We start from the raw sequence: 1,153,433 nt of genomic DNA on the forward strand, positions 1-1,153,433 counted from the left end.
AGGAAAGGGACGTTTTATTGATATTAGGACGCTCCATAAGTCTCGTCGAATTTTTATTAAAAAACCCCACACGGAATGATATTTTCTGTGCGAATTGACCTTTTACGAGACGAACGTCCGAAAACCGAGTAAATCCGATCGATTGAACGAATCGTTCGTTTCTATCCAATGCAATGGGCCACCGTCGAGTCCAGATAGAAGATAAGTGAACTTTCTGAGCTCCTGTCGCGTATCGATCCGAATTCCGATTCAATTTTCTACGCCCTCGACGCACACGACGGAACATTATGCATTAAACATGACGCATAACGCATACGCTGTGCTAATCCACAGACAGTATAAGCATATCAGCTTTGATACGAAAGTGCTTGATCGTGGACGTATCTACGACGAAAAGAGACATTTCGAAGAGTTCATGGACGATAGAGAAATTTTATGCGCGACGAAATTGTTTATTGCTAATTTTATAGAGGTGTTTGCTGATTGTAACAGCAATGTTTGTCTCTGTATCTTTGGCTGGTTTTGTAGAATTACATGTTAAATATTCGCTCGAACAACTTAAATTTAGCGCGCAACATTCAATTTATAGAACGCGACCCGCATAACAATTTCAACTAACACGGTGTATCATTTTCCTCCCTCGACATTCGACAAACTATCAATCACTTTCTCGCTCGCGGACCCATTTTTCCAACGGCACGTCGGACAACGCGTGTGTCGAGATGGCGCGTTTCCTGTTCTCCGTAACACAGCAGAGGAGACTGCGCGAAAACAATTTCACGAACGAGCGCGGCCATCAATTCCGATCACACGCGTGGTCGCGCGAATTTGCAAAACGATCGTCTGCTTGTACCGGTATACGTGCCCACCGATGCAAAAATTACGCTGTTCGATCGTCGTTTCCACAGTGATAGTTATTTATGCCGGAATCATGCAAATTTTAGTAGAGCGAGGAACCGACGAGCGCGATACCAGTCGCACATACACCGTTGTTCACAAGTAGAGATATTTGGACACGTCTGTTGAAAATACATAAAACATACTTTAAACGAAACTCTTTGACTTCTTTGACTTCTCTGATCTTCTTCCGGATAACCATATACGGTTAATATTAATTGGTATAAATAAAAAAGCGATATAATTGAAGCTGTATTAGCTTATAGCTGAATAAGTCGCTTTTAAATGTATCTGTTCAACATCGATGTTTTAGAGCAATGAAAATATCTGATTCTATAAAAACGCATCACATGCACGAGCCACTGTATAACAAACTTTGTTCTTACGATTCCCTCGCGCCTTTCGATCTTGCTAGAACGATGAAAAATATCGAAAATCTAAAGTGGCCTTAATTCGACGATTAAAAACGGTATAACAAAAGTATGCAAGACGTCCATATATTTATGAGCCGGTAGTGTATCTACGATGTGACGCGTAACAGGACGAGAAAGCGCGAAAGCGAGGCGCGATAGGCCGATCGCCAGCGGTAAAGTTTACCATAATAATTACACACATCGGTCGCGCCTATTACACGCGCGCGTAATAGGGCCAGACGAGAAATAACTATAATTTACGTGTATCACCTTATTCCGTATGCCGAGTACGGTCGTAAAGTATTTGTGCTGAGGCCCGGGCACCGTCGAAAATTATAATCAACCGCGAGTTATTTAAGTTAGCAATTTTATTTCGCTCCGTCTCTGTTCATCGCCGTGCGCGTCCTGTGGATATACGCGCACGCGGTTTCGGGGCTTCCATCGTCGGCCCCGAAGAAGACAGCGGCGGTCTGCTCTATTATTAGGCGTAATGGCCCGGGAAAACTTTCATTAACTTGTCCGATGCCTAATTCATGAGACGACCGGACTGCGATACCGTGTAATCCGCGCCTCCTACTTCGGGCCCGCTCCACAGGGAAAAAAGGATTCGAACCTTATTCGGGAAACGGTTTCGGCTAGGATGAAAAGAAAAAGAAATGGTTTCTGCGTTCACTTCCTATTCGAACGGTTTGAACGGAAAGTTGTGAAAGTCTGGGAATTTTTCATTTAGGCAAGCTTTTGATGAAAGGATAAACTTTGTTAACGTTGATTAACAGTATTTAAAAATACTGGAACGTTTGATATTAACGATAATAGAAGACGTGGTAGGTAATGCCGATAGTTGATATTAAAATCTTTATCTTAATAATATATTTATATATAGTTCCGTGTATTTAAAAAATGTACATTTATGTTTCAAACGTTAAAACACGATATAAAAATGAATCTATCAGAGAATATCAAATATAGAAGCTATTAGATTAGAATAATTTTATAATTGTCATAGTTAGAACTGAGAATAATATTTCGCATGTATATTTATACAGTAAGTCGCATCGTATTGTCGATTTTATTTCGAAGTAAAAGAGATACTTTAATTTAAAATCGTTTTGCCGCATTATTATTTACATTTCAATCGTTCACGGCTGACAAAAATCGCGATTTTTTATAGCAATGGCGATATAAGTATAAAAAGTATCATAAAATTAAAAGAATGTTTGATAATAACGCTTTCTTCTCTTCCTCTTCCTCATTCATAATAAATATTATATAAATACGGGTGTAATTATTAGTATCGAATTAGCAATTGTTTAATATTTTTTAATAACAGAAACAAATTAATAACAAATTTAAATTAATTCGTCTCGATAATAAAAAATCTAAAAAGAAAAGGTATTGCGCGATAGCGATTTGAAAAATTCTTGAACTATTCTTTTCCGCCACCTATGGATTGTCAAAAGAACCATTCAACCTGGAGAAGCAGGAAACGAATTCCGCATAACCTTACCTACTGAAAACATATCCCGTTACCGACACCATTTTCGTACCTGTCGTTTCCTTCCTTTTCCTATACCGATGCACAACAATTTTTATCCATCGGTATCGTAGAAAAAAATTCAGAAATTCTCTAATACATTTTCCTAGTCGTTAAAGTAGTTAAGTGTAAAGTATCCTTATCTCAACGTTCTTCGATCCATGCTTGAAATCCATGGTTCGGTTCGGTCAGCGTTTCGCTTTACAAACTTTCGTCCAATTGACCAATCGAAGATGGAAAACAAGCATCGATTACAAGGATCATTGTCGCTGGATAATAATGTCTAGAAAATTGGCCGGACGATCGTCTACAATCTCGAGGACGACGTTTTCTCACTGTAGAAAATGCCTACACGTAACCATGCACATTCACGTACAATGTATACACTTGTGGGGCTCTTATTATAGCGAAGAGTTGCAAAGCCTGGAGCGTTCGCCGGTGATTCGCGTGTAGGTATGCCAATTTCTGCTCGGAACAGGTCGCGTGAACACACTTGGCGGAAGGAAATGGACGAACGAAATGCAACGTGCAAAACGGTCTGAACACGTGTAAAAGTATAAATACTTTCTTTATTTTTAATTCATCGTTTTATAGCGAATCGCATTCCTTCTCCACAATGCCGCAATTTACGACAACCTTGTACGTAACTTACTTTAATCGTGTCTTCTAGCGATGTTCTATGCAACTTGTACTATGTTATTTCACTACTTAATGAGCTAACCTGCCTTGCAATTTCTCTTAAAAACTTTAGCAGATCGATTTTAAATCAATCGGAAGGAAAATTGTCCCAGGCGATCGTTTGGTTCCACGCATCGTTAAACCATAGTAATTTTATCTGTCATCTGATCGTCATCGTCTACTCTCGCGACTTTCCAAACCCATGCTTCTCGTCTCTGTTATCGTGCACATAGCCCTTGCGAATATTGTTTACTATGTTGCTAGTGAGGTCGTTTCCCACGTCAAAGGCTGAAACTGTACGATACCCTCGTTTTTACTCCAACGACCAAGCAGATATGCGTGCTAAGATTTTCCCTGTACGATGCACGCCACGCCACACACGGGGTAGCGTAATGAGAGGTTTGGCCGTCGAACAGAAATCGCGAGCGTGTCGTACAGAGATTGTTGCACGCGTGTATATACATGCCGATTTTCAAACGTATCACGAACCGTAATTTCCGAGTCACGACGAGTCACGGCTGGCAAACGATATACGCAGTTTGTCGAGAAATTGTAAGACGATGGTAGGGGATGGAAACTTCGTTCGAGGAACGAAGTCGCCAACGAAGAACGCCATAATTATTTTCTACCATGCGCGTGTCAACTTGCCGAGGCTTCGGGCATTTTGCACCAATTTCTCCATCGAGTCGAACAGTCGACCGTGGAAACGATCGAGGTTCTTAGCGAGTTGAGAAAATCTTGTACAATTTCTGGCTCTTTTATCGTTGATTAAAACGATCACGTCCCGTAATAACTGTGTTGTAAAACTTCGAATGAAACAAAGTGATTGTTAAAATTTTGCCTAATTTGCGATCTTACGTTTAGAATAATTTCGTATTGAAGTATAGATGAATCGACGAAATAAACTTTAAGGTCTCGACAAATATTCAATTTTTAGACTTAAAATAATTTTCTAATTAAGGTATTAAAGATAGATTCTTACTTCAAATGAAATAAAACGTGAATTTTCTTTTCTTTCTAGATATGTTATCAAAGATATTTGGTAATATTTCGTCGAAATCATTCGTTTCATATAAAATTAGTTTTGAAAACTATTCTAAGATAAGTAGTTAACAGATCTATTAAGCAATTATGGTTGCTATTCTTGGCACTTAACTACAGTTTTTTGACGAGCAAGCATTTGGTCGTGGAAACGTTCCGAGTTTTAACAGGTAGTGAAACTTGCTAGTCAAAGACGAGTTAATTAGCAAGTTGGTATTTATGTTCTTAGTATGCTGTGTAATTTTCAGTTGGATGAACAGCCGATCGTAGAAACGTCTGAAATTTCCAGTAACTCGTCAATTAAGTTTTTAGTTAAGCTTTAAGTATGTTTGAATATCGAGTCAGAAAATTGCCATTGCACATTTTACAAACATTTTTAAATATTGTACGACAGATATGTGGTATGTATTATTCGAGATTGGTAATACGGATTTTATTTATCAAAAATTCTTTAAAAATTATGATCCTGATTGTTATTTTACTCTGCTAATTAATCAGAGATGACACTTGATCTCGTTTGTCTAATTATGAAGTATATTGTTTGGATCCATCTGCTCAGATAATTGGCTGACTTTATTTTCATTCGAGAGCCAAATCTTTCGAACAAAATTATTAAAATATCTTTCATTTTCTACTCCCGTTTCCAAATTTTTTGAAAATAACTCTCTAAAAATGATCCCCAAATTTTCCATTAATCGATATTTTGGTAATCGTTCGATCCATTAATCAGTGTTCCGACAATCGAGCTTTCATTCTATTAAATTTTGTTTTAATCGATAATAATCTTACATTACAAGATTATAATTTTACTTGATAACACATATAAATCAAGTAGATGTTATAATTTTTAATAAATAATACTTTTGAAAATATGACTTTGCATAAACATTTGTAGTCTAATCATGACTACGAATTAAATGGAGTAAATGAAACTTCATGATAATCCTTATCTATTATTTACGTTTATTATAGATGTATATATTACATCAATCCTAATTACGATATTACGATGACATTACGATAAACACGTGTACGTCCAAGTGACTTCTAAATTCACACACGAAAACTTAGTTTATATTTTTACAATTTCAAGTACAAGAAACGTAACTAGTTATTATTCAAATGGACATGACGTGTACATAATAATTTTGCTAACGTCGACTTCCGTTAATGAATAAAACAGTCGCAAAAGTTACAATATTGAGCTCTATGTATATGTGTGAAATTAAACATAATTTTTCATTTATATATTCATTAATTTGTTATATAACGTAATAAATAGACGTTGTGGTTATATACACTTGCATCTCTTTTTTTCTTCCGTAAGACATTGTATAATATTATGCAAAACAGTTTTTACATTAGAAGTTAAGCGAGAAGATATATAGCTTTAATATTAAACAAAGGAGACTCTGATATTTATCAACATATCTGTTTAAAAATAACTTTATTATTAATGTATCTCTTTAATCGGTATTTGTCAGCCGTTCTTCATTCCGTCAACGAATAAAGAACAGAATTAATTAAACTCCAATTGAATGCGAGAAAAAAAATTAAATCTCGAATTTTGCAGTGACAGTATGATCAAGTAGTTAATTTTCTTTTTGCCCCTATACAACTTAGTTTTTACTCGTCCTTCATAAATACAATAAATCTTCGATTATTTCATGAAGCTCTAAAACACAACTTGACATGAAATGACATAAAATAATATAAGAGGTCATAAGATAACAGGTCATTACGAGATTATCGCTTCGTATATGTTTCATACTTTATACTTGATTATATATTTTTATATTATTATTATTATATTATATATTATCTACTTTAATCTATTTAAAATGAATATCCAAGATCTGATACTATTAAAACAATGTTTGCATTATCCTCAAACTAGATGTACGTGCATCATCAGTGTGTATGGCTTTATACGTACAAGTATAATAAGTCCAAACAACCGTTGTTTGAAGATTCGCGAAGAAAAATGCCGTGGGGTCTCGTTTTGGCAAATTTACAACCACGCAGAATATTTCAATCGGTTTATAAGCTCCCGGCTGGAAATATTCGCTTCGCTATTAAAGTTCTCACATTCTTTTAAACTTCTTACTACGGAAACTAAAGTGTTTGTTAATTGCATTATGTCAGCGATAGATGATTCAACAATAAATTTCTTAGGAGTGGGAACTTGCTGATTTTACATATATACCGTGACAGCCGACTATACAGAGATCATTTTATAAACATAGATCTTAAACAGATTTTCTCTTCTTCGGAAATGTGAATTAGATATCTGCTATTACATTATAGTGCTTGTGACAACTGAAGTATTCGTTTCATAGCAGTACGTACTGTATACCTCACTGTAAAACATACCGCAGAATTAAACTATTTGTTCTAATTTTCTATTATTTACTGACAATTTTCGTTCTTTGTTTTGTAAATTAAATTCAAATGTGACGCAACTCTGATTCGCGATTTTATGTATACTGTAATTTCTTACTTTTTTCCTTCTTTTCTGAATAATTTACTCAGTTTAATCGAACAATATTTTCTTAATTACACTGAAATTTCATTGTTTAGTCTTTTATTAACCCCTTGTCGTACTTTATCGAGTCAAACTCGCGGTGAAGATTTTGGACCAAACATAAATATCGCGAGTTTGACTCGCGTCCAGATACTTGGGCCAAACGTAAACATAATAAGCCCAGTTCGCGGACTGTTTTCTTGCTCGTTATCTGTTTAGCGCGCGTTGATGTCTATCGTTTGGGCCCGAGTTTCGTCGAACTAAATGGCACGGGAAGGGGTTAATAGCCATATACGTGGAAAAGAAAGCAGATTTCACCAAATCCGAACCATTATACAGATCAATCGCGGATACAGTCATTAGACTTACAATGACTTACAATGATACAGTCATTAGACTTAAAATGATTATTCTTGAGAAAATAATTTACATTCACCTTGCAACTTCCATTTGAATAAAGTATGTCTTTTCTAACGCTGTGTTTATTCAACATACCAAGAATTTATTAACTGATTAAATAATAGATAATTGCGTTCAGGGAAATAGCAGGGTTATACTAGTGCATTACGTCTCTTTTATAAAAACATCAGGAAAGACGTGACTATAATACTATTTGTAAGAACGAAATTAAACGTAAACAAAGATTTCTTTCGCACATATTAAATGGAACATTACAGCGAGTGCTATTCTTGAGATATTTATATATTCTGTGCGTTTCATACATTTTCATGCCTTTCAACTTCCCATGAATGCATGAAAATCTGTAGTTCACGAATGATTAATAAATACGAGTATTATTTTTTGACACTAACAACATGTTTTTTATCTGTCAGATTCATAGAAAATGGCTCTGTTAACGCCATACTGGGGACTGGATGGCATCCTAATCCTATCATCCCTAATGGTTTGCGCTTATCTGTTCGTGACTCGGAAATTCAACTACTGGTCGAAACGAGGCGTGAAAGAGCTTGCACCTACGCCCTTCGTAGGCAACTTCATGGACTGTATTCTGTCAAGGACATCAGCCTCAGAATTTGTCAGGGACCTGTACAATTACGGCGAAGGTTTACCTTTCTTGGGATTCTACATCTTCGACAAGCCTTACCTCTTAGTTCGTGATCCAGAACTCGTGAAGCACGTCCTAGTGAAGGACTTCAACTATTTCGCTGATAGATACGCGAGTGCAGATGAGAAAAATGATCGCCTTGGATATGCAAATGTGTTCATGATGAAAAATCCAGAATGGAAATCTCTCAGGGCAAAATTAACACCGATTTTTACCTCGGGCAAGTTGAAGAAAATGTTCGAGTTAATGCAGATTGTCGCTGACGACCTTGGAAAACATCTCGATTCGTTGCATTTGGAGGGTAAGCCGCATTTCATGAGAAACTGTTGCTCTATGGTGCGATGGACCTCAAATTTTAAATAATATATGTTTCAGGCGAAGGAAAAGTAATCGAATTCAAGGATATTTGCGCGAATTTCACTACCGATATGATCGGTAGCACTGCGTTTGGCTTAAAAGTAGATTCGTTGGAGAATCCAAAAGCACCGTTCCGTGAATATGGCAGGAAGATCTTCGATTATGATTTCTATCGTAACATGGAATTCCTTACTATATTCTTCTTCCCTGGATTAGTCAAGTATCTTAAACCGAAGTTCTTTGGAAAAAAAGCCACTAATTTCCTGCGATCTCTTTTCTGGGATGTGATCGAACAACGAGTCGGTTCGGGTCAAAAGAGGAACGATCTCATCGATTTGCTGATCGAGATGAGGGAGAAATACAGGAATGACGAAAGTCTGAAGGATTACAGTACGTATTTGTTGCAATGTTTTGCTATCGACTGTTGATGAAATTATTTAAGAATCGTCAGAAATCAGAAATTTCGAACAACATGCTCTGCGAATTACGATTTCATTCGTATTCTTATTTCTGTGAACTCCCAGTGAAACAGGCGAAAAATAACGTGACTGCTTCTTCCAATATAATTATATTCATGTTACAAATTGAAAATTGTGCCCAGATATCTATATTTGCTAATTTGCTTTGAAGTTCGTTTCCAATTGTACTAAATATATTAGATTGTTTTGCTGAACTCTTGCGTATGATTAATTTGCATGTCTCAGAATTCGAGGGCGACGATTTAGTATCACAAGCAGCCATATTTTTTACTGGTGGTTTCGAAACATCTTCTACTACCATGTCTTTCACACTGCACGAACTTGCAATGAATCAAGATGTACAGAAGACACTTAGGGCAGAGATTCACGATGCTCTGGCGAAAACTGATGGCAAAATCACATACGATATGGTACGGTAACTACAAAGATATTAACTTAGAAACACATGAGAGGAAAATGAATAATATATGAGGAATGTTATAACGTAATTATAAACATAATGATAAATATCATTTTTTCACAGCTTATGACGTTACCATATCTCGATATGGTTATTTCGGAAACTCTTCGTAAATATCCACCTCTAGCATTCTTGGATCGAGTCACTCTTGCCGATTACAAAATGCCTAATTCCGATCTGGTGCTAGAGAAAGGTACCCCAATATTTATTTCGATGATGGGTTCGCACTACGATCCGCGATATTTTCCAAATCCGGAAAAATACGATCCACTTCGATTTACCGACGAAGCCAAAAGTGCCAGGCCAAATTTCGTCTACTTTCCCTTTGGCGAGGGTCCCCACATCTGCATTGGTTAGTAAAATTTTTGTAAATATGTTCCAATATCATTAACGTTAGAACTATCGATGGCATAAGTATGAAAATAGCGTTAAATGAAATACATATATGTGTAGAAATTTATGCATTTGGGACATAGGTACATAAATGTCGTGATCAGTATTCGTTCCTTTAAACAGTTCCTATATTATTAACGATAAGGTATTTATCTTTTTACATAGGACGATTTACAATCGCTTCAATTAAGATTGACAATACGTAATGTCGGAGATCTTATTTACAACTAGCACTTTCTGACGGTAGTCACATGACTTTATGACTTTTATCAGTATATAATCATATAGTCACAAATATCTTTTATTTAACTTGCAAACAATCTTTACACGTGCACTTCACACGTGAAATCCTTACACTTTGAAACATCAGAATGTTTGCATGACTTGAATGTTCATTGCCTATTGAATGAAAAATGATATTCCAGGAAACAAGGCTAGATTTGACCTCTAAGTTATGCATATCTTCTAGTACACATATGTATCTCTCTTGTGCAATAGTTGTTTATCATGTAGAATATACTTATTTGCATATGATATTATTGCACAGATAAGATAGAAGTTTTTGCGCTGAAGGCATTTTTGCATATGCAATTGTTGGAAATTTACATATTGAATGTTAAATATCAAATATCACATGTATTAATGCATTTTGTGAATATCTATTTGTGAAATATTCATATATGTTGGAAAACTTTGTAATTGGATATTGCCATAATTTTTGGTACTTGTAATCGATTAAATTACCTGTTAACTTGTACCTCGTAAAATTTATTCGTAAAATATGACTGCTTTTATTATTACACTTTCTATCATTATGCAAGGGAATAATACCGATATATTGCTATTTGTAATTCGCAAAACTATATTGATAATACTTATTCAGTTATGCAAAAGGTCGTATTTTGTAATAATTGATAGTGGACGGATGATGAAATTACTTTAGACACGTATACTCAATGATATGCGAGAATATACTAGATAATATTTTTGTGCGTAATTCTGGATAACTAACACTTATATAAACCAAATACTCATCAGAAAATATAACTTTCTGTTTTGATAACATGATATGAAAAGACTCGTTCGTAACATAATTAAAAATTCATCCTCTTACAAATAAAGTAGAAAATTTGCACGTACATATAGAGAACATGTATTAAATAATTATGAAAAGTGCATTATTATATACGAACCTATGTATTAAGGAATCTGCACCTCTTTGCTTTCAAATCTCTTTTGACTCGAGAACGTGCATACGGTAAAATTAAACATCACCAGTTATATGCTGAGGTGACTTACAATTATAGAGGATGACTAGAAAATTTGAAAACAGGAGAATACAATGTAAGAGAACTTAATCTCCTTTGCTTACAACTACTTGAGGAGAAACTGACTGAATGTGAATAAATATTTAATAACACAATCTACCGCATTACCCACTAGACATAATAATTGCGTACAATTTACCACATTCTGCGATCAGACAAATTGATACAGTTTATGATTATTAGACAAATGGAATTTTACCGTAGCACACATTCCCGAATAGATAATTGATTATATTTCTATTCTTGTCACTGGCATTATAAGAAAGATGCAAGTAGCAACGTGTCTCTTTAAACATTCTGTTGGCTGTCACTTTTAATCTTAATCTTTCATTTTCCGTTCAGGTATGCGATTGGGACTCATGCAATCCAAACTTGGAGTCGTACAGGTATTGAAGGACTATGAAATTTCGCCTTGTGAGAAAACCAAATCCCCAGTGATCCTAGATGCCAAAGCACTCACCACGACAGCTTTAGGAGGATTATATCTTAACATTCGAAAAACTACCACTGCTGCTGGTTAAACGAAGTTAAAGCTTTACGAATCGCGTTATGCATTACAATTTTCTGCTTTGCTTGTGATAATTTATATATATTTTACTATTGGCGAAGCTCAACGAATGTCATAGTGATTTCCTTCTCGGGAGAAATGAATATTTAGATATCAAATATATTTTAAAATCGTAATCCTAAATACTTGAAAATTGTGATTTTAAATCTGTGAAAATAATGAAACTGATTTAGAATTAAATAATATTAAATAATACGAAATCTTGTTTCTGTAGTTTCTTTGTATTGTAATGGGAAGGAAGCATATTGCATGCAGAGGAAATAGAATTCTCTTTCACTTACGTTGTCACGTACATGTATTTGATTAATTCAGTTATTTTCACTTACAAACAAAAATAATCGGCCCGTAGGCCGTTACATGACTAGTGCATAACCACTAATTAATTTACGATAAGACATCGGATAGCTTTGTAATTAAAAATTTCCTTAATTTCTATTACAATTTAAAATTACTGATCATAGTTGATCATACAATTATCAGTTGACCTATAATTTTAAAATTTATTCGCAAAATATGACTGATTTGATTATTACATTTTATATCATGATGCAGCAGAATAATACTGATAAATCATTGCAGCTTGCACTTTATAGTTATATTTAGTACAGTAATATTTTAGTGACAATGCTTCTTCAATTATCCATAAAGTCGTTGGTTATAGGGTATAGTGTATGTTTAAGATATGCACTTTAGGTAGCTTTGCTCTAGGTTATGCTGCGAAATGATAAGAAATATTTGCGTGTAATTATAGCTTACTGACACTTTTACAATTCAAACTTTTGTCACAAAAGATAGCTTTCTGCTTTAGCGCGACGGTATGAAAAAACCGGTTTGTACCATCCGTAATTAAATATATAAGACAAAATTAAACATTACCGGTCACACGTTGAGATAAGTTAGAATTACAGAGGATGACTGGTAAATTTGAAAACGGAATACGGAAAACGGAATCTAACAGAAGTCTATCTTCTTTGTTTATCTACAACTAGTTAAGAAGAAACTGATTGAATGTGAAAAAATATTTAATCACACACTACACAGCATTATCTACTGGACATATTAACTAGGTACAGTTCACTATAATCTATTATCAAGCAAATTGGTACAAATTATGATTATTAGTCAAATGGAGTTCTACTGCGGCATATATTACCGAATGAATGACTGTTACCAAGATAATATTCTTGTTACTCGCATTATAAGAAATATATATATCCAATAAAATAAACAGTAATCGAATCTTTGCAGGGTAAACCAACATAGTGTAGTGAAAAATCCTACGCCCCCCAGAAATGTAAAAATTTTATGTACGGAGTCTATATGTCCTGTATCGCAAAAAAGAAACAATGCCCCTCGTGATCAACAGACGACTAGTATATATTATATTAATAACTGAATTGAAATAAAGGCAATTTAAGACATGAATCATATAAGTCATAATTTCCTGTACCGCCAAAGAGGGAAGTTCATTACTGGGTTTATTTGCCCTGCACCGTTTGGAAATAGGAGAGTGACACAAGGAAACTTTCTAATATTTATGCTGTTTTGCTTATGAAAATTCGATTCGACTGAGAAAATTGAGCATCCTATGCAATTTTTTCATTATACTTATTTTATAGAAGTGACTGATCGAAATATTCCTTTACAATAATAATGTATTAATCAAAATGTTGGTAATGTAGATAGAAATATTTTATGTAACAGTGAATTGGTTACAGCCGAGTTGTTAACCATACGAAAAATAAAATGATAACTTAGAAGAAAATATCTTCGCAGAAGTGACCAAAATTTGTATCATCTTCTCATTGCTAAATTTAATTGATCCTTAATCGCACTTTGTCAGCCAGTATGATACAGCGATAAATTTCTCAAGAGAGGGGAAATCGCAGACGTAACGTATATATTATCATAATCCACGATATAAATTAATAATTGGTATCTATTACATTATACGACTGAAGTATTCGTTTCATAGTGGTACGTACTATACATTTCAGTGTAAATCACACGACAAAATTAAGCTATTTGTTCTAATCCTCCATTATTTACAAATAATTTTCGTCCCTCGTTTTGTAACTTAAATATCGTAACGACTGTTATACTTGAGACATTTATGTATTATGTGCATTCTACTCTAGGCATTTTTTATTATATATGGCGGTCGCGATCCCCAAGATGCGAGCAAGGGCCTGGCCGAGGTGCAAGGCTTGCGATGAAAACCTGACATTGAATTTTGAGACGTACAGAGGGAAATTATGTACAAAATTAATGCCGAGATGAATGTCCTAATCGATATATCGCAAACCTTGCCACCGAGGTCTAAGCCTCCAAGTAGTCGCCGAGTGATCGTGCTGCGTATACCTCCTAAACATTCACCTGTTTTTACTTTGCGAACTCAGGGTGATATCGGTTGTTAGAAAAGAAGACATCCGAGTTGAATAAGAGGTATGCTGAGCTCGGAAAGAAATAGCATTTCCACTTATGATACTGCAAACTATCGTGTATTCGCAAATGTTTCATTCAGAAAAACATTTATATGAGAAGAGTTGGACGTTCTACTATTATACTATTGGATGAACTACCCGCCAATTATAGCAAAAAAGTATAATTATGCGCAGAAAAAAGTTGTTCGAAATGGTGACATCTATAACATATTTAAAAATCGCCGAAGGCAGAGACGAGACACTTTTTCTGCTATTTCGCTTTGGCTGTTCTATTAGCAAATTTTATGTAATAAAAAATAATTTTGTAACAATTCCTGCAGGATGAAAAACCTAATTGACTAAGAAGAGAAATAAGTTTCGCCCATGCAACTTTTGTATTATACAATTTTATGTAGATTATTAACAGTTATGATCAAAATATTCATACGATAGAAAGAAACTTTATAGTGCGTATATATTTTCTAGCGTATGAAAATTCGATTCTGTCACAAAACTTTAGTTTCCTATGTAATTTTTACATTGTATCATTTTGTGTAGGCCTTTACAAAAATTATATAATGTTCAGAATCTTGGTGCCGTGAGAGGGAATTGTCGTTGTAACATGTCTTCTAATGTGTGAAAACTAACCAGTGAATTGGTTATAACTGAGTTGTTAATAGAACATTAAACACGACTGATAACATTGAAAATATCTGAAAAATGAATACGTGGAAAATCTAATCTCAACTTGTACCATTATATAGAAGTCACGTGGCGACATCACTTTTATGACAAAGTAATCCTATCGTCATAGATATCGTTGATTCTATTTATAACCAATCCTTACACGCTTTTAAATATCACAATGTTTGCATAACCTGTTTGTCTAATAAATGTAAAATTGTAAATAATGTAATTAGAGAAATTGTAAACATTAGCACTTATTTAATAAGATTAGGTTTGATATCTATATATTCTTACGTATGTATCTCTGTTCTACTCAGTAATTTATCATGCGATAATACCATTGCACTGATAACTTATGAGTTCTAGGCTAAAGATATTTTAGCATATATATGTGGGTTTTGCAATTTTATAATTTATATGTTAAATTCTTTTTTATGTGTTAATATATTTTACGAATGTTTATTTATGAAATTTTATATATTTTAGAGAACTTTGTCATTGAAAGTTTCCACAATTTTTGTTACACCTCAAAATTACTGATTATGGGTGATTCTAGAAGTATAAGTTGACTTGTAACTTGTAAAATTTGTTCAAGAAACACGACTGCCTTTATTACTACATTTCCTATCCATTATGCAGGAGAATAATTCTGAATCATTGCAACTAGCAATTTTCACAATTTCACTAACAACACTTTTTCAATCATCCAAAATATCATTGGGTATAACAGACGATATAGTGGATATCCACTAGGATATCCACGTCATACGTTAGATATATTCTAGGTCATATTGAAAGATGGTAGAAATTATTTTTGCGCGTAACTTTGTATATTATTGACGTTTATATAACCCGAACTCTTATCATGAGAGATGGTTTCGCACACTGTGAAAAGACTTGTACGTATCATCCGTAAGTAAATAAATAAAGCAAAATTAAATAATCCCGATTAAAAGCTACGATTTCGTATCATGGATGAGTGGAAAATTTGAAAACGCTATACAATTTAGCAGAATTTTATCTTCCTTGTTCACCGCTGATTAAGAAGAAACAGATTGAATGTGAATACATATTCAACAACACATTGCATTGCATAACCTTCTATACATAATAACTGGGTACTGTTCACTACATTCTGCGAACAGACATATTGATACAGTTCATGATTATTAAAGAAATGAAATTCGTCTGTGGTATACCTTACTCAAATTATAAGAAATTCATATATCCAACAAAATAAACAGTAATTGAGCGTTTGCAGGATAAACCAACATAGTGCAGTGAAAAATCCTACGGAGCTCAGAAATGTAAAGATTTTAATGTACAGAGCCTATATGTCTCGTATCGCAAAAAAATGGAACAATGCTCCTCGTGATCAATAGATGACTACTATATATTATATTAATAATTGAATTGAGATAAAGGCGATTTGAGTCAGATATCATATAAGTCATTATTTCCTATACCGCCAAGGAGGAAAGTCTATTACGTAGCTTACTTGTCCCGCATCTTCTGGAAATAGGAGAGTGATGGAAGGAAACTTCCCAATATCTATACTGTTTTGCTTGTGAAAGTTCGTTTCAACTGAGAAAATTAAGCTTTCTATGTTATTTTTTTATTGTATTATTTTATAGAAGTGACGCATCGAAATATTCCTTTACAATAATTGTGTCTTTGAAAAAAATATCTTAGTTGATAAGATGAAAATTGTTATTATCTTCTTGATGCTTAAGTCTGATATAAAAATTCAATCGATCTCTAATTGTACTTTGTCTGCCAGTGATAATGCAACGGTAAAGTTTTCAAGAGAGGGGAGATTACATATGAGACATATAAGCAACCACTGCCGACGATACGAAGCTCATTCAAATAAAGTGCGTTGCAAATTTCAGAAATGTTCTCTCATTTTGTGCAAATCTGAATTTGGTATCTGTTACATTATAGTGGTTGTGACGACTGAAGTATTCGTTTCATAGTGGTATATTATATTTAGTGGTACTGTATATTTCACTGTAAAACATACGGCAGAATTAAGCTATTTCTTCTAATCTTCTATCATTTACGAATAATTCTCGTTCTTTATTTTGAAAATTAAATTCAAATGTGACGCAACTCTGATTCGTGTTGTTATGTATACTGTAATTTGTTATCTTTTCCTTCTTTTCTGAATAATTTACTCAACTTTAATCCAATAGTATTTCGTTAATTACACTAAAATTTTACTGTTTCTTCTTTCATTAATCGGCATTTTCGTGGACAAGAAGGCAGATTCCATCAAATCCGAACGATCATGTAGATCAATCACGGATACAATCATTAAGTTTTCACTGAAATGATTATTCTTGAGAAAATAATTTACATTTACCTTCCAACTATTCTTCCATTTGAACAACTACTTCCATCGCATAGAATATAGTTTTCTTAAATGGTATTCCTTTTCTAATATTCTCCGCTCCTTGGTGAAAACTCTAATCTTGAATCATTCTACGCGAGACCCCAGAATATTCAACATTCTGTGTCAGCAAATTACTCGCTTATTAAATAATAATAACAATTGTATCCAAAAAGAAAACCGGTTCAACTATTATATTTCATCTTCTTTATAACAAGATTAGAAAAGGGATCCTATTAGATTAATAATTGACAAAGTAAGTTTTGTCGTAGGTCAACAAACATATTTCATTTATTATATATTAACAGATCTCCAGATATTTGTGCATTTTTGTATTTTTATGAATGAAATTAAACACAAATAATGATTTATTTCACCCTCATTAAATAAAATATCATAACAATTGTTTTACTTGAAACATTCATGTATTATGATGAGGCACAAGAGGTACAAGAGGCTGGCCGAAGTACAAGGAGTGCGATGAAAACGTGACTTCGAGTTTTGAGACACACCACGGGAAATTATTTACAACATTATCTAGTTGCCAATATGAATGTCCCAATCGACGTATCGTACACCTTGTCACCGAGGTCCAAGCCTCCAAATAGTCGCTACGGTACCCCGTTTTACTCGGGACGGTATCGATTTTTGGGAAAAAGGACACCAAACTTGAATGACACGCTGTCTACATTCCCCACAACTTAAGAGGTATGCTGAGCCCGGAAAGAAATAGCATTTCCACTTATGATACTGCAAACTATCGTGTATTCGCAAATGTTTCATTCAGAAAAACATTTATATGAGAAGAGTTGAACGTTCTGTAAATAACGATGTATCTTCCCGTTCCGAGAAATACGTTGCTCATTTTACCAAATATATTATTATCGTCATTAAACCGAACATCACACACTTTCCATATTCTACACCATCTTCCTACTACACTTTCTATACTTTTACATTATCCTCAAATGCATAAAAATCCGCAATCCAATAATTGTTGATAATTATTGTCTTTCGGGACTAACGAAAGCATTTTTCCTTATCAGACTGATTCAAAATGGCATTGATAACGCCATACTGGGGTCTGGATGGTATCCTGATTGTGTCGTCACTGATGGTTGCCGCTTATTTGTTCGTGACTCGGAAATTCAACTACTGGTCGAAACGAGGCGTGAAAGAGCTTCCTCCTACGCCCTTCGTAGGTAACTTCATGGATTGTCTTCTGTCAAGGACATCAGCCTCAGAATTTGTCAGAGACCTATATGAACACGGCGAAGGTTTACCTTTCTTGGGATTCTATATCTTCGATAAACCTTACCTGTTAATTCGCGATCCACAACTCGTGAAGCACGTCCTGGTGAAGGACTTCAGCTATTTCGCTGATAGATACGCGAGTGGAGATGAGAAAAATGATCGTCTTGGATACGCAAATGTGTTCTTGATGAAAAATCCAGGATGGAAATCTCTCAGGGCAAAATTGACGCCGATTTTTACCTCGGGCAAGTTGAAGAAAATGTTCGAGTTAATGCTGGCGGTCGCCGACGACCTTGGAACACATCTCGATTCGTTGCATTTGAAGGGTAAGCCGCATTTCTAGTGCATTTAGGTAATAACAGATTAACCATGAGAAACTGTTGTTAGTTCAATATATATTTTTAAAACAATAATTCTTATTTAATAGAAATGTTTAACAAAATGAAAAGTCAATTCTCTCGATGCGAGAGGCTTCAAATTTTGCAACAATTGTTTCTTGATTAAAAATGCAACAATGGAAATCTAATATCTGTTTTAGGCGATGGAAAAGTAATCGAGTTCAAGGATATTTGCGCGAATTTCACCACCGATATGATCGGTAGCACTGCTTTCGGCTTAAAAGTAGGTTCGTTGGAGAATTCAAAAGCACCGTTCCGTGAATGTGGCAGGAAGGTCTTCGATTATGATTTCTATCGTAACATGGAATTCCTTATTATATTCTTCATCCCTGGATTAGTTAAGTATCTTAAACCGAAGTTCTTTGGAAAAAAGGCCACTAACTTCCTCCGATCTGTTTTCTGGGATGTGATTGAACAACGAGTAGATTCGGGTCAAAAGAGGAATGATGTCATCGATTTACTGATCGAGATGAGGGAGAAATACAAGAACGACGAAAGTCTGAAGCATTACAGTATGTATTTGCTGCAATTTCTATTAATGAAATCATTTATTTATTTATTTATTATTTATTTGTATCCAAAATCAGAAATTTCGAACAAGCTCTGTGATGATATTACGATTTTATCCACATCCTTATTTCGTGAACTCCTTCAAACACAATTGTATTCACGTTACAAATTGAAAATTGAGCCGAAATATAAATATATTGAATATATCAGATCGTTTTCCTGAACTTTTGCAATGAACTTTAATTTGCATGTCTCAGAATTCGAGGGTGACGATTTAGTATCACAAGCGGCCATATTTTTTACTGCTGGTTTCGAAACATCTTCTACCACCATGTCTTTCACACTGCACGAAGTTGCATTGAACCCAGATATACAGAAGAGACTTAGGGCAGAGATTCACGATGCTCTAGAGAAAACTGGTGGCAAAATCACGTATGAGATGGTACGGTAATAAAAAAAAATGTTATATTAGAAACACGAGATAGGCATATGAGTGGTATGTGAAAAAGGTTGTAATATAATTGTAAACATACTAAGAAATATAATGTTTCACAGATTATGACGTTACCATATCTTGATATGGTTATTTCGGAAACTCTTCGTAAATATCCACCTTTAGCATTCTTGGATCGAGTCACTGTTGCCGATTACAAAGTGCCTAATTCCGATCTGGTGCTAGAGAAAGGTACCCCAATATTTATTTCGATGATGGGTTCGCACTATGATCCGCGATATTTTCCAAATCCGGAAAAATACGATCCACTCAGATTCACCGAGGAAGCCAAAAATTCCAGGCCAGATTTTGTATACTTTCCTTTCGGCGAAGGACCCCACATCTGCATTGGTTAGTAAAATTTTTCAAAAGATTTTCTTACATCTTTAACGTTAGATCTATCAATGGCAAAAATACGGAAGCAGTGTTAAAGGAGTCGAAGTGAAATACATATATGTACAAACATACGTATTACAAGGACATATATTTCAAGAGTATTCTTTCTTTAAAAGATATCTATTTTGCCAAGGATGATGTATGTATTTTTGTCCCAGAACAATTTGCAATCAGTTTCATTAAGATATATAAAACATTGTAAGTGGAAATCTTAATCTCAACCTTCACGAATCTCGCGGTAATCACTTGACAACAACTTTTATTGTTATGAAGAGATAACCATATCGTCATAGATATCGTTCACTGCACTTGACAATTATCTTTACACGGCTCTAAATCTCATTGTGTTCATGACCTACCAGTCCATAATCTAATAAGTATGTAAAATTATAACTAATATGATTTAAAAAATTCAAGAATACAATAGCAGTTACAAACTACTCGAAAGAGTCGTTCGTATTATACGTAATTAAAAATTCTTTCTCTCACGAATGTGGTAGAAAATTTACGCGTTCCAGTACCAATTCGTATCTTTCAACTTCCTGTTGGCCGTCACTTTTAATTTTACTCACGATAATTTCTCTCTTTCACTCTTCGTTTTAGGTATGCGATTGGGACTCATGCAATCCAAACTTGGAGTCGTACAGGTATTGAAGGACTATGAAGTTTCGCCTTGTGAAAAAACCAAAACTCCAATAGTTCTAGATCCCAAAGCACTCACCACGACAGCTTTAGGAGGATTATATCTGAACATTCGAAAAACTACCACTGCTGCTGGCTAAAGTTTTACAAATCGCTTGTGATAATTTAAATATATTTTACTATTGGCGAAATTCAACAAAAGACATCGTTATTTCTTTCTCAGGAGAAATGAATATTTAGATATTAAATACGCTTTAGAATCGCAATCCTAAATACTTGAAAATTGTGATTTCAAATATCTGAAAATAACGATACTTATTTAGTATTAAATAATATTAAATAATACGAAATTTTGTTTCTGTAAATTTTCTGTATCGTAATGGGAAGGAAGCATATTACATACAGAGGAAATAGTTCTCTTTCACTTATGTTGTCATGTTCAAGGTTAAACAATTCAATATTGTGCTCTCTTTAAAAGATATCTATTTTTTAACCATACGGTATATATGTTTTACGTAGATCAATGTGTAATCAGATTAATTAAGTTATATAAGTAAGTGTATTTTCGAGCTATCGCGGGGAGTCACGGTCGCGAGAAAACGCGTCAATGGAAGTCGTAAATTCCCGTTATTCGGTGTGGCTGTGGTTTTTGAGCAAAGAAAACGGATTGCTTATACTTTTCGTTAGTAAACGATCTGTGATGTCCATTGGTTAGTCGATATTATGAATGATGAGAGGGGACGGAACCTCCTACCAATGTTACTAGTTGATGTCTTTGTTTAAGGGAAAATCCGGATTTCCCGTTGGGTAAATCTCCGCTTTTTGTGTTAGGCCACTATCCGTTTTCTCGGTAATTCTTAAGAGCCCATAAATCCCCAAGGATTTTTCTAAAACCGTTTATAGACAGAAAACATGTGTCGAAACAATGATATTAAAAGCTACGATTTACGATGAGTCGTTGGATCTATTTAGGGTCGGAAGGACGAACCGTAGACCGTTGGCTGTCAAGCAGCGTGGAGTGGAGTGCAGATGTCTTACACGAAATAACAGTAAGATATATGGAAATCTCGATCATAACTAACCTTCCCATGATCATCACATGGCTACATCACTTTTATCAGGAAGTAATTATATAATAATGAGTAACTTTCATTCTACCTATAAATAATTTATACACTATTCTGGATATTAAAATGCTGACATGACTTACGTGTTTATTCCTTGTTAAATGAAAGATCACATACCACCGTAAAAGAAGACTGCTTCACCTTTAAACTTTACATCTATTCCAATATACATATGTGTCTCTATTGCTGAATAATAATTTAGCATGTGACAATAGTAGTATATTGCATAAGGAGTAAGCATTTAAGCCAAAGATATTTTTCCATAGAGGGGTTAAAAATTTAACAAATTGCAGATTACATTATTTATCAATAGAAATTAAAAATATTTATGAGATATTAATGGAGCAATAAGTCGTAGAAATTTTTCTGTGAAATCCGACTCTAAATCGCCTGAATAACTTCGTAATTGAAAGTCTCCATAATATTTTTTACCAGTTGGGATTATCTATTTGTCAATAATTTGTACATTTTTATTAATTTTAGTAATTTCACGAATCATCAGTTATGTTATTTTTAAAATATTACTATCTGCCTATATTACTGCATTTTTGTCATTATGCAGGTGAATAACGCTGTTACAACACTTCCTCTATCTTCATTGATAACACTTTTTCAATTATGCAGAAGATTATTCATTATAATAGATGATATCATGTATGTTCTAGAATATGTACTTTAAGCAGATATCCTCACGGTCATGTTGGAAGAATGGTAAAAAATATGTTTGCGCGAAATTATAGATTATTGTCATTCATATGACCCAATCCTTTTTAATTTGTACCCCTTATTTGTCCCGCATCGTCTGGAAATAGGAAAGTGATAGAAAGAAACTTTCCAATATCTATACCTCCTTACGTGTGAAAATACGATTCGATTAAGAAAATTGAGCTTCCAATGCAATTTTTTAATTACATCATTTTATGGAAGCTGTTGATCGTAATATCTCTTTACGATAATTGTGTAATATTTAAAATATTGGTCATATATATAGAAATTTTATAACATGTCTCTTAATGTGTGAAAAATTACCGCGGAGATGATTATTATACATTAAAAACAACTGACTATTTCGAAAAAGCTATCTTACCAGATAAAATGCCAATACTTACCATTTTCTTAGTGCTAAAATCTGCTACTAGAATTTTTCGCAAATGGCACTTTGTCAGCAAGCAATGATTCAGCGGTAAATTTTACAAGAGAGGGGAGATTACAAATGAGACGTATATACTATCATAGCCGACAATGCAAAGCTCACTCTCGTAATGGACATTACAAGCTTCGAAAATATTTTCTTATTTTATTTGGTATCTGCTACCTTATAGTGTTTGTGACGAGTGAAGAATTCGTTTCATAGCGGTACGTACGGTATATTTCACTGCAACACATACCGCAGAATTAGATTATCTGTTCTAATTTTCTATTATTTTCTGATAATTTTCGTCTTTAATTTTGCAAATTACATTCAAATGTGTCCCTACGGTAATTTGTTATCTTTTCTTTCCTTTCTGAATCATTTGCTCAGTTTTAATCGAACAGTATTTTCCTATTTATCCCCAAAGTTTGCTGTTTGTCTTTAATTAATGGGGATGCACGTGGAAAAGAAGGCAAACTCCACCAAATCCGAACGATCATACAGATCAATCACGAATACAATCATTAGGTTTTCATTGAAATCATTCTTTTTGAAAAAATAATTTACATTTACATTCCAACTATTCTTCTATTCGAACAAACTACTTCCATCGCATAGAATATAGTTTTCGTAAATGGTATTCCTTTTCTAATATTCTTCGCTCCTTGATGAAAACTCTAATCTTGAATCATTCCACGCGAGACGCCAGAATATTCAACACTCTGTGTCAGCAAATTACTCGTTTATTAAATAATAATAACAATTGTATCCAAAAAGAAAGCCGGTTCAACTATTATATTTCATCTTCTTTATAACAAGATTAGGAAAGGGTTCCTATTAGATTAATAATTGACAAAGTAAGTTTTGTCATAGGTCAACAAATTTTTGAAGTTTTAAAAGAACTGACATTGTTGATTTTTTTTAACCAGAGACTAATAGCATATTTCATTTATTATATGTTGACAGACCTCCAGATATTTGTGCAATTTCGTATTTTTATGAATGAAATTAAACACAAATAATGGTTTATTTTATACTCATTAAATAAGATATCATAACGACTGTTTTACTTGAGACGTTCATGTATTAAGTGCATCCTACTTAGCACTATCAGAATGGCGTCGACTTTGGGAAAAAGAATATCCGACCAAAGGGAGCGTAGACACCTACATTTCCCTCAACATAAGAAGCAAGCGTAACGAGTCTCAAGAACGATTGTGTTACAATGAAGCACTCCGCGAAATATTTTCCAGCTTTTGTATTTCTATAAATCCATGATAATTCGCAATCCAAGAGATGTTGATAAATATTATACTCTGAAATCAACAAAAACATTTTTCCTTCTCAGACTCATTTAAAATGGCCTTATTAACGCTACATTGGAGTCTGGATGGCATCATCATCCTTTCGTCCCTGATAATTGCCGCCTATCTGTTCGTGACTCGGAAATTTAATTACTGGTCGAAACGGGGCGTGAAAGAGCTTGCACCTACGCCTTTCGTAGGCAACTTCATGGACTGTCTCCTATCAAAAAAATCAGCACCGCAATTTCTCAAGGATCTATATAATTATGGCAGAGATTTGTCTTTGTTGGGTTTCTACATCTTCGACAAACCTTACCTGTTAATTCGCGATCCAGAACTCATAAAGCACGTCCTAGTGAAAGACTTCGACTATTTCCCGGATAGATACTCGTGTGCAGATGAGAAAGATGATCGTCTTGGATATGCAAATGTGTTCATGATGAAAAATCCACGATGGAAATCTCTCAGGCAAAAATTGACGCCATTTTTTACTCCCGGCAAGCTGAAGAAAATGTTCGATATAATGCTGGCGGTGACCGACGACCTTGGAAAGCATCTTGGTTCGTTGCATTTGGAAGGTAGGTCGCATTTCTAGCGCATTTACATAATAACAGATTGACCATGAGAAATTGTTGTTAGTTCGATATATATTTTTAAAACAATAATTCTTATTTAATAGAAATGTTTAACAAAACTGAAAGTCAATGCTCTGTGGCGCGATGGACTTCAAATTTTACAATTATTGTGTTTTGATTAAAAATATAATAGTGCCAGACACATGATAAGAAATCCAATATCTGTTTCAGGCGAAGGAAAAGTAATCGAGTTCAAGGATATTTGCGGAAATTTCACTACCGATATGATCGGTAGCACTGCGTTTGGCTTAAAAGTAGGTTCGTTGGAGAATCCAAAGGCACCGTTCCGTGAATGTGGCAGGAAAATCTTCGATTATGATTTCCATCGTAGCATGGAATTCCTTATTATATTCTTCATCCCTGGATTAGTTAAGTATCTTAAACCGAAGTTCTTTGGAAAAAAGGCCACTAACTTCCTCCGATCTGTTTTCTGGGATGTGATTGAACAACGAGTCGATTCGGATCAAAAGAGGAATGATCTCATCGATTTGCTGATCGAGATGAGGGAGAAATACAAGAACGATGAAAGTCTGAAGGATTACAGTATGTATTTTCTAGAACATTTTACTAATTTCTATTAGTGAAGTAAGTTAGTTATGAATCGTCAGAGATCGGAAGTTTCGAGTAACATGCTCTGTGAATTACAATTTTATCCATATACTTATTCCGTCAACTTCCCGCGAGACAGAGAAAAAATAATGTAACTACTGCTTCAAACATAATTGTATTCGTGTTAGAAATTGAAAATATTGCACAAATATTTATATTGGATAATTTACATTCAGGTTATTTTCCAATTGTGCTAAATATACTAGATCGATTTCAACTTTTGCGATATTGTTTAATTTGAGTGTTTCAGAATTCGATGGTGACGATTTAGTATCACAAGCTGCCATATTTTATATCGGTGGTTCTGAAACATCAGCTACCACCATGTCTTTCACACTGTACGAACTTGCATTGAACCTAGATGTACAGAAGACGCTTAGGGTAGAGATTCACGATGCTCTGGTGAAAACTGGTGGCAAAATCACATACGATATGGTACAGCAACTACAAAGATATTAATTTGGATACGCAAATGAACAGTATGTGAAGGAAGTTATAATATAATTGTAAACATACTAAGAAATATAATGTTTCACAGATTACGACGTTACCATACCTCAATATGGTAATTTCAGAAACCCTTCGTAAATATCCATCTATAGCATACTTGGATCGAGTTACCCTTGCCGATTACAAAGTGCCTAATTCCGATTTGGTGCTAGAGAAAGGTACCCCAATATTTATTTCGATAATGGGTTCGCACTACGATCCACGGTACTTCCCGAATCCGGAAAAGTATGACCCGCTCCGATTTACCGAGGAAGCCAAACGTGCCAGGCCAAGTTTCGTCTACTTGCCCTTTGGTGAGGGTCCCCGCGTCTGCATTGGTTAGTAAAATTTTCCGAGATACTTTCCAACATCTCTAACGTGAGAGCTATCGATGGGAAAAGTATGAAAGTACTGTTAAAATAATCGAAATTAAGTACATATATGTGCAAAAATTTATACTTCTAGTTATACTAGCAGTTACAAAACACGATTGGATTTGACCTTTAGATCATACCTTCTTATATTATTATTATATACGAATTTTTGTATTAGGAGATCGACACCTTTTTGTTTTGAAATCTCTTTTGCCTCGGGAATATGCATATGGTAAAATTAAACATTACCAGTGTCACGCTGACGTAAGTTAAAATTATAAAAAATGAATAGAAAAATCTGAAGACGGAATACAATCTAACAGAAGTTTATCTCTTTTTTACACCACTAGTTAAGAAGAAACTGCCAGAATGCGAATAAATATTTAATAACGTGTTACACGGCATTATCTATCAAACATATTAATTTGGTACAGTTTGCTATATTCTGCCATCAGACATATTGATACAGTTTATAATTATTAAACAAATAGATTTCTATCGTAGCACACATTCCCGAATAGATAATTGATTAAGTTTCTATTCTTGTCATTGGCATTATCAGAAAGATGCAAGTAGCAACGTGTATCTTTAAACATTCTGTTGGCTGTCACTTTTAATCTTAATCTTTCATTCTTTGTTTCAGGTATGCGATTGGGACTCATGCAATCCAAACTTGGAGTCGTACAGGTATTGAAGGACTACGAAGTTTCACCTTGTGAGAAAACGGAAACTCCAGTTACCCTAGATCCCAAAGCAATCGTCACGACAGCTTTAGGAGGATTATATCTCAACGTTAGAAAGACTACCACTGCTGCTGGTTAAACGAAGCTAGGGTTTTACGGATCGCGTTATGTATACAAATTTTCTGCTTTGCTTGTGATAACTTAGATATATTTTACTATTGGCGAAGCTCAACGAATGTCATAGTGATTTCCTTCTCGGGACAAATGAATATTTAGGTATCAAATATATTTTAAAATTCTAATCGTAAATGTTCAAAGATTATGATTTCATATACCTGAAAATAACGAAACTTATTTAGTGTTAAATAATATTAAGTAATACGAAATCTTATGTAATGACTTTATTTATTTGATTGATTTATTTACAGTGATTGAATTAGGAAAACGATGGTTATTTAATTAAAGCTTAATGTAGTAATGCGATACTACTGTCGTAACTCATGATTAACCACTAACCGACTCATCATATTTTTCGTATTCTACCACACGCACGTGTTCCGCAGTCGTCCATGACCAAACATCAGACCCCATGTATGGTCACTGTCACTAATTTCACTCGCACCACTGTCTTCATCAATGACTCAGCCGCCGTGGAAGTCACTTGCGGCCCTTCGTTTTCACCCTCTCGCTGCTCCATCACGGTCATTGCGTGAAACCGCTCCATACGGTTTAAGGAACTCCGAGTGAAACTTTAATCCAGTACTGGCTTGTGTCCTTTTAATTGCTATCAAATCTCTCGTCTTGTATACTACCGCTTTCTTACGCTTTTTATTAAACGACCTACGCGAACAAGAAGCCAGATTGATAGCTCGCCTTCGCACCACCTGAGATTTTCTCATTTCTTCACTTTCGCCTTTCATTCGCTCCATAGAACTCGCAGATAAGTTCTTGCCATCCTTCATCAGAGCATCGATTATCTTACATTAAGAAGGGGTTTCTTGTTGTACGATATCGAAGGAATCGGGAACATCAGCCGTTTTCTCTTGTTCCACAGTTCACAACTCGAAGTCGCTTCGTACAAGAATATCGTCCAACGCGTCACCTAGCTCTTTATCGAAGGCGAAAGTCGATTCTCTGGCCACCAAAAATTCCACGGTTTCCAAACATACTTTTAACAGTCATCTAACTTCGACGATCGACATACCACGCACTCTACGTCCAGAAATCTGAATAATGTCCTCACCGATTTGGAACTGCATCGATTTGGCTGTCACTTCATTTACATCCATCTTCTAAATCACGTAGAAAGGTCTGTAGCAGCACATGTATCATAGGGTGATTTGAATCGAGGGTCACTCGTGTTATTGTTTCTCTTCGGAGTATAAACATCGTTTAATATGTATAAGATTTAAAAGTAAACAATCTCCGAACAGAACGGTATCGCCATTGTGTAACCGTCAACAGCGATCGAATTCAAATATTTCCGATACTCTTCCGACTAGTATAACTAGGGCGTTCATAATCAGTATCATTATAGTGAGTCTAACAGTCTATCAGTCTATCAAGCGAGTAGCATTGGACGAGCAACAATTACAACGTAATATACTATAAACTCTGTATTTTTTACTTAAAGTGATTTTTTATATATTAGGTAGTCCGAAAAGTTTCTTTCATTTTACAAGGAAATGGATGCACAACATTTTCCGTTTTATATTATTTTATCAAATTACGTATGATCCATTTTGTTCTATCAAACTAAAGATCACAACGTTCGACAGATTAGGATTCATGTTTGTATAAAGATACGTTGTTGTAAAAGACGGATCTGTAAAAGAAAGACATTTATCGAACAACCTAATATTTAATTGTCATAATTATTTACTCGTCTTATTATTAAATAAATGAACACGTTTAATATCTATTACAGGTTTAACAACTTCTTCCTTCTCTACGGAAATGCCAAAGTTCTCGGATTTTCCCAATTTTACAGTCTTTAATTCTCGACGGACCGAAGTCTTCGATGGTGTATATGATTGAAACAGGAAAGGATGATTATTTAACTACAGCTTACTGTAAATGTAATGCAACCAATCGAGAACCAACTCGCAACTCACAATTCATGACTCGTAACTCCAGCTAGCTCAATTAATTATCGACTAACTTTCTCTAGCAAAACATCTTTTCGTTACAGTCTTCGTTCACGCAACACACGCACGTGTTCCGCTGAGGCCCATGACCAAACACGTTTACGTAATCCTTTTCCAGACACCTAATTTTATGAAGGACCGCAGTTATATCGATGTGCTACATGGCCCATTAGAATTTCCCATCATATCTGGTTTGTTCCATTTTCTATTTACATTGTTGTTCGCACACTTAACGAGTTCTTTTTATGATTATTCCACGATACTACAATATGGTATATGTGTTTTATATAGAACAATTTGTAATCAGATTAATAAACATATACAAAGATATATGTCACATGGCTACATCACTTTTGTCAGAAGGCAATCATATAGTCATGGGCAGCATTCACTCCATCTATAAATGATTTATACATAGTTTTGGATATCAGAATGTTGACATGATTTGCTGTTTATTCCTTGTTAAATGAAAGATCACATTCCACCATAAAAAAAGTACTGCTTAACTTCAGATTATAGATATATTCCAATATACATGGTTATCGCTCTTGCTCAATAACAATTTAACATATAACAATATTAGCATATGGATAAGGAATAAGTTTCGAGCCAAGGATATTTTTCCATAGACGGGTTAAAAATTTAACAAATTACAGATTACATTATTATTTATCAATACATTCTACAAATATTCATTGCACGATGAATGGGGCAATAAGTCGTAGAAATTTTTCTGTGAAATCCGACTCTAAATCCCCTGGATAACATTGTAATTGAAAACTTCCATAATATTTTTTACCAGTTGATATTATCCACTTGTCAATAATTTGTACATTTTTATTAATTTTAGTAATTTCACGAATTTGAATTACGGTTGACTATGAAATTATTACGTATGTTACTTCTAAAATATTACTGACTATATTACTGCTCTTTTTGCTATTGAGCAGGTGAATAACGCTGATACGTTGTAACCTCTAACTTCATTGATAACACTTTTACAACTATGCAAAAGATTATTCGTTACAATAGATGTTATGATGTATGTTCTAGAATATGTACTTTAAGCAGATATACTCTAGGTCATGTTGGAAGAATGGTAAAAAATATCTTTGCGAGAAATTATAGATTATTAACATTTATATGACCCAAACCCTTCTAATTTGTCCTGGTATTTGTCCCGCGTTGTCTAGAAATGGGAATGTGATAAAAAACACTTTCCAATATCTATACCTTGTTGCGTGTGAAAATACGATTCGATTATGAACATTCAGTTTCCCATGCAATTTTTTCATTGTCTCATTCGATGGAAATCATTGATCGAATTACTTCTTTACGATAATTGTGTAATATTCAAAATGTCCGTACTGTAGATAGAAATTTTATAATATGTCTCTTAATGTGTGAAAATCAGGTAGTGAATTATGGCCGAGATGTTAATTATACATTAAAAACAACTGATAACTTCGAAAAAAATATCTTACCAGTTAAGATGCTAATTCTTACCATTTTCTAGGTGCTAAAATCTGCTACGAGAATTTTTTCAAATGGCACTTTGTCAGCAAGCAGCAATTCAGCGGTAAATTTCACAAGAGAGGGGAGATTACTAATGAGACGTATATACTATATCACAGTCGACAGCAAAGCTCACTTTCGTAATGTACATTGCAAGCTTCGGAAATATTTTCTTATTTTAATTGATATCTGCTACCTTATAGTGATTGTGACGAAGAATTCGTTTCATAGCGGTACGTACGGTATATTTCACTGGAACACATACCGCACAATTAGATTATCTGTCCTAATTTTCTATTATTTTCTGATAATTTTCGTCTTTAATTTTGCAAATTAAATTCAAATGTGCCCTTACTCCGATTCATGAAGTTTGAGTTCTGAAAAGGAGATTCGAGCAATTTCGTCTTCTTTAAAAAAACATCAGAAATGATGTGTTCCATGTGTATTGCATGAATAATTGCTAAGATAAATTTTGTCATGGTTCAACAAATTCTTAAAGTTCCTAAATAAAAAAACGAAAGACTTTAGGAGAACACGCATTAGCGATTTTTTAAAAATCAAAGATCAATAAAATAATATTTTTCGATCGTTCGTGGAGCGACGCGATCACGAGGAAGCGCGACAATTTGGTCATGAACTCCCGTCAGGATTAGTTCATCGATGTTATGAAATGATCGAATCTCTATTTTGTTTGGGATAATAATGATGGTTGAACCGATCATAACACTGATGTAACAGGTACACTTTATTCCAATAACTTTGTAAGCATAGATATTTAAGTTCGGTGCGTGTAGATATAAGATAAACAGATAATTAATGCAAGTCTTATAAACTAGTCAAGATATTGACTAGTCAACGCATGAAAAGCTGGTTAAGAGATATCGAATAATCAAAATATCTTTTTTTTTTTTATTTGGAAGTTGTTTACAATCAATTCTCATTGAGAATTATAAGTAAACTATTCTGGCGTGATACTATGTCGTGTTTAATAAGTGTTTATTGTATGTTTGATTCTAGTTGACTCTAATGCTTAAATCTAAAGGGTAATGTCTTTTTAGCCTGCGCATCTGATCCGTTGTGTCAAGTAATTGAGTAACTATTGGGTTTTGGTGATTGTTAACTCTTATGCTATATCTACTATTGCATTTGGATATTTCTTCTTTAACTGGTATCTTAAGGTCTCGATTCGTTGGTAACATATCAAGGTGCATCTATTAAGTATCTCAGAGTTTTCGATTGGAATCGTTGAAGAATTATGTTGGAATTACTTGCTCTTCCCCATAAGTGAACCACATAGGTTTAAACAGGTTTTAATATGACCTCATATAGCATTAATTTATTTTGCAGGTTTAAGTTGGAACGTTTGCCAATGAACCGACCAAATTGTTTAAGTTGTTTGGATTTATTAACATGTTGACTGCCACGTCACCCGTATTCGGGTGTCAACAAAGTTTCTGATCGGGCCACGTCACCCGTATTCAGGTGTCGCTTAGTTGACATTCCATAACGATATTCCATAATATTAAAACTGCTGAATTGTTATAAAAGTGATACGAAAATAGTTTATTAAAAAATTATTTAGAATGTAAAACTTTAAAGCATTCTATACATAACTGAGGTTGGTCGGGACAATTTGGACAATAAGTTGTTGTTTTCTTCAAATTCTTTTGTGCCTTTGTTCGGTCCATTCCACGTCTTTTATTTGCATAATATAGTTTGCATGCGCATCTAATGCTTCTTTCGGAATCATTTTTCCGAACGGCGATATTATGCCGACTCTGTCGAAAACAAGGATTTTTTGATTTTTTTTTTTCTGACAAGGATTTTCAAACAACCCTAATAATTTTGCAACTAATAATTGTCTAAATATTCTAATATTTATATTCTTCCTTGTTGCAATTTTATAAACCGTCAAAGCGTTTACAACAGAAATTCCCAGAAGGAGTTGAATGCCAAGTTTTCTGTACCATTTGATTCCTTTTCTAATTGTGGTGGTATAAAAAACCATTTGGTCGGAATAATCTGTACCACACTTTCCTTCATTATATTCAACAACAGCTAGTGGTTTTAATGTTGCGAACAAACGAAACGAAAGATGATTCTCGAGACCACCACATGAGCGACTCGCATTACTAAAATATCGATAGGAACACCTAGCAGATAACGCTTGATACTGCTGCACGCGTGGCCTAACGGAGACTTCTTTGAAAACGCACGTGACTGTCAATGTGTTAACGATGTGTCGTTTCCATGTCATTCTTCTGTTCAGAATCATGCCCAGATATCTAACGGAATTTTTGTTTGGAATTAAAATATTATACCATATCTGTGGTACCGCTTTTCCATAGAGTCGAGATCTCGCTGGAGAGTAGAGGAGGCGATTATCGGGTCTAAGTGGGATGCTAGTAAAGCAGTATCATTAATAAATGTCGCTGTGGTTATCTCTGTTAAACTTAGTAAATTGGTAGTGTAGATGAACACTGCCTTAGGATATGTCAGCTTCTATTGGAAATGTTGTGCTTATAGCGTCTAAGTATTTAATCATGAACAGCCTATTGGTTAGATATGATTTTAAGATGGAGTAGTGGGTGTGTGGTAGGATTTTCTTTGAATAAAAGTCTTTTACGCCACACTTTGTCGAACGTCTGCTGAATGATCAAAAGATAGAATAGTAAAGTTCGGTGATGATGCTATCGCAAAGGAGAACTATTGCTGGGTGTTAATCGCCTCACAATCGGTCGCTGATGGGTAGGAATGACTGTTGAACAATGACCGTTGGAAAAAACCTAACTTTCCCATTTTTACCTGATGGAACAATAATCGTAAGGAACGTCTCGACTTGAATATATCCCAGAACAATTAAGAGCCTAATAGTACAATATGAATGCTTAGTTTTATGACAGTTCATTAGGATTATTGCGGTCCGACTAATTATATTTACACAGATAATGATCGCCTCGACCAAGAAATGGATTCTGGTTTACGCAAAAGTTATCGGACATAACAAATACATTAATTATATATTAATAGACTTGTAAATGTTTGTGGAGTTTCGTATTTTTATGAAGTTCCATATAAATGAAAATTTATTTTGCACTCGTAGAACAAAATATCATAGCGAGTGTTTCATCTTAGATATTCATGAATTTTGAATTGCTGTAAGTAATTTTTACCATATACGACGGCCCTAAAATGTGAACGAAGACCGGTTCAAAGTAGGAAGTTTACGATAAAACCATCAGAATTTCGGATGACCCGAGGCAAATTTCTAACAACATTAACTAGCTATCGATATAAGTAGGCCATTCGACGTATCGTAAACCTTGTCACCGAGGCCCGATACAGGTAACCGTTAAGTGATCGGGGTGCGTACACCCCCTTAATACTCACCCTCCCTCGTTTCGCAGTAGCATAGTGACGTCGACTTTCGGATAAAGAATATCCGACCAAAGAGAGAGTAGACGCCAATATTTCCCTCTACATAAGAAATAAGGGTGACAAGTCTCCAAAGTAATTGTATTACCATGAAACATTCCGCAAAGTATTGTCTAGCTTGTGACCCACAGGATCTCTTGTGATACAGGATCTCCCGTTAGCCTTCTCACGGGGGCGACTAGAACTCTTCCTTACCCACCACACTCTTCCTTCACCAATTAAATGCAATGACTGTTGCCCTCACTTTCCCAGCCAAACTGCCATCTACGAATCCAAGGGCCTCGTGCATTAGACACACCCATCCAATAGCTTTCTTGAGCCACAACACCATCACCGAAATTCATTGGTTCATCATCCTTAGATTAGTAAACATCTCCAGACTGATTTTCTGTTCATTGATCAATCGGAAGTCTAACTTATATCTACACGTACAGCGCGTAACTGTCTATATATAGGAAGTTGTTGAAATAAAGTGAATATTTTAATTCATTAATCAAGTTTTATCATTAGTGTAACCATTTTTGATCAGTTTTCCTGTGAGGCCTATTTAAAATGGCCTTATTAACGCTATACTGCGCTCTGTGTGGCATCCTCATCGTTTCGTCCCTGACGGTTGCCGCTTATCTGTTCTTAATGTGGAGATACAATTACTGGTCTAAACGAGGAATCATACAACTTAAACCTACGCCCTTCGTAGGCAACTTCATGGACTGCTTACTGTTAAAAAAATCGAGCGCACAATTTCTCAGTGATGCGTACAATTATGGCGAAGGTTTTCCATTGTTAGGATTCTACATCTTCCACAAACCTTGCCTGCTAGTTCGCGATCCAGAATTCGCGAAACACGTTCTAGTGAAGGACTTCGAGTATTTCGCTGACAGGTACGCGACTGCAGATGAGAACAATGATCGTCTTGGATACGCAAATATGATACTGATGAAAAATCCAGCATGGAAATCTCTTAGGCCAAAAATGACGCCGATTTTTACTCCGGGAAAGCTAAAGAAAATGTTCGTGTTAATGGCGATGGTCGCTGACGACCTTGGAAAGTATCTCGATTCGTTCCATTTGGAGGGTAAGCCGCAATTTTAGTGTATTTACGTAATAATAGATGGAATATGTGAAATTGTTAGCTCAATATATATTTTTTTAAAACAATTATTCTTATTTAATAGAAATGTTTAACAAAATTAAAGGCAATCCTCTTGATGCGAGAGACTTCAAATTTTCCAACTATTTTTTCTTGATTAAAAATGCAGCAACGCTAGACACATCACAGGAAATCTAATATCTGTTTCAGGCGATGGAAAAGCAATGGAGTTCAAGGATATTTGCGCGAGCTTCGCCACCGATATAATCAGTGGCATTGCGTTTGGCTTAAAAGTAGGTTCGTTGGAGAATCCAGAAGCACCATTCCGTGAATGTGGCAGGAGGATCTTTGATTCTAATTCCGAACGTAACATGGATTTCCTTACCATAACCTTCATGCCTCAGTTATCCAAGTTTCTCAAACCGAAGTTCTTTGGAAAAAAAGCGACTAACTTCCTCCGATCTGTTTTCTGGGATATGATTGAACAACGGGACAATTCGGGTCAAAAGAGAAATGACCTCATTGATGTGCTGACAGAGATCAGGGAGACATACAAAAACGACGAAAGGTTGAAGAATTACAGTATGTATTTGCTGCAATATTTTACTAATTTCAATTAATGAAATTATTTATCAATCGATTTCGAAAATCAGAAATTTCGAATAACATGCTCTGTGAATTACGATTTCATTCGTATCCTTATTTCTGTGAACTCCTACTGAAACAGACGAAAAATAACACGACTACTTCTTCCAATATAATTATGTTCACGTCACAAATTGAAAATTATGACCAAATATCTATATTTGCTAATTTATCTTCAAGTCATTTTCCAATTGTACTAAATATAATAGATCGATTTGCTGAACTTTTCCGATGATGTTTAATATGCATGTTTCAGGATTCGATGGTGAAGATTTAGTGGCACAGGCGGCCATATTTTTTGCTGCTGGTTTTGAAACATCTGCTGCTACCATGTCTTTCACACTGTATGAACTTGCATTAAACACAGATATACAGAAAACGCTTAGGGCAGAGATTCACGATGCTCTGGAGGAAAATGATGGCAAAATCACATACAACATGGTAGGGCAACTACAAAGATATTAACTTAGAAACACGAGAGTGTTCCAAACAGTAGTATGTGAAGGAAGTTATAATATAGTTCTAAACATACTAAGAAATATAATGTTTCACAGATTACGACGCTACCATACCTCGATATGGTAATTTCTGAAACTCTTCGTAAATATCCATCTGTACCAAACTTGAATCGAGTTACCCTCGCCGATTACAAAGTACCTGATTCCGATCTGGTGATACAGAAAGGCACTCCAATATTCATTTCGATAGTGGCTTTGCATTACGATTCGCGGTACTTCCCAAATCCGGAAAAATACGATCCACTCCGATTTACCGAGGAAGCCAAAAGTAACAGGCCAAGTTCCGCCTACCTGCCTTTTGGTGCGGGACCCCGCATCTGCCTTGGTTAGTGAAATTTTCCGAAGTATTCTCCAATATCTTTAACGTCAGAGCTATCGATGGCAATCGTATGAAAGTAGTGTTAAAAGAATCGAAATGAAATACATATCTGCGTAGAAATGTATACTTCGAGGACGTAGATATATACGTGTCAAGATCAGTATTCGTTTCTTCAAACTGTACTTATATTATTAACGATAAGATAATTATTTTTTTTACGTAGCACGATTTGCAATCACATTAATTAAGATTAATTAATATTAATTATAACTATAACTAACATAATTATTACTAAATTATAACTAACATAATTAGAAAAATTATGTGTATTATGTAGAAAATTGGGTTTGACATTCACATCATATCTTGTTATATTATTGTTACACACGAACATTTTTATTAATCTGCATCTCTCTGCTTTCAAATTCCTTTTGACTCCAGAACGTGCATACGGTAAAATTAAAAATTACCAGCTATATGCTGAAGTGTTACAGTTATGGAGGATGACTAGAAAATTTGATGACAGAAGAATACAAACAAACGAAAGTTTGTCTCCTTTACTAACAACTAGATTAAGTTAATTACTAACAATTAATTAAGTTTCTAATCTGGTCATTGGCATTATCAGAAAGATGCAAGTAGCAACGTGTATCTTTAAACATTCTGTTGGCTGTCACTTTTAATCATAATTAATTTTAATCATAATCTTTCACTCTTTGTTTCAGGTATGCGATTGGGACTCATGCAAGCCAAACTTGGAGTCGTACAGATTTTGAAGGACTACGAAGTTTCACCTTGTGAAAAGACCAAAATTCCAATAGTTCTAGATCCCAATGCAGTAATCTCGACAGCTTTAGGAGGAGTACATCTCAACATTCGAAAGACTACGACTGCTGTTAATTAGACGAAGCTAAAGCTTTACGAATCGCGTTGTGCATTCCAATTTGCTGCTTTGTTTGTAATAAATTAGATATATTTTATTTCCGAATCGACGAAGTTCCGACCAAGTATAATCGTCATTTCTTTCTCGGGTAAATGAATCTTCAGATATTAAATATATTTTAAAATTTTAATCGTAAATGTCCAAATATTGTGATTTGATATATGTTAAAGTAACGAAACTTATTTAGTGTTAATTTTAAAGTGAATGTAATATTAAATAATACGATATCTTATACACTACTTATATACTGGTTTTGGATATCAGAATGTTTAGATGACTTACGTGTTTATTCCTTGTTAAATGAAAGATCACATACCACCGTAAAAAAAGACTGCTTCACCTTTAAACTTTACATCTATTCCAATATACATATGTGTCTCTTCTGCTCGATAATAATTTAGCATGTGACAATAGAGTAGTATATTGCATAAGGAGTAAGCATTTAAGCCAAAGATATTTTTCCATAGAGGGGTTAAAAATTTAATAAATTGCAGATTACATTATTCATCAATACAACATAAAAATATTTATGAAATATTAATGGGGCAATAAGTCGTAGAAATTTTTCTGCGAAATCCAACTCTAAATCTCCTGGATAACTTCGTAATTGAAAACCTCCATAATATTTATTATCAAATGAGATTATTCACTTGTTAATAATTTGTACATTTTTATTGATTTTAGTAATTTCATTTGACACTTCACAATATGTTTTACGGTTGACTATGAGATTATCACGTATGTTACTTCAAAAATATTACTGCACTTTTTGCTGTTAAGAAGGCGAATAACGCTGATACGTTGTAACCTCTAACTTCATTGATAACACTTTTTCAACTATGCAAAAGATTATTCGTTACAATAGATGTTATGATGTATGTTCTAGAATATGTACTTTAAGAAAATATACTCTAGGTCATGTTGAAAAAATGGTAAAAAATATCTTTGCGTGAAATTATAGAGAATTGACATTTATATGACCCAAACCCTTCTAGTTTGTCCTGATATTTATCCCGCGTTGTGTAGAAATGGGAATGTGATAAAAAGACACTTTCCAATATCTATACCTTGTTACGTGTGAAAATACGATTCGAATGTGAAAGTTCAGTTTCCCATGCAATCTTTTCATTGTCTCATTCAATGGAAATCATTGATCGAATTACTTCTTTACGATAATTGTGTAATATTCAAAATGTTCGTACTGTAGATAGAAATTTTATAATATGTCTCTTAATGTGTGAAAATCAGGTAGTGAATTATGGCCGAGATGTTAATCATACATTAAAAACAATTGATAACTTCGAAAAAAATATCTTACCAGTTAAGATGCCAATTCTTACCATTTTCTAGATGCTAAAATCTGCTACGAGAATTTTTCGCAAATGGCACTTTGTCAGCAAGCAATGAATCAGCGGTAAATTTCACAAGAGAGGGGAGACTACAAATGAGACGTATATACCATCACAGCCGACAATGCAAAGCTCACTCTCGTAATGGACATTACAAGCTTCGAAAATATTTTCTTATTTTATTTGGTATCTGCTACCTTATAGTGTTTGTGACGAAGTATTTGTTTCATAGCGGTACGTACGGTATATTTCACTGCAACACATACCGCAAAATTAGATTATCTGTTCTAATTTTCTATTATTTTCTGATAATTTTCGTCTTTAATTTTATAAATTACATTCAAATGTGTCCCTACGGTAATTTGTTACCTTTTCTTTCTTTTCTAAATAATTTACTCAGTTTCAATAGAAGAGTATTTTCCTAATTACTATCAAAGTTTACTGTTTGTCTTTAATTAATGGGGATGCACGCGGAAAAGAAGGCAGATTCCAAAAAATCCGAACGATCATATAGATCAGTCACGGATACAATCATTGTACTTTCACTGAAATCATTCTTTTTGAAAAAATAATTTACATTTACCCCTCAACTATTCTTCCGTTTGAACGAACTACGTCCAGCGCATAGAATTTGGTTTCCTTAAATGGTAGTCCTTTCCTAATGTTCCCCATTCCTTGACTAAAATTCTAATCTCAAATTATTTCACACGAGAGGCTACAATATGGAACATTCTGCACGAGCAAGCCATTAATCGATTAAATGATATACAATTGAGTTCAGGAAGAAAGATTTAAGCAATTTCTTGTTCTTTATAAAATCATCAGAAATGTTGTGTTCCTATTGCATTAATAATTGATAAAATAAATTTTGTCATGGATTGACAAATTCTTAAAGTCCCTACGTAAAAAAACGGAACACTTTAGGAGGACACATATTAGTGATTTTTTAAATATCAAAGACCAATAAATTCTTTCTTGTCAGGCTCTTTTAAAATGGCCTTGTTAACGCTATACTGGAGTCTGGATGGCATCTTCATCTTTTCGTCTGTGATGATTGTCGCTTATCTCTACATGACTCGTAAATTCAACCACTGGTCGAAACGAGGAATCACAGAGCTTGCACCTACGCCTTTCGTAGGAAACTTCATGGACTGCCTCCTATCAAGAAAATCGGGTTCAATGTTTGTCAAGCACGTATACGATTGCGGCGAAGGTTTGCCTTTATTAGGATTCTACGTCTTCGACAAACCTTACCTGTTAATTCGCGATCCAGAACTCGTGAAGCACGTCCTAGTGAAAGACTTCGACTATTTCCCTGATAAGTACGCGACTGCAGATGAGAAAGGTGATCGGTTTGGATACGCAAATGTGGTCCTGATGAAATATCCGGGATGGAAATCTCTTAGGCCAAAATTGACACCGGCTTTTACCCCGGGCAAGCTGAAAAAAATGTTCCATATAATGTTGTTAGCAGCTGACGATCTTGGAAAGCATCTCGATTCGTTGGATTTGGAGGGTAAGCCGCATTCCTGGTGCATTTACATAATAACCATGATTAAGATTAACCATGAGAAACTGTTGTTAGTTCAACATATATTTTTAAAACAATAATTCTTATTTTCAGATATGTTTAACAAAATTAAGTCAATCCTCTCGATGCGAGAGGCTTCAAATTTTGCAACAATTGTTTCTTGATTAATAATGCAACAATGGAAATCTAATATCTGTTTCAGGCGATGGAAAAGTAGTCGAGTTCAAGGATATTTGCGCGAATTTCACCACCGATATAATCGGTAGCACTGCGTTTGGCTTAAAACTAGGTTCGTTGGAGAATCCAAAAGCACCGTTCCGCGAATATGGCAGGAAGATCTTCCATTCTAGTTTCCATCGTAACATGGAGTCACTTATCATATCTTTCACGCCTCAGTTAGCCAAGTATCTCAAACCGAAGTTCTTTGGAGAAAAAGCGACTAACTTTCTCCGATTTGTTTTCTGGGATGTGATTGAACAACGAGTTAATGGCGGTCAAAAGAGGAATGATCTCATCGATGTGCTAATCGAGATCAGGAAAACATACAAGAACGATGAAAATTTGAAGGTTTACAGTACGTATTTGCTGCAATGTTTTACTATCTTTTGTTGATGAGATTATTTATGAATCGTCAGAAATCTATGAATTATAATTTTTTGCACATCCTTATTTCGTGTGCTCCCAGCGAAACAGGCGAAAAATAAGATAACTACTATTTCAATCATAATTGTCTTCATGTTATAAATTAGAAGTGTTGCACAAATATCTATATTTGCCAATTTGCTTTCAAGTTATTTTCCAATCGTACAAAGTATATTAGCTCGATTTGCTGAACTTTTACGATGATGTTTAATTTGCATGTCTCAGACTTTGATGGTGACGATTTATTGGCACAGGCGGCCATATTATTTGCTGCTGGTTTTGAAACATCTTCTACTACCATGTCTTTTACATTGTACGAACTTGCATTGAACCCAGATGTACAGAAGAAACTTAGGGCAGAGATTCAGGATGCCCTAGAGGAAACTGGTGGCAAAATCACATACGATATGGTATGATAACTACAAAAATATTAATTTAGATACGCAAATGAACAGTATGTGAAGGAGGTTATTATATAGTTGTAAACATACTAAGAAATATAACTTTTCGCAGATTACGACGCTACCATACCTCGACATGGTAGTTTCTGAAAGTCTTCGTAAATATCCAGCTGTAGCATACATGGATAGAATTTCCCTTGCCGATTACAAAGTGCCAAATTCCGATCTGGTGATAGAGAAAGGCACCCCAATATTCATTTCGATAATGGGTTTGCACTATGATTCGCGGTACTTCCCGAATCCGGAAAAATACGATCCACTCCGATTTACCGAGGAAGCCAAAAGTAACAGGCCAAGTTTCGCCTATTTGCCCTTTGGTGGGGGTCCCCGCGGTTGCATTGGTTAGTAAAATTTTCAGCAATATTTTCTAATATCTTTAACGCCAAAGCTATCGATGGCAATCGTATGAAAGTAGTGTTAAAAGAATCGAAATGAAATACATATCTGCGTAGAAATGTATACTTCAAGGACATAGGTACATACATGTCAAGATCAGTATTCGTTTCTTTGAACTGTACTCTCACTAACTAAGATCTACAAAATGTGATGCGTGGAAATCTTAATCTCAACATGCATCTTCTCATGATAGTTCCATGACGACATCACTTTTATCACATTCTCTCTCTTAACAATTTTTACACGGTTCTAAATATCACACTGTGTGCATGACCTGCCTCGCCATAATCTAATGAATATAAAATTAGAACTAAAATAATTAGATAAATTAGATGCATTAGCAGTTAGAAAATTGGGCTTGACTATCATATCATATCTTGTTATATTGTTATTACATACGAACATTTTTATTAATCTGCATCTCCCTGCTTTCAAATTTCTCTTGACTCCAGAACGTGCATACGGTAAAATTAAACATCACCAGCTATATGCTGAAGTGTTACAGTTATGGAGGATGACTAGAAAATTTGAAGACAGGAGAATACAATCGAACGAAAGTTTATCTCCTTTGCTAACAACTAGATCAGAAGAAATTGCCACAATGTAAATAAATATTTAATAACGCATTCCATTGTATTTCCTGCTAGACGCAATAATTGGGTACAGTTTGCTATATTTTGCCATCAGACATATTGATACAGTTTATGATTATTAAGCAAATAGATTTCTACCGTAGCGCACATTCCCGAATAGATAATTGATTAAGTTTGTATTCTTGTCATTGACATTATCAGGAAGATGCAAGTAGCAACGTGTATCTTTAAACATTCTGCTGGCTGTCACTTTTAATCTTAATCTTTCACTCTTTGTTTCAGGTATGCGATTGGGACTCATGCAATCCAAACTTGGAGTCGTACAGATTTTGAAGGACTACGAAGTTTCACCTTGTGAAAAAACCAAAATTCCAATTGTCCTAGATCCCCAAGGAATCATTACAACAGCTTTAGGAGGAGTACATCTCAACATTCGAAAGATTACCACTGCTGCTGGTTAAACGAAGCTAAAGTTTTACAAATCGCTTGTGATAATTTAAGTATATTGTACTATTGGGGAAATTCAACAAAGAACATCGCTACTTCTTTCTCGGGAGAAATGAATCTTCAGATATTAAATACACTTTAAAATTGTAATCGTAAATATCTAAATATTGTGATTTGAAATATCTTAAAATAACGAAACTTGTTTAGTGTTAATTTTAATATGAATGTAATGTTCAATAATACGATATCTTATATACTGTCTTTATTTACATTGGTGGATTTATTTACAGTGATGGAAACAGGGAAACGATGATTAGAGCTTAATGTAGTAATGTAATGTAATACAATGGAGTAATGTAATACAACTAATCGAGATCCAACTCGCAAATCGCAACACATGGCTCGTGACTAACTCCAAATAACTCGCAACTAACTAATGACTAACTTTCGCCACCAAAACATCCTTTGCCTCTCAGAACTTCCACTATATATCTTCTTTGTAGTTCATATTCCTAGCGAAATTTTTCTTATGATTATTCCACGATACTACGATAGGGTACATATGTTTTATGTAGAACAATTTGCGATCAGATTAATTAAGATATGCAATGATATATGTCACATCACTTTTGTCAGAAGGTAATCACATAGTCATAGGTAACTTTCACTCTGCCTGTAAATGATTTATACATGGTTTTGGATATCAGAATGTTTAGATGACTTACGTGTTTATTCCTTGTTAAATGAAAGATCACATACCACCATAAAAAAAGACTGCTTCAACTTTAAACTTTACATCTATTCCAATATACATATGTGTCTCTATTGCTGAATAATAATTTAACATGTGAAAGTAGTAGTATACTGCATAAGGAGTAAGCATTTAAGCCAAAGATATTTTTCCATGGATGGGTTAAAAATTTAACAAATTGCAGATTACATTATTTATCAATACAAATTAAAAATATTTATGAAATATTAATGGGCAATAAGTCGTAGAAATTTTTCTATGAAATAATATTTATTACCAATTGAGTTTATTCACTTGTTAATAATTTGTACATTTTTATTGATTTTAGTAACTTCCTTTGACATTTCACAACAACATTATTTACGGTTGATTATGAAATTATCACGTATGTTACTTCTAAAATATTACTACCTATATTACTGCACTTTTTGCTATTGAGTAGGTGAATAACGCTGATGCATTATAACCTCTAACTTCATTGATAAGACTTTTTTAATTATGCAAAAGATTATTCGTTACAATAGATGATATAATATATGTTCTAGAATATGTACTTCAAAAAATATACTTTAGGACATGTTGGAAAAATGGTAAAAAATATCTTTGTGCGAAATTATAGATTATTGACATTTATATGACCCAAACCCTTCTAATTTGTCCTGATATTTGTCCAGCGTTGTCTAGAAATAGGAAAGTGATAAAAAGACACTTTCCAATATCTAAACCTTGTTGCGTGTGAAAATACGATTCGATTGTGAAAATTCAGTTTCCCATGCAATTTTTTCATTGTCTCATTCAATGGAAATCATTGATCGAATTACTTCTTTGCGATAATTGTGTAATATTCAAAATGTTCGTGCTATAGATAGATATTTTATAATATGTCTCTTAATATGTGGAAATCAGGCAGTGAATTATGGCCGAGACGTTAATTATACATTCAAAACAACTGATAACTTCGAAAAAAATATCTTACCAGTTAAGATGCCAATTCTTACCATTTTCTAGATGCTAAAATCTGCTACGAGAATTTTTCGCAAATGGCACTTTGTCAGCAAGCAATGAATCAGCGGTAAATTTCACAAGAGAGGGGAGATTATAAATGAGACGTATATATTATATCACAGTCGACAGCAAAGCTCACTCTCGTAATGTACATTACAAGCTTCGGAAATATTTTCTTATTTTATTTTGTATCTGCTACCTTATAGTGCTTGTGACTAGTGAAGAATTCGTTTCATAGCGGTACGTACTGTATATTTCACTGCAAAGCATCCCGCAGAATTAGATTATTTGTTCTAATTTTTTATTATTTCCTGATAATTTTCGTCTTTTATTTTATAAATTAGATTCAAACAAATTAGATCTCCACTCTGATTCACGAACTTATGTATACTGTAATTTGTTACCTTTTATTTCTTTTCTGAATAATTTACTCAGTTTCAATCGAAGAGTATATTCCTAATTACCCCCAAAATTTACTGTTTGTCTTTAATTAATGGGGATGCACGTGGAAAAGAAGGCAGATTCCACCAAATCCGAACGATCATACAGATCAGTCACGAATACAATCATTGTTCTTTCACTGAAATCATTCTTTTTGAAAAAATAATTTACATTTACCTCTCAACTATTCTTCCGTTTGGACGAACTACGTCCAGCGCATAGAATTTGGTTTTCTTAAATGGTAGTCCTTTCCTAATGTTCCCCATTCCTTGACTAAAATTCTAATCTCAAATTATTTCACACCAGAGGCTACAATATGGAACATTCTGCACGAGCAAGCCATTAATCGATTAAATGATATACAATTGAGTTCAGGAAGAAAGATTTAAGCAATTTCTTGTTCTTTATAAAATCATCAGAAATGTTGTGTTCCTATTGCATTAATAATTGATAAAATAAATTTTGTCATGGATTGACAAATTCTTAAAGTTCCCACGTAAAAAACGGAACACTTTAGGAGGACACATATTAGTGATTTTTTTAATATCAAAGACCAATAAATTTTTCCTTGTCAGGCTCTTTTAAAATGGCCTTGTTAACGCTATACTGGAGTCTGGATGGCATCCTCATCCTTTCGTCCCTGATGATTGTCGCTTATCTCTACATGACTCGTAAATTCAACCACTGGTCGAAACGAGGAATCACAGAGCTTGCACCTACGCCTTTCGTAGGCAACTTTATGGACTGCCTTCTGTCAAGAAAATCGGGCTCGGAATTTCTGAAGGACGTATACGAGTACGGCAAAAATTTGCCTTTCCTGGGATTCTACGTCTTCGACAAACCTCACCTGTTAATTCGCGATCCAGAACTCGTGAAGCACGTCCTAGTGAAAGACTTCGACTATTTCCCGGATAGATACGCGTGTGCAGATGAGAAAGATGATCGTCTTGGATATGCAAATGTGGTCATGATGAAAAATCCAGGATGGAAATCTCTCAGGCCAAAATTGACACCGATTTTTACCCCAGGCAAGCTGAGGACAATGTTCGATTTAATGCTGGTAGTTGCTGACGAACTTGGAATGTATCTCGATTCGTTGCATTTGGAGGGTAAACCGTTTTTCAGTGCATTTACATAATAACATAAATAAATAACATAATAAAACTATTGTTAATTCAATATATTAAAACAATAATTCTTACTTAAGAGAAATGTTTAACAGAATTAAAAATCAATCTTCTTGATGCGAGACTTCAAATTTTGCAATAATCACATCTTGATTAAAAATGCAACAATGCCAGACACAAAATAGGAAATCTAATATCTTTTTCAGGCGACGGAAAAGTAGTCGAGTTCAAGGATATTTGCGCGAGTTTCGCCACCGACACGATCGGTAGTGTTGCATTTGGCTTAAAACTAGGTTCGTTGGAGAATCCGAAAACACCGTTCCGTGAATATGGCAGGAAGATCTTCTATTCTAATTTCTATCGTAACGTGGAGTTACTTATCATATCCTTCTCGCCTCAGTTAATCAAGTATATGAAGCCGAAGTTCTTTGGAAGAAAAGCAACAAACTTTCTCCGATCTGTTTTCTGGGATGCGATTGATCAGCGAGTCGATTCGGCTCAGAAGAGGAATGATCTCATCGATGTGCTACTCGAGATCAGGAAAACATACATGAACGACGAAAATTTGAAGGATTACAGTACGTATTTGCTGCAATGTTTTACTATCTTTTGTTGATGAAGTTATTTAAGAATCCTCAGAAATCTATGAATTACAATTTTATACACATCCTCATTTCGTGTGCTCTCAGCGAAACAGACGAAAAATAACGTAACTACTACTTCAGGCATAATTGTCTCCATGTTATAAATTGGAAATATTTCACAAATATCTATATTTGCCAGTTTGCTTTCAAGTTATTTTCCAATGGTACAAAATATACTAAATCGACTTGCTGAACTTTTGCGATGATATTTAATTTGCATGTCTCAGACTTCGATGGTGAAGATTTATTGGCACAGGCGGCCATATTATTTGCTGCTGGTTTTGAAACGTCTTCTAGTACCATGTCTTTCACACTGCACGAACTTGCAGTGAACCCAGATGTACAGAAGACGCTTAGAGCAGAGATTCAGGATGCTCTAGAGAAAACTGGTGGCAAAATCACATACGATATGGTACGGTAACTACAAAAATATTAAATTAGAAACACATGAGAGAGGCATATGGATAGTATTTGAAAAAGGGTTGTAATATAATTGTAAACATGCTAAGAAATATAATGTTTCACAGATTATGACGCTACCATACCTCGATATGGTAATTTCTGAAAGTCTTCGTAAATATCCAGTTGTAGGATACACGGATCGAAATACCCTTGCCGATTACAAAGTGCCTAATTCCGATTTGGTGCTAGAGAAAGGTACCCCAATATACATTTCGATAATGGGTTTGCACTATGACTCCCGGTACTTCCCGAATCCGAATAAATACGATCCACACCGATTTACCGAGGAAGCCAAAAGTACCAGGCCAAGTTTCGCCTACCTGCCCTTTGGTGCGGGACCCCGTATCTGCCTTGGTTAGTAAAGTTTTCCTAAGTATTCTACAATATCTTAAACGTCACAGCTATCGATGGCAATCGTATGAAAGTAGTGTGAAAAGAATCGAAATGAGATACATATAGGTATAGAAATGTATACTTCAAAGGCATAGGTACATACATGTCAAGATCAGTATTCGTTTCTTTAAACTATACTCTCACTAATTAAGATCTACAAAATGCGATGCGTGGAAATCTTAATCTCAACATGCACCTTCTCACAATAGTTACATGGCGACATCGCTTTTATCCCACTCAATCTTTAAACAATCTTTGCAGGGTTCGAAATATCACACTCTATGCATGACCTGCCTCGCCATAATCTAATGAATATAAAATTAGAACTAAAGTAATTTGATAAATTAGGTGCATTGGCAGTTAGAAAATTGGGTTTTCTCTTACATCTTATCTTGTTATATTATTATTACATACAAACATTTTTATTAAGGAATCTGCATTTCTTTGCTTTCAAATCTCTTTTGACTTCAGAACGTGCATACGGTAAAATTAAATATCACCAGCTATATGCTGAAGTGTTACAGCTATGGAGAATGACTAGAAAATTTGAAGACAGAAGAATACAAACAAACGAAAGTTTATCTCCTTTACTAACAACTAGATTAAGTTAATTACTAACAATTGATTAAGTTTCTAATCTTGTCATTGGCATTATCAGAAAGATGCATGTAGCAAAGTGTATCTTTAAACATTCTGCTGGCTGTCACTTTTAATCTTAATCTTTCACTCTTTGTTTCAGGTATGCGATTGGGACTCATGCAATCCAAACTTGGAGTCGTACAGATTTTGAAGGACTACGAAGTTTCACCTTGTGAAAAAACCAAAATTCCAATTGTTCTAGATCCCAAAGGAATCATGACGACAGCTTTAGGAGGAGTACATCTCAACATTCGGAAAATTACGACTGCTGTTAATTAGACGAAGCTAAAGCATTACGAATTGCGTTATGCATTCCAATTTGCTATTTTGATTGTGATAAATTAAATATATATTACTTTCGAATCGACGAGGTTCACCAAGTATAATCGTCATTTCTTTCTCGGGATAAATGAATCTTCACATATTAAATATATTTTAAAATTGTAATCGTAAATGTCCAAATATTGTGATTTGAAGTATCTTAAAATAACGAAACTTATTTAGCGTTAATTTTAAAGTGAATGTAATATTAAATAATACGATATCTCATATACTGTCTTTATTTACTTGATGGATTTCTTTACAGTGATTGAAACAGGGAAACGATGATTATTTAATTAGAGCTTAATGTAGTAATGTAATGTAATACAATGCAGTAATGTAATACAACTAATCTTGATCCAACTCGCAAATCACAACTCATGGCAAGTGACTAACTCCAACTAACTCGCAACTAACTAATGACTAACTTTCCCCACCAAAACATCCTTTGCCTGTCAGAACTTCCACTATATATCTTCATTGTAGTTCATACTCCTAGCGAAATTTTTCTTATGATTATTCCACGATACTACGATATGGTATATATGTTTTACGTAGAACAATTTGCGATCAGATTAAATAAGATACACAAAGATATATGTCACATGGCTGCATCACTTTTGTCCGAAGATAATCACCTATACACGGTTCTGGATATTAAAATGTTGGCAAGACTTGCGTGTTTATTCCTTGTTAAATGAAAGATCACATTCCATCATAAAAAAGACTGTGCTTCACCTTTAAATTTTACATATATTCCAATGTACATATGTATCACCCTTACTCAGTAATAATTTAGCATGTAACAATACTAGCATATGGATAAGGAACAGGCTTTGATCCAAGGATATTTTTCCATAGACGGGTTAAAAATTTAACGAATTCCAGATTACATTATTATTTATCAATACATTCTATAAATATTTATTGCGCGATTAATGGGACAATAAGACGTAGAAATTTTTCTATGAAATCCGATTCTAAATCCCTTGTATAACTTCATAATTGAGATCTCCATAATATTTATTTCCAGATGAGATTATTCACTTGTTAATAATGTGTACATTTTTATTGATTTTAGTAATTTCATTTGACACTCCACAACATGAATTACGGTTGACTATGAAATTATCACGTATGTTACTTCTAAAATATTACTGCCTATATTACTGCACTTTTTGCTGTTAAGCAGGTGAATAACGCTGATACATTATAACCTCTATCTTCATTGATAACACTTTTTCAATTATGCAAAAGATTATTCGTTATAATAGATGATATGATGTATATTCTAGAATATGTACTTTAAGCAGATATCCCCACGGTCATGTTGGAAAAATGGCAAAAAATATGTTTGCGCGAAATTATAGATTATTGTCATTTATATCCCAATCCTTTTTAATTTCTCCCCCTTATTTGTCTCGCATTGTCTGGAAAGAGAAAAGAGATAGAAAGAAACTTTCCAGTATCTACACCTCCTTACGTGTGAAAATACGATTCGATTAAGAAAATTGATCTTTCAAAGCATTTTTTTAATTACATCATTTCATGGAAGCTGTTGATCGTAATATCTCTTTACGATAGTTGTGTAATATTCAAAATATTGGTGCTGTATATAGAAATTTTATAACATGTCTCTTAATGTGTGAAAATTAAGCAGTAAATTACCGCGGAGACGATTATTATACATTAAACACAACTGATTAATTCGAAAAACTATCTTACCAGGTAAAATGTCGATTCTTACCGTTTTCTAGATGCTAAAATCTGCTACGAGAATTTTTCGCAAATGGCACTTTGCCAGCAAGCAATGATTCAGCGGTAAATTTTACAAAAGAGGGGAGATTACAAATGAGACGTATATACTATCACAGCCGATAACAAAGCTCACTCTCGTAATGAACATTACAAACTTCGGAAATATTTTCTTATTTTATTTAATATCTGCTACCTTATAGTGCTTGTGACGAGTGAAGAATTCGTTTCATAGCGGTACGTACGGTATATTTCACTGCAACACATACCGCACAATTAGATTATCTGTTCTAATTTTCTATTATTTTCTGATAATTTTCGTCTTTAATTTTGCAAATTGGATTCAACTGTGTCCCTACTCTGATTCACGAACTTATGTAATTTGTTACTTTTTCTTTCCTTTCTGAATCATTTGCTCAGTTTGAATCGTGCAGTATTTTCCTAATTACCCCCCAAAGTTTACTGTTTGTCTTTAATTAATGAGAATGCACGTGGAAAACTCTAATCTTGAATCATTCCACGCGAGACGCCAGAATATTCAACACTCTGTGCCAGCGAATTACTCGTTGATTAAATAATATACAATTGTGTTCAAAAAGAAAGCCGGTTATACGATTGTATTTCATCTTCTTTATAAAACCACTAGAAAAGTGTTAAATTAATAATTGAGAAAATAAGTTTTGTCATAGGTCAACAAGTTTTTAATGTTTTAAAATAACTGGCGTTATTAAATTTTTTTTAGAGACTAATAACATATTTTATTTATTATATGTTTACAAACCTCCAGATATTTGTGCAATTACGTATTTTTATGAATGAAATTAAACACATATAATGATTTATTTTACACTCATTAAATAAAATATCATAGCGACTGTTTTACTCCCAAAATGCCCAAGATGCAAACAGAGGGCTGTCCGAAGTACAAGATTGGCGATGAAAACTTGACGTCGAATTTTTAGATGCACCGGGGAAATTATTTACAACATTAACTTATTGCTGATATGTAACCCCAATCGACATTCCGTAAACCCTGACACTGAGGCCCGATACAGGTAACCGCCAAGTTGGGGGTTAGGGTGCGTACACCCCCTTAGCACTCGCCCTCCCTCGTACCGCGTTATCAGAGTAATGTCGACTTTGAGAAAAAGAATATCCGACCAAAGGGAGGGTAGACGCCTACATTTCCCTCAAGATAAGAAGCATGCGTAACGAGTTTCGAGAACGATTTATCACAATGAAGCATTCCGTGAAACATTGTCCAGCTTTTGCATTTCTCTAAATCCATGATAATTCGCAATCCAAGAGCTGTTGATAAATATTATCTTCTGAGATCAACAAAAACATTTTTCCTCCTCAGACTCATTTAAAATGGCTTTATTAACGCTATACTGGAGTCTGGATGGTATCCTTATCCTTTCGACCCTGATGGTTGCCGCTTATTTCTACATGACTCGTAAATTCAACCACTGGTCGAAACGTGGAATCACACAGCTTGCACCTACGCCTTTCATAGGCAACTTTATGGACTGCCTTCTGTCAAGAAAATCGGGCTCGGAATTTCTCAAGGACATGTACGATTACGGCAAAGGTGTGCCTTTACTGGGATTCTACGTCTTCGACAAACCTCACCTGTTAATTCGCGATCCAGAACTCGTGAAGCACGTCCTAGTGAAAGACTTCGACTATTTCCCTGATAGGTACGCGACTGCAGATGAGAAAAATGATCGTTTTGGATACGCAAATGTGGTCCTGATGAAAAATCCGGGATGGAAATCTCTCAGGCCAAAATTGACACCGATTTTTACCCCAGGCAAGCCGAGGACAATGTTCGATTTAATGCTGGTAGTCGCTGACGATCTTGGAATGTATCTCAATTCGTTGCATTTGGAGGGTAAACCGTTTTTCAGTGCATTTACATAATAACATAAATAAATAACATGATAAAACTGTTGTTAGTTCAATATATTAAAACAATAATTCTTACTTAAGAGAAATGTTTAACAGAATTAACAGTCAATCCCCTTGATGCGAGACTTCAAATTTCGCAACAATCACTTCTTGATTAAAAATGCAGCAATGCCAGACACAACATAGGAAATCTAATATCTTTTTCAGGCGATGGAAAAGTAGTCGAGTTCAAGGATATTTGCGGGAATTTCACCACCGATATGATCGGTAGTATTGCGTTTGGCTTAAAAATAGGTGCGGTGAAGAATCCAAAAACACCGCTTCGTGAATATGGCAGGAAGATCTTCTATTCTAATTTCTATCGTAACATGGAGTTACTTATCATATCCTTCTCGCCTCAGTTAGTCAAGTATCTTAAGCCGAAGTTCTTTGGAAAAAAAGCGACTAACTTCTTCCGACCTGTTTTCTGGGATGCGATTCAACAGCGAGTCGATTCGGCTCAGAAGAGGAATGATCTCATCGATGTGCTAATCGAGATCAGGAAAACATACAAGAACGACGAAAACTTGAAGGATTACAGTACGTATTTGCTGCAATGTTTTACTATCTTTTGTTGATGAGATTATTTATGAATCGTCAGAAATCTATGAATTATAATTTTATCCATATCCGTATTTCGTGAACTCCCAACGAAACAGAGGAAATATAATTTGCTTTCAAGTTATTTTCCAATTGTACTAATTATACTAGATCGATTTGCTGAACTTTTGCGATGAAGTATAATTTGCATGTTCCAGAATTCGATGGCGACGATTTAGTGGCACAAGCGATCATGTTTTTTTTTCCGGTATTGAAACATCTTCTACCGCCATTTCTTTCACGCTGCACGAACTTGCAGTGAACCCAGATTTACAGAAGAAACTTAGGGCAGAGATTCACGATGCTCTAGAGAAAAGTGGTGGCAAAATCACATACGATATGGTACGGTAACTACAAAAATATTAAATTAGAAAGACACGAGAGAGGCATATGGATAGTATGTGAAAAAGGGTTGTAATATTACATAATTGTAAACATACTAAGAAATATAACGTTTCACAGATTACGACGTTACCATACCTCGATATGGTAATGTCTGAAACTCTTCGTAAATATCCATCTGTAGGGCACTTGGATCGAGTTACCCTTGCCGATTACAAAGTGCCTAATTCCGATCTGGTGCTAGAGAAAGGCACTCCAATATTCATTTCAATAATGGGTTTGCACTATGATTCGCGGTATTTCCCGAATCCGAAAAAATACGATCCACTCCGATTTACCGAGGAAGCCAAATGTACCAGGCCAAGTTTCGTCTACTTGCCCTTTGGTGGAGGTCCCCGCGGCTGCATTGGTTAGTAAAATTTTCCGCAATATTTTCCAATATCTTTAACGCCAGAGCTATCGATAGCAAGGACATAGGTACATACATTTCAAGATCAGTATTCGTTCCTTTAAACTGTACCTATATTATTAACGATAAGATATTTATTTTTTTACGTAGGACGATTTGCAATCACATTAAATAATATCTTCAAAATGTGATGTGTGGAAATCTTAGTCTCAACAGGCACTTCCTCGCAATAGTTACATGGCGAAATCACTTTTATATTTTATATTACGTTGCACGGCATTATCTATTAAACAATCAATCGATCAATCTGGTACCAATCAATTTGGTACAATTTATTACATTCTATTATCAGACAAATTCATACAGTTTATGCTTATTAGACAAATGGAGTTTAACTAGAACACACATTCACAAATAGATAAGTTCTTACTCATGTTACTTTAACATGTTACTCATGTTGTAAGAAAGATAGGAATAGCAATGTGTATCTTTAGACTTGCTGTTGATAATTTCTCTCTTCAACTCTGCGTTTCAGGTATGCGATTGGGACTCATGCAATCTAAACTTGGAGTCGTACAGATATTGAAGGACTACGAAGTTTCACCTTGTGATAAAACCAAAATTTCGGTGATCCTAGATCCCAAAACAATCATCACGACAGCTTTAGGAGGAGTACAACTCAACATTCGAAAGATTACCGCTGCTGCTGATTAGACGAAGTTTTACGAACCGCATTCCAATTTTCTACCTTGTTCGTGATAAGTCGGATATATTTTATTACCGAATCGGTGATGTTCAACAAGTAACATCGTCATTTCTTTCTCAGGAGATGATTAGATATTAAATATATTTTATAATCGTAATGCTAAATGCCCGAAAATTGTGATTTCAAATATCTGAAAATAATTAGATTTATTTGGTATTAGATAATACGAGATCATGTTTCTGTAAATTTGTTGTATCCTGGTGAGGAAAATATTGCATGCAGAGGAAATACAGTTAGTTTTGTTTCACTTACGCGGTCACATGTATATATTTATTTCATTCACTTATTCTCATTTACAAAAGAGACTAATCGGCCGGTTGGCCGCCTCGTGGCCAGTGCATGACCGCCGCTCAACTTACAATTAAATCTCTGTAATATATTATTACGACACCTTAGAATCAAGTTGGAATGGCGAATACCATACGGTATCCTGGCACCTTGTTCGTAGCCATTGTTCGACGATGGCGTTCGATACGCGCATTAGTCACGGTAATCTGTGACATAACTCTCCATTCTGATCATTTGTATCGTGTCAGTTTCTAGAGTGAAGCGTCGAACATCCACGAATGGTCGAGCATGATTTTCGTGATTCTCGATTCTATGCTATCGAGTGAAAGTTTCGGAGAACACCTGCGCGGCGTTTTAATACTCTTGCTATTGTTTAGCTTCCGAATATTAAGAGGTAGCTTCTTCGTTTCTTCGTTCGATATAATATCATACGAGCAGAATAGCGATCGATCGTCATAATCGAACAACGTATGTATGTACATACTTACGAACATCGGGCACACGCCTCTGCAACATTTGAATTTGTTTCACGATACTTTTACACACATAATAACTATACAATTCATCGTTTACAATATCTGTGATAGTAACTCGCCAGCGAGCATAGCCGTTATTTCACGTCCTCCGTTCCATAATCCTTTTTCACCAGGTAAATATACGTTATACATACATCTAGAGCCGTTTTTTGTTCGTACGCCATTCGCATTTCTCGACCCATTTCTTCGAATGAAAACTTTCCTTCCCCTGACTTCGAATCAGTATAATTTTCCAGATCTGGATGTAGTTATATTAACTCAGAGAACAGTATATTAATCTGCTTAATTAAACCGCACAAGATCATCGTTATAAAATCACATTGATGCCACGTCGATTCGTCTACACTGATCTTAACGTAACATCATTCAGTTTACATCTATCGTTTACTCGATTTTCGGAGTCACGTGAACTTGCAATTCAAATAGCACACGAGAAACACGAGGAGAAGCGTAGTGCTAGGAACTTCCTTCCGTTTTTTCTGATAATTGTATATTTTAACGAGAATAATTTGCTCAAGTTTAGAAATTATATTATATTAATAATCACACGTTTACAAATTTTTAACGTCATGTTTAATTAACTTGCTACTTGTCGAAAACAACATTTCATTAGTCATAGCAAAATGATACTCGCAGCTAATGTAATCTATGGAGTCTCCGGAGGCTACTAGCCTGTCGAGTTAATTACATATTCCTCTGTAACATATTACTCACAACGTTAAATTCATCGAGTTGATATATCGCGATAGTGTCTCTTCAAATAAATTATCCATATTTACCTATCGCTTACTATTCGAAATGCTCATCTTCAGCTTGACAATTATACGAAAATATTTCATCAATTTGTCATAGAATTTACATATTCATGTTTATATGATTAATTTTCGTCGTTCGTTTCTTCTCTATCTTATCTGAGTAAGGCTTTGGAGGAAAACACATCAAGTAAACGAAGTACGTGATAGAAACATTCCTGAAAATTTATAGAAGCACATTCGATCGAAAGATTAAGATTAATCTTTTCTAGAACGCAAATTATTATTATTATTATTATTAAAAGATCGTTTACATCGGTGCATTTCGATAATTGATATTGCTCTGCCACTTTATTAGCAGTCTCACCGCTAAAGCTGACGATCGGTTTCCTTTTCGGTTTCGATTATACGTGTAGTGTGAAAATTGTTAACTCGTAACTTAAAGTTATTTAGTCGTTAATTAAACTATGCAATTGTAAAATATAGGGAACTATGATTTCCTCATTAGAAAATTCAATGAAAGATAAATTGAAGATACGTTTTTAGGTATTACCGTATAGAAACAAACATATCCATTGTGAACGTGAATGTTCATCGCGAAATTATAGTGTTTTAGACGTTACAAACGCACGAAATAGTCAAAGTACGTAAAATTAGGATACTAAGGAAGAGTATAACAGGAGAGCACAAAGGTCGTTCGAGATTTCAGGTTGATGGGACCGAATGAGTCCTGGGAATGTCGATTTTACTGAATCAACTAAATAGGACTGGAAATTAGGAAAAGGAAAAACGTGGAAATGTTAATGTACAAATATCAAGGATTTTCTCTACCAAAATCTTACTTTACATTTTTCCTAATTATGAACAATCTTCGGTCCCATGTTACGCTAATTTTTCAAATCTATTTCAACTAGTAATACTTTCTGAACTTTGGCCCCGCTTCTCTTCAATTTCACCTCCATCTCCACTTTCTCGAAATCGAAGCAAATCCGTGTACATCTCCGGCCTGTATTCGTCTGAAATTCACGTGACTCTCACAGGTTCTCACGGCAAATAAAAACGAAGTCATCTGGGCGCGTCTCGATTCACAACGTCGTGGTCGTCACAATGCGCTTGTCGACGTCCGTTTAACGCGACGATCGCTCCTTTGTTTGTTAATTAGCACCGCATCCGCGGCGAAGGTAATTGAGTGGGCGACGAAACGAAGATCACAAAGGTTGCGGACGATAGAATTCGTTTTAAAGCGGATCTCTTCGAGCGTGTATTTCAGAAAATCACATTCTGTGCCCTATTTTTGTTCACGATTTCCGATCGTGACACCATTCCGATCTCTTCTGACCATCATTCTCATCTTTTTTCTTTTTTTTTCTTTTTTTTTTTTTTTTTGTCGGCAAGAGAAAACGCACGATCGATTACGCTGCGGTAATTGACGAGAATAATTGGGACACGAGGACTACCTCGTCGCGAATTAAACGATTGGACCACCGAATTTCGTTCCTCCTCCTGTTCTCAGTCATTTCTTCCTCGAAGCCTCGTTTTGCTTTTGGTATCGAGCTCGATCAACGCGATATTATTTATAGTAGTTCGGCTGATCGCGCCCGCGATTCAAAATTTGAAAATTAGTACAACACCGACGATTCAATGAGGAGTATTCGATTGTCGACACGGAATGGTCCGAGAGTTTCTAGGAAAACGGACTTGCCCGATTGCTCCATTATACTGTAATCTCTAGTACACGTGTAATCGATTTAACGTCTAGGAAGAGACAAATAAATATTAACAAAGATCAGGCACAGACAGCGAGTGATAGAACGAAAAAAGCATTTGATTTTTATAATCAGTCGTTGGTGCGATAGAACCGAGGAATTTCGATTCTTCGATGGAAACATGTATTTTCTGGTTTACTCGTGAGGGTGTTAAGATCAAATACTTTTTTTGCCTCGTACCACTGGAAGTTTAATAAGTTACATTATAGCGTGTTTACAACGTTGTGTGTTTCGACATGGCTCACTTGCTCGAACACACCATCACACTCGCCGATCCTGTCTCTCTGTTCGTCTACGTGGGTCGAGTATTCCACGAGATTCGACGACGAAATGGAAGGATTCACGCGATCAATGTTTACGGTCGATCAGGGAAGAGCTGGACTGAGGATGCTCTCGCAAGTCTTGGCCGCCGTAGGAAGAGATTTATCGACTAACAAACGTCTACGATTGATTAAAAAAAAAAAAAAAAGAAAAGAAAATGTTTAATTAAACGGCGAGTTCGAGATCAAAGTTTCTTACTTAAAAAACAAATCGATGTCTCCCTGTTGATCGAATTTTTTAAATTAACCCAGAAAGGAGCAGGTATTTCGAAAATACAGCGAACGAATCTCTTCCCGCGGCTTCTCTCGAGAGGGGAGACAAAATCGAACAAGCATTACGCAGAATGCAGAGAGCTGATCGCGTGGATACAGGATTTTTTCTTCCTGTTCTACGATCGCCGTAGAAAAACGAAGAATGCCCCCAAAAAAATTCAATCATTTTTTGGGGGGTGTCCTGAAGACGATAACGTAAGACTAGACTTCAACAATACATGCGGTTTTTCATCGCCGTAGAGACACATTGCTGGTGGAGTATAAAAATATAAACATCTAAAAATGAAAAAGCGAGACACCGTTGCGCAGAGAATTGATGCTGTGTCGAGGCTGAAAACGCGTGCATCACGAGGGTGTTCTTCTACGTTAGGCTGTATCCATTTTATAATCGTATTATTCGTTTTTTACCCGCCTCCTTCTCGTTCTAAACGCGTTCTTAAAATATTCAACTAAACGGAGGATACATTTTTTGTCGATCCATTAAAAATTTAGCGAGTAGATAAGCGAATACCATTCTCGGGGATAGGGTGTTGTTTATCGACTACGAGTAGAAGAAGTACAAGAATCGTTAGATCAGAGGATACTAGCGACTTTCTAACGACATTTTTTCGGTTTATGTAATTCTCGACTGGAATAACTGTTCATAGTTTTTAAATCAGAGGAAGACACCTTCTCAACGAGGAAACAGCGTTTATTTAACATTCATCTAAATTTCTGACAGATCAACAAAATCATTTTCCAAATCGTGCGAGTATTCGCCTCGAGATATAATTCGAACGATCGGGTTCGTCTCTTTTTCTCCGCGACGTTTACGACACACGAAGATTTCTTTCCGTTCTCTTCTCTCTGCTTTTTCGTGTCTTCTCGTTTTTCGTCGCTGGGCAGGTTTACCATTTTCTTTTCCAATTTATTTAGTTCTTTTCTTTTTCTTCCTCTTGTCTCAAACGAGGCATGAATATTTTCGGATTGTAATTCGACACGACGTGCCTGTCTAGATCTGCTGCATTCTCTATCTACTTACACGCTGAACTTGTGTGTTACAATGGACCTGCTTCTTCGTACGATCATTTTTTTCTTCTTATGTATTTATAATATTTATATACGTTATGCGTTTCGATGGGAGTTGCATATATTTATATATATATTTTTTATGTATATATATATATATGTATATATGTATAATAACGAACAACATTAATGATTACTCGTTAGGCTATCCTTTTAATTGGACAATAAATAAAATAGTTTATATACCGCGCCTTTTCACTTTCTTCTATCTTTCAGGCCGTTCATCCATATATATCTTCTCTCCTACTTTCTTAACTTCAATTCCCTTTTCTGATCTAATTTCTTCTTCTTCTCCATTAATTTCCTCTAATTTCAATTCGTTCTCACCACCTGATCTCGACATTTAAATTTTATCGTACGTAATTTTTCCTTCTACCTTTCTCTCCCTCCCTTTCATTCTAACACACTCTCCTCTTCCATTCACTCTGCTCTCGGAACGGAGATCGATAATTAGGAGCAATATACATATATTTGGTATTCGCCAGCTGTTCGACAGTTTGGCTTCGATACGAACGTTAATTACACTCACACATTTCTGGTTACATTTGGGAACAGCTAATCGACATACTACACGCACGTACTCTAAGACATATTTTTTCTTATTTTTTCCTTTTTTTTTCTTTTTTTTTTTCTTTAAACGATGATTTGAATTTCGTACAACTGACTTGAAAGTCGAGAGACTTTCTTTCTTCGTCTGCCTCTACTCACTTTCAACTGTTACATTCTAATAAATTCCCAAATCATCTTCGATGCGGCAGAACAATCAGATTTTTTTCGCTAATGTTTTTCTTTGCCTCCTCGTCGAAGAGAAGGCTTGTCCCGGAAATCGTCCAGGTGATGGTGTACGATCGTGTCCGTGGTCGCCCGATACCGAACACACGTGGCTCAAAAATTCTTAAAGTTAAAATCCCTTCGAGCTTCACGCGAGAAACGCAACATTCCGTGACCCGGTTTATCCAGACTCAGAATAGTCAAGACGTGTTCAAATGGCGGAATGAGGATCCTATTGGATAGAGGATTGTCACGATACTATATTTCGTAATTCCTGACCGATCGATCGGTCGTCGATAGATTGTTACATAACGCGTGGCGACTCGGTCGATCGAGAAAAGCCTCATCGGAAATTTCCTTACGAATAACATCTAGCGCACGAGGTCGAGGTAAATAATCGTTTTCAGTTTAACAGACAGATGTGATCCAACAATGGCCGGCGATACAATCTAATGAAAATCAATGTCGACGGAACACGAACGCTCTGATCGTCACTCGATTTCCTTCGCTTCCGTGCACTTAACGTCACGGTATCTCTCGATCTTCTTCTTTTAATTTCAGCCTTCGTCAACGATCTTTGGCTCCAACGTCTCCTCCTACCTTTTGATAATCATCGACTTCTCTAGTGTTAACGCGCGAGAAAATGGCGGTCAACCCTCGGTTCGTGGATCGACACTACACGAAACGCGGGCACACGTCCTTAACTGCTGCAACAGAAAATATTCTCAGCCAGCCACTTGTGCAGGCCCGACAACTGTTTCTCGGAAGAGTCCTCGACCACCAGGCCGTATCACTTGATCTCCTCGCGACTCGATGAATGCGGAGGATGCGACGACAACGGAACTTCCGATACCTGCCTCTTTGGTCGAAAGCTTGCCGTCAGAGAGGAAATCCAGCCGCTCGGAGATTGCGAGCTTTGGTCGTGCAAAGAATCGCTGTTGCTGTTGCTCCTGGTGCTGTCGATACTCATGCCAGACTTGAATCGCGACAACAGACCAGGCGATTTCTTGGACGTTGCAGTTGGCGAAGAGTACGTTGGCTTTTTCCGGGATTTGGCCGACTCCTTGCACAACATTGAGTCCAAACTACCCGTGTGTGGACGTTCCTCCGTCTTCTTTGGCTCTAACGAACCGAGCATTACGCTTTCAGTCTGCTTCGCCATCTTCGAGATATCCTCCATGCTCGCCGAGCTTCTCCTAATTTCTATTTTGCCTATATCTTCTTGTACAGCCTCTCTGGACCCGTGCTCAGGCTTGACAACGATCTCCGGTTGTTGCTGCTGCTTCTTCGTACGCACGTCAATTTCTCTGAACTCGATATCCAGAATCTTTTGATCCTTCGCTTCTTTCAGACTGTGCGACTTGCTCTCGGGATTCGAAAAATTTCGCCGATGTTTCGCCAAGGATCTCTCCGACATCGCGCTCGGTAAAGCTTCCAACGAAGCGGACGATCTTTTCTCCTTGACGAACGACACCTTCCAGACACTGCCTCTGTTCTTGTACTCCGTCGATTTCCTCACCTTTGGCAACGTCATAGCACGCTTATCCACCGAAGATAATTCCACCACCGTCGCTATAGCTTTGCCCTCTTTCACCGAGACTTTAGTAAGGTTGCAACGCTTGCAAACTGATAGAGAGTTATTGCGCCTGGAAGAAGTGGTCGCCGTGGCCATCAAGTTGCTTTTGTTCAGCGTCTTCGTTACGTGTTTCGTAGGCTTCGGCGCAGTAGGGTCCTTCGTGTCGAAGCTGATACTCAGCCGATCCGTGAAGTTTCTTAATCTGGAAAAGATGGACTTGTGATTGTTGGGTCCTGTTTTATCCTCGCAACAACACCGGAGCCCAACCGTCTCCCTCTGTACCTCTTTGCGACTAGACTTCATCTCCTGATCGTTCTCCACTAAGCTACTCGTTTTCTTCAGGTTGTTCCTCTGCTGGGTTTCGACTACCACGTTACCGTTGCCCTCCACCATTTTTCGTTCGTTCCATTTCGCATCTAGGAAAACGGGTTCGTCTTTCTCCAGCTCCTCGAGGATTCTGGTTCCTTCCGCGGACCACGCACTGACGGGCGAGCTCAGGTCGCTGCCAAGATTCTCTCCTTTACTGCGTCTTCTTTCGCGCTCGTGATCCCTAACAGCCCTGGCTAGGTCGTGACTATGATAATCCAGTGACGATTTCTCTCGACTACCCTTTCGACTACCCGGGTAGCTTTTCCTACCTGTTGCCGGCCCAGTCAACGTCCCCTCGGTCGAGATTTTGAACTTCAACGTTTTCTCGCTCACCTCCACCTCGGTCGCTGTCTCAGGATCCGAACTCTCGAGATTCTCCGCTTCTTCCGCCGTCAGATTCTCCGTCATCTCGTCGTCGGTGGATCGCGATCGCGAGTGAACTGTGCCTATGGAACGTTTCGAGCGCATACTGTGCGACGAGGTAGATTTCACGACGCTAGCTGACCCGGTGGTCCCGGACGTTACGGTTATCAGATTTGCCTCGCCCAGGTCTGCTATGCTCTTCCGGTGATGCCGCTCGTCCTTCGCTGCTTCGTTCAATCTGCGATAATATTCTAAAGCTTCCCGCACTGGCTGAACTATTAGATTCTGGAAGAGAAATTTTTCTGTGTTTGTTAGTGTGTTTGTTATTTAAATATTGAGATTTTGAAAATTTCTTAGTTCGATAAAATTACGATTTAGAACCGGTTTATTAATTCTATAAGAAATATTCATCCTACGCGTCAACAATCGATCGGTTGCGAAACAAACATTCTGATACACGATGCAAATCCTTTTTAGGCACCAAGAGAAACCTAATCGATGCTTCGTTTACAAATAAAAAATCAAATAATCGTTTCAAACGTTTGAAGCTTCACATTCTCTTATACACGCAAGATTTTCATTCAGTTAATACAGGATAATCCTCTCGCTAATTCAAAGGCAATCATCATACCGTGGATCACGTATTCTTATTTTCATTTCACAAATACACGCCTACACAACTGTTTCAGCTCTAACATAGACAGAATATCAACCTTTGGGAACAGATCACACACAAAGACGTATCATTATCGTCACAGCGTGGTTGCATTACCTTTGAATTAACTATCAAGAGAGTAGATTATACTCTATAACATGGAGAGGCTATAAAGCCTTGTGCATACACCACGATGAGTGACTTGAGCGATAAAGCTGATACGCGATCAATGATCGAAAGGCTATTGACGTTTGAGAATCGACAATAATTGAAAAGCGATTTGGAGAATACATGCGAGGATCTGATCAATTCTGCTGTATGGAAATTTGTTTGTAACAAAAACGTAGCCAGCTATTTTCATATACATAGCATTACCAAAAATAAATTAATAATAAAAAACTAAATTAATTACTCGATATTGATGGCACATAATATTTAATCATTTTTGCGAATAACATTTCATCGAGTCGTGCATATTGTGACGATATTTACAGATAATCTAGTAGAAGAGTTTTCTGTTATACTGTTTGGATCTGATATGCAAATGGATTTGATATTAAAGCAAAGGACAAGCTTGAAGTTTTACGTCAAACTTGTAAAAGTGTTATATTTTTCCAGATATCGATCTTCATCTACCCTTATCAAAATACTAACAGCACCTTGGACAATAAGGGTGGTAGTAAAAGTACCTGCAGCTGTGGAAGTAGTTCCCCAAGGGCCTCGAAAAGAGGAAGTAGAACGAGACCGATGAAGCTGACTTGGGACGAGGGTTTGGTTACTTTATCGCGATCCATAAATGGCGTCACTGGAAGTCCTTCGAGCTTCTCCGCGTCGCTCTGCTTGAAGAATTCTTGTAGCAACCTATCCAGCCACGGTTCCGCGACTTCCATCGGCCGGGCCTCGTTGCTAATATCCGCCACCTTGATGAGGATCATCGATAACTAGAACAGCAAATCACAGATTTTTAACGTTGCCTTATTCCGAATCTTTAAATCTAATCTTCTGAAAGTAGTCGCTACAGCGGACTTTAATTTGAATTATCGAATGATGAATTTGTCATAGATTTTTGTATTTGACACAAACTTTTGTTTCATTTCGTGCATTTATGATCGTAACCGTACGTAGACAAAATAATTATGAAATAATATGACAAATTGAAACGTAAAAACTTACTAAATTAATATGAGCCTTGCTGGAGTAATCGAATTCCGGGATGATGTCCGTGAATTGACCGAGGATCTCGTTGTGCCTGGCCATGTCCGTTGCAAGAATACACCTGATGATCCCTTCGCGTACAACTCGATATGTCGCATTATCCAGCGATGCTAATATGTTACATTCCGGTGCTTCTAGAACACGAAAAGCTACGGAGCAATGATGGTTCTCCAGAGGTGAGATATCGTTGTAACGCAGAGCCAACTCGGTACGGGCATTTATTTGATAAATGTTGTTGTATCCTGGATGATCTAGATCGTGGCAGATGCAGGAGACAATTAAAATAAAAACCTCCAGATCGCCGATTCGTGACGGAAGATCCACTGTCCAGGCTATTGCGTACATCTGCATAAACAGAATATTGGTTAAAACGAAATACGATTATACGTATATACTTATTTTACTTTCATCGTATCATTTTAATCGTCTTTGTTTGCATATTTAAGAGCATAATTAAGTATACGTTATGAGTTAATTGTTCTAAATTTTACTAACATCTACGCCATTCGAATATTTCCTATATTTATTATGTTTACGTATATTCGCTCTGTGAGAAGATTTCGTGAAAACGAAACGCGTAGAAATTACATAGATGGAAAAACCCACGCGTTGTGTTCTAACGCGGCAGGCGTGTAGATCGTGCACTTGCCATTTGCGCCACGCAGAAGCAATGCCTAAAGTTATGAAACGGCACTTCGTTATAGTTGTTATAAACTTCGTAGAGGAAGTTCCTCAGGATTGGTAAAGGAATGTTAAACTTTTGAGGTAGGTCCAGCTCGACGAACATCGTCTGCAGCATCAATAGAAGCTCTTCGTCTTCCCATTGCCGTGCATCGAATGCTGGTGAGTGCAGCCACTCCCGAACGTTCGACGATACTGAAACGTCGCTGTAACACAATCGCAGGCATTAACTTCGTAGCATCGAAATTCTATTTAGACAAATAGACAATGGGTTAATTTCTATTGTTTAATCGAATTGCTAGTGCCCTTAGATTTGGAATTTTTACGATTAGACCGTAAACGTCTATGTGTGTTTTTAGGAAATTTACAAATTCACGATACAATGATAAAATAAGTAGATTTAAGTTGTCATAGAATTAGACGCATCCACACGGAAATGTTATTCTCGAGGATTGAAGCAAATTCAATCGTAGCATTCATCAAGCCAGCCATCTTAGAATCACGAGAAGAACAGTTACTTTTATATTCGAAAGGGGTGCATTCTGTACATTTCTTTTCTTTCGTATCTCGAGTCTTTGCTTACAGTAGCAATTTCCATATAATTACATGCTTCCATATCAGAGAAAAGCCACAAATCGAGATGCTAACTTCCAGAGCACGGTTCTACTTCGAGGGAACAACGGAGGCTCCAGTTTCCTTTCAAAGTATCGAGTCTCTTTAAGATCGCGAACATCATCCCCTCCGCCTCGCCATCCGGATAAAATCAATCGGATTAGTATGTAATTTCGTCGAAGTACCACCGTTGCCTGGTATGCAGTATTTTGCGCAATAATGTGTTACCCGCTTATTGAACTAAATCAACATGAAGCCCGACCTACGACGGATTGGAATTACATTAGGGATGTATCGATTTGCCAGTGTAACGTGCCAAACAGCACACGCGGCTAATCACGATAAACATACTATACAACACGTGTCCATATCTTCAAATATCAAGTAAACATTTATTGTACTCGCAATGGCATTTTTTTATAAGAAATGGTCGACCGATCGTGTAAATGATAGAGGAGTGATTGTGTAGTTCGGCAAATATTGATAGTACTGTATTTGCTGGCAAAATATTCGTTTGAATAACATATATATAAATGATAAAAGATTCGACATACGAAGAGTGGAAACTATTTTTATATTCTGCGAAACTTTAATTCTATATTGAAACGATTATTAATTGAACGAAAGTACACGGTTACAGGTTATCAATATCACAACGTAAAATATAAATGATTTAATAACGTTAACGACAAGGAAACAATTTCAATGGAATCTTACAAACATTAAGAGAAAGATTGGAGAGAATTGTGAAACCACAAGATGATTACGTTCTTTTATACCATTGAAATGTACATATGTTTCAAACGTTCATTCAAATATCGGTATAACGAGCAGTATGAATTTATGTGACGGTCTGATACTTCTATCAGCGTTGTCCAAGCGAAGCGTAAGCCCTTTGGGCATCTCTCGCTTGTTCTCGTCGTCAGGGAAACCACATGATGCTAAACAAGCGATCATGACACTGCATTATGTCGACGTTCCGCTGATTAGCTGTCACGAGACTTTAGCGTTGCTTTTGTTAACAACGTAATATCGCGCGAAGAAAATTGTCAGGGAGGAAAGTAGATTCTCAGAAATAATTAGTGTTCAATTTGTTATAAAATTATTAAATTCCACGACTACGATGACAATTAGAATGTTTCAAAGAATGAAAAATAAAATTATTATCTGGCATTTGTTATTTTAATTTACCATATTTTCTTTCCCAAGACGAAGACTTCTGTTCGAAATCCAACCGCTTGAACGAACAAATGAATGAACAGCGAATCCGATAGATTTCATTAACTGGAAATGTTCTACTTAAGATTTCACGAATTCCAATCAGGTCAAATACAATTACTCGACGTTACGTAGGAGTTGATGTGTCGAGATCGAGGCACGATCAAGGAGATTAAGCAGAAGCACGTGTAGCGAAGACCGCTAATTGGCAATCCGCATTTAGCTCGCGCATCAAATCGTGGTACGGGATAATGTTCGCTTTGTGACGCTCCCTATTATAACCCAGCAATAGTAGGTCATTAGAGAGATAACGGTAGCTTAATGGCATTTTGCGGTAACACTACGGAGCTTGCTACTGTCACGGGCCATCCATCCATCCGTTCAAATCGAATAAGTCGACGAAAAACATTTTCAATGTTTGCAATCAATTAATAATCTTAGTTGTCGAAACGGTTGGCGATATTTTCATGCGGTTTCCGCGAACGGCGATTTGCGCAGCATTTGCTACGTCTCGTTCGACGTTTCGTACATCCGGCGTGTTTGCTGCGGTTTATTTGCCTTGTTTCCGTGCGGGAATCGAGTGACGTTCGTTTTTTATGTGCAGTGTTTTTTCCGTGAAAAACAGAGCTTTTGCAAAACGATAATCAAAACTCTGTGCTTCGCATGCTGAGTTCCTCCTCTGCGAAAAATCCTGGATCAGTTTTTTTCGAGTCTCGGTGCATTTCACAAAAGAAATCGAATTGCCACGAGGAAAAAAACAGGAGAATAAAACATCATGAAACAAAGCACGAGAAACTCATGATTGGTTATGCGAAATGGTAATAGAAGCGCACGATTATTGTCCAACTTTATTCGACCGTTTTCCCGCACATGAATTACAAGCGCGTTTATACTTTAAAGGTAAATCATCCGAGTAAAATCGATCTGAAAACGTTTACGGACAGATAGATCTCTTGTTTCGAAAATCAGGAATAAAACAGCACTGGAGTCCAGGCGGTGTCTCGGTTGTTTCAAGCGTCGAACATGAATTCCCAACAGGCAGAGTTGTACGATCCGTCTCGAAATTCAATTTACCCACGTAATTCGGCGTAATCTTGACGAAGATCCCACGGGTTGTGCGCTTAATCGCTCACGAAACGATGTCGAACGTGTTGCGCTGCAGCGCGAGATCTTCGCAGGATGAATGCATAAAGAACGGGACGCAGAACAATGCATTTTAATGAAACGTGTCCCGATACTATCATGTAAGAAAACCACAATATGGAGAATCCATATTAAAACGCTTTCATGTCAAAAACAGAAGTGCGAAAAACAAAGTTACGATATTGTATTATATATAGCAAAATGAAAGACGCGTTAGAACTAAAAATTGAAATGCAAGTTAAGAGTGACAATAAAGGATTAAATTGTTTATCGATACGGTCATTTTAGCGGGCAATTAACTTTTTCCACTGTCGAGCCCTTTTGCTTCCAATAATCTCCACGAGCGTTGTTTGCTCGAATCACACGATACTTCGCTTTTATCGCGCTTTCGATTCAAAGAAACTTCGTTATCGATACTAATTCCATTCGAATGACTTTCCTCCCTGACTAATAACATAATTGTTATGAGTTCACTAGCTGCGGTTGCATATCGACTTCGGCGTTATGCTCGGAAACGGCAGCCTTTTATATTTATAACTTGACATTTAAACGTCTGGCAGGAATATCGAAGTTTCTTAGTTATTAGAATTACTCGCGAACGTAACTGGCATTTGAGACATGCAGACCACGCAAATTGGTAAGCTTTGCTGTCTACGTTCACCCGTTCGTACTTTATTACACGCTGTACAAATTGAATGCAATTTAATATGTACTCGCGGCAATCTATCGGCTTCTTACAGAAATTTATCGATCGTGTAAACAGTAAAGATTAGTCAGTGCTATTATTGCTTTGATGAGAACGCGTAATGGAATGTGATCCTTAGAACGGAGAGTAGCGTATTTTACTCAGAAACAATTCTTTTTTAATATTTTATATCAGACAAATTCTTAAATTTTTCTTATACCATTGATTGTTTATTATATCATATCCATTGAAAATTTTAATTAAATTTCTCAAAAGGATTACAAACGCCAGATACCTTATAGAATATCCACTACTCATATATCTTCATAAGTTATATGTTTCATTGTATCGTTGGAAAGCCAATGCAGTCGCTGTTTCCCTATAACGTTTCGATATAATATTCATTTATAACAGATCGATATAATATTAATTACACTGAAGCCTGATCAATTTCCTATAACACTTGCACGATTCTCCTCAACTTGAAACTTTCACGGTAGCTGTCAATTACGCTAGAGTAATAAATGTGTTGAATTAAATTCCGATATCACCGGTTACCACTCAACCTTTTTCTTCAAAAGAAGAAAAGGAAGTTAAGAAAAGACTATGGTTAAATTTCGAATACGCAATACCCATCTAAATTCCAACACGAGCCACCAAAATTCCTCTAACTTCAGTAGCGAATTACGTTCAGTGGTGAAACGCGTTTCAATCGCGTTGAAACTCGATCTCTCAGCTGGACGGCTTCGTTAGCTCAATAGAAAACAATTTTATACATATCGTCAAGGTTTTAATTAATACCGACATGGAAGTAATTACGACTTTATAAACGAAGTATTTGATTTTCCGGATAGTTTGAGTTTACCTTTCGTTTTTTAAAATACCGTAATGTCGATTAAATTTATTGTTAAATTCATGTCCCAGCAAATTAATTTCATGAAAGGACATTCTCGCGTTAAATAGAGAAAAACAAAGCTTCAATTTCAGTCTGTTTTTGGAAAACACGAGTTATTGACCCGAGCTAATGGACTCCTGAGTATACATTTATGTATAAATGTTTGTTCGAAAACTGTTTGTGCTTGAAACCGAGATCGTTTCTCTGGAAGAAACGCGTGTAATTGAACAGTCCTTTGTAACAAGCTTTTATTTGGAAAAAGCTCGCGGATGAAATTGCCCGAACATATTTAAATTCCAATAAAATTTATTAAAAAGTAAAAAGAGAAGAAAATCAGAAAATTTGAAGATGATCGGTTTTTAATATTTTCTTTCTATTCATTTACAATTCGATACGAACACTGTTCGCTTTGTGAGACCTAAAGCCAAACCATACCGGCTGCATAAAAGCCATGCTCCTGTTAACGTAGTCAGATTTTTGAACACTCCAAACGGTCGAACGAGTTTCAGTATCAACCTGAAGAGGTTTCGGTATATGTTCCCAAAGAGACTAATATTTTTCGATTTTCACAATTGCTCTTGAAACACACCGTACACGCGATGAAGTTGAATTTTCCAACTAATTTTCAGCGAAATATATACCAATTTCTATTTGTTTCAGTTCAATTTACTTTTTTCGTTTAAATGAACTAGAAAACATTGTTCAATTATTTCCGTCTACTTCAATAAGAATATTCCTTTTAATTTTATCGAAATAAACGATAACAACAAAATTGAATGGAAAAACTTTGTCTATAAATTCTCACGTCATATGTCAAGTTTGATTTCTCCTGATCCATTAATCAAGTTTTCATAATTGTTCACCTGTGATGGTAAAATCACTTGTGATCGAAAGGAAGAAGACGAACGATAAATCATGCAATGACGCTCGTTATACTATGACGTAAAAGTGTGCACAGAATATTCTACGCTTACTTCTCCCTTGTTTCGTTCAATGATTCAACGGACGTGAAATCAACAGTATAGCGTTTCCTTCTTCGGTGTTTCACTATTCTTTTTTGCATCCTTCATGAATTCTTAAAATTTCATAAAGCTATGTATATGCAAAATAAAAAGCGCAAGGAATAACAACGCGTAAAACACGCAGAATGATCATGACTCGGAAAGTAATTACGAGATTAATAAGCTAAATTCATCGAAAACTTCAGCTCGGAAGTAGCAAAGCTCGAGCACGATAATACGACGAAAAAACTTGAAATAACAAGTGTCAAAAATCAGAAGAATAAAGATCAAAGTTCAGAAAAGCAAAACGAGAATTCGAAAAGTTCCTCCTCCTCCTCTGCTATTTAAACGCTGTATCATTCGGTGCAACTTAATCAAAATCATAAATCGTCTTGTAACGCTCATTACGTAATCACGAGACGTAGACGTTGCACTATTTCTCTCTCTCTTTCTTTCCTTCTTATCCCACTTCACAGTGATTCAGAGGATGCGGAATTCACGAGGACTTCCTCCTTCACCTTCTTTCCTTCGTGAGCCATTGAAAATTCTACGCGCACAGTGCTTCAAGTGCCTTCTGCCTCTCTCTTCCTTTCTTTTCCTCCTCCCCCTCCCTCCCTCTCTCTTTCTCTCTCTCTCTCTCTTTCTGCGAATGACATCCTGCAACGATCAACACGATAAAGTCCGGTGGGTAAATGAATAAATAATTCCGCGCCAACCCCATCCGCCCCTTTAGTTTTTCGTTCCGCGCGGACTTCTTAAATAAAAGTCTCGTACTATCAACGATCGACGAGGAGCATTAACGCGACGGGGCGACGACTTGATTTATTATGGAACTTCGTGCTACGAACTTGCTTCGCGTGTGCCGCGCGTTCAAATAGAAACGCCAGTGATTTATAATCTTCTTCGGTATAACAGTTCCTACTGTTAACAGTGTATGAACAAATTTATGAGACAGTTTCTTTTATTCGTTCATTTTTTTTTAACACGACGGATAATGTTAACACAATTAGAATTTGTTTCTCAATGAATCATTCACACAGAGATTCTCGGGTGAGAAACGAATAAATTTTCAGATCAAATGCAAATCAAACACCCTTTTCGGACAATTTTTCTACAATTCGAATAACGGTAAATCCGCTGGAAAGATCTTGCCGATGCAACGGTTCGTAGCTGAATATCCGCGTCCATACATTTTACGCGTGTCAAATGAAACTTGACTTTTATTTATCCCACGGTCGTGACTATTTTATATGGCTTCCTCGTTGCAATCTATATTCGTCACGAACGGAGTGTGCTCAAAAAATAGTACCGGGCAATATCGAGACAAATACGTTGGACTCGAAAAAGCGTATTGGTTAATGCTTTCCTGAAACGGATCGATATATTTCACGAAACATCCAAAAATGTTGAGAGACATAGTACTTCTAGCCTCGCGTCGATTATCGTCACATTTATGCGTTAATAATGCTACATCGTAGACTAATTGTGTTACTTGTTATCTGTTTCAGAAACAAAAAAAAAATTGTTCCATTTTTATTTCATAGTTGTTATACTTTAAAAAAGTTTTAATATGAAGAATATAAGTATCAGCTATCCCTTGTAAAAATATACCGTGACACTTCGTGTATATCATAAAGTTTAATGGGTTTTGTTCTCAACACGCGTATATGAACGGAATATCTGCGTCTGCCTATTGACTGACTTATACTACTGCGGAATATAAACTACCTTTGAAAAATCTTGGGTGATAAATTACCTTTCAACGGTATGACGGATTTGTTTACTCGTCGCTGCATCACATCTGATACTGATTAACATTTAAATAACGGGATTATTAAAGTTTATAATTAAAATCCGATTAAATATGGAATTTTGTACGAAACGTTTAATTATTGGATTTCTATGCTTCAAACTTGTCATTTCACAAAATTATACTTTTGCAATAGATGCTATATTTTACTTTCTATAAATAATTATTTCAGCAATTAATAAATAATATAATTTAACAAATTCCCACTGAAACTTTTACACGTCGGAACATATCAGCTGTCTCAGCTTCAGTTTCTCTGGAAACGTAAATCTAAAAGCATAATGGACAGTTTAAACCTGGATTCAGAGTAAACTAAGTTGCTCACCTTTTAACGCCACTGATTGAAATTAAATAGATTAATTACGATCGTCAGAGAGTGTTCTCGAAAGAGATCATAGGACGACAAAATCAAATTGCCGTGTTGTATAAAAAAATAAACGGATAAATAAATATTACTTAAAAAAAATCTAGTTGAAATATCGTGTAAATTTATTTTTGGACCAATTTTGATCAAAATTTAAATTTCGAAATCAAAATAAAAAAAAATATACGTGATAAAATCATCCAACTTCGAAGATTAAAAAAAAAAACGCTGGTTTTGCAACATGATTTGTCAAGAGTATTAAATTTTACGACGATCAGAGATGTACCATATTGATTTGTCGAACTTTATCTCGAACTAAATTAATTAGGATCGTTGTTGGTTAGACTATATCGAACACAGATTTATCGACTTTTTCTTGAATACAAATTTGATCAATTAACTTTTACGATCCGTTAATGTTATTATTTTAATTAATTTATTTTGACTTTACTTAACTTTTCTATTTCGAATAATGTTAGTGTACCTCGTTTGCTACTTCGATTAAATTACTGCTCCAGTATTTCAATAATTTCCGAACAGGTTTATTGATAGTTGCCTCGCACGTGACGTGATAATGCTCCATTTCAACCGAATGCTCCTGAATGCACTTGATCGCGATTGACGAACAACAGGGTTCATCAAAATCTCGTTGTTGTCGTCATGAAACTGCTCTTCTATGCGATATTTTCCAGCAGTCCTCCAAATTTTCTGTTGCAAACGATTTCCATTTATGACTTTGTTGTGGTTTAATAGAGAATCAACATGACATATAATACGTAGAACCTGATTGGAGCGACTATTGAACATTTTGATGTTTAACTGCTCGGAGAAGTGGCGTTTAATTGCTTCAGAAGACAGATTTTACGGAATTTTGTGAAACGAAATTTCGAGTAATTTGTTCCTTTTAATTTCTCGAATCTGTTCCTTTTAATTTCTCGAATCTGTTTCTTTCAATTTCGAATATCGCCAATTGAATTTGATTCCCACGAATTTAAATTTTTTATATGACTAATTCTAGTTAATTTCTCTGATTTCAAGCACAAATGTAAATAATTAAAAGTTACACTTATTCAAATTGATATTTGAACGTATTCAATTATTTTCAAAATTCAATCAAGTTTGACATACAACAGTTTGAACAATTCTAAGCTTTCGATGGTTTGTTAAATTAATTAAATGATAAACATACTTATTTTCGGCAAAACCAGTAAAATTTTAGTCACAAATTTTATTGTATCGCGCTTTCTGTATCAAAACATCCGAATAAAATGTGTTTCTATTATTAGTAATTATAAAAAGGAAAATGTTCCTCGCGAGTTGAAAAACATTCTGTCCTAAAAAGGTAACTCGGACATCAAAAGCCATTTGTACGGTATAAACTCCTCTTAACCATAATTTCATCTGACTCAACGCGATATTTGCAGCGTCTTTCTCCGCTAACCTATTCACACGCTTCTCTTCGATAGCACGCGAAAAGAATTAGATCACTTCACGGTTAATCTTTTGATTAATTTCCTACTGTCAATTTAATCTACACGTGATCGATTCTCTCCGGATAGACGCGATATGATCGGACGGATCGTAGATATATCGTAGATATTTACGCAAGCATATCGAGAGAGTCACGCACAACTCGTCTCCTTGAGATGAAAATTAATCATCAACGTCGAAGCGATCAGACGTTTTTGGCTTGTCGTATGCCACGTTTCGAGCAGACGAATGTTTATAAAACGACGATTTGTTTACTCGATGTTGAACTTTGAAACAATCGTATTTCTGTTAAATTGTTTATTCCGTCCATGTTTGAATGGTAGTTCATATTAAATTAGTCTAGTCGAAATGGTAAGTTTCAATGAACGTGATGGTTTTAATGAATCAGAGTGACGTCAATTGTAGCGACGAATGAAAAATAGGATGGATGGACTATATATATCCAGCTAAGTTATTTATGAATTTTAATTAAGGCTTGAAAGATTCGATGATGCTTCGGGACGATTTCGAGGATTATAAATTTTATTTTTAGATTATTTTTACGGGAATATTTAAATTAATATCAAGTTGGAATGCTCGTAGAATACACACAAAGCACGAATTTTATAAAAATATGCGAAATATACCAGGGAATATTTTCCCAGACTCGCTGGTTTCGAGTTTTACAATTTTTCGAAGCTTTTTCAACCTTCGAAACTTTTAAATTTGAGTTTTGCAATTTTTATCGTATGTGACAAAAATTTCATTGCAGAAAAATACGTATGTGAAACGAATCCTGAAATATACTACAAATATCTCTAAATAATAAATAATCCTTCATAACCAAACTGAGTCCAAACAAAAGGCCCCCATTCAATCACCTCACATCGAATTTCTATTTCTGTTGAAACAATTATCAAATATCTGATTTTTAAATATCGTGTAACATAGTATAAATATCGATAGAAGAGTTAAAAAATTATCTGCAAGAGATTCAAGAGAAGAGATATCGCTTGGCTCTGGTTTGTGTACGAAGGATTAATTATTATTAATAAATATTCATGGTATTCGAAGTTTCGTAATATACGATAGAAATTCCGATATTCGAATCCAGAATTTCCGAAGATTAAAATTCTTCAGATGGTTAATAATCACCAGCGGCATTTAATTGTCTTATTTTTGGTTCCTACCGATAACGTTAGTTCGATTATGCACGATGGCCTAGATATCAATTTCCCATAATGTCAAAAAAAAAAAAAAAAAAAAAAGAAAAAAGAAAAAGGGAGAAAAAAGTATGAAAAACGAAATAGAGAATGCCATGTAACTTTTTCCTTCGTTGTTCGCGATTCTTCGTCATAAATATCGGCTGGCGTAGAAATCGATCGAGCAGTTTATCGTTCTTTCACCTATCCCCTTGATGCCCAGAATCAAATCGCGGCTCGAGACAGCAAAAGAGGTTGGACAGTCGGTCGTAAAGGGGCAAAGAAAGAAGATGCACCAGGCATAAGTCGTAAAGAGAACGGCAATTTCTATTGACTCACCAGATGTTGAGGAACTTTTCTCGCACCTTCCGCTTCATGCTGTCGCTCTTCCGACGATACTGCAATCTGCGGCAGGAATCCGCGTAGAGAGGCTCTGGAAGCTGTTTGTAGAAACCTGAAAGTGACAGCGGTCTGGAGATTGAACCGGAAAACGTTCGACGTCCATAAGCCCCAACGGGGCCAACCGCGTTTCTGATTGATTGGAACGCTATTTCAGGACGATTTTACGCTCCGCATGCCGTCACTTATTGTAAGCTAGTCGACTAATTACTTCGATTGGAATTCAGACGGTAATTCGACTCGATTCGTGTCGTATCTCCTCTCGTCGAAAAAGAAACTCATCGAAATCGCAGAGTTCCGCGAGAAAACGAAAGAGAAAGCACAAAGGAAAATAGCCTTGGTCGATGAAATCTGGGAATAAAAGTTTCGTCAGTGTCGGCGAATTGGGAACTTGGAAGCTTCTGAAAACGCGAAACCTGTGGATCATCTTATCGCGAGCAAATTAAGAAAGTTGTGGTGCGCGGACTGAAAATTCCGCGGTGTATATCAAGATTCCGGGTATTTAATTTTAGTTATTTTAGCATTTAAGTTGACGTTTTAAACTCTTTGCTTTTATATTATATGGCTAATTATAAAGTTTATTCTCCGTCGCGATACGTTTTCACGTTTCATAAGGAAAAAATAACGAACAACGAATGTTTTATAATAAATACAAAACGCTACTTTACGAAAACTAGATTGGATTGATTTACGCCGCTATAATTTTCAACCCTTCGTGTAATGGATATTTTCCTAACAAAATTTGAAATGTGTTGAACAGAAATTTCAATAGCTCTAGCGTATTGCTTTCATTTCCAGAAAAAGAAACAAGCATGGACGGGCATCGTTTTTATTACGAACCTTTCGATTATATAATTGGAACAAATACGAAGGAAAGAGAATCAAGTGAAAAATGGGAAGAGAGGGAATAAGAACGTGGAGCGGGGAAAAAGAGAGGGAGAAGGGAAAATTTTGGGGCCAAGCTCGTTGGTAGCCTGGTCATAGGGAAACCTTGTATCTATATACGCGTTTGGCTAGAAATTGAAGATAGGAATAGCTGCGACGGTTCCTTGCATGGGCAAATATTTATTCAGCGGTAGGCGTATTCGGCCGATGCGATGTACTGTTTATCTGCGCGTATATCCATCGTCCCTGGCAAATCGGTTGCGTTAAAATGATTCTTCGATTGGACGCAAATGGCCGGAAATTTTTCTAAACGATCGCCTGCAACGGTATCCATTTCGTCGAGAAAAATTTACGAAAAATAACGAGGGCAATTGTTGCGAAAAGATCGAACAATCGAAGGAAACCCAACAGGGCGGAAAACAACGATTTCTCACCTCGAAACGAGTTTTCTATCTTCTCTTTTCCCTCTTCTCTTCTCTATTTTTATTTCTTTTATTACGGAGGAGAGAAAGATGCGTTGCGGAAAACACTTCCGACATTTTACGATTCGTCAAAGAGGACGAAGAAACGGAGAAGAAGAAAACGGCGAAGGGACGAGCTGAAAACGAAAAGCTTCGAAACGCTTCGACTCGCCGCTGTTTACTTCGGCTCCGTCCTTTATTTTCCGGTTCACAACTTTGGCCAGATGTGCAATTTTGCGCGCGGCTGATGTTTGCGTGGCACGATCGGCTAGATTAAATTATACATAAAAGAGAGAATGATTCACTTTTATTCCGTGATATTCCATTTCAATTTCTGAACAATTTTATATTGGCTTCAAAGCACCGAACAATGGTCGATTGGACAAAGAGAAAAGGAAATAAATCGTAGAAGATAAAATAAATAGAATGGTAGGAGCGTAGAAAGCTCGGCATCTTTTGAAAATACGCTTTCAATAGCATTTTAAGAAGATTATCCGTTTCTCTGTCTCTCTGATACAAGAAATGGTAGAATTTTTGCTCCATCCTATCACTTTTAAACGTTAGCTTTTTATATTTTCAATTATTTCATTCTATTTTCTTTTTATTGCCAGCTTCGTTTCAGATGTTTCGAAACTTTTAGAATTACACGCTTAATTTGCCATTCCTTAAGCATAGAAAATGGAAAAATTGTCCGTGTCTTTTTTTTAATTCAGAAGAATACAAACAATTATATTTATTTCGATGATATTAAACATAATAACAATATAATAATAATATCCGCGACTTGACGGATCGTTTTATCTGGATAGATCTTCCGAGGGTTGATTTCACACGCAATGAACGATGTTATAAAGTACGGCCGATCTTTTAAAAAATCTGTACATTTTTACGAACGAAAGAATATTCGTGTAATGTAAAACTTACTCAGCCAACTGAGTTGTTCGTTGTGCTCCAACTTGTTCTTGAAACTGTCGACCTGCCGCTTTAGTTCGCGAAGAGCATACGATGGCGACGCGTTCAGAGCTTCTTGGTGCTCCCGAAGTTGCTGTTCCAAGGCCGCCACACGTCTCTCAAGAGCCCACAGCACTTCCGCCTCGATCACCCCAGACGAGGCCGGATGTGCTCCGACGATCTTGAAAACAGGAAATATACTCTTTATAGCCACATTCAAACTTCCATCAACCGTACATCGAGTTTATCGTGCAATAGCACGAAACTTTTCTTCTTGTAATCTAGATATAAAATATATCGTCGCCTCGAAGGGACTATATTCCTGTCGTTCTTTTATCGGTGTCGCCATTTTTCTCGTTTACGGGAAGATGGATGGGAATTAAGTTTGATCGGTCTGCTTACAGAAATATTGGAAATAATCCGTTAATAATCGTGTCATTTAAATATTAATAAGTAATTGTTTAAAGGATTATTACGATATGTATGTAAATATGTAAATGTTTGTATATGTATATTTAATATTAATATTTAATTTGTAATATTTAATATTTCTACTATTTATTTGATTAAACGTTTGAAAGTTGATGATCGTTCATAATCGATATTAATTGAAATAAATAGTACATTAAGAGGGACATAACATGATAGAGATATTGCAATGTAATAAATGCACTTTAGCGGGTTGGTCGGAATAAAGTGGTGCTCGATGAACGAGCGAAACACTCATCCATGAGACAATTTGTCGAATCTAGGGAAGATTTCGCTTGAATTGACTCGAATTGAGAGCAGCGGAATCGTGAAATTTTAAGTCTCGAATTGTCTATCCACCGATCGCCGTATCTTCTCGAACGGAACGATAAAAACGTTTCGACACAATGAGACCCGAATAAAGGGATCGAAATTGAGAGGCTCTGACGAACCAAACTTCGTTTCCTCTCGTTCTTTTTAAACTAAATATTAACATAAAACGTATTTCTTATTAAACTAGAATTCTTCGAAATACTTTCCTAATCCGCGTTGTTTTATTAATTGAAGTTATTCATTTTTCCAATAACTTTGATTAAGTTAGAATGGAGGAAGGAATTTTTCGTCGAAGCGTTGCAATTGAAGAGAAGTTTTTCAATTCGATTCTAAACGACCATCGCCCGATGTTAAAAGGAAAGTACCCAGAAGAAGAAACGGCAAATTACATAATTTAGCGAGAAACGCAGAGAAAAGATTTGGAAAAGTAGGATCGAGTCGAAATGGCCGAGACAGCTGTGTAAGATAGCTGGATCGTTACCTGAAGAACATAGGGAGAGTCGGGTGTGTTCGCCGGCAAATTAGCCGAAATGTTCAACAGCTTGTCCTCTTTGCGAAGCTTCACGATGTCCAGAGGGCCAGCCTCTGCTGCATTTCTAAAGAGTTCTGTAACAGAAAACCATCTTATTAAAACTCCTATTACCGGAGACAGAAATTTTTAACTATGTCACGGTACGAGTAAATATTCTGAAATTTCAATATTTCATTGTTTCAACGTTGAACGTGAAAAGCATAAAGTTTTACATCGATGTTCGATCATTTCGAATTATTTTTCGGTAAATAAATTTGGCAAATATATCGCAATATTCCGATGTATTTGCAATTTTAACGTAGTGCTAACGAAGTTTGTAAAAGCTTAATACGTTTGAGCGCAGCGTGTCGCGTACGTACGTTCGAATATAGTTTGCTGATTAAATTTGTAAACGGGCGAAATATTTTTGGATTCAATCAAGTATACGTAACATAATAGAGTTATGCCAGCAAATATCTATTGTCTGTCATAAAAAAAAAAAAAAAAAAAAAAAAAAAAGGAACGATCATTTCGACTATTAAATCTCTACCTGGGATAAACCATCTTCCGTGCATTTGACAGATTCACGGAGAAACAAATAGCGCGGCGTTAAAAAATTCTACGGGAAACCATACTAACCGGCCGTGAATTCATTATTCAAATGGCACGGCTCGAAGCGTTATATCCTTTCGGTGATATCGAGCGTAACGACATTTTATAAGTGCATGTTTTATTCATCGTGGACGCGGGCTGCACAGTTGCGCGTAACTCGACCTAACGCGTGCATTATGTCGACGCAATTACGGATACAATGCCGGAATGAGCACTGTCACGCGTTCGTTTCCATCCACTTTCCCCGAAAGGCTGTTTATTGTTCGTGGCAGTGTGATACTCGGCCCGTTCGTCGCAGACGGAAATAGACCCACGCGAGTTGTTTGTACAACGCCACGCGTTGCAAATCTGTCCTGGACCACAGATGATTTACTGCCAGGTTTTCTGTCTGTAGCCATCCCTTTGTTTCGAAACTTGAGCAAAGAAACAGAAGCACGAGAAAAGTTGCGGATACAGTTATTTTCTGTTCGGTACGTGTGATTTTTCTTGCTTCAAAATAATTATTATTAACGATTATTCAATCATAAGCGTTCAGATGGCCATTGTGTACGTCAACGATACCAATAGACAATCAACGGCCATTAAAGCTGCCAAAATCCTTCCATCATCTTAAATCGACCGATCAATCCGCTCCACTGAAAGCTTCCGATACTCTCGATTCTATGGAACTCGGCCAAGCGTATACTTACTATCGAGGGATCCGCTAATCTCGTAACACCTAACCACAGAGATTAATATCAATAGAATTAACCGGTTCCGTGTGCCGAACCTCGGACAACTTGTTCGTAGCAACATCGTTGAATTTCATAAATTTAACATAGAACGAACCGACGAATCTTGATTAACTAACATCAACGGCTAGCAACCGGTGCATAAATCACATGCCGGAGCAAATGAAATTACCATTTAACAACATGACACCGGCGTTTCTTAGTTTCACGAGACACTGCTTTCAGAATCGTGAGCTAAAGCATCGGCCAACTAAAACGCTCATGCATACACGGAGACAGAAACTGAAAAATATCCTCGTCTCTGTATTATAGAGGATTAACACGTTTGCCAATGACTAATGGGCAGCGAGAGAACGCGGCCTCGACGACAATTAATCATCGGTTTCGTAGGTGTGCGCGTTCTAATGTAGATTTATACCGTGCAATAAACCGATACGCAACGCGCTTCGTTTTCAGTTGCAAATAATAAGCAACGATTATCGAGCGACAGGGGCAACTGAATAATTGCTCGCGAGCTCTATCGCTGAACAAGCGGATAATCGACTTGTCGAGTTTAAACGGCACGATTCTACTCCTCCGTGAAATTACCCCCGGAAGACGCGTTTCGAAGTTGCTTCGTAATTCAAGTGTGCAAAATTTGTTGCGTAAAAGAAACTTCACGCGCAGTCTGTGTGTTTTGCGCTACGACAGAGATTGCTTCAGGTGATGATAAATGTTTCTTGTTTCGAATTGCAGTTCCTGTTGAGTCAATATAGCGTGTAAAATGTTGATCTAAAGTGGAAGTTGAGAGAGAAATCGTTGATTTATTGGATATTAAGATCCGTAATTGGAAAGACAGATAAATATAATTTAACCGCGTTCGGTTTATTAAAGGCAGAGATATATTTTGACATTATCCAGTTTATTAAAACCGGAGTTGCTTCGTAATTCAAGTGTGAGAATTTTCTTGCCTAGAACGAAATTCACATGCAATTTGTGTATTTTATAACGCGGCAAACATTAATTCTCGGCATGATAAACGAATTTTAACGTTCCTAGAAACAACAACTAGACTTGCTATTCGTGTCCTGTTAATGTATCGGATAAATGTTGCATCAACGTACAGGTTGAAAAGTCGTTGAAAGTTATCGGACATCTTTCTCTCTACGATGTATTTAAACTTCCCATGGGAAAGTTACGTTGTGAAACGATTAAGCAAAGAATCATGCTTTTTTTTTATTAAAAAAATATCCAGTCTGTACCAATTAATTATACGCGCTATTGTACATTAAATATAAAAATCCTACTTGAAATCTATTTATATGCTAGAGAACACACGAATTTTACGATTTCGTTAGATTCTACTTTCACGCGAAATTATTAAACTCTAGCGAGGAAGCTGTGAAGTATGCAAAGTGCATGCTATTTGACGTTAAAGTGTCTAATGCTACTATCGCAAAGAAGGTAAAGAGCAAGAAGTCGTGTAGCTTTCAGATGGCGACAAAAAAAGACAAGAGCGTTAATGGTATCCGGCAGTTGCTTAAAAAACAGAAAGAACGGTAAAAGTTTCCCCGTCGTCGTTCCAGTTATCGATTCGACAAAACGCGAGCTTAATCTCCCTCGTGTTCCGCAAGAAGATTCATGATTCCCCATGAAAAATGAGTTTCCTAGCGAATATCGTATAAAGATCATTTATAAAATTCAGCTGTTGCTCTTTCCGTTCTTACGAAAGACTGACGTTCGTTTCACGAACATAAGCAGGAATATTAAAAAAAACACACCACCTGCCGATTTTAATTAAACTTCTATGGCGCGAATTTTCCGAAGCACGTTCAAACGACGTAATGAAATGTTACATGAAACAGATGGGTGTCTTTGCTTCGGAAATTTTGTCCCTTCCAGGACAGCACGTGTTATACATTAATTTTCATCTACGACTAAAACATTTACGGAGAAGTGAGAAATATTTTTAGTTTAAAATGTGCGAGTCAAATTATTTCTAATTTTATGTTCTTACAAGTTTAAAAAAGATATTAAGGCAGTACGATATCTGCTTTATTAGATTTAATTTTTATTCATTCATATAACTGTATCAGCGTGAAATAAATCAAAATTTATTTTCATTTTCTATGATATACATATATATATAATAATTGGCAATAAATTAATAAATTATAAATTATTTATATTTGTATATAAAAATAATAAATAAATAATTTAATAAATAAATATAAATTATTTAATTTGTTGTAATAAATTATTTATATTTGTTAATTATTTTAAAATATAAGTTGCTGCAGTAAAGCAAGATTTACCGCCTCGAGCGAACCTTGTGCACAGCATGCTTACACGAGCTAATTAGTAAGAATTCTTTGTAAAGAAAACCTCCGGTTTACATTTTCCAGAAATTACGCCCTTCCACCTTTCTTGAAAACTTCTGCCTCGTAACTTCTAATTACAGGAACGATCGACATCAACGAAAGCAATTAATCGAAGAAGCCGATGAGAGAGGTACGTTTATCAATAATTCATTCTCTTATCTTTCCTTCGCATTCATTCGACAATTTACGCTTATCATGGAAAAGGAGAAATTGTATACCGTGTCTCTCTTTTGATGCGCGAAAGAATGTAAATAATACATTCCAAGAAAGTCATTTTTCAACAAATATTCTCATAATCTTTTTCCCCAAACTACTCTTCCATATAAATCCGTATAAATAGCATTTAATCTAATTTCAGAAAACGTATAAATCAACAGCGATTAGATGAAATCTGATTCTAAGAATAAAAAATACATTTTCCAACGAATGCTGTTCTTCAAGCAATTCTTATTATTCTAATTAACGCGCACAAAAGAAGAACCAAAAAGAAACAGGAAGAGAAACGTCAAAAGAAGAGATAAAAACAGGAAAAAATGGAAAAGGAAAATAATATAAAAGTTACGATCAAGCTGTTTTGATGAAATTTCCTTTCGCATTGTATGAACTCAACAAATTCCAATGAAAAAAGTAGAATTTTAAAAACAGCACCCCCTTTAAAAAATTAAAGGGCGCAGTAATCTGTTATGATCGTCGAAACTCAAACGAAAAAATACTTATCGACGGCGAGATGACAATGGAATGAGAAAAAAATTTCAGCTATATTTTATTTCAACTTTCACCCTCGTTCGATCCAGCAATTTGAAAAACGTCATAGAAAATGCTTCTGTGTTCTCAACGATCGTAAAAGCGCTCTCTTTACGGCGAATCGTTCCGGTTATTCGTTCCGTGAAAAAAAGCAACCCCTTGTTAGAGGGGAACAATACCCTGACTGCAATGGGGAAAACATGGAAAACGGCTTATCTCGTTGTTCGATGTTATGGAGACACATCGCGTTACGAGGAAATTTTAGATAAAAACCATGCATATCGAAGAATCATATTGAATTATTAGAACCTTGGGACAATGTAAATCTTTTCTAAACAGTTCCAAGTATTTTCCGGTATAATTGTAAAAATCCGTACTTGGTACTTCAGACAATAAGGCACACGCGATGCGAATGAAATAACGAATTTACAATAAAACGGTTAAAAGCGATGAAAATAATTAAATATCAGAAGATATCCCGAGGGGGAAAAAACGCATGGTAAAACGGAAGAAAATTTCAAGATTCGTGTTGTTCCAATATACATAAACTTCCTGTACACTTGTTCTAAATACGCGAGGAGCAACGTAGTGCACAGAGTCCGCACGGAATACGAGAACACGATACGAGTTGTAGCTCGCGTACCCACGCCCACGCGTGCATCTGAATGGAGATCGCTAATTAAACTGAAATTGTTCATAGCGTGGCGCGAACAATATTTATGACGCGACTATTCTCTTCCGGATTGAAAGCCAAGTCTAAAAACAGAAATCATATTATACCAGCGTCGTGATGAAAGTATATTTTAACAAAAAATACTCCTTTCAACGTGTGCATAACAAACGAATGGAATCTCGAAATTAATCATCAACTAATCCGCAATCGTGAGTACCCAATTTCCATCTTTTTCGGCTGATTAACCCAAATGTTTTCAGAATGCTATACGAGAGAGAATAACGGTATTCCGTGTATTCGACAATCCGACTATATAAAAATCACACGAAATAATAAAAAAGAATTTAGTTTGTAATAGCTGAATATCTTCTTTTTATGTTAGAAACGTGGAACTGAGAAATTCGGCTGATTGTGATTATTACTGTGACTGCGAAGGAATTTTAATGTTAATACAATATAATAATGTTAATGTTAATGTTAGGGGCGTGTAACGAATCTTCGATTGGATTAGTCATTGTTGTTATATAATATAGATGATATTTACTGGTACAAATATGATTATTATAGAACTTGACAAATAACCGTTAGATACTCGAGATCCTAATGACTATGATCTTAGGTTCAATAACGAATGCACGGTCAATGGGATAGTAAATGCGCTTTCTTCCAAAGTCTAATTCAAAGTCCACAGTATAAGTAGAACTCAATTTACTCCTCTCAGTCCAAGTGGAAGTGCCCTCTTCTCTGTACCTCTCTGTACCCCTTGGATCAACTATACTTTTAAGGAGAGCTATACAACTACTCCATACCTCTGTTAGGTAAAAATGTCTATCCCGTGACCGTGGCTACGTTTAGCGATCCGATGTGTCATTTCGAGGCCAAGCCTACTGTCAAATCTCGAGCAAACATAATCGGATTAAATCATAGACAGCTACTTCTAAGTTTTACTATTTAAGTTGCATTATACAGCCATAATAAAAAGTCTAGACTAAAGTACTGGGGATCTTCCCAAAAATTCCAAAAGAAAGGCCTCGATGTTCTTTCATCCCCGACATATATATAGTAAATAATAAAATAGTAATAAATACTAAATAATTCGGATACTTATGAACAGTGGACCATTTGTCTATAATTTTATTTTGATATTGAAATTGCTTTATACAACAATCTTTTTACCCTTCTATAAATACTACGATGAAAATTCTCACAAATTTCAAGAAATTTCATCGTTCAATTATCGCTGTCATGAATTTGATAAGTCGTCCCTTCTCGTAAATTTACGTGACAATGTCCCCATTTCTTCACGATCTGGAATGCTTGTCCCATGGGTATATAAAACCCTCCGGGCCAGTGAAAAGGGGTGGAATGAACGATTCGCGGAAACGATAGAAACAGTGACCGGTTTATTAGTTGTTGGCCAGCCTGCTGGCGATTCTGTTAAAATTTCCCGGACAAGCCATCAAAGGATACCTCTGTGCGTACCCGGTTGAATCGAGTTGATTAACTTTTTTGAGACTGTGTTTCTTTGACAGCTGGACATTCCTGAAATTCATCGGTTGATATTCAAAACGTCACGGGGAAAAATTAGATAGATATTTGTCGCTTACGATTTATGAATTATCGCAATCTTTCATTCTTTCACGCGAATGTTAACTTTTTAACTTAACAATATATAAATTTGTTTCTCCGAGTGAAATAAAAGATATCTGTTTCTTTCAATCGTATCAAATAGATTAAAATATGAAAAAAGATTAAAATCACTGTTTTCGTAATTATGAAGTAACAATAAAAAAGATACTATAGGAAGTGGATTATCTTAAAATAATCGATTTACAAAGAAATAATAGTTTCTATATGATCGTTGGCAATAAATGACTATTAAATTACATTCCATGGCATTTTAATACATAATGATAGATGGTTATTCTTATTTAACTGAGCGTAATAGCTTTTTTATCTAAGCTTTCGTCTCTCTAAAGTAGATTTAAATCTTCTACTAAAGAGATTTCTCACGTGACAGTGAAATATCTGTCGTCGATAAAATTTATCGTTGCAAATCTACAATACATTTCTCTTCCACTCGATAAATTGCTTTTAACGTTCGAGTACATACTACACACGTATGTCCATAAATTTTCTACTCTACGTATATATTCGTATCTTCAAACTCTTTTCCAACTATACGACAATATTTTTAAGCAAAACACCACCCCATCGATCAACGTAACGCACATTTTAATTTTCTCTTCCCATATAAACTTTTTAAACGCTACGTATACCTGATTCGACGCCCAATTAATTCATTTCTATGCCCAATAAGAGATTGAAAGAATATAGTATGCCATGCTGAGTTACCGCCTAAACGGCCCTCGAAGCCCCATAATAGAGCATTGTACGAAGTCACGTCACGTCACGTTCGAAGTTAAAGCAATTTGGACACAGGAAAGTTTTCCAAATGAGAAAAGCGACCGACCATACTGTCGATTACACTTGTCGAAATTACCAAGCCAAATATTAGCTGGAGCAGCGACGTCGGGAATAATAGAGTCTTAAGTTTGAATAGTGGGGAGGATAGCGAGCAATGGTCGAAGGTGGAGGAGATGGTGTGCGCTGGACAAACTATAAAAATCGTCCCGGTCGGCTTTTATTGAACGCGGCATGCGCGATCGTTTGCCGAGTAAATTCTTTTAATTGAGCGCGGAGGTGGGGCTGTTCGTAGAATCGTCGCGGAACCCTTTTCGCTTTGGACTTTACAGATACGACCGATCGTTTCGAGCCTCGATCACCACTGAAAGTAACGGCGGCGTCGTTTACTTTTCTATTCGAAGGTTACAGAGGAAGAACGCGACGAGTTAGATAAGTTAAAATTCGGTATCGAGCACGGTACGTTTAAAATACGCGAATGCTTGCGGCTGGCCAGAAACAACCCGGCGAAATAATTCCCAATACAACTTATTTAAACTTGTTTTGACCAGTTGTAATTCGAATTTGCTATTGCATCGGTAGAATTGCATTCCTAAAACTTTGAAAGCCTGTGTTCCTTTTTGCGAACGTAGCTTTGCGAACGCTCTCCTCGGGGTTAAGCGACTTAGGAAGTGGTTTGCGATCCTCCGCAATAAAGGAACATCCACTAACCTGCATATAAATTCTCCTCCATTCAGTTTTCCTTCGACAATCACATTTCATATTGAAAGAACGGAAGAAAGAAAGAAAGGAAGGGAAAAGAGAAAACATTTCGCGTTGTGTGCCTCTTTTCAATATTTTTGAGAGCCTGTTCTCGAGTACTCGAGATTTATTCGACCACACGCAAAGTACGGAAGATAAGGTAAGGGAGAAGAAATGCGGAAGAGAGCGTTTCCGAACGAATCGTCGATTCCATAAATTATTGGCCATCCTTTAACCATCCACCCACCCAATGCCTATGAAACAACGAACGAACGTCGAATTACCGATCGACGACGTCGTGCACATGCCTGTGTAGAAACGATGCAAAGCACGCGAGTCGATGATTCACCTGAAACGAGGTTAAATTGCTCTAAAAACGAACGTTCTCGTCGTTCGTCGGAATGGGTCTCGCTCGACGCCACTCGCCATATTTAATAAAGCTATCGCAGAAAAATATCTCAGCTCCATCTTCGACCCTCTGCCCGCTCCTAGCTAACCACCACCACCCCAGTTGCCTCGTGGCGTTGACGAACAGAGCTCGAGAAACTTATGTTACACCGATGGAAATCAAAGTGGTCTTCCTACCTTCTCTCTTTCGCTCGACTGCTTGCACGATTGAACGCGCGAGAGGTTTTGCGCGAGCGACAGATCTTCTCGGCTTGGTTTGTCCAGGCTCACACGACGCGGCTCCGTACGAAACGAAACGAACGTGGTGGCACATATACAGAACGAAAGAAGGGGGAGAGCTATCTTCCGACCGTCCATTGGCTCTAATAGGATAATGAAACGTGAATCATGGATGTACGGCGGACGATTATATTTTTATTGTGACCCACGCTCAATTTATTCATTATTTTGTTGAGGCCAATATCATTGGTACGAGGTGTAGGAAGCCATTGCGGTCGGAAAGCATCGCTCGAGAGTTCCTACGGGTCCCGGTGCTACTATTACTTTTTATTATACGTCGACGAATTAGAAAATAAACGTATAGATGGATTGGCTACATCCTCCGTGTACGCTTAACGACCCTGTAATTAGCCAACACTACAGAGAAACTGTGCCGTCGTACGTCGATCTCACCGATTTCATTCAAATTAATCGGTCGTTGTGCCAGATGGTGAAAAGTAAAAATTGTGCTTATCGTGATCCTCGAATCGAGATTTGACGAAATTCGGGAAATGATAATTTTGTTCGTGACCGAGGAATATCGACAAGCTTGGTAAAATTCACACGAACGACTAATGCAGGACCCAAGTCGAGTAACTGATCGATGTCTTGTGGTTCAATCGCGTAACTATGTTTATACACTGAGGCAGTGCATGAAAAGTTCACTTCGTTAAGACACATGGAGATAGCATGCATTAATTACGTATAAAGTTATACGAAATTGATGACCGAGACGTCAACTTCTCCTCCCAGAATCTGTCAGGAAGCAGCGTAAATGAAGAGGGTCACCTAATCTGATAATAACATCGCATTATGCTTTGGATTTCTGAAACGATTCTAAAACTCGAAGCATTTTTATAACGTGTTTGAACTATTAAAATGTGGTGCAAGATATTTTCCATTTCTTCTCTCGATTCACGAAAAATATACAAAAATCCTGTTCCCGAGAACATCATCGATCAAAAGTTTGTTGAACGATTTCAAGTTAAAATTTCGTTTCCTGTAAATCTTTTTTTAGGATGCTTAAATTCCACGTGGACTTGAAACATCCTGACCGCAGGTAAAATCCAGTACGACGCGCAATCATTGTCGATTTTCGCTCGAAGCGCGAACTAACTTTCCACGATTCTGACCGGAAATCGAGTGCACCGAAATTGTCGACAGTCGAGAGCTTGCTTCCGGGACTTTCCAATGGACTAGACTGTCACACTGCAAAATCGACTTACCGATTACTTCGTTTTTATAAAAATACGAATACAGTCCATAGAGGTGTTTGAAGAGCATAGTAAAACGTTGTATAAATATTATTTCAATTACTTCAATTATTACGATTATCATCCTTATTACTACAATTATTTCAATTAATTAATCTATACGTAATATACCTAAGTATACCTATATCAGAGATCAGTAGTTTTCTTGTTAAATCTCGTTTTCCAAGAAACATATTTTTACTCCTACGAAGAACGATTTTTATACAGTTTCCATAAAATTTCTCTTAGATATTTCTTTCGATGCGTCGCCGTTATTGAACGACATTTCTAGATTCAAAATGGTTGATGGCTTAGTTTTTATGTTATTTTAAAATATTGTAATACCCATTTGTCTAAAAGTAGAAAGATTTGTGAGCGACGCGTGAACACGTTGATGAGGAAATAAAAATTCCAGGAATACGTGCACAGCTTCTGAGAGCTAAGGTTTAAGATATCTACGAACACGAGCGGTATGTGGAAACTTGGAGGAGGAAAGTTTAGAAAGAGACTTAAGAAGGAAACTTTATAACCACGGTATGAAAGCTTTAGACTTTGGATATACTATAACTGTTTTTACTCCTGGTTTATTTCTTTAAAGGCTACCTAACTTTTCGAACGGTTCTGTGGAAAAGACACAACCTCTATCGAGATAAAATAAAATAAAGTCGTTACTATCGGACGAAGCATAATCTAAATTTTCGAAGCAAACTTTTTCTCATCCATTTTGACGTAACGGTTCGTTCTTAGTTCGTTCCCTCTATTTTATCTAACGTATGAATAATTTACTACGACCATTGCCACGAGCGCGTAAATCTATTTGATTCTGTCGCACTTAAACGCCGTAATTATATTTACGACTGTCTGGACGAGTTTAATCGCCAGCAAGCAAGAAACAAAATTAATATTCCAAGTAGGTTAAACTTTATGATTCTTCGTGGAGGAATCCTCTTGCATTTTTTACGCGACGCTGAAACACGCGGGGAAATAAAGGAAAATGTTCACGGACTGAGGGGAAAAATGTCCGATTATGAGATTGAACAGTCGCAAAGCCGATTGGAAATACAGCTGTGCGCGGTTTTAAAATGGAAACACGGCATTCGACCACGAAGCTGACAGCCGAGACGCCGTGACAGAATATTGCAGAAATGTCAAACTAATAATGTTTTCATAAATCGCAAAACACTGCTTGCTCTTCGCGCGTTTTTCACAGTGTCCCATCATTAAAGACCATGCTGATTCACGGGGAATAGAAATTCATTTCAAAGCCCTGAACATGAATTCTAAGACTATGAGCTACGTATCGATGCACTTTATACGATGAAGGATTACACGGAGAACGGAGAAGCGTACAATAGAGTGGCGATAATATTTTTCAAATTTCATGCACGTCGTATGAAATTCGGAATAAGAAAATTTCCGAGAAAAAGCATATTTTCTGTCCTTATTTATTTGATATATTTTAATCCTTTCATCTAATATTACACCTTCTAGTATTACGTTGTAACATTGCATAATTTTATTTATTTGATATATTTTAAATAGAATATTACGATCGATTCTATTAAAGTGGAGACAGCGTAAGAAAAACTGGTCGTTATTGATCAAAAATCATAAATATACTAACCTCTCGCCACGTGCCATTTCTCGAGGAAACTACTTATCTATCTGCCAGTTACTCAGTCTGCTTCTTTTCATCATTAGTAACATTCGTATCTCATCTTATCTAATCTTTCTAAATTGTTCGTGTATCCATGAGTCCGTGACACAGTATTATCACATTATTATCGTCATTATCAGAAGTGGAAAAACTAGACGTAACACACAAATATTGAACTAAGTTAATTAAACTTGAAACACTTTCTTCAAACGTCACATATCAGATCTTATATCAATCATCGTAAGAAACTTCAGCTTAGGAAAAAAAAAAATAAATAATACTTATCGCATATTGATTAGAAAGTCAAACAGTCTAATAAAAAGTGAACAAGACAAATTATCGTAAAACTTTTTTCCCTAAGCAACCATCGATTCCGGCTGATTCTAATTAACTAGAAGTCTTTCGGTTAGGATCTATTCTTGAAACGAGAAAGGTACAAAAAAAAACATCTTCGATCTTGCCATACTCTCGGCATGTATCGAATGTGCTCGAGGTCGTGGTAAAGGATCCTCGTAGGTTCGGTCTGATTGATTTCGAGGTGGGGTTATACGAGGCCAGCCTCACCTCTAATCGATACATTTGCACATATAGACACGGTTTGTTGTACCAATTAACCGCATAAACGCACGAAAACCGCATATGCCTTGTCATACAGTACTGTACAGAAATTACACCATCTATCCGAGTGGCCATACGATAAAAATGAAACATGTCGCATTGTATAAAGAAGTAGAAGCTGATTTTTTAGATATATTGAATATTATAACGAGTACTGATTTTTTAATATTTTATATATTCTCGCGCGTTAGTTTCGCTCAATTTGTCTTAATCGTTCTAAATATGACAAAATTCGAAATACCAAATAAGCACTTTAATGTCCATTTCAGAGCAATTGCTTTTGGCAAGTGATGCGAAGCTTTGGCGTGGTGCTGTATTTAACGAACGTTAGCATTTCCAGTGCCGTCTAGACGAGGGTGAATATGCAAATTCATGCGGTCGTAAGAACCGCCCCCAAACTCGTAATTGTTCGGCTGTGCGCCATACGTTTCGATGCGGTACGAAATTCTAGCGAACTTTACACGGGGAACGAAAGAGACACGGTTGAAAATTATTATCGTTCAAAAACTAATCATATTTCAAATCTGTACGAACCTGTTTATTATGGAACCTAATTACCGCGTAATCTTGAAAATTCCATCTTACGGTCAGGCGAAAAAGTTAATTAAAGTCAACGCTAAAGACCACTAGCTATCAACGGCCACTTTATAAAAGGAAAAAGCAAGGAAAACGTAAAAATTGAAAGAAAACATTCTGGATTCCACGGCCATGGAAAAAACGTGGCAATGATCGGAAATTCTTATCCAATTTCAACCAAACCCGCCTCTATTAAACGCCGTAAATTCCATCAACATCGACGTAGATCGCAATTATCTATCCGCTGAGTGCGTGTTATATTAATGCGAATAGCGTAACGCAAACAATCGCATTTTGATTTAGTACAGCTTTCATAGTGTGTATACACGCACTAAATCCATAGCGGGCTGAAACGAGCAAGTTGTTCTTCGTACGTACACGTTCAGGGATCGAATTACTCCATTATCGTAAAATACGCAAGCGTTCTCGCGAACGCTTCGATGTTCCAGCTAAATCGGCAAGAGTCGTAATCGTCTAGACGACTGAAAAGAAAATCGCTCGAACGCTTTTCTCCAACGGACCGACGATTTCGAGCGCTAATTACGTGGAATTATCTGTACAAAGCATGCATCGCATATAAAAAAGCATGGATATATCAGATTATGCGCATGTGGATTCCGTTTCCGTGTAAATCCTCCTTGTTTTCGACTGAGAAAAGTTTGTATTTCAAGAGCGCACGAAAGAAGATAAGTACATTTTTGCCCACTTTTTCATTTTCATGTTACTCATTTACGATTGAATCACTCAAAAATCTCGAATAATTTATACAACAAACATAACGTACATACATATAAATTTCTTAGTGTTTTATAAGCAACTCTAAGCATTTTAAAAATGCACGAGCTTAAACATTTTTGTAAACAATAAAAAATATACTGAATATCACGGGGATCAAAATTTTGGTCAAAATTCCATTCTAAATCGCTTTTCCTATTTTTCCCCCTACGATTTCCATTTAGCTTTGTTCGTAGTTTACGTCATACGCCACAAATCGTTCTAATCCAGAAATTTGTTAACGAGCGGAACAATGAAGCGTGAAAATAAATTTCCCGAGGCTGGAGCATGAAAAAGACAACTTGACATAACCACGAGGGTCCAGTTGTTTGTCAGACTCATTAAAACCGTGAAGAGAGACGAGCTTTTCCGTGATAATTGTTCGGTTGAAAGTATGATATAGCCGCGATACGGTTTCCTTAATTATCACAAGAAGCACGAATAATTTTAATTGAACAACGTGTTATTAAGATACGAAAGTATATTGATCCGGAATAATGGATTTCTCCTTTTATATCCGCTTTTAATATTTACATATTGGATTTCTCTCTCTTTTTTTTAATAGGTTATAAACGAAAGTGGATATGATTGAACATGCATTTCAGTGCTCATCGATACTGCAAGTAGATTGTCGTATCGATGAAACAATAATTTGGCAAGCTGGCAATTACAACGAAATTACGATTACGATACTGACTGCTCGACGACCGATTTATTCAACCGATATAACAATGCAATTAACCATGTCATTAGTTATTTATTGGCAGGAATTATGTTTCATCTTATGGCGGGTGTAATTCCGAATTTATCTGTTCACTGAATTGTATCCTAAAACTCCAATTACCTCTGTAAATACGAGAAGAATAAAATTAAATATGATCTTATTACTCCAATGGTAAGAACCGAAGAAGTTTTAGAAATTAAAAATACTTCTCAAGCTGTTACGCGTAATACTCGCTGTAACTTTAAGAATTAAGAAATTTGAAAACTCGAGGCAGAGATCCACGAACGGAACGCGCGTGAATACTTTAAGGCATTCTCGTGTTCTAACTCCGACTGAAAGTCTTTCTCTTTATCCTTAGCCTGAAAATAAATAATTTAAAACTCGTATAACGATGGAATCTCCAATACACCGACGATTGATGGGAAAGTTTTCATAAGCAAACAGTTCAAGAGGAAATTCAGTTGAATTCGTCTTAAAAGTACTCAAGTCAAATTTAAACTAAATTTAAAACCAGATATGATGTTCGATCTAACCACCGGCAGGCTATTTTTAGTAGTTCATTGCAGAGAGCGGAAATTTCGTGACGACGGCCAGACAATAAGGGTCAATTTACCCTACGAACGATATCGATTCTCGTCAGGGCATCGTCGGCATATTTTTTCGCGGCACGGCCAGCGATCTCGTTGAAAAGCTTTCTAATTAACTAGAAGGAAGAATATATCGGCGCCGCGAACTCGTCTCTCGTGAATTTTATATCGGAGGGGATGATGCGACAAAAGGGATAGGAATCGACCAAATGATCAGTCTATTACAGAGTCGTGGGTGTAGGAACGAGCTATTCGTGAATCGTCGTGGAAACGACATCAGCGAACGACAGAGAAGGAAATACGAAATGATAGCCATTTAGATGAGATACTTCTACCGGAATAAAAATGGGATCGCAATTAGGCCGGATTCGGTGGAATTTAGGCGGAAAGAGAATACGTGGATTAAAGGGATTTCGATGAGGTTCAAAATTGATTGCGCAGGGATATTTGCATGAGAATTATGTTCCGCGTTTCAACCTCGAAATTAAAGTCAATTTCGAATGAAATGTTTAACGTGGAAAATTCAGTAGAATAATATTCAGCAAAGAGGTTTAAATTCTGTTCAAAAACAATCAGTTCTGCTCTCAAAGAATCTTCCACGACGCTCTTGGTTCGCCGTATTATTCATAAATGAACGATAATGTTTGTGTCTTCTGAAAGGAACGCATAAACATGCAAAAATAACATTTTACAATTTCACTGCCTTTTAGATGTCGGAGAGCCAGTAGGATCGGAGGTGTGGGCAGGTAATCGATCTTCGCCAGTATTAGCCATTGTCAAGGTACGATCCAGAGTTTATTGGCACAAGTATGGAGATGCGAGGTTTGACAAATAAACCGCGGCGGTTAGGTACTCGCGATGCGAATGACAATAGTCTTAGGTCCGATAACGAATCCGCGGTCAACGGGACTCTTTTACCCTTTACTCGTTGGCAACTCCTAGGTGGCACTCTCAGTTAGCACGCGAATTAAGCACTCCGTCGAAATGATACCTTAGTCGTACTCGAAGCTCTCACTGTCACGCTGTTTCGGAAAAACTGCTCTGCTCTCTCGTGGCCCCAGGCCTTTTATATTCGTGGAGACAAGTCTTCGTTCGGAGAGTGAGGGAAATTGCCGTTATTGTTAAATTGGTTAGTCTTCGGAAGTGTCATTTGCGGAAAAAGACTGTTTGCCTATTTTCGTTAATTAAGGTTTAAGGTTCATGATGGGTCATTAGGCTGGCTGCAGATGTTTTGCGAATATATCTCGACAACCGGCAATCGATCTACCCATAGAATAGGGTCTGCGTATGATGGGCCACGAGACAGAAACCGTTAGTATGCTTACTGTCGAGTGCCGTTACAACTATTTCTTTATTATGAAATCCTATTTGCTAGAAAAATGTTCGTCCCTTGACCGCGGCTATGTTCGGTGACTGGTTGTCACCTCGAACCCAAACTCATTCTCATAGATTGCAGATAATTACAATCGGGCTGAAGGACGGTGATTGTTTAACTACGGCTATGATGGAATCCAAACTACGATATTAGGGGTTTTTTCCCCGGTTTCGACGGGAAGGCTCCGGTGTCTCTCCATCTCCGACATATATATTATCGTACTTCTACAGCATACATCTACCAACCTATAATCCAATTTTTCCTAAAATCTTTTCTACTTTCCATTTTCTCCTACGCTCAAGGGAGGTGTTTGAGAAAAACTACGAGACTTTCGTGCAGAGCAGAATTTATTGATTAGTCGTGTTCGCGTACGTTTACACGAGACATATTCCCGGAATGTTCATGGAATGCATAGAAGAGGAAATCGATAGAGGGTTTTCTTTCAAGCCGTTTCCTTTCAAGATTGTCTGTCACGAGTTCGAGGACAAGGCTGAGGCACGACGAGAAGAATTACGGTATACAGGGGCACAAAGACTTCTTGTGGCATTGACACGAGCCACTCTGTTTCGCGTACGTCCCTTTGAGATGCCTCCAGCTCCTCGTAATGACATGACGGCGCCGTGCGGCAATTTCCACTAACCGGCTTGCAAGCCAGCATAAATTGTAATCGTATTATCATCCCTAATTACGCGATGCACTTTGACACGAGTTCGCTCGTCGCAATTCGTAATGCGGCAATTACGGCAAACCATTTTAAACAGAACAACGAAACACTGTTTAATTAAGCAAGTTTGAAATATCGTCAGGTCTGCGAACCGAGCTGCGTTACGTTGATTCGGCCGCGGCTCAAGTAGATCGAGGCGTAAATGGTCAGACACTCGAGAACACTGTGATACGCGAAGTACGTCGATAAATATCGTTCTTCTCTTACTTTAGTAAAATTAAGATGTAAACGAGCATTTTTATCAATAATGATGATTAAAGGAGCGTAATATGTATTTTATATCGTACACAGATTGTTCATTTAATTTATACTCGATTATCTCTCGAACTATTGATTATTTCAAAAAATGTTTCAACTAATACTTGCTTCGTTTCAAGGGAGATATTTTACGATTCTCACAAATTCTATCTACGTGGGTGTGCCTCCGAGACTTCAAGGTAATCTTTGCTTTTTAAAATGTAACTGCTTCTTTCCATTTCGGTGAAAGCGTACTCAATTCCCCGACCTGATTCGTGATCGATGAATATCAACCACGAAGAATATTACGAAAGAAAATTATTAGATTTTATGCTGGAAAAACTTCCCCCGATATCCAACTGAAGTATCCGATCAGACATTAGAAACAAACGTTATTTCCACTCGCGTTTGCAAGAACTTATTGTATTATTAAACTAGCTTTTTAAAACCATAGATATGCTCCACATATTTTTCGACAGTCTGTATCGTTTTCATACCATACCACCGACTAGCTTGTCCTAAATGCACTTTTAATCACTAAGCGTGATCGATAGATCAAGACGACACTGATCAGACAGTCAAAATATGAATTTCATAGGCGCAAGGAAAATAGTATAACAGTTTGACGATTAAGACGATCTATTACCTTTGGTAGCTGTGTGTGAGTGTATAGCTGGTTGCCGCATAAAGTTGCGCGTGGTTTAAGTAGATTAAGATGGCAATGAGCGAACTACCAAGAAATCGACCTCGGTGATGCACTTGTGCCGAGTTAATTTTCATAGTTCAGGGAATAGAAGACGAAGCACGCCAGCAACTATCATAGATCGTTTCAAAAGCTTTAGGCGAATGTCGGCAACAACGATCGCGCGACAACCAAGGAAATGCTTGTGAAATTAACGAAATTCCTGGTACGTGCGGCTTCTGACATCGTTACAGAAAACTTCATAATTTCCATTAACCAGAGAAATGAGTTTCGCAAGATCGCAAAAGGAAACGAACGTCGCCGCTTTGCGATGAAACGAATTTTGCAAAGAGAATGCAACGTTAATGAGAAAAATACGAGGAATAGTTACCAGGCGATTCGAAAACCATTTCAGGAAACGTTAAGAACAGGTCGAGTTACATTGAAGTTTGAAATTACGTTGCGTAATACATTAAGGAAAAGTTTCTGAACATGAATTATTTCCCCGAGATAAATTTAATAGTAATCTGCCATATAGATATACGATTTAAAGTGCACGCTTATTTCCTAAGTTGGATTTTATTACGGCAACATTATCGAACTGCCTGACAAAGGTTATCTCTCTCTCTCTCCTTTGATTTTCATCTTTGGAGTAGATGTAGGTTTAATATGAAATGTAGAAGGTGAAGTGTATTTTTTCGATGCCTTTGAAATTCTTCAGGCAAGATATATCTATTCATACGAGTCTCCGTTGGGAAAAATCAAGCAATCTTGTGTAGAAGAACTCCCTTAGTTTACTTGGAAGTCCTTGCATTTTCTGAAAGGTTTTCCCATCCATTGAATTTATAGCGGCCTCAAGTAACAATATCGAAGGGGAATACTGTTTAAAGGGGACCCAAGTAATATTAAAACTCTTTACTATAAATAATTAAGTTTGCTACGTTGCAGTTCCAGCTTGGCATCTTCAAGGCGAAGTAAGGTATTTTAAAACGTTCATAAGACCGGAAATTGCATTCCTTACCCAGTTCGTAGTAAATATAGTTACCGGATAAAGTAGTATTTGCCAACTTGTGCGATTCTAACCTTTTCACGTGTGTTTGACCTTGATATTTCTTTATTACGTAACGACAGATATAAAGCATTTATATCGTAAATATTGAACTTGATTTTAAAAGATAAACAAAATGAATAGTATAATAAATGATAATATAAAATGCAATAAAATTGATAATAACAATATAAATAAATCTCAGGCTGAAACATAAGAAAAACCAAAGCTGTTCGTTGTCTCTAGATTCTTCAAACGTAAGAAGCTCAAATATTTATACATTCCATAAAGCTTCCCAACATCTTACGCAGCATCCTCAAAATTTCCCTCTAAGTATCGGCTCGAACAAGAAAGCGAACATAAACTCTTGTTTGCTATTTCGTTTGACGCACAAGTGAGGGTGAAACAGACTTGATTGACAAGTTAGATCCTCGCAGGTTATTTTCAGGAGGCATTGTCCGGTCGATAGGTCACGGTTTGAGATGCGTGCAAACATAATTTCGGTAGTGCTTATAGGGTTCCCTTCGTATCGGTCGTTGAGTTGAAAAGGTGGGCGGACAACGTTGAGGGAAGGTTTCATTCAGAATTTGCTCCGCCTTGGGAAGAACGTACCTAATCGATAATTGGTTAGATTCGAGGAATATCGAATATTCGTAGAGCTGCATCGAGCAATCTCAATCTTTATCGAGAGGATGAATGCCTCGATGGCAGTCGTCAGCTTCGAATGGAAAGCTCCAATCGGCCAAACCGATGGCCATCGAATCTCTTCGTGAAATGTTTCTTTGCTTTGCAATACTCTTCAGAGAACTCGTCGTTAGCTTGTCGATTTTAAGAGATCAACAGCAATATCTCGATCGTAAATATCAAGAAACTTGATTCTTAAAGGGTCTCTAGAATTACGATCAATCTTTTCAATCTTTATACGATGCTTTGAACCTGCATTTATGATATTAAGAAAAAGATGAAGATTTCGAATTGAAATTTAAAATCAACCCCTTTTCAGAATCCTATCGTGCTAACTGTAATCTTATTTCGTAAAATAAACGAAACTTCGGTAAATCAAAGAACATGACTGAAGTAACTTTTCATCTTCTCGACGTAATTCGCTAAAGATAAAGTGATAAAAATCAAGAATGGAATGAAAATGAAATGTGACTTGGACGAAAATATTTCGAGATGTCGAAAATGAGATTATACTGAAAGAATTAATTAAATAGACTTGCCCTTAAGCTCCATGTCGGTGACCTGATCCGCTTTGTAGGTGACCGTCTCCCTACGATCCCCAACGATGAAGTAAATATTCGTGTATTCCTCGTCGTCGTTACCGCCGGTCCCGTTCCTCGCCTCGAGGTCCATGGCCAAGCAACTAATATCGGCCTTGAACCAGCTTCCGCTCCTCTGTGCTCGACCTTACGACAGCTTGTGAGGCGACCCGGCCTTGCTACTACTCGGGGCTACGAAAATATTACATGGAATTTCGCTTTGCAGAATAATTCGCTTCAACTTTTCACGGGGCAAATGGTTGTATAATAGAAGAAATTATAACAAATTTATAACAAATAAAAATATTAAACTTTCCGCGGAACGATAATATAGAAAAATTCTCTAAATAAGAGCAAACCACGAATAATACAAAAATTACGTAAAACTGTCTTTAAACAACCAATTGTCTATAAATATTACAGGGATATAGAGCAAGTAATATCGATACTAACCTCTGGTCGGGTGTAGAGGGATAGCTGAATCCTCAACGAGCTCATCGTCGCATCGCCGCCCCGGCGGCAACAACCGGGTCAACCCCGATTATTGCACCTGTCGACTTCGTACCTGCCGTGCGCAACACCTGCAGGGTGAACGATTCAGCGTTGTAGAATCCCGTTGATGACCGTCCAGGCACTAACCGAGAGGACGATCGCTCGTCTACTACCAGCTCACACTGCACTCCTTCATGGTCCATTCTACAAATCGATCAAATACAATCGTTAGATTTTCTATCGAAATTATTTAATAATTACAACAACCGAGATTATAATTAATTATTTTCCAATACGGTAAGTAATACCAGTATTTTTCATGGAAGATCCCAGTGTACCATTCTAGGGTTAATTTTTTTAATTCTTAGAAGTTAGGTAATTACTCGCTAATCGAAATATTCATATGTGGATGAAGTCGATCAAGCTTGGATTTTGTATGGCTCGATTCACCATACACCGGCGAACTCATGCAGAAACTGCGAAGAACACGCGTAAAACAGTCCGAGATGAACTTCCTAACGCGATTCTGGCGAACTTGGGGCTGAGCAATTAAATTAGAACAAACAAGAAGTAGCAGCCGACTGAATATCGAACAACTGCGGAAACATTGACAGTCTCGTAAATTCTAGGGGAACAGCAGCTAACGTAGGTGTCATTTTTCATGAATTTTAATTTTCGGAATCAAATATAAAATTTAGGTCCAGCAATGAAATTGGTCAGTAATAAAAGCTGTGTTAACGGGGCATGGAATAATTTAACAAGTTTCACATGGTAATCAAAAATGAATTACGTCGAGGTAGAAACGAGCAATAGGTTGTCTGTGTCAAATGTACAATTTTATCAATATAACATACAAGAATCTTGATATACAGACAATAACGAGACAATATTCGTCCACTCATATCATATTCATAGAAAATTGTCCGTTTGTTCTTACTCGGCAAGAGTGCCACACCCACACGAGACACTTAGGCGAAGAAAATTTACGATTTCTTTGCTCAAGGTTGTTGGCAGAAATTAAAAGTCCTGACACACCATGTCTCGCCCTTAACCCATAACCTCAAACAACGATTCGCGTCACACGACAAAGATGTATATGACCGTCGACGAGTATTTATTACATGCTCGTCAAGGTACTATATTCCACATGGAAAACGTGCTTCAACTCGTGACGGTAAGAATTCTGGCAAAAATTTATCTCGAGAGATATAAAGCATAACATTTAGTAAGCTTTGTATGATTTAGTATGGCACTAGATATAAGTTTGAATTTCTGATTTGTATTCTCAGCATTTTCAGAAAGTAAGAGAACATATTGATCGTTCTCATCGAATTATATCATCTAAATTAATCGAGATGTTCGTACGAAAATTTAGGAAAATATTGAAAATGTTATTCAGTCGATTATTACTTCTACGTTTAACATTTACTTCATCTAATATTATTTCAATTTGATTTACAACGCCGATATTTCATGTTTATACGGCGCAATGATTATTATTTCTCGTTAGACACCAATTAGGGTGCAGCGTCATTAAATTGTTGATATTAACACTCTGGCGTTAGAAGCGTTAATTAGATTTCTCATATAAAGTTTCATTTATCCATAGTAGGTTGCACAGTATGGGAGCACTATGAACACGAGAATTCCGGCACTAAGTAACCAAAATTATGGTCGAATAAAACGCACAAAGACAAGTAACAAGTTCGTAGAATTTATTGCAACGTGAACAGTGATAATTTTTAATCGAGAGAAAATCTCGACTGCGTGACGACATCCGGGAACGTGAATTGCCATAAACGCCCTCGCAACTGTCGCTCTAAGTCTCCAACGCAATCAGACTGTACGTATAACAATAACGATAGCAGCAATAGCAACGACAATAAACAGTTTCCAAGTAAACAATATGGACGGATAAATCCGATCGTTTAACTCGAATATAATACGTTTATTATTCGCCGAAGAACAAAATAAAAAGAGATACGCTTTGCATACAAATTGTTTATATCTGAATCTCACCCTCGTTTTATAATCGAAGAGAGAGCTTCCAATATTCCAAGAAAATTCGTCTTTCCCGAGAAACTGAGCACATCCATAAGAATTCTTTCATAGTTTCCTTAAACTTAAGAAATACTATTCGACTGAATATGATCCGAAAAAAAAGGCACGAGAGTTAAAGGATTAATTCTTACGCTAACTTCTGGCTAAAAAATATCAAACTTTGAACTACAATAACTTCGTAAAAAGAAATTGTACAACATTACGCCCGGGCTGCTTTTAACGGGCGGCGCTTCTACGTTTTCACTACTGAATTGAATTTTCTTTTGTGAATTACCTTTTCATACTAGGTAAATGTCCAGATCGCGCAATCTCATCGTGATGTAGCTTGGGTTATTTTAATGCCAACGGCGCACATTTCATTCAAAACGTGATAAAATGACGACAAAAAATCGTATATCAATCTTGATAGACGACAAGGGATTATCATAAAGGCGAAGCTTCCATCTTCAGATTCATTGTAAAACGAGTAACAAAAAGGTTTTATCAAAACCGACAGAAACGTCTGTATTTGAGGTACCTTTGAGGGAGAAATATCATCTTTAATTACTTTGCTGCGAAGTGTATTTAGATAAACGAGGGAAAATTCATTAGTATTACAATTGAAACTGAATAATTATTGGATTTACAATGCTAGTAATTCCGAAGTGAAAACGGAAGGAAAATAAATAGACGTTTGTTTTAAGAATAAGCTTAATTACTTCGAAGTTAATTGAAGCTCTGGCTAATAGCCCCCAAACCCATTTTGATGAAACGATGGAACATCGAGCGGCGGTGCGTTGTTAATTAAAAAAAATATTTAACTATCTGCTCGTTTAATTTTTGTTAACATTTGACGAATCGGGACATGAAAAATTAATGTTCAATAAAATCCATCCATTTGTTTGATATCGGAAGAAAATAAAGCTTTTTTTTACAAATGAAAAGAGAATTAATGAAAAAACACAAAAAACAACGTATGGAAACATGAAATATCAGAAAATACAAAAGACATAAAAATATGGAAAAGAACAACATGTGCAACACACACGAAATAATGATATTAATAATAATAAAAAAACAATACGAAACACATATTCGCTAACTACATTGAAAACAGCGTTTCTACAATAAGCATTACGTTCAATAGCATTTCACCAGGAACATCTATTATTTGCTCAATTATTTATCGACAATACGCTGTCAAATCAAACACCCACTGTCAGGAATAGTATGTTCCATCGATGTAGCCCGCAAACGAAAGATGTCACGTGAAATTTACAGGAAACCTGTTGCAGAACAATGCCTATTATGAGAGGTGAATCGATCCAGTCGCGATACGCAGAGAAAATGATTTTCAACTCGACCAGTACGAAATCCGCATGAAAATTCATGTTACGCGTCGATTCTCTTCCGTTTCATCGCTGCAGGAAGTATAACGCGCTTTTAATTGGATCGAAACGTTCGTATTTGATAACGTGACAAGAGATCCACCGTGATGGATACAATCGAATGAGGCGCGTCAGGCCAGAAGTAGACATCGAAGTAGACATCGCGCTTCGTGTCGAAACAGCATTCGAAACGGAGATATGTATCGCGCTGCCATCCACGCAGACATCTTTGAGGGGGAAAAATCTCGTTTAAATCGTTTCTCGAATCGACTACCATTCGGAAATCAGTTTACGCATGCATTATAACTGAATTATATTTTGTACAAAATTTTCTATAAACTCGCGATTAAATAACACGAATAAAAAAAATAAAGAAAAGTTATTTGAAGTATTTTCAGTCGTTACAAGTTTATGCATAAAATTCATACGTGCCAAAGAGATATTCAAATTCCAACTATTTCACGTTCTCGTTTGGTTCTCGTAATAAAATTCGTTTGTCAAATTTTATAACACGTTAGAAACCAATTTCTCGGCGAAAGAACAATAATCGCTAAACATCGACTGAAGTGCATCAATCACTGATTGAAATTTCCATTGCCGATCACGTATTACGTTCCATCGAACAGCCATCGATATGACAGGACTTCAGCCGGAAGATCGTGTTTCCGGAAACTTTGGAAGTTACTGCGAACGATATCGGTTAATCAAACGGAATGTATGAAACAGGGAGTCGAAGGGCGAGCGGCAAAGGGTGGAAATGACGTAAACCAATCGGTATCGGCAACACACAGATATACAGAGGACGAAGCCAATCAGAAGTGGGCGTCCTGTGCAACAGCAATTGCCAGTGGACTCTTAATCCTGGAAAATCGCCTTTTACATTGTCCGGTCGGATTAAAGCTGCAACTATACTGTTTTATACGCACAGCTTTGGTCTTCAAGTATATTTCACGTTCGAGCTCTGGACACCGAGCGATTTTGAGCTTTACGCATAGAAAACGCAAATTTCGAACCCGTTTGTCCGTCGACCGACCGGTTTCCTCGGTCCGTTTGAATCGTTCCATTCGGCCAGATTAACGCCGGATTATCGAACTAAATTGCGATAAAGGGGTGAATGTAGAAGTTTAAAGCGAAAATATTCGGATTGGTTGCAAATAAGAGCGAATTCGATCGTGACGTTTATGGCTGTACCGTATAATTTTACAACTGTAAATTATGAAACAAGAAAAATGTAAAGCTTCTACAATGAAGTAGAACTTTGTATCGCATGTTGAACTTTGTATTGTATGTTGAACTTGTATTCCTAAAATCTTTGGTAATTAATTGGCCCATTTGCAATTATACAATCATCTTCATTCACGAGAAAAAGATAAAATTACGTCAGTTAAGGTGTTGGTAGAAACGAATAAATTAATGAAGCCTAATACTATTCCTTAAACTTATCTGGTAATAAAAAAATAATAGGAAAATAACATAAAAGTTGCTCGTGCAACGCGTTTATATGAGCCGGTCGCGGATTTTAATATGTCCCTGTACATAAACAACGTGATTTGCAAACACGATTACATCTGCACAGACATCGCCGTCAATATTAATAACCCAACTACGAACAGCATGAAATATAATTTCGTGCGCATTCCTGGGATCCTCCATCTCGAAAACAGAAGGATATTAATAATTGATTTTCGCGTGATCATCGCCGAAACGCCGGTACGGTGCTTTTTCGTTAAAAAGAAATTGCTTCAGGTAATTTCCTATAATTCCGATACATGCTCGAGTTTCAATATAGATGGAAACACTCATTTTATCACGAGGCAGACTGCTACTTTTATTCCTTTGTTTCGCTGTAATTTCCCTTGTAATTTACGAAGGAGAAAACGACGGTTAGAAGCGTTTAAAAACAGTAAGACTATTAATTAATATAACTGAACTGAAGCGCTTCAATACCTTCTGTTATGCGCTTTAAAGCTGTTTAATTAAATGCAATTGGAAAATATTTATCTTCTTAGTTGCGGCAGATGTAAATGAAATATAATATAACGTATCAAAGGAAGTAGATGATTGAAAATGGCAGAGAAAGATTATTAGTATGCAATTATCCTTGTTGCGATCGTCGAATTTTTATATTTCGATCTAGCTCACGTTTTTACTAAATAAAAATGACGCTTAATGGCTTAAGAACGCGTATAACATAAGGTTGAAAAAAGAAATTATATATTCCGATAATTAATTTTTCATATTATTTTCGATAATTTCCGATATCGGAAAAAGCAAGAGATGCTTTGAAAATGACTGAAAAGATGCAACGAGGTTAATAATAGCTGTACGAATATTGTAGAAATTAATATTTGAAGATATTCAATTGGTTGTATATTAATAAAACAGCGTTTGTTACATCAGATCACTCGGCATGAGCCAGTAGTTTCAACATTAATCATGTTTATACGAAAACAATTATTAAAGCTAAAGGTAAATGTTACATTATTTGAAATCATACATTAATTGTAGGATCCTTGTATTATTACCAGACTCGATCAAACAAAATTGAAATTGTTCATTTTAATCGTAATTGCCACTTTAATCATCGTCATATATATAGTATCACGTATTTTTTCGTAAAATTTAAAATTTATTCCACATTTATCGGTAGAAATGAATGTACTTTTTATCAACACAGGATGATAGAGAAAATCCATCGATGATTTCAAACGGCTGAGTTTCACTGTTTGCGGAAAATATTCGCAAGTACGTGTTATAACTCTCTGTTCGTGACCATAAATGTCTGAAACCGCTTTAATGGCGGTAAACGCCATATAAAAAGCCACTTCGTAAAATTGTCAGGAAGTAGAGCACATTATACGCGTAAAAGCAATAAATTATTGTTATCGAAACGATACGATCGTACATATGATTTTATACTCATGCGTATGTGTTAGGCTTTATTAATTCACGACAAAAATTGCAACGTTAACGAATAATTAAACAACATATACGTATTTTGAAATTATTTCCATCGATTAGTTTAAAATATGCAATTTATTAAAATTCTTTCTACTTTTTCTTCAAACGGCTATTTACGCGTACTAAAGACAAAAATGAAAGATAGAGAAAACGAGCGGATCGGGAGTTGCTCCATCGAATTAAAAGCAAAGCTCCAGGTTGCATCCGGGAAAAGAAGCAGCACGATGAAAGTTCGTTTCATTCACTCTCTCCCATGTCGTAACTATCCGACTAACAAAAAATTCCAAGTCATTAAAGCTGACGAAGTGTATCAAACGGTCGAAAGACCATCTTGCGAGCGTTTCAGGGAGACTAAACGACCGCATAATTACGCGTTCAATGAGACCAGAGCGTTATCCAGGATGCGGCGAGAGCACTCGAGCTTGAGCCGGAGTTAGAACGCTTCCTCGAATGCAAATTACGCGGTCCAGCGACAGCGTACCTATCCTGGCCAAAATAAAAAGGGAAAACAAACAGTAGGAACAACATGGAATTTCGCTCGCGTGCTGTTTCACCACGCCACGACCCAGTTTCATGGATCTAATTAACTGTGAAACGGCCAACCGCCTTCGTTTATTTTCCTTCAGCAAACAGCACGTCCTCAGTTTGTTCGCGTTCCAACCGATTCCCCTTCTTGCTAGCTGCCCTTCCGACCCTAGATTTTTTCCTTAACAACCTAACACCTCTTTATTCGTTAATCTTTTGTCTTGCAACGCGAATCAAAGATAGCATTTTTCGCTTCTCATCCGCGTCGGAGCTATTTTCAATTTGAAAGAAACGTCCAACGAGGATCGAAGTTATTGAAAAAAAAGGAGGAAAGGGAAACAGACAGGTCTCTGAGCCTCTAAAAGATATTGTCGGGACGAAGGTGAGATCCCTCCCGAGGTGACAGAGCTAAACAATATCGAGATGGATGGCGACAAAGTCTGACACGATTAAAGCGAACGAAGAAGAATTGCGATGGAGAAAAAGCTACATGGAGTTTCTTCCTTTGTCACGGCTGTGTTTCTGAATTTACCGTGAAAGTTCCCTTTTTATTTTATTTTATTTTTTATCGGATGAGGATATTTTTTCACGGCACAAACCTGGGAAGGATCCTACACCAAAAACATTAAGAGAATATAACACGCGATCTTCTCATAGATTCGTTTCAACCCGGGACAAAACCAGGCACTCCATAAATTCATTTCCAGAGATGCGAATACATTAAGACCACGTTGAGACGATCGCGTCTGAAACGTTGTTCCCCGCGGCGAACGTCGGCTCCTCGACGATGACTTCTATCGGGATGACTCAGGAAAAAGGAAACGTGCTAACGAGCCCCGGTCAGCATTAATTGTAACATCCTCTGGACGGTGGTGGACCGCTTCCGTCGCGCGATCGCCTCGTCTCTGAAACGAAGGAAGCTGCCAAGACGACCTCAACGCCCACGCCGCACCGACTATAGGCCCTTTCCTCCGATTCCGCTTGACTCGACGTCTTTAACGCTGCTACTGATGGCGAGTTTAGACCGAACGAACGAACGCTCCATCTTCCCCCACCTTAGCAAAATTTAGTAAACCGAAAGCGTAAATGAGAGTTGGTTCGTCGTTTGGCAGCAGTGAAGAGTATCCAATTCGTATTAAACGTCATATACTTATAGCCGGTTGTTGTATGTACGTTCGTATTAAAGTAGATAAACCAAAGTGACGTAAATGTATATTCGTACCGCATGACGTAAACGTACGTTCGTACAGCTCAAAGGATTAGAGGGTCGTTTGCCAAAAACATTCCATTTCCATCGTAAGAAACTTCTGGCTCGATACGTTTGGCTAAAATTATCTTCCACGCTTGCATTTCACGCTCGTACGTGATACGCATTGCAAATTAGCGGCACTTAACGACGGTTGGTCGGAAATCTTTTCTCACCCATAAAATAACTCTCAGTTCCCTTCCGGTCCCTTCTCATAGAAAATGATCTTACTCATCCGAACTTATACTTAACCGTTTAAATTGAATAATACTCTCCATCCTGTTTATCTTTACCTACACACATCGGAACTATGGTTTAACCATTTTTCAGAACGTTCCTTCACGTTACCGATCGTCCCTATGTTAAGTAACATCGAACAAAAGCATCGTCGCCAAACGGTTCCGACGAATTCGATCTCTGATTTCTAACGAAAGGATGCCGATATCGGCCGACTATTGAATCATAGAGAAACTGACGCTGCCATGCAACGATTCGATCTTTGCGAAGCGTGCAATAGCCGACTGTAGGTGAAAACGTGGCGCGCACTGACAACGCGTTAACGCGATTGTAGCGACGTTGTGGATCGATTGTACGCATCTACGATGTCCAAACGAATTTCCAGCGGAATCGCGTCATGTCGGTGCGGCCTTAAGTGCATTACGCCGTTTACGAGGTAGTAGCACTCTCATTCCGGATACAGGTACCGTAGACATTAAATTCAATGCACGTCAGACAGTGCCGCATGCGGGTACGGGACAAGTAGCACAAACGTCGCCCTCCTCCCTCTTCCCCCTTCAAGATTCACGTTTTACGGTCTCGTTTTATTGCACGCACGCCGATAAAATTCAGTCGGGTAATACCCCTCCTGATAAACTTTATCGAGAGAACGCAAGAGAAACGATCGCGAAACGGTTTCGCTCGAAAAGCGCCGCGTGCCGTGTTTCTTCGACGTTTTGTCTTCGACATACGTCGTGACTCTAGAGCTTTCGAAGAGAGAAACGAAGAAATTGCGATATCTAACCCTTTGCCAATTTCATTCGAACGTTTTTCACGACACGATCGATCGATAGTTCCGACACACTTTTATCGTAGACTCTTTTGATATCAAGAGGTTTGTTTCGAAAAGAAAAATCTTACGAATATTTGTAAATTTATTCCTTTTCATTCTTCTAATTTTTATCCATCAGAATGATACAGTTAAGAAATGATATGAATAAAACGAAGAGGATACTGTCTAATAAAATGAAGAGGATATGAAGAGGATTTGATTTCTATTAATTAATCGTATTAGATATTAGATCATTAATTGTTTAAAAAACGTCAATATTCTTGTACGGAATTTCCATTGACAATCAAAAATCGTGCTATTTATACTATCATAGAACTATATTTTATTGACTTGAGTCAAATATTTGATATCATGTTCCAAATACATTTTACTTATGAATTTAATCACCGATGACATTTGCCAGCGGAATTCATTAATTCTATTCGCAAAGGGTAGAAATGTTTGTCATGAAAGTAACATGCACAGAGATACAAATATCGAGGCAGACGAAGCTCTTGCGACAAGATTTCGCCAAGCAGACACCGGAGGCGTCGTCTTCGTGTCGACCTCAATAATTATACTTTAATCAAAATCGTGACGAAATTTCCTTTGATGCTCTGCTTGATGATTGTCGTTATTCAGCCGTAAACAAACTAATAATCGCGTGATTGCCATTTCCCTCGTTCTCCTTTGACGATCGGCTATGATTCGTGCAAATTTCACGAAATTGCTAGGAAACTAATTCTCCGGTATCTTTGACAACATGCTTTCACCGTTTGGAAAACATTTTGTTTTCAACATAGTGATTCGAGTCTCTTGTATCAATATCGTATTTGTTCTTCTAGTTGATCATTCGTTTATTACGCGTTATACACAATACATGGAACGTTACTCATAAATTGAGCTCGCATCAATTTTATTTGAATCTTATCACGATGATACAGTCGCGCCTTCAATTAGAAATTCGTATTTCAAAAAATAACGTGTCAAAGATTATTTTATTAGTTTGCCGTACTGATACTTCAACGCTTTAAAGTGGAGAAAAGATATGTTTTTTTATTGGTTACGGAAAACCAATAAATTATGAAACTAGCGTTTGAAAGAGTCTTGTTAGTACACGTTGACATTACAAGCAGGATTTCTTCGAGCATTTTTCTTCGGTCGTTAAAAAGAAATAAAAGAGATTACTGTTTGTACTTGTCGCTGATTGCCAAGGATATCGAGAGGAAAGGAAGAAATATTCAATACTGATATTCCTATCCCGCATCCTCTGTGGAAAAATCGTCTCGAGAGGCAAACAGAAACGCACAAACAAGCTCCTCTTCCTTCGCTATCTTTCGCACTCTTTTCTACTTATTTGCACGGTAAGTGATGGCACGACACGAAATAAAGCCTCCGTTTAAATTAGTATAGGAATCTGAGATCGATAATAGTTGTAAAACCAAAGCAAAAATATGGAAACTAAAATGTGAATATCATATCGAAATGATGGTAACGTAAAAATTATCACGATTATTTATCTTTTAATGAAACAACGCTTTTAACGAATGATATAAATACGTATTGGATTTCTAAGTAATTTCGGTGAAATAAAATCGTTAATGATGATGGAAAAAGAATTTACCTTATAACCTTTTACGAAATAATGATGCATAAATCGATAACAGCGGCTGATTTAATTTCTCAATTATTAATTTTCAATTAATGAACATCGTATCGCTCGTTAGTTATTCGCCCTAATTATTACTTCTACTTTACACAAGAAATTATTCCTTGGTCAGAATAAAAAAAAAAAAACTCAAAAAACTTGTTATTACTTATCGTTTATACAGGCCCTCCCTCGGCTAAATTGGCTAAAAGAAAAGATACGATATTCTATCCCTTTAATTAACCTTTTGATTACATATTTAAATCACCATTCACGATCCAGTACCATCTTTTTAGTACTTTTTCCCTGCTCGAGTTCATAGCCGATATCCACAAAGAACATCGTAAATTAACTTTGTTCGTTCGTTCGACACTTAAGCGATTTCACAACAAATACTAGAAGTAAGAGGCCTCCGATCGACAATCCTTTGTGCCTTCCTCACGATTACGCTCGTTAAACAAGAAACAATCAAGCGTTGGTTTTCCCTACGAACAGACCTAATACATTTCCAGGTACACGCTAGGTGATTAAAAGCACCCTGTATACACTTTGCTATGAATACATACATATATACATACACGCTGCGAGCAAACAGATTTTCATTCGCGATCCAGTAGACCGGCGCAAGAAATCAACGTGAAACTTAGCAGCCCCGAGGAACGCTTTAAATTTGTGATACACGCCGCGGGCAAGAGGTTAATATCCAGCTTAGCACGAAACACGAGAGGACATTCGTTGGAAAGTACGAAGCGTGGCCTATGTAAACCTGAATATCTAAAGGTAATCTGCGTATCTGACGAATAAAAGCAAAGATGTTATATTTTTCAGATGGCTGCATTTCATGGAATATCTGTTGACTCGAAAGTGACGATTAATCGATGAGAATTTGCATTGGCACGAAGTTACGATCCAATATCGTACAATCGGACACAAAAACCTACGCACGCTTCTTAAACATAAAATACAAAACGAATGTGTATGTAAAAGAACGCATACCATCGAACTAAACAGTCGAACGAATACCATCTATTGTACTTGGGAGAATAGGTATGATTGTTACTGCGAGTAGAATCAACTTGTATTATATATATTAATCTCCAAAAGACGATACGACCCAACTTAACCTGGCAAATACGTCAGAAGACGCTGCTCCGATATAATTGAGGTGACTGCAAGTGGAATCAATTTGTATAATATATTGTGTATATTTGTATAATATACATAATCGGAGTAGCGTCTTCTGACGCTTCTTTGAAGCTTTCATTCATGGTAAAACACGTCGATTTGTACATTACGAATAATTTTTCGGAAAGGTCTTGGAAGCAACTATCTCTCGAAACTATCGCCGCGTATAATAGAACTTTGCTTAACGTCTAGCAAACGACGAAATTATTTCCTCTCGTAGAAGGCGCACGATCAACAGAGAATTTCTTCGTCGGTTGAAATTCTTCGTACCTGAAACCATAAACATCGCCAATTTTGCCCGAGCTTTCGTGACTTCGTTAGAAGTTTTACAATTGTCCTCCTTAGCGAACGACGAACGAACAACTGTAATGTCTTCGCGTCTAGGCGAAACGTTGCCAAAGGATCGATAGCAGTACGCCGCGTACGTCATCGCGAAAGAAAACGTCTTGCGTCACGTTTCATTAGGCGGTGAATAAATCATGGTAATCGCGTTATCATTAGGGAATAATTCAAAGATGCCGCGTCGACAATAAGAACAACATTCTTCTACCAAAAGAATGGCGGAAGTTGATTTCTGTACGAGCCTCTTTGTCTGGATAATTAAACGTTCGACGCTTTCGTGTAGCGCGTAATGAATAATTTAAGCCTTCCGTCGAACGAATTATTTATACACCTTTAATGTATTGACGTCGCATACTTACAGGGATACGCTAATTTCTTGCATAAATTATTCGTGTATCCGTCCTTCCAATGAAATTACTCGAACAGTTCGTAATTTAATTTCAAGCATTATATATTCAAGGACTTTGTGTAATTTCATTCATGCTCCTGGGTAATTTAGAATTATTTGACAGATCGATACTAATTGGAAAGATGTTGTGTCATTAAGCAAACACAATCTTGTTAGTTTGAACAAAAAGTTAGAAAATGATCGCTCTTGCTTATTTAACGCTCGATATTTCTTATACGTAACGTTGTTACTTTAACAAATTATCAAATAATTCAATGATAAACATATTCATCACCTTCGAAACTTGTTCTAATTTCGGTGCATTGTTTCTTCGCTGCAAAAACACTGGCAAAACTGTGTTTATTAACAATCGATAAAAAAATGTCAACAGAAATTCGATCCTAAAGAAATTAATGTCAATTTCCAAGGAATAATATCAGAAGCCATTGTGCGGTGACAAGTCCACGAATCCATTCGAATCTCTTCCACTTCGTAGTTATTTCAACAAAAACCACGAGACTACAGCTACACGGTTTCGTGCGGAACAAGTCAGTTGGCCAAAATAACCGACTAGAACCACAACGTTCCATCAAACTCGGCGATCTACACGAGCAACGAGCGAGATCGTTTCGTACGGACGAGAAATCAGAAAGACGAACATCCGTTGAAAATTCAACTAACCCTCGAACGTTTCTAACTAATTAAAACCCGTCTGCTGTTGCTCATAATAATATTGCTGTGCACAATGCGCGCCGTGTGCAATTAAAGCAGCACGTGCACGAATTATCGTCGTATCCTGGCAACGTCACATCGAAACGATTCGCGCGATTAGATCAAACCATAACATCGATGAATTTTGACCAGAGACAGGATCGCGACGAGGCGTCGCGACGTATCGTGTTCGAGGACAATTTCGCCTCGACGCTCCGAACGAAGAGGATACTTTAATTCACCCTTCGAGGGAAAATGTTAAAAGCTGCTCTCGAAGCAATCGTCAGGGGATCGTGTTTCTCGACAATTAAGGGGGACGAATTTTAGGGTGGAAGGAATACTGTGTATTTAATAGTTTAGTGGTAGATAAACGGAAAGAGGAGTGACGACGAAGGATAAGAAAAGATCGAAGCGAACGATGTTTAACGTTGAGTCTGCTAGCGAATTCTTTGTAGTCGGAGTAAATAATGTTACAGAACGTTTGATCCTGCAACGAAGAATGTAATAGTAAAGTCATTAAAGCTTAGTTTCACAGTTCTGAAAGCTTTCCTCGGTCTGCGTCTATTGACATCGTCGTTGATGAGCATAGTTTGTCAAAGAAATAGAAAGACTTCTCTAAACTAAAATTAGCACAGAGTCATCTGATAATTTTTTCATTGAAATTTTATAGATTTTTAACGACGTGTTTCTGGAGATTTGACTGACATTTTCCCAAAATGCAGGGATAGATACTTGTTGCTCTTATCGCGTTTCATTCTCGTTGAATCTCACTTCGTTTTCTTTTGAACAAGTATTACACGTATATTGCACTCGTTGGTAGATCTCGATTTATAATAGAAATAGAAGATTCGAAATATTCAAATGTCTAATACGATCAAAGAACAGTGACTTTCTTTAATCCTCTTTGTTTCTAATTTAATAGACGATTAATTTTACGGGAATTACAGTGAGCTGATTTTACAGGGCTAACTAAGAGACATGGATCGCTTGACTGCACAAAGGATCTGTGTCGCTGTCCAAGTTAAGCTTCAGAGCTTAGGGAGCTTTAGTCTCTCTTATTAGACAGGAACGCTTACTAATATTCTATTCTGCACGAGATATATGTGTTAACGTTATGTTCCATGGAAACGTATTGCTAGAACATAATGCGAAACAACACTACGTAAATAATTTCGTGAATCGCTGATTCCGTGTGAGACAGAAATGCATCAGCGTTTACGAAGAAGCAGAAACACTTGAAATCTCAAATCATTTTAAATTATCGAAAATTTAATTCACAGGAATGTTAGAAATTCTGTAGAATTTACAATCAGTCTGTATTATCCGCGTTACAAAGATATAGTATGCGGTTTATTTCAGAGTTTCTCGCTTTACGGATCACCAGATTAGGTTTACGGTTGAATGAGGTGTCAAAGCTCTAGAGGTTGCTATATCGTTCTACAACTTCCGCATTTCCATTGACGATACCTGCTTATACGTACATGCCTCGTTTCCTCCAGTTTATTGACAATAGACATATCAAAACCTTCCAGGTACACCTATAGTTAGCGATCCTGGCTAGATAGCAATCCTTGATTGCCAGTTTCCACGCTAGAAGTGGACACGAAACCTGTCGAAGTAGTGTGTTTCCCTTTTCCTTTCATTCCACTTTCTTTTTTCTTCTTTGACGTTTCACTATCGATCATTTGAATGTTATTAACGAATACTGCATGTAAAAGATTATTTAATACGAAGCAACCAATTATGAAATTAACGAAAGAAGCCACCGGTTTCTGATTTCTACAATTTCTCTCGCCAGCGTTAATCTCTACCCTCGCAAAGACAAAAAAAAGGAACAAGCGTTTCGAACAAACCGTAACATCCGCTTAACGTAACAGGCATTTATTTTCAGTCAACTTTTTGCAATATCTTTCGTGAAAAAGTTCCGAGTAACTTTTCTATACGCCAAGCGTAGCGAATCAATAATTTAGCTGCAAGGACTCAAATACGATACAGCAGAAGGGGAAGAAACAAGAATCAAGAAAAGTAATCTGAATATTTTATAAATAGCCGAAGTTAGCTGTTGAAGGTACGCGTAACAAGTCCGCTCGAAGTGGAACAATGTCGGGATAAAACAAAGGAGGGGGCGCGCGCGTAAAACGTACAAAGCATTCATTTTATGCGAGACTCTTTATTTGACTTCACCTGCCACGGTATTTCCGTCTCTGAGCTCTTCATTAACGTTCCGTTGTCTCGAAACGAACCGAGAATTTTCCTCCCGCCCCCTTCACCGCGTAAAATCGAGCCGTGAAATCGTCGCGGATTTAAAATACCAAACATCCATCGCTGACTGCGAAAACATCCGGTGTAAATCGCGATTTTCTTTCATACGGGTAACGAGAACGCCGCCATTGTTCCTGATTCTCGGTGAAACATTGTTAATTCCTCAACCACTGGCTGATCGAGCGACGTAAATGGAATAGATAGCTGCAAAGTGGAATAAACCTGGAATATTTCGATTCTCGAACGAAAGTACGCTGATAGTTTGCGTCGGTTCGACGCGTCTAATTAAATGAATTCTCTGTGACGAGGATGGAAACGCACGCGTTACACGTATGGTAATTAAAATGGAAAGCGGTCGATGGACTTAAAATGATGTCGATGTACCGCGTGTTGTATATCCGTAAAAGTTTTCTGCTATAAATGTTCAAATACCACTTAGTTCGTAAGTCATTGTACGGAGTATATGTATTTAGCAAATATATTACAGATCGATGGTTCTAATTGATATTAATACGTAATAAAATATTTGATTATTACAAAAGAATTATCAGATTTATTTAAGCTTTCTTTTTTATTAAGCGGTAAAAAACATACAAATATTTTCTTTCGGAAATTGATATTATATCTGTTCGATATTTTCTCGTAATTTAAGGGAAGGGTATCCGTAATTGTATAGCAAATATTCAAAATTCCCTCTAGAACGATAACGTCTGCTACAATACTCTAATTAACTAATGAACAATAGGAAAGTACGTTATACATCGAATATCGTACCAAATAATTACATTAAGAAATAAAGCTTTCGAAATGAAAATATTGAAATGTCTGTGAAATGAAATTAATCTCGTGCCATTAGTAAATTGTAATATAAATCCTATGTAATATACGAAACGAGTAATAACTATACGTTCGAATATAATAAAATAAATTTTCTCCATATATAAGTTATGTCATATTCGCTGATAATTTCTATTCTCGTACAAATGATCTTATTTTGTCAGATATACGTAAATAAGAATGATTGGAGCACGGCCCTTGGTAATAAAATAAAATAAAATAATTTAATTCCTCGTAGATTTAATGGCATCTTTCCTTAATTAAAATATGATTTTAATACTGGAGGATGGTCTCCGTACACGTGGCAAGAAATTAGGACGAAGCTTCATAATGAGATCCATTATACCAAATCCCACTTAGTCCTCAATTTCACCAGGCATTTAAGAAGCGGTTTATACGCGTAAACGTCATACGCAATTCCAAATCCTTTGATATTAGGCATAACTATACGCAATGCAAATGCAAACTATACGTTCAAACCAGTTATTTATGTTAATAGCTCTGCTAATTTTTAAGGTGTTTCAAATTTTAGGGAAGATTAACTTGGTCGATGTTATTTATTGTGGCGGTTGATCCTGTTAAACGAAATACATCTTAGGATGAAAGAATTTTTTCACTTGATTACGACAAAACAAACGCGTTAACTCGAATCGTGTATCAATTATTACCGACACAGTTGGATTATTCATACGGAAAAGTTTTACGATCGTTAGCCAAGAACGAGTGAAAGACAATTTATCCAGGAAATTGAATTTACTTTCTCGCAACGAATCAAACGTATTCCGTTTGTCTTATGAGTATGGCCCCACCCGTTGAATAGGCGGAACACGCGACACCGTGCATGTCGACCAGTTTATTACGCTAACCCGATGCATTATTCAAACGATTCGCGTTTACGTATAGCACGAGATGGCTGCCACGTTTATCCTCCCTTTTTGTTTCGACCTGGCGCTCCTTCTGCGTGTCGTCGTCGGTATCTTCGTTATCGATCGTCTATTCCTCGACATCGGCATCGGTTTACAAACGTAGCTACCGGCCGATGTATCGGTGGCAATTACCAGCCATATTTTACGCCCACCCAGTTCTAGGGACAAATTTTGCATGCTCGACTAATCATAATGTTGAACAGCCTGTCTCGCCTTTTCACTCGACCAACAAAACATGGTCACGAGAATGGCACACTTGCGCGTTTGCGAAATTGGCCATTTCATATGCAACAATTTAATAATATCGGAAATGCGGAGAATTGGCGAAACATACAGTGATATATTGGGAATAGTTTGTGTTCGAGAGAAAAGCTACCGTAAATTGCTATTTTTCGTGCTATTTATATAAAATTCAAGAATAGTTCAAGGATCGATAAAACACGGAGCAACATCTCACAAGCAATAAATATGAACAATTCCAGGTTGCAAACAACGCCGAGTATTGTTTGGAGATATTTAAGAAATGTTTTGATTGAGAGAGAAAACGCGAACGAATGTACTATTATTTAAGCATAACACAAGATATGATACTATTTCCACGTAATTAATACTTGATACATTAAACAAGGATTATTCGAAATGACGTCTCGCCCGCAGTAATCTATTTTATTCGCAACCAGATAGCGTGAAATTTGAATAACGGGGCCATCATCAATTATCCAGTAATTAAATAACGTAACATGAATATTTAGCAGTTGGAATAATCAGCTTTTGGATGGGTAAAACAGACGCAGCGAACGTAACACTGAAAGTAGAGTTCAATTTCTGTTGGAAAGCAACCGCGGTAGAAACAGTGATACGGAGCGATATAAATACGATATTGAAAATAAAAACGTACATTTTATTTCACAGCACTCTCTGATATTCCATCTTTGATGAGAAAGTTACCTCCGCTGATTTATACCTTTCCATTCCTTTCTAATAAGCAAATATAATATAAAAATCGTAGTAAGACGAATCGAAGATCACCATTGACCCCCATAAGTTATAACTTTTTAAATACCTATATAAAAATACAAGAAAAAATGAAATTATTTTTCAAAAAATCACACTTTGACTGGAAACGTACCGAAGACGCAAAGATAGGATTATCTAGAAAGATCAAAACGTATTTCCGTCGAAATCGTGTACGTTTGGTCGGGTTTCTACGCGTTCCAAGAAAAGCCTTTGTGTCTCGCCCTGAAATACCATCAGTTAGAAATATATCAAACGAAAATTCGAGTCGATCTCGATCGACGAATTCTTTGATATCCGCACACAGTAGAGGAAACGTGGCTTCCATCGCATCGCATAGGTAGTTTCATTAAAATGCATTTACTATTGGGTTGGCAACTAAGTGATTGCGGATTTTGTCATTAGGTGGTATTGACAAAATCTGCAATCGTTTAGTTGCCAAGCCAATAGATGGCTTGCATCTATGTTTCGTTGCGCCTATACGGAATTTAACCCAGGTGCGGTGTGGTGAACGCAGGACGAAATATTGTAAAAGGAGATATCTGTGGTAGAAGAATCGTCAAAGAATAAGATAATATTATTTGTAATTAACAAAGTCGGAGATTTGCATAGAAAAAATTCCATCGTACGGAACTTACTAATCAGTGTCGATTAATTGCCCGAACAATCCCATTCGGTTGAAGCAACGTTCTCGAAATAAATTTATTTCGCTGTAACGCGTTACCCTGTATACGGATTTATATATAGTAAATATAGGTTTCAATATGTATCATTAAATAAGGTTGGATGGTTGTTTAGAAAATTTGAAGTAAGGGGAAGCCACAATTTGTGCAATTTGATATAAAAATTGTGGGTAGGTGCTTGACTCATGCTATCCGGTATACACCTGGAGCAGTATGTGTGCATGTGAATACCCATAATATGGAACATGTACACCTCTATACGTATGATTATAGTACTACTAGACCCAATAAAGATAACCACGAACATAAGGAATCCGATAATGGCAAAACCAGAATCTAGAGATTCGATATTGATAATCCTATGATCCTATAGCTTAAGGAAGACAATTTAGACGTATTTAGCAGTTACCAAGATTCTAGTAATATCAATAAAATTGAGAAGTAACGAAGGCTATCGAAACATAAGGAGTTTCAAATAATACGGAAACATAAATAGCATCGAAACCGTTCAAATATTCATATACGTACGGAGAAATTGCTAGAATTACATGTAAGAACCCTGGGAATGTACTGAAAATCACGAAACATCTATCAAGAAGATAAAATGTGCAGGAAATCGTTTAAAAAAGATTTAGTCCTCTGTATTTCGAAAGCTTGTACGATATTATCGAACAACGTCTGATAGTTCTAGTCTTAGAACATCGTAGAAGTCTGTTCAACGCAAAATCTAGTGGCTACAAAAGCCAAAGAAATAAGATCTACGTACAAAAATACCCATGTGTAAGGAATCTCGAAGGAAGATCTAAAAATTTCCCATTCTCGCATGATAGCTACTAGCATCGACGTATCCATATGTTTTAATAAACATTTACGTAGGTATTGAGAATCCACAAAGCTATGCAAATATGCTCGATATTCTACGGATCTTCAGGGGCTACTAGATTACTTAACAACTCAGTGAGAGCCTCGAAACCACTGAACCACGTGAAACCACTAACTCCTAGGAAACCTTGGAACCATTCCGTACATTTTATCATCCATTGAGATTAATTTACGTTTGTATAAATACACATAGGTATATCAGATTGTTACATCTTCGAACAACGATATGGATAATTTGCAAATATTTATACATTTCTAGAAAATTTATTCCCTAAATAAGAATCAGTCTCTCTATTTTTCTTTCTTCTTCTTTTTCTAGTTCGCAAAGAATAATCGGAATTCTAATAATCAAAGTCAGATGTTGCCGAGGACGGGTCCAGAAACGTGGCACGTCAGTCAGTTCCACGTTTCACCTCGGAGACGGTGAACATTGCTTCGGGCGACTTTCAAATCGTGGAAGCTGAAAGCTCCGTGATGTCTGGAACTTTGTTCGGACTATGGTAAGGTGGCACGATATTAAACTAGCTGTCATTGAAAGTCTAAAACTTTTGCCCAATGTATAAAAGGTTGAATAATGAGATATTGTAATGATAATAAATATTGTAATGATAATAAATATTATAATACAGAGGGATTTGTTCAGGGGAATTCTAATTCTTACAATTGCCTCGAATAAACCATTGTATCTGTCATTGAAATGTTGAAGCGTCATTCGACGAGAATCAAGTATAAAATCGCTCGAAACTTTCCTTGCTAGGAAATGTGTCGACTAAGGTTTGAACTTACGCTACGCTAGTGAACGAGACACATTTACGATAACGAAAGGACGTCAGATTCCTGTTTAATTTATTTGAATCCCTTTGCTTTTGCTCGTAGAAATTTCGAGGTTTTTAGCAATTCGTTTTGATCCGATATATATAATTATTTCGTAGAAAAAAGTATCAAGTATTTATCGCCTTATTATATTCGTGCCCCAACGAATTACTCAGCTTCTCAGCTTTACGAAGAAGTATGGTTCCTCATTTTTCTCTGTTTTTCTTTTTTCTTTCTTTCGTTAAATGTCGAAAATTTGGAACGACGTTCCTACGAAATAAGCCAAACGATTAATTTAAAATCGTTTAAAACCGTCAGTCTAAACGGACTAGAGCTCTATTTTTCATTCTTAATCGCATTTGCCATTATTCGCTAATAGATAGTATGTATCATATTATTTTATTCGTTACAATATTATATCGATATAAGGGCAGTATTTTATCATCGTTGGAAACGAGTTTATCAATAGTTTCATCAAGTTCGAAATTAATACGAAACAAGAGAATTTACGTTCGATGTAAACACTTTAGATTTCATTCCATCATTTTATCTGTATCACTTTTTTTCATTTAAAGCATATATATTAAACATTGCGATTGTGAATTCGAAGTATTATAATGTCCTTGTTAAAAAGATTAAAAGTCAATCATCCTTATTTCAATCCACTCGATCGAGGGCGAAATTAATAAACTCATATTCTTGCTGTAGCAAACAAATAAGCTACGAATTCATATCGTTAATATATTCCATCGATTACGCGTTCGATCAATTTCTACTTCGAGAAATTAATATCTACAGAGAAACAACGTAGGCACTTCATATTTCGAAATTATTTGATCAGCGAAATATTAAAATTGTACATTGCGATATATTGTCCCTTCCACTTAAGCGTAATGAAAATCTGCACCAACGTTCCCATTGGTTTCCCTCTTATTGAAATCATACATTGTTCCAAATCCCACGTCATTTCATTAAAAAACGTATTTCGTAAGTACGTAGATATTTTAATCCTTTGATTTATATTAAACGATACACGCTATTTGCTGAAATATATGAACTAGATATATGTAATAGCGCTAATATTCTTACTGTCTAACGTCTTGATCTTCAATCGTAACTAATGCTTTAACCTCTAGAATCACAGTTTATAAATATCGCCCGATCTCTTTAACATTCCGCATATATCTTCGATATCGCGACGCACAGATACCATATTTCCCTTTACAAATCCTCCAAGAAGTAAATTACGCCCTTTTAGCATTGGAATCGAGCCTGTCGGCTAAAAACTTCGGCAAGAATCGAATCAGATATCCGTAACGATATCAGAGGAAACCACGAAAAGATCCGACTAACCGAGAAAAGGGAAAAAATTTTCTCACTTCAGCCGGCACAGACGACTCGGTATCGATCGAGAGGGCGAAAGAGAGAGCGAGAGAGAGCGAGAGAAAGAGAAAGAAAAAGGGGGATCATCGACTGGCACAGGAATCAACGTGCAAGCTCAGCCATCTTCATCCGGCAAATTGCAATCCTTCTTTCCCGATCATAGTAGATTAAGCATCTATTTTACAGGTGATTTCACGGCAAGGAGTTTCAACGTGCGACAAAGCATGAAAGCTCTGGCTTCGTTCGGGTCAAATCGATAAATAGCCAGTGTTGGATGGCTGGACTTAACCACCTGGTTTCTCGCGAAACTCTTGTTCTCGCTGGCTCGACAAAGAGAGGTCTAACCACGTCACCGACCATTATTTCGCGATTAGGAAAATTGTCGGTGTCGAAGTTTTTCCCGATATAGCCGCGGAATCGATAGAAAATTGCACGTGGGAGATAAACGGTCAGGATGGGGAAAGTTGTAGCTGTCTCGGGGTACGACTGAATTCCCGTACGAGAGGCAAGTTTCACGGGCAATTTTCAAATTGCGATTGTTGCGCAACGATGAAGATGTAACGGTACGAATGCTAGCGCAAAGGGACTTTGTCGCTTAAGTGATTGCAACTGGTGATTTTCGTCTATTTTCGCGTTCTTCCTTTATTCTTGGACTTTGAAACAAAAATTCGAAAAAAAGAAGCACAGACGCAAAAGTGCGTGCAAAAGTCACGACCACGTAACAAACAAACGATCGTCTATAATTATGATAATAACGCACGAAACGAAAGTTTAAGATAAATAATGCGTATCATACGCTAAAAGGTAATTAAATGATAGATATAAATATAGCGAGCCTTCGTGCGTCGTATTTACAAAAATGTTCTGATGGACTTATTAAAAAAAATCGGGGAAAATCACTCAGAAAGAAGATGAATCGAGATTGAACGTGAGTGTTACTTTCGATCGGAAAATATATTAGTGACGGTTAATCTCAAGGAATAATTATAATGGGATCGATGTAATGAGCGGTTACGTTCAAAGGAATGCATTTCATCTTCGGCTTGATACGGTTCTGTTAAGCATACAAGGCGTATAATTCGAATATGTCAACGTCACGTACCGGTCTATATAGGCTAACAATCGAACAACAGATTGTGCCAACATCCTGTTATTATAAACCATTCAACCATCCTTATGAGTGATCTTCGAATATTTAATTATCGTTCGTGATAAAATTCGAAGGTTGATTTATTGGATGCCGGTATTGGCGCCATTCGTCTAGCTTCGATATTCTTTTGCATTTCGTATTTCAAAATTTATATTGAACATTCTGTCTGCACTAAACACTGTTCTATAGCGTCTGTAATATTACAGAACGTGCAATAATTACATATATATACGTATATTACACACTTATTTCTCTTGTCAATTATAATTCAGTATTATAAAATTACGCATCATTTGGCAATTACTCTCGCATCTTTACAAAAACCTGACGCTATCAGAACGAAATGTATAGAATCTGATAAAAAAAAAAAAAAAAAAAAAGAGAAGGCTTCAATGGAAAATAATAGCATGCCGATACTTTTTGTAGCCAATGTAAGTATCTGATCAACGGCTACGGTTACAGATGAAAGGACCGACACGATCATGGTGACACAATGAACGTATCCCATAGGAATGCATCCGTCGGTGCATCCGTCGTCGAGTGTGGCACCAACGGTCTGACTGCATCCTTGGAAAAGCTTTTGACACGGTCGACTTGCCTCCACGGCGAACATTCATCGAAAAGTTCTCCGGAAGTGGGTCGAGAAGATTCGCTCGCGCCAGCTGCGACACTTTCATCAACTTCCGACCGAATCGTCCCGATAAGTGGAATTAAAGGAACCGAAATAGCAATCGGCTCTCGAACCTGCTCTCAGCGATTTTCATACGTCAACACAACATAAGAGTACGTTGAACTGTGGATGGCAGTTAGGTGAAATTATATTAAGGAGAATTCGACGATGAAATAATGGTTTTAATGAAATTAGGTTCGAGGAACGTTAGAACTTTCAAACAAGTTACATGTAGTCTAAATCTGTTAAACGCGATTAAAATTGATACGAACATTAAATTAAAATTATAACTAGCGATATTTTTATGGTATATATTCTACCGCTGTTATTAAAAGATTTCGTTTCATCTCCTAAAAGCGCGTGCTTTTATCTTATTTCTGAAAATTACCCGAAATGTCTGATTAGTATATTATTGGAGAACGCATTTGTGTGTATTACAAAAGCAAAGCTATCAAAAGCGTATTGATCTATATATAACGGATATACGGGAACTCTTTGATGATCAAATTCGATGCAACAGACAGATTATTGATAAACACTATCCTCGCTCGAAATACATCATACCGGCGGCCAAAATTGTTGTACATTAGACTTTGAGGTTGATGGTTCACCGAATTTTCGATAAAAGAAACGAAAATATCAAATACGACTAACGATAAATCATGGATATGACAAATGATGAATAAATACTGAACATATTTAATTATTAAAGTGCCGTATGACAATACATAGATGACAATAGCATATTACAAGGAAGAGAAAGATAATATCGCAACGCCTGTTCGAACACTTTAATATCTATGCTATAAAATATTCTATATCAGATTAGTAGCTGGCCGCGTCTTTCCTAACATTTTTCATCCACCTGTACGATAAAAACTGGAAACACGAGAGACAGAGGTAGATCGAAATATTTAAAGCATAATTCAGCTTTAATCAGATCTATGGTTCTTAAAAAAAAAAAAAAATAAGAAAAAAATTCTTTTCCGACTTCGACCTCTGTTCGATAACTTCAACCGAACAAGCAGGTGAAGATATTAAAAAGAGTGCACTCACGGGGTAGGTGTAACTTCAGATTTTACTCCCTTCCCACTGAACGAACAAAAACTTAGGAAAAGTATTCGAACATCCTTTTCGATGAAACGACGAATACTCGTGGCTTCCAATTTCTTTCGTCTCGAATTCTTCCAAGGACTTATTTCTCGTCTGAAAAGGCGAGCAACGTGTGTCACGCTTGTATTTCTTCTACGAACGATGCACATCTTTCTATTATAAAAAGCAGTCGGTGAAATTAATTTCGCTAATGTACGAAGCGACAGGTAAAGCCGGTAAAAGTTCAAAAGGCCAGTCGGAGCTTTATTGCGATCCATGAAGTACGCACGAAACGATGTTCACATCTTATCCTCGGACAATGCGAGTTTCATATCGTCAAAAACGTATAGAATCGTACGATATAAAATGAATTTCAATAGCGATACGTTTGATATTCTAAAGGATGGAAAGAGGAAAAGATGTTTTCGACCGAGAACAATTTTCTTTGATTCCTCGAATACGTGACTTTGCCGTATTTCACATGTGACTGGAATTTATTGACTTTTAGAACGTAGCAGCGCGAGAGCAGTACGCGGACCGCGTGACGACATTCATCGATATGTTTCGTTCGACGTGACGACGACAACTATTAATATTTCGCCGAAACCATTCAAAATTCGAGCGTATTTGCGTGTTCTTCGTAAAATTCCGCTTTATCGATGCTTGTTTGTTAGCGAAATAGTGCGGGGGACAAGGAAAAAGTGAGAGATATACCGCGTTGAAAAACTAAAACGCAATACGAACAAAGGAATTTTTCATTAAATTTCAATTCGTCGTTTTGCTGGCTGTTTGTTTCAAGCTGCCAGATGGGTAGAGAAATGAAATTTCCGCGAACAGGCAAAAGCGCAGAGATGCTAATCGTGACGGTCTACCGGAGCGCGACAGACTTCCCAGAAGTAGAAAACAATGTGCTCGGCCAGAAGACGGAAACGATGAAAGCACTTTGAAAAATGAGAGCTCGTCTCGAACCTCGCATCGAGCACGTACGTATGACGTACAGATGTATGTACGAGCTTCCTCATCGACCGCAAAAAGCCACTCCTCCATGACGTCAGAAAGTCTTATGGAAAAAGTAATGACCAGTAATTTCTTCTTGGAAAAAAAAATAACTCACAAAATTAACCACTTTTCTATATGCGTCAGTCATTGAATAAGCAAACGAAACAAATTGCTACATTTACACGATCGACGACGATGTTTTACGACTACCAAATTCACTCATCTCAGCCGCAAAGTAGCACGAATCAAACTTTATACGACGGTCGCTTCACCCAAAACTTGGCAGTGATAAAACACCCGTAACGTCGGCCATCGTGGAGGTCGTTGAAAGCTGCCGCAAGATACGGGTATTAAGAGAAAGGAACGATACGGGTCCGCGTAAAAGATCCGACGTCAATGGAATCGGAGCGGAAGGTTGGGAAACGAGGAAACTTCGCCGAGGAAAAGGAATTTGTACCAAGGGGAAATTATGTTGAGGGTTCGCGCCTCTGGGAGAAACAGTGAAACAGGAAGAAGAAGAAGGTGAAAGAGAAAGGTGTAGGAAGAATAAAAAAAAATCGCAGAACGTAAAGTTGAACGAAGAAATTTACCAAAGGCTTGGGAAGAAAGGGAAGCAAATAGGAACGTAGAACAAAGCGACGTGGTTGGATAAAAGGAGGCGGAAAGAGGAGGAAAGATATCGAAGGATAGCAAACGGCGAGTACGACGGAAGAAAACAAACGCTCGTTAACGAGACGCATCAGGGCAGATTGAAGAGATTTCCTGCCGCGGTTTAGCCAACCAACTCTCTCTTTCTATCTCTCTTTCTCTCGCTTCTGCCGCGTAGACCCCAACGACGACCGGGACCAGAGGTTAATTTATCGAATTAAACGTCGTACAATTGCGTTATAAGTCCGAGTCACAGGGACTTTTTGCCGCTGCGTACATGTGTGTTAACATACGTGTGCCGTTCGTACGGTTCCTCGCGTTGGTCTTCGTCTTCCAGTGCCGAACTGATCGTGCTGTGAATAGCTTTTAAAACATAGAACCAAGAGGTCAAAGCGGGAAATGGTAGAGGAAATATTTGACGACTCGGTTTCGTTCTACAGAATTTCACGGAATGGAAGTTAGTTAAGCCGATAGAAGTTTCGTGGGAATGTTTGTATTCTTTTTGCACAATGAAAACGATCGACTATGATTCATCCTGCATATACGATATAAATATTTTATAGAATCAACGCAAACAATCCAACAACTTTCTTTTTACATGGAACTTTAATTTTTGGAAAGATAAGTTTGATGACCGATGGTACATCTCTCTAGTCGCGTACTTGCGCAACTGTTAGCGTTCACGCCAATAACATAATATACGTTCAATCGTCGACGGTAAGTCTTTAAGCACGAAGATCGCGTATCTTTTCAAAACGCAGAAAGCATACTTGCATAGCAACACCCTTTGCCAGATACTCCAATTGCAAAGTAACCAAAAGGGGCGCAAACATCGATTCGGCCGATTCCTAATCTAATCTGAAGGTAGAACGTCATGGACAATCTTTATTCAACGACGCCGGAAGTTACACAACCGCTCGACCGACGAACAGTCCGCAAGTTATCGTGCAATCGTATTTTCCAATCATTTTCTCCAGGAGAATGACGAATTATAGAACGATCCCTTACTGTTGGCTCGATCAATGTTCTTCGCTTATTTTTCGTATCCTGACTTGCGCGTGCAATACTCGTAATACACGTATATGTGCATGATACACGGATGAATTAAATAAAAGATTTCATTCGATCAACGTCGTTTCCGCGAATGCATAAAAATAGGAAATAAGAATTGTCTACATCGGAAGCGCACCTTTCGAAATAAAACGGTACAGAGAAGAGAGGAAAGATAGTACGCGAATAATACGAGAGCGAGATGCGTAGTTGGAAGTCAATCAGCAGAATACGCGAGAGATCCTTTGGTCGACGAGAGATTATAGGGTGAAATGAGTTTGCAAACACGACCAGCCACGATTCAAAGTCGCCATGGAATTTCTACATCACAGAACAGCCAATGAAAGCATGGAACAATGTGGGATACGCTTCAAGGTATGTCTGTAATTCCATGAAAATATGGTCGTCCGCAACTTGCTCGACGTATAATCTTGTGACGCGGTCAAATTTTCGTGCAAGCGAATCGTTTTCAAAACCGTCCCAGCCATTTGTAATATTTAAAATTTAACAAGGTACTTTGTGATATTTAAATGGAATTTTATCGTCACGAGATATTGAACAAGTTTCATGCACGTTATTAATATGATTAATTTCTCATTTCAATCTCGTGCTGAAACTAAAACTAAAACTGTTAAAACAATCGGAAATCTAGTTGAAACAGAACTAAGATTCGAACATAAAAATTCGAGAACCGTAACAGAGTTAAGTAATTAATCGTATTACTTTCTTAGCGGTACTTTCGTAAAACCTTTCACGAAAAGGCTACATTTTCACGTTCGCTTCGTATTATAGACGTATACTTACTCACAAAAGAGTTGACAAAAAAAAAAAAAAAAAATGAGGGATAATCCCTTGATTCCAACTAGAAAAGACTGTTTCACGAAACGTTCGCAGGTTCATCGAGGCGAACGGCTGACGAGAGATCTCGAAATCGGCGCGATCAAGTGGCTCGCGAAGCTTCGTTCACGCTCGTGGCCACGGAAGCCGATGTTCAGGCGGTCCAGCGTAACCCACTGCAAAAGCCGATTTCGCCGCTGAATACGGCAATATCGATCTCAAAATTCCCGGTGCTACGTTGCACACTCGAGGCGTCGATACATGGCCAGCCTCACCCGGCCAGATGTCGCGAGCCACAATTTTGAATAGCATCGGATCAATGGAAATCTCCCGTTTTTATTTCTCTTCGGGGATCGTACGGTGTCTATGGTGTACACACGACGCACTCGCTCGATCTAACCTATCCACAATGGACGATGGACGAGAAAATTGGACGATCGATAGTCGCTCGGATGTTCTCTGTGAAAGATGTATAAGAAGATCGAACATCGAGTCGAGCATCGAGACGAGTGTAAAGAGGAGCATCGACGAGAGCATCGACGAGAGCATCGACGAGAGCATCGATAGGGCGATTAATTTAAATATATATTAGCCAAGGAAGGGTTTTCATCGGCGATAGCAGATCAAAGGGAGCGCAGTGGCTTTGCTAGGATCGAATGATAGGTCGCTTGCAATCAAGCGTACCTTAGCAAGATGGCTTTGATCTTGAATCGAATATTCGACTAGAATCGCTCACCTGACTTTGAGTTGCGGCGTTAATGGAATGTACCGAATTGATTCGATGTTCGAAACGACGGTGAAACTATTGGCTTCCGTGTTTCCAGAAATGTACACGAACAATGGAAAACGCGAGGTCTTCTACGTTGCAACGATAAACGGCGAATAATTTAATAGTGGTTTACGTATAACGATCAGTGTTCCACCTCGAGATACATAAACCTTGCCATTAGCGAAGCTTGTAATGCGATTACGATGAAAGCTCGGAGTAGAAATTTTGCAACAATAGAAGGAACAATCGTAAATTTCCTTAGAAATTTCAATTTCTTTCGCTACTTCTCTTTTCCGGGAATTTCTTCTTTCATTTGCATCGTATGCGTACAAATTATATACAATTAAATTTGTTAGAGTTCTCCAATAAGCGTAACGAATACAACGTGATGGATACGTAACGTGGTTGTGAGTTACGTATCGAATGGCGTTTCTCTCGCATGAATTCTGCTTCGATTAAGTAGCTTAAGAACTGGAAAATCTCATGGATAATTCAGTGGAAAATATCCGAGAATCTAGTGGCGAGAAAAATCTTTACCTCGCAACGAGCAACGAGCTAGCGAACACAGCAAGCGTGAGAAAAAGAATTTCCAAGTTGCGGCAAAAGTTTGCCAACCCCTCTAATCTAGCCTTTCATTAACGCCAAATGAATACAAATGGCGAAAGCGTTTCGAAAGCCGCACGCGCGCAACACAGAGAGAGAAAGAGCTTTCTCCAGCGTCGATTCTACGAAAGCGAATTTAACGCGAATTAATCCATTCACGTATTGCGAAGCACACCTTTAATCACGTTCATGGAAATACCTCAAAACAACGAACGGACTAAAATGGGATTTATAAGATGAAAAGTCGGACCACAAAAGCGGAGAAGGCGGAAAAACATTTTCAAAATTAACACGTAGTACAGTAAAAAAAAAAAAAAGAAAAAAAAACAGTGGCAAAAAGAGAAAGAAAAAGAATGGGACAAAGAACAAATTGCTTTGACTGGTGTGTTCAAAATTCCAGAACGAACAATGTAATAATGCGCATCGAGAGATTCTTCAAAAGCAAATTGCCACTCGGCCCGACATCGCCCGAAATTGCGTTTGTTTCGAGTGTATTCGTATACAGAGCGCTTTGTATTTATTAGATGGGAAACTCAAGAATATAATCGAATTGCGGTATCCTTCCGTTCCAAGGTAATTCGATCATTCGCCTGCACTCCGTGCCAAAATGAATTCCCTCGTCACTGTTTTCGCCCTCGTGCTCGATAAGCTACTACGAAAAATGCTTCTGGTACACACGAACACACCTATACAAACTATGCTTAGGTATACTTGGGGAGTTGTCCATCTAGAAGGTTATTGGGGGAAGAAAATGCTTTAGGCTTCGTGGTGAAAGCACTTGAGCGAGACTCGAGGAAATACGATAATATAACGCATATGGACTTTGCGCGAGTAATCTTGCTGACACGATGACTATCATCGATGAATCCTTCGATGGCCAATAGCTTCCTTTCGTCTGGACATTGAGTAGAAGCGACGAGAAAAAATATAAGGCGAATCGAGTTACCGCGACAGAATCGTTCATAGAAATGATCATCTAATTATTTTGAACAATGTGTTAATAACTTTTAAATATAATGTTTTAATAAAAATATAGAAAATGCTTGATTTATACATATAGTAATATCTAAACATATAGTTGTATATGTTTATAACTGTTCAATAAAAATACGTTTACACATATATGGACGTTCAATTACAAATTTCACTGTCAATAAAATTTAGCGTCTAAACTGTCAGGAAATTTCAGGTTTCATATTCACGATTCCAGGAACATACAAACTGTTAGTTAATTCCATGACAACCAATAGCACCTGATTCCCAGGCAAAAGTTCATTAATATAAAATTCATGTCGGAAATCGTTGGTCATCTAACTTCATCAAACAGCTCCTAACGTAGAAAATTATTCTGACGGAGAATGCTTACGATACCATCGAAGTTGCTCAAGTTAATTCTTAACGAGATGGTGGAAATTCTTTGACTAAAGTCCACCAAAATCGTTGCTCGTAATATACGAGTGTCAAAAATATTTTCCAACGTGATTATTCAATAGAATTAACGTTAATTACAAGTGAAAAATCCTGGTTCGCGTTTCATTTTCTGCCTTCCAAAGACCATAACGGGAAAAAAGGAAGACGTCCCATTAAAGGGATCAGGTTCTCTAGGTAGGATATTGTAATTATCACTGATTATCACAGACGGGTTTCGAGATAGGTACGAGCTCTGGTTTCACGAGATTTGTAAAATTACCTTGCGAACCTCAAACGAAGCCTTACGAGAAATTAACGGCGACTAAGAAACTCACGTTTAATTAGCTGATACGAAAATATACGTTAAGCTTGACATTTTATCCTACCTGACTCCGGTTTCACGTCGTCTAATTGAACGAATCAATCCGACGATCGTGCAATCATACTTTGCATATCGAAAATTCCATGTTTACAGAATCTATCCTTTCCGACAACCGCTCCGACGATTTTTTACCCTTATCTATGGTAATTAGGGTTAAGCGAATCTCGACTCATCGCCTATATATAATATTGCGTTCTGATGTACGCGTCATTTACCGTGACACAGGACATTCTGATCAATCAATAGAACATAGGCACATATGTAATTGTACAGCAAATTCGATCAACCTATAATGTTCTATATTACGATTCCATGGATGGAATTACAACGGCAAGTAATTACCCTGGTTGCAACAACCGTAAACAAATAAGCGAACTTAATTAGTAATCGATGTTTAATAATCGGAAAAGCCGGTGTAAGCAAACTTATGTAAATTGCTGTATAGTTTCGTTTTCCAACTTGTAACAGATTAAATCCGGACACGTAACGCACGCTGTCGAAGTTTGACTCCAGCTTTTTCAAATATCCCGTACAACAATTCGTTTACCCTTATGTTTGTCAATAGGAATTCCTATGAATCACGTGGCGCGCGATATAAGGATCCGGAACGATAATAAATCCGTTGGAAGGGCGCGATAAAGACCGCGATAAAAATCTGCCGGAAAGTCGTCGTTTCGCGCGGTTACAACCGCAAAAAGATCGGCATTTACCGACCGTCCAGGAAAATCTTTTCGGATGGATCGTTCCAAGTATCCCGCGCGTTTTCCCTCAGTCGAAGGTCGTTCCGTCCGATATAAAACCGATAGGGAATGACGCCATCGACGTCGTATACCATCCTGGGTCACGGAGCGCATTATCAAGCGGGTAGCCGCGAAAGCAGGCGGATTGTTCCCTCTCGCTGTGTTCTCGCGGTAACAGTATTTGCGGAACACTTAAATGGAATCTTGTCCCGAGGACCGCCTCTCTCGCGGCTGCTCACGCTGCCAACGATACTGTGCACATACGATCGTAAAGTACGCGCCATTATTATGGCCGTGATAGCGCGACCATATGCACATGGCACTTAACGCGAGTGGAGGGAGAAACGGTCCGGCGCCGGGGTGGAAACCCAGTTGGGGAATTAAATAGATCGAGAAATAGCCCAAGAATAGGTCTGCTAATGCTCTCTCGTATACGATATCGGCTTGCAAAGTTCTCGACTTGTAATTTGTACTTTCTTACCGTCTTACCAATTTACCATTGAAATATCGCTGCTTGAGTCGATGTCTATGGCTTTCTGAAAGCGCGGCTTAAAAGCGCGATAATTTGATAATTCGAAGCTTCGTCAAGGTTTCGATAAATACGAACGACAATTTCGTTACGGCGTATTAACTTTAAAAATCGATTTTATCGTGTCACTGTATCGTACCGTAACGTAGCTGCGTCGATCGTAAAGGACGAAATCAGCGCAGATCCTCTTATCCGTAAATTTGTAACTAAATTGTAGCTTGTTAAACGCAAACAAATGTACCCGCATGTTTTAAACGATTAAGCGTATCCTTTGAAATAATATACGCTTTAAAAAAATTCCATTGCTCTGGCTTACGAACGCTTGTACGCGTTTGCAACGATTTCCTTCCAACAAATTTCATTTTATAGCTAAATCTTCTTTGGAGCTAGTAATATTACAAACAAATAATAACAGCAATAAATATATAATAAATTTTGGAATTTACGTCGAAATATCGTATCCACGTCGTTCGTATAAGTATACCTTTGTATCAGTCATTACATTAACTGTTCACGATTCTTCTAAAGAGACAAAAACGTATTCAAGCGATGAACATGTCTTACTTTTAAACCTTAAACAGCCTATCAATGTTTATGCGTGAAATAAACAACGATCCACAGCGACTCAGGTAGTTTCTTACAGCTAATTTGCTAACAAGAAATTTCTGATAGTACAGTTTTGTGCGAACAAGACTCGCTCTTGTCTGATAAACACGAAGATCCAGTAGCAGTTGCCAAGATAAATAAGGCTCGTTTATGGTGATTCCTCGGTTGTGTTAACTTAAAAATACGAGACTCGAAAGTGGCGACAGCAAGCGTTCGACGGAAAGAATTACTGCAAATTTGTTTAATAAAAGTAAATCTTTGCAACATCGGGTTTGCCAGCAAGACTGAATGCTATTATAACTCGATTCTGCTCGATTCAGGCTAGACGGCATTTAAGTTTATTCCTGTTTTCTCTCTTAAATTACTATGCTAATTAATCGACGCATTATTTGCTGTTTGAGAGTATATTCGTTAACATGGTGCATTACGTAACTTGTTGCTGCACGTATTCGCGTTAATTTCATCGAGAATCCAGATCGTACTACGAATATATCGTCTCTTTTGCTATCTCGATAAACTTCATAAACGATACCAGTTCCATTATTATCGCGTGTTATCATCGATATACTAGAAACACTCTGTTAAGTTTCAATTACCAAATAAGGAAGTTACCAGGGTGATGAAAGGAGCACCCAGAAAATGACCATGTTAATTCACCTAAATATAAATATTAGCACTTCGATAATATCCGTTATCGTTAAAGGAAACAACCGGCAATGCTTCGCGCAGGCTGTTTCTTTGGATTAGCCGCGTTTTTCGAAACGATCGCTATTTCGTTGCAAGTTTCCGCTGAAAATGCTTCGAGCCTGCGCGCATCTTCGCTATATCTCCTATTTTTATAAGCGACCACGAAGATAAGAGTAAACGTACCGGTATCGTGGATTAAAACGAAGATGCGAAAGCGAACGTATACGCAGCGTGCCATTATGTCAGAATGTTAATAGGCATCGCGCCGGTTATAGACAATAATTACGTACGATATCGCGAACATAAAACTGGCCACATTGTAGCAACCTTGTAATAACGTATCGCTAACGTCCCGCGTATCTGGAACTTTATTACCCCGAGCAATAATCTTGGCTCTTCGGTTCACGGTATTGTTTCCTATTAAATATATACGAGTACCGCTGACAACCGGCACTTATGCTCGTCTCAATGTGTCAAAGACATCAGACATCCCTCGAGATAGTGGATGATTACTCCAACAGTGTGTATGCGTCTGTGAACGAAAAAGGAACAACTTGTTGCGAGAATAAGTAACAACTAAATATAAAGCGAGGCGATTGAACGAACTACGAGATACGAATATGTATGTAAAATATGTGGGAACGCTCAGGATTGGCAACACTTACCGGAAGCAACGAAAAGTTTATACTCAGATAACTATATATAAATATTGTCTTGAGATATTCAATCTGTGTCGTTGGTTCAACAATTTATATTTTACAATACATTACGCGTATAAGGTAGATACAGGGTGTAAAATGTATTTATAGCGAATGCTGGAAGCGATCGCATAACCTGAACTGTGAACGATAGTAATCCATAACAAGATACATCTATCTCGAGATCATCTATCAAACTGCTCGCGTGTTCAACTTTCGAAGCATCAGTCATGTAACTTTTGGTACTTTTGAAACGATTACTTTGCTACGTGAGAATATTGTAAACTTTTTAACAGCATTCTGTTTTCCACGGTAACGTATCGCTTCTTTTTTAACGACGTTCCTATGCACCGATAAAATTTACAGCGGTGAGCGTATAAATAAAGAAACGCCGATTTATAAATTCTATCGACTGTATTTTCACTGTGTTTTGCGTATAAAGGAAACTTAGGTTTGTACGAATTATCGATGTAGACGCTAAACATTCTTGAAAATTGTTTGGAATTCTCTAAAAATACAATTATTCTATTATTATGTAAAAAAAAAAGGCATACGAAAATATGAAAATAGAAAGAGGCTTCTGGTGAAAGTTTAAGAATTTGAATTCTACCATTAACCAACCATGCGCTTAAGAAAATCTCCACCAAAATGACCTTTTCGTCTGCTTATTTAAACAAAACAACGAAACGAATTCAACGTTTTAACGCGCTTATCGAGGATTTCTACAACGCAAAAGAACGAAATGAACGACAGCCTGATGTGCAACTTAGCTATAAATACATTCATGAGCATTGCATCTTCTTCGAGACTCATTATTTATATATAACTTGTTAAATACCGTAATGGATTACGGTGCAACATCAGCGTTCTTTTGCACTAACGCCAGCAATTATTTTCTCATCTTCACCGTCGTCATTACTACGTGTACATATTTTATTTTTCTTCTCTTTTCGTTTGTTTTCCTCTTCTTCTTATTTCTTTCCTTACGGGAGAGCGGCTACTTCTATCATGGGCGTCGTCGAATCGCGAACGAGCCACCGAGATCATCAAAGTCTCGCAACTTCAACAACTTCTCGCGTCTTTCGCGATTTCTACCGGCTCTTCGGCTCGATCGCGAATACCTTTCTTTCAACACCTTTGAAACGCAAACGCGAAGAAAAACGACGACGGTGTAAAGTAGTTTCGAGGACGAGCAAATGCGATCAGTGATAGGAAATTTATCTTAAAACATGGTAAATGAAACCCTAATGACATAAAATAATAATACAGGCACATAAACACATATATCACTTTTGACGAAAAACGAATATCTATATCGTTGGCAATGCTAGCTATCTGTCGATGACAGCTTATCCTGTAAATAATCCGTATCGAATGGATTCGCTAAATCCACGATATCGCGTAACAATCGCAAGGTCCAAATATCGCTATAACTAATTTACAACGAATCCTGTGGCCGCAATATACGTGCACGAGTAAAACATGGAATAATTTCGATCTCATCGTTGGCTAGAGTTACGATATATCTACACAATAATTAGGCGAACGTCCATCAAAATAATATTTGCACCATGTACGCTGTATTGGAACATCATAAATGGAGTTGAACTTACAGTGATCTGCAATTACGTATTTTCGTATATAATTAAATCATAGTGTCAACACCATAAATAACAATAAATCTCAATTGACGATTTACGCGATATTTTGTTTCCATAACGTGTATGATAATTACCGATTGTTATTTATTATTAGACAGCCATTGCCATATACGAACCAAACATTAAAAACCTACAGAAACGTTTCCAAACCATCGAAAGAAAATACACGAGATTAATTATAAAGTCCAATTATTTCAAGCAAACCCTTCAAATCTATATTCAAATATATTCAACGACCGCATAAAATACTCCGTTCCTTGTTATAAAAAAAAAAAAAAAGAAAAGAAATTCATGTTCCCCCTACCCTAAAACGAAACCTGCAACATTTCCAAGCGATAAAGTGAAAAGTCAAACCGACTCTCTCCGATCGCATGGACAAATGGACAAATGGACAAATGGAAATATGGAAATATAGAAAAATAGTAAAATGGAAAAATGGAGAAGAATAGTCGGCAATGTTTGTCTTGTCGTGAGTTTCGAAGCGCGGTAGAGCGATAACCGAGGCCAGTAGCCGGAAGGAAACAGCGCGGTGTTACCATTCATGCCGCGTTCCTGATAACGCTCGATCGTAGGATGCTCGCGAGCATTGACGTTGCTGCCGTTTTCGATAGAGCTCTCTGGAGCGAGTGGAGCGGACTCGAGCCCGGTCGGTTTCTTACGCGCGTAGGTAACGGAGCACGCGCGCCACGAGCGAAACAGAGAAGGAAGGAGAGCCGGTCAAGTGATAAGGAAGTGACAAATTGTCTAGCTAGACGAGAACGCTGTCGCCGTGGGCCGTTTACGAGCGAGCTGCGAAGCCGCGCAAGAAATGATTTACGGACGTTTAATAGGCAGAGTGTAGAGGCTAAGTGCGTTAACGTCGCCGGCGAAGAATACGGTGTTGCTAGACGTCTTTGCCTTTCTTACCGAGCTACAAGCAACGATTGTTACGAAGTAGAAACGCCGTGAATGCAGTTTCTGCGAAATTTCACTACCGTGATCTAATAGAGAATTTTCCAAGCTTCAATATAGTTAATTACTCGGCTAGAATTTCATTTAATTTAGCATGCGTTACGAGCCAACAGCAAAGAAACTACTTTAACTTTGCCTACGATATGTACGATGGTATGTAGGTTAGATGTAGATATTTTGATAAAGATCGTGAAGAACGATTTGAAAGAGAGTAGGGTTAACATTCGTTGTAAGTGACAATTTCATTTGAATGAAATGAAAATAAAAGCAATTTTTATATGGGAGAAACATAATCGAATATTTGGTTAGAATGTACAATGGAAGATACGACGAAAGTAATGGGAATGTTACGTGGGAACGTTATAGATTCTGTGCACGATCAATGACGAAAGAAGAAATCACTATCGCATACGATTACGTGATTCATAACAGTCATCAAAGAAGACAGTAACGTTGTTCGTCATCTCAGATAATTTGTCTCGTGTGTAACTACAAATTGTTGGGACACAGCTAATCGAGGCTAATAATTTTGCGGCTCTTCCAGCGTTTCGGTAATCATGCAATTAGGCTGATTGTCCCGTCGTTTAATCGGCCTATCCTTCTTTCGGAATGGTTAACATTTAAATCGTTCAACTGTACCATTTTTCCACGTGTTCGTAAAGCATACAACGAAGGCAAATATTTGTCGAATGTCTAGTGCGTAGAAGCAAATAAAGCAATTCTATCGTCCTCGTGTAAAAACGCGAGAGAAAATTCTTGTCAAAAGATTACTATAAATCGCAGCCAACGTAACTGTTGCGACGACATAGATATGCACATATTTCTAAGCCTAACAGACTTCAAGAACTAAAAGTTCCACAGTCCCAATGGTAACAAAGAAACGAATCTCAGTTGCGCAATTTCTACTCCACCACTCTTATCTCAAACCGCGACTCCACCGATCGACATTTTCGCACGAAGGAAAACATTTTCACGAATGGATCGACCACGGACGAGAACCGGTCGCACGTTCTACCGTAGAATCGGTTTTCCCGCGACGTCGCGTCGGTCGCGTCCATTCAGCCGTGCCAAGCGGTTGCGTAATCGTTCCACTCGGCAGGCGAATGCACTACGAGATTACGGCTGATAAAAGCGTGTTGCATTCGCGAGGTCAGTCGACCGCTTTTATGAATGAAAATTTATATTATTCGCTGGCAAATCGCACCCGCTCGTTCGCTCGCTTGCGCGTACGCTATGCGCTTCGTCGTTCTCGCGTTGGAACACGTAGGTGCTCCGACCTTTTACCAGTAGTGTACGCATATACTTTGTACATTCAGCTACCCTTTCATCGACACATTTACCAATTACATCTGTTTCATTTTTAAATAGTAACGCCATAAATTCGTATAGTCGTATTCCACAATAGTTGCTCACCATGTGTAAGAGTCGCCCTAAGAATGAAATAACAACATTTCTCGTCTTCTACCCTTTCCGCAAGGCGAACAACGACACGATCGAAGGAAACGCAACGGGGGTCGTCGCGAAACTTACAGGGTCGCCACGCAAATCCATTTAGCTCAAGTTTATCCCTTACGGAATAATCGTGTAATCCGGCAGCGACGTTCAATTAAATCAGTTTCAAAGTTGCGCGTTGGTATAACTCTGACTCATAATTTAATCCGAATCAGCCACCGGGAATATCCGGCCACGTTCCGTGCAGAACAAAACTCGAACTCTTATAAACGGTGGCCGCACGCTCTCGCGCCGTGTAATTACGAATATCGAATGGCTGATAGGGGAAGGGTCATAGGAAACGTGACGAGAAAACTTCTTTTTCCCAGTGGATCGCTCCCTGTACGGACGTACCAATTTTCAACCTACCAGCTGCAATTTCTATCTAATTTCATTCTTCTTGCCATCGATGTCTTTGATTTCCTTCCACCGGAATTCTCTGTAACGTTCTCGTCGCTCGATCTGCCTTTAAATACGCTATTCAGCACGTCACCGATTCGTGATTTCGTCAATTTTCTACGATCTATCGAGAAAAAAAGCTGTGAATATGCAGGGATTCGTGAAAGTATTCCAACACTCGTAGATACCTTTTATGAATATATTACGTGTCTTTTACCAACTATTTTCATATTTCATTGTACATAATGTACGGGAAAAATGCCTTCAACGATAAATATTCGAATAACTTCAAATATTTAATATTTAAATACCACAGAATCGCGTGAATTATCACAGAATGAAAGTTACTTTCTACGAGTAGAAGAGTAAAAGACTTTGTTTATTAAGTGGATACGGACGAACGAAGCCAAACATCTTTGTATTTCACAAGTTACGATACAACGAGAGTTTTCCAGTTTTCTTATATTCGTCTAACAATTAGCAAAATTACTCTCTCGAGAAACGTACGAATAAATACACGTCAGTTCGATAAGTATCGCTTCATGCGATCATGTTCAAATGTACCTTGACAACGAACTTTGTAGCAGACGATAGCGGTCCTTTTCATTTAGGTTTCCGTGAAGCCTCGTTCCTTGTACCTTACATCTCTTCCATTCATTTGACAACGTAAAGGAACTTTCAAGCATGTCCTCTTAACGCAGCGTGTAACTCGGCGATCTAACCTATTGTTATACGAAACAAAGGAACTTGAGACGAAGGGTATTCTTTTTCCAACCACGAGACATGTACGTAAAAGTTCATGAATATTAAATCACCTCAACCCTTAAACGACAACGGGATCAGTGTCTCCATGATCCGAATTTTTCTTTGCCTCCGTCATTTTCTAATCTCTTTGCATCCATTTACATTGTTGCTCGGTAGGCTACTAACTCAAAGGAATTGTTTCTCGTGGCACGTAAGCTACTTTACATCGGAAGATTTAAGCAGAACTTTGATCGCAACTAGGGTTTCAATTACGATTTTAAATAAAGATTTTTATAAGACTTTTAACCAGATCTTTCGATCCTTGAAAAGAGTATTTTCCAATTGCTAATTTACCTGTGATCGAAGCAAACAATTTTCCAACGAATTTTCAATTTTTCTCTGCCTTTTTTTTCAAAAAGAAGTAGGTAACGATGGTGATCGCAATCTTCTTTCTGGGCCACGACACCCTCGAGGCTAACGGGATATGAATTTCCGTTCGACGGTTCGTGTCGACCACAAAATATCGATTGGTCTGATCGCGCGACCATCGCGTACAACTCTCATCAGAATTTCATTACGCGTAAACCCCATGACCAATTTCAGGTCATGTCTTCGGTATACCTCGAACGATCCACGAATGGTTCATGCGCTTGGTTCACGATCGGCTGACAACCTATAGAGAACCGCACCGATATCAAGGCGTTCAATAAGCTCACTTATCGACCTCGCGCGATATAAGCAACCATTAAACGTAATTATCTTAAAGTATCAGTTCGACGTTAAATGATAAGTCATCGTAATTGTCTGTTGAATCGCGATGTCTATTCCTGTAGGAGATTATAAGCTGCGTACGATAATTTCGTGCTATAACGAAAACGAATAGCGAAGAAACTGAAGAACTCGATTGGGTGTGGAGTTTAATTAAGTTTTAGCAAAAATGGAGGGCGTTCCGCGACGTAGGTAGCGACTAAGTAGATTTACCATATTTTGCACGGCCAGTATGTTTGGATCTATGGGCCTGACTTGTATGCGAAATATGCCGATCTCCACATATCGCGCTAAATTATAACGTAGCCAAGTGGACCGATAAATAACATATTGAGGTTCGTTAGTTCATAAATTGCTAACGTTACCATCTCATAGCAACCTTAGATATAGGATAAGACTTAAGAACCATGAGTACCGTACTTTATGATTATCGTACGAATAAATTTATCGTAATTTAATATACGCGATCAACTAGTTTTTCACTTTTCACTTACAATTAACTATGTAATTTAAGCTGCGTTCTACGTCATGAATAATTTTAGTTCCAACGTCATGTTCCATAGAGATTCTAACGGGTAAATCGGAATGACATCGGACATTCGCGCAATCTCCAAAGACTCTAACAACAAAAGCCTGTAAAATAATTTAAGATAGTAATTTCAGATGAAGCGGCGTAAGAAGTTAATTCGGAGAACGGTATCGGTCGAAATGACACGCTTGCGCGGAATATAGACAGAGATAAGCTTTGCATAACGTCACTCTTTTTTTAACGGCTGTCCGAAATAACGTAATAGGTGGAAAAAAAGAAGGGGATATCGCTGACCCACGAACTTTATTACGATCGTAAAAATCATACGGTGGCTAAAGCATACACAGTGAACACATCTGGTGGATACAGAGAATTCTTGAGCAAACTCAGCATGAGATCACTGTGAATAGGTGAACTTACGATGACGTTCGTTCTCCATGGAAAAGAAGTAAACCGCCCCGTACAACCGGATCGGGAAATTATCACGAGATAGTACGCGATGTTCCGCGTTTACGACGAATAAACGGGGCTTAACTTATTGTTAGTAGTACGATACGTAACATGGCGTGGTGCGCGACACCCACCTTCTTTATCCTTCTTTTTCTCTGACAGTTCCCACTCGCGAGCAAATATTTTCATATGCCCTGCAGTCCGAATGAAAAGCACAAGCTGCAATAAACCGAACAGTTACATCTGCTGGGTTAAATATTGATTTTTCCATCGCAGATGTAAAACATTCTGCGTTTTAATTCTGTTTGTCTTCTTTCCTCGTTCGAACTACAATTTCAGATCAGAAATACGAAGTAACAGCGGAAAAATAAAATGTAGATGTTGAAAACGTTGCTAGTTACGCAACGCGCGTTATAATACGTTACGATTGTTTCCCAATTATTAGCATGCGATCATACGTTCGTTATTTCCTCTGGATAATGGCTTTCTATAAAATTGCCTTTAGAATGACATAGAATCTGACCAAAAAGTTATTAATTACCGTGACTGTAGATACTGAAAGAAATTTAAGCACATCAGAGATATATGAAATTAATTTGATTTTTTGTAATTCCTTTGCTTTTCAAATATTAAAATACAAATGTAGATGGAAAGATTCGCATCCTCTATTAAAATAATAATATTAAAACATTCGCTTTGCTTTCAGATTTATAATAACCTGGTTTCATAATATTCCCCGTTCTCGAATATATAATAATTAGAATTTCATACGTCGTGCGTATTTTCAATCACAACATTCGTGATCAATATTTTAACCCTTTCACATTTGCAGATCAGACACCTCGCAGTGTAATTTCATTTATGCGACGCTACGAATGAAATATCTCGTATTATTTAATTTTCAATGTACGCAACTGGATATTACGTGAATATTAACTGAATAAGAATATTAAAGAGATCCATTGTTGACAACATAAAATATCTCGCATTTATTATCGTTAATCCCTTTGCGGACGAAATATTTCATGTACTGACTTTTATTCGAATCTATGGATACATCGTGATACGCGGTCGTAACTCTCTACCTACTTGCAGAATAACAAGATCATCTACGTTACGTATTTTCTTATATTGTACTATTTTTCTTTTGTCTCTCTTATTTCTCTTATAATCATTAATTCGGTAAAAATCGTTTAAAATATCGTTTCTGAAGCTTGAATTAAAAAAAAAATGCATTAAATAAAGTATACATCAAGTAAGTAGCTTTATTTGACTGGTGAAATCATTTAATGGAATTAACAGAGGTGACTTTCTGTATAGAAAAGAACCTGCTGCACGTATAAAACCGTTGCACGACGTTTTTGTGTTTTATTAAAAAGGATTTGCGTGTAACTTTAGGACACGACGCGCGAACCAGATTCTATATTAGATACTATAACTTAGCCGAACCTTGGCAGACTACATATGAACTACATAGAAGCTCGCAAGTATCACGTTTCTCCATTTGCTCGCGAATACCGACGGTATACCCACGTTTCTGCCATCGCATTTGTACGAAAATTATTACCACAAGCCAATTTACACCGCCAAACGGTTTAATACCAAAATTTTCATATTATCCGATGTTGTATTTTAATCCTTTATTCGCTTTTCGTATATTATAATATTATTCCGAGTATGTAGGGTGTTGTATGCATGAGCTTACTACGCCATAGTTTCCAAAGTAATTTCTAACAAATAACTAGTCGTGTCTCGTATAAACAACACCTGGACGACACTGTAATTTTTACACGAAAGTAAATAGCACAAACGAACATCCTCGGTCTGCAGTTAACAAACAGACGACCAACCGTTCGTGAACTGTTCTCGAGCATCGACAAAGACGCGCCTCAAGACCAATCATTTAACATAACAACGTCCCCGACGAACAATTACATGTTTCTATTAGGCATCTAAACTAGAAGAACCTAAGGGACCGCTAATTATTTCGAGCGGCTAAATTTACTTTTGGAATCCTCGTATATGCAGGCAGCCAGCCAGCCAGGCAGCTAGGCGGCCAGGCAACCAGCGTTTCTCGTTTCGTGGTATAGCGAAGTTGCAGGTAATATTGTTTACGGTGCGAAGTTAGATTAGTCTTGTAATAACGGTACGAAACGCGGGGGCTACACGCTCGCTCGCCAGGGGAATTGAGCTTTCACGACACCGACGATTCCCATGGTAACGATCGAATGTGACCACCAGCCAGCCCCTGTACGTGGCGTGCATCTTGGTCCACTGGGTTGGTCAATAATTAAAGGGAACCCCACAATCGTGCAAGTGAAACGAGACACCCGGTGCACGTGATCACTACTGGTTTACATGTACGTGTATATGTGTGTGTGTGTGTGTGTGTGTATGCGTCACGCGATCATCTACCGTATTGTTTCCTCAGCTGGACTTCGCCAAGACTGTTCCTTAGGACGCGATCGATGTACAATTTTCGTTCCGTTCATTACTCGACTCGGGTGTCTCTCCTGGACTATTACGCCGAAATGAAAATTGCAATTGTTAATGCACGGAAAATTAGAAAAGTGGCGTGGCAGTTGGTTGATAGTAATAATTCGAGTACAGGTATACGTTCGATGGTGACTTGAAAAGTGTATAAAAGTACTATCTTTCGTCGGACATGTGAGTAATTTGGTTGAAAATTGGCGAGAGTTTGTTGTTGCTTATCGGCCTCTGGAAATAGATTAGCCTTTAATTCGTCTGGCATTGCCTGTTTCTTTGAACTTCTCGTTGGCTGTTAATTAAATGCTACTGGATAAAAATTAGCTGCCCAGCTCTTTGTGCTTCATCGGTGTCGCTACAACTACATCGATGTTACGAATATCGTTCTTTTGTATCGTTTTCGAACCACATTTAAAAGCTTTTTCTTCCCGGAGCGAAACTCTTGGTCTTAGAAAGATTTTTTAGAATAGAATAGTTAAGTCCTCGTTATCCAGTGTATCGGGTTGCAAACTAAGTGATAGCGGATTTTGTCAATACCACCTATTGACAAAAGATTCGTCACGTGGTTGCCGCCTACATGCGAAGCTCGTGCCCACAGATTATTTCGTGGGTGTCACCTATAAGCGACGCTCTTACCCACGGGTCATGTCGCGACCAAGCAAGCAGCACCCGAAGCGAAAGGGTTAAATGTCAAGGGAATCTCATTCATTCAACCAAAACGCTATATATGGCTTTCAATGGACCGTGTCACACTTACGTCAATTTCTAGTTCCATCATATTCCTCAATTCTTCGATATCTCTGCCAACATTCCACGACAAACTGTTCCATTCAAGTCGCTACTTATTCATAATTTATTCACTTTGTATACGTATACCATGTTCAAAACATGGGTGTTATTAGGTTACAAATTCTCCGATGCGATCGAATAATGACAGATCGACAATTTTTGATAAAATTTCGATAAAAAATATTTTACTATCAAAATACATCTACCAATAATGTTTTTAAGGGAACAGTAACAAATTGTAAAATACGTTGCTCGTAATCGTACGACTCTCGCAAGTATCGATGAACGTGCAATTAGTGTACAATGTTCCATTTGAAATAGATTAGAGATCAATTCGTATTTTGCTGAATGTACACACAGACAATTGACACTAATCAGCAACTCTATTCTTCCTTGTTACAATAGATCCGTTTTGAAGAGTATAAAAATTTAACGAGCCGAAATAGATACGATAATTTATCATATTCTGTACGATGTTTTACCAGAATCGTTATCTGCCGGTTTATCGTTCTCCTTTAGCATCCAATTAGAGAACATATCGATATTAACGAACCATTTGCATACATGCAGAAGCTAATTGACTTTTTTCTAGCCTATCATGGTAAATGACATCATAGATCACTCTTTCTTTTACGACCTTCGGGTAACGAAATAAAATAAAATAGGAAACTTTTGTCTGAATCTAAAAAATGCAAACACGTTACAATTTAATAGAAGATGTAGTATCGATAGCAACAAGAGCGATGCTAATTAAACGGAAGAGATCGGCAGACAGGGAGAAACAGATTCGATCGGCGTAGATTCCCGGCATGAAGTTAGATTAATTTACGAACATTCTTCCGCGCGCAGTTTAATTAAACTTACACACAAACCGTAGGCAAGGTTTCTCGCTCTTAGTCGCGCGCTCACGGTTGAATAGCGATCGAACGAGCGAAAGTATGAACTTGTTGCTGCGCGACGCATCGTTTTCACTTCGCCGGAGCGTCGTACACAACGCGAATTACGGCCCAACTTGATTATCCGCGACGCTACTTGCAGCAATTTCACGGCAGATTCTGAACGAGCATGATTTTTGCTTTCTACCCTCGGGTGAACCGAGAAGATCGAATTATTTCCGGCCAAACCTTCGTTTACCCGCCGTTGGAAAAAGTTATTCGCGATGAGATATAATATCCTACGTTTTTCTTCGATATGCTCGAGTTTCGAGTTTTCCAATTTCCTATTTCGTCGCGAGAAACTGGCGAAATATAGTGCAACGAACCTGTATTTCCGAGAATAATTTTTTCGTTATTTTTACGCGAACTGGAAGACGCAATTCGATGTAGCGAATGAAGCTTCGATGAGACATCTTTAAGGACCTTTTTCTGACGAAGCAACTTGCACTCTTACAAAAAGAAACGCGTATATCTTAAGCCATTCGTGGAAATAGAATGTAATTTGTAAATTAGAACATATTAGAAAATATTAATCGAGACGTGAATCGAGGTGTACGCGAATAAAATGAAGAATTGTCTGTTAGGATGATGATTACGTATAGTGTAAAACAACGTGTAAATGCCTTACTTATGAGGCAAGACTATCGCGAGGTAAGAGACGTAGGCCATATTTGCATATTATTTATTACGAAAACTTGAATTTATGTAACTTTAGCTTCCCTCGAATAATTCATTTTCTCTTTGAAAGCAAGTTGCGTAACATATCGACATTCTTGTTACAGGACTAATTCACCCCAATGATTCGTCCCAACAAGTACGACATTTATCGACTTATCTTCCAAGTTCTTTTTCAATAAATCGATATTTAAATCAATGTTAATAAAAACTTTCAAATTCTAAAGTACAAACTGAGATTTCCATAAGAATACGTTACGATTCTACTTTTATCATTTTGACGAAACAAATGTACAAACGATCCAAACACGTTGGAACAAGGTTGGAACGAGATACGTTAGTTGCTTAAAAACCGACGTAATGTCGTGATATTGCTCGATGCAAAATGAAATTTCTTAACAAATTGTCAACTACATTAGACGATGTATAACAGTCAGCGTTGAAACACGCTCGCGAAATCGCAGCAGCTAAAGGTTGAACGAATTTGCGCGAACAATTACATGACAATAGGTTACAATTTCAACTACTCAACGCTTTGCATGCGAGTGACGTAGATTCACGTATCTGTAACCTTACGATTGAATGCGGGAGAATGCAAATTTACGTCTACTACAGACGCTTCGTTCTATCCATGATGTCGCTCTTATAACTTTCTCTAAACTATTTATTCAATTACCAGTTCCTAATCCTCTCATGAAACTACAAACAAAATGTTTAAGAAACCTTTCTAACTGCTATTTTATAATTATAAAATGGTGTACAGATACTTTTTGTATCTCGCTGTATATTCATTTCGTATAATCCAATAGAAAAATTGAACACGTCGGTGTAAATGCACTTACACTAATTTCGCTAACGGACATAGCTGAACGCAAATAGAACTATCGACTGTAACAAGACAGCCGTACGCATTGTTTGATGATGTTTCAACAGCTAAATAGGAATCAGAGTTTCTCGAGACAAGAGAGCTGCTAATGTTGTACTAGCTCGAAACCATTACTCGCTAACCGTATAAATTATTTGCGAGCAGTTATTCAGACGGAAAAGAAGCACGTAGGCAGGAAGAGTCCTGAATGATTGATGCGGTAGAGCCGGCCAAGACTTAACGCCAACGTGTGTTAAACGTAACGGCTATGCTGTTCAACGGACGTTTTAGCGTACTACCCTTTGATCCGGTGGATTCCGGTAGAATATTACAGCATCGATGTACCACTATAAAAGATATCGAAGCGATATTATCAAGCTTAAATGCAAACTTCAGCACTAATTTCTCGTTGGAAGAAAGTGAACAAGAAAGGTAAAGTTCTGAGGAAGAACTTTTAATTTTAAGTGATAATACCGTAGAATTACGTGGGCATATAAGAAACGGTAATGACAGTAAATGTATGATATTAAATGGCAAGCAGATATTAGACGTGTGTAAGATAATTATCTAATATCTTAGACATAAATTTCAATTTCGCATATTCTACCGCGGAATATATTATATTAAATAATAATATAGCGAATAATTATTCTTTAGATAATATCTCGGGTATTATTTATTTTAACTCAAAATTATTCTATGTATACACGTATGAAGCCGATTATACCAAATAACTAGGTACGAGTACCAACGTATAAATAGTAGACGAGTATAGTAGTACGATATAAGTGCGCGTACCAGAGTATCGAGAAATTATCAAACTTGACAATTCGAACTGTATGTAAAAATTTCGAACAACTTTCTCATATATAGGTAGTTTCACAGCACGTGTAATTACTTTAGAAATGAAACTCTAAAAGTTGATAGACTAAAGGTAAAAAGCAACTTGTTGAATGTTGCAGACGAGCGAGGTGCATAGCAATTTCCAGAAAAAGGATCAATTATTTACCTCTGGTAGAGTCAAAGGTAGGAGAAACAGCAGAAACTGCTTTTGGCAATAATGGTAAATTCTTACAGTAGAAAATGGTAGCTCGAGATTGTACAAATTTTTGCTCTTCCATATTCTTGTATGGTACGCTCGGCTTGCGAACCAGTGCCGGAAATGAAGTAAATTCTATGCAAAGCAGAGATGCCGCAAATTAGTGTGCATATTAAATATCAAGGATTAAATATGACTTGCGGCCGGAAACACAAGATGGCGACTTCCTTTACGACTACTGAAAAATGCCACTTTCCAAAATTACCCAAACTCTTAACATATAATTTGATTAATTTTTCAAACATCTAAAGATGCATTTAACGCTAATTACCACGTAAGTACTATCCAAAATGGAATACTTTACCTATTATGATATACAGTACGCGAAACGAATCTCTGCTCAAAGTCCATCTCTTTAATTCGATTCACCAAAATATGAATTCTGTATAGATATCCACAATCTGTTACTCGCTAGGATGTTCCATTCTTATAAGAAAGTTTATCAGTCAATAATCGTTACCATTGTGAAACTCCAACTAGAGTAGAATCCCATTTATCCGACCTCGGAGACAAGCAGTTCATATAATAGAAGTTCATCGATTCTGCCCACTATCCACGACTTCCGATTCGAACAATAGTATCTCTTTGTGTTCGGATAAATGGATGGAACTGGATGTAATTTCGACAACGTCCACATACGCTGAACGGTGAAAAGGTAAAGAAACGACCGATCAAAAACGGCACTAACCGTGAAAATTTTCCGCCACTCGTTTACGCGAATACGACCGCGAGAAATTCAACGCGATTACGTTTTCCTATGAAAATTCTCACGAGTGATTACAGCGCGTCCTTCCGTGTACTAGTCGCGCTTTCTCGTTATCGGGATTTCTTGGACAGCGGCGCAATCAACGGCGCATACCTGCGAAATATTAATGCGACTCGTAGGAAACGCGTCGAGTCGGCCGACGAGCGATGTGCACGCACACACGGCAGCGCCTGTAGAAAGTGGCGCCAACAAAGAGGAACGGGGCGTTCTAGCGGCAATAAATCGGCACGAACCTACGATAATAATCGATACCCGTTGCCCACATAACGAATCGATTTATACCGCCGTGTACCGGTACGTGATTTTATCAGGCGTCTATCTCTCTGCGATCACGCGACCGGAGCAAAGCTCTCGCGTCTCTTCTTTCGGTGATTTCTACAAACTTCGACCGAACAAATATAACTTTCCACGTAGTACTGGTATATCTCTTTCAGAATATCAATGTAAACTTAACATTTACTCTTTCAAAGATATTTTTATGACTTATGCAAACTTTTTGTAATATAGCGATTGTATTTTGTAACGTTGGTGGGAATAGCAGAGTTTGCTCCTTTTTGATACAGTACACGTTTCGATATTGAAATACCGAATATGTAGATGCGTGGAACGATCGAGTATCGGGCCATCGATTAACGGCAAATTTGGGGATGGTCTGTCGTGACGATCTGGTGACGAGAATGTGACGTTTAACGCTCTCCCTTCCCCGACTCTTATCCCCGATGTAATATACGAGGCAAGTAGAGCGTGAGTTTCGTGGATTCTGCTTCTTGTTTCCCCAGCTATCTTAATAGCGTGGCTGTTTACTTGCACAGTGTGCACCGCTCGTTTGCATGCTCGCATTAACTTACACGGCGAATTGCCTTGACGATTATTTAACGCGATCTTCAACGTAAACAGGCTACCGTATCGTCGTGCAAACGTGTATTCGCATCGGTATGTTCCATTCAGATTGCTTCGAATAACGGCCAATGCGAAACAAACGTTCGAACGAATAAGTACACGTTCTGCTTATATGAAGCACCGATCGTCTATCCAATGGATTATGCAATGTTGTTGCAGTTATGTATACTTTAATCTCTTGTATAATAGGAGTGGTTGTCGCATAGTACGTATTTTCGAGAGAACGATGGAAAGAGAGAAGAATCGTTATCCATCTTTCAGTCGTGAAAAATTCATTCACGAAGAGTAAAAAAAGAAGAGTAAGAAAGAAAAGAAAAAGAAAGAAAGAAGAAAAGAAGCAATAAAGATAATAGAGAGAAAGGCACGTAAGTTAAACGTATGTAAATTTATCTTTCTATGGAATCTTCGATTTCAGGTAGTTCTCTTTCTTTACACACAGATAAGATAAAAGATGTGTAATTTGTAAAGTAATTCTGAAAAAGATAGTTTCTTGTAGAAGTGGAAAGGACAGAGCAAACACACGTACAGATACGCTACGAAACAGATGAATAATAGTTCGAAGGAATTCTAATTTTTGTAAGTTTTAAGGAAGCATAGGTTTATCGAAGATAAAGCAGTTATCTCGAGAGGAATGATTTTTATGTGTAATTTATCTTTACCGGTAACTTCTGATAAGGAAAAACATCATTTTTACATGTAACGTATTTCGAACAAGTATCTTTGATAAAAGAATAAAATATCTACAAGCACGTTTCAATTTCTATCTAAAACCAGTGTAATTATTTCCCTGGCGGAAACGTATTTTTCCACTGTCGACGTCGTAGAAAAATGCTGGCTGCTACTGAACGTTCCTCGAGAGAAACTTACGACCTCACGATCGATTAATCTCGCGAAGTACGATCATTTCTCGAAATTGATGAACAAGTATCGCAATGTTAAACCATATGAACTTCCGGGCAAGAAAACCGATTCGATTCGATTCGATTCGCGTCTATTTGTCTCAACTACTTTTCTTTAAAGAAAAATAGTTCCAGATATATAGCGAAGCAAACATGCGATATCGGTTCTATAGGAATATTTGAAAGCAGGATGCAAAGCACAGGAATCTCAAAGTCTGTTCTAGTTGAAAAGAGTCTCTGAAATCGATCAGAATACGCGTGTACGTGTGTACAGGTCTGCAGGTGCACCGCGAAGGAAATGAATTGCAGAAACTTGGTGAAGAACAAAGTTTGTACCGTGATACCTTTCCATAGGGTAGAAACTACTTTCATCGAGAATTCCTGCAATTTCGTATCCGAGGTAAGTGGATCTGATAGAAGAAACTTATAAATAAATCAAATATTCGATAAAAATAATCGGAAAGTATATTTGCTTGGGCAATTGTGTAGCTTACGAAAGTATTCCAACGTTGGTAGAAATCTTCTGTAAATATATTACGTGTGTTGCACGAAACGTTCTGGAATTTCAATAAAATTCCTCTATAATAAATATCGAGCGTGTAACTTTATGCGAGATTTCAAAACGTTGAATAGAACTTTTTTTTTTTTTTTTTTTTTTTTAATTGACCGATTTATGAAGAGCAAAACGAGCAAAACAGGACGTATAATTAATCTATGTACCGTGTAATCTACCGCTTTACGATCGAAAATAAATATCTCAATGTGCAATCAATGTCTTTGAGTATTTCTTATCGCAGTCTATTCTGAGATCTAATATTTAATATAGCGTACAATTACGCTATGGAAGGACTTTATTCAAACAAAATTACCAACTCGTTGGATTTGTCTGTCAAATATCTCAAACATAGCTTGAAATATAATTATTATTCGAATTAATTTCGTTGAAGCAAGTTTTAATTATAATAGTTTTTTTTTGTTAATTAACGTGTAATCCAAGCTCTCGAATACCGAAACTCTCGCTGAAGAGTATAATAATATAATATAATAGGGAATTACATATAATAGGAAATTCTAAAAATGTGTAAATTCTTTCAATGCGGTAACGAGGATTGAGTTATTTCTCTGTATCATTTGATATCACGAAGTACGACAAAATTTTCAGTTCGTTTCAACGCGTACCATTTTACGAATTCTTACGTGATCATTAATCATTCCTATATATCATTTTACGTTGTACTCTTCGTGTTTGCATTTCCACTTTTATCAAAAGATCGGGAAGCTTAAATAAGTTAAATCGAGAAGCGCATTGTTTCGTTGAACAACCTCAAGATCGACTATATACTGAGAAACCTTCCTGTCACAAATACATTATAGCAAATCTAATCGCAATTAACTGCGTATATCTTATTTAAAGATAAAGTTTCGTATAACCTTCGTCAAAACGGTCTGGATAAAAGAATAGATAAAAATCACTCGCGATATCTATAACTCGGAGAAAATGTATTTCGCTGTAATCGCTCATACCTTGAGGAATCCTACATACATTTTTTAATCCTACTGTTATCTTCGAAATTTTCAACTTTTAATGTTTCTATGGTATTCGTTACTTTCATTTCATAATCACCAAGAAAACGATACTTGAACCGACTAGAACAGCGATTTATCGTTTGGTTAACGCTAACTTCACCAGGCCTGTTTAAAAGACCGGTCTAAAACTTTATTAATTTCAAATTGTATATTCGCTGTTGTTTCTTTCGTTCGTCTAACTTTATGTAAATACTTATATTATCTCATTAATAAATTTCTCAATTTTTGTTGATGTAAGAAAGTATTATTCATTTCTTTCGTTCGTCCAACTTTGTGTCAATTCTTCGTCCGACATCTGACAAGACGTGGTAAAGTTAGTGTTAAGGTCACGAATATTCTAAATAAAATACTGCCACGAAAGAGGAAGCGAGAAACGTCGCGATAATGCGAGGTACTTCAAATTGTTCTCGATTCCTTTGCTCGAGAAACTCTATTATAATCCTACCACGATGTAGAACGAAGCATTTTCTGGCTGGTGGAAATCATTTTTAGATCGTCGAGGGCCCTCCATTTCGCCCGGCACTTCGACCGCACTAGCTAAGACAGAACTAACAACCGGAATACGAGCTCGCCGCGCCGCCGCAAAAATGTTGCATAAATCCCGAGGGAGGAATCCCTAGAATCCTCGGGTCTCGTATATTAGGGGAAGGACATCGAACGTGCAGAAACTCCAAAAACTAGACCGCTGTTGCCCGAGGCGAGCAACTGTGAAATTAATTCGAATCGATTCCAAGGAGAACTAACGCTTCTCCGTTGTCTAGATCGAAACTTCCTTATCTGAATTCGAGCGTTCTATCATGCGAAAGCAATCGATCGGATACCGAAATTGAAAACGTTTTACCAGTGATACGATGCGATTCGTACTAGGTTGTCCGAAAAGTGCCTTTCTCTTACAGACCCGTCTTTTACAACGATTCATCTTTATACAAACATGAAAGCTAATCTGTCGAACGTTGTGATCTTTATTTTGATAGAACAACATCCATCATACGTAATTCGATAAAATAATATAAAACGGAGAATGTTGCGCATCCGTTATTTCCTTATAAAACGAAAGAAACTTTTCGGACGACCTAATACATGGTAAACCACGTAACAAAATTGTAACAGAAGAAATCTGCAACCTATAACTTGCAAATTTCGTAAAATATTTCAATCTTCAAACATTCGAACTTTTTAATATTCAAATTTTTAAATATTTAAATTTTCGCTTCGCGTTTTCTCCAATTCGTCGACTCGTGTTTTTAAGCGAAACCATGTTATGAGAGCGCAACGTTGTACGGGAATACAATGAGCTAAACTATCGTACGAGAGGATTCTAACATCGGATTCAAAATATAACGTTTGCCGCTTTCCCTTGCTAATAAATTTATCATTGGAGAATAACATTTTAGATGTTGCTTCGATATACGGTATAAAACGTAAATCAACCAGGATGAATACAATAACGCAGAAACGCGATAAGACGCTGACAGTGTTTGCGGAGAGGCGTAAGCTGGCCGGTCGACTTTTCAAAATCAACTTAGCGGAGATTTATTTCATAAAGACCATGAAATTCCAGCGTTGCGACAAATTCTTATACGTGAGCGGCGGACCTTGCAGCTTAAGTGCACTCGTAAGAAACGTGACCCATAGCGGCTATCGTTGGAACATCACGTGCGAAACGTTAGCATAAAGTAAGATACATGGGACAACGAGGGAGACAAATGGAGTCAATAGTTGTCAACATCGGAAACCCAAGAGGACGAGATTGTCCCTCGGCGCAGACTCGTTGCGCTATTTCAAGCTTTTCCGCTCTTAAGCACGATCTTAAACCCCGAGACCTTAAACTCGCGTGATTAAATTCGCGCGGACGATACGCGAACGCGAAGATGGTCGAACGATGCGTAAAAGTGCGATGAAACGATCGAAAGAACTTCGTCGCAACCATGTTATATCGTAAGAAGAGAAACTTTGTTCCGTTTACGTGTATTTCGGTAGAATCGTTGTTATTCGATTTTCTTATATTCGACGATATAATTCTCATTTTCTCGTAATAATTGAAATCAACAAAAGAAAGAAACTGGCAATATCGTGGCGTAAGAAGCAAAGTACAAAATACGTCACCTCTGTATCGGTATTATGAAAAGAAACGCACGAGCATTTTTATTGGTGAAAGAAAGGCAAAGAAATTCGTAGAATTTCAATTAAAGAAACTCGTAAGAGTCTCGGAAACGAGCCAGGAGCGAGGACGGGACAAAACGTTAATCCACGAGAGAAAATAGCCGATAAGGAACGTAATACCGATCGTGGAGGGAGAAAAAGCAAACTTTCTACAACAGGATAAGGGGTGGCTTGACGGTAGTTACTCGGATGATATCAGAGAAGTTGTTGAAAATTTGAAAACGCGGTTGACTTACCTTATTCCAGAGCGGCAGTAATTGGCAAGATCCTTCCTTTCTGCTTTCTTCCCTTTTTGTTTGCTCGTCGTCCCTCGTCCAACGGTTCCTCTTCTTGTTCTTTGTTCACCACTCGAACAACTTTCGAAGGCGAACCGAAGAGTTCGAGGAACTAATACCTTTTGGTCGCGAAAGTTGCCCGGAATCTCAGACGGCCCGTAGAATTTTATTTCCCGTAGAATCGAAGGCCATTGTTTCCCGAGTGGTCTGACGATCTGAAACAAAAACGAAAACGTAACGATCGATTAGATTAGATTAGACGTCGAGCTACTTCAAATCGCATTGCGTAAAATTCCCTCTTCGCGAAGAAACAATCGTTCGATGACTAGGAAATTGTCTGTTTGCCGTCTAGTTATGCGACATAAATGGTTTCAACAATAACCATGATACGTGACGTGATATTTTCATTGTCGCTGTTAATTGCGCGATGCTTATCGCAATGCTTGTTTATCGGATGAAAAATTTGCACATCGATGTATATGGTGGAATTTGCAAGTATAATGTCAAGTTGGACGGAAAGATGTTTGCGTTTTCTTTCAAACCTCGCTCTGTTCTATCGTGCTTGGAAAACCTATAGAACGAATCAAGTAAAATTAACTTAAACGAAAAGTTGAAATAATACATGAGTTCGCGTTGTAAGTACAAGTGTACGTCGCTGAATATCTATCCTTCGAGTGCAAAGCGCGTTCTTTAATATTTTCGAAAATTATCTCATATCTAAAAGCAGATGTAAAATTTGTTCGAACGTTAAACTTCACCGTTTGCAAGAAATTCAACCTTAAAACGCGAGCCAACGAATTTCCAAATATTTAAATTCCCATTTAACGCGGAATTGTTGTCTAAATAGAAATATTTATGTTCCCTGTTTTTTGATAACACGAGGCGTTCTCCGTTCAACATATACTTCCAATTTCTAATCTAAGCATCTTCTTAAACAAAAAAGAAGACGTCTTTTAGAAGGGCATTAATTTACTATACAAACAACGTGAATCACGCAGAGACTCCGCCTGTTTATTCAGTCCCGCCGAGAGAAAAATCTTGGTGAAAAAGTACGTGAGTATCTGCGGAAATCAGACGCGGAAGAAAGCTTGCGCAAACAGAAAGAGGGCAATTTCGTGCAGAGGTCGCGAAGCTATAAAACTCGAAACCCTTCGGAACGCTTCGTTTCGTTCCTTTCCAGAAACTTGAATTTTCGCTTCTATTAACATGCATGCTCGCCATACGCGAACCCACATACGTGACAAGATATTTCCATCTAAATTGCAAGTTCTCCTTTTTATCTTCTCCGTGAATTCCATCATTTTGAAAAACATTTATTACGTAAATAGAAAAATGTTATTGACGTTTGTATTACCAATTATTGGCAACTAAAATTGTCATTGTAGGAACGAACAAAGATAAAGCGTTCTCCGAACCTTTGAACTGGATAGGAAAACGGAAGGAGCAACGATACCGACGACGCTACGCTAACGAAGCAAAGATAAAAATCAAACGAGACAATTAAAACGATTTTCGACACGACGATAAATGAAAGTCAGTGTCGGCAAACTTGCGAACGTAGTCACGCTCGAGCGTATTCAAGTATGCAAAGGAACAAGTTAATTAAGGCCCACCCAGAAAGCGCTATTTCCTTTTCTCTCGATGCTGAACGGTACACGATGGAAACGTGCCAAGAGGACGCGCACATAAACGTCGATTCGCTTTCCTTCCCTTTCGTCTTTTAACATCCCTGCTATGAAACTCGACCAACCTGCTGAATAAAACTGTATCCAGCGTGCTTGGCCAATCACGAGATTCGATTATCCTCCTCTGGCGATACACCGGTGCAAAATCTTCGATTTTGTTTTGCTGCGATCGAGCAAAGCATTTGAAAAGAATCGACACAACGGAAAAGAGAAGGGGACCTTGAGAACGTCGTGTCATGAGAAGAACGATGAAGGGATTGTAATTATGCAAATCGAAAATACGTGAGAACGAAGACAATGAAGCAAGCTCGGAACAAAGAGAACGTAAAACAACGTCGACTGATAATGAGATTAACGGTGTCGATTAAATTTCAATTCGACGAACGAAATTCCATTTTATGCGCGACTCGTCATCAAACTTCTCACGGATATCGGTCCCATGGACAATGGCAGTGGCTTCCTCGCGGGTCGATCAACGAGTTTCGCTCGTTACAAAAGAACAATGTCCCTTGCTGGAGAAATTCCGAACGATTGGATAAGAAGCGAAGGATCGGATGAAATTTGTCCATATACGCTGTCTACACAATTACGACGACGTTTATCGACTGTTTCGACCAATTGTATTTTATCAGAGGTAGAATTTTGTGGATGAAATAAATTCTGAAGGCAACGACGACGAAAGTTTTTGACCACGAACGCGAGGATTCGAAATTAAATTCAAATTCTCATTGAATGGAAATATGGAATTTTGCTCTTTCGTATCCGCTCTTCAAACTTGTTCCCACGAGTTGTTAGCTTTTTAAGCACTCGTAAAATTTATGGCAGCAAAAGCCGATAATCCCGAGGATTATAGGAATATAGGAACTTCCGAACAATTTATCGAATCAAAAATACTAGAACTTGCACGCGCAAAAACCTCGAATTCTTCGATGCAAGTTTCTTATTTTAAGAAAAAATAACGACGTATAATAGCTAACATCGCCGTTTTAATGTTTCTTCCTTTTTCACTTTCCTCTCTTTTTATTTCCCTGAAAGCGCTGCTTAGTCTTGCTGCTAAAAAATTTGCCGACATCCTCCGACGATCTCGGTTCTTTCTCTATCATTTCGCGTTTATGAAAGCACAGGGGAGACGAAGAAGAAAAAAAACTTGGATAAAACCGTCTAGGGCTTCGCGCCAGGCAAGGATCAACAGACTCGTAGGATTTTCAAAAAGAACCGACAACCTTGAACGCTGGCTTCCTCCAAGGATCTTCTTTAAATTTATCGCTTTCCGTCTGCGAAGGATTAACCGACGTTAGATGACAACGGGTGAGAAAGAAAAACGTGGTCGAGAAATTTATTACGATCCTGGAAACAAAGTCCCGGCGTTAAATCACGCATAGCGAAAGAGGCGGCGTCATTTCGAAATTCTTCAACGATGAAACACGATTGGACATTGGTTTCCGTAGGAAATTGCGTATTCGATCTAAATTACGCGATCCTTTGGAAATTGCTCGATTGTAAAAGCGACACAAAACGAACGTATAAAAGGAAGATACTTTCTTTAGTTCGTTCGACGATGATAATGAAACTTAAACTTAAACTCGGACTTTACGAGGCCGTAAAGCGCGCTGCTAGATTCATGGACTGTCATTGGAGGAATCGTTTTCACAAAATTGCCTGCTGTCATAAAATTGACAGCTGTTCGATCACTCCATCTAGTTAGCCAAGTAAACTTCGACTACTTGATATTTGTCTATTCCCATCAATTACCGTTACGTTCGACGTATGACGTAGGAATTGCAACGTAAATTGCGCATCGTGATCCAACTAATACGAGCTTCTAATCTTTTAACTGGTAATTTTTCTTCGGTCTATTAATAAAAACGATCGATCGTATACATTCAGCGATTAAATACCATCGTATCGAAAAGAAGCAATAAAATTGTACAACGAACGTTAGGGAAAGCAAGATCGAGTCGCGCAACGTCCAGTCTGCGGATATTTTTGAACATTTACGTTTGGGGAAAGCAAAGAGACAGCTGACAAGTTGCGCGAATTCCAGCAGTTGGTTTTGCGCGATCGTGCCACAGAGAGCTTCAAAGAAGACAGAACCGCCAACAAAGGGGCAACAGGGCCAACGTGTCCAAGTGACCACCGACCTCAAAACCGACCAATGCGTAATTTACATCATTGCTACGTTTCAAAGGATATTCGCCGGAGACCATTTTCATCAGTGAACAAAGTAACAGATATGCGGCTCGGTTACCGGACAAACAACCGCGTGTATCTTTTAAATAAATTTATAAAGGTACGCCAACATCTGTCATAGTTGCACGTTCGACTGAAAAGTTAACGCGAACATCGAATTACATTTACAACTTGCATGTGGTAAAATTTGACTCGACCGACGTTAACGAGTACGTCGACTGATATTTCACGAACATTCCGAGCTTTTGTTCGTCGCTGAAATAAGATGTATCGTTTCAAGGACGGAACAGTACCGATACCAGCACCCACAGTCACCGACAGTAACCGACACCAATTGCCCGAGGATCTATGCGTCTTATTTACCGTGAGACTTGGTTAGTTTCGGCGAAACTGGCTTTTTCGCCGATAAATATTTATACATCAGTGAAATGTGGGTTAACGTTTTGCATATCGTGCCCACGAAGGATATACCGGTGGCCCTGACAAATACCATGGATCCAGAGCGACAACGAGGATACGTGGCCCTGATAAGAGCTTCCTCCTTCCCTCACGATTTTAATTGCTCGTTCTTATCAGCCCGCAACTTTACGTCGCTTCGTTAAGTTTCGCCAAATTTCAACCGAGCGTCCGGCCGTGTGCCGAGTAAGAGATCTATGTCCCATAGACATAGGCAAATTGAGCCAAACTGGCCAACTGAAAAGGATTGACAAGTTCGATACGAGATTCGAGACGGTCTTAAACGTTTGGTTTGATAAATTTCTTTTCTTCTGTTAAGGTTGACTGATAGAGGAACGAGCGGATGAATTTGTAATAGAAAAATATATTGAAATAAGTATAGATGTAAGTACAGGTATAGTGTATGCTGATCCAAATCCTCACTCTTTCAGTGTTACGATACAATAAGAATATGATAGGGAGCACGTTCATATGTATCTATCAAAGGACATTATCAAAAAGTTAATCTAGGTGTGCAGCTGCAGCTGAAGGCTACAAGAAAAAGCAATAGAAATCTGCTTATAGCTCTTTTGTTTCTAGACCTTGTAACCCAAAACAAAATTTATATTCAAGAGCACGATAATATGCACCTCTCCTTATTTTCAACTTTTTTCACTAAATTCCATTCTCTTCGTAACAGCGGTCTCCAGGCCACGGATATACGAAAGAAAAAGTGTAGAGTTTTTCTTGAAGTAATTACTTCAACATCTTCGAACTCGCATTCGTCTTATTTTGCTTTTCGTAAGTTGGCCAACTCGAGGACCACCCGCGGCACTGCCAGTTAGAAACTTTAAATCCTCGGTTTCGCGTTCGTTATCCTCGAGCAACGGAATCGCCGCAGAGGCTTAGCACCGTGTAAACGGCACTTAGAACGTAAGAATGAACAACGACCTGTTCTGAATGGCGCGCGTAACGCGATGAAAAAGGGCGACGACGTCCATCGCAAGGTGAACGACAGGCGTCGTAACCTGAAAAATCCACGACCTTTCTCGCGAAACTGCTTCCACATTCTGTGCCATCCCACTGAATACTTATTCGAATACTTATTCAAATTCGATCCGAGGTTCGATAACTAGTCTCGTGGGCACGCTGCAAGGGCGGCTTTCCACTCGCTGGAAAAGGATCGTAAATCTTTTCCACGGCGTGTGCAACGTACGCACGCGTGTGTGTTCCCGTGTGGAATTCACACGGGCGAACGATCGCGGGATTCCATGGATTCCCAGATTCCCGGAAAAGGAATCCGGTGTTCGTATTCCTTTCTACGATGCTCTTGCAAGCACCTCTATTCCTGGCTGGCAGACATCTGAATGCCTTGCAACATCGACGTGTTTTTGACGTTTTGCGCCGCTATCGTTCGAGAGATACACGAAAAAGAAGAGATAACGACTTTGTAACGGTTATGCCGCGCTTAAACGTGCGTCTCCTACGTATCTTGCGCCCCCACGTTTCTACGAATGACCTTGTTGCTATGTTTTACATAGATAGCTCTTTCAGATGGTGTTGCGTGTCCTTGGTACAGAGAAGCACGAGGCAAAAATTGGGAAATTTCGTGGGAGTCGAACGAGAATTTCCGAAATTCTGTAACACGATCTGAATCCAGTTGCACGATTTTTCCGATCGTGTTCGTAAAAATATACACTTGCACGAATACTCGCAGTCGAGCGATAAATTAACGATAACAGGACAAGTTAAATTCTACGCATATAAATTTTATAAATCACAGATCAGCTCGCTCTGCTATTTGCTATGGAATTGTAAAATTGTTAAAGTCAATTATGCGACAAAAACCTGTAATTTAAAACGTCCGACTTGTCATAATATCAGATATTCGTCGTGAAATTGCGAAACGGTCAAACTCGTTTTCCTGCAATTCTTGTTCTTGGTTTACATTATTATAACAGTATGAGAAACAAAACGGCGAAGAATGGTAGAAACCATCGACTTTTCCAAAGTTTCTGAAACATTCGAAGCAAAGAACGAGACACGAACTTTCCCGGAATTGTTCAGACGCGATTTATTCGCGGTCGACGTTCACCTCTCCACCTCTCTACCTCGCACCATTATCCGTGCCCTTGAATTCCACCGATACCATTTTCCCGGCGTTTTGTGGTTCTTTCACGTTCCCGACCGCTATTTTTCGTAAGTGATCCACTAATTTCACGTACGATCGCCTATTCGTGCGGACCTCATAATTGAATCATTGCGCATTCGACGAGTCTTTATACGGACCGATAACAACGTTTTGTCTCGATGACAATTACGTTCGCTTTCGATACGTATCCGTTCACCTTGGCGGACGAAGAAGTGAGCGCTCGACGCCGCCTAAGGAATTTCGCGGCGATTCTAATTTTCGCTTTTCCTTTCGTACTTCCGTTTCTCATTTCCAACGTCTTTCCTTTTCGCGATCAATAGGATAAGCTAGAGTTTCTTAAGGCAATAGGATATTTCGATTAAGTTAAGCAATTCACCTTGCACCGAACTTGATTCGAAAAGTTCGTGTCCTTTTTATTCGTTCGTGAAACAGGTAAAAAGAAGCCCGTTATCGATACGTTATCGATACTGGTTAGCAGTAGCTAAAAAATCATCGATAGCGATTATTCGTCAGGGAGAACATTTTATCCGTTAACGATAACGTTACCATTAATTTAAAAAATGTCGATCGTTTAAAATAACTGACTCGAATAACGCTACCTTGGTCTACCTTATCGAGATGGTCGGAAAAAATCAGAAGAGAATTTTTCTCGTGATTTTTCATCTTGATAAGGTAGGCTAAGGTAGTGTTATTCAAATCAGTTATTGTAACAGATGAACATTTTTGAAATTACTGCTAACGTTATCAAGATGCTCGAGAAAAATCAGGAGAGAATTTTTCTCGTGATTTTTCATCTTGATAAGATAAGTTAAGATGTCGAACGATCTGACAACCATCTGTACAACGACGGCATCGGCCGAAAACCAGTTCCTCGCATTATTCCATCGAAAATCGATGTACCGGATATGAAACGAAGTTGCAGTGAAATGGAAGAACGATACGGGTAGAAAATTCCGACCGAAAGTTCGTCTTCGTAGCAAGAATAACGCTTCCTCCATCTCTGAAAGATCGTTTGGATAATAATAGGGCGAGCATGGACGTGAGAAAAATCGTGCGAGAAACAAGAAACGATGGTCCATTCGCACGAGCGAAAACAATAAACGTTCGCGAATATCTCGTCGCGATATATCGTTTCTTTTCGCTTCAATTTCACTCGTTTTTCCCCACCCCGCGTCATTTCTCCCTCGCTTTTTTCCGTCTCTTTATAAGGCACACAGTTTTGTCCTAAGGTAATGCAATTTTCATATGCAGGCATGTGTCTTTCTTTCTTGTTTAAAGAGAAAATGAGACAAAATAACGAGTAACGTTTTCTTTAATGGACATTTCGTGAATGATATTTCCTTTCAACGATAATATTCGAATATAAATTTCTATCGCCATTATTCAGAAAGCTCATTTAGAAAAAGCGCGCTAACGATGAAACATCAGACATTAACGTACTCTCTCGCACGATAGAAACGCGAGTGTAGTCCGCCTAACCCCTTGGCGTATAACCACGAGCGAGACTCGTGGTAAGCGATTTGTGCCATAAACAAAAACCGCGAGTCAGACTCGTGGTAAAGAATTTATGCCATAAACGGGACCCACGAGTCTGACTCGTGGTAATTTACAAATTACTAGCGATTCATTATCCACTTTGAAATAATAAATTGTTTTTGTTAACTGATCGATTGATCGTGATTACGCCCTAGACGTCCTAAAAACACTATTTGCCCTCAAACGTTGTTTATTATTCCACAATTGCTTTTGTAGTGCCTAAATATACATGTCATAAGAAATATACATTTTGTGCCAGTTCGGGCACACGGCTGAACAAATGAATGGCACGGCGCACGACCGAACTTCTTGCTTACCATGGCTCTCGCGATCGGCAGATAGCGTGTAGGCCAAGGGGTTAATATTCTCAGCTTGATACATTCGGAACAGAGTCGCGACAACTATTTGAGACAAACGACTGACCTAGTTTCCGCCTTATCGTTTCTCTGGTTCCTGCCGATTTTACAAATTTTTCTAACTTTTACAAATTTCCGAAACATTTTGAAACTTTGTTGACGCTGTAATCAGGCGACGATTATAATCATATTGACCAAATTTGAACCCACTCTGCAAATATACATAGATATTGCAAACATATATATTTAGTAGAAAAAGTGGTAAATATCATATTAAATACGAGGCCGCTGAATATCGAGGCTTATTAATACAGTGGATAATCGACTATTTAGGTATAATGTAATAAAAATTCTTAATTATTTCAACTATTCAAGGGCTCTGGCCGCTTTTCGACCCTGGCCCAATGTTCGCCACAGTATCGCCGAACTCACGCAACGTTCTCGACGAACGCGATTTCCTATAGCTACCGTCGAATTTTACAACGAAAAAACGAAAAAAAGAAAGAAAAAAAAAAGGAAGAAAAAACACCGACGAAAGATAAATCTTTTACGAGCGGTCGGTGCACGCCACTTTGCATAATATATTCCGCTACGAAACGCATAATGCATCCAAGAATAAAGATACGATTTGAAAACGCGTAATCTAGCGAACCGGTTAAATACGAAAACATCGCAATTTCCTGCCTATGCACAATATCAAAGCTCCAGCCGAACCTACGTACGTTCCATTCCAGCTCCTTTATTGCGCGTTTAATGCACGGAATGAAATATCGTAAGCTTACCGTCAGCAACCGCCAAGTCCTACGACCGCGGAATATTGATATATTTCGTATAAAAAAAAAAAAAAAAAAAAAAAAAAACGGAAGGCATCAGCTGTTGGCCCAAGTCTACGATAACAAGGATCCTGCGGGATCCGGAATCGCTCAAGTAGGAGAAACGTGAGTTGTAATTATAACGAATGATTATGCATACATGCGAAGTTATACTGAGAAATGAACTTTCTATATCGAAGCAGTTACGATCGAACCTTTATGTGGAGATAGTGGCCACGTGAAAAGACGTAAGTAAAAGTGGCGTAAAAGTTATGGAGTAAGGATTACGTCGACGTAATATACACGTACGTTATGTCAATTTCCGACGAGGTCCGGTTGAGAACGTGTTAAAATCATTAAATACTCGATATTTTTTTCTTCCATTAAATATAATCCCAAGTTATAACGACGTGTTATTGCCTCGAAAAATACGAAGATGAAAACCGCTACTCCGTGGTTTCTGCGCCAGAGAAACAAGACTAATCGACGGTCATTGGCAAAAATACTGGCGTAATTAAGCGAACGACAAGAGGAGGGTGGAAAAATAGATCGAAATCGTTTGGCCGGTCCCTCCCCCCCCCCCGGAGCCGTTTCACGCCCCATGAAAATTCCAACTGCGTCTAACGACGGTTTAACGATCGATCTTGACCCGACGTCGAGATAAAAACATTACCGATGGCCATTATTGACCTTCGTACCGAATGAACACGTCGTACACGTAACCTAAATACGGATGATCGCCAAACGAACAACGAGACAATTAAGCTTGCCGGAAGTCGTACGAATGGCCGCTGAAAATGTAATTGACACACAATGGTACACATGATTCGCCTTCTCTCTTAATTACATTCCAACGTCGCGCCCGATGCGTACGTATCTAGCATAACTGTACGCGTTCTTCGGCCAACTGTTCAACATGGGAATTAAATATCGCGTTTCCGCGTCTACGATTCCGTGCGTCAAGCGGCGTAATCGAATATCCCCATGGAAATATTCGCAGAGGGGAAAAATCCGTTCGCGGAGAAATCAACGCTTAATGTCAGTTAATCAGTAACGTTGCAGAGGTGAAAATCGCGATCGTAACGCGTTCATTCGAGTTGGCGAATGATTGACGCCGTTACGCCAGCTCTCGAAACGTTTCCCGTGATTTCTCGCGTACGAAACGATATTACGCGTCTGAAGCGTACTAACAGCGCGCCATGAATCTACGATGTAACGACGGAAAATTCCTTATCTCGTGCTGAGCAGCACGTTCCTTAAAAATCAAAGGCCGTCGCGTCGGCGTCACTCGGTTAGACGAACGCGGATAGTTGAGAGACAGACAGCCGTGCTGACTTCATCGAGACTTCGTTCTTAAACTCAACAACCGCCAGTCGTTTTCGAGAGTTTCACGTTCCCCTGGATCGCAGCTTAATTCGACCGATTTCGTTCTTCGTGGATACGCGCGTGCTTTGTTATTAGAACTAGGATTTTGTTTGAAAATCCGAGAGAAAATATCGTATGTTACGTATTATCTTTTTGTACAATTATTCGACGAAGTTAGTGCGAAGGTGTGTCGATTCTGTCATATAGAATTCTCAATGTAGAATTAAATAACCGTCGATCGAATATGCTACAATCGTTGCACATCTTGCAATTTAATTGTAAATCTATCGAGTATAAAACACTTGTTGCGCGATTTTCTAATTACAGAAGGCACGTGTGCGATGCGTTAAACGTGAAACAATGCGCCCACTGTATCATCGTTCTCGGTATTTATCTCAGGATAAATAACCAGATTATAAATTACTTCTTAACTTCGAGAACTTCGATTTGCCCTTTGCTCCCTAACCGAGATCGAACCTTCGCGCAGCCAAAGTGCCCCTCTCGCGATACATACGCTGTATGCAAGCACGTTCAATAGAAACCGTGGACTCTGTGTTTCACAGAATATATAGCGCGCACCCAAACTAAATTCCACATGTTGCTCGAAATATTCATTACCGAAGAACAAATTAATTCTTCGCGAAACGAATACCGTTTGAAAATCGTAGTAACTACGCGAGAAGTCCAAGACGACTGATATCCTGCCGAACGTCTAAGACGAAACGAGCATCGTATCCAACGTAACGATAAGATCTCACAAAGATACGGTAATTCTGTAAAAAAGAAAAATTACCATATAAAACGAAAATAGAAATGACGCAGAGTTATTTACGTCGACAAATAGTTACGTTTGGCTAAACATTTTATTCCGCGGAAAGAAAGAAAACCGTTAACGACGTCTCGTTAGTAGCAACAGCGATACGAATAATTAGTTCCGCGTAATATCATAACTCTCTCGTTTCAGCTCTTCTACGTAGCAACTTAAACTGCGTTTTCACAACATCGACGATAATTTGATCCCAGCCTCCTCGTTTCGCAACGAGATGCCCGTTTTCAGTTCGAAAACTACGGATTCGACTTCTCGATCGCCAGCAACAGCACGCCGAACGTGCGAATCTTGTATCGCCACTCGCCATTTGCCAGTTAATCCTCGGCTAATCAATAATTAGTCGGTCGAGATTAATAGGGGAGCAGGGACGACGCCAATTTAACCGCATTTCATCCGTGAAACGTAAATCGATGATTTTTCGATGCAGTCTCCGTGACAGATTCGTTTAAAATTATGACGGTAACCCTCCGCCACATTTTGTATTTAAATATCACGCCTGTTCGACTCGACGATATTTGCCATTTATCCCGTTGCCTCGCATCGTTCAACCCGTGATTTTATGAATACCCTACCCTCATAAAGCGATTTCCAATCTGTGCACGAATAATGCTCGATCAGTCGCTCGCTATTATCGTATTGTTCTACGACACGATTAATGCCATTCGCATGACGAACGAGTACCATTTGTTCGGATTATCGAGTTATCGTAATACAAACGCGAAACAACGAACGTCGAATTTAAGGCAACTACGTCATGGAAGCTGAGGAAACCTCAACCACGTTCGACAACTTCCGATTCGATACTTGATAAAATACAAAGACCGTAATCTGACGATCAGAAACAAACACAAGAAGAGGAAGAGACGGTAAAAACTATCCAACGGTCGGAGCAAGTTCTCGCTATATCGAAGCAGTTGAGTTTCTTGCGACGGCCATCGAGCTGCGACGCTGGCCCGTAGAAGTAGAAACGACGTAGCGGAAATTGAAAGGAACGAAAGAGAAACCATCGAAGAGAGACCGTTCCATGGAGAGGAAGAAATTTCAATTATCGTCCATTCGTTAGACGACAACGCCGGACTTCTCGTGGTTGTGCAGTCTGTCTGAAACGACCGTCTTGAAAAAAACTGTGAACAGATAAAACTAACGAGTTCGAGGGACGACGCGTTTCGTTTCTTTCGTTGCACACGTGTCCAGGTTTCTTCCCTTTGATCGTTCGAGTATTTTTGGTAATCTCTGAGAAACGCATGCTCGCGATAAGTATCTTCAGACTCGTTTCACATTTTATCAATATCGTCGAAAATGTTTCGGATAACGCGCGTGATACATTGGTAAATAGTTTCTATAAGTTTTAAAACACTTTCGCGACACCACGGTGAATGAATTTAACGTAAACGCGGGCCGCTGTTCAAGCAGCGGTATAATCGAAAATGTAAACGTAAACCGAAAATATAAAATAAAATATAAACTCGGCTTGATACGAGGTGAAACGTTTCTCGTTGCGACGACTGTTTCTCATCGAACGAAAAAGTCAGCCAAGTTGCAAGAGTGAAAGGACGAAAAAAACATCTGTTCGTTGGGTCACGTATCTTATCGCATGCGAGAAGAAACAAATCGTAATTATCGTCCTTTCATTGGATACTCTTGTCTTTTTCTCGTCCTTTATTCAACGGCTCCAACGACTATTAAAGAAAGAAAAGACGGGTAGAAAAAAACTGCTCGAGGATGGATGAAGTGCGTTCGGAGAAGAGTGAGCTGAGAGATCGATAAAGACCGCACTGCTGACTGTGAAACGTGTCTCCTGACCTCGATCAATACCGCGGTAAACGTAACACGAATTTAAAAACATTTCCGTCAGAACGAAAAATCAAAGTGGTATCGTTTAAAATCGAACAACGCGTCGAATAAACTCTCGAAAATGTTTCTCTCTGTTGTATCGAAAATCAGAAACGCTACCGTTACGGAAATTGAAATGTTTTCACGGAGAACGGAACACCTTCGTCTTATTCGATTTCACGTTACTCTGCCAAACGCATTTGTTCGGTGATCTTTTAATACAAGTTCGATCTTCGAACCAACGTATTTAACAAAATAGATTTATATATTTTATATTAAACGTAGAAGAAAGATTCTACGCTTTCATTTTTCTATTCTATTTCGTTACGATAGAGCTCCATTTATCTGCAGAATCGTAGAACTGCAATTTATATAAAATTAAAAGCACGTACAGTCCTTTTCCATACAAAGGCAAAACGGCACCTTCCTTCTCAAAGATGAGACACAGCTCTAGTTTGCTAGAACTTTGCTTGACTCATTTACTAGGCTAACAGTTAGCGATCCACGGTTGGCTCGATTTCCTATTCGGAGGAAAAATTTCAATCATGAGGCATACACCTGCATGCGTATACGTAGGACGACGTGGTAATCCCCTCGCTCTGAATGGCGAAACTTCTCCACGAACTGAGATTATTGCTATTTTGACGCGAGAGATAATATCACGCAAGAAAGGACAACGCAAAACCGCAATTGGTTTCTGAAATTATTCCGCCGGCTAGCCACCACGTCAAAGGTATAATGGAACCTGTCTAGAAACGTCCAAACGCAATATATGTCCACGGCGTGTCGTGGTGGAGCGTCGGTTATGCGTAACGTGCGTCAGAGAGTGCGTATAATTGGCAGTGGAATATTATTATTGCACGAAGCGACACGGCACTAACGAAGAGAATCGGTCGTGAAGAGAAATAGAAAGAGGAAGAGATAGACGTGAAGTCGCCAGGGATGGTAGCTATCCGTATGAAGGTCTAGGTACTCGTCGAACGAGATTTGTGTCGCCGAGCGAAAAGAATCCATGAAATATCATGCAAAACATGATAATAACAGAGAAATTTGCCGTCCAGTAATGAAAGATAATATAACGACTACGATACAAACGGCGAATGTTTCTTCTCTTTTTATTTATTTATTTATTTATTTATTTTCTAAACTATCAAAGATCGGATCGTTATTAAGGAGTTTATCTCGAAGTTAGAGCATAAAATTCAGAGTCTATTTGTAATTACGTTAGCATAGAAAATATCGTAGAAAAATAAGGGGATAGCTTCCAAGTTATATTTGTAAAGAGTTTTTATTGAAAAAATAGTCTAGCAACGGAGATTGAATAGCTGAATAAATACGTAGTTCGCAAATCCTACTAATACACGCTTTTTTTTTTATTCGTTACCGCGTCTATCAATAAAAACTCGCTTCTATCGATGCTCGATATCGGTATAACTAACACTACGGTATGATTTGCGATTCGTATAGATGTAAAAAAGAAAAAAATAATTAAAAAAGAGGAAAAAGAAGAAGAAAGAGAAAACTATTCCGATCAACTCAACGTATGAAACGTAATTGTTAAAAGTAAATCTGCTAATTTGAACCGCGATCAATTTGTCATTCATAAATGCAATTGTAATCGTCAGGGATGACAATTGATAATAATTATCGAATATAAATTCAGACCAGTTTCCTGGAATGAATTGCCATTTGTGCAAAAGTCGTATAATGTTACACCGGCTGTCAAAGTTCAAAGATCTGTCTGTTAACAATAACGCATTCTTCAACACACTTGTGTAGACAGAAAAAGCCATACAGGTGTACCAAGAATTTGTCGTCACATCCTGCTCGGCTGATGCATTTTTCATTTTGCAAACACCAACACACGCTATTCGTAACAGTATGGAAATACACGAAGCGGTTTACGCAGCCGAAATCGAACAATAAAGATAAGATACAGAAAAGCGTGGAAATTAAAATATCGATATACAGACATTTCACGCGTTACGGCCTGATAATTCATGAATTCGTGTCGTCGATAGAAACACAGGTTTTACGCTGTACGAGAGTTTCGAGATGGAGAATACGGTTGCAGAGACGAAGTAATTGGGTCGTAACGGCACGATCAGTTAGCATTTTGTAGCAGTGTCATCAAGAGCGAAGAAAAGTCCCGCAGGGGTAGTAACGGCGTTGCGCGTTGCAATAGTGCGGCGCACCTGCAAACCAGGGGTGCATCTCCTGCCACGATGATCAATAACTTGAACCATTCTCGACCGTCGCTATCGACTTGTCGGATCTTAGGTTAGTTTCCTCCAGCGTCGACACGCACCCTATGAAGAACGTTACGCCACTCGAACCGTTCTCTTCGCGCTTTGAATATGCCAACAATCAGCGAAACGCCCAGGGAAACTACGCTACAACTTGGATCGTTAATATTGTACCGGCAAATGCTTTCGCGTAATATACTTCATCGACCAAAGGAATTGTTCGGAAGTAAAGAAAACGAGCAACGAATAAGGTAGAGTAGCGGTTCTTTTCAGCAGAAAACGTTTGTGTTCTTCGAACGAAACGAATATTATAAATTTTCTTAAAAAATTATCCAAACGATCGGTAACTATCGATAGTCGAATATGAAATTGTATTTACGAAAAGTTACTTACTTTCAAATACCTAGGATGCAAACGTATCAATTTCTACACCTTTCACTGAAACTGTAACAACCAACGAAGCAACAAGAATCTGCCGATAGACAACCCGGCAAGGGATAAGACACGAAATACCAAACCAAGTACGCGAGAACCATAGATTCCTCGCATAGTATCGGATCAAGTACAAAACGAGTAACGCTACACTTTGCGACCAACTAGAGCAAACGGGATTACGAATCGCGATACGATCTTTCCGGACGTGACTGACACTCGACTCGTCGACCAATCCTCCGTCTACGAGTCCTTCTCCGAAAACAATTTCGTGCAAGTTGGTAACGCGCCATTTCCATGTACAGCTAAGTATATACTGCCTCTTCAAACGTGACTATTAAAACTGTACGATTCGCTCGTATTCGTACTGGATGAAAATATCGACAGCTACGATCACTGATTAATTAATCCACGTAATTAATATCGAGCTATCGATAATTATATATTACATATTATTACTACGTAGATTCGCATTATTTAAATCGTTCATCGGACATACTCGGAATCACAAAACAAACATAACAGAGCTAGTATATAACCAGAAAAAAGACCGATAATTTTCCATACAAAAAGTCAGAATAACCGATATGCTATCGATGTATCTGCATCTTCACCTGTCCGATACGTGTTATCGATATATCTGCGTCTCGTAATTCTGGTGGCCGATTACGTATCGCGGCCGCTATCCAACTTCTTTCCTTTTATTTCGTGCAGGTACTTTTTGCAAACGGGAAAGGCGAGGACGTGAAAACAGGAAGGAAAGAGAAAAGAGAAAAAAAGAGGGTCTCGACCAGCATGTGGCCACGATGCTCGTAAATTCCAGGGCCGCCAGCGATGGGCGCGATTTTACGGACACAGGAGCGTCGGATAAACGTCGCTCCTAATGTGGGCCTAAACCGAATTATGCGAATTAGAGGCCGGTCGTGGACAGATAATGGTCCCCTCTTGGAAAGCGACCGGCCTCCGGTTCCCTTCACTCCGTTTCCCCACCCCCGCACGCCGACGCTTTTGCAAGGGAGATTAAATGTTATTAATGACCACGGCACGGTCGTGCACGTGCAACTACTCCTTCTGACCCCTTTCGAAATAACATCGTCGTGTAAAATTAATAGAATCGCGCGAAAAAAATCAAGCGTTTCGGATAAGAAGCGGCGAATTTACGAGAAGCCCCCGCCTTGCTACCTAAGGCGCGGGTAATGAATTGCGCTGGATTTTTTCAAGCGAGTCCTTTGGGTGCAATCGGTTTCGTCGCTTTTTAATTAAGACTGGCCGTATCCTAATCACGGTTATATTTTATCGTTCGTAATTTATGCAGAGCACTTGGGTAACACGTAGAATACTAGAAAAAGGTAGTACTAGAGTCCATAAATTTACATTACATAGATTAATTAAATCTGTAACTCTCCAACTGAACCTTCGATAAGCTATACTATCCTTTCTGTATTATTTATTCTGCATGCCTATTATTTTTTCCTTTTTTTCTTTTTTATTCGAACAACGACGAGAGCTAGAGAAAGCGCAGGATCGTTGTAAACGAATTACACGAATCTCTTTTGAATTTGTAGAGCAATATGAATTTTTGTTATAGCTACATTTTTAAACCAACTTTTCTATGGCTCTCGATGTATTCCTCTTGAAGTGAAACTGCCAAGTGTCTAATTAGTTGAACGAAAAAAGAACATCTCGCTTTCACGACAAAATGACATAGATACATATTTACGCATTCGTATAAACCGTAAACCCTGTATATACGGGTTTATCGTCACTGGGAATATTCTATGGAAGTTAATCTATGTACTGATCTATCTTCAAAAATTAATCATCGGACCATATAATGCGCGGCTGCTTTATTTTTGGAGACAAGCAGTTTATATAATACAAATTCACTGATTCTCCGTGTTATCTATAAATTTTCGTTCGTACAATAGCAATCGAGGTTCAGATAAGTGGACTCAACCAACAAAAGTTTCGTTCAAATAAACGCAGTCGATACATACAGTATCCTGTACGAACATCGACAGTCCATTAATTACTTAAATTTGTATCACAACAACGGCAAACGATAGAAATCGTTCGATAAATAAAAGAAGCGAGGAAACCGGCCACCACGGTAAACGTTTGAAAATTCGTTATGGAAATGGTTGGCAACAATTCCTCCGTGACATGTATCGCGACTGGAGTCCTCGTGTTACACGACGCAACGAGTTTACCGAGTTTACTCCTGTACCAATATACGTGGAACTCGGACTGCTTCCCAGTTCCTGAGAGCAATTACTCCTGTCTACTATAATTACGCGACGTTGCACCGGCGTTACAAGGTAGTCGTACGTCGCTAGATAAGGTCAGGACACGACGATCCCTTTTCCCTCCTGTCCACGAACCTTTCCCGTTTGTCCTTTTGTAGCCTCTTCTCGTCGTTTTGTATCCCTATCGAGTCAGAGGCGAAATTAATCAGCAATAAATAAAGAACTTGTTACACGGATAATAATTTAACGCGGATTTAATTCGTTGCCTTGGCATTCGTTGACTTTGTTTGTTATCGTTCTGCATCAACGCTAGCGCCACAACAAGTTTCCAGTTTAATGAAACGAAAAATGGAATGGAATGGAATGAAAAAAGTGAAAAGCGCGCTCCGACAATTTGTTTTCTATTGGTTACTTTGCCAACGTTATTTCCCTATCGCGTTTCTCTCGCGAAATATCCTTGCGAGATATCTGCGCGTACTTCACTGAAACATTTTTCGTTCGACTGCCGCAGGGGGAAAATTGCCGAGAAGCAAGTTGATTAAATTTAAACACGTTTGCGATATCGGTTTCCGCGAAGATTTCCTTCCTAAGCACCGGCTTCTAACCTCGGTGTTCGTTTCGACGACGCTATCGTGCAACGGTTGTTATCCCAGTCTCGAGTGTTTTCGTTACGCCGCGGTGGTGCAGGCACAACCCGGTTTTCCTAGCCTCCACGGTTCTCGAGAAGAGAGAATTTGATACAAGAACCTATATCACGATTCTCTCTGATATTCCTAATTTTCCTATAAAAATTCTAATTCCTAACAAGAAGAAGATCCCTTCGGTTATTCTCGTCTTTTTTATTACAATTTTGTAAATATCCATACGGAGATCCTTTATCGTCACGAAACACTCTTCAAGTACGTATAACCACGTAGAATTTTAGTTCCATACTTGAATAGTTTCCAGGGATCGCTCGAAATATACCAATTTATATTTACGAATTTTCTTGGAACGAGAATATCAGCTGCGTTTTTAGCGATTCAAAACTGGCAAATTTGTAAATCGGCCACGTAAACTGTTGGCTACGGGTCGTTGAGAATTCGCGATGTATTCGGACGTTTCCGAAAGCAGACGCATGCACGAGGCAAAGAAGCATAACCGAACCATGTTTGGCCATAACCATAGACTAGCGATCTTGGCTTGTTCGACAAATGTCCAGCAAAGCCGGGACCAAAGTTTCCTTACAAACGCGATCATACACACAGTTACCACGAACTGATGTAAACACTTTACACGCAACATGATTCCTCTGTGGTCGGTCTACAATATCCTATCGAGAGTATGATCATGACCGTACTAAATTGTCTTTGAAAGGATGCGGTGACAATATCCTAGAACCTGTTATCAAGGAATATTGGATCAGGTGTAGCCAGATATTTCGCCTTCGACGCGATTTCGCTTTGACTGACTCCAAAGCGAGAACGCGTTAAAATGTTTGATACTTGATCGTTACGAACAGAGAGATTGAAATCTGTAGTGGAAAATGGAAAGCGAGGGAACAATTTCCATTTACTTTGTGTATTTACTATATCTATTATCGAAAGGGTATGGAAAAGGATTCTTTATATTCTTACTACGATACAAACGTATATTTCAATAAGGAGTTTCAGAGAACAAAATCTCGTGAACACGCCTAGACTTACGTTAATTCACTATTCATCTTTAAGAAGGTAAAAGGATATCTGCTTTTCCTTCTCCGTACGATTATCGGCGCTTTAAACTTTGAACGAAAGCTAGCGCTGCGTGTTCGAGAGAATCGTTTCGAAGGTACGACGAGAAGCCGAAGAAAAGAACATACCGGTGGGAAAATAAAAAGCAAGAAGAAAAGATGAAGAAGTAAAGGACGGAAGAGAAGATGAAGAAGAAGAAGAACAGGAAGGCGAAGAAGAAGAAGAAGAAGAAGAAGAAGAAGAGGAAGAAGAAGAAGAAGATGACGACGACGACGACGACGACGACAACGACGAAGAAGAAGACGACCGCGACGAACAAGAAAGAGAACAAGTCGTAGAGGAGAAGGACGAGGAGAAGGACACGGCGGAGGAGGTCGACGCGTGATGCTGGATGAGGACGAGAGCCGAGTGGAATGTAAGAATGTATCCGGCGCACCTGCTTGCAGGCTTCAGTTCTCAAACTGAGACGAGCTGGACCGTGCACGTGAAGAATCTTCCCACTGGCGTGTGGATGACGCTTACACGCTTTCATCCCGACGAAAGACGGCCACGACCAGACCAAGAAAAGAAAGAAAGAAAGATAAGGAGGGAAGATTCAAAGGAGAGATACAAGATCGAATACATGGTATATAAGGACCAGTGAAGAGAGTCGAAGTAGGATGACTCGAAGGAAAAAAGAAAATAGTAAATATGGTAAAAGAAGGGTGAAAAGGTGCAAAGGTAGGGCAGGAGAGAGACAGCAGGAGGTCTCGAAATTACTAAATCGTTTCGCGTGAATTCGATGAACATTATCGATACTGCCCAACTAATTTATATTCCTTTCATAGATTTTACAGAATAGTCGACGAACATCACGTCCGAAGATACTAAAAGTTTATTCGATCGAAGTCGATTTGTAAAGAGTGATAGAGGTTCTTCAAAATCTATAGAACGACAACTCGAAGCCTTTTTTCCGAAATGAATAGCGAGCAAATTATTCCGATCGATCGAGCACGTGTACGCGAGCGAGTAGATCGCGCGCGCGAGAGAAAGGGGCGTTTTATCTGGCTGAAAGCGAGGCTTATTGACCTACCGCTAGCCGACGGCCACATGAACATGTGGCTACGGCCTTAAAGGCGCGCTCTCGACCTTCTCGAGGCCGCTCGCGGTATCTAAAATCAAGGTTCGCCGAGAGGAACGAAAATCTCACGCGACAAGGGAAAAAGGAACAGAAAGATTTGGTATAAAAGCGTTCGACGATGCGTCGTATTATTCATATCGACGGATTACTCGATAGGTTGGATACGCGAAAGAAATGTGTTTTGAAGCCACTGGCGGAGTTAAGAACGTACCTCGGCTTCGATGGTTAAAGGCCATTCTTCGCAAAAGATTCTTTCCTTTCGTTGAAGATGCTAATTACTTGATTCGAAAGCAATGAGAAAAGAAGAGATAACGTTTGCTTAAATCTTTCTTGTTTTTACGAAAATGAGAAATAGATTTGAAGGGAAAATAGAAAATTTGAAAAGTATTAGAAATATTTCATTAAAGTACATTAGAGTTTGTATATTATCCCTAAGCTAATTTTGTTACCTTCTTTTCCTGGTTCTTTAAGTCGTAAAGGACCGGACTATAATAACAAACGAGAAAAATAAAATCCTCTTCTTACAATAAAATTCTATCTTTAAAAACAGACAGAAATATATTATACCAAGGATAACCAAACTAGTATTTTACTGCATTTATATGTATAAAATCGTTATGATTTATACCACGTTAAGCTGTTTTAAAAAGCATTTTAAACGTTGCTCCGCTCTGTATTTCGTTGGAATACAAATAATCCGGTGGCTATAATTTTCTCTCAGGCAAATGCATACATTGAAAATAATGCCGCCTAATGCTCCCTGACTTTATCGTTCGGGACCAAATACAAATTTTCGTATCTTAATATTTATAAGACTCCGAAATACTTCAACTTACTTTGAATTTTAGTTTACTTTGAATTAATTCGACATTCCTAAAACATATTCGTTTAAGATGCTTAACCTTTAAAATACCTAAACATTTTATACGAGAACAGAAAGGGGAAGATCGCGTTATTGAAAATTCGCAAAGTACAAGATCAAATAGACGACGTTGGTCGCAATTCGACACAGCTGAAAGGCTATTAAAATTCACATTCCCTCGTATGTAAATGACATATCATCGATACACGACGGATCAATGACCGATCTCCACCAGCGTATTATATCAGGTGCAATATCGATGTTACGACGTTATAATCAATTATTCGTCGACTGTGTTTGCACAAAGACCGACCGAGTGACAGCGTCTTAATAATCGCGGGATCGATACGGTGCGTAGGTCAAGCGCACTCAACGTAATGGCCAAAGATTAATTAATCGCTGTGTTGACGGTGGGTCCTTGATTTTGTTTTGTCTTTTTTTCTTTCAACTGACCTGTTAAGACTTCACACTACGAACACGATAATAACGATCGACGAACAAAATCAACGAAATCTTACTACGAAACGAAGAAAGAAAAACGATCGAAGCTTATTGGAACATTTTTGTTATCCCGCGATAATTAGCAGCGAAATATTGTTTTCATCATACCCGAAGAAAACGATTGATATAATTCGAATCACGCCTGCAGGTAGCATAGGAAGATCCATGATGAAAACGAGCTGCGACGCGCTGTAGCAACGAAATGTCGACATCCGACGGAAGATCGTTCTCATTCAACTAGCATCGTTTGTCCTACTAGAAGTGAACGAAGCACACACACACACACAGACACACACACACATACATACCACATATGATGCAACAACGCTTTATCTCGTGGTAAACCGGGTTTTGACTTTCGAACGATACATTATCGCACGGCAGAATGACGTGCACTTGGTCGCGCAGTCGTTTTTTGATGAATCTTAGCTGAATGAAGCCTCGGCACTGAACGTTCCCGGTTTCATTGAAAACTCGATCGACCGAACGATACAAGGATTAATTAACAAATTATTTTCTTATCTAATCGCACAATTCATCGTTCAAAATTTATCCAACTGTCAGAAAAGTTATAAATGAAAGAGAAGGAACGCGCGAGGGACGAACGCATCGTCATATTAGGTTGAAACATGAAATATAGGATTTCGCTGTGATCAATTTTCCACGTCTCCCCTTTTTAATGAACGCAGACGAGATATCATCGTAGGCGATCATTCGTTTTAATGCTGAGAATTATCTCTATCGTATGTGACTTTAATCTTTCTTTAATTTAATGTAGAAACGAACCCTTTTCAGGATTTAACGAAGCATAAAAATCGCCAAAAATCTAACGTACAATTTATAGAATATAAATTTTATAGAATGTATAGTATCTACTTGAATGCAAACTTAAAATGACTCTACATCGATATACTGTATACGAATAAATTAATATTTATATATAATTGGAGAAATCGAGCAGAGGAATATCGATACGATTGTACCTACAGTTGTGGCAATACATCGTGTCTTTATGCAAACCGATTTAGCATCGATAACAGATCGCAGATCAAAAGAAACATCTTAGGTATGGTAATTTGAAGTAGATGTTTCATTAGAAGCAATTTTCTATTTACGTACTCTATACACTCCGTACAGATATTGAATTCATTTGTGCAGCTTATCTTGTTATTACATACAATAAAGTAACAAGAAGACCTACTTGACCTCGGGAAACAATTTCATCGCGCCACTCGACGATGCTCGTGCACCTACTTTTCATCACGCTCATTTAACTTTTTTCCAGTACAACGATTTGCTCGAGTTACATTAATCTCGATGTTCGAGCGTTAAATGAAACATAGAGAACACACAGGTGAAGAAGTAACGCGAAAAATATACAAAAATGCAGGAAATAAATGATCGTAGGTATACGATAAAAGTTCTACGCGATCTACCTTTAAATATCTATTCCAAGATTTCTACTTTAAATCTGCTATTCTACGCATAAATTTCCTTTACACGACCGTGATTAAACTGGACAGAATACGCTTATCAGATGTGTATAATTATACTTGCAGCCTGTAAATTTCTTGAAATAACCTCTTTGAATAAATTTCATAAATTTCAGGTAAATTCTACGTCTTAGATCATCGTCCTGCGATCATTAATAACAGAAAATGTCACATTAACGTTACGCCAATATCGAGCCTGGAAAGTTATTAAAATAAGAAAGGGAACAGCGACCTTGCCCCGAGCGAGTCGAATTTTTTCATGATGCTGCATCTTTTAACAGCCGTTTAACCGGCCGGCGTGACCGATAAAAATGTGTTATAAATGCGTCTTCGAAGAGGCACACGTGCCCCGTGTATTTCGCGTAGGCGTCGGTGTCCATTTAATGTACGAGGCTCGATCTTACGAGCTGTCGTTCACTCCGATCATGATCGCCGTTCCCTTTTCGTCTTCTTGTTGTAGAGGTGTCTGTATCGTAAGCTGGAAACAAACCCCAGGGAGAGATATGAGTCGAAATGGAAGCTAAAAGAACGTTCATCCATGGTATCCAGCTTTATTTCCTGTAAGATTACGTAGTAAGACCACGTAGTTTGTTGTACGGCTTATTAAAATGAATTTTCTTCCGGGTTTCTTTCATAAATAAATAAAAATGTTCCCCTTCGTGCAATATTATCCTACGCGGTACTCCTAGAATTTTTCAAAGGAAAGCCTGAGAATCGCGATATAATACGATTTAATACAATTCTCATAAATAAATAAACAAACGTATATATGTATCTCTTACATTTAACATCGTTCGAATAATTGAGAGAAAGCACGCGTGGAAAATCGTGCTTTACAATTGAAAAATTCAAAATTAAGTAGTTAAAATAGACGATACTGCTACGTTACAAGCGTTTCTTACCGGCCGAGGATTAATAAACATTTCAATTGGAATCGTTTCCATGAGTTAAAAGCGAGAAAGACGTTGCGAATTAGATCAAAATGCTCCCATATATCTGTCCTATAAAAATGATTCTTTATGCGAGCGTTAAAGTTCCCGCGCGCTCACGTGCATAATAATCAGACGCGACGGCACACTCGATAATAAACGCTACATGCGAACTGCGTTTGCATTATGCTTAAACGACGTAATTTCGTGCTTGTACCTACTGTTTATAACGGTCCTCGGTTTTCCCTACCGCTCTTCCGCGCTCGATTCGTACGAAAGATATCCAGTCTTCCGTAATAGTTTACACCCGTATATAATTTGTAATTGATTCGAGCCTACGGCCACGAATTATCGATGTTACACAGATACAAATCTATCTGCTGTATTTTAATCCAAAATGCATCCGATACCGCCCCTTACGTCACTTCCAACACCCTTTAACGCCGAATATCTGACATTTTTTACTTTCTTTAATTACTAATTCTAATTAAATAACAGCAATACGATAACCAGCTTCGATCGAAAAAATATAGCGATATGTCAAAATTTTTGGCCGGATAGATCTTTCGCTTTATATTCCAAGAACGATATCTAAGAGAATTGAAAATATCTGCTGGGAAATTTGTTCGTTTTACGAGGAAGTAATAGATGCACAACATTTTTGGTTTTATATTATCTCATCGAATTACGTACGATCCATGTTGTTCTATTACTGCAAGAAATTTTTGGGATAATCTAATTTATGACGTAAAATATAAAACGTAATAATAATTTCAAAATTCGATTAAACGCGTGTTTTGCGGTCTTGTTGAACGTTTAAAGAAATGTTCGAATTCTCCGTATTCATAGCTGTATATTTGAATAAAAATTCGACCTAAAATTGAAACCCTCCGATGGAATTGGAGAAAGTGAAACCATGAAATTAGAATCGAAATCTTATTTTAAACATACTCGAGTGTAACCTTCAAAATTGATTACAAAGCTACAAGAGTAATTTGAAGTAGCGAAAAACTAAACGACCAAGTATATCAACGCGAATCCCTTGGTCGACTAAAAACTTGCTCAAGGATTCTCAAGAACGTTAACAAGAACCTCGATTACGAACACAGCGCAAGGTCTCCACCTTCGGCGTAAATACGTGCCGCACAAGCGAAACATTGTTGTCCAGTTTCGAGCGCAAATGCCTCCGTAAAGTGCCGGGAGCGACGATTTTAGTTCCGGATCGGACGATTATCACCGAGGCACGATCGACGATCGACTTTCGTCACACGATCGGCGAAACGACCCGTTGCGGAGTCTGAACGCGAACAACGCGTGTCTGGCGAAGGCATTAGCCCCAAGGCACGTCGATTAAGCGCCGCGGTTCGCGTGGGCAAAGCCATCGGGAGACAATAAAACCGGCGCCTCCGCCAGACGCTTCTGGAATCCAGCCAGATCTCCTTGCGCTCGCTCGAACCTGCGCGTAACGGTTGCCGACACGTCCAAGTAGCGCCGAATGTTTTTTCGCCAAACCAAACATAACAAAATTAGCGATCTCAAAGGTCGACTGCCACGCAAAATTGACAAGTTTAATATCGAGAGCCGAGGCGATAGAATGTGTACTAGAATAAACGCGAAATCGGATAATAATTCGATTAATCGAAGTTGTATGCTATTTATCTATACGGTGAAATGAAGAGGAGAAAGGACAGACGCATCTCGTGCGAAGATTTTGCAACAAACGTTAAGATTGTCGATAAGGAATCTGCGAAGAATCGAAGAATTCCAAGAATATTCTTGGAGTATCGGTCGTGACGCGAACCAGCGAATTTCTACGTTGTGTCTGGTCAAATTCTCTTAGCGATGTATCGTGCAAGCTAAGCATCGTTTGCAAGAGATCTGACGATCGAGATTTGGCAAACTTCTCCTGTTAATAGATTAGACAAAGATACGCCAGCTTCGCTTATATACATGGTGTATTTATTTATCTATTTATTAGCATAAGGATTAAAGAGGAAAGTGAACGATTAACTTTTTTAATTAAGTCCATAGAAAATTTGCTAATTTCGTTATTAATCTGCATGCTACGAGCATGTCGGCAGGAATTTCCTTTACCTTGAGAAATTGCATACCATGTTAATCTCGTTTTCGATACTTTCGTATAAACATTCCCAACTTTCACGAAGTACTTTTACTAAACGATCTTCTTGTTCTATTTAATCTCTCGTAGTATCTTGGCTGGAGAACAATCGAATATAAAGTCTAGGGTTACACAGATAATCAAGAAACTATAAATTACAAAAATAATCGATATAATAATAAACGCTCGTTAGTAACTCCATTCTGTGGTTTCATTTCAGACATTTTATAAAGTCCGTGAAAGATGAGAATCGACCCTATAACACTGATTTTTCTATCTCTACCTGTCCTTTTATCTGTACGTACCTCAAAAAAAAAGTTCCAACACGTTTTAATCGTTTCCTGAAATTTCTACCTTCCCGTCCACAAATCTCTGCCCGTCAAAGAATAATTGCTATGTTTTAAAAAACACATTAATATTTATAGCACTTATTGCAATAAGCGCAATAAGCGAGTATGATAAAAAGAAAATAAAAAGGAATTTTCCACTCCCATCCTCGAGACAATTTCCCTCTTTTTACGTCGCGAGCAATTACGCAGCCTATCCGTTATAAGAAAATCTTTTCCCATAGGGATACCGTCCGATCTCTCCCCTTCAGCATGGCTCTTCAGTGGCTTCCGTTAATGAACGTAGACAGCCTTAACGCCCTTCATTTATTCTTCAACTGATTGGATCTCGTAACCTGATTACTTGCAACACGAGTACTTCCAACACCCTGGATATTAACGATATTCTCCAAATAACATCATACCGGTACTAAACAACCATTCATCCTATAATTACATGAAATCGCAATTGCAACAACTTTCAAACGGAACTCTTTCGAACGTTTCAGACTTTCCTTTTGTTAATCAGAATTTAAATTAAACAGCATGGAAACAAAGTCGAGGGATAACGAAAGGGATGAATAGTTCAAGGCCGAACAGCTGAGAAGAAAAATTTATAGATCGTGCGCGACACGAGTCGTTTCGAATCCGAGATGCAACGGCGAGTGCTCATTATCGTTGGCGCGCGGCTGCCATTTGCGGCGATTAGCATTTTCATGTAGCTACCTACCCGAGCGACGAGAAAACGCGGCAGTGATTCATCGAACGAGTTCTGAGACCGGCAGACAAGCGCCAGAAGATTTTAATGCTTGTCCCGATCGAAGGCATCCGAGCAATGTTATCCTACATGGTAGTTCTTTTTTTTTTCCACCATCACCCATAAATCCGTAAATCTATAGGCTCGTATGAATCCAGGCACGTGCTAATATTTCTAGCGATCGACATTATTAAGGAAAACGTGTCGTTCCTCGGTACACCGATAGTCGAGTGACACTTTTATCCGATCGAGAAAGTTCATTAAAACGTATACATATACACAGCTTGAAAACTACGTCGACTGCTGCCTAGTTTTCTTGTTTTTCCAATCGGTCGTATCCAGTTCAGTACCCGGTTCTTCCATGAGACACACCAAGGTGAACACAGAAATCGAGGAAAGAATTATTATCGAAGAAGATTCTGAATTCTGTTCGATACGACTGTTGGAACTGCAGATTAATTTAATATTGATGATGTTCATGGTGTCGATATACATTATTGATATACTTATGGTAATGATGCTCGATACGCGATGATACACGATTAATCATGCCGGCTACCCTTTTTTTTTTTCTTTTTTTCTCAATGGTAAGATCATTAACGACCGCACGACCAATGGCCCTCGTTTGTTCGTGCTTGTACTTTCAAGCAAATACATTTATTCCAGCTGAGACTCATGTTACTTTAAAACGACATGTTCCTTTGCTTTTTAGTTATCAGTTGTAATTTACTCGATCTCGTATGAACGAGTTTTCGCACAAAAAGATAAACTAAAGGCAGAAAAAAGATTTACATACATGTAAATGCAGTGAAATTCCATTTATCTAAATCCATTGAAAGACAAACAGTTTGTATAACTGCGACTCACGCGTATATATAATACAAGTTCCTTCCAATTATTTATTCTTCATTCAAATATCAAAGTCTATGTTGAGATAAATTTATACAATTCTCACGAGTTATTTACCTTTTAGTATACTAGGCTGAACACATTCATCGAAAGAATTCTTAAGAGGATCCAATGCTAGAAGATAATCGGATATATATTTGTATATTCTATTATTATTACTTACTGTGCTATATTCAAACATTAACCAAAATCTTATTCCAATAAACGGAGTTCTACTGTACAGCGAAACTCATTAACTCTCAAATGGTATCCTCGTATCGTGGGTCATCCACGACAGCTTCGTCTTGGATTTCATTTTAGAGCACTTCGTTATTTTACACGATAAACATCGTCTATAACGTTTATCGCGTACGACGTAAAATAGAAACGAAAACAGAATACCTTTAAAAAATCATGTAACCTAACTTGAATTTAATCGAAACTATCATTTATACAAGCAATGCTATATAGTTGAGCGTTAAAATACAATACATAGTTTGGATAAAATTCACGTAGCGTTCTTCGTAGCGCATATAAACTCGTTCGACGATGAAATCGAAATTAGATGCATTGTTCATGAGAAAAAATCGCTCGAACGATCAGTTCATTAAGATCTAATCCGTAATAGCGAAAGAGTCATGAATGACAAATGATACGTCGGAGCAGAACGACAACCTCGTCTCATTTTGTACTATATCAGTCTGTTTAACCACCAACGGCAATTACGGATCCAGCATTATTATTACCGAAGTCCACCTGCACGAACGAGGTTAACGACACTTATAGAGGTTGCGTCTTTGCTATTTGTTTTTACGTATATCCTAAAAAAAAACAGAATGAAAATTATATGAAAGAAAAATAGACGAATAGTGGATTTAACGGAGTAGTTGTGAAGGGAAAAATATGAAATGAATATTTCGTACGTTACATTTTCAGTCGAACAAATTATATTATTCTCGCTACTGGTATAAAAGGAAGGGACGAGAAATGAAAATTTCTGTGCTTCTTCGAATTACAGTGTTAACGAATTTATCATAAAGCTGCAAAGGATAAAACGGAGGTGATATGAAAACGCTATAGCATCTACTATGCAGTTTCACGGGTTACTTCTGACGCAGAAATTCCATTTGGCTTCGCATTGATCCAAGAAAGTAAATCCCATGAGATTCAAGCTCCTACGTAAAATGGAAAAATCGAACGAATCCGGAATCCAAAATATATCTAATAGGAATTAGCGGAGCTAAGTAACGAAATCCGAAGTTCTGAAAACTCTTTCGTTGTCGCTTATATATTTTCGCTATATTGTTCAAAACGTGTGTAAGGAAAAACTCACGATATAAAGGATACACGCGAGAAAAGCTTCGTTCTACGGTACGAAAATTCCAAGTAAACGAAGAGAAAATACAGATGAAACAAATTGCCTGAACGATGTTTATGCAAAAGAAGCGTTTAAACAAATTTACAATTTCTGTGAAATTGTCTCGAGGATTGTTTCCATGCGAGTATCCGCATTCGTTCTGCCCCTTAAACTTTTCACGATATTACAGTGGAAGCTTGATTATTCCAACTAATCATAGTACACGGGATTGTGGTATACGTTGTTCGCATAATCGAATGTCTTCTCATCTTGATACGAGAAGAAACCATTTATTCCGAGCTGTTTTACAAATATGTTTTAATATCAATTCATCAACGGCGAAAATTCCATCGATGCAACATTTCATTTTGAATCTTTTCGCGTAACTCTTATTCGTCATTACTTATTTATTACAGGAATACAAATTTTCCGTTAATTAACGCGTTCCGATAATCGAATATTTTGCGAATCAGTGTTACGATAATCGAGGTTCTGTTGCATTAATACGCGTTTCTCTAAATACTTTGATATAATTTAAAACATTGTTTGGCCCTGGAAACAGTTGGTAATAACGAGAGGCTCCAAAATATTTGTACAAAGATTACAAGACTAAATTTATTTGAAGTTCCAATATATCTAGAATATTCCAAATTTCTCTGGTTGAAGCACAGCCGAAAACAGCTGTTAAATTCGTCGTTTCGGCGGAAACGTTCGAACGCGAGAAACGGGGTGTCTGTCAAAACGCTTCATATCGCTGGATGTTGCGTAATTGCGGAAAGACAAACGACCCATAAAGGTTAAAACTAAGCGCTCGCGAATCAGATTGCGCGAACTAGTTAGCAATAAATTTTCGAAACCATAAACAGAAAAGGCTTTTCGCCATATGTCAGAGCCGAAAACAGAATCGTTTCTAGTTGCAATTTGAGCTACGTGTACAATGAACAATCTAGAAACTCTTCGAATTTTGACTGCGAAAACAATTGAAATAAATCGTTCCTCGAAAAACATATCTTTCCTGCATGGAATTTCACAGTAAACTTAGTTATATTCCGCTCAATTTATTCGGTTTGATGTTTTGGTAGTAGCGACAATGATAAAATCTAGCGAAAATTTCAATTGCACAAAATACACGTCGTTTTAATATTTCCGAATCTCAACGAACAGACGAAAATCTAATTATCAGGATAACGAGAGTTAATTGCACAGTGTACGTATCTGATCGTACGAGAGTTACGATGCATCGATCCACGTGCCGCAATCGCTACGTTTCTCGTTCACCGTCGTCGTTCTTGTGATTTCTACTTTTTTCTTAATTTATCTTTCTCTTCTTTTCTTTATTTTTCCCCGAACGATCGAAGATTCGTCGAAAGCAATCAACCGAAGCGGCAAGAACGTTTCGCTCGGAATCGTCGGCTTTACGACGAAAATCCCTATCCCTCCATATACGTGCACGTTCGTCGAACAATCAACGTTCCAGCGCATCGATAGAAAAACAGATACCCCATCGAGAGAGAAACGCAGCTCCCGATTACGTAAAGTTACTACTGCCATGAGGCTGGCGATTCGCGCCAGCAAAGAAAATGCGTAATAACGGTACGAAGAACGCAGCGTCCTCGCCAGCCTCTCTCCACCCATTTCATTTCGGTTGCGAAGAGTATGTATAATAAAACACGTCGGTGGATATACGTCGTCGTTGGATTTTATCGAATTCGCGTCGCATCTCGGCCCGGTAAACGGAGGGAAAACACGATTACCGCTCGCCGTCGATCTCTCCCGTTCCCTCGTGTACCGCGCCGCGTCGTTTCCCGCCACGTCGGCGCAATTTTCCGATTTCCAGCCGGTTTTCCTCATCTCACGGCTCGGCTTTCGCGCGGTATCACGCGCGAACATCTCGCAGACGCACGCGTGCCATCGATAGCGGCGAGTCGAGGCGTTGCACTTTCAATAATTCAACGTTCGTATGAATGACACGCCAGGCGAACGAAGCCGAAGCGGCGACTCTATGGAAGAAACGATTTCCTCGAAATTCTCGATCGGCTGATAATTTCGAGGTCGCGCGCGAAATAAACGTCACGAGGATCGTCTATAAGTCACTACGGACAAATAAGATCTCTGACGTTCCTCGACTTTCTCGCTAACACGAGAACGACGAGAGTGACGAGAGTAGGCTCTCTTCTACCGTTTCTCTCTCTGTCTTTCACGCGTTCTGACGATTTTCCCTCTTCGTTCTTTCTTTTCCTCCCTCTCTCCATCCCCCCGCCCATTCTTTCACCTCGCCTATCCCACTTGACTTCTCTTTCTCTCTTTCCGCGTCTCTCTTCAACGTCCTCTTAATCGTACCTTCTCTGTCAGGCTTCTGGCTGGCGTATCTACGGGTCGTTGATATCGCGTCGCCTCGTGTTTTCTCGGATAACGTGTACAGCCGCCGTCTGCCGCGATCGCGGCACAGCACGCTGCGACGCGGCGCGGCGGCTACGTGCTCGTCGATAATAATTATTGACAGATGGGACTGACTAATGCGGCCGCCGCTGCGCCACGACATTTGTCTAGCGTGAGTAAACTTTTAGCTACGCAATCTCGCTTCTGCCAGCGGCGAGATCTTCCTCCGCAGCGGAACATCCAAGCCGACACACGCGCCGCGCTGCTGGCTGTCCTATGAATTCCGATCTCAGTTTCACGATTCATCCGCTGTCTTCGCGACGTTGACATTTCGCGAGATTCGCAGCATCGCGTACAGATACTTGCAACTTAGTACAGCATGCTTCAAAACATTGTACCGTGACATTTTAGTGAATCTATCGAGCAGATCGGATTTCACGTGACAAACGTTTAACGACTCGTGACGCAGCGAGTTTTCTTCGATAACGGGATTTCGGAAAAGTAAAGTAAAGTATTTAAATGGGCCGCGTATTCCACGGTCTTTCGCGTAATCGTAAAAGCCTTCAGTAACATACGACACCAGAAGTGCTGCAGATTTTGCTCCAAAACAACTTTTGCCGCGAGTGCCAAGTGGTCAGTAACAAACAAACATCTTTAATCTCGCGTCCATCTAATTCCTTTTACGTCGCCAAACGACCAGATTTCGACAGCGTCGTTCGCGTTCATTAGAACCTTCTTCTTAACTCCGACACGCAAAGTACACCGGCGAACCGTTTAACGTCATTTATGAATCATCTTGTATATACAACATCGACGAACTCTCGGAAAAGACAGTTTGTTTTCGCCAGTGAGTCAAACGTACCGAGCTGTGCGTAGGCTATTTCCACAAAAAGTTGGAGAATATCAAAATGAAACGAACCACGCGCGCGATTTTCGACAAGAAAGACACGGCTTCGCGCGTGTACACGCAACCGGTGTCCCCGGTTCGAACATTTTTCTTCTTTTTTTCTCGCAACCGCATGCACAAGGTGTATCGCCAGAGGTAAGGTATACCTGGTTAATTGCATAATTTCCTGTAAGAAGTATTTTTTTGGCGTGCCGCGGTTCTGGATCGCGGTATCCGTCGTCTGCGACACCAGCCTCTCGCGGAGTAAATAAAAGATTACCGGGAGAGGACTTTAACACCTACCTCGCATCGGCTGACGATGTGATGCAATCCGCGCGCTGCTCCAGGCATTCTCGAACCGTTCTCCTCTCGCGGATCGAATTCCTCGGCGTGTTACGCGCGCCGCGACAAATCGACGGTTAGCCGCGAAATTTTACCGAAATGATAGAAACTTAGGTGAACAAATTTTATCAAAGGCATACCACGTACGATTAGAATTAAACGAACGAGACGAACTATGACAATTAAACTCTTAACTACAGGTGGTATTCGGATTACATGGTAGTTTCTATCTTTTGTTTTTTTTTTTTTTTTTTTTTAAGAACGTGAGAAAGTAGAAGAAATATCGTAATTAAGCCCGTAATGGCATTAAATAATCGTTCGTTATTATCGAAATCGATGTAATCGATGGGAAATAGAAGCTACTACAACTCAAAATTAGAAAGTGTCGATTTCCACATACGTTATATTATTTATACACGTTTCTATCTATACGCTTTCATTCGAACCTACGAATCTGTTAGAACCGAGATTGACCAATTTCTTAAAAACAAATAATTTAGCTTCGTAAATTCGCAAGAGAATGACATAGATAATCGTACGCTAGTAGATAAATTTGAAACATAACGTGACACCATCAATTTCCCCTACTTTCAAATTCATAGAATTGATCAGCGTAGTTTCCACGCAGCTCGTATAATTCGCCCCAGTTTCATAAAACACCCCTGCTTCGAGCCTATACAATAAACTGTAACGTGTACGCTTAATTCGAACCACGGTCTCCTCTTTTAAAATTCAATTACGCGTCCACAACACCGTGACATGTTACGCGTTAATAATCCATGACGGTCGATGGAACGCGAATCTTAGTGTCTATTTAATTCTCGCCAGCAAGAACGAACAAAGCTGCGGCAGGCTACGATATAGATAAGAGCGCCTTCGTGAATTTGTTTTTCCAGCGCGATAAAAAGCTGCGCGCCGACAGATCCGAGATTCGCGGAAACGCAGACTGACTTTCGATTCGACGAACTTCGTCGCACGGGCCGTTGCACAGGCGAATTTCGTCGCTCAGCGAACCAGCAGCACGACGGCGAGGTACGCGATTTCGTGCTCATCCGAACGAATAACGCGTCGTTCGACTCGGATAAAACACTTGTTGCGACCCGTGGAAATCTTCGCGACGACGCGATGTTACCATCTGCGATTTACAACGAAATTACGATCTATCATTTGCAACGAAATTAAGGTCTATCATTTGTCGTTTATTCGTACGTTCCCTGATTTATCTAATCCTGAAGCAAAAATTTATGTCCTAATCTCATTTGTGTCTCAACGAGCATAAAGATCTTCGATGTTTCGAGAGAATCTTAGCATACACCTAAGACGCGAAATCTGTATCAGCAATGGCTTTTTCGTACTTTCGTCGAATTTACGAAGTTTATTGATAATTAGAAAATACTGTTAGATTTAAAATAACGCTAAGGTTCCGAAAATCTTTACGACAGCTCTTTTGTCAGTTGATATCGTCAGTGAAATTTTGTAAATTTTCCAAGTTGGCCAAGAGTGATATATTCTCTTGCGAGTAATTTTATATTTGTTATAACAGTAACATTTTTAGCAATAAAATAAATAATATTTTACAAGAAAATTTAACAAATTACGAGGCTGGTGTACTTTCGAATATTATATGAACGATGTAAAGAGATGTGGAGCACGTCGACTATGCACGGTATGAAGCATGTTCCATGTGCTGTCGATGATGATGACGATAATAGTGATATAGGATATTTGTTATCTGATATATACGTGCATTGTTACGTAGCGCATGGCTATAAAAATGTTAATGATGAGAAAAAGCAAATATGTATTCGCCTGTACGGACGCGAAGAACATATGGAAGATATAGAAGATAAAAATAAAATGTACAAAATGATACATATCTGTTCAAATTAAATATAGATGAATTTTTTATAACGGAAATACAATTTCTCCAATTTTTCCTTATAAATTAGATTACTTCGTAGTAAATATCACTTTTTCGCAAAACCAATATTCACGTTTCTTTTCGCGCTGTACGAATTATTATTATGCATTACTAGCATGTATTAATTTGTCCATATTTCGATATTCGTTTCTTTAAATAAACCTTTAAAGTCGTTTTCATGTTACGCGTGATTATCTTTCTACGGATATTAAATTAAGAGTTGGCTGCCATTTGAATGAAACTCTGGCTAAATTATTATCTGTGTTTCGGAGCGTTGCTTAAATATATTATTAGACGCAAAATTTAATACATTATTATTCATTAACTATATATAAATATTATAATTAATACGAGTAATATGAGTAATACGAGAGAAAAATGTGTATGTATAATGTATACTGTAATGCATCTATTAATAATTTGATTCGATACGAAATAACATGTCCGAATACCTACCGTTAATTTGATCACCTAAAAAATATATAAAAACCGTGATACAATAGAAAATCTGTTACACGTAACTTTTTAAACGACGTCTAATTGATATCTCTCCTAATGGAACTGTGTACACAAATCTTTTAATAAGATAGACAAACCAAAAATGAATATAACGACCTCAGGTGCGCTGATCCTTTTTCCCCTCATTATCGAGGAGCAGCAATTTAAATTTTCCACGCAGACACCTTTCTCGTAAGATTTAACGCCATTAGATATCCTTTTCTCGAAAAAATGTTGGAAGTGAAACTCTGAAGGTAAAATGTTTACTGTAAAATATCGGCTTCGTGGCGATATTTCCATATCGGTGAAATTCGTTTTCGCAATCCAACGAACGTTTACGATCAGATTAATATTTAGGTTAGAATAAACAGGGGAAATAATAAATTTCATATTTCGGGCGATACATATAAAATAAACATATGCAAAAGTATATAAAAATAATAATCACAAAATCGTTTTATCTTTCAAGGAAAATAAAGATGGGCTGTTTTACAGAATCCTTAATGAACCTAACAGACATAACTCAAAAGACGTTGCATTTGAATAAGCAATGCATTAAAAAAAATCTCGAGAATATAACGAAATTATTCGTAATGCTATATAATCCACTAACAAAACCGTTACAGTAAAACGACTCGGAGCAAACAACTTTGATTTAAGAGAACGAAATTCCTTATTCATCCCGCGAACAGATTTATTGGAATATTACCAAGCACATAAATTTTAAATAAGAAAAGCAAATCCGAGATGATTCTTCCTTCCTCTTGTATGCTAATTCCTACTAATAATTCTCGTCTCCGTATCAATGCCGTACGAATCGAATGTTCGCAATCGTTTGCATCTTCAATTAACGACACATTCATTTTTCACCGTATGCCGACCGATAAATAACTAGGTTAATTTTACATATACAAGCGATCCACGACAGTGATAACTGTTATCGCTGGAAACAACTTGTCTGTAAAATCAGTTCGAATCTCAATGATAAAACACCTCGTGAACACCAGTTACAACGCACCTAATATCTCTTCGTTTGTTATCACTTTGAAATTCATCTTGAACAAAAATTACGTCAACGCCTCGAGGCAACCAACCTAACGCTTGTTCGATATTATTATTAACATGTGTCCAATTCTGATTACACGACGGACGCTGGTAATGTCAGTGCTTGGAAATAACGAGATTCGATCGATGAGTGTCTTCGATCACATCTGTTTGTAAATTTGTTTGTACGCGAAGAAAAGAGAAACTTCCACCTATTTCGTTCATCCAACACGGCTACTTTTTAATGGCTATTGTCTACGTTAGAATTCCATTAGTTCCAACTCGTCTCCAGTCAAATAATTCGTGTAATTAGAGTTACTGCAATGGGAATCGTCGACTCTCTCTCTCTCTCTCTCTCTCTCTCTCTCTCTCTCTCTTCGATAACTATGATTTCTCAAACACATAACAGAAATTCACGTTCTGACAAGTGGACTCAATCGGCTTATATACTTTTAATCTTTAGCATATCAAGGATCGATATTCTTCGTTAACGATGAAAAGACCTCGTGGTTCTTTTGAATTATTGCGTTAGTTTATATCGTTGTATGTTTAACATACTAATGTACTCGTTGAATTTAACGAAGATACCATGCGTGAAAATTATGAGATTAATTTTGTTATACATAAATATTATTTATTTAATATGCAGGTTCTCCATTCATACTAGATTATACGATCTCAGAATTTTATAAATGTAATTAAAAATATGGAAGCTAAACAGATTAGTTTCACACACTATCGACATCGCTGAATAATCCTCCTATCTTGGTATGCTACATGTTAATCGAGCACTAACTAAAGTTTCGTTCTAATAAAAAGGAGAGTTATATTACACAACTTTCTTTTACTCCTAGTACCGTTTTCTAACGCGAATATTCATTCCCCTTTGGAACACCAGCGACGCGTTCTACTGGCCATTTATTATTAGTGATTGCGTAAATATTATGTAGTAGGTTCGCTTTGGCTTCATTCAGGACAAAGTGAACCGATAATATTTACGATGTATGTATGTACAAAATCTGGTGAGTGAATGTTTACGTGATACAAACAGAATTACGCAAACCTAGTAGCACAATGGCGCTACAGTAATCCTATATTCCGTTCATTTACGTGACAAACGTGCACGTCGATGCCGTTGGTGTCGACCGAATAATAAAGACTCCGCATGGTAGTAGTCTAATTCGCGTGATCAAAGGACATACGTTCCGCGGGAATTCGAGCGTATTCAAATTACCCGTCATTCAGCCGAAAAAGGATAAATACGATTCCTCGAAGATTTCCCGGTTCGAACTACGCGCGATTTGTATTTACACGCTTGACGTTGCATCGTACGTATCGTAAACCCAAGAACATTTAGGTTAGGAAACATTTGCACAAGAATGATACCTCGGCCATTATTAAAATTTAGATCTTCCGTCGTATACGCCAATGACGCCACAGATAACTCGCTTTGATCAAAATCAGAGGGAGAAAAGACATAATATTATTCTCAAAAATATTCCATCGACAAACGTTAGTCTACGTATCGAACGATCTTCTTGCATTGCAGTCGCAAAAATACGCACTAGCACGAGCCACGTTCCGCTACAGTGGATTCGTGGAACGATGTTTTCTTCGCGTATACCTACACGTAAGAACGCGTTTTGGCGCGTAACGATAGAAACAGACGCGACAATGACAGCACGTCAAAGAATGTCGCGTCAACGATAGAATGAACGAGGAAAAGTATGTACTCACCTCTGTTGCAAAAACGTCAACAACCGACGTATTCTTCGAACGGGATGTTTTTCGCCTTATCTTCGACGTTTCGATGTCGCGTGGGCAGTCCGCTTCTAAGTAAACAAAAACACAGACTTCAAATCGTCGATTCCCTTCCACGGGAGTTTCTCTGTTTCTCCCGTATATGTAATCACTCGCGTGGTCCTTTCTTTTTTCGATCAGTAAGAAATAGTCGTCGAGAAGAGCGCGGCAACAGCAAATGCGACAACAGAGGTTAGAGTCGTAACAAAGATATATGTAATATGAGAATCATACGGAGAAAGAGACGAAGATAGAAAGAACGAAAGGAAAGGATAGGAATAGAAGAAAAAGAAACGAAACACGAGAAAAGTAGCTAGAGATAACGAGTACAAGTTTCCTGCACTTGAAAGAGTATATATGTGAGATACGGGAATCTCACACGTCGATCACCAGACGCGAGAAATACTTTCGCCGAAACGAAAGGCTTTCGTCGGTTCGCCGACGATTCGATTCACTGGTCGTCAAGATGTCACGTCGTCAGTGAATCCACATGATTGGCCCGCGACTTTTCGAACGTCCCTGCCCGTTTCGACGTACGGGTCTCACTGCTACAGTTTTTCCACCGGGGGTCGTCAAAAAGTGAAACTTCCCTTAACTAGAGAAACGATTTGTAATTCTGTTTGATTTGGAAGATGCGTGGTTGCATGCGTGGCGCGCGCGCGCGCGTGTGGTTCGAACTCTCGCGATGAGGGAGATAGTCCTCCTCCTCCTCCGGTGTGTGTTCCTGCTCAGGATCCGATCGAGCAGACACTGACCCCACGAGACGACGTCGGAGCGAACGAGAGAGACAACGAACGAGACATTCGAGAGAGAGAAAATGACTGGAAGAAGCGTACGCGAAAGATGAACGAAGAAACGGAGAAGGGGAAGAGAACAGAGTGCAAGAGAAAAGAAATCGGAGAAAGAGACGAATGAACGCAAAAGAAAAGAACGAGAAAGAACGAGAAAGAAAGAAAGATAGTTAACAACAAATCGCGAGCGCGTATAATACCGGACTCACAGTTGGCAGTCTCTCCTCTCGTATCTTCTACCGCCAAATTAACACGCGAATGTCATTCGATTCGTCGAGAGATCACGAACTAATTTCAAACTGATTTTGTACGCACTGATTTTAAGTAATCGTAACACTGGTACAAAGTCACCGTTGATATTTCAGCGTTTCGTTCGGCGAGACACGAGTTCGCGCGCACAAACAAAACGTGTCAGCACGTCGCGCGCTTGTTTAGAATATACTGAATATATTTTGACCCGAGCGCTCTGTTCTGGCTCAGCGCTGGCGCTTCGCGCGTTCGGCAGTCTTCGGTAGCGATCGGTCGCGCTCGGACTCCGTAGCCGAACCAACCACGACGCCCGACCAACCGCGAACGAAACTCGCGCCCTCGCTCGATTGTAAATTACCTTGCAGGGCCGATGCACCGCGATCCATATTTACTGAAATGATAGCAATTTCTGTTTTATTTTTTTTTCCGCAGTTCGAAGAATAATGCTACGAAAATATACCTGCCATTCGAAATCTGGATTCTCGTATCGAAACGTTTACCGATTTCCATGTCCGCCTCGTCAAAATTCGAAAACAAAGAAACAATGTACAACGTATCGCGTATTTCTACTTGTTACGATTTTATTCGGTAATACTCTTATCCATTGCATTTCTCATGTATCGTATGATTAAGAGGTATAAAATGTCTTTTTTTTTTTTGCTTGCAACGTGCATTTGCAATTTCATTACATAACGAAGACAAACATATTTCTATAAAATGAATGCCAAAAGTTCAATTACATTGTTCAATCGTCGATCGTTGATAAGAATTATGAATGATCAAAATTTCAACTTCGTTAAATCGGTAAGGTTGTAAAACCCTTATACGTCATTTATTACAATGTATCGCGTCGAATTAGATTACAATTTTTGCTACGAGTGTCTAAAAAGCACGAGAACAAAGCGAATCAGAAGATACACCGAGAAATACCGGCATTCCGCTGTAACTTTGAACGAAAATTGGATGAATAGAAAACAAAGTGAAGCCTTCAAATCGCACGCTACTTACTTAACATATCGTATGATGCAAATAAACTGCGAATCGTAATAGCATTACAAATTCATTTAACCTCCGGAGAAAAATTTATAAATAAATATTAATGCGCAATACAAACCAGTGGATAGATACATTCCGTGAGCGTTTAATGAAACGGTTAATCGACACAGAGCTGATATTGCGATTTCATCGATGTGTTTCCCTGGCTCGTTAAAAGTGCGATATATATATATGTACTTGTCATTAAACGGTCACACTTCCATCGTACCACAAAAATCCTATCAAGAATTTTAATTGCATCGCGCACAAACGCGGCGTGAATCCTCCCAGTCTCCTTCGATATCATCGGATAAAGGTAACAACAGTATCGGAGAGCATTGTGGAACATACACTTTCGCATGTATACATTATGCAAATTAATTCCATCGATTGGCCGGTAGGCTGTACACAGCCTTGTCGAGGGTTTTAGTAACTCTGTTCTAGCTACTGCTCTCGAGAACACGGCTATTCTAGGAGCCCCGTTTACCAGACAATTTCTAGAAAACAGTATCGTTCTAGAGGAACCAACGAGGAAGCATCGAAAGGGTTAGTAGAAGAAATTGAACGAGATGTAGGTTGTACAGAGGATATACCTTACAATTATTTCCACCTACTGCGACCAACTCCCTTATGATTCCCGTACCAACGATGCAATGTTTCCAATATACCCTTTACGATGTTCTATATTTTCTTAAGTCAGCTAGAGCTATCTTATTACGTTTGAACTGCTTGTACAATTTTTCGTAATATCCTTATTAAAATTTTCTTTATACCTAGCTACTTAGAGTCGAAAAGCAACGAAGATAATACAGTAAAATAATATCGACTCTCGCGATTAAAACCTGCCTTGTGTGATACTTTACGATTCGTTGAATGCCGGCTACGAACTTCTTATAGCCTATGAAGTGTAATATTATTTAGCAGTTATTATCGCGTCAACATTGTGACATTTCCACGTCAAACCTGCACGATGACATGTGATACGTGGAAAAATCACATAACACGTATTTATTTAAGATGCTGCGAGGATATTCATATATTTCGATCTTAAGCGGTTAGGCCAGGTTCAGTTATTACGTTTTCAATTATTATATATCGTTCCTTGTGTGTATTCTTGGCTGTTCGTCAACTATCACCAACGATCATAAAGTAGGAGATAATCTTTTCGTCGAGCTATCCTGCACGGTTAGTCGGTAACCTTTGAGATAATGCTCCTTCCCAAATCAGTCCGATTTTGCTGTCTTTCTGCACGTATTGGAAGGACTCGCACTAAAAAACCAAGCAATATTTTCTATGAATTTACAAACGATTAACGACCATCATAATTATCTTAAAAGGTTCCTTCGTGGGAGCAATCGAAGGACCGATTATCGCGTGCCGCCTATGGCGAAGTCACTCTCCTCAATAGCACACACGCGATTAAAGTAAATGTATGTAAAGAACAATGTATAAAGTAGGTAGATCATAAACGTGTATGAAACCAAGAAACCTACTAAATATAGCAGTTCTCATTTCGGTAATGATTAAAAGGATGGATGAAGGAAACAATCAGAAGCAAATAATTCGATTGCCTTGTTTTTTCAAATGGGAAGATTGGAACACGGAAAACGGTGGAAAATTACATGCTCGTAGACGCGCGCCAAACACGCAATTGATCAATAAACCCTCACAAACGTAGCGTTTTATTTGCTACATTTCTTATTCATAAACTAGAAGTAATTTTTACAATAATCGTAGATGTTAAATTTTCATAATAGCGAGTTAATACGATGGTCGTTTTCATAAATTTTACGTTTTGCAGGGTAAAAATATGTATTTATTTTTGTTTGAATATGCCCTGCCTCTCTATTTTATCAAGGGAAAGTGGGGAGAATTAAATATATACATACGATGAAGATGGCGTCTTGTTCCATATTACCGTGCGAAAGAAACATCCGTGGCATAGATTTCTGCCTTACCTTCTTCGCTTTCTCACTTTTCGATTAATTTTCGTCACTTTGGAATTTCTTTTTAAAAAATCCTCCAATGCCATCGAATAAAACAGTTACTAGCACGTAGTTTCAGTCATATTATATTCAACAATGAGTAACAGGAGAACCTGTAAACATGTCCAAACATGGATCTAAGGATATCGATATGTCGCCTAGGTTCTGTGAACTTTATGCTATGACTACGTAGCGTAGCAATGCAACAGGCGTCGATGTATGTACTTACATACCTGCAATCGCAATTTTGCGATTTGTCTTTCCATCTTTCCTTTAATAGTAGTTTAGATACTATTAATAACCTATACGTGCAATTACTAATAACACGCATTCAGGAGGATTATCGAGGAATTTTCTTTCAAATCGTTTCACAATCACTCGTAATAATTTTCTGTCCTTCTAATATACTGGCATTAAACTATGAAAAAGAAAGGGAAAATTAATATTGAAAAAATAAATTTGAACGAACCAATGTATCATTTTCATGTGATATTACGTAACAAATTATACAGCATCGTCCTTGATTCTTATCGCGTATATTATTCCGCGAAACGAGCATCAAAAGGAAGTTCGATCGAGAGTTCGCTCAACGACGCAGTGTAGTGATAATGAGGATTCATTCCTGCGGGCAGTCAACTGTATGCAATTATCCAATGGTAATGCACGGTTAGCAGTAAGCTGTTAGTAAGATTAGCTGATTTGTTTCAAGGGATTCGTTTAGTTGTCAAATTTCGTAATTACGTAATCAGTTACCGTATATTATTGAAATTAAATAAAAATAAAGTTCATAAATTTTTAAATGTTATACTTTCATACCTTTATGTAGATCAATTTTTTCAATATATAATTGCATACATGATTAAAGCTTCGATATATCTACATCTGTTATAAATAAATCTTTTTTATTTTATCTCCATTTGTAATTACATTCTGCCTGATATTAGAAACTATCTGTATTCTTAAGATACATTCATACAATCTTATTCACTCATAACATTATAAATAAACAATATTGTAAATAAAAAGAAATCAATTTGTGTATTTTCGATCTATCGTGGGGAGACGCGGTCGTTAGAATACGCGTCAACGGGAGTCGTAAATTCCCGTTACGATTATAATAATCGATACCACGAATAGTCCGATCCCCTTATTTCGGTTAGGATAATAGGGGTAGTTGTTGTGGTATAACACTGGGATTCACAGAGTTATAAAAATATATATTTCCAACAATTTATACAATCACACTAATTAATAACGCCGTTGATTAAGAGACAGATAACGAAGAGAAGGATTATTCTTAGATGAGAGAGTGAGAGCTATAGGAGCTTTAGGCCCGTGAGAGCTGTAGGAGCTATCGGACTTCTGGATACTGGGAGAGCCATAGGAGACTCTAGGCCGTGTAGGCACTTTGAGAGCTGTAGGAAGACTCTGAGAGATATAGGAACTCTAGACACCGTGAGAGATGATGGAACTCTGAGACATATAGGAACGGTGAGAGTTATCGGGATTGCAGGAACTCTAGGCACCGTGAGAGATGATGGAACTCTGAAGTTTATTCTGATGTGAGTACGAAGGAAAGCTCGGTATGGGTGTGCCCTTTGAACGAAGAACGCGGAATCGTTGCTTACATTTTTAGTTAGGAAAGTGAGGGCAATGATCCTCGATGCCGATTGGTTATGACCAATGTTAGGAAGGAAGAGAAGAGGAAGAAGCCTCCTACCAACTTGGGTCCTAGGCGACATTGTTTATAGGGAAACTCGGATTTTCCGTTAGGTAGATCTCCGCTTTTTCCACTAGACCACTACTTGCTTTCTCCGTAATTCTTAAGAGCGCGTAATAAACCGTAAAGGACCTTTCTAAAAACCGGCCGAAAATACTTCTAGAATTAGAAAGTCTTTTCGGGCGAACAGATTGACTTAAACCATATGTGCGAACAATGCAGTTAGGATTTCAACTTTATGGTGGGTCCTTGGGCCTATGGAGTGCAGATGTGTTGCGCGGCAGAACAATTTGGAAATCAATAACATAGCTATTAGAAAAGATTTTATTTCAAGCTATATAAAATGATCACAGTAAAACGCACATTTTAAATTACATTCTAATATTGAAGAGATCGTTTTGTTTGTATGTCTTCTAATATTGTCCGAAGTTCCTCATCCTCTAATCGTCCTTCTAAACTGGGTATCAAAGCCTTTGCCTCTTCTGGCGTTTCCGGACAAAGATTTGCGAGCGAAGCTAGTTCAAATTTATGCAGCTTCTTTTGCATAAGTAAACTAAAACAATACAAATTTTATAACTTGCTGTGAATATTTTTTATTAAACAGGATAATTTAAGGAAGTAAATTTTTGTCTTAGGTATTTATGTTTAAGACGTCAGTTTTGTGAAGGTACTTACTTTCTTACAGCAGCAATGGTTTCTTTATTTTTAAACCGACGAAATCTATTCGTATAAGTTAAACTCTTCATAAAAACTTCAGAAAATTCCTGTTCCTCCTCGGCTGACTCATTTTGCGCTTTCCTGTGCTCCAACAACATCAACACTTCCGAAATTAACAAGGTCTCTGCATTTTCAAATTCTAAAAAAAAAAAATTACACATAGAGCTTTTATTAATCAGACAGTATCGTTTACACAATTTACTTAAGACTTACTTTATTTTCTTTAAGTCACTCGTGAGTACATTTTTGATTGAACATTACTAATCACAAATTTTTAACAAAATCTTATTAATGATATTTTACAAAAAAGATACATTTATTATATAATATAAATATAGCACAAAACATTATATATAAATTTTACATTTGTATGTTTTGCTTATTCTTATGTATATAATTTAAATTTGTTATATATATTTTATGTATAATTTATTATAATACGTTTTATATATTTTAATTTATATGCTCACTTTATTATTTTCAGCCGATCTTTTACAACTCTTATTTGAAATTCTTAATTATAAACCTTAATATGTAATATCACAATCCTGGCAGTATCCATAAACTATAATATACAAATATTTCGCATTTTTACTAGATTAACGAACTGTATATCATTGATTTGGTTTATTTATATATCCCTTTTCCGTAAGAAAATCATATATTTTTCGTGTTTTATTTACGTCAATTTTAAGCAAAACCCTAGCTTGTGCCAATCTAAGATAACCAGCTTTTTTATTTTCTGCTATTAAAATTTGTTTGAAATCGAGGTAATTCGTAGGTACTATACGTGTAATTGAACAAAGCTCTTTTTCGGCTGAAGTTAATTTCTCATATCCTGGAAGACCTTGAATTGCAAGTGGCGGCGCCGTTTTTCGTTGTGCGATTGTACTCGATATGGAATTACTAAAATTAATATTGCAACCAGGTAATATAGTCTTCCAGCTATATTCAGGATTATTCAAGTATTGCTTCCTTTCCTTTTCATTTTCTTGTCTAAGTTTGCTTAACTTTTGAAATATTGGAACACTATGAAAGTGTTCCAAACCATTATTGCGGAATTCAAATAACTTATTAAGATAATTTTTAAGTTCTCCCGCCCTATGTAAGCCTTCCATGAAATAATCGAACTCTATACCTCCTAATAATTGCATAAAAATTAATAATCTTTCTGCAAGTGCTCTAGTTATCGTACATTCGTATCTCTGTATCCAAGATATGGTCCTTCTAAATGCTATCAGTCCATGATCACGTATAATTTTTCTTCTCCTCATACGTTCTTTCAGTCTGTTATTATATGCTTGTACTATAGCTACTTGTAATTCTTTTCCTAATTCATAATTATTATCGCTTATATCAAATTCATCATAGTTCAAGTCAGAAATTAATAATTCTGCATGATTATCAAAATTGACTTCAAAATCTGATCTTGCTGCATTGTATCCAGCCAAAAGTTTACAATTAAGAGTATTAGGTGCAAACCGAGGAGGTTCTTCTAAATCTTGCAATTTATATAAATAAGGAATAGGTTCACAACCAACCAAACTAGCTTTTGTTTCTTCCATTTTTGGCAATCCTGGCAAAGCCTGATTATCAATATAATATTGAAGATAATGATTTTTACATTCTTCCATTGATTTCCCTTGTATTCGTCTGGCCATGTCAACCCAATTACCAAAACCACACTCCTGTAAAACATCTAAACATTCTAATTCTTGTTTCGCTGACCAACCGCTTCCATTGATCAAGGGAAATTCGTTCTTTATGATGATATAGTCGTGATCGTTTCTGTGATTGCTAATTTCTGATCCGTTGGAAAAACAAGAGGGACACAATTCAATACTATCACACACAGCACAACGAATATACGGCTCTGTCAATGCGGATTTACATACGCGGCATATTGGGTCTGAAGTAATGATTTCATCGTTCACGACTGACACGTCGAGTTCTACGTTATTCTCGATCTTTTCTGTTCTACTCGATGAGCAGTCTGAAAGAGGATAATCGTTACTTTAGGCCATGCCGCAATTAAACATTGTGTTTACACGATACAACGTAAAATGTTAATTGTTATCGGAAAAAACATTAACAAACGTCATATGATTATAGGTTAGAAACAGACAGTATTGTCTCCGTTTCTTGCTAGATAAAAGAAAAAAAATAAACATACCTTTCGGAAACTGCAAGTCCGCCGCATCTTCCTCTGTCATATCAGTTAAATTCGGATTAGTCATATTTTTTTATTATATTAATTCTCTACAGTGCTCAAAAAAGTCACTTCTCCTTAAACGGATACTATGCTACTAATCTGGCTACTCACAAATGATCTTACGCCAACTAGCTGGAGTTGTAAGTACTTGTTTTGCTCACCAGATGGCAGTTCTAGAACCATGTACATATATACTTGATCGGTAAATCTTTTAATCTTTTGTATTCTAGCGCCGCTATTTTGAATGTAACGTTTAAATCAGTTGACTACGTGAAGTGTGCAGAATTTAAGTTTCTAAAATAATTTAACATTTTTAATGTCCCGCATAATATGGAAATCGAAATAGTGTTTTAATTAGTTAATAAACAAGATTAAAAAGAACGCCAAAGATATATGTCAGCTTCGTCATATTGAATGAAAACGTTGGAAACGATGAGCATTTATTTTCCAAATACATTAGGTATGTATGTTATTTAAGAACGTATCAAACCTTGAAAACGGCGGTTGAATTACGAACATAACCTGAATGTATAAAATCGTCAAGGTCTGAAGTAAAATTGTATGTTTTCCGAATACGGAATTAAACAATTTGACATCGAAATAATTAACATGCGTAGTATACTATCTTTCAAATCAGTTAGCCACGCGTACGTGTTAGTTACACAGATATAATGCCCTCGAACTGAGCGAACGTAACAAACCACGAAACTAAATATCTTTTTGGCTCAGGTAACTCGATACATATCTCACTGTCTTACGAAGGATAAGTTTCTCAAGAAAATTTTGTTGTATATAATTATGACTGACGTAACTGCAGTTTCATAGAATAAATTGTGAGTAATTTTATCTTTCTTATAAAAATACAGCGATATCTCACTGTTTGTGTCCGAATTAGTTTATCTTACTTGTAGATCTCTACTTATTTTGTTACTTCTTGAACGCGTGAGTTTATCTAAAATGAGAAAAATATTTTGTTGTATGTAATCCAATGTTTCAAGTCGAGGTGGTCCGATACAGAAAAAAGCAAATAAGGTAGAAAAATGTATTGGAAAGATAGTATTAAAAAATATTTATCGAAATAAATATACAAACATTATTTGGTATCGTTCTAAGAAATACGCGAAATAAAATTAAAAAATATACGAAAAATACTAGACGAAGGAAGCCAGGTGTACGAACGAGTTCGCCTACGTTATCTTTTATAAAACAAACGATGCTTGTCATGTAACGTGGACACATTTAAGAATACGTTCACATGTTGAACTCTCTATCGGAACGTATAGTTTGCAAAAGAATAATAAGTCACTCGCGGATAATAATAGAGTCACTATGCAAATATTGGCAACAGTCTCGTGAAAGCGATGTATGAGAATTCTCGATACTGTAACTTGGAATTAAAAATAATTATTATATATAATTTTATAATTTATTGAAATAGATATAATCTTGTGATTTATTGAGAAGAATAAAAAACATCTAAAGAAACATTTTCGAAGCTTTTAATCTACTAAATCTATGGAATATAGAAATTTAATTTATTAAATCCAGAAAAGTTTGAGAAAATTTATGAAATCTATTCTTTTTTTTTCTTTTTTTTTTTTTACTTTCAATGTTTAATTTATCGTTCCAGTAAAAAAAAGCAATGTACAATTGACATATTCATTCCATAGTTTTCAATTTGGATTACATAATATCCACGCAATGAGAAGGAAGACCATTATCTTCCGTTTACAACCATAATTCTTTGGTCGATTTACGTCAGGATTATTGAAAAGACACTTAACCTTGGCCTTCATACCTTCCGTAAGGTTATAACTTGTTTTCAGCCCTCGTAATAAGCCAAAAAGATTCATATCGCGCGTTTATTGTGACCTGCTAGGCGTGGAAACCGGTTTCATAAAAATTTTTACGAGTCAACCGATCGAACCAAATCAAAAATCTTATCGCTTCGTATAATATCCTATTCTTTTCTTCCCAGAGGAAAGTATTCACCGTCCGGAAAATTTTCATTCTACCATCGAATAACGGGAACCGTTTCAACTGTTGTAACATTTTACGAATTTTAATACGACGATAGCCAACGTACTATATCATTTAAACACGTGTTTTATATACGGATGAGACATATTATACGTATCATGTATCGAGGAAAATACAGATCTATAAAAGCTATCGTGTGCATTACTGATTACAGTACTCTTCACTTCACTTTACATATGAAAATAATGGTACAATGCGGCAATTAATTTCTAATCATCGCCAATCATAAACTAATTTATCGTAAATCTTATCACGATATTTACGAGATATTAAAAATAATTCGACGTATCTGAAAATCTATTGCGCGCGCGTAACAAAAATAAAAAAGTGGAGGCGTGTTGGGAAAAAGTAGTTGGTCTTGGAACAAGATTAATTGGCATGATCTCTGTAGATATCTGAAAATAGGAATCGTTCTACCAACGGTTATTATCGTAACGGTTGCGTAAACATCGATCTTTAGCGACAGCTTCCTACATTGCGCTCGATTCTCTTGCAGGCGAAGAGAAGTTTGACGAAGATGAATTTGTACGTGAAATACACACCGAATGAAAATCCCCATATGGCGATATCTATGGCAATGTCACGCAACAAAAGGAACATCGTCACGAATAACACCGTGCATAGAACGCGAGCGTAATTTAAGACGATCGTCCGGCTACGACAAGGACTGAAACTGTTTCCAAACACACGGACAACGCGTCCATATCGTGGTACAACGATCGAATATGTATTGAGAGTCCTCGAAGAACTGACTCAAATACGCTGAAGCGTGTTTCTCTTTTGTTTCCTTCTTTTTTTTTTTTTTCACGTGACCGCGCTGTGTTTCTCATATTCGTGACTTGGATGATCTGTTGACGAACGAATCATGAATCCCGAGCAACCAGACTTTTCCAACGCAAGAACGCTACATTTCCGTACTCACGATGACGGTGATAACGTTAAAGAAGAAAGCGTCCGATCGGACCGAGGAAACATCTTCGACAACGTTTACAAAATGACCACTATAGATAGGTACGTTCCTTTTATTGAATCAGTGAAAATATAACGAGGCAAATTATAAAATAGTCGAAGAAGATATAAAGATACATTGGCTTTAAGTTAACGAGGGAATTCGATTTCTCGATTAAAGATATCTCCGCGTGTAGACTGGATCAACTATGAAATATGCTTTATTTTTTTCTTTCTATCCTTTCTTTCAATTTTACGTAAGATTAGATCGAGTATTATTTGATCGGGTTCCTTTATAATAGTTAGAGTATTAAATAATACTTGAATACATTGCCTATAACCTAGAAGATATATAAGAAAGAAAAAACAAATGATATCGACGAATTCACTCGTTTTATTTATTCTGAAGACGGTTTCAAAGAAGAAAATGATGTAAACGTATGTATCTCTCGTTTGATAGGTCCCTAGAAAGTTCGTTTCGTTGCTTTTTATCGATCCTTATATTTTCTTCGTAAAGTACATTCTAACGCTTCTTTCATCTCGTGAGCATTATAACGAAAAAAACTCATCGATTTAACGACTCTCGTGGAACAGCTTTCATAAGAAAGAATTAATTCTGTGAGAGAAATATGGTAATATTATTTTAGAATACTCATTTAATAACATAATGTTCGCGACTAACGAAGATCGAACGTAAAGTTTCTATTTCGAACTACGTACATGTGCATGTAAAAACGAATGATACTTTCATGGATAAATGAAACGTCAGACAACAGTGATCAACGGTGAAAAATATGTTATTGTTTCCAGAACTTCCCGTTATTTTTACACCGTTCCGACATGAGAAATGAAACAGGAGCATTTGCTTCTTTTAAAGCTACCAGAACAATAAGGATTTCTATTTTCTCTATTTTTCATAAGAAAACACAAAAAACAGAATATGTAGATTACATGATATTGAAATTAGTTTAAAAGCAGAAAAAAAATTGATAATGTTACATATATAGATTTTGACAAGGAGCAAATCTCTCTTTTTCTTCTGCGCTCTACTTGCTATAATTTTCGAATTTCTATCTTTCAATCTCACATCTGGTTAGAAAAACAAAAAGACTCGTAACGTTGCGAGGCAACTTTACGTGAAATTAAAACAGACGATCACCTACCTATGTCAAATAAAAGATTGTCTAACAATAAATAACGTCAGTTTGGATCGAAAATGACGCAAAGGATGCAGCAAAATCAATTAGCTTCACCTGTTGCAGCTATTAGCCATAAATCTGTCTCACAGTACCTATTTTAGACAGACTTTGAACGTTAAATAAACTAATAAATAAAGTTCCTATACATGTTCATAGTTAGCTATTCATCTAACAGTCTAAGAGTATATGACCAAATAGTAAAACCAAACGTGATAAAACCAAAACATTTAACGGTCCAATGAAAGCCTATACGCTACAGACTAGTTAACGAATAATGCACAGGATCATTAAAAAATTAACTGTGATTTCCAGGAAATTAATGTCAGTCGTGTTTCCTCGTTTCTTCGCTGGGAATTCCGTATACGAGCACGAAGATGCCGTTACCGGCTGACAGTAAATTTCCAGTCGTTCACAGGAATTGAATCTGTACGGTGAAGATTTAGGGTTGCCTACATACGATCGGATATCTTTTTTACACGAGCAGAGTTCGGATTTATTTTCCTTCGCGCCGTATTCTTCCCCAATCGAAAGAAAGAAAAGAAAAAAGAAAACACCGTTTTCGAAAGGGTTATCGGACCTTTTATGGCATTTGTGACTTCGATCTACCTCATTAGCATCGCCTTCGGCATTTCTATATAACGGAACAACCAACATACATACAGAAGCAACCAGTGCGTCCGAAGGCGAACGGTGCAACTTGCACTTTACGACTTGGTTTACGATACTGTACATCTTCGTTTCCGTCGATCAACAAAAAATACATGTGAATTTTGTATTAATCATTTGTGACAAGCCATGTCGTGACCGATATTCCATAGTTAAAAGTTTATTCGTTTGGCTTTCTTTCATGAAATACTTTAATGAGGATAATTTTGTAATATTTTAGAGAAATATTACTCGAGATATTCAAATTACAGCGATTGTGAGTCGATGACCTGCTTCGTTTCAACTGTAATTTCGATTCTTCAGTGATACAGTGTTGCAATAGCTAGAAACAGTTAAAGGAACCAAAGGTTAAGCTGTACCATGTGCCATCTAAGAAAGAAATTACCGCAAATTATCGCCATAGCGTTCTTCCAATTTAAAAACAGCATTTCCAAAATGAACAAAGAACCGCTTCCTTCTTAAAACATCTCCTTGACGCATCGCCAAACTTCTGCTTCCATTTCTTCCTTTTCAATCCGTTTCCCTTTGTTAACTCTTACGATGATTCACGCTTTTAAATTGACAGTGAAAAAGAAAAAGGAACATTTCCACGAATGATTTGCCAACAGTTTTCTGATCGATCATCGGAAACAGTCTCATTTAAATGCAACGAAGATAACAGACGGGCGGGCTCAGCGACAAGTTCTTTCGTATGCAAATGCGAAATGATGGTCCTATACGATACCATTGAAAAGCATCGCTTGCTTATTCTTGATAAGATTTATTTTAATCGTAATTATCATAATAGTTTTCTTTCTAATTATCACATCTAGATACGTATAATGGTATACTATGATTGGAATTAAACTATGGTCGTAAACGATCGCGTAGAAACGAATCTTCGAACATTTTGCATCCAATCTTGAGTTTGCGTCCGATCGTCCGATTGCTTCGTAAATAGCCTTCAATCGTAGAATGGCATCCGTGTAGCAGTCGTGCATGATTATTAGACAGCGGAGACACGAATGAATATTCATCGCGTTGTCGAGCAGAGTAACGTGGTATGGTGTAGCGTAGCGTGGCATGGTTCACTGTGGATTCTTGGTGGCAAATCCTGTTTCTGCACTTGGACGACGAAATTACGCGCTTCTAAACGCAAATTGCGAGTTACATAAGCAACAAGCGAGCCAATACCGAAGCTAACGCTTGCGAGACTGCAAAAGTGAGACAAATCGAGAATCCTTTGATCGTGTTAAATAGGCTTGTTAAGCTGGAAATGAATTGTTCCTTAATTGTCGACGTTCAGGTAGCTCTGACGACCATCGAGTTTTTACAACTGACTGCCTCCTATGGATATAGATAATGTTTAGAATAAAGAGGACTCGTTATCGCGAACGGAAACGATCGTTAAAATAATTCCTTCCTCTTCTCTGCGAGTTTCCATTGTCTCGAGCGAAACCTTTCGAAAAGCATCGATACACAGTTTGCAAGTGGGTAGAATAGGTGAGTTGACTTTCACTCGTGTAATTTCTGATAATTACGACTTATTGTGTTGGATAAGTATGGAAATTGTATTATAGGAATTTAATCGAAGATAAATTTGCATCGGCTTTAATAGAATGGATCATATTTTATCGTAAAAACGATTATTGTTCCGTTCGGAATCTTCAAACTTGTTAGGGGAGCATGGGCAGTTGCATTTAGAATCGTTAGTTTACTTTACTTCTACTACTCGATAGCCAGGGATGTGTTGCAAACTCGGTGTCTCCAAAGTCCATTTGGCTTTAAAACCATATCGTGACGGTACAAGTTTCCGAGGTTTCTGACCTGGAGGAGTATCGCGACCTTTTCAGAAAACCGGACGTCTCGCGTCAATTCGGATACCACCCCACACTTATCAGGAGAAGGCGCGTCAAGGGCGCATGGAAGAGCGATCGTGACATTCAGGACACCGTTGATTGAAAAAGTAATTTTTACAACAGCCAATCAGCGTGTGTCCTGAACAAACTTGAAAGCTCGGACAGTCCGAGCGGAACGTGCGTATTGTAGCTTTCCATCGGTATACACAATCGAGCTTTCAATCAGTTGTAGATGTGTTCTAACATTCAAGCAGTATACATAGTACAGACTACGACACACGTACTGTGTGTCGTACTCGATTACACATGTTTTTCATGAAAGTAAAAGTTCCCTTCTGCTATGGCATTTAAAAGAGTGTAAACTTTAGTTTCTCTTACGCATCACTCGTACACCGTGGCTGATAATTAATTAAATCGTATTGAATCATCATACGACATTGGCGTTCGAGCTAACGAATCACCGTAGACAGACGTAAAACAGTAATTTATCGAATATTATAGAAAGTTTTTTTTCTAATTAATATAATTATCGTATCGTTGTTCCTTATTGCACTCGATCGCTTTAGTATCGTTGGAATATTCGCTTTCCATAAAATCTATCTTAGACACATACATATATACAATATTATTCAGGATATTTCACAACATGCGTCGGATGTGTTAATCTCTTTTTTTAAAGTATGAGTTTTCTGCTCATTAAACTTGGTAATTGGATTCGTTTGTCGTGAAAACATTTCTGCTGTATCGTTTTGCCAGCGATATATCCATTGGAAAAGATTTCGATTTTTCTTGCAAAGTTGATTAATCTACGAGTAGATGCCTAATGCGAATATTTTAACAAAATCGCGCGAAAATCTAGATGGTGATACGTTATTAATTTTCCAGCCAATGAAATATCAGGCTGGACCGGTTGCCATTCGTCATCGATTCTGTATGCCACTGACACCGAAATGAGACAGGTTTAAAATTAGTTTCACGATGAAGCACTCGTATCTCTTCTTTTTAGACTAGCATTTGATTATCTGTATTCGGATTTGCATGGATATAAAGATCTTTCGTTCTTCTATTCCTTTTCCATTCGAAAGGAATCCCAATACGACATCGCCTTTGCCGTTGTTATTATTTTGCACTTTCGATATAAATTTGATATTATAAAATGTGCAAGAACCTATCGACTCTAACCGATATTAGGAAATAAATAAAATAAAAGATAACAGTAACTTCAGGAAGCGATAAGAATGTATTATCGAGTTTCGGATTTAAATCTTTTCGTTCTTAGAATAGAAGAAACACCAAGCCATAAAGGTCAGCAACAGATTTCTTCCCCATAACTTTGATATTCAAATGGCCACCACCTACGAATCGAAGGAATGGATCAATTTCTTGCAACACGATGTATCGTTATTTAGAAGTTTAACGATCTACAAGGTGAAGCGAGTAGTTTCGATGGAAAGAAGGATACGTGCGGCCGATCTTTGATAAAACGGTCACTGCGACCTGAGCCTAACGGGATAACCTCGATAAACTTTGGCTGGTACGTTGTTGTGAAGCCACTCCTAGTAACATCAGTTTACGTTACGTTTCTGTATGCGTATCTCGATATACGTAAACCAGACTATCTATGATAATCCAGACGGGCGTAATCGACCCGATTCGACTTATCCCGATTCAAGACAGATTCTGATATAAACGATGATACAAAAATAATCATTTCGTCAGAATGGTACAACATAGTACGTTAGACTAAACGAAAATTCCGGTGATACGTTAGCCTTGTTCCCCGATGTTCAGTTTCTACGATGTTCAGTTTTGTTCGTCGATTAAAAATCGTTATTTTCATACGACTGAAAACAATTAAGAGATCGTTTAATCTCATCCGAACTCTCGTTCAGATGACACGAACGATGTCGAACGTAGCGGTTCGACCACTCCATGCGACACTTCACTCACGAGCCACCGATGTATCAGTTCAACATTATAACGAGCGTTAATTATGCATGCTCACGAAGGCTCGATGGTATTTCGACCATTAAACGTTTCAGACCACTGACAAAGATCCTCCGTATCGCGGGATTTACGCGGACTTTTCGAGATCGTCAGTCGATAGAACGTAATTAAAAGTAAAACGTCGGCTAACACTCCTAAGCAAGCCGAGTCTTTTGCCTCGTAAATGTTACGCAACGAGTTACCGTTGAATGGACCGCTTCCTGTTATCAACACGAACTCCTGATCGACTTCGCGTATCCTACAGCTAATTACATTACGCGAAACCAATTCGACTTTTCATTTTCTAAGGTCTCATGCCACGTACACGCGGAGTCAGGTGCAACGGTATAACTGTATCTCTCGAGTTTCAGGCTTTTCTTGAGAATCGCAGCATTCGACGCTTCCTGTCGATCGCCAGGTAAATGCAAATTCACGCGTTCGGGCGTTCCTTAGCCGGTTCACGCGTTCGTACTATGCATCAGCCGAGAAATTCAGGCCGGGGCGTAAACGATTTCGATCGATAGTCGGAAAATGATCGAGAATCCCGTTTTTGTAATGATCACCCGACTGAGATCGTACAGATATCGTGTACGTTACCTGTTATCTGGATTATTATACGCAACTTTCGTTCCATCTCTTCGTTTTTCTTACAATTTTAAAGTTTGCGACGAAGCTTGCGACGAAGAATAATGAGTTTCGATCGTGTTTCCGTACTGTGTCTCAATAACGCGTCGCGTTTCGTGAACATCGCAGTCCAGTTGCGTGGATCTGTCGTGTAATAGAATTTTCTTTCTAGTTTTTCCAAGATATGCTACATATGAACACAGCATGAACCATTACGTAGGAATTTTTATGCTTCACATGGATTATATATATTGCGTGTATGAATTTGTGTTTTATTATTCTTTAGCCTTTCAACTCGTTTATTTGTTATTGTTATTAGTTCCTTCGGTATATTTGCATTGGCAAAAATAATGTTTTTATTTGCTATATATTCGACCTCGCGAATATCATAATGTCACAGTTATTACGCAGTTGATCGCAAACACGACGCCGCTTGATAGAAAACAGGATTATAAGGATAGGCTTTCGCACGAAGATCGCGAGCAAAACATTCGAGACGGTACATATATAGCGGATAAATCTTTCCTGCAACATCTTTTCCAATGGATGGTTTTTGTGATAATTTAGATTTCCCTGACATCGCAGTCGTTTTAACGTCACAGTAACGGTATCCTCGATCTTCGACCAGCCATATGTTCGGTCTACTGGTTGGAACTTTCCTTTCCAGAGGCCCGTGATCTTGCCAGGATCCTAAGTTCGTCACAATGTCATAAATATTCTTCGACTTTTTCGAAGTTTGTAAAATCATAGAGATTAGACGAACGAAGAAATAGCAACGCGAAAGATACCGAGTTAAATCTTGAAAATTCGCAACGTTAAGAGACTATATAATTTAAATGAAAAACACAAGTCGATCGAAAAACGTTATAGATGAAATGTTGCATTAACGGAACGTTAGCTCTTAAGAAGTTAAACTAATAAGGAAAAACGATCAACGTAATTATTCGAAATCTCAAATACCGCAAAATATTAAATTTGAAAATGCAAAATTCCTGTTACGGTTACAGGAGCGAGATAAAGATCGATAAACTCTGGAAAGACAATACGTAGCAAGAAATATCGAAATTCGCAAGCCTGAAACATCGTCATAAGCCTGAAACTTAAGCCACGTTCCTCTAACGCAATTATCATAACTATGTCAAAGGAAAGATTAAATAAAACCGTCCAATCAGAATCTTAGGTAAATGAGATCCTTTATCTATCAGCTGTAGTCAACTGCAGTTTCTCCTCCCTTTGATGGGTAAACGTGATCAAACGTCTCTTTTTTTCTCTCCGCGTTCGAGCTGTTAACTCTAAGTGTCAACCAATAATCGATGGGATTTCTTTAATTAACGTCGACACACTTCTTGGATCGCGGTTCACCGACCTTACTCCAGTTGGATTTCTTCGTCCTCGGCTCGTCAGGCGTCTCAAATCGTGATATCGAACTGCATAGTGGCTTGCTGCGAGATCCCGCGATTCTGCGACAACCAACACAACGTGAAACGTATAACGGGATCGACCTTAGCTATTGTTTCGAATGGTACTGCGAGAGCGATCGATAAGCTAATCAACGAATTGCTCGAAATAAAAGCTTATTATCGCCAGCGCTTTCGATCGAAGCCAGTTATCGCGACGATGCTGCGTTTTCTGTCGAGGATAGCGGTACGATCGCTATGGAGCAACAACGTAATCGGTCATGCAGTTGGTACAACGTTTCATTGAATTATAAAATAGCGCGTCGATAGGATATTTCGTTGGATTACGGAATCGTGGGTAGCTTGATAAACAACTGAAAAATATCATATATGTAATATGATTAAAAGATAATAGTAAACTGCATAGTATGCAATAGTGAATTAGAATAGGAAGATGTTACGTTGAATTTTTCGATCTTTTCTAGGATTTAAGTACATTCATCGAACACGTAATTAACCGTGTTGAATTAAGTAATTTGATTATCCGTTGGAAAGCTAGAAGCTGGTGTGCCACAAACGATAATTATCGTTGACGTTGTGCGACAGTGAAATCTACAAGATCAATATTTGTCTTTCTTTTATGGGACAACCTTTATTAAAGAGCGCGTGTAGAACGAGTAATTCAGGTTAATGTAGACGTTAAAATATTCCTTTGAGCATGATTTAGTGCTATTGTAGCAGATGATAGCGTAACTTGCACAGGCTGCATCAAGCGTTCCACGTCGTAAAGAGCAGTTTCTACGAATCGGGAAAAGAAGGTGAAGGTCGGATAGAACAGCAGGTATTCACGTGGGAACGAAATTGCGTTAACTCGTCGAGTTATCTACGAAACTTGATAAATATTTCGCGTAACAATCCGACGATGCATATTTTTCAAAAGCTAGATTGTAAATCGTTGAATATTACAGTCGTTTATAGTATTTGTCTAAAAGAAGATAATTTTATAGTTAGGAGAATCGATATTCTCGTAATGCTCACATATTCTTTTATCTTCAAGCAATTAGTTTATCATGCGATAATCGTTTTTTATCATTTTTAATAAGCATAAATACGTAAGTTGGTTTCTCGACGCGCTTCAGCCTGATTTTCGCTAATGACATCGCACAAGAAACGAGTAATCGAGCTAGAGATTCACCATGGTGCTGTTTAAACGCTTGAAATTCACTTTTCAGAGCGATTATTCTGTCGAGAGCGGTTCTTCTATCATAATGCGGCGAATCGTTTTTCAAGACACGATTTACAACGTTGCAAGTAAATCGTTCGTAATTAAAGAAAGGAAAACATCGTAAAAAATTATTCGAAAGCGGACTATGGTAATAGCTTGCGAAGGTAAAAGAGGAGGAATTTCTGAAAAGCATCTTTTATAAATCTTGCGTTAGGTTCGTCCGTTCGTCGTATTTGAACGGACGCGTCTGTCTGCGATAGTTCATCGACTTGGACGCGAACGTTGTGTGCCGATATAACTATGGTTATCAGTCGTGGTGTATGAGTGATTAGGTAAGAGAAACCAAAGTTTACACTCTTTTAAACGCAATAGCAGCAGGCAATTTGTACTTTAGTAAAAAACGATGTGTAAAAGAGTACAATCCATAACGCATGTATTTGGTTGTTTGTACTGTGATGTTTGAGCTGATCGACAGAATACGTATACTGATTGAACGTTAGAACATGTCTGTACTGATTGATGGCTCGAATGTGTACATCGATGGAAAGCTACAATATGCGTGTCCTGGTCGGACTGTCCGAGTTGTCAAGTTCGTTCACGACACACGCTGAGTGGCTGTTGTAAAAATTAGTTTTTCAATCAACGGTGTCCTGAATGTCACGATCGCTCTTCCATGCGCCCTTGACGCGCCTTCTCCTGGTAAGGATAGGGTGGTATTCTAACTGACGCGAGGCGTTCGCTTTTCTGAAAAGGTCGCGATACTCCTCCAGGTCAGAAACCTCGGGAACTTGCACCGTCACGATATGGTTTCAAAGCGTGGACTTTGGAGACACCGAGTTTACAACGTATCCTTCACTATCGAATACGAAATAAACTAACAATTCTAAATGCGATCGTTCTCTTAATACGAATTTACGACCTCGTTATAAACCTCGCCGACGAGCACCGCACGTGGCTACTTGGTGTGTTCGGTGCGTTCCATGACGGAAGGGTGTTGGTAATTTTCTATAACATGACTTACAATCTTACGAACAAATCTTAAAAAAGGTATCTTAGAGATGTTGGATCGGGTTGATCGCAATTTGTCGCATTGATAATTTTCCGAGACGCGGCTGATTCTAATACGATTCGTTTTTTTTTTTTTTTTATCTTTGTTTATTAATTCCAGGTTTTTTACATATTTTTTTACATCATTTTTTTTCCAGAATAAACGCTGAATTCTAATTGTAGGGTGGTACAGGCAAGAGTACCGATACGCGACGGTACGACGTAGCCATGCATTATTACATTCTTTTCTCTTTTTTTGGGGGGGGGGGATTATTAATGTTAAATAAAATAAAATTAAGCCGCTGTTGCGCTGTGCTTATGTACGATATTTTAATTTATGTCCTGAAAGCCTGGACGCAAAAACAGGACAGTTCGCTAGCCTATTAGGGAGGGGCTGGGAGGGGATGGACTGGGAGGGGTGGGGAGGGGTGTTCTGTGGGATTAGTATAATATTTGTTTATTTAATACGATTCGTAAGTAAACGATGGCAATAATCAAATACGCTTAAAAAGAACGAATTTCTGAAAAATATCTTAGGTCAGTTTAATCAGGATTCTTCGTAACAGCGAGTAAAACAGATTTCATTAAAAAAAAAAAAAAAGAGAGAAAAACGATTCGAAGAAACTACCTACATATTTAGGCTTTCCGTTCACGAAGAACAATCCTGCAGGAGGCAAAAGAAATAAGAATTACCCGGAATCTATTTGACTTGCATGACCGTATGATAATCGTTGGACTAAATTCAGTCTACAATGGCCGGCTATTTATTCCCAATTTTTCGTTGCTCGTATCGGCATTGACACGGTGTCGACCTGCATTGTCCCAAATCAGTCTCAGATCATAGATAAGGAAACACGGGACATTGCTTCTATCGATGGAAAATAATGAATGAAGTTGAATGAAACTTTGCTTCTATATAGACATATGAACGTAAATTCAAAAGGATGTATTTGTACGATCGATTAGCGAATAATAGGATAATTATTCGGTTGCCGGTAGCTAATTACTAAGGGAAACCTACTTGTTTGCTTTCTTTAATTATTCCCTCAATATACTAAGTACATCGACTGTATTTACATACTGTTTAAACATGGTTTAATATAGTCGACAAAATAACCCCTTCAGGCTCGATGTTGCGTATACCCGACGACAAAATATACGAACATTATGTCTTCTTTACGCAAACACGTAAAAGAAATTCGGCTGCGGACGGATTCGTTATCAAACGACATAACAGAAAATGACGACGGAAGAAATACGTTTAAACGTAAATCGAAAGTTAAATATTTACCATTTGACGCGAAAAAGTCACGCCGTGAAGAGTTCGCAATTGCTAAAAGGTATCACGTTACTTAACTGCCAGTCAAATATTTCAGTTGTCCGATCGTCCAATGAAATACAGCCTAACGCGTAGAATGGAACGACCTGCGATTGTATGTTCACCCTATGTAGGTTGAAGCCCTACAGAGTTTCGCAGCCGTTTCTGGAACAGTAGTTTTAAAGTTTGCGCGCAATAGTTTTGAAGCACGAAGCTAGAAGACCGACGTCGGTCTCTATAACTTTCGGAAACTCGGCCAAACTTACGCACTCGCGCTTCCCACCTAGTCAGACGGTAGACGCTAACAAATGAATCTCGTCGGAGACGCCACTCCATAAACCGTAACTTTTTCAAAGAAATCGATTCCCTCTCGAAATAAACGACGCTGTACGAATAATCGAACGGCCGAGGAGATCTCCCGCGTGGGTGTATTTTAAACAGTTTGTAAGTGACTATTTTAAACCTGTCGTACTCTTCTTCTAATAGGAATCGTTCGTTTGAATCATCGTTTTTCAAATTAGAAAATAAAAGTCACGATTATAAGATTTGATGGTGTTTCTTGAAAAAATATCGTTCGTTGTATCGTCGCGGTATTATTTTGGAAAATATGCGACGAGTTATCTACCTGTTGTATCGAATCGAACGTGCCAGGAATATAGTACAACGCGGTTGGTTTGATGAAAGCAGCATTTTTTACAAACTATTTAATAAAGCTTATTTCACGAGCGTTATCTGTTTTTCATTCATGATTGATGTGTTTGGTACACGATTTAATTTAAGCTAATGGATTATACCGTTCGTGTATTGTTCTCGCAACCAGTTGGAACCAGTCCCCTATTTTAATCTCGCGTATACAATTCATGGTTTGACAATCGTTCTCGCTAACGAATTCATAGGAATGGAATACTTGCCTTTGTATCAAGCTGACTAATGTATCGTAAAACGACAGAAATTGCAATTACCTTGTTAGCGAATTAAAGCTCATCTTTCTTGATGAGGAAGCAGAAGGAAATAAGTTTGATTCTAAATTCATATACGCAAGATGTCTCGATTAAAAAGTTGACAAGTTCGAAGATTAAAACGTTCGATATTTGCGATACGATATTGCGATGAAAATAAATTAGCGTAAGAAAGTATTAATAATTGTTCTATTGAAAATATTAATCATACGAAAGGTTTTGATAAATCAATTTCAATCGAAGTTCGTAATCCTGGTATTCCGTTTGAAGCTTCGGCGTGCGACTATGTGCACGTTACTCATTGACGTTCATCGGCACAAAATAAATGTTTCCGTGATGCACGGTAATCTCAGTGTCGGTCATGTAGAGGAAGAGAACAATTTTTCCGATGTTTCGGAAATCATTGACGTGCATAGTATCATCGTTCCGTGCAGAGGACGAGCGTCAGAAAAAAAAAAGAGGAATCTACCAACGCACGAAACGCTTAGACGGCTTTATAACGTCGGAAAAGAATGAAACTTCATTCGATCGTTCTTGCAAACGATGTAGAATAATAAAATGAAAAATAGACATTAGAAAAATAAACGATAATTTGTCAGCGTTTAATTTCTCATATAATCGTTGAAAGATAAAAAGATAATTACGAACTTCTAAAGTATTTAACGAACTATATAACATAAATTTCCTGGCATCTTGAAAATCATTGATCTATATGTCCACAAAATGTAAAATACTTTATATCTCAATTATAGATTCAAACACGTGCAAATATTCGCACGTGCGGACGCTTTGTTTTAACGAAGATCAAACGAATTTCTGATATTCCAAAAATAATTAAACTGATAAAATATAAGGGGAAAATGAAAAGAAAATCAAATCAAACGTATAAAAATAAGATATCGTCAAATAGAGTAAAGTTCAAAGAAATAATATGACGAACACTAGTCAGTTTTTCCATATTCCGTACTCAAATACACCACCACGCTCTCGAACCACTAAGAGAAGAAGAAAATCGATGAAATTTCTAATGACCGAAATTACTTCAAATTGATCCTTCTGTGCCGCGTAATAACAGTGCATTCGTATGACTACGAAACTTTAATACTATGAAAAATAATAAACGAAACGTAGAAGCTGATAAAAAGAAGAACGCCTCATTGTAAAATAAGGATATCTACGATATACTTTCTATAGCCACTGTAAAAAGACTCGGAGAATCCCCCAGTGAAGATATTATTTCCAAAAAGTTAGCAACTCGAGCGACGAGTTAACTCGACTTGCTCGGTCAACAGGTTAAAGCGATCTACATCGAAAATTATCGGTGCATACCGATATAATCCGCGATCGAATCGCAGATTTTCGGCAAATTGGCCAGGATCCTTGCGGGAGCACGGAAAAAGGAAAAGGAGAGTATCGAAACGCGGAGCCGCCGAATGGGAACGAGAAAGAGAGGGCGAGAGAGGTAGGGAGAGGGCGTTTAAATACGAGGAGAGATGCGCGTGCTCCTTCAGTCTGGCGCTAACAGCCCAAACCGATTCATATCCGGCCCCCAGAGGAAAGGAAAGAAGTATCGTGAGGACGCATCATCGATAAATAACAGAAAAGGAACATCTCGAGACGAAGAATCTTCGATTTCCGGGATTCGCGAGAATCGCGTCATTTTACAGAGAGAAAGAAAGAGAGAGAGAGAGAGAGAGAGAGAGAGAGAGAAAGAGAGAGAGAAAAGAAATTGATAGTGAGGGCTATTTGAAAGGACCAAAGAAAGAGTGCGTGTAGTAATGTGTCAGTGAAAAGTTTCGATAGAAGCAAACAAGAAGAAGAAACTTTAGAGAAACCGAAGAGAGGACAGAATGACAAACAGCATGAAGCAGACTGTCATTAAGTGAGTTTCATTCGTTTACAGTCGCATGAAAGTTGGGTAACGGTGCATAAGAAAATTGGCGGAATCGACTCTTGTGGATTCCAAGAGAAATTGTATGCACAGTGTAGACATTATCATAGAGTTTGCGACGATGTTATGATCTTTACATGCACGACGATCCATAACACGAACATTTTATTCGATGATTTATCTTTAGGATAGAAATTTATCTTCGGGAAAGTAGTCTCGTTCCATGATATCGTTTATAATCAGGATAATCCGATTTTGTCGCATCGTTGTACTTTCCTGTTTTTAACTTCGCTTCAATCAGAATGATCCTACCGTCTATAAGATCTCTATTTTTCTTTGCTTTTCGTATTGTTGTTTTGACAGAGTTACATAATCTCGTTAAAAACTAGTCACCTTGGTAAAACCACGCGACGTTAGATTATAGCGAAAAATTATCTTGTTTTGGCGGATGAAAGAGTGTTATCGTTGATAAGGATATGTGGAGGTAGTTAAAGTAATCGTTTGCTTAGTTTATTATCATTGCAAATGCACATTGGCTATTGTTCAGCTATAACACGGCGAACTTGTATAGGGACGTTTCTAGCAACGATAAACTTAACCGACTTCTCAAATAACCGTATGAATGTCCATAAATTGAGTATACATTGGCTCGACGGGAGGTTCATTAAAATTAAAGAAAAGAAAACAAAGAACCAACGAGTGTTTTGTTTCCTTTAAACGTGGAGCCATTGCTCTGTTTATTTGGCTGCGAATTTGGCGCCGAGATAGAAACTTATCGTGACGTACATGTACGATTCGGTATTATATCGATTTAAAAATAACGCTCCACGTTGTTTATCAAAAATGTTTCCAAAACTGTCAGATGCATTATCGTCTGTCGTAAATACAATAGACCTATTTCTTTTTATTTCGAAGCACGATATTCCAAATAAGCCATGTAACTCGTTAAGCCTTCGTTCGTTCGAGAAGGAAGAGGAATTCTTTATCCGGTAGAATCTCCGTTAAGCCTGGCAAATGTTCATAATCGTGACGAAAGAAGATAACTATCGTAACGAAACATAACGCGCTAACAAGCCACGAATACGCTAAAAGGCCGGAATAATCGTTAATTCAACGATATCTTTCGTTTCTTAACTATTTAGCAGTCGATATCTTCGACAGTGTTTTATATCGTTCGGTAAAATTAAATTGTTTATATATAAATCTAACGTCTTATGAATCATCGTTCCTCCTCTTCGAGAGAGATCTCGTGATTTCAATGCAGGCTGGGATTCTCGGTGATAAAACACACCAGCCAGGCGTTGATGTTACGTCGTTATTGTAACCGCAACGTTTTCGAAAGCCCCTTAAAATTCGCCCGCAAGTCCATCCATTGGGTCGTTCGATTTCACTCAAAGAATTTCGACGTTGTGCAAACCACTTAACGTTTACGATCGTATCGTTTATCGATTAGGTTCCTTTTGTTCCAATCGTCGACCTAATACGTTGTTTTTATAGAATTTTCTCAAGATTTTCTCTTTGAAGATTTCGCAACTCGTAGCATTTTTACGTGCCAGTCGTGCTTCATCAAAAACTGTACGTTGATTACGCTTGTAATCGAATAATCCTACGATATTGTATTTACTCGTTCGTTGCTACATGACGAGAAACGACGGACGATTCGTTCGAGACATCGAAATAACGTCACTAATTCCAATTTACTCCCTACTCGACGAAACCAATTAGTAAGGCATTACTAACGATTTTATCGCAGAGTGGAAAGACGTTCTTAAGCTTCTGACGAATCCTATCGCGATATTCAAACTTTCCATGCCTCGATCTCGCTATAGTTTCAATCGAAAACAAATTTCCATGTTTTCAAAATATCTCCAACGTACGATCGGAACTCGTCTATCAATAACTGTTCTCCGTTCCTTCGCGCTTTCATCAAATTTACTAAATTTTCTAACGTTAAAAAAATACGATTCGCTCGAAAATGATAGAAAAATATGCAGCAGAATGAAATTAGACGATCATCCGTCTCGTTTTATAACGAGTTACGCGGATCAACGGATCATTGTATAATTGTACGAAAGATGGAAGGATTTGAAAACTTTATCAAGACGCTTCGATGTTATACGATTGAAAGGTTTTCTTAGCTCGACCATTTTGTTTGTCGCGGGACATCGACACGGTCTTGATCGAACTCTCGTGTTCACAGCTGGTTATAACGCGAATGCCGGTGGTGACGCACGAATGCGATCAACCACTTCGGTAATCGATTGCGTCAAAAATGTTTTGCGCCCGAGTTTTTGCAAACGCGACATGCATTTCGAGACGAGGAAACGTGCGGTGAACGTACCCAACACCGAAGACACATCGATCGTTGTGATCGTGCCTTACACTCGAGTCACGGTGAAAGTTCTTCGCAGCCAGTTTCACGCTATTATATTATATCGCGTATTATATCGTGACGATCAGAAAACGATTAATCCGTTATTAATTATCACAGCGTTCGTTCGAAGATCGGAAAAAATTTGGTCAAACTCTATAGAATCGATCGCGATCTTTAAATGAGAATCTTTGTTGGTTGAAATATACGTTTGTCGACAAAACGATATATAAGTTACTTTACTTACATACGTGTTTCAACGTTACCTTTTTATTCCACTTGCATAAATTATAGCGTTATACGGTTCTAGTATTATTTCACTGGCTGGTTTTTCATGAATGAACACAACTAAGAGCGTATAAGGAAATGCTTACGCGTACGTTCAATTAATTGCAGAGAAATACATTGGATTTCTATTTATTTGCATAGAATTTAAAAATACGTTTCTTGTACTTCGCAGCCACCGTGTACGCATGGAACGAATCTTAAACATTTAAAATGGTCGATCGTTCAGAGAAATCTACGTGGAAAATAGCTCGCACTTTCCAACGTCGCGTCGTTTTGAATTTTAAGCTTGATTTCACGCGACGAACCTTATCGCTTCCTCGACGCCATGTTTCCGATACACCGTCTCGGTTTCTTTTTCCAGGTCCTTCGCGAGGTCACCTTCTAAATCATTTTTACAAACAATCGCGACAACCTTGCATCGCTTCCCCACGATTGCACAGTCGCCTCTCTCCTTTATTGATTCCGCGTGGTTTCACGGTCGATAAATGGGATAACGATAATTCAAACGATAATAACGATCTTTGTTTCGATCAAATTTCCCGTGAACCGGTAAATAGAAGCGAATACAATATGTTGCGCCATTGTGAAACGTACGAGGTGCAAAATCAATTTCTGCGCTTGTGATCTAAACGAATACTGTTTTCTCCTCTTCCTATTTTATTCGCTTGTACGAAGCAAAAGCTTCTACTATAGAAAATCTGTTAAATCTTATATCCATAGACTACCTAGAAATAGATTTTTATCTGGAAAATAAACTATCGACCATATGTTAAAGATAATACCAATGGTTTCTTTTCTGTCGTGGATCAACTTTCCACTAAGTAAACTCACGGTGTTCTGTAATTATACATCTCGTTCGCTTATAACAAAGAATGTTATTGTTAATCGCTTTTCTTGCATATTATTTTCTCAAGCTGTGAAATGAAGCGTGTAAAAGGAAATTCGTAAATGCAAATAGGGAGAAAGCAAATGGAAAGTAAGAAGAAGCTTTATTTTTAATTACCTCGTATATTGTATGCAGATGAACTTTTTTTTTTCTTGATTATTTATCACATTGAGATATTGCCAGCAAGAAGAATTAATAAAGACGATTAATAGATGCGTTAATAAATATGTGTACGTTGTTATATCGTGAATACGTAGACATTGGTTGAATTGAATAATTGTAGCTGTTGGCAGTTACTGTCGTAAAATTTGTAAGGCCATGCAATTTTTCATTTCACACAAATTACACTCTTTGCGATGTACGTAATGGGAAGTGATTATTTTATTTAAGAAATACCGTAATAAATTTACAAATTAGGACTAAAGATCACCGTTGCGTAACAGCTCGGTTTCCTCTTTATTCGAAAACAGATTGTCTTTTAAAAATATACGCTTTTTCCTATGGAATACGATAATTGTTAGCACGTTCATAAGCTGTTGCACGTTCGTCGAATTTAAAAGTAGAGAAAAGATTGAAAAATACCCGCATGCAGGCATTCCTTCGGCAACAGATCCAAGGTACATTCGTCTCATAAAGACGTTATTGTCGGTGTTCGTTCAAGGTGGCCGTTTATCTTAGTGAAAAACGGAACGGAAATATACACGACATTGAGCCAAAGATATTGCTACAATCTCATTAACAGCTGAAAACAGACTCGCTCGGTGTAACATTTTTAGCGATTCACCATGTTCGTAAAAGTATCTATATGCATTGATAAAAGCAGCCATATCGATAATTCGGAATGTAATTAATATATTTGACGAAACTCGCAAAGGTGGTTCTAACGACAAGGCGATCGTCTGAAGCAATGATTTCGTCCGTGGAACGAAGGGAAACTCGATAAATAAATGATCGAGGAAAGAAATAAACTTATCGCTTAACAAGACCGGTGTCTTGTTAAATTTAATTAAATTCGACAAAGTAAAATCGTTTCTTAAAGTTTGAAAATTTGTGGCCACAAAAGCCAAGAGCGTAAACCCAAAACTGTCGCGCGAAAGTGTTCGTAAAAAGGAACGAAATTTAAAAACTTTCGAATTTCTAAGATAAAGTCGATAAGCGTTGAGTAAACTTAGTAGCGTAACGTTTCAACGGTTTAATAAGTTTTTATATGGACGGCGCTAAATTGTCGATGAAATGGGACAAGTCGTTTGTGTCATGACGCTAATTATCTCTGGCTGCCGCCTCTGTGGCATACCTGGACCTGACGACGCGACGCCGCCACGTTACGCTATTGTGATACCTCAACGTTGCAACACACGTTATCGTAGCGGCATAAGCAACGTCGATGGTTAGGTAATTCGTCGACAATATCCTAGTCGATGGTATAAGTGAATTTCGTCGTTCTTTGAAATAAACAACAACGTACGAACGAAATTCGCAGATTTTCTTGAATTCGTTGGACACGATGTAGATGCGATTTGGAGGTATAAGAACGAGTAAAGGAAAAAAGTGGTGCACTTTTTATTAAAATTTTTACGATACCTTCGTAAGAGAGGAAGTGAAAGTGCTCGATTTCCAGCGAGTGACCAACTGGGAGAAACCTCGTGATCTTAAAATAAAACTTAGCCAAAGATGCACGCACGTTGTTTGCACGGCATGAATTATGAAAGTCGCGCGTGTTGCAAGCATTTTACGCGGTTCCACGCGAATCGAAGGATAATAAAACAATCGTACGTATGCTGATGCACCATATAAATATTTGCAAGCAACCGCGGCCGTGTTGAATTTTGAAATCAAGGCAAACAAATGGTGCGCGATAAATATCCTGTTCGATGGTCTAAGATGTAAAGTTTATTTGCTTTTTTATTGAAAAGAGAGAAGATAGTTTTAAATGTTCTATATCACGCCTAGTATATTTTTATTTTATTTTATTGTTTTATTATACGGTAATATCTTAGCGTCGTTACGATAACGTTCATTGAAATTAAGGTGTTAAGCCCAAAACGTATATTTGCGGGGGAAAAATAAAGCAGGTATCTGCTACAAATAATTTTTTACGTTTCGGTTCGATACATAAACTTCAAGCAGAATCTAAGCAGAGTTCTAAATGTCTTATTTAGTTTAGAATTTCTTTCGTTCGGTATATCTGGCTTTGGTTAATTTCAAGTTACGTAGGTGCGTTTGCTTGGACACGTGAGAAAATATCTAAAGTTACGTTTTATAACAACTTTTTTAGCCAACTTTGCTTGTTATAGTATATCGTGTGTATGTACTTTCTCTTAACTCGATCTATATGCTTTTGCCTATAGTAGAAGAAAAACAATAACAAAGAATGTATAAAATTAATTTCAAGCAGTCTTGCTGCTACCACATCTCTTTTCTATTTTTACGACTTTCCATTTCGACTGTATACTTTCACAATATCTCACTCCCTAAGAGATATATCCGATAATTTTGCTGTTTCGAGCGACATTTTGGACGAAATTAATTTTCAAGGACCCGTTATCGTAAAATTTGAAACTTGTTCCCAAGTTTCGCTGTAAGTGATTCTCGGAAATTAATTTCATGCAAAAAATTGTTTAAATTTCGTATCGATACTGCTTAATCTAATCAACGTGGAATTCCTTTCGTTCTATCCTCGAGCGATCTGCACACAATACATACTGTGTAAAGAAGTAATGAAAAAGAAATATTGTTCTTGTCTCTGGTACGTGATTATGGCTGAATCGCGACGTTCTTCGTTTACATAGCTGCTTGTGCATAACCGGTTATATTTACCGATAGATCTTTGTCTTATCAAGCATACTTCTTTGGCTTCTGTAGAAAAAAGACACGTTACTTTCTACAGGAAGTGACTGTTTCGCGTAGTACTGGTTCAAGACTGATATAGGACGACTGTTCGATCGTTCGAGCATGGCTGGTGTTGGAATTGCACGTATCCGCGCATATGTCTTTCGTTAACGTTTTAAAAAATTGACTCGCTGATGATACAACGATATACGATTATATGTACGATACACGTTCGATAAATCGGATTCGAATCTACGTGCACGATGATTTTTTTTAAACCTTTAAGGGCGCGATAACCTCCATCGAACGTACTTTAAAATTCGTTTCACCTTTGCTAGTATCTCGTCTCTTCCTGCTACTTTTTACTTCCGTGATAAGCATTTGCAGTCACCTTGAAACCGCAAAGTATCGTGCCTGACGGAACTGGACATATCACGAAGGTAGCCAATCGAATTTGTATTCCACGCGCTCACTCTTTTGTTTCCTTATCGCGTGCACCCTGAAGAACAGCCGAACGAGGTCCCCTAGTTTTGCAAATTCCTGCTAAAGAGGTCAGCGAAGAAAGGAACCCGGTTTCAAACGAATTAATTGAAAATCGAGGCGAATACCGGTAAACCCGTACTACGCTGTTGCGAGATCTTCGTTCTTGGAGAGGACCTCGTTCGACGCCCACGTCGTCTCTTCAATAAGAAAATTGGAGAAACTGCGCTTCGCAACTGCACTTTTTAAGAAGCTCGAGCGATCGTAACGTTGAACGTGATATGTCCCATGCGAAACGGGCAAATTGAGGAAGCACGTTTTAAAGTGGCCGTACAACGTGAAGCTACGAAATCTACAGACTCGCCGTCTCCAATTTTAACGAATCGTGTAATTTGCGAATATAAAACGATCGTATAATTTCAGACAATTGAATTGTAATTCGTTCGCGAGAATTTTGCAGAGGTGGTTTATGGCATTCGCGGTCAAGATCGCGAAGAACTGGCGGCGCAGTTCGAGGACACGAGACGAAGTAAACAATGGAATTGCAGAATTAATTTCACGTTTGGAATTAAATAATCAAACTTCGATGGTCAAATAATCGAACGCTACTTTCCATATCTATTTAATTATTATTCAATTACTACGTTTAAACTTTACTTCGATAGACGGTGAATATGAAAACGCGTTATTTATTATGAAACGATAGATTCTCTTTTTTTCTTTAATTATCGAATTTTACCCGACGGAATTTCCCTCGCTGAACTAATAATTTCTATTCCAATAAACCGAAAGAATCTGATTAAATTCGATTTCGATGATCAAGCGATGATTTCGACGATGTTAACTAAAAATAAAAGGGATCAAGTGGAATGGAAAAATTATAAGATGGTCCGAAGAAGGTCGAGTCTCGTGGCACGTGCAAAGGACGCGATTCGATTATTAGCATGCAATCCACGCTCGCTTTGTACCATTTCAATCCGACACGGTTTCGTGGTCGCCTGACCGACGAAATGCTCGCTGGAAGGTTCAACCGGGCCTGACCGGAGAATTTCAACTCTAAAAGGCAACAAAACATCTCATTACTTCTACCTCGTTGCACACAATACACCCATTGTTCAAGTATATTTCGAAGAACCGATTAGTATCGAGAATTAAATTAAAATGATGGACAAAGTGCGAAAAGCAACGACTTAATCGGATCGTTTCCTAACCGCAGAGTTTAACGAAATTCTTCGCCGCTTTACAGCCAACAGACTTTAACGGTAAAAGTTATTATCGCAACACTACTTGTATAACGTTTGCTCGATTTCGTTTAAGATTTATCGCGCGTTATTTACTTGGAGTGCAGTTTCCAAGAAACTTGTTGTTATTCCATGAATCGAACTAAATACGTTTGCGTGGTTCCACGTGAAATTGGATATTGGCTGCTCGTTTTCCAAGCTGTTTACATCGTCCGAACAATCTATTTCACGTGTTTTGCGACCAAGCGTGATTGCCTGGCTACTGACGCGACAAATTCGAAATTGACCAGGCCGCTAATTTTGTCCTCCCGAGGGCAGATAGCACAAAGTAGGGGATGCCTCCTCGTGCTTCTCTGATAATCTCTCGATAATCTTGATGCTTTTGCACGAAACTTTTAAGAAACTCGGCTTCTCGTTGATACTTACCTAACGTAACACTCGTTAAATATTCCTACCGCTTATTCTCATATCCGATGTATTTTTAATATCTCTCATTCCCGATCCTTCGGCAATTTACGACACTGTCGAATGGCTAAATAGCTTATACATTCGTTCAAACAACTTTGATGCCTTCAAAACCTTTTCTTCTAACCGTGTAAAAAGATTTTTCTATCGATCGTTAATAACAGAGACTGACATTTCCATAAAGAAGAAATAAAACGCACCAGAGTCAAGATCAGTTTTTCCCACGCCAAATACATGCATCAACCCGAACGACGCTCCTAAGAGAATATCCTAAAGAGAGAGAGAGAGAAGGAGGAGAGAAAAACAAAAAGAGCGGCGTTACACGGTCGAGTTACCCATTATCGATTCATCGATCGCGCGAGCGGCGAGCATCGCGATATTTACCGCTGGATCGCTGTTTCGTTCGCACAGGAAGTGTGTCAGGGTGATCGTAACCGAGTTTTCACACGATGAAGCGCGCTGTTGTGTCGGTTTCGTAGCGCTGTTAATGGCATGGAAATTCGACCGCGTGGAGGGAAAGAAGGACACGCTCCAAACGATTTTTCCCAGGTTTTAGCCGGCTTCGAGATTTATCACGAGCTTGGCCATTGACTTCAAAGCGTCCCGGTGCACGCCGTCCCTGGAAAAGGTCAATACACTCGAGTTACATCGCGTCGCGAACCTTATTGCTCGGCTCGACGCCCGCTACGTCGTCGTCCAACTTGAAACGGTTTACTTACTGTAACGGCGGTGAGCCGATTTACTTGCTTCTCTCGCCTTTGTTGCCACTCGATGCCAGTACCCTAGGTGTGTGCAAACGATAGGAGGATCGAGCCTCTCGTACGCGATGAGAGCTGCTTTTAATTAAAATTTGATTGCGCTACTCGCACGGCAGGGCTGTTAAGTTTTGTCGTAAAGTTAGGGCTGATAACGTAGTTGCCAATGCGCCAAGTGCAGAGTTTTAAGAGAGTTTTGCAGGCGCGTCTAGAACATGACAAAGGAATATTTAATCTTCGATAAACCTGTTTCATTTGCATTCTGTAGTTTGTTATGGCGGGACATTTAATCCTTTGACGCTGATTCTAATTAATAGTTCCTCGATTCGGATCGAGGAAGTAATTGCGATCAATCGCAGCTTGCTATTCCGATAGCTAAGTAAGATTCTCATTCTAAAAAGTTAAATTGAAATATTTCAATTGGCACGCAACGTTGAAAAGTAAAAAAATAGAAAAATATTATAAGATGGAGCAGCGGTTAATTTTTTGTTATTAACCGAATGTTAATGAATCTTTCATAAAATAGACATGGCGATAAGCTCATTGATGATTCGAATGGCAAAACACAGATTAGTAGGATCAAGCTCGTTTGATAATATTTGCGTAAAGAGCGGATAAATTAAATATTAATATTCTTTTTTGCTAAAACGATTAAACGGTTATCGTGCAGTGTGAATAACCAGGAATTACATAATCGCGAGATTATGTCCATAAACTTTGTACAAACGACGTAAAGCTATAATAACGTAAGTAACGTGAGGCTATATATCGTATCTATGCGTGTAGGATATTTATTTATTATGAGAACGTTCACCTATTTTTCCAATAACGTTGTTGCGTCTGCCATTTGAAAAGTTTACACGCTTCAAACGTTGCACTTAAATGCGGTATGTTAAACTTCTTCTGATACGAACGGAGTTAGCACGGTATTTAGCCATAATTCTTACAGCGGAAATTATAAAACGGTATTTATGGTTACTGCCTATGTATTTCTTTCCTACCTTACTTTGCATAGGATGTTCCAATTGAAAGTACTGTTGAACCACCGGTATTTGAATTAACCATCATCTTCCAAATAACGAAGCTATGGATTACGCGATAGAGAACATTGATATTGATTATTTTTGAAACATTCGTAGACAAAATAGTAGAATATTAGAATAGTAGATATCCGGATAACAGAGACTAACAGAGACGAAGTTTGAAATATTCTGCAATTTTATTTTGTGCTCCATGATCGATACCTATACGATATATCTAGCGAAACCAGAAATTGAAAAATCTTCATCATCGTAGATAAGTATCGACAGGTTTTACGCTATTCTTCGCTTCGTCGCTAGTATTGGGAAATATCTAATTTTCTTACGCGACGACCAATAAGCTGAATAAGTTATACCAGTTAGCCTTGGGCTGTATTTTATCGATAAATGCCACTATATCGTCTACACCCATGATCGATCGAAGAAATCTCTTCAACATGTACGTTACAACATTGTACGGCAAATGTACTTCCTGTTGTTCAAACACGTCGCGTTTACACGCGTTAAAAAATTTGATCCGGTTTTCGTTAGCATATATTACAATGTAATATATCGAATTTGAATGTAGCAGCTAACAAAATAGAAATCCAATGGAACGATAATATAATACAAACGACATTAAGCGGTTGAATGGAAGAAAAACAGAATTACTACAAATAATACAAAGATAAAATATTACATCTACGTGTGTTGCTAACAATGAACGCATTTCGCTCGTTTAAGTGGTATTTGTACGAGCTGTTTTAGTTCACGCTTGGCCGCCAACTCGAGCTACTACTCGCTATCGAAAGGTAATCAGGTTCTGCGTAACGGTGATCTAGAAGAATATCGCGACTGGTTTCAACGTTCTACGCGTTCGTACTGCTGCAATTATTCGTGTAGAGCGTAGAATCTACGGGGAAAAGGGTCGAACCGCTAGTTCTAGCGACACAGTTCGGTGAGCCGTGGTTTTATACTACGCGCCATAAAAAGATGACGCTTTATCGACTGCTTTCGGAATCCAGAATTATAAAAAAACGTTTTTACACAAAACGTAAAAGTAATAGTAATAACAGTAGTAGTAGTACTACTAGTAGTATTTGTTTATTGCATGGACTTTCGTCTGTTATTATCTTAAAGTCAGACGAACATATCGCGATAGTTACGCTTACTCTTCTAGTTTACGCTATGCTTATTGACATATCATTTATTTACAATCGGTACTTCGATCTATGTTACCATTGCTTATTACCGATGAAAGAGATATACGATACACAGTGGTATAACATCAAGGAAAATCTACGTGGCGGAAAATTTGTACATTCCGATATTTATCTGCCTTGTCGATTTTCTCGATCACCGTTTGATTTTGTTAAAAATGTTGAAAGAATAGCGTTACGATTAATTGTTACGCAGTTTACAAAGAACACCAATTGCGCAATACGATGTTGTGTCACGATGAATAATGATCCGTGTCTATGAGGTGACAATGCGGGTAAGTGCAACAAAAGAAATCGATAATGACCATTATGTATATGTGTTTTCGACGGAATCCTATTCTATCTTGAAACGTATTTCTGAAACTTTTATATCATCGTTGCTTCTTCCATGATCCTTCGCGTTATTATTATTAAATTTATCAACACTTTCGTGCTACTACTATCGCTTTATTCGCTTCACGATCGGTAAATTAATTTTACTTCGTAAAAGTACAAGTATATATTCGATCGTGATTTATAAAAAGTGAAATGGGATTGAAAAATGGGAAATGTGTAGACGGGTGAGTCATAAAAGAAGGATAAACGCGTGTAAAGCTAATGTTTGAAACGTTTTTACAAAGTAACAAAAGTAATTATTGTGTTTTGCCCGCAGCAGTTCGTTCATGTAGGACGAGATCCAATGATTGCCGAGTAATAAATTGCCGCTTTGTAACTATTCATGAGAGGATTCGCAAGAATTCCATTTCTCATCCGCTTAATCTCCAAACTTACGTAAAGGATGGATATAATTGTAAAACTAATGCTTACATAATCGTCATTTAGAAACTTGTTTATTCTTTAAAAAACATATTGAATTTGAATTGAATAGAATCGATTACAGGGACCAGATTATTCTGGTCGGCTCTTAGATTTTCGTTTTTATTAAAATACGAATTTTTACTAAATTTATAAAATAATTTGCGTCTTATTTCCTACGAAATCCTACGAAATATCGTATATGTGAAAAAAATGCGATTTTCTTTCGTCAGATATTATTTTATTTACGACGAAACAGGAAGCTATTCTGGTTTCCCTATTTCGAAACCGTACCACCGCGAAACTATAAAAATGACGATCATCAACGCTCATGGAGTTCCATTTTCTCGAACTCTTTTCTTGTGAATCATAGTTTGCGGTTAATTCAACGTAGACTTCAAGGTTCGCGAAACCATTAACACGAAACTATACTCCGACGTATTTCCATTAACAGCCGACTTTTACTACTCGCTGCTGTTTAGCAGAGCGGAGAAGATCGATCTTCGTGGATCATGTACGATCTACCAGTTCCTTCCAAGGACGTAAATGCGCGAGGAGCGACATAAATCTTATTGATGGTCACGTGCCTGAGCGGGCCTCGCGTTAAAATTCAAATTACGTAAAACGGAATTCTGAAATATGCGGTAGAAATTGTTAATTCATGCCTAAATCTGCTATCGGTAGATTCTTAAAATAGTTTCACGTAGAAGTTTATGAATACGCGTTTTTTAAAGGTTCGCATGATTTCTGATACGACGAATAAAGTCTTGTTTTCCTTTGCGTTATATATCTTCTCGTACGTCGTTTCATTCCGATATCTTTGATAGCAGTTTCATATCTTCGATAATTCCAGTGTTAAAAATCTTGCCACATGCCTATTCCATCTTCTTATCGTTCGGTTAACGTGTCTCTCTTTTTCGTACAAAAAGCACGAGATTATCGACGTTCAGATGAACAGCGCGATAGAAAGGGAGAAGAGAAATATTGACATCATCGTTTTTTATTTTCAATTGCGAAACTTTATTTACTGGCTTGTTAATTTTAAATCGCGTAAAACGCAAGTTTCTCGTGATAAAACAGGCCGATAATAAAATACAATGAAACGATCGCGAAGAGAAATTTATCGAAAGGGAAAAAATATTCGTTTCGATCATTCTATGTTTTGTTTCAGAAATCCAACATGGTGGAAGAGGCGATCGACGTTGGAACGCGGGCTAACTGTGATAGCAGTTTGCGGAGTGCTCTTATGCATCGCTTTGGCTGTTGCACTCGGTGTTCTGGCTGCGAACACCGCAACCTGCGACACGTCATCTAGAAACGGTAAGAATATCTGCAAGTGCACGGTTTGACGATTTGCAAGAGATGTTGACCTATGCCTGAATCCACGATCTCGTACAAAGTGTATTCGATATCGAATACTCGTTCTCGATCGTGGTCTAAGAGCATGTTGAAAGTTTAATAAGAATCGTGTTCTGCATATTTTTCCCTGACTAATTGCACTCCTGTAGTTAGGTCGTATGACTTAAGTACACGCCTTAACGAGCTTATAAATGCCATAATTACTTTCAACGTGGTTTCACGAAGACGACGAACCATCGTTACACTTCCGCTGCGATTAAAACACTGTCTAACATCGTTTAATGGCTACCATTAACAATCGTCGAAACATCGATCGAGTCCTGTGATTCGTATCGTGAATATCGGTTTTCGCCGAAATCGTGCAATTAGAATCGCAGAGTGATCGTCGCGTATCTCGAAACAACAAACGAGGAAACGGAGAAAACGATTGTCCGACGATAATCCGTAAATTGTTTCCGTTGAAACTCGTATTATGGCCTTTTAAATGATTTCAAGAAAAATCAGATAGATGTAAAAGTTTTGTCGGCTCGCGCATTGTCTTCTTCAATGACGTTGCTTCTTTTTCTTTCTTTTTTTTTCTTTTTATATAAATTGCGATGGACTTAAATAGAAATTAGTTCCACATAATAACTAGACTGCGCATTTTATCCGTTTCTTTCCATGCAAGTTCTTTTTCTACCGTTTTAATTCGACCCGCGTTCAACCGATAAAAATTCGGAAGCGACAAGCTTCTCGATCTCCTGCACGAGGAAACGGTTTGATAACGGTTTCGTGGCTATGTCAAAAGGAAATATTAAAAAAGAATTTCAGTCGCGTGAAAGCTGGCCAAACGGGCTTACGATCGAGTCGTCATAAATTTCATTGACAGTTAGTGTCACGTGTGACCTATTTTCTCACGTTGATTTATCCTTGCGAATCTACGCGCTTCTCTTGGTTTCTCGAAATATCATATTGTTGCATTAAACAAGTATATTAATATTCTTTTTTCGTTCGTTAAATTTTATCGCCCTAGCCTTTGCAATCGTAGTAATTAGTTTAAACTATCGATCTATTATTAGGACTATTAGTCTTACTTAGGAGAGTCTTAATCGCCGTTACTAACCGTACCTGACGAATGTTTATATCGTATTGTTGTTATGTAAAATCTATTTAGCCAAGGATATATGTATGTATTAATTAGTTTCGTTAGCTTCTACAGGTGCGTTGCGTAACTTAGCCCATTTCTTTCCTAGTCCAACGCATATCGAACGAAATACGTACCAACTGACTACGCGAATCATTGGGAATTCAGATGGCCAAATTTCGTACCACTACTCGTAGATGACCAAGAGCGATCGATAAAAATACACGTAATGGTTATTACGTAACGTTTAACGTATGGGAACGTAGCGTGTACTAGGTAAATCCTGAAATCAAACCCAAAAAACAGCGCTGCCGTCTTACCCTTCTCTCGTCTACGAGATTACGATCATATGAGTAAGTCGGACTTGATCGTGCGATAATCGCGTAACTTTATACGGTATGGTGAATCCGTGAATACACATTTCCTCTTTCTTTCGTTATAACGATCGGCCGACGAAGGATATACCGTATCACATCCGAAACGCGTGATTTAACGTAAAAAAGTCGTGACGTCAATAAGAGCGTCCCGATTCTGACGCATCGAGGTAAGTGATCATTGTTTTGAGAGTTACTCAGCGGGGCCAGGTCGTGCTTTTCGGTGATCCACGCCCGCGAACTAAATAAGAAGCCCAGCTTTCCAATCTGTATATTTTCGATCGAGTATCGATCGACCACCCGCTAACATCATTAAAGAAACAACCAAATATGAATCATCGAAATATTTTTACGGATCATCGGCAAACGATCATGTTTTAGGAACTAATCGTCGAGGCAATGGCGCCGATACAATGTTTCTTTTTCTTCTTCTTTTCGAACGGTCATGAAGTCGATCGATGAGAATAAAACGATCGGTTTTACGATCCGGTCAGAGTATCTCGACTTTCGTGAATGTGTAAGCGTTCGAAGGCTAGCGAAGCCTTTTCTCGCGTCTCTATTTTCGCTTTCTCTAGAGGAACAGCGATGCTTGTTAACGAGAAACGGAACGAATGCCGAAGACGAACGTGGTTGCAGGCTTTTCGATGAATTCGCGTTGATTGATAGGGGAGGTGGTTGTACACGTTTCAATGGATCAATCGCTTAAGGCTGATTACTGCGATTACACTTTGAGCGGCGTCGCATTGCACGTGTTTGCACGAAGGTTCATTCAAACTGTGAAGCGAATAGCGACTGCAACGATGTAGAAAGACGCGTGACGCCGCTGGTTAGACGGTTTAACGGTTATATTGCTTTACATTCCTCGTTCTCGGACGAGCAAATTTATTCTGCCACACCTTTTTATCATTCGAGATAATCTTCGAGATACTCTTCGAGACCGCTCTTTTAGCTACTCGTTACAGGTGGATGCGATACGTGGAAAGTGCTTTCGTATCTCGCATTCATCCTGAATGATTCTTCTCCTAGTGAAAAATAGGACTTTACGAATATACGATACAGCACTGTGTAAATGCAATGGAAATAAAACGTGATAGTGGAAATCCGTAGTCTGTTAGACGATAAGATTGCTTGTTATCATGGCTTAAAAAACGACCGGCACTAACAATCATTAACATTGTGGTCCTGCGTTATTTTTGTGTTGCAACTGCACCTGCATCTGCACCTGCACGAGAGTAGATCCTGTTAACTCAGAGGGATTACCATCCACAGCCGATGCCCTAAATGGATATCAACAGAATAAAGGCGTTCACGTCATTGACAAAGGATCCAGCTGTGACGAGGACGTATGTTACACGAAAGAATGTATCCATACGGGTTAGTAAAAATTTGATCAACTTAGACAAAATTATTCGTCGCGATAAAACTTTTAACCAACCCGGTCGACCTAGGCGACCGTAACAGGTAGCTGGGTTTTCAAGTCTATATTTTTCTGAATTTCCATTTTTTTTTTCTTTTTTTTTTTGACATCTTTATGTTGAAATTTATATAAAGATCGTAAATATTAACGTTCCAAACGCTTCTAAAAGTTTTATCGTTCAGTTCGGTTGCCTACCGCTGTAGTATTTCATTACGACACGAAAGTAATTTTACTAATAGCGCTAATCGTGAAACTTTAGCCGCTAGATTGTTGAAGAACATGGATTCCGAGGTAGAACCGTGCGACGACTTTTACGATTTCGCTTGCGGTGGTTTTCTGAAGTCGACCATCATCCCGGATGACAAGACCAGCGTAAACACATTCACTGAAATTAGCGACGAGCTGCAGAACCAGCTAAGAGCCAGTATCGAGGAGAAAAGTTCACCGGATGAACCGAAACCGTTCAGACTCGCCAAGAATTTGTACAAGGCTTGCATGAACAAGAGTGAGTACATACACATGTACTTGGATTGGTTATCTCCTGTTTGCAATAAACAATTAAAATGTATGTGGAAAATGTTAAACAGTAATCGCAGGACGTATCTTAGTTAGCAGAAGAAACAAATAAGAACGTAAAACGGATTGAGAAAATATGTGGTCGGGTGATTACGGAACTTTTTTAGTAGCTATTAAATAAGATGCTCAGATTGGAAAATGTAATTATTTCAGCGGTCATCGAGCAGCAAGGTTTAAACCCGTTGCTCAACATTTTGCAAAAACTCGGTGGCTGGCCTGTATTGGAAGGTGACCAGTGGAACGAAAATGATTTTAACTGGAAGGAGTCGGTGTACAAATTCCGCGAGATGGGTTACTCTGTCGACTACTTTATAGATTTCAGTATCGGCGTTGATCTGAAAAACAGCACGAAACGAACAATCGACGTACGTATGAGAACGAATTTTCAATCTTTACGCGTACCCGTAAAACTTTAATCTCTCAAGCCAGCGTGAAATCGTTCTCAAATAGAGGCGAAACGTAGAAGTCAAACGCGCGAATTGCTCGTGTAAATTTAACTTTCCTTAAAGATTGTACCATTTAGCGGAATTTTGCAATGGTAATTATTGATTGCGAATTCAAATTACATTTACAAGTATAATTCAATATTTATCTAAGCTTGAACACGTTTCTTAATAATTATGATTTTGTTTGCCAAATGAATAGATGATTTAAAATGTGCTTGCCGAAGTAGTGATTATATCAATGTCGCAACTCGGTTCAATACGAAATTTAATATTTAAGAATCTTTTTTCCATGGAATTTGAAAATGCTTTGTTCTTGCAGTTGGATCAGGCAGCCCTTGGACTATCGCGTGAATATTTGTCCAAAGGTTTCGATGATAAAATCGTGCAAGCCTACTACAGCTACATGGTTGATATCGCGGCAATTCTTGGAGCAAATAAAACCGATGCAAAAACTGAATTGAAGGAGTCGTTGGAATTTGAGATGAAACTTGCCAATGTATGTTAGTTGTTAAATCAAATCGTATGATAATATACAAAACATCGTGCAATGATTAACGAGTCGAATATAACGCTGATTCTGCAGATTTCTTTGCCGAATGAGAAACGTCGCAACGCTACTCTGCTCTACAACCCCATGACGATACGAGAGTTATCCAAGACCTATTCCAGTATCCCGTGGAAGGAATACTTCAACACTCTTCTGGCTACTAGTGCTCAAGTAGACGAAGACGAAGTCGTGATCGTTAGCGTTCCCAATTACATCACAAGCTTGGAAAAATTATTAGCCACCACACCGAAAAGAGTACAAGCTAACTATGTGATGTGGAGAGCAGCCGCGTCTTCTGTAAGCTATCTGACGGACGAAATTCGGAAGAGACAACTGCAATATTCCACGGCGTTAAGCGGAAAAACGGAGAGAGAACCCAGATGGAAGGAGTGCATCGATACAGTTTCCAGTAGCTTGGCCATAAGCGTCGGCGCTATGTACGTTAGGAAATACTTCAAAGAGGATGCCAAGAAAAACGCTGTAGACATGGTGGCTGATATTAGGCAAGAATTCACTAAGATACTCAAAAAGGTACGTTTGTTTCAGATGAGAAGACTTATCGCTTCCACCTACAATATCACGATATGAATGCTTCGAAATTTTTCAATTTAAAGATAATTTGACGTTCTTTAGGTTGATTGGATGGACGAAGAGACGAGAAAGAGTGCTCTGAACAAAGCAGCCAGCATGTCCAGTCACATCGCTTATCCCGACGAATTGCTGGACGACAAGAAACTGGAGAAATTTTACGAGAAACTGGAATTAACGACAGATAATTACCTAGAAGGTATCTTAAATCTGACTTTATTCGGGGTCGAGTATTCTTTCAGTAAACTGAGAAAACCTGTGAACAAGACCGACTGGGTAACTCACGGAAGACCCGCCATCGTTAATGCTTTTTATTCGTCCATCGAGAATAGTATACGTGAGTATCGTTTTATAAAAGTCGATGGAATGATAATTTCGTAATAAATCGTTGACTGATACCAAAAAGACGATAACATTTGTATAATGCTTTTGCAGAGTTTCCCGCTGGTATCTTGCAAGGTGCTTTCTTTAGTAACGATCGACCAAGGTACATGAATTATGGCGCTATCGGTTTCGTTATTGGCCACGAAATAACGCATGGCTTCGATGATCAGGGCAGGCAATTCGATAAAAACGGAAATTTGGTCGACTGGTGGGCACCGCAAACAAAAGAAAAGTATCTGGAGAAAGCAGAGTGTATTATTCACCAATACGGCAACTACACCGTGGAAGATGTTAATTTGAACGTAATGATCGACTTTTATTATACGCTGTCTTGTTTCCGTTTCTTCCTCGTTCTCAATTGTCCACGATCATTTGCGTCAACCGATACAAATATTTGTTTAATACGAATTCTAATTTTAGGGGTATTGAGGAATGTCAATCTCTTTATTCTATACATTACTTTACGTAAACTTCATCGAGCTCTTGCAATGCACATAATGCTCGATATTCACCGATGATATTCAAATATTGAATTTTTTCTTACAGAGGTCAAACTCATGCATAATATGCACTTGTGAATCAAACGTTAGATAACAGCTGGTATAAACACGAAATTTGGCTTCGTAGACTAGTTATTTTAACGTAGAATAATATTTCTTAAACAACGAACATGTTCTTGACAGTTTTATTTTGTAATAATCGCAACTTTTTTGTCCGCTAAGGTTTATTGAAACCAGGCATATACAGATATAAATATTGATGACGTTCTTTAGTTTTCTTCTTTTTTAGTATCAATTTCGCGAGCTCGCTGTTTTTTAGATAGGCAATGAAACATCATAATTTATAAATCTTTCGTTTAAAGATTTGAAGGCATGTATAATAACGCTATAGAAATTTAAATGCAACGTTATATTTCTTCTTCCTTCTCTTACTTCCATTCGTTTAGAAAATAATGCGTGTCTTAAATATTCATCCAGAAAGAAGGAAATATAGACATATAAAGAAGAATCGCTTCGTTTCCTGTTACAGTTAAATGGTATCAACACTCAAGGTGAGAATATCGCCGACAACGGAGGAATAAAAGAAGCCTATTTAGCATATCAAGAATGGGTACAAAGAAATCATGCGGAGCCAAAATTGCCAGGACTCCCTTATAGTCCTGAACAATTGTTCTGGATCAGTGCAGCGAACACTTGGTGTAGTAAGTACAGGCCGGAAGCGATGAAACTTCGCATTACCACTGGTTTCCACAGTCCTGGTAAATTCCGTGTTCTGGGGCCACTTTCCAACATGGAGGAGTTCTCGAAGGATTTCAACTGTCCTCTTGGCTCGAAGATGAATCCCAAAAAGAAATGCGCTGTTTGGTAAAGATCAATAGAGTACAAGAACAATGAGATAGCAGAAGTTATAGTTAACCAACAGCGATGAAATTTATTCTTCAAAATGTTAAAGAAGAAATGATTCATGTCTGAAACAGCTTTCCTCTGGAAGTTTCGTTAGAATTGACAATCTGGTTCAGACAGCGGAAACTGTTAGAAATAAAATTTTCGTGTAGCTCGGCGGATCGTCGTAAATCATGATGGAATCTGCTTAAGGAATAAAAGTGAAGGTGCTTCAGTAGCAGTGGAACTGATGAAATTCAATTTAGAGGCACGATCGTGCTCGAGAAAGATCTCACTAAAGATGCCCAAAGAGATCCTGGTTCATAAATTGACTTGAATTACATGGTTACACAGTGCATGTTACTAACATTGTTCGCTAATATATAAGTCCTTTTTTATGAGAGAGACGTCCGAGTTCCGACTAGTATTGTAAATAAAGAAACCAACGAGAAACGAGGCAGCGCGTCATGATGATATGAAATTTTCTGTAATTGCATTCTAGGAAATCGAATAAGCGGGTGTTATAGGTTCTGAAATATTGAAGAAAAATGGAACGAAAATGGACACGTTTAAACTGTGATGATTTTATAGGAAACGACAATAAAATAGTGAAAACGGTCTTTCGATTAAAACTGTAGGATGACGCGCAAACAAAAAAATATATATATAATTATATTGTTAATTATATTTTCAAATGACATTGTTTTACTGATATATATATATATATATATTTATATATATATATATATATATGTATATATATATATTATTAATATATATATTTATATATATGTATATATTAAACGATGAAGTTAATACGTGTTTTTTTGCTATCTGTATGATATTCATTAGGCTCCGTTGAGCAGCGTAAGGTTGTTCATTAGAGTTACCATTTCAAAGTACTTAGACAATGTAGTATTAATCGTAGTTTTTAACGTACAGGTGATGAATAAACACCTGTGTGATTACTTTTATACTATTTTACTTTTGTTTTTGCATCTATGTATCACATAAGCGTTTATTTGTATCGGAATTTCTTTGTTTCTCGATTTCAATCACAACATTACCGCGTGAGGATCTAACACTCAGAGCCAGCGATACTACTTATATTTATTATAATATCATATTATTTTAAGTTTAAACAGTTTAAATGTATTCAGTTTAGGTTTAAATGTATCCAGTGTATTTTTGTTGAATATAAAATTTTTAGAAAAATATCAAAGAAAAAATTTCATCTTAAATTTGACAATAGGATTGAATACGAATGTCTTTTTACATGTTATACATTGCAAATATGTACACATTTTTAGTTATATTATACAATTCCTTGAATAAAATAAAATCATAAAATACCTAACATAGGAATTGTTAACAACCAATAAATACGCTCCAAGTTTCATGGCATATTATTTATTTTTGATCAAAAAGGAGATAAGGATACAAATTACATTTTAATTGATACATCATTTTTTAAAGTAACGAATACAAGAACTTCATGTTCGAATGAATTAAAAATGATAATAAATTGTGACACCAGGAAGCAGAGTTGTCATTTCGCAGTTGGTCGCATATAATTTAAATAATTATATTAATAAACTACAAATATGGTTATGAATATATTTGCTACGCTAATTTTTATTGTGCAATGCATTAAAATTTGAAATAAAAAGTATTGTACTCTGCTCCTGGTGTCACAATTAAACATCTACATATCATCTATATTTTTACGCGGTGTGTAATCCAAGTAACGAAAATCGAATTTTCATTTAACTCAATTACTTTGCTGTTGCGGTTTTGACCAGTCTACATTCAAGATAAGGTGATCGTAGCCATACCCATTAAGCGTAGCAATAGCTTTTGCTGCTTCCATTTTATATTTGAAATGTACATATGCAAATCCTTTGCAAAGATTAGTTTGTTTGTCCTTTGCAAGATAAAACTTAAGAACAGATCCAAATGGCTTGACAAGTTCATCCAAATCTGCATCTGTAGTACTTTCTGATAAATTGGAAATACGAATAGCAGTAGTATCGTCACGTCTTTGCATCTGCATAGAATCTCCTCGTTTACTGCCTCCATCGCGCATGCCAGGTGGTATGTATTTACTACCCTGAGGTTTCAATTCTGTCATTGCTCCAGGAGCACTAGTATTAATAAGTGGCTTTTTATCATCTGGCACTTTACCTGCAAATTAAATCACATATTCTATTAGAATCATATAATCTTAAATGTTTCTTTCTAAAAATTAATTTATCATAATGAAACATACCTCCAGCAAGGACAGTGTCTTTGTAAGGGCATTTGGAAGTCCAATGGTCTCCATTACAATTACGACATTTAACTACACCTTTATCTCCCATACTCTTCAACTTGTCAAGGCTATCTTCTTCAACCTTATTTTCTTCTTCTTTACTAGAAATGAATTGCATGAAGACATCTTCACCTCCAACTGTAGTAGCAGGATTAGGTCCAGGTCGGTCATCTGCAGAGTCTCCGAATTTTGCCCAATTTTTACGGGCGGCAATTGTCTTTGAAACAACACGTCTCTCGATCTTATATGTTCGAACTACCTTGACCTTTTTATTATCTTGATTGTACTTGTATTCAGTGAGGATTTTAAACCCATTTTCATAAGTCTCTGAAGGCGGAGGTAACGCTCCTCCCTCTTCTTCTACTTCATCTGCCCAGCTGGATTTTACTTCTGCTACAGGCATTCCCGTAATTTATCTGATACAGACAAATATTACTATTAATGATATTTTCAAATTATTCAATAATAGATGAAAAATATAAAATTAAACTGCTTTGAATATATGACAGACGTGACGCAATAGGTTAAGTAGTAACATTAGTAAATGAAACGATATTGATAATATTAAAGCTGTTTAACTACAATAGGCAACAAATAATTAAAACGTAACATAGTAAGCGTCACATAAAAGGAATTTACAATATTGTATTTTGTAATATAGTGAACACATTGTGAGAAAAGGCACGTTTACGTTAGAAAATTGTAAAAATAATGTGACGGTAGAAACTTTATCTTTTGATGAAAATATATTAGCGTGAATATTTACCGTTCAAAGTTATTGCACAGAGAATCGATGTGAACACAATTATTATAAAAAATTGACAGAAAGCAAACTCTATGAAACGTAAATGAAAATGAGCCGAAATGGAGAATTTTCCGCATGTGATAAATTGGCGTGTCAGCCGCTCTAGTGGTGGTTTTTTGAAACATGAATACTCGAGTATTAATGGCGACGTCTAGCGTTGTCGTGTTCAGTGTGAAAAAATAATGTTTTCCGGAACCGTACCACAATCGTGTACGGAAAAGTGTTAACGAAAATAATAACAAACGTGATCGAATTCGGTGTAAAAGTAAAAGAGTAATCGTGATAATGGACCAGGCACCTGCAGGTAAGAAAAGAATGTTGTGATTTGGTGATTTGGCCAAGCGCGGTCTTGCACATTCCCACTCCGGGCGAGCATATTAACGTTCCATCTTTTTTATTAACCGTAATGTCTATGATCTATCATTTTAGCATTTTAGTTAGTCAGAATTGAGGATTTATGAGTTTCCATGCAATGGAAATAATGAGATACGTTTTAAAAAGACAAAATGTAGATTCTAAATAGTAGGTTATGTAAACCTGTGCAGCGTATTAGGCTACCATTAAAAAGCAATTCACTCGACGAATTAAATTATCCTCAGGCAAATCTCCGTAGATACGTTCACAAAGTGATAAATTTCAAAACAGATTCAATATTTCAGGTTACGATGGGCTGATTTAGGACTGCGTACTTTAAAAAAATAAGAGATCCTATTTCAGTACTGTATTTAAATATTGCCATTTATATTGTAATAATTGTATAAGTAATTCATTATTGTTAGGTTATTGTACTAATTCTGTTTATTTTGGTATAATACCCAGATACAGAGTTACGGAACATCATAGACAAACTGGCTCAGTTTGTGGCTCGCAATGGACCAGAGTTTGAGCAGATGACGAAAAACAAGCAGAAGGACAACCCAAAATTTGGTTTCCTGTTCGGTGGAGAGCACTTCAACTACTATCAATACAAAGTGACTACAGAGCAAGCCAGTAAGTGGGATACAGCCCCTTAACAGCTACAACAATTGAGAAGCATAATGGCCATGCTTTATTCAACGAACAAGGAATGACTTTGAAAAAGAGATACGGGTGAAAGGGTCTGAATTCGTCATAGTGAACATACAAAACTATTATTCATCGAATATGAGCACTTCGTTTCAAGATTTTGGGATTGCTATTTATTAAGCAGAATGCTTTAGCTAAAGACATATTCTATTTCTTGGCAATGGTGATTTTAAGAAGATGTAGTTTTAAGATTCTTAATGGAGCTTGTCTAATACGGACTACATTGTTGATATATTGCTTCAATCTATGTGGGAACTGCAACCCACTATAATACCCTGTAATACCCTAGTACTGTAAAAAAAAAAGTAAAAAATACATGTATATATATAATATATAAAACAGGGAAAGAATATAGTGCTCCCAAAAGACTTACCGAATTTTCGATATAATTCTCTAATAAATGCCAAGAATTTTATTATGCACTGGTAGAGGATAAGACTCAACAGAAATTGGACTATTTGTATACTTTTTCAATATCCATTGAAGGAATCAAACATCTTACAATAATCCACCGTCATTCGTTTACAGTTTTAAAGCAAAAAGGAATAAATCCAATGCAAAATGCAGACCCACGTTTAAACGTTTCGCAGCAGCAGCAGCAAACAGCCGCTACCGTCGCGCAGCCACTGAATAACGTCAATCTTGCACCTGGCCTAAATACTCAGAACAATGGATTAAATCCAGTTGTGGGAATTGGACCAGTGGGAAATCAAGGTGGTCCAGTTATACCTGGAGTACTAGGACAAATTGGAGGGCCAGGAAATGCAGGACCACCAATTGGACCAGTCCCTGGTGCTATGGGAGGTGTGAATCCATCTATTGGTGGTGTTACTCAACCGGTTAACATTGGCGGACCTCCTGGATGGCTTCAAAATGAGTTAGCAAATCTTCAGTCACAGCAGACAACGCTACAGGAACAAGTTAGACAATCAGAACAAAATTTGGCTGCGCAACATGCTGCATTGATGGCGCAACAACAAGGAAGGGTTGAGGATGCTGTGAGACAAGCTCAAGAAACAGCTTTACAAAACAGTGCACAAAGCACAAACACAGACCTTGCTGCATTTGATGCGGTATTACAGCCTATCATTGATAGTTGCACAAAAGATAGCATAAGTGCAGGGAAAGCCTGGATACTTCAAAATTCGATTACTCCGCAAAGTAATCAAGTCGTTGCGGATCATTTGCTGAAAAAGTATGTTATATTTGACTTTAGCCACATACTATTAACAGTAGTAAATCAATTAATTTTTTATTGTTTCTTTCAGAGTCATTCAGGCAACCAATTTTAGTCATAAACTCCATATTATCTACCTGGTCAATGATGTCCTACATCATTGGTAAGTATGATATTTGTTTGGAAACAGTAACAGATCTTATATCTTAAAACATTTGTAAAAGATTTGAATTAAATTACATTATCTAATTAAGTGTGAATGGAAAATTTAACACTTCAATTTCAGTATAAATATAATATTTATAATAAAGTTTGATAACTTTCATAAAAATAGTTGTGCACGATATTTAATTTTAAACTTCTTTAGTGCAAGAAAAAAATCTATGGATCTTCGCAAGGCGATGGAAAGTGTTGTTGTTCCCATGTTCTGTAACACTTCATTAGCTGCATCAGAAGAACAACTTAATAAATTAAATAAGCTATTAAGTTTATGGGAGTCAAAAAATAATTACTTTGATGAAGGAATTATAGATAAATTGAAACAGCCAAGCACATCTTGGTCTGAATATCAGGCTAACTTGGTTGAACAACATGCCAGCGCAATTACACCGATTACTACATCAACGAAACAAACCTTTGATAATTATCAAGCACAACATCAAGCGTTTGTTACACATGCTTTGAGACAAATTCAAAATATTGAGCAACAAAAGATCGCAATTGATCAACAGTTAAAAGCCCCTCCTCCGCCACCACCGCAATTGGTAAGTTGATCTTCTTTCCTGTACGTATTATGTATATGTATTCGACAAACGATAATAGAAATTCATACTTTACAGAACCAACAAAATATGTCTCTGCCACCTAGTCATTCCGGTCCTCCCGCCCCAATAAGCACAGATGTAAATTTCAGTCAACCACCACCTGGATGGGGTGTACCACCCGGGAATGAACCTCCACCGTTTTCAAATGTTCCATTGCCAGATTTTTCAAAACCACCGCCTGGATTTGGCCCCCCACCTGTTATACACGAGCCCTCTGTTGAAGATTTAATGCCCAGTATGCCTTATTACGAACTTCCTGCTGGCTTGATGGTACCTCTAATCAAATTAGAAGATGCCGAATATAAACCTTTGGATCCAGAAGCCATTAGGCTTCCACCACCTGCTCCCCCAAGCGAACGACTAGTAGCGGCTGTAGAAGCATTCTATGCGCCACCGAACCATGATTCTCCACGGGACAGGTAAAGGCATATAATGCAAATTATACACAAACTAATTATGTTTGAAATATCGAGTTAAGTTTTTAATTGTAATATCTACATATTATAGCGATGGGTGGGAAAAATTAGGTTTATACGAGTATTATAAAGCAAAGAATGCCGCGCGCAAGCGTAAAGAAGAAGATATAGCAGCTGGTATAAGACAAAAATCAAAATCGCCGTCACCAATTCTAAGGCCAAGATCCAAAAGTCCTAGTCCACCAAAGAAACGATATCGAAGTAAATCGCGAAGTAGATCACGCTCAAGATCTAGAGGTAGAAGCAGATCTAGATCTCCTGCTGCTAATCATAGACGTAACAGTCGAAATAGCAATCATAATAACAGAAGCAGAAGAAGGAGAAATAGCAACAAGGATCGAAGTCCTGATAGGAGAATGGACAGGCAAGATCGAAGTCCAACTCCACCCAGTTTCCTGTAAGTATTAGTACTTAGTATAAAAAGATATTCTCTATATATATATGTGTGTGTGTGTGTATGTGTGTATATATATGTATATATATATTTGATTTCTACGAATAAATTCCTTTCAGCGGATCAACCTACAGTAAAGCTCCTCAAGAAATTAGTCTCGATGAGAGTAACAAAGGTCATCAGTTGCTCAAAAAAATGGGTTGGGGCGGTGCGGGACTTGGTGCCAATGAACAGGGTATTGAAGCTCCAATATCGGGGGGTGAAATTAGGGATAAAAATGATCAATATAAAGGCGTCGGTATTAATTTAAATGATCCATACGAGAACTTTAGAAAAAGTAAGGGACAAGCGTTCATAACTAGAATGAAAGCAAGAGCGGAAGAACGTGCCGAAGAAAGGGGTGAACGGGACTGAATCTAATCAGGATAAATAATTAATTTGTCTATAATCTTTTCGATGAAATATAATTATCGCATGCAGTACGAATTCGCATGCTCTCACAACCGTAGTCGACACAAATTTCCAATGATCAATGTTCTACAATTCTACAATGTAACTTGTGTAATGATTTATTTTAATCTTTATATTTTTTTCAATCTCTATTAGGATAATCAACGTTTTATATCCATTCTCTTATTTCATTGCATAAACGTTATACGATAATTGTTTATTATTGAAATTGTAAAGTTACAACGTACATTTATACATATGTTATAGAATTATGTATTCTTGTTATAAGTAACAATCAATTTTATATTTTTAATTCAAGGAAACAGAGAAAGTGCATTGACTGAATATTGTGTCGATCATTCGTGGGCGCAAATCATTTATCTGTATATTTCCAATTGAAAAAAATACTACGAGTGAATGATGAAAAATATGAACAATTGTTTATAAACTTAATTACGTGTCAGTTCATAAATAAGACAAGGATTACGAAAGTTTGCTGTTATACTTGCAATGGCTGTTACATACTAAATTCAATTTTCGTGGTGCATAACGCGAAAAGAAAAAAATATAATTTTATGCATCTTTTGTACATTGTGTACAAAACTATTCGATTTTCGGCAAAGTTACCGTTAATAATAATAGATGGTTTGTCTATCGATAATTGGAGATATCTTGATGAAAATAATAACCAAGTACACCAAAAGGATCGATTAATCAATATTGACCAATCGCACGGTTTATGTTCATCGCGAACATGACATGCAAGATTACATATTATGTAATTGTATTCTGCACGGCAAAAAAATTCATTCTGTTTCCATATGAAACGATGATAAATTAATTCGCTGAATGTCTATATAAGAGAATAAGAGAATATCGTGCACTTATCATCCGCACGTAAAAAAACAATATATGAAATTTAAAAAGTACTTGTATTTAGTAAGTTAATAAATGATTATATTCGATACATAAGATAAAATCGAGGAATAAGCATTATATGTTTAAACATAATGGTAGAAGAAAAGAATTGTAGAAAGAACGAGCGAAAGAGAGGAAAAATGTTCTTAATTAGAGTTAGCACGTCCTCGAGGCGTGCTATTGACGTACACTCGTACAAACTCTGCAGAAAATCATCGTAGATATTGTTAAAGAAAATTAATTTAATCGGTTCAAAGATATTCCAGAATAATAATGTTCTTAGACTTTTTATATTGGTAGATTTATCGCCAGCTGTCACGTGCACGCGGATTCAAAGAAAAATAAAAAGATCTCGATAACTGGCTAGGAACAGCCGACATCCGATGGCATTGTTAATCGTCAGTTGCCTTCTTGAACTCCCCTAGTGGCAGTCGATATTGGAACCGAATACATAAATCCAACGTCAAACCGGTTTCACAGCGATAACAGTCAGAAGCCACACACTTGGTGGCGTAAACAACGCCGGAAAGATGTGTGCGTTTTCCTATAGCTATCCTATAACTTCACTCTCATTTTAGTATTCTTTTTACGTGTATCACGTGATATATTTTTATCGAACGAAATCTATACATAAGAAATGTAATAAAATGCTTACGTCGTAACGGATCTCGAAGTATCAACCAAGAAATTGGTGTTTGTAAATTTGGAAAGGTCATTTAATATCTATTGAGCATCTTAATTTCTATTCGGTATTTCTTTTTCTTTTTGTCATAAATATTGTGTATCATGACAGTCGTAATATCGTTCGATAATATTCGTTTGTCGAAAGTCCCAAAAATAAATAATTTGGTTCCCAAAGATCGTAAACATTGAATTCGACGATGATTCTGCAGTATTAACGGCCTCCTTGGAAGTCAATTTCGTCGAAGGCAAAGGTCGATGATAAAATGCAACAGTTAAAACAATAGAAAGAAAAAAGGCAGAATGGAATTAATAAATGGAAAAATATAGTTTGTGGGAGAATATTTTTTTCTGAACAATTTATATAATATAGCGTTATTGTATCGGTCTCGAGATGCAGTCATGCCAATGTACTCGATGGTAATATACGTACTTTGCTTGCGTGATCGATAACGAAATATATAATTACAAAAAGAATATACAGACGCCAAATATACATTGGATGGTTTTATAACTGCAGTGTAATCAAACACGATCTACCTCTTTCGCAAAGCATGACGTCACGTTACAATAATCGCGCATACGTAACAACAGATTGGCACCAAAAAGTCGTGTTTTTTGTGGATCGATCGATTGCTTATCTCGAATCAAAAGACGATTGTATTTAAAAGAACCGACTACGTTCGTGGGAAACCGGTACGTATATGGATAAGTTGGTCGACTGATGCAGCACGTTTAAGCAAAACGTGACATCGAGTCCGAAAATGTAAGGATAAATATGTGTATGAGGATATGCGAAGATAAAAAATAGATTACGTTAACGATTTTGACGGTGACACGTAACCATTGGTACAAGGCTTACTTCAGAAGTGTTATTCTTAAAACATAATCTTTAAATTCGCGACTACAGATATTCTTCGAAAAAAATCGGAAAGTGAATACATTTACGAAATATTCTTTTTCATTCGTTTTAATTTGCTGCCTTTTAAACCATCAGCTTTTTCAAACTGATACGTAAATACCTCGTATTATACAGCAATAAAAAGGTATATTTTTAGTAATTTTTAGATCGATATTTCACATACGTAAGATTTTTAATATTTCGATGATTTTATTTAATCTATGTTTGTTCCGTTCTAAGTATGTCGGTGAATAATGAAAAACATGACCTTTCGAATATTCGCTTCATTCATAAAATGAATATTTAATTTTGCGACACGGATTTTAATGTGTAGACATCGATAATGTTATTCATAAACTTTTACGTATTGGATAGAATTTAATTTTTCGAAACAGTATTTTGTACCTACAGTGTAGTAACAATAACGAAGTTGACAAGTTACAAAATTGCATATTCTGATATCAACCCTATTTTGTTAAGGCATAAAAGTAAAAAAGGTAAGAAAAATCTAATCAATACATAATAAGATCATGGCAGTTCGTGTGACGCCATTCTAAACGACGAAAAAGAATTTGTATGTGAGTAAAATGAATCTCATATTACTGACTACACGTAGTAGGTGCCACGTATCATTTTACCCTCATTTGTCAAGGTTTTCACGGACGTTGTCAAATTAGAACGACTCTCCTTGGACCTGTTACGTTCAGGGTTCCATATAAAGACATATCGCAGTTTCGTCGCTCGATTACAACAGATTGCAGCATTCTTCTATGTTGTACGATGAACATAATAACAGTCTATTGAAGTTATGGTAACGTCGAATAGAATGAAATAAAAGTTTCACTGAACGATCGAAATATTCTCAAACTTACAGAACATGAATATATAAACATTTGTAGACACGAATTGCTCGTGTTATTGGTATCATCAACCTTGTGCCATTTTTACATTTGTTCGACAAATGGCGAATAAATTGTCCATATTATTAATTTTAATTACTTATAGCGAATGTTAAGAGTATTTTTGCAAATTTTATAAATAGGACGTATACTAGCAACAGTTGCGAAGAAAATAATTCAACTCTGCGATAATTAATTCACCGATTCTCAAGCAGTAACTACCTTTTGAAAGTCAACTATAAATCACGATCTGTCGCAGGTAACAGGTGACCTCAAAGTAATCAGAAACCGGATCTCGCACCCGATCCGCGTATTTAGGCCGGAAGTGCGTCTCTAAGGTTCGCTTTAAATAGTCACTCAGCCTGTTGGTTTCCTTATAAGTAGGTATCGATAACAAGCACCCATCGTTGATTTCAAACCAACATTCTAGACAATCTATTCTTAGTATTATGATAACAGAGTTATAATTAGCTCTTCGTCTTGGTAATAATTACTCTGCTATGGAATTTTATCTGAATTTCAATAACACGTCATTATAAAATAAATATCAAATTGGACCGATATATTTATTAAAAGATACCAAAAAAATATCGCTATTTCCCATATTCACATTATTTGCAAATAGAACATTCTAAACGTTACTCGAACGAAATAACGAATATCTGAAACGTCAGAATAAAAGCTTTCATTTATATCGTGTAACTTGATCCGACCATAAGTTAGTTGTTCAAATAAAATGGAACATTCTCGATCACTCTCGCTATTAATCGAACTCTCATTTCTCAATCTTATTACTGAAAATTTTCATATATTTTGCAGGAAGACTCGGTCGATCTGTTCGTGTATACATTGCAATTCTTTTTTTCCCAATTGCTTGGCACCTCCTTCTTCTTTCGCGACCGAAAGGTGCACGCAAAGAGACGCCACGATGAACGTGCAGTGATCGGCATACCTGCGTGTCGGTTGACTCGGACAGAGAAAACGGGTTAGCGTGACTCGTGAATTAGAGAGAACCGCGTGCATTCGCAACAGTGCCGGTAGAGGATCGCGGACGAGGATAGAGAACGCGCGGAGTCGCGCGAGTGGAACGAGGACGACGAGAAGGTACCGCGTTGCATTCCACGTGATCAAGAGAAGGGCACGCCTCGGCCGTCGAGTCACGCGCTCGACCACGCGTTTATCCTTACCGACACGTGCACGCAATGTGTCCGACCGCGCACTCGGTAGAACAGAGAGCTGGTTATTTTCGCATACGGTGCACGATGACATCTCTTGGACGTTAGTTCATTATACACGTCGAATTACGAACGATGCGACACCGTGCGGTTGCATCAGATTCCCGTGTAATCGTTTGACTTTGGAAATGCAACCTCTTTCATACGGATCTGTTTAAATAACGTAACTTTTCGATTGTGTAATATCGCGTCTCCGCGCTATGTCGTTCTTTTAGAATTATCGACTTCGATCGAGGTAGCTGAAGGATAGGCGAGTTATGTAGCACAAGCGAAGTTATGGTATCCTTCTGGAACGCTATATCGTACTTACACAGGCTGGCTGGGAATTATTGGTTTTTACAGAATTAGGAATTCAATGTACCATTGACAGTATATATGTATAGGATTTTTCAAAATGAATGTTCAAAGCTGATCGACGAATCTTATTCTCCATACTTGGATACGTATAACAGCGATCAACGTATTGAAATTCTGCAACAATTATTTTTAATTAATTCTCGTATATGTTAATGTTCACAGCTGGTAGTTTCCCCGTGTGCTTTCAGACAAATCGTTGATTCGTATCGCGAAGATTAAATTGGAGCGTGAGATACTGTAGCGTAAATACATTGTCCGATGAGCTCCGTACTATAAAAAGGAGAGAAACATTCGTGGGATTTTCAGGTTCAAGTACGAAGCCGCGTTCGAAGTTTATTTCTTGGGAACGCGCGGACCTATCAGGATTTGTTCAAGGGAATCGAAAGCTATCCAGAGCGAGAAGGAAACGCAACGTAACCGGCTGTAATTATGAGTCGGCCAGGCGAATGTTCTAATTTGTCAAGGACAAACGAGCGAACATTGCTGCGAAACGTGATTTTCAGGCGATAATCAAGGGGAAGCACCTCGATGCATTCAACGATGCAATCACCGTGACGTAATTACTTTCACGTGCCCTCGCTCGACCCTTGTGTAACGTTCTTTTTTTCCTCTCTTTTTTTTTTTTCATCGTTGTTCTAAAACCGTGGCCACATCAATTTCACTTTGTCGCGTCATTACTAATTCAACGTTCTTCGATTTTACGTAATGCGGATTGCGCGGTCTTGAAACACTACGTCAAAATTGACACAGAGTGACAGAGGAACACAGGTAACGTACTTCATTCATAAAAATTTAGAAGATTCATTCGAGATACGTTATGGTGGATATTAGAAGAATGACTACAAGGTACAAAAGTAATCGTAATACACCATGTCTGTGAAAAAGCTGCAAACATCGCTGAATATTCATCGACGTGTGTTCACCGAGCCAGCCGTTTTATCTAAAAGTCACGTAGGCATCACAGTTGAGACATGGTCACCGTTTGAACGATGCATAATTTAATTCCAGCTCAAAGAGGAATCGTCGAGTGCTCTAGAAGGAATTTAAATTGCCCCGTCTTGTGGTAGAATCCGGAATCAAAGGTTAAAGATCTGTCCACGATAACGACGCCCTATCGGGCCTATTTGTGACGAATCGTTCGAGTACCAAAATATCGCAGACCATACGTTACGGTCAATTGATGGGCATTAGGTTCAATAATTTCGTTTTGGAACGAGTACGAAGACCAAGCCGATTAATGCATGACACAGGACACGTAATGGTGTACCAGATCAAGAATAACTCGGAGTCGCCACAGATTGCGTTTATTTTCTCCTGAGCCGTGCAGAAAATAAAACGCCTATTTTCGAATCGGTCGTGTTACGCGCGTACTCGTGCATACGTCAAGTTCGTAGCCGCTTTAAAGGGAGAACGAGCCAAAATCTTCACTATCTTGGTAATATGAATATTTAAACCGAATGCATCGTACGTCGAATATCGTAAGATCGTTTGAATCGAGCATTATCGACATTATCGGACATTCTCGAATATGGTCAGTATCCTAAGTTAATATTTTTCACGGTATTGCTTATTGCTTAAAACTAATCAGAGAAATTTAATACGAACACCGCTGACGATTCCTTTGTTTGCAGACTGCTTCGTTCGTCTTGGAATTTCTTGTCCACCAGCAGGCCACCGTTTACATAAGTACAAGTGCTTATACTTTCTAGTCCGTCTGTAGACGTTCCACGTTCAACGTCATAAAAGTGTTTCGTAATGCGTAATCCCAGTGGCAAAAACGCATCGTTAATTACGTTCTTTCCGCGCGTTATCGTAATTTCTTTTTAGTTGCAACGCAGTCGCGTGATCGACCAATGAAAATAATTACCCACGCGACGTGTTCGATCTCGTGTGTATATTTGTATGTGTAACAGAAGCGAGATCTGGATTCCACAGGTGACCTGTAAAAGTAGAAAAGTATGTCGCCTAGAACAAGCGTTATGAGTGAGATTAAAATCGTTTAACTTCACAGTTAAATCGGCCAAATGCTACACCGTTTCTGGTTTTCCCGCCTCGTTTATATCACATTATTCATTAGAGACGTGCGACGACCTTATTTGAAAAGGTTGTCACATTGTCAATTACTGCCTCGCATGTTTTATTTAAAGCGACGTGCACAATATCAAATTGATTGCAAACGGCACGTTTTCAAATCGTTACAATAATGGCAGTATACACGTGAAATATCGATTTCCTTAATCGTGCCCATAGAGTCACGGTATTTTTTACGATGAACTTATCGTTTGTTTCGAAAGCTCAATTATAAATATACAGTAGACCTTCTTTATGTTAACCTATGAGAGGCAAGCGGTTTATATAATGAGAGCTCACTATTTTCCCTACCAGCTGTGATGTAGCAGAAACTCACGTTTGTATAAATGGATTCAATTATCGAAAGTTCGTTTAATCGGACGATAACTAAAATTTCGTTGAAATAAATGCCGTCGTCTAAACGAAGTTCCACTGTAATTGGAATCATAAAGTGTGCATATATGCATTCTAGATCCTTCTTTGTTTCCAATACATTTTTCGGCAAACATGCTCCGATAACCCAATTCCTGCAACGCAAGCTCGGCGTTCGAATTCACGTGAAGCAGCAACGCGGATGCTGAATAATTAAAATTTAATCCGTTGGTTAAAACGGATGCATCGAACGTCCGGGAGGATACGGCACGTTGCAACGTGTGCGTGAACGATCCGCAGTCCACGCAAACGGCGTGCAGGTATAAACATATCGTCGAATCGCGCGAGAACGAGAACTATCATTACCGCGTGTCCTCGTGTCACGACGCGGCGGAGCCTGAATACCCGTTGAGTCTGCGGTCTCATACCGTACTCCGTTCCGATGCGAATCGGAGGAAGGAAGAAAGAGTGAACTCACAGCACCGGCACGTAGACAGTGATTGAGAACGAACAAGGAGAACCAGAGTGCAATAAAAGATGACGAGAGAGACGGTCGATAGTCCCGTAGAGGAAGGGATGCAGTCGTTGAAGAGAGCCGCGGCAGCAGTCGGGGGAAAGAGGGATGGAGCGAGCGCGTGACAGGACACGTGACCGGGAGCACACGGTGCTCGCGTGACCGGCCCCGTGACGTCACGCGCACGTGTCACATAGCGTGGTAACTGCTTATCCCTCTCTTCGTTCGCCTGTACGTCCCAACGAACGTTCCTCACCTTCTGCGCCCCTCCAAGCATTTCCCACTCCCCGCGTTGATCAGTAACGTCTCAAGTCCCCACTTCACCCTCTTCGTCTAAAACTTTCACCTGGAAAGTCACTATTTTTCGTTCCTTTCTATACCTTACCATTACTCACCCTCGCAATACTAGCGCCTCTGCCTTGTCCGAGTGGCGAACGAATGCGGATTTGCATCATCGAGTTACGTGACGCGCTAGCGATCCTTAGCCACGTTAAAGAAAGAAAAAAAAAAAAAGAAAAATAGTCGGTTTCTCCTCAACGGGTATCGTTGAATCGTATCGACGAGATTCCAGCGAAATGGAAGGGCGAAAGTATACGCTCGAGAAATTTAGTCGACTTCGTGACACGGTATCAGGCAACGTTAAATTTACACGCTTGGTATATCGTGTTCTGTAGTGCTTCGAGAGGCACAGAAGTATCTTATCTGCGTGTCGTTCGTCATTGAGGTAATTCGTTTTCATTGTCTGCGACGGAAATTCGTGGTCCTTAAATTTTTGATGCGTCCAAAGGATATATCGTATTTATTGTATATACGTATTCGTAATGCGAGAATCACGCGAGCGTTTGCTTGTTTATGTTTATACCGTGACAAACAATGGTACATATTGACGCAACAAAGTGAATTATCGTTTAATCATGTGTCGATTTATGCTTGTAAATTTGCGTTAAGTTATCGAAATTCTATAATCCAAGGGTGGAACCTTTGTATCAAATTGTCAAGTAATGTATAGTAATAATGATTTCTTAGATCAGATAAACAAGAGAAAAACGAACGATTGCTTAGGCATAGATTAGCTTTTTTTGTTTTTGTTTTTGTACAATATACCGACACGCGTATCGCTAAGGCTATTTCGAGATCACCATATCGATCCATACGTAATACTATCAACACGTGATGTATTAAGAACAAATTGTCTTATCGGAACATTTTACAAAACTCGTAAACGCACATTGAATCGACACGCTACCCTCGCTGAAAGATATCGTAGATTATAAGAAAAATATCAAGCTACGTAACAATTGTTCGGTTACTATCTATATCTATCGTATTTCAATACGACGGAATTAGTCCGATAAGGGGAACGAAGATTTTGACGATATAAGATATCGAATGATATCGAGCGAATGGAAGAATAGATACCGGTCGATTTACATTGGACCTCGAGTTGCATGGCTCCGGGATCGATGGTTCCGTGCCTGAGATGGTTCTGGATCGCTCCCACCAGTGGTCTGCGTGCCGAGGACCATCGCGAGAATCGAACAGGGCCGCGCATTATACGCGTAGTGTAGCCTGCTAAGGAGACGACACGCGTTTATATACGCGAGCGATACGAAACTACTTGAACAACGTTCTTTTTATTCCTGTCATTGTAGAGAATTCCAAATCACGAATCTATATGGTACGAGAAACCGCGTCGATAAAGTGCACACGATTGATCGAGAATTCAATCGTGCATGTAACGTAATCATTGGTCCAGAGCACATCTCGAGCGCCGCCAACCACTGCCACGTGAAATTCGTAAAGTGCATGCGTACACATCAAAAGAAGCGTACCTATAGGTTCCCGAATACCGTGACGCGCAAAGCGAGCGCGCGACCTGTTCAATTCTTACGGCCCTGCCAGTTAGTATATCGCGGAATTTCGCGGTCGAACGAGTCAACGGCCTTATCGTCGTTCACATTTATGTCTTAAGATCGACTCGTGTTTCTTCTTTTTGCACTCGTTATCGCCTATTCGAGCGGAAACGACTCACAACGGATAACAAAACAAAGTTTAAAAATTTCTGTTGCTACGCTTATAGGATGTCACAGTAGAGAGATAGAGGAAGAAAGAGTGAGAAATCGATCTACGATCATCGGCTCTAAAAAAAGAAATCGGGAAGTAGGAAGGAAGACGGAGAAGAAAAGAAGAGGGCGCCAGTACAGATATATCGGTGAGTGTGACTGGACGGAAAGACGTGGGCGATTCCCAAGTACCGGCCTCCTGGTCCGTCGTGTCGTTTCGAGTGTGTCAGTGAGTTTGTGGAGGCGAACCTAACCTAGTCGTCGGGTGCGCACTATCGATCAAGAAGCCATCGGTTTAAAGAGGACTTGACTTTTTTTGTGGGTACAGGTTATGTATACGTAATTTCGCGGTCGGTGTAAACACGTTTTGAGCGTTTCGTTAAATTTCGCGCTAAATTACGGCGAGCTGCTTCTAACTGCCTAACTTGCCTGTTACGAACGTGAATTCAAAGGAAAAAACTGTGTGCAAACAGAGTCAGATTGAAAGAGAACAGTGGAAGAAAGTCGAAGACAATAGAAGAAACGCAACGAAAGGAGTGACAACTACTAGAAATCGGAAGTGATCGTGTTGTGTATTGGAAACGATTCTATGCGGCAAGATGATGGAGACACAGAATTACTGGGAGGACAACTCCGCTCATTCTATGCAAGTAAAATACGAGAGGTAAGTGTTTAAATAATTATTAACAATTAAACATTTCTATAATCGTGGGAATTTTCTACTTTTGTCACAGAGAAGCTATTCAAAATCTCGTATATAATTGATATTAGTTTAAAACAACTATAATCTTCGAGTATTAAAAAACGGACTATGATTATTTCTGCGTACTGGTATCGTTTTGATCGTACAATAGTGCGTTATAGTTATAAAGCGCTCACACGCGACATGAATCACCGCTGCATTCTAGATTCTTTCTCAACGCCAGAGGAACGTTCCACGCTGTCGACCTTGCCGGCATTATTCAGTCTAATACCATCCAAAAATATTTACACAGATTTATTACAAGCTACATCGAGAACTCTCGTTAAACAGGGTGAGCCAATGTTCGCGTGACTCGTGTTCGTACAGGTATATCAGCTTCGTTATCGTGCTTACCTGTATACACGCGGAACAGTTCAAAACAACCGATCACACGGAGGTAACGTTATGTCGTAACGTAAAGATTTTTCTGAAAATTTGTTTCATCAAACTACAACATGCGACATACGGACTATGCAAGTGTGAGCGTAAACAGATCGCCGCTGTTACGTTTCTAGATCGCTTTCGAGCAGTCACGTTTAAAACAACTATTCATGTACTTGGTAATTCTGTTCGAGTTAATTGAGTCATCTAGGACTAATTTCGCAAGTTTTTTTAATGGTATTTATATTATACAAATATATTGACACGGTTACAAGTAAAACTTGATTGATTCGTAGAGCAGATTACCATAAGCCAATATGTTCTTTGGCAATACGGAAAACTACATGCCTCGTTATCACTAATGTACAGGTGTTCGATTTTGACATTGTCCCTTCCCCCTCGCTTGGTCTCTCTTGTTCGAGGTTCTTCCCCAGGTCCTATACCATATTGATAAATAATTAAACGGTTGCTGATACGAGTGGAACCGTCTTGAAGGCCCACGCGTTGTCAAAAAATTCATGGCCGCGCCAGAGATAAGATAGGTTCCGAAGAATCGGTGCTATCGTTGATGTCAATTAATAAACGAGAATATAGATATCACGAGTTGTATACGTAACCGCGTGGGACTGGCCGATCGATCGAATCGCCGTGAATTCAACGAGTTATCTAAGAAGTCTATTCAAGAATCTGTGAATAGAGCGACGTGCAGTGAATTGAAAATCGTTCATCAAACGTGATCTAGAAGTAATTACGACTTAACTACAGTTCGTCCGTGATTATAATCTATAAGTATTCGAAGTAACCTATAATGCTCGATCCTGCGCGCAAGAAATCGAGACCAATTAACGCTAGCGCCATTTACGGGGCGATTATAAATCACATCTTTCACGCTGTGTAAGAGAAAGGAATATGTAGAGATCACTTGACGTTTTAATTTTTATCATATCCTACTTCATTGTCGAAGGAAAGAATTTAAAAAAAATGTCCTGGTCATATTACATTAATGGGCGTGTTACATCGATATTCGTGGCTTCTATCGTCAAGGAAAGTGACGTTTACGCGTATTCACGTCGCTCGTAACGAGTGACTTTCACGAGTGTGTCAGCACGGTCGGTCAGTCATAAACACTTGTGCGAGATCGAGAATAGACTGGAGAGTTGGACACACGGTGTATATATCAAGGCGTTGAGGGGCGCGCTGACGGCGCTCGCAGCAACCGGGCAATTTCTTCGGGCCACGCTATAGAACACGGTTTCGCATCTTGGCCGCTTGAACCGTCGCATCGGGCATTGACACTGCAGATCGATCCGCACGGATTTATTTGAGCACCGTCTATACAGCGCGTGAATGTGTGCTGTGCGTATTCTGTCCTGTATTCGCTCGCTGTGCTCGTCGAATTTAACTTGGAAATCGAACCATTCCTCTCTTTTTCTTATTTTTATCCGCGTTCGGAGTTGCATCGATTTCATCGTTTCTCGGGATCGACAATTTAAGGTACAGCCAGTGCGATGGTGAACGAAGTGAATCGAAACGATCGATCTAATGTCACTTCTCGTAAGGCACACGATGAAATCATCGTTTTTTCGGAATAACGACGTCGTGGCATCGAATTTCAGCCCGTGAGAATTTGTATAGGATAAGCTAGGATTATTCGAGTCAAGCCAAATTATTTACCTTGTAATTCATCAAACTCGGTTGAATTTTAAAACGTCGAAGGCAACTCTAATATCTTACCGTTGTCTCAATTTTCGTGACGATGAACAAAAACTCCATAAATATAATACACCACTTGTATATAAGATTTGCTTTGATTAATCGACAATTTTGAAGGAGGAGTAAGTCGAAGTTTTTATCGAGCATACCTGTAGATAAGACTGTGGTCTTATAATGCAAGGCCGCGTTATAGATGGCTCAGATACGAACAGCCATTGTGACAGTGACACCTTCGGATTTTGCGCCACAGAGGATCACGTTAATTGACGCAATCTGAGTAAACGACCGCGTCATGGAAACTAACGTAAATACGTTCGCTCGAGTATGCTACGAGTGGGCGTATATTACGTGCTCGAGAATTTCGGGGATACCATATATACGCATTGCGGTCTGTAGGGTTGAGCAAGTATCCAAGGTAGTGGTAATTTCCGCAAAACGGATGTGTGTTTTTAGATGGCCTACAGCTTTCACGTCTTATGGGAAATTACAAAATACGTATTTCGTGCATGATGGAACTAGCAAAATTATAATCAAATTAGTCGGAAATGATTAGTTGTAATTATCGGTGAAAGAAGAACGTCCTGTTAGCGAGAGTTTTTTCTAACGATTTTTCTTAATTAAATTGAAAATCCTGCTAACCGAAGTACTAGAATCAACCGGAATTAATCGATATTTTATTCGATACCGTGGTCCTTGACAAAGCGATGCATTGTATGTTTAAATGCATAGCGTCATTTGGCAGCGCAAGTGTATTTCCTAATATATTTAGATGTGGCACTTGCTGTATAGTGTGTTCGAATACATATACTTACATATTCATTCTACCAAGGTATGAAGCGTCGGAGATAAAATGAAGTGGGAATAAATGCAGTATCTGTCTGTAAATAAACTATTTTTTGTTTTACTATCTGGAACTCGAATGATTGCACTATTGGTAACTGCTGTCTTCTAATTGTAAGTATATATGTACATACTTTAGAAATTGTGTTATACACATATTACGTGTAACCAAGTGAATAGATTTCTATGCAAGTAAGGCGAATACCTTGCTGTATTTTCGCAATGATTAGTTTGTAATTAGTTTGTATGTCCTATACACGTTTTAATCATTTGCCAATGAATCTTTTCCCCGAATTAAAAATGCAAAAAAATAGATTGTACTTTGTAAATTATTTTCCTACAATTTTATGGGATAGAAATTAGGAATTTTAAAATGGTTCAGCATCGTTGTTAAACGATTACCGAGTGGTGCCACTCGATTGTGAAATCCAATCTTGGATTCCTTTTGTATAATTTCGTAATTGACAATCTCAGACTGATTAATTACCATGGTATTTTCGAAGAAACTTTCCTCTATTTTATATTTATTTCACACTTGATTGACACTTGCGTAAACAGAAGCAAATCCGATTTCTTCGAGTACCCGATAAAGCTGACATTTTCCCAACTGACTCATTTTACCCACATTCGTTTTACTCTATTTCACCAATGCCATGTATATATATCCCCAAGCACGAAACAGTTTTTCCAAACATTCAATAAAGGTACTAGTAATTTAATCGAAATTAATCAAAATACTTTGAACAATCGAGCAATTACAACAATTCCAATTAAAATTAACCTAATAGAGACCAAGTAAATAATGCCTAAAATGCATCGTCTGTTGGAAAACGCGAAGAAAGTAATTTAATAAAAAGAACACGTATTTAACGTAATTAAAAACAAACAAATTCCTTGATTGCTATAAATGCTTGAATTTCTTTAAACTTCATAAAATTGTAAGATCCAGGGCAAGAAAGAGATTGCGATAGAAAAATATGTCACTAATCCCTAAACACTTCTTTTTATAATTACAATGCTAAAAACGGAAATTATTAACGCAAAAATTTACGTCTTAAAATATCGTGAAAAAGATGAAACGTATTAAAGCAACGTTCGCTTTGAATGGATTTGCTTTTATCGAACGAAATTCCCTCGAAATGGAGAAGGGGCTTCTCCTCGTTTTCCGTGATACGTAGGAAACCAGTTGCACGGCCGCGTTCCTCTGCTTTCCGTCACGTAGGCACGCGTTGCCTTTCCGTTTTGCGGGAATTCGAAAACATAGATCAGCAATATCGATTCGATCGTTAAAATGTCTGCAGATGCTCTATATTTATCGTAGTAACGTTGTAGCCGCACATGCGTGCCATTTTCCATAAGCCTTCTAATTCACCTACTTCGCATTCGAAAAGATCAGAGACTCCACAGATCACGTCGATCGCGTAAGAAGGAAGGCAGAATTTTCGAATTTTCTTCGATCGGTTTATTCTTTTCTCTTCTCTGGAATTCATAATTGGTGATATATTGAAAAATCTGGAGCAAACAGTATACCAAATGGGCTGTGTATACCGCGCACCGCTCCATTTTCCTATTTCCACACAAAAAAAAAAAAAAAAAAAATTGCTAGGTTTCTTGTAGACTCCACCTTGTCAATTATGGGTTAACGCGAGTTTCTTGGAATGTAGCGATGAAAAGCGCAAGGCACCTGCATCCTCGAACAATAGCAGCATACGTATGGAGGTCGATACAAAGGAGAAGGGAATTGCATCGATCAGCGATAAATTATGGTCGCACGAGGCAGCGGCGTCAACCAGACCGACAATAACCGTCGTTACATTCAATGCAATTAACGTGTCTCTCGTTCTCCATCTCGTTTCTTCAGTTACACGTAAAACGTCGCTCCGATCTCGTGCTTCTATTTCACTAGCATCTTGACACAGATATTTTCTTCGTTCGCGTTGTAGCTTATCGTGGATCGATGCGAAGGTCCTCCGACATACTTCGACATACACCGCTGTCCAACAGTATCCAGACACTTGCTTATCTTTCACAAGATGTAATTTAATCGCGAATTTATTCTTCGTGGCTGTTATTAAGAGCTATTTTTAAAAGGATAAAATTTGTAGTATTACTTTTCTGCTTTATTTGTGATTCTTCGAGCTTCGGTCGCATTCTTATTATTATCGACACGATATATAACCGTAGATTGGTAACAGTCAATGTTGGCGAAATTCGGTCGTGCATCGTCAGCAACCTTTCTCGTCGGATCCTTCGAGCAGTCGCGTGTGTGCACGCGTGCGAACCAAGAAATCGCGACTAGGCATCGATCGATCGGTGTTTACCTTTCCCAGGTTCGATTGATCAACGTGCGAGTCACATTTTGTTCCTACAAGCGACAGGCATCACAGCGGATGGTTGTCAAATCGCGTTAGACGGCTTGTTCTGTCTTTTTCCTTCTCGTTATCTTATAACGATACTCGTTAAAAATATACGCAGAATGAAGAAGATGGTGTTTGAGCATTAGGAATCGTTTTGTTTATTTTCTTGCTTAAACATTCATTTACACAGCAGCGTATAATAATTATGGAAAGAAAGTAAGAAACATGGATCGCGTGTTTTTCCTTTGGCGACGTCGCGGGTTAACGTTGCGTCGTTTCGTCATCGCTGCGAATTTATTACTTTACGATGCGATCGTTCGATGCGTTAAAAATTTTCCATTTGCGGACCAGTTTTTGCGTCTTCTTGCAATTTCTTTATTCCGTAAACGTTCGTTCTTTATTTGCACGGCAAATGCCACCAGTCTGATGTCTATCAAAGGAATCGCAACTGCGAGATTGTGCAGATCGATGTCTGATCGTGCAGTCCGTTTCTACCGCGACATTGGGTCTCTGAATTTACTTACGCTTGTTATTCCTTTTATCTACCAGTTTCTCTATCAATTGCTTGCCTATTTCCTTCGATATAAACTTACATAATCGCAAGTTCACGAAGTTTCTTACTTTATCGCTGTTAAAATATCCGTCCGAAACGTAATTAGTTTCAGTCAGCGGATGCATGGTTTATTATTTTCCCAGCTCTCTTACATCAACCAGCAGACAATCAGTCATTTAATCAAGTCTCAACGCAGTCATACACTAATTAAGGATGTTTATTCGCGGTATTTCGAAACCCATTAACATAGCGAGTGATTGTAACCTCGTGACTAGTAGCGTATTTCACGCGAGACTCGTAATATATAATAATCACATAATAGTCATCCGTCTTTCATCTTTCCTCGTTAAACGATGGCTAACGAAAAGGCTTGGACGTTTGTCACGCGTTAATCTGCCTGTTAACGACTTCCTCTTTTGCGATAAATGATGAAAAATAGCTCCTTCTATAGATAGTCGACCTTCGTGATCAAATCAAGGCACGTTCGAAGATACGTCTATAGATAACTGAAGTTTTCGGTTAGATATCCACTAGATCACGTTAGATTTGGATTAGATCAGATTTAGACTCGAGTTGGTAAATGAGATTTGCCAAGTTTCATTTAAATTCAATCCTACTCCTAGAGTACCTAGTATCGGAAAATATGGACAAAAATCTTTGCTGCCCTAAAACGAACTTTAACCTGTTATGCTTGTCCCGATAATCAACAGCAAATCTTACGACATTCGTACAAAAAAATCATATCTGTAATATTTACAGCAGAAAATATTACAAGCGCAATAACCGCGACAGACTGGCAAATCCGCGAGTAGCTGCTTTACAACGAGCAAGTTTCCAACAGTCAGGATTACTCAAAGAATTAACGAAACCTAGATACTTGTACCTGTCGTACGATCGTTGCTTTCTTATTCTCGTTTCGCGTTTTCATCAGCGAAGATAAAACATCGGAGCAACTGTAAAGAACGGGCGGAAAATTTCGACGATAAAGCGATATAAGTGTGGCGATAAGATCTAACGAGCGCCTTTCGCGTTACAATTCTTTCTTCCTTTTATGAAAATTCCGTTCCATTAACGACTCGTCGTTAATTTCTTTTTACTGGCAATTGGTCGATCGTTGTCGGCATAATTGGTATGGCGACGTGCCCGGGGGATGTTCAGTGTCGTTGGAGAAAAAGTGAGAGTTACCTTGGCTGTTCCAGCGCCGATCGACCGTGTGCGTTTTCATACATGCGCGTTCGTATACTACGAGAGTCGTAGAGTGGCTTCTGTGGCTGATGAATGCGCGTGCACGTGTACAGACGGGCGTGGAAAATAGTACAGCGATTTGATTAGGCCTCGTCGGTGGAGATGATTCATTGTGAAAAACTTCGAATTGTTGTAACACAGGAGAACGTGAAGAGATAAACAAGCGAGTTTACTGTTTGATGATCTTCGACGTTCACTCGCCAGAGATAGTCAGTTTATCAATTATACGTGGAAATGTTATAGGAGGAATTTTATTTGTCAGCTGCTTCTGGTACTATGAAAAAGTGGTTGTATAAGGCGGTTTAACGCTTTTAACGCTCGTCTCGTGACACGCGTATTTCTGAAAATGCTTGCCTTTACTTCACCGCCAATCTTTGCGTCTTGTCGTATTAGAAACGTAAGATATAATATTAGAATCAAAAAGAAAAAAGTATTATTATATAACCAAGGAAAAATTTATCTAAAAAGAGAATCGAGCATTCTTGATGGGTTAGTTCATCGGTACGGTGGTTTGTACGTCACGGTGATTTTCAGTGAGTCGTTTTTCTCTCGATACTCGATGTTTTCGACATTTTGGACCACGGTCGTATCGAGTCAAGGTTCAGCCCGAGAAATCGGGGCCGACACGAACAGATTTAACTGCACCAGTGAAACTATTTGTAGAATTATGAAATGTAGTCCGTGGCCGTTGCTCGTGGGATAACGAGCTGCTCTGTACTCGTGTGCAGTGTGCTGCACGAATGAAGTCATTCCTCGCAAGTCCGGTCATCGTTTATTAATCTTCGATTTCCATTACTTATTCGTGAACTAGTTGCTTGATGTATCGCTCGGATATTTTCAGAATTTATCGAGAAATATGTAACGTATATATATATATATATTACATATTTCTACGTAAAATTGTATTTATATACGTTATTACAGATATAACGTATCTTACGTTTAATAATAACTGTATTATTCAGAATGATGAGACTACGTCAGATTAGTCGATTTCCGGCTTGAGAACTGGTTTGTAAAAATGTGAGAGGTGAAAAAGAAATCGTTACACGTGACGATAAGTGGGCGTACGAGGCATGGAATCGTTTCGAGGAATTTTATAGTTTGCCTTATTTCGATCAACGATCGTATCTATCGTTAGCGCGAAGTCTTTATAGGTTCTCGAATATAGCGACGAAAGATAAAAGCCTGTAGTTACGTCTTAGATTCTTTTAATATCGAGAAAGAGGAAAAGTAGTCGAGTTATGGTGTAATAAAATTTGGATGAGAAGATGGACGTACTTACGGAGAAAATTCTAGTTATTAACTAACAGTCGCTTTAATCGAACACCAACGTTAAATTATATAGCAAGTTATGTATGATCAGCTATTGGTAATATATCATACCATAAATTTTAGTCGCAAGGGAAGATATCAGCTTTTTATTAGCGTCACGAGCAGTTCCTGATTTTATTTATAATGTTAAAAACTCTTTTCCTAGGTTATATAAACATCTGAAATGAAACGTAATACTATCGTTTGCTTTAATACATACAATACATTTTTGAAACGTATTACGAACATAAGTATTACGTTTTTACAAGGGGAAAAACCCAAGCATCAAGATTTCTCAAACTCTACGAGAGGATTCAATCGTATCGTATATACGAATCATCCACGTTGACTAATAGCGCGAGCTTACAGCTTCAGCTTTCGTAGACAGCTTTCGTAGCACCTTGGTTTCGAGATTCTACGTAGAATAACGTGGCTTCTAGCTTTCACGAGCGGAAAGGACCTACGTCAACTGGTCTCCGTCGAGTTGTTCACGGCAGAAAAGCAAAGACGCAGTGCGTCATCGTCGCGTCGACCACGAAAGCGTTAAGTAGAAAGTTACGTCACTGTGCGGATATTTTTCGTGGTTGCTCGGTGACTTTCGAGCGTTTCTTTCGAGTCGCGGGGACGCGTTCTATCTACCGTGGACGGAAATTGAAAGAGAACCGGCGACCAGGGGACGGAGTGCAGCAAGCAGCACACGATTACTGGCACGAATCAGCTAGTCAGAAGTCACGTTGCTCGACACGCGCTCCGAGCTAGACCCGATGTAGGTTAGTATTTTTACGCGGGCGTCCCGGTGTATACAAATACGGCACACCGTGTCGTGCAAAACAATACCGGCGTGTGACTGACTATACATCACATCCTAGACGCCATTTCTATAAAGGGTGTTCCCACTCGAGCGCAGGGTATTGCGGTAGATACGTAGCTTGTAAGCTTATTTTAAAGGAAGAAATCGAAATAATAAGGATGTATCTTCTGTACGAAGTTAAGTTTAAGGCTTTAAGAGAAGAAATTAGTACAACAGGATACAGGTACAGCAGCTAGTACAGTCGCAAGTTTCATTCGTCGTGGAAAAACAATCTCGCGAATTTGTTAAAGGATTAGACCAGCGACCGTTGCAACCTACGAAACCGTAAACAACGTGGAAGCAGCGGATGAAGAGGGAAGGACCGAGCGAGTTTGCTTGAAATTAAAAATTAGGCGGACCGCTCTCTCGTTGTGCATCGACTCTGAAATTCTATTTTCACGCGTGGCTCCCCTACCTAACCGCTTTCAGAATTTTAATTATAACCGGGGTAGTCCACGTCGCATCCTTGACCTTTCGTCAGCCCGGGCACGCGTCATTGTCGCGTAACTATGCAATTTCGCGGAGGACTTTCGGCGCAGTTGTTTACGCAATTCGCTTCGAATTATATACTTTGTACGTGCCGCTATATTGGACGCGAGGTTAATCAACGATATTGTCTCGATACCATGAACATTGGCTGAACGTTTCATTTTCAAGGGTTTCTCGGAATAGAAACGATCGTCCGATATCCGTTCGCGAGAAGAAAAAGGGAACGAGCAGCTGTTTCGCAATATTTACGAGATCTTTTTTATCTTTGTATCGAGAAATCCGATTAGTACGGTCTTTTTCGATCTTGCCCTCGTCCCTGGCTCGTTTCCATCGGCATGCCCGAAGCCCGATCGTTTATGTAGATAGCAGTCTCGAAGAACTAGGCCTAGCTTCGTGTCGTTCGATCGTAAATCGATTTTGCGCTCGAATAGAAACAGGCGAACGACTTCCACTCGATCGAAAGGTTGTCTCGTGCTTGATAATTGATAATTAAGCGTATCAAGGCTAGACGACGCGACGCGTGCTCGATGCGAGACGATAGTTGGTAAAAAATTCAAAGACCGAGAAATCGTCGTCGTTCTTCTCGCGACCGTTTCCCTTTACAGTCTAAACGTTCAACTCTGTCACGTGTTGCTCTGCATGCCTGGTCGGATGATCCCATCGCAAGAACTTGTCATCGTCGCACTTTCCTTTTAAGGTGTCTGCGGGCGTCGTCGACTGAAAATTCCTTCGATATTGATCGCGTTGTGAAAAATCACGGTTCATGTTCTTCGATAAAACTACTTGCGACGTAACGATGTTTCCTCGCTTACAGTTTAAAACAAAAATTCATTTTCCTTCTTCCTACCAAGAAGCTTTTCCTACGATAGGCACGTACCGTAGAACGGCCGCAGAAGAACGTCCGCATCAGAGATAAAACTATCGCATACGTTCGTCGCTAAAAGAAAACTGATTCATTTCTTTTTCCCAGTAATTATGCCGCGTCCGACGTTACGTTGCACAACGCTACGTAGTAGAGTTTATCATAGCGAAAAGAGAAACGAGCCGTTAAAGAGAGAAAGAAGGCAAGAAAAATGTAGGAATAAAGGAGCGTGGACGGTTCGTATCTACGTTAGAGTGCCACGTAGAGAATGTGTGCAGTGTGCAACGTGCGAATCACGAGTTAGAAACCGAGTCGAATCGGTTGGTAGTTGCATCAGCGGGCGGAGCGTCACGTAGAATTTTTCTTTTTCGACTACTCGTTACGTACACGTGCGCGTGCATGCGACGTCGTGTACATTTATGCATCGTGACTTTCTACTTACGAGCGGGGCCATTCGTACAAGTATCAGGGCACGTAACGCGCGCAATCCGATCGATTATATGGTCCACACGTGGCCGATAAGGAAGTCTCAGTTTAAATGTCCTATCGTCGTCGTCCGACCTTGCGATTATAATTGAACACCACGTGGAGAAAGTACGATAACTTTGTCTTTTGTTCAGTTTGTGTCGCTTAAGCGATTAAAAAGAAGCATTTTATGAGATATTACCGTCGCCTAAAAATACCCCGTTACTTGCTCGACTTCGACAGCAACGGGACAACGAGTAGCTGTTAAAGATTTAATTATGCGCATATCGATAATTAATAAATGTACCATGATTATTAATAAATATGCAACGAGCGATACCGGCCGCGTTATAACCTTTCGATAGAATTCGTAACAGAATCTTCTGGACAAGTTTATTGTGCCACTCGATATTATCCTACGATACGAAGGAACGACAGAGTCACGACGTGCGTGCGTGCGCGAAATGTTCATTGCTATTCACGTGTCGTCCGATCGACACTGTCGGCCATCCTCGACGATTGTCGACACACGTACTTTAGCGTTATAACGTTAATACGGATAGTAGGATGGAACGTTCTGGTCTCCCCTGAAATCGCTCGTTCGTTCTTTCTAATCGATTATCTTAGATGATTCATTACTCGTTGGAAGAAATTGTAACGAGTACGTGGAGAGTCTCGCTCAATTAAATCCGCGCGATTATCGTCCACATCAGGACAGTTTTTTTACTAAATTGCATAAATAAAGAAATTGCATTTCGTTTGCAAGAATTACAAATAACGCTACGACGATACGACAATATTGGAATAAAATTTCCACGGTGTAAAATTTTACGCCCAATGATCTTCGGGCATTAATAAAATTGGCGATTGTCTTAGGTTAAAATCGATTGGTTTAAACAGCAATGCGATCCGGTTGACTTTTTGTAGGTGGATATGTACGTTACTGCAGTGTTACGGTAGAAACGACGCGATTTCGAGAACATGTTTTTCAAGTTGTCGCTGCGAGGAAGTTTGAGTTATCGCAACAAGGAAATTCCTGCAGTTTAGGGTTCTTAGAATAGATTAAAATAACGCGTATGTTCCAGTGTAATTATCTGCCTTTTTACAGAAATATTTTAGCCTTCGGTAGGATCTGGTACTGTTCGATCTGTTAATCGATAAAAATTACATCGCCTCTTGCGCAAAACGATACTAAAGAAAAAGCGATACTAGCAACGTGATATTTATTTTCTTGAGATTAATATTCTGTAGTCTGTTTGTTAGCTTGCATTGGGAAATTCGACGATCGCCAAATGATGATACAGGTTGATAACGTTTAAAAGAAAATCCTAGTTCCGGAAATTTCTAAGTTTCTAATTCGTTCTTTGCAAATAAGACAGATTTATTCGTGGTTACGCGATCCCTATGCTAGTCGTAGGAGTCGCGAACGAGAATGATAAACAGACCGAAGAAACGTTCAGCGTGGCAGCGATCGACTGATAAAAATGCTGCAGATTTATTTGCTCTTTTCTACGTGGTTATGAACGCTGCCCACTTTACGCACGTGCGTGAGTCGATTCGTGGTTTATGATATAACGCGAAAGTGAATGGCGTTAATGACTACGCTTCGATTGGCAGAAAGGCCACGGAAGGTCGTTGAATAACTTTGGACGATGTTTTTCTTTATCGATTTCGTGTTATAAAATAAATAGATATATCATGCGTATGTAAAGATTTAGTCGAAGATCCTAACGGTTACTATTTCTCTATGGTTCCGATCCAAAAATATCGCATAAATCTCCGAGACACGTACAACAACATTCTTAGTTCTCTGTCGAAGGCATAGTTTCTCATTCCGTGACGTTACATGAAATTTTGACTAACGAGAATTCGGTGATACGCGGATTTCCGCGCGATCTTACGCCAAAGTCAAGTACGCAGTTTTAGCGTTTAAAATGGATTTTCATTTTGTCATTGCAAAGAATAACTCGAGATAAGCGGCGAGTTATTAATCTCTTAGCTGTGTAGTGGCCGACTAGATGTCAAATTCCAAATTACTCGGTTCGAAGAGATACGAGCGAAAGATAATAAATTATTCTCTGTGTCCACTATTTTGAATTTTGTCGTTTGTTGAAAATGTAGTACGAGAGCCTTGCCAAATTTATGAATTTATCTGCACGCAAATTGTAACAGATATTTTGTAATTTGGAATATTCGGAGGAAAATTTTGACGATTGATGTCACTTTTTGTGGGTTCGACAAATATTATTCTTGGCCACTTTCTTTGTAGAAAATAATTGTTACGGATTCCGAGATAGAACAAGTGAGATCATGCGTATAATTGAGACGTCAAGAACAGAAATCATGGTCACTTATGCATTGAAATACAATACTTATTTACATTTTATATAATTTATATAATTATAGGTTGTCGAAAGTATAGTTATGCTACAGATAATACGTATAATTATCACAGAAAACTTTAATAGTTTGGAAGAAATAATAGCTTCGAATTGACAAATCTCTGTACAGTAGTAACCGATTTACAAATTTATACATTTAACATCGCGTTGTATCTCGATAGGGCTGGTATCGATCGAAAGCTTGATCGATACGGCATACACTTCCAGTGATAACGTATTTTAAAACTTACGTTTTTAAAAAATATGAATCATTTGACAATGACAACTGAACTCGACCGTGACTCATTCTCCTTTTAAACTTGAAGAAACGTTCTCTTCTTCCAAACGATAACGAAACATTAACGAAATAACCTGTGGTGGGGAATAGAGAGAAAGAGAGAGATGGGAAAAAATCATCGTCCACTAATTTTCAGCGAAATTTCTAAATTACAGCGTTAAAGGGCGAATAATTCGGATAAAATGTCGAAAATCGCGAAGAATCGCGAGAGCGTATGAAGTAAGTAAACAGGTCGTCTTCTGACTGAGCGGCTGACGCACGTGCACGAGTCAGCCAATGCTGTGGGTGCAACCATATGTGAAAGTGACAGCACGCACGGACAGAGCCAAGCAAGGTGGTGGGCAGTAAGGTCGACGAAGGACGTCGTGAACCGCAGGTACAGTTGGCGGTGTTTCGTGCTTGGATTTCGAGCCAATTAAAATCCAGATCGTAATTAAGGTCACGCGTGATTTCGACGGTTGTTTAGAAATGTCCGCATTAACCAGACTCCAACCGTGTAGCCCCGTTATTACGAGGACGCTAATCGAAACGAAAACGAAAGAGCTGACTCGAACGTTCGCTCGTTGAATACGTTTTATAAATATAAGACGATTTAATAAATAATCAAAGTTGTTTGTTGATTCGCGCATTCTCCCTTACTTTATTTACACAGCTTCGATTGAGTTTTTTTGTCGTATGTATAGATGGTAAAATTCAGATGAAAATCCATACGAACATCCGTTTGTTTTTTCAAGATCGAAAACGTATTAGCCACAACTAGAAGAATGTAACTCGCAATGTTTGTTTCGATATCCGTGAAGTTTGTTTTATCCATGCGAAACACTCACCAGCATTCCATTTTCTTAAGACAAACAAGGAAGCGTGTCCGTTGGTGCGTCGTGTCGGTACGAGGTTGCATCCTCTCGACCTCCTTTTTTGGACTTCCTTTTCTGTTTGGCCCGATTACCGACACAGTAGGACAATCAAAAACGGTTCGCGTGCATGAACGTGTTACGTCACGAGTAGAGTTTGCTGCACGTCGAGCGGAGAGTTCGCGGATATTCTTGTGCCGATGGGCGGATCCGTGTAATTGCAGCCGCTATTAATGGAGAGTAACTCGAAGTCTCGTTACGAAATCACAGCTCCGTCCATCCTGCGCTTTCGCGCGCACCTGATGAATGCCACCGTAATTCGCCGGATGCCAGAAAGAAAAAAAAAAAAAAAAATTCTCGTCGCACGTGTGGCGCACGGGCAACGGAAGCCAGATAGAATTCACGGATACCAGCGTTTTGCAACTGTCGTTGGACTTTTAATGTAAGCTAATCATTGCGCAATCCCGCAACACGTGAACTGTGCCAGTTCGAAACGAGCACGGCCACGAAAACGACGATGGATTAATAAATTATCGTGGTTTAAGGCGCAAACAATTTTTGGCCCCTACGTATATATACGATATATCGGTGAAAAGTTTGATCGAGTCAAAGCGTCGTAATCCTTAGGATGCAATAAACTAATTCTGACCTAGAAACCTTATTCAAACGAAAGAATAGTAAAACATTATTGCTGGCAGAAATGAAAGATAAGAGTAGCAATAAATATCATTAATAAATCTATCGGAATATACATATACAATATATATAAAATATTGTATTTTATTTTGCTCTCGTAATTTGTAAATAATATCGGAGGTGACAGCAAACTTTTAAGTAGCAATGCGTTCGTCGAATTTGAAAAGACGGTACTACGAATGTTAAGTTAGCTTTGGCACTGATTCAGTCTGGAAATGTTGTCCCAGCGGGCGGAGGAAATTAATTTTACTAATTGTACCTTTCTGATTCAGCCGACTTGCGATAGAGATGAAAAACGAACGGCGAGGGATATTCATGATATTTTTGGTTCCCGTGATTCATATTTCGATATTAATATCAGGTCGTGTTACACTTTCGAAGTTTGGAAACTTGAAATTACTATATTTCGCAAGTTCTACGATTTAATTATCTTTTACCAGGAACGCTCCTACGAAATTGGGTCGAATTCTTCGCTCAACCGCCTTGAAAATTACTCCATCAATCCCTTCATACGCGGAACGTATCTACGATCGAGCGTAGTTTCGCGTAAACAATTTAACAATTTCATCGAGTTATTAAGCTTTAACAATTTCGTCGAGTGTTCAAATAAAAATTCCGAACTTTCCATTTGGAGATCAACGTGGTTACACGGACAGTTCTGGCGTTTACTTACGAAAGCGTACAGACGACGTACAGAGGTGCGTGCAGGAATGGATGTACAGGTGTGCGTCGACGAACAGTGTGCAAGCGGTGCAAAAAATAAAGAAGAAGAAAGGGGGAGCTGGAGTCACATGTCGGAAAATGTCAACCACGTGCAGATACACGAGGTTTCTCGCCTGTAACACGTTCAACGTGCTCGTGCTCGTGCAAGAAACGATGCAGAAAATTGTTTCAGATAATTTACTTGCGTGTTACATCATTTACATCTCAGCGAAGCGTGCGGAAAAAAATAGATACCGTGTAACGAACCGCTTGCTTGTCGATGAAGCCAAGGACGCTGTCTTGTTGTTTTTTTTTCTTTTTTTTTTGTCGAAAAACACGTAATCGGTATCAAACTGCGAGAGAGTTTAGCTTGTTTCACATACGTGTTTCTGCCGAGTACGCTCTATCCTTATTAACATTTTTATTACGATGGCATTCTTAATTTAACGCTAGAGTTATTGACCTATGTGTGCGTTTAAAAATACAGTACATAGATAATTATAATTATAGTGGTACGATGAAAATAAATAGGTATACATAAATACCTTAGATAAATAACAGCTATATCTTGTTTTAGTATAGCGTTGCGATCGCGCTCGACCTACCGGTATTTAAATCTTGTTAATGGATAAAGCTGATTCTTCAATCGTCTCTTAATTATTTTGATCGATAGATCAAATCAGTGATAGAAATTTAGAACAGATTGGATCGGAAAAGTTTCGAGCCAATTCTAAGCACGTTTCTCTATGTACGTTAATCATAATCATCTGCAATGCTTCAAATTTTCGACGTCGTCGAGTGGTCAAAATCCACTATTACGCGTCGCATCATTATCGTCATTACATTTTGGTGTTGCAGCTACGTAAATAGATTGTTCGCAAATTGACAGCAAATGTCAAAGCGTGAAAGTAATATCATTAGTGGTTAAAGCGTTGCTAAGCATTACATAGACAACGGTACGTGACTGTACGATAATCACTCGACAATAATGCGTTCCTTTCATTACACAAATTATGCGCCACGCGATTAGCCATGAAATTTCTCTATCGTGAATTCTGTTTCGGAGTTGCGCGACGAATAATAATGAAGAAACTTAATTTTATCGATTCGTGTATGTACAATTATATATCGATGTCCAAACATTGATTTAACGTTTTTTCTGGTGTAATGACAGACGACATTGAATTAAATCATTTTCATCCACATGATACGAATAATTATTTGTACGATAAATTCTGAACGGAATTTGATTAATATACTTCATTAACCGATATCTTCCATCGTCGTAACGCTTCATTAATTTTTTACCAAAGAGAATCCTTCGTGTAATGAATTCGTAAATAACCGGAATCCGCTTTGAAAAGAAATAAAAAAAAAAAAAAATTAGAAATTTTGTATAATCTTGCCATCGCTATGTTAATTGCGCTAAACAAGGTTATTAAAGCTAATACGGAATTCTTATGCGAAATATCTTTACCGTTAACGCGAAACGCGGAGAAAAAAGAAAAAGATGCGACTGTTTTTCTTTCTCCTTGATCGCAAGAATCTCGCGTCTCTTTAACTCGTCGTACGTGTTACGTGATCGACCTAATGTTTAACACGAGCCGAGAAAGAGTGGGCACGTGTCGCGTCGACGGAATTTTATGTACAATTCCGCCACGAGGATATTGTCTTTATATAGCGCATAGCCTTCGGCGTAAAATGATTCTTAGTACGCATTTTAGATTTATAAACTGGGGAAAAAAAGGAAAAAAAGAAGAAGAAAAAAGACCAACAGGGAAACTCGCTTGACTGCGAGAAATTATTACCTAAATAGGTAATTTATTTACTCAGACATTCTGATGCTAATATACTTTTATCTTGTTTTCGATTTTACCTTACGAAACAGATAAATGTTCCTAGAAATTTGCACTTTTAAGAAGAACAAACAAAATCTTACGTTCTTACCAGCGCAGTATATGCGATGTATCCGAAGGTACATCGTTCTACTTGCACTTACCTGCGAAGCAACGATATTTTGTTTATTGTAGCCTAGCAAGACTTGTACCTCGGCTGTTGAGTCATTCCAGACACACAGCTTTAATTATGTGTGCATAGTAATTAGCTAGTGCAACCGTTTGTGTATTCAACTATTCGCTATGGCGTAAGCTTAATTTGGAACGTCAGTCGTCACGCTTAGCAGTCGTTCGAAAAATACCGTTTACGTCTTAACAAAGGCATTATTGCATAACAAATTCCTCTTACGCAATGCCTCGTATCAAGTAAATAATATTAACGAATTGACAAGTTACAAGTTGTAGGTTGTAGGGATTTTCTTTCTTTATAATCGGAAACTCCGATTTTGAGCATAGAAAATTTCCTATCTCTGATTGGAGTACCAAGTTTCTTGGAATTGTTTCATTCCTTTGCTTTTAGGCGCCTCTTAGAAATTTATCGATGCAACGCAATGCAAGAAAATTTATCAATATCGATAACTTGTAAAATTTCACTATGAATATCGCTTGAATTATATCCAAGAAGGTTGATCGTTTGGTACCGTTCAAAAATTCGAAACCGTTCAAAGTTTCCACGTAATTAATTATTCTTACCGTATTGGTACATAACACGGTTGCATTTGCGATGTAAAAGGAAAACAGGAGCTAGCACGTTTTTATTCGGTCTCACCGCATTGTAATCGTTTCCTCGTCGATGACTGGTAAACGAGCTGTGACGGAAACCATTAGACGTTTGCCCGCTGAAAATCACGATTTCTTGCATCCACGTTCTGTGTGTATAGCGTGATTTAATTTGCGCGTAGTTATTCTACAAATTATCAAGTATCAAGCAAGTAATCGTCTTGTCGGACAATTTTTCAATTAAAAAACTTTGTACGACATTGAAGCGTACAATGGTGAATGAGATCGAAGAGAATGCTCTATGAATAACTTCGAAGAGAATATTTGCTGAATAGTCCATCTATTAATATCATCTAGCTGTTTCGGTACGTACAACGTTTCCTTCTGATAATGGCTCATAGTTTGAAGGAAATTCCAAAATTAACCGATTATGTCGGGTATTTTTCTAGACGAATTACGGTGGAATTTTTTAAAGGAAATTCTGTAGAAAAAGTTATATCTTTAAAAGCTGTTTAACATCGATCAACATCTGTATAGTGTAACTTGTAATAGCCTGTGTAATATAACTTTACCAAAAAAGTAAGGAACACGGGTAACTTCAAATTACACTTAACACGTCTTGAAAAATGAAAAGTACTAGACAAAACGTTTTAATTAGGTTTTATTACGTTTTATTAAAGTACCAACAAATTTTTTTATCCCTTTCAGATATTCGCCGTCTATGTATGTATTACTTATTCATAGGCTGTCTGATCGATCTTGATACCTAGCGATTGACTCTGTTAATTCGTTGGAAAGCTACGTTTTGCCCTACATTAGCGAGGGTGATTCTCTCTAGACCTTATTGTATTCGTTGTGATTCAATGCTCTTTGAACGCGACGAATCGCAAATATCTGAGAACCTTTAAGCTGTTCCTCAATATTTATGTCGATGGGAAAACGGGGGTATCGTTAAGGCTGTCGTAGCGTTCGGTCAGCTGCACGGTGAACCGGTGTCAGCTGCAACTTTTACGCGGTACGACATTGCTGGTGTTATCAATAATGCGCGGATACTCGTGCCTTTTCCGTCGACTCTATTTACAGCAAGAAATCTATAACGGGGCAGAGGACGTGGACGTGTCGGGTTATTGACTGAAACGTTCGCTTCGTAGTTCGAAACGTTACGTAAAGTGTGCGCCTACAGCTGCGGCCGAGCTGCATGGACGACGATCATTTCCGCCTAGAGAAATTCCGCGAGTAACGCGCCGATCGATGAACACGTGCTCGACATCTGGTAACTCGTCCGCATCGCGGAACTTCGTTCCATTTACCCATTGATTCTTCAAACTCGTTCGGATTAATCGACTCGTTCGAATTCGAGCTACTCGAAGCAAGTAACGACTCGACTAATGAGAACGAGAATAGAAACTTCAATAGATATTTCGAGACAAGTAAATAACAGGTTCGTATACATTTGTCAAAATGTTTCAATTTATTGGAACCTTGAAGTTGCTTGCGATTTATTATACATGTACGTTCTTGCCTATTATATATATCTGTTCGTGTATATTTGTATAAATTAAAATTTCCAACATACGCCGAAACGTCTATTTCTTGTACATTACGAAACGCATAATTCAGGCATGAGACTTCCAAGAATTTGTTTTTTATTATTTAGTAAAATATCTGATAAACGATCTCCGCGAATCGTGAAAATTATAAATTTCTTATAATTCCAACGATCACTGGAAGTCGTAAAGTATCGTCCGCTAATAAATCACAAACTCGTGGTTCGGAGAGGAATTCGCATATGTTTGCGCGTCGAGTAATCGTAATTGAGAAAATCAGTTTTACGACCACGAGTTTTGTTAGCTTGCACGGCGGTGGTGATCCGCGTTTTTCAACATTTTACAACGATCCATTTCTGGCTGGATCTCGAGCAGCATTTTTCGAGAGTTTTACGAACCCTCGACGTTTCTACTAAAACTCGCACGAATGTGAAAGCGACGAGAGTTATTCGAACACGACATCCTTTCTGCTGTCGCTGTGCCATTGTTCACGGAACTGTCGCGGGAAATTTCTTTTCGTCGGAGCACCATGCGTCACGGTGCAATCGCGACAGGAATTCACGATCTTTACGTGACTGCCGTTACGAAATTCCAAGGATCGAATTTTGAAATCGTTTCGCCTGATATCTCGCCCATTAGGGACTAAGCGTTGAAACAACCCGTAAAAGTTGTGTAAACGCGACACTATCGACGTAATATTATTAGCGATATACGAGGAATAAAGAAAGCGAGCTAGACTCTGGTATAAATGGATGCTATGTTTTGTTTGCAGTCTGGATGCTAGATCTTGCAAGGACGAAATATACAGGATGGGAATAGGCGCTGGGTATTGCGAAGGAAACTTGAACTTTGCTACAGCCTCCGAGGATGACGAGGTTTATACCAAGAAGAAGGTTTCTAGGGTGAGTCGTTTTGTCTTCTCTTTGTATTACTCACCGTGTCGCCGTTTTTGTTTTCTTCGTAAGATTCGGAAGAAATTGAAAGAGACTAAGAGACTATGCTAGCTAGCGGTTTACGACTATAGTAACCGCGATATGTATCAATCTTCGCAAGTTCGTATACGGTACAGAGACCGGAAAGGCCGCGGTAAGATCCGTCGCTCGAGGAACCGGTATTTAGGCCAGCATAGAGAAAGGTTTTCCGTGTTTTCGAATCGACTGGTGATGCAACAGCTGGTTGCCGCCGATGACGGTCACGTTTCTCGAAAACGAGGGTTGCGACATCGCGTCTGGGCGAAATTGGTTTCAGCATGGCGTTGTACGTACCTTGGCCAAACTTATAAAAGCCTTTCTTATTTATTATAAAATCCGTATCGAATTTCGACTTTCGATAAATTTTCGTTCGCGCGTTTCCTTTGATTCGTCGTCGATTATTCATTCAAACTGTGGTTCAGGTTACGATTCTGTTATATTAACGAGCAATACGTGCCAGAGAACGTGGCCCCTCGAGGCGCATATCGCGTCTCGAGGAATGCACCTGTTAAAGTCGTTGACGAATTATTCGGATCGCTGGCATCGCCACGTTGTTTGGCAGTATAGCTTGATTTTACGAGGTTGGCCAGGTGTGGCGGATTCTCCGCTCGGCAGTTTCCATTACATAGGTTCGCCACACGATATAGGTACGGCTCTTTCATGAATATTTTATATGGGCGATTAACCATTACGCCAGAATTATGACATTGATATTCTTGGCTTTTTTTAAATTGATCGAACTTACGCGAGACGAAGTAAAATTAATATTTATGCGTCTCAGAATACCTTAACGGTTTGCTCCTTTTGCGATTCATATGTTTTATGTATAATCCTTTAAAACGTATCGCCGAGAAAAATATTTTAGAATTAAAAATCATTTCGTACTTAAGGAAGCTGATAATTGGACGTAAGAAACGCGTTATTCGATTCAATCAGCGATTCTAATGTCGCGTATCTTTCTACTTTTTGCGCTTTTTACTTTTCTTTACGAGCGTTGCGTAGCTTCGACGACATAAATTTTATTTTCGCACGATATATCGTATCTATATATCGTAGCAATAAACGCAAATAGACACGAGGCGAATCGATTCCAGGAAAACGGCTTGTCGCTGGTTTAAGTACGATCGCTAAACAGGTATTAGCTCGAAGAAGCTTCGATCACGCGCGCTCCAATTTCCGTAGAAAAACAATAGTACTGTCTAACCGATTGCGTGATATATATCGGAGAATATAAAACCTTAGGTAGTGGCGCGGCATTTTATCTCGATAAAAATGGCCCGATAAAACGTGACGATGATCGAAGATTCGCAAGAAGGGAGGTCGGCTTGTTCTGAATTAATATTTACACGCAACGGGCATGCGACTCGCTCGTGAAACGATATCCTGTTCATTCTGTAATTGCATCGGATCACGTGCAACGAGCACGTTCGAATCTCTGGCGTCGTGTCTGGCGTGAAACGTGGGGAATGCCGGTTTTGGCAGGGGCTGGCTTCGCGATTAGAGCAACGTGGCGCGTCGTATCGCGTTGCGTCGAGACATCCAGCATCATTCAAGGCAACTTGCACAATTGCTTTTGCGTGCGTCCGCTGCACTTGCGTCGTTGAAGATTCACGCACGGATAATTCTAATTCACGTGTTACTAGCTTCGAAGGAACCGGCCGCGTTCTCTCGTTCTCGTCGATGTCTGTCGGCGACGATCGATTCGGTTGTGGTTTAAATCGAGGGGTGGCTCGAACCAAGGGACTGCAATGGCAAAGATCGTAAAGTAAAAATTAATATTAGCACGATGGCAGTCAAACGACGGAGCCTTCAAAGTGCTTGGTCGAGTCGTAATAACGAGGTTTTTCGTTACGCTTCTTAAAAGTCTTAAAAATGATGTATCACGCACAATGTGTTCGATGCTCGCATCGAAAGGAACGTGCCATCTCTCGATCGGTCGTGCCACTTTTACATAAGTCCACAGTTCACGATACACGTTGCGATCAGACGTGCACGAACAACAACGTTGTACAGTCATTAATGAAAGCGCTTTAATCGTTTGCGAAAGGCGACGCAATCTTACTGTTGATTACAACTACGACTGATAATTAACAGGGATCCTGTTTATTTTCGTAAAGTTCCCCATGGTGATGCCATCCGTGGCGTAACGATCATTCCGATTACATTTATCATAGCAAACGTTTCGTTTTAAGCGGAAGATGCCAATCGAGGCACAAACGTCGTGAATCGAAGGGCTCGTAATAAAAATAAGGTCTGTTAAGTTTTACGACTCTTTGGATAAATCAACGCGCGAAGACAGCAAGGGAAGCGTACATGAGTTGCATCTGCTGTTTTATAAACGTTCTATAAATTTGATTTCGGTTTAAAACTCTGTTGAAAGTCTGAAACTTGCCGAAAGTGGGGCACTGAATGCGTTCGCAATGATTCGTGCATATACATACACATACGTGTATACAAGAATTAGTACGAAATATATTCGAAAAAGTTGGAGGTATTTATAGAATGTGTTATTTTTAGAACGTGTCTGAAATTGGAGGATAAATTCTGTGCTTCGGTACTGGTTTCGCGATTTCTATGCTTCCTAGATCCATTATCGGTTCTCGTTCAGGAAGTGACCGTTGAGCGTGACGAAGCATCTCCTCGCGATCACGTAAACCAAACGACCGATCACGCGGATTCGCGATGCAAACGAATGCCTTCTCTCGGCGATTATAGCGAGCGTGTAACAGGGAATTCACGGCGAAAGAAACGCGGCTTTCGGTGTTCACGCCCGTACAGCTAATCGATACAAAAGTTGGGAATTTCAAGTGGCCTGCTTTCATCGCTAGGTCGCTTTATGGTAATTCGCGGATTACATTAGAATTTCAAGAACGCCCGAGGGATTCAGTGACCCCCTAATTTTCACGCGCAACAACTTTCCAATTCCTCGTCATGTCCGAACGTCCGTGCGATCGTTCCTCCAGACACGCGACATCTTTTTTCAAACGAATCGAAATTACGAAAGGAATTGACTTTGAGACGCGATGAAAGCATCTTGCCCGGGAAATTCGCGCAGTAAAGTTCATATTTTATCTTGCTGTAGCGACGACGAGCGACCGTGACGAAGTCCATCGCGCTTTCTTTTTCCTCTTCGCTCGATGCAAAGTCAATTTAGCGACGAGACGATTCTAAGCGGTTGACCGAAAAAGCGTTCTTATCGGCTTCGCGATACGCTTATTACGAACTTTGATTTGGACTAGGTTTCCGTTAAAATCGGACGGCCAGTTGCGAAAGTGTCGATCGGATTGGTAACGTAAGCTCACGCTTATTTTCGTGAAGACACGAGCACTTAAAAATAATTTATTTCGCGACCCGCTCGAAACGACGACGTCTCGCCTATCCTTGACTCGATTCTAAGGATCGGCGCAGAGTCGAGAGTCTCTCTCTCTCTCTATATATCTTCGAAATCGTCGCGACTGCCAATTCAGGTTGTCAAATCGAAGCTAAGGTGAAAATCTCCGGCTCTTTATCTTCTGTTACGCAATCACCTTCGTTTTCTTGTCGTTATATAATCTCGATCAATTTGGAGAGGATCGGTGGTTGAAAACATCGGACGCCTGCGATGTCAAGCATTTTCTTTTTTTAGTAAAGATCCTGTAATCTCGAAAGTTTGTTCTCGTACTTTAGTCTTATGTCGTGATAATACCTGTTTCGATTAGAGCTTACGGCCGAGATTACGGAGAAATCGTAGAGCGAAGCGAAGATACGACATTTGAAAAATGGTAATTCGTTTGAACTGATTTGAGAATAATCGATCTACGGTATAAAACGGTATGCGTCTGTTGGAGAAATTTTGTTCCGTTTGTTAGAACTTGCTGAGCGAATATCGATGTTCGTCATTTTGTTAATCGATGCTGTTACGGTAACTTCGATAAGCGTTCATTTTAAATAAATATTCGAAAGTTTCTTAAAATTAGAAAATAACCGATTGATAAAAATGCTAAAATATATAAAGCTCGAGTTGTTAAAACTATTCTCTAAAGCGCATTTTTAAAGAAGCGACGATGCGAGTAAAAATGGGGTGCAAAAAGGGAACTGCGGTTTGGCTCGAATTTATCGATAAGTTGAATTTATCAACGTTACCTACGCAATTTTCCACCAGAACGGTATACGAAAATGTTCGATATTTTATGTTTTTTTCCTCTTGAATTTCTTACGACGCTATCAGTGATACCTTGTGACCTGTTTTTGACATGTTTCGTACTCGGATTAAGTTGCTGCTCGATTAACATCTCGATTAAACCAGGTTGTCAGATAAACTCTCTTGTAATAAACACGATGATTGTTCTACGTTACAGATATCGAGGTATCCAGATACTTTGGCTCGAAAAATTCAATCAAGTTTCCATCAGTACTCCGGTTATTTTGAAATTACCACGCGTTTTCCATTACTTCTTACCGATCGAATATTGTGTTACTATATTGCGAATCGAATAATTCTAAGAGTTTGTTTTTCCCTGTTATACGTTTTTGCGCATATCAGTCGTTGCATACGTATCGAATCACCCGGAGAACGATACAAGTGATAAGGTAAAAAATAGGTAGGGTGTTTCTTAATCCCCTACTCCAGTAAATCGTAATTTTCCATAATAGTCTTCTATGCAATAATTTCCCACGTGCTCGATTCCCGTCGCTCGAACGAACACGTTATATAAGGAAATCGACATTTACGACTTTCACAGATTTTTATTTATATCTTAATTACTGTCATACAACCATTTAATTATGATTAATACGTATAATTGTTTAAATAAATCTGTTGCCGCGATAATTTTATCGTATTTAATTATCTTATCGTTTCTTGCAATTATCCAGAATTTAATACAATTGATAAAGTAAAAATACCTATTCGCTTTTAATTTTCGCAGATATCTCATAATCGATGGTTTCTTCCTTTTTTTCCTTTTCTAGCTCTGTCATTCCTCTAACAAACGATGCTTAAATATAAATAACTAGAAAGATATAGCCTTACATAGATATAGATACATTTAATTTATTTCGTAATGAATTAACACTCGATGGAATTGATTATCTTATCGTTATTTAGGATTAAATACGATGGAATGGAGAATCGAATCGTAACCTTCGGAATGGTTTGGTGAATGCAAGGTTCTCCGATGAATTTCCCAGAAGTATGGTTTGTACCATGCCGTCGTTTTTTCTTCTGAGCGATGCACGACGTGTCGCGGATGTGCTCGATGGCACGAACGTGATTTTCACACCACCGTAACGTTTCACGCGGGGAAATACCTGACCGGATTCTCGGTCATGGCTTCGGCAGTGAGTCAGGGTCTCGATACAGCTTCTACGTCATCGGGTGTTACCACGGGCCAATGACGATCCCCAAGCGCGTACTCTGCTCGCGATTAAACCGTCTAAGATTAGGCGATGCTTCTTTGGGTTTGCTTTTTATAGTGTTCACTCGTCGACCAAGAAGAATATTTCAAACATACTGTTCACACGCTACAAGATAAATATTTGCTACGAGTATACGTATCCTTTTTTCCTTTCGCGTTTTTTCATTTTTTCATCGACACCTATTTTTTTTTTGGATAACCAAGAAAAAAACTCGAAGTTTGCCATAAGTTTTTATGTCGTCTGGTGTATTGGCATTCCTTCGTTCGTATGCAATCGACATACGTACAATAAAATCAACGTTTGCTCACTAATTCGATTCTCATACTTTCGAAACGATCGACGTTTTATCGTCTATTTAAAGTGTAAACGATCGGAAAGTCAAATAATTTTCTGTGTGTATGTAATGAACCTTGGCCACGCGAATCCACGCGAAAGAAATGAAATACACGTTTCACGTAAATTATCATTAAGTCACGCTGTTCTTAATCGCTTTCTTCCTAAATTTCATGACTTTTATCTTGTCTTTTTTCAATTAAATTCATATTATTCAAATATCGCAGGTATTGGAACTTACACGTTGGTTTTTGGAATAACAGTTTATGGCGGAGTAACAACGATTAACCTATTTAATTAAAAGCTGTTTGACTGACGTAGTTATCAGATATATGTACTTACGCTTTTCTTTGCTCAACCACATTTTCTTACCTAACCGCTCCTGTTCTATGTCTTTCACGCGAGCCACAAGCAGTAGCGGTCTCTCGGTAGATGTTCCGTTTCCTTGTCTGTTTTGCACGTGACAATCGAGATAATGCGAGTCACGCGCCTCTACGAGTTTTCTGAAACTTCGTAGAGTAGCGTAGAGTAAGTACGTTTATCGCGTTTCGAAGAAAACCTGTTCGTAACGTCGCACGAAAAAGTCTTTAGCTTATCTCTTTATGCAGATCGTATTTTCATTCTCGTGCTTCGAAATGATTAGTTGTTTGTGAAACGGAGTAACATGGCCAGAAAATCGTTTTGACCCTCGTTGCACGTTCGAGAAAAAACGCTCACGAAGCGATGATCATCAGTAGCGACCCAAATAATAAGAACACTGGTATAGAAACGATGTGCGCGAACTTATTCGTGTTCCACAAGAGCAGCGACCTTTTTTATATCGTTCAAGTTACGAACGTTGTGACACGAATTTTACAGAATTCGCGTGTCACCATTAAAAAGATTTCCATTGTTACAAAGTACCCTGCTTTCGCTCAACGCTCTAACTTTAGAACGTACTTTTCTTTTAGTCTCGTTTAGTTTGGTAGCGAGATGAGCTTAGATTAGAAAAATTGAATTTTTACGATATTCGATATTTAACAGTAACTTTTCATTTCGAACTTCCATTTGCGAGTTAAAATTCTCGCCTATTTAAAAATTGTCATTTGTACGTTGTTCGCGATAGAAAATTTTCAAATTTGCTTACCTCTACTTACTTGTTATATAGAGGTTATTATCTCTTACTTTTTAACCTCACATATTCCGCTCTTTTCGTTTAGCGATACTCTTAACGTGTCGTCATTTTTAAAATCGTTTCTAGAGACAATATTTACTTCCAAATCTATTAGATGCAGTTATTTGACTTTAACGAGCATTTAAATTTACATTCGAAACGTTTCCATAAGTTATGTTTAAAGTTCCTAACATCGAACATTGACTGCTATTATTTCTTAAAATAGAACGGTACGACTGAATAAAACGATCGTACAGACCGTGTCGCTCGACTGTTACGGATCACATAATGGTTATAGACTGAACTGGACTCGGTTATAAGCGAGATCCCTGTAAAACTAACCTTAGGTATCGTGTAATTTCATAGTTTCGCGCTAAACATAGCTGACTAAATTGAAAGGTCGCGAAATTGTATCGAAATAGAACGACAAACGAATTTCATAGCCGAGCTGAATACAATCTTCCTTCGATTCAACTTACATGCACAGACAGATAACTGTTATCTCTTCTCTTCGTTGCACCGTTGCACGTGTTGCACGTTGCGTGTCACTGATTCGTCTCGCACGTGATGCCATCTAGTCACCGATTAGTTAAATTCCCCATATTTCAACAGAGTTGTCTGTTTCGGCAACTACTGACTTTCCTACTTACTGAGAAACAACGATTATACGCTCTTGTCCCTCTCCCGTTCCTTCGCATTTTTAATTCTTTGTCTCTTATAACCTTTGTCTTTGTCTTTTGTCTTTGCAATCGAAATACGAATTTCAAAGACGAAGAAGAGATACCTTTCTCGAGCGAAATAAACACTCTGCTAATAACTTTTGTATTCTTCAAACGTGCTAATTATGCACATAATCGTTAAATAACTCATCGCAATATATTCATTATGGAAATGTGACTGTATGGAAGTACGGGCCAGTGAATCATTCGACGATATCGCTTGTTTGCTTTAACCGTATGAAATACTCACTTGTTATTTTGTCTCCGGCGAATGAAGCGCACGACCGGCGTGAAATTGTCGATCTTGTTACGAAATGGCTGGTTGTTCCCTATGTTTTTCGCCTGTAGTGCCCCCTGCTATTCCTTATCGAGATACAAAAGGGGGAATTCGTATTTTCTTGTCACGTGTTTCGTTGGAGTTTGATTACGAACAAACGGAGCGTCACGAGGGCTTGACGTAGACGTAACGATTGCTATGAGCTTTCTGCGAACGAGACGCAAGTGCGTCGTTATGGGATATCGTCTTGGACTTCGCGCGGTGCCATTAAACGAAGTCGATAACGGAGCTTTCTCGATAACCGATCGGAGGTTAATCATACTCCAGTGGACCGGCGCGATGCAGATTCGATTCTGGAAAATAGTGCCTCTTGGTTTGGACTTTAGTACAACTTCTATCGCGTTTCTTCACCGGCGTAAAAATCTATCAATACCATGATTCTTTATTTCGCCAATGTGTTTCCGTTTATAGCTAATACATCGTTCATATGGGATATAAAGAAGGCACTATGATTCTCGCGAACGTTGCGTTTTTGCGGAATTTATAGCCGCATTGATTGATATTAATAAACGATTGGACTACATGATATTAGTCAGGATACTATCGCAATATATGATTGGAATAGCAGTGTGTGTCGATCGAAGTCGAACCAACGACTAACGTTTCTTTTACTCCTGGGAAATCATAATAATTTATGTTCGTAACAAAAATAATACGTAGCCAGTTGCGTCAGAGTTGCTAAAAACAGCACGTGTCCATTCACAAGGTGTTGTTCGTAATCAGTCTCGCACGTTTCTTCTCGTAAATGTATTTTTCGCAGTCAACGTGATCATTCGTCCACCGGAGACATTAGATATGCGATATTCTAGAATTAGTCGACTTATGCGAAAAGGAATGCTTCATATGCATCGAGAGTGGCGAATTTCCGTGAGAAGCTATGTAATTGTTCGTGTTACTGGTACAGTCTTATCAGCAACGGAATCGGCGATTTAACCTTTGATAAACATTCGGATCGCATAAAATTTTTTTCAAATCATTTATATCCGTTTCTCTATCTTCGCTTAAATTTTTATTCAAACAGCATTATCATCCTCGCACGGAATTGTTGTTCTTTTCTTCTTATCAAGGCCATTCATCTTTCCTACGTCAAGATGTAAAGTCTTCGTAGGAAGGCACGTTTCCGGGTACAAGCGACGTGAAAAACACGTTTCGCAATAATATATTAAAATCAACGGTCGTGCGTTCTAGCTTTCTGTTATCCGATTTGCTTATTCAAACGAGTTGGATAACAATATATTAATGTTCGAACGTTTCGTTTTTATATCTAATGCGATGTTACGGATGATAAAAACTATCGTTTACCTAGGTAGCTACTAAAAAAGTTGTAAAACGAGAAGAGTTTTTTAAGACGTTTCTTTTATTTACCGATCAACTTACCAGTTATATTTCTGCTTTTCGGTAAAGTCATCGTTATCGACTCACTATGTCGCTTGGCTTAAATTGGGCGAAGTTTTCTTTTTCGTAGTTATAAAAGCGCCCAGTGTGCGGCGATCTCGGCCGAAGCGTTTTGCCAATTTAAAGAACCGTAACGTTTTTGCTGCACCGAATTACCGACCGATCTAACGGTGAACCGAACGATGCTCGATCGCGGTAAATTTTTCAGCTCGTCCAAACGATTATCGATCGGCGGATAAAGCGCACCGTTGAGCCGATGCTTTGTAGCGTGTCTTAAATACGAACCCAGACGTACCGTAAAATGCTTACAGCGTTCGTTTGTTATTACCAGTGGCGATGAAGCTGCTAGATCCGGTGATACCCGGTTATCGTTTAAAAAACACCAGGAGGTCAAGCGTTTCTCGATAAACTCTGGTCATAACACAGGCTTCGATGTCAGCCGCAAAGTTCTCCCTGGTCCGGTTATATCCGGAATGTCGATAACTCGACCCCGTTAATGTGGTTCCCTAGTGATTTTTCACGATCCGGCTCCTTTCCCGGATCGCCGCGCTGTTCTCGTCGCGTCTCGTCGAATCAGCAGAAACGTCGAAGTCGAGGGTCAACGAGCAATTCTCGATTACAGTTCGCTGTACCGAGCCTGCATATCGAACGCTATAGCGTTCGTCGGATAAAGCCACGAGGACGAACTTCGTGGTATCGAGTTTATTTCGTAGGATCTTCCGTTTCATTTATTACCTTTTTCCTCGTTAAGCGTACGATAATTCGCAGCGAGGTTTGTTCCAACGATTACGATAAAAGCATCGATCTCGCAAATTCGCCGATACTCGTTCCTACATTTTTCTCTTATAAATTCGCATTTCGATTTCGTCGAGGAACGCCTATGCGTTCCGTATTCCGATTTCCTTCGTTTCGTCCAACTACACAGGCTTTCCTAAAATACCATTACGGCAACTGCGATCATAAACATTTGGCCAGGCTCCACGATCACGATTCCGTGGCACCGATGTGAAATAATTTATTTTATCTTGCCACGTGCGTGATTAGTCGTGGTCGGTGCATGTATCTGGTTCAAGGCGGTAATCCGCGTGTTCGTCGGTTAGAAAGAAGGCGCTCTCCTCGACGCACGGTCGCCGCTTTTTTCGCCGCGGTTGGCGTTAGCGGCGATTCAGTTCGAGCCGTGTGCATCGAATGCACTCGCGTGCGAACGAAGAAAATTGCCACGGAAGAGAATTCTCGGGGCTGGCTTCCTCGGTGAAACGTGTTTCCTCACGTGTTGGGCGTTATGCATCGCGCTTACAACACGTGATAGCGGCGGCGCGGCGTCATCGTCGAAGCGGCATCTCCCTCCTCGTTAAAGGAACGTAGGCGCCGCCGGCTGTGGATCGCAGTCGTGATCGTACCATATCGAAGCACGCATAGTGTGTCGCTGCCTTCGCGACGTCGTACGAGTCGTATCGTTTTGTCTCGTTTTATCGACGGTGTTCCTCTATTTTCGTCAGTTTATACGAGACGTTGCTTTCCTTTACGACAGTATGCGCAACTCTCTGTCGTTTCTTTATCGAATATATCGTTAATCATCGTATACATAGATCGTGAAATAGAAGTATTTTTCTGCAGTGGATACCACCGAAGTAACGTTCGCCGAGATTCGAATCGAGTGACGTCTTTGAAAGGGGGCGATATAGAGGCGCGATTCGTGGAAACGTTCGAACGTGCCACTTACAGCAATATTCTTGGATGTAAGATACAATTTCGTCAGGCTTCTAATTAAATTGCTAAGAGGGCCCTCTCGTAGCGTGCCACCATTCCGCCAAGTTGTTCGCGCCTGTGAGTGTCTGTGATTGTACGATTACTTGAAAACGGAGCAGGACTACGGCGTATTAGTTTTCACGCGTTCTTGCGTTCCAAACACGATGGTGACGCACAGTATGGACAATATTTTGAACATGCAATATTACACCGCGAATAGCCACGTCGATGCGGTAGCGCATTCACCACCGTTGAGGAAGAGACGCTGTGTGAATAAAGAGGTGACATCTTATTTCATGATCGGCAATTTTCTTCTTTTTCAAGCCGCGCCACTTTGTTTTCTCCTTTCGCCGGGCATTTTGCGAACCGTCTTTTTCGCTTCTTTTCCAACTCGAAGTTCAACAAATTCGAGAAATTTCGGTCTTCGTTTTCCAATTTACCGTATCTTAAATAGTGCGGCGAAACGTGCTCGTTATCGAACTGCATCTACGTAGCAGGAGAATCGTGGCATCTGTGTCGAAAGCACAAAATGACATCTAACATGGTCCGACTCGTAATCGTCTTTTTGCATCGTATCAACTTTCGCCAAATGCAAACGTAACGTTCTGCTACATATCGGATATCGCAATTATTTATCATAGATCGGAAAAATTGTTGGCAAGCTTCAGATAACGTAACAATATTACCAACGACGTCATACATACTGCTCGATCATATACACACGCTCTCGGAATAGCGCAATGATGTATCGTATTGTTAATTATCTCGTGGAAACGATCGTTTCGCTATCATCTTCGTTGTCTGACGAAAACGATCGAAAGTTTTAGTAACGTGTTATTTCTTTTCTGCTGTTGCAGCAAGATCCAATGTCTCATAGGATTATCGAAAAACGCAGGAGAGATCGTATGAATAATTGTTTGGCCGACTTGAGTAGGCTCATACCGGCCGAGTACTTGAAGAAAGGCCGAGGAAGAGTGGAAAAGACCGAAATCATTGAAATGGCTATACGTCACATGAAACATCTTCAAGGTCTTCGACAAGGTACTAATCAGATTAATCGAAAAGAATATTTAGATATTAGGATAGATAATTAGGCTTTGCAAAGAATGCTTGTAATTTTTTTAACCACTCAGCAACGTTTGAACATTTTTGTAAGATTTTTGAAAATAACTTAATAACAATTTCTTATTACTTTTTACTTAATTTCCTGGAAGACAACAATTCTCTTACAAAAATGTCGACCAATATGAAATTACATGTCCCGTGATTATCCTTTTGATAGTATAGTAGATATATCTGGGTTTATTTCGTTAAACGGCGTGTGTCACTTAATGTTTAGTGATCTCGCTTGGAAATAGTTGACACCAACTTTGGCTATATCGATAATTTGTCGTATTTACGAGAGTTTTATCAAATTTCAGAGTCGAAACACCCAGCCGTGACGTCGGTGCACACGCATCCAGAAGACAGCGTGGACAGTGTATCGCATTCGACTATCGCATCTACCGCGGCAGAACACTACAGGCTGGGTTTCCAAGAGTGTCTGAGCGAAACCGTGCATTTCCTCGTGGAGGTGGAGGGCTTTTTTGCCAGAGACTCTTTATGTGTTCAACTGATCAATCATTTGCAGCAGCACTGCGAGAAGATCCTAGCTACCAGTGAGTAAAAGTTCTTATGAAATGAAACAACGAAGGTTAGCGTAAGTTAGTATAGCGCAAACTTTCTACAAATGTACGAAAGGAAAAGAGAAAACAGGAATTCAAATAAGAAACCGAAATCAATGGCATGAGTTTTATATGATTACGAAATTCACGATTGCAGGTGACAGGCTAGGTTTCCCTCATCCAGAGATGCCAACCGCGAACGGTATCGCGAATGGCTCTAGTTACGCGCACACCAGCATTCCGACGATGTGTCAGCCGAACGGTCATTCGGACCACGGCTCGAGCTCCGGTGCAAGTTCCTTCGGTGATCCGGAGCGTCCTCTGCGCCCAGCGATCATCCCACCGCCGACTATAGCGAGCGACGACAGCAATCATAGCAGCCATTCGCATAGTACACCGCCGAGTACCAACTGTAAGCCTTCCAACTACAAGTTCAAGAGCTCTATCAAGCAAAGGTTCTCAGCGGAGAGGATAAAATCCAGTCCCCCGCCTACCATCAGCATGGAAAAACCATCCGCGTCTCACGGAGTTCCGATCTTTGCCCTTCACGACGGTGGCGCCTTCTACGTTCCGTTAACCGTCGAAGCTTCTCTGTTAAGGCCTCATCTGAACTTCATGTCGGACACCGGTCCTGACACGGTGCTTCATCCGGTCACGATATCGGTAAACTTCAACCATTCGAGTCCGCCAGCGTGGTCACACCACCATAGTCCTACGCACCAGCAACAGACATAAACGAAAGTCAGGAATCGTATTTGGATGTAACCCGATATCCTGTTTCGCTCGTTCCAACCGTCGATACACGTGTACGCGTATACGCGTGTCTTCGTACGTCTTGGATCCACGAATCCTAAATCCGCTCGTGCTAAAATTGGCGTTGTCGGTATGCCGAACACCGTGTCACGCGGTGGACGATGGAGAATGGACGACGACGCGGATCGATCGCGCTCGTTCGAGGACACGATCGACTACCTAGGAATCGTGGAATCGTCGATTCGTCCAGATGTTTCGAAGATCGTGTTCGATCGGTTCTTGGAAAAGAAACGGTCATCGTAGCACGGTGACGGCGATTTTATTTTCTTTCTGGTTCTTTAGCTTACGTTAACGTCGGAAGAACGCTGGTGTATAGCGTGTTTTAGCGTTTTACGAAGGAACGAGGTGTCGAGGATGGTTTTTTCTTTCTTTTGTATATTTACCGAGGCTGTGGGTTGTCTTAGCATTTACGAGATTTGAGAGAAAGAGCGATTATAGAGACGTCGTTGGTAGAGATCGAGCGTTAGGGCTTGAAGGCCCGAGGTTGCTTTAGCTTCGGTATGTTTCTCCTTTCGTCGGTATCGTCACAGTCGAATCCCGTTTCTCCCACATTTTTCCCTTCTCCCTTTCTATTACGTCGATCTTTGTTTCCTTGTATCTTCTTTTCATCCGTTTCATCCTTCCCCGTGCTTCATTCTCTCTTTGTTCTTCGGCTGGACAAGTGCGTCGGGCGATGAATAAAAGTCGCAACAGTATCGAACTCGTTGAATTACGTCAATCGGAGCGTAATTAGTATTAAATAAAGATTAATCGATGTGTTTATGTTGGCGAAGCAACCGAGCTACCACCGTAAAAATACATATGTACGTCGAACTCTTTCGTAGCACTGGAGCCTGGATTGCCCGCAACATATTCGATCGGCCGACAAAGTTCTGTTTTCGAAACGTAAGCTAGCCGACAGAAGTGCCTAAAATATTTTCAGTTAACAAATTCCATTTATGTGATCGTTCCGTATGTACGAAGATAGTGGTTTATTTCTTTTCTGCGGATAATTCTGTGTCACGTTCGATCGCAAGAACGATCGATTCTGCTCGGCGCCCTGGCAAACGGGCCTCAGCAATTAAAGACTGACCAAGACCTGCATTACACTAAATTCTTGTAAGATCATTGCATTAAATATATATTTGTACATACCACGTTTAGTTGTAACGTTAACGAAGAATTTATGCGGAATAAATTATATTTACCATAGCCCTTTACCTCTTATCTCATCTTCCATGATTTTCTTATTAATGTACACATACATTAAACGTATTTATCGTTACCTTAACATGGCTGTGAAATTGAAAATATTCTTTATATTCAGGGATCCTTTAATTTTGCTTTTAATGCGATATAAATGAAATTAGAGAATGCCGATTAATTCTAATCTATAATCTAATAACTTTCATTAAGAACAAAAGATGTTTCGTTCTGTTGGCGCTCGAATATTCGAAGAATTTATATAAACGCCCACTAAATGTTTTCAATTTTTACGTCGAGAATTTTATTTCACGAAGGAATCCCCATGCGAAACCTGTGCAAAGATCGCTTCAGGAAGGAATAAGAATGAAACAATGCGGTTAAAATTTTTTTTTTTATTACATCAACATAATACTGGCTAAGGGTCAAAACAATTGAAGAACGCGTCTATTAGGGGTACCGAGATTAACACAAGCAACTCGGAAGAAACTCGCTGGCGAATTCGAGGAACGTCCGGTGCAACCGAGTTAGTTGCTCGATCGGGAGCGAGTTTCCTTCGAGCCGCGAAAGGGATGGGAGCACGATCTAATGTTCCCTAACTAGAGATAAATACATTTCTTATACTAGTAATAAAATTATTCGCAGCGAGGCAACCAAGTCTTCGAACAAATCAGCCTTTAACGAATCCTTCGAAAAGAAGATTAAAAAGTAAGGGATGGCGAGGCAGCAGCGGGTACACTCTTTATGTGTCCAACTCGAATCGCGTTAGGTTGCGTTAGTGTTTCTCGTTTAGGTATATGGGAATCTGTATGCGTGTATTATATGGGTGCGTGTTACGTGTTCTACGCGTGTTTCTTTCGTAAACGTCAGGAAGTCGTGAATAAAGAATGTGTTATCGAATTAATAATGTGGCGCGGAGGTCTTAAGTGATTCGTCGTGACCGACCGCTGCCCCGTGTTTAGTATCGCGCAATTAAGCTGTGATGATCATACGTCATCATCCCGTTCTGTTTCATCGGTTGTGTGTAATTGTTGTTGTTGTTACATTTAATTGAAAAACCTAACTACACATAGTTCAAGGGAACTGAATATTGTTCTGCTTTTTTTTTTGACGTTTTCTTTCTTTTTTTTTTGTATCTTTAGTTTTTTTTTTCTTTTTAGTTGTTTTGTTTTACCTGTAATTGGACACATATTCGTCAATGTAAAGAATGAAGTAAAAACGTAAGAATCCACCTAGCATATGTGGGGTGTGCGCGGGGCGTGGGTGAACTGAATGTGCAAATTCGGATAGATGCGCGGATTCAATACTATCGGATAATGTAACGGGGGTAAGCACAACATCTTTTTACTTTTTGTATTATTATTATTAGTCGAGTATGAGTTGAATGAAGCAGCCGCGGCGCACTGCATCCTATCGGAGGATCCCCTCGCGGAGGAGACGCTCGTCGGGCACCAGCCCGCGGACTGCGAGCTTCCGAGGAAGCTTGATGGTTACTTTTTCTTCTGGGCTTTCTCCGCGGCTTTTGTGACCTTGCCCTGGGTATCTTTAAAGGTGACACTCTGCAAATTAATAGATTTTAACGTTAAATCTTTTCCGATTGTACTCTTGGAAAGGATAACAATACGCGATACAGGAGACATCGTTTTATCGTACAGAAGGTTTGTTAGTTGCGAAAATATCTCCAAACAGCGATAGCTTTGTTATTTGATCGATCGATTTATGAAAAAATAACGAAGAGGAATATAACTTTCACTAGTTTCTTACGCAATGCCACGACCTGGATTTTTCTATGATTTTCGTATAACAGAAGATTTTGAGATTTTTCTTGGATCGATAGCTCTTGTTGTTTGTTTGATAGATGGGTTTAATGCGCGTACTACGGTAGCGTTCGAAATCAAAGTACAAAAATTAAATTAATTCTTTACAAATGGTTTAACACGACGTTTATCGAGTATCCTTTTGACAGTGAAGCTTTATCTTTCTTTATTTTTCTCATAAATCTATATACCCCGTGTAATCTACGTAAGAACATAGCTGTATAAATTAGATAAATAAATTTTTGAAATATATTTGGTAAGAGCGTCATGAAACTAACATAACGATCGTTTAAAAATTAAAAACGAGGGTTGATTAATACGAAGAGTTTCAAATACGCATAGTATCTAAAAGTAGATATAATTCCTCAATAATTTTCCTGCCTGAATAAACGTATTTGTACGGTTAATTTGATAAAGTACATGTTTCATATATTCTTTCTTTTTTATCACAATTGGCGTCACTTTATCAGTTATTTACCAAGCGTTTGACGCTATCAGACGAGGGTTAACGTCACGTCACTCTTTCTCATGTCCTAATATAATATTCTTTAAGATTACGCAATCTTTAGAAAAATATTCCATCTTTTCTGAAATTTCAATTCCATCAGAATTTCCTTAGTATGCCAATTATAGTTTCCTACGACGGTAAATTCGTCATTCCAAAAATATAATATTACAATACTCGCGCTCTTGGCGAATTATCAAATTACTCTCAAGATGTACAGCAATGAATATTTCATCCGAGAAAATGGTTGCATTATATCTTAATTTCGTAGAAACAGTTATTAAACTCGTCGTGAATATATTTATATCAACGTGATCTTCCCTCGCGACAAATTTGAATAATATCTTTGCATCCGATTGAAAAAGCTTTCGCTTGAGACAAAGTACCTGCAGGTTACTGTACCCGATACTTTAGATCGCGTAACGCGCCAAGAGATGTCAGAGGTCTGGAATAAAATAAAAGTCATTATACTCTGGTCATGTTGCCATGACATTTTGACCATCGAAAACCATTAAATATCAAAGGTGAATACCGCATGGTGTACATATCCATCGCCGTCATCGATGCGCTGTATTCTGTATTCTTCCAATTTTTTAAATTTATCTAGATCCAGCGAATTCTCTACGTTTCAAGAGCCTCTTTAACAAAGATTTTAATCAATGGAAGAGACGAGGAACCTTCCACAAAGAACATCAAACGTTGTATGCGCACATATCGGTTTCAATGAAACTCCGCAAATAATTGAAACGTATGCCGAGACATTCGATACTTTATAACGAAGTTTTAATCAATTACAGTCGGTTACACATCACTGCAAATGTTGCGATTAATTCGTATCGGAGAAGAGAAACGCCAGCTACGTTATTAAAGCTTCTCCTCGCAAATGAAATATTTTCCATTTCGCGTCTATCACAGCTTTATAAAAATATAAAAAGCGTAAGAAAAGCGTTTGAATCGCTCGATGTTGTTAGATTACTTTATAGGGAATTACTCTATTACCTGATAAATTCCCCTTGCACGATCGAACCGACGTTATCAGTGAAATTGCACAAGCTACTAATTACGAGTTATTTAATATCCATAAGAGTTACCGAATTTAAACGGACATATTGCTCTTCTAACGATAATAGTGCCAATAATAACGATAACGATAATGCTCGTAAAGAATCGCCTACGAGGCACGAAATATCCGTATGAAATAACCGTACCTTTATGACGCCCACAGCGACAGTCTGACGCATGTCGCGAACAGCGAAACGTCCCAGCGGCGGGAATTCCTGGAAAGCTTCGACGCACATCGGTTTAGTCGGCTGCAACATCACGATCGCGGCGTCTCCGCTTTTGATGCTTTTCGGATTCTCTTCGGTGGTCTTGCCGGTACGACGGTCGCATTTCTCTTTAATCTCCGCGAATTTGCAGGCGATATGAGCAGTGTGGCAATCGAGCACCGGCGTGTAACCGTTGCTGATCTGCCCGGGATGATTCAGGACGATTACTTGAGCGGTGAAATCGGCAGCTCCTCGCGGCGGCTGATTTTTCGAATCGCCTGCCACGTAACCACGTCTCAACTCTTTCACGGAGATGTTCTTTACGTTAAAACCGACATTGTCGCCAGGCAATGCCTCTGTCAACGCCTCGTGGTGCATCTCCACCGATTTCACTTCGGTGGTCAACGCTGCCGGAGCGAATGTTACCAGCATGCCTGCGAAACCAAAACCATGACCATCTCGAACGAAATATTTCAAGTCGTATAAGTCAAAGAGAAAATCTTGCCGATAATTACTAGACATTTCTCGTGAAAATCAAACTCATAAATTGTACTCATAAATTGGAAAATATCATCGAAGAGAAGCGACGAAGCATTTAGGCAAGTCATAAATATTCTAAGTATCCATACCTGGTTTCAGAATACCGGTCTCCACACGACCGACCGGTACAGTACCGATACCACCGATCTTGTACACGTCCTGAAGCGGTAAACGAAGAGCCTTGTCGGTAGGTCTGGACGGCGGCAATATAGCGTCAAGGGCTTCGATCAGGGTCTTTCCATCGGCGTTACTATCTTTACGCTCCACTTTCCATCCCTTGTACCACGGCGTGTTGGGCGATGGTTCCAGCATGTTGTCACCGTGCCAACCAGAAATCGGCACGAACGCCACGGAAGCGGTGTTGTAACCGATCTTCTTGATGTACGACGATACCTCTTTCTTAATTTCCTCGAAACGAGCTTCCGAATACGGCGGATCGGTCATGTCCATCTTGTTCACGCCGACGATCAGCTGCTTTACACCCAAGGTGAACGCCAGCAGAGCGTGTTCGCGCGTCTGTCCGTTCTTCGAGATACCAGCTTCGAATTCACCGATACCAGCCGCCACTATTAACACGGCACAATCGGCTTGACTCGTCCCAGTGATCATGTTTTTGATGAAATCACGATGGCCGGGAGCGTCGATGATCGTCACGTAGTATTTTGCCGTCTCGAATTTCCAGAGGGCGATATCGATCGTGATACCGCGCTCGCGTTCAGCTTTCAGCTTGTCCAACACCCAGGCGTACTTGAACGAACCTTTGCCCATTTCCTGAGCCTCCTTCTCGAACTTCTCGATCGTACGTTTGTCAATACCGCCGCATTTGTAGATCAAATGACCGGTGGTGGTCGATTTGCCCGAATCGACGTGGCCGATCACCACGATGTTAATATGAATCTTCTCCTTACCCATGTCGACGCTCTAGTTACCTGCAAGATTCACCAGGCTACGTGAATGCTCGGCTTCGTTATCGATTTCTGGGTTCGCTCGACTCGTTTATGGAAAGGCGATTAGTCGCGACGCGCGCGATCCCCTTTTCAGTTATGTCGACATCGAACGCTGTTCGTAAGAATCGAAACGATATTTCGCACGAAAATAACGCTCGTTTCTTCGTTCCGTTTTTTAAATTTTTAATCTACACAAAGGACTTCCCTCTTCTTCGTAGATCATGGCCGGTTAAAATCGGATTAATCGCGCGTCCTGTTACGTCGCGTAACCTTCTATCAAAGCATTAAAGTATTAAAAGAGCCAGTTAAAAATACGATTTTGTCTTTCAACTCGATATCGCGTATACAGTTTCTTACCCTCAAATGCAACTTTCTAACGGTATAAATAAGCTCGACTACCTTTGACCGAAGATAGACACCAGACGTATACATTGCAATCAATAAAGCTTATTTCTGATCCGAGCTTACTTCGACTTCTTTCAGCAGTTCGAAGTTATAAACGATGGATAAATTATAGAAGGTGACAATTATTTTTACGCTAATTCGATAGTTTAGCTGCTACTAAGCTATTTTCACAATTATTGCATATTTTTAGCTTATACGATTTAATTTCATCAAATGAGAAAGATATATATATATATATATATATATAAACAGTTATTTCAGATTACGTAGACAATTTTCGTTTCAAAGAACCGAAAGAAGTTTCAAAGGAGAAGAGGAATCGTCGAATTCATCGAATTTATTTGTCTCGTGTACGCACATTGTGTCCTTATTCATTTACGCGTAATTGGTCGTACACGTCCTTAATAAATGGCCGGAATTCAATAGACCACGGAATGTGGTTCGTTATCCGATGGGAATACGACGAAACGTTAGTTTGAACGCGATGAGACGTTTGAATCGTTGGTCGCCGACTGATCATACGCGTGCTTATACTACTGGCACGTCAGATATTCGATAGTTGATCGCAGTTTTGTTGGTTCGTTAACAGACTTTGCGTGACAGTCGTGTCCGCTTCTGTTTCATATTTAATGTCATGGGAATATGGAAAGATTATATTTCTCTGTTACATTTTTTATTGTTCTTTCGGGCTAATTTTTCATGTAAGATCCTTTAACACAGTTAAGAAATATTATCTACAGAAAATTAAAGAAATTAAATTGAACAAAGGAAAGAGACGTATTTAGATCTGTGATATATATCCTATATTTGATATTTTAAAGCAATGAAAATTTTATTGGAAAAATAATAATGTCTTTTGTTAGATCGAATTTTCTAATTATTTTAGATACTGTATTCCTTCTTTAAGTCGCGTTGTTGAAACGACGCTACTTTTTCTATCGCGATTTTCCTGTTTTCCTTTCTATTTGTAAATTTAATAAAATTTCTTTTTCTTCTTTAAACCACACTTCGTTTGTCTTAATCACGAGAGGTGGTCAAATATCATATCGTTACATAACAAACGTTTTCCGACACCTTTCAGTGTATGGTTCACACATTGACGAGTGGAGCTGTATCGATTGCTCGGATTCGACGAATCATGCCGCTTCCTAGAATTATTGCATCCGTAGGATGTATCGAATTGCTCTCGAGTTTGTAAGCAATAACGAGAGTGCAACAAACCGAACGCGTTTGAAAATAAATCACGCCTAAAAAGAATATGAATCGCTTAAGCGTGATACGTTAAATGAGAAAAAGAAAAAAAATCCGAATATACGATTCCACTAAAAAAACAAACAAAGAAAATGTGAAATTTTACGTTTAAAATTTGTCTCATTAAATCAATCAATTTAAAGAAGTTTGCATATTGCAGGAAAATTCACTTCGAGAAAGTGGCTACTCCTCTTTAATATCCTCTATGCAGCGCTTCGTTTCTTATTGAAAACACCTACGGAAAACTTGTCTCGTTAACTCCATGTTACCCGTATTTGTCGTCTTATTACGTAAAAGTTTACAAGAACTCGCGAAACGACCAGCTACCCTTTAAGAACACACCCCGTGCATTATAATCACGTCGCTCTCATCGAGAATACTTCGCCAACTCACGAATCCTGTCAATTGCGACATTCTTTCCCCATAACTATCGCGAACAAAGTAATCTCGGATGAGTATAAGACGAGAACACGATTGATTATTAACAGAATGCGTTGAGTTTCACTGGCTGATCGATCGTAACACTTTTTTACTCGGGGTAAGTACTGGATCACGATGGGCGGTCGGGGTAATTACTTATTACATTCTATCGGATTACAGGACGATTTCTCGCGGATTATCAACGTTTCGAACTTATATCGCGCGGCGAATGACCCGGTCGTAATTGCTCGGTGGACAGGGTTCGTTGCACGTTGTCGACTATCGAGAGAACAATTAATATTTACGTGTCAACGGAGGCTAGCTGACGAACCGCGAAGGGTATTGATTCGACGAAAGGGCCCCATGCGGGCCACATCGAAAATACCATCGGTGCGAGTATGCGCGCTTATTCGGTCGAGCCCTACGAGAAAAAAGAGAGACAGACTCACCACGGCGATCAGCATTGTCGTGCTTTAATTTTCACCCCACGAAAATGTCTCTCTGGCAGCCCAGACCTCGCTTTCGATCGATATTATTCCAAAGAATCGCGATTAAACCCTATCCCCGTATTACGAACCTCTTTTCCGTGCATTTTCCCTTCAAAAATTACGACTCTCGATGATACGATATTCGAACGATTAAAAGATCCCATAGAAATCACGTTAACGTAGCGCACACGTTCGATAGCGTGCAACGATTCGCATACACCGGCCTCTTCTAATAATAGTCAGAGCGACCGTGCGAAGCAGCCATTTCGCGATCCGCAATTTCAGGCTCGCGATACGGACATCGCCTATCCAACATCTCGAACAACGCACCATCTCGAATCAACAAAAGTGCCATGCCGCGCGTTTTCTCCAGTTTCGGAGATCGTTGAACCGTAAACACGTTTTACAACGTTCGCACGCAACTCGCGCTCGTATGATGCAACTGAACATTAAGGGTAAAGAGGTTAAGCGAAGACAAAACCGCCGGTCCTATCTCAATACCGCTTTCTAGACACTTACCTGTTTTCCAATAGGTTTACGCAAACTCCAGCAACGAACAGGAAGATAAGTCACGACGAACAGGAAGATAAGTAACGCGAATTAAGCGGATGCGATTACGTCGCGAGATGCTCGCCCTCGACCGCTCAGCGTAATGGCCGCGGCAACGAACTAGCGGCGCACTTCTCGCCAAGTGCCCGGTCCTCGCCTACTCGTACTCTACGCGATCGGTCGAATCCGTTCCAACGATAAACTCGACTTGGAAATCTTTTATACGCAACGAATATGATCTATCGAGTCTTTTACATTACCGTTAGTCTCTTATCTACGAAAAACGAAACGTGCACAGGGCGGATTTGCACCGGGTCGAATCAATATGTCGGCAGCGGCCGGTACTGCTCCACTTCCGTGTTACTGTTAGAAGAGTACTGTCTGCTTCGTTTACATCGATTTTTACGTCCGTCGCGTTACAATTTCGTAATATCGGTTGGCTCGGAGTTGTCCGCAGGATTTACTTACCGGTATCGACGGGATGGAGAGGCTGGAAAATCCGCGTGGTATCGCACGTATTTCTCTTCTAGCCACTAGGACGGGACACGGTGACAGAGAGAGTCGCGGAGGGAGAAGGAGAAAAGGCTCGGGAAGAGCGAGAGAAGCGGGCCGGGGTGAAATCGCAGTGTCATCTGCTGGCGTAGCCTGCGGCTAAGGGTGAAGGGCGCATGTGCCATCGACACGGTCGACGATGGTCCGCGAACACGATTGGGCGGACCAGCCTCGACCGTCTATTTTTCACCGGCGCCACCGCTCTCAGTTTTGACCGATGATGCATCCGCGAGTAGATTCGCCAACTGCCGGATAAAAGCTCGGTCGGTGCATTTCGGGCGAGCGTGCACGCGAACGCTCGCGGCCTCTCGCGACGGAGATCAGCTTCTAACGTCTCGTCGAACGATTGCAACCGCGATGATTGTCCGAGAAGTTCGTTGACCTTCTCTGTGTACCGTTCCTCGACGGTCTTGTGCAGATCTGTCCCTCGAGATAATCTCTTTTAAACCTAAAATTTTCCACCGATACCTTTCTTCGACTCTAATAGGTCTTTGTAAAATTCGGCAATAGTTCACTTCTCAGAGGATATTTTTTCCTTCGCATTATCCCTTAAATTTCTAAAGAAGAGACAAATATCACGGATCGATCGGCAGTTTTACAAACTTTTGACCGATGTTATCGCCACGAAGGACAAATGTTTTGTTTTCTCATGTTCCAATCGGATTTGTTCGTCGTGTGATTAATTTCATCGAACGCAAAATAAAATTACGTACGTTTAGCTTTTCTGCGACATGTCGTTGCAGTCACGTGCTTATTTCATCAGAAATAGAATCGCGAATAGTTATTGCGAGCGAGGTCAATGCTCGGTGTATCTAAAAACTGACAGAAAGATTTTTGTCTTATTTCCCGTAATTTATGATCGAATTACGTATTCTCCACTATCACTATCTTGTTTACAAATATCGTAGAAAAAACATAAATAATAAGTATCTATATGCAGCGATGAATAAGAGTATCGATAGAGACTACATAGCTATTCTTGTAAAATCTTATACGAAAGTCTGGTTTGTGACAATGTTTCGTCGCTGCATATTTTCTTGACGTTATTAATTCGACTTAAGGTTCATCTTTATGGAACACCCCGCGAACTTCTTATTTGGGAATTTCCGATTGACTTTGAAGAACGTCTCATCGATTGTTCCCTTGATTAAACGCCGATCGAACGAGCAATTGTTCAGCGAATACAGCGGCTGCGTGGCGTGCGTTATCTGAAATAATGCAGCGTCGCTGAACGTCGAGTGAATGGAAATTTTTGTTTAAATATTAAAAACTATATTTATGCGATGCAGGAGTTTAAAGACTTGTAATTTTTCAAATGGAATACGTAGATTTTGTTTGTACACGAGTTTTATGCAATTTTTATGAACACGACTAAAGAAATGGAAATTTATTTCCTATCAGATTATATAGCGAGTACCTACATTTACGTTGAATAGTTTGTACGTTTCTGCGCATTTAAATTTCTCATAAACGCAAAAACATCTCCCTTTCAGCGATGCAATTTCTATATCCTATTAGAATCCAAATATCTTTTGAAGTTGTGAAATTTCATAATGAGAAAGTTCGATCTTGAAACTGTGAAAGACAATGAAACTATTGGAAATAGATATTCGAATCGTTGCGGTGCAACTATTCACACTTGGAGAGTTTCGAGAGTCGCAGGATCAGGGAACTTTCCGATTTATGGATTCACGCTATGGTTAGATATTAATGGTGGAAGATGGAAGAGATCGAGGAGATCGCGTAAGCTCCAATAAATTGGAGTGTTATAAATTTCAGGCGAACTGAAATGATTTTGTATGAATTATTATTTTTTTCATTATTATTTTCTTTCTATTATTATTACATATCGCATTTATATACATCTACGTCGCATCAATAATATCGTAAAACATCTGCGTACATGTTGTTTAAGTAATAATTTTTCTAAATGTCAAATAACCCTTAAGTATATGCAGCATAAAAATAAAATATGTAAGAACTAAATACCTTCCAGGTCGTAAATTAAAATTAAAATATTACCTTTCAAATCTTTGCACAATTGTCTATTATTAACAGTTGCCTTTCTTTCGCTTTTCTTGGTCGAGCCTGGTCGGTATATTTCGGGTAGACTAAAGCGTTTGTCATACTTTCCATACTTAAATTACAACTGACTTACCTGTTTCATGTTTAAGACTCGTTCTTCTACAGGATTTGCCGAGACTCAGTGAACTACCTGTTCATTGTTACCTTTTCGTGAGAAATTTCGAGAAAGTAATTTGCACGGAACCGAAGGAGGAGTCTCTTTATGAAAAGAAAAATAGTTTTACTTGGCTATATAGATTTAAGCTTTCAGTAATTTTCCATCTTTTGTGACGATTTGAGTCCAATTCCTTTATTCGGTCTCTGTCGTACTCGACTCTTCTCCCAAAACGTAATGCAATTTTGAGATCAAAATTTCGGAAATCAATTCCGACATTGGCGTTTGATCGATACATTCCCTCCATACACGGTGTACACAATTTTTCTTTTTTCTGTTTCTACCGTATTTTTATCTTTACGATAATAAAAATGCCGAGAACGAAAATGCTCACTTTGGTTTTCCATTTTTGATGCGACAACAAACAGCAACAAACAGCAACATTCTTTCTTGAAATGTATAATGATTTGAATGTTAGAATAAAATTGGCTATTTAAAAATACGACTAACGACATCTAAATGTACAAAAAAAAAAAAAAAACCGGAATTATTTTCCGTACAATCTAAGAGAAAGCTACTAATTCGTTATATTAATTAATCATTATCGTTTCCATTATTATGTATTTGTGATATTAATATTCAATTCCTACGACTCAAATTGTTAAGCGTTATCGGAAATTTGGTTAATTTCTGTTTTTATTGATTGAGATATCACTTTTCGGAAGTTTATTTTGAAATATAATATATATGAAATATCTTATTTCTTATTTCTATTATATTTTACCAATACTTTACCATATTTATATACGATGACTCATGGAAGTACTTGAGCACTTGCTACAAAAAATTTTTATGAATAGGTATATTACGCGGAAACTATTATATATATATATATATATTATTCTGAAACTTTATTAACATTGCAATGAGACACGAACATCGTGATTGTATTAGTGAAATTTGAAAGCAATTCGAAAATGTATATAAAAGGTTGCAAGGTATTTATTGCAGCATCTGATAAAAAATTAGTATACGATGCATGTGTAATGTAAATCTAATAACAATTTTAATTGTAATCTAATCTAAAACCAATTATAAAATCACACAATATCATATTTTTTAAAATTCTTAAAACGATAGTAAACGCACCATGGTACGTTAGAAATGAGGACATACGGAGGGACCTGAGAATCCCAACGGTCAAGGAAACAACTCACAGATACGCAGAAAAATACAAATCAAGAATTAGCAACACACCCAAACCGGCCAGCTGCGGAAACGTTCAAAACCATAAATATGGACAGAAGACTAGAGAGGAAGCTAGGAAGGAAGGATGGTACCCCGCTGGGGGTAGCCACCAACATGTTAATATAATTGTTAAAAAATTCTACCAAATGTCCAAATTGGACAAATTGTGAATTTCAATAAATAAATAAAAAAAATCATATTATTATATCACTATTATAAGCATCCTCTATTATTGATACATACAAAATCTAATAACCAATAAATATGACAAAAATAAAATGTTCAGAAACTGTATACCTTGTACGAAAATAGATTTAAATAATATACACTTGAAATATATGAAAAGTATACTATACTCTCTATACAGTTATACTATACTATACTATACTATATGCTATACAGGTAGTAATAGTCTATAGTATTCGTTTGCTTTATCCCCTGCTTGCATACCTGCTCGGATGCGGATGGTATATAAGTCCCAAATTTTTCTAGTGACCACTAGTTGCGCTGTTACTCTAGTGCGAGAAACATGGAATTCTTGAAAGCATTGTTTCACTTTCTTACGGGGCATTACTTTGACTCGGTGTCTCGCAACCAGAAGGATTTCATTTCGGAATTACCTATAGAAATTTCTCACGCGATACTCCGGATGCTGGATCCTGAAACGCTCTTGTCAGTACCGCAAGTTTCGCGCAAGTGGCATGAAGTGTGCAGTTCTGATTCATATTTGAGAGAAAAAGCAAGAGATTATTTAGCACTGTTAGCGCAAGCGAGAGCGGAAGCGGAATGGGAAGACGTCGTCGACGACGACGAGGAAGAGGAGGAGCTTTCGGAGTTTGAGTTTGAATTTCAAGAACGGTGGTCAGAAGACGATCTATTACTACTGGATAATGGTAATGTAGGGAATATAGAATATCAGGTATGTCCTGGCTGTCCTGTGTGTGCGAGACAGAATGTAAGAGTATCGATCATAGCAACTTACCGAGTTTTTGTAAGAGGCTTGAGAATTTCGAATTCGCTGCAACTTCCTAGACTCTTCTAAATTCCGTAGATTTGATTAAAAAAGTTACTTGACAAAATTAGATTTAGATACGTTAGTTTAAGTTAAAGTATACATTAATTTAATAAGAGTTAGATCGTAAATTTTTATGAGAAATTTCAATTTCCGAAAATGTGCAAGATGTATATAGTGTATATTACAAAGCCTCCAAACGCCAGAATCTCCCGCACAATCAAAAGCTCAACGCGACCAAAAATGATCTGTATGATCAACTTTATCAACGCATTCCTATCTTGCCCGCAATGGATATAATCTCGTTCAAAATGTGTCTGCGCCATCAACATGGAAACCAATCGATTTAAAGCTTTAGCGCAAGCGCTAGAAAGGAAAGGCGTACGTTGCGCCTCTACTTTCAGGCGAAGAGATTGATAAATTTCATCAAAACAAACCAAAGAGCATGGACAATAAGAATAAGTAGCCGTTAAAGATCCATCGTTTTCCTCTTTTCTTCGACACCACTCATCGATCGCGATTTAACCAACATGAGCCCTGGACTTGGACACGACCCTCTTCCTTCATATAATATCACCGCATTAGGTAAAGTGAAATACGTTTATTCGTTTTTTCTTGCATGTCGCTTTTTCTTATAATATGTAATCAGTAAGTTGTACAAGTTTTATGAAATGCAATTATTCTCCTATCATGTTCAGGTAATACGGCATTGTGTTTGTGGCAGCAACCGCAGCATATATTGTTTCAATTGGCGAATTTCTGCTTCGCGTTGTCGTATTCAGCACCTTCTTCGAAGAAAGGGATATTGTTCATGCATTCTGTCCTAATAATAGGTTAATAGATTTATGCATTTTCCGGGAAGAAGTGAACGAAATTTCTCGAATCGAACAACTCGTTTATTAAACTTCATAAATTTTGTCATTTCAGGATTCATGTTGTTGTCAGGCTGGGCATGGCACGTGATCTGCGCACCGGACATATTCTCTTGGAACTTCAGCTTCCTGGTGTTGAACATCGGTCAACTGGTTTATATCGTTTATCAAATGAGACCGGTCCGATTCGACCCTGAATTAGAGGAAGCGTATCACACTCTTTTTTACCCATTCAAAGTGAGTACCTTAAAACGTTCGTGAACAGCCCTCGAAGATTTTGTGTGCAGTTAGTGTTACCGTTAATATTCAGTGGTTAATTAAAACGTCAGAAGTGTTCAAAAGTGATATTTGCAACAAAACAGCGATCTAAATTATCTTAATTATTATGTGTTTGTGATTGTTATGTGTGACTTTTATAAGGAAGATTTTATTGTTAAAAACAGGTGTCCCGATTGCAGTTTAAGAGGTTGGTGTCCCCAGAATTCGCATCGATAATGTCGTTGCATGCAGGTGAGGCATACGCAATGCAAAATCTAACTCGGACAGACAGATTAGGATTACTGCTTAGCGGAAAGGTAAACGTTCTCAGCGATTCGAATTTCCTGCATCCTATCCTGCCTTGCGAGTTCCTAGATTCGCCGGAATTTGAGAGCTCTCGGGCATCCGTGGACGACAAATTCAAGGTAAACACACGATATCAAATTAATATTATCATTTGGAAAATTTACTATTTATTTGTTTACAGTATTACGATCGTTCTGCATATCTATGATACGTAAAATAAATATAAACTGAAATAGCTGAATTAGGGAGATTATTTCTGAGTCACGTTTCTTATCAACTTTTCTTTATCAGTAATTCGAAATATAGCGATTAAGGATGCAAATTTCGTAGTACAAGGCTGAACAATGTCGGTGTAATAGCCTGTAATCGATTAGGTCAGCGATTTATCGCTGACGAAGGCCGCGCGTTTGCAAGGTGTCGGGCAAGTTCGTAGCGGATCTCGTGGTCGATGGAAACTCTTATCCGATCAGGGTGCACGTAGTACGTACCGTATGCGTTTTTAAGACGGGATTTGATTTTGAACAGAGACGTTTTGAATTCGGTGGACATGACGCTGTAGGTGTAGGTTTTTTTTTTTATTTATTAGAATATTTACAATCAATTCTCGTTGAGAATTTTCAGTAACTTCATTTGGCGTGATACAATGACATGGCTTATAATAGTTTTTATATTGTTGGTTCTAGTAGAATCTAAGGATTTAATCTAGAGGGTATTTTCTTTTTAGTCTGCGGATCTGGTTTGTCGTGTCTAGTAGTTGGGTGACTAATGGGTTGTGGTGGTTGTTGACTCTTGTGTTATATCTGCTTCTGGACTTGTGTATTTTATCTTTGTCCGAAGGTATCTTGAGGTCATGGTGGATTGTTTCGTTGGTAACATACCAGGGTGCATTTAATAGGGATCTTAGCGTTTTCGATTGGAAGCGTTGGAGTATTTCAATGTTGGAATTACTTGCTGTTCCCCATAGTTGGATTCCGTAGGTCCAGACAGTTTTTATTACGGTCTTGTAGAGCGTAATTTTGTTCTGTGTGCTTAGGTTGGAGCAACGGTCAATGAGCCAATAAAATTTTTTGAGTTTGTCCCTGAGTTGTTTGGATTCGTCTAGGATATGTTGTTTCCAGGTTAATCTCCTGTCCGGAATCATGCCCAGGTATCTGACTGTCCTTGTTGGGAACTGTTATATTGTTAATGGAGACCTGTGGGCAGGTTTGTTTTCGCAGCGTGAAGGTTACATTTGTAGATTTTTTTTCATTAATTTTGAAGCCCCATTTGTGGAACCACTTTTCCATTGAATCGAGACCTCGCTGGAGAGTGGATGAGGTTATTGTCGGGTTGGCGTGGGACGCTAATAGCGCTGTGACGCTAGGTGTAGGTGAACGTAAATCCGTCGATGGCTGTGAGATTTCGGAGGAATGTTGACGAAAAATGTTGACGGATGGGTGTAAAGAGGAGCAGAGCGACAATAGAGAATTGAGAATCAAGATCAAGGGTCGAATTGGTAAAGAAAGTCGAAAGTTGTGCGCGGGCCGACCGTGTTAGTTTGTATATGTACTTTTAAGTTTAACTTTATTATACGATACTTTGATTTCAAATGTAATCTATCGCAATATCGTAATAAAACGGAATTGGATAAAACGAAACAAAGAAAATAATTATAAAGTTCGAAAAGATGAATTTATTGCATAAAGTTACATTAATTTACTTTTGCATTCAGGTGTCAATCGTCGCCGCAAGCTCCTGTAGGTACTTATATTGGCAAAGATCCGCGCTGGAGTATCTCCTCGTGAAGGAAGCATATTTAGCGACAGTTTTAACAACGTTGGTTGCCAGAGATATTGCCACCAAATTGTACGCTATGAACAACAAGGTAATAACAATCTCTGGTTGTCATTAGTTCCATTCTTTTGATACGGGGAATGACTACAGTCATTCGTAGTACGGTGTTTGTCGAATCCAAAGGATGATTAAAATTGCTCATTTGCCAATTTTTATGGAATTTTTATTGAACTTAAATAATTCTCGAATTAACGTATCGCCATAAGAATATAAAACGGTGTAGAAAACGTAGCCTGCGAATCGAAGATAACATTTTAATACGACGATATTAAGACCCTTTTAAGATTATTCTGCTCGATTAAAAACAAATGAACATCTTTTGCTTAGGATAACATCTGGTTAGATTGTTACAGATAAAGGATCGCATTTGGATATAAGACTGCCAACTATCAGCGCAGGGTTAACGATAAGTAGCGAATACAGGAGTCCAAGAGCATCCAGACAAACATTGATTCGCAGGAAGGAATCCTCGATGTCTTCCGATAATGGTAATCTTATCTACTCCATCTTATCTACTCTACTTCTATTCGATTTTAATATTTTATTCGTTTATTCGGTCAAGTATTGATCAAAATTACGTTCATACTTTTACTTTATCGATATTCCTATAATTCTTTCTTAGGTGTTTCTAATCTAAAAGATCGTCAGGTGAACAATCTGTCGAAGAAAGGAGCACCGAATATGGAACCTCTTCCAGAAATGCCTTCATACGACGACTTGGCGTCCAGTGGTGTGGAAAGTTGGTTAGATTCGTCGAGTAAGTATCACAGTTGCGAGATCGTGGACGAAGAATAGCAGGAGGCCTCCTTAACGCCGGACACATTTTACGAGGGAGATAGTGAATAGTGTTGCGTTGGGGAATTGCATATTAAACGAAATGAAGACTGTTTTAATCGAACTTTATTCCAAACTAAGTGATAGTGTAAAATAGACTAAATCATTTCCTGTCGGTGGTTTCGTTTGGCGAACGAGAAACTTCATGAACTTAATTGCTGAGAATTTACTCAGAATTGTTTAGAAGAAATGCTGTAAGAAAGGACGAAATTTAGCATATAAAATAGTTTTGGCGAATGGTAATAGAATATATTGTCGATTTTGGTATAAGTTTTATAATTATAAGAACGAGGTATCTAGAAATTCTAATTAATATAACTATTATCGTTCTATCGATATGCGTATTAAAAATTCAGTAAAGCCTTTAAACTGTTCCTTAGATAAGTGCACGACCTATTTTGTAAGCAAAATTTTCTATCTTAGAAGCTTTTGTAGATTGTTAGAACGAATATTTCTCCTCGTCTAGAAATATACACACACACATATATATATGTTGTATATGGTGGACATTTTTAATAGAAAATACTTTTAAATTTTCGTCTGGGTGAAACTTATGTGTAGCCAGAATTTTATAGCGATTTTAATACGTAATTATGTTGCACTCACGAACATACAACTTGATAATAAAACAAATTACGGCGATCAAGGATTATATATGCGTGATTATCATATGCGAGGAAAAATCTGTGCACCTAACACACGTAATTTGGAAAGCACAAATGTCTGTGAAAGATATTTTATTAATTAATGATGTAGAAAAGTTGAACTAGTGTCATCTATAAAGGAAGCTTTTTTTTTCTCGAACATTTGATTTTATACAAATCTTTTTCTTTTTTTGTTCGGTTTTTCATATTTTCTTTCCAGTAACAGATACGAGAAGTTGTTATTGAGAACATTGATTTTATCTTACAGTATCAGTTGTGTGTTTGTAATGTTTGTAATGCTAGATTAATAATTAATAAGATTCAGCCTAGGATGTAATAAACGTTAATTTTTCACCGTAACCGCATCAACGGCGGAAGATTGATCGAATGATCGAGTTAGTTTGTAGTATTTCAATACGCATTTTATATAAGTTTTAATTACTGTTTTCTTGTCAATAAATAAAATAAATAAAAACAAAAATTTGTACGGTTCATTAATCAATGTTCGCTCCTCCATCAGCTGTTAATTTTTGCTTTCAATTAAAACATTGTAAAACTCTGCGATAGATAATCATGCTGAAACAGGAATATTCGCGTTGAAATTCATTTTTAGTTAACGAGATAGATCGAAGAATCTATTACATTATCACGACATTTTTAGGATATTTATAAACCAATCGAATTTTATGAATTTCTTTTTAATAAAATTTTGAGAATAGAACTGAATATTTGTGTCATTACTTTATATGGAAGATAATTACAATTAACACATATTAAAATGTTCGACGTATTCATTTCATAATGTTTCGTATGGATTATGCATATTCAACTCATTTCATTAATGGTCAATCGAACATTGCGATATACACTGCCGCGCATAACTCGTAATTTTACTTTTGTACGACTTTCGTTTCATTTCCACGTTTGTTACCCAATAAACTAGTCTTGCTATCTGATTGTAACTTGCTTTAGGAACATAAAATTTTACTTGTGATTTATTCGATTCTCACAGTATGAAGCAATCGTTCTATAATCTCGCACCCTTGACGTAACGAGCATTATAAATTATTAGCTCTTTCAATTTTGATAAAAATTTCATTTGTCCAAAAATTGGTGGGACTTTACAACGTACAATATATACAATTTCTAAAAATTCGGAGTCATTTAAGAAGTTCATGAAGAAGTTTCAGAATTTTTGTAAAAATATTCATTGCATATTTAAAAAATAAACATTCGTTTCAATTGTATCGGAACAGACGAATACATTAAATAAAGATAGAATTTTATTCAAAAATGAATTTTTTAAACGACGATGATGAATCGATGTTAAGGAAGTAACGTGCTCAAGGCGTTATTCACGTGTCTGCAAGAAGTTATTCGCGTATAGTCTGAGACGATCAGATAGATTGACAAAAACGAATATAGGCTAGCAATTAACATTTGCTTTATTATCTTTTCCCTCTATCTTGCCCGAAGCGCCATTATCTACTCCAATTCAAAGTGGCTCGAAATGTAGCACGGGTAGTCGAAACGGACCTTCAGCGGAAGGAGATTGATCTGATGGCGAAATACGACGGTTAAGTCATTCGTAAGTGTAATTACCAGCGGACTTCACCGAAATAACCCAATTACAGCATCTTCGATTTCACGAACGTCAGTGGAAAACTACCATTCTTCTGCTTATAAAATGCAATTGGTCTGACATGCAAATCGACGTTTCATTTTTCAAGATAATTTTATTGCTTTCTGTATAATAAAACACGATCAAATTAAACGCGATACTAGTTACGATCACTCATTCAAAATAAAATTAATCGTACATTTCAATTACGTGGAATTAACATCGATGTAATTTGTACACACAGTTGCTTGTGTGTAATTTGTATTTGGTATTACGTAAACACGTTCTGCGTGATAAATCGGTGTAAAATGGTTATCTTGATTAAGGGGACCTGAATTAACAAAGACGGTGAGCGTTGAAAATTATCACGACTTTTCAAGAGATAGATGATTTTACGGAATGAAGCGATAAGAACGCCGAAGAATGTAGTCTATTTCTCTCAGACCTGTCTTGTAGTAAAAATTTTGCTTGACAATGTTCAGTGAACTTCAAACTATCAAATCTTTCGTAGTATCGAAACGTAAAAAAGCTCATTATGCATCGGATAATATCTAACGAGAGTATTACGCCAGAAGCACTATATTCAATCCTTAAAATACAAAATATGATACGTACTATCTTGACTGTTTTAAAAAATAAAAGACACAAATTATGTCTGTTTGATATTAAAGCTTGGAGACACATTTTTGAAATTACCAATTTAAACATGATTAAGGACAAGAAATTAAGTCATACGTGTTACATATTTTTCATGAAATTACGAACGTTTCAAGATTCATATGCCAGCCACTGTTTCTCTATTTTCCTCATTTCCGATTCGCTGCAAAGTGTAACGACCACGAAAACGCTTCCACAAACGTGTTCTCGACTCTAATATCGAGCAATCGGAGCTTGATCGTTTGTGGTACGAAAACGCCGATTCCGCGCCTTTGCTTATGCAACCAGGTTACAAAGGACGAGGAAAGTGTAACATTCCTGCCTTATGACGATGTCGATATATGTATAATCCGTTTCTACCTACCTTCCTTTATTAAAAGATATTCAGCTTAGTAGATATTTCCTATTCTACAAATTGGTTTAATAATTTGATTCTTATTTTCATTCTTATTTAGACTCTAAATCTGAAAATTTCTAGTAAAATTGCGAGCACAAATTTGATTAAAAATCATTCGAAGAAAATATCTTAAATTGGCGCAGCATATTGAAATTTTCAGCAAGAATAATAAGAGTGTGTTGGAAGAAAATGGAACACAAGGGAAAATGGTCGTGAAAGGATATAGACGGGAATGTAGATCGGGAAGGGGTTAGTACGAGGGAAAGTAGGATGAAGATATACAAGTAAACAGTAACGAAGTGGTATGTAAGCATCGAGGAGCCGAAGGAAGTGTGCAAGATGCGCGCGTATAAACGCATCCTTCATGCATCCTTCTCGCAATGTTAAAGGCTATGTTCCCTGAAATGAGCAAGGAGGGTGTTCAATACGAGAAAAGTTAATGAGGTACATGTGAGAAAAGGTAACGTTGAATCAGAGAGTTATATAAAGATGGGAGAATTAAAATTGGAAAGTGATTCGTACTGTGTGCAACAACACATTAAAAGTAAAAGAGACGTGCGTATTAAAAACAATCGAATAACAGCTAGTAAGAACAAAAGAATAAAATTCTTCCGAAGAAGATATCTTCTTATAGAAAATACGTAAATCTTCGATTGAGTACAAATTATCCAAAAGATACTATATAAATATGGAATAAATATAAAATACAAGATGTAATGAAATCAAACGAACAAATTACGACGAACATATTTCTGATAACATGGAATTAAATTTATTTTACACTCGACCCGGTCGAGGTAATAAACTATAAGAAGAGCAGCGACCCTGTAAAGTAATACCTGGAAAGAACGCGTTACAATGTACGATGGAGGAATGCAAAAGATGGATAAGAGTACAGAAAGTTAGGAAGAAAGGCGGTATTGAAAAATACGTCTGACCAAAGTAAGTGGTAAAAACGGAAGGAGGGTAAGGTCCAGCGAGAACGGGGTACAAGACAGCTAAGTAAATAGGAAGTAAGAAAAACAAGAAGAAAGGAGACAAAGGAGAGCGTAGCGCGGAAGAGGGCAAGGGTGAACTACTAAGGGAACGAACCATCAGTTGGAAGCGACTAAGGCTAAAGGGGAATACAGGAGGGAAGCATTGTGGTGAAAGAGAAATGTTCGGTCGCAGTCGCGGCGGGGGTGCGATGCGAAGTTCGTGGGAAGTTGGCGAGATGATAGCGGCGGGTGCTGCCACCTGCGTGGAGGGCGTGGCGCTAGTTTTATCGGAGTTTAGTCTAACGAGAGCTTTGGCACGCGTCGCACAAGTTGGAAGCAGCACTCGTGTCGCTTTAGTCAGCCGCGTGAGAGCGAGAGAGTGACAGAGAGGGCGTGAGAGCGCGAGAGGTGAACGACGGAGAGGGAAGAGAGAGAGGCACGTTAACGGTGAGCGTGAGCGAGACAGAGAAAGGATAACGGTAGAACGTCGAGAGGACCAAGTGGAATACAAGCGAGAAAAAGATAGATCGGGAGAGAGTGGGCTAGGTACGGTAGCAAGTAGTGAGATGGGTGTATGCGTGTAGCGGAGAAGAGCAGATCGACGGCGACGACGACGAAGAGAGAGAAACGATGTCGTGAAGATGAATGAACGAGCATTCGGACGCAGTTGATGTTACGACGATGGGGAAGGTTCCCAAGTGGAGGACGCGATATGTATCGGCGCCGCCAGAACGAAGGACAGCAGATCTAAAATCACGGTGCTGATCGTGCAGACGAGGAGCATAGCGGCGGCAGTGACCATGGCGCCCCTGCTCGCATGTAAACAGTGCTTCATGCTCGACGCACGCTTCGAGAGTAACGTTACTGGTGTCAGCAGCATTTTTCTCATCGAGAGTAAACGTAGTTACAGTCGTCGTCATCGTCGTCGTCGTCATCGTTGTTCTCCAAGTTCTCGTCGGTTCCCCCGAGTCCGATGAACAGCCATCATCGAAGTCGCAACGTCGTCGTCGTCGAGAATATCGCGGACGTCCCCGAGGCAAGACGGTATGGACGGTAGAGACGAGTCATGATCCTCGTCCTGCCACGTCGTCGTTGTCCTCGTCCTCGCCGTCGCCGTGGTGGTCGCCGTCGCCGCCGCCGCGCGAAACCGTGCTCCGGCCGTTTGTGTTTGTTGATTCGTCGTCGATGCGTCGAACGTGTGTGCGCGTGCAAGACGCTGAGCCAAACCTTCGAGCGACGGTCAAACGTGATTGATGCGTCACGCATTCAACTGCTACCTAACAAGTGGTAACGAGCCCGAGAAGCGAGTACGTTAGTGTTTATTCTTGTGATTCTTATGAATTTTTTACTTTTTTTTTTCCTTCGTTGTTACGTCTTTCTCTTACCTCGTCTATATCTTTTACGCGAACTCGATCAGTTTTCAGTTGTTCCTTTTGTATCATCGACAGATAATCGAACGGTGGTCAAAGTATAAAGAGAGAGCACATGTAACCTGAGCGAACGTGCACCGCGAGAACAGCGTGAATGCGGCGTTATAACGAGTCTTGATGATTTTCGTCTTAGTATGTAGAATTATGCCTGAAATGTCAGAGATGTGTTCTGCACGCGTCTAAAATTCATCTTAACTTCCGTACTCTCCGAAACGTTTTTCGCGCAAAAAGAATCGTATTGTGATCTTCTTTTATCATGGAAATTGAAATTGATTTGACACGCGTCAGTGCAAAGATAGTCTGTTGCATCAGTAGTAAGTGATACTTGTATCCGTCAACGTATACCTTCCTGAAAACTCGCGTTAAGGTTATTTGCAGCTAATAACTGTGTACCGCATCGATTTTCGAGACGAACGTTTTTGTAAACGGTCTTAAACTTATTCGAGTACAACGTCTCTGTGTTGTGACAGATAAAATGGAGCATTGTTATTAATTCTGAAGCATTATAGTATTACGACTCTACGCGATCGTGACTTTGTTAGAATTGAGGTTATTTTCTTAAAAACGATCAATTTGTTCGTTAACGTGTATCTTGCAAAATCTATCGACGACTTTTTTTTTAATTTCGGTTTGATTCTAGAAATCTAATCTATATAACGTTTTTCTACTGTACGTTATCTCTTTCTTGCTTTTGATTAAGAACGTCCCGGTAAAGTTAACGCGGAGAGGGAAGCTGCAACGTGCATCGCAAATCCGTCTCGTTTCTTTTCTTTTTCCCACGTTTCTTATTCGTGAGAAGTTTCATTAATACGAATTTCATTTATTCGACTTCTTTTTCGCATACTACAAGCTTTGAGCTAATTTTGGGAATTTATTACATCCTTGGCGGTGCTGTGCCTTTTTTACACGAGTTTCTATGTATCGTGAAGCTCTATACGCGTTGTTCGGAAGTTCGATAGTCGAATCGAATAGACAGGTGGCTCTGTGCAAATCTTTCACGGATTCCTCAGTGTGATTTCGATCTCTTTATTCTATTCGACGTTTCATCAATTGTCTTTTCTTCTGCTTTCGCTCGGTAAGAATTTCCAGCGACTAATTTTCCCATTTCTGCCAGCTTCGATCTAAATTCGTATTATTAGTTATGCGACATAAAAGAAATAAAGATCGCCATGTTACACAGTTTAAAATACTATGGATGTTGTTTCTTTTGCGATAAGCTTTTGCTTACCACACGTTCGATGATATATTTTCAGGAATTGTGATTAATTCGCTGATATCGATGCCAGAGGGCAGCATTTAGTTTTGTCAAATAATCATTGTTTACAAAGTCAAATGTAATTATTGACGATTAAAAAGTATTTTCGCTAAATGTCTGTTGTTTATGAATAGATTATCGGAAACGTGATGTTATCGTTTTGGCGAATACTTGTGAAATTGTAATTCGATATATATTTTAACGAAGAGATATTCAAGCGGTAATTTTTTGATTTAGTTAATTTATCGTAACGTTAAAAGTACTAAAGAGTAGATATCCATGTTGCTGGAAATACGTATTCATACGACAAAATTTATTTACCTTAATCATTACTCTGTCAAACAATTTGTGAATGTTATTGAGACGTGCATAAAGATGTGTGCAAAATTGTGATTAACAAAATTGTACAAGTTCTTTTTTATAAAAATGCGTTACACACGATGCAAAAAGGTTTGCGATAGAGCATTCTCTTTTAAAGTTTGCATATTAAAATTTTGATCTTGAAACCGGCGATAAGAGAATGCACACGATATCAGCGCATTGCCGAAGATTTATCTTGGAGGAATTAGGCGGCCTGGTTTCCGATCGGAAAACATAAATCTCGAAAGCTGGCTGGTCGATCGCGTTTGATAAAAGTTCTGGTCGCGAGACTTGCTGAGATTCGTGATCAAAGTTGAGAGTTTCAGCCGAAATTGTTAGCTTTCAACCTTTTCTTCCATGTCGATCTTCAGAAACTTTCTGGACGCTAGTTACTTTCGACTCTATCCGTCGAGTTGTTTTTCGTTGCAAGGGGAATCGATACGTCTCTAGTCTCGACGCGTCTTTCCAACTGTCCGGAAGCTGGAGGCATTTTGTGGAACATGTAGAAAATTATAGGAACTTCGCTGAACGATGGTTTGTCCTGAGATGAGACAGACATTAAAATGCGTTTGCACAAAAACCTTTCGATAACTAAGGTTACATTTGATAGACATTTTCTTTCGAAACATTGTCAGAATGGAGTTAACGATCCAAATGAATCGTATAACTGAATAAATATTGCTATGTGCTATCATGAATTTTTGGAACGTGGGAACTCGTTCAGCGTTGTTTTAAAAGCTTGAGCTGTGTCCTTTGCTTTGTGAAAAAGATAACAATAAGCAACGAATGAATAGGCAAATACAATATTAAATATACTTTAAAACTACAGTATTAAAATTCAAATTGAAACATTTATTTAAAATCTAAATATGAATGTTCTTCAAATGCGTCACCGATATGAATAAAAAGCTCAATTCTGGATTAACCTAGATCTACATTAGATTCTACAACTTTTTCAAACATAAGTGGATCATCGACGCGAATCTACAATCTCAAAGAAACCCACAAGTATAAATAAGCACCAACGATCAAAAACTTTAGTACATCCACCAGCCCTTGATAAGAAACTACGTAAATACCTAGTTACCAGTAACCGATGTATCACGCTACTGGTATTTGATATTTACTCCAACCCGTATGTTCCGCTACGATAAATATAATAAATGTGTTCTGTAATCACGGTCCACTTTGAACACTAATTGTAAATTACCAAGTTAAACTAGTAAAATCAAATATCGGAAGCATGATTGTCATTTCAAGCATCGATGTTCGTACCGCTGAAAGAAATTGTAGAACACGTAGAATTACTGTTAATTTCGAGTTAAATTGTTCTTTGGCGAGCCGCTGGATAATATGTAATTAACCACTGATTGTCGTGTGATGTTTCAGACGAATTCACGGGCCGTTCGTGCTGCGAAACGAGCCGCGATATCCAGTGACTCGTACGCCGATGAGAGAAAGGACGCGGTTCGCGCGAGTGTTAGCACGCGAACGATCGATTACAGGGCTCGATCGGACATCGTGACTCTGTCTGGTCGTTCGGTGGTGAGGCAAGTCGATGGCAATGGTGTTGCACGAAGTGATGACCTTCTGCGTGCCCGAATTCGGAAGAAGCTCATCTCTGTGTTGCCCCTTACTATCGACGCATACGTACAGAAGACTGAGGTGTATCATTCCGCACTCCAAACAACATATCGCTTATCCACCATAAGGTAAGAACATTTTTTTCCTACGAAGATTATAGATATGAAATTGATAGAGAAATAAAAGTACAATTATTATGATACTTTTGAAATATACAATATAGGTTTGATCGATTTTAGTTCTTTTAGTTTAGCTCTTGTTGGAACGTTTTACTCTTTCCAAAATTCCAGCACGATCAAACCTGTATATCGTTATCAATAATCTAAGTTTATGTACCATCGATTGTTCATTCGTCGTTGAACGAATTTCCGTAAAAAATTACCTGTTCTGAAAATAGATTATCTCTTGGAAAATTATGCGATCTCGTAAAAAAGAAGGGCTTTTGTAATCAACGTCATACGCTTTTGAATGTGAATGATATTAACGTGGAACTCGCGTATTCAGCTTTATGAATAATTTTTTATTCCCCTTGATCGGATATATGATAGAACTTTTAAATATATTTGCATAATTCGAACAGGAAGATATTGTTTTGTAAAGTTTCTCATACATATGGCTCGAACGTATTTTATTTATTCATTAAGTGGTTTATATGACGTGTTCCTCCGCATTATTTCTTAAACCGTTTTATAAAGGTTCAGAAGTATAAGTCGTAGAAACTTTTACATGACGGAACTCTGGTACATTTAAGCAATAATTCTTATATAAATTATCTCCTAATACCATTAATTCTAATTGAAGGAAAATAAGCACGGATTTAAAGATTCTATATAAACTACGAAATACTATAATTGAATTATTATATCACAGTTTCAACATCATAATTTACCTTCTTATAAAATTTATCTACCATTTATCGTATCAAAATGGGAAATTTCTTCAATCACATGTAATATAGAAGTAATTCGATTATTGCCCATGTCCAATTAATCATGCTTCATCGTCGTACGCGGAATTCGAAAATTATGGATTAAATTTCCTTCGTTTCTCGTGACATGCGAAATCAGCTTTAAACACGATCGATGGAATGACCGATCTATACACGAGACCCGTACATTATATTATTTATCAAAGTTTAATGAAATTCACTGCGCAGAATCAATTGCAACGAAATCTCGCGCACGAATATACATATAATACATGTTGGATCAACTTATCGTCGTGCGATGTGTTCGAAAACAAACATGCAGCCACGGCGTGCAGAAAGGACGAGCTTCTCTTTCATTTGAGCTTGGCGTCGCTCGATTTGTATTTAAATTTATTCGAGGCTGTTTAACGCGTTCCAGAAACGCATCGCGTCGTAACTTCCATCGCTTTCGAAACTTCCATCGCTTCCGAAACAATACACCGTATCTCTGGAAGCGGTAGAAAATTCGAGGCCACGGGTTAGTCATTAAAAAATTAATTGCGGCATGCGATCTTAACGTATTACCATTTACCTGTTGCGCGTTCGTGACGACGTGTAAAAAGACGCGGTACGATCGAGTCTCGTGAACTGTCTGGTATTACACGGGGGTGGAAACAAACCTGTGGTACAATCGATTGCGATACTTGGTTTTTCTACGAGAAAGTTATCCGGGTTGATCCTTTTGTGGACAGTTAATTATAACAGTTTTCGGTTAAGGTTCCACAATATCAATCGTATCATAGTTTCGTCTTTACTCGTGTCCAATAAAAGTTTTCTCATCTTTCCCTTGCCTCTCTTCGTGTAGCGATTCGTATTAGACGAACTAGTATTATATCGGACAGAGAACAAAGCTTACAGACAGACGTGTCTAAAAGAAGTCTCGTAGGTCGGGCAATCGAACGATATTTGTTAATCGTTGCAACGCCATTACGGGACAAACAACGCAGTTTACTTGGTTAACATCGTTTGCGCGGAAGTAATGTTTGCTTTCGTCAGCGACCCTTGCTTTAAACGAGATTATAGGCCGCAAAGGCGAGCTTTTATTTTTATCTCTATTCACTCCGCAGATCGTGATCTGGCTAATAAGCGTTTTCCGGATGCTATTCTAACCCTTTTTTGTATACACACTAAAAAGCCGTGACATTTTCCCCCTAGTCGCGAATCGCCTTTTTACGAACTTCTACGTGTCATATTCACAGAGCCAAATTTTCCTATTCATATCGAGGTACTATTAATATTTAAATTAAATTACGTTTGCACTTAATTAGTTAGTGTACCAAATGCTATAATAAATACAATGGCAATACTTTTTGTGGCTATTATTTTTACTTCACTTATTATGTTTTATAAAATATTTGTAGTTGTATAATGTTGTTAACGATCTAAAGTCATTAACAGTGTCTCATAGGCAACATATTGCGCAACAGAATTACCACCGAATAATTACTGCGCGTGACATTTGCATATACACGGCACTCGGTCCGTAGTTATTTTCGTTATTGTTCGTAGAATGTAATGTTTCTAAACAGTCGGTTTCCACTAGAATTGCATGTTTCCAACCCGCCATACATCGCGCTCGACGACACGTGATTAGCAGCCAGCACTTCCTAATAGAGAGTTTTAATCGCCGTTTGTGTCTATTCTGTTAATGCCGTTAATTACTCTACCGTGACGAACGAAATCATTCGTCCCCTTGATCGTATAGTATCTTTTTCCGTGGAAATAGAAATCGAGAACTTTTAGTCACGGGTTGTATTTTATAACTTGGTTTATATATACGTTGTGCCGACACAAATTATCATAGATACATAATTAATCGTTAGATAATCGACTAGACATTTACCCTTCTTGTTTCACGCGACAATAATTATTTTCACAAATTCCAACTTGTTTCTCGTTAATCTTTTCTTCGTCCAGAAAGCGTAGCTCCGTAGTGGTTTCTGTAAAGCGAATATTCGGTATAGAAAAATGGCTTAATGCGATCGAAGGCATAACGAGCTTGTCAGCAAGATAGAAAGATCGTGTGTTAATTGTTATCGAGTATTAATTAATTCTTTCGAGTAAACGTCATTTTTTTATCTTCGTTAAGGTTTAACGAGGAAAAAAGTACGCCGATAACTGTTATATCAAGTAAAAAGTTGAAAGATCTGAAATTTCTATCTCAACACATTTTTGTTAGATTTAAACATATGAAATTGATTTTTATACCTAACCAGCATTAATTTCGCAAAATATCATTTTTATTTTGCTAATTGGTATTTGCGTTTTATATTAAATACTTATAAGTTTAAGTAAATTCGTTTAATTCGGGTCTGCTTTCGGTTTCAATCGGTTACAAAGATCGACAAAGGGAAGACCTGAAAGTTTGCTTGTCGAAGGACATTGTAGTTTTGTAGAAGAACATTAGTCTCGTTTAATTACTTTTACTTTTCGCGTAGTCTGTCAAAGGGTTGGCAGAATGTCAAAAACTCTTTGCCCCTTTGGTTCCTACATCGTTCCATCATTTGCATTCTATTTGCCTTTCTTTTTGCATGGACGAAACATCTTGTTCCTGCATATGGATCGCACAACTTGATAATGCTATATATTGCTTTCAGTTTACATATATAATCACAGGATATCGAATTAATCGAAACATTTGTGCGAGGAGACGTTGGTTTGACCGAATACGAATCACGAACTAACGAGCAATCTGGACAAACGAGGCTAATTCATGCGGCCAACTGTCGTGAAAACTCGAGGCACGAGCGTTCTAGAAACGACCGTGTATCTATACGCGTTCTCCAGTGAAGCTTAAATACTCGCAACCTGCGTGAAAGCTTCGACCTCGTCAATGAAATGGAGATATAATAAAACGAATTGGGATGGAACGAGGTGACGTGTATTTCGCGAGTATACTCGCACTTTACGCGTGGGCCTGTGGTCTCTTTTATATTCGAAAGGCAGGACGACAAACAGAGCTGTGGCATTTTTGTTCATTTCATCGAAGCGTTACGAGAAAATCGAGCGTTCATTGGGTATTTCAATGAACATACGAACCACAACCGCGGAGAGCCATCCTTTTTTCTCCATTTTTATTTCCTATTCGGTTTCGGGGTATTAGCAAATTCTCAACCGAAATCTAACACTTTTTGCTCGATTGGTTTATGGTTTCGCATTGGAGGTTCGCGGTATGTTCGACTGTGAATAAAGCGAACCATCGAAGTGGATTGGATTTATATTGTTATGGGAAGGTTTTACGTTTGACGAATATGATATAACTTTTTGATGTCTTTTAATGCCTTTTATTGCTGTTCGTGGTTTGAATCGTAATCGTTGGATGTGTAAATTTTATTTGTTCCAGGGAAATAATTTTTAAACGATTTGCATTGAGTGTCGTATCATATTTTTATTTTTAATTTGCATATTCATTCTCAGCTCCACGGTTAGAATCCTCTTTTTGTATTTTATAAATATGTTCATTGATTTTCTTGTAGTCTCGTTTTCGTATAGTCGGATATTCCCCACGTCTTTGAAGTTTCATCGCCAAACGGAGTTCTTTTTTTTTTTTATCGCGAGTAAAGTTTCCCGTGTTAAAGGGGATGCGTTTGCATGATCTCGTTCCTTCGTCTTCCGAGACGTTATCACAATGCATGGCATGGACCTCTGTTTGCCTTTTGACGTTACCTCGTTTTATTGTTGGACGGTCTTGGAATTTTTATGGTTTAAAGAGGAACTTCCCGCCACTAGGCATGTTCCGCGTTTTATCATCGACGGTTCTCCCGATAGCTGAAACTTGACAAACTATTATACAAACACAATGGAAAGTATTTCGTCCCTTTCTTCGTCAATATCTTCCATCGTGAAATTTTTCTTTCATTCGATGAAGCATTGAATTTTTCATAAACAACACGTGTACCGCATCTATAGCATAGTATTCGAACGAAAGATTATTAATTGATTTCTGAGAGACGAAGTCCTCGTGTGTATATGCGTGTGTGTACGAGTGTGTGTATTTGACATTCCTTCCATAAACTCGAGCTACAACTTTTTCAACAACCTGCATAATCCGAAGAAACTTGAGAAGACAATGTTTAATCTGCGATGCATTATTAAGAATCGATCCGCGTCATACTTTGCCGACTGATTCCATAGAATCTTTCGATCACGAAGTTCTCACGACGGGTCGAGGCTGGCATCGTATAATTAACTTTTAAATATTTGCTCGCAAAAAAGAGACGGAGATTTTAATCGTGAACGGTATTTTTTATCGTGCATGTATGTGTGGAATATACGTGATCAGATCGAGCGGAAAAAACATTGAATGGCGCAATCTTGTCTTTCATCTTCCGGGTCACGACCTGGGATGCGCGTGTGCCATTGAATCTTTTTAAAGATTTTTTCTTTGTGTCGATTTCAGCTTTCTTTGGTCTTGCACGTATGCCGTCGTTGCTTTACCGAGAAACTCGTATTTGTTCGAACGTATAATTTATATCGATGCGTAACAGACAAGGACACGTATTTGTAATCAACGGGCTAATCTGACATTTGGGACGTCGTGTGTACAGGATCATTTGCATGTCCGCTTCATTCGCGACTGATTTTCTCCGACATTAGGAACAGGTGAGCCGTCAAGCTTTGACATATTTCCGCAACTATTCAGCCTCGTTGCTGCGGTTTGATAAATCCTAGTCGTCCATGCTGGCTCATTTGCATAATAGGGGTTAATTCCTAGGCAATGGACAGATATATGCGTCAACAAGGTCGAATTTTTGGCATCGTAAGTTTCGAAAATGTGGAAAAATAATTAAATATGGGGCGAGATAAATGTCTCGAGAGACATAGATTTAGGTTTTGGACACCGGGTATAGCGTTCTGGTTAAGCTTAACGAAGATATATTATTTTCTTCCAAAATGTGAAATAGATGCAGCTTTTATGATAACGTCAAGACGAATGCTAGCTATCACGGTAACGTGACTTTGAAATTCCAAAATCTATAGCACGATTCACGTTTTCGTCTTTATTACGAGTTATTGATGTCTAATGTTCTAAAACTAGCGGCGCTTTCAGCTGGATTTTCCCCTGATCCCTCTTATAAATCCGTCACGGTAAAAAGATTCTTCTCGTGAATGGGACGCTTTGTCATTTCGCCTTTCAACTAATTTCAGAATACGTCAAGATGGAAGGAAAAGTTGGAGAAAATTCAGCATAAACCAACTCGTTTCTCGTCTTATCTAATTTCTTGCGTATCTTTCATCTGCTTTATGAAAAGCTACGTTCTAAAGATAACTGTACCACTTTTTGCTATCGTACGAAAATATTTGAATTTCGAATCGTTTAAATTGAATTGTCCTCTGTAATACTTTAATTTCATATCTGCAATATCGTAAGCATTAAAAATTAAAGCAATGAAATGAACGCTAGCGCGGAAAATTTTAATAAATTTGAATAGATCCGAGGCTTTTCATCAATACGATCTATTTCTACTTTTTGGTTGTAAATGCGTTTGTTAACAATGCCGGTATTCAGCGCCACTTTATCGATGCACTGTCGTATTTCCTGTAAGTTTTAGTTAGACATCGCCGTAGTTTACGGATTTTGCGTTGGCCACTATTTCCTCTGCAGCGAAATTACTTTCTTTGTTATATAAAGGCAATGCTTTACGGCAGCTTACGTCAAACAGCGTTACGCATATTAAGAAAAATCTAAGTGGACTAAAGCAAACGTATTTTTTTGTTAAATAATGCATCGGTGAAATAAGTTCATTGTGATATAATACTCGTTCAACGATCAACGAATCCACTATTTTTTAATAAACGTAATTATTACACAGTGAATAGAAAATTATTTTTTATCCATAATACATTGAATAACGGAAGTGGCATTTCGCAAAATCAAGAAGAACGAAAAATCCTTTCCATAAGCTTCTTTGCTTCTTTTGAAACCAGTTGTTTAACAAGATAATATTTTCTGATAATATTTGGTGTCATGATAGTTCCATTATTCCGATAACACGTTTGTCTCTAGAATATACACGCTCCTCCCCTGGACATTTTAAACAATTTTAAAATAGAACACATGGAGGCCGAGAAAGATGATGGTCCACAAATCTCGACGTTACATCACAGTCAGATATATCGTTTTTCTCAGGAATTCTGTTCCGGATAAGTCGGTGCGTATAATCAGAATCGAGGAATACGCTATTTTCAAGTAAAATCTTATTTCATTCAAAGTTTTAAGAGATTAAATAATTCCGCGCTTTTCGTAGAAATAATTTCAGCTTCGTTTTAATATGATCTTGAAGGATGACACACGTCCATGCTACTTGAGGTCGGAATTTCAGACGATCCTTAGTTCAGATAGTCATTAAAAGATAATTAGTGATTAAAAGTTTGCCGACAAGAGTTGAACTTTTCTGCCACTTTTTGCTCCAGTTAGTCTCAGAACGGTTCGAATAGCGGTTCATTAACGAAAGAAATCACGAATACTTAAGCGGGTTCCTGAGTTTTTACAATTTTCTTTTGAATCTCTTGCAACAATATGTAAAATATACTTCTTCGGTATTTAAAAATTCCTGTTAATAATTAACAAATTAATAACTGTCGAATCGAGTATTTCGTTAAATTCGGTGGATAAAATTTTTAATTCTTCAATATAGCATCGTGATGGTATTAAAAATGTTATTATGTTAATTATAACAATAAGTGCTCTAGATGAGAAACGGAGCAGATAGTGATTATTTAATGCGATCAAATTTATTTTATGTATGTTACATACACAATTCGTATTTAAAGAGTAATCGTCTAATGGTCCAAGATAAAAAGGACCACGCTGTTCTGGTCGATTCTGCTTGGGGATAAACTCCACGCGAATCACTCCTTGCGGGTGAAAGTTAAACTTTACCTCGAGAGTATTGCTAATTTAAAACGCCACATTTCCTACCAACTAGTTGCGTTCATTTAAATCACCTACCAAATGTACAGGTCTAATTACAATCAGAGCGAAGAGGAAGAAACATTTTTCAATAATCGTACGATTAATGGAAATTGTTTAATGAGACGATCGGCGTGCAGTCTTTTGATATCGATGCTCTATTTGTCGACGATTAACTTAATCGAACGATGTTCCCAGTCGCAATTTTAATAAAATTGCAAATGTATTAAAATAAAACTAGTATCTTCGTGTCATATTACTCGACATAATATCAAGGGCTTGATCGTTCCCCCTTGTCTCTGGTCTCAATGTGGCATTTTAACGCGTTGTTCTTATAAAATTATAACGACGATCAAAGCGATTGAAACTCGTTTTCTCTCGATAAGAGCCGGGACGAGTTCTGGGTCAGATTCTCGCGGAAAGTTAGCAAGAATAGGCTATACTATTCAAGGATTCACCATTATCTCGAAATGTCAACGAAACGAACGGTCGAGCGAATTCGAATTTTCCATGGAACGGACCAGTCGTGGAGATAAAACTTGTCGTTAGGTTAGCTTCGTGACGTAGTGGAGTGGTCCAGGATCATCTGGTGTGTATTCGTGAGTAACGTTGGTCGTAGTGAAGGAAACCGGAGCGAAGTAGACCGCGTGGCTTCTAGTTGGAAGTAGAAAGGGTCGATAGCCCTGGTCGTACGGCGCTCGCGCCATCAGCATGCCATAGGCTGTTACGAGAGCACATACGCGCGCGCGCGCGCGTTTCCACGGCTCACTGTGTACAGCCATGGGTTTTGAATCGCGAGTCCTCGTGACCATGTCGATTTCGGCCTTGTTATGCCGTCTGGTTATCTCGAAACGTATGTGTTTGCTGATTTGATTGATAAACACCATTGTATTTTGAAACGTTTGCGTTCATGATGGCTATCGATTATCGACAGGCGGATTAGACCGGGCAGATTAAGAATTTTCTAAGATTAATTTCCAAGGTAATATTTGGAAAGATTCGACGAGAAATTACTTTGAGGATGTTCTCTTGACTCGTTGTTACCATTCCGTAAATTTCACGTTTACGTTTTTCATACGATCCCATAAAATGTACCAACCGAGTATCGAATAGTAAGTTAAGGATTGCGCAACAAATTATTCGGTGACGCGAACGGAGCATAATCTTTCTTTCACACGGCACTAAAATATCATACTGAAAATCGTGCATGAAAGTCGCGCGGTACACGCTTTATCATCATTACTAGCGGGTTTATCGGTAACGTGGTTTCAGGGTATTGCGTAGCATTGCGAGAAATTCCCCTAGAGGGAAACGTGACGAGACTAGAAGGGGTTGAAGGATTTATGGAAGGAGTAACCCGGATGCTCGAAGTTGATCCTTCAAACGAAATGTGATTGCAAGTAGAAAGCGACGTTTTTGGACCGACAATCGGTCGATAGTCGGAAGACGAAAATCAATGCGACGTGACGGATGGAATTGTAAATATTACTGTCGATATTTCTGATAAATTATTTTTACGAAATTTTACTTGCAAAATTGATAATACAGAGAGCAAATAGGCAAAACTATATTACGAATGAAACGTATCCTGTTGTTTGAAAGCGAAAACGTCGAAATGCAGGATATCTTCGTTCGGTCAATAGTTCGATATCGCTATTTACGCGTTGTATCATATCGTGTACCATTGTATCTTTGTATACGATAGTGGAGTTCACGTTATTGATATCATGCGGTATTTTTTTTCTAGAAATTGCGTGATCTGCAGTTTGAAAATAACGTTTAATGTGACTTTCCGTGGAACATTTAAATATTTTGTAATATTTTTATAATACGGGGAACAAATACGATGAGACGATTTGCATTTAAGGGAAATACAAGCGGAGATAAATCCTAGAAATCTAGGCAAAGTTGAGAATTGGAGGAAATATACAGGACCAGTGTGTGGGACATTCTTTGACAAAGATACGTTAAATGACATTTAGCATAATTTAGTTAACGTCTGTGGGAGAGCAACGAATAGTCAAAGGGTTGAGAAGCGTAGAGCACCAATAGAATAAAAAGTTTAAACAGCGAATAATTAAGCAGTTGCCTCGTGCAGCTTAAAATATCATAGCTTAATAATATTAATATGATATCGAGTTAATTCTCATTTGGAACGTCTTTGTAAATCTTCCAGCAATTTCTATTTCTCCTACTATTCCAGTTGCAAATTATATTTTACGGACCATGTATTTATAAACACAATTTAATAAGAAACGTCGTACGATAATATTTATAAGAATATTCATAAAACGCAAGTATTTCGTAACATTAATAATATTTTCATATGGGATGAACACTTTCTTATATTAGTCTCATATAAAAAAATATTAATAACATTCTCTCATATGAGATTGCTCACAATTATTCCATAAACATTGTGTATTACAAAGGAAGAAAATATTGGGTCTATCGCATGTTGATTTAAAATGTTAAACTGTTTAAATTGTATGGCCATGTATATACATATTTGGTATGCCACTATTAAGTGATTTGTTACTTGGTCGCGTTTAGTTCAGGAGTTCGGCCCAGGAAATAAATGGATTACACAGTCTGTGAAGTTAACCGCGACAATTTGGTTATACACATTAGATAATTTGAGTAGGGAATAATGTGCTTAACGCGACGTTGTTACATTTTCTAATTGCGTTGGAAAATAATACTAGAGTAAAAAGCAGTATTAAATTAAAAATATTCGGAAATACATTTTTAAATTAACATTTTATGCAATTACAAAACAGCATCGTTCGTTCGTAAAAATAGAGAAACGTAAAGAAGACCATTGTTTTGTTATAATATAAGTTACATGATGATAAACGAGATACGTAGTATCAAACGATCGAAAAATGATTAAATCACCTACGAATGGCCAATTTATATTCGATCGTTTTAAAGTTAAATTCATTTTCTTAAGACTCGCGTTCTAAAGTGCTCATCGCGTCCGTCAATTTCACGATACAACGTGATTTAAAACACGATAAAAGAGTGCAAACGAAACAATAAGCAGGTAGTGGCGATCGAAACTGAAAAACGAGCATTAGATTCGATTCGCGAGAAGAGAAAATTTCATGACCGATAGGCGAAATCTCGCGGTAACGATAACATCTCCTCCGTGTCTTACAATTCCCAGAAATGTCAAGGAGGTGCTCATTTCGTGATATAGATTCGCAACAATTTATATCCGCTTCAAAGACAGCTTCCTTGTATTTTCCTTTGCGTCATCTCGCGAAACGTCTTGTTATTTCGCGGAAAGTGTTTCCTAAGAGAACATTCTGTTCCTTTAACAAAGTTTCGTTACTGATGAAAATGCTTGCCTCCGTGACGAGTTTTCGTCACGCCTGTGTTTCGCGAATTTTTCATTGCCTTCTATGAGAAAGTTTCGTCCTTTCGCCCGCTGAAGTTCTATTTCTTTCTTTTTCGTTTTTCTTCCGTTGTACAAGGAAATGTACGATTATGTTAAATCGTGCTTTCTTTCCTTTATATATGTATATTCGTTCCCTTTAGCGTTATGCGTATCTTTTTGTATCTTTTTCCTGAATCGCTAAATATAAATATCGTTGTAAATATGAAAGTTCCGTACCTTTAGAAGTTTCCAAATCTTTCACACCGTGAGACTAACTTTTAATCTACCTTGTCGCGAACTATCGTCGATTATCGTATTGTTGGTCTACAACGTATTTTTAATTCTCGTTGTTCCTACGAGAACTTCTTTAAAATTCGCTTGCGATTACAGTTTCAAACTTAGTTTGAGAATAACGAGTTGTTATAAATGTCCTTTATACGTTTTTCATTTAATTAGACAGCGTTGCGTGGTTTTTCTTCGGAAACTTTGTGTCGACAACAGGACGCTGTACTAGTTAAGATCGATAAAGAGATTACTATTTGGTTCCATTAATATTACTTTTCAGCTACTCAGAGTCTGAAGTTTCATGAAAAGAATAATAGGATATCCTAAGGAAGTTTCGCACGATTCTGTAATACGATGCAGTCGAAGATGCACGAAACGCTCGATGATAAACGACCAGAGAAATCAAACTTGATTAATAAACTTAATCGTTGAGAAAACGACAATGATTTACCTCCAAATAAATATTAAAACGTAGAAGTAAAAAGTAAATATACGTTCTAACATTTAAATTTCGATTTTTATTGATCGTTTTTTTATTTAAAAAAAAACAAAAATTCATCAGAAATTTCGTTTGTCCATCGCTGTCGAAACTTTCCAAGTTTCAATTTAAATGCAAACATAGTGGAAGTGTCGATAAAGGGCAGTCATTCCGCGACGACCGGGAACTTGTTGAATATCGCGTTTAATATTGTGAGAATTCCGCGTGCGTTGAAGCAGAGCCGGTCGGACAATCGGGTGAGCGCACAGACGACAAAACATTTTTATGAACCAACATAAACGGTACTCGTCGCGGCCGGTTCGCATCAATCGCTGTTGAGGACGAGCGCACGATCGATCGGCGAAGGAGCAGTCGAGAGAGCCGACCTGTAAAAGGTGAAATCTTCGTTCATGCAAGCTCTACGCCTTTACAAAGCGAGGAACACTTGTTGCCCGGTTTCGTTTCTCGAAGCTGACGAGTGTCTCGTGCGTGAGACAACGGCACGTAAATAATTTCGCGCGACTTTTCCACCCGTGAGTGGAATTCGTACGCTATCGCTTTCATCCACGTCGAATCAAGCTTGCGTGTCGAACGAACTTTACCTCTTGTTTCGCAGGCCTTTTGCTTCTCTTACCGCGATCGCACGTTCGTTCGGTTTTCTTTTTTAAGATATAGTTGCTTACGAAAGTATGCGAATATTTATATTACAGGAAAGCTTTACGAATAAATTGCGCACGTTATACGAAATATCGAATACGTTAGGTCGAAGGAAATGAAAAGGGAAACGGCTGTGAGGTGTGAATTTTACGGATGAATCGTGAGAATGGTGTGAATTATATGGATTTATCGCGGGGATGGTGTGAATTGTACCGAAAACGATGAGATGTGTTAATGTATGTAGGTACATCGTAATCGCGAGGAGGTACTTGTAGCGTTGCGTTGTTTATGCATTCGATTTGCATGAATTTTGGTTTGTGCGATAGAATGCAAGGTATTGTACGTTGTTGCTTTAAAGATTAGGCAGATTTAGCATGGAATAACTGTACCGTGTACGTATATAATTTACAATACAGTTTCGCTAAGCTTAGCTTTTTAATTCATCGAACTTAACTTTTCAACGTTCGTTTTGATTATTTTATTTCGTTTCATTTTACAATTTTGTAGATTTTTGTATAAATTTATTATATTTATTTCTTCGTAGTATACAAAAGCATAAAATAACCAATAGTATAAACTATTCGTAGTGTTATATTTGATTCTGTCGTGGACCAATATTTGATGAAAAATGAAAGTTTAAAAAAGAGAGAAAAAGTAATATGACGAATGGAATATTGGTGATCTATAGGATTGAACGAGTTAGGGAGAAGTTGACAAATTGCGAACATGATTGGGAATGGCATACCAGAAATTGGATTATTAGCCAGTTCAATTTAAGGGATCTTGTTTTATCTGCTTCCATCAGAGTTTCTGCTTTTCCCCGATGAAATTCCGTCATAGTTTTTCTTCGGAATGGGTGTTGCTTTGACCCAAAACAATATCAGTTCGTTTTCTACTAGATTACTATCGTGAACTGAAACGTACAAGTTCCCAATGCAGTTTAACAAGTAAGAACGAATTGGAGCTAAGCAGTGGATCAAGGATCTCCGTATAAGAAAATATACGTATTATTTTTGTTGCGAATTATCAACTAAATAGCGATCGATCGGTTGATATCGCCAACCTTGAATGAGTTAGCGCTCAATGTGAAGGTAAATTAAATATATCGAGTGTTAGTATGATTTGGTACTTTATTTGTACTTTTAGGATACACAAAGAGTTTGATCACGTCGCTTGTACGATCTTGTTGAAACTGAATAAGAACAGTACGACGCTCTGATGAAGAAATCGGCACTTAAGGCGTTTTTTAACCTCTTAACGATGATGTACATCATAATGTTCACAGTTTGGAGAGGTAGGCAATTCTGATTTTCCGAAAAAAGGGAGATGCATTGTCCGAGTCATAAACTGGTAGCCACTTCAAATCCCGAACAATTTTACCCTTTTTCTTCCGTACGGAAATCATTAAAACATTTCATTGACATCTCCTTTGTATATTTCTCTTCTTTCAAACGATACCTAAAAGTATATATTTCAGCTTCTCTTGCCGTTTACAGTACATTACGTATATTTTTAGCACACGAGAGAAAAACAGAGCGTCGAAGGATTTTCAGTCTATTTATTCTGATTTATTTCGGTAAAACGAATAGTCAGGGAATTTATTCGTTGAATTCAATGAGTAAAGCGAGATAGCGAGCCTACCTATCGTGGTCGTAAATTCTGTATGCGAGCAATTTCATTACTGCGAACGTTGTATAACCATAGTTGCTATTACTGTTTTAACCTGTTATCGGCGTAATGTAAGTCCTATTGCGTTTAATTATTCAGTCTGCCCCATCTCCCTCGTAAATAAAACTGAAGGTGTGTCAATGGAACGTTAATGCCACACTGAAACGCAAATTCTTTCGTATTATTACGTAACCTGCCATTTATTTATCGTTACCATCAAATCTTCTCCAATTAAGTACGCTATATATCTCTAATCGATAAATAATGGAAAGAAGAAGAACGACACGGTTATTTAAAAAATGCTTATCAATATATCAACGATCGACTGAGGATAATTAAGAAATTGTACATTTATCACGACGAATCGTATCTTAAGAAATATGGTTACAAATAATTTCTTATTTTCATTCATTTCCAAGATATTCATTTATATCCATTTTATATTCATTTATAAAGGTATTCGTCTGAGTTTTATAACAAAAGTTTTCCACTAATCATTCTTGTACGTTGTCAACGACAATCCACTCTTTCGTCACTCTTAAATGACATAAATATATCGAATGGTAGGAACTGGATACAGAGGGGAACAAAAATATGCAATAAGAGAATATCGAGACCGCTGTATTTACCGATGCATTTAAGCGACGATTAATGTCAGTCGCAGAAAGTGACGGACACAGCTCGCTAAGTATCCCAGCAAATTAAAGCATACGTCAATTAAAAGTCAGCGTACTATGAAATTGTAACGCGACTTCTTCCACTACGAATGGAATTGAACACAGATCCCTAAATAAACGCCACGGCGTTGATAAATGGTATCCTTGTTTTCTTCTACCTTGGTTAGCCATCTATAAACCTTCGCATTTACATCAGTCATAGTCGCTTAAATCACTTTGAAAAGATAGTGTCATAAATGAAATTTACACGAACTTTAGAATTTTGTTAGTTAAAAACACCAACGTATCAACTTTATACGCGGCTAAATATAAGTTTTTATTAACTCAGGTAATTGTTAAACATTGCTCAGGGAACGCAAATAGATATGTAGGAATTTTACTTCAAACATGTCGTCGATAATGGAAGAGACTTGGATAACTCGGAGGGGATTACGCTCGATAGATTTCACGTGGAAAATTAGAAACTTTCGTTACAATCTTTCCGATACATCGGGAAACATTGATTGGAATTTATCGTTGAAATATTACCAATCGAGGGCGCGTGGTAAACAAAAGGTTGAAAATGTTAGAAGCTAGAGGTATTTTCTGCATGTTCAGATATACATTGATCGTTAATGCTACAAAGAAATTCTACGCGGTAACCTGGTAATGGGAATACCTAAATTTATAATTATTTTCAGACACGTTAAACGAATTTTTAAATGGATAATTCGCGCGAAGATGCGATTAAAAAATAATTACGCGATATTAGGGAACGAGGTAAAATAGATTAATTGAATTAAAATAGAATAACATCATATTATAGAATAGTTGCAGAATTATAGAACGCGTTTAACATTTAATTAGAAAATTCTGTCTGCTCAGCATGAAGATGAATCGAGTCCTAAGCACGAAGATTTACCAGATCGAATCCTCTTAAGACCACTATTTCCCTCGACAGGAGCTACCGTTCTCTATTCGTTTACAGTAGATACGGGGAGATTGTTGGACAGCTTTCGGATTGGATTAGCCGGCGGAGTACGTGAGAGCCTCAACGACATTCTACCCTTCGATCCGTCGAATCCCTTGGCCGAAATGGATACAGACAAACCGCAGGAGACGGTTTGACTCCGACTTGTGTTTGACCGCTTAATTTATGCGCGCAAAAGTACACCGAAATCATTTCCCTGATTTTATTCGCTCGCGTCTCTCATATCGACGATCTTCCAGAGGAATTATCGTCGAGATGTTATGTGATGTTAGGCAACAAATCGATTTTTGAATCTAGAACGAACTATTATCGAGAATATTAACACCGAAAATACTTAATTATTTCTTCTTAAACCAAAAGAAAAAAAAAACTGGAAGTCAGGCATTCGAAAGAATCTTAAATCTCAAGCTCCGGAAAAATACTTGCGTAAAGTACTTAGTGTAAAAAAAAGGAGGCTGAGAAGCTCGTGAAAATCTTAAATTTCAACTACCCTCCAACTTACTAATCCATTTCAGACTCGACGGCGCAGTTACTCCGTTATCGCGTCCGATTTTTCACCACTTTCGTCACGTTCTCTCGTTATTTTCAATCTTATCCTCGTTTCCCTTATTTTCTACTGGATCGAATCTTTCTCATGGTCGATTTAAAACGTCGCTGTTATCATTATCCCCATTATCTTATCAAGAGGTTTTCGAGCGTCCCGCGATCCATTTCTTTCTATTCCGTCGAATTGATCGACGGTGATGATTTTCAAGGTGGCCCAAGTATCCAGCTATAACGATATTCGTATGCTAATTAAGCGTCGGCCATTCTTTCGTGACTCGATGGCTCGGGTAAGCCGACGCCATTTGTTCGTTACCTTTTCGCTCGCTTTACAGGCTCGTCCTACGCTCCACGGGTCAGGGTAAATCATGTGACGTCATAACAGGGTGTGGTGATTTACGTGAGACTTCGACATTACGGCTACCCTTGCATGAGTGCACCACATCCGTGTGACGACTCGCAATTGGGCCAACACACGAGCACCTCGACGCAATTGAAGCGCTTGAATTTTTGCTCCTCTCGCGGAACACGTCCTGCGACAATTGCAACCGGCAACCTGACTTAGCTTTTTCAAATTTCTCGTATTGCACGCTTCGTTTTATTCGTAATTTTCAAACGATTTTACGCATTCTCCAAAATATAGAAATTACACCAATTTTTCATTCGCGTGTGCACTTTTCCCGCGTCTCGCGTGTCAAAGAGGCCGTCGCTTCAGGTCATTTGGCACTGCCTGAAAGGAGCGTCGTGGAAAAGGACCAGTCTCGTTCAATTTACACCATCGAGACGTGAAAACGAACGTCGGTAAGAAAAAGAAAGCACACGTAGCGATAAGAAATTGAAAACACCGCATACAGATACACCAGTATCGTGGTCAATCAAAGCGGCGTTTAATTTTTTTCTTCATCAACGTTCCAGACGCGGATGCACTGCATCCCGTGTAGTTCGCGTTTCGTATTTCGTTTCTTTCAAGTTGAACGGGTCTATTTACCTTGCCATCGCCTAGAACGTTCGGTTTTTCCGTGTCGTTCTTTGAAAGTTGATAAAACATCGTTAGAGGCGATTAAACGATAGCAAAAAGACTTGGGCAGGATTACATTCAACTGGCCATGGTGGTTGTTCGATCGGACGATACTTCTCTGGTTTCTAATCCATTTTAAGCAATCGGTTACATCGTATAAGCTATGGATTTAATCTTTGTTCACCGTCTATCTCATTTGTTAGCGAAGCAGACTAAAAAATAAATTCCGCTCTGTTCTTTTATTTTCATCGAAGGAAGAAAGAGAAACCAGGAAAGAACACCAAGCACCTAAAGTTGCAGAGTATTTCCTAATTAGAATACTTTAGTAACAAACTATAGTTACTTGAATCGCAATAAACTGTTCTTACTGCAAGTATACGATTCTACAAGCAACGTAGTCGTTCGGACGATATACGAGTCGAGGTTATCAGCGATTCTACAGCAAGGGAGATGGGAATTTTTACAAAGCAGTATGCTTCTTTGGTTCCTCTATGTTCCATTGTGGCTGTCCAAGTTATCCCAGGGCGAGTTTCATCGTCGTGATTCCAACGTAAGCGGCCATAAAGGCGTTAGTGTTAAAACGGTGCTCCAGCGAGGTAGACGTTGTTGAAAAGAGAACAAGAGAATCTCTGTGTGTTTGCTTGTCTGGGTGTGGGTGGGCTGTCCAACGTGCACACACTAACCGCAGACCTAATTGTCTGGCCGCTTGTGTGCGCGCTATTCGCACACAATGTGTCTTATCGTATGCATTTAGGCCGGCGTCCCAACGTTCGCTAACGATCACTGTAAATGCAGATTTTTGGCCCAAGCTGAAAAACAACGGCATACTTTCACGCCAAGAAGTCGCCGCTGCGCTCTCTATTGTTGAGAGGTAGCCGGTGATAAGAAACCTCGAATGCTGGATAAACAGCGTGAACTGAATAATTTCTCGGGATTTTCTTCTTTGCGACAATACGATTTACGGGATGAATTTTTGGCCATGGTCTGATTGGTTCGTTTCTTGCCTTTTGCACGAATATCGAGCGTACAGAATATTACGTTATTCCGGAGACTAAATACATGACGCGATATTTTGTATTTTATTTTATAAATCGTTCCATTCTGAACTCTTTGTCATTTTGCTACACTGTCGAAAGATTAGAAATTTTGGTATTTATACCACTTTTCTTCTAAGCAGCTGCTGCGAGAAACAATGTTCAGACAAATATTTGTAACGTACATATGTCTTATCGTCCGCACTGAACGTATTAAAACAATTGTTAAAGTCGAAGATTGAAATTTTGGAACATATCGTGAACTAGAAACCGTGGCAAGAAATTTCAGTAATTACGTAGAAATTTGAAGAACGGCCAAGAGAATATTCGGAAATCCCCCGGTAATACGTCAATAACGTCGGAAGGAGGAATTCTTTCCAAAAGAGTAGATGATGCGAAAGACCAGCAAAATGAGATCCTCCGCTTCTTTCACATCTCCGCCATAGAGAACTTGTCCGTTTCGTTCTTTTTTCCTCCTCCGCCGTTCATCCCTTTGCTTCCATCGAACTGTCGATTGTTCTCCACGTTTCGCTCCCTTTATTTCATTTCCTTTCGACCACGCGTCACGATTTTCCGTGGAAATCGACACGGGCTTATAAGGCTGCCATCGAACTGTTCTAATACGACTAAAACGCCTCGATAATCGTTTTGCGTCGAGGGGCTGGGATAGACGATGAAACTGAAAGAAGTTTTATCAATAGGGGGCCTTGAATTATTCCATTACGGAGAAGTTGGTTTTGAAATGAGAGGATCGCCGGAAGAAAAGTAGATATTATCGGGAAGAATCGAATATGAGATTAGCGGTATAATACGTCTGCTAGATCGAAATTTCAAGCATTTAAATCTATCTAGATGTATGAACAATGTTTATGTTCAAAAGATGTTTAGCCATATGTTTGTATAATATTCACTGTTTACGATATCTCTGCATTTAAATAAAAATACACGTAATATTAGGTTGTCCGAAAAGTTTCTTTCGTTTCATAAGATGATAATAGATGAACAACAATATCGAATTAGGTATGATCTATTTCGTTATATTTCTATTATTATGTTCCTGCATAGTTCAATAAACTAATATAAAAGAGAAAACATTGTCGGTCCATTATTTCCTTATAAAACGAATGAAACTTTTCGGACAGCCCAATAATACATATTACGAACCTTGAACATCATCAAATTCACAATCTGTTAACAATACCCGGTATACCGAGAAGAAAGAATCGATGGAGAAGTAATAAATAACTTTAAAACATGATAAGTTTCCAAATTGAAATATAATAGCGTAGTCCTTAACAAGTCTCGTAACAAGCGTGCAAACTAATTACTATAACGGCCACGTAATAGGCTGTGCCACGCACAAATTACCACAGGACTTTCTATCGAAATCGTGCCACGAGAACCACTCACGCGAATTTATTTTCTCGAATTATTATGCCAGACAGTTATAACGAACAAGCTGAAAGTCGTTCCGAAGCAACGTGCACTGTGCAATTTGCAGATAAGTCGCTGTTAAAGGCGCTCATTTTCAAGGTTGTTCCCTGGTTTCCAAGTGACCCTAATCCGGTGTACACGTTTACATGTAACTTCCACAGCGATTACATCTACCGAACGTCTAAAAATATATATTGGGGGCCGTCAGCAGCTAACCTTATCGCAACAGAGATTCGAGTAAAAGATTGATTCGGTCAAAGGATAATGAAGTTTTTATTAGGAGCTGCAACGAAAACATATTAACTGCCAGAGAAAGGAGTGTATTTGCTATAACATTGTCCATTGTTGTTTGGAACGTTTGTGTTTGAAAGTTTGCTTTACATAAAGATATTTGTACGCTCTTTGTAAGTAGAATAGTAGATGCTATGGCCAGGCACGCTGAATTCATTTATTAATTGGTCATTGTGCTTATTATCGTGGAAGCGTCGAAGAACCTATAGAGTAGAAAATGGAAGATAATTTCATGCTTGTTACGAGATAGAATAGATCGAACTGGGATAAGCTGAAACAAAATTAAATTCCAAATGTACAGAAAGTGAAGTATCTCCTTTATCCTTAATGCAACTTAATTTAATTCATTCGCGTAATATTTATTTTGCTATGAACAACGCGCGTTAATTAATTAAATTAAAAATTAAAATCCTTACTGTTTGCTATCATCGTAATTTTCAAATTTAAAATTACTTTTCTTCCATTCGAATAAAGTAATTTTACAATTATATCGTGCTTCGATATAAATGGAATTATCTCGTTGTTTGCATTAAACAATAGCAACCAACGATGTATGACAAAATGCGGTAAAACCAGGCACGAATAATATTTTAGTCCCAAATAAAAAGTGAATAATGTTTGACTATTCGTCCAGGAGTTAATCAAGTAATTATCTTCTTTATCGCAGAAAGAAAGAAATACCTTTTACGAAGAAAAGTATCTGCTTAAGAACACGAACATCTATCATTAATTACAATTAAGAGCAAAATTTTATTGCTTAAGGAAATTCAGACGTTCGAATATTAATCACAATTACGACTGATATCGTGAAACTGTTTTTTAACTTGGAAGAATCGATGCGAATCAAAAACTATATTTCTTTCTCAATTAGATACGCCTCGATGTTAATCTCGCGTTTGCGTAGAAAAGCAATGCGGAGCAAGAGAGGGAAGAAAAGAAGAATAGAGGGCTTCTGAATTACAACTTAAAATTCCGGATGAGAAATCGTGGTTCCCTCGATAGGAGGGCCTCTATTCTCTAGGGCCTCATTTATTCTTCCGCGCTGTTGGCAAGAATCAACGCTAAACATTCTTGCAAAAATTCGTCTTTTACCGCGAGCTGTTCGTCGTTCGGGGATTAATTATAATGGCCCTGAACAGACGAAAATACGCGGACCTTGGTTGTTCGCGCGACCGAGTACTTTCAGCGAGATCTTTCCAAGCTACATTTCTTCCGTTCCTTTTTTGTCTTTTATTTTCGAACCTTTATGCGCTCCATAAAAATTCCTGTGCATTTCCCACCCCGTGAAAACAGTTTTCTCAATTTATTCAAGGTTCATTTTCTATTCTATACTATGGTGTTCGTGTTATTATTAACCAGTTTGCTGTTCTCGACGAATATACTCGTCCTGAAAAAATGACAATATTTTCTGTCGTCTCACGACGAGTACTGTCAGTAATAAAATTAAAAAATAGAACAGTCGTTCCATTACAACTTAATTCTTTATTATAACAGCCGCACGTAGTTTGCGTTTGACGAGTATACTTCTGCGACACATTTTAGATACACACTTTTTAAAGAGGTCGTAAGAGCTAACCGGCTTATTAAAATTTTGTTAATTATTTGTTTACAGTAACACTGACAGTATGATTTATACGAATCTGTCGAGATACAAATAGTTTATATAATTGGAGCTCGTTGCTTCTCTGATATCTCTGACTTCCTTTTGGTTACCTTTATTAGTAATATCTATCGATAGCTTCATTGATATTTTTAAGAAAACTATTGCTGTGCAACTACAAGATTTTCGGTATATTTTCAATTTCAGTTAGAAACGTTATCAAATATTCATTGCACGATGTAACATCGATGGCATGACCATCGCGAAGTCATAAATTCCTATTCGTCGAGATCCAAAGATATTTCACCATCTATCTAATAATCTTTAGAAATACTCCGAGCAATTTATCTCAACATCCCGAATCTAATTTTGACAAATCTTTCCTCTTAACACGACCTTCGCAAATTACTTCGTTTGTATGAAACCAAGCCCTAAAAATCCTTCGTAGGGTTCATTTCAACGTTCGCTCATTCCGGAAAAGCCCCGACTGCCACACATTTTCCGGATTTTTCCGCGTCGATTGGCCATTTGGCGAAATTGCCGCGTGATTTTCCAACCGTCGCCTTCACTTTTACCCCTCGGCCTCGCGTTTAGGTTTCACGTTTTCGCGTACACGAGCCCTCGCTGGCTCGCCCCGTAATCTCTTGGCACTGGCCAACTACTGGATTGCCTGTGTTCATTGCGACCTAACTATAATTCAGATATGTCCCGTTGGCACAGCCGTTGACAGTCGTACGATTGGTCACATGCCAAACGTCTCCGCGTATGGGGCAAAAGGTTGCTCGAAGCTCGGCCATTTTCCACGCCTCGGTTAACTTCACCAAATACCTAAGCGCAATGGTCAGTTCGAGATACCTTGTCGATGGTATGTACAGAATGCACTTGCGCGTTTCTTTTTTCCTTCATCCTCTCCTTTCCTCTGCTGGCGCGTCACAGTCGTCCTAATTGCCATTCCTGATTTACGATCTTCCGCCAGGCTATCGTTTGCACACGCGCCAGCTTGGGAGAGCAGACCGTACCGCCGGCGATTTTACCTTGGCTCGCCTATAAATTACGGCTTGTTACTATTTGCTATCGAGAACGAGATAACTTGTCCGAATTGTGTAGTTGTAGGTCGACCTGTAGCTTATTGCTATGTGCTGATAATTATGAAAGTCGTTTGAACGAAACATTTGGAGAAATTGAGCGTTTCGTTCTTATTTTGCTTATTATTGATACGCGACGACTTGTAATTTCGTTTTTCCGAATTACGAGGTTAAACGTTTAGAGGCGCTGCGAATATTATTTTTAACACACGCATTGCTTATCCCCGTTGATAGATATTTGGTCAGTAGATTACGTGGCAACGTGTAATCTACTTTTATTGCGCTACACCGGAAAATTAGAGACATTGGCTGCTTCAGGGAGCGGAATGATTTGCACTACTTATGCTTCGAAGTAGAACGACTCGGAATTTATTCAGACAAGAAACATCCGCGCCGCATGCGACACAATTGCTTGTAAAATAAATAAGTCGCGCAGTCTCGCCTTTCCCTGCGATTTACCCTGTGTTACTAATTTAATTATACTTTAATATAACAAAGCGATTATCGAATAAAACAGATTTATTACGAGTTATAAATAATAATATTAGAACGAAGCAACATTTATTCGCATTTATTGAAAGCTATCAAGCACAGTGGAATAATCGTTGTAAAGAATCAATTATACATTATGGGCAAAGAAACTGAATAAACAATTTCTACGTTATCTCTGATAGTCTAAAAATATTTGTATTAAAACGTTTGTTTAAAAGTTTCTCGAGGATGAACTTTTTATGAGAAAATGCTACGAGTTCAGAATGTTTAACGAGTGGTTGGATACAGTTTTAAGGAAGTTTACTCGAGATATGAAGATCGAATACAGCAACTACGGTCAATCACTATAAACGATTTGACGTACGATCGATCCTCGATGAACGCATTTGTCTTGTAAGCTCCTAAAACACTGCTGCAATAAATTTAAAAACACGAAGACAGCTTAGCATAAAAGCGACTAATACAGTGATCGATATATCAGCTCCATTTGCTTTTTTTTTTATTCGTCAACTACAAATTACGAGTAAAGTCTGATTATTTAATATTTACGATTTAACATTCCTCTTATCGTCTACTTTTAATATCTCTGTCTTTCGAAGGGAAGCAAATTTACAATTCTAAGGTCGAAGAATCAATATCATCGCAATCGTTTCAAGCTGACGCGTGATTAGACGCGGAAAGATTTGCAGGAAATATATCGGCGATCGTAAAGTTGCCTACAAAACGTATATTCCTTTCTTTGGCACACGCCTATTGAAGTCGTTACGAAGCTCTAGGTATTCATTTGAATTTAATGTTCGCGCTGATCGATCGTCTTAGACTTTGGACGACGATGGTGAGAGGAAAATGACGCAGCGAAATCAAGCGAGAACCTCGGCGTAGAAGCTTCTCGGACAATAAAGCTTTGATTCATCGCGTTCAACAATTTCACTGTATGTACTCGTTGATCTATCCGTTGGCTGGTGCCAAGTTTTTTTCACGTTCCGCCGTCTGTCTATAAATTTTTCGGTTTCGAATCTCTACCTTCCCTACTAAAGGATATTTGACGAAGAAGGAGAAAAAGGAAAAAAAGAGCCGTAAGTGGATCGATACCAGATCAAAGGAAACATTCGCGATCACATCGTGACAGAATAAATTTTCAGTAATCGGAGGTTCCGCTGCTTTCACCTGACTTTGAGTAATAGAATCTTCTGAAAACGGAAACGCTACGGTGATTATTTTACTGGCGTTGGTTGCGATTTCGAAACGCGTTTCGAAATAACATCCCCACGGTAATAAAATGGAAATGGAGTTGTACGTGTAGCCATCCCGACGTGGCAACGTCATTATAAGTTTCTGTTCCCTCTGTTATTAGAAAATTCACGTTCCATTGAGTGCGCGGTCTGTGGGCCGGCTTAAAGACGGGTCGACGATAAATTGTTCCACTTTGGATTTATTTGTTTCAAAGAAAAGCTTCGCGGATCGAGGTCGACCCCTATCTTCCGGGAAGGAAAACTTTCGAGCAGAGTGCGATAAAGAATCGCAAGTTTGCGCGATCTCTTGTGTTCATATTTTATCTGCATTCTAGTTGTTGGTTCGAGTAGGAAAGATGGTTACCTAATGACGGGGAAAATAAGTAAAACGAGACAGAACTTTGACTCGAGTTTTTTAAATGAACTGAAAAATTTCTCCTTAGGCTATCGTTAAAGCATATGAAGTCTTCATTCGCGGATACTTTATTTCTGCTAGAAAATTTATTTTAATAACGAAGGATATTACGATTCCTGGATAACTTTGGAAGAACAATTTGTATTTTGCTATAAAAAAATATTGCTTTGGAAATGCGAACAGAGGAAAGTCTTTTATAGCAGATGAAGCGATCGCGAATAAAATGAGTCATTATAGCGACGTGTGTTGTGTCCTAACAAATCCCTTGCCAAAATATTCGCTTTCTATCGAAATTGGCGATCTATTCCTGTCGTAGCTGTAGGCGCCCTGAGACGAATATTTCTTTTGCGCTTATCTTCTGTATATGTTACATAACGAGAATTTTAGCTTCTATTTTCTTTAAAAACATAAAAATGATAAAAAACAGAAATGAAGATTTTTTTATTTCTAATATGTTACCCGAATGAGTTTAGTTACTTAATCTGCGTTACCCTGGATGTTATAAATTAACATATAAGATCAAATATCATGATTTGTGAACAGGCATCAAAATTTTGTGCCATGAGTTTATGGTAAGGAGCGTTTATCCGGAAAGCCAATGGGCTTCTTGGATGGGCCACTTACTTGGATAGATAGAAGCCTCGTGTCTTGCGGAGCAGTTTCCAGAGACTAAGCACCCAATAACAGATTTCAAAGTGGTTCTCGATCGAAACTGTCCCTCGACACAAGTTTACAGGCTATAAAATTCTGCCGTCGAATGCGAAATTTTCAACCTGTTCGCGAACGTTTCAACCACACGCGTTGCGTATCTAAACTCTATATTTCATTTCCTTTTTGCTTCTTCTCTGATACTTGTTGCTCGAAGAACTTTAATTTCATGGCACGCGTTCTGACAGTACGTCGAAATACGCTTCCACTGAACTGAACGTAGCCATTACGAGAGGAATCGAGTACCTTGAACGTTAGGCATCCTCTGATAACCCAATTAATCACGTCCACGACTCGCCTCGTGTGAGCCGTCTGTTTTCGTCCTTGACTCGATAACGTCGCGATAATTAGAGGCGAGATATTTCTCGCGTGCGCCTGCCAGAGCGAGGGGCCAGCCGCGTAATGCCTGCAAGGGCAAAATTTCGACTTGTTCGCCTGCCTATTCGCTTTGCCGCGAAATTCTACCGCTGATTGCTCTAATTATCTCTACCATGGATCTCTCTTGTTTCGTCTCAAATTTAATGCTTCACGCAATTACGCGATACGCATGCTAATGTACGCTTTCCGTTGCTTTCAAGGCTTTTCATTTTCACGCCGTCAGCCCACGGCCTTAAAGTACGCCTACACGTAAGTGAATAGGTGCATGTTTCGTCGTCGAGAAGATTGCTAAATCGATGACGTTAGGTGGTCGTATTTTGCCTAGTGTAGGCGCTAACTACTTTTCTCTTTTCTTTCTAATGGCTATGCAAATATACAACTTCTGTGAATTAATATAGCGCTTTGGTTAAACCTTGTACGTCGTTTAGACCATGTTCGGCCCAATCGTGTTTTTCTATTAATAACACTACGACGGCCGACTAGTTTCGAGCGCGCAACTTTCGCGCCAAGAATTACAAACGTAGTTCACCGTGTACTATATATTTTACCAATAATTCGTATGCAATGATTTTATCTATTGAATAAATTATAACGCGGAAACTTTAACTACGTAAAATCCGCCAAATACATAAATCCAAACTTAAAAGTCTCAAAGACAAATTCCATCAGATACGTGGCGAAAGATAGCAGACACTGAACGGGTGCGATAAGTCACGGTTGACACTAGACACTGGCGACGTGCACACCTAATCGATTATCGTAGCAAGCTGGGTTGCAATTAATGAGAAAATATGAAGCTACTACACCATTGGTGGCTGATATCCCACACCGCGCGTCTCTTTATCTCTTTCTCTCTCTCTTCATTTGCACATTGTCAGCACGCCCCGTGATAACCTGCTCGCACGATAGAATATTTATCGCTGTGCTATGGCTTACAAACGGCATGCAAAATACATGGACGCGCCACGCTGCTGGATATCCGAACAGAAACCGAACGCGCGTCAGCTTTTTCAACCGCGATTTCTTTACATCGTGACCAACATGGCTCATTCGTTACGTTTATGGCCGTAGAGACGAGATGATGGACCAATCTGTCTGGCAGAATTTATGCTAAAAGCATTGAATCGAATGGGGCTTACGACACACGTTGGTAGAATTTCGCCGTTCGATTCGAGAGCAACGTTGTTTTCCGTGGCCTGCAGAATTTATTGGTTTATGGATGAAATAGGTTCAATTTAGACGGCACATTTTCTCCCTTTCTTTTGAATTCGATACGTCACGGCTTGATCTTCGAAATTTATAAATGAGAATATATTTTACACGCTCATTGTCGAACGTAAACGATTCGATCCCGTATAGGCATTAGGTTATTTCTGAACGCAATGGCGTACGACCTTTTATCGTTCATTGACTCGAATAAATCAGAATGGTTCGAATTCGTATAGAGACGACTAAATCAATTCCCTGGGTAATCTCGCGTCTCTGAAGTTAATCGATTGAAAGCTACCAACTTATTTCGTCTAATCGTAAACTAAACGTATATGAAGATAAAAAATAAAATGTAATAATCTCAACCGATTTTTCACATTTTACAAATATTACCTTATTTAGTTTTCCATATATTAGTTCCAATTTCATTAATTTATCAAATGCTACGAATTTGATTTTAATTTAAACAAATGTTTACGCAATGCCATCATCGAGAGAAATGGAAACACATTCGTGCATGCATACAGCTTAGGATAAAATCTATGGTAATAGCGTTGCTATTCATACAGGAAACATAAACGAAACATATGGAAAATGTATGTAGATAGCCTGCACGTGGTAAATAAAGCTGTAACAGAAACACGGCTTAATAAATCTCGACTATTTCATTCGACGCTGAGAAATCTAGAAAATTATAAAATAAAATTCCTTCTGCATGTTCTGGTGTTAATAACACCGCGCACAATAGTCCGATACTTTCATTCGGAATACCGTCTGATTCGTCTTTTATTAAACTTTCATCCACTGGGCGTGCCACTTATTACGTTTTCACGGAGAACGTGGCTGGGGCTAAGTGCATGGTAAAAGGCGGCCGTGAAGCGAGAGGCAATAAGTGAGCAGCACGGGGTACATATATCTTGTCACGATATCCTTAAACACAGGAACGCTTTGCCGACGGCCAATAAATGCGGCTCTCGCATGGCTAACAACACGGCACCGCTCTCAATTCTAGAAATTCCCAAGTGACTTTCACCGGTCTTTCTTGTCGGCTCGAAAAACTTTCATCCCCCTTGCGTTGCCACCCACTTACTCTGCCACGTTCTTCGTACTCACGCGAACGAGAAGCAACGCGTTGATCTTACGCGATTGTTATTTCATTTCTAGGCTTGATAATTCTCCGAAGCGTTTCATCGCCACTACGCGTTGCCCGAATTCAATTTTCTTTCTCCATCAATGTCGCCTACACGCCTGCTTCTCCCTTTCTGCTTTGGTTATACGTTAGTCATTTCGTTGCGTGAGAAATTCACTGGGCAGAAACGCCTTCGTGATTGTGTTCCGTGACAGAAACTCCTTCACGTTTCGTCATCCTCAGCTACGCCACGGCCAACATCATCGATTTCTTCCTTTTTGCCGGTTACTCCTACGTTTAATCTTCGATTTAATCTTCTTGCTTTCCTCTTTTTGAAATTTCTACCTGTTTTTCTTGTCATTCATATCGATCATATCGGATTTACAATTATCTCATACTATACGTTACTTTTTCATTTACGCACGAACGTTGGCTATCGCCCCGAAGAAATCTTCATATCTCTGATAAAGTTTCTGATTTCACGTGTTTATCGAACTTGTAATTTGGAAAGTGGCGTTATTTATGGGAAATTTGAAACGTCGATAAAAATGTTTCTTTCTATACGTATGTAACGTGGTGTTTCTCCCAATACATAAGTGTAACGTTTTAGTCTTGTTAGTTTTATAGTTGTCGGTGCTTTAACTTCGTGTAAAAATAATGGGCCCAACGTCGGTATAGTAAAAACTTTAATGTTCCATAAGTTATAAAAGTACATCGGCTTCATAAATGAAGGGCTGGAGCGTAATGGAAAATATGTTGGAAGCAGCACAAGCTACGCTCTAAGCATGCAGCATAAAACAAATATATAAAAATTTTATAGAATTGAATGATGCATGTAAGAAGCGTACGCCCGTAACTTTTTAATGACTTGCACATTTTGTTATATTAATATATTTTCTCTGCATTTTAATCGAAGGTAACGTTCATATTTCAATTTTCACGTTCAACTTCCATCATACAGTCTATTTGAATTCTACCTTGAAGTAATGTTAAACCTAAATTAATTGTAATCAAAAAGAATAGGTAGGAAAATACGTTCGACTAATTTTTCTGACGAAGATCTATGCTTTATCTACGCTTTATCTATATTTTATACTTTACGATGAAAAGCGAATATTAGCTCTCGTTCTTGAGAGGCGGTAACATCTCTCACGACGTGTTTTCATCGCTTGTAACGTTGAAATTTTAATCGTCGTGTCGCGCGATTAATTTCTTTTATGTATCGTAGGTAGAAATTTAACCGGAATGTACTCCTTATTTAATGGAATATCGCCGTATTTCTATTGAAATTTATAAGCAGAGTACGAATATTCACACGCAGGGTCGTGTTTAAATTAAGATATATATTTAATCCCGTTATTCAGCTAACCAAAATGCTTTGATCGCTTTTGGCTGGGAAATCCCAGTGTATTATAGCATATTATCGCGGAATGTCCGAGATAGTTAAGATTTTCAGCTGAAAAAGTCGAGGATCTTAAAACGTCAACGATGATCCCATTTCTATTCATTACGTTCGAGCACCGTGTTCCATTTTATTTTGCTCCGATCTTTATTTCGCGACATTACATTTCCGTTTTTTCTCGTTTCACATTGTGAAAACCGGGCGGAAGGTCGAAATATAAATTAAATTATCGCCAGACGGATTAAACAGAGATTGCGGATCTTAGCGCGAATTCAGAACGAAGTAGACACCTCCCCGGATAATTCGATATTACCGTTCGATTCTGAGTATTTCCGTACAAGCCCCGTGATAATCCGATTTTGCATTGACGAGATTGCATCGTCTACCCGGAAATTCGTCAGGGCAATCTTCCGGTCGAATCTCACAGATCGGGACAATCTAGCGTAAACATTGTCGCGAACGCATTAATTGCTGCCCAGCCTATTTACGCTATTTCATAATTACATTTGCCGTGGTTTGACTTGCCCGATTTCGTTTAATGGGCAATCCATTTCATTTATTCGGTTCGTGGAAATGATTTTACAAAGTACAGAGAACCGAACGTAATTGAGATATATTGCAATGAAATAACGGTATTGGTAAATTTTTTGTGGAAAGATATTAGACTGTAATTTTATTATTTTTGTTATAGTACAGTATAATGCAGTTCTCTTTGCAAGGAAGCTTTATTAAAATAATCGTCAATTTTTCTCTTTAAACGAAATGATTCACGCGTGATTAACAGGTATAATGGACGTTAAAATTATTTAAAACGCGACCCTTCGATGTTTCATTATCCGAGACTCGATTGAACATTTGGAAAGCGGAGGTTACGCGCGTAAAAAATTAGGCTGGGAAGAGTTATCGATCATTCACGTTCGTTGCCATCCCTTCTTGGTTGATGAAACCACGCAGTTTTGTTTCTCTTATTGACCTAGTTTCCGGGACCGCTCCTATTATTTATTTAAAAGTAGCGTAAACGTATCGTGACACGGCCGTACCAGGAAACACCTCCCCTTCCTTTTTATTTTTTCACTAAGATGAAACAACGTCAATGTTCTACACAACGGGAAACATTGGAGCTCAAGTTGTCGAAGTAATTGTTTAAATATTTATGAAACGTAGATATTTAAATTGCAGATGTTGTTATTCTATCCTACGTGCTGCAAATCTTTTATTTGGTCTGAATTCTAGTCTTTCGCAGTTTTTCGTTTGAAATTCGAAGGATTAACGTAATAATTATAAAATAATTCGTAGAAACTAATTAAATATAACTTACGCGCAAAATTTCCATATTGAATTGGAATTGGAATTTTTCAGACTAATTGCCAAAATAATCATCGCTAATAGTTTTACAATACGTATTGCTTATTGCTAAAATTTGTTATCAGTGAAGCACTAAATCGAGATACGTCGATGAAATTAGACAGCGGAAAGAAACACCACTTTAACGAGGTATTCATTGACCCGGAACTTCAAATGTCACGGAGGGCTACATGAACCTTTTTATCCAACGTTTCTTGCACAAATGAGATTATATAAAAAAAAAAAAAAAAAAACATAAAATCCTGATCCGAATGGAAGTTCATTAATTTCTTCGCAAAATAAAACAATTGTTTTGGTCGCTATCGTCACATGGATAGAAAATCACTCGTTCGACGTATATGTTTTTTCTCTTTTTCTTCTCTTTCTTCTTTATTTCTAGACGCAAAGAAAGACAATTTTGATTCAGCAACAAGCAGACGCTTCATAGATGTAAATCTCATTAGGTTTCTAAATGAGTTTTCTTTGGATGATCGCCAAACACGCGTTTGAGACACTTAAAATCTGTGTGATAATCAATAAATTTTGAGAGTCGCTGTGCGAAAGCAATTTGCCAAACGACTTTCCTGCATTTCTGTAAACGACTGTTAGTCAGACGACAGATGGGACTGCCGTTCTAAAATTAGTTTCGTAAAAGTGCAATTGGATCGTAACTGTTTCAGAAATGTGCCTGGTGTTTCAAAATCCGGTTAATATTTCTGTTCATAACCGTACAGCAGTCTAAATAAGTTTATCTTATTTCTATCGTTATTTTTATATCTTTCGTCGTCGCTCATTTTTATTCCGTTTCGATATGATCTATTTTACAAACAAAAGCAAAGTAATTACAAAATTGCATAGTTTTTTAACCCGTAATAAATTAAGCCCTATTTTTATTAAAGTTGTTCCTCTGCATCGGTTTTACTTCCTATTTAATCTGAATCTTAAATGCCGAAGAAACTGTAGAACTACCACGTTCAACCTTAACATCGCTAAAACCCTGTCCATAAAGTTACCAAACATCGCATCGATTAGCCACAGACAGCTGCTCAATCCCCACCCCAAAAAAGTAATCGTAAAAGCATCGATTAACGAAGCCGGGCGGCGTTAATCGGGCTCTCGCCTTTCTCGAAAGGCGTTCACCGGGCTGGAAGTCGTTCGATTCGCGAGGGTTGAGATTACGTAAAGCGAATGGTCCGTGACCCGGTGGATTTAGAAATCACCGGTCTCGTATCTCGTGTTCCCGATCAGCGTTGTTACACTATTATTAACAAATCAATCAATGACCGATGGTCATCGTATCGCCGCCGTATCCTGTACGTGCAGGGATATATCGTTCGCGACTGTAAACTCTAGAGAAAGGAGATTTCGCGATTTCGCGTCGTCTCAATAAGACAAGGTTGGCGTGGTGTTCGGCTTCGAGTTAGATAAGATCTGGTTCGCTGCTACCTCTGGGTAGGTGGTCCGATGAAGCGGGCCGATTGTGGAAGCCTGGTTGGCGCTATTTCGAGGGGCAGATTTTCCAGCGGCCGCCAGAAAATATCCTGCAAGATCTGCCGACCCGTAAAACACGGCCAGTAAAACCGCTTTCGAAACGAAAGTTTCAGTCACGCAGATGTTACGCGACCTCGAAGATAATACAGTCCTAGCTATTGCATCGGCTTCCCAGGCGATGAATCACGGATAGACGGAATCAAGGCTCTTTCAAAGATCGATACCACTCGGCCGGGATTCCTCGTATTTTTAGACCGCCTTTTGGACCATTTGCATTCTACCTTCCCTTGATGGAGTGCTTGGGCTATCGATGATGATGAGTACCGCGGGGGGTAAGGTCAAACAGATACGATAGCAGGTTACCAGGGAACCGTTGCACGATGCCTGACGAAAGTTCTTTCGATATATATCTTTCTTCTTCAAGAAGGGGTATCTAGGGATTGAAGAGAAACAGAATCTTTGGTAAAATACGCGAGTATGTGCGTTCATTGCTGTTCATTGTTAGCTAGAAGAAACGACAATGTAATTGTCATGAACATTAAGCTGCAACATAATACTGCTTTCGATACTCTGTCTGAATAGTAGCGATAATAGTAATTTGTAGTGTTGCGGGATACAGACTGTTGTTTCCAAATTAGGACGAATGAACGTCAATTTAAAGCTGATTAGATTAACAAAGCAATTAGTCCGTTTCCAATTGCATTTGTTTAACTTTGGCAAATGGTATTCGATAAAAAAGTTGCTCGCTTTTAATTAAAATACTTTTAATTAGTAGCAGAACTCTGGACGCAGTTATTTTGCATCGAGAAAACAAATACAGCGCAAAGATCTTTCCTTATTGAAGTATCGCACGAAACTTATTTCATCTCTAACAAATGTTCTATTCCTACGATCCTCTCGGACTCTGTGCTCTCTACGTTTCCGCATTACCTATACAATTTTCTTCCCTACGATCGTGCTAAATTTTTTCTCCGACATCTTTACTTCGACTCTCTAGTAACGTCACTTCAACGTACCGCCTTTTCAGCCAGTTTTTCGTCGGGTTTACGAGTCCGAGCGAAAATTCCTGAAATATGCAAATCCTGACTAGCGTATCGCACGAGCGGATTTTTCAGTAGGATGCCGAAGACGAAAGCTATGTAGCACCTCGAGCAGACCAGCTAACTTAAACGGCACACGGGATCGAGTATGTACCTACTTGCTCCCAGAACCGCAAGGATTTAGGGCGCCCTGGCGATACTTTCTCCCTTCGCTGTGATAACTTGCCTGTTTGCCTGCTCCATAAATATCGTGTCGTAGAAAAACGAAAACTTGGCGTACTCGCGTTAACTTCTACCTCCAGAGCGAATGTTTAACGTTAACAGGTTAGAGAGGCGCGGATTTTTGGTGCGATTTTTGCACTTTCGTGTAGCGTCTCTTTCATGACAAGCAACTGGGTATAACGCTTTACGATGTAATTTTACACCACAGAAACGTCATTTCATTTGCATATATAATTTTTAAAAAAAACGTGACTTTGATAAAGATAGAGAGAGCGTAGCTGTTTCATTTAATAACAGCGTCGACGATAATGTTGATAAAAATCTAACGTAACTCTACTTTGGATATTCCTAGCATCGTGATATCGAAGTAACTTAAATATTTCTTAACATCGGTATTTTAAACGAAATTTTCTACGTATACGATTAAATGAAGTAGACGGTTCTATAATCGTAACTTGTCTCAGTATCGTGAAACTGATCCTTGAAAACCTCGTGTAAAACGAAGTTAGCCGTACATAGCAAGTAGGTGTAGATTTCAATATCTATTAAGCACATTCAGGTCACGGAGACATTGCTGGCAACAAGTGTCAGCAACGCTTTCCCAAAATTAGCCAATGTAACGCCCTGCTTCGTTGTCATTTGCTTATTAAAATAACCATTATCCAAACTCTTTTTAACGTCGAATAAAATCAAATCAAGCGAATGACGATCGCTACTTATTCCCCAACAAAATAATATGTTACTTTATTTATGGCTTTTAATTATGTTTTAATTCAATTTTTACCAGACGTACACGAAATGAAACTGTCAAATCAAGATACACGAATACGTAACTTTAAGTTCATGCGATGTTATGAAGAATAAACCTTATCCTATCAACGCTGACCGAGAAATTGTTTCAGCCCATATCAATTTATACCGAGAGTAGCAATACAATTCTCCATTCAATTTATAAAAAATGTTATTACCCGACCAACGAAAATTCGACATGCAAATAGGAAGAAATTTCGTCGAACACGTGAACGCTGTTTATTTCAATTGGAATGCGAATCGTTCCCAATTCCCTCGTAAACCGTTGTTCCCGTGTCTCCCAGCATTTTCATAGTCACGCGAATGACTACGAGTCGAATGTTTACGAGCAGTTGCACTTTCAGGAGCATAAAAATTTTTTCTTTCGAGGAATAAAACTTTGAATGTCTCCGACTGTCGTATCGTGGCCAGTCGATTTAATCCTTCCGCGTTACGTAACGCGGTACGAGCGAAATTAATTGCAACGTTACATGCAACATGTGTCAGCATCGGCCACTTCATGCTTACACGTTGCTACACGTTGCTATTTACCCTATCGCCTGGAGATTCGAATATCGCATGATCTAAAACATTAATGTATCCCTCGTATTTCTTGACAAACTTGTCGAACGAAGCCTCGCCATAGACATTCTATCGACGCGATCTTACAATTTCGTATTCCTTCTTGTTTAGACATTCCTCAAACCTGGAACAAATACAGAAGAATCGTTTTTAACGCCGACAACTATTCATATCATTTTTATATTGAATTATTTTTTTTCAAAGTTGAATATTCGGTCGTGAAAATCCGTGATTTAACTAAATCAAATATCGCAGTTTATTCCAAACAAAACGCCACTTTGTGTCGCGATATTTGATGTCGCCATTCGATTTAAGCTACTTTCACGTTACTCGTATATTCTCGTAAAAGTATCTGAAAAAAGAAACAATCGCGAGATTAAACAGCAGGTGATTAATGTAATGAAATTGCTGGAAATGCTGGCAGCAATTTCGCTATGTGTCAAGGATGACGAATTCAGAGGTAACGAAATTAATATTGGAATCGTCAGGACCAGGCGCGATACCGATTATTCGCAAGCGAGCCAGCGCGATCAAGTAATTCGCGAACAACGTTTATTTCCGCACCCATGCAAACCACTTACAAACTAACGACGAGTAGCTCGTTAAATGTTCGCCAACACACTGCGTCTGCTTGATATGCCTCCTACTCGCTCGATCGTCCAAATCGTGCGAATTTAACACACATATATATATATATTTATATGCAAATCCACGGTCGTGATATCTATATATATATATGATGCTAGTGCTCTATATAATACGATATCCCGAACGCTAGAACCAGTCGATTGAGAATTGAGATTCCTGTCTAATTCGAGATCATCGAATTAATCGGATGATCGACTATCATTTCGGCACGATTCAAACACCAATCGAACGATTTTAATAAGAACATCCTCAAATGTTCTCTTAATTAGCTAGAAAATTTTTGTAGACACAATTTCATGAATTCTTATGAACTTAAATAATTCTTATGAATTTTCACGAATTCATAAACTGTGAAAATTGTTTAACCCTGTTACGTTTCTCCGATCTTTAACTCTTTAGAACACTGAAATTTTCATATTAATAATTCGATATCGGTAATCTTAGCAATGAACAATTGATGCTGTAAACGCTGTAATTAGCGTTGGTATTTCGAAATACGCGTTCGCCAGTGGACCGTAATCTGCTACGAGATTAGTATTTAGTCCAAAGCGGAATGCAATTAACGAAATAAACAATTCATGTGCAGCCATCGAGAACGCGATGAGAGATACGGTGAATTTATCGGAGGTTAATCTCGCCGTGAAGTATCATTTATTCGATCTGGGATCCATTCATAGCGTTACAAATAACGTTTACCATTGACTTCCCGTCTAACGTATAAAACGTTTCATCGTGACTTAAGCGATGTTCACGAATTGAGCGATATTTTCCTACGACACGTGGCTTCGATCGATAAAAACCTGACGCAAATCTAGAAATTATGGGGTTGGATTCATAAGGGGAGTTATAGTGTTCGGTTGGGAATCGTTGGCAAACCGTTCACGCGAGCTTCGGAGAGAAAAACTTGAGGCCTGACGCATAAACATACTTCGATTCCGGTCGAGCGTAAAATCGATCCTTCAATTTATAGGCCATATTTTTCATTTTTATCGAGTTCTTTTGGTTGGAAGGAACTAGTAATTTTTAAAAATTGTTCGTTATAATCTTAGGATATATTTGTTGCAACATTTAGTTTCTATAATACTTTGTCAACTATATCTTTAGACGAAACAGATTCCTTTTCAAGAGGAAACATTCGCGGAAACATTCTTTTTCAGTCATTGGGCAACATTAACGTAAAAAGACGAAGAAAATCTATTTGTATTTTCTCTTGCGATCTGCGTGTTAATTAAAAAATCAATATGTAAAGTTGAACAAAGAGCTTGAAAGATAGAACTCTTGTAAAGTCGTAATATTCTCCGGTTCAATGGACCTCGGAAGGTAGAGTAAAAGCACATTTCTGTGACGAAAAGCCATAAAGATAGCGTGTCGTGGTAAGACTCATTCATAATGTCGGAAAGCCCAGCTTTAACGTAAATATTTATTCTTGATATTTGGTAAGATTTAGAACCCCTGATTGTGAGTCTCCGTGTTACTTGCAAATTGTATTTACCATTGAAACGAGATGAATCTGCTCAAATCTTGCACGAGTACTTGGAAAATACTATCTATGTAGATCCTTGTCCAACATCAGATTCTCTGATATACATAATTTAGTATACTAAACGTTTCATTTGATATTTCGAATAATCATTTACTTAATATTAGCAATTATTATTCGTTGCTATTTACCGCTAATAAAATTTTCTTCCATCAAATGCGACAGGGACTGGTTCTAGCTCTTGCCAAAAAAATGTCACGCTTCGATCTGCTCTAGTTCCCAATTAATATTAAAATATTCCTCGATCGGTGATGCCTCATTTATCATCACGGCCATGAAGCGTAAAAAGTGAAACTTGAAAAATCGCACGATCTGTTAACGTTTTATAACTTGGTGTGGCGATTCTTCGCGAGATAGAAAGATCGTACCGATAGACGTGACGGTTTCCAGCGACGACTCATCGGATGAAATCGCGATCAATTTTCCCCAAAGCCAAATACGAGAAATCGTTCGTTTGCCAGGCGATCACGAACCTTCTAACGTGTAATCAGAGCCGAGGAACCGGCATCGGAATAGTAGCAGTCATCGTGATTTATCGCGGCGAATTAGTATTTACGCGGAGAGCTTCTTTCTTAGTAACGTCAATATTTTCCTGCTTCCGTAAATTGAGATTTAATTTCGCTGCAATTTTTCGACCGCGACGTTTCATTATTTCGCTTCGTCATTTTCCACGCAAGAAACGCACCTCTTCACCGGATGAACAAGTTAATCGAGAGAGATTATATTTATCGTATTGTGATCGTCTCTTCAATCTTGAAAGAATTCGGAAATTTGTTCGGTGAAGATACGATGGCTGCAAAAAATATTAGGTTGTCCGGAAAGTGTCTTTCTTTCGCAAACGTGTTTTTTACAACACTGCACCTTCATACAAACGTGAAACCAAGTCTGTGAGATGTCGCGGTGTTTATTTCAACAGAGCAAAATGGATCGTACATAATTCGACAAAATAATATAAAACAAAGAACGTTGTCGTATTATTCCCTCATAAAAGGAAAGAAACTTTTCAGACGACCTAATACTTGCACGTAAAACCCTAATCTTCGGAAGAAACGTCTTCCTATCGAGCTTTATATTTTATTTACACAACACGTATCAGATCTTTCGAAAATCCAATAATATGAAAAGTTACTTTCATTTGTATGGTATGGCACATTTGTATGATATTATATGGGTAAGTGGATATAGGTTTAAAATCATGAATATTTAAAATCTACGCATTTTCATGTTAATCTGTATTACGCGTATTCGGAGGAAATAGTGGAATTTATAGGGTTCTACCTATAAATAGTAGCATTTTCAATAATATGTCGTTAAATTGGCTGTTATATATATATTACTTTGAATATTAATTTATGCTTCGGTAAACTATGATTTATATTGTATGGCTTTGTAATGAATTCCTCGTACTCCATAGCTTCGATAACGACGATGCAAAAGAGAGAATAATATATTTGCGAATACATAACGAAAACCTAAGAGCAGATGTAGTGTTGAATTTTTTTAAATAATTATCCGTACGTTTAATCGACGTAAGATATACCTGAAATATTAACGTGGACAATACATCGATAGTTCGATATCTTAAAGGGACAAAATAGTACGAAACGAGATTGCCATTCACACAGGAATCTGCGATTAGTCACGATACTGATTTTCGCTGAAATTCCTCAGCGAGAAAGGTTAATGGCATGTTGCTGTTAGAAATTTCGATTAACTATTCATTCGAAGAACATGGTAAAAAAGTACCATACAAAAAATAACTTTAAAAAAGTTAAGAAAAAGCTACGATATGCTTATATGTGTATATGTGTGAAGAATACACGTTTCCATATTGTTTACAACAGTTACAAGCAGTTTAAGTAATAAAAAAAAAAAAAAAAAATGGACATTATTTTTTTAAAATACTCGATCGCTTTAACGGATATGTAAAAGATCGAATGACCCGTTCGACAAGCAAGTAGCGAAGCGAAACATCTGCACGAGCAAATTTAATGATTCACGGTACATTGATGGCCGATTATCCAATGTGGTATCCATTTGAAAACTCTTGCTTGAAAAATAGCTGTAGCCCAGAGTGGTCGTTTCGAAACAACGACAGAATAAGTGCCCTCGTCTCGCGGTTGTTCGAAATTTACGATATCCCTTAACCTTGGTAGTTGAATGTAGCGTGATTTGCGGCAAGTTAAATAACAACTCGTTCAATCGTCGACAGAACGGAAGCTCTGTTTGAATTCCTCTTAAAACTGCTAGTTACAGCGCTTCATTTTCCGCTACTTGCCCGCTACTTTCCATAAATCCGCTTCTAAATTCGCTCGAGGCGATGAACTTTGTTTTCCGCGTTCCGACCGATTCTTAATCCAGATTGAATCGATGTAACTTCACAGCTCGTTCTCTGTTATCTTCATGGTCGTTTCTGTGTAATACTTTACTATCCGATCGCTAGAAGATATCGAACAGTAATTAGAAATACGTGAAAAACTCGTATCGATAAACGTCTCTAATAAACCGGCAAATAAGAGACTGTTAAGGAAATGCGATAAAACTAGAGAATATCGTAAAGTTTCTTTTCAGAGCGGCGTATGTGCGCCAACATCGAGTATCGATTCCGAAGCGCACATAAACCGGCTGAAACAGTTGTAAAAAGGATATCGTAGCAGGACAAGGGATAAGGACGCGTAAACTTGTTATAGGCACACTTCGAGCCGATATAAAAGAACCAGCGTAAAAAGCTCGCGAACCGCGTGGTGTGATAAATCGATCGACCTCGACCCCTGCTGCTGCGGATGGTTGTAAAGGATCTTTTGGGACGAAATATTTGTCAAAATGTTAACGTTTTCTTAACTAGCTCGTGACGTGTTTGCAAGCGCATGATTCTTACGTTAAAAAGTTGAAAAGCTTCCAAAGATCAAGCATCAAGATTCAACGGCTCGATGCATTACGTGGGTGGGTCTAAAATAATAGAGTTTTTGATAGGCATGAAAATGATTCTACGATGGAAATAAAATAGGCTAAATTGAGCGAGATCGCGTGATAAAAACTTCTCGATTGGGATCGCGCTGAAAATTTCATGTTCCAAGGACGGATGCAAATTACCCTTAATGTCACTTGAGTGTTAATTTTAGATTATATCAAAATCGCATCACCTTCATTATTTTCTATTCTGTTTCGTTCGTTTCTTTATACACAGATATTTCGCCATATGAATTATTCATTAGGTTATTTCGACTTTATCGGAGATAACAAATTTCGCTTTAAATCAAGTAATCAGTATATAAATTTCTTTTTCTTTATCAAGTTACTCTACCAATTTATTCATCGTGATCAACGTTTCTTCACTTTGTAGGTTGGCTGAAACATTCAAAGTATACTTTTACATCTTATAAGGAACACTTTTCGACTGATCGAAGGAATACGTTCCCAAGGGAATAAAATGAAATTTTCCCGACCTAGATTCGTTCCTATGGCGGAGAAACTCGCACAGTTGTAACGCGAACCAGTAAATAATAATCTAAGTTAGTTTCTCGAGACGCGCCCGTACGAAGAGAGCAGCTGGTTGAAATTTTGCGAAAGAACGGACCCGCGTGTTGAGTGGCCAAAAGGGACTTGCTCGCTGTTTCGTTCAACGCGCGTCTCTCCTTCCTGCTGAAAGAGCCGTATATCTTTTCTTCCCTTAGAAAAGCAACGGAATAGCTGGCCTGAAAGTACATGGAAAACAGGCTTCTTGAAAGAAACAACCCATTCAGGTAGAATCTTTTTCAAAACCCACTAAATCCACTGTGCGTATAACTGTCGTGTTCACACCCAAGTACAGATATGAATTTTCTGAAAGAATTTGAACGACGATTACGATACATTAGGAAAATCGTGGTTGTTTGATTATTTCGATTCGATGATTTGATACTGTAATTTTTGCACTGGGTAATTAGCCAGGCAGAAGTGACAAAAATCTCGATTCTTTCGCATATTTACGAAGACACATCGGTACCTTATAAATTTCAATAACTTCGTTCTTTTGGATGGAACTTTTGAATGGAAAAGTTGTAAGTTTCATATCAGTCGCTCGGTACCGACTTCCAAACAACACCGATGTTAAAAATCGGAGAGCACATGCGAAGCATTCTTATCAGCATAGGAACTGAACTTCTGTCGGACTGTGTATATTTTTGCGATCTAGTACGCGACTTGAAAAAAGCAATCACGGAAGCCATAAATCAAACTAGAGGAAACGATAAGCTAATCGGATTTGTCGGATTAGAATTTAAATCCAAATATATCATTTTAACCAATGAATACATTCGATCTGTCTTTCTAATTCTTTTATCCAAAATGTTCGTTATCTGACAAAAAAACTCACTTGCCTTTGTGTGCTCGCTCACAAAGAGAAAACTCACAAGCGTTAATCATTTGTAGTCAGAGTGGAAACTTATTTTTATTAAAAAAACCGCGCGAATAAATTTGTTTCCAAGAAGGACAGTCACCAAGACAGAAAACGAGAAAAGAAAATGACGACGTAACATTGGCCGTTTCGTTCCACGTTTTAGTTGGCTACAAAAATCTCTGCCGTGCAGATTCAAACGTTCGCTCTTTTGTTATGCTCGAGAAATGAAATGAGCGCACGGCTGGATCATTCCCAAGTTAGGTCAATTGTTGTAAAAGCAACGAGTCCTGATCGAGGCAGCGAGCCTTCGACATCGGCCAAATCTCGTTCGACGCGCCTGTATTCTTCCAAAGATACCGTTCGCACGAGAATTTTCCAATAGCCCGGCTTCGTTATCACGATGCGCAACTTTGTTATGCTCTTTATTCACTGTGAACACGAATTGGATGTTTCCTCGACATTGAATGTGCAAGCCGCTTAATTGAACGAAGTAGTACACTTTATTGTACTATAAGGGGATTAATAAAAATAAATGATGCAAGCGTCGATACTCGGAATTATTTGATAACGAACGGTTGATATTTTAATAATTGATTTGCCTGGATTAATTATGAAGATGGGATTACAATAAAAATCATTTTCATACCGTAATGTGTGGCAAGTATTTTTGTAATTGCTTGTCCGATCGGTGGAATCGAATAATATCGAAGAGAATTGAATTAAATTTTGATTTCAATAAGGATAACGGAAAGCGGATTAAGTTAATATCGCGATATTGCAGTTCAAGTTATAGCAAGAATGGTAGCGTACATTGTACAGGGCGATGGATATTTTCGTGTTTCGTCAGATTTTGCATGCAAAGCGCTTCCTCCAGCGGAAGAACTTAGTAGAAGCGTTATCAAAAAAGTTGGAAATACTTTGCACTCGAGTTAAATGTATAAGCTGTAAGAGGTTGGAAAGTAATCTTGACAAAATCTCGTACTACTTGTTCGATGAAAATTCTGAAACATAAAATATTTAAGACCTTTCAATTTATCGGTGTGATACTTGTGACCAAGAACAGAATAACCAAAGATATTCCACGTTTCTGTTTCGTTTATTACCTTGCACAAGCATTCTCTTCTTCCAACTAAATTCACCAGAATAAATATCCTATTTTCATCTTATTTAACACTCCATAAAGAATCCTCGAGCATCTAAAACCGATAATATTCTCGAAGCCCACTTGGGCAATCAAATATCGATATTGCACATTTCACATCGCAACCCAATTATTACCACCGTGTGCGTGCCGATACATGAAAACCATTCTCTACGGCACAATAAAAACTGAGTTTTCTTCGGGATTAAAACGAAGCTTCCAATCGCGCGGACGTGCGGGATTGTTCCAATAAGGCGGGCAATCCGACTTATATTTTTTTCCAGCAGTCGCCTAGCCAGATTGGAATGGAAATACGCGAACTTTGATGGCGCGGGTGTCGCACGTCGGAAACACGAAGAAGAGGAGGAAACGCGGTGAGTCGCGAAACCTGCGAAACGGCCGCGCCCGACAGACAAATTGCATTAAATCTCCATTCGCGGCGCGTGGAAAATATTGACGTCGTCGCGCAGCCCCTTTCGCGTAAATATTGATACTCTGCGAACGAATCGTGCCGGTTGCATCTTTCATGTGATCGCCGCTTTCGTTCTCAGTTCGTTTGCTCTTCCGAATGGAAAATAAACCGGAGAAGAAACGAACGAACACTGGTCTAGAAGCATATTCGTATAGAGTCGTAGTTCTCTTCTTTGCGGACGTCGTGAGCTTTTCGGTATCCTTATGTCCGTCGTAAAGCATTCACCGTTCGAACTGTCTACATATACTTGTCTTATTTGCCTGTTTCAAAAGAGGATTACCAGTTTGTTTGTCTTTATACAGGTCTGTGTGAATGTGCGTGTGTGTTAAGGCTTGAATACTCGATGTATGAGAAACGCAGTTGAAGAATGGTATATAGAAGTGAAAATTGACAAATTGGTGGAAATAATAAAGAATTAATTCGAGGGATGCTGTCCCAAGATATAATAGTTTGTATTCAATGTAAAATATTCAATGTATTCGTACTACAATGAATTCAAGTAACTATCTTGCGATTTGTAATGAGACAAAGTGGTAATTAGATCTTTCTAGATAAATTGGAAATTTGAACGAGAGGATAGGTCAAGCAGATCTAAATCGAATGACTCTGTGCAACGAACGCTACTATACCGATCAATGCATTTCGGACAATGTAACTAAATTGAACGACGCTCTAGAACGAATGCAACTTAACTGTTCAATTTTCTGCACGTTACAATCTTTTAACAGATACGTTATCGTATAATAAAATGATACCGAATATTTGACAGCCTTCTAACATATTATCGCAAGATATTTTCTATTTTTAATAAACTCGTGTAATAAGATCAAATAACTCGTAAGTTCGTCGCTGGTTCTTTATTAATACCAATTTACCAGAATGTTGTAATGTATAAATTGAATTAGAAGAGAAAATAAAAGTTCTTTCTTCACGAACATGAAACATTCTTAAGAAAAGGATTGTCTGACCTAAATAAAAGTGATCTATTATTAACACCCTGAGGAGGTCTGAAATAATTTGATGTTCACCTTTCGTGACTGCAAACTTACACGTGAGTTTCATCCTTTTATCTGTGATCTGTTTAAAGTAATTACGATAACAGACGGCACACTACGCAAAGTAATTTGCAGAAAGATGTATCACGACCGATATAACGCGCGAAAAATGGCAGAATAATTCGTCCACGTTTTCATACCTCTTCGAATATTAAGTAGTTATCAATCTGTTCCGATATTTCAATTTTATACGATACTTGATTTCGTATTACGTATTTAACGATGATTCTTTTCCAAAGTTCTGGTAAGTTTTTAAATCTTTAAGATTCTTAAAGATGTATGGTGACAGTTCCAGAAAATTATATTAGTATTGCTACAGTAATTATTTCCTAATTCTCTGGAATAATATATCTCCCATCATTTCTCCTTCCACTTTTAAGTATAATTTCCTGAGAAGGTATAAGAAAAATTCATCAGAAGTAGAGCCTGCTTGACGTTTTCGGGCACTTCTGCTTCTACATCATATTTTATTCATCAAGGTATGATTGATTGCCTTGATTTATAGGGGTTCGTTCAAAAAGGGCTTCGGTTAACTGTTATCCTCTCTGATGAGCATACTGATCTAATCAGCCGAAATGATCTAATCGAAAAAAAGCCGAACTTTCTCCTGTTCAACATAAAAACGTACCAGTAAAAAAAGATCTATATGTATTTCGATTAATTGATCATTGTTAAAGCTTCAAAGTAAGTTCGAGTCAAATTATAGTAAGAGAAGACAATGCTTTTACATTTAACAATAGTTTTCCACTAATTCAGTGTTTTAAAATTCTACTATGATAATATTAACATTCGAGAATTTTAATACCGGTTTTAAAATTATTAAACTTTTTCTTTCCATATCTTTCACTCTGTGCTTGAATATCTTACTATTATATTATTATCTCATTCGTCTTATATATCATTATATATACCATTGTTCATATTGTTCATCGATATTAACACGACACTAAATTGAAAAATAAGGATTCGCCTCAAGAATGTAATCTTTCTTTTACCATCCAATATATCTTTCGGAAGCAGATATCTCAATAAACCGATGATACTATAATTTGGCCATTTCAGTGGAAAAAGGTGATGGCCCGTACCACGCGCTCGCGACGAAAAATGGCGAATACGACTGATGCTCCCTCGCCTGCGAGCAGCCTTTTGTCGTCCACCACGACGACCCCGTTCACCAGCCCGACATCGACAAGCTACTCCACCGAGGGCTATACCTTCAATTACAGCGGCCTTCCCAGCCTAGGTGGCTACTCATTGGAGGATTTGAATTACACGGAACTCTGGGTCGACGTATGGAATAGCACCGAGGCCAGTAACGTGACTGAGAGGTTAAATACCACTGTACTGCCATCGGGAGCAGGCTACTGCGACGAATGGGAGGCAGCGCAACACAAACTCTTCCAAGTAAACTCTCTTCTGCTTTCTTATAAACGTAGCATAGATTAAGTTTACGGGAATTGAGCCATAGATCCGATAGATCGATATTCTATTCGTACTATATTCTAATAAAAATTGACTTTAAGGCAATCGTTGAAAGAAATAATGACAATCTAAGTAAATTATCTGATCAATCATGTATCACACAGTGATAACGAAAATGGGAACTTTAGATAAATTTAAACTAGTACTCGTTTATCCGTTGCTGATCGATAACACCATCACCATCTTTATCGCCACTTTATTTAACGACCAATGCATTTAAACGATACGTGAAAACGAATCGAGCAACGAGAACTATTTATCAACTGGACGAGTTTTGGAAACTATAGCGATATTTTTCAAGCTTTCATCGGCGTCTGTCAGAATATAAGAAAAATTGCAAGTTCATAATTTTTCATTCGCTGTACGTTTTAAAAATCTCTTATAGCGTTTAACTAATTACGAAAGCAACAAAAGGAAAAGCAAATTAAGAAAGACGTACAAACTACTATCCTTTCGTGATTACAACCCCGTACATTATTCCGTACATGAGTCTTTTTCGTTAAAAAAACAGCCATGGAACAAGTCTTCAACAGTTTGAGGAAAAAAGAACGCGAAAAATCGTAGCTTCCATCTTGACAATAGATTCCGTTCAACTAGGGTGGTCTCCAGACGGTCACTTGAATTTTCTCTGAGCGAGACGAGGCAATCTTGCCGGCTGATGGATTCTCACGGGGAAACTGTTTCGATTTGCCTTTTGCCAGGCGGCGAATCTGTTCTTCGCAGCGGCGTTCCTGGTGCCGCGTTCTTTCAAGGCCTCAGTACTGGCACTGCGCACCCTTCTCACGGCTGGCTTCATGCTGGCCGCTCTCTGGGCTGGAATTACCATATGCGCCCTGGACGCGATGCTATGGTGTCTGGCTCTCGGCCTTCTGAACGGAATCCATTCGCTTATACTAGCCTGTCGATTTCTGCCTCCCGCGCTCAGCCCCGAGCTGGCTGAGCTCTATCTGAAACTCTTTAAGCCGTACAAGGTCAGCAAGAAACACTTCCAGGAGCTGGCCAAGGAGGCAAGGATACTAAAGCTGGACTCCGGTCAGACGTATGCGACAGAAGGCGTCACACCCGCCGACGAACGACTATCGATACTGTTACGTGGCAAGTGAGTATTGCGCGATCGTGTCTGTAAAATACAGTGATTGGCGAGAGTGTTTGGAAACTGTATGTATACGAATGTATACACGAAGGAAGAAACAACTCCAAATTAGTCTCCAGCTCCCTATCTCTCTCTACACGTGTCAATTTATTGCTTTGGTTTTTGAAACATGTAAATTTTACAATTTTATAACCTCGCTGTATCTCTGCTCTCGATCATATATTCAGAATTTATCGAAAGATAAAATCGAGTCAATAGATAACGCCCCTTTACCGGTGTTTGATCTTCCAGAAGCAAAATTACGCGGACTATTCTCTCTTCGCCCCTCGGTGAAATCTTGTCGAATTCTGTCACCCTCCGGAAGTGGTTCGCGTCCGGAAGTTTGCGTTTCCCATCTCGTATTCTTCCGTATCTTGTTTATACAAAACAGCCTCTAGCTTCATATAGTAACACTAGCTTTCGAAGAAACGTCGAAACGTCAGAGTGTTTAACGAATGGTTCTGTGGAGTTCAGGTTGAAGGTGACCTGCGACGGAACACACTTGCATTACATCAAAGCTTATCAGTTCGTCGATTCGCCGGAATGGGAGGCCATGCACGAGAACATCGACGACGTCTTCCAAGTGACGATTCGAGCGGAGGAGTCTAGCACGTACATCTGTTGGACCAGGCTGAAGTTGCTCAGGGTACTCAGGCATAGGCCCCTGCTCAAGGTCGTCCTCAACACCCTCATCGGTAAGGACATTACGTCCAAGTTGTACGCCCTTAACGAGCAGCTCGCTGGTGTCGCCGCGGCCAGTGAGACAACCACGTCGAATCCTTACAGGGGCGTCGCGAGAAGTCTTAGCGTCGACGCTGTAAACACTGAAACTGCCGGAAGAGTACGATCCACGACGTGGAAGGCACAGAGGAGGCACAGTAATCCGCGTAGCGACAGTAAGTTTCTTCGTTCCTCCTTTTCTATCCAATCGTTTGTTAAAGAGGGGATACGATATCTGAAGACAGAGCACGTTAATTACCGGATGGGAAGTTTGTCGTTTGGCAAATGTGAGAATATCGTCGGAAGTATTGGAAATTTGTTTATCAGGTAGATTTTTCAGTTTCGTTACGGTAGATTCGATGATTTCACGCGTTTCGCGTTACGTTAAACGATAATAGGAAAAGTATGGTTTTGCATGATCATCGAAGCGAAGTGAAATATTATTCGATCCAGCTATACTTCATCTTAATCGACGTGTAACAAACGCGCGCCATCGAGCATCCCGGCGCTGAAAGGATTAATTCAAGCTTCATTTCCCAAAGTGAAACCACCGTCATCTAATCGGCCGCAGAAAAACACGTTTCTCGAAATAGAACTGCACGATCACCATTCCCAATTATGCTCTCGGTGAATCCAGATCATCGAACGATCCACATATTCACTCCCCGACTGTCGAATCTCGTAGACAGTGACTGATTTTCGTTGAACACACAGTCATTCGGTCGATCAATATGAAATAGCAATTAGTCGACTGACACATTGGGAGTGGTGACAAGGATCGAAATGAATTGTCCACAGGGAGTTCGCCATCCCGGTACTCGCACCAATACTGGGCGCCCGTGGTGGCAAATCACTTCCCGCCGAATTCGCCGTTCACCCAGGGTCAAAGCCTCGGGTACACGTTACTGCCGCAGGGTGTTCAGTTTTCGCCACCGCCACGGGCACCCTTTCTGTCGCATCAGCCGTTGACGCGGCAGCGTAGCGGTGGCACGAGCGGCGATTACACCCTGCTACCTCAGACACCGAAGCTCGAGAGGAAACGCTCGAAAAAGGGGACGAGAGAGGTGAGTAGTAGTTGTATAGCGAGCACTCACGCCGAATTACCACCGCCTTTCTCTTCGAAATGGCATGTTTAGAGCGTCGCCAGTGGCCATTACTTGCGAGTGCAAGATTGTACCGGATAATGTTGCATTTTTTGCGTTCGAGTCTCTAACGTCGAACGCGGGCTGTTTCGTTTGATACGATGTGCGTGGAAGTGGGATTATTTCGTTTTTCGTTTCGCTAGGTTTAAAACGTTGTCGCTGAATTTTTTCAATATCGACGTTACACGGTAATTTGGGAATGTTTGATCAATTCTCTTATTATTTTCAGGCACGTTCATGTGTTTCCATTTAAACCCATAGAAAAGTTTCTACTCGGCAGAAAATTGATCGCGAAACGTAAATTTGACAATCTGCTGAAACATTTTCAATTACCTTCCTTTGAAATATGGACAAAACATAGAAATTTCATTCGATAGTGTTCATAATTAAAGTATTGGTGATTGGATCGTTGTAGAGAATTGGTTGGGAAATGCAACGCTATTAACACAGCGATAGTGGAATTGCTCCGAATTGATCAGACGATATGGCACACGGTTGATTCCATAGATCGATTAGAAGCATCGTAGAATTTCACTAAATTAGAGCAAATTAATTTCTGACGTTCATAGTACGTTTTAAAAAAACAAGTCAAGATTTGCTCGAATTCTAACGTTATCTACAAAAACGTTACGTTATACTTAAATTTGTAACAATATCTCTAATCATCTCTCAGTCTTCCAACTTGATCCACCTCCACTAGTCTTCGTTGTCACTGAAAACTACGTTCAGTGATTCTAACGTAGCGCAGCGACTTCACAGAAACTTTCATGACACTATTATTCAGCAACCTGTACGCGTTTTTATCGATAGCTTCAGTTTATCTGGTTTCACGCGGCTATACAACCAGACTTCTGCAGTCGATGCGACTTTCGGTCGTTTGTTCCATTTCACTTTGCGAATGATTAAGTGTCCATTCGCGAACACGGGCGAGCGTAGCCCGTTCGTCTTCAACTGGAACGTGGAAACCCAGAAGTATCTGCGTCCACGATATAAATCGCCAGGCGGGAATCGGGACAAAAAGCTCGACGAATATATCGCTACAGAAAAACTCAATTACCGCGCGTACTCGAGCCAGAAAAGTGAACCGATATTAAGTTAGCATCGGCTTCGTTTCAGCAGCGCCCCAGGCTAGATGACTTTATTCTTAAGCCGCGCACAAAAAAAAAAAGGTAACAAAATGAACAGAAACCCGACTGTTGTCCACTTGTGAATGGAGCAGCTGTCTCGTAAAAATAAAAGACTAAAAGAGAGAACACTTCAAGTCACGAGTGTCAGAAAACTAGCTTCCTTCGCACGAACAAATGGTGCAACGTCGGATGCGCGTCTCGTTCTCTTTTTATTCTCGTTTACCTCGTTTCAAACAGGGCGAATTTGGCTAATCGACCGTTTCACCCGGAATATTTTTCCGTCGAATGCTTCCTTTCCGTTTCAACTGGATTTTGTGAATTAATTTTCTACCATTTTCCGTAGAATCTTCGATGTAGTTACGATAGCTCGCTCGTTTTTGAAACGTTGTTGAACGCGATGCGAAACTCGGAAACAGGCAACAGGCAGCAACGACGAAAAATCTTCATTTATAATCGGTCGTGTGCATCGATTATTTAATGCATCTTAATTTCAAATTCAGAGGTGACGATTCGAGAAGATTATACAATTTACAAAGGAGTCGTTTTCAAACGAACCACTTCACTAATCACCACTGCAAATAAAGTAATTCAAGAATCGCTCATGGTAGATTCATGAAAGTTTCTCAGCCGTGCACGATAACATTATGTTTGTGAGCGGCGTAATCGTTTTGTAGCAACGAGCGCGATTCAGAGTCACCATTCATCATCGTTCTCCTCTCGGTTGGTTTGCACGATACAAAGGGGGACAAGAGAAGTTTGAATAACGCGGAATAATGCTTACGTAATTACACTGAGGCTCGTTGCCGCGCTTAGATTCACGTAAATAGGATACTTAGAAGTAGTCGCGTTAACCGTAAATCCAATTGGCTATCCAGGCAAAAGTTATGCAAGAAAATTGCATGTCCGATTCGTTGCACGCACATCAACCTTGTTAGATGAAATATTCGTATGATAACGAGATTAAGATAATCTTCTCGGTAGAAACAGGGACGTGCTTCCTCTAAGTAAACTAAAATGCACCATCGTCTATAATTTTATTCATTTACTGTATCTATCATTCGAACAGCACACAGAAAAGAAGACAAATTCTCCTTTGTTATATCCTTTTATTTTCGTATCACCCCAAAAACATTTGCAACGAAACGATGCATGATCGCAACGCTGACCTTTTCTGACCTAATAAAATGCCCACACGGTTCCCTTATCGGTTTTTCATGAATTACACGGCTTTTGCCCCGCGAAAGTTGGAATGTTTCGTCAATGAAATGTCACAGAATGGTTGATAGCCGAGGAAATTTGTCCCGTGATAACAATGCGAACGATGAAAAAGATTAATAAGGGAACAGAGATTGTCGCGTGTTAGTACAAATGTTAAGAATGACAGCATCGCGTGTGACGCGTGAATATTTCAGTGGCTCGCGTTCTTAACATGTCTCGTACGATGCATTAAGCAGTACAAGAAGCCTGAAACCGAGCGGTGCAATTTTTAAGAAAACCTCGCGGCTAATTCGCGTCGTTGTCGTGCCTCGTTTCAACGTCAACCAGGTCTTTTAATTAGTCTGGCTAATTCACATTGACAGGTGTGAAAGTAGTTGTCGCGTGAGCGAACCATCATTCGCAAGATTGATGAAAGAAGAGACGAAAAGCAGCGAAAATAGAAATCGACGCAATTTAAGAAAATTAGTTACAAATTTAAACGTAGATCTGTATTTTATGTGCTGGCACTGAGTTATTTTTCAACGAGACAATTATAAAGAGATGTATTAGGCACGACTTTCGTATTACAGTATCGCTATAAAAACGTACTTATCATCTAGAAATGACAAATTTCCTTGGCTATTTTCGGATAATCACGATAATGCTACCAAGCTCCTTTGGCTTCTATCTTTGACCTTTTCGTACGCCTCCTCGGTAACACGCCTTTTAGTCTTACGAGGCACGTGTTCAGTAACTAGTAGGCCTTAATGCCTTTTGGGTTGAAAAGCGTTTTAAGGTCTAGGCTACGCTGCTAAGAATTTGCAGTCTCAGTTCTCGGAAATAATGGAAAGTTTTCTGTCAGTATCGTAAAATCCTAGAAATTTCAGATCTCCGATTAATTCAAGAATGTAATGAACTTGGTACACGCTTCAATGGTCTCTAAATAATAATGTAATCGAACGCAACGCAATTTCTAATTTGATGCACTTGGATAACCGCTTTACGGCGCACTACACATATTCCGAAACACTTAACAGCTATGTTATGCAAATCTAATTGCAGAGGCATTTAGGTCGTTAGTGTACGGATCTGTCGCGGAATGAAACGCTTAATTTGTAGCTGTTACTGCAGAGGCCACTTAAATTTCACTTATTGCAACGAATGCAGATTTTCTTATCGTCAATCGCATTTGATAGGTTGCAGATTTTCGTAATATTCATATGCAAATTATGTTTTCGTAACCTTACAATCGTTACGCGTTTCATTCGCGACGGAAGCAAGAAAGTATTATAACAAGAAGCCAAAACTGAACCAAACTTCAAACTATTTACTTTCTTTTTAAAGACGATTTACATACAACGTAATTCTAGCTGAATACTTAATTTCAATTCTACATTGTTCAAGTTTTTTCGTTTGATTTCTTTGATTTTCAGAAACTTTATTTCAGCTAACTCTCGTAGTTGTCTTTTACTCGAACGAATTCAAACGTTGACACCCGTGCCAAGTCGCAAGCCAGCTCGACGTCACAGTACGACGTCATACACGAACTGACCAGCCATTTTTCTCCCGTAGCAGCCACACATTCCCTGATCGTTCTCTTTTCTGAATTATTTCAGGTAACTTTCGAGACGCCCGTATGACGGTCGCTCGACGGGGAGGGCCCTGCAAGCGTACCACTTCTGTCGCTATCGCCTCAGCGTTCCGCCTAGCCCCGTCGAGATCTCATAAACGCGAACCATCTATCACGGTTCGTTCTGTGAAGCACGTCGCCGCCGTCGTCCGGCTACTAACATAGCACGGCCTATCCAGCAGCAGCCGCCAGAGTGTCGTGTGGCCGCATGGTCGCGTGACGCGGATCCAGACAGACAGACACGGACGACAATGAACGCTCGAGCGCAGTTTGTGCATCTATCTGTGTGTATGTGTATGCGCGCGCGTGTCTGTATGCATATATGTGCAAATGTGTGTATGTATGTGTGCGCGCGTCGATGCTCTGTGAACATTCGCGGAACTTCGTTTACACGAACCGCGAACTTCGAAACGAACGCGTGTTCCACTCGTCGAGTACTGTAATCGACGAAGACGCGCGACGGTCTGACCATGTTCATATCCCGCAAGTGCTACGCCTTACACGTAACTGATACACGCAGAGCCACGTAACACGTGCACAATAAAATACCTAAGCAAAACCTAAGCCGTGTGTTCGCTATTGATCGTGGTGAAAGGAGTTTGCATGGTGTTCCTCGACACACGAGTGGCCGGTGTCGCGAAACGCGTCTGTTCTCCTTCCACTTCTTCCTCTGCTAATTCTTCCGCTACTTCTTCTTCTTCTTCTTCTTCTTCTTCTTCTCCTGATTCTTCTTCTTCTTCTTCTCCTACATCGAGGAAACGGTGTTCGAAAAAAAGAGGAAGTTAACGTCGGTGGAAGCGAAGGTTCGTCAGGAAGTTACGAAAGACTTGACCAAAAAGCGTGCTGGAAAACTGGGACGAAGAGAAAAGTTTCGTGGGCAGGTGATGAAAGGCGAGAGAGAGATCGAAGGAAGGATAGGCTGCTTGGTAACTCGAATTACACGCTCGTTGAAACATCGAATCCTTCGATCGAGTCTGAAAAGGATGGATGACGAAGTGGAAGGGAGAAATTGAGAAGATCGAGTTTGTGCTTTACATTCGCACAGAAAACCAAGCAAGTAGCTGTTCCGCGATCGTCCAACGGTTTCTATAGTCCTCCACCTAAACTTTTATGACCACGCACGCGTTCAATTTTCGCGACGAATTCGCGGCCGCTGTTCAAACGCTTCTTCTTTTCCTCCTTCCGCTCGCAAACGGAATCCATTTCAACGTTCGTTCACGCACGAGTGATGTTCCACGTTATGATCATTGTGGAAGGGCACCCGGGGAAATTCCACGCGTTTGCTAGTTTTCGCTCGAAAAGGATCGCCGACAGCGAACACGCAGAAATTCCTACGGAACCATCTAAAGATGATTTAAAAATGAAAAATAGATTATAATTGTATACTTGTGACGAGCGTCGCAGCTGTGTACACCCTTACATCGACTGTGATTATAATGGATATAATTATTAAGTCTTTCAGAGGATGCCGAATAAATACACAGTACAGAAACTCGTTGCGGAACGAGTTAACAAGCGCAGGATTAACCGGGAGTCCTCGAGGTCGGTAAGTTTAGACGTCTCGCGATTGCCAGTGGTTTCCCGGTTGAAGTGGAATTTTTAATAATTCATCGTTTCCACGTGTTTGCTAAAATTGCTAGAAAATATCGTATAAATATGGACTGGGGCATTCGCTCTCGTCTTACGATGCAATAACGGCTTACGAGTCTTTCTTTCTCTCAAGTCGTTTAGCGCAACAGTCTCGATTGAATAATTCGTTTCATTAAGCAGTCAAGCTTTTTCTTTCTCGCGAAATCGAATTTCACATGGTTAGGCAGGCAATGGAATCGAACGAACCATTGAATTTCCAAAGCGACTTCATTTAGTTTCCCGTTGAAAAAGAAGCAATTAATTTCCTTTGGACGAGCGATCGGCTCGGCCACTCGTTCTACCACAGATTGGCTGACGCGTCTCAACTACGATATCGATCTCTCGAGGACGCCAACTGTAGACAAGATCGGATAAGAAATGGAAACCGAGAAATGAAAAAAAAAAAAAACAGGAAAAATGCGATACACAACGCAGAATTTCGAATTACAGACGAACAGAGATTATGGCCGCTCCTGGGATGATCGAAAAAGGTAATCGAACGTGCACAGAGAAGCCGGCGAAAGGGAAGAAACAACGGTAACGCCATCAACAGTAGCAACGCAATAACGAGAAACAAGTTGAATGAAAGAAAAAGGAAAGAACGAATTAAAAGAAGAAGAAAGAACAACAAGAGTTCGTGCAAAAGGATGGAATGAAGAAAAGAGAACGAGCGTAATCTCCAGACGTAACGCAATAAGTGCTTCGTTAAAATGAAGAAAAAACCTGCAATAAAGTGCTTCGAAAATAAAGCAAAAAAAAAAGATAAAATAAAATAAAAGTAAAGTAAAATCGTAGTTGATTATCGAGAGGGTTAACAGAGCAAAGTTATGGTTTAAGGCGAACCTAAGATTAAAAGTTATAACGTACGCGTCGCGCGAGAATGCAAAAAGATAAAATATAAAGTAAAAACAGATATAAAATAGAGCACGTGTAGTAGAGGGAAAGGGACGAATATTAAAACAAAATAATAAAAATTTGAAGAAAATAAAACAATGTGTGTTTGTATGTTTCTATGTTTATATAATCCCCGCGTGTGAGAGCGAGGCCGTAGAAGATCCAATAAGACGCACAAACAATTTAAACGAACGATTTAAAAAAATAGAAAATAGAAAAGAACGTGGGATAGGAAATGAGACGAACGAAAATAGAAGGAAGAGAGAGATGAATGAAAACGGAAGTGAAACGAAGAACGCACGTGTGATGTGAGAAAAAGTAGTGACGGTCGTGTTGGCACAGGCAACCGAAAGCAGGTGCGTGTGTTTGATGTAACGACGATCGAGCAACCCGTTACGTTTGTTGTAAACGTGTCTTGTTGCATCGAGAATCGTAACGCGTGTAGCAGTCGTTGTTCTTGGGCTACGTTCGTTGGAAAATATATCGTGGCTGATAGACCGATGTTGTAAAGCGAACGATGTGTTTGAACGTGGAACATATGTCGCAGTTGATAGTCACTGCCGTAGAAATTGTGAATATATTATCGATAGTGTAAATTTAGAGAGATATCGGATCGGCCAGAAGCGAGTTTGGGATTACACATCATGTTTGAAATATTTCAACGAAATTATTAGAAATCAGGGTAAGACGACGAATGAAATTTATGAAGAAAAAGATATAAAAATTCTCATTAGCCAAAGCGTGTGAATTATTATTAATTATATCGGTATCTATTTTCCTTTTTTACGACAATTTTCCTTAGTTTTAGGATATTTAATTTAGCGAGGCGTTCGCATTAAATTTAGCATACTAATAATCGTTACACGGGGATTTAAATCTAAGTTAAAATTAAAATGCCATTCGAAAACATATTTGTAAAGGCTGGTAATTATGCTATATTTAAAAAAGTTCATATATGCTTTTAAAAACGAACTTTGACAATGCCATTAGGATATTAATAAATTCGCGATACAACGAAATTTAAGATAATAGATAATCCCAAACTTGCGAAAGCATAAGGATTGACGATTACAAAATTTCCTTTTATTGCTAGTTATTTCTCAAAATGACACGAACGATAATATTTTTTTAATAACTGTAAATAACATGAACGAAATCACGTTTACTCGTTATGAATGAAAATGTACCTGTTTTAAGCTATCGTGAAATGGTATTTATCTCTCTAGATTTACTACCAGCTTCGAATAACGTTAACAATATCAATGTTTCGTCTATTTTCATTCGCCGTATTTTTGACAAGAAACACCAGTTAGCCATGTTATATAAAATATAATTTGCGATTAATATATCTTGTTAGCAAAATTAAACATTATTTACAGTGCGACGTAGAATTTTATTAAAGTCACCGCAAGAACTCGCTTCGCAGCAAACAACGCACCAACTAATTATTTATATATATACGATAATCTGTCGCAGCAATTTTTGGAAAAGGACCGAAGTTCGACCAGGTAAGTCATGCAATATCGATTACAGAATACAAAAACACGTTCCAAAAATATCTGAACTCTAATCTCTAAATATCGAAATTATCAATAAACAAAGGGAACTTCGAACTTGTTCTCTGTCAAATTCTTTCTATTTTTATAACAAATAATTAACCTTGTACGTTGCGCTACTACAATCATCGATGAACTTGAATATAATCAAACGCACATATAAAGAAGTTAGGATAGTCGTTAAAAAGAAAAAAAAGGCCTCTTTGAGCTTTGGATCGTAGTCGCTTCTCGAACACTTTTTATCGCTATCGTATATTCTTGATATTTAATCACGTAAAGAAACTAACGAGTTGTCGATCGATCGTGATCGATTATTATCGCTATCAAATACATACATAGTATCGTAATATATAGTTTCTATGACAATACGTAAGTGGTAGAGATTCTCGAAAAAAATCCAATTTCTCCGTGGCCGTGTAAAACACAGCGATCATAGAACATATTTACATATTGACGCGCTTATATTTTTATATATGTATAGTAAGAAGAATTGTAAAATAGTATCGTTATAGCGTATTGTACATAAGAGACAGTATTACGTATCGTGGTTAATGGCGTTCCAGCGTTTCTTCGGAATTTTCGAACGCGTTGGCCAAATAGCTGAAAATATTCCAAGTACTCCAAATATTCGAATATTCATCACGTAGATCGCTGAGCGTTGTTCTCGTTTGAAATTGCACGGCTTCGATTATTTTGCTAAATAATAGCGTTAATTCTTTGTCTGGCATCGTATTTTATTTACTCCGTTCGAAACGTGCTTTTGTTTCGTCATATGGAATTGTTCGACTTTGTACTTTTTCGGAGGAATAAATTTGATGGGAAATTGTTTGATAACATATTACGGCTACAAGCAGCCCCTACATTTTTCAATGAAAAATTCATGTTATCGATATTTGCATATTAAACTTAAAATTAGGTCACAACAAACATTATCGAATTGTTTGAATATCATTCGATATTATGAAGTTTTATTAAAATTTCAGATTAATTTACGTAAATGTCTAGTTCACAATAGAACGCCGTTAATATTTGAATAAAATATTTTACTTTCACTAAAGAAACGTTTATGTTTCTTAAGATTATTGCTCTGAGAAAATAATACCTCCGAATTGTATTTAATAGCCATTCAACAAGTTACGTTATTTCGATTAAAATTCGCTAAGCTGATACTTGTCGCTGCTTTCCAGACAAAGTACCTTATAACAGACGATTGACTTGTTGAAAATACTGGATATTGCCAGTCAAAGAATTAATATTGGCTACAGAAAGCAAGACGGCGTCGATGGTATTAGTAGTAGCGGATTGTACAAGTCAGACGTGGCTCGGAGCCGTCAGATTCTAAAATATCTCTGTTTTATTTCTCGCTGTTTCTGTTTGCCGAATTTCAGAGGGAGTGGAAATAAAAATCATCCGGATTAAATATTAATATACATAACATGTATATCTCATTTCTAGTAAAAAATTATTAACTTTTGCGTTAAATTAGGATCGCACGAAATAAAAAAATGAATGTTACTAATGAAATTCTTTTAGTTTATGGGGATTAAAAGTTTAAATTATACTTTATCGTATTTCTTTCTTTTTTTACGGTATAAAAAATGAATAAGTTAAATTACATCATTTCAGAATTCGAAATACGCAGTTTTACATTGAATGAAATTACAATGAAATTTAATACTTTTCGCTCAACGTACCTACAACGTCCCATTTGCCGGTATAATATCTCCCCGGTATTTTACTCGTTTTGCTAACAAGAAAAACGTTAATGACGGAAATGTCACGGAGCATTTTTATCATTGTAGAATTTTCCACTATCGAGAGGTATTTTAATCGACAACGATACCTACAATTTCTTTTATGCGAATCACCTTTGCAAATCCTCATATTTGTCGTATGTTTCGCTATTATCATCCAAACAGGAATCGAAGCGTATGATAAAAGAGAGAATTAATTAGCGTTCTGTTTGATTCGACGAATTCAGAGGACCTTCGAGTATTCTCATCTGCGCCAGTATTATCCATCTACCAATTATACGCGTGTTCCTCTGAAACAACGATCTCTCTCCGATTCCACGAATTTCCAAGAACGTTACGCTTTGATCTATCGTTTATAGGCAGAGAATGCGTACAACAGATAATCGTTCCCTTTTACCTTTACAACGTACGCTATCGCTCAAATGTATCCAAACATTTGATTCTTAACAAGACTATTCAGACGATTCACGTTAGAGATGAAAATCCCTTTATATACAATTTTCTCTTTCGTTACCATCGAATGAATAAAAATGAGATAATTTATCCGTTGATTCAATCATCAGTTAACAAATATTCTTACTTATTTCAGTAACATTTAGGTACGTACCGTTACTATAAATTACGAATCGATCAAGCGTCCGAATATCTGCAAGCGGTAGCATAAATCTGACGTTAGAAGATTCTGAAAATCGTAGAAAAACGATGGACATCGAAGAAACGTAAAACAGCAATTATAACATCGTGTAACGAGGTACATGGCGTCGGACACGCGTTCTCCGTGTCCTGGTTCCTTGAATTCGTCGATATTGGCATGAAACCAGCTGAGCGGCGAACGTCTGGCTAGATTTTAGGCCGAGTTATTTACATACGAATGGAGACTGAACCGAATGCATTTGCCAAACATTTTTTTCTTCCTCAACCCCACGCTCGATATTTTCAACATCCGCAGATCCGGTTGTACAGTATGTCTCGTATAATGTGAACAAGAATGCATTTGGAGGTGAGAGGGGACAGCTGGTGATTCATGGGACGCGTGTCGTGTCGAATCGTTAATCGTTTAGCCGATAATACTGTTTCCGGTCAATACGCACGAAAATCGTAATTAATGCCTGAAATGTGCGGAATTTTGACGCGTCCTGTAACTCTGTTTCAAAGTGCGCAACGATGCACGAACGTTCCGGCGAATTCTCAAAATATTTAATATCGGGAAAATGTGGTACGTTTATGGAGCTTAATTCGCATGTTTTCAAGCGATGCAGATGGTTATAAATGACGCGATAGAGATTCACTGACCGTTTCTCGCCTTTGCTAAATTTACACATATTTCACTAAGTTACTAGGCACGACGCCCTTTTTATTTCGTCATAATTTCGATGTGCCAATTTTCTTTCCTCTTAGCATGAATTTCGGAAATTTCTCAAACGTTTATTCTCCTTCACCTGATATTTTGATGTTGATGGGTTCGAAAAGTTGACGCAGGAATTTAAGAGAAATTTTCAGGCTATGAACTTTCGTAAAAATAGGAATTTTATCGAATAATAAACGGACCGTTCCTTGCAGTGGCTTTCACGAACATTTTCTCTGTAGATTTCGATCTGTTACTGCCTGAAAATACAAAGATTCCACGCTCGAGTAGCCACAAAAGATTACTCGAAGCGACGAGATCATAGCGTTCTCGTTTCGCGTGAAAAAATGGTCCGGATCAATAGAAAAGAATTCAGCTCGAATAATGTTTCCTCGGTCCGGTAATCGGGAGGAACGTTGTTTTAATCGCAATCAAGTACGACAAAAAGACATCGATAATCGTATCGAGTGTCAGGTGTTAGCTCATCCTTTGTGTACTTTCCCTACCGGTGATCCTCATCGATTTTCGATTATCTCCGTTTTCGTAATGAATATTCCTAAAAGGATTGGCGCTAACCGATAGTTAACGAACGTGAAGAAAAGTGGCCGAAAGGTTTTGCACGAAAATGAACCGTTTGCAGAACGTTTCGTGAGAAAATTCAAGCCTTTAATTCTTCACGCAAATCAACCGATCTATGTATCACTTTGAATTACAAAATTCGGCCTAGTTCAGCGTGCCGTGTTCGATTTGAATTATTTATTACCGTTGCAATTAATTACGAGAAGAAACACCAGCTGTACCTGTCGCAACGAGGGATAATTTTCTAATGTATTGGAAATAAATTCCAGCCATTCAGCTAACGAATAATGTCTCTAAATAATGACAAATTGCGATTAAAATGTTAATGATTGTTTTATATTACATTAAACATAAACGTAATATAATTCGAAATCCGAGATATTATAATTTCCACAAAGATTCGTGGGATTTTCAGCACAATGTAAGACGAATAGATCAAGTAAATTTGCTTAAGATGAAAACACAAGTTATATCGAACCAAAACGTAAATTCTTGTCATCGTTACTCCATTATTTGCGAAAAATGTGTACCTATCGTAAAATTTAAAAGCTTGGGGGAAAACAACATCCTTTCGACGTCGCATACCCGGCACAAAACTCAGTAAAATTTAACCTCTCTTTATCTCTTCCATACCACGTCGCAACCGAGATTTTGTCAAAAAGCGGTCTTGCCAAAAGCCTGACATTCGTTTAAGCGAAATCGTATTTTCCGACGAAGCGTAGCGTTTACCGTAGAGAACGAGAGCCCGAAGAGTGTCTTTTTCCACGTTGCTTCGCGTTATCCGTAGAACAGCGAACAGGAACAGCGTGCAAAAAATAATTGGAAGCGAGACGAGAATATGCGAATAAAAGGAAAGAACGAACGAGAATAAGACAAAAGACAAAAAGAAAAAAAAACGAGAAGAAAGGAAAGACCGAACGATGACGAATGGCAACAACAGCACTGTATATTATTGCAATTATTTATTATTACGACATGTTCGTTGACTATTATGTTAGAAATAAAAACTACATTGAGAAACTGGCCGAGTAAAATGAATTTCTAATGGGACAAACCCTCGAAATATTTCCATTTTTCCCCGAGATCTCCCTTGTTCATCCCACTCTGACGTTTATTCTGCCCCTATCGTTTCATTCTCCGGCCCCTTTCGCTCTCTATAGTCACGGAAACAACGAAGTGGGAACGCGAGGGCACTCGAGCCGGAAGAAAAGCGGAACAAGAGACGAGGACGTGGCTGAAGGCTCCGCTTCGAAACACAATATTTGCTGTTTCTTCATCGCCCGCCCACTCAAGAACGATTCCACGAGTTTTCGAGTGCTCGATCGCTGGTATTAGATTCACCATCCTCGAAACAGAGAGCATTCGCTCGTTTCGCAGAATTATTCGAAGGGTGAAAGCTTGGACTAAAGAGAAGAACTTTCGAGGAGGGTCGAGTCATTCGGCAGATGAATACATATTCATCCCGAGCCATTTCACTCTTTCAGATCGTGGTTTTATACCCTTCCTCGATATTTCTTCCTGCGCGAAAGATAGATTTGACATTTGCGATAATATTAACGTTTCTCTGCGTTAGAGATTTACGAACAATGACAGCTTCCGGAAGATCCGCGGAATTTCTGAAAATTCAGAGACAGTGACGATGTTAAGTTTAGCTTTGTAAACTTGTTACCCTTTGTAAGCTCGTTAATTATCGTACAGCTATTGTCACCTAATTCTCTTCTTCTTTGGTTCCCTTTTTTTTGCTGTAGTGCACTTTTTGCGGAACCAGCGGATTTTTAATTAATTGCTAAATGCACGTTCCATTGAGCAACCAGAAAGATCCTGTTTATCCGAAACGATGCATTGGAAAAGGGTGGCACGGACAAAAATCAATATTTCGTATTGTTTAAAGGCTCCTACCGCAGACCCGTGCCATTCGGGTGGCATTTATTCTTTCGTCTATCATTTACTGATAAACGATTCTAGACAAAAGACTGAAAGTAAATTTCGCGTGTCTTTTCCTAGTTGATATAATATCTCGATAAATATTGGAACAGTAATATATGTAGGATAGCAATAGACTTCATAAATAAGAATAATTTGTTTTTATTCTATCTGCCCCTCTATAAAGAACAGATATTTTTTTTTATTTCCTCGTTCATTCCCTCTGTTCGAAAAATACCGTATTGTCCTGTGCTTTTTCGTGCTGTATAGCTTATAGTCTCGTTCTTGCGTGGGAAACAACCGAAAAGAAATTACAGTAAACGTAACAAACAAATTTATTTCTTAATCTTAGACTTTAATACTATGTTCCACTATTATATATAGCTGACTTAATAAATGGCTAAAGATGTAGTAATTTTTTATTAAACAATAATTTAATTTTAAGCTTAATAGAAATACCGTCTTAAATATAAATTAGAATTTCTAAATTCGTTTCTGTCGAATATCTTCAAAATGAGGCGTTGGAGCCCAATATTCCGTTGATTGTGGCACAGGTGTTGTTAAATTTGCATACGTTCTTGATAATGATGGTAGATTTACTTCGGTGGTGTTCGTTTTATCTACAATTTCTATATTTTTGTCATTGTCCGATCTTGATATTTTGATATGCAGTTTGGGATTTTCGCCTTTGATCATCTGCAATCATTAAAAGGACGTACTGATATAATAACGATCGAAAGAGAACAAAATCTATAAATAAATGATTAATTTCGAGTTACAGCTATAATCCTGCGGAGTATATCCTTGCAAATGCCAATTCAAATTTTCGTCATGTCGATACATTTACGCGATACTTTAGAATTACTAGCATACGTTGAAATTTTGAATTACGTTACAGCACGTCTGTTTTTCTCGTATCACGATTCGAATTAAACACCTACCACTCGTCTTGTTCATCGTTGTCTCATTTCTAACAAGAGATTTTTCGAATAAAATTCTCTAATCTACGTTTCACGTAATAACGTAACAAATGATTTCACAATGATCTAGTATGCACCGACCTCACATTCTATTACAAAAATTATATACTATCATTATATAGTTTAATTCTAGTTTCACCTTATTTCAAATTTTTCACAAAGTTTTTGTATATGTACGCTTCATTTTTATTACTTTACATATACGCATGATGTTTCGAATTTTAAATATCTCCGTATTAAAATTTATATTTCGATATTTTTATATTAAAATTCGCATTTTAATATTCCTGTACCTACCAATATTCATATTTTAATACTTTCGCGTTGAAATTATTTGATTTCTGACATAATGACTTTTTACTACTAAATCATTTTTCTACGTGTTTCTAGATGGAACATTTAACTCGTACACATAACATAATACATATATACGCATTTTTACCTTTATTTGCATCTTTTTGTTATTTACGTTCACTACTTTTGATTCAATGTCATCCTCATCCTCGATATAATCATTTTCAATAGTATACACAGGTATAGAAATCCTTTCGTAATTCCTTTTCCGCTTTTCATAATTATCGTCTTCGTATTTATCTTCTTCTTTGGGCAATTGTATCACGATGGTGTAAGGGTGATGATTTTCGGCGCCTCCATCGAAATCGTCTCTCGTAGAGCCATATCTGAAACGTCTGTTTATTGCTCTAGCGACTCTCATAACGAAGCAAATTTTAATTATGAGCCACGATAAATCTGTTAGTGAACTGTTCTACAAATCGCTTGCGATCTAGCTTTCAATCCAATTACCAAAAAACCAGACGTTTCGAGTCGAATCACTCGAGCTTGCGCAATTTTAGAATTAAATTTAATGCCAAAAATATCGAAATTTCCCACTCTCCCTGGCCGTGATTGTTCAGCACGTGACGCAGTCGATAAATCTACGACGTCGAACCGACAAATTAAACCGGGGATTTTGTAAAGTGGCACAGACAATGCGTCGTTTATTGACATCTGGGTTTATGCTTTTGGGCATGTGGTCATTAAAACGCGGAAAATTAATACAACTGTCAATAATTGAAATTTAATGAACTCTACGATCGTCGACGATCTTAATTTTCAGAATATACCTCACGTATTTTCTATCTTAAATCTATTTTTCTTAATTCTACTTTTTACGTTATGCGTGCAATGCCCAATTCAGAATAAATAGCAATCGGAGTATGAAATTCCTAAGTGAACGAAGCGAACTACTAAGTTCGCTATTAAATAATACTGCATAAATAAAGAAAAATGCATAAGAATACGATCTTCGTAGCGCACAATTAGATACTCACTCCGTACCTATTATAACTTGGCCTTCGAGAATAATGGTCTTCCGGTGATATCCTCTTAGAGTGGTAGAACTTGGATGATTTGTGATCCGTGTACGATCGATGCCGCCACCATGGTCTACGTTGATAGTATTTGTACGGCCTGATTAGTTTGTAACCGTCTCCCATTTCGATAATTTCGAACAGCAACGCGAAAAGTGCAACTAGAAAACAGCGCTAGTGAAGCAACAAATTATTGATTTTATACGATTCAAAAAATGATCGAACGTATCGATAAAAACGTATCTTCTTACTACTTTTATTAACTTTTAGTCTTTTCTTTTCATAATTTATTAATATATAGTAGCTAAAATTTAACGACGTTCCTAACTTCGAATTTGAGTTATTTGTCGTTTACGTTATTACGATCTAACTGACGTTATTCGAGAAATTACTGTACGATCCGCTATTCCTTCTTCGTTGATACAGTATGCAATTATTTCACACGTCGAATCATATTATACAGTCTCCGTGTTTCAAGTTATCGAGTTGTCTGCATACAATCAGTTTCACAATTTCGATCCTATTGATAGTCCTTGACGTTTCTATCAATTTGGACGATGAAACAGCGTCGTGACAACGCGTTATGATAAACGTCGACGATGTGAATCGACCAAATACTGTTTTATTATACACCGAAAATGTGTTACGAGACGAATGGGAAAGAAGATAGAGCTACGCACGTTGTGCCTCTCGTATACGTGATTGCAGCTCCATTCAGAAAATTAATCAATGTGCCAACGTGATAAATATTCCATGAAACCCGATATAGTAAATCGTAATGTAATTGATACTCACCCGTATAAGTATATTCATTTTCGAAATTAAGAAACTCCACTTTGTACAATTACCCCGTTGCACTATTATATTTATTCGAATAAAGTTCGTGATTTAAAATAACATAGCCGGAGCTGGCGATCGTACAAACACGTGTGCACTTCGCCACTTTCGAGCGATTCGAGTTCTATCGTTCACTGTGATCGAAGAGAACGGACACAAATTGCGAGGCGAAGCGTCGTTTCATGCATTTCTGCACGGAATAACGAATCGTCGATGATTTCGTTCACGAGGTAACGTCCATGTGCGTTGTCACATGACTAGAAAGTTTTCATCCGCTAAACTTTCTTTTATATTTTTCCCCACTCTGTCGCAATTACGCGTATACCGACTACGCGAGAGAAAATTCTGATCCGATGGTCCATTCGTTTCTTACTTGATACCCCCTTTTTTTTTTATCTGTACTAAATCTCAGGCAACACGGACAGAAATGGTAACCTGTGTTGAACAAAGCGATGCTCGTTAGCTACGTTTCTCCATCGGTCGCGTTGTCGCTTTCATTTCATTCATTCACGTGGAACAGTGACGAGAAGAAGATGCTTTATCGTACGCTAAATACTTTCTAGTTTCCCTTTTTTATGACTTTTTGCTACGTTATTTACACTATGTTCGATACTTCCTAGTTTTTCTTTCCTCTCCTTCTTCCTCTCTTTTTCCTATATTATTTACCAACGAATCACACGCTCGCGCGATTTATTAATAGACGGTAGATGTTTTTAATTATTTTGTAAATTATCTTTCATCGACAACGAACCTGGATTTGCTGAGAATTTCTATCGTCAAGATTTATTTATATTCTGTTCAACGATAGAAGCTACAAGTGATCAGTATTTTCGTGGAAATTAAATTGGTTGAAATAAAAGCTTAGAGATAAATGAAGTTGTAGATTCTTCGAAAATGAAATACATAATTATTTATAGATAATTTCTTTACGTTTGTATGAGACATCATGTAGAATCTTCTATTGTCGAGCACCTATTGTCCATTCTATTCCGTCGCTACGAATCGCTATTCGCCATTCTATTCTATCGTCTATTGTCACGAGGACCCTATTGTCAACAAGTCTCTATTATCCCGATGCTCTTACTCTTTTCTAAATATTTCCTGGTGTAAAAACTTCCTGGCATTCGTTAATTTATTATCATTTTTTAAATATCGACATTGGTCAACATTACAGTTCATATCGTTGAAACATTTTCTAGATTATTTTTAAGACGCGCGTTTCATTAATATACCCATTATGATACAAATCGATTAGTCGTAACGTAACTAGTGATTAAATTAGTTAATATTAATTAAAATTCAACGCGAACGTGCTTAGTTCATTTTGATGATAAATTCTCTTTAAACTAATAGATCGTTCCGATGTATGTAATTAACATGCGATTAAGGAGTCAATAATTAATGAATTTCTTCCGAAAGTATCGATCGCTGTGACATGTAATATGCATGTAGAAGATTAAAATCACGTGAAACGTCGTTGGAAATATAAATTAAAAAATTACATGCTAAAAGCATACCTCTGCATTTTTCATTAACTCAGCTTTGATGCACGAATATTTAATAACACGTGTTTCAAATAAAATGTAACTACCAAGATAATATTTAATTAAGCAATACGTTAACACGATGTTAATTTCATTTTCCAGAGAATCAATATTTCTGTTTGTACGACGATTTGGTTGGTTGGTCAGAGCAAGCATACGTTTCACAATTGCTATAATATTTATGAAATAAAACAAGTTAAATATTCACAGCTCATATTCTATCACATATTTAACATGATCTCATATCTATCAGGTATTTAAATACGCAAAAAACACACGGGATACGCGGCGATATAAGTGTCAATTATCTAAAATAATGCATTTGTATTATTTAGGCAATGGAACAAATTGTATTTCATTTCATTAGTAGTGTTGGTCAAAATAGAAATTTTCCTAAACATTCTAGTAACGGTATCATCTTAATACTAATAAAATGTATATTGTATTACCTTAATACCATTACTAACGCATCTTGTTAGACATTGTTACAACAAGATTGGAACAGGATAAGCCTAAACCGGATGTCGGTCTACCCAAACTTGTCCGTCACAGTCGCTTATTCTCGTGTACACACACACACACCCACACACTTGTCCACACGCCTCGTCTCCCTTGTCTGGTATCGTCTTCGCCGTTTTACGAAAACCGACTTTAATACCGAGGAACTGCACGGATAATAAAAGGATCAGTGAAAACTGGGACGACGCCAGTGCCAAAAAGTTTGATAGGTTTGAGAGAATTGAAGATACCATATCGCAATGCCGGTAAATCCAAAAACATCGAGCGAACGGAAGTAGTAATCCTGACCGACCAAGTTTTACGATTCCTAAACTATTTGTGAAACGTACACTGTCATGATCGTTGCAAATGATACTCGTGATCGTAATCGATATACAACCAAGCAACGTCACTACGATTTTTATAAAAGTTTACCAGCTGGTAAACTATCACGATCGCTGTGACAATAAAAATTTAAGTTTTGTTGATATCTAATTGCGTAATTAACAACAGATCAACAGGTCAACAGATTAAATCGCTATCGCGTTGTTAGATTGAAAGGACAAGGAAAACAAGAAACGATATATTTATTATAAAATGATTTACGAAGAAAGGAAGGAGAAACAGGGAGAGATATGGAGAAACTCAAAGGCAAGGCGGACGAAAGGAAGAAAAGAAGCGATCAGAGCGGAAAGGAAAATTGTCTGCTAGTGACGACACCTTTCGTGAACGCTACATTACCGTCATATTGTTCACAACTGTGTTGTACTAAAGGAAAAATGGGACAGTTTATCGTAAAGGTCCTAATTTGAACGTCGCGCTAAAGGAACAGCTTTAAGACCATGTGGAAAGTAAATGGACGGAGAGACTGCTTTCTTCTGGAGAGAAGAGCAAACGAGGACAACCATAAAAATGCTTAGGAGAAGCTTGGGAAGCAAAACCAGTGTATTCAGAGATACGTACGCAAATTTGCTCGTGAATGCAATAACGTGTAAATATATCTCGTTCGTGAAATGGAAATAGTGGTTGTACGACAAACTTGTAATTTTTCTTAAAAACATTTTAATCGCTTTAAATGTATACGCGTAGAAGTATAAAATTTCCTTTTAAATAAAAGCGTCGATTCATTAAAATATCACAGTTTCTAGTACTTGGGAGAATAAGCGTAAGAACGTAAGGAAGCTACAAGTTAGGCGATTCTTTTTTTACATGTTTTATTTAACCACGTGTGAGGTTTTAAGGGACAACTACAATGACTTGGATCGTTCGTCACTCACAAGGTACGTTACATACAAATATGTGCATCCATATAAAATATGAGGAATGATATGTGCATTTAATTTGAAACACAATCGACAGGAAAATGTAACGCTGATTAACAATTTCTGGAAGCATAGTATAGATCAAATGTTAACAAACGCTTTCTCAACTTCCTTTTACAACGATTCCTATCATTTTTGTCCGCAGTAACGTTAAATTGTCTCGTTCTCCATTAGATGCAAACAACGATACTCGGTCCTTTTTTTTTTTTAACCGAAGAATAAATTAAAAATTCGTTTAAAATAGCGTATAGAATAAGTTCAGTCTTTGTTAAGTTTGTTTCGTACATTACTTTACGTTTCGAACGAGAATTAACTTTTAAGTACACTCGTTAAGAAGAAAAAACAAGAATAAGAATTCAAGAAGAAGAAGAGATATAAAAATTAAGTAAAAATTATATAAAATTATAAAACGCTAAATATATTGCCTGATCACGAGATAGTAATTGCGCGAAACAAAACAAAATCATAAGCGGCAATTGTCGTTCGCTTTTACACGAACGTCTTTACATTTTCAATTACATGGCACTGTAATAAAGTCGACGCAAACACGTTTCAACATTCACAGCCAAATCAACATGAATTATCGTGAAAAACATGCTACGTTCGTGAATCACAATACAATTCGATGAAACGACGACGAAGAAAGTACTTCTAACGACGATAATCGACGGATGCGAATGCAACGTTAATTCGAGAGGAATTCGACGAGTCTGTAGAAATATGGAAAAATTGGAACGTTTGTTTTCGTTGATATAGCGTTTAAAAAGCGGTACAAATAGTCGTATAAATAATTGTACTATCAAAGCTTTGAAAGAAGCATATCTGTATCTTTTCACATTTCGGATCAAAATAGTTAATAGACACAGAGATTGTTAGGTTGTTTATGTAAATACCATTTACAGTGGACATACACAGGATCGCAGTAAGATTTAACGAAGAATTGTATAATTTCAAAGAAGAGAATCAAACAAATTTGATGAAAAATTGTAGCTTTAAAAATAGAAATAACTTGAGATTTTTCAAGTTGGAGAGATATAAGAAAAATTAGATTTATATACAAATTAAATCGTACCTTATGGAAAAGTATCTTAGTGACTTATTAACGATTGTAGACAGGAGGGTGTCGCTTACTGTCCAATTTACATCATCTTACTGCGATTCTGTCTGTGTATAATTTATGGTAAATTCAGCCCTTTGCATTCGCGATATACTAATTACAACCTAACGTCTTGTCTCAGAGTGACAGAAATGCGACAACATATCGTATGCGTGCCATAATATGTGTCGGCTAGGTTTAAAGATAATACATCGCGCGTAATATACCGTATCTTCGTATAACGTTTATATTATACGACGAGCCAAGATATTTTATTATTTAAAATACCTTGAAAAATGTATCACGGACTCACGTTACAGTCTTCCAAATTTTATATCTCGATCTCGGTCTCGTTCCAAGAAATAAAAAACGCATCCAATGTTTCGAGGCAAACATTGCCATCAAATAGATGCGTGAAATTCTTTATATTAATAACGATTCTTTCGTACCTTTCGCAAACATAAAAATATTACCTAGGTTTTTAAATAAAAAAAAAGCAATTGAATCAAATATGATTTAAAGAACGTAGTGAAATGAAATCGAGCAAGATCGAGAATATGAAAATTAAATAATTTTCTATGAAATGAAATTTTAGTATTTCGTATAAATATCGCCATAATATATTAATCGTAATCATTTAATTGTAATCATTAAAGCAATCGGCAAAGTGCAAAGGGTTCACACTCACTATCAGACTTGTCTCTAATATTTGCTATTCGCTAAATGAAATCATAGCGTGTAAAGTATGAAGACACAATTGTCTAACTTTCATAAGTTCTAATTTACGCTTGGAAAATTTCATTTTCCCCGTTTACGTGCCACCCAGCAAACTAATTGTTTCTTTGGCTTATCATATATTTGTCTCCGATATTTCTCATCGGTGTCGCGATCGGTAATTTCGATCACGAGAGCGTACGATTCTGTCGATACAATGACAAAAATGATAAAGTTTCAACGCTCGTATAAAATCGCAAACACAAAATTTCTTATTCGACGACCGAACGTTGAAACTTTTCTCGCGTAGTTTAGCTATAATTCGTGGTACTTTCTTAGGAGCGACTTTTTCCTAGAACATCGCCAATGTCGTTACCGAAACCTGTTATTCACGAATAATTACATTCATCAACCGTCTTTTAATAGCTGAAAGAACAACATTGTCCGAAAGTCTGTAAAAACAAAACACGAACTTTCACCGATGATTTTAATGATCGATCATCCACCATCGTGTGTTTTATGTACGATTCTTAAATTAATCTGAAACTCAACGAGTTACTTTATAGCTATCAAAACTAATTCCATGAGATTCCTTTATATATTAAATTCGCAAACTATACGCAAGTTTCCATTTTGTATTCCAAAAACGATATCTAACAGAATTTATTATTAGATAAGGACATAGCAAGTGAAAGATATAACAAAAATTCCCTTCATATTCTAATAATTGATAAATAACAATCGTTATTACCGTTCAATTATACCGTGTACTGTATAGTTAAAATTCTTTAGAACGTCGCCTTTAAAATATAAACTGTAAATCTATTTGGTCAGAAACTTTTGCACATTGCCGTATGTTCAAACAAACGCAACGAGTCGTGTTATAAAATAAACAATATATATTAGATCGTCCGATTCGTTTCTTTCGTTTCATAAGGTGATAATAGATGAGCAACAATTTCTGTTTTATATTATTTTATTGAATTACGTGTGATCCGTTTCGCTCTGTTTCTATTATTATGCTGCCGCGTAATTCGATAAACTAATATAAAACAAAAAACATTGCGCGCCTATTATTTCCTTATAAAACAGAAATAAACATTTCGGACAACCTAATACGTAGCTTCCTTCTCAATACGAATCTTCGATTTTACATTGCCAATTTCAATAAATTCCAAGTCTCGAATTATATATTTCTAGTAGTTTCGTGAAACGAGTCTATGAAAAATAAAAATGCTTTCGTAATAGGACCGGACAAAGGTAACACGCGCGTTCCATTTTGTCCTTTCTTTAGTAATCCTAGAGGACATCTTCGGCTGTCTGTTCGAAAGATTTATCGTTACATCGGGAATATATCGCGTCTACTATGAAATGTAGCACTACGCGTTGGTTTCTTGTAGCTCGGTGCAATCGGTGGGTTTCACCTCGAGCCACCAATCGTTAGGATAGTGATATTTTTGCAATTCGATGCCTCCTCTAGGGACAGGTATTAATCGACTACCGAACAGTTTCGCCGGTAAGGGAGGAATTATAAGCCGAGGTGGAAAACATTGTAGACTGGGGGAAAATTCGCAGTCCGGAGGCAACACCCTTCTTGTCCAACCTACTCTTCTTACCATTCGTGTCTGTAGAAAAAGAAAGAAATTATTATTTCAAGCGTTAAATAATTAAGTAATCTTGAATACGTAACATAGTTTGAACGTGTTTCTTAATTTTATATGCGTTGTATAACTATAACTTTGATATAGTTAGATAATTCTTTTTTTAAACAAATTGATTATTCTAAACAAGCTTGAAGAATTTAGTTATTTAATGAAATTCTAAGCGCCCAATTTTTGACGTTTTTAACGTTCAGTGTTTTAAACAACGCGTGTATTCTAAACAGAAAATATTAGTTCTATTCGCTGTAAACTTAATTTCATCGTTAGAACTTTTACTTTTGCGTCATAGTTGGGTATAGTAAAAGATGAAATATAATTGTTCGTTATGCTGTGTCAGAACGAAAAACGTTTGGAATAACCTTAATATCTTGATGTTCTAGATTCCTGTTCTTCTATGCTGCAAAACGATCTTTAAAAGTTTATATCGTACGTACTAAAGCTGAGCAATGTTAATAAAAGAAAGTTCAACGGTTTATTGCCGAAAATAATGCCAAACGATAACTTTCTGTTGTCCTAGTTGTCCGATATGTAAAACACATCTCGTAAACCGTAGGTGATGTTCACACAGTTTGGAGTTTACAACTCGTAACGAGAGATCGTCATTAACATACGAATCTGATATTTTGTGAGAAACAAAACTGTTTGCAGATAGTAACGTAGCTTCTGACATACTTGTTGGCATACAACTTTCAAGTATCTCGTATCCTCGTCCCTTGTAAATGTTCTATTCCATGAAATAAATTACAGTATTCGTTTGGCAGAAAATGACTTGTACAAAAAATCTGTATTTGTTTCAGTTATATTCTTGTACTAACCGCATATTCTACCACTAAAGTACAAAACGAAAATATAGTAATAAAACTTACCACGGCATCCTTCTCGAAGACGACGACCTCCACCTTGGGCGCATCTTCGCCGACCCCGTGTTCCTGGATTCGATACACACCGGCCGCGTGCAGGTATGTAGCGCTCAAAGCAGCTTGACGAAATGCTTTCGTGATTAGGACATCGTCTCTGAGAGTGTCGACCAAGCAAAGCTCGACCTTACGTGCCCATGGCAAGGCACGACCGATTCGAACTTGACCCCAGAGTCCTCCGAAGCACAGAAAGTGCACGATGCTCAGTTTCGCTAGCACTAAGTGGACCCTAATGGAGTCACACACGACAAAAGAGTTGAACGAACGATAGCTTGGTGAAACTCGCGACGAGAGAAAACCGTGTCTAGTGAAAGTTTCGCTCTAGTCACGCAGACGAATTTGACGGTTCGTCACCTCGTGATCGAAGCGAACTTTCGGTGATCATTCGGCTCGATTTGATCGTGCAGCGAGCTATAAAATTGTTAGCGAATGTGCAGATAATTGTTGGTGAAATTGAGGAATAATTGAAAGCAGAGATGCTCAGTCTATCGGTATACCGGTCAATGGAGTTGTTTATAAGGAGAAATATACGTTCATGAACATATAAATACTTTATATAATTAATTACAGTGTAAGAGAAATAAATAGAAGTGCAAATATATATCGTGTATATGCGATTGTTCCTAGTGAAAAGGTTAGGATCAAGGGTAAACAAAAGTGTAGTTTATTTAAACAAATCGTTGTAACAAAAATGGGAGACAACATTCTGGTATCTTTAAAATCACAGCTGTTCGTAAAACATAGGATTAACTAATTAGTTAACGTGCTTATCGTTGTAAGCATTAGGAGTAGTAATTACAGGTAATATAGGCGATAATTTAAGCAAGTACTAGAGGATCGCAGAACAAACTAGCATGCCAGCACAAAGGAGAATTGACCCACGTGTTCAAAAGTGAACTTATCTACAGCCAGTAACTAGAACTCAATCGTATGGACCTGTAGGTAAGTTCGTGTAGCTTCTCCGTGAATTCCTCGGGCACGCTGCACGGTTGCTGAGGCGTCTCTTGCCGACTGAGGCTGTACCAAAACAGCATGATCATGAGAAACAGCGCCGCAAACGCTTGTAGCGGAGTGATATGAAATCGTCTGCGGGACCAAAAGCTCATGCTGGTAACCTTAAACATAAAGGAGCGTCGTCGTCAGCTCGAGCGTTCGTCATTAGGATCAACAGAATCTCGACGATTAAAATAAACGCAACTGTTCATCCACGATCAACCATCGAGAAAGAAATCTTTCGATCGAACAAAGTCACAAACGATCCTAACACCCCGGATCCAACATCGTGATGACTAATCATTGCGTAATTGCGAGGAACGACGCGAGCAAAGGCATCGCGACGCTACGAGATCGTGCAGCGACGTGTGCGAACGCGACGTAAAACGGACGCATGGCCTCGCGTGTCCACTAGGCCCGTCCAAATTCACGTTCTCGCGACACTGATTTTTTTATCACCCTTGTCGCGCACCACCATCACCGAATATTTGCGATTCCGCCGTAACTAACCCCCACTATCCGCTTTGTAAGCCGAATGCCCGCTAGAACCGGCAACGTTGCAACCAATCGATTTTCCTACCTTACCGACGTGCAGTTCTTGATCGGTGGCGCCATAGTTGGACCGATTGGTCAGACTGTTGGCGCACTATCCAGCGGCAAGATGCCCCTGTGATTCTCTCAACTGGAATTTCGATCTATTATCCACTCGACACGGGGAAAAGTAGAGTACGAAAATAAATGCACCGACGTGCTTGCTCCGGTTTCTTTCATGGGAGGAGAGAAGTTTATCATTTTGATGGGTGGTTCGTCGAAGAATCTAAGTTAACCGATGCGGGAAAGGGAAACGCGGCAAACGTTGGAGACTTTTGCGGCGTTGCGGTTCGCACGTGACTATACCAGAAATAGTTTTTCGCCTTTGGAATCTTAACGGATCGACGCCGCGCAGATTTCCGTATTCCTTTTTCACTCTGTTCCCCCTTTTCCTTTGTTTCTTTTTGTTTTGTACGTACAGGTCTTTGTACAGAGAAAAATTCACAAGGCAGGGGGTTGATCTCACAGTTGCATAATTCGACGATGAGAACTCTATATCGAAATAGGGAACTTCGCGATGCATTTAACATAATAAAATGTTCGCAGAATAGTTTCATTTGTACGAATGCTGTAACGGAATATTAATTGGTACATAATTCAGCGTTTCAATAATTTTCGATAATACGCATTGTTGTACATTTATAAACGGCTGATGGTCGTGTGGGGTCAAATATGTTTGGCCAGAATGGTAAAACGAATGTATAATATTACAGGGATCAGGCTCGTACGCGAAATACCAGACAGATCAAGCAGAACGAAACGAAATTTCATATATGGCGAAGTTTAAGCAAAAAGTTGCGATGGAAGCTATTAAACACGGATGCACGGAATAGGTGGTGTATTACGTGTACGCAATTCTTGCGCACGAGGATACCGTTACAAAGATAAACGTCGGTTTAATGGAATATTTGCCCCTGCGTCTGTCATAAAGAAACTATGCATTCTTTCGAGTACACTGTGACTCTGCATTTTTATTGTACCTTTTCCTTATGCGCCTCCGCGTAAGAATTTAAATTCTTCGCTTTATCCCTTAATGTACTGCTTTATGTTTCGGTATATCTCGTATCGTGTTACATTTAATACTTAATTCAGATGATATTAGACGGTCACTGTAATTTTACAAATATTTTATAAAACACAATGAAAAACCATCCAAACTTTATTTTGTACTTTGTACATACGCTCTAATCCTATCTCTATTTATCGATCGAACTAATTTTTCATTACCAAATGCAACAATGCCATGTATAAAATAGAATATTAACGTTGCAGGCTCTTAACGAGGTGTTAATCGCTGTTAGTTTTCCCATTGCCGCTTGAAATTATCAGTTAATTACAAGCTGGCTTTCGAAAAAATTTTCGGAAAGAAATTTCCTCATTGACAGTTGTTGCGAAGGGTCGTACACCATTTAGGGGTGACTAGCGTTCGCAAATTCGTCAACGCGGGAACGGGTTTAAAAATAAGACGTAGCCTCGAAAATGTGGCGCGTCTATTGGCGTTTCTGCTCATTAAGATAATTGAGTGGGCTCGAGGCTTTGCCGCGATAACTCATTCAGAAGCGTCGTTCCCTCGGAAAAAGTAAATACAAAGAAAACGAAAGTGTACAAGAGGCTACGTGTTCGCTGAATGTGTTCCACCGAACGAGTAACAAAACTAGCGGATAATTCATCGTGTTCGCGTTGGCAATTTGATTCTCTTCCTACTACTCGTTTACGTACGTCACCGTAATAAATAGGCACGTATAAATTGAATTTTTCCTACACGAAAACCTCGATTTAATCTTAAAGAAAAACCTGAACATTAATCTTCGGAAAAGCAAGCGAGACACTGTAATTACAAAGATCGAACGGTCGAACTTAATCGTTCACGAGGCTGGCTCATTCGCGAGCTCGTATTTTTTCCGCGCTTTGTTCAAACGTTATTATTAATTTAGGTTCCCCGGAACCGGGAGGAGCCCTCCGTTCACCGAATTCAAGCGTTTCTCCGTGCCGTAAGCGGACGTGAAAAGAAAAATTGCGGCGAATGTCGTGGAACCGGGCGGGACCTTAAAACAAACGTTTCGACGACGCGCTTTTCTCTCCTTCTAATTTTATCTCGCCGCCTCCCTCCGTGCTGCTTAGCCGTGTATTTTCGTAACACGTGTCACCTACGTATAGGCACCTTATCTCCGTGGTTAACGAACACACGAGTGTACTTGGCGATCTTTCGAACACGTGTACGAGCTCATCCCTCTTGTTTCGGTTCTAATGCTTTGCTCGCCCCATCTTTCTCAAACGAGTTTGCGCCTCGTGCGGGTTAAACGTTCTGCTCGTTGTTAGAACCGCCATTGTTGCAACGTTGTTGTCGACGATCGAGCCGGATCGTGTAGCACGTGAAAATTACGACCTATAAGAGAAACTGTATAAAGAAACTGTGCAACTTGCGAACACGAAACCCAAAAGAAAATGGAAAAAAGAGGACGTAGAAATATGAGACAAGACTAGTTGTACCTCATAGGTCCGTGTAAAATCGAGCAAGTTAATGGTCCCTATCCTGTCCATCGACGAAAAGAAAAGAAAAACGCAACCAAGAGCCGCGCGGAATCGCGAAGGTTTATACGTGTCGATTGATTGGCGCATTCCATTTTAAACGTCGTGGCGTTTCCTCTCGCGCCGCTAATCGTCGCTTCGATTTTCTCTGGCGACATAACAGCCAGCCATGTTTTTCCCTGATAATGAACTCCGGTAATCTCGACTGTTGTCGAGTGGTTCGCTCTTTGTACGGTGCCGACCGTGTAGAAAGTTCGTTGGTTTTTAGCAAACGATGCAAAATACGGAGTAAAATTGCGATCTTAAACGGCTGGTAGCCGAAGAAATGGTAAAAATAGTTTGCTCGGTTGAAAAACGATAAAGGTCGGAACAATTTTAATGACGCGTAAATCATCGTGCCTGTTCGCAAAACGAATTATTAGAAGGACCGAAATTCACAGGAATATTTCGAATTTATCCTACCGATGAATTCGATAAATGCCTATCGGATATTGACGCGGCAGTAATTAACCCCTCGGGAACATCGACGTTTCGAACGTCAAAACGCTGTTATTCCATTGCGAGTCGTTTTACGCATCGTGCGTCGACAACATTCCTCTCGTTCGATAATTAGTTGTATAATAAAAATATGACGCGGTGTCTTTATAAAGATAAAACGATGAAAGCCTTTTTATCCGAATAAACGAGATATCTATTCTAAATTAGAGTAATTTTCTATAAATACTCGAATTACGCCACCACTGTGAATGCCAGAGTTTGAAAGAGAAATGGTGTAACTTTTAAATCGTCCATGTGGTGGGTAAAATTGAACTACACGTAGGATGGTTCGTAATTCACGGCACGCATTCTACGGTTCATTCTACGTTTCGAAATACGATGAAAATCAAGAAGAATATGAAAAATTTCGTTGGAGCGTTCGTTTTTGAAAAAAGAAAAACGAGTGCGAAAATTATGAAATTCGTTTCGAGCTATTCGCACGTGGATGGATACCACGTGAAATTTAACAGTGTGGAGAACAAAAGGGAATTGAAAAGGAACCGGATAAGATTACCGGCGCTACGATAAATCCGTCGTCCTGGGATACCTTAACGACATTGTTGTCGCGTCTGACTTTAGCTGGCTATAAAATTCGGACCTGGTTTAATGCGAAATAAATGAACAAATTCTCAAGATGCCGCGTGCGGTCAGCCGAAGCCCGAACTCGCGCAACGGTCAACCGTTTTACGAGCTATAAACCTTTTTTCGCTATTGTATCGAGAAAGTTGGTACGGAGCGCGTACGCCTGTAATTCGTTTCTTCGAAGCTAAAGAGACAGAACGTTTGGTTTTTAAAAAGCACCGCCTTTTTCTGCCTACGTTTGGTCACGGTTTGAACCGTGGCGGCCGGTTTATGCGTTTTCCTGCCTCTTATCTAGATTTCGTCGCGACTCTTCTTCCTCCTGGCGAGAAAGAAGCTGCGGGATCAATTTGAGAGGGTTCCCCGAGGAGCAACCGACGGAGGGCGAACAAGGGAGGCGCGGTCCCTCAGGCACGTGATGAGAAAACTTGTTCGGTAAATGTACGTATTTGTTTGTTGGACGGATACGCGTGTCGGTGCTTAAAGATTGCCGCGTATTTGTGCCTGCTCGATGATGGGGAAGTATTATATATTCGGAAAGGGATACGGATTTAGCGGAGAGACGCGAAAGGGACTCTGTTGGTTAAGGTCTCTGTTTAAGAACGATCGTTGGAATTTCTGGCAATTATTTTCTTCTACGAACACATTTAGGGATAGTAGTATCTTAGCCACAATAATGAGCACATGTTTCGAAATTATCGAGTTTATCTGCTAACAAATTTTATTCGTCTACGCGTATTTTTATTAAAAATACAAAAACGTACAATTGTGTAGTATTATAACGCGATACGCGTACGTAAAATGCACAACTTCCATCAAACTTCGCGAAAACCATCGTCGTTCATCCAAATTACTTGGACATTTTCCAGCCTATCTAATAATTCGTGAATCGAATTACCTAAAAACCTAGAGTCCCGGTCGATCGTTTAACAAATTCCATTATGTGCAAAGAACGACTGACAAATATCGCGAACCTGATCGAGAACCTCTTATTCTTGCGCCCCCTGTTCATCCACTGTAACCCACAGAGACTGCCCCTCTTTATTTCAGAGTCTTTATCGTCCGACGGTACTTATACGTCCGATATTCTCTGGTCGATGGAGAAAAACGGGCAAGATTGATCGCGAGCAACAAAGGAAGGCAGATTAGTGGTTTATCGACGAGTGATCTTCGAAAGCGACATCGAGCGTGGGTGGGGATGGGGCTGGGCGTAAGGAACGGAGGGGCTGCTGGAGCAAGCGGGGACGCGAGTTGCATTTCAATGGACCCAGCGCGTACGTAAAAGTGTTTCGTGGATTCCAACGGGGTAAAAACCCTCGACGATGACCGTTCGGACCGGGGCCTCACAAAGGCACCGCCATTTCGTGCGGATCCCGGCCATGGTGGTTCCGCGCGCGCGCCGCACCCCGCGGAATGCTCGAACACACGGATTTTTGATTCCAACGAACCAGAGAGGTGTATGAATGCTGGAAATCCTGACTCTCTGTAATAGGTCAGCCTTGCAAAACGCCACTATCCACGGTACGATGCGACGGGACTGAGTTCGTTCGATGAAAAAGGTGGACGCGGTAACGCAGTTCGCTGGCGTTCCATCGGTATTTCGATCAGTCGGAAATCAATTCGCTTTCTACTCGCGTTATTCCTCCGAGAAAATTAGTCTCGATGGTGAACAATGCGCGCAATTTGCAAAGTAGCGTACGCTCGTGACCTCGTTTTCTCGTTACGAGTTTCAAGCAAAGTCGGTTCTATTTCGTATCGTGCACACGTTCCGGTTAAATCGTCTACACGTGTAATATTGCCGGCACTTTCCGTTCGACAATGGCGGCACATTTTTCCGCGTGCGTTTCTAAGAAGGCCGCAATCGCGGATTTGCAGCGGAAGAAGGTCGAATAGCGCGTGAACGAAATGACCAACGTACGAATTACATTTGCGTTATTGCGTTATGCGAGTGGCGAGTAATAGTCCGCCGAAAGGAATTCTTCGACCAAGTATTCTGAATTCCCACGTAATTCACTCGGTTCCATGAAACACGATCTTCCAAACTCCGCAATTATGTAAACTAAGTAAACTCGGTAATTCTTTTCCAAGTATTACCGTTGGTTTCGAAACAGTTCGATCGAAGTACGAAGAGAGATAATAAAACACTCGCGCGCCGATAAACGGGCTTAGAAACGACCAAACGTTTCGTATTAGCGAAGAAACGAATTAAGAGCGACGTGAAATTAATTACACGCGATTAATGCGGCATTTCGTTCGTTTTTTCTATCTTCAAATCCACGAATATACAGAGAAAAAGCGACGCGATGGTAAATTATAGCGCAGCTTCGATAGCCGTCTGGCCTATGTACGCAGAACGATCTAATCCCCTGTTCCGTCGCGAAAGCAATTAACGATCCTTCGACCGTTTTTCCGGCCATCATGCGCGTACTTTATGACGCTGTAATTGAATGGCGCATCACCGCGATTATGTGACTTGACATCGCTATGACTTCCCATGCGCGTCATTCCGCTCGAATTCACCGTCTCTATGCGTCTCCCCCTCCATCTTAATGATATCCGATAACGAGCTATCTGCTCCGATAGCTATCGATTTGGTAAAAATGTTCCAGTTACCTCATATTCAAGAAGATCACCGAGTCGAGGAATTTACGTCGCAGACGACTATTCCAATCGATCGAACGATTAACTGTTACATTACCGTTACGTTTCCAAAGGAATATATTCTTCAAAACGCAATCCCTCGTTCTTTTTCCACCTCTCCCTTCTGGAACACCGTAAGGCACAATTTCAGTATCGCGTCCATTTCGCTACAAAGTCAGGTTACACAGAAGTCCGCGCGTACACTAACAATTAAAGACACGAGGATCGAAAGCCTCGGCGAAAAAAGAAACTGGCGACCAGCGTACAGCGGTAACAAATATTAAATTGTCAACGTACAAGAAGACTAATTTGGGACGGCGAGGAATCGACGCCGCAAACGGCAACGTGGTCTCGCCGCGTGCTTCTTGTCCGTTTAAAGTTTCGGCATTAGGAAAGGTGGAATGCGTGTAACTGCTACCCTTTAACTTCCCGTTGCCGTCCGCGGGAGCTTTAACGAACCGGCGGCGTAAAGTTCGGCCGGGGGCCGGGGACACGCTGACAACGAGAAGCCGAACCATGTGGTCAATGCGCGTTAAACGCTTCGTGCCCGGTCGTTTAACGTTCCCCGTGGATATACGAACGTTCCACGGTTATTTCGAATGCGCCTCGTCCGCTGGTTTTTACGTCGGCATAACTCGCGTCACGCCGACGATCTCCACTTTCCAAGCGTTTATATTTTCCCAACGGCAGTCCAGGCAAAATGCAAACTTCGCCGCTTTACGTCCCGGTTATACATTCGGTGCCATTTTTTCACGCGCCGGAAAGCGCGTAAACAGATGATAACGACGCGTTTAGAGACACTTGGAAGCTCGTTGTCGGCGAACGATGACAGGTTCAGGCGCCTTCTTTGTCGCAGATGGCTTTGCTGATCGTTGAAGAGTGCCACGGAAAGATGGGGTGTTTAAACGCAGTTGTTTAATACTGCACCGTAGATCGATGTATGAATGCAGGCAGCGAAGCTGTTGTAAGAACGTTTAGAGAATTCCTCGGTGAACGTATTAATTGTAAGATAAAATTAGAGGAAATTTGAGTAGCCAGTACGATAAAAGCGCAACGAGGAAACTTTACGGCTCTCGAAGTTGCTTCATTCTACCGCGATATCAACATTCTGTACTTGTATAACTTTCGATCCCAATTTACTTGAAATCTACGTAGGAACAGTACCTCCAGTTCTTCCACATCTTTCAAATTCCTCGACAAATACGCCATTTGCACTGTCGTTGTCTCTAAACGTACGTAGCACAGGTATACGTACGTTGCATTTCTGCATAAATTTTCACAAGAGGCGTCTTCTTGTTTCAAAAACATTCCAGTCGAAACGTTATCGGTATCGAGACGGATAAGCACACGCCATCGAGCATCGGCGCGTTTCTGCTCAAGTGCCGCAAAAGGATCCGCTAGATCGCAATCGAAGGGAAATAAATAACGGCCCGCGTCTCGGCGCATTTGTACTTCTAACGAGCGTGACAATGTCGAGACACCTTGCACGCTTTGATTCCGTGGCAGTCAGCTGCCGGAGGGCCTGTTGCACCGTCTGTCAATCCTTCGCTCGGATACGACAGTCTCTCGACGATAATCTATGCGATTTCTCGTCCGCCGTTACCGAAACGCACCTGTACACGTTCGTGCAACGTGAAAAGTCGATAGACGCAAGTTGAACGTTGCGACGCGTTAAGCAGCATAATTGTCCGGTGACCCGTTTGGAAGCTTCGTAATCAGACAACGTTCGGTGCTTCGAGAAAGTTTGGGGAGCTCTTAGACGCTACATCGACCCGGTTGAACGTGGAGCGCTGCTAGTTGGAAGATGAAGATGGTGTTAACGCGTGTGGAGGATGTATAGTTGAATTATGCGAATCGCTCGCAAGCCACGCTCCTCCACTCTGCGAATTTCACGATTTCGCTACTCAGGTATGTAATTAATCTTCGACACCTCGAGAAGTAAATAACTTACTTTTCAAATTGAAATTACATACGCATCCCAACGTGGAGTTGAGAAATTTAGAAAAAGTGGAGTAGATCGGCTTAGTTTCTCGAACGCTCGTTTATGTAGGAAACGTAAGATCTTCTCTCCAAGTTTGTTCGAGCGACGCTTCTTAAATCCGCGTTCACGAGGACGAACGCCTCAGAAGGAAGAACAGTGACGCGTTTTCAGCGCGCACAACCGGCTAATAAGACAGCCGTGAAGCCGAGGCTTCGTGCGATAGTCTCGTACGTGTCGATAGAGTTTTTTTTGCTTGGCGTGAGTCGCGACTTTCGATAGTGACTTACGAGATACTAAATCTTAGCCGAGATACGCAGAATTGGTATCCGTGCGAGCACGAGTGAGAAATACTTGGGATTACTGGTCCGATCGGTTCGATATCAGGCGTCTTCGGCATCCGCTGGCAAAAGCAAGAATTATCGCTCACTCTGGACCAGGAGATGGAGCGCGCGCGCAACTGCTCGCGGATCTACTAGGAAAACGCGGTGCAATCTTTGATTGCTTGTGAAATCAATATGGCGGCGACCATCAATCGAGGTAATTGACAAGGTAATTGGCGTGGTTTCATACCTCGGCGTAGCGGCGCGCATAAAACGCTGAAGAACCGCCGGTCGAACGAAATAACGCATATAGGGAAAGTTGTTGCGCGAGTTCGGCACGTTTCTCCGCGTCTCTCAGGTTCCTTCCTCCTTTTTTTTTTTATCCCTCGGTATTCTTCGCATTGTTTTTGCTTCTCGATATCTCCTTTCTTTCGTTACCTTCTGTTGTATCGTACGAGCGAATTATGCGAATTGCCACGGCGAAGGGTGTAAGTCTAAGCGTGAAATTGATATGTAAAAGTATAAGAAAGAAAATTGTACGGTCGTAGAAAAGATTCAAACGTGACCAAAGAAATCAAGAGGAAAGGAAGCAGCTACCGCGTTAAGATAGAAACAGCTACAAAGAAAAAAGCTTCTCCTCTTTTAATTGACAAACTGGCTGTCCTCGGCAGGAATTGTGCCGAAGGAAGCAATTTCATTTACAGCGGAAACCCGGTTTTCAACCGACGAATCGGACTCATCTTGGAGAAAAAGCGAGGATTTTTCCCGTGGAGCGTTTACGAGCGGTCCCGTAACGTTCTCCCCCAGCCCCGGAAGCACGCTTTAATATCCGCTTATGACGGCTATGTTTCACGGTCTGAGACACCCACTCGGCCCCATTCCGCCCCATCAACCCCCATAGTGCGTTTAATTTACGTGTTTTCGCGAGTTATTCGTCCCCACCTTTGGCCAACCCTCGTCGAAGGGGGTCGGTCGCCATGGCGACGTCGAGCGTTCCGACGCCCAATCGTGGGGCGCCGACGATGTCGGCGTCAGCCCTACGAAGCCGTGGAAAGACGATAATAATTGATGGGAAACGGAGAAGGACAGAAAAGGGGATGGGACCAGCACGAAACGGAGTTGGCGGTTTTCGTTCCTTTCTTCGTTCGCGATGGGGTGAGCTAAATCGGCACCCTCGAGATTTCCGTTATTAAGCGGACTGCCCTCCAAGTTGGATTTCATTTAGTCAGGTAATTCTGAGTTTTCCAGAGTCTCCTGCCATCAGTTTCTTTCCTGATTATTTGTTTATTCCGATAGATAGGTTAATTAATTGCCCTTTCCTGTTGCAACGCTACGCTTAGTATTATTTTTCATTTCCTGTCATTTCGTATGTACGCCAATGAATTATCGCGAGAAACGATTACGTATTTTTCGAGGTTTTCGTAAAGCCAGTAAACCTGCTTATATTCGTAGATACACAGTCGCAGCGCGTACTGTCCTTTATCCTCGTTTCGTCGAGATTTACAAATTAGCATCGATAATTAATCCCAGCTAAATAGCGGCTGCTATAATTTCAACGAACGAGTGACTCACATTCGCGCATTTCGCGCACGCTTCGAATTGGCAACGAGTCAAGGAACATCGTACGCATTTGCACGTAGTCGTGCACGTACCGCATGCGTTGCGCTTTAAGTGCGCGTGGTAACGCGAGTAAAACAATGCGACTCGAATAGTGTCGAATACTCGCGGAAGTTCAAACGTTCGTCGCGGTAGAAGTCGCAGAGTATCGCGAGCGGGTACTTAATTAACGATCGCGACTCGCGTTGCAGACGACAAAACGTAGTCGATCGCCGTCGTTGGCAAACGTTAATAACCTACGAAACGATGTCGTAGATACGTTCCCTCGATTTCTGCCGTACAATTTCTTCTTTCGAAACGTTTTCGTTCGGACAGAAGAAACGAACCTGTTTCTACCTCTAGCAACACCAGCGCGCAGGGAAATGACGAATTCGCGTATCAACTTGGTCCCGACTGGACTCAGAATTTCATGACCGGATGGTAATCCGTAGATGCGGTAAGTAGCAAGCCGAGTTGATGCAGAGAGCGCTAAAGGGAAGACGAAAAGGGAGGGTTCCGCGGGCTGCATACCACCTCGGCCGAAGTAGTGCAAACAGAAGCTGAAGTATCAGCACGCGCGGCACGCTACTTGCGCCTTGAATGCAGCCGAGGGAACTGGAACATCGGGCTGCCAGCTCCCGATCCGGACTCGATGTAACACGCATGCACGTATACAGAAACGAAACCGATCGCGAGGACGCGCGTAACAAGCGACATCGAGCAGGGTCTAGGGAGAAAGAGACGCATCCCTTGGACCGCGAGCCACCCGGGCTATGCAACGCTGAAATTCCGGCGACTTGTGGTGTCACTCGGCGAATTCCATTCGGCCTACGAAGACGATTTCCTGCCTCCCCCGTCTGCGCTGTTTCTGTCGTCTCTGTTTCTCTTTTATCAGCGAGCCCATTGGCCTCTTCGTTTTTTGATCGCGGATACCTTAACGAGCAGCCATCGCTGATCGATGCGCGCGCCCCGAAACGACCGGCCGGTGATCGAGATGCAGATAGGATGATCGCTCGTTGCCAATGAACTCTTCCTTTTGATCTAACCCTCGAGGAAGGTGAGACCGCTTCTGGCCTGTTTCTATTCTCGGGATACTCGACGTGGCAATTTGTTTAGAGGATCGTCGACGACGGTCTGCGTTTTAATTAGGGAAATGAGAGAAGCGTAGGAGTCTGTGGTTTCGCTTTCTGTGATTTTGTTGCTTCCTCTAGAAACGACGGTGTTAGTTGCAGACGCGTGTTTAATTGGATTGCAAGTAAACGAAAACGTTACCTAATACGAAAATTATCGCACCCGCGCTTATCGATGTTGTTATCAGACGCAGAGAAATTTATTTTGATCGCGTCGTTTTGCTTGTCATCGTTCGTGTATTAAGGTATATCTGTCGTATTAATTATGAAACAGGTATGAAAGACCGATAACTTTAATCTTACGATTTTAAGAAACTCGTATCCTGTCGTTCCTGCTGTCTCATTGGCCTCTCGGCAGAGGCAACGAGCGGCCATCGATTCGGCGCGAAGTAGCAGCCGATTCTATCGGGCTTAATCGGTAACTGATCGCATGCAAATCCACGGTGTTTCTCGCGCGAAAGACGGTCGACACCGAGGGAAGGATGAAGAGGAGGAGAGAAAAAAGGAAAAGGAAGAAATTGTTCCCTTGGCTCTCGACCAAAGCTGCGGTGGTGATCAGCTGCGCGAGATAAAATCTTTACTTCTTTCCTGCTGTCCCTTACGCCGGCCCACGATCTCAATACAGGCTTGCTCGTTCTTTCGGTTGGGCCGACAGACCGGTCGGTCACGATCACAAACGAAAGCCAGCTTGTAATTGTCTCGTAAATTCCGAGTATCGGTTTAATAGAATATGATAAAAAGTAGCGACGAACCGACCAATTCGAGACGTTCGTTTCTTTTCGTATCGAACGCGAACCAATGACTCGGTTAGGATCATTCTTACGGCAAATCAGATCGATTAAATTACCGGATTCTGCGATAAAGTACGAGCAAGGTATCAGATTCGATGGGAATAATTTTCTAAATTAATCGTAAGAGGAAGAAATTTTCTGTAAGCTAATATTTCGCTAATCAAACTCGACATGCCTGGAAACCGTGAAATTTCCAACGCAACACGATCGCAGCGTTCAGCTCATACAGTCTGATGCCATTACACCAAAGTATCTCAACTATTCTATTCTACCTTCGATTGCTTCGGTTGCTCCGATTATAAGAATACTTCTGCTCGCCTACACATTCCCTTTTATCTTCCACCGCAGACCAACTATTCCGATTCATTCGCCCATTGCTACCAACCGATACCATCGAACGCCATTACATTTCTGCCGATCGATCGCCATTAACATCCTAGTAAATTATTCAAATAATCGTAGCAAAAGATTTACATGTATATTAATATTTATTAAATTACCGTTTAAAGGTTTATATGTATATTTCGATGAAAATTAATCTCACGTATAACACGTTGGGTATGAAACGCACGATTAACGTTAAGGTGATTGATAAGGGTAGAGGGACAAGAGGTTCGCTCTGCGACGACGTTTCGCTTCCTTTTGCCAACGAAATGATAAATCAACGTCGGCCGAGCGAAGGGTCCCGAGATAGCGCGACATTGAAGCTTTGCACGCGGATGGACATACGGTATTCGTAACATTGTATGCATATTAGACAGCTGGCCAATGCGCGAGGAAACGTGCCTTCCATAGTGGCCGACATTGCACTTGAACGTTTCGCGGACGAAAAGTCTCGCAAGTTGCAGACTCAAGGGACATCTGGATCGTGCGACCGTTTGCTGCCCTTCGGATATGTACCCTCCTTTTCTAGTAATTCAAGCACTAAACGCTATCATACTTCTTCTTTCCACATTTATGAAACGATACTTTCGTTCGTTCTCTCCTCGTGGATATCTATGTGCTTCAACTTATTCCCATATTCAGAAAATGGCAATTTTGTCTATTTTTAATCGCTTCAGGGTCAACCACAGAGTTTCTAATTTTAGATCGCTCGACTCAATTTTAATCACGGAACAACAACAACAAAAAAAAAAGAAAGAAAGAAAAGAAAAACAATGAGAACTGAAAAAGAAATAAAAAAATACAAATGAAAATCGAGGAAGAATAAGAAGCGGTAGAAGCCTCGGTTCTTTCCTACCAGTGGCAACCCTTAAAGATCCATAACCATCACGAGCCGGCAGCGACGCAGCGGATCGCGCGACACGGAGGAATGCCCGAATCATGCTCCCTAATTCACCGATGATTCCGGCTTTGTCCCGCATAGAGGGACAGCCATCGGAGACGATCTGTCCCGCGACACTCGAGGCATCCCGCGGAGCAGGTAGCTCCGGGGAGACTTTCTGTCAGCGTGGCGCATTATCTAGCCGTTTATCTACGCCTATGGGACTCCCTCGGATGCCGCATACACGAGCGTCGCGATCATCTACACACCGTTTCCTCGTGTAACGACACAACAGGTACACATCCACCAGGGGATCCCGACAACGCTTGTCTCTCTATTTTCCTACTCATAAATTCATCTCGTGAGAGACCGCTGGCCAACTTGCGTGGGGTCCGTGCGAAGATGAAGGTCACTGGATTCTTCGGTCAAAAGGAGCAACATAGAAGAATCGTCAATCGCCCTGTCGACGACCACTTTTGGATAGCACGAGTTTCTTTGAACATCGATTAAGGCCAATAAGGTCAATAGGTTGATATCGAATTTTATTTATAATTTATAAGCTGGTAAAAAGCTCGAACACGCGTGTCTCGATGATTCTACATCACCTTCGTTTATCGAATTGTTTTGAAACGTTGAAATAATTCGTTATTGTTCGGAAGAAGATGAATACCTATCGTTTGTTCCTTTGATAGGAATGGAATTCCAGGTTTATAAGTCAATATAACGGGATTATTAAACACTGTTGGAAAGATCAAGTGGAAATTCCATACATCGGCGAAAAAATTTCGAATTCGGCCAGCGCAGTGATTTGTGGGAGGGTAAGAGCGTGGAATGTGATACGGGGGTGAGTAGCAATTGAGCTCAATATTTTCGCATTGAATACAACAGAAACGTTAAACGCGAACAATTCGACGCGCCGCAACTCGAAATTGCTGGGGAACGGATAAAAATGTACAAATAAATACCTTGCATTTGATGCTCATTCGGCATTATTACACAAATATAGAATGTCCTATTATAAATCCAAGTATTTGTAAATAAAAAAAAAAAAAGAAAAATTGAGATAAATATAAGTATTTCTATCGAGACCTTTGATCGTCATTCTTTTACCACCTCGTCGATCGTCTTAAAACTTACGCCTATGAAAGATCAGATTCTAATTAATAAAACAAACAATTAAGAGAAACTATCGTTTTAATCCATAATAAACAATACTGCTCTTTATACCTTTATGCGAATAGGAAATAAAAAGAGGATTGAGTTACTAATGTCAATTTTAATGCTTTATAAATCCTGCTTACCTAAAAGGTGAAACTTTAAAGCGCTGTTAATTTAGGCGCCGAACCATCTAGATATCTAAACGACGCGACACTTCTATATACTCGGGATTCGTAATATCGGTTCCGCTCACAAGACATCGGAATTCGGTCCTCATGATTGATGCTGCAATGACAAACGCGACAAGCTTACAAGTTGTCATACCTTTGACTTTCTGCTTAATTACGAATGCGAAAACGAGTCCCGAGGATCAACGTTCGCTCTCGACTCGACTAAATGTTATGCTTATTTTGGCAGATACGGCCAGCAAGAAAGGCGTTCCTCCTCGCAATACGAGTTTTTTTTTCAAATAATAAGCGATGCAGGAATTCGCGAAGCGTTACCGCGGCTATTTACAAAATTTGAAGTATCCTCATGCGGATAAGTAACGGATTTATGCGGCTAAAAAGGTGAAGAATTTTTACCATTCCTTACAGCCTTACGTGATGGAACAGCGTACGTACTTTCGCTTACCACGCGGCCATTCTTTATATATATATTTTATTAAACAGAAATACCAACCATTCCTTCTAAAAATATAAACGATATAAACTAAGCTTTTAAATACATATAGTTTCTCTTTATGCTTTGTATTTTATCTAGGAGTAAACGCGAAGGGGCAAATCAGACGAATTCGTATCGGTATTTGGCTCACGATGGAAGTATAATTTTATCAAAATTCTTCCCAATAATTCTTCGTTACAGTTTCGTTTGAATCTTTCATCCAGGAGGAACACAAGGAAGGATCAAGGGGAAGGAATTTTTCATCCCTCCGTAGTTCTCCATAGTCTCGGCTGTATAACGATAACCAGCTTCCTGAAGTTGATGATGAGCAACCTGAAGAATAACTTCTCGTCGATCGATTAGACTTGGTTGAGCGTGAATTTTCACGCTTCTGGCAATATACAGGTAGCCAGGGCGCCGGTTAAATCGCAGAGCGTCTAGCTAGGGAACAATGCGGAAATTAAAAAGCTGGAAGCTAGGCTGAGCAAGCGCGGATCCCGTCGAGGACGGCGATCTTGTTCTCGAAGCTCGCCTCGTTGTGTTTTTGCTCTGCATAAATGATGAGCTCGGGTATTTTAATGAAGACATTCCACGGCCGCTTGCCGGCTCCTTGGCGTACGGCGAGAGAAAGAGGAGAGAGGCCAACCTCCGCTTCAATAGACACGTTCTTGGCCGCGCTTGCTCCGCCTTATTCTATTGGCGATATTGTCAGCCTTTCAACGTGCCGTTTAAACTTTTATCCGTCGCTCGTGTGTTGGTCATCAGATGTGTATCGCAATCATTTCGCTATGATACTGCTCGTTACTTCCGTCTCGATATGTTGTGACTACGCCAACAGGAATTTCTTCTGCTTCCTTTGCCGTTTTCTTCGACAGTTTTGTCATTTCTTGCATCGACGGTTCGATTATAAAATAGATGACAACTCAGTCATCTATTTTAAACGATTCATCGACCGTCCTATAACAACTTAATGTACGATATGCGTTCAAACTTTTTTCGTTACATCGAGCTTTATCGGCCATTAGGTTCCTCTTTAACGTCAAGTATAGGCGTGTTGAGAGTTAAATGAGGAAGGTTTTATTATCTGAGCTACAAGGCGTGTGAAGTAACATCTTTAAGGGACCACCAACATCGACCTCGATCCCCAGAAATTCATCTAGAACGGCGACGTAATTTGTTTGTTTGCGAATAGCCGGAACGCATCGGAATAACAATTAAGTGGGTGCACCGGGTGCACGTGTTCGATGTGGAAGGTCCCCTGCTAGCTTTTCAAGTCACGTCTCATTTGCGCCATTCAATGTAACGTGGAGGGTGCGCCGAGGCATTGAAATCCGCCACCCGAATAAGGGCAAGTGCATCGTGATTCGTAAAAATCACGGTCACGGACCGCGCTGCGAAATTGGTTTAAACAGGCGTTTTTACGTTCCTTGGCCGAGAATCGTGATTTGCATGAGATATTCCTTGTGTCTTAATTCCAGTCGGTCTTGCATTAGATCGGTCTCTCGAGAGAATGTTAAATAGACTGAATTAAGGTAAACTTAAACAGCGTCGTTCCACGGAGGAAGAGTTGTTTTGCACGGCAATTTAAACTTTCACCATCGCCTAAGTACACGGCGGACAAATTTTTGCTGTAAAACTATCGACAAATATCTTGCAGCCTAACAATCGTATAAAAATCTCGAGAAAGGAATACCTCGACGATCTCACAGAGAAAGTAAAAATCACACAAATTCGAAAGTAAATTGATCGAATACCGGATAAGCATTCCACGATACTAAAAGATGGAAAAGAAACTGAAATTAAAACAGCATCGATTATACCGTGTCCGAAGGATACCTAAACCAGAAATACTGTTCGCCGATTCCCTCTGTCCTCGATCCACTCCGTTCTCCGAACAGACCCTATGATCCGGAAGTCGCGGTTCTTTTAAAAGCTGCTGCCGGCTACCGGTTTTCTGCCAGTGTACGGGGAGAAAAAGAGAAGATAGGGCCGCGATGAAGGTAGAAAAAAGAGAAGGCGAAGACACGAAGGGGCGGGCTACGATATCGGGAAGGAGGACGTCGTGTACCGCGTACCCGGGACATCGTACGTCAAAGGTTCGAGCCCGTGGGAACACGCGGGTAGAGATGCCTTCAATGCCGAGGCAAAGGCGAACCGAGTGTGTTCCTGCAGGTAGACGACCACGAGGAACGTTCACGATGGCTGATGAAGCAGCAGGACGAAGCGAAGTGACTTTTAACATGGAACCAAGTCGCTGGATCCTTTGAGTACGGTTACGAATAAAAATTTAACAATGAAATCAAGATTGAAAGAATCTGAGAACATATCGTACAACGGATAGATATAATCGTGAAACGAAAAGAAGATATAATATTTAGCGTATATAAAATTCACAAGTTGGAAAATCTTGTGTAACTTTAGAAAAATTTGGAGTTTTAATAATTGAAAGGCGATTTAAATACGATCGTGTGAGAGAAATTAGAAATTATAACGAAATAGGAATATTAATTATCATCTGAAACACCGATTCGTCGATCGTACAAAAATTCCGAGATAAAAAGACTAAGGTAGACGTTTAATAGAAAGAGAACAAGCAAGAGAAACAAAAGAAAGGAAAGAGGATAGGTATCTCTCTGAGGTGACACCGCCGAAATATTCCCGTCGGCATTCCTAGACGTTTTTTGGGCCTTTGTCAAGCACGGCGTCACGTATGTCATCGAGATCGATACGATTCGATCCACATTCGGATCTGTTCGATGGTTTCGATCTGCCTCTTCGATCCTTCCTCGTCCGATGATAATCAACGATGGCGCTCTAATCACAAAGTTACGCGATGCAAACTGATACGTTCTAGCGTGTGTTTATCTAACTTCGAACTTTAAATTATCTTTAAATTAAATTAAATTAAATCACGATTGTACAGTTTATAGTCGTAAATAAAGATAAATAAAAGCGTTATACTTGGAAATATTTGTAAGCAAGCAAGGTAAATTTTTACGATACAACACCTATGCAATAAAATATAAAAATGTATTGAATATAACGTGCCTAACAGTGGTATATATTTAAAACTTTGTCCCCATTGTCAAGAAATCGCCTTTATTGCTTCGGTTTAAGGAAGCGTGATACGAGATAATTGTTTCAGGTATCGGTGACAAATAAGGGAGAGTCGGATGCACGCTTGGTAAAGTAATATTAATATTCATATTCACGGTCGGATCATTTGTTCCCCTGGTGCAATATCAATAACCTGACCCTAGTAGTATTCCGTTCGCAGGGGTGCCACTTGCGAAAAGGGGACGATACTCGGTATTTAATTACCGTGAATCGAGGGGTGATCTCTGCGTACAAGTACATGGCGGTTTCGTTATAAATTGTTTAATGGTCTCCCTGGTAATGGTAATGGAAGATTCTCCTTTCATTCTAAAACAAAAAGTAGCAATTCTTGCATAACAATTTTTATAAATCATTTTTATTATACTAGATATACTCTATTGATAGATTGTAATTTTATCGAATTGTCGGATACAAGGATATATATCGCAAAAGACAGAAACCAAATTCGATGAAAAATACGTTTTGAAAAAGAGAAGAACACGAGTCAGGAAGCCTGTCACCGCGTATCGTTTCTCGAAGCGTTGGCTCACGTGGCCCTCACGTGGTTTCCTGCTCTTGCTTTTTCCACGTCTAGCCAGCATATGCACGATTGCGTAACAAAACGCACAAATCATACAGCGCGACAGAAGAAACAGAACAGACTGATTTATGTTCAAGGAGCGATGGCCTATCTGCTATTCGCCTGACGAAATGCAGTTTGGCCAGACCAACGAACTATCGCTCTGCCCGTGGAATGCGCCTGTTCAGACATTGAAAACGTGTCCTCCTATGGGACACCGTCGTTTCGACGGACGACGACGCAAAGGAAATTACCATGATGCAGTGCACGCATGAGAAAGCGCGAAAAAAGTACGTGGCTATTGCGAGACACGTGTTCCAAAGATTCGAATTGCTTCTCTAACGTTATAAGGTTTAGATTCATCCCGTTCTTTCCGAAACTTTCTCTCTCTCTCTCTCTCTTTCTCTCTCTAACGTGTTACACGAAGCTACCGTCATTAAAGAAACATTGTTCTTACGCTTACAGGCTTATCTCATAAAGAACCAACCGACAGCATCCAAGTATCGGTAGAAATTGCTGTTAGAAAGGAATCGGAGGTCCTCATAGAACTCGAAACCGTGGCCAAATATAATCCTGCAGCCTTAATATCTCTGGCTGGTGTCCACCATCCAACGAAAGGAGGAAAGAAACGGAGAGATGAAAAGGGGAAAGTAAAAAAAAAAAAAAAAGAAGGAAAGGAACACAGCGACGTGAACGAAGGGACACAAAGGCTGAGGCGAACAACGCGACCTCGGTAATTAAAACAAGATGGAACACCTCGGTCAACGCAATAAATCTCACCATTTCCTATTCTCTACCCTTCTCTTTCTTTTCAACCCAACCCGACCCCTCCCCCGATATATCTTTCAGCTTTCCCCTTATCCGAAGATCGGAACTAGCCCCTTCGCGACGTTCGACGATTTATTTTATTATTTGGTAGATTTACTGGCGGCTACCGTTTATTGGAATCCACATCGATCGGAGATTATGAGGCGAGCGACGCGTCCAGATGCGCGCGTTACGAAACGGATAATTATTGGCAACGAGATGAATTATCGAGAATTGAAAGAGTCGGTGAAAAAGAAAAGAAAGAGAAACAAAAATATATCGAAAACAAAGTACCGCGGATCTTTCCTTTTCGCGACAGCATAAGTGGATTTTGTTGTTTCGCGTTATCGGCGCATACCGAACGGCTGGATGTGTATCGCAATTATTCTTTCGCTGGATCGACGTATCGTGATCGAGGCGGTGGCGATCGCGTGCCACAGTGTCTCTCGTTGCTTCGATTTATTGGACCTTCAGAGATATTCGTGTGGGAAAGCTGGATAAAATTATGCAGAATTGTTGTACGCGTGGAATTAGAGACGCCCGCGTTCTTCCGCTGAATTCAATTTTATTAATTCGTATGCACACGTAGATACATCTCGCGCTGATTCCATAAATCCTGTTGTAGTTGCATCTTTCGAAACTCCGTGGGCTCGTTCTTATTTCTGAAAATATCACGCAATCTCGTTAAAATTTCTCGCCACCTTGCTTTTTCGTGCACGAGCACGACTTCCATTTGCGGCACGGCCAATCAGGCTGCACGTGTCTTACACGTGATAACAACGATCGTCCGAATCCCGGGAACATCGTTTCCCCTAGGTGACGAAGTTAATTGCTCATTTTCTCATCTCGTTAACTGCGCCTCGGTCTGGAACACGTCGGTGATGTAGGAAACGGAGCACGTGTAAAGGAAATCGTCCATCGATCTGACCACATGTTGAACCGAGCAGTTTATTATTTCGTATATTACTTCGATTTGTAATATTAATTAGGTCTGTCGTTCTTATTGAATTTCGAGGAAATCAGTACGGACGAATTTCTTCAAAATTATTATATACCGCGTCAATTTAAAAAATGATTTCTAAACGCACGTATTTAATCCATGCATCGCTTTATTATGCGATCGCGTTACAGGTATTTACTGTTTCATAGAATTACGTAAATGGTTGTTTATGATTCAGAGTTGTTTTTCGTTTCGATATTAATGTACGTCTACATACGTGATCGTCTCTTTAGGAAAATATTTCTAAATTACTGGAAATGTCTCGAAACGATTTTACCAAAGGAAGATGGCCAAGAAGCGAACGAAAGCGAAAGTTTCACGCAGAATTCCAGAAGATTAAATTCCCCATTACTTCCTCTTATTACGTGCTCGATTAACTTTCCGGTGTGAGTGGAGCCACTAAATCCACCGGTGTGTAATTAACCAGCAGCGGCGTAACGAACCGCAAAAGCATAAAATTCTATTTTCTCAGCCAGATGTATTCCAGTTCCGTTCTACTCTTATCTCTAATCTCTGCTGTTAATTACATAATCGCGGATACGCGGCTCACACTAACAGGATATATCACGTGTTTCTCATGTTCTTGCACAGGAAATCATTGTAGAAAAATGAATTGCCAAAGAGATTCGAAGAATCTCGTTAGTATTTCGACACGACGATCGATGCAAATATAATAATATCACGTCCGATTCTTTTATCTTTGTTACTGAAAGAAATTACCGTCTCGTTTAATTATTCGATACGTAAGCAGTTTTGGGAAATTGTTAAGACAAACGATCAAATTTGTAATATCCATAATGGACGTGTGTGAGAGAAAAACTGTTCAAATTGTCGAGACGTTGTAATTTCCAAGGAATTGTAGAAATCGAATCTTAGAACACATAATTACGTTTACACGCTTAAAAGCGAGAATTATATATCAATTTTAAATCGATAACGATCCGCAAAAATGATCTATCTTTATGAAATTTTACAGTTGCTTGGTGTAAAGCTGGAATTTGGTATACGTTCTATTCGTTAATACCGCAAACCGAGTATTAGAATGCAAAGTATTTCGTATCTTCGAAATAAACGCAGTGAATTTTTTAACCGAGGTGTTCACGAAGCTTTAAATGTACGTATAAGATCATTAATAACGAATTTTGACAGCCTGTTAATGTTACTGTCGCTTTTAATAGAGACGTCAAACATGTCCGATATCATGCATCGTAATTAATTACATGTTCGATCAGGCGTTAAAAGTTGTAACACCGTTTCATTGGACAAAAAATATTTATGAAATAAGGCGTACGTATCCCAATCGAACGATCGATATCGTACGTGAAAAGAAATTTGAAAATAATCATCGGGTGAAAGTCAAAGCCAGAAACGATGTAATATTAATGCATCATTTATTTAACACCTATGATGACGATAACATGAGATGCGCTTAAGGTAGAATAATCCGCTAGGCAAAATGTCGGTTGTGCGTGCGTGCGTGTAATGTGTGCGCGCGCGCGTTTGTGTGTATGTGTGTTTCTTCGTGTTCACGATATGATTTATTAATTCTATGGGGAAGGATGTAAAGAATAATTGTGACAATTCGGGTAATAACTATTTTTAATTTGCTGACTTGGAGAGATTTCAGAATTTCTGCAGCGTCCGGTGTTATGATACAATAATAATAGTAATATATATATATATATATATTTATTATATATATATGGCAAGATCATTGGTCAATAAATATTTCACTTAAATCTGCAGTCAAATTCGCCAAATAATTAATCCTTTGATCTTCCTCTCCGATTTCTATCTTCCTTCAATAAGTTAACCATCGTGATAAATTCAACGAATCCTATCAATTCATTTTATTCAACGGAAACGATACATTCTACAGATTGATAATATTATTCAAGGAACATAGATCTCTCCCTTTGAATTCTTTTCTACCAACGATCGTTTCGTAACGTTACGATCTATCGATCCTTCTTCTTCTTCTTCTTCTTCCTCTTCTTCTTCTTCTTTTCTAATTATTTGGAAAATTTAGACACGCCTGTCAATGGCCTAATTCTCTACACTTTATACGAACTAGAGGCTCTGTTGTTCCAGCGGTCGCGTCGGTCGGACATAGGTATATCATCAGTCACTATAAAGGTAATAGTGCGCGCAAAGTATTCCTCCTCTAATACTATCTGAATTGTACGCTAATAGTAGATCCTTAAAGTAAATTAGGTAACACTATGTACACTTTTTCGATGCGGGCTGAACGATTCTTCGCGTACGTTCGTCCGGCCGTATAACAAAAGTTCATTCCTCTCATCCGCCAGCTCTCGTCTCGACTAAAAATCAGCGGATGAATCATCTTCTAGCACGCTAATATCACGTTTGCGACGTTTACAACTACGCTCGTCCCTCCTCGATGACGTTCCACGAGCGCACCCATGTTCGCCATTTTGTCGCTACGTTCGTCCGAGCGCTGACAGTTTTCGTTGTTCTTCCGATTGTTGGTCGCGGATTTCGAGCTCGTGTCTCTCTTTTTCGCGGATTCACCCACCGGATGTTGCGAATTAGTTCGACCCACGAGACTCCGTGGCTCGCTTCTAGAACCAGTAAAGGTCTTTGGAATCTTGCACTTGAGACTCGAGACCTGCAACACGAATGAACACACGAATTTTTAATTTTCCTAAAATTAAGAACTATACATATTAAATTGAACGAAGAACAACAACAGTGACACGAAGAAAACGATAAATCTTTGGTTTCCTTCCATTTCAAAACGACAGAACATCTCATCTGAGAAGGACAGATTTATCGCTAATACGCGCTTTACATGCGCTTCATACGTGAAATAAAACATTAATTAACGACTCGTTATCAACGACCAAAGTGTGTAATTTCGTATCTACGCGTTATTCGAATCTGATAATCAGCCGCCAGCAGACCCTTCTAGCTCACATCGAGTAGTCTTCCGTTCACGAAAGTTTGTGTCTCGAAGCAATCATCAATTAGACTGGAACGATACCACTGACGATCCACGACACAGCTTTCACGCACAAGACAAGTAATTGGTTATATTCGAAAAGATAGGAATGACTTTTTCGTTGGTGCGGGGTCGGCTCATCGTTCATCGAAATTTATAACGCGGCCAGCCGCGTAATAAAAGAAGAGTCAACGTTTTGACGGATGCGAGGGTGCAGAACTGGTGATGGCACCCGCTGAGCGACACGGACGGACAAACCGATGGACGAACCAAGGGAACGAGCGGTCGAACAGAACGAACGGATGGGGGACCAACGGAATATGTCACGAGATCGAACAGTTAAGATCTCATGTTCCTTGCAGCGGTTGCACGCATGCGTCTATAGCTATCTTCGATCTTGATATCTTCGAAGACTGACCCTGCAGATCATTCTGCTCTCTCGACTCCTCGTACGTCTCGACCAGCCGCAGCTCCGAGCGAATCATTGGTAATTGAGAAGAAGCTTGACTTGACCGAGGATGTTTGCGTATTAGCGTAAAAATTAATCGTCTTAGACGAATAAAATTTCTAAGGTAAAGGCACGCTCGCGAGCAAAGTATTCTGCGGTAGAATTTCCGCTTAATTCCAATCGATCGAGACCCCGATTGATCACGATGACTACATATCTTAATCATTGTCAATGGACGCAACATCGTTCGATGTTACACGTCCGCTTGTATATTGAAAGTCTCTTGGATACGTTGTAGTTTCAGCGAGCAGGACGAAGATGGACGTTTTCAAATACTTAAATTCCCGGCACGTGGTGCACGGCACGGCCGATTAAGTTCGTATCTGTCGGCGCACACGTGTCAGCACGTGGATCTACCTGCTTCAAAGTCAGCTACGTGTGCGTCCCGCGCGTTACCATATTGGCGCATGCACGCTGAAAAAAACACGTAGCGGAAGCACAAAAGATTCGATCTCTGCCAGCCAGTCAGAGAACGCGAAGCGCTGTTCGATAGAAAGCTGCTCGGCCGGAAAATGACGATGGAACGCGTCGTGAGAAGAAACTGGTACACACTATCGGGTGTTTCGACAATCGATGGACGTAAATTGATAAGCTACGTTTACATACTTTGCAAGTTTCATGCTTCCAAGTCGTAGAGAGCATCCACCGGGAAAGTTTAACAAATCGATTGTATAAATTATAATGTAGCTTCGCCTTATAGTTACAAGTTGTTTTGACATATATATATATACGCATAAAACTTTCGAGGAATTTTCATTAGAACTAATAATTCAATTTATCGTATATCACAATGATTATTATACCTAAGTTCTATCTTACTAGCTATATATATTTTGGATATAACGATATACTTTGTGTATTTTTTTACGATCTATCAACAGGAGAATAAAATCCATCATGCTCCAAAGTATCGACGAGTAAATATATCTGGCGATTAATTATTGGGAATAAATCCCATGTATCTATATGATTCGAATGGAAAGCGGAGAAGTTTCTGTTTCATAATCGACGCGGGTTCTTCCCCGTAAATACGAGAGGGTGACTCGGGAAAGCCGGCGAGTACCGGGCAATATTGTCCACGCTATCTGACACACCATTTACCAGCAACAACCCCGTCCATTTTGTTCCAGCATATTGGCCTCGCATACTCGGCCGTGAAAACGTTATAGGCACGTACGCGGCTCGCATAAATCGTTCTGACACTTATGGTACATTATTTGCCGGCTCAGCCCATCGTATTGAATTAGGATGCTCTCTCACGGAGATTATGATCGGAGCAGAGAAACGATACCAGAAGTCGAGAGCTGGTATAATATGGCAGTATTAGTAGGATAAAATTAACGATTATTACTATTTTTGAACGAGACATTACTTTGCAAAATTCACCAGTATTTAATAATTAGTTAGCGTAAGAAACGAATAAAGTATCATGATTTTTAATTGGAAAAAATATTCTTCTACAAAACGAAATGTCCTTGTTAAACGACGGTTGCTGTGAAATATTCCTTTCTTGTTAAAGGAATACACGGTGTTTTCGTTGGAAACCTCAAACGCACACAAGTCGATGAATACGAAGTTACGGACGAACGCACCTGTTATGAATGTTCCAGCATTCAATATCGCGATATCAAAGAGCATAGCAAGACGGTACAAGGAGGAATTCCCTTCGGTCTTTTCGACAAAGAAACAAAGCACAAAGTCGAAGGAAATTCGGAATGAAACTCGCTGAACCCGAGAATTTTGTAACTCTGTCCTTTATGTTCACCGAAAATTTAATCATGCGCGTGTTACGCTTGAAAATAATTAAACGCTTAAAACTGGTGCAAGTATGCACAGGCCTGCAATAACGTTATGCTCGGCAAGCAACGTATTTAATTAAACATATACAAATATAAGGAACCTTTGTCGTTGTTTATGTATATTTATTCTGCAAATACATACCGAAAATTTAATGCAGTGATAACGGTATCTTTTTATCATCGGAACCTATTTAAATTTAATTTCGTAAAAAGTTATAAAACTGGTATCTTGTAATTGTTATTGCTTATTCGATGATGAATAATCCGTGTTCTCGTTGCTTTCGTTCACCCCTAACTTCGGGTGGCAAATTCAACGTCAAAAGACGAGAGTTAGGTATTTGGATTAAATTAAATCGAACACCCCCGCTTTAAAAAGCGAAGACCCGACCCTTGCGCGCAGGGACCCTTGCCACCGACGAGGGATACGTAAGCATCGAGATGACCCTTATCAATGAGGGTCAACCCCTCATAGTCTGAAATCCAATATAGTCGTGGTAAAGGAGAGTCCCTACTTTGATTCACCCCGTTTCGAAGCTCGTATGCACCGACGAGCGAGTATTAATTGGAAATTAAGCTTCTAAATCTTTGTGCCTTTAACGTTTCCCATTACTCCGATCCTTTGTGAGGATTCTGGCCAATACACGCGAAGAGCGATTTCCAACCATTTCGGAAAATTGGACTGTTTGCGATCTCGTTAATCGATGAGACTCGATTCCTATCGCGTATATCTCACGCGATATGAAAATTATCCATCGAAACCACATAGACTAATTACACCTGCTGTCAAGTACCTTGCAGTTTGATCGACTTTACGGATGGCGATAGCCTAGGTATAAAATATTACGTTCGTCGCTCCATTTGTCGTTTGTGTTGATCCTCAAATACGTAGTTTTAATATTCTTCTAACGCAAGATTGAATTATTTCAAGTGGTGACGCTCTGAAAGTACAATCGCGAACTGCTTCTTCGAAAGTAGCCAAAGAAGAAAAAGGAAAGCTTGGCGACGTCTGTCGCCTTCGTGACGCAACTGCCCTGTCGCGTCGAAAGGTTCGGCCAGGGGTTAAAGGACGAAGAGGACGCGCGTTCGCCGCGGAGGCAGCTCCGGTTCACCGGAGTGTCTCTTCGTCCGCGAACGAGCCGACTTCGAGAGATCGATATAAACCGGCAGCTTTCGACCACTCCCTCCATCCGGCCGGCTGACCAATCGAGGCTCGCTAGCCATCCCCGGCTACCCTGGTGTCCCTCTTTTCCATTCTCTTCCCTTTTGCTCCCGCCGGTGGAAGCGGTGCACAAGCGTGGATTACGTGACGTCACCGGTCGACGCCATTTTCGAGGCGCGTGCCAGAAAGGCCCGGCTGCAGCGACGCGCGGATCCAGAATATTCTCTCTCCGGAGAGAATGTCCCACGCGGACCAGAATTTATGGCGAAGATTCCCTGAATTAATTCTCCTGGAAATATTGAGAGCGTCCCGCTGGACCCTTTCTTTGTTTCGACTCGCTCGACCGCGCGAAACCGCTTGACCGACGCTCCGCGACCCCGAACTGCCTCGAAACTGCGCGCTCATTTAGGATACTGTTTCGTTTTCCAGTCGCTTATGTCGTTCCTTTCTCTTTGCACCGATGAAAAGGCGAGACTGTCGAGGGATGTGCAAGTGAAGCGCGTCCAACCTTCGGAAGACGAATACCTGGATCACTTTGACCCGCCATCCAAGTTCCAATATATACGTAGATATTATTGGAGACGTTACTTTTCGTAGTAAATTTTGTGTTTATCGTCTTTAGGAAATATTCTTAACGGTATCAGAATCAATGTAATAAGAACCTGACAGTTAATTCCCACTACGATCCTTCAAGTTTCGTTCTGAAGTTGAGTGACCCTGCACAATTACGTTTCGACATGGTCAGATAGGAAGCGAAGATCGAACGATGGATAGTTGAAGAACAAGACTTTGTAGAAATCTTGTATGTTGTATGGTGCCTATGTATTCAGGGTAGAATTATAACGCAGAATGTATTCGATCATCGAAGCAAGAATCAAGAGGAAGAATAAGAAGAAGAAACATTTTCTCAATTAAAAAGATATCACGTTCGAAAGGAAAACTATAATATTACCTGTATAATCGTAACAAGGCAATAAATTTCATATAACTGGGTCATATTAATTACACAAGCAGCGAAGTGTATGCGAACGAAGGGTTGAGCGTATCACCACGACCTATAAAATGTCGTGCATGAAATTCAATTCAGCATTTACGGGTGAAATCCGTGTTTTGATTTAAGTCCATCTAATTGCGAGCGAAGGCCGCGACGTCGCGTCGCGTCGTCGCGGCTGCGTGTTCGGAAGCAATAGATTTCGCGATACCAGTCCGTCGCTCTTCCGCCTCGGATAACGAATCTCGCTCGTAAATTCGTCTCTGCTCGCGACCGCCGGCGAATTAATGCCAACTCTGGAAAGATAAAAGTACGTGAACTGCATTAAATTAACATCGCTGGATCCAGTTCCAACGTCTCACGAATTGCTCTTTGGGTCTCGGTTTCGCGATTTCCGTCGCGCGTTCTTTTCCAACTTTTCGACTTCCTGTTCGAAGATACGTTTCCTTTCACTCTTCTCCGAAACGTCGTTGTTAATGCGAGTATAAAAACGAAGCCAGTTATTTCATTCCTTATGGCACAAAGGGCTAAGCGAAGTGAGATTCGTTTTAGTTTTCCGATAAACGTGACGATTAGGTTTCCTAGCAATTGCGCCCAACAGTGTACCGCGGCGAAGAAACGAAACAGCGTGCAGGAAACTTCAATCTTTCCAACAGATTTCTCTTTCTTGAATCGCTGATCGATTCCGCGAATCCGCTTCCACCGTGGGAAAAGAAAACGCAATTATCCCATTGCCTTAAGACAATGCCAGTTCTGTACAACTTTAAATCACAACTTCCGCCAATCTTCTATCGGAGCTATCTCTCGTACTTCGATTCTCGCAAATCTTCTTTTCTTCGCCTTGTCCCAAAAAAAAGAAAAGAAACGAAAGAAATAAAAAGCAGGAGCAGGAAAATAAATAAGAAAATAAGAAAACAGCGAGTAAAGTAACGAACAAGAAAAGTATAGTAGACGTAAGAAAGAAAAGTGAACTTCCGTAGTTGCATGAATTATCGTCGTCGTCGTCGTTGTCGTCGAAGGCTCGATCACGCGTTGAATTCGTCGATGCAACAGCCGGTGACGGCCAATTAGATTAATGATTTCGCAGAAGTAATAGACATACGCGGGGCCGGTAGGGACAGGAGGGAAGGGGGAGGCATAAAACCGCCGACAGAAACGTCACGCGGTGCGCCATGACCATCTACAGTTGTCCGGCGTCGTCGGACGTCACACGGTAATTGCGATTTATTTCTCTTAATCGCGCTTAAACGGCAGCCAATTTATGCCGACCGAGTTAATTTTACGCAATTATATAATTACCAGTCAACTCGCGGCACGGCCTAATCGGGGTGCCAAGCGGCGTTCTAATGGCGGTACTTCAGATTCGAAGACGCCGCGGGTTCGCTTTGCCGCGCCGTTCCCTCGTGTCGAAACCCGCTCCGAAATTACCTCCTCCGCCCTCGCAATACGAAAGTTTATTGCCAACGCTTGTGAAAAAGTCGTCAGGTTTTCCTCGATACGAACGTTGCTCTGCGTTATCGCGAATAAAGAGTTCGAAAATGTGAAAGCGATGAGACTTTTCTTTGTTGTAGCACAGTTCTTTGTATTTGGGATTGGTAGATTCGAAATTAGATTTGTTCGGATGAAAAGGGGTATCTTTGAATTTCACGCAGGACATATCAAACATTTGGTTTATTTAGACAAAGAAGATGGATGACTTTATTTCATCACAGACCGTACGCCTCAAGTTTATTTCGTGCCCTCGTTCGCAGTTAAAAAGAAAACGTCAAAAGTCAGAAGAAGCTGCTTGTCGTTAATTCCTTTGATTTCCCCAAATCCTCGAAATTCTGATTTCTTTTTACGTACCTACTTCGACAAAATGGCCCGAAATCTGGCTGCTGGATCGTTGATGTCGTTTTTTAGACCGACTCCTTCGATCGTGGAATCGATATTCGTTCGTGGCGAAGAAAGCGGACACAGCCAAGCAAGTCCTTCCTTATTTATTCATTAATTTCCAGAATCGATGTTTGACGACGAGGTCGCGGCTACTTGGAAGCAGCGAGCGTGCACAGGGCCCTTACGGTAGCACACGCCAGTTAGAATAGTGAGCGTTGCCGGCATTCCGGCGAGTAAATTCTTGAAAACTCGTTTGGTCGGTCCGATCCGCGAACCAACTCTCAATCTGCGCCCGTGCAGCGAGGCGCGCGCGTGCGAATGTAAGCGTTTCCTAAATTGGCCCTAAATCTCAGCCCGTTCGTCCCTGGGAGTCTCCCAGCCAAAGCAACGGCAAAATTTTTCGTAGGATTTCTCCGTGAAATGTCCAGTACGCGTTTTTTATGAATTTCAAGGGGGGCCACGCGTTTAGAAATTAATTTTCTTTCGGAGAAGTTGAAGAAGAGGTTTAAAAACGTTTGGAAAATTGTGCGTCACGAAATGGCACGTGTTTCAGAGATCGTCGAAAACATTTTTAACTTTTCAAGCTAAGCAGTTTCAGCTTCTTTTGTTATTAGAATTCTTTCGAAAGTAATACATCGGAGAAGATCGCTTTCTTTAATACGTGATCGTCAAGCTGAAATGTCCAAAATGGCTACCGAAAGAGGGTTGAAGCGATGGCGTATCGAATCCGTGACAGCGAGAGGGATGAGAATGCTAAAGCGAAGCTCTAGTATCGATTTTCATCGCTTGAATTCAACATACGTGGAACCTGACCATGGCACACCGCTTTCTCTTCTTCGCTACAAACCCTTAACGCTTGCTTTATATTTTAAAACAAGCCTGTAAGTATCGCGTAAGTACTTGGTATAATAATTTTTTACGAACAAACAGCAAAGAATCTTACGTTTATAAATTTTTCTTTTAAATTTATGTGGAATACAAGTTGAATAAAAAAGAAACTACGAGAAGATTAACACCCGTTTCTTCTATTTTATATCGTACAATTTACCATATCGACGATCAAAATATTTTCTCATACTGGGAATTGTTTTAAAGAATATACAACTAACGCGAGATTTATTCTGAACGAAGGACAGCTGATCGGTGGAAATAAACGAAACATCTATAAATATATCTAACTCCAACGCTACAAATCCAGAAAAATAATCTTAAAGTATCGTTGGGAGCATTTGACGGTCGCTGACAGTGGAACGTCAAAGTCGCTTGACAGCCACAGCGTGAACTGTCAAAGCGAACGCGTGTCAGGGTAGAACATTAAAAAGACATAGAATGAATGGTCTAATAAAATCAATAATCAACGAATTAATGTAAAACGAACAGGCGGAAAAAGTGACACGAAACGACACTATCTTTGATCACATAAATCGCTCTAAGCATAAATTACACTGACAATCGTATCACTCACTATCAACCCCATCGAATGCTACATTAACGTCACGTGTTATCAACTGCATCAAATATCCGAGACGTTCGATAAAATAAGAAAAAACGAGGCAACCGAAGAACACGAAGAGGAATCGGATTTTCCATTACGGAAGACATCACCAACGCGACGACACCCTTTGCGACTAGCAAACGCATCCCTCGGGGGAACGTCACGGCGCACGATAAAAATAAAGCTCGGACGGAGACACGGAAATTCTCGAGCGTGGTAGAACGTTGTATCAAAAGTTACGGACGTGTTACATGAAATCGCGTGACTGGCTACCGAGGTAAAACGGAAGGCGTGCTGCTTGCAACGACGTGCAGACAGATGGGAGTGGTCTGTGCAATCACGATGGGCGTGGTGCTTCCACGGCGTGCTGCAGCTGCACTCCGCGTAGCGGCCTCTGTACCTTGCATTTGCCTTCCAACGTGCTGGCAAATCGCGTCACGTGAATAGTTTTCCCTGCGCGATTCCTCTTTCCTTTAGGATTTTCCAGAATTTTGATAAACTACGCAACTCTTGGCGTAGTCGTTATTTAAGGCAAGCTTATCAGAGGTTTATCAAGCAGGGGTTGATAAAAATGCAAGAGTAGAAAGGATAGAGTTGTTATGACCGAAGAATTCTACCCCCACAAAAACGCTCATTCTCTATTTTCCTAACGCTATCGTAGTTTAGCGTTACAACTCCACCATACACGTTCGTTTCCCACGCCAGCGTCGAATTCCACCGATCTCGTGCTAACAAACTTTATAACACGCGTGCAACGCTCAATTCCGAACCGAGTTTCTTCACCCTTTGCGAGCAACCGATCGATCCACAGCTACACGATCCGATAGAATCGTGCACGGTGCCGAAAACACGGAAGAAAAAAGAGGAGAACGCCTGGTGACCAGTGGGTTGCAGCAGAGGGGAGGATGAGCGGGCTTTTTATCCGCGATTTACATGATAAATCTCGTCGGAGGAGGATCGAGTCGACATCAAAGTTGGAAGGCCGAGAGTGCAGCATCGTTTGCGGCGGCCGGCAAGAGGGAACGGAGGCAGAATGGCGCGCAGGTAGCGCGCAAGAAAGGTCGGTCGGCCCCTCAGATGCTCGCAATTAATAAGAGCTTAATGGGGGCCGATATAGCGCTGCCACGCTCTCAGGGACTCGTGCTTTCTTCGTTGTTCTCTCCCACCGAAATCATCGATGCCGACGACAAAAAGTCACGGCACAGCCGTAAAACATTTCGCCCCGACTCTTTTCGACTATACTTCCAAGGTGCCCGGGACGCGTCACCGCAAAAACAGCCGCACCGTTTTGATTCCCGCAGTCCAACGTCCAGTTATATAAGAGAGGGAAAGCTTGTCTCCCATGAGCGGACTAGAAAACGCGGAGGAAGAGGAATCTGAAGCTAGTGGCTAGACTACCGAGAGAAAATTGTCGAGTAATTTGCTGGTAAATAGACTGGTAGATACTTGTGCTTTTATAGGAGATTTAAAAGTGTGCAAATATACAGAAGGTACATACGAAATAGGCAAAGAATTCTCGATATTATTATACGTAATATTTGGTACGTTTAATTGGTGAAAGTTGCGTCCCTAAGAATATGAATTAACGTGCTTAGACATCCACCGTCTGAAATATCACGTGGTTTCATAAAATTCTGATTATATCATAATTCTCTGAGCATCTACTACTTTTTAGAAAACGTAGAAAATATACGAAATTTAGGTTTCGATTTATCATACAGTGGATATGTTCGTCGATATTGGAGAATAGCTTTTACTTTACACGTACTTGCTACGAAACCCGTTTAATATGAATCGCATGTCCAAAAATATTTACATATTCGTAAAACGATTAAAGATAAAACACAGAAGTAAGAGGACCTGAAAAACCAGAAAGCCATACCCTCGAATCATTTAATTTCACGGTGAAGTATCGACGCAAGAAATCTACATATATGAGATTCGTGAGTCTACTCACCAGAGAGGGGTGCGTAATAGCCGTGCGGGTAAGAGGGTGCGGAGGAAGCATCGACGAAGGACTGCGACGGCGTCGCCGACGGCCAGTCCTTGTAGGAGGCCGCGGAGTGCGCGTGATGCGCCGCATGGTGGCCGAGTCCTCGCGCACCACCCAACAGCAAACCACCGTAACTCGTCACGGTCGCCATGTTATGGTGATGATACTCGTGCACAGCCCTGCAAAATAGATCGTAAAAATCATTCTCAGTATCTCCTACCCTTGAACACGTATTATAGAACTAACGTAATTTCTAGATTATCCGATACGAAATACCAGATGTACCGAGTAAGACGGACGAAACAACGAACAGTATACGTAGAATAAACGCGTGAACGGATCGAAACGATGGAAAAAGACCGACGAAAATGCGAGGGGTAAAAGAAGGAGGAACGAAAACGAAGAGGGCAAAGAAAAGGTAACGCGAGAGGAAAGGAGAAAAAGAATCCTCGATATCGTGCCTCTTCTCAAGAACGGTGACAGACTGGTAATTTATACGGCGGCCGACGCGAGATCAGCGCTAAAGATCTCTCGAGCAGGGGTACCTGCTCCCGACGGTTTTCTGTATTTTTCACGTCTCGTTTTCTCTTTGCCTCCGTTCTTTCTCCTTCCCTCTTATTTCTCATGCTCGCCACCGTGTCGCTTTTTCTACGCTCGTTTAATCTGTCCTTCTCTTTCTGGCTCGCACCGTTTATTCGGGCTCTTTCCTCGATTTCTCCTGATTTTTCTCCCATTTCTTTCGTCATTTTTCAAAAGACACTTCCCTTCTTTCACGTGTTTCATCGCTTCGCTCGTTCCGTCGTCTCTCGTACCCGCTGCGACATTCATTTTCGAAGGTTTATCCCGGCAGGCTATCGCGTAATGAGCGTGTCGCGCTTGCCGGAGGTGGATTTTTGGAATGCGTGAGGTATCGGTCGCATTATCGTCTGTTAATCGAACGAACGACGATTTCGTCGATTAATCACGGGGCTGGTTTCGCGCCGTGCGCGTGAATGCACCGCCGCGAGATACAGGCCGCGCGAATTTAAAATAGAGTACGTCGCGCTGGAATGACTGCATCGGATTCTCCGATGGGACTCGTCTCTAATTAGAGGTTGCGATGCTGGCGATTCGAACGAATGGAACGCGAAATAGAGAAGAAATGGGGATTCTAATTGGTTTGATATTGTTGTAAATGAGATGGGTGGAAAGGAGTAAGCAGAGGAATGTTAAATGATATGTAATATGGCGGTTTGTGTCTCGAGGTGGTAGATTAGATAGAACTATAGATCGAACGATGTAAATGGATATATAAAATGAAAAGTTTGTGAAAATGTTATTTCATACGTAGTTTCCTATTGTTTACAAGGATTATGATCTATTTCTTCGGTAAGTTTTCCGTATCTCTTTTACAAGTTTGTTCGGATCTTAACGCGAGATACTCGATCGTATCTTTCTTTGGATCCTCTCGCGTGTAAAGTCTTCCTACTTTTGTCGTAATCAGAATACATGAAAATCTGTCCATGTCAAGATTGGAGAGTATACTGGATGTAGTAATAATTTCCAGTTATTTATTTATCCATATTAATAATATCTTTTATCTTATCCAATAAGAAATTCCGAAGAAAACATGAATTTTACGGATAAAATCGAACGAATTACTTTATCATTTATGATTTATGGGAATATAATACGAATGTCAGTTTAAAAGGCTTAGAAACATGGTATTAGGACAGATTTTCCTCTAACGTAGAGATATATTTTAAGGACAACACAAGGAATGTTAGGAACGCTCACCTGTGGTGATACTGTGGATAATGCGGATGCCATGGATCCGTTGGACACTCGTAGACTTCGCCAGGATGCTGGCTCTTCCAGAAGGAAGGGGGGAAGTTCCTCATGAACATGGGAGAGATATTTTCTACAACAAAATACAATGCTTTTAATAATTCCTTATTTATCCGAGCAAATGCAAATTACCGTACAATATCTACAATTAAAACGGCGCGATCTTTTCGCATATATATATTTCTTATGAAATTTAATATTTTTCAAACAATGTACAATTTTCCTGTTCCAAAAGCAAACGTTCAATTTATTAACCAGGGAATTAATGAGTTAATTTCCTACATATTTTAGTTATCAATTTCTCGAATATCTCTTTTACGTGTCGCTTTTATTTATTCATAATTTGTTATATCTATATCTGCAAAAGCTAAATTGAAATTGGCCTGTTTTCGCCAATTTTGAATTTCATAAATATACAACTTCCTGGTTAATACGTTCGCTATCTTAGTAGTCTGACTTTAAGTATCTAATTCTACTGACGCAGTCGGCGCGTGCTCTTATTTTTATGCGTTTGAGAAACGAAGACAAACGAACCAGCGGATTAAACGTTATTGCACAAACTAAGAGTATTTTTTGATAAAAACGATTCTGCATCTTCTGGGAAAGGGTTGCCATATATCGGTAACAGCAAATAAATTAAGCAATAATCCGGTTAACGAGCTAACGTAACTTCAAGGAATGAAGTTACGTATATAACTGGAGAACGAAGGTATGCGCGATTGTAAATATCATAGTACACCATAGTTCCCTGAAATTCTTCATGAAGAGTCTCCAACGATAAGTTACACGGTATCCGTGATCGGTCTACGATCGACTATCCCAACCAGGACGGATCACCGGGCCAATCGGCGCAATAATTTTTGTTCGAAAGCTAGACGTTCCGACTGGGCAAGAATGTTTATTAAAATATTTGTATCGTTTCCCACGGGCCAGCACGCGATTCTTACGACGGCTCACGATAAACGGGTAGTCGGATCCCACGGGATCGAACCGCGCGACAGAAAGGTACCGCTCGGTTGTTTTACAAGCGACCACTCCAAAGCCAGAAGCTTGTCGTGTATCCTCCCGCGAGTCTCCGGGTCCTTGGTCCCGGGATTCCTTTTTCTCTCTCTCTTTCTCTCTCGAGGATCTTTCGGCCGATCCAAACACATATTCGAAGGTTGAACCAACGAGACCGAACCAGCCGACGATTTATATTTCTAATTCCTCCTCTTCTTCCTCGATCTCATCTTCCACCGCGACTCGCTATCCCAAGGAAAATGTGTCAACTAATTTAGAAAAAATATTCAATTTACGAATCGTTGTTATTTCTGGATGTCAGCGTCCTTTTATTGCCATTGCCATCTGTTTCTTCTTCGGGTGTTTTAATATTACCTGTCGTAGATATATTACGGTGATGACTTGATATCTCCGTCTTTAGCGAATAATATATTTCGAAGGTTCCTTCCTAAAAAAAAGATTCTCTCGTTTAAGGTTTCTTTTCTCATCGTACGATTGTAGTTTCGGTATCTTACGCGTTGTCATTTTGGTTTTTATTTCGTTATATTTTTATCACAGCGTTAGTTATTCTGTTACGGTATCACGATGATTATGCACGAGTTATTTATGTATCATATGTATTTGACTGATTGCGATTTCGGTTTTGTTAATAGTAGATAGGCTGTGGTAAAATTTATCTTCATTTGCTCGGGCAACGCGTTAATTATAAAGTTTACTTTGTATGGGTCGACAAGAATACACACGGCTATGTAAAAAGTGGCTAGCGCTAAGGCTGTTTGATAAAACAGAGGCATGAATTATTCATTTATACGTGGCGCAACCTACCAGTATCGATTGATACATAGTGCTCGATGTACAGTAATTTATCTTTAATAGATGACACATACTTACACATGTACGTACATGTGATAATTAACGAGTTGAACCTAACAAGTCAACGATATACTATCGCGAAAGAAAGAGACGTTTACGGTAAATGAAGGATAAAACGCCTTTTAAACTCGACATTTACGATATTAAACACGAATACTCTTTAGATTAAAATGTACCTTAAAATATCTTTAAAGGCTTATCATCTTCGTGACAAAATCGTACAAAGTAATCTGAAAATGATTATTTATAGAGCAAGTCAGTCATAAACCAAGAGTTGTACTTTGCACGTTTCAACCTGATTTGTACGAGGCAGATTTCAGAAAGAAGTTTAAACAGGAAGTAAAACGTTCTTCATCTTCAACTCGCAATCGTCGTGAAGCAACGTAGAAGCGTGATAAAAATTCCAGATATCGATCGATGCGCATTCCCAACTCGAGTACATCAAACTCGCATCCACGGCGTGAGTTTGACATCGACGACCCTTTCTGGCTTCATCGGTACCACATTCGCGTAGAATCGATTCCCGCCCGTTTCCCAGTTCTCTGCCCGAGCGTGCAGCCGGTCCGCGGCATCGGCACGGTAGAAAGCCGGCCGTGGACGCTCGACACTCTGTTTCTTTAATTGCGTTAATAAATAAAGGACAGTCGGCCGAGGACAGCGGGCCGGGGGTTAGAGGGATGAGAGAGGGGCAGACAGACCCTGGCGGTGGTAGAGAAGAAAACGGGTGGGGAGGCGGCGGCGAAGAAGTCAGAGAGAAGCACGGGGTTGGAGGAAGGACGAAGGACGCTGGAACGAAGGACGTGGTGGAGGCCGGTTTCCGTTCCGTTCCGCTATCTTGCATCTCCCCCGTAAGCAAATCGCAATATTTAACGCGATAGTTAGTCAATCTTTCTTGATACGTGTGTAGGAGGATGATGCCGTGCCGCTCGACCAATCCGCGATACCGGTTACAGCTCTCGAGACGAGAAAGCATATTTTACGCGTTTCACCGTCTACAAACCCCCCTTCCATTCTGGCATTCCACGCGTGGGAAACAATGCGGCTCCATGGCTTCTTTATGCTGAAAGTGTCGCGGGTCAGTTGTTACCGGGACGATCCGATACCCAATCGAGTTACAGTATCGTTCTGGACCCTTTGACGATTCGCAGATCGTTACGGGATTTTGCGAATCTTCCTCGAACGTGTCTCCAAGTGTTTGAATAAATGGAAGAGAGCGCGCGAGTTTATCGATATTCGTATATCTAGTTTAGTTTCGTACGATGTGAAACGAGACGAGTATCTTGCCAATTTTACAAACAGAGCGTGATAACTTAGATGTTTCGACACGTACTACGTATTCGGATGAACATGGCGACGAAGTTGAGAACCTTGAAGCTTTCGCGAAGCATTCGAATTATTATTCTCTGTATCAAATATATCGCTTGATTAAATATTCAAATTACACGGATACCGTATGTATACACGCATATTTCCAGTCATTATCTATTCCAGCTTGCCATTAACCATCGATCTTTCTAGGAGGTCCATATCAACGCGTAACAACCTGTAACCGATAAATTGCATTCCCTTCGGAGACGAGACAACAAGTGGTTCTTTGAACGAAGGAACTGGCTCTAACTCTTGAAGCTAAAACTCACAGAAACATCGCGAAAAGCAATTTCACGAACCAGCGTCGGGCTCGTTAATTTTTTCGGGGTACATTCATTTTCCCGACGAGTTGGTCGGCAATGATTCACTTCCAGCTATTCACCGAGCAACTCGACATCGATCGTTCGTTCGCGACCGCGATACCGCGATACAAATGTAGTCGGTAAATCTTCGGTGGCGTCGCGGCCTCGGTGTTTCATTTCCGAGAGCCGCGGAAAATAATCGGCTGACACGGGCCGGGGGATGAGTTTCTCGCGTTGGACGTGCTGTTCGGCGTCGACGCGTGGCGTTGGCGCGGCGCCAGAAGGTGCCTCTATAAAGACGTCTCGCGTCGCGGTGCCGCGATTCGTCAAAACGTAACCCACGGCAGATTGATGTGGCGGTGCGACCGGATGCCTCGTTATTCTGATTGCACTCGCGGCCACGGCCAAAGAAACGTATACTCACGCCTTACACATCACAGACCGAGGATTCGGATTCGCCGAGGAAACTAATGGCGCGTTCCGGTCTATTTTCGATTTGTGTTAATGTCTGTTACCTCTGCGTCGAGGCTTTTGTTAGTCAATTCGGAATGAGCGACGACACCGTTAGTCGCTGTTGAAAGCTGTTCTTCTCTACGATTTTGCCTGGCAGAGTGCGGTAGTTGCATTTAAAGTTTGTTGATCGAGAGAGTTTATTCTATGATCGTTTCTTTCTTCTTTTTAACAGTGAAGGTAGAGTGGAATGTAATAGATTTGAAGGAAGGTCCCTTTTATAGAGTCGTTTGGGTTATGGAGGTTTGTTTGGAGTTTGAGTTTGTTTTCGCATTATATTTTCATAATGGTAACGGGGGATGCAGAATTTTAATAGAGCTAATTCCAATAAATGCTGATAATCGACTAATTACCGTACGACGGCGTAAAATTGATCGAAAAACGAATAGAATTGTGCAGGTCGGGACGTTCTCAATTACGGTACGTTAAATTGCATAGCGTCATAGATTACACGGCAATTTTCATCCGTGTGATTCGCGGCTTGGAGCGAGCGTGGAACGTTGAAAAACCATGACCGTAGACCGAAGACGGTATCGCGACTAATCTCGCGGCAGCCCCTTTGAAGACGCCACGGCGCGGCGCGGCGTCATGTAAGGGCCATGTCAAGTAATTGCGTCTCTGTTGCGCCGCGGTGGCTGGTGAACGGGGCGTTAATTTGACGCCACCGACTGGAACGACGCGCTCAATTTCCCGAACTCAACGTTACCGCCGTTCCCGACGTCGTATTCTCATCAGACCGAGCGGCATACGCGTCGCGATAAGCCGATCCCCCCGCAGCGGACGTTCCGAATTAACCCTTTGAACGGAAATATGTGCGTTGATAAACGCGTGTGATTTTTCAGCTCGCGACGCGACAGCCACGCTCCCTAAGAAAACTAGATCTCGAGACCTGTCTATTTTTCACTTTTTCTTACATGATGTTCTCTTTCCTGTTTCTGTATTTACGTACGTGTAAAATCTAAAAACCCATCGTTAGATTAACGATAATTGAGCTGAACTGGACGTCGTATACGGAGAAACGATATCTGTTTTACGAAGAAATTTATGCTCTAATAGCAAATGTATTTATGTATCTATGTTGTGTCTGGACATGAAGCGATAATTCTACTCGCATACGTATTACTGTCGGAACGTAAGTAGAATAAGAAAGTTGTTCGTCGTAACGGAGAATCGACGTTGACAAAAATGACAATAGTTAATTTGCATTGACGTGCCATCGATAAGTTTCAATTCAATTCAAACAATGAAAGTCAGGTTGCCGCAAATACGTAGAATCGTTCGAAGGCTCTGCCCGCAAGAAAGCAGGATAATCATGGTCGCGTCGCTTATGCGCCCGTATCGGCGAGCATTCGAGGGCAAAACGGTTTATCGGCTAGTCGTGTCGTTCGCCTCCTTCGATCCTGTCCCCTTAAGCGTATGCCAGCCGTATCCTGGTACCGACTGGTAGCCAAGCAAAACCCTCGTAGATACGGTTTCTTCGTCGTGCAAGAAACATTCCCTTGGGAATGTAACGCGTCATCAATTTCCAGCCAAAATTGCAATTTTCGAGCGCGAAGCAAGAACCTAAACTCGATTATTCTCCTATGTCCTGTCGAACGTAGAGATGGATATCTTTAAAGACTGCGGGAATCAAAAATATTTGATTCTGGAATTAAATATGCGTTTCGCGTGTTATATAGGGACCATCTATTAGATAATCAACATTTTCTTCTATCATGTCTACGAGCCGAGAGATCTCCGCACAATTTACAAACCATAACCTAGGTAAAAGCGAAAGTAACGAAGGAACAAGTCGTAAAAGCGTGTTTCGACCTCGTACACGCGATATCTTCCCTGGGAAGAACTTGATATAATCCAAACTCGTAGCTATTCAATTTAATAAGACCGCGTAACGCAGCGATGGTTCCGGAAGTTCTCCGCAACTCACCGCAAACACGTGCCGCAACGCGTTCAAACAATCCCCAACCCTTCTTATCGGTTGCCTTTCTCCCTTGATCTTCCTGCGGAGGGGTGTCTTTGTTCTCCCGAGCACACGTTCATCGGTAAGAGACGTTCGCTCCTTGTACGTATGTTAGCCGGCATACCGCGGCTAAAACTGTCTTCTCCGGCGCTGTCTCTTCGTTCCCCGTTCCCCAACCCCTTCCTCTACCTTTTGCACTCCTTCTTCACCCCTGGTACGCTTTCACGGGTCTCCCTGAGTCAGCGTGCATCTCGTCGTAGGCCCGAGAAGCTCTTAATTTACCTTTCCTACGCCGTGAAAGCGTAGTCTCGATGGAACGAACGAGCATGCGGACAGAGCGAGGGGCGAAGGGATGAAGCAGAGAAGAGGGAGAGGCGCACGGCACATAACAATTAGGTCGTGTTGTCTTGAATTCTAAGCAGGCTAGTGAACTGATCGTGAGCACTGCCGCGAGATAAATGCGGCCTTAAACGATACCGATATAGACGGGCTGCTACGCCGATCGCTTGCCAAACCGACTTCGACCGCGACAACCCCCTGTGCTGGCCTTTTTCGTTAACCGGCTCTTTCTTTCGTCAGCTTTCGGCCCTTCAGCTGTGGATCATTCGTCGTCCAAACGCACCGACTATATTTTGCTCACCTACCACTCCTTTTCTGGACGATATGAATGTTTCTTTCTTTATGCTTCATTTTAACTTGTCGATATGTATGCTGTATTCTTTGCTCGCGCTGTACGCATTCTGACGGGTGCTTCTTCTGTTGCGCGGGTTTATTATGCCGAACTAGGTTTACGCCTTTGCCTGATATAGTTGACGCAGTTTTTGGTTATTCGTACGAGTTTATCCTAAATTTGGAGGGGAATAAATTTTTGTTTTGTAATTTGGTCGAAGAGATCGGTTATGCGATAAAAGCATGGCATATCGTATGGTTCTGCTTCTTCGTAATTATTTTTTGAGAATCGTTTATATCGGATCTCGTAATATTTGTATTCTCTGTCTTTGTAATATTCTCGTAATAAAAATTCCTTGGCTTTCAAACTAACATCGACTTTTCATTCGTTCCTTAGATTCAACGAACTTACTTCTGCATCGCTTCCTTACTCCTTCGTCCTGTTGTTTCATTTTCATCTGATATTTTTTTCTCGCCCTCGCTTCCTCTGTGCGTGGCGCAACTTACACTCCTTCTTCTTCGTCTCCTTCCACGGACCGACAGCAAAGGTTTTAAGTCCCCGAGTACGACGACGGTACAATTGTTACGAGGCTTGTTAGCGTTGTCGCGGCCTAATGGCGCACTTTATTATCGGCCTCCGCTGGGACCGCGTTGCGTCCGCGCTCGATGCGTTTAAATCACCGCCCTTTGATGCATTAGTCCCGGTCCAGACTCGCGCCGTCCAATCTTCGACTCGCGTGTTTCGATGACGTCGAAGCGTCGAAACGAGATCGTAATTGGAACGAATCGCGCTCCAGCATTTGTTCTCGCAGGTTTAAGATAACTGTCGGCTTGTTTCAGCTCTGCCTACCAAAGTGTTTCCTTTGTATTTTTTTCTATCTATCGTTCATCGTTAATCATACATTTTCTATCTTATGACGTAATAATCGTGCACTTTATATTTCACAACTTACGAATAATTTTACGATCAGTTGCCGTTTGACGGGTTAAAATCTGCGCAAAATCAAAAGAACCGACAGAGAAGTCGCAAACGTAGAAATTATAATTCGTCCAAGAGATTGACAATTTTCCCCCGGTTAGCAGATTAACAACGATGCTCTAACGCTTTAATAACTTCCGTGTTAGCTTTTTATAACTTTCTTATGGTAATTTATATTTCTACACGTTCGAAAGTAAAATATTTAATTTTGGCAACAACTTACCCTTCGGTTTATCGTGCGCCAATGCCCTCTGAAAATGTTCCTCCACCTCGGACGCAGCATCCCCTCGGTAATGAGTGAAGACCACGCAATTTGTGCTAACGTATTGCGCTATGCTCTCACCATCGTCTGAATCTTCCGCTGCAGTGCCCGTACCTACGGCTATAAGCCAGTTAGATAGGGCAAATTTGCCAGAAGTAAGCAATATTAATTATAGTGTATAATAACACGAACCATTTGTTACTTTCATCTGCGATAGTTTTTATAGTCGAACAGCAAAACTTAATTCACAACGTTATCTTTCATCAAGAAATTAATAATAATATTTCATTATAAAAATGCTACTGTTCGTTAACCTATGTTTACTTTTACGCGTAATTGTCATATATAATAATTTTTGCATTGTGTCACGGTCAAGTTCGGAAAATGTGGAAAATTAAAATATGGTTATCGTAAAAGCTCACCGTCCGTGGATCTGTCGTCATCTAACGTTCTCGAGGGTTGCGAAGTGGTCGATGCAACGGGTGGCCGTGGTTGAGGAGTTGGCCTTGGCGATGCTGGACTGGGTGCCGAACCGACGGAACCTGCGCTGCTCGGTTGCCCTTGCGGAACACTTGCACCAGCTGCACAAATTTCAAGACCTGCCGCCCCGAGTGATCTTTGGTGAACGTTCAACTGTAAAAACAATAATATATCGATATACACGTGTTGCTGTATTCGAAAATATTATTATCTACGACGATTGATATATTAACACAATGTAACTTAATTTACACGAGCTTCTGTAAGATATTCATCTGAAAGATAAATGAACTCCGATTGAAGATTATTAACCGTCGTATGCTTACACACGCAGTGATTTAGATAGTCACGGTTTAAGTAGAATTCATGCCACTGCTTTCGTGTATCTTGATAAATTTCACAAAATCCTTTCACTAACATTCTCATACGCTTCTATCATCGCGTGCACATTGTACGAACCACTTTAATAATTCTATTTATCAGAGTTCGAATGGTCAATCATTTCCACGATCTCGAGTATTTGAATATTCATGCAACGCACTGGACGCATCAACTATTAACGAAGATTTACTTCTTTGCGTTAAGAAACTCTTACGCGTGTATCATTTACACGCGTAAAAGCTAAAACCTGAAGCTCGCTTCGATCGATTTTCAAGAAGTTTCAGAGCAACGTACGAAACGATACACAAGCAGTTGAAAGCATCGAAGAAAAGATATTTAGAACATCGATACAACGAAAATCGTACATTTCGCGTATGTAAATATAAAAAGCCACGACACGAGTGTTGCAGTATCAATTCCCCAAACATTCTACTCAACCATTCGATCAAGCAATCAACCTTACCGATCCACGTTTCAAACTATCACAAGACCCTCATAACAGCGATATCGACATCTCTCGAGGTCTGACCAAAATATTATAGGGCCAAGTGGACCGCGAGCAACGAAATGCCCGTCGACGAAACGCTTCGACATCCAGCTGCAATGGCGCGGACAATTCCAGGGATTTTACCACCCTCTAACCACCCTTACCCCATCCTCCTCAATAATCTGTCCGCCAGTCACTTGGCGAATCCGTCGAGGAAACGCGTCGTCGTCTCGGCTGACGTTTAGTAGGTAAATCGTACGAGCGACGTCCTTAGAAGAGGGGTAGCATCCATTGAGCACATACCGACGCCAAGCGTCGGCGTCCATTGTACCCCCCACTCCTTGCTGGCAGACTGCAAATAGCGCGAGAGCTATGCTATGCGCACTGGCATCGTCACGGCCGGTCGCAATGAGACCAAATAGGACGTAATGCTCGCTATTCATTAGATCCTACGGATGCAAATGCCACGCTGGGTCATGGCATTCTGCTCGAATTTTTTCGACCGCGTCGAACTGTCCCGATACGAGAGCGCACGCGACACGACAAGCCAACTATTCGGCCACGATGGATCGAAAGATGGCAGCCGCTCGAGCGTCGCGTCGGGACGCCCAGGCGGCGCTCGATCGAGACATTCCTCAGGATCTAAATTGCGAGGATCGTGAAAGAATTATTAGTACTGACTTCTTTGCCAATCTTCTCCTTCAAGTTTAGAGAATTTTTAACGGATCGTCCGTTCGAGGTGAGTAGGTTGACACGATTGGCGGTAGTGTTTCTGGTGAGGGGTATAGTTATAGGATTTACGATTGCTTGCAAATTATACAACGAATCACTGTCACGATCCAACGCTACTCTGGAAGAAACGCAGCCTAATTCCTCGAAATCAAAGATATCCGTTCACCATCTCTAACAAATTTTCCTCTTCGATTCAACTTCGTATCTCGTCTGACACGGCAGGTCTCCGAGGAATTCGCGGAAGAGTACGAACGAACGGCGAGCGTAGACAATTGATGTCAATTGCTCGACGCTGGTATCGTAGCTCGATCAATTCTCCAAGACGTATCCATAGAACGAGAGAAAAAGGATCACTCGTGTGTATATAGAGTCCATAGATGAGACCGTTAGTCGCGTGGTTCATCGTCTCGAAAGCGGAACATGGCGCGCGCCTCGACGTCAATTAATTCCGCGCGCATAATCCGCCTGTGGATTATTCGAGGAACTCGGAGGACGCGAACGTTTCGAACGGAAACCGGCCAAGCACGTAGGCTGCTACATAATTTTAACTAGCCTCTATGTTCGTTTAGCTGCTGGCTATCGAGAGCTCAGAATTCTGTCGTCTTTGTCGTCGTTGTATAGAGAGTCGAAGGTCGGCAGATTGACGAGCAGATCGAAAGTGAACGGCGGTGGGTACATAGGGTAACAGGGATCGCGCGAGACAATCCTGCGACATTACTCACGCGACTCGCCGTGCTCGCAATGATGGCTAGAGAAATACGAACGCGTCAATTAACTTTAATCACGGCGTCTAGCATTTCCCGCCTGATATCGAGGCCAAATGTTTCCCTGGCGCTGCGCCTTCCGGACGTCGCGTCCCTTAAATAGATTCGTCGATAGAAATGCTTGATTCATCGATCGTTTCTTTGTTTGATAAATGGATCCTGTAAGAATGCGAGGAACCAGTATCTTATACTTTTACGAGTAAATTACTTTAAAAAAGGACAAGACATCTAAAGAGATACAGAGAGGAAGAAAAAGACTAACGACACAGAACCACGGTCGGTCCAAAAATAAAACTAAAAGCATTCTTTATATAACTTTCAATCGTTTCGCCGCTATTCTATAATTTCAATTTCGAGATACGCGCAATCCAAGCGAATAAATGAATTCTGGCTGCAGAGACGCGGGTATATTAGTAGCAAGATAAATCGAGGAGACTCGCACGCGGTCCAGCCGATATTCATTATGGCTAGTGTCCTATCTGACGGCGCGGGCCGTGTGCCGCCGGTACCTACATCGATCCTCGAGATCGTGCCGAACACGATCGTAATGATCCAAGAAACCACGCTTTAGCGAGCAAGAGATGCATGCCATCTCGACGCGATGATAAAGGACGCGCGATCGCAGTCGCGCACACGTAGCCGGTAGCCATTATTATTATTGTTGCGCCAACTATCGCTAATAAATCTGCCAGGCAGATGGGTACGCATGAGTTATAAGCCGAATCGTGAAAGCACCGTGATTGGTGTCCACTAAATAACAGTCGAATTCCCTCACGATAAGGAACACGTTATTCTTGTTTTGATACTTGTTTATGGCCTTAGAAAATAATTTTATGGCGTTGCAGTGAGATTAAGCAGCGGTATTAAATTGTTTGCGCAGGTTGTTCGAAGATAGGACCGATATGTGGCAAAGAGGATCATAGACAACGGTGTTGATAGCAATTGCGGCTTAAAGTCGTTCTCCTTGAAACTGTGACGGCTAAGTTGGAGTTTATTGCCAAGTTGAGTTTAGTCCGAGGCAATTCATCGTCGGATTAAATTTCGATCTTTAGCTTATGCGTGAGTCTTGTTGCGAGTGTTGCGTGATAATTACATGGTAATTACGTAGCACGAATGAATCAATTGATTTTTGTAACGAACTACGATAAATTAATTGAAAGTACAGTCTACCATTTCTTGCTTTAAGGATTAGCTTTCATATTGATTTACACAGTGAAAGAAACAAATATAATCATAGACGAGGTATGTATCGTGTACGATATAAGCTGCTACAAGAAAAATTAGACGATTATTAGTAGATACCAAAATTCTTTTTTCGAATAACGTAAATCGGGCAAATACGGCAGACGGTTCTGATCTCGTCCCAGGAAATCATCTTAAAACGCGCATCATAGACTTATCAATCTTCTCTTACCTAGCAAAAATATACGCTAAACGCAAAGAAATTATAGTTGATGAAACGGCGGTTAGCGAGGCCTGACGCGTAGGAGCGTTTAACTCGCTGCCATAAACGACGGTTTGTACAATGAATTACAGCCTCAGACCCACTAATGAACGATCGCAATCGCCCGAGAAGATGTATGCACGGTCATGCTACGCGAACGCATACCCGATCCTCATCATTCGACGGCACGATACACGCAATTGCAGTTGCGTATGCGTCGGTGGTAGCCATTACTGTTGCGAGAGACCCAGTGCGAATGAGACCGGCCGACAAATGGGCGCGTGTACAATGTTAAGTATAAGTTTAACCCTGGCAAATCGACCGGGAGACCTGCCTGGTCCAGTTCTAGGCTATGCCAACTCTTTGCCAGGATCCTCGCTTATATTCGATTCTTCGAATCATGATTATTCGTGAAACCTTGAACCTTCGCAGAAAGTTGTTTGTCGCATGTAGGGTTTCCTGTGTAATAAAAAATAACGAACGTTTCTCGAGTTTCTAAAATATCTGGTAACTTTGTCGAAGAAAAGAGAACGACAGTCTTCGCTACATTGCTGCATATCGAACAACTATAAACAACATTAATGAAAATATTGATTCTCTTCGTGAATCCTTATTCCTTTTCCAAAATCCCCCTCCCTCCCCATAGGGAACTACAACACCCACCTTTGGTTCGCGATACTCGGCGTGTTTCGAAACTAGAAAGCATTATTTGTCGGGCGAAAAACGAGACTTCGGAAACTTCATTCGCTGGACTCGTCCCTCGAAATAAACATGTGATATCCTCGCAGTCAACAAAGTCCGAGCGATGTTCGGGCCACGTTTCTCGTCCCTCCAATCAGTTTGCCGTCTCCAGGCGACTCCTCTCACTCTCGTCTCGTTGACAGGCAACGTTTTCGCGTGTATATCGAGGGTAGGTGCGGGTCGCGTACTCCGCCTAACCAATTACGTTCATACATCAGCGGTGGGTAGCAACGCACGAAAATAAGCTGACGCTGATGTATGCTGTGACTGATGGCGGCTGCCGGGGCACGCGTGGGTCGAGAGGAAAGCCACGCTCTCTATGGCGCGACGCGAAATTCGCGCCAACGCGGCTACGCCTCCGAGATGTTATCATTATCTACTATAATAAACCGCGGTTCGACATTCCACGGGCTAGTAGATCACCGGCGTGATCCTGAAACAGCGAAAACTTGCGGCGCAGTCGAGCCACGTCGAACGATGACCGCCGGTATTCGGGGAACGCGCAATTGATCATGAACTTGAGCGACGAGTCCAGAGCGACACGAGTCTCTTCCTCTTCGTCTTCTGCAACGTTTCGTCGACTCACTGTTCGCGTGATTTACGTTTTCTAGAAATTTAAGAACCAGGTATGTTTAGGAAATTGATCATCACGACGAGGATACGTTCAGCGAGCCAAGATATTGAATTTGAGATAGTTAATCTTTGAAGCAGGACCGAGCAATGGATTTTTTAAGGCAATAGATGAGTCGACCGAAGGTCGATCTTTGAGAAAATTGGTAAAACGTATCTGGAAATCGGAAAGGGTAATTTTTAATACGCATCCTTCAATCGTAAAGGCGAGAAGGTTCGAATAAGAGCCTGCGCGTATCATTCCCTCTGAAACCTCTTTCCCCTAAAGACCACTCTTTACACCAATTCAATTAAAGCAGCTGATAATTCGTGAAACACAGAAGGGTGCACGGAGAACGACACCGAAAAAGCAACAAAAGTACGGCAGGGATTAAACCAGAGGCGCGGTTCGAATCTTCCATAGATTACCACGGCTAAGCATCTAGCATCGGTCAGACGACAATGTGGTAATTAATCGAAGCAAGCCTGTCCGCGACGGCCGACTCTTCCTCTTTTGCTTTTTCTCTTTCGCCCGAGGCAGCGCTGGCTTCCCTCGAAACGGTCCACGTCCTCGACATCCTCGCAGCCAACGAGCAGCTCTAGCTCCAGAGAGAGCTGCTCGCGGTCTTTCAAAGCATTCCAAAGCGCGAGCGCCTGTTCCTCCTCTCCTCCTTTCCTTCCCCTCTCTTTCATCCCCTCCTTTACTGCACCACCGGTGTCGAGTCACTTCACGAACCTAAGACCGCGTCTTTATTTGTTTCCTCTTTTGTCTTATAGATCTCTGAATCTTCGTATCGTCTCCTTCTCCTCCTCCTTCTTCTTCCTCTTCTTCTTCTTCTTCTTCTTCTTCCGTTCACCATCGCAATTCCTTCTCTCCACTTTCCTGCAGTGTTCGGTTTCTCTGTCCGCTACAGAAAGACTTCCTCTGCATCCTGCAACCCCCATTAAAATGCTTAATACCCTCGATGATCCCGGACGTTGATTTGGATTTATGTTCCACCGCGAATCCAGAGAGAATACGACTGTGGTCACGGTTGTGTACAGAGCCCAGCGATCATTGCTCGTCGGTGTTCTTGCGTTTGTTTCTGCGTCGAAAGTATCTGCAGGCCTTTCTCTCCGGGGACTAGTTTTTGCCTGTTCTGTGGGGGATTAATCGTGTCGATAATTCGTTGTTCGCTTAGACAGAACGTTCCACGATCGTTGCTCTTTTTTCGATCGGGCTCGTTGTTGGTCGTACAACTTGCACGGTCTAATGGGATGAACAGACGGTAAAGAAAAATGTGGCGTTTCCGAAAGGTGTATGGGGACGGTACCGATTTATGTGTGATTACATATAGTTCGTTAAGCAACATCAGCATGTTTCGATAAAAAGATTTATAGAGGTTTCACGAAATTCACATTTGATCAGACATTCTCCGTTTTATCATCGTAAATAAAGATTGAACGTTGTATTATCAACGTTCGTTCGATGAAAATCCATTTCTACCAGAGCCGCGCTCATATCCAAGTTCGATAAGATCGCGCTCTCACGTTTAAAGCGGAAATCTCGCGATAGATTCCGTGACGATCCATCGAACCATTTGAAAATTTGTCGATCAATGGCGACGACACCGTGGCGGCTCCTGAAAACCGTGTAAAACCAGACAACCCTCATCGATCGCGGGCGAAACGAATGACTGGATGTCCGTCAGGCCGATTCCCACATCAATTCAGACCGGAGAGAGCAACTGCGTCACTCTCTGTTCGACAAAGGCGAATAGCGAAGGTGAACGGTAGGAACAAGCGGCGATACGAAAAAGAATGGACCTCGACCGAAAAAGGGATGAAAAGGCGCGTCTCGGTCGCGAAAAACGAGCGAAACGACGATCAGCAACGAAAAGGGGATGAGGGAGGCGGGGTCGGTAACAAGCTACCACGGAGCATCTTGCAATTTGTTTGCCGGACACGGCCATTCGTCGACACGATTCTCCTATCTTCCACGGAGATGAGAGTCCACAGATCTCGACCGCACCGCTGGATTACGACTATTGATAAGGCGCCGGTGAACGAGTTCCCTTTAGTTAAATTTAGTTCATTAGCAAACCAGCCAGGTGGACGATGGAGCGATCCCTCGTTCGCCCGACAAATTACAACGAGATCGGCCCTCATCCTCCCTCTTCCTTTCTCATCGATTCCAACTACTTTGGGAACGCGGGAAAGTAAGCCGACCGCCATTCCAATACCAGGATGCTGCATGAAGCAGTTATTGGGATTCGTAAGTTTATACCGTGTTCCTTTAAAGGGAATTTTTTAGCAATCCAAGTAAAATGTGGACGGGCTGGCTTCGGATAAATTTCCCAAACAATTGCTGAGAACGTTACCTCGTCACTGTCCTGCAAAACTATCAATTAATTAATTAGCACTGACGCTCGTAACTCGCAACGTCTAAAATTTTGTTAATAATGTTATTTCCATAGTGTAAGAGGATCGTGACCTCGATATCGGAATATCTCGATCTGTCACGCGACACGACCGTAATCCGCGCGTTTTTCGTTGACATTAATATTGGCGAGAACGATAATGGCGGCGACAACTAACGCGTCAGTGGCGGGAACACGTGGCGGCCGCGATTCCACGCGTCACCCAACGATGGCTGGACTTCAACGCATTCCACCCCGAGAGCTCGACCTCTTATTTTCAGGCCGCGTAAATTGCGCGTGCGACTCGACGCTATGAATTTCGCAGCAACATAATCGTAAAGGCGATAAATAGAGCGGCATTCCAGTCTCCGGGTGTCGAGGAACTCTCTGGCCTTAATAACCCGTCATTTTTATCATATTCTCACCTTACAGTCTTCTAAGAGTCTTCTAATTAATCGATGGACATCCACGATGGGAACGGAAGTGTACAGGCTGCTTCGCTTTGAAGTTTCGCGCCACGCGCCGCTTGCGATCCGGCTGTCTCAATTAAATGGAAAGGCTCGCGGGAATGTGTATCGAGCGATGATTCACGGCGATCCATCGCTTGGAAATACTCTACGATCCTTATTAGATTCCCGTGATTTACGAACTCGTAGTTGGCGCAGTACGTTTCTGGATTCCCTTTAATGGACGGGATTTCTCCTGCCGTCTCCTCGAGTTCATTTTTTTTACCGGATTGTAGATCGCGTACTATGAGAATATGTACATATGCACGCGAGTGAATACGTATTTTACTCTCCCTCACTTTTCTCGAGATTGGAAATGGTTTGCGAGTTTCCGATGGTTTCCAATTAACCTTCTTTTTCCCCCGGTACACGTCAACTTCTCAGAATCTTACATTTTTTATCGCACGATATACTCATCCACGTCTCCCAGCATTCGTAACAGGATTCGATTCTTCGAATTGCAGGCTGCAATCGACCATTCTCAATACTTTCATTGACTCGTCGCGCATCGACCACCTCTTCGATTCGCCACCATCAGCCTCGCACCACGATCAAAGCTTAAAACACATTCGTGAGACACGGAGAAGCAACCGAGTAGCTCTCCCCGATAAGTCCTCTTCCATCCACAAAAAAAGAATCGCACGTCGTTATCCATTTAATGTTCCTCCCCCTTGGTAAGTATCGTGCCAGCCAGATATCCTTGAGTAATATTACGGTATCGCGATATAAATGAAAACGTATTCGTGAATCGTGGCAGTGGCGTGGCAACCGATGGATCTGTGAGTCTGGGAAATTTCCTCGTGGACGCTGGGCTATCCAGGCCACTGTGGACTGCAGAGTGGGAGGGGTGGAATAGGCGCGTTAAAAGCCATGGGACCCCCGAGAGATACCGGACAGACGAGGCCTTTAGTGTCCTGTTATCAGAGCCGATCCGATACGGTCACCAATAACTTCTGCTACCTACCGCAGCGACGTACTAAAGGTTATGCTCTGGCTGACTGTCCGCTACCGACCGCCGGACCCTTTACCAACTTATTACTATGTACCGTCCGCCGGCTCGTTCGAAGTTCGCGCCGGCCAATAGTTGTCCAATAAAGAGCCGCTCTTTACATTCGCGGCGTAACGCCGTGCCGCCGCCCGCCGGCCATAACCGAGATGCATAACTTAATGCACTTTATCGGAGACTTGTTCTTCTGTTTTGTCGGCGAGGGAGGAGGCTGAATGCGCGTAGCGATGAAGCTGTGTCCCGTAAGGATTGTGCTGAGAATTAAGCGGCTCCTGTGCCGTCTCGCTACGCTTCCGGTGAAATGAAATTTTAGCTTTTAATTTCTGAACAGTTGGAATTTCGTGCGTCTTGGAATCGAAAGAAGTAGGAAATTTGAAGAAAATAAGACGATATGACGAGGTAGATGACAGACTTTTGAATGAAACCAGGTTTATCTTACAGATTAGACGAGCCTGAATAATTAATTGTCGAAGATTGTTTTGCAAGGAGCTGATTTTACAATTTCGGTACGCAGTTTATTTTCCTCTTCTTATATGTATGGTATATATATGAATATGCAGCATGGAATTTGCATGAATATTGAGCTCGGTCCATTAAATACTTTTAAGGCGCGCTTAAGGAACACTATCCCATATATTGGCATTACGAACGTTGAGGATAGAAATAATTTTCAGATCGAATGAATGTATCGTTTGTAGGTCTGGCTGTTGTTAACTTGATGCGGTGAAATTTCTATGGCTAATTGAAAGTACTTACGCCTGTTTTAAAAGTGGTTTCGATAAAATAAATCCTGTTATTAAAGTCGCTGCGCTGTTTTTATAAAAAGAACGCGTCTCATAATTAAAAGAATAAATTAAAATGATTTCGTGCTTAAATTCATACCTATTTACGTCGATATTAAAGGAAGAAAAAGTTGAACGAGTATTCATGAAGATACCGTACTTATTTTCGTAGACGGTACTTTTGCTCCGGCTTTCACCATAACGAATAATTATTTTGTTCCAGACGTTTCGCAATATTCCAGCAAAATCCTCGACAATATATACTTGTCTTGGCAATTTAGATCGTACTACTCGAGGGACTGACAGCGGAACCATCGCATTTCCACGCTTCGAAAAATATTCCGTTAACTTGACTAATTTCGGCGCCTCAGCTCGGGCCATTGAAACTCTTAAACCGACGAAACTCCGCCCCGATCGAGCACCTCGTAGAATTCCAAAACTGACCCCTGAGTTTCACTTTGTAGAAATAACGACGCTATTGAGAATGTAGAGACAAAATTCGAAGACCGGCTTTAAATTTCACATCGTTTGATAACACTTTCGTATGACTACAAAAAATGTAATACTACGAAAATAAAACGTGGAAGTTGGTAAAAGAACGCTTCGCTGGAAAATAAAGATACCTTCAAATACCTCTTGTGGCTACTGGTTGCGCACGGTTACCTCGTAATATTTCATCGAACAACTGCGGAAATTCATTAATTTTCTTCTACGCTTCTTAGAATTCTATAAAACTGCATAAGGTCAACGCAGTACGCGCAGTAACCATTCTAATAACTTCATTTTACAACTCGGCTACAAGACGATTATAAGATACATACAGTGACAGATTTCAACGAACCAGTATCTGAAACTTTGTGCGTTTGCTAGCTCACGCCGCGTTCCATCGTTCGTCTAATTGTTTCCTTATTCGTCGATGAAATGCACGCACGACGATTATACGGGTGACACGCGAAACCTTTCGTTTCCTTATGACTGGTGCGCGATATATGAATTCCTCACTGGCATTTCATCGCATCAAGTAGTGGCCGAGATACTCTAGGAATCCGACGAATGTCCTCCGCGAGTCAGCGCGCGTGCTTTTCTACGGGGATCGCTCGCCTCGACGTTTTACCGTGATTCCTTTATTTTTGCGGCTGCGCTGCACGAACAATTTCCGTTTGTCCGCAAAAGCGAGACCTCGCTGACGTTAAGCTAGGCGGAAGAGGAATATGCGCCGCCTTCGTTGCTTCCTTTAGGCATCTCTTTACACGTTTTCATCCTGATGAACACGAATACCTTCATAACGAAGAAACTTTTGGTATCGTATACGTATACTTATGTAATTATAACATTACGAATGAACAGAATCGTCCGTAAAATACGCAGCATATTGCCATTAAAAATTGAATGAGAAAAATTCCTAAATTCAAAACCCTAATGAAACGCAATTTCAATTACTTCGTTCACATTATTCTATCAGATTCTATAAAAATTCTATAGATTCTATCAGATCCATCGCCATCGATTCTTTCGCTTTTATACACTCGCTAGGTAACCAAAGCGACGAACAAACAAAACGTATCGAACACAAACGTCCAATCCACAGTCTGGTCGTTATTCCGCGTCATAACCCAGTAATGTCCTCCAGATTGCACCCTTTGCGTTTTCTTCGCCATCGCTCAAGAAGCATAACCAGTCACCTCGTATCGAACCGATCCGCGCGATGGCATGAAAATAAGGTCGAACGATTATCTCTGTCGTCCGCGGGATGCGCTTGTACCAGTTAGAGAAGCGGGTCGATCGATTGCCAACCAATCGTGTGACGCATCGAAAGAAAGATCGCGCGGCGCGATCCCCTTTCGAAAATAATTCTGCCGACTCTCATCGCGATACTCGAATACCTGTCGTTCGTTACGTGGTCCAACCAGATTGCTCGCGAGAATGCGATCCTTTGCACGACGATTCGATTAATATTGAACACGCAGACCGCCTTCGGATTCTCGAGTCTTCCTCGCGTTACGTGCGCAACCTCTCTATCTCATACGAAACATCTCGATGATTCTCTTCGTTTTCTTTCTTTTTCTAACTCTTTCCTTCCACTCTCTTTCTCTACTGTTCCTTTTTTCTGTCGCTGTACCGGTATTGCGCTAGCCGCGATGCAGCTACGTATCGAGGACGATCGGATTCGTCTCGAATGCAGCGAGGACTCTTATTACACCGACTTCTGGAAACGGCTACGTAGAGCTAAGAAACCGGCGAGTACAAGCCACGAGCGAGACCGGTCGCTTTTACTGTCACACGGAGATTCCGTAGAACGGAGTAGGTTTAACCGGTCAATGGGAATTAAGATACGTCGATGCCACGGTTCTGTAATCTTTCTGAGCGATTTTCATGAGATGATAATTGATTTGAGCAAAGAAAAACGGGATTACCTACTATGTATATCTTGAACAGCGAAGAAAGTTCGATGTTAAACAAAGATTACGCTACTCGATAATCTACTTCGTTAAAAAACTGGTAACTCTTCTTGTAATATGATGGCAAATATTAAGATTCGCCTGTTATGTTTTCTCGAAACGATAAATAATAAATAACATTTATTGCTTAAGATGTACAAAAAGAGGAGAATTAAAACGTTAATAGAACGACGATAAATTGAACGCGTCATATTCGAGAAGATGAGTTGGACAATTGTAAAAACGAAAGAGAAAGGATGATCGAAACAGGATGCTGAATCTCGAATATCGAGTTAGGTATCGATCGAAGGATCAATCGTTCGTACGTGGTCAGAGCGAGGAGGCAACGGCGATCGGAATGCGATCCTCAGAAAACAGAGGTGGCCGGTGAACGCAGTGGCACGGAGCGTAGCCCCCTTTAGCGCGTGTCGCAAAGAATGGCGTTCCTAGACTAAAAACGGAACAGCGGCAAGGAATGTAACGTTGCAGCACACCTTGCCCCGAGCTGTGACACGAGTTCGCGCGGACGCGTATAGAAACGCGCGTGCACACAACCGTGAACAAGCAACCTGGCCTGGTACGCGTGAGATATGGCGATTCCGTACCGATAATTGTCGCACATCCCGGCAATTCCGCGATCTGCCAACACCAAGTAGCATCGTATCGCACCCGCGTGACGTGTTACTTCTCCCTGTTGCTCGTCCTTCTCGACGGACATGCCAGGACTTCCGTCTTACCACGCTGTCGACACGCCTGCGTGTCTTTTGTTTCGACTTTTTCCTCGAAAGCACGGTGAAAAGGTTGCACGTTTCTCGTGGTTATGGAAGAATTAACTTCGATAAGGAACGCGCGTTACAAAAGTAAGACGTGGATGGATGTTGAGTCGCGTTTGAGAAAGTTCGATCGTGTTTTAAAACTTTCCAACGATTTGATGGGATTTTTAAAACGTGAATAATCAAAAATACGATGGTTACTGGTTATTTCGTTCTGTTAAAAATAAAACGTACCGTGTTTTGCTCGTATTCGGCAAGAATTAAAATCCGTCTATGTTAAACTGCTCGATTAGCTTCCAAGTTCATGACTATAGAAACTTCTAATTGGTAGACGATTCAGTTAGCAGGTTAAAAACTTAGTATTTAATCGACCATTCAACGCTACTGCAATTAAATGCACTTGGGGTACATTTCACGATTAAATACGATCACACTGTATCTTACAAATTGATCGTTCGCAGAGGTAAACCGCGTCCGACGTTAGAAGCAGAAATTTTCGCCGTAAATCTAGCTCAAAGCCAACTAGTTGAATGAAAAGGACAGCTGCTTGCGGTCCGATTCTGGTGCATTTCGCTGTAATCCAACGGGTCATCCAGCGTGATGAATTACCATCAAGGATAGCGCTGTTTCCCCGTTCCTTCCTAGTGTTTGATGTTAAACGTGATTAACGTGTTCTTCTGATTCTAACCTCCCGTTTGATCTTGACACGCAAATCTGCTCTCCTATCCACAGCTGCGCCGATGTTATCGCGGAACACGTGCTATTCGGTTATTACTGTATTCGAGATTATTCTTCAAAGTGCTTGAAATAAGTCTTTAACACCAATCGCCTTACATTTTAGCTCTAAAAAGTCTTAATCGCATTCGTGTTCCACCTTAATCTCGATATTAACGTTCCTTTCCTTTTTCTTCGAATACCAAAGAAAATGTGTGATCAGTTTGTTGGTATAAGTAGCAAACACGAAATTGATTAACGCGAAAAGATAATTGCATTTAATGCATTAACCAATGATATACAACGGAACAAAGAGTTCCATGTAACGTTAACGTTTCACATTCTTCGATCGATAATTCATGAAAATATCAGGTTACGGTGATCGGATCGAGCGTACTAAATATCGCTTCCAATTGGCTAAACAATCGGAAGCAATTGCCGAGTCGACGCAAAGTGGACGATCACAATGAACGCATAAATTTCGCTTAACAAATTCGTTTGGAAAATGGCGGATCTATCGTGCAGACCCCGAAGTCTTTGCTGGCGGACAAAACGTAACGAGAAGCAGCTGCTACAATAGTCACCTGCGGCGATTAATGGCGTCCGGTCGGCGACCGTAAATAACAATAAACCAGTTTACTGGAAGAACAGTCGCGTGGCTTCCGTGGTTCTGGGAACTGTTCTAGCGTCCCTTGCGCTTCGTCAATGCTACCGCCACGACGAGCAATTAATTTCCACGGACGTGAATCGCGATCCGCTCGTTCAAAGATTTGCCTACGATGGAGTAGAACGGGGCGCCGATCCTATAGCCGCGCAAGCTTCCTTATTTTGTTTTCAATACAGCCACGCTGAAAGATGTTACCGACCAATGAATCGCTGGTGCGCTTATTGCATTTGCTTCTGAACCGTTCTGCTTACATTTGGAAAATTAAAACTACGTTGGTTAATCAAAGTTACGTTCGTGCGATGAAACGTGCTCATTCAAACGAAACTTTAATCGAAGCGTTTGAGAACATTATTCCTTTTGTAAAATAAATTTTCAAATTATCAAAAACGACATGGTAATTGATAACACCGCTGCAAGTTACAACCTCAAACTTAATCCTTCCCTTAATCTGTGCATTAGGAAATCGTTCAAATTGCCCATTCAACGAATCAATTCGCATTTCAATCCGTTTCCCAGAACTCGTCGAAGAGGCTCGATCACCACCTACAAATCTTCGATCAAGATCTCGAAAAGTCGACCGTGTCGGTGCCGCGTATAGAGACGGCAGCAAGTCCGCGAAAAAAAGGTCGAAGTGAGAGGCGTCTCGTCGGCGTTCTCAGCTGGCCCTCGAGGAAAAGCTTATTCAATTCAATTCTAATGGCTCGGCGTAAGAGAGTCGCAAATAGTTGCATTCGCGATATCTCGGGGGGCCGCAACGTCGATCCGACAAGAGACGGTCCGCCGCCGCCGGCGCACGCTCTTCTGCTGTCTTTCCGCGAGACCTTTCTCGAATGATGAGAGTATTCTCACCACGTTTTCCGCGACACCGGGATATCACGGATCTTCAAAGAGCCGCCACGTCGCTCTAGCATCGTTAATATAAATTACACCCACACGCATACGCGTTACACTCGTGTGTCGAGATCAAGTCTCCGCGTCTCTGAGGGACGTTCACGAACGCGCGCGCGCACGTTAGTGTACACATCCACCACGCAGCTATAATGCACGCGTCGACGTATTACCAGATTCTTAGGAATGCTTATAATTTTACGAGCCTCCTTAATATGCGCTTAGCTTCTGCCGCGGTAGCCTCTTCGGTCTGCGATGCCTCCTCCTGCCCTGCGGCCCTCGTCTTCGCCCTTCCCGACCTCCTACCACCTCCCCCTCGCTCTCCTCGCGTGCCTACCTACGACATTTTCTACTTAACCTTTGAACCAAGATCGTTCGCGCGTAGCAGGTGCATTCCACCTTGCGGCGCGACGATCACTCGAAAATCCGTTCCGCGGAGGCGCGGTCGCTGCCTCCTCTCCTACCGGGGAACGTCTATATTGGATACGGCTGAACGAAGAGGGATTCCAACGAGATTGAAGTTACCTTCTTCTTGCTGCATTTTTTCAACCGTTTTCCCTCCACACATTTTCTTTTTATTGTACACCACGTCTACACGTACTCATGTATAAGTGTTTTTTTCCATTCTACAGGCTATGGAAGTAGATATAGTAGAGGTGAATAGATTATGTGGATGAGGAGGCACGGAAACTTCGCGGGGAATGCTTACCGCTACGCCGAGTAGAATTATCGAGACTGAACTTCCCATGGATCGTTCAACGACCAGGTTTCAGATAAGTCAGTATGGAAATTGGGATGTAAGGAAAAAAAACAAGATGTAGAATTAAACTCGTTTTGTTCCTTTGCCAGTATGGAATAGATTAGGTTTAGAAACTATGATAAAAATTATAATTAATCGTATGGAGTTGCAAAGTGAATAAAATAGGCCCTTCTCGTTCTTTTCTCTAACAAAAACAAACACCAGTTAATTCTTCGTGATTTCAGATTGTTCAAAAATTTGACTTCAATGTATAAAAATAGATGACAAAATCAAGTAACAAAATAATCCTTTAATCGCAAACTGTCAGAGATCGATGTATTATATGTTTGAAAGTCTCGGTTCACGTTTGGCAAGTTTGCGTGGAAAAGTATGTCAAGCACGTTCGACGCAGAACGCTTCGTGCAAAATGTACCTAATTCTAACTTTCCCGATTTCTCGGGCGCGCTGTGCATTTTTCAATGCTCAAGGTGCAAAACCAGTATGGTACGCGAAAGCCACTCGGCTCGTTTATGAGACAGGTGAAGGGCCACGGTTTTTATCCGAACGAAACTTCCCGTGTCGCCATTTAAGCGCACACGTAATCGTCAGCGTGTGACTGACCAGTTGCAATTGCATTAATTCCCTCCCATAATTATGAATCTTGCTCGTGGTTTCCGATTGCCAGGTCTCGCGTATCCGTAAAGAAAGTTGGTCTCACAGTTACCTATATGTAATTAAAAGTTGCAACCGTTTGGAATGCTTATTGAACGAAAGAAAACACGATAGCGTTGATTTTGCCATTAGATAGGTATACGTGTGATTTTATTAACCTTGTTTTTGATTACTTAGGCTGTAAAAATTGACAATTAAAAATTACAGTGCTAACAAATTGACATTCCATGACCTTTTTACGAGTAACATTGTAAAATTCAAAGTTTAGAAAGTGAATACTAAAGGCGTAGGTTAAACAAAGAATAAAAATATAATTATGCAGGGATATTATGCAATTTAATTCCTTCTAGACCGAGTGACTAATGAATCGATGCTAATATTCTTGCATTCTTATCTACGCACCATGTGACGTGAATTGATAAAATGACTGGCACAGCGTATTTACCATTTGTGTAAAGCGTTTCAGCAATTATGACGTATATCTAACGCTATTGACGTTTTACAAGTCTTATAGATATTAATAACAAATACCATTGTAGTTTCGTAAATAGAGAAAGGAAGGATAAAGCTAACGTTGCGTAACGCAGCAGAGAGAAATAACTATTCTTTACCTTCTTAATAATTTTCCAATCTTTCTTCGTTGTCCTTAGCAAGTTTTTTTTTCTAAATTACAAACACAAAATTAACTAAAAATACAAAATCTCCCGATCTCAGACAATCCTCGACACATTTTTCCCAAAACTATGAAATAACTTTTGCTTATTAGATACAGGCATAATCATTCGCAAGAGTAAACGTTGCACGATAGTTCGATGATCAAACTTTCCATTTCAAGACTGACCATTGATAGCGATCTGAAACTTCTCACGGCACAGAGAATAAAGTCCGATCGAGTCGGAGTACAATTCGTCGGATTCGAAAGGACGCTACGTTTTCATTAGTCACGAAACGCGTGGGACAGAGACACCAGTCTCAGTCAGTGTCTCAAGGGTTGACTCAACAACTGTCGATTCGTCACTGTCAGTTAGTGCAGTGTCACGAGCTGCTCGAGATGAGACGACCGATTATGGGAATGAAAAATGATCCGCGAAAACCTTTGATATTTCGTCCGCTAGTCGCTAGGGAATACACGGCCTTGGTTTTCTGAATGCAGGTCCGAAACGAGTTTTCGTTGCGTCTTTCCTTGCTTTCGATAGAGACGAGGAAAAGTTCCTCTTTTTTCACCTCGATCCTTTTAAACGAGGAAAAGTCACACGACAAATAGGATCGTGACTTTCGCAGTCGGCGAATTGCAGTATGTTCACGAGGAAATTTATTGCTTCTGTTGATGATATTAATGAGCTTAATGTTGTTATAAGTGAATGCTCGATGATATTGCAGAATCGGGGGCTGGAACGCAAGAACAACTTTGTATACGTGTGCTATATAGCTTTGTTTGTGAAAGAGTGGGTAATTTTTTCGGAGTTATCGCGATGCAGAAATGTAAATAAGCGAAGAGATCAGGTTATATCGAACGAAGTCTTATAAATTAAAGACCTTTTTTACAAATTAACCATGTTCCCAATTGTTCGACGTCCATAAAGATAAGATTAATTGTTTAAGTTAAAAACTTATGTTATTAATGCCCAAGAATAACGAGGTGAAAACGAAAGAGAATAAAAATGTTATTTTATGTCACAAGTGAAAGACCGATCATCGATCCATGATTACAGAACGAAAAATATTCAATTAGAAATCGAGCTAAATACGAATTAAAATGCAAATTGAAAAAACTGAAACGATATGCAGTAAATTTTAGGAATATTCACAAAACAACTAGAAAAACTCTTCGATGTAAGTGGACATCAAGCAATGTTACTTTATAAATTAGCGAATGAAGATACAAGCATTACTGACATGTTACAACGAATACGACACGTTAAAAAGAGTAACGTCGCTATATCTGGCAATTAACGGTTAAATTAAACGTTCATTGATGTTCCTGCATGTCCTTTCTTATCATCCTTGAAAATGGTTAATTGCGGGCGACACGAGTCGAGAATAACGGTCGTGAAAATCACAATTTCTCTTTTTCCTTTTCACTTTAAGACCAAGGCTACACACGAAGCTCGATATCATTCTGTTAACGATCGCAATTAAACAACCGTGAGATGACTCAATTATCGTTAATACGGTCGCAATGTGCCGCTTTCCTCAGAACGCTTGCAGGAAAGAAAGAGAGAGAATCGAGTTTAATTAATCTGCAGTTCATTCGTTAAAACCCGGAAATGCGACCCTGTTCCCTTGTAATTGTCTTAGTTCGATCGTTTCCTCGGCTAATTGAAATTCTTACCCAAGTAGCAGTGGCGTCGTGAAAGAAACTTACTGGACTCTATTAATTGAAGCTTAATTAACACGTTGGCAATCGTGTGATTTTGTGGTTCCTTCTTCAATTGGCGGTGAAAACGAAGAAGTAACTATTTTGGTGAAAATTGTCACGAAAAACGTTATAATGTTTCAGATTTGTAGAATTACCGATTTTTCTAGGCTACCAAATATTCCCATAGTGTTCTTTTATCACGATGATAAGAAAGAATGTTTAGATTCTTATATGCACTTTATGAAACGTTACAAGATTTCTTCTATCTCTTTGCTTTGTACAATATTTCTTTCTTTAATACAATCCGTTTAGGTTCGTTACGCAACGTAATGCGTAATTCCTAATATCTTCTTTTATTATCATCTATTACGTTAATCTATCTTTTATCTGTGGTAAAATATTTACTAACACTTCTTTGCGTTCTATTCGGCTCCAATACTGTGTATAACAAGTCACTGAACAGAGCTGCGGTGTCCGAGCGGTTAAGGAGATGGACTTGAAATCCATTGGGTACTACCCGCACAGGTTCGAATCCTGTCCGCAGCGAAAAATTTTTTTTTTTTAAATCATTTTTACACAAGCATGGGATGCTGAATCATATACGTATTATTTTTCAATTATTATCAATACAATATTTAAAAAAAAGAATCGATCTCAAACGACTACAGAGATATACCATGACCGCATTTACTCTCTCGAAGCTTACACAGTATAGAGTTTAACTGGCGTATTTCCAACGTTCATTTGTCACTTTTGTAACGTTTATTTCGTGTCAGCTACGATTGTAAATGAATCGGAGAAGAAAAGGTTTCCGAAGCGTGGCTTCCGCGAGTATAACGACTGCTCGGAAGTATGAAGTATGCAGATTTGAATAGAGATTAGGAAGTTGTAATTCGTCATCGCACCTACGCAATGAGCGTTACGTTCAACCGAGATTCGATGATAGCGATAATAATTTGCAAAGGGCACGCAGGACCCGATAAAACCTACGTCGACGTTGATGCATTGCGAAAGATAAGTTATAATACTTCTACGAGCGATGACGCCTGCAACGTTTAAAGTTTGTATCAGAATTGTAAAATGAGTATTACGACTGTATTTTTAAAGAGGCTCTTTTTAGTCAAAATTTCATTCCTATTGGACATACGCGTACATACAATTAGCTACGATAGATTTAATTCTAACTTGATCGGGAACATCGAACTTTCGAACGGAACCTATTACGCTTACAAAATTTCCCTGTAAAAAAATCCAAAGTGATATAAATATGAAAAAGGAAGATTATCGAAATATCGCGAACAAACGCGAGGAAAATTACGGACACCCTCGTTTTTCGGTGGTGGCTGCGTAGGTGGAGTCCAGAGGCAGGCGATGACACCGCCGCCGAGAACAGAAGCCATTTCATAAAAATTCCTCGACGGTCCCCTCGCGTTTCTCTCGCGTCGCTCGTTTATAAAACTCGCGTAATTGAAGAAACAAAGGGGACTGCAATTATGCCTCTCGCAATTACGGCGGCGTAAAACGCGCTTGCGCGAACTGCAGAAGCATGGCCGAGCGCGGCTTTCTTCCACGCTCGACGCGACTTTTTGATGAAATTATTTCCTCCGGGAGAGTCGTTCTCCGCTGCCGGAAACGGCAGCAGACAGAAAGCCGCGACCAGACCGGAAGCGCGCTCCGCCTCGTGAATAAAAATCGCTCGCTTCGGGGTAGAATTAAGCAGTGCTTGTTCTAGATTGGTCGAAGCCAGCTGCTTCTTGTCAGGAAGTTTTACTTTTCGCCTTTTTTACGCCTTTTACGTAAATAAAATTATTTCTCCAACGAACAAATTCTATTTGTCCGATATTTCTGTATGTATATTCTGTATGTTGCTTATTAATGTTTCACAATTATACTTGTCGTAAAGGATGTCAGAGCGAATGCGTAAAAACATTTAGGCTTTCCCATAAACCTAACTAATTAATCAACTTTATTTTTCGCACGATTTCGCAAACGTTGCACGAATCCACTCTCTCGGCGCAAAGATAAATGTCTTACAATTAAATAATTATGAAACTATCTGTAGGAGGTATTTTTAAAGAAACCTGTTATAAGATCTTGATAATAAGAAATTGAAGGATTTGTTAATCAGAGACGACAGACTGTGTCATTTTACGCAATACGAGTAATTTAATTACCATCGCGATGATTGCGAAACTCTTGAAATTACTTATACAAATGGAAACACGTTAATGTTAGCGTAAGAAATGGCAATAATTTAACTTTAATAACGTAGATCCACATCAAAAGCCACCGTCCTATCTCAGACCTTTAAAGCGCGAGAAATCAAACCCGTCGACGAATTAGCATACGTTTTCTTCTGAGACGAGATGACCGTAAAGCTGTCGGCTATCGCGGAAATCGCTGTGAACCATTGTACGGTCGAGGACAAATGTACCGTGTCGAGCATCGAGCAAGAAGAGCAAGAAAGAAAGAAGAAAAAGAAAACGATGCAAGAAACAGAGAGAGAGAGAGAGAGAGAGAGAGAAGAGACGAAAAGGATGCGAAAGCGCAAATAAGACGTCGCCCGGTCGTTTAGTCGATCGTGGAAGCGAATCAGAAATCGCATGCAGAGCCACTGGAAAGGTTTACGGCCTTCGTTATCCTCTTTGCGCACTCATCAAGCAGGAGAACGCTAGCCCGGCATATTTGCGAAGAAATAAGTAAGCGGCGACCGTGCACGCCTGACGATCGCGATCGTCGATGTGGATTCCCCGTTTCCGATTCAACACCGTTCCGCCGTGTGTGATGTACTGAAATGGAATTATCTCGATTCCCCTTCGATCCGATCTTCCGCCTGCCTTTGTTGCGCCCGTTGACGTCTTCTTTCGCTTCTTTCGACCCATAGCAACTTGTATAACACTTGCACTACCACTCGGAAATATCAAGACACTTGCTTCTTTTCGATGAAATATGCTTTATTTACTTTTGCTGTGTGTTTCTCAATAAAAATATGGTTAAAAGTATCGTATGAAAAGAAACGAATGTCTTTGGTCCAGATATTTACGCGAACACAGAGCATTGTTTTTCTTTAACCATTGAATTTATATTATTAAAATTCGAACGATCTATTTCGTTTTATTTTCTCGTCCGTCATACTTATCTAAAGCTACTCTAATTGTGTAACTTGCCGTTTCCATTTACACGCTATTTAACCTTGATAAAGAGGTCTTATCACTGCTAACTCTATGCGAAGCGAGGCACGCGCTGCTTTCGCGTGTTACACGCTTCGTACTTATTAATTCGAACCGCGTAAAATCTTATCGATGACTAACAATCGCTACATCTTGGCTGTGCGCAAATATTCTTTTAATTCTGTAATTAACGTCTCCTTTATCGCAACATTTTATAATTGTACACGTAGAAACTATATACGTGAATTAATTTGCTTTAATAAATGTATAATTAATAAAATATTGTTTCCAAGAACGCGACAAGCATCGATCGTTCTGCGTTAATTCACCATACTCTAATCCGCACATATTACAATGAAAACCGTGAAGAAACCCCACAAGAAGGACCTTTTCATCGCTCGAATATCGGAGAATTTATCGCTCCGCTTGAAGCAGGTCGAGCGAGAAAACATCAAAGAATTCTTCTTCGACCCTACTTCGACTCCATCCCCCAAGTTCTCCTCCTTCCTCCTCGGCGTAATAATCATTTATTATCCCGACGAGTAATAACCGGTAAGCAACGATATTATGAAGCTACGAAATTAAGGCTTTGTTTAAAAATTAGCTGCCCGTACAATTTACGCGATCTTCTTTCATGAACTTTGCCCGCAAGCTCCATTGTTTACTTCCTTAATAATCTTTATTTATCGTACTCTAGTGTATCTAATTTTACAGCTAACATCTCTCTTCGAAATATTTCATTTTACATTTGATATCTTTCCCTCGAACGTTTAATTTTAGAACGAAAATTTGTTATTACAACATGTAACTTCCGAGTACGTGATTATGTGTAACAATCTCCTGCCGCTTCTCTCTTTATACGAAGCTACACAAAATTAAGAAGTTCATCGACCTTCCTTTATTCCATTTAGGACATTTAGTTTCAAGACACAATTTCATCTATCAACTTTGCTATAGAAAGAGAACACGAACGAAAGAATTGCCGATATCGCAACTTGGACCAGTGAGGCTCGACGTACGCTCAACGAGCGCTGGCGTCTTCACCAACATCGATGAACGCGTTATCGTAGTTGGCGATAACGAAGCTTCCATGTCAATGCTCGGTTCGCCAGTTGAAGCTTATCCGCTCGAGTCGTCAATGAAATAGCTGCGCGTGGCCTCATCAGACGCGCGAAATTGATGAAAGTATGCCGGATTCGTGCATTCCACGGAAGTCTCGAGTTCTGGCCAGTTTTGGCAAGCAACGCGAGGTGAACGCATCTGTTTGACCGTCTCGATAACGTGTCGCGTCGCGCTTTTATTAATGAGAGGACATTCTCGACGAGCTTTCGGAATCTTCCTTCGCCGACGGGATTCGCCAAACGAAATGGCGAAAACGCGAAGAATTCGCGGCTAGCTGCCGGTCCAATGAAAAACAGATGCTGGCACCGTCGCTCCGAAGCCTCGCTTTTTCACGACACCCCTTTGATCATCGAGCTGCATCGCTAGAGGATCGCTCAACTTTCCAGACGTTCCGTTGCTTTGATTTCATCGACAGACATTTACGGAACAACGATCACGGTGATTCCTCTTATTCGTGAAAGGAAAGAATAACTTTGTGCGTTGGAAAATTATTAATGACATTTACGAAGATTTGTACCGCAAGCTAATTTACGATTTAGTGTTAGAATTTCTCTGCGTAGATATGAAAATTCCAGTTTCAGATATTTAAAATGGTTCAACCAACTACAAATTGTTCGTCGTTGCTCGAATTTCTCGCTCGAGGAGTTCCACTGTTTCTCCAGTGATTTTTACAATTTCACGTTATAAGCATTTATAATCCGACCAAGTGTATTTTGAATTATTTTCCTGGTGAAAGACGTGCGCATGGTTCACGGAAGATTTGCGTCAAATTCGAGAGAACCACTTCACAGGTGATGTTCTCAATTGAAGCGATGATCACGCACGATCCCTTAATCGTGATGCCAGAGTGCAAACGGTTCGAGAGAAGCGAACGTGTATGCCTGTGCCGCGGCACGCACAAAGGTGTCTTTATTAACCCCGGGAAACTAGAGAACCGTGCAAAATGTCTGGCTCGAGGGAGGCTCTGCTCTATATTAGCTCGTTTTATGCAGACGCCACGGCTTCTATCAAATTAAGTTCATACAGGCTTCTCGCCTTCCGCGATCTCGAATCTCGACTACGAAGTTTCCCTTCGATCGATCGGTTCGTTTGTGTCGTCGCTTAATCAACGCGAACATCTCGGCTTTAGAAGCAACAGCGCCTTCATGGAATTCGAAGAACCCTGCCGCGAGCATCTTTGCTTCAAGAAATTTCACCAACAGCCTGAATAAAATATATTTCCTACTTTTCGATCGCTTTTGACATGTTTTCCTACCATATTTTAATTAAAGTTTAACTATATTACGATTAACGATGAATAGATATTTGATGGAGAATTTGTCACCATTCACCAAACGCTCCTTTCGTACTTGGCTTTCAAGCGGTTTCTTGTACTATCGTACGCCTTACCATCGCTATTGATTTTGTCTACAGAGCGATTCCAATCGAGCGTTCGTTCGCAAGAGCAGAAAATAAAAGAAAAGGCCTAAATACGTGTGACAACGGAGAGCGCAAAGATCTCTGAGAAATTTCACACGTGTATTATCCCTGGAACTGATACGCACTGAGATTCCCTCCTGTAGAACTCGCATACGTATGCGAATACTTGTAATATACGTATACGTTCAACAGTCACGCGAATGATATTTTACTCGGACCAACTCGAACTGTGCATATATGTACGTAATTGGCAAAGCAGGGGGTGTTTTTATTTGCCGTTCATATTCCATGGTGAATTTAATTCTTTGTAATTCAAATGGTTCCCGCTACGAGAGCTCTAATAGGATGCGATGAATTTGCGTTTTATCATCGCGGCTATAGGAAAGAAAAAAGAGAGAACAGGGCAAATTTCATGAAATTAAACGAACCTGGGAATAAGTACGAGCATACAGTTGACGACTTTCAATTAGATCTTTGTCGTAGATTTGACGAGGAACATTAATATTAGAAAACCTTGTTACAAAGTTTTACTGTGATAGATAAATTTAATTGTTTCATTAAGATATAAAATACTTACGGATGTTCAATTTGTTAATTATTTTACGACGCGCGATACGATCTTCCTGTGAAAAGAGTTAGAATTATTAATCGTAACAACTTCGTTTACGAAGATCTCGATTCACATGGTTCGTAATGTGAGAAATCCAAGCCGCAGAAAACAATAAATATATTTGCGATAGAATATTGCGATCGTAATCCAACGTCTTACACCGATCATTACGTTTTAGAATCGAAACATTGTTTTACAAGATAGAATATTTGAACTAATTTTAAGCATCAAACTTCCCATTTCCATAAAAATATTATATCTTACTATCGTTATCTTCGCCATGCTGCAACCAAAAAGATTTCTCTCATACGTAGAGCTTTGCGGAAAATATATTAATTTGCATATCAAAGTAACTATCGATCGATACAATTAGATTAAACAACGTTAATAAACTCTACTTTCGTCTGATTTGTAATTAACATACGTTGATCATGAAAAAATACATTGATATCGAGTACCTTTGAAATCATAGATGCATTTGTATCGCAGAACAATCAAATTGATTAAATTTTCAACAGCAGTTGATATTTCCAGATATATAATCCGCCTCTTAATGTGCCACGTTTCAACAATTAAAATATACATACATCTCAATTAGTGGATTGCTGGAATTTATAAAAATCCTCGAAAAAGCTTTCCTATCGATCTAATATCTTCGGTAAAACGATCGTCATGGTTTTATCCGTGAAAAAAACTGTACAACTTGGATAGAAAAAATAGCAGCTAGACTTTGGTTATACGTAGGTGGTCTCCGGCGTTCGTTAAGCTACATTGGATAGATTCGAAGATAAACAGAAGCTACACCTCGAGTAACACGTACGGAATTAACATAGCTGAGCGCGGTTCGACGTTTAAAAGCCGATCGCATTTCCATACTGGTGCCATTCGGTCCCATTTCAGGCCACTACCTCTTGCTAACACGCTAGTCTATATTTGCCCTCGGACCTCTCGAAGACTCATTTATATCCTGTTATCCGTGGATCTTTACGTGGCGAGCTTTCCCCGTGTTTCGAAGGTCGATTCTCGTCCACAAGGACCTCTTCCGTTCTACGTTCATCCTTCTCTTTTATCCTCCTTTTATCTATTTCTTCGTTGCACTCTTTCTTCCTCGTTATTCTTTCTTATTTTCTCTTTATGCCATTCCGTTCTTCTCTTATCGAAAATTTCTTCATAATCGATTATAAATCTCTTTTTTATTACAAATGTTGCTTTCTTTTTCGTTATATCGTTTAATCGACGTATCAAAAATAGATTTAGCAAACGTATCGCTAAATTAACAAATAAACGTCGAAGACGTAGAAGAAGAAGCGGAAAACGGAGGACGGATAAACGCTGCGCGGATGTGGCCAAAGCGCATCGTGCTCGACAAAGATTCAGTTCTATCTCTTATCTCGTTCACAGCCAGAAAGATCACTTTCCACTGTCGTCCCCGTCATATATAATTCTTTTCTACATGACAGCCGGTAGTTTGGATACAAGTCATTAACTGCGGCCGCGGGGAACGCAATATGTTAATGTCACCGATGACAACTAGTCGTTTAATCACTTAACGCCTCTTTTGAATGCCAGGAATCGCAGCCCGCGAACTCCGAGTGATTCATCGGCTGCAACGGCATCTCTTCTAATCTCGAATCCCGAAATTCCTTATAAATCGTCGTCTGGCTGGCCGTTTCGCGATTTACTTTCGCGCCGGTTAATGAGGAAGCACGCGGTGTCGCTCGTGCCGATTTACACCGTTGCGTAACAGCGGTGTCAACGTTTCGTCGACGAATCGTTTTTGTTGCGCCCCGTTCCTTTCGTTGCTTGCCTAATGAGGCCTTGATTCGATTTTACCCGCAGGGACATTCGAGAACTCGTTTCTTTTCTTTCTTTTTCTTTTTGTAACGATGAGAATAATCATGGTAATCGCAGTTCCATTAATTAGAGTCGATAATGTTTGTTAACGCGTTACAAGAAGAAAATTCTCTGTATTTTTAGTATTAATAATACGTATTTCTATATAGATAGATTTTTTTCATGAAATATGAAATGTCAAAATGTTAAAGAAGTACGTACATAGTTTACTTGTTGTTTTATAAACGAAGATTAAAACATATTACTATATATTTGCTGTTGGAATACAACAATGTTACACACATACAGACACATACACAGGAATTTGAACAAGACACTTACACAGGTCATACTCAATACTGTATAAAGAGTGGGGGAAATCTTTAAGGGACCATGGGTCACTACCTACAGTCAGTCTAAGAATGACTGATCAACTGTCGACTCACTTATATTTTAAATACATCTGGTTCACTAACTTTGTTTAATAAATATCACCTATTATTATTTCAACATAAACATTGTGTCATCCACAGATTATTTATCTTAATTTTAAGATTAAATTCTAACATTTGCTAAAAACTCGAAGACGTTCTAAGCGATCGTTACACTGTCGTCGTATCGAACCTGATGAAACGAGACGCTTAATTGAAAAATACGAGCACATACGTTTTTCCAGTTACCGTAAATACCATAGCAAGAAAAAACTCTGATTCTGAAGTTACCATCCGAATGGAAGATAGAATAAAGAACTAACAATGAGAAAGGAGATACCGGTATTCATGAAAGTTCGTGAGCCACAGGGTGGAAGTCGTGGAACTTTCTCCGGCGTTCGTAGATCCCCCGCAACGTCTGGAAAATCGACACGCTTCTATCAAGACGGAGACGGGTTCTTGCGGCTTCCGGTCTCGATCGAACGGATCGACGTGACTTTCGGGTCGTGTGCACGGGAAACCCGAGAAAAACCATTCGACTCTATAAAAGCTAGTCTCATTATGAGCTCGCGTTACCGACGTGGACCTCTTGTCGGCATAAAATACAGCTCGGCTATCGTAAAGCACTCGACGCGCGGTTACAACTGCTTACAAATGACTCTCTTAATGACCACTGCCCGCTGTATATATTTTACAGCGAGAGTTCACTCTCGTCGCTATAACTTATACTTTCTGCGCCGGTTACGGGGCCGCGCAAGAAAAATAAGGAGATCCGTTTCTCCGGGTAGCGAGGCGCGCGACCGTTAGACACGCAGCTCTTTGCCTTTCTTTCTAACGAATCTATTTCGCTGTGACTTGCGAGAGAAAAAAGAGACGGTAGAAGGGAGTAGGTGGAAAAAGGTGGATTTCTTGCCAGATTATGTTGATAAATGTTGGAAAAGTGTCTTTGAAATGTGATTGTCGTTGATAAAATCGAATGGAACTTTAATTCAACGAGTTGACAACATGGCCGGGTGTGAGAAACCTTCGCATATTTTACGCGAATTCTTATTCTTTCACCAAGTGGATCTGGTATTGCGAATTTTCTGTATCTTTCTTTCGTATCACGCTCGTTTGTCTCAACGAGTGTTCGCTGTTACGCAGCCAGTTCTACTGGCACGAACGGAAAGTCGTCAAAGATCGGCCTAACGAGAAACGCGTTAAATTAGACAGGTGACGATAGAACGAAGGAACAATCGAATTTAACCCGTATCTCGATGGTGAATCAGTCGAGCAACCGGACCAGTGACTTTCTCGCTCGTAAATATAGAGACGCTGAGCGCTCGTCGGCGTCGTACCCGCGAAGAATTCGCAGGCATTGTGCTTTAGCGCCGAGTCGAAAATCGCCGCGTGCTTTCGCGCGTTTTCTTTCGTTTTTCTCGACATTCCCGGCACGACGCGCCTTGCCCCGCTCCTGCGACTCGCGCTGGAAAAATAACAACGGCGCTTCGCTCTAAATCTGACGAACGGTGGCGCGCTAATTCGGTTCTACGCGAATTAAGTAACGATCGGTCGGGTGGGATAAGCTCGATGAAAATCGAATTTCAGACGGAAGCTGTGCCGATTTTCGTTCATCCAATTTTCAAGATTCGGTGAACGGTATAGAGCACACGCGAAAGTTTCGAAGTTAATTTAACGCGCAACGACGAATTCTTAACAATATCGTTCAAAAGAATAGTTAAAAAAAAATCGCACGCTATAGTTACAGTATAGCTACAGACAAGAATCGATAAAAATACTTAATCTCTATCGTAGTAAAAACCCGGGATAAAATTTAAGAGCACAAATTCACTCTGTCTGTAAATCACGCATCCATTACAAAAGCAATTTTCGATCTAGAAAATTGCGATATTCCAACCCTTACGACAAACTCTATAAATCCATCGAGAGGATCTCACAACAACTTGGTAAAACGTTTTCGAAACGTGAAACAGGTTCGATCGTGTGAAATTGAACGAAGCGACTGCATTATCAGCTCGAGATTTATAACAGGCATCGGATGGAAGTAGCGACGAGGAAACAATGACGTGGTTCGAAACGTTTCGGACGAATTTTATGAACCCTCAAAAAGCGGTTGGTCGCTCCCTGGCCGAGAGCCAAACCGACCGACGGTTTATTATAGTTTTGTTATGACAGCGGGGCGTTTCGGTAAATTAATGTTGAAACAAATGTATCTCGCCCTAAGAGAGCCACAGCGTACCTCTAATTGAATTGGTAAACACCATAAGTTAACCAGTAAGTAGCGATGTCGGTATAAATCACTTTCGGAGGATGAGCTGTCACCGCGGGACAACAGACCGGCCATCGATGGGACCAAATGATTCCGAACAAGCCCGTTATTCTTAGCGAATTCGAGAGAAACTGCGTTTCCGAACGACGATCCGTGACGCACGGCCAACGCTGCTTCGAGAAATTCTTTTTATCCAACGGATCGGTCCAGGTGAATTGACAGCTTGATTCATAGCCATGGCAGCGGAGTGTGTTTGCGCAAGTTGCGTGGAACAATGCCTCCTTCGAATTTATTTATTTTCAAAGAAAAGTATATTTACGGAAAAGTGACGCGTAGTCGATTTATTAACCCCTTTCGGCCGTGGGATCCAATTTGTTGTTGTAATTCGTATTGTAAGGCTGGAAATTCCGTGTGGTGTGGTGTCGTAATAAATTGGCATCGTTTTAATCCTTTCAATCTGACGATAGGAATAAAAAAGCGGTACGTTCGAAGAAACAGAATCCTAACAATCAGAAACCAACTCAATTCACCGTTTTCTCTTCGTTTCTCCCTTTATGGCTATTACCATATTCGCCAAGTCGATAATGCAGCGGGAGCAACGGGTTCCCTATCAATCCATCGTACGCGCGCATGCATCATCGACCGGCAAAAAGACGAAGGACGCGCATGGGACGCGCGCATGATTTTTTCGCGGGACCGGATGGAACGTGCTCGTGGTGCACACCGCTTATTGCGCGTCGCACACGAGGCGCGCGAGCCACGGACCAGCCCGATAGAAATATTTTTGCCGGGCTAAATGGGTTTCTTCGGAAAGTCCGGGAGAACACGAGGGCAGCAGCTGGCCGGCGATGCGACAAATCATACCTGTTGGACAGCCTACACGTCGCAACCAGCCACGGTTGCGAGCGTGTGCAATAGTGTGCATGCTGATGCACCCGCGACAGGCAGATATGCAATGGCGTAACCAGGGGAGGCTTTCAGACTTTGATGCCACGTCGGGGCTAAATAACGACCGTTTATTCGCGGACAGTTTCCATAAGTTTGAAATTGAGGCACTAGCTGAAGATTGTACGCAGCTGGGCACAAAAACGAGCGAACAGGTAGCGGAAATAGATATCAACGAAGTTTCCTCGAATACGTTTTCTTTACGCAAAGATCGAGATAGTAATTTTAATCATTTACACGGAGTATAATCTCTTCGCATAATCTTGCTCCTCCAAATCGTCGTAGTCGTTCTAATTACGTAACTGTATATTCTTGTCTTTCGATTCCGGTGCATCGAATTGCTTTTTTTACACTGTTGACGATTAAACGAAAGGAAACGATGTTCCGAGTTTATTTTTCAGATGACGGTGATAAAACCGTATGCAGGACCGTTGTGGATGTGGAATGTATGATAAGAATTTTAACGCGGTATACAGATTATGCGATCCTGTGCGGAACCCAAGGGAGTATACTCGTTTATGGAGTCCGACGATAGGCAATATTTTGAGTTCTGTTTATGAGAGACTGACATTTAATTAACCCTAGCCTGAACAGCGGCTATTAATAAACCTCCGTACGCTCCTTTTATTTAAAAAAGAATAAATTAATTACAGAAATATCGATAGACAGTTATTCAGCTTTCAAATAAATTTACTCGCTTCCCGATTACAATTACTAATTAATTTTCTTTGAAACGATAACAAGTATCGCGAATACAGAATAATCACGTTGCATGAGTAATCGCACGACGCTCGTTCCTCAAACTAGTTTCTCGCTACAAATGAAAAATGTCTTTAATAAGAATTGCCGTCATATAAACAGGTTAGTCGATAAACTGTAACTAAGACAAAGAATCAAATAAGTTGACAGCATTATTGCTTGCGTCTTATTTCTAATTGGGGAAAGCTCAAGCGAACCAAGGGTGTACGCTCGTAATTTTGCAGTCAACGAGCGAAAGCGAAGCAAATTAAGGACCGACTTTCAAATGTTTTTCCACGATTGTCCGTTCAATCGATCGATCTATCGAGGCTATTCTATATTCAGAGAACGAAGCAACTCGAATTATAAAATTCTTCGACAAATTCGCATAACTTACAATTAGAGGTAAACGATTGCACGAGAGGACGAAGAATTTACCGACGTAAGTTTTACTCCTGATACATGGTGCGTACAACGGACGTAGATAAATAAATTATTTATGTATCTATGTCGTTGCCTAACGAAAAATCTTCCAAGTTTCCAAGAAAATCTTGTATTGCCGGCAATCCTAATTTGTCGGTTAACAACTGCGCGACATTCTCGTTCGTCCTATTATCAAACCGAATGCGACACGAAACGCACAGAAGTATCCGACGTTATCGAGTCAGCCACGTGAGAATTCCACGGAAGCGGGAACCAGCGCGATGCCAGATGCGCGATCCGCGTCCGCCTAGCAAGACAGAAAGGAGGTAAGCCGTTCGGCTTGGTCCGGCGGAAAAAGAATCCTCCGCGTCGAAAGAGAATGGAAAAAAAGCTGGAACCTCGGCGGCCAAGTATTTTCGCGCGAAAAGCACACCGGCGGATTCCATGGACCCAGGCTGGTCGGCTACGTCCAAGAATAAATCATGGAAAAGGCAGGGAAAAGAAAGCGGTTCTTTCGCTCCCGCGGTTCTCTCTGGATCTGCTGTTGCCGGACCGCAATCTGGTAGCCTGAGATACCGGCCAACGGAAGGGTTAATAACTTTCCCGACTTTTCCGCGGGCCATTAATTAATCGGATGCCAGGCGAGCGGCTTTACGCTACCGCGTGGAGACGTTTTACAAGAGAAACAGATAAAGCTCGGATACGAAGGATGCAGAGGCGGCAGGGACGCGAGCGAGGAAGAAACACAAGATGCGGTCGGAGGGAAGTTGCACGGGCTTCAAGGATGATAGAGAAAGAGGGATGTACATAGAGGGATAGCCGGAGGAATTGCACAGGGACCATGGAGTTCCGCGGGGTTAAACAGTCGGTATTTCAGTAATGGAGGCTTATCGGTGTGCTACCGCACAAGTCCTCCGGGTACGTCGAGAGGACTGCTGCCTGGCTCTTACGAGCTTTGGACGGCGTTTATTAATTCGCCACTTACCACGCATACCCTGCACTCCGTTCTTTCGATATCGATGAGGAATTAGGCGCGTTTAGCCGACGTTGGACAGACGGTCGCGTTCGCCGCGAGTTCTGCCGCTGCAAATGAGCGTGCAAACCGCACGCTGGAAAGCGGCCATGGAAACCGAGCTAGTCGTAAATAACGTACCGCGACCGTGAAGTGCATCTCTCGCTGCAATTAACTGCCCCCTCCTCCGCTTCTTCGCTGTTTCCCTGGGCCCCTTTGCTGCTCTTTTTGCCGCCGGATTGTTGCAACGACGTCCTCGTTATACCGCGCCGCCGCGCCGCGGTTTTTAGCTCGTTTCTAGAGGTATTAGGGGTGGCGGATCGCGCGACAACTTCCACGAGTATGCTCATCTCTCGGAATCCACCGATCGAAACGCGTTTTTGCCGCCGCGGAATCTTTTCGCGTGTGACGTGATCATCGCGAGAATCGATATCGATGGAAACCGGGTTTCGCGAAAGAAATCCAACATCGCGGCTGTCTGTCGACTCGCAGTTGGACGCACGGGTGTACGACACGTAGCGCGAAGCGAGGAAAATAGCGTAAACGTGCAAGCGTCCATGCAAGCGAAATAAAAACGAAATTATGGTAGAGGAGATTTTCAGAGATTTTCAATTATTGCACAAGTTACATACATCTGTTATTACGCGTATGAATATTTTACGCTTTAATTTAAAACATTTAGTGCAACGATATACCGATAGAAGATCAGCTTTTTCATTTATTTGTTGCTGTTTAAATATACGCGTGTATGACTAATGAAGCTAAAACGATCGGTCATCCGTTTTCTTCTCTCGAGGGAAGACTCGAAGGAGGACATCGTCTTTAATTAATTTCCTCGCTGATTTCTGATGGTGTTTTAATCGACGATTCAAGTAGAGACCGAATCGATTTTATTAATTTTGAAACGATCTACCAACTACCGCGCAATGACACGCGTTACGCAGGGGAATATTATTTCAACTGGTAGGCAAAGACTCGTCCAGTAGAACTGGTCCTGCACGACAGCTGACGTATCAAAGAGATTCCGACTGAACGATGGTCGCCCCTTTACATCCAGATCAGATTCACGATATCGCAGAAACAATTCCTAATTAATTGCTCTGCGTCCTGAGCTCGACACGATCGCTCATTCTTAAATGTGCTAGTGTTTCTTCACGAAGGTAATATAAAATAAATTATTTCGATACCGTGCGGCTTCTTGTAACGTGGAATACATCACGTGCATTGATTAAGAATTGTATCGTTAAACGATAACAGTAACAATAGAGAATACGTAACTACGTATGTATCGTTCGAGTTTCTAACGAGTATTCAGCTAGAATGGAAACAAAATTGTTTCTCAATTAGATCAAATTCTTTTACACGCGAGACGACATAACAGAGATTTTTAGGCGACAGAATCGTTGACAGCGCGGACGTCGTTATTTCGGCAACGACTCTCTTACGGTACGTTGTCGGTGAATTTCGAGCGAACAGCGGCCGAAGCACGTGAAGAATTTGGCGACCAACCGATGAATCGTGTCCAGCCAAAAATTTGTCGCCCGGCCGTTTTCGAGAATTAATCAAGAATTGTCAGCGATTTGGCTTTTCACGCTTCGCTAGATTTGCACTCGTTTCAAAATAACTACAAACCTCGTTGACAACTGGTACGACACCGTTATCGGAACAAACGCTAGATAATCGGACAGAAAACATTGCGACGAACTCGCAAAAGAATTCATAATATACCGTTATTTCGGTAAAAATGCATAGACTTTGTTAGCCATTATCGAACTTCCACAACGACAAAATAATCTTAGCTCGCAATTACGAAGCTGATCAAATACTCGAGACAATTACTTCGCAATATCCTTATTTCAAAGAATCCCTATCGAGATTGCGGAATCGGTGTCAGACGTTACCTCTATGCTGTTCTCGATAACCGATGCATTTTTCATCGACATTTCCCGATCGAGGTCGCCGCCAGCAATTGTTTGCGCGCGGCATTGAAACGATCCAGTATTGAAATCGTCCTAGATCGTGGCTCCCGTGCCAGTTCGAAGGCTTCCTCGGCTTCCTGATACCCGTTGACTCTACTTTTTTCCCCTCTGCCGCCGCTCAATCCGACTCTCCTTTGTCCTCCGCTAGCAACAGGTTATTCGCTATCGATTCGATCTCGCCACACTTCCGGGAGCCTTCCCTTCGTCTATAATGGTCGAGAGATCTCGCGACTACTCGCATTGTTCGCTTTTCTCGCGTCAAAGGGATCGTGCCGATCCGCCAAACGATTCCACGAGACGTTCGAATGGCTATCGCTGTTCCATTATTTTCATTATACGATAGAGATGGATCGTGGATGGCGATGGATTGAATCGAACGTTTGCGCCATTTACGTGGGCGTCCCTTTTATAATTCTGTTTCCGTAATAGCTAAACCACGAAATTCAATCTGAATCGACGACTTTCGTATTTCTATCTCGCTTCTCTGTTCAACCAATTCAAAAATCGTCGTTTTAGCATCGACAACTTGGACAAAACGGTACCAAAACCGAAGAATAAGCGGCGAGAAAAAGAGGAAAGTGGGCGAAAAAATTATGGCGAATCGATAGAGGGACAGAGGGGCGAACGGGCCGTTCGGAATTGCAAATCGTCGACCAGATGGACGAGCGTTTGTCCAAGGGTGAAATTCCACGGACAGTCATCCAGTCGACCGGCCAATGGAATAATATTTGGGTTACGTAAGCAACACTGCGGAAAGAAGAGTCGAAACGAAGAAAGAGAATGGAAAGGAAAGGAAAGGAAAGGAAAGGAAAGAAGAAGAAAGGAAGTGAAGGAAACGAGGTGAAAACGAGAGAGCAAAAGAAGAGGAAGAAGAAGGAAGTGGCGGCGTCGAAGCTCGGTCGCACAGGACTCTTTATACACTGTCTAACTGTCCTTCGTGACAAACCATGGACGCGTTCCTTTTGCAGCCAGTCATTGAATTGTAAATTCGTATGGACAGATGGACACGTCCGTCGACAAACTTGCAGTACTTACGACCGGCAAAAACCACCAAGACCCTGGAAATCTTGCGATCGTTTATATATCGTCGACAGATCCCGGGAGACTTCCGTTTCGATTCCTGGCTTCGTTCCTGATCGCCTTCATTCCATTCTGTTCAGCTCGATTTCGATTTGCACGCGACCGACGAAGAATCGCTTGTCGATCTGATTTCTCGGTGTTGTCGGATAAATTACGCAATCTTTTTGTATAAATGAAAGTAACTTTTTAACTCGTATTGCTTTATATCGAGAACCGCGTACGGAAAAGTAGAAAATTATCAGACGAAAATAGATCGGGGACAGTCAAATTATATTATAACGATTAAAATAAAAAATCTATTTCTTCTATTATAATTAACGTATTAATGCACACCGTCTAATTAAATATTCTAGATTTCGCAACTTCGTATACGATGGATTATGTTCTATCTCGGAGATACCCGCTAGATTCTCTTATTGTTTACAAGAACCAACGTTTTACCAGCGCCACTGTTAAAATCTGAAATTCTCGGTAGCTGTGCGAGGCCGTTAATCTTTCTCGATAGAAGCTCGTGATTTGGGCGGATTAGAGACAGCTCGCTCCTGGTAATTGTGTTTAAATATACCCGCGCGTTGGGATAAGGAAGAATTCAAATTCGGACGAGGACGCGCAGAGTTAATTGTGATTTGTGGCTTTAGATTGTTACGAATAGACGCGCCGACATTTTCTTGGACATGCTGAATGAATAAAGATGTTTGTCGTGTCGTTTGCACACGCCACGTCGCGGACACTCATCGCGAGATCTCTGATACACCGCGCCGGCTCGCCCTTTCGGTTAATCGACCATCGGTGTCCTTATTTTCAAAGAACGCTGTTGCGACATCGAGATCGAGATCGACACGTTTCGTAAAATTCTGATGGTTATCGGTCGTATTCGCGGGAATACACGACGCTCGAAATAGAGACAGAGAGTCACCTGTTCGAATGATTTTGGTACGAAGAACTCGCTATCCTGAATATTGTGAAATATGTAAATTAAGCGTTATATTACAGAAAATCAGCCGGACTCTATTACATAATTACCAATAGCCATTCGGAAGGAAGATAAATCCTACCTAATCCTAATCGTTCCTAACTTCGACGAAGTTTATCGGTTTGATTTCCGAGTGACTCGATCGTTGTTTATTATATCGTACGTTAACGTTACAGCCTTATTTTCGTGTATTTTCTGTTATTTAAAATAGGGGCACGTCGTTTGAAAACGAAAAGGAAGATCTATCGGCTGGCAAAAAAGTTCACAAAGTTACTGGTGCAGGCGGTTGCAAGCTTGCGCGCGACACACATATTTAACTCAAATTGACGTGTGCTGAAACAGTGAAAAGTGAGACGTTCGGCGAGAATAAATTACCGGAGTCAAAAACACTTTCCATTTAATTAACGTCATTTAATGAGAGATACGTATCCACGTGGACGATCATTCTGCGTGGAAAAAACGAACAGGTGACCGGACCATCCGTTGGATTCGATATCGTAAAGGGATAATGTAATTAATCGACTGAATGTTTACCTAGCTGAAAGGTACGAGAATCGAAGGAACAATTTACCAGCTTCGTGCAAGTACGTAATTATACGTCTCGAGATATTACATCTACGATTATACGTTTAACAAACGAAATAAATGGACAATTTCGCGCATTAAGGAGAAAATAAATTGAACAGCGAGCAATTAAACGTTTTAAAATATACCTCGATATTATCTACATTGCATCTCCTGTAATTCGATCAAAAGATTGATATTTCCTTATGCTTCCGAATTTCACGATGTCGCGTCTCACGATACCCGCGTCTCGTTGCGGTGTTAATGAGATTCTAAAACGTTTCATTTGTAATACGGATAACGTATTCAGAAAAAGGTTTCTGTAAGCGCGCAAATATTTCCGCGAGCCCCGATATGTTTTACGAATAGTTCTACGAAAGCCACCCGTATACTCGAACTCGCTAAATTAAAATCATTTATATTGGCTGGAAAAAGAAAACACCCGTATGAAAGCACATGGCAATGCATTCTACGATTTAAGGATTAACTCGGACGTTCGTAGTTTTGTAACTTTACATTATGGTAATTGAAATTGAGAATTAGTTGTATTCGTCGTGGACTTTCGCAATTAAGTGGCTTAAGAAATAATTCGAGGAAAGCTCGTTTAATGGCTGTATAAACTGTAGCGATTGTATTGGTTTTATACCCACGGAAAAGGTTCAACCTTACTCGACGTTCGATGTCGTCTTCTATTCGTTCAAGCGTCCGAACTATTTTCGAGAATTTTCCTTTTCATTCTAATATATAACATCGAAACAATAGACTTTTATAGTTAAACGTGAGGAAATGGACGTGGCTGTAAGAATAAAAGATAAAAATCCACGATCTAAGCACAATTTTCGACCATCTTTTTCTTTAACTGCCGCAGAATCTTTTCGGATCGTGCAATCGTCGTTCGTTTAACGACCAAACCGATGGAATTCCGGCGTGGTCTCGTTAACGAGTGAACAACGGGCGCGAAAAAGCAAACAACGCGAGACTTTCACCGAAACGTCGCGAAATCGAGGTGAACCCGCCGTACCGGTTTCCGCGAAAAAATTCATACGTGACCCGGCCGTGATCAGCGGTTGCGTGGCCGAGCATCAGCCGTGGTCCGTGGATCGGGTGCCAGGCAAAGAGACCGGTGGACAATCCGTTGCTCATCGTGTAAAAACCCAACTGACGGCAGTGGTAAAACCTGATCCGATTCCCCAAAGGCCGGCGACGATCATTTCGAGCCAGCAACACACTCCTCCGGATCGAACGACAGCCACACGGTGTCAGGATCGAGATCCGATCGGGGCTTTCGCGAAACGTGGATTTTTCTTGGAGGAAGAACGATCGAGAAACGAGTAGATTGAGTGTTAGCGAAGGAATGACTTAAAAACTATAGAGGGTGGTTTCTACAGCGGGAGACCAGGTAAAAGTGGAATTTACACTCGCCAATGTAATAATAAAAATGCATAGACGATATCGAAGATATTGGAAAAATATACAAATACCAGATATCGTTAGAATATAATAACACGATGCGAGTCCGTCGTTTTTCCACTTTTACGTCTGATCCTTCGTATACGTTAAATTTGCCAATCCCATACGCTCGTCCAAACTATATATCGACGAGATGTACGTATAATCCGTGTAGTCAAGGTTCAAAGCCAAAGCGCATCGGGTCAACGCACAGCACTTGTCGCGTACACCAAAACGGGATGGAACTCTGAAATGGCACCTGTCCCCGAACGAGTAAAGTAACGGAAAGCTGTCGAACGCGGGTCACGGTCGAGCCTTCGATTTCAATTAATACTTCTCGTTATTCGCAACGAGGTCGAACCACCTTGAAGCTGGAACAGTATCACGAAGAAATTCCAATAACGGCCAGGCCAATGGACCGAAGCTGTACGCCGAACCTTCGCCATTCGGGAAGCCTCGATCCCGCGAGAATCTTTTCCAATTACGTTTACTCTCTCCGTGAACCGCGTTAAACGTTGAAATACGCAGCGAGACGACGTCTTTGGTTGGAGGGAGCTCGATGTTTAACGTGGATTCCCTCTTGCCTTCGCGTATCCGAAATAAAAAATAATGGAAACCGCCCCGGAGGCTACCAATTACGTTCGGCACGCCCAACAAACACGAACAAGATAACTATGCAAAAATCAATATGGCTGCTATATAACGTCGAATATCTTCCTTTTCGGCGTTACTACTTTCGCAAATGACACCACCTGTTCACGATACTGTGCCGTTTTATCGATAAAACGGGACGAGAGAAACGGTACGTTTAAACGTTCCCTGGTACATCGGAAGTTCCCACAGGCAGGCAGGACGCTAACGTCTTTACTTAACCCTTTGACCAGCAAGCAATTGGCAGGATTTTTCCGAGGCAGTGAAGCATAGGAAGAAGTAGCTGTTCTTATAGCAGCAAGATACGTACACATGCGTGTAGAGACGAGGAAAGAGAAATTGGCTTTATGAAAAATTTGCCTCTTTAATGGAACGATTTCATTGGTACAAATTATACAACGAGATCTCGATAAACAACTCGATGATATAACGAAAAATCATAGGACATAAAGTAGCAACCGAAGCGGGATGAAGCTTCAAAGTTTTAAAATTCGTGTAACTAAAAGAGCGATCTAAACACCTTTAATGGGTTAATATAAAAACGATATCACGGGAGACACGTTATTACCGAAACACGACTGGCAACTGAAATCGTGAGAGCTGAATTCTGACTGTGGACCACCTATCGAGCGGCGGTCACGAGTCGCTCGAGCGTGGATTACGATTTCGACGTTCGCCTCGAATAGGTCGACGCTTGTAACGGAGCGTGGACGCGCGCCGCGTTTAAGCATATAGCACTTTAATCGCGATTTAACAAGAGTAGCGTTTCTGCGATTCCCCGTGTGGAATTCGTTTGCAGTGGAAAGCTTGCTCGCGCCGCTCCCAGGGAACTCGACCGTGCCCCGGTATCGTGCAGCGTTAATTACGACTCCGTTAAAATTGTTTACTCGCCGGGCGCATAATTGACTTATTAATATAGAGCTAATTGAAACGAACGGTCGCCAAGGGAAACGCTTGCGACATATTCAATGTTGCACCATGATCGTTGAGTGGGAGCAAGTTGTTCGATTATTGTTGGGTAATAGAAATTTTATATAAATAGAACGGATGGATAAAAATTTGAAAAATCCACTAATTCAATTTAACAGAGTACCAAAGATAATTGCAGTCACGTTGATTATCCTGCACGATATAGGTACCTGATTCGATAATTACGTATCGATATCGCGTTTCCCTACTATCTTCTTAAAAAAAGAAAAGAAGAAAGAAAGAAAGAAGATCTTCAAAGCCATCCTTCGGCGTACGCATTTAATATTTTCCAAATATTTTAGAACTTTTGCTGCGATATTCGGGCACGCGATCCAGCGAGAATCGAATAAAACAAGCTCGGAGACATAGAAAAGTAGAGAAAGAGACAGCGACCGAAGGATGAAAGAAGAAAAAAGGGAAAGAGCAGAAGAAACCTGTCTGCAGCGATTCGAGTCGCGGTTTTCCAGCGCGCGTTCTCCGTCGATTACGCAAGGGAGCTCTCGCGGTGGTGCACCATATAGGAACCGAGAAACTAGTCCGTAGAAATTTATTCCGGCGAAGCGAGAACAACAAATTACAGGCTGTAATCGATCTTTGCTAATACGACGCGTCGGGAATGCCTCGGCGAGCCGCTCCATCGAACAGCAGACACCGATAAAACACCACTGGCGTATATTGATTTACGTGAAAATAAATCATTTCGTGTTCATCGTGCGTCGTCCTACTTTTCGCGGGAAACGCGCTTCGCGAGAGATCCAACCAGTCGGTTCCATCGAGGATTCTCCTTGTAATAATCGCTCGACTAATCGCGGACAGTAAACGGCTATTTTATACGTGGGATTTTCCTCTTAGCTGGACGACGACGATGGTTTTCAGATTTTTCCTTTTGTTTCTTTTTCTTCTTCTTTTTTAACGCTATCGAAGCAAATTAATTGTCTTCGTTGTGAAATAATCGACGAATAAAACGTTCCCGGTTACATATTAAAATAAAACGAGCGTTTTAATGGAACGATAGTAAGTAGCATGTGTGATCAGTTAAGATTCTTATTTCAGTTTATGTGCATTTTTTATATTTCGCCTTTTTTATTATTCAGTTTTATGCATCGATCCTATAAGTATTTTAGAGTTGATTGAAACTTCTATTTTCGTATCGAGGAATTTCAAGCTAGAAATATCCTTTCTCCTTTTAAACAAATGTCTCGTTTAAAAGGCTTTGTTTTAAGAGACGCCCATTAAAATAAAACAGTTCTTATTAGAATATTGATAAAAGACCAAAGAAATATTATCTTTATCTCTTTGCTACTAATAAAAGTATGAAACGAGAAGGGTATTAACGAGAGTCGATTAAAACGATATCGAACAGCAAAAAATTTATTTTTATGGTAGAACGGTAGGAAAAGGCAGAAAAACGTCACGCTAATTGCTCGTTAATTTAAATAAGACAATGCTTCATCCCTCAATTATTTCGTCTTTCAATGGAATCGCGAGAGGAAGAAAAAGTCAGACGTGAATCACTCAGACCAAACTTAGAGAAAGACGAAAAACGAAGACGTGAGAGAACCTCGGCAGGCCTTCGTTCATATTTTCTCGGAACTAAACTACGTTCGACGACTACTGAACCATTTTCTCACGAAGTGGACGACTTCCTTTTACACCGTGCCGTTAATTCTAATTCGATTACGCGAACGGAATTCGCGAAAACCTATATAGTTTCGCGTAAAACTGTTTTCCAAGGATCACTTCCATAAGTCTGATCCCTTTTCCGAACGAACGATCGTTACGTGGTGCCGATCGATTCAACGATTCTTCGCCTTAGGAAACGAACCTTGAAAAGTTCTCCAGCCGATCGTTGAAACGCGAGGCTTACACGAATGAAATCAAACTGGAAGATACATGAAAAAAAACATAGCAAAGAAAAAAGCAACTCTTCTGTGCATATAGTTTACCAGACAGCAAGGCGAACCTCCAAAAATTGCGTTGTTATAAATCTAACTAAATTACTACGAACAATAATGGATCGGTCCGGTAGTTCTAACGTTAAAAATTCTCGATGAAAACGACTCTTAATAGCTCGAAGCGATAAAATCTCGCGACTAGTCAGGCAACAACGGAAACCTATTCCTACTCTCACGATCCGGCAATAATCGTCGCTCTTCTAGCGATCGAGCGGCAACCGGTGGCGTTGCGGTCTTCCCGTGGAAAGATTTTACGTAAGAAGGACACGGCGGCGGTGCGGCGCGCCAACTATGAAATTTCAGTGGAGCCATTACCGCGAATTCATTAAGGAACTTTTCTCCTCGCTCACCAGGCAATACCTGCATATTAAGCGTAATTACGCTCTCTGTCCGCTTTGTACGAGAGAGCCGCGCACATATATGCTCGAAACCGGGTGTAATATCGACGAGCGCGTGAGCGCATGCGCGCTATATATTTTTACGTGCAACCCTTTCCCTCCCTCTGGCCTCTATCACTGTCTCTGTTCCATGTATACAGCAACCAAGAGAGGAGGCTTTTAAAGGCCCTCCTCCACGCGGAGACGCGGGTAGAAACGCTTCTCCGCGTTTAATTTATGTAGGAAGCTAGGAAAGCCTGGCGGAAAAAAAGGCTGAACATGTGACGCCGCAAAAACCCCGACCTCCGTTATAATTTATACGGCTAACGCCGAGTGTACACGCGTGCACAGCCACTTTCTAGCCCCCCGGTTTTCGCCGTTTCGTGGCCTCTCGCCACGGCCCTGCCATCGCAGTCCTCTCGTCACGTGGTGAACCAAGCCTCGCCACCGTTTCTTTCCGCTCTGCCTAGCGAAACACCAGCCTGATCCGCTCCGTTTTCCCCAGAACTCGCCAACAGCTCCTTTTCTTTTTTCTTTCAACTTCAGTCTTTTTTTTTCTTCGACGTTCGCTGCAATGGCAGGAATGTCGGCAACACCACCGGGGCGAGAATGCTAAAAGTCACCTGATACGTGTTATTCAACGACATCGTATCTCGACGAAGATAAAATCGCCATTGCGTCTGTCGTTGAGGTTGCACGCGAACGAGTCGAAGATTTGAAACGTCGTCCGGTGTACGTCGGATCGTCCGAAGCGACGTGGAAAGTACTGGTCGGGTAACGAGCGGAAACGCGTATGGTCGAGATTGCTCAAGGTCGGTTTGGTTTCTGAAATTTCGAAGAAACGCAGCTGATAAGCGTGTAAGTTGACTGGTATAATTCTGAAAATATTTCGTCGTTGAACTTTTCTTCTGTAAATCGTCCGTGACTCGAAACGCGAAGAATTCCGTCCAGCTGTAATTCTCGAAAAATCCGTTTACGATATTTCATTTTAACGCCTCTGTTAAAAAGCAAGATTTCTTCATTAAAACGACGAGAGCGAGGAAGAAGGCGAAGTCGTTGGTCGAAGTTTTTCGTGTCGCGGAGCCGCGCGACCTCGGTCATACCACGTGATCGTCCCTCTGGCTTTTTTGATAAAAAAGACCAGGGACGAGGGAAAGGGGAAGAGGGAACATACGAGAAACGACAAAAGAAACGGCGTTATAAATAAAACTGAAACTCAGCGGTACATTAAAGTACGTGTGTTCTCCGCACGTATCCATCCGTTCAACGCAGCGATTTATCCGGCAATCAAGAAGCCAGAAGGTAGGAACAGAGGAGAATTGGCGAGTTCTCGATAATCCACGTACATATGTTTCCGCTGAAACTGACACACCTAACTGATGACGGAGGGAGAATATTAAAAAGCAGTGGAAACGTTCCGAACATGCGCGGCTTGTAAATCAGCGTAACGAATCATTTTCTTTTTCCGTTAAATATTTTTCGTTGGAATATATTCCGATAATTACCACGGCCATAGAAATCTTTACTTGCCTTTTACAATCCTGCTTGTAATACGAATTTCAAAGTTACATACTCGCACATCTATATTTTTTCATTTTGTTAATTAAAGCACACCATAGACGATCTGCTTTTTTCGCAAGCGATCAAAATCCCCATCGTAGCGAATAAAGTTCGCGACGCGAAGACCAAACGCGGTTCTCCAAACGGATCAATCGACTCTTACAACGACATATCCAGTCTGACTACCAATTCGTTGCTCTTCTTTTATACCTTCATCCGTCAACATCAAGATCTTACTGCCGAACGTAAAAAGAAAAAACGCAGCATCGATAGTCTACGATGCTCCGTATCGAAGCTGTTGGATCGCTTCGAACTGGCCGGTGGAAGCGGGATCAAATTGGCAAACGAGGTCGTCGCCTAGCACGAACAGAGGCGAAACGGGCCAGGCGTCTCTTTCCCACAGAGGTCGAGAGGAGACCGACCGTTCTCCAGACCAGGAGGAAGAAGCGAGAAGAGAACAACGGGAGCAACAAGACGACGCGCGGTAGAAAAGAGAAATAATAAAAAGGTCCGTGGCAAAAGGCTGCTTTAGCCTGGCCAGATCCCGCCCGGACGATAACGGGAGGACACATCGCCACCTCGGCGCGACGATCGTAAAACTTGGTCAGGTAAAGGCGCGGTTCGTTTGAGAACCCGCTGCTATAGAAGGACGGACGGGAGCTGCTTATAGTTTAGGTATTATAGTCCGGACCAGTGCTCCTCGAGGCTTCGAAGTCTATCGCGAGGGCTGCACGTACCGTACGCGTTCCCTTCGGGGTGGTCCTCGCGACGACATCGGTTCATTAATCGGCCAGATACCCGAGAAAAATGCGCTTTTACGGCCCCACTCTCTACGCTTGGCTCCCGATCAACCAGCCGCGGAGCACACGCTCTCTCTGACGCGAACAACCAGCGTAGCCGACTACGTTGGTAGCTCGCCCCGTGTTCTTTGCCTGGCGAACGATTCCCGCTTCCAACAGTTTGCGATTACGCTCGCACGATCCAGCGTTTAAAGTTTAAACGATCTCTGCTTTCGTGTGTGTACGTAGACAGGATAAGTGAAAATCACGCGGCATCACCGACGACTATTTGCTTCTCTCGATCGAGGGACGCGATGGAGATCAGATTTTGATTTCTACTTTTATATTTTCTTCGTTATCCGATGTTATCACAGCCTAATGACCGTCCACTGGTTAATCGATAAAGTTGAACGCGTTAAAATCAACGGAACAGAATAGGAATGTTATTATCACCGAATTCTCGGAAATTTGAGTCATCAGAAACGAGCAGATCTCCCAGAGCGATACATTTTTACGGTTCTTCTGTTCGATAAATTCTAATCAGCTGGCTACCATCTTGCGACGAGCCTGCACCAGCAGTTCTGTCAGCAATTAACTGTCATCCGTTAATTATTAGAGGAACGATTGATCGTACGTTTGTGCATACCTGAAACAGTTTAGGCTTGTCCAATTATATCGAAAATAATATCGCCGTTTCGACGTTTTAGCGGAACGATTCCTCGTTAATTTCTCGTGTTGCGGGGAGAAATTTTTTTAAAAATAGATCTCGTTGGTTTCCTCTTTCGTCTTTGAGAGATTAATGAACGCGTGCCGGAGGCGGAAGTAATGGTACGATGGTTTTTCAGCAGCCGAAACTTATGACTCCTTATGTGTTCTTAGGATGACTGAGATTAATGTGCAATCTTCATGAACGCCTACAACTATGTAAATTATACATTTCTTTATTTTTAGATGTTATTTTCTTCTGTTATTTAAGAGACTATGACGAAAGACGATAAACAGCGAGACTTAATCCCGATCTGGATAAACGCGTCTAAAGAAATTTTTCGATTAAATTTTCTTAACATCTTTGACTTTCATGGAACACGCGATTCTTTCATTTTAACCGAAATGTTTCGTTATACGAACAGATTTCGTATGAAAATTAGTTAGTGGTGCATTGTATATAAAATCTGATCAGCAGAGATCACGTTAATTATCTACGACACATTTCGTTTCACCTTTTCGCATCATCATCCTCTGCTCGTATATCTCAAACTTACTGCAAGCTCGTAAAAACCGGCAGACTGCTTATATGGTCGTTTTATTGTCAATTATATCGTTGCAATTACAGCTCTGATCGTCAGCGACAAACGAAGAAAACGCAAAACCCGAAGCTCCGTGAATTTTCAAAGTATACCGCGAGAAAACAGAACACGAGCTCGTAGAAAAGTCAGCAGAAGAGCGATACGCGTTCGCGATCGAAGAAACTGAGAGCTGGTAACGAGAGTGCTAATGAAGGATAGGGAAGTTCTTGCCTGGTTCCGAGCGAAGCAGTCTGCACCTGTCTCCTCCCTTTGTACACAAGGTCTCGCGTCGCGATCAGACCGGACCCGAAGCGAACCTCCTCTTCTCGATTTCTTGTTGACTAATTTCTTGCAGACCCTTCCACACGCTGGAATTTATACGCGAAACGCCCACGTGAAACGCCAATAAACACTCGAAACGTCCGAACCATGTCCCTTTGGTCAACCGATCCAACGTAGAAGTGTTCCCGTTTATGACTTTATTGCGCCGACGGTCCCACCAAATTTTTATATGAACTCGTGTCCTCGTTAAGAACGTTAGTTGAGAATTAAATTATCGAGCCTGACAGGTTTTATTAGGCTTCGTTCAACCTTGCGAGCGTACGGCGGTCGTGAAATTTATGCCGCTTAAGGCGAAACTTTGTTGCCACGATACTTGCGTGCTGATACTTGACGGGGGGTAACGTTGATGGTTTTGCGTTAGGGAAATAGGTTTCTCGCCAGTAACTATTAAAACTAGAAAATTCGTACACGAGTCCTCTGTAAAAGCCAACACGATATACGCTTCTTCGTGAACGTTGTAGCGTAGGAGCGTATGTAGCGAAAGAGATTCTTCGTGCCCCATTAATTTCTGGGGGTCGTGAACAGGAATCTGAACGGTTAAAAGGGCACCTATTCTTTCGTACTCTGACTTGCCTGTAAACTTACGCGAACACTCGCAACTTCCAGTAACTAAATATCGTTTCTTCCTTTCGAAATATAGCCAAATGATAATAATAATAATAATTAAACGCGTTAAATGGATCGGTAGATTCTTTCAATAAAACGACAATCGAGCTATTAATAGGCTCGAGCCATACGTTCGAAGCTGGAACACGTGGAAAGTAGCAGCAGGACGTTAAATCAAGCCCTCTTCGAGTCTCCTTTGTTCAGACACGCTTCACGCGCCCAGCGTGGACGCGAAGAATTAACGATCCGTCTGGGCGAATATTGCGGTCGGATCGGTTGTTTTACATGCGAATCCCGGTGTTTGGCGTCGCGAGCGAGCCACGGGTGTCCCGCTGCTATCGGCATTTAGCGTTCTCGTCGCTGGCGATCGCAAGATAACGAACAGCGAAGCGTTAAACGGCCAACCACCTGACCAAAGAGGCCCCCGTCGCGGTGGTATCACGCGATAAAAATGATTAAGATCGAATAACGCGGAGGTCCAGCAATGCGACGATGATCTATCGACGGGCTTCTGTCCGTCGTGTTTCTTCCGCGAATCCGCTTAAAACCGCGGGCCGGCTGCACGTGGAAAATAACGCGACTGTAAATGAATTTTAATCGCGTGTCGCTACTGATTTTCGCGAAACTCCTCGGTGAAGTCACGCGGCGGATTAATAACGTCGATTAACAGCGATGTCGCGATAATCTTATCGCGAATGGGTAATTAAAGGCAAATGAATAGCAACTCGGTGTTGAATTGTCGGGACGGATTTTTTGTTTTAACGGTAAACGTAATATATAGTATAATATTGTCTGAACAGAGGCATGATACATTCGAATATGAAAATGATGTAGCTTGTTCGTGATATCTTTAACGAGATATGTAGTTTCGTATGTCATTCTATGTCCGAACAAAGAAGAAAAATTGCAATCCAGTTATTCCTTTAGCTTCCAGAGTTACTTCCGGGCGTATTTTATGCTATTGACGTTATTTAACGAGATACGTGAATGTAAAAAAGATATAAATGCTAGATGTTTCTTTTTTTTTTTTTTTTTTTTGTTATTAGGGCTAAGAATAAAGCACAATGCATTTTTCTTTAATTTGATACGCAAAGTGCATAAATAACGAACAGGGATTAACGTAAAGCAGTAAGATTGATGGTGTTTATTTTTTCGACATTTTTTAATGATTTTGATAGGAATTTTATTACGAAGGGTTATATAGAAATGAATCTTAAAAATAGTCGAACGAAAACGGCGATAATAAAAGGAAGGTTTAAAACGTTTACTGCTTACAAAGGTTACTATCTAAACGTCCAATTTTATTGAATTTTTATTACCAACTCTATGGTCGTGTTGCATGATTTTTCGTAGTTAGTAGTTACGTCAAGCTCGTAAAAATTGCCTGCCGCTTTAGTCGATTCCGAGATCTCGCAGCGTCGCACTAAATTTACGAACGACACGTAATCGCGCATCTTTCGACTGCTTATTAAAAGGAAAATTTCTTTCAGTTGTAGACGCTAATGCGCGTAATCTGCTGTTCACTGCATATTTGACACGTGTACCATAATTTACGATGAAAAATTTTATACCGATCGGAAATATTATTAAAATTCTTCTTCCATCCATGATACTTAAACGTTAAAAAAGAACAAAAACGAATAACATTCTCGTTTTAAAGTCGCTCGTATACGTTGCAGACTTGGAGCGTAAAGAGCTCGATTTCTCAACAAGATGCTCGTCGTGATCTGTCATTTAGAATACCGCGAATCCTTCCTTCGGCCACGCGATAACGACAAAGTTGCTTAAACAAAGCGGAAAATCGGTAGAAGCTAGTCGGACGATGTTCGATCGGAGATTTGAAGGGTGAGCTTGGTCCCATGTGCGCAGGGGCAATAAAGCACGTACGTAGAGCTTCGTGGCGGCGTGAGAAAACGGCTTGGGCATTTTTAACGCGCTGGTGTAACCGTCGGGGCGTATAGAGTCCGTACATATACACGAGGGAAGGTGGCCGCGGCAGGAAGGAAGAAGAAAAACGAGGAAGGAGCAGCGGGACAAGACGGAGAAACAGACAGAGAGCGAGAAAAAGAGTAAAAGAGGGAGAAAGAGGGAGAAACGCGCGCGTATATTAGCCACAGCACGGCGAAAAACGCGAGGCTATTAATTCAGAGCCGGTGGACACCGGTCAGCGCCGGCAAAGGAACAAAATGAGCGCCCTTGGGTCAGGCCCTAAATAAAAGGAAAGAAGAAACGTTTAAATAAAAGTAAACTCGTGTCGCCGTGGCCCGTCCGCCGCGTGCTCAACTTCCCTCAAGCGAAAACGAGGGACTTTCGGGAAGAAAAGTTGCCTCAAAGATCGCACCAGCCCTGCACGGACCACGCTCCCTCGCGAGAAACCTGTCCGAGCATCGAGATCGACCTTGCGCCGCGCGCGATTCCGAGCTTTAACGCTCTTCCCCTCCGTTATCTCACGATCGTCGAGAACGCGGCCAAACCAACGCGAAGACGTGTTTTTTTCCAGCCTCTTGGACTAACGGTCCTCCTGCCAGCAACTTTGGTTCGATAAAAGAACGTTGGGCGCCTTCTTATCTATTACTCCGTTCGATAAACGAGAGATCGATCTTTAAAGATAGCTTACACCCGGAATTGAAACGACTACCACGCGTTACTAAACTTTTCCACAGTCATCGCCTCGACTGAATCCACCAACAAAAAGATAAAAGAGAGTCACTGTATACGTTACAAATATTCTTTTAAATTTGCCTTGCAATTTATCGTTTACCTCGCGATAAATGAATTTCTGGAAACGAGTTATCCGTTTCTCGCGAACAGAACGTTGATCGCGAAACTTACACGAAGCAGAATCTAACCTATCGTTGCGTCGATATTCTCGTTCCTCTTTCGTTCAGCGTAACGTACCAGAATCTGGTCCAGACCAGACGCATCGTTGACGCGTAACAGTCGCGTTAAAAATGCTGGTCCACGGAGGGTGTTTTCTCACGCGGGCGCGCTCTTGCCGCACCGAAAGTGATTTGTGCTCTCGGTCGTCGGGACGCGATACGTTCTTCTTTCTGGAGGACATCCAACTACTGTCGGGTTGCGGCGCGGCGTTCAGAAATTTCTCTTCACTAGTCCTCACCGTATCAGCGATCTACGTCGTTTAGATGCAGTTAGATCTCCGGCCCTCTCATTAGCATATTCTCGGCTCGTATAATTTACCGCATGATAAACAGTTTAAGTAGGTAAGCAGCCGTGATAGCTCATCGTCGTCTCGACATTCCTCTCAATGTCGGCAAAGTAATGCCGGTCATTACTTATTATTTATAGCCGCGACGCGATATCGGTTTCGAACGGTGCCGAGCGCCGCTCGATAAGATAACATTGCGCGTTATCTCGCGCCATCGTATTTATTATTTTACTCTCTTCCTGCTATAAAATATCCTGGCAAATCGTTGAATTTACGTGAAAGCGAACATCCATGTAATTACGAAAAAGTTGTTGCCGATACTAAGCTGTTCGTTGATTCCATCACTCCGGACGCAAATCGAATTAAGGACAGAATTTTTGTTTATTCTTTATCGATTATTAATCAACGTCCATTATTTTCACTTATTTATTTACCAATTATCGATAAATACCTATTCGTATAAAATTACAAGGTACTTTGTAGCGACTCTTTATCGAGGAGCGCAATATCGATCACAGTTTTACTATAGAAATCGAGATATGGAAGGAAGTTTTCTACATTCCTAACTTCACCTTGGATAATACCGATTTACGGTTAGATATGAGAGATTCGTTAAAGGGATTTTTATTGTCACGGTCGGGCAGCGAGCAGATATCCGCGAACAAATTACGAACGTATCCAATGGAACGGCAATCGCGTCTCAGTGAGACGTTACGCGCGGCGTATTTGGGCAAACAATGAGTGGAATGATTCGGAAGATACATTGCCGGAGGATTCGAGGGAAATTCCTCGATCCAGGCATTGCTACGATCTTTTTTTCTCCCGTGTCGAACCGGGTGGAGGGGCGAGTGTTACTCGATGGAAGCTATTTCAGAGAATTCGCTGACGAAACAGTTGCTCTTTCATCCTTCCCCTCCCTCTCCTCACTAATCAATTAAAAATTCTACTTGGAAAATATTGGGAAAAAGAAGCAGAGAGATTTGAATCTGAAAAGTCGAATCTCGTAGTTTCTTGAAAAGCAAATTTCTCACTCGGAGTTTCTAGAACAGTGGCAATTTATTGCCTTCCAGAAGAATCTACATCTTCGAATTAAAATTATGCCACTTGTTATTTTCAATTTAAAAGAAAGTAATACGGAATAATTAACGGTCAAATCTCGAGATTTTTCAGCATTTCTATGAAATACGAGACGAGGAAGAAGAGGAAGAAGGTGATAAAGGAGTAAACGAGAATATGAACAGAGTATGTGGGAAGCGAAGAAGAAGAAAACGAAGCGACGAGGAAGAGTCGAGATAGATAGAACGAATAGAATAACGAGAAAAACAGTATTCGACGTGGCATGGTGTACGGATGAGTTCATGGGAGGGCAAGAGGCACGGCTGACCTCCGAGCAGACATATTAAAATGATGCAGCGAAAGATCCCTGGAATGAAACTCGCAGAAACTCTCGTTCCGTCCCTTGTCTGCAAAACTATTTCAGGACGCGCGGCTAAAAGCGGGAATTCGCCGACTTTGTGTAAAGTAAAACACCTCAGAAGCTGCTTGGATTGTTTACAAACATGTTATTGTATAATGGGATCGCTTTTGCAGAACCTCTAGCCGACGAGAGAGCAAACCCGACAGTCTTCTAACTCAAGACAATTCTAAATTCCATTTCGCTTCGAAATGCTCGCCTCGAAACTTTCGGACGATGAGAAATTTTGTAACCTAACTATCTGTCCATTGCCACGGAATAATAATAATTAGAGGATAATTAAATTTGATTCGCATCGATTTCGCACGTGCTTGTATACAAATCTTCAAATGAAATTATCGGTGACAAAAAAGCGTTAAACGTACGTCGGATATTTTTCTGGTTAAATGGACGAAAGATTATTTACAACGAATTTAATAATACGAAGTATTTTAATTTGAAATGTATTTTAATTTTGCTATACAACGTTTGTAATGCTATTTCACAAACAATAATAATGGCAGACGACGGATCACTCGACGGAGGCCAAGCACGTCACAACGGTATTTCTATTAAAACACAATGTAGCGGTGAATGCGAAGTATGCAGAAAATAATTCAAAGTTCACGGAGATTCATAATCACGATTTAGAAACGCTTGCCGAAAGCACATGCTATGAATATCTTTATATCAATTTCAAATACAAAATAATTCTAATTAGATTTTCGGCCTGCGACGAATAATTTATCGTCGTTTCAATGCCTTTTCATTCGCTTCGAGTTTCAATCGTATATCTAAGTTTTATTTCGCGTTTAAATAACTACTCTAATTTTTCCCATCGTACACGTTCGAGTAAAGGTTTCGCGAAGTACGCGGATCGGATATAATCAGAATGCTCTTTCACATTTCGATATATACACCGAAACTGAAATAAATAAACGACGATGTCACACTCGTTAAATTTGTCATAATGGAACGACTACGCAACTGTCGAACGATCCAGACTACGCTCTCGATATTTTCAGCGTTCACGACTCGCCGGACATACTTTTTTCAAAGAAAGTTTCGCATCACCCCGTGCGTTTACCTACCTGTCGATTCGAGACACTTGCGCCAACGGGACAAACTAGTTCCTCCAGTTTCGAAACGAACTCCGCTAATTCGAATCCAGTACCGGCACGGCGCGTGTACAGCGCTTAGGGCGGTTGAAATATCGTAACAAATGCTGGCGGGGTGTCATAATCCGTAACGGGGACCTGTCCAACAAGATTTCAACGCTCGCGATATCCACGATCACCCGCGATATTAACCGCAGAAGGAACTGCAGCGTTAGCGTGGAAATTATGACGATCGACTAACATGAAATTCGATATCTTCCGTGTAAAATACACGATCAATTAAACAAGACGGTTTACACGTGATCTGTCTATACCGATATTTCACGCTTTATGCTCTCTATATATTTTTCACGACGAACGATCGACCATTGGTGTATTCGGATAAATTTTTGCGACGTCCGTTAAGACTTTTGTTTAAAACACGCGCGATCGTTAGGGGAAAAAGGAGACTTGGAGCTTAGCTATCGTTTATACAGATCATCGCGAGCTTGTCATTACGTAATTTATATAAACATCGAATATTATTTTCAACGATGACGTCATATTGTTACGCGATCATTCGCTATCTTAAGAATTTGATATAGAGTTTGATACGCCGATTGCAACATTTAGTTGGAATAAATAAATCTTTTCGTTAGCAAATCGGCCAGTCATTAATATCGTGTTACGATCCAACGTGTTGGTTGATGTTGCCAGCATTGAAAATCGAAAACTCGCGTCTTTCGACTACAAGAGCGCGATACACGCGTCGTCTAAAGACAACGACAACACCGTAGAGGGAACAAAATTCGACGAAGCTCGGCCGCAAAAAGACTACATCGTCGATAAAATAAAAATCACGCGGATGGAAGAGAAGACCCGTAAGAATATTACGCAATCCGTATCTCTGCAAGTTACGCTATTACGGTGGGAACGAATTGGAAATCGGACGTCGGACGACGAGTCAGTCGGCCGGCACTTGGTGGCTGTCGTGGTCCTTTTTAGAGGCGGGACGCGTTCAAACGCGCGACCAGCTTGTAATCTCGAGACGAGACAAGCCGCGCGATACACGTCCCGCATGACAGCACGTACTCTTATGAATAATGTGTTAGGAACGGGATACCGACGAGCCGTTGACGTCTAAATTTTCGACGACCCTGACGACGTGTAACGAGCCACGAAACGTCACTCGTCAAACAGAAACAGCAATCGTTTCTTCGTTTCTTTTCAAACACGACTCACGCTCGTATTTTTCTTCTTGTTTCGCTTTTTGTTTCGTCGTTCGGACGGTCGATACGTGGAATACGCTGATATTACTCGGAAAGTGGTTTCTTTGTTTCGCGTACGATGAAAAGGCTGCTTCGTTGCGCAAAAAAGTTATCCAAACGAGCGAGTACTCGTTTTCCAACGCTTTAAATAAAATTTAGCGAAACGAAAGCGTAAACGAGCATTGTTCCGCCGTTTGGCGATTGCTCGCCGATCCGAAAACCGAGCAGCAACACGGATCGACCGTTGCTCTTCCTATTCGTTAACTTACTCTTATCAACGACCGGACGGAAAGAAAAAGAAAAAGAAGAAAGGCTGATAAAATAAATTCACTCACCCTGTCGTACTGGTGCGTCGCTGTAGCCGCGGAAAACGATTGGAAAGACGCCGACCTTGTAGGACTGTCGTGGGCCGCATGCGGATTCGCATGGGGATGGGTGTGCGGGGCCGTATGAGGGTGAGTCGGGTGCGGCGGCGGCGGCGGCGGTGGCCTCTGGTAGAGGTAAGGATAATATTGATACATCACCTCGGAACAGCTCATCACCCCGCCCGGGCCCGGCACCCCAGAGCCGGCCTGCCGACGTGCGTACCCGAACGTCGCACCACCCGTTCGTACACTATCTTTTGTTTCCACTTCGTCCACTCTCCTCCACTCCTGCTCTCTTCTTCGACTCGTTATACCCTGGTCGTCCGATTGCCAGACGATCGTTCGACTCGTTCGATCAATTATTACGGAATTGAGTAGCAATCGTTCGAAAGTGTCAAGCGGATCCACGCATCTTCACGTTACGCGTTTCGTCAACGAACCACGAGTTTTGTTACCGAAATTTCTGCCTACGTTGTGCTTCGACGTGGACGATAGAGAAACCAAGGGTTCGTCTATCGTGGCAGCGGTTTTCGCATCGACTCTGGCATGCTCGCAGAAGCGTCGAAAGTTAAACGACGAGATTGTTTTAGTGAATGGAAAGCATGTATCGCTCGGTATAGAAGAAAAATACAGCGATGTGGCGTTGACTTTCTTTTTTACGAGACAAGTGATCTTGAAGGTTGTCAACACGGTATTTTCGACACACTAGCGGTCACATTGATCGTTTAGAAAACAACGATCCGACTATTTTTCACTGCGAGTCACGTTTAGCACTGAACGTATTTCGATGTTCTGTAATAACAATGGTGGAAGTGGTGGTGGTGGTGGTGTCGATGATGGTAGTAATAGTAGTAGATGTATGTGTGTGCGTGCGTGTGTGTGTAACGACACGGAGCGCGGCTGAATTGGAAGGTAAAAATGTTTGTTTCGTAGCGAGTCCTTCGAATCCACGTGTCGTTCCCTCGAACGAGAAATCAACGATACGCTTCGACTTTTGTTATTATCGTATCGCTTGCTCCAACGATCGAATATTTACGACGTAAACGTTTTCTTCGTCGTCCAAATCTTCTCAACGATCGAACCAATCTTTATCCAAATACCTTTGAAATTCTTCTCTTTTCAACGATAATCGCTCGATAACGATCCAAGGATTAAATCACGAAACAGCAACTACAAATTTCAATGAGATCCGTTCGAAAATACTCCAAACACCTGTTCTCGGTCGAAACTATCTCGAAATTTATGTTCCATCCAATCGTAATCCCGTGGCGTAACGTCAAACTGTCGTTCGTCGGCACTCGAATCACCGTAAACGTTGAAACGCGCGCATCAAGTGGAAGGTAGCTTGGATGCGTGGACAGAGGAAAAGATTTCGATTATCTCGGCACGAAACACCTGGCTGCAAGGAGCTACCCTCGCGACGAAGAGAGACGTAACCGGACCGTATCGTAGCTGGTGATGTGTCTCTGATGGGCGAACACAGACTGAACCCCCCGGCGTCGTGTCACCCTCACCGTAGACCGGTCGGCCGTCTTTTTCCAACTGGTCGCGCCGCGGCGCTCCGTCTTTTTCGCTTGCCGCGTGTTCTCTCCTTCCTGGCGAGGGTCAGGACCTGGCCTCCCTCTTTCGTTCACCCCGACAGAGGGGCTAACGGCAAAGGAAACGCCTCCTGGTAGTTCCACGGCCGGCCAATCACCATGCGGGAACGCCACGTCCAATGAGGCAACGGTTGCCACTCCTACGCCTGGTCGTCTCTGTATTGATCCCACAATGAACCCGACTGCTGTCGCGGTATTAAGAAGTTCCTACTCGGGTTAAACCATCCCCCTCCTCCTCCACCGCCACCTCCAACGCCTCTTTCTCTTCCTTCGGCTCGTCGCAGACCTCGCTCTCCCTCTCCTCTTGGCTCTGCCTCGACCAGAGCTACTACCTACATAACGTGTCTCTTTCCATCTCACCTTTACCTTCTTCTTTTCGTCTCGCTTCACCCCTTGTCCGTGCCTGTCTTTCTCTGTCTGTCGTCGGTTGCCCGCCTGCTCTGTCTGCCCGTTTGTCTGCCTCTGTTGCGTCCGTAGGTAGCTCGGTTCGCCACCCTTTCGCCGCTTCCAACCCCAAGCCCGCACGGGCTCAGCCAGACCGTGCGCATAATGAGTCTTAATTAACAGTTTCGCGGTGTTTTGGGAAGCTTAATTTGCCGAGCCGAGCCTCCAAGAAGAGACGAACTACCGACCTCCTCCGCTTCAGAATTTTCTCGCGCCCAGTTGCTCCGAGCAAATCCGCAAGCTGATGGAAAATCACGCTTCGACTTTTTCTGCCGACTAAGGAGATCGATGATCGGATCGAGACGAGTCGATAGGTGCGACGGATGTTTCGAAGGAGATTGGATGCAGGTGTGCTGGGTTTCGCGAATTTCAGCGGCGATGGGAGTCGAGGTTTCTGGAATAGAAAGAGGATTGGTTAGATTCGCCTTTGTCGATTATAGGAAGACGTGATTCGTTCGAGTCGTGGCGACGGTGATAAGTTGTGTCGCGAAGGATCGAAACGACTAATAATTTAATCGTAGTGAGATGCAACAATGACGACGCGCTAACAAGATCGTTAAGCTCTGAAAAAGCTGGACGAAAGAGAATTTCAACACGAATATATATCTAACGAGTTCAAAACTGGTACAGCGAATCGCTCGAGTTCGAGTGTAATACCTAAAAAGGAAATATTTCAGAAATTTTCGTGCCAACTCCACTTAACTCTTCTCCACTTGTTAACGCGTTAACGCAACGTCGAGTTGCACTTCCTCGTCAACGCAATATGCACTCCAAAGTCTCGTACAGTACCAAGTGCACCATACGTCCCGTATATAACACACGATCCCGCAGTATCATAAATCCGATTAACGACAATGTTCCGTCGATCATCGGTGGAAGGCGACACGAGCAAACAGTGTCAGTGTATCGACACTTGACCGTGGTGAATCGCCTCGTATCCGCCGTCTAATGTGCCGTGTAACGCGGCAGGTCCGTGCAGAACACCCCATAGCTTGTTCCAAATCCAATAACGCACGACAAGTGTGACACGACGTGCGTCCTTTTTTTCTATTTTCTCTCCTACTGTCTCTCTTTCCCTCTCTCTCTCTCTCTTCCTCTCTATATTCCTATGCCGGTTGGACGATCAAACGTTTCCTCGCGGGGTAGTCATCCTGCACGTGGCCACTCGAACAATGCATCAGCCGCACCCCGCTGCTAATAGACGGGCATTAAATTCGTCGGTGATATTGCCGCATGGGGGTTTTGCCTTCCCTTTCGAGTCGCTCTCAATAGGACGAGACGTCTGAAATATGCTTGCTCTTGTCGTCCAGAGGGATGCACGCACCCGGGCCGACGAGATAGACAATGTTATGTGCGAGAGAAAGGTGTAGGAAGAACGATGATCTTAGGGAAGCGTAGGGGTGTACCTATGTTTTTTAAGGTTGGATATTTGAGAGGGGAAAGAGAACGTGGAAGTTTGGGGTAATTGTCGGTGAGCGATGGACGTTGTAATAATCGGGGTGGTTATCGAGCGAGGTATTGTTTAAAATTGGGTAGGATAAGTGGCTTTTTGGTAGACACCTTTGGTAGCCACAGTATATCGGAGCAGCGGAGAATGTGTTAAATGTACAAGGGTGAATATATATATTTTTATAATAAACGAATACGTTCGTATCGTGTCGTATATGCGTTATGTCTTTTACAAGTGTATTTTTCGAGATGTATTTTACTTTTGGTTTAGTAAGATTATTATTTACCATATTTACATCGGTGGTGGACGGTGAGACGTGTTGTTGGTTAAATTAATAACGAGACGAGTCAATTTAATTAACTGTATTTACAGATATTTTAAAATGCAGAATAGAAAGTTAATCGCAAGCGTTGCTCGCTTGATGATATTCGTTATAAGATTGCGCGATACTGCGATATTGATACTAATTGTTATGCAGATTCGCTAGACTCGTTCGTTATACTTATTTGCTAGATTGACTGACTTCTGGAGAACATGGTCGTCTATTTATACTGGTCCAGGGGAGGTGTCGGAAGGTTTGAACTTGTCGCCGGTTGTAGGTTGCACGTAGCAGCGAAATTGCTTTGTCCAGAGTTCGTTTATTACATTATGTTCGTCGCACAGTGTTAATCCTCTGTGGCATCTTCGTATCGAAACGTCTTAAGACGCATATGCCGCTACACGTTGTATTAATGATTCGAGGATATTAAATTGTTTGTTGCACGTCTGAGAATAAATCGTGCAATAGCTTGAAATTTGTATTTAACAGCGAAGACAGCGAATAATCAGAGTCCGGTTAAAAACGTGAAAAATTCCGTGAATCTGAGAAATTAAAGATCTGTTCCATTAGCGCTTCGATTATTTTAACCTGGACTGAAATAATGCAATTAAATGGAGACGGACCGGAGATCATGCTCTATGCTGTGAAGTATAATTTGCTAATGAAAAAGACACAAGTAGTTTTTGTTAACGAGCATCCGGTGTAACGATGCAACAACCAGGTTAAATTGTTACGGATTCAACGCACGAACGCGGCATAACTGTGCCGTAGGGATTAAACTTGAAATGCACTTATGTAGCCATTGTGTTAAATATGGATCTTTGAAGTGGTTGTTGCATACCTGTTGTGCAATCTTCTTCGATGTGGAAATCTGTAGCATTTCTGTCGCTTGAAGCGCAAATGTCGCCTTCTATTAGCTGACACTGATACAGTACTTGAGAAATAATTTCACAATAACCACGGTATTAATTCGCGAATAAATTATTTCTTTCAGGTAACAAAAAATTTCCTCGAGATAGAAAAAAAAGAACGCCACGTATCCAGGAACTGTAAGAACCGTAAGAGAAACATCGATAAACGATTTGTCCATTTTTCTATTTCGAATCTTCATTTTCATTAAAAAACACATACAGAATCCTTTGATTTTCTAAATCAAAATTAAAATAAATAAATAAGCAAAATAGAAATCTTCTTCCTCCGATCATCCTTACGTAGTCTCGCGGCATTCCTTCTATTTTTCTAACCCAAAGCCAATTTCCTTCGAATACTCGATGACATCAAAATAATAAAATTAATCGATCAATACGTAACGTTAAAATATTAAAATTCCATTCATTCAAAAATCGAGCAAATCGAATCAGGTAAAATTATACAAACACGAAAGCAATCATCCGGTCGTGATAATCTAGCGATGTAATTCTGGATGAAACAATAGATCATTCCTAGATTAAGTTTGTCGGAAGAGCCGAGACGAGGCGGTAGAAGCAGATCCGCGTGGTGTTCAGGGCGGACAAGAGCAAAAGCATGTAAACGAGAGTAAGAAGGAAGCAAGAAATAAGTGGAAGAGAGAGGGTAGATCTCCTGGAATCCCCTAATTTGCTATTTCGGCATTCCGACCGATCCGTGTGCTCAGCTGGTTCGTGGGACCTCGGCCGTGAGAGGCTGTTGCTGATCTATCAAAAAACGCGATTCCGTCGGCTCTTCTTCTGTCGCTGAACCGCGAAGCGGCGGCGGAACCCAGCTCCGTGTTCGTTGATGGGAACCAACCGGTTCGAATCTATCACGAAAACCTTTCAAAAGGATGGAATTTCTCGTTGATATCGCAACCGATCGCCATACGGTTCGGTTTAAACGCACTTACGATCGATCCCTGTTTTGACAAACGAAACATCTGAATACCGTAAAATACGCGTGATATGGAAAAATACATAAAATACGCAAAGTACTTGTTATAGTATCTAGCGAGTGAAATAAGTTTCCGATTAGATCCTACTTCTGTAATTATAGATAGGTATTTATAAAAATATCATTTTACACCAACATCCATGGTCGAACGATTCGTTAAGAAAACCTGTACGGTTTAAATTCTTCGAGTTATGTCAACCTGTTGAAAAATCAGAAGGAAAATTAATAATTACAAAGGTGAGGAATTAATGAATCATAAATTACAGGGAAAATTACTGTTTATTTCATCTGATTTGAATAACCGGAACATGACTGTGGAGCTATATTATACAATAGTACTTGGATATTCAACAATGAGGTACGAGTTATCTTCTAATACTCTTTGATCATGATCGCCAACCTTACTCTCAATTATTCTCGTTTGAAGAATTTATTAATTAGTCTGCCGTTGGAATTTTCCTTATTTTATGCATTATTTTTAAGCGATTCCCCTAAATGCTCTAAATCCCCCGAACTTGCAGATACTTCAGTTTCACTGGTAGTTTCCAATGTCTTTGAACGTTCCGTAACATTCGACCGTTGAGTCGTTCCCGTTTTGTCGCAATCCTTTATCGTCGTTTCAGACAATTCCGCTTTCTCTGAAACCGCGGACCTTTCCTCTCCTTTCTGCTCCTTTCTATTCTCATTGTCAGCGGCTTCCTGACGTTTCTCTGCCTCGCCATCCTCCAAATACTTATCCCATTTGGCGATTCTAGCTTCCACTTCCGCGTCGGTTTCCGTAACCCTGAAAAGAAGATGGAAATCGATTTGACGAGCGCGCCGTCAACGCCTGCCGTACTCTGCCATGCTTTATCGTTCTGCGTGTCTTATTATTAGGCTATTGGGAAATTAGTAGGATAAGGAAGATAAAAGCGGTTATCGGTTAGCTGAAATTTCGATAATTAGGAATGAGAATGATACATTAGTAAAAAAAAGATAAAAAGTGGCGATATGTCAGGTTAATGGGTTATCGTTAGATAAGCTTTGGAGGAAATAAAATTATCAACTGACTTGGACGATAAAACGAATAAATAATACTGAAAATATACTTTGTAGTGAAATTAGCTGCAATAAATGTACATAATGTTAAACAAATTATATAAAAATCGAAAGAAACGCCTTGTACGAAAGTCGGCAATGTCGAATCCTATATATGATAACAGGATATAAAAATAATATTGCAAATGTTTATGACGCGTTAGAGAAATAATAATAATAAAAATATATACATTTTGTAATTGCTGTAAAATTGGCCATTAAAAAAAGAAATAAATATACTTTTATACAAGTCTTCCTATGTAGCTTACAACGTTATCGATCAAGCCACAGTAAGATCACAATATTATCCGTAATTGATATCAAAGACAAATGTAATCGCTCGTTTGAGATGTAATTGTGAAACGCTAGGTAAACTATAGAATAAAATAAAATACAATTCGAATAAAATATGGTATCCTATAATACTTATTCGTGTTTATAGAAACTGTGCGACTAAAGCCACGATGAGGATGATAATTCTGAGCAGAAAGTTACTGTGCTTTTAATCCTTCTTAATTGTAATATAATAATATTTTTAAATAACTCCAAAATAAACTTTCATATTCTTCACAGAATTCGTGTCGATAAATCAGGCTCGAGGAGTAAAGAAGAAGCGGCTTCAGAAGCAGAACGTAAGCGGATTGGGAATCTCGATGGACGGTTAACTATCGACTAAGCCCGACTTAACTCTGGCAGGTCGGTAAAACCGACAGCAGAGAGCAGAAGCAACGGGTAAACTTACTTGTATTTCGTCTTGCCGTCCCAGATTTCTGCCGATATTTTCCTCTGACTGAACCAACGACCGTTCAATAATTGAATACAAGCCTGTGCTTCTGCTGGTTCTCGAAATGTTACCTGGGCAACACCTTCTGGATGTCTCTGTAAAGAACAAAAAAGGTTCAGTTCAAACTTCTAAACTTTTCCTTCTACAAAAATTGAATAAATATCACACTGAAATTAAATATCGAACGAAAAGTGTTCGAATACGTTCATACGTCACTGTATGTAAGTAACAGAAGAAACCAACGATCGTTATATCGTTCTTTTCTTTTTCGAAATTTTATCTTTCATACGCTTCGTTCTAACAGAATTTTGTTACGTTCGTGGTCGTAGAATTTTGTTGGTTTACTTCAATTTTCTCGTTTCACTGTTGGAACTTAACTCAAATCGACAAAATGTACGCTATAATTAAACAATGGCCTAGTTAGTTAAACCAAGATATACGCTCATCGTCTTTCCATTCGCATCACACTCGCTTTTGTACCAAGATGAATCCCTGTCTTCCCCTTTTACGACTTGAGGTTGGCCTCGCGTCGCCCACAGTCCCTCACAATACTTTTCTCGTCTCGGACTTAAACCACAATTTATGAGCCTTCGGTTTGAACATTAATTTTACTGTCTGACCCCATGCGCGACATGAGATTCTTTGTTCTTTTCTTACGTTGTACCTCGTTAGATCAATCGGCACACTCTTCGTTTTATCCATTAGCCTTCGTTACAGATACACGATAAACATACGTACGTTCGGATTTGTAGTTGAAAAATTGCACGTGCATACGCTCGATAATTACTTTATATATTTTACAAAGTATAAATTTAGAATAAATCGTTCGATCGCGCAGAAGTCGCTAAAAAGAAAAGAAAAAATAAAAGAAGAAAAGACAAAAAAGGATGGTCTAAAAAGCTTTTTCCAGAAATGCACGACCAGTCACACGTTTTCCACACCGGGATGAAAAAATGGGGGAAAAGAGCAAGAAAAAGGAAGCACGGAGCAAAGACGACCGCGTTGACAAAAAAAAAAAAAAAAGGGCCAACCGGAAATTACGCTGAAACGATATTGCCCGAATCGACGTGAAGTCGGTGAACGCCATAAAATGCATCGTCTGTTCATAAATTCGGTCTCAAGGATCGACTCGTTCTTTTTTCTCGTATCTTTCGTTTTTTCATCGAGCAACTTTTTACCGTGTTACACGCGGTTCGAAAGCAGCCTGGAAAATACAGGGAGCGACGATCACGGCTAAATTGGCTGCCACGAAATTTCCTTTCACGCGCCGCTTTTGATCTCGAACACGCGTTTCTCGCACGCTCCGACGCGACGTTTGGTACGGTGTAACCGGTCCTATGGCAGACGATGGAATTCACTTTGACATTGAATGGATTCACGGTTGAGACGCGCCGACTGGGAGTGTCTCGTTGCGAATTTATGGGGTTAGGTCATCCCTTTTCGAAGGTTTATTTGCGTCGGCCACGGAGCAGCAACTTCTTTGTTATCCCCATCTTTCTGGTGCATCTTCTAAATACCTTGTCTTGACTCATTGTTCTCTATCTGTGCATCGCCGAGATCAATTTTTCCGGTTGTCCGTAACTGCTCCGTTCTCAATGTCGATGACTAGTCGATATTACTCGTTCGTTTAATTTAGAATCTCGTTATTTCGTAGAAGCTACGTACGTAATATTCTATACTTGATGAAATATTTATGAAATATAAATGTTGCGTGTATGTTACTCTTAATAACCGTGAGATTAGAGGGCCAGAATGGAAAGCTTATCGACGAGTCAGTGATGATCTACACGATACAGAATGCGGTACTAATTGACCTAGATTTCATATTGGACATTATATCTGTTGTATAATCTATGAATTTATAAAGCATCGTTATAACAAGACTATGCGTAACATTCGGGCTAATAAAAATTTTCTGAGAATCTCTGATTGGTATTATACAGAAATTTTAATACAACGTTCATTTTTCGTTCTTTGCTCTATTTATAATTTATAAGTGACAATATAACACTTGATATTTTATCTACTATGGTAAAATTTGGTTCAACAAATGATTAGATTTGCGCAAGAAATTCTGTTTTAAAATTCTGAGAATTTGTAATTGGTATTATACAGAAATCTTAATACAACGTTCATTTTTCATTCTTTCCTCTATTTATAATTTATGAGTGACAATATAACACTTGATATTTTATCTACTATGGTAAAATTTGGTTGAACAAATGATTAGATTTGGGAAAGAAATTCTGTTTCAAAATGTTCCTAATTACTTCATTGTATCTACTTTAATTGTTAAGCGGTTAAGCTAATTATATGCCTGTTACATTACGTATTTTAAAGTAGATAATCAGCCTGCATTGTAGCTCGTTTAACAAGTACTTTGTTTAAAATAATTGTTCTAAATGTATAATACCTCGAAAGCTATTGTTACGATAGGATTTATGATAAAAATGAATGATATGTTAATAAGAAATTAAATCGAACGTGTATATTTTTATTTTTTCGTTAATATTCTCTTTGACTCGGATTTGTTAATACAAAAGAAAATACGAGATTACTTACATCGTAAATGACAACTTTTCTGACATCGCCGCATTTTAGGCATTCGGACCTAATATCCTGTTGATACTCCAGCAGTAACGAGACTTCTTGATCAAAGTCTTCTGGAGAAAACAAGTTTTTTATAACTACCACCCTTTCGTGCTTCAGCGGTTCTCCCAACACACGTTCAGGTCTCCAATCAAACAATCTAGGACAAAAGATTAATATCATTGACGAAGCATTTTACAACGATTTATACAACAATTGGAAGCTTTTATCCATCCGCTGTACTACAATTTTTGTCAAATTTAATGATCTAATTATGTTTTCTTTCAAACTATATCTGTTACTTTCATTCAAAAGGTACTCTTCTTGTGTAATTATACGTATTCCAACTATAGAATCGATTAAAAGATTTCATGGGACAACGTGAAAAGCTGAATTTGCATTTAAAATAAAGATATGAAATTTAAAGCGAGAAACGCGTTTGCATAAGCTTTAACGAGATAATCGCAATTATATACAGAGAATATTACACGGTGTGTTGTAAAAGTGGGTAGTACGTATAGCCTTTTGTAATTTGCAAGGCGTGAACTAGACACTGCAATGAAGCCGCAGTAATTCCATACTACGTATAGACATCGTTCGAGTCGTTTCATTTTATGCATAGAGCACAAGAATCTTAGATGCATCAGCCGATGGAAGACCGTTTACTTAAATTACACACGTGACGTGACTGTATCATGATGTGTACATACTTGTAGCGTTGTTTGTGTTGTTTGCGCTGTCAACGTTTATTCTGAAAAATGTCAGAAACAATGGATCGTAAAGATCAAAATGATCGCGTAATTTCTGATTTTTCCCGGGCTTTAGTATCGATATATCTATCGATACGCGTATCTTGTACGTGTTAAAATTTAAATAGTATTCGAAGATCGCAAGCAGGTACAATATTTTTCTCAAATTTTACACAGTTCTTTAACGCGTCGATTTTTCTTCTAATTATAAGTATCTTGAAGTTATTTTTATGTAGACACAGATGAACAAGTGAAAAACGATGAACAAGACGATGATTCCGCTATTTCTTTTTCTTTTTTTTTTTTTTTTTTTGTTTGTTCGTTTTTATGTTTATATCATCCGTATAGATCTCGCTTTATCCTCTCGCAACTCTACAAGGTTCGGTTAGCCAAACTAATGAGCCGTAACATTTTGCGGCCATCGTGTGTGGCAGACTCCCAACGAGTTCTAAGATTATGGCAAGTGTTAACACATTTGTTCGCCACTGCATTCCAACTGGAGCGTTTAACCTTTTTTAGTAGAAGAAAACACAATTCAGCTCTCGACATGTTGCCGTCGGCTATTTATAAATTCTAAATTCACGTCCATCGGATATTCATAGGTTTTTATCGTATTTCAAGCGCTGTGCAACTTCGTTTATCCCAACTCCATTTATTCGAACGAAATTTTAATTAATTCCTGAGTAAATGAACTGTCGATTTAATCCATTTATCCGAACGTGAATTCCTACTGTATGAACGGAAAGTCATATATAGCCGAGAGAATCGGAGAACTATTATACGAACTGTTTTTGCCCTTCGAATAAACAACCATCTACTGTTGATCGTTTCAGCAATAACAAATGAATTAAAATATTTACTTGCAGTTACATCGAGATATGGTTACAACAGTACAGTATACAATAGCAAAGAATGAGACTAAATAATATAGCGCTATTACGATTTAACGATATAATTTGTATCAACTGATACAAATTTTCAGATTCGATCGAGTTGAGATTTCCAAAAATATCTTACAACTTTCACTTACGATGTTCCTGCTTGTAAAAGTATCAGATTTAAAAATATTACACACGATTTTGCAACATTTTGCTTGACATAAAAAGTGGCGGGCAATTCTGTCAGCACTAAGAAAGCGTTTGTAACATTGTTGAAAGCGTCGATTTCACCCCAGAGAGCTTTGCAACGTTATCGAATAGTTGGAAAGCACTCTGGAAATTCTAGGAATGCCACGTACTTTACAATACTATTACAAATCTTGATCATATTTTCGGCGAATTCTCAACATTCCAACGGAGCTAAGAAATGTAGACTTTTGGAAAACATTTTAAACGTTCCAACTATTCGTAATCTTAACTACCAATTATCAAATTAAATCGTCGATAGAATCGATGACACGATGATATACGATTTATAAACGTTTCAGCGTTATACCACGCTAAATTAATCGACAATTGCGTACAACTGCGAATCACTATACGCGCGTATTATATATTATTACTATACGTACGCTATATTACCTGGTCAGGAAATTATGACTTATGACACCCTTGGATACAATTACATACGGACTTAATCTCCACCCCCGGGAATCAATTAAGCTAATCGGAGATTAGCTTAAATCAGATAATATTAATTAAGGTGGCGCGTTATGATTGTCGATTAGAGCTCTCGTCTGATCGACGCATCATTAATATTTATGCCATGATTAAGCAAGTGTGAAATCGGTAGTCGATAGAGCAGATCTGCCGCTATACATCGCTGCGCTCGATAAAATTCGCAAGCTGATTGAGAAGATAAATTAACCAAGTGTCACTGTGCAAGGTTTGTCGAGGTTATACCATACGATCAGCTTATTAAACATGGCAATGCCGGGCCGCATAAAATTATACGTATTGATAAATGGACACGCGTTAAACGCTGCACACTATGCGCTTACTACGTATGCGTAATAAATCTTTACTTCTAGATGGACGTTCTTCCAACAGATTTATGGTATTAGTCTAACGACTCTCGCTATACGCGATAGTTATTTCCTCGCGTCTCTTTTGGTCGTTTTGCTGAGTCAGGAAATTTTCAATACTAAGAGCGAATATATAAGGGCGTGTACGCGCGATTGAAAACGTGGGAATCGTTATGCAATCGAACAGGCCGATCGACATCCAGACTAAAAGAGAAAATCGTAGGGATAGGAAAACGAGATATTCAGTCGATTTGCGAACGCGAAAAGACCGTTAGAGCCGCGACTTCCGGCAAAGAACAGTCGAGGAGGGCCTGGTTCGTTCGCAAATAACTGGTTTTCACGAAGTTCAGGCCATCGAACTCTCTTGCTCTCGTCCTTAGGCAGATATCCGTGCGCACCGATGAAGACAGCAGTCGCTCGACTAACCGATGATTACGGATACCGCGTGCAGATAAGGACCCTGTTCCAGGTGTACTCGAGGATTTCAGAGTCGATACGTCTTGTCTTGGTCACCAAACCGATCGACTCGAAGCTGTTCGACTTGAAACGGCAATAGGGAACTGTGAACGGTGAGAGCAACGATTAATTGACAGACGAGGATTCATTTTACGACTTGCCTTCCATGCGATAGCAAAAATATCGAAAAGAAATGGATAAAGGAAGTTTTTACGAATAAAGTTTATGTTTAAACGACAGCAACGAATAAACAATTTTTTTAATACGACTTGCGATAGCGGAAATAATTTGAATATAAGCTTCCTTGCAGTTGCAGAAAATAAAGGGACACGGAGAGGCAGAGAAGGAATATTCCGATCAAACATAGACCTCGTTTTGTAACCAAAAAGTAAGTCCATGATTCACGGTATATCCGTAGAAACCAAGTCGGAAGGAATGCAAAAAAGAAAAGGACGAACAAGAAAAAGAACGTGTTTCGAGCAAAATTAGATCTTACTTGCCAAGCTCGGCACAAATATTGGGAGAATGACTAGCGTAAGGAATGCGGGTCTGATTAGTTATTTCGTATAGACTCAACACGATCGTAAGGATAAGCGCGCGTATTGGTCGAAAATGTCAGTTATACGAACAAAATAACACAGCAACGCGTGACGGCGAACGATACAAAGCAACGCCTGCCTTGCCCCTACCACTCTAATTCATTTTGTCATCTTTCCAGCAACGCACAGTACCTCATTTTCATTAAAATTCCAAAGAACAGTTTCGATATTTAATTAACGATCTTTTTTACTCGTTCCTTTTGCCATCCTCCGTTTATCTTTCGCTCGCACTTTTTACGGCTCTACCGAAAATAAAATATTCCGCTTCGGAGAAACGCTTTTAAAAAATATTAGCTTTCATCGTCGCAGAACTTGAAATGCTTACGTTAGAATATTCTTCTTGCACGGCTTCTAGAACATGGTGAAATTCAAAAGTAATAAAACAGAGAATGAGAAACCTTAACGAAGACGTACGTAGACCCGAAGAAAATATCGTGCCGAGATAAACAGAGCGATCCTAGCGTTTCTCTGCGTGTTCCACAGATAGGTTCTTGAAGTATTTCTTGAAACAGGAAATGTAACATAACGTGGACGTGCAACTCGATGGATTTACACCGAAATAAACTAATCGAATCGTTGCTCGGTAACAGTTGAAACCATTTTCTCTGCAAAGTGATGAATCATCTTGTTGAAAGTTCTCTCCTCCTTTATCTTCTGTGTTGTTTCAGTTTATTAAGTTTGTCATGAAATACCTACTTCAATTAAGAGAGGGAAACGCTATAAAAATTTATAAAAATTTTCCTCGACTAAAAAATTGTATTCCATGTATTCATATAACCAATTAAAACAACTTTTTTAACGTAATTGAAACATTATATGCAACACACGAGCAAAAGCCGTGGAAAATTTGTAAGAAGTTTCCTTTTCAAAAGAATATTTCGCCAACGTGTTTATCAAAGTGCTGCGTGTATTAGGAAAGCACGGCACACTTGAGAGAAAGCTGGTAAAAATTGCGTTTGAATGCGATGTAATCTCACTCCGTGAAATAGAAACGCGCGATCTTTATTAAAATTTAGGGTGGAAGCAAAATTTGCACGTTATGCCATTTTTCCCCCTACCGGCGATAAATCAAGACGCTCTTATATTTTCTAAACGCAAACATCAAAACTGTTCCCCGCTTCTTCCGCGATAAATTCCAAAAATGAAACCTGTGTTGTGTGATGCGCATTATATTACGCTCCTCTTTCGACTTCTAACGACTCTTCTAACGACGAAGCTTTCGAGGCGACAACATTCCAAGCTACCAAATCTGAACCAAATACGAATCGCTGTGTTCGTTTCCCAAGAGAATTCTACAGCGCCTGAAAAATTGCCAAAAATTGCAAAAGGCGAGATCTTGTAAGAAACTCGGCAAGTAGATTCATTTGCCTCTCGAACATCCGGAAGATGCTCGTCGATCGCCGAGAAGAAAAAGACAAAGGAAAGGTATACGGTGCATCGCGATGCAGCAACGCATATGTCTGGTCCGTGAGATGAGAAGAGAGCCGCGCCTTTTTGCTCGCAGTTGAGAAAGGAAAGTAGACGCGTGTAAGAAAGTACAGCGGTGTGTGATGCGGCGCGAAGCGCGTTATACACGCGGCCCGTAACGTTCAGGCACGGCGTGAGTAATCGACTCGTGCAGCTGCTTTTACCGGAATCCGCCAACGCCAAGCAGTCTGGCGGCATCTCGAGCAACTTGGACCCTCGTGGCATCCGGTTCGTGCCAAGACAACCGAGTTTCAACGATGGCCACTGGCGAACACATTCCATTTCGTAACGAAGAGAAAAATGAAACAGCGAAATGATTTGATTCGTTTTGGACAATTTGTTACACTTCTATTTCTGTAGCTGGGTCAGATGCAACTAGATGGAACGAGATCGGAGGGCCGCAATTTTGAGAAGTACGAGGATAGAAAGAATATGTTCTTTTTTTAGAAATGTTGAAAGGAGAAGAGATATCTATACTTAAATACAAAATATCACAATAAAAACATTAGTTCTGTGAATTTTTCGTCACGCAATATAATTTTTCTTAGCGTTTTAACCTTTGTTAGATTAGGCCATAAGTGGCATTTAGCGCCTAAGATACAAAATAAAAATACAAGTTAAACGTCCGAAGCTAATTGACCTAAAAATAGCAGTTAAATAATTTTACAACTCGTCGATATACAATTTCTATACCAGTTCGATATTAAATTACTTTTTCGAATTTTCTACTGTAACGTATTCAAATTTTAGGCATTTTAGAATACTAATCTATTTTATTTCTAAACGGAGGAATACGTAAAATGAAAAATAGGTTAAACGATGTCCAATCGAAGTGTCAATACACTGACACTTGGTAGTAAATCAAACCTCGAAGAGCGCAGAATAATATTTGCGTTAGCCAAAGTATACGGTAACTAGAGACTAACGTAAATCGAGCATGAAGATGACACGTATCTCGATAGCACGGAGATTGAACGGTAACATACGATACAGATTCTTAGACGGCTGCCAACACCGAAAGATGAATGAACCAACATGAATGGAAAGAAACGCTCGAAATGGTTTAAGAGGTGATTTTACGGAGTTGCTCGATGAATTCACTCTGCGAGAATTCACTCTGATCGCGGATTCTTCACGGTTTCTGGCAGTGAAAAAACCGAAGTGATGGTTCTATAATCACAGTGCCCTTGGAACCGTAAAATCACGTAATGTACTTTGTTTAAAGTTTTTATAGGAAGAATACAAAATACCGTAATAAAGTTAGATGCAGTAGAGAAATAGACTTATAAGATAAAAGCAATATCGAGGTAAGAAACACTCGTGAAAATGTGAATTTAAACTCCAAATTTATGCCGTATTCGATACTATACTATATCGGTATTGGAAACTCGTTCATAATATATTTATAATAAATTATTTTAAAATAAATAAATTTCTTTCCTTTTTCATTCGCCTTAATAAGATAGAAGCTACAACTGCAATATTCCTTCGCAATAAATTGAAAAATTTATTATACCTTTCTCAATATTTTAAGCTAAACGAATTTCTTCTCTTCTTTCGTTGCATGGCAATTTGCTTATCGCTCGATAAAAAATGATAATAAAATTACGAAAAGCAAAGTAATTCAGTTACGGCCTTACCTTCGTTCTAATTTATGATTAAAAATCCATCTTAAAAAAGAATGAAATATCTACGGTATGTGACTTACTTATCTTGCAACTTTTTCTGTCGCTCCTTATCCTTTTTTTTCCGTTTCGGTTTCAAGGCTGGATCGTACGCGTCTCCCTTCATTTGAAACTTTGCCCTCTGAACAGACAACGTTTTACCCCTGATTTGAGACTTATCCAAGATCTTTAACGCCAAATCCACCGATTCGACCTGAACAAAAAATAAAAAAAAAGATTGAAGAAAAAACGAAAGGTTAATTAAATACAAGAGACAATATCGCGAAGAGAGCGTGGTTGATAAAAACGACGAAGTTTCTTCTCGTCCTAGATTAAGCGAAAAGAAAATTGTCATACTTTTAGATCCTGCAGAAAAGTACTTTCTGTTTAATCGAAACTCACTCTAATATAATGTTTTCTACTTTTAAAAATAATGGATTTAATATCATTTTATAAATCTACGTATTTCTATATTTTGTTGAATCCGTATGAGTTACTCGATTTCGAAATTTTTATTTTTCACAAAATCTACGCGTGCAAGTAGCGTTTAAACAAGGACACAGATATTACGTAAAGTGTTAATCGAGAAGGGAAAAAACATCTGTTAGGCCACTTTGCTGTCAATTTGCACTCTACGATATCAATTAATCCGTCCTCTTCACTCATAAATAAATTGACGTTGACTTCCAGACGAGTTCCATGATTTATGAAATCGACGTACCGAGAGGAATAATATGCTTTTTGCAAGGCATGTACCATCGATAATTAACGTGCAATGCAAAAAACCAGACGCTCAACTGTTTAACAGGCCACGCAAACAGAAAGTCTACAGATTCGGCGAGACTCGTTTAAACACATTGACAAAAAAAGCCATTAATTTAATCATTCACGACCTATATTTCATATTACTGAAACGCTTTCAGTTTTAAATCGTGATAAAAACCGAAATATATTTTTACTTTAAATTATTCTTTCCATTTAGCTCGTAACATAATACGATCATCGAAGGATAGAAGGATATATTACTCAACTTGATCCATTCGACAAACGTAGATATCGAATCACTGACAAATCGCATTGAAAATATATGGAACGCGGAAATAAAAAGATCGTAGCTATCGTAATTGACTAGTAATAAATTCAAATGGAATCAGTGCATATTACCACAGGCAGCAGTCGTCGCTTAAATCGTATAAAAATACCAGATAGGTACTAGAAATAGCGAACATCGTATCGCGGAACAGACAGATCCGGTGGGCCTGTCAGATTTATTTTGAAACGCGCGCCGGTTCCAGTCTTCGTAGTATTTTCGAGTTTCATACTTTTAACCGTGATTTCATAACCTTTCCGAATAACATTCGTAAAGAAACGAGCCTTCAGAATCAGATCTTGAACGTAGAGTTTTTCTTTAAATTTATCATCGTATTAACCTGCTGGATGTGGTTACAAAAAGGTGAACGCGGATAAATCAACCGCTTATTCGGTGCAATTTTTATTCGGTGAGATATCAAGTAGCTCGATGATCACCGTACATCCTCGCTATCTCGCGTCAAGACTTTGATCGAGTCGTTTTCTGCCTGACAAAATATGGAACAAAGAAACGAATGCATAGAGAGTACACTTTAGGTAGAGGTTTATAAATTATCTACAATTTATAACTTGCCTTTTGTAGATACAAACAAATAAACAAACAGAATGTGAAAAGTGTATTCTACGTAATTTTATTTTCGTAGAATGTAAATCAGTCAAATAGAAACCTGAATCAGAAAGATCGTAAACGACTAGATCCTAACGCATCTCGTATTCTCGTGCGTGCTTGCGACGTGTACCGACAAACAACTGAACTTTCACAATTGACAAGCGACCGCTGTGCAGGTACAGTTTCTTGGAATCTCGACGTGTACGATTTCCATGGTTTTTTGGTGAGCCTCTTCATCGCGGAACGAATTATACGAACGACGTGCCACGAATAAGAAACGGATAACGTCATTGGCTAATAAACGGGAACGTAACGTGTACGAGACTTGTTCGTTCATAAGGATCGGTCACAGGAAAGCCAAATTTATGCAGAGTCAGAGATAGCTATGATCCAATTAACGCGTTTAAAAAAATCTTCCGTCATACGTCGTATCTATTTCAATTGATCTCCGGCACGATTATTTCACCATTCTTTTTCAATTATCTTCGAGTGCAACGTTCCGTAATTTCTCGTTTTTCCCCGTTTTCCTGACCTTTCGAAAACTCAGCGATGTATATAACAGTCGCGCAGACACGCTATCCGAGTAATTTCATTGAATGACTAAATATGTAGATTTAGCGGCGCCAACTTGGACGATGACGTAACAGCGATAACGAAACGACTCTCTTTGGTAACAATGACCTAGAAAAGTACTCTGGCAAATTATTCGTTAGCGAATTGCGTAAAATTTCGAAGTGGCGCTTACAAATCCCTCTTTTGCAATCGACAGGTTCTACGTTTAATCTTGAATCAATGAAAACATCAGGCAGTTGCTTTGTTAAATATGGAAAATTTATTTTTTCACGATCACGTCTACTTCTTTCGTGGACTTTGAAGTACTTTTATTTTCTAACGACCTTCAATGTCCAGGAAATAAAGTAAGGAATTCACTTTCGAATCATGCTCACGTAATACCACTGAATAACAGACTGCTTATTGAATTCGATCATGCAACGTAGATAACTGGCTGAGAACAATCATACTGATACTATTGACGTATATTGCCAGGCTGTAATGTGCATGACGGAAAAATAACAATAAACTGACGTAGTCTGATATTGAAAGCCATTTGAGTAGGAGATTGCTTCTCGTAACCACACTAATAGCTGTGAAATGGCAGGATATGAAAAAAATTACGAAAGAATATAAGAGAAGATATTTACGGCTAAAAGCAGCAGCAGAAAAATTCAACCAACTCGTTGCAACTTGTAAAAGAAATTAATTTTTGTGAATCATCTCATCGTGAAATCGCTTAATTTTATTATATAATATGAATAAAATAGAATTATCGTAGAATAAGCAATTCTTATAAAAATCTCGTATGAGTCATAAAAGAATATTTAACGTATTAAATAATTTTAGTTCTCCTAACAACGATGAGAAGTTAAGGATGCTCATACACTAAAGCGAGCGTTAAAACATTTGAATTATTTCTCTAGATAGGCAGAAAAGCTCGAACCAAATTATCAACCAGTGGAAATTCTGCAAACGAAGAACAAAGCGAGGATTCCTAAGCGAACAAATTCCAAGCATATCGAACGAAGCTAACAACATTTCTGATCCCTGTGAATTCATATCCGAACATGAAGCACGCCAAAAACCGTCCGCAAATACTACACAAGTTCATTCAAAATCCAACAGGAAAAGACTCGAAGCAATTTGTATCTGCTACAACCTGTCGGTTCAGGCCAGCGCGAACAAGACGTAGAGGATCGAAACGACTGATTTATCGGCGCGTACGAAATCCAGAAGCTTCTCTATCCTTTGGCTGACACGAACGACAAAGATCGAATCAAAAGATGATGGAAGAGCAAAACGTTATAGCCTGACCCACCCACCGTTTTATCGCCGTTCTTCCACCCACGCGATGACGTATAGCCGCAAGGAATATAATATCAACGACCGCGTAGACAGGCAAAAATCAGAAGCCCTTCTCGCTGAATGAACCCACGCGTCCTTGGTAAGATACTCCTGCTGTTGCTCATTGTCTGCTTCCCAGGAGTTCGTGTTTCTGATTTCCACCTACGGTGTGTGTCTCGCGAAAGTATTTGAAAATATTTTATTTTATTATAAAAATTTCTTACGAATGATTTCTGACCGATCTACGTTTGAAAACAGACTATTTAATTGGCTGTTAGTAACGTGATAAATGGTGAAATATATCGTGCATATTGACAGTACAATGGCCGTAGTCTTCTACGAGGGTATAACTTCTACCAGTCAAAAGGAAAGAAGGAATTTGACGAAGTCCTTCTTTCTTCGCTCTTTCTTGAAACGTCAAATAATAATTATGTAAATCGAGAGTTTCATAAAAAATGAAATTGATCGGCTTGGCTCTCGAAATATTTCCTAACTTTTACGAGCATTCTAGCATTGATTTCAAAGACTTCATAATCGCGTTTTATTACAGTGCTAACGAAATTTTAAAAAGTTTCGCATAATATTCGAATAAATTTGTACAAATTTTCCACAACTATTTGCGCCACCGACCGAGAAGAGGTTTCATTTTTGCCTCGCTTAAACGGACACAATACGCGTATCGTCGCACACCCACAAACATGGCCATAGTTTTATCGCCCTTCTTCACTTCCCGTAGCTTGTTCGGCCGTTCAAGCGGCACCTACGGTACTATTTTTAGGGTTCCAATGGGTTGACATGACCAAAAGGGGAACGCACGCGAAAGTGACCCTGAAGCAACGTCAAAGTAACAGGGAGTTCATGGGCATAGGTGTGACTTAGGAGTGAGTTAAGGCATCGACCATTTGAGACTAAAGGTTAGTATCTAACGAAGACTATGAACATGAATCATTTGATCCGTATATTATCGAATATATTAATTCGGTAAATGCAGTGGCGAACGTATATACTATCTCTCGAAAGTATGTGAAATATGGACAGATTCTTAGAACGATTTTATCCTGTGTTAGAATGCGGTAGAACGTTATAACAGGATCGATTCTAACAAATTTCAGTTCTTATTTAATAATTGTTCTATTATCTCGTAATAATTAATTATTCTATGATTTCATCTTCGTGCAAATTTTTCAGTTTTTCGCACGAGTTAAGCTTTTCGCCTGTAAATTCACGTGCATGAGTTAAGCTACGAAAAAAAGAGGAATTTTAACACGGATCAAGCGTAGGTTATTTTAGATTCAAATGACGACGCGTTCGAATTTACGCCTGGGCAAGATTGGCGTGTACGTATAGCCGCGCTGTTTGCAAAATGCTAGCGCCCGCCATCGAATCAATATCTCGCAAACACCATCTCTTTGAACAATACTTTCATCAGAAATTCTATACGCGTTATCGCTACGTCATCGTTCAACTATGCCGGATGATACAACGCGATTTCGTTTCTCACCGAAAAAGAAGACGGACAATCGTAATTTACGCGAGAGCATTTATGGCGCTTCTGTTACGGATTTATGACCGTATGAAATCGCTGATTATTTGCCGAAGAATTACGCTCGTCGGAAAGCGAAATTTTGCCGTGATATTTTTGCGAAATAAATATTTGCTCTAGTTGTATTTTTCGAAGAACGAGGAACTTTTCGACTGAGACGTTCATTTTTCTCTATAAACCTTCCAACTTCTTTGCTTTTTGTTTCTCACTAATGAATTCATGTCAGATGATAAATACTTCTGTGAGAGATTTGTTATCCCGTAAGAAAACGTAAGAAAACTGAGTAGTAAGAAATATAGATATGAGATGATTCACATAATACTGACAAAGCATATCTTTTTTTGATTCTTGGTTGCGATTTCACATATCGTTATATTATCCACTGTCTCCTCCAATGATTATCTTGAACTGTTTAAAAATAACGAGATGAATCAAAGATATATAGAGAAAATAACGTGAATCAGAGATTTAGCTTCGATATTAATTACTACTGTCACAGTTGACGAAATGAAATTGAAATTAGAACAAAAATCAAGTACACTAAATCTTACGAATAATTCCCACATTATAAAGAATGAGTTTAAAGAACTCACGTAAGCAGCTAAATAAATAGCAGTTGTGACTACTGTCACAGTTGACGAAATAAAATTGAAATTAGAACAAAAATCAAGTACACTAAATCTTACGAATAATTCCCACATTATAAAGAATGAGTTTAAAGAACTCACGTAAGCAACTACATAAATAGCAGTTGCGTTAATTTAACACCCTAACATCATTAGCTAATGACGAACAGGAATAGAACATCGTAAACGAGACACTTCATACTCATTTGTCGTGTAAGACAAAGTTAACAAATGACAATATTACAATTTACGTAAGATCATCGACAATAATTGCACTATTCGTCGATGCTATTGATCACAGGAAAAGAAAGCTACTTAACAACGACATCTTTTTAAGAGTTTTCCCTACAAGTATTAAACAGATGTTTCGTTACTTTCCACGATTTTGCAGTTTATTGGCAGTCTTTCGAGCCAACAGTTTTGTTCGAGTCGTCGTGACGACACTAGTCAAACGGCGAAGCTTTTGTAATTACGCAAGTGACGACAACACGACAATTCACAGGGGCAGAAAAATTGACCTGAGATCGTCATATCCAGAAAGGGAGCGTCGGAAGTGTCACGTGCGGATTTTAACAAACCAAGCAACACAGATTTTATTCGTGCTTGAATCAGTTACAAATTAGCATCGGAATTGTGTCATTGCCAATAACAGCACTGCAAAGTAAAACGTAAAAACGTTTACTAATAATATCACATATTAGTAAAATAACTTTATTAATAACAGAAGAAGCAGTGTAATAACTTTATCGAATACGCACTTAACTCGATGAGCTCAACTGCTACTGTTGTTGAATCGTGAATTAGCCACAGCAGAAAAAATTAAATAGCGTTAAATAATAATGCTATTAAAATTTCGATACATTTTCCGTTTCACATAAATTTAATAAAATGTTCTGTGAATTTTAAAAAATAAAATATTTCAAAATTTTAAAAGAATTGAAGACTTCAAACGTTTCAATGTCCCTTTGAAGTAGCTATCTGAAACATTTCAATGTGGATGTCAGATTCAATAAATACAAGCTTCACAAGCTACAGGAACTTGTCTCCCTTTTTGTCATCTACTTGTGTTGTCGAAATGGCACGGAAATGAGGAAAATCTAAGTTATTGAAATCGTATAATAGAATATCAATTAACAAGAGCGAAGTAACGAATAATTTAATAAAATAAATGAAATTCAATCTCATACGAAGTCCACAAAGTATTCAATTAATTAAGTTAATTTATCATTTATAACGCGAGAGAAAGCAATATCAAATATGATCGATTACGATATTTTTAACATTACTATTTTCCAAACAAATTGTTATATCTCTCTTCAAAATTGTCGAAAAAAGATTTTTTAATTTTATTATATGCACATAGATACACACGCGTATCTCTCAAGCTAAACGAATAAAGATAATTTTTGCAATGGAGAAATCTTCGATTACGTTATTACATAATGTAATTGTTAAACTATTGTTACTGATACATGTATTTAGAATATCTATAAAAGCAAACGTATCAAAAGACCGATAGAAAATCTGCGATAAAACAAACTTCACATTGCTTGTGCAATAAGTTTGTAAAACATTTTTGCGGATTGATGAAACAGACTGCTGATCGTTATTATACAAGCGTAGATTACAACTCAACGTTTATAGATTAACGATCGGTCAGTAGATGCCAGACTATCGGCCTCCGATACTATTTTTATTTCTTATCATAAACATCGAAAACCTATACAGTACTAGACCCAAGAGTCGGTCCGTTTTTGTACACATTTTAGCGAAACTGAGCTATCGTCGCTGAAAGCAGCGATATTTCCGCGAAAGCTACACCGGTTGTCGACGTTGCTAATGATAAAAATAAATAATAAACGCTCGATCGAAGCGAAAAGAACGTGTCACGGCAAGAAAACAACGAACGAGAATCTTCTAGATACACCACTTTTCTATTACTACAACTAACTTTCGAGGAAAAAGTAATAGAAAGTATGCTACATGTAATTAGTATGTTCCTCATACATATGTTAGGTATTCGAAAAGGAATGCTTTCCAATTAATAAAACGCAGAATAATAAATAAAAGTCTCGTACAAGTCACGAGACTCGTCAACTTCGTTCTTTCGTTATTTTGATTCAAACTACCCTAATCTTCTGATAAGTCAACAAGTAGGTAACCCGAAAGAATACAAAGCCCTCACGTTTCATTTTCGTGGAAGATTCTAAGCGAGAGGTCCTCGCTTTCCAACGACTTGAAGAATTAAAAGGCGTTAGGAGTGTAAAGCTAATTTTGCGCACGTGACGCAGCTAGATGTAAGCAAGCAGGCATGCAATCTTTACTCGCCGCTTGATGCTCGGATCTTAGACCTAGATCTCATATAATCAGACCACCCAGCGCACTTCCCGCGGTTATACTGCACTTACATTACACCAATTGCTGGCTCGCATTGAATTACATGCATTCGTCTGGCAAGTATGCAACACTATGCATCACGGTGTATAGTCGGTATAAGAAACATAATAAGATCATAAAATCAATCTAAATAAACTCGGTAAGAGGTAAAGTTACGTTTCGAATTATTAAGCATGTTTGAAAATATTGAAGATACGTTTAAAGCGAATAATTTCTGACTCTTTATAGGACGTAAAAATCTTTATAGGAACGCAGTTCAGGAAGTATATGACAAGAACTCGAAGTTTTCTACTTTCGTCCCTTCCAAGAGTACGATAAAAGTCCGGCTGCGATTGAGCAAAGACGGACAGGAACTTAATATCGTACAATTTTACTGAGACGCTGTAAGCAGTACAGTTTTAATGAAAAATTTTTGCAATGTATAAGAATTTATGATCTTACGATATCAGTTTCATGAACTGTACCACGGGGTGCATAGTGCGCGTGAAGCTCGCGATCCTTGTGCTGCTCGTGTTGTTCGGGGCCAATAACACAGTCACGATTATGGCAAAGAAGTAATGAGCGAAAATTGAGAAGCCGTGAAGAGCATGTAACTCAAGGGGTTGCACGTTACCCTGTTCACAAAGATAATAATCACATCTTAATAGCACTTCCAAGATCAGCGATGCGATGACAAACCTAGCGCACAAAATTAGGAGAAGAAGTAGCTACATAAGTTGCAACGAGCGTGTGAACCAAGTTCTTGGTATGCTAAACAGGTGTAAGAAGTTTCGAGATAACATAGTTCGCCAACTTTTAATACCGTCGAGTTTGATAAACTTTTATTCCTTGTATGTTGGTTCTATCTGAACGTATATCTTCAAATTGGAATAGTGAAATTTATAAGAGGAACAGTTATATTTTAAGTATCGTTTAATTTTTTCGGTTGGGAAAGAACAAGAAAACAAAAATTAAAATTACTATTTAATGTCTTGGCTGTGAATGTTTATGCAACTAGAACTAGTTATGCAAGATATATGTTGATAATACGCTAAATTATTCGGTACATATGTGCATTTAAGAAATATCAATAATTTTATTACGTATTTTTATATTCTGCTGAAAGCAATTAGAGTATCGTTTTCTGTGTTACTTCAATTTTTATAACCACTTCTTATTCCAATATCATAATGGAATCTCTATTAGTCCTTTTATGATTACGTTAACGTTCCATTTCATTCTGCATTCGTAAAACCACACTTCAAAATTTAAAGAGCAAGTCATAAAACCGCAAAGAAGTCTCAACTTACATAAAAATCCATAAACGTCAATGCACGAAGAAGTAAATATGGCCACAACGTTGAAAACATAAAATACGATATACAGAACGTTTCTAAAGCCGGAGATCCACCGGCAGGTTGCGTTTATACGGAATCTTTCTTATTGGCGAGCTAAATTAGCCGGGCCATTTGAAAAACCGATTCGATACAAATACATGGAACCTTTTTCATCGAAGCGAAATTCAAGTATCTGGAAGGCCCATTTGGCTCGGGCTAATACGAGATTGCATCGTGAATAATTTTTCGGAGACTTCACAAGGCCCACCACGGGAGCCTTTCAGTACACGCCATGCTATAATTTCTGCTCGTCAGTTGCCAGTTTATAAACTTGTTACGATTAGCAATAAAAATTTATTCGAATAACAAAAAACGAATAAACAATAAATACATAATTAATATACTTAATGCTGTAAACGCCAAAGTCCTAATTTAAAAAAGGCAAATTTAATAAATATACGGATGATAAAAAACAGATAGCAAATTTTTTATGATCAATTTTATATGAATTTTACATGACCCACCCGTTGGGAAATTCCATAATTTGTTGTTTCTACTACACTGAGCCATCTGCGGAGGACCTGATGATTGCGGCACGCCGTGCACATCCTAAATTTCCAGTGTGTAAATCAAATTCGTTTTATTTCTCTTCAGATCGTTCGATATCGCTTCTGAAGACGAATTCATTAACCTTTCGTGTATACGATCGATTTCAAATCGTTTTTGAGATATTGCGCTTATTGATTTTTAGGAAAGAAATTTCGTTGGAATTGGAAGCACGGATGGTGGTCTTGTTCGCAACTGAAATGCTATGTGTTAAACTGTTAAATATTGCCTTTTGAAACAAATACAAAGGGTCTATGTCGAGAACTGTGGCAATTTAGCGTTACGCAGTTTGGTTCGGTTAAGCTTGGATCGGCTTAAGGCGAATTTACACTGTTTCACTTTGAACGAATACAACGGGCGATTCATGGAAAAACGGGCGCTCTCATATTCCAGAGTGAACAGTGAATAGTTGAAACGGCATTGACAACAGCAGTAATGCCCGGTTTACTTGCATACACGCCATTATTTTTTTAACTATTGAAAATATGGAAAAATACTTCACATGAAAATTTTTTAACTTCATGGGAGAAATCTAATAAAATATTTTGATTCTCTTTTTACGTTCTTATATCGATCAGCCGCTGATTAGACGCGTCAAGGTGACCATCATTTTCTCGTGCGAAAAGGACGCAGCTCTTGCAGATGTTAAACCCTAATGTTAAAAACCAATCAAAATTTTGTATACGCCTGCTCCCATACACCGTATTTTTCACTAATTAGTTTAGTTTCTCCCTGCATATAATATTCTGTTCTACTGTTATCTTCTGCAACAATTTCTTTAACACATCCCTTCTACATACTGAAAACGCACGGCATTTCACAAACATTAATCGATCGAAACTGTGCCTATACGATCGTATATTGTATTTCATTACAAAAAATTAGATTATTTGATCACGGAGGGAAGAGAAGACATCATGGCAGATTGCATTCATTCCGCTGGAAGACTTGGCAGACTACGCTTTCCTTGTATTTTATACTATAAACGTATACGTAAGTGATTTCAATCAACGACACTATCTTTTTGGCACAATTGAAACGCTCCTCCTGCCGGGCATTGACCCGCAGACAGAAATAGTAGAATAATGTTAAAATAAATTTTACTGAAATTAGCCTAACATCTCTATCGCTGGGCTATTATATTCCTACGATTATAAAATGCTACATCACGTATCTATAAAGTTTCATCGAAATAAACGTGTCGCGTTAGCCTCGGTGGATCGCCGGCTTTAAGAAACATCACCCTATTCAGCAACGAATGGAACAAGTTCCTCGTGGAAATGCTACCGAAAACCGTACCCATAAATAACGTCTCTAAATCGAGCTGCAGCACTTCGGGGCGCTTCAGTGTATCGAAAAAACGACGGAAATCCATAGTTCGCAGCTGCGATCCTTTCTGTAAACAAAAGCGGAAAAGGAAGGAGAAGCGGTAAAGAAGAATACAAAATACGAAGTAACGGTAGAAGGAAAGTAGCGAGTCTCGATTCTTATATGGAGGAAAATAGCAAAATCGTGTAGGTTACGGGCTACTTCAAACAAAACCTGTGAAGCATTCTTCTCTGTTCCTCTTGTGTGTTCGCCATGTCGCGCGGTGCAGCAGTGTAAATTCAGCTAGCTGAAGTTTCCCATCTTCCGTGACTATGTGTGCACAAGTATGCACAGTTTTAGCTTGTCTCCTGACCAAGTAAATTATTACCACATGGAGTTGACTGACCTTCGTGCACGCGATTATCAATGGAACTGTCCGTAAGGGTAAAATTTGATTTACACACTGGCTAGAGTATTATCGAGCGTGTTGCTATCGTATCGTCCTGTGCGATGCGTCGTTAGTCCCCTTGCAAGCCGATATCAGTGATCTTTTCGCTTGGAATTTGGAATTTTCATCTTTTCCATGCTTTTTTCAAGTTGAAAAAATGACACAAGGGCGACAGCGGCATTTAAAATAAACATTCTGTTCTTTTCAGAAGCATAACACGCAGGAATATGATTTTACGCTTCGTAATATAAAACTTGATCGTATTATTCCGAGGTAACAAGAAAACTTTTATAAATTTGGAGTTCAGAAATAATTATATTAAACGCTAAATAAATTAAATGCGATATTACAAATTTATATTATGCAAATTTACTTCGATCAAATAGTATTTTGCACGTTTTTAACGTTTCATCTACACGTTAAATTTTCGTTCGATCAGCATCAAGTAAGGAAGCGCATGCTTTTAGCAATCTTTTAATAAGGTACAGCATAAAAACACTTCTTATTATAGGAGAATTAAGTAGTTCAAGGAAATATCGTTAGGAATTTTCCGGGAAGTAATTTTTATTAAGCCATTGCGTAAGCAACATTCGATACCGTTAATTTCAAGCGAATGGCAGTTATTATTAATAGGTAGCCTTGAACTATTTAAAGCAGATCGAATATCAAGACACAATGACTTCGATGATCTAACCACGTTCCTTACCCATCATTCTAATTAACACGTGCTCCACACAACCATTGTTTCCATACAAATTTTAATCCTTAAATTATTAATGTTATCTCTGTTGAAAAACATGAGTTAATTAATCTTATACTTCTCATAATTCTCTCTCTCTAAAAAAAAAAAAAAAAAAAAAATAGATAAAAAAGAGACAAAAGATAAAATTAAACAATAAAAAGATTATTCCTTAGGCTGTATCAAAATTTGTCATGAAATCAATAAACTAAATTCCATGGAAAAGAAAATGTACGAAATGAAGAAAGAATCCAATGTCTGAGAACAGCGAATCATGTCAAAATATCAGACGCGTTGGATTTGATTATGTAATTACATACTACATACTAATTACCATTCCTCCTAACTACCATCAAGGTTAGCACATAATACGATTCTCAGATATCAGGATACGGCATTTGGCTCATGTTTAAAACACATTGCGTAATGGTCAGCACGCTTGCGATATTTAAATGTTAACATTATTTATACGCATTTATACATACAACTGATTCCTTGTTCACATTCACTGACGGAAAGGAAGGCTCGTATCAAAAGTGGACGGACTTCTTGCAAGAAATTCCCGGTATTAATAATGACCAATTACGTCGAGGACTGTGACCAATCACACTGCAACTATACTAAATCCAAATACGAGGGAATCGATGTTAAGTAGAAAAATCGATGATAACAGACTCTAGGTGAAACATTCGGTACTAGTAGAGTGCGGATATTTATACGAATTCATGTACTTACGAGCATAATTAGGATAATGAAATCTAGGAATTATTAAATATCATAAGAAGCACTGTATTTTATAATTTTTATAATATTAATGTTATATATTTTTGTGTATTATAGAAAATATTATTTGCAAGATATAGAAAATGCAACTTATCGCGTTCATCTCCTGCATTTGTCGAATAAGAAGATTCGATAACAATTTTTATCGCCACTTTTAGATTTGCTCGGATTTGTAAATAAGATGTTATTAAGGTTAATACATCATGATTAAGACAAGGAAATTTAATTTCAAAGTTCTTCGACTTTCAATCTCGTAAGGTACGAAAGCTTCGATGAATCGATCACTCATAATTACAATTTAATAAGAACGAGTTGGATCCACTCGGTTATTAATCATAAACCTCATTCGTGCGGTGATAGGGCGTGACACAAGCGCAATAAATAACTAATTGTAAAAATGGCAAACAGGAAAAATGTTAACAAGATTCCCCCTTGTGTCGATGTCGATACGTGACTTTAATTAACGTGAATACGTCGTGAGTCTGTACGCCAGTCATGAAGCTCGATAATAATTAACGACAACGAATTTCATTAAATCACTGGTAAGCTTCCGGTACAACGATAACGTAAAATTTCAAAGTTTTAAAGAATGGATTTTTCGCATGAATTTTTCTCTCCATTTACCCTTTAAATGCACGACACAAAAAACGCATTAATTCTAAAGCATTAACATTCCCATCGGGCGAACTATAGAGCCCAATCCCTTATCAGGAATATCTGTTATCGAATATTTTCTACCAGGTAACTAAATATGGTATCGTAAATGTAAAAAGAAACCAATTTATTTAAATATTATAGCATTCGATGCGACTGTTTTTTAATTAATAATTAATTAATAAAATAAATATTTCTGTATCAATAACGAGACTATAGCCATCGACTTCCAGATATAACGTTATATTTTAATCGAGTTTTTACGTACAAAAATCATTCGTTTAAAATTTAAACTAACACGAGACGGATTGTACACAGATCGAAAAAATGCATGGTATGAAAGAGTGAGAAGTATAGAGGAATTATTAACTCTTTACAGCACGAACTAAAGATTAACGTTAATGGAACTAAATCTCGTTACAAAGTGAAGTCCGAAGGATTCTTTCAGATTGAACGCGGTATAGATAATTTATTTTAACACGAAAAAAAATATAAATTCTTAATAAATATTCTATTTAAATTTCAGACAGCTGTTTCTTTTTAATTTTACATAATCAAACAGCAGTTATACCATGCTTTTATTACATACTTTGACGCGTTTTTTAATACATACGATCAAGTATAAATTAAACGATGTCAAGCGAATTTTCAAGACACCACTGATCATAATCGATGAGAAGACGGTTCACAAGGTCCTGAAGACACGGTATAGTTTTAATTGAACGTGACATCTTTGTTGGCAGACACAGTTAGAGAATGTCCATCATCATTAAGAAGTTGGAGCTTATCCAAATCTGTCACCGATGCACATTAAATCTCTTGTTGATTACCTGCACCCAAGTGCAGCACAAACTGACACGCCATTTTCACAGACCGTATGATGTTTAAAATAGCGTTGCAGAAGCTGATAAAATAAAACGCCGTATATTTATCAATTGCGTGCGCTAACATTCGCGAGAAAAATAAATCGAATAAATGGTAAATTGCCCATACGAATAATATAAACGGAAAACGATTTATAGGCTTTTCACGAAAAATCCATTTGAAGAGCATAAATATTTTGAACGTATAAAATGCAATCAAAGTACGTGCAGGATGACCTGGTAAATGAATTACAAATGTCGAATCAAAGGTAATAGAATATTATTATACAATATTATAATATTGTAACTGTAATTATCATGAAATTACGCAATCTATAATATCTCCATCGCGGTGTCATATTAATAGAGATTATATTAATAACAAATTATTGAATTATAAATACATTTCATTTGTGGACTGCGAATTTTTATGTAATTCACATTTTCCCGAATATAATTCAACAATAATGAAATTATGTCAGATCAAAATTATCGACGTTTTAAGAGTAACAACTAAAATAGAATCAAAATGAATTCAAAATGTTTACAGAATTGATCAGGGATCGACATAATTGCAACGTGACATACTAGTTAAAAATATATCGTACGTTCCAAACGATTTATTCATGAACTATTTCCATTCTATATCGTAAACGAATGAAATCCAGGTTTTCTTAGAAACACACGTGTTCCCGTAGTTGTACATTAATTTATTACTAACGTGTCTGAAGCGGCGTAGAAACCACACATATACTTTTCTGCGAACGTTTCTTGCGCGAAATTTACCAATACCGAAACTCACATTCAAAACCACATTCTTCGCGTATTTAACTAATTGACGTCCTAGTAGGCAATATCCCTTGCAAATTAACTTACTATCGACTCCTTAAACGGAGACTGTAACCGTGTGAATAAAATATATTGCATCGATAAAGCAAAGTGGAATATATTATTTTGCTACAGAAGATACAGTATAAAACATACTACAGAAAAGAAATTATACAAGTTGTTATACATCTCTTTTTGTGTCCTTAAATTAAAATAACTGTAGGTTATTCTTTAATGACTGTTTTTAAGATAAAAAAGAAGGGTATATTAAGATAAGGGGAATATTATGAATTATTTAAAAAGAATATTAAAGATAAGAAAATTATCCATTTATGGTTTTAAATAAATCTTACTACTGAATTCTTATTACTACTGAACTGATCACGTAATATTACGAGTACAACTAGATATCGTAGACAGTAAAAACACTTGACTGTGACACTTTATCATTCGAAATACGAAAGGAATGCGAATATCATTGAAAAACGAAGATATGCATAAAAGTTGATATTGATTTAGATGGCAGTTACCTTCGATAATAAAAATGCGGTAAATTGATTTTACATCAAGATTGTACAGCAATCGCAACTGAATATCGACAATTAAATCAGTGATTTCCATGCGATTTTCCAGATTATGAAAAATTTTACATAATTGATTGCAGTTTATTATGCGTCGAGGATGAATAATTGTATGACATCGTGCTAATTATTCAAATCACTTTTGCAGTCAGATTTCTCATTACTTCGTTCAACCAAACGATGCTCGCTGTATTCAGATGCGCTTTAATGATTTTTCCTTTTCATGAAACTGTTTAACAAAACGGATAGATGGAAGAGAAATTTTTCAGTCCATTGAGATTACACCGAGTTGACATCTAGGTGACACATTGTGAAATTAATAAAAAAATATATAAATCCTATTATCATGTGTCATGAACGTCGCTAAAATTTTTCAACGGTTGACGTTATGTAATTTTCTTAAATTACATTTCAGTATCCCGTAGGTAGATACGATTCGGTAATTGGATAATGGCAGAGCGGAAAACGCGCTTCTGACGTCCTGCGCGCCTACGAACATATGTTTAAGGGAATCTTGCTCCTTTCGTAGACTCTTATTTGTGAGTCAGTTGCACGTAGGCATTAACCCTATAATTATCGTTGCACCGATCATCACGAAGAAATGACGGTGTTTAACTCTGCTCATTGGTATCTTTCCGCGTAAAAATAAATTGAAAATTCGTATAATTCTCAACAAATGGGAAAAATATAAAATTTCCGGAGGTGTGAATTTTTGCCAATTATACAGTACAGGATTACGAAATAAAAATTGTAAAATATTTGATTAACATGCACGATTATATTGAATTTTATTGGATTTCGAAATAATTTTAAGTTTATCCATTTACACTTTTACTCTAGCTGGAATAATTTCCAAGATATTTACTCAAATATTTTTACAACCCCTAAATTACATTGGACGATAATTTTCACCCCTACGCTGTGCAAGACTATCGATGAAAGTCAATATTCATTGAATATTTCTTTTACGCTCGTCATATACCAAAATATTTTCAAAATCGATAACTACAATCCAGCAATATTCTCTTGAAAGTTAATAAAATATGTCATCGATCTCTTATTGAAAACCTCTGTATCACCGGATTCCTATGGTTCTTTGGCATAAGGTTGCGCGAAATTAGGATCCCGGGTGCTGCTATTATTTTAATTGCATCGACATGAAACGGGTATCGACGAGTATCAAGCGTGTGGCCGTGCTTCAGAGACACCACTGCCGTTGGTGAAAGATAATTACAGCTTCGAGCTGGCAGTATGTATGGATAAAGGATACCGGGGCCTGGCTATGAACAGAGCACAAGGTACTAGTTAGATTAATTTATCTAAATGAGGAGATCGTGTTATCATCGAACTATTCGGCCACGCTGCGCTGGACGCCTACGCGATTTCAGCTTCGAGACGTGGCTTGCAGCTCATGATTCATCTGATGCCATTAGCCAGAAACGTTATTATAAAATGCAGCGGAGATCGTTCATGGATTCATGAATGTTTACGCGAAAGGAGGATTCCGCGACAGCGCGCAACTAATTTAAATTCATCGAACACACTGAATTCGTTTCGCGGCGAGAAACTCGAATAAATACACTCGTGGAAATATCGCCTTCGATATTTGCCGGCTAAGAGCGTTCGTATTAATTAAATGCAAAAGGGATTCTTTATATAACGTTTCACATCTCAGAAATGTGAACGTGAAAATTTCTCTCCTACGTCTCACGTAATATTCGGATAAAGTATTAGATAACATGCTTAAAGATCGACAAAATAAATTTGTTCCAGATATTTGAAGATTTATTCTGTAAATTATTATATTTATATCGATCGAGGTCTTTATTCTTAAGGTCTGTTTCTTGAGAATTGGAGATTGATCATCCGCTTATATAATGAAACTAAGGAATCGACAAAAGCGTTTGATCAATCCCGCTTCCGAGAGACTCATTCATCGAAGTTTTATCATTTAATAAGAAATAAACGATTTCAAGATATCGGTACCAACCCATAATACCTCGAAGATAAGCAAAGTCTGTTCTCCCCGTGGACTATTATGCTACTTATAATTCTGCAAAACTGCTTCGTAATAATGCAGTACTTTAAAAAAACATCGTATAGTAAAATCGTAACGAATAATCATTAGGAAAATATTCGGTCGCGGTATTATTATCATTGGAAAACCGATAACCGCAATACGCAATCCCGTTAGCTATCATGGAAAGAGACGTAATGGCGATCTAGATTCATTTAGATTACATTGTATGCAGGCTCATATTAAATATGAAAACATAACCGCAGCAGCGATAAGATATCCATTAGCAATTATACATACGAATCGATTAGCTTATTAAAGCGAAACGGCTGATAAGTCAAGTGTTTGCACGAGAGTACCTTGAGTGGAAGCAGCCTGATTCACTTCCCTCTCGAGTATCTATGTATCTGAAAACGCTATCATATCCCTTTGAGTACTTTTCTTGGTTACACGTTGAAAAATATCAGGCAATGTAACTGGGATGCGATGGAAAATTCAAAAATGACGAAAAACAGTGGCATTCTTTACATTACGTTGATAGGACCACTCTGTGATTCTTGTCCTTTCAAAGCAAAGAAACCAATTTTTATCTCGACTTCCTACTTGATTAACCAACGATATGATATTTATATCGTTAGATATGGTTATCCTTCGCTTTTCGAGAAACGTTTCCAACGTTAAAATAAAATTGTCCAAATACTTTCTAGAGAACTTATGTCAATGAGAAAGCTTCATAATCCCTATCGTTTCGATAGATTATTCTTTGGGACATGCGAGCACTTCCAATATACATATAACGGTCCTCTAACCGTGAAAGTTCCATGGATAAATATTTCGTGAGAACATCGGCCATTCATAGGATTACGTATCACTGAGACTATGCGTGACTCAAGCGAATGGAAACAATGAATTTAAAGTAGCCGATCGTTCCGTCATTCGAATTTGTATTTGACAAATTATGCTTATCCATGAATGGATGAGTCAATCACAATTTCACGAGGACGACTCACAATTGTAATACGATAATACGATAGGTTGCCAATCAAAAAAAAAAAAAAAAAAGGAGATTCACAATGTACATGATCTCATGTTAATGTACTTTCGAAACTGACCTGGAAATTCATCGAGTAACCAATGAATTTTACCCTTCACATTTAAAATCCGTATATACCTATTCAGATCAATAAAATAATTTCAACAGAATATTTAGATTCAATTTCAGTAATATAATTTCAGTATAATTACGTTGGACCGATGAAATAGTCGAAGTTTTGCTTCGAATTTATGTCTTGCAATTATCTCTACGATTTAGTCGCACGCGTTTTAATGAACTGAATAAGTTTTTGTAGCCATCGTTTCACTTTGTCCTCGTTCTAATTACAAATTCTAATCTTTTATGCATGAATTTGTACATTCCATATTTTAATATAAATAGTATTCAAATTGTATTTCAAGCGTATTTAATCGGGTATTAATTAAAATTTCGTTCGCATAAATGAAGTTCAGGTAGGTAAATGGAGTTCGACCCTATCTTATAAATATTAATATTAAACAGAAGCAAAAATTTCTGAATAAAAATGTAACGATTTCTTTCAGTTTCTATCCTTGTTATATAATCTTTTTTACGCGGGTCCACCCTCAAATTTTCCAATAATCGATATTCCGATAATCCATTCTAATAAACGAGGGCCTACAGGTTTTAAAAAATGGCATATTTTCCTGCATTTTATATTAGAAAAGTTTACTCGTTTTTAGCATTATGACGGACTACTTTGCAAGAAAAAATTGTTCAGTCTTTTCTTCGAATCCAATTTCGCGGTTTGCCGCAAACCACGAATATATCGCGCGTAACTAAATTTCAGCGCAGTCGTACGAAATTAATGCGACACGCTAGCAGCTCGCTACCGGCTCGCCAAAAATTTATATGTCCTCATAATTTTTTCAAAACGTAATAGAAGCCCCAGTCACCGAGACAACGTTGCATTCTTTAATTCGTGAAATTCCCTGTATTTCGTATACGCTGAACTAACTTTCTAACTCGGAATATTACTTCGCTAAAAAACTGTCGTACGAACAAAATGGCCATAAGCAAGATTATTTTTAAGTTATTGAATGAGATTCCAGCTTATCTAATTTATCAAGATTAAAAATATCGTTCTTGGTTTAACATTTTGAAAATATTGAAGAAGTTTCTATTTCTCTATAAATTTAGTGAAGATAAATTTCATACAAATATAAATAATTTAACCATAAATTTATACACAGATTAAAACCCACTATAGTAATTCTAATTCATGTAATTTCAATTTAAGTCAATTTATGCAAAAACAATTTTACGACACGACCGTTTAAATTCAATTACTAACACTGTAACTCATAAAATTAAGTATTAATTAAACGTTCACAGTCGGTCATTAAAATAGGTATTTTAATAAAACAACGATTAAATAAAATGTCTCATTAAATATTCCATTGAGTATTAAACCACTTACTTAAAAAAAAAAACTTAAAATTACGACACAGCATCGTTTCAACTATCCGATTGCTTCCGTCCTCACCTGATTATGTTAACGATTAAATTACATCAGTATTTGCAGATACCGATGAAAATTTGTAATGTTTCCAACGGAACGTTTTTAACAGGCGTGATACGATCAGATCGATGTTTTTCCTTCTTCCTTTTTCTTTTTTTTTTTTTTTTCTTTTTCGATCGAGAAATCAACATTACTCCGATAATCTCATTCGACGTCAAGAAACCTGGCTGATTACACTTATTAGAACGAAGTCACTCGTTCGCTACGCGAACGAGAACTAACATCGTAGCAACAGGAACATCGTAATTTAAAGCGAAGATTAAATTACCAGACGATCGTGGACGAAAAGGCAGGTTACACGAGTTATAAGGTTTGCAGGGTCACACAGCCGAACCATCGAATCGCCATAAATTCTTCCGTTCTTCCGGCATTGCATTGGTTAATAACATACAGTACAGTGTATATAGCATACCCCACGAAAGAGCATTCCGCTATTCGAACGAGATTAAATTCTCTCGATTTATGCTTAAATAAAATAGAGTATTGCAATGGTGACGATATAAATTCCTGCTTGCAGTCGTTGAGCTTAGGAAAGATAAAGATGGTGGTAAAGTATGGGAGAATGACGCGAAGGTCTTGCATGAAATTACGTCTTGTGCGTTCGTTCGATCAGGAAATATATTTTTAGCGATAATGCTCGCTACTTTTGAGCGCTATGTATAGCGTAGTACAGTGTGACAGGAACTTGAGTTCTAAAGCTGCATTAAAAACGTGTGTACATATTATCGTATTATTTATGTCATTCTATCCGCTTTGAACATTTTAGTTTGCAACGCGAGTAATTTTCCGATGCGATTATAAAAAATTCCAAGAGTACAGAATGAAAGACGAATAAATGAAACGAGCATTTACATTTTACTGAAAATTGAAATTACATCTGCTTCCATGAATGTAATTTTCCTCTCGAATATCTTATGAAATTTACAAGGCATTCGTAAATAAATTGTTTACTTAAAATTTGGCCATCTCTTACTGTTTCTAAAAATTAGAATAAACCAGTTAAAGTTATTACGTTAGTGCAAATGTAATTTCTTTGCTCCGCGTTTGACGAAATTGTTTTTAAAGAATTAAAATGGAACAATCTCAACATTTTAACAAGAAATGCATTATCATATCGTATACTAAAATATTTACATTTTAATATTATTAAATATATTTACACCTAAATGACAATTTTAACACTGCATATTATGAATATTTTGAACGCGGAATATTGGTGAATATTGATGTTTTCGATATAATGTAAAATTATAAAATCTACCACCTAATTGCAACAACATTCTATATTTCGTACGTGCAGTTTTACGACAAAAACTTGATTCTAATTAATTAGCGTGTAAATGCTATAATAAATACAATGTTATTTAAACGCTTTTTATAGCCGTATTCTTCGATATCTCCACAACGAACATCAAACTTCGTCAAACGCTAAAATCCCAATACTCTAGGAACAAAGTTACAAAGAAGTCCGTCTAATGAAACTTCCTATCCTAAGACCACAGGACCCAACGTCCACGTATAATACGAGCTACGTTCATCCAATGATTTAGCATCACAATTAAAGGCTCTACTCGCCCACGATCCACGTTTTGATTGTTTTCTCGCAAGAAATGTGTCTCTGCGCCTTCGTCACGTGTACAAACACCGTGGATTTCCGTCACGTTCAACCGGAAATGACACTGCTAACGAGGAAGGACACCTTTCCTCGTCGGAACCAGTTAACCTCGCGTCGATCTTCCGCTTGACACCTGCGTGTCTAGTTAACATTTTTCCTCGGTTCTCGTTAATTCGCGAAGAAATTCCGCAGCGGTTGTTCGCTTTGCTCGAAGAACATACGATGCGGTAAATTATTGATACTCGAATTCCAGTTTCAGCTGCGCTACTATGTTAGCTGGCAACGAGAACATTCCGCGACATGCGTTCATCGCGTTTCCTTTCGTGGAAAACGACCCAGAGATCGATCGTATAGACGAAGAAGAACGTATCCGTTCAGGTATCCGGTCGGGATCGTCGCTAGATCGAGTTGCTGTCTCCCCCTTCGTCTACAGTCTACGACCTACGACTAAGACTACCGGTTCTCCTCCTCTCTTTCCCAGACGAAACCGCGCTTCCTCTACGCTCGTTCACCGACGATTAACCCCAGCCACGCTTTTCCTTCTCACGAATTGTTTTACGACGTGTGCAAGCGTGCACGATCAGCGGGTTGACTCTTGGATGTATAGAATGGTCGGATAATGGATCTTGCAGAAAATACAGCAATCACTTTTTTGACAAGGAAATACTTGTTACCAGCAGGCATTTTGTTCGGACAACAGAATATTCGAATAGTGGAAAAATAAGTAATATACATATGTACATATGTATAGAACGCTTAAAAGTTTAATAGATTTGCTGAGAAAATATCTTATAATATGCAGCAATCACTTGAGTAATAACGAGATTATGATCAAGTACGTAATTAAAGGGGAGCAACGGAAATTTGTTATGAAAATTTGACAGCCAAACTGCATACAGAATAATTTTCGACAGGATACAACAACGCATTGTATTGCAACGACTTCAAGCTGAAACTGAGTTACAAGTTGCGAAGCCACGAATTTGAAACGCTAATTCCTCTCCATGGTACGTAGCAATCCAGAATGCAAGTATTCCATTAGTTATTAATTCTAGATAATTCTGAGAAACTGCATTGTCTCGCAGAATATGAAATAATCGTGAAATATTAACCAATTTTTAACCTAGAATATACTGCAAAATCAACTGTAAAGTATAAACTACCACTATTTTTCAAGTTCTACGATTTCCATGCACGAATGTTATCGTCGTTTTGAGATACGTTCGAAACGGAAATTTATATTGTGCAACAGCAATAATTATAAATATAAAAGATATATAATATGACGTTTCAAAGCCGAGTATGCAACCGAGTTAATAAATCCAAACGAGTAGGAGAGAATAAATTAGAGAATATACATATTCGAGCCGAGTCTTCGTATATCTAATTTGTCCAACGATACGATACGTTCAATCATATTTCATCCACTTATCTGCCTTGCAATGTTCAAATAAAAAGTCGATGAAAACATTCTCGAATCTGTTAAATACACAAAACAGATAAAAGAGACGAAATCAAACAACTCGCATCAAGCAAGTCTAAATAATTGAAATAACCGGACGCAGTTAGAGGTTGCGGAAAATTCAAGTCGAAGCGAAGCTCCTTTTCTCGAAAACTTTCGAGACTCGACGAAACTCAAAGATTTATCGCGTTCTTCGAGCGTTCAACGTACGGGACGATCAGAGGAAACTTCGAGGGAACGTTATTAAAAAGCGGCGGAACTGGTTTGAAAAAGCGGCAGAAAAAACAGCAAAAGGATTTTCGTTCGCGAGATGCCTCGTTTATCTGCGATCACGCGGAACAACGTCGAAATCTCGCGGAGATGATAAAAATTCAGTAAAACCGCGCGATTTCACCGCTCGTTCGCTCTTGTCTGCCCTGAATTCGTCGGCGACCTCGGTCAGATCGCCCCGCACTGATTAAACACAGCGTGCCGAGGAACCAGCGAAAACAGCCAACGATGCAATATCCACGGTGTAATGCAACATCTGAAATCTGAATAATCGAGGCGGCGCGCCGTCGAGAGAAAACTTGTATATTCTTCGCGTGTCTTATGAGTCATGCAGGAAAGCACTCGTGGATTTATTCACGATTAACTGTGCGAAAGAGCTTGAGAGCTGTACACCGAGCAACTGTATCGAGAGCACTTTGTGAAATTTCTTTCCGCAAAAATAACTGACGGCTACACGAAATTCCACTTTCTAAATAATTTGGTTGATGGGATTTCAATACGATATAACTAGAAACGAAACATACGATAAGTATAAAAATGTAAGTCTCGCTTTCCTGTAAAAAAACAGGTTTCGTTTATTGCGTGCTTCTTTTCTAATCTTTTCTATTGCTTCAAAGAATCGAAAGAACGTGATTTTGTTTCTAGCATCGTAACGAATTTTGTGGAGTGTGGAGCGTTGATTGGTTTTGTGGAATTGAATCTACTGATAAATATCTGAAAAATATTGCATATTTAGAAATATTCAAAAATATACAAACATATACCATTCCGCTATTTCTTGGATTTGCAATTCGAATAGGGCATCTCATTCCTGTTACGTATCTTTTTCCGGAAAAATTACTTTTGAACAAGAAGCATAAAGCTCCTGTGCAGTCTATTCGGTGAATAGAAAATTATGAATCTCAAAAGCTTTGAAGCGAAGTGCGGAACTTTATGAAGATAACATAAAATCAGAGATATGATAAAAAGGATGGCAGAAAGGTAAATGATATTTTGTTCGACTATGGAGAAAAGGAAAATTCAAATTCACGTATTTTGTTGCATTCAACGCAGAAAAAGTGGATTCAGATCGTGTTACATTATCTACTTGGAAACCTCGTTCCATTTTACATTATTAACCTAAATATTACGCGACCCCGTTTTCTCTGAATTGAATAACTCAGTAACACATCAGCATAAAACACGTGTAGATACTTGGCAAAAGGAAAAAATTAAAACGAATAATTTCCTAGCTAATGATTAAAACATAAATGATATCGTTAATCAGCCAATTGCTTTACATGTTTTTATGATACAAAATAGCACAAATTTTCTTTATGCAATATGTACAATCGATAATGTAAATTCGATTTTTAAATCAAGGTACTTTATAAATATTTACAAACCTGCGCTAGCGGTAAAAATACAGTTTCTCCCTTTTCCTTCTTTATTTCCTTCTTTTTTTTTTACGTATATGTATATACAATGCGACAAGTTTTTAAAGCCCCATTCCCTTTTTTATTTGTAGTAAAAATGTTTCATTTTAACTATAACTTGGCAACAAAAATAAAAAGATATGAAAGGAAGATAAAAACAGTTTAATAATATAAAATAGCACATAATATATTTACATTTCTGAAATATTCAGTAAATGTTATAAAAGTTTCGAACTTTATATCGTCGTTCAAAAGGTTTATCGCGTCATCTTACAAACGAGATATAAACTATATCTAGTTTTACACACTTGTTCGACGTAAATTGCTTTCAAGTTATAATTTCTATAATGAGTGCTATGAACTTTAAAGTTATAATAATGCAGTAAGCTACCATCTTCGCCTAAAAACTATAATAATACCGTAATTAACGAACTCCCTAATACTACGTACAAAAAGAAAATCAGTTGATTTTCCAAAACCAGTTGGTCAACTTCAGCTGGAAATTTTAGTAAATCAATACACAATTAATAAATAGTGAACTTTTTAATTGATTATATTCTTTCGTTATTTTAAATAATTACGAAATTAAATATCGAATAAACTTTTTCCTCCTGAGAAAAGATTTAATCGAATCTAGTTTAGTTAAATATAACTATAGCGAATATAGTTTTCATCTTCCCTTTCTTTCTTCTTCGTTCTAACAATCTTATAGAATCGCAGTTTTGTTTCAACATTGCAACATTGTTTCAATTACAGCATCGAAATTTTCCATACAATTTTTAGAAACTAAAAAAAGGAACGAAAAAAGACAATACATACTTTTGCTCCATGTAACTCGTTTAACAAGTTTTTGGAAAAAGCTGAAACAACTGCGATAACTAACTCAACATTACAATTCAGATTTTTGCATTTTTAATTCTATACTTTCTGTCTATTATAAACTTTTAACAAGCATCAAACTAGAACAGAAATAATAACAATGAGTACATAAACTAAGAGAAAAAGAAGAAAAAAACTAGACAATAGGCTTTTCGAAAATTATTTTCAACAGCTGCATGCCAACAAAACTGTAATAAGTTTCGAACTATATTTGATCACAATGAAAAAAGCTTCTGAAGAATTTCACGCTTTTTGATTTTCTTTTTTTTTTTTTTTTATAAATAAATCGAATTTCTTTAAAATAAATCTGCTTCTAAATTATTTGAAATAAATTCCATACTAAACTTCATAGAAAAGGACAAATTTCGTAATTTTTTAGTACATTTTTACCTTTCGATTATGCTTTAAATCAAAATGAATGTCGTCTGCCGATATCGAGGTGATGAAATTGCGTTAAGTCAATTACGACGGCGCCCTTTGTGCGTCATCGTGCCATTTACGAACGATTCAGTATGGCGAAATGGAGCGCGAAAGGTTTCTTTGAAAAAAAAACTGAGAATTTCACGATTTCAACTCCGATGGCACGGGGTTTAGTTTTACAAAACGGCTTGATCGAGCGAGGTGATCGAACACGCAATGATTTTTGATGATTAAACGCGTCCGAAACGCCCTTTGAAACTCGAACACTTGAACGTTCCTTGGCTATGTATAGAGATCGCTTTGACATGCTTGTTAAAAGCAATCCTTTTTCTCTCTCCATCCATCGAGAATAACGAGACGAACTCTTTTAACTTTGCTTCGACAACCAGGCTTCCTATGTTCGATTAAAAAAAAAAAAAAAAAAAAAGAGAAAGAAGAGGAAGAGAAGAAAAAATAAAAATCAACTAAGAGCTCGTTGAAAATCGTATCGTGGCTCCGAAGTCTCTTTCTTTTTCTCTCTCACTCGTCAAACACTTTTCCCAAATAAATTCAGTTAAAACAGCCTCAGGATTTTCTATAAGCGGGTTTGTGGGGTAGAAAACGTTATACGTATGTACGTATATGGAAACGTTCGGCAGACCAATTCGTTCTGTTCCAACCAAATCGATATTATACCATCGTAACAAAGATATTTATTACAAATGCTTGTCGTATCCGCTTTTGATGATCGGCAGCTTGCTGCATCGCAAATATACAAATGAATTTTACTCATGCTTAAATCATGATGCAGCGCACTTCTAACATATGCGTTTTCGCTAAAAGTATTTAATGTGGAAATCCTGTCGACAAGTGTTTTTATCATACTATTCGACTGCTTTTTCGTTTTTCTCTCTCTTTTTTTTTTTTAATTGAACGTGAGAACACAGCGCAATATATTATCAAAAATATAATCGAAGCCCGGACTACAAATATGTCACACAATCATCGTGAAAGTTCAAAATTTAAAATAAAAACGTTGTACGCAGAGGCACGACGATTTGTTGCGCTTTAAGGTACAGAATACAATGCAACTTTCGTTCTCTTCCAACGGGAAATAGAATTTAATTTCCATACGAAGCGAACTTAAATAAAGCGCAACAAAATGAAGCTACGTATCAATGTACATGCTTATTTCTCCGGACAAACATAGACTAAACTTAAGGGTATAAACCCACTTCGAAAATATCATGACTGCAAGGAATGGCTACGTGCCAATTGGACGTTTATTTGATAGCCGCATCTGTTCGATGTTCGAATTGATATCAAGGGAATCCGGAACGTCGTCGAAACCGTTACTCTTCCATGCTCGGGAAAACGCTTTCAGACAACCTGTTCCAGAAATTACGAGGACAATTCCTCCGTTAACGAAGTCATTGCGGAAATTTACTCTTTCCAAAGAGTAATCTATCACCGGATTTTATCTCGTAACGAGACTGGTCGTCCGACACTAGCGAACTATTCTCGACAAGATTCTGTATCGAATTTGTTTCCTAGTTATTATACTTTGCATCTGATCTTGATATGTATATATGTCATACGTTCTTTTTTTTTCTTTTTATCACTTTTGCTTCTCATCTGTACCAATACGCGTATTACTTTTGCCCTGAAGAAACAATTTGTGCCTAAATGCTGCTTAGATTTCTTTTCCACGTAATCTTTATTTCATAAGATTTTTTTAGAGAAAAGAAACGTTTTAATACATCGACGTTACTGCTGTTGTTAGCCCTGTAACAATTAAAGTTTTTCCACGCGAAACATACCTCGAAGTACCAAAACCGAAAGACACAGTTCCGATAATATTTCACAGACGTTGTTCTACTTTCTTCGCGACGTTCGAACATACGTAGCTTGTCAGCTTAGCTAGCAGTGAAAAATAGCGTAGTACTAAATAAAACCGACGTTACACCTACTGCAATCATAAATCTCGTGGCCTGTACAATGTAACAAAAAAACTGGTCAAACGAAATACAAATCAAGTCTTTCGTATTCATTTGCAGACAAACGCGCGAGCAAGAAACACGCCCGCTGCAATATATTTAGATACATATATGTAAACGATAACATTAGTATCAAACGAAATTATATTGAACAGAGTCGTCCTATTTGCCTCTGAAGCGTCGATTTCTTTACGCTTCAAGAACTACGGAGTGGCAGATCGTGATGCGTCTAATTCGACGAACAATTGCAGTTCGGGAAAGCGAAACGAGCTCGTTATTTCGCGAGAACAGGAAGATAAACAAAGATAGAGAGCAATAAATCATTGGTATCGAAAGAAACATCGTGGATCTGTCACTGGCTATTGTAATTCCAGTAATTAAGAGAAAATTAAAGGCTGTTAAGTCGCAGAGCTGCAATAAGACGCGGAGAATGAGAAACGAATCGACAGACGCAGTGCACCGAGAGAACGAGCAAAACGTCGCATCGGAGCGAAAATGAAGTGAGATGAAACGAAGTAATTAAGATAAAATCGGTCAGGCGAGTCGGATACGTGCACCAAGGATAGGACGCGAGTATAATAAAGGTACGTCGGGTACGTGACAGTAAATACGAATTAACCCTGCGTCTCCTTCCTTCTCCTGGATGGTTTCCAGAGTTAGAAACGAAAAACGGCGCGAACAAGTATTTCAGCAGAATGCAAACGATGATTAACAACTGCGAGAGGACCAACGCTTCAGGAATCTTTAAAATGTTCCACAAGCTGAATTTTTTACATAAATTACTGCTATTACTGAATTATTCATCGCGTTTATTATTACAATCAACTATTACTTAATACGTTCAAATAAATGAAATTCCACGGAATTTTAAATGTTGATCATTAATTATATCAATCAAACAGTTCGTACGTAATTGATGGACAAAGTAGTTGAATAAATAAAGTAAACGGAGCGTAATTTATAGTTGACAATTGTAGAATATTACGGTAATATCGAGCATACATCACATGCTTCATTACACATAAATGGAATGAAAGCTCAATTACAATTACAGCGAAATGTTTGAAATTCTTAAGTACTTTAAATTTAAACGACTGGAATTTGATATTTAACTGCATGGAATTTTAATAAATCAAACGATCAGAACGATTCATATGCTGATAATCGTAATTACGAAATATTAATAGAGTTTCCTAAATATCTTGTATCTAATCGATGATATAATTTCAACAAACGCATCATCGATGCTCGCGCAAAAATATAAAATATCTCGATCGATTAAAATATTTCAAACGTATAATTAGTTCGATATAAATATTCTGAACAACAATGAAAGTTTTGTAAAGGAATAGAAATATCATATATATGATATTCTACGATAATTCTATAACAAGAAGAAAAAGCTAGGAGGAATTAAACGCAATTAAAAACATCTTCATCTACATTTATCGTAAATAAACTAACACAAATACATACAGATAATACAAATTTTCTATTATCCTTTTCTTTTTCCAAACATATGTGCAATGTTCTTTTAACTATTATTCAGAGAAGAATAGTAGTCAAGATCGAGTCATTATTCTATCTTCTTTACCATACAGATACTCGTCACAGAAAGGCTATTCAATTCTTTCCGCACGTAGTTATTTTTAACGTATTTTTGTTAATGCAAAAAGCCGACAACTTGCCGCAAAGTGTTGGTTAAATTCAAGGACAAGAAAATAACGATAAAGATAATGATATTTGCTCAGCTGTTGCCAACCGCGAGGCACGAAAAAGCGGTTTACCGGAAAGTCCACATTCTGCACATTTTCTTTCGCGGAAATTGCGAATTCACAACGTACTTCTCAACGAGGAACGATTACTATCGTGTACATTAACGAAATTAACACGGCGGTCTTTTAAGCACGTGTAATCGCCGAGAAAACATATAGAAACGCGCAAAAAATATTATAATCGTTGCTTTATGTTTGTTTAAAAATCATACACTCGTGTACCAACAGTATCTAGAGATAAGATGCATACTGAATAACTGTAGACATAGGTACTAAGTAAAAGCTGCCACGTAGCTAGTGAATTGATCGTGCTCTTTCGAGCATCATTCATTGTATTCTTAATTACCAGTTGCCATAAACTGCGATCTTGAATGTCTAGTCATCATCGTAAATGAATCAGTTAAATGTTTTCTCGTTTGTCGGTAGTTTTGTTAGCAAAAGAGAAGAAAAAAATATCAAATAGCATCACGATGAAGGAATTTTACGCGCATGTATTAAAAATACGGGATTGGCAGACCTGTAAATTTAAGAGGATTAAAATCTGTAGAATCGTGGAATTCAGTCGAAACTTAATTCGCGTTAAACTGTTCCTTTTTTAAATCTTTTTTAAAGATAGATTAAAATTACGAACTTGCTCAAACATTTTGCGAACGCGATTTTTCTCACTGCAGTTGCGTAGATGAAACAGAAGGTAAAGAACAAAATGAATAACGAGTCCTCGCGAAGACGGGAGTTAAGCGAGCCATGATTTACGTCTTTTTATATTTGTCTTGTGTAATCGTTTCCTTTAAACAGCTAATTAAAAACGCGTGACAACGGTTCCCATTCTTACTTATTCCTTCTATTTCATTCATTCTTCGTGATACCAATATCAATATTGGTAGTAAAAATATTTTACATCACTCTGAATGAATTCAGTAATTAAGATAATACTTCTTCCACATGTTTCTGAATATTTTTCACCATATTTATCGTAGGAAATTTTATTCGTTTATCTCATCAGCGTTAGAACCACATTGCGTTTATTTAAAAAAAAAAAAAAAAACAGTGAAAATAAATAGTTACTGCACAAAACGCGAACAAAGTTTACACTTCCTTCATTTATTTTTCACGTTCGCTGACGTATACTCGCAAAAATAAACACCGCCTTTATTTTCAACTGAACAACGATCAGTTAAAACCCTACCTTATTTTGCAATTCAGAAGATCAATAGCCGCCCCGTATTCAGAACTTAAACACGTATTCCAATTTTCTGGAAGCTAGTCTTCTCTTATTCCAACCTACGTAACAACCACTTTCGTAAAACTGATTAAACTCGCAAGTTTCTCGTGATACCGGGCTACCGGTCCCGTAGCCCTTATTCCCTTATTCATTTTATACTGTCTTCATCCTGCGCCCCAATATTTTCGAATTCGGAAAGATCGAAAGACTTCGAGGAATAGTAAAATGTAAACGTTTCGTGAAAGATGCTTAACCCTTCAATCACCAACGTTTCGTTAAGATAATAACTCGGTCGCAATATTTTTCAGTCAATTGGTCGAATTTTGTTTCTGTGACTACGATAGAAAATCTCGTTTCATATATTTTTCTGTCATCGATCATTATGTTTCATGGAAAATATTTGGTTTTTTATAAACGAGGAATAAATTTCGAGAATGGTGGTGTTCAAAAAATTGAAAGCTGTTGTTTTATTCGGCCGAAAAGTTGGTTGAAAGCATGCCAAGAAGTTAGCAAACTATCGCTAATGGAGAAGAGAATGAACCTACTATGAAAATGATATTAACTTTTTTATACGTATATACTTCAGATCTACGTGTTTTACACGATGAATTAATTTTCGTAGAAGGATATTACATCAGCGATCTTACAAATACGATCAAATTGTATAATCGTCTGAAATTGATTTACTATTTACTCTTTAAATTGATTACTGTCAGAGTGAATTCCGTTGATATTTTATCTTATTTGGACGTTTTCGGTGACTGATCTTGCTACTGATCTGCATTTGATATCTCACTCGTTCTAATTTCTATCGATATAACAGAGATAATTACATAGTAAATTAACGACATTTTGCAGTACAAGTAAAATTTGATTAATACGAATATTTCAGTATGGTTGCAGTTTTAACTGCATAAATATAACTGGCATGCTTTAAACAGCAAAATTTTGGAAGATATTACGTATCATATTTGCTCTATTTTTCAATTTATAGAATTTTCGAATGTGACTTCCAAACTACTCATATATTAAATTGCATTACTATCGAATAAATTTAAATGAAAGTATAAAATTCAAGCACGTCCATTCGGTTCATAAACTCTTAATAACTAAACCAGAATTGTACAAAAAACTGTTCAATATTTCGGTTATAAAATGAAGTTCCCAAAGAAAATGATTATTCGAATGCATTGTAATTTAAGCACGAGACAAACTTTTGTTAGCTGGGATATAAGTATGTCACGTTTCAAATTGTATTCGCGAAGAGTCCTCGAATTTTTCACACGCTGCAGCATAAAAAAAGAAGAGAAAGGCAGGCACCACGCCTTTCAGACACGCAGTAGAAATGATCGGGACTCGTTCCCTCATTTTTCAGACGGGACAATACGCTAATTATAGATATGAATCTTCAAGGAAAAGCAACGTCTGTTCGACAGAAAACGTGTGACAAATTTTCGATGATACGTTTTAGCCGAGAGGTCTACGAGAGCTCGAAAGAAACTGTTCTTCATCCCAATTAGAAAAGGGTTCAGGAACATGGATACTTTGTCGGCTGTTACCGTTCAGTTCGTTTACTCCATGAGAATATTAATGACTCGGCGATGCTATTCATACATGCACGGTACGTGACGTAATTTCTCTTTCGTATATACTTTCGTAATCCGATAAGTAACTCGATAAATAAATGCAATCAATACGTCGATAGTAACAAATATATCAATGGGTTAAAAACAGATGAAAAATCTAAAAAATTAAAAGAAACGTGTATGCGAATCCTTATTCCAAATATTGCGATGTAATTTTTATATATTTCGATTAAATTGATCCTTCCTAGTGGCAGAATATTTCTTCTTTCCGGATTTTATCACACGGGCTCTGAATCAGCGTGGGTCCGAGTCGTCGAACCGAAACTCGTAGCTGAAAAATCGCCAGAAACGACGACGCGTTGGAATGCCCCTGTCCAGTGCAGATCGATCTCTTTTTAACCACGTCGCGCGTCGCTTCGAAAAAGGCAGTGCATCCCTTGACGAGTTCATTTGCATAAAAAAATAAGCACAACCATGATGTATCGTTTTGTTTTTCTCTTATTCCTTGTATGGTATATCGTATTATTAATTTAATTCTATACAACGGTAGATTGCGGTGTTTGTAATTACTTACTGATAAAGAGAAATTTAAAGAATAACTTTTTAAAAGATAATCATTTTTCAGCAGTCTGATAAAGAAATCGACTGAGATAAAAATATTAGATGACAATGCTTGTTAGTGGTATTTTAATGAAAATATTACAAGTATGCAACTCTATTTAAAAATTAAGAAGAATAAATAACTTTATCGAGGTACAATTTAAATAGTTAACTGAAATGTTAATTTTTCGAAACTTGTTTCTAGAAAATTTTCCAGCAAACTAGATATAACAATTAAATTATAATTCAATTACATAAATTCAATTAATTATAACGTTATAATGTAATTATCTCATTATATAAACACAATACAAATAAATCGCCGTACATACTAATGACTTTATTATAAAAAAAGAAAAAGATCAGAAACAAAATATTCCGATGCAAGTAATTTTTCTTCCTCGGCTAAATCTTTTTACACGATCAGGAAAATGTCTAGCAAAGTCATAAATAATTCCCGATCCCTCGTATTCGTTTCTTTTCGACTAAAACTTTAAAGCACGATTCATTACACGTATAGCCGAATGAGTTTACGTATTAGATTTATTACAAGGAACCAACATTAAAGTTTTTTAATCCTTCAAATCCCAATTTATCACCCAAAAAACACCGAAACATATTTACTTTATGAGGGACAAAGTACTTGGAAAAATTATAATAGCAACAGCGAAAAATCATTTTTTATCTAAACGAAGCGTTATATATATATATATATTTATTTATTAATATATATATTAAGCATTATATTTAAGTATTATATTCATAGATTTGTAGATTTCTGATTTTAAGAGCAGTTTACTTAAAAAGATAAGCGGCACTGCTTTAATTAAACCACTGAATAGAAATAGACCGAAGAACTGAGATAGTTATGAACGTTGCTGTAACTAGACCAAAATATCACACTCGCATTCAAGCCACAGATCTCATTCCCAAATCGTTCGAGGATAGATAAATCTCAATGGAATGGCAAAGGGAGAGAGGAGCGCGTGGTTCGATTTTTAAAGAGTCGAATACAGAAGAAATTCCTTAGGTGTCGAATATCATTGCTATGGGGATAGAGGACCCGATGCGTTTGACGAACGAAACGAAACGAACGTACAACTAGCCAGGAGAGGAGCCTGAAAAATGCCAGGAGATCGAGAAAGTATGCGGCACACGGGGGAAGCGCGAGTTCGTATCGAAAGCTCGCCTCGTACCTTGACGTCGAGCGGAATGGAAGCGGCGGCTTCAGTCGCTCGCGAACTTCCACCGTGAAAGCTTCTCCCCGTGTGCTCGTCCGCTTCTGATCAGTGTCTCGGACATAGAGAAATCGAGAACGCGCCAACACAGAAAAAAAAAGATTAAAATTATCGTGATCGAGAATCGTTTAGGTCGTGAATTTTTATGAAAATTTCGTTCGAATTGACAAAGACATCAAGTGGATCTTGATGAGTGAATCAATGTGTAACTTGTGAACGAGGATGAGGACGATTCTGTTTGCACCGTTTTGCTTGTTCATCGACGAATTCGGCGAATAAATCAACGACAGAGCAGGTGGAAACCATGCGGAGGTGTTTGCTTCTGGTTCTTTGTGCCGCAGGTAATGAGTTTCGCCAATGAATCGACCGATTTTAATTCAACGCCTGTGATTTATTCGAGAAATATCAAGTGAAAGGAGACTAAATGGATAAAAAGATTGACGAGGGAAGGAATACATTTTTTACACGTTCGGTTTAGTTTCAATTGTATTTCTTTTCGGTAGAAATGTCTATCTCAATGTTGCTTATGAGTGAAAAGCGTGAACTTTTATCAAAAAACTTACGCACACACGCGGGCTTCTCTCTTAGAAATAAATTTACGGAGTGCGTTTACGAGTTGTCGTCGTGAAAGCTTTCTGGTACTGAATCCTTTGAGGAAAGCTTTAGAGAACAAAGCATGAAAGGTATAGAGTTAATTATCAAATTGCAAGGTAAAGCGAAATACCAAAGAAAAGTTCCTCTGTGTTTATAGAGCTAGTATAAACATAAAAGAGATCGCTGGATAAAACGAACATGATAATTATATATGTCGATACTCGTTTAACACACCTATCGAAAACATTAAAACGCCACATTCACTTTTAGCATTGAAACAAATAAAATAAAATAAAACTTCGTTTAATGGAATAAGAATAAAAAATGAAGCAATAAAAACATATAACGCTCAAATACCACTATAAATTAAATTAAAAGCTCATATAGTACCGATATATTGAATCGAGAAAGAAAGAAGAAGCGTATCTTGAGAAAGATTTCGAAAATAGAGAATAACGAAAACATTGTAAATAACTCCATTCACTGTTGTAGAAGCTGGCTATTTATTTATAACTTAGATCATTCACCTCAAGAATTTTGTTGACACGTACGAATAGAAACAACTGCACTGCACGGTGAGAAACGAGTGCCGGTTCGGTCCATCCTATTTTTCTTTCATCACGGAAGATTAAAAATTTATAACATGGGACGTTCCCTTACGGTACATTTCCTTCTTTTCTATTTTCTACTATTTTCTCCCTAGAACTCGTATAAAGAAAGGGGAAAAAAAATCCGTAGAAACGTTGCCAACGTCGAACATTTTGTACGAGCATAATGAAACGTTATAATAAAACGATTTGCAAGCTTCAACTGATGCAATATGCAAGTCATTAAATGCGAAAGGATGTATCTACCAAATGCAAATATCGATTGGTTACGCACTTGTAAGTACGAAAAAATTCATTACTGATGACGCCTTTAAGCGAAACTAGGCGACTCGATAACGCTACTCGAGATTTCTATCTTTCTTACTTACTATTACCCGAAGAGCTCGAAATAATAAAGAAGAAGCGATGATACAATCAATGTCACGATGCACCATTTAATACCAGAGGGTAGACAAATATGCACGTTCGTGATTAGATCTTTTTTCTCGCTTTAAGCTACATAATAATAATAATAATTAATAATTAACTTCTACGTATAAAATTAAGGAAATTAAATTTTGATTAAATACCTTTTCAAAACAAAATCTTTAACCTTCTCTAAATGATACTGTATCGACATATTATATTGATAAATATTAAAAATAAGTTTCAATATGCAATCTATATTTATCTTCTAAATCTTTAATGAAAATAGTAATATTCGTATTTAAGATGTAAGGTAAATAATAAGGTGAATAGTTGAAGCTAAAATATTAAGTCCTTTATCGTTATGTAATGTAATGTAGGGCTAATAAAAATAAGGCCACATATACTATTGAATACCTAGATGCCCGAAGTGAATAGATCGGCCATCTATTTTTGTTAGAGAGTACGCGAATCTTTAGTCAGAAGACCACACACAACGGTATTAAATCACACCGCAAATGTGTCGCAAAACTAGAATAACCATAAGAAAGTGTTCACTGCCAAAACTGCAGAATAATGGATTACGTAAGTATCGGTTTTTCACCACCTTTTATTCGATCTAGTTACCTTGGGTCAATTTAACTTTGAACGGATTAAATTCACGAACGCGATTATTATTGGAGATATCTGTACAAGATCAATGAATTAATACCAGTGATAAAATAAGTATAAATTTTATCATTAATAACATCAGTATTCACTGTGATCTTCCAACAGCATATAACAAAACCATTTTTATTTTCGTGCTTAATGGAAAAAACCTAATGCAAAACAAAACTTACATAAGTTAGTTATATGCAGTGTTAGCAAGTTATAATGATTATACGTTTCATCTGACGAATACAATCCCCGGTTATGTTTCATAAAAGTAGTCTCTTTACTGAAGTATGTCATGAAAGAAAAATTATATATATGCTTGATACTAGATTATTAAATTATAATTACACCAGTTAATCTAAACGTCTATTATTTTAAAGACTCGCCAAAGAGATACATACATGAGACACTTGTTGATCGGCCGCTGTAGCTAAAATATACAAGCAATATGAAACAATTACGCAGAGCACATGTAAAGTTAGCCTTGTGCTAGATGTAACCCGTGAATGAAAGTAAAAATTGTGAACACACGTGTTATCCATGAGTACGACGTACGCATCGATGAACATGATTCTTACGTAGATAAAGGTACAGCTTATAGACGTGCTGATTTAAAAGTTCAGTCACAATTATAGCTGAATAACAGCTATAGACGTTCGTATTAATTATCAACGTTCATGACATAGCACGATGATATCAAAGTCCGGCGTATAGTATTTAATTACACCTTGTCAAATGGCGAATTTCTAGAAACATAGTCTCAATATCTATCGCTCGTTTAAGTACAAGCACATTTTCAAAGTCAGTCACCGATTTGGGTTAAAGCAAGTTTGCATCGAATGGCTCAGCTGATATGAGAATATTGACAATAGATAAAACAGCTGACATATATACGTGCCATGTGGTTGTATAATTTCGATAATACTCGTTTAAGATAATGTTAGCCTAGTAAATTTTTCGAGTCATGTATAGGGATCAAGTATAACCATCTTTTTATTTTCCTCACGTTTTGGTTTTAATTTTCGTCACGTTTTGCAACGACCAAGCATGTAATTAAAGTTAAATTTGATTTTCCAATTAACAGAGAATTGTTTTTATCGTATGTACGATCTCTCTCACGGATTTAGAGATTAAATATGAACAATTAGCCGAATAATTTATTCGCCATTCAAACTAATCAGATGATCTTATCCTTGAATAATTAATCAGATACAAGAAACGAAAATATTGGAAATCTTAACAAAAGGAGCCACTTTCATAGTCCGTTACGTCATCACATAACTCGACAAAATTATGAACCTTGGCAGCTGTTCCTCTCAAATATTTGTAATCGTTACATTAGACATATCGAATTAGCAAGGATTTTACAGGTGAAAGATTCATTCGCATTCATAAAACTTCCAAATTTCAATCAAGTTCCATTCAGACTGCTTGGACATCGCTCGAATGAAATCCTGAACAAATCTCTTTCTTCTTCGACATTTATGTATAAAAATGAAAAATATCCAATCGGTAGAGGAATGGAATCTTAAAAACTGGAAATTTGCTATCAATCAGAAACGTATGACTAAAAAGATGCAAACGTTCGTTTCGATTACATCGACTATTAATTTGTCATAATACAACTCGGACAAAATGAAAAGTTGTTCGCAATATCTGCTGAAAGGCGGATTTACATTCAATGCGTGTCCTGGGTATACAGAAATATCGGTGAAGCTACATCCGACGCAATTGCGAATGAATACGTGAAAAGATAAAGCTCCAACATTACCGCGGCTGTTTGTCGTTTATGGTTTCCAGCCGGAGAAACAAGCAAACAAAATGTGCTCAACAAACCAAACGTGTTCAGCGGATGGAAACTTTTCCCCGTATAATTCGTGTTCCTACAAACGTTCCCTAAAGTGATAATTTATAGTTGAATATGTTATTCCTACAGAATTAGAAGTTACAGAAATTGCGATACATTATCGAAGGTGATTGCAAATATGATACGTGTAAGAGTAATATTACCTATTACTTGCAATTCCAAAAAATTCTAAAAAATTCTAAACGATCGGTAGATCGCAAATTTTTATGCAAACTAGTATCATTATAGATACTCGCGGAAACGAAACATCTATATAATGCTACGTTACAGTCAGACGTGAAAGGAATAAGTTTCAAAAAGAATACAACTGTCCATAGAACAATTTTTTCAATGGTCGTAAACCGCGAAAGAATTCTACGAGAATAGCTGGTGCATGATTTAATTAGAGTGCTGCAGTTTGAATTCATGAAAACAACTCGATCAACTAGTAACCTATTTCGTCGTGTTAACGTACTCCCGGAGTTCTTCCATGATAATAAACCAAAGAGGAAGATGCACAGTGTAATTGGCACTTCGCATTTCTACCCTAATAATTCCCATGTATGGACGTAATAGCAATGCATCGCATAATTTTCTCGGATGATATCATTCACACTTTGCAGGCCGGACAACATCAAACGCATCCAACTAGGTTAGGAATACTTAGCAATACACGGAAGTTTAACTCATGTTTGATACTTGAGCACGGACGGCGTAAGAACCTTTAGAAGAAAACTTTCAAACTTGCATCTTTAAAGTACATATAATGGCTATTTCCTTCTATAAAAAGTTATCGTTATAAACATGTTTAACGTAAAATGAATCTTTAAGCAAAAATTGAAACGAAAAATTACGCATATAAATAACAAGTCTTTTTCATTTTTCTCAAATTCGAGAAATTTTCTAATGATTGAAAAATACTATTCGGACGAAAATGTTAGAGAGAACGCAGTGAGATTAACACGTTTCCTACGGAATTCGGTCGTAATCGACTTACGTCTATCATCGGTGTAAATTATAGTGTCATATATATCTCTTAAGATAGATTGTCATACAGCTATTAATAAATACCAAAGACTATTAACCTTTTTAGCTGTAGCAGTCGTTATAGCACATGTATTTAATTTCACACGGTAATTAGCTATATCTAAACCACCGACAAATAAGCTTCTCCGCGTTTTTGCTATCAAACAGCAATACAAATAATCTTTTGCAATTATCGTACCATACATATATCGACATCCTTCGACATGCTTCGTCTTATAATTGAAAGAGAGAACAGAGAGTTAAAAACAAGCTTAAAATTAAAATTGGAAAAATGTATTTTTAGAACAATTTCCTAATCGGTATATCCTAATCTGTATAAACGAGGACATTATTATACAGCAATCATTATCACCTTCTTCGTGTAACAAATCTTAATTTTATGACCGGTCATGTCCTTTTAGAACGTCACGATCACTAAATTATTTTCATCTATGTAATGTATATAACTCCATCTGTATATTTGTATCTATTCATCCGTAAAAAAAGGTACGGTTTACATAATCGTTCAATTACGCTCAAGGACAAGAGATAGGTATTAAGGATCGGCGACTAAACTGCATCTGACGTTTTATTCGATTTTCTGCAATTGTTTCCATAAAAGGACAGAGCCACGAGAGACGAAAGAAATTATTGCACGGGGAAAAGAACGACCGTAACACTGAACTACTTAGTCCCGCTGCATATTACAGCATGCAATCGTATGACGTAATGAATTTGCTATCGCACATTCCTACCTACATTAAAACAGTGGATATCAATTTTTACCGACGGATAAAACGTACATAAATGTAAGGCATTCGTTTAATACTCGTCACATGCAAAGAAGATGCACCGGCAGAGAAATTTATGTGAACAGTGTGTAGGCGAAACTGTTGAACTGTTGTGTCGTCCCCAAGGATTTCCTTGAACGAGAAATATTCTCGAGATAGAATATGCCATTGTGATTCTACGGAATATGCGAAATTCTCAGCTACAGATGATACGAGAAAAGATAAAATTACGAGAATATTATTTAAATGTTTGAAAATGATTCCTTTTTTCTTCCGTGTTAAAGAGAATATGATACATGAGATAAGATAACGAAGGCTAGCTAATTATTCTTTACGACTTTATTGTTTTACAGGCATATCAGCAGTAGTGGCACAGCCGTACAATAACAGTATCAATCCAGCAGCCACGAACAGGCTCAGAGTCGGCCGACAAAATGAAATCATAAGGCGGTACATGTGCCCTATAGGATTCTTCCGATTGAAAAGATATTGCTATTACTTAAGCGGAGGTACGGCACCTTGGAGAGAAGCCTATTTTCACTGCAAAGATAGAAACGCTACTCTAGCGATTCTCGATAGAAATGGTAAAGATCGAATGCTAAGGAAATACTTGTCGAGCGATCAATTCAGTAAGTAAAATTCGTCTTACAATAGAATATTTAATAATAAAAATAAAAATAATAAGTAGTTTTCAAACCACTCGCGTTATACAATCTTATATTTACAATCATAAAAAAATACAAAATATATATAATCTAAATTTGGATGAAATTGATTAAATATCTAAACTGGTTGAAATATTATGTCCCAGCGAAATTAGAGAGATGGATCGGTGGAATATACAATTGGCAGCAAATGGCTTGGGAATGGGGAGTGACCGGGGAGAAAGTGGTGTTCCAAAATTTTGGTTTACCTCAATCTAACCACTCTAAACAACAATATGCATGGCACTGCATCACGATCGATCCCACGTTAAGGTATAAATGGAGCCCACGAAGTTGCGTCGAACGAAAACACTACGTGTGCGAAGTACCAGCTGGACGTATAGGTAACATCCTACTTTCTTGACGCTCGTTTCTAGCTCAAATACCACTTAAAGCACCATTCTATCTATATATAACGATAAACATTTTTATTAAAATTAAAGGATGTAAAAGGACCATCGAACAATACTCCCAATGAACATTCGTCTCAAAACTAACAAAATTTATACATACGAGAATCGTACGATTGTTGAACCTTTTAGTGATTAAGTGGATATCTATAATTAGATACTTTGTTTAAATTATAGTTAGAAGACGTAAAAAAACGATAGATCCATACGCACCGCAAAACCAAAGATTGAAACCTCGAAAGAAGAGCAAGAAATACTCTAAAGAACAGAAGAAATCAAACAGGCAGAATAAAAGACGAAGTGGATGGAGAAAGAAGCACGCGGAACAATATTCAGATTGGGCACATGGTGTGAATGTAGGTTCAAGGCCACCTAGGTAAGTTATTTTACCTATAAAGTGATAGTAAGTTGTGAAATATACTGTTTGCCAATAGTATACTATTTTGTACATAGAAGACAAGTGGTTTCTCTTAAGGACCGTTACGTTGTCCAGAAAATTCATAACAAAATTCGACAAAAATTTAAACGCTATGTATTTTCATAGAAATAACATTTTAGTAAATGTATATATCGGTATTTTTATGCATATATCAAACCTTTTGGTATTTAATATCTGCTCCCACACAAGTCCACATTTGAAAAACTTATCTTCTTTCCCAATAAATTCTTTTAAGTTCAAAATTAAAGATTCCTAAATAAGATGTTAATGTATCGTAACCAAATTGTAGCATAATAGTACATTCGTAATTTTGAACTAAAATTCTAATTGCAGCGTTAAAGTATTGTACCCGAGAACAAGAATGCGACATCACTCGAACAGAACTCAACTGAATTACCCACTAGTGGCACAGATCTTGCCTCAAGGACGAGAATACAGTGCATTCGCACCTGATACGCCCAGTAACGGTCCACAAAGTCTAACAGCCATAAACAACATTTTGCCACAAATCCCTAACAAAATGGACAACCTAGCGAGCGAAGAAGTTATTTTAAAGCCATAAACAAAACGCTACTTATTTTAACTCTTTATTTGGTTGCTTTAATCATCGATCATTATTCTTCTAAAAGATCATTTTGTATCTATGTTTCACACACTTTCTTCCATTCTGCATTTTGCTAGAAATTTAATTAATCGAGGCTTTCATTCAGCCAAATAAAGAGTTATAATTTTCGTTTCGTTTCGTTTCGAATTTGTGGATGATGAAGTTATTTAGGCGCTACTAAAGTCGAGCATAGACTGAGATATAATTTATTCGGCTCAAAACAGTCTCTTCTTATGTTCCTCTCTTTCTAAATAGACGTTAGATTCTTGAAGATGTACTTGTCTAGTTAATAACGTTACCTCGAATCGGTAGAGTAATAACTTCAATGTTCGTGTATCGCGTACGATGTGTGTTTAGATTTCATTTTGTATTTTTTTATTTAATTAATCTGCATGAAACGCGGATCGTCCATTAGCGAACTATATTTGCAATGTTAGTTTTTGCTTGTCGCTAAGTATTACGGCATTCGAAGGCATTTATACGTAGAAACAAATTATAAAATGCAAAACTACAATGAAATACAAGATAGAATTATCTAATTGCAAATGTACTTTTTCAAAAATTTGTTTTAATTAAAATAATAACTCGTTGTAGAAAAATTATTTATTCGCTATTTTTTAATTTATTTTTCATTATTAAAAAATGATTCTTAAAGAAATAAGTTCTAAAATATTTCTTGGATGAATGCCTTCGGTTCATTGTAGCGCGAGAAAGCACTTTAAAACTATGGATTTAGTTTTCGCGCTAACTAAATGTTTAAAACCATAGTGCAATCATAGCAGCAGATAATATATCACAAATAGTCAAACTGCTTAAATATCGATAATTGTATGTTGACTATACCTAAATTTTCAAACATACGTATATCACTACCAATGGATAATGCACTGACTGCGTATCAATGTTACTCAAAAAATATCAGAAAAAAATATATATGCATATAATATTTGATGTTTATCTAGAACGCATTATTTAGTATATGTTATCAGTATATATCGATATAAATTTCCCAAGACTTTTATTTTTTATGCTTTAATTTAATGATATTGTATATACATATAAGTACCGATAGAATAAAACCTTTTTACGGCCGGAACGTTTCAGGATTTATAAGTTGATAAAAAAGATTATACGTTTAATTATAAGCTAAGTGATTCGAGAAATATTGTGTGATGTACTTAAACATTTATATTTACGTGCATTGCATTCTTATTTACATATTAATCTGTATTCGTACAATGTCACTTCAAAATACTTGTAACTCCACTATTAATTCGTGAAGAATTAAGTTTTGTTTACAAAATACCCAAATTATTGAAACATATCTTCTACATTTAACATGATGTACATTACGTCAATAAAGATTCTATGTCAAATCATCACTATGAAATTTAATTTTTAGCCTAAATTGTGATAGTAAACATAAACTTTTTTTAGATAATTTAGATAATTAATTAAGAAAAATTTATACCTTTATAAAAAGAGTTCCGTAATATTCAACATACTACATATTTCGTAGTAGATATATATCTTACTACCTTTTTGTTAAAATAAATATTTTCATAATTGTGCAAAGTAATTATTTTTAAGAATTTAATCAGTAATAATATTATCATTAATCCAAGTCCAATGAAATTATTTATAAAACAGCTGACAATAAAAACCAAATAAATAATCACTTACCTTTATGTAGATACAGAGAGCATCACCCTTTGGTTGACCATTTGTATCCTTATATAACTTGATCTTGTCCTTTCCCTTTTCATCTCGTGCTATGAGACCACATTTGTTGAAAAGCTCTGTGAGTTCATCCATAGTAATATCTAATGGTAGGCCAGACACGTAAATAGCAGTATTATGGGCTTCATCTACTTCGAACCAAGTTGGCGGCTCTTGTGCTTTTCTTTTGGCTTCCATCTTCTTTTTCTCTTTATCGATCTTTGCTTGTGCTTGAGATTGTTGCGCAGTATTTGTTTCTACTTTACTTGCATCTGTAAACCCATAACTCATTTGATATCTTGCCATGAAATCTTCATCCACCTGAAAAATAATTATTTGAAAATATTTTAATGATAATGCATTATGGGCTATATAAATAACAAAAAGTTTATTGAAATATCTTTTATGAAAAACACACCTCACCTTTGGGAACCAGGCATTTTTTTCCTTGTCCCAAAAGTACACACTGCCGTCATTAGGATCTGTATATGTATGAGTATCATTTTCAAAGCCAAATACTCCTTCTTGTGCCCTAACTTCATTATCATCAGAATCTTTTGTCTTTGCTTCTTCTGTATCTTTTACCATCCATTCATTCTTATCTCTGTCAAATCTATATGTAACATTAGTTGTAGGATCTTTATATATATAAGATTGGCCATCAAATTTATAATGTTTCATAGAATCTTCAGCCTTCTCGGTATCTTTACAATCAGCCATTTTATGTTAATAATATTTCATTTGATGAAAACTTCAATAAAATTCAGCATAAAATTTAAGACCTATAACAGAAAATTATGAAAACATATTAATTACGATAATGATGCTATCTTAATTGCATATAAAATTTATAAGCTATTATTAGTGTGTTAATATAAATAATATGAATAAATAATAGCAACCTGTTGATAAACAATATTCATTTATTTGACAGAGATTTAAATCACATACTAATGCTTTGTATTTGGTAATTGCTAAGACAGTTGACATAACCTTTAAACTTATCGTACTTTGTATTTATCATAAAGTATCATTAACAAAAAATTATAAAAATAACAAAACAAATTTATACAAAATGTTAAAGTTACATTTACTAAAATAAAGATTGATAAAACAAAAACGACGTAATATAGATTAAATAATTACAAGCGTATACAGGTTACATAAATATTATCAAAATACAATCGAATTTAACGTTACGATACACAATTTTTATCTATAACGTGTACGTACTAAGTAAAACGCATTTATATAAATTGATCAAATAATAATGATACAATTTCCCTCGATATATGAAAAAGTTACGTCAAAGTGCACAAATATTTTGATGTAGGTTAGATATCTATCATATACAGAAATCGATATCACTATCAAACATACCATTTGAAATTATGTTAGTTCTTCACAATAATTCTAACGTAGCTAACGTCTACTCTTATCAAAAAATATAACTTTTTTAAAAAGAAACAAATTGTAAATTCTTGAACTTGACAGCAACACACTACTCAACATGCGCTGATACCTGTTCGCGATACTAATGCGCTCTACATGAAATTGTAGAATTTTCTATCATGTACATTTGTGCCGATAAAGCGTACTGTAATCAATTTTATTTATTTTAACACTTATTTCTTTTATTAAATATTCATTTTAACATTTAATACTCTTCTATACTTTTAACTTTGAACGACTTAATAAAATAATTATTACACAGAATTATTAATAACAGATATTGTTTAACAGAATAGGTTAATTACTAGATATTTACATTTTGTTTAAAAAGTACCAAAATTATTTTTCTGAATATTCAAATATGGTATTTTTAATTTTTGGAGCAATAAAATGTCTTATGGATTTATAATTTTGTAATAAACGTAACACGTTTCATAAATTTGTTGCATTTGTTTCAAAGAACATGAATTACTAACAAGCAAATATACATTTATTTTCCAAAAATTGTATGATACTCTTTACTAAAAATACCATATTTGAATGTAATACACCAAATATAATACCTGTATAACTTGATAATGTAAAATTTAATTTCTCACTTTCAGTTTATTCTTTCGCGTATCTTTACCGGAAATAGCAGTACCACTACTTTAATCCTATTCTTCATTTGATACAGTGACGTAACCAGAAGTCTTTCTTGGGTGGAGGCGACATGTATAAAAGTATAGTATATTTCTGAACCTGCTTTTTCAAGATTTAAAATTTCCTTGCAATTTACACTTTAATATCTCCATCTGATACTGTAGGTTAAATAATCTAATTCGCGTTAATTATATAATCAATAAGTTTTCGAAAAAGTGACATAATATTTTTATATTTTATTCTCTCGCAGGAGTGGGCAGAGGAGCGATCGCTCCTATCATCCCCCCCCCCCCTGGATCCGTCTCTGACTCGAAATAAACATTTTCAATCCGGAAGCCCACAAAAAAGCGCGTAACAGTAAATGCAATTCAAATTCTCAACAACAATATATCGTACATTCATTCATTTGACGCTTTAAGCATCCCTCATCCAACGCCAATTACGTTACCAGAATCAAATTCACCTCTTCATTCTTTCCATAACCGCCTACCTCGTTATTCCTATAAAGTTCAATATAACCAAGAAAAAAAAAAACATTGAAATAAAACATTCTCGACATAAAAAAAATAAAGCGTTCATGAGCGAATGTCATGAGTGCATTGGTGCAACCGTGCATTGAATATTAAATGACATTCGTCGATGAAAGTGGTGACACGCGAAGGAACGCGAAGACAACGGCGACGCGTACAGCTATTAATTTCCACGAGAAAACACACCACTAGCGAACGATCGCTCCCATTCTTAACGTTGGAACACGTCCGGCGTGGTTGCCATTAGAAATTGATTTCCAGTTGCCAAGCAACGTTCAGTTTAAGTTGCCACCATGATAGCCATGCTTGACCGGCAGTTAGTCGGCTGCAAGTTTCGCCGCACAACGTTCAAGCATGGGCCTGACGGATCTAGAAACGATACCTGGTAAAACGTTCAACGAAATCGCACACAGCACGCATGATTTGATGCACCTGCCACTCGATACCCACGCAATCGACATTCGTCTTACTTAAGAGCACCTTTTTTTCCCAAACAGGTTGCTTGATGCCGTGCCGATTTGCCGGCAAATTAATGAAAATACATATGTACGATGAACTTGAAAGGAAATAGTGGATTTTATATTTCGAGCTGCTTTCAAACTATCTTCGAATCTTTGTCTCATAAAAACGAATCGAATTTGATTTAAAATATTTGCAAAATAACATTCGCTTCTCGTGAAATGCTTTTGTGAGATATTATTTGTTAAAATAATGTTTTGAATTTCCTTATAGTCTTCTATCAACTTTTAAAGATAGATAACATTTCATAAATCAAAACAGAGCATTGTTAAACATTTGCTTTATTTTTAACTATGCTAGTCTTCTATTAATCAAATAAGTTGAGTGTATTATTTTTAATTAATAAAACAATGTCTGAACTAAGAGAAACAGAAGCGTTTGTTTCGTAAATCGTAGCAGTGAAATATGTAGTTAGTGTACCTAAATGTTCAATATATTAAAACATAAAGCTACGCGGAACCGTTATACATAAATATAACACAATTCCTTGTCACTTTTGCGGAAATGAGGGCTGCCATCTGCGTACCGAGCAAATTATTCTTCGGCACGATTGAGCTACAAAATTGCACTTAATCGTGCGAAACTAACTGAACGAGTTGTTACATGGCGAAAAGAGGTTGAAGATATTTAAGTCTTTCAAGATATTTTTAATTGTATGGCCTGTAAAATAGTACACACTTTGAATATTTGTTTGGCTTTGAAGTAATATTATTATTTTATTATTTCCATCGTAATATTAGAAAAATTTTTTATCGCAATAGCTTGTTTCAATTTTTATATTTTTATATTATCTTTATTATATTTCTGCTTGCTCGTTTTACACTCCGACCAGTTTGACATGATTATATGTATGATTTATCTATTTCAATATTTTCTATTTCGTTCTTTGATTGTGTCTATTCGTGTATAAAATGTTACTTATTTAAGAATATAAAAGATTTGATAAAGTGTAAGAAACTTTTCATGAAAGTTAATCTACCGACTCATGATGTATAACAAACGATTTCATTCGTGTCACGATGCATTGTATCGAAAAATCGAAATTGGCACGTATTGATTCGATCCTATATTTCGGTGTGTATGAATACGTTCACTAACAATTTTATATTTCGCTTTTTAAAACTTCAAACTATCAATGAAAACAAAACCTTCGAAGTTTAATCGAAACAAAGGTAAAATATTGCCCTGTGAATTAAATTTTACATTTCTCATTGTTAAGTGTAACAAATGATTTTTCTGACCTTCTTTTCTGAAATACCTACGATATTAAAAGATCTCCTACGTTGAAATTTAAACCCAGAACACGACATAAAAGGTTCAAATAAAAAATTAAACTTCTCAAATAAGAAGCGACCATTTTAACTCCGACCGCAATAGAATCTAAAAAAAGAATCCCTTTTTCCCCGTGCTAGTTCCAGCAAATAGAAAATCCTACGCATAGCTTCCTATGTCTTTAGTTTATAGCTACCGATCTCCGCTCAACATTTCGCTATAGTATTCTAATTATAGCAAATTCGCCACGCTTTGCAATAGAGAATTTATTACGCTTTACATAGAAGATCTATTGCTGTCATAGAACGCAATCCTTCCTCGTTTCGGATAGGAAAATTCCAACGCGATGCAAACAAAGCGGCTCAATGATAAACAACATTGTTAACGCATCGCAATTATTCACGTTGGTAATGCATAAGCAAAAGTAAAACCAGATTAACCGGTTGCGGCATGGTGAATTAAATATTGTAATTGATCCGATTCGTGGACGCGTATATTTTGATCCGTTTTCATTGCTGCTAAACCATGCATCCTCAGGTTAACGACCTGACACAATACCAGCGGCTAGAAAATGAGCGCATCGATGATATCGGCACAGCGAATTTACCATCTCGCATGTCGCGTTTAGAAATAGGGACGCGTTCTACATAGAACAATAATTTTAACCACATTGCATTTTATGGTACATTTTGTACATTATGTTTCCAGTCATTCGTAGTTCCGTGAAAATATTGTGGAGTGCAACCATTAAGAAGGTGGAGGAGTTGAACGTGACCTGAAATGTTCAACGTCGTCTGAATTTTAGACGTGGTAATGAATGGAAGATTCAAAGACGCGTAGAAAGGAACCGCATATAGAAGTATTATCTTTTAGTTTTCAAATGATAGCTAAGACATTCTGGCAAAGTAACAAATGATTTTTGGTCTATCGATAAATATTTGTTCGCTTGATATTTAAATTTACTCAAGAGATTAAACGTAATCCGTAAAAAGTCTATTCCAATCCAATCCCATTGAATGACAAAAAGTAATATCGGTTACCACGATTCTTGACCAGTCTAGTATCACTTTGTACTTTAAAAAAAAAGCCTCGTTTCGTGAGCATTCTTTTATATTTGTATCGTGAAATATAAACAGATCCATAACTCGATCTTTACACGTAAAATAAAATTCTTCCCATTCTTTCGAATTCTCTTCGATACGTGTAAACTTTTGTTAGCTGGACTCTGAAAATGTTGCTTGATATCATAATTGTCGATTAAAGTCAACGTAGCTAAAGAACAACACGTTTCTCGTATGAAAGATAGATGCTCGATGCATTATGCAAAGGACGACGTTTGAACTTTTGATAAGAAGAACATAAACGTAAACTCCGTGAAGGATTTATACCGAGTTGCTGCATCATTGACCTTTGCAGACAAGAAATGAGAATTATTATTCGCTCGTTCCTTGGCTGGCCAATCAACATTGGTGATACCGCTGTTTCATCTATCAAATAGATTTTGCTAAGCATTCATTTTCAACTAGTATTTTCGTATAAGTATAATTCAGTATAATTCGATAACAACTACAATTTTCTCACTCCCTCCGTTTATAGCGGCCACGATCAGTCGAGGGCAATCGGAAAAATTCATTCGCTTCGAGGCACGATTGTAATTCTTAGTGACCGTTCTACGACTATGAATGGAACGTAAAATTCTTGCTTTTAAAGCTGTCATTTCCATTCCTTTTACTCCACACCCATCTTTCGCACATTACGATAATGTAACTGCGTTTTATGCGCCGAAGCTTATTGTAGCAATTATCTTTGGAATTTATATTTTTATTTTAAATAACAAAAGAAGAATTTAACGGTTCCCATTTTGTTAAAAATTTACAGTTTAAAACAAACTATACTCGAACACAACATTTATAAAAGTAGTATCGTATCCAATTAACAAAATATATCAGTCATTTCGATCATTTCAATCATGAAAATTTGTCACGCTTCAAATATTTCGAGACGCTTAATTTCCGATCGTACCGTGCCTGTACTAAACCGACTCTTCACTAAACATACTCAAATTCTATTTCCTGGAAGATGAAAATAGACAAATTTTATCCTACTTTTCCCACTTATTTTCACACGTGCAATAATCTCCTGTCGATTATTTAATCCTACCGAGTCCAGAATTAGCCACGCTCAAGTACATTTGATAAATGTTTAAACTCGATTTTCTCAAGAACTAAGCCTAGAGTGAACAAATTTCATTCTATATCTTTTTCTTATTTTTCATGCCTGCTTTTACGTGTTGTTCGGTTGGACCCTGTACACTAAAACTTCCACAATGTCTTTCATTATTTTTCATCGCCATAATATTGATCTTCTTACTCTAATGACTGCTAATTCATAAACCCGAAGGCAAACATGATACTCGTTTGCATTCTTAGTATTCAATTGGAAGTATTATATATGAAAGCACGAGTTTCTTCCAAACGAATAAATAACTTCGTTACCGTTCTTATTCCATGAGAAAACCCCGGTGTCTAAATCCCTTTGACCTCACGTGCGCGCAACGCTTGATCTTGCAGATTAGCACTGGCCGAACGTAGATCTTTCCTTAGATTTGAGTAAAAAATCCTTAGATACTTGTAAAGCAATAATGATTCCTTTATCAGATTAGAACAATCGATTATCTACAAACGTTAAGTCTTTGAATTTCAAATGAGTATACGTACGTCATTTCTCTGAAGGAGTCGTCATATTTATAACAAGCAATTTTAAGAATAAAATCATCATACGTTACACGCGTGTGTCTACAGTCTACCGTGTTAATGCAAATTGATCTGACTTTGTTCTTGGCCGTACGATTTTTCCACGGCGACCGTTTCGTGCCAGACGTAAAAAGGAAAGTGGCGATTCGTCCTTTGATATCGCGCTATCGCGTTAACCTCCTTAAATAAATCATTGGAGATTTAGCACGTCGCTGTTTTTTCGTTAACGAATATTTCAAACGGCAAGATGATAGATACGCTAAACGTAAGTCTAGAGAAAAATAAATAAGTAGCTATCTATCGGGAACAAAAAATTTGGAAAGAACGGTTCGCATATTATTTGGTATGAACTTGTTTTTAATTTGAAAACCCTTTATATGATTTTTTAGAAACAGGGGCGGTATTTACAATTGGACGAAGCAGATTTGCGGACAATGTTGCATCGCATTTTTTCATACGCAGGGATCCGGTGCTCTCTATTACTTGCGGAGATGAACATTCTGCTGTTATATGTCGTAAGTTAAACATTTCTTCTTACAGGATCTTTTTCAGTTATCAACGCTAATACGATAAAAATGTCAATATTATTACAAACCGTTATTTTTACAAACCTTTTTATAGATCATTATTATTTACTATTATTTTTTTACTTGTAATAATATATATTACCATATAAGTATTTCCACTGAATGAATCCATTAAAAGAAAGGACAAAAGTGACAAATATTTGATCCTAACTTCATGAAACACCAAGTCGTGGAATTTCGTACGTCGTAGATAAATATTTATCGATTGCTTAAGTCTTTATCAATACTGCAATATTAAACGTTAATTGATCCGCGCTATTTTCCATGGGAAAGTAATTACATACTTTGTTACAAGTAAACGACAATCATACAGCAAACGTGAAGAAACTTTGGAAATTGCTCAATAAGCAGAAATAGTGAATCATAAAAGAAGTTACACTTTAATCGATTTTATAAACTCGACCATTACTATACTTTGTTTCATATCTATGACAAACTATGTACTTTCTTCCTCTTCGATCTTCTTCTTCAGCTATACCCATATACTTGCTTGATCCATTTTCTTTCTCTATTTCATATCTCTATAAAAGTTTTCATAGAACGTATCAAACGTGAGCGAATGTCTTACGCGCTACTCGATCGATCTGGACACGACCGCTCTTGATTTTAATGGAAATCAATAGATGAGCTCGTGAATGACCGTACACATTTCAATGATACTAATGTTGCACGTGGACATATTTTATGTACTATCCTGCTACGTATTTTTAATGTAACATGTCTACTAAAATATACTATCGATTAAAGGACTTCCTCAAAAATGGACCTCTATAAAATGTAGTATTTTCTAGTCAAATAGTTGAACTGTACGTATAACTCTTGTTTTCTATACTGTAAGAATATTTTGCCATCCTTGAACTATTCGTATCGTCGTTTCGCAAAGAAAAAAAAAAGTAATTAAAATAGCAGCGTATTTTTATTCTATGACGATATTTACTGGTTTATTTTAACATCTCGCATGTTTAACATCTCACGATACTATCACGATTAATACACATCAAAGAGACTATAAATTATTATGTACTATTAACAACAACGTATAATACGATTATATGGCTCGTTTTTTTTCATCCATATTAAATTAATATTTTGACTTTAACCAAGGCATAACAATTCTTTCGGACTTTCGTGACTTACCTTATTATACCTTTTCTTACTCTCCAAACATTTTTTGCAAATTTTAAGATCACCTGGTCTTATCGAGCTTCAGCCGCAGACTGAATTTTTCAGAATAAATTAAAAATTTATTTCGAATAAAGAGTTTATATTACAAACTTCTCGCGAATGTTTTACAAGGTAAAATATCGATCTAACAACTTTGGTATAAAATTCTCAGGATCGGAACTATCGTGATTTACAGCTTCTGTAACATGGTTCGTAAAGAAGGTAGTGTCGACCTACGCTTACACGGGGATAGCCACTGTCCAGTAAATCGATATAGCCACGCAATGCTCTGGCACGTAACATACCTATACGAACGAAGTCGACATACTGCTATTATCAACAGTTCCAGTTAATCGTGAAATTATCTAAGCACGTAAACTTTGCTGTTTCAAATATTATTCCCTGGGTTTTTTCGATGAAATACTTTTTCGGCAGAGCCCCTAATAATAAATCGTTCAATTTTCATTTTTTAAATTAACGATTTGAAATTTGGTTGATTCATTATAAAAGAAAAAGATCTGTGTCTATTTATTATAGATAGGAAGATTAGATCGATTGTTTATCGTAGATGAGATAATTCGTAAACAGAAAAGACCAGAGATATTATTACTGTGAAGCAATACGTATGAAACCAAAAGTTCTATCTCATTGATTTTAGAAACCGGTAGACTCTTCGTCTTCGGAAGCAATGATTGGGGTCAACTTGGTCTCGGTCATAAAAATCATATCAGCAAGCCATCCTGTGTGAAAGGTCTGTACGTTCGCTGTTTTAGATATTTAAAATTCATTTATATATTTTTGTAAAAAAAATATTAGCTTTTCAAATTCCATAACTGAGATTTCCATAGCTTCTGTAACTTTGCGACAATTTGACTCGAAAAATAAAAATAATGTCAACCATTTGAATTTGTCATAAATTTTCACAATACAACCTATTAATTTTCAGCTCTGAAGCCGGAAAGGGTCACTCACGTTGCATGCGGACGAGCACACACGCTAATTTGCACAGGTAAGGCATTGTTTACATTTATGCCAGTACAGATACCAAAAACCTTCTAAATATACATAGGCACATTGGTTACGGTGTGTAATCACATTTATAACGTTGCGTGTTCGAAACTTCTCTACCGCTTCTCAGTCATTCAACTTTTAACTTATAAGTATCATCTCTCTTTCTTTGTTCCTTGATAGCGTTTACCTTTCGTGTGAAGCGATCATTATTTAGTGACGATCTAATAATAATGGTAACCTATCAAACACCTCCAACTTGAAGTATTCAAAGGAAAGGAAAGGAATTCACAATGTTTCAGGGTCGCAGAAGATTTTTGCGTGTGGCAGCGATCAAGAAGGACAACTTGGTCGAGGAATTTCCGCAATAGGCGATTGCGCAAATACTCCTGTATTGGTGTATGATTCAGGACTATCAGGATCAAAGATCGTCCAAATTGCCGCTGGTTCCCATCATTCTCTCGCACTTACCAGCGATGGTGGCGTTTTCGCATGGGGTAGCAACCTCGAGGGCCAATTGGGACTTCCAGATGTATCTGGCTTGGTGAACAAACCGACCAAAGTACATATTCCTGAACCTGTTAAACAAATTAGCGCCGGATACTATCATTCCACGTTTCTGACAGGTAACTCGTTAATTGAAAACATTGGAAAATTGCTAAAAAGAAAGAACGAACTACGTTGATGTATATTTTTTCATATTGACTTTTAACTAAAATTGTAATTCTCATGAGATCGATACAAAAATAATTAATTGACATTATGATATGAAAATGGTTAATTTGTTTTTCATAAATATATAAAAATATATTTCAAGATATTATTTGTATCAAGATAAATTTAATCGCGCAAGCTATGAATTATAGTATTTAGTATTGCATGAGTAAAAAATATTAATTTTAATATTGACATCTATGTAGTAGCAATTACTAGTAATTTCTTATGTTATAAAATAACATTCTAAAACTGAATGTAGGACGTGTCACCGCTTCAACGAATTTTCTTCGAATTTCAAATGGTATTTTCAGAAAGTGGTCTCGTTTACGTCTGTGGTGAGTCAGAAAGTGGGAAATTGGGGATCGATGCCAGCTTTTCTACACAGGTCGCGCCTAAACAGATGCAATTACCGAGTCCTGCTGTACATGTCGCGTGTGGTGGTCATCACACCGTCATTCTAGCTGGTATAATATATGTACATACATAAACTCCAATCTTCACAAATTAGATTACGCTAAATGATAACGGTCATTCGTAAAAATCACATTAAATTTTACTACCAATTTTATCCCACATCTCGCACGCTTGCACTAAAAATTTTGAATAGAAAGAGCATTCTCCTGATCTATCGTGTTTTATCGCTTTTCAGAAAATGGGAATTTATATTGCACCGGAAGTAATTCGAGCGGTCAGCTTGGTCTAGGAACTAATTTGTCGGAACTTCATATACCGAAACTTCTTCCACGTGGCATGCTTCGAAATGAAACAATTACTCGAATATCTTGCGGGGAAAGTCACACCGCTGTTGTTACTGGCAAGTTTTATTACAATTTCTACCGATTATCCTCGCTATCTCATTTTCTATACAATTTTTCGTAGAGAATTAATACAAATTTTTAGAAAATTACTATTTATTAAAATATCTATAATATATCGATAAATACGAGAGATACGTCAAACAAAGGTTATGATGTCTCGTTTCTATAACATCAGTTTTTCGTGGCAGAATCTGGGAAACTGTATACGTGTGGCGACGGAAGGCACGGAAAATTAGGATTGGAGGAGAACGAGAACAACGTCCATGAACTGACTTTCGTTCAAAGATACAAGGAGCTCTTCGTTTCGAATGTAATTACATTTATCTGCATGTTTAATTATTCCTCGTATGTAATCCATATATAATCCATGTAAGATTTAATAAAATATGAATAATTTTTACATTTGCAAAGGTTGCGTGTGGTGGCTGCCACACGATCTTAGTTGGTCAAAGACGTGACACGAATAATCGCTCGCAAAAAGAAGACAACTCGCAAACGGTAATTACAATTCACTTCATAAACAATAATTTCCATTAATTTATACGATTCCTATAACTCTATGATTATTAATTTTAAAAATTTTCTCGTGATTACTACGACAATTTAAAGAAAATAATTCTACAACCTGACAAAGATAGAAGTGTACCTGAACCCTGCTGCAGTCCACTGATTTATATGCATATCTCAATCTCAGTTTTGTTTCAATAAATAAAAGAAATATTTTAAAAGAAAGTTCTATGCATATCGATGATCCTATCGTATTTTCCTCGAACTTGACACATATTTTATATTTCTTTTACGTTCTAGGAACACATTCAAAAAAGAAATTCATTGCCACCATTAAAGCTTCCTGTAAACAGGCTACAAAGTGAGACCCATGACGAAAATGTTAATGAAATAATCAAAGATAGGTTGAATCAAGGAAATAATATTACAGAATCCGTAACAAATGCAAAAGAAACTATGGAAACATCTATGGAAACAATCGAAGAAAACATAAAAAATAAGGTAGATGATGTCACGAATAACGTTGTAGATTCCATGAATAATATCGAGAAATCAGATAGTCCTCAAAATAGTCCTGAAAAATCTACGAATGACAAGCCAGAAGAAATATCATCGAATGCTATGTCTAACGAAGAAAACGCTGAAGTGACATCGAAAGAAATGTCAGCTAATATAGGCGAATCCGAAGAATCGAAACCAGAAAACGAAAATCCAGTACCAAAGAAGGAGGAAGAAGAATCAACGATGAAGACAAACGTTAAAAGCGAAGACGTTCAAAAAGAAAAAAGATCTGAATCGATGGATAAAGAGGAAAATAACGAAGGAAACAATAACGGAACGACCACAGAAGCTACGATAAATAATATGGGAAACAAAGATGAAATTAATATTGAAAATGGTAATACAGAAAATAAAGATGAAACAGACGGTAAACGAAAGAATAGTGAAGATGTTAAGACAGAACCAATGGAAGAGTCGATGGAACCGAGTAATGGCGATGATACTAAACTAGAGACGAGTCCTGAGAAACAAACGTCTCCCTCGGATTCTACTCCACCGCCAAAACCACCGAGATTAAAATCTACAAGTGAAAATTCTTCCACCGACAATGAGAAAACATCGTCGATGGAAAAAGAAAATGAAATAAAGACGGAAGATACTTCAGAAAAGAAACCAGAAGCAATTGAAGAAAATGAATCGGAGAAAAAAAAGGGATCAGGGTCAATGAAATCCACGAGGAGTAGCGGGAGTATTAAGTCCACAAGGTCGAGAGTGAATATGGAAGAGACGATAGAAATCGACAAACAAACCGACAAAGCTAAAATTATTGAAGAGGAAAAAATGAATAACGATAATGTTCAGGACGATGCTGATGTGCAATCGCCGCCTCCGAGAACTGGTAAGCAGGATAAAGTAATCAGAAAATGATAAAAAGATTTATCTAAAAAATAAAAAAGCTACAATAAAATTGACATAAAATATTTACGTAGATTTCGAATAATGCCATTTATTTGTTACATTTTTAATGAATTTCTGATATTGTGTCAATATTAAATTTATATTACATTACTTCTTTTCCTTTGTGTTAAAGGTAAAATGTCGAAGATATTTAAAAGTAAAAAGCTACAAGCAACAGAAAACGGTACGAAGACAACTGGCGTTGCGAATCAAAAATCCAAAGTATGTATAGCGCTGTTTATACAAATTTTTAATATAACATTGTCCAACAAATTTCTTTCATTTTCAGTCGAAAACGTGTATTATCCTATGATTAAGATGTCTTCAAGGATGTATTATATTTCATTGTATTTTTTACAATACGTGTATGACGAACGTGAGATTGGGACCAAGTGAAGTGATACTAAAAAGTGATTTTATTTACGATCAAAGATAACATTCTTTTCCATTGTTCATAGAAGAAACTCTCGTATAATAGGGCAGTATAATTTTTAATTGTTTCTTTCACTTTTTACCAAACAATTCCATGTAATAAAGAGGACGATGTAAAGGATGAAAAATGTACTTACGATTAGAAACATAACATCGAAATCTATTATTCCTAGAAGCGTAGAAGAGTATTATTAGAAGTAAAGAAAATATAATCAAAAATAATTATGGCGACGGAAAAAGAATTTATGCAAAATAATTTTTTTTTCAAATATTTCGATATTATCTGAATAGTTTAAAGTATTAATATTGTATCATAAACCGAATTGTAACAAGCGTCATCTTTTTTTAATGCTCGTACATACTTCGTTAAATTGAGTAAATAATTTTGTAAAATCGAGTTTGTGTCGTCAAATGTATAATGGAAACCTTTTACCGTATTCGTAAAATAATATAATACTTCAGTGGCGAAACTACTTGTAGATATAACGTGTATTCTAAAACAGAATGGTTTTTGACATAAATGACTGAGAATTCGGTGTAGGGATAAGGTAAATTAACTGTAACACGGTTAGAATTAACAATAATTACAACATATATTTCATGCGGTCTTCACATATCGCGTGTGATCCTTCTGAATATTCTTTTGTATAACTTCTGTGAATAAATAAAGGTAGATTCAGAGAAATAGAATAAAATCACTTCTATTCTAAACGCTACTTAGATTGCGGTTTTTATGCAAATTCATGTTTTTTAATTAAAGAATGTGAGGAAGACGTCTCTTAAGTTTGAGATCCTGTTTCTTGCACATCTGCGTTAAAGAATCGAGGTTGATCGCCGTGATGAAGAAATTACGCTTTTTCATGTCAAAAGTAGAGAACATAAATTGTGGTAAATTATCGGAGAGCACATATAGCATGTTGTTGGGCCGATCGATTGACAAATCGTTAGGAAAGATCATCGTTGTGTTGTCTTGAACCGCAAGAACTGCAAAAATGAGAGACAATGGTCATTTATAAATATGTCGATCCACCGTTGCTTTGTATAAAACGCCAGTCAGATTTCTTAGAATTTCGTTAGGTAAGAATTAATCGATACAACACAAAATCCTGTTTGGGATGAAATACCATTTTCTGCGACAGGTTTCCTTAAAAGAAACTCGATAGGCACAATAGAAGAATCTCTAATGATGGTTATTTATCAATCATTATAACGTTACTTGAATCTTTGATAATACAGGTTTTCTATCGTTTTACACTGATGATATTTTATAGCTATATATATTTCTCAGAATCACAAATAAATGCCCAAGTAAATAATTATTTAGAAAAAAATACAAGAAGGCAATTATTATTTTGATTATTACTTACTGAAGGTGTTTGGGTTTAATTCGACACTGGTATCCCAACAAGCGATGCCATTTTTGCTTACTTGAGTGAAATAATCGATACCAGTGTTCGTATCAATCAGAGAAGTAGGTCCTTGAGTAAATGGACCTTTTGCACCCTCGACGTGAAAATCATCGTAATTACTAGCTTTCCTTAACGTGTTATCCTGCAAGGTTTCGGTAGATACAGAAAATTCAGTGATACCAGCCATCGCGTGGAAATATAAAGTTTTATAGTTGTCATTTTGTGGCGCAGACAAAGACATTCCAAATATGCCATCCTGCCATTGGAAGTTGAATCCACTGATATTAAAGTTTCCTGGAAACAAGAACTACCTATACAATTTTCCGTGAAATTTTAATAACAACCATATTAGCGTAAAACAATATGTTCATGTGAGAATATAAAATATTTTAAAAGATATATTAAAATACAGAAATATACAATATGATATTTTCATATTTGTATATTTTCTTTCGTTTTAATGTTTCACTGCATAAAATATCTCACCGTGAAGAGGATCGAAATGGAAGAAATTGTGCGAGATTCGCCAGGAATCGTTCTTGGCCCAACTATAAACAACCAAACCATATCCGCTTAAATCCGAAATGTAGAAGTATGCATTGTCACAATTATCTGGATCTGCATTGACTACCGAATCGGCAAAGAAAGAATTTGAAGTTTGGTCCGTACTTTTTAGAGGATATATTCTCAATATCTGTAATTATTAAATAACTTTTACTATTAATTTCATTTCTTTCATTGAGTAATATAAAAGATGTCGTGTGTGCGTGTGTGTTAAAGCGAGGATCATAATAAAAGCAATCTAATGCCAACAATAAATATGTAAATTACAATTTGCAATTAATGTTTGCTAAAACGTAAGCTTTTAATTAATATAAATTTATTAAACTACCTTATCTGTTATCAAATCGATTACGAAAATTCTCACTGGTCGTACTTGTGTGCTATTGCCTAAAATGTCATCAGTACCTGTGTCGACACCCCATAATCGATCGCAAGCGTCGACTTTGACACGAAAGATGCTTACAATGCCATCAGGTGTATTAATGTCATTCGTTTCCCAATTAGGATAAGGAGTTAATTTTGGACATTCTATATTTTTATAAAAAAAAAAGAAAGAAATATTAATTACTACATTAAAGTTAAGAGTTTAAAATCTCCAACTTAGATACCTGATGGATCGTTCTTTGAGATGTAATTTAAATTGGACGCGACGCCATTCTTCCATCGAGGTACAGTAATAAATATCTTGTCTTTCCAATTTTCTAGACCAAGTGGCATATTATTTTCGGGTATATATCCACCATTGTATATTAGAGAATCTCTAATAGCGTCATTTGGAAAATTATATTCGACGTTGCTCCACGAATAAATTGTTTTATGTTCGACGCCGTTAGTCAATGCAAGAGACGCAAACAATAAAACGCCCCACATATCTACAAAACGAAAAATAGAAGCCATAGATTCTGTAACGTAACGTAGAAAGTTCCTTTCCATTTTCGATTAATTATTATCCCTGTTAAAATATATATGCACGCATATACATGTATAGTATACACATTGGACAGCATATACCGAATAAACTATGCCTTTCAAATTCTTATATTATGTATATTACGAAAAATTAAATATTTTTAATAACATCTCTCTTTACAAGCAAATTTTGTTACAAAATCCTATTATGGTGTATACGTATATGTGCTAAATTAAAGTATGTCACTCTTGGTTTCTACAACCACGAAAGCCTAAAATATCTTACGAAAGATTTAATCATTTGCCCGGAGGAGATAAAAATACATCTCGAATGTAGAAACAGCATCACAAAATATAAATTGAAATATGAATAGATACTAATTTTTATTTTTTCTCTTTCAAACGTTTTTACTTCAAATATTGTCATATCGGTTACGTATTTAACCGATGTAATTTGTGAGCAATATTTTATACAAATCATAGTTATGTATAATTATAACACTACAACTCGAGTTTTCAATGCAAGTTCTATACAATAATGACGATACAATAGGCAAGAAAATACAGTTAAATAGCCTGCAATTATTCTATCGCGTCTTTTCTATAGACTGCAGACGTAATAGATACCAGGCAAAGATTCTAAATTGTCTTTTCCACTACGTGCAAGTACTTCTAAGCACAAAACGTGAGCTAGAAAATTACATTAAAATTAGTTAAATTAAGGAATATATTAAGAAGAAGTACAGCCTAAAATATTTCTTAAATTATTTTTTGTTTTAAAATTATACGAACTATAGCCAGAAAAACTTAAAAAATGACATTATCTGTTAAATGGCGTAGCTGAATAAGTATGACAAAAGCGATCCTAAATCAAACTAAACTTGCGATACGTCGATCGAAAGAACTTCTTGGTAAAACCATTTCGACAAAGTTTTATTCCCCTATTATTAAGATAGTTATTAATCAAAATATGATTTACATATTACGATCTGCGTTTTATATATATTATATTTACAAATATGATTTACATATTATGTTTAATGTCGTGTTTATTAACTCGTAACTTTTTTAAAATTTTTCAGAACCTCATAATTAAAAAAATGAAAAATCACTATCTTTTAGCTTTCTATTTGTGTAAGAATGATCCGTGCATTTATATCATTGATACAATGCGCAAACCATTATATTAATAGCAAAAGGTATAAGTGCTACATAAAGTATATAAACAAACTCAATTGGCTGCTTGGGAATAAAATTTTTGTTGCTCGCATATCACTGCGATAATTTATTTATTACCGCACACTAGATATATGGCACACATTATAAGGTCTGTTGAAATACTTAACGAAATCTTCGATGTTGAGCGAATAAATCCTGTGATCAACGTTGACAACGACGAAGATAAAACATTCTGAAGTCACTCGTTTGATAAACATAAAACTATTTAGAATTGCAAAATAAGTCACTCTTAGATGCACAAAAAGGTAAAAAATTGGGTATTTAAGTTTTTTAATTATGACACACCACTCGAAAAAATCTGAGAAAATTGTGAATTAATAAATATGACAGGCAGCTTTTACTGCAAAAATATAAATGTTGTCACTTGATAACTTTAATGTAAAATTGGCATTTTATAATAATAATAAAGATAGGAGGCTGAAACTTTGTCGAGGCGGTTTTCTTAGCAAACTCTTTCGTTTGACGTATCGCGCAAATTTAATTTGGTTTAGGGGCACTTTTGTCACGTTTATTCAACTATGATTTCTCCATCAAATTAAATTAAAGTAATCGAAATTAAATGTAAAGAAATGTAATAATGGAAAATAAGTCCTCGCAATTGTTCTAGTAAATTGAAATCACGTTTCCTTACTTCTGTTTCTATCTGTTTGAATCGAACGTCCAATGGCAAGGTTGAACTGGTATGATCGAAGAAAAACGTAGAACTGAAGCTGCCTAAACCTGAATGTTGTAATGAGGACGCGAATGGCCCGTTATTTGTATTCGAAGAACAACCCGACCTTCAGCTCAAGCGGATCAAGACGGAATGACGTTATGGTCCATTGTGCTATGGTACTTTATATAGCTAGAAGTCTTCCTAAATGATTACGATTAAAATGTGCATTAATGTTTCAGTAATCAGAAGATTAAAGTTTTTAAGGGAACTAGTTCATATTTTATGTACTATTTATATATAAAATCCAATTATTACAAATAAAAACTATTTTAACGGAAATAAAAATCATGATATAATGGCAATATTTTATAATTAAAGAGCGTTATTATATAAAGCGACGTTTGTATGGTCGTTGGTATTTCCGTTGATTATTGTTCATTGCTTTTATTACGCTGCCGTGAAAAATCGCAACAGTCGAAGCAACAGCACAAAACTCTTTAAGCTTTAAACAGCTTCATCCGGTAAACGGAAATCCATTCAATAGCGCACATAGTGCGTAACATTTTTTGTATATACCTACCGTAAAGAGATGCGGATTTTGATAGAGGTACTCGTAGCCATGATGAAAACAATCTGAATTAAATAGCCTAAGATGGTTATATTTAAACAACAATAACGATATATTGCCACAATTATTAATAATTAAACGCAATTGATTTGGAGCAAGAAGATAATTATCTTTTAACATAAAAAATAACATCGATGTCAACATATTTTCTATAAATATCTATAGAACCAATGAGTCATCAAAGTTATTTCTATGGGAGATTAAAGTAGATAAATCAAGTAACAAAATTGAATAGGTACTTTATTTGGTCCGATTATTAAAACGGGTAGAACAGGTATTGCGTGCTTGGATTTATCGTCAGTCTCAACCGCAAAACGAACAAAAACAAAAACATTTTTACCGTTAACAGAATACAGAAAGAAAACGATGTTATCCTTGGGTTTGCAAAAATAATTACAGACATTGAAGATTCTGTACCAAGTTTCTGCATGGAATGCATGCATCAGTTATTTCAATTAATCACTGATGTCACTGTATTTTCATAATATCAATAAGTTAAATTACATACTACAATTTAAATTAAAAAAAATTTAAATTACGAATCGAAAGAAGCGGGAAGAAATCTGATAAATATGAATTTTTGTACGTTTTTACGCCTACAATTGTTTCTTTTTCTTTTCTTTTTTTTCGAAAAAAATAAAAGTGTAAGATAGATGTATCAAAATATTTTTAATACATCGTATCAATAAAAAATTGTCAGTTACGTAAACGCGTTGATTGTCTTATGATATAAGAGTGATAAACATAGAATAATATAATACGACTTGCGTGGCTAATCGTTTGTAGGAAAGAAGAAAGAATAGTCAGTTCCAGGAATGTAATCGTCTGTATTTTATTTAATGCAAATTGTAAAATTACGAAATTACTTAAAGTAACTAATACCAATATGTACCAAATGGTGGACATTCATATATCTAAAAAATCGTTTCACTTTCACTAACATCGAATTAATTAATGTTATTGTACGTTATTATGCGGATTTACATTTTATACATAGAAGAAGAACACTGCAAAGGACGGAGAGAAATAACATTTCACTTTTATAAAATATATGATCTATTTAGACATTTAGATACAAATGATATAAGGCACTCTACTCGCAGTTGTTACATTCGTCAGTAAGTAACGTTCTTCAATTCTATAAACTTTTCGATGTCAAAAAATTCTTTAAAACGCCTTAGAATAATTGTACTATTCTTTTATTAAGAAGTTTTGTTTCCATACGAACAAATGTATATACTGATTTAGTTTATCAGCTATTAATAATAAGTAAAAAATTTGTCGGAAAATGAAATCGATGTGCTTCAATGCGCGTGAAGAAAACCACCGATATCGTTAAAATTGTGGATATAATAATATAATAAATAAAAAAGCGGAATGCTCTCAGTGTCATTTATATATACAGCTAATTTCTTTATAAAACGCCAGGTTTCTGGTTTTGTTACTTCTCCTCGCAATTTTTTCCTAATTTTTTTAATAATCTCTAAGTAATAACGATTAATCTCAGTCTTCGTTCAAAGTGCCGCTTCTGCTTCGATGTCTTTTGGATTCTTCTTTATTTTATGGGGTTTCCTATAACAAATACCGAAAACAGTATTTTAAAATGTAATAAAAAGCATAAAAAGTAAATGTACAAAAGTCCGCGATCTGGCTATTAAGAATCAAGTATCCTAAAAGTATCAAAAATTACACTAACTTCCCAAAATTTTCGCCGTCTTCGAGCGTCTCTGGCAGTGTACATCCAACTGTTTCTGGTAATAAAAAGCAAAGCGCGGCACCGATGAGTGGAAGGATCCCGAAACAAGCTGGTGGAAGCCAAGTTTGAAGGTGATCCTTTAAGAAATTAATAAAAACTCATTAATAGTGAATATACGATAAAAATAAGGTTCGAGTAAATAAAAAATTTGTTCTTTATCGATGGCCTGTAAAAATGAAATATACTCGGTCTCTGAGAACATAAAGAAACTCGTTTTAAAAGAGAACTATTTTTCTACTAATCATACTATGAATGATTAAATATGAATACTTTGCTATTTAATATTTACACTATGAGTACCATACCACGTTATCTCGTTTGAGCATATCCACAGCCGTCAGTATCTGTTTTCGCGAGCACAATAAACTCATTAACAGGCGAATCTCACTTTCTTATCCTCCAACTTACCAAAGATACTATGAAGGGTGCTGAAATAGAGCCTATCCTGGCGCACATACTGCTGGTACCCACACCGATGTTCCTAATGACCGTGGGGAATAATTCACCGGAAAATAGATAAGCAGTGGTGAAAGAGACAGACATGCCAACGATGGCCGAGCAGACTAGAATTAATCGAAGCCACGCGATATCTGCAACAAGTAAAACGTGTATAAAATAAAATAAAATAAAAAAATACAATTGCGTTATTCATTTGGTTCATTAAAAATGAAAATAACAGAGGAAATATACGATAAGACTATTTTTATTGATTTCCTGATTTTGGAATTTTGTTTTACTGGTTAAAAAAGAAATAAGTACTATGTTTCGGTACTTATATTTATGTAGCTGTAACATGGAACCAGCTTATTCAAAAATGCAAGTTTTTAGGGAATTAGTAAAGAACTTACGACGTTGTGTAAAATATTAAGGATATCATTTTTTTTTTTTTTTTTTTTTTTTTTTGTATTAGGAATTCCTCGCCACCTATCGCTACTACTTTTCCTTCGCATGATAAAAGTTCACGTTCAAGCAGTTAGATTCGGCTGGTAGGAACTCAGTTAATTGGGAATTACAGTACATTCATCTGCACCTATTTTATCGGAACTTCTTTCTATTAAAAATTTTACTTAGTGCCCCATTAAATGAACTTCTAGCTCTTAAGTCCACTTAACGGGATATGAACTTTTAGCACGTGAACGAAAAATGATAGGCAGTGAAAAGAACCAGCGAATTCCAGTTATGTAAATTATTTATCTATCGAGGAATTACGATAAACGAAATCCCTATAAAGAATAAAAGTCCGACTTATCATATCTTTGCCCTGTGATCTTTGTTTGATAATGCTCATTTAGAAAAATATTTAATCGAAACGAATATATGCACCGTCTGAGACAATGATGAGCAAAAGAGCCGCAACGCCAGCGATCGAGTTACTACAAATTAAGGTGATCCTTCTACCAAGTTTGTTCATTGCCCACCAAGCAACGAAATTTCCAGGTATCTGTATGGCGCCAGAAACAGTGAAATTTATGAATATATTCCCACCGACTTGTCCTATATATTGAGACATTCCAAACAACCCCATCCCGCAAACGATCCAATTGAAGAAAATCGACAGCGATTTTATCCTCATGTTGGGCGTGCGAAACAAGTCCAGGAACGATGCTTTATAATCCAAATGTGATCGTTTGGAATTCTGTAAAAACATCGAATATTAATGGAGATAATGGATGATATAGATATAAATTTCATGGGAATTTTGTGTGAATAAAGGCGACGACGAACGAGTAAGAATAAAATTTACAGTGCCGTTACAATCAAACAGAAATTTAGAAATTTTACCTGCTGCAAACAGTGTTTTCTGACCATGTCTGGAATGTCCTTGTTTTTAATTTGGTTAATATTGGCACCCTTCTGTAAAATCCTACAAGCTGCTCGTTGCCTTCCAAAGGCAAGCAACCATCTAGGAGATTCAGGTACGACCCACCAATAACTTAAGAGAATGATGGAGGGTAATGTGATGGCGATTTGAAGATGTTGCCAGTGACGAAATAAAAATGCAAATCCGGCTAGTGACATGTGACCCAAACTAAATGGAATTTGATACAGTACTGTGATGGCTGCGCGCCATTGTGTTCCAACAATCTCCATACCTGTTAAATATTTATAATTATCACTAAATTGTCTATAAATTAAAAATCGTTGCGGTATACAAATTTTAGTGTTACATTGGAATGAAATTTCCAACGAAGAAGTATCCAAATTGCAACGAAGAACTTAAATAACAGTGTGCGATTATATATCTATTAATATTAAATTATTACTTACAAATGACGTAACTGGTAACCATGGTACCTCCAGTAGCTAAAGCACTAAGCAATTTCATTAATAACAGTGCTGGAAACCATGGCACGACAGCACATCCGATACCGGAAACTAATTGAAGAATTACTGCCACCATCAGCGGCATTTTTCTGCCGTACCTGAATTTGAATGAAAAATTTAGAGATTAATAAATTTCGATCTTTCAAATTTGAAAAGATACAAAGTTTACTTCATGAAAAAGTAATCGATAGTATATATACCTATCTGCTATATTGCCAAATATGATATTGCCCAAAAGTACGCCAAACATCAAAATAGATTGCTGGATATTAGCGTAATGCGTTCGACTGCATACTAAATTCCACTGAAATGACGTAATCATAAAGAAATATTCGTTTAGAATAATTTTTACAAATGAACAGACATTCCAATTAAAGGACAATAAAAAAAAAATACTATCGTAATTTAAAAAAATGTACGGTTATACGTATTATATCAAGAAAATGAAAAATCATTATAATTCTTTCCATATCCATGCAACTATTCTTGTAACAAACAATCTAATAGAGATTATGATAAAATTTCTATTTTTTTTTCTTTTTTTTTTAGTGTATTAAATACAAATAACTTCATTCAAAATAAAATCATTTCAAATTATATTATTGATAATACATAATACGTATTGACAAACGCTTTTCAAGAAAATTTATTCTTTTTCTATATTATCCTACGTATAACTATAATCATTATTCTAAAGAATTATTTCGATTAAAAAGAATGCAGTACACATTGAGCGAAATTTCTCGCTCTCTTGTTTTACGTATCTATTTATATTCTAAGTTATGCATTATGTTAAATATAATTTCAGGAATCATAACATACTGAACAACGCTAAACTACCAACATTAAAAACATACCAATCGAATGTATCCACTTACCCAACACGACTTCGTCAAACGCATCTATACAAATCGTTTCTTTTCTTTTTGTCTCTTTTCTTTTTAAAAATCCATCGTATATTTCGATTAATTATTCCATTTGAGATACATAAACGGCGCGTAACATTCGTGTTTATTTAAACAAAGTAACAAGCAAGAAAGAATCATTAAAAACCTAACTCCATCGCTGTAATTTAAGGCAACGATTACCTCCGTTTTCCATTCGATTCTCTGAAGGAAAAAATGTTAATTAGGTGAACAAACTTTCAACAATTACCTGCGATATTATTGTCTCAGTGAACGTGCTCCTGTCGTACTCCCATTCTGTGCACTCTGCCAACGTACCATTGACATTGACTACGCACTGGTCAGACGTTTCCGTGCGTGCTGGCGAGGTGCAGTTGAAATTTTGATGTGGCGCCATGAAGACGATCGCGAGCTGATGCCAAGCGATCGGGAACTTGACCAGAGAAATTGCCAGACAAACGTATATTTGCCATCTGCCAAGATTTCCGATAGCTTCTTGCACGGCATCGACCTCATCACCATTGTCGACAACCTCTTCTTTACCATTCGAGACTTGCTTGCCATTCACTTCCGCTACACAATAAATGGAGATATTTTAGATACTAGGAATAGGAATATTTTTATACTTTTTATAATTTGCGTGAAATATGTATTATTTACTTTCGAATTATATTATTACGCTTTAGAACGTGAATATATGTCTATAAATTTGTATAATTAGTCTATAACATATACAGAAACTTCGTTTCATCGTGCCAAAATAAAAATCATGATAACTAATAAGATCTCTTCAGTTATAGGTCATCAGTGATGTTATAATTTCATAAAACAGATTTAAACAAGATAATGTAAACAGCTTAACAACGTTGACTTCAAGCAAAGATAAAAGATGTCTTATGTAAGAATTATTACTTGAAATTTCACACATAATTCAAGATATACGTAAAGAATCAACCAAAAATATCTACATCGAGACGTTATTGGAATAACTAATTTCAACATTATTGGAATTATCGGAACTACTGATGTAGAAATTACTGGTTAGTGATATTTACAGATTTATTTATTACGACGTAAACAGGAAACGATGGTTATTTAACATCAACTTAATGCAGTAATGCGATATAACTAAGAGAACTAAATTGATAATTTGCAATTCACAATTTACAACTTACAACTTACAACTGACAACGACTCGACAACTCATGAGTAACGATTAACCCGCAACTATTCGCAACTCCCTCGTAACTCTCTCGCAACTAACAGCTACCTTTCATACCACAGTTTTGATATTCCTAGCACGCACATGTGTTCCACAGACGCGGATGACCCACGGTCAAGTACACTTTATTTAATTACCCAATGGCGTAAAGGCCCACAGGTATATCCCCCATTGAGATTTCCCATTTTGCCCAACCCGTTAGCAGTTTTATCTTTACCTATAGTTCATCGGGACTTTTCCCAGGGGTTGTCCCCGATACTACACTAATTTAAACAAATTCTCCATTAATTAACTGAATTATAATATCTTACGTAATTTACGACAATCGTATTTTAATGCAGATCAATAAAGCACATCAATTTTATCTGTATGTTAATGTATTCGTGCGTTGCGTTAGCAAATCGCTTCAACCAACGATGAACACAATTAAAGACAATGGGAATCGTACGACTAGACGCTTATCAAAGAAGCTAAACATAAATAGAGATTACTTAATGGAAAATACTTATCTCTGACGAAGGCTAACTCAATCTAATAATTAAAAGAGTCGAAGATTGCGATTAATTGTTGTTTTAATGATTTTGACCTGTTGTGTAGTCTTTAGAACGGCCAGTTCATGTTGCTCAATTACTATTTAATCAGCTTCTGATATGATACTCTTTGTCTACAAGCTGCCAGAAATTTGTCATCTTCTTATAAGAAAAACACAATTGCAACACAATTTTCAAGACACTGGAATCACCCTTTCTTCTATAATTCCCCTAATCTATTCCATTCTTTCGATTTAAAATTTTATCTTATGATTTATATATACCAACAATTTTCTAAAAATTAGTTAACAGCTTTTAAATGAACATTTTATTGGTATCCTTAATTTACACCCTAAATGGAGGGTCGTTTTAAAAAATCCACAGTCGATAGGCAAGAGATTTTTATTACTGTCTCCTGTATCATTGATTTATTGCTTCGTGTAGAGAAAATCAACATCCAAAAAAGCGTAACGATACACGAAACAATTAAAAAGTGTATTAATAATAGTTTATCTTTCACAGCCCTCCCCACCCGGTCATGAGAAGGGACTCGGTTTACGATTGTTTAAAAAAAGAAGTATTACATACGCAGATAAGAATAATTAAATACTCGCACGTGCAACCAAAAAGCGATCATCGTTGTTTGCTTTCTATGAAATCCTAAACTTGTATAATTTAGCGATATACGTGATCTTGAACATGACGAATATCGTTTGCACAGCTTCTACTAAATGTTTCTTCACCAACGTAAATTATTCGTTTCCTTACAATTTCTAATATATATATCATCTATTTTCTTGCTGCAATATTGTAAGTTGGTATTATGAAACGTATAAACGATTGCATTTAAGTTAATAACAAGACGCTTAATCGCATAGGTTGTTAAAGGCAAGCACATAATAAACGATTTTAATCAAATCCTCCATGTGATTTACGATCAAGATGGCTTGATGAATTACATAAACACGATGTTTAACATATTCGTAGGCGCCTCTCGATTGTCTTCAAAGACACAATATTAATCGAACTGCGCACATCTTAATAAAACAAGACCGTGTAAAGATTAGCTACAAAACCACGACGTACGTACTGTTACTTGCATTAATATTCGGACACAACACTAGCTCTATATCATTAAAAAGTATAAAAAAGAGGTCCACGTCGAATTTAAGAAACGACGAGGATAATCACTTTCTTTTTAAAATCTATTCTACGATTAAATGTCATTGTTAGAAGGAAATTGTTCGTGCATTTTCAAGCTACGATAAATGGTTCACATTTTTATAGAATAAACGACACGGTGTTTAATTCATCCTCTCAACAAATACAGGGAATGTATAGTAACCGCGTACTAACGCGAATAACGGTACATTTTTATCGTCTCTGATAAATTCATCTTACTGAATAGATTCATACTAGGATTTCCTGCAGATCGATATAGAAACGTACGGTAGTAACCGCCAATGAGATAAACGTCGCGCCAAGGGAAAAAAGCGACAGCACGTGTAATTAAACTGTTTACTGTGTATCGATCGTTCGTATTCGTCACTTCTTGACGACAAACACCGTCGCGTTGTCGATGCGACGTCGACTACGTCTACTTACTTACGCGATGATTTTGCGCAACAAGTGGGTGTGCGCCGAAGAGAGAAATCCGATTGGTCGGTACACAGTTATCGTGACTCTGACACGCTCGTTTACACATATTTTGCATGTCAAAGCGGTTTCGCGTGAAAATGAGATACGATCACGTTTAGACATTGTCCACATTAGTTAACAAAATTAAAATGACCCCGCAACCGAGTACGACGCTTTGTATGATAATTACCGGTTCATACAGGAATATCATATCATCGTATAATCCGACGTGTCGGTGAAATCATAAAATCAAGATATGTCAGACCTCGAAACGCTCGATGCTCGTATCTATCAGTGTCTAGTGTTATTAGACATAATGAATGTTGTAAAGTCGCGATTACATGTGTATGCGACTGCGCAAATCGAAGTTTGAATGACAAGGAGGAAAGCAAATATTTTAGTTTGCACTTCCAGATATCGATAAATTCTAGCGATATTTTGTAGAAAGTAGTATTCGCGTATAGTATTTATATTTATGGAGAAACGATAGATTTCGTAAGTTAGAAAACATGGATAATATAACGTAAGCTTCGGTTATGATAAAATTGACGTACGAGGTATCTTCTAAGTTAATAATCAGTATCCTCCGATACCACAATCAATTATATATAATTAAGGCTACTTTCCACATTATCTATGTTTTAATTACATTCCGGTAACGAACGTTGATTTTTCTTCAAATTGATCATCGTATTATCTTAGTGCATACATATATAAAAACTTCGAATCTGTAGGGATTTTATATCTTTTAATTCGTTCTGCCTTTTTACGTCCGAAGCTCAACTTTATTTTAAATTTGTCTGTACCTGTACAGCGTCACATTCCGAATTCGTTATGAAATTATAAATTAGATTTATACATTTATTATCTAGTTTGTAAGAATAAAGGAATCGAAGTACGGAGCAAGAGATAAGAAATAACAGAGGAATTATTATATTTAGACTTATCATTTTATAATACGCTCGTATTTAAGAAAACGTAAGGTTTTTTTAATACGAGTTTGTATTATTTACGCGTTCTCTTCTTTACTCGTTATATAAACTCGTTATATAAACACCCTCTTTCAATTTATTTAAATCAATTGTACATCTTAATTCGTTTCACTTCAACTCGTATTATCAATTCACGTTACTTCTGTTTCACACGAACTTGATATTTCGTGAAACAAAGAATATTTCCCGTCTGATATCACTACGCCCAACAACATGAACTTGCAATTAATATTTATTCATCTGCTCTGCGCAATGAACCGGTTGAACTTTCCTTCCACGAACTTTGACCGGATAAAATTGAGCAAAGTTCCCCGACCAATGATTCATACAATTCGATGATTAAAGTGTACCATCTAAGACTCTACTTTTTGATACATATTGTAGTAGAATAGCCATTTTAAATGTGAACATAATTTCAATTATTAGGACAATGAAATATTTTTTAATCGATTGTTTACAGTCACATCGACCATTACGGTAGAAAGTAAATATTTTAGTTTCAATACCGCGTCTTCTTTCATCATCGAGGGAATAATTAGCGTTACAAATAAAATAAATTAAAAGTACTGCACACCTGTATGACCTCTCAAGACCAGATACCGATGTCGTTGCAAGTTTAATTGCGATACCAATACAGTTTCAGTCATCGTATTATTACATAATACTGTCGACAGTTGTTCAGTTTGGCAACGTGACAAGAAGAAATACGATCCATTCTAAATGTTAAGTTAATACAAAAAAACAAAACGATACCGAAAACTTTGCAGCTATTCCTATGATAAGCTCATTTACAAGATATTTTATTTCGTTATTATGCGATTTGAAAAAGAAAGAAGACATAATCTTTTCATAACATATTTTCTATATTTTTTCTAACGATACCTGATACGCGTTATAAATTTTGCGTGCAATCGCATATAAGATTGCGTAAAATAAAAGAAAAATGCATGATGAAGAAATAAATGTTATCGTAGAATTGCGATCGATAAATTCGAGGATTTAACTAACTGCACCACGATAGTTTCAGACGTTCTTACATTATCTTATCCGCGTTCTTACCAGCTTCATATAGTCGTACATATTTATACACATACGGTCAAATAACACGAAGGTAGTAGGCGTTTGACAACCATAAAACATGCTTCGTAAATAACACGTAATTAATAGATACATACAAATAAATGTCTTGACGTATTGATTGATTTGTAAAGAAGATTGATAATATTGACAACAGGTGTTAGAAAAAATGAGTGTTAATTCTATGTTACAACTTTGTGACTTCGCTATGTGTACGTATGACATTCGTCATTACTATAGACAAAAATATATGATATAATATAGATGTATAAATATCGAGTATGACTAAAATACTGTGTTAAAGAAATATTCTACTGTATGACACGTTTCGTAGCCTTTCCTTGGGACATTTGTTACAGGAAACCTGTACAATTTTCTCGTCGATATTTTGCTGCTAACGTTCCAACATTTTTTAAAGAACGACTAAAGAGAAATTATTAATCAAAATCGAGCCGCTCGTGACTTCTATGAGTCAGTAGTTTTGCTTGGCGGGGAAAAAACACTAGAGATTTTTAAAAGAAGGAAAGAAGTCAATAATTGGAAAGATAAATTAAAAAGATAATTAAGAAGATAGCCCAACTATCGGCTTTTTAAACTCCTTTTTATATCTTTTATCGACTGCGAAAATACAAAGAGAAGATTTTCAAATTAATTCTGACACGGATTGTAACTACAACATGTGCATCGTAACGACAGCTGCATACAAAAATCAATCAATCCATACAATCAATCCATCGAGTAACAAAAAAAAAAGTAATTCTGAGAAAATTGCTTTTAATCATCCTTCTATGCATCCTCAGCTGTCCTGCTTTTCTCAAATAGTCACAACTTTGTTAATTTTTAAACTCACACACACACTTTTACTTTTGACACGATATAATCGATGCAAAAGTTAATAAATGGCATAAAATGCTTCGAATTATATAGAAATAATGATGCCTCTTTCCAAATATCTACAATGAAATTACACTAGACTACGGTAGGAGGTACTTTTAGCATAGGAAAGATATAAAAATTCTATATCTCAAAGACAAATAAATTATCCGCATTGTATCGGAAATCTAATCTTTTTCAAGAACCCTAACATAGAACATAAATATACACGTGTCCAATGAGTTTACGGTACATAATACTTTCTCAGAAATATTCTCTGCAAAAAGATATTTATTTCTGGATACGAAATTATCATTTTTCTCCGCTGAACGATTCGATACGCGATATGAACGTATCTAATAACAGCTGGACAGTATGAACATTTTTTAATCCACGTTTCCTGACGGTCGCCGTAAAATAATATTTTCCAGTAGGATACTGCTCGGTCGAAATGACTTCTCGGTAAAACGGGAGCAAGATTCCTCGATAATGTGTTCACGCCGTTTTAACCTTTATTACGTTTAAGTATAGCAAGTGACGAGAAAACCAGTTTCGAACAGAAAAACCGATCAACAAGTCCATGTGAACCGTAAAATGTACGGTAACCTCGAGACAGTGGAAATCAGCCTTCGTTTCCAGAGCACACAACATTATCTACCTTCTTGGGCGACTGGAAAGGTCGGAGCTCGGAGCATATTGCTAACGTCTTTCTAGATCAAAGACTTCCTTCAAGTTTTATCATCGATTCGTTTCGACATACACCGAACAAATTCTTATGCGAGAAGTGCAGCACGCTCGGTTCGATAATGAAGTCATTGTCTCTTGCTATCGATAAATTTCGTACCCGAGGACGTGCAGTCCCTGGGACTGACCTGATAGAATTGCAAAAGCAACCCACTTTGAAACAATAAATTATTTAGAGGAGAGAGATTCGAGAGGAAGAAGTAGGACAATTAAGTGATGTTATAAAATAAGCTTTAATCGAGTTCTATTGAAAGAAAAACGTCGGAAAAATGTGTTTTTACTACGAATGAACGATAGAAACGAAACTTCTGGCATAAATAAAAAATTGTTTATAAGTGAAACAACTAAAAAAACGACGTCAGATCAATTTCTGCTATTAAATATTTGCTAAATATCAGATTTTAACATCCGCAAGGTCGGACACATCAAATATATGTTTTGCAAAGGAATTATCCCTATCAAGATCTAAAGAGCTTATTGTTAATTAGATAATTACGTAGATTAATTAGGATTTCGCAGATTTGTATTATAGGTATTTAAAATAGATATCACATTGTGGCGTGCGATTTGTTTGTTCTACAGTTATCTATGTTTACTCAAGATATGATATTTGTATAATCCAAAAAAGCTCGTAAGTATTTAACTTTTCCACCATTTATGAATAATTTTCGATGCGATATAATACTCTATGATATGATATCGAATTAATGTTAAATATAGAACAAATTGACATACCATAACTGTTGGTTTGCGTATTCTTCATATCACTGTCTGGTTTTGCAGCTATTTTCTTTCTTTGCAATTCGTTCACGTTTTATTTTCGTTAATGTGTGCTATCTGTAACATACGAACGATGGATATTTGAAAATGTGCGTCCAAGTATATGTAATGATCGTTCTTTAATATCGCAACAAAATTTCTACATTCGTTTCAAAATTTGCAATAATTTACGAAATTTTTGTCTTTATCTTAAAGAAATCGATTAAATTGTAGCATAAAGTTTGTCGTAGTTATAAAATTTACGAAATCGATTATTGTTCATCGATCATTCGAATCTTCGTCTGTTAGTCTAAATGGCAATCTATATATATCGATTAATTTTGCACAAACAGAATGATTATCATCTCCAAATTAGTCTGAATCTAGAAGAAATTGAATAACAGATCGATGTTATCTCGCAATAATATGTACATATGCTCTCAAAGCGTTTCATCACTCGCAGCATTGAAGAAAATAAAGAGAATATTAATCCTGGTGCAGATCCCCTTTAAACAATTTCCATTTGATAAATCTGTCTCATTCCAAAAGGTCGAAGAACGTATAACGAAGATACGAATTTGTATAAAAACCCGCAGTCTACTGTTCATTCGATGACCAATTTTCGAACTCGATATCGCATCTGCATTGAATCGCAGTAATAAGGAATATCAACCTCGGTAAACTAGGACTATCTAATCTAAGCCTAAACGTTACACAATGCGCGCGTCCCGGCCTCGTTAAAACGCCCATGGATCGCGAGCGCGTAATCGAACGTTATCCGATTACCAAAGATGCAGAAACGTTAATTGTACGCGAGTCCACGTAACGCGAATATCGCGTTCGCAATTTCATCGGTGGCGCCAAGAATCGCGGTCGAGACAATGCGAGTCGCCAGTCAGAAGGACAGAATGTTATTGACCTGTGGTAAAGTCGTGACAGGGGGAAAGGAAAAGCAAAAGGAAAAACGATCAAAGCGGCCGAGCAAAGAAAATCGCGAATACCTGCGGCTCGCGCGATCCTACCAGAACACACATTCGCTTATTACCATCCTTGATTCCTGTTATACGCTGTACACAGGATACTAATTACGATTAAAACCACTTGCAATCTTTCGCTCGCGTCGGCACGCAAATCCACCCTACAATTTACCACCTTTCTTCTTTATTTATTTATCTCACTCTCTGTAAAATTTTTCTCCAGACTCGCAGAAAGAATTGTCAAAGATTAATGAACAGGCACGATGGAATTCGTATTTATGGTTATGCTCGGCACTTGCGCAACTATCGGCATGTTTTTATACGAGCCATAGATTTTCCAAGGTGAATACTATCGAGCTACGAGAGAACAATTTGCAATTGCCTTTTGTAAAATTTATTTAATAAAATTCCTCCTTTGTATGTACGTAGGCTTATGGATATAAACGTACGCTTTTCTATCAGATCCAGAAGTGGAAAACTTTATCCCAATCTCTCAATAAACTCTTCGATCGACTATGGTCAACATCGTTAATAGAAATGACCCGATTTATTTGATTAGTATTTGCGTCACTAAAATATTTACAACTTAGGAATTTGCCTTGAACCACTGTTTGTTAGACAAATCTCATTAGTCAACTCTCCGTTTTATTAAACACACATTGATTTATTCATTGTAAAAAGCGCGGGATTTCTGAGATTCATCGAATTACAAAATATTTCGATATGCTAATGCATAAGGAATGCGTCAATAATGATGCAATGGTAAATAACATAGTACAAAGTATACGAACAAGATTAAACACTGTTTTCCTAACGATTCTCATTCTTCTTCCGAACTATGGGAAAACATATTTCATTATTATTATTATATTACGTAATTATAATTAATTAATATATTTCGCATTAATCCCGTTCGTCCCCATAATTTAATTTCTAATTGTTTCATCCGAAGTTACAAATATTTCAGGTTGTATATCATAAATACAGCTGATCCTCGTAGATAAGACAATACAATAGGATTATGTCATGTCATTTTTATCTCAATTAATCACGCGTAAAAAACGGCACCATAAATAATTTCCTGTATATACGATATCGTGACAGACGATTAATTCCCTATCGTATCTCTAATTATATTAGTTATCGTTAAACTGTAGACGGAACATAAAAATTTTAATCAGCTTTTTAGGTGAAGCAGTCTGTCTACTTAAGATAGTACAATCGTCCTTTACGATTAAGTGGATTGGAAAAAACACAAACAACTTGTCGAATCTTTAACTTAATAATATAATTTGAACGATAATTACTCATGAGCACGTTACTTTCTATGTGTACTATCATATATACTATATATATATATATATATGTAACAATCATCAACTCGTCTCTTTTTATTCGTTGCCCTTGTCAAATACAATTTTGGCTTACAAAATTACGATCTCTTTGTCCATCGATCAGGCATAATTTTTTATTTCTTCCATGTTAGTGTTTCCGAGTAAGACTAAGGGGCTTGGTATTACTGCGACACACTTCTCTAGTATTTGTACAAGGAAAATTCACATGGATTTCCCAACTATTACAATATGTAAAGCCATATCAATATGCGCATATATCAAGCAACAGTTTGAATTATTCTATCTTACTGTGAGCTAACGTGCAACGAGTTTAATTAAGAAAACTGAACGATTATAGTTATAATTAGAAACATACTTCTTACAAATTCTATTTCATATACGATAAAAACAATTCTCCCACAAAAACATAAACGTCTACTCGAATAATTATCGATCGATTATTGATTTATTATTTATCATTATGCAACAGATCATTATTGATTTAACGATTAAATCGGAAAGGTTTTAACGAAAATTCAATGTTAACAAAATATTTCGACTACTATTAGTGATAAGAAATTTCTTCCCTTTTTCTTTGCCTCATAATCTTACGATTGAGACCAGGAAGCAGAAAAACGATAAGACGTATCAGAACCTCGTATCGCATAAATGGGGAAATGCTAATAGTCCCTGAAAAGAGTGGCATGCTACTTAATAAATCTATCGTCTAAAGAACGTCTTCTTGTTAGATAAAACAAATACTTAAAAACAATAACAAAGATTTTACTCGATAAATGCTAAATACTCGATCTGCCGACAGCACCGGATATGACTTACACATAAACATGTACTCGTGTGAATATTTATCGAGGAAAAGGAAACGTTAAAATCAAAATTGTCGACCTTTAGATGGCTGCTTTGTTCGCGTAAAATTATTGATATTTCTTTTATATGTATAATTATTTCTACTATATTTTGACGATATATTATTTTAAACATTTTGTTCTGTCAAAGTAAAGTCGATTCAAATTTGTGCGTCACCGCTGACAAAACTACTTAAACTTATCTAAAATTCAGGAAATTACTTCCAAACATTATTTAGAACCAGATAATAATCGCGAACTATATAACATAAGTTGCGCCGTGCAAATAGACACTATGCACTGATCCGTAAAATGTTAACTAGTTTCGTAGGAGGGAAATAAAAGCTTCTAGCTTCAAGTTTCTAGCTGTCGATGAATAATGCACACGCTTCTCTTGCAATGCTTAACACAGCTATTAAAACACCAAATGACATTTTAATTTCTATCGAAGGTATAATATTTATTAGGAAATCTCACTTGATGTTCAATAAAAACGTCATTTGTTGCTGCTATTAACACGTTACATTCAAAATATTTGTAAATCAGGCATTTGGATGCTATTTAAAGAATGTTAATTCTCTGTCACACTCGAATCAACATATTTTACAATAAAAATGTCGAATGAACCGTTCATTCGAATAAGATGATTTCTTGAAATATTACGTATCGATTCGGTGTAATGAAAAATATCGTATAGTAAGATAAACGTATAACTTAATTACTTTTTTACTTTTTCAACGCAAGACTTTCAGTGTAACAAGTCTATACATATACGTCACTATTTTCGTCCAAGCTGTTACACAAAGCACCTTATACTCGTCTTGTACCACATGTGCAGCGCAATGAATATCAAGTCGAGAATGAGAGACATTGATAGAAGCAAAAGTACCGACGATGCCACGACGTGTTAAATGCGTGCCTCAATTGATTGCACTGCGAACAGACAAACTTTCGTCGATGCAGCATCCATTACCATTGCGATATATAAAGCAATGTTCTCAATAAACTTAATATACCTCCAAAAGAAATTGTAATAATAATCATTCGTATAATCCTTATAAAACGGCCACTGTTTGTATTCTATTTCCGCGACGAAGAATAGAATCAAACAGGAAAACATTTATAAAAATCAGTAGCAACCCGTACGACGTATCTATCTAACGTAACAATCGATTGATCGAAGAAACTCTAAAAAGTCTTGGATCGTCGACAACAAAATTCAATCGTTAACAAACCAATCTCAGTGCGTTAAAAACCTATTTAAAATACCACCTACCACAGTTCAGCTATACTAAATAAAACTATTTATCGCATTTATCGTTCGAGTTTTCCATTTTATCATCTCCTCCATTTCTCTTTCTAAAACTAAGATAAGAACAAGGAGAAAAATCGAGAAGGCATTTGGAAAGGCTATTTCCAAGAAAAAGTCGATAAAATAGAGTTTTTTTTTAAAGAGAAGGAAAAGAAAATCGGGGACGATCTCGGTCGGTCTCGACTTTCGAGAAAGTCCACGCGGCATTGAACTTCGTCCACGATTACATTTGGCTACAGTCGCTGCAGTCCGATCAACTGCGCATATTTTTTGGCCCGTTGTTCTGTTAAGGCACCAGAATGCCTCCGGCCTGTACTAAAAAAATGACCTAAACAGCCTGCTCCTGAATTGCCCGGAGCTGTAACTGTTGAACACTGCAGGCAAAGTTTCCTTACGAAACTCGTATGCATTCTAATACATCTATGCAATCAATGCAATATCCGCGTTTTCACAAAATTTCCTAATGAACGCGTAATACTCGACGGATAAAAATCTGATTAAAATTGATTGTATTTATATATAACTTTTTACGATGCACCTATCATCGATACACGCGATAACGTGTATCAGATTCAATTTTAACTTTGTATAGAGACTGAAAATTCTTGACTTGCAGCGTTTCTCGCGTTTAACGATAATTTATCTCGAAGCAAGTATCGTGAGAAAAGCGTGATACAGATTGCGTCGCGTGGAAAATTGGCAGAATGTCTTTCATTCGAGTGTAATGTGTAAAAAATCAAGGTTTCCGGACGCGTAGGAAAACGCGTAGGCGTCAAGACGCCTTTCCAACCGACACGTGTGTGGAATGATTCACGTTGATAGTTTTCCGACAATTTTCGGAGTACGCAAACGACCGTTGTACGGATAGTTAAAAGCTAAACAATGGCTGAAAACGCAAGTATTCTTAATGCAGTGTGAACGTGTTGGTGAATCGACCACAAATAACGGGCAGAACAAACGTTGAAATATAATTATTGATAATATAATATTACAGTAACTTCTACGTGCGTTAAATTAAAACGTTAAAAGGATAGACGTAAAACTTTTTTTATATGTTATAATAACTTTACGTATATTACATCACACTTATTAGCAAAGTTCAAACGATAACGAAGACAAATGAATAGCAACGTTAACTTTCATTATTCTCGAGTTTAAAAACAATATGAATACCTTTGTGCGTCACGTGCAAATAATTTTACGTTATACGTGGCACTATTAGCAAAGTACAAATAACAAGAAAATTAGATATTCGAATGTTTTAATAAATATTCCGTCAAGTTTCATTTTTATTGAATGAGAAAAATAGAAGTACAAGTGTATTAGAAACTTTTAATGCCGAATTAATTCTAACTTCGAGTTTCAAAGAATTTTCTTTTTTCTGTCTCCTGTAGATAGTTCTAGACTACGCTTATCCAAGTTCAAACAATAAAAAAGAATTTTTTTTAACGAGATAATTTTAACTTCCGTCTAACTAAAAGGAATACGAGTTTTTCTATTTATCGCTTAGTTAGACAGTTTTATGTTACACTTATCCATAGAATTTCAGTATATATATATATATATATATGCCTATATCAGATAGAAGTTAAATATTATAAGTATACATATTGATTTTTTTTTCTTTCTTGATTGATTTACAGAAATTCGGTGGATCGTTGAAGTTCCGATAAGATGATTCAAAATTTCCCCATTCGAACTCCAGCTTACATCCAGCGTGGATTCGTTCCATCGCGTAGAAATAATTTTCGATACAGGAAATGGAACGTGAGTGTAATTTGGATTAACAGAGAGTTTCTCGAGAAACTCTGGCGGTATCGGCATTATCAAAGCATATTTTTAGCAAGTATCGATATCTGCGTGTGATTTGATCTTTCCGCGAACATGTGTTACGTATGTACTCATACACAAGTCTGTTTTTTTTTTTTTTTTTCGGTAAAAACAACCTGAAGAAATTTCTAAAATAAATTTCTATCTTATATAAAAAGTTATAAAATGCAAGTGTCGTTATTTTCTTTCTTCGGAAATATCATAATACCAGTTTTGATATTAAGAACAGAATGGAGTTTCAGTTTTCTGTTACGTATATTTAATGAATTTCTAACAAGTTAAATACAAGTGCTATTAAGTTATAACGTGCTAGACCTAGCAGTGATATTTAATGATAATGCACTAATGTTGCATTAGAATAGCACGGTTTTGATAGAATGGCTTAAATATTAGAAACGTGGTTAAGATATTGCTTAAATCTCATAATCTCACACATACACGTGCGATGATAGATTTTAAAAGATAGAAAACATTGTTAACCAATCCCGTTATCTTTTTAATCGACGTTATTTGACAAAGCATTAAAGGAATTACCATCGAATAATCTCAAACCACCTACTGCTATAAATTTTGTAACTTTTAATTTGTCTTCCAGTTCCATTTGTGTCGATGAAAAGGAAGATTCTTTTATCAAAGAAATTTTTAACGATAATTAACTCGAAGTTTATTTCTTAAACCACTTGAACGAATCTATAAGCTTCTTCAACTATCAAGTTATTAGACGTGCTCCACTAAATTAAGCAAAAGACAAATATTTTTGAATACTTTTTCAAAACGATAAAGATACGATGTCAAAGATATGAATGGCGAAGATACGAATAAGATGAATGTTCAGAATGTTTATTAAGTTTCATGCTTTCTTTTAGTTTCGTAATTCAAATTTTATTAAAAAATATAAAAGACAAAATCTTGCAAAAACTGGATAAAACAAAACAAAGACAAAACAAGAATCTGGTGAATCCTTAATCGATTTTAAAAATAGGTTGAGCAAGTATTTACAAACGTTTCTCTCACCTCTTTCCCACGCCGCACAGAACAGATGTTTCTCGAGATATTCTCTCGATCGCGCGATTTTGAGTTTCGCTCCGCTTTGCTGTCAGTCCTCGCTCATCAAACACATCGGTATGTATCTCAAGACGAGCACACAGGACCGATTCCCCTCCTCAAACCTCTATCGATTACCGATTTTCAGTAACCCAAGATATCTCTATTAGACTTCAGACCTGACCAACGCGTCAAATTCTCAGAACCGATCAAATTTTTAAAACTCGATGAAAATCTCACGAAGATCACGTAAAACGTCAATGATAAAAATGAATTTCTCAAAGTCCTCGAAAAAGGCGCGCGGATACGTACAATATCGAATGTTACTTTCAATGTCGATGAATCGAATGAATGGAATACGATTAGACGAAACAAAAGAAGAACAAAGGAAGAGAGTAAGAAAAATAAAACTACGAAGATCGAAACGAGGTGAAAGCGTGGTAATTACGGTTGATCGTAAAAATAAAATTCTAATAAAACGATTTTCACAAATTGTATCGTCTAAGATTTACGTAGCACTGCGCTGGCCATGCGTCGTGCGCGAGTGACGGCGATCAACTAAAATGCGAGGGCAGCGTTTGCCTGCGCGTCTTGCTCGTGCGAAACTGAATCGTTTGGCCGCGCGTCTCCGCTTCGATGCTTAACTTTACACGCGCCGCCTGATTGTTGGCGATCGCCTGGCGTTTTCCGGGCGGTCCTGGCGAACATAAGGGACGAGACGAAACAAAACGAGACAAAACGTTCAGGTAGCGGTGATCATTCTGCGTTGAACTGTTACCTATTTTTCACCCGACAACTGCACCGACAGAAATATATTGTATATATACTATGGCTCAAAAATATCTTGCCGGAACTTGTTTATTTTTGGTATAGAATATAATTCAATTATGAAACTATTACAGATAAAAATATGTATAGTCTATCGATTCCTTAATTTATCATTGGCTTGTTACACGCTTCGATAATATTCTCGTTCAATGTTATTCCAAATCGAGTACAGTGCATAGCAAAGCGTAAATATTTAACGGTAAGGTGAATATATAGAAGAGGCATCAGATCGATCCGAAGAAACGACTATGGATTTACGCGCGAACTGGCTCCGAAATGTCCGATCCCTCTGGTCGATTGCCTCGCTTGCTAAAAATCTATTTTTGCGACGGGGAATCGCTGCAATTTGCCGCTAACGAGCTCGTGAAATTGCGAATCGCCTTGCAGTCGCACGGAGAACGAACGGTTGCTCGTGGATATCTCTTGCTAGAAAATTTATAGATATTAGATGCGCTTTAGTAGTTTTGGTGAATGATTATTTTCAAATGAATATTCAAAGCGAGCGTAACTAAAAAATAATGTGAATCGATATGAAATAAAATTGCTCTTTTCAATTATCTTTTTTCTTTCTTAAAAGGCCATACGAGACTCTCTGACGATCAGATAGATCAGATTTTTAGCAACTTTTTCAATCGTTCTAATGTTTGGCGCTGACATTTGTTCTCGATCGACGGGTTAATTAGAAAATAGAAATAGCGTAAGTAAGGAACGACGCTTATGTACAGTGATATATGAATGATTTTTTTCTTTTTGAGGTCAGATAAGAGTATCGGGGCGATACTTTCGATAAAATTCTTTTTAACAAAACTTGAAAATCGCCTGATACGAAATGTTGTATTTACCGTCGATGTTGATACTCGATTAGCATACAGATTATCGTTATTTGAATCTTCGAGGTAAATGTAAATATGATATAATATAAAATAGCGCAGAATAATTTTCGTTTCTATCTGATAATCAGTTAAAATATGTAAATTTCCTACCGAAGAGAAATCATACGAGTCTCTTTGATATTTTCAATGAGCTCCTTTTCAACATTTCGAAACTCTCTGTCATAAATAACGACATTATAGGTTTTATTATTTTGCTACAATAAATTGTCCAACTAGTGAAATCTGTTATTAGACCCGCTCGTTGTGAACGAGTTTCAATAACATATTTTGCTTCTCTAATATTTATCACTGTTAATTTATAAGTTTCTTCTGCTACTGGTACTAGTAGCACTTTCACTCTTTTCAACTTTCTTCCTTCTCGCATGATTGGCTTGAATAATTAACGTTACATTTTATACTGACAATATTATCGAATTACAAATACTAATTACCTATATGACTATTGTCATATATATATGTCGGAGATGGAGAGACACCGGAGCCTTCCGTCGAAACCGCGGAAAAAGCCCTAATATTGTAGTTTGGATTCCACCATAGCCGTAGTTAAACAATCACCGTTCTTCAGCCCGATTGTAATTGCCTGCAATCTATGAGAATGAATTTGGGTTCGATGTGACAACCAGTCACCGAACGTAGCCGCGGTCAAGGGACGAACATTTTTCTAACAAAGTCATGAAAAAGTCTATGAAAAGAGTTCCGTTGACCGCGGATTCGTTATCGGACCTAAGACTATTGTCATTCGCATCGCGAGTACCTAACCGCCGCAGTTTATTTGTCAAACCTCGCATCTCCATACTTGTGTCAATAAACTCTGGATCATACCTTGACAATGGCTACTACTGGTGAAGATTCGTTGCCTGCCCACACCTCCAATCCTAGTGGCTCCCCGACATATATATGTGTGTGTATAATATATTTGTTAGCATGGCAATCGATATAAGATATTCATGTTGCAAAAGAAATTACAATACAATATTATAGGCAAAAAGATCATTTGGATAATATATTCAAGTAATTATATGTTTTACATTTCACATACATAATTAGACATTAGAAAAATACTTTCACTGTTATTATCATTTTTACGATCCGAATATGAATTATCACGTGGCTGCAACTATTAACGCACGCACTGCAATCATAAAACGCGGATATTTGCAACGTACAAATATTAAACACGTCCAGGTTTTTATATATTCAGAAAACAAAGCAATTCCATAAAATATTCACGCATATTTATCTTTCACCGTATATATTCTTAAATAAATATTCACTGTCTACGAACATTGTATTTAATTAACGTGGTCACGAAGATAAGTCATTTATGTTATACAAATCAATATAAAACACTAAAATTATGAAAATTCACACTACACAAAATTATGAAAAAAATAAATTAACAAATACACTTTACACAATCTTGTATTCTGGGTCAGCGTTTTTCTTTCGATCGATAAGTATCTGAAAAAATGAAAGAGTAAAACATTTGAACGTATCTTATAGGAAACACGATAGCGTGTACCAACCTTTTATCATAGTCCAATTACCACAAATCTCAATTTTCTTAAAAATCTAACGTTTAAACGTTCGTTCGGAGCGTATACATTACTACGATGCAAATGTGACTCTATTAACACCGATTAAGTTGACATACAGCTTGCATCATAATATCCTGGTGCGCGGCTATGCAAGTGGCTTGATTGTGGCGAGTTTGTTGACGACTACCACGTTAATCTAAGAAACAAGTCGATTAGTGATTCCGTATAAACGTACATATATAGTTGGTGAATCGAATAATGGACGTGGAGGATAATAAGATGCGGAAGATAACAACGATACACTCACTTGTTTGTATCGTTTTGCATTTCAGTAGTATTTATCGCGAATGTTCTTTTTCCAATTTCCTTGTTAAGCATGTCACGCGTTGTCATTAATTGTCATGTTAAGCATAGACACGTTGCTGTCACTTTTTACGTTAAAGTTGAAGCTAAAAGAAATAAGGGTAGTGAAGTTTACAGTTCGCTAAAAACACATTTTTTGAAATTATTAAACAAATCAAACTGAATATCCGCTTTTGAAATTATGTATTTCGCAATTGCTTCGTTCCGAGAACAGAGAATACTCGTAGTAAATTAATCGTAACAAAAGTTTAATGACCCGCGAAGTTGAAAAATCCACCTAAGTAGGATGCGAGTTAATGTAATAACGCTCGAATAACCACTGTTTAAATGTCGTCGTAATCTCCGTCAAATTGTTTAGTGCAAATTGACGTATTACGTTCTCCTTTCCGAAACACTGCACTGGCCAGAAAAATGAGAGAAAAATCGCGACACTCCCGTTGTCTTCTTAGAACGAACTGTACATTGAACTTTAGATTCTACGCACAATCGTTTCTTGTGTAACGTTTCGATGTACGATGACGTATGTAAATTTTCTTTTATTTCTCGCTGTAACTTCTTCCTTATATCATTGATAACCTTTATGTGTTCTTATAGATAGATGTTATTTGATTAATACATGTATAGTGAGCAATCGGAGTATACGTTAGGTTTCAATAATGACGATTTCTCCTTGGGGAAACGGATTAAAGACCGATTACTCGCAGAACGCAATGATCTCTACGCAATGTTCGTTTACTCGTGGAAATTCATTGTAGCACACAATTTATTTATTTATTTTTTCATTTGCTTAACAGATAACACCCTTTGAGAAAGTTGATACGCTAGCAAACGAGTAAATATAATACACGCAGGAAATGAACACAAAGTCAAAAAAGATCGCGTAACAAAGATTTTGTATGTCAACGTCGATTTCGCATGGAGGCACATGGAATATCGGATAATACGTGAGATTGCTGAACGAAGCATTAAAATTGAACTAGATTCGAGATATCGGGACGATCAACATGATTATTTAATATTTTAGAAATAAACGATAAGTCGGATATGAGCCTGCGTTGTTTAAAGGTAGCAAGTTGCAGCAAACTTGGAATCGTATTGTAATCGTAAACAATTTTCAGGATTGGCCTATAAATCTTATAGAAGATGAAACGCAGAAAGTTGTCCAACTGTTTAGCCATGATATTTGACACTGAGATCGGATCTTAATTAACGTTGTTGGATTTATGTGGTAGTAGGAGAGCAGACAAAGGAGGGAGAAAGATTGAAGATAATCCATGGAATCTTGGACGTGATAAAGTGGCAGGACTTAAAAGATACAGAGAATAGACCATCGTCGTCCGATCGATCGTTAATAACCGAATTGCTTATTATACCGAAGGCATCATCAACTTCAATACGTAGTTCGTATAAACGAAGCGTATTTTTACAGTAGGTATCATAAACAGGAACATCAGGACGCTTGTGTACCGATTGAAAGAACGAGGCAAGACAGTGAGCTTTGTCGGAGGTGCTCGAAGGTACGAGATTTCTTAAAGGTACAATTATTTGCACGACTCCAGAAAGATTTAAAATTACGAGGTATTAACTTTTCTATCGAGTTAATATAAATAGTCCTGCACTTTACCGACAAAGCTTCGCTATCTGTACGAAGTTTTAAAAAGACATGGTAATCGCCGTAGGCGTTGCATCGCTTAACAGAACGATGAATCAGCTTTTTACTCTTTATCATAGCGATGGGTTCTTTAGAGAATCGCCTGGGGTAGGTGGATTGCAGCGATGATTGCAGTGGTATGAAGGTGTCAACCATATGTTTGAGATGATGTCAAGGTCATACAGAGTAGCATCCCAGTGGATAAAACAGAAATAACTGTTAATAAGGTGATAACGTTGGCAAATGATTTCCTCTTTGTTCGAACGATTGGCAGGAAAAGCAGATAAATTGTTCTCGATAAGTTAATGGACTAGAGCTCTTTTTGGCGAAATTCGCGTAGATCTGTCCCGAGCTTCGCAAATTTCGACCCGATGATGGCTAGGACGTTATCAGTCTGTCCGGAAGAAGTTAAAATGTCTACGCATACGCTGATAAGGTGAACATACAGTACAAACCAGTACAGTCCATCGGTTTCCAGCGAAAGAACAAGCACTGTGTGCGACATACTAGTGAAATGCGAGACAATCGCACTGCTGCGAGAAACAGTCGGATTGACGACATGCGTGGGGCAACCCTTACATATTTCTTCCATCATATCGAGTTTTAGAAGTATCCCGAATTTGAGAAAATATCGAAAAATACTTTCGATGAAATTCAAATATAATAATAACGGGTGTAATCACGGCAGAGACGCTATAAACACGTCGTTATATGTTTTATTCGTATAGTCTTACGTCCCGTAACCTTGCCATGTACCAAAATCCATCCCTCGATCAAGACGATCGCTGGCTGTACAAAAATAATTAGTCGGACCCGCAATAATCCTAAAGAATTGTCATAAAATTTAGCATTTTCGCTTTACCGTTATTGTTCAATCCGGCAAATTTTTTCCATGTTCAACGGTCATTTTCACCCGCAAGGGACCGTCGATGTGACGACTAGCACCCATCGCTAGCTCCGTATAAATACTTCCGTCGCAGAACATAACTTAAGTGCTATCATCCCCTCGAACAGAATACATTTTAACTTGTTAGTCGCCCTTCACCTTATATTCTTCGAGAAAACGTCGTTGGAATTATTATATTTAAATTGTTAAATCAGTGTTACAATTATTCAACCACCCCTATTATTTCAATCGAAATAGGGTATCGGCTGATTCGTGGAGTCGATCATCGTATCGTAACGAGAATTTACGATTCTCGTTGGCGCGTTATACTGTGAACGCGTCTACCCGCGAAGTGGTCGAATATGTGGTTTTTTGTTAAATATGTATTAAATATGTTTTATTTTATTGCCACTATTATTTTGTTTATTTTTATTTATTTATTTAATTCCCGTTAATTATATACTGAGTTTGAAATGTTCCACACAAGCTGATAATCGATATTGACCGTCTATTCATCCAAAGGTATCCTTAACAGCGGCTTGAATAACTGGTAATAGAAATGAACTTTGTAACTTTATAACGTTTATATTGATTCATATTAACCTCTAATCAAAAAGGTTTGAGGTCCTCCGCTTAATAGCCTCGTTAACCCAATTTACACGAAAGAAGAGTATAGAGACGCGAAGATTAAAGGAACCATGAAGAAAGAATTTATAAGAACACTGTACTCGTATTATGCTAGTAAAAGAATGGTGTTCCGGAAATGAATTCAAGTGGTTTAATTCCTTCAGCAATTGCGTAAAAGCTGTTTGTAACACATCATCACAGTAGACTGAAAATATGTGCTTTTATCTTGTGTAATTCTTAGAAACGATCGTATAAAAGGGAAAAGTGAATCTATAGTTTAGTTTTACAATTTTTTGATCCCATTAATGAACTGCCGAACTGTAATATAATACGGTATACTTACGTATCACAAATAGATAACTTATATCATTGTATCAGAGAGAGAGAGAGAGAGAGAGAGAGTAGATATATGCTCCAAATAATTTTTAAGAACACAATTGAATCTGTAAAACCTAAGAAAATCACAATCTCGTCTATTAAATATTATAACGGATACTATATTTTAAGTATTTCGTATACTTCTGCACCTGATGTACAATTAACTCTTCTGTAAATGCACAAACATCCACCAGTCCAATTATCACCTTTTTACTAGAAAATTAAAGAACGTAAAAGTTAGTTTTAGTCGAAGCTTCGTATGCAATTTAAGCAATGTTAAAATAATTTCCTGGAATGCACAAGACGATATAATTAAGCGGAAGATTTATGCACTAAAATAGACGAGTGCCCTGAATGAAATAGTTCTTTTATTCTACTCTTAACATCGTACCATATCTCTCCTAGCGCGATGACCCGACAGAATGTTCGTTGACTTTCGGTACGAAGAAAGGTTCTGTCCATGAAGATTTTATTATCAGTCGTAGTATCTTTTCCGTACTTTTTAAGCATCTTTCCGTAATAACATGATTTTTTCTTGCTTAACGGGGAATTCCGTTGCAATTTCACAGTTATCGATATCTGACTTGCTGCGAATGTAAAATCAAAAACAACGACCAACGGATTAATTTATTATTAGTATTAATTTAAAGCGCCGCTAATGATGGCGTATTAATAAACGTCGTGCATCCATTGCTTATCCTCGTCTCGTCGCCTTCGATGAAAAACGAGAGAAATTACTCATGGAAGATACCATTTCCCTTTGAATGAAAGATACCGCTTTAAGAAACTTTTAAAGTAGAGATTTTTTAACTGAAAAATTCGAATAAACAATTTCTAATTACTTTCTGTTCTATGAATTTATATTTGATACAAAGGTTCTCGACTGTTATAATTTCCTAGACACTACTAATTATTGAAATTTACGTCTTGGCGTTTATTAAAGGGAGCGAGCGACAGAGAAATCTAAGAGAAAAAATGGCAAACGCTAATCTCTTTAAAGTAGTCAGGTAACAGGGGTCTTACCTCGGAACGCAGGAAGCCACTGATACGCCTTATCGATATCAGCTACGCTGGAAAACCAACAATGAGAAGTCTCTGGGGTAATTTCCATAGTTAGTAACTTTGAAAACTAGTACAGAAAAACCGGCGAATGATCTATTATTCTACTGGGCTATCGGTTTCGAGACACCGCAAAATATTCTTCCAAAAATTTTGTCCACAAAATCTGGCCCCTCTCTCGAAATAATGCAATCGTTACAAAAATTCTGTTTATTGCGTTAATTCGTATAACCTGATAGCTCGTAAAACCAGTTTTGGTTGATAAAACGACTCTTGTCATTGGCCCGGAGTTCGTAAAAGATTCTCGAACTCGCACGAAAGTAAACGCGTCTCGTGCTATACCAAGGTATGAACTGTACACGAATGGAGAACGAAAGTGCTGAGACAGAGATATGGGGCACGACTCTACTAGCCTACTTTTACCAGCCTCAATTTCACTAACCTACATCTACAACCCACGACCAACTTGAGAGTTTCGTTTCGTTTCGTTTTCACTTTCGCTGACCGCAACGGTCGTCCTGACCCGACCCAACCGAGATTTCTATTAACCTAGCACACGCTTGCCGAACAGATCTCTCTCTGTCGCACCGAGGAAACTAGAGTGTCCTGGGTCAGGATCACGTTCACTTTCGCCGCTTGCACGCTCTCTACTACGGCCACTTTCGATTTCCGTCACTTTCGACTCTGCTCTCGCAGTTCGTTTTGTTAACACTTTGTCGATGGACTTAAACATTGTTAATTTTAGTTTTGAAAAATTAGCATCATTTTCCTCGAAGTATTCAACAGATCTCGTAGGAAATAACGTTGATTCACGTTGGTCGATGTTCAATTTATTCGGAGTCTCATATCTTGTATTCGTTTCTTGTATTTTGACGGTGAAATTAATTTTGGGAAACAATGCACAGCATAATAGCGATTATACTTTTAGATTTCACAAGTATTGTAATTTAGATAAAAATAAGAGGAGCATCATGTAACCGTGCAACGTTCTCCTCCTTCAACGCCTGTATTATTGCAACCTGTCAATATCTACGAATAAATGTATCGAGCTATAAATAGTCTTCTCACGCGTGTACCTAATAAACGATCACTGATAAGAAACAAACGTAGTCCTTTTAGTTGTAAATCGTATATCTTCAAATTATTACAAAATTAAATATCTCTGAATTAAATTTAATTAAATTTTACAGTTAATAATTTTTCATGGCATCTTCTATCACGGACGATAGCATTTTTTAATCGAGTTTGATTGAAAATAATAAAATTATATACTATATTTATAACACATAGATTCGAGTATGACTGCCACATCATCATGATAAATCGTATTTAATTTACCATTCCAGGAATCGGCGTGGAAGTTACGTATGAACGATTTCGGATACCTTCTTTTTTAACGCGTAACGATTGTTTATGGTACGGCAAAGTATTACATGAGAAATAAGATGAATCATCGTAATAATAGCCATAAATTTTTCGTGATAAGAAAAATTTATCTGGCGTCGACGTATAAAAGGACCTCGAAAAATGTAGCCTATCAGTAAAGAGAGAGTGTCAACGTGTCGTCGAGAATTGTATCTAATAAAAGTTTCAAAAAATGAAAGGTAACGCTGAGAAATCAAATATTACTCGAATGGGTGAAAAAAGTATCCTAAATTAATTAGAAATTTATTTTTATATCTATCAGACTTCGAAATTATTTTTCCATTCAGTAAACAGAGTTAAAAAAAAAATTAGCTTCTTTTGTATAAAAAAAATGATATCGTTCAAAGCATCACTAAAAAATAATGTTTTCTTACGATCGACAGCCATCATCAATATCCTCCTCGTCTCTTCGATCCTTTATGTCTATGGCGCTCCTCTCGACAAATCAGAATGGCTTTCTGCGATCAGAAAGCTCAAAAGAGAACGAAACCTCGAGGAAGAAAATCCACTCGCATGGCTGCACAATTCGAATATAGAAAAGAGTGCGTCGAACTCTGACTATCTGCAATGGCTTCTTCGAAACTCGAAACATCGTGACGTGAAACACAGCAATAAAAAGCATGAAAAACATTCCATTCCCTTAAACCTACTACATACAAAAAACAAGTCTGATTCATCGGACAGATCCGATTCCGAGCAAAGCGAAATGATCTCGTTTAGGAAGAAGGACACCCGACAGAAAAATTCAAACGAGGAAGAATCTGTGGAGAAAAAGTCCGGCAAACTGAGTATTCGTAAAAGGAACTCTGACGAAGAATATTCTCACGAACGAGACTCTCATAAGCGGAAATCTGATGGAAATCGTCGTCGTAAAAAGGATCGTCTTGAAAAAAGTTCTTCCGAATCGTGGAGTTTAACGGATGAAAGCGATTCCTCCGACTCGAGTTCTGCCAGTTCCTCTGATAAATCTAATAAGAAACACCAGAAACACCGTGAATCTAATTCCACAGATAGAAAAAAGAAAGATGATTCGCAGGTAAATGACAGTGATAAAAGTTCAAGTTCCAGTTCTTCGTCAGAGTCTAGCAGCGAATCATCTTCCAGCGAAGAAGATTTCAAGGAATATTTAAAAAAATCATTAAATGAAAAGAAAAACTACAAAGAAATAAAATATGTACTTAAACATTATAAAACGAACGTACAGTACAGGAAACTGTACGAATGGAACAGACGTAGGTATTTGGAATGGAAGAGAAAGATAGACTTGAAGAAGAAAATAATAAAAGCAAAGAAAAACTTAGATACGGATAAATTAATGAGCATTTGTAATATATTAGAAGATAGCGATCAGCATGAAGATCAAATAAGAAAATGTGTAAAAGATTATTTGTCTACGAAAGATGAATTTAATTTTGTAACAGATCTGTCGTTGATTCGTCTCCTATCGTCTGACGAGAATAAAGTTAATAAGTCTGTAGAGATAGAAAATGAAAGTGGTTTTGAAATAAAAGTTTTAATTGAAGATGATTCACAACCTGGTGAAGATTCGAAACAAGCTGAAACTGTGATCAAAACGATTGATAAAGTAATCAATGGCGGTGGAATTTGGAAAGAAATAGAAACTGTCAACGTAACGGGTAACGTTTATATTTATATACGTAATTAATGTATTATTATTATTAATGTATTATCGTTATACGCTCAGTATAATATTAATCATTTTAATTTCGTAAACAGATGATGAACAAGCAGCTGTTGACGGAGACAATGGTTCCGATAAGGAAGAAAAATTACCCGGTAAAAGCAAGACAAACACAGCTGAAGCAACTGGTAAAGGACAAGCAACAAACTCTACTTTTCGACAACATAAAGTTATTTCAGCGGGTGGACAGGAAGTAGTGATAGAATCTGGTTCAAACTCAGGATCAGTTGTAGTTGAAGGAGGAATCAGAATTTCGGGCAACACCGAGGTAATAAGACAAGCAAGCGATAGCTTAGATAATGGTAAATAGACTTTTAGCGATAGCAATAAGCAGGTACATTCACAATACACCATAATAAATACTAAGTAACGATGTTTCTCTTCACAGACAGGAAAGGCAAACGCGAGAAATTCCAAGGATGCTGCGAACGAATCAGGGGACTCAAACGCTCATGAATCTGCAACATCAAAATCCGAAAAGGCAACTTCTCGATCAGCTTCGCAAAGCGAAGCTTCTAGAGAATCAGAAAATCAACGTACAACCGAACCTTCCAGTTCTAAATCAAAAACAGCTATTGATGACGCTCCCTCCAGCAACGATCGTGCTACGATTAGACCAAATAACTCTTTAGGTGAAAGTTCACCATCTAGCGGTGGTGCCAGCGGATCAGAGGATTCGAATATTAACGAATCATCAACTGTGGCATCTCGACAAACAACTTTAAGGGCTCGACAAACAACGTCACGAGGTCAACAGGCAGCTTCTCAATTAGCTTCACAAACTGGAGCATCCAGAACCTCAGAAAATGAGCAGACAACTGAAGCTTCTAGCTCCAAATCTGAAACGGTTGTCAGTGATAATTCATCCAGCAATGATAATAACACGGATAAACCAAACGATGCTTCGGATAAGAGCACAGCACCCGGCAATGATACAAGTGAATCGAGAAAATCAGTTTCACAAACTGGACCGCTGTCTAGAGCATCGAACAACGTTTCAAACGAAAAATCTACCACTAATGCTGGCGAATCGGGAGATTCGAGCGTTAGTCGACCAGCGACATGGGGAGTAACATCGGTATCTCGAACGGAAGATTCTGAAGTAACACGAAGACAACAGGCTATTGAATCGTCGACTGTCAAACCAGTTAACAATGGCAGCGTTACATCCGAAACAGGCAACGGTGTAGATAACGGTGAAACATCCATCGATACCAGCAAACAGGCAGATGCTAGTGCCAGCGAGTCTAGTACATCGAGGAACGAAGAAATACGAACGTCTACGACTCGGAGCGTAGATTCTTCGTCCACGATGACATCATTGCTGGAAATTTCAAGTACCAAATCTGAAACTACTACTACCAATGGCAGTGTCGATGTTTTCAGTAACGTAGATGACGGTGTTAAACCTACTGACAGTGCAGATGCACAAACAGATTCAAATACCAGTGAATCTCCAACATCGAAGGCTAAAGAAACGACATCACCTGCTTCTCAAACAAAAAATTCTGCACAGACAAATGAAGCATCGACTTTGAAGCTGAAAACTACTCCTAGCGATGATAATACTGGTCTATCGAATAATGTAGATATTACAACTGATACAAACGATGTTTCAAATAATAGTAGAAGACCTGGCAGTAATACTGGCAGTAAGGACGATCATGCTACAGCGTCGAACGACGAGCAAACAGCATCATCTTCGCAACCTGAAACTTCTAATGTTACAGATGGACAGCAGGAGATTGAAACGTCAAATCAGGAGTCGGAAACAACTCGTGTAATTACCGATGGCAATGAAACGAGTACAAACAGTCCCAATGGGCAAACGAAACCAAGTGTTAGCGAGTCTTCAACGTCAGATACAGAAGCAGTTTCTGTTTCTCAAGCTGAAGGAAGTTCTAATGCGACGCAAACGATACAGGTGACCGGAACATGGAACTCCGATTCAGAAACGACGAGTAATGCGGAAAATACAAATAATGCAAAGGGTACTTCGAATAATAGCGGAAGATCAACTAGCAGTTCTAATCGACAAACGGATTCAAACGATGATGATGGATCCATCGCAACAGAAAGCGAAGAAACAACAGCTGCTAGTTCTCAAGTCAATGGTTCAACTGTAACAGGAGAAAAACAAGGCAGTGAAACATCAAGTACACAAGCGGAAACCAATCTTAGTAACGACAGTGCCAACGCTATTACCGTTACTGGCAAAAATCCCAATGTTATCACTGTGACTGATGACAGTGCCAATAAAAGTTCGGACGGCGATAATTTAATCGCAAGTATTAGTTGGCAAACAGATTCAAATGCTCAAACAACAAATTCGAACGATAGTAAGACTAGTACGAGAAGCGTGCAGAGAATATCTCCCTCTCAAACTGACAAATCTATCGTAAGTGGAACAGAACGATCGACTGAAACAGCGGATACTCGGACAGCTTCTACCGTCGAATCTTCTAACGCATTAGATGGTTCGAACATTACGATTATTGTTATTAATGGTACAGAGAATGATGGAACATCTGCCAGCGTTGATAGCGAAACAGCAAATTCTAATAGCAGTGAATCAGTAACCGCGAGAGCAGAGAGTGAAACTTCTACCGATTCAGATGGAGGACTTGCCACTGAAGAATCATCTTTAAAGTCAAAAACTACCCAAACTGATAATGAGATTAATACATCGAGCAACATAGGCGAAACAACTGAAACGGAGACAACTCTAAGTAACGAAGAAACCATTTCATCTACCGATGAAAGTAATGGGCAAACAGACTCAACCGTTACCGAATCCACGACTGTAGAAAACGTACGAACATCGGCATCTTCCTCTCAAACTGAAGGTGATTCCAGTGGTCCAGTGGAAACAGAACGGTCGGTTGAAGCATCCGGTGCTCGAACTGAAGCAGTTGCTACTGACGAATCTGCCGGTACATCAAGCGGTTTGAACACTACGATTGTTGTTAACGATGCTACAGATAGCGAAACATCAACCGGTGCTAATAGTGCAACATCAAAGAGCGCCAATAGCGAAACGACGGAGTCCAGCGCTAGCGAATCAACAGGTTCTACTGCTAATGAATCGACAACAGCAGGAGGAGAAATAGATACATCTTCTCCAAGAAGCGAAACTTCTACCGCGGCAGGTACAGAAGTTGCAACTGAAGAATCACCTTCGGTGTCAGAAACAACAATAGCTGATAGTAACGTTAATGCATCGAGCAGTAATCGTGTGGTAACAGGTGAAACAGACGCTGCTGTAAATAACGAAGAAACGTCTACCAACGAAAACGATGTGCAAACAGATTCAAGTGCTACTGAATCCATAACTTTAAAAAGCGCACAAACGACATTGTCTTCCGCCCAAACCGAAGAGTCTAGCGTATCCGAAATAGAACAATCGACTGAAACGCGGAGCGTCCAATCCAAAAGAGTTCCTACTAATAATAGTATCGATAATATGTATAATAATAGTAGTACTAGCAGTGGTATTTCGAAGATTAACGAAAAATCAACGACCAGTCTCGGCGAAATAGATTCAAGTCCCAGCGAAGCTACAACTTTGGAAAACACTCAAACAGAACCATCCATCGTTCAAGCTACCGATGCCGTTACAAAAGTAGCATCAACAACTGAATTGCAAACTCTGCAACTAGAAATCATTCTTACTGATGTCAATGGCACTGTATCGGATTCTTACATAGTTGTACTTGATAAAAACAGTAATAATACAGATAGTATCTTGGATATTATTAACAGATTACCTAACAGTAGCAGCAAGCAAACAAATTCAAAAGTTAATAAATCTGCTACTTTAGGAGATGCGGAAATATATAACACACTCGCTTCAGAAGCAGTCCCATCGGTTCAACCGAATACCAATGTAAAACCGGAATCTCCTATAGTAGGGATAAATTAGAAATGATTAGAAGAGATGTAAAAATACGTACGTCGATACCGACGTGTGGTAAAATTGTATTATTATTCATTAAAAGTTACTTGGGATCTCTCGTCGAATAATTTACTAATTAACAATATCGGTGAATCGATAAAGAAATAGTTACAGGTTACAGACTTGCCTTTTATAATTTCATGATTTTACGTACAATTATCCTCGAACAGGGTAATCAGATAATTTCTAATTTGAAGATTTATTCGTAAAGATTTCATTTGTTTTATTACGAAACTTGTTCCTTGTTTAAGAGAGTTTAACTTGTGGATTATGCGAAACATCTGTTGGTAGATACTAATAATTTATATAAATGCATAAAGAGATCTAAGAGATAAAAGGAATTTACCAACGTTTTTAACTGGCAACTTGTGACTTGCAAAATTTCTCTAATAATACTGGTTGAACTCTGTGCAAAAGATCCCTGATAGAACGACATAAACATTCTTTAAACGTTGATTTCTATTCTTAATAATACAGAATCGTTAAAAGAGTTATCGTTTGAAGGAAAATACTATACCGTTAACTATATTACGATATAATTAACGATCGGAAAGATTATTCAAATTTATTAGGAGTCAGCAATCATTAAGAAAACCTTACGTCATGCATTTCGGTCAAATCTTTCAGATATTCGTTGAAAAATGATGACTTGGTGTAACATATATAAGTAATAAAGATCATAGTTGTAAAGAAAAAAAGCGTATAATGTTTGTCATTTCATCACATGATATAAGAGATAAACGGTGACGCTCTGCTGTTGAACGACTTGATTTATGGAATTTACGATAATAAATACCCAAAATGGTCGTTCCTTTCAACCATTCGCAGCAAAATAATATCTTGAAAAATATTCATTAGAATATTTTACATTTTATCAAGATAAACGATACTACGTACGATGAACGATAAAACGATACCAATATATCAAGATAAACGATACTTTTCTACTTGCTTATTTTTTCCACTACAAAATAGCGGTGTAAAGCTTCGAACAGCCTGTATCGATTCATATAGTTTTATTAAAAAGCCGAATTACAAACGTTCGATAAGTCTGTTAATTGGCGACTATTCGCCAATACGTATACTCGGAAGTGTCGTCGAATTTTTGTAATCTTCTTATCGCAATGCTTAATTACGTATACGAAACGTAGAACAATTTGTTTTAAATAAAATTTTGTACAAAAGGAAGAAATACCGACCGCTACATAGCACTCTTTAGGATAACGGCGATTACTATTTCTATGTGTACGCGTATACATAGTTACATATACGCTCGCTTGTACGATACGAATAATTTTTATACGAATAAACGATATTCCAATTAAGGATCTTTACAAATTTAAATGCTAAATAACGAAAAATGAAATAATACAAAATAATGAAAATTATGATTTTTCCCGATCGAACAGCCGTTCTAAAACACTGTCTCGTTGCCATTGTCGGCCACGTAACGGATCGTTCGCGTGTCCGGTGGCAGCCGATCCGAGCCGCAGTCATCCTGAAGCCACCGCATCGGTCAGTACAGTGTCCGTGACACGTCTTATATCGGCCAGTGATATCTCGACCTGTCCTCGATCGGGTCAGAGTGCGCATTACGCAGCAAAGGCAGTCAATCGCGTCGATAAACTGGAACGTAACGACGAACCTCTGCGTTCGCTCGGTTCCAGTTCGATAATAAACAGCTATTTGCTTTCCGTTATTAACAAGACGAGGATGCGTCCCATAAATATAAATGCGGTTATACACATTATTTCATTGATAAAATCGACTCGACCATATATAATAGTTGGACGAATGTAACTGCTTCCAGACACAGTGTTTTAGGTTTTACATAGATACACAGTCAAAGCTCTAACGTGTTTGGATAAGATGTTGACCGTTTTGCTGACCTTGGCAGTGACTAGTGCTATGGGAGAAGTGGTGAACATCCACGTAAACAATGTAAGTATCGTGAGAAATATTTGTTTCCAAGAATAGTTTAAGATTTAGATGTAAAGCAAAGTATAATTTAAATGGTACCTGTATTTGTTCTACGAATGTTTCTTCTTTTTTTATTTTAACTGTGTATTAAGGAGTTAGAAATTTAAAATCATGTTTCCTGACTATTTCTGTACAGGTATTTTATAGTAGGAGATCGCGATCAATTTTTTGTTTCCTTTTCAATTTTATATTTCTTTTATTTTTTTTCTTTTTTTTTTTGTTATAAGGAAATTACTATTGGTTCGAGCATTGCAATTTTCATAAGAAAATAGCGCTCAAACCGCTAATAATCGAAATCGAGTATTTCTCGACGCCTGATATATGTACCTTTTAATAGTAATCTAATAGCAGGTGTTTTATTACATTCAAGGTATCATATTGAAATATAGTCGCTTAGTCTTTCAAGATTTTTACCAAATGCTTCTGAAATATTAGCGAATCGATCTAGCACGTGAACTCGATTAATGAAATATTCTGCTTTTCATCGGTCGTGCAACGCGTTCGTTCGATCGGACAATTTGTTTGGATTTGGTGGTGTACGTAGTTTACGTGGATGTAGCAACGCGACACACTCTGTAATTGAATAACATGTACAGTGTTTACATCGTTTAAGTTGGTCGACGAAATAATAGAGAAATATGCGTCGATTTTGAGAAGAAATTCTCAGATTCGTAACTTTGCAATTGCAGGATACGCAGTCGAAATTCAGCTTCGAAGTCGATTACGAGAACAACCAATTTCTGCTCGATGGAAAACCCTTCCGATACATATCCGGCAGTTTTCATTACTTCCGAACGCCCAGGCAATATTGGAGAGATCGGTTAAGAAAAATGAGAGCTGCCGGGTTAAACGCTGTTTCAACGTGAGTTATTTTTTCCTCATTATCGGTACACCGTTAATCGAATCGAATTAATTTACTCCTACGTCAAAGTTTATGATTAAAACGTTGTCATCGTTCGAAAATCGCGATATTAGATGCTTTCGCTTCTCGTTCGTATCTTACCGCTTTAATTTCGAAGGCGAACATTCTCCTCGCGATTTTGTCCGCAGATACGTGGAATGGAGTCTTCATCAACCGACTGAAAATGAATGGCATTGGACAGGTGACGCGGATGTAATAGAGTTCATAAACATTGCTCAGGAAGAAGGTTTGTTCGTGCTTTTGAGGCCAGGCCCTTACATCTGCGCGGAAAGAGATTTTGTAGGTATTTCTCGAAAATGTTGTATTTTCTAATTTTCTATTTCATCGTTCATGAAAATAAATAATGTTTTATATTTAGGGTGGACTTCCATACTGGTTACTAGCACGAGTGCCGGACATAAAATTGCGTACAAACGATTCACGTGGGAATTTTTAACGATTTTTAACTGCGGGTTATTTCTAAAATTTATCCCGTAATCGAAGTGTTTCTTTCGCTTTGCAGGATACATGAAATACGTAGAAATATATTTAAACGAAATATTGGACAAAGTTCAGCCCTACCTAAGAGGAAATGGAGGACCTATAATAATGGTTCAGGTACGAAAAAGATACTTTCGTTGCCAGTATTTCACGATAAATAACTATTATTTTAATCGCAATGATACTTCATTCGGAGAAGAACATATCATCAACATATCATCAACGATATCATCGTTCGTTGCTTTTAATTTTTCTAAGAAAGAAAATATACTTTCCTCTAACGTTTTTAAGAAAGATCGGTAACACAACTCCTAGAAAATACTTGCCCGATAATTCTGCGAGAAGCGAAGAGAAGTAGTAAGACTCGGAGAAATAGGTTCGCAAAAATATTTTAACGATCGTCGAACTGCGAATTTTTTAAAAATGAGATCATAGTGCTGATCGTGGGATTTCGATGATGTTTTAGGTGGAAAATGAGTATGGAAGTTACGCGTGCGACAGGGAATACTTAAGTCGGCTTAGAGACATAATGAGACAGAAGATTGGTACGAAGGCGCTTCTGTATTCGACCGATGGAGCAAACGCGAATATGCTACGCTGCGGATTTATACCAGAGGTTTATGCCACCGTCGATTTTGGACCCAACACCAACGTGACGAAAAACTTTGAAATAATGCGCATGTATCAGCCACGAGCAAGTATCTACGAATAATTAAAATCGTAATAATTTGCACAGTAAGACGTATCGATCGTTGAGCGTCGTACAGTTACAATTATCAAACGTGAATTTTTAATTAGTTGCTTCGTATCGAAGTGACAATATCGGTGATACAACACCAAGTATTTTCATTGAATTTCATGCGCATACGTATAAATAAATTTATCTATAATTTTATACAATATTTGTGGACAGGTTTTGCGTTTGTGAAACATTTAATGCTCTCGTTATTTAAATATAACTTTATATGGAAATATGTGTGTATAACGAATGTGCATAACGCAACAGTTGTTAGACACGTGTACAGTGCATATCGACATATGCACATTCTCCTTCAAGGCTACATCGCGTTATAAGTGTTGTATCACGTAAGGTTAAAACCTACGAGTAAGATCAGAGATATTCGTAATATGCCAGTGTTCAAAACGTAGAATACGTGTTTAGATTTACGTATTTGAAATACGTTTTTACGTAAAATCGGTAGAACTTAATTCGAACGAGATACTAATAAGAAACAATTGCTCTACCTTTTCTGTCTATCTTTTTAAGCGACTTGTCGGTCAAATTATAACTCGAATAACTCTTAATAATTTTCGCTTTTTAAATGGTATGTTTCGTTTCTCTTTAGGGTCCCTTAGTAAATTCTGAATTTTATCCCGGATGGTTGACACACTGGCGGGAACCGTTTCAAAGAGTACAAACTGCAACAGTTACGAAAACCTTAGACGAAATGCTATCTTTGGGTGCTTCTGTTAACATATACATGTTCTACGGTGGAACAAATTTTGGTTATACCGCTGGTTGGTACAATTTTTCTAATTTCTACGAAAGATCGAGAACAATTTTTTTTTTTTCTATTTTTTCCTTAAAAGAAAAAACGGCTAGGACACGCGTCAAATCGTAGAAAAATATCAAAAAAGAAATAGAAAAGAAAATTCTCGGCACATGCGTCGCATCTGCGAGTTCCTTTTCCGAGAAGAAAATTTACAGGATATTCGTAGATAGCTTTCTCAACGGGCGGGAAAACTTTATTAATTGATTGATCGAAGAATTTCATTGTATCGTGTTCGATACACAGTACATGACACGATAAGACTACAGCTTCGACAGCTGTATAATATACACGTACATGGATACTAACTCAAGCGCACGATACCACAGGTGCTAACGGTGGTCACAACGCATACAACCCGCAATTGACCTCTTACGATTACGATGCTCCGTTAACCGAAGCTGGTGATCCAACGTCGAAGTACTTCGAGATCAGAAATGTCATATCCAAGGTATTATCCACGATTCTCCGAGAAACTGGACAACGTTCTTGTCTTTTTCTCCAATTTATAATGATAATTGATAAAAATCGCGTAATATACGTTGCTCTTACATCTCGTTAAACAGCATCGTTTTCTTTCTACAGTATTTACCATTGCCAAACGTGCCCCTTCCATCGCCATCTCCAAAAGGAGATTACGGCACGGTTCTTCTATCACCAATTCTAAAATTATTCGAACCTCGTGCCCGACAATTATTTGGAACGATCGTGGTCGAAGCAACGAACCCATTGACGTTCGAAGAATTGGGACTGTCTCATTGGCTGGTACTATACGAGAGCGATCTAACACGTGGCTGTTTGAATCCTGCGATTTTACACGCCAAGGTTCGGGACAGAGCGTTGGTCTACGTAGACGATCAGCTCGTTGGATTTCTAAGCCGTACAGATAATACCTACGATATAAATATAGCGGAGCTTTACGGACAAAGACTGAAGCTACTGGTCGAGAACCAAGGACGATTGAACTATGGAAGTGGACTTCGCGATTATAAGGTCAGCTAGTCAATTTTATTGTTCCTTGACACAATTGCATCGAAGTGGATTAACGCGTGGTAGTCTGATTTTTCTTAGACGTTGCGAAACAAATTTTAAAGCTAGCTTAACCGAACTTCTGCCGATCGAATTCGGTTTCTCTGAACCGTCAACATTTGAACAGCGCATTATTCGAACGAGGATGATCTTACGTAGCTATAAATTCGCGTATTATCTTATTCGTTGAATGTTCCTTCCGTTTACTAGGGTGTTTCAGAGGTAACTGTAAACGGTATTTCCCTTGGCCCTTGGAAAATGACCGGATTCCGTCTGGATAGCGTCCCCTTTATACCTCTCGACGACATCGAATCCACCCTATCCATAAGCAAAACTCTTAACAATGGCCCAGTTATACTTCGAGGAAACTTTTCAATCTCTGGTCAACCGATGGACACTTATCTAAACACTGATGATTGGGGCAAGGGAGTTGCTTTCGTGAACGGGCGCAATTTAGGTCGATATTGGCCGCTGGCTGGTCCTCAAATCACTCTCTACGTTCCTGCATCTTATTTGAGAACAGGTGAAAACGAGTTATTGCTGGTTGAATTGGAATATATACCGATGTCCAAGGAGATGAAGTTGCAAAATCAACCAATTCTTGACTACACAGTTCAATATTCCAATAGCCAGGATAAGTCGAACGATATACGTGTTTTAGTCTAATCGTTGCTCGGAAGACTGACTTTTACGAAGCTTTTAGCCTTCTTCGTTCTTAAAATACCGGTTATCGTGGATCGTGTCCAGGATTATTGCTGCGTAACGATGTTCCGTGGGAAATTGTACGAAAAAATAAATTTTATACCGATACCGAAATTGAAAATTTCTCGATAAGTATATTTCCCTAATTCGTTATTATAGTGTAGATATTTATGCATGCTTTTCATGAAGATAATTAAAAAAGAGAAGCATAGAAAATTGCTCAACTTGCAAAATATTATAACGAGAATTATACTTTGAATATTTTATATAATTTTGCATATCAGGCGCACTTTGCGCATCTTTTGCAGCTTGAAATTTCCCATGAACGCATTCGTTCTAATTCGCAGTCTAATTACAATGATCGTAAAGCCAGCTTATTAAAAGATAAACGTTACGTTGAAGGAGAATCGAAATTAATAACGATAATAATAATAATCGGTGACGATCTAATTTCAGGCATACGTATTATAGATGTGCTCGTTTGATTTATTACACGGATAAAATTTGCTTACAGCCTATATTTATACTATGTGTTCAACGTATCGTACACTTCGATTATTTTAATTACTTGGGATAATGAAAAGGTATCCAAGAAGTCCAAGAATAAATCGCGGAAAGTTGTAAGTGGTTCCTGTTTACTTCTTCAAAAGTAAACGCATTGATCGATATTTCGTTTTCTGCGTTTGAAGAATTAGCGGTGGTATTTCGAATTGGCAGATCGAGATCGTGAGACTGCTCGTGCGATCGTAAATTATTTACCATGGCAAATTGTTTCTTGCATATGTTACAACGATATGGCCTGTTCCCTGAAAAGAAATCAACGATTCAGCTCTTATTTTATTCTATGAAATAGTTCACAGATAGATAGTTTACCATAACGAACTTAATCTTTCGATAAAAGCTCGAAGCATCGATTAAGATACGAAGATACCGAAAGACGAACGATTACAATATATATACTTTCATACAAACTTTTTAAAGCGCGTGAATTTATTTTTATAAATGAGAAATTATTATTTTCGAAAAGAAAAAATTACTCCTTCTCTATGATGTCGTTTACAGATTGTCAAAGATCCATCGGTTGTTAGTTCTTACACGTGGCCATGTCTAATTAATATTAATTACCAGTGTGCACTTGCATGTGATGATGTAGAGCTCCAGGTTTACAAAATCCTCGATTGCAAACCGAACATCGCATCGGCCAGTTACCACTGTGAGAATACCCATGAGCTCTTAAATCACCAGGGGTTGGAAAAGAACGTCCGCATTCGTTGCATTTATGCGGTTTTTCCTGCATATTGCATTTCACTATCAGTATTATACGTTAGACTTTGCGATATCGTTTACAACAAGTAGCAGCAAATTAAACAAAGTACGCTTGTTTGCTTACTTTATTCGCGACACTTTATGCATAGTTGAAAGGATTAAAAGAAGATTAATGAATATTAAAGACTGATAGAAACCTTATAATGTGTCATTCGATGATAATACAAATTTGACGAAGCAGTGAAACGCTTTCCGCACATTGGACATTCGTGTGGCCGTTCTCCAGTGTGTATTCTGACGTGTGTATTCAAGGAGCTGCTTGTACTGAACATTTTTCCACAGACGGCGCAACCATGTGGCTTTTCACCTATTAATGAGCGCAACTTGTCATTTGAAATTTAATTTTATTCCAATAAAAATTGTCTATTTTCTAAATATCTTGATTCTAAATCTACGATCTATGTTACCTATGATAAAATTGTAAGAATACTTGATCCAAATGAAATTAAAGTTCCAATTACTATATTCGAGTTTCTGTAATATAATTAACAATGTAAATTAACACTGACCTGTATGGGTACGTAAATGCCTTTTGAGCAAGGAAGGTCTGTCAAAATTTTTGCCACACGTTTGACAAGGTAAACATCTTTGAAATTTCGAAGAATTTAACAAATTCGTTTTTCTTTCGGGATTGCGACAACTCAAATCTAACGGCGCATCTTGCACTACGCTGCACACTGTTTCATTCAACGATAAAATAACAAAACATTAATCGAACAAAATGAAAAGCAAAACTTATTTTAATTCGCACTTTAAGAGATTTATTTAAAGTCGAAGATGACGCGTTAAAAGTTTCCTCGCGTGGTAGAGAAATTTAAAGTCGTTACTAATCTAAAAATGTTACTTATTTAATTGTATTCGACTCTTACCAGACATTACAAACTTTCTTTAAAATCTTTCTTAAGGGCGACGATATCTGAAAAAAATTCACGTATAACACCAACAATAAAATTTCCCGCACCTCGTCGAAGAATCCTAACATGAAGAAGGGTAAATTCGAATTAGGTGCTCGCTGCTCCAAACATATGCAAGCGATTACAGGTGAGAAAGAGGGTTGCGGTGACGAAGGCGCATGTCGGGAGGGCGGTGTTTCTTCAGGAGGGCGGAGTTTGATACACCTTTTTATTACATACACAGCATCGCGATGATATAAAATACTTTAAAATATCTTCTAGTAAACTTGTTATATAATTATATAATAAATTATAATTTAATTTTGGTACTTTTACAAAAAATGAAGAATATAAGCAATTGACGGCCTTTTGTGACTATAACTTTTTATTATTCAATTGTTTGCTATCAATAAACGATTTGGTAATTTATTTCATGATATCGAAAAATCATGATATCGAAGAATTTTGATATTAAGAATTAAATACTCTACATGTACTTCCATGTTCTGCATTATTTGAGAAGAGAAAATAAAAGCTATCTCTTAAACTTGCTACATAGGAGAAATGCTACAATATAGTTAATAGTTAAATAACATATTGTCATCCCATATTGTGCTTCCTATTATTCTATAGTGCCAACCAGTTCCAAAGATGTTCGAATGACACCGCATTCTCACATAAAGTAAAAGTCATGCAACAAACCACATTTCCTACAATAAGCATGTTTAAAAAATATTCCAAGAAATATTTCCTCACGTTTGAAGCATTTGCTCAATCATAATTAGATTAAAAGACTAGATTAAAATTCTTCCTTTTTGCCATTAAATATTTCCAAAAAAACAATGTATTCCAATCAAACATTTACATTATTGAATCTATAATTACAAGATTAATCAATTGATATTCAAAGCCTTACAATTTATTAATTAAAATACAATAACATATCGCAATCCGATAACACTTTTATTTATTTTTACATTGTGTTTTATTAATTACAATATAACAACTTTAAATTTCTAATAACTTCAATAATTCCGTGTGTTAGTATTTATTATGAAAATATGCTGTATAATGAGATTAAACTAAAATAACGCTTAATTATCCCGATAGAACGATACGTTTTTGAACAGTAACGCTTCGTCACGATATCGGCGATTTTTCACGGTATTCGGCCAGAGCGGAGGTGAGATAATTTGTCGTATGGCATCGGGACGCCGGACGTCCTGCAGCGTCATTCCCTCGTTTGTCACCTGAGAGGATATTAACGCTATAGAAGTCTCCTCGGAATCATTACAAATCGCTTCTTCATCGACCACACGTGACAATACCCCGATTTATATATACTATGTACATCGCAACATTATCGTGAGAGATCGATTTCGAAGGTGCTTCCTCCCTATTTTAAGCTTTAAAGTAGATACTACGCTTTTCAGTTTATAAAATTGAGATACATTTTTAAAAAAATAGACAGATGTTGAATATTTCAAAGTTTATTGTTCTTCATTATGTATGTAGTATCGTGGGCAAAAGGCCTAAGATATCGGCCGAACCGTAAACAAAGTGGCGAGAGCCGCGGCATCGTCAGGTACAGCAATGTGTCGTTGGGTCTTTTTAAGTGGGTAGTTTCGTGGAAAGGGCCTGCGTGATCCTGGCCACGAGCGTTTCGGGACACGTGTTCCGAAGGACGGGAAAAGGCAAAGAGACGCTGAAGGAAGAGGTAGTTGAGAAGCCGGAGAGAACGGATGCAAAAGGTGTGCAGAGAGTTAGTTAAGAAGCCGGAGAGAAAGGATGCAAAAGGTGTGCAGAGAGAGTTAGTTGAGATGACGGAGAGGACGGATGCAAAAGGTGCGCAGAGTGTGAGTTGAGAAGCGAGAGCGAGCGAGTGTAGAAGCCGGAGAGTGTGAATCGGGAAGTCGAAAGCCGCCTATGAGTATAAGACGTACGACAGCATTGCAATCATATCATCTCGTTGCTTCGAATAGCATTTATTAAATCAAAACATCATTACTTGTCCTTTCCTCTAAAACCCATTTATATACTACATGTATATATATATATGTAAAGATGAACTTATATGTCATTATATCGCAGCTTTATATTGCTTCAGATATTTTTTCGCTTCCTATTTTCGCTCTCTGCAAGATATTTCAAAGTGCTTGAATTCTCTACCTCTACGTTACATGCAGCAAAATGAGCAGCTTGTGCTTGTGGTGAAGTATCAGATTTTAAAATTTCGCGCAACGCCATAGTTGCATATGTAGAAGATTTTAAAGACATTTCTATTATTAAAGCTTTGTATTGCCCCTCTGAAAAATTGGAAAATTTCATGCATATTTATTAGCTTTTAATAAAAAATAAAAATATCTTAATGTACGCTGAAAAATTGAAAAATATATCGGTGAAAGATTATACTTGGATCATTTTTTGGAGCTGATTTCATCCTCATTTCATCAATATCGGACATAATAAGATTGCTATGTTTCTCCGAATAATGCATGATGTTCCAAGATAAATTTGAAGGAATTTGCAATATCCTTCTATAAGCACCTCCCAAGCTATATTTTCTGAAATTAAATAGATATAAAACATAAAAAATATTATAAGACAAAAATAATAGATGTCTAAAATTCATTTTTGGTAACTTACTTATTCTTCTGTCTAAGGTCAGCAGTTAATCCATCTTTTGCTAAAAACTCATCAAACCATGGTTTAGCATAAGGTGGGTATGTAACTTTCCAGCCAACTTGAGGCATTAATATATCTGCCAAACTATAATTTGGTAAATCTTCTTCTTCAAGAATTTTTACCATAGGAAGATTATCGCTTGAATCATCGCTTTCAACTTTTTCATTAGTAGTTCCACTTTGCTGTGTATTCTCATCTATTTTAAGACAACATTCTGCAGCACCTGTTACTTCTTCCACCAAAGTATTTGATAATTCTTCAGATGCTTCAGAAGGATTTTCAATCTTTACGTCTACGTCCATTTCGCTTTCAAGTTTACTTATTTTTTTAATAGGTTCTTCATTACCTTCAGTTGCAAGTTCGCTTCCATTATCATAAACAAATTCCCCTTCATTATCATTATGTTTAACATTTTTTTCATATACTAAGTCCCCTACTATAGGATTTCTCCCAAATTCTTTTATCCTTCTTGATACCATATGATTCCATACAAAACTTTGATAGGCGTGAATATACATTAAGCGAGCATTCCTGGGTATCCAATCCAAAGCACCTTGAGGATTATTAATACCAGATATACTAAGACCCTTTAAAAGTGTAGCCTCTATTTTATCACATCTTCTAATCCTGTTACATGCAGCACTTGCATCTTTAGTTTTTTCATATATTTTTCTAGCTTCTATCAAGTCTTCGTCCTGTTCTCCTTCTCTAGGTTTCAAAATTAAATTGATCGCTTCGTTCCATTTACCTATTTTTTGTACAATACAAAATGCATACTCTTATATTAAACAAAGTTTACACGAAATTAGAAAAGTTAAATTATTGTGTAAATTAAATTAAGAGAATTACCTTGAAGTAAAGCTTTGCCTATTTCATAAGTTGGAATAGTAACTACAGTACCAAATCTTTGCAGACCATAATAATTTATAAATCCATGATCTCTCAAAGAAATCATGGCTTTTTCAATTTGCTCATCTGTTCCACTGACGTTCCTTAAAGCAATTCTAAAGGAATTACCATTCAACATGCCTAGTTTCAAAGATTCTCTTTCAAATTTAAAGTTTCCTACATATGTTCCAGGTAAATTTTTTGCTGCTCTTAATATATCTGTGGGTAAAACTTTCCTGGCACTAACCCATTGAGTAGTCCATGCTCTACGATCCTTTGTTCCAGCATAACTGAAATTATTTGGCCTTAAATATAAATTCATGGCTAATTGATTAATAGCACTCATTGTATCTATATTCACTTTGTGTAACAAAAAGTAACAATATTCTCCTTGCTTTTTCCAATTTACCCGTTTATCTCTCGGGAAATTATGACCTGAGGGCAAAATGTATCATATATAAATCAATAATAATACATTTTGAATTGAAAATGGATATAACATACCAGCACTGCTGTTATTTTTAATTGGTACAATCATCATGATCTTTTTATTTCCCTTATCTATAGTTCGGCTAATAACATTCATTGCCTTAGCAACTCTATGAATTGCTTTACGATGATCTTTATCCATGTCTGTTACATCAATTTCCATAGTAGATTCTTCTGATTCTTTTAATTTCTGTAGCTGACTCCAATGTGTATCTGATACCATGTTTTTAAATTTTTGTAAATTTTCTTCTTCAACTGATGGAATGTCTTGATTTGTTAATTTAGCGATTTGTCCATCAAGAGCAATTTCGTTAACGTGAAAATCTGTATATCTTTCTTTAATAACACCAAAAAATCCTTCATTTCCTATAAACTCAGTAATTCCAACATTGCATTCCATTAGCCTGTTTCCAACTTCCAATTTCTTTCTTTTCTCATGTGATTGGAAACTCGACCAATTAATAAAATTACGTTTAGAAGGTTTATTGCCAAAATTATTATTTCGGAATCCTTTAAACAAATTTCAAACGTGAAAGGGTTGGTTTCGTAATAATGATATTTAAAATATGTTTCTTCTGAAAACTTACCACTGTTATATGAGCCGCTGTTTTTCCTGTAATCACCGCTCCATTGATTATTTTTTCTACAATTTTTGTAATGATTTTCAGACATACATTCTTGTGCAGATTCTTGTTTAATATTATGATTCAAGTTATTTCCAGAATCGGTATTTTTAATTACCGTTTCAGACATTGTATTTAATAATTTGTTTGTCGAATTTTCTCAAATTTTATTTTCTCACTTAAAAATTCAACATAACTATATCAGAAACGAATTGTTATTTGCAGGTACAAGATTATAACCTAGTAAATAACGTACTTCGAAGCAGTGTTTCTCAACCAGGAATAATTTTCAGATAATTTCAAGTATCTTGTAATTTTCTGATTAATTAAATATTATAAAAGATATTATTATAAAAAAGAGTATATATATATATATATATATATATATATATATTTACGATAAATATAAACTAATGAAATTGTTTGTATTCAACTGAACTTAATGTATAAATAAAAGTATAAGAGAACGAAATTATTTTTGTAAAACATTTTATTATAATAAAAACATTTCACTTTACAAATTATTTATCATCAACTTACATTATACATAATCAAAATATTCAGATCAAATTAAATGATCGTTACAATCATTCGATAAGTCGAACGAGATAGTCGAGGTGAAAATAGTCGATACAGAAAATTCATCTCTATAATTATGCACACATACTTTTATAGGAGATTAGAATCGTGATATCTAATTGTCATAAAAAATTAAAGAGGTGTTCATAGTTCATCGTTCTCTACAAACAAGTACAGATTTAAAAATCTTGTATTTTACAATAACAAAATGATGTTAAAGAAAATAGTATCTCCCACCATCATTCATAAGGTTAAACAACTAGGTAAGTGGGGTTTGAAACATGAAAAGATATATGAATTGTTTTGATATATATAATTTTGACTATTTTGAATGACATTGACATAACCTTATTGAACAAATTTTTCTATATCTTTAATCATTATGATATTATTTAATATAATGTATTATTATAAACTAAAATACAAAATCTGTATACATATTATAAGATAATTAAATCATTTCTTGTGATTTATGAATATATAAAATTAATATAATTTTTAGTATATTCTAAATATTCGATTAAATATTCAATCTTTATACGGACAATCCAAATTAGAATACAAATCATATCATTTTTATTTTTACAGAATTACTTTCAAAATCTAATCTTTTTGCAAATTCTTGCAAACTGCCTCAATTTGGTAGAACATCTAGTAGTCTTGCCAACGTTAGACAATGTTTAAATTCTGGTACAACTAGCAATAGAACCAATTGCTTAACAAAGGTATTGGTGTTATAACATTTATTTCAAATATTTATGTTATAGGTTCTTTTCTGTGATGTATATTTTATTGTAAATATGTTTCAGTTCCCAGCAACTACCACTTTAGGTACACAAATAAGCCGCAATGCAAGTACATCTACAGGTGATCATGTACGTATGTGGGTCATGGAAAGAATTGTCTCAACAGCACTACCAATTTTGATACCTGCTGCTTTAATAGCAGAAAATCCAATTCTTGATGGTGTAATGTCTGTATTAGTTGTAATGCACTCACACTGGTAATTATTCATCTTAAAAAATTATTATTGATATCACACCACATATGATTTTTTGCATACTGCAGAATATTTTTGTTTCTTTATTTTTATATAGATTTAATGTGTTTTTATTATATTGTAACACATATTATATAGGGGTTTGGAAGCTGTTATTACAGACTATGCACGTCCTAGTGTTGTTGGACCTGTAGTACCAAAAATTCTGCACTTTACATTGCTTATGATCTCAGCAGCTACACTGTGTGGTCTGTTTGTACTCATAAATAATGGTCCTGGGGTTTCAAGAGCTGTGAAAGATGCTTGGGCAATTGGCAAAACACCCCCACAAACCATACCTGCCTCTAATGAAGAATAATTCCTTTATTGTATATTTTGATTAGAATAATTCCCTAATTACTACATATTTTGATTAGATCATGAATATGTTTTAATTTAGATGTTTTAACATTCTCTTTATCATAAATTATTCAGAAATAAATTATTTATCTTTAAACAATTTATTGCATTATTTAAATAATAGTTATAAAATCCATTTTCATTATTCTAGATAATATATAAATTGTGATAGCATAACGAATACAAATTAATTCCACAAATAATTTGAATTAAATAAAATGTATTTATTTATAGAAGTCATAGTATAAAACAAATATGAAACAAATATACCTACAGCATTTATATGTATGTAATATAATTTTTATAACATCAAAAAATTCTAAAACATTATTAACATTATTATCATAGAAACATATCATTCATCCATTGTAATTATTTAAAAATTATCCTACAAATTAATATTTAGTTTTCTCCCACTTTAGCAGCCTTGTCTATGAAAGATGCGAGTTTTACATCCCTCTGTGATAAACCATTCACATCATGAGAAGACAAAGTGATGTTTACTTTGTTGTAAACATTGAACCATTCAGGGTGATGATCCATTTTTTCTGCTTGTAATGCAACTTTTGTCATAAAACCAAATGCCTATCAACATGAATATGTAAAAAATATATAATTTATCTATAACATTAAAAATATAGTATAAAGTGATATATATCATAAAAGATTAATTTTTAAAGTGAAACTCACTTGATTAAAGTTTTTGAATAAGAATTCCTTATAAATAGCATCTCTATTTTGTTGCACAGACCAACCATTAGATAACAATGGTTTTAAATCCTTTTCTCGTTCTTCTTGAGTAAGTTTTCCCTAAAAATAAGATATATTTTTAAAAAATGTATTAAGTTTAATTTAAATTATTATTTAATATATTTGTCAAGTAATAAGATTATTCAAATTTTAATCACAAAATTACATAAACATAATCTTTTAATAAAATTCATTACTATGTAAAACAATTTTAATTAAGCAAAAAGTTTTCCTTGACGATATTAGTAACAGGAATGTCAGATCAATGCTTCAATCGCTCCTTATTTCGCGATAGTATATAATCCGGAAAAATAAATTTTCTGCATAAACATAAAATTTACTTTTTAACTGATTAATAATAATTTTTTTCGTAACTGCTGCCTTTTTAATTATGAAAAAATTACAATTTATATGCAATAAATCTCAACCACTTGTTACGCCCAAAAATGACGATGTCTCATGTGTAAGTATACAAATAATATATGCTTTTACATATTATTCATTTGTTTAAAGCGATAAAAATTTGCAAACAGAATTAAACATCAATTTCGATAATATGAAACAAAAGATCGAAATTTATCATAAAGATTTCAAATTAATGTTCGCGGATTATTTATAAAATTTCCAATTGATACACGCACGTATTCCTGTACGTTAAATATTATTCTTTTCACAAAATATTAACAACAATAATACGTTCTGTAATATATAATTTTATAAATTTATTATAATAATCTTACCATTTTGTTCTTTTTTAAAGCAGGAGCAGATATACTTCTTTGATCGAAAATATGGAATATCTTTCCTCGTAGCATTCCCCCACCATTCATAAATCGCATGCGCGTTAAAGTCGACATAATTTTATACTTTCTTTTTCCTTGATTATGTCGAAAGACTTTATGTATCACAAGTAAATATTTTAATATTACATGATGAGTTGTTCTTAAAGACCTTTTTTATATTATTACGTATGAGGGTTCAATATCATACATATATTGTCCTAAAGCATTAATAAAATTTCCGTGCGTTTATTTCCTTATGTAATACAAGATTTACGATTCAAGATTTATTTTACTCTCGGATTATAAAAAGTTAAGCGCAGTACAATATGTAAAGATTGTTGGAAATGAATCATAAGAATGATTTTAAATTTTAATTTGTTTTAATACATCGTAAACATAACCTTATCGGTAAATTATTATCTTAAAAAAAATATCAAGTACTCTTAACATTACTATTTTAGTTTTATTATTAAATAGTTGTACTGTTATTTATTAAGTAGATTATATTTATGTAAGTATCGCCGTTTCTCTCAAGTCACTATCGGAAACTACATAAATTAATCACTTACACATACCACGATCATATAAACAGGTCTCGACACTCGCTAGGGGAAACTGTATGAAAATTGAGTCGTGTTTAATTGTGTAAAATCAACATGGAAGGATAACAAAATCCGCGTTCTTACGAGACAGACAGAGATGAATAGAGTGTCTCTGTCTTTATTTGAGACATTCATACCATGTCACGCATGCGTAGAACAAGAACCTTTCTGTCTTCCATGTTGACTTTTCACAACTAGTCACAGCTCAATTTTCGGACCGTTTTCCCTAGGATCATGTATATGAGTATCGAGACCGGTTTGTATGATCGTAATATGTACTAGCAGAGAGGAACAGAGAGTATTCACGTTCATAACATTATGTTGACCTTCGAGAAGAAGCGCTGTACCAAGCGGCTAAGTGCTGCATTGATTCAGTTCTATCGTAGACAAGAACCTAGTTCTACGCTAGCATAGACAAAAACCTAGTTCCACACTAGCATAGACAAGATCTTATTTAGTCCCACGTTCTACAGTAGCATCGACTTATTATTTAATTCTACGATTGTATGGAAAAGTTCATGCCTTTCTAACCAAGATATTCAAATATGAGAATAACAAACTCGCACAATAATTGAAATAAGCCGATCCAAGATAAGGCAATTGATCGTTTATTATATTTTTTTAGAGAAGAAAAGGATTTCTCTATTTTAAACGATAATGGATCAATGGAATGATATAATAATTTTAACATATATTCCATACATAATAGTTTTTTAAATTTAACATTAATTTACTTTTAACATTAAATTTACCTTCCTCGCGATAATGTTTTTGTTATAATAAAATCTAAATTTCATTTTGATTGTAATTTCACTAGTTAATGTACAGCGAATAATATCGCTGACGTAATTACGATGTTTAATTATTTTATGATTTGATTATTGGATTTATAAATTGCGTCATTTTATTATAAAGATATTAAATTGTGAGATTTGAGTCCATTTCTTAGTAATTCCTTTTTAATTGCTCCGTTTAGGCCGTCTCTCGTACAAAGACTTTCATTCCATACAAGTGGTTAGCTTCGACGATACTGATTGCGATTATAAACCTTTTACTCGTTCTTCTCGTTGCGTTGCCTCACTTTTACATTCACATTCATAAAACAGGGAACGTTATGTTAAACGCGTTAATCTATTAATTCTCAAACATTATCGGCAAATAATAACCAACGTGATGCATCCGAATGAATTATTAATTCGTACATAACGAAGTGAATATAATTAATTTGAAAGACTAGCGATTACTTTTACAAATTACGTACTTGAGAAGAACTATTGCTTAAATCACGCGTCTCACTGCTATTTCAACGAAGGAAATTGATCATATTTCATGTTTCTCAACTTCTACAAATCATTAGTTAATTCTTGTTCATTGTTTTACCTGACGCAGTTAATCTCCAGATTAAGTGTAATTAACTTGTGATTAGATAATTGATGTTTAGATAATTGAATAAAAAAGCACAAAATTATGTCGTTATTTCAATAGGAAAGTGGTACATAAGCGTATTTTTTATAAATAACGAATAGAAGAACGATAAGAATTTTCTTATCAATTTTCAAACCAAAAACTAGTGGTTTGTTGCCCTTACGCTTGTGTGTAGCGTTGGAAAAAGTACATTAGGTTTTATTCACAGTTTGTTCCAATTAAAAATATCGATGCTCAGACCAGCTGTTTTTTAATCCCTCGATTATTACAGAGATATATCGTTCGAAAGAACGAAATTATACGGAAGAGAAGAAAAGATAATACGGGGAGAATCTTCATTTTTAAAGATGTTCTTTGCCTTTTTAAGATAAAGAACACGAGTCAGACTGTCAGTTGAAGCTCGATCCAATTCACGAAAACGTTCAATTATCACTCGAAACGTCTGCTGTTCGATCAATGAATTTCATTTCACTTATTCGTGTCAGCGTCGAGGCGATCCGTGATCGAGTAACTGGCTACCGTTCAGATTTACTCTCTCCTGTCACGGATATCCAGTCGCTAACTATTCCACCATCGTCTATGCGGCAACGTTGTTAACATCGTATATTTGTGCAATATATTTTCAGATTGGTCCGCATCCTAGAACCAGCTTGCGCACGTTATCCTGTCCACGGATGAAAAATAAGGTTGCGCAGCCCATTCGCTCAGATGCTGCCGCATCTAACGATGCGATGCTACCGTTTCTTTCACCCGCATCGTGCATCCTGATGTTGAGTCACAAGATATTCAGATCGAACTAGGACTGACAATAAAAACTACACTGTAAATTAGGTTTAAGATGTTACTTAATTAACAGATAGAAAGTAACATGTATATATGTATTTGATAAGTCTTTTAATCGTTACGAAAATAACATCACGAATGTCGATGAACACGATAGTTTGTCTATTTCTTTTGAGATATAGCTTATATTTAGACGATCCACCAATGTTAATCTAAATTTAGCAAAAGAATTTGAATTTTTCAATGTGTATTGTATTCGTATATCTCGAACATTGTATGACTATAACTCTTCGACAGAATACCAAATAAGATAGGGAATAAAATGATAGAATGAATGGTGCAATGCATATTATTTTGCTGAATAAATGTTAACGTGTAATAAATATTACTTTACACCGCCGAAGTAACGCGAATAGTGATGATGTTACACAGTATTGATACAAAATGTATACTATCAGCGCTTATCATCAACATGCTCAGGGTCTTTCCGTTTTCTGTAAATATAAAATCGCCAACTGCGGTAGATTCTACACTTTATAAATCGGAAGTTTGGATATCGGAGGATACGTCCGTAACGCCTGTTTATTTTACTTTCTTTTTTATTATATCATTAACGCTAGTATAATGAAATTCACATGGATTATGTAAGTAACAATTATAGAAAACATTTTTATCGTTCGAATGAACTGTAAAATTATCTATTATCTATGACGTACGTCATAATTTCTCAATACGATTTAAATAAATTTCACAGCGTATTTTTGGCTGCCATTGCGGCCGATGTCAATAGCATCTTGAATAAATCCTTTGGTTTACGCTGGTTATTAAGTGTAAGTACAGAAGAATCAAAAATAAAGGAAGAACGACCGCTTTGCCTCACCCAACAATGCAAGTACCTTGGTGAGCAGGAAATATTTCTTAGATTCCTTATCATACTGTACAGATTTTCCTACGAAATGATATACAAATGTTACATTGTTGAAATCTTTTAAATACTGGATCCATATAAGAGAATAAATAGTTTCAATTTGTCTATTACTTAATAGCGAATTCATTACGAGAGAGTATGAACCAAAGCGTGAATCCATGCGAAGATTTCTACGAGTATTCGTGTGGCAATTGGCCAAAACATAATCCACTTCCTGTTGACGAAAACCGATGGAATTTCTTAATTAAGGCAGAAAGAAAGGTTGATGACCGTCTTAAAGGTTTGCTCATTCTTTTCGTTTAAGATTATAATTATAATTAATACTCTATATAAAGATTGTTCACTTGTGTAAAGAAGTTAATTACCTTATGGTTGCTATCGTATGTGCATATAGATTGCGGATGTTTATACATTTATCGAACATTTAATAACGAATAAATTTATAGACCGTACGTAATATGAGAAGATAAAAGCAGAGTATTTACGATAATATTCATTAGTCGAAACAAATCTCTATTAAAATTTCATCTGTTTAATTAGATTGCCAAAAATCTCCACGGTCTACCTATTTATATATATATATTTAATATTTTATTCGTTGCTTCTATTCAAATATTCCATTGAAAACGTACAAAGACGAATAAATATGTTTCTAATTTAATATTTTCCGTTTAGAAATTATGGAGGAAGAAGCGAAAGCTGATGATCTGCGCGCAACAAAATTCGCTAAAATGGCGTTTAAAGCTTGCTTGGACACAGGTATTTCTTAATGGAATATAATTCATAATTTGGTAAAAATTGTTTGATTAATAACATCTATCCTAATTTATATTACACATACTTTAGATGTTAATCTTATAACTATATCACATTCTTTATATCTTAATAAAATAGTACGAGCGAAATATCATCGTCAAGTTAAATTGTACAATTAATTTACAGACGAGATAGAAAGAATTGGTCTCCAGCCACTTGTATCTACAATGTGGAGGACAGGTGGCTGGCCATTAATAATGGAGAAAGATGAATGGGATCAGGAAATATATAAATGGCAAATTGTGGACGATTACTATGCTCGTTTGACAGGATTAAATAGTTTCCATGATGTACAGGTTCCCATGAGGTACTTGATCTATAATAAAAGATCAAGGCTGTCTGTAAGTATCTACTCACTCGGTAATCATACTTAGTCCAGACATTATTAATATCAATCAAGATTCTTCATCTATAAAGTAACGATCGCAAAGAACAACGCTGCTTGATGTTTCAGGTCGATACTCCTCGATTATCGGCAAAAGTGGACAGACTTCTAGATTTCGATGAAATCTACGTGGCTAGCAGCGAAGAAGACGACCGCGAAGAAGGAAGTCAAGAACAAGGTAGCGAAGAATGGCCACGCTCTAAAGAAGACGATGAATTTAAAACCCTAGAAAAGAAAATCGTTAAAAAAAATATTAATAATCGTACGTTTCGGGGCGAAAGAATAAATGAAAAGATCGAGACGATGAAGAAACATGTCATCGAGATACAGTTGAAAGAAGGAACGAAAGGGGCCATAATGCACGCAGGAGTTGGTAACAAGAGACGATACGTGGAAAGAATTGTTAAGTCGTGGGAACGTGAGTTAATATATAAATCTGACAGCCTTGAAAAATCTACAGAAACGAATAATGGAAAGAATCATGAAAGAATGGAGGATACGAATAACGACTTGTACTTTAACGACGATGATAATGAAAGTGAAGGCATCAGCGCGGATCAAGCAGAATACAATAGCGGCGGTAAAATCGATGAAAACGACGAAGAGAATGATAATAGCAATAATGCTGCAAGTGGTAGCGGTAGCGGTGATTATGAATGGGACGACGAAGACGGTAATGGGAGCGGTGACTATGAACGGGATGACGATGATAGTAGTGGAAATGGGAGCGGCGATTACAGGGATGATGATAACGAAAATAGAGATGACGACGATAGCGATAATTATGACGAAACTAGTAAAAAGGATATGGAAGTAGAAAATAAGAGAAAAATGTACGCAGAGTATATACTAAACGTTAGCATAGCGCTTTCTGAAGCAAGAGGCGTTTCAATACCAAGGGAAAGGCTCCTGGAAGATATTGGCGACTTGCTTAAATTTCAAATAAGACTTCTAACGGTAATGCGATGATTTTATCTTAACCCGTTGAATGAATGATACAGAAAATGATTATTTCTTTATTCTCAAGATTGTCTACATTTCTACAGAGTATTAGATACCGAAAAAATATGCTTTTAACCTTCGATAGAGTAAATTCGAAGGTGCAAAATTGCATACAGTATATATGAAATATCCAAATACATTTTATAATATTTGATAGGTAAAGCAGCTTTCTATCAAGGTTCTATCCTTTTAATCGTATTATTGAAAATATGGATTTGCATAAATATCCACAATCCATTAATATTTGTATTATGTACTTTAACATTGATAATGTTAAATTTATAATATTATATTTTGCGGTTAGAGAGTTAAAATTTGTTTAAGATCGGAGCGTGCTCCGAACGTTCAGATTCTTTACTTTCTACTATATTTAATTACGTTATATATATATATTATAATTAAAATATTAATGTATGTTAATGTGTACAGTACATACAGAAATATAAGAAAGCGCTGACCGCTGAACTTAAAGCACTCCAAAACAGATATGACGCTTTGAAGGCTCGGACGGAAAACGGGAAAGTAAGGAAGATTATCCTATTTAAAAAGAGAATAAACTTAATTAAAATTTATTGAAGTTGTACCATTAATCTTTCTAGATTAACTGGATAACAAAAATAAAAGATGTGTTTGCTACTGGAGGTATGGAAATTCCTGACGATTATGTGTTAACTTCAGCCGATGGTTACATCAAAGCGTTAACAAAATTATTAGATAGAACTCCAAGTAGAATAATTGGTATGCCTAAATTTATCTTATTGATAATACAGCCAATTTTATTACAACGACGAAGTAATAAATAATTAATAAAATTTAATATAAATTTTATACAGTGAATTACATACATTGGAATTTTCTTAGTAAAGTGATACACGCAACTACGAAAAAAATGAGAGAATTATACTATAATTGGGATGGTAAAGTACCTACAAGGAGGTAACACAGCGTTATATCGATTAAAATATTCCTTTTACGTCGAAGTATTTTAGAAAACAAAGAAATAAATTCTTTTTACAGAACAAACTACTGTGTCGAGGAAATGGACGCGGTAAACATTTTGGGATACGAATATGTGAAACGATATTTACCAGAAGATGTTCTACAAGCGGTAAAAAATAAAATATTAATACAATGTAGCGTAATATCGTCATAAAAATTTTATAAAATTCTTTGTGCGATTATCAAAGGCTTCAGATACCGTAAACGACATCCAAAGAGAAGTTGAATATCGAGTCAAAAATTCAACTTGGATGGACATTCAAGTCGGAGATATTATTTTGGATAAATTAATATACGCGAAGAAACAGATCGAGTATCCGAAATCATATCGAAATATTACTATCATGAAAGAACACTTCAGAGGTGTAAGAGTCTAATATACCTTTTATTTTTAATTTTAGTGCACACCTATCTTCGATTTTTATACCTTTGCTTCATATTCCACTAATTTTATAATCACATTTTAGCTTAGCGCCAGCAAGTCGCATTTCGAAAATATGTTAAGCGTTATGAGATATAAGAAACGGAGAAATCTAAAAACTTTATTCTCAGAGAAGGATGCTTCCGGAGCATTTGAAGAGTAAGTATTTTCGTAACAAAAACAACACATTATTTTAAATACCTATATTCACATCGAATTTGAGGTAATCGAAAGATTAACTCTTTTATAGACGTACAAGCGGCAACTTTAATCCTTTGCTAGTAAACACCATGTTCTCACCATGGCAAAATAGCATTCGTAAGTTTTAAAACAAAGTAAAAAACGAAACCTGACTAAGAATCGAGATCGTTAACGATGAACAAAAAAATACAAAGATATTTTCCTAACAATATTCGTAGTAAGGAATTTTTATTATTGCAGAAAGAACAACAGCAAATTTTCAACACCTCCTCTTTGATTTTAGACAACCATGGTAAGAACCTATGTGTTAGCACATTTAATATATTTGCCTATTTCATTAAAGATTGATAAAATTACTATAATAATTAATTTAATTTGCTCGCAACGTATAATTCTTTGCAAAGTATTATTTTTATAATGTAGGTACACAAGCTATGGTATTATCGGACTAGTCATGAGTCATCAAATAAATCATGGTTTTAGTATTATAGGTAGATTATTGTAAAATATTGTTGATTGAACTCGGTTAACGAAAGCATTGATATGTTACAAATAACTTGTAGATCGTATGTTTGACAAAGATGATGATATCGCGGTCTGGCCACATAAAATGAAAGAAGCGTACCGCAAAAGAGCGCAATGCTTCAAAGATCAATTTACGAGATATGGTGTTTTGGAGAAGAAAGTAGGAGATTCTACACCACAGGTATAAAGTTCTTTCCGTGTTATATTTTGTATTTTCTACTACGATGATATATATAGATGTAAAGTATATAATATACCGTGCTAAACTACTTTAGAACTATACTTGTATATCTCTATCTTATAATTATAGAATTATGGTCTGCAAACATCAGATGAAAATATTGCAGACACAATGGCCTTAAACTCTGCATTTAAAGCTTATAAACGAAGACTACGAGAATGTGGAAAATCAGACGTTATGCTACCAGGATTAGAGCACATGAGTAACGAGCAACTATTCTTCTTGTCCTTTGCTAATGTAAGATAAATTTTTTATTTTTTTAACTAGACGATATCAGTGTTTTTAAATTAACAAAAGCAATAACATATATATAACGTAAATCGGTTAGCCAAATCGTTATTCGAAAAACTTATCTTTTACTGATTACTATTATTATTATTTTATTATTATTATATTTAACAATGCATGGATTAAATATATTCTTGAAAATAAATTTATACGTTCTAAAATTTACAGTTGTGGTGTGAAGTGATAAAACCGGACAAGTTAAAAGAGGAAATAAGAGACGATCTACACCGTCCCGGTTTGTTAAAAGTAATTGCTTCGATGTCTAATTCTAAAGATTTCGCTGAAGCTTATAATTGCCCATTAAATAGCCCTATGAACCCAACGGAGAAATGTAGTATATGGGAATAAAGAGATTATGTATCATTGATCGGATAGAAAATTAATAAATGATAAATAATTAATCGTCGAAGCATTTGAAATTTTAAGTACTTCTACGCGTTCATGGCAATTATAATTAAGTATAATTTGTACTAATAAAATATTCGTATCGTATATTTTTATTCGAAAATCAACTTTTCGCATGAAAAAATGTGAAAACAATAAAATTATGAGATTCATATGTCATTTTATTTTATCCTATTCTCACTGCATTCTTAGCGTGCTTAAAATTTATGGTACTAATACAAACTTATAAATAAAGATCGAACAGCAGAGAAATTGTTTTAAGTGAAGGAACTATTATCATATTAAAAGTTAAAATACATAAATTACATGAACTATGCCTCATTTTGTTCAGTCTGGATAACGTTTCCTACAAAATGTATTTTGTTAAGGGAATTAAGGCAATTACGTTAAAGCATCCCAAGAATTTGATAAAAATCATAAGTTAATGCAGCATCTTTCGTAATTTTTATAAATCGTTACCAATAAGTTTCCTTTATCATAGCATAAGTTATACATATTGTTATTTGAGAATCTATAAATGTGAATGCTCATGTATAGCAGAATGAGAAGAAAGCTCATTGACAAATAAAACATTCTATAATCGAGACATTTTAAGATTTATAAATATTTTCTTCCTTTTTCATAAGTACCTTCTTCCTTATTGTGCAAAGGTGAACATTTAATTTACATTCATCTTACATTCATATGTTTGTTATAAAAACCAATCAATTTTTTATTCAAACGATAACACATGTATGTATATCTCGGGAATAACAAACACTGAAATTTACGTAAATGAAAAGAAACATGCAAGTTAAGCGTGTAAGATCAACACAAATAAATAATAATTTCTCTTGTTATAGATTTCATATATTTTAAGTGAAATGATTTCTACATACACCTACTTATATGGAATGCATTTAATTGAAATTATCAAAGCGTCAAGGACTCTAGTTAAAATACATAATCATCCATACCGAAAGGAAATGAATGGAACATCAGGATGAATGAAGTTCCTGGATGTTGTATTAAGATATTTTATCTGCAAAATCGCAAGGGCAGAGGATGCAGGTTTACATAATTGTTGCAATATTTATCAGAAAATATTTTATCACAATACAATTTTTTATCGGGTTAGAATAGAAATAGCTTCTTGGTTGTATTTCCTCTCCTCTATGAGTATAAAATTCACGACAGCAGTTTTTCTCGCCTATTGTAAAAAGAGGAAGGCTGGATGTCACATCGGGAGCCTAACTTTCAAGTTTGGCTTCGATCACATCGTTAAAATGTTACGTCTACTGATACTGTAAGTAAGAATTTACATTGAAAATTCTTTCATTAAGTAACTTTGACTATAATCATTTATATTTATATTTATAATAATTTAATAATTAATTCAATTTAATAGTATAGTAATTTATTATATTAATTTTGCAAATGCTTCCAGAGTGTCCCTGTGCGTCGTTATAAACTCCGGTCTAAAACTCGATGATCTGCTGAAATATCCTCGCAGTTTACAACGTTTGTTTGAATCTAAGGGTGCTGTTGAAGCGAAGAAAGTTGAACGTGAAGTATGTAAGACCGAAGAATGCAAGCTGATTGGTAAGTAATAGATATATGAGAAATAAAATTTTGTTTTCAGTTTGAAAATGAAACGTAGCCTTTGTAAAATTTCTATTAAAAAATATTTTTATCATATACAGCAGGAACAAAAGAAATTCTTTTGGTTCTCTGCAATCTCGATTTGAATGCCTCTTCAATAAATACAATGATCGATCATTTTTTCAATCGTCAATTGTAAAATAAAATTTCGTAACTTTATGCTTATTATCTTCTAATTTCTATTTTGTGTAAAGCGAATAATAATTTATATATCGCTTGTAAGTTAGAAAACGATTAATTGCCAAATTTTTTACCTTCGCGACACAGCACAATTGATCAAGGGCAGTATGGACGTGTCCGTAGACCCGTGTGACGATTTTTACGAGTATGCTTGTGGCAACTGGTCGAAAATCAATCCTCTTCCTGAAAATAAGACCTCCTGGAGCTTATGGAATTTGGTAGCCGAGAAAGTCAAGCAACAAGCTAAAAGTTAGTGTGTCCATGTTATACATGCGCTTAAATATTGATTTATTTTACCGATAGTAACTTTCGCTTTATGCCTAGAGTATTAGCATTACACTAAATTATCACGTTATAGTAGCTTCACAGCGAAATACAAATTTATAAAAACAACACTGTACTTTAACGTTTTATCGTTTTCTCAGATATAATTTCGGTTAAACCAAAACCTGACGATCTTTACGCGGTGAGACTTTCTAAGAAGTGGTATCACAGCTGTATGGATACAGGTACGTTTTCAGCGTCTCATTATGTATTTAAAGAGAAATATAGTAGTAATGATCGATATAATCGATAAAATTTAATTATAAATTGATATATTTAGTTTTCCATAAGCTAAACTAACCAACTTCTTTCTTCGAGGTCGTTGGGCCAAAAAGTAAAATATAATAGAGAAATGAAACAATAATCGGTATAATTATATATAAAGATTATATAAACAGAGATAAATCGAATGTAAATTAATAATAATAACAATAATCAATGTTTTACAGATGCCATAGAAAAAAGAGGAGTGGAACCACTATTGTCAACCCTATGGAGACACGGAGGATGGCCACTTATCATGGAAGAGGGAGAGTGGGATGAGGATATATACAACTGGCAAATAGTCGATGACCAATTTGCTCGTATATCAGGATTTAACGCATTTCACGATTTACGTTACGTCCCACAATCACCTGAAAACAACCATACGATAATTGTACGATTATAATTCCTAAAAATCTATTCTACTACGATCGAGGACAAACATTTATATATTCGCTATGATAAATATTATTTTTCGATATTTCAGATTATGTTACCTCATTTACCGCAGGGTGCATATGGGCTTATTACAGTGGAGAAAATATTGAATTTAGACAGCAGCGATGAAAATAACGAAAGTGGAGAAGGTAGCCAGGAAAAAGGAAGCAAGGAAAGAGCAGAACAAAAGCAGCATGAAGAGAATGACGAAGAAGATGAAGAAGAGAATGAATCAGAGGACGACTGGAACACTGTAGAAGAAGATGAAGAAGGAGAGACGAGAAAGAAGAAAATGATCGCTAGAAAATACCAGAGAAAATTAGGTCACGCTAAGAAGGGGCATAATAAGAAAAAAGTTATGCATAATATTATTGGTAAAAAGAAAAGGACGAGAAGAACTAAAAGGAATATTATAGGCGAGAAACATCTTCATAAACTATTGCGTAAACTAAAGGCTAATAAATATAATATCAACAATAAGGTCAACAATAATGGACATTTGTCACGCAATAAGTCGATTACAAAGAAACATAGTATGAAAGATAAAACGATAAGGAAAAATTTACGAAACCACTTAGGTCGCAATAAACATAATAACAAGAAGAAGAAGGTGAAAGAGAACAAGAAAGAAGGGGAAGTACTACGCAAGAGGAAAATACACAGAAGGAAGATTACCAAGCAATTAGGGCATAGCAGAAGGATGCATAATAAGAACAAAGCATTGGGAAAACATACCTACGAGGAGAAGATGAAGAAGAAATTGCAGAGGACTGGAACGAAAGCAAAGGTTCATGCCGGTGAAAATCATAAGCACCAGAAAATTACAGGCGCCACAGCGCATCACGTCGCAAACAAGATGAACGTTTCGAAACATAAGCAAATATCCGACTATACTGAAGATACATATAACAGTGTCGATACCAACGATGACGATGATAATAATAACAACGATGAATATAACGAATATAGTGCCGAAGCTAACGAAGACGATAACGAGGAAGAGAACTACGACGACGACGATGATAACGATGAGAATAACGAAGATGACGACGAAGATAACTACGAGGATGACGAAAATGACGACGAAGATAACTACGAGGATGACGAAGATGACGATAATGATGACAATGATAATAATTACGAGCATGATGAAGAAGAAGTTGAAGAGCAAAGACAAACATATCGAGATTACATATTAAATGTATCTTTAATACTTTCTAGGGAAAGAGGAATTGAAATACCGGAGGAACAAATGGTGAAAGATGTCGAAGATCTCGTAAAATTTATCGTTAATTTGACAGAAGTAAGTAATTTATCGTTTTTACGTATTCTACATTAGTTCGTAACTAGACTGCAGATTTTATGCAAATATGGGAAATTCTAAGATACAAAAATCCATAGGATACGTATAATGTGCAAAAATACATGTATCTATAAATATATAAAATATTTTAATCTTTTAACTATGTTCGGGAAGATATGAATTTGTACGAATATAATATAAATATTTATTAATAACGATATTTATTTATTTCAGATCGTACATGCCGTTGAGGATGACGATGAACAAATCGAGAATATAACGCTTAAAGAATTTCAAGAATACTACGAAGATTTAGGTCCTATTTCGCGTACTAACAGAGTAAAAAATTTTATTTATTTTATATTCCACTTAAATGAAATTCGCTGATATTGAAATGAAAATTTATATAATTTACGAATATCTAGATAAATTGGATAAGAAAAATACAAAAAATATTTTCCGAGGCTGGATTGGAGTTTGATAACGACGTAGAAGTTTCTGTATCGTATCCCAAATATATGGAAGAACTTCATACCTTGCTCGCAAAAACTCCAGAAAGAGTACTTGGTAAATTGATGGATATTAAAGATATTTCCATTCTAATCGAATTAAAATATTAAATTCTTTCGTTTGTTGCAGTTAACTATATTCATTGGCTCTTCATTAGTAGGATAATGATAGCTGGACCATCAGAACTAACAGAATTGTTCGAACAATGGACCGCAGACTGGTTCTATTCCACAAGGTTTGTATAATAACACGATCCGTTGAAAATTGTTAAAATTACACGTTACTTTAATTTTCATTTCCATAGAGAGCAGATGTGCCTGGAAATTGCGCCACTGGGTAAAGTAGCAGGATACGAATACATTAAACAATATCTGCCAGAAAACGTAGCAAAAATGGTAATAATTTTAATTACGCACCTTCATACCTTACGAAGATAAAAAATATTTTCAACGTTTGATATTCATTAACATCCCTTGAATATCCAAAGGCCAAAGACATGATCGACGACATACAAAAGGAAATCGAATATCGCATCGAAGCGTCGAACTGGATGGACGATGATACTAAACATTTTGTTTTGGACAAATTAGTGCACATGAAGAACTGGGTTGGCTATCCAAGTTGGCTGCAAAACTCTACGCTCGTAAAACGCTACTTCCGAGGGGTAATTTTATTTTCAATAATAATCAATGATAGTAACTCAAGCATGTAATAGGAATTTATAATCTTGAAATTAATTATTACGTTAATCGTAACTTTAAATTAAATCTACTAGAAATTTAATATTCGTTAAGGTAACCTGTGTATATATATATATATACATTATAGTTTACAGTCGGTACTTCATTCTACGAGAACTTCCTCAACTATGCGAGATATTCTAGATGGAAAAGCTTACGACGAAATCTAGATAATAGCGAAATGTAAGGTTTCATTTTAAAATAACTAACTTAAAAAGTAACTTAAATGTCGTATTTATGTTAATCGATATCATACATATTTATGCATGATATACAAGGTATATATCCACATGTATACATCTACGTGTATATTTATGTATATATATATATATACCTGTATAACTTTGTAGTTACGAGATGGATCCCCTGGAATTGAATGCTTTCTTCATACCAAACGATAATTCTATATGTACGTATTCCGAGACATATTTTAAAAATATAGAATTATAGAATTATGATACGATTAGTTATATTTTCCTTGATCAAATACGAAGAATGGTATAACAGATTATGTTCTTTCAATATAGCAATCACGGCGGCAGATTTGCAAAATCCATTGTTTGCTCAAAATCGACCTTGGTAAATAAAGAATTTTTCAATATTTATATACATATGCCGTATTGAAGATATTTAAATATAAATATAATTATTATCATCGAATGTAAAATTGATTCTTCAGGTATGTGAATTTCGGTATTATTGGTCTCGTCATGGGTCATGAAGTAAATCACGGATTCGATGATGAAGGTGAATTATTATGAGAATATTACAACTTGACAAATAATGAACAAGACTTAATGAATCAATTGAAATTAGGTCATCTTTATGACGAAGGAGGAAATCAAGTGGAATGGCTAACTGCAATGGCAGACGCTTACGATAAGAGAGCAATATGTTTCGTGAACCAATACGATGGTTATAGTATCATCAAAGGAGAAAATTACACGATCGAGGTTCTTGACGTTAATTCTAACTCTACAGATATATCGTAACTTATTTTTATACTTAATTTATTCCGTTAAACGATTTAAGCTAATGAAATAAATTCGCCCTAATTTAAGGCTCATCTATACCCTGTAATTTAAGATAAAACGAATTATTGCCCGAGCTAAAAAAAAATACAACTTAGTCTGTGGTAAATGTTAATTATTCTAAATATTTTAGAATTATGGTAACAGAACCGCAGGTGAAAATATTGCGGATTCGATGGGCCTGCATGCTGTGTTCGGTGCTTATAAACGAAGGGAACGAGAATGTGTAAATGCGGACCCTGCTCTACCAGGACTAGAACAATTTAGCAACGACCAACTTTTCTTCTTATCATTTGCAAACGTAAGTTTTTGTGACACTTCTTCGATTAAGATATTAATTCTTCAAATTTAATATTAATTTAAGAAATTTAAATATACGCAACCTTCTACATAAATTCAGTAAGGATTGCCTCTTTACGTTTAAAATTCCTAGTAAAAATGAATAAATAACTGTTTTGGAATGTGATATATTCTTACATTGTACATGACATATTTTTTAGGAAAAGTAAGATTATTTCTCTTCCCCTTTTGATAATATTTTTTAATTTATTTTCAAAATTATTAGATGTGAATGTGATATTTAAACAAAGATAGTAAAATTTGTGCTATTGTGTAACTTAAACATTAAAAATTTTACTTACAGTTATGGTGCGAAACAGCAGACAAAGAAGCATTAATATCTCAGAGCAAATACGACGTGCATAGTACGGCACGTTTAAGAGTTATTGGTTCGGTGTCAAATTCAGAAGATTTCGCCAAAGCTTTCGACTGTCCAGTAGGTAGTCCTATGAATCCTGAAAACAAATGCAACATATGGGAATAACTAAAAATTTTCGAAATTTTCATAGATTTTCGCTTACAGTTTCTATAATGTAATTCTTTTTTAATGAAATATAGCTTACGATTTGCAAATTACTTTCACACTATAAGTTTAATTCACAACTACCTACTTCTGAATAATCCTTGTAATTATCTTACTTAAATTCTTTTCAATGAATAGTATGAATTATGCGATCTAAATATATCAAAATAAAAAATGGGAAAAAGCTAGTAATTTATATATTTCGAAAATTCATACGGTAAATTCTAATTATATTAAATTCAGATTAACATTAGTTTATAAATATACTTTACAACATACTCGTAACAAACATCTACTATGTTTTCACATCAATGGAATACACGATACACCCTAAACTATAATTTTTTTTTTATCATTCACCATATTAGTAAATCAGTCCTCTCTCAATGACAGACTTTTCAGTCCATCTATTGAATTTAACCTTAGCGTTTTTTTTTTTTTTTTTTGCACCATCGCCTTTCTATAAAACTCAATTACTTTTTATCGTATGTCGCCTTGAACTCCATATTACACGAAAGAACAAAGATGTTACATTAAGGCATCGAGGTAGCCTTCGACGTTGCGCGCTTTACGAGAAGCGAAATGCAATGACTGCGAACGATCACGCAGACAAAATTAACTATAATATCTGATTTATACACGTTAGCGACGGTTAACGTAATTTGAAGTATAAGAATCTTCGTTCAAGCTGTTGCTCAATGCAAGATTCTAGAGATTAACCTTTGCATTGGAAACGTTACTTCGTTTAGTATGATATATATGAAAGGAATATTGAGCGATTTTTTATGATCATCAATGGAACAAACAAAGAGAAATTCATAAAGAGATTTTTGTCCTTTCGTTGCCTTTTTTGCGAATAAATTTTTTCAAATTACTTTTACAGACTTCTAGAGTGTTTAACTTCTCGTGCATATCTTTCGAGTAAATTTTATAAAAGCCATAATAAACAATAACGAAACTATTGATATCATATCCCATAAACGAAACGGGCAAAGTTGAACGTTTCGGCTAAGATTTAAAATTTCTTGTTGATCCTTCGTTGAAACGAATTCAAGCTGTTTTCTCTCAATTATCTTTATTACCTAACCAGTATGCAATGTGCAGTATTTGTTCAAACATTTTATTACCGAATAAGAATCCGCAATTAAAGCGTTATCAACTTTGCAAAAAAAAAAAAAGAAAAGCAATAATAATTATTTTGAAATACTAACAAACACGCGAAAAATGTCGCTCGTTCGATGAAGATAAAGGACTATCGAAAAAGGGACCGAAATTGTTATCGCGAAGAGCGCAAAGGCCGTTGGTGCATAACGGTGCGTTAACCGGCAATAAGTCATCCGCGTTATATCAAAAGTGTAAGCGCCTAACCGCATTGCATCGTTAACAGCGCAAGTGTTGCAATTCGGTGAGACAGTTGTAGATCGATGTAGGGACAGTAAATTAGATCAGGCAAAAGAACATTACCTAACTGTAGCACGAGCGCTCATCTTCAGACACAGGCCTCCAATACTTTCACAGATCAAATAGAAGTGGTGAAACTCCTCGATTATACCGGTGCATCGAATGGGTATATATCGCATTTGCTTCAGCCAGAGAAAGCACGCTCTGATTCATCGGAATAAATGGCCACAGTTTAGAGCGGATGCATCCCATTATAACGTGCACATCCACTGATAAATTATCACTTTCGCTCGATCGATCGTGATATCCTGATAACGTGTTTTGAATTGCTAAATTTTCAAACGTGCGGTCGGGCCTTTTAACAGTCGTGGTCATGTCGAGATGAATTCTTTTTCTACTTGTTGCATAAGTAACCGACGAGGTTGCATAAATAACGTGAACAGGGGGTGAATTATTTGAGAACGACACGAATCGTCCGTGTTACGAGCTACAAGTACATCGAAATATGCACGTATAAGGTGTCCCGATCTTTTGACTAAAATCTTTTATTCGCGTTCACGTATCTTACGAGAAATATTTTTGATATGCGTTAATGTCCCTTAAGTAATGTTACATGTTACATTGAAATACGTGCAATGCCCCAATCTTTTCCAGCGAAACTTTATCAGCACTCTATATGATGTAGAAATAAATAAAATAGGTAGCGAATGTTATTGTACAAGCGGAAGTTATTGGAAGCTTCATTAGGATGTTAAAATAAAAATTCAATGGGTATGGTGAAAGAATAGGCTGCTACAATACAAGAAGATTGACAACCAAATTACTAGTTGTTCGTACTTCGTTTCATAACGTTTATCCTCCCTGTCAATAGGAGACTGACAGCGGTACAAAATTGAATTTATTACTCTACGAAGCTCATTTTTTCGTTTCATTTGTATGATCTGTATCATCAATTCTTAGTATTCACCATATGTATATCGAGATTTGTACGATATACTTTCTATATCTGACTCCTTTTCCATCTCTATTGTCCCTGCTAGCTAGGTTAAATTCTATCTATTTTCACTCTCTCTTTATTCCTTAATTCTCTATCGTATGCATTTATTAACCATACTTTAACCACGCTTAATTTCCTTCGAAGGAATTAAAACCCATTTACTTTTCTATTCTTTTACGTTTTAACCATTTCTTCCCATCTTTTAAATTTTCTGCATTTTCTCCTATTTCGCAATTTTAATAGCTTTAGGTTCGTGCCTTAAAAATGAATCTTCGAATACTGTTTCGACTACAACTTAGCGATTATCGATCTTTTATCGAATCGCCATAAGCAAAGCACGCCTTTCAAGGACGAAAGAGAAGTACCGCGTTCTACATGGCAACATGAAAAACATTTGTGTTCCTGTTAAACTACTTTCATACCTGTCTCTTCTCATCTTCACACATCGCAGACTCTCCTCTTCTCTTATTTCTATCGTTTTACTATTCTACTCTTTACATCATTTCCCATCCTTTGTTCTCTGTTTCTTTTCGTTTCCTCAGTCTTCCGCGTTCCTGCTTTTATCTTTCACCTCCTCTGCGGATTTCTCTATTTCTCATTCACAATTATCTGAAATAATAGTAAAATTTTCCAATTATCACGTTTGTCTTAATTTCTCAACGGCAAGTTGTTTAATCGTTGCAGTATAATCGTTGCACTCTATCCACGTACAAAGTAGATACGAAGATTGAAAATTACGAGTGAAAATTTTAGATCCGTCAGAAGATGAAAACGCGATGAAATAAATACTTCTCGCGAGGAGATTCATCGCGGCGAGGTTAAAAGTAGGAAAATCATAAACCGTTCAAAAGATAGGCACGATTAGAGAAATCGCGTGTGCGGAGAAAATCGTAGACTAGGACGTGATTTAATAAACACGAAGGATAAAACGTTTGAGGTTCGCGCAAGAAGGTCGCGAAAGAACAATCGGACCTCATAAAAGCGCAAAAGTTGCACGCGTACGCAAGCCGGAGCAATCGCTTTACGTAACAGTTATCTCCGAAACTAATTTGCTATGTTTCCACGTTGACGCGCCGCTGTCCAGAGATAATCATCGGAAAAACTATCAAGCAAGTTCCTCGAGTTAATTTAGCCGTTCGTGACTTCATTTATCCCTGCTCGTTTATCCTTTTTTTTCTTCGATCACGATAAGCATTAATCTTCTTCTTTCTCTTTCTTTACCACGTGCAACGTGTCCATAATATTAAGTCTGCTACCATTCTGGAATTTGTATATTTTAATTCTTTGCTAGTTTTAACAAACAGAGAGCATACGTACCGTTCTGAGAAGATGTTTAACATAAAATTAGAAGGAGAAATGACGCATGCCAATACGGATATTTTTTACGTCTTTAATAAAGATAGAACAAGTTACCTTTTGACGTTAGTAAGATACAATCTATGACATTGTACACGGAAGACGAATATGTCCGTCGAATTGGCTCGGTAACAATTAACTCGATGGCGATTGAATACCGAGCTGTTCCTCGAAGTGTTTGCGATATTCTCCTATCCTCTTCAAAAATTGATCCACTTCGCTGCGAAGATAGACGCCTCCATAGTCCACTTAGCCTGCCTATCGAACTCGAAGGAAATTTCGAGCGATACATCAATGCCAGCGTAGCGTCCGCTTTATCAAGCATAGAACAGTTCGCCTCTGATCATTTATTAAATCTGAGCAGTCCGTGGCACCGCGTTGCGCGATGCGATTTATGCACGAAGAAGATTCCTCGAGTCTCGCAACGTGCAGCCGCCGCGAAACCGTGGCCGATGTATAATAAAACGGACACGGCGCGATACAATCGAAACTGTTCTAGACCGATTAAGACGAATTTCAGGATTCGCGAACACCATAAATCTCCGATCGTAAAAATCCTAGGTACCCGCCGCGCTATCTCACTCGTATGCGATGAGGTGCTGATACAATAAACCTGTGACGCAATCTTGCATAATGTATCCCTATCTTAACCAACATCCCACGTTGCCACCACCTGTATTCAGCACGAGTTCACTGATTGCACAAACTTTCTGCATCCAGGATACGAGCGTGTGTACACGTTGGACAGTTGAATCCGTGTGTCTGCGTGCCTTACTAATGTACCAACGCGACATTTTTCGGGATAATTGAAGCAGTCGCGCTTAATTAACTGCCGGTATTAATGCGTCCTGTTCGAATTGACCGAACCGCAACAGCGAATCGTTAAACTGTTTCTGATGATTCACACAACGTTCGTTGATATTTAAAGATCGACATATTTGATAAACGAATTTAATTAGTCCGTATGAGATACGAACTTCTATCTTTGATTTCTCCAGATTTCGTTTCTGTTAAATGTAAGATAAAATTTACACCGAGGAAATGATAAATTTGTAAGTATACCGTTTGAATGGGCTCACGTTTATGCAACGATGAAAAGCGATTTGTATAATTTGATCGCTATCGATTTATTATCTTCGTCCCTTCCATCCGTGTGTCCATAACAACATGCTAAAGGATATAGTTAAGATGCATGAATTCCAGTCGATCAGGATTCACGTATGTGCATCTTAAGCAGCGATGTTCTTAAACCCTTCGTGTTTCAATGACGTGCGCTTCGTAAAAACGTATGAGAAAGTCTCGCTGGCAGAAAGCATGTTGTTGCCTTAACTGCATGAGACATAATAGGTTTAATTGCCATCTCTCCTTTTCAAGTCCTCCCTACATGAATTACGCGATCTAACTTTTTATAGAATCTTTCGGTATCGTCTCGTGCACATAGATGGTACACGTTTCTTTTTTTTTTTTTTTTTTTCGTCCAACGTAAAGAACCTAATCCGAATCTATTCCTTCGTGAAAAATGTCAGATAGTAAAGGTCTCGACAAACCTGTTCATCACGAAGAAAAAGCTTGTAGAACATCAATGTAACCGTGTATTAACTTTCCGTTGTGACCGATACATCAAAGTTAAGACCAAAATTAGTTTTATCGAAAAACAATGTAATTTAACATCTAACAATGATCTCGAGTGAAATTTGAAGAACGAATCTTTAAACGACGTGCAATTAAATTTTTAGCCAATCATATTTGTCAATGTTAAGATTGTTCTTCTGTTGTTACGTTCGTCACGATTAATTTTATCTTTGCAATAAACCTGATCTTCCGTTAACTATCCGCTCATCAGCACAGTGCGGTAAAAAAAGAGTAACGGTGAAGCGTACGCGGGCGTTAATGGACCACGTTATGGCAACGCGTATTAAAGGATTGCGAAATCGAAAGTACGAGGAAAGTATACTATGCTATATAAAAATTGGTCTGCATCAAACCCATGACATTCGGTATCGAAGGCTACTTATTGCTTGCGAAATTAAACGGACGACCACGGACAGTACATTCAGAGCAAGAGATGTTTAACAAAAAACGTTCCTGAAATATTCGACCCATCGTATTTCGTAATCAATTAAATTCTCATCTTACTCTCGGAGCAAAAAAGGAGTTAAGTAAGTTAGTTAAGTTACAGAACCGCTTTATGTGTTGAGAAATTACGCGAAAGTTTACATTAGTAATAATACCAATTTCACGACAGCGAGAATCACTATATTTTTTAAATTACCCCTTTTTGCGATTAATATTTTACAATATTATCATAATAGCAGGTATATTAAAGTACACTAAGTATATCATTAGTCTGGGTATGATATTACCGTATACTATATGTACCTGATATGTTACAAATGCGTATGAGCGCACCATCCCGTTTAATCGAAGCGCAAATCACGTGTCGCAGAGTTGCACCCCAAGCTCGGGACCCTGGTTCACGCATCGACGCTCGAAAAAGATTCGAATTTGCCGGCTAATTAATCAGCGACCAGAAGCGTTCTATTAATCATCGTTTCGTAGCGCGTTAAACAACGTTCTGACTTCTAATTAGATAGTTACCTCCGTAATTAGTACATTCGCTTAACATTGCCTAATGTCTCATTCGCCTGACTTGTTCTTCGATGGAAGAATCGCATCAGACATCGAACAATTTCGTGAAAGTTTCCGATGCGATGAGACGAGAGCAGTATTAATCAAGCCTTGGTTAACGAAGACGAGCGGTCGAAGTTGCCATCCTTAGAAGGTCCGTATCCTTACGAAGTCCTGCATCCTTCTTCGTTTCTGCCGCTCTAACCACCCGACAGAGAGGCGAGAGCACGAGAAGACCGATGCTCCAAGTTAATGATGCGCCGCATTGCGTTACAATATAGGATTCGTAACCCGTGAAATATGGAACGAATCCGTACTCTAGGTGGTTGCTACGGTCCCACTCTTCTTCACTCACCATCACTACCGTCACCGACTGATTCAACACCACCGTGACACAGTTACACCGGTGCCTCGCTGTAAATCCTACAGCGCTTGCACCAAACCGTGATCTAGAAACACGGATGAATCCCGGGATATATAAAGCGGATTAGAACCAAAGTTTGTCATTCCCTCGACACCATCCAACGGTGGAAGGTGTAGCATAGCCAAAAGATAAAACCGACGGAAAACGAAAGCCTATCTGGTGAAGCAGTTCGCGTGATCCAGAGACTCGCCTTCTCAAGGATAAACGAGGGAAAAACGGTGGCCAAGTTTATTGTTCCGCCCAGAGGAAAGGCCCACCGACTTCAACATGTCTAAGGTGAGAAAACTTGAATCCAGAAAGAGCAAGAAAATTATATCTGTTGCAACTGATAAGCATCGAGCAGGAAGAAGCGCGCGGCAAGGATTGTTTCGTATGTCAAAATGTCCCGAGCTATTCTGCGACCAAGTTGCTTAACGCGAGAGAATTCTATTCTTCGGAGTTACTATTTGTGTGGCAGAATTCCACAGACAATAGGAAAATTTTGTTCGCGAATTATCGTATTAATCGACGGAAAGAATTCAATGATGTTTCCGATATATCTTCTATAGATCGTTTGGTAGAGTTTAGTAGAATTGCGATTCTAGAAATACTAAAAATCCGATACTTAAAGTGGCAATCTAAGAAACACGATAAGATAAAAAGATCTGCCCAAGCTCCTGTTTTTAAAAATTCGTGTTTGATTATCAACTTAATTCTCTAATTCCTATCATCGTGTCAGACTAGAGGCAACAACTATCTCTACTTGAACAACATATACAAATGTTAAAACCTTATGCATACAGATTGGATTAGCAGTATTCGTCATAGCCCTTACCCTGGTGCGCTCTGAGCCACCGGTGAATTCATATTTGCCACCAAACGGCGGTGGCAACGGAGGAGGTGGCGGAGGACCATCCAACACTTACGGCCCGCCCGGTTTCGACGGGCAAAACGGCATCGGAGGAGGCGACAGCGGTCGTAATGGTTTATCAAATAGTTACGGAGTACCTGGCTCGAACGGTGGAAGGAATGGCAATGGCAGAGGAAATGGTTTCGGTGGTGGTCAACCTTCTAGCTCTTACGGAGCACCATCCAATGGACTCGGTGGAAACGGAGGTTCAGGTGCCGGAAGACCATCCAGCAGTTACGGAGCACCTGGTGGAGGAAATGGCTTCGGTGGTGGGCAACCTTCCAGTTCTTACGGTGCACCGTCCAATGGACTCGGTGGAAACGGAGGTTCAGGTGCCGGAAGACCATCCAGTAGCTACGGAGCACCTGGTGGGGGAAATGGTTTCGGTAGTGGTCAGCCTTCTAGTTCTTATGGTGCACCGTCCAATGGACTCGGTGGAAACGGAGGTCCAGGAGCCGGAAGACCGTCCAGTAGTTACGGAGCACCTGGCGGAGGAAATGGTTTCGGTGGTGGAAGCAACGGAGCTGGCAAGAACGGATTCGGTGGTGCTCCATCGAACAGCTACGGTCCTCCAGAAAACGGAAATGGTTTTGGTGGTGGCAATGGAGGTGGGTCTCCATCGGGTCTCTATGGACCTCCTGGAAGAAACGGTGGAAACGGCGGGAACGGTGGAAACGGTGGCAATGGAGGACGGCCATCGAGTAGTTACGGAACGCCTGAAAGAAATGGAGGAAGACCATCGGGTCTTTATGGACCACCAGGTAGAAATGGAAATAACGGCGGCGGAAATGGAGGATATAACGGTGGCAATGGTGGATATCCATCAGGAGGACCGGGTAGTAACGGGGCTGGCAATGGTGGATATCCTTCTGGAGGCCCTGGTGGCAATGATGGCTATCCTTCTGGAGGTCCCGGTGGTAATGGCGGCGGCAACGGTGGTTATCCTTCTGGACCAGGTGGAAATGGTGGCGGTAACGGAGGTTACGGGGAAGATGAAAATAACGTAAGTATGTTTGATGATAATTACCTATCATGACCAATTATTTCTGATCGTTACAATATATACTTTATTGTTCGCTGTGAGCAACAAATGAAATTATCCGAGTTAATTACTGGTATAGGAAACAGCAGCACCGATAAATTTTTGAATCAAATATATATTATTGAAACTAATACATTTAATTTGTAGCAAACGATATAACTACGCAAAATCGAAAATTTAATTGATTTCTCTCACCGTCAAGTATTTCGTTTAATTTTTATTGCCTACTAGGAGTCAATACGAATTCTCAACTCTTTCATAGTTTACGACCTATAACTATCTTTATTATATATCTCGATATATCTCTAATTTAGGAACCAGCAAAATACGAATTCTCTTATGAAGTCAAGGACGAGCAGTCCGGAGCTGATTATGGCCATACGGAAAGTAGAGACGGGGATCGCGCACAGGGAGAGTTCAATGTTCTGCTTCCTGATGGCAGAAAACAAATCGTTGAGTACGAAGCTGATCAAGATGGATTTAAACCTCAAATTAGATACGAAGGTGAAGCGAATGGCCAAGGATATGGTTCTGGTGGACCAGGAGGCAATGGTGAAGATAATGGATACCCAAGTGGCGGACCTAACGGAGATGGAGCCGGAGGTAATAATGTTTATCCATCAGGTAGGCCAAGTGATGGGCCTGACTTCACCGATGGTGAATCAAACATACATATATCTGCATAAGTTCTTCGCTGAAACTACGTTTGAATTTAATTTCATCCGATTTTTAATCGTAAATATATGTAATATTTGAATTCTTAGCAGGGTACCCATCGGGAAGACCAGGTGGTGACAATGGCGGTTACAGAAACGGAAATAACGGTGGCAACGGTGGCAACGGTGGAAACAATGGAGGATATCCATCCGGAAGTGGTGGCGACGCAGCGGCTAACGGAGGATATCAATACTAAATGTTCATCTAAGCGTAGTAATATATATCGCGTGTATTACAAAAGGGGAATACATAGGGCAACGTTTATCATAACGCATGGGATAGTTTCTGTCTGGAACAGTAAGAACGCAACTGTAATTGTGAGCGATGATAATTTTAGTACGATCGAATTTTGATGTCGATCTTTACTATATTTAATCGTTTTAGGACACTTACAATTGAACGATCATAGAATGAAAAGAATGATCACTCGTTTAACATTGAAAACAGGCAGGTTTTCATATTGCAATGCTTCGTTTGTTTCAGACGTAGTATCCTTTCTAGTATAAAAGGAATAACTATTCATAGGATAAACATAAAAACCTCAAAGTCAATCCTTAGAAATGAACGATATTGTTAGCTATTAATCGCATACAACTTCTTGATATATTCATTTATAACGGAATTCACGTGCAATAATACTAACAATATCGTTTAATAAACTTAGCAAACGCAGTGTCATTACTTTTTAAATCAATTTCTCTTTCAGTATATATAATAAGACTCGTAAATGAATTGGTTATCATTATATATACCATTTGCGATTTTATACGTGTGCAATACTCGTCTTCTTCGAAATAACTATAATTTCTTTAACATTTGATGATCTATCTACGATTTTATAACTACCACCAGATGTATACTAATTTTTAACGTTTGTTAAGATATTGTATTTATTACTATTTATCATACTATATATATATATATATATATATTTTAACGATGTTTAAAATGTAGCTGTAGAAACAAACGTCCGCATAAATAAAAATTGCGGTAGGCCATAATGTGTTCAGTGTTCAGTCTTTCACTTGCACCTTTCACGCTATGTAAACGTTATTCTATTACAATTTATATGAATATACATATGTATATATACATATATATTATATAAATATATATATATATATATATATATATACATACATATGTTTGTGTATAATCATTTAAATGATCAAAAAAGAAATATGTACGCGAAGTAATAATATTAATCATATTTTTATATTAATGAAGCACTTGTTTGTAATGTAATTATCGTATTAGATGCTTATGTACATATAATCTGCTTCTTTCGCATTTATAAATCAAATTTCTAGGTTTCATATGATAGCAAACAAAAGAACAAGTAAATAAAAGCAACGAGTGCTTTGAATATTTGATAAATACCTGTAATTTCAGACGAAGTAGTACATTTCGTCCACAACATGTTCGCATTCACAAAATATAACAAAATATTCAAAGATGTGATCTGATCTGATGTAATAAATAATAGATACTTCAAATCTAACGAATCAGTACTACCATCATCCAAAAACTAATTTCTAAGGTGGCGTTTCGGCTTAAACGTAGCGAACGTAACATAAGTCAAATAAATATATATCTTCTTCAGAGATAAAGTAATTTTACATAAACTTTATTTGCATTACACAAAAGAAATATTATACCATAAAATGCAATACGTCAAACATATCTCGTTAGTCTACAAACAAAATGTAACTGTAATTATTGGAATTTGTGTTCTATGATATTAATACAGTTCTTGATACAAGTTTTAATAGCAACATGTCTGATAACAAGAATTATAAAATATTTATATTTTACTCATTTCTTACATTTAATTTATACATTTATATACAAAATATTTTGTAATCCCATAACGTATTTTAACTTTTCAACCTAATCGGTCAAAGACGCACAATTTTGTTTTTAAGGGAATTGTTTCTTGATTATATAATAATATATTATTTTTATTTCTATATCCTACGTTTCTAATAAAATAATACGCCTAGGAAATGAAAGAGGCAAGTGTGTTTATAAATATAAAAATGTGATTATTTATTAGTACAAAAAATGGTTGATTACCTATTTGTACATTTTGAATTTTCAATTATAGCCATTTATTACACAGGTATGAACATCCAGAGATCAACATTTGTTTACACTAATAAATTTTGGTAAAACTAAATTATTCAACTATCAAGTAACATTTGAATGTATCAAATCAGCTATAGCTTTCTGTCTAAGAGTGTACAATTTTTTCACCCATTTATCAAATCTGGCTTCCTGATCAATCATTATCTAAATAAAAAATATTTGAAAATAAAATGTCTAATATTTATATTATTCATGCATATAGAGAAAGAAAAAGGTACACTACCGAAGAATGAAAGATACTATCAGATCCACAAGGAACTTCAGCCACTGCTGGAACTTGTATAGTATCTGCATTAATATCTATAACAATGTTCTTAAATTTCTTTTCCTTTGTATTAGACGAAAATTGTTTGGGTGTAAAACCTTCAGAATTGATTTCCTCTAACACACCTTCTTTAAAACGTGGTTCAATTGGAAAATCACCTAAAAATAATTTTATGTTAAATTAATATGATTCCTGCAAAATAATATTAGTGTAGTATCCTAATTTGTATAACTAAACTTAAAATTTTCCTACCCTTATTTTCTATATAAGCAGAAGATAAAACTATTCAATGCTTTTAAAACTATAAATTCAGATTAATAATAAAATATTTATAACTTGAAAAATAACATATGTAATAAAAATCATACCTTTTATTACAACATTTTTAGTTTTTTCAGACACAATAGTCTTTACATTAGATTGTGAACTACTTGAACGACTCCCAGATTTTTCTCTTGAAGCTGATCTAGCTTTTCTCTTAGAACAATCTGAAGAACGTGATCTAGAATGATACCTATGTCTTTCTCTTCCTTTTGAATTACTGTTTCTAGAGCTTTTGTAACTTTTTTGGCTATGATCTCTATCTCTCCCTCTGCTTCTGGAATGTGAGCGATGTCTACGCTTTGTTTTTGAGTGTTTGGATGACCTTCGTCTATGAGAAGATGAATCACTAGAATCTGAACTAGATGATCTGAAATGAAGGATTACATATTACACTACGTTTTGTAATCAGTTTTATTAATATATATTAATGGAAATTATGATGTTATGCATAAAATTACAATCAAGTAATGTTTTAATATAAACAGGAAATAAATCAAACTAAGTATATCGTATAAGATCTCAAATAATTTAATATTATTTACCTGGATCTCCTACTACGTCTTCGACGATACCTGCTATTATGATCTGAGTCCGATTCACTCGAATATCTTGTCATAACGGACAGCTGGTTCTTTACTTAGCCTTAAACTGTGTCAAATATCACTGCATTGCAACGAATGTAACATATAATACTAGAGCGCTATCTATAGGTATAAATAGGTATCTATAGGTATAAATTTAAAGAAATAAATTATAAATAATTTATAGTATAGAATATATAACAAATCAATAAATATCATTCACACATTAATTTTCTGAATAAGTTAAATTATTCAATCTTTTATAAAAGAATTAAAAATTCTATCAATAGTTACAGTGTTAATAATTTTATACGCATTAACCATTTAACCCCATATATCTATTCTTCTTTAATATTATTATTTCGATACTATCAGAGATATTATCTAATCTATTTAATCTGTCTAATGTTGACTACCAATGTTTAGCTAAAAAGATCAGGCATCTGTTACTTATACATAAGGTTTTTAAATATTTAAAACATATCCTAAAATTAATTAAAATGAAAAATATTTTACAATCGAACATTATTTAAAATATATATCATTGACTTGTGATGCTCTTTTGATAATTTCGATATCAAGGTCAATTGTTTCACATAATAAACTGTAAATATTTATAAATAGTTACAAATACAAAGTTTATGTATTCGTGTTGCTTTTCAAGGAGTTTTAAAGTTAGTAGAAATTTAATGTAATATAAGATGGCGCCGGTAGACAATTCACCAAGAGAAAACATGGGAGCATTTGATTTTATATATTCGATAAAAGCAAATGATACAATACCGGTACATATTTACAAATCTAGAGATACTGGAATTACGGTTTGTATAGCGGACGTTGAAGGACCTGTTGTAAATGGTTACTTGTGTCTCGGTAATTTCTGTTGTTTTTATATTTCTTATGTATTCTTAAAATATGGTATTTATTTAATTTTATTATTTTATATACGTTATATATATATATACGTCATATATACTATAGATATATAGTATATAATATTATAGATAATACTATTTCTATAAATTTAGCTACTGAAGCGCATGATGATGATGGATTACCACACACATTGGAACACCTTATTTTCCTGGGCAGTGAGGACTATCCGTACAAAGGTGTTTTAGATCTATTAGCTAATAGGTGCTTGGCATCTGGTACCAATGCTACAACACAAGTTGATTTTACTTACTATACTATGACAACTGCTGGAAGTGAAGGATTTTTATCTTTAATGCCTATATATTTAGATCATATACTTTATCCAACACTCAAGGTACAAAATACTTATTATTTATTTAATAATTAATAAATCATAATGTGTAGGATGTTTTTAGTTAATAAAATTAAGTATAAAATTATTTATTAAGGATTCAGGATTCCTTACTGAAGTACATCATATTAATGGTAAAGGGGAAAATGCAGGTGTGGTCTACTGTGAAATGCAAGGAAAAGAAAATATGGGAGAATATCTAGTATACGTAGAAATGTCTAGAGCAATATTCCCTGGACGATGTGGTTACAAATCTATTGTTGGAGGTAAAAATATTAATCTTTCTAATATCTTATTATTTTAGAATAGAACGTTAAGTGGTGTACATTGCTATTTTTATAAGAGAAATATTACTTTTTTTATAGGAGCATTGAAAAATCTAAGAGAAAGTACTACTAATGAAAAGGTCAGGCAATATCATCAAGAATTTTATAGGCCTGAGAATTTGACAATAGTAATCACTGGCCAAGTGAAACATGCAGATGTGTTCAAAGCATTACAAATTATAGAAAAGAAAATAATATCAAAAGTATATATATATAATTGTTTGTATTTCAATTCTTCATTACTTTCATAACATAGTTAGAACTTAACGGATGTTTTAGGGAAATAGAAGTTTCTTTAAAAAACCTTGGCAGGATCCTGTACCACCTCTCACTAAAAGTATAGATTTAGATGTGTATTATCCTTGTGATGATGAAGATAATGGAATAGTAGATGTTGCTTGGCGAGGATCGTCTCCTATTACCGATATGTATAAGCTTATCGGTTGTACATTACTTTTAAAATATCTCACGGATACATCAGTTAGTCCACTGCAGAAAGAATTTGTTGAAATTGATGATGCATATGCTAGTAATGTTGGTTATTCTTATTCTGCATATACAGTATCTGTATTATACCTTGCATTTGAAAGTGTACCAAAATCAAAAATTCCTCTGATAAAAGATCAGCTGTTAAAAGTATTAAATGATGTGTATAAGAAAGGTATTGATATGAAACGAATGAAGACAGTTGTTCATAGACGTATCCTTGAAGATCTGAGTAGTTTGGAAAGTGAACCGCATGATACAGTTGCATATATGCTTTTTGGATATGCACTTTATGGTAATACTAAAGAAGATGTAAGTACTTGTTTTGGGTCTGTTATGAAATTTTACTAATCAAGGTATTCTTATAATAATTATATATCTGTTTCTGAAATTTTAGTTGGATCAGAGGACCAATCAGGTACAAGCTCTTAAAAGATTAGAAACTGAACCTGAGTCTTACTGGTTAAATTTGTTAAAAACATATTTTCTTGAATCTCCATTCATATTAATTAAAGGAATTCCCAGTTTGAAAAAAAGACACGAATTAACTGAGAAAGAGAAAGACCGAGTGGCTAAACAAATTGAAAATTTAGGCAAAGAGGGGCTCCAAGAGAAAGAAAAAGAACTGCAAGAAGCAATTGCTAAAAATGATGTATGTAATTTTACATACATATATGATATATATAATATTCTTTCTTACACACTAATTTCGTATACATTTAGATACCAGTACCGGATGAAATATTAAGTTCTGTTCCTATCCCATCTACTCATCTTATCAATTTCTACTACATCAAGAGTTATACAACAGAAAGCAGTAAGCAACATTCCAGATTTGATGTATCAAAGTTGCCATTTTATACATATTTGGATCACGTTAATACAAACTTTGTTTATGTATGTACTTGTTTATTATTTGATCATATTTGAAACATCATTTAATTGACTAGGCATTTCTTTTACAGATGTTTGTTATTATGAATACTTCAGATGTTAAAGAAGAATATAAACCTTATATCCCTTTATTATTGGAAACAATAATGGAGTGTCCAGTAATGAGGAATAGTCAACTCATCCCATATGAAGAAATTGTAGCTGAATTGGAAGCAGATACCATAAGCAATGATACTAACCTTGGAGTTTCTAATTCTTCGAGATTTTCATGTGGACTATACAGTTATACTGCTCTGTTAATACTTCATGTAATAATTCTTTATGTTAAAATTCGTTTAACAATTATTTAATAATCTTAAATAATTGTCTTTTTATAGCTTGAAATGGAAAAATATGAGAAGGGTGTACAATGGATTAAAGAACTTTTATACGAAACTAAATTAACTCCAGATAGATTAAAAATTACAGCTGCAAAAATGGTAAACGATGTCGCCCAATTTAAAAGACAAGGGAATAAAATTGTGAATGATTTAATGCAAGGATTGATATATAAGAAGGGTAAAAAATTTAAAGAATTATGTAACACGTATGCGTGCATACACATACATAATCGTGTATTATTGTAAATAATTATATTTTTCTTTTTCAGATAGCAACCCTTATATATCTAACATGTTACGGCAACAGAAATTTCTTAATAATATTTTGGACCGCTTAAACGATGAAACAGGCCAAAAAGAAGTTATTTCAGAAATTGAATCTGTTAGAGAAGTGTTAACAACACCTAAAAATATGATATTGCACATGGCAACTAATGTGGATAAATTAACTGCTAAAGTACCAAATGTTTATGGCCCATGGAACACATACTTTTCTACATTTGATACATCAAGCAAGACTAAGTTAGTTTATTTTCATAACTTAAATTATAAATTACATGTTCGCATATAAATAGTAAATATATAACTGTACAGACTTGAAGCCATTCCTGATTCAGCATTGATAAATTCTCCAGATGAGATTCCATTTAAAGGTTGCGTTACAGGACTAGGTTCCATAGAATCTTCCTATTTATGTCAGAGCTGCTCATGTATAAATGATTATCACAGTCCAGATTTAGCCCCTTTGCTTGTTTGTATACAATATTTAACTCAATTAGAGGTAAATAAAAAATAATGTAATACCTCTGCAATAATTGTGTATTGCATCATATAATATGTATTTAAACATCAATATTTTTTAAGGGCCCTATGTGGAGACTTATTAGAGGTCAGGGTCTATCTTATGGGTATTATATCCATCCCAAACCAAATGAAGGCCTGTTATATTTATCATTTTATAAATCCGCAAATATTGTAGCAGCATATAAAGAAGCAAAATCGATTGTAGTAAGTATATGTTTAGATCACAATTAATCAAATTTGTGACATTCAAAAAATGAAAATAGCATTACTCATCTTTTACATTATTGTAGGAAATTCATATTTTCGAAAATAAATGGGAAAAATTACTTTTTGAATCGGCAAAATCTTGTTTATTATTTGAAATTATTGGGAAAGAGCAGAGTGTAGGAGATGTAGTACAACAGTCATTATTGTCTTATTTTAAAAATGTATCACATGATTACTCTCAACAAATGGTACAACGTGTATCTGAAGTGACAATTGAGGATATGAGTCGTATAGCATCTCAATATTTAAAACCATTATTTGATCCAGAACAATGTAAAACAACTATTGTATGTCATTCATCTAAAGTACCAGAAATTGTTGATGCATTTAAAATGTAAGTTAATAAATACTACAGTGATATATTCTAACATAAATATATATATGTAAGTATTTGTATTTATTTATATGTATTTTTGTTACAGACTCAATCACGATCTTAAATCATACACTACTCTTGAAGAAAGTTACCTAAATGATTAGTAAATTTTAAATATATTAAAAAAGCATGCCCCTGAAGTTCGACAAACATATATTATAATGGTTTTGTTCGAAACACAGCTTCAAAACGAATTTAAGCACATTTGTTACTCATTTTAAAAATGCTTGTTGATTTGCCTTTATGGATCAATATTGCTATAAAGAAACTAACAAGATTTAGTCAGGATATATACTTCTATAACAACTAAATAATTATACAGTACATTTATGTATGTTTTATTATCCCTTATACATGTTGTTATTTAAAATACAGTTTTTTTTGTGAATTACTTAAAATACAGTAAACTTAGTTTCAATCATTATTAATATAGGAATTATGATACTAAAATATTTTCTATTTCTAATGTTGATACACCTTTTTGTTTCTTTGGTAAATAAACTCCACCAAACACTTGTAAACCAAGCATTGTAATATTTGCAGTGTCTAATGGTTCTGCATCAGGCACTTCTCGTCCACGATAATATGGTTTAAAATTCATCAAAGGCAATGTTACAATTGAAAAGTCAATATCTGACATTGGTGCCTATTGTAATTTAATATAATTTTTGTATTAAATTGATACTTAAAAATTATTGTTATTTAAACATTGTAAACCACTCGGTCTAAACACATTATTTAAAAAATTACAACTTATAACTTATTAATTATGCTTTTAAGAATAGCTCAAAGTAACATAGCTAAAGTTTACCATAAAAAATTGTTCATAAGTTATATCTTCATTTGAATGAAGGCCTTTGTGTCTAAGAACAATTTTATAGTGACTATTGTTGCCTTGTCCTCGACAATTGATTTCAATATTTTCAAAATTGGATAAATTTAAATTAGTCATTGTACGTATCCCTGCAAATCCTGCACCATTTGGTTGTGGATTTAAAAGAGTAAAGAATATAGCTCGTTGAAAAACTTGTGTTGTTTGTAATGCTAAAACAGCTTTTGATTTTCCTACTGTTCTAACAGTGTCAGATATTTCTCTCCAATTATCCACATTTTCTACAGTTGTAAAATCAAAAAGTATTTCTTTATGCCTAGTTAATTAAAAATAATGAATTTTAATTGGAGATAACACTTTTATCAGATAGTTAATTTATGTGTATATAAAAATCTTTATTCGTTAAAAAAATGTTAAACATACATGTTTTTTGTAAAATCTTTACAATGTACCAACAGCACATTTGAGAAATACTGCCATTAGAAGTTATAAATTATTAATTCCTTTTAAGTTTCTGATGATTAAATAGGTTATAATAAACAGTTTGATGACAAAAACAGCTTACAATAAACACGGATAATTAATGCAATAATAAATTGTATCGTTAACATAATAGCTTTTATTTATTATCAACGATTAATATCAATACTATTCGTAATCTCATATTTACAAACATTTAACACATTAACAAAATATTTTATATAATTAACTAGGAAATTGAATATTTCGGTAAAGAATAAATTATCTTATAAAACGTAATAATTTTGTATTTGATCTTAAAAGCTAAATTAGTGAAATTTATTAAAGAATAGTAACTGTCAAATGTATATATATATATATATATATATTATTTCTTGCCAAATTAGTATTAACCATTTAATTCTTTCATTATTTATAAATTATTATAAGCATAAAATTAATCATTATAATTATATGTATAATACGCAAAAAATACCTTATACATATGTGTACATACGTATAACTCTACATTATTACATGAAACAAATTTTCAAATATATTAAATCAAAATAAATAAATAGAAAAGACAAAAATTTCTTTCAAATAACATTATACTGTGGATATACTTGTGGATATATAAATTTTACGAACATATGTTTTTTAAGTATCTTTTTTAAATAGAAAAATTAAATGTCAACATAAATAATTAACATTGTTATCAAAAATATAACTCACCCGCTTATTGAGCGGAACACCATTCCAACCATAAAAATATTGTAAATATATTGATAATTCATTGTTGTTTAACAACTTTTACCTTATAATATAATGACTATTTAATTTTGCGTGAAATATATTTCTTTCTTTATATATTTAGTGACGTAAATTTATGCATCTAATGCAAGTCAAAGTGATATGGTCAATGTTTTAAAAATATACTTTTGTATATAATGAACTCGCGCGGCAAAATTAAAACATATTTTTACAGCACAGATAAGATGCACTATAAAAGATTTTGTCCACAGATTTATTATCTTAAGATTCAATATCCGCGACTTAAAAACTAGAAAAGAATTTATATATATTTATATTTATATATATGTACTAAAAACAGGAACATGAAAAATACTAATAAAACCAAAGGATCTTGTTTTTTTAAATAGTCATATAAATTGACATATATGTGCAATAAATAAATACAAAATATTTAAATATCATCTGTATTAAAATAATTTAGAAATTGAATTGCATTGAAATGATAATCTTAAGTATTATATATCTTTGTAGTAATATTACGTTATATCGAATAAACCCGTGATTATATGACATGATAAATTTAAGAGATAATACAATGAAATATGAGCTATCAGTTTTCTACGTAACTTGTAATCTATTAATTTTGCCGTTTTGGTTATAAAATACATTGCTAGAAATAACATTTTACTTTAAATTTGTTGTATTAAGGATGCAAAATCAATTATTCTAATGCGACTGTAATATAAATATTTATTTTTGTTATTATTTATATATACAAGATATGGAAAATAGATAAGTAACTGAAGTTGAAATTAGGTTTAAACAATAATACATATTAAATAAAAAAAGATTTTGTTCTTATTGATTCTTATTGATCTCCAATTAATTAGATGTTATGTGTATACATATAACAGGATAATAATTATTTTAAATGGATTTGAGAGCTTTGGTCAAATATATTCTAAATGATATTTTATATTTTTTTAATATAATTGCCAATATAACTGCAATATAATTGTTTTGCTATATATTAAATAAAAAACAACATATAATATTTGATTCCTTTTAAATTAATTTTCTAATTTCATTTCAGTCGGGATTGGTATGTAAAATTGATTTTGAAAAATATGTTAAGACTATTGCTAGGTACAATATAGCTGTCAATCAAAGTACAAAAAATAATAAATTTTTCAGATAACATTTCTTCTAATCTTTCTTAAAAATTAACAAAACATGAAATGTGGATAAAAATTTAAGATACATATCAACTGTATATTACTTCATTTTAGTTGTGAAAACGATATTAATTGATATAATGTAATAGAATATTAAAAAATCTATCCTTTTGAAAACACTAATTGTTTAAAATCTTTGAAATAATAGTAATCATAACAATATAAATGTTTTCTTATCAAATTGGAAACATGGAATATTCCAAAATACTTGGAAATTAAAATGTTTTTCAAGCAGAAAATAAAAGTTATATTTAACTTTACATTAGCAGTTTATATGCTTTGTATGATATGAAAATGGGGTTGTAGTTATATGGAACACTAAAGTTGACATTAATTCTATTTCATTATGCCATTTTGTGACAACTCTTTGATGCTGTTGAGAAGTTTAGATGTGTTACCAACAATCTTTTGCACTTAAGCTTATAGTACAATAGCTTTCAAACTGCAAATTAGATAACAAACACGATCAAACGTGCTTAATCTTGTTACACATATTTAATTTACAATGGTAAATATTTGGCTGTGTCACATTCATATTTATCATATTTTCTTGTGATTAAGTAAATGTTTAGTACAATGCATCTTGTACACAATGTACTATAAGATTTGTGAATACAACATATTGTCTAATATTAAATTTTTTACGCAATAAAGTATACGACCTATGCAATAATATTTGCATGTATGCAAATTACAATAACCATAGAAAAGCTTTAACACTGAAATATCAATTTCAGCGTTAATACAGAATCATTGTTATCAGTACAATTTATATGCATATGTAGACTAAATCATGGATCTGTACTTCATTTCTGAAAATTAAGTCTAACCAGAAAAAAGTGATATCCTTTTCATGGAATAGATTTGACATATCAAAGGTAAAGGGATAAAGACAGGAGACTATTTGCTTACTATACTTAGTATAAATCATATATGCATCAATAGTACCGATGAATTCATGTTTCTATATACAAACAAATAAAGACCTAACAAGAGCAGGAATCCTTTCCACCCTGTTGTTCATTAGATACACCTTGAAGATTAGTACGACCTGGTTGACTCGGATTATGTTGAACTCCAGATTCGGCAGCATTCAAGTCCAAACTATATGCAAATAAATTATAATATGAAAATTTTCAAAAGTACAAAATATGATCAACCACGTTATTTCAGCAATGTGTTAGGCAAAAAAAAAAAAAAATCGAATTTACTGACCGGCCATCTTGTATACTCTGGAATATCTTTTTTGCTGTTTCCAAAAAAGCCTCTTCAACATTGTGTCCTCTAATAAAAAAGTCATAAATTTAAATATTTTCTAATTATATAATTCGTCTATATATTTATACTTTAACTACATAATTTAAATTTAATGCCCTTATGTTCAAACTAATTGCCTAATTATTGACTTACGTTTTTGCACTAGCTTCTACAAACATAAGACCATTTTCATCAGCAAATTGTTTTGCTTCCTCATAAGTAACATCTCGTTGACCTTCCAGGTCACTTTTATTTCCGATTAAAAATATAACCTATAAATATAATATGTAAAATTGTTTGTTACATATATAATATAAACCCGTTATTTATAGAGTATGAGAAATACATCATTCAACAGTTCTGCATCAATGTAGTTACACTTTACAGACGTAAATACCATTATGTAAAATATCATATTTTGCATACAGTGCTTGGATTTGTTAAATTCCTTGTATCTGTAAGCCAGCTGCTAAGATGATTATAAGTTGAACGACGAGTTATATCATAGACCATTAATGCTCCAGCAGCACCTCGGTAATAAGATCTATAATGTACACATATGTATATATTATACAGCCTTTTTATTAAAAATGTTACAATTTAATTATTATAAAAGCATATACCTAGTAACTGCCCTAAAACGTTCTTGACCAGCAGTGTCCCATATTTGTAATTTTATTTTTTGTCCTGCAACTTCAATGATTCTTGTCCCAAATTCAACGCCAATAGTATGTGGACAATCTGCCATAACTACAGTAGAGGAAAATTTTCTATGTCATTTTATATATGATGATATGAATATAAAAAGCTTTTAAATAAAAAGATTTATTCTAAGTACAATAAAACTATATAATTCATTTGTTAAAGAAATTACAAATGTGCATACCCAAATCTAAATTGTTTATAAAGATTTGTTTTTACTATCTTACTTTTTTTACTTACATTTTTTTTCTGTAAATTGATGCAATAAACATGATTTTCCTACTCCCATATCTCCTATAATAATATATTTGAAGATATAAGAGTAATTATATGGTCCAGTTGACATTTTTTATCTGTAAATATATAATTTACAAACTTTTGATTTTTGTATCAATTTATATGAAATATACTTTATTTATTAATTTATTTATACAGAGATATTAAAGTATGACAAATATCAGATCCGCAATGAAGTTTATTGAACATCTGGCATAGCAAGAATGTATGATAACAAAACACATAAATAAGAATATAATACAAATTACAACAAATGATGTTACTATATATATAAATGACAAACACGACTATGTACATTATACCATAATAGGCATAGTTGTAGTATCAATATGTTTGATAAAAACCTATGCTAAAAAAAACATAACAAACTATAAATTATTATATTTTATTAAAACAAATTTATTATGATTATAAACTGCTAATAAATATTCAATTGGTGATAAATCAATGCATGGAAATATTACATATGTTAAGTAATACTATATTAAATATAATTATTCTAGTAAAATATCATTTTGTGGATACTTGTGTAAAAATAAAATATGATGTGAAGACAATAATGATTTTTACATGTTTATTCAGGTGTTTTTCAACAAAACATTAATGATAAAATAATACATAATTGCTTAAATGACAATTATCATTATTGGTTGAAAATGTTGGAAAAATTATAAATTGCCAAATAAAAAGATATGATAATACCAATTCTGAATTTATAAATATAAGCAATAAAATCTCAATTTCCTGATGACAACTGTTCACTAAAAAAAGTTTCTGATGTCAACAATGCATTGTCTACTCACCGTTTTGTAGTTCACTACTGTGGAATGTTTTCCCACAAACTGAATTACAAGGATTTCGTTAAAATGTTATTACTACATAAACAATAAATTCTCGTATTAGATGTACAGGTAACAACCGTAACACCGTAAATGTATTATAAATTACGATTCTTTATATCACGCGCAATATGGCAGATCACTGTCGCTAATAACGATGGCGGCGAATAAACGTCAAACCACCTGTCACTATTTTTTAACAATTCTAGTTATTAACCTACACTCGTTCGTTGTAACTTTAATTTTAATAGTGTTATTTAACTATTACGACGAATATAAGTAATATCTCTAGTTGTAACTGTAATGTTTCCGAATATATAATTTTGTTAAACCATAGAAAGATGAATAAAGATAGATATCATTTGACCATTATGGCAGTAATTCTATACATATATATGCATACATACAAATTCTAGTGTATTTCAAAATGTCATAGCATTATTAATCAAAATATTCTCCTTATTCTGTAAAACAATGTTTCAGAATGTCATATTAACACGAGTTCTATGTGCCAAATATAGAAGCATAATATTTCTATTACTCCCATTAAAGCTATGTATATAAACCAACCGCATACCAGTTCTTTTGAAACAAAGATATTGATTGGTATTTTGCTCTGTCTCAACATCAGTTAATTTTACCAAACAAATAATAAATGTCTATATATTTTAATAACAGAATATAATAACATCTTAAAATTAAAATCCTAATTTTCGAGATCATAACCCTAATTAGGCACATAATATTTGTCAAAGATAGTTTTGATATAATACAAAAATTATTGTTACAATAACTATTGTATTGAAGTACATATATATAACAGCATTATTTAAAATATTGAATCATCCTTTTATTTAAGTTTGATATATTTGTAAGTTCTTGGTACAATTTTATACAAATTACATTAAATGTAAAAATTAAAATATAATTTTCATATAAGTAACGCATTGTTAGTTACTGCATTTGGTTATTTTGTTTGTTTTAATCATAAATTATGTTAATTGATTGATAAGTTAATAAATTCATATAAATTCTAAAAATAAAAAATATTTTTTTTGAAAACATGAAACACAGAAACCAAAATTAGCAAATCAAAAGGATTATCGGAAAATTTTTGTTTGAGTATCAAGTACTATCCAACCATCGTAAAATTTTAATACATTTAAATACATAATAAATAATACGAATAAGCCTAATTGAGAAACCACCCAAATGTTAGTCGTTTGAACAGTATTGGGACTTGTAATGCAAATATGTTAATACTAGTTGTAGGTTGTAGTTAGAATATGCGCACTTTCGTAACTTGCAAATGTTGTGTTATGTACCTATTGTTTGGTGGTTGAAACTTATGTTTGAAATAATTCCGTATAAAATACCTTGCAAGTCTAAAAATCTTAACAGTGCTTAATACATCAGTTTGTTTGTTTGCTTCGTTACTCTTAATAATTATTAATAAAATATAAGAATATTTTTGGTTAAGAGTAGTATCGAAGAATTAAATTCCGTATATGTTAACAGGTGAGAGCTTCTAACTTAGTAAGATTTATTTAACAATAATTCTAAAATATAAGATTGACGAATAATAATTGATAACAAGATATCATAATAAGCGCTTGTCAATAATATTTATTAGGAATTTATTATATTTAGATTCGTTTTGTTGTTCATTTATTATATATATTATAAATATGTATGTATACATAAAAAATATATAATAAGTCCTTTTTTTGCTATTTGTGCATTATGCATTATGTATCAAAAAATGGTACATTGAAATTCTGAGAAATAATAATAAAGATCTTTTTCTAAATGTAAACAAAAAATATTTGTTAATTAAATTTCTGTAAGATTAATTACAAGTATTTTCTTTTACATAGCGTGCACATCAATTTAACATGTTTTAAAATCTCAATTATAAACGTTAAAAATATAAGTTAGTACAATTTTAGTTATTAAAAGATAATTGACTTTCGTCTTTTGTTGTAATGTAATTATATGTAACATATATATCTAAACATTATGTTATATATTTTTGGAATTTCAATATATGCCATATGCATTCACTAAATATGCATTACTATATCCAATAATTGTTGTTATGAAATATTAAGTTTATATATATATATATTAAATATTTATTAAATAAAATTTGTTTTAGAATAACATTACAGATGCCATACATTTTAGTACGTGGTAATCTTGCATCGTATGGTCATAGATACCCATGGAGAGTTTTAGTATCAGGTCTTAAAGGTACTATCTTTTATTTTAGAGCTTAAACATTTAATATACTTATATTTAATTTATTTATGTAATGGTAATTTATAAAATAAATGTTACTTTGTTGCTACTTAGTTGGTATTTTCTATATGTAGTTTTTGCTTCTTATAATACATGTGTAGCATGTTATATTAACAGAATACATGAGCACACTTATATACGTCACATATTTTTGTTTTATTTCATGATAATATGAATTATATACATTTATACTTAAAAAGGTAATATTTTAGAAAGTAAAATATGATATATTTAAAGATAAAATAAGTTGTTAATGGATTTACATATCCATTGATTTCTTATAAAAATGAAAGTTGAGTATTTGTATCTTTGTCTCCATCTTCTCTTTCTTCTTCTTCTTCCTCTACCTTATTTTTGTTATAATTGTTTATTAAATATTTTATTCTCTTCTATAAAATTTCTAATGTCTATTATGTTTTATAGAGTAAATAAATGTTCTTTTTTATGAAATACATAGTTATATCGTTACATAGTAATAATAATCATTTTTGTAAAATTAGTATTATTCAAGTTATGATAATATAAAAATCATACCATATTTGGCATTTATTAGAGAAAAAAGTTAAATAAAAACATTCTAAAAAATGAAAGATATAATATTCAAATATAAAGTGTCATAATAAAAAATATACATTTATATATTAAGACATTATTTCTTTCTCAATATGTATATTAATAAATTAATTCCATAATTAACTAATTACCATTTATACTAATATGTTTATTGAAATCTGAGTAAAGAAAGATGTGTAATATGAAATGATTGATAGAATATAAATGTATTAATACATTGATTACACAGTTTATAAAAACGTACTGGTTTACTTCAAATTGTTTTGTTTTAATTTGAAAAATTTGGAAACAAAAATGAATTTTTTATTTATATTGCTTCAAGTAAATTATGATGTTGCTTGTAAGTGAAATTGGTATTCCATAGTTTTGAGTAAAACGATACTCCTATCAACGCTACTTCGCGATAAATTGATAATAATTATCGCGTAGATAGACCACAAGTAAGATTAATTATATTACCTTTCAGCTGAGTTCGTATGACTGAGAACGTATGGTTTTTATAATTCTTAGTTTTTAAATATAATTTACGTAAAAGTTAGAACAAAATTACGTTGAAAACGTAAGATATTATTCACGTATGTTATAGCATCAGATATAGAACAACTGAGTCGTTTTGCTTCTGGGGGATATTGTGATGATTCGACAATAGTGTATTTGCAACATCCTTGTGTAATATTAACTGCTTTAGAAGTTCTTGGTTACAAAGTCGTAGCATCTTCAAGTACAAGTGTTAAACAAGATTATAACGAGTACATGTGGACTATGAGAAAAGATTTTTCTGAACCTGAACCTGAACCTGTTATTAAGACAGGTATGATTTTGTAGTGATTAATTTACTTTTATTAATAATTATGTGATAACAAACATTTACAGTTTACTTGCATTAAAAAATTTAACTCTTCTTATTATTCTAAGAAACAGTATTTTTATCTTTCAAGATGAAAATTAAAAATATAAAGCGTAATTAAAAAATTATATGAATTTATAATTTTTATTTTTACATAAGTTTGGTGTATTACATAAGCTATAAATGCAAGAGGAAAGAAAATTATCAAATATATATGTATGTAAAGAATAATATCGTAACAATACTTATTATATATTACAGTAAATATTTCTTAATTTTTTTATAGATGAAATGTTATAATAGAATTTTCTTATATACAACATTTCTAGTCCCGTTAGAAAAATATGTAATTAAACATAAATGTGATGTATTAAAAAGTTTGTACGGATTGCACTTGATTACTAATTTGTGTATTTATTTTCGAATTTTTCTGTTATATTCTTTACTTTCAGAACGTTTCAATGTTTTGTTTATAGAAAATATTTTGTGCAAGTCTGATTATAGAATTATTGTGTTTAAATAAATTATATGGAATTTTTATATATATTTCATATATATAAATCACAACAAAAGAAAAAGAGAGAGAAATATAAGATTCAAGATATTCGTTATCTACTGTATTATTCTTATAAGGATGGCAACAAACACAAGTACGGTTCTTACGAAGGTTATGTGATTAGTGGCTGACGTTTAAATTTGATACTAGATATAGCATCAGATATGTTATAGATATTTTATCTAACAGTGGTATATATTGTTCGTCATTTAATGTGACATTCGCTTAAAACTTTCGCTCTTGCATAAGCTAACAACTTTCATCGACATTACGAATTTCTATTGATTTTTATTATGTGCGTGTGAAAGTTTTGTTGTATATAATTTTCTTCGGTAAATGATTAATAACAAAAAATGATTTTGAAAAATTACATTCAATTGCTTCTATGATATATAAAAGGTGTATAATCTTAGTAATTTATATGTATAGTATCTACCTGGATATTAGAAAGAACAATGTGTACATCTATTAATTTTTTAAACAAGCACCATATTTTGTAAATTTTATAAAATTGTTAGAATCTTAATTTTAAACTTTTGATGCTGTGCTAATAGTATACTTTTGTGTATAACATTTAACTATGTTGTAAATCAATATTTTCATCTTTAATTTTTACACTTATTTCCTTATGCGAACATTATGTATTTTAGTTTTGATTCCGTATAAAAAAAAATTAATAAAATAATATATAAATGATGTTTTATACAAAAATTTTATATTTTTATTACATTAAACCACAATCAACTATTTATGTTGAAAACTAAAAGTTTTATAAATATAAAATAAATAAAACATATGTAGTTAAAGAGAAAGTACGTTGTAAAACTTAAAAAAGAAACGATGGTTAAAAAACGAGGAATTGTGTGGAATTACTATAATAAAAAAATGTTAGGATCTCAAGTGATTGCATTTTGTAAGTTTTGTAATCAATCATACATTCAAAATGCTACTCGTATGGAACGACATATGGAAAAATGTCCAAAGTGTCCAGAAGATGTCAGACAACAATTTATACAAGTAGCTCATAACAAGAGGCATAAAGCTAATAATCTTGACAATAAAATGAACGATGGATGGCCAAAACAAGAATCTTCGGTAGATCAGAACATTACAGATACAGAATTGGAAGATTTAGATGATTGGAATTATAAGAATCAGTCATATTTAGTTGATACATCTAATGCAATACAGCAAAATATGGATTTAGTAATGCATAATAATGAACAAAATTGGGTAAATCAGGATAATGCGGTTAAAAATCATGATACAAATACAAGATTAGTTAGTAGGAATTGGGAAACAAGTGAAAATGATACAGAAACAATTGCAGCTGGTAATTTGAAGAAAAAGGATATTTATGAAACATTTAAGCTATAATCTTACTTTGGTGTTATTATTAGATTGGATAAAATTATACAACTAATTCTCAAATAATTATTTAGAACTGATTTTTTAAATGTTTTTAAAAATTTTGTGTAGCTGGATCTCAAGAACGATCGAGTTCAGTTCACCAAAGAAAGTCATATAATCCTAGAAGGATATCAGCTGCTTCTTCTGTACAAACATCAGATTGTTTACCTTTACAAAATAAAATATATCAAGAACAGTTATTAGAAAGACGTGCCTTAAGAAGAGCTGCAGAATTAGAAGTACAGCGTAAAGCCTTGGAACTAGAAAGATTTCAATGGGAATATGAGAGAGATAAACTTCAAACTGAAATTCGTTGGGCTCATGAAACTCGTATTATGCAACTTAAAGAAGAACGGGAAAGGCATTTGACTGAACAGAGTAGAATAAAGACAGTTTCACATATAGTCTAACTGTAAATAATGAATTTTACCTATTGATAATGAATAATACCATTATATTCTTGCATAATAATCTAAAACGTTTTTATGCTCAAGATTATTCTTAATCAAATATGAATGGATGATAAAGAGAATGTAAAATAATATATTATCCATTTAGAATGAAATATAATTCCTTTTTATATTTGTAGAAGGAAGTATTTTGTGTATATTTTATATAATATTTTCAAGCAGTATATTAAACAGGATATTTAATTCCAACAAAATGTGGAAACTCACAAATAGCATCATAAAGAGTTATTGAGTATATATTTAAAAAATATAAAAATTTTCAATTCCATATACATTTGAGCATAACTATTTAGATTTTGTAATTCAAATTTTAATTACTATAAATTACATATATATAATAACTTGTTTTTTCTTCTGGTATATTACATTTTTTATTAAATAATTTATTTCTATCTTTTTATTCATTTAAATTCAATATCACTTTATTACAACATACTGATTAATATTATTTAAACAAATTTGAAATAAAACATTTTTATCGATATTTATGGAAAAAATTAGTTTCTTTTATTGTCTCAATTTAGCATAAATGAGTAGTAGAAAAATGTAAAAGTAGATATATTTTTGCCAAGATAAAAATATTGTTTCTTTTTGCTTATAAAATTAGATGTACTTGCACTGTATATAATATTATTTATATTATATTATATAAGACTTAATAGTTAAATAATAGGATTTTCTCTTAAAAGAGAAAATGAGGGAGTTACAAAATATGTTTATATTTTTCCCAACAGCATTCTAGAAGCAACATTTTTCTTTTGACAGTAAAAGACAACGAAGTTTAACAATCCTCTTTAGCTCAACAATGTCGCAATCAGTGAATACAAGTGTCGGAAAATTAGCCAATGAAATGAATGATGATGAGAATTACTATTACGTTGGCGTAAAAGCTTCGCCGTTTGCGAATGATTGTGTTGTCTTCGGTTTAAATTCGGATGAAATTTTGGCTCTTTCAAAGCGTTTTCCAAACTCTGGATCAGAGGTGGTCAACGGCACTATGATCAAAGGTTACCATCAACCATTTTCAAAAAATTTTTTTTACAGAATAACTGTATTTTTACGCATTTAATTAAACTTTTTACCGAAAATCTGTCTTTTTGTAGCAGAATTTGCGAAAATATAGTATATAAGTCCTATACGTGAAAATTGTCTCGGTTAAAACAAATGCTATGTTTAATTTTTTAATTATATCTACATTTTATATATCTCTGCAAGTTAATAATAAAAATAATGATATTTTATATATTGATAAAAATAGATTTATAATTTAGATTTCCTTGTTTGTCATATTAACTATATATTTAGTAATTGGAATTACTTTGGGTTTCCGATAAAAAAACAGTATATCTGTAACATGTTATACATTAAATTTACAAATAACATTGATATATTATTGTCGAAAAAAAGATGTTATATTGAAATATTTTATAGAAATTCAGGATTGGTATGTCTTATTGCATCGTATATCTGTAAATCATAGAATATTTTTCTTAATTTGTGCAATAAAATTTATTGCAGGACCACCTTTTTCCATCATTAACGCCCTGGCAGAATTAGGATATCGAGTTATCTGTAGCACAGGAGAAGCTGAAATACTTTGGACACTGCAAAGGGAATTATAAAATCAACAATTATTCTCAGGACTACGATTTATAAGAAAAAAATACTACTTATGTATTTAAAGTATGCGTGCATGTTTAATAACGTGCACGCCAATTAAGAAACCAGTATGAATGAAGTATTATTTAATTATATAAAAAGTTTGTATACAAGGAACACACGTAGATATAAGAGGTGGTGTGTTCACTTTCGTTATAAAATTTTTATCAATATTTTTTAACTTGCTTTAGGGATGTATATTTTGTATCGAACATATTTGTACCAATAGAGTTTCACGAGGAATTTTAGCAAGTTTCGTACATTACATTCGTAAAAGGCATTTAATAGGTTAAAACTACAATCTTACATCGTTTTATACATAAATCTATATATAATTTTTGCAACTTTGAATCGAATTAAACGGAAAATGTCTTCAATTTGTTTTAATATGAATTTACGATAACAATTATGACACTAATAGGACTGTACGAAATCAAGTTTCCAATTTCTATACTTTGCCGATTAGATCAATATTTTTTTGGAACAATTATTTTATTATTTACCATAAAAAATTAGATACATTCACGCATAAAATTGTAAGAAGTTGCAAAAATGATAACAATACCAACGCTTATCTTATTCGTTATTTTTAATCCATGCAGTATCAATATTAAGTCATTTCGTGCAATAGAGGGACAATTTTTCTATTGTTTTTCTATTTTATATTATCTGCAATATAATTTTTAATAAAATTGTATTGTTATATTTTTATGTATATTTATAACGCTATGATACAATACACGGAATCAAAACTAGCGTTAATATTATGTAATGCTGTAAAAGAATTTGCACTGTACTCAGTATTTATTGAATTCATTTATGAAACGATAAGGCAATATTTCTTAGCACAGCATCATGCTTCAAAACGAAAAGAAAATGGGTAGCATTTGTCGAAGTACTATATTACAAAATAATTGAAACATAATATTATAATATATATTATAATATATATATAGAGGTCGATTTTGTATGCCGCGCCTTATTTTCATATACGAATTCGATATATGTACATATATATTATAAAATGACATATATGTGAACTATGTGAAACACATTTTTGCATATTGTGAATGAAAATTCATTGAAGAATATACGATTAGTATGACTTAAAACTATTTTTTTATGTACTTCTTCACAACCATTTATAATTTACGAAATATTAAAATTTATTTTCATATGTAATGACATAATACTTATTTTTATCACCAAAAAATATTTCAGTACAATTTTTATTCTTTTTCTTTTTCAATGACATGATAGGTAAATTATCGCGACGCTAATTAAGCGTACCTATCACAAACATGGAGCACAGTCATAACTGTAACGATCATAATACATGCTGCAATATAAGTAATAATATCGGAGTTAGTCAGTCTCTTATGGAAATGGAATTTGAACGCGGTATATGGTACGCCGGTAAATAATTAAATTTATTTCATTTTTATTGTATTATTATTTTTTTTTTTTTTTTTAAATATCGTTAATAATATTTATGCCATTTTCAGCACAGTATAATGACTTGGATCGTGTAAAGATATTACTGAAGAAAGGTGTTTCACCAGATGCAGAAGATTCTGCGGGATATACAGCGTTACATTACGCAGCTCGAAATGGACACTATAAAATTTGTAATATTTTATTAGAAAATGGTGCAGCAGTGAATGCACAGACACGTTGTGGACATGCTACTGCTTTGCATAGAGCAGCTATGCAGAGTCATTCTGAGATCGTTGAACTATTGTTGAGATTTGATGCAAACCCTAATTTAAAAGACGTCGATGGCTACACCGCTTTGCATAGAGCACTCACGGCACGCTCCACACCTGTTTGCAAACTACTAATACCATGCACTGATCTATCATTACTGAATAGCAACATACAGAGTTTAGAACAATTAGTAAAAGAAAAATGTCCTGACATTTTACCATTTTTATTAACATATATGAATAAGTAAATGATTAATAAAAATAATTAAAATCTCCTAGACTTTTTAAATTTTCTATATCAACACACGAATAATAAAAGTATGGTACTATAAAAATATTTATTTTATGAATAATTGTCAGAAGAAAACAGTATTTGGTAGATAAAAGAACCTTGATGATCTTAATAGATTTATAAAATGTGATTTTCAAAAGTACCGGATATCGTATCTTTTATAACTGTTTTCTAATTTATTAATAATTAAGTTGCAACTATATACAAAGTGTACAAGTATATTTCTAATGTTAATAAACTGATCTATGTAATCCTCTCGCTTATATTGTTGGTATTTTAACATTAAAGATACGGCTTGATATTTAAAAACAATGTGCAGTTTTGTTAACTGGATCGTAAATTTTATATATACTGTGTAGGTGTTAAAAAGTAATAATAATATAAATAAAGGTTTTATTTTATACTACATGAATATATTAATAGTTAGTAAATTACATTAGGCATGAAATTTTATTTTATATTTTATATAACAACTTAATGTCATACAGATAAACATTCTTAAAAGCAAATCTAAGGAAATATGGACTATAAAGACGATTCTATCGAATGATAAAGGAATAAATGTATAGATAAAATTGATAGACATGTATCATTATTGGTGGCGATCGTTCCATGTGCTTGTCAGAACGGAGAGGGTCGTGCACTTGATATTGAATCGTTCGCGCGCGACCGTAAATATTCGGGTTGGATCGGGGGTTATCGTTAGAATTCGACGGTGCTCGATGAGTTGCGGAGCGTAATCTGTACGGCCGCCGGAGCCCCCTCGCGATAAACGGTGGTGCCATCTAGCGGAACACCTCCCGTCTCTCTGTACTGTACGACTGCAATCGTTGCATGGAGTCAGTCGTTTCACGAATACCGCGGGTGATTTGCGCGAAGGCTCGCCGCCGCCTTTAGCCGTTGCGCGACGGATCGTCCGTCGTTTCGCGGTCCGAGGTTCGTCCGCGTGTCTTCGACCACCTTTCCCGCCTGGATTCTTGTGCGGTTTTACTCGTCGATTTGAGTGACAATCGCGAGCGATGTAATCGTGCCCTGACGTCACACGGCTAATCAAGTGCACACACGAACGCAACACAGGCGCGCGCGCGCCTGCTACTTCGTATACACGGATGGTCTACGTAGCTGCTCACGGTATACTACATACAACACGTATACAGCCGTGCACACGGCTAAACTGATAGAGAGAACGAAGGAAAGGGAAACAGTGTGCAAGATCGTAAAAGACAGAGGAGAAAGAACGGAAACGGAGAGATAAGAAAGAAAGGGAAATATATATATATGCGTATCTACATATATATGTATATGTTGCGTAGCAAGAGAACGGTATTAGAGAAAAGGGGTGAGGCGTAAGACGTATAGACGGAGGACAATTCACACTTGCATACGTCTATGTAGGCTTGTACGAACCTTTCGCCTTTATAAAACATTATGCGTAGATATTACAGCGAAAAACACGAGACGGTAAGAAGCCCGAAATTCTTTCTCCGGTTGATATATTCAAGCATCGATTTTTCTCGAACGACTTGTTTTTGTAACTCTCGCAATGTATTTCGCGTTTTCGACACGTGCAAAACAAGGCTATGAAATAGAATAAAGAAGAACCAGACGAAAGCGCGAGAGAGAAGTGTCTACATCTCGTGGCGCCCCGTTGTGTTTTTCTACGGAAAACTGTGCTCGGAACCTGCGTGAACTTTCAGAGTGGAAGAAAACGTTTAACAAACGGAAGAGAAAAATTTTTCTGTACGTATATCATAAAAAATTTGTACGTATATCATCTGATCTAATCAGTGAAACTCAGTGAGAAACCAAACGAAGAAGTTTGAACTGGAACGACAAACTTCAATGGACAAAACAAGTTTTATCCCAATCGAACCGGTCAGTGAGTGTAATATAATTTTTGTGTGTTATCTCTTGTTGAAGCCTTTTTTCTTGCTGTTATGTGAATTTTTATCATGAATATAGAAGTGTGTACGTGCGACACGATTGCGGGTGTACCTTGTTCGTGCAATAATAAGAAAGTGGGGTCTGTACGTTCCGTTTTTATTAACTTGTCGGACGGTCCACTGCTTTGAGAGTCAAGTTCGTCGCGCTTCGCTGTACGCGCCGTGTCTGGTGCGCACATATTTCCTCGCGCTTTCGGTTGCGCTCCGCGACAAGCTTTCTATTCCAAGTGAGATGAAATATATCCTCTCCGTCATATCGAGAACTATCGGTAAGGGTAATTGCGAATTACGCGGCAGTTACGTGCTTTACACTTGCATTTCTTTCGTAATTTCGTTGAACGTACTTTCGTTTCGCATTTCCTATCGTTATTAACTTCATAGCTTTTCAACCCTTTCATGGACATAATCTATATTTTTATCAAAAACCAAAAATTTTAATCGAGAATGTATATCAAATAGAACTTATATTTATTTCAGTAAACCAGTTTTGTGCGTTATCTCTTGTTGGAGCCATATTGGATATATGTTATTAAATTAACGTTTAATAAAATTTAATTTTCATTTTCTAAGATTGTCTACGGTCTACGTATATAATATATGTATGTGTGGTAATAGAAATGGAAATACATTTTTATTTTGCCCTTACATATGACCCTATTTAACGGGGAAAATAGTTTTCATTGTTTATGAAAGGGTTAAATTTGATTTCCAAAGTTTCTGCTGTAGTAATTAGTCGCTGACAGAGACCAATATGATAAATTGGATATTTATGAACGAATTTTATTATAAATTTCAAATGCAAATAAGCTTCGCTTTAATCATTAATAAAGTTGTTTAAAATTATAAAATCATTAATAAATTATCATACTGCGAATGAAATAAAATGTTGCAAAGATTATTGTTTCAAGGAATATTAATTTATAGTCGAAGAAATTTTATATCAATTTTTTCGTTTAAACAAGAAAATATGTACTTTGTCAGAAATGCATTTTCTCGCGTTTATCTCGAGCTGTCAGGTCGGTTGATGAATCTTAGAAAACATTCCAAAGAATTCCAGCGAAAAAGTAGTGCCCGTGGGTAGAGAACGTAAGCGTCGACGACAATATCGATCAACTTTTCCTAAACGTGCCTCGGTCTACATATGTTTGGAAGCAGAATGGGGTGTGGACATGCGCATATACAGACCATTGTATTAGTAGTGCGTTGTCAAGTGCGCCATGTGATGCGTGAGATTGTGATGCAGTAACAAGTATTCTTCGTTTCACAAAAAATATGTTTTAATTAAAATTATTATGTAGACCGAATGTTTTTACTATTTAACAGCAATAGATTCGTATAACATATAATTATAAAAAAAATTAACCGTATTTATCAAATTTCGTAGTACATATCTTGTTCATATCTATTAATTGATAATTATAAAATTAGCATTCTTTGTTATATATCGTAATTATAGTATTTCGGGGATCTATAAACGACCTAAATTATCTTAATTATTTTGAAATGAATGTGATAATGATAAATGAGTAGTTTATGGAGGTGCTGCGGCGTTAGAGTTTCACAAGTACTATATTTATGTTTTATTGCATCGGTTTCACTTTCTGCTTTGCTTGTACCACTTACTTGACGCAAAGGATCTTGGGTAAAATTTGCATCGAAACATGGCATCAAAAGTTTCTTTATTTATTTATTTTTTTTTTTTTTTTGAATATCTTAGCTAATTTTCTTTGGTAATGACGCAGTTTAGTGACTTTTCTCTATTTTGACTATTTGGTTCCACTCTTTTCTTTTTTTCAGAAAGTAAGGAGAAATTTAAAAGTTCCAAGCTCTCTTAATAAAATAGTAAAAAGTATATTAGTTTCCTGAACTCTCATGATTGAGATTTCTGATTTTAGTGATAAAATAGAGCTTTCAAAGAAAAGAGTCAAGAAGCCAAAAACTCACTAAACTGATTAATTATCTTTCCTTTTTCTTACATTTATTATTTATAACGAAGCAAATCGTTCGATCCACTTTTTTCAACCATTATTCTTCTCCATTGACAGGATTGGCAAAGATTACGAAGATCTCTAAAAGCTGCAGTGCGAGGAAACCTCATCGAGGAGGATGAAAGAATCTTTGACAGCTCAATCACGACAAGACGATTCCTAAAAGAAATAATTATTCTCAGGCGTTCGCACCTGAAATATTCTCTCGTTGGTGTCTTTGTGAGAATTGCTTATTGAATATTTATAGGAGATTGCTCGCATAGGAAAGCAGACAGAGAACCGTTCCTGGTCAGTGATAACAGTCGAGTTCGAAAAACAGGAACGTCTAAGTTTTCTATTCTTCGTCGATAGATCACGCATACGATAATACGCGGTTAACGATGGAAGGAAAATCTGCGAATATCTCGACGTGCACGTGAGCGAGCGAGAAAGTCGACGTGTCGAAAAGTGAAGTCGATATTCGAGGGCGAAAAGGAAACGATGTGACGGTGCTGCTCGGTCGATAAGGAGAGTCATATCGTGTAAAGTGCCAAGAAGACCAGAGAAAAAGAAAGTGTACTTAATATCAGTTATTTTTGTTTTACGTTCGCGACAGTGATCTTGTGTTATTAGTGACGTGACAAGATTCTTGGGTAAAAGAGACGCCGAATGTCGGTAAACGAAGAGGAAGCGCACGATAGGACGATGCGATTAAGAACGCATGTTCGACCAGTGAGTTTCGGTCGTGGAAAGGAAACTATTCGTCTTCGTTGATTTTTCGTTGTTCTCATCAACACGGGACGAAACGAGAAGTGACCGAGAGTGAAACGAATTATTACGTTTCTTCGTTCGTTGTTTTTACGGACTCGCGAGCCACTAGGTACTCGATTCGTGGTTTCGGACTCGACGGAGGAGAAGCGGCAATTTTCTCCGCGAAAACGAGATAAAAAAAGAAAGGATTCCACGAATTTGACAAATTGGAAAAGTGTTGGTGGTGATTAATAGTGGTGCATTCGTTGATTGTTGGTGGTGATATCCGCGTTATTGGTTGTGCGAGGGTGTGGTGAAAAAAAAAAGAAAAAAACGGGGTGGTGTGGTGGTGGCACGTTGTGTAAAAAGAGAACACTCGACTGTGACTCTTAACTCATTACCACGGATCTCCCCCGGCAGTTTGACGCCACAGCCATCCTCGATGAGAGGAGGCACATGTCCATTGCTGCCGCTGAAAATGCAGGGTAAGTCCTTTTTCCATTTCTTCTCTTTTCTTCTTTCTCTTTCTTTTTATTTTAATCTTACGTCGTTTATCCAACGAACGGGAAACTTGTTCTCGCTCAACGTTCAATTTACATTATGCGGTATTGTTTATTTACTTAGGCGATTCAGAGATCACCGTTTTGTTATCTCGATACCGTCGCTGCAGCGTGTCTCGCGCATATACAGGATCTGCACATGTTGCATATATTGCTCTCGGTTAAGATATACAGTAAATGGAACTGTTACTGTAGTTGCTTAGCGCAATTAACCTCTTGAGCGAAGAATTACGCGGACGAAAGTATTATACGCGTTTCCTCTCTATGTCTCTATGTTATCTAGTGTCTCTATGTTGCCGGTTTCTGTTTATTTCGAAACTTTTTAGATTCCCCTGTATTTTGTAATTGTATTATTTTTTATTTCATTGGTGAATTATTTTAACTATATATATAAGTACTAAAAAAGTAAAATTTTTATATCTATACCGGTTACATTAAAAATTTCTATTATTTTTATTATTTTTCGGCTGAAAACTTTAATAGGCAAATATATTCTCTTTGAAAAAGTGAAAAGTTTTTTCTTTTATTGAAAGATGATTATTCATTTAATCTATCTTTTTATCGTATTGCGTCTAATTGAATTTTAGATAACATAATAGACGTAGACGAAAGATAGCCGATAGCTGATGTTCAATATGGGTCATTTAACGAGAAGTATACTTGTAATGTTTTAGTTGTGTTAGGATGATATCTAGCGGGATTGGGTTAACAGAGAGGGCAACAGGGTTTCTCAGGTCATAAGGGTCTCACATAGAATCCGATCGCAAAATAAAAATGGTTTATACATTCCTTACATGTGTCACTTAAAACTAATGAACAGTCCCAAAAGATATTCAGCGTTCCATTTGGTCTGAAGTTGTACATCTGAATAAATAAAAAAAGAAAACGATATGAAATAATATTTTTATTGCGTCACGTTGAGCATCTATCTTATTGTATAGGATGCAATAGACTAAACTGTCTAAAGACAGAGATTTTCCTGGTTTGTTATTTACAGAATATTCTAGAATGTATTTTATATAATATTAAAAACTGTTCATAACGATGAAGCCACAGTAGAAATTTATAATTTGGTGTAGACTTTCCCAGTTTAACTAGAAATAACATCGTTATTGCTTGGCTGTCCTTTTGCATTGGAGATGCATTCGCGAGCATATATTAGTCATTTGATATTCGACATAAACATATTCCTGTGTAATCCTTCGAATAGCATCGTGTCCCCGTTCGCGTGCACGGAAATACACAAAATCTTCTCACGCAAAATGAGCGAAGAAGAAAGGGATGGTGTGTATCATCCGTCGTTATGTTTGAGTTAAAAAATTTAAGAGCTCTCTCTCTCCCTTTGAAGGCTTGAATTGTGCCGACACCTGCTGCTCTTTTTTTCTTCTCTTTTTTTCCTCGTGTTTTCTTTCCCTTTCTCTCTCATTTTGTTTTCTTTAAAGGAAACCTTTTGCGTCCAGCTTCTTCCAGTTTCTACTGAACCTATCTCGAGGCCCGTCTACCTGAGATACCTACTTCTTCTTGTTCTTGTTCTTGTTCTTCGTATCCCAAAAGGTCCCTGCCGTTATACACGCTTAGGTACACGCTGCCTAAAACTATCTCGCTGTTTGTCTGTTATTCCTCGTAGCTCTATCAATATTAACACTTTCGCTAGAGGCGCGACTAGCTCGTTTTCGTGTAATGGTAGGTTTTATATCGTAGGATCTTGTGGTATTTTTTGATAGTCTAGGATTTCGTAAATAGGCTTGCTAGTATTTTTTTCTTCATCGTGAGCTAGATGCTCGATACTTGGTAAGTTTGATAATTCGATTTTGGTTGTGAAAGAGGAAATTATAATAGTTTACAATTCTTTGTTTTTGTCTGAAATTCAGTAACTGATAATTGCTGCAATAAATTGATTATTTGCTATCGAGTATAGGAGTATAGTAATAAAATGTAACGATATAGTGATTGATAAATAAGATAACATTTAAAATTATAGGTACCTGGATATTTGCAACTCGTGTGTCATGTCAAGTTATTCAATATTATACTCGATATTTCTCACTTTTTTACATTTAAGTTAGTAGTAAATTAGTTATAAATACGGTATTACAAAATATAAATTATTGAATTAGGAGGTAAAGTGTGATCCATTATCTCAAGTTGTTATTCTCAATTTTTATGTGACGAAACTTGTCCAGGCCTGTAGAATACTAGTAGAATTTGAAAGCAAATTAAATTAATCAATCGTGACTAATTAAGGGATATTGAAATTCGATTGAAAATAAAATTTAACGTATAATCGTAAGATATGTATCTTTAAATATGTATACAGACTATAGTTCATTTTTATACGGTGATATTATCGGTCGAACGATATAAGGAAGATACTGCTTTTCATAAAGGTAAACACGGTTTATTCGGCAAATATCAATGGGGAAAGACAAGTAGGTATCGCGGAAAATGTCGGTCAGTTGTTAGGTTAGAACTTGGTCATTTGAAATTCCAAACTTACGCTCGTATATACATACAATTGCTCGATTTCAACGTTGTAGATAGTTCCAAGGTAATAAACCAGTTCGTTCAACGTTATACATTTTATGACATAAGGAACGATTTTCCGGTTACATAGACGTGTAGGAGAAATAACTCGTAAGCGACGAATAATCGCTCATAAGACCGATATTATTGTTGACGAATATACGAGTCACGGGGAAGAAGACTGTTGCTATCGTATGCAATGGAAACGATAGTAACATTTTTAGACACTATTAAACAACTCGTTCGATAAGAAGTTGCGTAATGATGCATATTCCCTTGCTTTGTACTGGCAATCGATACACAGCACGCATATATACATACTTGCATAACAACCAATGGACTTAATTCGAAACAGATGACACGAAACTTGAATGTGTTCTCACGTAACAGAGCCGTTGAGGCTATATTCTATTGTATCGAAAAGAAAGATTCACAATCTGAGTTTCGAACTCGGGTAATATCGATGAAAACGAGCTTTTCCTCCTTTTTTCCTATTTCTTCTTTCATAAAATTACGATAACTTTGTTATACACACACATATATATATGTATATATAAATACATATATATATATATATCTCGTTCAGTGAACAACCACTGAGTACCCTTTATTCTATTGAGTTTGCTCGGGATTCGCGTTCTCGCAAACAACTTCTCGTTCGAAGACCAGTACAATGAAATACAGTGGGAAAAGATGAATTTTTGCGTCATTAAAATGTAGAACGGAGAGCTTCTGAGCTTACAGGAGCGAGGACGGAATGAATAAAACGAAGTAGTTATCAAGTTGCTTCTTAACGATATCTATCGTTCCGCGATACGATTTGAATACGATTTCCATAAGATTCTCCTGCCTTTTGTGTTTTAAACAAGGCGGGTACTATGATGTAAATATTAAGGGCCATAATTTCCGAGGAAACACGTTTTCGCGTTGTATAAGGACACTTTTAAGTAATACATAGCTCGTAATCGGGATCCGACGATATGTTTTATTAGATCGTAAATAAGACCTTAGAAACTCTTCTCTGTACCATGCTGAAGTACACGGTACATTCGAAAATAACAGCCTCCAGAACGAATTCCTTGACTTGCTTTCAGGCTCGCCGAACGAAGGATAAACGACACGGCAGGCAACCTCACTCGCGTGTCTTCTACGTATCAATTCTGTCGTATTAAACGAGATGCAATAGCGTATCGAAAAACAAGACGTATCCACAGGTCGTCGCCGAGGAAATTGTAGAGGCACACGAAACATAAGATAGAAGGCGACAAGCGTGCGCCGCGTCTCTCCATCCGACGGAGCTCGACTGATTCGCGGAGAATAAAGAGAGAGAGAGTCGCGTAGTGCCAGCCACATGTAGCAAAATAGAAACTTGGCTCTCTTTAGCGTAGGCGTATAGTTCGCGACTATATAACTGATTCATCGTCAACGACGACAGTGTATTTATCGCGAGGCATTACACTCTATATGAGCGGGTCAGAGTAATTAAAACTACGTCGTTCATCAGCGGCGCGGTCGTGTCCGAGCCGCGAGACTAGAGTCCGTGGGGTTAGAATAGAAGCGATAGTTAATCGCGTCATTGTTCGTCGCCCGTGTCACGATCATCGTTCGTACATGTATATCTGCCTACGTTCCGTCCGGGCGATGTAACTGTACGACGGAGCGCGGCGGAACGCGGAAACACAGCGAATGCGCCTCGCTAAACGCATCGATCGAGGTGACGATCGATAAGGTTAGATTCCTAGATACAAACTGGTGATAGCAGAGAACCAAAAGACCCCGGAGGAAGTGTAAAAAGGTCGAGAGGAGAAGGAGAGGATAGAAAAAAGCAGGCAAAATCGGCCCGATGTCCGTCGAATAGCGAGTAGCGTGTAGTAAGTCACGTGGTCGATTCCGAGCGCAACCGAGAGGCGAGCCGAGTGGAACCGAGCCGCGCCGAACCGTGCCATGCCATGCCGTGCCGCGCCACGCCACTCTGCGCCAGCTCGGGATATAGATCCTCCGGTGTACGATGCGACGTTGCCAAGTCATTGCTGTTAAGCCGGCCGGCTGCTCGACCGGCCGACTCCGTTCGTTCGTCCGCTTGCTCGCCTGTATGCCTGCTTGGTTGCTTGCCTTTCTGTCTGTCTGTCCTGTCCATCCGTCCGCTACTTCGTTTGTTCATTCCTTCGTTCGTTCGCGTACGTCCAACCATTCGTCCGTCTCTACGGGAAAAATAGCGTTGCCTTGGCTTTCTTTCCTTGCCTTGTCTGACTCACTCCCTGACCGCGTTTCCTTTCGCGAAAACACCTTTAATTTTCAATCACTATGTCGAATGGTTTTTTCTCTCGCTTTCTCGCGGAACGAGGCACGTTGTCGTCCCATGCGTCTGCCGATGATGTAATTCCTTTGTTTCTGCTCGGTTCCATCGTTTCCTTTTATCGAAACTGTCCATACGCATCCATTCGATTATTTATTAAAGCGCAAACTTTCTAATCTGTACTTACATCGATTATCGCATCTTTTTGAAAATAACGAAAATCATCGAACATGGCAAATTTTTCGATATCTTTTTTCCAATTTATCTTTCTCCGTTTTCAAACTTTTAGCAATCTGTTTTGAAAAACCATTACAAGCGGGATACGTTAGAAGCGGAAAAGGAAGATCTGGCAACGTATATTTTTCTAAGCGCAAGGCAAAAATAACACGGCGTAAAATGCACCGTTATGTATCCTGTATATATTTATTATGCGTAAACTTACACAACGCATCATTAGTACACGCAATCATTTGTTGCATAACGCATAATGAATTAGTAATCATTCCCAGAGGAAAGACATTTTACGCTATGTGTAATCTGTATAAATGGCAGGTACCGTTTTCTCGGATAACACGGTATCAATTAATTTTAGACTTGCGGAGGGTATCTCTGACCTCGGCTTCGGCACTTCGAATATTTTTACGTAATTTCGTTTTCGAATCTCATGGCCGGTATTTAGAACGCACCGTTATCACGAACAGTGCCTGTTTGTTTCTCGGAGTCCTTCTGGATTCCGATTTACGCAGCATTTTTCCTCAACAGTACCGCAAAGGATGCCAATTGTCTTGGCGGCAAATTTGTTTCAAACAGGGTCGATCAGTATAGGCGCGTATTTTGAAATTTCGTATATTTTAATTATATATTTCATTTTTATCTTTGTATCATCGATTTCTTTTCGTCACTGTCGCGTCGAAATTGTTGATTAAAAATACAGAGTAATTACGAGTAATTACGTAAAAATAATGAATTATACGTAATTATACGTAATTCATCATTGAAAAGCATTTGTTGATTCAAAATACGAATAAAACGATAGAACTGGAAAATGAAAGTTGTTATTAAAAATATAGCGTAAATTTGTTACGTTTCTAAACACTGAAAGACATTTCTTAATCGTTTGTGTGAATAAACAATTGGGAATGTTTTATTGTAAAACGTTAATTTTACTGCAAGATAATTGGTGAAAGCGTATGATTAATCGTAGGTGTAATATTCAAGCCAAGGACTGCACAATGCTTGTTTAAGGCCGCTTGTAAATATAAATAATTTCTGCGATACACTGACTAGATTTTCAATTTAATTTTACATACACTTTTCAAACATTCCATTATATAAACGTTAATCGCGAAGATTTAATACTTTCCTTTTTTTAAAGTCATATTTAGCCTAATAATACTTTCGAATGAATAATCGCTGAAAAATGTGACTTGCTACAGGACTTGGAGGTTAAATCTACGATATAGTATAAGAATTTTTAGCAAGGGATATTATTTAATCCTTAAATAGGCAGAGAGAGATATATCTCTTATATTAAATTTACGATTTAAAAGAAATTAATAATTTGCAGAAATCATGTCACCATTTTCAGCATAGTAATCTTAGTGTTATTAAAAGTAGGACGATATTTATCGTCAGTCATTATAATCGCTTCACTTTATGTATGGATGTGTGCTTGGTAAAGCATTCTTATCAAAACTTTCATTAGAAATTTCTAGTCTGGTCCACTGAAGTGAAAACACCAGCTGCTTTAACTTCAGAGTGAGGTTCTGACTTTGCCTCGTTTTTACCTTTTTTCGTTCGGTTTTATTGGATTGCTATTTTAATTGGTCGAAATGCTTTCTTATTCATATGTAAATACCGCGGATACACGGTGTACCACAGCGTGTATGCCGAAGTTACGAGATTATGCGAGTTTCTTCACGTGGAAAACTCTCAAATCGTCGCTGTTGTCGGCAGAGTGTGACACGGAATTGCGGCGTTGCCAATGTTGCAGCCACTCAAGGGCAGTTCACACCGTGTCACTGTTACCTGAACGAGTAATCGCATTAATCTTGTCATGCGCAGTATTGACGCTGCGAGCTTCTTTATGTATTAAAAACAATTACCAACGCGTTTATATCTGATACAGATCATTTAAGCTTTTTAAATCGCGAAATTAAATAACCTTCCCTGATTCGAAGTCGATGAAAATTATTCGTCGATCATCGCGTCGACGTAGGCTCTCGAAATCTAGTAACTTTTTCCTAGTTTGATATTTCGCGCTTTCAATTCTACAAGCATAAAACCGAGTACAAAATTGAATTTTATCAAGAATTTTGTCGACAGAATCTTAAAGCCTAGAGAATTTACCGAGATCGGGATAGGACTATCCGAAGAAGAAGCTTTTTGAACGAAATTAATCTAAAATTAGAGCTGATTTATGCACGTTGGATATGAATCATTTAGGATGGATTTAGGACTTTAGGATCGAGGACCGACGTACACGGAGATCTAATTTGTAATCTTCTTCCTCGCTTCTGAAAATAGTAATATCATATGGAAAAGCCTAAGACAGTCGAGAGAATCGTAGTCTGTAATTCAGCTGGACGGTAGTCTTGATTCAACTCGAATCGACTTCGAGATATCATTAAATCCTCGTAGTCGCATATGTTCACGTGCTTCTCGTTTCATCGTATACCAACCATGGGACATCGATGTTGACTTGTTAAGCATTGTATTTTGCACCAGGTTTTGGTACGAAACTTGATATAATAGTTGCACACGATATCGATTTTCTTTTATTTTCTATATAGAGTTTCAAGCATCCGGATTATAGCGTATCAAATTTAGTTTCGATTTTTTGTCACGTGGACACAAATTTGAGATTTTAATCTGGTGCCACGTAGTATTTTAGGTAATCGTCTGTTCGATGCGTTAAAATGGCTAAAATATTAATTGTTCTGTAAATCATAATATAGTTATGTTATGTAATAACAAAGTTATGTATATGTATATTATGTTCCTACATATAATATAAAATATAAATTTATGATCTTGACGACTATATGTGTTTTTTCTCTAATTGTGCATAAATTTCTCTGAATAGGTTACGTAATACATAATAAAATAAACTCGTAACGAGATTTCGATTTATTCATAAATTTGAACAAACTATTATTTCCTAGTAACATCGAACGAGTAACATTCTTTGTAAAATGTATTACATCGATCGGTTTAATAATTCAATGAATATACAACTAAATTTTGTAAATTTCACAAATTCAAATTGCAGAATTAGGTACTAAAGTATATTTAAGTAAAATCTAAAATTTTGCATTTCCAAGGATGCAGGATATAAAGCAATAAACGATCGAGATACATTGTAATAAAAGAAACGAAAGTAAAAAAAGTAAATTCGTTCGAAACATATTGGCAGGCTTGAGACGATATTACCAGTGACGAGTCTCGTAAACTGTGAATTTATTATTTTGTTCGACACGAGAAATCTCAGTCCGTTTTAAAGTATTCGAAATTTTTAGAAACGGAGGTCAGTCGCTTCTCGTGAAATATGTGCGAATCCTTAATTTCTCCGGCGATCGGTTTATTCTTCGCGCTTGATCGCGAAAATTGACAAGAACCTCTTCGTCCCTCTTTCTTTCCTCTGTTCACGCCTACGTAACAGTTTCATATGACCAGCATCTTCCGTTTTGCTGGACTTCTGGTTACGTTTCACACCCATGAATTTCGGTTATTCCAGCGGACAAAAGCGACACTCGAATCTCGGATTATCGCTTTCTCTCGCTGTAGGCTGTAATGGATGTTGCCAATTAACGTCGAGATGAGTAAAAGAAGAGCAACGGACATGACGACTGTACGTGGATCGAGTTTGTAACGGCGCACAGACTTGTTATATAGGGTGACACGAAAATAAGCGTCCGACTTTGGTATCATATCCGATTCCTTCTAATCCTATCGCGTCTCACGTTGCGTATAGACAAGATCGTCCTTATATTCGTATTTACAAGAAATTTACAAATACAGAAACAAATTTAGGAACGAAACTTTGGTTGCCAAAGATTTCGCTACAAAAGTTCGCTGGAATTAGCGGTTGCTCGCGTTGGAACAATAAACGAATATTTTTCAAGCGCAAGGGGTTAAATATTTGCACGAGAGTTTGCAAAAGAAGGAACAATCGGCTCCATTTTCATATTATCATTTTCCACCTTTAACAAAGCCAGCAACTTTTAGCAACCACCGTGTATAACGCGGACGATGTATAACGCTCGAGGAGAAAGTGGAATAATTTAGGTAACCTTATTATTGTTTTTATTGTTGTATAACAAGCGTAACCTGTGCTTGGGAATGGTCCATTAACAGGACGTGTGGCATTGAAAAATAATTACGCCGCGCGTTCCAACGATCGGGAAAATTTGCTCCCCATATTTCCGTTTTATGCCTTTCCACTTTTTGCTCGTGACGACCGCTGCTTCTGGCTTAGATAGTCGCGCCGCGCCACGCCACACCATCGCGCGACACGCAGCGATCTCACTTCGCTCTTCGAACTACGTTGCGCGTTTCGAATTAATTCGTATCACTTTCCTGCGCCAGCGAAGCTTCTCTGCTACTCGAATTGCCCGTATACGGTGCCCGTTACAGAAGCTGCCGGTCTTGCAACCGGATTAGACACCAAATTTACCTGTGATGAATTTTTATCTCTTTTCATTCTCGAGAACAGCCAACGTTCGATGGTAGATCGACAAAGTGGAATCAAACCTCGTGATAGCTGTTTTCGCGATTGATCCATCGAGGACCAATGTATTTCGATGGTACGACGCTTTATTCGCAAGTTTATTCAGTCAATTTACATCATCGAATTCTATTTCTTCGATATCGTGAATCGTGGTTGTGAAAGCGAGCGATTCGCTTAATCCTCGATATATGTGTTTAACCATTAGTTGTTTCGAAATTTCATTCTTGACGATGTTCGTACTAGATACAATTCCGGAAACGATCTTTTCCCATGGACGACGAGATGTAAAATTGCTATGACCATCGCTGCGTAATTGTATTTCGTGTAATACACAAAATTATTTAAATCGATCGTTACGACGTTGACTTTTATCGTTTAAAATCATACGAAATAAAAGAAGCGCGGTTTTTGCTTCAAGTACACGAATGACTCATATCGGTAAGATTTCATCGGACGTACATATATTTACGTATACGCGTTCATAGCTTGTAACGATGAATTTTATGTGCAGTTAAAGAGCGAAGCAATTAATATTTCAGAATATTTTAATCTTTTACCTTAAAACAACGATTTTATATATTTTCTAGTCACGAAAGAATAAAACAAATCGTCGATAGTTAGCAGCTATATAATATATAAGAATATATAATGCGTATAATAGTTGTGGTTGTAGTTATAATTTTCCAGTTTGGTGAAATCATTCAACGCATAGAAATTGTTTCCTTTCGGTCGATGTGGCCATGTGGCCGTGCGGCAGAAATAGGGTAAAAGATTACGTAACAGCAAGAAAGCGAGCAAAGTAATAATTGGTACTTGCCGTCGACCGAGGGAACGCGGTGCCAAGAATTAAACGTTCGCTCATTATGAGTTCGTACACGGCAAAACGAAAGGAAAGTGACACTGGATACCAGTCGCCTTTGCGCATAAGTGCATCATCTCTTTATATGTCGCTTGTATTGCTCGTAAAAGCATGAAAGGTATAAAAGTTTCACTCTTCCTTTTCTTTGGTTTCTTTCAAAACCGAGCTTTCGACATCGACGAACACGATTTCTATAAACGTTTGCAAATATAAATATATGCACGAGTATATAACTCGAACGTAACGTGGATACTCTAAAAAATTGGTAACAGAGACAATTCTCGTACTACGCGATTATACTACAAAGTGAACGGTAATAAATTCATTCTGAAGCTCGTTGAAAACTTGCAAACGCATAAATTCATATTCTTTCTCATTCGACTAAAACAAATTCGCATCGTTAATCTCTCAATTCGCTTCGGTCATGTTCGCTGGCTAGCCTACGATTACCGGACAAATTATATCACACGCGGTGTACTTAATATACAAGTTACACGTTTACTGCACTTGAGATATCTAGTCGTTTTGTCGTTTTCAGCTGGGTAGTGACTGTCGTTCGAGCTGCTAACTAATCAGATATCTCTTATCTGCCACGGGGTATCTACGAATAGTAATTAATGCCGAGAGATCGTATCAAAAATCGGGTCGTGGGCACACAATGGCACGACAACGTGGTCGTAGACAAGCTATCCACGATTCAGTTTCCACGTTTTTGTCGTCAACAGGTCTGACTAGGTGGAAAGTTCGACTGTACATCTCTTTTCTTACTTTCTCGTGGAATATTGTTTGGAAAACCGAGAGAAAAACACGAACGAGCGAGATACAAGGCCGTGCAAAGGGAAAACCGAGAAAAATGTACGACGTTTGGACAAATGGCCCTTAGAATTATACGCGACGACTACGAAAGTAGTCTAATGATAGATCAGAAATCCGGAGAAACTGGGATTATCATCTACACGCAATTTGTGTCATATCGATTTACGCTAAAGTAACGTGGACGTATTTTTGTAAAGCAGTTGTACATTTTGTTGTTTACGAAGTTTTCTTAGTTACTATTTAATTGTATAGTATTTAATATCGATAAATTAAGGTAGTTAGGAGTAATCAAACAGATTTCAGTTCGCGTGAATTTTCATACCGAGTCGTTTGTTATCTAGAAGTAATAATTTTCTTATTCTTTATATTGGATATTTTAGCACTGCTGTTATTCTTTGTAAATTTTTGATACTCTCGTCTTAATTTTTGTTTGTTTGTTAATTACCTTCCAATTGTTCCGCTGCCTGAAGATTTCACAAGAGACAATGAATTATTAACGCGTAATTGCTTTAGCTAATTATGTTTATGCTACAAATGCTTCCTTGGTACGTAATCCTTGTTGTAGTTACGCTTATAATATAAATATCTCATTTTATTTGTTTGTAAAATTATTCCCTGCATCGAGACTTAAATCTTCGTTAATTGGACCGTTGTTTTGTCAAACGTGTTACCTGCAGACAATTGCGGTATCGCGGTATCACGTTATCGTTCACCACATTGTATCCGAGCCTTAAAATAGTTTAAAATGCCTATTCTTAACTGAGCACCGCAAGAGCGTAAGAAATGCAATTCTTCTATCGTATGCGAACGTTTATTTATTCGTCGCATCTGCTTTCGGCTGTTTTATAGCGTGAATCGTCATAGAGGTTCTCAGTTGCGAGCGAGCAACTTTGAAAATTATATTAAAATACAAGAAAATTAATTAACAGCTGTCGCGAATAGAACCTCTTCGCCCCTAGAACAGATAGTTGAATTACACTGGTCGAGTGGTCGGTAATCTTTCCAAGGTTATCCGATTTTATTTTTATCGTGTAAGGTTATCGTGTAAGAAAAGTGAAAGTAGATAAAGAGAAAGAAAGAAATTCGTACGGCATATACGTAGGTATGTAACTCTAGAATACCAGAGAATTCTCCGATATTCCTCTAAAAACGTACGTTTTTTGTTCATTGTTACGAAAGTAACTTTGTAATATGACACGTTTTATCTTTGATCAATGATCTAACATATTTTTTTTTTTACCAAAGCTATTCGTTGGTTTTGTAAGCGTTACCAACATTCTTAGGATTAGATGTAGATAGATACGAAACAAATAAGCACGAGACAAGTTTTTTTCGGGATATCGTTCTAACTGTAATTCATTTTGAATATGTAATCGTGTCATTGATAATAAAAAAACTGCGTAATTTGAAGAACTGGCCGAAGAAAACATATTTTCTGCGTAACTGATTAATCAGCACGGAGCGAGCGATTACGAATAAAGAGAAATAATGGTACTCGTAATATTTCTCGTAAGTAGAAGATTTTTTTACTTACTCCGCGGTAATTTCGTCGGAGTCAAAATTCGGTTGACATTTCGTCATTATTCATTTTCAGTGACGTATACACGGAGCAATTTCAATTGAGAAATTCCTCGCTCGGAAAGCTGAGGAATTCGTGGAATACAAATATGTATGTCGCAATAAATTTAGCCAAAGGTTGTCGTCTATTCCTTTGGACATCTATTGTTCGAAAAACTTTTGCATCGAACGTATTTTCAAAATAATCATATCCATCGAAACGTTAAGAACAATGGGCGAATAATTTGCAGTTTTTCTTTCAGTGTTATAGTCGTTCCTTTCCAGTCGTTACCTTGTAACACTTAATCCTATAGAAAGTACATATTTTCGTTGACAGGAACTTCTAATCTTAAGTAGCATTTATACATATCGCAATTTTATCGGTTATTTATCAATTTAGCGAAAATTCAATTTTCACGTAACTGATCTCTGGCCATCGATATCACGATATATCTCTGATAGCTTTAGTAATTTCGTTTGATTTGAATCTTTTAACGCAACTATATATTTGAAAAAAGACCTGCAAGAATATATTCTTTAAACAATTCCCGAGACAAAATTTCTATACAGAAACGATCTACCATTTTACGTGCTTTTCTATAGAAATTTTTTTAAAAATTGTGACTAGAAATTACGAAGCTCGTTTATCGCGCAACAACGACTCTTCTACATTTTCCTGGAACTTGAGAAAATTTGCAACGGCAGAAAAGCAAAATTAGGTAGAAAATGATCCAACGAACACAGTGCGGTTAGATTAAAACGAGACGACCATGACTCGAACGTAGCCTCCTCCTGCTGGCTCGTCCAGCCGATAAATGGCCACGTCGACCACGTCGAATGGCGAACAATAAAACCAGTAAGAGAATATAGAACGGCAGGATGACGCACGGTGGCCGATCCCTAGGCTTATCTGGTGCCGGCAATAATTAGGGCCCGCGTTGCATTTACGATTACGACGAAAGGGGACCGCGCACGGGCGTAAGTTTCGTTGCGGCCCACGATAACGAGAAATAGCTGTCGTTATTGATTGGTGCACGCGTTTAAGGCTCGATGTAGATCAGCTATACGACGTCGTCATTTCCGAGACGTAAACTCGACAGAGAGAAGAAAGCTTTAAGTGGAAAAAAAAGCAGAACGCACCACGCCTTTTCTCGACGTTCTCTGCCTTTTTCTCCTACGCTCGTTGTTAGTTGTTGCAATTATCGACGCGGTCAACGCCAAACAGTTTGTCAACATCAATTCGATATAAGACGATACAACAATGTAACGAGTATTTGTTCGATTGGTCGCTCGTAGCGTTAGCAGAAACGTCTCGTTCGTGTACTTTTCATTGGCTTCTCAGTGGATTGTATGGACAATCGCTCCTCTGTTTTTGTTTTGGTATAGGAAAACAACTATACTTTTTTTCTTGTTCATCGCCTATAGATACACGTATTATGATTGTTTTGTTGGTTTGGGACGAGCGAGGCAACTACGGATTAAGTGGGGTAGGATTAAAAGTGTTTTGCTGCGAGTATTGGTTCAATGTTATTGGTAAAAACTTGGTAGTCGTGGCTGATTAGTTCTATCTTTGGTTCGTCGTTGAACTTTGATGCAAGAGGCGTAGTTGGACTTCTAGTAATAACCAGTTTAACTTATTATCTATTAGCAACTTTTCATACTTTCAAATAGCTCCTTAACGAGATAATGCTTATGTTAATTGCAGACATATATCGTATAATTTCGTTACTAGAACAACGTGTATATTAAAGTAGCTCTTTTTTCGTTGTTTAAGTCGAAGTTAAATATTCCGAAGCTCGACAATTAGTTTTACGGAGAAAAAAACAAACAAACAAAAATAGTCGCATTTAACTAGTTTCTTTGTTATTAATAACGTAAAATAATATCGAACGTCGAGCGTTCGGTTTGCATACACACTCGTTCCATTATTTTGCAACAAACTATTTCTGGCGAAATATCAGGAATAACGAACGAGTGGCAAGTTATCTCTCGCTGATAAAGAAAGTACCCGGTCGTTGGGAGCGAATCACGAAAGACAAAGTATTTTTCTTGCTTTTCTTTGCTCTCCACGTCATCGACGTGTTTGCATTCAACATTTTCTTGAAATTCCATATAAGAAACGAAAAGAAAGGAAAAGGAAGAACGTCGTCTCGTTTTAGTAACCAGTCTTATCGGTTCGTACTTGATGCTCGAATTACGTTGGCGGTAAACGGCTGAAAAGAAAACGAACGACAGACTGAAAGACAGGATTCTAGAAACGGCGTTGTATCGCCATTTGAATTCGATCAGGGCGAGTGCGCAGATTGCCGAAAGAATAATGTCTTTGCAGAAGGGGCGCGTTGTTCTTCGACCCCTTAGCTGAAACCTCGTGCAAGAAGATGCCGACCAGTTTGTAAATATCGAGGGTTAGATTCGTATTTTATAGCCTAAGCGTTCGTTGCATTGTGCAAACGAAAGTATAAAATCGCGTGACTGTTACCAAAGACCGAACGTGAATACACAGCGAGAACAACGTCAAGTATCGTTCGCAATTTATCGTCGAACGCGTAATTTATAAATTTCTTTGGTACTCGTTGCTCCCTTTTTGGCCAACTCAACATTCAAAAACAATCGATATTGGTCACGAGGTAAACCGCTTAAAAATTCCAGTTAAATTTACGATACATCTCCTCTTACAATCCCTCGAAACGTACTTCGAATAAACTCCTAATCGCATCACGTCACGCCTGACGAGATTAGTAGAAACTTCTGGAGAAGTCACCCCTTAAAAAGGGTGAAAGGGACGCATCCTGTTCTTAACACGATCGATGTCTCATGCGTTCATGTCGTTTTTCAATACGCGTCTTTGTTAGTCGCGTTAACATTCGGACGCTGGTGCGCTCGAGATCGTAGAAACGAGACGTGGAAACGAGACGTGGAAACGAGACGTAGAAACGAGACGTAGAAACGGCGGTGAACTACGACCAGTTTGCAAATGTCGACGGTTGCCATCGTATTTTACATGCTTATAAGCACGCGTGATTTCGCGCTCGGATTCCCAGAGACGAGGCAGTTTGATCGTAAACGAAACGAATCGAAGCCATGAATTTCAAAGCAGCACTAATACGATTTATTATTGTTTCTAGCCTGTTTACATTTATCCGAAAACGTTTAACGGAACGTAAACGTTTCATCTCTTTCAGCGACAACGATGTACGAATGATCGACGGACGAAAAGACCGATTTTCTCGAAATATCGATCGACAGGTTTCTACCGTTTTGGAATATACGGCTTCGATTATCGTTTCTATGCGCGTTCCTTTGGCCGATTCGCGATTATATGGCCGCGAAACGCTGCAGACTTTCACTTCGACCATTAATTAACTCCGTTCGTTTTGTAGAAGTCGCGGGGCACACGCCGATACTCGATCGTCCCGCGATTTTCTCGCACGAAAGTAAAAGGCATTGCGATCGAAAAAAATACCGTGATTCAGCGGGGCAGGCTTTTTGCTGGCTTCTTCGTTGTTTCTTCTTAATAATTCTTCTCGATAATTTTTTTTTCTACATCTGTAATTACGCTAGTTAAAGCGCATAGTTCTTGCCATTAGACCTTTTCATCCTCTTTTTGTCGCTCTCTTGTCGCGTATCTATGAAATAAACAACATTTAGTTGCGCAGTCGGTTCGTGCATCGTAAATATGTCTTTATTCGATTCGTGTTTACCTCGGCTTATTTGTAGCTTATACTTAGCCGGAAAAATTTCTAATAATTAAGAGATCGTATCTAAGAAAGATGAGAGACGATTAATTTGGAAGAAGCGTTAATCAGAGAGGATGCGGTTTTAGGTGCATGCGATGTTCGTTAAGAAACGCGAAGAATGCCCGATTCATTTAGATATGAATTTATCAAGGCTACTAGAAGAAGATAAATTAAACTTTATTCTTCCGAGAAACGTACATGCATACGTGTTGCGTTAGTTGCTTAGTTGCATGCATAGTTAAGTTAACTATTCTTAAAGAGATTTCATATATTCATAGAGATACTTGCGATATATTTGCATTCGAGTAAAACCGAACGTACGCGTACAAGCGAGAATAGCGCGGCGGTAACAACGAAATTTTACTCCCGTACGTACGTATGTTGGTTTTCAAAGCCACGTTGTTCTAATATTTCTTATTTGTTTATGGAAGCTGCGCACGTTCCTACAATCTCGAATCGTTTCTTATCGACGTGTAATTACAAGCGGCATTCCGTGCTGGCTGAAATTTTTCGTATTCTCGTTATTAACAGCGGCGTTGCGCAGTTCAGAATCAGATACCGTTTCGCGATAAACCGTACGTTGCTCGCGATTAGTTTCACGCAATCAAGTAATTCGTAAATTGTTTTCTCGTTGAAGAATGTCGCGGAGCTCGCGTGTTTTACTTATCCGCTCTTCCATTACCTCTATTAGCGAAAGCTTGGAAAACCAATTACGCCGTTGCTCACCTATTTCATTCGCCTGGCCCTCCTGTCTATCCCTCCTAGCTAAATATATTGCAACGTAATCGAGATTCGTCTCGTTAGACTTGCCAACCACGCACCGACATTTTTCGTCCGACGTTCAACGACATATCGTTAACCAAACGTTTTGTAACCGCGACGAGTGACCATTCGCGTTGCTCGTGGAATATCTTGATATTTCTCGCGGCATATACTCTTTCAAGGAATATTTTCGAATTATGCACGCGTATTTCAAACCTCTGTTTATCTCTCATCTTCGAAATTTGTCAAGTTCGATCGAATATCTTCGATGTGGTTTTCGTTACATTGACGCTCGCCGTTGGCATCGCTTAAAAAATTGCGTTTGGTTACAATCGCTGTTGATCGATATAAAACAGAGAGATATCTCGTAAACGTTTTCCAATGGTAGAAAAAGCGCCTAATTCGCGATGTAATTAAGAAATTTCAACGCGGAGAAAATACGTTGTAAATACGCGAAATAAATGGTTCGGGTATCGCGGAATAAACGAGTTATCGATTGCCATTTAACTAATGCTAATTTTATACTAATGCAAGACGATTATCATCGGATATATCATCGAGCAATTAAATTTTCTTCCTTGTTAATGGAAATGACACGCTTTATTTATAACCTTGCTATCGAGTACAATTTTATGACACTGGCTCCTGTAATTCTTCGTTAGTCGACGATCAGAATTTGAACCGCTAACATCGTAACTTTCTACGAAAAGTTCATTTCTCGATGAATCTGATAAAATTGCTGTAACTCGCGGATTTCGCGTCTATCGATACGTGGCGACGCGAATGACCATCGATCGTATGACACGTAATTTCTTATGTAACGGTCGATAGACTTTGTCAAAAATGTTTATCCGAGTTCCGTTATCTTCTTATCTGTTCGCGATCCAAACTTATAAATTAATAAGCGTCCCGATCCAACACGATTCGTTCGTTTCGATCGTTCCACCAAACGTCCGATCGCGTTTTGTTTATTCCGGTACGAACTATCGATGGACGGTGGATTCGTTTGAGCATTCGAATTTTCATACGGTACGATCAAATATTGTATATGTAGAATATTCGTGCACAAAGATTCGCAACTTGGTTCTTCGAACGTTCAACGCTACGAGTAATTTATTTGTTTAATACGCCGAAGTTGCCTAAATGTTTCGAATAGATGGAACTCGTTGCGAGTATTCGAACGTTCGCATTGGCTTTAATATTTAAGCCCATTTAAGTGCAACTCGTTTTTCCCCAGGTACTCGGACAACTCTAATAAGCGGTATGACGTTTGTAGTAATACAGCTGTAAGAAAAATGCGGTGCAACGTTGAATCACGAATTATACGTTACGCGTAATTCTACAGTCCTAGTCTGTATTCAGCGAATCGTTCACTGTTGCACGTTGAATATTATATGTATATGCGTGTACAAACTTAAATGTAAAGTATTCGACGGTGGACGTTACGACGCTTGTCCGATTCTTTCGGTAAACTAACTACGTATTCTCTTTATACCAAAAGTTATTCCTTTTCTCTTTTTCTTTTCTTTTTATTTATTCGTTGAAAACACACGGATCGTCGATCTATCGCTGATGCAAGGTTACGCGTAAAATACATTTGTAAAATACAATAACAATAAATAAATAAAATACAATAACATTTTTCTTGAATATCCGATATAGCATCGTTAACAGTCGATAAACCAATTCTAGCGAGTAATCCAGTGATTTGTTGGATTAATTTAAGCACCAGCTTCTTACGTTTCCATCGAAATCATTTAATTACGATTAAAATATTACGCTCGGACTTGGCACGCGGTTGTTTCGCTTCTTTGATTTTTCTCTAACACGTATAATGCAATACGTTTAAAAAAATCGCTAAAAATACATCGTCCCAACGTATAGTACAGCAGAGACTATTTATAATTATTCCGTCTATTCTCCAGAATCTTCGAGCGGATACGATCCCCCGAGTGTCTTGCCGCGTATTGCATAAAATAATTATTCCCCGGTTGTTTGCATGTAAATGACGGCTCGATACGAACAATAAAGCAACACTGTTGTGTCGTGGAGAACGAAAGGGGGATCGAAGGTAGAAAGAGACGGAGGCGGCAGCGGTAGCGGCATCGTCGTCGTTGTAGGGGGGTGATATCAATAAGTGTCGTAAATACGTTATTTTTAGTAGCTGCTGCGTTTAACCGCGGTTACTATACTACACGGAGATATCTTTAATCGTTGTGTCTCTGTTTGCGATTCGTGACATTGATGTACAATTTATACGAGCCACCGTCGATGTATCACGGATGGAAGATTTCCACGACTCGGCAAATGCGACGATGCTCGATTTCACTTGTCCGTTAATAACATCGATTTTTCGGGTTAACGAGAATCTTGGACGATCTTTCGCGAACAATTTTCTCAGGAATTCGTCGGGTTGCGAATTTTGTCGTTGCCCAGCGCGCGAACGGACGCTTCGCGTATAGACAAACAATTGCGAATTTGACGAGTACGCGATAAATGGTTCGTCAAAGATATTAAAAACGGCTCGGTTTTATCGTGTGGTTGGTCGACGAGAACGGTAGAGCGAACGTTGTCATCGGTTAGTTAACGGCGCGGTTTACCAGAGAGTAGTTTTCGTGATTACGAAGCCTCCCGAGTGGTTTTAGATGGCGAGACCACCGTTATATCGTGTGTCGTCCCGGGTTCCTGGTGAAGCGAATAATTCCGAGGGTTAACAGAAGGCAAGCAGCCAGGGAAGCGGGTGGATACGCGAGCTGGACGAGCATACACGTTTTCGTATCCCTCCTTGGCTAGCTGGCTGGCTGGCTGGCTGCCTCTGAACCCGCCTACCACTCGACTGCTTGCTCGCCTGCCTGTTTGTCGGTTTCTGTCCGATCTGCTCCTATACCTAGCGATGGCATCCGATACACTTCGAATTAGTTTGAGTCCGTAGACGTAGCAAAAAGTTCGAGTCGCTTCGACCGTGTCGAAAGTTTTCACGGGTTTACACGCATCGCAAAATGGAACGTATCATTAGCGTACGATGTCGAAGAAAATTTCGATATGAAGAAGCGTTTCCTACTTTTTCCTATTCCTATTCCTAGATTTCCGTATGTTTCATACGTGCGTAGAACGCGTACGATATGAACGTTAAAGTTGTTCGCGATATGTGCTCGAATAGTTTCGCGAACGTACGCAATAGAAATTCGCAGCGATTCGAAGCGTTTCAGATCCCATCGCTAGTTGTGGTCAGCCAGTCAGGGATGCATCATCTTCCTGGGTTCCAGACACTCGAGGCAATTGGAACAACCAGCCAAGCCAGAGTATCCCAAAACGAATCGCGAACCGGCTTTTTCTAAACATCATCCTCTCCGAGGCTCGTCATCTGCGCGTGATTTTGATGTTGCTGGCCTCGACTTTGCTCGCCTCGAGGAACAATTACAGCTGCTGCGCGTTTCTTTGCCCCGTTGCAAGATCGAAAATTTGCACACTAGACCTTGGATGGACGGTAGCTTTCGAATAAATCGAATAAGGCGACTGCGATTCTCGCGAGATTCTCGTTCCGAGCGTTCGAAAACCGACTGGAACCGAATCTCCGAGTGTTTTGCTTAAAGAACGTACAAACCGGATCCTTTTCCTCGAATACCGAGCCGGTGATTCCTCGCTACCTATGCCACCATATTAACCGGTAATCGCGTAAAAGCCGCATAACGATCCTCTCATTTCTCTCGTTCGTTTTCCAACGACGTTCAACGTGCCAAAAGAACAGAAGATACGAATTGTCGATCGGTTGTACCGTTTAGTACGTCGCGACGTATGGGATCGAACAGCACGGTGACGCTGCGATTTCCTTTCAAGTCTGTGTACGCTGATTTTTGTTAAATAACAGTCCGTTCTATCGGGCTATGATATCCGTTGCAAAGTATATCGGTTTAAAACGGTTTATGGCTGTTTGCTAAAGTCTATAATCATCTTGTTCCAGCAAAAAACTCGAATCCTAGTCGAATCTTCTTTCAGTTTCAAAATTAACCGTTTCTTTTATTACTCGGTAGGTTTTTCTGGTGCCTCTCTACTTGGCTAACTTTTTTTATTAGTTTTTATCAATTAACTTTTTACTACTTTTTTTTTTTATCTATGTCTATACGCGAAAGAAAACTTGCATAAAATCGTCTGTGTATTCGTTAGCTCTTATTAAATACGTCCAACGTATCATTGTATACGCGTAACGTAATTTTTAGAGAAAGATGCAAACTCGTCGTTCCGTACTCGTCGTTGCTGTTACGAAGAACGACGAGATATCGAAAGAGCTAGAATTTTAGCGAAAGGAATCAAAAGGACTAAAAACGATATATAATAGCCAATCCGTTTGGTCGAATTGCGCAAGACATCTTTGACGATATTCGAGCAACAGAGGTGGATGTAAGCCGGAGGATCGTTATCGTTCGGTTTTACGTCCGCTGTTGAGGAAATTGGTGTCACTGGAGGGACGAGTAGCAGCTGACGAGGATTAACTGGCCTCTAACCTGAAACCACGAAAATTGATCCGTCTGAAGTTTCTAATAGGTCGACGTGGTTAGACGTCGTCAGTTTTCAACGTGATTCTGTTGGAATCCTAGTATTTTGCAGATGTTAAACATTTCTACTACATAAAGATCATTTTTGTCGAGAAAACGTTCGAATAATTCGTCGTATTCCTATTCGTCGTTGAAATATCTCAACGTGACTCGCAGCTAAACGTTCGAAACAACCATCCGTGAATATTCACGGAAGAATTTCTTCGTTGCTCCTTTACACGCTTCTTCGAGTAGACATTTTTCCAAACGATTATCGCGTCTGCCAGACACTTGGATCCGAATTGTCAAGTTTATTGAAATCGAGACATCGGATGGATCTAAGAGGCTCCTAATAGAATCCAACGAGCCATCCGCGCTAAAGTGTGTTTGCGTGTAGGTTCGTACCGTTCAAGCAGTTTTTGGCAAACAAGTTCCTGAACGACCGGTGTTACAGCATTGGTAAATAGTATTTCGTGAAGCTCGTGCGGCTTGAAAGCGTATTTGAAGCACATTATGTAAATCGTGCGAGGATGTAGTGTTTGGGGAGGTCGGAACATCAAGGCAAAATGTACTTTAAAGGCCGAGTATTCGTTCCACTTTGCCGCCTGTGTATGGTTATTACCTTCTAACTAACGGTGTCCTGACTATTGCGACACTTTGTCCCGTGATTTAGTATCTAATTAATTCCTAATGTTGCTTCGTTCTCTAGATTCACTTCCATCGATGTACGATAAGCACTGTACTTTTATCGATGTATCGTCCATCTTCGCTCGATCGAGAAAAGCAACTGTGAAAAAGGTCGAATCGTCGACGTTTAACAGGTTAGAAGGCGTACATGGAGCAAGCGACATACCAAATGGAAATCGAATCAATTTTCGAAACGTGATATATATTGGCCCGTTCAGAATCCAAATTGATCAATGCGTTTCGTTTTTAATTAACTTTCATAGGTTTATTGAAATTAATGGAAAAACTTTCCTATCGCGGCAGCTCCTTTGATCGCATCTCGCGCTTCGTCTTATATTATATTTCTGTGATCTTTGATTTTGTACGTAGAGTCGCACGGTTCTCGACGAAAATCGAAAGAAGAATAACGTGTCCCGAAGAGAGGAAACGAGAAAGAGGCAAGAACGCGTGTTGCGGCAATTAAATTCTCGTTAACTGTTCGTTGATCGCTTCGACGAGCGATCTACTAGAAAAAGCCTACGATGCAACGTAACAACTTAACTTACCTGTTATATACGTGACGTAACCCACAAATTTAACCAAGATCAAAGAAATCCTTCTATACCTGGAAAATGGTAGTTTCAGCGAGGGTTTGAGTCGCGAGATTCGAGTCGATCGAAAGTCGTGGAACAGGGAACGAAGGGGGCGTCGTGGGACAAAAAGAGGGAAGGAAAGGAGGTAAAAGGAAGAAGAGGATCCGCGAAGTCGAAAGTGGCCGAGCCCGCGCCGTGGCGCCGTTCACATTTCATTAAGTGTGATGCTCGAGGAAACTACCTGTGTACGAGCTTTAACGCTTCTCCCTGAAGAAGGCAGAACGAAACAGGGCGAAAAGATGGAACGAGAGAGCGAACTCTCGGCCAAGACAAATGCGATAGAAGAGGGAGAGAGAGAGAGAGAGACACGTGTTTAGGAGAAAGAACGAGACGGGTAGAGGGAACAGAAGCTTCTCACGGAACGAGTTGGAACGAAACATGGAGCGACTGTACGATCCGTTGTTAACCCTTTGTTTTATGGATTTTTCGAAAGTTACGCTCGTGGCATTGTCCTGAATTTCAAACGCGTTTTCAGAAGACGAATAGAGGTTTGCTCGCGTGGCAGCCCGGATGATACACGCGGAATATCCGCGTTTTCATTCTCGTGAACGGTACGTTGCACGATATTCCACGGTGGCGACAGCGTGCAATTCACACGATCTTCGTGATTCTGTTGCAAACAATTACAATTTATGAACTCGGTTTAATCATTTTTTATTGCGATACGAGAAGGCCATGAAAAACAGTCGACGTCTATTTTACCGTATCTAGCAATGAAATATTAATCGGTGATGAAATTTACGATAAAATTTGATGCAGCTTTACGAACGAATTAATCGAGCTACATATACATATGTATGCAGGTAGTTGCGTTTGCCAGTTAGCGGTATAAAGCTCTCGCCGCTAATGAGTACTCTCGTCCCTCTGTTCAAAATTATTATCACTAATTCAGATGTTTAGCGACGAAAGCAATAAAACGCGTCTATTATATGTAATCAAAGCTAATTCTATATTAATTTCGTTCTATTAAATCCAAATTCTATTAAGTCGAACGAGCTATAAAGTCTAATCGAAACAGAAAGTCTCGTTAGGAGAAAGAATTGCTCGACGACGACCACGTAATGACGCGAGGCTACGGTTGGGACAGTATAGTGACACGCAAAGAAGATAGGATTTATAAATATAGATGCGCGTATAGCTATGCATTTTCCGTTTCATAGAATTACGTACGGTTGAGTTGAAATTGTTATTACCGATCTATTTTAAAACTTGCTCGAATACCATATCTTTTTCTTCCCTTTTTTCTTTTGAAAGTACGTTTTTCAAACTGCCTGGCGTCCGATCTCATACGCGTAGTACGATCGATGTTTATGAATACGTTAATCGAGGACTTGTCGCGGCTCGTAAAAGTCCACTTGAGCGACAGAAGAGTAGTTCATGCAGTAAATTTAACGAGATGAGTTCCTATGTTCTTGCGTTTAATATCTCATAAGCGTCATTACGATGGCAGAGTTTGCGAATCGTGACTGGAAATCGATAATGATTAAGCGTTATTCTTCCACAGTGTATATTTATACGAGAGCTTTTAAATATCCTTTAAACGTGCTTACCCTTTTCCCTCTCTTTTCTCCTACGTTTCTCCTTTTGCTTCCTTTTCTCTTTCCTTTTTTATTCGATCGTTCGTCGAGGAACATTGTTAAATCGGACTAAGAACCGCAACGTAGCGTCATCAGTATTCTATTAGATGCGAGCCGTTGTTCCAGTTCAGTAGTAGGACGTCTTAAAATAGTCGCGTCCGATAAAAGTATCGAAAACGGAAAGCGAAATTTTCTTTTTTCTTTTTTTTTTTTTTTAATATTTCAGTACATTGCCAAAGTTGAACGTGCTCGGCTATTTTTATTCTCTTCGGTAATCCCCCTTAAAATCGAGAATATCACTTTCGCAAGGATGATACGAGCGAGTTCACGATTACAGAGAATCTTGCTCGTAAAATCTGTACGTGGAAAGAAGGTCGGGAAATCGTAGTCTTTTACAAGACATTTGCAAATACCAATGTCGCGTTTAAGTTAGATAAATACCAACGCGCAGAAGAAAGAAAGGGGAGAAGAGAAACAGAGAAATAATCGTTTCTTCGTTGATGCGAAATCTTCGTTTCATGACAAAGATTACATCTACGTGAGCGTAGAATTCGATGTTGTATCGTCGATTAATCGTAAATTTTCTTTTTTTAGAAGGACGCCGATAAAGGGAATATTAGATGGAAATCGGTCTTAGGCACACTGTTCGACCGCCACGTATCGTGGATGGCACGGATTCGAATCAGAAACTCTAGATATCCGCCTTGGCTTCTATCCAATCCCTTTGCCGCCATCAATTTACTGTTTGTCGCGGACGTGCGTTAGCTACTCGTTTCGGAACATTGCGTTCTTTATTATTTTCCAGCTCGTAGCACCCAACCGTTTCGTTTCCTCGCCAAATTTGGGGAAAAGAAACTTTACGACGTTGTAACAGCACTCTGTTTTTTCATTCCTACGCGTTGTCGCTAAGTTTATGGCACATGTGTCACCAGTGAAAGCAGCCAATTCGGCGATCGCATAAAAATCTCTCGGAAGATCCCGCGGAAATCATCGACCAGATCGGCCGAAAGTCGGACGTGCCTCGACGCGATCTTCGAAAGGAATTATCGCCATAGATCGTCTCCGTGAAGATCGAAGACAAAAGTCTCATCCTCTTGACGAGCAATAGAATCTACGTTTCGGTAGAACTCGATAAAATAATTTTGTTTCCTATATCTATTATTTTATATGTAAAAGTATCTCGTCATATCGGTTCGTACTTCCTCGACTGGAACGTTAGGGTGTCAACAATTTTACAAGATGATCGACGACGTTGATTTTTTAAATTTTATAAGATGGGAACGCAATCATATAGTGGCTCATCTATAACGAGCTAAAAAATAAAAAAAAAAAAGAATCGAATCTGTTCGAGAAATTTAAATGCTCCAAATGCACGATGACGTTGCTTTGCACAACGGATGGTACGTGTGAAGTGGCATTAATGAAATATAATAATAATATAATTTTATTCTCGAGCGAATAAATTATGCAATCGCGTTACGACATTCTTTAAGACCTCGATATGTGATCGTTCTAAAAAGCAATGAACAACTGGATTACGCTGTAGTTTTATTTGACCTAGCGAGACAATCGATCTAGAATATTGTTCTATTTATTTCTGAGCTCGAGAGACATCTTTTACGGAATTTTAACAGTACCTAAACAATTTCTATGACTTTGAACGCTATGTGGTAATTAGCACGGGACTTTTAAAAACGCAAACCTTCCGCTTTATCTTAATACGCGCTTTATTTTATTTTATACACCAACGTTCTTTACAGTCGTCTTGTGAAGATAATCACCGTTTCTAAGGTCCCGAACCGAAACGCATCGATACCCTGGAAACGAGTCGCTTACGACTGTCGAATAGTCGTCACATTATGTACCAGGAAGGAAACAAAAGGTCTCGTCCGAATACCGAGGACAGATGTACCACGAACAAATTGTACCATTCTTTTTATTTTATCGTCGTGTTAGTCACGTCTCGATACACGTACATATCGTACACGAGGGAACACGCATCAACGCGACGGTTGTTCCGTTTTATCGATCCGTCCCGTATGATAACAGGGCAGCAGGTACTTGTAAATTTTCAGGTTGAAACGAAGGAGGGTCGTGGCGAAGTTTGCGTCTCGTCGATCGAACAGAATCGGCCGTGGTCGTGGGTAGTTTTGTTTAGAAAGTTACGTGACGACGAATGGCCATGGAAGCGACGACGTGACACAAGCTGCGGCTCGAACCTGGCCAGCTTTACATCACTACGTGCTCGATAGCAACGAGACACGTATATTTCTCTCGCACGCGATATCGATACGAGTGCGAAGAAAGTGACCATTCTTCGAAAGCGCGTATCGAGCTATCGAGCATAGACGTAAATACGTCTCTTGTTTTATGGGTGGAGAGAATTAGCCGCGGTTCATCGGTACAATACCCTGTTTCGTTTTCGTTTCGTTAATTTCCATCCTGACGATGATTACGATTTATAATAGCGCGGTAATGGAGAAGAGCGTTAAAAAAATGAAATTACGTAATAATGCTAATGTAATCGCTGTTAGAACGACCATCGTTCTAAGAGCGCTCAACACTGCTTATGTTACTAGGCCGAGCGAGATAAACATTCGATGGAAGATCATAAAAATGCAATCACGTTATTAATGACAAAATAGCTCGGAACGATTCGATGCTCGATTCGGTAATTTAGAGAAACGGTTGTACTACGAATAAATCAAAGAGATAAGACGTTTATACTGCCATAAATTTTATTATATGTAGGCATTATCGGAGATAGACAGTAGGTTTGTTACATCTTCTTTATTCGTTTGTTACGTTGCTTCGAATAATTAGATTCTGGCGTGAAACAACTTTATTAATGTATTCGTATAGTTGGAAAGCTGTAACGTATCGGTATAGTTGAATGGACGCAACATGCTAATGCGTTGTTAGTCATTCTGGATAAATATTGCCGTTTTAAACTGGCAGTGTTTCTTTCGTGTCTGTTATATTTCGTTTACTCTTTAAAATTGTTCGGATGTGTAGCCTCTTAATTGTCGTGTACATAGAAGACCGGGCAAACGTAAAAAGCACAGATTCTTTTGCCAAGTGGTATTTGACAATTTTTTTGTAACGCAGATAGCAAACTAAACTGGCAGAAATAAAATTAGAGAAATTTCAAACGGAAACTCGTTACTTGCAAAGGAAATTTTTTATCTGGCGATTATTTATTTTTTTTCCATTTTTTAATCGTTAACACACGAGAGAATTTACGCGACTCTGCTATTTCAGAGACTGTGATATACAGATATAAAATGAACGATATATCGAAGCAAAATATATTCATATTCGAATATATAATTTAACGATCAAAGTATTTAATTCGTATAATTTATTACGTATTAATTCGGTATGATATCTTGTTTATTTATTGGAAACCAGCGTTGCGCAATATTTAACGCAATTAACGACTACCGACTACAATTGAAATATTACATTATTAATCGAGATTAACCATTACATTTTTATTCAGCCGACATGTAATCATAGCTAATAATCAGAGTACGTATTTAATTCTGAAATGTCGGAGCAGCGAATAAATCAATTATTTAATCCGTAATTAGATCGAATAATAAATTAATCCGTAATGGAAATTCAGTTCGTCGAGAAATTAATATTTGAATTTAATCTTAAATCTAATATCAATCAGGCTTAATTGTTAATGGTATTTACATAACGTGTAGTACACGTTCGTACTGACAGCAGTTACACCTGTACCTAAAGTAGAACCTTAAATTTTGATTAAACTTACGTATTAAATAGGACTTTTAATCAATGACGATAGTTTGCAGTTAATCCAGGCAATGCAACGTTGATTCGTTTAATGTAAACGAAATTATAAAACCATGCGACGCGATCTAATTAATTTGATACGAATCCTATACGTAGCAGCAGCCAGCCGCTTGTTTTCAAACGTTTTCAACGTTTAGCTGGATCGCGAGTTTAATCTTTCAAACGTCGATCGATTCGATTCGTCGTTCGTTCTAGTTGATTGCATATAAAAAATGATATATAGAGAACCGTCTGTCAGCGCGCGTTCTCCTCGAGCTCGATTTTTTCACGATTCAATCCAGTGGGAGGACAGGATACACAGTGGTTTTTGATGGACGTGCTATCGTGGCGCGAACTCGTGACGCGAGGACGATATTTTTATAAGTTTCGTGGCATCGATCCAACCGCACATCGGACCACCCTCGATCGATCCCATTTTCAAAATAAAAAATAAAAAATAAAAAATAAAAAAAAAAGGAGAAGAAAGAGAAAGGTCCGATACACACGACCGAATCGAATTGGTCGTTTACAAACCTGATTTCTTGCACGTATCTTTGCAAGACAAAAAATCGACTATCTCAGCGACTACTTTTTTCGTTTTCATCGTTCAAATAATTTGACCATTTGCATTGTTACGAGAATTCGCTAATCTCGCAAAAGACTCGCTTTTCCACGATATCGGTGAGAAACGACTTGCACGACATTGACCATCGTAAAAATTGTTCCTTTTATTTTTATCATTGAAGGAATCTTGTTTTCAAATTCTTGTTGTCAAATTGTTACAAAAATTACGTCGATGCGCATTTGTAGATATACGCGATTATATCGAGGGACCTGTTTGATTCGCAAAGGTTATTTCATTCCTGGTTTGTTTGACTTTGAGAAATTCACAAACAAATCCGATTATTTCTATTGTATGATTATTGATTCTTATGTTTGTCAACCTTTCGAAAGGACTTTTATGACGCTGTCCAATAACGTTTGGAGCAGAGGAGGGCGAAATAGATTAAATTTCAAATAAAAACAAAGTGACGTTGGTTTGAGAAACATTACGAGAAAATCCAAGCATATGTAGGCTAAATGAAAACTATCGGATGAAAAAGGTAAATGGCAGATACCGGCCAGAATCGTTGAGTGGTAAATCAGTTGGCTTTTTACTAAGATTTCTAACGTTACGTCGTTACTTTCCATTTATACGAGCATCAGGTCGAAATCACCGAAGAAAGACAAGTGACTCGCATTTTGAGAATAGAATTCACGAAAGCCAGAGGACAAGAGCGATCTTGTCTTCCGAGAAGACCCCTGTATTTGTTGGCTAATCTGGCCGCGATTTAAAATTCAAAAATACCGTCTGCATTTCTTCCAAACCACTGCTACTGTGTATAGATTGTCATACGCGATAAAAGGATAATAGAATTTCGCTGTATTCATCCGAATCTTTGAAAAGTTTGGACAGCGTGCAAAACATTTAGATAGTAATTCTATCGCTCTGCTATCACTCTACTATAGTATAACTAGTCGATGTTTTCGATGATCGAACATTCGCGACGCAGCGGTTAAAGAATCTTCTCGTCTATCTTTCTCTTTCTTTCTTTCTTTTCTCTCGATTACGTAACGATCGATTATTATCTACCGAACATCGCATTTTTAATCCTCTTTCCTTCTACACACAGGCGAAAAATCGCGACATCCTCGTCGACAGTTGGTACAGTTAGGATCTATGCGGTTCTAAAACCGTCTATACGCGGGCTGTGACGTTGGATTTTTCCAAATTTCTTAAAACTCTTTTCTCTGTTTCTCGTAATTTTTGAAATTTGCTCGTACCATCCGATAACCCAAAGTTGGAGAACTTTTATCGAATTTCTCGCTAAGCGAGGGAAGAGGAAAAAAGAGAAAGAAAGAGAGAGGGCGAGGAGAAAACAGACGCATCCACGCGGACATTGTGGGTCAAGGTTCGCGGCGATAGTCGTTTCGGCGAATCGCTTTGCCGGTAGATACGTCGAATGTACGACGAATTAGGTAGCAGCGTTGCCGAGCCGGCGAATCGTCGTATATACGACGTTCTACGGACGACTTTGCTCGTGAACCTTCGCTTTGTCCCAAAGCCGGACCGGATGTTCGATAGAAACCACGTTGCGGTTCCATTTGCGGATCGCGTTTTCTAGAAACTAAGTTAATACGCGACCGATCGTTTTTTGTAAAACGTGTTGTCGGACTTTTTTCTTACCGACAACTGGATTTCGGGATGAAACACGTACTTCTCTTCCTTTTTCTTTCTTTGTCCTTGCAGCGTGAATTATAATGTCGTCCGAGTATTTATTTTTAAGATCCACGGTGGATCCACTGCTATGCGAATTAACGGGGAGACACGATCGTTCGGATAAGGAAACTTTCGGATACAAGCTCGCTCGCGTGTTTCTTCGTAGCGATTATTAGGTAGCCTTTAAATTATGTTTATGCTTTGTACTTTTTTGAACTTTTTTTTTCCCCCGGCGAGGAAATAGAGAATCCAAATAGAGACACGTACCGAACAGCGAACGTTACGAGGAATATTTTACTTGGACTCTTTTGCCTGTCTCTATGTACATATTACCTCTGTGCGTTAATAATATACGATGTAAATTTTCTGTGGAAATATCGAGGAAAATGCAGTTCGAATAATAGAATAAGTGGATAGTTATTGGTATTTATATTAAAGTTGTTTGACGTTAACTCGATACGATTGGTAGTAATTAAAGCGTCGAGTTTGGTTTTATAATAGAGGAATTCTTTTTGAAGTTGCACGCCAAGGCTGGATATTTTTAGTCTGAGGGCGTTGTCTGGTTTCGAATTATAATTGTCTCGTTAACTTGTACTTTAGACGGACTATTCTTTCTTTTTTTTCTTTTTTTCTTTTTTTACTGCGCAGATTAGATTATGCCGTTGGATTTCCTTGTTAAGAATTAGCCTTTAAGACCGATGGTTCTTCTAGACGATATCGTTCGGCTTAACGCTAACTCTTATTTATCATTATGTGCCAAGTCGTTAGTTCTTTTATTAATAACGATCTGGAACTTGAGAATATTTATAAATACTCGCCCGAATTGGCGTTATTCGTGTTAACGTATAGGAAATATTTTCAAACGATGTTTTATAAATGATATCGTAGAACAAAGTTGGCTATCGAAGGATACTCACTCGTTTTTTATTTCATTAATTTATCATATCACTCTGCTATTTTCGTAAAATCATACTAGAAACTATTTTTCGAAAAAGTCTGTCAGTTTCGCATTTACGACAAGAGGTTGAACGTATAAAACCCAACTATGTATATATATATAAATATATAATTTTGTTTATTAATAATTTGAAATTACTTTGGAAAACATTTGCTTGGAACTCGTTCACCTATTCATCTCCGAAGCATTCGCTCGTTTACTGCCAATTATTTTAACGAGATTGCCCAATTTCGAATTACGATTAAAGCCTGATAATGTGTTTGTTTTGCAACAAAACGCGATATTAATTTGCAATTAGCGCGTAATTTGCGTTTAACCAGACGATACGCCGCGTGGTTACGTAATATCGAATAAAACTCAGACGTTTTGCGCTGTTGATTTTTTGTGTAAAATAGCAAAGTCCGCAATGGTCTTTGTGTTAATTATTTTCGCGATGAAATACGCGAGTTGAAAAACCGATCTTCTGCTTGGAACTCGGACGAGAAGCGACCGGTTAACCGGCGAAACCGATGTAATTATTACGAACGTTCTAACAATGACTACTAAGAAGGAAACATAGAAACGTGGACGTGATTGTGGGCTCTAATTATTAACGCATAGGGGAACATTTCTATTTCGTCATATGCTGCCAGTTACGCAACGTCTACCATTCGTGTTAGTAAAATCCTCTTCCATAAAGGTACATTTACGCGGAGCGCCCAGTCTGTGTTTTCACCGACCTCTCGCTCCTTTCTCGTGTATTAAGAAGCAATTGGCGCGATCGGACCACGATTTAAATAATAAATAATAATAAAGCAACGACGCGGCGTGGACGTGAAACCTCGTTTTTCACTGTTCACGATGAATAAATAACCACGATTGACGCGTTCGTTTGTTCTAGCTATTTATTCAACAACGATTATCGTCTATTTGCGCGCAAATGCGGACGTTTCTTCAAACGCGGAATCCCGAGACGTTAATCGCGCGATCGAACGAACGATCCTCGACGTCGTTGTTTAGAACTGGCGTATCAACGACGCTGCTCTTAAACGCGTCATAAATTTTGCGTCGATAAGTCGATGCGTTTGCTCGCAACCGGTCCTATCTTCTTCTCTTCCTTCGCGGTTTCTTTCCTGTACGCCACGTTAAAACTTCCTCGGTGTGTCCTCCCCACGGTGCGGCGGGCCGCAGCATCGACGAAACCTCGGCAAAGTTAACGAGCTTCCTGAGACGCGGCGCGGTTCTACGCGTGCGTTCCTCCGGGCGCCAGTGTCCAAGAATTTAATTAGTGGCATCCTCCTTCGTTCCGAAAGTAGAGTCGGCAGCTTTATTCACCTCGGCTGCTGGTTTTCAACCGTGCCACGAGCCGATGATAACCGCCACCAGCATACCACGAACGTGCACGAGAGAAAAATTTCACCAACCGCCTGCGACCAACGACGAACGACAGAATCCTTTCCCTTCTTCGCGATTCCTCTCGTATTAATATGCCGCCGAATTATAAACGCGACAGACGTCACGCGAACCGTTTCCAGAAAGGAAATTCCCTTTCGTTGCCGGCTCCAAGCGCGTATTTCAAGTATACTTTGTTTCTCGTAGCCTGGCGAAACAAAGACGAACAGATAATACGGGGACAACGATCGGCGTGGTTTCGCTCATCACGCAGCGAGATCGTAAATTACTTTTTTAACTTTTTTCAAATTTTCTAACTAGCCGTTTCCTCGATATCGATTCCTCGGTAATTTATAGCTTCCTGTTTCGTTAATTTTACGATCTTGCTCAATTTTACGACCATCGTCGCGTAAGAAAATTTCTCACCGATAAGCTGGCAATTTGGAAAATTTTGTTGATAAAAACATTCATTAGCTCGTTCGAGCGACAGACTCTGAGAGTAATTGATCAAATATTCGATAGAAATCAAAGTCTATGCATATTCGACCGTTTCTTTATTTATATATTTTTGATTTATTGCGCGTTTCCGAATACACGATTTTTCTTAAATTAGAAAATCGAAGTGTAACAATTTATTCAAATTAATGCGAATGTATGTAAAATACTTAAGTGCCCCGGATGTTCACGATATCGATGTAATTGCTGCATTAATATTTATTCTCACTTGCCATTCATTAGGTATTGCCACGACCGTGTTGCGAAATTCTATTCGCGGTAATCTCGAGTTGTAAGAAGAAAAGGGTGAGTACACACCTTCCTCGCCATTGTAGTCGACTGTAACGATAATCAGGATTTTGCGAGGTTATTTCGTTTTGTTAGCGTAACATTCGCGTTTCCTATTGTTCTCGCAGCGATGATAAATTCAAATCGAATGGAACGATAATTTAACTCAATTTAATATAGCCTGCGCTCGTTCCAGCGTCCCATTTACATAATTTCTGTAAAAAAGAAATCCTACACGGTCTATGATAATAAGCATCCTTTTCTTGCCAGATTTTAATTGCTTTGCCTCGTCTTCGATTTATACTTTTAACATCTATTCTTCATTCGCTGTCAAACGAACTTTGGCGACCGGTAAATGTGCGAATCGCCACGGTTCGTATCGAATTTATCGAATTTGGATTCTGAACTATGGCATTGCCGACTGCTAACCCCGCTATATACGATAGTACGCTAAACGTATACTTGTTATTCTATATCTTACACAGCTTGTAAAAGGAATAAGAATGAAATTTGTAACGGGGCGCGTTAAAATCAAATCTACGCAGATCAATCTGTCTTCGATTGTATCTAAGAAGATTTACCCGTCCCTTTTATTCAAATTTTAACATTTTGATACACCCTGTATTTTATATCTCGTAAGTACATTTAAAAAAAAACATTTATTGACACAACTATAAAAGCAAGATTTTAATCGTTATTTAATTCGTCAAGGGATAATTTTCATTGGATCAAACCCTAAATTATTAATTTGAGAGGAACTGGACGAGCGAGATTCGGGACGATGCGTGGAGTCGCCCGACGAAATTCCGGGAAGAAAATTGTAGCGATCGAATGGAAGAACGCGAATCAGTTACGGTGAACGAAAGAAACATTTCATTTATCTTGTATTCACGCGTGCGTATAGAAGCCGGTTTGTATACGCGTGTTATATGCACGTGATAATATATCGCTCGTGTGATGTCACGTTATTGCTCGCAGGCAGGTTCCGCACGACGATCGTGGAAATGTTGGCAATAGTTTTAACTCTGAAATCTCGAGAATTTTGTTTGTAGACCGACCGATCGACTCGCAACGTGTCCTAATGATTTATCGGTTTGTGGGAGCGGACGCCGAATAAGATTGATTCTGTGTGACGCCTTTTCGTTGATCGATCAATTGACCAAAAAATTACGGAATATAAATATGAATGATTCCATCCTTTTCATGGTTGTCGTCGATGAAATCGTTTCGTCGCGATATAACGTCTTTGGATCGTCTTTAAATCAATCGTGCACTTCCCTAAAGTATTTCTTAAATTTGCAATGATTATATGCAATGATTTTTCGTTTTAATCGTCTACCGAACTTTCCCGTAAAATATTAAAATTCAGTTTTTGTCTATCGAAACAAGAAGGACGATAAAGTAGAAAAATGTGAGAATCATGGCAGAGTCGAATAACCAAAAGCTACAAGGCAAGACTATAAGATAGTTTAATGATAAAATAAAGGCAACTTTTGGTAGCAAGAGTGGACTCGTCCCCCGTTTCAAAGTCATAAGTTATTTAAAATACGACGTAGCGATTAAGAATTTATAAAGTGTATAATATGAAACAGTAGGTGTGATGCGCGATTAAACTTCGTGCAACTATAATTTTTATTTATGATCTCATCATCGTATATTCTTGAAAGTTTCGACGTCTCGAAATTTTCTCCATTACTCACCGCTTTTTTATCTTACGTGGGCTTGTTCGAACAACAGGCTGCACGGGCATGTCCAGTCAATTTTCTCGGAAAGCGAACATGTCTAAATTAATTGGTGAATAATTATCTCTTTATCCTCGAGATTATCTTCGTTTGTGGTATCAGGCGGAGAAAAATACGCCTCAACTTGTTATGGAAAATTAATAATTGCCCTACGTATGATGACAATCGAGATACATAATTTATAGCAATATATTTAATATCAAAAGGGGAGCCTTTCGCGAGTGCCCGAGTGTAATGATGCTATTTGTACGATTGTGATACAAACGATGTAACCAGCGATCTTTCTCGCTCGGTCGTTTTCGCATTCCACTTCTTCATCGTTTAGCGTGCCAATGGCACTTTGTCTCTTTCTCTCGCTGCTGTCTAGGAAGATTTTTTTTCAAACGATCGCGACCACGATTCCGTGCCTGCGACGAGGCTGAATAAAGCGCCAAGCAACGTTGTGCAGCTCGTCAAAGACTAAACCGTTGGTAGGACGTCCATTCTTCTCGGTTAATGCAGATACACGCTGAAGCCGTTCCTACGAGCGTTGCGTCATTGCCAATAGAACAGAGGGGTGTGCTATGCTACGAACCCATTCAACGGACGCGAGCCTTGAGAACATTTTGTTCTCTACGTTCCTAGCGCTAGGAAAAAGCTCAATAGTACGGTCGCGATTAAAGTCACAATTCCATTATACGGTCCCTTCTCGCTCTCCTTCGCCGTCTCTGGTAGCTGCCTTCATTGTTCTACCCTGATTTATGACATCGCGCTCGTTCGCTTTCCATCACCCTCAGCTCCTTTCCACGTGGATTCTTCGCGCGGTGCACCGAACTGGCGAAAATTGTTCGCTATTTACGTTTCGCCTAACAGAGTTAGGAGAATTAAAAGCCTCATCGCGCGTCAAATTACCGAAAAGAAGCAAAACGATCGGGAACAAAATTATCTGATTGAAAAACAAGTAACAAGTTGACCGTACGGTCGTAGAAGACACAGACGCGCTTAATAATTTCGAGGAACGCGTGTATACAGCCTGAGAGGTAACTACGTACAACGACACGCACTCGCTATATAACGTGGAGATTACGTAACGCGGTAACAACGACGATACCCTTTAAGGGTTTAATCGATTCTCGGACCCGCGTTAACGAGGATACTCGATTATTCGACGGACGTTCCCCGGGTCTTTCTCTCTCGTTTGCTCCGCACAGCCGTAATCGCGTAAAAAGCGTGGGCCTGCTTTGATCCGTGGCGGCTTTCGGGGTAGACGAGGACGCGCGTACAGAAAGAGAAGGACAGAAAATAAAAAGTGTTCATACGTGGCGCCGCCGACGCCGACGCCGACGCCGACGCCCGGCGTCGTTGTTGGGTGACGGAGGCAGGCGTGGTACATTCGGCGACCTTGACCCCCGTCCTCAACCGGCGCTGGTTCGCAGTCTGGTCGATATGTGCCGCTCCTCATCCCCCTCGATACACACCCCTGCCCTCTGCCAACTGATCCTCGTCCGACGCTACCTTGCCCTGCCCAAGCTCGCGTCGACGTCGATGTTCTTCGCGACGATGTTTTGTCCGATGTGGCGCAAGATCAGTTTTCCATCCAGTCGTCTAGCCTGTCGGTGAATCCGTGGAAGCTTAACCACTCGGCCTTCGTTTCTTCGAAGACGATGCCGTGGTTGTCGAACGAAACGACTCAATTTCTACAATATACAATGTCCATTTGTACGGAATAGTAATGAACGTGTAGCTTTGGAGAGAAATTTTTGAACGGTTACAAAGAAAATCGGAGACAATTTCACCCTTAAAATAATTCGTATCTGTTCTTTTCTCTTTATCGAAAAAAAGTTTCAAATAATTGGCTAGACTCGAAAACAATTATGTAACGCGATAGAAACTTTTATAGGAACATCGTGGAATTTTTTTCAGATCGTCCGAACGTGCAGGATAAGAAGAAAATCAGACTCGAACGTAAAATCGCGTTTCCATCGTTGTACTTATTTTTACTTCGGCCAAAGATCCTTTCTCTCAAACCAATTTCTTACGATACATCTTTTTCGTTATCTCCAATAGCGTTCAATTGTCTGGTTGCTCGATCGTGTAAAATTGCTACTTTACGCGTACCTCTTTGCTTCGTAAATTCATATTGTACGGCGATCTCTAAATATTGCCAGAAACTTTGCACCCGCGTAACGACGCCATCTACGCGATTAAACGTATTTAACGACGAAACTACTTTACGCGTACCTGTTTGTTTTACAGATGCACGTTACGAGTTAATATCCACTAATTTGTTCCATAAAATTCGTGAACCGAGTCCATGCAACGACGCTATTTAGATTATTAACGCGTCAGTCAGCATGGACTCGGTTCGTAGCAGCTAGTCGTCGTCGACGACGACGACGACGCAGTACCTTAACGCGTTGGTGCGCGCGTTGTATCGATTTCAGCGAAGCCGTCCCAGGCTAGCCACGTTTCATGACGAACTTTGAAAAAGATGGTGGTATATCTATGGTTGCGACCCGATGGGTCGACGGCTGGCCGAAATTTTATCGAGTTTGTCCGAGATATTTACACGGGCAACGTCGGTCACGTTTAAGCGCCTGATATATGACGCAGTTTTGTAAACGTGGCATTTGAGATTCGGGTCGTGACACATAGTCTTTGTTTGGAAAATTTTTTATATATAGTACCGTGCGTATAGAGACAAAAAAATTGGAGAATATTCGTTCGAAGGTACTGTAATGTTGGCAATGTATGTAGTCGCGGAATGGCGGAAACTCGTGAAACACGGGCAGAACTTTCGTATCTGTTCTTTTCGTCTTTTTACGATGTACGGTAGGACGGACCCGAAGGGACGTAATTTCGTTCTGTAAATTAAAAAATACCGATCTGAGAAACGGAAACGGTAGGGCCGAAGAGGAATCGGACGGGAAACGGTCCGAAAAATACGTCGCCCTCGGTCCCAGTCGAGCCAGGAAATTCTCAGCGTGGTCGGTCTGGACGAATCAGGCGGCGTCATTGGACCGGTGAATGACGTGATTTGTGTGGCCACGAATGCGTGCGGGGGCCGGAAGGTCGTTCTCGCGGCATCTGCTTGCGAATCCGGCTTGATACGGCGACGCTGTTAGCGGTGGCAGTGGCGTTCTGCCGCAAAACCGAGCCAGCCAGTTACTTTCGAACATTTACTGTAAGTACAGCGCAGTGGCTCGCCTTCGTCGCCGATCCGCCTTTATCGTTGTCGTCCTCGCGGTACGCCTTTGTACGTAGAAATCCGTGCTTGCAGCTGATTTCGAGCCAGATCAACGTCGCGAGAACCGTGTTTTTCCCATAGATAAGAACGATTATAGATCTCGATCTGTCTACTCTGTTTCTACTATCAACTCCGTTTTCAAATTACCACGTCAACGTCCATTTATCTTTATTGCGAGTACACATTGCGTAATCTATAGACGGCGGTATAACCGAGATTCACCTGGCATATAGCCGATGAAAATCGATACGAGGTGAAATCATTCGAATTCTTTGTATTTCCACCGTCATCCCTAACGTGTCCTACACCCAACTTCTCTCGTCATCGTTTTTGTTACGGCTGTCGTTGCGATCGTTATCTCCATAGTTATCGGTATTGTAATCTGCGTCTTCGGTGTTACGTATTCCCTTCGTTGCGTTCATCTTCGTCGTTCCACTGTCGTCGTAACAGCCTTTCACGTCGTTTCGACGTTCCTCGTCCTCGTTATTCCCCGTAACCATCGCTATTGTTCTAATCGTTACTCCTCTACTCGAGTCTTTATTATAATCCGTTATCATCCTCCATGCCTATGCGCTCTCGTCGTGCGAGTTAATCTCGTCTTCGTACCACTAAGTAATCGATTCTATCTAGATCGTACTTTCACAAAATATTTGTACAAAATAATATTTTTACGAACGCGATCGAGGAAATAGGAGTTAAACCGCATTTGGTTTTGGTTGGTTGATTATTACATGGAGTACGAGCCGTCCGGAACCGTCGGTCGTATCCAACGGTGACGTCGTGTGCGGTGGTCGTGATCGCCAATCGGTTTTCAGACATCGGATAGCTTCATGGCGTGTTTGCACGCACTTTAGTTGGAGTGGATTTTAGGGTAGGTCAGTTGGACTCCTCTGACACGTTTACGGTCGAGATATCGGCGTACTTAGGCTGTTGTTCGGGTTGTTCGTACCCCGACCGTTGACAATTCCCTGTTTCAAGCCACCCCTCGAGGTCTTTCTAGGGTAGGACCCCAATTGGTCGGCTTAGAACGCAATGTGTTTTCCTAGGGTGGCAGTATACGGATTTCTAATGACATATGTAAAATATCAAGTACCGACGGTATAATAGAGTCGGTAATTTTGAAAATATAAATTGTCAAAATTATTTCTGTCGACGGTTCGATAATAGAACACGCTGATTAACTGTGCTCGTGATACCGCGTTTGTCTTACTATTAACGACAACTATGGTATCCGTTAAGGTACAAACATCCGGCAATTTTCAAAATATGTACGATTCTAGTTATTTGTAATAACAGGTTCCTGGTTAAAGAATACCCGTTAAGAAACGTTGTATTTGTGCCACTAATGATTCGCGTAAAATATTACAGGAAATTTAAAGCCGGTAATTTCAAAAATATAAATAAATGGTCAAAGTTAGGTGTCTTGACATCTCAACGATAGAGCGCACGAATTGCTCTTCTAATTAAAAGTAATTTGTACGTGTACTATTGCGTTCGTACACCTTTTTCCTAAGAACCGAAGTGTTTTTAACGTCTCTGTCGCATTGCAACGTGATTGTATTACGTACGACGCCAGTCATATTTTATCGCTACGATCGCGACGCTCGTGTCTTGATATATATATTTACACGGCGTATAATATATTCGTAAAACGCGTGTACAAGCGTTGAAATACTCCAGCGAGCCTGTGTATCACTGTTCTTAATGCGTTTAGGCGCCCGCCTATTTCAGCCAATGCAATCGAATACAGCGCGCACACGTGCTCCTCTATGGGAACTCTAAAACTTTCGCCATCGTCCAGACCTCTGTTTCTCCCCGGTTCTCTCCTCCTCTTCCCTAGACCTCTCCTCCTTTACCTTGGCCTCCCTCTTCCTTCTTCCTATGCTCGGCTATGAAACACGTAGGGTCAGAGAAGCTCGTATACCGGTTTCGCATTTTAGCCGAGTAGAACGTCGCCGTGCAACCCTCGAAAACGTGATCTTCCGAAGAAACCGTCGCCGAGTATACGCGCGAGCGCGCGCGCGCACGTTTCACGCACGTTGGCCATACTTGATTTTGAGGCAGGTCAGACCAGCCTATTGGTTCGTCCGTGGTCTGCCGTTCCACAGTCGAATCTCCTGTTTCTCTGCTCGGTACAGTCTACTGCGTATCTACCGGAGAGGCTGAGTTCGAGGTTACTCGCGTAACAGCGAACAAGGCTTTCGTTCTGACTTCGTCGAGTTTGTGGTACGAGACGACGCGACATTTTTCGCTTCGTATCCGATTCGTAAGATTACGAACGCGACCAGACCACGCGCTTCTCCGCTGGCTTCGACGAGCATCGGTGGCTACGTATCGTCTATCCGACCGGCGAATCCGATGGAATCGCGAGATGCAGGTGTACAGGTACGTGTGTCGCTAGCGAGTTCGCGTCTTGCGACTCGTCGCGGTGGTCGCTCGATAACGCTTTGCCTCGCTGCTCGGAACAACAGCCGTCTCGTTGCGAAAGATATTTACTACGACCATCTGTCGTGATTAGAATATGCTACTAAGAGGTTTGCAACGTAGAATCCGATTGTTCTCGATGAAACTAGAGTTACCGGCTCGTGGAGAAGTTAGCGTGCAATTGTAAAATGATGCTTTTCTAGGTTGTTTAATTGTTTTTGAACCGTGGACGAGCAAACAGCGGCGATTAAATTTTAAATCGTAAGGCACGATACGTATCTGCCGAGAGAATAAGAGTGAAACTCGAATCCGTAAGACGAGCAATTTGAATTTAAATTTGGAATGCGTGGAAAATGCGTGCTCGGTGGTTCGGTAAAAAACATGTGAAAAACACGTTGAATAAATGTTGTTATTGTGAATTGTGCGCGATACGATACCGTGGATTTAATTTAACGTACACGAATAAGTTTGATGCGATTCTTAACACGCAACCTTGATGCGTGCGTGACTTACAAGATAATATTACCGCGATGCCGTAATATAGAGTTTGTAATATGTAAGTATAATTTTAAGATTAAACAATTTCAGATTTTCGGAGTTTCAAACGTTCCAAATCTTCGAACGTCTATATCCCTAAATTCTGAAATCTTCGATCCCGCGAACTTTCCCGTGGCTTATAAACCTTCAAACTTTCGAACGTTCGAAGGATGTTTCGAAATTTCGAACATCGAAACGACGGAACCTTCGAATTTTCTAACCTTCCGAGCCTTAAACCTCCAGGCATTTAAATTTTCAAATTACGAATCTTTCAAACTCGTTAACCAAAGCGTACCGCCAACCTTACTTATTCTTCCCTCCATCGAGTTTATCGCAAAATCCCCGGAAGCTCTTTCAATTTTAACGTATCGTCCGATTCGAGCCTCGCGAACCTCCCGCGATTTTCTATCAACGCGTATGGTAATTTTTGAATTTCATTTACAGAAAATCTCGGACAGCCTTGTAATTCGTATATGGCGACTTTTCTCTTACGTATTCTGGTAATTAGTCGCTTTTCTGCTTCTACTAAACTATTTTACTGGCTGACAATTTTCGAATCTTCGAAATATCTATCGTATAATTCGATACCGTTGGAATTTTTGAAGCGCGTTACGCGAACGCTTATGCTTCATCGTGCGCATCCTTCAATTTTAACGCGTCGTTCGATGCGAGCCTTCGAAACTATGCGATATTTCGCGCTTGACAGTTTACTCTGCAGCGAATCGAATTATCAATGAAAACTTCGTTCGAGGAAACACTCGTCGCAGACAATAGACGCGAGTCTGTCGCGTTGCGTTCTATGCAGAATCGCATACGAATGGGTTCGAAATTCCATCGCATCGTGCGGCGACTAAGCTTGATCGGTGCGACGCGACGCTCAGTTGCAAACTATGAATTACCACGTCGGTCGATGAGAACACGCGCGACGATATACGTGTAACCATTTGAGACCGTGTTAACTCGCGCTGCTCTCGCCATCTACCTACATACGCCGATGGTCGTGCAGAGAAACTAGTTCAGAAATCCATTATTTCGCATCGTAATTATATCGGTCCGTTGTTAATTGCAACCACGAACCGCGAGACGCGTCCGTGGGATGAATTTGCGTCGTTGTTCTCTGAAAATCGTGCCAAATTGCGCGCCAATTCGCTTCAACGAGAATTCGTTGTTCGGCATAGTCGACTTTGCTCGTGCGTCGCTCGCTTATAAGCTTATTCGCGTGTTTTCGTTTTCGCGTGGAAACTGCGAGTTTTGGCAGAATCGCGCGGCTCCTCGAAAATACTCGATAATTTGGCCAATTAAGAAACGATCGTTATAAAGCGATCTTAAGCAACGCGAGACACATCGCGTTTCATAGTACGCGAAAATCATAGAAACATTGCGAACAAACGTATCTTTTGTTACATCGCAGTAACGATAAAAAGGTTGGATCGTTAAAAAAAGGTTGACGAAATACGCGTAAAAGTTAGAAGGAAGCTTTTAATCGTAGTGAAACCACAGTGACGTCATTTCCTTTTTTAAACCGAGTCTCAATTTTCCTTTGTTCGTTTAACGAAACCTTTGTCTTGCGATAACGATTACGAATCATCGATGATGCGCGCAACGTTGAACGCATCGACAACAGCCTTACCGTTACGCTCGGATAAGCACGCATTTCACGTTACGTTTTATGGTTACATACTTTTCTCGAGAAGAACGAACCGTTCGAACGTTATCTTCGGTTCTATCGTAACGCCGAACGAGGAGTCGTCATTGATCTCACGATGAAACATCTCTATTTGATATGTTTTCGGATATGTGGCGCGGGGCCACGCAATATTATCTTGAATTCCATCGCGTCTCTTAATGAGCTCGTTAATACATTTTTAGTATTCCGCGTGCCGTGTATTCTCTCCGACGTATTTCACATTTGCGTTTAAAGTTCGAAGGACTTTGATGCATTCACTGTCACGTGAAACGTACGGTTTTCGCTGGAATCGCGAAAATTGGTCGATAAGTCGCTAATACGTATTTGGTTACGAACAAATTTTTCATTTGAAACAGTTTGATCTGGTTTAACGCGAAAAGGTAAAGCCACTTTCTTGGGGGAAAACAGTCTGGTCGATTTAAGATTTTTCGTCTTTTTGATACGTCTAAGAGGTCGACGACGTAAATGTTTTCGTAGTAAATTTTGTTGGAATATCATTTTCGCAGAGTTCTAAGAATTCTTTTAATTTGATTCGCGTCGAAGAGCGTAACGCAACTTTTCTTTCGTACATGCAATTATTCTCTTATCTTTAACGAATTGTAATTTATTTTCGTTCCGATTAAAATATCGTTCGCGCAAAATCTTAGACATCGAATTCTAAAAATATATCAAAAGCTTACGTTTTATTATATATATATATATAACCGCGTTGAATTATTTATTCGTAATTCTTTTATTTTGCCTTTATTTTAACATTCGATACCGAAACGCGGTTATTCTTCGATTCATTTTTATTAACTATGCAACAACAGTGGCTATATACGTGCATGTACATATATGGATTAATAATATCGTTATTCAGCAGGAAACAAAAAGTACGAAATAATGCGGCCCTGTTTTAAAACATTGAGCAACGAGAGACGTGAAGTAACCAACGCAAATGTTCGATACTTGTAAGATATCGACGTTGATCGCGAATAATTCGAGTCGTTATTCGAACGAGGTAAATTCTCGTAAGGATTATGAACCGAATGATAAAATAAATTTTACCTCAAGTAGAATCAAGATCGGACGATTGGTAATTTATAAAATTTGCTCGAGCATTTGTATTTATTTTATTACCAAACTTGTTACCGCGAACAAGAAAGTTTTCATTGCTGGTAATAACCAACCGGTGATTCGTCATTCGTAAAATTTCGTCAACGATTTAATTATACAAGAGGATCTTCCGTTAATTCGTAAAAATCAGAGTGTCCGATCTCATCGGCAACTTGGACGAATCTCATTTCGTTAAAAGTAATAACACCAAGAGCCGAATTAGCGTCGTTTAGAATTTTATCAGCGCGTGCATCCTACGCAAAAAATTACTTTTTCCCATATTACTTCCACTTGTTCCGATTACACGCTTACAGGCTCGTACGCGGTATCTCGATCTTTAATTGAGCGATTTCAAAACTATGTCGACAGGTTCGTCTTAACGTCGAGGAATCTCCTACTGAATTTTACGTCTCCTCGGTGACGACTTAATTAAAAGTCCGAGTCGTTGGACGAGCTATTTCTATTCGCACTGGGTATACTTGTCAAAAAATCCAATTAAGATTCTTCTTAAATTTCTCCACTTCGAAGGATCGATCAACGAGGCAATCGATTTAACCAACGTTGATATATTTTTATTAAATCCTGACGTAAAGTTCAACGATTATGGAAATTCTAGTTAAAAGAGAAGCCGGTTAACGGAATAATTTAAGCCCGATTTTTTCGCTAGTCGTAAAATCGCGTCTCGGTGCCCTCTTTTACGCGCCAAACACGAGAATTCTCGAACGTCTGCCTTCTTCGCAACTTATCGTCGTTCGAACGAACGTAACGCCACTGTTATTTCCCGATGACGAATAACGATCAACGCAAACCACGACGGCTCCTCGAGAGATCCGATTGGGTTAATTGACGGTCGCGTTGGCTTACTTGCTCAGGTGCGTTTCGCTCGGCTTCTCTGTTTTTGCATTCCGCTATGGTTGCGCAGCTGCGTCGAATACGCCGAATCGCATCGAGCGGAATTACGTATCACTTAGATCGTGGAGGTCATCGTTTGCATCGACCAGGTTCGACCGTTTGGAACACCTCGATAACTCGCTGTGTTTCATAATCAGGAACTGTGAAAAATACCAAGGAAGAGAGAGAGAGAGAGGAAGACGAGAGAGAAGAATATCCGTTTTTTCTCTTTTCCGTTTTTCCTTTTTTTTTCCCTCTTTTCTTTTTTGGTCGGGTCGTTCCGCTCGAAATCTGGAGCATTTGGCTCGGAGCATCGGGCTTTTTCGTTAATCACGGTTTTTAGGCTAATTAGAAAGACGCGCGGAACATTGGATTTGCCGATGAATAAAAAGCGCGAAAAACGCGTCCGTTGGACGACTAGATTCGCACGGAGACGAACGGTTCGAAGGGAAGAGTCAACGGAATTTCTTCGAATTATTCGGCAAGAGCTGATCTATTGAAAAATCGTTCTGGTCTTAACTTTAAATCGGGCGGCGCGTACTTTCGAAAGTTCCAAATGATAAAATTAGCTTGTTACACTCGACGGATTGCATAAGAGCAGGAAATTCTTTATTGTCGCGTTCGAGAATCTACGTTATCTGTAAACTTGGACGCTCGTGTTAAGCGCGCTAATCCCTCGGCTAGGGCAGGCGTTATCTTTATCACGAATATTGCAAATACTCTTTAACTGCGCTAATCGGCCAGTTTATTCGATATTTCCGTTGCCAAGACGAGTCTTCCGCGCTTCGTTGCTCTTTGGTCGAGAAAGAACGCCAGCTATCGTTCCGAACGACTTAATTATCTTTTTATCTCGCAGGAAAAGTTACGCGTTTCTTAGTTTCGTAGCCGGTCGTTCAATTCCCGAAATCAAAAATTGCGAATCCACTGCGAATCACAAAGGTATCGACACGCAACAAATGTCGAAACATTTTACCAATAACGTTTCACGTTTGTACCGATCTTTTGCGAAATATCTCGTAGCCTCTACGCATCTTTTCAGATTTTATCGATATAATCGTAAGTGTCGGATCGCAGGTTTTAACCAAGCTTCGAAACGCTTTACGTAACGCGTGTCGTATAACCAACAACGATTCCCTGATCAACGTTCAAGTACTTTCGTAAATTATCAAGAAATCTTCCTGCCAGATAGTTGTCGAATTACTAAATTCCGCAACGCTGTTTCGCGTCTCCTGCAATAACCGATCTTTAAGCGTGGCGACACTTTTACGCCCGCGAGGTTAGATAATTATGCGAAAGGAACGATTTGTACGGGAAAACGGTGCAAATTATACCCGCACTCGCGGCACTATCGTTACTACAAGCGCGCGTTATTGCCTTCTATTTGGTTGTCGCCGTGGCATTAAGATAGTTGCGATAATTTAGAGCGCATGTAAAAACGGCCATGGCTCGCACGTTTTAATTACTCGCATCGATCGATCGCATCTCGTAAAGTATATTCGGAACGTAAACGCGAACAAGGCGTCGTTTAATAAATTTTGAGAAACTCGTTGAATACAAAGAGGCATTTCGTGGAATTTCAACGAGTTCTCGAGGTTCAGCCGGTTATACCGCCGGACCTTGAAGCGAACAGTTTCAAACTCGATTTTCTAGAGAAACGAAACCGGCAACGCGATTTTCTTATTTCTGGCTTTCCTCTCGTTTTCTATAGAACATCTTCCATAGAATCTTTCTCGTCCCAATCGTATCTCTCGAATCACCTACGGATCACCCTGTATATAAATTTTATACGAAAGCAACGACACGTTCGCATATATTTTTCTTAGGCCACGGATGACCCCAGTTGCTTACGGACGGTTGAGCCGTCGAAAACGTCGTCGAGCGTGCGACGAAAAATTGAAATTTCCTTTTGTTCGTGTTCGCGCGAGATGCGCGACGCGGATTAGACCGAGAAGAGTCGGTTGGAAAAGTTATCAGAGTTTCGATAACTCGAGCATCCGATTCTCTCGCGTGTTCGTTAATTCGACCAAGTTACCGGCGTAATTAGATGACGAAAAAGGCCTGATCTAATTCTGATTTAGCTGCAACTACGTGCTACCTTAATTGCAACGACGAATCTCTGTAACGAAGGGATTCGAGTAACGATTGCCACGTAATACGTTCTTGTTAACATCGCTGGTTGGTTTCATTACGCAAGAGGGATCGACAACTTGTATCATTAATTAAAAAGTTCTTTCGTCTCGCCAAAATTTTATATCGTCTGTCCATCTCGTTTTATATTGCGAGCGAGAGGAACGTATCTCTGTCTAGTGAAATACGATCGAAGATTATTAACGCGTACGATTATTAAACTATCGAAACGTTTCGAGTCGTACAACTTCGGCTCAGAATTGCCCGAAGACGTGTGTCTGAAATTCCGCGAACAACTTTGTAGCTCTTGTAAACATCTTCCGCGGTTTTTAATTATTTTTCAAAGGTATTTTTCAAACGTAAGTGTAAAATATCCTTTCAAGGAAAAGTGGCTTCGTAATCGTCGTCTCTTTCGCGAATCAGACGGACCTCCTTTTCCGTTGAATTCCGCGATGCTTCGTCGACGAAATCGCTGTCGTGTTTGTACGTTTTCGAGCAAATGAAATTACTAAATCGCTTTTGTAACGACACGCCTCGAAGTACGATCGAATCAAACGGTGTTACACGATGCGCGTCGGGAGAGCAGAAAAAGAATCGTCGGTCTGCTTGCGAATTAGATAGTAAAAAGAAAGAAAAAAGAAAGAAAAAAGAGAAAAAGAAGAAGAGTTAACGTTTGGTCATTGTTCAGCGAACAATGGTTGAATAGGTAGCTTAGAATATGCAGGAGGAAGAAAATCGTGTTCGGTTAGAAGAATCCGACGTAGCTATCGCCAGCGTAGCCACGTTCTATCTATTTTCGACTTATATACGGTATATATCGCGTAGTAGAATTAATTAATCACTGCAACGATTCTTTTTTTTCCTTTTTTTTTTTTAAAGTCTGCTCTTCATTTTCACGAACATTTCGATCTTTGATTTGGCCAATTTTCGCTCCCGATAACGATAAAATATCGAAGTTTTCGTTGAACCGACGTCAAAGTAATTAAATTTAATTCGTCGATTGTCCATTAAATTCTATTTACATCCAAAGTTCGCTACGCTTTGTCTCTCTTCCTTCCTATTCCGCGTTTATACGCGCACGCATGCGCCGCGGAAAATGAAGCAGAAATAGATGATTGTCGAAGGGAGGGTTATTCGTCGGATGAACAGTTCCATCGAATCCTGAATTACCTTCAATTACCATCGACCATACACGTCCGTAAATCTTGATCGACGCGGTGAAAATTTATCGACCGTTCAAACAATTTTACGGCCTCTGCAAAATACATATTACGTACTTGCAGCAAATACGTTGCTGCTTCTATGCAAATTTTCCAGATTCCTTTCGAGCTTTGCCAATGCTATTACGTTGATACCGAGACCAGTTACAGCGACAATGAAATTTCTAAATGTCTCTACCGCTGCTTCCTCGAATCGTTGCGTATAATTGGCCCTGGAACTTCCCAAAACATCGTCGTACGTCGACGACGTTCCACTTCGTCAAATGGCGAAACGATTAGGCGCGTTTCTAGGAAGAAGTAGAAGCAACGGCGTGGGTCGAACGAACGGAAGTAGCTCGGGCCGAGCTCGGAGCAGAGAGGACGGAGGAAAAATTCGAGAGCGGCTGGTTCCTCGAGCCGCTTCGGTTACCTTGGCTACCAGCAACGCGTAGCGAAGCGGAGCAGAGCGGAGCCGAGTAAAGCGGCAAGATGGATCCTTTTCGGAATCCGAGGGATCTTCTGACCGGTCGGTTGGCTCCGTGAAATCGCCGGCTCTCCTCGCCAAGAGGACAGCCGACCAGATTTTAATTTTAACGTCGCGTCGCGTCGTCAGGAGCGGACGACGACGTTCGGGGAACTGGTGCATATCCCTTCTCTTCTTCCTCTTCCTCGTAGAGAACCTCTGCTGCTCTTCCTTCGTCCGCTTCTTTCCTCCTTAGTCCCTCGTTTCTTTCTTCTCGAGCTCGGCCTGCTTACCCCCTTTTTCTTCCATAGCGCGCAGCGTTCTTGCTCCCTCGAGCCCTGTGCGCTCTCTCGGTTACACAGGCAAAAGGAGAAGAGGCGGCGTTGGCGGCGGAGGAGGCGGTGGGAAGGCGCCCCTCTTCGAAGGCGCGAGTTTCTCCGGTATCGATCCGTGGCCTCGGCTACTCGTCAAATGCGTATATCCCTTGCTGTCGATTTTCTCGAGACAATACACATACACACACACACACACTCTCTGTCTACTTCTACGATATTCGGGATAAAAGTAGTTTCGAATAAACAGACGATCGTATTTTTATTCGACCAGCGTGAAACGAGTCAAAATATACGTTATTTCTTCCTTTTTTGATCGGAGTTTGGTGCGTAAACGTTCCTGTTGTACCAATTTATCGAGTAATTTGGTTAGACAGTGGTTTCTGAAGCGGTTCTTATCGTATATTCTAATACTTAGGCTCGAAGCGTCTAGCATCAGTGTCACGAAACGACATCGAACAAACCTTTCCAACTTGTAACTCGTCTAATTAATTTCACACCTCTTGGATCGTTGTGAACGCGCAACGGCAACTTTTCGCTGGTTCGGTTGGAAACGTGGAAAGCGAGAAGCGATCGGTTCGGCTCGACCTGGACGACGATAACGAAACTCAGGCGAACAAGATTGGAGAGAGGAAAGGAGAAGCCTGGAACCGAATTATCGATTCGCGAGTCGCCAGCGCGGTAATTACAGAAGATCAGAGAAACTCGAATGCGCGCTAGCTGCAACGTGCATTCGTAATTATTCCGTAACCGTGTTGGCGATCGCTCGCGCGAGTTTCAGCGAGTGGCACTCGCCTCGCCGCTTTTACCTCGTAGTTACGCTCGTTAATGGGCGCAGCAGCCGCTTTCGCGTACGTCTTCTCCCGTTCCTTTCTTTCGTTCGTTCCTTTTCCTTCTCGTTTCCTTCGAGAGTTTGCGATTGGCGCAACGAAAGTGGATCGCGAATTCACTGGCCGTTGCGTAATCGGTCGTCTTACGCGTTTCATGAGAATTCAACGTTGGTGAATGACTTAACCGGTGTTCGCGTTTGACACGGAGAATCGAGAGTTAGTTGTAGGCGACTGGCCGCATCGGTTGACGTTGATTCGTAACAAGAACGCGCCGCGTCCCAGAAAATACAAAACTATAATACGATCGATCGCAAATTACGCGTAAAATGTATAAAATTCAAATCTACGAAATTGTAAACTTCGTCGAAAATCGCGTTTGGATACTCGTCGCGTCGATTTCCGCATCCCTCTTCTCTCTTCCTCTCTCTGCAAGTCGCCGTGTTTGATTTTAAACGAAGGAGGAACTCGCTCGTAACTCGCGACTCTTCTTTTTTTCGTTGGTCCAAAGTGGGTCCACGAGAGAAAGTATTGCTGCATTCTTACGCGCGCAGCTCGTAATGTCTTCTTCGTAACGGGATTTAAAGAGCGATGCATGCCACGGCGAGCGATCGAAACCTTGAATCCCCGTGCACCGAAAGCCAGCAAACTCGATCGCGCGTATCCTTGAATTCGCGTTCGCGAAAAATCATGTTCCTTTCTATGACGAACGGAAACATCGACATTCGCTTTTCCGCGCTTTCGTACTCGAACTCGGAATAGATCGGACCAACCTCGTCTTCCACGGATATCGAACCTTCGCGAAAGCAAAGCGCGTTCGGTGTGGATTTACTCGAGATCCAATTGTGATATTCGATTCTTCTGTCGTAGAGAATAAAATTACGAAAAATGATCATTCTCCGACTTTCTCTTTCATCCACGCGAAATCCGCTTTTTGACTTGGAACTTTCGCGGCTGGACGTCGACAATCAGCCGGATACCGTTGGTCGGGCCAGGATGGAAAAAGTCCACGCGTGCACGAGCAACGCGGCTGGATCCGCGAGAGCAAACAATGCCGTCTTTAGGAGCGATCAGCTCTCGCGGTGGATGCTTCCACCTACGCAAATATTGATACAGACGAGTGCGTGCTCGTGTCCCGACGCCTCGTTAAGTCGTCTAACAATTATCGTGGCAGTCGAGTTAAGTGCTCCCCACGCGAATATCCTGGCTATCCCTTCGTTTGTTCATCGTCTTCGTCCTGCCGATCGAAGCTGGCGTTTGAGATCTTCGTTCTAGCTAATTATTTCGTTCCCTCGTTGATCGCTGATACGATCGACCGACCTTATTGTATTAGCCTTATTGTATTGTATTTACCGACACTCGTCCATGACTTTTCTTTCGTTCTTCGCCATTTTATTAATACGCACGATCACCGTGGGTTTCATCTTTTCCGACTGATAATGACAGATAAATCCGCGATATTATCGCGGCAGAAATTACTAAAAATTTCAGCTTTACGGAGCAACGGAGATTTACCACAGAGCTAAGGCGGATACACGTGTTTAACATTGACTTTTCTCGTTTTAATTAAACCAGCTATCGCTCCAACTTCCCGTTGCGTTTACGAGTTTACGGGCATTCGGCGAGTAATAATTTTTCTTTCGCGTTCGCACACCTGCCATATCTGTCCCTCTATATCCAGATTTCCCAACTTTTTTATATTAAAATACAGCTTTAGCACGGAGAAGTAAAAGCGTTCTTCAAAGTCTACGAAATTGCGTTATATTACACGCTGTTTGCACGTCGCTCCGTATAAAATAAGAATCGCAGCAATCGAAAGACACGAGCGTTCGTTTCGACGAATATTAAATTTAGAAAACGCACGGTTGGAGAGGTATCGTTCGATCTTCTTGACTCGCGACGCTGCCGGAGTCTACTAACGCGGCCGATCGTCCATATCGATGTCGATGGAAACGACGACACAACGGTCGTCGCTGTTTTTCAACAGCGGCTGAGAGAACGAGCGCGTTTTCCAGCTGCGAGTTTCGTAAGCGGACGTAATCTACATCGCCCTTTGCGGTTTTATCAAGGGGCCCGGGAACGCGAGAGAGCCGCGCTTTCGTTACGTCTCTTTTACCGGCAGTTTGCTCGCGGAAGGAAAGTTGGTGCTCGCCAATCCGTGAATTATGTCGGCCTCTCGTGGAAATTAACTCGGTTAAGGGCGCGCTTGAATCTGCAAAACAAACAACACGCAGCACGACAAAGTGAAACTGCAGCGAACGGAAACTGGCTCGTACGAATAATTTTAAAGTCCGGCAACGCGTCCGACACTTTCAAATCTTCGGTTTTATTATGCGTGTTGCACGAGCGAGAGATATTCGACGAAGATAGCGCTCCTATTACAATGTAAACGATTTTTCTCCTTCTTTACGTAACGTTTTAGATCTTTATTCGATTCGATATTCCAGCCACTCGCAATCTACGTTGATCAACTACAAAGTTGGAAAGCGAAGAAGAGTACAGTAATTCGATCAACGACGAAACGAACGCGATTTTGAATCTTCGCTTTCCTTGTCTCAAATCGTTCGACTATCCTTGCGATACGAGCGAAATCTTTCTCTTCCGAACGCGGATGCCGATGTCGTCGACCTCTGGGATGGACCGCGTCGTGACAAACGTAACCGTCGAACGTAATCTTCTTTGGAAAAACGAAAAGCGCAATCGTCAGGTTTCGTTTCGTAGTTGCACGGACGAAAGGGTGGCCGAGTTCTCGACACGGGGACACGGTCGCGTGAGTCGTCGCGGTTTCTTTCCGGTGATCGCGCGAAAAGCGCGCGATCGATACGTAGAGATCTTGATGTTCGTTACGTAACGCATCCCTGCCCTACAAGTAGAAGTGCTCGGTTGGTGTTGGGTGTACGCCTAAACCACTCCCTCCTGCCATCGCCTACACCCTCGTTACCCCCGTTGTGACGCAAAGACGCAAAGTTACGTCATCATGGCAACAGAACGTCGCGTCGCGTCGCGGCGTCGCGTCGCGTCGTGTTGGTCGACATGGCAACGCCGTTTCTCCCTTCCCACGTTACGTCTGCATCGTGTTTACCATTAGCATCTCATCTAGCCGTTCCACCTATTAAATATCAGTGTTCGTACATTCTTTTACCCTTTCGCTAAGTCGCTACACGCGAAATATCCTCGTTTCTTGCGAGTTCGAATTTCCCGCGCCAGTACCATCCATCGAACGCTGCTCTCTCGTTGATCGTCAACCGGAATCGTCTATTAGCGTTTGGACAGCTACCCGAGCGATCTTCCGAAGCGTTCGCATCGTTTTAAAGAAATTTATAGATGGGACGATTACAAAGCGGCAAAGAGCGACCGTGTTACGAACACCGTTCAAGCGTTCTTCAACAGCAAATAAATTAATGGGTGTAAATTATTTGTTTGGAAAAAAATCGAGAACGTCGATCGTGCGTGTAGCCAGAGGCAATGAAATGGAGAGCTTTACGAAAAATAGAGTCGATCGATCTGGCTTGCGAGAGATTCGATTTTTACGTCCGGTGCTCGTCCAACGATGTTCGACGCGATCGACGTACGGACGTCGATCGTGAAATCGAACCTGGTGGTCGGCGAGTTTCGGAGTAAAGTTTCGAGGAGCAAAGCCTCCGTCGATCGTCGTCTCTGACCGAAACCTTGAGACTGGCGGTATAGGCGGGGGAGTTTCGGGGGACGTTGCCGGAGCCCGGGCTTGGCGAGTTTCGTCGAGCTACGAAACAACGCGACGTGCAGCTACTACCGGCAAATAGTATGCACCGACACGCGGTTCGACTTGAAAACCTCGTGTCTCGGCTCGTGTTTTGGTCGCCGGATGGCGAAGATCGTACAGAGATAGGGAAAGAATGTAGAGAAGTTGGTCGTTTCGACTCTCGATGCATGTATTTTGATCGATGATGCGGTTGTCACGGGATTGCGATCGCCTTTTTGGTAAAAGGAGGACGCGCCGGTTGAGTTATGCGAAATAGCTGAATACGTTGACAGTTTCGAGTCCAGTTACTAACTATTCGCAACATGTAGTTTGACGCTGATAGCGAACTTGTCGAGACAGAGAGAGGGAGAGAGAAAGAATCAAAAGATTTTACTTGACGCGTGAGAATCCTATACTACGAAAAGTGAGCTGTTGATCAAAGATTAAAGGCTAATTAAAAAGCAACTAAAAACAACGCAAAGAAAACGTCCCGACTAATTAAGAAAATAAAGCACGTAATTAGAAAGCGATATAATTTTGACAGGTAAGAAGCGATGCATCTTGGGAGCAGGTTAATGAAAAACGATAGAATTTACCAAACGATCTGATATAAAAGTTGCTACGTTTTTCCATGCTGGAACGTTATCTAATAACTGAAATTGAGTTGTTAAATGGTTTATAAGATGGTGTTTTCATTAAACGTAATTAAAATTTTTCTGTAATATTTACTTTGTTGCTACGACCAGAGAGATATTAATTCCCGAATGGATTTCTCGGAGCTGCGTGCTGGAACGAAAACGAAGCGTCGGGAATAACTGTAATTATCGGTCTACATTTAAGACGTTGTGATTTATGCGCCGGGAATATAGTGTGTAAGGGGGATTTTTCGCGGCGAACCGGAAACCGTTAAAAAATGTAGAAACGTTGCTGATAGCAGTTGCAGCCGCTGTCTCCTCTTGCGCACAAAGTATACTCAACTTTTACACATTGAAACGCGTGATACTTCGTTTGAAATTAAAGAACGCAGGACCGGTTTGCTGAGTCTAACTATACTTCTAACAGAACGGTGACTCACGTATTGAACGTATAAAATGCTAAAATCAAAGCTCTTCTTCTCTTCGTACTCGAACATTCTCATTTGTATTCTAATTGGCAATGACACGCGCACACACACGCGCAAACGAACAAGGTTGCATTTATCAATGCGAAAATTTCATATTTTACTCGATAGCTTCTTTCTTTTTAATCGTAATTGTTTGTATACTCCGACTCGGTAATATTTGTATAATTATAAATTAACAGAAAAACTAAAAGGAAAGTACTGCGCGAATTTTTATCTTTTAATTTAGTTCTCCTTCTTATCGTACGTTTCTTCCATCTTTTTCATTACGCATTTTTGAAATATTCCCCACTTACATCACCGTGTGTATTATATTGGAACAGAGAGAAATGCGAGGGGCGTAAACGATATAAAGTTCTTTGCTTTAAATTGCATTCCCTTCACGCAAAATTCTCATATTTCTATTTCTGCTTTATTAAATTTCCTACGTTTATATCGTTCGAGTTCTTTCTCCTCGATTCTTGCTCACGCCCTTTTCGCGATCCTCTTTTCTCAAATCTCTCTCTCATTTTCTCCCTTTTATCCCCCTCTCTTTCAAACTATCGATAAATGTTAATATATTCTTCCCACTTCCGAAATTTCATTTCTTCTTATTTTAATTTTATTATCTAGCTCGTTACAAGCATCCTTCATTTTTGTGACTTGAAACGCTTTTCAAAAACTGCGAGATGTTGCTCAAAACCGCGTAAGACGTCAACTACACTCGTTCTAACATTTAGCAGACGCAGACAAATCGCTATCGAAATTTCATTTCGTTGTTTGCATCGTATAAAGATACGAATTTACTCGCGAACGAAAGAAACTGCAGCTACAATAGGCTAAACGTAATTTCAAACGACATTGGCATTTTATCGATTTTATGCTCGAGTTTTTCTTAAAACGGAGAGATCCTTTTACTCGTAAAAACAATTCGAGGTACGCGTTGCAGTTAATCAGCCTGTAAAAAATTCGCGCAAAACAAATTTTCTCTCATTCTCGTGAAATTATTGTCGCAACGCGCGCATAACCGCGGCGAAACGAGTTCTACGAAGAACACGGTGACGTACGTTTACGGCACAGCAAAGCGCGGTGAGACACGTTTCCGAGGCGTTCTCGTTCCCGGACGCGCCATATCTTTTTGCTTTGCTCGATCTACATATGCGCGAACATTGTGCGCTACTCTAACATTAACTCTCAATTAAACGCCTCTGCTGCAAGACCCCCGTGATACCTATGGGCGTCGTATCATCCACGAAACGACGGTTACCGCGCGTAACTGCTTGCTGGACCGCGCTGCTCAGATCGCATAAATTGCTTTTACGCGTATTCCTCTCTGTTAACGCGAAACCCTTGCTTTCGAACAGTACCTTTCAACGAGCGATCGGGTTTCAACGTTAACGAGAGTGTTTCCCCACTTGGGATATTAATATCAATAGGTTCGCTGATTCGTGTATACTTAGCCGCGTTATGGTTGATACGAATGACCATTTTTTCTTTCCTTTTTCTTTTTCTTTTTTTTTTTTTCAAGTAAATTATTCCATACGATGTTAGAAATCGTAAGAAGATGAAGACAGAAAAATGATCACAAGTACGTTTTCGTTGATTCTCTCGTATGGATGTCGCTTGCCACAACGTGTAACGTACGTCGACCGATACGTTCTACTGAAAAATGTTGTCCTCGTCGACGACGATTTGTCTCGAGTGTCAAAACAGCAAATCGAAAAATCCGATGAAAGATTTCCGTGAGTTTACATCGTGGCGTGTCTGCTTGTGGGCGCGCGACCGTTCGTTCCGGTTGCATAATGGTCGGCCCGATTTATCGGCCGAGCTTTTCGATGCAGAGGGTAGACGCGACCCGAATTCGTAAAAGGGCCGAAGGAAAGGTAAAGGGGCGCTTTGTCGCGATACACGACGAAGGAAGTGGGCTCGCGTGCGGACGTTTTCGAAACTCCAACCTACCCGGCCAAGAGTTCGGTTAGGTTTCGGTCGGGTCTGCTGGTTGAGCGCACACGCGGCCCTGAAACACTTCCAGCTTAGGCCTGAATTTGGCCAGCGTGTCACGTTCACTACTGGGACACATCGCTGGCTTTCACTCGTCGCGTCGGCTGGATTCACTTTCAAAATTATCGAAGAGCCCCGCTGCCTCCGACGTCGAATTCGCTCGATTCCCAAGGAAATGCGTTTAACTCTGCCACGCTCTTTGAATTTTTATGCCCTCACCTTGGTCTCGTTTCGATATGCAAAATAGCTTCTCACGGTTTCGGCGAAACTTTAATATCAAATTCCAGCGAGAAATTAGGAACGTCGATTACTCGATCCGAACTTCTGCGTCAAAGTTCTGCTAAATGTAAAACCGATCTTTCAACCTTTCCCCGTAATTGCAGTTTCGCGGTAAAGAGCGATATTTCGTACTTTTTCTATTAAACGAAGAAAGTCTTACGCGAAATACGCGATAGAAGGTCTTAATCGAACGATACCGATCGAACCTTTTCAAAGGCTGTGTTTAATCGCGCGATAGATTTACGCTTTGTTCGCGAATAACGAACACGTGGACACGAATTTTACGCAATTTTACACGAGCAAACGAAAATAACGAAGTTGTAGTTTCTATAAGTTTCAGCTTAGGTCGAGGCACTTTGATGATTCGATGGATCGCGTAACTTAGCTGTCCGAAAAATGTGCCATTCTAAGTATCAAAACATATCAATCATTTTCTCGATCTTCGTTTGCCGAACGATCGAAATTTAATATCGATATATTTGATTTATAACAAGAGCGATGGTTATCCGAACGTTATTCCTGCCTCAGTTTTAGTTCGATTATGGGGCTCAGCGGGTTTATTGTATAAATTTCCCAACTAAACCGAAAGGCCCGGTTGTCTTTCGTATAAAGATAAATGGTCGAGTCTAATTTTCAATGAGATTAAGCGTTACCGTTTCACGGTGTTCATAGAAACGTTAGTGTCGTTTCTCTGATGGATTTATTAACTGGTTCTTAACGCGTTTCTTGTTAAGCCGCGGTAGCGTTTTGCGCCGCTTGTAACGTTATTAATGAACAGGTTTGCTTAATGGCGAGGGTCGCGCGCTCAGCAACGCTTAAAACGCATCCGCTCGCCGGCAGATCTTTTTTATTTTTTTAATTAGCTTGTAAGCGATCATACGTGTCAGACTCTATGGGACCGAGCGAAATTACGCGGACTAACCAAGTTTTCAAACTGGCTCGGTCGTAAATTAAGCCACTTCGTGATAATCGAGCAAGACGCGAGAAATGTTTCAAAACGACACTTTGCTCGGCGATCGATAAAATGTTTGTTGATCGAACGCTGTACAAAAGCTACGAACAGCGTGTCGTCGGCGTCGTAACAGCAGAATGACTGTTTTTCCTATTGCAACGTACACGATAATAGGAATATTATTCGAAACGTATCAAAGCCACTCTCGAGGCTAGGTAATTCCAAAGACGAAGAAGACGAAAAGAAATGCGGTTTTCCCGTGTGCTGTTCGTATCAAAACGACATAAACTAGTCCAACGATCAAGTTCATTTTCAAAAGTGAAAGTATCGTTCCACATTCAGCTTGGCTGTCCGATTGATAATTATGCGTATACAATGCAAGAGCCTCGTCTGGCAGATCAAAAGGATCAATTTACAAAAGTCATATATCGATTTTCGTAAGCTTGCTCTCGTCGTACAGGTGTGATATATACGATGGACGTAAATACGTTGCGAGATAAATTGAAAAACATAATACTCGTTGTAATATCCTCGCTTCTCTCTTCTACTTTCTAATTTATGAAGTTGATCGCTATAATCTTGCGAACGATTCGCATAACCCGGCTGAAACAAAAATCGCTACAAAAAAGAAATTGAATTCGTTTCGATATATCTTGCAATATATCGTTTCTTAGCGAAACGAACGTGTCTCTATAAATCTTGCGATTTTTTTAGACCCGTCTTTCGTTTTCCATAAATTAGCGCGTAAATCATTGGATTTTCATTCCCGCGGGATGACAATATATAATTACGTCAGCGAGAGTTACGCAAACAGCGTTACGACGAACTAAAACGCAGGCAGCAGCGTTATCGTCGATTAAAGCGAGGTAAACGCTGATTCAAAGTTGACGCCGGTCCTGTTCGTTCCACCATCCGGCAAGATTTTCAAACACGGTAAAAATACAAAAGAGAGCGTGATATCGGCTGACTCGTCAGCGTTCGACTAAGAGCGAAACGCGCGATAAAAGATATCGGCCGACGAAGAAGACGCCGCAAAAAGTGGCAAGTAATTTTGATCCCGAGCGATCGACTTCGATCGACGGAATTTCACTTCCTACTGTCAATTGCAACTCGAATTAAGGCCGAGTACGCGTTCATTCTCTCTCTTCGACCTCGTCCGATTGCTTCACTCGGGTGAAAGTATGCTAATAAGCTTGCCATAATTTTATGGTTGAAATTGATAGTCCAGCTCGGTCGTTCGTAATTATTATCACTTTTGTACACCTCAACAGGAATTATCGAAGAATACATCGAACAGGAATTATACTCTTTCGTTTCTTTTCTCTTCCCAAGTCGGATACCGTTTGCCGTAAGTATTCGTGGAAAATTATGGAAAATTTCAAAGTATCATCAGGGTGGTGCCGCACAATTTGACCGATATCGTTAATGGAATCTTACGAGTCACGATTCACGCTTCGCAGGCTACGAGCGCCAGTAAACTCTCTCTCGTAACAAGTTTGATATTAAAAGAAGGGATAAAGTTCCATAACGTTATTATCAAGAACGAACAACGTTACGTTCATATTGAAATTGAATTAATTCGCAGGATAAATATAGAAGAAGTCGTAGCCGTGATCCAACTACGATCGAACGCGACGTCGATAAAAAGCAGGACACGCGTTATAAAATCGCGTTGGCGCGTTGTTTACGCATGAAACGAACGATTGTCGAATTACAGATTACACGTTACACGCGAACCATTTTACGGACCAAAGCACCTAATGAATCATATTGGAAGCTCGTCGTAATTATCGGCTAATTACGACGAACGTTTCGATCGTGTACCTTTAACGTTATATAACAAGCAGAGGATGAGCGTTTCGCGTGTGACATCGTTAGGCCGACGATATAAATGAAAACTCGTTTCATTGGGTCGATTCATCGGCGCGGCGGGCCGAAAGGAGCGGAACCCGGTTGTACATATATCGTTGAATTATCCACGCTCTGTCCGCTCGAGAGAGGCTAATCTGAAATTCCTCTTACCTTGCTAATTAACATCCAGCCCCGATACCTGTGTGTATATGCGTTGTATCATCGAAACGGAATCTGCTTAATTTGCGATTCGGATTGTACAGCTCCGAGTCTATGATGAAAGAACCGATGTGTCGGCGGTTTTCACTGGAAGAAAAAGCGTCTCCGTTTCTACGCCGATGATAATTTGCCTTATGAGATGCGATCTTCGCGATATCGTTGCACCGTTGCTTCTTCCAGTTTATCTCGCAGAATGCTCGAATTTCAGCATAAGCGGATTTCAAACTTGAAAATTTCTATTTCTTGTTACAACGTTTCGTCCTAATCTTCCCTGTCTCTTTCCTCCATGCGCGTATTCACGAATAATTCATTTCCTTTTTATCGCGCGTTGCGCAATCTGTCCATTCCTCTATCACCAGCGAATAAATCAAGCTCGTCGTATACGTCCCGGCGAGAAGATGCAAAGTCGGATTTTACGCCAAAAGTATCGATTCGCTGTTTCTCCGTTGCGATCGAGAGCCATTAAAGACTTTCTTTTTTAAGCATTCTATATATTTAACGATTACAATTACCATAAAAGCGTCAAATAGGTGATAAACGGACTGCGAAATGAACAGCCAGAGAGAAGTCGGCAGAAGCGTCTTCATTGATAAACGAACTTTACATCGATCCGATTTCCTTGTCCATCTGTTTCACCTTTCCAAGAGCGTCGATAACAGCGATAGAGCCTCGAAAATTCACCGTACTTTGATGAGAAAATGGAAATTCTGTTCCCTTCGACGTTTCAAAATTAGAATTTTGTAGTTTCTTTTTTTTTTTTTATCTTCGATCAAATTTTAGCTAATGTTTCGACGCGCTTGCGCGGTATTTAATATAGCAGCCAGTTAACGAGTTCCAGGATAAATGGTGAAAACTTTGATAAGACAGAGAAAATGTCGATCGAGTGCTGATGGGACTCGTGGTAATTAAAAATTTTGCCCTTTACGAACCGAGTTTGGACAAAGCCACGCGATAATCGCTAGAAATATGGAGATAGGAAAATTAACAAGAAACGCCGGCCAAGTCGAACGGAGGCTCATTTATTAAAACTGCCACGCTGTTAGAAGTTTCGAGCGATCTTGTACGCGAATAATTATGCAAAACGAGCGAGGATCGACGAAGGATGTTTCAATACGAGAATATTGGCGAGATAGGATCTCTCGTTGTTCGTCGATGAAAAAAAAAAAAAAATACTAGTTTAACCGAAATAATCGAAAATTCGCATCGAAAGTCGACGATTGGCCCGGCAGATAACCAACGTAATTAGCCAGGTGGCAACGAGGAAACGTTGCTTAAATTTGTCAGTAATCTCGAATACAATAGACGATATTAACCATCGAAATAATTTCATCGAGATCCACGAGGTGATACGCTTTTCTTCGATCGAATATCTCGTACGAAAGAATCATCGTTCGCAAGGATTTATCGCAATTGTTTGCAAATTGCGATTTAAGATACGAACTTCTTCGAGAAGGAACCGATCTTTCTCGTTATTTCTGATTTACTCGCCAGTTGAATCGATCGAATCTATCGAGTAGAAATTATTTGCTCCGTTGAAATTCCAGCGAGATTGAAATTCACGAGACGCGAAACGTTCGTGTGCCGCGCCAGAGTCGAGAAATTTTCAGAAAGTAAAAGCGATCGGTTTAGCTTCTCGCCGATTTATTTGCAATCGATAAAAACGACACGGATAATCGTTGGAACGTAAAAGCGCGATCTTCGTAACGTAGAGAGATCGCTATCTCGCGGATTCGTCGTATCGAATAATAAAAAGGCGATACGTGCAACTTGCGCCAGAAACGAATCGATGCACTGGCAAGAAAGTGGACGAGGAAATTTCACCGGTGGAAGAGAAAAATGATTCGTTTCCGATCGATAATAAGCGCGAAAGAAAGAACGCCGTACGAGTTACCTACAGTTAGTCACGTTTTGCGATAAAAGGTAACGAGCAAACGACAAAACCCGCATAATGTCTCCGAGTTTTTAACACGTCCAAATCGAATCATTCTTTACACCGATCAATACGTCTGTTTACGATACGATAATTATTCTACACAGTGATGTACGTGTTTTTAAAAGAATCGAAGATAAAAGCACGATAAAGTTAGGACAAAGTGACAAATATAAATAATCAAACGCATCCACGTCCACGTAGCTCGCGTGTATCGGTCAGGGGTTGACGTGGCTCAGTCGCATCGCGACGTCTTTCAAAACAGACCGGAATAGCGAAAAACTTATCCGATAACCTTTCGTAAATATTTACGCCCGTTGTAAAGATCCTAGCGTTGAATTTTATGTATAGACAAAAATCGTTTATTCGTATTCGATCGTGTAAAGTCTAAAAGAAAAAACCTTAACGTCGTGAAAAGTCTTTGGAGCTGGAAAAAGAAGGCTAAAGGGCGAAAGAGCGAAATGAGGAATACGGAAGAAATTCAAAGCTGAAATTGAAAAATTCCAGTACACGTGCTGCTCGGCATGGAACTGGAAAAATGGTTCTCGAGTTATTCAGCGGCACGCTTCCCCTATCGATAAGGGACGGGACACGTGTAGTATGAACCTGAACTCGACATGACGGCTGAGAACGGCGAAAGGATAGAAAGGGTATATAGTACATAGGTAGTAGAGGTGTATGCACGAGCCACGGGGAATTCTGGTCGATGGCCGTGGCGGAGAACGCAGAACAGTTTACAACTGCATATACGAGCTAGGGAAGTGTGTTACTACTGGAGCGCGCGTAACCGAGAGACCTCGACCAATTTAAATGCGCGATCGCCTTCTATGGATCATCATCGACTCGCTAGAATACCAACGGATTAGCGCTCGATGCTCTGGCAGCGGATGCTACTTTGGAATCGCCGCGTGAATCAGAAATCGATCTTCCCTCGTACGATATTTGTTTTCGCGAAACTTTTCAACGGGGTTCGACGCGAGACGGAGCAGCTTCTCCACCGTTCAACGATGCAACGCGCAAACGGCTGAATCGTTATTGACCTATATAGGGAGTTTGGAAAATTATATTAAGAAAGAACGAGTCGTTTTACGCAGACAAAGATTATTCCTTAATAAGTTAAAATTAGAACTCTCGCCAGTAAGAAAATAATTTCGCTAGTTTTCTTCTTACGGAAAATTTTGAATTTTCGTTTATCGGCAGATAATTCTTCCTTCTTTTTGTTTTCTTTACGTTAAGAAACAATCGTTTTTTGAAACGAAGCAATTACGCGTGCATACAAGGATAGGAATTCGTAGTTTCGAATTTTATTTAAAAAGGATGTTTATTTAATATTTTTGTAAAACGTAGAAAGTACATTTTCGATGTTTGAAATTTCTTCGAAGACCACCCATTTCTTTGAGTGGTAATCCTTTAACGCCGCTTTATTTCGCGGAATCTTCAAAGTTGGCGACTGAAATGCAAATTACGTTTCAGGCGCGCGTGTGCGTTGTTCGGGCAAAGTGGCGCTATTTAAATTTCGATCGAAATCGTGGCCTTATCGAATCGCGCAATTGCGACTGGAATTCAGTAGTACGTATCCCAGATTCGTAAGTTCATTTTCTCACGAACGGCAGCTCTCCAAGTTGCGTCAAACCGCGTTTAAATTTCATTTTTCCAAATTTCTTCGAGACGCACCGTATTTTATTAAAAGTTGCCCCGTTGAAAACGATAGATCGGCTCGATAACGATCGAGCGTTGATTTAAATTATTCGTTTGTAAAATACTTTGCGTTTGCCGAATTTTTCAACGATTATCGCACACGAATATCAAAATTGGCGCATTTCGGAAGCACATTCTTCGAACGCCAAATATTTCCAGAGGTGTTCTTTACACGAACCGTACAGGTGTGTTGGAATGATTTTGAAGATCGACGATCCCTCCTCGACCGTCGGCTCGATCGTCGAGAGGAACAGGTGTTTACCTCGTGAAAGTGTGAGTATCGCGGTGACAAGCGTTATTCGACGGAAGAGAACGTAGGCAGACCGAGGCGCGTGTAGGTAGAAGACGGATAACAGGCAATGGCGTAACGAATAGACGAGTAATAGAACCCGTTTGCCATTGATTTAAATTATCTCGTTGCTTCTTCCTAGCAGTTTGGCCGGAAAACCGCGATCTGTCGCTCGTCGATGAAATTTCCTGTCGCTTCGTACAGCGAAGTTTTGCCGAGGAAATGGAAAATTTGTTATCCACAACGCGATTAAGGAGAAATATGCGCGAAATGTTATTCGTTTTGGTCTCGAATTTCGCGTTTTCTTCTCTCCTTCGAACGACGTCTCGTCTCGGTGATCGTTCGAGTTTGAAACGCCGATCGAGCAACCAGTTTGGAATCCTTTTGTTGGGATCGGAAGCCAAGAAACTGCATGAAGTTGTCGCACCTAATTCAGACCGGGTATCAAATTCCGGCGTGTCCGTTTTCAGCGATAGAACTGACGTCATTATTCTCCGAATGCTATGAAATCATATTTTATGGCTGTTAAAGGATACGGCCGTCTGTAGTCGCGGGTTACTTTTTAACCCTTTCCAATTCCACCTTTCTTTCAACCACAAAGGATTACGATATATCGAGATTCCAAGTGGAACGAATTAAGCGTAATTTCGAAAATGGAACATACGGCAGGATGCGTTGAAAGTATTTTAACGTTTAAACGGCATCCCGATCGACTAGTATACGCGTGTTCGCTTTTGTCGCACAACGCAACGAGCGTACGATATTTAGGACGCTTCGTGATCAAAATCATTTACCACTGGGATCCCGTTTGCGTTGACTTTTTGTATAAAACCAAATGGAAGAACGTTGCTAAAAGATATTGGTCGATACTGTTTCACGATGTTGGAATAATCGCGCCGTTATATCGCGGACGAGAGGTCGGCGCGATTCCTTCGTCGCGGTGAAATTAGAATGGAAAAAAATACTTCTATCGTATCGTTGTTGCGGAAGAATCGCGTCTCGATCGTGTTCGACTTGAGATTGAAAATGTATCTCGATGGGATCGAAGATAAAATCAAAGAGACGTCTTTGTTGCGTTCAAATCAAAATCGATTGCCTACTTTTGGTTATCGCAATCTACCGCGATCTATGGAATAAACTACGTGTACGGAACGTAGTATAGTACGTACGAAGGAAAAAAGCGCGAATTACCAGACGACATTTGCGAGAGAGAACTGAAGAGAAACGATCGATGGAAGCGATTTCGACGCGCGTCGCGATGACACAAAAGATGTAATACAAAGTATTTGATACGCGTGTCGCGTCAGCCTTTTCCAGATTACCTAAAAATGTAATCCGAGCGTCGTTTCTGTATACACACGATCGCGTAAAATCGTTGTAACGAACGATAAAGAAAGGAAATAAAAAGTAAAACACAAAGTAAAACGAAGAGGAAGAAAGAGAGGAAGATACGTACGTTGGAGGTGGGAGCGACTCCGCGTGTCAATCGCATTTCCAGCGGCCAGATAAAGTTTCTCGCGAATATAGAAATCTCAGAGTGTAACGTATTTCGATCGCGGTCGACGACTCTTTTTTCTTCCTTTCTTTTTTTTTTTCGCAACGTTGCAAAATCGCGTGCCGGTCAATATCGAACCGACGCGGCGAATAGTATAGCACGGCGAACAATAAAATATTACGTCGGTGCATTAAAAATGTAGATACGGATCGATGTTGACACCGGTTGAAGTTCGTTTCGTTCTACTATTAGACGTGGCGCGATCGATCCGGGAACCTGCTAAAAACCAATACGCAGCGAATCGATCGCCGGGCAACTTTCTTTAGATAATCGCTTTTATCGATGATTTAATTTCGTTGCAATTTTATATGCGTGCTCGATAGGAATTTAATTAGGTCTTTGACGTTAATGCGGTGGATTCAAAGGGAATATATCTTTTCCCAGCTATAGAGGATACACGGACGCGAGGTCGAAAAGGGACGACGATAGCTGCGTATAACGAGCTAGATACGCAGACCACGTAGAAGCTAAGATTAATTCGCTAGATTGCTGACTTTTTAACGTTCGAGCTGCTGTGCGTGGATTAGCTATTGTGTAAGCGTATAATAATGGGAAAGACTACACGAACGAATAAACGAAACGATATCTTTGTTTCGCTTCTCTTTCTAACGCATCTTTGGATATAGAGTACTTTTAATATTACGTCTTACGTATATAAACATATTCAAACTTTTGAGGCGAAAGTATCAAAGTTAAAGACGATTTGCGACGGAGAAAAGTATGGAGAATACGCGTTTCTCGTCTTTGAATCGCCGCCATCCCCGTTTCACCTTTCATTTTTCTATATACTTCGACTCGATATCGTATACTTCGTATTTCAACCCGTGACACTTAAATTAAAACGAATATAAGCAATTAACCGTATTATTAACCTCTTAAGATAAGATAGATCAACAGCGGATAACAGATTAACGCGGCCAATAGCGAACGTTTGATTTAACCACCGATAACATCAAAATGAGAAAGCTTCTCAACCCTTTCCTACGCTCAAATTCCAAACGTATCGATATCTCGTACACGTAGATCGTCTTTTCGATCTATCGACATTTTTGACGTTCCTATCTATTTACGTTTCGACCTTAGCGTTCATTTTTTCCCCCACCACGAAATCGTAAAATTATTATTCAAAATTCGTAATTCTTACTTTTCTACCTATTTCTTTTTTATCTCTTACACCTTTTACACCAAACGATTTCTCTTTTATATAATTTTCTAGCTGTACTGTTCGTATCCAGTGCTCTAAACAATTTTTGTTTCGCGCAATAAGGTCGATCTATTATTATCATTACCGCTATCGTTATCATCTCGGTGGAGCAGACGCCGACCGGGCAGAGAGATCTTGGCAATTTTCGTATTCATCGAAACAGAGAGAAGGAGAAGACATTTGTCGGGGGATGGTTGGAGCTCGGAGAGCATTGTGTGGTAATAGGCACCATCGTGGCGACATTCGAATAGCCGCAATCGCATCGAACCGAGGCAGAAAGGGAAACACGGGAATTAGAAGCGAGTAAAATGAACGGAAAAAGGGAAACCGGCGCGGAGAGGCACGCGGCGAGGAAAGTACGCGATACGGGATCGCTGTTTCGTCGATTACGCTCTATACAGCACCGTAATTGCGTATGCAATTACGGCGTCTGAAAGCGAGCATCATCCAGCTCGCGCGACTCCTGCGTTCGCCGTTTTCTTCTGTAACTGTGAATCCGTAATCCGGTAATTTTACGGCAATACGTCGCTCTTCCTTTCGTTTATTTGCTTTCCGCTTATTTTTCCTCTTTCTGCTTCGTAGCTGTTACCGTGTATACATATATATATTTTTACAAGAGAGCGAATGAAAGTAACTAACAGGTGCCGTACGTGAAATGCTCTTGATAGTTTGGAAAATTATTTAACGACGATTGGTTACGATCGGGACTCGACGAAGCCGAGGAAGCGAGATTGAAATTATTCGACGAATATCAGAAGAGAAAATTTTAGCCGACGTTCTTGCCCGTTCGTCGGGTTAAAAATTGATTTCCACGTATGTTTCTTTGCGATTCGTTATGGAAAATTTGTATTCGAATTAAACAAAATTAAACTATTATACCTGGTAAATGGAATATTTCGAAAAAGGAACACGGTACACGGTCATCCCCGAAGATATTAATCAACCCGTTTAAACTATCGCTGAATTGCGTCAATCCACCCCCACCCCCGTACTCCAGATATCAAATCCCCCACCCACGTTACTCGCTACCGAAAATCTATCGTCTCCACAAAATCCCCAACAAGCAACACACCCACGACCGCACCGATGACCCACTTTCCCGAGCAGCTCGTCCGCATCCGACCGAAACCTCGAAATCTTCTCTACCGTCGTAAAGTTACCCTCTAAACGAAAATCTGTCGACCGAACGTTGCACACGACTGTAACTTACCCCGACGTTGCAAGCTGGACGCGTAACGTGTAAGTAACGTATTAATATACACGCGTAGCTGTCCGGCGATGAGACGGCAGGAACGAACGAGAAAGGAAGAAACAGGTGAGATGGGATCGGTCGGGTGCATTAAACGTGGCACGTAACGCGGCGGTCGACTCGGTCGTTCGGACGGTCGCGAAGGCAGGCAAGGCGGGCCACGGATGCGCGCAACGCCGCGCATGTCCGTGTTGCCATGATCGCCCTGGCCCACTGACCTATATTACACGCGGGTACAGGTCCCGCATATACGAGTCGACCCACGAGCGACCGATGCTCGGCCGTGGCGACTCGAACAGGCCACGCTCGCGTCGCTAGTTTCATCGCTAGCTGCAGCTAACCACCGTCGTCGCTGTTATCTCGATACGCGTCGTAGAGTAAATTTCGAGAAGCTCGACGTTGGTCGATCTCCGTCGAAATTTGCATATACGTAACTACCTGTCGTCACGATGCAACGACGTAGTTGCAACGGATCTATCGTAACCGCGATGAGCAGCTGATTTTGGAGGCCGTGGCTGGAACGTGGCGTCGGTACGCGTCGAATCGTCGATCAACGGCGCGTTGCGCCGTAGCTGAACGAACGCGATACGACGAATCAGTGCGGCAGTCAGTCGGTGAGTCGGTGCTGTCAGTAGACGCGCGTTCGCTGGCCAAGCGGGAATAAGCAGGCGGTTCGCAACGATTCTCGCGTATATAGTACCTACGTAGAAAAAGAGAGAGAGAGAGAGAGAGGGAGAGAGAGAGAGAGAGAGAGCGTGTGTGTCAGAGTATCCGTGCGAAGTTCGCTCGTTCAACTCTAAAACACGCGGCGAAGCAACCGAAGGCCGACGGTCGCGAGGAGCGCGCGCACACGCCGAGAAAGAGGAAACACGCGATGTATGCGCGATCGTCAGTGGCGGCAGTGGCGACGACGGCGACGGTGGTGAGCGATTGTTGCGCAAAGAGAGGCAAGCTCGAGTGAGTGCGCGCGCGGATAGTCGCTTCTGCGACTGCCGCTGAAAGAAAGGAGAGAATAGAAGAGAAGAGGAGCTACCTCGGGGAACAGCCAGGCAGCGCGCATCAGCTTCGAAGAGGGGAGTCGAGGAACGTTGCTGCGTGACAACTGGGTGACGGCTGCGTGGATACACGCCGCTAGTGATGCAAGGTGTTCTTCCTAGCGATAAGTGGTGACGTCGGCAGAAGCAGCGAGCGCCGGCTTCTTCTTGCCGCGGGTGTGCTCCTTTACGGTCACCTTCTTTTTCTCCCTTCTGCCTTCTTTCTCCTTTTTCTTCTTTTCTCCGACTTCCGTTTCCCTCCGTCTGCCTCCTTCGTCGATCGTAGCTCGATCCACCCGCGTAATCTTCCGCTCTCGCTCCTCGCCATCGCGTCTACTCAAAGTATCCGGTCTCCGCGGTGATCGGAGAACGCAAACGAGTTCGTTGGTGCGTGAAGTTCGCGTGTACGATGAAACGATTGGAAGTTGCGATGGATGTTTAGGAGTGGAACGGCGTGGAATGGAAACGAGGTCTCTGGGTGTCGACGTGTCTTGGAGTCTCTCGTGGCACCGTGAGGATGCTTCTTGGAGAAAAGTAAGATAGAAAATCCAACCGTAACTCTTTTACTATATGACGAATTATGTAAAACGTTTGTCAATCGACCGAGCAACGATCGATTCGGTGATACAGATCGTACCTTGGTCCACGTGACGAATATCAGGGATTTTTTTTAGCGTCGTGCTTCTCTCTCTCTTTTTTTTTTTTTTTTTTAATGATTCGAAAACTTAATCGAGATTAGTAAAACGGCGAATAGACGAGCGTATGCTATTTACTTAAACGCGGCCAGCTCTGGCAACGAGAATGGGAAGCATTCTCGCGCGCAAAAATTATTGATTACCCAGCAGCCGATTCGACGTAGATGGCTGACGTAGAATCAGGACGTTGGAAGGAACCACACGGCGCGCGTTGCGGCCGCGAAAATTTGTCGTTGCCTCGAGACGACGTAGTCGTCGACGTTGACGCGTCTCGCTCGCGCAGAACGGAAACAATCGTTTTTCTCGAGCTGATATCAAGGTCGAGTGCCTTCGATCCGCCGACGTTCTCCTCGGCCCTTGCCTCTTCCACACGCTCCTCGTGGAAACGTTACGATTTTCCCTCTTCTTTCTTTTTTCTTTCTCTTCTTTCACGGGTCTCTCGTCGCAAGATGTTGGCGTGCAACGAACGCTGTAACCTTTGTTTCCCATCGTTTCAAAATCCCTGGAAAACTCCGGCGAAAAGAAATTTTCCTGCGAAGGCAACAAGCGCTGCGATTCTATAAATATTTTTCTAAAAATCAACGTTCAAACGATACGTTTCTCGACTAAAGCGTATTTCTCGCTATTGATTAGTTACGCTTCGCGAATTCGCAAACGTTTACAAATTAACTTTACGCGATTTAACGACCGAACGATTACGTAAACGTTACAAAACGCATGGTGCATATAGATCGTATTTAACCTTAATTATGTATTTATTTGATATTGGTTGGCGAGTAACGTAATTTATAAACCAAAAGAAATCAGATCGAGTTAGACTAACTTAAGCAGTAGGATCCAGCAAGCGTTTCCAAAGGCCGAATAAGACGAGATTAAAAGAATCGAGTGAAATTCGTTTCGCGATATTTTTAATCGAAAATTGATTGTAATTTAACATCGAGGTCACAGTCAATTTTATAAATACATAGCCTTTTCGAAGTTATCGTGCTCTTATCTCTAGATACGTAAAAATTTCACTTATACTTGCTCCGCGTTTTTCGCCAAATACATCTTCGACTTTACAGCGTGCCCTTTGTACGTATTTAATTCTAACGGCTAACGAAAGCTGGATTAGAATGGACAATCGGACGAAATTATCGGTTGCTTGGCTGCGTCGATAGTTGGTCGAGAGATTAACAACGATTTGCCTGGTCGATCGCGATCGGAGAAGGTGGAAAATCGTGGTAATTTCAGCCGCGACCGCAGGCGACGGCGTTTTATTAATATTCGCGATATTCCTTCGTTTCTTCGTAAACGATACCGAACTTTTTTGCACGAGAGGAAGGCAAAGCGAACGAACACGCGTCGATCGACTTTCTGTCGAACACGCGATGCTTTTGTGCTCGAACTTGCTCTCGCAGTTCGACTTCTTTTTGTGTGTAACGCGAGGCAAATGCAAATTGAAAACTGAACCAGAGTCTTTGTGAGGCGAAAGAAACGAGAAACGATTAAATCTTCTGATAATGTAAAAAAAAGGAGAACGTATCCGAACCGAAACATGTTCCACGATGATCGAACCCTCGAGCACGGATTAATTTACATTTAGAAGGGTCTGTCACAATCTTCTAACCCGATAGCACTTTTTGTGTCAGCCGTGCTACTGATTTTACCAAAGAAACGTTCTCTCCAATGCTATTTGTTACTGAAATTTCACTGAAATTTCATGGAATAAATTTGTCGAGAAAGTAATTTCGTACGACGCTTTTTTCCTAATACGATGGCAACGATTTAAAATAATGGGTAAGAAAATATCGATATCGGGTATTCCGTCGTACGAGCGGAATTATTGCGTCGTTAAATATCAATTAACGACAGGTAAATAGGATTGAAAAGCGGTTGACGAGAATATTCACAGCCAGCTGGCAAACGTTGATCCGGCCTCATCGATCATTGTGTAATTTGCAAAATAGTTGTATGAAACGTACGAGTCGCGTTAACATCGGATCGATTAGTTATACGCGTTTTCCTTTTCTTTCTATTTTCCTCTTTCTTATCATTTCGCCTTTTTAGTCGATAGTTACGTCCGTTTCAGTTTTAGACGATTGAAACGATTCGGTGAACGCGAGGCCGTTAAGCGAACTGTCGTCGAGGCTTCTCGGCGCGCTTTTGCTTTCTTGCTCGTGCTGGCTGTCACTTGTTAAACAAATCACGAAGTAGAACATCTCGCGTTCCCCCGCTGCGCCGCTATTAGGAAAAATTTCACCTACGATTCTACTTTTTGCATTCCTCGATACGTTACGAATCAGCGTCCAGAAGAAACTTTATCGCGCTAGTTTTTTAAGAGTTAATTCAAAAGCAAAGGAACGACGTAGTTCTGAAAAGATTTTATTACCTTTATATCGCTTTTATATTGGTATTTTATCGTTCTTTCTTCTTTACGAGATTAGTTTCTCAAATTCTTACTTTTACGATGAATCTTAAATATTTTATCTCTGGTCATATATCGAATATTTCGAGTGGTTTTGCCGCTTCGTTTCTTTCCGATTAAATTTATTTGATCGATCGCCTCTCGTACCTTCGCGTGTCGCCTAAACGTCGAAACACGATCTCTTTCAACGAAAGAAAGAAAGAAGGAAACTCGCGATTAGAAACGAGAACAAGAGAAATTACCGATAAGTCGAAGAGAAGAGACTTTCGTCCTCGTTCGACCAAACTTACGATCGAGTGACAGGATAAATAGAACGACGATCGATGGAATCGGTTGGCCGGCCACGCTGAATTTCCTCCGAGGGCTCGTCCCTCCTGTAATTAACCTTTACTCGCGGCGTTTATCAATTAAGCCTGCCTGAATCTCGAACGTTTTTGCCCGAGGGCTATCTGCACGCGGAATCGCGCAATTTCAACGAATACCCGTAATCACAATTTTTCCGCAGTGTTTACGGCGTGGCTTTTATTCGGGGATATTTGAGCGCCGCCCGAGGAACGTTACCAGATAACTAGTCGGCGATCTCTCGATAGACAGCCTGTTGCCGCGCGTTCCGTCGGTTCGCTAGGGGAACCAACCGATAAAATAAAGCGGTGAAACGCGAAAATGCTCGGTGGAAGAGCGGAACGACGTTTGACGGTGTCCTTAAATTTAAATAAAGCCCTTAGAGAAAAAGCAACAGGCGGATATACTTTAACGAGGAAAGAAACAGGTCTGATAAAAAGAGCTGCTGGCCGTGTTACGTCGACGAGCGTAATTTTTCGTCGTTTATCGCGCTAACTTTCTACGCTTGCTCTGCCAAACGACACATACGTTCCATCGGTGGTATGTAACGTAAGCTTTACAGCAACGATTTGCTAGCTTCGTTGCACGCGTAGCGACAGTCGGTCTGCTAATAAAACAAACGCGATAACGACGCGCCTCGTGAAAACACGTTATTGTCTCGTTAAACAGAAACGGTGTAAGCGCGAACGACGTTTCATGAAAAACGCGATGCACTTGCGGAACTTTTAAATCCAGGTTAAACATGCGTCCACGGCGAAGATGATGCGTTGGAGGCGTCTTATAAATCTCTGGATATTACGCGCGTTAGGTTACATCGTGCCTCTTACATTTTGTTACATTTTCGTCTTGGCAAGCTTCGAGCAATTTTCTAAAATTAACCGCATTATGGTAATACGATAAGTAATACCTTTCTGTCGTCGAGTATATATATTTTTCCGTCAATGTATAATTATTACGAAACGTAGGAAATTTTTATTTTTCTAATGGAAAGTTATTTATTTCCTTCGATTTAAGAGCGAATTCACTTTATACGATTAACCGATCTTCGATGATACGATGCACCGTAACTTTCTGATCGCGCGATAGATTTTTCTCTATTGGAATTTTAGTTGAAAAATAAGTAATTACTTCGAATCCAAAGCAATATCTTCGATGCTATATCTACTCCCTCGAAAAGCGAAAATAAATATACCCAAGTGGAATTAATCGAGAATACTAAAAACACTTCCACGGTGTCAAGAAAAATTCGACAGTTAATAGGAAAACAAGTAATAACATTTCGTAATATTTTATGATAGCGAATGGATTGGCTAATCGGAATATCAATAATTACCACTTGTATATGTTGTATCGTATCTGTTTCGAAATATCTGTGCGCAATTCGTATAATTGCGATTTTCATTCGCCAATGCATATCTAGCTCTATTTTAAAAACCATTAGCGACCGATACCTCCGTTTTCTCCTCCAATTCGTCAATTATCTGTCTCTTAACCTTCTCGGTATATATCGAACATCGATCGACGGTCAGGAACTTTTTTTTATCCGACTTGTCTTATCAAATGTAACGGACGCTAATATTTAGAAATTATCGAGGAAACTTGTTCGAGTAACGTTAATATTCTCAGTTGTGATTATCATGATTCGGTAACCTATCGTAGGATTATTCGAATGGTTTTCTCGTTCTTGATATTTCCTTTTTCATCGTTTCGTTATTGTACTAAAGACCAACGCGTAACAATATACAACGAGTTTGATTATTCCGTGGAAATTTGAGGTAGACGCGGATTAAAAGAGGCGGCTTAAAGGGGCTTCTTCTTGCCTTCTCGTCGACGATTTATTTCGTTTCAAACCGCCCCCATTTTTCTATGAAGGGGATGACACGATTCGATAGTCCCGGCCGTCGCTGATTTTAATTCGGTCACGAGTTCAACTTTAGATCTTAAGACGTCGGAGCTCGACAGAGATTCGTCAACGATAGGAAAAATACGATCGGCTTGGAAACGATTCGCACAACGCTCTACAGTTAATATACAAAGTACAAAGTTTCCCTTGTACTGTTAGAGAAAATCATCGTCGTGTATTATATCTTGCTGTTCGATCGATTCGTTTTATTTCACGCACGGAACGCTGCGTCACCTCGACGCGGAACCAGAAGAGTCGAAGACAAAAGGAAGGAAGCATCGAGGAGGAATGAGTCGTATCGTAAGAACTGCTTTCAATTCCGCGCGCTGGACCGTGACGTTAAGGTCACGATTCACCAGGGCCGGGCAGCCAGCAGCCTGGTTTTATCCCGCGGGATGGTCCCACTTCCGAAAACAATGCGCGCCAATGCCAACTGGATTTCGTCCGGTTTTCTCGACTCGCTGTGTCGTATTATCGTAACGACATCAGGTTGGCAACTTAGTTGCGAACGTTGGCTAGCGTGGCGGAGGTGATTAGATGACGTGGAGTAGCAAATATGTCAAAATGCCTGACGAGGGATCAACGCACGTGTCTAATTTGCTCCTTTGTAACGCGCCCGTGTCCAACCGGCTATATTTGCGAGAGAAATTACCCGAGAATTTCTCGGGCCGCGCACCGTGTCAAATTGTCGCTGGCTCCGCCGTTTCCGAGAGACCGACGTGGACTCCGCTCGACGAGATCGAGGTTGGTCAGGTTTCACCACGTTTTCGATAATCCGTGAGTTTTTCGATCTTGCTTTTTAATTCAATTTGTCAATTGTTCGCTTGGTCGCTCGTCTGGTAAAATATTAAACGTCGGTCAACGATCGTGAACTGTTCTTCGTTTTTAATTTAGCTTTCTCTTGGTACCTGCTGTTACGTCATAAAACGACCGATCGAATTTTGGATCGATCGCAAGCTGCTTAATTTTACGACTCTCCGCTTTAATTCGCACTTTGTACTTTGCATAGGGATATGGATAACGTTTGTAGGATACAAATAGAATCGGGAATATCTCTGGATACTTTCACGAAACTAAATTACGCGAGTTTTCATTTCTAAAACGAAACTAAATGCAACGTAGATTTTAGATCGACCAGTCTCGTTCTACTTTGAAGATTCCACGTTATATATAATATGTGTAAAAAAGTACATTGGAAAGAAAATTCACGTAAATTGTTCGCAACTTGATCGATCGTCGCATTGCTACTGAATTTTTGAGCGAAACTTAATCTACAATCAGAATTTATTTTTAATCGACTATTGATTCAAGTATTCGTGATTAAAATGCAGTAGCCTGATTTCATCAAGGAAATTAATTAAACTTACTTTTAATTAACCCACTCGGTTTTAATCAATAACTTCAAACGAAGTTTTAATTAATTGAATTTTATCAGCTTTCAATTCTGTATCGAGTTACGTAATACGTAATAAACGTACTTCATTTTTACGTGTATCAGGTACGAAACTAGAACCAACTATCTCTCATACGCTAAACGATGGAAAATTTATTTTCGTGATAAATATTTCCCAATTTTTGTAAAACTATGCGCTCTAACGAGCCTATTAAATATCGATTAGTTTCGAATCGAATTCAAACGACGTCGCACAAAATTTAAGCTTCTCGATAAATCGTTGCATTAGGTCGATCAAAGCCAAGTATCGGCTATCAAGTTTCGTTCAATTTTTATCATCGGATCGACCTTTCCTGTCTTTCCTTCATTTTCTCTCTGTTTTTCTTCGTGTTTAATTTCGAACGAAAGAAATCCACGAAACGTTTCAGACAGACGTAACGCGTAATTCTGTCTGCGAATCTACGTATTAAAACGATACGACAAAATTTTTCTCGCGTTTTATAGCCCTCCAGGGTTTTTCGTATGATAAATAGAGGTACCGTTATCTCGTCCCTGAAAAGGATGGTTCCTCGTTTCTCTAAATTGAATGGTACATATATCATTGCATTTTTAGATAGCCACCGTTGGATCTGATAGCGTTCGCTCGAAATATTTCTTTTCTCTATCCTGCATACTCTGTGGTGAAAAAAATGTAAGAAATATTCAGGTAACTCTATCATTCTGGGAAAAGACTAAAAATAATTAATTCAAGCATATGTTATTTCTATATTATCCTTTTTAATATTCACGTGCTGTTTGACTAACTCGTCGAATAAAAGGAAATTTCGTTTCGATTAAAAATATTCTTTACACGCGAATCGATTCAACCGTTACCTTAAACAAATTTCTTCGTAATTTTTAACATGTAGCCCGTTGTACTCCGTTAAAGTATAAAGTAAAAATGTTGTTTATATAACGACATACAATTTATAAGACCGGTATATTTGAACATTTTCTTCCATTGAGTTACGCGTTATTTTTCTCTTATCGTTCCATCTCTTTTCGATACCTTTTCTGCCCGATCGTAAGATACGGAAATTATTAAACGTTCGTTCAAAGAAATCATGTTATTGCGACAACGCGCTGCCGGCCCGTGATATTCATCATTCGTTTTTTAATACAAAATTACAAAGTGACATTTAAAGTTATATTAAAATGCCTGCAGGTGAAAGTACGACATCGGAAATATCTCGATTCGTGTATCCAGTCAGAATTAATTGCTTAATTCTGATTGCGAAAAAGCCGTACCTACCGTAATCGTTGCATATTCGGTCATCCCGCGTCGTTTTACTCGAAATTCGACGTTCGGTGTACAATGTACCGTAAAAAAAAAAAAAAAAAAATGAATTTTAATCAGCGCTACAAACTCGTAACGCTAACGAAATCGATAATTTCTACGTAATTGCCGCTGGAAAATTTTAAAGTTAAAACGATTCCAACGAAAAACTATATAATTCAGGTATCCACCGTCTGTTTATTAAGACGCGTTATCGCTATATTTGAAACGATTGGACAGCAATCCGATAATAAATTATTATGTCGCTTTCAAAGCTCGAAATAGAAATAACTGAAAATAGAATTTGAAATGCAGAAACGTTGAAACGCGAGGATAATTCACTATCGGAACAAAAATTCTGGAAAGAAACGAAAAGTAAGAAGAAGAAAAAGGTCGTCAACATCGTTGCGAGATTCGAGACTGTCGTTGAACCGTGAGAATCCTCTGGTGATCCGACCCCGTGACTTTTATCGATATCGTGCATCGTGAGGCGTGGAGGAAAATTTTGCGTAGGTAGATCCGCGTACGCAACTAAGCGTGTAACGCGTACCTATCTGCGTTCTATCAGCCATACGTTTGCTCGTTTTGCAGCTGCCTTCCTCGGTTATTGCCTACTTACCGTTGGCTGACTAATATCTTCGGATCGTTTCGTTTCATCAAATGAAAAACAAATTATCGCCGCCCGTTAGAACCACGTTTTATAATTACTCATCGCGCTGATCGGCTATCAGCACGACTACGGTTACAATAATTACCGATTGTATGCAACTACCTTATTTTCCATCTGTTTAGAATTCTCTTCCTTTCCTTTCTTTCGGTTTCGCGATTTTTCAAAAAAACCGACGTTAAACGTTAGAACACGGGCAACTTGTATCTGATTCTACGTAGGATAAAAATTATTTTCCATGAAGAGAGTGGCCTGAAGATGATTATATATTTATTTGTTAACCCCGGAATGGCGTGGCGCGGGTCGAAACCGATGACAGCCGCGATATATTTTCTTCCACGCGATTTCTATCTTCCCCCCCCCCCTTTTTTTTAAGGAGCGATGCACTATTTTTCACTTCCTCTATGCGAATTATACGCTCATCGAATATCTCACATTCAGATCGAATAGGTTTTAAAAACAAATTCGGAAGAGAAGAAGAGAAGAAAAAAGGATTCCAGGAATATACCGGTGAATTATTTATCAAGCGTCCCGAGTGAAATATTGAAATAAGTGCACGCGACGATGAATTCGCGTTTTATGGACGGGTGCATCTGTTCGTTCGGGTTGCTCGTGTATCCTTGACCATAATTGTCCTGCGTCCCTTCGTACGCATCGCGAATTCCACCGGACATTACAATGCCACACGCGATAGGAGATGTCTCACGTGTCGATAAACGAACGCATAAAGTGCACGCACTGTACTCCGAACGTTGCTTGTTTTGCATCCTTCGCGATGAAAAAAGAAAGAGAAAAAATGTACAACAAAAGAGTTGGTCGAATGCGTCGACGTACGGTAATTACGGGTAGGAATATAGCGTGGCGAGCGAAATGTTGCGAAAATTGCCAGCTATTCGGCAATTACGCGGTCGCGCGGGACGGAGCTTGAAAAATTTCTCACGTACTTAATTACGTTTCTCGCAGTGCTCTAAGAATTGCTCGTTTTTGTAGATCTCTGGTGGCGCGCTTTCGCTGTCTGCTAACGTTTTAAGCTACGTTAGATTTCGCTATGTTAGGGAAATGGGCCATGGGTTGGAACGTAATTGAGGAATAATGGGCGCAATTAAGAGCGAGTTACTACGCCGCTTGTTTCACTTTGTAGAAGGATTCGATGAATTTTCAGTGGTTATCTCGGCAAACGAAATTTGAGAGATTTGCTAGAGATTTGCTAAGAGGATTCTCTTTTATTTCTTTCAACGGGGTATTTTGCCGTTACGTAATAAAAGATCGATAAAGATAGTTGCAGTGACCATTGCCGAGGTAAATTTGAATCATACGAAGTTGAAACACCGTTATCGAATAAACTTTCACGTCGGATCTCACTGATATAAATTGACAAATGGATGTAACAATAGGATACAAATGACGATATACACATAACAAATATGAAAGTATTTATTTCTTAATTAATTGCAAATAAACATAATATATTTACATACACTGTTCCGTAAGTTTGATCTAGCTACGATATTTCAATTTAATTATTATTTGTTACAGGCCTAGCCCGTGTGAACTACAGGACCCACTGTGGGTCAAAATGAGTGCGATTACTGGCAGCATCACCAAGAAAAGAAAGAAATCAGATGCCAAGCCTCAGTCGCAGATGTAAGTGCAACCTTGTCTTTGTTCAAACACGGTTTCCTATCAAATTTATCTAGTTTGATGCGAGAAATCGTTACGTGATTTAACGCATCTTGCGTAAGTCGTTCAGTCGAGAACATTAAAAAAAAAGAAAGAGAAGAAAAAAAATGAGTACGAGACGAACATGTTTCGCTACCGATATCATTTTACCATCAGGCCATCTAATGAGTCACAGCGACATATTTATACTAGCTCGTATACCGGGTAGATAGTAGTGCAGTCAAATTACTCAGACCGCGGCGAGTATATTGGGCTCCAGTAACCAAACTGCAAACAGGTACCTCTTTTCGAGTTACTAAGTTATCTCGTTCTCGCATTCTTGTTGCGTTAACCTCGAAAAATTCTTTTTATTACAGTATATCACGATCGTTACGTACATATATCCGAAAGTAAGATTAAAATTATCGTGCTAGGAATTTCTTAGATTATTTTCTTAAGTCGTCTTCTCTCAAACGCATTTTCTACAATTTTTGGGATTTTTTATTTACAATTAGAATTAACCGACAATTTTTTAATCGACCTAGTAGAATTATTAGAATTATTCGCGTTTAAATAGAAGAAATAGAATACCCTAATATCGTCGCTATATTCTCACGCGAATAATTATACCGTTTCTGCTAGAACAAATTGCGTAGCTTCTCTATAACAAAATACGACGCGCCTAAAGAAACGAGTCTTACAATAGAACGAACTTCTTGTGTCAGACTATTTTCAGCCAGCTCTGATCCGACAACACCAATCGAGTGTCAACAGTGGTAGATTAAGGAAGATGTTCACCTTATTGGACACACGATATTTCATCGCGTAACCCGTATTTCATTGATCGATTAGAAGAGCGTATTTGACACGATGTTGTACCGTCTTTTAGCATCGTGTCCTGTGTAGCTCGTAGCTGAAAGCTTTACGAGCTACCTACCTTTTTGTACCATTTTACTTCACCGTGTCGCGGAAACTAAAGCTTCCTACAAATTACTTAGGCGTGTTACGCGCAAACCCAAAGATATATATCGCTGGCTAACAGAAGCTATAGCAGAAGCTATCCATATGCGCGTTTAACGTCCAATATTTTCTTCCTCTTAGTCGTTTTAGCGTAGATCGCGCGAATCTGTAGATCGACTAGGCGAAGCATACGAAACCTATAATATATTATGATACCTTATTGTATGATGGCGTGAACAGCGATTCGATGCTATCTATGCGATGTGAAATGTATATACGTACGTAGGCGATTGGACATTGGACACGTATCATCGTCCTCAAGTATCTGGATACTTTGGCCGATTTGTAGTTCGCTAGCTTTTTACGAAATAAGCAGGCTATAAATTTCGATTTCCTCGTAAGAAACGTGTGATATATATTTAACTATTTATTATATAAAGCGCTATGTAGATTCGATATTCGAATATGGCTGATTACGTGAACGTTATAGCGTATTTCTATTAGTTTAGAAGAATCTTTCTCGCTTAATTTATGATACAGAGATTAAAGAATCCCAGGATGAAGAGTTTGTTAAGTAACGAAATAGTTGTGCAACAGTTGACTATTAGAAATTCAGTGTTTTCATTCTATATTGCCTTTCATAGATCGGACTAATCGGGTTATAGTATGTTATTACATAGCTACGATCGCTATAAATAATAATATTGCTTTGTAATTAAATTGCTATTTTGCCGAAAGTAAGCAGGTAATCGGATAGAATCTTCAACCACGGTATAATCGCGGTTTTACGCCGAGATACGATGAAAAATTTGGCATTACTCGAAGCGAGTTGATCATTTTGGTTTTTCTATCGTTCATACGCTGTTCCTAATTGGATCTCAACTACGGTAATCGAGAGGAAACATCCGGAATTCAATGGAAAAACTACATGGATGAAGAGCAGGTAGAAAATGTTGGGTCTCACTGTTAGTTGGAATATTCCATTCGTATTTACTGGATATAAAATAAATTCACGACCATCTAATCTGGTCGTTAGAAAACGTTTCGAGTAGAGAGCAATTGAATATTCTAGAGATTCTATAAACGAAAAGTAATTTCAGTTAAATCGTGTTTTATACGAGAAACGCTTGTACCAATAACATTTTATTTTTGTTCGTGGCTCTACAAAATTTATACGCAATACAGAAATATTATGATACATTACGGTTATTGTTTTGCTTTATAGATTGATAAATACTGCTAAATATCCAGAATCTTAAAGATTCTAACGCGTTGTAAATGTTAATTGTGAAAAAATAAGCAAAAGTCATGCGCGTACCTACACATCGTACCGATCTACTTACATATTTTCCTGGAGCAGCAAAAGCAGCATAGCTATGCTTCTTGCTAGCTATTAAATTCGTCTAATTGGTCGTAAACGAGTGCGTACGCTTCCGCGTTTTATTCCAGCCCTTTGCATATTCATCAGTCGCGTTATATACGTAAAAGCGGCCGTAATTATCGGGCTAAACGCGATAAGTAAAGTGAATGTTTAGCATGCAGCATGGGTCCATTTTAATTTGATACCTATCTAGTTCGTCGGGAAGTTAAATCATGCGTATCCGCTGCTCGTGTCAGTGTCGAACAGTGGTAGTTTTCGAATTCGTTGTAGTACGATTCCATAAGCGAATGAAAGTCATCAAAATGCACGAAAAATCCTTGTCATAATATAGCGATTAACCACACGGTAGACACGGAATTTACGATTAACAGACTGTGCATATTTATTCATTTATGGAAAGTTTATAATTTATGTTACACATATAATATGATATCCAAACATATATAAAATATTCAATGACACTCGTTCTGAAATACAATGTAACGTTGGATCAAGCAAATCTCTGCTTGAGTTTCTGTTTCTCTTCCTCTGTTTATAAAAATATAAATTTGCATAAACATTCGCTAAAAGCCTCGCTATTAAAGTCACATTATAATTACCGCTTATTAAAAAACAAAAAGAAAAAAAGAAAAAAAAAACAAAAAAAGAAGAAAAAGGGCAAGTTTAGCTGTACACCGACGGTTTACTAGAAAAGTAAAGTTTTTAGGAAATTCATTTCAAATAGAAAGTTTAAAGCAGATGATTAATTGTTCAGTTATTTAGCAACGAAGACATTCATTTTCTTTTACAAATTTACCAATAGTCTGGACTTTGAGGCGATAAAAATTTATTTACGCTATATTTTATTGTGCTATAAGAAATAAAATATAACCCAATCTTAATTAAATAGACAAACATAAATAATTAATTTTGAACAGTTGTCGAGAGAGAGAGAGAGAGAGAAAGAAACGATATTCGGTTGCATGATATTTTAATTAGTGTAACTTAATCGGTTATAAAAACTATAGCGAGTCGAGAAAAAAAGAACGATTGATAAAAGTGTAATTATAAAATACTCTGTTTATAAATTGTTAATTTTTTCCTCTTCACGGTTAGCACAAAATTGCATACTAACCTATTAAAACACGAACAAAAATATCGTTGCCGAGAGCGAGGAACAAATTTCAATTAATCCAGCAGACTTAAAAAAAAAAAAAAAAAAAAAAAAAAAGAGAAAGACCGACTGATATAAAACGTTTTTAAATTTCTCATTATCGAAAACAGATTTTTTTTGCTTTCGACGTTTTTTGTCCTGTACCTTTGTAACGTGGAACTGTTGCTATTCACGTTTTTCTTTAATAAATGTTTGAATATCCTTTATGCCAATTTCATTAAAAAAAAAGTAAGACACGCGCGCAATAGTATCCTTTTAGAAATTATCACGTTTCTAAAATAACCGTGGAATTCTTTCGAAAATTCCGTAGAAAAGTCTAGAAATTTGCTTAGACCTTTAATATTCGGGATTTCGCTATTCATCGATAACGTTATCGATAGCAGCAGTTCTACGAGGCTTTGCAAAGCGCCAGGACGGTGTATACACGGGCAACACGACCGATGAGGCAACTCGATCGCATGGAAATGCAGCCTTAACAAAGTGAGAGTCACTGTTCGGCGACGTGACGTCAGGCAAGGTCAACCGAACGTTTCAACGGGACTGAGCAGTTGATTCAGCATCTAACAATTTTCTTTCTATGAAATTCGCCGAGCGAATGCCGTTCGCGTTGATCCGTCCTAGAGAAGCTTATCCCGGAAACTTGCACGACCTTCGATGGCCCAATTTTCTTTTCCATAGTTTGCCAGCGTTTTTCTGCGAGTCCGTGTGGTCGCTCCTTCTGCCAGCGCTATATTCGTACTTTCGAAGGTTTCTTCGTCGATTGCTTGGTGTTTCATCACGGAGGGTTAATTGGTGGATTCGTGGGTTTGGTGATGGAGTCTGTGGTTAATGGCGGAGTTCCTATTGTTCGAGTTGATGAAGGGTTGTGGCGAATTTCGGGATAGTAGAGCAGCTAATTTTCTAGACGTTGATCCACTCAGACTGAGAAAAAAAGATCATGTAAATTATTCGCTCTTTGTATTCGATCGTTTATACCTTGAAGCTTTTCTTTAGGTTAGGCTCGAGCGAGTAGACCTCCTCATCGAGTTTTCTTAAATCGTTGCAGTTCTAATAACGCCATCTTTTCTGTTATTATTTCACGATTTTAATTAGCGAACGTATCAAATTAAACGAATACTTTGTACACGATACACATACTATCGGGTCGCTCGGAAAGTTCGTTCCGATTTTTGAGGAATTTCCTCGACGTAAAAAATAGTATCGAGAAGTTTCTCGCCGAAAAACCTGAGTGCTTCTGGAATATTGAAGTTGCGTGAAAGACGGAGAAAGGTTGTGCAACAAAATCCCACCTATATAACTCGATAAATGTATATCGAATCGAAATGTAAATCGGAACGAAATTTCCCAGCGACCCGATATATGTATTGGGTTGGAAACTAAGTGATTGCGGATTTTGTCATTAGATGGTATTGACTCAGTTGCCAACCCAATACTTATGTCATAGACCTTATTCATATTCAGTTTGTACGTGTGTAGTCCTCGTGTCTTTATTTGCGAGACAGCTCGTTACTTCAACATTGCACGAAACTGTACTGTAATGCGGAATATTTGCAATCCTCTGTATATATGTACATCTACGTAAGCACACATACCTCTCTCTTTATGCGGAAAAAGTAAAGCGTTATATTTTATTTTCCACGCGACAAATATTAGCGCCAACATCGTGGCCATCGTCATTTTTCAATTTTTTCATTAGCAGAGCCACTATTACGTTTAAAAGATTCATTTGGAATTACGTGATCATTAAGTTGGCAATAAAATCGTGGCAACGTGGTTTCACAGACGATCTAGACGAGATTGCAGATCGAGTAATAGCTGAAGATAATGTGACAAATAGAGCAGGTTTAATCGGAAGAATAAATCACCATTGAAATGACAATATCCACTTGTGGGAAATGGCAATTAAGCGCACGGGAAGTCTCCCGTGTATAACATAGTAATCAATGCCAGAGGCAATTTATTTGAATACCAAAGTATGTATAACTTATTCCGGTTTATCCTCTTATTTTCTACAGTTTTTCCTATTCTTTCTTTTTCGTCCCTTTTCTTTGTTCTGTTTTACAAAAAATTATGCCTTTATGGAAGTATAGGTTGCTTTGAAATTTAGATTCAAAGACAACATTTTATTTTCATAAAATTAATGTCTTATCCAACCGCGCATGGATTCGTTTCTTGTATCTTCGCGAGGCACTCTATATCCACTGTCAAAAACATTACCCAAACAATCTATTAGTCGATAAAACAATATTTCCTTGGTGGAGGATGAAAAGTTCTCTCGATAAATTGTCAGCTGACTGTGTATAGAGGCCCGTTAAGGTGTTCAGCACCGTGGAAAATTTTAGGCTTCCGGTAGAATCTTGAAAACGGGTCAAAAAGTCGCGCCGTAATATTCAATTACAGAACACGAACGATTTGCGTTAAACATCTCGAATCTTTGCTTTACTTTCCTCCCTTTTGTTCCCCTGTTTTATTACACTGGTGTAAAACGAGGCTTAAGTTGCTTCGATAATCGTACGCTCGTTCGATTAGATCAACGATACTCTACCGTAAAATCATCAAAGACCTGTGATTCTTAGAGAAAATAGCTAATATAAGTCGCAATCTCGCGCGAAAAAGAATGCGGCATTTAAAAGAATCCCCCTTTAGGAGGATTCGTCTCGCGGAAGAAATTTTTGCCCGCGATTGATTCGCAATCTGGCAATAGGCGTTTCAACGACGTGATTTATCGCCGTTTCGTCATAGTTCGTTTCTCCCCGGACCGTTTCTCGAACAAAAGTTCGGCATAACAGAGTCCCATTAGTGGCCGTGAAAAGATTAACGAGCCTGTACAGCGAGCAGCCAGCATCCGTGAGATCGATGCAAACGGTTTAACTGAACGATATCGCATCGATTGAAGTTGAGAATGAAAGTTGAACAGATTTCACGAAATAATAGGCTCTAATAGACGACGATGCACGCCAGCTATCGAAACTACGGAACATGCGTGTCGCTACGAATAAAAATTGAGTAAGAGGAATGAACGAATCGAGCGAAAAAGTTGTTTAATACTTGTTATCCTTAGATCGCGGATTTTCGTATAAATTCATATTTTTATATAAATATGAAACATATGTATATATATCTCTATGCTAATTTCTTACTCGAGGGAATCAAAGATCGTGTTAGGTCTTAAAAGAATCGCCTGTGAACATTTACTGATAAATATTCTGACAAGAAGTTACAATATAATTATTATAACAGCGCGGTTAGTCCTATCTTTTATGGTTACAAAACTGTCCAAGTTGTCGCAAAATGTACAATTTTATTTTCCGATAAATACGTATTTTTAGCTAATTATTGTAATATCGATTTCAACGCGGAAACGTATTACGTCCGTTTTATCGGAGAAGCTTATCGACGTCGTAGTGATAATTCGTTAAATTGTACTATAGCCATTACTGTAATACACCGTCGAAAATGACTACACGGTGACCCGACAAAATGACTTTATCGCTCGCCACGATATTTAATACGCCAAGAACTTGGCTCTACCACAATTCAGATATTAATTTAGATATTGGATAGTGAATGTTTGCTTCGTTTCAAACGATAGACTATAAATCGAGCCTTCCAATTAGACATTTGATAAAAATATTATCGCGTTAAATATATATATCTTTTTTTCTCTCTCCTATATACATGATTCTTGTAAGAATAAGAAAAGAAATGGGAAAGGATAAAGGTTAATTTAATTGGAAGTGTCTTCCATTTCGGAGAACAACTTATCGATAAGAATTATGAGCAACATGGTCGAACGATTCAATGATCTGTTCAATTTTGATTGTTTACAGTAACAAGTGCCTTAACGAAAAAAGACGACGGAACCAGGAGAACCTGTTTATCGACGAGCTTGCCGAGCTGATTTCCGCCACGGACATGAGCTCTGGCAAGACTGACAAATGCCAGATCCTTCAGAGAACCGTCGACCAGGTAAGAAGACAGATCTGTACGTTTCTGCCTTTCAAATGGCCGATCGATAAACTCAACAGCGAGTCCTTCGAGATTCGATCAAAGAACGTACTGTGTAATCGAGGGATTCGTTTTCTTTCTCCTCGCGAAAAAAAATAAAAAAATTCGCTTTTCAAATATTATATATATTCCATTACTTGCATTTAGATCTCTCTTTGTCGTTTCTTCTTTTTATCGTTTCTATCTTTTCTTTCGTTCGGGTTCGTTCTGCTCTTTGATTATTTTACCGGATTAAATTTTGTCGTACAAACCGATTTTTCGTTTGGTGGTTAAATTGCTATTTTATCTTCTTCTCTGATTGAGTACGTATCGATGTTATTTAAATTGTTACATTCTCCTTTGTGCAGTTATTTTTAATTATGATAAATCGTACATGTATTTTCAGTACGTTAGATTTTTATTTTATAAGCTATTTCAGCCGAACATATCCTGTTTTTATTTCTCTTTTTATTCGTTGCTTCGTTTAACACACTCTGAAGCTTAAAGCATAATTCGATCTTTCTTTTTGCTCCTTTGCAAAGGAGAAATAGTATCCCGTTTATAGAACATAGGTATTTGCGCTATCGATATAAGATTTCCTTTATTTTTTAAGTACATTGCATTGCATAAAATGAAATTGCAAATAAAAAGAAGAAGAATTTTCTATAAATTTCTATTATCATTCGAGAGCCAGTATTTCTTGCAGTTGTATCTACAAAAGTACCATTATGAGTAGCTTCTGAAAGCTTCGACCATTGTATGCAAATAACGTTATTTATCTATCGTTCGAGTTATTAACTTCGTTATACCGTGTTTTATTGTTCGATGTGAGAGAGAAACTTTTATCCGTTAACGGTATAATTCTATGTTAACTTCTGATTTAGAAATATTACAATATTTTTCAAAATAGCACGTTAACGGTGCTTTAACAAACAAAACGTTACCACAACGCTTATTACGTCAACGAGGTGTAATTCTCACACGTTTATGTCGTAATTCGTTCCTTCGCGACGTTGTTCGTTCGTAAGACGAAACACGAATGAAATAGATGCGAATTACTCGTTAGAACGAAGAAAAGAGGCGAACAGCAACGGTAGAGAACAGAAAATCGTTCATCGTCGAGTCACGCGTAGGGCAAAAGAAATCTTATCCAAATTCGATTCTACGTTGGATAAACGTTCAGATATCTGTTAATCTATTTAGTGCATTGATACAGCGATAGTGCACGGTTCACGGACTTAAGAAAGTTTCATTTTTCGATAAACTTCTCGTTTATATACTTTGAGTTGAAGTTGAACGGTAATTATGTTTCCAAGTAATGAAGTTAAAAAATTCATTAAAGCGGAGTTAATGGATTTGGATTAATCGGAAAGAACTGAAAAAAAAGATTGAATTACCAATAGGTTACCGATATTTTTCACCGTTTATTTCGCGTTTCTGCCTTCCTTTATTTAATCGCAATTTCCATCGTAGAATTTTTATTTTCTTTCCTTCTCGTTACTTTTAAACAGACATTAAAGGAAGGAGAAAGGAAGCGAAGGAGCGCGCGGCACGGAATTTATTCTTGCATTCGCATAAGCAAAGTCAAGCAGTTCTCGTAGTATGTTGCAAGCGTTCGTTCGATTTGATGTAAATTATACTTGAACGTGGCAAATCCTGACGTGTCGTACAGGACGCGTTTATGCAACCGTCTCCTAAGTGAGAATCGCGTTCGTTTCACTGAGAAAAGCGATTTTATAACGGGCCAGGCGATTCATCGAGCCCGTGAAAATCTCCACGTTATTTTCCCCGTTAAACCTCGTGATCGTCGCTTTTCCGGTTTAAAAGTTTCTGTTTGAAAGTTGGAAGAGCTATTTTTATGTCACAGGGAAATTATCGTGCAACATTTTACCGGAGTCTAGCGACTCTGCGCGTTATTCTTGAACCGGTCGATCGATAAGGTATTTACTCGTGTATCATTTAAGTGAAATAAAAATTTCAACGCATGCGTCAAATTTTACATTGATTTCTTGCCTGTCTAGCCAATATTCGCGTTTCATTTATATTCGATTGTTATATTCTTCTCTTATTCTCCTTTGTCCTCCATTTTCTTTCATTGCTTTTCGTTCTTTTTCTTCTTTCGTTGCTTTCGGTCCTTTCACAGAAATACGGACAATTTTTCGATTGCTCTCTGATCACGTTTCGCGGAAATTTTTCTTATTACTTTTAAAAGTGTGCACACTATTATCGTCTATATTTTCGATCGATTTGTATTTATAGTAACGGTATATGAATTTTACCAGTCGTACAAATTGACGATGAGTTATTAATTAGAAGCAACGTCGCATAGTAGGGGACTATTTAAATTACATTTTAAATGAAATTTTGCTGGAGTAATGCTCAACGCTGGTACAAGATGATCTTCGTGAAATACAAAATCGAATAGGTTGGACCGAGTCAAGGGCGTAAACGCTGAGAAATGATTCGAAGTTTGATTTACTCGAAAACGTAACGCAATATCTCGGAGATTAAATAGAGTAATCAGTTCTTCGTTCTCTACATTTTATGCAATACATCATTTTATCGCGATAAGTGTTTTATCAAAACAGAACTTTGTACTACATCTTTGGATCCATTTCCAACTTTATTTTTCCTCTCTTTTTCCTTGTAAACATGTATCTTGATAAACGAGGTGTCATTTCAGTATTATTCCTGCTAATTACTAATTTTCTCGTATTTGTTACAATTTTTCATATTCCCCGACATCGTTATATTATTTGATAACGATTTCCTAGTAATTTTGTCATTCAAACAAAATCACATTTCTCTTAAGTATTTTTTTTCTTTTCAATCGTTCTTATCATTCATTATCTTTGCACCACAATGTTTAATGTTTCGTGCAAGGTTTCGAGCAATCACGTTTATCGAATCACTTTATTGTTTGCACAGCTATACATATACAGTTGTATTATATCCATAATTAATTCTAAATTATGATAGAATCGAATAATTTTACGTGCATTTATGCGACAGTCAGATAATTCAAGTGAAAATGCACGATCATCCGCTAAATTTGAACGATCATGCGGCTTTTCCATTCTAGTTTGATAATATGCAGAGTCCAATTGTGAAATTCAAGAAATTAGAAATCTTCGTACTATGCAGATTAATTGTCCGTCGATGTTACGTGATGGAATCTTTTGTTGCAAATGCAAATGATTTTTCCTACACGTATAATTTAAAGATAGCGATAACATTTATTTGCAGGTTTATAAAAATATTTAATAACGATTTATTTTAAAATTGAAAGCTTCGCAAAACTTTATCGCGAGGTAATGTGCAGAGTAGTTTCATTTTCTCGTGAATCATTCGATTGTTTCGAGGATCGATAACGTCTTCGATGATCAATTATTTAGACTCGAAAAATCAGTCGACGATTTAACGTCATCGTTGACTGTTTCATAACGCTCGCTAAAACTGACCCCTTGAAACTCATTCCGCTAATATGCTCGGTCCATAGCAGGCGGCCGCTTCGTGATTTCGGATCTAGAAATCTTAGAACGTTGATAGTATATAACGTGGCGTAACTATGAGCCTAATAGCGAACGAAGATCCGAACTTGGCTGAAAGCAGGTTCGACCGGATTAGTAACGCGCCACCGACAAACTATGCTGTTCAACTTCTTGGAATAAATCGCAAATTTCTCAGTTTTTTTTTTCCTTTTTTTTTTACAACAATTCGATTATACGACGAATTGATTAGAACGACGAAGACAAGTCGAATTAGATTAACTAATTAGCTGTGACGTGTTCCAAAGTATACGTAATACGCCACGCGACATTTTAACGGGGCTTTCACTCGGACACGCTAAAATAAAATCGATAATTTCGAACGACGTCGTCGTAGAGAAAGGAGAGAGGCGCGTTTAGTTCGGTCGATTAAAAGCAATAAAAGCTGGAGAAGCATCGCGATGACGCGACGTTTCTTCGAGATCTTAAGAGTGGAGTGACTGCATTTACGAAAATAAACGCCGTCGTAAATCGCACGAGATCTCGATCCTATTATTCGAAACGAGACAACACGGACGTTTCCTCGTGCTTTCTGTAGATCGATAGATTTAAAAGATTCTTCCGCAACGCTTGTCACGATCGTCGAACTTTTCAACACTCGCGCGATTCTTCGTCTGGCTGACAAATCCGTTCGATTATCGACCGTGGCTGAAGATAGTTGGCAGGGTTAAACAACCCTGTTAGCTGCAAAATCGTTTGATTCATCGTACGGATACTCGGATTCGTTTCTTTCGTGTCGGCTCAGTTTCCAGGTCCTTTACCCGACACGTAGGTTAATGATAATCGAACCATAAGATCTGACGTTTTATTTTCGCACGCTGCGCGATTAAGATGTTCATTCATCGCATCAGGAATACGCGATGCGAAGTTGTTAGGTTTTTAAAAGATGTCGAGTCGTTTTGTTAGCTATCTTTCCAGCTCGAAAACTGGTTCCAAAAGATTCATCTGCAGTAGTCAATAAGAACGCGCCAAGATACAGAGACCGAGAGCGGCGATTCCATTGAAACGTTCCGACAGTTTCTCCTAGATACTGTTGCGAGATATCATTGAAAACGCGCATTGCGTCGCGGCCCGGACGTTCAAACGTTTGCTGTCGTGCGCGCGAAATGTAGTCGAAATCTCTCGATTCTTTTTCGCATAATTCAACCGTGTGTGACTGCAGGTTTCTTAGGAAATGAAATGTGGCTCGAAATAAAGAGATGAATCTCTGTTTCGTTCGGTTGGCCGGCTTAGATCCGCTGGAATAAATCAACGAAATTAGAGGATAAATTTTTCGTTTTGAAGAACGTTAAAAGACCAAGAAATAAGAAAAAGGAGAAAAATGAAAAACAGAATGGAAAGAGAACGAGGGAACAAAGCGAAGTCTCCTTCGAAGAAGTTAAATGTACTCTTTCTCCGGGCTCTCGAGAAATTTATTTCTGGAAGGAACGAAATATATCGATAAAATAACTTTCGCCAAGGGGCAGAGAAAAAAAAAAGGAGGACATGTCGTTCGAAAAGAAGACATTCTTATTCGCCCAATAACGCTTTATTCGCGTTGTCTTAACGAAACGTTTTTCTCCTGGACCGCATGGAAATGACTGATTGCGCTCGTCGCTATTTACAACAGGGCAACGATTCGTTTTTTGTCCTTGTTCCGTTCGGATCTGTCAACGAGGATAGCGCTACGTGGATAAATTCACGATAGACATCGTAACGCTCAAAGTCGAAAGGAACAGCTGAGCGCAGCAGTCTCGGGAACTGCGGAAACTGCCTGTCGAACCGTTCGAAACCACGCTATTCTACTTCCTTTCTTCCTTTCTTTCTTACTTAATCGAATGACAATACCTCGGTTTATCAAAACTATGATCAGCAAATCTGAAAATTTTAAAAAATATGTTAGTCATGCCTGTATATTCTTAATCGATATTCGCGTTTCAACCTGTGTGTGTATATGTGTGTGTGTGTGTGTGTGTGTGTGTACGTGTTTCCAGGTCGCGGTTACACGGCTAATGTTTTACGTCCCTCGATATTGGTGTAGTATCGTTTGTTTCAGAAGCAAGACGCAGGCTCGATTAGTAGCCTGAAATAGATTCGCGTTGCTGAGTTTAACTTTTGATTGATTTCGTGTCAAACGGGAGTAAAGTGTTCGAATGTCATTGACGCTTTTACTCAATTTTATTCAATTACATTTTATTCAAAATACATTTTTATATTTCCAGAAAAATCAATTCCACCTTAGTCTTTCGTTATTTTATTACGCTGTATGACATTAATTTATTAGACGCGCGTTACCTTATTTATAGCTTGTTACTTTAACGTTAGATTACGAGAATATGAGAATAATAGCATTAACTTCGTTAAACGAAGGTGTAAAAGAAAATATTTGAAATTAATCGCGTTACATTGTGACGAGGTAGTCGCGAAAGTAGCCACATGTATATTAGATTGGTTGAAAACACACAAAACGATAATGGTCCGAACCGACGTCTGATTGTAAGCTATGTGTCTATATACATTATTATACATACTTATAGAACTATAGAGAGTAAGAGAGAGAGAGAGAGAGAGAGAGAGAGAGAGAGAGAGAGAGAGAGAGCAGGCATGGAAGGGGTTCGAACTTCCCGTCTGTTCTTCTGCATGTTAGTTTTGCGGTTCACGAACGAGCACATGTCGATTCTTCGCGCCAGGCTCGCAATATTCGGCTCGTTCGCCTTCTTCTTTTGCGAGACATATTGCGATTACGTTTTGGAAAGGAAATTCACGACCCTCGACGAGCACGAAACTTTCTTCTGCGACGTGCTCGGCGTGACACCTTCGCAAATGAATTCCATAGATACATGAAGAATCGTTAAAAAAGTACTTCTTGAGAGTTTGTCACGTGACCTTGAATGACGTCACCGAGGCCAATAGGAAACCTTCCAAACGGCGTTATAACCCGAGCTACCGGAGCAAGAGTTCGTGTGACGTCATCTGCGCAGTAGAGTCGCGCGCATCCTGTGTCCAACGACGTGACCGAGGTAGAATCAATTGTAAATTTGCAGTAAAAGTCTCTTTCGTTTCAATTTTCCCATCGTTACGGCAATAATGATTTTTCGATTTATCATTGAAAGTCCGTTTCGAATGTACGTTTGTCAATGTAGGGTAATCAGGAAGGAGGTTGATACATTCCCATCCCCGTGATTTCCTAGTTCTCGCCTTTCCGTAACATTTGCGTTATTCGATTATATATTCTACTTTGATGAACGATGTTCTCGATCAGGTAGAAACATCAATGATGATTCTAAAAGCGACCGAGGAAGAATTTATCGCGTGTGTCGTGTGACGGAACGGGAGAAATATATACGTTTTATAGCAGAGGCTAGCGGCAACGTCGCAAACCGTTTGTCGGACTCAGCCGCCGAGTCACCGACTTTTCGAGGCCACGGTACGTTGTATACCCGTGTGCTTAAATTCATTCCGATTACGAGCGCGATCTATCGGTGCTGGGAAATATGAGCTCAAGGACGAGCTTTTCCCGCACGCTTGTTCCCAAATCCCAGCCGGTAACGCAGAGATTTACTTTCCCTTCTTCGTTCGTGTTCTACTTACGGCTAACCTTGCGACTCTGAATGGCAGCGTTGCGGAGTTCACGCTTTTTCTTTTCTAACCGTTAACTGATTTTATACATCGTTCTAAGATTTATTATCGAACGATCTTTTACCAACTTCGGCTATATTTTCATTTTCAATATTTAAGTAGGACACGAGTGTCAAAATATTATTGTTAATCCCATAGTTCGCAGGAGAAAGTGACAGAGTATGTATTTTTAATTCATCTGGTGGCCTCCTTGAGAGTAACATTGTTAAAGCAGAAATGTTAAATTAATAATTTTATTGACTCTCGCTCTGACACTAACAAGTATATCTTGGTTTTACTTTACTTTATTTTTTCTTATATAAAAAACAAAATATTTTTGTTTGATTTACACAATTACTTTAGTCATGAAACAAACTACAATCACGGTCTTATGAACTGCTATAAAGAATAATAGTATGATTTCTTTCGAATAAATTTATTTTCCAGTTATCTACTTGAAAACATTGGATAAAGCGTTTCGTTGACTCTTCTATTTATCTCTCTTTTCTCATTAGTATTGTCAGTTATTTTTAGTTTTATTTGCATACACATTTTGTTCGAACGTTTTTTAAGGCAGAAAGTGTGTAGGAATTATGTAGAATTTGTAAATTCAATAAGAAATATTTGCATTACATTTAAACGTAAGTCTTTCTTTGCGATAATGTTTCAATTTTTCGATCCTAGAGCCTGTTTATAAATGAAACATTTAAATAAAGAAAACTTTCATAAATAATGATTGTACAATTATTTGAAAGCATATACATATTGCATTTGTATCTCGTATTGTATTTGTATTGTAACAAAAGATTCATGAGTAATTGTTTCAAACTTTTAATATATAGGATAGATACAACAGCTTGTTGTATTTAATTATCGCACAAGCAAGAGGAATGTGGTTTATCTGGTTAAATATTTACTGTGCGATGTCGATAATTGAGTAAGAATTAAGAACTTTTGTACGAATCACACGAAAATTGTGTACGGTAGAAAATCTTTCCATTAGTAATACGTATGTTCTATCCGTTATTAGGTAAATTTAATCATTTTCTCCGCTTATTTAAAAAATGTTTAAAATCACTGTTATTTGCGTGCTTTTATACTAAGAGCAGTTATTTCTATCGTATTACTCTTTTTCCATATTCCACAAGTTCATTTATCAAGTTTTACGATCGGAAATCAATTTTGAAATCAATCAATTTCGCCATGTGTAATTAATATATAAAAACTCGTTCGCAATGGAAATATAAAATTGTAACGCAATATGAAGTTTGCTGTTTATTTTCCGCTTCTAATTGCTCTATTTTAATAAATATTTTGCTTGCGTTCGATTTGGAAAAGTTCTCCATTCTCTATGTGTAAAGCTTGTTGAAAAACAGCCCCGTTCATTTTTATGGGTAATGCCATTGCATTTTTATCCGAATGTCTTGCGCAATGTTACCTTTGTGTTCGTTGCGGTATAAAGAAAGAATAATTTTTAATATTATTATGACGAATAAAAAATGCGGTCATTGTAAATTATTCATTACATTAAATTACGATATGTATGTATGCACCGTGCTATGTAATGTGAAATACAATATGCAATGCGACTTGCTCTGGTCAAACGAAGTAATACGGTTTTGCGTTATTATTTAACAACTTGATAAAAAAAAGATTCTTCGACTGTGATTCCAACAATATCGCGTTACATTATTATTAAATTTTTACATGGAGAATTTTAGAATGGAAAAAACGATAACTGAGGAAGAAAGCGTTTTTGTTTGTATTATTTTATAATAAACATATACGCCGAGAAAAGTAGAGTTTTATAATAAAATGAAAATTTATCTTAATCTTCTGTTAAATAAATTTTACTTAAAATAAGAAAGTGATGATTTAGAATAGTATTTCGTTTTGTCAATTGTAATATAAGTGTTGTTCAGAACGATACGACGTATCGGTTTATTTGAAGTAACAGCAATTTCAAATAATCGTGTCGTTTCATTATCTTTCTATTTCAGCTATTGATAAAAACAAGTCGCTAGCTTCTGGTCTCTTGTAATATATTCAGTCATTTTGGTTACAACAAAATAGTACTTGCTTAAATATCCCTTTCGTTTTGACTTATTTTTATGTAAAATAAATCGATTGTTTTTGTTAACGAAGCAGCCACCTAATAAAGTAATTTATCGTTTAGTATGTAATTTCTAAAAAGTAAAGATTAATATAGAAAGAACGAACGATGCATTTTGTAAAAATGAAAATTCAGTAAATCTCTTACAAAATTATTTACCGTTGTTTCTGGACAATTTTTCTTTTTCGGCCATTACTAGTAGATGCTATAGAGTGCAGTGTTGATTTAATCGGCATAGAAATGCAAACTATGTACATATGTAACGCGAAATCAGGGTTGTGCTGTTTCGTTATCTTGACACGTGGAACTTCGTGACACAGTTTACTGTTTTATTAAAATGAATTGGAATTTTTTTTCATATCATTATTTTGCCAATTTTTTTACATTTTTAATATATGCGACATATGCAACTGGGATAACAGGAAATTGGCTTTTTTGTTTGTATTTGTTATTTTCTGTTACCGTTTATGAAATATTCTAATTTTATTTTTCATTGTCCTCGCCTTCAGAATTAAAAACGTCCAAGAATTACTTTTAACATGATTCAACATGGATATTCACATTATTCTAAATGTATATATTTTTTATACATTTTTACAGCAATGCATCTATATGAAAATGCTTTTATAATATATTGTTTAAGATGATATATAATTTATCGACTTGATGATTTAAGTGTTATTAATACAGTTGATACTTTACAGTTGCTACAATTTACTTTATTTTTCACAGATTCGGCACATTAGGGAACAGGAAGGCTCGAATAGTCATGCGGTACAACAGGGAGAAGTGTCTTCTTCGAATCCTAACATACTGTCCAACGATCAAGTTGGTCCTATTTTACTCGAGGTACAACTCAATTTAAATCGAATCTCATCAATCCATTCTCTTCTTGTTACTTTAGTTCATTGATACGTATACGGCCGGACCATCCGCATGTTCTTTTTTATTCCTGTTTACTGACAATTTATAACTAGATAAACGAAGTTCTGCCTCGATAAATATCTGCTTTGTTAAAATTAATCAAATTTCCGGAATATAGAGATATATTAGAGATAGCGTATTATTGTAATCGATATATCGTTAACGTAACTTATAAATTAAGTTAAAAAGACGTTAGATCGAATATTATTCGAATAGAATGTAAAAAATTATTTCAACTTAAAATGACCTTTTAAACTTTATTTATCGTATGCTCGCTTATGATTTCGGACATTTATAGATCATCTACCGATATATACAAGATGAGAGATCTTATTTATACGAATAATCCAATCGTTCTAACAAGATCAAAAGTTAAATTCTAGAAATATTTTATAGAGTGGAAAAAAGAAATATGAATAATTCTTGAAACTCTCCAATATTGATTTTTATAAGAATCAAATACAAGATAATCTAATGATTAATTAAATTATCGCACTTTCACATAAAGTCGTTTATCTAATCACTGTAGACCATCAATATTATTTATATATATATTCACATGGAATACTGTTAAAATCTAATTTGCTCTGAAACTTTTGTCCAGGCGCTAGATGGCTTCCTTTTTGTTGTAAATACGGAGGGACGAGTGGAGTACGTAACAGATAACATAACTCAGTACATAAATTACACGAAGGACGATGTGCTCGGCAAGGATATTTATAATATTATTCATCATGGAGACCACAACACCTTCATGCCGAGCTTGTTGCCTATACCATTAGGTTAGTACGTCTTTCAAATACTACCTTGCTCTCATTTTTCATTTTAATTTCAGTTTCCATTTTTTTTTCTTGTCTTTTCTTTTATTTCGCCTTTTTTTTTCTTTGTTTTAACCAAAAGTGGAAGATATATGGAGATTAAGTTTTCTTTAGAGTAGAACGCGTTTCGTCCTCGACGAATACGCGACGAGTACACGATAAAACAATTATTTATGGTTGCTTTTCATATGCGTCAGGGATAGTTATGATAATGTAACTTTAGCATTTATTTACCGGTCGGTGTGCACGTGTACTTTTCAGTTTATCTTGCTTTGTTATGGAACTTCGGTAGCGGCGCATCGGAAAGATTTATCTTGTGTAATGGAAGGAGACAGCTTTGAAATTCTGTAGCGCAGCAGAAATGCGATGCCATCGACGGAGCGCGTTGCACTTCGACAAGTTTGCCTTTTCCTGCTAGCTGTCAGGACACGTGAAATTTTCTTCGCTCGATGCTTACGTTAGTTTACACACTTAAGCTACTTTTTACATCAAATGCATTGAACTTTTTGATGTTCGAATAAATCACATATTTTTAGTGAATTCTTAATACCACGCTCTTTGAAAGCTCTAATGACAGAAATATCTATAAAATATCCACTATATATATATATATTTTAATTATCATGTTCTTATTTAATCGAATAAGATATTCTAAAGAAATAATCGTAATAAATGTTTCAACCTTTCAATCGAAATCCACAATTTTTTTAGTTTTGTAATTTTTCAAAACTTCTTGTCACTTTATTTAAATTATACCCTTACAAATTTTATAGAAGATTAAACGCTTAAAAGAAAAATTTCAAAGAAAAATTTTGTCACATAAGCGAGTGCAGCTGATTTCCATCATTCCCGTCATTTTCATAAACAATAATTTACATTTTTAAATGTATTCGGTAAAGCTTAAATTACGATTAACTTTTATCGTTATATTATTCACGTTTTTTTATTTGCATAAAAGTAAAGTACAAGTATTCCACAAAGGTTGAAGAATCTCTTCGTTCTTTTTTTTTTCTTTTTATAAGAGTTACGATGAATTAAAATGATGTACGAGATAACTGATTTGTCACATTTAAAGACAAGTTTCGTTTGTGATTCAGCCTGGATGAACGAGCAGCCGCCCCAAAGGAACCGTACCTTCAATTGCCGCTTCTTGGTGAAGCCTCCCGATGATAAAGAAGAGACTATGGAGGAGAAGCAGCAACGAGTATCAAAATACGAGTCTATGCAAATCTGTTCAGCTCTTTTGCCAAATAATAGTGATCGTCTGGAGAGCGGTGACGTATCGTCTGAATCTTCAGACAACGGTCCTTGCGTAATGTGCGTGGCTCGCAGGATACCCCCAAACGAGAAGCCCATTGGTACGCCCATCGAACAGTTCACCGTTAAGTTGGACACTACGGGGAAGATTATCGCGGTTGATGTTATCTGGTTATCGTCTCCTTACTCTGAGTACCTAAGCAAGGTAAGGAGGATGCCAAAGATTTCCGATACATTTGCTTTGGAACTATTTTTATTTCTTTTAAATGCTAGACATTATGTCTACGTTATTCTCGAGGCTTACGAAGGAATGATTTTATAGTTATTTAATGTAGTTGAAGTCGAAGAATCTGGATATTTGTTCCTCTTTGGAGTTGTCGCTATTCGTTTGCTATTTTTTGAAAATATGGTAATCTTATATGATTTATGGTAAGGTGGGAAGATGGTACATTGATTATAATTATTTGTAACGTTTTATTGCAGGAGCTAATTGGCACGACGATAAAGGACCTGTGCCACCCTCATGATCTCAGTAAGCTAACTGCACATTTGAACGATACGCTTCAAGTCGGTGAGAGTACCAGTGGCGTGTACCGACTACGCGTTAGTCCTGATAAGTTCCTTAATATTCAAACAAAGTCAAAGCTTTTCAAAGCAAATGTGATGAACACACTTGTTGCCGACTTCATTATGGCCACCAATACCATCATTGGGTAAGTTGAACCATCTCACATGTATTCCCTTCTTATGTGTAACATACGTTTTAGTCGTAAAACATAGGCGCAATATATCTTCAAGACTAATTTTCTCAGATTAGTAGTTTTCGGATTAGCAGAATCGGATTGGTCATTGTCTTTATAAACGTTCTATCCTACGAATGTATTACTTTCGTAAATGGTTCTAAATTCCTTTTCTAAAATGTGACATCTCGTTAAATCTCCGTGAAATGAATATTTTAGATAACGATTAATCTGAGGTTCAACGTCTTATTACGTACATTGATTACCAAAGTATGAAAACCTAAAATCCAAAACACCTGGAAAATGGAGTTAAAATGCGTACAGATTGTTTTCATTCGATTACTTGAACAGAACTAAATACAATCTTATAAGTTGGAATGCTATGGTATTCAGTGATATCGAATTAAGGATAGTTGTACAACTATTAAACATCAGGATCGCGAGAAGATACCGAGAATAAACCAGTAGAATCTCGATTATTACAAATTACTAGATCGTGAATAACTCAGTTACGACCAGCAAAAAGCAACGAATAATTGTACGATCAGCCTATTTTCTATTACCCGATTGTTTGTTTAATCGTCGTATAATTAGACTCGTTAAAGCTTTTCAGTAATCGACGTTCTGCTGGATAATTAAGTTAACTTATTAGTCCCTCATATCGCTTTACTACTGTTCTATTGGAATACAGAGGCAAGGGTGACTATATCTACACGGCATATTCTACCTATGAACTTCCCGCTGCGTTAGGTTTCCGCTAATATATTCTATTTGCCTAACTTCTCCGTGTTTATCTTATGGCTATTGCTTCAATAACATTCTCGGGCTAATTCGAAGGCAAAGTCAGAAAAAAAGACGGATAAGAAAAAGAAGTACAAAAATTAAACAGAATTTGTCAGTACGTATTCCCACAAAATAACGCGATTCGTTTCAATTCGAAATTTATTATGGTTTTTTTTTTCCAAAAGTTTTCTACAGGTTTTTCGGTAGTGATTTTTTTTTTTAGGTTTTTATGAGAGTCTTGCATGTTTCGCAATACACGGGGTATTTTTTCTCGGTGTTGGAGATCTGGCCACTCTTGAAATTGAAAACAATTTATTCCCCTCCCCCATTGTGACGTTTCACGATTACGATTTCGTTTATCGCTTTTATATATCGCTTTCTAACACTTCGTTTGCTAACAACTACTATGTATCACACACGCTGGTCTTAATCGTTATCTCATCACTCACGAATCACTCTTCTTCGCAATGTTCGTCTCCACACAATCATATTCTTCATATATTGTCATCGGAGCGGGAATGGCAAAGGTTAGAAGTGATACGTTTATTGCTGAGATTGTGCAATTGAAAGTTTAAACAACTTCTCACACGATCCTTGCCATTTCATTCTCGATTTACGAATTTCGTGACGTTTTATATTTGTCGGGGCAAACGGTGATTGCAAGACATTCGCGATTAGTTGATCTTCTTGCTTCTTCGGTCGAGAAAATTCTATTTAAATTATTAAAAAGAAATAACGAAAGAATTTGATCAATATCTAAATATTTCGATTTTATTCGACGAAGAGAGCGTAGAGTATCGAGTTAAAAGAAAGAAAGAGATTGGAAACTCGGAGATTCGTAATTTCTTACTTATCGTATTACTTGGTAGTTTAGTTTCATCGAGAAAGATTATGGAAGTTGGTAAAGAGTTTTGCGCTCACCTAACGCGTTCAGGCTGCAAGTAGTTAGCGAAAGTAAGATTTACGATTATCATGGTAGAATGCGGCAAGTCTTACTTACGCTTATGCAACTTAAATTAGGGTATCAAGGTAGCACGATTGATGCTCAAGGTTTCTCGGTAAACAGTGCGCGTGACGCGAAGAACATCATTTTTACACGCTTAAAATCCTCTCCTCGAGTGCTACTTAACAACAATCCCTATCGGCTTAATACGATTTATCCATCATTTCAGTCTTCTCATTCGAAGGGATAAAGTGCATATCTGTTCGTTCTCTTTGAATCGCATTGACGTTGTTTCGGGAGCTTGAAACCGGTAAACGCAAGAGTTATTACCTGGCCGAGCACTGTTCACCGCGTTCAACGCAAACCGTTACATAGTACATAGTAATGCTTAGTGTTAGACTAAACCGAAAAAAAGTGTTTTTTATGGTAACTGCCAAATACATGTGTTGTTTTGTTTCTTGTCCATGATAGGGACAATGACTTAACGCCTATCGAGGGTGGTCAGCTTTCCAACAACAAAGTGTGCTCTGGACACTCTAGTAACCGTTGTGCGAATAATAGTAATAATAATAATGGTAACAATAACAATAACGTGGGTGGCCCGCTGATGTCCGTGGCGCATCTAAACGGTCAAGTGAGTGGTATCAGTAGTCGGGGGTTGGCGGGTACGTCGTCGCACACCGGTACCGCCGCGACATCGTCAAACTCGATAGTGTTTAGCGCGGCCGAGTCTTGCAACCCCCTGCCGTCGCTGAGTACCAGTAATCCGTTCAACCACTTTTCGGGGAACATGGACTTGGAATTCGAGCTCTTCCCCAGTTCCACATGGGACTTGGATAGTAACAGCGGGTGGGCAGATAGGCCCGAATCGAGAGCGAGCGGGCCACCAAATTCACGACCATCTTCCCAGCCAGCCCCGACATCTCCGAGTCCCCAGGGAACGTTCTCCTCTAACTCGGCGGTGGCGCCTCATTGCAGTCCCCTACGCGCGTTCAGCCCAACTTCAGGCAACGCAGCTCACACCTTCAGTAATTCGTTCCCCTTCAGTCCGCTTCAGGAATCACAGACGTCCTCCTTGACCAACAGCGCTACTAGTAGTGTTAGTGCCAACGGAGCCGCCGGATTGACGCCCAAGAGACAGGATGAAGGGAAGACCGGATGTTCGACGACCAACCAATCTGCCATGGAGGCGAGCAACGCGAGAAGCAACGCGACCTCCGTCACTGGAACCGCGGCCGTTGCAGCCGCTGCCGCAGCCGCAGCCGCGGCTGGCCAAACTGGCTCCACCGGGACCGTTATCGAAACTCAGAACAGTGTTGTGTCCACCGAGTCTGGTAGACTAAGAAACTTGTTGACCAAGGGGGCTAGTGCTAGTGAGGACAGTCAGGACAATGCGAATAACGATTCGGAGAGAGAAAATAAACATAGAATATTGAAGATCTTGTTGAATCAGCAAGACGAGGACGATTTTCATCCCGACCATAATAATAAAGTGCGCACGAGTCCTAGCAACATGCCGAAACCGAGCATGGAGCATTCGAAATCTTCGCTTGGAAATAATATGCTGCTACAGGTAAACAAGCTGATCATTGGCATCCAGAAATTCCAACTGGTATCGGACTGGTGCCAATCGGACTGCTTTCAACTGCTTCGCATTATCTTCTTTTTCTTCTTTCTCCTTTTTGTTTTTAAATTCCTTATCGTTTCCCTAGCTTTTGTAGTGGACGTGATCAACCAATATATCTATTTTCTTTTATAAGTAGCAATTCACTTCTTGCTAATTGAGTCATTAATATATTAAATAGTATTAGCAAATTGTCGATGGACGCTCTATTATATCTGTAATTTTATCGAAATGTTATAGTACACAGGGTGGGAGCTATTGGTTGATCGCAATATTCTATTGTATAGTAATCGTACTTTGTTTTGTATAACTATTTTATCTCGTGTAATCTCTTCTTTTGAAGCTATTGAACGAAAAGAATGACGATGAAGATGAAGAGGCTCGCATTGGCTTAAAGAAGAGGAACGAACTTCTGCAACAGCTTCTGAAAGACCAAGATGACGAGAGAAAAGTACAAGAACAACAGGTAGGTAGCGATAAGCTTAGCCTCGATATAGTTTGATACTATATAGATATATGTACAAGATTATTCCAACTTAAAATTATTCGATTTCATTCTATACGATATAATGGTGTTTTAGTTCTTGGTTCTTTTGTATGGAGTCTTTTTACATAAAAAATTTTAAAGTTTAAGATCGAGAAATTGATAATGCTGTGTCAGTTTGATTAATAAAAAGTAATTCGAATAGTGTAAGTCACAAACTCGGGAAGAGGATTCTCTGTTGCGAAGTCTTGGATTTCGGAACACGACGCCATCGCCGTCTCAATCAAGCGACAATGTCGGACACGGTGGTTCCACTCAAGTCGGTCAGAAGAGACCTGGCGAAGATGGTGACGTGAACATAGCCGCGAAACGACCCATGGATGGATCGCATCAAGTGTCTTCTTCTGGCACATCCACTAACGCGACCAGCAAGCTCTGGGAGAGGAACAAGATGTTGGCTTCGTTGTTGGCCAAACAACCTCCTCAGCCAACCACCATCCCACCAATACCTGCATCTGTGATATCGGCTACCCCGCAGGTAATTAAATATTTAATTATTTTCTAATTTTGTGAAGTGTCAGTTTTCTGATTATACTGATCGTGATAATTTTAGTAGGTTCGAAAGAATGAATTTTTTATTATACATTATTATATAATTTACTTAGTAAAATAGTTGTCTATCTAGAAAATGATCCAAGTCTGATATTAATTCGCCAATATTTTCAAACTTTTCCATTTCACAAAATTTTTATAAGTAGTTCTATCGTGCATTTAATCTTTGCGGTAATAGCGTTGAATAGTATGTAGTTACTTTTCTAAAAGTTGGAACAGTCAGTTCTTTTACTTTTTAAGTTTTAACGATTGGAATTGAACAAGACACTTGAATAATTTATTGATATTGTCATCTCTTATGTAAGGATAAGCTGCTTCGCATAGGGTTAAAATCCCAACAGCAACAGCAACAGCAACAGTCACAACAAACGCAATCCCAGCCACAACAACAACAACAACAGCAGCAACAGCAGCAGCAACAACAACAGCAGCAGCAGCAGCAGCAGCAACAACAACAACAGCAGCAGCAGCAGCAGCAGCCTTGGACAGGTGGCAGCTTGCAGTCGGTTGGTGGCAATAATACGATTACGACTACCGCTACTTCCGCACGTACTCCTCTCCAAAGCCAGTCGAGACAACTACCTCGCCAAACAACCAATACCTACCTCACTCATATGCTAAGTCAGGTAATATTCAGTTTCTTATAATATAAAGTTATTCGATCGTTTATTATACTCTTTTGTTAAAATATTGGTTTTTGTCTAATTACAGAATAATTGAATAAATAATTACGAGACTTGTTACCTGTTTATAGCAACAAAGACCTCAAATTGGTCAAATAGATTCGGAATTTACGGGCAGCGGGGAGTATCGGCAAACGAGCACCGATCCCAGTGGTTGGGATAACCAGTCATCAGATCCTGATCTTTCCGATATCTTAGATCAAGTTATCGAGTTCGTGCCGGATGAAGCTATCACAGGTATACAATTAATTATTACTGCCATTAAACGCATGAACCGTGTCTAATATATACTCGTCTTTCACTCCTTTATGTTTAATATATTTTAGATATATAACTGTATACCTTCGCTGTCACGGCATAATTATAAACCTTGTGATTTTGCTTTCTTTTAATGATGCTTCGTTCGTATCGAGAGATACTCGTTAGCAGCAAGCTAATATACTCACGGGGGTTATTTGTGCAATTTGTCCGCGTGTGACAGCGAAAGTAATTATCATTATAGATAATAATTTTTATTCAATAGATTCGTCTGCGATAGCAAATCTCCTAGATGCAATCGAAGCACCGCAAAACAACGCGTTGAACGAGAAGATGGCGATTAACGCGATACAGAAGTCGTTGATGTTATGCGAGACTGCCGTAAATCCAACGTCTTCCACCATAACAATTCCTGGCACGCCTCCAGCTTACTCTACAGCAGTAAGTTGATATCCTTTTCGCGCGTATTTTTATAACGCGTCTGCGATAATCGTAATATACGTTTAAATATGTGTACATATTACTTTTAATATCGACCGTTCTGGTAGCTCTATCGATATTACTTGTCGCGTGTATTCGTTACACGGTATTACATGGTCGTAATAATTAATATTTATGAACGATATAATTTTAGTTGGGTACCACCCCTGTAACGACGAGTCATAGTTACCAGCCACCACCGATATATCAACAACAGTCAAGGATGAGGTTTAATACGCAACCGGGCGTCAGGCAGACGACCGCTCAATTCACGCAACAACAGCAATTACAAATGCAACAGCAGCGGACGAAAATGATACAACAACAACAACAGCAACAGTTGAAGCAGAGGTTGCTGCAGCAACAGCAGCAACAGCAGTTACTCATTCCTTCCAATGCTACAGCTACGGACCAAATTACTACCGGAATTCACAATATCGATAACCTTTTGAACAATACTGTTGCGCCAAATGTATCGTTACAGGTAATTACAGAGTTAGTCTCGAGTTATTACATAAAATCACAAACTTGTTACACGTAATTGATAAATTATATTGTTCTCAGCGGTCGAGTGTTCCAGATTCACAAGTGTCTCCAGGTTATGGGGGATCCGTCCAGATGCCTTCCGGTCATCGACTTGCTCATTCGTATTCTCATCCTTCAACGTTACCACAACAGTAAGTTAATAATTAGTAAAATTAATAATTACTCTCCAAGTATCTGACATTCTTCATTTGTTTCTAGCCCTATTGTAAACAGTAATTTTAACAGTGGTCAACAAGTGTCTGTGGCAGCGCGACTCTCGCCGCACTCTCCGGCTGGTATTTTGTCATTTTCCCACCCTCAGCCGTTGTCGCCACGGGTGACGCAAGTACGTTTCAAGAGTCATTTAATTAGACAAGGCGTCCTAAATGCCTGTTGCGTAGTTTCATTTGTATTTTTAAGTTTTGTTTTTATTTTATCGAGAGGTGCGCGCGCGCGTCGTTTCTTAGAATAATTTCCATTGTTTACTTCGTGTCCCGTTTATATAATTTACATCCTTATTTACGTACGACACGAATATTTAATTTTTTTTTTTTACGTTTTGTGATTAAGGGCAACTATGGTAATACCCCGAGATTATTCACCGTTAACCAGGTGAGATCGCAGCAACAACCTACCGCGCAGCAGCAGTTGCAGCAACAGCAGAGATCAATGCCGTCGCCAGGGACTCCAGCATCTGCTCGGCAGTCTCCGTTTCCTGCGGAAACCTTTCCCCCACCTACGTCCCCCACAGCCAGCCAATTTCCACCTGGCCCTAATCCTGGTGCTCCAAATCCTTCGACCCAATATCGGTTGCAACGGACCACTTCTACACCTTCAGCTACGACTCAGTTGCCAGGTAGGTTGATATTCTGTTCTGAATTTTTCTTCATTGACGGTGTAATTATATATTACGAATATTTATAACGAGACTTTTTTTCGTTCGTTGCTACTGATCACGCAGTGGTGCATTTATTACGTTTAAATCGTGTATCTTCGATTCCATAGGTTGTGTGATTTTTTTTTAATGTGATCGTAATACGTAAAATTATATTGTTAGTATTTACGAATTGTACATTTAAAGAAGAAAGTTTGTAGGTACTTTTTAATGCGTAATTGCAAATGTATATATTAACTTGAACCCGCATTCTGTGCAAGACGTTGAAAGACTCTAAGACAGTGAGATCGCGGTTGTGATTTCGTTCGTCTTGTCGGTATCGTCAAAGATATTCAATACTCTATATTAGTGTGATTAATCTTAAGTATTTATGCGAATAAATATATATAATACGAATACGAAACAGAAGGTGTGATCTAAATATATGTATCTTGTCGACGCGTACATAGGTAAGTATAAAACCGATTCCAATATGTGTTTCTCTGTTGTATGTTCAGAAACGGAACAAGTACGTTTAGATTAGATAGATATGTGTATAGATAGTTATTAGACATTTTTTTTACATCAGTATTTTTCAACTTGTTCTAATTTTGGAAAGAAATAATATACATTTATTTTTTCGATATTATTTTCCATTGATTTTACAATATATATTATATATTATACATCAAAACATTCTCTTAAAACTAAAATGATATTACAAACAATTTTTTCTAGTATGTCTCCGATATAACCAACAATTTATGATTGTGAGAGAAAATATTGAAAAAAATTTAATCGAGTTTAAACATAATTCGATGGTAATCGAAACAAAAGAGGAAATAGTGCATATAAAGTGCAATAGTATAAAGTAACATGCATTTAATATCCGTATTGTTACATACGATTACATATTATAAAACGAAGAATACGAAGAACTTGACCAAAATTATATTATATTAGACGTATTGCAATCTCAAAGTGGAGCATGGAGGAAAGCTGGCTAGAAGCGCTATAAACGCTTTTGCTATGAGATTACAAGAAGCAAGGAGATAGACAAGCTTGATGTTGCAGGTGGGGTAGGTTCGCCCCGGCACTACGGCGGAGTGAGTAAGGAACAACCTCTTCTTTCACCTAGTCATCCACATTCGGGTTGCAACCCGGCAACACCGACTCACAATCAACACAACGTAACGAATACCCAACAACACTTCTCCAACCAACAACATTCTTCTATGATATACCACACGACCGCCAATACTATCAACACAGCTGACATGCAGAACAATCAGTTCTGTTACGATCGGACGTCTGTTCCACTCTATTCGTCAGGGCCTGGGGACACGCAGGATGCCAGGTCTTTGCCTCCCGGTAATCCTGTCAATCACCAATTGGGTGGTAAGTCATGTGACCACTTAATGTCATGTGACCATCACTTCGTCATCATCACACCCCCTTCCGTATACGCCCTTCTTTGTATCTAAAATACCTCGTGTCACGAGATCGGCTACAAAGGCATGAGACATATTGTGTTCTTTTTTTCTTTTTTTTTTTTATTTCGTTGATACGTGGGAAAGCACATCATTCTCTATTCACCATCCACCCATCGATGTATCTACCTAAGCAACTGTAAATACGACGATCATATAAGCTGCAGCATTTTTTCATGCGTTCAATGTACCCCTTCACTTTTTAGACGCCCTGTATATTTCCTCTTTTACGTCTCATATGGGAAGTGGTGCTTGCTGTGTGGCTAATCAGATGCCGTGAAATATCTTGTGATTTGATTAGAATCAATCGGATCATTTCATCTCGAATTCAACGACTGTTTTGCTCTCATGCATTTCCATTTGCCTTTATTCATCAAGATCATCGAGACATCATTCTTGCTTGTTAGATTGCAATTGGAACGATAGAGTTATGCCTGAACCACTGTCGTTTAATAGCATTCCTATGATTCTTGAGATTCGAAGGATTCTTTGTCTTTTTCAATTTTGGCTACTTCATGGTGTCTTGCTCGGTTACGAGCTTTTTCAAGCGATCAGTGAAACAGACCATCGTCATAATTCTTTTTCATGTCTCTTTTCTGACGATCATTCCTGTCGTGTATCTCATAAGAGATGCCAACGAAGAGTAGCGTATCCTATCGAAATAGCGTTAAATGTTGCATGGTGCTTTTGTTTATAGTTTGAGAGCCGACCATTTTCGTAATCATACCAATGGAATGTATTCTTCGTTTACATTGTAGTATGGATTTACGAATTAAAGAACACTCTAATCCTGTCCTTTTTCTGTTTCTTTAGTTTCACTTGAAAGATACGTATACGTTACTTGAGAAGAAGATCGTGATTTGTAAATCACAAGCTTCACAAAAATTTAATTTCTACGACTTACTTTATAGACATAAATATACGTACGCGTTAACTAATTTAATAATCGAGCATCTTTTTCATAGTTCAAAAGATGGATAGAAAGAGAATATTTTTTAATCGTTCGACTTTGTAACAACAGAAAGATGCGAAGAGTTTATTTTGTACTTACTCGATACTTATACTGTGTTAGAAGAAAATTCTTTTCAATTGGGTCCCGGTATTTGTGCTTGAAGATAAAAGATTAAATATTCGTATGAGTGACGTATTCGAATTTTTTCAAGACAATGTGATAAGGGAAACAGCTACCATTTATAACTGTAAACTAACTTCAACGATACCATGTTTTCATTAGATGATCCTTTCATTCTGTGAATAACAATCCATATGTGATCCTAACGACACAAAATAGTTAGACTTTTCCATACCAAGGACTTTGTTAAATGTTTGTCTGTCGAAACACGTACATTTTGTAAAAACGTGACAAAATGCCTCGTGTCTCTGGGGTAAATCGATTCATCTGTATTTTACGAGAATCGTGATGTAACATAGTATATATTCATCCCCGTTTACGTGATACACCCCTTCTCACACTAATTTCAGCGATACAAACATAATGTTCGATTCTGCACTCTACTTCTTTTTAGCGATATAGAGACTACACTTTCCTGTGGTGATTGTAGACACTGATGTACTTATATGTAATGACATAGTAGATAAGTCAGTAGGAAAGACTACCCTTTGTATCATATCTTTTTAGGTACCTTTCGTATGGCTCGTATGCGTTAAAATCACCGTACTGTTTAAGGTGGACCGGAAACGGAAGCGGGCAAACCATGTACAAGTTACGATATTCTGGATGTTATCTAAAAAATGATGATCATAGCGAAAGAGACAGCTAATAAAAATATAGTAAATGATAGAAACGGTAGTTCTAATTTTATTTTACATAAAATTGATTTAATAATCAATTCTAACGAATTATGGTTTAATTTGATTAAAATGGAATACAATTTTTATGAAATAAAACCGGTGTTACGACTCCTGTTGTCTCATATAGCATTTCGAATCGTATTGTCTTGTTCATTGTTCTGAAACATATATATATCTTTTATTATTTATATAAAAATGTCATTTTTCCCCCTTTAAATACATAGAAGTATTATTTGGCACGATTAAATGAAAATGATTCTTTAAAAAAAAGATCAGAAAACGACGTTTAGCCAGGATTAAAAGAGCGATTGAAAATGGCTCTTTGAGTGCTGATTTGCCCATTTCCGGTTCAGAACGTATTTACACTATGTATTTAGTGACTACCTCCGGCACTTCCGGACCACGTAAAGTAGCGTCACTATCACTTGCACCACATATATGAATTTTGTGTTACAAACTAATATATTATCATATTAATATATTAAACATATTATTATCTTCCTATCGTAAGAGTGAATATTTTGTATCAATGAAATTAGAAAAGAAAACAATGATAATATGTAAAAGCGAATTGCTTGCGAGTTTCCTTTGCTTTTTCTTTTTTTTATTAAAAACCTAGTTTAGCGTTAAAAGTACTGTTTTCATGAATTTTCGACATTAGTTGAAATTCGAATGTAAAATTTCATTATCGTTTAGTCTATAAATTTTAATTAAGATTGTGAAAGTATTTCACTGTGGAAGCATACATTGAAGTGAATTAATTTTGCATATATCGGTGTAATTTATACTGACTCGAGAAAATCATTATTCATAATTCTCAACTGTCTACATTTAATTTTGTATGCTTGTTATGTCATGCTGTTTCGTTTCTCTTCTGTTTATGTTCTTCATCGATCTTCGATCCATTCGTGATTTTTATTCATGCGTATCAATTATTTTTATATGTTTGTAGCATTCGTTATATGTTTGCGTTATTTTACAATTGGAGCATGATCAATGCAGACGATTCTTTCCTTTGCTTTGGTTCGATATAGTCCATTTTGTTCTCAGTTCCGATCGATATTAACAAATTTTTCTATTCTATGATTTGAATTATTTCATAATTTACCAGTATACCTACATGTTGATGCATTATTAATTTTTATTTGACCTTTTTTTATAATCTTAGTAGTCTTATCGTTAGTCTTAAAAGTAATCTTTTAGGATTATAATCAGATGTACCAATTGTTAATAGTACTATTACAAAATGTTAATATCATCGATAAGCTTAAGCTCGTTTGATATTTTTATCAAATTGCGCGCGAATGAAATGTACGAAAAACTGAAGCACTTGGTCGCTTTAATCATTCTCCAATTTCCACTGAACTTTCATTCGTACGGTACAATAAAAAAAAAGAAAAAAAAAAAAAAATTGTGTGAATCCACGGTTTTCAGAACCGTACGTATATCTTAACAACGAAACTAAGAAGATATTACTAACAACGACGCATTCTCATGTACAGTACATCGAGCTTTTGTGATTAATCATTGTCACTAAACGCAGTGTTACTAAGCATCGTCGAGTATAATTTACGTTAAATGTTTTTCGAAGCTCTATTTTATACGTGTGATCTTAAAACAAAAACCAAAAAGAAAACAAAAAAAAAAAAAAAGAAAAGAAAAGAAAGAGGAGAAGAAGACAGAAAAAAAGGAACACTCAAAGCTTTTTGTACGGCGCTCCTGTAGCGAACGAAGCTTCGTCTCCTAGCACTTTTATTTATTATTTTTTTTTTCTCTTTTTACTATCTCTTCTTCCACCAACAACATCCTTATGCTTGAAATATCATGATAAATATCCACGAAAGGATGGGCCAGGTATCGATATGTTTCAGAATAAGTCATTTATCCGAACTTATATCAACGGAATATTGTAAATACCGCATTTTGTAATAAAGCAATCATCCTGTACCTTTGACTAACTTTTACGTTATTGCTTGCACAATAATACACGATCTATGAGTAACTACTTATGATATAATTAAGACTATAATTATTGAGTTGTCAGTTTACATGAGAAAAAGGAAAAGAGAAAGAAAGAAGATAAGACGAAATAAAAAGAAAAGGAAGATCGTGGTTCGTGTTTAGCGTGTCCATATTTAAAAGTCTAACGAATCCTGTTTCGTTTTGTCACAGGAAATGCTAGCAGCACTTCGGAGTTCGTAAGGCAAGAACTGAGAGCGATCGTTGGCGCGCGAACGCAGCAACAGCAACAACAAAGGATACCTAACAATATTCAGAACAACCTTTCTGGTCAAGTATCTCAGGATGATCTCGAAGCACTCGGTCTGACGTTTGAAATGTCTTCTGCAGGTACGTCTGTCGGAAGAAGAGATACGTTTTCTCTTTCGAAAGTCGTGTGTTAGTCAAGAGGCTTAGTCGAACAGCTTGTAACAAAAGGAACGGAAAAGAAATTAGTTCTCCAGCTGATTTCTTTTTCTTTCGGAAACTTTTGATTTTTTCGAAAACTGGGGGAATTATATTAATTGCTAATGATGTTCATTGGTTTCTAGATGTATTAACAAAATTGATAAAAAGTTGGATTTCGCGTTCCGCTACGGAGTATATTCATTGATCTTTGATCGTTATAATTATTTCTGTACGTTGTAAATAGCGGGTGTAATGTGCTGGAAGCTGTGAAAAAGTATTACAGGGATCCTACATATATTCACATAAAGTTTCGCTTCATTTATATCACGTTTCATTCAATTACACTTTTTAACAACTTTCTTAATAGTCGTTCGTTTAATTTTTTTCACGTATTCCCGATATTGTTGTAAAAATTGAATAACTCGTTCTCGTATCATCTCTGTATTAATAGCTGCCATTAAATAAAAAGTATTAGGAAAACGTATAGATATAATGTTAAAAATTGTAGGGCCGAAGAAATTACGATTCAGCAGTAAATGGTACCAATAGAACTGCTTTTTCGTCCAGAGTTTCGCGTTTAATTAACCTTCTCTATCGTTCTCAGTTTCTTCTTAATTATATTTTCTATAAATCCAATGTTTTTATTGCAAAACTTGAAAAAAGAATTTTTCTCTGAAAATCCTGAACTGACGTTCATCAAATTTCACGGTGTATAAATTCTTGCGTAAAATTCTATAAGAAACAAATCGCGTAATACTATCCGCGAGAATCTTTTCTGAAATCTATTCGCGAACAAGTGGAAAAGTATATTCCGAGACACGGCGATTCAACGTCATACAAATTTCATCTGTTGTATCTATCATATCTCATCATCAGTATCACGATCGAGACGCGAATCTATCAATCGCTATCGGACAATGGGTACCGGCTTTCACTTTCGATACAATTGTCCCTTTCGACTAAACGAAGAATCGATTCTTTTCTTTCGCAAACGATCCGAAAAAATCGGGGAAAAATCGAACGATAGTTGTTTTAATAGCTCGTGTCTGTCGTATGCGTGAGGACAATATAGTTACGTGCCTATTACATATAAATATGTAGAGGATCGAAAGTTGTGTCCGACACACGAATACGAATACGTCCGCTTCTTGTAAGAAAACGCATTATTTCTAATGAAAGACTGGTGGTAACGCCTACTGTTACAATGTCCTAACTAGGTGAGGCTGTGGTTAGCGATGGCCCTGCCAAGAGCTGGGCCATTGGGAGTGCCGGAAGTGCCCCCTCATCCTCCAGGGTAAGACCCTTCCGACAATTACTTTTACGTATACATTTATATATTTATTATATACATACATATATACTTATTTATTTATCTCTCTCTTTATACATACAATTTTTTTTAATTTATTTCCCATTTGATTTTGTATGCTATGTCTTCCCTTCTTCGCTTGGCTTCAGAACTTATGTGCACGACATGTTTAACGAGTACTTTTTTTTTTTAATTTCTCTACGCACTGAGCGTAAAACTTGTAGGGGGTATTTTAGCGCTCTCTTTTTGCATGCGTCACTTTGAACGTTATTTACATTTATTTACATATTTCACTGTAGTAGTCGTAAATACGTTCGTAACGTTAGGATAACGTCTGCATATTTGTACAGATCGTTGACGCGCTCACCAGCTACGCAGTATATAGCGAGATTTATCTTTTGCATCGCGAAACAGTATTTTTCAGGGTAGCGTTCGCGTCTCTACGCCTTTTCTTCTTTTTTTTCTTTTCAAGTTGTTTTGACATTTTTACTTTCTACCAAGTTCCGACGAAACCAGAGCGGATATCTTATGTTTCGTTGAACAGACTCTTTGTTTTCCATTGTTCGCGCGCATACACCGTTATATCGACTTTGTACGATTGACAATTGCGTGGACGTACAAAGGGTACACCGAGCCAGCTTGTTCGTCTTGTCACACGGTGATCATCCGCGTTTTATAACTTCCTTTTTATAGTTTCGTTTAATTATTCTTTATTCCGTTATCACTGTATCTAAAGACGCAGGGTTAATCGAGGCATGCGTTAATTGGATAATTAGAGGAAAATTGGTATTTCATATTTCTTTGTATATACATTTCTTCCGCCTATACTTTAGTCAGAGTTGAATATCTGTTTGTAATATTTCAATTGAATTCGAATGAAATTATATTACGTACTAGCGAGCATCGAAAGTCGAAAAACATACGTTTGTTATTTGTCAAGAGTTCTTACAATTTTTAGTCGTCTTATCGTAATCAATTGTATCTAATGATATAGATGTACACGTAAGAAACAAGGTTAATTAATTTCTAGATAGGAAAATAATAAGAATAACGAGCGATTATTTACGCTAACGAGATATCAAAAATTAACAAGCGTCTGTGCAGAAGGATTAATAAATTAGAGTATCGATAGTTATTAATCACGACGAGCCTGGTATATCGTTTTCCTGTCCACGTTCGAAAGACAGCAAAATATCGCTTTATCCGCGTTATTCATTGGCGCATCTTGTTTCAAGTTTTACACTCAGTGACAATTTACGAGACCAGGAAATGCGACATTTACTTCTTTGCATAACTCTGTCAGTTTGACTAATATCGTCGTTGTAAAACGAGAGAATTAGTTTTGACAAACGACTGGAAATTTTTGAATCAAACGCGTTAACGTTTCTTACGATCAAACGTCGTATAATTTTTATGCACAGAACTAATGTTTATTCTGTTAAATCGTATTAATTGCAAGTAACCACGCAAACATTTCTCGTTGTTCGCGACTGACTAACGCAACGCAAAAATATGAAGATATCAAATTCAAATAATCGCGAAGATTCGTTTAATTTCCGACAGCGACTATTCGATAAATTCTTTGTAAATTATATTTCTCCTTTTCAAAATTTTAGGGCCTTTTCAAATTTTCTTACGATCAAAGGAAACGTAAATTGTTTCATATTTTGGGGAAAGGAATATTTTACAACTGTTTGAAAAATAAATTCATGTAATAGAAAAATGTGCTATTGTATATATTTAGAATAATAATAGAATGTTTTATGGTCATCGTCGTTTTCTAAAATTGGGAACCTGGAATACCTTCGCTTGATATCTTTATCTCGTTATAAAGACACGACTTGGAGCATATACAGGAGAAGAAAAGAAAAGAAAAGGAAAGAAAAAAGAAAATTGTAAGCAAAAAGCAAATATTTTTTGAACGATCCTTTTTTTCATAATTTATTTAACAAGTGACGTCTCTTTAACCATAATACCATTTTCTATCAATTTATTACGAAATTCTGTTGCGATATCTAGAAAAATGGGTTGATTTTTAACAAAAAAAAAAAAAAAAAAATATCGTTATAGAGAGGAAGCTTTACGAAAATGCCTTCAATTAAAATATTTGTCCAAACGAAACGAAATGCAAAAAAGACGAGTAAGATAACCTAAAGTAAAATAAATTGAAGTAACAAAAAATATTTGTCGCATTGTATTTATGTATATGCCTGATGTGACATTTTTTTTTTTTTTTTAAGGCTGCTGTATCTTAGTTCGTTAAGAAAGAAAAGCTGTAGTTGTTTGTTTGTTGATGTTTCAAGCATAAATACGATGGGTGCTGAGACACGTTGTTTCCTCTTCATTCTACAGGGTGATGGTGCCGTAAGCTTTAGCTCATTCGAAGTAATCAATATTAATCACACTGCCATTGTTGTATCGTGTAACGTACATTTAGTATTGTAATGCTTTTTCACAGTGAGCCAAATGGATATCTAAACGCGTAGCTCCTTATTACATACCTACTATTTTTCTCTCATATGCTGATTGCTCTCGTTGCATGAAGCAAAACTATTCTCGCGGTAAGTTTTACGCCGACAAATCGATGGAAACGCGGAAGGAAGCCTGCGAAGGCCAATCGCGAATACTAATTTCCTCGATTAAATTGTTAATTAATGCGAAATAGTTGCGGTTCGTCGAATTTTCCTTCGAAATTTCGTTCCAGTTAATGGCAAATCGTTCTGATGGCTTAGCCGTAGATTAACGTGTTCAATACGACAGTAATATTGACGTAATTTTTGCGAAGTTTCGCTCCTGTAAATTTCAATTTGAACTTTGTTCGATGAAATACAAAAAGTTGCTGCAATCATTGAGGGGTTTTGAGGAAAAGTGGAATAAGTGCACTTCTTCTACGGATAACATAAATAGTTACTGGAGATATTTTTTTTTTTTTTTGTGAATTTCCAAGTTCTTATAATTAGCCACGTGTAGCAAGATATTGTTATCTTTGGACGAGCGTAAATTTCTGTACATAAATTTACCTATACCTTCCACGAATTACGTTTTATCGCTTGCAACACTCTTCTTCCGAGCCTCTGAATTGTTATTCTTTCGCGCGTTTATAACTACGTTTGTAAAGTAAATTTTCAAGCAAATTTCGAGTACAGGATAAAATGGAAAGAAATTGTATAAATTTCTCGTCTTGATATAACTTGTTGAAATCATTGTTGCATTCGTGGTGATAAAATTTAAATTATTCGTGCAGATTGTTTCTTAGCATAAATGATCTACTGCCAGTTGAACGCGTTAATACTATTCGATGATTGACAATTAATTTAAACATCGGTCTTATCGTGCTCGCGATCAAACATTGATCGACTAATCGATCTATTCGATTATCTGCGTTTCGGTTGAAAGATCGGGTGTGCAGAAGCAAGTTTAGTAATCTTTCGACATTTTACGATACACCCTTAACGTAGCTTCTTTAACGTTTCGCAAAATAACTGCTTCTTATAAATAGAAAAAGAAAGAGAAAACGCCGTTTCTCTCCTTATTCTTTACGAACATCGTTAATTCGCGCCCGGCCAAAGCGAATCTTTCTTCCTCTCCCTTGTTTATTTTTTATTTTATTTTACTTTTTTTTTTTACGTTATTAAACTAGCGGCCTTTGGTGTGCATTGGATCTTTGGATGTGTAGCGAACATATGTGGCTTCAGTACAGTTTTCTTTTGAGTTTTGACTTTGCGTTTGCCTCCGCAGGAGCGTTTTACAATTCAGAGACCACGTCGATCGATTCCATGTCGAGAACTTGTCGAGATTCTTCTTTTTTTTTTTTTTATTTATTTATTTTATGCTTTTTAGAAGAAGCGAAGAGCTGGTGTGAGTACTCAAAAAGTTCGAGATACAATACGGTTTTTTATTTACTCTGATCAAAGTTAGAAACGTTCGATCCAAATTTGGAAATTTTCGGAAAAGAGCGATAGCGTTGGAATCGCTAACGATGACGTTAGTTCAATTTCTAAGGCAAAGTAAGCGAATGTATTTAAAATTTGTACTCAAAAAAAAAGAAAAAAAATTGCTGATTTAGTACGATTTAGCGGTAAACAAATTCATTGATCTTATACGAGTCTTTGATTTTAGTCGCAAAAATTTTGAGTACTCGCAAACACTAAAACAGAAACGCATTAGTTTTGTTACGTAGTGTCACGATCACGGGTTTTTATAAATATTCAGGATGTAGGTGCTTTTGGACAGATCACTTAATTTATTCTCCTCCTTTGTTATTATTACTCTGTTTTAGAATAATTTCATGCCGGTTAACTTACAATAGTTTAATTATCAGATTTTGTATTACAGCTTTAAGGATTTTCAAAAATTTACACCGGTCTTTTACCGAGACAATTATACTTTTAGACGCTTGCTTTCCTTCATTTCATATTAGATTTGCTAATAGCAATTTCTTGCCTATATCCAAAAGGATTTACTCTTAAAGTAATGTCTTTTTAACTTCAAAAGGTGTTCCATTATGCAACGCACATAATTTCATAAAAACAAATTTTCCCCAACGCAGAGTAAAATAACTATTTTATATCTTATATCCTACCATAGCACACGTAAAACGAGCTTGCATTATGCAACAGGATTACATAACTCACATAATTCAATAGGACGTCATTCTCATAATTTTCGTCACGTAGTACTCTGTCCAATTTTTTCTACATTCTGAATCGAACGACGGCAACCTTCTAAAAAAAAAAAAAAAAGAAAAAAAGAAATAAAATAAAAATAAAAAAAGGAAAAGAAAGGACTGGTTGCCGGTATCTTGACCACCTTATTACAAAAGCCCGTAGAACGAAGCATATCAAACTAATCAAATGGAATTCATTTTGCAGACTTCTATGGAGGAAGTAGCTCGAGGTGATCCGAAGGTGAACCAGTCGTCCCTGTTACAGAAACTGTTGTCCGAGTGACTGCCGGCCAACGCTCTGCACAGTAAAGGGATCTATGTAATATACGTTTGAACGCGAAATCAGAGACAGGAAGAAGCAGAAGAGGGAAATACGGAAAGGGATACGAGAACGGGAAACGAAAGGGAAACAAGAGAACGAGAGAAAAGAAATTGGATGGAAATCGATGATACATACACGCATGTACATCATATACGTAATGGATACTAATTGTATTATATGTAAACGCTGCAACACACGAAGTCAGTATTCAGATACGTATCACCAAATACAATTTCGAAAGAAGAATTAAAGAAAAGAAATGTTAGACCGCTGCGCCGTGCTCTCCGTGGCCTCTTTGCGCTTCGAACAGTTCGAACTCGCGGAACAAGATGTCAGGGAACGTCGACCGAGTGCATCGACGTTAAACTCGCTCGAACTCCAAGAACGAAAAAGTTTCCGTTTTTCGTTTGGCTGTGTCGAGATCTTTTCCATGATTCTGCTAGGTCGTCCTTGACCTCGTTGACGTTGAGACGGATGATCTTAGTTTTCGTGAGGAATAACCGGCAAGATGGATTAGTGTTGATGAACGATCGAAGGAACAGCAATTGGTGGATCGAAATCTGTGAATCGAAACCGAAGAAAAGGTGTGAGAACGTGGATCTCGCGATTCGACGATGTTAGGGGATGAGAGAAGGTTTGGGCACGGGGAGCACGTGGCACGATAGTGCGATGTTCTTATTTTATATATATACATGGATATATAAAAAAGAAAGAAAGAAAGAAAGCCTTTCTCGGGGCAACCCAGCTTCGGACGATATTTGAGTATATATAAATAGATAAATATAAATAAATAAATATAAATATATATATATACATACATACATATATATATATATATATATATACATATGATTACAAATATAATACCGACACGATGAACTGACGGCCGTGTAACTCTGTATTCAGGGTTGCTACGCATTGCCGTCAGTATTGTATTTGGTATCACTGAAAGAAACTACGTAGGTACCTCAAAGGTATACTTTATTATACCACTGGCTGTTGAACATAGAACTATTTATAGGTTTAATTATTGTACACAAGAGTGATGAAGTAAGAGTATGGTAAACAAGGCGGTGGAGAAGCTGAAAAAAAAGAAAGCAAATAGAGCACTATTTCACGTATTCTCTTAATTTAACGATCCGTTTTGACTATTACATTTATGAATAATATATTTGTGATTGTAAGAATCCGCAACCAAAATGTGACAAAGAATACTTGTTGTTGTTAATATGATTATAACTATTATTATTATATAATAATTATTATTATTTTATTTTATTTTATTTTATTATTATTATTATTATTATTATTATTATTATTATTATTATTAATATTATTATTATTATTATTATTATTATTATTATTATTATTATTATTATTATTGACATCATGATTATTGCTATTACCAATATTCTTATTGCAATTACTATATTATTACAATATTAAGGATTATTATTATTATTATTATTATTATTTTATTATTGTAATAATAATTATTATTATATCAATATTGATATTATTGAACACTTGGAATATGCATATTTCTATTCAATAGTAAGAGTACCTTTATATATACATATATATATATATTGTATAAATGTATATGTATATATATGTATAGGGATTTATATATCGTGTTATATATACATATGATTCGTTCGTTTATTTATATATAATCGGTATATAAATTTACGTATATTTATATATGTATGTATACGTGTGGAGAGGATGAAGAAGATGAAATGAAAAAAATGGAGATCGATCCTTCTATTTTGCATAGCTCGGTAATTCTCTTTCGAGTCTTTAGAGATGCACACTAAATTACTTCTCGAACGACATCCGTTGTTGCATTGATCGTGATTGAGAAAAAAAAAAAAGAAAAGAGGAAAAGAAAAAATGTATCGAAGAGAAATTAAGGGAAACGAAAAAGAAACAAAGGAAAAAAGTGGAAAATACGTCTAATTCACGTTCATTGTATATATATATACACACGCCGCGCGACACAAAACAATCGGTGTGTATATATATATATCATACATGCATATGAAAGAAATCTCACGCAAGTGTCTTATTTTTCCAGGATGTTCACCGATTATTAAACGAAAAGAAAGATTGAAAAACAGAGTTAAAAAATAAAAAAATGATAAATGTAAAAAACAGCGGAAGAAGTAAGTTGGAAGAAATTGCCACGAGGTAGACACTCGCGAATTTTGGTGATAGCGTGCTTCGTTTTTGACGGAGGTCGCTATTCACCGTCATGACCAGAAGTCTGCGCCAGAATGCGTTAAAAGTTTGGTTTTTCTCTCACTTTTTTAATGCGAGGATAGTGTCCCTTAGCGTAGCTGTTTTAATGCGATATACATATATATATATATAACATGTATTTTTTTAATCCAAATTGTTCGTCGTCGAGATTTTTTATTATTCTCCCCAGCATTCGTTCTTTTGTTAATATATTCTGTTTTTTTTTAGGTTCGATTTTAAGGCACGTATTCGTAGAAAAGGTGCAAAGGTATGCGGGGAGATTGTTGATCAAGTTTAACGTGATTGTCTGTTTGAGTGTCTCTTATGTTAGGCGTATAGATGAGGAATTCGTTCTTTTTTCTCCTTTTTCTTTTAGGCACAATTTTATCGAGCGTTTGTAGTTTTTAATGATTTTATTGATAAAAGGGATGTTACCGTTCTGGAGGTTATGTTTAGATCGTAAGAATCGATGATCGATGGGCAAAGCAAAATGTGGTAACCGAAAAAGATAAAAGAACGTACTATTTAAACGAATATGGAAGAAGAATATGAAACCGTACTTGTAAAAAGCATAAAAGGTCTGTGTAGAAGAAAACAAAGAGAAACGATTTCGAAGGACGAAGATCGATATTTAACGAGTATAATTAATTGCTGTGATGACACTGGCCTGCTCATCTCTGTTGCACTTTCTTCCAATTATTCGGGCAGTTACAAAGAGTTGCGTAAAATAAAAAACAAAACGACAAAAAAAAAAAAGAAAAACGAAGAAGACAAAGATATGAAAACCCTATAAAACACATTCGTGAGGTACTCTGAATATGTACACGTGCATACATAGACATGTATACTCGTTTCGTTAGTCGCGCGTCGCCGTTCACACAGCGGTTATTTTGTGTGTGTGTGTGTGTGTGGCGCACACGCGCGCCCACGTACATGTGTATGTATGCCCGCGCGTGTGTGTATGTGTGTGCTTACGCCTGCGTGCGCGACGAAGAATGAATGGTATTTCACGGTGTGCGTGCGGCTCTGCGTGTTTTTTTCTCTTTGTGCGTGCGTGCGCTCGTAGGCATGCTTGTACGCGTGTGTGCGTAGTGAATTACGTCATATAGATAGATCATATGTGCTTTCTAATGATGAATAATTTTATAAATATAAATATAATATCGATCTCTCACGTGTACATTTATTTTGGAAATTCGCGCCTGGTCCGCGCGGGTTTGATCATTAAACTGTAATTAGTTTTCATGTGCTTTATTTTCCTTTGGATATCGCGTTTAGCGATATCTTTGATTGTCCTTCTACAAAAACAAAAAAAAAAAAAAAAACACCATCCATCTACTTTGACACTTTGAATCTTTCGGATCCATTCGATGGCTAAAGGTTCAAGTTGCTCGTTCTCCATTCAACTCGATCATTTCGAGTAAATACACCGATTTGAATAATTACTTAATACATTTTATTACTTAAAATAACGATACATATAATATATAAATATAAAATTAGGGTAATCTTACTATTACACGCAATAGTTTCCTTCGTTATATTTATTTTTTACGATTTTCTATAATATGCATCAAGCATAAAATTGACATTACGCGATCATTATTAATCAATTCTCTCTATACCTACGTGATTTTTAAATAGCGATGCTACGATAGTAGTTATAGTTCTTACGCATGGCAAGTATCGCGCCGATTACCGCTTTTCATTTTAATTATTAACGTTTTTGGCACAATTTAAATAAACAGAGAAGATAATATTTTCTTAACGGTTGAAGAGTCAAATTTTTATCTTACGAAATATCTATTTTATACTATTGATACACGTTAATAGGAAGATCTGCTCTCTTTCGTATACGCATCTTCGAATACCCGAGTTGACAGAACAATTTTAATTACCCACCAATTGACAAAGTGAACAAATGTAAGTTAAAATCGGCTGGAATTAAACTAAGAAAATTAATCAAAAAATTTGTCACGATCAATGAAATTTCAAATTGATCCTTAATCAAAGTAAACCAATTAGAAGATTAGAAGATTAGTAAGATTAGATCGATGAATTCATTTTATACAAATATATACCGTAAAAAAAAAAAAAAAAACATTTCACGTTCGCTGTCAAGCATTTCGAAATCGCGATCACGAAAGAGACCATTGAACACAAAAATCGCGACGTGCCGCTGCATAAAAATCATCAGGCTGTTTCAGCGTCCGGTAGCTTCTATAAAACTGTTTTATTCGACTCAATGTAAATACATAGGCAAGTAAATGTTACAGAATAAAATAGCGATACATATGATACACTGGATTGTTAATTTAAAATTCGATTGTTTACGCGAGTTTGATCAGCGTCCGTGGTGGCAGCGGATGCCGTCGATTGGCAGTTTTTGGCCGAAGACGTTCGTCTCCGTATCATATTTTTTGGCATTAAAAACGCCCGACGAATGGCCTATTCGCATTGTGAATGCTCCTTTATATTCCTTCGTTACACCATACGGAACGGACGCGATAACTTAACTAACAGATTCGAACATCTCCTTATATATACACACAGACTTGCTGTTTCTAGCGATGGGATTTGAAACGCTACAAATCGTTTGGAACCTGTATGAACGACGAAAAATTCGAATCACTTGGAACATGATCCAAAGTTTGCAACTCTCGACAAATCTTGGATGTCTTGAGAAATTTCTAAATGTTCGATGTTTCACTATCATTCTCGATACGTGTTTCTGTTTCCAAACGATACGTTAACATAAAGCGTTAACGACAGTGTCCGAAAGAGTAGCGCGAATGTTGGTGTCCAGACGCTAGTAGAAGAAAAGGATCTTCGAAACTTTCAAGACGTATCGAGATTTTAGATTTACGTGTAGCTTAAGAATTTTAAACTTCGGGTCATGTTCAAAGTGCTTCGAATCTTCTTCTATAATCTTGGAAACCGTCGAATGGCTTTCGAGATAAGATTCAAACACCCATTACTAGTTGTTCGTTCGCACGATTACGTCCGTGCCATCGCATCGATCGTTGTTTAAGCCGCGTTCGGTGATTCTGTCGTTCGTTCCGGTTTACGTAGTCTGCCTCTTCTTCGATAGTGATACGGAACGCGTCTATTCGGATCTCTGGTTTTGCTTATAGGCGGTTTTTTGTGATATTGGTAGTTTGGATAGTATGAATGCGGCGGTGGATACTGAATGTTGCCGACTTGGTCTCTCTGGCCGTTCGGCGTGAAAGGTCTCGGCGTTCTGGCATGTTGGTCTTCCGTAACGCGACGTCGAATGCACACCGCGCAACGACTTACTCGCGATGTGTGATCGGCTTTCAACGTCTGTGGTATAGGCCTGCGGAACATCTCGTACTCTTTGACGATGGTCAACCAGTAGGATATGGCAGTGGAGTAATAGTTGCACGCGCCAAAGCCATGACACTCGATGAACGGTCTCGTGCGGAATTCTTCCAAACAGGAACCAGGGGACACCAAGGACTGACCGTACCCGCGTCCGCCTGCGTCTCGATGCTGAAAAGTTTTCGTTGTTGCAGCTTTCAGATTATTTCAGAATCGCTGGATTTTGGTTAAATATTAATTAATTAATTTTGTAATTGAAACGCGTCTCGTTAGAAATAAGCCAACGACCGGATACTCGTAGGCGAGAGCGTAAAGCGAAGAAAGTTATACTCACCATGAGGAAACTGTATCCGATCCAAAGTTCTTCCCAACCACCGGGACACTCTGGTATAGCCATGGATTGACTGTGCACCGCGATCACTCGAGTTGGAGCCTCGCAAACGGAACATCTGGACAGATACCTTCCGACTTCCGGTGCCGGTATAGACGCCATGGACATAGGCATAGGTTCTGTCGTGCTCAACCAATAGCTGTAGTCGTTCTTATTGGCGTAGTCGCATACGTTTTGCAAATTGCACATCGTGAAAGGCATGGTGGAGAATTTTTGAAGGCAGCTTCCAGCGGTACCTGAAACGAGATATAATGTCGATCACGCGTTCCATTCTTAGGAAGGAGAACAGCCGAGTTAATCAAGAAATTTAATATTTATTTCCATTAGTCGTTTTTAAACGTTCTTACCAAGATCCTGTCCGACAGAATATCCTTCGCCCATTATGTGCAAAAACGAGAAACCGTCCCAAAGTTTCACTGTATTTCTTGGACACACTGGTATCATTTCGGATTGCGAGTGTCGAGCAAAGAAGAAACCTCTGTTTCGGGCACCTGGTGCCGGTGGTGCCGGATTTCCCCGTATTCCAGGGGCTCCTACGAATTAATTTGCATTGTTTTACATTTCTAACGTATCGTAACTGTTGGATCATAGCTTTTTATTCGCAAATAGGCGAAGATCACCGATTAGTCAAATTTTGTATTTTTTGTACAGGGACAGTTTTAAAGTTCAACGCATTGTCAATCTATCTCGTGTCATTGAAATGTTTCTGGAGCTAAACATCGGTATTTCATCCTTTTCAGAATTCTAATAACATCGTTCGTCACGATATCAAAATGTTGCTTGTATCTCGTTAATAAGTGATTTATTACCTGGAGGACCTTGTCGGCCAATTGCACCGCGAGGACCAGGATAACCAGGAGAACCACTAACGCCCTCTGGTCCTGGAAGACCGGGAAGTCCTTCCATTCCTGGTTCTCCTTTTCTTCCGGGAATTCCGTCTTCTCCTTGTTCGCCTATCATGCCCTGAAGTCCAGGGAAACCTACGCAAATGTAAATATATAATATATATATATTAGATGTTCTTTCAAATTATAAATTATTGATCCATTTTGAAATTCTTTTGCTTGTTATAGTACCTGGCAGTCCTGGAAGTCCTACGTCACCGGGTAAACCTTTTCTTGGGAAAGGCGAGAATGGGTTAATGCCATTATCTCCTTTCGGTCCCTGCGAAGCGTACAAAAATTTATATAAATTTTCTGGAAATATTATTCACGACAATATATTAATTAAATTACTCAAGTTCTTTTAGATTCTTTACCAATCTAAACGTGTTAATTGTATCTCGTTACGGCGATACCGAAACTTCAAAGTATTTCGTATAATACACGTGATACGTTTACGAAAGTTGTTTAAATTGACAGGAGTTTCTTACTTTTATACAACAAAATTTGTATATTCTTTAAACTCTTCGATATAGTTACTTATAAATAAATTTCCCAAATATTGAAATAAATATAATAAATATATAAAAAAATAAATATTGAAATAATTAATATTCTATGACTAATAGGGCGTCGAATATGTAAGATAATTGAAATAACTAACTTTTGGTCCCGGAAGTCCCATCGCACCGGATAAACCTTCGTCTCCGTCGTCACCGCGTTGTCCTTTTCGTCCAAATAGTCCTTCGCGTCCAGGAGCGCCCGTATCACCAATTTCTCCTTTTATTCCTTTTCTACCGTTAAATCCAGGCAATCCTGGTTCTCCCTGTCTTCCTTTACTGGCGAATATAGGCAGTCCACGGTCGCCAGGTTCACCTTTTGGTCCTTGTAGACCAGGCACGCCTTCTAACCCCACTAATCCTGGAGCTCCAGGGAAACCCCTGAAACCTTCTGGACCTACACACGAAGATGAAATATGAAAACTTGTTTGCGATTCGCGATAAACAGTGATCCTGTCGATAGTGTAGATTTTTATAAATATTCATTTAATTTAAATCAATTTTTAGACAACTTCTTTTTTAGCCAAATTTTTAAACAAATTTAAAGATTATAGACATTGATTATAGAAGGGGCATAAAATACATGGAATACGCATAAAATGTGAAAATATATAAAATATGAAAAATATAGAGTTGTTGCATCTACTAAATATCATAGAAAACGGTGTATGTAATATTTTTTTTATTTTAAATAAAAATATATTTTAGCCTATTACCAGCACTTTTTTCAAATTTCTGACGAGAAGCATAAATATATACGCAATGTAAATCGCAATTAAGAAATTCATTCGTACTATGAGAAGAGAGTAATACCTCGATCTCCTGGAAGTCCCTTTGGACCACGCGTGCTGAAACCAACGTCTCCCATAATTCCTTTAGGTCCATTATATCCGTATTCTCCGGGTGCACCCTTTTGACCCGGAATTCCTGGAGTTCCGGGTAGTCCATCTAGTCCAGGTAATCCGTCCTCGGATGGTTCGGCCAACTCACCGGGTAATCCTAGATAACGAGTATAATATAGTTATACGCATTTATACAACGAATATCTTACCGGTGATGATACTGTTTTAACGCGAAGCTTGTAAATTGACTAGCTTCAAATTTGTTGCCTTTGATATTGCTAAAGATATGTAGGCATTTCTGAGAAAATTAGCGTTGAATTTTCCTAAGACCCAAATTCGACCCAAATTCCAAGACCCGATGGTACACTAGCTCGAGAAAGTACAATTCGAACGCTTTCCACAGAATATTTTTATGTTCGTGTCGTGTAAAACGTTTTGAAATTTATCTAATGTTTTCATGAGCCTCTGTATATATTTATATTCTATCTCTTTATTTATAATTTTCTATATCTGACACATTTAAGTACAGATCAATGGTTGGTAAATATAGTGCTGTATAGAAACGTGATAGATTGGTGTTTACCTGGGAAACCTTGAGGTCCTCGATCGCCAGGAAGACCAGGGAAACCTGGCACACCTGGGAATCCATCTGGTCCAGGGAATCCAATGTCACCTTTCATACCCTGAAATTGTTAAATTATCATTAATTGTTCTTTAATCGAACGCTTAAAATTGCTAAAAACAAGCAAATTCGAGGGCTAATTTTTTATATTCGTTATTTATGTACCTTTCGTCCGTGCAATCCTATGAAACCTTGTTCACCGCGTATTCCTTTTTCACCTTGCAAGCCTTCGAGGCCAGGAGTACCGAAATCACCCCTCTCTGATTCACCATACGATGGAGGACCTGGTTCACCTACCATTCCTTTGGGTCCTGGTGCACCCATTAAACCAGGTAATCCTCTAGGACCCGGATCACCAGGCATTCCTGAATAAAATTTACACATTGTACGATATTTATCGTTTTTCTTGTTCTCTAGCGTCATATTGTAAATTATTAATATTTTGACGATTCCTTCGCGGGGTTGGTTTAATAAAAAAAAGTAGATTTTAATTTTTAGTCTTCTTTTATAATTTACAGATAAGAGCAGTAAGATAATTTACAACGTAATTGCGAAACCCACCTGGCAAACCCATTTGACCTGGATCTCCATCCAATCCTCGTTTACCTTTAGGTCCGCTGTAACCAGGTGGACCTATCGGACCTCGTTCACCCTTCACACCAGGTAAACCGTGAATACCGTATGCTCCAGGCGTTCCCTTTAAACCCCAAGTTCCTCTTGGCCCTTTCAAACCATCCGGTCCCATATCACCCACCTCTCCCTATACGAAACAGATGAACGAGGAGCTCTTATTATCGTATTGTTTATTCCCGTTATTAATATTATTAATCGAAATATTATATCGCTATCGTCATTTAGTATTCTTTGATACAAGCACGTAATGTTGATGTGTAACGTACGGTTATAATATTTTTAGGTTGTTTGGAATATTCATAGGGAAAGTTAAGAATATCTTAATTGGAATTAAACCTTTTTCCATCTATAACTTCACCAGTCTTCCGTCGAAGACATTTTTGACAAAATACGAGAAAATTCATTAATTTAGATGTGAAAATAAGCACAAGTGGTTGGTAGAAAAATTGTAAAGTTAATTCTATATATTATATTTCTGCGATTGAATTTTTCATTTTACATGGAAATTTTCCTATTCGAATCATTGCACTGTTTAATCATTTCCTCTAGATTCTATTCTAACGTAATTTTCGGACAAATAACGATGCCCTGAATGTGTGCACCGAATAAACTTGTAGAACCAATTAGTTTCTACTGTATTTTTAAACATCGTCGTCGCTAAGAGACTTACTTTTGGTCCAGGTAGTCCATTAAGTCCGTCAAAGCCAGTGTCACCTTCGATTCCCTTCAGACCAGGGGAGCCATTGCGACCTATTCCTGGTTCACCAGGTGGACCATGTCGTCCATCCATACCAGGGAATCCAGGAGGTCCGACTTCTCCCATGAAACCAGGCTCACCCACTTCACCTTGGGGTCCACTGAACGCGCTTTCACCCGGAAGTCCGTCCAAACCATCCGGTCCTACGTCTCCGGAAATACCTTTTGGACCAGGTAATCCTATAATTCCTATAATACCTTCGGGTCCAGTGTCACCCGGTTGTCCTTTAGCTCCAATTATTCCAGGCATTCCGTCGGGACCAGGCCAACCAGGAGGACCAGGTTCGCCAGTTTCACCATCGGCACCGTCTGGTCCAGGAGGACCCGGTTGACCCGGTGCACCATCCCTTCCTGAGTAACCCATCGGTCCAGCATCACCGTCGTCACCTCTGCGTCCGATGAAACCGATTTCTCCTTTCAGACCCTTCATTCCATCGAATCCAGGTGTTCCGTAGGGACCTATTTTCAGCCATTTTATTAGCGATTTATTATTAGTAAACTGCAGATTTTTATGCATTTGTGGGAAATTTAAAAGCTCATAAATCCATAGAACGCGGGTAATGCGCAAAAGTATCTAAAATATTTGAAGTTATAATATTTAATACATAAAACGATCCGCTAGATAGATAGATTTCATTTTTTTGTTCGTAAAAGCATATAACATAATTTGCTTAAATATCCGCGATTTAAATACCAAGTTTCCGCGTAATTCTGTTGCATTCTACTCGCTCTTTCGTTCCAATATACCATCGATGTTTGATAATTGGACTGCAGTTGAAATATCCGATTCCGTGTGTACCATTCAAAGCATGTAAAACAGGCTGTTCGCAGTTTAAATATCATCGTTATACAGAATTTTGTAAAGTTTGGATTTCCCTGGCCTTTTCCAGTGGGAATGTACATATCGAGCGAGGCGTGTTCGTCTCTCGTTTATTGCGTTCATGCGTTACGGTTAATCCTTGTTTATAGTTACCTAACAATTCCCATGAATCGTCGCAACTGTTTCGAAAGGACCATTCTCTCTAGAGAGTCGGTCGATACGCCAGATTTTCTCGTGCATTTAAAAACTAATCGGATGCCAATTGCGTTGATTAACATTTCCGATGTAATGACTGTAAATACTTGAAATTCTGCCTTGCAGAGTGAAACGTTTGTGAAAAACAAGCGCGATAAATTTCATATCATCGATATTTAACTCGAATTAAATAAAATCTCAAGCAACAACGAATAATATTGAAAACTAATTGATACAAGTTTTAGTTGAAACAATGGACTTCTTTGCAAATCAACGAGGTCTGGAAAGAGTACAAGCGACACAACTATCCGATCAATTTAATATCGCGAGTAATCAAAAATATTACGTGTCGGCTATGTGGCGATTGAATTACTCTTCTTAATTGCGTATGGTCACGATCCGCGAGAAATTGCACTTTGCTGCATACAGAATAACGTTACACAACACAGATCAAATATGTATCAATACACAGATCAATAGATAGATCAAAAAGTTGATCTATTTGGTCAATCTTTTATGTATCAAAGGATTCGTTTCGCAAATAAAAAGATAATGATAAATTTCTGATGTTCGAATTGAATTAATAAAAATTACAATTTAAAAACCAGCTTACCTGTAATACCGACTTCTCCCATTCTTCCGGGCATTCCAGGTTGTCCAGCCATTCCAGGGAAGCCCCTAGGTCCCTGAGTGCTGTAACCTCGTTGACCTTTGGCTCCCTGTTGATCGATTTTTCCCGTTAAATCTCAAGGATCAAATATCAGACGTCTATCGCCTTTGCTGTCTAATTTTACCTGTAGTCCGGGTAATCCTTCTTGACCAGGTGCACCTTTGCTACCTTTTGTACCTTTCACACCATCCAATCCGGGTCTACCTTGTAAACCTCTAGGACCAGGATCACCAACGTCTCCTTTCTTACCAAACCAACCCATTAATCCATAATCGCCATACGTCTGATTTGATCCAGGTTCTCCGCGATCTCCTTTGTTACCCAAGCGTCCCTAAACATCCGATCAAGAGAAAACAAGTTTATTTCACCTGTATTACGCGATAGTTGTATAAAAATTCAACATCGTGAAAGAAAAGAGACAAAAAGAGAAAAGAGATTCGATCTCTTTGTTCATATGCCTACCGTGAAACCCATTGGTCCTTGTGATCCTGGTGTACCCGATGTTCCGCGAGGTCCTTGATCTCCTGGCATACCGGGATATCCTTTTAATCCTATAGGACCCTGACGCGATATACCAGGTGATCCAGAAATTCCCGGCAATCCCGGAAATCCTTCGTCACCAGGCCATCCTTCGAGACCTTTCGCACCGTCCTCTCCTATAGAAATTTCATCGCACGTTTACTATCAAATAATGACAATCGCTACTTTTTTAAGATCTTTCTTAAGATTGTTAGTACAGTATATGTAGTACATATGTAGTATAATAATTGATAGGAGAAAAATTCAGAGAATAAATGTTGTCTCTTTAACTTCTTACCTATATCACCTCGTCCTCCTTTGTATCCTTTCTCTCCTTTCAGATTTATAACCGGTGGTGGATAAGATTCTCCGGGTTCACCTTTTCCTCCTTTGTCACCCATTGGACCTTTGGTCCCCGGAATGCCCGGGAAACCCGGCTCACCTCGAAGAAATTCTTTTGGTATCGATGCGTTGTCACCCGGAACACCCGGAATACCATCCAGTCCGGCGAAACCATCGCGTCCTGGAAACCCTGGAGGACCAAAATCACCCTGAAAACAAAGGAGCGCCGTTCGTTGCCTATGTTTTCACGAAAAATTGATTAGCTCTCGCGAAAATACATAATCACAGAAGACGTAATTCAACAATTATAACAATAATTATAAACATAAATAACAATTGTTCTTCAAATAGTTTCTTAAACGGCCAAGTCTCTCAGATGCCGTTTGTCATTCAGATAAAAAATATTCTTACCTTTTCTCCCTTAGGTCCTTGAATTCCAGAGTCACCACGACTACCAGGTTGACCTCGCGGGCCTCTTGGTCCTTCGACACCAGGGAAACCCTTGTCACCGATATCACCAGGCATTCTAGTTAGTTTGTCTGGCCATGTCAGTTTTCCCATTTCTCCTTTAGGACCTTGAGGACCAGCGATTCCTGGTCTTCCACTGTCTCCTTCCAATCCTCTGGGTCCCATAATACCCCGTTTACCCTGTACGCCTTTGAATCCACGAAGACCGGACAATCCCGGGTATCCTGGCGTCCCAGGATATCCGTCCAGGCCGGAATCACCAGGTTCACCCTTTCTACCGGGTAGACCTGTTTTGGGAAGTAGTACGTTTCAGTATACTACGTGTATTGTATAGTAATCGATCGGAATTTACATTTACATCTTTACATTTAGGTAAAGTAGAAAAATACATTGATACTCCATAAAATTTTCTCTAATTGTTTAAATATTTTTATGAGTGTCTATTTTTTGATCGATGATAATCAAGTAGAGGTAATCGAAACGTAGAATTTGATTCAAGAGTGGCAAAGAAATCATTCTGCAAATAATTACCGATGAAAACTTTTTTATTTTAGATGAACCATTCAACTAAATTCCTCTTTACCCATTAACTACCGAATATGTAATTTTCCCGCCTTCCCCTCTATGTAATTAAAATTCTCACGTATTATCTAAAGTAGGTGGTAGAGATTACCCTCTTTTAACAGATTCGTTTCAATTGCGTTTAATCATTCACGATCCAAATTCTCGTAGAACACGAAAACATAAAAATAGAGAGGACATCGTAGTAAACGATATTACGAAGCTTTCAAATAATTTTTTAATGGAACATTCAAAACCTCAGCGTAGGCTTATAAGCATGTAAGTAAGTGAATAAGTACACGATGCTATCAGATGCGATAACGTTGTAATCCTATTGCGAATTCAAGATACAGCAATAACTGTCCAACGTTCTTATCTCAAGATGTCATCATCATTAGTCACGCTAGTAAACTGATATTGTCTCGACAGTAGCAAACAGAGCGGAGCCATAGTATAATATACTATTAAAGCACAGATTTTCGATACGACGTTCAAATAGAATATTAAAGTTCAACGTCCATAGATATTAAAATGAGAAATAGTTTTTATTCTTTTTTAATTTACCAATATAACGTACCTGGCGTACAAACACCACAGTCGTCTCCTTTAAGACCTTTTACACCTTTGAAGCCTGGGGCACCTGGAAATCCATCTGGTCCAGGAAGTCCTGGAAGTCCTGGTAAACCACGTTCACCCGGAGGGCCTCCGATCCTGCTTCCTTTCCCAGGGAAACCTTTTGGACCTGATCGATCGAAACGTTAATTAGTATCGCTGCAGGAAATTGTACAGGATACCAAATTTCCATTACAGCATATCGATGAAGATTTTTGCTTATAATTAAGAATAATGAACACGAACGAATAATTGTCGAATATGAACGATTTCTTCGTTGCTCACGAAATATCTGTGTTTTTAAACCAGAAGCATTAGAAAATTTTTGTCTAGTTGTTTATTTTTATTAATTTTTGTTACAAGACACCGTTTCCTCATTTTTTCATTTAATCAGCAATTTTTTATTAATATTCCGACAATTAATCAATCGCTTTGTTAATCGGTGTTCTGACAATCAACGTCCTAAAATAATATAGACGTATATACAATTATGAAACTACGAATGTAGATGTATAAATATAAATTATAAAATAGACGTATATGCAATTTATCAAACGAAAGAAAAGGTACCTTGGGGGCCATGGTCACCACGATCTCCCGGTAATCCAGGAATACCGGGGTATCCAGGTTTTCCATCTAAGCCTGGTGGGCCGTGTATCGATATTCCAGGAAAACCTTTTGGACCGTCGAGGCCGGGTATACCTGGTGCACCTGGTGGACCTTGTAATCCCATTTCTCCGGTAAGACCTTGAAAGGAGAAATGTAACGAAGTATGTTTCAGTCGGTTCAACACGTTCTTCGATGGACATTGAATCGTTAGATACAAACCATCTTGCCCTGGCTCTCCTTTGATGGAAGATCCTTTCAGTCCTGCCGATCCAGGAGGACCGAGCGGTCCAGGAGGACCAGGTGGCCCGATATAACCTACTTTACCAGGTAAACCTGGTATTCCTGGTTCTCCTGGATTGCCAGGCGGACCTACATAGAAAGAAGCAGTTGTTACATCAAGATCTTTTTTCGTTTTATTTTTAGAAATAGGTACTGGATAAAAACAAACCTAGATCTCCTTGAATTCCAATATTTCCTTGAATTATTTCGTCCAGTTCCGGTATGTATTGTCCAGGTTCTCCCGCAGCTCCTTGTTTACCAGGTGGTCCTTGGTTTCCGGGCTCTCCCAACTCTCCCTGAATTCAAAATACAGAGCTACATCTTTCCAAGTCAATTATCAAAAAGTCATCTAGTTTGCTATCGTTATCCTATTGAAAGATAATTCTTATTCAAATCGATTATCAAATTAGATATTTTCGTATCAATTGCAGTAAAATGCTAAAACATAATCATAAATTTGGTTCAATAAATAAGTCTGCAAAATTAATAAAATCTCAAGGTGTATATGTACGTAAAAGGTGATCAATTCATTTTAAACCAAGCACGAACAGCGTACAATTTGAATAAAATACGCGATGGAATTATTTTATTAAGTTTCTTTGACCAAAAATGAAACAGTAGAGTGGTCTTACGTCTAATCCATCGGGTCCCGGTTGTCCTGCATAGCCTGGAGCCCCTTTCTCTCCCTTTTCTCCCGAAGGTCCTGGCGGACCTATTGCACCCTGTTTGCCTCTAGGTCCATCGTTACCTTGCTCTCCCTTCATACCTTTAGTACCAGCAAATCCTGGGCGACCCTGCGTGGAAATGTCACGTATATACAACACGAATACGACGATCCACGGAGACTACCTCTTAATTTCGCAGTTTTTCGGATTTACGTGGCCGTGTTCGCTTCACCGAGAGAGACTTTCTCTCGCCGCTCATGCTTTAAATCGAATCAACACTAACGTGACGAAATCCTTTTGAAATATCAGGAGATTCGTTCTATCGACGATTATTAATTTTAGAAGATTACAAATAGAGAAGGATACGGAGTGCTGCTACATCGAACTGTTCTAAAGCGTATTCGCTTCTGAGCGTATTCGACGTTTTAAATGTTAAATTCATCGTTTTGAAATAATTTCATACGATGCAATTTTTCTTCGTTTCTGGAAGAAACTACTTAAAGACTACTTAAACCTTGCTATTTCCTTTTCCATTTGCAACGTACAATTTTATGGAATTTGTAACAACTTAAAGTACATAATGTTACTCACGTGAGGACCTTTGATGCCAGGTTCTCCCTTTCTTCCATAACCACCTTTATCTCCTCGCATCCCCTTCTCGCCCCTACTGCCTTTCACCGGATAGTACATGGTGTCTGTTTTCTTGTATTCATCTTTACTCGGGGGGCCAGGCTCTCCTCTGTCTCCTTGTTCACCTACCGTACCTTTCGCGCCATATACAGTTTCACCCACTTCACCTTGCATGCCTGGTAACCCCATGGGTCCGCGGTAACCCTAAAGGATGATTCAATCGTTCGTTATATATCTGTCATAAATAAGTAATCTGATACGATATCACTTCGTTTCGTTCTTCGTATTATCGTATAGAATATACGAAAATTACATTAACACCGTATGATTTTATACGCTCCATACTGTATTGCGTGTGTTATTAAAAAGTTTAGTTTTAGAAGGGTTAAATCTACGAGTATGATCTAGGTGGAAAGTATTACGGACTCAAACAGTTCTGAAAAGTCTCGTAAAACGAAATTGCATTACAAGCTAGATCACGTTAGATCATGGTTGGATCTAACCGCGTTACCGGAACGAAATTATATCCAATTTCTCATCTTTTACACGACAGAGTAAGAAGGCAACATGCACGCGTGCACGGTGGCCAGTTTACAGAAGGGCGAATGCAGCTAACAGAGGTTTCGAGTTTCTCGGAAGTTGCCGATCGGCCGCAGTGGAATCTTCTTCCGAGGGTAGACGGCTCGTATTATCAGTGGCTGTCGTGTCAGCAGATAACAGGCTCTTGAAACGCGAAGTTTCAGATTTCAGCGGATTCTGCCCTGTTTAGAGATTAACATGTAGCTCCGTTGCTTCAGCGACTGATCGTCGCCTCTTATCCAGCTAGTTTCATCCGCGTATTTCTATATTTGCTTACCATATTTTCTCGTTATTTTATCAACGACGAAATATCATTTGAACGTCACAGAATAACGACATATAGTAAATCGCAGAAGTATTTGAACAATTATTATAAAAACTTTGACTCGTATATCTTACGTTGTATGAAACAGCGAGCAATTTTATTCGCACGACGAGATACCATCGTCGCGATTATCAAATTCGAAATCGATCTGTGTTCACCGCTTCGTCTTATCGTTAATTCCATTTTACACAGCGTTCGCCGGTCGAAACTGATTTTTATCGTAGCACGCGAGTTCGAGGGGGCAAGGACAAAAGGTAGTTACACGATCGTACAGCGGTGATTTTTACGATGCTGCATGTAAGAGGATTCCATCGCGAGCACGTTATCAAGACGCGATATCGCGCGGCCCATGAATTCCTTTAAATTCCAAGTCGCATCTCGTTCGCCTCCGCATTTCTTATTTCCGGCGTGTCCGTTAAATATTACCGGCCAACACTTAGTCAGCCAGACGATATTTCATGCGAGCAGGTGGCGTTTCGCAAAAAGGAACGAAACACGTCCAAAGACTGGACCGCCTCTCCCTTTCCTCGTCTTTTTCATTTTCTTCGTCGCTTCTCTCTTTCTCTGGTAGCTTCGTGGCTTGGCGAACGAATGGCACGACCTAAACGTTCGTAAGAGGTTCACGAACCCTCCGGTTCGCCCGATCGGTCGTTACGGTACCCGAAGCGCGATACCAACGGATAAGTCGCGATCTTGTACTCACCATGTCTCCCCTCTCTCCTGGGTAGCCCATTTCGCCAGGGATTCCATACGATCCTTGAAAACCCTGGGCAGAAAATTGTTAATTTACCAATTATCACGGTGTATGGTTTCTGTGATCAATCGACGATTTTCTAGTCGACGAGGATGTAAATTACGCACAGAATACTACGAAGTAGCGTGTAAGTCGTGAAACGACTTTACTTTAGCTTTTAGGGCTACTGCGATGACTGTAATCACGAGTGCCAATTATAATATGGATAATAGTTAATTTAACGCGTCTTTTGCTATTCTTTTTCACTCTAAATAGAGGACAGTGGTAATAAATTTTGAAAGTCTATAGCCATCGTTTGAAGGATAAACGACGTAGGTGTCAAACTCGATAAAAATGTTTCTTTTTATTTCTATTCAAGATCATCGACTCTGGTACTTAAGTCGTTTACCATTTCAATTCTTCGATTATACTTTCTTAGTTTTTTTAGTTTTCAACGGGTCGTGGAACCTGTAAAGTTCGTTACCTCGAATCCGTCGATGCCTGGATTTCCTCGAACACCTTTCACGCCCACGGAATTGATACCTCCGTCACCAGGCTCGCCAACGATCCCTGGATCTCCTTCTGGCCCTGGTTGACCACGTTCACCATGCATACCAGGCAATCCTGGTGCACCGGCACGTCCATCGGTCCCGTTGCATCCATCCAGACCGTCTGGTCCCATTACACCTTCTGGACCGGGATTACCCTACGGCCAAGCATTTAATTATTCCAGATTTCTCTGATTCGTTCCGTTTTATTTTTACTCGGGTAAATCTCGACTAGGAGAAACACGAAAGGTCGCTTTGCTCCGCGAAGCTTCCTGGGAATTTTTCTTGGATAAAGTTTTAGGAACGCGTCAAGAAAATATTTTTCTAACACGGTTAAAGATCTGAAGAATTCCTTTGATAAATACGTAGACATAATAAATTTCGTACGTATTTTCATTAAAAATATACATACGGTTGTCGGAAAAGTTTCTTTCGTTTTATAAGGAAATAATGGATGCACGACATTTTCTGTTTTATGTTATTTTGTCGAATTACGTATGATCCATTTTGTTCATGTTTGTATAAAGATGCGTCTGTATAAAGGTGCGGAAAATACGAATATTTGGATCATTCAACGAAAGTAAAAATTCATTCTATATCTTTGAGAAATTATCCGTATTTCAGAATAGTGTACCTAACGTTACGTGTTGTTTGAGCAAAAAAAAAAAAAAAAATATTTCCGTAGTATTTATAAAATTTAGGTTCAACAGCGAAAAGATGTAGGAAGAATTCAAGTATTAAAAAGCCACGAACCGAATGTTCGTCGATGAGAATTCTTGTATATTTGATTTAACGAGCACGATCTTATAGCCATCGCTACTCGTTGCACAAGTTTCGGTCTATTTTTGTTTCTTCCCGTAAATAATATTTTTTTCCTGATAAAAGACAATTTTTTATCTTTCCCGTAAAATGGGACGAAAATAACAACTCTACGAAAGTTCACGCAGATACGTAGCAGTGAAGCTTCATCGATTTATTTACAGCTAAAGCGATCGGATCATAAAGTTGGCTTCTGGAAGAAAATTTCGAAACGTAATTATCACTGACAATGAGAGTTTCAGATTTTGTACGTGTGCGATAGCTTAAAAAGGCCAATATTATCTTCTCGCGCGATTGAATTAGTACGTGTTAATGAAATCTAATAATAAAGAGACAAATTCATTGTCAAGAACTGGTAAGAGGCAAAGAATTAATGGGAAATTTTGCGGGAAAATGCAGCTTGTTGAGCATGATTAAAAAAAGATGTCTACAAATTGGTTGGGATATTTAAATTCATAGCTTGTGCAACGTAGATAACATCTGGCGAGCAAATTTGGAAATTCAGGCGAGCCTTGAATGTAAAAATTGAAACTCGACAAACAAACTTTTAATGGAATGGAGATTTTTACGAACCGGTACTCCTGGAGCTCCGGGGAATCCTCGTATACCTTCGTCACCCTGAAAAGAAAATAGAGATCAGATTCGTTGAACGAGTATCTCGTTGCAATTGTAACTTCTGCCACGATCTTTTGCGACGAATATTTCATATTTTTATTTTCAGCGAAAAGATCGTGCAAGAAGTTTATAAGTTCATGGAAAGATAAAATACGGTTTTTCATTGGTTTTATAGTTGGGAAATTTCAACAGGCTTACAGATTATAAATTACAAATCGCAATTATCAAACGCATATATCCTTTCTTCAACGACCGCAACAATAATCAGCATATTCGAGGAGACATCGGATGTAGTATTACCAGACCCATCAAGGATATCACACCCACTCCTCCTTTCCTATAAAAATAAATTTCACAATTATGCGTACACCGCCTACTACATATTTCTTTAAATACGTTACATCGTACATGATTCGTCGCAATTGCGAAAGTACGATTATTGCATCGCACAATTGATTCGCTGGAAGGCCATCTAATCAGTGGTGCAACTGCGACCATTTCAAATGTGTACTTCCTGATCCGGAGGTGCTTGTAAAAGTGCACGATCGTTCGTGGCTGATAACGCAATTCCGTTCTGTGTGAAATAAAATGCGTCGTTAACAATTGCTAATGTACTTTCGCGAGCCATTGTCTGTTACCCTGTTTGTAATTCTTCATTATATTTATTTAAGTATTAATAGAAAAAAGTATGGTATTTGTTGTTGAATAGCATTGATAAGCTCGTCATGGTATCAGAGCGTTTAATCGTAGTACGAACGAAATCATACTAGAACATTTTTAAAGTAAACGTAAAACTGCGATTGTTTTAGTAAAATTAATCCGATTGTCGTGTTTTACGTTTTGTAAAAGTCGTAAAAATTGATAGCGGTGTACTATCCTATTTTGCTTTTTCTAACAATAGGAAATTTCGTTTCCATTGCAAACGACAATAGCGAAATAGATAAACTTTTTACAAACTGCGGTACGGATGTGTTGTACGTCGAACAGGTATCAGAAAAAATAGAAATATCCTTTTGCATCGTAATATCGTGTGCCGCTTTGATCGTAATACTAATTGAATTTTTGTTTTGTAAATGTTGTTCATAATACGAGATAGTAGATGGCGAAGGAAAATAAATAAACTGTTTTTTATACAAATTAGCAACGAACCTAGCAACTAGTAATTTCTATGCGGATGTTTACGCAGTTTCATATTTTTCCGAATGTAATGTAATAAATAAGATAGAGATTCGTTTTATCCACTAGATATCATCACGAAGCTCTAGCTCTGCTAATTTCGTTTACCATAAAGTGTACGTTGAACGCTGATGAATTATAAAACATAATAAATCATAGTCGGCTACTTAACATCATCATTATGACGTGTTTCCACATAAACATTTTTCACACCCTCCTAAGAACCACTTTACACACCACCGTCATGCTATACCATAATAATCCGTCGTGCCTGAAGCGTAACAACGAGGAGGAAGGAAAGGAACAGAGTCCACCGCAACGAAGACAATTACTCCATATAAACCACCGTACGGGACAAACAATGTGCATGCATACAGCATTTCACGTCGAAAAAGGAGTATCCCGCGGAAAGTAGTCCCCCGGGCAAGCAACACGCGGTAATTTGCACACTCGCAATTCCGCCACCGTTTCTCTACCTACGAAACTCGAATTACTCGCATAATTAGGATGTACGGCTCGTGGTTGTGGTTAATTAACCGACGAACGTTAAATCGAGAATAAAAATAGTAAAGAGAAAGAAATTGAGAGATAAGTTTTTCAGTAGCAAGATAAAACGACAGAAACGTAGATCGAAGGTACGAGCAACGAAGATAGATCTCAGTTTGGAAACAAATTTTACGAAATTTAGTTTATGTTACTCGAAAATATACGAGAAAATATACGAGAGGCGTTAGAATCGAATTACTTTTGGTGGAGAAGAAAATAGCAAAAATGTAGATGGAAGTGGAAAGAGGTTTTGGAAGGAAGAAGAAGCGAACGAAGAGATAAAACCGAAAACTGCTTTCTTACGGGTAAAGCTTTTTTGTGTTAATTCTCGTGACAAGGGGTGGAACGAGGGCAAAAGGAATTTACGAGACGCGTCGCAAGCTTACCCGTGGCTTTTCACGCAACATTTACGCTCGCTCGTCTCTGGTGAATGCGTGGCAATCACGGAACGAGTGGTTATTTGTACCCTCCTCTACTTTGCTACTACCCCCGGCGGATCTGCTTTGATCCTAACGCGTGTCTGATGAGTGCTCGACCGACTACAGATTATTTGTGTGCTTATCTTTGACATACAACGATGTGGTTATTACATCTACGCAGCTTCACATCTTTATCAATGTAACTAAAGAAACAGAATCTGAATAGACATTTGTTCCTTCTATTAAATGTCGTAACCAGCCTCTTAATTTGGATATTTTATATTACTACGTGGATTCTTTGTAAATTTTTACATTTACAAATACATAAACATTTCCAATTTAACGATTACAAAAAATCGTTAAGTTTCAATCTTATTTATTGATTTATTAATCTAGATTATAATATACGAGAAAATAAAGAAGAGAGAACGAATAAAGAGAAAAGATAGATAAAGGAAAGATAATCTTAGTTAAATCGTACGCATGTATAACAGCATATAGAAGTTAGAAAATCGATGGCAATAATATTATTCTCGCCTTTATCTTTGTCTATGCAGCATTAAAATATAAACTATTTTGCTTGTTTTTCAAGTATTCCTGGAAACTGTAATTACATTGGGAAATTTCATTATGCATTAAAAATGCGTATGTTGCGTTAAGTACGAATTGCGTCTTGACGCAATCCTCGAATTAGCTTGAATTTTTATTTGTAGTGGAAAATTCTTAGCTTCGTCAGATCTTCCGTCGACCATTAACGCACTTATCTTGCGTGATTACGGTTTTAAGAAACGGTAAAAAAAAAAGAAAGAAGAAACAGCTTTATCAGTTAACCTGTTGCACAACTGTCAAGAAGCATGCCTGATTGAGAATGCTGTAACACAAGACTGTAAACTAATTATATATTACTTCACTCCCTGCTGAAATTTTTCATGAAACGCGATTTTACAACGATATTTCGATGACTATTTTTGTAAATTCCTCGTAAACTATTATGCATTCCATCTGAATTACTTTAGCATTGTTTCATGAAAAGCAATTGGAATTTTAATATCTGCACGATCAATCGTACGATATACAAAGACTTGATAAAGTTTCGTGCTACTGCTCGATACGAATCGGTCGCTGTCGTGGACCAGAATGGTCCTCCTGACCAAGACAAGCGTCCCGTTGCTACGCCAATCGGACCAACTTCCTTTGTCCATTGTTTTATTCGTGGTATCCACGTGCATGTTTCCACGTGGCGTACCACCATATCTCGCATTTAGAAATCTTTGGTGAACTCGTAAACTTATTAGCCGATACGGACAGCAGAGTGGCTCGTGGACTCTCGGAATTGCTTTACCCTGACTCATTTGCAATGTTATACATTTTATATTGGTAAAGTATGATTAATAAGAAATTCGTATTGAAAATAATAATTTGAATACTGTACACGTTTTTCATTTATCAGACCGAATACATTTATGAATCATCGATGTGTGATATATATGGAACGGTTATTTAAAATTTCCAACAAAGGGATGCGCGGTGAATAGAAGATTCACTGCCATTCGCCTGGAACGTAGAGAGCCGGGACTGAATCGTTTCGTGAAACAGGCGTAAAACGGATATATATCATTCGTGTTAACGATCCTGTATTTCACACTTTAATTATACGTATCGGACATCCGAAATTGATGAACTATGCCCGATGTAGCGTCGACCTATTGCGGGACTCGCTTGTTCAGCGGAACGTTAATCACACCTCTTATTTACAATCGTTAAAGTGAAAAGTTATAAAGCGGCCCACCGATTCGCGGAATTATTTATGCGTTCGCGGCGATTTATCTTAATTATTTATCTTAATTGAGCGCGTCCGAGGAGGCCCTCGCGCTGTTACATTTCGAAGTTGTCGCAAGGAAAGCGAAACGCGAATGTGTGCGCGCCGGCCGACTAAATTAATATGGAAACGCGGCTGATTCGTATTCGGGTCAGATAACAGCGGATTCGACAGCTACCCATGAAATACTCATGGGAATCGGCCCGCGTGCGTCGCGTCTCCTCGCATGAAAGTCCGCTCTTATCATCGCGGCTCCGCGTTTCGAAACTTTTAACGACTCGATAACCGAGGCTCGTAATTTTTGCCCGTGCGCGAAACGTTCGTCGTGTATGGCAAAGTATAATACGTATAAAACCACGTATAAAATAGACAAAGTATTTGTTATAATATTTAGTGAGCGAAGCATATGTTTGTTTTATGTTCTCTTCATTTCATAAAAATACGAATATTTGATATGAATAATGAAAATTGTATAAAAAGTCACGGTTTATTGATTAAATGGTGATTTTAGAGAAATAAAAATATATTGTTCAATTATTTCTATAGATACGCGCGTATTTAGACAGCTAGATGTGCAAGCGAACAAATAAATAGTAGAACAGATGCATAGTGGAATTAATAGCCAGACAACTAGCTACGTAGAGACAAGGATAGAAGGATATGTATGGAATAGAGAAGAAAGGGAGGCTGAAAGTAGGCCGGGTATAAACCGGACAATAATTGTTCTTGATAAATTCATATGACCACAAATCGTTTGTAATTGCTCAATATTTCAACGGCCTCCATGGAAGCTGCGTGTGCTTTACTAATTATGATTGGGAAAACGCATGCCGCTGAAATATCACCGAGCAGGTACCGAGTCGAATATTTCTATATTTCGCTGGTGAATCGATTTTTCCACGCTACCTATCGCCATGCGTTTTGCCGGGCAGTTAAATCGAGAGACCAGCAAAGACTGCTCAGTGCGTGAGAAACAAATTTTATCGTCTTCTTTCGTCTTAAAGTAATCTTTAAGGTACCTAGAAGTAATTAGGAAGGAATCTTTAAAAGCTATGTTTCGTGAACATAAGTAGAGGAACAGGGCATTGGGTAAATATCGTTTTATTTGGAATATTTTATTAAAAAAAGATCTTCGATTAAAATTACAATAATGGCAATGAACAGGCGACGCGATTTATTTAAATTGACGGATCAGTAGATATATATCGATCGATATGTTATACGACGATAGTATAATATTTATCGAAATTCGGTGACGTTTGGAATAAATTGAAAATAAGGGGCAGGAAGGTTGTTCACCTTTGGAAAACATGAATTTACGGTGCAAGTACCAGAGAGTATAGTTGGTAGAGGGTACCGGCGTCTACCAAATATGGTCAGACTCGATACAAATTGACACACTTCCTTTTAAGGGCTTGCACTGATTGGTCTGGTGTGAACTCAGGGAAAGGGTTAAATCTAGGATGACGAGTCATAAATCCTCTCCTTAAACGGAAACCGGCGAATCCAAGATGAAAGTGTGCACGATTGAAATGTAATTTCGATGTAGAAAATGATAAATTTTCTAAAGGAATTTTCATAAAAGAAATCGATCGGTTCAAAAATATTTTAAAAAACATATACATGATATTAAGAAGAAATCTTTGTTCTATAACAGAATCTGTTTATTCTTACATTATTCTATATTTCTATATTAATATTTGATTCGTATATCTATATTAATACCCTACCATATAATGAAACTCGTCATTGTTAAAACACGTATTGACGTATATACAGACGTATTTCAACGTTGTAACATTTTGTTCAATTTCGTTCGTAATTGGCCTCTCCTTTAAATTTCATGCTACGCGTGACCATCATTGACCATCAATTTTATAATTCACGTTTCACAGAATGTCGAAATATCAACATCAAGCTGATCAAAGTTGCGTATGTAGAAGCGAGCCTTCACAGACCGAATAACGAACGAACAAACAATTTTGTCAATATCGCGGTACTTAGGTTCGTATTTTTCAATCTCGTTCGAACGATGGCCCACGTTTGTCGAAATATCGTACAATTTGACAGATAAAACACGTTTACGGTTCTCAATTAGCAGAGTTGGCTAGCCGATGACAGGACCAACCGAGAGACGATTAACTTCATCGTTTTGCGCGAATAAAAAAGTTCTGATCGATTAATCGTCTCGTTGACAATGTACGTGGATTAATTGTCGTGTTTGATACGAGATCAAAAGAACTTCTAATAAGCTGACCACGGAACAACTAATGTTAAAAGCCAGAATAAAGGCTCTATTCAATGTATCATTTTGTGTCGTGGATTCTTTTTTCTAGAAAACTCCTCAATTCCTTTTTTTTTTTTATCTTCTTTTGTTCACAGATAAACTATTCGCTGAAATTCTGTGAAACGTTAAGGAAGGAAGGGTAGGCAGAGCGTATCTGGTTATGAGATCATTCGACATCCGGTTTCACACTGCTGGAAGCATAGAATGATCTGTCAATGGGAAGTGCGTTATCGCAATACGCGTGGTATGTCATCCTCCCTTTTTCGTTCTTTTCTCTCTCTCTCTCTCTCTTCTTCTGTCTTTCGGTCGGTTCGCGCTTTTAATGGGACGACCTAATTTCGTGAAAATCTTACGCGAAGAAAGACGATTCAAATCGCCCGCTAGATTAGAGCAATCAGCGAGAACGCGAACATTGCGAAATTGCATGGTATAAGTGTGGGACAAATATCAGTGGATAAAGAATGTAGGAACAGATTTCCGAGAATAGAGTCTAGTTTTGGTAACTTCAGATGACGTTGGTGTTAAAAGTAATATTATACTGGGTGATGATATTCCATTATGTGGTTGTGGCTGTGTATTTCAGGCGGAGTAACACATTCGTTGTATCGATACGTGGAAAAAGTTTTATTTTATTATATACTTTATCATCTCCAATTTTCGTTTTCGAGTATTAAACTTTGCTGGTCGGTAATCGAATTCAACTGAACAACGGTCAATCTTCAATTTTCGCAAACACGTTTTCTACGAATTAATTAATTTTATTAATTTACACTGAATGATGAATCGACGATAAGAAGGTCGGTTTTTCCATAAGCGAAATCTCGTAGATTTTATCGAATTCGATATTCGTCGGATTTTTCGCGGTAAAAGCGTTGCCAGTAACTGCGAGGTGTTAGATTCACGCGATATGTAGATGATTGCGGAACGGAAATGCTTCTCACCCCCACATTTTGCGATATGAGAAGACGAGCGAACGCGTAGGACTTCGCTGCGTGTATCCGTTCTATGGCTGTTATCACCTTTCGGTATCCGTTATCGCTGCATGAAATGTACCGGCAAATCAACAATGGGTCGAATGTGAATTGAAAGAGATTACTCCGATTTTCAATAAATCTTCCTATCAGACCGGTGCGCCCATGCTTTATGGCGTGTTTTTTGACAAACGAATTTTACGTGCAACAGGTAGTTATAAAATATCTCTCGCTATATCGATAATTTAATTTCTAAATCGATAATTTTAAGCCTCGGACAATAACAATACACAGCCAATATAGCTCACAGAATTCCTCGTAAATGGAAAAGTAGGAAAATTAGAATATATGAAAGATGAAATTGATCAGTTTGGTTAACATATCTTTTGCAACAGGTTGAGGCTGATATCGAATTCAGCGAAATTGATGCGATGATTTCCAACCTAACTATTACGTCGGCAAATACGTGTATCCTTGCAAGTTTAAAGTGTGTATCAGCAAATCACGCACTATCGTAGAGTTCAAATGAAACATAAATGACGAAACTCGAGCAATCGATGCCCCATGATTGCTACGAGTAATCGAGTATTTTTCGACCCAATTGCAAGAATATAGCCGTTATCGAGGAGGATTGAACGATTAATAAATTTCATAATACATGCTGCTTTTTTAATAAGCCTGTTCTATCTCGATCTAATTTGAGCACATGTTTTTATCGTATAATATACTTTCAAACATAAATACGACAATATTATTTCCCACAGAAACGAAGCGATGCATTAGAAGATAGAAGATCCGTAAATAAGGCAACTTCGTATTTAAAAGATCGACTTAATTCCAGCGACTTATTTGCTTCGGTTAACAGGTTAAACGATCACCGAGAATTCACACGTATAAAAACGAATGTCACGTAAATTTGTCCGGCTATCGACGATGGGGTGGTACAAAGTGCGAATGTCACGAGGGGTTAATGGCACGTAGGTTCAGTATCAAAGGAGGATAGCCGCATGGCAGAGAGAGGCGTATCGTCGGTGAAACGGAGATTTCTTTATCGGCGCTTAGATACCCTACTTCGTTCAAGCGAAACAAAACAGGGGTTACACGTGCTCGTCCCAGCCTCGTCAACGTCGCCGTCTCTTTTACCGCGTGGGCGTGCACTTCTGTTTCCTTTTTTCCTACCTCGTGTATTTTCTTGTCGCCTTTTAGTTTGCTCTTTGATCAGCTTGACGATACCCACATGGACGAGCTTAGATTTTTCTAATCGTTTACCGTGTAAGAAATCTTCGTCGGTTATTAATAGATTTGGTCCAGCCTATTTTCTTTTTCATCTCTTCCAACTTTACTAAAATCTACCACAGCACGCAATACCGATTATCAAAAAGCTACGAACTTCCCAAGGAACCTACGCGATGTTACAATTTTACTTTTTCTCTCGAAATTGACTATTTCTTTTTTTATATGTGTCACTCGTCTATCAAACCGACGCGTCGCGACAACTAACGCTACGAAAAGCGCGAGGAAGCAGGAATCGAGTAATCTCGGGGCGGAACTGCAATAGGAAAGGCCCGCGTTTCTGTTAATTCGTGTCAATCCTGATAACGAGACAACGACGTAGACGACGATTTCATCGGCCGTACAAAATAGTCGTGGCACGTGGGTATGCTTGTAATATGTAATATCTGGGTAATCGTTACGTAGATAGGGATCAATGCCAAACGCGAGGAAGGCGTGATGCTGCAATTTATCATTAACGCCTACGTCCTGAACCGTCGGGCCGAATTGTTAACCCAAAGCGCAGAATTGTGCCATTCCCACCACTTCGGTGGTAATTTCGGAACGAGGTCTGCAGCTTTTGTTCGCCTCTGGCGATACCACTGCACCGAATAATTTTTCAATTGAGTTATTTTTTACAAGCTGCATCGAGTTTATTTCGATCGGTTTTGCGATCGTGTCGCTTTTACATGGGTTTTGAACGTAGGGGCAAAGCTCATGCGTGCTTTCAAAATTTCTCACGTCAGTTTTGATCTTCCGCAGTTTTGATCTTGGCGCAATTCGATATTTTCGTATTTTATTACGCGAGTTAGAGATATATTCTATTTTTTTAATTCTATCTCGCTTCTCGAACTGTTTATGGTTTAACGTCGTTTTAAAAAAGACTTTGAATGAAATTTTTTCTGCTAGTACTTTTTGCTTTTTGTAGTACAAACGAAACATCATACACATCGGTAACGATTCTTTCATATTCTTCTCAAATTTGAGAAATTTTCGGAATATGTTCTCTAAGCGGAAACGATATTTGTAACGACGCATATATGTATGAAAGATATTTTAACTGCATGATTTTTCCGTTAATAGAATTCACAATCAAGGACTGTTAATCGCGTAACATTTTTTACCGGTATAACTTTAAAGCTTACACGAAACGATGTATCGAAAAAGTCTCGATATTACACAGAAGAAAGTATATCCCTTGATTGGTAGAAATATTTTATCAACGTGCAGAAATATTCTTATTCGACGAAGCCACTCTATACGACATCGGGCGAGCAGAAATCTTCTTTCAAGTGGAGTGGTATCGCGAAATAACCACGGAGAGGAATGTTTATTTTTTCACTTGTTGCTTGGTAAAGTGTCGCGTCAGTGCGGTACCATCGAACACAGCATCCGTTCTCCAGAAAGGACCATGACGTCAGCGTGTTCTCGCGCGCGCGTTCCTTTTACGACACGTTTCGTGAGAATCTACCAGCGAGAGAAAAAGATTCTCAAAGCTGCAGTTCGTTTGAATTGAACTCGATACGCGGCTAGGAAATTAGAGAAACTGGCAACATCGTTACACGAAGGTTAACTACAAACACCAGCGACGTCGAAACAACGATCGGGTTAATCGAGTGCGTCAGCCTCGACTTTATGGTCGCCATGGCGAATGGTACCGGAAGATTTACGATCGTCAGGCAAACGATGAGCCCGATGAAATTTACATACGACCGCTCGAGATTTCTACTTTGCTCTTACGGCCAGATATTTAACGAATATTTTTGAATAAATGAAAAAATTATGCGTATCCTTCGTTTTATTGTCGCGACCAACTTTTATTGTCCAACCCACGTTTCTAGAAGTTGCGTGGAAATATATGAGATCGTTATTCCTCCTACATCTAGCTGCAAATCGATGTTTTTAGACAGTAATGACGCACGGTTATCGAATGGATATTGAATAATTCTGTGAAAAAATAACATCGTCTTATGAAGAAACATCGCGTTATTGGAAGAAATGTCATTACGATTCATTGTGAATTCATTGTCGTTGGCGGTTATTACCGTCTTGGAATTTTCTGATTTAATGATTAATCCGATATCGATCGTTGTGTCGTTCATGGGAAAGTTTATTGTCAAGTTGGAAGAACTTAACATTTCTTGTAATTTGCTATCGGTTTATTTAAATGTCTTCTTTAAGTAAAGCATTTAACTGCGTAAAATTTAATTTATCTTGTGAACGGTGAAATAATTCAATTTTACTGGAGGAAAACGTACCATTTTCGACTGGTTCCTACTTTAATGCATTTTGCTATAATTTGTAATTCTTGTAATTGTCAATTGATTTTACCTTGGTAATATAAAATGTAAGATAAGAGACAACGCTAATTATGATACTTAGTTAGATAGGATCCACTCCTAGCTTAAATTTATAACATCTACTGCGGTCAATTTTCTACGACCGAAAGTATTCTACAAATTTATATTTACGCTGTATTATTATAATTTGTTGCAAAATGAACGGTCAACCTCGAAGTGATCTTCTAAATATTCTGACACCGACGATTTAGTAGATTAGTTACCTAGAAGAATTATTATCATCATAAAGTTCAATAAAATTATCATTTGTTCCGTTTACGGCATCTTTTTAAGCCGCGTAAAAAAGGTCAGAAGCGACGAAGAAAATCGGGGATACTGGCAACGTTGCAGCGGTCGAAAAGGTCGCTCTCGATGCAGTGGTACCAGAAAGGGCCATGACGTCATCCAGATGACTCGTTTGGAGCCGCCGGCGTCCCGATGTAAAAGATGCAATCCGTATGTGTCGTAAAAAAGAGAAAAATGTGCTCGTAAAGCCTTATCTTGCCGCAAACTGATAGATGTTCATTAAGGAGTCGACTGCGCAACCGTGAAGTACCATTCTCTTAACATGGTTCCGCAATATTTCGCATCGTTCTGATAAAGGTCCTTATCACCTCGTTGCCGCATCCTCTATTCTTCTTGTGACCTGATTTTTTTATGTAACTTCGTAACTCGCATAATCATACGACATCTTTGCTTATTACGCGTATTTTGAGCATTAGCCCACTTTCAAATTTCCCATAAATCCATAAAAATCCACAGTTTAGTATATCATTTAGTATATTTAATATATTTTATTCTATCGTGTTTCTCTAAAATTTCACCAAGTTTTGAAAGATCGGAGAACCAGCGAAAAAAGTGAACTGAAAAAACAAATATCACATCAATATCAAATTCAACTATTTGCCATCGAACTTTACAAACCATACTCGATCAAATTTCATCGACTCCCACCCGAAAACTCGTTCAACCCTCGACCGCAATGATCGACAATCGTTGATTACGATGACGGGCGACATCATTGATCGTGAGACAGCGTGATTGGATACGGTTCGCAACGTACGAACTCTTCTTATTTTCTTTGTCTCGTCCCGAGTCAGCTCTTCGTCGAAGACGAATCATTTCTGTTTCTCGTCACGGTGTAATGTTCCATCATATTGTATCGGGTTCGGGTTGCGAAAGAATGGATTCGCGGTACTTCTGTGCAAGAGGATCGAGTGCGGGCGGACTTTGTGGGAGTTCCGCGGTAATTCCTTCTCGTTCTCCGCATTTGGAAACGCTCCGTTTCTGGCGGCTGACGCCATGCCGCTCTTTTTTAATCCCCCTTTTGAACGCGTACACGCGTACTCAGCAACAATTTCATCGAAAATCGAACCGAAAAAAGCGGCCCTGGTATCCTCGTTAGCTCAACAAATGGAGAGAATACGATAATCCCGCTATGCGATTTCGATTGTGTTCCTTCCGCGTATTCGGTTTATGCAGTTTTAGCAAAAGAGAAGTGGATCTAGATTTTTCATTTTTAGACGTACAGTTATGTTCGATCTTGATATTCTTCTATTTCTTTTACACGTATACGCATTATTTATTCGTGTCATTTTTAAGCGTTTAATTTTTAACTGTGATACGTTACGTATTACTAGGTTGTCCGAAAAGTTTCTTTCGTTTTATAAGGAAATAATGGATGCACAATATTTTTCGTTTTAGATTATTTTATCGAATTACGTATGATCCATTTTGTTCTATCAAGATACAGATTACAACGTTCCACGGATTATGTTTCGCGTTTGTATAAAGATGAGTCGTTGCAAAAGACGTGCCTGCAAAAGAAAGATACTTTTCGGACAATCTAATAGTATTCGTACATGAAATTTTCTTTTTAAAAATTTCGAAGATTACAATTTCAGAATACAATTATTGCGGAATTATTGGATACTTTTGAAATTATTAGCCATGCGTTGAATCGAGTTTGAAGAATTTTTTAATTAAAATATGGTAATGTAGAATTAAAGTGATCGATGTAACAAGTACCGTATTTTTAATCATGGCTGCTCATGAAGGAATAAATATTTCGCCCAATTCTGGAGGACCAATTTAGGCACTTCTCGACGGTTACGGACTGCGGAAGCAATTAAGAAGCAGCTGCGATACTACGGATTCACATAATTTCCCCGTATTTTATTTTCTGCTAATACACCCACGATGTTGAGTTTGACTCATGGTGATAAAAAAAAAAAAAAAAAAAAAAGAAAAAGATAAAACATAGAAAGATGAAAAAGACGAGGCATCTGTAGCCCTCATTAAGTATTTTACGATGTAATTGCGTCAGTTACTAAAAATTCTGCCTCTATCAAAATTGTTTAAGCAATTGTACATTTCGGTTCAACGTAATACGATACGATTTTTCTCGATTTACAATATACGCGATATAACTCAGCCCTTTAACAACCAAACTGATCGATATTATTTTTCATGGAACTTAACTTATGGGATTTGCCAACTTTTCGGTTTTCCAGCGACTCGAATATCATCAACCAGATTTATGTTTGAATTATTCACACGTTATATGAATAAGAATTGAAATAAAGATATTTTTCTTGTATATATTTTGAAATTATTGATTATGGATATATGCGGTTGAATAATTGTAAAATTGATTAATACTCATAAACCTATTTAATCATGCAATTGTCAACGTGAATAATATCCTGAGATATGACTGTCCGCTTACCCTGTAGCCCTTTTCTCCTGTACCACCATATTCTCCAGCAGCACCTTTTTCACCTTTTGGACCAGGTGGCCCATCTGGTCCGATGTCACCAGGAAGTCCTTCTGGTCCCTGAGGTCCAGTAATACCAGGGAAACCTGGTGTACCTTTTATCCCCTTGCAATCGCATTTGTATGAATCTCTGCAGATCTGTAACAACATATTACTAATTACTTTAGTTGTTGTTTAATTATTGCTAATTATTTTACATATTATTAACCGAGTAAACGATAAACCCTTGAGCAAACTTGGCTTGATATTTCAGTGTCCATTTTTTACAGAAACATCAACATACAAGGTACATTTTTGTTATTAATGGTTATTAAAATTACATCTTCCTCTGCGTCTAGATAAAATTTGGCCCCGAAAGATTTAAGTTTATGTCTCTAAAATTCCCTCACGATTTCGTCGAGACAACACCAGCTTACGGATGTTAATTTGCGAATAACATACGCCACCGCATCTCGAAGGACCGTATCTGTTTGAGTAACGTGAAAGAGGAGAAAAATGTAATCGCACGCGTTTGTTTCGGAGGATGAAAGCTGTTCTGCTTATGTCAACGAGACTTTAAGAACGACCAACGTCCAGCTTTCGAAGAAACCCCGGTACGATGTGTGTACATACATACAAGACACGTGTTCCTTTCTTCGCCATTTTTTCATCGTTCTACAACATTATCTTGGCCCGTGCACGAATAAATAATGTAATGTGCGTACGAATAATAACGTCCGCACGTGCGAGACACGGACCCATTGCAGCGGATCTTTTATATCGAAAAATGGAGCGGCCACGTTTGTGTTTCTTCGGCTATTCGCCTAGTGGTTGGTTATTCAGGTGCTCCGATGTTTGTTGGAATAGTCGAATTTAGAAATTTCGAGCGTTCACCTTACCGGCTTGTTAGAATATCCTAGTTTGTGGCTCGCAGCAACTATACGTTACTTTAAGCGTGATAAACAAGCTTCTCGCTTAAGAATTCCAAAGTTATTTTGAACTCGTGTAATCATATCTTGCGTTCTGCGTTATTTAAGCAAAGAAAAATGAGTTTCGGGGAACTTTTTATCCTTTCTTGTACTACGGTGTTCTCAGAGAATGAATTTGAACGTTTTTCTTTATTTTTAACATTCCACGATATTCGCAAAACGTGTAATATCCCAACGCGTTAAAATAATGTTCTGTACAGCGAAACTGTATTATGTCGTTGAGAGAAATACAACTTCCGTTAATTCAATCGCACTAAATCTGTTGATATATACAAAAAGAAGAGGAAAGGAAATGGTTAATTCATTACGCGATACATCAAAGCTTTTTCTCTACTTTTATTGACATTTCTGTATGGCTTCGATACTACCAGGAATCGTTCGAACAGTTTGCAAAAATATTTACGAGTTCAAATCCAGTCCACGGGCGAACTGTTTATCGAAAAAGACTGCGGGCAGTTACTTTTTTAAATAGAATCCGGTAATTCGAGCCGGATCGCTGGAATATTTTAATGACAAGGATTTATGTAACAGAAGAAAAAGTGAATCTGCACTTCAGTTACCACCCACGATCGCAAAGACTGCGCGAAATCAAGGTCACTGTTGCATTAATGCATCAGTTTAATGCCACCTACGTGATTGGTTGTGACAAGTCACCTTGTTTTTAATCATGTGTCAAGGTATCCCCGTGGCTTTGGAGTTTTGCGAGGACCGTATTTACCGCAACATGCGGTCGATGATGAACTTTCGATTATTTGATCGGTGGATCGTAAATTTCTTAATCTCGTTCTAAGAATTGATCGTTGATAATGATGTACGTAAATGGGACAGAATCGCATTTTTTTCAAGAGTTATTACGAAATAATAAGCGCGAAGGAAGAAGTTTCGAAGAAATTTGAGTCTGACTATCATAGTCTTGCGGATAAGATTAAATAGTAGTTTCCTTCGAATCTTGGAATTCCGAATTACCGAAATCCAAGAAAAGTATATCTCAAATTACATCAATATATCGGCAGAGTAAAATATTCTTTGACGATAATCTGGTACAAAATTGAATAAATGAATTTTTGGAAACAGTTAACTATTATTACACTAAGAAAAGTTAATCAGGTACATTTCTCACAGATGTCCATCAGATACATAGTAAAAATAAATATCAGCAAACGAAAATTTGTCATAACATTAAAACGAGCGATCATGCGTATCATCAACGATTCTTTCGTACATCTCTCAAGTTAAAACATCTAAGAAGTTATTCAACGATAGAAAAATACGATCGATTAAAAAATAATCGAAAAGCAACGACTAAAATTTCGATTTTACACTTTGTCTATACATTTTAAGAATGAATTACTGGTATCGGTAATTGCCAGGCAACTCCATACAAGTTTCCAGTGAAAAAAATAAACGGTATGTTTTTTAAGAAAGTAGGTGAGCTTGTACGAAATGACTCGGCACAGGGGTCCTACATAAAACGAGACCGTAACTCTTTGCGGATTTCGATCTTCGAGCTGTCTTATCTGTCGCGATGTTCATTTTTGTATGATGACCTCGTCGCGAAACGATCTTCCAAATATGTAATGCTCGCGGCGTGTCTGCTTGCTCTTAGCCATCGGCATGACGTAATATTCCAGCTTGGACAAGAGTCGCGTTCGCATGTGACATAATTTCGCGATTACGCATGAGGACGATCTATCGCGAATTACGTCCTGCCCCGTCTCACGAATTTCAACAGTGGAAAAATTCTTCGTTGAATCCATTCATTGAAATACATATAAATTTGTATCAACTTCTTTCAGTTATTTCTGTATCAATCGCGATACTTTATGGTTAAAAAATTATGTTATGTTATCTTATGTTCGAGGAAAATTTAAAGAGATCATCGCTAATACGCGTGATCTAACGTTCGAATTTCACGCGAAAGCTTTTTGCAATTATCAAATGCCGTTTTGTTCGACACAAAAATTCGAAGAGTAGCAACATTTTTCTTTTCAGGACTTTTCAAGAAAGAATCGGATAATTTGATTTTTGTTCTTATTCATTTCCTTAAATCAGTCGTCCTCGCGTCCCCAAAATTGCAAATACACAATGCAAATATGAAAATTATTACTTCGAACGAAGGAAATAATATTAGACGTTACATCGTGCAAAATAGAATTTCAGAGCTGTACAGGTAATGTTAGATGACTAGCTTCCTGTTAGACTTTAGTCAATAAAGCTAGGCGGAAGCGTTCGCTTTAGCAATTATTTTCTGAAGTACTATTCGTCTCTGTATTGATTTTTCCTTTTAACCTACATACTTAGTACCCAAAACGTAAATTTCAGTGAAATATTCTTAAACCTCCTACTACTTACTATCATTAAAGTATTTTACTTTCGAACATTTCACCCTTCGAGTTTGTATAAATTTACCTGAGAATTTTTCTTATGCCTTAAACCGATCTCAATCGATTTTTGCTTAAACATCCGCAACAAAAATAAATCGAGATATTAATCAGATTATCATTGTGCGTAAGTCGCTTGTTTAACACTTTGTATATTAGGTATAGACAGGAGAATATATTGCTCTCGTATATTCCGTCAATGGTAAAGGACGCGTTAAACGACACAACAGAACACATACTGTGTTACGCGTTTTAACTGATAATCTACAATACATGGTGAACGAAGTGCACCACTTAGGCCGAGAAGACTGTCCTTGTCGGCAAGTTTATGCGTTATGAATATGTATCCACGCCAATGGAATCGCTGTTTAAATATTGAACGCGATATCTAAGAAATTAATTGTCCTACTTCTTCCCTTAATGTCACTCTATTTCACGTTACGTGTGTCAACTTTAATACGACGTAAAGATAAAATTTGTCGTGAATTTTATACTTGTTAATCCTAATCGTTCGAGAATTTCATTTGCTCTCTTAATTGTTCACAACTCTAGATAATCTGGTTTTTAATAATTTGCGTTAGAAGTAACGATGATTTGTTGAGTATTTTCTTTTACTTGAATTTTACAATTTCTTAATCTTTCGAAATATGCTTAATCGTGATTTTAAATTGCACTATTATTGTATATTTTGATAGTTGTAAATTATTGAAATAAAGTTAGAAATTTTGTACATTCTCTGTAATATTAATTTCACGTACAAATAACTTATACTTATCTTCTTACATGATTTCTTAAGTTATGCACATTAAAACATTTCTATCCTTTCTCGGTCTACCGGCAGTAGAACTGCAGAACTAGAAGCGCATAAGTAAAAAGGTGATAAAGTATCTTTGAGATGTCTTCTGTATTTCGGAACTTTTGAAATGACGGCGTTAACATAATCGCGAAGAGCATGTTCCAGCATATGCCACCAGTTCCCAGTTTTCACTGAATAGCGGACGTTTACGAGATCCGTTGGTCCAAATATTTATATTATACCGTTTAGGTTCCTGGATCTATGATGTCACATTTACCATAAAACCTTCTAAACAGTTCCTTTTTTCTTGGATCGTCGCTTTACTAACTAAATCGTTCCAAGTTTTCCGCATCTTATAACATATCATTCTTATATGAGCAAAGTAACAGACTTCGTAATTCTGTGACTTTTCATGCTAGCGTGGAATAAAGGAAACGAAAGGAGATAATTTCAAAATTTCACGACTTTTTACACAAAATAAGAAAAACACTAAGAATAAGATCAGTTTCTCCTTCCTCGTATATGGGAAATATAAAATTTTCCTATGGCAGATATTTTATGAACCATCGTAGATGATCAAAAATAAAGTATGCCAATAATAACTCTAATAATTAGCCAATTCTTTTAGAATGATACATCTTGTCGCGTTAATAGGATAGAAACGCGAATTCATTAGATCGCTTCAATTTCACCTTAATCCAATCGGTCGATTACTGCGATATCTCGTTTCAGTGGCACGAAATTTTAAGCACTGATCCTTTTCCGATCGAAATACGAAGATAATTGAATTTGAATTTTCTCCGTTCTCAGAATACGGTACACGATCGACAAAATTTTTCAATTATCTCTCTCCGTCGTATTTGCTCCTTCTATCCGGCTGATTTTTAAACCGTTCGTCGCGTGTTTCTATTTTAAAGACGGCAACGCTCGACTTTGCCCGTTTATCGAACGGAAAGAGAAGCCTCTCTCGAGCAAATTACACCCGGCGGGTTTAACGCGCCACTTTAATTTTCCCCCATCCCTTCGTCGTTCTGTGAACAGGGCACCACCCAACTGATTACGATTGCGATGCCGGACATTCGACCGATAAATGCACGCCAACAATGGCCGGTGTACGGCGACGTGGAATTAACGTATTGTTAAACAAGTTCTACTCGGGCAGGTAACGCGCGTATTCATGGCGAGATCGCGGTACAGCTCTTATCGAACATACGGCGTTATGCCATGGGGTTCATGTTCCATAGAGAACGCACGATCCCGTATCCGGCGATACAATGAATTCGATACTTGGAATTTTCCTGCGATTCAATTGCAGGGGATTTCTGCAGTCTCGAAGAGAAGGAATCGTTTCAAGCTTATTTTTCCAGTCGTTAAGTATTCTAATTGTTATCTTGCTAGTTGCGTGGTAAACGGATTATTTATATAAAGTTCGAGGATAATATTAGGTTATATCGTTTGCTCATTTTTAGCGATTTTATCTGGGAGATATTTCAAAATATTTTTGATTTTGAAATACTCGGAGCAAAATCGTGAATGTGAAACATTCGGAGCAAAATGTTTCACTTCGATGCGAGTATACACGGGAATTTCGGTATTCCTACCGTTGTGAATATTTTCACTGATCCGACCGATCTGTGCGTTTATGATCACCGCGATTCGCGTAAAGTAAAGAGACGTGGCTCGACTTACGCAAACGAGTCTATCGGGGAATCACCCTTTGCGTTGTAAGCAGGAAATCTGAGAGACGATAAAGCTATTCGCGGGTAATCGTTGTTGGCTAGGGCTAGGGAGGGCTCGATTCGTTGCGCGTTGCCTCCGGTGAAAAGCAACGTGACGCTTAGTTAGGCGTTTCACCGCGATAACGATAACCAACATTGCTTCTCGTCGACAATAATCCAACTTGACTGTGTTCCGTGCTGGATATACGAGTACATATCTGCTATTGTGGTCGGTCGATATGCGCTCTTACTGGTTTATTCTTTAATTGCAAACACTACGGTATTTATAGGTTAATGAACGTTTGGAACGAGTTTTGGATTATTCAAGAGGGGTATTAAAAAGTGGTGCTGAAATTTCTTGATAACGTAGCTTCCGGCATTTCGCAGATAAGAGATTTTGCGAACGGTGCGTGTAAAACGTATCGCAAGCGATACAGATATCGGTTGAACATCATATCGGTAACACGGCTGGGCCAATGATAAATTATTAAATACTTTCCCTTTGAACCAGAATTTCGTAAAGATATGTCAAACGATGACTGATTATATCCGTGAACATATTTTATAAAAAGAATAATTCATACTTCAGACAGTCACGTAACGCGAATGATACGCCGAGTTAAACTTTCCAGTACTCCTTTAAGGAGTGGTACAAAAAAAATATGAGGAACCTTTATACGCACGATTAATTGCGATACCGCGAGGCAGACGTCGTCCCCTGTTGCTTTATGCAATCCGATTTTCAGTGCAGATTGGCCCGAACCGGTCCAATTCGTTCTGAGACCGGTATCGGTGTAGCGCCGAACTCGTCGAACTTTCCCAGCGAAATTATCAACATTAACCCATTTATAGCCATGACTACGCGAACAAAATTTTTATCGATGATTAAATATATTAAATCGATATAAACGACGTCGGTGCTTTTTGTAACTTTCTGTCAGCAAAATCAATCAGGTGATTTTACTTCGATGATTAAATCGTAAAAATTCATGAAATCCCTGCGATGGTATAACGAAAAGGAAAGGACGGCCAGAAGTTTCTTCTGAAACCTATACGATTCGAGAGTCGGGAACGCTAAAGGCTAATGTGGCGCATAACAAAAATTCTTCCCTGTTCCGCGAACCCTCCCGTTCTTCTAGCATCTCTAACTGGCCGAGGCTTCCACGCGAGCAAAAGGACGAATCAAACAGGCAGACAAAGAGAAAAGATGGGAATTAGCATCCAGGGGATCCCAGAGATCCTTCTAACGACGAAACGTCGTGTACGATGCTCGTTTGAAAAGTTTCTAAGAATTGAATTTGTCTTTCTTCAAGCCGGCACAATTTGCAAAATAGTAATCTTCGTACAAAATGGTTTTCGCCTGTTTAAAACTCTTCTATCCTAGAAACTCGACGAGGCAGAAGCTTCGTAATTCGAAGATTTTTATCCTTCCCTTGAGTTTGAGTCACGCCATGGCTTCGACTCTGCATACATTGTCATTTCAAGGTATTCGTTGGAACGTTAGTTGGTGAAAAAACGCATCCACTCTAACCATAGTCTAACTGATGCAGCATGCGAAGTAGTCCGCCATCGTTTGTTCGCCGTGCACGCAGCGAGATACCGACGAGAGAAGCGAGCAGGTAGGGGGTGAAACAAGCTCGAACAGCAGAAGAAGAGAGGGCGAAGAGGAGGCACACGGTGTACGGAATCTGCATAATGTGCAGTAATATTAAGCGTCCTCAGCTCTTGGCCGGATGACGCTGGCCGAGCGAAATCGTGGCCAGACACACTGTCGATACGTATATACGTATAGGGATGTGTTGTACCGCTTGACTCATTTCTCCGTCTCTTTTTCTCTGGCTACGAGATTCTCGTCAGTGTTCGTTCTCAGCGTCCTTTTCTTCGGCTACCTCGCCGTTTCGTTCTCTTTTTATTTCTGTTGCATCGATCTCCGACCGGCATCTTTTGCCACGTCGCGTTCTCTCCTGCTGTCGCGTTTCGTTTCCAGACGAATCGAGGAGTCATCGTCCAAAGGTAAAGGACGATACTTAGAAAATAACGCGTAAAAAAGTCGATCTGTTACCGACCTCTCTCTCGTATCGCGATTGAATTTCATGCTTACAATAGCGTATAATTTTAACGAGATCTATCTTAATTATAAAATTACGGATAAATCGAACTGCAATGGTTTTATTCCTTATAATCATAAACCTACCTACGATAGAATATTATTGCGCGGTTCAAATTTCTAAAGTCTACGTGCGATAATGAAACTGATTTACTTAATCAGTCAAACCTATAGAACTACTTCGTTACTCGACAAGTAAAGACTAACATTATGTTACACTTTAACCAGAATTTTTCTAAAAGGACTAACAAAAATATATTATCGCTATGTCTTCGAGTTGGTAATTTACCGTTATAGCCTGGCGATTCCACAAAAAGACGATAAGTGGTGATTCCAATTATTAATTTGCAATTAACTCGTGCACTTTCGCAAAATTCACATATTGCCATTACGACCAATCGATTCGATCGATTCAATCAGTGTTCGAATATCTTTTAAGCAGTGGGTAATGTACATACACCGTTTGGTCGATTACATAAGCATCAGCGGCATGGCATCGTGAATTTATCCTCTTGTTCTTCCTTTTTACTTTCTTCGTCGCGTTCATTTCGAAGTTCTTCTGATTTTTCTTCTCTTTTTTAGAGGCTCTTTTTTCTCTTGCGCGCTCCTTTTTTAATTCCTGTAGTACCGCGAGGCGGTATATGCCGCCTCGAACTCATTTTTTTAATTCTGCCTGGATCATCCTCGTTACGCGCGTGTTAACTTCTCTTTTCTTTCGCATGCTCGGTTACAACGACCTTCCCCTCTTGCATCTTGCGCGCATGGACCGACCATTACTTCTTCCTCCTTTTCGTTTCGTTTTTCTTTCGCCTTTCGCTCCGTGAAATTTCGTTTTTGATTCTCGCTGTCCTCCTCTCTATCTATCCTTTTGACGTACACAACCGTGATTCATCATGATTTCGCTTTATTGAAAACGAACAAGAACTGCTTGAGAACGTTTGGCAGGGATGCTTAATGAAAGATATCGAGAACTACGAGGCATTGTAGCGTGGAATACGTTTTTAATGGATATTGATGGCTCGAGCCGCTTCTTGTACAAATCTGGGTAATTATTTGCAACATGCTTGAACGAATAATGCGGCAACTTTAAAGATTTTAAGATAAGAAAAATTAATGGTATTAAAAATTTTGGTTTTTTAAAATATGATAAGTCCTGTTTAATATATTTTTTAATACGCGTACAATGTACTTTCGTTTCCAGTAGTTTAAACAGTCGTTTTTATTCTTGTCAACAAAATATTATTCGCCTGAGAAATTGTTTTGCGACCACCACGTATAATGAGCGATTTAATAAATTTCCTAAACATTATTCAAATATTACAGAATATATTATAAGCGAGTAATTTTAGTTACATAATTCTAGCCAGAATATTCCTGAATACATACCAAAGCATTGAATTTCGAGCTGTGTCGCTGAAGAAGCTGCTGAAAAAGGAAATTTGTTGAAAATTCCTCCTCGAAAGCTGCTAATCGTGCTTGGTTTACTTCGTGTATTGAAAATGAAAAAAATATTCACGATGGAACGTACAGTCTCGTAAGAAGCAGAGAAAATAAAATCATGAGAAATATCGCTACGAACGATTGATTTGTGTCAAGTAATTTTCGAAGAGGCAGCCGCACTTTCTTCAGCATGCACTCGAGCGTCGAGTTCCGACCTCTGTGCGGTCGCTTCTTTGTATGAAAAAGGAAATTTACTAAAAATCCGTGGCCAAGAAGTGCGTACGATACGGAGCTTCGTAAGTGGATAAGCATCGAGGGAACAACTAACACGACACGCCGCCGTCGTTATGCAAACTCACCGCATGTCCAGGACAACGGGAATTACCCTTTAAATTCTTTTCCTGTGTCCTCTTTTCCCTACCTCCTCTTCCTTTTCTTTCTCATCTCTCTTTTTTCATTTTTAAGAACTGCTCTATAACGTCTTTCGCTCCCTTTCTTGCGACTTGTTTTCTTCGGTCTAAAACGAAGCATCGGCCGCGTAAAGAAATTGATCAGCGGACTTGCATAAAATATCGGAACCCGTTTCGCATTCCTTTGTTTCTCCTTTCCTTTCTCCACCGTTTTTTCTAATCCCGCGCCTTTTGATTCCACCCTCCGACAGCCGCTTCTTTCCATTTTCTACCGATTCTTGGTTTCTTCTCAGTTCGATACCGTTAAGACGTTGCCAATGGTTAAATTGTGGTGAATCGTTTGACGACGGGTTAATTACTTTTTTTTAATTACACACACACACATATATGTATGTATTTCTATAATAACGGGTTTTACGTAGCTGTTTTTAAAATCAATATCGTAATCGCACTCAATCTTTATCTATGACGCAGCTGTTTAAATTTTTAAGTCGACATTTATATTTTATGGAACAATTAAACAGAGAATCATGTTTTTCTTTTAATTTAAATAGGATTTCATAGGAAACTTTGATTCGCGCCTTGCGCGTATTTCTCTTCGTCGTCACATGTCCTCGTAAATGGAATGATCTTATGTTTACTAATTTCAGAGTTGTACTGCTGAATTGAAGAATATTTGCATCTTGAAGCTAATTTCCGCATGCTTTGGGTATTAATTTTCATTAACCGAGTTTCGAGCACGTACGATGGGAGCGACAACGCGGCAACAAAGTCATAATTCAAAGTTGCGGTATTGCTATAATTATATAGATAATGCGTTTAGAGTTCCCGAACAATTAGCGAAAGAGTAGTTTGCAATTTCTTCGAGTTTATAAACGTTCTACTTCGTAGAGGAGAAGAGAATTTTGATCGGAGGAGACGAGGTTCCCTTTTATCTCTTAATTCAAACTTTAAAATCGTTCATGTAAATTAAATAGTAACAATGATTCGATACAACGTATGCTAGATTTCGAAAAATCTTCCGGAGTACAGAGTCGGTCGATTGGAATAAGACGTTGTTTCTTTGGTAACTTCATCGAAGTTATCAGCCGATTAAAATCGCAAGTTCGTTACTATAAAAAGTACCACTCGATTAAATCTCGATAAATCCGCCAGACAATAGAGTCAATCGATCGTGGCATAACGTAGGACGTAGGATATTAGAAAGCAAAGAGAGGAAGAGTTAAAACCCCATAAATGGCTTTATTCAAATCCCTAATAGGTTGGAAAAGGTCGGCTCTCCCCAACACTTGTTCCACAGGGGCCGGTGTATCGCTATAAACGAGCCGAGTGTCTGACTCGTCTGAACCTGAACGCCATGTCTGCCGGCAGAAATGCTGACCCCCATAAAAGAATCCACGTGTGCGTACGACACATGTGAATCGCCGCCTCCTTCACCTATCGGTACGTGTTCGTGTACGAAGCCGAATCGACCGGTAATCGTGCGGTAAATACGAGCTCCGGGCGTCGATCTCACTATCGATACGCTCGAACGTTATTATTTAGCATCGCGTTCAACATTTTTTTTATTTTTCCCTTTACCATTTTTTCCTTTTATTTCGTTTGCCTTTTATCGCGAGAAGGAAGTAATTACGTAAAAATCGCGGCAACCCTTTAATCTTTCGTGTCCTTCTTCCAGCTACATGTACGCGCGAGCTTTTTTGTTTTGCAGCAATATTTCATGTTTTATATAGATTTGTATATGTAGCAACGTGTTCGTTTCGCAAGTTTGTTGAGTAATGGCGATTACATAAGCACCTTTCCATTGCAGTTTGAAAACTCAATGAGATCGGCACGTGTAAAGGTTCGTAGAAAAATTGAGAAATTAACGAAGTTATATGGGAGTGATTTAAAACGTTTCAAGTAGACATTACAACTGTTTAAGTTGTCGAAAACAATTTACACCGGTTGTCTTATAAAACCCTTTTACACGATATATCGAAGAAAATATACGAGTACCGTCATGATATGAGGCGTTTTGTGCCAGCTTGTTAGCTTATTTTTACTTATAATAATATATTCTTATATTTTAGCGTAATGTGTGCTTCGAAAATTTCAGGTATTACGTGAGTTACGTGTTCAAAAATATAACATTATGTTATTAGGCGTATGATACCTTCCTTGGTTCTTGTTGATGTTTAATTATCTTTTGTTGAATTATTCATAAGTAACGTGTAAATGAACTTTGACATAACGTAATAACAGATTAATATTCGCCGTTAAAAGTTACTTTGAAAAATGGTCACTTCAACTAAAATTACATAGCGAAAACTTCATGTATTATTATCTAATCTATCACGTACATGCATTCGCTTTAAATGCACAGAATTGAAACTTTTATACTACATGTGTACAAATTACGCTATTCTTATAGCGATGACATTGCCATTTTTAGCTCATTATGCGAAAGAATAAAAAAAATGTGACCGATAATCGATGATACACGATAAAACATCTCAGATATGAATCACCAAGTATTGTAAAATAGTGTCAATTTACGATTTACGATAGTTGAAGTTGACAGACACGATATGCTAATAGAAACGATGATGTATCTAATGTAGAAAAGTTTTTTTATGCTTTGTTTACTCATCCTAAAACATTATTAAACGCAGAAATATGTATCTTTTCCACTATTAAAAACAAATAATTTTTATTTAGAATATAAAAAGACGAAACACGCGGAACGTCACAGTATATAAACAATGTAAAAGTCGATATTAAAATGATTATCAGCGATAATTAAAACACAAGAGCGTGTTATTTCACAATTAATTAGTAAATTAATTTATTTCATGTAATAAAGATATTTGCTGATCGATATAAATTTGAATATTGGAAATTAAATTGGAAATTCATGTATTACTTTTCATCGTAAATATGCATCGGAGTACGTATACTTTTAATGATGTTCATAAAAATTGAATTTTTCAACATTTACAAAATTTTCTCATACTACAATTCAGCGTTACAAATCTGAAATTAACGACAGATCTTCCCGAAGATGCTTCGTATAATATGTCATACTGCATCTTTTGTTCCTTGAAGTACTTATTGTTAGCATTGAACTCCCGTGTAATCTTAAACGTTTTGATGCGCTTCTAATCAGTTGTGGTGCGTTATGCGTTTGTAGCACAAGGGTCGAATGTCAAGTTTATGTCTTGCGTTTGTAGCGACTCTGACCGTGTAAGAACAACATTGGCGCCAATTGTAGCGTCTTCGCCTTGCGAGTCTTTTTCTAACATTCGATTCACGGAACACAAGTATTCATTGTATTACTCAATTTCCTGCATTCTTTCATTACTGTCATTGACACAACGCCCCATTCTTGATTGCTCTTTGTCGGCATTGGTTGCCTCCGACTATCGATTTAAGACTATAAATGATCGTCAGCAAGTCTATTTTATAGCATTTGAATGAAACGAAATTACTTGGTCAAGAATAACTTGAAATTGATGGTTTATTCGTTGTTATCTTGTATTTAAACTAATCGCGAATTAAGCGTCGAGAAAGGAGGATGATCGAAAGTATGAAAATTTATTTCGATGCTTGTGATATTTCAAGCCACGTAAAATCATTCCTTTGTAATCGAGAGTTGATGATTAATATTTTCAGGGACGTATATATTAAGGCTACGAAGAGATAATTATTTGTTATTTTCCTGAGAAAAATTATGTATTTATATGCCCGTAACCATTGAGTAATAGTTAAAATTAACATACTTGCATAACATTGATCGCATGTCTCGAATTAAAGAAAAATTGAACTTACACATATGCATACGTTAAGATCCCCCAAGAGGTTAAGAATTTAATTGGATTTTACGATACGATAAATTGAGACTTGTGATTAAATTGCGTGTAATAATTACGTAACGTTGCACGAGAAATTTAGATTTTCGAATAATTTAACGTTTCAGCTACTTCGATATTTTAGTATTTGTTGAATCTCTTAGCGTAGTGCCAAAAATTCAGCTTTTACGGCCTGAGATCTTTGAACGTAATTAATGAAAAAGTTGTACGTAATGGGTCTTGTCCGAGTAGAGAATAAAAGCTGGAAGATCGCGTGTCGAGGTGAAAACGGAAGTTCCAAGCGATAACGTGTTACTTAACGCGTCAGCAAGTGATTAAGGTCAATAATTCAATGTAGCCTTAAGAGATATACAAGCTACATGCTCGTGGCTTTTCGCACAAACTTGGTCAAGTGTTTTCTTATCATTTTTTTCATAAATGGTTATACAACAAAATATTTAGAATACAAACAAAATTTAATATCGTTCCGGTTTTATCGTATCGTTCTGTTTTACACACGTTAAGACCTTGGTAATAGAAAAACCGGAGGCGCCCTATATTGTGCAACATAAACCTAATCTGGATGTATCAATATACATACTTTTATGTATCTTTTCTCTGTCTCTGTCTTTGGCGCTCTCTCTCTCTCTCTCTCTCTCTCTCTTTCAAATAAGCAAATAACAAGAAGGAAGACAAGCCTTAAGGAACACTTGAAACATCTTGTATCGTTCGATATAAATCTAATCATCGCTTCTCACTGTTTATTATTTCATGTAATAAAGATATTTGCCATTATATAGATTATTGTCACTTTTTCTTTTCTCTTTCAAAGAGAACAAGATAAGAAGGACAAAAATCAGAGAAACATAGAAAGAATCTGCAAGTATAACATCGTGTAACTTACTCGACAGCCTCCGCTATTCAATTTCTCCAAATCGATACACACCTCCTTTAAACGTAAAAAGTCACGATTGTAAAATTCGCTGAACATGCACGGATCGTCGTATAATAGTGTCACAGCGATAGCATATTAACCAAGGAAACAACACGCGAGTTTTTGTCGCGTCTCAGCTCCATAATTTCGTGTGCAGTGTAATGCGAGAGCAGCGAGAATCATGGCTTCCCTACTGTCTTTTATTTATCGGCGACATGTGAGCGGGAAAAAATATCCAGGTTATATACATACATCGAGAGCGCATCTCGGCTGGATACGCGCGGAAATAGAAACGGATATGCGGTCGGTACGCGCCCTATTTTTGGGGATCGATCCAATGAAAGCAGCCTACCGAACACCGATCGTTGGATCCCTTTTGTCACGCGCCTAATCGGTCGCCGCTTCCTACCACGTTTCCAGCTTATTTTTCGTTTGAGCGCGTCTAACGAAAAGCGCTGTCGATGTTTGTCATGCCTGTCAGCCGAACGTATTGGTCGACTTGTACGATTTCGATGGGTGTGCTTGCTGCAGCTTGGTTTTTGCGCTTTTTCACCATAATCGCGTAGGATTTCGAACATTCCGTTTTCTTTGTACGGTACTAGAATTCCATTTATCTAAATCGTTATTTCATTCACTGGAAGATAAATCATTCGTGTAAATGAAATTCATATGACGAAAGTTTATCGATTGTCCTTACTATTTATGATTTTTCATGCATGCGGGGAGATCTGTATTTCTGTTGCAGGCTGATAATTATCGACGTAATAGAATCAGAAAGTATTTGAGAGATAATCGTGAAAACATTTATTCAAAGACAAAGAAAAGAGAAATACTATTTAATTTGGTAGCTGAATGACAAATTAGTTTATAGCTAAATAATAATAATTTTCATTGAAAGTTAGTTTCAATTGTACATCATGTTCTGTAGTCTTCGTATAATATTATTCGATCAAAAGCGAAGTTTAATTTAAATTAAAACAACGTGAACTCGAATCGAGCGATCAGACCTTTTCATCTGAAAATCTATCGAGAACGGCTCTTTTAACGTGGATTAATCAACCGCTTCGCGATTTTTACCGAGAAAGACTCGTCGCTGTATACGTAGGCTCGTTTGGACTCGACTGGCAACCAGCCTCGTTGTTCTATTTTCTCCGGTCGAAACAACGCCTTAAAATTCCAACGATCGCAACGGGAACGTGATACGAAAATCGTATGTATAGAGTTACGATTCCTCCACGACCATGCGATCCTACGCGAGAAAGAGAGAAGACGAAATGGTATTCGAGAGACCCCTTGAACTCCGGAGTTTCTTCAGATAATGTGTATCGAGGTTACCACGTTTCGTAAGAGATAGATTGCGTCCACCCTTAAACGTCCCACATAGATTAAACGACGTTCTGGTAACGCTCGTGACACCGTTACTCGCGCCTGATGTAATTTACCAATCTGATAAATGCCTCCATTCGTGTCCGATTCGCGAAATCCGCCAAATTCGATGCTGCCTGCGGCACAGTTTATTTCGAATAATTAAATCGAAGCCCATGAGATAAACGCGTCTGGAAAATACGACAGATCTATCCGCCACACTTAATACAATTATGAAATTAACGCCGCATCGTTAAACGTATTCAAACTTCGCTGCAATCCATAGAAAACGATCAATACCTGTTTTTCAATCCATTCGACGTCAATCTCTATCTATCACCATTACTTTCGCGCAAACTATCGCGAAAGGAAGTTCATCGATCGACCACATTCGACGACTGGCAATACCATCGAATCTCGGCAAACGTCGCGTCGGGTAGTTTCATCGATTTCATCCCTCGAAATTATTGGCGTTGTGGCATCGTCGCTATTATTAGCCTTTCTCGGTATCGTCGATTTCCATGAAACGCCACACCATATTCGATTTACGATGCTCGCGTTCACGATGATCTCAGCCTACCAACGGCTCGTGGCGATAAACTCGCAACACGGTTCATTAATTTTGGTGCTCTTTTTTTCATCTTTCTTTTTTGTTGGTTTACCGAGAAACACACAGACGGGCGAATGGTGCAAGGGTTGGCGGGCTGAGAGGGCTCCTACGCTCGCAAGGAATACCGCGGGTTATCGCGATATAGCCATAAACAGACCGCTTATTCTCTTTTGATGAGTTTCTAGTTACGTTATCTCCGATTGTCACGCTGAACTGTTTCATTCACGTTTATAATAAATAATTTTCCGCCGGATGCTACTGATAGCTTAGGAGAATTGGTATCGTGGACCCTGCGTGGTTCGTGATCTGACTTTGATGATACTCGTAGAAATATACCGTACAGTAGAACTTCTTTATCTGAACTCTATTCGTTGAAACTTTTGATTAGTGTCCGATTTATTAAAATCATGCTGATTCAGTTAACTTATCTGAATGTGAACCGTTACTCTTTGGAATGATCATGTAGAGGATCGATCGAATTCTATTTATGTAGACTATACCAAGGCTTTCCAATTTCCAAACTTTCATGGACCCACTTTCGAGACAGACAAATTTTCGCGATATATATATTTTTTTTATAGAAAACTATTTTATAGAAGTTATTGTAAATAAATGATTTTGTTAAAAGAAATATATATACATGTTACGAATCCGTTGATCGTTCGTCAAATATGTTAAATATGATAAAAAATATATTCTCCGTTTATGTAATTGTTGCTAAAATTTTCGATGAATTTGTAAATTTCTGAAAATTTGTCATTTTTATTCGTTGAAATTAAATGATATTTTTCCAGAAAGCTGAATGGTTTATTATCGGGTAAACAAGCAAAAGATTATCACTTGTGGTGTGACGCGAGCGATATCACTGGAAATGGCCTCGAATAAGTAACAATTAAGTAACTAAAGATATGAGGTAACGGTAAAAACGAGGCATTTGTTAATAAATAATTTTAGACCGTGATGTCACGCGTAGCAGCCTTCACGCATTGAAACTAATATCGTGCAGCGCTTTAATGGTCAACTGACAATTGCCGATCCGTCTCGCGGCATAAACCACATCAATCACGGCTCGTAACTATTTTAGATAAACGATATACTATAAACAACGCTTGATCGAGCTCCAGCTCAGATACCTGATTAAATAATACAAATAGTTAAACATAGGCTGATATTAAGCATTACATAACGATAAATTTGCCTTAAATTTGGTATCAATCAATTTTCAATATTATTAGATAGAGCTTCAGGAATCAATTAAATCTCGATTAAATTGAGATGCTTGACGTTTTGATCAGCGATTGATGATTAACGATCAATATCTATAATTACCGACTGACTAATCCGCTAAGCCACTGAACGATCGAATCGCTGGTGAACTTTCTGCGCTTCATTTCATCGATCAATTAAACCAAACACGATTTTTTGCAATTAATTTTTTTTTCAATCGGAGAAATTAATCGATCGATTAACTTTTTACTCGTCCAATGTCAAACGCTGTATCTTTATTAACAATTGCATACTTTGATGTACTTCAATACATCGAAAAATTCTAAATCTAATTCTAATAACGTTAATTTCAATTCTAATAATCGCAACGTATATCGGGAACGTTCGCGTATAAATTAAAAAGCAATCTGACGCGAATAAATATTTTCCGTAGCGAAATTATACTGGATGCAATCGGTACATTTGCAACGAATGAGATCAGATCGTGATGTCACTGGCAGGCGTTGCTTCTTTCTAAATAACTGACACATGAATTAGCGATGACGGTCCAGTGACGTGCAACCTGATTAACGTTGTGTCGCGCGCTACTCGATTCCATTACGTGTAACCGCACTTTTCTCAAATTTGTAATATGCTAACCCGACATACCGTAAATAGATGTATCGTATTGTGCGGTGACTGAATAAATATTTGTATGACGTCACGCTTTGAAATTGCTTATTACACGCGCGATCGATCGATCACCACCAATTACATCCTTTATCTTTCGTCATGCGTTAACTTCGATTCTAGAGAATATCTCCGTTTCGTGATTACAATCTTTTACACACAAATTTCACGTAATTTTGTCATTTATTAACGATTAGTAATCGTTATTACAATTTTATTCCAACGAAGTTATCGTAACAATCGATATTACGGTATTGATAACCGACGATTAGGCTTTGCTCGTGACGTATAGAGACTGCTATAATTATTCGACAAGTGCCAGCGTCGTGATTAATCTCGAGCGTAATGAATTTGCATCATTCCATCTTCTCGCTAGAACTGTTTGCGTGCCTACTGTACAATGAAAAGAATTAGCCGGCACGAAATATAAACATAACGGGGTTAATGGTGGTCAATGACGTATTTTCATACAACAGTTCTAGAAGGTGATGTCATTCGCGTAACGCGTTTTATTGTGACCGACACTGTTAATGTATTCGCAGGTTCTATTATTAAGAGGTTTCCACGTTGTGAAGGACATTGTCATTATCGCAGATGTAATTTAGGAAGCGAATTCGAAGGATGTTCGACCAAACTTTCTACCAATAACAACGATTACGATTTTTTATTAAGAAGATGAAACGTAATTTACTCGTTTAAGTCAATGAATGAAATTAAAAACTATTTGTTGTATCACTGAAACCTTAAATGTACGGTTCTTCGTATAAATTGTTATTCCTTTTAGATATAGCGAATTATCCGAACATTTTCTGTTAGTTCAATGAATAAATTTCTATAAACCACCTTGATAAAAACTATGCAAATGTGGCTATTCGGCCGGTCCTTGTATATTTCAATTGTGCAAGAGAACTCTAACCGTACGAACAGTAGATTCGTTTTTGGAAAAAGAGGACGAGGAAACTAGCTTTGACGTCGAATAGAATGATATTTCTAAGTTTGTAGACGGTGAAAGTATCACGTTCCTCGTAACTAAAGCATCGTTGGACAGGACACCTCTTCCCTATTTTTATTCGACTTCCCTCTCGTTCACGTGGGTGGGACAAGCTTACGTATTTAGCGCCGTGAAATGCAGGTGAGAGTATAATTCAGAAAAACCGTGGCAGGAAAGTGTTTCTGACAAGGGAACGTAAATATTCTAGGAAGATCGCCTGCGTGGATTCAGCTCACGCGTAGAATATAGCTCAATCATCGATATAAATTTCACGTGTCGAAATTTCTCTTTATAACTGTTTTGGTCGACACCATGTGTTGTGTTTCTCAGCGAATAACGTGGTCCTGGATAAAATTCGGTCTCTATGAGTTATTATTATTCGTCGGTCAAATTAATCGAGAGCGGTATAATATCGGTTAAAAAGTAAACTCTAATTTTACTTTTATTGCCAATAGAAACGATAAACAAATTTATTTATCAAGTTTTAGTCAAATATAATATTGAATTTTAGAAGAAATAGCTTTGATATTTTCAAAATATCTCTGTTCGGAGATAATAATCATTTGCACTCTCAGCGAAGAATTATAACTTAGAGGAAAAATATTTTATATATCTTTTACTTAGCCATTTTATCTATTCTTATAAAACTTTTATAAAATTAGATATCAAACGATTGTTAACGCACGTATCCCTGTTATTAAGGTACATACATAATTAATAACTGCAGTTACGAAAGAACCAGGATACGCTATTAAAATTTCTAAGTAAAAAACGACATGATAAATTTTTTTAACTTAATTAAGATGAATCAGCAGGTTTGTCCTGTGTATGTGAATGCAATGGTATGCAAATTTTTATCTTGTCATGAACAGGGTTGCTCTACGCGACGAGGAAGACCAAATGAGTTGCGCATCCTCGCGTGGCGATTGTCTCCACGCGACAACAACAGGAAAAGTTTATCGTTATCAGAGGCAGACTCTTCCTACGGAGCAACAGAAATACAGATATCGTGGACGAAGTTGTAAATTATTTCATAATATTGCTCGCCTAAAGGAAATGACCGTTTTCTGTTCAATATATTGTTCGATATGTTCAATATATATTCGCGTATGAGCTTCCGGTTTGCTTCGAAATTTCAATTATTTTTATATGAAAAATTAACGAAATAATCAAGACCGGATATGTAATTTATAAAAGCAATTGGTTAATTTTCGATATAATTTGGAACAGGTCGATCATCCGTAGAAGATGTGTAATTTATTTTCAATTTTATAACGTTAATTCAACCATAACATAACGATGAATGTAAATGTTAAAAATATTCTGTTCTTTCTAATAATAAAATCTAGCAAAATCGTCTATTGTTAGAGAATTTAGAAAGAAAAGATTCGAGAATTATAAAATGGTATCGTAAAAGCATTTACAATGTGAGCATAGCATTTATGAGTCTATTAATTTAACTAGAATATTAAATATGACATTAATATAATTCGAGCGGCTAGAATGAATTATTTGTTGGTATTTCGTGTAAGGTAGCAATGACGGAGTGTCTCTCTTTCACGCATAATTTAGTAATAACGGCCCACGTGAACGAGTGTTTAACCAGAGCTGTATCGCGTGTCTCGGATGCAAGCTTTCTCGATTAGTCAAGGTAACACAGCCTTGTATTACAGTTTCACTGTGGACTTTTGGAATAGCCTGTGATCGTTGCTGCACGTGCAATCAAACGCTGCGGATATTTTTTAACGTCTCTATTAAAAACTTTGCTTAAGTTAAAATACTTTAACAAAAATTACGTCATAAGAATAGCAACTCCCCATTGAAAGATTTTTTGTCTATTTCATTTATTTTATTACTGCCATTAAGTGATTCAAGTAAATGATGTGAGTAAATGATGATATAAGTACGTATTATATAATAGTAAGAACTATTTCGTTCAGTTCAGCGGAATAGCAGAATAACAAATAACGGATGACGAAATAGCAAGAGGATATCCTTCGTCATCCTTATTTGTTGTATTCTTCTCAAAAACTGGCTATTCTTCGAACGTTTCCCGGTCTAAACGCGCAACACAACAACTAAAAGACAGATTTATACATTTTCATTGTCACATCGATCAGTAACAGCCTAAAGATGAAAGACGAAATCCGAGACCTAACCGACCCTATCGAACGATTTCTCACGATACTGAATGACTTGCCAGCATAACGGGCCACTGTCGGCAACCTAGAAGGAGCAAAAAAGGCGTGCAAACCTTTTGACCTAACGTTTATTTCATTCTCATCCCCGTTATTGTCGTATATGTCGCCACCCTACACGCCAACATATTTTCTTTTATTCCCCGTAAAGGATGTGCACTGCGTTCAGGCGTCGAAATCGCCTACACGCTAGTTCACCGGGTGATTTCAACGAGATAGAGGAAGATACAGCTGATATCAGAACAACCACGTCTGCGGAATTATTCGTAGACTTTCGTCCTTATTTCTGAATAAGATATTTTCTTCTCTCGCTTCCACGTTATGTCTGCTATGGAAGTTTGTTTAAAATTCGAGGCAATTAAATGTTTGGAAAGTAAAAATAGAATATATGACAAATGTTAACAATAGGATAATAGAATTGTGGAAAATAATATGAAGTTGTTGGTATTTAGCGATTTCAGGTGTAATCTGTGTTAATATTAACTATCCAACGAACGAAAAGTTAACTTTCCCTAATTAATAGGTTAATTATAGTAAAATATCGTATAGCGTAATACGATGTACATTTTATTCTCCAAATGTCTTCTCTTCTGTAAAGCTGCACGGGATGGAACGATCCATATTCATTTCATTGTAATACAATACTCTGTAGCGATGCGCATACACATAATTTAGGATGAATCTAATAATGCAATGCTGCGTACAATATCATAGTGTGGTCAGCACGGAAGCACGCAGTGCTAATTATAGAAACTAAATATGAGATAATTAAAGAACTTGAGAGTGGCACAAGTGCAGCTGCACAAGTGTTGTAATTACAAATAGACCGGAAACGGCAGCAAAGTGATATCATCAACCTAAAAAATGAAAAAAAAAAAAAATGATGCTTTTAACAAGCTTTTTCGTTATATACGTAGTTCAGAACAGAAGCTGTTCTGCTTTCAAATTCGATTGTTTGTAATGGTTAGCCATCAGCATCGGTACTGACGTCATTGGTACTTGTGCTTTTAATAACTGGATTTAACACATGTGTTACACACAGTGCTATTTGCTAGAGGGCTGTGCCCTGACGTGACGGCTATATATAAAAGGGGTACAATTACCTTTGAATTTCTATTACTCTCCGTAGGATTTATAATTTGCCTAATATTGGCGTTGTATTTAAAATATATCGATATCTTCTTCCTTGTCTGTGGTTAACAAATTTAACCATATTCGGATTGTTCTAATGTGTAAATTAGATTTCCTTTAAAAAATTGATAAACTAATTATATACCGAATGAAAGGCTGTAAAGTTTAAAAAATTACTTTCAAGTAAAATTTCTTCTCGCTTAAAAATTTTCATTTATACCTAACAGAGAACTTCGTTTTACGTGCAGCATAATTTTGGAAACGATGATAATCAACGTTGTAAAATGTATTTGCACCGTTCTAATCTCGAAAGTTAATTCACTATCGTTTAGTCAATGAATGGGAAGTTCAAATAAGAGAAGCAATCAATGAACATTACCCAATATTTATCACACGCAAGACGCGAATTGGTTACACAACAGGATTACACCGTTGCGTAACTGTCTGTATAATTGTAAAAATATCCTCGTATACATTATTCATAACCTCTGCTCTCAAGATAAACGCTTTTAACGGTTTGTGACATCACACACGAGCCACACGTGAACTCAAGCTGCCGGGAGAGGCAGTTTGTGCGGTTTATGTGTATGTATATAATTATACATACATCCTCGAAATACCGAATATCTACTTTTCCCCCTTGTGTTTAGTATAATACGATTTCAAGAAATGGAGGAAATGACATAAGATGGTTCCTGCAGTTCTATAATTTCTTGAAATTCGCAGTAAGATCTAATGTAATTATATAAAATGGGATACTGTAATTACTCAATATATCATTGTTAAGAAAGAAGTAATTATCGAAGAAACTGAATAAAAATTATTTCTTCTTTCCTTCGTGCAATTTCGGTATATCGTTATTTTCGAATTTCTTTTTTTTTCAATTTTCTATTGATTTCTTTCGTAAAAAAAGTCATATTGGTCAAATCAAGACTATAAGGTAAATTGATGTTGCACACTTCGATCCCATAAAGCTTCTAGTATCGTGTTGAAAATTGATGATTTTGACGAATGAGATTAACGAATTTGAATGTTAGAGTATATTTTATGTGTAGCATACTTTTTTAAATGCATTTTTTCACGAAAATGAACGAGAAAAGAATTTCGCGGAAAAGTTGAATATTCTTGCATCAAGTAGGTCGCAGAAATCTAATCTAATCTAATCGATATTCTTGGACTACAGGAATGATTTCACAGAAGTGCTAACAAACTGATTAACTTCTCCGCAAACAATTTGAACTAAATCCACATACGGAGATGATATGACCCATATTTCTAGAGCATTGTAGGAATTAATTACACAGTCAACTAACTCACTACTCGGCATGCATAATGAAATTCAGACGTTTTCTGGTTTATTTGATCAGAGCATCGTGCTTATGTAAAATATTAACACGTATCAATGCAATCAAAATATTATTCCAAGCAGTCTACTGGTTCTTGTTTGTATTCAATAATGTATTCTAAAGTTTTTTCGTATCTGTTTATAAATGAATAAATTTCTAACTATAGAATTGCCGTGATATAAAGTTAAATCTAAATAAAGTGAATATAAGGTAAGATATTAAGTAAATGTAATTAAGATTAAATACTAAGCAAGATACAAGTAAGTATTGCTTTGGATGGTAATTTTAAAACGTGTTTCGTTTAATGATCAAACGCCAACATCACATAATCACACGTATACGATAGTATTATCCTGCTATTTTGAAAAATAGATGATTCTTAATAATCTCAAAAGCTGTAATACCATATCATTTTCTATATTTAAAAAGTCAATGTTAGTTGTATAAATGCGAGGAAGGAAAAATCTTGAAAAGATAATGACGTAATAAATAGAATAAATCATTTTATTACAAAAAAATTACTAGGTGCTGAGTTTTGTTTGTAAAATCTTCGATATGGATAATGTCAATTAATCTCGCAGCAAAGCTAAGAGAGAAGATACTTGAGAAGAAAGCGATAATGCGATAAATCGAATAGTTGATTCAGAATTGGAAGCTCGACTATTACGTAAAACGTGCGATATTATAAAATTAAGTTTATCATCGCGAAAACTGTCTTGTGCGAATGATAAATGAGGCGTGCTGAATTTCTGAAGCAGAGTCATGTTTGCCACGCGATCGAGAGATCGATGGTAGATCAACGCATAGCCGACATTCTCACGCGCATGTGCCGCGGAATCGTTGTTCGCATCTACGTTCCTAAAAGCATGTAGCGACGTTACGTCGTCTTGCGTTAAATTGTCCTCACCTACGTTCATAAAACGTACCCACGTACGATACAGCGTTCAATTATTATCGACTTTCTAGGTCTCGTGGCGCGAAAGAAAGGTCTCGTGGCATCTCGTATTCAGATACTACGCGATAACAGCGGCCTACCGGAAATGAGGCCGGCAACATGCTTCGGAGAACTTCTCGCGTGCCAACTTCGATCAGCCCCGTTTCGAGTAGTGAAAATTCGCGATAACTCCGCGAAATGCATTTCTCCTTCTTTTCTCTGTTTCTCTCTCTCTCTCTCTCTCTCCCTCTCTATCTGTACGTCTGTCTGTCTGTCTCTCTCGCCCGTTTGTATCTTCCTCCTTTGGTACAACGATTTCTTGCGCAATCGTGCTAAACGAACCGGTAGTTCGGTCGATCGATACCACGGATCGTAATGAAAGTTCGTTCATCCTCGATCGATATTCGTCGAATAGCGAATGATTATTCGAAACAGGCGTTTTATTGCGAATAAAAATGGTTATCGAAAGAACCGAATACAAAGGTACGTACGACCGGTAACATCACTGAATAAATGACACTTTAGCGGAATGAACGTTAATTCCACTCTTCTCTCTTTCTCTTTCTAAGCTACGACAATGAACGCGCATGACGATGTTAAACGATGACGGTAGAACGAAGTGCAGCACTGCTTAAACCAGCGACGCGAGAATGGAACACTGTTTGGTTAGAAGATACGCGATTCGCGTAAAAAATCCTAGAAGCTAGACGGATTATCCGTGGAGAAGCCCTTTGTCTACGAGCGAACGGTACGTAACTGGGATATTTCAAGGACTCACTCACCACAGCCTCGGTGACCGGTATCCACGTGACGACCAGTAGGGCAAGGACGCAGGTGACTCGCAGGACAACCGGGAACGGACGTAACCCGCGGGCTGCATTGGTTGACGTCGCCGCGGCCCTAGGCCGCATTGTGCCCGACTCTTCTCCTCCTCCTCCTCCTCCTTGTCCCTTTCGTTCTTCCTTCTTCGTTTTCCCCCTCGTTTACCTGTTTACGTTGGTGGAGAATTGCGAATAGGCCGGCAGCCCGCGAAATAGCCGATACTCTCTGATCCGGCTATTCGAACGTCTCGTTCGTACGGTACACACTCGTGCTCGGATTCCGAGTTCTCTGGTGTGTAGTTAAGAGATGTCGTGTCGTGTGGTTGGAAAACGATGCGGTGGCTGGTCGGCCAGCCTGTCGACGCAGCGCGTGTCGAAGGGCCAGACAGACGGCCCGGTTGGCCCGTCCTCCCGATCGGTCGCCGCTTCGCGCAGCCAGACAGGCCTAAGTCAGCGGTGGAGGAGGCGCTCTTCTCTCTTCTCCTCTTCGTGGAGCTGTATCCTTGCGCGTCCGACCGCGTCACGGTGGCGGGTAAATGCTCCCCTCTCGCTCTCTACTCGCCGGTTCTCGCTTCAGTTCGCTCGAGCCAGAGAGACCTACGGCGCGATCGACATCGGCTGAGACCGTGCAACAGTCCTCGTGCGACGCGCGATCGAGCTCGCCTCGACCCGGTCAGCAATCCTCTCCTCCTCTTCCTTCTCCTCCTCTTTTGCCACCTCCTCTTCCTCCTTTTTCTCTTCTGCCGCTCCTCTTCCCTCCAACTTCTTCCTCTTTTTCTCTTCCTCTTCTTCTGCTTACTCTTCTACGCGCTCTTCTCCGCTTACTTCCCTCTCTAACCACACACACACGCTCTTCTCTTCCCTTCCTCCCTTCCTCTCTCTTTCGGCTTCTCCCTCTGTCCTTCCTTCTTGCGCCCTGCTGCTGGTGGTATCTTCTGGTCCCGTAGTTGGCAGAGGCAGGCTGGAGAGTTCGATTCTCTTGGCCGCGAGTTAGCGGACAGCACTGAGAGAGCGGGGGAGGCACAGACTCTGAACACAGTGTGAGAGCACACGAGCTCTCGCGGAATCGAGAGAAGCCTCTCTCCCGATCCTTTCGGCGGAGGAATTCTAGCTGGCGTGGCTCGGCGGCCGCCTCCACCTTCCTTCCCTCCACCCGAGTTCATTCAAAGCCCTCCCTGGATGGGACGGTCCACACACCACGTCTACTCGGTGCCGGGTTCCCCGCGATATTTTGTGACTGTCTGTCCGTGCGGTGCTTGTGCTAGCCTGTGCTCCTCGGCTCCCTAGACCCGTCGCGGAATAGGGAGGTCGAAATGACCCGGTTGGGATTGCGGTGAGTTGCGATTCATCTTACTATTCTCTTCTTTCCAAAATTCTTTCTTTTCTCCTTACTTTCCTTACGTTTCTTCTCCTCCTTCTTCGTCTTCGCCTTCTTCTTCCACTCCTTCTTCTTCTTCTTCTTCTTCCTCTTCTGCCATTTCCTTCTTTTTCGCCGTTCTTACTCGTTTTCCTTCGCGGTAATCTCGTTGGTTCGTCAACCTGTTGTTACGTCAATGATCTCTATATTGCGCGAACACGTGCATTCGGTAACCGTGTTGCTCGTGTTGTGCTTTTCCACCAACGTGACACGGAAGCATCGTCCGAGATACATATCTCACCTCCGTGAACTCTGACGAACTACTGTTGTGCGTCGAATAACGTGCTCTTCTCCTCGTTCCACGAGACATCTTAGTTTTTGCAGTCACCCTGCCTAGACCTGCCTTTCGTACCTGTTCCCGTTCCACCGATCTTTCTTCGGTCGATCCTTTTATTCTTCTTTAATTGCTCCGTGCTTGTTCTCCCTCGGTGCACGCGCCACGAGTATTTCAACGATGCACGGAGGGGGCACTTTCATCCCCCCGTTACATACCGACGGATCGACGAGTGGATTTCAAGGACGAAACTCGCGCGTATTTCTGGTCAATTATCCTTTTGACGCAGAACCTAGCACCGTCTCGCGCTTCGTATCGCGAAAGACGTCCGTCCATCCGATTGGTATTTTTGCGTTAATCGCGCGTAGATTAGTTTTCGATACGTTTCGCGCGAAGTGCCGTGAAATATTTCTTCGGACGCCTTTATTTATGTAGATAACGGATTTTTACGTTTAAAATATAATTGATATTTGCGGTGTCGCGGGAGACTAGTAAAATTCTTGATGATTCTACCGTGACCTATTTCTCTAATCTCTTCTTTCGATACGTACGTACCTATTTGTCTGTTTTTTTTAACCCGATACCGCGAAGCGATAGAGATTTCTTGGAAAATTCCTCTCGTATTTTGCTTTCTATTTTATTTGTACGATTTAATTCACGTCGAAGATTTGCATTTTGATCGTCGAAAACTGCAACGAAACCTCCTAATTTTACATTTTACACTTTCGTTTGTAGCTTCCTCCAGATTAAATAGATTCTCCACGTTCTCTTCAATATTTTCTAATATTTTCGGTGTTAAGGTATAAGAAAATAATTGATTTGTCCGTGTTTTATTACGTTTAAGTCTGCTTGCACGATAATTTACTAACGAACGATATCAGTAAATCGACGAGCGACGAGCTATAGGCTGCAACGTTCGTTCACAGAACTTTATTCGTTCGATTTTTAAACTTCGTGTCGTTACGCAACAAAATTTATCGACGCTTCTACGGTAGAACTTTTGGAAACCGAGGTTTCGTTCAAACAAACGATATAAATATTTGTAGAGTTACTTATATAGCAGTTTTCTTTTCTTTTTCACATTTATTAACAAACTGAACAGAAGAAATTTACTGTGAAATTTCCCAAATTGTCGAGAATCTATAATAACGCGAGTGAACCAACAAAATGATAATTTCCACTTTCGTAGAATAATTAGGAAAAATTGTCTTTTCAGATTCGTCGCATCCGCAGTGTTCCTGGCCGGGATAGTTGGTGGGGTACGTACAACCGTCATTTTAATTTCGATAATCTCTCGAATCGTGACTCATTCTCACTCTGTATATCGCTCGACGCCGACAAAACGAGAAGATGTCTGCGATCGGTTCGATTCATTCATCGATTACGCCTTTGCGTTGGTACATTCGAGCACGCAACGCACGTGCATGGAGCGTTGCATCGAACGACTAAAAAGTCAACCGCGAACCGAGAGGATCGCGTTTCGTGGCGCGTGCTCTCCGACCTTCTGTCTTTCCTCCTCTGTTCGCTTCATTGTGTGCACTGTGCACGTTCGAGAACCGATGGAGTTGCGAGGGCGAAAAAGCTCGATTCGAAGGTCGACGGATCTTTGGCTGGCGTAACACGCACGACTCGCGCCAGCACATTCATTGCCCACGCGATTAAATCATTCGGAGCATCGCGTCGCGTCGCATCGCATCGCGTCGTTGTGCTTTTACGTTCTTACGTTCCTCTACGGAAACGCTTGCCAGACTTTAGAATTTTTCTATCCATCCGTTGAACGAAATCGATGGAATTGTTTCGGAAATCATATGGGAATCCTCCGATGATTTGTTGGTTTGGTTAATTAAATTGCGCGTCTGCCGAGTCATGGCCACGGTTGTAATTAATAGAACCTGTAGTTGTTTAATAGTTAGAAGGCATCTTTTATCTTTAGATGACGCTAACGTAGGTTGGATGATATAATTGGAAGTGAGCTTGATCAGTTAGCCCAAGGTTACTCACTCAAGTTGTAGTTTCTAAGCAATTAGTACATACCTAATAGCTACCATATTTTGTTACTGTGTTATGATCGATAGTGATCAATTAATCCAAAGCCGATATAATACGTTGTTTATATTAGACAATATTTATAAAACAGTAACATGAGACGATATCATATATTTATAGCGATAATACGTTGTTACCGATAGCGTTAATAGAATCATAGCAAATAATAGAAATTTGTGCAAAAGTAATTGCTCTACGAGTTGAATATACTACTTGAAAAAAGGAAATTCATTTCTCTTATAACGTAATTTCGATGAATCGCAGAAAAGGAGCATTCTGCAGTTCCATATAATAACGATGCCATGGCTAACGAACTGTTTCAAAAACTCAATCTTCATCTGAATAGGATATCGGTACTTTCGATAAATTGCTACGCGAAACTGTTCACCGGTTTTACACAACTCGATTTCGAGCAACGATAACAAGAAATTGTTCTCCAATTGCACGTCATATTTCACCGAATCGTTCCAAGGAATGCTTTATGCCACTCTAGAAATTGTCTCTTCAGCACGCCATATCACTATTTCGACGAATTGCTCCAAAACGCCGTTCTTCCATCGATCCCTCGCAAAATCGATACAATTTCGATAAGCTACTTTTAAAAATATCAGCTTGGTCGAAAAATTCCCGTCGAAAAATATATCCATCGCTTCTTCCGATCAATTTTTCCCATGTATACAAATTTGTTATCTTTCCTGCTAACGAATACTTCGAATAACTTTTACAGACTTCCAGAGTAATTAAATATTCATGCTTATAACATACGAACAAGTTTTCTAAATATCACGATAAATAGTAACAAACCTATACTACTATTTAGACATATAGATAGAGTTAAATTATTCATCTAAGAATAAAAATTTCCAGTTCGCTCTTTATGCGTGAGTTTCAACGTTGCGTCACCGAAACAGAGAAAATTGTTTTATCGTTTAACAAGTTTCGAATATTATTATTTCTTCTTTTATTCCTTTGGTATCCAAGGACAGAGACATTATCTTTCTATCGTTTCGTTATAATTTGATAAAAGGTTACTGTAGAAATTCTTCAAATTTGTTAAATTATCCAGTACGTTGTTTTCGATAACGTTGCTATATACACGTAGAGATAGAAAATGCTCTGCAGCGTTCTTATTTCTCTTTTAGCAAAGTTATTTCCGAGCAGCGTGCATCGGGCACGCGGTCGATAACGCGAAGATCATGTCGCAGATGCGATAAGAACGTTTCAGCAGATTTGTCGTCGACCAACGACGGAAAGGTGTTAAATCCGAAATAGGGCAACCGTCTGTTAGCGACCAGTTCGCCTACGAGACGCCGTAACCGCGCTTTGTGTAATTTTATTACGCCACGTACACGTGTACGGCGCGTACAAGCACATAAGCCAGCTTAGTCACTATTGAAAATAGTTTGGAATTGACCGCGGCTGGATTACCATCGTCTAAAGAACTCGATCGTCCTTTTTGGTTCTCCACGACCGCATGTTCGTTCTTGCAAGAGGTTATTGGGTTGGTAGATTGCGTTTTGGGGTTGAATCGGGTTTAACCTTTACACCATCATTATGGTCGAATGCAGCCGTGTATGTAGATGTCTACTATTCGCTACGCGATCCGATTTTAATCCGTCTACCGTTAAAATTCATCCTTTGTCGAGGCAATCTACGATGATAGTACACGTATACTATTGTAATAACGTAAAACAGAAGAATTTTCGAATTGTAGAAATTGCAATTTTGTCGAGAATGGTGAAATTAATTAGTTGTCCCGAAGTTCGGGCGCTCGATTGAGATCTGGATTGTCAAAAATTTGATTATTATAACTCGATAAAATATTTTGACGAAACCTTCTTGGGGGCAGTAAGCACTCTTTCAATTCTTTTCTTCGTCGAAGCTTGGAGACAGAACAAGAAAAAGAAAGAAATCGGATACAATAACAGTTCGTCGTTTCTACGTGTCGAAGTCTAATCCAAGTTACGTAAGATAAAAAAAAAGAGCATTCCAAATCAAAATAACGAAATACGATATCGATTATAACAATTGACGTAAAAGTCCTAATGTTGCTCGTTTTCAAGGTATTTTAGTTTTATTACGAAAAATCCTACTTTACGTTAAACGCAGGCTTGAACAGTAGTTCTGTTCTCGTCGTAGTTTCTTTATTTTACCTGACATCATAGGATTAAGAAGTTTGCACAGCAAATTCGCCGGATGAGAAGCATGTTTATTTTGACTGTTTTACTCGTATATCGTTAGCAGCTGCATTCTACACTTTCATTCGCAGAATATTCGTGACTTACGATGACACGAATCGATTAGCCGATCAGCTCTCTTAGATGTTTCGGATGCACCAGCCGAGGTGTCTGCATACCGGCTGTAACGTTAAAACGTTCCATTCTTTCCGTATCTTTTACAGTTGGCAAGCTGCTATTACGCGACGTTTAAATTTTAGCGTCTCGTGCATGTTCGGTGATGCGTGAAACGTGAAAAATTGTTTCGCGAGGCGGCAACCACTCGCGCCGTAGCGAAAGTGTTTAGTCAGAGGAACGGGTTTACGGAGCGGCGGGATTAATGATGATCGTCGTGAAGTCAATTGCACGTTAAAAACTCTTAAAGATAGCGTTATTCGCCGGATAAATCGCATCGAACGAAATTCTGAATGCGCTAATTAACAGCATAAACGCCTGTGTAACTAGGCTTTGATCAACGTTGATAACGAGTCTTGTTGCACGTTCCGCGATAACAGTTTCACCGAATGAAGTAATTCGGTTCTCTTTGCTTGTAATTTATCACTCATAACCTGACCGCGATAGAATTTTTCACCAAACCTGTGATTTTACGTATAGTATATAGGACAAATGATTTTGAAAATGTATTGAAAAATATTCCGTATTAATTATTTTCAGCCTTGAATTTACAAGTGTTCTCGCATGATTGGCTCGTAAGGATCATAACGATACGAGTCAGTTCATCGCTATTTTTCCTAAAATAGCGTGCTCCGTTTATCGTTGTAAGAATTCATTCCATGAAAACGTATCATTGCAGAGGGTAAAGTTATGACTCAACTATGAAACTAAAGGGATGGGAATCTTAATTCACGAAATCTTAATATTCACCGGCGTAGTTTTCAACTCGCCATACCGTGCATGTTGTCGACAAAGTAAATTACTTGGTTCCTTTCATCGTATTAACGTACACATATCACACTTGGCTCTTATGAATACGCGTCGTCCATCGAGATTACAAAGATCGCTGACCAACGAATTAGCGAGCCTCGTCCTACACCGTATTAATCTTGTTGAGATACATGTTGCTCCGTAACATCGTCACATTCTTGTTCTTTTCAATTTACGGATGATCGATGTGACGTCCGAACGGTTCCTACGAGTTTCATATCGAAGAAACGTTAAAAGTTATTAATGCGGATACCAGTCGACTGTTAATTTACAGTAGGTTCGAAAGAGTGACTTGATTTTAATTGATTTTGACTTGAGTTCTGTTCGAGTTTAATGGAATTACCGAAAAGTAGAGCTGCCTGCTTATTGCAGCAGCCCCTGCGAATGAAAGGAGGAATGCAGCAAGGTGAAGTTGACAAACAGCAATGACGGAGGATCGAAGGAAAAAAGGATCGTTCGGGATCCTAACTGGAACGCGATGGCTGATTGGTTACGTAATCGCGGATTCACGAAGGCGGCCAAGAAACGCGATAAAAGGAACGATTCTCGAACCGTCACGAGAAGATAGTCCCGGTATCTAGAATAAGAAAATTGGGCTGGCTTCGTTGAACGAAATGGCCGTGTAGATTGAGTCGTTTTCGTGGATGCTCGAGGATAGAGATGCGTGTGACGTTGATGATAATTTGGTTGGAGGTTTGGTCGAAAGGAGGAAACGGAGATTCTACTTTTGGAAATATTTCTTCGAATAAATTTCTCGATTTTTGGAACTTGGCGTATGAGATTTATAGGTAGGTGCATGCTTCTGGTCGTTGTCTGTCGTTGCAAGAAAAAAGAATTTGCGATGTTTACGTAGATATAGATATTCTACTATAGATAGTATCGAGCGTAATTTCATTTTGTGAATCGAGGAGAATGGAGATTATATTTGTTGATTATTATTTTTCCAATATTTTCGGACCGAGTATTACGAGGCTGGTAATTTGTCATTTTCTATAAAGTCAACGTACATACAAATTAATTACAAATACACGTATAATAGTAATTCAAAATGAAATATGTAATATCACGGCAAATCGAAACAAAGTGAATTTTGAAATTTGCTAGAATTATAATTTGCTAGAATTGTAACTTGTATTTGTCGATATATAATAATATATATTACAATATCATTAATTTTAAATGGTAGTAATAGCGAATATGGATTGACATGTATGATCTAAGCAATTAGTATTCAGTGATTGTATTTCGGAAAGGTTTTATGTTACTTTGTGCTCGTTAATCAAATGACGAAGTTGTTAGATGAAAAACTAGCTCGGAAATAACAACTTTTCCAACTTTTATACTTTTGATAATATTATCATAATGTGGTCATAGTAATAAATAATCTCGCATACATCTTTTCTATTTTTTGCCACGCATAAATTGTAGGTAAATGGAATAATTTAAAGCTAATGTAGCGCTAAGCGCTACGTAATATCTATGATTCATTGTTTGGAAATAAGTACATTATCGTATGATAATTATGTTTCGTATTCATAGCAGCTTCTTAATCTCAAATTGCAACTACGATCTCCACTGATCTGTCTACTATATCTGAAATTCTGACTTCGTCTAATCTTCTACAACATCAAACTCTATTCATTAATCGTTTGATAATTATATAAATAAAAGATTAATCTAAAAGATCCTAATTAATCGGGATTTTAGAGTTGTATCGACAATTAAACGCGAGTGGGATCAAAATGTAATAAAAGTAGAAGAACATTACGTACTTAGACTGTTGGTTGAAAATTCAAGGAAAATTTAATTTATCTTATAAAATCGTAAGAATTAACAGAAATTGTACAAATGATTTAAATCGCGACGTATCACAAAACAGCAATTTTTGACTTTTCTATAAAAAATTCGACATATCCGTAGCAAGATCTTATATTCTTGCATCACAGAATTGAGAAGGCATAATCCTGTACATATTTTCAGCAGTGATGTCAGTAAATCAGTTTCGCGTGTAACTCGTGACGAGGTCGTTGCGAATTATCGTATTATCAGCGTCCAGATGTCTGTATCGCTTCGTATTATTAGAATTCAGGATGAAGATTCGACAAATTATGCGAATCTGTTACGACATATGGTCCACTAGAAATTTCTGTAAAAATAAGCGTTTCTTAATCAATAAATATGTTTAGCAAAGATCGCAAAAATATTACAATACGTACATAAACATTTTCTATGGTTTCTCTCGCGAGAGAACCCTCTAAATTCGTAACTCGTCGAATTCGCTAAGTAGACAAATACTTGTGTAAACGGTGATAAAATTGTTCGCCTTTAGAATTTTCGAGACTTTTGCCGCTTCTCTTCTCGTAGTTTCCCAAGATGTACGGCATCGACGTGACACGATTATCTTCTGTTTCGATAAAGCCCGTACTATTTCATTCAGCTTTTTCGAGGGAAATGTTCGAGGGAAACGCGCGGCAGAGAGGCTGGCCAGAAAGGGAACCAAAGAGGAACAGCGTGCGGCGCGTCACTTCAAAACGATAACGGGCGAAGCGTTATCTCCCGCGCTTCCTGTCAGCGCGTACCATCCCGAAACTTAAAAAGGATAAAACGTGAAAACGAGGGCAAGACAATGACTTTCTGCGAACGCGATGACGCATCGACCGAATCGAGCTAATTTGTATAATATGGTCGCCGTACGCGGACAGGGCTAGATCAGGGATCGAGGTATAGAAATTGGTCCGCGTGTGTTGAAAGATATCTCTTGGAAAAAGATGTCGCTCTATTATATGCACGTACGATGCACTGTCGTTCGTGAGTCGTTAAACATTTTGGTAGATTCGTAGTTACGCTATACCGCTCATGTTAATGTTCACCTTGTGAGTGTTTGCATAGTGTATTTGAGATGTTACGTGATTTTTCGGATGTCGGAAGATATTTTAGAGAATATGTGGAAGGCTTAAGTAACGATCCTGATGCTTTGGATTTATGGAGTTTACTTTTTGGTTGAAATTTACACATCGTTATTTAACATCGCTGTAAAATGTGGATCATGAAAATTCGAATTAAAAATTAATGAAAAATAAAATGTGCTCTGTCATACAAGAAGCGTAGCTGATAACTTATCGACAGTTGATGCAACCTCAGAAGTACCTATTAAATATTAAGATGTAAGAAGATCCTCTTGAAAACGTTTTTAGTCTTCATATCTAGGCATTTGATACATACGCTTAGCTATGCTTTCTTGTTCTAGCGCGAAACGTAACTTTTCTCTTAATCGTCAAGTCGTATTATATCAAACATTTTTTATTTCTATGTTCCTTTTTCCTTTGTAATTTACAGAATTAAAGTTCGTGACAAATTTTTATTTCAAGTACTATCCCGTACGTCGTTTTAATTCATTTGTGCCGAATCTAATCGTTTTCTATACACGCCACGCATCTATATACACATTTATCGTTTTGGATCAATTATTAAATTTAAGTCGAATATAGCCAATACATATTACGTTATTAATTTATTTATTTCACTTTTAGTTGGCAAAGCGAAAAAGTTATTTGTATTTTCTAAGAATAACAGTCACACTATTCTTTTCGGAAAGGTCAGTACATAGGCAAATACTTATCGAACAAAGCTTAGTGTGTTATGATCAGTTTGTTCTGTATGTGTAATTGCAATACGATAACAATCGTAATTATGTTAGAATATTCTATCAAACTCCTTTGACTTTTTTCGTAAGCAACTATACATATTCGAAAATTGTATTTTTCATCGAATTAGATCAATTTAGCGTCTACGAACGATTGGTCATACTCCGTCGGTAAAGTAGTTTATAGATCCTTCAGTCAATAGCCTCAGATCTGCATGATCTACGGCTCAATCGATACTTACGTTTATCGCGCATCTTCGTATCGATTACTGAGATCTGATTGATTCTGATTGATTCTAATCGGTTGCTTGATCTACTGACAAGTAGACAATTGATTTCATATCGAAAAAACTTCAAGTTATACAAAGTTTCATAAGATACGTGAATTCACAATTTATTTGATAAGTTATTCGAAATATTTCAATCTCATTTTTACCGTTCAACTTGGAAAATCATAATTTTCTGAAAGTTTCAGCACCGTCTTTATAACAAAAACGCGCAATCAATAAATATTGCGTAAAAAATTAATTTAAATTTAATTGTTCTAAACTACGAAATAAACGATATGTATAGCTGACGTGCTTGATTGCAAAGAAATTATATTTTAGACGGTTATATTCTACGATGAAAATCGATGAAAATGTATAGTATTATTACATATATCGTAGAAATAACAAGATAGGATTTTTCGTGAACGTACTGCGGTAGCGAACGTGTTAAAAGATTACTATAACTGCAATAGAAAATAAAAAATGAATGCTCTCTTGCAATTAAACAACGTTACTTCCTTTCGAACAAGTCGTCAAATAAAATCTCTGTTCTATTTTATATCTTTTTCTTTTTCAGCAATATAACCACACATCATGGCCGTACAATCCTCCGCCTGTTGTTCCACTTGGACGAGGTGATATTGGAAAACCAAATAGTACTGACGACGATTATAATATTTCACCACGATGGAGAGCTTTTGTTACGAACAACGAAGGTAACGACGGGGTTTATCTCTTCTTGATTTTCTCTGCATAGAACAAAAATTTCGCTCCACCTCTTGCCGATAAGTATAATTGGATAATATTTTCAATTCTATGCATTCTATTCTATTCTATGGATATCTAGATAACTCCTTTTTATATCCTTTTTATACACTGATGAAATGGAAGAAAAAATTTATTGCAAACGCGAATAAATACCTCGGTTGAAACTTTAAAATAGTATTTCTCGTTTCCGAAAATCATTGCACTGCTTCTTTCTTCTCCGGATAAATCGTTTAGTTGATTTTCTCTTTCGTATTTTTATGTAGCCTTTCCTTTAACTTTCATTAAACTGATTATCTGGTTTATTAATCCTGTTTATTAATTTTTGCTTCTCCTTTATCATTTTTTACTTTCTTAATTGAAGATTATTAATTTGTGCTGTTTAAATACTTTGAGTATATTCTACTCTTGAAACTTGTAATTTTGAATAATATTATAATAATTTGACATAACATATACAGTAAATTGATCTTGCATTCTACTGTATAGATTCTGAGGAAGATAGGCGGTACTTAAATAATCAAGGCCAAGGCTATCAAGGTCAGAATTACGATGATCGGTACAACAGATACCCTGATGGAGATGAATATAATCAGAGAACTGATGATTCCGGCGGATACCAAACTAATTATGGTAATAAATTTAAACGATCGTTGACGCAACTTTATACCTCTGAAAAACCAGTGGCACATCAAACAATTATTTCTTTTAAGTCATAATGTAAATATTAAAATTAAAAAATCAGTAAAAATGCACTTATCACAATTTTCCTCTTAATCCTCTTCATATTATTCATCGTGATTTACATACATATGTAAATAACATAAAGGTAAAGTCGTGTAATAAGTTAAAGCACGTTGAAATAATTTATCGAAACGATCGTGTTAAAAATTTAAACGAGTAGTAAGAACATGTTCTGTATTAATCGTACTATTTGTTAACAATTTTCCAAGAAACAGCGCTCACCTTCTTCCCTTCGAAACGATCCCGTCGCAATATCTCCAGATTTGCGAATTCAACTTCGGCCCGCTAATTAACAGGATCGTACATTTATCTTTTGTCTTTACAGCGTTGTGTAATAGTTTCCTATTAATCGATAGTGCCAGCGGTTATTGCGCGCGCGCACGAGTTTATGGTGTTCCATAAAATTTAATAGGCTAATAGGAAATTGAATTTTGAAAAGGCATAAAACTGATGTCGCTCGAGCTTCGAACGAATTATTTTGATAAAAGAACAAAACTTTAACAGACGAGAAATTTGTCGAATTTCACAAAATAAAGCTGCGACGAGTAACGTGCATTTTATTTCGAAACATTTTCTTCGCCCCTCATTTATGATTCTGCAATTGCACGGCTTTATAATTTTCCAAGCTCGCGCGTTTTGGGTGAACAATTATTTTGAATTACGATTTCAGCTAAAGTTACTTCTTTATGTTAACGTCAACGAAATTTATATTTTTCGGTTCATTTACGCGTTTGTTAATAGTCCTTTACAATCCTTTTCTCATTTCACGTCTGTTTCCTCATATCGTCGTATTTATCTAGGGATTTCATTCTACGAAATAACATTTCTGCCTACATTTGAAAAATATAAATTTGCATATACCTTCTCTGTAACGATTATAGTTTATTTTTAAGATGATACTTGTTGTCATGGCGTTAAACACGAAAACCAGCGTCCCAATTCGTACGATTTCATTCCCATCTTTCCATCTCATAGATCGTCTATCCGATTCGTTTAACGCGAGTAATCTTCTCCTCTCAGGAGGCTTTGATCAAGAATCTTACAACCAAGGTCAAGATCAAACCCCGTTGGATCCTTACAATCAAGAAGCTGGCGATCCTTACGGAAGATCTGGAGGTTACGAAGACCCTTACGGAAGAGGAGAGGCCGGTGGAGAACAAAGGTCCAGAGATTCTTCTGGCGATGGCTACGATAGAAATTATGGATCCAGAGACGATTATGGACGCGGAGATCCTTACGGACAACGCGGATACTCTTCAGGGCAACGTGGTGGATATGGCGCGGCCGGAGACTCGGAAAATTATCCGAGCAGTTACACGGTTGTGCCAGTTCCAGGATACAAGCCACAACGAAACTGTACCGGGTCGGCCTGCTGCGTGCCAAAATGTTTCGCGGAGAAAGGTTCCAGAGTAAGTGTTCGTCGAGGGGAATTTTGTATGCAAAATTTATTTTTGTTTCTTTTTTTTACGGTAATCACGAAAATGTAAACTTGTAAGACATAATTGGATATTATAGTTCAAGACAATACGAGAAAAGCACACGAGGCGTCGATGTCGAATGTTAATTTCGATGGAAATATTGGAGTTACGAATGGAAAAGAATTAGCTATAAAATCAGTGTTACTGTTGTATTATTTTGTTTCCTACTAAATTACGATGGTTGGGTTTTTAATTCGGAGGTGAAAGTAATTTGATGTAAATTTCGTTTCAGTGTGAGTTATAGGACAACATATGAGTAATTGCAAAAACACGCATTATGATATATACATGTATATAACAGATATCTGCGACAGAATGTTAGAACAAATTAAATGAATATAATTTTTGTATTATACTAGATTTGTGAATTTTTAATTCATTTTGACTTACGTGTACAGGGACCGCCAGGTCTAATGGGGCCACAGGGACCCAAAGGTCAAAAAGGATTTCCTGGAACAGAAGGTCTTTTGGGACCAAAGGGAGAAAAAGGTGATCCTGGTCCTCAAGGACTACGGGGTCCGAAAGGTGACAGAGTACGTACTGTTTTACTATTAACGTTCGCTTTTGTTTATAATAATAATATACAATAATTTTAATTTTAACAATAATTTTTGCCAGGGTAAAATGGGTATACCTGGATTCTCGGGTATAAGTGGTGTTCCTGGAGTACAAGGCCCGCCCGGAGCTCCTGGTCTACCTGGTCGTGATGGTTGCAATGGAACAGACGTACGCATGCTGCAAATTATTTTTATTAGTAATATTTATTACGAGAATACGGATGTTTGTGCATTTATGAGAAATTCTGAAACAAAAGATGAGAATATGCGGTAGTATAAAATGAAAATGTGAAAATCTTTTGACGATTATCTTTCAGGGTGAACCTGGTCCTGCTGGTCGTCCTGGAGATACAGGTCCTCGTGGTTATCCAGGTCCTCGAGGGCCCAAGGGAGACAAAGGTCAATCAGGGTTCGCTGGTAGGTTCCCTGTAGGTCAAAAGGGAGAACCGGGTATAGACGGCGTCAGAGGACCTCCAGGACAACCAGGATTACAAGGAGAGCGTGGTTTTCCTGGACCTAAGGGTGATCGTGGTCCTTATGTAAGTTACTGTTCGTAAATACTTTCTTGACTCACTGTACACTTAACCGTGTTAAAAGCGAAGTTCGTTTTAATATCGTTCGTTTGCAATAATACCATTATGCTGTTATTGTTTGTAATCATTGAAAATAATAATTTCTCTACTCTTTATCTATTGATAAACAAGACACTTATATTGGTGAAGAGTTAATCTATAAACGATAATACTAGGATATCGTGATTTTAAATATTCAACTATCGTATTCAGGGTCCGCCTGGTCTACAAGGACCAAGAGGAGAAAAGGGAAACATGGGTCTTGCGTTTGAAGGTCCGAAAGGTGACAAAGGTCAGAAGGGAGAGCAAGGACCTCCTGGATCGCCTGCAGTCGGCGGCTTTCTACATCCGGGAGAAGAAATAGCAGGTCCACAGGGAGATCGTGGTGAAAAAGGAGACACGGTATTCTTTTTAAATACTTAACATTTACAAAATTAAAATAAACAAAGAGTACATTGATTTTGTCACTAACGTTTTAAATTTTTAGGTTCTAGTTTTAAAAAAATGCAAATATATGTATGAGCAATTTAGTGTATAAAAATTTGTATTTGTATACATTATTTATATAGTCAAAGAGTATCTAAATGAAATATCATGGGATATAAAATGCAACAAGCAAATATAACGAGCAATTGTACGATTATATACGATCTGTTCCTTTATATCTATTTTATTTCATTTGCAATGATAGGGTGAAAGAGGGTCGGACGGTCAAAAAGGAGAACAGGGACCAATTGGTGATCATGGTATTCCTGGCACTGCAGGTATGAAAGGAGAAAAAGGTCTTCCAGGCGCACCAGGTATTCGTGTAAGTATATTCATTCGTTTCATTTAAACGTGTTGTTTTCCTTGGATCCATGATCTAAAATGATTATTATATTTCAATAGACGTTTTTAAAGTCTAGATAGTTTTTCAATATTTGGTTATGGTATTCAATATAATCTCATTACCTTTTGTGTATTTGACGCTCTTTTTAAACAAAGTATTGCAAAAAGAAAAATATTTGAAAAGATATAGGACGTGAATAAGAAGCGAGGAGAACAGCAATGTTAATGGTAAAGTAAAAATGCAGGATGATGTAAATTAATTTGTACATTTACTATATTCAGGGTCGGGATGGTTTCTCTGGACCTCCAGGTCCACCTGGACGCAAAGGTGATCGGGGTTACGACGGATTAGACGGCCTTCCAGGTCGCCCTGGACAGAAAGGAGAACCAGGTCGAGATGGATCTATGGGTGTTCCAGGCTTACGAGGACCACCTGGTCCACCTGGAGTAAGTATTACCAACATTAATCTTCGTAAGAAACGAATAGATTAAATGACCTCTTTTTGCAACGTAAATATATTTTTAGAATTGAAGTACAATATAACTTTTCATCTGAATTGATAGAATGACAAGAATGATAGTATAATGATAACAGAATAATTATTTTTGAGATATTAAATCCTACTTGTTCAAATAAAAACTTTGCCTGTAATTACTAATTGCAGGGTGGGAAAGGTACGCCAGGGCCTCCAGGACCAAAAGGGCCTCAAGGTTTTCCAGGACCCACTGGACCTCGCGGTGCCGATGGATATCCCGGAGATCCAGGACCAAGAGGTCCTATTGGGCCACCAGGAGGACCTGGTTTAGCAGGTATTCCTGGTCCAGAGGGTTTGCCAGGAGAAAAGGGAGCAAAAGGAGAACCTGGGATCACAGGATTCCCTGGACCAACAGGTCCCCGTGGATTTGATGGTCCGCCAGGTTTAGCAGGTTCACGAGGGTTGCCAGGAGAGAAAGGCGCGTCGATTATGGTGGGTATTTATTCAGAAATCAATACGAATCGATACTCGAATATTTAATAGGTCGATCCAATACAAGAATTCTTTTATTACTGGATGTTTTATATTTTTATATTTGTTTAAATGTGTTTTTATTTAGAATGAAGTTTGTCCAAGTCCTAACACTAGAGTTACCGGCCTTTAACACGTATCTAAATAAGTTATACATGGTTAATTAAATATGTAATTGGAAAAACAATAAATCCGATGCCAGTTATTTCGACTGGTTTGATAGTTCCAATTCGTTTGATAATTAATATTAATTTTAATACTTAATAATATTTCGAAAATTACCAAACGTGTATAGGGTCCCAAAGGAATGGACGGAGCGCCCGGTAGAGATGGCGAGAAAGGACAAAAAGGAGAACGCGGTTACGCAGGACCGCGTGGAGTTCCTGGCGACGTGGATGGTATTCCAGGAGCGCCCGGAGAACCTGGTTTACCAGGAGAGCCGGGAACACCAGGGAAAAACGGCATTCCAGGATTTCCAGGTTCACCTGGTGAGAAGGGAGAGATAGGAGGGCGATGTATAGACTGTCTGCCGGGATTACCAGGAATCAAAGGTGATCGTGGTTTCGATGGACAACCTGGACTTCCTGGACCACGAGGCCCGGCTGGAGAACGAGGATTCCCCGGAGAACCTGGCAGCGACGGATTACCTGGACCAATTGGGCCACCAGGGCCTCCGGTATTTTCAGCACATTATTTTACATTTCGTATTTCAAGGAGATATTTTGAAAGAAAAGACTCGCACAGATTTATCGGGTTATTTAAATTCAAGTCGTTTGAGTTAAAATAACATAGCTTCGAGAGAATATCCAATGGGATGTAGATAACTTTACCAGCACGTACCGGAAATTTATAATTAAGTAGAATTAAAATTTTAATATGTAATAGAAAATCGTTACTATATCGTGTATTTCCGATTACTAGGGAAAAGATGGTATTCCTGGTGCAGCAGGTCCACAAGGAGAACCTGGTACTCCAGCAGTGGTTACGGAAAACATGCTTAAAGTAGAGAAGGGTGATAAAGGTGTGAGAGGTCCGGTAGGAAGAGATGGTCCACCTGGTCTTCCTGGTCCGCCTGGAGAAAAAGGTCCGATGGGATTTGAAGGTTTCCCAGGACCCAAGGGTATTGCTGTAAGTTGTTGCGATCTCAACCTTTATCATTCTGTCAATTTCTTCCGTTCAAATTTCGAAATAATTATGTAATTCTATAATTCTTAATTGGTTTTTGATGCGTTTAATCGAAAAGTATGTTTGAAATATCAAATACGTGTACTATTATGTAGAAATACTATAAAATCTGTTTAGAACAGCTGATAACTTTTATCGTAAATAATTTTTTGTATGTTTCCAAATAGTTTTCTGTTTTTCCTGAAAAATTTGTTTAACTTATGTGACTTTTGAAATACACGTATGATATATTTTTTTATTAACAAAGTTCCGCGTTTTGGAATCATCATCGAATCTATCGAATTTATACAAATATTTTTATAACCCGCAAATAGTGATCGGGGCAGCAAATGCGTTAAATAATTTTTCAAAACTTTTCATCCTGTTATTGTTTCTAGGGAGATCGTGGATTCCCTGGTCAAGATGGTATTCCTGGAAGACCATGTGCTCCTGGTCGAAAAGGAGAACCTGGTGTTAGTGTGAAAGGAGAACATGGAGAACCAGGCCGAAGAGGTGAAACAGGTGCAAAGGGCGAACCTGGTCCATTAGGAGATAAAGGAGAACCCGGTAGATATGCTTTATACTTCTTGGAATTCGTGTATCATTTCAGGCTTTAAACCGTTTCAGTGCTCAATAAGTAATTTGATTACTTTTATTTTAAATAGGTCTGTGTCCAATTCCGGATGAATTAATTAAAGGCATTAAAGGCGACAGAGGTGCTCCTGGTGAAAAGGGAGAGCCTGGTCCTCCCGGAAGGGATGGGTTAAGTGGTGACAAAGGTTTACAAGGTATTTCGGTAAGTACAAATTGTACTTCGTATTTGATACAATTATTTGTTATTTATTTTCATTACAATTTTGATTAGCTTTACAAATTTAGCATTATATACTCATGTATTCGTAACATAATAATAAACTATTGTGACCAGGGTCCACCTGGACCACCGGGATCAATTGGTGCACCTGGGCCAGTTGGACCAAGAGGATTACCAGGTCCTCGTGGTGACAAGGGTAACATAGGGCCAATGGGTTTCCCTGGGGAACCTGGTCGTGAAGGACCCAGAGGGTTCCCAGGCGCCGCAGGGTTGAAAGGAGCAAAAGGTGAAGTTGGTATCTCGGTCAAGGGTAGCCCTGGATTGCCAGGACCACCAGGAGAGAAGGGAGAGAAAGGTCTTCCAGGACCACCAGGAAAAGAAGGTCCTGATGGTCTGCCGGGTCTGCCAGGATTTTCCGGAGAGAAGGGTGATGCAGGTATTCCAGGCATAGGCGGTTTGCCTGGTGCGCCAGGAGAAAAGGGAGATACTGGTCCGATGGGACCTCCAGGCCCGCCTGGTGTTGCTGGAATTCCTGGTATAGACGGAAATAAAGGTATGCAATTCCTAAATTCTACAGTTTATACAGTGGTTATGTAAAGTATTTGCGCATGCCCTTACGTTTTAATGAAACGTTTTTTTTTATCAAGATCCACAATTTCGTTTTCGTGACATCAAATTTTTGTAGTGATAAGAAAGCATATCTAGATAATACAAAATTTAATATACTTGGAACTAATTAAGTCGTATGTAAATGTTATAGCAAATACAATGGTGCATAAATAACTTTTGTAGCCACTGTAAGTGTCTCTCGTGTATCATTCACTTCATATTTCAAAGTAATATGATAATTGTAATATAAACGTAATTGTTTTGTGTATCAGGTGAACCGGGATTGCCGGGCGAGGCTGGCAAACCAGGACTCCCAGGATTCCCAGGTATCAAAGGTGATCGTGGCGAACCGGGTATCGATGGATCGAAAGGTTACCCAGGAAGACGTGGTCTACCTGGTTTACAAGGTAGACCTGGTATAGAAGGTGCACCTGGTTTGAAAGGAGAACGAGGTGAAAAAGGCGCTGCTGGTTTCCCTGGATTACGTGGAATGGAAGGAAAACCTGGCCGCCCTGGATTAACTGGACCAAAAGGAGATATAGGTCATCCTGGTCTACCTGGTCTTCCTGGAACTCTTGGGTTCCAAGGACCTAAAGGTGATCAAGGTTTACCAGGATTGCCAGTAAGTCTTTTACATTCGTAAATGCTGATTTAAGCTAATTGTTCGATATTTGTAATATCTTCAATTGAAAAAGCTGAAAAGGAATATTATATATATTTATTAACTGGTATTTATTACTTAATAAGATAATAGGTAATAAGCTTTTATACTTTTGAGTTATAAAACTTGTATCTTTCTTTCTCTTTCAATGAATACAATTAAAGATATTTTAATTGTATTTAATTACACCTTATCACAGCAAATTTGTATTATGCTCAATTGGGATTTAACGAAGATAGTGGGAATTGCAAATTTATTGTAACCATTAATCTCGTTAGGGACGCAAAGGAGAACCAGGTCTAGTTTCTGAGAAAGGACAGAAAGGTGAACCAGGAATGCCAGGTATCCGTGGTCCTGTTGGTCCTCCTGGTAGAGATGGTATTGACGGAGACAAAGGAGAACGTGGATTGTCATGTAATTGTGTAGACGGATTGCCAGGTCTTAAGGGAGAACCTGGTCTGCCAGGTCGCGATGGTTTACCAGGACCTATAGGGCTAAAAGGTGACGCTGGAGTAAGAGGTTTCCATGGTTCTCAAGGAGATATAGTACGTTTTATTCTTTACAATGAATGAAAATCCATAGCAAGGAGTTTAATTTAAAATATCTTTAAATTACCAGGGACCAATGGGTCCACCAGGCGAACCCGGAACACCTGGAATCGACGGATTACCAGGTGAGCCAGGTGACATCGGTCCACCGGGTCCACCTGGTTTCCCTGGTTTGGATGGTGATGTGGGAGCTCCAGGACATCCTGGCCTCAACGGTGGCAAAGGAGACCGTGGTTTGCCAGGTAAGAGGTTGAAACTCTTTTCAATTTTCTAAGATAGTGTACAAACTAGTTTTGTAGAAACTAATGGATTTAATTATTTCACAAGGTCTTGTTGGGGAACCTGGTATTCGTGGTATGCCTGGAGAAAAAGGTGACCGGGGACAACCTGGACCAACAGTTGCGATCAAAGGTGAGAAAGGTGAACCAGGTATGCCAGGATTACGAGGTATAGCTGGAGAAAAAGGGGATCGTGGTGAGGAAGGTCTAGCTGGTTATGATGGTGAAAAAGGAGATAGGGGCACATCAGGTCCAGTTGGAAACCCAGGTCCACCTGGTCTCCCTGGACCTAAAGGTACTCTCAATTTCTAATTTATTATTGTACATTTTCTATCGTTAACGCAATTCAATTGTGTCTGCAAAAGATCAAGCTTTGATCGACTATGTGAAATGTGTTATTTTAGGTGAAGAAGGTCCACGTGGACCTACGGGAATTGCTGGATTAACTATCAAGGGTGAGAAGGGTCTACCAGGTCTGCCAGGAAAGCACGGACGAGAAGGAGTACCAGGACGACCAGGAGAGAAGGGAGAACGAGGATTACCTGGTTTACCAGGACATAAAGGAGATCAGGGACCTTATGGCCCTATCGGGCCACAGGGCGAGAAGGGTGATATGGGACTTATGGGTGCTCCCGGTTTACCAGGCCAAGATGGAGCTCCAGGTCATAGAGGACTCCCGGGTCAAGTAGGTCCAAAAGGTGAAAAAGGTGTAAATTGTATACCAGAACCAGGTCTGCCGGGACAAAAGGGAGAACAAGGATACCCAGGTAAATGGACAGGGATTAATAAATTATTAAATCATCCAATACATTCCTGCTGTTTATTTTCTGTTATTTAAAACCTCCCTTTGTCAGTACCATTTCCATCTTTTTTCTTTTTCTTTTTAAACAAACAGTAGATTTAGGATAACTCGCAACTTTTAACATCCTGAATCGATAAACTTCTTGTTTCATTTACCTGATCACGAATTTTGTCTTTGTTTGGAGGTAAAGTGCTGAACATGATTAATCTCTAAGATCAAAATTTTCTTTCTTAACGCAATCGGAAAACTAGTTCGTGCAAATACAAGACGATAATGAAAATTGTTTATTATCCAATTTGGCAAATTACGAGGCAACTACTAAACTTAATTCAAATAATTTCATCTTATTCTATTTGGAATACGTTTGGTAATTTTGTAAACACGTTCATTTTACTAAATTTACAGGAGTTCCCGGAATTGATGGACTCCCCGGTGAAAAAGGTGACAGAGGTTGGCCTGGTCTAGAGGGTGCACCGGGTCTGGATGGAGCGAAAGGTGAAAAAGGATTCCCAGGTCCAATGGGAAAAATGGGTGCTATTGGGTTTGTTGGTCAGAAGGGTGACAGGGGTCTCGACTGCCTCGAACCACCGATGGGACCAAAAGGAGACCGTGGTTACCCTGGTACGGTCAATTACGTCAAAATATCGAAAATTCAAGTTTTATAGATATCGTGACAAGTAATAATTTGACTATACTAAATTCAATGAATGAGACGAATACACTTGAATATTCCGGCTAAGATCCAAAATTTTTCGCGTGCATGTTTCTTCTTAACTCCATTTAGTATCAAGCTATGGACGATATTTATATATATTCGAACATTTTACTATTTGGCAAAAGTTCGTAATAAAAACTGCTGCGGACTTTTCGAACAGTTCAGTGTGTAAATCATTTACTTTGAATTTTTATTTTTTTTCATTGCAGGACCGACTGGCCCGCCAGGCCCGCCAGGAGAGAAAGGAGCTCCAGGTCAACCAGGATTCCCAGGATTGCATGGAACGAAAGGTGCACTAGGACTTCAAGGGCCACCAGGTCCAGTTGGATTACCAGGATTGCAAGGACCTGTTGGTGCTCCTGGTTTGCCAGGTCTTCAAGGACCCGTGGGTCATCCGGGTGAACCAGGAGAACCAGGACTACCATGCGAAGCTGCGCCTGACTACCTTACTGGTATCTTGCTGGTAAAACACAGTCAGACTGACAGAGTGCCCATTTGTGATGCTGGACATATCCAACTCTGGGAAGGATACAGTATGTTATCTACGGATGGCAATGAAAGATCGCACTCACAAGATTTAGGCAAGTACCACGGATGAAAATTAAATTACCCAAAGTATTTGTTGTTCGATTTTTCCTTAACTTAAATAATATCTTCATAATTAGACCATAATAGATGAAATGTTCATTTCAAAATATTATATTTTTTAACCAAATGATATCAAGCAATATGTCATTTGCCTGTAATATGATATCTGTGTTATACGAAACTTTTTGAAATATTCTTCTCACGAGACACGAGTATATCGTCAACGTAAAACATTTATTAAATATGTATATAATTAGTTCTAAAGATGATACCATTAAATGATATTGACTTATTGATGTAATGATAATTGACTGTCGAAATACTTTCGTGAGCCAATGTACATGTATATATGCGCGAGTACGCTAGATAGAGAAATAATTACGAAGTCGATTGCAAGCGTATCGATACGTATTATCTATGTGATATCTACGTCCTTGCATGTGCCTTCAGTTTGTTCTCTTCTCTCCTTCGTCTATTCTGATTCACCTGTCTAATAAATGATCACGAAACAGGTCACGCCGGCTCGTGCGTACGAAAGTTCTCGACGATGCCGTTCCTCTTCTGCGACACCGGCAACGTTTGTAACTATGCAAGTCGTAGCGATCGTTCTTACTGGTTGTCGACCACTAAAGCAATTCCCATGATGCCTATTGAGGGGACAGCGATAGAGGAATACATCTCCAGGTACGTTGATCGTTTCCATGAAACAAAATCGCCGGAGCACATCGAATGCCTAGCTACGTTTCCTTCGAATAAGATGTTTCTTGTAGCGTGGATCTATGTCGCGGAACGAACGTCCGTTCCACATCGATCAACCGTTAAACACGATTATGTTGCCACCCTACCATGTGCCATGTGCCATGTACCTTGTAGACAGTTCGAATATCTTAGAGTAATCGTATAATGGGAATTCGGATACTGCTGTATTTAAAAAGATAGAGTGTAGTATACTATTCGAGAAAAAAAACCTGTATGTTATAAAAAAGACTTTTATGATCCGAGATTCAAGATGCTTCTGAGATGATCTGAGATTCTACGAGATGCATAGAACCTCGGACGCGGCATCGTCAGTCGATGTTGCTAAGTAGCATTTTAATTTACAACCTCGCTGTATCTCTCTAAACAACTTACAAACCTCCAAAGATATAAGTAATTTTTTCGCGATTTGTTCAGCCGAACGGAGATCGATTGACTTGTCACGATGACTAGAAGGAAATCGTATAGATCTCGTTCAATTTGCTCCCATTTACCATGGGAAACTCGACTGAACTCTATTTGCATCTCGTATTCGACACGATGCATTGGAAACGAGACGTTGATCTCGTTGACGCGTTACTTGTATGAACGCTGCTTGGTTTTACGGTGGGGCATTTTTATCGTCTCTTCTTCTTTTTTTCTATTTTGCAAATGTTTGCGATCAAGTTGAGATGATTGATATTGATATAGATGGATACCTGGTAACTTTCAAAGGATTTACTATTAGGCAGTAGCACTGTTTCTAGAATTAGTTATTTAAAAAATATCGTAGATTCATTTGTTTTAAGTACGGCGAAAAGTAAAACAGACCTACGAAATAATTTTAATGATATCTTTCTAAATAGATTCTAGATGTTAAACGTTGAATCTCGCTTCAATAATCATGCTTCTCGGATATAATTTATGTAACAAACACGCACATTGAAAGCTTACGCGAGTATCCGGATATTATAATAATTTGTTGTTCCAATTTACTATTTTATACAGACTGTTCCGATGCGTAATTTACAACTTGCCGTTATGAAAAATCGTTGATACAAATATTCGAAACATTTCACATATTTAATAATATAGATTGCAAGAAGAATTAAAGCATACGCTATTCTTTGAACGAAGGAATAATTATTTATATTGTTTCATTCGTCATTGTGCCAAACTATGTAAAATGAAATTTTATTCTGCGTGGAAATCAGTTGCAATTTCAATGCAAGCGTCACGACATTTCAGTTTATATAAAGTTAGAAACATTTCCATGAGAGTAAATAGAAACGGGTATGCAAAATGAAATTGTTAATTTAATATACATTTGTTAATAATTCAACTTCCAGAAGCAGTTGTTACGAACAGATGCTAAATAATACATATAAATTTGATATATCGCATCGACTGACAAAAATGTTACTCGAAATCAAATTAATCGTTCGTTCAAGTCGAAACTATCGAACATGGCAAAATGGTATTATGAGTATTAACAAATGAAATTTCGTTTCGTTCTACAGATGCGTGGTTTGCGAGGTTCCAGCGAATGTGATAGCCGTACACAGCCAGTCATTGAATATTCCAGATTGTCCACACGGATGGACCGGGCTTTGGATCGGATACAGTTTTGTCATGGTACGAACATTTCTTTTCATTTCTGTACTCAAACGCGTAAATTTGATTACATAGAAAGTTTTTATAAAAATTCAAATGAACAATCGAAAAGTAAAAATAAATTACTACGTTTACCCGATTAATTACATTCGTTCGTAAAAGTTACCGTATCAGGCACCTTAACGCTTAGTTCGTCAGATTCAGAAAGTCATCACGCGATGCTTATCGCATTTTTCCCCTGTAATCTTTATTTATTTTAAGCATTTCTATCTGCCTCTTTACATGCACGTTCGCGTGTTAAATTTTGGCTCTCAAAGTTATTTGGCAAACATCGTACTTAACACGACGTATTTTCTACACGCCTCGACGAGTACCTCGTTCACACTCTTAAACACGCGTCTCCAACCTTTTACCTTTTCGTCGAACTTTTTACGTCGAAACGCTCACAGGCCTCCTCGATCCTAAGCTTCCCCCCGTTTTCCAATTCAAACTTTTCTCGTTTTACGTCGATAGAAATCCCGAATATCGGAAAACGGGGATTCGACTAATTTTCACGTGCTTTCAGCATACGGGTGCCGGTGCCCAGGGTGGAGGACAATCCTTGTCCAGTTCCGGATCCTGTCTGGAAGATTTCCGTACAACGCCATTTATCGAATGTAACGAAGAACACTGCCATTATTACTCGAACGAGATCAGCTTTTGGATGACGACGATAGAGGACAGGCTTCAGTTCCAAAGGCCTGAGAAACAGACCTTGAAGGCAGGCAACCTCAGGTCCCGAATAAGTCGCTGCCAAGTGTGTATAAAGAACACGTAAATCCATGTAAACCCGCGTGTTTATGCTCTCTTTCCTTTATTTCCCGCGTTTCTTCCTTCTTTCATCTTTCCTTTTTGTTTACTTTTTCCTTCTTTTTCTTTATTTTTTCCGTTAAAACGACGCCAATTATCTTTATCGCTAACTATAAAGAAGGTTATACATAAGACGGAATTAGGTCTGGAAGGAAAAGGACCGAATAAAAATTTGCGGAAGACGAAAGAAACTGACAGAGATTTTTGCTCCTTGTCGTGCTCTCTTTTTGACCTCTGCCGCAAGTGTCTCGTCCTCGTTATTTTTAATCTGTCTCCTTTCCCTTTCGTTTTTCTTTTTCTTCCTTTTTCTCCGTATCCCTCTTCTTCCTATACACAGACTCTCGAAAGTATTATATATCTGGACGCTTGTAGACACCTTTTTAATAGATATACTATATATATATTATAGGGAACGTTTTGAAATTTCACTAGTACCATAATCGGACTCAACTATCGCGATTATATCGATAAAGTTTAAAGATCGGAAAAAATACATAGAGATTACACGATATCTGGTACAAGTATATATTTTGCAAAGATTATCGCACCATCTTCGGCATTTATTATTTGTTTAAGCTATTCATACTCTGTATTAATTTGTTTACTAAATATATATTTGCGGCAAATATCCTGCAACGTGTACGTAGATTTTCCGATTGTTTACAAATTTTATCAATACGATCATGACAATAGTATCTGATTGCAGTGATAATGAAATTTCAAAATGTTTCATATAACATGGACGTTGTATTTCATACAATACGGACGTAAAAGTTTTCTCTGGTAAATGTTCAAATACTTTCGTGGACCAGTGTATTTATCTTTCTTGTCATGTTCCTATTGCTTTCCTCGTTGATCCTTTCTTTGGTCAAAAATCTCGTTTTACACTTGTTTTTACTGCCGCCTTTGAATTTCCCGCGAAATGCTTTCCTTCCCATCACGAAATCGTATATGCCGTAAGTTTTATTTCTATAACTATTCAAACAAGTGCCTAGCGTACTATTTTCTAGCATGTAAAATAATATATATATATATATAAAAGTTTATTATAAATATTATATGTATATTTATATCTCGTAAATCTTGTATGAAAAGTAAGTTCATCGTACTACTACGGACACTGCCCATATCCAATATGGCATATTTTACATATTGTATATTAATATAAATGAACTTAGCCTGGTAATCGTGTGAAGCCAAATATTTAAGTGAATAGGTATTTTGCTACTGTAGCTAATAAAATTCTATTTTCAAACTTCATTCGTTTTACCTTTATAACTGATCCTTCTTCCTCCGACTTACCCTCTCATTTATACCGAAGATCGACAAATGTTAATCTTCTCGTTCATACGATTGTTCGCTACGAGCAATCTTCAATTTTTAGCTGCTAGAATTTGAAAAACACTGACAAAAAAAGACACATATACAAATACGAAAATAATTTATTTTACTCAAAAAATAATTTTACGAACATGTCCTTTTGTATCAAACCATTCCTTTAACAAAATTGTTTATATTTCTGTTTCGTCGAACAGTCGCGGAGAGACGCGATCGCGAGAAAGCGCGTCAACGGGAATCGTAAATTCCCGTTACGATTTGGACATCGACGCCACGAACCGATCGATCCGCTATTTCGATTAGGATATTAGAGGTAGTTTAATTAGCATAACACTTGATTAACAGTTCAAAGATATTATATATTTCCAACAACTTTGTAGAGAAGATAGTTACGCCGGTGCCTAGATACAAGCGAAGTAGGTGAATGATTGAAGGGTGTAAACCCGGGAAAGTGATGTTGACTGTTCTAAAGATGACGAACCAGTGAAGTCCGGTGACGATGCTGTTGCAAAGGAAAACTTACTGGGTGGCGATCGCCCTCCCCCCTCCCCACTGATCGCTTGCGGGTGGAATCTCGGGAAACATAGGAAAACGCACGTTTCCCCAATTTTTACCTGATGGAGCAATAGCCATAAGGAACATCTTGATTCGAAGATGTTTTATGCCAATTGACGGCCTCAACGGCAAATCAAAAAGTCTCGTTTTACGACAGTTCCTTAGGACTACTGCGGTCCGCTTAATTATATGTGCACAGCTGGTGGCCGCCTCGAACGTAGAGTCACTAGACGTAACAATTTTCGTAAAACAGTATAAATTATCGAAACAGAATTTATCATTGTGTATACGTATGTACCATAATGTAACAAAAGTTTCATAACTAATGAAAATTTTAGTAAAAAGCTGAATTCCGTTTTCTTTTTAACCACGAGACTCTCACTGATGCGGCGATCAGAATATCGGAATGACGATTTTCCGACCAGAAATACGACGCGTCAGCGACGATGACGTGCATACGACCGATTACCGGGCCAGTGAATCGTTCGTTTCTACGCACAGCTGTTTTTCCAATTTCTTTTTTTCTCTTTTCTTTTCACACGCGCGACAACCACATCAGGTACAGGTGTCGCGAGTAAATCGCTTTCCTTTACGTCTCGTCCTCCCTATGATCATTGATTTTCATTGAATACCAATTACAGGCTTATGAGTCCGGAGGTGGATGTGAATCGTAATAGATATTCCGTTTCGCTGAAATAACAGAGACGCGTGTCATGTTTGCGTCGTGAATTGTGCATGAAGAATCGTACTCTTGATTGCCGCGTCGATTGTAATCGACAGCAGAACGTGGGAAATATTAATTGGTATGTAGTTGGCAATTGTACTAACATTTTTAGTTGTAATACGCGCAGACACGAAAGTGCTTGTACAATGGAAATGTATAAATACAAAATTTTACGTATTATTAAACATATTACACACAGACACATAAATGCAATCAGCACGTAACATGAAAGAAACGTCCTTAAATCTCGCGAAGGAGATTTTATCATTGGTACCAATATCTTATCGATCGAATAAGTTTAATGACGTCGACGTGCGTCGATGCGTTCAAGTGGCTGAAACGAATTACCAATTCAAATAACGAGTTGCCGGTTCTCAAAAACCGTGAAACTAGATCATTTTTAGTTGGTCCAGATTCTATGTATGTTTGTGCAAATTTCCGATTCTTCGTCGAACTTAATCAGATAGATAAATCAGATGTATAAAGCAAACGGCGGCGTCTGTGTAGTTTAAATTTCATTCTGCGATAAGATTCTGCGAACGAGAATTCAATAATCCATAGGATAATTTTCATTTGGTACTTTTTGTAGTGGGAAAACTTTTACAAATTAAGGAATACTTTATTTTGGTAGAATCAACGCATATGATTGTTCTTTATTTCATCGAGTATTACTTTCAAATGTCTAGTTATTATTACGTCATGATGTCGAAAACTTTCACCGCTGTCAGCTAATATTATCTTTTATCTACAATTTTAATTAAGTTCAAGAACAGGTATTTTGTTTAGTCGTAATTAATTAAATAGAAATAAAGATAGTTAGATCAAGTAAAAACGAAATGACACTCGAATTTTATCAGATTTAGTACTAAATTCAAATTTTCAAGTTCAGCAGTAAAACGTAAGTGAAGCTATAGGTAAATTAACTTACATTGTAATTGAAAAAATTCTAGTTTCGTCTATAACATGTCAAGCATCGGTATAAGACGAGTCAGAAATTGAAGGATGATGCTTCTAAAGGAAAAGCAACTGAAAGCTATATTTTAATTTGTAGAAAATCAAAATAAACGAAAGTAAACGTTTATACAAGAACCTCAAACGTAATATTCCAGCTCTCTGTAATATACGTCCACATCTAGCTCTGTGATTAAGTACCTACGTTTTATCAGGTTTGTTAGCATACGTTTGCATACATTAACAAACCTCCTGAATTATTTACAAAGGACAAAGTAGTCATTGACACAACGTGATAGCGTAAAAGATGCGAGACCGTGTGTTTCCACGGGACGTAGAAATTACGTTAGTTACCGAAAGTATGCGAAGGACGCTCGTATCGATAAACGATGTTAGGAATTTCGGTGGGGTCAGTGTATGTATCATAGTTCGAGAAGACGAGCCATAAAAACACAGAGACCTTGCTTCAACGCGTATACTGTTACTTCCAAATAGATTCGACATAAAATGTGTCAAACTCCTTAAGATACACTACGAAAGTTCCGATTCGTTTTCGTTATTGTTATAATACGAAAAATTACGAAAAATTACAATAAATAGTAAGGAATTCATTGAAAATGAGAATCCTAAAAATTGTTGATTTTGTTAAGTCAATAAAAGTATGGACAGAAATTTCAATGAATGTAATGTGTCACATTTATTTGATAAAAATATTTATTACATAGAAACTAATCGATCTATAATCTATTGTATTAAAATTAATTTTTTATAAATATCGAACAAATATAACACGATTTGCGATTATGGCAGGGTTACAGTAAATATGTTAGATAGGTACTACCTTTCTACACATTCCATGATTTTGAACGAAGATAAACATTCTAGCAGTATTTAATCCTCAAAGGTTCTAAAATAGGAATTTTAATTTTGCTACAATGTTTATTCGTCGGAGAAGTCGAGGTTGTGAAAAAACAGAATTACAACGTTCTTTCTAAATTTGATTTCAAAAGGAAGCAATTATATAGGAAATCTTCGCTGTTTCGCGTTATAATTTACGGATAAATATCGTACGTTTACAAACATAGATACGAAATACAAATGAAAATAGAATTAATTGGATATACATTGTACACGTGATATCTTTTATAACACATAGTGTTCACGAATATAAATTTTTATTATTCTTTGGCCATTATTTATTTTCCGCGGTATGCATATTCATTGTATAAAATCACACGAGATCGAATCATATACAGACAAAAAAAGGCGAATCGAAGAAGTAAAGCAAGAATATTATTCGCATCGCAAAGTTCGATCAGCAATCTCAGGAAGGCCAATCTCTCGATTGTTCGCGCGTGGCAACAAGATCACGACAGGAGAAAATGATCAACAAACACCGGCGATCTACGTAAGCAAAGAATTTAATTCGTTTTGAATAAAGTATGAAAATAGGTGTGGAGTCCAGTCGACCAATCCGACCGGTTCGATTCGTCCTCCATCCTACAGCGTACTTCTTCTATTTTCATAGCAATTAGTATTCGCTGCTTGTTTCCTCGAAATATGCAAGTTTACTCTGTAAATCGTTTCCCATTGAAGCTACTGTTTTCCAAACATCTATATCGAACGTGCTAGAGTATAATGGAAGCTGTTTCGGCTAAAGCTGCTTCGATTAAAATTTTAGATTGTTCGTTGATGAAAAATTTTCATGAACGTAGAAGCGGAATGGAATACTCCGTAAACCCTGCAACGTTCCAAGCTACGGCGTTAGAATTACATATATTTTCTGTTTCAAGACGCGAGAGGATTTACTCGTCGCATGACTTGATATTTCGCTGATAGAAATACATTGCTAAACACGTGAGATCTGGTAATGTCTAATGATGAAACTACAAGAGCGATCTACGTAAACACAGAACCGATTTAAATTAATTACGAAAGAAGGTGTGGAATCTAGCCGACTAATCCGACCGGTTCGTTCGTTTCCCAGCCTACAGTGGAACATTTCGATTATATGACAGACCAGAGAACAGATTTCCTCTCACGATCAGTGATGGAACACTGTTTGATCAAGGATTATCGTTCGCCGATCTTTCGATCTCTTCTAGATAAGAAAACTTCAACGACTGAAATTCGTTCAACATTGCTGGTACATTTTAACAACTCGTGAACGTTTGACGACGTGGTGAATTTTGAAGTGTTGTTAAGGGATACGAAGGAGGGGATTTTGTTCGGGGGTTTCGAAATTTCCAAGTTGGAGATGTCGACGCCGGTATATCGCCACCAATGGAACGTTCAGGCGTCAGATATCGCGAGGAGAACGCACAACCCCATAAGATCCATCGTGGAATGTCTGGTGGTCGAACCTAATCCTGCTAAGTCCATGATCTCGTTATCCATCGGTGAGGTTTTCCTTTATACACAGTTTATTTCTCGCCTGTCATTTTAAGCGGAAGATTAGTCGAGTTGCTTTGAAATCGAGTAACTCGTCTGCGTACAAATAATTTCTGATCTAATTTCCAATCGAGCAAACTGACAAGATAACGTTAATAAAGTGTTTCAAATTATTTGAAGTAATAACTGTTTGGTTTGCACGCAGAAGACATTAGAAAAAGAGCACGAAACAGAGACAGATAATAGTTTTTAAATTACGAGTTTCTGGGATTGGAAAAGGAATCTCGTGAGACCGGATAATTTCGTGTTCCGCGCTTATCGTGGTCTTGTTCGCGTGTAATTAGTTCGTTTGTTCCTTTTTGCTATCTCGTTTAATAACAGAATTGTGAGCCATTTTAAACTGTCCGTAACGTTTGTAAATTTGCAAGAGAGAAGTTAAGATAATTGATTTCTTCGTTTTGCATTTTATATACGTATGAATATATTTTGTTTTCTTCGACGATGATTCGAAAAAGAAGAAAAATATTTTGAATCACGTTGGATGATCACCTGTAGCTTTTCATAGAAAAAACTATTTAAATTTAGAATTGGCAACAGGAAGTTTAATGAGTACGCTCTGAGTAGTTTAATCAACAGAATATGTTTTATAATTATTTTATTTTTACGTTAATGAAACATCTACTCGAAGAAAATGTTTAAATGTTTATTATTTATGTATCAAATATATAGAAATTGATTATATTTAGAGGTAATTGATAAAGTAGTTTAAAAAGTTTAATAACAAAATTTATGCGAAGCACTTCCTCGCGTAGCTTGAACAATTTATCACGTACGGTTGCCTATTCCCAAATTTAGTATGCTTCGTTTATATCGATAAAATCGGAAATTCGGAATCGTCGTTGATCGATTGTTTGGATCGAATGATTATAATTATTTTATCATTAAACTCAATCAATAATTTAAAGTATTTTACCAAGAAGTTCTCTATTTTTAGGTGATCCAACTACTTTTGGAAATTTAAAACCACCCAAAGAAGTAATCGATGCCGTTCAACAAAGTCTCGTTTCCCAATTATATAATGGATACGCACCTAGTACAGGTACTAATAATAAATTAATAATTCAATAGAAAGAAATTGTACTAACATGAGTAAAGTTTACCGCTGACTAAATAAACGTAGATGATAATCTAGTTCGTAAGGAGAAAATGAGAAACTAAATGACATTAATGATACATACCCCGATTGATAAAATATTTTATTTATCGTCTGTTATAAAATTATCGTTTGAATCAATCTTTAAATTCGGTTCCGATTTATCTTTTAAATAATTAACTAGACAATATTATTCTAGGTTACCAAAGCGCAAGGGAAGCTGTAGCGGAATATAGTTCCAGCGAATTCGTAAAAGTGGATGCTAAGGTAAATTCTTAATCGTTAAAACCACGATCTATTGAAATTGATTAAGAAATCAAAATTAATTGATAAAATGATGTACAATTGTCCCCTTTCTTTGTCGTTGATAATCGTATTGTCGATGCGATGTTGATCTTCAGATGAAAAAAAAAAAAAAAAGGAATAATATCCCAGAAATAAGCAAAATACATAATTTTCCGTTGAAAGATTAATTATTTCGCAAATAGAAAACTCTGACTGAATTTAAAGCCAATACTTTGTACCGTTGATTATGTATAATTTCAATCTTCGTCATTTTCCAACGACACAAAATGTTGGATTCGATAAACAGTCGCTGTTAATAACGTTTGAAATTTTGATACGTCACTTAAGAGTCACGATTGATATACATTTTTCGATTAACTTTTTCCATCAACGAGACGGAGGACAGCTATCGATGTTAAAACTCCGTTTGTTATTGCCTTACAAATACGTAAATGGCAATTATTTTTGTTCAATGTTTAATAAAAACATTCCTGGCGTTCACGTCAAGTTTATTGCAAAATACAATAAAGCATTATTAAATGTTTAATGAAGGATAGAATTTCATTTCCAGACTTTTAATTTGCAAACTAATTTTTTGTGATAATTATTGGACGTTTTCTAGCAAAGATGAATATTCTAATTCCCCGTTCTTTGGCCCCTTATTAACAATTTTTTTATGCATAACTCTGTATATCGCTTTACCTTTGTCCGAATGTTCTGTTTAATATATGTATTTGAAATACGAAATGAAAGTACATGCGGTGCGTGAGCGACGGTATGACATACTTTGAGATATAATTTATACGGAAATATCGAGTGCGGAATTAAATTTGTAGCAAATTGTAATATATTAAAAACGGTTTATTATCATAAATTCCGTGCATGTTTCTAAAGAGACTAATTACCTACGTTTTGTGACAGTTTTTGTAAAAAAGCACGATAACAATCTGACTTACGGCGAATGCATATTTAATAGTTTGAAATACTCTACAGTAACCTTAGTATGTACAAATACCTGTCAAAATTATTGAACGTATAAAAAGTATGATAAAGAACGTTACTTACAAGAAAAACCATCTAATCGATGAACCTCGTAGAGTTGCGATTTTTATGCGGTTCGATAAAGTATGTTACAAGTAGTTCATAAAAGTGTTAAACAAAAAGTGAACTTGACAATTTTTCTGAAATTGTTACTGACGAGAGTTTTTATGACTTTATCTATTAAAATATCTTTGCACGAATCTGTTTCTCTAACATAATAATACTTGATCGTGACAAAATCAGTTCCTATTACTAATAAGAAAGAAAAAGACAACGATATAGGAAAAATTGAATGCTGGTAAAGAAAACGCAGAAGCATCTGGTTATTCCATATTGTTATCGATCTGTAGAGAACTGTGCTACTGAAAGCCGCGTTGCATACAGATTACTTCCGGCTACGCCTTGTTTTGCATACGCAAATAAATCATGTGTATTAATTACATTCGAAGTCTGATTAATTGCCCTATTTGATGAATTATTTGGATAACATTTTAGAGAACATGCATATCCATATAAATTATGTTCCTCGATCGACAGGTTTAACATTAACACTGAAACTTTGAAATGGAAATATCGAAATATCAGATGCATTGCATTTTCATTATGTATCGCATTTGATTTTGTTAATTTATTAGTTAAGTATAATTAATTATTCTTCACTGACTGTATTCATTCCTTCTCTTTACCATAGTATTTTTTTAAGTCGAACACGATCGAATTGAGCATGAAGCTTAAATGTCACGATGTCACAGAAGTAGCCAACGATTTTGCGACCGTGACGCCTAGCATATTCTCTCGTTCTTTGTGCAATCGTGGACGAACGTTCAAAAATTACCCTAAGCGTATTTAAACTTTTTAAAGAAATCTTAATGATTTGTCAGGATTTTGCTTTCCCCTTTTTCCCTTACACAACGAATAATCGAATCGTCCAATTAGGTTTCCAACTTAATATACAATTTTCCATACAGATGCGATCGAGCTCCGTATATTTTCAATCTTCCAGAAGATGTTTCGATTCGAATTAGCTCGACCTGTAACCAGGCGCTTATAGAAACTTGTTCATCTGCAGGCACATCGTGTCCGCTCTCTTTCTGTGTGTATTCATTCGTTGTTTGCGTGCACGTGTATACGATATCTAGTTAAACCGCCAGTTGATCGGAACTGCCGACGAAGTTTGCTGGGAAAACCGAATTTCCCTGCACGATCGGCCGCAAACTAGAAACCACGTTCTCTAAAAGAAGAAATATCATCAATTAACTACGAACTGTCCGGCATCTACGGTTCTCGATACAATCACGAGAAAATCAATAGAATCTCTTCGCTTCACCGTTCCGTTCAAACAATCGTTTTTCCGATCAATGAATTTTTCTCGTTTGCTTTATCGTTTTTGTATGGTCAACGTATCATAGTTTCTAGATTCTAGCTAAAAAATTTTTATTTATTTATCTATTTATTTATTTATTCATTTAGATAGCATGTGCTTTTCTGTTCATCTTTCAGGAGGTATTTTCGTTGCGTTATTGCCATAAATCTTTGTTACTATTTGTTACATTTTCTTTTTAATTTCTTAACTTAATTTCCATCGAATCGATTTCATAATTGCTCGCGTGCGTCGTATTTCGTAATATTCGCGAAGCCTGGTGCTTTCTACTTTATCCTTGCATATTTAGCATCTTCGTATTTATTATTCATGCAGCAAAATGTAGAATCATTTAACTTTCGCTATTAAAGGACACTAGACAAAAATTGGTGTATTATCAAATGTCAGATTCATACTCACACATGAAAATATATTTTAAATTTCCTTCCGAAGGATAAATTTTCCTTTTTAATATCGTCCGATGAATGATTTTCAATATGCATAAGTAAAAGTCGAAAATAAATCAATGCGACGTTTCGTTGAAAAATTAAACAATCCATCACGATTGTAAAGATCAAATTTATTCTCACATACACGGTACTGGAAAGTACTTTTATGTGTATAACAAATTTAATATTCGTAGTTCGATATTTCGCATCATTGTAAATGGAAAGTATTGAAAATATAAAACGAAGCAAAATTAATAATTTTTACGTAAATGAAAAATATCTACCTTGTGAATTCCTTTAGAGAAGAAAGATAAAGGGATTAAACAACTTGTTATTAAATTTAATAATTGATATTTTTTATCCTCGTTATGCAACAAAAAAAAAAAAAGAAAAAAGTTCACAGATTTAAAAGTAATGTATTATCAGGACTGTGATATCATCGTGAAAATCTAAAATAAAGCTCACCATTTCGAAACCCGAACAGAATCGATATTGTTGCAAAAAAAATGTTCATAAAGCAAGGAACATTCCCCTTGTGCTGCGAAAATTGTAATGTATGGCATGCAATGAATCTGCTATTAGCTTTATTCACTGCGCCCCCAGGAAATGGACGTCGGAAAAACGACGAGAATCGAGCTTTTTCACAGTTTTAAAGATTTCATGTGCATCGAACGTTTAATTAATGTATGCCTGCAGAACTATAGGCGAAAATTCTTCCCATTTTCTTCGCTAGCATAATTCATATAGGAAAATATATTTAGAAATATAAATACATCCCAAACTTGTATTTTTATAGACGTGTATTTTTACTTTCATCTTAAATTATTAATTTCGTACGGCAGAATTAAATTTTTCATAGATCAGCTACCACCGGATTCCTTTTTTCAAATAGATTTTAACGTCGCGTTAATTGCACGGATAGTGACTTACGAAAGCAGTTGAACGCTTACCACTGAAAGCTTTTATGTGTTACATAAAAGATTGTAAAACTTCATTAGTATCGTAATGATACATAACTTTATCCGATGATATTAGTAAAATTTGAAACTAGTCTGAAAATGTAGTTAGAAGCTGCAAGATATTATTTACTACAAACTTGTACATATTTTGTTAAAAATTAGCACATAGCAGAATAGCGATTTTAAACACATACATATGTATCGAAGATGGTTTTATCGAATATCGAGGTTTATTAATATAACGGATAATCGACCGTTTAAATAGTTTTTGAACCTCCATGAATTATATATACATACTTGTATTAAATATCTTGCAGCTTCTGTATACATTTTTAGATTTGTTTAAAAATTCCTCGTGTACAGGTTGACCAGAGTGGAAAAAGACCACGATATACGATTTCTACAGCAAATTAGTTTATAGCAAATTAATTGGCTTTAGTCACAAATTTATTAGGAAGATAGTTTTCAAACGGAATGCTAATTCTCGGTCCTTTGAATTCTCTCTTTTTTCAGGATGTAATTTTATGCAGCGGATGCTCCTGCGCTCTCGACCTCTGTATAACAGCGTTAGCACGAAGGGGGCAAAATATTCTGATACCGCGACCCGGTTTCTCGATCTATCGAACACTTGCAGAAGGTCTTGGTATCAACGTAAAATCCTATGAGTTACGCGTAAGTATAAACGTATCTCGAAAGTTCACCAATATTCTCGCATCTGCATTTTAGTACCAGCATTTTACCTGATATCGATGACAACGTTTTTCTATAAAGAAAAATTTATTATTTCCATGCCCTTTCTTTTACATTCTTTATTTAATCGATATGTTTATGTTATACCAATGATATATATTTTTCTTATCCAATCATACATTTTGTTCAAAATACGCAAAGTTTAACAGCTGCAAATATCAATCTCATTACAGTCACATGTTTACTTTTAGAAATCTATGTAATCGCATCATAATATTTTGCTATATAGGTACGATGATGATTATAAAGACTAAAATTCTTGTAATTCGATTTATCCGTAAAAAAATAAGCAAGTGCCCACGTACTTTTGAAAAGTAGCGTATACACGTATCTCGATTTGAAAAAAACGGTAAAATGTTAAACTTCGTGGTAATAACGAGGTCTTTCCCGCCGTTCCTTTGTCTCCTTTGCCGCGAATTTTAATGCCTCCCCACTCGGCCAGACAGCGCAGCGTGGACTATTTTACCACAGAGAAGTAATTAAAACCACGGTACCGTAACTCTTCGTGCTCTAGCAGGGAGAGTAAGAGAGAGAAAGAGAGAGAGAAAGAAAGAGGGGGAAAGATTGTGGGTTATAATGCAGAAGTTGAGGTGGATTATCCGTATGTAAGGTGGCCCGTATGCGCGTAACTTTCGGTACACGAACTTTCCATTTGTCACGTGCTGATGAAAAATTAATTCGCGATACGCGATCTTCTTTCGGGATCATTATTGAATGTCAAGGTTCGTATTAATTTTTGAACGATTCCCGTTTCGCTTCAGTGTCTTCTACACGAACGCTTTCTGAATGTTTTAAAAGAGGAAGCTGAGAAATTATTGATTTTGGAAGTTCTTGAAATATTAGACTTTTCCTGCATAATAGTTTACCAACTAATGGTATAAGCAAGAAAAGCAATTGCTGTTGATAATTTCTACTTTATGACTTGCAAAGCTTCATTAATAATACTACGTAGTTCTGTTGTGCAAGTGTACCGTGTGACTTTAAAATACTAAAAAGATAACTAAAGTTGCGACAGTTTGATCATATTTATTAACAAACGATGTATTTGTTGTTTTAATTTTTTCGAGTTTTCGAATGCTTCTGTATATGAACAACAGAGCTTCGAATAAAGAAATTTCAAGATTCAATAGAATTATAGAAATTAAGAAACGCAAGATATTGAAGTTATGAACTCGGAAATTCAATACATTCCCTTCTCTTTTTCAATTTACGAGTGTAGCAACAATTTGTTTTCGAATGTCAGATATAGAATATTTTAGCAAAGCAGGATGAAATTTCTCCAAGTGTACGCGAAATACACAATTAATACCGTAAACAAGATTAAAATCGATAGTTCATAACACTTTCGTGCAACGTATAATAACTTATTTTTTAATACATCATTGTCAAAGATTGAGTTGTGCATAACAAGTTCTGGTACTTGCGGCTTATCGTATTGCATGGTCCATGCCATTTTCTGTGACTTATAAGCCCACACATAAGTATTGATCCAGCTACCATACGTATACTGGGTGCCCTGAAAATATTTATGATCGCGCAGAAAAAATAAATAATTTTTCAAACAAGATTGTAAACTGGAAATTCCAGCTGTAAACGTTACGCAACTAAAAAGAGTATACATGATCATGCATTCTGGATGATTTATAAATACACAATTTGAAATAATTTAATTGAATAGTCATAAGCTTATATATATAAAATATATATCAGAACTAGAAGTCTATGATATATTACTCGTTCTCTTAAAATTTCTTTTAAAGTTCCTTTAAAATGAATTTTTGAAAAGATCATCGAAAGTTCCAGCTCCATCGTAATATATCGTGAAGCGACGAATATAAAAAAATTAGAAACAACTGCGTAGTTTTGCGAAATATGTTGAAACCTACAGTTTTTGGGCGTTCGCGAAATGCTGAAATAATATTTGCATATTTCGTTGCGTGCCGCTATGTTGTGTCGGAACAGGTTGTTTCTTTCTTTTTTTTGTTACTTCGTGTGTTGAAGACATACTAGTACTTAACGTGAACACGTACTTACGTAGTATGTATCGCGAGAAAATAGCGTAAGAGGTTGCTGTGATAAATCGGGGTACTTAAACTTATTGCTTGCAATACTGTTCTAGCAGCCATTAACTTGGAAAACCTATAAAAATGTGTTATATAGTGGTATCATAAATCGTTTCATTTGCTTTAACGTCCGCCATAGTTATTAATAACCCATCGAATCTTACAGAAAATTAGCTAAAGTAATTAAAAGTTTGCGAAAGAAAGCAACAACTTAATTCTAACGAAGAAAAATTACGTTTCAAAGCGGTATACTTAACTAAATATAATACGAAAATGCTACTACACGATGAATTTGTATAAATATATTTCCTTCCTATTTTGTATACCGAATATATCACAGCTTTGTCTACGAAAAGAGTTCTATTTTACTTTTCTAAAATTTACTAAAATTATATGCATAATGAATAATCGAATTATACGTTATTACGTCATAGGAAAATATTTTCCGCGGAGGAACTCGGTTAACTTCGGTTATTCACATTTCTAGCCTGAACTCGGCTGGGAGATCGATCTGGACAACTTGGAATCACAGATCGACGAATTCACCGCGGCGATCATTATAAACAATCCTTCGAACCCGTGCGGTTCCGTATTTAGCAAGGATCACACACTCGACATTCTCGACGTAGCCGCTCGTTACTACATACCAATTATTGCCGATGAAATTTACGAGCATATGGTACGTGATTAACATACGTATACATACAGCCCTTATAGTTTCATTTTATAATGAAATTATATAAATTATAATAAAGTAGTATATATACGTTTAAACTCAATTCGAGTCAACCTATAAGTTACCCATTGAACGTTGTTTTGATATTGAACGTCATATAATTAATATTCTACAAATCTATAGCTAATATTAAGTAACATTAAGTAGATGAGCTTTGTATGGTTCATTTTATTAAAATTTTTTTATTTCTAGAATTTTAAAGTTATTGAATCTTGTCATACTATAAAGTAGAAATCGCTTAATTTGATTTTCAAGTTTTCATTTTTAATTCCGATTTGTTAAATGCATTTTACCATAGTTCACGTTAGGAAGAATCAATTTAACGAACAAGTCAAGTGCTTCTTCGATAACAACCGTTGCTTCATAAAAGTCTTGTTTAATTTTCTGCAGGGTACCAAAAATCTTGTACCATGTTTACCATGCCGCATTTAAAAAATTTACTACATTTCTTTTATCGTTATTTTGTCTTACCAGGTGTTCCCAGGACGGACTTTCCATTCGTTAGCATCTTTGTCGAAGGAAGTTCCTATTTTGTCATGTAGCGGCTTGACGAAGAGGTACGCAAAAATCAACTTTGAAAACTTAGCGTGTCATGATCGCGTCGCTTGGATATTTTCATTCCTTCAAATACATTCGTGAAGTTTTTACGCGGGACGTTTTACAGCGGTTTACGGCTACATTCCATATACATAATTGCACGAGCATCGTGGAATCAATATTACAGCGAATTCTTGGTGGTCAAGCGGGAAGTTTTGTGGCGGCGAATGTTCGCACGCAACCTGGACACCGATGCTCGTTGCTTCCTATTTTAAAAATAGTTTCATCGCGAAAAGGTTGGAATATATTCGAAATATAGATAAAAAATATTATCTGACAAATTTCTGATAAATTATTATTATCCAAAAGCTTGAATTTACTTCGAATTGAATAGTAATTTAATTTTTCGCTACTCATTTTCATTTGTCGTCCGTCTTAAAGAAGGAATTTATTGTCAATAAATTTTCTAATTGTTCTTTCGATACCAGTTTCAATTGTACCTTTGAAATTCGTAAATTACTCTCTGAAAAAAAGGAATCGTAGATCTATTGTAAGGATATAGATATTAAGTGTATTTTTTAATCAAATAATAGAATTATTACGATTTTTATTTATTTATAGCTAATATTAAAAACTAGGATAAAAATTTCCAGGACGATTTACTCAATTCACCATTTTGTTTTATGGTCCCTTTTTCGAGAAAACTTCCCAATTATAATTTAAATATAAATCTTAATGTAAGATTATAGACCAGCGGTATATCATTCTCTGTGCTTTCTGCTTGATTATTATCATGTAGCGATGTGACTCGGAGCATGCACTAGTAATAATCGAGTTACAACAATGGACGCATTACCAGGTAAACGGTAATCTTCACCGATGTTTCAGATTTTTAGTGCCCGGCTGGCGTATGGGCTGGATAATCATTCACGATCGTCAAAACGTGCTGGAGAAGGAGGTGGGTAATTGCACGATACGCTATATACGGGAAAGCTTGAAAATAATTGCTTCTCCGTTCGTATTGTTTCCGTAACAAGAACGACCAGATCTGTTTCTGCGCCGTGCCTTATCGCGTTTGGATTAAATTTCGTTGATTAAATTTTATCCCATCGTTAAAGTTCTCCACTTGGCACCGTTCACCGTTCACCTCAACTTTGCTCGAGTCTTACTTTCGTGTTGAGGAAAAAAAGAGAAAAAAAAAAGAATGAAAGAAAGAACGAAGGAAATCGAAGAAATCAACGAGTCGAGCAAAGGATGAGACTGTTAGCTCCAGCAAAATTTTACTTTCGAAGAACTTTAATTCGTACTTTTCTTTCTTATAAGAATTTTCAATTGTATAATGTGCGATATATTGTATTACTTTCTCTTATTCTCTCATGTAGATAAGGAAAGCGCTTCATTGCCTAAGTCAGCGAATTATCGGCAGCAACACGCTTATTCAAGGTGCGTTGCCTACTATTCTGAAGAACACGCCACAGGAATTTTACGATGGCGTCGTTAGAATGTTGCATGTACGTTTTTGTTATCTTAAGTACCTTTTAGAAATTTATGCAAACTTGAAAATCGTGAGGGTCATATTTCAAGTGGGATATTTACGAATATAACAAAATTTAAATTAAACGGGACATTAATTAATTAATCTGTTAAACCGGGGAAGAGTTAACACGTTACGCGAATGTTTAATTTCCTGGATATAACTACATATTCTTTTCTTTATAAATTTGCCACGATATAATAATTAAATTTTCATTTTCGTTTTTAGGATCACTCGAAAACGGCGTACAACTGTGTGTCGAAGATCTCAGGATTGAAACCAATAATGCCCGACGGAGCAATGTACATGATGGTAATTATCTAATCTGTGTTAATAGTTTCTCTGTCTATGTCTGGCGATATAAATACAAAGGGAAGTAAAGTAAGAGAAGTAACGGAGAACGTAACAATTCCTAAAACAAAATGTATCCAAATCTACTATAAATCAAAGTGTAAATCTAATTTGCTCTACTTACAGTTTCCAATAATAAGTTTGAGAAGTAGACCATGCGCGACATGTTATGTAATGTATATGAATAATGAAATTCCAAAGTTTCTAAACAGTACCTTATTTACCGCTATTAAACTCGATTACAAGGCGATTCGATTGAAATTGCCATCCGTGTAAATATTTCGTGTAATTAGGTGAAAATCAGACGCGATTTAAACGTTAAGGTAAACACACCGACGTTAAGGGTAGCAGATCGCAATTTACTGACTATAAATTATCCTATCGGTCCCCCAGGTTTACATAGATCTACCTTGTTTTCCGGAATTTAATTCCGACCTCGAATTCGTGCAACGATTGCTAATGGAGGAGTCTGTGTTTTGCCTTCCTGGCCAGGTACGTCCTATAAATCGAGCTCTCGTTCGACTGGACGTTTTCGTCGATTAAGCGCTTCTCAATTCTTTTCACAGTGCTTCGATTATCCGTCGTACATGAGGCTGGTCATCACGGTGCCCATAGATATGTTGGAGGAGGCTTGTCAGAGAATACAGGAATTCTGCGAGAGGCATCACTACAAAACGGCTGAAGATACGCAAAGAAGCAACTTAATTGCTGCGGAAATTCCATATTAAAGAGTATATGTGATTTAGTTAATTTCGTTGTCTTATTATTTATGTTACGTTGCGTTGGTGCATAGGTATGCACTGAAATGTCATTCTTTTCAAATAATATATTCATTACACGTAGTTTCCATGAAACATGATACGTTTAATAGAAATATAATAATTTCCATATGATTCGATACATTTTTCCAATCAATATCTGTATTTTGCCATCTCGGATCGTCAGCAAACTTAAGTATTTTATAAGTATTATATCAAGTCGTTAAGTAATATTTATAAGTATAGATGATAGCTTATTTCTCGATGTTTAATACATAATTTCCAGTATAATTTAATATAATTTTAAGTTTTTATAGGTATAGAAGATAATTTAATCGTTATAGAAATTCTTTATAAAATATCGAATTTATTTGTATAAGTATACTGTTATTTATACTGTATAATAATCCATTGAGGTAATAAACTTCAAAATTTCGTAAACGATGTTACTTTAAAATAAGAATAATTAAGAAATATTTAATCAATCTCATTTGCAATTAATGACGGTGGTACAAATCAAGGATTAAATCAGAAAGATACGAGTCATGTTCGTGATGATGTCTTGTTTTAACCTGAATAGTAATTCCAATTTATAAAATTAACGATTGCCGGTCACGAATTATGTATGACATTAATAAATATTCTATATGTGTCACAATATTTAAACTAACGCTGAGAATGAGACGTGACTATCAAAACGAGTTATAAAAGATAAAAGAATTTTGTAGATTTTCAATAAACGTCAAGTGAAAATATAAGAAAAATTTTAAATAATAAAAGATTTGCCTGGTTTCCAACTTTGGTTGTCATTAATTTTCTAAAAATTAGCATAAAATTTACCTACTCGTAATTTCTTTCACGTCCAATGAACTATAAAATTGATTATAGAAAAGATAACACTTAGCATAAAATTTACCTACTCGTAATTTCTTTGACGTCCAATGAACTATAGTATTGATTATAGAAATTATAACACTTTTGATTTTACATTTCCTTATACGTATATTTTTAATAAACACCTTGTAAAAGATACGAAACTTCTTTCTGAGCTCAACAATATTTTCTAAATTTTATGGAACAATTTGAGGTGAATATTAAACGTGTCGATTCGTTTAATAAAGAGACGATAAAATTGTAATAGCCAATTATATTAAAATCACTGTAAGTACAAATACAGAAATAGTGTACACTGTCGTAATCGTCGCTCGCTTGAATCAATCGAACTCCTCTACTAGCTAATTATTCTACTATTGAACTGTCCTAAAGACCACATTCGTCTATTTATAACTACAGTTGTTATTATAAAAAGATCAAATGTAATTCTGGTTCGTTTACCTTTGAACCTAGCAAACCAAAACAACGTTAGTATTCCAAGGCACAATAATATGAGTCTCTCGCGATTCAAATCTTCCGTTGCCTCACGTGCCGCTACAAGCTAGAATACAATTTCTCTACTTAGATAAAATAACTAGATGACGACAAAATGAATACAATACTACTTACGTTTACACGGTTTTATCGGATCCAGCTGCGACTCCTAATGTACATCAATATCTCATTAACCTGCACATTGTGACTTCTAATTTCTACACGCGGAATTTCCGATAAGCTTTGTACACGCGTTTATCTATACAAGCCGATGATCTAATTAATTTCCATTTCGCGCGCGTGTACGTTAAAGTTTACCCCCTGTCAGTGTGTCGCTAAACACGTGAATTCCGGTTAATGCCGCGACGAAACGTTTCCGCTGGAAATTCGATTGCGAACCGCGTTAAACAATGATGTCGTGCTCCCCGTCTTTAACATAATAATCGAATACATCAAACTCACTCTGCAGAATTCATCGAATCAGTATTTTACTCGCGAACTGTCTGCCATCGTATCACGTTTGCTTCGAAATTTCCACGACATAAAAACGTTTGCAATGAAAGCGCATTCATCCTGATTCGTGAACACGTTGATAATTAAAACAAACGACGAAAGGGACGAGCAATCGGCCAAAGCGATTTGCCACGGAATGAAATTTCCCAAAAGGGTTTTTCCTCAATTTAGACCAATGAGTGTTTATTTATGGCTATTCCACTCTGCTCGAATCGAATTCCCCTGAAATTTTTCTCGTTCCATCGCCAGTGTCGGATCGTATAAAAATGCGTTGACGATTGTGAAAATGGCACGAGTTGATCCCTAATTGGTGTTGTCAATCTACTGTTAAAATTTTGCATTCGTTGGATGGATATTATTCGCTACAGATTTTCCTAAAGAATAGGGAACAGTCGTTTTGACGAATATGAGCAGAACGAATAATATATTAAAATAGATGGAATATACAGTTTAGTTATATTGAATAGTTTAATCGTTATAGAATAGCTTTTTCGATTCAGTTCAGTAATAAATTATAAATAAATTATCACACACAAGCGCGCAAATTTATGTAAATATGTAATCATTATTCGTTTTCCTTATCATCCTACCCATTATTCATGTTTTTTAATCGGTGAGATAATAACGATGAATTTTAATTCTCTGTCCACTTTGTATAGCATGTCAAACATCCATTAAAGTCTTTCTTGTTGCACGAGCTTATAGAACACACCTTGAAATTGTCGAACTCCGATTAGGAATTACTAGGCATATCATCCTGCGAAGGGTAATTCGGAAAATATAGGAGTCTCTCTCGTATTTCGTGTTTCACGCGAGCAGAGGTGGTTATATTTTCGTTGAAGACTCCATTGTAACGCGGAACGCTAACGAGCACATACAGCCGGCATATTACGAGACCACCAACATGCATCGTTATTCAAGTTGCGTGATATTGACGATCGCGTTTGGACCATTGCAAATAGTTTATGTTGTCGAACAAATAAGGTATAGGTGTGTTACATTTTCTTATAATCTGTACTCTATATAGACAAGAATACTTTCATTTTACAAAAGCGTATAGTCATTCGAAATAATTGCATGTGCATATTTCAAATTAAATTAAGTTCTTAAAGTTAGAATACGCAGAGTAAAATTTTAATCTACAGTAATTTTTGGTTCAATTATTCAAACAAAAGAAACAAAAATGAAATAATGATAGATGGAAAGATTTGATAAACAAACGAGGATAATTAAATAGAATATTTACTAAGTAAAATAATATTCAAATAATATTTATCAATTAAGTAAATATTTCGGGATATAACTAAGGCAACGTAATTATTCTATATTGTCGCATCATAATTGAGGAGCGTATTTTACTCCTCATGTATGTAAATTCCATTCTATATTAAATTAACATGTAGTCGTAAAATGCTATGATATTAAAACTCGAAATGTTAAATGTTGTTAATGCATACATTTTTTTAGAAATGTACGAGTTTCTCAAAAGCTTGTTTATTAAGTAACAACTTAAAGCATTTGGTGATGTTTGCGCTGGCATTGTTCGCACCATGAATTAATCAAAATTAATGTCTAAGTTCGTCCGGGAAATCAATTTACATGTAATTACCTATCTGAGCTTGCCAATCTTCTTAATTGAAGAGCCCTCTGTGAGCAGGAAACATAGATATTTGGGATAGCTGACGTAGCGTTGATGAAGGAGTATAGAAGGAGGGATATGTTTTCCGGTTTGCTGCATCCCAATCCACATCGTAAGCATAGATACACATTGGATTATAGTCGAGACAGTTGAAGATTGTACAAGTAACTTAGATTATTTTCTAATTTCAAAAGCGCGAATTTTGTTCTCTTTCAATTTTAGAAAGTGCTCGTTTAGATAAAGAAGAAAGATATATGTTTAATTATAATATAAGTTTTCAAAGCTAGGCTTGAAGTTAAATGTTTATGTAATGTAACGTTTTGGAACATATTTCGAATATTTGTTATCTCATCTCTCTTTGCATGGGTTTACGAGGTCAAGTAGAGTTAGAACTCGGTATTCTCGTTGATAGCCTGAATCCCAGGGTATATTGTATATGGTAGAGGGTGGTTAGAATTAGAGACTGTCGAACGAGACTCTTGTGTATTCGCCACTCTGTGGCGAAACTTGACAATTAGCATCGTCTACCAACTATAATTCTTTATACATTTGAGGCATTTGCAGTCCAACCTAAATTTACAAAATTTTTTTTGATATATAAAGTATGGAATGAATTGGAAGTGCTAATATAAAGATATATGTAGATTGTACAGATTAAACCACTGTACGAGTTTCTTTCGTCACAAAATGATATTAAAATAAAAAGGAAAATCTACAAAAATCTACTTATGTGCTTTTCTTGTAATCATCGAATGCAAAAGATACTTAAAAAATTCATAGATCCTTCGTCATCTATCTACCTAAAAAAGTATCAAGGGATTAATTATGTGATATTTGCTTCATCATCGTATTAAAACATGTTCTATTTGAATTATGTTTGAAAGAACACGGCCGAACATATGAGACTTCATGAAACACGTTGAGAAGTCTTTTCATGAAAAGAAATGACAGAAAAAGCAGCAACGAGAGCATGCATACGAATGTTATCTAAAAACATGCGCGACGTATCATCGTACTCCCTTCGTGATTACATCAGATGCTTATGGCTATCATTTCGAACATCTGTTGCAAGCAGGTTTGTAAGATAGAGTAGCTCGTCTCTATATTATGTATGCCGTGCAATGATCTTTTTACATATACATATGTGTATATGTAATGTACAATTACATATACCACATAAAAGATTAAGTGTCAATTTACAATAAAAACCAATAAATTACTAAGTTTGATTGTATTATATTGAAAAAATCACTTTTCATGATATCGACAAATCGTCATCGCTTGATCATTCTTGCGGTAATTGACTTAATCATTTAAGCTATTCGTTTATAACATATAAACCATTAATATATGGTAATTAAACTATTAATTTATAAAAATTTAAGCCATTAATTTATAACATTTAAACTATTACTTTATAACATTTAAGCTATTAATTTACAATATTTAATTGAAATTTCACGTCCTCCGAAATTCGGTTCGAGTGGTCCCATGGGGGTGAACCCTACTCGTTCATTTGGGGCCTTGCCTTCCTAATTCTGTTTAGTGGTCCCTCCTTGGGTTCCACTTGTTTAGTTGGAATGTATTAAAAATTGCAGGCCGGTGCTATCGATCGTGACTCGTATAAGTTTCGAACGATGAAACAGGAATCGAGTGACGATCAATCCTTGGGCTTTCCGCTTAACTTTAGGTTTATCTCGTGCACGGGGGTACGTCGCGTAGGTTTATTAGTTCTTTCGAGAGATCGCAATCTCGTTTGTTCCAGGCACGCCGCGATTCATATTTTATTCTTTGATCGATCGCAATTTCTCTTTCGCTTCTCCCTACTTTGAAGGGAAATTTAGTTCAAGCATCTCGGAGTTTATAATTTTTCGATATTTTCAAAAGTTTAATGTCACGAAAATACAATGTTTAAAACAGTTTAGTACAACGGCTCGTTCCTTGTTCCTTTCGCAAGACACGAAATTGTATATACAGTGTCAGTAAGTATATTTTCTTTCTTTCCTTTCAAGCTAGACTAATGTGTCTTTGATACCGAGTCTGGCAGTAGGGCTACGGATTACTACACGATGTTTATACACATCGATTACATCGATGTGTAGGATGTAAATATTACGTGTATGCATGGTTTGTTTGTAATTGGGAAAGATTCGCGTAAGCGTGCGTAGAAGATTAATGTTTTTGTTGATGTTTACATTTTTTTGTGTAGATCGTTAATCCGTAACAGTGTGTAATAGCTAACTGTGTACCTGCTTGTGGCCGGCTCGCGCGAGCCCCCTTTCTCCCACCACTTCGAAAGTTGCTCAGCGAAACTAAGTTACAAGGAATCATTGAGTCGTCTCGTTACGTACCGATAACGTGGATCGTGTTGCGTCAGGTTTGTAACGTATTCTAACCTATTGGTGGCGTCGGTTCTTCATTACTATTATTACTCGTTATTATTATAATATCGCTTAATTAATACACATTTATCTACCGATTCATTGAACATTAAGATAATGAAATTAAGCGATTTTCTGAAAATTTTGTTTTAATTTCTCTGCGGTTGTTTATTTATTAAATGATATTGTTACCGATAGCTTCTATCGTAGATTTTCGCAATAAAATTTGAGTTTGATTGTGTTTTCATGTAATTATTTTATACATTTATGTTGACTTATAGTTATTTTTTGTGCAGGTTACTGATCGATAGCAAGGATAATACAGAAGTAACAGCAATATCAATACTATGTGGACGCAACGACGATTGATGATCGATCAAATGAATTTTCGTGGAAATTTGGTAATGTTTAATTTATTTTAACTAAGGCAGCTATGTATGAACGATTCTATCGTCTTTTTATTCGAGCATGGATAACATTTGATATACAATTTATATTTATTTTAAAATATATTTCATACATATTTCATAATAAATAACTTCTTAATTATTTGGAATACCAAGATGAAAGTAAAGACTGTTAAATAAATCATTGTTCTATTTCGAATATATGAAATCATTCTCTTATTTCAAACGAATTTTTAACGAATTATTTTATTGTTTCAATGTAATAGACGATATAGAATTCTTTATAATTTAACGATAGCTTCGTGTAGATAAAGTTTGAAACATAGAAATCTTAATAGCAGTAGCTTTAACTAATTTCGATAAGTATTGTAATATTCACTTATCGAATTCAAATTTTTTTGCTATATTATGTGAATTTGTTACAGTTAACGTCATATACTTGCAACTTTGTAACTTATATTTTTTTCATAGAGATGGCGCGCAGTTAGGCTTCAATACTTCAAAGCAAGTCTTCGTGCGCGTTTCTGTAGTATTCTTTGAGTATATTTAGTTATGAATTTTTGAATTCTTGCAAATATTTTCGAATATTTATAACACCCGACTATAGTGTATTAGTGGAGTGTATATTTCGTATTCTAATAACTAACATTCACAGTATAATTCATCATATATATCATCTCATTCACGGTATCCATAAGCAGTTGTTCGATATCGAGAAATATCTTACAATTTTCAACTAATATTTTTCATGCTTATTCCAATTTCTTAATAACCATCTCTTAAGTGTAAAAAATACCAGTATTTTCTAAATAAACGTTCGATAGGCAAAAGAAGCGAAATATCATTTCGATATTTTTCTTCCACCCCCCCCCCCCTTAAACAGTTTTATTTTCGGAGAATATTTGTGACGGCGCGCAATGCGGTTTGTAGAGTCAGTGCTTGCAACGCAATAGTCTTTTTCAATATTTTCAAATCACGATAGTTTTGATTAAATTCAACCAAATAGTCACACGTGAAAATAATAAAATTTTATCAATCAAATTCGCACGCGATAGTGGAGTTCTTGTTCACTGATCATAATTTAAATGGTAGCGGTAACGTTGTCTTTTATTTTTTATATATATATTTATTTTTTTGAATATTCGTTTTCGGTATTAGAGTCAGTGCCTCCCTCAAGAGTATAAAGCCTCTCCAGGAGCTCAAGAATGTAAATAGTTTTATATATTATATTTTAATTCATTGTATGTACTATATTTTATTTAAATTATTGTTAATTATAAAATAAAAATGATTAGTAATTTAGAAAGCTGTAAATGTCCTTTTTAATTGAAATAAAATCTTAAAGTCTTAACATTAAAGTACAATAAAACTGTCTGATATACATAAAAAATTTTGTTCTCAAACTTTTATGTTAGAGTTTCAATTTACATACTTATTAGAATTTAGTCTTTATTATTGCTAAAGTTCCATTTTTGTTATTATGTATTAACGATATTAATGATATTTTATGTTTTGTTATAGACATATCACAACTTCAACTTCTTTGTATTCTTTGGGAGTCTAACGGTGGCTCAAAAGCTAAAAATGTAAGTAACTTTACATATCATACTTGAATTATGTCTATTCTGTATATTTTGCTTTGAATACTATCGATTAAGAAGTACAATCTGATTGAAGATTTCAAAGGTTAGGATCTTCTAAGGTTATTCTTCTATTAAAATAAAAAAAGTCAAAGATTTTAAATTTTCATATTAGAATTTCAGTTTTTACATTTATTGGAGTTTATTAGGATTTCAATCTTTATTATTACTGAAGTTACGAGTTTAATAAATTTTCATTTTTCATTATCTCCAACTTTTCAAATAATCAGCAATCACTCATCGTGTTTTATTTTGTAACAGATTTTTCACAACCTCCATTTCCACCATTGGATTTTCAACAGTTGCTGCCTGATGTTAGTCTTCCTGATGATATTCTCTGGGATAGTGCAGTATCGATGGTAACGTTCTCTGCGTCTCTGCTTCTCTTCTTCTAATGGTGAGTCGCATGCATTTCTGTACCTCCGGTTACTCAATCATGTCGTAGGATGAAAGGTCCGAATCTGCACGGGTGACTGGTTGTATTATATAGAAATTTTTGCGAGCATAGTGACCGCGGATATTTTATATACCCGTGAGTAGTAACATTTTTTTTCATACCTTTATTTATTAGTTCAGGATAGGTCTTTTTGCACATCGCGCTTATAATTAGTTTTTTAATAATTAGTTTAAACATATATATTTCAGAATACATTCGTGGTACTTACAAATATGTATAATAGTATCCGGTATAAATATTTGTAAAAGGCAAATACTTAATCTTAAGCAATGAATTTTAGTATAAATAAGAGATATCAAAGCCATCTCATTTCGAACATTTTGTAGTGGAGAAATCGGATGCCCTCCGATTTCGTTGCTATGAACGATGTAATTATTACTCAATGATGATGACGATACATGCAATATACGATACAATAAATAATCTTCAATTTAATTTTCTCTTTTATGACGATATTAAGTCACATTCCTTTATTTGACTTCAGATATTATAAACTTCAGTAGAATTTAAAATATGAATTAAAATTCATTTTTCTCCGTACAAGCATATGTAAAATTTTATGTGCAAGAAGAAACTTCGCGGCAGGCAGATTTTTGAATCAAAGCAATAATTTTGAACACTGTTTCTGCATTTTCGAAAATGTGCTTTGACGAAGAGATTGCCTGAGATTATTTCTATTTTAGAAATAATACATTTAGAGTTAATTATTCCATTTCATCCAGTCTTAATCTTTTTCCAATTAATGCTAATTTTTTGATAATATTAAAATTTCAATAATTTATTAAATTAATAAAGTAGAGTTATTATAATCTGAAACGAAGTAATGAAATATAATATCAAAGAACATTAGTCCGTTAAATACAAATTAAACAAGCTAACCATCTTTTTAGATCAGGATTTTCAGATTTAATCCTTTCCGTGTCCATTGTCAGGATCTCATTCACGTGCCCAGGTGTTACTTGAATGGGAAAAAGACATTCGGCACGATGACTATAATTAATGCAAAAATTTCTCAGCGACTGACGATGTGTTAGTGTATCGTGCACGACGTACTTCCACATTGTGTGTGTATGTGGTTAGGCTGCGGAATTGCGTCGTTTTTCTTATTCGCTACAACTTAAGGTGTTAATGATGTTAAGACATATATTAATTCAACTTACGTATCAATGCAATCGCAATTCATGGTAATTTCATCTACACGATTAAGTGTAAGCACGTAGTTAATATTGCTGTAAATTACAGTCATAATTCCAATTTACCTACATTTATTTTAACGATATAATTTCTTTAGACGTGTTTTATCACGCTTTGCGCAATGGTCACTAGCCTTCGTCAGTCGATTTCAGGAAAATGGTACGTAAATTAGAGTGTGCATGTTGTATGTCAAGCTCGGGTGTCGGAGGCGTCCCGGGACGTTCTCTCTAGTGTAGGCTTTTGCGCCCGGGTGTTATGTGTGAGAATCGTGGAGCGAGTGTGTTGGTGTGCTCGTTTTGCCATTTTTTAAATATAGGGTTAGGTAGGGTAGGTAGAATACTTCCCGGTGTGTCTGTTAATTATAAGTAGGTAGGGCCGGGCAGGTTGGCACAATCTCTGGTCGGGTAGGCGCGTTTTCGAGTGACCAACCTGTTCCTGGAAATCTAATTTGAAAAATCGACGGTGAGACTGGTACGAGCAGAGCATGCTCTCGTCTCTGGTTTTGCCTATCGATTTTTCAAATTTCGCGGTCGCGGACGCGAGTAGGCTCGAAACGAACGTTTATCGCTCGAGCATGCACATACGAATGAGCAACGATTATTGTTATGATTAGTTTTTTTTATTTACGATTAGAAAGACTCGAGCTTAGATTTAAGTTTCAGCGGGCATTGCGCCCAAAGAAAGAAGAGGCTATAAGCCGAAGAGGCCCGGCAAACTGCCGCTCAAAAGGGCAACTACTAATGACTCCCCATCCTCTGGATGATCCAGAGCATGGGAAGTCATTCTTGTTACTACTTTGTCACTATGCTCGCTTTTAGTATTTGTAGTAGTAGTAGTAGTAGTAGTAATTATTCTTTATAGTCGATGTATATATCGGTCCATCATCACACATTGGACATGCCGCGGTTTTTCTTGTTAGTGTCGCGAGAGATTAATTACGGGTTGAATTAGAGTTGCGAAATAATATCGCGGCTTTTAGTAGTGTCGCGAGAAGATAATTACGGTCTGAATTAGAGTTGCGATGAAATGATAATCGTGTTTGCTTTAGAGTTGCGAATTATGGTATCGCGATTGTCTTTTGCAATTTTTATTATGAATTTTTAGAACTTCTTGAGAATTATACGTATCAGAATTTATCTATTGTTTTCTATTGTTTAAAATTAGATTATGAAAATGCGATCATCGTTCATCTGTAACAGAAATTGTGTAGCAAAAATTGTGTAGCAAAAAATGATTTATGTGCATATCTTTCTTTATGCGCATATAAAAGTGATTTTATAATAGTCGGTTCTTTTCTCATCTTAGTATTCAAATCAAATTTTCAATTTGTAATTCAGTTCAAATTCAATTACTTAAAATTCTTGCTTTCAATTTTCCTATTTTTGACTAATAAGATACAAATGATTTTCTATTTCTGCTAAAATTTAATCAAGAGCAATTTGATCTATAATTGATCATTATTAGCAGTTTATTTTTCATGTATAAAATGTTCTCGTTTTAAAGATGTCTGTTTCTTTCATATATCAAATCCAGTAAATGAGTTTGTTTCAGATTTATCAATTTACAGAAAACAAATTTCGGTTACATATTTGAATGTTTCATAGCATCTTAAATATGTATGCTAAAGGCTGAAAAGAATGAGAGAAATAAAGAATGAGAATAAAAGAAAGGAGTTAAATGTTACAAAATAACGTTTAAGCCTTACCAATCAGAAAATAATTCTACATATTTTATAGAATTTTACTAATCTTTTGCAGATTGAATTTGTTTCAGGATTTTTTGTGACATCAAACGAAGAGGACTCATATTCCATACAATATCCCTTCCCTTTCCCTTTATTACATTTAGGTTATTACGTAGATAGAGTAACTAGATATTTAGATTTTTATATAGGTGTGATTTATGGTTAGGTGGACTATTTTGAGGTTGTAATCTAAGTAAGTAGGTAAGGTGTAGGTAGGTAAGGTGTATAGTTGATATAGTAGTATGAAGTATGGCATCGTAGTAAAAGCATGGCATGATAGTAAAAGTATGGCATAGTAGTAAAAACGTGGCATCGCAGTAAAAGCATGGCATTATAGAATGTATATATTATGTGGTAATTAATTCTACGATATATGGCACATATTTCATTTTATTCTCTGGTCCTTTTTATTCCACTCTTGATCGTAATTAATTATTATAATTCTTAATCATAATCAATTAGTTTTCACTTTCACGACAATAAAAGTCGAAAATTTAGATTTCAGGTTTTCATGAATCCTAGTCAGGTTTCTAGTTTTCGTATCGGTTTTTCTTTTTAAGATCCTTTTTGCTGTTCATTTCGAACATTGTGCAAACGTACACCAAAAGGAGTATTTATTTGACGATGAATACATTTTAGATCTTTTGCGTAAAAGGAGGGTAGATGGGTCGCGGATAGGGAGGGTCCCCACTCGCAGCACCTCCTCGCGGTGAGATCCGGGCAATTAGTATTATTTGATATGTAATTACTAATTGTATCACTATACAGCAAAGGAATTAACTGTATGACTGGTATAATTATTAATTATATGGCGAATAATATTGAGCTAATTGGCTGCGACCCTGATTAGGTATTCGTATCAATCCATCTATGTAAATCTTTTATGAGTATTGATAATAGGCTTTTTTTATTTATCAATTATATTCATTATTTAATTGAATTATTGAATTGATTTTGAATTTTATTTATGAATGGAAGCAAAGGATTAGCGGAAACATTAATCCTCCCGCTCGGAAATTTTATAGAGCTGTTTCCGATACGCTCTTATGGATTTACATAAGTAAGCAGGTTTAATGTTAATCTACCATTTCTTTTGCAAAACTTCATGTCGTTTATGTTTTTGGATATTACGGTCTTCTTCTCTACGACTTGGAGGTAAGCTGCCGCCCATGTGTCGTTCGGTTTAAGGATCACTGTGCGCCCTGTTGCTTAGGTCGACCTCCTTTCGTTCATGTAGCGTGCAAGATATTGTGACCGATTTTTAATTGTTAATAATTATAAATAAAAAGACGCACTCTTTTTATTCTTGATTTTCGTTTCATTTCGGCTTCAAGAATCACCCCGTACATTTTCTGACACCTGTAGCCGAACACCCTGTATACTGTTTAGATTGTCACAACGTAGAAATGATGTTCGAATGAATGGAAATGAGGCAAGAAAGTAGGACTGAATAAATATGAAATTTTCGTAAAATTACCATCGCACGAAGAGCAACGAGCGAGATGTTATTATAATTATTAACTCTTTGATTTATTGCTAATTGATAATTGCACTTGCGTGTTCAAGCACTACATTCTTTATTATACTTGCGATAACGTGTGTAACATGAGGAAGTTATTGACACGAATCTGCATAATTTCTTAATACATATTTAGTAATTTTTCTTACTACGTATAATAGAATGTATTTGGGGCTGCCAAGTTTAGTAAAAACACGAAAATTGTCAAAAATGTTGAGTAATCCTAAATCGATGGTCAGGAGGCTGTAACTAACTTTGCGCTACGCTTCGTGATCCTTATCGCTAGATTGCCGAGTGATATGATCTCCAATTCCAAAAAGTACAAAGATCTTTATCAAGTAAAAACACTAATTCATTGTCCAAATAAATCTTACAAATCGTAACTCTACAGAACTCTTCCATACTATTTATGACATACTATGAATCGTTACAAGATTCATCGCATCCTCCATTTTCATGTGTTGTACATCACTCGATCGAGTACACGATGCCGCGGCATCTTTCACGAGGTGATTTCTCTCTTGCATATCTGTTATCGACTTTGACAAAGAACAATTTACTTGCAGACTATGAAACGGACTATGGAAACCGTCGGCGCTCGCGCAAGCGTTAGTTATTAATTGATCGACGAGCAAGGAAGAGATTTAACAGCGAGTCGATAGTACATACGAATCGAATGTGAATCGAAATGGAATCCGACAAGGCTCTGTAAGGGAATTCTCAAAATCGTTCAGAGTGCTACGTGGAATCTCACATAATTGCGGCGCCAGGATAATCCATTTGAGATGAAAACCGATAATTCGGCATGTAATGTAAAACTACTTGTATACGAACACAACCTGTGATTAATAATTTGAAGGCGACATAGACTGAACGAATGTGACCTCTCTTGCAAATGCGTTTGTGTCTCTGGCTATGACTTCTCCACGATTCATGGAGTTTCTTCATTGAATATCGTCGATTATGTCGAATTCTTCGCCGATATCGAAATGCACATTCAAACAGGCTTGATCGATTGTTTCAGTTAATACACATTGTTTCAGTTAATACACATTGTTTCAATCAAGTTCGATTTAGTTTGCTTTGTGTTTGTTTCATCGTTGACTTTTGAAGCGAGTGACGTTCATCATACTCTGTGAACGAGGTAGATCAACGGGGTTTCGGTTTGGTACGAAGTGCGTGTAAATAATTTAGTGTATTTGTGATATGCGATAGTATTCAGTTGGCTTATTTGATATTTAGAGAACAAATTTTTGAAATTACTATATGTACAGGGATGCAATGAATTTTTAGAAAAACAGTCAAGAGTAAAAGTTGTCAGTACTAACATCTCTCGAAAATAGGTGAATTGCTATTAAAATTCCGAATTGACAAGATAATCAATAAGATATTCAACGAGGATAATATTACGCAAGTGGTTGCAATTTTTTTATTGAAAAGTAGATATATTTCAGATGTTTTAAGAAATAAATTATTGACAAAATATTTATAATGTAAGATTTTCGTAAATATTTACTGCCCGACTATTTACCCAAATCGCCAGATTTAACGCTGCAATTTTAATACACATGACTTAAATTGTGATGAGATATTTCGAATTCTGTTAATTTTTATTTCCATTAATACGAAACAATCGATTTCAAGAGTTTATTTTGAAATACATATAGAGTTTTTTTTTTATTTTTACTACAAATTGCGAGCTTTTAAATCACATTTCATTATTTTAGTGAACAGCAAAATGGTTTAATCCTATAATAAAAAAATTAACGAGATAACATAGTAATTGCTATTGTATGTAGCAATAAAAATAATCAGACAACATAAAACACTCTCTTTTGCAGAAAGTTGCCATTAAAATTAATTGCAAGATGAACAGAAACAAAGACCTCGCCAATAATTACTATGTTACGGATTAAATTTGGTGGAAATGAACGAATTAATTAATATTTGAAGATACTATGGCCCCATGAATTTGATAGATTTCTCAAATATGAATTCAATTTTTCTTAACCTTGTTATGACAAGACACGTTTAATAAAACTGTCTTGTAGATACTCTTTGTAGGTAAAGATTTTAAATGCATTTGTTAATGATATGTGAAATACACGTTATTATCGATCACTGTCGTCGAGGCGTGCTGTTTCTGATTTGAAAATGTATTAGGTTCTCGGAGATTCCGTGTAGATTTCCGCAACCATGGCAAACGTCTGACGCGAACATATACCGAACGACAATAACATACAGCTTGCTATTCGAATCAAAATTGCGGAACTCTCATACGCCACTTACACGCGCGCAACCTATTCGTAAATGTGCTTTGTAAATTCGATTCGCGAGAGCGTCGACGTTCCTGTCAAATTGATTTTCATTGTTCCGAGAAATCCGCATGACTTTCGTGCACCGTGCAAACATTTGCGCCTCCGAGGAATCCATAGTCTTCATATGCTTCTTAACTGAACGAAGATAATCAGAAATGGAACTTGACGAAGAAACAATTTTTTAGTAACTCAACGATAGGATACCTTATATCGAATTTGTAGCGTATTTTAAAATTAAAAGATCAATAAAAAAATACAAGCATTCAGAGGTTGTTTGACGTCAAATTTATATTCGTACTTTAATTTAAATTGAAACTTAATATTTTACACCTATCGTTAAATTCTGTTGATTTCATTAGCCCGATTCGATTTACACTTTACCGCATCGTTGCTTTCGCAGGAATATTATTACTAATGAAACATACGAATATATTTTGCCACACGAAATGAGGCGAACGCTAAATCGGTACCGTTTTATTAAAATCGAATGTCGAATAAGCATATTGTAATGAAGCAGAAATTTATACTTGCATTTAGCGTTTTTAATATCTATCGATGCGTTGTCTATACATTTTGCCGTGTAAAGCCTACCATTCGAATGCTTTCAAATTTCACGATTTCGCCAGTTTCTATGAATGTTTTACCCTTCGATCGGTTTTGCAAAAGCCATTGCGGTCGTCGCCTATTATTCCCCAGCTAGTTCATTTGTTGCGCGAAACAACTTCGTTCTCAGCCGACAAATATTCGAAAGTTGATATCGATGTGGTACTGATAAAGCTGCTATCGCAAAAATTCGTCGACCGAATCCAATTTAGATCGCAGTCAAATCGTTTTGCAAGGAATCTTCCATGTATACCTCGTGTAAAATATTGCTTGTCGAACTTGTATCGGAATTGCTAAAACGATTACGCCTATCTCGCATATCACGTTTGTTTCCAACGGTTAAGTATTTTTTGTTTTTTGTTTTTTTTTTTTCAACGTCAGAATAAAGAAACATTCGTTCAGAATATAGATAAGAGGTATCAAATTAATTTTGTCTGTGCTTGACGTGAACTTTAGTAAAATTGATTTTACGTGAGTTTATCTAGATTTGTATGTTTTATGCGCTGCTTTCGGTTGCAATTCAGAGATACATGAATATATCCTTCTATGATTCATTGTAAGCGTGGAATGTATTTTCTAATCAAATAGTCAATTACTATACATGTATACGATTACCAAAATACCTTATCGTAAATAAGAGTTTTGACATTTGTATCGTAAAAAAATATTAATCGGTCGATCAAAGTCAAAAATTGAGGATGTAGGATACTCCTGTAACTCACTGTACCATGGACGTATATGTTTCTTTCGAAGATCTCCTCAATTGAAATTATTTCATGTAACCATTTAACCTAAATTTCAACCGTCGTTGTATCAACATTTATTTTCTAACGAAGGAAATGTGACAGACTCAGCTGAAATACTTTTTCTCTCCAAATTCCGACGTTCGATCCTCGTAGACTTCCTCTTTTTACTCTGGTAATAACCAGTGTTTCTCATGCGCGCACGTTGAAACGCTCTTGATCTTCAAAGCTAGGGACAACCCTTTTACACGTAGACGAAGTAAGCCGGCATCGTGAAGTGGATGAGGTTGCAATATTCAGATGCCGTTAGGGTGGATTTTCTCATCCAAGGCGAATGCCTCGACTTAAAGCAGCCAAGATCAACGTGGAATACTTGGCCACGCTGCACTGACATCAAGGAATAACTGGCTTTGCGATTGTCATCCTTAAGTATCCAACCACCAGGGGACATAATTAAGAGAACACTCTGCCGAAGTTCTTGGTTGCATTGGTTTAAGCTCAAATAAAATTCGGCTTTGGTGACGATACGGGCGGTTTGTTTTTCTTTCTTCTTTTTCGTACAGGCACAGATCTGTAAATACCTTAATTACACGTAAGACACACTTTTTACCAGTAAAAAAGCTACGAGTAGGACTCTATCACTGTGGAAATGTAATAAAGATGGGAAACAGAGTGAAAGGAGAAAAGTAGAAAGCCGAATAAAGTGTGTTTCGATATATCGATCAGGTGTTCCAGTGTTGAAGTATATTGCAGACATGTGAGTGCAATAAACTTGGTATTTGTGTCATTTAGAAGCAAAATATGTCCACTACGTCCACCATGAAAAGGAGGAATAAAAATAAAAACATATTTAAAACAAAGGAAATTATTTTTACTGAAGATGAAATATTAAATAAAGGAAGATACGAAGATGTAAAAATATTATAGGAAATTGTAACATGAAGTTGAGACTTTTAGGAAGATGAATTTCAGCCATACATAATTTTGTATAATATTATTGTTTCATTTTTCATAATGCTGTACAATTTCCAGTTTCTTCTACAATTTCATCTGGTGCATGTTTTAATTTTCGGAAAAATCGGACAAAAATTTGAAGAATACGTATTAAAGATATATTAAAGCTTTCATGTAAAAATCATTTTTTAGGCTGAATATAAACATAAAGAATATTTTGCTCCTTCTTGAAAAAAGAAGGAATATTTAAAACTTTCATAAGAATCGTATTGTCATCGTAATAAAAATACGAAATTCGTTAAACGACGGGAGTCATAGATTGGTAGAATAGCGTGGAAGATCGCGACGCGCCATCATCAATCTCCATCCCCTCGGCGACCTTATCACGCCGGACCAATATTTCACGAGTTACAAGCGTAAATCTTTCCCGATCGGACAATCATTGAGAAAAAAGGAGCCGACTCGACGGAACGGATACTTTGATCTAAGGCGATATTTCGACCAACTGATCGCTAGAGTGCACACGCGTAAATATTTCCATAATTGGTCGCAGCCCATCGGTCAGGACGGGCCAGGGTCAAGCGACGATGCTTTCTTCTCCGAATCACGGACAGGGTTCGTGACGCAGCAGCATCGCCTAATCTCCATCTCCAATCGCATACGTTGGGTCCAGTGACGCGGTCGGTTCAACGTTGTTAACGACACACGCGAAGTGCATGACCGAAGCGTACAGCCACGGTACGGCACAGTACGGCACGGCATGGGTGGTGATGGTGCGCTCGCGCACCCTGCAAGGTTGAGGGGTGACGGCGACGCGACGCGACGCGACGCGATGGTCGCGGCGTCTGAGCGGAAGGGAGGGAAGGCACAGGTGGGGGGTGGTCACTGGAACGAAAGAGACGAAAGACGAGCGAGAGACGAAGGATAGTGGTGGGGAAGTCGAACGTCGGTGGAGTATGTGTGGTAGGGGAAAAGCGAGAGAGAGAGTAGGGAGTTCGCACGCCGACCGGAACGGCCCCACCGAGTTTTATCCAACGATCCGGGAGGCTCGTCGAGGTAGTGGTCCGCGCCCCACAGCCGCGACAGCTCGAAACGCGTGTCGTTGTGCTGCGTCCGTTTCTCTGTCTCTTGGTAACGTATCTCCTCTCTGAAAGGGAAGCATTGACAGGAAAGTCGCGCGTCGAGGCTCGAAATTCGTGTGGTGCTCGGTGTCGTCGTTACACCGGGACCGATATTCGTGTTTTATTCAAAAGCCGAACAACATTGGGGGTCGGGGTGGTGAATTCTCTTTGCTTTCCGGCGGAGAGAAGAGCGCGCGATTCGGATTGCGAACAGAGAACGAGACGTTCGTTCTGTATCCGCGAGGTGGTGGGCAATGATAACAGGAGGCAACGTTCGGGAGGGGGAGACCTCTGCTGACAGTGTTATCGTCGCAGGATTCTGAGTTACTGGAAAAAAGATTTCGAGGAATTATCGTCGATTAACGTCGTATACCGGTGCGTGCGGTGAGCTCGTGCCAGGAGCTAAAAACACAGAGTTTCGTCGAACCTGAAAAATTCGAGATAGACAGTGAATCGGATCGTGTTAGTAATATACGTGTTTCGTGGTACGTTTTTCGCTCGATTCGAGAATTTATACGGCGGGGACTTGCAGGAGGCTGTTCGGCGATACCCAGCAACGTTCGCAGGTGCCAGGACATTCGGGGGTGGTGCCGGTTACGCGCTTCTGTTCTCGACTCGTACGCGACACGATCACGAGCGTTCTGGGGGAAGAGACGCCTTCGACATTCGCACCTGGACATTCGCGTACGTATTTTACAACACACCTGGCTCTCGTACTACCTAGTGCGGCGGTGCCGTGCTATGGCCTCTCTCCTTAGGTTCTCTCCTACACCCCCAAACAGGTTATTGATTTTGCCGAAGTAAGGAGGTACGGATGTAGCCCGTACGCCCTGCGGCCTGCGACCTGCTCATTTTTCCACCCCTTCTCTCTCTCCCCCCCCCTCTCTTTTTCTCTCACTCCCTCTCTCTTCTTGCTTTTCGATCTCTTTTTCTCGCGTGCTTGTCCTTGGTGCTTGCCACCCTCTAACGGCAGGTGAACTCTTACTGCGATCTTTTGACACACTTTGACGAATGCCATCGCGTTATTAAATATGTCTGGCATCTCGAATAGAAGCTTTCTGCGAAATTTTTTTACCAGAAAGAGAGATATATTGCTTTTTGAAGGGTGATTTTTTCGAGTCATTTTCTAGTTCTTCATTCGCGAGTGGACAAAATTACAAATTAAGGATTCTTTCTTATAATATTACATGATCGTGAGAAACGATCACGGTCGAAAAAACAAGACGTGAGTTCGATCGAGAAACGTGATGTTTACTAGACTGATAACGTACTTTGGTTCCGGAAACAGCCGGTGTCGATTCCCTGAAGCCAGGCTAAAGCGGTTGTGTCGTATAGTGCACCGTGTCACTGAACTGTTGGAGCAGACTGTTGCAGTGCTAGCGTGACTATACACGAGACAACACGGCTACGAAGAGATCCCGACTGACAGCGCGGATCGATCGCCGGCGAACTTTTCACTACGAGACTTTGCGGTTCTTTCGTAAAACCAGCGCCTCGTAGTAAATCAATAGAAGCCACGTGAAGTCAGGACCGGAGATCGCGCTGTCGCCCTTACACACACACACACACATGTACACACATTTTTCTCTTTCATACACACACACAGTTCTCTCTGTTTCTCTTTCTCTAACTATCTCCTATAACTATCTCGTTTTCATCCCGTCCATCCCCTTCTCGCTGTTCCATCGAACGATTCGCGCGTTTCCTAAGTTTCGTCGAAGCAGCCGGATCGATATGAAGAGAACGCGGTTCGCGTATACTATATTCGTCTTGCCGAGCGGGAAGACGGAATTAAATAATTAGCGGTGATCGTTCTGATAACTTCGCTCGTTAAATCACGCTGCGTACAAAGCTACTCAGTATGCGTGGGTCGTCGTGGAAACGTCAGCCATCTGTTCCACACGCGGACGAGCTCGTCAATTATGTAAGATTTCCCGAATTTCAGCTTATCGATCGACCGTAACCGGGACGTATCTACTTAATTTTTCAGCGATTCGCGTCGTTCGAAATCGTATTTCAATCCGGTTCGTTGAACGCTTCCAGTATCGAATTCTCGCTTCTATTTCGAGGTGACATCCACCCCACTCGAATGAAAATTTTGTTCATCTTCGGCGAGTGCCAACACCGCGATTCCATGATGTCGATAAACTTTTTCGTCGTGTACGATTTTTCGATGTCGCGTGAAACGCTCGCACAGTCAAATCACGTTCACGATGTAAATTTCGGAAACGAAAAATACGTGGATTATTGGCATAGTATATTACCAAAGGCCAATATTAGCGGTGCAGGGAATGAGAAGAATTTAGGAAAACGTTCGATCGACTCTGGACAAATTTCTCGGACGAGCTGAGCATCTTTGATCGAAATAGGGCCAACTCGTAGGCGTGTCCAACCTGGTCTGTTGAACCGAGAAATATAACTGTTTCCACCACCAGTTGTATCAAGTTCTATCGCGTTACATTTTTCTCACACGACCGACGTGCTATTAGGGAAAATTGTATCGTGTTCATCTTAACTAATGAAAAGAGGAGAAACGGAAAGCGCGATAGATCGTTAAGATTAGATCGAATCTTACGAGCGGTCATGAATTATTGAGTCGTCACATGTCTGCGATCCCTATCGTCGCTGTGTTATGAATTGCTACCGTTGGTATAATAATAGCGTTTATACTTTGAAACGAATATTGATCCAATAACGCGAGAAATTTTTTGGTTTGCTAAGAATTGGAAAGCTCTTAATAAATTGCATTATCGAAGTATTACATTTGACTAATGATACTTAAACTGCGGTTTATACGTTTACAAAGAGTTTAGGTAGCGAAACAAAATAAAATACAAATTAAAATGCTTGTTACGGTATTTAGCGAGCGAGAGGCAAATTTCCATTCAGATTTCATTTCTTCAACTATATTCATAACAATATGAATTTTCATAAGCATCTGCGGTTTAATGGCTATTATCATTTGAATATGTAGAAATCCAGATGATTTCTATTAAGTTGTAGATAGTTCGATAATTTGTAGATCGACATCCACGTTCTTAATCGAGAGAAGCGATCGATGATATTTCCTTCTCATAAAAAATTATCATCAAACGATATCTCTAATTAACTAGGATTAAAATTTACCGACAGTGTTAATGAGTTCTTGAAGTTTGAAGTCGTAAAAGTAACGCTTGAATAAAATAAAACAACAGGCCACGCTTTCACGGTAGCAGATGGCAAAATACGGCCAATGACCAAGCCGTGCAACGTGCGGCAATCCATGGAAGCCCGCCAGTCCCGAAATACGTCGGAAGTAACGGCCATGGAAGGACGTTTTCTGAACGGTTCGTAACTCGTGGTTCCGGCTTCTGTGCGCTAAAATTCTAACAAGTAGACAAAAAAATGCTACGACAAAAAATCCGACTGCATTCCAATTTTTGTACGATGTGAAACTCTTCAGAATAAAGTAAAAATCATATATCGTAAACTTTAATTCAAGCTCCGAATTTATCGTTTGGAAATTACAATAAACCGGAAAAAATGTATCGAATCTCGCAGTTTCATCCAACCGTAAAGTTAAAAAACAACAAGCGTTGTAACTTACAATTAGCGTAAAGATTAGCATACAACAAAGATTTGATAAAATGTATATAAGATTACGTAGTGTCAAATTTCGTCAAACCCTAAAATATTTTATTTTCAAACAACGTATGGAAATACGACAAATCTTGGAATTGGCGAGGCTTATCGCAAATCGAACGTAAAATCGTTGCTGTTCGAATTACGTGTAGTTTTTTTCAGGCCTGAGACCAAGTCTCGTGGAAATGAGTTCTCTATTTGACACTGGCGTGGTACAGTCTCTTTGGATACGGCCGTGTATGTGCACGCGCGCGCACGCGCCAACAGCCGCGTGGAATGTTCGCCTACCCCGAATAGCCTTTCTCTCTCTCTTTCTCTTCCCTTTCGCTGTTCAACCGCCCTCCGGTTAAAGAGTCTTTAACGTTTACGTGCGGCCAGTTTTCTAAGGCAACTCACTCGGGTCGAAGTTCACCGGGTGTCGTGCCACGATCACGCTTAACCAGGAATCGCGATCGTGTCAACAACAAAAATTCTAGGTGGGTGTAAAACTCCTTTAATCGTAGAAAGTTCGAATGCGAGCCTGATAAGGTAGAGTTAACGTGAACAGCCCTTCGAGATATCGTCGGACCAACGATTTCTCGTCACTGTTGGAACGATGTAGTTTAGGTCGAGTGGAAAACGCTCGGTTGTATTGTGTTTCTGTTTTGTGTGTGCCTTCGAAGAATTGAAAACGATTGCTTCGACAATTGATTCGATTGACAGTGTGCCACTTCGAGTGAACTAAAACGAAGTTTTCTTGGAAGAAAGATGCTCGTGACCTGTGAACTAACGTTGTTTCCGTGCTGCAAGATGTACTGATATTTCTAGATATTTGCAGATAATTTTGTACATCTTAATCGGTGAAATTTTGATTAGAGTAGGTGTGCCTTAACTATTACTGATTTTATCGTTGGATTTCTTGTTAACATAGTAACGAAAGAAGGTAGATGGAGATATTGTATAAAAGATGATTTTATGTTACGATTATAAAAAGTGAAGCATAGTAATAATACAGTGATTAAAAATGTTCATACCAATCTTTGTCACATCGTATTACATCGTTAAAGGTCGCTTCGGTGACTAACGTAAATCAATCCTGATTCCAAGTTTCCAAAGATAGAGACGAATAGAAACCACCGCAAATTCCAATATACAACAGTGTCGATACTAATTTCCTCGAGTAAGCGTATCGTACCCAAGAGTTTCACTGTTAGATTAGTTCGTTCTACTTCACGAGATCATCGTATAAAGTTGTATCTAGTCCTCGAAAACAAAATATTCTATCTTCCTACGAAATATTTTATCCAGATTGAAGGGATCTTAGGGATTTGAATACCACGAAACAGGGAATCTTGGTATCAGACATCAAAGGTGGTGGCGTGATACCGCCATTTCGCAGCGTCTCGTCAGAGAGCGACGCGAATCCCTCGAAATACGGAGGTGAAATTTACTTTCTTACCCCTCTCCCGAGGGAAGTTCAAGTTCTTCGCGAGGGTGACTGCCATGGCGCAGCTTGTCTGCGCAACCATGGAGCAACGAGCATGAGATGGTGATGGTGTAGAGCAATGATTTCACGGTGATTTCATAAAAGATTTACCGTCCCTCTGGCATTTGCTCGTGTCGTCATCAACGGCTCTGGTTATCTACGTTGTCCACATTGTGCACAGAGTACGCCAGGAATCAGGAACGAAATTTACATTTAACTCAACGAACGTTCTTCTCCCTAGCGTTCCATCCTATCTGTCTTGTCGCCTCGTAAACGAGCCATGGAGGACCGTTTCAGAGACATCGCGTCTGGTTGCACCACGGGGAGGAACCTAGGTATCACCCTCTACCGTCTTAGAATCATCACGCGAACTTTGTGTAGCGTTACCGGGAATGGGCGTTCCTCTATGTCCTCGATCTAGCGCTTCGCGCCTTGGACTTCTCTAATTACAGTTCATTGTTGTTTGCGCACGTACACAACTCGAACTTTGCCTTTTGCATTCAGTCACATTCGCTTCCTACTTTGCGAAAGATGCTTTTCGTGTTTCTTTAACGATAGACTCTGTTTTCGTATTGCGTTAATCGGAGCAGTAAAACGAACGAGTTCCTTTTGTGTTTATCGCATTCTACTCTCAAGCGGAAAACTGCGATCGAAAGATTATTAGCATGTAAATGTAGAAAATCGTGGTGAGAATACGTAATATTATGGATAAAAGAATAATTCACAAATTACGAATAGTTAGAAGATTTTATACCGCAAATCTCGCGTAATAAAACATTTTATTCTGATACGTTGTGAATAAAAACGATAATGAACGTGCGTATGCCGTAGAATGCATAAACCTGAATATTTGCAATTCATACCGGTTATTGTATTTAATATATAATGTTCCAGTCTGGTGCTTACGAACAAATGTAGAAGATTTTCCTTTATGATTTAATATAATACCAATAAAGCGATCATGATATTTCACGGTCTAATCTTTCGTATGAATTTTTATGTGCCGCTTGTACGGAAATGATTTCAGTATTTTCTCCAACGTAGCGTCACAATGAGAAATTCTTTAACACTAAACCTACCAGTGCCGATCAAATTGACCGCTTTCAAACCTCTACATAAATTCAACCACATTTAAACGTTATCATATCGCTTCATAATTTCTGGCTTTTCCTAAAACGTGCATACAATATGTTTTTCGGTATTTACTTTTAGTTTGCTTTTTTTTTTCTAAGAAAAAATTGTATTCTGCCTTGCTTACCGCGGCTGATCAATTTGATCGGCCGATAAAATATTTTAGTTACTCGAAAATAAATAATACTCGTAAAATTGGTCAGGTTTATCACCTAGAGTGGTCTGCGTTAGTTTCAAAACGAAGATATTTTGCTTATTAATTAGCATTAAATCGTGATCTGGTTGGTTTCCGCGGATCTTGTCTATCCGCGCGAGATCCACGAAAGCCGCTCGTATACATGAATTTGCGTTATCCCGCAAAAACCATGATAGTCTAGTGAGCCACGGTACGCGATATACGATCATAGATACAAGCGAAGCAAAATTTCGCATTCAGAAACTTTCGCCGAGCACATTAAATAGGGATTTCCACGCGGTTCAGGTTGAAACTACGTTTACTCGTGTGAGTTATTCTTCCCATTAATAGAACGTTGGTGTATTTTTTTTCACGATTTCCGACCAAACATAGTAAATCATCATTGATAACGTGTCAGTCAGAAATTGATAAATTCAATCGCCTCTTCTTTTCCTCGTGTTCATTCGCTCCATTGCGATGTGGGAAAACAATTGCCATCGTTACTGTTTAAACGATCGTATGATCGTTATGGAAGATATATGTGGCGGCCTTTTTTTGAAGATTTATGCGAATGTTTTTGGCTATGATTGCGTCACGGTTTGTTTTAAAGCGTGCGTTGCGTATTTTAGAATTTTACTGCAAGTTTTTTGTAATTGAAACTACATAATCTCTTTGTGCTGTATTCTATCTTTTGTATATTTTGAATGAATTTTTGAATGCTAGGTTGTACGCTTTAACCAAGAAGCGAATAAATCCTTGAAAGATGTATGTTTGAAATTGATAATAATTTTCTTTGTACTATTTCTCGTACCTTTTCGTGTCTTATAAATATATTTATATATATATATGTTACATATATTTATGCATATTATATGAAAACAGATGCTGAAAGAATAGCTGAATTGTATATGACAGGTAAAACATAAATATAAGAACATTCTCGTCATTCCAACTAATTTAACGATTAATTCACACTTTGTGACTTCACTGACAGAATGACACTTCGGTTACAATTCGTGACGTCTATTAGAGAACGTTTTAAAATCCTCTATGAAATTATTATGTTTTGAGTGTTCTTCATATTCTTCGAGATCTTGAGTTGTCGCATTTGTAATTTCTTATTCATTACGACAGGACAGAAAGGAGGAGAGAATCTTCAAGCCACAAAATATACGGCAAGGCTCGGGAATTATTGTGAGCGCAGTGAATGTTAGCTGCTTGTACCGCGGCTTTTGTTTCACTAACAAATTTATAAAAACGCGCGTTGTGCGCCTCATTGAGATATTTCGGTGTTTATTTCATAGTAATCAGAGTTGAACGGAAACGCGACAGGGAAACTTGTCTTTCTGAGTGACAATCAATACTTTTACAAAACTGTCGGCATTCAACGTAAATTAGGAAGTAATCCTTTTAAACTTTTCGTTTCGAATTGCGTCATGACGCTGTCTTTAAATGATTCCGTTTGCCTAGCTAGGCGAAACTCTCGAAACGTCGTTTCTCTGTCCCTAGTTACTCGCTCGAAGAAGAGATACAACGAATTCCTCTAAAATTGAAATCCAGCCTGCGAATTTCGACTGCCGTAGATTATAGCGGATGGTGTACAATAAATATATTTTTAACGATGCAATTATAACAAGTTATGTTCATTCGATGGAATAGAACAATACAAAATACAGTCTTTTGCGGTATATCTTCTTTCTATGCTTGCAAACTTAAATATATTCGACCTGCTATTTCCCAAAAATATTGTCACTCAAATCAGTGATACTTTTGTTTTCTTACTGTTATCGTACTTTGAGTGATTTATATTTTATCAACAGTTTCATATACATGATGAAAATTAGGAATGAAATTGGTTAAAGGTAAATGAGTAAACAGTTCCTAAAACTTTTTACACAAATGACAATAACAAAATACAAAGTACAGTTGACATTAATTTAGAACAAAAAAATTAATCGAGAATTTGTGTAATTAAAAAATTTAGAAGCGCTAATTTGTTGCTTTTAGGATGAATCGAGTGAAACAAACTTTCCGTGTGTAAAAGCAAACGCGAAATTAATTCAAGCTAAATGAGCACGACCAAATGGTATTATTTACCACTGAATACGGAATATTATACAAGCTTGCAAATTGATATTATTTACAGTACATTGTAACTGTTCTTAATTAATTATACCGTGTCACGCCTCTGTGAATACAGTTTCAGTCGAAGTTATAAAACATCGCCTTTGGGTAGAGCATAAAAAGGACCTATCCATCCGTATCGACTTGGATTTTGTACGAACTCGTTATTCACGGCCAGTATTCTCTAAAAGATGAACTCGAAAGACGTAGTGACTCATTGGTTCAATTGACTCGCGTGCCGTTGCTTTTAAAGGATGAATAAGCAATTAGATTCGCAACGAGCTTTAGTTCATCATCCCCGTTTATTTTACCTACGTTTCTTTTAGGCGATTAATGAAACTCATTGATAATTCGACAACCGCTGACACATTATCACTGTGCTTTAATGCTCTTCCTCTGATTTTATGTTTATTATGTACGATATAAGTATGCTTATTATATACGTTCTAATTTAATTTAACGTTCCTCGATCAAACACGATTTTTCCGAACTAATCTCAGTAATTTATCCCAAAATTCGAAACAAAAACTGCCGTGATGCCAAAGAAATTGCAGCAGCGTTTCTCGAAATAGACCACGTCTTCGTTGGTGAAGTCTCGAGCAGCTTCAGCTCCACTAATTGCCACTAAATTAAACACAACTAACAACGGCACTTGGGTTCCTTGGTTCCTTCATTCGACTCACAATCGACCAAGACAATCGAAACTGTAAAACCGATGTAACGTTCGAAATTGTCTATGAGCATTGCGACACGAGATTTATCATTGTCAAGAAGAAACTAACAGAAACCGTTACGATCGCAGATCACGTAGACGCCGTTGTTAGTAATTGGCTCTCTTACGTGTGCTAAGAAAAGAAGATAAATTTGGTTGTTAATTAAGTATCTAACAGCTTCATCGACCTTAAGACGAAATTACGCTACTCTCGGCGATAAGAATCATCTTAAATTTAAACGATTACCACTAAAGAACTCTCATTATCGTTCACCCGAGAACCAATTTCTTTTTATACAATCATCCGATAGCTTGTTCAGCGGCTTCCGCGATCGTCGACGGGTGGAATAAAATCATGTGGCGTATAAAGAAATCGCAACTTTCGCATCGTTAAGTTTTTATTCAGTCGGCAATACCGAAACGATCATTTCGATTGAATTTACTTAAACAATCGCGTCTCTAAGAATTCAATTTTCCCGTTAAAAGTAAATAATTTGTAATTTCTAATTTATATTAATACAGAACATATTATTATACCTTTAAAAATCATCGAAATTTTATATCTGTTAATTTAAAATTTTCTCTCAATGATTTAAATGAATAAATAATTTTTCAATTTAAATAATCAAAGGAATATGCAATCCATAGAAATTGCATTAATCATAATAATAAATATGTATAAAATCGAATCGAACGCCTAGTCTGCCACTATAGATCTACAGAGTTTCCATGAAAAATTACGAAATTGATCATTTGAATTACTCTAACCATTCTAATGTTAAACCTTCCCCATTCAAGACAGATAAGGAAACCTCCACGTTCACAACCAAACCTGCAATCTCTTTCGATAGCCATTTACTCGACGCTCAGGTTCACGTCCGATGATCATTCGGCATCTGGTTGAATAGGCCTCCGCAACCTTGAACCGAATATATAAAATCCCGGGCTTGATGGAGGAGTCACGATGGTCAGGCATTCATACTAATTAGGCTATGCGTTTGCACGCGAACCAATAACGTGTCGAAGGGTGGATAAACGCATGGGAAGGGGGAAATTCCCCAGGCAGTCCGGTGGTGCGTGCGATTCGCAACAATGGGCAGGGGTGTCGTCGAAGGGTGGAGTACAATGAGCCGAAGAGTCGACGCGGGAACAGTTACGCGTGCAGGAGCTGCAATTTTGTAAATAGGGAATAGCGTTGGATTATTCTATGCAGCGATGATTCAAACCTCTGCTTGTTCCGGCAGCTGTGCGGTATCTGGCTTGGGGTTGTACAGAGAATTCCAATCGTCGCGTCGTTTCGATCCAGAGCTCGAATCTTTCGCACACCGCATACTTTCTCCTCATGCGGGTAAATGGAGTGCCATAAAATGAACGTGAGAGAATTAAACTATTCGGAAGCCACTGATCAACTCTATAAATTGAACAGGGGAGATGATGTAAATAATTACAGATTTCGAGCTGGTAATGGTAGTGAAAAAGAATATTTGTAAACGAAATTTTCATCTGCATTTCAATTTATAGGGTTAATGATCTCTGAAGTCGATTCGTATATTTGTCGATCGTATAAGAAGATACGTATGCGATAGATATTGCTTTTGCGTGTTAATTTCTCATTAATTGATATGTTTTAGTAAAATATTTATGTGTTGTTAATACTGATTGATCGCAGTAACGAAAAATTTGTGGCAATGCCCGTATGTAATAAAATTTAAAAATTTACGAAAGATAAGGTCGATAAGTTTAGCTCCTTAGAGATTCGATCATTTCTTTCTCATAGATTTTCCTCTTTTTTGAAAGGGTCCATTGATTTTCCATGCTTGTATTTATTTTGGTAAATTCGTAGACGGAGGTCGATCGAGTAGTTTGATAAGCGTGTTGGGTAGAGAATGAAAGCTTTTGAAAGAGGTGAATATAAAGATTTTGTCGCGCTAGTGGAGGTATTGGTGTGTAAGTATTTTTATAAGCAAAAGCAGTTTTTCAATGGCTGAAAGAGATTTTAGCCGCGAATCTAATTTTTGCAATTTCAACTGTGTTATCCGTTACATCTCGTGAGTGAAATATAGCACAATCCTTCATACTAATTATACCCTAATAGGTGTTATCGTGCAGTATGACGAGGCCGAACCGCGGCTGCAAATAAGCTACATCTATTTACAAGCGTCGTGGTGCGACGACCCCAACGTATAAATAAATTCCACGACTAAAATACACGGCGAATAGTCTGAATAACTTTAAACAACTCATTCAGGCATGCTTTTTCCGCTTTTCTGGAATGACCGGCGTGCATTCACGTGTCTCGACCAAAGAACAGAGACGTTTTCATAGTAACATTTGTTCACGTTTGTTCACGTTTAACCTAGATAGATTACGAAGTAGAAATTATTGTTTTCCCTGCCAGAACGTGTGAATCGAATGAAATTGAAGTTCGTTATCAAACGTTTCGGAAAGAGTTGAATAGCGATCAAATATTTTTTCATTCTTTTATTCTTTATATAAATATACCGAAAGCTACAAACATTTGCAGAATGCACGTAATATAAAGATATACATGAAATATCCAAAGTAATACTCAGGTTGTAGGTACGCACTATTTAATGAATGAAACTAATCTCTGTTTTTTTTTTCTTTTTATTCATCGTAACAAAAATATGAATTTTTATACTCATATCTATTAAAATTGCGGCATGATTTTTGAATTCGTGTAACGTGCGATGTTGGACACAAATTTCAATCAAGTTAGTTTTCTAGTTTCTTTGTACTGCAGTAGAACTCTATTTGAACTGATCGCAAAACAAACAAGTCATATAACAAGGATGTATTGATTTTTCCAATTGTCTATGATTTTTCGTTCAAATAATAGAAGTCCAGATTCAGATAAGTGGATTCAATAGGCAAGAGCTTATGTAATCCAGCCAAAATTTTCGTCCCAATAAATGAAATTCTATCGTGAAAGCGATTATGTATACATCTTGTGTATTATCAAATCTTATTGAGCGAATAATTTGAACAAATCACAAATTTTACGAATACAGGTTCTGTTGATTGACAATTGAAATATTTATCGTATGAAGTTGTCTTGAATAGTTTCTCATCAAAGGAATTACATAATTGTGTAAGATTTAGATCGGATTATTACATTGTAGGATAACTTTAATTATAGAATTATAGGATAACTAACAACATGTTGTAGGCAGATTACATTATTCAATGAGAAATATCGATCGCTCGACTATCTACTAATTGATAGTGTAATTTTTCCTCCAATATCTTAAAATTATCTCCTCCAAATTATTTAATAAATGCATCAAATTTTTAGAATCGTGCATCGAATACTATCACGAACATACGTCGTTATCTGCAATCTATAACCAACAAGAAAATATTATAACGAATAACACGCTTTGAATATTTTATAAATCTTTGTATTTCTTCGCTCTTTCAACAAAACCAAATGCAACTACCAACTTTTCTAATGAAGATATTTCAACCTGCTCCACTGTGTATAACTCTTCCTCACCTCGCTTCCGTATTCGCCCCAACGACCATTCGCCAGCCGAAAAAGCATGCAAGAAACGATAGCATTGAGAAATGTTCTAGGACTTTCGAGATTGGTCCCAATATGTATTCACATACACCACCGGATTTCACGCTGCGACCAGTTATGTCCGCGTCGTGCGAGCATTATAAAGTTGGTTACGCCATATGGCGTCGATGGAGCGTAAAGGGTCGGCGGTCCTCGAGTTCCTGAAAGCCGCCTCGCTTACCAGTCCTTCACCTTGGGTGAAGAGAGCTCGCCATCACAAGGAGATCCCGCCCTTTTGTTTGGCCCATCGTTCGCGCGCGCGTTCTCATTTTGCGCGTACGTGCTCTCGCGACGCGTCGAAAGATCGTCGTCTCGTCCCTGGGGCAATTAACGCTTTTTCTCTTTTTTTTTTCTTTTTTTAACCCTTTCGCAAAGGGTTCGTGGAAATGAACTATAAACGACGGCCCACAGGGAGAGAACGAGTATCGACTGCGCACCGTCGCACTTCCGTCCTTTCTCCAAGATAAAATGACGTTCCTGACGCTTCGTGATATCCCCCGGGTAAGACTCGCAACGCTGATCGATTCGTTATACGTGATCGAAATTTTTTTTCGTCGGCGACTGAAATCGTATACCGTTAAGCTAATTGGCTCTCATTGTAGGGTATTTTACGTAAAGATAACAACTGATGAATCATAATACGTGTATTTCTAGCAAATTTCTGATCTTAATATTACTTTGTAGTTTTAACAAAAGAGAGTGATGTTTCAACAGACATATTTTGAAAAATGAAAAGGTGCTAAATAGGATATTTTGACCAAGGGGAACGGTACGGACGTGTGTGATATAGCATTAAACGATGGAAGTAGTATTTCGCGGAAACTATTCGATGCTTTGTTAAATGCATTGATTCATTCAGTCAGGATACATAGTAACAATAATTTTTAATAATTATTAGTGTAATGTATTATAACGTGCAAATGAGATTTTTTAGAAATACTGTTTTGTCACTCGTATTAAAACGAATTACGTTGTTATATACGAAAGTAGTAGCGGGTATTTTATTTGATTCATAACTAAAGTTGCTCTGTGTAATAAATTTATTATACAGAATAATACAAACTTATTACGGGGTAGTATCGAATTAAGTGGAATACTTAAAACTCGAACTTCGTCGGAGGATAGTTAAAAATAAATTCCTCGTAATTTATCACGCAAGTGCTCGATCATTTAATTCATTAGCACGCTAAACAGCGAGCCACTGACCGGCGTAATAGAGCGTTTAATTAACTCAATAATCAGAGTTTTTTGCGCTGGAAACTCAGTTTCAACGTTAATTTGCATTTTGAACGCGATATATGGAGAGCAGCTCGCGCATCGTTAAATACGCTCGAGCTTAACTAATAATACGATGACGCGTCTGTGCGTTAACCTTTTTTCTCCCTATTTGCAGGGCTCGGAAGGAAAAAAACGAGCAGTCGTGTCGAACTCCTCGTTGTTTCTCTTCTTAATCGACCGCGTCAATAAATGCAAAACTCTATCTAGCATGCAAAATATTCACTGTGACGGTCCGGCTCGGTCTCAAAGCTGACCCTTCAAAGGGTTGGACGGGAGAATAACAGGATGTGAACGCAATCAACGACGAATACGCGGCGTAAAAGGCGTCGAACACAATGAAGCCGTGGACACAGCCGAGCTTCGATATTGTTTTCCTTTGATCCCTACGTAGGAAGGTTAATTATTAAAATAACTAATTTCCTTTATATCACAAAAAACTGAGACCATCGCGTTGACATACATAGATTATTACGATCTTTGATTCGGCAGAGGAATTTTTCTTTACTGGAAATTGTATCTTTTGAAAAATAGACATTAGCATATCTAAGAAACGTCGAGCGTATTTAATGAAAATTGTGCGAATAATTATCGCTCGATATATCGTCATTTTTATTCTTTATAATTTATAATTTATGAGTATTTAGCATTTCGGCGTCGTATTTACCCTGCGAATGGTCAACGATGCGATTAATTTAGATTGGTAAATTTTATGCTTTAACAAGGATTAATCTTGGTTCTTATTCCAATAAACGAAAGTGTACGAGGGCAGTTAGTTTACGTCCTTCCTTTGTTAGGCCTTGACCCTAGATCACTGGGTGTAGTTGTTTTATTAATGAAAGACGAGCTTGCACGCAGCCTTCGATTATCCTGCGGCTGATACAGAATTTAATTTATGGCGTAACCAGTTCAGGCACAAATTTCCCAGGAATATGTCGCGTAAGCGCGTTACCGCGGAATTCGCTCGATCCACTTAGGCTTAAGATACTTATTTCTGGTGGCGATATCGCGGTGGATACGAGGTTAAGTGGATCAGTGGAGTTTTACAGTGCAACAATATTCGAGGAACTTTGGTGGGACTGCTGTATTCCCTTTCCTCGCCTCCGCAAGGAAATCACTAGTGAACATACACCGTGGACCTAAGTTCGTGATACAAGCGAATGTCAGGGAAATTCTATGGCTCAAACTCGTAATAAGACGAAAATTACGAATGATAAAATGGCGTTGAAAATTCCATTTTATAGAAAATCGAGTCTCAAAATTTGTCAAATATCTGTACCTGTATTTTGACTAATGTTCGATTAGACAAAGGCAAATAATGGCTACTGTACATATAAAAAGAAGTCAAAGGGATAGAATATAATTTAGGTCCACTTGCTATATATTCCAGTTACGTTCTAAACAAACGACCAGTTAACTTATACGTACAGCAATACATTGCTAGCCAGATTTGGGTCAATTATGAACGGTAATTAATCGATTAGCCCTCGATGGTCATCGTGGTTTCGATAAGACTTGGCTGGCGGGAGTTCCATCGGTACATCGTTGGAATTAAGACAGTATTGGAACGTCTGTAATGTCTGACATTACTTCGAGTTATTTCCTTGTGGTTTGCGATTGCGTACATAGAATCAGAGCCGCGGAGAATTTACTTTGTCGAAGGTTTAATAATTTCTCTAAAGGTAATTCAATTTTGGACACGTAGCAGCAAACGAAATTTATTGGTCGACACGATTCGTTGGCTTTGTGATACAGGATATATGCTTTGAACTCTTTTCGTGACGTTTTTAGTCGACTCTTTATGAAAGACCTCGATAATAGAAACCCTATATTACTATCGACGTACTCTTGTGCTTGCTTCATTTTTACTGTCGATACTTGTATTACGTCGATGGTTTTCTTTTTCTCAGTGTTTTATTGTTACGTAGCTGGAAGACTTTAAAAATTACTCTGTCACGGCAATCCTTCGTTATTATAGTTCAGTGTTCCACGCTTGAAAAATGAAGATCTAAGATGTAAGGGTCGTTCGAATCACAACGATTGCGTAGGAACGTTAAATAAAAAGAACGTAAAAGACCCGGAGCTATCGTATTTCAAAAACCGACGGGAGTTCAACGAAGTCTTTGATTAATTACCGATTAGTTTAATAATTAATGGTACGCTCGTCGGACAATCAATTTAAATCAAAAGTGCCGGTGCTGCAGCTGAACTCGCGAATCTCGTCGAGTGATACCGGCAAAGGAGTCAATGAAACGGTTCACGTGGAAATCGTTTTCCCGAGAAGCGTGTAAAATCCCATAAATCTTCGACTCGTGACTCAGCGTTACCCCGTCGGGTTACGCCCAGTGATCTTTTTTGCGTTTTACGATTCAGCCGGATAGGAAGGGGGACAGGATCTTCCTATCAATTACCACGCTATGACGAAATACCAAACGAAAGGGATCGGGACTCCCTGCCTGCACGAGGATTAGTTTAAACGATACAGTATGTCTTGGCAGTCTGCTTTTGCAATGCGCGTCGAAAGTATTTTATGGTACGGTATCGTTCCCCTTGGAAATTTATTTAATTCTCTGTTGCGTTATATAACTCGAAAATTGTATATTTTACGATCCGCGAAAACCACAGGAGACAAATATCACGAGTAGGAATAATAGGACATCGTCCTATTATTTTTTGTACTAATTTCTTGTTTCGTATAATATAGTTTCGCACTTTTTCGAAGTTAACTACCGTGTTATACCAGGGGATACCTGTATTTGTAATAACTGTGTCGACAAATTATTCGGATCTATATAAATCGCATCGTTCTAAACTTATTCGTGAAATCGGGAACGTAGTAAAGTATTTTTATACAATCTGATATATCCTCATAAGCGTACATTCTAGAAACGGAATACATTTCCTAAAATACATTGGTGCTTGAAGTCGGATATGTTGAGATAAAAATTGGTGCACGTTAATTGCTGATAGTTATTCGAATGTTGGCAATGAAAATAATAAAACTCGACCATTCTTTCTCATGGTACGCTATAAAAGGTCATGCTTTTTCGCGGCTCTGCTCGACACAAAGAAACACTGATCCCTATTGCGTTCCATGGAGGGTCACATTTCATTTCTCGACGTTGCAGCGTGCTCGACGGAAGTTCCATTTATTTTATTACAAGAATCCTGGTGCAGCAGCCATCGCCGAGACGAATCCGATGTTGGATATTCGTCTTCGTTATAGAGGGACCACTGTGCTCGTTAGAAGGAAATTTTCTACAAGTGCTAGTTTAGCGATTAGAGAGAAGGGAGACCTCGTATATACGTACAGCTACTCTTGTGTTTTCTCTGTCGCTTTCTTTTTTGTTCCTGGCAATAAGTGGTATTCTTATGTACTTCGAAAACCGAGGTCGAGGGCCATTAAGAGTCTATGAATTTGATTCGGGGCTTCGGTGGATCGACTGGAAAAATAAACGGTGTCAATAACAAGGTGTGCGTGAAACTATTGGATCGAAATTATTAGGGCGATCCGAGTCTGTGATTCGTTTAAATTGCTACTTAATTGGATACTGTACGAAATTGGAGTACACGGGTCGTTTCATAAATTGAAACCTTAGAAGTAAAATCACTTAGAAGGAAGATATTTAGTTTTATCAGTGAACTGTAGATTTTTATGCAAATTCACGTATTTGTGAACGTAATTTAGGAAGGTGGAACATAAACAGAGATTTGTTGTACTATTGCTATCAGCGAGAAATGATTTATTTCTAGTTCCTGTTAGTCGTTTAAGGAGAATCGAAATCGTGCACTGTGTTTCTACTGCTTGAAGAAATCTTTCTACAGTCGTCTGGCTGTGGTAGACTCTTCTACATATAGTAGCGAAGTAGGATCGATAATTGTTTCGTTGCCCCGTAGAAACAAGTTAGCTACGTTCCTTGCGCCTTTGAAAACGTTGGAATTCCGAACTCCTACGAAACATTCTTTCAATTGCGAACGTGAACAGTTATCTAAGAATACGACAGATGCTGCAGTACTATTTTTAATTTGCGACAGTGGAGAAGACGTTGCTATTTCATGATAGTATACACATGATGAGAATCGTGTGTGAAATTAGTAAAAATCTATTATTGCTTGCTATAATCGGTAGATACGTAAATTATTTACTCGATTGTCAGACACTTTTTAAATAAAAATTCCAAATTGAGCTTTCTCGTTTTAATCATCTTCGATTTACAACTAAAATCAATGGCACAGTTAAAAGATAGGTCATCCACGATTGACCTAAAGAATTTGTTAAAGTTATTAATCTTTTGTGAAATTTTGTAATCATAAGTTTAGATCGAAAGAGCTGATAGAAGTATACACCACAAAGAATATCCTTCCACGTCAAGTTTAGGTTTTCCTGAAAAAGCGAGTCTCTCGGCAATCCTCGTGACCTGTTCATACCTTATTAAGAAAAAGACAAAGCTTACAGAGTTACAAAGAGAGCGAGACTTAAATTAAAGTCACCAAGCACAAAGTAATTCGTTCTTTGAAACAAAGAACGTCGTTACAGTCCTTCAGAAGAGAATTTAAAGACTTTTCATTTGTACACAAGAACGTCGTAACAAAATATTTCATACGAAAATTCATGAACGTCCCTCCTGCCACCTGACTAGCGGAATCGTTTTAGCTAACGATAAAAATAATCGTCGCGCGTCGCAGAGAATTCAATAGCTTCCGTTCTCACCGAGCTCGCTGGTTTCGTTCTCGCTGGAACGAGGGAGACTATCAAAAGGAAGTTCTCAACGTTATTTTTTTTTTCTCTCTTCCACGGACAAGTTCGTTTTACGTCTAATTATAGGCAGTGCAATCACGTTTCAGTCGTTTGTCCCGAAACCATCGCGTTGGGTTGACCCTGTCCATGGCGCGGCGCGAGCACGATCTAAATTCAGAAAGTTTTAAACTGCGCGACAGTGCAGAAAGCTCAGCCGGAGCAACAACATCTAGCAACTTTGCAGATTAACTGCTTCTAACAATAACGGGCGACAGTAGTAACCGTAGTAGCAGAGGAATAGCGACGAGGGTTGCTTTAGACGCATGCAACCGCTATCGATTGACATCCCCGCTTCGTCCTCGCCACCGACACCGCCATAGCAGACACTGCCACCACTGCCGCGCCAGAACCCTCTTTCCTTTTCTCTCAATCAATTCGAGTAGCTTCCTCTCTCTTCGTTCAACATCCTATCTTCATCGTTTCTCGCGATCCATCTACCTTTCTCCTTCTATCGCGTGGTTATTTCCTCTGTCTGAGACCTGTCCTTTCTCTTTGATTCTCCTAATGCCGTCCTTCGTTCCATAGTGAAATTTTGCGAACATTTTCCATCGCCCTCCGAGTTTCTTCATCCCTTTCACTCGTTGGCTCTTCCATTTACCACCCTCCCACCGTCTCTTTCTGATTTTGTCGCTGAACGTCGTACTCACGCTCCTCCAAACCGTCTTTCTCTTTTCCCTCTGGCTCACCGTTCTTACTCCCTCTTCACTACCCTCTCAACGTTTTCCTAGAGCCACGAGAGAGCCTCTCTTCATTTCGACCCTCCTTCCAGAGCCGCCTTTCTCCGAAGTATAGCTTCTCTCTTTCTCTTGCAATTGCAACTGCTTCGCCCCTTTCCTCCTGGGTCGGCTGTGTTACTGGTTCCTCTTCGTTCCTCCGGCCCTCTCTCGCTTTCACACCCCACTCGGTCGAGAGTTTGTCGTCCTCGGCGTGGCTGTCTCGCCGTTAGATTTCTTCCGTGAACCCCTGTATGTACGAGGGTCCCCCTTACGCGACACAGACGACGCAGAGAACCTAGCACATGGTGGGGTGAGGAAAGACGGCGTGGAGACGATCGAGCGCGTTGTACAGGAGACACAGCAGCAGAAAGGAGGAAAACGGCGGAGGAAAAGGGAGGCACACAAAGGGAGCGTCCTCCAATCGGAAGCTTCCGAAATATTTTACGAGCTAAACTGCGCCGGCGGCCTTTACACTGCCTGCAGGAATCGATGTCCGAAGATCAGGCGCCGAAGGCTAGTGACGGACGCGTGAATCTCTCTGGCTTTTCCTGTTAAGCGGTTTAACTATGTATCGTTGACTACACCTGTCAAATTTCTGCTAACGAGAACGAGAGACCTTCGCACGTTTTGATTTTGATGAAGCTTCGACGAAGAGATCTCTGGAAACTTATAAAATATCGGGCGTGGAATTTATTTCATAAGTGATCTGCTTAGGCAAATTTAGCTTCTGTCTATTTGGTTATTCAAGTAACAGCAGAAGTTATTAAAACTAACCTTCCATATTTCGCCTGCAGCAGGGACTCAACCGGTTTAGGTCGGTGTATAAGTCAGCACATAATCCACGGTCTGATATCGAACTCGTAATAAAAAGTAACGTGTTCGTTTCCTACTTTTTCGAATTCATACTTGGTTATTTGATAAATGTACACTGTTGCATACATATATTCATATAAAACTTGTCGAAGTGCAAGCTGAACATGCATGAAATACCCCGAACTACGTGAAAAATTCTTTTCCTCGCTTCCGCAATTTACTCAAAGAATTGGGCTTGTATAATAGGTTTAAAAATTTCCATACATTGCGATGCTCTTTGAAAGTGTTTATTCTTATAACACGATATAATATCTAAAATGGGAAATATCCATGCGACTTTTACAAGTTTCCTATTGAAATGAAATATTATGGAGAAAGAATACGCGTATAAAAGGACTTGAAGTATTTTTAATAAATAACAGTATGTAAGCAGTCTACTATTTCCATCTCCTTCTTTGTCTTCATCTCATCTTGTATTTATGAATAGCACTTTTATCTTTTCTTCTATACAAGTACCACTTTCCCTACGCCTGCCCATGCGAATAAAGAATTTATCGGGTCTGAGTGCCCCAGTTTTGTAATACGTACGAAAAATTTTACAATTTTTTTTAGTATCTGTTGCATAATTTTAGAGGATATGTTCATCTTTAGATGTATAACATTCTGAAAATTCCTTATCAGGATAGAGATGAGTACCTATGGACGATAATAGAGGACATAGGTTTCATTGGAAATAAATAATTGAAATAATAAACCGCGTAGTTTCAGAAATACGCGACTAAAGATGATATTCTCCTTATCGACACGTTTATTCCATCGAATTAAAGAATTCTATTTTTAATAATATTTCTGTATATCAAAACAACTATCCGAGATAAACGTTCGTATTTTAACAATCGTTTAACGAAAACGTTCTTCCTTATTCAGTACTTATTTTCATACTATGTGTGAATCTCATATTCGGATGTATAAATTACTTGTTTCTTATAAAACAAGCTCCAAAGGAAGTCATCTATCTATCTAATCCGTCTCTGTTTCTAACTTAATCGAATAGCGTCGAGAAATAAGAAAAAAAATCCTCGTTCTTCTCTTATCGCGAAGAGACTTTTTATTTATGCAGCATGGACATCAACGCCAACATTCCAAAAAGACACTCGTAAAACTTGACCCGTAACTACATCGTTTCAAAATTTCAACTTGTCCTCTCCGCTTCTCTGCAGCATCTTGTCGGTTCGTTGTCCCACCGAGTACTTCGTACGAATGCCCGCAGACTCCATACTTATTGTTAGAAGAATTTACAGTAACCTAAGTCCGTTGCTATAACAGAGTTCAGCTGTTGTATCGTCTATCCCGATATCGGAACGGTGGACGATGGCTGTCGTTCGATGGCCGATTAAAGGAGAAAGTGCAATCCCTTGACCGTAGGCTAGAAAAAGGTAGTTTTCGATTTCCGATTATCTGGAAAGCGCAAGCTCGTGGGACCGCGTTATCGTGTCGTTCCGTCGACCCCGTTTACACCTTCCGACGGCTGGCGGCCGGAACCGCTACCGATCGTGGAACAGGTCGTCTAACGAGGCGTGTCTCTCCACGGGAAACTGGGTTAAGTAGCGAGAAAACGAGGCGGAGGCGGAAAAGTGTAATTTTCGACAATTTTCCCGCAGAAATATCCTACTTCGAGGCTCGTCGAAAAGGTATTGCCAACGTTGAAAAAACGTAATTCCGTTCTTCACTCTGCTTTCTCTCCTAATACATTTCTGCCTCTTCTAGTATGCACAGCCAACAGGCGGCATGATTATTGAATTAACCTTTCCAAGCGTATACTTGGCTATCTTTTATAGGAAGTTGATAAAGTATCGGTTTAGGTGGTGCTTCTTATGCGAATTATTACACCTGCGCTTAAGGTATTATTTCTTTGGAAGTTGTATCGTTTAGATATGGTGACGTAAAAATTGTTTTTTTTGGGGGGGGGGGGAGCGAAAATCGAATGATTATTATGTAAGATAGAGAGAGGGAGAGAGATAATAATTAGTTATTAAATAAATATGTTGGACTTTACGTTGAAAAACATTAAAGCTGTTTGAAATTCTCGACGTACGTGTCAATATAATCATGTTATTTACAGTAATTAATTATTATTACTGATACGGTATCTATGTAATTATTATTACTGCTAGCACTCTGTCAATAAGCTTCTTAATATTTCTTGTGTTTTTAGTAATCTTGGAATAATTTAGCAATTAATTCTACCTTGTTTATTTTTACCTTTTCCCTTGGATGGTTAAATAATTATAATATTTTGTCATTTTTGTACATTGGTATTGTTGCAACTATTAAATGAAGAAAAGTAGGTAAGTAAAGAACTTGAGGAATGTGCTCGAAGAAAGATACGTAAAATTTATAGCGATGTATCGTACACCTAAATACTCCTACACCCCAGGGGTATATCTCGGAACAAAAACTGTACCATTGACACCGTAACATGTGTACACGAAATGTAAGCTTGAGAGTATACACTCTACGAACTCTACGAATATATCATTGCACAGGAAAAAAACTAAACTTTGATAAATATAACACATACGGATGTGGTCCCTTGGTAGACAAAACACGGCACTGCACCGCAGTTATCTCTCCTGGGGTTCTCTGATTTATCTAAATATTTTTCATGAACGAATATACATTTTTTTCTGAAAAAAAAAAAAAATAACGTTTTGCATATGAAATATGAAATTTTCAGTTTTTAACCTCTGGAGGCTTGATTATTTCGAAGTAAACCGTCGTATACGGGTGAAAATACGCTATAACTGGTGAAAAATATAAATTCGAGAGTACCGTTTTTATTAAACTCGCTATATAGTTTTGCCCAGATATTTTTTATAAGTTGCTCTTTAGCTCCGTAATGTAATGGACTGTAGTCTTCTAGTGCTGTTTCAAAGAGAATTTCGCTCAATTTAAACGGACAAATCGATAACGACGTTCAATCCCCGTAACTTTAACTTAGAATGAAAAAGTTAGTGTGTTGCACTTTCGTGTGGACCCTATTTGAACGTGTGGTTGGAAGTATTTGCAACGACTTCAATTAAGTTAGGAAATCACTTTCCGTGTAATTTTCTTGTACTTCGAGCAATATTTTTTGAAATGTAGTTGAAGCAACGATAAATAATATATTTTAAAAAGTGTTTAGTTCTTTCAGATGTTTAGTCTTCGCGAAATTAAGAAATTACTTTTCGATTTTCTTTGTAAAAAAAAAAAGATCATATACAATTATATCTTCGATGAAACAAAATCACGTTTGTAGATTTGAGATGGAAACATTTTTTCCGTAGGTTCATTGTACCCAGATATTATCAATTTGCATACAGTAGTCTTAATTTTTCCAGTTACAGTCGAAGCTTCTGCTAGATTTTTTTTATGACAGCTCTTCGCATGTTCCAAAGTTTGAAACTGCCTTTCGCATAGTCCAGAACGACTGGAAATAAAGTTGTCATAAAACACGATTACGCGGATGTAAGTTCTGACGAGTTAAGAATATCGCGAACATTATGAAAGCTGATATATTTTGAATTTAATATTGAGTATCTAATTCCATTGATATCGATTCATGGGATACTCGAAAAGAAATCTTAAAATATACGTTTTTCAGGATCTAATAAAATAAGTAAATATCCTTTATACCCTTTATAAAATATAACGTCATAATTTCTATGAAATACAATATCTTCGGTAGTATAAACTCTGACAAGTATACGAAACGTATCTTAGTGTTGGAAAGAAAGATAGAAAAAATGATATTTATATTGGAACAGTATTTCGACATCAAACATTCTTATAAGTTACTGTTATGGTACACCATCGATAAACTTTCTTGGATGTCGGCGAAAAGTTTGCAACTCTTCCATTTCTTTACCAGCCTAAAGTGAAACAAAAACAGCAACTGTAGCTCGGGAATTATATGTTCCAAGTTTTTATGGGAATTCATATCAATATTTACTGTATGTGAAAGTTTAGATTAGTTAAACGTCCGACGTTTGTTCTTATAGGTGAGCCTTTTTAATAAAAACTTATCTAACAAAATTAAGAAACACTTGATTGGGGAATACTTGATTCTACACTCTGAACGATATTAAATACAACTTATTACTTGTTTTGCAATAAGCAGTGTAATTTTGTATAACGAGTGTCTAAAAGCGAATAAAAATCGTTGGCATTAAATTTTATACACGTAAGATTATTACGCGAATATTACGTGAATGTCTAACAGTCGTGTTTTCTGCGAATACATAGTGGCAAAATATTTACAATTCCCATGACGATGACTATCGTCTGCATGGGTTTCGTAAATCAAAGTAAAGTCTGAAACGCGGACAGAGGGATGTGTTACGCGTCTAAAATAGAGCGAATAGCTTCAACTAAAGATATATGGAAGCAAAGGAGGATGTCTGGAAGGCACGTAGCCTTCCTCGTTGCCAGATATCTCTTTTTGCTTCTCTCTTTTGTCTCTGTTTCGCAGCAGATACGCGTAACGGGCTAGTAAAGGTTGGAATTCACAAGGATTTTTAGCTACGTTTTTATTCGAAAGCATCCTTACGTTTACCTTCGTGCTTCGAACTTTGTATTCGAGTAATTGGAAAGCAACAAAGATTTGACAATTTTGTACTGGAAATATTTATTTTTACGTTGTGTTCAACATTTTTACGTGATAGATTTGAAGCAGAAAACTGGCGTTTCGAAAACAACGAAAAATAACAAAATAGCCTTATATCTGTTATCCAGAAGCTTACTATTTATATCTAAAAATTAAATCTGGGACAAAAATTTCATACAATCGTTATCTCATAATCCGGTACAAAAATTCATCGTTCTATAAACGAGTACGCATGAAAATACTATTATTTTAGCTGTAAAAATACAATCCATCCGATAACTCGTTAATTACTAATCCCAATGAGATGTATAGTAAGCTCCATGAAATAATTCATTTCCCTTTTTAGAATCGATAATAATATTTAACCTATAAAATTCTCAAGCACAAGCAATCGGTGCTATTTAAAAACTAAATCTTTATAAAGCGTTCGAGGCTCGTTATCGAGGATTCTTGAAAATAGTAGTCGCGCATCGTATTCCGTGTAACGACAGATTCGAAGAATCGGGCCTCATGAAAGGGTACAATGACCTACAATCGGTTTACGTCACGGATCGAGTGCATGCGTACTACCGAGTGCGACAGGTACTTACGACAGGAGTTTTCTCGAGTGCACTCGACAGGTAGATATCGATACTCGATAGATAGGTTATATCGAAGGGGCGACGCTGGTGCATCGTCATTACATTCTTTATGGCCGTTGTCCTAGGTCGTCATGGAGACCTCCACCCTCGAAGTTCATTAGGGATACTGGCGAACTCTAAAGTGTTCTTCGAACGTGTCGTATCAGAATTCTCCTGCCGTCATGGGGTTTGACATCTATGGAACATCTACTATAGTTACGATGTTTCAGTTGCTCCTGTCATCGGAGTTCTCGTTTCTAGTTTCCTCAAGCTAGTTCTCTCCTATCTCTCCGTTATTATCTACCTGAAAGCTGCTGCTATCTCGCTAGATTGAATAGATGCTAAGGAATGTTTTCTTTTACGGGAAATAACGTTTAAGTAACATGGAATTATTGGTATTCAAGCGTGAAAGTAGGCGCCAATTCTTGAAGAAAAAAATAGTTCTTTCTGTTTGGAATGATCGTTGAAATTTCTAAGAATGAAAATCGGGGACACGAAAAATTCATCGATCAAATACAACGTTCAATTATCTCCTGTTCAAATGTCGCATCATCGACGTGCTTGTGATTACATTACACCACCACAAGACTTACCAATATACGATTCTCGGTTTAAAAGGATCGGGCGTTTTACATCGTACGCAAACACACATGGCCCTTGATGAAACGGTCGTACGGCACGATTACACACGTTTGCCAATGAAATTTGCATTGCATGGACGTGGCCGTGGTGTTGCAAACTTTGACTAATAACCTGCGACAACAGCGAGCCTAGGTATACAATATTATTTGTCAGGCCAACGAACTCGAAACGTCAATATCGCAGCATACTTATAGGGTGGTCGGTCGTTATTTCAGGAGAAAGAAATCGATCGCGCGTGCCTTCTCGATGATCGCTGTCCCCCTCGTTGGAGCGAACGTTGCGACTTGCGCCGCCTGTAACCCCTCATTAACCCCTTTCAATGATTCGAGTGCTCGCGATAATAACCCCCGTTATTACCGGTTTTTTGGCCTCCCTCAGTTTTGTCCGTTAAACGCGCACCATCCCAGACGGCCACGTCACTTTCTTAGAAAACATTGCGCGGCTCGTTAGCATGCGGTACTTACTACTCATAATTGGCTTAATTGAACTCTTCACGTTCATTGCTAATCACCGACGCGATACCGCTCTTACGGTCCCTAGAATTCGTGCATGGTTTCCGAGGTACTCGTACCACGTCGAGCGTCAAAGAAGAAGTTTTTCGTCAACGAGTTTAGAAGAATTTTCACGAAGAATTTTGTGAGAAATGTGTTTTGGAGAATAAAATAGAAAATTGCTGGAATGTGGAAAGAGAAATTGGGAATCATCGCGCATTAAATAACGCATCAGTAATTGTATATTTGCTTCGTAATAAATAGATCTAAGAATATAAATATATTTTAAAATTGTATAAATATCCTATAAATTTATAAGTCTCGATAAATTTCTAATTGAACGTAACTTAATATTTGAGCGAGTTGCTCTCACGTTTTAAACGAACATATTCAAAGGATATTCTATAAGAGGACAATATAACATCAAGCAAATGTTATGAAAGCATTGCATTTTACTTAGAAAATTATTTTCAGCGATGTGTTAATAAATCCAACGACTCTGTTACTTAATAAGCCAATACGAAACACATATGCCAATTACGAAACTCCTCTGGTAAACATATCGTTTTATAGCTTCACAAATTACCTACATCATTCAAGTTTCCTGCTAAATGAACGACGTAGATGATGCAATAAACAAAACAACGTAGAGGGTTGTATCTCGTTTAAAAATACCCACATAAAATGCCAACATTTTCCTGTTGCTCGAGAACTTGGAAGATCTCTCTTCCAAGTGGCAAGACTAATAAATAAAATTGAAACGTCACGCTAATTCACCAGAAAAATCATACGGGCGCAGCCTCATGCTCTTCGTAGGTCGGAAACTTTTTAATGTTTTATATCGTATGATCTTCGATAAATGGGCTTCAACGATCCTTTTAATAAAAACTCACCCATCCATACTGGTTTCTGACCGTACTCTTCAATTATTCCCGCATGTGCTCCTTGTAATTCCTCGAGCCGCAAACCGAGCAACATAAGTTATTAATCTTCGATGAAGGAAGGTGTAGCTTTGTAAAACATTTAAAAACCAGGTATTATCGTTTATCCATGAAATATATCAACACGATTTAATTGATTCGTATTTCAAATTAGTATTGATGTAATTTTCCGTGCCTCTTACTAATTTCAATCGAACATTCTTGACATCGTAACTTATAATATATTAACACGTAGTTTATTGATTATTGAATCTCGATTTTGATATTGGTTTATTGATCTTTCATTCGAATTACGTTGATGCTGTAACACGGACAGATCGATAGCGATGAAAGTTAGAAAACGACATTGAAGGGATTGTATAAAGCATTAGTGCTATTAATAATCCATTATGTTTTTTTTTTCTTTGATAAATGAACGATGACAGGAAAGTAGAACGGGAGTCTATTTTTGTTTCATTCGCTAATATCTTACCGGATAAGTATGTGACATGCGTAGACAAAAATAAATATTATTTGACTCATTCAGGGTATATAAGACATCTCTTCCTTTCTCTACAGTTTTTCTACAGTTTCAAACTTATCTTATAATCCATTTATCGATGATCATAAATACTTTGCAACAATTAGATATCATAAAAAAAAATATAGCGAATAATCTGCAAAAATACAGCGCACAGGAAACAAAGGTACAACCTGATCGAATTAACGATCAATGTTCCGTGCGCGAGTGATCAAAATATGAAAATGTGTCGATGAAACGTGGCGTTGCATCGAGATTTCGGATTTCATAATGAAAAGTTTAATTACGAAATAATCAGCTGCGTCGCGACTGTTTCGTGAATTTCTACGCGTTTAAATACACGTACCGTGATCGTGTATGCGTGCGTAGATGTACGTCAGTTGCAATAGTTTTTGCAACGTGGTCGTCGATGTATAACTACCGTTTAATCCGAAAATTGATACTGACGCTAACGAATGACCTGTCGATTCCTGCTGCATGACCAGCCACCTATCTACCCCTGTTTCCACACTCGTCTCACCTATACTATCGCCACAATTTGCCGATAGCTCATTCTCTGTATCCTTCAGATTCGCTGATCACCCTTTTTGTTTTTTTCTTTTTTTTTTTTGATATCGTTGTCGTTGATTTTCGACGATTTAATTGGCGATGGTCGCATCGTTACAAGCATTCCTTCGGGTGTTACGTCGATCTCACGTTAATTTAATGCTGCATCGCTTCCAACGAAAAGATCGATCTTGGTATATGGAATTCGAGAAGTTTTCGTGGGGATTAAATTGTTCGTTGATGGTAGAATCGCAAAAGAAAATTGGATGTGTAGATAAATAGGCTTGAATTGTTTTTCTTCGAGTAAGTTTAGTGAGAAATATTTCTATGATATTGTAGCATGGACATAGTACTTTGATAATGAGTTCAAAATATTATGATAGTTTTTTTTTTTTTTTAGTATAATTTTGTCTTGTTAGGGAGAAGGGAGTTGTACAGAAAGAAATCAAAATTATAAAGATATATAGGAATGTAAAGTTAACTTTTTCCTGTTGTACTTTGTCAGAATATTCTATGTGTATAGATAAGAAGAAAAAATTATATATTAGAAGAAAAGTTGGAAAGATATTGATATAGGCCGAGAAGGTAATACTAATCGGAAAATAGAACTAATAAATTGTTGAATAATTTAAGAGATATAAAATATATGGATTTTTGTGTACGTCAGTTCGACTTGGTAAAATATTAAAATAGATTTGTGTAATTGAAAAAATGTAATCGCAGGACGAACGGTTAAAATAACAAAGACACGGTTTGTAGCGTAATTCGTAGTGTTCCGAACTTTCAGAAAGTTTCACAGTAGCTGAAAATAGAATTACGCGAGCTAGGAAACTTTTCCATTTTATAATGTAATTAAAGTACACCTCACAAACTGACAGCCACGCCTTTAAATCTGTGACAAGCTTTAATTTCGGCTGGTATATTAAATAACTTTACTCGAGCTTTTATTTATTTCTTTTGATATAAATATTTCGATCGGTGTTTTCGTTTCGCAATATATCGAAATTATTTCAGAAACAACTGTAAGATAAGCTCGCGCATTCATAGCTTCTTCTTCTTTCTTCAAATCAAAGCAGAAAGCAACTAACTTTCATTTCTCTTGGAGGATACACGGTTTCAGCGAATTGTGCATTCAATAGACAATCAAATGTCGTTTGAAGAAAAGGCTTCCATGGCAGATCCACGAGCAACGCGAGCTGAAAACAATTGTTTCACGTCGAAACGCGTAGTAGCGTGCTCTCTTTCAGCGATATCGCGTTAGCGATTTCGAGTTTGTCGGTGCTTTATTCTTTCGGCCTGGAAACCATAACAGTAATGAAAGTTCCGAGATGCATAAAGACTCAGTTGCTAGGTTTCGTGGCCTGGCCGCAATATACATGGATTTCTTTGGTGTGGCTAAAAGCCTGCTGTGGTTTTAACGAAAACCAGAAAATCTCGATCCTTTTGTTTCATTGCTGAGATTGTAAATGATGAGATTTAGAATTCTCCATTCCCTCGTTACAAAGATCACCGTTGACATTAAAGTACATAATGTACATAAAACAATCGTAAAGCAGTGCATTATACTGTATATATATAATAATAATTAATAATTTACAATATTTAGTAATTTACAAGTACATAATTATTTTGAATCACGTGTATAAATTATAGGCATATTTATAATACAAGTTACCTTGTCCCATTTCGGAAATTACATTTGTAAAACACATGTATTGGCTTATCAACGATTTGCTTTAATCATTGAAGCATAAAATGTATTTTATTCACTGTTTGTTGTTGTGGCTCTATTTGACCAGTTATATATTCGATTAATTGAATATTTGTAGTTTGTTCAGTTTCAGCAGATCCGTTTCCGTCGTTCATTATGCATAAAATGATATATTTCGTCAAGCCCTTTCAATAGCTCTTTGTACAGACATATACGTACATACGTATTTCGTGTATCGTTTTATCATTAAATAAAACCGAAAGAATAATCGTATCAGAGTTATTAAAGTCGATATCAACTTAATGACCTTTCCTGCAAATTTATATTTTTATCAGTACATGACTAAGAAATAGAATCTATTATGAGTAGAGATTTGTTGTTTCACCCATTAAAATAAAAAAACACGAGTACCTGCTGTATTTTGAATACTATATGTAATAGATATATGTGTTTTTGCATATCATATATATTTCAGCCATTCTTGAATCTTTAGATCTTATATAAATTTATAAGCATAGATATAACATAAGCACCATATAACAAGAACATATAAGTTGTGCATTATTTCTTTAAGAAGTCTTTCATTCTTTGGAAATCGCATTTATAAGTCTTTTTGTAAAATGAACGATCAAATTTCATTATTACTGCATAAAAATATATCTGGCACAAACGATTTATTAACGTATCGTATCTTATTATAATTTTCGCGCAAAATTTCTAAATAAACGATTCAGCCGAAATTGAATCGGAAGTTAAAATTTCCGCCCGATATACATAAACAATGTTAATTTCGCTATTGTTTCGTGCATGTAATACGATCGTGCCATTTAGATTAATAATATTTAGCATAATCACAGGTATAAGCACAATTGTTGAGCATTGTGATTAATGTTATTTTATATTAATTTCGAGTTATGTCTGCCAACGCATAGCCGGCGAACATCCAACAATTTCTTCGCGCAGTTAAACGAACAGTAAATCGTGTTAAAGGTCATATGACAAATATTTTGTGGATTGTTTGTCGGCAACCAGACGTGAAAAGTGATCAGAATCTGAATAAAAATTGTTCATTTTCATTAAAAAATGTCTCTACTTAATAATGATATTAACAAAACGGTTTCGCGTATTTTCTTCTCCCATACGAAAGTAAAGTCGATTATTCCAACAGCGTGTGTGTCGTTTTTAATTCCGATAACCAAGGTTTTGCCATAATAAATAGCATACTAAGGAAAGAGGAGCGAAAAAAGTTTCGAAAATCCGATAATTCAACGCAAGTCGTCGATGTTCCGTGTAAAGAATGCACGATGCGTGTAGAGAAGATGAGAAGGGATCGTTCGCCTTCCGACATTTCGAAAATTATACGGATCGAGCGCCGTGAAATCGCGTGGGCACGCACACGAGCCCATCAAGCGACGCTCGGGGATAAATCTTCGCTGTTAATAGGCTTATGTCACGATTAATACGAGCTCCACGGGTTCATGACGATCGAAGAAAAAGGCTACACGTACACGTTCGGTCTGATAATATGCCGTGTAAGCGGATCGCTTTATCGTGAAACACATCGGGGGATTCTCTTTGTCTTTGGCGACAATTTCGTGTTAATGTCAATTGAGAAACGATGCAATGTACAATGGCGATATAATTTGTTTTTCATGGTTGTCTCTCGTAAAAAGGTTTTCATTAAGAAAAAGGTTAGTAGCTGGATGAAACGCGACGAGGTTTTCTTTTAAGGACCCGAATCTGATTTTTCTCGGCGCACTATCATTTACATACGAATCCTCGCATTTCATGGATTATCTTTTTTTTTTAAGACACTCGACGAAGAAAGAATGAAAAAGTTATGCAACCACGATGAAAGGCGGGAAGAAGAGAATAATACGAATAAGTCTATCAGAGATACCTGATGCGGCGTTTCGCAAACATTTCCGCGGTATTCGCATAATCGCGTAATAACTTAATCTGTTTCAGTTATTCAGCGTAAGAGCTCGATTCCACCTCCGATTTTCAGGCTCATGAATGAATAATTACGGATTACTCGAGGTGGAAAGAACTTTTGAACGAGAAAAGCGTGTCGTGTGGAATATTTTCGCAAACTTTTGCTCCATGAATAGCAAAAACGTTTTATCGAACTTCCTTCTATTCTACGCTATAATCTCTACACCATACTAATTAAATTAACAGAATCTTAATTTTATCTCGTTGAATTCTCAGATACACGCTCAAGCAGAATTTACCTAAATAATAATTAGTTCTTTTAACTTTTTTAAAGGTTCTTCCTACTTGTAATATTTTAGTTCGAGTAGTTCGTTCAGTAGAAACAATTCTGTTTAAAGTTCTGATAAAATAAAATTCGATTTATAGAAATTTGTTTATATCGTATCTTAATACATGGATTTGTGTGAGATAAAAATTACTGTATCTTAGTATGTATTGTACAAAAATATCGGACCACCTACTAAACGGAAACAGTTTGTTTTTACGTTGTAATTCCAAAGAGCGCTTAAGAATTATTGGTAGTTCTCGAAACTCAATGACGTAGCCTTAAGCTATATTCGGCACTCGATCTACGCGTCAGATCATTTGATCTAATCTATGATTCTTATTAACTTTTCAACTCGTCGCTTATTAACAGGCCTAAAAAACCAACCTCATCTTTCGACCCTTTTTTTTTTCATCGTGTTTAACCGTGAGTTGTTCGGTTTACACAGCGGCATCTTATTGGATTTAAAAGGAAGAGGCCTGTAAGAAGGAAGTCGGACGTCTGTCACAAGTGCATCTCTCAGTTTCTTTTTGAAGGGCGGCTGGTATGGGTCGATGTATCGTTTCGTTTTCCATGCTGGAGCTTGGCTGGTCCCAGCTGAAGGCAGTCACTTAATACGTTTCGAGGAGGGATTAGGTATCGTGTTTCTCGGGACTGCGGACTTAACCGTATAACGCTCGCCCGGCCCCTGGCATCTGCTCTCACTGCGAATTATGACGTCGTTGATTCGCAGGGCCGAATAACGTGACCTTCCACGATCGCTTTCCGATTACAGACCGCTGGAAACGTTCGAGGGTCTTGGAGAATAGGGATACAATTCCCCCTAGCGCTGTTTTTAGAAGAAATTGAGTACCAGAGATGATAAAATGAGAATTCTGTAAGGTTTAAAAGGATTGAAGTGCTTAAGTAGTAGAAAGAGTAGTTTGGGTAACTGTAATAGAGGGAATTTAGTTGGACAGTTACATATGCGTACACATTAGCGATTTTTTTTGTAGAAGAGAGCTAGATTCGAGCAGTATTATTTTGGGAATTTTTGGAGATTGAGATTGGAGGGGATGAAAGTGCTCGAATTTTAGGTAGAGAGGATTCGGTAACTGTAACAAATGAAATTCTACTATGAAATGAAAGTCTACCATTTTTGGATTCTTGGGGAATTATTTAAAAGTAGTAGAACATATTAAAAAAAGAAAAAGATCTTTCATACGTCCTGATTATAATTATGACCACGATTGTTAAAACTTTCGTGGCTTCCGAAACGTATTAAACCGCATTGTATGATTTTCCAAACGGATATATCTGACAAAAACGAAATAGACGTCATACAGGAAAATCTTGAATATACCACTTACGAAGAGTGGTACACTAATCCGTAATTGAAGCAATTGAATGGAGTATATAACAGTTAACGTCTAGACACCCAATATCAGAGATATTCATAATTATTTCCTTACATCCCATAGCTATAGCTCTTCATAGATCTCGTATTGTATCATTGTACGAAGAATAATCCCAATCAAGCGTAAAATGATTAGAATTGAAAACCGATATTTCAATCCAATTGAGATTATTCCATTATCGAATATCGCATTTTTCCTCGTGTACGTTCTTGTAAAATTTTACGCATTACATCTGTCGTTTTTCGTTATTTTTAATTCTGCTAATTGACGTGACAAACGATAAAAATTGTTGCGGTCATATTGATAAAAATCTGAATTTGCATAAATATCCTAGCAATTATGTGCATTCCCTCCCACAAGAACGATTCTTACAGGATTTACCATATACGTAAATTATATATTTTTACATATTATTTATTCTGAATATCGTTGCTGTTTAAATTCTTATAAGAGCATAAACACATTGGCAACCTACTCATAGGTATTTCTCGAGATGGGCATGCAAAAAGCGAACACGATATAAACAATGAACGCGGAAAACGTGAGCGTGGAAGAAACTGCAATCATCGCGTCATTGTCCCCTTTTGTCGGTGGAAATATCAATACTCTGGCGCTGGTTGCTGCTTCTGGTGTTCGTTGGATCCAAGCCGAGAGGCAGGAGAGACACGGACGCGACGCGATGAACAATGTCCGCAACGTTGCACCGGAAATAAGAACCGGCGCGTACGAGTTGACCATTGTCATTTAGTAAGCCCCCTGTTCCATTTGATTCTATTCACGCCCCGGGGAGGACCGGATGTGAGGTCAGCCGCGGCTCGTTTAAGTTCGAAACTACTCCGGTGAAAAAAGGCCCACAAAGGACGAGACATTTTCGCGTGACAACGCGTGACAACGTCTCCTGCGTTTAGCCTCGGTTCATTGTTACCTTTTCAATTTCTCGACGCTTCTCAATTCCTCGACGCGGAGGAATTCCTTCTTTTTACGTTGAATAATTGATCAGTTGAAATGGTAAAGAAGGGAATTACCGAAAGCGAAGGTTTCGTATCCTTTTATTGAAACGCGGGTATTGTTTATACAAATTATATTGATATCGCAAGAAGAAACAAAATCTACGTTCTTACGAATAAACAAAACGGAAATCAAAGAACTTTTTTGGTTTTAAATGTGATGATTAATAAGGTACATATATGTGTATATTATCATTTATAAAATATACACAAAGTGATTGGATTTTTAAACAAATGAATTTTTATTTTCAACTATTTAAACGAGATATGAAAAATTGAAATACGCGTTGTAGATATAGGGAAAATATCTTGCATCGTTTAAACACAAATCAACCATGAACACACCCGTTTCGTGAATAGTCCGAAAATTAACCACTCGATATGTCCACAACATGGTGTTCCATACCGTATCAGCAGCGCGATAAGCAGCTAAGTGTTGAAACGCAATTTAAAGCCGACCCTTCATGATGAGAATAGCACGAATTCTGCTAATCATGCCTCATCGTGGCTTCAGTTCGATTCACCTTCCAATTTCAACAGCTTTCAGAAATCGATACAACGGTTCGCGCTATGCCGATAGTACCAATAATTGTGCGCCGACGCAATTAAAATAAAAATATTCGATAAATCCTTGACTTATAACAAACCAAACAAATATTATACAATCGCACGAATAAATCATTTACGTTTTACTTATGACGATGCTCGTGTTGTCATCGTCGCATGGATGACGATGCGTTCGTGTAGACGTATACGCGCGAACTGTTTAAAGGCAGGCATAAATCTAAATCAGCCAGTGGATTATGGTCGACAAAATAATTTATCGTCGTTTCGGGATTGCCGAGCTTCGTTTCTCGCGCAATTTTCGCAAGATAAACGATAATCGATCTTTCTCAACCCCAACAAATTTCGAAAGCTGCTGACAAATCAAATATTTCGATCGCAGAGAAAACGTTTGTTCGATGACTCGATTCTTCTCTTTATTTGATTATTTACAATCGCATAGATCACCATAATAAGTTATTACCGATTCAATTGAAATCATATTTCCAACAAAATTAGATCCTAAAGTAGATTCTTAGCTTCAGGACGATATTTCAATACGAGCGGAATCATGCTCTACCATTTCTTATATTTAACATACGTTCTATCGTCGATAAATGAAAGGAAAGGTATCTGCAATTCATAACATAGAAACCATTTAAAACTCTGTCCGGAGCACCTCAACTAATTCCACCGTATCTCGTAAAATTTCAGGTGGTGTCAGCACTCATGCTTTAGTAAAACAGCGAAGAAACTGAGAGAGGAGCGGACTAGAGGCAGCACGATGTGGCGTATACTCGTGGTCGCGGTCCTGCTGGTGACCACGGTGTCGGTGGACGGTGATAAAGTGGTGGTTCTGCCTCATGACGTCTACCCGGGCTACGAAGTGACGCTATTCAACACAAAACGGCCATCGAACTTTCATCTAATGGAGAACAATTTTTCCAAGTTCTTCACCGTGCTCGGGAACGGTCTGGTGATGACCACGTCCGATTTATCGCCGTTGGTCGATCGACCAGTCAACCTTATCGTACTGGAGGAACTGGCCAACAGCACCGAAACGCATTTTCTTCATCTCTACGTAATTAATCGCAGAAACATGATCACCTTCTCGCACGATCACTTGGGCGAGGGAGAGGTTGCAGAGAATTCTGCTGCGGGCACCTTGATCGACGGTTTCCCTGTTCTAAGGGCTCGAGGGAGCTTTCCGGTTCATTATACCATTCTGCCGGACGAGACAGGCGACAGACCATTCGCCTTGAAAGAGGAGGATTCGAATCAAACGGGATTCAACTTGACGTTGAACAGCCAAAAGGAGGGCGTCAGAGTGGTGACCGCAAAACCTCTGGATCGAGAGACTAAGAAGCTTTACACGGTCGTGATCCACGCTTCTGACGGCTATCTGCTCAGCAGTTCGCAAATCAACGGCCTGGTGCACGTGTTGGACGAGAACGACAACAGTCCCGTGTTCGAAAAGGAGCAGTACACGTTCGAGATCAGACCGACTAGCTCGGACGGTATTAACAAGAACTCCGTCGCTCTTCCTGGCTGGAAACGATTCTCCACCGTGGGCAAGGTGGCGGCGAAGGACGCTGACGGTGACAAAGTCGCGTACAAATTGCTTACACCGAGCAGCCTACTGGTGGTCGTGCCACAGACCGGGGAACTGATGCTCGTTGGCGAACCGGAAATTACTATGGAGGAGGACAGCGAATGCGTGGTGATCGTGGAGGCCCACGATGTGCGTAGCCCGAGTCGATCGACAGAGAAACCGGCCAAGGTTGTCGTAAGATTTTTAACGTCCGATTCGACGGAGGTGGAAGTACATAGAATACAGAAGAGAAGGGTGACGAGAGCTGTTAGGCCTACGAAGAAGGTGGACTTCACGGAAGCGGACGGCGACATCGAGGGAAAAATCGCTTTCTATTTGGAAAAGGAGAATGAGAAAGAGACGTACAAGATTAGGGATGAGAATAAGTGGGTCACGGTAGACTCGAATGGTTCGGTTATAGTCAAACAAAAATGGGATTACGAGGAGCTGGGGTCGGAAAAGACCATTGATTTTTGGGTGACTATTACGAACACAGGTAAATTTTTTAAGACGCGTAAGGTACCTTTAACGATGTCTTGAGATATTTCTTCCCGAATTTATCTAGATAATTGTCTATCGTTTCGATGATTTTTTCATTTGTTTTTAATTTCTGGTAAAACGAATCTTTTAAGAGTAGAGAGTGTCGAAAGAAATAATACTACATAAGATTATGTTAGAAATGTTATAAGATTATTGTTTAGGAGATACATATGATACCAATTATTACTTATGAGTCACTTTAAAGATTAAAGAACCAAAAAGAGATGATAATAAAAAAAGAAACTAGACTTCGTCCCATGTTTCAGAATCACTCTCTACGAAATTTAACTTTTTCGGTTGAATTCTTTTCAATCTTTTATAAATATTATATTGTTTCTCTTAATTAATCTTTATTTTGTTATTCGCCCCGTGGCCGAAGAGCGGTGTTCGCGGTATCCATCGTACATGCGGTGTCCATTCCACGGTACAATTTTAATTTTTACTCGACGTTCTTCCTTCAAACACACCGTACATGGAGCATTCGCCTTCGCATCGTCTATACTGTTGCCTCGGTTATTCTCGTTCCTTCTGCGAATTTTCTCTCAAAGCGGATGAAGGTGTTCCTCGCTTCTTAGAGAAATAGTGCACGCCAAACGATCATACACTTAATCGATCGATCTCGCGAAGGTAGTAATACGATACAACATCTGGCCGTCGAATTAGGACCACTTAAAACTTCCAACATTATTCATTCTTCTAATAAAATTGAGAAACGTGTGGAAACTTTAATAGGAAAGTTTATTAATTACCGAAGTGTTATAGATATACGTGGCGTATACTTTAAGACCGATAAGATTCTACGTGTAAAAGTTTATTTAAGTTACATCTTTAAGAAACGAAGGGAATTTTTTGACAGGTTTGGTGAGATTCGAAACAACGTTTGATTAATACGTATCTAAATATATTATACGTAATTGCAATTAAAGTGGTATAATGATAAATTACTGGATATACGTGTATAACGATGTTTCTGTCTGAACAAAAGTGAATATTAATTTTACCAAAAGCACTTGTATCGTTTTGGTAAACGTAAAAAAACCATTTGATAATCCTAATGTTAAATTAATTACGATTGTCCACGCGATCAATAATAATTGAGGCAATGAAGGCAAGACAATTTCTCATTTTCGACATAGTATCGTAATTGCGCGAAAGTAGAATTTTTGCGCATGGATTCCGATTCGATGGTCAGTACAATACGAGGCACGGCAAGAAATATCGAAAGTTTACATCCGGCGTGAAGCTCTCTGCTCTTTGCTCTTTGCTCGCACGTGGATACAATTTCCTTTCGGAACGGGTAATTGTTCGAACGTGCGGTTCGTACACTGGGGTCGAGCGATAATTACAGTTTCACCGGGAAAAATGTGCGGGGCGCATGTTACGCATGAAGGGGCCGGAAGGAATTAAATTACGTCGTATTCCGGTACGTTAACGTTATTTAGTAACGCGGCTTGCTCGCGAAATTATTACGTTGTCACAGTTTCCAGTATAATGCAGACATCGTTCTCACATTTTAATTTTGTTCTACTTCCTCTTCCTTTTTCTTTTGTTTCAACCCCGTCTGTTTGAATAGACCACGATCTATTAATTATGACAGTTAGCAGGAAACTCAAAGGTATTTCTTGCCGTGCATCCGCACTTTAGTTATCTGTGCTTTTGTGTCACTCTTACTAATAACGAATGTTTTCTTTCCCGCATTCTCGGCTTCCACAGGATTTCAATGTAAGTAGGCACACGTGTCATGCTTATTATTATATTTTTTCTTACAATCATACGTTTGCGTATACTTGGTGTAAAGACAGACGTACCAGGAGTCGATAAAAATTCTATGCTCTTAGTTTTATACTATGTCGGAACAAAATGTATCTTTAAATTGAAATACTTGCGATTAAAAGTTTTGTTTCCTTCAAGAGTAATATACTTTGAAATATTTCAAAATCGAGATGGTAAAATATTTCCATTCGAATTGGCAAAAGAAGGGTATGAAACTAGAATCAGACAATTTTTATCTATACCTCGTATAGGAATCGAAACAGCTTTGGTAGCTTAATAGTTTGCGTAGAATGGAACGATCTTATATTTTCTTGCATTAGACGCTTACTCAAATTATAGAGCTTGCTACATAGAGCGCTGTTTCGCTGGGTCGACAGTGTTTATAAGCGATGACGGAGGAAAATGTAATTTAATAAACTGAATTCCTTTCCTGATGGAAGCTTTAGTGACAGAATGTTTGACGCTATAGCAATTCGACCTATAGATAAGATTTTAACGCCGTTCTGGACCAATTTTCTAAAAATCTGTTGGTCGTGTCGCGTCGTCAAAATTCGTTAACTTTTCCACAATGTAAGCGTAATATCTTTTAAACTCTACGATACAATATTTGCGATATTTAGACAGTATCGTCGCAAAAGAAGAACAAATTCCCTATTTTAATCTTTTCATATCAGTCGCAATTAGATTACGGACGTTTATGCAAATTCATATTTTTCTAAATTCAATTAAATCTGAACAGATTTATTTTAACCAATACACGTTCTAATTCGCCGCTTTAAATATTTCATATACCTTTGCATATTACGTGTATCGTGCACATAATTGCATTTGCAAATTTATATCGCTATCACGCTAAATCCATTCACAAACATTTCCATCGATCCAATGGATCGAACACCATTTTCGTAATACCAATATCAAGTAATTCGAAGCGACTGAAATGTTTGGAAAACGTAGGGCCAAGCTTGTTTTATCGTACACCTGAAATAGAATATCGTACTAGAATTGAATATACCGCCTATATACAGAGCAATTTCATTTGAAGGCTCGCGTTAGATTTAACAGGCCAAAGGTCAAAGCGTCGGACAAGATAACGTCAAATGGTATTCGGTCACCGCCTTTGAACACTGTCCACCGTTTTCTGTCAATGGGAGGTCACCATTGCCAAGCTGTATCAATAACCGATCGATGATTACAGACACGGACAATCAGCGTGTCATTATCAACGTGAAGGACGTTAACGACGAGCCACCGTACTTCATAAATCGGCCTCTACCAATGCAAACGGTCGTACAGCTGAATGCACCGCCGAATACTCACGTGTTTACCCTTCAAGCCAGGGATCCTGACACCGACAGCAATATTCACTATTTCATCGTACGAGATCGAAGTACGTATGAATTGGATATTAACGTGTATAACCCATAACGTTGCCAATCGAGCCGTGAAAACGCAGCGTAGAAATGCTCGAACGTTACGTGCATTTCGATTGAACGCAATTATCTAGCCTGTAACGCTTGTATAACTGGGAATTACTCCACCGTATATGGTGTAATACCATAATTGCGAAGGGAAATTATGACGGGTAATCGATATTGCAAGCGAAGTTTCTTAATCGTTCGACGCTTTGAGTAGTTCACCGGAGGATTCCGTGGATCGTGGGAAAATATATGGAAGATAATTTATCACGGCTGTCGTGTTCGTAAAAGTATAGGAAGAAGTATGTAGCCGTGCATGCAATGTGGGTACAGGTCTGCCTAAGGATACTCAAAACAGCGAATAGTATCTATCGGAGATTACCTACGTATTTACTGCACACTGTATCTTCCGACTTATCTATGATATCGACGAATTTACAGAATAGATACAACGAGACATTAACAAGTATTTTCTTTTTGGTTTTGTAACGATGTGGTAATTACGTACCCTATATCGTGAGATAAAGTAGTATAATGAATTTTCTATGGGATGAAATAACTTTTAATTAAGAGTTGATAGCAGACAATGTTATCTTTGTAAGACAAGTAATGGCGAAAAATTCCATGAAACCAGGAAATGTAAAATTCTGTAACGTTGAATACTAAAATTTTATCTCGTTGATAAGAGTTGGAGAAGAGAACAATGGAGAGTTTCGCCATACGCTGATGATAGAAATAACGCGATAAAAAGTTCTATAAAATCTACAGATACAGATTAGGGGAAGGAAATAAAAGATTCGACCATTACGATTTCAACTCTCGAGAAAAAGAAAAATAAAAGACAAAAATAGAGGAAAATAGTTGAAAAGACTGAGAAAGGTATATAATAAGTAGAAAATTGACGATGATTTGTGACAAAGGTACTAGTTACCACGGGGACCGCTTTCCATGAAATATCCACGAAAATCCCGCGTGAATCATTCAATCCCTCCCATTCAATGTCGGTCGCCATAAAATTATCCAGTTGAAAAATAAATGGTGCGCGTTTTACTTTTCAGCTGGAGGCCGTTTCGAGGTAGATGAGCGATCCGGCGTTGTACGCACCCGAGGGACCGATCTTTTTCAGCTGGACATGGAATACGTTCTGTACGTGAAAGCGGAGGATCAGAACGGCCGTATAGATGAGAGGCGTTTTCAGTCGACTCCTGAGGAGCGTTTATCGATCGTAGGTGGAAAACGCGCGCCGCAGTTCTATATGACGGCGTATGAAGCTGAAATACCGGAAAACCAGAAGAAGGATTCCGAGTAAGTTGAACGCTTTTCAAATTTTGCTGTGCAGCTGATGCTTTCACTTAACTCGTTTCACGTATGGACTTATGAGAGGAAATAGATATACCTATCCTGCAACATGATTTGATACTGTAGTTATTCTACTCGACGCTTCTTTCAAGGTCACGAGGAATTATCTTATTTCAGTATCATATCGGTGAAAGCAAAATCATTCGCCGATCGTGAAATTCGGTACACGCTGAAGGCACAAGGACAAGGTGCAGCGGGAACATTCAATATCGGACCAACCACTGGCATTGTGAAACTGGCGAAAGAATTAGACTTCGAAGATCTACGTCAACCACACATTTACTCTCTTAGTGTCACAGCTACCGAAGATTCTGGTGGTTTCTCCACGTCAGTTGAGGTAAATATATCTGCGTCTCTTTGCATTCGAATAAATGTTATTTACAATCTGGGATATCTGTAAAATTGTACTCGAGATGCGGGCTATTTTTCAGGATGAAAGTGTCGTTATTTTACTTGATAAAAAATTACTCTACTTAACGAAACAAACGATGCATAAATAAAAGATATTTCAATAGAGAACCGAGCCCTTGTAAAAGAAAAGAAATATTTTTTCGTTAAATAATCAAATTACGTATTATCAGTTTTCTACTTTGAATTTTTTACTATCAACCGGTATTTTGAGCATTTTTTAATCACAACTCTTTTATGTAGTAAACCGGCGATGTAAAGAAAACTAGGACAGCGAGAGATTGTTGTCAAATCGTCGACTTGATCGAGTGGTCGTTGTTCAAATTGTCGCATAATTTTCCAGTTAACCATACGGGTTTCGGATGTAAATGATAACGCACCGAAATTCGAATTGCCTGATTATCAAGCACACAACGTGGACGAGGACATATCGTTAGGCACAAGTATACTGAAAGTGAAAGCAACCGACGCGGACTCTGGTGCAAACGCGGAAATAGAGTATCTGGTGTCGGACGACCACTTCAGCGTGGACTCGAGTGGGATCATTGTTAACAATAAACAGCTGGACGCTGATAACAACAATGCTTACTACGAATTCGTAGTTACCGCCAAAGATAAAGGTATATGTTCCCTTTAGTTCACTATGTAATTTTCTAGATTTCTTAATCTTTTACTAAAATATTGCGGTTGTATTTATTTGTCTTTTATAAATGTTACGGGATGAAACTTGAAAAAGTAAGATTGAATTTTCTATTTATATTCCGCAGTTATAGTACGTAAAGTAGATTTAGTAAGTAAAGAGATTGATGACACTTTAATGCGTGGATTCATCTTTCAGAAATTCAATAAAACTTCTATCCTTTATGTTCTCGTCATTTCAGTTTCAAACGAAGAAAAGAATAAATATGTATTATAAATAGCATAATCATCCATTTTTCAACCCTTTCAGGACAGAATGTTTCTTTTTTTTTTACATTTTCAGCCACGTTTTGTTTAGCATTTATCGACAATAGAAATACTTATTACCTTTTCTGGTGTTTTTGCAAGGAACACGCTAAAAGCATAACGCGCTAAATTTTCAAGGCAATTTTTAAAGAGTGTTTTCTTTGCTCTTCGTAGAGCGTAGAGCTTGATACCTCGTTTGCAAGCATATCATTTTTTCATATCATTCTTGGCCCAATTTATGTACTTGTTCTTTTCATATTTTTTTCATTCTTCATTCTATTATTTCCTTTAACATTTGATTACGTTTCCAGGTGAACCACCGAAAACTGGCACGGCGACAGTGCGCATATATACGAAGAACAAGAACGACGAGGAGCCAAAGTTTTCGCAGCAGGTGTACACGCCAAACGTGGACGAGAACGCCGGACCTAACACGCTGGTCACAACTGTCGTCGCTTCCGACAAGGACGGCGACAATGTTCGGTTCCGATTCGTCGGTGGTAATACCACATCCGGCCAGTTTGTAATCGAGGAGATCACCGGTGTGATTCGTCTCCATGGAAAAGCGATCTCTTTAGATAGAGATAAATACGAGCTGAACGTGACTGCCCTCGACGACGGTGCTTGTTGCCCCAATGGAGAAACCACTACGCACACCAGCACAGCTGTTGTCGTGGTTTTCATTACTGACGTGAACGATAACAAACCAGTTTTCAAGGAATGCAGCATGTACAATCCGAAAGTCGAAGAAGGTGCGCCAAATGGTAGCACCGTAATCAAGGTTCAAGCTACTGACGAAGATAAGGGAGTGAATGGACAAGTGAAATACTCGATCGTACAGCAACCGAATCAGAAGGGAACCAAGTTCACCGTCGACGAAGAGACTGGACAAGTTTTGACGAATAAGGTATATTTTGCTATTAAGTTAGTTGATTAGAGAATTTATGGCAAATGGATGTAGGTATTGACGAGTATTGCGAATGTTTGTGCAGTTATTATACGTACAGTGACAAGCTTATGAATAGGAAAATGCTTTGCTTGTAAAGTCAATTAATAGCGTTATGAAATGTTTTATATTTTTTCTTTTTTCTGTGATATAAAACTTGAAAAGACATTTTTTATGTTTAAGAGTAATACGAGTGTAGTATGGCTTCCAAACTTTTGCGAAAAATAATAATTTAGTAAATTAATAAATTGGAGAATTAAGGAATTAAAGTTATCAGAGTTTATTGAAACTACTTTGATATTTTCAGGTATTTGATCGTGAAGGCGATGATGGCAAATTTGTATCAGTTACCGTTAAAGCAACGGATCAAGGTGAACCTTCCTTGGAAGGTGTTTGCTCCTTCACTGTTGAAATCACCGATGTTAATGATAACCCACCATTGTTCGATCGTCAGGTGAGTAAAACTATAAAAAACTAAAAGTATTACTCGCATAATGTACATAATTTACGAAATGAACACCATTACACAATTTAAGAAACCAAACGAATTTTTTCATCATATTCCAAAATCTCTGTAAAAATTTAAATTATTTATTTACTCTTCGATCTTTATAAAGCAACTATAATTACATTCGCAGAAGCTTCCTTAACAAAATACCCCAAGCTCGCGTAATAAATCAAAACCATTAAATTTCCTCCATCAATAAATTATTAAACTAACAGTAAATACAGAAAACGGCCAGAAGAATAACGAAAATTTTCACGTAAAGCATTTCGAAAGATAGTCGAAGGTGAGCTCTTGCTTTGTGTTTTGTTTCGTTTCGATATTTCAATTAGTTTCCCAGATATTACGTTTTAAAAACTACGTTTATAACGTTCATATTGTCGTATCGTTCATTCAGGCACGACCTACTTTATTCTTTGAAAATGTGCACGTTGCGAGTAGTATGTGATAGCAAAAAAATTGCTGACTCCACATCACTGATCACAGTGCGATGCAGGTGCTTGGGGTAGGTTAGTCGCAACTTGCGAGCGAAAAATTCGACAGTTAAAATCCCGATATCTAGAAAATTAAATTTCATATCAATTTGGAACGGAAGACATTCTAAAAGCGAGACTATCAAAACGGTTATTAATATTATTATAAATAAGAGTTTATTAGAGAATATAATATTATTAATTTCAATTTTTGAAGAAAGGAAAACGTACTAATGATTGAATGATTGAATTTTCAAACAGAAAGTCTTAATAGACAGTTCTTTCGATCAAATGTCTTCAAATGGAAGACTGATAAAGTTGATCGTTAAAAATACTTTTATACTTTCAATTTATACTTATGTTATAATCGTGAATAATAAATTTACGTTAGGATATATTTTAAATTGAAGAATTAAAGGATTAAAGTTGTTAGGCTATAAAAGATATTTCGAAAATAACTTTTTCTTAGATATTAATAAGATTCAAAAGTTAAACGTTGCTAGATTCGAAAAGGTAGTTCCAAAATATCTTCTTTTTAAATTTCGATAAAAGTAATTACCCTCAATCATAAGTAAGCTATAGATTAATTGTATTATCAGAATATTATCAAAATGTGAGAGAAGAATCAGGTTAGAAGCGGATAAATATGCGCTCCTTTCAACATATGCGAATGTTTTAGTAGCAAGTGCATGTTTGACGTTTCGTTTCATTCGTATTTGTGCCGTGTCTCATTTGGACAATTTCCTGATATTCACCGTCGGAGCAAAATATCAGCGAACATTCATTGCGAAACGAGAGGCGAGGATGGGCGGGCTGAAAACTAAAGAAGAGAAAATTGCCTTTCGCGTAGTGGTATTGCGGCACTTGATGCCCTTTGAAATTCAAGCGTTGACTATGGCGGTACACAAAGGGACACGTTCGAAGGAAATGCAAAAGATGCTTGACCGGGCCATTTTGCACTTTGTGCGCCGGAATAGCTGTTCGGAATAAATTAACAGACTTTGCTCGAAACAAATGAAAGAGGATCTCTTCGTGGTTTGCATATTATTCGTTCGCCATATGTCAGCCTTTTCTCTTCCCCATCTCGTTTATGAAATTAACATCTGATGCTTTGTTGTGCAAGTATGTGCCATTCAATCTGGAAATTATCACAGAGAAATTTCATGGAAATCGCGAACTATATTGTTTTCTCTCTATAAAGTAGTCTATTTCTATTTTTGTTCTCCCCTCCTATATATATCCAGTTCTTAATTTTATTTCATCTAAACGAATATTTGTAAAAAAAAAGAGACGTTACATGTTGTTATCTAAAGACAAGATTTCTACTAAGTTTTTAATTTAACTTTAATCTTACTTTAACGGTAATATAGTTACGATAAAAGAAATAACACTACAAATTAATATAAATAAAAATAATTTTTCCCAGTGTAGATCTCTTAATAATTAAACGTGGAATCTATATCTCATAGAAACCAGCTCTCCATTTATAAATCCGTAAATGAATTCTCGTCTATTTTCAGCGATACGTAGAGAATGTAAAACAGGACGCCAGTATCGGAACAAACATTCTTAGAGTATCGGCATCGGACGAGGATGCCGATAATAACGGTGCCATAACGTATTCGTTGAGCTCTCCTAACAATGAACAAGGGTTGGAGTACTTTGAGATTCAACCAGAGTCTGGTTGGATCGTCTTAAAGAAGCCTCTAGACGTGAGTATTCTCGTTAATGAAAATTTACATATATGACTCTCTTTAGCAGTAACAACAGCAATCGTTCTCTGGAGGACCACCGTGTGTTCTCGAGCAAGAAACATCCGGTTCTTCGAGCTGCGTCTATCAACGATCACCTTTTATGCTTCGATCGCGTTTACAAATATTTATTGACATAAATGTACGGTATTAGAACATTATGACGTGTTTTCATACAACGATGGTATTATATCGTAAAAAAAAAGAAGGGAAAAAACGACAAGGAAGAAAAACTAAGCGCAAGATTCATGATGTCAACGAAGAACTGATTGATAAGCCGAGAACGCACGTGGCGTTCTCCAATATTATTAGATATGCCCAAATTTACGATATACACGTACACGTATATGTACCATAAAAGATACTTATACGTGTGTGTGTATATTGAAGAAATATATATATCGATATATAGATATATTTATATTTATATTTATATCATATAAATACAAACTTTTTGTGAGTGTACACCTTCTGCCGATATATATCTCTATATTGTACGTTTACGTTGACTTACGTTCTTTAACACGAATCCGTTTTGTTGCTGATCGGATAACTTGTATACTAATATACGTTTTGGTCGGCAATTATTTCTCTAATTATCACTAATATGCAACGAAATGAGTTTCCTTTTTACGGCACATGTATAGAACTTTTTAATTCCCATTGATATGCACAATGTGTTCACTATGGTAAATACTTAGCTATGCCTGATTTCCTTCAAACGCTTCATGTACCTGAATCGATCGACCGTTCGGGCTATTTTCGCAACAGAACACTCTCTCTCTGTCTCTCTCATTCTTTCTATCGAGAACATGCTCGCGGCGCGAGTACCTTTTAAACAAGTTCCAATCGAGCTATCGAACACCTTTTATCTCCAAGTTTTGTTCATCGCCGTGTCGATCGTCAACGTACGTCATTCTATCTTTTTTCCTTATTTTACATAAGTATTTTTTATTTTCTCTTGATCACTTTCGTTCGATCTGTTTCTTTTTTCTGTTGTTCCTTCAACGTTCGCTTCATAAAAAAAAAAAAAAAAAAAAAAGGAAGGAAGAAAAGAAAAGAAAAGGCGAAAAAAGAACACATTTCTCGACATTTTTATTTCTCGATCGTTCAGAAAGATTCGCGTTTTTTCTTCCCGTGTTTTTGTTTCACTTAAATTCTTGTTTCCCGTTCACGATTATTTTCGATTCGTCGGAATATTTTTAATTACGAAAAGAAAAAAGAAAAGTGTAAAGGTGAATCGCGGCGCGGTTTCGAGTTACGCGACCCGGGCCAAACGACTCGTGATAAACGAGCGTGTGCACTTTTCATTATCCAACCTTAGCCACGGAGAAAGACTGTCTGCGTGTTTTCTTTTTCTTTTTTAATCATGGTACTCTTTTTTTTTGTTCTCTCTCTCTTTTTTGTATACGCGTCACAGAGCGCCGCGGAGAAACGACACCGGGAAGGAAACGATCGAATAACAGAGCAAAAGGAAGGGAAACGAACGAGACCCAACTAATTACCTTTTAATTAATTCTCCTTAACTTAAAATACTAATGTGAATGTTTTTCAAAAGGGAAGTGATGTTTTTTGAACTTCCAGGAGCAGGTGGGAACGACATTTTTTGAGCCCCACGTACGGTGTACTTCAACCTCTACGCATTTTGTGGTGCATCAGACATAAACAATTTTTGAAAATGCTTGCAATATTTTATATGAATGTGTTTTTGATTCCTTTACAGGAACTCTGATCTCTCTCTCTCTCTCTCTCTCCTCCCTCCTCCTCCCCCTCTAGATCTTTCTTTCACTCCGTTTCTCGTATTCCTTCGTTTAAACGTTTTTTTCGGTCTGTTTCATTCTAAATTTTTCCTTTTTCGTTTATTTTTGTTCCTTGAACTTCTGGTTTCGTGCATTTTGTTTTCTATACGATTTGTAAAACTTCTCTTTTTCTCTGATTCTCTTCGTGAATATTCATGAAGTTAAATCAGCGAAAGAAGTAATTTTTAACGTTTGCATTTTGTTAAGAAAGAAGTACATTGAAGGATGCCTTTTGATCTTTGTATTTTTTGCGTTCTCTGTACACGGAGCAATTCTTTGTTGCTTTTCCTTTCGCGTGTTCTTTTGCATTTTGTACTATTTTTCGTGAAGTTTTCTTCCCTCTTGTCCGTCCGACGCTTCCTCACTTTCATCCTCTGTGCTCCCCGCAAACCACGACGTGACTGACAATGAGCCAAAAAATAAAACCGGAAAAAAAAAAGAAACGAGAGACATTTTTTGCCGAGAGTGCAATAACGAATAAAACCGTAAGAAATCTGTCCGTGGTGTGACATTTTTTCTTCTGTGATTGGGGCGGCATACCACTGTCGTAACGAAACAGACAAAAATATATATATATATATATTATATATATAAACGGAATAACGCAGATCTATAAACACACTCGACGAGGCAACGTAACGAAAAAATAGTAAAATAAAATTAAAAAAAAAAAAAGAAAAAAAATACACGGTAAAAACGTCCATCGGTTTTTGAGTGTCGTTAAAAAAAACGAAAGAATCAGACGAGGGGTCGTCATAATTTTTTTTCCTTCTCTCTGTAACTCCGGTGTTCTTGATCTAAAATCTTTCTTTCTCACGTTACCCTGTTCCTCCTGATGCCTCTTTAAACGCATTCTTGCTTGCATGCAAATGCCTGCATTGGTTGATTTCGTAAAGGAACTAATTTGAATTTCTTATTGTTTATGTTTGTGTTCATTGCACCATTTACTTTCTTCGGATTTGATGATGACAAAAAAAAAGGGCTGTTTTCCAGTAAGTAGGAACTACATTCTTGTGTTTCACACTTTGCATCGAGAACACCATGAGTGGGTATAACATGATACGACGATCATTGTTATATCGGCGCAAGAAAAAGACAGAAAAAAGTAACGATAAAAAGAAATACGAAAACATGACAAAGAAGCCAAAGAATATAAGTATTGAGTTACGGTATAATACTAGAGCGCATTTCAGTTCCAATTAATTCAATGTGTATTTCAATTAATTCGATCTGTTCCATTAATTCGATTATTTCGATTATTTCGATTGTTTCGATTATTTCGTTCACCTCTATCGTTATTCTATGATTATTAATTGTCACTCGGAGACGTCACTCTGTTTCTTTTTTTTATATCGCTCTCTCTTTGTATCTGCGTCATCGCGCTTTTTATTTTTTTTTATTATCCTGGTCTCGAGTGTATCCGTAGGTGAAGGACCTCTTTATTGTAAAGTATTTGCCGATAACGTGTTCGCTGAAACTTTTTCGGATCGATCGACAGAATCATTGGGTTGGAAATTTTATGAGAATCGCGTAAAGTTTGATTTATTGGACATTTTTTAAATTCCTGTGTAGACGTTTTACCACGAATTTTTTTAAGGGTGCTAAGCATTAAAAAATTATCTAAATTTATATATATTTTTTAATGAATTCATAATACCAGCTCATTTAACTGTAACAGAAAATTGTAACGAAAGAAAATAATTAAGAAAAGAACGTTATCGGCATATAAAACTTCAGATTCTCGAATATGATTTAAAAGTAATCTTGAATGAATCTTAAAGAAGCTGTACGTATGAACATTCGAGTTAAAGTAAAATTATATATCGAACATTCATATTCATCATTGTATAACAATAACAATAGGTAAGTATCTTTTATAAAATTCCTTCTAGAGACTAATCGTGAAATTAGCGCGAAAATTTGCAATGCGAATCATTTTTATCGCACAGCAAGTGTCAGGGTTACCCAGAACTGATTCGATAATGCTAGAAATTTTCAGGTAAATCACAGATTGGCAGACGCGTGGAAGAATACCTCTAAACGAGTTTTTCGATAAAAAGAGGTCTGGAACAGTAAAAAAATACGAGACGAAAAAATAAAAACACATACACATACAAAAATGTAAGATAAAACGGATCCCCTCGAGACTACATGGTCCTTCACTTTCTTCTATCTCTTTCGTTTCATTTTACGATTAAGAGATACCCTTCGGGTCGTCCTCGACGACCACGTTAATCGCGCTCGCCACCGAGTGACTTATCTCTCGTTAATCGCCAATAAAAAATAATATACATAGATGTATATGTAAAAAAAAGAAACAAAAAACAGCTGAAAGAAAAATGCAGGAAAAAAACAGAAAAATGAATCAAAAAAAAAAGTAAATAAACAAAAATCCGCCAACAACAATCCTGAAAAAATGTCCTGTGAGTTGACGGCCCAATGTTTTGCCACTAGCGTGACAGCTATCGCCTGCGAGTACGGGCCTCCGACAGAGGGATGCAAGTGTTGCACGCAGACGTGGACGTTGAGTTAGACGTCGTAGACAGAAACAATAAACCACCTGTGTGGGATGCGAATGTATACGGCCCCATTCACATCAAAGAAAATGTCACAGTGGGTACTGTAGTGACGTCGGTGAAAGCCAGGTTTGTATGCTACGACATGACCGAGACAAGACACGTGACATGCCGTGCCGTGCCATACAGTGCTACTCCCATTTTTTTCTTTTTCGTTCCTTTGTATCATTCTGTCTCTCTTGATTATCGTCTCTTTCCGTTTCCCTCTGATACTTTTCTTTCGCCATACGTTCATTGTGTATCACTTACGTTCACCTTATATCTATCATAGCTTCACGTTCTGTGTATCTTTCGATCGGTTCGTATCGTTACGTCTCTCTGTGTACACTTTGATTTCTCTCAGTGTATTTCTTCGTTCCTGTTTATTTTCACACGTACATGATGTATTTTGACGGGAGAGGAAGCATGTATGGTTAAGCACGGCGCGGTAGATCGCTGATTGGTCGGACACTCCTACTACTACTACTACTACCTACTTACTACTACTGTTACTACAACTACTACTACCATTACTATACTATTACCACTACTATCTATCCCTTACTTATGTTAATTGTTATCATTCGACGGAACCGATTTTCAAGAAATCATTGAGAAATCGAATCGCATCGAGTTTGTCTATTTTGCGAGCGTGGAAAGTTTAATCTCAATGGAATATAAATTGAAGCCAAAGGATTTTTGATGAATCGAGAAAATCGGTTCCGACGACTTTAGCGGAAAACATCCCTAGATGTGTACGAGTTCGGAAAACCGGATGCCGGATTGTCCTTAGCGCGATGATCCGTATATAGGGTAGGCGAAGATGTAGCGAGAGATCGAGATGCCCTCGATGAAATACACGATTTTGCCCATTTCTTTCTTCTTCCTCACGTGTATCCAGATACAGAAACACGCAGGCGCAGAAGCTGGGCATCAGCGATCAGCGATCTCCTCGTTGGAGGGACGAGTTGGCGTCCCTCGTGGGTGTCAGCACACTCAGCTTCCTGCTGGCGCTAGTCCTGCTTTGCTTAGAATGTAATCTCGCGCTAATAAGTAAGGTAGAACGGTAAAGCGGCTAATCAGAGAGCAGGATATATGACTTTTGTGGGAGGAGATACTTCGTCCACAGGCGGACAAGAATCTAGGCAGAGACACTGATGATCACGCACGAGCAGGACTGCTACACCAGGATGTGAAAATATGGCGCACAACAGGCAGAAATTGAAACATGGGAGAGAGAGAAACAGACGACGAACAGACAGAGACCGCACGCGAAGAGGGAGAGAGAGAGCGAGAACACACGTGACAGAAGTCCTCCCGTGCTCCTCCCGAGATCAAACAAAAAAAAAAAAAAAAAATAATTACTGCCACGAGTCATTACGACTGACACTAACGCCATTTGTTTTTTGTTCCCGTTTGTTATGTACACGCGGTCTGGTGTAGCGTGAGATGTACAAGCTGGAAGCGATGGCCCAAGACAAGGGTTTCCCGCCCTTGTCACGAACGGTGGAGGTACAGATTGACGTTGTGGACCGTGCGAATAATCCGCCCGTATGGGACCACATAGTGTATGGGCCGATCTACTGTAAAGAGAACATGGCCGTTGGGGCTAAAGTTGTGTCTGTTAAAGCCAGGTCTGTCACACTGTTAATGCTCCGTGCGGCTCTGCACGAACCCGCCCTGCACGCAATCTCGTGGCAGTATTGTTCTTGTGCACGTTAATTGATATTGTGTACGATTCCATACACACACGCATCTATAAACTGACACATACACACATACACGTATATATGCGCGCCTATATCGGTCAAGTAGTTAGCGATGGGCTTGAGAATATACAATACGTAGCTTTAAGCTGACGATAGCTTCGAACGTAAGACAACCGATAACGGGATCGTTTGGTTTTTCATTGTCATTTGTTTGACGTTTCGATGATCCGTCAGAGTCTTGAATGTGTTAGCTGTCTGGACGAACTGTCTTGAAATCGTTTGAAAACTTCCTAGTAGTGGTAGAAGCTGCATCAACGCTGAACCGAGTATAATACAGAGAACAATGTTGGTATAGATCGTTGGTATAGAAAGCTACAGGAATACTACGTATTTTGGTATACTCATACTGCTGCATGCATACGTTCGATTCCAACATTTCAAGACTTTCGACGTTTCAAACCATTTAAGATTCTTCGTAAAAGTTGCCACTTGAACTTGAGTTCCTTAAAAAATAACTCGCTTCAAATTCGAATAGAACGTAATTTTCTTAAGATGGTGGGAAGGTCGCGAATAAAAGAGTCGAACGCCCATCGCTATACGTGACGACACGCGGCGAACACAAGCACAGATGGACACGCATACACGTCAGGTGGTGAGCACGAGTATCGGTTTGAGCAGAAAAAAGCTAAATGAAAGAAAGAAGAAAAATATGGGGGAATACAGCGAGCAGTTCGTTTGCCAAAGCTCGTTCACGTCACTGTGATTCGCACGAGCCGCGCGTATTGTGCGGTCAGCCAAAGCGTTTCGTTCGCTCGGTTGTCGATGTATATTACCGTGAAAAAATGCCGAAAATGCAGCGCTATCTGCACTTTCGCTTTTCCACGATACTCGCACATACCCTTTCGTCGCGATGTTTAAGAACGGGAAAGAAATTTTGATATTTTTCAAAACGATGAAACTACTTTTTGCGTAATCCGATGACGTTTTGTTGCATTTTTACGAACGTGTCGCGAACAATATCGTGAGCGCTCTTGTAACAGAAATCTATTGATTTTAGGGTGTAGCTGAATTACTGTTTTCACAGGGTGAAATTGTTAAGTACGCGGCATAAGAAGAAGCATTTTCTTTTTGTTGGAACGAAGTTGTAGCTTTATCGAAGGGATCAAACTATGTTCTACGCGATTATTTTAATTTACTAAAGCCTTTTATTCGCCAATTCAGAAATTACGTCAGTAATAGACGAGGCAATAAGTTCGTTTGATTTAAATTTTCAATAGAAAGTTTCAATGAATCATAAAATTGAAATGGCGAGAACGATTCAAGTAATTCAAAATTAAAATTTTCACGTATAGAATTGTTACGCTTAATATTTGCAATAGTGATAGCGATTATTTCTGTTTATGTAACATGATCTTTTCGCAGACGAGTAACAGATTTTTAATCACGAAATTCGAATACAAATCATTCGAAATACAAATGTCGGAGTTGCAAAGAGCAGGTAGAGTAATTCAAAATTAAAATCATGAAAATATAAATATGGTAGTAAAAATAAGTAAATCTCTATTTTAAGAAATATGATTCAAGGAGCCAAGTTTCGTTAACACAGAGGAGGTATAGTTCAAGATATATATATATAATTTATTCAACGTAAATGCTTCTTTTTCTAGACGTGCTAACAAAAGATCGTAATGAAAACGTGACGGGAAGCGTGTGTTCGACGTGTGGTTTTCAAGCGGAACGTCCCAGAAACAGATGGACTTCCGGCATGAACGGATCGGTTAATTGCGTGTGCATTTGAACCAGATGCCGTGACCACGTGCTGCCGGTGCGGTATAGGGGTCATATCATCGTGTACACAAAGTGCAAGCACTCGGCATAGCGTCACGCGATCGCTCGAATGTCAAACGCGTGCCAATTTCTTCCCTAATACGTTTGCGGTATGGGCAACAGATGGGTTCACGATGCTTTGTTACGAGTTCCAGTTTCATATACGGGAATTATACCGGAAAGGGTAATAGAACGTAAAATTTTGCACATTATTACGTATACAAGCAGTAGTTGGTATGCTGTTAGTTTGCTTTCATCGTAAACGATATGTATTGTATACATAAATTGATCATAAATTGCTGTAGATCATCGGGCGATCGCGTTGCAACAAAACGTCTGAAATTCGGTGTCGTTCGTTCTATGAACGAGTACGCTGAATTTCCAGCGCAAGGACGCAGGATTGATTATAAATTAAACATAGATAGCAAAGGGTAAATGATGACCTACGATTAGAGCTGGTGTCCAGCAGCAATTCGCGGGGATGTAAGCATCGGGCAATCGAGTGGCGGATTAACGCAATCTGTAGCGCGCATGCAGCGCGCTCGAGGGGTAAGCGAACTCGCGGAAGTCACATTCGTTCTAGCGATTATCCAGGTAATCGCGGAAGCCGGATTTAGCCGCAGCAGACTCATACAATTAGTGTGTGTGTGCCGTAAATATTTTTTGGGCATGCGTTTTACAAATAGATGCTTCCCTCAGACGTTGGTAATTATTTATTATATTTTTCAACTGATTAATTTGGCCCGTTCAACTGGTTCGATTTCATGGATCCCCATATTTTCCGTTCTATTCTCCAATCGTTCTCCTTCTGTTCTCATTTCTTTGTGTTTTTGTCTCTGGTAACTGTATTTTTCTGCACCAGATTGGCTTTTTTCAAAATTCTCTACCTCTCATTGTTTTCGTCTACGTTTTCGTGTATCTACTCGAATTTGCTCGCTGTCCGGTTCCATTTAGCGTTGGAATCGTGTGTCGAACGTCGACGAGCATCTCTGCGGAGATGACGTCGCGACGACACGTCGCCAACTAAGCATTCTGCCGATGATAGAAATGAGAAAAGGATAGCAAAAGAGGAAGGAGTTTAAAATGAAACGATTTTCAAAGTCGAATGTCGCGTCGTGTCGTCTAAGCATCGTTCGCTATTTTTGCGTTCTCTTCGACCTTTTTCCTTTTTACAGTTTATTGCGAGACTTGCATTCAGTATAGATCGTCGATCTGTATACATATATATATATATATATGTACACATATATACATATATCGTATATATATATACATTTTATACATACGTATTGTACATTACGTGAATGCCGTATTAATTTTTGGGCATGTTTCGTCAGTTGCTTATCTGCGGTAGGTTACCGTGTATTGTTCTGGAAAGTGACCATTCTCTTTTTCTTTTTTTTTTTTTTTTTTTTGTTCTCCTGTCCTCCCCCTCGTTTTCGTTCGTCTCGATATTTTGTATTCACGTTTCCATTGGAACAGTCTGAATCTCTATTTTCCTCATTTTTTCGTTTTCTTTCGAGAGCGTAGTGTGTTCTCGTAGTGGTTTTTGCCGGTCAGATACGTATTTTTGCGTCGATCATGCGACAAGCTGAGTAACAATTAGATTTTGAAACTTCCTTAGTTAGAGCATCTCTTGAAATTATATTCGTTAGTCGAATTATGTCGATCGAAAATATCACGATCGATGTAACGTGATTTGAATGCTCGGTTAGCTTTCCAAGCAAAATATATTAAGCAAAAAAAAAAGAGAGAAAGAAGGAGAATATAGCTAAAAACACAAGGAAAAAAGAAATCGATGCGAGATTGCGTTTGAGAATCGACAATTGGAAACGGTGTCGTACAGAGAATACTGGAACAAAGGCGAAAACGATGACTCTGAGATTCTCTTTTCATTTGTCAACGATGCTAATTAACAACAATCACGCTGATTACACAACTGCCAAAGAAAAAAAAAAAAAAAAAACACCGCGCACCAATGGTTTCGGGGAAAGTTTCAGGCACCGTTTCTTGGATACAACAACAATAGGTTCACGCTGTATCTTTGTCGTTAACTAATTTTGATTTGACGTATCGACTCGAAGATGCATTTATCCGCTTTCTTGCTACTTATGCGAGGCTACTAACCATTCACACGTACAGTGCACACATTAAAAACAGGGCGAGGGATCACGCTTGCCACTAACCGAAACACTGTCACGTTCAGACATTCAAGTTTCATAATTTACTTTTTTTACATCCGTTAGACTTTTAAACGTTTATCTTGGAGCTCTCGGAATATTTATACGAAAATGGTGGAAATGAGGTTTTTGTACTCTTTGATTGCAATTTATCGAACGCTTTATTCGTTCGCCCTTGCTTTCTTTACGGCATTATCGGTAAAGTACGTTTTTTCATTTAAAGGATAATCTCATTTCAATTTCATAATTGGTTATGATTAAAATTTAAGGCGCGAAATTTTTAATCCAGCGGGTTCCCTGATGAAAACTAATCCTTACTCGATAAAAATGATTAAACGAGGAAGCTTAAATTGGAGCTTAATTTGACCGGAGAATTTAGGAATTAAAAGATAAAAATTTATAATACAGATTAGTAAGTAATATCGAATTCTGATAAGAATGCTTATTGATTTGTAGAATTAGGTTGCTCGGAAAATTCATGAGGGAAGTTATGAAAAATTTAAGGGAATATTTTATGGAATAATATATATACCGTTTTTGATCAATACACTTGTGCCATCTATCAAATTTGTTCGTCTGTTTCGGTTCTTGGCTACTCCAATTTTTCCCTTTCAATAAGTTTTGTAAATACTACGATAAATAATAATAAGACCGTATTATATTCGATGAATCAGTCAGATATTTTCTGCTTTTTATACATGAGTATCTCTGGCCAAGTTTCGTAGCTAAAACGTTCAAAATATTCGTGCATCAATGTATATTACATATGGATTTGCGAGATTTCGGAGAAGAGAGTACTATTTATATCTCATCTCATTTCCACCGTGTAACACGCGTTTTCGAATCGTTTGACCCGTAGCTAAGAGTCGTTGACCAACATTACACGAAATTGATCACGGAAATGCCGATGCAAAGCTTCAATTACTTTCGTTCAAGTCTCGAATAGTCTCGATTGCGAATATTCTATTCGAAATATCATGCGACTCTCCGTGTTTATTAAACGCGCGAAAACATTCGAATACTTACCGTAGAAAACTTTTATGAATAAATATATTTCGTGTTATAGCTTTTGAAATGTAATAATTTTCTGAAATTTTATTGCAAATGAGTCTGCAAACGTACACTTGATAAAAAATGAATAAAAAACAATTGATGGACTGTTTAAATAATTCTGTGACGCACACTTTCGAGTTTGTTTCAAATTTGTCCGCTATGATCATGATAATTCTATCATGCCGTATGTCGTACAAAATGTGTCAGCATGAACAGTATATGCGAGTAAAATATATAGCACATATAGCATATATTCAAAATAAGTTTCCGTAAGTGTTCGAATACCTTTGTCAGCCTGTGTACGTACGTACCGTTTAGAATATTCAAGTTGACGACCGTTTGTCAAGATTGGAACGAGGATTGACGTTGACTCTGTGGTTCCGTTTCCTTGGTCGACGTCCAGTAGTTGATCGAACGTTCCTTCGACACGGTGTTCCGGCGCTCGTTTGAATTGACAAACGGTGCCATTAATTCCGGTGCCTTTGAGCGCTCGACGAGCAGCTATCGAGACGTGGACGTCTAACGGATGACATCGCACACAACCGTATAGGAAGCGATAATGATCGGTGATTGCGTCGAACTGACCAATTTATTAGAGGAACAGCTTTTGTGCAGTCTGTGTGATATCGATATATTTCAGAGAATAGAAGGTTTGATTTGCAAAGGAATTGGTTTGTTCTGCGAATAGCTTTACGTGTTTGTATAATAATAAGAAGAAAAGTGGCGCGATAGCGATTTAAATTTGAATGGAAAAATTTCATTAGAAAAATTACTACGCGTGATCGATTTTTCTTATATCTTGTATTCTATTTATTATTCCGGTAACATCATATCACTCGAATAATAGAAGAATCGCTAATTTTACTTTATCGGCTCTAATGACAATTCTATTTTTATAATTTCTTAACTTTATGAAAGATAGAAGGAAGGAACCTGCAAAGGGCATTTCATTAGAAAAATTACTACGCGTGATCGATTTTTCTTATATCTTGTATTCTATTTATTATTCCGGTAACATCATATCACTCGAATAATAGAAGAATCGCTAATTTTACTTTATCGGCTCTAATGACAATTCTATTTTTATAATTTCTTAACTTTATGAAGGATAGAAGGAACCTGCAAAGGGCACTTTATGTATTTTATACCGTACCTAGAGGATATATCAAATGTATAAAATTACATTTTTCTTTTATTGTTGAAGACTACGTGAGGTTGCCTCGAGCTACTGACGTTTTTTATATGGTGCTCGTGAAAAGCCAAAGGAAAAGAAGATTAAGGCACGAGGAAAGCTCAAAGTTACAAGCATTTTTATATACGTATTACACATATTGAGTATGTACTTGTTATCATATTCGTATAAACACTTCCATACTATTTTATGCCCAATTCCGTCGTGTCTTGAAACTTGAAATTATTGGACGAAGCAATTCCATCCGTATAATAAAACGCATCACCGATCATACTTGAGATTGTCGAGAGAGCTTAATTACGTATTACACGATCTAAGCTACCTTGCAACATTTTAAAACCTCGCTGAGCTATCTATTACGAAAGCCACTTAACGAAACTTACAAGTCAGTACACGTGACAACACAGCGTGACACCCTTTATCTAACCAAGCTGCTCGTAGAAAAGCTAAAGCAGTAGCTGGTAACGCGGATAAGGGATCTGTAGCTTAACAACTAACGACACGAGACTTCGGAACGCCATCCGTGGTATATAGTGGTATATAGTGGTATATACTCAGGGTATGGACAAGCTAATACGTTCTATATAGTATCTAAAACGCGTCAGAAACGGAAAAGACAGGCGACGACGGGAAACATAAGCTCGTTAGGTAAAATCAATTAGCCGAAACCGTAGTTCGTATCGCAGCTCCGCCAATGTAACAGTAGATTATCCTACTAGTGGGATGATGTTCCTTTTGTTGTCAAGAAATGAAAAGAATGCTCGAAATAAAAAAATAGAGGCGAGAGATATACAAAGTACGAAAATTAAAAGAAGATAGAAATATACAAAAAAAGTAAAAATAAAAAAAAAGAAATAGGAAAGTAAGATAAAAATGAGAAAGAGCAAGAAAATCGACGTATCACATGGTACGAATCGATGAATCGCATGGTGACCTTTCGTTACGAGACGAGTAAACAGCCTCTAACCTCTCTTCTTCTGTAATCGGTAAAAAAAAAGAAAGATAACTAGCCTTGTATTTTTCGATATACATATGTCTACCCTAGGTAATTTCCGTTCTCGTTTCTGTTTCCGTTTCCCGTTTTCCGTTCATTAAGTCTCAAACTCCGGCGCCCGGAGCTGATTTGAAAGCCGGCCTTGATTTTCGTAACATGTGCTTCTGGTGTGTGTGTCGACAGCTCGGGAATCGACAATAATCCGACGGTGTTTTATCGGCTAATGCCTGGCTCCACTGCACAGACCAACAAGTTTCACACGTTTTACCTTCAGCAACGAGCCGAGAAGTCTGTCACCTGGGCGGACATCAAGGTTAACCATCAGTTGGATTACGAGAGCATAAAGGAATACAATCTGACTATACGAGTCGAGGTATGTACGAAGCGAAGCTGTTATTTCCCAGATGTTAAGAAACGCTGCGTTTCCACCGTTTTTCGTTTGCAACCTGTACGGGTTCGAGAGAAGCGTCCTGGGACGAATTTCGTAGCTACCGTTGGCTTTGCAATGCGTTCGAGCATGAGAATCTTGGCGAGAATCTTGGCGAACTTGCGATTACCAAGTTGTTGATGTTTTTGGTTAGTAGTCTCCGCAGACGTTAGAAAATCCGAGCTACGCTTCGACTTTCCAGCCAATGTTGCTTAATCTTGTAGCTTTGCTAAGAAGTTTTCGCTACGAGTTGCAAGTTCGCCGAGGTTTTAGTATTTTTGATTATGCGCGGGATGTTTCGTAAAGTACAGTATCGTGATTCTTCGTAAAACAAACAAACTGAAAATGGAAAATGAAATTCTTACTGGCTTGTTTCAAGCGAAATTATGCTTTTGAGAAAATGGATTTTAAAAATGTTTTACGTACACACTCGTCTCTTATCTGACGAGGTTTTGAGATATTTCAATAAAAAGTTAAAATCCGAATCTATCAATCGGTTATAATAATTACCAAGCCGAAGCTGATTGAAGATAACCGACTGATATACTTTCACTATGACAATGTTTGCAACGTTCGTAAGAAAATATATACTTTCGAAATTTTGATCAAACACTCGAGCTTTCATCCCCGTTATTCTTAATTACACAAGAATATTTTGCAAAAAAAGCATTCGTTCAAACAGTTCAATTTTACTAATTTTTATTTTACACGCCTCAAGAGTTTTATTTCTCATATCTGTTATATTTCAAAGAAAGCCATTGAAAAAGACGTAAAACGCGAAAAATATAAGGGAGACGGCTATAATTGAATCGCGCCTACTCTACAGTTCCAACCTACGTAGGAACCCGTGGCTTTGCGTATTTCAAGGCTCGAGTGATACGATATTGAATGCGGTTAATTTTCACAGTCAGTGTATTCCTCCTCAAAATCGTCGAGTGACCATAGAATATAATCTCCTCGGTTAAATAACCGGTGTTCTTTAATCCATTTAGAAACTGGCAACGGAGCAACTCGAAAATCCGCTTACCAATCGCGATATTATTTCTATTTCAGCTGTACAGCTCTGTCGAGTATCTGCACCTTGTATTTCTACGGTAATAACTTTCTCTGCAACGATAAAATATGCTCCTCGTCATTTCTATGTGAACGCCTATTCAGTCAGCGAGATGACTTTTCTTCTCTGTTCCATTTGCTTGACCTGTTTTAACGAAAATTCATTGAAAATGATGAAATGCGAGGAAATTTTCGTCGAAACGGTTGTTCGTACCTGGAAATGATCATGAATTTTATCGAAAGCCTGAAATATTTTTAATTAATGCGCTCCCTTTACAATTGTTCAAATGTTAGAATGCTCGTTCAAGTTAATTTATTCTTTGAAAATCGAGTACCTCTAATTTTCAAATTAATACTTGTTCGCCGAGCACAAAGATATTGCAAGACTTATTCTTTCGCCATGAAAAAGACAGTATTCGTGTACTGTGTCTTGTCAATAAAAATACATAAAAAATGAAGTACTCTTAGATCTATTTTCTAAGAAATAATCGATATTTGGTGGTATTAATGTTTAAAAATCTTTAATTAAAGTAAATCGAGAAAATACTAGTATTTCTGTCTCTATTTTGGAATTACAAGAACAGTAAACGAATGAGCGAATCAAGTAGAAAACGCAAGGTACACGTAAGATAAGGATAATCCTCTTCTACAGAACAATGGCGCCCAACAACTCGCTTCTGAAGCAACCGTCTATATTGTCCTGGAAGACGTTAACGACGAAATACCTTTGTTCACCGAACGTGAGCAAGAAACTGTACTCGAGGGTGAACCAGTTGGCAGTAAGGTTACTCAAGTCAACGCGATTGATAAGGATGGCACTTTCCCGAACAATCAGGTGAGCAGACATCACAAATGTCCGTTTTTGTTAATACTCGAGATACTTCTTTACGTCATCTAACGTTAGACACGTCCAATGATTGCAACGTAACGATTCATTCGTTTAAAAAATACTACACGCGCTTATCGACGATTAATTAGACAAATGTTAATAATTTTTCGTACTGACGATGTCTAGTGGCTAATTTAATCGACCGATAATCCTACTTCGTTCTTGTTCAACTGTCACGATTTATAATCTGTTTGAACGTGCAATTTCTTTGCTTTAAACGGATACGTAATCCTAACGAAGCTAATGAAATGTCCGTGATGTATTCCATTTAAATCGATTTTCACGAATATTTTTGAAATTGTGATTTTATGAAATATCGATGGTTGTTCGTATTTTTCTTCCTTTATGGGGTTCGTTAGGAATATCCAATAAGTTTTTTAAGAAATGACGGAAAGTGTTCATATACGTACACGTATGCGTCTGTAGGTAGTTGAGAGATGAAGTAGACAAGCGATTCTTATATTGCCTTTTTCATTTGTAATCTTCTGTTTTCACATTTGCTAACGTTGAGAGTTTTCAATTAAATTCGTAGACGTGAGATTGAAATTTTATATTTCCTTTTTATTTCCATCTCTACTTTTTATATCCTTAATATGATTAATCTTTTGTGTATGAGAAAGTTCTATCAATATTAATATCAATATTACTTTCATCAGCAAGTTCTCATCATCGAATCGATATTACTCAACTATCGAGCAACTCTCGTGGCTAGTTTTCGGACTAGTCTCAGGCTTCAATTACACGCTCTGTCTACCGTATGCTCTATGTTCCGAATTTATGTATAATATTCAATCGTCTATATATTAAATACTCAGAAATATACAGCTATCTAAACATCGATTATTACGAAATTATTCGTTTATCTATAATTTGATAGGTATACGAGATATTGTGGCTCGCGAAAGTATTTGAACACTTATGCGTAGAAACTTTTTATGAATATATTACGTGCGTTATCTGAAGCATTTTGAATTTTACCTAACTTTGTAACGAAACACTACTCGCACGATTATATTGGTAAAATCTGTAAGCAATTTCAAAATGCGCATACATATACGATATGCGTATAGAAGTTACGAGATATTTATTATAGTTCGTAAAAATCATCAAAGTCAATCGTAATAGTTATGCCACGTTATACCGTTCACGAAATTTCAGAAACTTTCGTATGTAACACACGTGATACAAGTTTCGCGATCGTCGTTACATATATCACATATATTACATAATTTTCTGTAACATACATATACGGAGCATACAGTTTGTTTGAAAGCGAACAAGGTCGATGTTAACAAAGTTGAAGTACCAAGGTTTCTGACATCTACCATTGTTGAACAACATAAATATTCAATAGCATAACAAAATAGCCTCAGGTCTGTAACTTTCCTCGCGGCTGAATGAACTGCAGGACAAGGGAAATGTAGGCACACGCGAAATCAATAGTTCCTTCGAACTTTCGAATTAGTCGGTTGTCGTGCTTTGGTGTAGATACTGTTCGTTCGACGTTTATTATTCGTAAGTGAGACAATTCTTAAATTACATTATATTCTTATCATAAAAATTCACTGGAAAGAGTGCAAGCCTCTTACGTGAGAAATTAATGGATTAAACTATAACGTGAAAATTTATATTCATTGGAGGATGTGTGGCTGGTCGATCATCGAATGTCGTTCATTTACAATTACAAAGAATTTTCAATGAGAGAACCGTAGACGTACTTTTTTCTTTGCAATGCTGCTTTAATTGCAACGAGACAATAAAAGTCGTTATTCAAATACGACGTTGAAAACTATTCAAAATTTAGTAGGGATCGCGAATGATAGTATTTCATTCTACGTTAAATTACATTATGTTTGATTTATTTCATTTCCAATTTAAACGTAAGGGATTTATCGAGATATGAAATAAAATATAGTTACGTACTTGAGATCGAATATTTTTGTAGTATTTCATTTAAATCAGTGGCTGAAAAGTAAGGACATTTCGTATCGAATATTCAACGTTGATGTACATAGCTGATATTAATAAAATTTATATCGAACGTTCAGTACCTTTCATATACATATTACATATATTTACATATATGTATAATAAAATGTTATATCAATATAGGCACGGATTTATTACGTTTGAAACGTTACATGGGATAGATATTAAATAAAAATCATCGGTTGACTTTAGTATAACTTAACGTTAGAGATAGAGGTAAGTGATAACGTGATGCGTGCAAGTAAAATGCGTTACATGTTTTTCCAATCGCAATGCCCGCTTGTCGAATACTCGACATCTCCATCCCGTAACAAATAGCGTTCGATATAATTCTGAAGAAACGCTTCGGTGTTAAACGTCGTGAGAATTGATAAGACCGTGCAAGAATAATTCGGTTCTTTCAAATAAATATCGTGGCAGCGATCGAATAAACGGATATATTATTCCTGCCGAAACTTTGTTAATTTCACACAGTGAAATTGTGTTTGTCGAAGTCGCGGTTCTGATGGAAATACCGTGTAACTTTGTTCGCCGTGTAATGCCGTTATACTGCAAAATACCGTAATCAAATTTAATCGCAGGAACACCGCCGTTGGTATAATTTAAAATGTCGCGCTGCGCCGTATCGTTACAAGTAACGTGTTACGCGCAAATGTTCATGACTCCTTGCGCAGATATACAACAATTAATATTCATTCATCGCTGTTATTGTTTGTTGAATGTTTATACGTATGTTTACGTACGTTTAGTCAAAATCGATATGAGAAACTTTCCCTTCCACGTTGTTATTCATAATTATAATTAGTCGTGGGATTAGTCCGATGGTGGAAGAACGTAGTTTTGTAAGAACTTTAATACGTTGATAGATTTTTCTTCCCTTATACGAACGAAAATTATTGCAGTTTTGCAATTATTTTACATGGAATATGACAATGTGAAATTTACTTCTAGAACCTTTCCTGTATCAGTATATACCTTAGATATATATGTATGTAATTTAACAAAAGAAATTTTGAAGTTTTTTGAACTTTCAACGATAAGCGATTTGAGTTGTAAAAATTTTCCCAATAGTTTTAATACTGCTAAAGTATTATAAGCGTAGTTATAAATATCGAGAGAACTTTACGTCTTGTTCATAACAATTTTTGGTTCTCGTATCATTCTCGTAACGATGTCTAGATGAGCAAAAAACATCTTTCCACAAAAGCTTTCAAGCTTACCTTTCTTTTAAAAAAAACCACGAGACAGGGTTGAAAAAGCTAAATAGCATCTTTTTGCTTAGGTATTTTAACTTGATAGCCGGAGCTCGTTAACTTTTACCAAACTATAAGCAGAGTTTGGTGAGTACAAAACGAAAGAGTCTCCTATTTCTTCTTTTTTCTTTTTATTCATACACATCTTGATTTTTCGTATAGTTTACCTTTTATAAAGTGGTATTGTTTATCGTTAAAAATGAAGAAATTTTTCAATGTTAAATTTAATAAAAAATCACAATCTCTCTTTCTCTTTCTATCTCTCTTTCTTTTACTGTCCTCTCCCTTTTTATCGTTCATATTAGTAAACGGGTCTCATATATTTTATGGTCGCATGAAATATTTATTTTAACAAAAATGGGCGAAAAGTAAAACTCTTCTCGTACAATTCATTGCTCGATTTAATACTTCGTAACATCGTGCGAATGTGAAGCGAAATACATACTCTTGTTTCTGACTAAATATGTACTTTTACGTACCACATTATCATATTATTTTATTATTTACTCGTTTTACTATTATTAAATTATTTACTCGCGACAAATAATGCAAAAATATATGAAATATTCCAAGCAAAAGACTTATTTACAATATTTAGCATGCGAAATAAATTTCTGCTTAAACACCATTTTTTGAATTACGTTGATAAAGATATAGAATTTTATAAATCCCTGTAATCTACTTAGAAATGATCGTTTGCGTGAAACTGAATGTAAACGAATAAATATTTCGAAGGAATATCGGTTAACCAAAATATAAACCGGCATTGTGCGACCGATCACGCAAATGAACCAATTATAATTATCTGTTCAGAGTTAAGTTTTCCTGTACACAGGAAGTATAACCGTTAATGCCATCAATTATCCTCGTGATTATTAATAGTATGTGCGTTATTAATTCAATCCAGCCAGTTAATTAATTTAATTGATGTCTTTGCTGATAGTATCGTCGCTTCGTCGCTTCAAATTTCATTTTGTTCGCCTTACTCCAATCTAAAATCAAGCTTTCCCTGTACCTTTTTTTCATTGGAAACGCTACGCCATTTCACTGTGATCGTGATTTTTTATTTGTCTTTTCTCGATTTACAAGCAGTCGTGCAGGCACACTGATTTCTTGATTCTCGGCGCTGATTTCTGTTTTTTCTTCGCGCAAACATTTTCGTAATACGCTTGCGTGCGTCCTTCGATGGATTTTCGTTTACAAGCGAACTCTATGAAGTCTCTAGAATTGGATATTTCTCTTTTTTCCTTCTCTCTAATTTTGTTCTCCCTTTTTTGTTTAAATTTCGAGGAATGTCACGAATGTTCGGAGTTACTTCTCCTAGCGAATAAAACGAGCACGAGTGGGCGGGTGGAGAAAAAGTCCTGGTATCCAGAACGCAGAACGTTCTAGCTCGAAAATTATCGGTTTAAAAGTTTCTGTTTATTGGAAACTTTAAGGATATATTACGATTATACGTGTACTTGGATGTGTATTATATTAATATTTGCTTTTATGAGAATTTCAATCAGTTTTTAGATCATCAAAGTTTTCGTTGCATTTGTAAACATACTTTATATGGAACAGAGCGTGTGCTTTGCGCAAAATCAACGTGTATTCGATAATAAAATCATAATACGTATAAGCTTTTAGACGATTACAGACGCGAATATCATACGATACATTTTGACAAATTTTTCGTATTTTCGAAAGATATGGATCTGTTTTAACTGCGTAGGTTTTATCATACGTCCCTGTATTTTTTGAAATAAAAGTTATCAAGCTTTAAATATTTTGAAATTTCAAAATTTCAACTATTTAATCTTTCAAATCTTCAAATCGCTTTAGATTTACAAATTTTAACGATAAATCGTGTACATTATACAATACCAACAAATCGCGCAGCGGTGAATAGAAATAAATGGAATCTGTGAATCGCTTATTTCAACTATATTCTCACAAAATTTGAATTTCAATTATTACATCGCAATTTACCTACTTACGTAACATAATTAACCCTGATATAATGCTCAAATCGTTATATTTCACTCGAGACGAAACGAAAAGGATTTGTAAAATTTTTAGATGTTTAATCTACAACTGGTAAGGTGGAGTCGATGGAATCCTCGAAAATTTCACGTTTATGGAAATCTGAAAAATACGTACCGATGGTTTATAACCTACGATAGCAGCTTCCATAAATTTGCGAACGTTTCTATGTCATAAAATGGTCACTTTCGATTTAATCGATGAACAGTCGATAAAAAGTGTAACCAAGTAGATTGGTAAAAAGGGATTAGATCGCTAAAAGAAGAGTAGATCGATAAAGAAGGAATAAATCGATAAGGACGAAAAGAGTGGTATTTGAAGCCTCCGACAGGAGGCATCGGAACGCGCGCCATTTCAGTTATTGTAATATTTCTAGAGGAAAGGTTAACGGAAGTCAGGAGCTATTTTTTGAGTAAATTTTCTTAATATTCCTATCAAATATTCTAAATAATGCGAAGTAGTTGTGTCTTTACGAAAAATTAACAACAATCCATACCAGGTGCACGTCAACATACGACTTAAACGAGAAACCATGCATATACACGACAATCGAAAGTATTGCAACAATAAGTATTTAAATTTGTACTTATTAGAAAAGGATGAAAGGTATAGATTTCATGGTCAAAAGTTTTACGTTCGAAAATGCAAAAGTTTATTACCACGAGTATTAGTTGATCGTAAACTTATAGGATACTTGATAAAGTGACTTGACTTTGTTAGATTTGGAGTCCTCATTTGTTGGTTACTTCGAATTAGTGGAAAATGTAGTTGCATCCTTGTTGCAGCAGATCCTTCGACTTTTTCATTTCTCGTTCAAACTTCAGATATTTCTTTACGGTAAGTTATGGTTATAGTTGTTTCGTATTTTGACGAACTATCGTTACAGTTATATATATATATGTTCAGAAAAGATCTTTATGAGTGTATACATTGGGTTTTCAGGTATTTTATTCGACAAAATGATCGTTCAGAATACACATCCGCTGTAACCATAGCCTTGGGAAAATATAATTTGTTTCAAAATGGGTAAAAGAACGCAATAGGGTTAAACTACATTTTCGCCATTAATTCGATTCAACTTCTAATCAAGTAAATCACGTTGTTTCTGTTTCAGGTGACGTATTATGTGGTGGACAGCGACAGGAACGAGGGAAAGGATTACTTCGAGATCAACAGAGAAACTGGCGATATCTTCACGAAGGTGATGTTCGATCGTGAAAAGCAGGGCGCGTACGCATTGGAAGTGGAGGCCAGGGACGGTGCACCTTCCGCGAGACCCAACAGCAACGGCCAGCCGAATTCTGGTAAGTAGATCATTGAATGCCGCTGCACTATGCTTTCGACACTTTTACCTGGTGGCTCGTGCGCCACGTCTGCGCACTACTCGCGATTCTACCGTGAAACAGGAAAAACCCGAATCGACGGCAATTTAACTTAGAGCGTGCAATCGTATTTTCTTATGCGAACACAGGGACGACGGCTGTTGTCTTCTACATCGAATCGTCCCTACACGCTGATTTAGGAACGATCGATTCCTGAATTTCACCGACCAAAATGTAGAGACACGGTCGAAGGAGTAGAAGTGAAAACGAACGCAACGTTGCTGAATGAAGGTTGAGAATAGGAATTGGAGGATCAGTGGTAGATACAACTAAGAGTGGTCATTTTTAAATAATGTATTATTTTGGAAAAATTGGAAACACTTGTGTATCACATCTTTTAGCGATAGGTTTTTGTCGGTAATTTTATGAGAAAGGTTAATGCTTTCTCGTAAGATTACTAAATAGGCTGTCTTTTTAATTTTAAAAGATAAAACGAGCCTCGAATATCCGTAAAATATATACGAGCGAGGGCTATTAAGAAAATTTCAGGTGGGGTTACGAATACCATGGTAGTTTCGTTCACGAAACTTCCTTTATAAATTAGGCAAAAAGCTTGTTTTGCATTTAAAAGCGATACATAAGCCACGTTATTCGGTGAAACTGTAGGCCATCTAACTACTGCCTGTTAAAGTGAATTCAAAGTTTAATGGCACAGTTGAAAATAAGATTTTTCATGAAGCGAATAGTCAAAGGAAATCATCAGCTTCATCGAAAAAGCTAGTATTTTTCTTTGTATTCCATTAAATATAGCCGTAATACGGAGAACAGTTGTGCTTCGTAGTCGTATAAAAGTTCCCTCTATTTCAACCACATTTCGTGTTTCTCAGTCTGAAGAAAATAAACGAAATTAAACATCGAAATTCTATTGCATTTTGTACACAGCTATCAGTGCGCTTCTAGTTTAAAACTAAATTGTCCGTAACTTGGAAAATAGACCTCGGACGAAATTTTTATCCAAGAACTTTCTTCTTCCATCTAAATATCGCTCATTTTTCTCATTTGTATTTTACGTGAAAGATCCGACTCTAAAGTCACGTCACAGTTGTTACTTTACCGTTTCGGCCAATTCCACGATTACGGTCGAAAGGTGCAGGACGTGATGGCGATAACACACGGCCAGAAATCTTTTTACGAGGCGGTTCGAAAGGTCCGACTGCTTTGGCGATGTCGCGTCGCGGACCAATAGTCGGTTTCCACCGCTCTTAGAATTCCGGTTTAGAATTCCGTTCTCGGTTGCAAATTTATCGGCTATGCCACGATACCGTATTCAATTCCTTGGCTGACACCGATGTAGTCCAGCGTGTCCACGTAGAATTTGCAATCGCATAATGTTTGCTCGGCAAATTACTCTGCACGTGTGCTTAAGGAGCGAGCCAATTGGTCACGTTCCCGTAACTTTTCATGAGGAGCCACGGCAACGTTTACGTTATACCGTATGTACTATGGACCGACTGCTCGTTGTTTCGTGTCCAATCAGTCGTGCATCTAGGAAATTTCGTTTCGTCGTGGAAACTAGACCGCAATCGGAATCGTGACGGTTGCAAGTGGCGAATTTATGATGTTTCGAGGGCAAATGGGATTTCTCGGAGATACACGCGTTTATGGCACGACTCTACTTTTATGAAGATATAAGGGTTTTCTCGTGATTTTGGGGAGAGAGGAGAAGGGCCAAGTAAGAGTTGTTACGACCTAGAAATAAACGTGTAAATAGCGAGGTTGAATAAGATATTTTTCTAGGTTGATGAAGAAGGTAATCGTAAAAAGGTAAAAAGGTTTTGTTTCTCTCTGTTCAAGATTTCACGTATGATAGAAAGTAGGATATTTTGAACGATAGTAGAAGTATTAGTAAAGGTATCTCTGTCTATTGGAATGTAAACATAATTAAGCTATAAAAATTCGAGAACCGTAGCTAAGTTAATAATACAAAGAGAAATACCTTTATTAATCGCATTCTACTTTGCCGTGCTAAAAATTGGCAATTCTTTGATTGCTTCATGAAGCTTCTAATTTGAAGTTAAAAGATCCTATAACTTATAATGATTCTTGTCAAAAATAATTCGATTTACGATTAATTTCTTCGTAGATTGTTTCTGAAATTACTCACGAAGTATAATGATATATAAAGCATAGTAAATTCGCAACTTCACAATTCGTGGAATTTTCTCTCTAATATTGGACAAAGTATTATTTCACTTTAATTTCACCAGTGACTTTTTGCTTCTAACGTTATATCATCGTTTGTGACATAAAACTGTTAAAAATTTAATTATCGTTCGCCTCTTTTTGTCATAAAATTGTTTAACTTGCTCTTCTTATAGCTCAAACTGAATCTGCTGTGGAAACAGTATGGAGATATTTTGAAACGTTAAACATCGAAACTATGGAACAAATTGGATCGCCGAGTTTTGACTATCGCCGTACAGTAAGAAAATATTATATGAAAATACAAGAAGCATAGAAAGCAGAAGTATCGAGAAAAATTGTATTTAATAGGAATTAAAGCAAAATGAGTAACCTGCCGAATAAAAGAAACGCGTTAAGGAGAAAATTGCTTGGCTGCGTGATATTGTACGCAACGAGGAAGCAAAACAACAATCGCTGAATTCATTGTTGGAAGTTTGGCGTGTGTTTTCTTAGCCTGGAAAATCTCGTTTCATCTTCAAACATTGGACTTTCCGTCTACGATTTTGAAAGTTCTCGTTTTACGAATTTCCTAACGCGGTGAGAAAGATTGTTGAAAATTCATCGGGTTTCGCCTGGTCTGTGTAACTTCCAACGAGGACCTCTCCAAGTATTTTTTAAAATAAACAATGAATTCGCAATTGAAGTTTACCATTCCGCATTTACAACTATTTTCTACCTTGTAAATAAAGGTCGGTTAAGGCAATTAGGGTAAATCGTGAATCTTTTGTAATATTAAAGGTAAGAAAGGGCAGAAAGCACTGTGAATTTGAATAACGTAGCAAGCTTTGCTTTCTTTGCTTGTTCCGTAATGCCGCTACCTAGTGAAGTTTAATCTTTCCCCTTTAAGCTGAAATACAGTCTTTTTTCCTGCTGTACTTCGACCGTGCAGAATATTTTCCTCGTACAACCGAGAAAAATAAAATGCTCGACATTTAAATAGATAGTATAAAATATTTTTACTTTTCGTCTTGACCCATTTATGGGAATAACATACGTTATGTATGTAACATAAGGGAAGATACAAAAATATGCTCTCGTCACCGACAGTTGTTTTGTTTAAATCTCAGCGCAAATATTTTAGAAAATATGGGAAATTAAATGTTTTGACAAGGTAAGGAAAGATAGATTCGTAAATAACGTCGATCGACAAAACCCTGTAGAATTAAGCAAAGAATAGAGTTAAGAATTAAGATGAATTTTCCGCGATAGGGAACAGTTGTGCGGAATTTATTAGGCAACTTAAAAAATGATACTTGTTTAGTAACAAACGATCGTAAATGATGATAACGCAAAAACTGATTACCATTTTCGACGCCGCTTTTATACACAAGGGTGGTATACGTATATCCCGCAATGATTATTCCATTATTGGCTTTTCGGTATACGCGTTTTCCCGCTGCCGAACAACCACCTAGTCGCGGATACGTGAAAATTTATAACGTGTAATGTATTTTGTTAGCATATTTGATGGCCGTATCTACATTATATTACGGGCGACTAAATTTCGAATAATGGCTCGTTTTTCACAGGGATGGCAAATTTGTCCCGTTAGCAGATTAGTTGAAGCGCCGTGGCTACATTTCGCCGTATTATGAGCTTTATTTGACATGAAACAACAGCGAATGCGCTACGCGACGATTGTTGTCCAACGGCAACGGTTCTATAATTTTCTTCTCGCGAGTTCTCAATCCCGTCTCTGCTAACGATCGAGAAACGAGTTTATGTTTCAGTGAACGTTTTTTTTTTGTACAATCCAGCAACCTGTTGAAGGCTTAGGAAGAGATTTAAGGGAGAAATAAAAGGTGTTCTTTAGTTATTAAATTAATATAAAGTTATCCACTTTCCTGTACTTTAATTTGATCGTATTATTTGAAGATATTTGTGAACATACTTTCTTTCTTTGTATATAATAATTTTCTACAATGGCTTATGAAAGTATTTGGACATTTTTTTGGAAACTTTTTAGGATCGTTCTGTCGAAACTTGAAAATCCAACTGCTTTGCCCTTTGACGTTTTTTTTTTTCTGTACAATATAAAATGAAAGACAGAAAGGGGTTTCAAGATATACGACTTTCGTTCGGATGGTAAAACGAATTCTAAAGTTCAGGAAATATTGATATCCAGTGTCTGTTTTTATTCGTATTTTTTCAGCTAATTCCACTTGAAAGCTCGGTAGGTAGAAAATATACGAGCAATCAGGAGTAAAATATTTTTAGATTTTTCACGCCAAATCGTATGATCGTCTATATATGTTTTAAAAGCCACGATGATTGAACAAAGATTAGTAAACGTTTGGAATGGAAGATATTCGTGAATTATTAATAACACATTTTAGCCAGCCGATCGTTTCGTACGGATCAAATTGCTGTTATTTTTCATACGATACGTAAATTTTGCTTCCGTTAGCTTTTTACTTCAAAGCAAAATTCGTTGAAAAGAGCGTCGCTTCTTTGATATTCGACAAAAATTGATAAATACACGGATGCTGATTTCGTGACTTAATCCGTGCAGTTTGTAATTTAGTCGGTTGCTAATTGGCGAGCATTCGTATCGAGATTTATTTCCAAATATCTGAAAAATATATCTGATATATTTTAAAATATATTTCCAATTTAACGTTAGAAAATTTCGCGTTGACGAGTTAGAACAAAGTTCGTCATATGCTGTAAGTAGCCAAAGGGGGAAATTTGCGTCTATCAAGTAATTTGTCTAATGCTCTTAAACATTTTCCTTCTTCCAACTTGCTCGAAACATTTCGAATAAATTTGATGCCTGCCGAAACTGTGGGAAGTGGAGGTCTTTCGAAGTTGACAGTATTGAAGTCTTGGAAACTTTCTAAACTTCTTAATGTTGCGAAGCTTTATGAAAGTCGCGAGGAACGAAGATTGACCAATTTTATGATCGCTGAACGAATATGAACGAGGTCGTTAGAAAAATGGCACGTTCTATCGTTAGCACCGCTATAATAGCTATATGTATGTGTCGATTGATTCGCACAGCAACAGAGCAATCGATAAGTTTTCGACTGTAAGTATAAGACGAATATAAACGAGTACAGCAATAATCGTTAAATCTACGTGATTCGTGTTAACACGAACCGGCTACGTGTAAATCACGAAAAGACATAATTTTACCTTAGCGAGGGCAAAAGCGCTAATTAACCGCCACGCTGTGGGTAGAGCAAAAAAGGCCCCAGTGAATTTATCAGTTTTTCCTCGTGTCGTACGTGTCACACCAATGTAGAAAGTACAAACGTATCGTGATTTCGATTCGTAATAAATTTCCAATCGACGTTACCAGCCACAGTGCGTTCCATTTTTGGCCACGGCTCGCATAAATCGCCCGCAAAAGTTTTGCCATGACGTGGAACTCGTCGGGAAGGTCGGCTGTTGACGACGTTTTTCACACCCACGCGAATATCGCGATTGGAAAAAACCGGATCAGTTTATCGTACTTTATCGCTTGTTTTTCGCATTAATGATTCTTGACTAGGTGAATTACGTTCTGGTAAATTTAGATTTTCTCATTTTCTGCTCTCTTCTGTTTCTTTCCGCTCCATATTTTATTATATAATAATAAGAAAAACTGATCGCCTAGCTACTCTTTTAAATCTATTTTAATTATGTACACGGGAGCTGAGATTATTGCTATTTCAACGTGAAACATTTTACCGAGACTTTTTCAAAAAAATTCTTCGCGTCCTTTAATAAATATAAAAATTCCCCAGTCAACTTCTCATACTGTCAAAATAAAATTTAAACACAATAGCGATTTATCGTCTTCGATCTTTTTTTTTTCGGTCGCCCATTTATTTTCTCTTTACATTGATTTTCACTTTACACGAGACAATGACACGAACAAGTGACGCGTACAATGGAATGGAATATCCATAAATTTCCCTTCAATAATTCATGGAAAGGGAGCAATTTAAAATTCAAATGGAATTTTCAATTAAATAAAACCAAATGCGTTAGCTTATTATTCGAATTCATATCTCGTTTATACTTGGTCTATACTTTCGGATCTTGAAATATTTCAATTTTCATCTACCTCTCGATTTTCATTTATCGAACAAATTTTTCTTCCACCGTTACCAGTTCCTCTATATTTTCTAAAATCTTCGCGAAACTTTAACATTCTTGTTCGTTCGTGATTACGTAATGAAACGAACATCCTTGTGTCGAAGAACGGTGGTGTCAGGTCGGAGTACAACCTGAATCCTCGCCTTAAATCGGGCTGCGTTGCGTGAAAACCGCAAAGTGATCCGAACAAACGGCCCGGGTTAAAGTAAGTATAATGGAGAGCAAGATTCGAGCGTAGATAGCGGAACAGGTTAACCATATTTATTGGAACGCCGGTGCAAGTGGATAGCCTGGTCGCTTTGCATTATGAAGAGAGAAACGCGGTTGGATCTGGGGTCGCGTTTCTATCGCGTGTTTCACGAAGGGATTCCGGCTTGTCGAGGTCTGATTAATTAACAAGTGCTTTCGCACCTTTGTTTCTACGCTTTGTTTTCTCAAGAAACAATGTACAGTGTATTTAAATACGTAGAAAAATTCATCAGACTCTTGGTAAAAAATATTTGAGAATTGCAACTCGAACTAAACGGAAGTTCGTGCAGGCGTACAGATCGAATATCTTTACATCTCTTTGTAACGGATAAAATATTTTAATTGTATCAGAATCTGTAAGCCAGAATCGAAACATCGATTTTTATTTATTTGTAATTTTTATTTCTTTCGAAGGTACTTCAGGTATATTAAAATTTATAATGATTTCGATTCTCTTTGAAAGAAGCTCTAATCGATATTATTATATTCATTTGCAACTTTTTAAACTACTCCATGTTTTAATTGTATTTAACTTTACGAACGTGTAAACTTTCTTCGTAAATTTTAATTAACGTTAGTATCAATCTGTGACTTTTCATATTTTTTAAATGTTGCTATAAAGTTACATTAATGTTGGAATTAAAATTTACAAGCCCTTTGACGCTCTACGCGAATTTCAATTAAACGTCGATATTCGCTAAATTTTTATATTTTCGGAGAATTTTCTAAAGAGAAAATTTCGGATTGAATTTCGAAACTCTCGCGATTCATAGGTAGCATACATCAGTGATTTTTGTCATACTATTTGGTAATTTCCATCAAAGCATGTTGCATCGGCGCTCGATTATTTAGTAGCTGTATTTGCAATGACGGATATCACTTTAATAAATTTGCTCGATGTTTGAAGCGGAGAAGCGTTTAGTATAGCCATAGCAAGTAATTAGTTATACGGTTGATGGTAGATCGAAATGGATGCCGGATAAAACGTAAAACGGTTGCTTCAGGACGTTTTAATTAAAATCTAACAGGAAAGTATTGACTTACGGGTCCGCATTTTGCGGTCGGACCAAGACTTTGGTTAAATCTCTCCATAGGAGTCATAGACATGTGACGCTGTTCTTTACCGTAAAATTCTGTGAGGGACATAATAAATCACTAAGTTAATCCTTTTGCTGTCGTGAAACGCAAGTTCGGCGCAAAGCAAAAAACGATAATATATCGTCGAGTCTGTAGCAGCGTTTCTTGACTATGCACAATACGTATGATATGTGGAGCCGAGCAACAGAAATAACAAATTGTATTTTTCTCCCGTGTGAAAAATTTCTCGTTTGAAACGGTATGTATTGGTACATTTTAATATATCTATATACATATACATGTATATATTATATAACATAAGTAATATATTCTTAAATTTTCGCCTTAATTTCTCGATTGATTTTTAAAAGGTATAATTTGCACAATATTTCATTGATAAAGTCTTGATACTAGTTTCGTTACCTTCTTTATGCTTGAAATTACCTCCGTCTAATGCACTATAAAAAGTGAATTAAAATAAATTGTTCCGGTTAACTTCTTGCACTAGATTTCTGGCTCTCATTACTGTTCCACATAAAGGAGCCAAAGTGTTTCAAATAGCACTTTGCCATTACAAACTAATTAAGTTTGTCGAATCTAGATAACGCGATTAAAGATCCACGACGTAATTATAAATTCTAGATAATTAAGGATCTATTCGCAGAACTTTTTAAATGAATAATGCAGATGATGTGGCATTTCGCGTAGAAAACAGCAGCACGGAAATAATTTAAATACGAAACATATGGAAAATAGGGTAAATGAAAATTTCAAATAAGTAGAATAAATGAGAATGCATATGCGCATGACACAGGGAATCGCGATGTCTCTTAAATTTAAACGAGCGCGCTATTGGGTGGCGTTTAAGGCAAATTATATTTTACTCTAGGATAGTAACAGAGAAAATGGAAGTGTCACGGTTTTGGTGCGATTTAACGCGCGCCCGCGCTCCTGCCGAGCATCGTTCATTAACAATGCGATTTAAATTAAGCGATATGAACGTTTCGGATTCTACAGGGGACTTCGTGAATGATTTAGCATAAATAGCAGCGTTATACCTTCTCCCGGTGGGGCGTACATGTTCGTCGTCCAAATTTCGAATATAAATTAACAATACGGTGTTTGTGTAACGTGACATCGCAATTGATACCATCGGCTAATTATTAGTAACCGCGTTTACGTTGAACCATGAATGAAAAGCGATCCGTTACAGGCGAAATATGAAATTAATTAGTACGATGACTTTGTTTGTACGCCCAATAAAATACGTACCTAATACGACCGACCGCGACTAATACGAATTTCATATATATGGTGGTATTATGCGGAAAATTTAGCGCTATACGCGATGCGTATCCAGCCTCTTTTCCAAGTACGTACGAAAAGGGAAGATGGCGATAGAATATTATCTCCAAATTTCTGACCGCGTTCTTCACGAACGTATGATCTTCGACAATTACGACACTGGAACGAAAGTGCATCGGAAACCGATCGATCGATCGATCGAGTGAAACGTAAGAGAAAACGGATGAAAAATGACCAGTTGTGAATTGCACGAATTAAACGTGAGCCGGTTCGCAGCCGGTTGGAAACGGGGAAGCGTGGTAACGTTTTCTGATGCGGTAAATTCTAATCGTATCAGCGGGATATCGGTCTCATGCAAATGCGGAAAGTTTTAAGTCGCGCGGCCAACGACGAGCAAGACGAGCGTGGCGAATTGCGGCTAAGTGGAAGTCTCTCTCAGGACAAGTGTTAAATTGCAATTATGCTAAATCGTAGCTCGTAGCGGGTGAGAAGAGGAACAGACCGTTACGTTGCACGTTGCACGTTGCACGTAGGAAAGCCGTGTTAACGATACCAGAGTAGCGTCGTAAAATTTCCACATTCCCTGTGTCGGACGTGGTTAACAACCAGCCATCCTCACGACGAATTGCTGTCTGTAATTAATTGTGTCCTCTAGTTGGCTGATGATTAAACGGTAAGATTGTCGTTTACGCCTGGACACCGCCTACTCTCGAAACACATTTAATCTGAATTTATTTGTTCGCATTTGCAAGGGTTTGCAACGAAAATTTAAAACGCCTTCTACCGAAACGAAGTCAAGATATACGCACTTTCGTTCGTAACTAGGATCTGTATTAAGATGATTTTACACAAAATACGATAATTGACGCAAATTGTCCAAGAAATCGTTCAAATCGATCATAATTTTGCGTTCGCTCGATCGATGAATTTCGAATTCAATCTGCGAAACTAGATGGTACTCGAATTCGATACTATTTTGAGTAGCAAAATAGTAGCTCCCTTTTTTTGGCAGCGGAAAATATTTAAGCGTCTGTTATCGTCGTTTAAATAATAAATTTTGATTTGGCCGGTTGTATAAAATGCATCTTAAATCGATTGATAACGATATTAATTAAGTCAACGAATAACGCAGAGCTACTCTGAATAACTTAAGCTTCTTACGCGAAGTGAATGAACCAACAACATCGTGACCGAACGAGTATTGATCGCGTGTTTTGTGCATCAAGCATAGAGAAATATCTACATTTTCAGTAGCATACTCTGCAATTTTACCGTCTCTCGTTCTCTCTAACTGTGAAAGCTATCTATATTCTTTAGAATCAAAATATTTAATATTTGCATCTCAAACTCGTCGCAGTAATTAGGATGTGATTAATTTTTATACGTATGTACGTTTGTGAACATCAAAGCAACGAATAAAACAGAAGGATAACGATTCTCGTCGACGTAAAATCAGCATGAAAACTAAACAAAATACACGAGGGAGATATTTCCCTGGCTTTATTTAAGTTAGACCTGCGTAGAACTTTGGTTGACCGCTAAAATGAGGAAAGCCATAATTCCGAATGTAGCTCGAACTATGTCTTTATCTCCGACAAGCAACGCAAATTTCAAGTATTTAACGAATCTGCGATGAACCGTATAATGCTACGATATATAATTGTGTTTGAAACGAAAGACCGAGATAATAATTCACGGAATATTTTTGCGCTGTTGAATAATAATTTTGCTTTTGTTCGAAGGTAAAACTATAAAAATATAAATACGTACGTACGACGATCTGATTATCCGCTATTGGAGCAGAAAACGAAGAACAAAGAAATAATATATAAAACGGAAACGTTTTACGATATTTAAAACAACGGTCGTTTATCGATCGAAAAACTCGCTTTAATTACGATCGCGTAATTTAGGTGAAATAAAAAGCCATTAGAGTTTAGTAACGAACACGTAATCACGTACATACTCGGATAGTACTTGGAGTCTCTATAACTCGCAACCACCTTGCCAACGTCGAGATCTTAACGTTAATGGGATAGCGTTCGAGCTTGAAAGCAGCTCGATTCGAGTCGACTTCGTGTAAAGTAATTCCGTGCGAACTCACGAGAGAGGTTCGTTTCGCGACTTCGTCGTCTCACGTTCAATTCCGTTGCTTTTTCGTCCGGTTACGTCAGCAGTCAAAGTCGAAGTTTACGGTCGATGAGATCCGATTGTTATCGATCGATCCGTTAACTTCCGTCGACGAATGTCGTTTCGCGGCGAGATTTGCCCAATCGAGAAAGCGTTATGGAAAACGATCGAAAGATAAAGAAAAAGACGAAGACTAAGTGCAACAGTTGGAGGGAAAATAAAACAAAATTCAATTACTTTGACGGTATTTTTCGTAATGGGAAATTTTACGTGCTAATTAAAGCCCGAAAAAAAGACGAGCAAAAGATAATGGTTTTACGTTATTTCGCTTTGCCTGTAAGTTGAACTCGCACATTCATGTATGCTCAATCCATGCGAAATCAATTTAAGTAAAGTGGATTTGTCTTCTTTTACTTTTATCTTCTTTATTATTCCAGTAATTCTTATTCATAGGTTGGCCTGTATCATTCGATGTTAACAGGATGCACTGGTTTTAGGACATCTTCGCTCCTATCAGGGATAACCCTCGAATCGAGAATTCCTAACGCGCTGTCCACTCAGAGTAATCCGTTCAAAGTCCTACGATCTCAGGGTGTTTCTTCGTTTGACGTCCCCTGATCCCCAAAATCATGAATATCAGAAACACGTAAAACCAACGGAACCGCTATATATGGAAAGCAAAGTTGTCTATTTATGAGACATATTATCAAATGGAATTCCATATCGCAGCTATTTAAAGTGCGTTCCTATCCGAAAGATCGAAAGACGATAATCCTTGTTGTTTCGTTAAGGGTTGATCTGTTTTCGGTGATAATTGAAACGTAGATGTGAGAAAAATCTAACGTTACACGAATACGATACGTTATCGATGTACGTTTTTCTGCTCGAACAACTTCGTTTACCTACTCGTTGTTGGTCTCTTTTTCTTTGTAATCGTTTAAAGCGCGCGTCTCCCTTTTTGCGTATCGCTGCGTTCGATAGCAATTTCCTTCAGTTACATAACTACGGTAGCTGTTCAATTTTCAAAGAATTTCACGAACCGAACGAACAAGCAATTATCAGAGACGAAAAGTTGCTCGCCGACCCTTTTCTCTTTTATTCGACCTGTATTTCTTTCTTTCGTTCTTTCTTTTCGGTAAACCAATGAATAATCAAAGCGTGAACGTTTGATCGCGAGAACGTCGAGTTGCGGAGAAATAGAACAACGTGTGGACGCACGCTCGAAAGAAACTTTTATTTCTTCCTATTGAATCGACGTTTTGTGAATGGTTCGACGGCGAATGTCGAATAGTATACTGTACCGTGCAACAATAGTCGTCTGCAACAGTGACACGCATTCGAAACGAAATTGGAGCAAGCAAAGGTTGCTCTTACGGGCGTAGCTGAGTCAGATAGACTACGCTTCCTTCGATCTTTTTCTGTTTAACATTAGCTAACCGTTTAACCTTTTTTATGGTGCGATGAAACGACCAGGAATTCACAAAGGATGAGTCGGAATTATTTCTTTGTTTATTTATTCATTATCAAGAACTTGTGCATATGTAGCGTCTATCAAATAGACATTAATGCAAAATTCTTCTGTTTGTCTCTCTCCTTGAAAACATTTTTTAAGACAGACTTTACACATCGTGATACTAAACATCGAAGGGCTGCAATTTAATTTACACAAAAACATTCTCGCAAACATCTCGTTATACACGGAGTTGCAAGCAACAATTGCGCTATTCAAAAATACGATATTAATTAACATTTTTTAACCGTGTGAATTCATCCTTACGCCTACCGTGATAGCGAAAGTGATTAGTCGAATGGAAATCGTAAAAGGCCAATCGAGAGAAAGTCCATCGATTAACAGGAGGTGGTTCGGCGATTGAAAACATTTCAATTTTTAGAAACGAAGACGCGGTTGAAAAATTTCTTCCAGTGCATTTCCAAGCGAATCGATAGAACCACTTATCGCGAAACGCTAGCCATTAGCGGCGACATATTTTTAGCGAAGCTTCTGCTTCTTTTGGCAAACATTTGCCGTATAAACGATGCATATACCCTCGTTTTGACAGTATTTGGTGCGAGGCGCGCCCACGCTTAGAGGATTAATGCGCAGTGAATGCGAATGCCGTTTTGTCGTAGCGAACAATCGATGGAATTTGTCGCGCGGATTTTTAATTTCGCGATCGAACGATCATATCCGACAAATACGACAGAACAATGGCATGGTAATTACCGTCAGCCGACCGAGCAATACTTTCGCGCTTTGCTCGACGAAAATGAAACGAAATGCAATTTCAATTGCGTCCAGTCGAAGGAATAATAAGTGCGATCGGATGCTCGAATAGGAAAAAACGTGGAAGATTTAAAATCGTGTTTGGAACGCGGATGGAAGCGTGCCCTTTTCCGCTTTTCAAAGAAACTTTCTCTGGCAAGATTAAAGCGTGCAATCGAACGCGTTTCGTGCCTTTATCTCGCACGATCGTTGGCACAAGTTTTCACAGCGGCGGTCAATCCATTTTTTTCTTTTATCACGTTGACCAACGGATGATTCTTCAAAGCAAAAGTTCTATGCTATGTGACAAAGGAAATATGAAGTTTGAATTCTCTACACGAATTTCTTTACCGGTGTTGCTTCATTTCGATATTTATTTATCGTGGAAAAGAATATCGTTGAGTTTTTAGCATATTTGAAGGAAATGCATCGATGAAACGTTTTAAAGATACCGTTTCAAACGATTAAGAAAGAACGTACGATTCGTTTAGCCTAAATCTTGTATACTTGTGTTCGTTGTGAGAAACAAATTGAGATAACGTCACAGTAATAATAGAAATTAATTGTTCTGAATATCATTGGAAAAGTAGCTCGGTATTTTTCATTTAATTATCTGCATGTAATCGCTTGAAAGCGCGCGCGGGATATAAATACGTACGTACGTATGTATGTATAAGTTGCCAAAGAAGATTCGCGGATCCAGACGCAAAAAAATTGAAGAGTGCCGCTTTAGTTAGAGCATGGTCGAGCTGTTGCTGCGAAAACATTGTTCCCATCCACAAAGCCCGTGGAACTGAGTCAAAGAGGAAACGTGTAGTTCCCGTGTTACCTTTCTCTGTTTGCGTTTCCATTGGCAAGACCAAGAACGCATAAAACAGAACGAAACAAAAACTGAGAACAAATTAGGACGCGTTTCCTTGTTCGTAAGAGGATTGTCTTCACAGGAGCCATACACGTGCGCACGTTCAAAAGAAATGTAAATTTTCAGCTCTAATTTCTAAACCCTTTAGTCCATCCTCTTCGTTCTTTGTGCAGCATTTATCGAATCACCGACGACGATTCAAACGAAGATTTTGAATAAATGGAAAAAATATTGTTTTACATTTCGTATCGTTAAAACTTTTATCTTCGAACGATCATGTAAATTGCCATCGGGCATGATGAACCGATGGAACATTCCGCATCTATTCGTTGCGTACAATTTCGCAAAGCATTATTCAAAGCATCTTTGCATCCGGATGGATTATTTAAGAAAACGTGGCAGTCGTGTCTAATTTATTCAAACTAGGAAGAAGGTTCGAGTCGTATCGATTGAATTTCTTGTAATGAAATCTCTTTCTTCGAGGGAAACTGTTGCCCCTTTCAAGGAAGAAGGGAGCGGTATACGCAATATCGGAAAAGAGAAAGATAAGAGACGCGATTCGAAACGGTGGCGTGCTTTGATTTGCGATAAAAAGGGAGCCTGAGGTCTCGCGTTCAACTTGCATTGTTATCGCTGGCACTGTTTCCTAGAGAAATTAATGCGCGCACGGTATACCGATGCGAAAAAGAGAGGATAAAAAGCAACGCAGCGCCGCACCGTGCCGTGCCGTGCCGTGCCGTGCCGTGCCGCCTGAGGATAAAGGATCGTTTTATAGGATAGCTGTGCTCCTTTAAGAGGAAAGGATTTGCTCGAAGGTTCGCTTTAAAATAAAGATCCGTGATATTTCAGAAATGTATTTCCTGCTGCGTTTTTACGTAATTTGCATTTCTTGCGCTCCTATTTCCTTTCTTACTTTCTTTAATGCGTTGTATAAAAATGATATTTTTCGTCGTTTTCGGTGGTATCGAGACACGGGATCGGTCGAATAAAAGGAAAATTTGTAAAGCGAACGAGTGTATTAATTCGTTAATGACGGAAACGTAGTTTATAAAAAAAGTCCAGGAATTCTTACTTTTATGGTAATTTAGAAAATATCGTGAGATACTCTGTGTATCAATATCTGTAGCTATATTTATGTTTCTACTACGGCAGAAATGTCCTATATCATTTTACTACATTTACCGTTTTCATTCGTAAAATGGCGTATTCCATTTCGAAACATTCTTCATAAATCGTAATTGTATACCGTAGACACAAACGCACACGTATACGAGAAAAATAAACATTCGTGATAAATAGCAAAAATTACACAACACGTAGCATAACAGAACGTGCTTCTCTGCTTGTTTTAAAATACATCCGCCTTGAACATTTTAAAGTTATAAAATATGCTAAATTAAATACAAATAGGTACATTTAACTCCCAAACCCTGTCACATTTTCTTGTTTTTGATATTTCTTCTTTCTGCATCTAACATAAACTCCTCCTTCCTCCCTCTTTTCATATTAAAGACTAACCGTGTCTCGTGACGATATATTACAAATTTGACTATCCTATACAAAGGATTCAAGATTGAATCTTCAAATGTAGAAGCCTAGCTGACTCGGATAACCCTAGCTCCCTATACATGTATTTATATAGATACATATATTTTCGAGGCACCATTGAAAATCGGCAAAAGGGAATATCGAACGAACGAATCGGTCCTAGTCAGAACCAGGACTGCGGTCGAATACGATTACGATCTTGTGCAAGAATCGATGACGATGGGCCCATTTTTCCACGTTGCTTTACGCCGTGGAACAGGAAGTTGACGGTTCATACGTCGATTAGAATCGCGGCTTTCGAAGCAGAGTGCGCGAAAACAGCGTCGAGATATCGATTCCATCCGACACAGTTTCCAAGCGGTGGCTAGTAGCGCGCGGCACGTTGCACTTGCGACCGGAAACGTAGGATACCAACGAATCGTAGAAATGAATCGAACACGCGCGCCATGCCAGCTTCATCGAACGAATTCTTCGTTTTGCATGTGGCGTCGTTTCATGGTTTGATTGGCAGGCTTGTTTCCACACATAGATCTCGCCTCGTGTATTAACCCTTGGAGCACTCGTGTTCTTTTATTTTCATGCAATTTTCTTCGAACACCGGTGGTACCTATTTAGTTTTTCGGCTCTGGATACAAAATTTGTATTTCTTTTTTTCTGTTGTCTGTTCTCTTTCATTTCCTTTAGGAAATCCTTGTAATTTCTTTTCGCGAGGAAACAAGAGAATAGTATATTTGCGTTTGAAGAATGGATGCTGGTAAGCGTGTTTAACGAGGTGTACGAATAGTAGAAGTGAAGATCCTGAGAATTTAATTTATTCGTGTGTTTAAATTTTAAATTAATTATGTTTTTATTATGGTTATAATTAAATTAATAACGTTTAGTAGGATACATATTATACATGCGACTATTAACGTGTAATGGGTACAAATTACGTAAGAAGTCCCATGATTCTGGGAGAGAATATAACGTTAATTAATAGTAACTTTGATAAACGATCGAAGTAACTTATAACGATCTGTAGAAATAAATAGGTAGACAATTAAAACGAGTTATTTAAAACGAGAAATTTAATTTCGTATTCCTACAGTAACGATAATACATATTTTCTTCGTCTCTTGCTTCGAGCTTTCACATGGAACAAGCATGCCGATACGAACCAAATTCTTCCTTTCCGAATCCAAAGTCAATTCTCTTAGCGAACTTCTACTCAAACTTTCTATTCACAAAACCAATCCATCTTCTCTCTTCAGACACGTATATACGCACACAACCGTCGTCCTATTCTATTCTCTGACACTCGAAATATATATATATGCCCGACATTCCTCGCTATCACGTGAAAACTTGTCTCGTATTTATGAATAATGAACCGCCGCTTTTACGTCCCGTCGAAATCGATTTCATTTCGCGTACCACTGGAAAGGACGCTCAAAGCCAGGCACAAAAACCGTTTGTCCGAATACGATTGTCCAGCTGGCGCGTACCAAGTCAACGAAAGGATTATGTCGACACAGCGTTCGGCGTGCCCGGGGGGCAAACTTGTCGCGAAACTTTCGGACAGACGCGCACAATTTCGTGTTTCACAATCTCTACGCGCACTCGGCGATAAAGCGAGAGGAGCCTCTGATACCACCCACCCAGCATGGACCAGGATAGTGTCGGCTAGCCAACGAGAAAGAGAGAAATAATCCAGAAAGGCGGATACAGTCATACGTACGAGTTATACAACGAACGAGCGAAAAATACAGACAATGTAACAAAGACGGATGGTAAATAGAGAGCCAGTTAATGAGCGAACAAATGAGACAACGATAGAGAAGAATACGAGAGAGAGAGAGAGAGAGAGAGAGAGAGAGAAGCGAGCGAGTAATCAACGCGTGGCGAGAGTTAATAGAGAGGCGAAGAAGGAAGGTTGGGAGGGAAGAACGAGTTGGAAGTTGGAAGAGAGAAAGAGGCAATGGATGGGGCGGGAAAGACACGGAAACTCGTGAAGCTTCCGTGTGTAGGTAAACGGACAAAGGAAACAGACAGGAAAGCTGGGAGAAGCAACAAAGAGGAGAAGGTTAGGTTAGAGAAATAGGGGAGGCAAGCAGAGAACGAAGAAGGAAACAGAATTTCACGCCAGAGGCCACGATCTCTGAATTCTGATTGCAACTATACCGTGTCCCTTTTGACTTCCGCCCAGTCGCGATAACGTATGACATTATCAGCGTTGCGTCCGATATTGTCCGTAGTTCTGGTATTTATGGACTGGAATCTCGGTCGCAGGCTGGATTCTTAACCGCCATCAAGAACGGTATCTTCCAGCCACCCGCTCCTCGTCTCCTACAGTTTTACGCGGCGGCGTCCCTGATAAAAATGCCGAAGTAAGTTCTTAAGCTGAGAGAATGGTGATATCGGAGGATTAGAATAGCAGCCAACGTCGAGATCGTTCGACCATTCTGATTTTTTTCTTCGAGAAAAAGAGAAGCAGAGTTCGTAGCCTTCCGGCGACATTCGCTTCGTCGACTTGGAAACTTTCTTATCGAATGTTTTTTAGTTTCGTTGTTAGAGATATCTTTGATACTTCCGAACAGGATTCTTATTCGATATACGTGTTTCATGATAGTTATCATCTTTTAATTGAATAATTTAAGATGAATTTCATCCCATTGGAACTCTACGAGCGATCAGTTTTGATATCGTATACGATTTTCTCGATCTCGCGCATAGATATATCGCTATGGAAGAAATATTAGCGTCAAATATCGTTTTATCGAGTCATCTGACAACGTTTTCCTTTAAAGTTGTATCAAGCTTTTTGATCGAAGTACCAGAGAAGTACGATAGAAATGAGACAAACGAATAATCAACCACCCCGTACACAATTTTCAACGTCTGAAAAACTTAATTTCGCTGAGAATTCTATTTCTTCTTTCACGGAAAATTTCAAATTCAATCAATTCGATCAAACTGCATCAGTAAAGATCCCCAAAATCAACTACCCGAGTAACGCTCGAACTGATTCGACGCTTTTATATTACGAGCCCGAAAGAATCCTCTGTCTTTGCAGGTTTCATTTCTGCCTCAGCTATCTGGGTCGTTCTCTTTCTTTTTGTTCGGACGTTTTCTGTCTCGTCCGTTTGCTTCTAAGGAGCTTTGAAATGCGATAATGTCTGTCGTCTACCTTCATGCGTGTCTGTGCGCGGTTAAAGAAGTTGAAAGAAGTCGGGAACGTGTCCTCTTTAAATTTACTCCTCCTGCCCGGGTGTCGCTCGAGAGCGTTACATTACAGACGTGATGTTCCACGTCGTCGATAGCAGCCCGGATTTCCGGCTTTCCTGTCGCACGTCCGTCCATTCCTGCGACACTTCTTTGGCCCACGGCTGGAATTTCTACGAGATTCATTCTCTTTCTCCTCTCACTCTCTCTCTTTCTCTCTGTGTCTCTTTCGATACTTGCCCGATTTGGCTTGAAATTGAACGAAGTGTAATCGTTCCTTTGCGACTTCGAAGTGTGTTACGTGAGCAGCTTTACCCCTGCGAGAAGAACTTACGAGTTTGGAAATTTGTTGCAAGGCGACTGTACCAACGGTGGAAGAACAAACGGATTTTTTAAAACTTCGATCACTGTGGGTGGAATTTGCATACGTACGTATTGGAATTGAGTTGCGTTCTTTCGAATCGGGTAGTAACGAAAAGACAAAAGAAGAAAAATATATTTATATGATAAGTGTGATGGATTATTTCAAACTCTTTTAATTTATTATATTTTATACATAGAAAAATTGAACGACGTCGTTACGCTACATCGAAATATCATTTTCTTTCGAATAGACGATAACCCGCGATATTTATCATTTAATACGTGTCCCTTCTCGCGAATAACCCAGAAACGATTTCAACGATTTGTTTTTTCTCTGATAAATAAACGAAGTTGATTAAATTTCTATTTGATGAAATAACATTAGGTTTCTTTGACGTGAAGCGGAACTACCGAAATCAGACTTATTCAAAGAGCAAACATTGTTTGTTATTCGATATTTCTTTCCACGATTTGATCCAGTAATGGGGCAGCAAATTGGTTCTCCGCTCGCTAATTATTTGCCAAGCAAGTTGAACATAAATCAAATAACATTACTGGTCTTAGCCAAGATACCTTGCGCTGTTACAATTTGAACAAAACTTGAAGAAAGAAACGTTGTTAGATCCTTCAACGCATATTGAGCGTATCATAATTTAATAATTTAAGATTAACGCGTCGAAGGGGAACGTTGTACGGTTAGTAGGACGTTAGTTCGAAGCGTATCTTAAAATCTCTTTGGAACGACTATGCGGAAAATAGTACTCTACAACAGCTAGATGGAAAATAGCATTGTGAAATGCTTATGCAGAATACGTCTGTGGAAAATGGTATCTGCTCGATTTGCATTTTGAAACTAGCAAAGATGGTTTTCAGTTACATTTTAAAATCGAGATCTCATAAGAGGACTTTCACGTCATTCCCGTGCAGAATGTACTTCGACAAATGGAATGGAAGTTGGTAATCTGGTTTTTTCTGCAACGAAACGATCGTAAAATGCATTATCTCGTGCTGCCTTGGAAGAACCTAAATTTCTACGTGGCGAGAAAAGAAAAAAAATCAACGAACGAAATACATCGTAATACAGAGCAAAACTATACGTTCTCCGGATAAAACATTCCAATAACGATAATTTATTGTCATGGGACCCGAGCATTTAGCCCCGATAATAAATCGAACGTTACGACGAACCTCGGTATCTCCCTCGCTGAATCTACAATATCGTCGTAGATACTGCTGCCAAGCGAACAAATAAGGAAGCATTTTTAAGAAGAAAAATATCATGAAGTCTTTTTATTTGTCTTGCGGAGAGAAAAAAAACTGTCGTTTTTCCAGTAATCTGCGTATGGATTGTTGGTGGTTGCGAGGAACAATCTGAAAGCGGTAACTTCGCATTATAGTCGGAGGCTATTTATCTGAAAATAGTCACACCGGATAATTTCATCGGAAATTATACGTCCTTTGTCAGTCCAAGAACGTATGCAAGAAAATTAGCTCGAGAACATGGAATAACGATTCTAAAAAAGTGGTGGATATTGTTTAAAAAATCGTTGGATGAGAAGAGAAAGGTTGTTTTGTACAGTTATACCTTTTAATATTTCGCATCGTAAATTATCTTATATCGTCGTATGATTCAGGACTGTGATAGCGATCATGTAAATCTCGAGTACGGTATCCGATGCATTTCGGATTATCTTCTGCGATGTATCCCGATCGCCGGAAATGGAGATGGAGTACTTGAAATCGGGCTACCGCAATAACCGCCTGAAATTTCTCGCTGTTTTCTGTCTCCGCAATGGAATAAAAAAAATGCAATCGATAGGCCAACAGATATTTTATTTTATCTTACGCGATGGTGACGAAAGCGAATGCTTTATTTCACACCATTTATCGAACATTCCTATTGGATTTACCTTCGACGTTTGTTTCTGTTTTTTCGGTATTTATTAGCATAGGACGTCGATACCTCGGATTTTATCGCGATATTTCAGTTTTCATGTATTTTAGATAATCGATGAGAATTGTTTTCTGCGAACGATAAATTCGACGAACGGAAAAGATTATGCGCTCGTGTCTTGGATTTATCGAAAGGAGATGCGTACTCGTTTCGCAAAAATTGAATTGATAGTGAACGTTGCGCGAATGTTTTCCTAAATTAGCACGCTTCGAAGATATTACGAAGGAGGAAGAAAATTAAACTGTAAATAAAGAATAATACTATTTTTAGCGAAGGAATATCGCATTTTTAATCGCGATATAATATGACTGCGCTGCCGCTGTTACAACGTTAGGGTAGTAGTAACTTGGAAGTAGACCACTACTCTCAGCTTTTAAATCTTTCACTTCCCGCACATGTTATTTCCATCCATCTTTCATACTCCATCACCTTACACAGCAATCCACTTTACCTTGGCCACGAAAAAGCCCCCGTTTTGTACCCAACATATCCCAGGATGTTTCACTCTACTCCAAACGATTAGTTTCTTCTTGTAAACCATAATAATAACAACAGTAATAGCAATAATAATAATAGTAATAATAATAATAAACTTCTATTACGATTGATACGATCTTCGTAAACTAAACTACAATGTTCAGCTTTTACTGCATTTTTATTTGATTCGGAACATGAAACTGTCTTTAATTCGCGGAGAAATACGAAGAAATATGAATCTTTATAATTATCTCTCACTTCGTATACGTTAATTAAGTGGAACAATAGAACACATTTCTCCTTTGCTTTAGTTGAATTTTTCTTCTAAGAATAAGTCGAGTTGCATATACTTTGGTTTTTCTAACGTTTCACCAACATCACTTTGCATTATTGTTGGTATATTTCGTATGTGAAAAGAGCAAAAGAAAATTAAGCAATTGCGCCAAATTTCAAAATCTCAATGAAACATATTCATTGTCTTTCTTTTAATTGAATTTTTGTTCAACATTCGTTTCGTCATTTGTCTTGGAACATTCTGTGTATATGAGAAAAAAAAGAGCCAATTGTGTCGCACTTTCAAATTTCGAAACTGTTTCGCGATAATTGGCCCGTATTGATCGATGATTAATCATTTAATTGCGTCACTCGTTTCGAGGCAGCTTGTCACCGATCAATCGAATCGTTGACACTAATTCGCAGTATTCGCGACTTGAATGCGAGTATTCGCGACGATTAGTCGACTTTATCCGAAACTCGTAATCATTTCGTGCATCGTTGTGTAGATTATTTTCGACGTCGCGTCGACGAGCATAATTTTGTCAAAGCTTGATAATTGTCGTTCCATTGAAAATTGCGAGTTAATTTCGTTATCGTCGAAGACAACATCGGCCGCATTATCGACGAAACACGTCGTTTAATTAGACGGCACAAAGAATGATTTATTAAAAATTCGCGAGCGGATTTGGAAATTAACGTCGATTGTCAAGTGCCCCGCGTTGTTACGACGTTCGAACAAAAATTTTCTGCTTGCGCAAATATATACGCGTAAAAGCAAATTACGTTGTCAGCTTATAAACGTTGAAGATTTTAAAGTTGATATGCAATTTGTTGCAATCATACGTTGCTAACAAAAGTGTTCTTCCTGTAAAAAGCATACGGTTAAAAATTGTCAATTGACGATAATTATTCACGAATAATTATTTCTATTTCGCGAGAAACTGTTAGTAATTTATCAGAAAACTTTCTCGAGCGAATGGCGTATAGAACTTTATCAGGCAACGGATAAAAATGTATAAGTGGAAAGATACTCTGACAAAGGAATTTGCGATATTTCACAATGCATCGTGTGGCGATGACTGTCAAGAACATATTGCCAGCAACTGCTATTTCAAATAAAAACTTCCATATTCACCTAATCTGTTTCCCGAAGATTATTATCTATCGTTCAATTTGAGGACAGCGTTACGAGGGAGAGAAAACTCGAGGACAATTCTCAGCCAATATCACCTGCTGAGCTTTTATATTGCGAAAACGGAATTGGAATACGGAACTTATAAATTGGCTAGCAGGGAATTTATTTGATAGAGAAAAACCATTGCTTCATTCGATTGAAATAAAAATCTTTTACCCTTATCGTATTAGTCTATGTTACGAAGAAAAATATTTAATTTCCCCTATTCTGTGGTTTCTAAAGTTTATTACAGACGAAATGATTATAGAATATCTATAATTTATTAATAAAATAACTCTCAAGTTCTTAAATTCTTTCGTCGGAAATTTTTCTTCTTGAAATACATATATTGCGAAATTATTGCCTTTCATAAAAGTACAATTAATATTTGTCGATTTAAAATAACAAAGACAACGTTATAATCTTGTACGAAGTTTGAAAGACGAATATACTTAATTTAGGATAAATATCATCTCCGTATATTCCCAGTATAAGTTTATGTTCAATCGAATTATATTTCGCTGTTGGTTTCTTCGTATTCTTGTTCTCTCGGCTTACTTTTAGCCATTTTTTATTTCTCAAATGATTATAAATAATTCCTTGTCAAATGTATATTTTTTACCCATTTGTAGAATCGTCCCAAATTTTCCACATATTTCCTGGAATATTTTATGTCCCTATTGGAATTTGTTTCTATATCTTCGACTAATAATTCATTAATCGTACTTGGATCTTTACAATTTTCCTTGAAAATCGTTTTCTTCTGTGAAGAATCCTGGCAGAACCATGGATTGTGCAATTTTTCAAGCTTGTTATTTTATTTAGTTGAATTTTTGCATACGTTACATACGACATTACGAGCTAATGATAAGTGCTATACATGTACATAGATCACGAGCATGGAACTAGGTAATTCATGGTTATTAGTATCACTAAAACATAATCAACGTACAACCATATTCGGCGAGTTCAAGTGCTTGAAACGCTAACACGAAACACAGAGAATAATTTAGTTAAACGGTACATACACTCGAATTCTCGGCATCGGCTGAAATTCCGTATGATCCACGAAAAGAGACGTTAACGTGAAAAACCATTTCCGATTTCGAAGTAAATTTTTCATCGTACCTCTATTCTCCACCTGAACGGTCGATCATTCAATCACAGACTTAAAAAGTACATCCTGCATTGTTGAAACGACCACCGGGAAAATTGCTTGCATCTACCACTCGATAAATGTAAAATTATGATTCAAAAGCTGCATTACGATTCAGTGCAGTGCTTCAATTTTGCATTTTCGCTGATGTCGTTTAGCGAATGATGAAGTTAAAAAGGAGGCAGAAATACAGTACGTATTTCGTTGTGTAATTGAAATACCGATATTTAAAATGTAAAAAATACTGTACCGTGAGTATTTAGGCTAAATATTTTATTATATTCTTTAAACTTTTCCTCGGCTACGCATACAGTTACGACTGATTTATGAAATTCGTACGATCGATTTTTCCAAACGACGCATAATTTTCTTTATCCTGATTTCTCTCCAGGACGATAAGTAAAATTGAAATCCTCACACGGAATTCTAGACGATATAAATTCTCAATGGGATTACTTTTTGACGTAGATAAGAGTGCGTTTGAATTCATACGTATTTTACCACTGCAGCATAGATAATACGTGTAAAGGTGAGTCATGTTGGATCATTTTTCTTCGAAATTTCGTCAAGATTTATTCAGAGGAGAAGCCGAAACTCGTACAAAGTATGTTATCGTCTCATGCGAAAGAAAGATGTGCAACGGAAGAACGATATCTATCGTAGGAAAAAGAAAATACAGAAAATATAAAATCCGAATAGCTTTAGTTTAAAAAATGATCGTTGGTTGAAATATCGTAGGGTGACAAAGTTCCCAGCGTCTTCCTAAGATTATCAATAGTAACATATCTTTCCATTTCGCCTGATCCCTTATCAGAACGTTATTTCGCGTAGCAAAAAATACACGTGACGACTAATAAAAAAAACTTCATTCCATCGACACGTATGGCGTGCACAAAAAACCGTATCACCGAAATAGTTAGTAGCGAAAAACCAATCACGGAGTGTCTAATAAAACGTAATCGAATCGTTTCATTCATGTAGTGGCGTATCCATTACAACAGCCTAGCCCGGAGCACTTACAAAAAAACAAGTGTGAGAGAGAGGTAAAAGTGGAAAAAGCGATAAAAAAAGGGGCCATTAAAAAAGGAGAAAGAAAAAAACTACAGAGCGGTGTCCGAGTGGAGAATAGGAATATTCCCTTGATACGGATAATAACCGCATAAACGGATATCCATCGATCTGAATATTTCCAATGTAGAATCGAAACAATCGCATTTTATTCGGCACGGATACGTATTTGGAAAGGAAAGGCCGGGGGTATTAAAAAAATCCGGATTATTTCCGGTGACCTATATATCGCGGGGCGAACAGCCGCGCATCGGCTATACATATCTGGCATAAAGGCGAGCCAACATGCGCCGTGAACCGACCGAAATAAAAGGACAAAATGCCTATAGACAGAGGAGATATGGATTTAACGAACCGCCCAGGAATCGAGATCCCTGCCGCGTTGAAAATGGAAGCCGTCTCGTAGACCGCAACGCCCGATCGGAGAACAAATATTTCCTTCTCGAATATCGTTAAATTCAGTAGGGTGTGAACCGATTTTTTCGCGTATATCGGCATTCGTTGGAACGACGATGCGTTTTCTCGGCGCTGGAGTAAACGGCCGATTTTCCAGCTGTCTGTAATTCGTTTTCGATCGAAACGCGTGTTTTGGAAGCGTCCAGCCGGGCTCCGGCTTTCCCAAATTGGATGAGAATATATCTGGAAACGCGCGGCTGGTTAGCGCCCAACGAATCGTACTTTGTTATTAGAAACTACACGCCCTATAAAACGTACAAGTTACACGACACGTAGTCGACCGACAAATAATACGCGCCACAGTGAATGGATATTGTCGCGGAATCAAGTGGATTCGAATGTTTCCCAACGGTGATGAACTTTTGCGGAATCGTACGATCGGAGATCATTGAAACGCTAATCTCGTCGTCTTCAAGGGTGAATTTATCAAAGACAGGAGAAGATGGTTTACATTTTTATAATTTTCTCGCACGATTATCAGACGTTGAAGTTTGTCATTCGTGAAATGACTTTAGTCAGGAGTATATTTTGTATTTTTTACAATTATGCTTGAATCAAAGAAAAATCAAAAGTATATGTATATGTCACCGTTTAAAAGTAGGATCACCATTGATTATTTTTAGTAGAATGCGATTTAGTTGGAAAATTGTAAGTAGAAAGTGTAGTTTTGCAAGCTGTACAGTATAAACGAAATATTCTTTATCTTCGGATTATTTTCATTTCTAAAGTACGTTAAATATGGAGAAATCCATTTTATTCTCTCGAAATATCTCGATCAATATTATTTTTAACAAAATTACGTCCATCAGCGTCACACCTTGATCTCCAAATCAAAATATAATATCAATATATGTATTGCAAGCATGATTGAGAATTTATGTGTTTCAGCTATGATACGTTCTATTCATCACCTTCTTAATATTGGATTAGCAACGAATGGATGTCAAATTAATTGTTACGCACAAACGATAGAATTACTAATTCCTAGCTACGGTGCATACGTAAATGATTGATCACCGCTCTAACAGCCATTAAATCATTATTGGAACATCGATGTATTAGTCAGTCCTACTTTAGCAGTCTCTATTTCCTGGTAAATATTAGAGCAACGTGTTTGTAAATGTCGCTGGTGAACCAGGGTGTTAGTGATCTCGCAGCGTTATTAATAAAATTACACTGGCCAAATAAAGTGCCGAGTGAACCATAACGCTGGGAGCAATACTTGTGACGTTATTGATCGAATTATTTACCTTAAGGTACATTCGTTACATAATACTTTGACACAGTGTTTCTAAAAAATACTGGTAGATGTAATTTACAATTTTATTTGCCACCTGACGAAAGAAAAAACGATTATTTTCAGTTGCAAAGATGTTTAATAATTTCGATGACAATTTACAAACATTTGGCTGTAATTTTGAAAAATTACGAACCTTTTAACATAAATTTTCTGACATAAATTTTAACATAACGTTAAAGATTTTGCGAATCTTTTGCATCATGTAAAAAAAGCTTTCAGCGAAATTGCAAATTTTAAAATATACATTTTTTAATGTACGTAAATTTTAGATTCGTCGATTTTTATCGAAATTACTTGCTATTAGTAATTTTATGTCTCTTCGAATTTCATTATCTACCTTATCACGTTTGTTTTACAGTTTTCCCAAAATAATTCAAAGTGAAAGGAATCTTTTACTGGCAGTCCTCTATCGTTTGACCGAAAAGCTTCTAATTTACAATAAACCGTAATTACTCGAATATTTCAGAACCGGCAGCTGTTATTACTTAGAGATAATCAATTTTTTAAATACAAAACAACCATCTACGTACGTTTTCAGCCAACTTTTATATCACGTACGCCAGCATGTTTGAAAATTATCGATTTGTCAGCCAGCAAGTTTCAGAGGATAAGAAGCAAGCGCTAGCTTTCTGCAACGTCTTGCGGTTTCCGCGTCGTGCATCGTGTAAATGCGCTGGAAAACGACGTTTTTTTCTTAAAAGAAATAACCGTAGTTTCTTTTCGAGTACACTCGTTCGAGTCATGAGTTTCTCGTCGTAATGGCCGACCAACTACCACGAACTCCTTATCACCGATATATCGTTTAATCGAATTCAAAGTTGCCTTTCACCGTTGAATTTCAATACCATTCGAAAGCTTTATTTGGATCATGTCGACGAACAATGTATCAAGTATTAACATATTGAGAATTTTACTAAAAATTATACGCAATACAGAGTTCGTAATCTATAGCAAATAATGGAACTCGATTAAAGTTAAAAGGTATCCCGATATTTGCGAACGAGATGGTATACATACGTTCGCTTCTTAAAGCCAAGTTAACTTTGAATTTCGTTTCGTAATCCGTGTTTTAGCATCACTCGTAGCGTATTTCTGTTCGCTGACGCGTACTTTTACTTTTGCAAAACAGAATCGTTAACTTGCAAACAATTAAAATCCAACGCTGTCCATTTCTATTCTTCGACGAAGCTCGGAACACAGAGACAATGGGGAAGGAGGAAGTTATTTTTTCGTCACGTTGATATCTCAGTTTAGAGACCGATGAATAACGCGTTCATTATCGCGCTCCTTTGTCTAGTTGTCGGGGGATCTTTTTATTGGCTGGTACAGCTCGATATTTCTCGGTAGAAAGCTTTCTTCCGGCCGACGAGACTGAACGTAAACTTGGCCGGTGAGAAGAGAGTATGCCGACCTTTGTCGAGTTAATCGAATTGAAACGAGCGAGAAATTAAGCGGTAATGTGTACGAATTATGGATCCATCTTGACTTTTATACGATCGTGTTTTTAAATCCTTCTAAACGAGTTTGTGGAAGGAACTACTTCTCTCAAGTTTAACGTAATTGAATTGAGAAAAGTACAGTTTTAAATTGCATTGGGTATTATTATTAAGTTCTACGATTTACACAAGGACTTTTGCGAATTTATTGCATCGATATACGAGCGAAAGATTTAGCAAAATATGTAAGTTGAGGCTTTAAGAGATAATTAACGTTATTAACGGATAATAAACATGTATGAAGTTTTAATGAAAATGCAAAAATTAATACTCTATAAAAGGATCTGCCGTTGCTCGCGAAGAAAATCGGAATTTATTAAACACGTAACGTTGCTTATTCTAATAAAGAGGAATAAATGGTAATTACTGGTACAGCGATACGGTAACAATAAATACGACAAGCAAACATCAGGAATAACCGCAACATTTGTTATTCCATTAAGGAAAGTATAATAGCGAGTATATTTATATAGCATAATTGCCTTGAGATAATACACGTTACATCGTAGCAGAGTATACATGGGTTAAAGATTCTGGATATGCGAAGCACTTCGCTATCTTTAAATATTTTACCGCAATTTTAACGAGACGTATCGGGTTTTTATAATAATACTATCGTCTTATTATAACTATACACAGTCTGTACACGTCTATAATACACAGATGCTTGTTCCTATAACAAAGGAATCTTCTTCTTTCATTCATTTTGCCAAGAAAATTTGTACAATCTGGTATTATCGGAACAGCGCATCAACAGTCTCAATTACCGTGCAACCAGAGCATTAACGAGCGAGCTATTCGAAAACGTTCGATCCCCCTGTAACCAAACCGATCGAACAGAAGAACCGTGCGCTATTAAGGGAAAATACAGCGTAATTACGTAAGGATAGTTAGTCGAGTAACCGTATGTGTTATTGCGGCAATTGAGTGCAATGAATGCGGCAAACGAACCATTAGGGAAAGCCAGGAGAAAGAAACGGTCGCAGCCGACGAGATTCGACGTGTACACGAAAGGAGATGTTGCGCCGGCTGAAGAACGCTCTTCCCAGTGAAACCGGTTAATTGAACTGGCGCGACGCGACGTTTGAGCCTGTGGAAAGAAACGGGAACCGCGTACCATGAAATTAATATAACGATACCCGGAGGGAAGGATGAATCGAGCTAAATGAATCATCGTGAACCGAGGGAAACGTGGTTGGGGGCTTCTTTGTCTAACCACGGGGTTGAAGGGAGAAGAGAAGAGACGAAAAAGGCGAGCAACAGTCGAGGAGGCTCGTTTGCAAGATGCGCTCTCCCGCGATGTGCACGCCAGCTTGGAACGGGAAAGCGGGTCATAGCAAATGTTAAACGGCCAGCTATAACGGCGTTGCTGGTTGCTGGTTGCTGGTACACTCGTGAATGCACTTGGAAACTCAGAGCCCTCTGCTACCGCTGCTCCACTGCTGCTGGTGTAGCCTCGTAACGTCGAGGCTTAATGGTACTTGTCCAGTTGCCGTTATTAATTGTCATTGTGATGCACGCAAGGTAGCATTAACAACGGTTGCTGTTGGATACGCGTACGAGTGCGTCGAGCACGCCCTCGAAAGTGGTATTTTCACCCAACAGGATTGCGCCATTAAACGCAAAGGTGCTAACTGGCGTTGATCGTACGACGATAATTATGTTGCCGGTTTTGTCCCAGCCACTGCTGCACCCCACGATGCTACGCTTTGATAGTTGCAGACCGCCACCGCCTCGCTGTTACTCGACTGACGTCGAAATTCCTGAATAATTCGACGGAATTCGTTGGTTAAAGAGAATCGACTGACAGTCCCGTGACTGCTAATGGATTGGACATTGGAGGAAATAATAGCGGTTGTGGATTTGTGCAGCTACGAGTAAAGATGATTTTCATAGAAGTAATCGCATTAAAACGGTAAATGGAACATGTCCATAAAGCGGAGAAACGATATTCTGGATTATCGATGTATTTTTGATAAAAATTCTTAATTTTAATTCACTCGGTACGATTAAAGAGAAAAGAAGGCAGGGAAGAAATGAGGAAAAAAGGTGAAATTAGGACGTCGTTAAAACGTAAAATAACGGCAGGAATGTTTTTCACGAGTGAACGGTCAAGTGGCGAACCCTTGACTTAGAAACAAACCGACGAATAAAATACATCTGACGTCCGTTCGCTATTTCCGAGTTAAATAAAAGTTGGAAGACACCGAATTAAGCCCGAAACATTTGAGCGAACGTTGAACGAAAATGACTTTCTTAATAGATGTATCGAAGCTTGGTTTAATTATAACGCTTTTGAAGCGTCGGATGTCTCACGAGATAAGATGGAAGTTTCTTGCTCGATTACGAAATTCTCCTTTGTATCGTTCCGTCGGAACGGCGACAGGCTCCTTAGCACTTTCAACAAGATTTGATCGATGAATAGCCCTATTTTAATAATATCATAGTTACTCGTATTAATTAATTACAATTTTAATACGAACGCCGACACACTAGCGATTTTTATTATATTTAACGTTTCAACGTAATTGTTATTTTACTTTTAAGGAAGTGTACTCTCTCATAGGTTATTTGCTAATTTATTTAATAGATCATCGTGTCGCTCTAACGTAACTATTTTATTTATATGTCCGTTATACTTTCGTATAATCGATATGATACATCGTGATAATGAAATAAAAGATACAAGGCTCTATTCTTATAGACTGGTGATATAAAGAAAACGAAGCTTTTGTAGGTCTTTATTTTCTTCTTCCGTTCCAACTTGAAAGAATTCATACGTTGTAACGATAGAACCTTTGATGGAGCTTCGCGATTTGAGAAACAGGTCTCTTTCAGAAACGTATCGCAAGCGAAGTACGATGTGTAGCGTTGTTGGCTCGTCTGATTATGAAATCACAGCCTGTGTATGGGAAATGGAGGAATATTAAGGTTCCTCTCACAGGCCATCGTTTCATTTCATCTTGAACGATAAATAACACAGTTTCGTCGCTTTCATTAAATACGAGAAGAATATTTTATTGGAAATTTTCATTAAAATTCACCAGCTCGTTTCACTTTCCATTAAAAGCGAAAAACTGAATAAGAGCTACTTTGCATAAAGCTGCGTGAACACGCAGCTCGTAAGAAAACTCTATCATTTTCCCGTCGCTTCGCATCCAACTATAATCTTCCTACATTTTCGCTCGGATTTTGTTCCGAAGCATAATTTCTCGTACCAACGTATTGCCACGTTCATTTTTCTTTCGTCGTACTCGATTCTTCGTTTATAATTATATACATATGGCAATTGATCGCCGACTAAATATACACCAAACTATGATTTAGACACGTGCCATTTCTTTTATCGATAATTCCAATTATACGAAACATCATTTATAAAACCATCGAAATTACGAAACAGTTGAATGGTTCAATGTATCGCGATATCACAAGATATTTTCTAATAAGAACCCGATTATCAAACGAGAATAGAATCAAGTCGTGGATGGAGACAATTTGAAGCGAAGAAGGGAATGAACGTTCCACTTTGTTCTGGTGCCACGCGTAAACGGATTTTCCAATTTTCGCCAAGAAGACGATACGAAGTACAGACGTTCTGAAAAAAATCAGAAACTCAAACAACGTCGGTACATATTTCCTTATGGTAATACTCCTCGTTCTTTCGTTTTATTTTCTTTCTCTCCCCTTCTCGTTGTTACTCTTCCGTCTCTCGCTTCTTCTTACATATTTCGCGAGATGGGCTGCGCATGCGTTCGCGAATACGCTTTTAACGTCCTCCTTTTTCCTCCCTCTTCCTCTCTCTCTCTCTCTCTCTCTCTCTTTCTCTCTTAACGAAGAGAGATGAAAAAGTAATTTTCTTTCACGGCACGAAAGAAATTTTACATTAACACATTCAGGAGAGCACTCGGGGATTTTCGTCTCTTTTCAACGTTGCATACCAGCGACTTCGCTCGGAAATTCCTGTCTTCCTTTTTTCATCCCTTGCCGGGACGCAACGGGAACACCACGCGGAAATTTTTCACCCTTTATTCATCGCGTACTGATGATTCGTTCTGCGAATGCTATAATCCCGGCTCGTTTCTTTCCCCTTCCCTTCGCGTCTCATCGAAATGTAACGTTCGCGTGAACTCGATCGTTCTTACGCTTCTTGGAAATATAATCAAAGAGAAATCGAGCCGTTGTTCTCCGACCCGAGCTTACGTGACGTTTAATGTCTGTGAAATCTGCTTTGAATTTTATTGTTCAGATTATTCCTCTTTTCGATGACACGTTTTGATCTACCGGATGAAGAGTACAATATCATAAGCGATCCACATCCGAGTTTGGATAAAATTACTCGGCTTTACAGTTGCTTTCGAAATTTAGTTGAATTTTAGAAGCTTCGTCTTAACTTACGTTTCATTCCGTTTCACGAATGTATTATGTGATATCAGGTGTATTAATGGAAAAAGCTTGGAAATTTCATTATCGTTACAACAAGACACGATCGTGGCGATTCTATTGATAAAAATTGCCACGAATCCGGAGATGTACATGCAAGTTAGAAGGTGATCGTATATATACTTTACAGATATCACCAAAATAATTGTTCATTATATTTTCATACTGAAGTTATGTTGATACAATGGATATTGTGCTATATCGATATCATAGAAAATGCGTAGATTAGAGCAGGCAGAAATCGTAGAAACAGTAATTAATTTCGTATGAAGTAGCTTGTTTACGCCAACTCGATGTCCATTCGATACATTATCAAATAGCTGTCACGGGTTATTACCGATTAATGTCAGGTGCACGGATCGTAGGAATAAACTATCTACGGTGATGGTTCTCTGCCAGATAGATCAATGAATAGCCGTTGCTATTAGTTGAACATCATCGGATTCGAAGTTTCGTAATGTCAGTTGCACGTTGTAATTGTACGGTGCGTTGTCAGGAACCACAGAAACAAATTACGTTCGTTGGCCGTCGAATGTGCGTCACGTTATGCACTTCCTTTGGAATAATTAATGAAACAACTGTATCGGGCAACGATGAAAATACCTTGTCGGAAACAACCTGCTGAAACAACTCGACTCTCATAGATGCGTTCCTTCCTCAATAACGTTCACGTTATTAAACAATCGCGTGACACGTCGCTATTTACACGTCCTTCCTCTGATGCAGAAAATTCGACAAAGTATTTTTGACGAGGATAGAATTAACTGGATGTCAACATCTGATAATAATCATTGAAAATATGTATATTGACTTTGTAATACGAACATTAATCGTAATTTTCATTTATTGAAAAACACTGGGCGTTGCTTTCGTACGCTTACGGAATAATATTGTCCCATGTTTCGTTCTGAATTTATATTGTCTCATATTGTTTGTCGAAATACGTAAACTTTATGATGTTCATCTGATGTTCATCATATGATGTTCGATGAAATTTTTCTTTTATAGCACTACATCGGAAATAACATTATTTTTCTTCAGGTCAATGATCAACATTTTCAGTAATTTTCTTGTGATTCTGACCATTGAAATTTCTAAGTTATTTTTTTTTAATCATTATATTATCAATTTCATAAACGTCAATCGATTCTTTTCTATTCTTTTTGACGATCACAAAGCAATGTAAGATTTTATGTTTACGACCAAAGATTCCAGCCAAAGACGAGAAATATCAGGCGGTAAAAATTAATCGATATTTAAAGTGTACGTTTAATTTGCCTATCTATTCGTGCTCGTTCTTCCTACGACCGATAATTTTGTATTTTCCATTTGGGATTTTAATGTGAAAGAATAACGGCGTATCCGCGTGGCAGGTTTTATTAATCGGTAATACAGAAAATACGTGTTTGCGCGGATTTTGCAAAGATCCGTGCACAGATTGGATTTCGTCAGAAATGCATAAATGCATCGTACCGTTCGAATTACTTCATCGTGTTTTCACGCGAAAATTCACGGGTAAAGTATTACGGAGAATGGCAATTCAAAAATAAAAATATATCATACGGTTATTAGCATTGCAAAGTTTAATCCAAAGAAAATAGCAATTTAGGAGAAAATCCCTCGAACAATATACGAAAACATCGTCGCGAGCTTACGGAGCAAATAAAGTTGTCTTGAAAAGAGAAAGTAATAATATTTTTCAATTAATTGCGATAAGGTAATAAAGGGAGAAATTTAGAAACATAATAGAACGAACCTTATCGAAAGAAAATTTTTAATTATCTGATTCTATAAGTAATAATTTTGAATATTTCGGTTCTTCGGTAAAGAAACCAAGTTCGATAAATTTCATATCGCATTGTTTGTAACATAAAGTTTAGTCGTTACGTTAGCTTTAACTCCAATTTGATAGCAGAAAAAGAAGCAAGTAAATTTCATAATCTCAGTTGTGACAAAAAAAAAAAAAAAAAATATACTATTGCGCGGTAAAATCAATGTAAATCAATCATACGATAAAATCGAGCGTTTTCTGTTTTTCCCCTTATCCATCGCATAAGATTTAATTACAACGACAGACGTAGAATTTTATAGCGTCGCAATTCATTAGGATATCAGATATAAATATTTTTAATTTCGCATTTAAATACAACGACAAATATAAAATTGTATAGCTTTCCAATTAATTAATATAATAGTTACGAAATTTGATGGCTACATGAAATTTTTATCGTGCATTGAAACGACGCTCGACATAAATCGTTAAGCTTGCACGTTAAATGCCACCCCATTTTATAAATATAAAAGGACCGAGTGGAGTACGCTATTACAAAAATTTTAATCAATCAAATTTGTTCGTTCTGTTTTGAAATCGCAGGGTAAGCGAACGTTTAATCGGAACTTTGTCAGGAAATGAGATCTGACGCGAAACGTATTTCGAATTTTCGATAATTAAATAGAACGATATTAAACATTCGCGAATCGCCACGCTATTGAATTGAATGTCGAGTATCGACGATCTAACGAACAAAAAACGGACGTAAAAGACGAAGTTTAGAACGATTTAGAATTTAATAGAACGGCGTACGGCCCGTAAACGGAACTCAAGACCAACGAAACGAGAACTCTGTCAAACGATTGTGAAATATTGGCTTGCAAATTTAACGCAATGCCTTCATTTTTTCGTAGTATCGGTTTTCGCGAGACACGCGGCGATAAATTACGAAGAAACTCCATATTAAAAATTTACAACATACTGATTTATAAAGACGTCAAAAGCTTTTCACCCTTAAGTATGGTTGTAAAACTTGATCGCACGTAAATCGTATCCCGTCAGAGGATCTATGATCGCGTTTTATTACGGATTTAGGAGCCACGATAATAAAAATTCGGCCATCAATCCTTCATATTGAAAATAAGTTAATGGTTCGTGCTGTACGTTCCTCTTGGCTCTCAGTGAATGTACACGTTTACCATGATACATGCGGTTTTGCCTAGTAAAATAATAGTTTCTTGTAAGATAAATATTTACTTCCTGGTACTTATCTTTCATCATTTTATAAAATACATTGTGAAATCTTCGCTCAACTATTGTTCGTTCCTATAAGTACGTTAAATTCAAAGGAATTTAGAAAAAAGTTTACCTAGCTAAAAGTACACCATGCAAAATACTCATTCGGCTAAGATAAAGGAAAGAAAAGAATAAAAAAAAAAAAAAAAAAACAGAGTTTAATAATCGATACCAGGTCATTATACTTTCAAAATAGCGTGAATAAGTATGCAACTCCCGATACCAATACACTGGAATCTGTTTTGCACTTCTACGTGATGTTACATTGTCTGTTTACAGCCCTATTTAACATAACAAAGGCACAACTTTAACGTATGCATATCGAAAACATGTAGCGCAATGTATAACACGACGACCAGCATTATTCCACGCATATTCCACCGATCAGTGGAGGGTTCTACCGTCGAGTGGAAAGTGGAACGACGTCAGTTTATTTTTCCATCGGAAAATAAATTTTCTCGGCGTATTTTAAATTGCATATATCTTGCGATAATTATTTCTCTTAACAGTTACGAGTCGAAAGTTACACCGAGCACGATACTAATTATTCGTATTACTGTTTCCTATAAACAGATTACACATTAAGAATACATTAGGAGCGAATGTGATACGCAATTTGTTCGTAAACATGGAATAAATTTATTTCGATATGAAAACGATATCGTCGTTACGCAATAATATACAATTATTCCTACGAATCTCTGCTCGAAAGAAAAAAAAAGGGAGAAGTATAAATGGAGATTTGAATGGTCCGTAGATTTTCATAGCTACTCGAAGTTAAATGCGAAACATTTGAAACTAATAAAACAATAGAACAGAAAATTATACAAAGTTACGATAAATGATATTTGAGAAAAAGATATAGAGAAAGATATGAAAACATATTAACACCGATAGATTTTTTCCGAGCGATACGATAAATACTAGCTGCGAAGTACACTGCTGTTCAATTGTTTGCTCACTTACGTACGTGCTACTTACTGAAAGTACTGTTTGCTCGTCCATTACCGTGTAATGCTGTGCAAAGAGAATCCATTGGAAACCCGAAGAGCGAGCGAGACATATCAACGCTAGATAATACCAACGTTTGATCTATTGGGTTGGCAACCGAGTGATTGCGGATTTTGTCATTACCACTTAATGATAAAATCCGCGATCACTCGGTTGCCAACTCCATAACAATGAGATATCATCGAATACATTCGACGAGTGATTAGACGATGAAAGGAATACGCGTGAAAATCGATTCAGTTTCGTTGAATGAATAACTTGAAATCGTGGATCGAAAGTTGGCGGAATATTATAAATGCAAATTACAATATGACGGTTAATGGGTATAACGAATTATCATATATTCTGTGAATCGTTCCTGAGTAAAGCGGCGCGCGACAGAACGGTAATAGTCCCATTAAACACATACAAGGTAACACAACCAATTTACAACTGTAATCACCCGTAACAACGTTGAATTTAATGGAACTTCAACTTTTGGAATGAAACTTGCCGACTGTTCTTTTCACCGTCCCCCTTTACTTTCTTCCGAATTTGCAAACCACCCTCGAAGTAGAAACGAAATTACGTGAAAAATTCGAGCGATTCGCGTTTTATGTGGGGAAACTCGGGAAATCGTAACCATTAGGAATTCTTGTTTCGAAATCCAATAACATATTCCAGCGTCATTGTAAAGCCGTTTTGCAACGTTTTTATTATTATAGAAAGCGCGACAGGAGCGGGAATATGGGTCAGCGTTTGTACGCTCATCTTGCGGCGTTTTATAGCTCGAGAGATAAAACCAGGTATTCCGGGATACGTTTTCTGATATTCGTTTTTGATAAAACGAGCTGGCGCGTGTGTTTCCGATCGATGTTCAGCTCGTTGGTTCGTGGGAAAATGATTATATTTCAATTTTGTATTTATATCAAATCAGCTTCGTTGTTGAATGGGAGAAAAAATTATTTTCTTATAAAATTTCGCACCAAACGTAAACGGGTCTTTTCAATGTTGATCGTAGAACTCTTCGAAAAATTAAATTCTCGAAAGAGAATTTCACGACAACGTGGAACAAAAAATAACAGGTGAGGCGAAGCTATTATGATATTTTGAATACACGAACAAATTACATTTTATTCAATTTTGCCTACACATACGGAAACGTAACGTCAGGAAATACTTCGAAAATCGATATGCAGCGCCGTTAAAAAATAATCGAATATATTCGATGTTTGAAATTTATGGCGGTCATACAGCGTACACGATGTGCAAACGTATCTTTTGAAAACGCGTTGATCTACAGTAACAAGCTGAGACTACAGCAAGCGCGTGAGACCGGAAGTATAGCCAGGCAGGTAGTGCATCAAGCGAACGACCACGAAGAGCGGTCAGGTTTCGTCGCATATTACATTTCACCTGGTCGAAAATTCGTTTCTGGCTGAAACGCGTTCGCGGATTCGCGCTGCCTGGCCGGATTAATTTCTGCGAGTTTTTGGTGTGCCCGAGCGATGTCTCGTGGCCCGGGTTGAGAGGTCCACGCGAATATCGGTCGGATGGCGTGCAATTCGGTGACAAAGCGAATTCCATCGACAGGGACCCCTTTAGGCTTTTCATTTGTAAGCCTTAGCTTTCCAGGCGTGTTCTATCGCTTTTCAATTGGAGCCCACGCAGCTGGCGAATGCGAGCCACGAATGATGGCCCGCAGAATTTTCAGATGGTATTTTCGCAGGATCGCCGCGGCATCGGTGCAAGAGTGATCATTTCCATAACGGGAAAAACAGTAGTTTCAAATTTAAGATATACCACAAAGCAGTTGATCTTTCTTTCTATCCTGATTATTCTTTTGTAGCTTTTCAATTATCAATTTGTTGCAGTCTCAATCTTTTATTTCGATAGGATGTTTAGTTACATGGAAACGAAACGAAACTTTTATTATTTTTGTGTTACTCGTTTTTACGATCGCTTTATTTACAAGCTATTTGTAAGTCGTAACATGTTTGTTATATATGACAGGGTAATCTTTCTATTACGTTTGTATGCCACGCATTTGTTACTTTACACAATGCTTACGAGAAAGGGCAATTGTTGTCGGAGACGTATTAAATTAGTCACTGTCACGTAGGTTGTTCGAAACAATGCGACGCTTGCAGTAATTTTAAAAGAATACTAAGATAAAGTGAGACGTCATATATTCATTTGAAACATTTGGAAGTGACTCTATGAGCGTAAAAATACTGCGTGTCACGAAGCGAGTAAAAAGTACGCGAATTAAATCTACCTTGAGAGAAATTTACATCATATACGTATTTCTGTCTATCGTTGTCATCTGAAGATGTTAGATCGATAAACTTGATCTTCTATTCGCGAAACAATAATTAAATTTTAAAGAATGTTCGGACGAGAAAGTTTAAGAATGATAAGTAATGGTCACGTAACTCTCTTGTGGTAAACTATTCTAATTTTCTAATTTCTGAATAGCTTAAAGTAGTAAAATGATATGCAAACATAATATATAAAACCATAGACAAATTTGTGATTTCTATTCTAACGAATCATATATGTACCCCATCATGGAATAACCAACATAAGTATGATGTTTCATATCAAATTACATAATTCATGTGCTGTTAACGGCACTCCTTTACTGTAGCGCAAGAAATTTAAGCTCAGACTTACTTGTTATCAAGCAGCTTCCAGTTTTGGCGACCCGAAGAAATTGCTAGTTACGAGAGCGTTAAACTATTAAGGGTTAAATAATGGAATATCTTGTGAAAAGTACTTCAACGTAGTATCAGTGAAATATTTATTATTGTTTTATATAGAAAGAACGCATGCGGTAATATAAGATACTTTAGAAAAAAGTTCATTACACAAATTACAGACATACAAATAAGATTTTCGTGACTCAGTAAAGTATATTTTATCGTATTTCTAGAAACAGGTATTTCAATTTCTTCGCGCTCTATAAAATTACAAGTAAAAGAACGAAGAAAAAAGTAGCGATGGAAAAAATATCAAGCGCATAGTTCTTTGTAACTCGATAATACGATGCGGATGAAGCTAACATTGATTTCTCATAAGGCAATAATAAGACTGCCATCTGATAATTAAATAATTAGAAAGAAATACAAAGAATTTCCATTAATAACCGGCCAAGCAACATTAATTTGAGTAAAAGTATCGTCTAACTGAAATAGCACGCAATTCTTAATGCAAACGCACGTAGGAGATTGAATAAAGCGTGCTACTGGGAATGTATTTTCTGTCAAGCCGATATCGCAATTGGTTTGCCGAGACACGAGGCTTTAAAATGTCTCATTTAAAATATACAGATTATCGAGTGGCTATTGAAAATTCCGGAGACAGTATGACCCAGTTTTTCTCCTTGAAAATACGTACAAACCTGTACCAATGCAACGGTAGTAAAAAGATGCTTACTCAACGTCTGCCACTGACCACCGCACGCTGGCCGGGTTTGTGGTGGATCATTGGCAACGTGCAAGCCAGAATGTAAAGCAAAATGCTTGAAATTATGAATATTTCGCGAAGAAAATTCATATGGAGACTGTAACAAAAACTGTTTTAGGAAATAGATTATTTCGTGTTTAATGGATTCTATTACGATATGTTGCGATAATTTATAGGGAAATTTTGTGATAGCTCTTCTGTTTTATCTGGTTCTTATCACTGATTACCTAATGACAGATTTATGGATATAGAGATTAGAATAGAGGTTTAGTAGGTTTTATTAGATTGATGGTTAATTGTGAATGTATGAATATATAGATTAAAACAGATAAAATTCGTTAAATTGTTAAATTTATTTGGGACGAGGCAATATTATAGGGGCAATGCTGTATTTTATTAATATTCAATTTATCCATCCGAACGCGTACAGGTGTTTTAAAGAATCGATGGGAACGTAAACGAGACAGTCTGGGGAATTCGTTGAATATTCTTTTGTTGTTAAATGGAGAGAAACGAGGGCAAACAAAGGAATGATAATTTAAGTGAGTTCTCCGGCATACACAATGAGATGAATACAGCTCCTCCTCTTTGTTACGCCGATACCCATTACTTATGTAACTTGTGAGTGTTCAGAGCAAAACGGTAACTAAAAATTGCGAACAAGCGGTGCTGCCTGCGATATATGTAACAATGACGATATGTTTGATAAAATACGCGATCTCTGCATCTCATACCGCGTAAAATATAAACTTAAAACTTTCTGTTAGATTTTCCCTTGCTTACGTATAAGGTAAAAGAATTGAAAAATACTCGACTAAATCATTCGACATTTTTTAAATTAAATTGTTCGATACATTCGTTGCTAATGAAATACAGCTAGTCGTACCATAGATCTGCATTTCCTTTCTTAGCAGAAGATTAGAATTCGTGTTTTAAATTATTTCAACACACCGTCTTGTTCTTCTCCTTGATCGTTTTCGTCATTAGCCAATCGTCCCCTCTTTGTCCACTATTTTCACGAAGCTCGACCACAACGTGTTGCTTTTCAATTTTTCACCGGCAACGTTTCATCGAAGTGGACGCGCGCGACACTCGAAACGACGTCTATCCGTACTAAACCGAAGCAAAGAAAATATTTCCACTAACTGTCAGAGCATCGAGCGACGTATCCGGATACATCGTAACTGTCGCGCTTCCATATCGCTTGCGCAGCAAACCGCAGCCATTGTGTGTATCCATCAACCATTTCTCCATCCAGGAGAAAGGGAACCCTCTGATTATCGATCTGGCAGCTTCGTTGACGGATCGCGTTATTGACAATGCACGTCGTGCCCGGATCCAGACAAGTTTGCGTTACCTATAGATTATGTCTGATGAGTTACAGAGCAGTCCAGCTTGAGTCAACCTCGCGAGAACCACTGACTATATGATTTTCTGTCTTCCATTGTGCCATTTACACGCAGGAAGTCGTTCGTTTCGATATTTAGATCACGTGCATTACGTCTCGATTCGAAGTCGAGATCGAGTCTGTATATCAATGATGGACACGAGCGACGAAAAATATCGGAAGAAACGCTTCCACTATTTCCCGATGAGGTTTTCGAATTCATCGAAGGCTTTGTATTGTTCATCGATCGTACACTGAAACAGTACTTGACTTAAAGTTTCAGACATTTTATTTGGAACTTCACTACGGTAAAATAATAATAATAATAATAATCTATCGTCGCTTAGCGATATTTCTCCATATTTGCCCCTATTGTTTCGAGTGATGTAGGATGTGTTTGTTTATCATTGATTGAACTTTACTCATGTATATATATATATGTATGTGCGTGTATGTATGTTTACCGTTCTGTGAAATTAGTTTGTTTAATCGTATATCATTTGTGGCCAAGATATGCTCTCGACATGTTATATTTTCGACATTTTCTGCGTTTTTACAAAATTACACGAATGTTTCGTAAAGAAGCGATCATTTTGACGGTGACGAGGAATACTTTAATAGGAAATTTGTCGTCTATGAATTAAAAATATTTCTGATAATAACAATAACAATAATAATTCCCTTCATTAGAAGGTATATGAATGCAGAAGTATTATAAAAAGTTACTACTTGATGAAATACCTACCAGAGCTTATCATTGAAGTTTTCATCAGATTACTACGTATCGTATTCCCATAATCGAAAACGAAGAAATTTAACAAATAACGTAATTGCACAAGAAATGAAAAAGATTAAAAGCGTACGATGATAGGTTCAGAAGCTGTTTTTTCTTGGGCGATTACCCTTTAAATCGATCAACTTTTATCACAAACTCCTTGCCACCTTTAAAAGCAACGAACGCGTGAAAATGTCTCAATTAGGCAGGATGTTCATATCTTTGCAAAAGTTTAAGGCCTTACAGTTTGGTTGAGCGTGAAGAACGTCTATGCAGCAGCTTTTTCTTAGATACGATGTTCTCGTTGCACCTCTGAGAATTTAAGTAGGTCGCCGTTTCCTCGTGGTCATTCGGTCGAAGATAGATCAGCAAATTTTTTCACTCGTTCGATCCCATAGATCACCGAAAACTATCGATAAATCAACGCCATGCTTTGGAATCTTTGCGCTCGAAGCTCCCAATAGAATTTTAATGATTTCTCCGATAACGCGAATATGTCGTTTTATACGTACAGTTTCGAGTATGCGTTGGAACGTACAAATAACAATTTGTTTACCAATGTGCAATAACAATTTGTTTATCGAATCTTTTCAGTGATATGGAAAGGAATGTTTATTCTCATACGCCAGCGATTTCGTTTAAACAAAATTGAAGTTAAATATAAATTTAAATTTCATAGCATTTTATATGCGGGGCAAAATCACTTGTTTTTTTCAATCAAACAATTTAGTCGGAGACAGGAAATTGAAAACCATTTTCAGTCGAATAATTTGTTTCATGTTTTAAGCATTTTGTTCAATTTTGTACAATTTACAAAACATGACCCAACTTAATTAATACGAAGGGAGGAACTATATCTTCGAATAAAGAAGAAACCTCGAAGAAACCTTTATTCTCGATCATTTGCCACAATAAATGTCTAAAGAAGTGCAGGAATTTTTTCCCTAAATGTCAAACACCTTTTTAAATAACTGTATAAAGATAATAAAATATCATAAAACTTTATACTCCAATAAACAAATCCCATTTAAACTATAATGTTATTTACTATTCCGTTGTTCGCTTCGTTTTCACACGTTAATAATCCTATTCGAAAAAGAAGTTGTAAAACACTGGCAGCTCGTGTAGAACGTTAGCAGAATCGGAAACGCGGCACCTGGGTGCCAGACACCTCGTCAATTTCCTGAGAATTGTCTCACAGGTTTAGAGATTGTCTCACACTTCAGCTTCGCCAGATAAGCGGAAACGGTCGACGGACAAGCGTCCGATACAAATGGAACGAAATCTAGAGGCACGTTACAAAATTGAATTTTATCCGACCATAGAGTCGAACAGACCAGTGTCACGCTCCGATGTCCCTTATAACGTGGAACGTTCTCAAAGAGTATCCCAAATATCGTACATCTGTTTGGCTCGAGAGGCCTTTCTCGGGCAGAAATGGAGATCGTTTGGTACAGCGATCTTTGGCAGGCGTCGCGGTTAATATGTCTGGGAGTAGTCAGCACCAGAAAACTACGAAATCCTTCAAACGTCTGCAAAATGCCGTTTCCATCGATAGGAAGAATTCTTATACTTTGGAACCGTATCTCGTTGGTCGGATGCGTGGGTAAAATTCCGTATTTTCCAATAAAAGCCTCTCTATTCTGCAGCTTAAGGTACCGCGGTGCTCAAGAGATGATAACTAGGTGAAAAATGTTCCTCCTTCTGACGTTTATCGGTTCGATCGATGTTTCCACGTTGATATCGCCACGTAAATGGTACCACTGACGTTTTCTCTGCCATGGTAGAATAGAAGTGACATTGATTGTCAGAATTATGGAGTGTTAAAGTAAAACCTTGGGCTTAGTGTCCACGACGTTCGATTTGAAAGGAAAGTTGACATTATTTTTAAAGACGGACATAGACGAAATATCGATATTAAACAACTTCCGACTCGTGTCGAATAAAATATACACGAAAAAGAGAAGTAGATTTTATCATTCGAATGAATGTTTCGTATGTTGGCACATGGTAACGATGAAGACAAATCCGTATGTTGATTAATATTTTATTGACACGTGCGTAGGAGATAAGTGAAATTTCCATCGTTGTATTGTCACATCTTCATAAATTCTGGAAATTTTTAACTTATGATCGAGTTAGTTTGTCTTATAGGTAATTATTAGATTCGTTGTTCACACATGTAGGAAATTTGCAAACGTATAGGAAACAGCAGTAGAGAATGAAAATAGATACTCTCACGGTTCAATTGTTTGTATAATAATTACGCAACGATTGCAAAGCATTATTTTATCACGAAATAACGTAAAGACAAATTCGTGTAGGAGGAAGTAAGTCGGTTTTTATTAAATCGGAAAACTCTTGAAGCTTACCGATCAATTTATAGCGTCCATAGTATGAAAAATCCTCTTGTGTACAGCAAATCGTAAAAGCATCAGTTTATTATACGACGATGTCTTTTTTTATGGGTCTTTAGAGACACGAAGGTGGAAGATGCTATTTTCGAAACAAAAAATACTGCAGGGATCGAGGTAAATGTTCTTTTTATTTGAATTAAAAATTTATACCTTTATGGTTGCACATTTGAACAAAGTTTTGCATTCGAGTCAATTCACGCGAGAATATGACCTCGAAAGGAAATAAAATATGTAAATTTAAAAAATGTAGAAAAAATGGTTTTTGTTTATATGGCTATTATATAAAATTCCTGTGTATTATTATTACATTCAATCACTTAATGATATCTGATCAAGACAAGTATCTTCTCCCTTTTAATAAGTACATTTTTAAATAAAAATGATTTTTCATACTTTTTTTTAACGTGTTTATTTTATTTTTTACTTTATGCTCATTAATTATCATCCGACAATATACATTGAATCTCACTGCGGGATAAAAAGATTTTTTCAGATTTCATCTCAACTAACCAGACAATCATTTCCAATAGAAAAGTTGTGAATATTTTTGAAATCATATCGTATTGTCGTCGGAAATGAGCATGCGTTCCGATTTTCATCTATGTAGCTCCTCGGGGAGTGGGTGAAATTTCGCTTACAAAATTCCACCCAGACAGACAGACAGACAGACAGACAGACAGATAAACAAAAAAGTAAGCTAAAATAGAAAAAAAGGTTGTCAATTTTGTAAATTTGTATCGTATTGTCATTGGAAACGAGCATGTGTCCCAAATTACAACTCTGTAGCTGGTCGGGGGGTGGGTGAAATTTCGCTTACGGAATTTTACCCAGAGACAGACAAACAGAAAATTTAGCTGAATAAAAAACATTAAAAACGTAAAATATGAAAACCATTTTTCAACTTTAATTATATTATCTTGCATCTCACGCAAAATAACAACTAATAACGTAATATATTCTAAGCATAAATTAAAACTTAGTAATAAATATCGAATATTTATTCCTTCGTTAAAGCTTGTAAAAGTAATCAATTAATTGCAAAAAAAATATGCATATGTACCGCTGATTATAAAAGTGTTCTAACAATAGCTTAGTAATAAAAAAAATGTGTAGTTTATTTTGCGTTGTATCGATTTATATTGTAACAACGCAAGCACGCTTCCGGAAGGTACGTAATCGTAAATTGAACCGTAAAATGCAGTTGTTATACATATAAGGTAACTACTCGCATTTACACGATTAAATAAATAATTTTTTCTAATTGTTCCATTAATTTGGAATTTAGGGAAAGGCATTTTTTTTCTGTAATGTACTTGTGAGAATTGTACAATCAGGTAAAAGCTTGACGTTACAGGTGCAAATATTTTATTAAATACCACGTTACGTATTAAGAAGACATCCGTCTCGTCGATCCACACGCGAAACTCTGAATATACACGAATCTAACAACTATTAAGTTATCGGTTCAACTATTTCAAAATACAAAGTTCAATAAACATCTCACAAGAACGAGAGAAGCAATTTTTTCGAGTTCGTGCAAGCTATAAACCCAACTATGGCGCGTATTACGACTCAAGTTAAAATTCACGACACCTGAACGTGAAACGAAAACGCGTAGTATCTCAATTTAGATGAACGTTAGCAACGTTGCAACTGGAAAGGCTCGAAACTTCCTATTTACTTTCCAACCCAGAAACGAGAAACGAGGTAGTTTTTTAATTCGTGTTTGATCGATGTCCGAGAGATTTAAAAACATGAATCGGGCGTAGAAGAGGACGCGGATGGTGGCGGTCGCTAGGGGCGATCAGGGTACTGAAAACCGTAGCTATTTAAAATATACAACGTGGTAACATCGATACGGGGCCTTTTGCATAGCGATTCGGCTGTAACAAACTGCCTTCAACGGATTTTCATTAAATCAGCGCTCTATATGCGTGTTACCTATGGAAAAAAACAAGGAACTGGAGGGTGAAAAAGAGTGATGGAAACCATGGTTTCCAATAAAAGAGTAACAAAGTTATAGTTTTTGATGCGTCGAATGCACCTATGTTGACACTTTCACGAAGAATTAATTTAGAAGGTGGAAAGTTCATTATATGACGGCATTTATATGGATTCTATGGCAAATTACAGTAAATGAAGCGTGCACGAGATGAAAGCCGACGCCTCGCGCGACCGTTCAACTATTTAACTCATTTTGATCGTGATTGGTAGTTAATGAGTTTCCCCGGGGCAGCTACAGCTACGAAACAGCGTTGCCTCCCAGAAATCGTAGCTTAACGGGAATAATCGTTTCCGAACGTCGTTATTCGTATTCGCTCCATTAAAATTGGACGATCGCGCGTCACTGCTACGCGACCTCCCTTCGTTGCTTCCTACATCGTCGACAAATTAATGCCAGGGAAACGGCATTTAGGTTAAATAGAATTTACACCAAGGATCTTTCAGCTGCCATTTGACTTGTCGTTAAATTCGTTTGAAAAAGCGTTAATAGTCGAACGCTTGTTGGAGGAAATAATTTTCTTTTTATCATCTAATCTTATACTTTGATTATCTTCCACGTTTATTTATATGACGATATTTATTCTGGCTGGGATTTTTCAACGACTTTTTTAAATAAAATTCTAGTAAATTAATATAATGCAATTCTAGCCTGTATCTCGAGACATTTTAATAAAATTTTTAGGATTTTTAAATGTTTACCCGTATTCCTGGTTATAGCGATGGTAAAAGACATAGTCGCAATTTTCAGGACATAAAATTGCACTTGGACGGTTAATTAAGTGTGATCGCTCTTAAATGCTAAACTTCCTTAGTTTGCCGAGGAAAGATTTGCCACAATCTGTCGGCGAACTTTCGCCAAGTTAATGTTCGACCGAATTCGAATAACTTGGTTGCACGCGATAAACGGCACGCAAATTGCGATCGGGAGAAAAGCGAGCGAAAGTGGTAAGAAGGTTCGTATCTCGGGTCCAGACGAAGGATCGAACAGTTTAGGAAACAGGAGGTCGGATGATGCAATAGAATTGAATTAATTCATCAAATTGATTCGAATATTCGGATAAAGAAAACGAACGTGAAAGAATATTTTTCCTATCTCGAATGAAAAAAGAAAGAAGGAAGGAAATACGAAATATTAGCAAACCGCGTTATCATGCTAGGTAGCGAAATGTTATGAAAAAATTTGTACAATTCTATCGTTACTGTAACTTTACTTGTTTTGCGATTTTAATTTTACGTCCAATAGTGTATCGAACATTCTGTGGCTTACTTTTTTCTTTTTTTTTTTTTTTTTATTCAACACTGACAAGTGACATCGTGAAATATTTTTGGTCGACTGCGAATCAATTTATTTACACGTGGTATAATTCTTTCGGCCGATTAAACTTTAACGTGAAATTGCTTTTTTCAGTGAGAAGTATTCTTTTTTTTTTTTTTTTTTTGTTAGAGCAAAATGACAAAACGCGAAGATCTATTCATCCGTACAGCGAACCTATGATATTTCGAAATGATATCTTAACGTTTCTAGAGGTAATCTTCTGCCTGCTTAATGTATAAAAGGAATTGCGCAATTGCAGATGTAGGATAGTTAGGTGTATTTTACTCTTAGAGCTAGCAGCGAAAGTAATGGCAGGAAGAGGCAAGTTTCTCTGGACTCGCGTATTTCACGAGTTCGATAAATCGACGCAAATTTGCAGCGCGAGGGCCGTGGCCCAGTTTTTGACCGGCCTAGAAAATCTGGAATTAATTCAGCCGACGATTATCGAAGTCTGTGGTTGTCTGTCGGCGCCAGCCGATTGCAGAGAACTACGCTCTACGGCTCCAATGATTTCCAGAGAGATGTGCCAACGGGACGATTCCTCTTATTGCACGTACTTCCTGTCACCGCGTATTGACCTGGAAATCCATAAATTCCGGCGACAATATCGATGCTGATCGGGCGTGCGAGAGCAAGACAGCTGGCATACGTGCGAAATATAAGCGCGAGCGAGAAAGAAATGTTTCAGGTAACGTCGATATGTTTCCAGCTGACGCTCAGATTGCGGCTTTATCGGCTGTAAGATTTAACGTAGTATTTTGAATTGACGAATTCCCTATCTGTATCGCGGTTTTCGATTATTCGGCGATCGTGTTACGGCCGTCGATTATTTCGCATTAGTTTGAAAATCCTGGAATTTGATGTGTTGGCTGGGAAATTTAATGGGACGTGATAACGACTTTTTCGAAAGGAATTTCTCGTTTTGGTTAAATTTTTATAAATTGTTGTAAATCTGCAAAAAATGTCATTATTTTCCTAACGATCGCTCGTCGAAGGATATTATTACGTGATTTTATATTTACTATAATATAAAAAATAGTGGACAAATATGTTCCTTGTCAAGCGAAAAGAAAACAAATGCTTATAGCTAACTATAACAGTACGTTAAATTGGAACCAGTTATATAGCGAAATTATAGCGAAAACTGAGGATGCAATACGATCGGTATAAAACGACTACTCTGGACGATTCATACGTATACGATAAAACCGTCAAGATCTAATTTATATTCTGACAATAGAGAACGACGAGTGCGCTTATTCACCGCGATGGGCCATTAATAAACAGCGTGCACACACCAGCGACTTTCAAATCCATTTTGCCGAAAAACCGTTCCCACGACAGAAGACTGTGGATACGCAATTTCGATCAATTTTTTATAAAGAATTTATTCGAGTCGCGGCTTTAAACCCGTAACACTTTTCGATTCGACCACCAGCTCCCTCGCTGGTATTTTCCGCCAAGCTGCAGCTCCGGTGATTTTTAACCCGAGATACACCTTTGTTTCCCGTACGAAAAGTAATCGAACGCGAGAGGATATCCGACGCGCATAAAAAGATAGTAAATTTAATTCCGGTAAAACGGACATGGCCAGGAAAAATATTACATTGTAATCACCTGGCGGAGATTGAAGCTGGCCTCAGCATCAACGTGCTTCTTGTGCATCGTTTTGCGCACAGATTAAAATCGTGTTTTTCCGCGAAACGCCTTTTTACGGATTATACCTCGAAGCTTGGACTCTCGTTGTTTTTCATACGCAGACACGCAGAGCTTTGTGCTTCGTTAGATGCCTGCTGTTTCTCCCAGCTGTTGTTCTTTTATTCCAACTCGTTCCACTATGTTCGGGGTCTGTTCGACCGTTCGATAAATCATGGAGAGTTTAACATGATTTAGAAAGATTCCACTTGCGACAGCATTACTTGCTAAACTCCAAGATATATTAAACGCAATATGACGAAGGAGATACGAAGAATACCATTTAAAGAGAAATATTCTATCAGCCTAAACACAGTTATCTCGTTAAAGAACAATATACGTGCTCGAAATTAAAAATTACGTAATAGCAAATATAACAAATTGTAACTATACCATTCTTTGGATATTGTTCCTTTCGGTAATTTGTTTCCACGTTCGCTTGTATTCGAAACTTATTCCGTATTAAATACCATTAATCATTGAGTTTTATTGTTTGTTCGAAAATTTAAAACTGCTAGAAGCTAGCGTTGCAGATAATGTCAGAAATGTATAAAAATTTTGAAAGTTTTGTTCGGAAGCAGTGCATTAAAAATGGGGGGAGCGATTTTTAGCAAACAGTTTATTTCGACGTACGAGGAACTGCGATAATTAGTCATAACAGTTATTACACGACCAGTGAATAATTTGTTTTTTTACAATTCTTGGCTGCGTGCTCGTGTTTCGATCTCTTTTTTCTTTTTTTGTTTTTTGTGAAGACTGTTCAATGATGCTGTTTTGTAAAAAAAGATTAATTATTCCACGTAATATGCCGAGGTATTAAATGACAGAGAAGAATGAGTAATTGAAAAAGTGCAATATTTCCGTTGATTAACTGTAATCCCACCACGGCAACTTGAATTCTCTGAATACCGGGACTAGATTATTGTACATGGTACGGTATTGAAAATGAAAGAAATTATAGATAGTAATATTATAATAATCTATTTTCTACCTATTCCATTATATTCTAGTATCAAACAATGGATACAATAAAATACCGCAAAGACACAAAAACACCCGAAATATAAATTGTAAACGTATTATTAACTAATTTTGTATTTATTTATTTAAAGGATACTAGACTTCAGTAAAATACAAATATTTATAAAATATGTATTCACGATACGTATCTAGGATTATTTTACTATTATAAATTACACTATAACTTGATATTTACCAAGCGTCTCTTAAATGAAAGATGATGTTTCTATTGGATTATCGTAGAAATTTTTAAACTATTATTCAGTGTAAATGTTTAACAAGGTAGTAATAAACAATTTAATAATTCGTTCGAACAAGAACGAAAGATATACAATTTGGAAAGGTATGCAAAAAATTACAACGCAAGTGTCGGAGAACAAATTTCTATTGAAACGCTGGAACACAATTTTCAGTAATATCTGAATAATAATAATAACAACAATTTTCTGTCATCTGTTGGAAAAACGAACACAGAAGGATATTCTAAGGCCTAAGGTATCGAACAGATGTACATACAAAAAATTGAAAACTCAAGCATCGAGAAGCAAAAAGCAGTGCAGACACGGACAGTCTAAAAAGGACGAAAAGCCAACGTATTTTTTTATGTAGCAATTTTATTATCCCGTTATCCGAGATCTTGTTGGCGATGTCGGTGTCGCGTCGTTATTTCAGGACTCGTAACAGTATTGCCCTTTTGCGCGGATCACCGTGACGAAGCAGAAAAGTAAAATTACGAGGCGGCTCCACTTTACGACCAGATTTTAATCCTGTCATTGAATCTTACGAAGTGTAGAGAAAATCTAGCCTTGTTCTTAAAAGATCTTAACATTGCGATTTTCTCTGCTCAAACTGCTCGTTCATCTTTGACAAGTACTGTCTATTTTCCTTTATAGATGTATAATCGAGTTTCTGCCAGTTAATTTTACATTGACAGATGGAGGAAGATTATCGGAAACAACTTTGTTGGCCAGATAGAAAAAGAACTTTTTCACAAAGAAATTTTCAGTTGTTCGATAAATTTTTAAGTACATTTACTTACTTTACGATAGACTTCTTTGGGTCTCTTTTTCGATTGAATTAGTTAGAAGTGCACTTCTTATACATAGTTCTAAATTTAATCCTCTTGATTCGCTTACGCTCCGAATGATGAAATTTTACTCATGAACGTCGAAGTTTCTTTCCTGAAAATGCTGTTACACGCGTGGCTCAGAAACTGATTGTAAAAGAATTCGGTAAGTGTTTCAGAGATTTTTCAAATTTTTAAATCTAATTATTTTAATTTCTAGTTAGATTGATTAATATATTTTCATTGGAAGATATCATGTAAAGATCCAAATAATTCTAAATTACATTAATTCGTTTATATCTGTTAACAGCGCGAACGTTATCATATAATGCTACAGTATAATCATGTAACATTATAAATAATGATATACTATTATATAATACAATACTCTCTTTATGTTAAATCTGTGTTTAACGAGATATAGGTTAAAATATTTTGCGTCAATATTATTAGGAACGGACAGAAATGAATATTAATAAATCTCAATTATTCACGCTGAATCTTTAACGTTTCACACGAAAAACACGTATATGCATAAATCATTTGAAAAATTTGTCAAACATTTCCTCATTTCATAGATATGTTAACGAATACAAACGTATTATATCTCTCTCTGAATTTCTATATAAACGTATTACACAATCGATAATATAATATGCAATTCGTATTTTAGTTCTTTAGATGATTAACGCGCAATCACCGGCAGAATGTTATCAATAGCTCATTATGGAAACGAAGTTTCTCCCAAGTAATTTCTCTTCGAAAAACGAAACGATTTCTGGTATATCTACCTGGTCTAAAAAGTTTGAAAAATTCACAGTGACACATAAAGATACATTCCTTAATTGCAAAGGAATCGCAATGAAAACGCGTTTCATCAAAGACTATCGCTATCAAACGCGAAGAATATCGTGTCGTTTGAGCTTCAGACGTTTTGGAAACTGTCCTATCGGCTTCGTATCGGGTAGAGAGGACGGAAGAAAAATCGATCGAAGAGCAAGTGGCTTAAGGCCAGTTTCCGGAGACAACTGCCGGGGAACATTCGTTGTCCTGTAACGGCCTATACGTTATCCAGTAAGCCTGGAAACAACTTGTTAAAACAGTGAATAGCGGTTTCATCGCCTGTCTCGTGAGTTAAGGTGTCTCTAACTCAATGACGTTCTATGGTCCTTCGTTTCACACCCTCCATTCTGCTCTTCCGGCCATTTCTGACTGTATTTTCGCACTAGCGTACATTGTTACAGCTGAGTTTAAACCAGGTGATTCTATAACTTTTCCTGCGGCTTCACTGCCAGTTTTATAGGAATATAGCGCTCTAGACCGAGCACCGTAACGTCGAAAGTGCGCGCCCTTCCTACTTTCAGTTCAATATTTAAAAGACTATGTAAGATGAAACTGAACACATAAAATATGTATATATATTAACTGGAGATTACAGTCTAGCGAAACCTAAAATTTTGTTTATTCATCCAAATTTATATTTACTCGTAATACAGAACAAACTATTTAATCATCGTTATCATCTCTCTATTTTTGTGATAATCCGTGTAACCAGGGCCGGCGCAAGGCAGGTTCAGTTCGTTCACCGGAACCCGGCCCCGCGTTTTGAGAGGCCTCGCGGTCTACGAAAATTATCTGCGATCATCGATAATCCAAAAGAGATTTACATCTCTGGCTATTCTGTCAATAGAAAGTGAAGTAGCAAATTCGATCAATTTTGATGATGTTGTCAAAGATTTGACGTCGAAAAAAGCGAGAAAAATTATTTATTGTTATTACTGGATTGTATTATTATTTAATATTCATCTTATAAAAGATAAATTTGTAAATAAATAATTCCTCGTTGCAAAATGTAAGTGTAGTATTTGAATGTGTATTCAGGCCACGCAAAATTGTTGAACCCGGCCCCGCAAAAAGTCACGCCGGCCCTGCGTGTAACCATCGTGAATAATCTCATCAATCAGAATAATCTCCTCTATTGTTTATTTATAGATTATACTACGTTCACAAGAATAATCCATATAAAATTTTAATATATTATATAACAGTTGCTTCTTATCGATATTCTCTACAGGAGACCATACAGGTCAGAATATAGAAATAAACAATGTTCATTAACTTATCTTTTAGTTGGATTTTATAAAAATATAATTGGAAATACTTCTCGTTCCGTCAATCGTATATCATCGCAACGTTTTATTCGCTTTCTGTTCTACTTGCTTTTTATGAATATATCGCAAAATAGTTTATGCTGCTAACTGGGCTGCCCAGGCGATCGACAATTTCGAATATATTTGCGAATAAATTTGGAACAACACAGGAAACAACGAACTATGATTGCAATTTGAAAGTTTCAAGCAAATAGGCGATAAACAGAGTTTACCCCGTTTGCCGTACAGTTTTGAAAACTGACAGCTGAGGCGCATAACTTCTCCGCAACGATATTTTCGGAACACCGTATGCAATTACGAATAACTAATTAGCTTGTCGATATCGGAAAAATTACAACATAGTTTCGGAACTAAGCGAATCGACAGAGAGTACGTTTACGTATTTCAGTCAACTGGATTTTAATTAAAAATCTTTTTCCGCAGTTGAAACCCTAGAGCTAGATAAATAAAAAGAAGTCGTATTAAATTCCTAGAAGATCGCTTGAAAATCTTTCCCTTCGTATACTTCACTCTCCGAAACTATACTCTTGCGCATAGACCATAAGACTAAAATTATTGAAATTCAAAAGAATATTTATGCAAGTATCCATTTTATGTTTCTCTGTAGCGGAAGGTAAGGCTGTAGTTCAAAGTCTAAAGTCGTCTAAAGTCTAAAGTAGTCTAAAGTCGTAATCAAGTACTAAATGTTAATAGAGTATCGAGTAGCGCGATACTCTATGAAATAGAAAAGTCGGTTACATAAATGAGAGAAACACTTTTAATTTTGCGCTTTATTTGCGTAATACGCTGTTAAACTACTACAAAAAAAAGTACATCTCTTTTACACCGTTTCTTCATAATGTTCTTTGATGTAAAGGGAGTAACAAAGAACATGCAACTGCTGGTTCCTCGGATAGGAATGCAACAATGCAGTTGTTGAACGTGAATTGTATTATCGCTTCCTTTTAAAGGGTAAAGAAACGAATGTACATGGTTGCTGAAGACGTTGTCTTCCGTCGAGTTTTCCTATACGATCCGTTTCCTTTCAATTCCCCCCCCCCTCTCTCTCTCTCTCTTTTCTCTGTACAGATGAAATTGACAAATTTGAAAGGATAAGGAACAGAATATACGAAAGTTCCGAGACTTTCTATTCGCTTTGTGGAATAAGGATGTTATCCTTACTGTTTATCTTCGATCTTTCCACCAGACGATTGCTTCTGTATATTTCTGTAACATTTTGTTACAGCGAATTTGATGAACAAAGTACACAGGCTCGTCGGGATATATTCGTAAATGATGAAAAAAAAATATAGGAATCGTTTTAGAAAAAAAGAAGAGGCAAAACCTACTAGACGTAAAAAGAAGGAATCTTGCGAAAAGAAGTGGCTCGCGAGCTAAACAAACCCGTGAAATAAATAAAAGAAGAGAAAAGGAAGAGAAGATAGAGAAAATCTCGAATACGAGGAGAAAGAAAGTAAGCAGAAGACAAAGTTCTGCGACGTCTTGAACGAAAAGCTGTGAGTTTCCACTTGTGAATCGCAGCTGCAAAGCCGACGACGATAATACCACGACGCTATAATCTCCGCTGGACAAGCAACAGTAGGGAAATTTAGATTCGAAAATTTCCGTGTGCTAAGTTCTCCTGGGCCGGTCATACAGCAGTGGTTCTTAGCTGCTTATCCCGTCGGCACGTTAGCACTTTTAACGCGTTTATCGAAGCTGGGATCGTGTAACCGGATTAACAGGTTCCCTCGAATAAGGGAGGAACTTTTATTTCTCGCCACCGAAAACGAGGTAAACAACGTTTTCCTATTATCAGCGTTTCTCCTCGTTTTGCGGGCGAAATTGTTTCTCCTTGTTGTCTAAATACATTATCAATTCATGAATTTACGTTCTTCTCCCCACTTTTTTTTTATCGCATTAAGAGTAGCGGAATTTGTCGTTAGGGATAATATTATTTAAAATGTATTATCAATCGATGAAAGGAAGAGTGAAATATTCGTACCAGGTGGATTTGTATCGTAACGAAAATGAATTTTATATAACATAATTTATTCAATTATACAAATGAAAATAGAGAACAGGTAATTTGCCAAAGATATTGTAACAATTCCGTGAAATCAGTTGATAGACTGCAAGCTTTAGTTGGAATTGAATCGCAAAGTCCGTTCCTTGTTCCATTTATTTACATTCCTGGAATTAATACATTAGCTAGTAGATAAGAGTACTATCAGGTTTAAACTTTCGCGGTTAAAACGTCCCTTGAGAATTTACTGGCTGTGACGCAAAACCCGGCTTATATACTTTAATTAAGACTCGCTAATCCAATATGAAAAAGCGTAGCCAAGACTAAGAATATCATACTAGCAGAAAATTGAAAAGTTCCACATTTTCAATCTCTCGCCTACAGCTATACTTCTCCGGCGAAATTATACTTATCAAAATCACTGGAAACCCTAGACACGTTCAATACGTTCAATTCGAAATTATTACAACTCTCTGATAAGTAGCGTCTTAGGAAAAATCTATTCAATTATCGCGATCATAATTTCAACATTTTAATTTCTGCTAAGGTTTCTGATAAAATTAAGTATTCACATTTTAATCTCTCTTGCGTATTCTCTTCCATCATCCAAAATTCTTCAATTTCCCTTTCCTTCCATTCAGAAAGAACATCACGAATCTCTTTTTCCTTTTCTTTCCTTTCCTTTCCTTTCGTTTTTCTCTACATTTTTACACGTTAGCCAGAGGTTCACGAGAGCCGTGTAATTCGGAATAATAACTTTTCGTAGAGCTATCGTTACGTCGCGTCGCGTCGCGTCCAGAGAATATCGCAGTCAAACGATGCTGAACTTGGTCACAAAAGCTCGATGTTGCCGCGGAGAAAGACACCGCTAGAAACTTTTACTTCTTTTCACCTATACGCACGTGTATATATAGTACGTACACATACGAAGATGGGACATGGATGCTGGGAATAAAGTTAACAGAGTCGCGTTTTGCGAGATGGATCTGCACGCTTTCGCCGTTTGTACAAATAAACGGTCCACCGTGTAATTACAAGAGTTCTTCGGGAAATTGAAATTTAGTCTCCGGCCAGTGTAAAGTAAAGAGGAAAATACGAATACCGTTTCGTTCGGTAAAAGTTGCTCGTTTCTCTTCAACGTCCGGAAATAGAGTCGCAGACGTCGTAGTTTCGTTTCGGAGTAACTGTTCTTCTTTGACTATCGCCGCTTTAACTCCCTGCACTCGATTCGCGTTTCATGCCGTATAAATAAAAACGTCGAAACTCGATTGAGATTAATAGTTGGTACGACCCTGCTTTTCTATCAACTTGTCAGATATCGAAGGTGCGACTACACATTTTGTACGTTTTTCGTTAAGCTTTCCTTCTAAGGGTGACATTTACTTTTTAATTCCTCTTGTTGATAAAATTCGATTCTTTCTTCGTACACGTTCCACACCGTAGAAAGCGATGGTACAAAGTTCGAGAAGTAAATTCGAACGAATTTAATCGAGAAAAGCTTTCGCCTTCTCTTTCAGGGAGTGCGTTGGACCCTGAAAATTTATGTTCACGCGTGTTAAATATCTTTTATCGCGCGAACATCAAAGGGAAAATTGTTATCAAAGAGATTAATATACCGAAGCTTGTTATAAGATCGCATCAAAGAATTTTACGTGTGAATCATTCGTGTACACGCATAGATTAATTCATAAAATTGCTAAAATGAAAAGTTTACTGTAATTTGTAACATTTACAAGTTGTCATCGTGATATCCTTTATTTTCTTGAATAATATTTGTTAATACGTATACATAAACGAACACGTTGACATTTTTCCAATTTCTTTATTCAGTTATTGGAATTTTTCACAACATTAAACAAAAACATATTTTTTTTTTTTTTGGACACATGGCATTGAAGAGGAGACAAAGTAATCCTCCCAAAAATTCCAATTGTTTTAACGTTGTTACAATGAAAAACTGACTCGATACCATGATGTTGCTGTCATTGGACAACATATGAGTGTATTTGTACAGAGTCGGTATGACATGTGTTAATTTACATCGGTTGTATGCTGGTTAGTGTACATCAACGTTGACGTCTGTAAACGTTGTCTGCCGGTATCGTTCGCCACTTTGTTACAAATAAAACAAGCCTCCCCCCTGTGACGTGGCTTCTATCCTCGTTCCGGCACGATATTGCTGTAACGAGTCAGTTACGGCATCACAAAGGGACAGAAATGAAAATTGAAGCAACCGTTGCGAGTTAACCTCGCACAAAACAGAAACGCAGCAGAATAGGAGAAAAGAATTAAAAGAAAAATACGAACGGAAAATATCAAATAAAACCATATATTCTTAACGAGGTTGTCCAGAGAACAGCTTGGTCGTTGTTTTCGAGGATCAACGAGGAAATGCTTTGTCTTTTAATTCTTTCCAAGCTGTGGAATTATTCTTTCCGAGGGACGTGTTTCCATAGAGACCGTTGCACTTCCTTTTTACGCGTTCATACCATTTGCGAATGAAACTCCTTATAAGATTTCGTCAGTTTCATAATTATTTCACGCGAGAAATTAAGTCAATTTTCAAACCTACCATCTTCAAAGGAACGCGAGTTACAAATTTAGAACGTTCGAAATTACGTTTCTAGGTAATACTTAAGATTAGCGTGGTTTAAGCTGGAAAGAGACTGTTTCAAAGTTACATACGTTACGCGAAAATGTTTTTGCAAATACTTATTGCCTTCAATCATAAAATTATGATAAGTTATAACTTGAAACGAATCAAAATATTTATGTTCTCCAATCTCAGACACTCGATTCTCCCATGCATCTTCGACATCCAAAATTCGCTCGTTCTCCGTAAAAGGTCGCGCCACATTCCTGTTCGCACGATACCACAGTTCACAGTCGATGAAAAGGTTTTCAAACGATCGATCGATCTGAAACGCGAAACATTTGGGGAAACGTAGGAACGTAAGAACGAAAGACGACGGTGACCACTAACGTAAAGTGGAGAAATGCTTTCGGCTATTTGTTCAGCCGACCCATTTTACCAGATTCGATGGGCCGCGGACTTATCCGGTGAGTTACGTCGCGAAAGTTGCACGCGATTTTTCGGTTCAGCCAGTTTGTCATTGCTTGTTCTATGCGCGCGCCACTTTCAAGCCAAGTAACTTTGCTGTACACCCAGTGAAATTCGATTTCCAAGCGAGAAATCTTTGATCCTGATCGCTCTTACCAACTCGCATCGCTTCTCGCGCGAACTTTCAACTCTGCGAAACTCGAGATGCTTCGGAACGTTGTCGGTTAACGCGTGCTTCTTCTTTGTCCGGTCGCAATTAAGACCGCATTCTTGCGTCAAGGTAAGCGCTAATCGACCTCTCCTTTCTCGCATTCGCTGCTTTTTCTTCGTTCCCTTGTTTCTTCTTCTTCGTATAAATAACGCAAACTGTTCCTTGTTAATGGAAGAGTCGAAATAGTAAACGACGTGTCTGACACGAAAATTCGTAGCATAAATAAGAAAATGAAATTACTCTTCCATTTAATTGCGTCGGACTCTTAATTGAGCTCTGTCGAATAATTAGTCTAAAAGCTAAAAATAAATTATTTTAACACTTGTACACGTACATGTACATATACGATCTGGTGATTTGGTATACAGATACTGTACGCTATACTGTAGCGAGTTGTTTGTTGTTGCTCTATCAACATCGAGGAAAAGTATTATAAAGTACGAAAATAATATCGGTCGTACGATTTAGATTTTTTTTTAAATCAGCGATTTATTTACTGTATCTCGGCTGCAATAGCAAATAGAACTCAAGTTGTGTAATCAGGGTTACACAACTTTCTCGGTGTTACCGTGAACTTTGAAAGTTCGTAACATGTTTGGTTTGTAGAAGCAGGGTTTATAGCTTGATACTTTAGAGAAGCTACGCTACAAATTGCAGCCAGCAAGAAGATCGTAGGATCATCTTATCTTGAATGTTAAAAAATGGGCGATGGAATAGAATTTACAACTTGTCCAACTTTTCAACGATAACATATGCACTAGTAACGCGATATGCCAAAATATCATAGACTGATTTATGTTTGCATATAAAATATCTTGTATTTACTGACAATTTTACGCTTTGTATTGTACAAGTATTTGTTTCGTACTCGTATTTGTCTCATAAAATCAAGAGCACAGAAATGTTAATTGTATTAATTGAACATTCGTCACAGAAAACGGCTCGTTCGAAGCTACGGACGACTACGATTAACGGATCCGCTAACAACTATTAACAGTTTGTAGGAAACAATAGCCAAATGCTCGTTTTCCATTGGATTAACTTTTCTAATTCATGTTTCACATATCTTCGTCATGGCCGCCAACCGAATCCACTAAAACTTTGCTGAAATTAACCGAATTCCACGCAGTAAATAGTTTGTGGCTTGTTGACTTCGTGATAACGCGAGCGTAACTATGGTAGAACGTTTCTCCGTTATTTGGGCATCGAATTTTTTTTCGATACGAGAATAAAGTATCGTCATGATCCAATTTCATCCTTTTGTCCCGTTCTTCTTCAAGACTCAGTTTTTTTTTTTTTTTAGAAATGATGGATTGTATCGTCTCACAACGCTGGTAATATCATCCGTACAAATTATACTGCGTTTCCTTTATGATTTTCTCGATGCTTCTTTTACTCTTTTTTCTCATTTTCATGCAAAAAGTGAAAGAAGCTTACTTCGTCTTCGAAAGATGCTCTCGGTAACTAGGTCTTCGTTCCACAGGGAAGAAATAAGCCTGCTTAGAAGAATTCTCGGCAAGTATGTCCACGGTATAAGCGACTGTTCGAAAATAGCTTTCTTTAACAAACACTACGCTACTTACGATACAACGTAATTCACAGAACAGACGTAATACAAAGAAAATCAAACAGTTGTGATCATCGATTATAAAATAATATTATACGCGTGTATGTATATGCAAACGCTGGCTCTTGTATATATTTCGATTCATTTCCAAAAGTATTGCATGATCGATAGCCCAAGCCGTAAATGTTTCGTCAGGGTTTGGACTAGATAGCAACGTTGAGTGGTAATATTTTTAAGGAATACCACGGATATATTTTCGCCATAGTTTCGGGGTGCCGACAAGGGAGCCTCTAATGCCTCACAATCCGCAGTCGAGGATCATGTGCACGATGCCCATGAATCGGGGACACTCGGCGTCACGATGTCCGATGGTACGTGGAAACTGGGTAGAGCGATAAGTGTTTTCTAGAAGAATCCGGCTATGCAGGGGAGGATGATGAAGCCTCTGGCACGAGGACTGAGTCAAAAAGTTCAGCACTTGGAATCTTCGATATACGTATTATTTAACATATGTTATTCGAACTGATTCGTAATTATTAATTACACGAATAGTATCAAGAATAACCGATGAATGTTTATTAAATAATTTCAATTTACCATACGTACAGTTTCGAATTGATAATACGATTAAAAGAATGCTCGTTATTGCAACAAAGAATCATATGCGCTAACAATATCGTTGTCTATCCTTTGTAATAGAAACGAATATTTTATTAAATAAGAATCATTGTGATGTAAAATCTGTTCGTTCGCTATTATTCGTAAATTATTGTCATTGATGTTTCTCTTGGAATAGAGTTGCACGTACGCATGCTTATTCGTACGGTAGGTAGAGTAACTGTGACAGGTAATATAGCAAATAGACAGGATAAATGGACACTAACGTAAAATAACGTTTTAAGTCGTAAATTTCATAAACATTATCTTTTGTTGCATTGCGGTGCACTGCAATTTTTTATCTGAAACCGCGGGAAAGCCTTCATTTTTTACGCTCGAGCAACGAAACATTTCTGACATAGTGCTTTTTACGATTTCCATTGTAAGCCGAGGAACGACCCTCCATTCGTCGCCAAGAAGTTTGTTTAGTATGAATGTCGAACCAAGCAATTTATTGCATAGTATTTTATGCTTGGAAAGCATATTTTACGGTATCAACCGTACCTACAGCGGAACGGAATTTATGGGTTTTGTGAGACACCTCGTTGCCTCTGCCTAGACGCGTACCTTCCTTTTCTCATGCAGCATAATTCTTAAGGATATCATTGCAGTCGGCGTTCAGCGAACAAACAGGATTATAATCATCCGAACTTTAGCACACGAGGAACGCGAGAAATTAATTAAAATTAGTTTTAATTGAAAATACCTTCGTACTATGTGGAAAACACGAAATTCACTCTGTATCTAGAGAAACTTTATGCATGTATCGACGACATCAAGTATCGTATTCGGTACTCGAAGAATTCAAATACTGGTCGAGTATGTTACATTCACTTGCGGTAGATTTCGAGATGGTATTAGACGTTTTGGAATCTCTCTTCGTGGTCTTCGTTAAATCCATTAAATTTATTTCGTCCATATCACGTTTTAACGTCGCCTTAAATATTTTGACGCAACATAATTCCACAAGAAACTTACTATCTTTCAATGAAATCAAACGTGACATCCTCGATCTCTTAATTTACGTCTACGTTCTACCTATCGCTCAGCTTCTCGGATTGTTCCATTTTCTCACCTCAAATCTGCCATAGAGTGATTTAACATGAGATTTAACATTACTCGATTTAAAAAAAATGTTGTCTTACTGTCTTATACTCTAGTGATAAATTAATTCCAACCTGTAAAGAACTGAATCTAAATATTCGTGAAAAGTTCATCGAACTCGGTAGATATCAGTAGTTTGATAAAGTAGACTTTAACATACGGTAAATCTGAATACGATGACATTGAACCAATTGGAACGTTGAGCTACGAACGGACTAAATCACACGGGTAACACGCGTATGTATCCAATTTCGCCAATGACTGCTGTCTCCTCCCAACTACATTTATCAAGCGGACAACTAACAGTCTACCAGCGCACAGTGATGTGCAGACACGATAGACAATTCGTAACATTTGTAACAATGCACATAGAAGCGACGAATAGAACGCGCAACCGCTTTCTCCGAAGTGTTATAACTCAAATATCTAAATGTTTGATTCCATCCTCGACTTTGCACTAGTAAGTGTATGTATCAAGTACGGGTACGAAGAAACCGTTTACGGGCAAATAGTTGCACAGCCAGTGTTTGAAGTGTATCTCGAATGCTTGCAAGTGCACAGCGAAACTTAAAATAAAGGAAATGCAGCGGATAAAAGCGACTTTTAATCTCGATTACCGATCTCGTTCTGTTTCCTCGCGAACGATAGTTCCATTGCTGTTCGTATTTACAATTTTCAAGAATTAACTAATGGACGCTTGATTATCGAGGGAAAACCTTCGATAAAACCAGTTTTGGATAATTAAATCAGGTATCGAGCGATTACGATGGTCCGACCGTAACATGTACGTATATCAGACGAAGAATTATTTAACTTTATACTCAAATTGTTATCGATAAATTGTATCTATTCATTATTATCAATTATTCACGTTCTATTTGCTACACGAATGAATAACCAAATTGTTGGAAAACGCGATTAATTACAAAATGTCGAACAGAGTATTACGTGATACATAATTTGGCAAGCAAAATGAGAACAAAAGAAAGAACAAGTACTCGTAATTTGGTACAACGATGATATTAACGTAATGGTCGAACGAATTCGCTTTAAATACGATTTCGAAGGATATCCGATTTCGTTGTCTAACTACCGGTTCAGCATAGTTTACCAGATAATTCAATTGGGGTCTATGCGATGATGAATCAGTATGTAAATGATGCCCATTAATCAAATGTCATTGTATTAGATTGGACGCGGAAACAAAATTGAGCATATAATGCGTAATAACGCGTTATGAATTCAACGATCAGAAATGGGAAACATCGGGTTCGATGTAAAAACTAGATACAACTTATTCAATGCTATTTCATTAGGATTAAAATCAAAGGAAGATAGATTTCTCGAAGATCTGATCTTTAAAGAGCATTTTCGTTAACTGCGTCATTTAGTGCATCGTATCGTTTGCAAGTTTTCAATCTACAACAATATAATTTCAAATTATTCTCTTTTATTTCGTCTTTCTGATATTATTTCCTCTACAGAATCGGCTAGTGACCTAATAAAACAGAATTTCTTTCCAACGCACGGATATTAATATAATATATGGTAATGTGATCGTTGACCATTTCCAGCAGGCAACGATATCGCGTAAGAAATAACCTGATATGTTAGAAGAATGAAACGGGACGGTGCAAGCTTAGAATCGAAAGCTTTTATTTACCACTTTCAACGGCGCTGTAGTTCCATAACCCCGGGCTAAAGCACACATTACTCAGGAAAGTATCTGAACCGGTAGCACAGAGTAGCCTTCGTCTTTTATCCCCGCTGTTAATCTATATTTGTTCTGAGAGTTAAAGCAGTTTGTCCAGCAAATTTCAGCGACCGATTAACCGAACCACAATTCAAACATTCGCCGCTATTCTCGACTACTCTGAAAAATACACGCGACCAAATGTCCTTTAAATAAACTAGGTTTTGCTTGTATTGTATCGAGATTAAATCAGCTAACTGTAAAATCAGGGCGGCCTGGATATCGGAGGGACATTGGAACATTCAGCGTTTCGTTTACGCGAAATCTCTTCGTGGATCGTGACGAGGAATCGGTGCTCCATCGCATCGATCAAGTTGGTTCCCTTTTGCTGACCTATAGGTCATCGTGGTTGTACGTAAAATTATTTGGAAATTGGTCGGGGCGGTTAAACAGCCGACTCGGTTGTTTGCCATTCCGAACACGTGTGCGTCTTCCGAACTTGCGTATTATTATTCGTGGTACTCGCATTATCGAGCGAGGTGGAGTGCCTCGGACCACGATACAAATCCCTCGACGCTTGGACGAAAACGCGCGTGGAAAAATGTGTTTCGTCTATAGGTGTGGGTCGTTGCAAGCTGCTCGAACACCTCAGCGCAAGGCTATGGCGAAGCGTTTCCAACGGGGTGGCTAAAATTGCCTGGAGTTGCTGGAAAACTTGCACCTGCATCTGCTTTCAACGACGTCGTTGTCAAAGATAGGGATTTGTCTGACGCGCGAAATAGAAATTTGGACGTTTAGGAGAATGAAAGATAGCGCAGCTGCCGCTTACGTTATGTATAAATCGTGTCGCACGGTTAAACTTCGCAAAAGCACGAATGTTTTGACAAGCGTTTATTGATTTTCGTCATAGTTGCGCTGTTTCACGGAGCAAGTACGACGCTGCATATCATTTCTTGATAATTTAATTCCATTGTGGTCTCTTAACATTGACAGTTACGTGCGTATAAATAAGAAAGGGCTGGATAAAAAAGTCATTTGCAATTTTTAAGCGTTAGTTTTTACATAAAAAGTATTCGTAAAGTGTTTGACGTTTCATACGCGTTGTACGATTATTATTATTATTTATTAAAAAACCTTGATTTGCTAATTTAGTCTATACTACAAGAATGGCGAAAGTTCGTAGCATTGTAAGTATAAGCTTAACGCGCTGGCTGCGTAGTTTTAAGATTAATGCCATTTCTTGATGAAGTTTCGTGATTCATTGCGGAGCAACCTCGCGGAGTAATTAAATCGTTTGACAAGTAATACGTAGCACTTTAGCACTTTCAATGCCTGACGTTCAATCGAAACATTAGTTTCCATATTAATTCCAGTTCACTTAAGAGAATACTCAAGCAGCTCCATTCACAGCGAACGGTCAATTTACGTTGAAATGAACAATCTTATGATTACTCTACATAGAACTACTGTGTGTAGCTCTCGTAGATATATTGTACGTAGTACGTATACGTATATATATGTATGAAACCCTTCGCAAATCGATACTTTCATGTAAACTACTGGAAATAATTTTTCCTTCCGATGAGATCTGTGGCAAAGCGTTTGTTACTGTTGCAATTTGTCTATTAACAAAAATATTTGTCTTAACGCAACTGCTTGCTGTTTTGTTCGCCTCTCTCTTCTCTTCATTGAAATATAAAAAAGCAAGGACAACTGAGAGTGTAGCAACTAAATTTTACGTAATTAAGTCGACGCGTGAATAGCAGCGAATGTATTAAAAGACGTATACTACCTCGATTAAAATGGTAAAATCGATTTAAATCGAAGACTTTAATTCAATTGGCAGATTTATCAAAATCAAAATTATTTAGAAAGATCATTTAAGTGCACGGATTTTTTCATTTTTCGCTACTAGTTTTCCCAGCAACTATCGATATCTTTTCTTCACCTCCTGCAAACTTACTCCTTGTCAACTTTCGATACTTTCATCGCAAACAATATCTGTTGGCAATCGTATTATCTTAGCATATAACGATCGCGGATAATCACCGGTAAAACGCGATTTTGAGACAGTCTTAAACCCAGCAATTTATTAGGCTCTTCTCGCGAGAAACCCACTTAAAGCCCTCTTCAATTTCTTATTACGTTAATCCTCTGCAAACGAAGCTACCTCACCATTTCGAACCTTCTTATCTCTCGATCAGCAAGAAACCGTGTTCTCGTGTAGCTCAGATGACACCGTCTAATCTATCTTTTAGATGTCGAGCAGTCCTCGACGAGACTCGAGATGCAATTGAATTCATCTCGACTAGTTTCGACTCGTCGTGTCAGTCCATTTAAGAAGAGAAGCAACCAGGTTCATCGTTAAGGAGAGAAGCGAATAAATTGTTCTTAGGGAGGATTGTTCTAGGATTATCGTTCTAAGGATAAATTAAAGCTATCGTCGAGTTGTTTTTTCTCAAGTTTCCGATCTGGCAACGATGTTCGATTCGCCAGAGTCTATCGCGACTCTGTGATACCACCCCAAAGCTGAGATTAAGACCTCGAAAGAAAAGTAATCTGTAGCTGGCGGCAACGGCATACTATTTGCCTAAGTGGTAGTTAAACGTAATCAAATCGTTCAGACAAACAGCGGGCCCGGAGTTCTCGGATTAAATAGAGAACGATTATTCGAGCAATCGTATCCTACGGGTCGGTATCCGATTACCATTTGTCTGATAATCACGATACAATGGCTAATTCTGCTGCGCCGGTGTTTCGATGCACAACGAAGCGAACACTGGCGTAGACGCGGCCCGAAATTGTCTGGGGGTTGCGTAATGGAGTTTTGGATCAGTTGGCTCGTATTGTGTCGGCAGTTGTTCTCGTCAACGTCGTCAGACGTGGAAACCGCATTCCCGCGATCCGCGGTATCATGCACTCACAATCAGTGGCGCAGCAAATTGAGCGATGACGTTTCCCATTGCGCAGAAACGAAACGACGTTGCTTCGCGCAATCAACCTACGCCGGCCAATGATTTTCATCTAGTTAAAATTAAAGGGTTGGAGTTGTAGGTCAGCCTCGTTATTGGAAATTTTATAGGAATTTTATATCGTTAACTTACTTACATCGGAAGAGATTCTTTTTGCCAGAGTCTTTCAGTAATTCGAGTAAGTCGAGGAAAATCGCATTATTTAGAATCGTTTCAGTGGGCGAAGAAATTGGAAGGTTGGAAAAAAAATTGATGGAAGTTTCTTCTTTTATGGGCACGGCTGAAATATTAGAATCGAAAAGACGGACACGTGTACGTGAGTTTTGCTTTTAATCTGGAAATCGCTAAACATAGCGTTCAAGTAATCTCCCTTTTTACGTAGATTGAATTTTATGTCGCGATTTCGAAATATATAGAAAACAGTAAATCCAGAAATACAGAGCGAAACGTTTTGCCGCCTCTGTATGTATCTGTGTTTATCTACTAATCTACTTTATCGAGACTGGTAGTGGTACGCGCTACGGACGACTAAATATTTAAACAATATAAATTTTCACGGAAAGTAGCTTTTAACCACCTCTGATCGTAAATGTTAATAGTAATTTTGTTAACACAATTCGACCATTCGTCGAAATGTTCTGATTCTAAACATATTACTTCCTCGTTGCGATAATAGATCGCTATTCAATTTCGAAACAATAGATCGCTTAAATCCATTTACATCCTTTAAAGCCCTAGACGTAAATGACCATTGTGCGTTACGTAATATCTAAATTAACTACTGTTGCACGATATCGAACACTTTCCCTTCAGAATAATCGTTCCGCTGTAATAGGTTGGAAAATTCGCGCAAACGAATTCCACGAAACAATAACATCGCATACCGATTGATTGTAATTCATCGTATCGACGAATAATCGCGAAACAGGGAACGATTTTGTACAAATGTGTTCTAAAATCAGCATCGTTATCCCAGGAAAACCCATAAATCGTATTGTTTACGTTCAGCCGTGATACAGCAGCTTCCAAAGCAATTTTACAATGTACACAGATGGATTTACACAAATATGTTTGTATTCGATACAACACGCAGACCAATGTCGCTAGTGTTTCATTCGATTTTCCCCATTTTTTTTCCCTTTCTTTCTTTTTCTATCGTTTTTCTTTTCTTTCTGGTTCTCTCTTTCTAACCATATAGAACGAAATTGGAAGCTACGACAGGGGTAGCTAGTCAACTGCAAAATCGAATATTATGATATAGACATTGAAAAGAGTTGCGTCGAACGATTTCTTTCGCGAGAGAAACTTGCGTTAACGCTTATCGAACACATTGAAAGTGTTCTCGAAGCTTTTAACCGGGCGATATTTTTATGCAACTATTTTACAACAACGTAACCCGTCACAGTGAACGAAATCTAGCATTGGAATAAAACGGTTGCTCGATATCTAATATCGTGATAAATTATAAAGAAAGCAAGCAGGGCTGTTATATCGCGCTATTCGGTTCGATATTTTCAATAAAAAAGAATGGAAAAGATTATTTAACGAGATTAAATATTCCATGAATGCGTAAAGATCTATTTGACAAAATTTTTTGAAACTTTATAATCATTTCAACCATGGTATAATTGCGAATCTCTATTTATCCTGGCGATGGGGACAAGTTGTTCTAACGAGCGGCAGCTTTCTTTCATAACAAGTCTATTTCTGAATAATAACAACGTGCCAATGAAGCATGGTTAAGTATCGGAACAACTATACGCTTCACGAGCTATCGCTAATACAGCACCGTCAGTGTAAACTGTTTCACTGTAAAAGCATTTCAAGTATAGCAGCTTCCGCGAGGACCATTCATAAAATGAATCGCAACGTATCAAAAGCATTACATTCTTTTATAAGGCGGGCGAGTCTTTTTACAGTAAAACCTTCGTAAAGGAAGAGAGCATCACGTCGTTGGAAAGATATCAGAAGACGACGATTATCGCAAATATAAAGGTCCTTAGCCAGTCATCTTCGGAATATCATGGCAGGCTATACAGAGTGAACGTGGCTCGCAGTGGTATTCTTAATACCATTGAAAACAGTCCATCCGTCACAAAGCGAAAAAGGCGCACAGAGGAAAGCTCTCTCGGCGAACAGTCAAAAGTACTTTCGCGTCGGCAACGGACATATCCTCTTAGAAACGGTCGAAATTGCCGCACCGGGTTACAAAGAGAATCGCTAAATCCGAAGCCTTGAAAGCTACGTCGTGCCAGCGACCAGTCGCTCGTTTAGCAAATGAACTAAACCGATCACCGGTTTTGCGTGAGTGAACCAACAAATAACGGCCATGTGGTTTTAAAAACATCCTCGAATCATCATCGTGATCATCCGAGCTTTGTAACGTTCGTGAAAGATTCTTTCGCTGTGGATTTTATTACGTACAAAGAGGATAATTGGAAACAATAAGGTTGGATTAACAGTTGTTCGTCGTAATGCTTGATTAAATTTCGGCCAAAATTGTTGCGTTTGCTTTGACGGTATCCGTATTTAGATACTTTGACGTCTAGTTGCGTGAAACTATTACGATTAATAGTACTGTGGAAATTTTAACACTTTTGTATTTCTTTGAACAACGAATATTCCGAACATGAACGCGTTCTACAGATAGCATAGGAATTGAAATAAATTTTACGTAGTGCACGGAATGTTGAGCGACACAAATATCGATTAAATATATATTTAGGTTAACAGTTTGACATTTTTGCATTAGCTTGGCTTTTAATGGCGAAGTCCCATAAAATAGATAAAACGCGTTGTTTTACTTCAAATAATATTTTTAGAGATATTTTCTGCAAATATTTCAAAACTGACGATTTTTTACATGTGTCACCCTTTCATAAAATTCACGATATACACGTCCATAATCTATATACTGATATAACGTTTATCGAGAACGACAGTACCATTGACTGCACATGTGCGTCCAGAAGAGTTAAAAATCCGTACAAAATTGTATTCCTATGAACTTTACAACCTTCAACAACGTATTCTTCGCATTATCCTTCAACAACACATTCTTCGTACTATCGTTCAACAACATATTCTTCGTATATCATGAATTTGAAACGAATATTTCGTGACTTTACACAAGCTCGCAAAAGTATTCCAACACTTGTACATAGTTCTTTTGAATATATTATGCGTGTTACACGGAACATTATGAAATTTCATTAGTACTGTTATGAGATTCGACTATCGCGATTATATTGGTAAAGTTTAAAACGTATCTGAAAATGTACATACATATGAATTGCAAAGTACCCAGTATGTATTTCGCAGAGATCAGACACGTATTTAAAGAGCCGGTAATCCATTATATCGAAATAAACCATGATATTCAATGGGATCATATTTAACGTTTATCTTCTGCTTAAGATTGCTATTTATGCTGTGTATTCGTTCGTTTGTTAAACACACGAATGCAATAATTGGAAATATCTTGTAACTTCGTTTCATCATAGCGTGAATGAGATTTCAAGATGTTTTATATTTTGATTTCACATATTTTGAAAACACATACGATATAAACATAAATGTACGAATACTTTCCTCGGCGTGTTACGGCCATTGTATTATCCATTATCTTCGCTTACCCTAAACACGACAGGCCACATCTCTCGATTTTCCTACATTTTCCAGACATTACTCGCCAAGAAATCGCGAAATGCAGAAACTCGCTTATCGAAATTTCTCACGAAACATTGCCAGCATCGATCAATTTTGCTATACCAGCTACGGATCAAGATTTCCATAGGTCAGCAAATTTTACTCCGAAGGCAATGTCTTGCCTTCGCAATAATCAATTCTATGGCATTCGGGAGTGGTCAAAGTGCACTTAAGTATGCGTTCTACACGAAGTTCGATCGGCTCTCGACACGAAACGGCACCGCGCACAAGGCGAAACAACACTAGGCATAATGTCTGGCTACGAAATACGCGCTGGTCGATCCATTTCGCCATGATTTATGCGATAATCACAGACCATAGCTTAGGGCTATTCTACGTGTCCCGTCCACATTGACTCGTGGTCGTGTATGAAATTGTTCGCAGGATAACGTAACAGGGCGTCGGAACAGCCGGTTCCTCATCGGCTGCATCGGCGTCTTCGCTGTCAAAGGGTGTCACGCCGCGTACTGTCATCCTTGTCATATTCCAAGTACAACGGCTCACGAAATCCATGTTCGTCTATTCGCGGTTTCATAAAATTTAGGCACTTGCGAAAGCTTAAGCAAACCCGTAGAAACATTAGGAAACATTAGTTATTAAAATGTTTAAAAATTCTTATTTCGATTGAAACGAAGCTATAGAGTTGTATTAGAAAATAAAGCACCCGTGTATTCGATGTTATCACAATCTCATAGATTTCACATAATACAATTTTATTCTTTACTTCTTTTACGTTTGCCTGTCGCGTTTCCTTTTTCGTATCTTGAGATTTGGTTTCACGAGCGCTATGAGTGACTTTACGATACAGATTCAAACTTTCGATAAATTTCTTGGAGTTTTCTATCCAGTTCGGTCGCAATCTTTTCAAACGAATTCAGATTAGAAACCGCAGGGGTATCGACGCGTAATTATTACGCTTTACACAAATTACTTTAATTCTTTTAAACAGCTTGAACAGATTTTTGTTTTTGACACGTGTAGGTATACTGGCTCAAAACCTAATCGTTTCTTTAATAACTTTGTATATATTTGTTATATATATTACGTAACATTGGAGAACACTTTGATATTTTATTAGCACTGACTCGGCTATTACGATTACATTGATCAAATTTTATGATAAAATTCGACGTTTTCGTAACAGTCACTTTCTCAATTTTTAACTAAAATTGAATCGAACGTAAACATGGCAAGATATCGAGTTAAACAGGCCTGGCGATGGTTTAACGACGTGGATAGATAGACTCTGGCCCTACTAGCGACGTTTATTCAGTTACTACAGCGATCGACTTTCGATCGAATCGGAAGACGATAGCTGGCTAACAACGCGGACTCTAATACGCTTCGACGATCTTGTCTGGCATCGTCAAGGAAGTGGAACGACGACGAATAAGATGCTGATAGGAGAGCGGTCTGGCTGTACGAGACTTTAATTCCTCGATATTGCGGTTGCATCGTTGGTTAAAAGCTTGGATTTGTCGGATGAATGAAAACGTAGCAGTAGAGTTTCTTGGATCGTTACTGTACGTATGTTCGATCCTTGTAGATTCTCGTGTAACATATCGATATTGAGAAGATGGTAAAATTAATTGTAAATAATAGGGAAATAATTAGAAATTTATTTATAACAGGCAGTTCTCGACGTTTGTCGAAATAACTGTGTAACTAAAAGTGTAGGAATAAAATTTCTTCTATCGTTATTGAGTATATATTTGTCTACAATTTGCTGGGAACATTTTTATCTCGGGTATTAATATCGAAAGAAATTTTAATTATGATCTTTGTTGTAAATTTATATAAAATGTTCCACCATAGAGAGCTTTCGAACGTTTGTTTGCCGAGAGTTTCATCTCTATCGATAACTCGTATCAAAGTTTGAACTGGCGGTGGTGTAACGATCTGTATAAATCTCGAAAAAGTATTGGCAAGAAATGTATACGACCAATTAGGAAAAAGAGAAGTCGTAAAGGCTGAAAGAATTGACGAGAAACGGATGAAACTTCGAAGTACGAAATACATGATCGTTTCTCAAGTGAGTAAACGCATTTAACACCGATTCGTAAATCGAAGATTTTGAAACCAAGCTTTTCTTTATTCCTTTACGTTTAATAGGTTTTAAAATGTCACATCAGTGACTATAATCTCGATACATTTTACGTATATATTTTGAACAGAAGATTGTCCATCACGGTTGATAGAATATTCTGTGGAAAATATTGCAACCGTGCGTTGATTGCTTTCAGCGAATGTAGTCTATTACGGTTTCGAAAGGAAAACGAAGTAGCTACATGTATATAGCTGTTTAATAGGAATTTCTATTGAAGCTTGAAGTCCTTCGAAGGAACGCAATTACAAACTCGTACAAAGGTCCATTAAAATACGTTTTATTAGGTATATGGAAGTCCATCAGCCCGCTATTACCTTGCTTGTTTTCCTATTGTATCTCTTCTATTGTTACAAACATCGATAAAGCGAACGGGCATTTGTCTTTTCTGCCATTAGACGCGTTTAAAATGTACCGTTGTTGCCACTGAAACTCTAAATCGTGAAGAAGATAAGTGTTTTCGCATAGCGAAATATCTCGAGAATAGAAACGTCGAGAATCTTGAATATTGCGTGTAACAAAATTGTAAGACGATAAAGATAACTATCAAATAAGCTCTGTTGTTTTTTCATCGCGTATATTCCAATGAAGCGCTGTTCTTTAAGAAGCTATCCCGAATATCGTCGAAAGCCTAAAGAATACAAAGGGAAAACTGCCTCTTCGACGCGAAGCCAAAATTCAACGATGGATCCAGAACGATAGAGGCTGTGCCATTCTTCTTTGCTTTCAAGAATAATAAAACATAAGAATATTATGTCACATTCTAAACCACTTGTTAGGCATACAATTAATGTCGATTGAATTATCCGGGCTACAGCGTCGCAAATTTTTAATCTTGTACAGGTAGTTTCAAAATTCTACCTATGTAGTTTTACACATTTTTCCGCCTCTCCGGCAGCTTCTGAATTCGCCACTGCGGAAATTGAATGGCGATCGAGATACTCGAACCGTGCTCCACAGAATCAACTAATCGCACTATCGCAAAACGAAATACCGAATAGTCAGACCATACGAAAACGATAAATCAGCGACGCGGGATGGTTCCGGGCGTAAAAGCGAGCGAATGAAAATGCGCGAAAGAGGCGAAAAGACGCGCGTAGTCGTTTAAAAAGACGAGAGTCGCGGTTTGGGATAGGCGGTCAGTGCAAACGCAGCGATCACGTCGCCGTTGGTAGTCTTGGTGTTGCGTTGGCGCGTATCACCGGGAACGACGATGTACCGGGCGTCGTATTCGTGAACATCGCAGTGCCACACGTCCCATAGACTATGAACCGCGTTCCAACGATTCCACGTTTCGTACGCGGTGACACAGTGTATTGACTGAGCGTGGATTGTGCGCCGCCGACTGATTTGCCGCGGCTGCGCAAATCCGAGCTCGGAGCTGCGGCCTCCGTATATCTACTGGCCTGGTGGTACCGCGTACTCGGGTACTGTACCCTCGTGACTCGTTCCGTACCCTTAGTCCGTGCTCGTGGCACATACACACCGCGTTCGACTCTCGCGTACAATCTAGCAGCCGCGCCGTCGACGCCGACGCCGACGCCGACAATCACCTTCTCTCACGCTGTGCTCCGTTCTCCACGCCGTCGCTACCACCACCATCTCTCACCCTCTCTACTCACTCGCTCTACTCCTTCCACTTTCGTTCGGCGCTCGGACAACCACAGCCGCGCAACTGGCTCGCTCTCTCGCACCAGACGAAATATACCGCGAGATAAAAACATGTCGATGACAGGCGTCGTGCGGAACGTACCGAAACGTCAGTGCCGGTCCGATTCGGGACGACGCGTCGCGATATAGAGAAAGAGAGAGACGGAGAGGGAGGAAGAGAGATCATCGCTCATCTGACAGATCAGCACGGACCTTCTGTCTAAAGAAATCGTTGCAGAACGCTGTGAAGAAGAATCGCGACAAATTCGATCGGAATTCTCTCCGTTGAAGAAGAAGAAGAGAGTGGCGATTAAAAATTCGCGTTTATTATCGTGATTATTTTTCTGCCTCCAGTTTGTTTCATTTGTTCATTTTGCTGGTTGGTTCGTTGGTAACTTACGGTGTACGGTTTACTCATATTTGTTATTTAACAACACGGTGATCGTTATCTGTGAATCGATTTATTGCACGACTAGTGGACCTCGAAGACGAGTATCCAGAATATTCAGGGACATAGTGTGTGTCGACGCGTTAAGCGGTTACGGTGTCCTGTGGTTGAGCAGCCACGGCAGCCGGCTACGCTTCTGCATTGGAACGTGTTGTTTATGTGATGAACGTGGTTTAATGGTTGATCCGCTAAAACTCTTCTGGGTTATTACCAACAGCACCTATTTAGGTACGTCGAGTGATACGCTTTCAATATCGTTGATAATCGTTATTTGTCTTTTACGCTATAAGATCACGTACGACACGCTCGCGAAACCAAGCCGAAAGAACAGGGGAAAATTAGATAAGGATAGAACCGGGAAAGAGTCACGGTAAAGTAAGTCTCGCGATAAAGAGATACGAAGGGTTTGTTTCTTCCAATACTATCTATCAGGATTTCGCATCACGAACTCGTGAGACTAGCTCGATCTTGAGAAAATTCAACGAGTTCTAGGATACTCGAGGACTTTGCGAGTTCACTACAGGATCGCCCGTCTTTTAATTAACGAGCTTTGTGTCGGGCAAATTCGTGCGAACGATCCGCAAGTTGCGCAACACGGATTCCCCTTCGTGTATCCCAACAGGTGAACGGGATATTTAACACGATACGAAAGCCATAGAGAAAAGAAAGTTTTCACGGTCGAGAAGAACGCTCGAGAAATTCTTTCGCATCAGCGTTAGAGTTTTTCGGAAAGCAATTGGAATTTCGGCGGCGAGTCGCCTTATCCGTCGCTCCATTCCATTCGATGCTTCTCTATTCGGTCTTCGGAATATTTGAAACGCGATTTGTTTCCCGCCAGCGGACAAACTTTTCGACAAAAGCTTCAAAGGACGAACCGTCACGAAGGAAGGCGAAAAAGCGGCGAGAAGCGGTGGAAGATTTCCGACGAAACGGTGGTCATCCGGCGACGATCAAATTCTCGTTACGTCGTTGCTCGACCAAGTACCGGAGAGGCAATTGGCGAACGTCACTCCCGAAACAAGCGATATCCACCATCCTTTCCGCGTGCAATCATCGATTGAGGTCGCTGTTATTTTCAAAGGATACGATGTGTACACTGTACGTGTACAACGACAACCGGTCCAAGCTTGGTTTGCTTCGCACAATTGGGATATCGTTCCATTCAACCGACGGAAAATCAATTCGGCCTGGTAATTACGATCCGCGCCGACGGTGAAGATATCGGCGACATCGTTGCGTTTGCATCAAGTTGCCATTCTCTCGTGTACCGATCGTTTGTTTTACATACGTTTCGTCGATCGTACGACGCGTTGTGGCTCGCCAAACGCGACATTGCCATCGAACGAAGATTTTGCTCCACTGGAAGCGGCCAACGAAATTTTCCATGGTCCGTTTTACCATTCGGCGATTCCATGCGAACAGTTTAGCAGGCAAGATCGCGAGAATATCGCTTGCTAGCTTATGAACAGTAGCTTCGCAAGATTTAACGTGACCACGCGACGATAAAATTAGGTACCGTTTCTGAACGGTCGAGTCGTAGGGCTACGGTTTATCGCGGGATATGCCGGTAAAACGCGTCCTGTTTAAACAATGAGATACACGTTTCGTTACATTCGACGGACGAACGACTCTCGGCCGTGGTTTCTCACAGAAATTCGATTAAGAGTCGGTTCGTTTGATACTATCGCTCTTCTTTGTTCGAAGCTGTTTTTAGCCAGCGTTAAATTCTAATTGTAAGTGGTTCTCCGAGATGAATTCTCCGATAGTTTGATATCCGGATTCATTTTGGATATTGAAAACTGGGAAATATTTTTGGGGAATATACAATTTCGATGGTATTTAAATAGTACGGAAATCAGAATTTTCTTGCGATTATATTGGAGTTTTTGGTTTCGGAATATCATCCTCCCGCGATCAATTCTTTAATACACATAATGGTTCGATATTTCAATTTATCTTGCATGTTGAAAACGAACGAACAAATTTCGAGAAGAGATCTTATCGTTTTTTAAATTAAATGAAAGTGAAGTTGACATAATCGGTATTTCCTTGCGATTGCGTCGTAATTCTTGGATGAGCAGTGCCATTGGAAATGTTAATTTTCAAACACTGTTAATGTGTTAATTTGGTAGGTTATGCAGAAACAAGGTGTTTGGAGGGGAACTCGTGTCGTTGGAAGAGATAGATTGGACTGCTGTCAATTACGACGGTTGAAAATTTGCACAATCTACCTTTGTGCAACAGTGTCTTACTAATTATACAGTGCTGTATTTGCTACTTTGAAAGGTGATATAGTTTGAATTTCGACATCGTTGCAAATTATGTTTCAATGAGAAATGCGAAATAAAAGATAATTCCGTCTCAAACTAATTAGTACACCGAAAAGTATCTTTTAGTTGACTCAATTTATATTCTAAAATAATGCCAGCTACAGTAGCGTATTTGATCTAAAAGAGCCGCTAACTATCTGCTTCATGCCTGAACGTAAAATTTAGGATAATCAGTGAACTTGTTTGAAAAGTCAAGTACATTTGAATTTCGTTACTTGCACATACGCATTACGTTTCATCATAAAGTGAAGTTTTGTAACTGGTGCGTGTAATAAAGCTGAAAGTTTGACATAAATCTGTTCTGAATCGAATATGTGTTTGTCAATGGAATTTGTATTTGTACAGTTCGTATTCGTATACACGCAGTTAGTGTTGTGTGGTATTTTAATTAAAAAGCTGGCCAATGTTTAATAGAATTGACTCGCAATTTATACCGCGAAATTGTATCGTTGCATAGTTTACCAGGTAGCAAAATTGAAAATTAAATAATGAAGCAACAAATTTTTCCATTGCAGAAATTATACATTTTTATTACGTTATTCTTACCTGACTTACAAAAATACAGAATCAAGAATACATAAAATTATAAAAATTATAATATTAATGACAAATTATATCGATATAATTGTATTCTATTATTACTAACAAATAGACGCGTAACGTTATAACAATTCATTTTCTCAAATCCGACATGCGAAACAACGAGTCTATTAAAGTGTCTTCATTACCGAAAAAATCTGCTCAACTAATGTGACACAATGTAATTTTATTCAATTTATGAACGTAAATCGTCTCGCGACAAACTATAGGTATACAAATTTTTATGCGACAGACTTATTCGCGATGACATTTATTATGAAAAAATAACTATGTATTGTAAAAAAAAAAAAAAAAAAAATGAGAAAATGAGAGGGGGTCGAGTGAGATAGCAAACACAACCTCGACTTTTCGCATACTTTCTAATTAGCAAATGTAGGTTAACCGCTTGAAATTTTCAGAAATAAAATTTACATTACAGGTTTGATAAAGTCTCGGTAAGATTTACGATGAAAATTAAATTATTGAATATAATGACGTAAAATGGTTGCGCGAAAATGCTGACGGAAGCAATTCTTATCGCGTCATTTCTTCGAATCTTTTATTTTCGAAAACTTTCCTGACACGCGTTCATCGAGAGGAATAATTTAGGATACACCGCTAACTTCGTGTTTATTAATTATAAGCTGCTGACGTGTTGCTTTTTACAATAATTAATATCGTCAACTTTAATAAATATCCAAAATCATCAACAACAGCGTTGGTGTTACTGCTTACTCATTCTAAATTCATCTTTCATCGTACTGTAAATTCAACTATAAACCAATTAATTTACACGCTACGTTTTATTAACATATATACGAGCAAGGCTCTTCGTTTATATCCGTGAATCAACATTTCCAGGAACGTTACAAATGTGGCATTATTGCAAAATTTGCTGGGGAAAAAGGAAGATATAATATTCTATCACGTTCGTTGACAAGGAAACGTTGCTTTTGTTCATTCCGTTTACATACCAATACATGGAAAACTTACACCGAACAGAGCGAAAAGGCATTCAATCATTGCGTTTGTTTCTCTTTCGCCATTGTTCGAGTGATTTAATCCGTTACGAAGCATTTTTCAGTCAGCGCACGTTGAATCGGCTCGATATCGTCAAATACGTGGGTTGCAACGCGTTCCGATCGTTCCAACGCAATGATCCTCGCCAAACAGCGAAGAAAAATTCTCCGGAATACACTTTCGTAGCTGAATTACGAGCAAAGATCGATCTTGGCATGCGCCAGGCATCGTCGAGTTTTTTACATTTGTCAGCATACCAAAAACCACGTAGCTTGCATCGTCCGCGAACAAACTGAACAAACAAACCACGTTTCACGCGCTTCTGTCGGGTTCTGTTGGTCGAACCAGTCGTTTCGTCGCCGAAGATACTCGCTGTTTGACAATCGACAAAAGAGTAATCTAGTCGTAGTAATCGTCCCGTGGACAGTGTGAAGCGAACGACAATGATTCGAGAGAGACGAGGAAACATCGAGTAGGCAAACGTACGGGTTACGGTTGGATTCGCTTCGGTGATCTTGGGGCTGCGTCAAAGGTGGTATCCGATGGTTTCTCGCAAGACTCGAAAATTTCGTCAAATTCTTCCAGCGAAACTCGAATCTCACAAATACGCGATCTAATGTTATCACACCGATCAGAGTCGGGTTTCTAAATCTCCAAGGAACGTCACTTTCTCCGCTTTGCGCTACCCAGAGGACTACCTCAACCTTTATTCTCGAATCACAGAAACCATCCGTTATCCTGCAACCACGCGATCAAGTCTGTCGACATGAGAAACGCAGCGTGCGCGATAGTATGTATCTTCGCGCTCTTCTCCATTGTATCTACCAAGCCTTACGAAATATTCTCGTCTACGAAGTTCCAAGAGATACTTTTACTAAATTTCGATATATTAAAAAAGAAATACGAATGAAAGAGATATCAGGTGTTGACAAAGGAACGTCATGGTATACACGCGATATTAATAAAAAAAAAAAAAAGAAGGAAATGTGAAAAAAGGTAATCCCAAATCGAGAAGATGTTATCCGTCGCCATTGTGCCTGAGGTATATCACGGAGCAAAACTGCGTGGACGTTCATGAAATTGGAAACGGTGCAGAGCTCCGGCATTCAACAGGAGATAATACGCGCTCCAGTATCGCTGGTAGCAGGTGAGATCGATGCCAGTTCTCGAGATGTACGTGACGGTGTGTAGGTGGCTACTCTATAGGTTGCAGAAAGCTTGTACCTCTTTCATCTCTCTCTCTCTCTCTCTCTCTCTGTCGCTATCTTGCATGTTCTTGCATCGACCATCTCTTTCTTGTTGGTGATAAATCGACGCGAAGTGCTCTCGGAAGATCTGTTGAACGACTTTCAAACGACAGGATAAATCATTCATATACTCGCGTTTGTCCGGAAACGGCTGGAAGCAGGCTTTTCGAGAAGAGAGATATCGGTTTAAAGGTGGATCGATTCGGTCTTCCATCCTTTGCCATTGAACGTTATTCGTGCGTCGCGTCGCTTGCGTCGTTCGTTGCGTGTGCTGTCGCTCGCATGGAAAAGTAACCTCCTACGGCGCTCGAACGTCCTCCAGCTTCTTTATGTTCATATTTCACACTTGACAACGCTGATAATTCTCCGTTTTCTAGGACAAACGCGAACGAGCACGTTACATGAAAAATACGGATTTTTCTGCCAATGAACGAGGAAAGAGCCATGTGTAAGGAGTTGCGCGGTAACATCCGAACGAAAAATGTAAATGCCTGGCCAGAGAGCTGCCACGAACTTAAATGATAAGGCGACCAACTGATTCGGAAAGAAAGAATAGAGGGTACCGACCCATTTAGACGACTTTTTTCTGTTTCGTTGCGGAATCCGTAGCAGCACCGCTTCGAAATATTCATGAGGGAGATTTATTTAAAACGACAATGAATTGTTATTGGGTGATCAGCGAAAGAAAGGAATATCAGATCTTCCGCTTTGTTTTTTCGCGTTTGACGACAATGCGTAATCGAGCGATATGTAAAGATATTCGCTCAGAAATTATGATTTTATATTACTTTCGTATGTTAGTCTGAGTAATGTAAGTTATTATTAAAATTTAATTAAAGTGCATAGATTGAAAATGATAAGCAGACTACTGGTGTTTATGCAAATTCATATTTTTATGAACATAGTTAAAGAGATGGAAATTCAGCAGAGATTTCTTGTATCTCTTCCATTCCCCTCCATCTCTATTCGATAAAATTTAACAAATTTGCTGCGCGAAGATTTCAGATAATTTACATAAAGATCGTAAAATATTTTCAAGTTATTTTAAATTTCGTCAACATCGAGTTTGCCTGATATAATGATTTCCCAACTAATTTTATAAATTTCGCTTCACCCATTAATCTAAAATTCACGTAACATAATTATACACCGCACCACGAATGATCTCTGTTTATCACATACTCTTCCCACGCTAATCTCGTCTGTGCTAATATCATAAAATCTCCAATTACTAAACGATGAAAATTTAATAAAAACGTACCGCTCGAAGGCAGTACAGTTTCTCAATTAACCGCAACTTTCCTGTACTTTCGATAGGTTGCGACGGAACCGCTTTCTCTTGGATCGTTATCGATTCCAAGTCTTAATTAGCGCGAATCTGATACGCGAATCCGATTCGAAGGTTAATTCAGGCGAATACCGTTCGATCGGTTAGTTCTTGTTGGTGTGGCGGGTGTACGTTACCCACGTTTCGACGTCGCGTCGTCCTATGTACGCGGCGTCAATGGTTTAACTACAAAATCCCAACCAATAATCCGGTTACTTTGATCTGGATTTCTATATTCGAGTACGGTGATTCTAGCCGAGGCCGATACCGAAACCGTGCCATCGTGAACATCCGGTGATTTCATTCGTGAACGATCGGTTTTCTCGGTGAAATAGTGCTTCGTGTACATCGTCGCGATTCTGCAGACATCGTACTTACCTCCGCTGGAAACCTTTTTTGGTCCCCGAAACAAGTCGAAGAGAAGGCCATTTCTATGGCGCGCGAACAATCGATTCTTTACTATCCGGCGAGAGATAAAATCACTATTTTTTTTTTTATTCCTATACATTTCGTGCCATTCGCGCAAAACGTTGACGACAGAGTTGTTACGTAGGCACATCTGTTTGATCGGTTAGAATTTGCCATTTCTCGTGTGAAAATTTGCTGATGCGGACAATTAGCGGATCGTTTGTTCGAGAGATTTTATGAATTCGCTGCTAAGTAACACGTAATACGTATCTTTAAAGCTGCTTCCGCTGTTCATGCTCAATGTCGAGGGAATATGTTCGTTCAATTGCTTATTTAATAAGGACGAATGCACTTGTTTCTTTCTGAAGTTGTAGAAATCACTTTCTATTAACAAAGTTGTGTACCCATATGTTTATCTATATCGTGTTCCGGCTTCATGTGTCCCGGTGTCTCTTAACTCTGTCACAGCTAAATTATCGTTTAATTTGTGAGAAAAATTGCTTTTTACCAAATTATTGGTAATAGGAGCACACTAGCGTTCGTAAAGAAGATTGTCGAAAATAAATATGAAGTAAATATCACTGGAACATCTCGTACAGAATATGAGATTATAACGAAAGCGCAAACCGACTGAGAATCCTAACTGTACCGACTTCCGATTTAACATACAATCAAGGTATACGATTCACCCGTTATCACGACGCGTCTCTTTAAAGCTATCCTTCGTTCCCAAAGAAAATAAAATCTCTATTAGGTTGTTTCTTCGTCGAGGGAGCAGGTGTACGCGCTCGAAAGACTCCGGCCGAAGGGATTTTTGCGAACTGTTCGCGATTTGCATAGATATTCGTCGTTTCGCGCGTGTAATCGTAGCGAGAATTACGAAGCATTTAAATTCAATGCATCGTGCCTGTTATGCCCGCCGACTAACGTGAAAAATTTCTATCGATCTTTTCTCGCGACTTGTTCCTCGTTTCGTGGTTTCCGACGCTTCTCGAATCTAAAGAACGGATCGAGAAAATACACTCCTCTAATTGCTACGTCGTTTCTTTGTGCAACGAACGCAGCTGATTCGAAGTATATATTGGGCTGACAACTAAGTGATTGCGGATTTTGTTATTAGGTGATAATGACAAAATTCGCAATCACTTAGTTGCCAACTCGATAGAATGTAACGAAACAAGCTGAAATCTTTTTATTTTAATTTAAGTTGAACTCGTCTTAAACGACTAGTGCCAAATTATTATACGTATATTGGAAATTTCACGGTATTAGGCGATGGTCAAGAAATTTCCTGCGACTAATTCTACTTGACCAATGTACAGAGAAGTCTTTGAAATCGGAGCTTTTGAAAGCTGTACTGGTGCGGATGTCAATAACGCTAATCTGGGTCAGTTGGAGTGGACGGTGCGCTAAGCACGCGTGTATATGTATGTGTTTCGTAAATAATGCAGAGCATACTAGACGATAGAGAAGGCGAGAAGGTTCCAACCGCGTGGAAAACCACGTTGTTCGTCCACTGAGAGTCCGCTGACCAAATTTCCGTTATTGTAAGAGACACGATGAGTTCGTTCAAATATACAGGATGCACCCGGCTTTAATAGTCAAACTTCGCCGGTGTATTTTGTGAATATAATCCAGCAAACTATGTTATATATATATATACATATATATTATTAATTTTTGCCTGCCGGCTACGAAATGAGATTGATTTACATAGACTTTTTCATTTAATCTTAATGTACGCTATAATATACACATGCAAACGATGTTGTATAAATATTGATTATTTAAAACTTTGTTGAAAAAATTATACTAAAAATAGGAATATAGGAGTAACACTTTGGTGTACGATATTTCACGATACTGGATTTTTATGTGTCAATAGTTTCAAAGAAGGAAGATATATCAAACAAGTATTCATACCCGTGGCGCTGATACAGAGTCTATCGATTCATTCGGATGAAGCAAAATGAGCTTTATGGAATAATAGATTTTTAGAGATTCAGTTTGTTATTGTCGTCGGTTTCATTTCGACAGGAGCGATAAATATTTTGAAACGGGGTATCGATAGCTAATAATTGTATCTATTGCAAACTTGTTCTTGTCGTATAGCATCGGAATCGTAAGTCCATTACTGTTTTTTACTCCCTCGTACTTCGTATTTCTATTCTAACTTGTTCATAGAGTTCCAAATAACCTGCCTTTAGATATACAACATTTGTCACTTGGTTATACACTCTGTATATCTAACATCCTCATAGCGAGGGGCATTAGAGTTATCCTCACTGAAATTCGTCGCCTTTGACCATTTTTCGGTAAAGCGCGATTACACGAGACAAGTTGTACGGTTAGATTATAATTATTTGGATTGTTAAAAGAACGTGGAACAGGTCCGTTCGTCTGCCGTTCGTCTCGAGGAAATTACAGCTACGATGAAACAGTTCTGCGCCTGTGTTCGTCCGCCACGGAAACATTTGTATAACGAACAGGGATTTCGTGACTTATTACAATTATTATTTACCTACTATGACGAAGAAACTCGAAGATGGAGACGGTTCCAAGGATACGGCAGCGGATGATGACTGTCCCCCTGGTTAATATTATTTCAGACTGTCCTTTTTATCCTCGCTGATGTGTTCTCTGAGATATTGCTTGGGATTGGGGTGGTGCCATTTTTATTTGCAATTTACGGAGAAATTCCTCGAGTAGTAGCTGTATTATTTTACACTATTAATAAGAATGTTTTCCTTGGGTTAACTATCGAATATAAATATTATGTCGTCGATCAAAAAATTCAAAGACCGTTTCTAAAGATATGCGGTACTTTCTATGATAATATCAAAGATTTGAACTAAACCCGGTCCTTACCGTCGGATGATAGAGCGCTAACTCCTTGGCCAGGTAGCTTAGTCCGTATGAATATCTCGAACAGAAAAGCTATGCTTTAGTATAAGCCCTTGAAAATCCGGAAAATATGAAAACCCAAATTAATAGAGCTTACGAGGAATTCACAGCGAACGTGCCGTGACTTTATGGACACGTTGGAGTATGGCTCGTACTCATCGCAAGTTATCTTTGAAGTTTTACAGATTTCGATTACTTCCATTCCAATCACATTCACTCGCAACCCTCGTAGTTCGTTTCCGCTTAATTAATTAATACTATCGAACTTCGCGTGTAATTCGACAGCTCGTTCGAATTCGTACCGCAAAATATTCTTGAAACTCGGCCAGTTGGACGGCTTAATAATGGGAATATCGATTTCTCGTAAAGAAAAGTTTATTGTACCATGCTTGGCCGAATATAATTTCCCCTAACAATAGTAATTTAAATATTCCCGAAAAACAACTGATAAGATTTGCGAATTATTCGCAAATTATTATTATTTTATTTCGATGAACTTTGTATTCACAGAATACACGCGAATTGTGATTTCTTCTCAGCTGTTTCTTTTCTTCCCTTGCTTTTCCCTTTACCATTCCTTTCTTTAATTAACACACGTGCTTTTAATGTATGCGTGCGCGTTGATATAAATCAGAGACGCGATTCGCATTCCTGTAGCGTAATTTGCGAAATTAAAAATTCTTGCCGTTCGTTGTTCTCGTCCAAATCGCGTCACGCTGCGACGGCGAAGTAGAAAATTTTTCAGTGGATTGTTCGATTGCCTTCGATTAAATATTCGCCATTATTCTTTTAAATATCGAAAACTATGGCATAAATATGACAAATTATTTGATTATTTTGTAATCCAGGAAGAGAATAGAACAAATTGTTGCTGCAGTCATAAACGCCTGTGACATTCGAAATCCAGTCTGATATTTTACGATTGTTCTCATGGAGCTGTACAATTTACCAAAAGAAATACCTCGTCATGATAGAAGCACAAAGTATTATTTCCATTACTTCGCTCTTTCATTTCCAGGGATTACTGTCTCGTGGGCAAATGTTGAAAATATCGATTAAAAAATTACTGTGTGCGCCACTCATTGCTCACCGTACAATTACCAAATAAATTACGAGAAATAAAACCAGTGGGAAGAAGTTGGCGAAGAATTTCAGTTCGTTAATTAATTCAAACTTTTTTAATTTAACCTCGAAAACGAATCTCGTCAATTATTCGTGATTCAAACAAGGCGCAGAATAGAAATTTACCGTGTCCAAAAGCAATAACGATTCGGCCAATGAATGTAATTCATCAAAATTTGCCCCTGATTGTCCACCGTATATATTTTATTTCACTTTTCCAACGCTGTTCCTTCTCTTTTTGCCGTGAATTTCAAACAAAATCCGATCAAAGCAGCGATCATCAAAAATGTTGGCCGCATTAAAAGCAGAATGAATTTAGTGGCTGGAGAGATACGAAGATTTCGCGCGAAAACATCGGTTCGTCCCCAAAGAAATATTTGATATTTCTTTTACGTAACCGCGCGCGCGCGCGCAGATTTTCGTGGAAATAATTCCTGACGGAATGGAAGTGAATTTTCACAGTGTTCACTTTGTTGCTTTCAGTTCGCTTCGAGTTGTTTTCCTCCACTTTTTTTTCTGTATACGTGAGACGTGTTTATCAGGTGGAAAGGAGAGAAAAGAGGAAACGAGAGAAATTTGCAATCTCTCATAAGTTGACAGCCACGCGAGGAGAAGAGACGTCATCGTTCAAAGCTTTATTCGTTGAGATTACGCAATGGAAACAAAGTTTCCTTATAATCTCGCTTTTATGAAACGAACGTCGAGATTTATGAAGCGCCCGCGTTTTTAATAGAATTGCGGGGAATTTTTGTAGTTTGTTAACGTTTTGAGAAACGTTCTTCTATAAAATTTATGGAGTGATCGCGTGTTCGATGGAGAATCGTTTATGGTTTGTTAACGTTTAACGAATTTATGAATCTGCCATTAATTTTGAAATAAGACTTCCGATTAATAACGACGAAGCAGAGAGGATAACTATTTACGCACGATAAATAGTATACGTAATTAAGCATAAAAAAAATTACTTTAGATGCACACGTTTGTCTGGATAGATTGATATATTTACGGAAGTATCTATAATCTCTCTTTGAACTATTTTATCGCAATACGTCTCGATATCGAAATATCAACATTTAATTATTCATAACTAGACCGTGAATATTTATACGCTTGTGGAAAATATATAGAACGTATTTAGTGTTGGAAAATATATAAAATGTTCGAAATAAAATTCTCGGTGTTATATTTCATAGGCGAAACAAACTTTTGCCATTCACAAAAATGTAAATTTACATAAAATAGAAATTTGCATTCGCAGTATGTTTATAATATTTATTCTTCGACTATTCGTTTTTTCGTTTCGCTAGATTCGACATCACGCCCGAAGATATCTATGGCGTCACTTGTTCAGTTTCCACAATTCTACATTTTCTCTCCCTCTCTCTGCTATCAACATAACAAAATTGTCAATTTTCTTTGTCACTGAAGCTAACTGAAAATCTAGCAAAAATAATTCTAAGCTACTATTTAGCCTCTTAGAGGACGTGATTCTCATTTCCACGTATTATTAAAGAAAATTTTTTATTCTCGAGCATTTTTCTCTTACGTTTGGAACAATGGCAACCATCGTCTCACATTATCCGAAGTCCGGATCTTTCCGAGGCTCATATTGTCCGGTTTTCGCAGAGGAAAAGGAAGTAGACGAACGCTGGGAGAAGCTTTTAACCGTCCGAAAAAAGGGTAATCGAGGATTAAAATTCAGAAAATTCGCAATTATAAAAATGCTCGAAATTAAAAATGGCCTAGCCTTAGAAAGGGTCGCCCGATATATATTCTACGCCCTAAAGATTATATTAAAAATATAATTACAGATAACGATGCTACGAGATGTATGTGGACGAGTTAACTATATATAAAAGATCGAAGGAAGTTGAGACAGAGGTGAAATATTCTACAAGTCGTTGAAACTGGTTTATAAAAGTTCCAACGATTGAAATAATGGGAAACTTCTTGCAAGTATCAGAAAGTTAATTTCACTCGAGTCCCTATGATTACTTGAGAAAATCTATAAAACTGCTACAAACCTCCAGTGAAAATCATAAAACTGTCTTGAAAAAATAACCCTATTAGGCCTTCGAGTATTTTATAGGGCAAAAATCGCGCTAAGCTAAACGCTTTTTCATTTGCACCGCGTGCTACATTTGTACCACGAATATGATAAAGTCAGTTTACAATTCAACCACTACAGAAGCTATTAAGCCCGTTCTCAAGGAACATTCTGCTTCCGTAATGACACGGCCTTAATTATAATCTCATGTAAATAACCACTTTTTCCGCGATTTTCATTTTCCACGTAGCCGTCTTGTCCGATAGTCTGCCATTATTCTCTGAAATTACGACAATTCCTCAGCCGCATTATCTTTTCCCATCGATTTCTCATCATGTCCGTGCATTTAATTCGCCATGAAAAAGGGGACTCATTAATTTCGCGGAGTTTTCGGTTTGTCGTTCATCGCGTGGATCGATCGGTCACCGCTATCAAAACAAAACGTTCCATAATATTAACCAGTTCCGCTACACGAGCTGACGTTCGATGAAATTTACTATGTCAAAAACGATGTCGGATAGTTTGTTTAACTGACGATTTTTCTCGGTCGATGAAGAACACAGAATTTATATTTCGACGAAAAGCAATGTAATGGATTCAGATTCGTTCTACTCTGGCCTGTTGTCAAATAAAAAACTAAAATGGAAGTAAAATCCAGAATATATTCTCCTTTCCGTGCTTTTTCCGTGCTTCAGCTTCCATTTTGACAGCGGCAATTTGCTACTTCGGTTTAGCGCTTCCGTTAATTCCCCTTGATTGTAACGGCAAACATTTCGCTTACGTGTTTCCGTGCTCTTGCTCGGAATTCTTTACCGGATTAAAGCCCGTAATTTCGACTTATCTTTTCACCTGGATCAAGCGACGTTCCATTCGTCTATTTTCGCTAGTACGTTAGGTCTCAACTGGTGCTACGTTCGCCATCGAAATAACAATCGGAAAGTAATTTGAAGTATCAGTAAAATAAAATTAGAAGAGAAACAATAGGATAGGAGTTTAAAAAAGGAACGAATATCAGAAAGAAAACCGGTTATAGATCTTTAAATTTCTTTTTCTTATTTTATTCGATCTAGCGAGAAGAAGTTACTTCGGCTTAAAATTAAAAACAAATTGTTCTAAATTCGCCATATTCTTACTTTCTTTTTTAATAATTTCGCTTTCAGAGCTATCGACATCACTCTTTAAAATAATTTTTCTCAATATCTAATAACTTTAAGTCGAAAGTCAGTTTGATGGTGAAAAAGGAGAACTCGCATGATTCTCTACTACAGTTGAACGAAGAAGAAACGATCGTATCAAAGTTCTCCAGTTTAACTACAGCTGAACAGTCTTTCTGGTTTGTTACTAACCGATATCATTCTTCTTACGAAGGTATTACAGCAGCAAAATCAATACCCCGGCGGACCTATAACCAGAACGTTACAAGCAACTAATTTTGAGAAACTACTCTTGAAAGTTTGAATAAAACAATCGTATACGATCGCCCGAACACGATCGAGTTACGAAACGACTGGCTCCTTTATAGATTTCGAATTCAGTATTCCCTTTAGAGATTTCCCGGCGCACCAGCAATTTCCTCTCCCCCGAGTGAGGGAAATACTAGGAAAATTCCGGGAAATTCGCGTCCTTCTCTAAAACGTACCGATAACTTCACTGTTCCACTTTCTATTGCAAGATTTGTCCAGTGTGCTGAAAGAAAAAGATCTTATTACATCGAAATGTAAAAAGTTGAGAAGCTGGCGGAAGCCTCTTTTCATTTTCATGTTCACAATTATTGCGAATTTTGTCTACGACAAATTATTCGAATCAGATAAATCAAATGCCTTGACGTCTTAAATATTGGATAAAAAAAAAAAGAAGGAAATTCCTCCCTTGCAAATTTATTAAGAAGCTAATGAATTCATCGTAATTTGTAATCAGCAATCAACTTCTGCGATCGTAAACAATTTAAAAAGGAATTCGTATCATTTCGATCTGAATACCGTCCTCCAGATGTTTACAAATAAATGGTACCTGTGTGTCAATATGTATGTAAAACTCAGCAATTAGCAGCATGTGAGACATTAATATCGGTATCGTACTTTTACGACATTAAATATCGATATGTGAAATTAATTGGTATTAAAATAGCTTCCTTTTTTGTGAAAGCATTGGAGGAATCCTTGTTTCTTCCGCAGGACTATTTATTAATTCATAGCTCACGGACGTTGAACATGAATGGATAATTGCTTAAATAAGATTCGTGGAAATGATATATGTACATCGGGAATAACATTTAGCGAATATAAATGGAGATCGATCGAATAAAACAGCGCCAGCGATATTCATATGCGTTGTTATTCGATTTTCAGCGTCAGGTTAACGCGAATCGAATCAATTTTACCGTGCTTATAATAAGCGAATCAACAATCATGAATTGACAGTACGAGATAATTCGAAATAAGAGAGAAAATAAACGTTTTCAAGATATTAATTGTTATAACATCAATTATATCTTTAATAATTTTATCAGATTTCGTATATTTGTATAATATTTCAGTTTCATAATAAATCTTCTTCCTTTCGATCATCCCAATCGACGAAGATCAGAAAATCAAGAAACGTGGATTTATCGTGTTTTTCCTATCGTGTTGGTGATCTTCGTTTGTAGTTGTATCACTTTCTACCATGAACTCTATTTAATAAGAGGAATATTTAATCATACTTTGAAATAAATCTCTCCAAATTATCTCACGATTCAATATGAAATTCGTTTTTTTTCTTTCGTGATGATTATCAAGGTATGTATGTCGCAACACCGGCGTTTGAACGAGAATTAGTATTTTAATTTTAAGATTTTACTGAAAGTGATTTAAAGGTGAAAGATTTTGTTCGTTCGTTTCACCAAGCAAGCTTCTCTTACGTTTCAAACGTTATTTACCTCTTCCGACCAACACGTTAAATTCACCTAACCAATTTCTGGAATCATCGTTCGAGGGATTCTTGCTTAACTTTCTTCTTTTTCTTTCTCGATAACCTCTAACAAATTCCTGCAATTCGTCCTGTAGGACAATCGGCATAATTGTCAATGGTAATTCCATCGGATCAGCACTATTACAAAAGAATGTATTTATATTTCTTCTTGCGTCACCAGGTCCTGTTTCCTTTTCAGTTTCCTAACGGTACTGTCAGCGTACAGTGTATTGGCTAGCGCGTGTGGGTAGTTTATCGTTCCTGTTTCGTAACTGTCTGATATTCGCTGAATTTTCTCCTTTACAGTGGGGATTTGAAGATCTTCGCGTAATTCCATTTCGTATGTGCCAATGTGTGTCTGATGATACTTTATTTCTTATCTGTATCCGTTCGTGTATGTGCCGTGTCCATATCAATTTCGAGTCTGGATGGAGTCCCAGGAGTTTTTACCCAGTTTTGTTTGTGCTATTTCATTCGCTTAACTTAGCAAACAAAATTTCTTTTCGGTATTTCTACGGTCTTCCCCTTCAATGATTCGATGTCATCCTCGTTTAGAAACGTTACGGCGTTCTTGTCCCAACGAGAGAAGAGCGCATGCACGTACAAACAATTTCGTGGGATCATGAGCGAAGGTTGTTCGCGTAACGAGCGTGTTTTATTATTTAATCCTCCTTAAACTCTTGCAGATTATGGCACTTACGGCGACTCCTATCCACTACCATCAGGCCTGCCCTGTTTCCACCGCCGGTGACATCTCCGCGCTAATTAGCATTCACATTCGCTGGTTTCACCTGTCTGCGAGTTCTCGCGTCAAAACCAACCACTTCATTCGCCTGTTTTTTGCACTTTCAATTTAGTTTTCGCCAGCGTGTTTCACCGACTCGGCTTTATCGTGGATTACGTGACTCTTTCTTAGAATTTATGAAACTGAAAATGAATCTAGCGTTCCTTGCTTCGATTTTTTGCTTCTCTTTCCACATTTCTCTTACTTTTCTTTAGTTTACGGCTGCAGTTACAGTGGAACGTGTTCTGACAAAGTGTTGTTCCGACGAATGAAACGTCTGCAGACCGAGATGCACTTACTTATAAGAACCTATATATGTACATATGTATGTATTTGATTACTCGAGTGTATATATCGAATTCGTCAGAACATGCATCTATCACAACCGTATTCCAATATATTTCATATAAGCTCGTTATTTCGTCGCATCTGTCTTCGTTCCTTCGTCAAAGTACTGCGTCAGCAGTTTACGATTTAATATCTTCTCTCTCCAGTCATTTAACAATGATTTATTTTTTATTTAGGGAAATCGAAGTATCTGCGATAAGTGAGACAACATTGCATAATTTAATTTAGGGTTTGAATATACTTATTTTACACCGGTTATAAGTCGACTACGAATCTTTCGCTTGTTTATCTATTTTTTCTCTGCCATAAAATACCTACAGTCTTCTAATATCCTATTTTGCGTACATTTAAATGAAACCCGTCATTTCGATTACTCGAGCATCTCGCTTTACGTGTAAATTTCGTTATACAGAATTTTCTGATTATTCGAATTAATGGAGTATGAATTCTTTCGTAATTTTTATTTTTCTCGGAGAACGTATTAATGAGTTATACAACAACAGCAAGCAACATATTTGGACAGAGACAAAAGAGAGAGAGAGAGAGAGAGAGAGAGAAGCGTATAATACATCGCGAGTAGGGAAATTTTATTAATTTCATACAAATGAAATCCAGCATTAAATGAATTCTTTCGACAGATACGCATTTATAATATTCATTAAATAAAATTCGGAGATTCGTCGGGTTGGGAACATACACGAATCGACACGAAATATTCGTTATATTTCTTTTAATGGAAGCACATATTTTTAATTAACTTTTAATAAATGCTTTCAATACGCATCTCGATGATGAATGAGCTATCCAAGTTTTAATTTAATTCCTACATCATTTTCTATATCATTTCAAGTTACAATAGTATTCCAAGGCCTGAGGTATTTACTTCTTCGAACGACAAAAAGCAATATTTAAGTATTCTTACGATATATCATCGAGATCAGAAACCAAACGGAAACGTCGTACGTATTTTCGACCAGCACGCCAAATGGAAACCTCTCGATCCTCTCGTGTTTCGAGCAGTCATATCCAACAAATATTCGATTAAAGCTCCAACAACTCTGGAATAAACGCCGTGGCAGGTGCTTTAATTCTCGTTACAGCGAATCGAATTTGTAACGAGAGGCGGATCAACGAAACTCAAGTAATTCACTACGGGCTTCTATCACCAAACCGCAAGGTTTCTTTTCCTTGTGTCGATAGAACGTTTGCAAACTCACCGGCCTAAAACTCTCGCGTTACTACGAATCGAATTATCAATTAAAATTTTTCATTCGGCTGCAATGAAAATAAATTGAAAATTTGTCAAAGATATACGAACTTAGCTAATTCCTGATTGAATATGAGCGAATAAACAATAAGATGTTCACTTAGTGCATTCTAAGGAATTTCAAAAGGAAAGTATCTTGTTCTATATTTTCTACTTATTTTCACCTGTAGGTTAATTTCCTTTGTAGTATCCGTTCCTATTCCTTGTTCGAAGAAACTGCTTTTTTTCTATAACTTTGCTATTATATCGTCGGTAAAAAATTATGAATTTATAATTCCTTGAAAGCTATAGAATAACGTTATATAGATATTTCTGGTGCCTGGACTACACTGAAATGGGCCACTTTCTGTCATCCTCCTCTATCAGTATAATAACTTCAGATGCTTTTGCGAGTCGCTGTACACTCGTTGTCCTGTCTATCGAGGTCAGTTTGCTTTCGAAGCTTAGACTGCGTTTAATTTCTCGTCACAATAACCTCGAGCTAGTGCATAATACACGTAAAGCACGCACTTTGCCCCTCTTTGATTTCGGATTAATAATGTTCCGTACATTCGGTTATTACTGTTATTGACAACATACTGTATCACATTGCTTTGTAACAAGTTAATTAGCGACCAGTTTCATCGTGAACGATGTGCAATGAACTGGCAGGGAGAAAGAGTGACGATCCTATTTTTATTTAGCGACAACGCGAGATATGCAGCAATTATACCGTGAACGCGGACTTATGTAGTTTCGTTTCGATAGTTACGTGACGATAAATTCTTCTTTGTTTTCAAAGAATTAATATTAATTAAGTCTAACGCGTTAATTAAATCTACGCACGTTTGCTTTGGAAAGACTCCTCGTGTATTAGGTTGTCCGAAAAGTTTCTTTCGTTTTATAAGGTGACAATAGATGAACAACAATTTCTGTTTAATATTATTTTATTGAATTAGGTATGATCCATTTCGTCCTATTTCTATTATTACGTTCGTGCATAATTCACTAAACTAATATAAAACAAAAAACATTATGCGTCTATTATTTCCTTATAAAACGAAAGAAACATCTCGGACAACCTAATACAAGGAAAGATGAGTAGAGGATAGAAATCGGGAAGAAAGAAAAATATCTGTAATTTGTAATTTCCTTACCCAAAATGTTATCGTTGTTGGATTTTTCTATAATTCTATAAATCGTTATATCGTTAGATTATTTCGAATTTCATAGCCTACAGTATTTTAATTGAAATATATTAGTTTGTTTGTAACATTCGAAGAATTTAGATGTTCAAATATTTCGATATCGAAACGTTCATATACAGTGTATACTAAATAGTGTAATACTACTATACATTGGTCGTTAGCGTACAAGTTGTAAAATACTCATATCTACTAACCGTATAAAAGTCTTAATTCGCTGTACGAATTCCTGAATGTAAGCGACTTTTCCACGCGGAACAATAACATTCGCTGCGGTGTCCGGTAGTTTAGGGCTGAAATCAAGTTGTTTCACGAGCGAATTGTATCCCGCCAATTTTACACTCGCAATGCAGGCACCGGTGTGCCGAATCACCGCGTACTCCACGTTAGTTCGCGCTGAGTTTTCGCGAAATCTCGCTGAGACTACCCGTCGTATATACATCGTGTATACGTGTCCGTGAACCAGCAAAATTTCACTTTTCACAAGGTTTATCGTTCCTTGTACGTGTCTATTGTCTCAATTTTCGTTGGCTCTGGTCGGAAAAATACCATCAGCTCTTAATCTGTATCGAAAATTCCGTAGTAATATACACATATACACGTAGGTACATATCTATATTATATACACGTTTACAGGAATTTTAGAAAGGAAAACATACATACATATATAGTAAAAAAGAAAAAAAAAAACGAAACGAATCAACGTTCATGTATGGCTTTTGCGGATCTGGTTAGGAGTGGCCCAGATTTCGTAAAACCAATCCTCGTTTCAGCGCAGTCGCTTGTGCAGTACGCAGCGTTGCAGAATGAGATATAAAAAGAAGAGAGCGTGTATAAACGGAGCGTGCTGTGGCATTTAATTATCGTCTCGAAGCATGGATAAATTCCGGTGAAAGGGCACAGTGATAACGGTCTCAGCTGATCTTTCGAGAAACGCCTATGCGATAAGAGGTAATATTTATTCGATTCATTGTATGTCCCGTTATCCGATTAGAATCTCTCTTGTACGCCTTATCGCGCGATGAAACAACGTCTCGTTGTTTCAGCTACGACGAAAGTACGTGAAACTGCGATTGTTTCTTTATTACGTACGATCTTTGCTTACGAGTTTTCCTAACGGAAATTACATTTTTTCTTTCATTACGAGAAGGATTTTGTCTGATTAAATATATCTCTTTTGATACTCGGTAATATATAACTCGTAAAAAATCAGGATCAAAACATCGACAAAACGAAACAAAATACTTTCAAAGCATCGCCAAACGCTGTACAGTGATATGTCGCAATTTTGCTGAAACGGCTACGCCGTTATTTTCCACAATTCGCCGTTATCTCCATAGAGGGTAGCGACAGGCCAACGAGGACCAACATTTCGTTGCACTACGCATTGCTAACTTTTAGTTGCCACCGCTATTTATCTCCGGCAACTTTTAATTCTCCACTTTTCCGGACATCTCCTCCGTCGCGTGCATAAATTCAATCCACCCGGTTAATTAGTCGTCGTTGCGGATGTGAATTTGCAGACGATTACAAAACGAATTTCGACGCGTAATTAATCATCGAGAAGTAAGTAAAGGCGATAAAGCGGGAACGATGATGATTAAGGGTTCCGTGACCCAGCTAGAGCTTAATTAAATTATCGTTGTTTTAATTTAATCAGTCGGGCGTGGCTGACGTCCCCAGCTAATCCACTGTGAAAAGTTGACGAACGATCCTTTTCGATCGTCGGTTACGGCGTTGTTAAACAACGTTGCGGTGAATGGCGAGGAACGACTATGACAGTGGACTTCTCATCGGTCTAACGTTAATCATCGATGTTTGAAAGCGTTGAATATCAATGAGGATAATTTGATAATACCACGATGAAAAATTGATTTCGGCTGAATGAAGTTCAAATAGTGAAATATTCCGATTATTTTATCCCAATAAAACGATCTATTTTTCTTTTCACAATTTCTAGATTTTTATATATCTTATTCTTTCGATTAAATGATGAATAAGTGAAAGCAGATTGTGTAGATTAAATAGCGAAATAGTACGGATATTTAATCCTAATTAAATCAATGTTTCAACAACGTTTTTACCGCGATATACATACATGTACATATATACATATATCTTTTTTTTATTGCATCGTCTTAAGCAGCGAAATATCGCAAATATTTAAGCGTGGTTAACCTATATTTTTAGCGATATGTACATAGAAGGCATAAGAGAAACACACGATAAGCAATTGAAATGTTAATTTTATCAGAAATTTGGATTCTCGCGAAATATCGTAAAATCGCTTCCGATCTTCCTTCTACAGATATTTACACGTCCAAGTTTGTACAAAAGTTTCAAATGTCGAGACTTTAAACTCACTTGTACGCCTATACGTCTACAGTTTGAACGATAGCGTAGACTCGAAATCTCTAAACGTCGAACATCACGTAAATGTAATACAAAATTTCAAATCTCGCGATCGCAGCGTGACTCTCACGTCGGCTCGACGTCCGCAGTTATTAAGTTTGAAGTAGAAAAACTGAATAGCCGGCTAACTAATAGGATTCCATCGATCTCTCAGGAGCTATTACAAAGAACGAGCAGCGATTAAGTCCCACGGGGGAAGAAGATAGCGGCTTTGAGAGAGTCGATGCACGAAGGATCGAAGCTTCGCAGAAGGAAAAAAAAAGGAAAGAAAGGGTAGTCGCGAGGAAGAAGGTAGCGAGCGAGGCTCGAACAAAAACTACAGAGGAGAGGAAAGAATTCTTCGGATAGCTGGTCGTCACGGCAAAGTGGAGAGATCCTCTTGTGAATCTAGCGAGTAGTAAGCTCGCGATGATCGTATCCAACGTTATGAAAAAAGGGTAGAGAGGCAAAAAAGAAAAAATATAAGAAAAAAATATGAATAGAGAAGGGTGTTGGAGTGGGTGGATCTTAAGGATCGCACTTGAATCCTATGGAGTATAGAGAGAGGCAGAGAAAGTGAGAGAGAGAGAGAGAGAGAGGAAAAGAACTTTTCCCCGAGAAAAGGCTGCCGTTACGTTTATTCGTTATTGGATACGGCACCACGGTCGATTTTATCATGCTTCGGCACGATACTAACGTTAAATCCGTCAGCTCTAGAACCCCTTGCAGAATCTGTGACGGTCATTAAGGTTGGCGCGAAACGCGCATTCCGTAATATATATAGATATATATATGCGGCAGCACGCAAGTCGATAAGATACTCGTCTGTAAGTTACCGGATCTGGCTTTGCTTGTCTATTTTTATTTATGAAGCAGATCGTCGATATCGTTGCGAAACACGCTCCGTGAGAAATGGACGATACTAGATTACCGTAGGGGAAATTTTGTTTCGGGTAAAGCGAGAAATGCCATGGATTAGGTAAATTGTGGAAATTCAGCTGCGAGAATTACCACATTCGTCTATTTAATCGGAGAATTAAAATTTAATTTAGCAAAAAATGTATTTTCCGATCAACGATAAATTATTAATGAACCCAATACACGAAATCAAGTACTGTATCTAATCACTGCCGATACGCGCCGAATTACATTCACGTTTAATATCCCGGCGAATGGAGGATCAGAGTTGGCGAAGTTTACCGGAGCTCCGTGTTTCGCCCTTGGCGCGAGCGTGAAATGGACGCTTGAAATTCACCGTGTCACCACAATTTTCCCCGTTGAAAATCAAATTCCGGTTTTGAGGCGGCGGAACGTGCTCGCGACCACAGGCAATGCCAACCATCGAGCCAAGGAAAGTTTCCTGCCCGACGTTGATAAACGACCCTTCGCCGTGACTTCGCTCGTTACAGACAGTCGAATTTTTATGAGCAAAGCGTACCTTTAATTCTAAATAAACACTATGAGAACACAAATTTAGTAACCAATGACGACTCGAGAAAATTAAAAAGATATAGTTGATATTATGAGTATACGTAAAATGAAGAACGAAATTGAGCGCGTGCTACGCGTGTCTGACCTAACATGTGCTCGTACCACTTGCCTGGCAGTAGTTACTAGACACGGTATTTACCGATAACTGTTAAATAGTTGATAACAAGAAAAGAACGTATAGACACTTTCTTAATCGTTTTTCGCACGGAATACGACGACTAAACTTTTCCACCGTAAAGTATAACCTAACCCGAACGATTTCAACAAAAAGTTTGCCACGTGTCACCAACGAGAATTCGTGTAACTTTGCGATTTTAAATGGAGGTCGTAGAGGCAGAAAGATTGATCGTGGTGTACGCGATTCGTGGACGTGTATCAAAATAATGCGAATTTCGAGGCCGATATTCCCGTGAACTTTTTCAATTTCAAGTTTCGAGCAGCGGTCCAAGTTCTTCCGGTCGCCGTCGACAACACGTGAGAAAGGCGATAAATGGTCACTGGCTTTTCGAAATTAAACTTTACGCAGCTTCAACCCCGAGACTTTGTTGATCTTGAATGCGTAAAGTTCCACGCGTTCCATTGAAAGAAAATCCAGGAACATGTTCGGCGTGAGTCAGATTCCTATCGAATTTTGAAACCTTATCGAACACTTTGAACCAACAGCGTTACAAAATTAAGATGAACGAAACGTCGCGCGAAAGTGGCAATGATATTGCCACGGAAGCTTTGAAAATTTGCTCGTTTGAACAAAGTATACAAAACTGTGAAACCATCGTTCGGAACGTTATTCGTAATAACTCGGGCTCGTATAATTGAATCATTGGGCGAACAAAGATCTTTCATCTTTCTCTTTGAATTCGTTATACGATCTCGTTCGGACATTTTATAAACGCGCGTATTTATTAACCAAATGACGAGTGTCTATCGACGCGAGAATACGTCCGATTCGACGGCGCGTTGTGTGTGATTTAATCATAAAGACTCGTTGTACCAACAACGGCAATACGTTTCATTGTTGCCTGTTTACGCGCGATCATTAGACACGGGTCAACAAGCGTCGTTCAACGTTTTAATTAAACGCTTCTCCGAAAATTGGACCGGAATACGATTTTCGGGCAAACCATTACGCGTTCCTCGTATTTTCACAGAAGAGCGCAACGCATTATGATACTTGACCATCGAATCATTTTATTCAAAATACGATACAAGTAGATATTTAAAATCGTGATACAAAAATAGACACGTTTGACGTTTCTTTGCTTCAATTTTTACGTTGCCGTCTACTTAAATTGCTCATACAATACGTACATTGTTACGTAACTGATAGAAGTTAAATATACAAATATATAAATATTTTATTATTATCGTAAGATTCCGTAACGCTTTAATCTTGTTCGATAAGATTTATCTTACATCTAATTGTTTTCAAATATTATCATTTATCACCTGAGCATATATAATCATATTTCTCTATTCTTTGATAAAATAGCTCCTTTACCGAAACAACGGAATCTTCGATAGAGCTGAAAATGTAAATCGGAAATTGTAATTGTTTGAATTAACGAAAAAGCTGAACCCTCCGTTAGCAAATACAAAGGAGAACGAAAGACTGGTTCGATGTTAAATCAGAGGCCGAATTCCCGTTCCAATAGCCGATTGGCCGTGGAATGAACACGATCCAGATATCCGAGGTATTTACGATCGTGAATTTAGGATTTTGTTGAGTTAAGCGTATCAGTTTTGCCGGAACAAATCGGCTTTTGCGAATGAATGTGCAATAATGCCATCCAACTGACGCGTCCAACCAAATTTGTATACGCTACAATTTATTGTCACTTTATTATTCCGTGTCTAATCCTTCTCTCGAAACGCTTTATTTTCCTGTATAATTTGAAACGTCATAATTTATAGACGCAAACGATTTATTAAATATTATTTGCATTTATCGGTACGAACTGTTTGAAACGTTAAGAGTTACTTATTCATTCTTTTTTCATAATCTCTTTTATCGCAAATTATTGCAGTTATAAGATTTTATAAAAATTTCTACGAAACAGTCTATATAACAAAGTGCGTAATGCAAAGGAAGGTATAAACCTTTGTCCACGTATCTCATAAAAGATCTTTTAAATCGTTGAGAATTTCTGAAAATCTATAAAATTGCTATGGAAATTTATGAATTCTATGAAGTACGACTTTTAACGTTAAATTAACCGCGAGATCTGTGATAGATAAATTATTTCATATACCATTATTTAGGTTAATAAATTTACATATATCGAAAATATGTCTAATTTCTTTTTAACGTGATTGAATATTAAACGAAGTTAAACACAGAATTACTCTTACGATCGAAACGCGTACAGTAGATAATGCATTGATTTGCATAAATTTCCATTGCATCGTTTCTTCAAATTTTGATAAAATTTTGATAAAAATTCTATATACTCTTTTTATTTAGCATATTTTAGATAACGTTTCTCTTCCGCCTTTCCAACCGCACATTTAATCTTCTCAAAAACAATCCAGTTTCCAGCGACCTGTGTCAATGTTTATGTTGCATAAAACATGCAATGCGAAATCGTTGTCGTATTTCCTGCTCGCAAATATCTGTCATATAACGGAGGTTACGAGCTTTCAACTTTAAAGAAAAAGGTCCTGGATCTCGTTAAAACGAATTTTACGCAAATCATTTTTCAACAGCTTTCGAGCATACAGATTCGTGTCGCATTTCAAATGCGTGGAATATCGTTACCTCGTTTTTCAAGGAGGAGCCGTGTTCGTGACAGTGTCAATACGTCAATCACATTCTGTCTAATAAATAAAATATCTGTGCTGTTTCGTTTTTCCATACAGGGTTTACAGATCGATACAAGGCTGTCCATGGTTTTCAGTACTTTGTGCGCAATTTAAAATACCAAGATTAAAATTGAAAAACGTATAATAGCTCGATATCGACTTTCAAAACTAGTTTGAAACCTCATTACGTTACACCGTGCAAGTTTCGGTATAGCCTGTGGGACTTCATTTAATTAATTTTCTTCCTTACCCGTCTGTAAATATATGTTACTCGGTTTCTTAGTTACTTGAAAATACTTTACGCTATCAAAATTTGTTTTCATTCCCTAAGACATAGTCTTTTACAGGGATTTCTCATTTATAGCTATACTAATATTGCGATAATACCGGCTGTGACGAGTAAAACTGAATTAAATGAAACTACTGGGTGCCAGGATACGGATCGAAGAATCAGATGGTTTAATAATACTAATATTTAAGCCACATGATTATGATTCACGATTCATTCCTCTTGTTCTTATTCTGTACACAGCTAGCGGAGGCTTCTTTTGGAAGAAGAAGATAAATCTATCGCATCGAGACCTGTTTAATGATCGACGCTTTTGCGCAATGAATTCCTTAGAATGGGAAAAATAGGAGAGCCAGGTGTCTCTGGTCTGGTCCTTGTTTCGTTTACGGCTGTTCAGTTCAGTCAAGTGTTTGTAATGTTCATTTTTAAGCTATGGTTTTAAAAGCGACCTTGGTCAAGCAGCGGTTCGACACGACACGACATACGGTTCTCAGATTCGAGAAAAGCGAAAGACCAGAATCTAATAAAACTTTGAAGCTTTATTTCGCTCGGTTCGTTACAAACGTTGGAAAATTCTAAGAAGGTTTCCAAATAATCTAAAATTCTGTTGGTAATTATTTAAAGAAAATAATTACCAACAGAAGCAAATGTTAACAAATTCGCAAAGCTTTATAAAAAATTAAGCGAACAATTAACGTAATGGCGATCAATTTGTTTTTTAATCTTTAACTAAACGTAAAAGAATTTAGAAAATTAAAGTACTTATCTAATTACAAAACGGAACAATGGATCGAACGATGGTTGGTTGCGTGGTATCTTTAAAATTGTTACGTAGAATTATATTAAAATTAATTATATTCGTAATTATGAAATTATGAAATATAATGTATAACATTATAGCTTATCGTTCCGAAGAGACGCGACTTATCAAGCTTTTCTCGTATGGCGATAATAAATAGAACTGTAACACGAAGACCTAGCCGGTAGTGTAGGTGGTGAAATGATTTCTGTTTCATGTCAGTATGACTTTTCGCTCCCGAGATTTGACGTCTAACTTCTTCGGTAGGACGCTCGGACGTGCGGACACATTCGATTGCTGTCGACTATAGTGGACGCTCGCACTTTCAAATCTCTCAATTACAACTCTCTCATCGTTCGTAATGATCAACGACAGACGTTAATTCAGCATCCTTTTTGTTACTACCACGAAGCACGACGCATTTCCAGGGGAAGAATAGAGGTCACGCTTTTTCAATGGCCACTCGACGATCTGTGAATTTTAAATGCCTGCACTTTGAAGTCACACATCTGCACAGTTAATTGAGATATCGACTTGAAACAAAATGCATTTTAAAGGGCATACTTTCGTCTGTGTTTCTGAGTTCGTCGAATGAACTTTATTCGCTCTATAATTTTTATTTAATTTTCATTCGCACAATTGCCACTTTTTTACGAGTATTTTCTCACATTGTAATTATGTATTTAGAATATTCTTTGGAATATTTATTTATTTATTTATTTATTTGGTATTTAGAATTTACAAAAGGAATTGTAACGTGCATTAGAAGACCTTTCTACGTGAATAAAATAGCCAAGTAAGTTTTTATTTCGCCACTTGGAATAAATCTACCGAATATTTCTCTTGCTGTCGCTGTTTTAAATATTTTCGTTATATATCATTCTCGTGCCATAAGTATCGAGAGATAGATAAGAAAAATAGCTGCTTAGGAATTGAATGTCGAACGTCATTTATGTTAAAACGGATTTGGGCAAATAAATCAACGTTTGGTAAATCGGGTGGAATGTCGTGATGATGGCGATCGTCGCAATGAAACCGTCAAAGGAAAAGACACGTTTACCGATAAATCAAGCCACGCTCACGAGCCAAGAATAACGATTGCATTGACGTCGTGGAATATTAATGATCCAGATTTATATCGATTTCTTCGTGAACTATCGCCACGGACCTACTTACACAGTAATTCTTCGCATAATTTTACAACGAAATGTCTCTTTCGGTGATTTAGCGGGCTATGTTATAAATAGATAAATGTTTCGTAAAGGCAGAACAATTAGCGTTTTAAAATTTGCTTTGTAAGTAAAGAGAAGGAATAAAAGTCAGCATTTATCGCAAATTACATTATTTTATTGCTTCTTTTTATTATAAAGATGTTCAATTTTATGATATTAGAGAAAGTAAAAAAATGATAAAAAATTGTCTCATCGACATTACTTGCCTCTTTTGTACGATATATATTTGTACAGTTGCAAGTGACTGAAGATTTTTCCAAACTACAGCGTTACAGATAAAAATGAAGAAAATTTCATATAGTTTCGCCGAAACACGAATTACGCTATATTTTTCTGTTTGTCGGACGAAAATAAGTGAAAGGATATTATTCACTGTATCCAATTTTTATTCGTAATTGAACTTTCCTCGGACCAACGAAATTCTCCCCCTATCACGTCTATTGAAGAATGCCAGCTTTATTGCCGGAACGATAAGCCGAAACGAAAGGATTGAAAATTAAAGAATCGTTTTCTCTAATCGTGTACTTGTGTGACGAAATTGACAAATCTAGAGAAAATGCAGTACGCATGTAATATATTTTTCAAATTCTCCTTCAAGAATCTGACATCCACACAGTTTCTTTCATCCTTGTTCCATAGTTTGCGATAAATTGTTTAAATAATGCAATTAATAACAAAAATATTATAATAATATAATTTTCTGTCGTTGGAAAAATTTACGACAATATCACGCATTAATACGTTAAGAAAGTGTTGCATCTTGTTAAATTTCACCATCGATTCGCTTGGCGCAGTAGCTTTACGGATAATTAACAGCGCTATTTTCACGAAAAGGTATAATTGCGAAACCGAATAATTAGAGCTGGCTAATTATAATTCTCCGGGATGCTTGTCTCGCTACGCAAAGCACAGTTCTCCGAGACTAAAATCCTTAATTATCTTCTTTAATACATCTGCCAGAGCGAAGGAAGCAACATAAGCCGGATGTAGAAGTACGTGGTCGCTTCCTTGTACTCTCTACCCTTCCGACCGCTTTTTCCAGTAATTTATAGGAAATTTTCCGGCGAAAAGCTAAGGCGTGTCAGTTTAGCAAGTTCACGCGGTATATTTTGCTGCAATTTCCTTCTATAAATCGTCGTACTTCCGTGGCTCAATCTCGACTATTTCGAAATTCTAGAAATCTCCCTGTAGCACAAGTGTGTCATGCAAAAATAACTGCAATTTGTTCCCTTGGTTAACTGCAGAGCAAGATGAACACGCGATCCTCGCTAGAAAATGAACGGATTAGTTTCTAAGCAGATGGTAGTGCCTTCTTCTTTTTTACTTTGCCTCTCTTTTGCGAAATTCAACTTCTAACATAATTTCCTGCATATATTAACTTTGAGGTAATATTCTCCTAATTCAAATATCACTCGCCCCATGTTAAAGATAATAAGAAACGCGTAAAAGGCGGGCAACATTTGCAACGAATTTACAAATTTATAAACGTTTCTACCTTTCGTATTTTTATTCTACTTTTGAACAAATTTACACGCGGCAGGATCATAATACGTCTATTTTCCTGTATAGCGTGAACAACAAAGCGCTAAAAATTCCTCCGCATTCTATGTTAACGTACTAAGCACTTTGATGTATCGCGTTGTTTCTTCGATAAACGTTATTCACCTTGCATCGTTGATATTTATCGATGCGCTCGTCTCATTCGCATAGAGAAAAATATCGACTTCGCGCATTATGTAGCCCATTTCAGACTTCGCTATAATTCGATCGAGATATTAATGTCTCTTTAAAATTTTTTTAAATTTAAAAATTAAATATTAAAATACAATTGTCAAACCACAACGAGTGCCCCTAGTTCAACGGTATTTTGTTGAAATCGTTCGAAGAATCGAGATAATCTATGTCTACGGTAAAATATTTTAAGCTAATGTACAAATACGAATATACACAGTACAAAATTAATACTAAAAATCTAAATTTCGTTCAAAAAGATAACACAGTTGTTACGTTTCCTACGTTCAACGTTCCAGGAATCATATTGGCTCACCACAGGGAAACAGATTGACACGCTGAACGAAGTTAATTCGTAGCCACATTCCTTCGCTGTTAGCTGATAGCTTTCGAGATTATGAGATTCCATGATGCAGCTATACAAAGCTATCGATCGTTTGACCGTTTTATTGACAAGCGCGTTCGCATAAATCATCGGAGAATTCAAAAGCGTCAATAATCAACAGTGAAAGCTTTAATTTCTTCCTGTTGCTTTGAGATACGTATTGCCAAGATTTGTTTAATCCGCGTTCCATCACCGTGGAATTTCGCTCGTACCATCGTACATCGCATTTGGAACTTGTATCGTTGATAGCTTATATTAGACCCGCGTACTGTAAAGGCTTCTTCATGTAATGCGGAAATTATGGGCTCGTTTGAATAAGGATCGCTAATTGCTTTGATGTGTACTCACGATTTCGGAGGAAAACGAGACAGATGAACTTGGTGCTGATGGAAGCAAACAGATATAATAAAATAGTAATTATACGTATACGATTATTTCGTAAATTTGTTCAAATGTAATTTATAGTTTCAAATAATTTCTCGAACCTTCAATATAAAATTCTTTATGATATATCAATATTTATATAAATGACTTCTATGTGATATAAAATATTATTTTCTTTTAAATATCATTTTTGTATAACGTAAAACTGTAACAAATCTCTCTATACGACAAAAGAAATCCAAAAATGCGACTTCAAATTATGATTTGGACGATACTTTAACGCTGTATAGTGTCGTAAGAATGTGTGAATTATTTTGTCACGTAATTCCAAGAGCTACTAAAATAGGAGACCTGCTACGCCACAAATATTCTTCAACGTTAAAGACGTAACATTTTCTTCACCTTTGTATCAAACTCCCATATAGAACATCGCTAAATATTGAACTTCTCATAATGAGAATTAACCGACGCTCACTAAGCAGGAACATGATAACAGATCGTAAATCGACCATTCTATGTCGGTCACTTACACAACTAAACGTTCTCTATTTCCATTGAAAGGGAGGTCTGCGCGATTTTCCTCGCGTACGTTTCCATACCGGCAATCCCAGTTTCACGTGGCACAGACAACGCGTCGAGCAAGTTTGAAAGCGTCTTAACTACTCTGGAAAGACGCGTGGACTTCCGTCTGTTGGTTCACTTCATTATCATACACATATCCAGGTTTAAGCTGGTCCTGCGAATGTCAACCAACGCAAGCAACGGAGTATAACACTTGCCCGTTAATAGTAATTTCGCGAGCTTACCAGATGACGAAAATGCTTAGCAAAGTGCTGCATGCACTCTGACACGAATGGAATGCAGCTGATGTATTATATATATACATACTTACTGCTTGCTGATCGAACGAACCCATGCATATATTACTACGAATTCTTACGTTACTATCTCTGACGAGGAGAAAGTACGACATTGTTCCCAAAATAGTCAAATAACAAGCAATTTTGACGATCTAATTCGTTGATAATATTAGATAAATTGCATCTTCGTAGACAGTTGGACTGGCGAGCTAAACAAAAATGAGAATTACGACATTGTTCCCAAACTATCAAATAACAGTCAAATAACAAACGATTTTGAGAATCTAATTCGTTGATAATTTTAGATAAATCGCGCCTTCGTAGACAGTTGATCTTTGGCGAGCTAAACAAAAATGAGAATCGTCAAGGAATATAAATTTTCTGTTTGCAACTTTGTCGCTTCCTATTACGAGTAAACAAATTGATGAATTTTTTTGTCTGTTAAATTTGTTGTTAAGTTTCATATATTCGATATATCTAGGTGTACATAGGTGTATTTATGTATTATATATTCAACTATTTATCAGTGTCGCATAGTTTTGGACATGAAATTATCATTAACGAGCTATCAAATTATCATAGCCTACATATTTATAGCATTTTAATTTGAATATGAAAGATTCATGTGAAACCTCCACAAACATCTTTTCATTTGTCATAGCCTTCATATTACTCCCTTCCTGTAATACTAGATTTTATGAGGGTCGTATCTCATTCGGTATTTCTCATAATAAATCGATTCACTTTTAGCTATTTTATCCTGTAAAAGGTATATATGTGTATTCTATCCAGTTTGCTTTACATATGTATATTCCCACAGTTCATTCAAGAGCAAAATGCATGAACGATGTACCGAATAAAAAAGTACACCGTATAAACCAGACCGCAATTACACGTGAATTGTGATTGATGGAGACACCGGAAAGCTTTGCAATGTAAATATCAAGGCATTTTTATTTGATCGATCGGTATACCGGGTAGAGTGTACGATTTACTTTAGTTTATTCGTTAGATTTCATCGATTCAACGTTCGTCCGGTGCTGTCCCTTTAAGAAGCTTACATCACTGGCGTTAATTTAATTTGCGTTGATGATGTACGTAAATTAGGTATTTACATTTCATTGTTAGAATATTTAATAGACGAAACAAACTTCCAAGCTGCTTAACTTCCATTTCCATAATTCTATTCACAAATATACGAATTTCAGCAAACATCCACGCTCTACCAATAAAATAACGGAAAAAATAAATCAAACGTATAAAGTCAAAGCGAGTTATTTTTCTCTTAATGTAAATTTTTGGGACGAAGTATAAGTCACGAGGTTTTCGATTTCAAAGTTGACTCTTTACAGTGCTTCTTCCGTGAATAACGATCAGCTTCAGAATTAAAAGCACTTGCTCGGCTTATCATTTTTTATACTTTGACAAGTAAGGTCCAGGGGAGTTGGTCGAACTAGTTTGCATGTTGACAACCCTATAACCAAGATAGATGGCCAAGAGGCTTCTAAATAGCGTGCAAGTACGATAACTTTAAGTCTGCAGTGTATACTTTGATGTTGAAACCGAACCAGAAATAACATGAAATTTTATACGCAATGATTAGCGACGAAGAAAGATCATATCGAAGGAAATCTTTCCGTAAACAAAGTAAATATATTTGCTTCTTAAATTGATACAGTTGAATATTTTAAATCGATAAATTTTGTTGTTAAATCATGAACAATTATTAACAGTGTTCGATTAAATTAAATTCGACCGATCGATCGCTTTGTTTAAAATTCCCTCTCTCTTGATACGCATTCGAACAAGTTGTAGCGAATCTGTGACGGAAACTTTCAGCTAAATTGAAAGCTGTTGGCGACAACTTTGGAAAAAGCACTTCGAAGATTGGAGGGTTTCTCAGATTCTTGAAAATTCTCCTGTAAGTGGCGAAAAACATAATGTTTATTAGCAAAACAAAACTTTACGATAAGAGAGAAAAGTAAAGAGTTGAAAATATGTACTCAAAGTTTGTACGTTAAAGTGGAAATATCGTGAATTTAAGAATTTTAGATCGTGCTTTCCGCTTCTTCAAACGATACACTGAAGCTAGATTTTAGCAATTATCATTATTCCCAAATCGTTACGCAGATAATACGTTCGTTATCCGAATGTTTCATCGTCAAATGAGAAAATTTATTTTCGGAATATCATTTAATCATTTAACATTTTAACACTTCGCGTCTTATCGATCAAATTCATAGCACTGGCAGAGTAAGAAGAACCTATAGAACTTTTTCCGACTTTCTAGGAGCTTCATCCGGGACTGAAAAGCGTCGTGACGTTGGACCCTTCAAAGCCTGTCCTTTTCACGAATACATTAGTTGGACGTAATGTCCGCCTTTCGCGGACGAAAAGTGGATGTGACAGTTTTGTCTTCTTCCTAAAACTTACCAGTCGCTTAGTAATTCTCTTTTCTTGTTCTTTCTGCCTGGCAAGTTGCACGAAGAGGGGAAGACGAGGAAACTTTCGGTGAAGACATAAATTTCTCATCGTTGTTAGACGATAACGCGAACTGGACGATCTAACAAAGATACGCGGCAGCGGTTCGTGGTTTTCCGGTTAATTCACGGGAAATTTCGAGGCAACGGAGCAGCGAAGTCGCCTCGGTTTCCACGGGTTTCCCATTCTGGCTCTTTCCAATTTCCTGCGGGTTACGGGATAGAAACAAAAGTTGCTGCGCGCGTTTCCTCACCGAGCTGAAACATGGCTTGTACGGTTTCCGGTCTGCTAAGAGACCAGTTTGACACTTTCAACTTGCCGACAGATCGATAAGTGTTGTCGGCGTCGAACAATTTGCTAGTTTGACGAAAGCTGCGAAGCGGTCTTCCAGAGTTTGTCGACTACGTTTTGTCTATTTCCGAGGTACGAGTTGCGAAAATATTCGTATCCTTAATCGTTCATTTTCCGACAACTCGCCAGAATATCGTTGCGAGTTCTAGCTTTATCATTAATCGTTATTCTTTATTTACAATTTACATATTCAGTAAGAACTATACGTGGAGTTCATCGCGTTTGTTCTCTGCTCTTCTTTCAACGCCTGCTCAAATCAAGTATTTGTTGTTAGCTTATTTTGTATCCTTTGATATTCGAAATTCGGTAGTTTGTTATAAACATTCGTAAAATATATAACTTTTTACTACCAATTAGTAGAGCAAATTGCTTTTTCTTTTTTTCTTGAAAGAGAACGAGATATCAACAATTAAATTCTCCTCATTGAGAATCAAATAACACACTGGTCATAAACTTTGTTTTCGTATTACTTCAAAAGTACTACGTACATAGCTCTTTCGTCATAGTCGAAGAACACTTTGACGAAGGATAACATTTTGACGTAAACTTGAATGGCCTTATATTACCAATTTGCTTCCAGATCAATAAGTTTCGCTGAAACCTGGCAACTTGATACGTCTATGATATGCAGAAACTAGTTGCCGAGTTCACAAAGCACGTCTCATTCCAATACTTGTTAGCTAGCCCTTCGCTAATTGTTGCGGATAGTTTGATATCGAGCTAAAGGAGCATTAAATTTTATAAGAACCTGGATAGATAAATTTATTTGATGCGAATGGATAGGTTTTCTTGATCTTTGGATAATTTCCAAAAAAAATGTTAAAGAATAAAAAAAGTCGAGACACTGGGTATTTTTCCACAATTATTATGAATATTCTAGTACAGCTCTTTAACCTGATTTTAAAGCTTTTAATTTTCGCCTGGCCTGGAATATATTAAGAGAAAGTGTCCAACTTTCGTTTCTCGCATACAGAGAAGATTGCTTTTAATTTTTGGAGAATGTGCCTTCTAAAGTTCCTCACTGTCGGATTTTTAACTTGGGACATTACAGACATCTTTCTAAACCACGTAGCACTCTGTCTATAAATTTCATGCGCAACAAAAGATCGTGAATGGAAGTATACAGTTTGCAAATTGTTGGTACATACGTTTGCGATAAGAATTATCGAAACTTTTTATCGGAAGAAAAATTCAAAAGCTTCAGAAGTAATATTTCGATATCTCGGAATAATCTCCGATAGAAGGAAGATTTATAAACTTGCCAATCACAGTGGCATCGTTCCGCGTACTTTTTATATATTCCAATTGTTTAAACTTTTTGTTAATTACTATACCGAGACCGTTCACGCAAATATAAATCGCTTAATGACGAAATTTGCAGAGAATGAATTTAATGAAATCGAACGTATAATAAAAATTATAAATATGATTTACGTTTATGGATAGTAAAATTTCTAGTAGAAGCATGGACCGCAGCATTAGATAGTTGGCTAAATTTCTCTAAATCCAATTTCTATGCAGCACCGTCGTAACTAAGCTGTGCAACATGAATTTCGACAATCAGAACAAGCTGTCGTCCGCATCAGCATTCGTCGAACAATTTCCACGATCAAGATCTCTCCTTTCTTCCCAGACTATCCCAAAACGTTCAACATGTTTCCCCTTCAACTCGCGTTACTGCATCCTCTGCGCGTTCACGGAAACTACATTTTTCATCGCTGCGTAATCTTGTTATGCCAGGTTCAAGGGGCTGGGTCAAGAAGTGCTTAATAACACGCCTGTAGAAATCATCATTTTCAACGACGGCCCAACTTCTGACACTCGACAAACTGAAAGAATCTTTATCTGAAGCTGATTCGATCAACGGGTAGGAAAGCTTGTCGAATATACGACGAGAAGATTGGAGATATGCCTGTGATGTATTAACGTCATTAAACCTGATGGCCAAGCAAGCAGCAATGGTCCACGGTTCTTTTTTCCTTTACTTTATTATCGACGCTTCCTTGTGTTTATCGTGGTTTCATAATTGGTTTAGGGGTAAGTTGATTTATGTCCTTCTCTCTTAAGGTTTTTGTTGACCAGAGTCCTCTTGCACGATACATTTAGCAAGCGACAATGTCACATCTATATTAGATACTGTTGAGGTTATTCGATATATAAAGAGAGAAAAACGCGTGGATAAAGCGTAAGGTACAAAATATATTTGATTTGATAGTGAAATACAGGAATACAATTTGAGCTGGTCCAGATCCGCACGCTAGCAATGTTACCTTATAACTGAAAACCCCGAAGCCAACGTCGCCTGTCTACTGTTTATGGTCTGCCTCCCTGCTATTCTTTTGTCTATATGCTGTCGATGGCTTCAGCGCTTGAGAAAACTTAAAAGACCAGATGTGGAGTTTTCCTAGAAGTGGTGGCCTTCCACTTCAACGGATACAAATTGCAGATTATATGTATAGTTCAATGGCAATCCATTGCGAATGTCAACGCGAATTATAAAAAGTTTAGCGTCGAAGTTTGGTATTCCAATAAAGCAATGGTTTGTTCTTAATCGTGAAAAGTTTTCGAGAAAAACGGTATCCGATCGACTGCATAATTGAATCTGAAATGATTCTTCTGCTAGATAAACACCGAAGGACTGGCATATTATTAACTGGGAATACAAATACAAGGATCGTAGCGGAGGAATTTATAAAGCATCTTATGTTGAATCACAATTATTTCGAAAATTCGAATAAATATTATTATATCAGAAAGAAAGAAATTGAAGGAGTATCTTGTCGTTGATGAAATAAAAGTGTTTCCAGTTGCTTTAACCACTTCCATATACGGGGAACCTCCGACGAATGGTAAAAAAGAACCTCTCGATAATTGCGTCGTCATCGTCTTCACGACTTGTGGAGCAAGCTTAAACGTTAAATTTAACAATTCTGAAATATTTCAGAAAACCTTTCCAAACGTTCCCAAGTATTAAAGTATCGAATTAATAATTTCTGACTAAATCACTAAACGGCATCGTGCCTGTTCAATAATTTCCGATAGAAGGAAGTCACCAACTTTCGATAATTCGCGAATCAACGCTTAAGTAAAAAGTCTCGTTACACTTCCTTCTTCTCCGTTACTTCGTTGTTACATGACGCGCAATACAAACTTTATCGATTACTTTGTCCGATTGTAACGAAAGCACATGGTCGTCCAGTACAGGGCGTTGAGAATGTACCTTGCGTTCTCTGATCTTTAAATCTACGTCCTATCGATACGATGTAATTCGTCGTAGCCGGGTAAATTTGTATCGCCAAAGTGGTTATCCTCGAAGAACGCTCTACTTATATATTCTTTCAAGTTGTCGAGCAATATCGTTAAAAGCATCGTTTAAGAAAGTTCGCAGTTGGATCGTAGAGTTGCCTGGAAATTGCAGGAGCGAATTTTAATACGGCTTCCTCTTTTCGTAAACTGGCTTCGCGCTCTAAATCGCGTAGAAAATTTTAATATCTTGGCGAAGAATGAGGGACGTGTATAAAAAAGCGGCGATAAAGTTTCGATCGGCCATCGTTGGACGCTCGAACGAGCTCGAAGTTTAAAGAGTTGGGAACAACGTGTGCCAAAAACCGTACGTATCGGCGCGATCCACGTTTTATTCGACATTAATGGCCGATCGATAATCCTGTTTGACGCGGAGGCAACGGCAATGGCAATTTACCTTACTTAGTTAACACCGGTTTGCTTACCGCAGAACAAAGAGGTAAATTCCTGAATACTGATAATGAATAGCCGTAATTAACGAGACGTCTGATTCGTAATGGACTTTGTAGCAAATTATTATATCTTATTCGTATTACGAAACAACGTAGTTTTAAATCAACTGTCAATTGATTCGTCGCAATTGTAAGTGGACAAAGTTGTTAGAAAAAGGTGAATGGTTAATTTTTTCTTCTTTTTGTTTCGCTTCATTACGTATTATCCTTGCGTAATTATTTTTTGACTTCCGTATTTCTGCAGAATTTCACTGCGATATTTAATATAAAAATTAGGAAACCTATCAGACCTATCAATTTTTTATTTCATGTAATTACTGAAAACGCGCAGATACCTTTGACGAAATTAATGTTATTAACAACGCGCATAAGTATTAATTCGTACCACCAGTGTATAAATTAATGAGAAAATAATGATGGAAAACGATGCTTATTATCTTCTTATGGAGTAAACAAATAATAAACTTTAATTCTTTGTATAAAGGTTAACACGTACTTGTGCATTAACACCTGTACTTTTAATTTCAGCTTAGTTTAAATTTCAAAGAAAAATGTTAATATTTTTAATACGCTTCGGGGAAATACAAATGTGGAAAAGTTAGTCGTTTCAAAAGTTGTGAATTAAAAGGCTTTCCTTATGCTTTGTACCTCTTAATTGAATTTACGTGTTATCATAGAAAATATCATGCTTCAAGTAAATCGAAATAAATTTTAAACAATTCAACGTGACATCACGGATGTTGATTTTATACAAACAATACGGAACATTGAAATTTTGCAAACGATTACTAAATTGTTTTATTGTACATTGAACTGTGCCGCGTACGTTGTATTGGTCTTGTTGAATACGCTGGGAAAAATTTTTGGTTCCACTCTTTTGCCGAATAAGTGAAAAAATTGGATTCGCGAACGTAACAAATTTTTTTTAGTTTACGTTAAAATCTAGGATTTCCAGCAGGAAGAGGAAATTTCACCATTTCGATTGTAAAATCGGCTATAAATTTGAAATATAAACAATAAAAAAATATTTAACATCTCCAACAATTTATTCTACTGTTCGACACAAAACGTATTTTTGAGGGTATTGAAATAAAATCGAAAATGCCTGTTTTTTCACAATAAAATTCTATATTATTGTTACTAACAACAAGATAAATCGATTGTTCTCAATATGAATAATATAAAATCTAAAGAGATTGATTGAAAAATCGAATCGAACTACATATAATCTAGGATAAATTTAATCCAAACTATGAAATTAGGTTACTACAGATTTAGATCTAAACAAATAATATTTATGGTTTTTGAAGATTTCTTTAAAATCTCGTTAACTGCCGCATCATCTTTTAGTCAATGGTATTTTTCAGCATACAGCGATCAATATCGCAATTCTTTCTTTCAGCTCGTAACATGGTACAGAAGAGAACAAATATTTCTATACAATTTTCACTGGCAATTTGCTTACGATCTTTAAGAAATTTATCATTCAAACGATATTTCTCAAATTCATCATAAAAATATAAATGAAATCATCCTTTATTTACAACTACATATGTACCCCTAAATAGGAATAAATAGGAATCCTCGCGAATTCTTTTGCCAAATCAGATATTCGGAACAATATTTCGTGTTATTATACTTTCCGTTTGATACAACGAACCTTGTTACGATTCTTTCGTTTCGAAAATAATTAATTCTTGATCGATCTCGTCGACGATCGATCCGCAGAATGCCATCGGGAATAGAGAAATGCAAATCGTTTTCCAAACAAGGCTGATAGATAGATAAGACTTAATCGGCAATTCTTCGTGCTACTGGAATTTCGTCGAGTTATCCGCATTCCTCGTTTTCTTCGTCTTTCTTACGTACGAGCGAAACTAACGACCTATTAAAAGAGAACGCGTGATTTACGAGAGGCCTGCGTTGTCAAGATAATTAACCTATCGAAGAATAAATCTGAAAATCGATTTGGAACAAGGTGACGGATATGAATTTATGATCGGTTATTTATTTATCCGTTTAGGCGAAAAAAATGATTTGTTTTCTATAAGATTTAAGTTATATCGGTTCGTAGAGAAGAGTGGAATATTGTTTTTGACTAAGTTTTGTAAATTTTACAAAATTGTATTAAACGTTTTCGTCGAATTTGTAATACTCGAAAGTACGATATTTTAAAGAATTTTTCGTCGCTTAAAATTATTCGATTTACAGTAAAGTATTGTATAAAGTAATGCTAGTTTTCCCAAAACAAGCTAATGTCGTTCGCAAATGATAGTTTACTATTTCTCTTACGTTACATGGCCAGATCTCGTTCACAGTTTCCAAGTTGCTCTGCTAACAATCCAGATCCTCGTAAAGTACGAGTATGCAGTTCACAGCAGCTGATTTTAATGACCCCGTTCAAGTGACAAACTCTGGTTCGTCTCTCGAACGATTATCTAGCGAATCGCGAACAGGCGTGGTTCGCAGATCGTCAGATTTTGTCCCGCGTATCCTGGAAACATTGACAATGAACGAATCTCACTTAATATTTCGAAAAGTTTCGTGAAAATATCTAAAATCCTTCAGTGACATAGATATCGTTATTGACGCCATCTGGTTCTTCGGCACTGCGAGTCTTTTATAAATAAGGTGTCTTTATATAAAAATACATTGCTGTATCCTGTGTAATTATTATACTTTTTTTTTTTTTTTACTAAAAATGGTTATTTGTAACGGATTGCGAAACTCGTGTAATTTCTTTCTCTTTTTTACCACGAAGAAAATTATCTATCTATTTATGTCGGAATAAAGACTCCTTATGAATTTGAAAGACGTATCGTAATGAGTTATGATGAAATTAGTATACGCCCGTAGTTTACAGTGAATCGTGAATAGGCGTGGCTGAGAAACATTTTCTGTCGAGAATTTGATATATCGCCGCTGTTTCCTCTAAGTTTCGTTATATTCTTTCGAAGTTTTTTTTAGAAACCATTTCTTTCCCTACAACTTTTTAACTCTTCGCTCAAGCAACCAAGTTTAAAGTGTATTATTTATTAGAATTTTCTATTGTATTTAATGTTACCAGTGAGCAACTAACTCAAGACGTAAAATAATAAAAAAAGATTAACACGTTCATCTAATTAATATTAGAATATTTTCTGCTATCACAAAATTGTTTACAGTTTTCTTCTCGTTTATGAAACCTTGTTATTTTTGAGAAGGCATCTTAATTCGACGAATGTCAATAATGCACTTGTATTTTCCACTTATCAGATCTTGGCAACAAATATCTCGCAACTTCTATATTTTTAATATACTTTTTCAAATTGGTTTTACCAACATAATTACAATCGTCTCGTTGTAGTACTAATAAACACATACGTATGTCTACATGAAATACACATAAAAGTTTTCTACGATAAATGTTCACAAACAGCTTCGTGAACTACTATCGCGAACCTCTCACCACCCGAACATGAAACCGCATGCCAACTCACCCTAGCAAATTACAATAAAGAGCCATTAAGCGGGTCGCTAATAACGATAACGTTAAACACGCTCGATGGAGGATTGAGAATGAAGAAGGAGCGTGTGGTCCCTTTAAGCCGGTATATTTCTTGCGGCTAAATCCTGTCACCCTAACTGTATATCAGCTGCTAGCGTCATAACGTTCCATACTTTACGATGAACAATTCGTCCCCAACGCTTTATCGTCGAGTTTCGGCGTTTACCAACATCACACGCCGCTTAAATTAATTAAGTTTACGACATGCTACGAAGTCCCTGAACGGCGACTGTAGAAATTTCGTGGCAGAACGGTGAATCTCCCTTTGTACAACGTCACAAGGGAAGCAAAGAAAACGTTGTTTATGAGAACCGTGTCCGGATTACGAAATTTCTTCCCGTCGGTACATTTATCAGCGATAACGAATGGTCGACAGTCGCACAAGCTACGATTCCCACCGGAACGATTTCTCATTAACATCCTGATGTTCCTTATTAACGCGTTTATCGCCGTAATAAGAATAGGTCGCGTTGTTTATTCTCCCTTTCGCGCATAAATATAATATCCTAGCGATGATAATATCTACCAGATAAATGTTCCGGTGTAGATTTTAAGAAGGTTACAGCTCTTCCTTCGGTTGTAATATTTGTCAAGAAACTATGACTTTTCTACCGTTTAATTAAATTTTTTTAGTTTAGTTAAACTGCGCGTATGCTCGTGCATTTGCTGAAAAACGTTGCGAAATGTGAAAATCTTGGGTTGAATTATTCTGACGTTCCAGCCGATGTTTCTCTTCAAATGGCAAATTATCTCTTCAAATATGTAAAAAGATCGTTCATAACTGTTTTCGTTTAGGTACACAGGTGTTTAGACGATGGATCTGAAAATAGGACCTAGTTTGGAAAAGAGATCCTCGAAAATAAGATACAGCGTATTACTGTCTGCCTACAGAATAGGTATCTTTCCTTTTTTGCCTTATTATTGAAATTCATTGGTGTGCAGAAGCAGAAGTTTTTAAAAGTTGCTCTCGTCAGAGATATATTTTTTTCGTTCGCTACAACAATTTATCATTCTGTTGTAGCTACTCGAGATTAAACGCACTCGGGATATACAAAATCAAACAGATAATGTTCTACGTTGTACAAATGGCGTTCAACTGTGACTTATTTTCCAAATAATCGAGTAATTTTTGTCGCAAAACTCATAAACCACAGTCGACTTTGGTACTCTTCCTTTTCTGAGTTTTAAAGCGTTGTACACACAATTCCATTAGTATTATCATTAATATACACTGTATCTTGATGCATATATATATGAAACACAAATTACTTTAAACAAACTTGGGAATTTTAATTTCTGATTCGATTATATCAATATCAAATAGTAAATTACGTATCGATCGGCGTCTAAATCGCGGCAGCAGTCAACAACTTCAGCAGGCAGTCACTTTAAACCCAAGAGTATGCGGCTTAAACTAATATAAAGCAAACTTTAATTACCGCTAAGTTGAGTAAACATGTTAAAGATGAAAGGTTTGATATTCGTGAGAAATTAATTTTCCGATGACGAAAACCTGGAGGTACCTATTCTCGTCTTATATCGTATCCATAACTTGTTATTGCATTTCTCTATATTAAATGTACCCCAAACGATATGAAACAAATAGAGTAATTTACGTTTCTCTTTTTCTTTCGCGTTCTTTTAGATTTATTTCGTTCCAGAGAGAAATAATTAAAATAGCAAATTATGAAAAATTACAGGATTTAAAAAGTCTCGTAATAAATTAGTCTCTGACAATAAATGAAAATTGAAAATATCTCCCTATTGAGTTTCCGCATTTATCTATTTCCTTTTGTCTTGCAAATTAACATTGGACGTTTAACATTAACGAACATCGCGTCTCGAAGACACAAAGGATCTTGCTCATTTGTTCCGGTACATTTTCTGACGTAGCCGGAGTTGTTCTCCTTTGATGAAAAGAGTCCATCTATTTTTTTTTTCCTTTTCGGCGAAACGCAAAATGAAAGCGGCCAACAGACGAGCGGATAGAAAAATTTATTCCACCGGCGAGGAGAGTAATGCCATGGTTTTCGTTTCTGTTGAAGTTAAAATTTGTAGCTCCATAGATATTCATAAGCTGCGGCACGACCAACGAAATTGGCCGGCTAACTGTAAATTATCGCCAGTCTCTCGATAACAAATTTCCATGTTGTTTCCAACACGCATACATTTTCCTCCGATCGCGTTTTTCAAGAGATCTGACATTTGTGTTTAGTTTCAGTTATTTCGTGTTCACCGTGTCACACACGGCAGTGCCCACCTGTTTCCAACTGACTTTTCAGTTTTTTTCAGTGATATTATTTGTTCTATTATTAAATGGAAAGTTTATCGCATTCACCATGATTAATGTTGGCCAAGATGGAATTTACTAAAGATTATTCCAACAATCTTCTATCCGTTACTCTTTTCTGTTAGGTAAAATACCGCTGATGATCGGAAGGATAATCGAAAGCCATCAAACGTTTCTAAATTATCGCACATCGTATAGAATCAGAGTGCGAGGAATTATTCTGCGCAATTACACAGATTGAAGCTTCGTTCAAAGCGATACGTACTATAGCGTCACGCGATGCGTTTTCCCTCGTAACGATAATTCATCCTTTTAGGATGCATTTTATTTTGTCAGGTAACCACAATACGAGCGGAAAAATTCTGTCTGGAACATTTCTCAGTGAGCTACTGCTCGTAGCTCCGGTAATTGTAGATCAATTAATCAACGACAATGGCAATTCAGACGGAGAGACCGGTTACTGAAAGCCGGCAACGATTCGACTTAATTGGCTGAATTTTGCGTTTTGTCGAGCTGGTGACAAAGCCTGGCTGAATTCGCGCCAACCGGTAAATTGCTAATTTAAATTCTTGCTTATTTTCTTCGGGTTTGAATCGAGCCTTCGCGCTTTTCTTTTCGCGTCGAGCTTTTCTTTTCGCGTATGCGTCTCTTTTCTGTTCGTATTTCCTTTACAAATTACAGCGATGACACTTTAATCGTAATCGTTCTTCCAACCTGATATTTCTTCTTAATTTTTCTTCTTTCCATCGTCGAGGCGAACTACGATCGTTCGTTATTTCGTCACACGTTTTTGAAGCCGGCATTGGGTTGCGAACGAAAGCAGCGATTCAATCGAGGAATCGACTCGTTGCAGGAACAATCGTCGTTCGATTTCAGTTCTGTCTAGTTGACACGCTTGCGTCTGACAGCGAGCATGTGGGAAGCGAACTAACTGCGAAATGAATTGTTCTGGTTCGTGGACAGGTCGTGTTTCGTGATGAACTATTCAATTTCGGGTTTCGAAGCTGAAATCTTCAGATCACGAGGACATCGTACCGAATCTTTTGGAAAAATCGTTAAAACTGCTAGGAAAACGATATTCCGGATCCGAAAGTAACCGGATGAAAGACTGTAATTAAATTACGACCTTCCGACGACTCGTCCAACGTCCTGTCTCCTAATTTCTTTAACTCGCAATAAAATCTAGGAATCTTTCCACAGGACGTTTCTTCATTGACAGACATCGGTGGCAAAAATCTCACGAACATCCGGCAAAAAGCTCTCGCAATGCCTTGATTTCTTGCGCCATTCTCTTTCGTGAAAAACGGCGTAGACACCAGAGACATAAACAAATGAAGCCGGAACAAAAAAAATCCGCACCGTGGCGAGAAAGGAATTTCCGGGACGAAACGCGTTTACCTGACATTTAATTTTCCTGACGACACGCAGCCCCGTCCCTTCCTACTTCCCTCTTTTTTTTTTTCTTTTTGCTTTTCCCACTTTTCCGACGCGCGAACTGTTTCCCCTGAATAAGAGCAAGTGGAGTGGAGCTAACTGAGGGACGTACTCAGAGATGGGCGCTTTAAAATCGCTCGTCTAAGCGATGATAAAGATCGTTAGATGAGCGCAGCCGTGTAACACGTATGGGTGCAGATTTGGAACGTATTAAATTGTTCGAAAAATTTCTTACATTTTAGAAGAAAATGATAGACAGACAAGGTTTTTTTGTTTTATATCAGTTTATTATGTTATGCACGAACATAATAATAGAAATAGAACGAAATGGATCACACCTAATTCAATAAAATAATATAAAACAGAAATTGTCGTTCATCTATTATCTTTACCTTATGAAAGGAAAGAAACTTTTCGGACAACCTAATAGATTCAAACTCACGTCTGTAAAATAACACGATCCTCTGATACATTCTCTTCTCCGACTTTCTATTTCGAATTATATGACAAATGTAACGAACCAGCTATTCCAGATATTATGGACTATTATGGAGTTGTTCGATTATACCCTCTGGAGCTCGCTTGATCGAAACAGTTCAGGTGAACGAACAGAAAATTCGAGTCCCGATTCAACGAATCGGTTGGCCAGTTCTTTATCCCGCTTTTCAAGAAGAAGAAGAAGAAATTTCACTGACTGTTGAACAACAAACGATTCGAGACAGGTAGAATTTTTATTTCTGTTTTTTTTTTCTTTTGAGTCGTTCAGTGATAAAGAATGTCCGAAAGAAGTTGACAATGGGAAGAAAGGGAAGGGAAGAAAGAGAGTAAACGTTCGAGTACGTTTCTTTCTTCATTAATGCGAATGGCGCATTCTGCCGGCGGCTAACCTTTGGAATTGATTAAAATCTCGCCAGGAAAGTACATAGTATTATCTTCAAAGCTATTTCCAGTAAATACTCGATATTATTTCTAGTTTTTCGATAACATCCGTTTGTACGATAAAGAAAAATGGTGTCTTTATACTTGTAACGAAGTTTCTTACGAATATGGATGAATGTTAATAGTCAGAGATATCAAGATAGTTTAATTTAGTAGGTTGAGAAATAGGTTTGTTCGCGTTTATCTTAAAAGAGCACGTCAAATATTTATATATATATAACGTGTTCTTCTAAGATAAGTTTTATTTTTGAATCACTAATTTCTCTCTACAGCTATATAAGGATATAAATTCATTTCTTCTGTGTTGAAAACGTTAAGTATAGGAAGCGGCTCGATACATTTCAAACACAAAACGTTACACGTTACACGTTTACGATAGAATAGACGAAATTTGAACTAGAAATATAGAAATGAAGAAATATAGTAGACTAACTTCTTGCGAAAGCGGCGAAAAGCAATTTAATTTTGAAGCTTTCACAGATAACATTACAAAATAAATAGAAACAGCGAAAAATTGTACGAATGATGAAAATTTCTAACCAATCTGCGATACGGTATTTCTGTTAAATATTCGCCGGCAAGTCAACTATTTATCTTAAACGTACTCGCAATAATTGAACGGCCTGATTTTCTGTTCCGGAGTTTAATTAAACGTCACGTTGAAAATTCTATTCGTATTTTCTGTCTTCCTGTAATAGCGAGATCGCAGAATTCGCACGGCGGAAGTTTCACTTGTTTCTATATAACGAGCAAAGCTTCGCGCGCCCTATTCATTCAAGCGCACCTCTCACAAACAGTAACAAGTTACATCCGTGTCATGATACCATTGCTAATGCTCCGATGTCAAAATCTGGAGTTAATGACTTCGTACTGAATATTTGACGCGTAACGATGTTTAACGACGGTTGAAACATCGGAAATTAGAGCAGAATTATTATACGTAGAAGTCGTTAATACGTTTTAAAATCGTAACATTATAATTATTATACTTCATACATATTTTTCTAGTTTGAAATAATAAATATTTTAACAGTTATACGTTAAAATAAGCGAAAGTCAAGCGATAGATTTTCCCTAGAGGAACTTTTACGAATTGAATTTTAATGATCCCCAAGAGAAAATGTAATAAAATACATGACGATTCGCGTGCTTGTCATAGAAAAACAATGCCAATGTGGGATACAATATTTTAGACTGACAGCCACAGAAAAACAATAACGATAATTAATGAAGGAACGAGAACAGATGTGGCTATAAGACTGTCTTGACTGTTTTGCTGTTTTAAGAAAATGTATACTCCTCTCATTTAATTTATTAAATTGTACTACTGCTCCCGGTAAACAAGCAGGGTCTTTAAAAGAAAACAGATTTATCGTTGAGGGAATAACATCTGACGAACGGTAATGGAAAATTATAATGCTTCGAGAGATAAGCTTCCAGTGAAATTAATTTTAATTGTCAATTTAAATCATATATCGATAACTAAGAAAAGAAAAAATAATTCCGAATAAAATTAACACTTAATAGATTCTTACGAATATCAAAATTGAACAAAAATAAGGAAATTTTAACGACGTTAAATACGATGAAATTTACAATTTAATATCCATATACTATTATCAAAGAAGAAGAAATTGGAACGTACATTGTAACGAAGTTCATATACTTTAAAAAGCATGCAATCTGCTATTCTTAATTAAACAATAACATCGATAAAAGTAAGATTAACAGAAAGTATATGTGACATTATAAGGTTTAACGCTATTAATAATAATAATATAGGAATTAAAAAAATTGTATCGTATTATAAAAATACAAATAATACAAAAATATATAATGAATAATTGAAACATTCTAAGATCTATGACAGCCACCATTCACAAGCAAACGATATCGTTGCAAAGTAAACTTCATCGTCATTTACAAGCTTCTAAGTGCTCCCTAATTAAGTACCAGTAATTCAATTGGTCCATGAAACGTTAATTTACGCAAAGACCATTCGATTTATCTTATCTTATAATTTATCGCGGCCAGAAACTTTGTAGAAACATGTTCCAGAATTTTCATTGACCTTTTTGCGCACCGGAAACGTCGTGTACGCAAACAGAAAAGAGATGTTGCGCTCCAGTTTCAGCGGAGGACGCTCATAATGATCGTACAAAAGCGTTGGGCGTCGCGACGCGTTTTGTTCGAGAAAACGTTAAATTTTCCTCGAAAGGTTTCCCCATGACTCTCGTGCATGTCTTCGGCCGGTGCAACTTAAATAAATTAAAATGCAACGCTCGTTGAGCGAAACAGTCCAAACGCTTTACGTGCAAACTTCGAGTGAACGAACGTGCACGCACCCGGTGTGTTCTTCCGTCCAATAAAATTATTATGCGAAATATGTCGCCACTGAATGGCTGACAAAAGAAAAATAAGTGTGTTTATAAATTAGTTTCAAACGACTAAGTTTTTCGAAAGGCATGTTTCACGTTGTTGTAGGATTTTATTAATTGTAGTCAATTTCTACGATCCGTAATGCTCCGTTTAAAATGGTAATAATTCACTGAGGTCAGATCAATTCCATAAATTGAAATGTAGAGAAAAATAACAATTAAAAATATTACTTTCCCAAATTTATCTTAGAATTTCGGATTATTCGTGTCATCTCTTTGTGATAAATAAATCTATGAAAATAAATGCTCCGTTTTTTAAGATGTTGAATCCTAGCTGAATCCTAATTCCTAATTATGTATTATACCTGGTCGATGAAAATAAGAACTTCGTAGAAAGCAGAGTCGATCAGTTTCGTATCTAAGAGGCTGGTACAATAAATATCAGCATCGAATAGAATGAATATATCAGAAACCGATACACGTTTTATCCTGCTGCATATACATATAAACAATTTAGTGTTCTCTGTTTGTCAGACACGCAGTCTAAGAGCAGTCTAAGAGAATTCTATTAATACGCAATTTCGTGCTATCTCGAACAGTAGCAAGAGCTCCTCGAGATCTCGAAGCTCTCTAGTTGATTGGGACATCGAAAGTTGCGCCGACCTCGGGAAGATGGAAGGTCTTCGAAGTCTTTAATAGGATGAAGGATCTTGAACGTTTGGAAACCCTCGTGAATAAAGTCTTGAGAATCATAGAGGGCTTCGAGCCAACTAATGCCCGATCCTTTGATACTCTTTCCCTAGAACTTCAGGGCCCGTTAAAAATTTCAAAAGTTTCCGAACCAAACGTGTCAAACGTTGGGCTCTGTGCTTCTGGATCTAATTTTCCGAAAGTACTTTATGACGTTACTCTCTTTCCACGCATTAAAAAAAATTCTTTCTTTAGAATGCTTTTTATGGCCATTTTATGCTTTCCTTCAGCTATGGAGGCGTGAGAGCTTTTAATTTAATTCAGCGAAACGAGTCGTACGATAGCTACGATGGAAACTGTAAAACTTTTTCTTTTATAGCAGATAAACGATTAAAGCGTGCCTTTTTACATACAATTACGCAAAGTGAAGGAAAGGACGTGCAAGAGTTTATCTTCTGCAATTTAACTACGAAATATCTACGTAAAGTTGTTGGATATCTTAAAACTTTCAAACACTTTGAAAGTGTTGGAACTAACCACGAGTCTGAAAACAATTTACATCAAAGGTGATTATTGAAAATCATTCTGGTTCAGAAAACAGTGGAGTTTCAGTTGACACTGCTTAGAATAGCTAAAGATGAAATTCATTTCATAATCTTTGTCGAATTTTACTGTAATTATAAGTATAATAAGTACAAGATATAATACAGAAATTAACTTTTCTAGAAATAACGAGATCTCGCGAACTTTTCGTCGTCAAATTTTACGCACAATTATTTTCAAAAACCAATTCTCACGTGAAAAGAAAATAACAGACGTAACATTTATTTTTATACTTTACATTTATGCTTGGAATACACTTATAATTCTTCCTACTTTTAACAGATAAGTAATTTATATTAAAACAATTACCCTATTATTTCAAGCATCAACAATTCACACAAATTTTCATCCAGAAATTTCAATGAATCCAAGAATCGGTACCAGATAGTTATCCTATTACCGTTACACCTTTAATTCCATAAATCTGAAATCTCTTTGCCAAATTATCCCACGGATGTATCAAGCAAAGAAGCAAAAAGGGAACCACTCGAAATTAAATATATCGCTTCGCTTATCTCTCTCTCGTTGCTCTCGTCGTAACATTCGCTTAAAAAAGAGGAAAACGGAATAACCAAAGGGAGTTTGATTTTTGCGGTAAATAAAAATTATTGGTGATACTGACGGTACAATGGTACGATTGCCTCTGTGGCATATTCGGTGACTGCGCGACCAACGAACAGGATTCGCTGAATACAATGTTTTTCCCTTGAACAGCTGATGGGATCGATGCTCGATGTTGACTATCTCCGAAGCCTCTGTACCTCCACCAACAGATATAACCAGATTACAAGGCATCGATCTGTGAATAGAACTCGCGTTATCAAATTAAATGTATCCTGGCGCTCGTTCGTCGAATTGCACGTCAGAGATCGGTGTATCGCAAAAAATGCAATATCATCGAAAAAAAAAAAACATTTTTTGTAGCGTAGCACGAAGAATTTCATTTCTGTCTTCTGTTTTCATTTCGTTTCGTTTGTTCTTCTCCTCTTGGTTCCTTCTTTTTTTTTCTTTTTTTTTTTTTTTTATAAATCTGTGTTCTTTGAGAATGGATGAACCGAGAAATGACATGTTCAGTGATCGATTTAATTGTATCGCGCTGTAATCAACGCTTTTAACGCCACTTTCAATGAAACGCCGGTACAGAGAATATTTCGAGGAATCGTAAACAATGATCTGGCGTGAAGCACGAATTTCCAAGCTTTACGGAGCGGAACATCGATTTTAGTTGGCACGGTATTATGCGAGACACGTGTATTTGTATTTACGTGTATCACAGACTGAATATGTATGTATGGAACTAGGTAATTTGGATTCACGTAGCTAAATACGTCCTTGTAAATGAGATCTTAAGTTCATAGTTCTTGCGTGATATCATGTCGAAGATGAAGTTGCTTGAACGTAAATTTTAAGCTTCTGTCAATTAGAAAAGTTGTATTTAACATAATGGCGACGCGACGAGTTGCAAAGAAAAATAATAATAATATGCTTTTTTTCAATTATTGGTGGTTTGTAATTTTTCATAATTCATACGATAAGCTTCAAGTTGTAATTTCTTAGCATCTACATACCATTTCATACAATCCATCGACAGACGTAATTTCTAAGCACGATTTGAAACATTCTATTTTATAATGTAGTTTTTCATATTGAGATTATTATACCGTAAAAAATCGCTAATTTATACCAACTATTATATTCATTGAGATAACCTTTTTATCTAAATAATTAAAAAATTCACAAAGTTTGAAGAATAGTTTCCTTCGCATTAATGAAATAATCAAAAGAAGAGAATTTCCTTGTACTTTAAAAGAACGAGAATTAAAGAAAAGTTCTTGGATATAATATAATGTATTGTTAAACGAGTTACTATTGTTGCACGTTGAATGGGATCGTAAAAATGCAACTGATTCGTCGGTCGATTTCAGTCGGAAAATCATGAATTATTCGAGAAGGTACTTTGTAAATGACAAAGGCTCTAGGCGGCTAACTTGAGGTCTGAAATTGAATTGGCCATTTAAAGGTTAAGTCGAAATACATACCGTATATAACGTCAGGTAGAGTTTCATCTTTTATTCGTAAGTCTTGGAACTGTACTTTTGCAGACATTGAAAAGCATTAAGCCGAAATGAAATGTACTTTTCCTTGAATTTTAAAGCATTCGTACCTTCAAGATGACACACGATTCTCGAACTTTTCTAACTTTTGTTACTTAATGGAAAAACTTTTACCTAGAAAAAAGGATAACTTTTTTAAATCTGTTTTACTTGATAAGATGCTTCATGGTGCAAGGATGCTGAAATTTTATCCAAGATTAATTACATAAATTGTTTAAAGTAAAGAAAAAAACGAACAGAGGTTTATGAGAATACTACATGTAAAGTAATTAAATGCAAAATTCTTTGAAAATTTAACAATTACATTCATCAAAATAGATATTCCTTAATTTTTAATTTAAAGTTACATTTAAAAATCAAAGATACGCTAGGTATAATTTATAGGTAATTTTTTCTATTAAACTATTTAAAAAACAGATAAATATTTCAAATACTTCAGGTCGAAATTTATGTTAATGAGAGTATCAGTTCATTGTATAGCGTTGAGGAGCATAGCCTGCGGTGCTAACGCAACGATCGCAGTTTCATGGAAAGTGATTATCTACTCTATTATAATTATTCCAAGCGTGTATGACGACAGATTAGCTACTTCCTATTTATGCCATATCACAGGTAAGCATGATTAACCCCGTCTACTAAACGATTGTATGTACAACAAAGAACTGGTAGACGTTTACTGTGAACGAAACAGTTCTTTATCCACATAAGCCTTGCATTAGCAGTTTATCCGTTATCCGTGTCTTTTCACGATTCTACGTGCACGTGTATCTTATAATTAAAAAGATAATAAGAACTGTAATACCAATGGAACTGGAAATTTTCGCGGAAATAGAAACCTGAAGATTGAAAAAGCAAAGATGACTTGTTCATAAAATAAGATTTGTACAAGTAAGAAAATAAGGAATAAAAATGTTAATGTAAATATTCCGATTGCAGTAACGCGTGTAGTTTTTTAATCGAAAATATCTTTACAACTTCTTACGTTTCATCCTCTTTCTTTCAAATAGAAAACACGAGCCAAATTCTAAGACGAATAAATAAGACTTCTTTGATCTAAATTACTTGCAATTAAAATGACTTTTTCGGAATAATAGCAATTACGAAAGAATCGCTAGATGCAAGGTTAAGAGTTCATATTTCCCTTCGTTGAAAGTCAGAAAACTAGCAACGTTAGAAATGTAAAATTACGGGAATAATTTTCTACGTTGTACGGTAAGACGAACGTAATAGAAGCTCATGCGCGATCACAGAAAAGCCGTTGCCAATATTGGTCTCGAGATCGAACATCTTACCCGAAGCTTCTTAGCAGTGAAAACGGATATATCGAAACAGCTTCCCGTCCCGAAGCTTCTATTTCCCTTGGTGATGGTCGGTGTCTTCGGCAATTCCCATCGCGACGACAGTATGCGTGCTTCTGCGTGGTTATTTTCTCGATTAGAATGTGAATATCTCCATGGCCTAGTATGGAAACCAACTTTTCTGCAATTTCCTTCTATTTGCCTCGAAAGTTTCGCGAAATTTCATGTCCTATGTATCCTATTCAGGTAGCAAATTTTCATCGTTAACGAAAACCGATTCCCCTTTGCTTCTTTACCGACTTCCCTTTTGTTCCCCATACTGTCTATTTTCCGAATATTTCCTCTTTTCCATCAGTTCAATAAGAGAACACGACTCCATTGACTTTCTTTGAAAATTTCGATTCTTAATGGAAGATTAGTTGAAAGATTTTACCAACGGTATTTAAATAGTGCTATTTAATTAATTATATAGAGAAAGGAACAGTCTATTCGTGAATAAATATGAAGTTTCCTGTAATAAATAGAATATAACAATGCTAGAATTTATTTACATACATATTCAGCAAGCGTTTAACAAATAGTTGGAATGTTGGCGAATGGAGATAAACATCATCGAGTGTCAATTCTTAAAGCTTTCGTTGTATTACTTCCGAGTGCTCGTTTATTTCCGACAAAGATACACCGGAGTAAACAAGTTTCTTCCTTTCTTCTCAACTTAATTCGCAAAAACAGAGACAGGTACCATCCCTTCGGCAATCGAATGGTTGGATAAAAATGTGCCTGGAGGAGGTCATCGATATATGTGTTTGATAGACAAACGAGAGGCTTAAACATAGGCCTTACCACTAAGCAGTTAACGACACCGAGAAAGTCCCTCTCCGAGTCAATTTTTCTTCTCTCTTTCGTTCCTCTTTCCTTCCTTCCTTTTCACTCCATTTCTTTCATATCTCTGCCCACCTTCTACTCGCTCATCTCTTCTCTTTTGCTCTCTTATCTCCAACTTTTCTATTTCCAGCTCTTCATCGTCCTTTCCCATTTTTATCCCTTCCACAGTCACATTTTTCTCTCTGTCCACGAATATTCCGGAGAAACGCGATCCATCGGTGTAATTCCAACGAAGTTGAGAAAAGCTGCGAGGTCAGTGCAGTGGTCATAAATCTCGTTGGTCGACTCCTTTCGCGACGTGCTATGAGGATCGTTTAAAATTCCAGATTGCTGCTGTTAAAAAGTTTGCTCGTAAGGCGGTGTCGGTAACCAGCGTCAATTCCTCTCATTCCTTTATCCCCCATCCTAGATTCAAGTTCGCTGGAGAACCGCACCCGTGGCTTTACGACAGCGCGCCGTTGACACTTTTACAGTGTCCTAATTCATTGGATCAATGCCCCGGTAATTAGGCTCCATTATGCGGCAAGATGAGTCGTCAAGTTTGTAGTTGAACTTCGGCCCCGTTCTCCGCCACGAAAGAGTCGAACAGCCGCGGAAAACGAAGTTGCGGGGCGGAGACCGAGCTTCGAACTTGCGAAAGTGGATCCCGAAGGAGATTGATGGCACACGCCCGGCAAATTCAACGGCGAACCCTCGACGGATCGTCGACGATCTTTGTCGTGCGATTCCCGAGCTGAATAAATAATCGTCTCGTGAACGAGAGGGCTGTGGCCGCAATTCACCGGGTTACCAGCTGCGTTTAATCAACCCGACTTTTTCTTCCTACTTTTCGTCCGATATCTGTTATTCATGACGTGTCCTCCAAGTTGACTGGTATTACGGGAATATGATTTTAAACAGGCAGCTTCTTTTTGTCGTACGTTACGTGACACGTAATAACGATCGTGAATACCCTTTTTGCTACTTTATCTAAAAGTGTTGGCGCTAGTTAACGTTTATATTTATACATAATAATTCGTTCTGTATCTGCAGTATAACGCTTTACGTAAGTAATTGTATAGTAATAGATAAATAAATTTATTATTATTCAAATTGAAAAATAGTTTCGAATTTTTTATTATTTAGAATAAAATATCTACGAGCGCATAATGTTACGTTAAGCGTTGCACTCGAGATACAAAACAAATTATTCTACATACGAACGAAGATAAATCATTACTCCGACAGGAGCTTTAAACACGTTGCAGGTAACGAATTAGTGTGAGCTTTAGCTTTCCTTGGAAGTGTCGTTCATAAATTGTGCTGTTACTGTTCTCAACACCTTAATTACGACACTAAGCTTGAAATTGTGTCTCTTAGTAGCGTTCCTCTATGTTACATCCGTTTCCATTAAATCGTAATTGTCATCAAATTTATCCGCTTCCTATCAGTGTCTCTAACGTTTGCCTTGGAATTTTCTAAAATATAGATCTAGATAACTAAACTGCAGTTATATTTATCTTTCTATTCGTTAAAACGAAAATACAATAATTTTAAAGGATTACGACATTAAATTCGTCGAAGAAATACACACGTATATAGACGTTAAGTATCACTTGAAATTATGCCATTAATGCAAATACTATTTCGAACGTCGATGAACAAGTCACACCAGTTTTTGAAACTTTTCATATGTCCAATTTCAGACACTTTTCACGAATGTATTAAGAAATAATGCAACTCAGAGTGGCAAAAGTTGTTTCACAGTTAAGCCATCCTTTTCATAATCGTTCATTTTTGGATTCTTCGATCTACTGACCTCTCTACAGAGAAATTACTGACCTCTCCTATTTGAAGATCAAATACCAATGGTTATATTAACTTTCTAACAATCTGCAACATTTATCGAGGAAACAACATCGAGCAAATTATCCTAAAGCGATATTGTTTCAGAGTAAAATCAAACCTTTTCTAATCATTCACTTTTGAACCTTGCAATTTATTCCAAAGCCAAGTTACTTTTCCAATCTCATAAATTAGATTACAAAGCAGAACCACGTTTTTACAACACAATTTTTCGCCTCCGCTTACACCGTTCCACCAGGAAAGCAAAACGAAGCCAATCTTCACGTATATTCTGCGATGTAACTGTACCTTTGAGGCGAAAAATTCCACGAGAAATATCAGAATTTTGCGGAGCACGATGGACGAAATTTTGCGGATTCCAGAATTTGCCGATAATTCTTCCTATAAAATGTTACCTCGCGATAGGCTGCTGCTACTGCAGAGGAGCCACATTGTGTGTCAAAATGGTCGGAGGGTTCGAATTTCGTGTTCTCGACACTCGAATCATAGCAGCTTCGCCCGATGCCACGGATTCCGAGCAAATTCCTGACATACAGGGATGTGTTGCGAATTCTAGATATCACTTTGATTCCGCGATGCCTCTGATTCAGTCTCGGCTAATTTCGTGTCAGTACGATGATTCACGAGAGAAACGCTGATAAGTATGAAACAAAGCGTACATTCTTTCAGAGAACTTCGTTAAGGTTGTTGGAACAAATTTTTCTGTGATTTGAATTTCAAAAGATGTAACGCAAGAGGAAAAAGGGTGGTTAAGCAATGGGATGCAAAATCCTTTATGCAACTTTATTAGTTCTGTGCGAATACTTTATGATATTACTATAGGAGATGAGTTGCTGGATAACGATGAAATAAAAATTCTTCTATGAATATTAAATAAGTTTTACAATTTTTTAAAACGCCAACTATTATATAATATTTATGTATAAAATATACATACATAGGTACCCTTGATCAATCGACGATACAATCTAAACATGAAATGAATCTATCAACTGAAATTACATAATGACGTCCACGTATATTAACGTACGAAACTTGTAAGTAACTAATGAAATATGAAAATGCGTTATGACGTTTTCCATTCTGACATTCATAACATCCTATCTCTTTTATTTAACGTTTTCTCTTGCGCGTGTTATTTCAATTATAATATAGAATAAAATATTTGCGTTGGCAAAGTAACTGCACAAATCTTTGAAGGTAGCCAAATATTTTTTCCTCTTTTATGTATGAATAAAGTTTCAACGAAATTGAAACGTTACAGTTGCTACGGTCTTCTGAATGATTAGAATACACGAGTTTGAACGTAATAAATCAAGCAAAGAGTATTGAGCGAGCGGACAAAGGACAGAAGCGAACACAGCGGGAATGACCATTTCGTAAAAACGTGAAATAAAGGAAAAGGAACGGTCAACAAGGTCTTGATTGAAGTTTCCAACAGAACAAAAGAATCTTTATTACGAGGTCCATTTTATTTCTGCATATTTTCTTGTAAATACGCAGGATAGAAGTAACAATATGCTACGAACTAACGATCTAGGACACGCGTATTTGATATGAAAAGTTTTGTACCAAATGTACAGATCGCCATAGAATATTTTCAGTAAAAGATTCAATACTTTTATCTTTGATCAAACACGATAAAAACTATTAATAGGTATTCTCTTGAAAGAAAGCGAGATATTTTTCTAGGATCATCGTAATTTCTGAAAAGCAGATACTTGCGATAAGACACGTTCTGCTGTAGTTTGAAAGTTTTATCTAATTTACTAGAATACTTTATCGAAGTTCCACATGCTGGTGGACTTTATTATAGAAATAGAACGAGAATTTTGATGTTAGTAAGATCGAAGTGGTTCGATAAGACGCACTAACCACAAAGTCGAAGGAAAGTTCTTACACAAAGATGTGGGTCGAACAAGTTTCTTCCGTATTTAATTTTTTTCTGTAAATTCCCTAAGGTTCTGACATTATTCCGGAAAATAATCGCTGTATCGCCAATATTTCGTAAGATAAAGTTGATCATAATATCGAGGAATTTAAACAATTTGAAATGATGTATAAATTATTTTGAAAAAATTACAGAAAAAGTATATGACTTGAAATTTTTTATTTTTTTTCATTAATAACGTTTTTAATATCATATCCATATAATAGGAGAATTATTAATTTGGAAAATACAATTTTAAAAACACTGTATAGTAATAGTATGGCATATTGTGTTAACATATAGAACATTTCCTTGCCGTATCTCGTAATAGAGAATGGTATCTTTAATCTTAAATATAGCCTCTTTTATCTTACGGTATTAGCCAATTCTATTCTGTTTCAAATCTTCGATATCACGTACAAAAGCTAAATCCAACAAGAAATAATCGTTTTTCAAATCACATTGAAACTATCTTGTATTCCGTTGTTTCCTTACACATGGTAGTTCAATTAATCCACAGGCGAATAGTAATGGTATCTAAATGAAGCTAACAATGTTCAAATAGCAATGAACTCTAATATTATATCTATCAAAATATTTCATATTAATAGATGCCTTTAATTTTTATCTTTCTCATTTGGGTATTTAGAATCGCATAAACGTCTCGAGTCTTGAATTAATAACGACTATTGTTTAAACTAACATTATTGACAGCTGGAATAAGATATCCCTTCCCTTCGTACTTCCCTTCGCTTTTTATTCTATGTACGATCCTAAGAATTAAATCGAATCTCTAAATTCCACAAATTGTCGCAAACCCTGACACCGCCGAAAACTACCAAGCAAAAACTTGCCACTGTCGACTACAATACCACGACAAACCATGATTAAACTACAATTCGCAAAACGATTCGTCTGCAACAATTCTCCTTCTACGAAAAAAGAAACAGGATGAAACACGGCGCGCAGTAATAACTTCACCGAGAACCCGCCTCGTTGCAGAAACAAGATCCGGTCGCGACGAGATTTTACGCAGAGACAGCACACACCGGTCCAGCTAGATTTTATCTGAAAACAGTTTTACCCATGCAAATGGCAAGGCGATCGAATCGACCGGTCACAGGTACACCCTATATATACGTGGCATGTATGAACACACAGGTGCACGGCTCGTAAGCGAGGACGTGATATACTTGGCTCGGACGGCACGTGACACTATTTTTCCCGCGCAATTTATTACCACGGATTTATCACCGGAGATTTATTTCTACGGAAAACAGGAAGGAAATTAAGTCAGGAAGCCCGTTTTCTTCTCGTTGGCTAAACTTTATGTACTCCTTTTTTTCTTTCTCTTTGCCCGCGGTTTCATCTTCGCGCGGTGGATCGCGGGGTACCGCGTGTCCCGACACACGTGCTCCAGGGTTCATAGTTGAACAAACGGTCTTACAGAGGCTATAAATCTTTCGTTACGCTCGTCTTATCTGCAGGATTCGTCTCCTTGCCACGTTGCACTGATTTACGACCGAGGATTAATATGTTACCAGAGGCCGCTTCAAGTGGTTAGCGTATCTAATTGTATTTTTTACGCCACTTGAGGGATTTAGGTCACGAATTTGAGGAATGATACTTTTGCAAAAGGGATTTTCGTGAAAGATGCCCGGGTCGTGCTTTATACCTTGTACGATTGAATGGCTTTGGTATTCAACCGACGATAAAGGTGAATATTATTTTAAAGATTACCGTCCTAACGATGAGAAGGATGTGAAGAAACTTTTACAAAGTAAAATTTCTGTAAATTTATACGTAATAGTACATTTTGCTAAATAATACAATAATATAATAATTGTAGTAATTGAACGTTTACACTAATGGATATTATAAATTAGTAATACATCAGTAATATTAATGATAGTGCCATTAGGCACAAATTCTATTATCGTAATTGATTTATGAAAGATATCGTTAAATTGCAAACCATTATGACGTATGAATAATTACTGTACGGTCGTAGTAATAGAAAATATAGATAATTAATGTTCCTAGTACAAATATAACTAAACTTTGAACTCGTTAGCCGTAGAAATAAATTAAACGTTATGAGAAGTTATTTGAAATTATAATTAAACAAATAATTGAAATATATTAAACAAGTGATTGCTAACGTATTGTATGTTAAATATATAACATAGTAATTACGTTTTTACTATTTTTCATAAATTTCCAAACATCCGTTAAGTACATAATTATTGGTATAAAAGCTTATACGTATCTCTTGCATCAAGCTTAAGGGAAAATATAACGAATGTGAATTTTCTGAGAAGCAGACTGAAGGACACAATCAACCTACATTTCTTCTTGATTCGTGTGAAAGGAAATGGTCGTTAAATACGTATCACTTCAAATGAACTTTAAAGCAATGTGGACCAGCTCTTGGAAACTGAAACCGTGCGATTAAAAAGTCAAAACTCTTCCGTGAAAATGTGGATAAATTGAGTTATATACCTTAGGTAGTTCTTTACGTTAGAATATTTTCAATGTTAACGATAGATGCCTCGCGGATTTATAAATCGAAATTTTAAATAACCGTAGACGGCTACATGATGTTAGAACGTGGGAAAGTTTTTTTCTTGTTATTATGTACAGGGTGGGACGGAAATCGTTGAAATCGACAACCGGCCAGGGGGTGATTCTACGTGAAGAAGTGAGAAAAAGGTTTGGTACAGCACTCCTTCATTTCGTTTTCGAAAAAATCAATTTTGAAGATTTGACGAGTATACTTTAACTTGGTTAATTTTAGACTGAACAAAAGTATCAAACCTTCTCCTATAATCTTCATATAGAATCTTTTAATCGTCTTTTAATCGCTCGAACAAGTTAGGCGAAAGATTGTAAAAAATCGCGTAGATTCGTTCATCATCAAATTATCGCAGTTAACTTAATACAATATCGGTTCTGCTGGATCATCGTGCATCCACTTTTACGCTTTGAACATCCCATTTTTTTTATCTCTATTTCCGAGTACGGGCGAATGGGAAACGTGAAAATGATTTCCCGGTCGGTGAAACGCGAGAAACTTCACGGGCAATCGCGTCGTCCGGAGCGACGCTAACAAGACAAGCGAAAAAAATTCGTTCGCACCTCGTCCAACTTCTCTGCTCTTCCTTTCGTTGCAAGCAATCTCCGCGCGATTGGATACTCGATTACATCATTGTTGCAAACAATTCCAATTAAGCGAAAAGCGCGGCAATCAGGTTTCGAGTTCGTTCTTTTCAGAAGTGTGTCGCGAGAGGTGGCGAGGCGGGAAAGGAAAGAGTAGGAAAGTCAAGAGGGAGGGGAAAAAAGAAAGATCGATGGGATCCATTAGTCTTCATTCAACCCTGGCCCTTCTCGTGTCGATCGAAAGTTCACCTAAATTCTAAACCGTGCCTTAAATTTTCAATCTCGAATTTACAACTCGGATGCACGCACGTACGATTTAACACGCCTGCTTCCCCGTTATACGATTTACATTCAACATGCGATTCAACGGCCAAGATTTTCTCCTAATGTTGGAAACGATCGGAGAGACACAGAAGAGCCTGAACACGTCTTTCGGAACATGTATAGAATTTACGTGCAAGATCCAATATTTGTGTTTTCGAGTTCCAGATATTTATTCCGCGTTCTTAACGATATACAATTACTTTTTTTTTGTTTGTATTTATACTTTTATATCGTATATGTGCTGTTTATTTGCAATTATATTTTTTAAACTAATCCTGTTCGTATGTGCTACAAGGTACAGAACTTGCACGAAGTTTTAAAAAATGGTATCAGAAAACTTTTAACAATTTTAGTGTCTTGTATCCGGAAGAAAATAACAATAAGTTTCTAATTTATGAAAACATTCGAAATCTCGCACTTTATACTTAATGTTTAATATACATCCGTACGTTCTTCCTCTTTACTCGTTTCTAAAATACATTACATGGAAAGCCTAATATCTCCAGTTATATCATACAATATCAAAGGTAGTCCAATGAATATCGTCGGTATTATTAGACTACAAACGTTCATAGCTGGTCTAGTGGTATGTGACTAAAATTAGCCTGAACCTAGGCCACCCTAATCATTTACATTAATCGTTTCCTTGGCCATGATCCAACCTCGGTTCCGTGCAAATCGTTTCTAAGCGATTGCTCAGTGCTCACCCTTTGTGTAAGCGTGCTCCGTCACCGTTCTTTATTTCCTCGACGCACACATTTCCCTCGACCTCGTATTGAATGAACGATGGCGGGAGCGAGTGGAAGCAACAGAAATCAAGTATTTTCGAAAGCAATCGAGTGATCCGAGGGAGGGCGCGGTTAAGGATAAGCTTCTCCGGACCGTTGGAGCTTGGAAAGTGGTCGGAAAGGGGTTAGAAGGCGAGTGGGATTGGGGGCTTTATCGATTTCTTACACCGTAGCCCAGTAACGCGTTTTGTACGTCCACAGCGTGGCGTCATTGGGTGTAGCTATTGCTGGTCACGCTACAGAGAAAACAACCCCCGACCATCCTGTGCAACTCCTCGATCTATCGGCCGATAACCGATGGCCTCTCGAACTCGTTAAACTTTTGTTCTGTCGTTCCTCCGTGAATTTAATGGGCGACACGGGACGAGGCAGCGCGTTTCCACGATTTAAGTCCACCGATAAATTTGTAAACTCGCGCCATGCCAAGACGACATCCAGCTTTATTGCCATCGGCCGCGACGAGCAGCTTCGATGCTTTTATGTATGAGAGACCATTAACGTCGATGGAACTTAAAGAGAGAAAGAGAGCGAGAGAGAGAGAGAGAGAGAAAGGTAGAAAAAAAAATAGAGAAAATTGATTCTATTGTAAATCGTGGAATTTTTGTTTCATTGAATTGAATGGAAGTGAAATCATAGCCATGAAATTTAATTTGATCAGTCGATCGTTATCGATATTGAAATTTTATTTTTGCCCGTATTTGGGCATTTTTTTTTATTTTTTGCTGTATTCCTAGCAATTGATAGGCTTCGTGTACATGTTTTTATATCATTTCGTCATAGCGTTGCCGTAGCATGGTAATTCTTGTAATTGTTTGAATAGTAATTTTTTAAAAGAATCACTGTTGGAAACAAAATCATAGTCATTAGTTTGACTGATCAATTATTCGATCAATAATAAAATTTGTACTTTTACACATACTCTGGTAGCTTTATAATTAAAAATAAATAAATTGTATTATGGCATGTTATAAAGCGAACTGATATTACGAATATAGTAAATTATTTTAAAATCTTGAAATTCAATTATTACGTGATTAAAATTAAAAGAATTGAGCTAAATTTAAATGGATTAAAAATATACATAAGAGCATCCACTTGCAATATATTTGAAAATGCTCACTTCATGTTTCGATGGAAGATGGAAAATCTCATTTTCTCGATTCTCTAATGTCCATCAAAATTGTGGAGCAGCTGTGAAATCATAGAAAAAGAATTAATTACACGAGAAATCCGATAGCTCGCAAACGGGAAAACATTTTTACAAAATTATTCGTAGAGAAACAAGAGAGCTAAATCGAGTGAGCTACGAACGTATACATTAGATGATTCCTGTGCTTTACAGCGCGCTTCGATTTCAATTTTCACATCGGCCCCGATTTCGAAGATGTTTACAACGTCGTAACTTCCTTTCGGGAATCAATATCGCAACGATAATAGCGCACGATTGCAAATTCCAATCTTCTCCGTGGAATAACAGAGACTCTGGGTTTAGCGTGGAATTTGCAAATGGGCGCCAACGGAAATCAAGCTTCGTCGAAGCGTTTATCGCGCGGAGACATTTGAATAACCCATTATGATTTATGCGGAAAACTTTCCAAAAAGTGGCACGATCCCCGTGGCACGACCACGCAGCTGACTTTCCACGGAAATGGTGAACGAGAAAAACGGGAAATCGTCGTCCCTCGAGGCTTCGCGCAGTTCTGTTAGTTTCTAATCAAGTTTCATTTCATGAAAACAGAATGTATTTAAATGTCTCTCTCGATATCCGGTCGGATCGAAGATTAAAGGCAAAGTTGCTTCTGGCTCTGGGTAGTTTAAACTCCAGAGTCCAGTTAACGATACTTGTAGAAGATTTTACGCAGCTCGGTCGAACTATAGCTGCAATTGCTTTAAATTTTCTGTCGTTTAAACTGCATACCGACATATTGCACCACCTCGCACGTTTCTCAAGCAGCAAAATTTTAATATTAAATGTCAAACGTGTAAAAATGCACGTCGGATCGTTTGGAATTTTTCGATTATCTGGAAATTTCTAACAATTAGCGAGCTTTCTGAAGACTATGGAAAATAAAAATTTATCGTGACTCATAAAAAAGCAAAGCTTTTTAACGATCATGATAATTATCAATTCGAACGTACTTCATACTAAATAACCGTAAGTAAAATTTTTCATGCAATTCACTCGATTCATCATTTTGCCTTATGGTACTCTTTTCTCCAAAAAATTCCACAATTGTTTATTCGAATCGTTAAGGTGGAAAGATTTTCTGGTAATTCAGTAAATTATGACTGCACGTGTTGTAATAAAGTTCAGTTTGTTATTAGAGAAGCGACTAAATAACGTAACGAAGAGCCCGTAAATTCTATAGAGGGATATGTCGTTGTCTCACAGGAATAGTAATAGTTAACGATCGCATTTGTTAAATCCAGGATCGCTCAGTTTACAGATCACTGACGAGTGATTGCAACCACATTCGAATGCCGATGAGGTACAGCGTTGCAAAACAAGAGCGTTCGATCGAAGAGTAATGACAAATTTAAACCGTTTGTACACGAAGTACATGTCAGGCACCTGTTTCACGATATTAAGAAACTAGTAATATCTCGTGTCGTTGATATGTTTTACTTCAAATATTTCTTTTAAATAAGACAATAGCTCTTTTATTAAGGTTAATTTTCTTATTTTAAGAAGCCTCTTACCTTAAAATTCTTCTTTCCTTATTAGTTTGCTAATAAGTGCAAAGAGGAAAATATTTGTTCGTTGAAAGTCTGAGATAAACTTTTTCATTCATTAATAGGATAAAGCTTTATGACTACGTAATTTCATTTTTTATCTTTTTCGTCTAAAAGAGTAAGCTGAAAGTTTAAAAAGTAAAATAACCAACTAAAGCATGTTCGCGATATTTACTGAACAAATAGTAAAGATGAATCCGCGGTTTCGTATAGTGTTTATCTTAAAATTCATGCTAGCGTAGTCAGCAGAGCATGAAACAAGAGAAAAATTTCACAAAAGCTACAGTTTCATATTTTTTTTATCACAAAGAATTTGAATTTGAATCAACCTTTTCAAACCCGATATGTAATCAATCGCTTGTAGAGTGCAAATAAAGAAATTTCGAAACAATTCCGACTAATATTACACATCAACAATTCGATAATGAAACGAATAATACAAAATATATTATTTCATCCAAATTAAAAAAAATAAATAAATCAAATACTATTTTTCTCGATACTTTCAAATATATAAAACAAATTAATCGATATTGAATCGATAATTTACCAGTTTTTTAGTGAAGTGACTGATAAAATGATAACGCACATAAAATGCTAAAGATTATTCTAACGAAAAGATATGACTCATACGTATGCCTATTGGCAGGAATCGATCATGTTGTCAGAACTAAAAAATATTCTACACACAAATTATTTGTTAAATAAATGCAATAAAAGCTATACACATATCTTGCATATGGTTTTCTTTGCCATTCTATCTAGATCTATTACGTTTCTTATTTCAATTTACTAAAATTTACATCGCTAAACGATGACTTTTAGGAAGCTTGTTTATTACCTGACATCCGATATAAAGAATACTATATTTGATTTTAAGAAATTTGATTAGATGCATAGAAGAGATATAGAATATTATTTGAAAATCACTAAACAACGAATAATATGATATAAATATTGAAATAGCACATGATTGAAATCGTGCTGTGTAAAACTTGCGATATTTATACATACATATACCTCTTCTCAATGAAATTTTAACAAAGAAATTCAGAACATCGGATAATTAAGCGAGGATTTATTGTCCTTGTTAACATTTCGCGAATCAGTCATTTTAAATCGCAAATAAATTTCACGAGAGCTTGTACGTCTATCCAAACACTCACTGCCGCGGATAGATAGTCACGTAGCACGTTGGCCATTTAGTTATCCACCGTATGGATTGCCGTACCGTTAAAAGTTAACGCGTTCCCCGCCAACGTCTGTCCCTCGTAAATTTTAAATTGCACGCGCCGTGCGAGAGGCGAATTTATTTTACCGCTGCATCCGGCATATTTACTGCGAATCACAATTCACGATCAGAAGAGTCGCGATTCCATCAGCCCTTTCTGTTGAATTGTTTGGGTCATTAAGCTCTTTTGACTTTTAATTATTAGATGCTCCAACGAAATTGTTATCTGTCGATGTTACTATTGATCGTTACTATATGCAGCGAATTGAAACGGCACGAGAAATCGCTGTTTCAAATTTTATTTACGCAAAGATAGGTCTCGTTGATTTTTATAAATTTACTTAAATACGTATATGTCATGCTGATTATCAAAACCTACTGTAAAGAACAATTTAAAGGATCATGAATCGATAGAAGAACTACTAAATTATCTACGATGTTCTAAATGTATCGACATAGATATATTTTTGTAATAGTACTCGAATATGTCTGAAGAATTGGAAATCACGAAATTTTTGTAGAAGTTTTTATAATGATTGATACAAAGCGCGTACGTAGAGTTTCGCAATAAATCTTCCGTGAAAATTATTTATTAATATTTAGTACAAGGATCTGCAGTGGACATATTGAAAATATCATGAAGCTTTAGTGTCACATATACGAAAAATTCGGTCATAAATTTTTCTATGAAATATTGGAAGAATGAAATATTTTAGAAAATCGATGCTTTTATGAAATACAAGAAAAATGGGACATCTCTCCAAAAATGTTTTTTATGAAATTTTGATTATGAAATACAAAGTTTAACACGAAGTTTTAGCTTGTTGCGTTATTTTTCTTCCTTATTGCATAGATCATAATAATACAGATTACGATAATTTAGTATTATGTAAAATATCTACAAAAGTTTAAAAATAGTTACTGTATTATTTGGCTAAACGCATAAAACAAATATCAGCAATGCTGCAACAACGTAAATTTTAATACATCCGTTTTAATATTATATCACTTGTGTAACACATTCGAGAGATGTAGTTGCTATACCCATTTGATTTATAATTACTAAACGCCTAGATACACACATAAGTATTACTTATTACCATGGTTCCGTGGTATTCCTATAGATATAGTAATCTATACATAGACCACCGTGCACTGGTTTAATATTGTTTGTGGCTAATGTTGGATATATGAGGTATCTGGTCATTACGCTCTTTTGATGTTTAATTACTAGATACCTAGGTAAATGTTACTTATTACCATACTTGTTAGGTAAATTATAATAATCTGGCTTGCCACACGGCGCAACGGTGCTTTAATATCCTTTGGAAGATAGTAAATGCATTTCATAAATTCGTAAACGATTTTCCTCTCGTATTTATATCGTTAATATAAATATAAAATTGCCTCGCAATTATATTTGCTTGGCGATAACTTGAAACAAAAAATGTATTTCTACTATTAATACTTGATAAAACTTTTCTATTTAGACATATTCGGAAAGAATTTTTTAATTCATTGGATAAGTGTCTATGAATTATTCTAATAAATAATCTTTAAAATACGTTTAAGACAAAGTTTTAGAAAAGAAATTAGTTTACAGCGTGAAAGTTACTTTTCCTCGTTCGCAATTCGATCTCAGGTTATCTCATTTCCTAGAATAGTACATACACTTTTTACTCCACGTCATTAAACAGATCGCGCAGTGCAACTAAAGCGGAATGTACCGATGTACTACAGTAAACTCTAATTGTACGTTTAACACTAAACCAACTGTGATACTGTTTCCTGAAGTAACGTAGAAAATAAAACGAAAAAGATGGCACCTCTAATTAAATATTGGCCGTATGAAAATTGAAATAAATTTTGACAGCAATCATTTTTCTACTCACCTTCGCGCCATTGCTACAATATTGACATTTAATCTTCGTTTTATAAAAGTACTTTTATTTTTACATCACTATCGCACTTTATTTCGAAGTTTTCGCTCTAACTAAAAAATAAACCAAGGCTATAAAAAGAAACAGCGTGAGAAAAGAAGAGCGAAGCTGTTTCCAATAATGTAATATCCGTTTACAAGTCTGCCTTTGCACATTGGCATAATTCTACAACCAATTCGACCACATTTTGAAACTACATTTTCATGAACATACGAGCACATCGATCAACAATCGCTATCTTCCTCTCGCATGAAATACTCGGTCGAATTCGACCGAGAAATCCGGATATTGCAGGCGTACCCGCATCCGTCTCCTCTTTTTTCACCACCCTCTCGATGCTCCTCTACCATCCCATCGCCTCTGGTTAGCAATAAATCGTGGAAAGCCGCGCATTAAGAATTACGGTCGAGCGAAAGTGGGTCACGAATCAATCGAGAGAAGAAAACCGTCGAATTGTTACGGCCGAGTCGGGGTGGTTTTACCCTGCTGGAAAGAGTAATCGCTGCGGAAGGGCCTCGCAGCATAATTAATTCCTCAGCCTTCCTTCAGTGCCTGTTCTTCATTCTGTGTAAACGTTATACCGTGTACCTCAATTTTTTCATCGCTCCACGACGGAAATTAATTCGATGAAACGACAACAAAGATGAAAGGCTATGAATAATATCAAAAAATCGGTGAGAGCACGAAGAATTGGGAACGTGTTTGACAATGTTCCTCTCGTCTTTTTAATGTTATTACTGCCTATCGATGGAAATGGATTTTATATTGCCTTTTCTTTTCTTTTTTTTTCTAATTCTGATGTAACGATGCTTTTTGAGAGATTGCGTTTGTTTTTGTGAAACACAGATAAAAGGACAAGGGTGGATTACATTTGATGAACGATGCTTCATTTCGCTTTCTTCTTATTTCGCCTCGAGTGTAATTATATCTTCATCTCGTATTTCTGTTATTAAGTTTCTCTAACTATAATCATCTACACGATATTCGTGTATACATTACGAATCGATAAGATTAAAATTAATACCTCGTTAATATAATTTAATAAAGCTCAAGTATCACGTTACTGTACAAAACTAGCGTCGAAACTATGTACAGGTGCTAGTGTACATAAATAGAGTAATTTCGTAAAATAAGTCGCGCTTCCATCTTCTTAACAAGAAAGTAATAAAGTATTTTTAATTCGATCGTCGCAACCAATTCGTTTATGAGACTTCCCTTACGAAGTTCCAAAGCCAACATACCAATCACAAACTCCTGTCTCATCCTCCGCATGCTCGCGCGATATCACAAATTCCACGAACGAAGAATCGCGCGAATCTTCATCGCAACAAAGACATCGTTTTCTCAAAGAGATTCCAATCCTTATCAGCCTGGTTTCCGTAAAAGGCGACTCTTCTTGTTGCACTGTCCTATCCATCCAATGCCATCTAATCGGCTGTGAAAATCCTCAAAAAACGATATCGGTTTGCGCGAAATTCACTCAGTTGAGGCGAATAGTTTTTCTAACGGGATTAATTGCAGATGGAATTTAGGATTTCCAGTCACGAATGACAGGAAGACAGAAGCACGATTTCGGTATGGTGTGGCGCGCTAATTGACTTAATCAGACGGGTATTTGTCGGGGAAAGAGAATCGAGGGAAGTTAAACTCTCAAAGATAGGCGGAGGCAAATTGCCTGGAGCGATGCTGCATCCAGGGCGTTCAGCAAATTGACGCGAGAATTCATCTTAATAATCCGCCTATTAGCGGCGCGCAGATATGAGATATGTATTTCGGATACATCGTTTCGCCGATGGCAGCCAGTTACACCCTGAATTCTAGCTCGGTGAAAATCAACGCTGGAATACGCTCGAATTTGTTTCGTTCTCGAGTAACGGTGATTCTGTCGATGTACTGTTAATCATGAAAATTAAACTTCTGCGACGATCCTTTTCGTAAAACATGCCATATCTTTTTTTTCAAACTGTTGTGAGAACGTTGTTTCCCACGATGCATTAGGTGGCTGTATTTAGAAAAGTCTGCGAATGGTTGCAGCAGTTAATTTGTACAATTTGTACGGGCAGCAAGGAATTTTAACGAGCGTGTTTGGAGCTGTTAATGATGTCTGTTGAGAAAAGTTTGAATTTCTATACAATAACGATACGATGACAATACAGCAATTTAATACGAAAACGTTCTTTTCTTAACGTCATTAATTTACTGCAACTTTTTATACACCTAATTATATCATGAACTAAAAATTTAAATATAAAATCGAGTAATAATTAACGAAACAAAGTTACCATTTAATAGCATTTAATCGGAGATTTTCTTCTTTCACCTTAATTTTAGAGAGGTTAGTAAAATGAATAAAAAAAAAAAAAAAAAGAAAAAATCAGCTTCACTGATCATATTCTGCGATTTCGTGATAAATCAGTACCCGTCGCTGCTTTCGTAATGAACTTCTGTCTTCGTTTAACTATTTTATCGTGAAGATCGATACCTGGTTTCTCAAATCTCCTATCCGCAACGGAAGCTAATAAATTACCGAACATGAATTTTCCATTAAATTATCTGCATAAATTAACCGTGAAATATCAAGCTCTGGGAACAAGTCGAGAACGCCACGCAATCTTGTTCGAATGAAAATCGACAAGTAGGAAATTTCAGTCTGATGTATGCGTTTCGTTGACCTACTATCTGCGCTAAACGTTACACAGATGAATTACTTGTTCCGTGAAATTGAATTTTGGAATTAGTAACAAATCCAAAACGCGTGTGATTTTCGAGCAATTTACCGATCATTTAGCAAAATCGATTAATATTATTTTTTAACATTAGCGTGACAAGATGTTTTTTTCGTTCTTGATAGTAGATATATAATTTTTACATTTCTATTTTCTTAAAAATATAAAAGATTGTAGAAATCGTAACTATTATAAAAGCAACAACGATCGTACAACTTGAAACACACTTCAAAATTACTCTATAACTCGGAAACGTATTCCTCGTGCAATATAATATTAAAATATTTACGTGAAACGAAGAGAATGAACGAAATGAAATGAGAAAAATTAAGCATTAGGCGTAGAAATGAATTTTTTTCGATTTTTGCGTAAAATGAAAGTTTGATTGTTGGAAAGAACTCATCCGTACACCTAATATACGTAAATGTCATCCGAGAGGGAGAAAAAGTACATGTGTGCTTGCGTGAATGTATGCAAATCTGGGACGTAAAACGTGAAACTGTAGAAATACGTGACATATTTTCTTAATTAAAAAAAAATTAACGACGTAAAATCTCTTAAGAAAAATAGTAGACCACTATCCTTATTACTTATAACGCAAACATTAAAAACGGTATAAAAATGGAGAACTCCTGAGGCAAAGAGCACCACGAATATGCACGCAATATACATGGAAATTACTTGCGAATTTTCAAAGTAGATGTCATGTTATTCTACGTATGTATATGCGATTTTATCCAGCGAACAAAATAAACTTTCCACTCGATGCACAGGCTGTTCGCTAGTTTTTTATCGGCAAGTATATATAAGCCTTCGTAAATGATATGACGAGTCTTAGGAAAATCTGGATGGAAACGAATTTGCATCTTGAAGAGACATATCATAAGGAAATACGAGAACAGGCTTTTGAATCTTTCAGAGGGATTACTTTGCAACCCATATTCACTGACTTTCATATCGTAGCGAGAATGGAACGAAATCTAAACGTGTCTTCCTGCCTTTTGTCTGTTTCAGTGACGAAATTCATTCGTATTGGAATAGCTGACAAGAACGACAATCCGCCTTACTTCGACAAAGGCCTCTACGAGGCTGAAGTAGACGAAAATGAGGATATACAACACACAGTTCTCACTGTCACCGCCAAAGATCACGACGAGTGTAAGTGAACATATATGCAAATACGCGATCATTTTTCACTTTGATCAGCTTTCTGAAGCTCGTAGCTCGTAAAAAGAAACGGATGCTGAGGCGTGTAATCGTTTCGTCTGAACGCTAGGTATCAGGAATAAAGGTTTTTAAGGAGGAAAAGTAATTGAGATGTTTGCCATGTCGATATTTAATTAGTTAATTGTTTGTACCGCTGGTTTTATAAGTTTTCGAAAGTTTTTGAAGGGAAGATTGTTTTTATGGTAAAAGAGGTAGAATGGAAAAATATTCTGGAAAGTTTTCTTTACTTTTCCAGTGACAAAACAACGCCGTTGTACCGTAGTAAAGATAAATACTGCTGTATGAAAACAGCTACAGTTTGTTTTCTTTCTATTTCTCCGTGAAAAAATATTATAAAGCAACAATATTGTAAATTGCAAATTGATATTTCGCATATGAAAGTAAGATGCGATTCTGTATATTAAAATAATGACGTTTCGTACATAGAATAAGAAGTTTTCATAAAATTATAATCCGTAAACGTTCCAATTTGTATAAAAATATACATGTCATGGTAATCAACTCAACATATGTTAAACTACGTATCTAGTATCATATTTTTTTAATAAATGGAAATGTCGTCGTCTGTCAAACAATTAGAAAAATTATTTTCGCCTATCGAAGGTATCAGCTCTGACGGAGTACTGATGAAGTTCGCGTCGTATGTCTACCCTTTATTCCTGATAATGATTTTATACCTCGTCTCGAAGTTCTGTATCCTTAACCTGGCTAACAAGTTTCGCTAAAATCCATCTGCCTCTTCGCGACTCGGATCCAAAGGCACATAAACTGCTTACAAAACTTTAAATACCAGATGGTTGAAGCAAAGTCACGAAACATATTTATCCGATAGACCTCAATTAAGAACTTCGACGTATGGATGTATTACCTTCTAATAGAACCTGTTTAAGGATACAGTCTTCTTTTCTTTTTTTTTTTTTCCCCGTAAATGAGAAAGGATGTCAGAGGGAAACTGACGTTGCCGCTGCTTATGATCGAATACGGTCCCTGGGGAAATTTTCCCAGTGAAAATTTAAAGAATGACCATTTTAATAAATCTTACTGTTAGAATCGTAAGTTCGTTGTAAGACAAACGAAATATTTTATTTCGTAGTTATACTAAATTGTTTGATGATAGAATTATTATGATGATAGAAATATTCTTTCTTGTGTCTCTGGCGATAAACTCGTTGTTCGTTCAGCGAGTCGATAAGCAGAAGAATTTAAGACGTTTCCCTCTGGCGTGCACCGATCGTTTTGTAAACGACACACGGACGACAGAACGGCAGGTAACGGAGTCATCGCAATCTCCTAAGGAATTTCATCTGACAGGATCTTTCTCTGCATTTTACAGCCTCGCGTATTCGATATGAGATTACGAGCGGTAACATAGGCGGTGCATTCGCCGTGAAGAATATGACTGGCGCCATTTACGTCGCAGGTGCATTAGATTACGAAACGAGGAAAAGGGTTAGTGCATCATGGTATCACGAACGAAAAGGAAAGACACTGACAGCGGTGGAGAAAAATACAGAAGAATAGAACAAGGAAGTAACAAAAACATAGGGAAATAGATAAAACAGAGAGATAGAGGAGCGAGAAAGCCTTCGATACGTCCCTGTTTAATCCTTTTAACCGCGTCCCAGGCATCGCGTTTTATTACTCGCGGTCCAATAAAAACCGTGAAATAGTGCGAAAACTTGCGCGGTTATTGCACGTTTCCTATCCGCTCATTTGTCATTGCTTTAATAAGTCTTCGGTTTCATGTGCTGCGACGTATCGTAGCTATGGCATTATCGTAAATTTTGTTGAGAAATCAGATCACTCTGCGCTTCGTTTTAATCAAATTCCCATACCCTGGCGCGGGTCACGTCGTCAAAACATTCGCTTCGTTTTGGACGGTTCTTTATGAATTCCCAACTTTTCACATTCGACTTTTATCGTTTTCGTTTCTCCTCTAATTTTCTTCCTTCCATTGCTTTTAATCAAGTCAATCGGTTGTACGAATTATTAGGAATACAGAGAAATAAGAAATTACACGAGATCGCACGTTATTCGATAGTTTCGAAATATTTTTAATAATTTTATCGCTATTCTGTTCGATTTATCGTTCTTTGTCGTACGTATTATTTTGTAAAATGAATTCGTTTTATTAACCAAGGTACACGATGTTCACGTTCTATCTAATATTTTATATTAAATATATAGGTATATTTTATATTCTTAATATTCAATTTCACGTCGAATTTATGTTAGAAAATTAGAAAAGGGAATGGTCTCTCGCGAGGATTAAAGCACCAATTTACTTGATTAATCTTTTACTTTTTGCCTTGTTTCATTAAAGCGTAAGGTTGTTCAACTTCGTTCGTCCATTCTACGTATTGCTGCAAAAAACACTTTCATGCTTTAAAAACGGTTTCATCAGTCCACTGTTTTTATAACTTCCATTAAAAAAAAAAAAGTAATCTCGTTTTTATGAACTTTTTTTTGGTCCATTAAATAGACAGCAGCGCTCGATCTTTATAAACTTTTTTATCAGAACTTCCTGTACCGAGCTTCTCGCGTGCCGCTAGTCTCTGATCTGTAAATTGTAACCAAGAGATAAGTTTCGCTGTCAAACATATGTTTCATCGAATTCATCCGAAATTTTATCGACAATTTATTTCCTTCGTTGTTTCTACAATAAACCGCTTATTTTTTTACGATCCTTAAATTGTTGCTCGAAAGTTCCATTTCTATTATTCCAAGAAAGAGACCGCTGTCGGTGCAGTAACTCGGGTCAGCTGCAAACGCTGTTATCCACTTGTTCTGCTTTAATCTTACAGTACGAGCTTCGCCTGACCGCGTCTGATAACTTGAAAGAAAATTACACGACGGTCGTGATACACGTGAAGGATGTAAACGATAATCCGCCTGTCTTCGAGCGCCCGACTTACAAAACGCAGATCACAGAGGAAGATGACAGGACTTTGCCTAAACGCGTCCTCGGGGTAATTATTCCATCCATTCTAAAATTGCTGCATAATTTACCAAGCGATTCGTACTTACTTTAGAGTTGAATCTTATACTTTGAGAGTTGGAGAACTGACATAAGTGATAAACGTTACAACGAATTCTTTGATATTCGTTATTGAATAAATGGTTATTTTCGAAAATGGCCAACGTAATTAAATTGTCTAGCTAGTCGATAAATCCTTCTCTTTTTGAGCTGCGTATATTTCAATTACCTTTACGTATAGTTCGGTCAAACGTGATCGTCCTAAATCAGGTAAAGAAATAGAATAATAGTAAGAGAATGATCTTATTCTGGAAAATTGCTAGCTGGAAAATTGTTAGCTGGAAAATTGATGGGATTGATTCGTTAAATCGTTGGACATGAATTCGATTCTTATTTTATCCAATTACGACTAGGCTATCGTTATGTCTTCCCTGTATGTCCTTTACCACGAACTTCTGGATAAAGGAAAATTATAGTATTTGGACGCCAGACACCAGTTGTATCTACGAGCTAATATAGAATTCAGAACGTAAAATCCCGAATAAAACAAAGTATATGGGACATAAAGTATGGATTGTAGAATATGGAATACATAATACGAAATGTAAAATATGCAGCATAGAGTATAGGACACAATGCATAGAATATAACATAAAACATGAAATCTACAAATCACGATCAATGGCGTATAAATGTTTCGTATAAGGGTAAGTATATATTACGTACGACGTATGACGAGGTGAATTAATAGAAAACAAAAGCGAATATGACATTTTTATTAAACTTGTCATTTTAAGTATACATATTTATGTCAAATCCACCCAAGAGTATTTAAAATAAAAGTATTTAAAATAATATGAGTGGAAATTATCCACTCCGTTCCATGAACGAAATTTAAATTGATTTCATACAGTTTCATATATTTCGGGGTTTTATATATTTTGATTGACAGAATAAGAAATTTCACACAGTGGCAGGCCTCGATGTGGCAACGAATAATAAATATTTTATATCCAAAATGTTAACTGATTCTTACCAGAGGAATTGAAGAATAATAAAAAGAGGAATTATAAAAATGTTCGTTTAAAAAAGGCTATAAAATTGTAGGACTTCAATTTTTATAATATTTTCAAGTTACATATGTGTACAAGTACGATATCGCTTACAGAACGACCTAGTAATTATAGTACTAAATTGCTGAAACAATGTATTTATCGATAATGAATTTTTGACACAGGTCACAGCCACCGATGGGGATAAGGATAGGCCACAGAATATCGTCTACTTTTTAACTGGTCAGGGTATCGATCCTGATAATCCAGCGAATAGCAAATTCGATATCAACCGCACCAGCGGAGAAATTTACGTTCTAAAGGTTTGTTCCATTTGCCAAGTTTAATTAACACGAATCAGCATAAAAATTAATGTATGTACAAATTCCGATCCACGATTACTAATTCTTTTATCACTAACAAATACGTTCTGTCTTTATTAATTTTTTATTTATTAATCATTTTAATACTTGGATGCCAAAAAATGATCGAAACAGAAGAACGCTCGCCACAAACTCTACGTGGCAAATTAAATATTTCTACGTAAGCTCATAAATCCATTAAAACGCCTCTCTAAGTACCTTAAAACTTCTACTTCAAATCGCCTCTTGCTGCTTCTATACAAAAGTTATTTAATTCGTTCAAAAGTTTACGATTTAAGTTTATTTAAAACTGATACAATGCAGCAGCGAAAGAAAGAAATTAAATTTTCGACGATAAAATCGTGTATTTAATTCGCAATACCGGTCGAAAGTACGTTTTGTCGTCAAGAAGTATCGTACAGAAAAAAATCGTGCAGAAGTTTCAGCGAAGCTTCTTTTATTAAATTTGCCTCGCATCCTAAGTTACTTAGGGCCGTAATCTCGGTGTTACTCCACAGCCACTGGACAGGGATCAACCAAATGGAAGGCCACAGTGGCGATTCACTGTATTTGCTCAAGATGAAGGCGGAGAAGGTTTGGTTGGATATGCTGACGTTCAAGTGAACCTGAAGGACATCAACGACAATGCACCTACGTTCCCACAAGGCATTTATTTCGGGAACGTCACGGAAAACGGAACGGCAGGTAAAGTTAGATTACATTTTCACTACGAAGGAAATATTGCTTTTTCCTTCACGATGTGTTAACATAGTCTTTGCAATATATGATTCATTCGTGATACATTGTTAGAAATATGAGAATGGACAGACACGATTTATATTCAAATAACGTTTAATAATCTAGATTGACAATCTAGAACAAATGGACATCTTTAAGTATCGATTTAAGGTTTGTGTGAAAACGATTATTATTAATCGAGAGCTCGGTGGAATGTACTAATAAAAATACATTGCTTCTAAAGAAATGAAATAAATACAGAAAGCATAATATGCAAGACGTGTATTTGTCTAAGAAAAGAAAGAATAGTGCATAAGTATTTTAATATTTTAGCCTTCTACAGTTAAAGATTTTATCGTTTACATTGCTTTTTCTATACAAATGATTAAGATCAATTTTTGCCTTACTTGTTCCCAGGAATGGTTGTAATGACCATGACAGCGGTCGACTATGACGATCCGAGTGAAGGTACAAATGCAAAACTAATCTACTCTATTGAAAAGAATGTCATCGAGGAGGAAACTGGCTCGCCAATTTTTGAGATTGAATCGGAAACCGGTGTGATAAAGACGGCAGTATGCTGTTTGGACAGAGAACGCACGCCAGATTATTCTATACAAGTGGTAGCAATGGATGGAGGGGGGTTAAAGGGTAAGTTAAAAATTAAAATGGAAACCCTCAAAGATCTTTGGAAATTTTAACTTATTAACACGTAAAGTATAAAGTATTTTAAAGATAGAAATATCAGATTTATTTCAAATCAGATTTCATGATCTTTTTTTATTTAATATTTTAAATACTTGAAAGACTAACACGTAGAATTATTTGTTTCCTGCTTTAATTATAATCTACTGAGATTTTGATGGCATTTTTCCAATATTTAGGGACGGGGACAGCATCTATACGAGTGAAAGATATAAACGATATGCCTCCGCAATTCACAAAGGAGGAATGGTTTACGGAGGTAGACGAAACGGAAGGCCCAGATTTGCCGGAAATGCCAATTCTTACGGTCACTGTACACGATGAGGATGAGACCAATAAATTCCAGTATAAGGTACTGTTCATTGCGTCACTCGAATCGTTCCTTCTCGTATTTTTCCCCGAATTTCTTAAAGAAATTATGTTAATTGATTTAACAGAAAAGATTTATCATAACGATCAAGGAAAAATAATTGTAGAAATATCGTTTATCGTATTAATTTACAAACGCAGGTGATCGAAAGCAGTGGTTATGGTGCTGATAAATTTACCATGGTAAGAAATAACGATGGCACGGGTTCCTTGAAAATTGTGCAATCGTTGGACTACGAGGACCAATTGCAGAGCAACGGATTCAGATTTAGGATACAAGTTAACGATAAGGTATTTAATTAAAAGATTATACAATTCTATAGATAACTTATATTGTTAAATCTATTATCATGTTCCTACTCTATGTTCCCATACCCATTCTCCATAAATAATGAGATCATTTTTTAGCACATTTAGTACATTCTCTTGTTGTAAGATAAAGTACGAGTTACGTTATTTTCTTACATTTTTGTGTTTACAGTCTTTCATAAACATATTTCATTCTATTTGCATTTCTATATTTTCAATCAACGACTTTTGGTTTGTGATACTATGCGATAATATTCTCTATCTCATAGGGCGAAGACAATGACAACGACAAGTATCACGTTGCCTATTCCTGGGTAGTCGTGAAGCTACGCGACATAAATGATAATCAACCGCAATTCGAGAAGGCGAATATTGAGACCACGGTTCCTGAAAATGCTCGCATTGGAAGCAGTCTCGAAACATTCACAGCCACCGATCCTGATCAGGGTGGTAAAAGCAAAGTGTTCTATTCGATCGATAGAAGTTCCGATCGTAAGAGGCAATTCTCGATCAACGAAAATGGCACGGTATCGATCCAGAGAAGTCTCGACCGTGAAGAAACCCCGAGGCATCAGGTAAATTATAAAACCACATTGTTTTTAAAACATTGATCAGATAATAACTTGTATTACTTATTTAATATCTAGATTACACTACTGTACACTGTACTTAGATTCGAGACCAATAAAAAATTATTCGTTCCAGGTGAAAATCTTGGCCATCGACGATGGAATTCCACCTAAAACAGCAACAGCCACGTTAACAGTAATCGTACACGACATAAACGATAATCCACCACGATTTCTGAAAGATTATAGACCCGTGCTACAGGAACACTCGCAACAGAAAAAAGTAGTAGAGATCTCAGCGACGGATGATGACGATCGATCGAAGAGCAATGGACCACCGTTTACTTTCAGGATGGATCCAAAGGCAGACGATGTGATTCGTGCCAGTTTCAAAGTTGAGAGCGATAACAGTGAGTCTGGATCCAATCCTATTACGTTCCCGTTTCAGTGGAGCGTTGTTAGTTGTAGTTCGATAGTTCTCGCTAACAAACGCCGGTTTTCTATTTCCTTGCAGAGGGAGCGAACGGGGATGGCATGGCTATTGTGTCATCGTTACTATCGTTTAACAGAGAACAACAAAAGGAGTACTTGATACCGATCGTTATCAAAGACACAGGAACTCCATCAATGTCTGGGACCAGTACTTTAACTGTTATTATCGGGGATATTAACGATAACAAAATGCAGCCTGGATCGAAGGACATTTTTGTATATAACTACGCAGTATGTATTTCATTTCTAT

At 37.7% G+C, this 1,153,433-nt stretch overlaps 44 protein-coding genes, 7 long non-coding RNA genes and 1 other non-coding gene across 98 annotated transcripts in view; 30 read left to right on the forward strand and 22 right to left on the reverse strand.

Moving 5' to 3' along the window:
• Positions 1–6,770: 6,770 nt before the first annotated feature.
• LOC100642936 (cytochrome P450 6k1) lies at positions 6,771–13,163 on the forward strand. Its single transcript, XM_012314843.3, has 6 exons — positions 6,771–6,904; positions 7,921–8,454; positions 8,529–8,900; positions 9,215–9,399; positions 9,513–9,801; positions 11,513–13,163. The coding sequence occupies exons 2-6, from the start codon at positions 7,932–7,934 to the stop codon at positions 11,689–11,691; spliced, it is 1,548 nt and encodes a 515-aa protein (XP_012170233.1). The 5' UTR covers positions 6,771–6,904; positions 7,921–7,931; the 3' UTR covers positions 11,692–13,163.
• Positions 13,164–16,686: 3,523 nt separating this feature from the next.
• On the forward strand, positions 16,687–21,134 carry LOC105666343 (cytochrome P450 6k1). 3 transcript variants are annotated; one of them, XM_048410992.1, is made up of 6 exons: positions 16,687–16,843; positions 18,287–18,820; positions 19,033–19,404; positions 19,660–19,844; positions 19,958–20,246; positions 20,895–21,134. In XM_048410992.1, exons 2-6 carry the CDS (start codon positions 18,298–18,300, stop codon positions 21,071–21,073), a joined length of 1,548 nt encoding a protein of 515 aa, XP_048266949.1. In that variant the 5' UTR covers positions 16,687–16,843; positions 18,287–18,297; the 3' UTR covers positions 21,074–21,134. The 3 variants fall into 3 exon arrangements, with proteins under 3 accessions (XP_048266949.1, XP_048266950.1, XP_048266951.1); XM_048410993.1 differs by having other exon boundaries at positions 16,709–16,826; XM_048410994.1 differs by lacking the exon at positions 16,687–16,843 and adding an exon at positions 17,680–17,948.
• A 2,139-nt stretch (positions 21,135–23,273) lies between these two features.
• On the forward strand, positions 23,274–27,769 carry LOC100642816 (cytochrome P450 6k1). The gene is made up of 6 exons (XM_003399648.4): positions 23,274–23,416; positions 24,541–25,074; positions 25,303–25,674; positions 25,991–26,175; positions 26,279–26,567; positions 27,247–27,769. Exons 2-6 carry the CDS (start codon positions 24,552–24,554, stop codon positions 27,423–27,425), a joined length of 1,548 nt encoding a protein of 515 aa, XP_003399696.3. The 5' UTR covers positions 23,274–23,416; positions 24,541–24,551; the 3' UTR covers positions 27,426–27,769.
• A 5,176-nt stretch (positions 27,770–32,945) lies between these two features.
• On the forward strand, positions 32,946–43,586 carry LOC100643678. The gene is made up of 11 exons (XM_048410986.1): positions 32,946–35,458; positions 35,684–36,055; positions 36,375–36,559; positions 36,673–36,961; positions 37,681–37,854; positions 39,269–39,481; positions 40,230–40,763; positions 40,981–41,352; positions 41,646–41,830; positions 41,934–42,222; positions 43,153–43,586. The coding sequence occupies exons 1-11, from the start codon at positions 34,936–34,938 to the stop codon at positions 43,329–43,331; spliced, it is 3,315 nt and encodes a 1,104-aa protein (XP_048266943.1). The 5' UTR covers positions 32,946–34,935; the 3' UTR covers positions 43,332–43,586.
• Positions 43,587–45,194: 1,608 nt separating this feature from the next.
• LOC100648995 lies at positions 45,195–55,173 on the forward strand. Its single transcript, XM_048410987.1, is given in 12 exon segments — positions 45,195–45,313; positions 46,090–46,623; positions 46,848–47,219; positions 47,513–47,697; positions 47,813–48,101; positions 48,880–49,053; positions 52,216–52,749; positions 52,974–53,345; positions 53,564–53,605; positions 53,608–53,747; positions 53,868–54,156; positions 54,692–55,173. Coding segments are annotated over 11 exon segments (3,099 nt in total). The 5' UTR covers positions 45,195–45,313; positions 46,090–46,100; the 3' UTR covers positions 54,871–55,173.
• LOC125386112 lies at positions 50,982–51,990 on the forward strand. The gene is made up of 2 exons (XR_007225981.1): positions 50,982–51,092; positions 51,818–51,990. It is a non-coding gene; the product is annotated as an uncharacterized LOC125386112 (long non-coding RNA).
• Positions 55,160–196,791, reverse strand: LOC100648878. Of its 5 annotated transcripts, none has more exons than XM_012314829.3 (12): positions 196,560–196,791; positions 195,497–195,591; positions 156,470–156,723; positions 100,885–101,127; positions 100,393–100,623; positions 79,934–80,058; positions 78,625–78,832; positions 76,295–76,409; positions 65,524–65,761; positions 64,833–65,219; positions 64,349–64,600; positions 55,160–63,289 (listed from the first exon to the last, which is right to left on the reverse strand). In XM_012314829.3, the coding sequence occupies exons 5-12, from the start codon at positions 100,523–100,525 to the stop codon at positions 61,487–61,489; spliced, it is 3,261 nt and encodes a 1,086-aa protein (XP_012170219.1). In that variant the 5' UTR covers positions 100,526–100,623; positions 100,885–101,127; positions 156,470–156,723; positions 195,497–195,591; positions 196,560–196,791; the 3' UTR covers positions 55,160–61,486. The 5 variants fall into 5 exon arrangements, with proteins under 5 accessions (XP_012170219.1, XP_012170220.1, XP_020721545.1 ...); XM_012314830.3 differs by having other exon boundaries at positions 195,497–195,686; XM_020865886.2 differs by having other exon boundaries at positions 196,551–196,791.
• Positions 196,792–197,065: 274 nt separating this feature from the next.
• Positions 197,066–200,728, reverse strand: LOC125386113. Its single transcript, XR_007225982.1, has 4 exons — positions 200,116–200,728; positions 199,853–200,037; positions 199,524–199,732; positions 197,066–198,903 (listed from the first exon to the last, which is right to left on the reverse strand). It is a non-coding gene; the product is annotated as an uncharacterized LOC125386113 (long non-coding RNA).
• Positions 200,729–201,649: 921 nt separating this feature from the next.
• On the reverse strand, positions 201,650–204,437 carry LOC100642702 (DNA-directed RNA polymerase II subunit Rpb4). Of its 2 annotated transcripts, none has more exons than XM_012314828.3 (3): positions 204,230–204,388; positions 202,015–202,195; positions 201,650–201,892 (listed from the first exon to the last, which is right to left on the reverse strand). In XM_012314828.3, exons 1-3 carry the CDS (start codon positions 204,291–204,293, stop codon positions 201,718–201,720), a joined length of 420 nt encoding a protein of 139 aa, XP_012170218.1. In that variant the 5' UTR covers positions 204,294–204,388; the 3' UTR covers positions 201,650–201,717. The 2 variants fall into 2 exon arrangements, with proteins under 2 accessions (XP_012170218.1, XP_012170216.1); XM_012314826.3 differs by lacking the exon at positions 201,650–201,892 and adding an exon at positions 202,270–204,049 and having other exon boundaries at positions 204,230–204,437.
• Positions 204,438–204,525: 88 nt separating this feature from the next.
• On the forward strand, positions 204,526–243,168 carry LOC100648765 (neprilysin-2). 3 transcript variants are annotated; one of them, XM_012314823.3, is made up of 11 exons: positions 204,526–204,728; positions 206,805–207,319; positions 234,927–235,075; positions 237,848–237,985; positions 238,288–238,533; positions 238,758–238,969; positions 239,370–239,546; positions 239,634–240,128; positions 240,231–240,522; positions 240,621–240,871; positions 241,599–243,168. In XM_012314823.3, exons 2-11 carry the CDS (start codon positions 207,174–207,176, stop codon positions 241,935–241,937), a joined length of 2,445 nt encoding a protein of 814 aa, XP_012170213.2. In that variant the 5' UTR covers positions 204,526–204,728; positions 206,805–207,173; the 3' UTR covers positions 241,938–243,168. The 3 variants fall into 3 exon arrangements, with proteins under 3 accessions (XP_012170213.2, XP_012170214.2, XP_012170215.2); XM_012314824.3 differs by having other exon boundaries at positions 237,881–237,985; XM_012314825.3 differs by lacking the exons at positions 204,526–204,728; positions 206,805–207,319 and adding an exon at positions 220,997–221,397.
• A 177-nt stretch (positions 243,169–243,345) lies between these two features.
• Positions 243,346–245,170, reverse strand: LOC100642381 (eukaryotic translation initiation factor 3 subunit G). Its single transcript, XM_003399644.4, has 3 exons — positions 245,029–245,170; positions 244,221–244,678; positions 243,346–244,135 (listed from the first exon to the last, which is right to left on the reverse strand). The coding sequence occupies exons 2-3, from the start codon at positions 244,663–244,665 to the stop codon at positions 243,723–243,725; spliced, it is 858 nt and encodes a 285-aa protein (XP_003399692.1). The 5' UTR covers positions 244,666–244,678; positions 245,029–245,170; the 3' UTR covers positions 243,346–243,722.
• Positions 245,171–245,212: 42 nt separating this feature from the next.
• On the forward strand, positions 245,213–253,619 carry LOC100642260 (calcium homeostasis endoplasmic reticulum protein). Of its 2 annotated transcripts, XM_003399643.4 has the most exons (8): positions 245,213–245,371; positions 245,887–246,057; positions 246,661–247,327; positions 247,401–247,472; positions 247,677–248,073; positions 248,149–248,552; positions 248,641–249,006; positions 249,123–253,619. In XM_003399643.4, exons 1-8 carry the CDS (start codon positions 245,353–245,355, stop codon positions 249,415–249,417), a joined length of 2,391 nt encoding a protein of 796 aa, XP_003399691.1. In that variant the 5' UTR covers positions 245,213–245,352; the 3' UTR covers positions 249,418–253,619. The 2 variants fall into 2 exon arrangements, with proteins under 2 accessions (XP_003399691.1, XP_048266925.1); XM_048410968.1 differs by lacking the exon at positions 245,213–245,371 and having other exon boundaries at positions 245,927–246,057; positions 246,723–247,327.
• A 4,367-nt stretch (positions 253,620–257,986) lies between these two features.
• On the forward strand, positions 257,987–296,086 carry LOC100652291 (transcription factor cwo). Of its 5 annotated transcripts, XM_012314817.3 has the most exons (6): positions 257,987–258,124; positions 259,481–260,127; positions 281,137–281,266; positions 293,276–293,459; positions 293,840–294,076; positions 294,240–296,086. In XM_012314817.3, the coding sequence occupies exons 2-6, from the start codon at positions 260,063–260,065 to the stop codon at positions 294,815–294,817; spliced, it is 1,194 nt and encodes a 397-aa protein (XP_012170207.1). In that variant the 5' UTR covers positions 257,987–258,124; positions 259,481–260,062; the 3' UTR covers positions 294,818–296,086. The 5 variants fall into 5 exon arrangements, with proteins under 5 accessions (XP_012170207.1, XP_020721582.1, XP_020721581.1 ...); XM_020865922.2 differs by lacking the exons at positions 257,987–258,124; positions 259,481–260,127 and adding an exon at positions 280,191–280,258; XM_020865923.2 differs by lacking the exons at positions 257,987–258,124; positions 281,137–281,266 and having other exon boundaries at positions 258,837–260,127.
• Positions 296,087–296,457: 371 nt separating this feature from the next.
• On the reverse strand, positions 296,458–304,891 carry LOC100631080 (elongation factor 1-alpha). 2 transcript variants are annotated; one of them, XM_003399641.3, is made up of 4 exons: positions 304,736–304,891; positions 300,297–301,136; positions 299,608–300,101; positions 296,458–297,636 (listed from the first exon to the last, which is right to left on the reverse strand). In XM_003399641.3, the coding sequence occupies exons 2-4, from the start codon at positions 301,117–301,119 to the stop codon at positions 297,568–297,570; spliced, it is 1,386 nt and encodes a 461-aa protein (XP_003399689.1). In that variant the 5' UTR covers positions 301,120–301,136; positions 304,736–304,891; the 3' UTR covers positions 296,458–297,567. The 2 variants fall into 2 exon arrangements, with proteins under 2 accessions (XP_003399689.1, XP_012170206.1); XM_012314816.3 differs by lacking the exon at positions 304,736–304,891 and adding an exon at positions 304,238–304,563.
• A 4,731-nt stretch (positions 304,892–309,622) lies between these two features.
• On the forward strand, positions 309,623–314,500 carry LOC100651966 (popeye domain-containing protein 3). Of its 2 annotated transcripts, XM_003399639.4 has the most exons (7): positions 309,623–309,843; positions 309,957–310,091; positions 310,186–310,367; positions 310,574–310,813; positions 312,406–312,558; positions 312,871–313,015; positions 313,150–314,500. In XM_003399639.4, the coding sequence occupies exons 1-7, from the start codon at positions 309,789–309,791 to the stop codon at positions 313,320–313,322; spliced, it is 1,083 nt and encodes a 360-aa protein (XP_003399687.1). In that variant the 5' UTR covers positions 309,623–309,788; the 3' UTR covers positions 313,323–314,500. The 2 variants fall into 2 exon arrangements, with proteins under 2 accessions (XP_003399687.1, XP_012170205.1); XM_012314815.3 differs by lacking the exon at positions 309,957–310,091.
• Positions 314,501–317,914: 3,414 nt separating this feature from the next.
• LOC100651848 (blood vessel epicardial substance) lies at positions 317,915–384,165 on the forward strand. 4 transcript variants are annotated; one of them, XM_048411215.1, is made up of 7 exons: positions 317,915–318,964; positions 322,092–322,414; positions 368,018–368,359; positions 369,139–369,536; positions 370,044–370,264; positions 371,088–371,353; positions 375,372–384,165. In XM_048411215.1, the coding sequence occupies exons 3-7, from the start codon at positions 368,030–368,032 to the stop codon at positions 375,393–375,395; spliced, it is 1,239 nt and encodes a 412-aa protein (XP_048267172.1). In that variant the 5' UTR covers positions 317,915–318,964; positions 322,092–322,414; positions 368,018–368,029; the 3' UTR covers positions 375,396–384,165. The 4 variants fall into 4 exon arrangements, with proteins under 4 accessions (XP_048267172.1, XP_048267170.1, XP_003399686.1 ...); XM_048411213.1 differs by having other exon boundaries at positions 317,924–318,968; positions 370,044–370,465; XM_003399638.4 differs by having other exon boundaries at positions 317,924–318,964; positions 370,044–370,465.
• A 1,145-nt stretch (positions 384,166–385,310) lies between these two features.
• On the reverse strand, positions 385,311–391,367 carry LOC100648652. The gene is made up of 3 exons (XM_048410711.1): positions 387,384–391,367; positions 386,488–386,734; positions 385,311–385,761 (listed from the first exon to the last, which is right to left on the reverse strand). Exons 1-3 carry the CDS (start codon positions 387,539–387,541, stop codon positions 385,549–385,551), a joined length of 618 nt encoding a protein of 205 aa, XP_048266668.1. The 5' UTR covers positions 387,542–391,367; the 3' UTR covers positions 385,311–385,548.
• Positions 391,368–391,491: 124 nt separating this feature from the next.
• LOC100651727 lies at positions 391,492–397,541 on the reverse strand. Its single transcript, XM_003399637.4, has 4 exons — positions 397,203–397,541; positions 396,941–397,119; positions 395,954–396,233; positions 391,492–395,051 (listed from the first exon to the last, which is right to left on the reverse strand). The coding sequence occupies exons 2-4, from the start codon at positions 397,108–397,110 to the stop codon at positions 394,806–394,808; spliced, it is 696 nt and encodes a 231-aa protein (XP_003399685.3). The 5' UTR covers positions 397,111–397,119; positions 397,203–397,541; the 3' UTR covers positions 391,492–394,805.
• Positions 397,542–419,633: 22,092 nt separating this feature from the next.
• On the reverse strand, positions 419,634–497,870 carry LOC100651612 (protein vestigial). 2 transcript variants are annotated; one of them, XM_012314813.3, is made up of 6 exons: positions 496,233–497,870; positions 441,213–441,423; positions 440,752–440,904; positions 432,818–432,941; positions 431,006–431,220; positions 419,634–420,888 (listed from the first exon to the last, which is right to left on the reverse strand). In XM_012314813.3, exons 1-6 carry the CDS (start codon positions 496,434–496,436, stop codon positions 420,842–420,844), a joined length of 954 nt encoding a protein of 317 aa, XP_012170203.1. In that variant the 5' UTR covers positions 496,437–497,870; the 3' UTR covers positions 419,634–420,841. The 2 variants fall into 2 exon arrangements, with proteins under 2 accessions (XP_012170203.1, XP_003399684.1); XM_003399636.4 differs by having other exon boundaries at positions 440,752–440,910; positions 496,233–497,854.
• Positions 460,836–460,917, forward strand: TRNAS-UGA. Its single transcript has one exon. It is a non-coding gene; the product is annotated as a tRNA-Ser (tRNA).
• Positions 497,871–502,238: 4,368 nt separating the features above from the next.
• LOC100651294 (HIV Tat-specific factor 1 homolog) lies at positions 502,239–560,589 on the reverse strand. Of its 2 annotated transcripts, none has more exons than XM_048411157.1 (7): positions 560,504–560,589; positions 558,912–559,270; positions 558,453–558,809; positions 513,371–513,540; positions 506,402–506,588; positions 503,798–503,934; positions 502,239–502,762 (listed from the first exon to the last, which is right to left on the reverse strand). In XM_048411157.1, exons 2-7 carry the CDS (start codon positions 559,206–559,208, stop codon positions 502,444–502,446), a joined length of 1,467 nt encoding a protein of 488 aa, XP_048267114.1. In that variant the 5' UTR covers positions 559,209–559,270; positions 560,504–560,589; the 3' UTR covers positions 502,239–502,443. The 2 variants fall into 2 exon arrangements, with proteins under 2 accessions (XP_048267114.1, XP_012170202.2); XM_012314812.3 differs by lacking the exon at positions 560,504–560,589 and adding an exon at positions 559,869–560,034.
• On the reverse strand, positions 527,859–535,196 carry LOC125386142. Its single transcript, XR_007226026.1, has 2 exons — positions 534,192–535,196; positions 527,859–528,248 (listed from the first exon to the last, which is right to left on the reverse strand). It is a non-coding gene; the product is annotated as an uncharacterized LOC125386142 (long non-coding RNA).
• On the forward strand, positions 548,664–558,151 carry LOC100651497. The gene is made up of 5 exons (XM_003399635.4): positions 548,664–549,026; positions 554,966–555,241; positions 555,424–555,660; positions 555,904–556,102; positions 556,499–558,151. The coding sequence occupies exons 1-5, from the start codon at positions 548,990–548,992 to the stop codon at positions 556,725–556,727; spliced, it is 978 nt and encodes a 325-aa protein (XP_003399683.1). The 5' UTR covers positions 548,664–548,989; the 3' UTR covers positions 556,728–558,151.
• A 238-nt stretch (positions 560,590–560,827) lies between the features above and the next one.
• Positions 560,828–573,205, forward strand: LOC100648531 (X-linked retinitis pigmentosa GTPase regulator). Its single transcript, XM_048411156.1, has 11 exons — positions 560,828–561,497; positions 566,046–566,171; positions 568,066–568,158; positions 568,354–568,416; positions 568,718–569,041; positions 569,444–569,596; positions 569,782–569,946; positions 570,139–570,260; positions 570,362–570,448; positions 570,758–571,856; positions 572,049–573,205. The coding sequence occupies exons 1-11, from the start codon at positions 561,467–561,469 to the stop codon at positions 572,309–572,311; spliced, it is 2,526 nt and encodes an 841-aa protein (XP_048267113.1). The 5' UTR covers positions 560,828–561,466; the 3' UTR covers positions 572,312–573,205.
• LOC100651172 (protein yellow) lies at positions 572,922–577,285 on the reverse strand. Its single transcript, XM_003399634.4, has 6 exons — positions 577,100–577,285; positions 574,929–575,192; positions 574,649–574,848; positions 574,243–574,450; positions 573,715–574,050; positions 572,922–573,331 (listed from the first exon to the last, which is right to left on the reverse strand). Exons 2-6 carry the CDS (start codon positions 575,188–575,190, stop codon positions 573,102–573,104), a joined length of 1,236 nt encoding a protein of 411 aa, XP_003399682.2. The 5' UTR covers positions 575,191–575,192; positions 577,100–577,285; the 3' UTR covers positions 572,922–573,101.
• A 1,504-nt stretch (positions 577,286–578,789) lies between these two features.
• Positions 578,790–598,541, reverse strand: LOC100648294 (organic cation transporter protein). 3 transcript variants are annotated; one of them, XM_003399933.4, is made up of 10 exons: positions 597,903–598,541; positions 590,549–590,650; positions 582,988–583,310; positions 582,033–582,136; positions 581,776–581,930; positions 581,290–581,600; positions 580,831–581,143; positions 579,916–580,097; positions 579,448–579,584; positions 578,790–579,323 (listed from the first exon to the last, which is right to left on the reverse strand). In XM_003399933.4, the coding sequence occupies exons 2-10, from the start codon at positions 590,574–590,576 to the stop codon at positions 579,266–579,268; spliced, it is 1,611 nt and encodes a 536-aa protein (XP_003399981.3). In that variant the 5' UTR covers positions 590,577–590,650; positions 597,903–598,541; the 3' UTR covers positions 578,790–579,265. The 3 variants fall into 3 exon arrangements, with proteins under 3 accessions (XP_003399981.3, XP_020721453.2, XP_048266669.1); XM_020865794.2 differs by lacking the exon at positions 590,549–590,650; XM_048410712.1 differs by lacking the exons at positions 590,549–590,650; positions 597,903–598,541 and adding an exon at positions 585,891–585,918.
• Positions 598,542–600,628: 2,087 nt separating this feature from the next.
• On the reverse strand, positions 600,629–602,046 carry LOC105666341. Its single transcript, XR_001099219.3, has 3 exons — positions 601,499–602,046; positions 601,180–601,387; positions 600,629–601,114 (listed from the first exon to the last, which is right to left on the reverse strand). It is a non-coding gene; the product is annotated as an uncharacterized LOC105666341 (long non-coding RNA).
• A 6,240-nt stretch (positions 602,047–608,286) lies between these two features.
• Positions 608,287–614,647, forward strand: LOC100648179 (serine-rich adhesin for platelets-like). The gene is made up of 4 exons (XM_048410988.1): positions 608,287–608,616; positions 608,785–609,217; positions 609,318–609,550; positions 609,671–614,647. The coding sequence occupies exons 1-4, from the start codon at positions 608,287–608,289 to the stop codon at positions 613,202–613,204; spliced, it is 4,530 nt and encodes a 1,509-aa protein (XP_048266945.1). The 3' UTR covers positions 613,205–614,647.
• Positions 614,648–614,757: 110 nt separating this feature from the next.
• LOC100651050 (beta-galactosidase) lies at positions 614,758–620,021 on the forward strand. Its single transcript, XM_003399633.3, has 10 exons — positions 614,758–615,178; positions 615,907–616,079; positions 616,268–616,418; positions 616,498–616,561; positions 616,642–616,736; positions 617,086–617,313; positions 617,966–618,137; positions 618,499–618,620; positions 618,755–619,162; positions 619,409–620,021. Exons 1-10 carry the CDS (start codon positions 615,107–615,109, stop codon positions 619,862–619,864), a joined length of 1,941 nt encoding a protein of 646 aa, XP_003399681.2. The 5' UTR covers positions 614,758–615,106; the 3' UTR covers positions 619,865–620,021.
• Positions 620,022–620,464: 443 nt separating this feature from the next.
• LOC105666365 (gastrula zinc finger protein XlCGF7.1) lies at positions 620,465–622,102 on the reverse strand. Its single transcript, XM_020865913.2, has 5 exons — positions 622,096–622,102; positions 621,736–621,903; positions 621,364–621,533; positions 621,026–621,191; positions 620,465–620,706 (listed from the first exon to the last, which is right to left on the reverse strand). The coding sequence occupies exons 1-5, from the start codon at positions 622,100–622,102 to the stop codon at positions 620,465–620,467; spliced, it is 753 nt and encodes a 250-aa protein (XP_020721572.2).
• A 961-nt stretch (positions 622,103–623,063) lies between these two features.
• On the reverse strand, positions 623,064–627,085 carry LOC100650935 (pseudouridylate synthase 7 homolog). Of its 2 annotated transcripts, none has more exons than XM_048411154.1 (6): positions 626,769–627,085; positions 626,197–626,691; positions 625,654–626,127; positions 624,766–625,552; positions 624,532–624,683; positions 623,064–623,369 (listed from the first exon to the last, which is right to left on the reverse strand). In XM_048411154.1, the coding sequence occupies exons 1-6, from the start codon at positions 626,932–626,934 to the stop codon at positions 623,260–623,262; spliced, it is 2,184 nt and encodes a 727-aa protein (XP_048267111.1). In that variant the 5' UTR covers positions 626,935–627,085; the 3' UTR covers positions 623,064–623,259. The 2 variants fall into 2 exon arrangements, with proteins under 2 accessions (XP_048267111.1, XP_003399680.2); XM_003399632.4 differs by having other exon boundaries at positions 623,064–624,425; positions 626,769–627,084.
• A 341-nt stretch (positions 627,086–627,426) lies between these two features.
• LOC100650698 (succinate dehydrogenase [ubiquinone] cytochrome b small subunit, mitochondrial) lies at positions 627,427–628,882 on the forward strand. The gene is made up of 4 exons (XM_003399630.4): positions 627,427–627,646; positions 627,972–628,108; positions 628,193–628,386; positions 628,522–628,882. Exons 1-4 carry the CDS (start codon positions 627,592–627,594, stop codon positions 628,739–628,741), a joined length of 606 nt encoding a protein of 201 aa, XP_003399678.1. The 5' UTR covers positions 627,427–627,591; the 3' UTR covers positions 628,742–628,882.
• Positions 628,883–629,093: 211 nt separating this feature from the next.
• LOC100650821 (probable pterin-4-alpha-carbinolamine dehydratase) lies at positions 629,094–631,033 on the reverse strand. 2 transcript variants are annotated; one of them, XM_012314809.3, is made up of 4 exons: positions 630,890–631,033; positions 630,273–630,532; positions 629,473–629,592; positions 629,094–629,367 (listed from the first exon to the last, which is right to left on the reverse strand). In XM_012314809.3, the coding sequence occupies exons 2-4, from the start codon at positions 630,387–630,389 to the stop codon at positions 629,185–629,187; spliced, it is 420 nt and encodes a 139-aa protein (XP_012170199.1). In that variant the 5' UTR covers positions 630,390–630,532; positions 630,890–631,033; the 3' UTR covers positions 629,094–629,184. The 2 variants fall into 2 exon arrangements, with proteins under 2 accessions (XP_012170199.1, XP_048267112.1); XM_048411155.1 differs by lacking the exon at positions 630,273–630,532 and having other exon boundaries at positions 630,890–630,913.
• Positions 629,883–633,459, forward strand: LOC125386141. Its single transcript, XR_007226025.1, has 2 exons — positions 629,883–629,995; positions 632,968–633,459. It is a non-coding gene; the product is annotated as an uncharacterized LOC125386141 (long non-coding RNA).
• An 89-nt stretch (positions 633,460–633,548) lies between these two features.
• Positions 633,549–639,921, forward strand: LOC100650573 (endothelin-converting enzyme homolog). 2 transcript variants are annotated; one of them, XM_003399629.4, is made up of 18 exons: positions 633,552–633,768; positions 633,879–634,024; positions 634,171–634,332; positions 634,728–634,811; positions 634,995–635,209; positions 635,323–636,210; positions 636,685–636,777; positions 636,855–636,993; positions 637,089–637,191; positions 637,273–637,363; positions 637,443–637,619; positions 637,722–637,834; positions 637,926–637,993; positions 638,117–638,168; positions 638,300–638,367; positions 638,440–638,582; positions 638,712–638,879; positions 639,099–639,921. In XM_003399629.4, the coding sequence occupies exons 1-18, from the start codon at positions 633,749–633,751 to the stop codon at positions 639,276–639,278; spliced, it is 2,910 nt and encodes a 969-aa protein (XP_003399677.3). In that variant the 5' UTR covers positions 633,552–633,748; the 3' UTR covers positions 639,279–639,921. The 2 variants fall into 2 exon arrangements, with proteins under 2 accessions (XP_048267110.1, XP_003399677.3); XM_048411153.1 differs by lacking the exons at positions 638,300–638,367; positions 638,712–638,879; positions 639,099–639,921 and having other exon boundaries at positions 633,549–633,768; positions 638,440–638,576.
• Positions 639,922–640,466: 545 nt separating this feature from the next.
• On the forward strand, positions 640,467–646,681 carry LOC100650372 (endothelin-converting enzyme 1). The gene is made up of 18 exons (XM_048411152.1): positions 640,467–640,620; positions 640,762–640,916; positions 641,244–641,405; positions 641,582–641,665; positions 641,930–642,138; positions 642,232–643,485; positions 643,720–643,824; positions 643,911–644,052; positions 644,125–644,230; positions 644,300–644,390; positions 644,483–644,659; positions 644,824–644,918; positions 645,086–645,144; positions 645,263–645,314; positions 645,415–645,482; positions 645,552–645,688; positions 645,900–646,067; positions 646,410–646,681. Exons 1-18 carry the CDS (start codon positions 640,490–640,492, stop codon positions 646,587–646,589), a joined length of 3,375 nt encoding a protein of 1,124 aa, XP_048267109.1. The 5' UTR covers positions 640,467–640,489; the 3' UTR covers positions 646,590–646,681.
• Positions 646,682–653,570: 6,889 nt separating this feature from the next.
• LOC100650250 (pro-resilin) lies at positions 653,571–657,374 on the forward strand. Of its 3 annotated transcripts, none has more exons than XM_020866050.2 (4): positions 653,571–653,710; positions 654,217–655,326; positions 655,680–655,968; positions 656,130–656,404. In XM_020866050.2, exons 1-4 carry the CDS (start codon positions 653,702–653,704, stop codon positions 656,276–656,278), a joined length of 1,557 nt encoding a protein of 518 aa, XP_020721709.2. In that variant the 5' UTR covers positions 653,571–653,701; the 3' UTR covers positions 656,279–656,404. The 3 variants fall into 3 exon arrangements, with proteins under 3 accessions (XP_020721709.2, XP_020721710.2, XP_048266799.1); XM_020866051.2 differs by having other exon boundaries at positions 656,133–656,404; XM_048410842.1 differs by lacking the exon at positions 653,571–653,710 and having other exon boundaries at positions 654,378–655,326; positions 656,133–657,374.
• Positions 657,375–657,680: 306 nt separating this feature from the next.
• LOC100650008 (luc7-like protein 3) lies at positions 657,681–659,707 on the reverse strand. Of its 2 annotated transcripts, XR_007225915.1 has the most exons (5): positions 659,362–659,707; positions 658,864–659,186; positions 658,454–658,653; positions 658,159–658,374; positions 657,681–658,081 (listed from the first exon to the last, which is right to left on the reverse strand). XR_007225915.1 is itself a non-coding variant. In XM_003399625.3 (4 exons), the coding sequence occupies exons 1-4, from the start codon at positions 659,433–659,435 to the stop codon at positions 658,273–658,275; spliced, it is 699 nt and encodes a 232-aa protein (XP_003399673.1). In that variant the 5' UTR covers positions 659,436–659,707; the 3' UTR covers positions 658,107–658,272. The 2 variants fall into 2 exon arrangements, 1 of the variants encoding a protein (XP_003399673.1); XM_003399625.3 differs by lacking the exon at positions 657,681–658,081 and having other exon boundaries at positions 658,107–658,374.
• Positions 659,708–659,955: 248 nt separating this feature from the next.
• On the forward strand, positions 659,956–664,847 carry LOC100649893 (uncharacterized protein C05D11.1). The gene is made up of 14 exons (XM_003399624.4): positions 659,956–660,273; positions 660,429–660,670; positions 660,765–660,933; positions 661,033–661,196; positions 661,273–661,791; positions 661,877–662,131; positions 662,203–662,376; positions 662,445–662,681; positions 662,751–662,931; positions 663,023–663,275; positions 663,348–663,534; positions 663,618–663,761; positions 663,848–664,158; positions 664,247–664,847. The coding sequence occupies exons 1-14, from the start codon at positions 660,102–660,104 to the stop codon at positions 664,302–664,304; spliced, it is 3,066 nt and encodes a 1,021-aa protein (XP_003399672.2). The 5' UTR covers positions 659,956–660,101; the 3' UTR covers positions 664,305–664,847.
• On the reverse strand, positions 664,515–667,562 carry LOC100650125. 2 transcript variants are annotated; one of them, XM_003399626.4, is made up of 3 exons: positions 666,227–667,562; positions 665,012–665,348; positions 664,515–664,846 (listed from the first exon to the last, which is right to left on the reverse strand). In XM_003399626.4, the coding sequence occupies exons 1-3, from the start codon at positions 666,286–666,288 to the stop codon at positions 664,637–664,639; spliced, it is 609 nt and encodes a 202-aa protein (XP_003399674.1). In that variant the 5' UTR covers positions 666,289–667,562; the 3' UTR covers positions 664,515–664,636. The 2 variants fall into 2 exon arrangements, with proteins under 2 accessions (XP_003399674.1, XP_048266801.1); XM_048410844.1 differs by lacking the exon at positions 666,227–667,562 and adding an exon at positions 665,456–665,740.
• A 239-nt stretch (positions 667,563–667,801) lies between these two features.
• On the reverse strand, positions 667,802–670,935 carry LOC100649424 (ras-related protein Rab-14). The gene is made up of 7 exons (XM_003399619.4): positions 670,542–670,935; positions 669,682–669,794; positions 669,363–669,489; positions 669,166–669,283; positions 668,893–669,011; positions 668,698–668,766; positions 667,802–668,586 (listed from the first exon to the last, which is right to left on the reverse strand). The coding sequence occupies exons 2-7, from the start codon at positions 669,785–669,787 to the stop codon at positions 668,469–668,471; spliced, it is 657 nt and encodes a 218-aa protein (XP_003399667.1). The 5' UTR covers positions 669,788–669,794; positions 670,542–670,935; the 3' UTR covers positions 667,802–668,468.
• A 1,806-nt stretch (positions 670,936–672,741) lies between these two features.
• On the forward strand, positions 672,742–679,790 carry LOC110119780. 2 transcript variants are annotated; one of them, XM_020866054.2, is made up of 3 exons: positions 672,742–672,830; positions 674,038–674,262; positions 679,654–679,790. In XM_020866054.2, the coding sequence occupies exons 1-3, from the start codon at positions 672,749–672,751 to the stop codon at positions 679,671–679,673; spliced, it is 327 nt and encodes a 108-aa protein (XP_020721713.2). In that variant the 5' UTR covers positions 672,742–672,748; the 3' UTR covers positions 679,674–679,790. The 2 variants fall into 2 exon arrangements, with proteins under 2 accessions (XP_020721713.2, XP_020721712.1); XM_020866053.2 differs by lacking the exon at positions 679,654–679,790 and adding an exon at positions 677,500–677,610.
• On the forward strand, positions 675,269–677,610 carry LOC105666340. Its single transcript, XM_012314800.3, has 3 exons — positions 675,269–676,187; positions 676,334–676,676; positions 677,469–677,610. Exons 1-2 carry the CDS (start codon positions 675,695–675,697, stop codon positions 676,672–676,674), a joined length of 834 nt encoding a protein of 277 aa, XP_012170190.1. The 5' UTR covers positions 675,269–675,694; the 3' UTR covers positions 676,675–676,676; positions 677,469–677,610.
• LOC100649550 (ankyrin repeat domain-containing protein 39) lies at positions 679,674–680,642 on the forward strand. Its single transcript, XM_020866052.2, has 2 exons — positions 679,674–679,809; positions 679,899–680,642. Exons 1-2 carry the CDS (start codon positions 679,695–679,697, stop codon positions 680,345–680,347), a joined length of 564 nt encoding a protein of 187 aa, XP_020721711.1. The 5' UTR covers positions 679,674–679,694; the 3' UTR covers positions 680,348–680,642.
• A 507-nt stretch (positions 680,643–681,149) lies between these two features.
• Positions 681,150–806,533, forward strand: LOC100648067 (nuclear receptor coactivator 2). 12 transcript variants are annotated; one of them, XM_048410835.1, is made up of 23 exons: positions 681,152–682,603; positions 684,380–685,536; positions 765,384–765,491; positions 772,831–772,969; positions 782,978–783,094; positions 783,774–783,951; positions 785,085–785,449; positions 785,728–785,957; positions 788,182–789,283; positions 789,678–789,800; positions 790,024–790,356; positions 790,736–791,056; positions 791,185–791,350; positions 791,637–791,812; positions 792,006–792,335; positions 792,416–792,528; positions 792,596–792,722; positions 792,989–793,232; positions 794,325–794,648; positions 798,725–798,901; positions 800,176–800,252; positions 802,102–802,162; positions 805,139–806,533. In XM_048410835.1, exons 2-23 carry the CDS (start codon positions 685,508–685,510, stop codon positions 805,165–805,167), a joined length of 4,869 nt encoding a protein of 1,622 aa, XP_048266792.1. In that variant the 5' UTR covers positions 681,152–682,603; positions 684,380–685,507; the 3' UTR covers positions 805,168–806,533. The 12 variants fall into 12 exon arrangements, with proteins under 12 accessions (XP_048266794.1, XP_048266795.1, XP_048266792.1 ...); XM_048410828.1 differs by having other exon boundaries at positions 681,154–682,603; positions 792,947–793,232; XM_048410833.1 differs by having other exon boundaries at positions 681,154–682,603; positions 791,652–791,812; positions 792,947–793,232.
• LOC125386074 lies at positions 686,503–689,848 on the reverse strand. Its single transcript, XR_007225916.1, has 2 exons — positions 687,597–689,848; positions 686,503–687,471 (listed from the first exon to the last, which is right to left on the reverse strand). It is a non-coding gene; the product is annotated as an uncharacterized LOC125386074 (long non-coding RNA).
• Positions 806,534–809,713: 3,180 nt separating the features above from the next.
• LOC100649307 (collagen alpha-1(IV) chain) lies at positions 809,714–865,086 on the reverse strand. Its single transcript, XM_003399618.4, has 27 exons — positions 864,958–865,086; positions 839,073–839,258; positions 825,474–825,518; positions 824,018–824,239; positions 823,504–823,566; positions 821,858–822,100; positions 821,234–821,395; positions 820,771–820,897; positions 820,542–820,691; positions 820,284–820,460; positions 819,679–819,843; positions 818,484–818,827; positions 818,029–818,281; positions 817,674–817,867; positions 817,336–817,542; positions 817,155–817,260; positions 815,441–815,985; positions 814,699–814,897; positions 814,303–814,502; positions 814,099–814,198; positions 813,487–813,672; positions 812,778–813,070; positions 812,309–812,396; positions 812,042–812,212; positions 811,580–811,765; positions 811,176–811,468; positions 809,714–811,012 (listed from the first exon to the last, which is right to left on the reverse strand). The coding sequence occupies exons 1-27, from the start codon at positions 865,084–865,086 to the stop codon at positions 810,527–810,529; spliced, it is 5,520 nt and encodes a 1,839-aa protein (XP_003399666.2). The 3' UTR covers positions 809,714–810,526.
• On the reverse strand, positions 825,525–827,789 carry LOC110119751. The gene is made up of 3 exons (XR_002308249.2): positions 827,624–827,789; positions 825,924–826,089; positions 825,525–825,852 (listed from the first exon to the last, which is right to left on the reverse strand). It is a non-coding gene; the product is annotated as an uncharacterized LOC110119751 (long non-coding RNA).
• A 1,104-nt stretch (positions 865,087–866,190) lies between the features above and the next one.
• LOC100649188 (collagen alpha-1(IV) chain) lies at positions 866,191–892,394 on the forward strand. The gene is made up of 27 exons (XM_003399617.4): positions 866,191–866,329; positions 867,904–867,946; positions 876,384–876,522; positions 877,061–877,204; positions 878,336–878,724; positions 879,192–879,326; positions 879,412–879,519; positions 879,668–879,889; positions 880,136–880,324; positions 880,614–880,730; positions 881,033–881,197; positions 881,416–881,718; positions 882,053–882,433; positions 882,679–882,885; positions 883,320–883,488; positions 883,587–883,717; positions 883,850–884,288; positions 884,617–884,966; positions 885,284–885,550; positions 885,624–885,795; positions 885,881–886,126; positions 886,236–886,598; positions 887,039–887,254; positions 887,558–887,929; positions 888,449–888,620; positions 890,192–890,306; positions 890,851–892,394. The coding sequence occupies exons 1-27, from the start codon at positions 866,310–866,312 to the stop codon at positions 891,100–891,102; spliced, it is 5,826 nt and encodes a 1,941-aa protein (XP_003399665.2). The 5' UTR covers positions 866,191–866,309; the 3' UTR covers positions 891,103–892,394.
• A 1,058-nt stretch (positions 892,395–893,452) lies between these two features.
• Positions 893,453–909,866, forward strand: LOC100647939 (tyrosine aminotransferase). 3 transcript variants are annotated; one of them, XM_048410847.1, is made up of 13 exons: positions 893,453–893,586; positions 893,669–893,830; positions 896,808–897,101; positions 898,088–898,192; positions 898,446–898,513; positions 902,854–903,012; positions 905,641–905,832; positions 906,364–906,446; positions 907,315–907,384; positions 907,809–907,937; positions 908,189–908,271; positions 908,695–908,803; positions 908,878–909,866. In XM_048410847.1, exons 3-13 carry the CDS (start codon positions 896,960–896,962, stop codon positions 909,037–909,039), a joined length of 1,302 nt encoding a protein of 433 aa, XP_048266804.1. In that variant the 5' UTR covers positions 893,453–893,586; positions 893,669–893,830; positions 896,808–896,959; the 3' UTR covers positions 909,040–909,866. The 3 variants fall into 3 exon arrangements, with proteins under 3 accessions (XP_048266804.1, XP_048266803.1, XP_048266805.1); XM_048410846.1 differs by lacking the exons at positions 893,453–893,586; positions 893,669–893,830 and having other exon boundaries at positions 896,349–897,101; XM_048410848.1 differs by lacking the exons at positions 893,453–893,586; positions 893,669–893,830 and having other exon boundaries at positions 896,362–897,101; positions 908,189–908,272; positions 908,705–908,803.
• A 17,707-nt stretch (positions 909,867–927,573) lies between these two features.
• LOC105666339 (neural-cadherin) lies at positions 927,574–988,797 on the forward strand. 2 transcript variants are annotated; one of them, XM_020865756.2, is made up of 11 exons: positions 927,574–928,354; positions 964,121–965,493; positions 965,917–965,961; positions 968,509–968,700; positions 969,787–970,033; positions 970,205–970,424; positions 970,839–971,115; positions 971,752–972,347; positions 972,694–972,840; positions 974,885–975,076; positions 976,700–977,589. In XM_020865756.2, exons 2-11 carry the CDS (start codon positions 964,191–964,193, stop codon positions 976,778–976,780), a joined length of 3,300 nt encoding a protein of 1,099 aa, XP_020721415.1. In that variant the 5' UTR covers positions 927,574–928,354; positions 964,121–964,190; the 3' UTR covers positions 976,781–977,589. The 2 variants fall into 2 exon arrangements, with proteins under 2 accessions (XP_020721415.1, XP_020721417.1); XM_020865758.2 differs by lacking the exon at positions 976,700–977,589 and adding an exon at positions 988,608–988,797 and having other exon boundaries at positions 927,575–928,354.
• A 72,167-nt stretch (positions 988,798–1,060,964) lies between these two features.
• The window catches only part of LOC100648796 (neural-cadherin), a 104,544-nt gene continuing 12,075 nt past the window's right edge, over positions 1,060,965–1,153,433 (forward strand). The window contains exons 1-12 of one of the 2 annotated variants that reach the window (XM_012314798.3): positions 1,060,965–1,061,274; positions 1,145,398–1,145,541; positions 1,146,944–1,147,059; positions 1,148,415–1,148,579; positions 1,149,825–1,149,962; positions 1,150,520–1,150,706; positions 1,151,157–1,151,390; positions 1,151,624–1,151,796; positions 1,151,955–1,152,104; positions 1,152,392–1,152,697; positions 1,152,828–1,153,101; positions 1,153,206–1,153,414. In XM_012314798.3, the coding sequence (XP_012170188.1) occupies positions 1,147,006–1,147,059; positions 1,148,415–1,148,579; positions 1,149,825–1,149,962; positions 1,150,520–1,150,706; positions 1,151,157–1,151,390; positions 1,151,624–1,151,796; positions 1,151,955–1,152,104; positions 1,152,392–1,152,697; positions 1,152,828–1,153,101; positions 1,153,206–1,153,414 (1,890 nt within the window). In that variant the 5' untranslated portion in view covers positions 1,060,965–1,061,274; positions 1,145,398–1,145,541; positions 1,146,944–1,147,005. Of the gene's footprint in view, positions 1,061,275–1,072,297; positions 1,073,294–1,145,397; positions 1,145,542–1,146,943; positions 1,147,060–1,148,414; positions 1,148,580–1,149,824; positions 1,149,963–1,150,519; positions 1,150,707–1,151,156; positions 1,151,391–1,151,623; positions 1,151,797–1,151,954; positions 1,152,105–1,152,391; positions 1,152,698–1,152,827; positions 1,153,102–1,153,205; positions 1,153,415–1,153,433 lie in introns of those variants that run through there. The other variant, XM_012314797.3, reaches the window with a different exon arrangement.

The sequence above is a fragment of the Bombus terrestris genome, chromosome 12 (genome assembly GCF_910591885.1).
Source record: "Bombus terrestris chromosome 12, iyBomTerr1.2, whole genome shotgun sequence".
Lineage (NCBI taxonomy): Eukaryota > Metazoa > Arthropoda > Insecta > Hymenoptera > Apidae > Bombus > Bombus terrestris.

Excerpts from the sequence above, each read along its gene's own strand:
- LOC100642936 (XM_012314843.3), top strand. The coding sequence starts at position 7,932 with ATGGCTCTGTTAACGCCATACTGGGGACTGGATGGCATCCTAATCCTA. Across the intron at positions 8,455-8,528 it reads CGATTCGTTGCATTTGGAGG|GCGAAGGAAAAGTAATCGAA; the intron begins GTAAGCCGCATT and ends TATATGTTTCAG. Across the intron at positions 9,802-11,512 it reads GGGTCCCCACATCTGCATTG|GTATGCGATTGGGACTCATG; the intron begins GTTAGTAAAATT and ends TTTTCCGTTCAG.
- LOC105666343 (XM_048410992.1), top strand. The coding sequence starts at position 18,298 with ATGGCATTGATAACGCCATACTGGGGTCTGGATGGTATCCTGATTGTG. Across the intron at positions 18,821-19,032 it reads CGATTCGTTGCATTTGAAGG|GCGATGGAAAAGTAATCGAG; the intron begins GTAAGCCGCATT and ends TATCTGTTTTAG. Across the intron at positions 19,405-19,659 it reads CGAAAGTCTGAAGCATTACA|AATTCGAGGGTGACGATTTA; the intron begins GTATGTATTTGC and ends TGCATGTCTCAG.
- LOC100642816 (XM_003399648.4), top strand. The coding sequence starts at position 24,552 with ATGGCCTTATTAACGCTACATTGGAGTCTGGATGGCATCATCATCCTT. Across the intron at positions 26,176-26,278 it reads GCAAAATCACATACGATATG|ATTACGACGTTACCATACCT; the intron begins GTACAGCAACTA and ends AATGTTTCACAG. Across the intron at positions 26,568-27,246 it reads GGGTCCCCGCGTCTGCATTG|GTATGCGATTGGGACTCATG; the intron begins GTTAGTAAAATT and ends TCTTTGTTTCAG.
- LOC100643678 (XM_048410986.1), top strand. The coding sequence starts at position 34,936 with ATGGCCTTATTAACGCTATACTGCGCTCTGTGTGGCATCCTCATCGTT. Across the intron at positions 36,560-36,672 it reads GCAAAATCACATACAACATG|ATTACGACGCTACCATACCT; the intron begins GTAGGGCAACTA and ends AATGTTTCACAG. Across the intron at positions 39,482-40,229 it reads GAAGTATTTGTTTCATAGCG|GCTCTTTTAAAATGGCCTTG; the intron begins GTACGTACGGTA and ends CTTTCTTGTCAG.
- LOC100648878 (XM_048410990.1), bottom strand. The coding sequence starts at position 88,969 with ATGTGCCACCACGTTCGTTTCGTTTCGTACGGAGCCGCGTCGTGTGAG. Across the intron at positions 76,410-78,624 it reads CGAACAACTCAGTTGGCTGA|GTTTCTACAAACAGCTTCCA; the intron begins GTAAGTTTTACA and ends TGTCACTTTCAG. Across the intron at positions 65,762-76,294 it reads GAAAAGTTCCTCAACATCTG|CGACGTTTCAGTATCGTCGA; the intron begins GTGAGTCAATAG and ends ATTGTGTTACAG.
- LOC100642702 (XM_012314826.3), bottom strand. The coding sequence starts at position 204,293 with ATGACTAATCCGAATTTAACTGATATGACAGAGGAAGATGCGGCGGAC. Across the intron at positions 204,050-204,229 it reads GGACTTGCAGTTTCCGAAAG|ACTGCTCATCGAGTAGAACA; the intron begins GTATGTTTATTT and ends ATCCTCTTTCAG.
- LOC100648765 (XM_012314823.3), top strand. The coding sequence starts at position 207,174 with ATGAATCCCGAGCAACCAGACTTTTCCAACGCAAGAACGCTACATTTC. Across the intron at positions 235,076-237,847 it reads CGACACGTCATCTAGAAACG|ATCCTGTTAACTCAGAGGGA; the intron begins GTAAGAATATCT and ends GCACGAGAGTAG. Across the intron at positions 240,872-241,598 it reads TGGAAGATGTTAATTTGAAC|TTAAATGGTATCAACACTCA; the intron begins GTAATGATCGAC and ends TTCCTGTTACAG.
- LOC100642381 (XM_003399644.4), bottom strand. The coding sequence starts at position 244,665 with ATGCCTGTAGCAGAAGTAAAATCCAGCTGGGCAGATGAAGTAGAAGAA. Across the intron at positions 244,136-244,220 it reads AGACACTGTCCTTGCTGGAG|GTAAAGTGCCAGATGATAAA; the intron begins GTATGTTTCATT and ends TTTAATTTGCAG.
- LOC100642260 (XM_003399643.4), top strand. Across the intron at positions 247,473-247,676 it reads AATGATGTCCTACATCATTG|TGCAAGAAAAAAATCTATGG; the intron begins GTAAGTATGATA and ends AAACTTCTTTAG. Across the intron at positions 248,074-248,148 it reads CTCCGCCACCACCGCAATTG|AACCAACAAAATATGTCTCT; the intron begins GTAAGTTGATCT and ends CATACTTTACAG.
- LOC100652291 (XM_012314817.3), top strand. The coding sequence starts at position 260,063 with ATGATGGAGACACAGAATTACTGGGAGGACAACTCCGCTCATTCTATG. Across the intron at positions 260,128-281,136 it reads ATGCAAGTAAAATACGAGAG|TCTGGATGCTAGATCTTGCA; the intron begins GTAAGTGTTTAA and ends TTTTGTTTGCAG. Across the intron at positions 281,267-293,275 it reads CCAAGAAGAAGGTTTCTAGG|CAAGATCCAATGTCTCATAG; the intron begins GTGAGTCGTTTT and ends CTGCTGTTGCAG.
- LOC100631080 (XM_003399641.3), bottom strand. The coding sequence starts at position 301,119 with ATGGGTAAGGAGAAGATTCATATTAACATCGTGGTGATCGGCCACGTC. Across the intron at positions 300,102-300,296 it reads GACCGGTATTCTGAAACCAG|GCATGCTGGTAACATTCGCT; the intron begins GTATGGATACTT and ends TTGGTTTCGCAG. Across the intron at positions 297,637-299,607 it reads TCGCTGTGGGCGTCATAAAG|AGTGTCACCTTTAAAGATAC; the intron begins GTACGGTTATTT and ends ATTAATTTGCAG.
- LOC100651966 (XM_003399639.4), top strand. The coding sequence starts at position 309,789 with ATGAGCCCTGGACTTGGACACGACCCTCTTCCTTCATATAATATCACC. Across the intron at positions 309,844-309,956 it reads ATATAATATCACCGCATTAG|GTAATACGGCATTGTGTTTG; the intron begins GTAAAGTGAAAT and ends TATCATGTTCAG. Across the intron at positions 310,814-312,405 it reads CCGTGGACGACAAATTCAAG|GTGTCAATCGTCGCCGCAAG; the intron begins GTAAACACACGA and ends TTTTGCATTCAG.
- LOC100651848 (XM_048411213.1), top strand. The coding sequence starts at position 368,030 with ATGGCCCGTACCACGCGCTCGCGACGAAAAATGGCGAATACGACTGAT. Across the intron at positions 368,360-369,138 it reads CGCAACACAAACTCTTCCAA|GCGGCGAATCTGTTCTTCGC; the intron begins GTAAACTCTCTT and ends GCCTTTTGCCAG. Across the intron at positions 369,537-370,043 it reads TCGATACTGTTACGTGGCAA|GTTGAAGGTGACCTGCGACG; the intron begins GTGAGTATTGCG and ends TGTGGAGTTCAG.
- LOC100648652 (XM_048410711.1), bottom strand. The coding sequence starts at position 387,541 with ATGGGAGACGGTTACAAACTAATCAGGCCGTACAAATACTATCAACGT. Across the intron at positions 386,735-387,383 it reads CGAAGGCCAAGTTATAATAG|ACGTTTCAGATATGGCTCTA; the intron begins GTACGGAGTGAG and ends AGCAATAAACAG. Across the intron at positions 385,762-386,487 it reads ACAAAAAGATGCAAATAAAG|ATGATCAAAGGCGAAAATCC; the intron begins GTAAAAATGCGT and ends TAATGATTGCAG.
- LOC100651727 (XM_003399637.4), bottom strand. The coding sequence starts at position 397,110 with ATGAGCTTTTGGTCCCGCAGACGATTTCATATCACTCCGCTACAAGCG. Across the intron at positions 396,234-396,940 it reads CTACACGAACTTACCTACAG|GGTCCACTTAGTGCTAGCGA; the intron begins GTCCATACGATT and ends TGACTCCATTAG. Across the intron at positions 395,052-395,953 it reads TCTTCGAGAAGGATGCCGTG|ACACGAATGGTAAGAAGAGT; the intron begins GTAAGTTTTATT and ends CTTTTTCTACAG.
- LOC100651612 (XM_003399636.4), bottom strand. The coding sequence starts at position 496,436 with ATGAGCTGTTCCGAGGTGATGTATCAATATTATCCTTACCTCTACCAG. Across the intron at positions 441,424-496,232 it reads CGACGCACCAGTACGACAGG|TTGAACGTTCACCAAAGATC; the intron begins GTGAGTGAATTT and ends TTGTTTTTACAG. Across the intron at positions 431,221-432,817 it reads TATCCACAGTATCACCACAG|GGCTGTGCACGAGTATCATC; the intron begins GTGAGCGTTCCT and ends TCTATTTTGCAG.
- LOC100651497 (XM_003399635.4), top strand. The coding sequence starts at position 548,990 with ATGCGGAGGTGTTTGCTTCTGGTTCTTTGTGCCGCAG. Across the intron at positions 555,242-555,423 it reads CTTGTCGAGCGATCAATTCA|CGAAATTAGAGAGATGGATC; the intron begins GTAAGTAAAATT and ends ATTATGTCCCAG. Across the intron at positions 556,103-556,498 it reads GTAGGTTCAAGGCCACCTAG|CGTTAAAGTATTGTACCCGA; the intron begins GTAAGTTATTTT and ends TTCTAATTGCAG.
- LOC100651294 (XM_048411157.1), bottom strand. The coding sequence starts at position 559,208 with ATGGCTGATTGTAAAGATACCGAGAAGGCTGAAGATTCTATGAAACAT. Across the intron at positions 506,589-513,370 it reads CAGAAAAAGTTGCAAGATAA|ATTGTTTGATTGGAGACCTG; the intron begins GTAAGTCACATA and ends CTTTTGTCCTAG. Across the intron at positions 502,763-503,797 it reads GACGGCAAGACGAAATACAA|GGTTACGGAAACCGACGCGG; the intron begins GTAAGTTTACCC and ends TCTTCTTTTCAG.
- LOC100648531 (XM_048411156.1), top strand. The coding sequence starts at position 561,467 with ATGGGCCTGACGGATCTAGAAACGATACCTG. Across the intron at positions 568,417-568,717 it reads ACACACGCTAATTTGCACAG|GGTCGCAGAAGATTTTTGCG; the intron begins GTAAGGCATTGT and ends ACAATGTTTCAG. Across the intron at positions 571,857-572,048 it reads ATCGCCGCCTCCGAGAACTG|GTAAAATGTCGAAGATATTT; the intron begins GTAAGCAGGATA and ends TTTGTGTTAAAG.
- LOC100651172 (XM_003399634.4), bottom strand. The coding sequence starts at position 575,190 with ATGTGGGGCGTTTTATTGTTTGCGTCTCTTGCATTGACTAACGGCGTC. Across the intron at positions 574,451-574,648 it reads TCGATTTGATAACAGATAAG|ATATTGAGAATATATCCTCT; the intron begins GTAGTTTAATAA and ends TAATAATTACAG. Across the intron at positions 573,332-573,714 it reads ATTAAACCCAAACACCTTCA|TTCTTGCGGTTCAAGACAAC; the intron begins GTAAGTAATAAT and ends TCATTTTTGCAG.
- LOC100648294 (XM_003399933.4), bottom strand. The coding sequence starts at position 590,576 with ATGAAGAATACGCAAACCAACAGTTATG. Across the intron at positions 583,311-590,548 it reads TACGCAAACCAACAGTTATG|CGGAAGTGAATGGCAAGCAA; the intron begins GTATGTCAATTT and ends TTTATTGTGTAG. Across the intron at positions 580,098-580,830 it reads GCTCATCATTGTCTCAGACG|ATATCGCGTGGCTTCGATTA; the intron begins GTGCATATATTC and ends TACTTGTTGCAG.
- LOC100648179 (XM_048410988.1), top strand. The coding sequence starts at position 608,287 with ATGATCTCGTTTAGGAAGAAGGACACCCGACAGAAAAATTCAAACGAG. Across the intron at positions 609,218-609,317 it reads AGAAACTGTCAACGTAACGG|ATGATGAACAAGCAGCTGTT; the intron begins GTAACGTTTATA and ends TTTCGTAAACAG. Across the intron at positions 609,551-609,670 it reads GAATTTCGGGCAACACCGAG|ACAGGAAAGGCAAACGCGAG; the intron begins GTAATAAGACAA and ends TTCTCTTCACAG.
- LOC100651050 (XM_003399633.3), top strand. The coding sequence starts at position 615,107 with ATGTTGACCGTTTTGCTGACCTTGGCAGTGACTAGTGCTATGGGAGAA. Across the intron at positions 616,080-616,267 it reads GGGTTAAACGCTGTTTCAAC|ATACGTGGAATGGAGTCTTC; the intron begins GTGAGTTATTTT and ends TTTTGTCCGCAG. Across the intron at positions 617,314-617,965 it reads TGCGCATGTATCAGCCACGA|GGTCCCTTAGTAAATTCTGA; the intron begins GCAAGTATCTAC and ends GTTTCTCTTTAG.
- LOC105666365 (XM_020865913.2), bottom strand. Across the intron at positions 621,192-621,363 it reads ATCGAATGACACATTATAAG|GAAAAACCGCATAAATGCAA; the intron begins GTTTCTATCAGT and ends TGCAATATGCAG. Across the intron at positions 620,707-621,025 it reads TCACATGCAAGTGCACACTG|GGAACAGGCCATATCGTTGT; the intron begins GTAATTAATATT and ends ATTTCTTTTCAG.
- LOC100650935 (XM_003399632.4), bottom strand. The coding sequence starts at position 626,934 with ATGTCTGAAACGGTAATTAAAAATACCGATTCTGGAAATAACTTGAAT. Across the intron at positions 624,684-624,765 it reads GACCTTAGACAGAAGAATAA|AAAATATAGCTTGGGAGGTG; the intron begins GTAAGTTACCAA and ends ATTTAATTTCAG. Across the intron at positions 624,426-624,531 it reads AGCTCCAAAAAATGATCCAA|AGGGGCAATACAAAGCTTTA; the intron begins GTATAATCTTTC and ends CCAATTTTTCAG.
- LOC100650698 (XM_003399630.4), top strand. The coding sequence starts at position 627,592 with ATGATGTTAAAGAAAATAGTATCTCCCACCATCATTCATAAGGTTAAA. Across the intron at positions 627,647-627,971 it reads TCATAAGGTTAAACAACTAG|AATTACTTTCAAAATCTAAT; the intron begins GTAAGTGGGGTT and ends TTATTTTTACAG. Across the intron at positions 628,387-628,521 it reads GTTGTAATGCACTCACACTG|GGGTTTGGAAGCTGTTATTA; the intron begins GTAATTATTCAT and ends CATATTATATAG.
- LOC100650821 (XM_012314809.3), bottom strand. The coding sequence starts at position 630,389 with ATGTCGACTTTAACGCGCATGCGATTTATGAATGGTGGGGGAATGCTA. Across the intron at positions 629,593-630,272 it reads CTTTAAAAAAGAACAAAATG|GGAAAACTTACTCAAGAAGA; the intron begins GTAAGATTATTA and ends TCTTATTTTTAG. Across the intron at positions 629,368-629,472 it reads TATTCAAAAACTTTAATCAA|GCATTTGGTTTTATGACAAA; the intron begins GTGAGTTTCACT and ends TCATGTTGATAG.
- LOC100650573 (XM_003399629.4), top strand. The coding sequence starts at position 633,749 with ATGAAATTCACATGGATTAT. Across the intron at positions 635,210-635,322 it reads ATAAAAGATCAAGGCTGTCT|GTCGATACTCCTCGATTATC; the intron begins GTAAGTATCTAC and ends TTGATGTTTCAG. Across the intron at positions 637,994-638,116 it reads ACCATGGCAAAATAGCATTC|AAAGAACAACAGCAAATTTT; the intron begins GTAAGTTTTAAA and ends TTATTATTGCAG.
- LOC100650372 (XM_048411152.1), top strand. The coding sequence starts at position 640,490 with ATGAGTATAAAATTCACGACAGCAGTTTTTCTCGCCTATTGTAAAAAG. Across the intron at positions 640,917-641,243 it reads CGAAGAATGCAAGCTGATTG|CACAATTGATCAAGGGCAGT; the intron begins GTAAGTAATAGA and ends TTCGCGACACAG. Across the intron at positions 641,406-641,581 it reads AGTCAAGCAACAAGCTAAAA|ATATAATTTCGGTTAAACCA; the intron begins GTTAGTGTGTCC and ends TCGTTTTCTCAG.
- LOC100650250 (XM_020866050.2), top strand. Across the intron at positions 655,327-655,679 it reads ACGGGGAAGATGAAAATAAC|GAACCAGCAAAATACGAATT; the intron begins GTAAGTATGTTT and ends TCTCTAATTTAG. Across the intron at positions 655,969-656,129 it reads TAACGGAGATGGAGCCGGAG|CAGGGTACCCATCGGGAAGA; the intron begins GTAATAATGTTT and ends TTGAATTCTTAG.
- LOC100650008 (XM_003399625.3), bottom strand. The coding sequence starts at position 659,435 with ATGACAAGATATTCGAGTGAATCGGACTCAGATCATAATAGCAGGTAT. Across the intron at positions 659,187-659,361 it reads AGACGTAGTAGGAGATCCAG|ATCATCTAGTTCAGATTCTA; the intron begins GTAAATAATATT and ends CCTTCATTTCAG. Across the intron at positions 658,654-658,863 it reads TAAAAATGTTGTAATAAAAG|GTGATTTTCCAATTGAACCA; the intron begins GTATGATTTTTA and ends AATTATTTTTAG.
- LOC100649893 (XM_003399624.4), top strand. The coding sequence starts at position 660,102 with ATGGCGCCGGTAGACAATTCACCAAGAGAAAACATGGGAGCATTTGAT. Across the intron at positions 662,377-662,444 it reads TTAATACAAACTTTGTTTAT|ATGTTTGTTATTATGAATAC; the intron begins GTATGTACTTGT and ends TTTCTTTTACAG. Across the intron at positions 663,535-663,617 it reads AATATTTAACTCAATTAGAG|GGCCCTATGTGGAGACTTAT; the intron begins GTAAATAAAAAA and ends ATATTTTTTAAG.
- LOC100650125 (XM_003399626.4), bottom strand. The coding sequence starts at position 666,288 with ATGAATTATCAATATATTTACAATATTTTTATGGTTGGAATGGTGTTC. Across the intron at positions 665,349-666,226 it reads GTGTTCCGCTCAATAAGCGG|GCATAAAGAAATACTTTTTG; the intron begins GTGAGTTATATT and ends TTAATTAACTAG. Across the intron at positions 664,847-665,011 it reads CTTATGAACAATTTTTTATG|GCACCAATGTCAGATATTGA; the intron begins GTAAACTTTAGC and ends AAATTACAATAG.
- LOC100649424 (XM_003399619.4), bottom strand. The coding sequence starts at position 669,787 with ATGTCAACTGGACCATATAATTACTCTTATATCTTCAAATATATTATT. Across the intron at positions 669,490-669,681 it reads TCAATTTACAGAAAAAAAAT|TTATGGCAGATTGTCCACAT; the intron begins GTAAGTAAAAAA and ends CCTCTACTGTAG. Across the intron at positions 668,587-668,697 it reads CAGAGTATACAAGATGGCCG|TTTGGACTTGAATGCTGCCG; the intron begins GTCAGTAAATTC and ends ATTTGCATATAG.
- LOC110119780 (XM_020866054.2), top strand. The coding sequence starts at position 672,749 with ATGCCATACATTTTAGTACGTGGTAATCTTGCATCGTATGGTCATAGA. Across the intron at positions 672,831-674,037 it reads TTTAGTATCAGGTCTTAAAG|CATCAGATATAGAACAACTG; the intron begins GTACTATCTTTT and ends CGTATGTTATAG. Across the intron at positions 674,263-679,653 it reads TGAACCTGTTATTAAGACAG|GTAAATTATCGCGACGCTAA; the intron begins GTATGATTTTGT and ends ATGACATGATAG.
- LOC105666340 (XM_012314800.3), top strand. The coding sequence starts at position 675,695 with ATGGTTAAAAAACGAGGAATTGTGTGGAATTACTATAATAAAAAAATG. Across the intron at positions 676,188-676,333 it reads TACAGAAACAATTGCAGCTG|CTGGATCTCAAGAACGATCG; the intron begins GTAATTTGAAGA and ends AATTTTGTGTAG.
- LOC100649550 (XM_020866052.2), top strand. The coding sequence starts at position 679,695 with ATGGAGCACAGTCATAACTGTAACGATCATAATACATGCTGCAATATA. Across the intron at positions 679,810-679,898 it reads ACGCGGTATATGGTACGCCG|CACAGTATAATGACTTGGAT; the intron begins GTAAATAATTAA and ends TGCCATTTTCAG.
- LOC100648067 (XM_048410828.1), top strand. The coding sequence starts at position 685,508 with ATGTCCATTGCTGCCGCTGAAAATGCAGG. Across the intron at positions 765,492-772,830 it reads GCCAAGCCTCAGTCGCAGAT|TAACAAGTGCCTTAACGAAA; the intron begins GTAAGTGCAACC and ends GATTGTTTACAG. Across the intron at positions 792,723-792,946 it reads TGTCGCCACGGGTGACGCAA|GGCAACTATGGTAATACCCC; the intron begins GTACGTTTCAAG and ends TTTGTGATTAAG.
- LOC100649307 (XM_003399618.4), bottom strand. The coding sequence starts at position 865,086 with ATGCGGCCTAGGGCCGCGGCGACGTCAACCAATGCAGCCCGCGGGTTA. Across the intron at positions 839,259-864,957 it reads TACCGGTCACCGAGGCTGTG|ATCTGCAGAGATTCATACAA; the intron begins GTGAGTGAGTCC and ends ATGTTGTTACAG. Across the intron at positions 817,543-817,673 it reads AAGGACCAATGGGTTTCACG|GGACGCTTGGGTAACAAAGG; the intron begins GTAGGCATATGA and ends TCGGATGTTTAG.
- LOC100649188 (XM_003399617.4), top strand. The coding sequence starts at position 866,310 with ATGACCCGGTTGGGATTGCG. Across the intron at positions 882,434-882,678 it reads TTGGGCCACCAGGGCCTCCG|GGAAAAGATGGTATTCCTGG; the intron begins GTATTTTCAGCA and ends TCCGATTACTAG. Across the intron at positions 890,307-890,850 it reads TCGGATACAGTTTTGTCATG|CATACGGGTGCCGGTGCCCA; the intron begins GTACGAACATTT and ends ACGTGCTTTCAG.
- LOC100647939 (XM_048410847.1), top strand. The coding sequence starts at position 896,960 with ATGTCGACGCCGGTATATCGCCACCAATGGAACGTTCAGGCGTCAGAT. Across the intron at positions 897,102-898,087 it reads CATGATCTCGTTATCCATCG|GTGATCCAACTACTTTTGGA; the intron begins GTGAGGTTTTCC and ends CTCTATTTTTAG. Across the intron at positions 908,272-908,694 it reads GACGGAGCAATGTACATGAT|GGTCCCCCAGGTTTACATAG; the intron begins GGTAATTATCTA and ends AATTATCCTATC.
- LOC105666339 (XM_020865756.2), top strand. The coding sequence starts at position 964,191 with ATGTGGCGTATACTCGTGGTCGCGGTCCTGCTGGTGACCACGGTGTCG. Across the intron at positions 968,701-969,786 it reads TTTCATCGTACGAGATCGAA|CTGGAGGCCGTTTCGAGGTA; the intron begins GTACGTATGAAT and ends TTTACTTTTCAG. Across the intron at positions 972,841-974,884 it reads CACCATTGTTCGATCGTCAG|CGATACGTAGAGAATGTAAA; the intron begins GTGAGTAAAACT and ends GTCTATTTTCAG.